This window comes from Ambystoma mexicanum, chromosome 6q, assembly GCF_040938575.1.
Source record: "Ambystoma mexicanum isolate Mex_15411 chromosome 6q, UKY_AmexF1_1, whole genome shotgun sequence".
NCBI lineage: Eukaryota > Metazoa > Chordata > Amphibia > Caudata > Ambystomatidae > Ambystoma > Ambystoma mexicanum.
This window is the reverse complement of record NC_090937.1, coordinates 67821819-68975251: the sequence shown is the minus strand read 5'-3', so window position 1 is coordinate 68975251 and position 1153433 is coordinate 67821819. Positions and strand designations below refer to the sequence as shown.

General features: G+C 44.8%; 1 protein-coding gene across 2 annotated transcripts; it reads left to right on the top strand.

Annotated features, from left to right (window-relative positions):
* Positions 1 to 210880: 210880 nt before the first annotated feature.
* EPHA5 (EPH receptor A5) lies at positions 210881 to 1149751 on the top strand. 2 transcript variants are annotated; one of them, XM_069630489.1, is made up of 17 exons: positions 210881 to 211777; positions 266009 to 266073; positions 462562 to 463225; positions 778889 to 779044; positions 787990 to 788325; positions 898907 to 899031; positions 959299 to 959458; positions 977476 to 977578; positions 1048683 to 1048750; positions 1050837 to 1050962; positions 1059656 to 1059841; positions 1071849 to 1071910; positions 1075726 to 1075935; positions 1080679 to 1080828; positions 1092338 to 1092531; positions 1133524 to 1133679; positions 1148771 to 1149751. In XM_069630489.1, the coding sequence occupies exons 1-17, from the start codon at positions 211654 to 211656 to the stop codon at positions 1148874 to 1148876; spliced, it is 2991 nt and encodes a 996-aa protein (XP_069486590.1). In that variant the 5' UTR covers positions 210881 to 211653; the 3' UTR covers positions 1148877 to 1149751. The 2 variants fall into 2 exon arrangements, with proteins under 2 accessions (XP_069486590.1, XP_069486589.1); XM_069630488.1 differs by having other exon boundaries at positions 977473 to 977578.
* The last annotated feature ends 3682 nt before the right edge of the window (positions 1149752 to 1153433 follow it).

Genomic DNA, 1153433 nt, shown 5'->3' with positions numbered 1-1153433 from the left:
ATCAAATCATAATTTTTATTTTATTTAGATTTTAGTGTAAACATCATCATTAGACATCTTTAATGAATTCCTTTTTTTATAAAAAACATCTTAAATTTCAGGCATTCATACATTCATTCAGCTAATTCAGATCCTAAAACATTTGAATTAAATTATTTTAAGAATTTAAGAAAGTTCAAATTCAATTCCATTGTGTTGCTAATAATAGTTCACTCCAGACAAAATATCGACTATTAGTGCCCATATATATGAATCTTCTTTATCAAACAGGCTTCCTGGTAAATAGTTTCGACTTGGGTGATTATATATGTCTTCATCTGGATTGGGTGAATGTTTAACAAAATTCTAAAATCAAACAAAAAAATTAAATACATTTCAATTAAAATACTGTTTAAAAATATACCATACTGTCTCTTTTCACTCAGTTACTCCCATCAAACAACAAAGTCCAAACCCGGGGAGAGGCCTATATGGTCTATCTCTGTCCCCAACTGAGGTTCAGCTTAATGGAAGGAACTTTTAAACATTATTCCTAATACTTACAAAATGCCTAAATGCAGCACATGTCAAGGAAACCACAAAGCATCTATATGTGTGGTTTCACAGCCCCATCTACCTATGTACAAGGTTAAACGGTAAATGCAGAAGGAAAAATCATTGTTTCCCAATCTTAAGACACTATCAATTCGTGCCAACGTGCTCCCCCTAGTCCCACACCCTGCCTCCTACATGTATCCATTCAGTTTCAATAAAAACGTACCTGGGAACCACATACGGTTCGTCGTCGAGTTTGTACTTCGACAACCTCTGATATATGTCAGAGGTGCTGAATATGGTTTAAGTTTCAATAGTCTCTGGTGTACATCAGAGATGCTATGGTTAAGCCAACCCTGGGAAACAAACAGAAACAACAGACAAGAGAAACATGTTAGATCCCAGTGTGTATTTACTCTAAAAGCCCACACTTGTGGGTCTGACCGGGTTCAAGATAGAGTAACCCAGAAGAATACCTTCAAAGCAAAGGCTTTTATCACACCGGCTCAGTTTTCATCAGTGAGAAAGGCAATCTGCCTCTGTGGGAAAGAACAAAGAGAAACACCATATGTCCATCTTTATCTCCCCTCAATCTAAATCATATCTCTCAACGACAAAGCGACAAAGAGAAGAAGAAAGGAGAAAAGTGAAACAAACGTCTTATCACCTAATGCAATCTTCTTAGCTCTTATTCGCCCGCCTCGTGTGTACACAAAGGAAGTAATCCGGGAGAAGAACAAAGACTTGGAGGCGCAATCTCGACAGAATAACATCAGGGTGGTAGGGATACTGGAGTCATTCCCGACATGCAATATGGAACAATTCATGGAAGGTTTTGTCAAGGAGGTGCTGCAGGATCCCCAATTCATTGTAGAAAGAGCACATTGTAAATTAGGCCAGGTCCCGCGGCCGGGTCAGAATCCCCTCCTGTTTATTAGGAGATGGTTGAACTATCATGACTGCAATGTAATACTATGTAGGGCCCGTGATATGTGGGATCTGCACTACAAAGAGGCAAGGATATCCTTCTTTCAATACTTTACACCCTCAATGCAAAAAGCTAGACTGTCATTTCTGGCAGCCAATCATGTGTTGTGTGAAAAACAGATACAGTATGCAATGTTTTACCCTTCAAAACTGAGAGTTGTCCAAAATAACAAAACAATCTTCTTCACGAATCCAGCAAAGTTTGTCGCATTTGTTGAATCCCTACCTGCACCTTGACGGGGCGGGGGAAGTTCACAGGCGGGTTCATCCAGCTAATGTTTAATGAGAGTTGTTTGTGATGGATGGCTGAGCACGATATCACATAGCTGTGCATGCCGGTTCATAGGCTTGTAAGTAGACCATTACTGTAATGAAATGGGCCATTTGCTACTTATAGAGTTTAAGTGGGCCCTCTCACCCATGGGGTGGAGCAGATGATGGTCAAGTGGTCTGGGTTGCTGTGTCCGGTGCCCCTGGATGGAAGTCCACCAGTTGGAGATTGGGGGAAGGGGTTGGAGGGGGGTATGTCATTGCTGGCGGGATATGGGCAGTGTGGGTAGGGTGATGTGGGGGTTGGGTGAAGAGGGGTGTTACGTTTACAAGGGTATTGAGGAAGGGGGTAGGGATGGGGGAGTTGTGGGTGCATTTTTGTTCAAAAACTGATTCACGTGTTTTGTTGGTGGAGAGATGCAGCATACAAGTTCAGAGGCTATGGGAGGCATGCCAGAATGTAATATTATAAGCTGGAATGGATGGGGACTTAAAAGTCCATGTAAAACCAGAAAGGTCATCAATTGTTGTGAGCACCATGGTGCCAAAGTGATTATGCTACGGGAAACTCACCTGGTTGGAGCAGCTAACAAAGGGGTGGCCAAATCCTGGGCCTCCAATAGATACTACACCTCGTATTCTAATTACTTTGCAGGGGTCATGACATTGTTGCATAAATCCTTACGGTTCCAGCTGCTGGACAAAGTGTTTGACCCGAGGGGCAGATTTGTTATTCTGTCGGGGAGCTGGGTTCACTCTTTGGTGACATTTCTTAACATATATGGGCCGAATGTAGACGATCCAGGTTTTTTTAAATGCCTGCTCTCCAGTTGCTTTAAGTATTTGCACACTAATATTGTATGGGCAGGCGATTTGAATGTCATGCTGAGAGTCCAACTGGACAGGTCTGCAGGGAAGGCCCACCATATCTGTCAGGCAGCGGACCAGGTATGCAAGGGCATGCTGTCATTAGGTCTTTTGGATGTGTGGCGCATTCTGCATCCAGATGTGAACGAGTTCTATTACTATTCAACTGTCCATGGTACATGTGTTGGCCAGCCCATACCTGATGAGAATGATGAATGAATGTGTGCTACTACCTAGAATGTTATCAGATAATTCCCCGTTTCTGTGGTCTCTGGAAATGGGGAGGAAAGCGGCACCGAGACCCCAATGGAGGTTTAAGGTGTCGGCCCTGTGGGATGTAGTGTTTTGAAGTGAGGTTGTGGATGTTGTGCGCTCATATTTTGAGGACAATGTGGGTTCTGTAGGATTGATGGCTTGTATCTGGGAGACCTTTAAAGTGGTACTGTGTGGGAAATGTATATCCCTCGAGATAGGCATGTTGAAAACAATTAGGAGAAAGTTATTGAGTTTCGAAGGGGGAAATTAAGCATGTTGAGTCTGCTCTGGCAGGCTCTGATGACCTTGCGCAAGGGCTGAATTGAGAACGAAACTGGGCCATGTCAACGACTTTGCAGAGAGGGAGGTTAGATATTTGGCACGTCCGGTGATGGCACAACAATATGGGGAGGAATGCCGCCATGGGCGTCTACTAGCGTCTCTGTTATGCCAGGAAAGAGTAGCCCTGGACATCCCAGCAATCCATACGGCAGATGGGAGGGTAGTGGCAGACTCTGCTATGATTTTGGGTATGTTGGCACAGTATTATGAAGGGATATATGCATCGAGAGGGAATATGGCGGGGTAGCGAAATGATATCATATCTGTAAACAGCCGAGTTGCCCGGATTAGCCCCTGAGCCGTGCCTGGTGCAAGGTAAGCCGATCACAGAGGAGGAAATTCTTACAGCGATATGGGCTCTCCCTTCGGCTAAGGCACCTGTGTCTGACAGGATAGTGGCAGAATTCTATAAGGAATTGGGGCTGGTGGTGGCGAAACACATGGTGAGTGTGTGGGAGGGGGCATTGGAGAATGGCCAGCTTACCCCATCGATGGAGGAGGCAGTGGTAATTCTATTGCTGAAGTAGGGCAAAGACCCCATGGATTGTGCATCGTATCATCCGAATTCTCTTTTGAATTTGAAGACTAAGATTTTTGCCAAGGTCATGGTAGAGAGGTTACTCCCGTTTGTGGCACGACTAATCCAAAAGAACCAATCGGCTTTATTCCCGGGGGGTCTACCTCGAACCTTCAGAGACTTTTTTCTATTTTGGCTCAGATAAGGTTCAGGCTGTAGCAGCTCGATTGGATACGGAAGAGGCATTTGATTCGGTTGAGTGGGGATATTTGTCTGAGGTGTTGAGAGTTGTGGGTCTCCCGAAATACTTTCTATCTGCTGTGAGGCTATTGTATTCAGTAGCGTCGGCAAAGATCGACTTGTTTGGGAAGCATTCAGACACATTTGCCCTGGGGAGGGTTATGAGGCAGGGATGCCAGCTTTCCTCGCTTCTATTTGCCTTTGCTATCGAGCCCCTAGCGGCTAGGCTGTGGAGGCTTCATATCAATCGTGGACTGGCAATGTGAGGGGTGAGGTAATTGGTATCCTTATAGACCCAGAGGCGAACCTGCCAATTCTGGCACAAGAAGTTGCTGAATTTGGGCGGTATTCGGGTGAACTGGTCCAAGTTCATTCTGTTTCCCCTTAATGAGGTGACAGTGCAACGTACGCACTTGGGCGGGTATAGGTGGGAACAGACCACTGTTAAATATCTGGAGGTGAAGATCAGTAGGAACCGCTGCTCTCTTCTGATGGACAATCATTTATCGTACCTGGAGGTCTTGAGGTGTAAGGTGGAGACCTGGTGCTCGCTGCCCTTGTCTTTACTGGGGCGGATTGCCATAGCCAAGATGGTGGTGGTTCCCAAAATACTGTATATGTTTCAAAATATCCTGTTGTAGCCAGGAGTTTCCTTTTTTAATGACTTGAGGTCATTGATGGTGAAGTTGTCGTGGCATCCCAAGCCGCCTCGGATTAGCTGGAAGACCCTTGTTCTCCTATGGGACCAGGGTGGTATATGTGAGCCGGATATGGAACTATATTTTTTGGCTGTGCAGTTACATTTTGCCTCATACTGGATGCTGCGTTCTCCGCAGTACCCTCATGTGCAGATCGAGAGGTCTTCTGTGTGACCTTATGCTTTACAGAGAGTCCTGGTGTCAAAGACAGCGTCCCATAGGTGCAAGTTTGATCCCGTTGCCTGTACGGTGTATGCTTGGAACAGGGTCCTGGGGAGGTTGGGAGTGGACATTCCATTTGACCCAGGGATCCATCTCTGGAGGATTGAGTGTCTTGGCCCAACGTGTGACAGGGCATTGGAACTTAAGTGGAAGGGGCGGGGGATAGGCACAATGGCGGACCTAAACTCGGAGGGGGGGTTTGTGTCACAGTAGGTGTTCATGGCTAAAATGTGGGGTGGCCTGGACAGTATCTCCGTATGAGAGCAGCATTTAAAGCATGGTCCCCATCATTTCCTGACCCACGCCCATTCCTCTCGCTCCTTCAGTATCTCCTTAATTCAGCTGCAGCGAGACGATTGTCTCCTCCATCTGTGGGTTGATGCAATTGGTCTCCCCAAGAGCGCCATTGAAATGTAGGCGTAGGTGCGAGAAAGATTTGGGGGTTCCAATTAGTGTTAGACAGTGGGCACTGTTGTGCTCAAGATCCCATAGAAGGGCATTTAATACTGGCTTACAACTGATACAGCTTAAAACCCTTCATAGAGTCTACCTTACACCCACTTGCCATGCCCAGTTTGACCCATCTATGAACGATAATTGCCTGAGATGCCAGGCGCCAGCTGGAGACACACCTCATATGTTATGGTCATGCCCACAGCTGCGGGTGTATTGAAAGGAGGTGACAGATATTCTTACAGCAATGCTACTCTATGAAATCCCCTGTGAGCTAATGTGCTGCATGTTTGATTGGTTCCCCGGGGGAACAGATCAGAAGCTGCTGGCTACGAGTATGATAGTGGCGAGGAAATGTATACTACTGTGGCGTACTTGCTGATGCCCCCTGACACCAACATGTGGATGGATAATCTGATCACCCGTAGCGATCTCGACAAGGAGTATGTGATACCGTGCGGCCCAGGATTAAAGCCAAAGGACATATGGGGCCCGCTGGTGGCATATCTATGGGCACAGTGTCCAGCTGAGTAATCAGAGACCCCACCCTTCTAGAGACTGTCAGCATTATGTTAGGAAATAGTGTTCTGATCAGGAGCAAATGCTGATCTGCATTAGTGTCTGCTAAAGTGTTATGTATATTACTGCATCTTCCAATGAATTATGCTGCCAATGTGTTTTTTTCTGTTGTGATGTGAATCTACTTTTATAAATTACGTTTTTTTTAAAAGAACACTTGCCCCATTCTGCTGATTGTTTCACAAGAGGACTGTTACACCATGAAGCAATTTGTAAACCGTCAAGACTGATAGCTTTCACCTGCAAAGCCCATGTAGGCTTTTATCAAGAACCTTGAATATGATTTGTAGTTTCATGCAAACTCTATAAGGCCCTTCCCTTGCAGTGTTACTGAGCCTCTTGCAGTCAGCCCATCAATATTGGGAATCTGCAACATGTGGCTCACAAGATGTCTTGCACTATGACTCCTACGATGCCTTACAATTTATTCTGCTAGCTACAGATGGTGAGAGTTGCAATTCTAAACTTCTAAAGTTTGGCAATCACCTCTCCTTCAAGACACACATAGCAAAGAAAACTCAGACAGCTTGGTATCAGCTCTCCCTGCTGTGAAAAGTTAAGCCATTCCTCCCTCTGATAGCTTTAGATCCACTGTTCAAGCACTGGTTCTACCCCACCTTAATGGGGGAAATGTCCTCCTCGAAGACCTCCTGTCGTCCTTCTTTCTGCTGCTGAGAAGTCTCCTACACGTAGCCGCATGCCTCAACAAGGGTCTACACACATACGACCACATCACCCCGGCCCTCATCGACCTTCACTGGCTCCCACTGCATGCACGAATCACCTGGAAGTCTTGTTTCATCATCTATAAGGCAGTCACCTTCAAGTCACCCAACTACCTTGCAGAGAAACTCATCATCTGTGGTGGACAATGCACCAGTAGAAGCCAGTACACGCTCAGACTTGAAATCCACCACTGCAAAAAGGAAAGCACTAGAAAACAAGCCTTCTCTGCCTACGTTCCAAGACTATGGAACCTCCTCCACATCCGGCGGCATGAGACTCAACCCACGCTCCTACAATTCCAAATATATCTCAAGACCCAGCTCCCTAAGGAGTCTTTCCTCAACACCTAGGCCATCACATCGCCCCCATGCCACCTGATTCACTAAACGCTGTCCGCCCTACCACCCTGTACAGCTGTCCCCCTTTCTCTATGCCTCTCTGTATCCTACCCCTTGCTGTATATCTGTTCTATTGTTACCTCTGTAAAGTGCTCTGCTGTGTATCTGTATTGTTGTATACCTCTGTAAAGCACTCTGTTGTTTCTAGAAGCAAGGTCCATGCTCAATAAATACCATAATAATAATAAAATAATAATAAACCTCTGGACAGCCAAAGGTTGCACAGCCCTGATGAATGTGATTAGTATGTATTAAGAAAGTGCATTTTGAAAAATATTGTACACATGTTTTTGTGGGGGCCTCTCACAAGTCACTTTTTTATCTGCCCCTTCTTACCCCCTCCCAACTACAACACTTACTTTGTAAACGTTTTTTTCAGTTTTAACTAGAACACGTTATTTTGAAACAGAGGGGGATTTTTCTCCAAGTCATCATTTTATTTGTACAAATCTTATAAACCCCAAATCCCAACCAATGCTTCCTATTCCAAAATTTCGTTTTGCTTGTTTAAATATCTTCATTGTGTAGATGTAATGCATAGGCCAGCGGAAGGGCATTCAGGTTGTGTTTAGCAACCGAGTAGTAGGCACCCAGTCATTGTCATAGTGCTGTATATTCACATTGGGTATCCAGTTAATATGTCGAAAAAATAAAATTTCGAATGGCAAAAATGTAAAAAAAAAATACTGAACATTTTTTTTATGTATAATTTTTATAATTGACATGGTTTTTTTTGGGTTTTGCAAGTAAAAAAAAGGGTTTAGAAACAACAACAAAAAAGGGGGGTTGGGGGAACCCCCCCCCCCATTTCAAACAAAAAATAACAAAAAAAGACATTTGACATTTTTTTTTGGTATCATTTTTTTGACATTTTTGCATTCGAAATAATGAAATTCGAAATATTAACTATAAACCTTCCCATTCATATGTCCATGCATTTCATAGAATCTAGCCAGCTAGCTTGAGCGCTGGCATCTGACAGGAGACGAGCCTATACTTCACGTGGGGAGGGTGTAGAGCCACAGCTCACGATACCCGCAAGCACTGAGCTTTTGCTAAAGCGGGAGCCCACGCCAACGGGATGCACTGAGAGACCGAGACTGAAAGGGCGCCCTGCCGGGGCGAGCAGTCATCTCCCAGCGCTCCTCCTTATCAGATAGTGAACTTTGGTCTGCAAGCACAACCTACCTTGTGCTCTACATTAAGGAACACCTTACCAGAAGCAACAGTGTGCCTGTTACATCTGGTCCCCCTGGGCCCACGCAGGCACACACACAGACACGCACACAAGAACACTCGGGACGCGATGCTGCTTGCTCCGTGTCCCGGCGGGAACTGCCGCACGGGCGCACTTTATTAAACTACGCATGCGCGGGGCCACAACGAGGCCCGCGCATGCGCATAAACCAAACTGGGACGTCACATCCCTTTTTAACTTTAATCAAAACAAAGTAAACAGTTGGGCGCGTATCTCCCTGCACGCCGGGTACACGGGCGGACATATGACCGCCCAGGAGTCTCACCTTGCCTCGTTCAGCTCAGTCATGTGAGTCCAGGACATAGTCCTTGAGACGCCCGGCCAACCGCCGCTCACGGCGGATAGGGTACCTTGGTGAGGCGGGAGGCGGAGGAGAAGCCTCATGTTCCGGTCTCGGTGGTTCCTTTCCCTGCACGCTCTCCTGGGCCCCTGGCGGACTAGCCTGCCCGCTCTCCGGATCTCCTGGCGGACCAGCCGGCCCTGCGCTTTCCTCGGAGGTCCCATTTTCAGCCAGTCTTTCAATGCGTTTGAAGAACGACCGGTTGCGCGTGACTGTTCCTCGGTCGCAGGCTGCCGTCACCATGGTGCCCTTGACATGCGTTACCTTCCACGGGCGCGGCTTGAAGGGCAGGGACAACTTCCCTTCGGGGTGCCTGTTCCGGACCAACACGGTGTCACCCACTCGCACCTCCTTTTCTTGCAGACCCCTCCTTTCACTTTCTCTATCATTGCGCCTGGCCCGTTCATCCCTGACACCCTCATCGTCTATCACTCCGGGCAGACGGCCATCCTCCTCCGGTAGCATTCCCCTCGGGCATCGCCCAAATAGTGCTTCGGCTGGGGCCACTTTCGTGGATTGGTGCGGCGTCGTCCGGTATTCCCTCAGAAACTCCACGAGCTTCCTCTCCAGGTCTTCACCGCCACAGGCGGAGATCCTCAGGACCTTGTTCAGAGCCCGCATCATTCTCTCAGCCTCTCCGTTGGCCCGTGGCCAGAGCGGGGACACCCTGCGATGCCGGATCCCCCGTTCACGGAGGTAAGTTGCGAATTGGCTGCCGGTGAACGGTGGCCCATTGTCCGAGCACAGGAGGTCTGGGAATCCATGGGTGGCAAACATTTTGTCTAGTTCCTTCGTTGCGAACTCTGTCGCCGTCGACTGTACCACCTCCACCTCGGGGTACCTGGACCATTGGTCCACTGCCACCAGGAAGCACATTCCCGACCCGTCGAGCCAAAGTCCACATGGACAGTTTCCCATGGTCTGCAACTACGCTCCATCGACCTTATCGGCGGAGCTCTGTCCCCCGGGGCCGCCGCTTGACATGCGATACACCTCCTCACGAAACTCTCCACTCGCCCCTCCAAGTCCGGGAACCATACTTTGTTTCTCAGCCGAGCCTTCATTTTGACAATCCCCTGATGGCCAATATGGGCAAGTTCGAGGATCCTTGACCGCAGTGCGCTTGGGACAACAATTTGCCACCCTCGAAGTATGAGTCCATCGTCCGCGACTGAGAGTTCATCCTTCACCTTCCAGAGCGCCCGCAGGTCGTTCTGAGCCTCCGCTTGAGGCCGGGAGTTGTCTTGCAGCACTTCCCTCCACTTGCCGCTCCTCACGGCATTCTTGACTATGGTGAACACCTCATCCTTTGAGCATTCTGTTGCCATCTCCAGCCTCGAGATTGCCATTGGAAGAGACCCTTCCACCACCTGACACAACAGCCCGTGGCACTCATTCGCCCCAATGTCGGTGCCAGAGTTCTCCTTGTTAGGATGGCGCGACAGGTAGTCGGCCGGGTTGTTCGTGCCTGGTCGGTATACGAGTTTCACCCCGTACTCCATCAGGGCTAGCATCCACCTCTCTATCCTGGGGGGCGGCTTGGACGACCCCCCAGCCAGTATGGGCAGGAGCGGCTTGTGGTCCGTTACCACCACTACAGGTTTACCCAGTATGTACAACCGGAAATGGCGGCAGCCCCACAGGATGGCTAACGCTTCCCGTTCAATCTGAGAGTATCTCATTTCCGTGTCCGAAAAGGCCTTACTCGCATATGCGATGGGGCGCATGTCCCCAGGTTCGTCAGGTTGCATCAGCACCGCTCCCACTCCTACCGGACTGGCGTCAACCACCACCTCTGACTCCACTTTGGGGTTGAAATAAGCCATGGTGTCTCTATCTGATAGGGCATTTTTCAGAGTCTGGAATTCCTCCTGCTCATTGGCTCCCCATTTCCACGCTAGTACTCCTCGTTAGTACTCTGAGTGGTTCTGCCAGCGACGCTAGCCCCTTGATGAAGCGCCCACAATAAGTAACCATCCCCAAGAAGCTCCTCACTTCCGTAGGTGACTGGGGGGGCGGCTTCCTTAATGTCCTTCACTTTGGCGGGGTCGGGTGACACACCGGCTGCGTGGAAAATGAACCCAAAGAAGCCAATGCGGTCCTTGAAGAACTCACGTTTTTGTCGATGAAGGGTGAGCCCTAGGTTCTTCAACCTCAGGAGCGTGCCCTCCAACCTCTTCATGTGCTCCCGTTCAGAGTCCGCGAAGACTAAGATGTCGTCGCTCATGTTCAGCACCCCTTTTAGGCCAGCCAAAGCTCCTCTGATGGTGTTCTGGAAAACTTCGGCGGCTGATGAGATGCCGAAGTTCAGTCGTTTGAATTGGAAGAAGCCGTCATGCGTCGTAAAAGTAGTTATGAACCTGGTGTCCGGGTGCAGTTCGAGCTGGTGGTAGCCCGCTCGTAGGTCCAACTTCGAGAATACTCTCGCCCCCGAAGCTCTCCGATGATGTCATCCAGAGTGGTGTGATGTGCCTTTCCCTCTTAATTGCGGCGTTTGGGAGGCGCATGTCCAAGCAGATTCTCACTGCCCCAGGCTGCTTTGGCTTGGGGGCCACCACTATCGGGGACACCCAGGGCGTCGGCCCCTCCACTCTCTCAATAATGTCCATCTCTACCAGTGATCAGAGTTCCTCCTCCACCTTTTCCCGTAGGTGAAACGGGATCCTGCGATGCTTGAGGGCCGTCGGTCTGATGGACTCATCGATATGCAGGCGCACTGGGGGTGCTTTAAGTTTCCCTTTGCCTTCGAAGATGCCTGAGAACCTGTCCAGCAGTGTCTCAATGTCTATCTGGTATACACCATATGCAAAATGAACCAAGTTGAGGGCCTCCGACGCCGCGCAGCTGAGGAGCGAGTGAGGGCTCACCTCAGTGACAAAGAATTTTGCCTTGATGCTACTACCCCCTTTCGACACAGGTGACACGAACGCACCCTTGAGTGGCAGCGGGGTGTCTCCCCCAAACGTACATATCTTCGCCGTGGACTTGTCTAGTGTCGGCGGACCTGAAAGTTTCTGGTAGTCCTACTCTGCCAGCACGCACACAGAAGCACCCGTGTCTATGAGTACCTGGGTCGGCACCCCCAATATGTCCACCTCGCACCTGGGCTGCCTCCTCCTTTTGCTCTCCGAGGCAATGTTGGAGATGAAGAACACCTCTTCTTCGTCCTCTTCGTCTTCTTCCTCTTCCTCCGCGATCTGTAACTTCCGTATCTCCTGTTCGAGGGCAGCAATGCTGCGTTGCCTTCTGAATCCGCCACCTCTCGCCCTCGCGGGACCTCTCTGGGTGGGTACAGGGGCCGGTGCGCGGCACATGCGAGCATAGTGTCCTAGACCATTGCACCGCCCGCACGACCTCGTCTTGGGGGGGCACTCCTCAACATGAGGCAAGTCATAGCCGCAATCCGGACAAATCGACCCAGGCGTGGACGGGTACCTGTTCTCCGACACCTTCGGGGCCCACTTTTCTTTCAGCTTAGTTCTCTTGGAAACAGCAAAGGCCTCCTCCCTTGCATTCGGCCTGACCGCTGCGTCCATACTCGCCCCTCTGGATTCCGCTAGCTCGTAAGTCCTCCCACTGTCCAGTATCTGCTGCAGTGACCATCCTGGCTCCCTCAGCACTTGACGTCGCAATTTGCCCGAGCTGCAGCCCTGGAGCACCTGGTTTCTAATCATCAGTTCGTCGTTGTCCCAGCGACACGTGCTGGCAATCAATCGAAGTCTGGTACAGAATTGATCGAGAGATTCTTCCTCCCTTTGCTTCTCTCTGCAGAAAAGGAACCTTTCGTAGTCGACATTGGACTGTGGGATGAAATGGTTTTCCACCGCGGTCTTGACCGTGTCATACGTGACCACCGGTAGGGCAAGTGATTCATAGATGTGCATAATGTCCAGGCCAGCTGAATATAGAAGGGTCGCCCTTTTTGCGTCGTCATTTGAAGTCCCCGTCGCTGTAAAGTACATTTCCAACTTCTTGACCCATAGGAGCCACCTGGGACCCAGCTTAGACGGGGGGCCTGACATGTCGAATTCCTGCATGGGCAGTAGCGATCCTCGTTGTGTCCTCACCACTCTTGTCGCCACTTCCGCTTCATCCTCGCTGCCTGACATCTTCACAGGTCGCATAGGCACCTCTCGGTGTGATAGAGGCCGCTAACCTGGCTGATGTGTTCTTCCGTGGCTTCGTGCCTGTCCTTTTGTAGTTTTTTTGTTTTTTTATTTTTGGAGTGTCCCCAGATTGCTGGGGACAGTCAAAAGTTCCAAAAATTTCCCTCGTGGCAGCGCACGAGCACCTTTTCAGGCCGCTACTGCCTCGAGGCGACAAACGTTCTCGCTCGATCCGCGTCGTGCACTCTCGTGCCGACGACGTGTGTCCTACGCCCACGTCCGTCGGGCGAACACTGAGGCAGCGATCCCTCCTCGTCGCCAGTTGTTACATCTGGTCCCCCTGGGCCCACGCAGGCACACACACAGACACGCACACAAGAACACTCGGGACGCGATGCTGCTTGCTCCGCGTCCCGGCGGGAACTGCCGCACGGGCGCACTTTATTAAACTACGCATGCGCGGGGCCACAACGAGGCCCGCGCATGCGCATAAACCAAACTGGGACGTCACAGTGCCCACCTCCCCATGTATGTAAGTTGTGTGATGAGAAATAAAGACAGTAGTTAACCACAGAGTGTAACATTTATCCATAACACAAGGGCGCAGTATAAAATCTTTTTAACATAACAAGTTTGAATCAACTCAGGGCCGACACGGCCCTTTAACCTTCACATTTCGATAAATTGAGTGCCATGAAATAATATCTTCTTTTACAGTGCTTAAAAGTGGGAGAAAAGTGTTTTACTATATAAAGTATCATTATTATTATTATGATGTTGGCAACATATTTGATTAATTTTGTTACGAATGCATCCTTTCTCTAACCCTCTTTTCAATATGTACTATATGAAACTGTTATGTATGACTGGCATAACTGTGTCATGACGTAGAAGCTAATAGCATTGAAACCGCCGTGCATGAATGTAACAGGATCAACGTGGATTTGCCCACATTATGTTTGTGCAACAATCTAGACCCCATGACAACAATCCAGACCCCATGACATGTGCCAGAAAACGAATCTGCTTGAAACCTTTGCTTGTGCCCTCCATGATTTGAACATGCGCGTGAAAATTACCAATGAGCATCGTAGACGACATTTTAGACGCGTTACAAGCGGTTTCTACTGGCTCCTGTTCGAAGAATAGTATTTTGTATTTGTATTTGCTTTTATTTATTCAGTGCTTTCACCAAAGCACTTTGACAACAAGAACAAAAGTAAAAGTGGCACAAAATAATCCAAGGTATGGAGAAGATAACAGCATAAAACTAAGCATGGCTAAGTGACTGAAGGAAATGGGTTTTTAACTGAGACCGAAACACATGGAAGGAGGAGACGGAGTTCCAGTATTTAGGTATGAGGAGTATGAAAAAGTGAAATTGAGAGGAAGCACAGACAGGCATGGTATTTAGGGGTCATCAGGGGTCGCACCTGTGACCCATGAGGTCCCTCTTGCTCCCCCTAAAAAAAAGAAAAAAGAAACCTTTTATTTTTTGTTTAAATAAAATGGAAGCTCCAGGGCTTTGGCCAGCGCCATGTGGCTCTTTGTTTCTGGGATGGCTGGCTTTCTTGTTCAGGGCTCTTAAAACAAACAGGCGGGTTCCTCAAGTGTATCCGAGCTGTGACCCTTAAATAAGAAAGAATAGGAATAACAAATCGTTTGTCTTTCTGGAATTCTATATAATAATTGCTAGACTCATAAAAGGTTTATTCCCGGCACACTTCAGGGGGTGAGTCATTTAGTCTGTTCTTAAAAACCTCAAACTTCCAAAAAGCATTTAGAATGGAATAAGCATCCATTTCGGACTATGTATTTTGCTTTAAGCAAGTTGCAGCTAGAGCATGTTTTTTTTCTGCGGTTGTCTCTTTTACGATCATCACAAGACATTCCATCTCAATGTCCTCAATCACTTGACAAAATCATTGAGACTTGTGCTTGTGTACAGTGTAGAAATGTTTGACCATATCACACAAAGTGGCCCTTGATTTAATTGTGCCACAATGAATGCCTTGTCGTAATGTGTCTATCTTTTCTATCTCCATGGCATGCTGTTCAGGATGTTTGTTTGCATGCATGAGGTAATGAGTTCCCAGAGTACAGAATGCCATGTGAGGCCAATCTCTGAAGCCTGGAAAGTAGATCCACGCAGGCTTGACAGGTGGCCAACTTTGCACCAGACCTGCAGATGAACCGACCTGATGTTAAATCTCAGTTAACAGTTTAATGGTATCTACTACAAAGTGTAAATTGCTTTCTGACTTTGAGATCATTAAGACATTTAATTGCTAGCTGGTAAGATGGCTATAGCCGGTAAGATAGCACAGTGGGTTGAACGCTTTCTGCAACGAAGTGTGTGTGATCTGCAGGTTGCAGATTCAGATACTGGAAAGGCCAACTTAGCCTTTCATCATTCTGAGGATGATAAATGAGTACCAACACAGGTTGGGTGATATTGTGCGTATGTTTGCTCTATATAAAGTGTGTAAGTGCTATATAATAAAACATCATTATCATTTAGCCTTGGCGCATGCTTGCATTCACAGTAATATGATAATATGGGCCTATACATACTGATATTAATGATACATATTGTGGGATGTTTTTATCCACGCATCCAAGCCCTACCTCAAAACTGTGCAGTACTGACATGGAAAACATCATGATGGCCAGAGCTTCCCAGAAAATGCACAGGGAAATGCATGAAGAATAGGCTGCCACTCATTTTTGCCGATGTTATGGGCACAGAAGGACACTGCCTAAAACCACCATTGGACTACCTACACAGTAGTCTGAAACCATTGGGAGTGGCAATGCTGATTGCCAAAAGCAAACCCATAACTGTTGGGAATTAATTTTCTTAAATCCCAAAAAGGGGTGCAGTACCAGTACTCACCACTATCCAAAAGCCGGCGTTTTAAAACCACCAGATTTTACTTTTTTGTAGAAAACTGAATAAATGAACCCAAAACATGCCAAAGAAAGACTTACTGAGAGGTGGATCCAATGTAAAGTTATATTCTGAAGTGACTTGAAGGTTTATAACAAGACTGGCTGAGCTGTGGATTTCAGCAGTTTAAGTAAATTTGGACTGAAAGACATTAAAAATCTCAATGTTTAAGAGAAATGAGTGACCTACTTTTGAGTGTCACATAGGTTGCAATTGTTTAAATGTCATAGTTTTAAACTTAGAATCAGCATTCTAGCTGCATATGTGAAAATGTTTAGTTTTATTTGAATGCAGAAACTGGGGAACAAAAAGTGACATTTTATCTGAAACTGGCTTAAAGAGATTCCAATTCTGCCTGGCAACTACCCCCATCAGGAGTGAAACTTGAGTCACAGCTGTGTTTCCAGGCCTAGCTGCCCTTTTGCTGCTCACACCAAAAGGGATATGACACTTCCCTGATTGAATTACCTGGGCTCTGCAGGAAATTGAACAAAGCCCTGTCTTGACTCAGCAAATGTTTTATGGCGGGAGTCGTAAATGGAGATTTCTCCTGGAAGCAAAGGGGAGGGGCACTGCCTGTGAGAGCAAGCTGGCTTGGCAGAACTGGAAAAACCAGAAATTCAACCTTGTGCTGGAGGAAAACCACACCCCTTTGGGGCCAGAACATAACTCTAAAAAGATGAATAACTCGTAGTACGGACTTGTGAAAATTATTTAAATGACACCATAATTCTTGTGATTTTTCTGCCCACATTTTAAGAGGTTTTTAGGACCGGTGGCATGTTCAGGGGGGTTTTAGCGGAAAAGAGGATATTACTCAAAATGTGTGCATGTGAAAAATCTGACACTTCATCAATTAATGTCCATAATCCTTGCGCACATGTGTGTAAATTTGGGGTAATGTCCGGAATTGCAAACCAGTTAAAAAGTGCAAAATATTGCCATTTCTGAATGCAAGCCCCCAGGAAGAGCAGATTTGGACAGGGTATACCTCCTGTGATATGTGATGGGTGCGTGTAATTTTAAAACAATATGTACCTCTACAAATATGTATTTGGTTCAAATCTAGATTTGTGTGCAAGTTGACAGGAGGAGTGGACTTTCTGCAGGCTGTAAAATGACATCACTCTGACACAACTTAGCTCCCCCAATCAGGGGAGAAATGAAAGCTTGGCCAATGATAAGTGGAGAGGGGTAGGGGCTAGTGATGCTGCTCACACACACCCATTTTCAAAACACATAAAAGCAGAGAGACATGACAGATAGGGACCTTCAAATCCATTTGCAGCTGGAAGCTCTGCCGGAAAATCCATACTTTACCTCCCTCAACCTTCAGAGAGCAGACATAGAGACTTCAAATCTATCAAATCTCCAGAATCCAGAGAACCAGAGAGAGCTGACCCAGATCACTGTGAAGTGCAGATACCAGAGTCCAGTCCTAAACCTGACCAGATCCGTGGCAAGGCATATTTCTAATATATTGTGAGTACCTAGAAAACTGTGCAGAACCAATCTCTTAGTTAAAATAATATAATCCAAGCTATTTTAATCTAAGTAGAACTGCCTCCTAACTGTCACCTGTCATTTGTAAAGCTGTCACTTGTCATTTTCTAGTTGCAAGCTGCATTTGTCTTTTTGAACTTTAAAATTTCAAATCTGAAAAACGACCTTTATTTAATCGCTCATATCTCCGTGACCGTTTGTGCTAGAGACTTGCAGTAACTTTCATCTAGTGATAGTCCTTGTAGTTCCTCTGTAATCGCGCTCGGCGCATTCGCAAATTTAGCCGCGATTTGACATTTTACCGCGATTTGCAAATTTCTCCACGTGTGAAAACAGCAGTTTGCTTGCCTTTCATTTGCCAGAAATTCGTTTAACCTGCTAGTTACACCCTAGATCCTTGCTAAAGTGATCCTGAACTTATTCAAAGCATATACCACTCACCCTAAACCTCCTAGAGGGAATTAAAAGCATTTTAGCATATTTTTTTCTACATTGCCAGCACATTTAAAAGCATTTGGGCCTGTGTTTTCAACGTCTGTAGCCTAAGTTGCTGGGGTGAACTGAATTACATTTGATTGCATTTCTGAGAACTGTGTGCTTTCCTTCCATTTCCTTGCATTGCATAAAGGGGGAGGGGATTGCCAGAGAAAAGTGATTACATTGTTTTGTTGAAATCATATTGAGTATTTTCTGTACTGCATTTCATTCCACATTGCATCCATTTGAAACCATAAAAGTATTGTTGCTACCTTATCCATTTCATGTCAACTCCTTAGTGATTATCAAGAAGTGTGCTAGTGCCAGATTCTCTGTTGTTAATCTTTATCATATCAGATTAAGTGTGCTATTCAATTATTAATTTATTATAAAGCGTGATATATATATCTATTGTTTAAATTATCAAATAAACCTTTTAACTTGCAAAACAGAACTACTTCTTGGCTCAGTGGGGTCAGGAGGATTCCAAGAGAGGGGTGTTATATAGGGGTAGTCATCCAGAACGCATGAACTGGACATAAAGATATATCAATAAGGGTTTTCATTCAGTATTATAGACTAGGCGTTGACTTAGCTGTAGTGTTGAATTGAATCCTCTTACAATATGATGATCCATTCTTGAATGAAATGTATATCGTATTGCAGCGATATCGTAACCATATTTATCATAGTTTACTTGGGAACAATGCTATGTGATGCTACTTCCTGTTTGTTTTGTCAAGGGGTGAAAGCTTGTGTTCAATTACTTCCTGTGATGTCACTTTGGGGTGGGGACAAATGATTTCACTTCCTGTCATGTCATCAGAGGCAAGGGCTACATGGAGATAAGACTGTGAATATTGCCCTGAGCCACATTAGGATAGAACTGTGAAGATTAGCCTGAGCCACATTAGGATAGACTTGTGAATATTAGCTTGTGTCGCACTTGGAGAGAGAATTGCTAATGCTACCTTAATTCTCATCTAGAGATTGCCACATTGAGATAGGACTGTGGATATTGGTTCGGTCCCACATTGGGATAGAACTGGGAACATTAGCTTGTGCCACATTGGTATAAAATTGCAAATATTGGTCTATGCCACACATGGATAGAACTGTGAATATTGGCTTACATCGCTCTCAGAGCGAATGATTAATATTGCCTTGAGTCACATCTAGAGAGGACTGTGACGACTAGCCTCTGCCACATCAAGATAGAACTGCGAATACTAGCCTGTACCAAACTGAGATATAACTGTGAATATTGACCGGCGTCCCACTTCGAAAGAACTGTGAATATCGCCTTGAGTCACATCTAGTGAGGACAGTGACCATTGTCCTCAGCCAATAACCTACCCTACTAAAACCTCACCCCTCTTCACACACCTCTCAAACCCTAACTAAACATAACCATACCTCTTAAAGTGCAGCAATCCACACGCACTTCACCACAGCGCAACAACAAATACACCACACAGACCCTTACACAACAGCGCACGACAGACTCCAACCGGATATCACACCAAAAGCTCAGCAAACAGTGTTAACCGAACTGAAAATGTCAACAGCACATCACAGCTCCCTTGATCTTGCTCCAAACTTTGTCATACTAACGGGCCCTAACCTTTTCCCCTTTCTTTCAGATCTGCCACAGCACAAGGGGACCACTACGCTGGTGATAGTGTGCAGCATAAATAGCCTTTAACATTAACATTTTCATTTCACTGAATCAGGTGGATCACTAACATGTGTAATGGAAAAGAGTGAGTGCCTGTGTCTAAACAATAACAATCCTACATGCTCAACAATTATTCATAAAACCTACTGTTGCTACTCCTAAAAAAATGTAACATCCATTGACATTTAAGACAACAAATTAACTCTTAAGGAAAGACTGCATCAAAAAAAGCATCTACACGCATATTTAAAGCCTTTATCATTAACTTTGGGGTCTTCTTCAGGACGCACTCTTCCTCCTGAGTCTGTGGACTCTCGTATTGTACATCATATATATAATCCAATTGACTATGTTGCCAATACTTTTTTTAGTCACAACTGAACCTTTTAGTTAAAGAATTATTAATTTCCATTTGACTGATGTTACACTTTGACATATTCAAAACATATCTCTCCTGAGTAGAGGCTATTATTTGTGCTGCCCATTAATCCAGTCACTTCCGTGTGTTCTCATTGATTCAGGCAATAGATGATCGGGATGGAAAGTATTACCCTCTTTCTATAGTCGAACATTTCCATTTGTTTTGTACGTGATGAGTTCTCGATCGTGTTCTTGTGGTCATTATTGTTGTTTGAACCCAAAACAATGGCGCCACAAAATGTTTTCCATGCTGCCACGGGCGCTTCCAATGGTAATCTGCTTCAGAACGTGGTTATTGCCAGCAGTTATTTAGGCATAAAGCGTGTTACTCCACACAGCATGTTCTATACATTCTCTTTCGCCTTATATATTTAGTATTGTTTCTACAATAAATGCGAAAAAGAAAAAACTTTAACAAGACTGTATTTTGTTGTTCGATGGAATACATAGGTTCAGGGCTGTCACAAGATGTGGTGAGGCCCAGACTAACTTTTGTATCATAGGCATAAACATATATAGGATGGCATGACAGCATGTGGTGCATGACGCCAGCATTAAGGAGCACCCTGCCCCTGTGTGCGCATTAATACACACATCAAACACAGTGACAGATGGATGATGTACAGTAGAGGCTGGTGAATTTCTGAACTGAAGAGGCTTAAATGTTTGTGCCAATTATGCAGGAGCGACAGAGCACAGTGAGGGTGCCCAAACCAAACAAGGGTTATTTGAGGGGGTTTCTCACTGCCAAGAAAATGTTTGAAACATTGGGTTACAATTATGCATTTTACAGCACTTTCTTTGCAAAATTGAGTAGAAAGCCATACAGATTGCAATTGGTTTTGTATGGAAGCACATGGAAAAACCCACTAGTTGCAAGTCACCAACCGTGCACAGGAACATTTTCCAATACATTTCATGCCACCATTGCACACAACATATGCTAGTATAAAGATATATTCATGCTGGTTGTTCCCACACAACATATGCTAGTATAAAGATATATTCATGCTGGTTGTTCCCATGTGGCCCATGCAGGCTGCACCATATATGCCATTATTACCATGCCCGCACTCCCAGCCAGTAAACATGCCATGCCACAGAAAGTATGTCCAGGCTGACTGTGCACCACAAGTGTTATTACTGGCTCGATTGGCCTAAATTCAATGTGGGCCGATTTAGCCAAGTAGTATGTTTGCTTTAACCTTGATGCATAGTCCTGTGCAACATGGGTAAAGCAAAACAAGCATTGGCAATGCTAACAGTTTGGGCTTTCATATAGGCATGGTAAAGGCACTGCTGTATTGCTATTAACTGCCTGTTGATGGTAGCAGGTGCACACTGGTTTGAATACCTGAGCATCTAATAGCAGTGCCTGGGAAACGCCTAATAATTATGCAGAAGCCAAAACTGTTGGCTTAGCCAATGTTTATTTTTAACAGGACTTCAGTGAAAGACACGTAGGGTGCAACACCATTGAGCGGATCAGCCTCTAGCCTCCTCCCGAAATGTTGGGTTTTGTTGACTGGACCTGGCTGCATGGGCAGAGCCAGCCCCTGGCTAGGGAGGGCAGAAGCTTTCCGACTTTGAGGCAGAAGGCCTCTTTCGATGTGTCGCCAGCCAGTAGCTCTCGTTATGGAGTGGTAGCAGCATCAAACATGCAGAGTACAAATGCCTATCCATGCACTATCAACAGACTAACTTTGATAAAGCCAAAGTCTTAACTTCTGGTCTCAGCTTTTAGATGACCCACCTCTCCCGAGATTAGCAAAGCATTATTAAAGAAAAGAGCCACTGAATTGGGGTGAAAGGTATGACTAGTGGCCAAAGGGAAGGTGAACTAGCTATTCAGCTTCCCAGCTGGGCTCAGGGTATTGGGAGGGAAGTGGGAGCAGGGCTGGTTGAATATGTGTCCGGGCTGATGGGGGCCCATTTCTTTGCAAATTTTGTGGGGCACAACAGGCCTTACAGATTGTAAAAATAGGCCAAGGCGCCTGTGGAGTGCTGAAATCAATAGTTATGTCAAAATAATACAGTGAGGTGGTTAAAAGCTGCAGGTTATCAGTAGGTGTCTGTGTCATAAGACTGCCAGCATGGGGGCAGCTGCTTGGGTGTCCCTTTCCCCATTTCAACTGCAAAAACTGAAAGACCCAGACGCCATCCCCCACTGGGGAGACTGACAGTGCAATGGGTTTATTGGCCTCACATTGGCACCACTCACTATCCGCTTTTGAAACTGTCATCCAGCCCCTGCCGGGCTGACCAACAGAGCTGTGGCCAGACGGAACAAGACACAGACATTAAACGCGCCCTGGGCTTCGCTGTTAACAAAGGCCCTGAAATTACTAACATAAAACATTTCACTGTTAGCACCTGCATTCATAAACATACATGTTTAGGTAATTGAAATTGTGATGTGGGGTTAGCACTTGCATGCCAGGGGAGTGATTAGAAGAGAAGCGATGACATGAGACATCTCATTCTCACAGCAGTCCTTAAGTGTGACGTTTCAGAAATGAGGGCTACAGTTAGCTGTATGTAACATTGAAGCTTCGTCAGAATAGTCTCATTCGAATGTGGAAAGATGTCAGATGTGCCCACACAAGTAAGCTTGCACCTCCCCCACAGGCTCTGAAGTTAGCGCCCCTCCCAACATTTGTAGTGTTAGTCCCACTCCATTGACCCCTGAAATTTTAGCCTAGGTGTACCTCTGATGCCATTACCCTACCCCTTAATTAAGTGGCTCACAGGTCTGCTAAATTTAGGGTTAAGGGCTGGCGCACACACTCACATACAACACTTTCACCCATGCATTCATCCACCAGTCACACAACTCCTTTCATGCAAGCACACACAAAGCCAAACACAGCATTGACACCAACATAAACACCAACATACAAGCACACATTCATGCACATATACATACTCCTTTAATTTAAATACACATATATACTACACTATACTACACATATATACACATTTAAATTAAAATAAAAAACACGTACCTTACCTCCATGCACCCCTGAAAAGCCCCTGCGCTGCCACGGTAGACTGGAAGGCCCTCCCTCTGACACGTGGACATGCTGCCTGACAGGAGAGGAGTGCTCTCCTGTCAGGCAGCATGTCCACGTTGTCAGCTGAATAACGGAGACAGCAGAGCTCACGTCTGAGCCCTGCTGTTTCCCATTATTTTGCTGTCTGTTGGAGCTAAACGGCTTTGGAACAAACAGCAAAATCTTTGCAGGGGCAGAGGGCAGACCGCACAGTCCTCCCGTGTGAATAATGGACACGGGTGGACTGTGCTGCATTCTACTTAGGAGAGGGGGCCGCGAGGCCCCCCAGCAAGCGCAAGGCCTGGGACAGTTTGCCCCTCCTGCCCCCCTTTGTGACGGCCCTGCATAGGTTAAGCCTGAACAGGAGTGTCAAAGGGAAAGGAGGTAAAGATTAGATCGAGAGAGGAACCAGATGAATGGGAGGGTGGGGATGGAAGCTGAGACAGATAAAAAGAATTGAGGAGGCATGGGTGGTTTCAAGATGAAGTTGAAAGTCACCAAGAAGAAACAGGGGGGAAAGGGTAAGGGAAGGAGAAAGGGCAGAAGAGAGTCAAGGTCGGAAAGAAATGAGTAGAGTGTGCCAGGAGGTTGATAGATGGGGAGAGGGGCACAGTACTGCGAAAAGCGGTATTCAAAAGAGAAGACAGCGAGAGACGGATTGGAGGCGGCAAGAGTCCAAGAGGAATGATACCGAATCATCAGTTTGTTGTTGTCCTCTACTGAACTGCCCTGGACAGGGGTGTTGCTAGCTCTGGAAAGGATTGGGGGCTAGGCTAATGTTTGGACTGTTGGGATTCGGGGCTAGTTAGTGTTTTTTTTGTATCCCCTGAGATTCTACCCGGGGTTACAACCAAAAGACCAGGGGCTATAGCTCAATAAACCCCCCTAACAACGCCTCTGGCCCTGGAGAACTTTTCAGTTGATTCCATGTGGATCTTGGGAAGGACTTGTGATTTGTATCGATCAGGTGGACATCCCTGTTTAACTAATGTAAACAACTTTCTGTCCGCCAGACATATATAGTTCAAAAATCACCATATTCTGTAACCAGATTCAGTAAAACACATGTGTTATTACATGACTACTATTTTCATCTAGGCTTTCAATAATATTGCAGTCGCCACAGTCTTGTTCTTGTCAACTGGATAAAGATTGATAGCAGCACGAAATAAAATGTCAGGGTCATCTAGATAGCAGTGTGTCCTTGTGGAAGAAAAGAAAATGCGAAGTAAAATGAACATTAAAGAGCCATTGACTGGAGCTGTGCTGACGCAAACTGTTTTCTGCGAGATAATGGAGCCTTCCCCTGTCCCCCGCCCCTCTGTGTTTTACCCTAAACAGTGAGACAGGTAGTTTAAGTTCTTAAACGCAGCGTCTCTGCTCTTAAGTGTTGGGACCAGCATGTGAAATCAGACATTGAGTTATAACTCTGAGGCGTTTTTTTCTTCCTAGTTAATTCTGAGGCAGGCCTGGCACCACAGGGTAGGGGTATTATGGTGGTGTCAACTTATGTATTAAAGGAGCCGCAGAGCAATTTTGTAAATCCCTAATGAAGGTTACTGGCGCATTTTGAGCAGGAAAATGCGTGTGCAGGTTCTCGTACGTTTCCCATTAGCAGAAAGCGTGCGCTCCTCTATTTTCGTTCCCAATTATAAAGGCGAACGCTGCTCTGTTGGCCTCTCCCCCATCTATTCTACCAACGGTTTCGTTTTCCTTCTGTGCTTATTTCCCCAGGCTGTACCGCACTCCGAAATTGCAAACAAGATTGCGCATGACTCAGCAAAAAAAGGAGAAAAAAATAGAAAAAGTGCACTCAGGGTTTAAGTGAGAGTTCTTGATGAGAGTTTAGGAAGCGGTATTAACTGCCCCTTGCTAACGTTCTGCGCATGTCGAAACTTTTCATCCCAAAAAGATCCCTCACTGGCTGAAAGTTTCAGACGCCACATATATGTGGCAGCCAGCAACATCGGTGTAAAAACCTGTAAATAACGTTCTTTTTACAGGCTGGTTGTGACATCTCAACCGAAGCATAATCAGTTATGCTTCGGTTGTCATGTCGCAATGCCTGCTGCTCGAGCCAACAAGAGCTCCAGCTGTCACTGCAGCACTTCAGTGACAAGATTGTTACATTCCTCGCTTGTAAAATAACTTTTTGGATGTTTTACAGCCATTAATTGACAAGGGACTGTTTTTGGTGGACTGTTTCATTTGGGGACTGCTGAAGTGAGGAACAATCTGCTTATTATTATTTATTTGAAAGCACAAAATAAAAACTTTTTGGGGATGTATCTCAATTAAACTACTTAAACGATTTTTCTGCAACCCATCCATTGATTATATGGATGAACAAATAGAAGCTCTCTTATATTAGATTAAGCCAGATTTTAAAGGTGGGAGGGGAGGGGGGGGGGCGACACTATACGGCCATAATTTACAAGGGATGAAATGCCACCTACCATACATAAAAATGATATTGCAACTTACCTTGGAGTTCTGTTACCTTGTAAAGGAACTTGCCCTTTGGCCTCGTTCCTTTATGTGGTCACGGAACTACTGGGTGACTTCCAATATCCTTTTTACCTAAGGCGGGGCACTTTAACCAATACATGTTACAAAGCAGAACGTGAAATAAATAGCATTAACTTGCGGGTGGTTATGGAGGGGAAGGCAGAACGTGCTGAGTGGAATGTGTGCTAAGAATTAACATTAGTTGACTTCTATATTAGTAGTAAGGTATAAGATGAGTAGATTGCTCGTATATGTATTGCCTTTTAAAGGAACACCGGTTTGCAATTCATTACGAATTTGTTGTTAATACCAATTTCAAATGTAGTGTGTAAATAAGTATTTGCTTACAGGTCACCAATTTTGAATGGAATGTGTTGGTCACTTGGAGGGATGGCAGGGGTGGTAGCCTGAATGGTTTCCTTTTTGTTGTGGTACTCTATTATGCACGGAGGGTTGGTGGGGGGATATGTTGTGCTATATTGAGTTTATTGTATCTATAATACGATAATGCTGAAATGTGCTAGTTTGGGCATGGAGGGCAGGGGGAATGGGGTTCTTTGGAATGTTTTTTCTAGATGTGAAGCAGTTGTATCTTCGAACTAGCATTACTTTAAGAGGGTGTTTTTTTCTGTTAAATTGTATTTCATTGACAGGGCTGATGTTGTCCAGGTAAAACATCTGAGGAAAGAATGGTGACTATGGTCAGAGATGACTTAAGTTTTATTTCATGGAATTTGAATGGTATTAATAGCCCGTTAAAAAGGCAACAAATACTTAACCACTTGAATGTCCTTAAAGCGGATATATGTTTATTGCGTGATGCACATTTGATACAAGAAGAGGTGAATAGACTGTAGAAGGGTTGGGTGGAGAGTGTATTTGGCTCATCCTATAACTCAAGGTCAGGTGGAGTGTTGATTTCAATTCATAAAAATGCTTCAGTTTAAGTAGTGAAGCATTATTCGGACAAGGAGAGCAGAATGATTCCATTGCTAATGAACATGGGCGTTGCTAAGGGGGGGCTAAGAGGGCTATAGCCCCTGATCTTTTGGTTGAAGCCCCGGATAGAATCTCAGGAGCTACAGTCAAAAGACTAGCTAGCCCCCAGTCCCAACAGTTCCGACATCAGCTTAGCCCCGGGTCTTTTCCAGACCTAGCAACTCCCCTGCTAATGAATATCCAGGGTGAAGTTGTAGCGGTATATAACATATATGCACCAACAGGGTGGATTATGGTTCATTTTATAGATATATTCCCCAGACATTACTAGCTATGAAAACCTCAAATATAATACTGACAGGAGATTTCAATGAGGTACTAGACCCATTGATGGACACAAGTAAAAGTGCTGTGACTCGGTCAGGGAATAACCATTCTGTGTCCTTACATGCCGTGATTGACGAACATAATTTGGTGGACACTTGGAGAGGAATACAGTTTCTTTGCCAACGCCCACAATACATACTCTAGATTAGACATGATACTAGTGTCAACCAAAACAGCTGAATATTACACAAGTGGTGTGATTTGGAATATACATTTTTCAGATCATGCACCAGTGGAAATGTGTCTGGCATTACATTTTAATAAAAATAGGACTTGTTTATTGAAGATGAATACATTACTTCTGGAGGAAGATGAATTTGTTGAGAAGGATATCAGTGAAGCTAATAATTTAATTGAAGAAAACACATTGGGGAACAAGATGCAAGAATAGTCTGGGAAGCCTTTAAATGCTCTATGAAGGGTTTATTGTCGAGTAGTCAGAAAAAGAAACATAAAACTGAGGTTTTGGCCTTGGATAAGAAGATTAACGACCTGACAGAGGAAGTGTTACGTGATCCGATTGATGAGAGTTAAGGAGTTACGACACATGAAAAGTGATTATAATAAGAAAATGTATGATACGGCTGAACAAACATTATTCCGTATCAAGTGCAAGTTTTTTGATAATGGTGAAAAATATGAAAGTTAAAGCACCTATGGACTTCTTCAGTAAATAAATCAACCTGTGAAGACATTATTTCTAGATCAAACTCAAAGTTCTTTGCTGGCTGGCAATGATTTCTGCATCATCCATGTACTTCAGCCCATTCCGCCCAATCACTCCTTCATGCATGTGTTATGCTCATTACACTTTTGACACCCTCTCTAGATGTGGGACAGACTGGAAAAAAGGAGGACTCAATTTATTATTGTTTTTACTAAGGAATCAGGTGTTCATTCCTTAAAATATGTGCCTTTTTGTAAGTCCTTCATGGTGCTTAATATGCAAGAAGGGGACAGCAGCAAGGTGAAATTCAGACTCAGCTCCCCTAGTTCAAGATGGGGTACAGGGCTTTGTGACTTGCTAGATATATTCACACTCAATGCATCTGTTACCTTAATCTAGTGATTTGTTGCCAGGTGGTGGTTTATCAGGAAAAAGGTCACACTATCAAGCTTCCCTAAACCAAAGGCGCATAGAACAAAATTGTCTTCAGTCCCCTGCAAAACCTTGAATTGTATTATTTTAGCCTGAGTCAGAGAGGGAGGGACATTCTGGTGTAGTATGCTTTTAAGTAGAGGGATCTCCCCTGAACCCTTTGTACTTAGCCTTTTGAGGGGCTAGTAGATTCAGGGATGCCGATCTTAGGCATCTAGTCACCAAATGGTGGTGGAAGACTAAGTGTTTTGAGATGCATGCCCATGCTGAGCTATGAGTCGGAAGCAGATAGATTTGAAGTGAATTATTTCCCTGATCATGAACCTATATCAGGAAGTTAAGGGCTGGTGTGATATGGTCTGTGAGTCTGAATCCGAGGTTGATAGGAGCAGCTTAGTGTTGCACCATTTGGAGTCTTACAATTGACTTCGATGGGCTCCTACTGTAGAGTACTTTGAAATAGTTTGAAGGGTATGCTGAAACTTTTCTTTAATGTGTCAGCCATCTGTTAAAGCCAGGCCTTTCATACTGAATTTAATCTTCCATTATGCAACAGACCAATTGAGAGGACTGCACCCACAGCAATAAAGGTTCACCTTGGAAAAATGTAAAGAAAAACATTGTATAGCCATTGATTCCCCACAAGTATGGCATCACGGCCTAATACCAAGACTGTCAGTCACCGCCCCCCCAACCCTTCTGTCCTGCCAGAACTCCCCAGGGGGATACCCAGACTGCTGGCAAAAGGTACTTGCCACAGCGGAAATTCATGGTCATCTATGCCCTGTCCCAGTACTCTGTGTGGCATATTACTCCAAATAAATTTGAGTGGGGGCTCCAACACTAACATTTGGCAAAATCATTACATCAACTACATTGTACAATGATAAATCAACCAAATGTCCGAGCCAATGAATTGGAAGCCTCAAATTAATCTCACCTACTCGGTCCCGGGCATAGCACATTGAAACAAGGAAGAACAAATTACCCAATTGAGGATGGAATAGCAGATCACTTTAAATGTGTGGAAAGTTGGAGTTGCTGTGTGCCACAATTTATTCTAATGAGGATGGTTATCCAATTTGTAAAAAAGAAAACGTGCACAAATCTAATGACGCAATTACCATTCTACAGGCTGTGGTGGCCAGTAGATGTGCCACCCTGGAGTGTCTTGAAGGCAGAGGAGTGTTCTAGCCTTAATCCTGCAGTCCTAAATCCTCAACCTCATGTCTACCATGGTGGACAGATGGAGCCCATCCTGTGGCACCATTTGAAAGAATATCAAATTTACTAGGCCAGAGGAAATCAAGCAGTTTGGCTCGATCGGGCGAGAAGGTGGTCCTGCTCATCTCTCACCTTTCCCGGGACCATATGTTTCCTCTGTCTATGTTGTCTACCCCTTCCGGGGAGCAGACGTGACCTGCCACCACCACAAGCTACACCATATGTGGTCATCCTATACAGTATTCCCATACTTCGTCAGGGCATAAATTAATCTACGTCATCCCTAATGCTGAAAAGTACTCATTTCATTGAGACTAGAACTGAAATGGAGTTAGCAGCTGAAAGACACATTAAGATGGCCAGATGGGTGAGCTGGCTGAGCAAAGGGAAGAAAGCCCTAGACAATACTGCGTGTGTTATCATGCTGTGACCCCTGGATTGCTGCTGAGATTTTATATCCCCTGTCTGCAAGCATTGGCTGTGAAGAGGGCTTCTTCAGCCTTCCCCCACCTAGTAACCACAAAACGTATAATATAGCTTTTGATCCACCTGGACAGGAGAGGGGGCGTACTTATGGGAGGGGTATAGTCCCTTTGTTATTGAATAATCCATTTCAACCACTTGCTGCTTGATGACATTGATTTGATTGACGAAACACATTAATGGCTCATTTACATAAAACATCTGTTACAGAATTGAAATTTGGAGAGTTATTTTGATGCACCAAACCTAAGGATCACGGTGGTGAGCTCAGAAATTGGAAAAATAGTGACAACTTGGATTTATGATAAAAGGGAAACTTTACAGATAGTAAAACCTTTGAATAGACATTTGATGCTACTATAAACAAATTACATCTGAATCTATTTGGTTTGGTATCAAAAGAAATCCCAAAGAAGTCACATTACTAGTGCCCATTTAAATGTCTTACCATTGGGGGAATAAATAGCAATCAGAACGGGATTGTGCACTCATGTCAGTTGTCCTGTTGTCCTGTATGTGTTGCTGGTTTGGAGGATCTGGCACATTTCATGTTGTTTTGCCCCTGTTATGCTGGGTTAAGGAGGTGGCTGTTGGTTTGTGTCTTTAGAGAAAAAACTTTACCCAGCACTGTAAGAAGATTCAATTCAACACTACAGCTAAGTCAATGCCTAGTCTGGGATACTGAATGGAAACCCTTATTGATAGATCTTTATGTCCAGTTCATGAGTTCTGGATGACTACCCCTATATAACACCCCTCTCTTAGAATCCCCCTGACACCACTGAGCCAAGAAGTAGTTCTGTTTTGCAAGTTTAAAAGGTTTATTTGAGAAATAAAACAAAATATAGATACCACGCTTTTATAATAAATTAATAATCGATATCGCCCTAATAAATATAATGTTAATCAACAATGGGTAATCTGACACTAGCACACTTCTTTATAATCAATGAGGAGTTAGTATAGGATGGATCAAGTAGCAAAAATACTTTTATGATTTCAAGGGAAAAGCAATGAGGATTAAAATGCAGTACAGAAATACTTGAGATGATTTTAGCAAAAGATAATATAATCACTTTTTCTCTGGCAATTCACCCCACTCCCCTATGCAATGCAAGACATGGAAGTAGATGGAAAGAGGAGCACACAGTTCTCAGGAATGCAATCAAATACAATACGAAATTCAGGTCCCCCCCAGCAAGCTTAGAGAAAACCGGTATGAGTTTTAAAACACAGGCCCAAATGCTTTGAATGTGGTGGCAATGAAGTGAGAAATATGCTGAAAATGCTTTTAATTTCCTTTAGGAGGTTCAGGGTGAGTGAGAGATACTTGGGATGAGTTCAGGCTCACCTTAGCAATGATTCAGAGATGGTGATTAAGAGGCAAACGACATTTTAGCAAGGAAAGAAATGACTGCTGATGGTTACACGTGGCTGGATTTTTAACCAAATCGCAAATCGCGGTAGAATTCGCAAGTGCATGAATCGTGATTACGGCAAAAGTATAAGGAGTAGCAAGTCGGTTCTAGGTCCGTTGGAAAGCTGAGATTCTAAGCCTTCGTTCCTATCCCAAACGGTTCCAGAGATACGGACGATTAAATAAAGGTATTTTTTCGGATTTAAAGTAAACTCAAAATGACAGGTGACAGCTTGCAGCTTCAGAATTGACAGGTGACAGTTGTGCAGCTTTACAAATGACAGATGACACGATTTCTAGGAGGCTGTTCTACTTATGTTAAAATAGTTTGGTTTAGATTATTTTAACTAAGAGATTGGTTCTGCACAGTTCTACTAGGTACTCACAATATAAATTTGAAATAGGCCTCACCACGGATCTGGTCAGGTTTTGGACTGGACTCCGGTTCTGGTCTCGGCACTTCACAGTGATCTGGGTCAGCTCTCTGGTTCTGCTCACAGCGGTCTGGGTCACTCTGGATCTCTGGTCTGTCCGGATACAGCGGTCTCTGCACGACTCCTGGATCTCTGCACTGGTCCTGGCAAAAGTTCTTGGCAAGGGATTCAAGCAGCTCGCCCGGCTGTGAGTAGCTTGCAATGATTTGAGGCCTGCTGCAGAGAACTCAGCTTGTGGTTGTAGGCCTCTGATTTAGGTTCTAAAGTATAAGTTCTAGGTTCTGGAGTATGTAGCTGGAGTCAGTCTGGAACTGGTATCTTCTGGATGTTGTGTGGTCCGGCAAAACGCTCCGCAGCAACTGGATTTGAATGTCTCTACCTGTCCCAGCAGTCTCTTTTCATGTGTTTTGAAAATGGGTGTGTGCCTGGGCCTAGCTAAGCCTGCCCCTCTCTACTTGTCATTGGCCCAATTCTCCCCTCTCCCATGATTGGGGGAAGGAAATGTGAGTCAGAGTGATGCTGTAGGTTTTATGGGTCAGAGGATCCTCCCCTGGTCAGTTTGCCCACAAATCTATATTTGATTCAAATACATCCTTCCCAGATAAACAATTTGTTGAAATTACATGTGCACATTATATATACCTTATGGTCCATGCTTGTCCACCTCTGATCTTCCTGGGGGCTTGCATTCAAAAATGACAACATTTTGCGTTTTTTAACTGGTTTTGCGATATCGGATATTTACCCAAATTTACACACATGTGCGCAAGGAGTAAGGACATTAATTGATGAAGTGTCAGATTTTTAACATGCAGACATTTGGAGTGAGACCCTATTTTCCGCTAGCAACCCCCCAGAATACACCACAGGGTCCTAACGCATCTCAAAATGTTCACAGAAAAATCACAAAAATAATGATATTACTTATATAATTCTGACAAGTCCGCACTTTGAGTTATCTATCTTTTTAAAATTATGCCCTGGTCAAAAAGGGGTGTGGCTTCACACATCACGGTGAAATAATGGTTTATCCACTTCCCCCAAGCTCTGCTGCTAGCAGAGGCACTGCCCCTCCCAGTTTCCCCTAAGAGGAAGCCACTTTACGGCCCCCCAATATAACATTTGCCTGAGTCCAGGACAGGCCTTTGTTCAACTCCCTGTAGTCCCCAACTGCTCCACCCCTAATCTAATCAACAGGGCCATGTGACCTCAGGATGCAGCCAGGCCTGGCAGCCAGGCCTGGGAACACAGCTGTTGATCCAGTATCAACTCATGTCGGGGATAGTTGTCAGGCACAATTCAGTTTCATTAAGCCCGGTTTCAGCTAAATGTCACTTTTTGTTCCCAGTTTTCTACATTCAAATCAAACTGACAATTTTTACATATACATTAAATAATTACTTCCTTCAAGTCATTTCAGAATATAGTTTTACATTGTATCCACCTCTTAGCAAGTATTTCCTTGGTCTGGTTTTGTTTCATTTGTTCAGTTTTACACAAAAGTCTGGTGGTTTTAAAACGCCGGCTTTCTGATAGTGGTGAGTACTGGTAATGCAACCATTTTTGGGATTAAGAAAATTAATTCCCCACAAGAAGGTTGTATCTTTGGAGGGGTCTCGTGCCAACTGCGCAGTTCTCCTATTCTGGCGTGAATGTGGGCGGCGATAGCTCATCCCCACATCTGCCAGTCAATTGATTCAACATGGGTCAAAACCCATGACAGCACGGTCCAGCGCTTCTCTTCCTGCTGAAGGTAGAAACCCCTTTGACAGCTTGGGCCTTGTTGACTTTTGTAAGTAGGGCATTGAAAATGCGCCAGAAGATCATACTGGACAAAGATGCATTTTAGGAATGTACTAAAGTACAGTCTCACACTAAGATTGTGGCTAGCGTCTTGGATTCATATGTTATTGTGCTCTATATGTGTGGGTTGGCCATATTTTAAATGTTTTTATGTTTTTATTGGTTGATTTTACATAATTGTGTTTAATATCTTGTGATTGTTACGTTTATGGATATTTATAGCCAATTTTGTCGTACCACATTTGCCAATCACCTAATTACCAATATTCTAGGAGTGCGGTATCTCCAACAGTTGGATCTCTATGTCCACCTACAAGTCTTGACGCAGATCTCTCACATCAACTCTTTGCACAAAAAGCTGAGTATTTTAATAATCATGGGCATCCAGAGCATAATAGTATGTTACACCTATCAGGTCCAGTATGATGAGTATGACTGTGTCATCCCCAAAACTCACTTCATCTGCTTTTTGAATCATTTAACAAAAAGAGACAGGGTGCATCTGACCATAGACCATCAAGGGGGAGGTGCCCTAGTTGATCAAAGGGGTTTAGCACCCATGCAGAAGAGTTCAAAAACTAATCACAAATCAACCTCAGCGCTGTGAAGGAAGGAGCAGCTACCAATCATCCCGTGGAACATTGCGGGTTTATTACTAAATATCAGAGATCCTGATTGGCGCAACTTTAAAAGGGCTTGTGACATCTTGTTATTTCGAGAAACTTGGGCTGTGAATGTCCCGTCCATCGATGTCTTCACACTATTTGAGTATGCAGCAATTTTCGAAAAGCATGACTGTCCCTTTGGTCAGGCTAGCAAATTACATCTTCGACAGCTCTCCACACGGGCCATCCAAAAACTCTGCTACAAAGCAAGGATTTTCTGACTTTAGAATTTAATCTGGTGGAAGGCCCTGGTCGGACTCTCATACTTTTTTATAACACACACAAAGGGTCAGAATTAGTGGACCACTGTCCTCACAGGAATTACACATCTGCAATGTGCTGATGCACATCAACATGCAGTTTTATTGGTGGATGGTGATTTTAACATTAAGGTTGGCAGTGGCGAAGGGCAGGACATCTTAGACCCTGAGGAAGATTTGGTATGGAGGATTCCCCCATTGGTCTCTTCAGGGCCTAAAAGGTGTATAAAGGGTTTACATTTTAATTTGTTTTTGGTTGAACAAGGGATACGAGTGATCAATGGGAGAACTGTATCAGATTCACCATCCATGATACTTTTAGGGGCCACCAAGGCAGCCCCATAATTTATTATTTTATAGTTAATGTACAAAATTGGAGATCAATTAAAGTCATGCAGGTGTGTAATAGAATTGAAAGTGACCATAATCCTTTGTTACTGAACTTCTAGTGGTTCTCCTGTAGCCATGAAGTACCCCCTGGATCAATTGCAATAGAGGGTGAACTAATGGGTAATAGGCGAAGGAATAGATGGGAATGCATTGACCCCTTAATGCTTTACTAGCAGGAACCGAAGGCCATCGTTCCTCTCCTATTGGAGTGCCTTCAAGAGAGACATTTTCCACATAATATGATATCTGCATTTGGAAAGATGGCAAATATTATTGCTTCCAGTTGGTCAAAAAAGGGCATTCTTACTTTGACCAATTCATCTAAAGGCTGGTATAATAAAGACTGCAAGGAAGCCAGGGAACAACTTTGGGAAGCGTTAAGGTCATGCCCAAGAAGTAGTTGATTGGTAACTAGGAAACAACTAGAATATAAAAGGACTTGTCATAAAAAGAAGCTAGCACACAAAGCATGGGAGGACCTTGGAGGTGGTAGATAATTATGATTCTATGGGCTTTTGGATGTTGTAACTAGAAGCGTGAACTCAAAATGCCAACCTCAGTAAAGGAACAAATGTGCAAGCTTTGGGTAGCCCAATTCTATGCTATCTTCACAAAAGGAGCAACTGCTGAAAGGGGAATGGGAGTGACCCAATCAGTTCTAAGTCAGTATTCGCACCCCAGGGTGGGACCCTTCCATTTTGACCTAAATGATACAATAAATATGATCAAAGGCCAAAAACACAATAAGGGCCCGGGGCTGAACTCCTTACCAGCAGATCTCTACCAATCAAACATTGATTTCTGTGCTCTAATACTTTGCAATCTGTTTAATGCAGTCTTGCTGGCCTCTTTAACCCTGTGAAGCTGGCACCGCTAAATCATTGTCCCGATCTATAAGAAGGGAGACAAATCACTGTCAGGCTCTTATCACCAGATTGCATTATTTGGTACAGCCTCAAAGATTCTGGGCAGCAGTATATGGGAACGCCACTTGACTTGTGTGAATACACATAACATCGTACGTGACTCTCAATTGGGATTCCATGAGGATCCTGGAACAGTGAATCAGGCCCTCAATTGTTTGTTACTGATAGGGAAATATGTAACACTGTTGGACCCTTTTATCTTGCATTCATGGATCTGTCAATGACTTCAGCCTGGTGGACTAAGAACAGTTGGAGTCCATTCCGGTTGAATCATCATCCTGGCCCGGTTATTGAAATTAATAATTCTGCCTTATTCAAAAACAGATTGCGTTGTCAGATATAGGATGGGGGGGTGATTGTACAAAGCTGTTTAAGTCAACAAGAAGATTATGACAGGTGTGTGCTGGCTCCGATCTTGTTTAACTACACATTAATGAGTTACAAGCAACAATGGAGCATTCCACCCTTGATGTACCTACGCTGTGCGTAAGAAGAGTGCCTCTTCTGGCGTATGCTGACAACGTTGTCCTTACAGCCAGGACATCCAGGGCATTACAGATATTATGAAAGGCCTACGTGGGCTTTATGACACAGAAGAAATTGATGGTGAACATAAAAAAATATTGAACAATGGTAATGAGTAAAAACTGACAGCAGTCATATGTTCACAGAGTAAACTGAGCCTGATATGATAATGTAACGTAATTGTCATTTGTATGGTGCCTTTTCCCATTGGTATGGTCTCAAAGTCTTGAAGTCCAGGTATGGGAAGGTCCAGGTATGGGCATTTCACCAGAGGAGTTAAGAATACACGTGTGCATTTTAGCCAATACAAAGTTAGGCAGGGGTGGCCAAGTTCCAGCTAGCTACCCATGTCGAGTTGACATGTGGTTGGGTGCTGTGAGGTAGTCTGGAGAGTATGCGAGAGCAAGCGGCTCATTATGTGTACAACTAGACTGATTTTTGATCATTTCAGATAGCTGAATTCCTATTGCAAAGCCGTTGTGCTATGTGTCTGAGAGTGTTGTATGATAGCAGATGTGTGCCGGTGGGTGGCTGTCCCTTGGATTAAGTTCCATAAGCATGGAGTGTGATACATACCTGTCTGTTCTGGCCGGTTTCTTGGCTTCATAGATGCAGCTGAATTTAGAAGGAGGAGAATTCAAAGTGTGGCTAAGTTCTGCAAAGTGGCTATATTCAAAAGCAGCTAAATACAACACAGAGGCTACACTCAAAATGCAGCTACATACACCTCAGTGGCTATACTCAAAGATGCAGTTAAATGTAACACAGTGGCTATACTCAAATTGCGAATAAATATAGCACAGTGGCTATACTCAAAGTCAGCTAAATATCACTCAGTGACTGTACTAAAATTGCAACTGGCTTTACCAGTGTGCCAATACTCAAAAAACAGCTAAATGTAACCATGGCTATACTAAAAATGCTAGGTTTAAATGGGGGCAGGTTTTAAGTGAGGCTAGATTCTAAAAAATGCAGCTAACTATGACACAGTCACTATATTGAAAATACTGCTAGCTATGACACAGTGGATGTACTTAAAAATGCAGCTGAATATTATGCAGTGGATGTATTAAAAATGCAGCTAAGTAGAACAGAGGCTATACTCAAATGTTGGCTAAATATAACACAGTGCAAAACAAGAGGGCTTCTGGGAGTCCCTCTACTGGCATGAACACAGCCCATTGACCTGTTCTTGGATGGTTGGCCCCTGGGAGAGTCTCAACCAAGTCTTTAGTTCACTGTGCCTTTCACAGAGGAGAATTGTCCCTGCATATCAGTCATTGTGCTGCCCAGGGGCAGTACAGTAACAAAATGCTAGGCAATTCTCCTCCGAACAAGCGTACCAACAGCAACTCCAGACATCTGTTTCGGCCTAGTCGGGACCTTATCAGTAAGGGTGAAGCTGTGTCCCTCTAAGAACACTGAACAAGGGGGTCCACATCTGGATTCCCCTGGTAACTTAGAGTGAGACGCAAAATTATATTATTGTTTCAAATTTCCCTCCATCAACACTGCTGTGCTGGGTGCTTCCATGCTCTACATCGAAGGAAGGCCAGCAAGGCTCTCAATCTTCACTTTTCTACCTTTGCCTGCACCTGCCTAAATTGTAGCTTTCAATATGAGCACAATTGTGAAATCTGATTCTGAAGTGCGACATGGCCTGTTTTGTTGCAAAATTCTTTGTGATGCTTGCAATGCCCACTGCCATCTTTATTTTTCCATCTGCACCCACGAATTGAAGATTTACGAGGTGCACATTGTCTTTGATGATTGCTCTTCCACTGTTTGCCTGCAATCTGCCTACATCTGAGATGGCTGCCCCCATTTCTCCACCTGGTGGTTTCTCTGTGTGTCTGAGGCCTGGGCCCTTGTGATTGGACACAGACCTCCTTTTCAGCCCAATCAGGGTCACCGGGCGGTGGGAGCTGGCATCAGCAACCAAGGCCCACTACAAAGGTCCCTGTCTGCTCCCTGTCCGCTACATGAACGCTACTCGGCGCCTCTGACCCCCAGCAACTGAACTTCCACGATGCTCCTGCCTCACGCTTCATGAAATCTGGACTACCATGCCATTGACACCACCTTATCTATGGGTTAGTTCCCCCCTCTGGACTCACTACTTCCTTCCTTTGACTTTTACTGTCCTTCTTTGCTTGCTTCTCCCATGCTTACATACCAAATTTGCATTGCATATTTTCACACCCTCTGCAAGCATCCAAACCTAAATCATACTTTCCAAATCCTTCTGTGTTTTGTGTTTGGGTAAAAGTCACATCCTGCTGTGTTTTGCATTTTTGCTAAGATTTCAAATCCTGCTGTGCTTTGCATTTTTGCTAAGATTTCAAATCCTGCTGTGTTTTGCATTTTGCTTAGATTTCTAATCCTACTGGAAGAAGTTCAAAAAGGATATCTTGGCCTCCAACCCTGGTCTCCCTATCGCTGTCAGTTCTATGGACTCTCCATATGATCTCTATGTTTTGTCCTGTCTCCTCCTCTACCACAAATGGGGGCACCTGCTGGGAAGCTCCCATGGCTCCCTTCGACTCTTCTAAAGTCATCATTAATGTCTACCATAATGGCACTGTTATGGTCCAAGGCCCTGAGGCCAATCTCCTCCTCTTTGATAGGTGCTCCCCTTGCCTCATCAACTTCCTTCCAGCTCCTGCGCCCCCCCCTTCTTGGCTACCTTGCCCTCTCCTCCCTCCTCAGGCTCCTTCTCTACCTCTGCAGGGTGTACCTCTGATTTGTACCCCTACCCAGAAGGCCTTTAAGGCTGGCAACCTTCTTCATCTTGCCACTCTCAACTCTTTCTTTGCTGTCACTGGCCTCATCGCACTCTGAAACACACGTATATGAGTGCGATACAAATAAAATATCAATACAAAATATCAAATAAAATATCAATAAAAGAATTGCCATAGCATTTCAGTGCTGGACTGCCCGTGCGAGTGGGACAAAGACTGATATGCAAATGGATATGTCCTTTCTGTGAACGGTACAGTGAGCTAAAGTGCGGCTGTAGACTCTCGAGTGGGTACCTTCCCAAAGAACCGGTCATTTAGCCGTGTTCATTCTCACAGAGAGTGCGCCTATGACTGTTGTAACACAGTGACTATACCAAATAAGCAGCAAAGTGTAACACAGAGGTCGTACTCAAAGGCAGCAAGGTTTAAATGGGGGGTGAGTTTTAAGCTAAGCTAAATTCTAAAAAATGCATCCAAGTATGTTTTATGACTGGAAGGGGGAATCTGTACATCTGCTCTCTATATGGTAGGGTAAAGGCACAGAACACCACTGCCAAGGCTCTCAATTTGGAAGAAATGGACGAGCAACTAGGCTTAAGCTTTCAGGAGGTGATGTAGGCTGGTTCTTAAGTACAGTGTTTCCCGAAAGCCCTGCAAAGGAATGTCCACACACTATGTTAGGTGATTACGCAGAGGCCTTATATAAAATATGGTTTGCTACCCAAGCACATATATATAAATAATAACACTTTGTACATGGAAATACTTATTCAAAGAATGCCAAATGTATACACTACATGTGGTACCACACAATACTTAAATTCAATGGGAAATGCACGAAACTGAAGTCAGTTTTAAATAGGCATGTGAATTCTTAAGTGAGGTGTATCAGCATAGAATACGGAAGAAAGCAGGATAGTTGTGAACAGTGGCAGAATTCTTTCTTTAGAGTAGATAGACAATTCTGTATGAGGATCCCCCACCTCAGCAACTTGTAATGGAAAGTTTAGAGAGTAACGTATGTTGTGTTTTACAGCCCAGTCCAATTATGTTCAATAACATTGTGCTTTCTTTCAAAAGTTTCTACCACCCCAAAGTACTTGAGAGGCTACAGGAGAACAGGATCCAAGATGGATCTGGGACCCCTGGACGACTCCTGGGTCTAGAGGATGCTTTTCCTTATCACAGAACCTTTGGTGCCTTGGCAGGCATAGTGGCAGAGTTTCTAAGGTTTCACTCAATGATTACCTCTGAGGATGTGTCCCTCCCCCCCTTAGAAGAGGGAGCCACTGGGAGGCTGAGTCCTCAAGAAAAATGGAACCAAAGTCTTTCTGAAGTGTAGCAGTTTTACTCTTCACAGTGCTCACCTTTGGTCAGTGATTTCTCTGACTGTAGAAGTCCTGTGAAGATGAATCTTGCTTTGGGATCCTTAAATGCTTGGCAGATAGGAGTATGACCCCTGGGACCTGTCGATGACTTCTGGCGGTGATGGGTGCATAGGTCATTTTTGCTGTTGGTTTTTGGATTTATGCGGATGTCTGACTTTTGAATCCTCATGCTGCAGCTGCAACCCGGACATCTGGATGGCCTCTGCTGACCTGGGCTCAATCAATGGAGTGGCCTCAGACCTTCACCAAGTCTGGACCCTCGGGACATCTTTGTTAGTTTCTGGTGGGGGTAAACCCACCAACGGACTTCCTCTGCACCCAGTGGCTCTGTACTCTCTCTGGTGGGAAAACGTGGTCAGTGATTATGGCAAGGATATCTTTTGAAATGTTGTTAGGCAGTTTGGAACTTTTGCAGCTCCGGTGTCCAGTAGCACTATGCCTGGGTAACCCCTCTTCTGGGCAGTAGACTGCAACGGCTTCCAGCAGTCACGAAACACACCTCTGGACCCTGGGTGACACCAATGGACTTCTCCGACTTGATGTCCTTGATCTCCTCTACAGGACTGCCAAAGCTCCTGTCTCCCGATGGCAGGCACACAGGACTGGCTTCCAGGAAAATTCAATGAAAAGTAGCAAGTTGCAAGATGGTGCCTCATAGCTCAGGGAGAGGCCTCCTTTGGAGGTCCTCTCTGGATCGGTCCTTGGAAGAACACAGCAGCTTTTGGATTACATGAAGAAAATGCAGCAGCTAACTGGGCTTATAGGAACAGCTTTGTCTTTCTAAGATTTGACTTCAGCTTCTGAACAATTTGGCAAGGGAGAGTTCCCCAGATATGCATCATCTATCCCTCATTCACTGTTGCTGAGCCAGGCTCAGTCAGCCAATCACACAGAAGGGCATTCATGCAGGCAGGCAGCCCATCAGACTCACAAGCATTCAGGTCATTCAATCCACCCAGACAATCATAACAAAGAATGTGGATTGGGGTAAGTACCCAGCCTTTCAGCAGACTACACTGCGTTCATGTCAGTTTCAGTCAGGGCTGCCATATTCATTGTGTCACATACACAGAAACCAGACACCAACAACAGAGAATGTGAGTTGAATAACAAATCCATTCACATGGGTCCCACCTCTAGGGTGTACCCCCAAAACACAGCCCCTTGGAAGGCTCCAGTCAGTCTGATAGGAGGCAGCCATAGAGCCATATATGGTGTTTCCACCTAGCATCCAGTCAGGAGGAAAGGGAACAGAGATACATATGCCGTTTCCACCCAGCAGCCACTCAGGAGGAAGGGAACAGAGACAGGGCATCCCAGGATATTGGGAAACAAAGCAAAGGGCAATAGAAACCAAGAGGCCACAGTGGCAATCTTGCCTTTGTGCTAGAACCCATTGATTCCAAAGGCAGGGCCTGTGTATTCTAAAATGGAGGTTACTCAGAGCCACGGCCAAGTCAGCATGTAGCTGCCACAAGCCCATTCCCTGCTCTATGGGCAACACTCAGGTACCAGAAAACACACTTAAGGGGTACAATGTTGTACCACCACCCATGGGCGCAATTTGGGTATCCCATCGGTGTTGTTCACAAAAGTTCAAATGAAAAGCTGCACTGCCAGAGGTCCAGACTGGACCTCAGTGTTAGAAAACTTAAGGAAAACACACACAGAGAATTGGCAGGACAAGAACTAGGAGGCCCTGTCCCTCCATAAGGCAGTTCCAGCATCACAGTATAACACAGTGGCTATACTAAAAAATGCAGCTACGTATGACAAAGTGGCTACACTAAACAAATGCACACAAATATGACACAGTGGCTACACTAAAACATGCAGCTAAATATGACACAGTGGCTACACTAAAGAGTGCACCGAACTATGACACAGTCACTATAAAAATTTAGCTAAATAAAACACAGTACCTGTACTCAAAATACAGCCAAATATAACACAGTGGATATACTCAAAAATGCAACTAAATTAGACACAACCGCTACACTTAAAAATGCAGCCAGATTTGACAGAGTGGATATACTCAAAAATGCAGCTACATAGGACACAGTGGCTATAGTCCAGAATGCAGTGAGATGTGACACAGCGGATGTTGTGAGAAACCTCAAGGTGTCTCCCTAGCTAGTCCCTGGGGATCTGTCATTCAGGTGGCCAGGACATGGCCATTGCTATTGGATCCAGTTCCGGGGGTTGACCAGTGAGGGTGGATCACCTAGATGAGGGGTCCTTAGGGAGTGGAAGTGGGACGCTGATGGGTGGGATGAGGTATACCCCTTCTTCCAACACCTTGTCCCCATCCTACAACATAGGACATTCAGAAATATTGCCCCCCTTTTTCCACACGAACACTTTTGCACACCATGACAGAAAATGGACCCTAGGGCTGTTTACCTGGCATGTCCCAACACAAGGGTCAGGCACAGTCAGGCATTTTACCAGTATCACACACACAGCTGACGGCCCTTTCTCTTCCCCACAGGGATAAAAGGTGGAGCACAAGAGCACAGTATGAGCAAGGCAGACTGCACGACGAGAGAGCTATCCAAGCACGAAAGTTCAAGGGGAGGAGAAAGTGCAGAGTATCGAAGAGGCAACAAGGAGAGAAGCAACCTTGCCTTTTCCGACACAGACACGCAAAGCCTCCACAGAAGGAAACATAAAACTGCAAACACTAGCCCAAGTGTGTTTCAGCAGATGTCAATGGTAACTTCCTATGCTGATGAGCAGGACAGAGGGCGACATATGCTACTGTGGTACCAGCCTTGCTCCCAGATAAAATGAAAAGCCAAGTGGTTCATCACAGCCGGTGAGTCAAAGGGGAACCGATAAAGAAACAGAACTGTCCTGAATTAAAATCGCAAAGTGGCATTTTGTTTAGGGAAGACCAGCTGCAATGTAGAAGGACAGTGTAAATGAAATGTACAGGAATTTTGTTTATTTGTAATATATATGACCAAGATTTAGTTTTGTACCAATTAAAATGTAATAACAGAAAAGTCAAGAAAAACTATTCTGTTTCAACATACATGCACAAGAACTAGTGCAAACATAAGAGATATCCTAAAAATACAGAGTTAAGTCTGGAATCATTAACATAAATGCCTTGAGAGGCTTGGGTAACATACCGTGATAAGTGTTTGAATGCAGGCTTTCAGAATAACAATTGTAGAATGTGACACGGCGCGATGGTGAAGGAGGTGGGATAACAAGGCACACATCAGTATATAAACAATCCCAAAATGGTGACCGCATCAAGGTTACGGGATGTAGTTGCGTGTGGAATTGATTCCATGATTAAGGCAAGCAAGACTGTGTAATAATGGTATAAACAATAGCACTTTTAAGCAGGCGGATGTTGAATAAATATGTTTAAATGTCTGACAGGTTTAAACTGAGAGGAGGAGTTCATCGCAAAGATTTGAATGTGCAGGGGTGGGGCACGGACCCTAAGAGCTCCATAATTTTAATAAGGCGACCGAACGTTGAGCAAACATGTTTAACTGTCTGAGATCCTGAAACTAAGGGAAGTAGCACATTGCCAAGAATTAAATATGTGGGGGCAGGGCATGGAACCTAAGAACCCCGGTATTGTGACCATTGAAATTAATAAACGCACACAGAAGAGAGGAACCTAATGTTAATTGACATGATTCTTCTAATAATAAAGGATAATCTTAGATAAAAGTTATCATCCTATAGCAGGAGACTCAGGTTTAATATCAATCAATTCTATTATAGAAACAGGGAACCAACCCAGTAACGGTCTAGAACTTAAAAAATGATCAATTACTACTCATGCTTAGCAAATTTGGTGAGTATGATGCATGAATAATAATATGTGGTGAGTACTGACTTTATAAACCGTTATGATTAAAGGAGATATTTTTCTCCGTTTGTATCTGAAGGCTGAATAGGCCTATTATATTTGTTCAAGCAAAGAAGTAAGAAAGATAAATCTCAGACTGTATATTGCAAAGATGACATTAGTAAAGCACAACTAATGAAATGTGTTTTCTGTTTTTGCTCATTTCCCTCGAATCCTACCTTTTTCCAACCCTTTAATAACTGTCTACTATTGAAATTTGTAAATTACTGTTCGAGGATAAGGCCCATAGTCCAAAACACACGTTAACCAAAGGACATCTTATTGACTATTGAAAGACATTAAAATATATGCAATGCATTTTAAAAAAACTTGTAAGAAATCAAATTTTGAGAATAAGATGTGGATCTGTGGATCCTGGCGCAACGGAAGAATACTTTGGGTTTAACAATGTATAAAATAGCAGTGCCCTCTTACACATAGACAATTTCCTGGAGAAAGGTTTGCATTTGTGCTAATATACATACCCACAATGCCATGCTGTTGTGGCTCAGAACTGGAGGTGAACTTCCAGCAATGGCTACTTATGGCGCTGTGGTGTGTGTGATTCGGCTCAAATGGATTTTCCTACTATATCTACCCTATATATATATATAATCATAAAATCATAAGTGACGGTTTTGTGTAACGATTTTCTGAAACACATTTTTTAATGCTTTAAACTGGATACAGGCAATATTAATGCAAGCAGATATTTGTGTTACACAGATGACAATTTCCTATAGTTTTAGCATTTGCTACGACTATTAATAAGTCTCAAGGGCAAAGGAGTTTTCAGTGTGTTGAAACCTGTGTTGATACACCCTTATTCAGCGATGGACAGTTGTATGTTGCATTGTCAAGTTGTCCTCAAAAACAGTTATAAAAATTGAAAGTTCTGAAACAATTAAGAGTATTTTTTGGAAAGAAGTGCTGCAAATAAATATGTTCCCAAGTAGCCCCTGTGTTTACTTTTTTCCAAGTTCTGTTACCTAACAAATAAACCCACTAAACAAGTTACCAAAGCGGGGAGTGCAAACGGAGCTATCACATGACGCGGTAACCAAGCCACCGAGTTCAACGCACAGCAGTTGCTGGGGGTAGAGGGGCGAGCAAAGCAAGCCCCTAAGGGGGTTGGGCGCCAAAGGCACCATGGGGGCAGAGCCCTCCTAATGTATATATTAGGAGGGCTAATAATTCAGGGTCAGGTATTGAATGATAATGCAAAGTTGCATGCAGTTTCATTGAGTCACGCCAAAGTTATAAGCCATCCAAAAGCTACTTTTCACTAGCACTGTAATTCAGAAATTGGCATGGCTTATAACTTTGCCCCCACCTAGACAAATCCTCATCAAACCTTTGCATAAAAAGTAAATGCCCCCCTCTGATTGATTGTGCAAATTCTGGTGAGGTTTCGTCCAGTTGGACAAAGTCATAGGAGGGGATCCCAAAATGTGTGGTTTTCCACATAGACGCAATGAAGGAAAAACATTTGTTCACACCTAAAGCCCAAACCGCTGGATATATTTTCACCAGATTTGCAACAGGAGCCGCAGCTTGGTCCAAAAGTGTGCTTTTGTAAATGTTTGTAATTTATTTTTAAAAACGGACAAAAAGTAGGTATACAAAAATGTGTGATATCTGGGTTCAGTCTGCAGACTCACTTCCCTATTTGGTCCACAGACAGCTCTCTGGACCAATCTGGGCCTGGCTTGATGTCAGCGGAAATCGGACACACCCACTGATTCGATGGTGAAAAACGTGACCGGCGTCAGATATTTTGAAATGGTCGCCATGTTGCATTCGCAGACAGATGCTGTTGTCCACAGACATTGCATTAAAAACCTATTAAGAAACACCACATTGCACTTGCCAAACTAATGTAACAATATCTGGGGAGGTGAGGGTTAATGTGATATGTGACATGATAGGTTATTTATAATGCGCTTAATACCCAAGATTTCTAAGCTTGGGCCCAGGGATCGAACCTGTGTTGCTCCGTGTCGTCTTGCTTCCAAGGTGAGCACGTTGCCCCGGAGTAATCCTCCTGAGACTAAGGGAATGGAATATGGCCATAAAAAGCCAAAAAACAGGTGTTTTTCATCTCCGATGTCCGCAAACAGTCCAGATGTGCATTTTTGAATTACAGGGTTGGTGAAAAGCAGTTTTTGGATGGCTCATAACTTTGGCATCACTCAATGAAACTGCACCTGACCTTCAATGGTTCTGCAAAGTTTGGTGTTGTTTTGCCATGAGGGAGCAAAATTAGAGGTAGGTTCCAAAAATTTGAAGGCTTATATTGCCATTTGACGAATCTGCACAATAATTTGCAAAAAGATTTTAGACCCAGATTTGAATGGTTTTGCAAAATTTGGTGGGATTTAGTCAGGATAGGGCAAAATTATTGGGGGGATCTCAACATTTTTAGATGGCTTCTAACTTTGTTGCCGTTTGACGAATGTGCACAAAGGTTTTCAGACAGATTATATACCCAACCTTGAATGTTTGTGCAAAGTCCGAATGCATATTTTCAAGTGAGGGCTAAGTTATATGACTTAAATGTATGCACATTTTGGCACTTTTCAAAAAATAAAAATGATGCATTTGCAGCAAACCCATGCATGGAGCATTGGCAAGAACCTGAAAGCATGGTTTTGCAAATTTGCCTGTGTTTTATTTTTTAAAACATGCCATCATGTAGGTACAAAAAATAGTGATATACCATTGGTGACTGAGGTATAGCCTGAGGCCATTGGCAGTGGCCAGATTGTTCGGGTAAAGGACATTTTGGCTACTGGCCATGACCACGAGGGAGCAGCAATGGGGCTAAACCATGCATGATCACCAGGGACCAGATATGTGCTAACATTTTTTGAAAGTGGGATTGGTTTGAATGGGAAAAAAATATCTGCTCGTGGCTACAGCCCAAAGTGCTGGACAGGATTGCAGCAAACATTTGCGAGGAGCATCAGCAAGAACCTCAATGCATGGTTTTGCAAATCTGTCCCGGGTTTTATTTTTTCTAAAGTGTCAAAATGCAAGTACAAAAAATTGTGATATAACTTTGGTGCCTGGGCAATTGGCCTGGCCCTGAGCAACGACAAATGTGTACTCTGATTTGATTATTGGGGCATGCGACATGGCTAAAGCCCTAGGTTTAAATGAGAAACACATGTCTGCTTCTGGCTGCAGCCGGAAGTGCTGCACTAGATTACAACAAACCTGTATGAGGAGCAGCTGCAAGAACCTGAAAGCATGCTTTTAGAAATCTGTCTTGTGTTGTCTTTTTCCAATGTGTCCATACGTAAGCACAAAAAATTGTGATATAGCTTTGGTTCATGGACAGTGGACCTGGCACTCAGCAAGTACGAATGCCTACTCCGATTTACTTATTGGGGCATGCAACATGTCCGAAACCCTAGATTTAAATGGGGAAAATAATTCTGTGTGCGGCTGCAGCCAGAAGTGCTGGACGGGATTGCAGCAAATTTCGGCAAGGAGCATCACCAAGGACCTGAAAGCATGCTTTTTCAAATCGGTCCTGTGTTTTACTTTTGTAAAAGTGTAGAAAAGTAAGTACAAAAAATAGAAATATAACTTTGCTCTCTGAGCAGTGAGCCTGGCCCTTGGCAAGGACAAATGTCTACTCTGATTTGCCTTTTGGGGAATGCGGCATGGCCGAAGCTCATGCCCCATGGATTGTGGAAACTGGCCATTGCTGCAAGCCATGAGCACTGGCCATTGGTCAAATTGTGAGGGCATAGTGGACACTTAACTAGGATGCAGGGTGGGTACAGTGGATTACAGGGGTGGTTTCGTGGGGCTGTGGTCATGGTCTAGCCTCATGCCCTAGGCAATTCAACCATGACTTGCATCCCCAGCATGCGCTGCTGATAACGACACACATCAGTGTGCATTGCAAAAAATATGTTTTGTTAAAGGAGGTTTACAGTTCTTTCATATATGTTAACAGAGGAATTATTCATAACTTATATACAGTGATGTAACACCATGAAACATTTTCACTCATCAAAACCTATGAAATTCACAGAAAAAACATTGTTAAAGTGATGGTATGGTTAATTTGCACTAAAAGAAACTTATCAAATACACAGAAAAACGTTGTTAAAGGGAAGTTATGGTTAAGTTGCACTAATAAAACATATGAAATTCAGTGTAAAAACTGTGTTAAAGGGATGTTACGGTTACAAGTAAAACCAAAAAAACCCAGAAATGTGCCAGTTACGGTTACATAAGCAACCATAACTCACGTCACCACCATGCACTGCTAGGACTAACACCCAGGACATCAAAGATGACATCACAAATGTAATTGATGATATCACTGAAGACATCACATACCTGGGCCTCTTGTTTTTGTTTACTGAGATATCTAAGCCAGGCGGTTTTGTTTACTGGCAGTCAGAATTTGAACATTGAAAAGGTGCTGTATATCTAGACATTAACCTTCTTTTATTTTCTTTCAGTACTTTCCTAAGGGTTTGGTCTCAGCTGGGGGTCCTCTAGAATGGCTGTTCTGCTACTGTGCGGGACTGCTGAAGTTGGGGTTTGGCATAGTTCATGGTTTAAAAGATGTCTCCGGTGTGTTTATAGAGATGCAATAATTGATAGCTTTGGGAGATGGACTACATGATGTCATCTGTTCAGATCCTTCAATGACCTTCTATCGGTGTGAATGTACCACAACTCCATACTTTATTGAAATTGAAACAAGACTGAATAGACTTTGGGGTCACTTCAAATGTGCTGGCAAATGGGGTGATCTGGAGGCTGAATTGCATCTGTCTGTATAAGACCACTACAGGCTAAGCATCTTGGTAATACAGCACAGCATACATTCAGATTGATAAGCATATTATAACTCCTGGTGGCCGACATGTGTGTGGATCTAAACTGCAACTGTGGGTTCAATAATCTTTTCCAGGAAAGCCATATTGGTAATTGGGCAAATGTTACTCATTTCATTTGGCTCTCTCTTCCTTTGTTTTCTTTGTTCAACACAATCAGAACCTCTCTCTATCGAAATACCCCCTTTGTCAGAGAGGCATTGGAAATCTTGAAAAACATAACATAACATCACCTGATGTCTGTGACTCTCTTCTGGTAAAACTGAAAATATCAGATAATACCACACTCACCATTATTGTCATTTATAGACCCCGAGGCCCCTCCCCTTTTTTTAGGAGCAGTTTCCTAACCTATTGAATAATGCCTTGGTGATGGGTGACTTTAATTATTGGTTTGACGTTCCCCATGACTCTGCTACTGTACTAATTTGTGCTTTGGATACTATAGGCTTCTCGCAAAGTGTGTCTAGCCCCACTCATATTGCTGGGCACACCCTTAAATGGCTTTTGGTACATCATTTTACGCTTACCAATCTCAGTGTGTCTCCTTGTGTGTGGTCTGACCATTTTCTGTTGTCATTCCATATTGTTCTTCAACAACCCCCAGCTAGACTGGGCACCAAGTCCAGATCTGTTGTGCGTACGCGTAACTGGAAGTCTTTAACACATGAAACCTTTTCTCCACTATTTGCTGATAAGCTTGGTGCTGCGGAGGTTTTTGGAAATGCTCACAAAGCTGGTTTGATCACACTAGAATTCAACTCATGTTAAAGAAACAGACTTCTGAACGGTGCTGGTGCACGAATCCCTCCTCTTCCACGCTGGCCAATTACAAAACGTTGGTCAAGCAATACAAGGAAGCTATTATTACTGCTAAATCCTCTCTGTATAATGATAGGATTATGCATGCAAAATCTAGTTCAAAGGAACTTTTCGCAATCCTAAATGAATTTAAGGGTAAGTCTTGCTCTATGCAGGTCCCGGTGAAGGATCAGGACTGGTGTCAATCCATTCATGATTCCTTCATTAATAAGGTTCATGTGCATCAAATTAGCATTCAGTCTACCAGCGACGCATGTTCCTGCAGGAACACCCCTAACTCTGCAGCGTGGAATCTAATTCCTCTACACCTACCCCTCCTGTTTTTTCCTTCATCCCTTATTATGAATTGGTTGTCCTGCAAATGATTTCCTGTATGAAGCCTAATTCATGTCAGGGTGATGTCTGTCCATCTAGCACCTTCATTAAGTGCATGATGTGATTTGTCCCTGGGTCACAAAATTTGGTAACCTCTTTTTGCTGAGGGGTCGGTTCCTCCATTTTTGAAGGAGGTTTGGGTCACCCCTCTCTTGAAAAAGGAGAAGGTTGATCCTTTTTCTGTGGACAATTATCGTCCCATTACAAACGTCCCCTTTCCTTTAAAGATTTTAGATAAGGTGGCCTATACCCAGTTTCAGAATTTTTTCAAAGGGAATGACATCAGCCTGGCTCATCAGTCGGGTTTCAGAATGGGGCATGGTACTGAAACCGCCATGCTAGACCTTTAGGCTAATTTGTTAAATAGTATTGATCTTGGGCAACTAGCTTTATTGATGCTGCTGGATTTGTTCTCTGCTTTTGATCTTATGGATCATACATTACTCAGAGACAGATCGGGCACCATATTTGACTGCTCTGCTAGGGCCTCTCAATGGATCTCCTCTTTTCTTGGCCCAGGATCTGCTCTTTTCTTGGCCCACATAATGCCAGACTGAGTGTGGGTGAGGTTTTCTTGAGGCCCATGTCGATTACGTGTGGTGTCCCCCAGGGATTCTGTCTCTTTCCCTCCTTGTTTGACATTTATATCATTCCCTTTTTGAGATTTCTTTATAGCCTGGGTATACAGTATGCTAATTATGCTGATGACACCCATGTTGTCGTAAAATGATCTGGCACTTACCCTCAGGACTTGGCCAATCTTAACACCAACAATGCTGCAATCCATGCCTGGATGGCCAGCAATTCCCTTGCATTAAATTCCAAGAAGAGAGAGCCCCAGATAGTCACCTCTAGCGCTAAATTGAGATCTTTATCGGCCAAATATGAGAGCCTTCTCATCTCTGGTACCATGATTCATGTGGCAAAAAAGGGGAAGACCCAGGGTGTCATTTTAGATGCAGAGCTAACAATGAAGCAGCATGTGACCCAGACCCCATCCTCCTGTGGCCTGATCAACAAATTGTTGGGTAGCATTCCAACATTTTCGACACATGAAAATGTAGCAATTCTTGCTACAGTTCTTTCCAAATCCCGCCTTGACTACTACAACAGTCTTCTGAATGGCTGTTCGCAGTCCAACGTGTCGTCTCTTTAGGTCCCACAGAATGGAGCACTGCGTGCCATATCAGGTCCGTAAAAACAAGTTTATATTACCGTATCCAGGTGAGACCTTCATTGGCTGCCTATGAAGCTTATAATAACTCTTAAAATCTTCATGCTGATGCACAAATGCCTTCTCAATCTTGCTCCCAAATACCTTGTGGATTGTCTCCTGCCTTATGCTCCATCTCATACTCTCAGGTTACAGAACCAACTTAGAATTGTACAGCCTAGATTTAAACTTGTTAAAGCTGGTGGGTGCAGCTTTAATGTTCAGAGCCCAATTGCATGGAATCTACTCCCATATAGCCTTAGAGCTATTCTGACAATGGTGGAGATTTAAAAAAGTTTGAAGACCTATCTCTTTGACCTACCTTCTGATTAATTGGTCCTGCTCCTTTCTTTGCTCATCAGCTTCTGGATTCCTGCTCCCTCTGCATTGCCTCTGTTTCATCTGTTTGTTACATGTGCATGCTCTGAGGCCTCTTGGCTCGTGGCACATTTTATAACAATTTTTAATAAATAAATAAAGCCATCTGGCTAAATGTTTTAATCATTGTTTCTGTAGGTGTTTCAACTTCAATTGCTGAGGAGTTAAGAGATTAACGTAACTGAATCAGATCTGTCATGTGCAACATTTGGAAACATTCTCCCCCACCTCAACCACCTCACCCATATTGCCTATATGTTGGGAACCCGGATGTGAAAATAGTGTGGTAGCAGTGAAAATACTGATACCTAAGAGAATCCGGGAGGTAAGTTTCCCATTGAGAAAACCATACCGCCATACAAGAAAATATGGTCGTTTGAATGAAATCCCAGAAGAAGCAGAGCAAATGAATGGTGAAGGCGAATGGTGACGTCACACAGAGCAGATCTGACGTGCCTAGAAATGATGCAGAGACCAGAGAATGCAGATATTCTACAAGGCATCAAGAAAGTATAAAGGATAATTGACATCTTGGGATCAAGGTGTAGCAGCTTATGCCATAAAATGGATGAAGATATCAAGTCCGTTTACACGTGTACAGATGCCAAAGAAACGCAAGCAGATGAAGCATTCTTAAGACTAGCTTTGTAGTGAGTAGGTTATGGAATGCGCCAATATATACATATATGCATGGAGAGTAAAGGATGGATGTTTCCACTAAGTGTTATACCAGAATTGGACTTAAAAAAGAAAAGCCTCTTCTCAGTGTGTCGCAGAAAGAAAACACATGAATTAAAATTGAATCTCGAAAAGCGAGGCTGGATGAACCATGAAGCCAAGCCAAGAAGCCAAGGTTTTATCAGGATGAAGTTAACTAGCATTGGATATAAAATCGTGTGAAAGAACAAGCTCCTGTTCAGAAGGCATGAACAAACAAGGAAGATGTCAGAGGTCTATTAAAAAATAGTATTTTAAAGACAGTAAAAGCTCAAAATCATGGTCTTCAGTCACGTGGAAGGATGAAGTTGGATGAGCAAGGTGTTCACACCTACGCATGTGGGCAGAGCATGCCTACACTCCCCTGATTATCCACAGTACAGAACAAACTCCAAGGTGAGCTTCAAAGCCTAATTGAATACGCTGACCACTGAGGTGATGATTGTTGCGTATCATACAACGGTTATGTCCATGCACGAGCCTCGGTTGGGCCCGCGCATGCGCGGTTAATAAAGGGAGGTCCCAGGACGGCAGTTGCCGCCGGGACTCCGTACCAGCAACACGCGTCCCGTGCTTTTCTGTATGCAAGTGTGTGCATATGCGTGCAGGTACCGGGGTGTGCCCCGATACTAACACTGCCGACAAGGAGGCCCCGCAGGCTAGTGAGTGCGACACTGCTCCAGGCGCGTTGGAGAAAGTGTTTTTTCCCTTCACTACGCGGCCACGGACCCTACGCAGCTGCCAGCAGACATCTTAAACACACAATCACGACAGTTGCGGCCCACACGGGTGCTCGTGCGCTGTCTGTGACAATTGTTTGTGCAATTTTTGCATACCCCATGGCTGTTGGAAGACCAATGGCCATGGTTACTGTGCATTGAAAGGGGCAAGGAGCAGACAAAGGTGCTGTGGAACCTCCTAAATCAAAACTTGGCATAATTAACTCATCTAGACCACCAGACACCTGATGTGGTCAGTGAAACCAGTGAAACAGGCACAGTGCTGACACAGCCACAGGGCCCAGGGCTGATCCATTACCGGTACCATCTCACAGACTGGCGCAATGGGAGAACAAGGGGAAGAAGATGCTGCACCCATGCCAATACCACGCAGGCTAAGCAGCACCCTGGCACCCATGCTTGAATTTGATACTTCAAGTCTGCCATCCAAACTGGGTCCCAAATGGTTGCTGTGGGTCAAAAGACTTGATATGTTCTTCAGGGACACGGGTGAAACTGATGATGATGCCAAGGTGGCCATGTTGGTATACTCAGCTGGCTCAGAGGTCCACAAGATCTTCGATTCGCTCAATCTTCAGGTGAACACTTATGATGCGGTCAAGCAAGCCCTCCAGGACCATTTTCTCCCCATGGCGAATGTAGACTTCGACAGATTCATGATGGGTGCGGAAAGGCAACTTGGTGACAAATCACTATACCAGTTTGTGCAAGACTGAGACACCTAGCAAGTACCTGCAGATGGGGGAATGAAGAAGAGATGGTGCGTAATCAGTTAATACAAGGTTGTAGCTCTGGGAAGCTGCGAAGACAGGTACTTCGAGAGCCAGGATTGACACTGGCCCAAATCCTGGACACAGGGCACGCTTACGACCTGGCTGAAAACAGAGGTGCTAGAATGGACGTGGCTGTGCAAACTGGTAAGTGTGAGGACGCCTTTGCTATTGGTCACCTAGCCTCAGGGAAGAAATGTTGGGGACAGAAAAGAGCGGACAGTGCCTCCTCATCTACGAGCACACAGTCCTGTCAGTACTGTGGGTACGACTTAACGCACTCAGGGAATGCCCCGTAAAAACGAGAGTCTGCAGGAGGTGCAACACACCTGGACACTATGCGAGAGTGTGTAGGGCGGTGAATCCAGTGATTGCGTTAAGGGGACATGCAAGAGTAAGTGGGGGAAACCCCAGACATTTCAGAAGTGTGTCGACGATGAAACAGGGAGTGCAGGAATTGGACATTGCCGTCAGTCTGCGTCCTAGCAGCAGAACACTATGAGGCTCTCCCTGGTCCGCCCAAATTAGAAGAGTCCAGGGCCTGAATATACACTTTTGGCGGGGACACGCCACCACCGATCCCCTACCGATCCAGGGGGTCTTCGTGGCACCAGTCTCACATGGACTGAATAAGATCAAGGCCAGATTCTGTGTGACCTCCGTAAGCCCGCATTCCGTTTTGATTTGTGCTGCCTCTGAAGCCCTAAATATTGTGCATTTCACTATGGCAGTGTAACAGTCGGACATTGACCGCCTGCTGGAACGATTCGAGAGCGTCTTCCAGGGTGTGGGCAAACTAAAATTCGACCCTATTAGACTGCACGTTGATGGGTCCGTGAGACCAAGAGCCCTCAAGCACAGAAGGATACCATTCCATTTTAGGACCCAAGTCGAAAAAGAACTTCAATCACTGGTCGACATGGATATCATTGAAAGGGTGGAAGGACCGACGCTGTGGGTCTCCCCCATAGTTCTAGCACCCAAGCCCAAACAGCCAGGGACTGTCCGCATCTGTGTGGACATGAGGTTGGCAAATGCCACAATTAAAAGGGAAAAACACCTCTCGCCCACGCTGGATGACATCGTGGGCGAGCTAAAAGGAGCAAAAGTGTTTTCTAAACTCAATCTGAGGTCTGGGTATCACTAGCTAGAACTTCACCCAGATTCACGGTACATAACAACATTTACCACCCACGAAGGGCTATACCAATTCAAAAGATTCCGTTTTAGTGTCTCGGCAGCAGCAGAAGTCTTCCAAAATGCCATCTGTGGGGCCCTGGCGGGACTAAAAGGCATCCTCAATATGTCAGACGACACCCTGGTGTTCGCCCAGTCAAAATCCGAACACCTCAAAAGACTGGAATGGGTGTTGGAAAGACTGAAAAATCTAGGACTCACACTACACAGGAAGACGTGCGAATTTCTCAGGAATCGCATAGAGTTTTTTGGCTTTGTTTTCCACGCTGGGGGCATCTCTCCTGATCCGGTGAAGGTGTGAGCCATTCGCAAGGCGCCCCCCCGGATTCACCAGCAGATAAAAGAAGCTTCCTGGATATGGTGAATTACTGCGGGAGGTTTATTCGCGACATGGCCTCATTATCAGAACCCTTGCGGGCACTAACTAGGAACGACATGGCGTGGGTGTGAACGTCCAAGGAACAGAGACAATGGCATACATTAGCCCGGACAAGGAGTCAGAAATTGTTGTGGACGCTAGCCCGGTTGGACTGGGTGCAGTTCTGATGCAAGCGGACTCGCATGAACTTATGCGCCCCATAGCATACGCCAGCAAGGCACTCAGGGAAACTGAGAAAAGATACGCGCGGATTGAGCGGTAAGCTCTTGCCATTCTGTGGGGATGCAAGCATTTCAGGTTGTATATCTTCGGAAAGCCTGTACTTGTCATCACCGATCACAAGCCACTCATTCCAATCATGGCTGGGGCATCCTCCAAACCACCACTACGAATCGAACGATGGATGCTATCCCTGATCGAGTATAGTGTCAAATTGCAATATCGTCCGGGCACCCATAACCCAGTGGACTATTTATCCAGACATCCTGGGGCCGGGCGTGACGACGGCAAGGGCGATGTGGTGGACTGCATTGACATGTTTCGCAACGTCGTGGACGCAGCTCTGCCGGTGGCACTCTCACGGCAGGAGATAGCGGATGCATCGGAAGAAGACAAAATATTTCAGATCATCAAGGGAGCTATGAGCAACGGCGAGTGGAGAGACGTCCTCAACAACAATGCCAGGCGGGAGGCAGGAGACCAGAGGGACCTTCAAGCACTGTGGAAAACATGGAATTAACTCTCAGTGACAGAGGATGGCCTCCTGCAACGGGGCCATCAAATTGTCATCCCGCGGACCTTGGTGGCCAAGGTGCTACAACTGGCCCACAAAGGACATCAGGGAGCCGCTAAGACGAAGGTGCGCCTTAGACTTAAAGTCTAGTTCTCTGACCTGGAACGGAGAGTGCACAACTTCGTGCATGCTTGCATTCCGTACCAAGCGGCCAGTCCTGCCGAGAGGGGCCTGCCGATCAGAGCCATGGAGAGAAGTGAGCAGCCGTGGGGGACAGTGCACGCTGACTTTGGGTCCATGGGAAGAGGCATGTACTTTTTGGTAGTGGTAGACTAGTGGTCGAGATACCGAGAGGTGGAACTGGTAGTGTCTACAGCATGTGACCACACCATCTTGGCACTGGAGAAGATGTTCGCCACCCATGGCTTCCCAATTGAACTATGGTGGGAAGCTGGGGTAAGACGAGCTCACCTGCACCTGGAAGTCCAATCTGTGTGCTGCTAGGCATAGGTGTAAAAGTACTGATGAAGGTTAGAGTGCCAGCCAATTGCAGTGGACCGTGTAATTAAGGGTCCTATAGTTTGTGTAGCCAATGGGACGTTGTGTATTTAGTAACATTCATAGTGGCCATTTTGAGGGGAGGACTTAGTTGCCCCACCTGATTTTAAGAAACCTATCACTTTCGCTCACAATCCCATACTAGTAAAGATCAACTATTTAGATGTTCACTAAGAGCCTATCACAGTTGCTGTTAAGTTTTGTAGTTTGCCACGTAGGATGACGTTGGTAGTGACGCAGGTCAACATCAATGATGACAAATTTTGGATATAAAAGTTCAGTTTTTTATGAATCCCGTTGAGTAAGAGGATCAAGCGTATTCGTTGATGTTCGTTATGTTCCCTGTTTTAGACAAATGAAAATAAAACAGTTATCCTTTTTACCAACTACCTGAGACATTTTTTAATTATTGAAGTCTGAGTAACTTCTGCATCCCCATCCATCTCCAGGGTAATTGCTACTTATCTTAAAGGGCTGAGGTTATTCAGTTCAATAGATTTAAGTGATTGCTGTTTGCATACATCAAGAAGTCAAGTTTAATTGATTACAACATTATAGCTATTTATGTTCATTATTCCACAGATATATAGTAAATATGATCTAAAAGGCATTTTTTACAAAGGAAAATTCAGGAACGCATTGTGATAATGGGAGGAGGCTGTTAAGAAGAGCTTTTGCATGAGTAATAGATAAAGCAGTGTGGGATGGTCAAACGAAATAAGGATTATTTGTTCAGAGATGAAGAAGCAGTGGTAGTTTTTGGGCAAATTGAGCAGGAATGGGAAACAATGAAAGTGATAATATTGAGCAACACAAAAGAGTGAGGGAATTGTTTCTAGAGATTTGCAATATCGGTCATTCACCATACAGTTTTAAGAAGGAAGAAGGCAAATGAGAAATGAGAACATAGGAGTATCTGTTTGAGATGCAAGCATACCATCATATGCACAAGGAGAATACCCAAGGTTCAGTCCATTAAGAAAGCACAACCAAGTATAACTAGCAACTCCTCAGAACAAATCTGATAGTTGAGGGAAAGGTCTTAGACATAACGGGATCAATGCGTTTTACATAAATAAGTACTCTAAATTGCAAGTAGGTGCATTCACTATGAATTGTAAGACAGTCATTGTCTTCATGAAACAAGAAATTGATGAATAGATATTTTAAACATAATTCAAAAACTAAGATCTGGATCACTCACGGCACTCTCAAGAAATGTCCAAGAAGAAGAAAACTTTCTTTCATTCCAGAAAATGGTATTAGATTTGTTTGATTTTTTTAAAACACTTTGTAGTTTGTATAAAACATGAACATGGGCAATTTTTCTGTCTTCCTGGTTTATGTACCATTAAGGTCATCCTATTCCAGAAGGAGAACTAGGTAACACTCAAATGACCTTACCGATCACCCTTAATGTAAGCATATAAACCTTAAATAGTGTGATGCCTATCTTTCATTGTGTTGGTTTAAGCTAGTCCCTCTATTTGTAGGAATGCTTAATTTTCCAACTATGTTTTAAAAACTGTATGATACAATGTCATACTGACAAATTAGAGGATAATGAAAACACAACAGCTTTCACCAATTTGGAAGTAACCAAGTAAGCCATTTTATTTTTGAATATTTGCAACAACTATCACTATATATAATATAACTGAATAGCAGATAATGTTAAATCACAATTGGTTTTTAAAGCTGTAATCATGCATGGTGCAGAAGGGATCCATTAGATGGTGATAACCTATCTTGAGTTATCTTGAATTCTAAGGCATTGATGTAACTCTTCACAACAGAAGTAGAAAACCCTGCCCTCATACATTGGATTTAGTCCAAGCACTGGATTAGGCTCATAGTGCTCTTGGCCCATACATATATCTCATTATCAACATGCACATCTTGCTATCAAAAAACGGTTTCGTTTTATTTGATGAGACATAAACATGTTACTCAATATCATAAAAGTGTGTTTCCCAAAACTTGTTCACACCAGACATAATCTTCAGTAAAGTGCATAGCGGTTAGTATAAAAGTACAAGTGGAATTTATTTTACATGAACTCACTTCATAAAAATCCTTAAAGGAATATTTCTTTGAAATGTTAAAAAAAGAGAGAAACCTTTATGCCACTTTTGCTATTTTGTTATATCAGGCAAATGAATATCAATTCATATGCTTGAACAATGTATTTGCCTATATGGCATTTCATAAAGATGGATGCTGTTGGGTGAAAAAATTAGGTAAACACATCTGCAACAGTGAACAATAGAAGACGGAATGTAACCACTTCAAATAAGCAGGCAGAGCCAGACGACAGGACACAAGGTTGATTTTCTGAAGCACTTGGAAAGGGTTGAAATATCTGGGAGACAGCTTGGAAGGAACCAACTGGCTTGGTAGATACCTTGAAGACATCCATACACAGTCCCCAACACACAATTGGTCGCCATTGCAACAGCACCCCTTGGGCCTATGAATTAATAACAGTAAGCCAGGGAAAACCAGTAACAAAGAACAGGCACCCCTGGCTCCCTCAGCCAATTTTCTATCAAGATGGGAGGAGAGGAGGAAAATAAACTGGAAAAAACAAAGGACTACCCCCAAGGGTTGTTTCTCAGAGTGTTAGACTGTGAGGAGTTGTTTGTAGAGGATGGCTACTCATCCAACTCTGCTAGATCTATTGTGCATGATCAGGAAGTAGCCAGAGAGGAACCCTGGAGTGCAACGCGTTCAAAGTCTTCGGTGAACAGGTTTCAGTAATGAAGAGGATGTGTAAAGGTAGAATTGAATGTCATCTGCATACAAGTGGTAATCAAGCTGGTGTTCCTTAAATATGGTCATAAGAGGCTGAATCTATGTTTCACAAAGGGGACGAATAGGCCCATGGGACCCTCACAAGGCAGAGATTGCACAATAAATTAAAAATCCCAAAACCTACTTTTTGGGGATCTATTGGACAGGAATCAGTAGGCCCAGCCCAGCGAGTTGTCCTCCAGGCCGACCTGGAGACATAGTGGGATAGAAGTATGTTGTAATCAAATGTATTGAATAGTGAAGAGAGGTCCAACTTAACCAACATTTAAAGCAAGCCCTCTGTGGCAGCCAAAATATCAGCCCAGACTGTCAAGAGTGCTGTCTCCATTCAATGTTGCGGGCAACAGCTGGTATGGTAGACATCCAACTGGCCTGAGGATTCCACAAAAGTGGAGGGTGTGTATTATAACTATCTTTTAAAAAGGTTTTGAGAGTCGTGGCTGGCCTGCAATTGGTCAGCAAATACACATGATTCTCTGATGCAGAGCAGTTTTTTATTTTATGTAATGGAGGCAATTGCGAGCTTAAATTCATCAGGCACAACACTTTAAAAAAGATACAGGGATTATACTAGTAACCTAGTGAGGCAAGTATCATGTTGGCGAACAGTGAAAGGTGAATGGTTGTTATTTTTGTACGAGGGGATAAAGTAGTTCCACTGTTATAGGAGCCAACTGAAAAACAGAGAATGGCAGTATGGATAACACTTCTAACAAGGTCAAAAAACGTCCTTATTAGAAGAAATATTCATTCGTATTTTTGCACCTTTTTCCAGGAAAATGTTGTTGAAATTATTGGCAGCCTGGGTATTAGGGTCAGGGTGTGTGTGTGTAGTAGATCTTCATCCATCAACAAGTACACAAACAAGTACATGGAGGAGTTTCTTTATCTAGCCTATAAAAAAGTTATCTGCCAATACTAATGTAGTCAATGGGCCTCATTATAAGTTTGCCAATCTGGTAACAACGCTACCGGTAAGCTTGCCAGTACCATTGTTACCGGACTGGCAAACTACGAGTTTTGCTCGTGGGTGCCTCCCCGCAGGCCAGATCTGACCTGGCGGGTGTACCGGCACCCGCGAGCAGAGCATGTCAGATGCACCGGCACCATTCACAAATAGTGCCGGTGCATTCAACCTCCCCATTCTCATTTAGCCTGATGGGGCTCAATGGGAATGGAAAGCATTTTTTTCTGATGCCCACAAATGGGCAATTACCGGATCCGGCATGGCCATTATGACCCGGTAACTGCCCATTCGTGGGTGCCGGAAGAAAAATTATACCGGCAGCAGCCATGCCTGTCACATCGGCATGGCTACCGCCGGTATTGTAATGAGGCCCAATGACTCTAGGCAACTTATTTTAATGTCACAATTATTGTAAATTTATAGACTTGTAGTTGGATTCTGGAAAAGAACAAAAACCATCCCTCTCAAACATTCCCCGACCCCGCGCCTTACCCCTGTATGAGTAATATATAGTGCCCCTGACCCCCCCTGCCCAGTTCCCCAGATGAAATGTTAACCGTACATACTAAACCCTCGAGTCTCTCAGCCTTATTCCTGTTGCTAAAGAATGTGTAGTAATTAAGGTTAAATGTATAATACAAACCACTTATATTAAAGCGAAGTGACCCGCACACCCTCAAGATGCCTTCATGTTCCAAGGCTCAGTGTATAACTACTCGAATATCCACTCTGTGCCAACCAATGTTTGCTGCTATTGTAAAAAGGATAATTGAAAAAGCAATATATAAAATGCTTGTGTATGATGTAACAAAATATGTCGTATTGCATGTAAGTTACATAGGGTATCGAATCAGTTTGTAATATAATTGAAATGTTAGATTAACATATTGCTTTCATGCTCCTGAGTATATGACCCAACCTGACACTACCTCATGTTTGTTATTCATTCGCCTTTCTCATGAATTGCAAGTATTAGACCGTCTAACGTTATGTACTGCATGTGATAGTGAAAAATCTCCATTGTCATGAACTTAGTAATGTAAACATATGTAAACGGCAGAAATGTGTAATTTCCCTAATGCTCCCAGCTTTAGCATTCGTCCCCTCCAATGGTATATTGTGCAGCCCCGTGAATAGAGAGTTGCTCAGAGTTACAAGGCCATCTCCCCCTCCTCCCGCTCAGGCCCACAGGGGCTCGCTGGTGTTCGTACAGCACAACCACACCTCCCCACATTCCTGCTGGACCCGCTTCAATTATTTACCTCCCCCATGGCAGAGACCGCCATGGCCAGGCCAAATGAATTATGAGCTACCTGGTCCAGGGACGTCATTTCACCAAAATGCCAGGTGTAGCGGAAGTGACATCACACGACCCTTGACCCCCTGATGACATCACAGGAAGTGATGTCAGTTGACCCCACCCCGAAGTGATATCATAACCTTTCACCCGTTGACAAAACAGGAAGTGGCATCACATAGCATTGTACACTGCGAAAAATATGGTTACGATATCACCATAATGTGAAGTACATTTCATGCAAGAATGGATCGCCATACGTAGCGTTAAGATCAGTGCGTATAGGCCCATATTATCAGATTACTGTGAATGCAAGCAGACGTCCATGACCAAATGATAATGATGTGTTATTATATAGCACTTACGCTTAAGCGCTTTATATAGAAAAATATACACCCGATATCATCCAACCTGTGGCGGTACTCTTTTATCGACCTCAGAAGGATGAAAGGCTGAGTTGAGGTGCTTAAGAACAGACTAAATCAGTGACTCACCCCCTGAAGTGTGCCTGAAATAAACCTTTAATGAGTCTAGCAATTATTGTATAGATATCCAGAAAGACACATTATTTGGTATTCCTATTCTTTCTTATTTAGGGTCATTGCTGAAAGTGTTAGACTTGTGACACTCCTGTTCTTATTATTATTTTTTTAAAAGGGCCTGAACAAGAAAGTCAGCAACTACAGAAGTAAGGGTCCCAGGAGCTTGCATTACAAACAACGGAAGGAAAAAAAAAACTTTTTTTATAGGGGTCGCCATGGAGACCCCAGAGGTCGCAAGGGAGACCTCAGGGGTTGCAGTTGCGACCTCTGGCGACCCCTAAATGACGTCCCTGACCTGGTCCTAAATTCCACCGCCTTTGAGGTGCCAGCTAGGTGCCCCCTCTGACCCAATGGTATCCCAGTTCGCCCCAAATCCAACAGACCACAAAGGCAGTTATCCGTACGTGTGCAAACATCCCCCAGAGTCATCATTTACTGCATCAAACAGAGTAAAACGATGAAGATAGCCTGACCGATGCCCCCTGATAAGACACCTGGACCCACGAGACTGGAACCCTTGCTACTGACAACTTTATGATGATGTATGGAAACAGCCTTGTATTGCATATTGTTTCTCTGTGTCCCCACCCAGGTATTAGATTAACGTGTTAGAAGTTTTAAATAACAACTTGGTATAAATGAGTGTGATGAATGGGTATGAAAGGCCACAAGGGCAAGTTTCTAGAACCACTGTGGTGAATCTCCATTGACAGCCAGCGCCCAAGAGCTCCACCCCGATGAGCCCAGCTGACCCAAGCATGTTGTGATTCCACCACGTGGATCTCCGCCAATCATGGAGCGCCGAACCTATATTGTACATAGTAGCTAGACATCGTCATCCAATCCCGAAGACTGTGTGGCCCCTATAACTTACCCCATGAATGACGTGTATTTGTAATATAACTGACTGTCTTTGCTATTGTCAGACAGAGCACTCTCAGAGTTTGCAGAGTCCTTTGCATGCCCTATTTCATTTAGATATAAACCTTTTAACTTCACCCGCACTTGGTTGTGGTCTCATTCCCTCCTGGGGTGTGTCCTTTATTACCTCTCAGTAAGAGGGGTTTTCTGCCTTATTGGAGGACGCTTACCTTCAATGGTGACCCCTTAGATGTGATTCGTCTTAATTGTCCCCTTTTGGCACTTGCCGACCCCGGCCGCAGTGGAGACGCATGGGGCGCCCGCTCAAAAGAGTTGCCTGCCTACGGCAACTGGTACGCTTTGATGTGCGCATGCAGTAGGGCGAAAGAGTACGGGTCCCGCTCCAAAAAACCCTTAGTACCGCTTGCCGGGGGCAGCCATTGAGTGTGAGGCAGCGCACCAGGACGGACCAAGTCCGGAGAGTCTCGGATCAAGACGGGCACATGAGTATTGAGTGCGAGTGACAATAAAAGGAGTGGGAGGGAAACCAGGTTATACGAGGTGAGGTAAAGAAGAGATATTTTCTCATGGGCAAATTAACGGGTACTTTAATACATTAATACTATCCTCTTGCTCTGCATATGGCCATTAGGTTAATAAGGTGAAAAAGGAAAAGATGTGAACCTATCTCTGCAAAGGGTTAAAAGGTTGCGCTGCATAGTGCTATCTTGACTAGTACTGGGAATAAGTGGAATAGTGGAAATAGAAATAAAGTTGTCTGAGAAAAGGGAGACAGAGTGTATAAATTAGAAACTTCTTGTTTCTTCTTCTTTATTCTGGGTGAATTAATACTAGGCAAAGTACTATAAACTCCAAGGGTCAAGGAAAGAACTGGGTGAGGGACAGAGGGTCTTTTCCAAAGTTAAAATTACAGGGCAAGAAAAGGGAGGGTCTTTGTCATGTGTTGTACTTTAAGTGTTTGTTATATGTCTATTTTGTGTTAAATATGCTATGCTATTTATGTTAAGAAAAATTGCACTGCAAAATAATAATGTTGAATTAATGATACAATGGGTTTCTGTGGTATGGTCGTTGTAAGTGTGACCCGGTAAGATTCAAGGCAGATGTATTGTGGAAAAGGATTTTAGCATTTGAGAATTGTTAGTGATAAACCAAACACACACGCACGTGAAGTCACAGCGATAGTCACAGATAACACAGGAGGGTGAACGACTAGAAAATAACATGGGGGCAGAAACACTCCTGGCCTATATTTGTAAAAATCTACCTGGCTATGCAGAACGCATAACCAAGTACCATGACCAGTGGGTCACAGAATTGAAAGGAGAGGGGCTACCTCAGGTATGGCTACAAGGAGGGTTGTTTGATAAAAGTGTATTGGACATGGTTGCCACATGCATATTCATAAAATACAAGGGAAAACAATTCCATAATAGAAGAGAGATACTCAATCTGTGAAGGCTGTTTGAAGAGGTCCCCGACTACCAACACTCCCCTGATAGCAAACGAGAACGAAGGTGAGGGTAGTGGGAAAGAAGGGTCAATAGAGGTAACACGGCTGTACCCTCTACTAAACAAGCCAGTACCCACCGAGGGGTATAGTGATCCTGTGTATGTGCCCACCCCTACCCATGCAGCTGCACTACGGCCAACTGCACCACCACCATAGGATTTCCCCAGGACTAGTGGGAAAGTAAGTACTCCTACAGTAGACATTGAAAAACTAACAGAAGATTTAGATTCCCGACTATCGATGGCTAGAAATGAGCTATCTAGAATACGAAATATATGTGAACATGCCAGGAACAGAACAAACGCTTAGGGTACAAACACTTGACAGATCCTCTGAGGAAGGGTAGAAAAAGGTGGAAATATTATCCCGGGTACAGGAAGAGCCAACTAGAATAATAGAATTGAAACCACATGATCCTGGAGAAAACAAAGAGGAGGAAGGGATGGCCACTGGGGGAATGGAAGAGCTGTGGTGTGATATAGAGGATGATGAGCAGGAAGCTGGAAGACTGGGGTTAGCAGCAGGGGGAAATTTGGGGAGGATGGATGAGACACCCCTGGGAAGGGCCATGGAAGAAGAGTGGACAGGGAGGCTAAGAAACAGGATGGGAAGAATGGCCACGTTGGGGTGAAAAGGGTTGAAGGTAAGTACCGGAAAATGAATCAAAAATAAACTACAGCTTCCATTGATACATAGAGGAGATGGGAGGCCAAACTACAAAGCCTGGGCTCAGATGGATAAGGCAAATTTACTAAAATTATTGCCCCCGCTGTCGGGAGGAGCAAGTAAGTGGATATATGCATTTGAGAAGCATACTGCGGGAGTGCCATTAGCAGTGGGTGATGTCAAACGTTTGTTGGTATTGGGAGTAGGTGACCAAGCAGACAGGGTCTGGGCAAAGGCTGGTTTTCCGGGAGTAACACTGGATTGTGACCACCATGATGGAGCCTCCTTTAATACAGTACGTGCAAGAATATAGGATGCCTTATGAGAAACCTTCCCAGACATGCCAGATTTACAGTCAGTAATGCAATGTACCATGAATGATGAGGAAGATGCTATGGATTTCATTTTTCAAGTGCAGGAGATGTGGAGACAGGTACGGCCTGGGATCAATCGACATCCCTATTCTACTTTATAATAAAGAGAGGGCTCCCAAAAGAAGTTCAAAAAGTACTAAACAAAATAGCAGGGATTGAAGCGAAAGGCTGGCCTGAAATTCAAAGTATAATAGTGCACCACTGCAAGAGAGTTAAAGAAAGGGAGAAGGAGATCGCACAGAAAAGGCTGGCAGACGAGGCAAAATGAATACAGACGAAACTGGTGAAAGTCGCCGCAGCCGTAGCAGCACTCCCCACAGATAGGGATGCAGAAGGGGAGGAGGGAACGGTAATGATACAAGGGAGGATGGCAGCAAATTGGGCAGGCACTGGGCAGGCACAGTGGAATGGACAAGAGCAGTACGGAGGACCGCAGTGGCAAGTGTGGAATCCCCGGGGAGGAAGAGGTGGGTACAGAGGGCGCAAGGGTACGAAGGAAATGGCGGGTACGGGGGGCAAGGACCTAGAGGAGGGCAAGGGAATTGTTTGAACTGTGGGACCTGGGAGGTGGGACACTTCTCACGCGAATGCAGGAACAGGCGAAACAATAATTACCAAGATGATCAACCTTATGGTGACCCGCACCCAGGAATTCAATATGGGTTACCAATGGGAAGGGGGCAAGGACAGCAGGAACAAAGGTGCCCAGAACAGCACAGGGAGTAACCACATAATGTCCAGCAGCACCCACAATCCTGCGAACATATACCATACACACAGGGCAAACCTTTCGCCACAACAGCAAATGGTGCATCTGCACCGTATGGGGCAGTGGCAGTGGCATCGGGCAATGTCTTCAGCCTGGGGGACCACGAGGCATCCAGCATAGGACTGCCCACAGAGAGCACTTGTGTATCCGGTACTATCGACGACCCTCAATGCAGCAGAGGAACCAACGATATGGGCGGAGATAGGGAACAAACAATTCATTTTTATGGTGGATTTGGGAGCTGAGAAATCATGTTTGCGTGAAGGCCGGTTTCCGCTATCTAGTCGTAAATTGGAGACGCAGGCGTTCTCTGGGACGGTGGTCGAAGTTCCTTACACAGAAGAATTAGATGTCACAGTGGGGGTAAAACAGTAAGGGCACCCCTATTGTACTATGAACAGCCCCCAAATTAACTTATTGGGGAGGGATCTCCTCAGTAATCTTAACATGACCATATCCTTCACAGAGAGAGGAATAGTCTGCTTAACACCAGGGATTTGCCCTATGCGCGTAATGTTGGTGGTGCACCCCCGAGCTACAGCACCAGAAGTCCGCGGCATACCAGTGGACCCTGACAAGTTCATTCAACGGTTGAAAACATTGACATGGGTGGTCCCAGAATTGAAGAACCTAGAATGGAGGGTGCCCGCAGAGTTTATTTTCCGCCCCATTGCACGCCCGGAGATAGTGCCTGGGACAGTAATGTCATTGGACTTACACGCAGTTCAGATCTCAGCCAAACAAATAGCAATCATTGCAATGGACATACACGGCTGCGAGTGGCGCACAGTGTTGTGCATCAATGCCGACATTGCACTGCGAGATTTGTCAGACGAAGACCTCTTCACAGATTCAGAGAGTGATGGGGAAATAATAATGGAAATAGCCATACCCTGTGATATCATGATATAGGAAAGACAAGTGCCAGTGCAACTAATGGCAGTGGTGGGATCACCACCTTCCTTCCTTGATGAGGACATACAATCAGTGCCGAGTGACCTGTGGACCACCGGCCCCCACGATGTGGGACTATTGCATTGGGTTACACCAGTTAAAATAAAACTTAAACCAGGAGCTATACTGCCCAGAGTGAAACAGTACCCCCTACCCCGGGAAGCAGAAGAAGGGATAAAAGAAACAGTCAGGGCATTATTAGCACAAGGAATACTAGTGCCCTCAAACTCACTATGTAGGACCTGTATCTACCCTATTAAAAAAGCAAAAGGAGGGGCGTGGAGGATGATCCAAGATCTACGCCCCCTCAATGAAGCCATCCAAAAAGAGTTTGCTTTGGTCCCCAATCCTGCATCTATCCTGTGCAGCATCCCAACAGATGCGTCTCACTTCACAGTGGTGGATTTGAAGAATGCATTCTTCTCAATAGCACTTGCAGAAGAGTGCAGATACTTAACAGCATTTACCTTGGGAGAAAAATTATAGGAGCACTGCAGACTACCCCAGGGTTACTGCGAAAGCCCCAGCATATTCAACCGAATTCTACATGAAGATCTAGGGAATATGACAGGAGACAGTGCAATTATTCAATACGTGGATGATTTGCTGATCTGCGGAAAAAATGAGGAGTGTAGGAAAGACTCTATTACTCTCCTGACATTGTTGGCCCACAAAGGTTACAAAGTTGACAGAGAGAAGTTGCAATACTGTCAACGAGAAGTATTGTACCTGAGACAGCTAATTTCAAAAGACGGTAGAAAATTATACCAGACAGGGTAGCTGCCATTACAGCAGTAGGAAGACCAAAAAAGGAAATACAAACATTTCTCGTCATGTGCAACTATTGCCAAGCATGGATATTAGACTATGCAGTGTATACAAGACCATTATTGCAGGGACTCAAAGAGGCCCAACGAGAAAAAACAGAGATACAATGGTCCACAGAACTATACAATGCGTTCACATCACTCAAAGAACTGATTTCAAGTGCACCAGTACTCGCAAACCCAGATTATGAGCGCAAGTTCTATCTGTTCTCACATTGTAGAGGGTCCCTCATGACAGCAGTACTGACACAAAAGACATCTCTGGGACACAAACCCCTGGCATATTACAGTGTTACACTGGATGCAGTAATGCAAGGACATTTCCATTGAAAGCAATCTCTCGCAGCCGCAGCGTTCGCCATTGAGAAAAGTGCAACGATAGTGATGGGATGCTCTGTTACACTATTGGTGAAGCACTCTCTATTCGCAATCCTGGAAAGATCGAAACGCACACTCACAACACAAAGAGCCACTGTGTATGAAATTATTTTGTCCAGCGCCAACATACACATAGTGATATGTAAGACAGTAAACTCTGCACGATTCATTACAGAACCATGTGCAGCACAAGACATGCAGGCACACAACTGTGCAACATACAAGGGGAAGGAAGGGGAAACCACCATGGTGAGTGAAAATGCACTGAATGAAGGAGAGGTATTCTTCATAGACGGGTCAGCATCAATAAATTCAGAGACAGGTGAAAGACACGTGGGAATAGCTGTTGTAAGGTTGGAAGAAGGTGAGTACGAAGTACTAATACAACAGCGCCTACACGCCCATTACTCAACACAAGCAGCAGAACTAATAGTGCTCATCGAAGCACTGCATGCAGCAAAGGGGCGTGCAGTTACAATTTACACAGACTCAGCTTATATGACTACTACAGTGCACGGAGGATTAGCAAGGTGGGGGTGGAGAGGGTTCCACAGGGCCGATGGGTCACCTGTACAGCACGCAGAGCTCTTAAAAGAACTGATGGAGGCATTACAAGACCCCACGGTGGTAGCCATAGTGAAGTGCCAGGCACATAAAACAATACAGATGTGATCTCTTGGGGAAACGCAGCAGCAGACGCTGCTACCAAGGAAGCTTCTTACCTAATGAAAGAGAGAACAGGGGAGTACCTGATACAAAAACAAGTAGAAGAGGATTTCCCAGATGGCTATAACGCCATGCCTGTGTCACAACTACTGGAACTGCAAGAAGGAGCAACAAAAGAGGAAAAGGAATTGTGGGGGAAAAAAGGGGATGTAGCCAGTCAGCAACAGATCTCTTATGGCGTCAAAACAACACCGGAAAGGTCGTGATGCCAATCAAACTATTGGAAATAGCTTTCCAACAACTTCAATTCCCAGCATACAACGCAAAACAGCATATTGCTGCAGAAATACAGGAGAATTGGTTCATACCAGGGTTACAGGAGCAACTCTCAAAAATGGCAATGGAATGTACAACGTGCCAGATATATAATTCATGAATGACATTAAGAACACTGCGGGGAACAATACCAAAGCCAATAGGTCCCTTGAGAGAGGTGCATATTGATTATGCAGATATGGGAGAGTGGTGCAATGGATCACGGTACATGATAGTAGTAGTTTGTCCATTTTCAAGGTGGGTTGAAGCAGGGCCCTGTGCACATCCGGATGCCAAATGTGCTGCAAAGTTCTTGGTGAGGGAAGTATTCCCTCGCTGGGGAATTTGTGACGTAATTCGTTCGGATAATGGCACACATTTTGTCAACAATCTTTTCAAGGAAGCAACAGCTTTGCTAGGAATCAAACACAAATTATGCTCAATTTATCATCTGCAAAGTAATGGCGTGGTTGAGAACATCAACGGCCTCGTGAAGGGGAGGTTGTCAAAATTGTGTTTCTCACTTAAAAAGAACTGGGTGCACTGTCTGCCCTTGGCCTTGTTCGAACTGAGGAATCAGCCTATCAAGGACCACCATCTGTCACCACACAAAAAAGTGACAGAAAGGCTCATGCACACAGCACACTCCCCACTCCGCAGACATTCAGACACCCATAGAAGCACCACGGTACTAGGTGAAGAGTTTAATGAATACTTGACGAAGCTCACCAAAGCAGCTCATATGATAGCAAGACAGCTTACACCACCATTCACACGCGAGGAGGGAAATGAAGCAATAACGTTCACCGAAGAGAACCCAACAGGCCAGCTAATGCCAGGGGAAATGGTGTATTTTAGGAGTTTTGTGCGTAGGTGGAATGCTACAAGATTTCATGGCCCATACGAGGTAGTATATTGCACACCGACGGCAGTGAAGGTGAAGGGCCTGAAGTATTGGATACATTTGACAGATGTACGAAAAGCCTATGATAGTATCACACAAGGACAGGACGAAGGGGTACAAAGCACAGAAGTAGCACCATAAATGAAGAGAAGAGATATAGCTGCATCATATGATTACATAATAGCACATGTTGAGAAGGAAAATAAACTGGATAAAATGATTGTGGGGCATGAAAAATGTATAAAACTTTAAAATTATAAAATTGAAAACTCTCTCTCTCTCTCCCTCTCTCTCTCTCTTTCTCTCTCTCTCTCTCTATCTCTCTCTCTGATGAAAATGACATATATAATTGTTTGTGGATGCTTAATGCACTTTTATGTTTTAATGTATAGGGGAAACAATGGCAACGAACAGGCAGCCTGCACCGAATAATGTTACGGCAGACAGAAATGGAAACGAGAATTTTGATTTACGTAGATATTCATATGAATGTGCTTTGTTTGTGTGTGCGATTAGATTCTTTACAATGATGTTTGGACTCCTTTTCTACTGGGCAATTTCATTCCTCTCTATCGAGATGAATGAGGGGGGAGGGAATGGAACCAACATGGAGAATGGGACAAGGATGGTTAAAGAAGGGGGCTATTTAATATGGGATGGCTTCCAACTCATATTGGGTTATGACACTTCCCCTGACCATGCACAGCACCCAAATAACACCAGCAATAGGCTGGCCCCACACCCGTCCTCCCAGTACAATGCCTCTGAATATAGTGTCTATGGTTTAAATGATCATAATCCTTCTCTTATATCATGGTTATATGACACTACTGCCACCCTGTCCACACCAACAGTTAACCCGTCCACAGAAGATGAATCCCCCACAAATAGGAAGGAAGAAAACGCAGAGATGGCTGGAAGATTTATGGCCCTATATGATGAATGGGAAAAACGGGGGAGGAGCAGCTAAAGAGGGCATAGTACTGCAAGCAGCGAAAAACAACCTTAAAAGCAGCAGAAGGAGAAGGGAGGTGGGGAGGAAAAATTTGACGAGTATTCCGGCCTGGTGCTAGACACAATATAAGACCCTAGACATCCACATCAGTCAAATAAATGGTTGCAGATACGAGCTCCACCGCAAAACAGACAACTAGTGAGAGTTGTTACGTATGTTCCTTGATTCCCCACGCCTCAGGCACACCTAAGGTACTACTGCCTCAAGAATTGCCTCTTGCAGACGCCCAGTATCTCCTTCATCTCACCCTATGTAGAATTAAGAACACCTTCCAGGCACACACAGTGTCTTTTGAAATGCTGCAAAACGAAAAGAACTTGCTACTTGAGAGGCAAAGGAGTGATACGTTTGAAAGAACCTTTTTTCATGATTAAAGGAACATTGTTTTCAGAAAATAAATGGAAATATGAAGTAATAACATGCAAAGCTGAAGCACTACGAGGATTGCCAGCAGAGAAACTACATTGGATCGAGAAAACCTGCACACCTGTTTGGACGGAGCATATCACAAAGCTAACATGGGTGACAGCCATAGAAAAACCTTCAAACTGCAAAAAGAAATATCCTACGTTTATGCTTCCATGGTGAGGGGAAAAATAAAATGGGCACAAATAAGAACTGCAATCGAACACTCACTATCCCAGACATGAAGAAAGGGACAGAAGCACTTATGGACACTTAATGGGTCTGTGGTAAATAGGCATACTTGCACCAACCACAATCTTGGAGAGTCACATGTTCTCTGGCGACGCTGCACTCAGCCCTGATGGTGATCCCGGAGAGTCATATCGAAGGAGGAAAAGTATTGCAAGCCGCCCGTCGCCCAGAAACTCCACAATCAAGAGAAAAACCACCACTGTATGCCCTGTCCATGGACAACGCACAAGGTGTGATATCACGAATGCGGAGATCGTCCAACCACATATCCAAAGCCTCCTCAGATCTGTTGGCACAGATTCCTGACAAGTACCGGCTGTTCAACTCTGCTGAAACATTCTTTGCCTCCCTCGTCCCGAGTATCCAGACACGAGCCAACGCAAAATGGCTGCAAATAACGCGCTGGGAGCTGATCCAACTGGCCAACGACACTGAAGAGGGGTTCAACGTGATCAAGGTGGAGCTAAGGGCCCTAAAGCTAATGACAATGCAGAACAGGTATGTCCTGGACCTGTTAACGGTGATGGATGGAGGTGTTTGCCGAAAAATCGAGAGCGCGTGCTGCACATTCGAGCCTTCTGAAGACGCGAATAATGGAACACTATCACAAATTATCACAGAGGTGCACAATTTGGGGAACGGATGAAGAAAGAAGGTGGAGTGGACCCGAGCTCTTGGTTCGAGATCATTTTTTCCTGGGTACCATCCTGCTGGGATTGACTATGAAGATGCTGATACCCATCGTTGTATTTTTACTCCTGATTTTTTGTGTGTGCCAGCTAGGTCCTAATGGTCCCTAATGGTGCAATGATGATGGTGACAATGGGCAATGCTAGAGGAACAGCACAGATCATGCACAGATCATGCAGGAAGCACAAGTACAGACAGGTGGTGCAATTACACTATGACGGAGACATAGTGGACAGATTATACCATACAACAATAAAAGAACCCCTGAAGCAAGAATGGTATAAAGAGGTATGGGTAGATATGGAGGGAGATGGGGGATGTATATACATGACCTGCACGCCAGATGAATATGCTAGGAGGGGGGAAAGTCTCCGAGGGTTGTGTAGAGCCTGGATGCCGATAAAAGGGACACCGGCGTGGGATGAAGCGGTTGCAAACAAAAAGGAACGCCAGAGGGTGGGCAAGTTGCAGTATTCGTTACTTAAGTACGAAAGGGGGGAAATGTGTGGGAGGATAGGTCTGTAGGACCCCCCTCCCCTGCATTGCCCACCTATGTGAGGCTCATGACTCGTCGGCAGCCCCCATGCACCAGGGCCCGGGAGGCAGGGCGGCCGCGGATTGACACGTGAGGCTGCACGGCCAGTAGCCTGGCATAACATAGACACCATTTTGTAATAAGCAAGACTCCATTTTAAGTGGGCCCAACCCAGGCCCATGTAGAATAGCCGGCGTACAAAGCTGCAGCTTGGCCCCTACTTGACCGCACACGGAGAGGCCTGCACTTCCCCCAGCCTCCATCCCATGGCAGATCCGCTGAAAGCCCGTTCTCACGAGCAACTAGACAAGAAAAAGTAACAGAACAAACACTGTATCATTTACCTTCCGCAGTACATCATTGCCCTAGGAGTGACCGGACTTGTAGTTGGAGTGTGGAAAATAACAAAACCCATCCCTCTCAAACATACCCGACCCCGCGCCTAACCCCTGCATGAGTAATATTTAGTGCCCCTGACCCCCCTGCCCAGTTCCCCAGATGAAATGTTAACCGTACATACTAAACCCTCGAGTCTCTCAGCCTTATTCCTGTTGCTAAAGAATGTGTAGTAATTAAGGTTAAATGTATAATGCAAACCACTTATATTAAAGCAAAGTGACCCCACACACCCTCAAGATGCCTTCATGTTCCAAGGCCCATTGTATAACTACTCGAATATCCACTCTGTGCCAACCAATGTTTGCTGCTATTGTAAAAAGGATATTTGAAAAAGCAATATATAAAATGCTTGTGTATGATGTAATGAAATATGTCATATTGCATGTAAGCTACATAGGGTATCGAATCAGTTTATAATATAATTGAAATGTTAGATTAACCTGTTGCTTTCATGCTTCTGAGTATATGACCCAACCTGACACTACCTCATGTTTGTTATTCGTTCGCCTTTCTCATGAATTGCAAGTATTAGACCGTCTAACGTTATGTACTTCATGTGATATTGAAAAATATCCATTGTCATGAACTTGGTAATGTAAACATATGTAAACGGCAGAAATGTGTAATTTCCCTAATGCTCCCAGCTTTAGCATTCATCCCCTCCAATGGTATATTGTGCAGCCCTGTGAATAGAGAGTTGCTCAGAGTTACAGGCCATCTCCCCCACCTCCCGCATAGGCCCACAGGGGCTCGCTGGTGTTCGAGCAGCACAGCCACACCTCCCCACATTCCTGCTGGACTCGCTTCAAGTATTTACCTCCCCCATGGCAGAGACCGCCATGGCCAGACCAAATGAATTATGAGCTACCTGGTCCTAAATCCCACCGCCTTTGAGGTGCCGGCTAGGCGCCCCCTCTGACCCAATGGTATCCCAGTTTGCCCCAAATCCAACAGACCACAAAGGCAGTTATCCGTCCTTGTGCAAACATCCCCCAGAATCATCATTTACTGCATCAAACAGAGTAGAATGACGAAGATAGCCTAACCCATGCCCCCTGATATGAAACCTGGACCCACGAGATGGGACCCCTTGCTACTGACAACTTTATGATGATGTATGGAAACAGACTCATATTGCATATTGTTTCCCTGTGTCCCCACCCAGGTATTAGATTAATGTGTTAGACGTTTTAAATAACAACTTGGTGTAGATGAGTGTGATGAATGGGTATCAAAGGCCACAAGGGCAAGTTTCTAGAACCACCGTGGTGAATCTCCATTGACAGCGAGCGCCCAAGAGCTCACCCCGATGAGCCCAGCTGAGCCGAGCACGTCGTGATGCCACCACGTGGATCTCCGCCAATCATGGAGCACCGAACCTATATTCTACATAGTAGCTAGACATCGCCATCCAATCCCCAAGACTGTGTGGCCCATTTAGCTTACCTCATGTCTGACGTGTATTTGTAATATAACTGACTGTCTTTGCTATTGTCAGACAGAGCGCTCTCGGAGTTTGCAGAGTCCTTTGCATGCCCTATTTGATTTAGATAAAAACCTTTTAACTTCACCCGTACTTGGTCGTGGTCTCATTCCCTCCTGGGGTGTGTCCTTTATTGCTTCTCAGTAAGGGGGGTTTCTGCCTTATTGGGGGATGCTTACCTTCACTGGAGGATTCTCAGGTATCTCCATCAATGATCCGGGCACTTTCATCTGTATCATTTGCGCAGGAGGTAGTCCAGTAAGTCTTTCCTTGTCTTCCTGTCTGTTTTTGGCTCTGTTTTGGAACGTCCATATTGATTCTGCTATTATCTCAGCACTTGATTTTATTGTAGGACTTAAGCTTTACCCTTTCATTACTGGATCAGGTGTGCTCCTCGCTGCTGTCTCTGTTTGTTCATTCTCTATAGTCGTTTGTCTCCTTAACAGTTACTTTGCTTTTTGTTGAGCTCTGTCCAAACTCTCCCCATTTTCGGGAATATTTTTCTGCAGTCATTGACACTAGAACAGGTGTGTATGTACTCATTATTTGTGTACGTGTACCTTCCATCAACCCCTTCTCGGGTTTACTTTGCCGACCCTGTCTCCGGCGTTTCAATTCATTTGTTACCTCAAGTATCGTGTGTGTCATTGTTTATCACATCCATCTCAAGCTCAGCCACTCATTCATTATTTCTAGGAACTGGAATGACTATTTATGGTCTGGGCACCTTTGTATGTTTCATACGTACATCATTAGGTGAGTGCATGGGAATCTGAACACTTTGTGCACTAATGAAAAACACAGCAGTTCTAATTGTCAATGACAGTAATATGATAATGAACACAATGCATGTGTAAATGATACACTTATACGTCAATTTGCAGCATTTGTGCCTGGGCCAATAATAACGTCTTTCCTCATGAGGGAGGACAATGTTGCTGTTCTGGTTTCCCATCTCGATCATCTAAGGAAGCAAAACTAATTCTTTAATACATGCTAAACATTGCCACGTTATCTGGGTTCTGCTGCCTCTGCTTAAAGGTCACAAATGCTGGACTGATTATCCTCTTTGTCCGAATAATAGACTGTCTCTAGTCTCTGGAAACAGTTCTTTTTCCATTAATGAAAGTTCCAAATGAGGCAATAAATTCAGTAAGTCTTAATTTGCATGTTCCATGTAAACCAATTCCCAATCTATGCCTCTAATCTGTGTCACTCCAGACGACATTTTGGTTCCTTGTCAGCATAATCAAAAGTAAAGTCCTTGGCAACACCTTCACGATCTGTCCCTCGAAGGAAAGTTTACACTCTTCTACTGTGATTCTGATGCTGGTTAGAAAGGTCTACCTGAATTACGTTACCATGCAGGAGCATACTCAGATGTGTAGTGTTCGCTGGGTCTCTGATGAAAGTGAGGACATCAACATTGGCATGTCTCCCACAAGTTCTGGAAAGTCATCAATTAAGCAAAAAAATACATTACTGGCTAGTCTGCTATTCTCTTGTGACAGGGACATTTGTCTTGTCCTCGTTGTACTCCGGGTGTAAAAGAAACTGCTCTGCAATCACTGTAAGCAGCCTCTTTATTGTCTTTTCATTTTCAGGATTTTGAAGAAACTCTGTTCTGTTCATGAGCCTTTCCACCAACGACGGGTATGACCTCAATACTAACTCAAAAAAGATCAGATTGTCTTTGGTGAGGTCACTATTGCGTCCAAACAGGGATTCTGTGTTGAAAGACTCAGGATACTGTATTCTCTTACAATTGATGTATCCTCGATCAAATTTGGCATATCTTTGCTTTATCAAGGCTTCAGTGTGCCTCATTCCAAAGTTCAAAGTCAACAAGCTATTTTGTGGCTTATACGTGCAATTATCACAGATGCACAGAGTATCCATGTTTTTATGTCCTTCTTCCCTTATTTTGCTCGACAAAAGTGTCCAGAACTAAGCCACAACTTTGCATAAAAGTTCTTTGCCTTTTGCTTGGCTGGTCATGCGTCCTTCTTCCTCGTCATGGATCTTGTCTGCATGTGCTGTGGTTCTTCTCTGTTATCTGTAGTCTCTTCACGGTGGGTTGCAGGCAGAGGGTTTTCTCTGATGTATGGCTTGATGTTGCCCAAAAAGATCCAAGCTCTTGTTCCCTGTAACTTGACTGCAGAGGGTGTGACGTCCTCCACTCTAAAGGGGCCATTGAACCTTGGCTCGTCCCACTTCTTTATTGTGTGATTTCACACCAGGACCTTGTCCCCAGGGAATATTGGAGGAACACATAATTTGGGAACTTTGTCTGTTGCAGCATCTCCTTCTGTGTTCTGAAATTACAGCAAGACAAGATGTCATGCAGTTCAAGTTGTTTTGTATTATCAATCTGAACACTTCTATTGGCTGAGTATCACATCTATCTCTATTTTGAGGTGTTAATGTCATCGCATCCTTCTGCCCATCACAATTTCGTGCAGCGTGAGACGGTGGTCAGAACCAGGCTGGTTTCTGAGTGCATACAGTGCCAGTGAAAGACAGTGCAGCCATTCCTTCTTCAGAGTAAGCTTCAACTTGGCTATCCTTTCCTTTAAAAAGCCATTGAGCTTCTCACAAATCCCATTCCCTTGAGGATGATAGGCCGAGCAAAACTTGTGCTTTATACCAAGCAACAAGCTTATCTGTTCAAATACTGCATTAACAAAATGAGGAGCATTGTCTGACCTCATGACTTCACACACTCCCCATCTGGGAAACATCTCCCTCACCAGGAATTTGGCTGCAGAGGTAGTCTGGGTGTGTACATGGACCTGCTTCTAACCATCTAGAGAATGGACACACCACAACAATAAGATACCTGTACCCGTTACATACTTGAATCATATTGACATAATCGATATGCAAGTGCTGAAAAGGCCCATTAGGCCTTGGGATAAATCCTCTAATCACAATGTATTCCCAGCCATGAACTGCTGAAAGATTATACTGTTTACAATAAAAAAATGCAACATGTTCTGCCAAGTTCAGTATGAACCAGTCTTCGGCAATTGTTGCTGCTAGATTCTCCTTTGTCATGTACACTGGATAGTGTAACTGTTCCAGTGCTATTTTCAATAAGGCTATAGGCATCACCAGTTTACCAGTGGTGTCTTGTCGCCACAAGCTCTCAGAAGTGTTTAAAGAACACCCTCGTCGCTTCCATAGGTTCTTCTCTTCCTGTGGTGCTTCTCCTTCGGAGCTCCATTAACAGAGTTTTTGCCATATTGCTATAGCCTCCAGGCTCACTTCGTGCAATAATCATTCTCTCATGCACATCAAGTATTTCCACATTCATTATTATTTCGTCTTTTGTTGCCACATGCTTTGCTTCAGTGTCTGCTGCTTGATTTCCATGTGAGATCAAATCTGTCCCTTTTGTGTGGGCGGTGTATTTCACAACTGCTATGCCCACTGGGAGTTGTAGTGCCTTAACGAGCCTGTCCAATAAGGCTGCATGCTGCACTGGCGTGCTGTCCGCTCGGAGGTAGCCCCTAGGCCTGCATGCACTGTTAACGTCACATTGGCAGAGTCACTGTTCACCGTTAATTCCTGGTCTGCGTGATTCTTGATTGCGAGTGGAAGGCCAATAATTCTGCTGCTTGTGCTGAATAATGTGAGGGCAAATGTGCACTAATAAGTAGACGAAATTCCCTGTTTGCCATGTGTTCCACCACAGCAGCACCTATATATCTCTGTCCATCATGTTGATCGATCCTCGACGAACCATCAACAAAGATGATTTCTCCTTCAGCCAATGCATTTTCTTTCACTCTGGGAATCTCATCATACAATTCTTCATAGTTTGCGCAATCATGTATTGGCTCTCCTTCAGTGATTGGCTCTGCTATAAACATAGCTGGGTTCACTATTTTGCACCAAACTATTTTAATCGTTGGATTTGACATGACCACTTCATAAGCAGAAGCTCTCTGAGATGTCAAGGTGCCTTTTGGTTTCTCTAAAATGCCAAACAATGCATGCTCGACAAATAATGTCATTGGGCATCCCATCACAATGGTTGTAGCCTACTCTATGGTGAATGCTGTGGCAGCCAAACTTTGTTCACATGGGAGTGACCCCCTCACCAATGGGTCTAAATTCCCACTGTAGTATGCAAGGGGCTTGTACCCCAGCATGGTTCTCTATGTAAGTACTGCTGTCATAACACTGCCATTCGTGTGTGAAAACAGGTAAAATTCAGTGGCATAATTGGGGATCCCTAAGACTGGCGCCATGAAAATGGCCTTTTTTAGTTCATCAAACCCTTCTTCCATGGTCTCGGTGCACACAATTTCTTCCTTCGTTGCCTGTGCTTTCTTTAAGGCTTGTAACAAGAGCCTGGTATAAAGAGCTGTAGCCAAAGACACATGCCCTGACATAATTACATAAACCGAGAAAACTCTGCATTTGTTTTATCGTGTGTGGCTTGGCTGTTTTTGAAATGGCTTCAGCTCTTTCAGGGGTAAGCTTTTTCCCCACATGTGAGATCAGCTGACCTATGTACAGCACTTCTTATTGACAAAATTGTAGCTTGTCCTTGTCAACTTTATATCCTTTCTCAGCCAGTATAATTAATAGCTGATTAGAATCGTGTCTACACTTTTCCTCTGTTGTGCTGCAAATTAGAATGTCATCCACGTATTGCAAGACAACACTTTCTAATGCAATATTGCTTAGGTCCATTTGCAGGACTCTATTGGAAATCAAAGGAGACTCACAATATCCTTGAGGTAACCTTGTGCTTTTCAGGCGAACTTGTCTGAACGTAAACAATGTCAAATCTTGGGAGTCTTTGTCTAATGGGATTGAGAAAAATGCATTTTTCTAGTTTATCACCCTGCAAAAACCTTGCTTCAACTGGTATATTATATAGGATAGTGGACGGGTTCGGGACTAGAGGGAACTTGGCATCAACTATCTGGTTTATTGGGTGAAGATCTTGTATTGAACACCAAGACCCTCCCTTTGATTTTTTAATCGGATAAACTGAAGTATTGCATGGTGACTCTGGCGTCACTAAGATGCCCTGCTCCATCATGGCAGAAATTGTCTTAGAAATCCCTTCATCTGCATCCCTAGAAATGGGATACTGTCATGCTTTTGGTAATATTGCTCCTGGTTTCAATTTAATCTTCACTTCTCCGACTACTTTCAGTAAGCCTATGTCATAAGGGCCTGTAGGCCATATTGAGACAGGCACCTTTGCCATGTCGTCATCAAAATATTCAGGACGTTTTTGTGCCAGCATCATTCTTTGAGGCTCCTCTCTTTTGATCATTTTCTCCCAATAAATGAGATTAACCTCACCTGTCATCTCATCTTCACATATTTGCTCTTCAAATAGTTCATCATCAGTGATGTCAGTCAATCTGTAACCTTCCCCCATGGTGATTACTGCACACCATTGTCTGCATTCATCATCACTACCATCAAGCAAAGCCATTTCTCCTAGCACTATGGCTGCTTGTATTGTTAAGGGAAACACTCAACCCTTTTCCTCATGGATAGGTATTCTTGGTCTGAACAGAAACTCATCTGGGGTTCCCATTGTTTTGTCTGCAAGGTCTGGTAGCCATGACATTAATATATGCACTCCATATGTGAATATTTTGGGTTCTAATGGAATAGCTCTCATAGCCATTTGTCCTGCGTATGCTCTAATAATTTTGCACACGTTCAAATAATGCATTCCTGGAGTTGAACATCCCTATGCCCTTCTCCGTGAACGAGATTGTCATGTTTAACTTTGTCATTAGGTCTCGTCCTCATATATTCACTCGTGTCTATCTTGAATATAGCAGTGGCACTTTCATGTCACATTCTCATATGGAAATTGGAAGTTCTTTTGTAAAGGACTTGTTAATCCTGTGAAGCCCTGAGTATTTATGGCATAGCCAGACAAAGGAAACTTGCCTTCACGTATACACAAGCGTGTCGCACCCATGTCAACTAAGAAACAATATTCTTTATCCCCTATAAAGACATCTACCCTTGGTTCCTTGTAAGGGTTTGGTGTCACTGATAGGACAGAACACATGAGGTCTCCCAGTGAGCTGTCCTAATCCATATATAATTTTGTCCCATTCTGAGTGAATGGATTTCCCACGTCACTTGTGGCATCTCCTATTCCAGAATTCAGTACCTGTCCTGTGCCTGTTGTTTGTAACTGTTGCATTGGCGACTGTTGAGACTGTCCCTGTGGAAAATGTGTCACCTTCTACTGTGGTTGCAAGCTTTGCTGTACTCTTGGCTCTTGCTGCTGCAACGTGTGATTCTGTACAAATCCATATCCACCCTGCTTTGAGAATGCAGATGGATTCACCATCCCTCCTCTTGTGAATCAGTCATTTTGCACCATTCCTTGACTTCTGCGCATGTGTGCTAGATGCCCTGTCATCCCACACATCCAACAGGTTGGCGGTGGTCTGATTATTTGCCCATTTTGCATATCCTGGTTTCCGCTTTGCATATTATTCTGAAAACCTCCCTGATTACTCTGCTATCCTCTTCCTCGAAAGTTTCTTCCTCTTGGGTAAAACCTGTTATTGATTTGATCAAACTGCCTTTGATTATTGATCTGCTGTTTATTTGATCCGTCTGTGTTAGTTATCATTGCCCTCTCAATGGCATACTTTGATAATTTGTTCTGCACTAATTTAGCCTCTTCACCTTTTCGTGCAGCATCCTTTTTGCGATTCTTCTTTTGCAGCAGTCTGCAATAGTGCGCAATGGTCAGATGTATTTCAGACCATGGTTTAGCCTCAATCCCTACCATATTCTTGAGTTGCTTCTGTACCTGTTCTGGCAGCCCTCTGCATAATATATGGTAGAACACGGGTATAGATTTCCCCCAAGATTCCCCAGTTTCCAATACCCAGGCATCTTGGAAATTCTGAGTTTAAAGCAACGGATCACCTGACTCCTTATCTTACGTGTCATTATAGCTCCAAGATCAGAAGTGTCTCGGTATAGCACTCAAAGTGCTTTCCATACAGTGGTTCTGCAATTGTTAAATGGCGCTCCATCATGCGCAGTATTAACTGTAGTCACCCCAGGGTAACCTGCACGTGTCCACACACCGTCAGCTCTATCACCAAGTATGGCGATTAGAAGACCCTTATTATCCCCTATAGCTAACGTGCTCCCTCCCTTCATTTTTTCTAACTCATGTATCCATTTACCTACTCCAGATGTCAACATTGGGATCTTATTTTTCAGGTTTTCTCTATCCATGTATGACCAAGGTATATATTGTGGCCTCATTCCTCGTTTTTCTAGTAAAGGGAACTGTGACACATGACATTCCTTTTCCTCTCTCATAATTTTTTTGTCTACCACAGGGGTAATATTCCTGCATCGCCATCTACCTGGCACTGTCCTTAATCTGCTCACATAGGGTGGTGGAGACACCCCCCTCTGACCTTATAATACTCCTTCACGCCGATCTGATTCTATGGCTGACTCTGAGGCCTTAGGTGCAGACCCACTAGAATCTGATCATTGTATTCCCTTTCCCCTAGAGAAGTGTCTTTCATGACTTCTGTCATCTTCTCTTTCTTCACATTCTTCTCTTTCTGCATCCGATATTGTCTATGCCCAACTCGTGCAATTTCTCTCATCCCCCTCATTTTTATTTAGAGTCATCCTGTCTAAGGACAGCTCTCTATGTCTGCTACTTCGGAAGGCTTCCTCAGTATCGTACATCTGAGTGCTCTCAAGACGCTCATCCTCTCCTTTCCCTTGGGGTATCTTTTCTAGCCCCATCTCATAATATATTCTATCTATCGTCTCTCCGATGCTTCTGGTGTCAAAGTCATCTTCTATGTTTGCCCTAGATGTGCCTGCTACTGAATCATAGTCAGGAAAGAATTATTCTATATCTTCCCAGTCTACTACTGGATCAGGTTTGTTAACCTCTCTTTCCAGATATTCGAGATCCTGTGCTCTCTGTCTTCTCTTGCGTTCTATGTCATCATCAAACTCTCTATTCTTCCTCGCTTCCTCTCTGACCCTATCTTCTTCTTGTTTCCTCGCATCTCTTCGTTCATTTGCCTTTCGCATTTCCTCGTCTCTTTGGGCCTCATTACGACTTTGGCGGTAGCCATGCTGGTATTGGCGGCATGGCTGCCGCCGAAATCGGGTCCGGGTTCCCAGAATGGGGAATTACCGGGCCATTCCGAGTTTGGCGGGCCCGGTAATTCCTCCCTCCAGGAACCAGGGCCCGGACCTTCCCCATTCCCATCTGAGCCCCCATAGGGCTCAATGGGAATGGGAATGGGAGAGGGTGCAAACAATGGGCTGATTACGAGCGGCCCCTTGTTTGCTCCCTCTCCCCCTTGCGGGACCCGGTAAGGACGCCTGGTTTCACCAGGCGTTACTTACCGAGTCCTGTGAGGGGAGCTTGTTATGAGGTGGAATGGGTTTAATGGGTCCACCTCCTTTAGCGGAGCCCGTTAACCCATTCCGCCTCACTCGTAATAAGGCCCTTTGTCTTTTTATTCTCTTCTCCCGTATATTTTGTGCTTCTTCTTCTTCTATTCTCCTTTGTTCTATTCCATCCTGACCATCAGCTGTTCTCTGCTTATGATCGCGTTTTCTTTGCTCCTCCACCTTTACCTGTTTTCTGACCTGCTCATCACGATATAACTGCTCTCGTTTTTTCTTAGCCCCTACGTCTCTCAATCGTTTTTCCTTTTCCTTCTCTTTCCTTTCTAATTCCACTTGTTCTCCCCTTTGTCTCAAATCCTCAATGCCTTTACCATCAAGTTTCAATAAAATCTGAACTCCCATCCATTCGTTCTGTGTGAATGCCATCTCATCAGTCCTAGCCTCATCTCCTTTCCATCTCATTCCCTCTCTTCCTATATCTAGAGATGTACTTGCTTGTGTTTGGACTTATTTTTCCTTTTCTCATCTCTCCTTGTCCTTCGGGACTTTGGAGGCAATCTCTTTCTTTGTCCTTTTCTGGGCTTTCGTCACTTCTTTGCGTAGGAGACTCATATGACGAGTTGCTATATCCCATGGATGCTTTAAGTTCCCTCAGTGGGTATAATCCTTTGTTTTTACTAGCTTTGCTTTTTGTTTCAGACGGGTCGGGTGGCGCAGAAGGCTCTTTACCCCCCCTCTGAGCATACATTCAGTATCCAATCTAAAGGTGACTCCTCCTCCTTTTTTCTTGGTACATTTTCCAAAGTTCTAAACTAGCTAGGTGTTTGTCTAACTTTTTGCCAGTATACATGGCGTGCAAATATGTCATCATGTGCTGCAGGACCGTTATAGATAGCGATCCGCCTTGTGGCCATGGTATAAACTTTTTGTTTGCGGCCCCTTTAACCGATTCTGCACTGTACTATTTAAGCTTGACGCATGCTTCGGCAGCTGTTTTCACAAGTGTATCAATGGAGTAAAGGCTTCCATGCTTAACCTGTTTATCCTCTCCTTATATAACACTTTGTTATGCTTTTCATTTCACAAACAAGATCAACAATATGAGCAAGCACCAATCGTCGCAAGCTCCAATTCTGTTTTTTCAACAGTAATTTCACTTTTATTTTTGTTAACTATAACCATCAATCCATGCCATGCAACATTAAAATCGTGCAATTTTCATGCTATTTTAAAAATGTTTTTTTATTTTATGACGTCACAGATTTACCAAAACACATAAAACAGACAGATAGACTCCAGTTGTCCACACAAATGTCATGCCTTCTTCTTCCTCAGATGCATCCTGCTCCTAATTTGTATTCCGACATGGAATTTAAGCCCATTTCCTTCAGATCGTCTATAATCGATCTGGTCGTCTACATCATCCTATCAATTCAGGACTTTAAATGAAGGCTTCTTGTAGCTCTCTTCAAAACCTAGGTACTTGGGCATATACTCTTATCTCGGCCACTCCCGGTTTCTCTCTATATTGCTCGGCCACCCTCGAGTCAATGTTTTCCCCTTATCTATACATTATACTCTTACTCTGTTGTTATTTTTGTTCCACTTCCCTCCGTTACCTTCCCTTTACTTGTTTTAAGGCATGCAACTTTTGCCAAAGCGTTCAGTCTTTTTCACTCACCGTTCGCATGTTTTTCCTCTCTGGATGCTCGGGATCACCACCTTCGTTACTGCCTTTCCGTGCAGCTCATTTGATCAGCTGCTCGTAGAAGTGGGAAGGGGTTTTTGGGGGGAAAGCAAAGGTCCCTTCACACCTAACCTGCAGGGGTTTCAATTAAACTAACCACTATCTAAGGGGAGATTTTCGTTCTTTCAGCCGGATGACAAAGGACTGTAGATATGGCTGAGGACCCAAAGTTACTTATGTCGACGGCAAATGAGTGTCTTTTATCTAACGTAACCATCCTCTGCTACCAAGTGAACTGGATGGACCCAAGCCGGCCCTTTTAACTGGCGGTCTCCAAAAAGCCCTTTAAGATGAGTAGCAGCACCCTCGATGCAGATTCCTACTCTGGCATCAAATAACTATGACCACTCAATAGTTTGGCAAAGGGAGTCCATTTAATGACAAATACAAAAAACGGGGAGTACAATGAACATCAACAACCACTCGATCTTCCTTCTCGTTTCAACTCCACTTAATTTCAGAAAAAACACAGTATTTATATCAAAAACTCGTCACCATTGACACGCAATCTTAAAAACCTAACATGCAACGTGATTGGTTATAGGGAGGTAACTTTAACACAGGTACTATAACTGTATGTGGTAACGGGGAGAGAGGATTGGATAATCAATTTCATGGGGGGACAACTAAGCCCTTCCTTTGAAATGGCCACTATAAACATCACTAAAAGTACGACGTTCCATTGGTTCTACTCACCATAGGACCTTAGATTACACAGTCCACTATGATTGGGTTGGCATCAACCTCAATCATACTTTTCCACTTGTGTCTAACAGCATGCAGAACAACCAGCCAGGTGCAGGGAGTTTGCACCCCAGCTTCCCTCCAATTATGTTACAATCAATCATCACCTCAGTCGTCATGTGTCAATTAATTCTTTGTAGTTTGGCCTCGAGTCTGCTTCAAGGTCTGAGAAAGTTTAAGGAGTATGCATATGGCAGGGATCCATGCGTAGGTATGAAAGTCTCATCCCTTCCTGCCTGCCTTGTCACGTGATTCAGACACTGTGAAATCGGCCTTTTCTTGTGTAGTTTCGTGTATTTAATTTCATTCTGCCAGTCTTCTACCATCTGTGGCTTATTTTGACCTTTCTGAACAGGATACTCTGTTCTTTTTCTCTTTTAATTGTATCCACTGTTGGCCTATTACAGCCCGATACAACCTTGGCTTCTTGGCATGGTTACCTTCAGCTGGGTTTCTTTCCGTCTTAATTCTCGATTTGTTTGCTGCAACACTCTCCTATTGAGACCTTTAGTAACCTTTGTTCAATTCAGTTTATGTGCGTAGTGGATTTACACTCATCTATAAAGTGCTTTTAAGGTATGTATATGTATAGTTTGGTGCTTGCTGCAATTTATCTGCTACTAAGCATAGCAAGCTAAACAATTTCTTTGCTTCTTGCAGTTTCTTGCATCTGTACACATTTAAACTAACTGAATATCTTCAAAGTGCATATGGCATATGTTTCTGAATCTTGACATCAACTGCTTCACTTTTAAGCTCAAGATGTCACTAATCCATGGTATTTCGTCTCTTTGTCAGTATTCTTAGGTCATTATATCTTCTATATGTGTGTCAGTCTGATTTCTTATGACGTCACCATTCATCTTCCTTTAATATCTTATTGGCTTCTTCAGGTATTCCATTCTGACAACCGTGATTTTATCTTGCTTGTAGATATGGTTTTCTCAATGGGTACCTTATTGTCCATGTTTTCGTAGGTGTCGGTACTTCAATAGGTGCTGTAATTCTGATGGTCACTGGCAGTGCCCGACTGCGGCTCTATGCTGGTTTATCTGTTCGTCCTACGTCACATATTTGGGCGTGAACATTCCTGGCACTTCAAAAGGGGTGGCTGGAGTGTGGATGGTGCTTGGCACTTCCTCTTCAAGGTATAGGCGCAGTGTTTATTCTCATTGTCAAAGGGACAAGATCCTCTGATTATTACAATATGTTTGGGTGTGTACCCTGTGATAATAAAAGAAGGGGGGTTGCGGGAGTCCCTCTACTGGCACGAACACAGCCCATTGACTGGTTCTTGGGTGGATGGCACCTTGGAGAGTTTCACCAAGTCTTTAGCTCACTGTTCTTTTCACAGAGGAGAAATATCCCTGAATATCATACTTTGTCATGCCCATTGGCAGTCCATCACCGAAATACTAGCCACTACACGTGTCCATGTTTCTGCGCCCCGAGGCTTGCGCGCTACCGGTGCAATATAAATAAATTAATAAAATAAGGTATTCATGCAGGGAATCCATAGCACCAGTGGGCTGCCTATTCTGAGGGGGTCATCTGGTCAATAGCAATGTGGTTATTCTTTCCCCCTGCACACCCTCAGTCCCCCCAATATGCAATATGAAGAAATATAAGAAGAGAGAACAGGTTTCAGGAATGCACAATTCAAGCAAATATATCAATCCCAATGTTCCCCCAGCAAACACAAGAGAGAAACAGAACTGATTGGCAAACTGTCAAAAATGGTTTTAAAGTTGGCTTTGAATGAATGGGTAAAACACTGAAAATGGTTTAATTCACTTAAATTATTTAAATACTAATTGGAGCTGCTTTGGGTGGTTTCAGGCAAACACTAGCAATGATTTAAGAGTAATAGGCAAGTTGAAAACTTAATTTTGAGGTTGGATGCAATGAAAAGCTATTTTACACGTTATAAATTTCAGCCAAATGAAAAATTCACTGCAAACGTTTCCATGCATGGTGAGCGCGATTGCGGAAAAAGAATAAGGGTTCCTTAGAAGGCTTAGGATGTTAGCTACAAGTAGACACTTAAAATTTGTTTCTAGCATAAAGTATGTAGAGGTTATGGACGTTTTCGTGGAGGTCGTTTTTTTCAGAAAGAGGCAAAATTGTAAAACAAGGATGCGCTTTTAAAATACAAACAAGGTTTCTTTACACTAGGGATGGGCTATGAAGAAACAAACTACACGGATGCACAGCCACTTGATCAAGGCAACTGACAGCCGAGACGCTTGCCTTCTTCAGATGCAATATATTAGCACAAAGATGATTTTAACAATATTATTACAGAAGGACTATAGGATAAGAGAGAGAGTTCAGGCAAGACAAAAAGGATTTCTAACAATACAGTTCTGGATATAAGATAGGTTTTATTTGTATAGGGATGACTATGGACAGTACATAGGCTAGTGACAATACCATACTATGGATACTCACTACCAATGTTTTGAATGGAACCGTCAGGGATCTGGTTCTGGTCAAATATTCTTTCTGGGACAGACTGCTGGGCACACAGGACTGATCTGGTTCAGTGATCAGCAAGGCGCTCTGGACACCGCACGGTAGGACTGGACAGCAAGGCGCTCTGGTCTACACTGCACAGCACGACTGGACTTGATCTGCAATGGCTCTCTGGTCTGCACAGCACAGCACCAGACGGAGTTTAATCTGTCCTTCTGGTTATGAAGATAATTCTTTGGCAGGCATGCAGTTACAGCACAGCCAGGCTGTTCTTTGGTTCCCCTTAGAGGTCTGGGGTAAATTCTGATTCCAGGAATTTTTAAGGCCAAGCTGAGAATGGTTCAGCTCTGGAAATGGGCCTTTCTGCTTGCCAAGTTTCTGCAGTCTGGAGCAAGGGAGATGGCAGGTCCTCTGGCAGGGTGCTCTGCCAGTAATCGGTTGGTGGGTGAATCTGTGTGTTTTCTGAGTCCTCAGCTGTCTCTATTTATGCATTTCATAAAGGGGTGGGTATGCTGAATGATCCTAGGCGCACCCCCTAGGTAGTCTATTGGCTAGGGTCTGCTCTCTCCCTTGAATGGAGGAGAAAACAGAGTGTCATGATGATGATGTGGTTTATGAGGCAAAACATCCTCCCTTTGCCTTTTGCACATAAAATCTATTTTTGATATAATACATCTTTACATGTGTACAATCTTTATACCAATAACATACATAGATCACATATTTTGTGGAGCAAACATTCTTCCAAGTCTCGTTGCCATGAGATCTTGGGTCTGGATTTGACAAATTTTTGCACTTTTTGTCCGGGACACAATATCTAATTTGTCCAAGTTTTGTACATATGTGCGCATTATATATGGGCATAACCGTATGAAGTTTCATGCTTCTGACATAGATACAATTGCTACAAAACCAGAATTTTCACTGGACCTTCTCAGAACATCACACAGAGTTCTGGGTCCTCTTAAAATGTGCACAAAAAAAATCACATTAACAATGCTGTTAATTCTATAATCTTTACAAATGTGCGCGGTCATTTATCAGTCTTTTTCAAAAATATGCTTTCTGTGCATTGTGAATCAACAAAAGTGTCTGTCCCCACCTCCATCTCCCTCTTGCAGCTCAAGAGCAATCCCCGCCCTTTACCTTCTGGCAGAGGCCACTTTGACACTTTACAATCTGCATATCCTTTCAGCCAAGGAAGGTGCATTGTGCTCCCCTAGCAGCAGCCCAAAATCTCCTCCCCTTATTTAATAAACACAAAGGTGTAAGTTCCTGGCCTTGGTGGGAAGCGGGAGGGATGCCTTTTGTTGGGGGAAGTTGGGGGGAACTGGTTTGGTGACTTTGAGTGCAGCTTAAATTCACTGTCAATTTATTATTTTTTTCTTGGTTTAAAATAAAACTTGCAATTTTTATACAAGCAGCTAGAACACTAATTCCAGTCTCTAAACCATGGAGATTAAATAGCTGCAACCTATATTACTTTTGATAACAGGTCACTTAATTTCCAGACATTTGATTCCAACTGCACAAGTTTAAGCTTCTGATGCAACTAATGACAGCTGTCATACAGGCGGCCGCTGGTACTGCGCCCATATTTTGACGATTTTCACAGGCAAGCACACTTTTTACTGTGGATATTTTGATGATAGATTCTGCTTTCCTGACATTGTGGGTTCATATTGATTCCTTAGATGAAGTGACGGGTAACACCCAGCAAAGATATTGGATGTTTTGTGATGTTTTGGACCAGTATTTTGTATTTTCAGCAAACAAGAAAAAGGGATTTAATAGCAATTTCTGGGTTTCTTTCAGGAAAGCACTGCCTTTCATGCAGTTTCCATTTTTACTTGGTGGGCAGCCTAATAACATGTTTCAGCAGTGAGGTCTCCTTCCACCACTGACAACAGCAAAGTAGATTTGGCAACCATCTTTTCATATTTCAAAGCACAATTTTCATAGGTCTTGGAGCGCATAGGGCTTTTGCAGCCATTTTGATGATTCTTGCACCATCAGCACACAGGGATGTCGCAGGGCAGAGCCTGGTGGGTTAAAACATCCCACACAACAGCAGCCCCAGACACGTGTTTTGGACTATTTGTGGATCTGTGCCTCTCTAAGAACAAGCCATCCAATTTCCTAGACATGTTGTTAGCTATTATGTTCTTAGAGCCGGGATGAAATGTGTGAAAGAAATCGCAATGAGTAAAGAAATATGCCCAACAGGCTTGTCAGCTGTTTCTGCATTGCATCTATTGCAAGGCCTGAAGATCCATATGATCAGTACAAAACTCTGCAGGAAACTTGGCTCACAGCAACAAATTATGACATTCCTGACAGGCTTGTTTAAGGGCTAATAGTTCTCTATCCAAAATGGAATAGCTGCTGGTGAGTGTGCATGATAAGTATGCGATTTCCAGTTTGCATGTCTGTTCCTGTAACAATACTGCCCCTATTACAGTTTCAGAAGTGCCAGCATCATTTATAAAGACAGCTTTGGTTTTTGGCTTGCACAAGATTGGGTGAAAGCCATTTTTAAGGTAGTGAAGGCCGTACTAACTTTGTGAGTCCCGGGAAATGTGAATCCCCTTCCTAATCAAATTGGTTAGTGGCTAGTCGCACTGATTGCATTTGATGATAACATTCCTATAGAAATGTGCCATCCCTATAAATTGCTGTACCTGTTTGAGTGATGCGGGTGCTTGCCATTCACTGATCGCCTTGATTTCAAGAAGGCCCATCGACATTCCTTCCATGGATATTTCCCAAATAGGAGATGAATAGACTTCAAATGTACACTTCTATGATTTTGCACATAACTTGTTCTCACAGTGTCATCTAGGTAACTCTACCACGTGCATTTCATGTTCTACCCGGGTTTCGAGAGTATACCAAAATATCATCCAGGTGAACTATTACAGACCAAAATAAGCGGGTTGCGAATACCTTGTCTATGAAATGCTGGAACACAGCATGGGCGTTGGTCAGGCAAAATGGCATGAATCCATATACAAATAAGCCAGTTGGGGTGCAAAAGGACATTTTCCAATCAGCCCCTACTTTAATGCATATTAAATTACATAATTATATGAAGTCCAATTTAGTACAAATTCTGGCCCTGTGACAGCTTCAAGTTTATCAACTATTAGGGGGAATGGGTATTATCCTTGACTGTTATCTTATTCAAACCCCTGAAGTCATGGCAGAGACAAAGCTCTTAGGTGACCTTTTTGCTGCCAAAAAATATGAAAGCTCTCACTGGGGCTATGGACTTGGTTATGGTTCCATTATTAAGATGTTTCTGTAGGTAATCATGATGCAATTCTTGTTCATAATCCAACAGTGGCCCTCATTAGGACTCCAGCGCTAAACCATGGTGCTATAAGCACCATGGTCCATGCCGGAGTCCGCCATGGAGAAAGGGGGGATTACCACCCCATTCCAAGGTTGGTGGGATGGTAATTCTCCCTTTCTCCATGGCCCTTCCCCATTCCCATTTTTGCCCCATAGGGCTCAATGGGAATGGGGAAGGCGGCAATTACGGTACCGCAAATTGCGGTACCGTAATTGCCATCAAGGTCCCTTTGCGGGTCCCTACTTTAACGGCTGGTCCAGACCAGCCGTTCAGGTCGGGAGCCGCAAAGGGACCTCGTAGTAAGGCGTTAAGGGTTTAACGGCGCCGCAGCCTTTTACAGCGCCGTTAACCACTTAACGCCAGGGTCCTAATGAGGGCCAGTGTGTCTATTCTACCAAACGGTTTTGAGGAGCATAATCCACTGCTCTTTGAGGAAGCAGTTTATGTTCATCGGGCTCATCGAACACATCCATGCATTTCCAATAACGTTGAGGTATAAGATTGTTCATACTCCGACACTGTGCACATTCTACTACTGGTAATGAGGAGTTGGGTAATAGATTGATAGCACAATCCTCTGCTCTTTGAGGAGGCATTTCGTTTGCATCAGTAATCTGCATATCGTTGAGGCATAAGATTCATGTTTCCCACAGACTGGTCCTTTATGGGAAATGCCTTCACAGACAAGACACGATCAGGTAAACACTGTTCAATGCAGGTCACGGATCCCAGGAAAATGTTACCAGCCTTCCAATTAAGGTAGGGATAATGGATCTTTAGCCAAGAAAGGCCCAAAATGATCAGAAAGAGAACTGTCTTAATGAGATTGAATTTCAATTTCTCTTTCTGTTGTGAAATGACAACTGCCTCCTCACACATTCTGTGTGCACCCCATAATGATGTCTACTCCCGTTTCTCTACCCTCCAGCTCAGACACCCTATCTACACTAATGGGCAACACAGCTGCTCACAGGCAACTTCATGGACATGGCATTGCTGCTACCTCACACATCTCACCATAGGCCCTATAAACATTACACCAGATACCACTACATGAGGAGTGGTGTTCCCTCTATGTTCACTCAGCAACCTGAGACACAGCTAATGTTGCCAACCTGTCCTCACACACAACTTGAATAGATTCTTCATAACTGACACCTATATGACATCCACCTGCAATCACATCGCAAAGGTCCTCATCCACAATCCCAACACTGCTTTGAGGAGACTGTTCAAATAAGATTGTAAGTGGCCTCCTGGTCCTTCACAATGCTTCATGCAGATGTGCCCACATAGACATCGCTTATATTGGCTCTTTATGACAATTCTCTGGGCATTTCACACGATCAACAAGAGATACAGTGAGCTTCAAAATCATCGAATTACCACCCCAGGGCAAACATTGTTTGATTGGAGTCCACTGACTTGGTCACCACATTGTCTCTCACTCACCTCCACAACATTTTCCTCTGTGGGATCAATACTCCTGCCTATTCATTCAGCAAACAATTGGCAGAAGGAAGGGTTCCACTGCCTTCTTAACACTCACTCTGATCTATGCATAATATCAAATATACTCAACTCACATAAAAGGTTATATCCCCTTCCTCATCATTAACACCCTACACACCCTCTGTCATGACTCTCCAATCACACTAAACTTGTTGGAGAATCTGACAATTCACTTTCACATCTGTCACAACATCCATCCAGTCGAGCATATCCATCAGTGATCTAAGAAAAAGGCCTCAGATCATTCAATTGCATGCCTCCCCATGTAAGATGGCAAGGAAGATATCAGCAACTTCCTCCACACATGGCTGGTGTCAGCAAAAGTAACCATGACTGCAACTCCCTTATACAAACAATAAACAGAAGTCTTCCATCCAACATCAACCACCATGCACCTGTGGCCCAACGCACCAGTGAATCCTTCACCTTCCACACCTTGGTAAACTAAAGAACTCAACCTCTAGAAAATATGCATCTAGGCAAGAAGGGTTTTGGGAAATATCCCACATCATATTCATGACACACAGGTGTGTGCTACTCCCAGCCAACTGATCAACACTGCCAAGGCCAAGTATTGCATTTATACCAAAGGCAAGGACATCAACAAAGGCAAAGACCTATTCAAAGCCATGAAGCTTTACATGAAGTGTCCCCCCAGCACACACACTGTGGTCCACGGAGGATTCCAACTCCATGAAATTAACTCTAATGTATTATCTCTTCAGGATCTGCATGCTGATAAATCTGCAACACCAAAACTAACTGCACTTCATGCATTCCTTTGTGCACAAAAAAGTACTGAATGGCAAACATTCATGACTCCTGTCATAGAACATCTGCAAGCATGTCTATGCTTATGATCACTAAAGGCTATATCGAACATGGTGACATCCTCCCTGCCTCTGTGCTGTCAAAGCACCTTCACCTCATCACTCAAGACCAAAGAAAGGCTTGACATTGACAAGTAAGTTAGACTGGACACCAACTACCACATCAACAACTGCTCCACCATGGATCTTCCCTTCCTAGGTTTGATCCTTGAGGAAGCAGTAGCCATACATGGCCTCCAGCACATGGCGGCCCACAACACCCTTCAGTCCTAGCAATCTTGCTTCAGAGCAAGATGTATTTATTTAAAATTTTGATAACGCGCCAGCTCACCTCATGGTGCACACAAGACAGATAAGACAGAGACAAGGCGGTCAAACCTCAGGTGCAAATGAATATAAGATGAAATATACGTTGGTGGTGCATTAAAGAGAAATGTTTTCTGCCTCTTCTTGAACTCAATGAGAGATGGAGCCTTTTTCAAGTCGAGCGGGGTGGCCTTCCAAGTGGCAGGGGCCAGGACATCAAAGTTTGTCTTCCCGTATTTGGCCAAACGGAATCTCGGCTGGATTAGTTTGGCCTGATCCAGTGGCCTGAGGGAGCATGAGGGCACATATGGCTTCGGACTCTCTGTGAGGTAGACAGATGCTTCAAGGGTAATGCACTTAAAAGTGAGGGTCAAGATCTTGTATGAGACACAATCCCTCACGGGCAGCCAGTGCAGGTTTCTTCTTGCTTCACAGGTGGAATGCCGTCTGGGAATGCCAAAACTGCTCTGACAGCACCATTCTGTGTAATCTGGAGAGCAGAGAAGTTAGACTGGGCAGTGCCGGCCAGAAAACTATTACAACAGTCGAGCCGTGAGTTGACCAGGGTTGAGGCTAGAAAGGACATGTTTTTCTTGGACCCTGCTACCATCTGTACTGCTTCCTGTAGAGTTTCAATTGATAGTGCAATAGGTTGGGGTGACTCGCTCTGGCCTGTCCCTCTTTCAGGCATGGCTCATGTTTCTGTAGTGAGTTGCTGCATATGATAGGGTGACCGGGTCACTCACAGACTGCCTTTGCCTAGGCGGTCGGGGGCGGTTGTTTGTTGAGATGTTGAGAATGATTGCACCACTCACTCACTGCATTCACCTGTTTAGCACTCGTTGCAATCACCTGTTCAGCGCCTCAGTTGCAGCGCAATGTGCATCCAAGGCTCGATGTTGGGCTCCACTGGGAGAGTGTTGTGGCCGTGTACGGCGCTTTTTACTTTGCTCTGTTGGGGATAAAACTGACTTACCTTTGTGAAGGGACTCGCCTCGCAATAACAATGCGCTAGTTTCAGGTCCAATGTGTAGTACAGGGTATGCATTTCCACAGTAACTACAAGTACTTAGATCGGTTATTATTTTCAGATTGTGCAATACCGCCCATGATTTATTAATCACGCTCGATCCAACTCCCTTCCAAATTGGTGTCAGTAGTCTCCTGCGTGTTTATTCTTACTTGACGGCCTTCCTTGACTGTAACCAGGCACCCCTTATTCCCTGTTGCCATCTCTGAACTAATTCATGTTATAGCCTTCCCCAAAAAAACTGCACTGGTGGAACTTGGACTTTTCAAATGTTGTCTTAACAAAGCTGAACTTAAGATGTGCCTTCTACATCTGGCTTTCTATTGGGTTGTTTGTCACAAAGACTCCTAGCTTGGACGGTTGACAGGCCCAGCTGTTTCCCTTCCTACTCCAGTTCATTCCAGACTGCTAATGATTTGTGCTTTGTAGACCAGGACTCACCTTCTGTAGAACTTCCACTTTTCTTTTTGTTCAGGCGAAGCATGTTTTTCAAACTAACCAGAATGTGCAGTTTCCGCTTTGGTTTTTCTAAAGGTGGTCTGCTTGTATAGAGGGATAAGCCAACGGATATACCACTGAGTGAATGAATAATGAGAGAACGGCTCAATGTCTGCTTGCGCCACAGATCGTCTGCGTGTTTGATTAGTTTTGCTTTTCAAACCATCTGAAATGTGAATGCATTCCAAGTTGCAAGGGACTAACCCTGCGTTTTGCATTTCTTATGGTATAGTGGGAAAACGCTTTGTCAGTTGTCATGAAAGCTGCACAGGATCAACAATATACATCGGCTGCCAAAACACACTCAAGACATTCTTCGACCTACATCTTGTTTCTTAGTCCACTAAAAGAAATGTTGCAAAATAAGTTTCTGGAAATGTTGCAAAATATGTTTCTGGCTACTAGGTTTAGTTGACCTTTCTCCAGGGAGCCTTTGTGATATTCGTTGTTTTCCCCAGTAGCTTACACCATTACAAAATGTATCATGAAATCCAACATTATTTCAGTCCTCTATTCCTGTTGTCGCATTAAAGTCATTACCCTTGCTTCCAACTTCACAAAGTGCAGTAATCCTACTCCAGAATACTACCTACTTAGGAACATAATCAACATTTATTCAAAACCAAATGCGGGAAAAGTAAATAATTACTTTTAAGGTACAAAAAGGTCTGAAGTCCCTAAGTCTACAATGAAACCATCACGCCCATAGTTGGTCGCTTGACTCTTGAAAGAGGTGCTCCTGTTAACTTTTGGTAAGAGGCGAAGAAGTCCAGGGAATTTCAGTGTACTTTTAAATTATGAATGAAAGAAAAGTGGCATTGCCACTAAAAAGCGTGTGTCTTCATTTCAAAGTTTTCTTAATAACTCAGGGTTATTGAACTTCGAGATGAAGTCACACATATGTTGGCCCTTGACTTGATTTCCTTAACATTCCCCCCCATTTGAAACCATTTGCCAATAATACTACAATCTGAAATACTTCATCCGAATAAACAATACAGCAGAGGTCAAAGAAAAAGCCTTTGGACTTTTGAGGCCGCAAATTTTGTGTACTCAAGAGTTAATTCAGCTCCACAGATCTCGGTCTGAACGAGCAATGCTTTATTAGCACTCTGTGGGTGGGAGCCAACCAATCAGGAGGCTAGAAACACGGGCTGATACTCCCAATATAGCCTGCGTTCCAAGCCACCTGGTCCCTGGTCCCCAGCAGCGTTCCAAGCAGCCATCTTACCCAACTGCCGCTGCTGCAGTCTAGTTTTCCCCCACCTGCCAATACCCACTTACTTGTTTGCTGAGGCAGTTGTTGCCACCACAGCTACTGCAGCTTCTCTCCTTGCTCTATTTGGCCGCCATGGAAAGGGAAGAGGGGCTCTGCCCGGCATCCCTCAACCATGGCAGCCATCTTTGCACAATATTTTCATTCAATGAATGGGACGCCCGTGTTCCATTCTTTGAAAAAAAATACTTTTTTTAACACCCCGGGTTACCACTATGGTAACCCGGGGTTACAATGACGTTATTAACCCGTTCCAAGGACTATACCAGGGACAACATCCCAGTAATCTCGTTAAACGGACTTGCTTCTATCAAGCCTTTGCCGGTCGTTACCTCTGGTATATCCTGTGTAACAGGTTAACAAGGCCATAATATTAGTGTAAGACTCTGGGGTAGACGACTACTAATATATCGCTGCAATGTTCTTGTTTCTTAGCAAAACAGTTCAGCGATTAAAAAAAAAGAATTCAACACATCACAATGCTGTCTCAAAAATGTTCTTTGGAATATGAAACCTATGTCATAAAATCATTAACTGTGGAAATTAAAAAGTGCCTTCTGTTTGTGCATCATTGTGTTCCTCCTTTACATTTGGACACTTTTGTTTCCAGGCTTGTTTTTCTGTGTCTCTCTAACCTTCCCGAGGGTGTACGCCCAGAGAGTTTAGCCTAAGCTCAACTGCGGAAGTCCTGTCACTTTAATGGCTGAGGGGCTCGTTATAAGTTTAGCCGTTTTAACAGGAATTCCAGATGTGGAAAATACCTCCTCCACTTGCAGTATTCTTAAAAAGTGCGCGCAATTCGCCGTTCGCATTGTGCCCAGTGCGAATTCAGTGGTGTTGCCGGAATACTGCTGTTCATATTCCAGAACTATCACTTCCTTTTTTTTTAATCCTTTTACTCCATATGTATTATAATTATGATTGTTCTTTTATAACACACTTAATACCAACAAAAGAGGAGAATCAGGATTCGAACATGGGTTACTGCGTTGTCTTGCTTCTAAGACAAACGCGTTGCCCCTGTCTATCCTTCCTCCCCTGCAAGGCAGAACTTGTGAATGTACATCAGTAAATTATACCACTACATGTTAATTTTTGAAAGGTTACAAAAGGGACAATTCTGACTCTTTCATGCATAACGTGGCTAGGATGGTGATCCCCACCTTATAATGGTACAAAAAGGGTAAAATATACTTTTGGCCCAATTTGAAATGTTTATCTGTGGTATACATTGGCAGATTTCTGTCCAGGAAATCCAACTAGTAATACCTCTGACAGTCTTTTCTGAGAATACCACCTGACGCTTTTCCCTACTCAACTCAGAATTGGGAGGGCGGTAAAAACATCAGTGTTCGACCAACTGAGTATTTAGACAAAAAAAGGAAAGAAAACTAATGTCGTTAAGATAGAAAAATATTGTAGAAAGTAAGTAATAAAAAAGGACACAAGTTCATTCCTTAAAAAAATAACACAGTTAATTGCAAAAACAAAAACAAAATGAAAAAAAGGCACTGAAAATCATTTTTGACTAAATGTTGACATGTGTTTAAGTGGTAGAAATTGGACCATCTGTTGGTATTGTTTTGCTCACAGGATAAATAATCTCAAAACTGCTACGCTGTAAATTATGATCATAAAGTGTGTCTCGGTAGTTTCTATTTTGGAAATGACTGCAACTGGGATTCACATATATGCACAGAGAGAAAGGTAATCTGATTCAATTGGAATGTGCATTGGGGGATATCATAGAAGTCATATGTGCTTTAAATGAAACATATGTCGATTTACAGTAAAATAAACTCAGAATAGTACTCTGACCGACTATTGCGAATACACTTTTTCATATACCCAAACCATTTCAGCAAGGCTAGTGTCAACTTTCGACCCAAAACTACATGCTACAAGCCAGTGGTAGCTCAGAACCCCACATAAACCATTTGGGGCTTAAACCATAAGCAAGAATCGTGGTTTGAAGAAGAAAATAGGTGAACATATGACAATGGTTGTTTTTTAAAAAGGGATGGAAGCAAAAATTCTGTTGGCACACAAAAATGATTCAAATAGAGGATTACCTGGACCTGGATTAGGCCCCATGTTTACTGCTGGTACAATGTGAAGTGAGGAAGAGGGATTGTTGCTGAAGCTTAGGCCCAGTGTTACTATTTAAAAAGCAAAACCCTGTATGCTTGTTACATTGATTGGGCATAATTTACAAAATATTCAGCCTGGCGATAAGTGACTTTGCGCCATAAAAGTACACTTTGCGCCGAGCCAAAAAAACAATTTCGGAGACACGGATCAGAGTTTGGGCGAGTCTTTCCTAGTTTCCGCTGTTCTGGCACGCTTTTCACGACACAGAGTGCAATGCATGGTAAGGGCCAGCGTAAACAACTAAATAGGGGGCAGAATATTCACAAGCGCATTCAAGGTGGAAAATGAGAAGGAACTTGCGCGTGGGGAGAGAGGCACAGTGCAAACAACAAACAATGCCCTATAAAGCACTAAGGAAACCCTATTCACAGAAGCCATCGCACATTGTCTGGTGTCCACAGGAGAACTCACATCTCGCGATTTCACCGCCACTCATTACATGTAGCAAAGGAAAAAGCAATTACATCTCACGTATAAAAGCGCAATGCAACTTAATTGAACATAGGACTTCCACAATGCTGGACCCTACAACATGGAAGAAGGAGGAGGTGGATGAGGAGGAGGGTCAGAATCTTCCATCCACAAACTACATTATTTAGGATGCCAGATGAGGTGGTGTATGGAAGATAGCGATTCCTTCCCCATGTCATCCTAGATCTGGTCAGGATGTGGGAGAATGGCCTGGTATCACCCACCATGTGATCACAAGCAATGACACCACTGGTGGATGTACTATCAGCCTCACACTTCCTGGCTACTGGATCATTCCAGCACATCACAGCCATTGTCAGGGCCATATCACAGTCTACACAATCCAGGTGCTTCCCCCAGTTATTGCGTAGCATCCTAGCACATGTGCATCGGCACATATGCATGCAACACACTCTGCAGGCAAGGCAGAGAGTGTGAGAGTGTGCCACGAATTCTATGCAGTTGCACACTTTCCACAGGTCCTGTGAGCCATCGACTGCACACATGTAGCACTGCAGCCCGCCCCCCTTCTCGTGAGACAGAGTAGATATATCACAACAGGAAACATTGGCAGTCCATCAGCGCACAGGTGATCCGTGATGCCAAGGTACTGCCACTCCTAAAAAAGACCACGAATGACCCAACAAATCCCGACAACTACAGACCTATAATGACAGTCCCGTTCCTCTTAAAAATCCTAGACAAAGCAGCTCACAACCAGATACAATCATACATAGAAGCTAACTCCATACTAGGCAAAAGACAATCCGGATTCCGTGTTGGGCACGGGACAGAATCCGCCTTGTTGGACCTAAAAAATCAAATCTCTCAGATCATGGATAAAGGCAAACCTGCACTGCTCCTTCTACTCAATCTATCAGATGCATTTGGCTTGGTAGATCACCAAACTCTTACCACTCACCTCACCCATGCAGCTCATTTCTCTAAACAAGCAGCCTCCTGGATCACATCCTTCCTTGAAGGTAGAGCCATGAAGGTCTACTCGGACTCAGCAAACGCAGACCCCACTACCATCAACTGCAGTGTCCCCCAAGGATCTTGTACAACCCCCACCCTCTATAACCTCTTTACAAAACCCCTCTTCGACCCTCTGGACTCTATGGGTATAGCACATGCCAACTATGCAGACGATACCCAAGTACTTATTCCCCTATCTGAACTCTATCACCAAGACACCATGACCCTTCACAACATCTATGTCACTATCCAAGCCTGGATGGCAATCAATGGCCTGTGTCTTAACGGGGAGAAGACTGAAATCCTCATCCTTGGCCTAACAAACACTATAACGAAGCTAAGCCCCCAATACACCAACTTCAATATAGACAACACTACCATTCCTGTATCATCTACCGTCAAGACTCTAGGTGTTCACATTCACGCAAATCTATCAATGAACAAATAAGTCAGTGCCATAGCCTCTGAATCTGCATTCAGCACCAAACTCATCAATGCCATTAAACCATACCTATCCACCCCAACCACCTGGCCATAGCCAGAGCTACTATATGTGCCAAACTCGACTACTGTAATGCCCTCTTAGCTGGCACCTCCGCCAGGAACATTCAAAGGGCCTCATTAGGACCCAGGCGGTAAGGGGTTTACCGCGGCGTAAACAGCGCCGACCCTTACCGCCTGATTCCGAGGTCCCTTAGCGCCATGGAGGATTTAACACCTGCTTTTAGCAGGTGTTAAAATCCATGGCGCTAAGGGACCTTGTTGTTAATTACGCCACCGTAATTTACGGTGGCGTAATTAACGCCTTCCCCACTCCCATTATGCCCTATGGGGCAAAAATGGGAATGGGGATGGGTAAATGGGGATTGGGGACTTACCGCCCCGCCAACCTCGGAATGGGGCGGTAAGTCCGCCAACCACCATGGCGTAAGCATAGTTTACGCCATGGTGGTAAAGGTACGACCCGGCGGTAACTTACCGCCTGGGTCGTAATGAGGCCCAAAGACTACAAACCACACAAAACAATGCACTCAGAGCCGCGCTGAGCATCCCTAGAAGAGACCACATATCTCATGCCAGACGTGAAGCATGTTGGCTCCAGGTCAAAGACCGTATCACTCTGAAAATCCTCACCATCACACACAGATGTATCTACAAAACCGCCCCAACATACCTATCTGAAGCACTATCCAGGACCACATCCACTCGCCCCACCAGAGCCCAGTACACCAACCAGCTACGCTTACCACACATAAAGAGAGCTACAGCTGGAGGTCTAGGCTTCTCCTACATTGCACCAAAACTTTGGAACTCTCTCCCGGCCACCCTTAGAGCCAAAACTTCCATCACTGTCTTCTGCAACAACCTCAAGGCCACTTTCCTCAACTAGCCTTGCCCGGGCACCCTTGATTGTAATATAATACAAATGTATATCTATATTGTAAACTGTACATATATTACCAACAACGATATAACTATTTTGTAACCTGTATATATATTGCTAATGACTATGTAACTAAGCTTTGTACTGTAACAAGTGCCACAATGTCCTCAGACTGTTGTACGCTATATAAATACGAATAAAACAAACAAACAAACAAACAAACATCATGCATGGCAATGCCAACTACCCAGGATGCACGCATGACAACTAGCTCTACCGCCATTCATCCATATACCAGGCACTTGCATCAGGAATCTTTCAAAACACCTGGCTTCTGGGTGAGTATCAACTATCACGCACACACGAGCAGTCACATTACACACAGGGATACAATAAATTCAAACAATAACCATGCTCCACTTGGAAGGTGACTGTACCTACCCCCTTTCGCCATTCCTGTTGACACCCATCATGAATCCAGCCCTGCCAGGTGAGGCAAGCTGCAACATAGCACACATAGCCACTAGGGGCATAGTGGAGCACACATTCACATTCGGAGTGCTCAAATCACACTTCTGGTCCCTTGACAACTCAGGTGGTGTATTTCTACATGCCCCCTGTAGTATGCAAGATCATTGTGGCATGCCGTGTCATGCACAATATTGCCACACATCGTGGCATAGCAGTCGAGCTGCAGGTGGGCCACCACCCTCATGTACAGGCACCACCAATTATAAGGAGGCCAAAGGGCACAGGGACAGGACACACACAATCAGGTTGTACAAACACACTTCACCTGAAATTCAAGAACTGTGGAGCACACACTGAGATCACACATCTCTGATGCCCTACAATGATGCAATTGGGTAAATCCAGTTTGCCCAACATCCTGATAATGTGTGTCTCTGAGAGGCAAACCATCTGTGGCCTATAAAACAAAAACCACAATACTACCCCATCGACATCCATCACAACAAGTGCACAAACCACCAACACTGTCATAGCAAGTGGATATACAAGTATCCTTGTCACAGGCACAAAATCCTAAACACAGTGAAGCCATCCCCCGGCACAATGTAAACACACAATGTGCTCCCCTGAGTGGCATGCACCAAGTACATTAAAGGCAGTGGCGGCTCGTTATTGAGGGCGTGTGGGGCAGAGCCCCTCCTTTAATTTTCTCCCTTTAATAATGAGCCACCACTGTATTTGCTGGCTGCCTGCAGTACATGCCACATTTCAGCAGCCAGCATGAGGAGCAATGCACTCCAATTTGTTTCTGTATGTGCATGTGGGGATGGAAGGATTCTGGGGTTGTTGCAGCACCCCCCACAGCCCCACATGCACAAATCAGAATGTCTGGGGGTACGTGCAAAAACACATCATAGCGGGTTGAGGCCATGCCTTTTCCCACCGTGTTCATAGCATTGGCAGTCCCAATGCAATGAACACGGTGGTCGAGGCCTTGGGAGTCATGGCCCGCCCTCTATCCTTGCCTGTCATTAGCTGGGGTGGGATCAGGAGCTACTGATCACACTCCAACATGTGAGGGACAATGATAGAATGCAGGGCAACCCAAAGCACGAGGAAGATTCTGGAACCTTCACTCAACTCAGCTGAAGAAGACGAGATGCCTAGAGGTAGCAGTGACCTGACCGCTGCAGGTAAGTCTCTGTCCCTCTTGGGTTTAGTTTTGGCCACCTCCAGCTCCAGGGTCTAGGCCTTTAGTTTCCAAATTCTGGGCTCCCCCAACCCGGGGGTGCCCATATGAAGAGGGCTGTCCTCTGGAGCCCTCAGCCCGGGGGAGCCCATATAACTTCAGGTTATATGAGCTCCCCCGGGCTAATGGCTTCAAGTGTCCCCCTGGTGGTGGCCTTATTGTGTGGGCTGCCCTGGGCTCCTCCGGGCCGGAGAAGCCCAGGACTCTTAAAAAGAAATTAAGGCCAATTATGAATATAGTCTGACGGAGTATATTCATAATTGGCATGAATTTATTTTTAAGAGTCCCCGGGGAGTGCAGGAAACCTAAAACGAAATTCATGCTGATTATGAATATACTCTTTCGAGGAGTATATTCATAATTGGCATGAATTTCGTTTTAGTTTCCTCCTGCTCCACCGGCCTGGGGGAGAGCAGGAAACTTAAAACTAAATTCTTGCCAATTATGAATATATTCCAGCCAAAAAGCTGTCCCCATTCCATTGGTCCCACCCACAACCGGTCTGCGCCTGCAGTCAGCAGAGTTTTATTTTTGTTCCCTGAGTCCAGAGATTCAGGGAACGAAAAATAAACTTAAGAAAATGCTGATGGCATGCCACGCCATTTGCCCAGCTCTTCCGGCCACATAGACATTCCAATTGTACCCCTTCCACCCCCTAACTGCTGATTAATAGGCAGGTGGGGGGTGACTGCTCATTAATCAGCAGTCCAGTGTGGAGGGGGTACGAGTGGCAGTGTTTTGACTCACGTTGTTTGATTTCAAGGTCTACAGTTAAACTGTTGACCTTGAAATCACACAATGTGAGCAGGGTCGAACTGGGCATAAAATTGTCTCGTGCAACAAATAAAAAGTGTCCCACAGTTGCAAAATACAAATGGGATTTCATTCCTTTTGTGACTCTGTTTAAATAGTACCCAAGGTGGAGGTTTTTGATAAAATGTGATGCAAATAAATTGGAAATTTTAAAGAAAATGAATTCAGCAACAATGGTCAAAACTATTAGCCACATAGTGAAATAACTCATCAAACTGGTGAAGGCTGCTTTTCAGTTGTTTAACTGCCTCAGTTTGTTTCCGGATCCCACTCCCACTTGACTCTGTCCTTTAATAAATGGATCAAGGGTCTAGTGACCTCTGCGTAGTCTTCATTGAACTTCCAACTATATTTAGTGTGTCCCAAGAAGGCTTCTTAATTCTCGCATAGGTGTAGGGTCTTTTAATTTCAATAAGGATTCCTTCTCCTCGCCTGGGGATTAAGACCCTTAGGTGTGATCTTGTGCCCTAAGAAGTTCACTTGAGTCTTACACCACTGTGCCTTATGAAAGGACAGTATTGCTCCGGCTTTCTGTAACAGTGTTAGAAGTATATGTTCCTCCACAGTTGTGCTCTTGATCAGAGCTTCATCTACATAGGCCAGGTTTCCCCTTTCGCCCAAGTCGGACATGGCATTATGTAGAAAGATGTTAAACTCATTGCTGGAGGTTATGGATCCAAAGAGGGTTCGGGTCCACGTGTACAGCTGCCGCCCCCCAAGGTAAAGGGAAGCTTGTACTGGTCTTCCCTACTAATGGGTACTGTCCAGTAGCTGTTAGTCAGGTGAATGGTGGTGTACACCTTTGACACTTGGATCTGGGTCAGCCCTTGATTGATGTAGTGAAGTGACCATCTTAACATGTGAACTTGTTTGTTCAACTCCCTCAGGTCTGCATGTAATCTGCATTGGCTGTTTGGTTTGAGTGTCCCCAGTACCGGGTTTTGAAGGTACTTTGGGTTGGATGAATTATCCCATGGGATTCCAAGTTCTTAACAATGTCCGTGAGTGATTCCATGGATGCGATAGGTAACCGGTACTGATTGATAAATACTGGAGCCATCTCGGGGTCCGTGAGTATGGTGTTTGAATGAATGGGTGTGCATCCACATTCATATGAGTACACTGAAAATATATCTTTGAATTCCAAGAAGACCTGTTCTACCTTTTGTCTTTGCTCCTCAGTCTCAGAGGCTTCAGCAAAAGTGATCCTTTCCTTGACCATCTGCTTGAAACCTGGAAAGACCCTGGTATTTCCAAATTCAGCTGTATCCTTCAGTTGGGTGGAGATATCTCTTTTGAGGGTGTTGACATGGACAGTAGGTAACTGGGATTCGAGGTAGTGGTCCTTGACTCTGAACACTACCTCCTCCCTCCTAATGTCACAGGTCACCTTTTCCACCCTATAGGGGAAGGAGGAGTACACCATGAAATTCCCCCCATGCCAAGTAAAAACCTATTCTGGTGGAATACTGTTGTTGATGTTGAAACAGTCATATGGTGTTTGTTCCATGATTTCATTGCCTAAATCAATAGAATAATGTTGAGCCTCAAACGCCATTCCAATAAAGGGGTCTGCACCCAAAGTAATAATTCGAGGGTCACCGTAATCCACCAATATTTGAATGGTGTCATGTTCTAGGTCTACTAGGGGTGTTTGATCTAAGTGCAAACCTTGTTGTTGGAGATGGGAATTAAAATGTATATTGGTGTCCTTATGTTTGAGGTTCTGGCCTCGTTTAATTTTGAGGGGAACAGTGAATTGTCACATATGTCCTGGGAGCGTGACCTCTTCTCACACTTGAACTTAAATGGAATAAGGCAGTCATTTGAGCTGACCGGAATGCTTTTTTAATGTTGCCAAAGCCCATGGGTTACCCCTTAGTTGGGACCAGGCTTTATTATTAATTAGGTCAAAATTGATTGCGAATCGATTGAGAATGTCACTGCCCAAATAAAAGGTGGAAGGGACATCTCTCATGACCCAACAATTCTGCTGGAAATTTCCAGACCTAGTTCCCATTTATCAATCAATTTGTATGTGGAAATGGTCTGATCTTTTGGGAATTTCCTGAATAATCCTTTGCTGATGAAGCTCCTTCTGTTATTCAAGCAAACTCTGGGGAGCACCAGCTCCTGCCCCATATTTAACAGAATGGGGGGAAAAAAAATCACCCTTTTTCTGAATGTCCGGCAGACTTTGAGTGGGTTCTTCCTTATCTGTTTTCACGGGACTCAATGTTGTGATTGTGATTTTGGACTGGTGCAAAGCATTTGGGTGTCCCCCTTCCAGTGTGGATTGACACTTAAAACTGCGAGAAAGGTTGATTTTCAAGAATGGAGAATGGTTCCCATCACCAGTTTCTTCTCCTACAGAGATGACACTAATGTCTGGGACTTGGTTATTCTTGAAATGGAATTCTACATTCTCAGAACCTTGATCAATTAAATGACAGGTACCATTTATGTTACATAATTGGTACTCATTTTTAATTGTATAGGCCAGTTGGTCTGGGTCCAGAGGACCTTGTTTACACAGATGATCAGAGGTGATAACCTCCTCAGCAGATATTTCCCAAGTAAACAAAGTGTGCCCTCTGGAGTCATAACTATCAACTTGATGTCACCCAATTTTTTTTCCCTGATCCGCAGTGTCTTCAACGGAAATATCATTCCCCTCGAAATTTTGGAGTTGTCTGAGAAGTGGTGTGAGGGCAATTTGGTGGCCCTCCCACCATGCAGAGGCCTTTTTAGACAGGATGTTGGCTTGGGATCCAGTATCCACCAGAGCTGATATTTCACACAGACCCTGCTTCTTGACCAGTGCATAAGATTTACCTTCTTTCTCCTCCATGGTGCAAACAAAGTTTGAGTTATTTGAGTTATTTGACAGCCCGGTGGTCATTTCCTTCATCTTTACCTCTGACACTGTGTGATCTAGGATGATTTTCAGTGTCGGAGATCGGGAATCTGAAAATTATATTTTGCAATTAACAATGAGTGGATTTCAGGAATCCTCTTTCTCCCCTGATCCTTTGTTGTCCCCCTTTACCTGGAGGTAATTCTCAGAACCTGTTTGGGGAAGGACACCCCAGAAGATTCAATTCTGTCTGGGTCGCCTTTTTGGGGTTGTGTAGTTTCTGATTCTGGGTTGGTCTCCATACTTACCCTGTCACACTTAGGGTCTTTTGGGACCCATTTTACTTTGGGAGGGATCCCCCCATTTCTGAAGGAGAAGGTCTCTTTACCTGAGTGCTCCACAAACTCGTCTCTTAAAAAGGGGATAATCTTCAGCTCCTCCATAAGGTGTGTTCTCCTTTGCTCTTTGGTTCTGCCATTTTGGGGGTAGAAGAGTCACTTTCAGGCTGAGAGATTTTTAGGGGTTCTATTTGGGTGAGAAAGGAAGCTTTCTCTAGGGCTTTGCATCTCCCTTCCACCCGGGGCCCCTCCTCGGGAACCTGTGGTATGTTTGAAAATGTTATCTCATCATAACCCACTCAGGCATCAGCCCTGGGTGTTTGGGCATTTTGGTAAGCAGGGTTATGTTGACCGAGCTCTCAGTGTGTGCCCAAAATCATCGGTCAGTTGCTGGACCTGTCACTCTAGTTGCAAGACCTTTTCTAGGTGGTAGGGAGGTCTCCTAAAAAGGGTAACTGTCCCTTCTCCCCGAGTAGCTTGGGTACTGAAAATTCCCCCCCCATAGATTTCCATCCTCAATCTCCCTTCTCCCGGGTTCAGGGATCTATTGTCCCGGAATCAGGGAGAAAGAGGAGGATTATTTTGGAAGTTCCACTTTGGGGGCTATCTGGGGGAAAAGTTCAGGTCGGGAGGTGGAGTGATACTTCTCTCCTGAGAGAAGTTTGGAGTGAAGTTTCCCAGGGAGTACTTACCTGATTGGTTCCCCCCCTTGGGCCGGGGGAGTGTATACATAACCCGGGATTGGTTTGCTAACCTTGTACCTGGGGGTTACCGAGGTGGCAGGGTCTGAGGGATCATTGTTCTGGGCCCCTGCCTGCCTACCATTCAATTGGGCCAGGTTGGGGGGGGTCCCTTCTGCCTTCCATTTTGCTTGTTGGCAGGAGGGTTACTTTTAGGCCCTCCCTTGTCTCCAGATCCAATGGAGGGGTAGTTTTTACCTCTGCCACCTTCACAGAAGCAGGGGTGTTAGCTGATTTAGGGGTTTGAGGGGTATTTTTACTCTCAATGGGCTTCTGGACCTCATAGATTTTGGTGGCCTGTTCAATCACCCAATCCAGGGTCCTCTACTTATGAAAATCACGCACCAACTGAGTCATGATATATTTGGGGAGCGCATGGAAATATGTAGTTATGAACTCCCTACTATTTATGTTCACCCGCCGGGAAGTCTGAGTAACTGCCGACTTCAACTCCTGCACGAACTCCCTAGTCGCCTGATCCTCCCCACTTTGCAAATAGTATGTAGCCTGCCGGCCTCCTATGGGTTTCAGTGTGAGGAGAAATGTTTTAAAATAGCCACCTTATAGGTGGGCCATTTATAATCATCCTGGTCCTACAGTCCTGCAAAGTAACTGGAGTACTCAGGTGAGAAAGTCCATTTAGTAAATGCTATACAATTAACATAATTTCTGGGGCGTGGCTAACTGGCCATGTAGCAAGACGTGCCTGCTGAGAGCTGCTCCGGTGATCCGACACTGATCCGAAAATGTGCATACTGAAAATGGACAATTTACTCCAATACTGGAAACACGGGCGTGTGAATGGATGCCCTGCCACCACTGAAGATATTGGACAGATTGAGTGAACAGCAGCAGTGAAACTGACATAGAAACGTGTGGCGGCTGGAAACAAAGTATCTAAAATGGCAGACAACAATGGGCGAGCGGCCGTGAAAGCAGGATCAACAAAATAAGCTGAAGCGCGGCGTGCACAAGAGCACAAGAACACATTGCTGCCTGAGATTGTTTGGACCCTCGCCGCTAGAAGGAGAGCGGCGACTTGATACAAAGTAGCGCCGCATTGATAAGATCGGAGGAGCGGGCGAGACCAGGCGGTGAGCGAGGTGGCTGAATATGGAAAAGATGAGGGGCCGGTGACTGGAGCCTGGCCGCCCCCCCCCCCGACAACGTGGGAACGCTGGGCGAGCGGTTACATGCAGCCCGCAAGCGCTAACTGAATGCGCAGGTGCTTTAGAACCAAAATGAAAGCGCGGCTGATGGCTCTGACAGCGAACAGCTGCCGAGCGCTGCAGGCGAAGGGAGAGAAGGTCCAGTGTGAGCAATATAAGCACCCCAGGAATACACAAGGACACCCGCATGTGCGGGACTATGGTGCACAGCCGGAGAGTAGGAGCTGCACGGCTCCCCTGGGGACATTCCTTTGTCCCCTCTGCACGGTGGATAGAGGGAAGGGCTACCAGCGCCATTCCAAAACGAAGCACCTCTGTTGCACAGCAGGAGCTTCCGTGCCTGTGAAGGCGAAGTATAGGGGCCTGCTGCCTCTAATCACCAGCAATGTCTGGACCAATTGTGAAGTGAGACCGAAGTTGATTGCCGCACGGTTCTCCCTCAGGACAGGCGAACTACAAGAGAAAACACCTGGGGTGCAGCGCTGCTTATAACAAGGAGGAGATATCCATGACACCAACATAGTGGGGATCTGGGGTCTGGGGGCCGGACGCTCACTGTGGCAGATATTGAACATGAGAGGGGCCCAATGGAGCACCTAATATAAATGGACTGTGCCACTGTGTTGTTGGATGAAAGTGTGGGAGGCGAGGAAAAGGGGAAGCTCACCCGCCCCATGGGGGGCACGACTGCGTGGCTTCCGCGCTAAACGAGTCTCGAGGCGCCGGGTGGAAGCAGATAGCCCACAATACATAAGGACTGTGTATCAAGAGCTGTGACTGGAAAGCACAAAGGGCGAAATTGCGCTGTGTGTTGGATAAGCTAACCAGAACGTGGGAGGACATAACCCACTCAAGCTCATTGCACAGCGCACAGAGATCCAAGTGGGCACTTTACAATAACAGCCAGAATTATCAGGAACCCGCAGACATCAAGACAGACTTGAGCAACATAATTGTTGTGCCACGGACAGAGCGGCGTGAGGCACCCATCTTAGATCACAAGAAGACGGGGAGAGCGACCAAAGGCAAGAGCAAGCAACACACCATAGAAACTAACGTAGGGGCTCCTTTGGGGTAACCACCCCACGGTTGGGCAGGCACAGCGGGGAAGAATCAACACGGAGAAGCAAGACTGCCACACCTGTGTTGCGGCAACCTCGGGCGCATAACGGAGGCCTCAAGATGGTGACGCGAGGAGTTGTGAGCAAAAACAAGAATAAGCAAGCTACAATAGATATCTTTGCCAAAGCACAACCATATCCTGAGGCAATAGCGCCCAAAAGCTCGATAGCAGCGGCGGAGAACACCGCAGTGACTGAAAATCATCAGATATTAGCGGCCATCACACAGCTGAAAGACTCATGGGGGATAGGGATGTCAGACCTACGCACCTCCCTGGAGGCTAAAATAGACGCAGTTGGCATAGAAGTCGCCCTGCTGAGACAAGATGTCAGGGGACTGGCAGAACAGACGAGCAGCCTGGAAAGTGCGGTGAAAACCAACACGGACACCAGCACCACCAAAGCAAAGGAGATCCACGTAACTTAAACAACAGGTAGCCAACCTGGAGTCTCGGGCGGAGGAAGCGGAAGGGAGAGCGAGAAGGAACAATATGCGCGTGGTGGGCTTGCCGCAGGGAGAGGAAGGACGGGACCCGACAGACTACGTCGAGAACCTACTCTTACAAGCAATAGGGGACGAAAAACTCTCGCAGGGATTTGCAGTGGAGCGTGCGCACAGAGCCCTCATGAGGAAGTCGCGGCCAGGGGCCCCTCCCAGTGCGATAATCGCCAAAATATTGAACTATAAAGATTGCTAGAAGATACTGGAGTACTTCCGAAAAGGTGGAACAATTGAAAGGGCCTCAAGCACCATCACGGCGTATCCGGATTACACAATGTTGGTCCAGAGGCAACGGTACAACTACGTGGCAATCAAAGGAGACTACGTGCGGCTGGGATAAAGTATATGCTTCTGTACCCCGCACAATTGAAGGTGGTGCACAAGAGCAAAATTGATTTTTTTGATACTCCGGAAGATGCAACAACATGGCTGGATCTGCAGGGTTGCCCGGAACGAGACACGGAGGAGGTCCAAGAGGAACACGATAAGTGACTGAGATATTGTATACACATTGTTAAGGCATAGGAAGGGAACCCTAGGGGTGCCTGGATTAAGATTGAGATTAATGGGTGTGGCTAAGTGAGACTGATATTTTGGTAGGATGCCGTCGACTGTAACAAACTTGAAGGACTGGAATATAGTAGCACGTACATATACGCAAAGTGTGTAGCAATGTGTAGTTAATCTGAAGTGAAATAGGAGCGGCAGGACGAGAGCACCCTACCCCCCTGAATTATAGTTGTAGTAGTAGTAGGTTAGCCATTAGGGCGGTCTCGCCCTGCGGAGCTTCGAGTACAGGCGAGAGCCGGAAAGAGCTAGTTGCGGGAGAGCCTGAGATCCAGGGATGGAGCTGGGCAACAGTTGAGGGGAGAGATGTTGGGAAAGGGATGGGAGGCGGGAGGAGGGGGGGAGTGGGAAGTTCGGGGTGGTTTGTTGTTTTTTGTTATGTGGAGTCCAAAAAGGGAAACAAGCCTATACAGATTGGATTGGAATTCAGAGTCAGACTGCACCTGTGGGAGGAGGTATGGAATTTGCATAGGCCATGGGTGATCTTAAAATTTTTACATGGAACGTACGGGGACTCAACAGCTATTTAAAGCGGAATAAAGTTATGTTGTACCTGCGCCAGCAAAAAATAGATATTGCATTGCTGCAGGAAACCGAGCTTACATGGGAGAAAATGGACAAGATTGCTAGGAATTGGAAGGGAATGCCAGCGTACTCTGCATATGCGAGGGGAGTGCTTATTTGGGTGGTGCCACACGTCCCTTTTCAGCGATTGCAAGTGATAGCCGAGACAGACGGGAGAATGGTTATTCTGAGGGGACTGGTGGAGAATAGGGAGATAAGCATAGTCAACACGTATGCCCCAAACCAGAACACAGCGGCATACATTAGAACATTGTCTACTAATTTAAGCACATGTGTAGGAAGCGCTGTGATCTGGGGAAGGGACTTTAACTGTGTATTGAACCCGAGGGTAGACAGATCGGATGAGAAGATGGACACTTTGGAGATCATTTTTTTCTCTCTAATACTGTTACATAAGTAAGTGGATGCTTTTAATTCATCAGCATTTTCACTTAGAATTCAATAAGGGGACAAACCACTGAGGGCATTTTGTTTCCGTAATTATATCGTTCAGGGAACAGACAACCTTTTGGAAATATGAAGGATTTTGAGAAGTTGGAACATACATGAGTTGATGGAGTGACATTGGGGCCATATGTTTATAACAATATGGTAAAATCCCTTTTTTTACGAAAGCAAGATATGATAATACATTACATCAGGCCAATATGAGTCTAATGCCAATATGTGTTGTATACTAGGGCAGAAGATAGAGGAAACAAGGCATTAAGTTCTAAAGCAATTGGAATTTTGCCGTTAAATTAACCATTCAAGGTTAGAGAAGACTCCAGGATAGTGAACCCTCCAGTCAGAGAGGTATGCAATGAATAACATGCTTTTCACCTTTAGGGGGATAAGGGTTATACAGCTAGTTTAATTAATGGACTAGTACTGTGACATGAGAGAGTAATATAGTGCCTCCTTTATTTTAACAGGGTACATCGTCTTTACAAGAAGACAGTGGTTTTATAATACGGTTTCATCTTGATTAGAATCGACACAAGATACTACACACCCCTGAAGAATGTCCTACATTGTTGTGTTAATGGGACAGAAACTTGTACAAGTTGGGAATCTGAAAAACCAAAATATGAAATAGCCAAAATAACATCTTAGGCTAAGGGAACTCAGTGGGATTAGGCCACACGGGTTTGATCAAAGATCGAATTTAAGATTAGAACCGATTTAGGCTGATTCACTTGTGTTGTTTTAAGATGGATTGATTGTTTTATGTGATATGATCATTTTTATGATGACTTTTTTAGTAATTAACTTTGTATGACTAATAAAATGCGTATTATTTTAGTATCATAGTGCTACTTAATTGCTAGATAGGATACCCATGTGTGTTTGGCACCTTTTAGGAACTGAACTTCTTTTTGTAGATAACAGACATTGCTCCACAGAGTAAGAAGTTTTTAAATCCCCGCCTGTGGCTTTCAGCCATTTTGATAATAGTGTGTTTTGGAGACCATTAGGATCTCGGTGGCAAACGTGGTTAGTTGCACGTCCTCCTCTGTCCTAGTGTACTTTTTTCAGATATTTGCTGGCCTCAATATGGCTTCAGAAAAGTGTTTAGCCTACAATGATGACTATGTACGCAAGCTCATGGAATCTTTACCTATAGTAGGTCTTAACAAAGATCTAGATATCCTTGGCAAAGATGACCAATGGGATGAACTTGTTCAGATGAGAAAAAGACTCATACGCACTGAGTTACATGCCATAATTATGATAGAGTATGTAAAGAATTTAGCTTTGCCCCAAGGGCTCACAGTTAGGATTGAACCTCGTCTATTTTTAGACAATCCTGAATTCAAAATAAAGTCGAGTTACATTGCAAATAAGTGTGGCCACGATTGGCTGATACTTATTATAGAAACTGCACAAAAAACAGCGAAAAAGATTGAAATAGATTCAAAGGATTTAGAAGAGGAAATAAAGAAACAATTCGATATAGAGGCTTTTAAGAAAGGCCTAGAGAAACATTTAAAAGACATGCAGGAATTCAAAACTGAAACCATCTCTGAACGCATTAAAAGGATGAAGAAATATATAAAAAATTTCACTCATGAGAAGGCTTTTGGTTATACCAACAAAGATTACAAATTTGGAGAATCAAGACCAAACCCGAGGCAGAATCGGTAAGTGCTTTTCCGTAATACCTCCTATAGCTCCAGTGATAGGGTTTCCGAGTACGATGAATACAGTGACCCCCCGAGCAACAGTGGGGGTACCCGACCAAGTCAGGGGAGAGGATCCAGAGGTAACAATCGTAGAGGTGATAACCAACAACAGTCTTTTTTAGGAAGGGGAAAAAATCAAAGGCAATGGGCACCAGAGCGGATGCAGACACGCAGCAACAGGGGTTGGTAGTAAATCTCTCAGATGTAATTTTGTCTAAGAAAGAGGAGGTTCTCAACAAAGGACTTAACTTTGTGATATCTAAACATAACAATCCCTTTGAATTCAGGGTGGAATTCAACCAATTTATGCTCAAAGTACATTTGAGAGAGTTCTTTAAAGACACCACGTTTGAGAAAGGTGAAAACTGCAGTGTCCTTAGGAACCCCTCTACTTTCTGTGCTCCCTTTAATTCCCACACACCTGAATGTAAAGTTTTTGAAAAGAAAGTGATGGAGGAAATTAACATCTTAGAATCTCAAGGAATACCGCATCATTCCAACTTGAGTAAAACAGAACAACATGTTTTAAAAAGCTTGGGGGCGAATGAGAAAATTGTCATTCGCCAAGCTGACAAAGGCGGCGCAATAGTGGTTTTGAATAGAAATGACTATATTGAGGAGTGTTTAAATCTTCTCTCTGATACCAATCACTACCAAAAGCTAGATAAAGATCCTAGTAATGACCTTATTAGTAAAATTAAAGAGAAGGTTACTAAAGCGGTTGAACAAGACATGATTAGCAAACAGGAGGGTGAGTACTTAATCAGAGAGAATGGGAGAATACCTGTATTTTACATTCTCCCTAAAATCCACAAAAATCTGGAGAAACCCCCGGGTAGACCTATCATCTCGGGGGTTAATTCTCTCCTAGAACCCCTCTCCAAGTTTGTGGACTTCTATTTGAGACCCTTTATTCCTAATATGAAAAGCTATATAAAGGATACCACGGATGCCATCAACAGAATTGAGGGAAATAACTTTGACCCAAATGTGAATTTGCTAATGTGTTTGGATATACAAGCATTATACACCAACATACCTCAATTAGCAACGTTAGAGGTAGTTGAAGAGACTTTACTGAACAGAGAAGATCAATATCCAGTCTCCAACTCTTTTATAAAATGGTGTATGGAAATGGCCCTCACAAACATTTTTTTCAGTTTATGGGCCAGTTCTATAAACAGATAGATGGTACGGCCATGGGGGCGGTAATGGCACCAAATGTGGCCAATTTGTACGTCAATATGTTTGAGGAAACAGTAGTCTATACTAACCTTAATCCATTTCATGACAACATCCTATGTTGGCTACGCTACATAGATGACTTTTTTGTCATTTGGAAAGGGAGTGAAGAGGAATCACAGCGGTTTGTACAATGGCTGAACCAACAGAATAGATACCTAAAGTTTACTCGTAATATCAGTAATGAACAGATACATTATCTAGACATCTGTGTCTATCATGATCAAGGGTTTTTGCTGGTCAAACCATATACTAAGGAAACTGATAGAAATGCCTTATTGCACTATAACAGCCACCATGCACAACATGTGAAGAACAATCTGCCCTTCAGGCAATTTTTCCGGTTGAAGAAAAACAGCAGTACCAATGCTTCCTATGAGAATGGGGCCAATGTTCTTATCGATAAATTGGTCCATAGAGGATATCCCACCCCTCTAGTCAAAAAAGCTGCTAAGAGAGCATTTAACAATAATCGAGAAGCTCTCTTAGACATAGAGATGGAGAAACAAAAGAGACACCATTGGTTTTTGTGAACACATTTAGTAATCTCTCGTATAAGATCAAGAGTATTATTCACAGAAATTGGAAGAAAATCATGACCAAAGAAATTGGGAATCCTATTGTAGCTTTTAAAAAGAGCACCCCTGTACACAACTTAGTCATGAGAAATGATGTAAAGAACAGGAAGAGAGTATGTCAACAGACTAACCTATGGGGATTCCTGCCAGTATAAGGACATCATCCCTGTGGCAATTGCACTATGTGTACGCAAACTAGAAAAACTATGACTGTGGATTTGGGCTTTGGTAAAACGTGGAAAATTGCAGAGCATACAAATTGTGAAACGAGTAATGTTATTTACTTAATCAAATGTCCCTGACAACGTATTTACATAGGAAAATCAAACAGAAAATGTAAAACAAGGATGATCGAGCATAGAAGTTGCATTAGGAACGGAATTGAACAAGCACCCATGGTGAAACATTTTATGGAAAAGAAACATACAAGTAATGAATTTGAATGGGTGATCCTGAAACAAATGAAAGGGGAGTCGCAAGAATTGATTAACAAAAAGTTACTTCAATTAAAACAGAAAATGATCTTCTTGTCCAAAAGCCACCTCCACGGTTTGAACAAAGGGGTGGAGTCGCATAATGCCTAGGCAACTTGTTTTGACTCGATCACTGATGTTTAAAGTAGGACCTTTGGATAAATGTAATCATGTTACTGCCAGAGTACCTAACTAATATTCTACTGACTAGACATTGGTATATTGGAGATGTAATTTGAGAGCGAGATCTGTATATAGCATGGATGCAGGCTTTTAGAATATACTGATATGTCTGCTTAGGTGGTTTAGAATACATTAACATATCTGCCAACTTGTTGTAGTTTCTATGTTAAATATCTACGTGAAACTCTGTTTATACAAGCTATGTCAGATCGAATTGTAATATGAACAAATATGAACAAATGAAATATTGGTACGACAATTTGGAACTGTACCGGGCTACCTATCCCCCCATCCCCTCCCCCATTATTTTGGATGTATCCATAGTTCAACAGATTCATTTGTGACAATATTCACATATATCTAAACAGTATCAGTGATGCTCCATTGCTACAACATGGAGTTGTTATTTTGAAGGAAAGGTAGCACTTGCTAGAATTCTAGTGCCTGTCTGTTAGGTTCATTCAGCAACTGATACAGGTACATACGAGGTGCTTCCCGTACCACATTACCCATAAGGAGTGGGATGTCCGGGTCCGTGCGCGTGCGATGACGTGATGATGTCATCGCGCAACGTTGCGTATACGTCGGCTCCCGGCGTGATGACGTCATCACGTCTCCGGCGAGAGCGATCCCGAGATTCAGACTCTAAAAATAGATCCAACCAGAGGCACACCATGGATCGCGCTATTTGTTATTTTTTTTTTATCATTACATTTTTTTCTACTCATGATTAAAACACTAGTGGTCTTCATGAGGTATTCGTTATTTTACAGCTACTAAAGCAAAGAGGACAACTCCTTTTGGGGAGTGTCTGGATGGGAAGCGACAACTAATCCAATTGACTGGACACTTTGGAGATCATTTTTTTTCTCTCTAATACTGTTACATAAGTAAGTGGATGCTTTTAATTCATCAGCATTTTCACTTAGAATTCAATAAGTGGACAAAGCACTGAGGGCATTTTGTTTCCGTAATTATATCTTTCAGGGAACAGACAGCCTTTTGGAAATATGAATGATTTTGAGAAGTTGGAACATATCATGAGTTGATGGAGTGACGTTGGGGCCATATGTTTATAACAATATGGTAAGATCCCTTGTTTTACGAAAGCAAGATATGATAATACATTACATCAGGCCAATATGAGTCTAATGCCAATATGTGTTGTATACTAGGACAGAAGATAGAGGAAACAAGGCATTAAGTTCTAAAGCAATTGGAATTTTGCCGTTAAATTAACCATTCAAGATTAGAGAAGACTCCAGGATAGTGAACCCTCGAGTCAGAGAGGTATGTAATGAATAACATGCTTTTCACCTTTATGGGGATAAGTCTTATACAGCTAGTTTAATTAATGGACTAGTAATGTGACATGAGAGAGTTATATAGTGCCTCCTTTATATTAACAGAGTACATCGTCTTTACAAGAAGACGGAGGTTTGATAATACAGTTTCATCTTGAATAGAATCGACACAAGATACTACACACCCCTGAAGAATGTCCTACATTGTTGTGTTAATGGGACAGAAATTTGTACAAGTTGGGAATCTGAAAAACCAAAATCTGCTTTTGTGAGCGGAGTGCCTATTTGGGTGGCGCCACACGTCCCTTTTCAGCGATTGCAAGTGATAGCCGAGACAGACGGCAGAATGGTTATACTGAGGGGACTGGTGGAGAATAGGGAGATAAGCATAGTCAACACATATGCCCCAAACCAGAACACAGGGGCATACATTAGAACATTGTGTACTAATCTGAGCACATGTGTAGGAAGCGCAGTGATCTGGGGAGCGGACTTTAACTGTGTATTGAACCCGAGGGTAGACAGATCGGATGGGAAGATGGATAGACCGGCCCCTGCAGCCAAAGCGTTACAGTCCCTGCTAAGCGATTTTGGTATGGAGGACGCATGGAGAGTAAGACACCCCCAGGAAAGGCAGTACTCACATTATTCTGCCCCACAGCAATTATCCACGAGGCTGGATTATGTTTTCACACTACCCGAAATAGTGGCAGAGATTACACGAATAGAGTATAAAGCTAGGGTCCTTTCGGACCACTCGCCCCTAATTCTCGAATGGCAATGCCGCCCCCCGAGAGCGAGGATCCCGACATGGCGTCTATGAGCAGAAACATTGAGAGACCCCTTTTGTAGAGAGGACTTAAGGGAGGAGATTGTAAATTATTTTGAAATAAACACTGGGAGTGTGGACTCGGCAGGAACGCTATGGGAGGCCTTTAAAGCTGTGATACGGGGGTATCTATAGCTAAATCTAAGGGGCTACAGGGCAGGATTTTGGCAGAACTACAGAAGGCAGAGCAGGAACTCGAGGAGGCTTTAAGGGGTGGAGTAGATGCAGCAGAGAACCCCAGAATTATACTCATGCTACAGCAAAAATGTGCAGAATATTGGGATAGATTCTGCAACCTCAATTATAAAAAATACATAGAGAGACAGCATGCGGGATTTGATAAACCGGGGAGACTTCTGGCGTGCTTCTATAAAAGGGAGACCCCCAAAGTTATAATAAGGACCATAGAGAGAGAAGATGGTAGAGTTGAAGACAACCAGGAAGGAGTTAAACAGGCGTTTGTGGATTATTATAAGGTATTATATGGGGACGATGGGGGGAGTAGATGTGCTATGATGGGAGAAGCGCTGGCGGATATAGGGTTGCCCAAGATAAGCGAGGAAGAGAGAGAGGAGCTAGATGCCCCGATTACCTTCGAAGAATTAGGAGAGGTGGTAGGGCAATTGCCTACTAGTAAAACCCCAGGGTCAGACAGACTCCCAAGTGAGTTTTACAAGGCATACATGGAGGAAGTCCTCCCCCCACTGTTAGAGATGTTAAACAAAGCGTTTGAGAAGGGAAGATTACCAGAGTCGCTGAGAGAGGCTATGATAATACCACTCCCCAAACCTAATAAACCTGGGCACAGCTACGACTCCTATAGACCCTTATCAATGCTGAATCAAGACAGCAAGATATTGACCGCTGTCTTAGAAAATAGACTGAAGAAGGTTATTGGTAAATTAATACACCCGGATCAAACGGGCTACGTTCCAAATAGAAATATTACCAATAACCATAGGCGACTCCAAAGAATTATTGAGTGTGGCAGGGGGGCAGAGGACGAAATGGCATTGTGTCTTTGGATGCAATTAAGGCCTTTGATTCAGTTAAGTGGCCATGGCTGCTTGCAGCCCTGGAGTGCTATGGACTGGGGCCTGGATATATAAGGTGGGCGAAAATATTATATAGTGAACCACTGGCTAGACTGAAGACAGGATCGTGATATCGGGAAGGTGGCAGCTCAGCAGAGGTACCAGATAAGGATGTCCGTGGTCTCCAATGCTTTATGTACGGGCCCTTGAACCCCTGGCAATATACCTGAGGCAGCAATATGACACTATCGGTATTGAAGTGAAAGGGGAGCGGCACCTGATTTCCCGATACGCAGATGACATGCTACTGTACCTGCGATTCCCAGAAGAAAATCTCCAGTATATTCTAGAAGTGATGGAAAGATACGCTGTGTTGTTTGGAATAGCAGTGAACCCCCAGAAGTCCAGCATGTTCCGTTAGGGGGGTACATGGGGATCCCATCGGAACGATTACCTGTATTGCAAGTACCATGGGCGGTTAGCACATTTCCGCTATTTGGGGATAAACATATACCACACCGTGGATGAGGAGCATAAGTGCAACAGAGAAGTAGCTATTAAAAACATTGAAAAGTGCATGCAATTTTGGGCAAAACTACCCTTGTCAATGATGGGGCGGGGAGCAATGCTAAAGATGGTGGTCCTGCCAAGGCTCCTACACTATTTTGGGAACATACCATTCCTGATACCCAGGAAGTTCTTCACTAAACTGAATAGCATGTGCAGGGACTTCTTGTGGCATGGCACGCGAAACAGAGTGGCGTTATGGAAGCTACAGAACTTCCATGACAAAGGAGGGATAAAACTGCCTAACTATGAGGTGTATTACGTGGCAAGCCAGCTACAGTATGTCGCCAAATGGCTCTCTGACGAAGAGACCTCGGAACTTAGGCTGTTTGGCCGTGATTGTGCACCATTTTATCTGAAAGAGATGATGTGGATACCCAGGGAGGAAATTAATGGGCGCCCTAAAATGATGTTACTAGGGTGGAAGATGTGGCGCAGGGCATGACAGATGATGGAGAACCCGACCCCATGCTCTCCACAGATACCATTGGTTGCATTGCCGGGGACAGATGTGCAGCTATGTAGAATGCTTAGGAACCACTGTGAACCAGTTGGGGTGGCAACAATGGGTGACATCTGGTGGGAGGGCTCTAGCATTACTTTTGAGGGGCTGCGAGAAGAAGCTGGGCTGCACAAGGGCCAGTACATTACATATCACAGAATGGTACAAAGGATTAAGAGAACATGGCCCGAAACTGTGCTGGAAGAGGAAGCAGACACTACCACAGATATGATATACGACATAGCTGAGGGAGGCCACGAGATCTCTAGACTATATGAAATGCTGATGTTTAAAGTGGGGAAGGAGATCACGCAGTTGAGACTAGATTGGGAAACAGAGGTAGGAGCTCCGATGGAGGATGGGATGTGGGAAAGGGTGCAGGGATATCATAAGAAGGTGTCTAGAAATGTGAGACTGAAACAGATTCAACTGTACATAACGCATAGAGCATATATGACGCCCTGGAGGATATTGACGTTTGCAAATGCGGGACAGCAAGCATGTCCCAAATGTGATGAGGAGAACGCGGGCATGGTGCACATGTTCTGGTCATGCCCGGTCATAGAATGCTTTTGGAGGGGAGTGAAAGGGAGACTGGAAAAAAAGGGGGTCAAGATTGTAGTGGATACAGTGTGGACCTGTCTGCTGGGGGGGTTCCCAAGGTCACAGAAGCTCAAGCATGTAGATAAATTGAGGGACCTGGCTTATGTGCTGGCTAAAAGAAGAATTGCCATGGGATGGAAGACGTGCCACATGCCAAATGTGGAGGTGTGGTGGAGAGACTTGCAAAAAGGGCAGAAGCGGAAACCATGGTATGGCAAGAAGCGAGTAGCACGGGGGGAGAGGAAATGACTGAGTCCCTTGTGGCCTGGACATTATTGATAGCTGAGCTGTTTGGGTCAATAGATGACCCGGCGGAACTGGTAGAAGAGGAGACTGCACCACAGGTTGCGGAAACAGAATGCTTAAAGTAATATGATATGATATGATATGGCATTTGTAACGCGCCTATACACAAGTGTTTTGACTCGTATAGGGGGTTGGGATGAGGGAAGCAGTGACTAGAAGTTACGAAGCATAATGAAACTGTTGAAATATGTACTGCTTGTTTGGTGTGTATTGTTTGGTTGTTGTTATAAATCAATAAAAAATGTTTAAAAAAAATACAAAATAATTAACATAATTTCTGATCTGGAATGATGCCATCATCTGCTCACAATGTTTGAGGTGCTCTCATGCAGAATACTTTGCATTCTTGTGGTATGGGGTCTGGAACCTCTTTATGGCCTTGATTTGTCTTATTGGGTGTTTCACAAAAGCCTTGCTCTGTTTCCCGGTCTTTTTGGCTTGTTGGCCTGGGTCCATTCACCTTTTGACTCAGAACTGCTACTGGTTCTCCCTTCCATGTCTTCTTGGTGCTGCCTATTTCCCTGAAACTGGGACTATCTCCCAGAACAATGGGGTCTGGACACCTCTCGCCTGGGCAAAAGTGAACTCTCAGGGTAACTCTTCCTGTAGATACTTTTGGGCCCAGAATAGACCCCAGTTTCCTCCTTCCTCTTTTCAGGGAGTCTGGGGAACCCTGCACCCATGAATGTACAGAGGATTTCAGAATTGCCATCCTGGGCTGAAGCTTTAAATGTTCTTCTCCAGTGAAGCGAGCTAGGTGGTCTCTCTGCAATCTCATTTTTTTTTAAGTTCAACTCCCTAATTTTCTCATCAAGGGAGAATTCATGGTCTGAAGTAGTCACTGGATTATACGTTACTTCTCAGGACACAATGGTCCCGGCACATTCCCTTCTGTGTGATAGAGGTGAGTACTCCTCAATCTCAGATAAGGATTGGCCTTCTGGATCAGTCTGGCTAGGCCTGGGTAAGTCTAGGTTCCTCATGTTTCCTTGGGCTTGGAAGGTGGAAAGCATGAGCTCAGTTGCAGTCGGCTCATCGGAAGTTGTGGATAGCTGGCATGAGGTTCTTGGTGGGGAGGACATCACCCCTATATCAGAGGGCCCTTTCCCATATCCTGATTGGTCAGGGTGCCTCAGTGCCTGTTTGTAATTTTCAATTTCATTTGCAAAACTCTCACACCTGCTTCTCTCTGTCCTTATTTCCTTATGGTGTTCAGAGAGTGGGCTATTTAACTCTGAGACCAGGGCCTGATTGGCCTCAAGCACTTTACTCTGGGCCATTATTCGATCTTTTGATTCCCTGATTTCATTCTGCCTTGACTCATATTCATTTTGTGTGGGCTGCACTGTGCACAAATATTCAAAGCAGTTTGCTTTCAAATTACCAATCTCTTTCTCTTGCACGATTCAACTGCCATAACAGGTCAGCTTCCTTTTGCCTCACTTGCTCCATGAGTACTACATTTTCTTGCCTATTTCCAGACAGTTCCTGAGAACCTGACTGACTCTTTTCTGCATCCATTTCCAACGGATGCACCTCCTGTGCAAGGACACGATTCTCATGGTTCAAGAGGTCTTTTTCGTTCACCAGTTGACTGTTCTGTTGTTTTAAAGTATGTACCTGCTGATATATCTGATTGAAATCTTAACTGACTGTTTTCATTTTCAAATCCTTTATTTGTACTTGAAATGCCATAATGTCATCTAGCAGCCCTCTATTAAGAATAGTCTTATAATTTACCTAATGTTGCCAAATTTTTCACACACTCTTTATGTGCCTCTTGCAGTACAGAACGCTTTGTGTCATGCTCTGCGCTCTCTTACTGCTGGGGCTTTTAACTCATTTATTAGTTTTTCCATGAGGTTTTTTTGTTTTTACTTGAAATGATGATTCTGCTGTCCTGGAACTATTTAATTCCTTTCTGCGCCTCATTTAGAATATCAGTCTGACTCCACACACAGGCCTCACTCTTCTGCACTCACTCTTCCACAAACTGCAAGTCGAAGTATAGATAAACTGTGAGCTGAGCCATTTTACTCAGTTCTTCTTGAGCATTTCAGGTCATATAAAATGCCTATAATGCTTTGTGCTATATCCCACCGTCACATCAAATATCAATTCCTTCTGATGTAACATTTTGCATCGTTTTAGCTTGCCAGCTCCCTTCATCGGCCTCTGTCCACTCACCACAAATGAACAGCTTTGTAAGGAAATGTCTCTTGCCATCATCTAATTCACTTGTATTCATTTTTTAAATTTCATTTGCGCGGGTGCAAAAATCACCCTGTTCCCACTTACTTTCCTCTTACTAGGCCAAATCTAAATCAATAATTGTTTCACCCATAGACCACCCCAGAACTCAAGGTTAAAGTCCTTATTGCACTTTCACAAGGCAAAGATGACTTTCCCTCCACCTTAATGCAATTACATCAAAATTGATAGTCTGTTACATTGCACTTGTCATGAGTTAGAAATAGCCAGCCAATTCCCAGCCACGAGCCCCCAATTTGTAACAGTCTATTGCTAGGGTGGCCTCTCAATGAACCGTTGCAATGCAAGTGTGCATAATGGCCACTAAAGGTTATGAGGGCTTAGCAGACCTGTACTTCAAGGGAGCAAAGTTCAGCTGCATTGAAGATATGGTTGGCTGATGTTGTGCAGATGAGTGTGATCCAACTGGACACCATGGAAGATGATACACCAGCACGGCTTCCAAGTGATCTTGTTGGATGAAGATGTCTGCCAGGTGTTAATTCATGGAAGACACAGGCCATTAGAGCTGTGGATGGTATGTGCTCAACATTGAACTGTGTCATGGGTTTTGAGGCACAGGTCAGTGGGGGGACTGGGATGAGGACAGACTTGTGGGTGTCGCCTTGGGTTCGGGAATTGGGACACAGGTCAATGGGTGGACTGAGACAAGGCCGGACTTGGGGGTGATCCTTTAAGTAGATGGCCGAGATGCTGTTTAGAGTGGGTACATGGCTACTGCTTTAAGTAAGGGGGCTGAGGTGCAGTTTAGTATGGGTACATGGGTACTATTTTAAGTTAGGGGGTTGAAGAGCAGTTTATTGTGGGTACATTTGTGCTGCTTTAAGTTAGGGGGCCCAAGTCACAGTTTAGTGTGGGTATGCAGGTAGTGCTTTAAGTTAGGGAGCAGGGGCGGAGTGGAGAGGGAGTAATGGTGATTTCTGGTAAGCAATCTTTGATTACGTTTTCCATGGACCGGCGCAAAGGTTATCCGACACAACTATGTTCTGTTTGTAGGGCATTCCGGGTGCTATTCATTCGGTTTTGCGGAGCAGGTTTCCATGTGCATTTAATTCCATGAATTGACTCCCAATACTAATATTTTCATCTGCGCAAAGTTCTTTCTCGTGCTAACCACTTTGAACAAAAGTAGTGCTTTTTTGTTAATTAGGGCACTTATTTCATAAGTGGTTAAAATAATGCTGAATATTTTTTTTGCCCTGTTTTGGTGCTAGTGCAAAATGTTTCTTAAGATACGAACAGCAGGAAACCCCTGTGTCCCTATTCCCATAAACGCCAAGAGTTCATAAAAATGTCAGACATTGTGCTACATAAAACAACATGATATGATATTACGCAAGCATCAAAGATGCTTCAAAATTGCTTTGCTAATTTGTTTGGGAACTAGATCAAAATGTACTTAGTGCATGTTTCCCTTTCCAAACACCGATTTGGGCAGGGCATAGGAAATCTAAAATCTAATGTAATTAATGGATCCACTTGCATTACTTGAAATATATTCTTATAAACAAAACAAAATGTTCACATTCAGTTGTGAGGGGGGATTGTGGCGATACGTTGGCCTTCGCTTTGCTGATTGATACAGCATGAAAACATCTGCCCTTTTTCCCCTATGTATATGAAGCTTTACTTTTGTTGAGGTGTCAGGCAGTGCCACCACCCTCCCTCACCCCATCACACACACGTTTGTTTAGAAACGTTCTATATCACAAATTACATGCAGACGACTGAAATAATGTCCTGTATTTTTTAACACAACTTGTGCTTTTTTTTTAAAGAATGCAATATTGTGCTGTGTCTGAGGTATTGTGTTGTAGAGGAGCACGTTGATGCTTTCTCACTAGTTCCCGCCAACTCACCACAGTCATATTGGAATAGCAGGAGAAGAGCTACACACGGGTCTCCATTTGTTGTTCCAATACCGCTTTGAGTGTATGAGGGACGCTATGCACTCAGACATCCATATAGAATGTACCTGTGCACTGAGGAAGTGGAAGGGTATCACGTGGAAGTATGTCAGTGTGCATCAATGAACATCATGGTTTGCTAAATGAAATCGGAAGAGGTTGGGGTGATGGCATGAAGAAGATGTAGGAAGCCCCGTGTTTTTTTAACCTTTTAACGCAACCCCAACCCCATCCTGACCCATTTTAACCCCTTACCTCACTGCCCTTTATTTATTTAATGTTTGCACTGTTTTTCAGTGATATTGTTCTCTCTATAATTTACCACTCTGTTTTGTTTGCAATAGAATGACTGGCTACCGTATGAAGCTATTTTGAAGCAATATGAAATAACTAAGAAGTGATGAGGTAACTGAAGCACCTAGAGAAACATGTACTTAAAGATAAAGTAATCAGGAATACAGAGAAGATGAAGTCGTTTATTGACCAATAACTGTAAATATGAAGTAACGCAAGATAGAAGAGACATATAGAGACTTGTTATAAAGGGATATATATCGTGGAGAGGACAACCATGATAGTAAAATGGAAGATTGGCTCGTGTCACATTCAGTCAAGCTATCTCAGAGATAGACAAAGGCTGCAGAATCAGGAGATGTTGGAAAGCCCTGTGTGCAGAACAGGAAGAAGGCTATGTTGTCCTAGGATCAAGGATGCTATTTTAAGGAATCATTGTAAGGCACAAGGTGAGTTAAACAGGATAAGCTATGAATGAGGTCACACTTCACTTAGTTTAAAGAAGAAGAAAACATTTGCAAGAGCCCAATATTGGACAATTAAAAGTGCAGAAAGTTCATGTCAGATGGTGTGAACAAGTATCCAGAGGCCAAAAGGAGCATGACACCCAGCATAATTGGATCAAATATGAGTAAATAGAAGGTTGAAATTGGCAATTTTGAGGTCTCCTAACACGTGATTTAAAAGATAAAAACAAGGGATATTCATTAAGTCGCAGACAAAGGTAGCGGTATGCTCACACTCCTTCAAAAGTTCCAGGACTGTGAGCAGGCTACAAGGTCAAATACAAATGGAAGACTTTGGTTTATGGCCTAACCGATGAGGGATGATGGATTAATTGTGAAATATGGGGAGTAGTCTGACATGATTCAAAGCACCTAGGTTTCGTTTCACAAATGTGGTGTAGCGAGCTGAAAGTTAAAGGTTGGGTGGGAATGCCAACCAATCAGTGGGCCTATGGTTCAACCTGCTATAAAATGTTGCATGGACTAATCTGCTGCTATTTCGTCTGATTTAATCAGTACTGAGTGCATTGAGAGTTAGTTCAAGGAGTGCATACAAGGGGTGGCCAATAAAGCACTAATCCTTATATGTTCTATAAGTACATATGTTCCCCTAACTTATCCCTCCCCTAGATAGGTTTTATTGTTTGCCACGTAGGATGATGTCATAGATGAGGCATAAAACCTCTTTGTGATCCAGATTATGGCCCTCATTACAACTCAGGTGTTAAGGGTTTAACGTCTCTGTCAGCGCCGTTAACCCTTAATGCCTGATTACAAGTGTCCCTTTGCGGGTTGGTGTTTAACGCCTGCTTTTAGCAGGCGTTAAAAATCCAACCCGCAAAGGGACTTTGGAGCTAATTACGGCACCGTAATTTACGGTGCCGTAATTAGCACCTTCCCCATTCCCATTATGCCCTATGGGGGCAAAAATGGGAATGGGGAAGGGCAAATGGAGAATGGGGAATTACCGCCCCACTCACCTTGAAATGGGGCGGTAATTCCGCCATCCACCATGGGGGAATCGTAACCTTAGCGGCATGGAACATGGTGCTAATTGCACCATGGTCCTCCGCCAAGGTTGTAATGAGGGCCTATATGTGAGGGTGCATTTATCAATCCGATGTCTGCTAAGTCGCCCTGCTTTATTAAAAGACAATAAAGTAGTAGTTGCCATATTCCTTGGGTCTGTCTGGTTATTTGATTTGTGATCTTTATTGGTAATTCCATCTACTACAAAAGACACTTCAAGGTGCTACAGCACATTTGGTAGCAGTGAGGATGTTTACTGTCTAGTCAACCTAGGCCCAGATCCAGATTCATAGACTTTTGACTTCTCCTGCCATTATCCAGAAGACTGCAGAGTTTCCTGCAGAGAGTGACGCGCAAATACACACGTGTAAGAAGATTTTATTGGCAGGTGCGCCTTGATGAAATTCCTGCTCGATCGCCGCAGGTGCCCTGTGAACAGAAGGCAAATTGGTCGGTTAGGAAGAGACCGTGCCGAGGGACTTGAGCTGAATTACAGACGTAAGTAGAACATCGGGAAAGGCAGAAAAAGGGGGAGGGACTGTTTTATAAATATATTGTATAAAGTAACAGGATTTTTGGGGATTATAAAGAGAAGAAGTAGATACCTCAATTCGCCGGTCCCAAAGGGGCTGAATGGTACGCACGAAAAAGACTACAAATAGGGGTGTTAAGGATTCCTGAGGCTAAGCCAATAAGAAGAGTGTGTATAAAGTTCCAAAATGGAGCAAAAATGAGACGAGGTGCATCTACTAAAGATAATGAAGGAAGGGGTTTGCAGAACATTTTTTTTAAAGTGCACATGTGTCAATGTAAAGCTTTTGGTGTGTTTAAACTAGTAGATATAAAAAGATAGTAAAAAGGTGAAATGATTGGTAGATTTTTTTTAACAAGCGGTTGATGTCAATTAGGAGGGTTAAACTCAAAGGAAATTGATAAATAAAGGTGAGACTCTTAAAATATCAGGATAAAAGAAATTGTCAGAAAGTGTAAATGAAGGAACAAAAAGAACGTAGTTGCCTAGATTTTTTAAGACAATTTAAATATTTTGTTTTTTAATAAATAAGCAGTGATTGAGGGTGTTTGCTCAAATTGATCAGTGTGGTACATTTGAGAAAATAAAGAACCATATAAAAAGTAAGGTAAGCATTGACAGTCGATATCGACTTGTCATCATGGGGGACACGCCCCTGTTACATTTATGTCGGTAGATAAGGAAATATCATTTAGAATGGGTTAAGGGCACAACTAATTAGACACTCATGTCGTGGCCGCAAGAGGGTTCACTATCAAAAACAATTTGGTGGCATATGATGACATATTTGCATGCCACGTATAAGGGAAAAAAGGAACAGAAAAGGCTGGATGTTTTAGATTTATACAAGATGTAGCAGAGTGAGAAAGAAAACCCGGCCGAGAAGATTTGGATGCTTAACCAGCATAAAGGGGAGGGCATCATGCCTTCGGCTCCCCTTTCCCCTCTCGAAAACAAAAGAGTAGATACAACGGAGAAGGAATTGTATTCTTTAAAGAAATTGAAAGTAGTGGCGGGGTATGTTAATCCAACCTTTGAGTCCCCTGCTTATAATAGGGAGGATAATGGGAAAGAGAATGAAGTCAGAGAATGCAAATATATATTGTCAGACGATGAAAGTAAACAGTGTGATGAGAGAAAGGACAGGCAACATAGACATATGACAGATAGAGGCAAAAATAAATAAACGATAAAGGTAAGGGAATAGCGTTAGTAGAGAATGAATTGATGGGAGGACAAATATTACTTAAGCTAGAGGATAAGGGCATTGACGGGGTAGGAGAAAGAGGAAAGAGAAGAGTGTGAAAACAAAGAGATGGAAGAAGAGAGAGCATACATAGAAGAGAGGGACAAACAATATACACAAAGGGAAGAACGAAGAAGGTATGAGTCAAGAAAAGAGAAGGAGAGACTAGAAGAGAAGAGACGAGAGGAGGAAAAAAGTCCAAAATTGAAAGTACATAGGTTGCAAAGAAGGCAAAGATGAGGAAAGGGAAGAAGAACTGAACAGAAGCAAGGGATTCAAAGATAAAGAGATAGAATATTTATGCCACAGATGTATTGTGCTGATTGAAGCACAAGAACAATTTGAGGATGAGAGAGGATCACAACAGCCCTCTAAGGAGCTACAAGGGATTCTGAGAGTATCGACAAGGGCTGATGAGTGAGAGATAGAAGATTTAGTGACAAGGCTTCGAAATATGTATAGACAGATGAGGGATAAAGAAGGGTACAAAATCCATGAAAATACAGAAGGATCCTTGTTAAAGGAAAAGGGAGGAAGGTTGGATAATTTCATAATAGACAATCACAGGACATTGTCCTTAAGTAGATTAGATCTTGATGAAGCAGCAAAGGATGAAAGTCATACATGTTGGAGCTTAATGATGTCAGACGAAGAAAGGGAACAAAATTAAAGAGTGCAAAGGGAGGGCACAAGCAAATTCTCAAAAGAATCAAGAGTAGAGAAAGGGATAACATGGTCAGATCTAGAGGACCCAAAGAGAGAATGAAAGATCCGACAGTATATGCTGATCGACCCAATGCATGATCACACAGCACAGGTGATGCATCCCTGCCTTATGTCAGAAGAGTAAGGGGACTACCAGGATGGAGACAAATGGGCAAGACTATCCCCGCCTGGAAAACAGGAAGAGTAGGTGGGTATGATTATGGATTGGGATTTTCACAATTCCCATTATTAGAGAAAGAAGGAGGACGACCACAATATATTCCATGGCCACAGATGGATAAAGACAATTTAAGATGCACATTACCAAGTGTAACGTCCTGTGCGGGAAAATGGATTTATGAGTTAGAGAGAATGACATCAGGAATGACGCTATCTTTAGGTGATATTAAAGGCCTGCTAGAAGCCCTTCTAGGGGAGAGGGCTGCTGACATTTGGAAGAGAGCAAAATACGCAGGTGTGACCACACAGTACACGAGACATGATGGAGCGCCATTTAACAATTGTAGGACAGATTTATGGCAGGCGTTCAGAGTACAATATCATTATATATCGGAATATGGGTGTGATTATGACTAGGAAAATGGGGGAGGATGATGACTGTGTCGCTTTTATTCAAGATATTTAAGAGAGATGGCGTCAGGAGACTTGTGAACCGTGGGATAAAACTGTGGCCTTATTCTATCATGTTTTATGTCAGGGTTTCCTGAACCAGTGCAAAGGCAACTGAAAAAACAGGTGGAAATGGAAGAAAAACCATAGCCAGAAATATAATTGACTATCATGCATTACTGCTGATTTTTGCAGGAGAAGAATGAAAAGAAAGCTGAGAACAGAAAGCTGGAGGAAGCAAAGTTAGTTCAGAAAACGTTATCAAAAATGGCCATAGAGTGAGCGGTATTGACTAGCGAGGAAGGTGTGATGACACAAGGAATACAGTCAGTACACCAAAACAACATATCATACCCCCATGGATCAGGGCGGGTACAATTAACTTTCTGGCCAAGAGGGAATGGGCTTAGAGAAGGAGACTGAGGTGGATTTCAGAACCCTCAAAGAAGGGAAGGATTTAATGGAGGACAGCCACAGCAATGCTGCAATTGTGGAAGGATAGGACACATAGCTAGAACATTTAGAAGCAGAGGAGGTATGTAGCAGAATGGGCAAGCTCAGAGAGGGGGATGGGTTATATTCCACAGTACAATATGAAACCACAGGAATTTTATGCCCAAGATCACAAAAGGTTCAGGCATATGTGCCACAACCACAGCAGGCACAGCAAGCGCCAGTTCAGATACAAGTGTCACAAGGGCAAAAGCAGCAAGAACCTATGCAAACACAGCAGGAACAAACACAGCAGGCACAGACAAAACAGGCGATAGCACCACAATGGAACATGATTTCATGTTTCAACTCTTCCTTCTGAAAGGAATTCTCCCTTTTTTGACTTTCCCTCAGAAGCCCAATGTTTCCAGAGCCCTGGTTCTCTCTCAAGGCTTGACTATTGCAATAGCCTCCTCCTCAATCTTCCTTATTCCACTCTGCGAACCTTTCATCTAATCGAGAATAGAGCAGTGAGACTTATCCTTGGCCTTAAGCCCAGTGACTGCATCTCTCCTGCCCTAAAAAGTCTTTGATGGCTCCCGGTCAATGCATTGATCAAAGTGAAATCCCCCTGCACCATTTTCAAGGATGTCTGTGGCCACAGTCCACACTATCGGCAACTCTCTTTTACAACATACTCTCCTTCTAAACATATATGCTCCTCTGGCACCAATTCCTTGTGTGTAAAGTGTTTCACTAAACAGAGAGCAGGAGGTTGTTTGCTTTCCTCACCTGTATGACTCCTTTGGAACAGGCTCCCCCTCCCTCTGAGTCTTGAACAGGACCTTCTTAAATTCCATAAGCACCTCAAGACTTTCCTCTTTTCCTCCTCCTTCCTTTCTTCCCTTCTCTGCTAATCTCACAGTTGCTGTGATTGGTGACTTGGACCCTTATGCATCCTCTGAGCCCATGACCACTCACACCCAATATTCCCAGCTTCTATCTACCTTCAGTACTTGCCTCGGCACACCCTCCACCCTGGAGACTCGTACTTTTCCACCCAATGTGACACCAGGTCATATACCTCTTACCATACCTCGCACTTCATCTGTGGCTCACCTATGAGCACAGACACCCCAGCACCTACCCCACTGCCCTCTTCCTTGCTGCACTTGCACATTCTGAATACTCACAAGGCATAGTAGGTTTGTTTGTTCCTTCCCCCACTGTATTTATATTTATGTTTTAATGTACTTCCATCTCATGTTCCCCCCTGTTGCCCTGTGGGAGCTTTGAAACAGTATTCATTTGCTGTACAAGCGCCTAACAAGCGAACAATAAATTAGCTAAATAAATAAATAGATACAGCAAGCATCTGCACCTAAATTAGGGAGTGTGACTGTAGTAGGAGGAAATCCTTTCACAGGTAAAGGGATTTATGTATACTCACAATAGGACAGCCCACAGGGGAACTTGATTTTTTCAGTACTATCAGTAACACCAGACCCCAAGAGGAACCAACGGCAAAGGTGCTGATAGGAGGCAAGATATTCTCATTACTTGTAGACACTGGAGCAACTCGTTCCTGTGTCCGTGAGGTAAAATATCCAATGTCAGACATTGCCATGAATGCGCAGGGATTTTCTGGGCTGGTTAGCTTAGTTCCTTTTACAGACGAATTACAAATCTCTAAAGGAGAACACAACATCTCTATGCCATTATTATATTCTAGGCAGACAACAGTTAATATACTAGGACACGACTTAATGACAAAACTTAACATGATGATATCTTTCAGTGACAAAGGAATAGTGTGTTCTACTCCAAGGATTCATTATATGAGACATTACTTGAAGTTCCCCTAGAGCCCCAAGTATTTTTGTACGGAGTGACTGTTTTATTATCATGGTTACCCAGGTTGATAGGTAAAATATTAAGGAAACAAGAAACGTTTTTATTTACACCAGAAATTCCCATGGATGAAGAATTAGGGCAGATCATCCCCTTAGAATTAGAAGCAGCAGTGGTCGGAGAGGAAAGGCTGATGCTTTATGGGACAGATGATGATGAGGAAAGAGGATGGAGAACAGCGATAGCCCTCAGTGTTGCATACAAGCTGACAGATTTGACAGAAGAAGAACTATTTAGGGATACTTATTCAGATGATGAGTTTGTGTTTTTTATAAGTCTCACTTAGGTAGAGAATCTAGAAATACCACAGAGAATGGCTTTGGTAAAAAAGGAACCGTAATTTTTTCAGGAAGACTTGGCGAAAGTTACAAAGATTTTATGGACTGCAAGCCCATAAGACGTAGTTTTATTAAAAGGTATAGGGAAGTTAAAATTAAGCTTAAACCAGTAGCTCTTTTGCCACAAGCAAAGCAATTTCCCTATGTCCAGAGAAGCGGATTATGCTATATTCAAGACAATTTCAACTTTAATGAAGCAAGGCATATTAGTGCCACCTGACTCTCCATGTAACACGGCTGTGTACCCTGTGAAGAAATCAGGGGTGGGGGGTTGTGGAGATGTGTACAGGACCTTTGTCCCCTAAAGAATATAGTTGAAGCAGAGTTTTCTTTAGTTCCAAATCCCCCACCAATATTATGCAATATCCCATCTAAGGCCAAATATTGTACCATTATAGATTTAAAGAATGCATTTTTTTCAATTCTGCTTCACAAAGACTTGGCCTCATTTTCATATAGAACAATACGGCTGAAACATACTCGTTTGCCCCACGGGTACTGTGAGTCCCCTTTATTGTTAATAGGTTCCTACAGGTGGACTTAGACAATGTTCAACTTGAAAGCGTAATTATTCAGTACATAGATCACATTTTGGTGTGCTGTCAGACAGAAGAAAGATAAGACTCAGTTAAGCTCATGACCATACTCTCAGAGAAAGGGTATAAGGTAGACAAAGAAAGATTACAATATTGTCAGGGAGAGGTCTTATATATAGAACAGTTGATCCCTTATGAAGGGAAGAAAGTGACACCTGAACGGCAGAATCAATTATGAAGACTTCAGAGCCTAAAACAGTAAGGGAAATGCAACAGTTTCTAAGCCTATGTAATTATTGTAGGCCCTGGGTTTTTCATTACAGTACATATAATCGACCACTTTTAAAAGGACTTAAAGAAGCACAGGTGGCTAAAGGTACAATGACATGGACAAATGAGATGACTGAAGAATTTGCAGAATTAAAAAATGCAATCAGTAAAGCCCCTGTGTTTGGAATTCCAGATTATCATGAAGAATTGTATCTATTCTCTCATTCAAATGGAGAGGTTATGACAGCACTTCCCACACAAAAATAAAAAATATATTAGGACATGTACATAAACTATTAGCTTACGATTGTGGGATTTTAGATCCAGTCATGAAAGGACATTATCCGAGTGAGCAATCTTTAGCTGCTGCTGTATTCGCAATTGGAAAAGCTTCAAGTATAACAATGGGGTATTCAGTAACATTGTTTCTGGAGCATGAATTATTTGTGATTTTAGAGTAGCCCAAAAGCACATTAACTACAAAGAGAGCATCAGGGTACAAAGTGATTATTTCAGACCCTACGATTAAAATTGTCAGGTGTACAATGGTAAACCCAGAATTTTCATAGAAGAACCAATAGGAGAGGATGATTATGTACATTATTGCACAAGATATACTGAATGCTATAATGATATTCTCCAAGTTAGAGAAAATGCTCTTGGAAGGGGGGAAGTTGTATTTATTGATGGTTCTTCGAGAATTGATAAACAAAACAAAATAAACTGGGAAAGGCATACTGGATCTGCAGTAGTGATGCTGAACAGAGCGGGTGAGTATGAGATAGTGAAGAGAGGGTACCAGGAATGCTCCCCCATCCCCACAAACATGATGGCCAGAAGAGTCAAGAATGCATGAATACACTCACTTATCGGACATCCCCAGGAGCACCAGTGACTAACATGTATGCAGAGAAGTCTCTCTCAGACAGCTGATTAAACCTTATCCAGAGAATGTCTTTATGGTATGGATATAGGTGCATCAACAGTTCATCAACATTGGTCATAGACCCAAATGCCATGATGGATGATGTTGACTAAATGCTGAGAAACCACTGTGCTGATGTCATAAGTCTTTCCCCAACTGTAATGGCTTGGCAGGCAAAGAACGATGGTCTGGAGGGTTGCCCGGAGCAATGCCAGAGGTTAAGATTTATTCTAAACCTTCCAGCCATCACGTCTTTTGTTTTGCTATTGTCAGCCCGAGTGGGACGGGTGTGCCCAGACGTGGGTCCCGTGCCTGCTGGGCCTAGAGACCCAAGCTACTCCTCACTGATGACGCCCAACAAGGCTGAAACATGTCTGGGGATGCTTGTGGTCTCATGCAGAAGGGATGTGACCTAGCAGTTCGGGCTGGACTACCCCTTTGGGGGTGGGGCCGAGCCTGATTTGCATATGGTCTTTCCCCATCTGTAATGGCTTGGCAGGCAAAGAACGATGGTCTGGAGGGTTGCCCGGAGCAATGCCAGAGGTTAAGATGTATTCTAAACCTTCCAGCCATCATGTCTTTTGTTTTGCTTTTTTTTTTTTAATTTTTTTTTATAAGTGACACCACGACATAGCCACGTTAGTCATGAAGTACACTCGCAACCATAATGTGATATGATATGCCATTCATAATGTGCCTGTACAAAAGTGTTTCTAGGCACAACATGCACAGCTGTACACAAACACACAGTCGTGTACATGAAGAACATGCCTACACAGTTCTCTAGATAGAGGACCGATACATATACATGCTTTCAAAAGGTTTTTATTATTATTTGTCTCATTGGCCAAATGTAGAAATGCTGACTGCAAGGCAACAAAGAGATGCAGAGCAAGCTTGCAGATGCTTATGTCAACTAACCCTATGGAACTGCATGATCATATAAGGAGCCTGGCAGGACCAAATATAACTAACCTGTGGGAAATATAGTACGATGTTAGTGTGCCGAAGTGACAGTATAAGTATAATGAAAATCACATAAGGCATCAAACTGCAGGACAAGGGACGAGAGAAAAGCAGAACCAGACTGCACGAAACAGGAAGGCCAGGGCTCACAGCCAATGTCAGAAACTAGCAGAACATTCCAAACTTAAGATGACAAAGGACCATTGGCAGAAAAACAGAATAAATCCTCATAATTGCAGACCAGAAGAGCTTGATTTTTGGTCCTCAACTACGTGATGCGGGCGAGCTAAACAATGGTTATTCACCCGCGGTTGGAAAACGAGCAGTGCTCAGCAACCCAGACATGAAGTGAAACGTGAATAAGCTAACCATGTTGCAACATGGAAAGCATTCTCACAGGCAAAAGTGGTATGGCTATCAGATACATTGGGCATACTTAGTCATTCACATCACCTAGAAGAGGTGCACAGAGGACTGAGAGCCATACTGGGTCTCAGGCCTGAGGAGACCAGTTTCAGACAATCAGGGGACAGAAATCCAGGGGTGGGTGGCAGGAGGCAGAGGCGTTGCTAAGTGGGGGCTGATGGGGCTATAGACCCAGATCTATTGGTTAAGCCCCTGATGGAAGCTCAGCGGCTACAACCAAAAGATTAGCTAGACCTGAGTCCTGACGGTCACAACAATAACCTAGCCCTGGATCTTTTCCAGACCTAACAACACCCCTGGGGCAAGAGCCAATGGTCATCCTGTGACTGTGCAACAATGTAATAGATAGTTTCATGTGGAATGGGCAGGCCAGCCACTAAACATGGAAGAACCAATTGAGTAAAATGTATAAGGGCAATCCATAGTCTATACCACTTTGAGCACCCAATGAGCAGATGTGACAGGTTATTGGGGAGGGCCGAGATTGTTACGCAAATCTGTATCAAAACTGTGTGACATGAATTTGGGGATGGTGACTGGAGATTTTTGAATGTCCTGTATGATCCCTGTCAGTTTTTGTAATAAACAACAGTTCTAACTTGTCCTTGGATGAGTCCTCCGTTTGTTCTGGGGTCAGGGTTGTCGGGTCCTTGGAAGCTGAATGGGTGAGCTCATAGTAACCCCCAGACTTCTGGCAACAAGTTGTTAGCAGAGGTATGGTTGACTACACCTGTTCATCATTAAGCCGCCTCTTCTGCTGCAGCACCTAGAGGGCTGTGGGTCATCTTGCGGGACACAAGACGATGGGGTGGTGCAGCCCCGTACAAAGGCTGTCAAGAGCCAGCTTGGAAATATCCTGCCTGTGATACGGCAGGAGTCCAGCAGACCAGAAGGGTGGCATGGCAGCTTTGGGAGACCCGGCAGCCATACAGCATCAGTGGATCATGGAGTGTAAGTATTGACCCAGCCACACAGCAAATAAGGGGAGTGGGAAACTAACAGGGGTGGTGTGAGGGTGGTACTGAGCATTGATGAGTATACTTGAAGTATTGTTGAGTATTGTCCAGTAGTGTCGACTATTGTGAAGCATAGTAGGGAAAGGGAGCAGATGCAGACATCATTTCTGTGGTTAGGGCACATTCAGTCATAAGGGAAAAGGCTCTGGTGAATAACCTAGACAATTGACGTAAGGGTACGGATGACAGAAGTCATGTGAAAATTGTACTTCCTGTGGATTGGGAGTTCTAGCTTGGGTCATGGATAATGGTATCCCTGTGTAAGGTTCAGCAAAGGGAGCTAGCCTAGATTGCGGAAGGTGTTCATCTGGTTGTCTCACAGAGACATTTTATCTACAAGGCGATGCAGTAAGTACAGATTGAACACAAGAAATATTGGTATCCCTTGTTAGGAGACAAGAAGACAGATGTGGGTTCATGTTGGGGTTGTGTACATGTTTGTGTAACAGGACTTTAGCATTGTGCACGTTGTAAGTGATCTTTAGCACTATCTTATTGAGTGAGTTAGTGACGTCACCCATACGTTTATGCATAAGATAAGACTCGGAGAGCACACGGAGCTTTAGGAATTAGTAATGGGAGACTTGAAATTGACAGAGGAGGCTGTTCAGTGCAAAGCGGAAGGCACATGTGCAAAATTGGTGGTTGTGCCTGAGGAGGCAGAGATCTGTATAGGGTTGGTGCGTGGAGCATACCTGACAAGTTGTTTTGGGGCCAGAGAGGCTCGAGAATAATTGTAAAAACTGTTATTTCATTGTGCTTGTGTAATAACGGAGTGTCAAAAGCCTTGATTTGAGATCAAGTAAGTATAAAAGCAATGTATCAAAGGAAGTGCAGGGGCAACACCCCTACAGCACCTGTGCAAGACTCTTCCATGCCATCAGGACAAGATTTGTAAATATAGCACATAATGGACGAAAAGTACAGAGGGTAAGTTGACTAAGTCATGGCCACAATGCAGAAGTTTCTCCAAAAATGTGCAGAAATCACTACTGACACACTTGCAGGACACTTTTAAGGGGAAGAAATTAACCAATCGTATGGCGATATTTGACCTTTGCTATACGTTTCAGGAGGGCGAGGGGGAAGTAGCAAGATGTCAATGGATGCTGAGCCAAAAGGAGACACCAGGGCCAGCGTCACTGCCCTCCAGACCCCCACCTTCTCTTGCGAGCGAAGTGGATACAGAAGACGAGCAGGGATTATACCCTACGCAGGAGCTGAAGGCAGCATAGGGGTACACAAATCCAGTATTTAATCCTCCACTGTATACCAAGGAGGAGGGGCAGAAGGGGGCTGGACAGACAGACAATGGAAAGGTAGCAGTTGGCGAGGTACAGACAGGCACTAAGGAAGGGCTAGAGGGCATAGCCTTGAACGAATGGGTAGGAGAGCAGATAATCCTAAAATTCGATAGGAAGACCACCGGAGAAGCAGCAGGGTTGATCACAGAAATGGAGGGTCTTAAGGGGAGCAACGAGGCACACGACTGGGAGGAGATCATGGAAGAAGTAGAATGAAAGAAAATTAAAGAAGTGGAGAAACGCAATAGAGTGTGTAGAGACAAGCAAAGAGAGGAAGAGAAAGAGCAGCAGCAGAGAGAGAGGAGGAGGAGGGAGCAAAAAGAGAAAGAGAGGTGAATAGAAGAACACGAGAAAGCAAAGTAAGTTTTAGTGAAGAGGGAACCTAGAAAATGGGAAATAGAGTGACTCACAAGAGAGCGCAAATGCATGGAGGAGTGTGCAATAAGAGACATAATGACAAAGTGGGCAATGGGCATGGGAGACAACAAAATGGGTGGAGGTAGGTGAATGGAGCCAGACAGCACTGCCACACAGGACAGGACTGCCACTCTATCAGACAGGACAGAAATGGGGTCCTGCGGGGCAAGGGGTAGAAAGGACTTGATTGACTTTGGAGGGTAGCCCAGCAAAGACACAACCACGAGGAGGCTGAGCTTTGTGGATTATTCTTGCAGTGATATGGACACTGACTCGGACTGAGACACAGAGGGAAGTGAGGATGAGGGAAGAGGGCAACCCAAGCATGGGTCAACATGGAAAAGCGCAAATAGGACCGTGACTTGGGATGCAGTGAAGGACACCAGGGGATTTTGGGGGGACAATGATGATCGGTCACAACGGACCAGAGACACATCAAACAGTATGAACAACTTGCTCCCATATAAGCAGAGACTTAGGATCTCCCAGGGTGAAAGAAGAGGGAGGCAGCCAAGATATGTACTGACATTAAAGATGCTCGGGGACCAGATAGGCAGATCCAATTGAAACAAGGACCAAATTGGGAGATCGGGTTCACACAGTTGCCCTTACTGGAGAAGGGAGGAGGGCGACCTCAGTACATACCATGGAAGCACATAGATAAGGAAACTTTGAGGTGTAGGCTACTCTGGTTAACCACAAGTGCTGGGAAATGGATATACGAAATGGAAAGGATGACAGCGGGACAGAAATTAGCCATGGGGGATGTAAAGGGACTACTAGTGGGAATCCTCACGGGGGCCACTGATGATGTATGGAAAAGTGTGGAGTACCCCGGAGTAACCACACAGGACACAGCACACTATGGTGCGTCATTTGCAAATTGTCGAGTTGCCTTATGGCAAGCTCTAAGGACAAAGTACCCAGACACATCAGACATTAGTGCGATTATGGCATGCAAAATGGGGGAAGACAAAGACCCCTTTCACTACATTCAGATGATTCAAGAGCTTTGGCGCCTTGAAACACGAGAACCATGGAGCAAGACAGTAGCATTATGCTATCACATATTATGCCAAGGGTTACCAGAGCATGTGCAAAAGAAACTCAAGAAGTTAGTGGCAATGGAGGCATAGCCTTGTTCCAAAATACAACTCACAGCAGTACACTATTGTAGGCTATTGCAAGAGAATGCAAGGAAAAGGCATGAGGAAAGAAAACAGGAGGACATTACTTTAGTGCAAAGGAAGCTATCTAAATATGCCTTGGAAGGGGCAGTATTGACGAGCATGGGAGCACAAGGGGCACCGCAAATGCAGCATGCATCACCGCCCACAGGAGAAGGATTCATGGGACATTGGAATGTGCACCATGGGTTTGGAGGAAGAGGGGGGCCACTTTGAGGATGTGGGAATGGGCACCAGGTGCAGCAAAATCAAGGGGGATTTCCAGGGGGGTTTTTAGGATATGGGTAACAAACGCAACAGGGCCCAGGATAATTTTCTGGGGGATTCCAAGGGGAGAGAGCCACCCCTTTGTTGGTTGTGTGGACAGATAGGGCACATCTCGAGGGTGTGCAGAAGCAGAGGAGTGGTGCAACAGAATGGAGGAATGCAGTACCAGCCACCATACCAGGGGGAACAGGAGGAATACTACATGCAGGACCAGATACCACAACAAGGACAGCCACAGAAAGCATCCCCACAGACACACCAGCCCATAACTCAGGTACCATAAATGCAAGCACCTATGCAGCAGTATTCGCAGGCACCATAGATGTCACAGATTCAGGGCAACAAACAACATGCCTACATGGCACAGCAAATACCGTAGAGGCAGAACAGCACACAGCCAAATAATGGGCCAATGGCACCTACAGACTCCATGACAACGACTCCCATTAGGAAACTGGGCGGGTCACTGTAGTTTGAAGCAACCCATTTCTGGGGAACGGGATGTCCTTAGACCCACAATAGGATACCACAGAGATGGACTTGATGTTTTCCATCCTATCGATTACACCAAACCCTGCGGAGGAGCCACGTATATGTGTGATGATAGGTGGCAGGACTTTTTACTTTCTTGTAGACACAGGGGCGACTAAATCCTGCATCCGGGAAAGGAAATATAGAATGTCAGGCCATGCCATGAATGCTCAAGGATTCTCTGAGGTGACGGAAGTGGTTCCTTTTACAGACAATATTGCACTTTCTATAGGGGGGCATGATCTATCCTTTCCCCTAGTTTATTCCCGACAGATACCTGTAAATATACTGGGGTGAGAAATCATAAGCAAGCTTAACATAACAATTTCATTCACCAAAGGTATAGTATCTTCCATACCAGGGATACACCATTGACACATGAGGGAAATCATTCAAGCCTATTGTGGATGAATGGTACAGAGGGGGTGCCAGTGGACGAGGAGCTGTTCCAATAAAGGACTTAAATCATAATAGCATGGCTTCCAGGGATTATGGGGAAAATGTTGCACCTTCCAAACAAGTGCTTTTTCAGGCCAGAAATACCATTAGATGAGGAAGAAGGCACGATAGTGCCACTAGAATTAAAGGCAGTAATTGTGGGAAACAACTGGATAACAGTGCATGGGACAGAGGACACAGGGCGACCATGGTGAGCAGTGATCACCATAGCTGAGGGGTACATGTTGACCACAGTCACAGATGAAGAACTATTCAGAGACAACAGATCAGATCATGAGATGGTGTTCCAAATGAGCATCCCATATTGGGAGAAAATACATTACAGGGAAGTCCCACAGAGAATGGTGATGGTGCTCAAGCAGCACCAACATTCCTCGAGGAGGATTTGGCAAAGGTTCCAAGAATCGTATGGACCACAAGTCCCTATGATGTGGGGCTTCTGAAGGTGATAGGAGCAGTGAAAATAAAACTGAATCCATTGGCAATTTACCATGATTTAAACAATTCCTACTTTCAAGGGAGGCAGACAAAGGGATCTATGAGACCATTGCAGCACTAGTGAAGCAGGTCATCCTAGTGCCATCAGAATCACCATTCAACACTATGGTGTACCCTGTCAAAAAGGTGATGCAGGATCTTGGCATTTTATACAGGACTTGCGCCCTCTTAACTATATTGTAGAAGAAGAATATCCTTTAGTTGCGAACCCAGTGACAATTTTGTGTAGCATCCCCAGAGAAGGTGCCTACTTCACGGTCATAGATTTGAAGAATGCCTTCTTCTCTATGCCACTACACCCAGACTCACAAGACTTGAATTCATTTCTATATAGAAATCAGAAGTGAAAACATACAGGTCGTCCTCAAGGGTACTGTGAATCACCTTCCATATTCAATAGGGTCCTACAGTATGTAGATGACATATTGATTTGCAGCAAGTGAGAAGAAAAGTATAGAAATGACTCAGCATACATTCTGACAGTACTTGCAGACAAGGGATACAAGGAGGACAAGAACAACCTAAAGTATTACCAGACAGAAGTGTTATACATTGGACAGATGATCTCCCAAATTGGCCGACCAGTGACACTAGAGCGTGCAGAGGCAATACGCAGGACAGCCTTACCCACAACAGTTGGAGAAATGCAGCATTTTGTTGGTCTATGTAATTACTGTAGGGCATGGGTATTCGACTACAGCACTTATACTAGGCCTTTACTAGGTGCACTAAAGGAAGCACAGAAAGGGGAGAAGATAATACGATGGACAACAGAAATGACTGAGGCATTTAATGAGCTAGAGGAAATGATATGCACAGCTCCAGTGTTAGGGATCCCAGACTATCAAAAGGAATTGTTTCTGTTCTCTCACTCTGATGGAGTAGTAATGACAGCAGTACTGACAGAGAAAACCAGCTTGGGGCACAAGGCATTAGCTTACTACAGTGGGAAATTAGACCCATTAATAAGAGGACAGAATTCAATGCGAACAAGCTTTGGCTGCAGCCGCATTTGCAGTGGACATATCAGTGAATATTACCATGGGATGCAGCACCACTCTTTACGTGGAGCATGCTCTCTTCACAATACTGGAAAGACCAAAAAGCACACTGACAACACAAAGAGTATGAGGTGTTACTATCTAATCCAACACTCAAGGTAGTGAGATGCAGACTTGTCAACCAGGTGACTTTCATCGCTGACGTTCTAGAAAATGGTGACTATGCACTCAACTGCACAGCAAACTTAGATGTGTTTAGTGACACTCGCAACGTACAGGAGGACGCACATGAGGGGGGAGATGTGCTTTATATTGACGGGTCTTCGCCAATTGACCAGATGAGTGGGGAAAAACATATTGGGACAGCAGTAGGAAGACTGAGGGAGGGTGGGCAAGTGAGGTACTGACAAGTGCACGGCTGCAATCACATAATTCAGCACAAGCAGATGAATTAGTTGCCTTAATATTAGCATTAGAGTGCAGCAGGGGAAAGGAGGTGATGATTTATTCAGATTCAGCTTACATGACTTCCACAGTGCATTCTGGCCTGACACATTGGATGAGGAGGGGCTTCAGACGTGCTGATAGGTCACCAGAACAGCACACACTCTCATAGGGAAGATTGGTAGGCGTTGTAGGATGTTTTTACCCATGCATCCAAGCCCTACCATAAAACTGTGCAGTACTGGCATGGAAAACATCATGATGGCCAGACCTCCCCAGAGAGTGCACAGGGAAAACATGAAGAATAGGCTGCCACCCATTTTTGCCTATGTTGTGAGCACAGGAAGGCACTGCCTAAAATCATCATTGGGCTACGCACACAGTAGCCTGAAACCATTGGGAATGGCAATGCTGATTGCCAAAAAGCAACTCAGAACTGTGGGGAATTCATTTTCTTAATCCCAAAAATGGTTGCATTACCAGTACTCACCACTATCAGAAAGCTGGCATTTAAAACCACCAGACTTTTGTGTAGAACTGAACAAATGAAACAAAACCAGACCAAGGAAAGACTTTCTAAGAGGTGGATACAATGTAAAACTATATTCTGAAATGACTTGAAGGAAGTAATTATTTAATGTATAGGTATAAATTGTCAGTTTGATTTGAATGTAGAAAACTGGGAACAAAAAGTGACATTTAGCTGAAACCTGGCTTAATGAAACTGAATTCTGCCTGACAACTACCCCCGACAGGAGTTGAAACTGGATCAACAGCCACTCTTCCCAGGCCTAGCTGCATCCTGCTGCCCCTTGCCAAAGGAACCTGTAGCACCTCTCTGATTAGATTAGAGGTGGAGCACCTGGGAACTGGAAGGGACCGAACAATGCAACTTCCTTGACTCAGGCAAATGTTATATTGGGGGCGTCGTAAAATAGCTTCCTCTTGGGAGAAACTGGGGGGCAGCTGTGCCTCTGTGAAACAGCTGGCTTGGGGGAAGTGGATAAACCAGTTATTCCACCATGTGACCCTTTTTGACCAGGGCATAAATTAAAAAAAGATGGATAATTCATAGTACGGACTTGTCAGAATTATATAAGTAATACCATTATTCTTGTGATTTTTCGGAGAACATTTTAAGAGGCGTTAGGACCATGTGGTGTATTCTGGGGGGTTGCTAGCGGAAAATAGGGTCTTACTCTAAATGTCTGCATGTTAAAAATCTGACACTTCATCAATTAATGTCCATACTCCTTGCGCACATGTGTGTAATTTTGGGTAAATGTCCGATATTGCAAAACCAGTTAAAAAGCGCAAAATGTTGTCATTTTTTAATGCAAGCCCCCAGGAAGATCAGAGGCGGACAAGCATGGACCATAAGGAATATATAATGTGCACATGTAATTTCAACAAATTGTGTATCTGGGAAAGATGTATTTGAATCAAATATAGATTTGTGGGCAAACTGACCAGGGGAGGATCCTCTGACCTATAAACAGACCTCATCATGATGACAATCCATTTCCTTCCCCCAATCATGGGAGAGGGGAGAATTGGGCCAATGACAAGTAGAGAGGGGCAGGCTTAGCTAGGCCCAGGCACACACCCATTTTCAAAACACATAAAAAAGAGACTGCTGGGACAGGTAGAGACATTCAATTCCATTTGCTGCGGAGCATGCTGACCGACGACTTCACATCCAGAGATCCAGACTTCAAATCCACCAATCTCCAGAACCTGTCGCAGAAATTAACTCCAGAATTTGTAGCAGAGAGGCCTGAATCCACCAGGTGAATCCTCTTCAGCAGGCCTCAAAACTAACCAAACTATTCAACAGCCGGGCGAGCTGTTTGAAGTTTTGCCGAGAATTCTTGCAAGAACCTGTAGCAATACCCAGAAAGCAGTGTTACATCCAGAATCCAGAGAGGCTAGACCAGCAGAGCAGAGCTGAACCAGATCGCTGTGAGCAGAACCGGTGCCTGATTGACCCGCCGAGCAGACAGAACCGCAGCCGGACGTGTTCACCAGATCCGTGACAAGGCCTAGTTCAAATTTATATTGTGAGTACCTAGCAGAACTGTGCAGAACCAATCTCTTACTTAAAATAATCTAACCCAAACTATTTTAACCTAAGTAGAACTGCCTCCTAGAAATCGTGTCATCTGTCATTTTTAAAGCTGCACAACTGTCACCTGCCAATTCTGCAGAAAAACTACCTTTATTTAATCGTCCGTATCTCTGGAACCGTTTGGGCTAGGAACAGAATTTAACATTCATCTGAAAGCTTAGAATCTAGGCTTTCCAACAAACCTAGAACCAACGTTCTTACTTCCTATTCTTTTCCAGTAATTGCGAGACACACACTCGCGAAATTTACCGCGATTTGCGATTTGGCCCGATTTCTTCATCTGTAGAAATCAGCAGCTTTTTTGCTTCTCTTTGCTAAAATTCATTTGCAATCTTCTAATCATTCATTGAGTATTGTTAAAGTGAGCCTGAACTAATATAAAGTAGCCATCACCTACCCTGAACCTCTAGAGGGAATTAAAAGAAATTTTAGCACCTTTTCACTTCCTTGCAAACCACATTAAAGTAATTTGCCTGTGTTTAAAACTCATTCCTGTTTTCCCTGAGCTTGCTGGGAGAACTGGAACTGTGTATTGCATTATAAAGTGTGATTTGTTGGGATTCTTGAAGACTGTGTGCTCTCCTTCCATTTCTGGTATTGTATAGGGGGGGAGTGAATTGTCAAAAGAAAAAGTGATCATATTACCTTTTGCTAAAATCATAACAAGTTATTTCGGTACTGCATTTATTCCACCTTGTGTTTCCTTGAACCATATAAAGCATTCTTTCCCACCTTGTTCTTCTGTTCCTATTCATAGTTACCTCTTGCTGATTACTGCTCATATTCACAAGTGTAATATCCATTATCAATTTATTTATAGAAGTGTGATATATATATTGTTTAAATTTTCAAATAAACCTTTTAATTTGCAAAACAAACCTACTTCCTGGCTCAGTGTGGTCAGGGGGATTCTAAGATGGGGGTGTTATACAAGGGTTGTCATCCAGAGTACTGAACTGGAGATAAAAATACACAAATAAGGGTTTTCCTCAGCATCCCAGACTAGGCATTGACTTAGCTGTAGTGTTGATTGAATATCGCTTACAGCGTCATAGATCTGCTAGAGCAATTAGCAATTGTAAAATTACAAACACAAACTAAAGGGAGGATCCTATCTAAAAGGGAAATGAAGCAGAAGATGCAGAGGAAAAATGCACCTTCTCTTTTGCGGACATTTTAGAAATAGAGGCTACATCACATGTATTCAATGATGCAACAAGCTTGATACTCAAAGAAGGGTGTAATACATTAAGAGTGACACAAATTATCGAGCTGCAAGGAGATGCACCGAGGGAAGAAAAGGAACTGTAGCTCAGGAGGGGATGTACAGTATCCCTATCAGATGCCTTATGGCGGCATAACAACACAGGGAAAGTGGTTATGCCACTCGCATTATTGCACACAGCACTGACACAGCTTCACTATCCAACCCATACAGGGAAGGAAGTGCTTGCCACCCATATTGGAGAAACATGGTTCTGTCCTAACTTGGCAGAACACATGGCCAAATTCATGGTTAATTGCTTGATATGCAAACAGTTTACTGCAGGTAATAGATTAAGGGTAGTGACAGGAGCAATACCATGCCCAATGGGTCCATTCCAACACCTCCATGTCTGCATGATCCAAGTTTGCCAAGGGTACTGCTACATGATAGTGGTTGTGTGTCCATTTTCCTGTTGGATCGAAGCTGGTTCTTGTTCTCATCCTGATGCCCCTAGAGCAGCAAAATTCCTGGTCCAGGAAGTATTCCCACAATGAGGCGTGTGTGAGGTCCTGTGGTCTGACATTGGCCCTCACTTTGTCAATGAGATGTTTCAGAATGTTACAACTTTGCTGGTAATTCAACATAATTTTCCTGTGCTTATCACCCAAAATAGCGAACAGTGTGTATTATGCCTCAACGGCTTGCTTAAAGAAGCTATAGCCAAGACTAAAACAAGTTTGAACAAGAATTGGCTGTATTGCCTCCCCCTAGCCCTGTTCGCATAGTGCAACAAGCCGGGTCCAACCACCATTTAACCCCACATGAGGTGGCGACAGGACGGCGCATTTGACTTCCCCTGGCTTCTCCCACTGGAACAGTGAAGAATGCTGAAAGCGTAGCAAATGTATTGGGTCAGGAAATGTATGATTATATGACTTCCATGATTGCTACTGCCTCTTTTATTTCTTGACAGCTGAAAAGACACCAGGAGGGGCTTGAATGGAGAATAAAACAGCAACATCCAGAATAGTGAGGACCTCCTTAAGCAGCCACCTGTATACCCAGGAGGCCAGGTTCTCCTTTGGAATTGTACTAGACTGTGGGATGCACACAGGTTCACGAGCCCCCATAAAGTAGTGGTCAAACTAATTGGGAAAAGCGTTTGGAATCACTTAGGTGACACCAAGTCCTACAAAGCTGTGGCCTTACCTGACAACAACATTGACAGGGCCAACAACCCTCCAAAAACAAGAATAGAATTTGGAAGCAACACTGCTGAGCAGTGGACACCCAATGATTACTCGCTCACTCACGGGCAGCAGAGTTAGAACAAGGACTTCCTACACAACCAAAGTGAGGGTACACTGTTTGTTTGTTATTTTTCTTTCTGCACACATTCATCATGAAATTCTGACAATTTTGTATTTCATCTTTTACAAGCTGCCCACTGACCCCTCAACCTGATACTTTCCAAAACCAATTTGTCCAATTCATTAGAAGATCCATCAGATTCCGAGCACATCCTGCGAATGTGTATTATCATGTTTTCATAGCATATTTGACCCAAGCTTACCCACAACTAGAAAGAGGAGACCTATCTCTCCTTGTAGTCCTCAGAGACCCTAGAATTAAGGTGGTGTGGGAACAACTATTTATCTTTGCCGTGACAGATTACATGATTAACGGGGCTTGAACTACTATAACATTACATACTAACACTACATTTTGCTCATTTCAGGTGGGCAACTGATATTTTCAAGTTGCATCAGGATCCAAGCAGCACAGCTAATGGAAGGGATTATTAAACATATGCGTATCTTGTCTTGTCTCTTATTTCCAAGTGGTATTTTTGCATTACTGATTTGGTGAATATCCCTTGTATCTAGTGAAACTGCTGTATCCTCTACTAAAGTTACCCCAACTTCAGGAGGTGGTACAACCATGTCAGGTGGACAAGTGAGCACTGTAAGCACAGTAAAGAGAGATAAGTACAGTGCTGATACAGACATGGGAGGGGTGGACCTATACCTCACTGACACTGCTCCAGTGTCTAACAATATCCTATACAAGCACATGACCAAAGTAGGTAAATAAACCACTGGGGTGAGCTTCTATGCCTGCTCAGTAATCCCCTGTGCCATGAGTGCCCCCAGAACATGTATAGCAACTGAAATATCAGCAGCAACAGCACAATGCCTTATGTATCTGTCCATGGTCACAACCTGAGGAAGATTCCAAGGGAAAACACCAACATTGCGATGGATGTCTCAGGCAACATTCCCCTATGAAGACAGTTATATAAAGACTCTTGATTTGATGAACAATTGGACAGCATTCTTGATATTGTTAGACCAAGCTATCCAATACATAACTAATGGTCCACAGAAAGGAGAGATATAAATAACCCTGAAGGAATTGACATGCCCGAAGATGGGGGGGGTCGAGGAAATAGGAGTAGAACCAGGATGCTGGGAAAGACCACAGATGCTAGTGTTTGGCCAAGTAAACACAGGAGAAGGATGGGAAGGGGGAGTAGTATGAAGCAAAACACACACCCTACTACAAGCAACAGTAAACACAGTTCAAGTTCCTTAAAGAATGGGATTCGAGCACCAATGCCCATAATACTACTGAAAAAAACAGCATTATCTTAACGAAATGAAGGTGCAGTTAAGGTTGGAGATAACAAAGAGTGTAGGTACACACTAATGGGCATGTGGCTCCAAGGAATATGAGAAGCTGCCACCCAACTGGGGTGGACTTTGTTCGTTGGTACACATCAATATGCCAGGAACCCAAACAACATCTATACCATAGGTATATACGAACTCTCATGGCATTTACTAAATATTGATTATGTAGCAATCTCCTTATAAAATAACAAATCTCAATTGTTATCACAATATTCTTTATTTTATTTATACATGTAGAAAACACAGTGAATAAGACCCATTTTCTAAAAATCTATTTAAATCAATGGTTCCACAGTTACTAAAAAGTGAACACCCACACACACACACACACACCCCTCTTTTACCTAATATGACAGTCATTCCATTCAGACTTCAATCATTCCCATACGATTTAATTCATACTTAACAAAATAGTAAAAGACAATTTTTAAGAAACATAGGTCACAGAAGTTGACCTAAAGTGCAAAGTGCTTTTTAAACCATACATGCACCATTATTATCAAGTGCTGGCATGTATCCACAATATATGTTAATACAATTAGACACCTTTGAAATTCATGTGGGGCTGTCCAGCATTAGTAGTCCAATGGAATTTGAAAAAATGTGTCTAATCAAATTCCAGGCAGGTAATCTAGCTATGTCTCAAATCCCAGCCATCTTTAGGACACAAACAGTTGATTTCTGGTGACAGTAGTGTGTGTAGCAAGTTGGAGATTTTTATTGCATAGACAAGGGAAGAACAAATCCAACCCGGCAAAACTGAGAACGGTAGCCTGTTGCAGACAGGAGATGTAATCACTGGTGGACCATGCCAATGTCTAAGTCTGAGATCTGAAGCGGCAACTCAGGTCTCCTTTTGTTGAATCCTGCAGTGCTGATTGCAATTCCTGTGGGGTCTCGCCCGCGCAACTCCTACCCGTGAATGTTCAAGTTTGTTGTTCTCAGGTTCTACAGGTTTATCAATCACAGTATCCTTACTACTTGCCCACTCCTCACCTGATGATTTTGTGTGGAACTTCGCGGATTCGTCACATGAACTCTCCACCTTCTTCTCCCTCCAAGATGTATTTGTCTTCTTCCTGATGGTCTTACCCTTCTGCTTGAAGAGAAAGGGACGGGCTCCCCCGGAGGCCACTTTGCATGTGAAAATATTAGCCCGGCCGCTGGGACTCCGGGGAGCCCACCCCAAACCAGGGAAACGCCTTGCTGAAAAGCCCTGGTAGGTCTTGTTGAGGTAGGTTGTGGTAGTCCGTGGAATGTTCCAGTAGTTGAAGTAGACTTAAGTTTTCAGCATGCACTGGTAAGTAGTGAACTTCAGTTCCCAGCATTCACTGGTAAGTAGCAGCAGCAGAAGAAAGAATGATACCAGTCAATTAGGTTGAAATGGCTCACAACACAATGCAAGCAAATCCGGATATCACTTCGTAGAACCGAGCCGGAATCTTTGATGTCCAAAATGTGTGCTAGCAGCAACACGCGGCAAGCACAAGCCACCCGACAGAAAGGGGAGGTGCTGTGGACTGGAGGTTAACACGGGAGCAGCGAGAAGCACCGCGTAACAGCCAGGGGCTGTAACAAGGTGTTTGATACCAGAGTAGGACAAGGGGAAACCACGTGAGAGCGGTCACGGAAAGAAACGGGAAAGACAAACAAGGTAGGAAAAGCAAGGTCGCAATGAGGGGCAACGGATAGTGGGACGGAGCGTTGGGCAGAACTCATGGACAAAGCATGAAAGTTGCAATCCACAGGTGCTCTCCATAAACTGGTAATTATAGCTACTGCAGATGAAAGACTAGAGCACACCACGCGTTAACTAGGAAGCATTAGTCCCTCTTCCATATCGCCCACCTACTCCATACCTTCCATGGGCGATAGATGACAGTTGTTTCTGCCTTGTTGGACACATCAATATGCCAGCACTGGTAGTGCCACAAAAGCATGTGGCAATAGAACATTTCCCTAACATGGATACAGATACGAGAAAGAAGAGCTCCATGGAAGAGGAAGAAAAGGGAATAAAGAAAAGGTCAGCAGAAGTAAGTAGAGTAAAAAAGACAACTATTTCCCATCAGAATAAGAAGCATCACTAGACAATGTACTACCTAAACATCGGTTGCTCAGCAGGACAGAGATGTTTTTTGCGTCAGTAGTTCTGGCTGTACAGGCATACACAAATGCAAAATGGTTGCAGATATCAAGATGGGAGCTTATGCGCACAATAAACTCTACAGTAAATGGCATCAATGCAATAAAAGAAGAGCTCAGAACAGTAAGGTTAATGGCACTCCAAAACAGATATGTTCTAGACCTTCTCACAGAATGGAAGGAGGAGTTTGCAGCAAGATCGGGAGTTTCTGTTGCACATTCACACCTGCAAATGAAGGAGAGAATGGTACATTGACAGAAGCAGTGACCAGACTATCAAAAATGCACGCCAAGATGGAGGAAGAAGCCAAAGGTACAGGAAAGGACCAGAGCTGGTTGTCATATATATGGTCATGGATTCCATCGTGGTTAGCAGACAGATTGAAAGTGTTAGTAGGAGCACTAATATTAGTATTAATGGGACTGTGTGTGGTGGAGATCTGCATTACGCAATGCCAAAAAACTACTGCGAAGACGATAGGGATGAAGGTGATGGTGGATATGAATATGGAGAAAGAAAAAGACAAGATAGTGGAAGAAAGGAATAGACTGAGAGCAGGGAAACAGGAATGTCCAATGTTCCCAATTGAAATGATAACATTGGACAATCCATTCGACAATAACAGTGTCACAACCGCAGGTTCCTGGCATTTATGGAAGAGGTGGAAACATGGCGGTCGTCAGACTGTGCCGCCACGTTGTACTCTCTAGCGCGGTTGGCGTTCTAGTCTTTTCCATCATGGCCGCCGCTGAGAGTACTTCTCGGTTCACGCTCGGCGGTTCGGCGCGTTGCAACTTCTGAATTCTTCTTCGTTGCTAGCGCTCCACAGTTCTCTCACTTAGCGGAGTTCCGCTCCTGTCCTATTATTCTTCTGCTACCCTCTCTATTTCCGTGCTCTCCCTGTTACCGGTGCTCCTTCTCTCGGTGCACTTGTTTGCTCTCCTCCCGTCTCTACACCTGCCTTTACTTGTATTAGTTTCTCTCTCTGGCCCCCCCTGATCTCATTTCAGGGCCGTGCTCTACACATATTGCTACAGCCTACCGTCAGTTTTGCCGGTCTCCCATATTCCAGCTGGCTTTGGGTCTTCCTCTCGTTCCGCTTCATCGGATACCTACACTCCGAAGGGGTTTTTGTGCCGTAAGGCTTTTCCCCTTGCCGCATCTGTCTGTCGCGGGGGGGAGTCCCCGCGAATTTGTTCCCAAAGGGTCACGGTGGCTTCCTCCCGAGGCCGACCCTATCTACACAAGGAGAGGAGGACTTTTACTCGTCGACCTCGTGGAAGGAAGTTGGACTTCTCGTCTTCATCAGGTGAGGAGGAAGGGGAATTGGAGGACTCTCAGGGTCCGAACCACATCACGGAAAACCCTGTTGATACGCCCACAGTGTCAGACATTGTTGATAGCTTGCAACGCCCAGAGACTGACATGGCAACTCCCCAGCAACTTCAAGGATTGGTTGCGGCGGTACAAAACTTAAACCTGGAAGTTCAAGCACTTCAGACGGCGAATACCGCTCTCCAACAGAGAGTCACCGCCAGAGAACAGCAAGTCTCAGATTTACCGCATTTGCCTCTGGTGTCGGGAAAATTTGACGGATCTGAGAAAAAAGTCAAAGAATTCTTGGAGGCTTGTAATATCCATTTCACATTCAGACAGAACACCTTTTCCTCTGATCATGCCAAAGTGGGGTTTATGATCACTCACATGACTGGAAATGCCTTAGCCTGGGCTACCCCTCTGGTGTCCCAGTCCAGCCCAGTATTACAGAACTATGTAGCATTCAAGGATCTTCTCAAGCAGGCATTTCTTCGCACTGAAAGCGCTCACCTGGCTAGCGAAGACCTGTTGGATGTACGTCAGGGTGGTTCTGACCTACTCACTTACATTTCCTCTTTCAAAAGACTAGCTGCAGAAGCCGGCTGGCAAGAAGAGGCTCAATATACCATCTTCAGGAGAGGTTTGCGCGAAGAGCTGAAGGACGAGCTCGCTAGAATCCCTCGCCCTGATTCTTTCTCAGATCTCATAAAGGCAGTGGTACGGATAGATTTTCGGTTGACTGAAAGGAGAAATGAAAAGAGAAAGACCGTAACGTCAGTTCCTACCCCGAGACTCACCCATCGACCTCCTCACCTGCCGCTCGTCCATCCACCCGGGAAGAACCTATGCAGATAGGAACAACCAGATCGCCCTTGACAGCTGAAGAGAAGAAGAGGAGAAGAGAAGGCAACCTGTGTCTATACAGTGGCTTTTCCACACACCTTTTGAGAGACTGCCCAGATGTACCTCCCAGACGTTCGGGAAACGAACGCCCTCGGTAGTTGGCAGGACGGACTACCGAGGGGCTTCTCTCAGTTCCTATGTCACACTTTCAGTCACTTCTGCTCAACCCTCGGAGGACCAACGTCTTATGGTGATATCCGTCCAGCTTAGTTTCAGAGGAAAGGAAATGGAAACTCTGGCTCTGCTGGATTGTGGAGCAGCCGGAAACTTCCTGGACACCTTATGGGCCGACAAGATAGGCCTTCGCAGGATAGCAAAGAAGGAAGACCAGAAGGTAGAGGGTGTAGATGGTACCCCTTTGTGTTCCGGCCTCATTACCCATACCACAGAGGAGGTACAAGTATCCATTCAACAACACACTGAAGTACTGAACTTTGACATCATTCGAGCAGCTCATTTCCCAGTCATTTTGGGGATTGGTTGGCTCCGACGACATAACCCTACCATCGATTGGTCGGCAAATCTCCTAGGTTTTCATTCTGCTTTCTGCCAGGAGAAGTGTCTTCCAGGACCCGTGTTCGAAAACGTCAAGATGGGGTGTGCCCCAGAGAGGAGCACGATCCACTGTATCCCAAGCTGTTTCCAAGAGTACGCCTCAGTGTTCCAAGACCAACAACCTATGGAACTTCCTCCTCACCGACCTGAGGACTGTAGGATAGACTTAGTCCCTCAGGCTCTAGTTCCATTTTGTAGGATGTATCCCCTTTCATTGTCGGAAAAAGAAGTCCTTAGACGTTACTTAGACGACAATTTAGCCAATGGACTTATCCGCCCTTCCAGATCACCAGCAGGAGCATCTTTATTCTTCATTCCAAAGAGGGACTCCAAAGACCTAAGACCTTTTATCGATTACCGAGGGCTCAACCAACTTACCATCAAGGACCGGTACCCTATGCCCATCATCGCTGAGATCCTGGAGGCCATCCAAGGTTCGGTAGTGTTTTCCAAACTCGACCTACGGAATGCTTATCATTTGCTTCGCATCAGGACTGGTGTCGAATGGAAGACGGCTTTCCGCACTCCCTATGGATTGTTCGAATATCAAGTAATGCCGTTCGGATTGGTCAATGCTCCCTCTATCTTTCAAAGGTTTATGGACCGTATATTTTCAGATCTCTTGGGTCAAAACACTGTTGTCTACTTAGACGATATTCTGGTTTACTCTCGTCAACCCGAAGAACATACCTGTCATGTGAAGGAAGTATTACGCAGGCTGCAGCATCATCATTTATTGGTCAAGCCGGAAAAGTGTGCTTTCGCTAAGTCCTCTGTCTCCTATCTAGGGTTCATCTTATCCAGCGAGGGAATCGCCATGGATCCAAAGAAGGTCGAAGCTATACTAGGATGGCCCTCCCCTTCGTCGGTTAAGGAGATTCAAAGATTTTTGGGACTGGCCAACTTTTACCAGAAGTTTATTCCTGAATTCTCCAGACTCACCCTGCCTATCACCTCCTTACTGAAGAAAGCCTCCAGGCCATTTCAATGGTCCAGGGAAGCCAAAGAGAGTTTCATTTGCCTGAAAAGAAGGTTCTGCTCTGCCCCTATACTGAGACAGCCGGACCAACTGCTCCCCTTTATTCTTGAGACCGACGCCTCTGCGGGTGCGGTTGGCGCCGTTCTCCTACAATCAAATCAGGGCCAAGAACATCCCATCGCCTATTTCTCAAAGACCCTTAACCCTAGCCAACAAAACTACTCCGTTATAGAAAAGGAACTTTTAGCTATGAAACTGGCTTGTCTTGAATGGAGACATCTTCTCCAAGGAAGCTTACACCCGTTCCTGATACGGACTGATCACAAGAACCTACAGATCCTACGTCAACAAGAGTGCTATAACACCAGGCAAGCCCAATGGGCACATTTCTTTGCACAGTTCCATTTTCTCATAACATACATACCCGGTACCCAAAATCGGGTTGCTGACGCCTTATCCCGCAGAGATGAGACCTCTCTGGGATACGAGAAAGAACTCATGTTTCCCCATATCAAGATCATTTCCGCCGTATCGTCTTTTCTGGTAGAAGTGAGGGAAAAATCTCTTTCCCCCTAAGAAACACTCTTGCAAGTGGGAGGGGCTCCGGTGGATCTGAGGGACGGTCTGTACTTCTCTCGAGGAAGGCTCATTCTTCCTTCACAGGACCTCAGAATACAAGCTCTCCAGTGGTGTCACAACTCAAGGGTGGCCGGGCATCGAGGATTACGCGGGACCCTGGAATTACTGCAGAGATCCTTTTACTGGCCCGGTATGCGAGCCGATACTCAGGCATACATCCAGACCTGTCTTACCTGTATGCAAAACAAGCATTCCACTCGAAGTCCCCTTGGCCTGCTTCAACAAGACCCGATTCCATCAGGCCCCTGGAAACACATATCTACAGATTTCATCGTAGACCTACCAAATTCCCAGGGCTGTACCTGTATCATGGTAACAGTAGACTCCTTCTCGAAGTTGGTTCATTTTTCCCCCTTACCCAGAATACCTTCGGCCTCCCTTATGGCAGAAGTCTTCTTGAAAGATATCTTCAGGCTACATGGTCGCCCCAAAAAGATCGTGTCTGACCGTGGGAGCCAATACACCTCAAAGTTCTGCACAGCCTTGTGCAGACTGTTGGGTATCGAAAGGGCTCTGTCTTCTGGGTTCCACCCACAGACCAACGGGAAGACAGAAAGGCTAAACGGTACCCTTGAGCAGTATTTGAGGTGTTTCATCAACCAACAACAGGACAACTGGGTGTCCCTCTTCCCAACAGCTGAGTTTGCTTATAACAATTCAGTACACAGCGCACTGGGGATCAGCCCTTTCTTTTGTACGTATGGGTACCATCCAAAATCCATAGTACCTACCTTCTGGACTGAGACTCCCATACCATCCTTGGAAAACTCTCTGTCTAGATTAAAGGAAGCCCATAACACCGCCAACCAAAGTCTTCTAAAGGCCAATACCCGTAACTAACTACAAGCGGATAAACACCGGAGGCCGGTACCGGAGTGGAATAGAGGATCCAAGGTCATGCTATCCACCAAGTTTTTACCCCGCTGGGTACGCCCTTCTAAACTATCCCCCCGATTTATTGGTCCCTTCGATGTTCTATCCAGAATCAATCCAGTGGCTTATCGCCTCAGACTGCCTAAAAATCTTAGTCGCATACATCTGACCTTTCATGCCTCTCAATTACGTCCCTTCATATCAGGGAACAGGAAACAGAATACCCCCAGACTCCCCACTTTGTCTGCTCCCATCTCTGAGGAATACGAGGTCTCCCACATCCGGGATTCACGTTATCGCAGAGGTCGCCTCGAATATCTCATCCATTGGAAGGGCTATCCTTCCTCGTAAGATACCTGGGAACCTAGGATCCATGTACATGCTCCCCGCCTGTTACGTCAGTTTCACAGATTACATCCCGGCAAGCTGGGGAGAACCCGACTTCGAGGGGGGCATACTGTCACAACCGCAGGTTCCTGGCGTTTATGGAAGAGGTGGAAACATGGCGGTCGTCAGACTGTGCCGCCACGTTGTACTCTCTAGCGCGGTTGGCGTTCTAGTCCTTTCCATCATGGCCGCCGCTGAGAGTACTTCTCGGTTCACGCTCGGCGGTTCGGCGCGTTGCACCTTCTGAATTCTTCTTCGTTGCTAGCGCTCCACAGTTCTCTCGCTTAGCGGAGTTCCGCTCCTGTCCTATTATTCTTCTGCTACCCTCTCTATTTCCGTGCTCTCCCTCTTACCGGTGCTCCTTCTCTCGGTGCACTTGTTTGCTCTCCTCCCGTCTCTACACCTGCCTTTACTTGTATTAGTTTCTCTCTCTGGCCCCCCCTGATCTCATTTCAGGGCCGTGCTCTACACACATTGCTACATCCTACCGTCAGTTTTGCTGGTCTCCCATATTCCAGCTGGCTTTGGGTCTTCCTCTCGTTCCGCTTCATCGGATACCTACACTCCGAAGGGGTTTTTGTGCCGTAAGGCTTTTCCCCTTGCCGCATCTGTCTGTCGCGGGGGGGAGTCCCTGCGAATTTGTTCCCAAAGGGTCGCGGTGGCTTCCTCCCGGGGCCGACCCTATCTACACAAGGAGAGGAGGACTTTTACTCGTCGACCTTGTGGAAGGAAGTTGGACTTCTCGTCTTCATCAGGTGAGGAGGAAGGGGAATTGGAGGACTCTCAGGGTCCGAACCACATCACGGAAAACCCTGTTGATACGCCCACAGTGTCAGACATTGTTGATAAACAGACACAAGGGAAAATGAGTATGGTGCAACCCAGAAGGAAAGTGCAGTTATATGACCTGGGGTTTCGATGCAAATTACTATGGACATCTTGGAGGAGTAACTAAAATATGGCTACCAAGTGCAAGAGTGATGAAGTATGGACTATTGGTTCACATGTCGACCAGAGGGGGATGAAGAGCGAGTCCCAGGAATGCCCACCCTCATCCTCATGAACATGACGGCCCGAAGAGTCAAGAAAGAACAAAGCCACTCACTATTCTGACAGCCCCCAGAAGCACCAGTGACTGACACATATACAGAGAAGTACTCGGTCAGACAGCCATTTAAACCTTATCCAGTGAATGTCTTTATGGATACAAGTGCTTTAACAGAGGTCATAGAACAAATTCCATGATGCATGACCTTGACTAAATGCTGAGAAACCACTGTGATGATGTCATTAGTGAGACCACAAGATAGCCACGTTAGTCCAGAAGTACACTTGCAACCATGCACAGCTTTATACAAACACACACTTGTGTATACAAACAACATGCTTACACAGTTCTGTAAATAGAGGACGGATACGTATGAATGCTGTCAAATGCTTTTATTACTATTTGTATCATTAGCCAAAGGCAGAAACTCTGAACCCAAGGCAACAAAGAGATGCAGAGTAAGCTTGCAGATGCTTATGGCAACTTACCCTAAGAAACTACAGGATCATATAAGGAGCCTGGCAGCACCAAATATACCTACCCTATAGGAAATATAATAAAATATAAGTGTGCAGAAATCACAGTATAGATATAATGAAAATCATATAAGGCCTCAAACTGCAGGATGAGAGACGAGAGAAAAGCAGAACCAGGCTGCACAAAGCAGGAAGGCCAGGGCTCACAGCCAAGGTCAGAGACAAGTAGCACATTCCAAATTTAAGACGACACAGGGGCCATCGGCAGAAAAACAGAATAAATCCTCATAATTTCAGACCAGAAGTGCTCGATTCTGTGATCCTCAAGCACATGATGTGGCCAAGCTAGACAATGGTTATTCAACTGCAGTTCTCAGCAACCCAGACATGAAGTGAAAAATGAATAAGCTAAAAATGTTGCAACATGGAAACCACTCCCACAGGCAAAAGTGGTATGGCTATCAGGTGTCCAGACATTTGGTCGACCTAAAACTGGTCGAATGACATTTGGTCGACGCAATTTGGTCGAAAACCAAATGGTCGAATTTTTTTTTTAATTATATATTTATTTTTCGGGTTTTTCGTTTTTTACAAAAATGGGTTTTTAGAAAAAAAAGAGGCTTGGGGGGGGACCCCCCCCAAAAAAAAGAAACAAGGGGTGAAAATAAAAAAATCGACCATTTGGTTTTCGACCAAATTGGTTCGACCATTTGTCTGGTCGACCAATTTTTTTCGACCAAATGTCTGGTAACCCGGCTATCAGATACATTGGGTACACATAGTCATTCACATCACCTTGAACAGGTGCACAGAGGGCTGAGAACCAAAATGTGTCCCAGGCCTGTGGAGACCAGTTCCAGCCAATCAGTGGACAGATATTTAGGGGTGGATGGCAGGAGGCAAGGTCCACTGATAATCCTGTGACCCTACATCAATGTAATATATAGTTTCATGGGGAAGGAGTAGGCAAGCCACCTGACATGAAAGGACCAATTGAGTAGGATGTATAAGGGCAGGCCAGAGGATATGCTACTCCGAGCCCCCAATGGGTATGCGTGATAGGTTTTTGGGGAGGGCCCAGATTGTGATGCAATTCTGTATTACAACTGGATGACATGAGTTTGGGGATTGTCACTGCAGAGATTTTTTAATGTCCTGTATGATCCCTGTCAGTTTTTGTAATAAATGAGAGGTCTAACTTGCCCTTGGCTGAGTCCTCTGTTTATTCTGGGGATCGGGTTGTTGGTCCCTTCGGAGCTGAATGAGTGAGCTCGTAGTAACCCCCAGACCTCTGGCGAACCAGACCCTCACCAACAGTAGTAATGAGTGAGAGATTTTCCTCAAATTATTCAACACAGGCTGCAGAATTAGTGGTGATTTTCGAAGCGGTGTGGAGATTTGAAGATGAGTAAGTGACGGTGTACTCTGGCTCTGTCTATGTGATGTCAACGGTACATGCAGGTTTGTCACGCTGGAAAAGGGGGGTCTTTCTCCACACAGAGAGCACTCCAGTGCAACATGCAGTCTTATTGGATAGGCTTATTGAAACGTTATCACTCCCATTGACTTTAGCAGTCATAAAATGTGCAGCAAATTCTAAAAGAACAGAAGTAATTTCCCGCGGAAACAAAGCTGCAGTCTTACAAGCCAAAAAAGCAGTCTATTATCCACCCATGTCTAATTTTGAAAAGGAAAATATTAAACAGATAACAGGACGATGTATGTTGGTAAAGGAGGGCTTTAACGTGCTCTTTTGTCCAGTTAACTGAGATACAAGGTCGAGCACCACAAGAAGAGCAGGATCTATGGAGGATAATGGGTGTTCTTTATCCCCCACTGAGGCAAGCTAGAGACAGGATAGTGCTGGAAAGCCAGTTATGCCTCTAGCATTATTGAGAGTGGCACTGGAGCAGCTTCACTATGCATAGCACACAACTCGAGAAAGTCATGCTGCTACAATTGCAGAAGAATGGTGTTCCCCAAGTCTGATGGAGCATGTTGCACAGTTCATTGTAAATTGCATTGTGTGCCAGAGATGTACTGCAGGGCACACTTTGCAAACAGTAAGAGGAGAAATTCCTAAGCCCAATGGCCCATTTTAGCATCTACATATACATTATGTGGATATGTTACAGACATGCTATGGCTACAGATATATGCTGGTCATAGTATGTCCCTTTTCTAGATGGATTGAGGCAAGTCCATGCACACACCCTGATGCCTTGTGTGTCACCAAGTTCCTAGTAAGCAAAGTGTTCTCCAGGTGGGGGGGGGGGGGGGTGCAAGGTTTTGCGGTCTGACAATGGACCCTGTTTTGTAAATGAGTTGTTTGAACAGATAGTTATCCTATTAGCTATTAAGCACATGTTTTCTTCCACTTATCAACCACAGGTGAATGGCACCTGTGAGAGATTAAGCAGACTGATAAAGAAAAGAATAACAAAACGCAACATGATCTTAAAAAAGGTATGGTTATATTGCCTACCCTGATCACCATCTAACTCCTCATGAGTTGGCGACTGGATGCTGAATGAGAACCCCACTTGCTCCTCCAACTAGAGTAAGAACTGATGTACATAGTGTAGCGAAGGCATTAGCTGACGAGATGCATGATTACCTAACAACAATGACTGCAAGTGTTTCTTTCATGTCTCAACAGGTAAAGAACAGGAGGGAGGGGTACAAAAGAAGTGAAAAAACAATCAACCCCTTGAGACAGAAGAATCATTCAAACCCCCGAGTCTATATCCAGGAGACCAGGTGCTAGTGTGCATATTTGTACACACCTGGAGTACGCCCTGCTTTGAGGGGCCACATGAAGTGGAAGAAGTTAGCACCACAGCTGTGAAATTAAAAGGACCAAGAGCGTGGCTGAACCTACACGACATCAAACCATATAGAGGTGAAACAGAGACCCCTCCTGCAGCTGCCCACAGTGAAGCAAGAGAAGATGGTCCTCACATGCTGACTCCTTCGATGACCACAATCAAGGACAAGGAAAATGATGAGCATATCAGTACTCAAGAATAGGGATTAATGTTTTCCAAATTTAATAAGGAGAAAATAGGTTTGCAGAAATCCTAGAACCTTTTTAGATAAGACAAAGGAGACAATGAGAAGAAAATTCAGAGCTTGAAGAGAAGAAAAAGAGAACATCTTTCATTGTTTATGCTACCTGTTATAGTGACAATACACACACTTGTGTATGTTATTTTTTCCTACATATTACAGTCTTATCCAGCCAGGATACGAAGAGGATTAAACATCACTATGTTTTTCAGAGATCCCAAGAACAATTGTATTATTTGGAGAGTGATACTCACATTATATTGCAGTGTCTGATATAGAAGTGAATTTATAAAGAATAACAGAGTTACATATTGAAGTGAAAACAAAATGCAAGGTTTCAAAATATAAGAGATGCATTGCCATCAAGAAGATCGGTAGGCTTTCATGGAATATTGATGGTAACATCTTTTGGTATTATGATGTGTGTTTTTCTCCTTATTATCATGGCGTTCAGAAACGTTATACATGATAAACTAGATGTGGTAAATGTCAATGAGATGTCTACGGATAGGGAGGATGTCAATAAGACATCTATTAGCATTCCAGATATAGATGAAGATAGACTCCTAGTTATATTGAAAAACAGGCTATTTTGATTCAAAACAGAAGTTGGGGAGGATCACGAAAATATAAAAACATATCTTGACAATTTGGTTTATGTAAAAAATAATCTATGGCATCAGCACATGAAAAGGGTGGGGAAAAGAACATCAGATGAAAGTTGCTAAGTGTGTTCCCTCATACCTTATGCTTTGGAAACCACTAAAATATTAATAGCAACCGAAGTATCAATGTAAAAGGCACATTGCCTTACACACCTTGCACTTTGCCTAATCAGGGGACAGTGTCAAGGCAAAACAGCATCCATAGTGTGGATGGATAAAAAGAAATCCCAAACAGAAGACAATCATGTGCAAGTCACAAAGTCAACAGAAAAACACAAAACAATGCATTGAATGATAAAATATCAACAGCCTGGAATCAAAGTTAAAGAAAACAAGATGTTACAATTCAAAGGAAAGAATGAGGAGGAAATACAAGCATGTTGGGAAAGAGTACAGCTACTAATTAAAGGAACAGTGTTGACTCCTGAAGGATGGGATGATGGATTGATTGTGTGCAAGACAATGGCACTAACAGGCAGATGGGAAGAGGTTATGGACAATAAAGAAAACGAATGCAAAGACCAATGGCCTAAAATTACAATATTGTTAACATGGGTTGATGATGAGGGAGGACCATTGCAAATACTACCCCTGACAAATGTGTCCTTATGCTTCAGATAAATGACACGATAAAAGTTGGAGTGAATCTCAGGTATGGCTGAGTTGTTTATGTACCAGGCATGGGGGAAGCAACAGCAGTGGATCATTATTGGGCCTGTGCATCACAAACATACATAAATCTGCCACCAGAATGGGGAGGAGTTTGTTCATTGGTACTGGAAAGCATACCAGTCTTAGTAGTACCACAAAGTGACCTGCAGATTGTAGACGTTCCAAAGATGGAAGCACATCTGAGGAGGAAGAGATCGCTTACCCGAAAAAGAGAGCAAACTCAGTAGAAACCTATCATAATTTCCAGGTAAGCACAAACTGTTCAACAGAACAACAGTGATATTTACATCTATATTTCTGCCAGGAGTCCAGACTGCAGTGAATGCCAAGTGGTTTCAAATCGCTAGATGGGAGCTGCTGCAGATGATTTATATCACAATAAAAGGATTTAATGCAATCAGAGAAGAAATTAGGGCTATTAGGTTTATGGCCCTCCAGAACAGGTATCTCCTGGACTTAATCCCAGCAATGGAAGGCGGCATGTACGCCAAGATTGGGCCTTCTTGCATTACATTAATACATGCCCATGATGAAGAAAATGGAACCTTGACAGAAGCAAGAACGATATTGTCAACCATGCGCACAAAGATGGTGGAGGTAGTAAATGAAATTGATGATGGTGATTGGTTTACATCTCCGGTGTCGTGGATTCCAACCTGGTTGGCAAATGACTTCAAGCTAATTGGAGCAATACTAGTGTTTGTGTTGCTAGGATTTTGTATTGTAAGGATAATCTTGGGACAATGCCAGAAGACCGCCAAGAAAGCAATTTGGATGACGATACTGATTGATATAGATACTGAAACTGATGAACAAATGCAAGGAGATGGAAAGCACTCATAAGAACATAAAGACTAGTCCCCTTGCACCTCCAGGAACAATGTTCTACTATCCCAAGCATCATAAGAAGTATATAGGACAATGAATATTTGGTCAACCTTTAGAAGAGTGCTTCCACATGGCCTGGAGTGTGGATGAACATATAAAGAATGCAGGTCACCTGAGTGGGGTGACAAACATATGGATTCCAAAGAAAAGATTGTATGAAGTGATGAAAAAGGAGAATGAAAATAGAATAAAGAAAGGAATGTGGTCGAGGACTCGACCAGAGGGGGAATGTAGAGGAGCAGGTGGATGCTTTCTCACTAGTGCCCAACCCCTCACCACTGTCATATTGGGATAGCAGGAAAAGAGATATTAATGGGACCCCATGTGTTGTTCAAATACCGCATTGAATATATGAGAGACACTATGCACTCAGACACCCATATAGAATGTACCCTCAAACTGAGTAAGTGGAAGGATATCACATGGAAGGATGTCAGCATGCAACAATGAACATCATGAGATGCTAAATGAAATTGGACAATGGTAGGGTTATGTCATGAAGGTGATGTGTGGCGTTATATTGAAACAATATGAAATAACTAATAACTGATGATGTAACTGTAGCACCAAGAGAAACATGTACCTAAAGATAAAGTAATCATGAATACAAAGAAGATGAACTAGCTTACTGACCAATAACTGTAAATACGTAGTAACGCAAGGTAGAAGAGACACATAGAGGCTTGTACAAAAGGTATATATATCATGTTAAGGAAGGCAATGAAAGGAAAAGGGATAATTGGCTTGTGTCACAGTCAGTCAAGCTACCTCAGAGACAAAGCAAGGCTGCAGAAACAGGGGATGCTGGAAAGCTCTGTGTGCAGAACAACAAGAAGGCTATGTTGACATAGGATCAAGGAAGCTTTTTTTAAGGAATAATTGCAAGGCACAAGGGGAGTTATCCAGGATAAACTATGAAGGCTGGCACATTTCTCTTAGATTGAAGAAGATGAAAACATTTGCAAGAGCCAAGTTTTGGAAAATTAAGAGTGCAGAGAGATCATATGAAATGGAATGAGCAAATCTCCAGACGCCAAAAACAGCAACAACACCCAGCATAATTTAATCAACTAGCACTAAATAGAAGGAGAAAATGACAATTTTTTGGTCTCCTAACACATGATCCAGAAGTCGAAAACAAGGGCTATTGATTAAGCCGGAGGTGAAAATAGTGGTGTGCTCAGACTCCTTCAACTTTTCCAGTACAGTGAGTAGGCTACAAGGTCAACTACAAACCCAACACTTTGGCTTATTGCCTAACCAATGAAGGATGATGGATCATTTGGTAAATATGGGAGGTGGGGTGAAATATGGCCCATGAAGTCCAGAAATAAAAAGGCCAAGGTGATTCATAAATTCCCATTGAAATATAAGGACAGCACAGAAATGGTGATGTCAGACATGAAGCCTATTGAACCAAAAACATGCCTAAGTCACCAAGGAAAGAAAGTGGACTGGACGTTCAAAAGTGCGAAAATATAGCAATGCAATTCAGCAAGGAAAAGAAAGACATGCAACTGAAATCCCATTTTACTCAATCCATGGAAAGCTGCACTTTTACTTAAAGAGACATCAGTTCGTACATTATCTTCAATGAAATACCAGATGGTGCTCCAGGCAGCTAAAGTGAAAATGAGCTCATTGCTTTTACAAGAAATAAAATAATGTCCTTTTTGTTTTCCCTCATCCAAATGACAGTACGCAGAGAAAAATGCTCACTAGGCTTTCAAGGTTTGAACATTGTTCCTCATGTAACTGCCCTATATATATGGACAATCCAGAAGTGATACTCATGCATTTTGAAACTGTGAAATGAAAAAGAAAAGTAGCGTATATGGATAAGGCACAGGTGTCTTACAAAATGTCATGTGAATTGCATTGAGTCGGAGTTTATCAGGTCATTGCTTGCAGGGTACATGAGCCGGTCTTTTCTCCAAACATGACAATTAACCCCCAAGACCTTTCCTCTGCTGCCCTGAAGAAAGGGGCCTAGGTGTCAATCGTCAACCAGGGCCATTACTTACATATATAGAAAGAAATACACAGCTTAGATGTAAACCATGGCAAAGACAGATAAGGCCATGCCTGTTCTTTCAGCAAAAGTGGCTTTAAGATCACAATTCCCAAAAAGTGTCCATTGGAGTTGCTATCAGGCCTTGAAGGGGGAGGCAAACATAAACATGAGCCTGGGTCTGGCTGCCACATGCTTAAGGGGAAATGAAAATGAAAGTGAATTAAAAAAACTACAGTTTAAGTGAATGGAAAATACATATAATTGCATAAAAAGGGCAGTGTAGATGCCACAACGGTCATTCTAGAGTTTTATTAAAGGTGACTGTCACCCCCTTTGAACCATGCTAAAATTATGTTTGTGTGATAAACATAACTACATTTTGTAATGAACATTTAATTTGGGCCTTCCCTCGATTCTGAAGATTTCAAAGTTGGTGTGGGGGTGAAGGCAATACGTATCATGAAAACTATGAAGTGGCATATTTTTCATTGATACAGCTCAAGAGTAAATGAAGAAAAAACAATCATCTGCATAGGTAGGGTACTTGCCATGTTGATAGATTTATTTTCGTTTTAAACATGCCAAGTCCCCTGTCAAATTGGGATGACAAAGCCTTCTCCTCCCACAGCTGTCCTGACTCACTCCCCCATCTCCTTGTCCTATTAGCACATAGGTGGAAGGTGGGTAGAGAAAATCAACCGATCCCTTTTGAGGGAATGATGGCAAATTTGTGATGTCATTTGCCCTATAGGTAGATCAGTTTGCAATAGAAATTGGCTTTTGGTCACTTTTTCCAGGAGGCAACCCTGCTGCTGAGCTCTTGCGAGAAACATCCCAGCAGAGAGGCCTACATCTTGCAGTGGAGACAAGAACCAGGCAGCATAGAAGCTGACTGGGACCCCTTGAAGGATTTTGAGGAGACTATCCTTGACATACATCCTTGCTGTCCCAGGGGTGACCTACTGCTGCCTGATGCCCATTACAAGGCCTCCCCTGTAAGTAAAACTATCCCCAAAGCCATAGATTGTGTAGGCCCTGCATTTTTCAAGTGCTGTTTTAGTTATTTCCCCATAGCAAAATATCCTGTTTGTTTGTGTAGATCCTTAGCATGTTTAATTAAAGTAAATCAATTAATTCCCTTATAGAAATCACAGGATGGGTGTTGTTGGCATTGAGCCGGTATACACATAAATATTTGCCAAAAGAATGAATCCCAAAACCATGTTTCCATGTGAGTGAGCAGGGTGCAGAAAATGAAATTTCACATTGATCCCCTTCATTTTAATTCAGAAGTGCAAAGCCTGGTATTTCCTTTGCATGTGTGGTTAAAATGAATTTCCCTATTGATCCCCTGCATTTTAAATCAGAAGTGTGAATCCTGATAGTGCCTTTGCATGAACAGGGTGCAAAATACAATTGTTCCCTTGTTCCCATTGTACTCTGACCAAAACAACAAAGCCCTGCCTGTTCTTTTTAGGTGTGGCAAAACGAAATTCCCATTGCTTTTCTTTCCCTCATATTGCACCTGGGGTAAGAAGTCTAAGAAAAAATGATGTTTCCCCTTGAATCCCTTTTTCAAAAGACTGCATTTTATTAGAATCCTAAAATGATGTTCCCATTGTTTTCCCACTCTCTGCCACTGGCCTTCAATTCAGAAGGGTATGGTCTAATTGATGTTTGTAGGGTGAGGGTTGCTGGGAGAAAAGTGTCATAACCAAATCAGCAATCACTGTGTGTCTTGAATTATTCTTTTTCTGTATTGGTGGGTGATTTAAAAATAAATCATTGTGACTGCATATCTCAGTTTTATCTCTGTGCTGGTGCCATTACAGAAGTCATGTTTGTTCTTGTGTTGCCACAGCATAGTTGGCTGATGTTAGTCTGTTTGTCAAATTTGGTTCAAATAAATTAATACATTTATATTCCTAATACACACCGGCCTGGTTCCTAGTCCATTGGAGGCCTTACCAAATTGAACCTTAACAAAAAGGAGTAGTGCTTTATTGTGTGCCACAATAATTGGGGGAAAGAACACCCTGAGTTGAGTATGACCACGTAATAAACCTTGAAAAAAATGGTGGCTCGTGCCGAGTTTGGTCAAGAGTTTTCACTTGTGACAGTGCAGTAGCAGCAGACTATTCATTTAGGTGTAATTGAAATTCAGTGGATTCAAAGTAGTATTGCATTGAGAAGGTGCCATTCAGACCTGTAACCTGGGTTTCAGGGTGGTGTTTAGATAAAAGTGTTCATTCAGTTGTTATTGGGAGTACAAACTAAGCAGGAACAGAGTAGAGATTTAACCCTTGCATGGAGACCATAGTAGATGCAGAACAAATTTCAGAATGAGCATGGAAGAAATCAATATGGCCAGGAAGCATCTCCTATCCAAATTGTTTATCAAAGGTGAATGGGTAGATCAGGAGCATGAATCGTGGCAAGCTAGAATGATGCAGGTGGTTACCTCTGTAAATGTTGATATGTGGCAGGATAATGGGCTGTTATATCAGGCCCTGGCAGACTTTTTTATGACACAGACCAGCAGAGATGAGCACATTAAAATGGCTCAGTTTACAGCATCTATGTACTTCCATATGATGATCATGGAAGAAAGACACCAGGTTAGTGTAGCCTCTGTGCAAAATCAAAATGAGCTTTTGGATGTCATGAACCACTGATTGCGTCCATTCGGGACATCGTGGTCCTTGACCCATAGAGGACTGAATTCCGTGATCCTTCTAACATGGCCGTTTGGTGCAGAACGCAGCTTGCCAGCCTTTACGCGCTACGTTCAACTTCCTACAAAACAGTCATGCCCCCGTGGCTCTGCGCGTCTCAACGCTACGGCTCAGTCTAGTCAGACTTGTGTCGCCGGAGTTCACCCGGGGCTTCCTTCCGAGTCCTGTTTTCCGATTCCTTGAATTCACTTCCTTTTCTATTTTCCCTTCCTCGAACTTACCCTACCGAGCATTCTTCCTAGATCTTCTCCTGTGCTCGGGTCACGGTGTTCCGTGCTTCCGAGTTCAGAAATAGTTTCCTTCCTGGTTCCCGGTCCTGGATATCTGAATGCTACTTGGCGTAGGACTGCTATCCTCACACTGGAATCTGAAGACCTGCACCCGGGCCTGTACAAATCCCGGACCGTGCGAAAGAACACATCCAAGAAAGTCGCAAGCAAGGAGAAACAGGTGAGAAGGGGAGAGACTTGTAACAGATTGAGACGCCTTAAAACCGATACAAATACAGAGATGGAAGCCACGGTTCAAGACCTCATGCGAGGTATGCAATAATGAACCACTGAAGTCTAGAACCTTAAGGCAGAAAACGCTGCATTAAAGCAGCTAGTCTTGTCTCGTGACTCTGCAGCCAAAGAAAGTGTCTTGTTGGGAGGAGTAGTGGACAAATACGATGGCTCTTCAAAGCCCCTCTGTGCCTTCCTTGATTCATGTTTGGTGCATTTTACCTTCAAGCCATACTACTTTTCCACCCCAAGAGCAAAGGTGGGATTCATGATCTCACATCTCACTGGTAACGCCCTGACCTGGGCAACGCCCCTGGTCAATTCGGGCGACGCACTCCTGGATGATTATGATGGGTTCCTGGAAGCCCTAAAATCCATGTTTGATCGCCCAGAACTTGTTTACAGCGCACAAGAAAGATTACTTGAATTTCAACAAGGATCCCAGTATATGCTTACTTATGTGACCCGCTTTAAACAACTAGTAAAAGAGGCTGATTGGTCCCAAGAAGCCAGCTTCACCCTCTTTTGAAGAGGCCTAAATGAAGAAATAAAGGACGAGTTAGCCAGGGTAGCTCACCCAAGCTCCTTCCAAGCCCTCATGGACCTCTCCCTACAAATCGATTTTCGGATCCAGGAAAGAAAGGCAGAGAAAAGAAAGTCTAATCAACATCCCAAAAGGCTGTCACAGACCACCCATACAAACCAGATTCCGCTGCATCTCCAACCTCGGACCCAGAACCCATGCAACTAGGGGCCTTCCATGGACAGATTACCCCACAAGAAAGGATGCGTCAGATTCATAATGGACTGTGCATGTACTGTGCCTCCGATAAACACCTTGTGAGAGAGTGCCCTATCGCTCCACCGCGGCGTTCGGGAAACACCAGCTCCCGATCCTAAGTGGGGCCCAGTTCCGGGAGAAAGAAGTCGGCTCCTCATCAATTCCTTCCTTGAACTCACCTGGACAAAACAATCTTGTGATTCTACAGGCATTCCTATCGCCTTCTAAGAAAGAATCCTTCCCCCATCCTGGCATTAGTTGCCTGCGGAGCCATGGGCATATTCATAGATCATGATTGGGTCACTAGTCATAACATTCCCCACGAAACATGAGAGACTATGCAAACTGTTGAAACCATTGATGGGAGACCCTTATCTTCAGGACCCATAACCCTTCAAACCAAAGAGATTCTTCTTTCAATAAACCACCACCAAGAGAGGATTCAATATGATATCATAAGATCTGCCCACTACCCTATGGTTCTAGGCATGCCCTGGCTACAGAAGCACAACCCCTACATCAATTGGGCAGCAGGCTCCTTGTTTCTTGGTTCAGAACATTGTATGTCCCATTGTTTGTCACTTACCACCTTACCAAGTTCCTTTGAAGACTCCCAAGAAACCCAGCAATTTCCGGTTACGGTCTCTAATGTTATCCAGATTCCCCAGGGCTACCAGGCATACTCAGATGTGTTCTCAACAGCTATTGTTCAAGCTCTACCACCCCACAGACCCGAAGATTGTGCCATTGACACTGAGCCTTCAGCAGTGATTCCCTTCGGAAGAATCTTTATTCTATCCGAACCTGAAAAAAGGGCCCTCCGGGAATGCCTGGACACCAACTTGGAAAATGTAACTATTCGACCATCCAAGTCCCCAGCGGGAGCTTCCCTCTTCTTCGTTCCTAAGAAGGATTCCAAGGACTTAGGCCATGTTTGGATTCCCGTGGCCTTAACAAATGCACTCTCATGGACCGTTACCCATTGCCTCTCATCTTGGACATCTTGGAAGCAGTGAGAGGTGCAGTCATTTTAGCAAAACTAGATCTCAGGGGTGCTTGCCATCTTATTCGTATAAAAGAAGGTGATGAATGGAAAACAGCCTTTAGAACACCCTTTGGCCATTTTGAATACTTGGGCATGCCCTTTGGACTTGCTAATGCCCCTGCAATTTTCCAACGTTTCATGGATCGAGTCTTTTCTGACATGTTGTTCCTCTTCGTCATTGTATACCTAGACGACATACTGAATTACTCCAAGCACCATCGGAAACATGAAGAACACGTTAAGGCAGTTTTACAACATCTACGAGAACATAAGCTCCTAGCCAAACCTGAGAAATGTCTTTTCCATGTATCAACTGTTCACTATATCGGATTCGTTCTTAGCCCAAAGGCGATCGGAATGGATTCTTCCAAGGTTGACTCCATTCTATCTTGGCCTGTTCCAACCACTGTAAAACAAATTCAATCCTTCCTGGGGCTTGCTAACTTCTACAGGAAATTCATACCCGCATTCTCTGAGATTGTGCATCCTATTAATTAATCCGATTTGTCACACTATTAAAGAAAGATACCCCCTTTCAGTGGACCTCAGCTCAAGATTAGCGTTTCAACGGTTGAAATCGGAATTCACACAAGCTCCCATCCTAGCTCAACCCGACACTGACTGTCCCTTCCTTGTTGAGACTGATGCATCCAACTACGCCATCGGGGCAGTCCTGAAACAGGAACTTTATGACAAGTTAGAACACCCCATTGCGTATCTCACCCGCACCTTGACTCCCAGTGAAACTCATTATTCCGTCCTGGAGAAGGAATTGTTAGCCATTTGTCAAGCCTTCACTGATTGGTGTCATCTCCTTCTGGGAGCCAAACACCCGGTACATGTCCGTACGGACCATCGGAATCTTCAAGTCCTACAATCCCTGGAGTGCAGAAACAACCGCCAAGCCCGTTGGGCCTCCATTTTTGCTCAATACAATTTCAAATCCATAATTTTCCTGGATCACATAAAATCATAGCTGATGCCTTATCCAAACGTCCTGATTATGAACCCCTTGAGGACCGGACCTTTCCCAAGATGTTTCCCAACACAATATTTGTAGCTCAAGCAGTTACTCTCCTGGAGGATATTCGAGCCCAAACTCAGTCCTCCGAACCCTGGAAGGAGTTTAAGAGAGACAACCGGTGGAATCTCAAAATAAAGGACGGATACCTATTCAAGGATATTTGATGGTCATTCCCATTCCTGGGTTGAGACAAAAGATCACAAATTTATGCCATTATACTCTCCATTCAGGACACCGTGGCATCACCAACACGCTCCGTCTTATACAAAGACAATTTTGGTGGCCAGGGATGAAGGATGACATAAAGACCTATGTCCAGACTTGAGCAGTCTGTAATCAAAATAAACATGACAATAAAAAACCAACAGGTCTCCTACACCAACCAGCACTACCCACAAAACTCTAGGAAATCATTGCTACGGATTTTATCGTGGAACTACCTTCTTCCAGAGGCTACATGACTATAATGGTTACCATTGATTCGTTCACACATATGGCTCACTTTACACCTCTATACAAACTACCATCCTCATCTGAACTTGCTGGGATTTATTTAGAACACATATTCCGGTTTCATGGACTACCTTCCAAAATCATTTCCGACAGAGGACCCCAGTACATATCCCAGTTTTGGAAACAGCTATGTCGGATATTGGGGATTTAACGTGCCTTGTCCTCGGGCTATCATCCACAGACCAATGGGGCTACTGAACGAGTGAACCAAACCCTGAAACAGTATCTTCGCTGCTTCACCACCAAGGTTCAGGATGATTGTTCACTCTTGATATCTGTGGCCGAATTTGCATACAACAATTCGGAGCATTCTGTTATCAAGACCAGTCCTTTCTTTTGTAGCCAAGGATTTCATCCTTCAGTCCTACCATCCGTTCTCCCACATCCTACCGCAGTTCCTGCAGTTGATTCCTGGATTGAAACACTAACCAATGTATACAAAGAAGCAAGGGAACACCTAGAAAAGGCCGAAAGAAACGTTAAACAATATGCATACTCTAAAAGACTGCCTGGTCCTTCCTATTCAATAGGCGATAAGGTCTGGTTATCCTCCAAACTCCTTCCTCGTCACCTACGACCAAATAAATTGGCTCCCAGGTATTACAGACCTTTTTCTATAAAGGAAATTGTTAATCCAATGGCCTTTCGACTCCGACTACCATAGTCATGGAAAAGGATTCATCCAGTCTTCCACACTTCTTTGTTAAAACCATATGTGCAGCCCTCTCGAACTGCTCCAAGATCTACCCCAGTTATTGTCGATAACCAACACGAATATGAGGTCTCTAGAATTTGTGACTCTAGGTACCAACGTGGTCAACTGCAGTATTTGGTCGAGTGGAAAGGGTATCCTCCCAGTGAGCGCACTTGGGAACCTGTCTCAAACATGAATGCCCCCCGGCTGATACGAAGATATCATCTCATCCACCCAGGTAAACCCAGAGGTGCCGGGCTTCAGAGGAGGCATACTGTCATGAACCGCTTATTGCGTCCATTCTGGACATCGTAGTCCTTGACCCATAGAGGACTGAATTCCGTGATCCTTCCAACACGGCCGTTTGGTGCGGAATGCAGCTTGCCAGCCTTTACGCGCTATGCTCAACTTCCTACAAAACAGTCACGCCCCCGCGGCTCTTCACGTCTCAATGCTACCGCTCAGTGTAGTCAGATGTGTATCGCCGGAGTTCGCTCGGGGCTTCCTTCTGAGTCTTGTTTCCCAGTTCCTTGAATTCACTTCCTTTTCTATTTTCCCTTCCTCCAACTTACCCTACCGAGCATTCTTCCTGGATCTTCCCCTGTGTTCGGGTCACAGCGTTCCGTGCCTCGAAGTTCGGACATAATTTCCTTCCTGGTTCCCGGCTCTGGATATCTGAACGCTACTTGGCGTAGGACTGCTATCTTCACGCTGGAATCCCAAGACCTGCACACGGGCCTGTACAAATCCCGGACCGTGCGAAAGAACACATCCAAGAAAGTCGCAAGCAAGGAGAAACAGCTGAGAAGGAGAGAGACTTGTGACATTGGATCAAGCACAGAGAGAATTGAAACAATTAGAGGAAAAAGCGCAACATAGCCAAAATTCAGAGTTGAAATTAAAGGATAGTGTTCATCAGCTAAAAGAGGAGTTGGTGACACAGCAGCAAACAAATTTAGAGAGAGAGTCTCAATTTTCTGCACTGAAAGGGGAGTATCAAGAAAGTGCTGAAAACATGAGCACTAGTCAACAAAAATTACATGGGCAAGTTGTGCACAATAGAGCCTATTTAGGGGACATTTTTCCATTTCAAACACAGATTAAGCAACTGAAAGATGAGAATAGCAGTTGATCATTAGGAATGTCAATCTCAGATGGAATTCAATCAGATGTGACAAAATCTGAACACTATAAAACAACAGAGAGAGCAGCTCACGGAAGAGAATAGCAAATTGTTTCAGGATAAAAGTGCCCTGTTTTAGGAAGTTCATCATTTAAGGGCGGACATGGAGAAAAGTGAATTATTTTCTTAGGAACTGAGTGACATGAGGATAGAAAATGAAAAGTTAATGGAACATGTGAGACAAACAGAGTTGTACATAGAGCAGGCAACACAGGCCAAAAGTGCACAAAAGGAGGAGATTAGTCTCCTGCAAAAAAAGAGGTCTGAGTATACCCAGACAATACAAGCCTCGCATAAGGAAAATGAGTCCCTTTGTGAGGAGAACAAGGTACTCAGTGACCAGGTGGTAGGAAAAAAACAAAGTACTGGAAGCTGCTCAAGCCCTGGTATCAGAGTTGAAAGCTTAGGCCTCTATATATCACCATGAGATAAATAGCCAATCAAATTGAAACAAAGTACTAATTATGTAAGCTTAAATGGCACAAGCCACGTGATTGAACAACGGTCCAACCAAATACAATTTCACTTTTGGAACAATCAAGTCCCAGACATCACTGTCATCTCTACAGGAGAACAAACTGGTGATGAGAAACATTGTCCATTTTTCAGAATTTACCTCCCTGCCAGCTTTAGGTGGCATTCCACACTAGAAGGAAACACTCTGAAATTGTATACAAATCTACAATCTGAAGAAAACCCAAATCCCATGACAAAAGTTGATAAAACCCAGTTCAAGGTTTGACCGACATCCAGAAAAAGGGTCAACAGCTATTTTTCCTGATTCAGGTAAATGAGGGGGGGGGGGCGTTCTCGCCAGAGTTTGCCTGAATAACCAAAGAAGCTTGATCGGCGAAGCATTATTCAGGAAACTCCCAAAAGATCAGAGCACTCCCACATTTAAGTTGATTGATAAGTAGGAAATGGGCCTGGAAACTCCAAATTCCAAACATCTCTTGCCTAGCAGGTGAATTCTAAAAATTTCCATTGGTGAAAAAAAGCATAGCATATAATTGTTGGGTTGTGAGAGATATCCCCGCCATCTTTTACTTAGACGGTGAAATTCTCAATCAATTTGCAATTAATCTGGACCTAATTAATTACAAAGCCTGGTCCCGACTGGGTGTGTAGCCCCATGGGCTTTGACAACACTGGTCGGTCAGCTCAATTGCTGCTGTGTACAGTTGAAGTTCAAATGGGAGAAGATTAAGCGAATACAGAAACTTGAAAACAAGGACGCTTATATAAATTTGAATTATCACCTCCCACAGCAAGGTTTGTATTTACATCCAACACCCTTAGTTGACCTAGAACATGACACCATTCGAATATTGGTGGATAACAGCGACCCTAGAAGTATCACTCTGGGTGAAAACACCTTTATTGGAATGGCGTTTGATGCCCAACATTATTCTGTTACCTTAGGTAATGAGATCATGGGACTAATTCCAAAGGACTGTTACTATTGTGACGATGATATCCCTCCGGAAAACATATTCACCCGGCAAGGGGGGAATTTCTTGATGCACTCCTCCTGCCCTCATGGTGGGGAAGAGGTAACCTGTGACATCAGGAAGGATGAGTGGTATTTCAAGTCAACACTGGCTACCTATCATCCTTGAAACCTCATGTCCAGGCCAATACCATGACAAGAGATCTCACCACCGAACCGGAGGATACCGCTGGAAACTGCCAAACCCGAGGACTTTCCAGGCTTTAAGCAGATTGTCGAAGAAAAGAAATCAATCTTGGTGATGCCTGTTAGACTGAGGAGCAAAAGCAGAAGCTGAAACAGGTGTTTTGGATTTTCAGGCTATTTTTGCTGTGGATGTACGACTGTGGGCGCACAGAGATACATTCAACCTCCATACTTACGGACCCCAAGATGGCTCCCATATTGGTGAATCAATATCGGCTGCCCCTCATGGCTGTTGAGTCACTCACAGAGATTATTAAAAACTTAGAATCCTCTGGGATAATTCGTCCAGTCCACAGTACCTTTAAAAACACGGTACTGGGGCGCCTCAAACCCAATGGCCAATGGAGACTTTGCGCAGACCTTAGTGAGTTAAAAAAAGGGGTCCACATTCAAGATGGCCTCTTCCCTACATCGATTAGGGACTGGCCAGATCCAAAGGTCAAAGGTGTATACCGCCATTAACCTGACCAACAGTTACTGGACACTACCCGTGAGTAGGGAAGACCAATACAAGCTTGCCTTTACCTTTGTGGGGTAGCAGTACACGGGGACCCAAACCCCCTTTGTATACATAAAATCTGGCAACGAATTTAACATCTTTTTACATAAGACCAAGGCTGACTTGGGCGAAAGGGGAAACCTAGCCTATGCAGATGATGTCTTCATCAAGAGCTCAACAGTGGAGGAACATATAGCTGAAATACGCTATGTTCTGACCCAGTTGCAGAAAGCCGGAGAAAAACTGTCCTTTCAGAAGGCACAGTGGTGTAAGACCTGTGTGAACTTCTTAGGGCATGAAATCAACCCTAAGCGTCTCAGGCCCCAGGCGAAAAAGGTGGCAGCATTATTGAAATGAAAAGACCCTACAATTCTGTGATAACTACGAAGCATTCTTGGACTCACTAATTATAGTAGAAAGTTCATAGAAGAATACAAAGATGTCACACGACCCATGGACCATTTATTAAAGCCTGGGGTCAATGGTATTGGGGTCAGAGCAATCTGAGTCAGTAAAACAAGTAAAGAGAAGCATGTCCCAAGTTCCTTGTGTGGCTTACCCCATAAAGAACAAGTCTTGTGTCTTTAAGAAGGTGTTCTCAAATACTTGCTTAACAGCAGAATTATTCCAAAAGCCCAACAAGTTCAACAAAGATATCTCGTACGTGAGCAAGATTTTGTCCTCTGTGGAGGAAAAATTGAACAATTGAAAAAAGGCACTCCTGGCAATGGTGTGTGTGTTGAAGAATTACCACCCATTCATCTAGGGGAGCACATCATAGTCAAAACTCCTCGCCAGCCCTTGCAATATGACTGAATCGAAACAGGGAGCATGAGTAATTCCAGAATTACGTCTTAGATTCTGTCCATGCAAGGCTTTCCTGTGGAGGTCAGATATGGTCAAAACAAGAAGATTCCCCTAGCACATGGTTTGGCTGCTTTGCATGACTGTGCTCGAGAAAACTGTCTCGAGGACGAAAGTCTAAAGACCAAAGACAATATGGAGGAGAACCTTACTTCCCCACACAAAGTCTATGAGGAAGACACGTGCTAGGGGATACCCACAGTTTAAGTGGATGCTCGCTCCTACCATGTTGATGATCATGGGGAAAAAGAACTAGTGGCTGGCATTGGGAATGCATGGGTTCATGATGCCCCAGAGCCCTCTTCTGGGTACACAATAGGTCCCAAAGTAGTTAGGTGGCAGAGTTCATGGCGGTACATCAAGCCATCCTCACTGTCGTGCAACATCATCTCAAAGAACTGGTCATAATCTCTCATTCAGATTATGTCAAGAATGGGTTTGTGGAGCATCTAATAAATTGGAAAAATCCAGGCATGCTGTGTGCGAATAACAAACCGCTCAAGCATGGGAAATTAATCAAGCAATTGATGATCTGGTCACCTCTAATGAGATTACCATCTTTTGAAAAAAGATCAGAGTTCACTCCAGAATAGAGGGAAATTACTTGGCTGACCAGTTGGCCAACACCAGAGTCATCCACGGGGATCTCATAGAAACCCAATCCCTGTTGGGGGAAATCCAGGTTGCTGCTGTCACCAGGTCCCAAACACATGCCCAACATTAACTCTCAATTGTCCAGTGGAGTAAAGAAACCACAGATGCTGATTTGATTATGGCACAAAATGAGGAATTGATTATTGGGAAATGTTATCAACATATTGAAGACCCCATGAATTTTCCTCTGACCGAATCTGATTATATCAGGACAGAGACTCTCTGGGTGTTGATAAAGATTTCCAAAATGGTTTGAATCCATGACGGTTTGTTGGTATGGAGATCCATATCTGGATGTGACCAGCGGGTGTTACCAACCTCATTCAATAGCGTGTTGTTAAGTCACGCCAATGAAGCGGCCACTGCTGGTCATACAACCTTAGAAATCTTGTGAGAGGTCACATACTGGCTCCACATGGATCAGGACCTTGACCTATACTTAAAGGGATGTCTGTGTGTGCTCAGTTACAGCCAAGTTCCCTCACACACCAAGCTCCCCTAGTGAAAAGGGGAAGGACACTGCCATGGTTAGACTTGCAAGTTGATTTTATTGGGCCACCGATTCACTCCTCTAGGGGAAACATGCACATATTTGCCGTGACATGCTTGCTTACCAAGTGGGTGGAATGTCTTCCAGTGTCACGACCCGTGACCTGAACCCCCACTGGCATGTCCACATGCCAGGTGGGGTCAGGATTTGGGATTCCACTGGGGCCTCAGGAGCCTTGCACTATCTTCCAGCACTCTCTTGGAGTCAGTCCTGGCACCTTTGGCGCCAGGCTCATGTTCAGAATGGGAAACATCCTGGAAGGGATTCCTTTTTGTTGGGGCCTGCAGCCAACATGGAGGAACCCACACAGTCTAATTCCTAGAACCAGCCTGTGCGGTACAGTGTTTTGGGTTGTGGTAGCCTGGGACTACTTTACCTGGACTACTTTTCTAGAAGGCTATTTAAACCACACCCAAGCTACAGAACACGCTTCGAGTTATTCTGCAGCCAGCAGCGTGGCACTCACTATGTCCAGTGTCCTAATAGCGGCGATCATCGAAACGACGGACCTGCAGAGGAGACAAAGAACATCATTATTTGACTCTTACTCATCTGTGAATTCCATCCCTCGTCTGCCCGACGTTCGTCCATGCTTCTGCTGCTCGCGGTCATCCATCCAGCCATCAGCATCTTTGGGACACCGCGAACGCACAGGAACGAAGCAACCTGAAGGGAGAGAGAGAGAGAAAGACAACACTAGAACAGGTTACTTGGGGCGTTAGCCTCAGTCATCACAAGAACCTCACCGGTTTGGGCATCTCTAGGCTGGCATCGTTCCAAAACACCTCGCACACCAGAGAAAACCATTGTGACCTGAAAAGGAAGAAAGAGTACAGGTTAGCAAGTAAAAGACAAAAAGCGCTGCACTTAGCACGTTACCTACTAAATTGTAGTGCACTTCTTGCGCCCTCCATTCGGGCAGGATCTCAATACAAGCAGCGCGACACGCCGAACCTCCGCTCACCTAAGGGGGTAAAGAAAAGACATTATCCACAAAGAAAGGAAGGCAAGGACAGTAACATATACAGACTGCTGCAATAAGACCTACCTTTGCAGACACTTGAATGGGCTCGCATAAGTGAAGTAACTCGGTTGCTCAAGCCCGCAGAAGACTATGCACCCCTGCAAAGAAGGCAGGACGGAGAGCATGCCAGATATCACAACAAGGTGATAAGAGGGCCATCGGGTCGAACCTAGGGCAGGTGGAAGGAGACTTTACCTGATCTTAAACCCAGTCCTCCCATGCTTTCAGGCCCAACTTCCATCAAAGGTACCACCCGGGATCGGGAAGGGGTCCAGGGAACGAATCAAGCAACCAGGGCCGAGTGGTGTCCCTGTGGATACCAGTTGAGCGTAACTGAGCGCGAAGCCTCTATAACATAATCCACCTGGGTGCCATGGAAACATCAGAAATTTACCAATTGGGTCATTTATTAGGACAGTTACGCGCCAAAGTCCATTTAGCCAGGCAAGAGACTAATGCCCTACGGAGGGATCTAGTCGTAACCAAGGATCGTACCGAATAAATCAGTAGGCAGTTACTACAATCACAGGCCGGACAAACTCCATTGCCTGAAAATAACCCACCGGCAGAAGCACCCATATTATCCACTGCTCCAGTACAGATTACACTACCCAGAGCAGTTCCCTTAGCATCACTGGAACGGTTCTCAGGTGACCCCAGGACACTGGCGTAACAGGGGCCCCCGCAGCCCCCATGGTGCAGGGGCCCCGCTAGCACATGCCCTGGGAGGGGGCCACATTTGGAAAAAAAATGAAAACATTTTTTTTTCAAAATCTTTTTTTTTTAAATTTCTTTTTGAAATCACTTTGCCTGCATAAAGAAATTATTTCTGTAACCGAATTAATGTCTTTATGAAGACGGAGTAACTACAAAAAGAAACGAAGACGGAGTAACTACAAAAAGAAACATTCTTTTTGAAGTCCGAGGGCTCCCCCTGCCCCATGACATGGAGACCCCAGGCTGGAGGCCTCCATGTCATGGGGTGGGGGAGCCCTATGACTACAAAAAGAAATCGTTTTTTTTTAAGTCACTCTGCCTTCATAAAGAAATGATTTCAGTTATGGTTCGGTCATTAACAGAAATCATTTCTTTATGAAGTCAGAGTGATTTCAAAAGAAACAATCCGCCTCATTACAAGTTTGGCCGTAGCCTTGCCGGTACAACCGGCAGGCTGCCGCCCAACTTGAGCTTTTTTCCAGGACCTGCGAATGGGCAATTACCAGGTCATTACGGCTCCACCGGACCCGGTAATTGCCCATTCACAGGCGCCAGGAAAAAATGCTCCTCATTCCCATTTGATCCCCATATTCCAATGGGAATGGGGAGCTTGGATGCACCGGCACCATTCAGAATGCTGCCGGTGTATCCAACATGCTCGGCTCGCGGATGCCGGTATGCCCCCCAAGTCAGACCTGGCGGGTGGGAAGGCACTCGCGAGCAGAACTGATAGTTTGCCGGTCTGGTAACAACGGTACCGGCAAGCTTACCGGTACTGTTGTTACCGGACCGACAAACTTATACTGAGGCCCAATTTCTTTTTGAAGTAATAGGGCTCCCCTCAACCCCATGACGTGTGCGTATGTGAATATTTTGGAAAAGAGTGAACACTTAAATTTGGAGGTGGCTGCCTGTGTGAGTGTATGGTGAAAGGGTGTACACTAATGTATGGGTAACTGGGTGTGCGTGTACAGTGAAAGGGTGCACACTTAAATGTATGGGTGGCTGTCTGGGTGTGCCTGCAGGGTGAAAGGGTGCACACTTAAATGTATGAATGGCTGCCTGGGTGTGCCTGTATTGTGAAAGAGTGCACACTTAAATGTAAGGATGGCTGGGTGTCCATGAGTGTATATGGTGAATGGTGTTTGTGCTTGTGTTCAGGGGCGCAACAAAACCTACATTTCGGGGGGCTGATCCTTCAAATGTTGCGAGAGGCGCTAACTTCACGGGTGGTGGGGGAGGAAAACTTATTTGTGTGGGGGCATCTAACTTCTTTACGCATTTTAATGAGACTATTTTAGTGCAGCTTCAATGTTACAAGCAGTTAACTCTCTACTATAAGTGTGAAAGCACCCTCTTATGAACTGTTGTGAGAATGAACGTCCCTTTTTCCCTTTCTACACTTCCCTGGCATGAAAGTACTAAGCCCAGATCACTATTTCAATTGCCTAAAAAATTTGGCATTTGAATGCAGGTACTAACAGTGAAATGCTTTACGTTAGTAACTGATGGGCCCTTGTTAACAGCGAAACCCAGGTGCCATTTAACATATGTCTCCTGTTCTGTCCGGCAACTTCTCTGAAAGTCAGCCAGGTTGAGTCAACATAGCCCAACATTTCTGGGGTTGAGTGCTGCAGCCCAGTCAACTGAATATTGTTAAGCCGCTACTTGTGTTTAATGCCTTAATTACTTATTGGTAATCGTCATTACTCCTAGCCCTATTCTTCCTTGTCCCTATACTTGTGTATGAGGCTGTACTTGTGTATGAGGCAGTATGCCTCATGCACAAGCACTGGGATGAGGTAGAGGTACATGGAGGTAATCCCTGATTTAGCTACCTGTATCTTCATTACTCCTAATGCCACGCTTCCTCATCCCAGTACTTACCTATGAGGAAAGGAGCCTCAAACGTAAATGCTGGGACAAGGAAGAGGGACATGAAGGTAATTCTGGGCCAAGCAGCTGATTTTGGAGGATGGGCTAGGGCATAAGAGGGAGAGCGGATCTGTGGGCGGTGGGATTGTGCGATAAATCATAATGGTTGTCCATGTCCAGGCTAAACCGGCATGATATGTGGTATTAGTGGCTAGAGAGGCATTTTGGTGCAGCCAGTCTAGTTATTCCTCAGTTTGGTATGACTTTTCTTTTTACTGCGCAGTCCGGCTAAGTGTAATTACCTGGCTAGATTGGCATTTGGGTGCTGCCAGTCTAGCCATTTCTTACTGCAACATTATATATTTTTTGGAGCATCTGTGATAAAATGATATACATCTATTATAACACGCCTGTATACAAGTGTTTCTTGGAATGAAGATAGAGGGTGGAAAAGACAAATGATCTTACTAGGTCTTGTGTCATTCAAATCCTGCAAGTTAGAGAATGAGAAATGCAAGGGGAAAGGGAGGGGGGAAGTGCAAGGAAGAAGGGAGGGGAAAACAGGGCTGCAAGGCTCCTAGTAAGTGCAGCCAGGACAGTGCGGCTCTGGGTAGTGCAAGGATAACAAGGGACTCTAGGGTTACAGTTACAGTCCCTAGGTGCGTGGTAGGCTGGAGGCAGTGCAAAGGTGACTGATCAAGAAAGAGCCTGGACTCAGTGAGACTCGCCAAGCAACCAGTCAGTACAGCAGACAGGTAAGTCAGCAGGGGGGGAGAGAGCGAAAGCAGAGAAGAGGAAAGTTTTTTGGCTGCTTCCGGAACATCAGGTGGTCCGCTAATTTTTGAGAGGGGCAGGGAGGCCATTCCAAAGGGAGGCATTTGCAGAGGAGAGAAATCTACCCCCACTCTCTACCTAAAGAAACATCTAGCCCTTAGAGAGTTGGACGTAGCCAGGGGAAGGGCTAGAAAAAAATGATATTTTGGAAGAGAGCGTTGGATGTAGTGTGGGCCCGACCCCAGAAAGCCTTGTGGATAATGCAAAGGGTCTTGAACTTGATTCTTGCAACCTCGGGCAGCCTGTGGAGAGATTTCAGGGCTGTAGGCATATGATCCCTGGGCTTGTGGCAAAGGATAAGTCTTGCTGTCCTGTTCTGGATTAGTTGCAGAGGGCGGAGAGTAGAGGAAGGCAGCTTGAGAAAAAGGCTGTTGCAGTAGTCCAGCCTAGAGAGAAACAGGGCTCTGGAGAAAGTGAGCTTCTGGGGGAAAGTGAGAAAGGGAAGAGTCCTTTTGAGTAGGAGCAGCTGGTATGTAGTGAGACTTCTTGGCGACGTCCGAAATGTGAGGCGAGAAAGAGAGAGTGGAGTCGATGATGACAAAAGGTTTTTTGCTTTGCAGGATGGCAAAGGAAGAGGGCCCAAAGTGGGCAGCCAGAGTGAGAGAGGGAACGCAGGGGTCCCAATGAGAAGGATCGTAATCTTAATGACACTAAGGTAGAAATTGTTGGAGGTGCACCAATCCTGAATCACGGATAGACAGTCAGGAATGAGCTAGAGATGAAAGGAGCCTGAAGGAAAGCTGAGTGCCATCCGCTTACCACTGAAAGTTAGAGGAGAAGGTAGAGTTGAGGTGGGCCAAAGTGGAAAAGTAGAGGTTGAAAGACCAGGGTGAGAGGATAGAGTCCTGGGGAATGCCACAGGTAGAGAGAGAGGTGGCAGAGAGAAAGGGACCAAGTTGGACCTTGGAGGGGCAGACCAAGAGGAAGGAGGTCAGCCACTCCAGGGCCTGATCCTTGATATCCAGGTTCTCACATAGTGGATGGATCGGGATGGCGTGGTTGACTGTGTCGAAAGTAGAGGGAAGATCAAGGAGGATTAGGACAGAAGGAAGGCTGGAATCAAGGTTAGAGAGCAGATATTCACGGGTGTTCAGGAGAGAAGTTTCTGTGCCTCTGGCAGCTCTGAAGCTAGACTGATGGTCATGGTCATGGAGACAACAAACAGATTCAATGTGGAGAGTAAGCTGGGATATGGCCAGCTTTTTTCCAAGAGTTTTCCCAGGAAAGGTTTGATGGAGATTGGGCGATAGTTTGCCAGACAGGTAGGATCAGCAGATGGCTTCTTGAAAAGTGGGTGCACAAGGGAGTTCTTAATGGGACAGGGGAACGTTCCAGTGATGAAAGACTGATTACAGAAATTGGCCAAGGTGCAACAAGGGTGTCAATATAGTCATTGATGGTTCTGGAGGAGCAGGGGAGCAGCTGTTTGGATGACATTTTCCTCGATCAGACTTGTCTAGAAACCTTGTCCGGTGTTGTCAGAGAGAAGGAGGAGAAAGGAGGAAGAGAGGTAGAGATGGCCAAAGGGAGGCCGAGAGAGGAAGAGGGAGAGGAATAGGGGATAGTTGACAGGATGTCCTGAGTTTTAGCACATAAGTGAGAGGCCAGAGCCATGCAGAGCACCTGGGAGGGAACAGGAGAGATGGAGTCCGTAACAGGATTTACCAGTTCCGTGCATATTTTTAAAGAGTTTGGCCGTGTTGTTAGAGGCAGCAGGGATCCGGGCTTCAGTGTGTGCTCTCTTCCTGATGAGTGTTATTGCTTCGACTGGCATTTTTGTGCAACCAGTCTAGGTATGTCTAAATGTGGCCTGGCATGCTTTACTGTAGTGTTATGACGTGTCTACACTGGTCTACATTGTGCAGCCAGTGGGACCTGTTTTCAATGTGGCATGACATTTTTAATAGCAAGGCATTCATGTTCCTTTGCATTGTTGGTGACTAGCCTGTATTGGATTGGTGTTACCCTACAAAACAATTGCAAACATTCTGGCTTTTTAGCCAATTATTCTCAAAGTGTGGTGTATATTGCATTAAACACATATTTATATCTTTCTCCTAGTACAGTGTGCGGCATACCCCTTCAGCAGCACTTTCATGCGTATTGTGCAAGCGTGATAATCTAGGCCTGCCCAGTGTGTAGCACGAACCGTGATTTGTTGCTGAGTTGGGGGGGCACCCTCAGAATGGCCCGCAGGAGGTATGCTGCATTCATGAATCAATGTCGTCTTCATTTCCTCTGCAGATCAGGTGCGTTCCCCAACGATCAGGCACGGGTAGCCTTTGTTCTGTCATACCTGAGCGGAAGTGCAGCAGATTGGTCGGTGCCGCTTGTGAGCCATGATGATCCATTACTACATGACTTTTGGGGATTCCAAAGGGAAATGGAAAAGCTCTTTGCTTGTCATACCCAAGAACAAGCTGTAGACAATGTCACTCAGGCAGGGGAATCAAGATTTATTAACATACATTGCAACCTTCAAAAGGTTAGTTGCTGAAACTAGGTGGCCTGAAGACAAAAGAACCACATTGTTTCACCGAGGCCTGCGAGGGGAATTGGAATTGAAGGATGTTCTGGCCCAGGTAGTTGATCCGCCTAAAGACTGTTGTGAATTTATCAACCTGGTTGTGCAACTAATCACCAATTACAAGACCAGAAGGCAGATCGGTCTCGGTCAGATACTTGGCCGTATATGTGCAAACTAAGGATACTGCTCCATGCATGCCTGAGAACACAGCAAAACCCATGCAAATTGGAGGAATACGACCACCGTTAACAAAAGCAGAAAGGGACAAGAGAAGTTATGTTTGTACTGCGGAAACCAGAGCCCTTCCTAAAAGACTGGCTAGTAAAACCTCCTAGGAGAACCGTAGGAGCCATGGAAAGGGATGAGAGTAGGCAGTCGGAAAGCTACCCAGCTCGACAAACGTAGAGGTCAGTTTGTCGAGTGAGAATTAACAGCCACCAACCTCACACTTTGCAATACCAGTGATCCTAATCAATCATCAACATACGTCTAGGATGCACACCGTTGAGGCTTATATAGACAGCGGAGCAGTTTGGAGTTATATTGATGAAGAACTGGCAGCAGAGATGCGGCTTCCCTTATGTTTCAAGCCGAACACAGAAAAGGTAACAACTGTGGATGGGACAGAAATTGCTTCCGGGGCAGTAACCCAATGTACAGTAGGAGTAAACCTGCTGTGCCAGGATGGACACCGGGAATCCATTTCCTTTGATCTCATCAAGGCACCTCAGTTCCGGCTAATATTAGGGATGCCATGGTTAGTTGCTCATAATCCTCGGATAGATTGGCGTGCATGAAATTTGACCTTCCCCGATGACTGCGCTCCTACCTGTTATTACCATGGAGAAAAATCCAGTTTCAATATCCCTAGGAGTTCTAGAACAGCCGCATCAACACTCGACGCAACTAGTACTCTCCCGAAAGAATACCAAGACTTCCAGGATGTGTTCCAGAAGGAGCAAGCTAACACACTACCACCGCACAGGCCCTATGAATGTCAGGTTGACCTCATACCTGGTGCGCAAATCCCTGGTGGCAGAATCTATGCACTCACAGAACCAGAAAACCACCATTTAAAATCCTATCTGGACCAGTACTTGGCAAACGGGTTCATACACCAATCTAAATCACTGGCAGCCAGTCTCCTATTCTTTGTACAAAAGAAGGAAGGGGATCAGAGGACATGCATCGACAATCGCGCGTTAAACCGGATCACCGTAAAGAATCGTTACCCCCTGCCACTCATTCCCGAAATGCTGAACCAAGTCAAGGATGCCCAGATTTATACAATTAAGTACTGGGGGGTAGTACTGACCTCAAACATTTAAACTACAATGGTTTGCTGTAGAAACAATTATAACACATCTCCATATTAAGTACAATACATCTTCATAAGTATGCATCATAGGAGGGAAACGTACAAATCCAAATTCTGGAAGAACTGGAAAACCAGTTGTTAGGACCTTTATTTATTTAGGCCACATATTTCAGCATGGATAATTCAATTTTGCTAGCTGAAAGACTTATATATAAACAATAAGCAGTACACATAGTCACCAGCTTGCTAAGTTTTGTAAAGCGAGGACACAAATGTTTAACACAAAAGTCACTAAATGCAGCCTGTTATACTTAAAGTCGCACAGAAATCTAAAGTAACTTTTTATAGGCACTCTGCCAACGTTTAAAAAAAGACCACATTCGTAAGATAAGTATAGTGTGTTATCTCCACAATACTATACTGTTACTCTGTTGTGTTGCCTGTGTGTTGTGTTACAAAATATTACTTCATATTTGTCAACACTTTTACAACCAGTACTTCATACTATACAATGTTTTGCTTCAAGAAACCTAAAAATAGGGTCTGCTAAGAGGCCAAGCTAGACCTCAGAGGAGCGTACACCTAGTCTGGGTTAAAAAAGGAGATGAATGGAAAACGACTTTCCGTACCAAATGTGGGTTATTCCAGTACCAGGTAATGCCTTTTGGACTCTGCAACGCCCCCGCAGCGTTCCAATACTTCATGAACGATGTCCTGAGGAAATTGATCGATGTTTGCGCCCTGGTCTGCCTCGAGACAAGACCATGTCAAGCACGTCCGCTCCGTTCTCACCAAACCCTGCCAACATCGACTATATGCAAAGCTTGAAAAATGCTTTTTTCGCATAACCGAAGCGGAATTCCTTGGCTTCCTCCTCACGCTGAAAGGCATCAGAATGGATGTACACAAAGTAGATGCCATTCTTAAGTGGCCTTCTCCAATTTTGTTAAAAGGGGTCCATAGCATGCTGGCTTTACGAACTTCTACTGTCGGTTCATCCCAGACTTCTCTCAGATTGTGCATCCGATTATGTTACTCTTACGAAAAAACAATAAAAAATTCATGTGGACAGAAGATGCCGAAAGAGCCTTTCAAGAACTTAAAAGAAGGTTCACTTCCGCTCCGATCTTACAACACCCTCGTCCAGACCTCCCTTACATCCTGGATACCGATGCCTACAGCATGGCTATGGGGGCTGTTCTTTCTCAAAAGGACCCTGAAACCAGCCAGTTACACCCCGTGGCCCTCTGGTCACAAATATTTTCACCTCCTGAACTTAATTATGCCATCACCGACAAGGAGCTTCTGGCTATTAAATCCTCTTTCAAAGCAGGGCGACATTATCTCTTGGGTGCCAAACATATGGTCACAGTCATCATGGACCATCGGAACCTATAATATTTGAAAACAGCAAAGGCTCAATCCTCACGTCAACTACGGTGGGCCCTCTTCTTTGGCGAATATGATTATGTGATCACTTATCGACCAGGTGTAAGGAATGGGAAGGCTGATGCGTTATCTCGCATGGGCATTGACGAGAAGGTTTATGCAACTCTAGATCCAGTAGCCATCATTCCTGAAGACAAGCTCTTAGGTCTCACCACAGCTTTAACACAAACCGCGCTCAGAGACGAGATCTGACGTGTAATGACTCCTGATGCTTTACTGGAATGGCATACTAGAGGAAAACATTTTACCATTAAGGACCATATTCCATATTTTGGAGAACGTCTGTACATGCCTAAAATGGAGCTACAACAGCAGATTGTTTTGGATCACCATGATTCCCTGATGGGGGGTCACCCCGTAATTGCCAAAACCCTAGCCAAAGTGAAACGCAACTATTGGTGGCCTACTTGGCATCACAACGTCATCCAATATGTCAAGTAGTGTGGTGTGTGTGCACAAAACAAGTTGCTAAAACAGAAACCAGATGGGCTTCTGCAACCATTGAAAATTCCTCCCGCACCATGGCACACACTTTCTCTCGACATTATCACAGACTTGCCTCCCAGCCAAGGATTCAACACTATTTTAGTAGTAGTAGACTGATTCTCAAAAATGGCACACTTTATCCCTTTCAAGGGCCTCCCTGATGCATCCAGCTTAGCAAAGACGTTCCTGGAAAATATTATTAAACTACATGGTTTCCCATCAGTCCTGGTCTCTGACCAAGGCAGCCAGTTCATATCCAACTTTTGGAAGAAATGCTTTTCTATGGCTCAAATCAACATCCGATTATCCACCAGCCATCACCCCCAAACAGATGGCCAAACAGAAAAAAACAATCAGAATCTCGAACAATACTTGTGGTGCATGCTATACCAGGTAGAAGGGACTTGGAGAGATTTATTATGGATAGCAGAATATGCGTACAACAATTCATTGCATTCCAGTGGACAAACCCCTTTCTACACCCTCGACTGCAGACACCCACGTACTTCCGAACTAGACATTCCTCCCAGTTTGGAAATGCCAGCAGTGAAAGCTCTTCATACAACCACCTCTTAAGCCTTTAAAAAGGCAACAGAGCATCTAATCCAAGCCAAGCACAGGCAAAAGAAATTTGCTGACCAACATCGAAAAAAGCCCTTATTCCGTCAAATCCATCATCAACCCAGCAGCTGTCAAGCTAGCACTACCAGCCAATATGCGAATTCACCCGGTGTTCCACGTCTCACTTCTGAAATCGGTACAACCCGGCACACAGGTTATGACACCACCAGAACTCATAATAGTCAATGGGTATCCAGAGTTTGAGGTATCCTGGATTCTAAATTTACCCGGTCCAAACTATATTACTTAGTCAATTGGACGGGTTATGGCCCTCAAGACAGATCCTGGGAACCCAGCGTGACTATTCATGCACCACGTTTGATTAGGGCATTTCATCAGAACTTTCCAGCCAAACCAGGACCAGGCAGAAGAACCACTTTGGGAGGGGCCTTAGGGGGGAGTGCTGTCACGATCCGTGACCCAAACCCCCACTGGAATGTCCACGTGCCAGGGGGGGTCAGGATTCAGGGTTCCATTGGGGCCTCAGGAGCCTTGCACTACCTTCCAGGACTCTCTTTTTGCGCCAGGTACATGTTCAGAATGGGAAACATCCTTGAAAGGACTATTTTTCTTTGGGGCCTGCAGCCAACATGGGGGCACCCACACAGTCTAGTTCCTAGAACCAGACTGTACGGTACAGTGTTTTGTCGTGTGGTAGCCTGGGACTACTTTATCTGGACTACTTTTCTAGAAGGGTATTTAAACCACACCCAAGCTACAGAACACGCTTCACATTATTCTGCAGCCAGCAGCGTGACACTCACTGTGCCCAGTGTCCTGATACTGGTGATTATCGAAACGACGGACCTGCAGAGGAGACAAAGAACATCATTATTAGACTCTTACTCACCTGCGAAATCATCCCGCGTCTGCCCGACGCTCGTCCATGCTTTTGCTGCTCGCGGTCATCCATCCAGCCATCAGCATCTTCGGGACACCGTGAACGCACCGGAACGAAGCAACCTGAAAGGAGAGAGAGAGAAAGACATTGTTACAACAGGTTACTTGCGGTGTTAGCCTCAGTCATCACAAGAAACTCACCTGGTTGGGCATCTCTAGACCGGCATCGTTCCGGAACACCTCGCACACCAGAGAAGACCATCGCGACTTGAAAAGGAAGAAAGAGTACAGGTTAGCAAGTAAAAGACAAAACAGCACCGTACTTAGCGCGTTATCTACAAAATCGTAGTGCGCTTCTTGAGCCCTCCATTCCGGCAGGAGCTCAATCCAAGCAGCACGACACGCCGAACCTCCGCTCACTTAAGGTGGTAAAAAAAAGACATTATCGACAAAGAAATGAAGGCAAGGACAGTAACATATAAAGACTGCTGCAATAAGACCTACCTTTACAAACACTTGAATGGGCTCACACCAGTGAACTAACTCAGTCACTCAAGCCCGCAGAAGTCTACGCACCCCTGCAAAGAAGGCAGGACAGAGAGCACACCAGATATCACAACACGGTGAGGAGAGGGCCATCGGTCGAACCTAGGGCAGGTGGGAGGAGACTTTACCTGATCTTAAACCCAGTCCTCCCATGCTTTCAGGCCTGACTTCTATCGAAGGTACCACCAGGGGTCGGGAAGGGGTCCAGGGCGCGAATCAAGCAACCAGGGCCGAGTGGCGTCCCCGTGGATACCAGGTGAGCGTAACATCAGGCCCCAAATTGCAAGGCGAAAACAGCTGCTGCCCTAATGATCAATCACATCTTCTCTCATTTCGGCCTTCCCCACAGGATTGAGTTGGACTGAGGAAGTCATTTTACCAGTGAGGTGACGACAAAGATGTGGGAAATACTAGGGGTAAAGAGAAAATGCCACATTGCCTAGTACCTAGCCTTGAGCAGGGAAGTTGAGAGGTACAATAAAATGATTGTGGGCATCTTGAAGACGTTTGTGGCAGACTCTGGACCTAGTTGGGACATCTGATTACTGCTTGTCCTGATGGCCATCAGGTCTACACCTTTTTCTGTGACACAAAAATCACCATTTGAGCTCATGACTGGACAGAAAATGGTGCTACCTCAGCATCTGCTCTACAGAACTGAAGAGGAGATTGTGATCAACGCATCCACGACCCATCAGTATATTGAGAATTTGCAAAAATACTTACAGCACGTTTTTGCTTATGCTCAGTGAAATTTAGAAAAGTTGGCAGAGAGGATGAAAACCCACTACGACTTAAAGATCACCAAGAAAGAGCACGATGTAGGAGACTGGGTCTACCTGTACAATTTTCAAAGGAACTAGACCAACGAGGGGAAGTTCCTCCCCTCCTAGTGCAGTATTTTTGAAATCTCACCCTCTCTACACCTCAGGCCAAACCACTTCCATCACTGCCACCCACCTTTTCGGTCATCCGACCCATGAAGCGTGTGTCAGTTGAGGCTTTCGCTGCCACTTTCTCACCTCCCCCCACCCCTTTTGGCTGACTCTCACCCTGACACAGCCCTTTCCCTGCTCCACTCTGCTATATTTGATACTCTTGATATTCTTGCTCCTGTCGTGAGAATCTGCCTGAAACCTTGATTCTAACATCCCCTGTGCCCTCATCTTGCTTGATCTCTCTTCTGCCTTTGACATGGTCAACCATGCCATCCTGCTCAAATGTCTCTGTGATAACCTGGGTATCACTGGTCAAGCCCTGGCGTGGCTGACTTCTTTCCTCTCTGACCGACCCTCCCAGGTCCAATTTGGGTCCTTCTTCTCTGCTATTTTCTTTTCTACCTGTGGTATACACCAGGGGTCTAACCTCGCTACCTGGCTGTTCAACCTATAACTGGCCCTTCTTGCCCACCGCATTGTCGCTCTCTGCCACACGTTTCAGTTGTATGCAGATGACATTCAGCTCATTTTCAGGCTCCCGTCAGCCACCTTTTCTCCGTCTCTCATCTCTGACTGTCTGTCTGCTATCCAGGAGTGGTGTGCCATCAATGATCTCGGCCTTAATGCCAGTAAGACTGAGATTATCCTTATCGGCACACCCGCTGCCTCCTTTCGTGTCGCTCTCTGGCTGGCCTCTCTTGGCCATCCCCCTGCTCCTACCTGCGAGGCTAAAACCCTCTGGGTCATCTTCGACGCCACACTCTCCTTCTCGCCTCACATCTCAGATGTCACTAAGAAGTCACACTACCAGCTGCACCTTCTCAAAGGTATTATACATTTCCTCTCCTTCCCCTAGAAGCTCATTGTCTCCAGAGCTCTGGCTCTCTCTAGGCTGGACTACTGCAACAGCCTCTTTCTAAATCTGCCTTTCTCTACTCTCCGCCCTCTGCAACTCATCCAGAACAGGACTGCGAGACTTGTCCTTGGCCTCAAGCCCATGGATCTTATCTCTCCAGGACTAAAATCTCAGCACTGGCTCCCAGTGGCTGCGAGGATCAAGTTCAAACCCCTCTGCATTGTCCACTAGGCCTTCTGAGGGCTGTGGCTTCAAAACCTTCAACTCTCTCTTCCTGAATATCTTCCCTCTCCAGCTCTTAGCTTTTCCGCCTCCAACTCCCTTAGGGTCAGTCGCTTTTCCAACCAATGAGTTGGTGGTAGATCTCTTTCTTCCGCTGAGGCCTCCCTCTGGAACAGCCTCCCTGCCTCACTGAAACTTGAGGAGAACCATCTTCAGTTCCGGAAAACACCTAAAACCCTTTCTCTTTGCTTCTGCCTTTTCTTCTCCTCTGCCCTGATGACTTTCTGGCAGAAGCTGAATCTGAACTGGTTACCTGGCCACTCTCTGTTCTCGGGCCCAGGTCCCTCCCCCACCAGTCACACACACCTGCACTGCCTGCCTGGCAACCCCCACAATTGGGCACTGTTTCTTTATCCCTACAGTCCCACTGCGAGCACTTGACTCCTGATGTATGCACTTACCTTTGCGCTTGGCACCTGCTGGCCGTTACTTTACTTATTGTTATAATTCTATGCCATGTACTGCATTGTCCCCTCCCACCTACCCCTGCATTTTCCCCCTTCCCCATCCCATGCACTTGTGCGATCTGAATGACACTTGGCCTAGTAGGATCGTTGTTCCCCTACCTTACCTTGTCGCACCTCGAAACACTTGTATATAGGCGCATTATAAATGCCATATCATATCATATCAAATTGTCGATAAAATCTCAGATCTGCAGATCCCTAAAGAAGAACAGTCGGAAGCAAAATGGGTTCATATCAATCAGTCGAAAAGCTGTCATCCCAGACAGAACTTGTGACTGATTGAAGAACCCAGTGAGGGTAGAGCCCAGGAACCACTTGAAGAATCAAAGAAAAGAATGGGAACCCGGATGGAGAGAAATCACACATTTACAGGCAGTAAAATCACTTATACTTATTAGGAGTTACCAAGAGTATTTGTCATTGTCCGAAATCTTGATGCCATAAAATGTAACGTATAGCTTGTTGTTTTGTTGTCAATTCGCACATCAATCATACCGGGGAAATTAGTACTGTGTGAAATACTTCACCTCGGCAGATTAAATAACTCCATGCCTCTACAGGCCGGAGGTGGAGATACTGGAAAGGGAGGGTCCCCGGACCAAAACCCAAAATTCGAAAGGAGTGGAGTGCAGACCAGATCGTCACTCCCTCAGGACAAGGAAAAGAGCAGACGTGCTCCGACAGAGATCCCTGGAATAAACCCAGGCCACAAGGAAACAGAAACCCTACTCTCTCCTTGCTCTTCTCTCTTTCTCATTAGAATCAAATAGGCAAGAGGGGGGTTGTGTGCGGTGAAATATGGGCCCTGAAGGCTAGAAATAATAAGGCCAGTGTGATTTATAAATGCCCATTTAAATATAAGGGCAGTACAGAAATTGTGATGTTAGACATGAGGCCTATTGAACCAAAAACGGGCCTAAATCACCAAGGAAAGAAAGTGGGTTGGAATTTCAAAAGTGCAGAGACATGAACAATGCATTTCAGCAAGGAAAAGAACGACGTGCGGCTGATAATTCCATTTTACTCACTCCATGGAGAGCTGGATACAGCAGTGGGTACATTATCTTCAATGTAATACTAGATGGTGCTCCATGCAGCTAAAGTGAAACCAAGGTCATTGCCTTTACAAGAAATAAAAGAATTTCCTTTTTATTTTTCCCTCATCCAAATGACATTATGCAGAGAAAAATGCTCACAAGTGTTTCAAAGTTTGAACATGTTTGCCTCATGTAACTGCCCTATACATATGGACAGTCCAAAAGTGATACTCATGTATTTTGAAACTGTGAATTGAAAATGAAACATAGCATATTTGGATAAGGCCCATGTGTCTTACAAGATGTCATGTAAATTGCATTGAGTGGGAATGTTTCAGGTTATTGCTTGCAGGGTACATGAGCCAGTGATTTATCCAAACATGAAACTTAATCTCCAAGACCTTTCCTCTGCTGCTCTGAAGAAATTGGCCTGGTTGTCAATCATCAATCAGGGCCATTAATTACAAATATAGAAAGAAATACACAGCTTAGATGTAAACCACGATAAAGACAGATAAGGCCATTTTTAACCGAAGTTTGAGCCCTGTTGCAGTGTGCCAACCATATTGGTGTTTGCTTTGACTTATCAAATCATTTACTCTGATGCGTTTTCCAATTTTGTATATTTTGCTTTATTTTTTGTCATATTACTATCAACCAATGCTTCAAATCTCATTTTTAGAATGTGAGTCTCCACTGATCAATTATATCGGCATTGATTTTTTTTCATTAAATTACAAAACTCACATTTAGACAAATTTTACATTTTCTACAGGTTAGATTTTTGCTTCAATAAATGTCTTTTTTTGCTTACAAAAAAACACTATCCACAAGTCAATTTCTCAACACAATTTTAACTTAATTGATTGTCCATAGTAAATGTTTCAAATCTTGTTTTCAAAAATGTGACTTTTCACAACTCAATTATATCTTTATTGATTGTTTTTACATTTAATTTCAAATTGTTCTTCTCTCTACATCATACTTCAAATTGTTCTTCTCTCAACACGTGTTTCCCCATGATATGAACTCCAAGGTTCTTCAGGAGAGAATCTAATAAAGAGAATAATTATTCAAAATTGCTAATTACTTTCGTTTAAATATTTATAATTGTCTTTACTTACATTGGTAAGTCATTAACAGTTTAAGTATGCTATTCTTCCCTTAGTTCTATTATTTTCCTTTCACTTGTAGTGATTTCCTTTAGCTGAACAAAATACTATTAGGGGGTTTGTAAGATCTAGTTCCCTTACAATTTTTCTCACAAAATACTTATAATCTATTTCCCTTACAATTTATCTCACAAAATACTTCTAATCATTATCACTTCGCTTTAAAACAAGATGTGAAAGCTGTTTAGAAGAATCTAGCTGCTTTGATTTGATAACATCCATTATATTCAAGCCCCATTTTTGTTTTACTTGAAACTTTTTAATTAGTTCCCAATTGTAGTGTCAGAACCTGCAATTACAGTAGAGGTAAATTCCAAAACTAAGGTTTTGGCTTAAAGTAATTTCTAATGAAAATCCCTTCTTCTTACCTCAACGAATGTGTCCCTGGATACGATTGTCCAGTTCAATGTCCTCACTGCTCTGAATATTGTGCCTCTTTACCTTCCTTAAATACGTTGCGCGATTGATGTCATCGCGCATTTTTACATGATGGCGTCATCGCGTACTTGCATGTCGCGGCCATATTGTGTGCCGCTGTTCAGGGTATAGATAATAAGTTTTCTCTTTTGTAGTGCGGCCATATTGAGTGCCGCTTTTCAAGGTATAGATAATACGTTTTCTCTTGCAGCCATATTGAGTGCCTCTTTTGATTTCTAATTTCAAAGTTAAACTCCTCTGACCCTTACTTCAAAATATTTCAACTTTACTCCCTAATCCATTTTTTATCATACTGTAATTTATATTTTTTATAATTCTGAGTGCATATTTTATCAATTAAACATATTCTCACCTAAAATTGTATTAAATACGCAATTTACAGATACAGTGACACTTAATGCCTTTTATCTATAGAATTTTTTCCCTAAGTACAGAGTATGGACATAACCATTTCTCATCTTTCAACAACTCATTTTAAATGCACAATATAGAAATAGCAACCAATACTAAGCATCTGAATAGGTTACCCTTTACCCATCATTCAGCCTTATTGTGTAAGTACATATTAGTCATTTAGAGCCAATGCGTCATCTTGTGTTCTGAATTTAAACCAGATGTGCAAGTATCCATAATATATATACATTCTGACTCCTTTGTTCTCAGCTTAAGTTCTCGGTTTCCACCTCTTGCAGGAGTTTCCACTTGTTCCAATCCTAGGAATTTAATCTTGTCCATTCCTTTCTCTATATGTTCAGAGATAAAAATGGGCTGAAAGCGGATATTGTAGATCCTTGTTTTTTATAGTTCTCATATGTTCCGAAAGCCTTGTCTTCAAAGTGCTTATTGTGCTGTCTATATACATTCTTTGACACACACATACAATGCCATATACCACAAATGTACTATTGTAATTGATAAACTGTTTAATAGTTTGAATTTTTCCATTTGGTAGAGTTTGTTCTTTGGTTCCATTCAGGATCTGAGGGCAGATTTTACAGTTCACACATGTGTAGGTAAAGAGACATTTAGGTATATACTTAGGCTAGGAGGTTTCTTGTTCTTCAGGTGGCTTGGGCTAATCATGTTTTTTAAAGTCAGGGCTTTTCGGAAAATTATTGACAGATCTTCCTCTATGTATTTTTTGATACTCTCATCAGTTTTAAGAATGTTCCAATGTGTTTTGAGGATATTCTTTGTGATCCGTGCGTGACTGCTATATGTAGTGATGTAATTAACTTTGAGATTTTTTTCTTGCCTGTTCTTTCTGAAGAAGTGACCTTAAGAACACAATTCCCATAAAATGTCCATTAGAGTTGCTAGCAGGCCTTGAAGGGGGAGGCAACCATAAACATGAGCCAGGGTCTGGCTGTCACATGCTTAAGGGAAAATGAAACTAAAAGTGAATAAAGACAAAACTGCAGTTTACGTGAATGGAAAAATACATATTACTGCATAAAAAGTGAAGCGTAGATGCCACAATGGTCATTCCAGAATTGTTTTAAATTATTTGAATTCAGCTGAGAAAACTTAACTTTTTCAAACAACTTTAAATTTACATACTTAAGATTTTTTTTTACAACCTTACAATTACAGAGTCAATGAAACAAACAAAAAAAATTCTAAAAAATATATACATAAGAACGTTGCACCCAAGTATGAACAGTACAACTTATAAACAATAAACCTTTGATTACTACAACACAAGACAAACTATAAGAGAGGAAAAATAGGACCATTGGGCTGAAAGGAATTAATATAGGTAATTCAGCGAAGTGGAAATGACCCTCCTTCTGATTTGATCAACTTGCGTACATAAGGTGCAACATATTAAAACAAGCCATTGCTTAATTCATTGGTCCTTTTCATTGACTCTGTCCAAATTAAAAAAAAATTAAAATGGCAATTCGGATACTCATTTACTTAGTTTCTAATATTATTGGCCATCGATTTTCAGGAGACATTTGCCCAAAATATGTGAAATGCCGCTTGAAAAATGTATTTTGCAAATCTGTTTGAGCAGGACAGTCCATTATAATGTGTTTCAGCATTTCCTTTATGTCTGGAGCACTGCAAAATCAACAATAATTCTTTGTTGGATTAATACGTTTTCTTCTAGCAAGAATGTCTCGTGTTGGGTACAGATTAAAGCGAAGACACTGAATGACAGATTTTAATTGCTGAGACGGGGCCTTGCACATATATGCTTCCACTGCATTAAGACTTTTCTGCTGGAAACCATGAAACTTAAAATCCTTGTATGTAAGACATTTAGTACTGGTCTCAATCAAATCCCACCTATACATTTTTTCTTTTGCTCTATCTGGATTATTCACCAAAATATCAATTGTGTCATCAGCCTTTGCCAATACTTCAATGATGCTTGTAGTCCAGATTTGCACAAAGACATGAGAAGAGGAAAGCATATAATTAGAACGGCTTGCTAAAATGGTATAATTTTCAATATGCAGTAGACATTTACGATACAAGGCACATAAACGCCACCAATAGACAGCCATTAAGGACGTAAGACCCAGCTCATGATGCAGCCAAGGCCCGGGAACACATTGTGGGATATGGAGGACAGATCTCCAAAATGTTGCCTCTAATTTATTTAAGAAGGATGCCGCAATAATATTTTGACACCTGGAGGTTCGGTATGCCCGTGGTGAAATGTAGCAGACTCGGGTAAAAAATAGGAAAACACAAAAAGGGTAGTGCTGCTACTAGGAAACTCTCAACCCAATTTTGTCAATGAATGAGGCAAAACATTTCGGTTATATCGGGGAACCTTTGCCAATTTTACTAATGGAATATATTCCAAAGTTAGTGGCCCATGAAATTGTCCAGGAAGAAAAAACACACACAACAGAAAAACACACACAACAGGGGCTGTGAGTATAAATTAATTGTATTAAGACAAAACAAAGTTCTCTTGTGAACACTTGCATATATAACAAAATTCAAAATTACAGACAAAAACATATATTAGTGTCGCAAATAGAACAACATGAAACGTGTTATGATCCTTGAATTAGTGTGGTTTGAAAAAAATCCAAAGCACAGCATGAAACTTGAACATAAATGTTTTTGAATTTATTTTTTTTAAATCACAGCATAAAACGTGAAAAGAACACATATAAATCAAGTGCACATGTGAATTAGCGCCTATGAAAATCTATGAAAACCTATATTTTTAAAAAAATGCCCAGGTTCAAAGTATCTGGTGCATAAGCTTTTCTATGCATCTTTTATTTCATATGCCTAGTTAGTTCCAGCAGTCATAGATCTGCCTATTCTAATAGATTCTACGGGAAAGAAAAATAATCCTGTTAGCCATATGCCAACATAGCAGGGGTTAAATGTGTGGGTTAACCACCAAATGTGTTTGAATCACATAAATAGTATCAATCAAGAAACCCTAAACAGTAGGTTAATTAGATCCCCTTGCGTAAAATTGACGTTTCGGTGGCAATACCATCCATCTTGAAACTGCGTCAGAAGGATTTGTATTTGTACGAGATAGCCGCCTTCTTCAGGGCGATTAAGCGGCCCCTATAACATGAAAATGAAGAGAAGAAAAAAAAGGAGATAATAAATATGGTGTCCTCTTGTTAAGGTTGTGTTTCCTTTCTGGACATTTCTGGGCAAATTAGAAAGGAAAAATACTTTATGCATTAGAAAAATTATTTTGGAAGTCAAGTAATCATTTGATATTGGGCTTGTGTAGAGACAGGGTAAAACGTTATTCCTACTACCTCTGGTGTGCTATGGTGGGCGTATTAAATAGCTTGCTCACCACAGATAGCTTGTGGAGAATCTCTCGGTGGGGCAGGCTCCCCATTCGGAACTCTGCAGTAAACAGAACTGTTCACCAGATTGAAGATGGGACAAACGCGCTTGCCACAATGCAAATGCGCAGATGATGATCAAATTCGGATTTGTGTGTCTCTGAAAAGAAGCCAGAGAAGTGGCATTATATTAGTACGTGCTACAGCCTCCATATGGGGTGCAGGCATGAAAGAAACTATGGCCTAATGGCTTCTGTAAGTGTAGACTCCAGGAGTGAGTAGGAGCCATATGATGTAGAAAAAGGAGTTAGGAAAATATATTTGCGATATGAAATAAGTGATAAATCTTGAGGGGAAACCTGGGATAGATGGGTTTGCTTGTGGAATCCCATGTGTTCCGCCAATCTTGAGAACCAGAGCGGGACTCCTCTCATGTCTGAATACCGGAGAAGTAGGGCAGAGCCTCCTTCCTAAGAAGCACAGCGTCTAGCGACCCCTATCGATGGGGGAAAGAATAAGAGTGACATGAAAAAGTGCTGTTAGGTGTGCTTTTTTTTAAGGAAGGGTTCAAGCGGCAATAGGCAGTGTGGGACCCTTTGTTTACCTGAGGGTCCTCGGGGCGTCCTCTGTCCTGACACTGCAGTGGGTTTGGCTGTGTGCCGTGAGACACATCTATGCTCGTAGTTTCCTTGTGGAACACTGTGCCGTGTAAACCGGAGGTAGTGGTCGGTGCTGGGGAGTCGTATGGAGAGTGTCAGCGGTGCTGCAAGCTGCGAACGCTGTGAGGCTGCCTGAGGCAAATTAAAGGGTGTGCGTCAAACAGCCAATCGGGATCCTAGAGTCACCGAGTCCCGATTGGTTGTCACATGTAGAATGCGGAAGCTCGGAATCGTACTCTGGAGAGAGTAGACTGGATTCCAGTGCGATGTGTGCAAGTAAGAATATGCATCTCCGTGACCCCATGTTCTTGGTAAATGCCTAATGAATATCGAGGTCCTGGCCCCACCCTTGAAGTGCTAGGTACAGGGAGTATAGTCATGGTGTTTCATGTTAGTGTTGGACGGGATCAGAGGAATCCCATTGGTCTTGGGTCGTGAGTCATGTAGAAGGCTCCCCTGTTTTGTGGTCTTACTGGTCCTGGGGGGGAACGAAGGCTCTCAAGGAACTGTCCTTAGGGCAGACACTGTTGTGTACTTGAAACAGGCCATGACAGCCTAATCTTTATTGTAGTGTTCGAATGCAAGGCATAAATGATGTCACACAGAGTGGTAGGACATCTGGCGTTCACTAATTTCTCCATGCGTTTCACTCTCGACACTGAATCGAAGGCTAAATGCAGCTCAATAAAGGCAAAGTACAATGATGGTTTGACTGTTTGTGCATGGTTTTTAAGAGCATTCAATGTAAGGAGGTTAACTGCCGTCCCAAGACCAGCAACAAGACCTGTTTGGTTTGGATCTTGGTGTTCGCATTGTTTTGCCCACAGGGCAAAGTCTCTCAGGACTAGCCTTGAGAAGACTTTGCCCGGGGCATCCAGTAACGCAATCGGACGATAGCTGTTAGGAGCCACACGATCGCCTTTTTAAACAATCGGCACTATCAAGGAAGAACGCCATGAATCAGGGATTTTATTGGACTTAAGTACCTGACGAAAGACATTATTAAGGATACAAGCCCATTTTTTTGGATTTTCCTTAAACGTAAACTTTGAAAGACCATCTGGGCCTGCCGCACGAGAGGCTGATGATTTACAAATTAGCTTGTCGACTAACTCTGCAGAGCACTCTAACTGCCACTCTATCACAGACTGACTTTCATACTTGTATTTCATAAAGCTGCCATCAGCATATAAGTGAGCGAAATAGGCCAGCCATTGAGCTTCAGGCACCCCATTCAGTTGACAACTTGCTTGTGTTTGGCTTGATGTGTTACCAAGCAGGGTCCAGACTTGCGCAGAGTTTTTATTCTAAGAGGAAATCATAAAGGCCTCACTATGTAGTTGGACTAGTCGCCCTTTCCTGGCGCGTGTCCAATTCCGATATTGGCACTTCAAGGCTTTACGAGCTGTATACGTTGTATTTGTGGTAAATTAGAAATTGCTCTCAATTCTTTCCTATAGGCTATTTTTGTTTGTTGTGTTATCAAATCAAACCTGTGAGTATGAGTGGCCTGACGCATGCATTTATCTAAATAGATGTTTTAAAAAAATGGCAGTACCTCTACATATGACCCATTGCTGTTTTCCAACTGAGAATCTATAATAGTCCTGTTAAAGGCCAAAAGTGAATCATCGGACCACCTAAAATGGGTCTTGGCGTTGTTAATTATCAGTTTCGGGTTACACCATTGGAAATTGTTCTCCAGGGACTTCTGATCCCATGACCAATTTAAGGAGAAGATGATGATCACTGGCTGTTTGTAAAATAAAAGCTTGGTGACTTTTTGAAAGAGGGAATTAGACAAGTAGATATAATCTATGGTGGATTTTGATAAACACCGTTGACAAGTATGGCTTGAAGGGATATCTCATCTCACAGCACCATTAGCCATGTGTAAGTTGCAATCTTCAACAAACTTATTCCACCTCTCCTTATCTTGTAATCGAGTAGATCTGGAGCCCCCAAGACAATCCAAGTGAATATCTCCTGCCAAAATTATACCCACTATATTAGGAGCTTGTGCAGCTATTTCAACAGCCTTAGATAGGCCTCTATAGAACAAATCATCCGTAATCGTAATGCCCATCGGGTTGCGATACATATTAATCACTGTAACAGAATCAGTGGAGTATGAAACTTTAACCATTTGTATGAAATTATTAGGAGTGGTCCACTTTGTCAACCTTAGGCCTTGACTAATTTTGACGGCCACCATAAGACTTGAAGTCGGTCTTCCTCTCTGGGCCGCCAATGCTGGTAGCAGCAAAACCTCATGATCGTCCCAGACTGGGGCTGCTAACATCCAAGTCTCTTGGAGAAGGACAATATCAAATTGATTTAATGAATGAATAACGCCCCATTGTAAATGAGAATGTCCTCTCGTGTTCCAGCTGGCCATAGAGATGTTTTTGATGTAACTTCTGTTAGTGGTTATGTCTTTGGAGGCAGACCTATCTCTCGATTCTGTACTACCAATGGGTTACAATATGCACAGTGACAAATCTGAGATGTTGCCTTTTGTTGTATCATGTATTTACTCAAAGGTACTGTTTCAAGCGTTCTGGGTCTTGGGCGATCAAAAATCCCATTTTAAAGAGCTCCATTTTTGCCTTCCAGATCGAATTTAGCACTAATATTGATTTGATCCAGAGCCTCACAATGGCAAGATTTTGATCGCAGACAAACTCAACCTTGTCAATATCACCAGACGAAATGTCCTCTAAACTAGGTATGTCTCCAAATATGTTCAATATGCTCGAGCGGCATAAATCGTAATTCTCATACAGAGCATCCCTACATTTAACAAAGAGAGAATGACAATTTAAAAAATATTTTTTTTGTTTGTGCTGTTCTTGATGAGTCAGGCTGCCTAAAGGTTTATGTGTATTGTTATTTATATTTAACGATAGTGGTGGACCCTGCGCCCCTCGAGCACAGGACATCTTTAGCATACTTAGACAAGCAATGACTGGTTTGCAAATGGGGTTCTCCCTTGTCATTTCAATTTGGGAGGGATGACCGGTATTGTCTAAGGTCGAATCCTGCACTCTTTCTGCAATTTGAACAGATTTGGGCGTCAAAGATTCGTTCAGACGCTGTACTAAATAGGCATCAACCGCTTCTTTAATGGCTAGTGTGCATTCTCACAGATCTCTGTCAACAGTGGAATCTTTAGGTTGAACTGGGTTTGTAGATCTAGCACCTCCTGAAATTACCTGAAAATCATGAGGTACAATTTTAGACTTAAGGTTTGGTAGTTGTTCAACAGTGGTCCCAATTAAGTCAGCCAGTTCCGATAAAGGTGCATAATTGCTAGGAAGAACACAAGATGGATGTACATTAGTAATAGAGGTTGGGTTAGTTGGGATAAGAGCTGCAACAGGCCCTTTGCAGGTATTTTGTTCATATTATAGTAGTTCAGCTGACTGTATTTGAGGCCTAGACATTGCTACGGCATTAGATTGCTGTATACTATCTTTAGCTGGTACTTTGGATGTCAATTTCCGTGACACAGCTTTCGATTTAGCATATGAACGTTTTGGACGCCCATTCTTACTGGGTATAGCAGAGGAAGGTCCCCACAGCTCCACACATTGATTAGACCGTTGTTTTTCGGCCTCCCCCTCTACACTAATCCATGAATCATTAAGTGTTATCACTTCAATGTTACTCGGATCTATAGGACATATTATGTTCTCAATTAAGGGTATAGCAGAAAAAGTTGGGGTAGATTTGAATTGATCTTTATCTTTATCCATGCCCTGTGATTCAGGCAGGCCCTCAGTGGTTTTCACAATGCCAGCTGTTCCTTCAATTGACTTCATCAAAGGAATTGTTGAAAGCCAATCTAATATATGTTGGATTTGTTTATTTTGAAAAGTTATTTTTGAATCCATTGTTTCAAACAATTTAAAAAGGCTGGCTATGGTGGTGTTCACCGCTGCCAATGTAATTTCAATTAAAGCCAAATTGGTTGAGGGATTGTCTGAATGATCAATAGGCAATCTGTGCCTGGGTGTTGGTTGCAGAAAAGAGTCAGCAATAGAATGAGCGCACTGTATGGTAGAGTCCATAGAGAAGGGAACACCATAATCTGTAGTACTCGAACCAGGTGAGCGTGAGCGCCCATGAATCGAAATGTCAAGAGGCACAGATAATGGCAAGCTGTCCTTGTGTACCAGGGACATACAATCGTCTTTTTCATTGCTGTTATTATTATTATTTCTTTTTTTAATTGGCGTAACAGCTATGGCCAAAATGGTTACGTCAGACATGACTGGCAGACCAGGCTCCATGCACGGGCCACTACCCGAGCACGCTATCAGTACGCCAGGCCCTTCAGCTGAAGTTAACACAACATCAACCGGTACATCTTCCGCCATACACTCCTTTCTTTTAGCACAGAAGGAGTGGATGTCCCTATTACAAAGGGGCATTCTAAGAACTGGAGTTAAGGTGATGTTTTTCCTGGCTACACGAGTCGTACAATTTGGTTTACCACTTACGCTACATGAGGCCTGTAACAGTAAGCCTGAAATGTCAGGCATATTTGATTTCAAGTATAGTGACACAACTGCATCCAAAACCGGCTAAAACTTTTGATGCCATAACCTTAACGATGGAGAAGCCCAACCAATACAAAATCCAAAACTGTATGCAATGTTACTGCATATGTCAAAGGTAAAGGAAAGAGGTAACAAAGCACCACGGTTCAAGGGGCAAGTTGCAAAAACACACAAAGACCCATGCACCAGTAACGCAGCACCGCGGCAAAGCGGCCAAGCGGTACTTGAGGGTACTTACTGGGTACATGCGCGCAGCTGCGCACACGTTCACAAATATATACGTTTCTATAGAAGGGGTGTGTTCTCAGCACAACTGCCTGGAACAAAAAAGGATTAATGCAAGTAACGTTAATTATATGTAAATATAGAGTGTTAAAAGTGAAAGTTCTTGTTCTGTCTTCACCTTCTGGGCGAGTGAGTCCACTTGTAATAGTCCACAAAGTGAAAGTCCACAGCAGTAAATACGCCTCTTTTATGCCGCTTCAGGAGACAGGAATCACACATAAACTTGCGGCCAAGCTGTACTTGAGGGTACTTACTGGGTGCCCCGCGCAGGTGCGCGTGCGTTCGCAAATATATACGTTTCTACAGAAGGGGTGTGTTCTCAACACAACTGCCTTCTGGGCAAGTGAGTCCACTTGTAACAGTCCACAAAATGAAAGTCCACAGCAGTAAATGCGCCGCTTCTACGCTGCTTCAGGAGACAGCAATCACACATAAACTCGCGCCCAAGCGGTACTTGAGCAGACTTTTATTAAAGATGACTGTAACCCCCTTTGAACCATGCTAAAACGATGTTTGTGTAATAAACATAACTAAAGTTATTAATGAAAATTTGATTTGAGCCTTCCCTTGACTCCGAGAGATTTGAAAGTTAGTCTGGGGGTTAAGGAAATAAGTAAAATGAAAACTATGAAGTGACATATTTTTCACTGATACATCTCCTGAGTAAATGAAGAAAAAACATATATCTGCATAGGAAGAGCATGCCGACTTCAGATTAGCCTCATCTGATTTGCCTTAAAATGTAGTTCTTACAAATATATTCATACATGTAAACATTTGAAAATGTAGGATACTTGCCATTGATAGATTATTTTTTGTTTTAAACATGCTGAGTCCCCTGTCAAATTGGGATGACAAGGTTTTCCCCTCCCACAGCTATCCTGACTCACTACCCCCATCTCTTTGTCCTATTAGCACACAGGTGGGAGGTGGGTAGAGAAAATCAACCAATCCTTTTTGTAGGAATCATGACAAATTGCTGACGTCATTTGCCCTATAAGTAGATCAGTTTGCCTTAGAACTGGGCTTTTGGTCACTTATTCTGGGAGGCAACCTGCTGCTGAACTCTTCCTTGAAACATCCCTGCAGAGAGAGGCCTGAATCTTGCAGTGGAGACAGGAACCAGGAGACATAGAAGCTGATTGGGACCCTTTGGGGGATTTAGAGGAGACTCTCCTTGACTGACACCCTTGCTGTCCCAGCTGTGCACTGCTGTTTCCTGATGCCCATTCCAAGGCCTCTCCTGAGAGTAAAACCATCCTCAAAGCCATAGATTGTGTAGGCCTGCATTTTTCAAGTATTGTTTTAGTTATTTCCTCATAGCAAAATATCCTGTTTGTTTTTGTAGATCCTTAACATATTTAATTAAAGTAAATCGATTAGTTCCCCTATAGAAATCACTGGATGGGTGTTGTTGGCATCCGAAACCAACAAGCTCTTCCCATTGTGTTTTGAGTTGGTATAAACATAAAGACTTGACAAAAGAATAAATCCCAAAACCCTGTTTCCACGTGAGTGTGCAGGGTGCAAAATGTAATTTCCCATTTATCCCCTTAATTCTAAATCAGAAGTGCGAATCCTGGTATTTCCTTTGCATGTGTGGTAAAAACGAAATTCCCCATTGATCCCCTTCATTTTAAATCAGAAGTGTGAAGCCTGGTAGTTACTTTTGCATGTGAAGCGTGCAAAACGAAATTGCCCCTTTGTTCCCATTGGGCTTTGACCAAAACCACAAAGCCTTGCCTGTTCTTTTTAGGTGTGGCCAAATGAAATCCCCATTGCTTTTCTTTCTCTCATATTGCACCTGGGGTAAGGAGTCAAAGAAAAGGGAGTTTTCCCGTTGAATCTCTTTTTCCAAAGAGTGCATTTTATTAGAATCCTAAAATGATTTTCCCATTGTGTTCCCACTCTCTGCCACTGGCCTTCAAGTCAGAGGGTTCAAGTCTGATTGATGTTTGGAGGGTGGCGGTTGCTGGTAGAAAAGTATTATAACCAAATCAGCAATCACTGTGTGTCTTGAATTGTTTTCTTTCTGTATTGGTGGGTGATTTAAAAATGAATAATTATGACTGCATATCTCAGTGTTATCTCTGTATTGGTGCCATTACGGAAGTCATTGTTGTTCTTGTGTTGCCACATCATTGGTGGCTGATGTTAGTCTGTTTGTCAAATTTGCTTTAAATAAATTAATAAATCTATATTCTTAATACACTCCTGGTTCCTAGTCCCTTGTGGCACCGGGTATTTGTTTGGGTAGAGTGCAAGACGGGTTAGAGGCCTTATGCAAATTGAACATTAACAGAAACTAATAGTGCTTTATTGTGTGCCACATTCATTGGGGGGGAAAGGAACTCTCTGAGTTAAATGTGACCGCGTAATAAACCGTGACAGAGGAGTAGTCTAACATGATTCAAAGCACCTAAGTTTCTTTTCACAAACGTGCTGTAGGGAGCCAAATGTCCAAGGTTGGGTGGGAATACCAACCTATCATTGGGTCTATGGTGAAACCTGCTATACAATGTTGCGCTGACCAATCCGATGCTATTTTGTCTGCTATAATCAGTACTGCATGCATTTAGAGGTAGTTCAAGGCGTGCCCTACTGATAAGTGTCAGCTAAGAAGCACTATTCCTGATATGTTCTAGAAGTATATATGTTCCCTTAACCCCCTCTCAGCAAGATAGCTCAGGGGCAATGTGCTTGCCTTGTAAGCAAGATGACGCAGAGCAACAGAGGTTCGATCCAACATTTTATTGTTTGCCACATAGGATGACATCATAGATGATTCAGAATAAGGTATACAACTTCTGTATAATAAAGGTTATATGGGAGTATGCATACATCAATCCAATGTCTGCCAGGTCTCCCTGCTTTATTAAAAGAGAATAAAGTACTATTTTGCCCGATTCCTTGGGTCAGTATAGTTATTTGATTTGTGATCTTAGTGGTAATTCCATCTAGCACAAAAGACGCTTCAAGGTGCTAGAGCACAGTGTGGTTGGCGCGGGGTGGGGGTAGGAGGGAGGTGGCAGTAGATATAACCACATAGTATCTTGTGTTTGGTTTGCTCTCACGTCTGTGGTAGCTTCGGGCATTTGGGAATTGGAGTGGGAGGAAAACGTAAACATAGCTGTGCTCTCCGTCATATACTCCACTGCCACATGCCCGCGGCTTTACTTCACAAAGGACATTGCAATGTTGCTTTACGTTTACACGTTTAACACGTTTTACCGCCATGCATGCATAAGTGCATATCATATCGATAAGGCAGTGGTGAGCTGGCACCTCTGTCACATTCTGCAATTCGGGGTACTACACTACTGGCTTCCGCTACTATGCGAGACCTGTAGCTATGCGACTGCTGCACACGGGCTGCACGTGCACGCTCGGAAAGCATGCCCATTGTGTTTGCAAAGAAAAAAAAAACATCGCGCGGCGGAATAACTTAAAAACATTGTATGGACCTGATTTAAACATGCGTTTTACAATGGCCCAGTCCCATTGAAAACCCCTTCGTCAATCAGGGCCTGCATTCTGAAATAGACAGGGGCCTGATTTACAAAACATTTTTCAATGGGATTACGACGTTGGAAAACCTCATTGTAAATCAGGGCTTCGGCGTTTCGCAGTGACCGACTTCCTTGGGTTTCTACTTCCTATGTAATAGTTATTTAATACGGAGCAACTGGGAACCGGTCTACACACAAATGACTCAAATGTATCAGGTGGTTTTATGTTTTTAGTCCCGTCCTATATTGTAACATTACAATCACGGGGGAACATCCAATCTTTTTGACAGAGGAGCTGAACTGGGGGGCTGGGGGGTTGTGGTTCGGCTTGTGGAGTGGGCAGGCGGTAAGGGGGGTACATTGGGCACCTTAACCGAGTCTCTTCTGCTCCCCCCTGGCCTGGGATTGGATGGTGGCGGTGCACTTGGCCGCGCAGGTGTGTTTCTGTCGGAAGCTGCGCCACGGGCTGCCGCCTTCTTCCCCTCAGCTCGTGAAGCTGTCATGCGTCCGTCGTCCCCTGAACTCCTCACACGCGCGCAGTGAAAGCACAAGCCCGGCGTCTGGAGGTCAGCAGACCGGACCCGTGCAACCAGCCCGCCGGCCTGCATGGCACTGCACCCCACACCCGCTCGGTACCCCAGCAGCTTCGCAGTGCGTGGGGGAGGGGTGCACCAGATTGCTGAAAGAGCGCCCGTGCACAGGATCCTCCTCGCCGCACAGTGCTGTCTGGTGGAGCACCCCCTCCTAATTAAGCCCCCTCCCACTGGCAACTCTTTCGCCTTCACAAGCTTTCCCTTTGCATCCTTGTCTTCCTTCCTTCTGATATAACGGCTTCTTCGCCGCTCGACACCCCCTTACCTCCTCCCCCCGCCCCCGCCGCTTTCTGTCACCCCAGAGCGCCCTCTGGAGGGGCTCCCCCCATCCCCTGCCGCCTCGGACTTTGGGACAGTGCGGCGCGTGCTACTTTCTTCATCCTTTTCTGTCAGAGAAAGGACCGCGCAGGGGGTTCGGCGGAGGAGGACCCCCCGCCCGCAGGAGCGCGGGTGCCGGAGCTGCTGCTGCTGCCTCTGTGGGGAGGAGGAGCAGGAACAGAGCCCCGCGCTGACACGGACGGCGCGCGCGGAGGCTCTCGCAGGAAGGCTCCGAGGAGGCAGCGGCTCAGGGCGCCGCCGGGGGTGGCGGGGAGCCTCGCGCGGTGCCTGGAGGCGCGTCAGGAGCGGCGGAGGTGGAGACGACAGCTGCTGCCGCCGCTGCCCGTGGCCGGCGCTGGAGATGCGCGCAGCGGCCGGGGCTCTGCTGCGGGGCCCCCGGGGCAGCTCCCGGGCGGCCCCCCTCTGGGTCCTGCTGCTGGCCGTGGGAGGCGCCTTGCGGACCCTCGCCAGCCCGGGTAGCCAAGGTGAGAGCTGTGGTTACTGACTGGGCACGGTGTGTGTGTGTGTGGTTGAAGGCGCTCCACCTGCACGCCCCGGATACTGCCAGCACGTACACTGGTGATGCCCGTGCCCTGCTGTGTGCCCGGAGCTTGCCCTGGAGGGCTGCGTGTTGTGGTTTTAAGGGTGTCCCAGCCTCCTCCGTCCATCGGGGCTCAGTGTAACCATCTGGTCAGGGAAAGGACAGGTGGGAGGCTCATCCTTGCGGCCGGATATACCACCGGTCCCGAATACGGAATGCCTGGTGGGAGGGCACCCTGCCCTATCCGGCCGGCGCAGTCGGGTTCCCTTGTGTGGAAAACGTTGTCCCAGAGCTCTCCCAGCTGAAGAGGGCAATCTGTGGGAATTTGGTTCCATTGTGCACCCCGGCTGCAGCTGACCTTTCTAAAAATGGATCCGAAGATAAGTGCATGCCATGGCAGGTGCCAGTCTGGGGGTGCCCCTGGCCGTCTGTGGTGTGCATGCTTGGGCGCCTCTCTGCACGGTTGGCGGGTGGCTGCAGGGGGCTGTGTTGTTACCCGTTATTGCTCAATACCACTCACCCTATTTCTGCCGTAACCCTGAAGCGCAGAGCGAGGACACCCCGAAAGGGGTGCTGGATATAACTCGAACATGACGGGGGGGGGAGGGCAGATTTTCTGCTGGGGGGAAACAGATGTTCTGCTGGGGGGTTGGCATTGTACGTGGGAGTGACATTGATGTTTTGTACGGCTGCCCCTGTCGCTCGCTAGGCGCATCCAGGACAGTATCGCATGCGTGTGTATATATATATATATATTAAAGCGGACCTGGCCTTCCTCTGAGGGAGGAGAGGTTTGTTAATGTAGCACCCAATAAAACGCGGAATAATTGATCAGGCTCCTTGGGTGAGGGTGGTCTCCTGTGAACAGTGTGGGTACCTTTGCATATCTCATTCTGTCTTTAAAGCCTGGCGCAGTGGTATATTTGGGGAATATAAACACTCCGCTCCTCCTGGAGTCAATGATCCTCGCACTGCCCTTCCCCCGATCACGGCCCGGCTGCAGCCTCCCACCCGTTGCGACCCCTCCATCAGGAGCAGAGGTGGCAATCTGGGGGTGCTTCTCTGTGTAGGGAATCTCGACTGCGCTGCCCTAGGCGGCTGCTGTGTACCCTGCGCTTGCCGGGTCACGCTGACGGCCATTGTCAGGCTGATAGGCGCCACTGAATTGGAGGTGGCAGGCTGTGGGTGCCCGCTCGGGCACTGACAGGGGCTGAGCAGCGGTGCACCGGCTGTGGATATGTGCGGCTGGGTAGCCACATCCACAGTGGGTATGATGAAGTGGGCGAGGGGGTTGGGAGTAGGGGTTTTCCCATGACCTACACAGAAGTCCTACATCCCCCTGGGGGAAGGGGCGAAGAGTGTCTCCGAATAGTCCCACTTGCTGGTTAGCAAAGGCGGGTCTGCGGACAGGCTGCACGAGCCCCGGGGTGCGTTGGCCGGGAAGCCTCGGGCAGTCAGTGCACACTGTGTGCATGTGGTGTGGCGTGGAGTTCCAGCGGTAAGCCTCGGACAGTCCGTGCACACTGTGTGCATGTGGTGTGGCGTGGAGTTCCAGCGATAAGCGGCATAGAGAGAGAGTTCATGGACTCGATCAGCAAACGCCAGGCACGGGCCGCGCTCCCAGGGCCCCGCCAAGCGATGCCATGGAGCGATAACCCGCGGCGGCGGTGGCATGCGCCGGTGCCCCCGCACGCGCCACGGGCTGGGCTGCGCGCGTTATCACCAGAGCACAGAACACCTGCAGCCTTGACGCCGCGCCCGTGCAAAGGGGCTGCGTTAGCCCCGTGTTTCTCTTCCCCGTCAGAAGCGCCGATGCTGCCACGAGGCCACTTCTCGGGCCGGCCAGTCCTGCGGTGCGGTGCCCCCGCCCTGGGCACACACCGCTCGCGGGCAGCCGACTGCGCATCGCAGATACACTATCCCTCAGAGCGCGGGGCATGGCAGCGGCGATAGGCTGCTGAGGGGCCCCTGGGCAAGCCGAGGGGCCCTAGAGGGCCAGCGTCCCGCGGACACCACCGTGGAGACGAGGCCGGGGCCCTGACCTCCCCCGGCCCTCCTCTGTGCATGCGGCGGAAAGTGGCGTGTTCTTATGCCCCGACACACATGCTGTGGGGGCGCTTTTCGCGTGCATCCCCCCGTGCATGCGCCGTAGAGGCCCAGCTGTGCTTAACTAGAGTTGATAAAAAGCGCACCGCGCGCACACACTCCTGTGAATGCGGTAAACGGAATCAAATCCAGCGTTATCGGCTGCTCGTGTCCCGCCTTGAGTTCCGAGTAATATCAGTGCGCCTTTTATTTCTCAAGTTACTTCAATATTTGCTTGCGTTCTCCTTTTTTTGTTTTTCCTTTAAAAAATCGTGCTTTGTTCATGTCTTGCGCAAATGCGTGAATGTTGCTCCTTGTGCAGGACAGTTATAAGGGCATGCGAAGGTGGCGTGCCGGCCTACACTATGCAGTATTCAACACAGCTCCAAAAGATACGCATTGCTTGCAAGTTGGGGAGGAGAGGGGCTTCCTTAGCGACGCGGGCGAGCGGACGCCTTCATTCATCTGGGCACTCACTGCTTTTTCTATGAAATGATTGAAGACATTTTGGGCCTGATTGACAGAGCGTATTTCAGTGGGGAGATCCCATTGAAAAACGCGCTGTGAATCCGACCTGTAATATGTGACGGGAATCCTGATGTAGGATGGCACCTACCACAGCGTGATCTATTTTCCAAGTCATGTTAGTGCCGACGCAGCCGAGGTGGTATCATTAAACCTTAAGGCGGTCAGCATCTGGCGCTAAGGCCTGATGCATGGAATTTTCAGCGACTTTGCACTGCCAACAAACAGCCTGGTTCACAGAGCAGGGCAGAGAGTACTTTTGCACTGCGCTAAAAAAGTTCCATGAACCAGGCCCTTAGTTCCCATGCTGCTGTGGGCATGAGATTTGTTTCGCAACATACCGCGTGGTCTTCACATTCTGCTGTGATGTAAGAATAAACGCATGTCATATTTACCCTGAACACTCTCTCCATTAGGCAAAGTCTACATTGTTTTTTTTTTTAATTTATTTTTTTACTTTACTAGCTGCCAACAATATCCCAGGCGAAAGGAGTTGTGTGCTTGGGCGTGTGTGTTAACGCAAGACGAATAATATAAGCGCGTTATATAGTACATTCTGCTGGGTTAATGGGCATCTAAGCGCTATAATATTAGCTTTCATATCTCTCAGTTAATTGTACTCAGATTGTGGACTTGGGAGTATGAAGGGATGGCTCGCCTTGCTGGCCTTTCTTTCTCGGATAGCGCTGGTTTGTCGCGGCTAGCGGCAAGCGATTAACCTGTGAGCTATCTCGCCAATAGACGCTCGTGTCCATTTCACTAGGCCAGGCACTTGTACGGTGCTCTCCTATTGTTTTACTGAGCTTGTGAGTAATATCCCCCAGGCAACTCAGCTCAAGGGTATGGACTCTTGTGAAATGTGTTTTCCCCGAGTGATCCTTGCCACTGGCCCCTAAGAGGGTGGAGGGGTTTCATTGAAACGCACCCATCAGCTGAAACACTCAGGGTCCGATTTACAAAAATTGAAAACATGTGTGTAAATCAGGGCCGCTGGCTCTGTCTCCCAATTGCATGCATGAATGTACAATGAAGCAGGTATCAACCTTTGAAAACGCGAGGTGGTCGGTGCCCAGTTGCAGCCTAGCATTAAGCATTGTGCAAAGTGTGCCCATAGGTGAATAATACACTAAGTGGGGAAACGCAGCAATTGGCATTCATTTATTTCTGTAAGATGCAAATAAATACCTTTAAATTATAACTGTAAATCTTGTATATTGTAAATTATATTATTTGCTGTCTCATTTCTATGCAACTGTAAATATGTCTGTAAATGTATGTCCAGCTCCCAGATATCTAAGGGTTAGGCACGGTTTACAAATGCTAAATAAATATGGTGCTGAAAAAAGCCATTTTCAGACTTTGAAAGGTGTTCTATAAGCAATGGCGAAAGCAACAAAGCAAGCGTGCAGGCAAGGAGGGTGCAGCAAGGCATGCACGGGCACACAATCCCGACTCCATGTTCTCGGCACCACATGTTTTGTTAGGTTGTCTCCCAGAGGCGCACATGTGTAAAGTCAGGCCAGAGGGGAGGCCCAATTTTCATATACCACTTAATTCCAGGCATTGATCAGCTTATGGGTGCTCACTCTTTAGACACATGAGTTAATACAGGGGCTGAATGAGAACTTGGTGCGGCCAAGAGCACACAGTGTGCCAAAGTGAGGTTGCCGGGATTCGAATTCAAGCACTTTGTGCAAATCACTAGACCGTCGCTCGTATCACGCACTGTGTGAGCTGAACAGAAATACGTCAATTGATCGCTGCATTTCAGCCCATATATATGCTTGCGGGAAACGAGAAGCAGACACACCTGTGCTTAGTCAAACAAAGAAAGAAAGATCTCATGAGAAAATAGTAATCTGCATACCAACTTCACTAAAATGGCAGAACGCGGATGGCCATCTGCTGAGGGCATGGGATCCAAAATATTGCTTAGCTCGAGGAATCGGCATGTACACTGTGACTGCCGGCCAGTGACCCCGGGCGTTCTTCATGACCCCGGCTCGTGTAGGGTGCCGGGTCAGAATTGATTGCAGTTTACTGCTGATTTTGTGTAATGGATATCGGCTGTCGCCTACTGGAGGTGAGGGGAGGGCCACGGATGTCGACAGGCAGAGGGATGGACGCGAATTCCTCGTGAAATAAGATGTCTGGAGAGGCCAGCTGCCCCCCCACCCCGCCCCCAGCTATAGGTTGAGTCATGTGCGCTGGTCAACTGGCAACTTCAGCCATACAATCGCACCGCGCCGGGGTTTGGCGGCAGACAGACCCAAACTGAAATGCAGACATATTGAATGTTTGAAAAAAATGAAAAATGCACATGACAGACAGCTGGGGCACGTATGCCTACTTGGTATTTTGCCGTGGTTGTGAGCCACGTATGCATAATGGGCATTTCCCCTGCTTGTGGCTGTGATTATAGAAACTTATTTCCAGTGCTATACGTTTACAAGGCATTTTCTGAAATATTCGCCCCCCCCTCTCCCTTCTACACTGATGTAGCTCCCAGAAGTCGCGGGCGGTGCGCTATTTTAAAGGACCGGGACCGAGTGCAGGATTTTGAAGAAAGTTCTGCCAAGTTTAACTTTCCTTGCACGGCAGACGCGGAGGAGTGTGTGGCGTGGGTGTTCTGTTTCCCATGACGCGTGACTGCGGGTCTGCCTGACTTCACACACAGCTCAGTGGGCCCAGATGGAACCCCCTGTGACACTCAGCAGCCCCCTCTACAGAGGGTCCAGCCAGACCACGCAGCGCTAGGTTCTTCATCATTGCTGTGCCGGACGTGAAAGGGTTAAGAGGTGATTAGAAAGCGACCTTGACAATGGCCAAGGAATGGGCAGCCCCAGTGCTCTCTTTTGGAACTTCTGTGCTAGGCGTCAGGGAATTCCCACCTGGGCAATAACATCATTTTATTGTCAGACTGTTTACTGCAGTTTTTTTACTGCAGTTTTTTTTTTACATAACGTTTTATATTTATAAATGCGCATCTCTATATTTCTATCTCTGTATGCATCTATATATCCAACTATCTATGTAGCCGTGTGTTGATTTATATGTATGTACAAACAATATGTGTATATATATATATATGTTTATTACATTTCTAAAGCGCCGTAGTCCCGGGGGCATCAGGGCACTGTTGTTACAAATAGTTAAACTATAAGCTTTCTATGGGGGTGGGGGGAGGAAGTCTACCACCTCCCCGCCCCCCATGCGTACAGTTCAGATGAATAGTCTCGACAGTGTTGTTAGGCAAAGAGCCAAGTTTTTAGGGCCTTGCGAAAGGGCCAGTAGGACTATATAAATATATAGCAGTCAACAATCGCTTTGTTCGACATTGTGTATAACAACCAGTTAACAAACATAACATACATACATACATGAAAGACAACACATAGAACACACATGCCATCATAGGAAAAATCTAAAAAAAAACCCACAGATTACCAATGTTAAAAAAAGTCTATATATACATAGAGAGAGAGAGAGAGAGAGAGAGAGACAGAGAGAGACAGAGAGACAGAGACAGAGACAGAGACAGAGAATGAGAATATGCATTAGTTGGTTATTTCACATAGACCTCAATCCCCAGATCACCCAATTCGGCTCTTCTTGGAGAGTCTGGACCTTTGACTCTGCCATGCAAATCCATCCCCTGAGCGCTCTGGGATCACATAGGTCGCTATGTGCAGGTCCCACGGAATGGATTCGCCCCTAGCAGGCCCCCTTTCTTGTTCTCGGTGGTTGGCGCGCTTTCATCTTTTCAAAGCCACACGCGTCGCTCTAGGCGGCCTTTTGCTTGGTCTCGCTCGTCCTTATCGTGGCGGCAGGGACAGGCTCCGAGAGCAGAGGCGGCTTCGTTGTCTGGTCTGGGTGCCTCTTAGTAGCTATTTGTCACAATGTCCTGAGCAGTGAAAGACATGAAGGGCCTGTGGGCAATGAAAGCACAGCAGCACGGGCTGGACCTCACGTTTGCAAGACACCTGCTCTGGGGTTCATTTCTGTTGATAATGGACTGGGACGAAGAATGTTATTGAGTTTTTCAGCCAACTTGGCAATCAATGTCCACTCACCTTCCACTCAGTGCTGCGTAGTTCCGCACGCATTCCGACACGTTTAATGCCAGAGTAGACATGCTAGCAAGCCTACAGCTGCCTCTACGGGCAATACCAAGAACATACGATTCACTCAAATTTGCGTGAACTTTAGAAACGAATACTTGTGTAAAGGTAGACCAGAGCGCGTACCCTTTCACGTTTGATTGACAGCATGGGAATTAATAAAGTCATCCCGTTCATAATACCGCAGTTGTGCAATTAGCTCTTTGTCTCTCATGAACATGTTATACAAATAATCGACCTTACGTGCTCTCGTGTTTCCATCCTTACTTGTGCAATACATTGAAATACCCCTGTCAATAGCAAGGGAGTTTTCAGGGTGGTGGTCCACGCAAGTGTGCGCGCACTCACCAATGCACGCTCCAATCTGCGATTTAACTAGGCTGAAGGGCAAACACCTGTGTTTTCATAATTGCTTTGTAACTTTATATCGAACAGAGCGTCCCATAAGCCTATAATGGCACAGTGCTGCACACGCAGCCAGTAAAGAGCCAGGACAGCGCTGCCTTTTTTAGCCGTCAGGATGGTGTGAGGACATTCTACTTCATTAAGGGAGGGGAGCATCGGCAATGACATGACCACTGTAGGCTCTCCTGGGGGCATGCCAGTAGGGTTAGCAAATGCAGAAGAGCCATTCATAACAGCAAATTGCCTTCTAGTGCCTTCCCCAAGACTACATTTCAGAAGGGACCTGAGGATCAGCAGACCATACTCTTCAAACTACCCCGCACCAATGGGCTATGGCTCCACTCAACCCTATTTATCCTTCTCTGAAGCAAGGGCCTCCCTCTCCTCCTCTATATTCCAATTCCTCTGCCGCCCCGTCCTCATGCATTTCACCATCCCTTTTCCAGCTATATATAAAGCCATTATGCGGCCAACTCGAAGCTAGGGGTCTGCTGTTTACCAACTATGCAGACAACTTTCAGTTGTTAATGGACCTGAGTGGGGACTATGATACCGATTTAGCAAACCCAGCCTCCAACTATTCATCCATCCATGAATGGATGGTTAAAAACTGGATGTGTCTCAATGGTTCAAAAACGGAACTCATGATTTTTGGTACAAATCAGGCAATAAATAAACAGAGTCAAGCATACTCCGAGTTCCTGATTGATAGCAATCCTATCCCAGTGGTGAACAAAGTCAAAACCTTGTGTAGAGTATTAGAGGTATCTATGAGTGCTCATGCTCACGTAAGCAACATAGTCATAAATACCCAATACCATCTAAAAATACTACGGCAAACAAATCCACTGGTTTCCCGCAAAAACTGTCCTGGTACGAGCAATCGCTATGTCTGGACTATTGCAATACTCTTCTTCCGTGGTCTAGTAAGGAGAATACACACAGACTCCAGATTGTTCAAAAGCATGCAGTAAGAGTAACCTGTAACATCCCCAGGAAAAAGCATGCATCCAGTTACAGAAGGGAGCTTCACTGGCTGCCTGTCGCAGAGAGCATCCTTTTCAAGATCCTCGCATTGACTCATAAATTCCTGTTTGGTAAGGCACCTAAATACCTTACACAAATGTTAATTAGGCATACACCAAGCAGAACATTACATTCTAGTTCAGTGAACCTACTCACAGTCCCTCGGGTGAGGAGACCAAGAAGAGGAAAGGGCATCTCTTTCCCAGTCAAGGCCGCTATGGCTTGGAACGCTCTTCCAGAAAGTCTTCACAAGGAAGAAACACTACCTACTTTTAGAAGGAAACTGAAAACGTTGTTTGGTTAATTTGTTTTGCCCTCGTTTGTCTCGTCCTGTCCTTGTAAGTCCTGTGTTTGTTGCGCCTTGAGACCTGCGGGCTATTGCACATTAGAAATAAATATAATACATACATCTTTACATGTAATCCCCTGGGTACACCTACTATGTACAGTGCTCCATTGCTTACAAATCTCAGACATGCACACACACAAGGCAGGATTTAATGGAACAACATGGTGGGTACTTCATAAAGATAGACCCTATGGTACAGAACCCCATCTTCTCCTATTCAGAGATTGTCTTTAGGGACCTACAGCATGTTGGCAAAACGCAGCGGGCAAGCAGTGACTAACAACTAACGTAGTTGAAGGGATATCCTGCCGCAACATCATTAGCAGCATGTTAGTATGCTAGAACAGACACAGAATTGTTGCTTCTTTGCCATTGGGGAAGGGTGTAGGCACCTATTGCTTCTTTAACAGTGACAATCTGGCTTTAGAATTCATAACATTTCATAAACTGACGAGAATCACACAAAAGCACGAGCGAAGGCATTTGGGAATTGGTTGGCTATTTAGCATCGCTTGGCAGGCAGTTCGGCATTGATTTACTTTTTAGTTCAGAACTTTACATTACAACGTATTGGAATTCTGATGTAGGGCGTTTTTTAGATGCGCAGCAAGACCAATGTTATTGTCGGAGGGGTGTTATACAAGACCACTTACCTTACTTTACCTTTTGGAAATGGTTGTTAACTTGCTATTGTTTGACATTTAGTTATTGCAGGCATTTTGACATTGGTTGGCATTTTGAAAATGATTGGCACTGGACAACCTATTTGGTATTTTGTAGCTGGTTGGTACTTGCACTTGGTGTCATATTTCCATTGTTTGGTATTTTATTTTGGAATTGGTTAGTACATTGGGCTTGTTGACATATATAAGTATTTTGGCTGCTGTCAGTATGTTGGCACTGTTGATAAGTAGGATGTCATCTTCCTCCTGGTCTCCAATGACAACCCCACTCTCACACACCTGATTTCTTTTCCTCCAGACCTCCTCACTCCCACATCCATGGCTTGTAGGCTTGGAGTCCTCTTTGACAGAAGACTTAAGCTAAATCACATCAACATTTCCACCACCACTGCGACCACGATCAACATTCTAAAGATCAGCAACACCTTCCCACACCTGACCCGACCACCGCTCTGAAAAACTCTAATTGCTACCCTCATCCAAATTAAACTTGACTACTACTCAGGTTTCATTTGGCCTCCCCCCCTCTACCCGTTTTGTCGTCACCTAAAAAAAGTACTCAACTTTTCCACAGGCACCATGCAGAGTTTAACTGAATGCTCTCCCCATCAGCCTATCATAATCTCGTTCATGGAACTCGGTGCAAAATCAGTTCTTCTGTATTAGTTGACTTCCTAAATCTGTCCATGACCTGCCCCATCCACTACCTATCGGATTATCTCTCCCAACACTCCCACTCAGGCTCTACACTCTTCAACTCTCAACAAAGTTTCTGTCCTCTTAATCGCTGGGCTGCCTCCCATTCCAACCCCTTCTCTTTACTGCCTCCTCACCCCTGTGCCCCCTTTCATCAATTCAGTTACATCACTGAAGCTACTTAAGACCTGGCTTGATAGCCAGTGACATTGTATCCTCCACTCTCAGGTACCCCTCCCAGACACCCTGCATGCCCCGCCTTGCAACTTCCGGTCATGTCGGGAAGAAATACTAACATAAAGACACTGTTAACTGATAGACGTGTAAAGCCCGGTTTACTCAGGCTAAAAGATTCAGACAGATAATGATAAAGCTGAAGGTCCGGGACACTGGTGTTTGATGGTCTCCAGAAATCTCTGTGGCTCACCACGCCCGGCCCCTTCGCTTTACAACAAAGACAAAAATCTAAGAAACCACAGAATCTATAGGGGCGGTCCATTTCACCTTTACAAGAATAATAAAGGGAAATAATACTAGCACTCAAGAACTTTCCCTGCTACGGCTTTTTCGCCTAAATTGCAGCAATGAAGGAGACACAACCCTCTCCATAAGACATCAATCGGGACCAAATATTATACAAGGAGTCCACGTCTCGTCCCATTGTTTGACTCTAGAAAAGACATTTTGAAGTTGTGAATGTCTAATAATATCCTGACGTCTTCCCAGTAAATGAAGAAGTTTGATTCAAATCTATGTAGAGGTAAATTCATCTCTCAAAGAATTTTGAACTTTCAAAAAAGTCGGAAAATTTGGAACAGACCAGTTGTATCTTTAAAGGGAGGAAATCTACATTCCATGATCTAGCCTCGGATTCGTCATTTTAAAATTATTAAGTAGGTTGAAAATCGTAATAGCTACGAACATCTTACAAGTATTCAATGCAAGTTCCTTACATCTTTATTGTTTCTCCTGTCCTGAAGATGGCTACAACAGCAAAGACAGACTTGTGGTGATACTGTCTGATCTTCCATTTTGCCATTAGCCAAAACATATGTTGACCATCACTATAGCTTAAAACTTCCAAAAAGCTTCTCTATGACAGAGTGTCTGTCATCTGTTGAACAGTATTGCTCTGCGTCATTCCTTTTTTGTGAAAAGATTCATATCATGCAGAATACACACATGCATGTACTAACCCCACTTGAACATTGTTAAATATGTTTTTATGTAATGTGTTGTTTGAAATGACCTCAATAGATTCTTTCAATTTCTTTTAAACTTTGTTTATTAAAAATAGAACATATATTTTTTCTACTTTATTTCTTTATATTGTGGTTTGGTGAAATTGGGGTTCAGCATCTGGGCTTAACACCTTTTGTGCCTCCTTTGGGCATTAGGAACTTTTCCTCATAATATGGGTTACTATTGAACCTATTTCTTAGAATGTCACAATGACCTGTGAAGTTACACCGTCCTTAAATTTCGAAGTCAAGAGACAGGGTAATTGCCTTTCTCGTTCTTTTCTCTTTCACTGCATCCAGGCTAACCAACTGTTTGTATGTAATGTTATCCATGGGCAAAATATACACTATGCTTATTTAAGTCTCACTATCAGCAAGTGACCCCTTTTTTAATGGACCAATGCATTTAACTTGCAATAGCCAGTCCGAATGTACCAACACAATCATTGAAACGTGCGCAATGTGTTGTTATTTTGGAATTGTGACACATTTTGAAACAAGTTAGTGATTTGGAACTGTTTGGGGTGTGTATATCTCATTGAAATCTTTAAAGTGGTTGGTAACTTCGAATTGGCTGGTGTTTCATCGTTGGTTGGAAATGTGCAGTTGGTTGCTAAATTCACATTAATACATATTCTGGAATTGTTCATCTATGTACCATGTGGTCTTTTGGAATTGGCAGGTCTTTTAGAAATGATTGATATTTTTACATTTTTTGATGTTTTCGAATTGATTTGTGTTTAGAGCTTTGGTATTTTGAACTTTTTTATTTGATGGAATTTTGGAATTGTATATTTTAAAAGTGGTCGATGTTTTGTTCTTAGTATCTGAGGACTGGTTGGTAAGTCGAGGTTGTATTTTGGAGCTGCATGCTATTTACAGTCTGGCTGGCCTTGTCGCAATTGGCCATTATTGTGGCAGTGTCGGGTACTTTGGAATTGGTTGACATTTTGACAGTGGTTTTTACTTTGGACTTAATTCTTATTTTGACATTTGCTGCTATTTTGCGTTAGTTGGTAATTTTAGATTTGGTTTGGTCAAGTGAATTCAAGCTATCTTTATCTGGCTGAAAGCTTAAAGACACACATCAAAAAGAGAGGAACAGGATCCATGGGGAGAAAAAAGAGAGAACAGTAGAACGTAATACACGCTACACATCTACTAGTAAAAATAAAGACAGAAAAACTGTTACCAAATACAAATCTAAAAAATACCAAAAACAGATCAAATAAAAACAATTAAGTTTAAAATGCTTGCATACATTTAATACTTGATGGATAGCTTTTAAATAGAGCACTAGCTACCTAACATTTCAAATAATTGAAAAACATTATACAGAAAAAGCATCGCTCTGAACCAACGCACCATGCTTTCATAACATTTGCTACACTATTGTTGTTCTTGGTGCTGTAGTAAAAGGCTTCTACATATGGGGCCTATTTCACAGGAGAGTTTTATAATGGCAAAACCCCATTGGAAAACGCTCCGTGTATTAGGCCCAAAATGAGCAATATATCAACAATTTGTCTGCACAACAACACAAACTCATTTACATGGTTATTATTCTACACTGTTCCTCCGTATTCCAGCAACAGAACCTGCCACAGTTGCATTTGGTTGGCATTTGAGACAATTTAAGAGCTACCTAATCTTTTGAACGTAGGGTTCACAAAACAGGAGGCAGCAGTGAATATCCACAGGGCGGGGGACAAGCATACAAGTAGCATAATAGGAGTCTGGCAAAGCCACACAATTGCCCCAGCGTCTGGCTCGGGATTTCTACCTGACTATAAATTCTTCAACTGAAAGAAAACATTCTATCTTACGTTTCTCTATCTGCTCAGGAAGCATGATCTTCCCCTACAGCCTCATGACTTTAAATACTTATATGTGAACACGTTTTTCACTTCTCTCCTTATTTTGCACCAAAAAATGGAAAGGTCGATAATTGCTTTTTCTGGCATTTTCAATATGTTAAAGAAGACCATGCACCGAAACCATGCGAACAAACCGATAGCACAAGGGCAACGTGCGGGTCTTGGAAGCAATACCACCCAGAGCAACAAAGGTTCGATTCTCGGATTTGTGCTTAGAAACTGAACTCGGGTATAAAAAAATAATAAAATGAAATAAATGACCCCTTAGTTTTCCACATGTGACTCGGAAAGCATAGTATTGGCATGGAATGTTAGATGCAGGCATAGTCAGCAGTTTCTTTCTTGGTGGACAAGATAGAAAACCATTTGTCAAACTATTTTGCTGAGGCAATTGTTTGTCCGAATCAGGCAGGAGTCAACCTCTTGATTTCATTCGGAAGAGATCTTGAAGAATTCTCCTAAAAAGGCATCTGCAAATTATCACAGGTCTGGCCTTATACAATCTATTGGAGGAAAAGCGGTACACCCTACCCCTTTATTGGACATTGAACTTCAGTTTGGGTCTATCGTAGATGCAAATATTTTGAGGAAAAGCCATGCGACTACATCGTTGTTTTGCACATAGCAAAATGGCACGACAAAAACATTTATTAGGGCGATAAAAGAAATCCTTCAACTAGCCTGCAGTTCAAACCTGAATGTGCAAGTATTACTCAAAGATGTGATTTGGGCATATCAAACTACTCATTCAAGTACTGGCATCGCACCATTTGTGGCTCTGAGAGGAAGAATTCAGATGTGTGAACTTGCCCCTGAGTGGTTAGTGGCATCAGGCCCCGTGAGTAATTGATTTTGTTTATTTATTATGCGCTTATACACAAGTGTTTTAAAGCACAACCATGCATGGGGGAAGACATAAGGAAGACAAGATAGAGCAATCTTACTAGGCAATGTACATGCAGAGCATGCAGGTCACAGAAAACGAAGTGTGCGGGGGTAGGGGGAAATAGGGACCAAGTGCGCCCAGTCCTGTCAGAACATGGGTTAAGTGCAGGGAGATACCACATGGGTAATAACCTAAGTGCAGTAGTTCTGTGGCAAGTGCAAGGCCCAGGGGCAAGTGCAGGAGACTGGCGAGGAGATCTTGGGACCTGTGAGACTCTGAAGGTACACCAGGCAGCCAGTCAGAGAAACTGAGCAGAAGTAGGGGAGAGAGAGTGACAAAGCAGAAAGCAGTGGTTAGCAGGGAAAAGGGAGAGAGAAGGAGGAGGTGATGTCTTGAGGAGTTTCTTGAATTTAAATCAATCCGGCTGAAGACAGAGAGAGGCAGGGAGGCTGTTCCAGAGGGGGGCTCCTGCAGAGGATAACAATGTCCCCCAAGACTCTGCTTGGAGAAGCACCCGCAGAGAATTGGAGGAAGACGAGCGGAGGGCTCAGGAAGGAGAGTATTTAGGAAGAGAGCATTGCAGATAGAGTGGGCCGAGGTGCCAGAAAGCCTTGTGGACAGTGGCTCGGGAAGGAGAGTATTGCAATGTAAAGGGTCTTGAACTTAATCATTGCAGCCACGGGGAGCCAGTGAAGGGATTTCAGCACCTTAGAGATGCAGTTCCCTGGGCGTGAGGCCAAGGATAAGTCTCTCGGTTCTGTTCTGAGTTGAAGAGGTCACAGGGTGAAATAGGGAAGGTTGAGAAAGAGGCTGTTGCAATAGTCTAGCCTAGAGAGGACCAGGGCTTTGGTGATGGGGAGCCTGTGGGCATAGAATACCTCTTAAAAGGTGCAGTTGGTAGTGGGACATTTTAGAGATTTATGCAATGTGAGACAAGAATGAGAGAGTGGAGTCAAAGATGACCCCCAGATTTCTTGCCTCATTGGTAGGTGGAGGCGCAGGGCCATGGGAAGCTGGCCAGAGAGAAAGAGGGAAGGCGGGAGGAGGGATCCCGATGAGCACAATCTCTGTCTTATTTGCATTGAGACAGAGGCCGTTAACAGCACACCACGACTGAATTGCGGACAGGCAGTCAGGTATGAGTGAGGAAGAGGCCGAGTGTAGCCTGAAGGAGCACTGCGTGTCATCCGCGTAACACAAACTTGGAGGTGAAGGTGGCTATCATACGGGCCAGCGGGACCATGTAGCCATTGAAAAACCAAGGGGATAGGTTAGATCCCTTTGGGACACTACACATAGAGAGAGTGATAGGGGAGAGAAAGGACCCCAATTCCACCTGGGATGGGTGGTCAGAGAGAAGCCAGGGCCTGATCAGTAATGCCCAAGGTATCACAGAAATATGCAATGAGGGTGTTGGGGTTCACCATATTGAAGGCAGAGGAGAGGTTGAGCAGAATGAGGAATGATAGAATGGAACCTATCAGGAGAAAGGAGAGCAGAGTTCTGCAAAGCAAGATGCAAATGCTGGTTTGAATAAGAGCAGAGGTGTGTGCAGCCTGAGGCCCTCAAGGTTTTGGACTGGGGTTGAACAAATAATCCCAGGATAGCGCAGCTTCCCACCTTTCCACGAACAAGAAAATGTGCACATTTCTGGGCACTGTGGTAATTCTGGAGGATGGCAGGAAGTGGAGTCAACGTCAACTTGTAAAGGTCCCATGAAGCAGAAAAAAACATTGGTCTACCTATTGCAGTTTCAGAATAGGTAGGTGATTACGACAATCTACTTACACAGAGCCAGACAGTTGCTCATGTGGAGGCGGCTCTCAAGATGACCACTTACAATCATCACATTCACAGTCGGCACAATCACAAGGGCAGTCACAAGGACTGCACTCAGGAGACCAAACAGAGATGGAGGCGAACACATGTGCTTCTACGCTGATATCTTTGAAGAGGACGCATTGAGACCACCTCATTTCATGCACCTTCTACCAGTCCAATGTAAAGACTTTGTGATGGGTTGGCTTGCGTAAGGTGAAGGACTGTGGAGAGGAGGGCTGAGGAAGGCCCTGTGCACACTCTGTGATGTGTTATGGGTGCTCTTCGTTGCCACGTGGACAGATCAGGAATTGCCACTAGAGCTATCTGTGCGACAGTGACCCACAAGTCATCTTATACAGTGTTGATGTCTGCCATGAGGTGAAGGCATGACTGGCCATCCACCACAACCATTATATGACCAAAGGTATAGTTTATTTTGAAGGTATATTCATAAATGGCCAACAGCCACCTATATATTCGGGTTGAAGTAGAAATGCTCCCTACAGGTAAGGCATGGACACAAGATTTTTGATCCATTTTGATGGTGATGCTGATGCCCCAAAAGAAGAAATAAGAAAAGCAAAAATACTTTTTAAAATCACAAGCGAGTTGGTGAATCCAGCTCCAGCAGAGGAGAAACTAACTAAAGATCCTGGTGTGTGGCTATTCAAGATGTTATGATTAGCAAGATGCATACGATCAGGGAAAACACCAGAGACAAACTGAAGTTGTTATCTGGCACTGACTCCCAAGGCTGCAAGCCACCATCTGAAGTCAGTAAAGGTCTCTTTTCAGGCAACTCACTGAGAACATTTGGATTCAGGCGAGTGTCAGAAACTGAGATAGCTAGCATTGTATCACAGCTTAAACCAATGACTTACAAAGATGATCATTTCCCTGCTATCGTGGTGAAAGCATGCACGCCAGCCCTGATACCAATCATCACCAAGTTTGTTAACAGCTCCTTTGCGGTGGGGCAGATGCCATTAATGATAAAACAGGCCTGGATTTCTCCCCTGGTAAAAAAGCCATTTCTGGACCCCAGTATTGCGACTAACTATATCACCTTATTACTAATGTGCCATTTCTGTTAAAAATCCTACATCAGGCTGCCTATTTGCAGATTCAGGAACATCAAATGACCAGTAACATCTTGGGCATGTGGTAATCTGATTTCAGACAGGCGCACAGGACAGAGACAACATTGTTAGATTTGAGAGCAAATATAATACAAACAATGGATCAGTGCAGTATTGTGTTGTTAATGTTACTGGACCTATCAGCTGTATTCGATCTGGTCGAACATACTATTCTGGTTGAAAGGTTAGTACGCTGGGCTGACTTCATGCAGTCAGCAGCAAATTGGGTAGAGTCCTTTCTATCCAACCATTTAGCTGGGGTATTCAGTAGTACCGCAGTAGCTGATGTGGTCAAACTACTCTATGGTGTTGCGCAGGGAACCTGTTTATCGCTCACACTGTATATTTTCACCATGTCATTGTTCGAACGGCTGAATAAGAGGAGAATAATTTACACCAACTACACTGACGACACACAGTGCCTGACCCTCATTTTGGGAGACTATGAGAAGGACACAGAAATCATCAACAAAGTTTACTCCCTTATTCAGAATTGTATGATTACAATGGTATGGCCCTGAATGACTCAAAATCCGAGCAGATGCTAGCAGGAACAGCCAACAGATTAACTAAACATAGTGCTGAATATGAAAGCTTTACCATGGCTGGGTGCACCATTTCAGTGCTTAAAAAAGTAAAAACCTTGGGCGTTATCCTTGACTCTGAGCTTAACATAAAAAGTGCAGGTGAACAATGTAGTCTCCACATCACCTACTATCTGAAACTGCTGCAACATTTCCTACCTCCCAGGAGCTGCACTGTGATAACCAGAGCAATAATTGGTGCTAAACTGGAATATTTCAGTAGTCTACTTCAAAGTATTAACAAGGGCGAGATATCAAAGCTGCAAATGATTCAGAACAACCCAGTTCACATAATTGAAGGGCTAGTTAGGAGGGAACATGTATCCGAAACCAGGAGGTGACTGCACTTGTTACCAGTGGAAGCCCATATTATGTTTCGAGTTTTGACATTAACGCATAAATGCCTTTTTGGTATTAGCCCAAGATACCTCTCAAAAAGCATCTCGTGGCTGCCAGTTTGAAGGGCCTTAATATCGAATTTTACAAACCTTCTGTTTGTCCCCCAAGCAAAATTGGATGCTGTGAGCAAGGGAGCTTCTTTACAGCAGCTCCTACATTTTGGAATGCTCTTCTACCAGATCTGAGGGGCTGTAGATCGCGAGCTTTGTTCAAATATCTCCTGAATATTAACCTATATGCATAAGCATTCAGTATGCACTATGATCTTTGTCTCTGATTAGGCTTGTGTAGTTTTTGAATTAATGTGTGTTTATATGTTGTGTGTTGTGAGCACTCTGATGCACACGGGCTTGCTTGTCTTAGGCAATGTAAATAAATAACACTAAGATCATTTAAGAAAACTAAATTGAAGTTTTCCATGGTCCACTAAAATGGAATTGTCTGCCTCCCAACTGTTTAGTAGTACGCAATGACACCCTCTAGAGAGTAGGAAGTAAAAGGTACACTTGCTTCTTGACCCTTGTATACCTGGGTAAGAGCTGTCCCTAGCCACACATTACTGGCATCTGTGGTGAGTAGAGTGTGATTGTAGGTATTGAACATATGTGGCATAGGAACTTGGGTGATGTGCTCCTTGATCTGCTAGAAATGCTCTCTTGTGCACAGCCGTCCATTCGAAGTTCATGACATGACTTACTTTGGCAGCTTTTGTAGCAGCGTTCACTTGGTTGCAAAATTCCAAATGAACTTTGATTCATACTTTCTAGGTCCAAAGAGCATGTGTAGAGAGTCTTTGTTTTGTGTGGCTGGTGCATCCTTCACTGTGCTGACTAGGCTTTGTTTTGGGCAAATGCATTAGTCACTTATACTGACCTCTGTTACCCTGAATTTGCATTTCACACCTTTTATCATAAGATCCACATCTTTTAGTGTATTTAATACCTGTTTTAGACAAATGTCATGTTGAGTGATGTCTCTTGCTAAAATAAATATGTAATTCTAGAAACACTTCACATTAGGATTGTTTTCAAAGAATCTCTCCATGAATCTCTGACGTACTACTGTTGCTGACACAAGTCTAAATGGCATCCGCTTAAATCTAAATGTGCCAAATGGCATGATAAAAGATGCAAGGTGTTTGGAGTCTTTATGAAGTTTGATTTGATGATAGGCACTAGCCAAATCTAGAGTGGAGAAATAGTTTGCTCCATTTAAGAGGGACAGCATTTCCTGTAACCTGTGGATTGAAGGTCAACACACATTCGTACAGTGCTGTCAGAATTACAGGCAATCACTACTGGCAAGACCCATTCTGCTGACTCTATTTCCTTACTCAATTGGTATCTTAGCATGAGGGTGTTAGGTGGAATGTGGTCTGCAACCAGACTGGCACCTCACTTTAGAACCAGTCTGTGCTTAAAGCCTTAGAGGCAACACGGAGTGGAGCTGAATACTTCAGGAGACATGTTGCATGCATTGCTGTCAACTTGCATAACTGATTCCGATGCATTTAGATCAAGCCTGCTGTTCAGTTCCTTCTAGTAATGTCAGCCCAAGAGAGGGGCTAATTTCCTTGCTACATATAGCCTGCCATGCACCCCCTTGCCACGAAATCCAAGTCCACCATGCAGAATCCCAAGATATCTATGTGGATGCCACTATATGACTTTCGGTGTATGTCTGGACTTGAAAGGTCCCCATCCCAGTATGAGGTATGTTTCTGCTCCTCTTAAAGTCCATTGCATCCTGAATTAGCCTTCATTTGTAACTTTCTGTCATTCATACTGACATCACACCATTGGATGTCCACATCTTCATCTTCCACAGTAGTGATCAGTAGATCAATCATCGCCTCTCTTACTAGATACATTTCTTCATCTAAGTACCTGATAGACCCCTCTCTTTGACTTTATGACACATGACCAATCCTGCTCGGCAGCAGGTATTATTGGTCATGTGCTCCATGGCCTCACATGCAAAACATGAATACTTCCTTCTCACACTCAACATTTTGCATTATGTATTTGTTTATTCGTTCCTGTTACATCCATTCTCAGGCTAGCATCACTTAGTCTAGCACATTGGTATTTCGACACTGTAGTTTTTTGTTTTTCAATTGGCTCCTATCTCCCCTATTACTACTAGATAGTATCTGGGCATATTCAGCAGATTGCACTGCCATACGAGCCAGGGTAATGGCTTGTTCCAGAGTGAAGTCCTTTTCTAGCAAGAGTCTCTCTTGAAGTTTCTTGCTGTTGCTGCAACATACTATTAGGTCACAGAATAAGCTGTTGGTCAATGTGCAAATTCACAGTCCTTGACAAGGTCATGTAGAGTGGATACATCTGAATTTACTTCTCATTTGCACCCTGAGTTTGCGAGAAAAACAAATAGCTCTCCAGAAATATGTTTTTTCTAGGTCTGAATTGTTCTTCAAGAGCACACTCTGTTGCATGATACAGGTCATGAGCATTTCCTGTTCTTGAGCCAAAAGGTGTGGGGCACGGGTTGTTCTCGAATCCTCAGCACCCCTCCACACCCATGCAGGTTAGTTATATGGACTGCTTGTGCACCGGGTTAAAGTTCTGCCCTCTGATGGCAATGACTTAAGGGTCAAAAAAACATTCCAATGAGTTTACGCTATCACAGGTTCACAGATTGTCGCCTGGAATGCCGGGTGTGGCAGTATGATGGCATCTATGTCTTGGCAACACAATGGTCCTAATAATATACTGGTTTGACAATACAGTAGGACAAACTAATATAGTAAGTAACAGGCTAACATAACAAGTTGGAAAAATAATAACAGAGCAAGGTTTGTCCTCTTTTTTGTTAGGGGCTCATTGGGAGAGGACTGCAAAACAGTAGAGAAACAAGAAGTCCACAACAAGCTAGCTACTGATATCGCATTAAGGTTGGGAATTCAAATTCACAATGGGTAACTGCAAAATGTCATCTTATGTTGAACAAATAGCACAGGATGAACGGAAGGTTTGGGTTACAAACATATACTCAATTTTATTCTAAAATACATGATAAAATGGACACTGTTAGTCCTTCTTTCTAAAAAACACGTGACAACATAAAACACAATATAGCAAAGAACAAAAATTGGTTCTATAGCACGCATGTGCTTATTAGCGTATTATTATTTCAATAATGCACATCAGAAAAAACTCAAGTGATGTTAGTAATCAATGGGTGACTTCAATTAATGTCAAATATAATTAATTCCCAAGGAAGTCCCCATATGTATTGTGCGACAGAAATGAGTCTGTTTCCAGCCTTAGAATTAGAGACACAAGTTTGAAAAAGTGTCATCTGATTTGACCGGACGCCTGATAGTCCGACTAAGGCTTTCGTCACTACACATATACCCCAGATGGACGGGTTTGTTCGATGTCGTATTTCGGAGAATATTTGCTTTATTTACCAGCGTATCTACAAAAATAATAGACATCTTTTACCAACCTATTAAGCAGTTTTCTTACATTTATTGCATCACCTAATGGATCATGATATTGCCAGCCTATGAACAGGTTTCAAATGCGCATCACCTGTATATCATTCCAAAGTAATGACTATACCACAATGTTTAACTCAGGTTCTCTTGTTTACCCATATGATACTATGCCTACATTAAATGATGCATGTCAATTATTATCATATTGTATGTGTCCCTTACAAATGCGGACATATTCTCTACACTTTTCAACAATCAAGTGCAGGGTTTGAGAAAAGGGGGGGAAAGGAAAGGGGACATGGAATAGGGAGAGTTAGAGTGACATATAATTCCATCACTAAATGAATAAAAGTATACCTCATCGATTTCATGAAGGGGATCCCAAGCTGTGAATGCCTTCATGTGGTTTTAGTGATCAATACAAGATGTATTCACATCGTCCGCCCAATACGGACATGTAATTTGTGCAAATATGGCTGTAGGGCAAAATGAGAAAAACGGGTATTTATTCTCTGCAATTATAATGAGAGTATCTTGTCTACAAAAGACTTGTGTGTTCCTACCTGAAGGTGCCCCTGTACTTATGCTAGTACAGAGCTGCTGATTGTTGACTAGTGCAAGGCGGCTGTTGCTCCGTTGAGCTTGTGATAAATAACTCGGCGGGGCCCTCGTTAGTAATTCACGAATAATGCAGGTGCTACACCGCAACAAACAGAAGGGGAACGATTGGTGGCCCAATTGTTAGCAGGAAATACGCTTGCTTAATGGGAATCTGTTAACCCCAAACAACGCTCCGAACTTACTTTTACTGCTCTGTCGTTTCAGCGTTCAAGGATCTGTGAGTTTGTGAAAGCGGCAGCTACTAAGTCACGTGATCTGGCCTATACAGAGATCGTTGCGTGATCACGTATCTATCTAGGATATTCCGACCCAGACGTATCATGCTAATGTGGCAGCCATATTGAGCTGTCTCTCGCAGCACCCAAAATCAATGTATGGCTGTGCGTGTCTTTAACAAATACATACACATCTAACACTGATGTACGGTGGAACAACATCAGGGTCCATATATTGAGGCCACCGGATAGTGATCCAATATTGGAACCATTTTGATTCAAGAACAACCCATATGCAAATAAGGGTATGTGGCGGATACCAAGGTGTACTATAATATACTGGGGTCCGCTAAACAAATAGATGAGTTATTTGCAAATAAACAGGTTCCACTCAATGTAAAGATTGAGTCCTTGTTTGAGAGAGTCTAGTTTATGGATCAATTTTTGTTCCAACCTACGCAATTTCAGATCCCTGTCTCCACCGCAAGGGTGAGGATCTAGGGTTTGCAAGAAACACCGGAATAGATCCTCTTGGGAATGTTTCATTTTTCGATAGTGTTAAACCAATGGTTTATCAATGGTTCCATTTTTAATACAAGAGCGATGTTCACCTATCCTTGTTCGGACAGTTCTTTTGGTTTTTCCAATGTAAAAGAGCCCACAAGGGCAACTGATACAGTAAATAGCCCATTTCGTGGCGCAATTGGTAAATGATCTAAGTTGCCAGACACTGCCATGATATACACATGATGCGCATTTGAAAACTGTTCATAGGCTGGCAATATCATGATCCATTGGGTGATGCAATAAATGTAAGAAAACGGGTTAATAGTTTGGTAAACGATATGTATTATTTTTGTAGATACGCTGGTAAAGAAAGAAAATATTCTCTGAAATACGACATCCAACAAACTCGTACATCTGGGGTATATCTGTCCTGACGAAAGCCTTAGTCGGACTATCAGGTGTTCGGTCAAATCAGATGACACTTTTTCAAACTTGTGTCTCTAATTCTAAGGCTGGAAACAGACTCATTTCTGTCAGCACAATAAATATGGGGACTTCTTTGGGAATTAATTCTATTTGACATTAATTGAAGTCACCCATTGATTACTAACATCACTTGAGTTTTTTCTGATGTGCATTATTGAGATAATAATACGCTAATAAGCACATGCGTGCTATAGAACCAGTATTTGTTCTTTGCTATATTGTGTTTTATGTTGTCACATGTGTTTTTTAGAAAGAAGGACTAACAGTGTCCATTTTATCATGTATTATAGAATAAAATTGAGTATATGTTTGGAACCCAAACCTTCCGTTCATCTTGTGCTATTTGTTCAACATAAGATGACATTTTGCAGTTACCCATTGTGAATTTGAATTCCCAACCTTAATGCGACATCAGTAGGTAGCTTGTTGTGGACATCTTGTTTCTCTAACATAACAAGTTAACATAAGAGAAAGAAATATGCTAACAGCATGAAGTGTGAGTTATAGCATGTAGCCCCTTCCAACACAATGAGCTAAAATAATAACCCCACAACAGCGAGTTAACAAAATAAACTAACAGAACAAGCTAAAATAATTATTCACTGCTGTGGAAGCGAGAGGTCTTTGTCAAGTTCCTTTTTCTTTTCCCAATGTGGATGTCCTGGACAGCACTGATGGGTGTAAGATTTTACAGAGTCTTCACTAGGCGATGTCTGATAGCATCTTAATCAGGAAGGATCCTCCACAAGCGGGCTCACATGACAGCTGCATCTCTTGGGGACCCTGCAGCTCCTAGATGGCAGAAACCCTTGTCTCTGAGGCACTCTCAAACTGCTTCACAGGCCACCACCTGTGGCTCCTGGAGGCCCCTTAGCTGGTGCCTTATCATCCCAGGGGCTCTTACCTTAATTTCTGCAATTTTGGCACTTAGTGGGATGGTCTAGCCGAGCATCAACATGCCCCCAGTTACCTTTGAACAGGGAGCCCAGCTGCCTGCCACTTCCTCAGGCCTTTCTCTCACCCTTCGCTTTGTCACAACTTCTTTCTTAGCTTCTCGGATTCCGGCAGAGCGGTACCCAGACACTTTCTGCTCTGGCGCTAGTAACTCAGCACCAAAGTAGTAACTAGGCCTGTGACTAATTAAATTCTGGGGCAACAGTGGTCCAGGAATGAATATTGGTTTCTAAACCATCAATCATCCCCACACCTCTAGTACACCAGAAGGGATATGAACAGATTGGAAACACAAGCAAATTATAAACCTCCTTGTCCAATTTTGATAATGTGGACAGACGGCAGGCTTATCTCTTAAAGGTCGTGGATCGTTGGTTGGTTGTAACACAGCGAAAATACAATTACCCAATGATAAAAGAATCTGTCCAATCAAGGCTGTACACAAATATCTATGTTATTCTTATCACAACAGACAGTTCTAGCACAATACGAAATACAACCCACCCTGTAAAGAAATCCAGAGGACAGACAGGTTCAAAGAAGGAAAAAGGATGCACTCTGGATACTGACAGCAGGGTAGTCGGCATAGTAAATAATCACAACAGTTCAGAGATACTTGGTTTTAGCACAAAGGGAGCAATGGGTCATAACATGTCACTAGGGGAATTCAGAGAAGCATCAGGGGGACTTAACCATAATGTACTGTATGCTATAAATGTTCTTGGTGCTGAACAGGGTCAGGGAGCTTTGCAGCTTCTGCAACAGAGTTCAAGATGGGAGACAGCTACAGGTATCAGGTGGCAGGCAGTTGGGTGAGCAAAGCTGGATGAACAGCTGCAGGCTGACCTACACAGCGACTCAGGGTTAGAAATTATGTCAGTGCTGGTCGGTGGTTCTGAAACACTGGTTGAGGCATATCGGACGGCTTTAGCGTCTGCTGCATAAAAATAGTCAGCAGTGCAGGCAGCTGCAGCTCGAGGGTCTCGACTGGCTTGAAAATGTCCTTTAAGGCGGACATCGGTAGATGCTTGTCGATGCACTCCTCCTAGCTTCTTCACTGGACTTGTATGATCCTTTAATGCGGACAGCTCAAAGACGGGGAGAGTGTTGCAGGCAGCTGCCTTGTCCTTGGTTTGGTTCAGAGACTCTCTTGCACGGCCCACCTAGGAAGCTTGCTGCAGACCTAGCAAGGAACGTTGTGTGCTGGCTGGGTACCAGTTCTAGAGCTGCCAGAGGGTACTCTGGATTTGGTATCTCCCTCTGTTCCGTGGGAGATGTTTAGGGGAGGGTTCTTGCTTTCCTCTTGGAGATCTTGTTCTTCCTTCACTGGCGGAAGATGTAAGGAAGACTGTAGCTTCAGCCAGGGTCCAATGATGATTTCTTCCTTCTGCTTCCGGTTAACACCTTCAGATAATCTGCAAAAGAAGGGCTCAGCCCTCTTTTAAAGCAAAATGGGCCGCAGTGATTGGTGTAGGCTAAGCCTACCTTAATGAACCCATCCTTGGTCCCCATCAACAATCACCTGTATGTGTGAGGCCATTACCAGAGTGCTTTGCAACAGAAAACGTAAAGGGGTGAAAACATGTAATACTTAGTCCCACCCATCTTCCTGTCAAAGGGTCTCTCTGGTTAATGGAACTCTCTGTGGTTCCTGATTAAAGTGGCAAGTCTCCCTTAAAGCTGCGGTGAGAGCAGACTTTCTGGCTCTATTAATCCACATACTCGTACTGTCTGAATGGGGTCTCCCTACGGGGATGACTACTGTAAATACGCAGTCCAAGACATGAATTTCACTGTCAATGGATACTGAGGGCAGGAGCTGGCATCGGGTTCACACAGTGCATAGGAACGGGTGTTGGAGTTTCCTGTCTCCTTACCCTATGCAGTCAGGCCCCATGTGGGCCTGTTTGAATTAAACTTTGATTAGTATGTGAATGCTGCCACCAGCTACAGGGCTCAACAAGAAGACAGGGTGGATCCGTAGAGCCTTTGTTAGTGAATTAGTCTGGCCATGGCAGGGGGAAGGTTTGGCCCTCCTCCTTATGAGATAACATGTTGTACTCGAGGCTGTCATATCCCAACTAAATATGACAGGTGGGACTGCGCCTGTAGGCTGCGTCCACCCACAGTACACAGGTCTATGCATATGTCATGCAGTGAGCATAGGAAAATGTGTGCGGATTAGCCCCACACATGTTCTGTAGTTTGGTCTACCATCATTCAATTTCATTTACATTTTGAAAAATCCCACGTGAGCGCACACCCACTGTGCGGATAGTCGAATTCCTCACAAGGCCCAGTTAGAGTGAGTGAGTGAAAGATGTGTTTATTAGGGGAAGTTCACAAGGGGGCTAAGAGAAGGGCCTGCATGCAGGCAGCAAGGTGAGTGCACTGCTCAGTACTCACGGCTTCTTCTCACCTCATCTCTGCAATCACTGAGTACAGAATTTCCATTCAGATCCACCGCCTGACGTGACAAAGCGAGTGCAAAATCATGGTAAACACTCCTCTCCACAACAAACCGTTTGTCAAATTGTCTTTGGTACATTCTATATTTTGGTGAGGCTATTGCCTGTCCAAATCTGACAGGTGCCCACCCTGTGAATTTGAATAGGCCATGTCAAAATCCCCTAAAAAAGAAATCTGCAGAATTCTGAATAGGCCATGGTGAAATCCCCTAAACAAGCTATCTGCAAATTATTCCAGGTCTTGCCATTTAAATTGATACAAACCATGAATATTTCCGAAATTGCTCACGAACCCCCACCCAAATTACAGATGTTTGTATTTTATTTGCTTGTTTAAAGCGCTCACACAGCCTGGGGGCAGCGAGGCGCTGTTACAGGAATATGTCTTAGTTGTGTATTTATAGCATGCTTAATACCCAGAGGTTTCTAATCGTGGACGCAGGGATCGAACCTGTGCTGCTTCGTGTCGTCTTGTTTCCAAGGCAAGCACGTTGCTGCTGAGCTATCCTCGTGGGAGAATATAAGCCCACTATAAGCCCAGTGGGAAAGGCAAGTGCACCGTAGGCCCATGCATCATTTTTGTTCAGGCTTACTTGTGGCATCAGCAGCATTGGCACATTTGCAGGGCAAAAATAGAACAAGGACTACCTCCTGTCACAAAATACATAGTAGAGGATAGACAGTGCATTAAGTGGGAATGGAAATCGAGGGGGGCTCCTGTAAGGGTGTGTGGCCTAAAGGCACGCCCCTTAACAGGAGGCCCGCTCAATTAAGGGAGGGGGGCTCGTAAGTGCGGTGGAGCTTGGGGCACCGTGGCATTATTACCTTTGATGCGCCCAGCCCCTCATTTTAAACAAAGGAAGTGGCTGGGCGCAGCAAAAGATGTGACACCAGTGTGCCCCAGGTCACACGCAGCAGGCAGCCCTTTCATTCAAGGAGCTCGCTTTAACCACGGGCTCCTTGAATGAAAGGTGTGCCTGCTGCTGGTGTCTCTGTACTTGAAACAGGAGGAGGGCTGTAGGGCCCAGTCTCTACTTTTGTTTCCGAGGAGCTAGTCATCACCCAACATGAAGCTCTTGATGCTGGGTGATGACTAGTTACACAGAAACAAAAGGGGAGATGGGCAGTCCAGCCCTCCCCCTGTTTCGAGTACATAGACACTGTTGGGGGTTGGTCGGGACCCCCAGCGCCTTCCGTAAGCCCCCAAACCCTGAAGGACTCAGTCAGAGACGTCCTCTCGGTTCAGGGCCGGCCGGGAACGCCCCGTTTATTTATGTTGCATGCGGCGGCGTGCAAAGTCACGCCGCCGCCTGTGCGCCCAGTCATCGGGCAGCGCCACACTCCTCCTTTTTCCGGGAGAACAATAACAATACTAGTACTAGACACTGCAAACCAAACCAAAATGAATACTTAACATTTCACAAAACCCCATGTTCAAAACACCCCTATATTGACATCCACCCGGGTCCCCTTACTTACAAAGTTCTCATCATTAGGACAAACACCCAGGTGACCCAACACGTAATCGCTGAGGTGAGCAGGTTTCCCTCGCCCAGCCCTCTGGGGTAACTCCTGCTCACCTCAGCCCCGGGCTGGGGACTCAGGCAGACAGGGTGTTTCCCCTTCGTCCTCAGGGATCTCTCCTGGGTCTGGATCAGGAGGTGGATCAGTTCTTGGATCCCGCAGTTTCTTGAAGAAACTCACATTGCGAGTTACCGCAGACCGTCCATCCGATGCAGTCACCATGGATCCCCAGACTGCGACGACATCCAGCGGTTCTGGCTCATACGGTAGGGAGAGCTTTCCATGGGGATGCCTATTTCGAATGAGGACCTCATCGCCAGGCTTCAGCCGCTGCGGGTGAAGATCTCTCCGAACGTTCTCTTGTTCGATCCTAAACCGCCGGTCCATCTCGACCTGTTGGTCATTGATCACCCCAGGTTCTTTCTCTCCTACCTCCGGTAGCAAACCCCGAGGACACCGCTTGAAAAATTCCTCAGCCGGGGCCACTCCGATGGATGCATGTGGCGTGGTGCGGTACACCCTCAAAAACTGGTACAGGGCTCTCTGGAGCGACTGCCCCTGCCCCTGAGCAATTCTAAAGGTATTATTTAGAGTCCTCATGAGCCGTTCTGCTTCACCATTGGCCCGGGGCCAGAGGGGCATGATCTTTGTGTGCACCAGCCCATAGCTCTCCATCAGCTCCGAGAAGCGTTCGCTCTGGAAGGGCGTGCCATTGTCCGAGCACAGCGTGCGTGGGAAACCATGGGCTGCAAACACCTTTTCCACGGCCACCACAACGTGCTCAAACGCCACAGAGTCCACAAACTCCACCTCGGGGTACCTACAGTACTCGTCGACCAGAACCAGGAAGTGGGTGCCCATGGTGGTGGACCCAAAGTCCGCATGAACAATCTCCCAAGGGCGCGTCCCCCTAGACATTGTCTCTATGGCAGGTTCCCGCTGCAGGGGAGATGCCACCTGGCACCAAACACAGGCCGCCACAAAGTCATCCACCTTGCGTTCGAGCTCAGGGAACCACACCTTCAGCCGTAGGCGTGCCTTGGTCTTGGCGGCGCACTGATGACCACGGTGAGCCAAGGCGATTACCTCGTCCACCTTCGATTGGGGCACCACAATCCGATCTCCGCAGAGCAGAAGGCCAGATGTTGAGAACGATAACTCCTCCCGGACTTTCCATAGTTGCTCAAGTCCGGTCCTGGCCTCCTGGGTGTGCCCCACCAGAGCCTCCAGCACCGACTTCCAGGAGCCCTGTTGCATCGAGTGTCTTAGGATTTGGAAGCACTCATTTTGCGCTGCAGCTGCCTCCAGCTCCTCGAGAGGCATGGCATTCGGCGTGGTTGCCTCCACCACCACCCGGACGTGCTCTTCTGCTTCTTCTGCACAGGCGTCCTGGACTTCACCTGCGGACGCCCCAGGGTGTCTGGAGAGATAGTCTGCAGCGTTGTTCGCCGCTGGCCGGTATACCAAGGTGACTCCATACTCCAGAAGGGCGAGCATCCACCTCTCGATGCGTGCCGGTGGCTTGGACGACGACCCTGCTAGGATGGGAAGCAGCAGCTTGTGGTCTGTCATCACCGTCACCGGGCGTCCAAGGACGTAAAGCCGGAAGTGCCGGCATCCCCACAGTACTGCCAGCGCTTCACGCTCGATCTGCGAGTCTCGCTGCTCCGCATCGGACAGTGTCTTGCTGGCATTTGCCACCGGGCGGACGCCCCCACCATTGTCAATCTGTGTTAGCACAGCGCCCAGGCCGAATGGGCTGGCGTAGACGATGATCTCTGATGGTAACGCCGGATCGAAAGACGACATGGTTCTTCAGCTGCCAGGGCACCCTCAATGTCATCAAAAGCCGCCTGTTCTAGTGGGCCCCAGTTCCAGATGACATCCTTCCTGGTCAGTGCCCTGAGCGGTTCCGATCTGGAGGCCAGATTTTTAATGAGTCGTCCACAGTATGTAACCATTCCTAGGAAACCTCACACCTCAGACACGGACTCCGGAGGCTGCGCCTTCTTTATGTCCTGCACCTTCCGGGGATCAGGAGACCCCCCCTCTTTGAATACAAAACCAAAGAATTCTATCGATGGTCAGAGAAATTCACACTTCTCTTTGTGGAGGGTGAGTCCTAAGGATTGTAGTCTTCCGAACGTCTTCGCCAACCGCCTCAGATGGTCTACCTCCGTTCTTGCAAACACCAGGATGTCGTCGCTTATGTTCAAAACGCCCTGTAGATCAGCCAGGGCACCCCGAATAATGTTCTGGAACACCTCCGCCGCCGAGGACACACCAAAACTCAGTCTCTTATAGCGTTATAGCCCTCGGTGCGTCGTGAAGGTGGTAATGTACCTCAACTCGGGGTGGAGGACAATCTGGTGATAGCCCGCTCTGAGGTCCAGTTTCAAAAAGTAACGAGCGCCCTGTACCTCCGCAATGATGTCATCGATCGTCGGGTGAGGTGTCTCTCTCTCTCTCTTAATGGCCTTGTTCGGGAGCCTCATGTCGACGCAGATTCTAACAGCATTGGGTTGTTTGGGCTTCCGTGCCACCACTATCGGGGACACCCAGGGCGTCGGGCTCTCAACCTTTTCTATAACGTCAAGATTGACCAAATTGTCCAGCTCCTTGTCGATCAGTTCGCGGAGGTGGAACGGTACCCTTCGATGTTTCAGGGCAGTGGGCTGCACCGACTCATCAATGTGTAACCTCACTGGGTCACCGGCCATCTGCCCGATCCCCTTGAACAGTGCGGCATACTTCTCGAGCAAGTCATTAATGTCCTCTAAATAGACAGAGTATGCGAAGCTGACGATGCCGAGGGCCTCTGCTGCAGCACAACTTAACAACGTATTGGTGCTCACCGGTGTCACGTACAGTCGTGCTGTGATTTGGGAGCCCTCATGTTCTACTTTTGCCACGAACACACCGTCCAGGGGGATGGGGTCAACCCCACCGAAGGCAAAGATGCGGGCCTTGGGAGCAGCCAGCTTGGGGGGCTGGTCCATGGCATCATAATGTCCACGGGCCATTACATTCACCAACGCCCCAGTGTCTACAAGGACGGGGACTGGAGATCGGTTCACCTCGACCACGCACCTTGACTGTCTCCTGTTCTTACTTTTCAGGATCCCCACACTCGAGACAAAGAAGATGTTCTCTTCCTCCTCTTCTTGCGCTTCCTCCACCTGGGCATCCTCCTCAGTCTGATCCACCTGAGCGACGTTGGATGGTCGACCCTGGTGATTGAGACTGGACCGCCCCGGGCCCCTCGGTACCAATACCGGCATTTCTGCTTTGCATACCCTTGAGAAGTGATCCGGTAGCCCACACCGTCCACAGGTCTTTACAGCCGCAGGGCATTCAGCAGGGCGAGGCAGGTCATACCCACATTTTTGGCAGATTTCTCCTGCCCTCCCGGCTCGATCCCGGGGACTGCTGCCAGGTCTTCGGGTGCCCCTGTCACCTCGCCACATCGCACATACCTCTTCGGTCTTGATGGGGCACGACCCGGCCTCCATTCTAGCTGCCCTCGCCTCCGACACCTCATGGCACCTCCCCAGTTCAAGGATGCGCTGAAGCGTAATTCCAGGCTCCCTTAACACCTGGCGCCTTAATTTGCCTGATGAACAAGCCTGGATCAGCATCGTCCTGATCATGTCCTCAGCATCACCCCAAGCACAGGCCAGCGGGAGACGTCTTAGGCGCCCATAGAAAGTGTCCAGAGTCTCATCGTCTTTCTGTTTGGCAGAGAGCATGACAAAGCGTTCATAATCCGCATTGGCGAGAGGCAGAAAGTAGGCCTGCACAGCGGCCTTCGCCTGATCATAGGATCCATCCCCTGGCGGAAGCGATTCAAAAGTCTCTTGGACAGATGGACCTGCCGAGTACAGCATAGTTGCTAGCCGGGTATCATCATCTACCACCTGGGCAGCCTGAAAGTACATGTCCAGGCGGTCCACCCACCTCCTCCATCTGGGCCCCAAACTGGAAGGTGGGCCCGATACATCAAACTTCGGGATGGGCTGCAGGGACGCCTGTGCACACACCTGAGCCATAACGGGGGGAATCTGCTGAACAACAGGTGCTGCCACAGGCTGTGCTGGAAGTAGAGGACCCTAAAGTCCTGCCTGCTGTGCCAGCTGCACTGGAGCCAGCAAACCTTGAGGTGCTGCTGGCGCACGTGGAGCCTGCTGCACCGCCGCTCCATCCTGGTCCTCAGTATCACTCATCAGTTCGAGCGCACAGGCACCCCCAGTATGGAAGACAGGGGCCGCGACTCAAACACCAAGTCCAAATACCTCCAGCCTGCACCATTGGAGAAACAGCTGCTGCACCAAACCTCTGTGATGATGGTGAAGAGGATGAAGATCAGTGGGGCCACCAGTCTGATGATGAAGGAGATGAAGAGAAGCCTCAGCTTCCAGCTGCTCCAAAATTAGGACAAGAAAGAAACATGGGCTATGCAGGCCCAGCCATTGTAGCCCTCCTTCTTGCTTGCACTCGACGTAGGAGACCCAGGAAAATGCAAAATCACCAACTGGCCATAGTTGCATGCAGGTATCACTGCCCGCTGACAGGATTGTCAAAAATTAGGCCTGGATGCACTTCTCGGCTCAAACCGGAGCTCGGAGAAGTTTCACGGCTTGATTGACAAAATGGCCGCCAGCCGCGTGGGTAACGCACGGCCTGCGGGCCGGAGCGAAATCTCAAGGCGACCTCGCTGAAATAATAAAATAATTGCCGGTCAAGTCACTGCCGGGCCCAGGCATTGTTTCCCCCACTCGTCGCCACTGTTGGGAGTTGGTCGGGACCCCCAGCGCCTTATGTAAGCCCCCAAACCCTGAAGGACTCAGTCGGAGACGTCCTCTCGGTTCGGGCTTCCCGGTCGCTCTGACGCGGCCGGGAACGCCCCGTTTATTTATGTTGCATGCGGCGACGTGCAACGTCACGCCGCCGCGTGCGCACCCAGTCAGTGGGCAGCGCCACAGACACCAGGCAGCCGAACTGCACAGTTACACCTGCTGCTTGCAGGTGTCAGTACTCCGGTTTAGAAAAAAGAAAAGGCAACCTTGATTCATGGAACTGTGCAATGTGTATTTTTGCAGTGCAAAGTCAGAGCAAAGTCATTTTGAACTGCAGAAATGAGACTGTGCTGACTTTCCCCGGACTTTGCACTGCAAAAATACACTTTGCACGGTTCCATGAATCAGGGTTTGTGTCGGCAGTTGGGCGAATATTCCATGAATCGGGCTCAGTATGTTTTTGCGTTTCTTTGCCAACTTTTTTTTTAATCTTCTTGGACTCTGAATATTAAGTTATTGTTGCCTAAAGAGTACGTTTTTGCACCCACCCCCACCCCCCCAGTGTGTCTTGGAAGGGCGCCGTGCGGGCAAACTGCTGCCTTTTTTCCTTTTTTCCTTTCCTGCTGTTACTTGGATTCACCGAACCGATTTATTTGGGCGACTAGCAAATAATTTTCACTGCGATTGTTTTGACGAGAGGACATTCCCACGGTGAATGTCTATGTCTAGATGTTTGTCTTTCAAACATTTACAGACATCACCTGCTCCGTGTGTTGACAAGTACAAATAAAGAATGGGTTAATGTCTGCATGGGCCTCCAACTTCATTTCACAAGGTGAACTGAACACATGTAAAATACAGCTTTCTTTCAATGTTGTACCTACTCCCCTTTCTGACATTTAAAGCTGCTGCTGAAGTATCTTTGTCATCTCACCTGTCTCCCCTCATAAATGTGCTCTGGCACATGAAGCCTGAACTGCGCATTTACAAATATAAACGCAAAGATCTCCTCGCCTGAATTTTAGACCGCACAAAACATGAGTTGCCTAGCTACGGTGATGCTAAAAGGTCACACAGGAGGGCCTAGTGAATCAATAGTTATACCCATTTGTATGCATGACACTTCTATAGCGCAAACCTAGCTGTAAAGCAACAGAGTATTGTACTGAGGAGGGGGAACTTTGCACTACCGTACGGTGTCCAGATGCCCCTGTTTTGCCGCTAATGTCCTGAAATTGGTCACTCTGCCATTCAGTCCCTAGAGTTGTTTTTTATTTAAAACCTCTATCCCGGTTTTGAGGGCAAGGGAGGGTGACCACTGCAACATTCTAAGATCGATATCCAACATAACAGTTCCAACATTCATGAAGCAAATAAGCATTATCCAAATTGAGCAATTTTACACTTTCACTTAAGCTCTAGGCATGGGCTTGAACCCACAACCTTTCAAGTAGCAGCCATTTGCATTTAACTAATCACGCCACCGAGACACGCAAAAGGATACATACCAAGGTCGGCTAACACTCGCAGGAAAACTTCATTTGTTTTTAACATGCTTACACTCACTGCCAAATCTGCATAAATTATATTCAGGAGCAGTGCTATGAATAGAAATTATTCATTGCGGGATCCTCTGGGGAGGGGGATGAGGGAAGAAGGGATGGTGGAGAGGAAAGGAGAGGGGCAGTGGGGTGTAGGATGCAGTTGTACTTTTATGTTTGTGCCCTTTCCTTAGGGTGACCAGATTTTGAAAATAAAAAATCGGGACAGGCCACTGACATAGAAGTAGGACTGCAGCTTCAGCGGTGAAACTGTAGTCCTACTTCTATGTGGATGGCCTTTCCCGCGTCATGTTACAGTGCTGGGGTCCCAAAACTAGTTTAAGTTTAAAAAAACAGTCCAGGTTTTGGGGATCAGATGGCTACCATCCCAGTTTTTGCCAAAAATCATGATATCTGGCCAAAAACTGGGATGGTAGGCATCTGATCCCCCAAATCCCAGAACAGGGTTTTTAAACGTAAAAAAGTCTCGGACCCCGGGCGGAGGTGCAAATACCCCGACAGTCCACGCAAAACCGGGACGTCTGGTCACTCTACTTTTCCTGTCTTTTTATTTTGAAAATCTAGTCACCGACACTAAGTAGAGGTTGAAAGGTGAACACTTTAAATGTAGATAGTAGGTAAGCCTGGGTTTACTCAGAAAACACATTGAAGGCTTTGCTCTCAACATATTATACGTTTTGTTTCCTCACAATGCAACCATTCTGGACATTTCACATCTCCAGAAAACTTTTGTCAACAAAAGAAACGTGATTCAGTGAAAATGCTGAGCCGTCGAAGGATGGTTAGGGTGAAACTGGGCAAGTGTTTAGGGTGAGTCTTGGCCAAGCTATCAGGCAGTATATGAAACACCTCTGGACCATCCATAAGTTTTCACAGAAACAGCAACGAGAATTACTTGCACCAAGTGTGGCTAAGGGGGTTAGTCGAAATATCCCTGTAGTACAGAAACAGCCTTACCCTATGTAAAAGACCGTCCTTCATACCTCATGCACCAGAGTTCACCCGCGCCTTTGCTTTTACTTTTATTCGATCTATCAGCAGCATTTGATAGCATGGATGATTCCAACCTATTAATGGGGTTAAAAGCTGTTGCTAATATATAAGATGATGCTTTACGTTGGTATTCTTCATTCTTAATCGACCAAACGGCTTATGTCAGGATCCATCAAACTGAATCCAAAACGTTTAAGCTAGACTGTGGAGTGCCACAAGGAGCTTGTTTATCCCCACTCCTTTTTATCAACTATCTAAAACCACTACTTGACTGGCTCCAAGTCAATGATATTACCTTTCAGAATCATGCCGACAACACTCAACTCATCTTCGGCATTTCCTCCAAAACAATGATCCAGTACATGCTAAAAAAAAAATTCATTAAATATCATTGAAAAATGTATGAATCAGAATTGGCTAAGTTTGAACACCAGCAATACCAAATGCCTTAATATATTCGTATTTTCTAAATTTAAATACCCCAACAAGTAGCTTCTCCATGACCAAGAGAATGCAAAACTATAAACAATTGTGAAAAATCTGGGTTTGTATTATCATCAAAATCACTCTATGATGACACACGTAAATAAAACAATCAGCGCAACTAGTTTTTATATTATGATATTATGTCAAATTAGATATTACATTTCAGAAGAGCATGCTGTAAATATTGCACAAGCTATTATCTGTTCGCAATTGGACTATGGCAACTCACTGCTGATAGGTGCCCCCAAATAAGTGGTAGATAAACTACAGGTAATCCAGACTACATCGGCACACACTGTTCTGGGACTGTCCTACAGATTCCACATGCTGCCTGCTCTTACAAATCTTCACTGGTTACCTGTTGCAAATAGAATTAGATTCAAGACCCTCACTCTGCATAATCTAGGCCCTGGTTAGCTATAGTACACAGTTCAGAGGTACTTTGTAGTTCGTAACCTACATCACATGACTCTTTGTTAGTCATACAACGTTTCAAACGGTGCAATGGCATGGGGAGATCTTTGTTCGTGCCGGCGGTCAAGCACTGGACGCCCTTCCATCCGATTTTTCTAATGTTTTCTGCTATATAAGCTAGCGCTCTACAAGCACAATAGACCATAGATCATCCTTTGGCATCGGCTCTCGGAGAATCATAACGTAATCCTGGACTATAATGTAATCTTGGTCTGCTACACATCACCTGGGCTCTACCCTTGATATCCACAATTCCATTGCATTGTTGCTATTACAGTAAGGCTTTATGATGCTTCTAATGTTTATCAAAGCTAACTACGAATAACATGTGTGCAAACTGCCACACCAAACAGTAAAATACTAACACTAAAGGTCTAGTAATATATTTTGTGCAACCTGAACCTTTTACCACGATTGGGACGCTGCACTTGCATTCCAAAATTGGAAAAATAAATGTTATTGAGTTGGTCATTTCCTGCTGTGACATCACGGGTTGCTATGTAATCCAGATATTCAGTTCAGAGCCTCATTTCCCTCTCTTTCCCTCTTTTGTAACAATGGTTTCAGCAATTTTGTGGTTTGCGCCCCCAAAAAAATGTGACAAATCCCAAAAGACCTATGGATTCAGAGAGAGTGTGAGATCCCTATTCACAAAACATCAACTTGTTTCTGGATTTTTCTGCATTTTAGTGTTCTTGATTAGATCGCTGAAAGAATCACGTCAATCCAAGCTGAACTCAGCCAATTAAATGTCATCTGGAGCTTATGGGCCTGATTTACAAAGCGTTTCCCAGCAGAATTATACAACGCTTTTGTAAATCAGCCCTGAAGTAGCGTCTATCCAGTGCCACTGCCAGTGTTGTAGAATTTTACAAATTCTACAAACAGTGACCTCATACCACGTTACTTGAAGAATTTTAGACAACTAATCCTTTTAAAGGTCTGACTGTACATACCGGCTGCTTGACCCAGCTAGTAGTGTCTCTAAACCTTAAAAGAATGGTCGCAAAGGGTGTCACAACACAGTGTTTTATAGACATTTACCTCAGAGCTATAAGTGAATAAAAAGTTAGGAAAAATAAAAGGAAACTGATGAAAGAGACGAGCAAAAACAAACTCCAACTCCAAATTATTTATGTGCCAAGGAAAAAAAGGACAACAAAGAGTAATGCAATAATATGCAATACCTTATAAGATGCAATTCACAGCCTGAGATGTGAGGGAAAGACTGAGGCATGAGCACAGAAAAACGGCCCTCAAAATGAAATCATATTAAGGTAGCCACGATAAGGTAATAGATGTCTGTGCCACGAGCCGCGTTTTGGTAAAGTCAATACCAAAGCAATTTCAATTTCTCATGAGATTTAAGAACTGTAGTCTGATACAGAGCTGCAATGGGAAAGGGGGCGGCCAATCCTGTTGTGTATGAGACACTCTGATTCAAGAAAAAAACAATCCTTCAAATGCTGTAGATCCTTGAATCAGGCTTACTCAAGACAATTGCACAAAACAGGTGCATAGAGTTCGCATCCCCTATCTGGATCAGGAGTCTAGCTGGCACACACATATTGTGTTATGTTACCAATGGCCTAAGTAACACAACATCTGCAAATGCAAATGGAAGACGGGCTATTAAATTCAAAGAGTAATCAATTTAAACCCCATTATGTAGGGTGCATTTTTTGTACCCATTCGTTTTTATATACATTTGTAAAATAGCACAACACTTGAAAGGCAGGCCCAGGGAACATCTTGGAGTCACAGATTGTGTTGATTCTGAGGATCCCATGACTGGGTAGTGACGGCGCCTTTCCCGCAGGAAACAAAAAGGCCTGTGTCGCCAAGTCGGTTAGGTTTCCTGCACTGTTTGTCAAATGCAGTGAATCTCATCCCTGAGCCCGGGCTTTATGGCGGCAGAGTATCGGTTCCCTTTAATGTCGGCGTTCCCGGTGCGCAGTTTCCAGCCCTCTGGCTGTTGTGACGATGTTCCTTTCTATTGCCGGCTGCTGTCGTGGCCCCGCTTAACGTCATTGGCGTGGAGAGCGTGGAAGTCAGTATGTCTGGTGTCACTGGTGAAAAGGTCTAAATAACATGGAAAGGAAATCCATTTGAATATTGTGCGGCCAGTGCCGCTAACTTAATAAGCTGGGTCGTGCCCTTAAAAAAAAAGCTAAATAAAGTCTCTCGCTCCATCAAGATTATGAGTAAAGTTAATAACGAGGATGTCTCCATTGATAGTGTATATTCATGGATTTATTTATTTATTATATTTGCATGTATAGCAGCGCACACAGCCCCGAGGCATCTAGGCGCTAGTTATATTGGATAAGGTGTTGCAGAAAGTAAACAGGTGTTACATGTAGGTGTCATATACAGCACTGGCTGGACGGTAAATCAATAGCAGGTTGCAGATTACTTACATATACAGCACAAGGCTAACCAAGTCAAATAGTGTAGGTTGACAGCAAGTTAAGTTAAAAACGATGACGTATTTCTGGGTAGGTAGCAAGTTATTCATTTTGTGCCTATTAGGTTTAGGTGTATATATAAAAGAAAGATGTAGCGATTTATAATAACATTTTATCACTATGGCCTTTTTTGTACATTGTTTCTTTTTTTATGGCACTATTTTTTTTTTTACATGGTTGTGTTTTAGAGAAACATTTATTTTGAAAAAAAGGTTCTAATGTTCCTATTCAACGTATACTGTGCGTATTATTTTGATATATTATGCAACAATAAACGCCTTTCTGGATAGTTTAATTTGTAATTAAGTTGAAACCAATATTGCAGACCTAAAAAACGTAGGAAGTGTTAATAGGGCTCATAAAGTAAAACACCAACAGTGTGGAAGGACGACAGACAAGGCGGGAACTGTAAGGATTACACTCTGCTTAGAGAACAACAAATGGCATTGTAACAACAAAAAACACATTTTTGAGGACCTCTTATTGATAAATAACTTTCCCAGGCAGAAGTTTTCACATGCAACAGTGCAGTGCAATTGGAAAGATAGCCTCAAAGTATTTGTAATGTAAGATTTTTGAGTAAATTGTGTAATATACAAATACTGGTTTGACCTACAATTAAACTAACAAATTTGTTTGTGTAAAGCAGTTTGCACTATAGTGCAAGGATTTTTTACGACATTCAAGATTTATATGTATTCCTCTTTAGGCAAATATTCCTTTCTTTCACAGGCAATTTGTACATGATTAATTGAGTAATGGCTCTTGGTAACTTTACAAATTTCACATGCAAAGTATGCAAATATGCAATGCAAAGGGCTATTTATGTTTGTTGGCACCTCTCACAGTACTCTGCAATTTACTTTGGGTCAATCCTTCATTTTCATTTGGTATTTGGCCCATTATCCATAGGTATGTTACAGGAAGTCTAAACCAGTGTTGCACTAATGGCCTGGTTTAATTTTTCAGTTAGTCATCTGATTTATGGAAAGTACCTTCATAATAATAATAATTACACAACATAACAGCGCGCGCGCTGTCTCAGAGTGGATGGTTTCCTTATCCATTCAAATGGGTCTTTCTAATGATCTCTAGCTGCCTTTATCAGATTAGTTTGCATTTGTGTGCTTTGTCCATAATGACTATACGCAATGATAATCACAGTATTGTTTCTCTGTGGATTTTGTGTTATTTGTCTGTTTGCCTATACAGAAAGAGAGTAAAGTGTATTTTTTAGTACTCAGTTTTCTCATTGATGTAAAAAAGATGTATTTGATATGCACATTTGGTACCCAGCTGTTCCCACCCATTAGCACCCTGGAGAGGGAACACAGTCTATCAGGCTGCTTGGAAACAAGACTGTATATTCGTTGGTGTACATTTATTGGTGCGAGACCGCTTTCAGATCAGTACCTCCCGTTGCCAAACTGCTCTCGGCAAGGCTGCCCGAATGCCCCAGAAGCCACAATGGTGCCTCGGATCCTAAGCAGTGGCGTTGCTAGGTAGGGACTGGGGGGGGGCGGGGCCCCTCCTACCTAAAACGAGCAGTGACCATGTTCTCCCCCTACTTTTGTCTGTGCCCCCCTACTTTTGCATTTGGCCCCCTCTGTGCCCCTCCTAAAACAGATATGCATAAGCATATTGTTATATTGTATTTGAAAAACAACGCTTACCGGGCAGATCCTATACATTTGTGCCACTGTACTGAAGTCCGTTTTCGAAAAATTATTTCCGTGCATTCGAGCAACATTCAAGATAACAAGGAACCTCTTAGGATTGTGGGAGTTCATGCCAATTTCTCCCGGCGGGGCGAGTTGACCCTGGTGGTAATGTCACAGAGCGCCCCTTGCTAACTTCGGTAGGCAGCTATTTCTTCTAGGGTTGCAGCAACATGGAGACTCTAACATCGCCTCATTCTAAGCCCTTCACGCAAAATGAAATGGAACTGTGGCGTCGTTTAGTTAGTGTTGCTGTACATGCTATCAGGAGTAGGCCTCTCGTATGAAACGAAAAAAAAAACATGCACTTGGGTTACTCCTGAGAGAGGCCCCCATACCTCAAAAAGGGTCCTCTTGTCCGAGTTCTGTTACTAGCTATTACAGTAACAGTGATGCCAGCTAATAATGTAGGGCTAATCATAGACAAGCAGTTCTAGGAAAACACAAATATCCCAAAATTCTGCTGGTTTGATCATTCAGATCTTCGCAAACTCTTTAGTAAATCTGAGGTTAATTGCACTAGTGTTCAAACAGTTTAAGTAAATGTGGAAAAAGGAGAGACAAGCTCAGACAATAGAAACAGGTGTTCTCTTGCGAGGATGGTCCAAGCATGGACACACAATTCTTCATGAACAGTTTTTAAAAGCCAGCTTCATCTGAAATATACGCCTAGATACTGTATTTTGTCTGCAGTAAGCTCCTAGAAGCTTTACATGAAGTGATATTGTTTGTACTTGCTTAGGTCAACAGATAAAGCACCTGCTTGTAGGTGAGCTCGCAGCTGACACTGTTTATCTTTCAGAGCCTGAGTTAAAATACTGACTTGTCCATAACATGGCAATCAAAGTGTTACAAAAAGACAACTGCTCTGCAGGAGTATAGGGATGAGCTGGGGCTAACCGCCTACCGATCCCCATGCTGCTACGATACCAGCAGTGATCCCAATCATGAAGATGAAACAGCAATTGCCCAAAAGGTATAACTCCTTCGACCTTATGTAGTATCGCAGGCCGAGGACAGGCTACATGTTCTGTAGGCAGGGTCAGACTGGGCCATGATATTGTCTTGGGCACCAATGAAAAAGTGTCCGACAGTTGCAAATGGCTATTCATTCCTTTTGTGACACTGTTTGAATAGTACCCAAGGGCGAGTTTTCTTGATAAAATGTCAGGCAAATTGTTTATTTTAAAGAATATTTATTCAGCAACACTGGTCAAAACTACTAACCGCATGGTGAAGCAACTTGTAACTTGCAACTTGAAGCCAGTTGGCCAACATTGGCCAAAAAAGTGGGCCACATTGACTGAAAAAACAGGCCCACACCAGTTTATTGTATTTTTAGTTCGGCCATGGCCCTATTGCTCTATAGGCCAGTCCGAGCCTGTCAGTAGGTATGTGAACTGATAACAGTAGCAACCGAAAAAGCCAGCCTCCCTTGGCCCTCTTCTTATCCCCACCTGCGAGGACAAGAACCTCAGGGTTATCTTTTGTCTTTAAAAAGTCACACTTCTTACTCCATCTCCTCAGAGGTACTCTGCCTTTCCTCTCCTTCCCCCGGAAGCTCACTGTCTCTCAAGCTCTGGTTCTGTCCAGGTTGGACTACTGTAACAGCCTCTTTCTAAATCTACCTGCCTCCACTCTCCGCCCTCTACAACTAATCCAGAACAGGGCTGCAAGTTTTGTCCTTGGCCTCAAGCCCTGGGATCGTATCTCTCCAGCTCTGAAATCCCTTCATTGGCTCCCAGTGGATGATGCAAGTATTAAATTAAAAACCCTCTGCATTTTCCACAAGGCTTTCTGGGGCCTGGGTCCAAAATACCTTCAACTATCCCTCCGCAAATACCTCCCCTTTGGAGCCCTTCGCTCCTCGACCTCTAACTCCCTCAGGGTTAGTCGTTTTTCAAAGAAACAAGCTGGGGGAAGATCTCTGTCTTTGGCTGGGGCCTCCCTTTGGAACAGCTACCCCGGCCACCTTGAAACTTGAGGAGAACCATCTATGGTTCTGGAAGCAGCTCAAGACCTTCCTCTTCGCTTTCGCATTTGCCCCTCTTATCCCCTGCTGACCTGTTTTTCTCTCTTGGCACTGTGCACCTGGACACCCTCTGTCCTTTGGGCCCACGTACCTGCTCAACCTGCCTCCCTCCTGCACTGCCTCCGGGCCTCCCATTGCACTGGGTTCTGTACCTGTACCCATACAGTGCCCCACACTTCCTCTGCACTTATCAGATATGCCCTATCTGACATATCTTGAACTTGCCACTTACTGAATGCACTACCACTTTTTAATTGCCTGTATTTATTCATGCATTTAACTTATTCTTTTCTCTCCTCTGTTCAGCACTTTCCACTTCTCCCCTTCAATGCACTTTCCCCCTTTGCCCTTCTCCATGCACTTGCGCATTCTTAATGTCACTGGGCCTAGTAAGATTGTTGTTTTTATTTTTTGTTCTCCCTTGGTCCCCTCTCTTTGCTTGGTCACGCTCTGAAACACGAGCGCGATATAAATACAATATCATATAATATCATATCAATAGTACAAAGACTGGAACATACAAATAGGCTCCAATCAAGGTTCTCTTAAAATATAGCTTTTTAATTAAACAATCCACATGCAGACAACTAAAAACACTAGCCCAAAATACATGCTTGTAAAGTGAACACAGAAAACCAGACGTTTGTAAAATGGTTCTCTGGGTAGATCAGCAGGGGTGTGCAGCACTTAATTGGCACAATGTCAATGTTCAAGAATTTCTTAAAAGTAATAGGCAGAGAAGGGGGGATTTACCATCACTATGGCCCGAAAAGTAGACCCAGAGGAACAGCCTCTTCACAGTACGTTATCCTTTGCTTTGGGCATTCAATAGTGTCTCAGAGCTTCCTTAGGTGGTATTTGACATCATGTTGGTGATCTGTTTGAATTGGTCCAACAAGCAGTGTGGTCCAAGCAGCAATGGCATGTGGCATGAAGAAGCTTTTGACAGGCTGGCGATTTTGCAGCCTTGGAGTGAAGTACACATGGACATTATTTACCACATTAAAACCAATCAAAGAGTTCGAAAATCAGCCTAGCAGTGGAAACATTTGATATAATGACAATTTCTCCCGGCGGGGCGAGTTGACCCTGGTGCTAATGTCACAGAGCGCTCCTTGCTAACTTGGGTAGGCAGCTATTTCTTCTAGGGTTGCAGCAACATGGAGACTCTAACATCGCCTCATTCTAAGCCCTTCACGCAAAATGAAATGGAAATGTAGCGTTGTTTAGTTAGTGTTGCTGTACATGCTATCAGGAGTAGGCCTCTCGTATGAAACGAAAAAAAAAACATGCACTTGGGTTCCTCCTGAGAGAGGCCCCCATACCTCAAAAAGGGTCCTCTTGTCCGAGTTCTGTTACTAGCTATTACAATAACAGTGACGCCAGCTAATAATGTAGGGCTAATCATAGACAAGCAGTTCTAGGAAAACACAAATATCCCAAAATTCTGCTGGTTTGATCATTCAGATCTTCGCAAACTCTTTAGTAAATCTGAGGTTAATTGCACTAGTGTTCAAACAGTTTAAGTAAATGTAGAAAAAGGAGAGACAAGCTCAGACAATAGAAACAGGTGTTCTCTTGCGAGGACGGTCCAAGCATGGACACACAATTCTTCATGAACAGTTTTTAAAAGCCAGCTTCATCTGAAATATACGCCTAGATACTGTATTTTGACTGCAGTAAGCTCCCAGAAGCTTTACATGAAGTGATATTGTTTGTACTTGCTTAGGTCAACAGATAAAGCACCTGCTTGTAGGTGAGCTCGCAGCTGACACTGTTTGTTTTTCAGAGCCTGAGTTAAAATACTGATTTGTCCATAACATGGCAATCAAAGTGTTACAAAAAGACAACTGCTCTGCAGGAGTATAGGGATGAGCTGGGGCTAACCTGCCTACCGAACCCCATGCTGCTACGATACCAGCAGTGATCCCAATCATGAAGATGAAACAGCAATTGCCCAAAAGGTATAACTCCTTCGACCTTATGTAGTATCGCAGGCCGAGGACAGGCTACATGTTCTGTAGGCAGGGTCAGACTGGGCCATGATATTGTCTTGGGCACCAATGAAAAAGTGTCCGACAGTTGCAAATGGCTATTCATTCCTTTTGTGACACTGTTTGAATAGTACCCAAGGGCGAGTTTTCTTGATAAAATGTCAGGCAAATTGTTTATTTTAAAGAATATTTATTCAGCAACACTGGTCAAAACTACTAACCGCATGGTGAAGCAACTTGTAACTTGCAACTTGAAGCCAGTTGGCCAACGTTGGCCAAAAAAGTGGGCCACATTGACTGAAAAAACAGGCCCACACCAGTTTATTGTATTTTTAGTTCGGCCATGGACCTATTGCTCTATAGGCCAGTCCGAGCCTGTCAGTAGGTATGTGAACTGATAACAGTAGCAACCGAAAAAGCCAGCCTCCCTTGGCCCTCTTCTTATCCCCACCTGCGAGGACAAGAACCTCAGGGTCATCTTTTGTCTTTAAAAAGTCACACTTCTTACTCCATCTCCTCAGAGGTACTCTGCCTTTCCTCTCCTTCCCCCAGAAGCTCACTGTCTCTCAAGCTCTGGTTCTGTCCAGGTTGGACTACTGTAACAGCCTCTTTCTAAATCTACCTGCCTCCACTCTCCGCCCTCTACAACTAATCCAGAACAGGGCTGCAAGTTTTGTCCTTGGCCTCAAGCCCTGGGATCGTATCTCTCCAGCTCTGAAATCCCTTCATTGGCTCCCAGTGGATGATGCAAGTATTAAATTAAAAACCCTCTGCATTTTCCACAAGGCTTTCTGGGGCCTGGGTCCAAAATACCTTCAACTATCCCTCCGCAAATACCTCCCCTTTGGAGCCCTTCGCTCCTCGACCTCTAACTCCCTCAGGGTTAGTCGTTTTTCAAAGAAACAAGCTGGGGAAGATCTCTGTCTTCGGCTGGGGCCTCCCTTTGGAACAGCTACCCCGGCCACCTTGAAACTTGAGGAGAACCATCTATGGTTCTGGAAGCAGCTCAAGACCTTCCTCTTCGCTTTCGCATTTGCCCCTCTTATCCCCTGCTGACCTGTTTTTCTCTCTTGGCACTGTGCACCTGGACACCCTCTGTCCTTTGGGCCCACGTACCTGCTCAACCTGCCTCCCTCCTGCACTGCCTCCGGCCCTCCCATTGAACTGGGTTCTGTACCTGTACCCATACAGTGCCCCACACTTCCTCTGCACTTATCAGATATGCCCTATCTGACATATCTTGAACTTGCCACTTACAGTCTGCACTACCACTTTTTAATTGCCTGTATTTATTCATGCATTTAACTTATTCTTTTCTCTCCTCTGTTCAGCACTTTCCACTTCTCCCCTTCAATGCACTTTCCCCCTTTGCCCTTCTCCATGCACTTGCGCATTCTTAATGTCACTGGGCCTAGTAAGATTGTTGTTTTTATTTTTTGTTCTCCCTTGGTCCCCTCTCTTTGCTTGGTCACGCACTGAAACACGAGCGCGATATCAATACAATATCATATAATATCATATCAATAGTACAAAGACTGGAACATACAAATAGGCTCCAATCAAGGTTCTCTTAAAATATAGCTTTTTAATTAAACAATTCACATGCAGACAACTAAAAACACGAGCCCAAAAAACATGCTTGTAAAGTGAACACAGAAAACCAGATGTTTGTAAAATGGTTCTCTGGGTAGATCAGCAGGGGTGTGCAGCACTTAATTGGCACAATGTCAAAGTTCAAGAATTTCTTAAAATTAATAGGCAGAGAAGGGGGGATTTACCATCACTATGGCCCGAAAAGTAGACCCGGTGGAACAGCCTCTTCACAGTACGTTATCCTTTGCTTTGGGCATTCAATAGTGTCTCAGAGCTTCCTTAGGTGGTATTTGACATCAGGTTGGTGATCTGTTTGAATTGGTCCAACAAGCAGTGTGGTACAAGCAGCAATGGCATGTGGCATGAAGAAGCTTTTGACAGGCTGGTGATTTTGCAGCCTTGGAGTGAAGTACACATGGACATTATTTACCACATTAAAACCAATCAAAGAGTTCGAAAATCAGCCTAGCAGTGGAAACATTTGATATAATGCCAATTTCTCCCAGCGGGGCGAGTTGACCCTGGTGCTAATGTCACAGAGCGCTCCTTGCTAACTTGGGTAGGCAGCTATTTCTTCTAGGGTTGCAGCAACATGGAGACTCTAACATCGCCTCATTCTAAGCCCTTCACGCAAAATGAAATGGAACTGTAGCGTCGTTTAGTTAGTGTTGCTGTACATGCTATCAGGAGTAGGCCTCTCGTATGAAACGAAAAAAAAAACATGCACTTGGGTTACTCCTGAGAGAGGCCCCCATACCTCAAAAAGGGTCCTCTTGTCCGAGTTCTGTTACTAGCTATTACAATAACAGTGACGCTAGCTAATAATGTAGGGCTAATCATAGACAAGCAGTTCTAGGAAAACACAAATATCCCAAAATTCTGCTGGTTTGATCATTCAGATCTTCGCAAACTCTTTAGTAAATCTGAGGTTAATTGCACTAGTGTTCAAACAGTTTAAGTAAATGTAGAAAAAGGAGAGACAAGCTCAGACAATAGAAACAGGTGTTCTCTTGCGAGGACGGTCCAAGCATGGACACACAATTCTTCATGAACAGTTTTTAAAAGACAGCTTCATCTGACATATACGCCTAGATACTGTATTTTGTCTGCAGTAAGCTCCCAGAAGCTTTACATGAAGTGATATTGTTTGTACTTGCTTAGGTCAACAGATAAAGCACCTGCTTGTAGGTGAGCTCGCAGCTGACACTGTTTGTTTTTCAGAGCCTGAGTTAAAATACTGACTTGTCCATAACATGGCAATCAAAGTGTTACAAAAAGACAACTGCTCTGCAGGAGTATAGGGATGAGCTGGGGCTAACCTGCCTACCGATCCCCATGCTGCTACGATACCAGCAGTGATCCCAATCATGAAGATGAAACGGCAATTGCCCAAAAGGTATAACTCCTTCGACCTTATGTAGTATCGCAGGCCGAGGACAGGCTACATGTTCTGTAGGCAGGGTCAGACTGGGCCATGATATTGTCTTGGGCACCAATGAAAAAGTGGCCGACAGTTGCAAATGGCTATTCATTCCTTTTGTGACACTGTTTGAATAGTACCCAAGGGCGAGTTTTCTTGATAAAATGTCAGGCAAATTGTTTATTTTAAAGAATATTTATTCAGCAACACTGGTCAAAACTACTAACCGCATGGTGAAGCAACTTGTAACTTGCAACTTGAAGCCAGTTGGCCAACAATGGCCAAAAAAGTGTAATATAATACGACTAGGAGGTGAATAATAGTTGGACAATATATAACCTAGTTGTATAATATCTGTCTATTGATATGCAATCAAGGAGTGAAGTACAGGTGGGCAATAACTAATCTATCTTCGTGGAATTAATCTAGCAATGGAATCATTAATCTAGGAATGCAAAAAATCTAACTGGCAATGCTGCTATTAATATGGCAATTCAACATTAGTCTGGAACAATCAGGTGGCAAGTGCAGTCGGGCAATAACCAGTCTTGCAAGGTAAGATTGATGCAGTAATACAAACCATTAATATTATGCTATGAAGGAGTGGAGTGCAGCTGGGCATTAACTATGTTTTTGTAATTAATCTAGCGATGCAACCATCAATCTGACAATGACAAATTTGATCACGGAATAAAATAATTTTTTGGTGCAATTTAAGACCAAAGTACACTTGAGGAATAGCTAAACTGGTTGTGAAATATCAAACGATGCAAAACAACCAGGGAGTGAAACAAAATGGATATTATGTGATCAGGGAGTGAAGTACAATCGCATAATAACTAATCTAGACGTGTAGAATGTATCTATCAATGCAACAGTTAATCTAGTGATGAATTCAAGATGCCAATTTAACAGTTAATTTTGCAGTGCAATTATTCTGTTTGGAATGTAACACATAATGTGGCAATCAGTGTGTGAAGTATAGTTTGGCACTGTATCAGTGCAATCATAAATCCAGTGATGACAGTGAATCTGGCACTGTAATAATTAAACTAGCAACCACAGTATTAATCTGGGGCAATCAGTGAACGAAAATGGCTGGCCAATAACCAATCAACCAAAAACATCAAAGCAATGCAAAAAAATAATATTATGCATTCAAGAAATGACGTAAAGATGAGCAATAACTAATTGATCTGTTTAGAATTGATATAATTAATATAGCGATGTAATTGCCAGTTTGGAAATGTTTCAATGAATGTGGCAATGCAACAGTTGATCTGGAGCAATTAAGCAGCGAAATGTGGTTTAATAAAAACCAATCTACCAGTCCAGACTTAATCTAGCAGTCCAAAGTAATGATATTATGACATCCGGAAGCAAAGAAGATTTGGACAACAGCTAATCTAGTACTGGCAAGAATCAATCTAGCAATGCAAAGCAATTAAAGTTATGCACTCAAGGAGCAAAGTACAGTTGGGAAATACTTAATATATTGTGTGCAATTGTTCTAATAGGGTAATGATGAATGCAGAAGGGCAAAACGTATAATTTACAATGTAAAAGTTAGTTTGGGGCAATCGAGGAGTAGAAATTAATCTGGCATATTCCATAACTGGATGTTGATTGATGCGCTGGATCTGTGCAAGTGGCAGGAGTAGGGCCTGAGTGGCACAGTGAACAGACAACCGAGCGTGACTCTTTGCCTTTGCCCTTCTCCCACTACCTAGGATTTGTATGGTTGTTTGGGTCGTGTGAGCTCGAATCGGGCCAAACCGGGCAGGCGTGTTGGGAGAGGAGAAAGGGACAGGGGCACGGGGTTCAGCAGAAATGAAAGCCTTGCAGTGGAAAACAGCAGCACTCATCAGAGAGCCACAAGCGCTGAGATCAATTATGGCAGTGGGTTGCTTCTTTGCACAGGTCACAAAACCATCCGGTAAAATTGTGCTGGCTCAATTGTACTCCACCATGATTAAAGCAGGGTTTCAGTCATCAACAAAAGGCATATGAACGTATGTATTATAGATGCACGTGTTCAGATTGACCTTTTTTGATCCACAGTGAATTTGTGCACATTTGATTGGGAGGGAGGGGGAATGCATCCCCATCTATTTAAGTGTGTATCCCATCTTCGCAAATAGGATGGAAACTGAAATGCTAGAAAATTCCCTGCCATGCGCTTTCACATATTAGGAACTGACACAGGGGAGTGTACAATGTACTGAAGGATCACTTCCAGTGCTTCTTTGGATTGTGTTTAGTTAGGTGGAAGTACTCGCCTGTCTATAATGACTGTGGAGGTTTCAATTGGCCAGTGCAATGCATGCCACTGACCAGCTGGTTGGTGTGAACAGTTTGGGTCTGTCTGCTACCAAGAGACTTTAATGAGATGCAAGTGGGCGAGCAGTACCTATGAATGTTCATCTATACAGGTCGTGTTTGTCGTGTCTTTAGAAGTGAATTCTAAAAACATGCAGTGTAATTACTAGTTGAAAATTGTTGAATGAATGAATTAGTATGTCTGAATTAGAATGAATGTAGTGAGCGATTAGGTTGATTCTGGTGACATCTGCACAACACCACCCCGGAGTGATCACAATTTTCATTCACTCCTGGTTTTCACAGTGTTTATGATTTTTTGGTATCTGTGGTGATTATTTTAGGTTGTTTTGTTTATTCTGCTGTTTTACTTCCAAAATTGCGAAGAGGTAGATGCTACCAATATTTGCACTTTATACTAGTTGTTTGACTATTGAAGTCTTTTAATGTTTACTATGAATTTAACTATAGTTTCTTAATGATGCTGAAAACTAATAAATGATATATTTTTTGTACATCTGTTTGGAACTTAATTAATAATTGGCGACAAATGCTGCAAGGATCGGGACACCAGATGGAAAAGGGATCAAATTAAGCCCCTTGGCACTGTTTTGTTTGTTGTTTTAGGCTTTGCCTACAAGTATAGAGGATGTGCCAAAAAGAGGGCTCAGAATCCTCTTACCTCCCCATAGGTGTTTGTTTTGTGTAATTACTTTCATAAGAATGCCATGTGTCTTTATAATTGAATTCTAAAGACACCCTATTGTATGAAAGTTAGAACACTACAGTGGTCCTCATTACGACCCGGCGGTATGTGTTTACCGGTCCCGGTAAAGGTGCCGGCGCCATTAAACCCATACCGCCCTATTACGAGGTCCCCTGGGACACCCGCTCTGGACGTCTGGCAGAGCCAGTGGGTGCATTCCAAAAACAGGTAGACATGTTCAGGGTCACTAAAAGCTTCCCTAACAACCAGGTATTCAGACAGCATGAACAGGGCTAGTGCAAGATTCCATCTGAAACGTACACAAGATTTATACAAGAGAAAACATCTCGCACAAATGGTTCTACATGGTCAAGTGGAAGTCGTCTCACAAGAGAAGTCTGTACTATGGAAGGCTTATCATTCTGCGTCATCACTTCCAGAATACAGAGCACTACTCTACCAGGTGTCCCAAAAAAAAGGAGCCAAGATCTGAATTGCAGCTGCTCTCTACCACCTCTTCTGTTCACTGCTCCACTAGTATAGATGGAGTCATTTATATATATAGGTTTGTGGCTTTGCATTAACAAAATCAAACACTAACCTATGGGTATGGTTAGTAAGGAAATTGGTTAAAAAAATGTTCCAATGCCCTTTACACGTTGGCCCACAGCAATGAACAGCCACGAGCTGCATGCTGCACAGATGTGCAAAATAATTTGCTTCTGTTTAAAATGCTAGGTGGAAGGTCCAAACATACCGCCCTCTTAATACCCCATAGTTACAGAGAATCTGCCAAGTGCAGTAGCTATTCTGATTGTTAACACAAGCGTCTAATCATTCTAAGGGATTTGAATATCTGGTTTGAGGAGCAAAATGAAATGTCTAACAAATGTCTGAGCTTCTACATGGCAAATCTTCACGTTAAGTTTATTGCCAAGGGAGCAATGCGTGCTGCTGGGCATACACTAGATGCAATCTTCTGTGAAGAAGGGCTAGTGACTACAACGCCCCAGATCCTGTATAAACTGGAAACTCACTAGAACAAGCCTGGTGAAAACATAACCATCAAGACAAGCAACCACACCATTGACAGATTTGACACTGCAAGGTGGCAATATTACATACACAAATTCTACTAGACAGAAGGGAATTTCAGAAAACCTGTGAAAGAATGTAACAAAGCAAGTTCCCCAGTGGACGTCTGCTCCCTGGACATCTACAAAGAAACCCTCACCAAAGAAAACCTGGGACACTCCCTTCAGAAACCGAGGAACTCTTCACTTGAAACAGGAACTGTACCACGATCTTCCAAGACAGCATAAATTAAACCACTCTTCAAAAACAGCACTGGAGCCCCACACAATCCCACCAACTGCCAGAAGATGGTGTCTAGTGATAGATACCCCAGGTCCCCACATACCACGAAATGCTGAATATTCGGTTCATAATTTAAGACAAATAGAAAGTTGTGAGTAAATGATAATGAAATATATAAATCATCAAGATCTATGTTACATGTGTTAGCTTATGAAAGTGACATCGATACATTAACAGGATATTGCAATTGTATTCAATCACAAAATTAAATGTTCATCGCATTCTTTTAAACATGAATCTTCGAGCTCTACGCGTTTCTGGAAATCCTTCAGCCTGGAGCAATATCCTCCATCTAATGATTTATAAGGAGACAGCCACTCTGATAATTACATCAATTTAGCTAAGTCCTTAGGCAATAGTCAAATTAACACTGACGAAAGATATAAATAAAAAACACATGCATCTAATTCTATAGATATTATATTCAAACAATCAGTAAAATTGTCCAATACTTCACTGGATTGTTGAAGGCAATTCTGGAAAATATATGATGCTGTGTCTACAAAGTTTTCCTCATATAAAGAAATGTTCACTCTTGGAAAAAATGGCAAAATAAATATTGGGGTAAACACTAGATTTTAGAAAAGAAATATACTTATAGAGCTATATAGGTTATGCCTGAGTCGTGCCAGATTATCCAACATGGAGTTAATCCTTTATAAATGCAGTGTCTATCCTATAGAAACATCAGGAGAAATAAAAATGTGATGTCATAGCGCCTGGTGTTAACGTCGAGAATAACATGAAAAAAATCACGGGACTATATAAATGTGTGCAATGATATGGGGTTATGTCTTAAATAATACCTTTATCAAGGATATGAAATATTGAAAGAACAAAGTAAAAAGGGTAGTAAGACATAAATAGCTTGGCAAACAAGAACTATTGTTATTACTGCGCAATAAATAAGCATCCTGGCCTAGAGTTATGGTCAACTTCTTGAAAACCTTGAAAGTAATCAAAAATCTCAGAAATTGTATGGACAATGGGCTCTCCCGGAAACCAAAAATCACCCCACTAGTAAAGAAACGCTCCAACCAGCTTCACTCAGTCAGACAGATTGTGCCAGATTGTGCCATTCCTCAAATTATTATACAGCAGCCTTGCATCATAGAGAGAGAGAGAGAGAGAGAGAGAGAGAGAGAGAACTCTTGAACAGTCTTCCTAAGGAAATATGCAAACTCGAGGAACACTTAATTTGCTGGAAGTTCTTTTTACACCTTAAATAATAGACCACACTGTAAACTAATACCAATGAAGCCATTTGTACAAGGCAATTGGACAGCCCTCCAAACAGCCATCAAACAACAGAATGCTATACATCTAAATTCAACTTATGTAATAAAGTCCTTTCCAATGCATCTGAGCAGCACCGGCATGCAAGACTCCCATCTGTACACACATACCTGAATGCTCTCAACGCAGGATGCCTAGAAACAAAATCAGCACAGGGTAATACTGCATTGCACATAGAAACACATCAACCATGCTTCCTCCCATTTCTCATTCCCCTCTAACCAACCCAGCGTCCCTCTCTTTGGGAACCGCCAGAGCACTAGTGTATTTGAAGACCATGCAAATGGCAGCAATGGTTGTTACAAATTCCATATTACATAATATAACTATAAAATGTATACTCTGCAGGTGACCAGAGAATTCCACCCATGTGGCTACAGAGTGCAAATACCTATTAGGTGCCAGGCGGATAGCCATACTTCGATATACAACGTGCCTGTCTGAGATACCGGCACATATAGCCGGATGTTTTTTCGACGTGTATTGCCCCTCTTTGAATCAGGCGACTTTCAGGCTGTCCGTTCTGATTGCAAATACAGAGGTTCTCATGTTATTATGATTTCCAACCAGTCTTCTATTTGAATTATACTTTTGTCTCTATTCCTTTGATTCTCTCTGACACGCTCAATCATACCTTATGTGTTTTCACTTCACTATTGTCTACTATTTCAATGAATGATTGTGCATTCATACTCGATTGCTTTTGTACATATATTACAATTCGTACCTTTTACATTTAACTCATTCACTAACATAGTGTGGATGCAGTGAAAAATACAAACTTGAAATGCTTTGCAGTTTTTTTTTTACATTTCATTATGCGCATTTTATCGTCTGTGCCTAATTGTTTTCTTCTTTACTTACAGTGAATTTATTGGATTCTCGATCTGTCTTGGGAGACTTGGAATGGATAGCCCACCCAAAAAGTGGAGTAAGTCTTTTTCAGCTCATTTTCTCTGCCACAGGGTACGCGATGGTATGTTATTATGTTATTGCATGTCCTGTGCTGTTTAATTATCTCCCCATGGATTCTAGAGCGGCACTGGAGAGCCGTTAATGGTGAGCCGTGAAGGCCAAGAGTGGCACTGCTACCCTGGTGCTCCGGGATCCTTTTCACTCCAGTACACCTCCTTACCTCCTGAACCCTCATCCCTGTCCCTCATCTGATCTCAACACGCTACTGCGACACTAATATGCCTGTCACACCGTTACCCTGGAAAGGCTTCCAAAAATAAGTTTTCATGTGTACCTATATTTCCATGAATATTGTTTACGGAGTACTGCTAGATTTTCACGTACTATTTGTAGGTAAATATTCTTTGTGTTTGTGTAATTACATTATGCATGCATCCTTGGTGAACGCCTAAATTAATGTTCACAGGGTCAAGTGTCTAGTATCTGCACATTTGATGCATGATGACAAATATCAGTGGATGATGAACATGGGTTACAGCAATAGATGACTGGCCACATGCAGGTTATTGAGTGGCAAGACGTGTGTAATTCTCTATAAATGTCTGTTTACCTCAGGGTACTTCTGATGTCCTCAGTTGTATGCCACCGCTAAGGATTGATGACCTTCCTCAAAGGTGTCCAACAAATAGCTATGTGTCACTTTTTGGGTATAAACAAACCCTGAGTCACGTCCAAATGTCCCTGTCACACCGCAGCAATAGTTTCAACTTTTGTTTTATGTGTATCACAAGTGCACTGGAAGCGCATACATGTTTAACTGGCCCCAGTAAGGATGCCAGTCATGTTATAGTGTCTGTAGGTAATGACAGAATTCGTTTTTTGTTTTTTTAAAGAATATAAGATCAATGAGTAAAATTGATCTGATTACTGGCAAGGGTGTATATGAATCGACATAACATGTTATAATAAACACATTATACTATTAAAGAAGCAAGGTATATTGGACGGTTCTGACACTACTATTTAATATGTAACTCTGTGAAAAAACAATTTCATACACTCTAAAGGCCACTCCATGAAAAATATATACTTAGCCTTCTTGTTAAGGTGCCAAACCTGTGTCCTACCTTGATGTTGTGTGGCTCCAGATGGCTTCTTACCTTGATTTCGCTACAGACGGGGATTCACAGATTGAAATAATTCACCTCCTGATGGACATCTCAAAGTCCCTACAACTGGAGCGTATCTCATGACATACTAAAAAGAGTCCTTTACCTACATCTTAGAGGAAACAGACGTGGCTCTAACGGCCTGAATTACAAACATGTTTGCAATTGGACTTTCTCATGTAAAAAATGTTTTGTATATCAGGCCCTAAGAATCTAGCTTCAATTCAGTATCATATATGTGTATACCTAACAACCTTTCCATTCTGACCTATTGCCAGTGGGAAGGTGATAATTGAATTTACTGGGAAAATAATCTAAGCTATTTATAGATCTATGGTTTCTTGAAATGCTAATAGAACTTTGTTCCCTATCTCTTGCATGTCTTCCTAATTCCTGTTGAATCTGCATCTATGTGTGTAGGTTGAGCGACGCCACACCGTCTGTGGCATGACATTGTTTTCTTGGCATCAAATGTAAAGCAAATATGATGTGTTATTAAATGGCCAGACTGGCCTGCACTGTTACTGCCAGTCTACATTTACGTTCTTAATGTTCCATAGATTTGTTTACATGACATCAAGGTTAAAGCCAACTTTAGAAGTGTTTTTATGTAGCTAGACTGTCCCACATTAGTAGTGGCAGTCTGCCCGTACTTTCCTAATATATAGCATGGCATTTTCTACTTGGCATCAAGGATAAAACAAACTTGATATGTGTTATTACATAGCTAGACTGGCCTACCTAAGTGTTTCCAGTCTGCATATACTTTCTTACTTTGGCATTGCATTTTATTACTTGGCATCAAGGGTAAATCAAACATGATAAGTATTGTTACATGGCTCGACTGGTCAACATTAATGGTGCCAGTCTGCATATACTTTCTTACTGTGGCAAGATATTTCTTACATTGCATCAAGGGCAAAGAAATCTTCAGTGTTATTAAGTGTCTGTCTCCAGTCTGGTCGTATAGTCATGGCATTTTGTACTTGGTTTCAAGATTAAAAGCAAAAATGAGTGTGATTATGTGGTGCACCGGCCTACATTAGTATAGCTAGACAGGATATACTTTCTTTCTGTGGCACAGCATTTTATTTTATACAGTAATACTGGCATACATTGGTACAGCCTGCATGGATATATATGGACACAGCCTGCTTAAAACATGTTTTTATACTTGATATGGTGTGGGCAAAGGCATCATGAGAAATATGTTGGGAAATTGTCCAGTGCACTGATGTTGACTTTCATCTATTGGGTTTTTTCATGTGCTAGCACACAAAATGGATTGCACACTGTGGATTTTTACCCAGTTTTGTACAGCTGGTTATGCAGAAATTCACAATTTTAACCCATTCGTTAAACATTTTTCTTAGGGTAGAACCTGCCCCCAAAGCACCCTTTGTTGGTTCAGGCTCCGTCACTCCAGCATATTCGACACAAACATTTATGCTCCTCCAGTTCAAACATTCATTAGTCAATACTGGATATTGTGCTGTCCAGACTGTGTTCTGTGCTTTATAATCAGTCATGTTGGCTACACCTATTTCATACATTGTTTTCTTTTTGTGGAGCTTAAAATGAATAAAAGGTACAGATGTGTCAGTGGAGATGATAATGAGTGTGTCCGTGTGCTTCCGGTCTGACATCACCATAGCCACGTATTTACAAGTGCTTCGAATCCTGCTCCAATAGCTGAGTACAGATTAAGCGGGACAATTGCCTCGAGGGACTGAAAACCATGAATGAAAGGAACACGTGGGCTCTGGCATCGCTGAGTGGTGTCAGGTTGATCTGATCCTATCTGGCGTTTCCAGGGCACCACAGCCAGCCACCTATTTCATGCAGTTCTGCCATTTTAGATGTGAACTCGGATAAGGAATGCATTGAGTTGAAGTACATTTTAAGACATACAAAAACGTAATTATATGATCAGCTGATCCATTTGGAGGCCCAATCCCTATACGACCATGATCACTGTGCCTTCTTATTTTCTTTATACCATTTATGGAATTACACAAATCAAAATGGAACTGACCCATGCAGTCTGCCAGTCTTACCATGGAAACATTTTATGATCCCTCTGTGAAAGATACGCTCAGAGCCGGTCTCGAGAGGATAGCTCAGGGGCAACTTGCCAACCTTGGAAGCGCGACTACGTGGAGAAACACAGGTTCGATCCCTGGGTCTGCATGTAGAAACCTCTGGATATTAAGCACATCATAAATAACTAATTACAATTACAACCATGTGTGCAAAACCTGGGGTCACAGCAAAGTGCAATACTAGTACAGTACTGATTTGCAATTCAGCAAGCTCTTTGCCCTGTGATGGATTTACAAATCCATTGACGAGGAAAGGTCTCCGGCCAGTGGTGCATGCATGACCCAAACCGTGTATTAATAGGTTGGTTTTCAAATATGCTATTCTGCACACACATAGGCGTGAACACGAACCTGTTAAATGGGCGCGGGTGTGACAATGCAATAATGAAAACACAGTCGTGTCCTATCAGAGGGTGCAGGGAGTGACCCTGGTAGGTCTTTTAGCGAATCACTGTTGTTGGCATCATTTGGAATTGAAGTGGAAGAAGTCTCTCGTGGACCCTCTCTTTATGGTAATAGTTATCGCTTATGCAAGGCAGGCAGTTTCTGTTCAATGTGCACACAAGCCTTCCCTTGTGATTCATAAGAAGGCAAGGGAAGTCGTAACCAGACTAGGAGCACCGGATGCCAGCATTCATTGTTATGGTTTGTGTTCAGAGCATGTTAACCAGTACATTTTAAACACATTCTTTGGACGCTTAAATGTCCACAAAGAAGTACATTTATGTAGAGCCTTTAAGTAACATGTTTACCCAGTTTGCACACCTTAAAGACAACACATTGATATTGTGATATTTAGTGGACAGAGTTGCAATTTGGTTGGACATATCACGTTGCAATGTTAATCTAAATGTGCTATGTTGCTTTCAATGTTTGGGTGAAAAGTCTGTGGGCAATGGGGGAGAGGAGGATATTGCCTCTGCAAATTCTGCTGTAGACTTTGGGGAAAGACTGGCCCTTCAATCCAGAATTTCGGACCAATATCTGGAAATGTTGGCCAGTCAAGAGGCTCAATCTTATTGTCTAGATTCAGCCAATCTGTTGGCACTGAACATTCTGGACTCCAGATTGACTAACGTGTGCATTCCAGGCCCGTCTCCTACTTCACTGATTGGGTTCATTGTGCCTAATCGGAGAAGAGTGTCGGCCTTCCTCCGAGGAACCTGAGAAGCAGATGAAGATTACGCCAGTCAATTCCCCCGTATACAGAGTAAAAATCTGGACATTCCCATCTGTTTGTACACCGCCCTGTTCCACTTTAACAAAAGGTGCATTACACATTGAAGTCTTTTAAATGCAAAGTTGCTTTGCCCACCTGGCCTCCAATGTGAATAGAACCACATCCTGCTGTTGGTACCAACCAGGTAGTCTGATGTTGGTTTTAATGTCAACATTGTTCCTAATTTGTTAGGATGTAGCATGTTTGGGTCGATAATGACAGACTCTCAAGCCTCACAATCAAATCTCAATATCACTATTTCATCCAGTGCAATCAACATTTCTTTTCATGAATAATTGAAGCAAAACAGATTCGATATAAAATACAGGGTGCCTGCCATAGTAGATTTGCCTCGAGCTACATATGTTAATAACACACGTTTTCAGATTTTGACCTTTGTTGGATCTGTAAATAACCGGTTTTCCAATTGTTTAACTTAATCGTTGAGTGGCTTTTCCAATGTTTAAACCTATGAGCCTATGAAATTGACTTTACATGGTACATTAACTCACTAATCCATTTCCCCATATATTTCCCCATATATTTTGAGCCTATCAAAGCCAATAAGAATGGCTGGTACGTGTGTTAAACCTACACATTGTACACGTGGCACATTATAAGTGCCAAAGTGGTTCTGGATAAATTCCTCCTGTTTAATATGTTCCCATATTCAAACTTCCTCCATCTCACCCTCACACATTTTGATGTTTTTTTACACTGTACTGAGAAATAACGTATACAGAATATAATTGAACGTACAACCTATGTTCAACGTGCTGCTGACTTAATAAGTCAACATGATTCACATTTGTTGAATCCGCGCTTCCGGGTGATATTAATGAGGTCAATACAACACGATATGCAATAACAGAAAAGAGCCTGATAAACGTAGAGGCACCTTCTTTATTTCTCAGGCGCAGACTGGCGATTTGGCGGTAACCCCAACAACAAAATACAGGGTGGGCATCGACCCCCAACAAACAGTGAAAGGGGACCGGTGCCCCTCTCCCTGTAATGTGAGCATGGGCATAAAGATAGGACATTACATCTCCTCCTTACTTAACAGAAAATTCCTACTTTTAACCAATTTCCTAAATCTATTTTGAGTGTCTGCAAATTGCCCTTTTTGACGGGCTTTACATGGGAGGGGTGCTGTTATTCTGATCACCCTCACAGTCATCCGTGTCTACATCACCATCCATGACCTCAGAGTCTCCATCATAGGAGTCATCAAAAGTGGTTGAGTATTCACTCCACAGAGCCATGTCACTTTCAACCGGCCTGAAGAGTGACGGTGCCTGTGGGACTCGCTGCTGTTACCATGGATCCCTTGACGTTTGTCACTGTCATGGGATCAGGGTTGAATGCAGGTGTTACTTTGGAACCTTGGATTTGGCATGCTAGCACTTGACCTCCTACATGAAAGTCACTGTCCTTTGCCTTCCTCCTGCTGTTAGCAAATTCTTTCATTTTGTCTTTGCTTTCCTGATCATTTGCTCTGGCCTTGGCTTCACTGTTCACAGCGCACTTCCTTTCTGGGGTTGTGTGGGAGAGTGGTTCTCACAACGTGGCCAAACATTAATTCTGAGGGCCACACACCCGTTTAGCTGTGTGTTTTTTTTGCAATTGTCCCTGAGAAGCGTGCAGATGGCGTGCATAAATGATCCCCTTGTGATTGAGGAAAATTTGCAGAGTGCATTTCAGACTGGCCATGAACCTCTCTACCATTCCATTCGCCTGAGGCCAGAGCGGTGTGATTTTGCGGTGTTGGAATCCTAGATGCTCTGCGAACATTGAAAAGTCATGCCGGCTGAATGTGGGTCCATTGTCAGACTTCACGATGGTGGGGATTCCATAGTCTGCAAAAGTCTTATCGAGAGCTGGGATGACTGAATGGGCTCCCATGGAATGAATTAGGTGTATCTCCGGGAATCCGGACATCTCATCTATAATCACTAGGCCGCTCTTTTCATTGGAGAGGGGCCCAAACATGTCGACAGCAACTGCGTCCCACACTTGCTGCGGCATCGTCATTTTGAGTGGTTCAGAGAAGGTGCAAGGAGCAACTGCTTTGCAGGCTATGCATTTCCCCAGTGTCTGTTCGACCTTGATGTCCATTTGTGGTAACCACACCTTTGTTCTGAGTTGTTTCTTGGGGGACACAATTCCATGGTGTCCTGTGTGTGCCATGGCAATTATTTGATTTTGGAGGTTTTCACGGATTTCAATCCTATTCGCATTTAGCAGTAATCCTTCAGGGGATACAGACAGGGTGTGTCATATCAAATGGAAAGTCTGGAGTTGTTTCTTCTCTGTTTCAGACTGCAATGTCTCGTTTCTGATTCCTTGAGGCCACTTGCCTGACGTTACACAGTCTTTTACGGCTGTGAGAACATTGTCTTGCCACATGCTATCAAGTACCTGTCGTATGGTGAGTGATTTGGGCAGTGCATTGCTCACAATGTAATTGAGATATTGGTTGGCCTTGATGGATTGGCTCTCATCTTTTGCAGGTAGGGGATACCTAGACAGGAAGTCAGCTGAGTTGCTATCTTTCCCTGGTTGATTAATTATGGTGAATGAGTGTTCCTTTAGGTGGAGTCCCCATCTTGCGATGCGAGGTGCCATTTTGGCTGTGGGTTTTCCATAAATGTTCATGAGAGCTTGATGGTCTGTGATGATGGTAAAAGGCCATACAGAAATAGGTGATAGTGCTCACATGCCCACACTACCACAAAGGCTTTCTTTCTCTGATTGTGAGTATGCACACTCAGTTGATGGTAGGCTACAGATTTCTTAAGCCACTATGCGGTGTGCAGAGTATGGTGAGCTTTATTTGTGCTAGGATTACCCTGAGTCCAACAGGGCTGGCGTTAACTGTTAGTTCAGTATTTTCAGTATTTACTTCTGGGTCATAGTAGGCCATGCATGAGGCAGAGGCGATACGTCTTTTTATCCCCTGCAATGCATCTTTGCAGTCGGTGGACTACACAAACTCTTGTCCTTTGCCGGTGAGTAGAGAGAGGGGTATGCTGACGGAAGGAAAGTCCTGAATGTACCTGGTACAATAGCTTGCCATGCCCAGGAATGACCTGATGGCAGATGTTGATGTTGGCGTGGGTACTTCCACCAGTGCTTGCCCTTTGTCTGGATTGGGTTGTAACCCTTTGTGCGAAAAGATGTGCCCAAAGAACTTGAGCATTGATTTGATTAGCTCGTTTTTGTCTACATTCAGGTTCAGGTTCGCTTCTTCTAGGGCCATGAACACCAGCCGCATTGTATCATCGTGGGCCTCTTAAGTTGTCCCGAAGATTAAAATGTCATCGCTGTAGTTCAGACATTGGGAAATGTGTTTAATACTCTGATGTATCTCGTTTTGAAAAATCACTGCAGCGGAAGATACTCCAAAGCAGAGGTGTTTTGTAGCGAAACAGCCCTGAGTGTGTGGAGAAAGTAGTTATGTAGCGAGAGTCCGGGTGCAGCTCAAGTTGGTGGCATGCTTTATTTAAATCTAATTTGGAGAAACATTTGCACTGTGTAACAAGAACATCATATTAGTAATTCGTGGGGACATGTGTCATTCTCTTTCATTTGCAACATTGGGTGCTCTCATGTCTACACAGATGCAAATGCTTTTGTTGTTTTCCTTTTTAGGTACTGGCACTATGGGCGATGTTAGGGAGAATTCTCACAACAGTGCTAAATTCCCTCTACCTTAGAGCCCTCCAGCTCTTTTGCTATATTTTGGGTCTTTGAACTTTTCATTTTCAATGTGTTTACTTTTGTGTTCTTTGGTTATGGAGTTTTAAAACAACTCCATAGGCATCATCTCTCTATGTGTGTCACACAGCACATTCAGTGCAGTGGCACAGGGATGTCTTTCAGACTTCCCAAGGTTTAAATACCTTCTCTGGGACTGAATACTGTCTCCCAGAGCATGTAAAGTTAAATTGACTTTACTAGCCTCATTATATTTACTGACCCAGCACACACTATCTATTTGGCCTCATACCTGGGCAGTGCAGGAACCTCCCGACGTCCTCCTTCTTGTCCCCACGACTGAAGCTCAGGAACAGCAAGATCTGCTCAAACTGCTAGGAACAACTGCCTCAGCTACAGCTCTTCTTCATTAACAAGGTACTGTGCAAACACGGTCCAGAAATCTTTTCGGCCATCGCGAAGTTCGTGGAACTTTCCTCAACTTCGAAGGCTTGTCCTTCCCTAAACATTTATCAAACTTTTCACCTAACCAAATTCTTCTAAACTCCGTGGCAAAGACTTAACCGTTATCTACCAGAACTGTGATATCCTATACAAAGTCTCTGAACCATTGACTTTGGCCAAGGCCTATTGAGACGAATTGCTGGTTGTAGTTAACTAAAACCCTTTGCCCTGCCTATGAATGTATTTGGGCTGCTTTTCTTATAACCTTGTCTTATTATCCCTTTATTAAGTATCTGAAGTGCCACTTTGCTCCCACTTCAGGAGACCTAAACTTGTTCATTTACTTACCGGTTGTGTATTTGTGGTTTATTAGTGTGTGATATTGAGTTGCTCTTGCTGGTGTAATGTTTTCAAACTGACTAAGTAAATAAATGTATATTCTTTTACCAAGAAACCCTGACTAAGTGTTTGTTTAAATCACTGTATTAGTTGGTCCTTTGTGTAACTTGTTCTACTGCTCACTTAAACTCTTGAGATAAGTCTGGCTGGTCAGCCATTGCTACCACTTTACTGTGTAGTACAGGATTGTACCAAAGGTGAAATTGTGCTTACACTTGTAGTTTTAATTGCATGTAGTGTTTCCAAAGGGTACTACATGTCATTCTGCCTAACAGGTGACACCCAGGGCGCTGGTCCTGTTTCACGTTCTATGATGTCCTGGTTTAATAGTGATTATATTTCATCCTCCACTTGTTTCTGGATGTTGAGGGGTATTCCACGGTAGTGTTGTGCTACCGGCATGATATTTGAATTGATATGCAGCTTGATTTGTTTCCCTTTTAATTCCCTTAGGCCTTTGAATAATATAATGTCTGGAAATGTTTTGTCATCATGTCCTTTGGACTGGTCGTGTAGGCTGACATGTTTTGGTACATCACATGCACCAGTCCCATTTGGATGGCCGACCTTAAGCTGAGGATGCTACCTCCTGGGACTTCTCCTTTAACCACATATATTGTGGCCTTAGTTCTCTTGTCTTTGTGCAGGTCGTCTTGAACATTCCTTTGCATTCTAACGGTGTGTTTGTGCCGTATGGATATATTTCGATATCTTGCAGTTTAAGTGGTTTCTTGTTGCCAATGGACCTATATGTCTCTTCATTAATCACGTTAGCTGTGGCTCCTGTATCTATTAGGAATTTCTGACTGTGTCCATTTATTTGTAGCAGCAAAGTCGGGCTATATTAGGTTGCCCTGGTGTTACCTATGGCATGTACGTAGCCTCTTTTGCGGGCGCCGCCTCATGATGAGGAATCAGATTCATTGTGGTGCCTTGGTTAGGCCTCTAAATTTCTTATTTTCTGCCGTTTTGACCTTCTTTTTGGTTCTTCCTGGGAATGTGTGCGCCTGGCATCTTCCCATCTTTCTCTGTGACGTCTGTCCCTGTGCAACGACTCTCGGTTTCTGCTATGCGAGCTACCTCGACTGAGGACTGGAGATCGCCATGTTCTGGGACGGGGGCTTTCCCGCCTCCTAGTTTCCCCTTGGTTTTCTGTTTTCTGAAAGTATTTGATGTACTTGCACACTGATTAGAAGTGATTTTCACCTGCGTATTTGTCATAGTTGTGTCATACGGCTGGGCACGGGCCTATGTGAGGAAAACTGTATCCACAACAATAGCATTTCTTCTGGTCCCGTTCAGACGATCGCACGAGACACAAGGATGCTAGAGAGGCTGCCTGCGTAATTTTAATGTTGCTCAAATATTCAGTCTGCATGGATAGTACCGTGTCAGCTCTAGCGAGTTGCAGAATTTCTTCTAATGTCCTGCTCTTCTGCAGTAATTTCTTCCTGAATTCAGCTGACTCACATCCTGCAATCGCTTGTGATTTTAGGGCCTTGTCTCTAGGTAGCATCAAAGTCGCAGTATTTTGCTCTTTTTGCATAGTCTCATGATGAAGTTGTCCATCGTTTCCCATTTTTCTTGTGTGGATTTGTGGAATATGTGGCGTTCATAATCTACGTTCTTTAAGGAAGCAAAATAATCATTCACAAATCAGTGATGCCTTGAAATGTGTCAGTTGAGTTTTCTGGAATTTCAAACACAATGTTCCTTACAATTGGACCTAGCGAGTGCATTAGTGTGCCTTTGAGGTGGCGTTCTTCCCTGACACCTGTTGCGTCAATGTAGATATTGAGTTCCTTGAGACACCTATTCCACCGGGATTCCAGACTACTTGTGTCCGAAATGTCAAAAGGCTGTACCGCCTGTAGTTGCAGAGATTCGTATCCCCCATCATCCCTGGGCACTGGGTTGCGAGTGGATGATCTTGACGGTGGGCTTAAGGAGCTACTAACTCCTTCATTATCTGACATGATGGCAGTGGTTCTGAGGCAGGGGGGCTGGTTGGGCACTCTCACCTTTAATTTATGGTCCAAATGCCGACTTTCTGCTAGCAGCAGTGGTTGGTGCTGGCTGGTGAGGCGGCGCCTTCCAGGCCATGTGCACATTCCTTTTTCATGTTGGGATCGCCCACATGGAGGTGCAATGTGGAGTAAATGAGTATGCTGGGCACTCTTCATGTGCCAGATGAGCCAGCAGGAGCATACGTATGGGCCCGGGTAGGGCATGCTTGCCGTTGAGCGGTCACACCTCTGTGCGTAATGCAGTGTCCTGCCGAACGTCTGTTTCAGGCTTTCTGAGGCGATGTGGGCATTCTCCCTGGTGCCTGCATCGTTGTTGAGCCCCAATACTGGGCTCGCAGCAGAGCGGGACGATCAGCTGTAGCAATGGTGCTACACGCACGGGTGGTTGCCCAGCCCTTGAATGGGTCCATGATGTGGGTGCAGGTGACAAGTTACCTCGGGTGTGAAATTCAACCAGCACGGTCAGAGGTATATCACGGCAGGGTTCAACCTCGCTGCCATTGTTGAATCCTCGCTTGAGGACGATATTAATGAGATCAATAAAACACGATGCGCAATAGCACAAAAGAGCCTGATAGACAGAGTGGTACCTTCTTTATTTCTCATGTACAGACTGGAGATTTGGCGGTAACCCCCACCTACAAAATACATGATGGGCAGCAACCCCCAACAAACAGTGAAAGGGGAGAGGTGATCGCCTGTCTCTGCAATGTGAGCATGGGCATGAAGATAGGACATTACAACGTTCACCTAGTTTTTGGATTATCTAAACCTAGGGCTATAAACAAATGCCTCCAGAATATTTGCCAAAATATGAAGTAAAATAAATGTAATTTCTCCATCAAAACCGTATACTCGTTTTCCTATGGGAACATTCAATAGCCCCTGCTTTTAAATAAAGGAGGGTGACCACGGGATATGGGCCATTAGTGCTGCATTTGATTGTCCCATTACTCAACAGTCTAGTTGAAGCAAATGCTGAATGTACTTAGTTCATGGTTCCTCAGTAAGCCTGGCCATTTGCACCCTCGAGAGTCACTAGATCATGGGCCTGCAACCTCTGGCTTATTAGCTGTTTTCACTGCAACTCCCATGATTCCTTACCAGGGCTGTTGGGAGATGTAGTCCAAATCATCTGGTGAGACAAAAATTACATAGCCCAGCACCAGATCCTATAAATGAGATCCCTCCCTCATCTTCCTATCTCTTCTAAACTAAACCTGTACACTTTAAGTAGGCAACCAAGATTTAAAGCAAAATACAGGGAACAGGGGCATCCGTTGCTTTAATGTTTTGAATGTCTTCATTGCTAAACGGATTGGAATACTTGAACTCAAATATCGGAGTTGAATCAAACAGAGCTGTCCCTGTGTAATTGCCTGTTATCCTCTTTGAGGAATTTTCCCATCCGCACGGTTGGTGTGTGCTCGCTTGGGCTTTTTTGAAATGTTTAATTAAATGGCATGACGGTAGAGCAACCACAGTTTGCCCTGTCATATTTAGTTGGGATTTGACAGCCTGGAGTACACCATGTCATCTCCAGAAAGGGGGAGGACCAACATCTGCCATGGCCAGCCTCATTAACTAACAAAGGCCTGCCTAACTGCAACAAACTCCTCAGCTTTGGGCCCTCTGCTTTAAAGGACAAAACAAGCCCATTGAAGAAGCTGGTAGAAGTGCCTCAATGAGCATCTAGCACAGTCCACCTCAAAGGACATTTTTGAGCCAGTCGAGTTCCTCGAACTGCAACCGATTGCACTGCTGACTGTTGTTTAGCTGCAGTCGATTAGAAACATCTGAGATGTCTCGACCAGTGCTTCAGAACTGTCAATCAGCACTGAAACAGCGATTCCAGATACCGAGCCGCAGTTTAGGCCAACCTGCAGCCGTTCATCCAGCTTTGTTCGACCACCAGTACCCAATACCCGCAGCGGACTCCCATCTTGAGCTCTGTCACAGAAGTCTGCAAAGCACACCGAAACCGACGCGACCCTGTTGATCACCGAGAACACCTACAACACAAGGTACATTGTGGTTCTGTCCCCCTGGTCCTTCCCCGAAGGGCTCTAGAGACATATTAAGACCCATTGCTCCTTTTGTGCTGAAGTCAAGTAACCTTGTGGTTATTAACCATACCCTCCTGACAGTATCCAGAGTGCATCCCTTTTCCTTCCTTGAAACTCTCTGTCCTCTGCATTCCTTTATAGGGTGGGTTGTATTTTGTAGTTTTGCTAGAACTGTGTGTTGTGATATAAATAAAGTAGATATTTTTGATATAACCTTTACTGAACAGACCCTTTTTATCATTGGGTAGTAATTGTATTTTTGCTGTCTTGCAACTAACCAACAATCCACAACCTTTGGGAGATAAGCCTGCCGTTCCATCCACGTTACCAAAATAGGACAAGGAGGTTTATAATTGGCTTGCTAGTCCAGTCTGTTCAGATCCCTTCTGGTGTATTGGAGGTGTGGGGCTGATTTATGGTTTAGAAACTGATATTCACCCCAGGTCCACTAGTACTCTGGAAGTTGACTCGACACACCCTCACTGCTGAATTACAGTGTTCTATAACTGTACTACAGTTTTGGAGATGGCCAGAAAAAATTAAGAAATAATAAGACACAGCCTTATGATGTGTCCAGAAGACTGGCTTCTGACTGCCCTTATCTTACTAAATATAGCCGGTCAAGTGGCACAGCGAGTAGAGCGCCCGCTTTGACACCCGTGCAGAGCCTGTTAACGCAGGTTCGAATCCCGGCGGGGCCAAACTCAGCCTTTCATCCTTCCGAGGTCGATAAATGAGCACCACACACCGTGGGTAATAATAAGCAGCGCTCAGATACCTGAGGGTTTGTAGCGCTATATAAAAGCCTAATTATTATTATTATTATTATTAAATGCACCATGCATTCAACTTGTGTCTCACTGAAAGAAAGCAGCTAATGGCTGTATACCAAGATATACTACAGGACCCATAGGTGCTAATTTTGATGCAGGAGAGGAGTGTGTTAATTAAATTCTGCGGGCAATGAGAAACAGTCTTGAAAAAAGCATGAAATAGTTTGCAGGAGTGCTTTTAATGATGCATTTCTGGTAGTACTGCATATATCCCTAGACTTGGAGTTAAAATAGCAACATATGCTGACTCCAAAGAAACTAAGGGTCTAATTCAGGGAACTTTTAGTGCAGTTCAAACAAGTTGAACTGGGCATTAATTCACAGAGCGGTGCAAAGGGTATTTTTGCAGAGCAAATCCACTTTACATTGCAAGTGTACTCTTTGCACCTCACTAAATGGGCCTAATTCACCAAAAAAGCATTAAGTAGTGACTTGCGGCCTAATTAATGGAATTTCTAGCGTGGTGCAAAGTCTCTATGCACTGCCAACAAACACCCTGATTCACAGAGTTGTGCAAAGTGGATTTTTGCAGAGCAAAGTCACTTTTCACTGTAACAGTTTATTGATAAGCCACCCTCAACACGGGGGGTTCCATCCATCCCCACTCAGGTGGTTATGCAAAACACTGTTTAACAGACTCTTTTTTTTAGCCCTATCTCAGACACATTTCATGCCCCTTGGATCCTTCTCCCCAGGGCTAGCAATGAGCCAAGAACTAGGCCGGTGTATGGGAAATATATTGGTATTTATTTAAACTAAAAGTAATAGAAATTAGCACGAAAATGTAAAAAAAAACACTTTATCCGTGGCACAACACAATCAAATTCTCTCAGCCTAAATAAATCACAAAGGTGAGTTAAAAAGACACACTGGCAATAATTCACTTTCTGTAAATTTCACTTCACAAAGGCATTTATGCACCGTTGTGCAATTTTGATTTTCCTGCATGCTTAAAAGGCTAGCAGTAGGATTTCAAGATTGGTAAAAAAATACATATGGCAGTTATCATTTTGCACACACTTCTGGTTTAAAATAAAAACAGGGTGATTTATTGCTTTATTTTTCATACCCCCCTTTGCTTTGATCTATGTTGGGAAGTCAGTCAGAAAAATGTGAATGCTTTGGGAAATTCTAGATTTCAGGCCCCCCTTACTGAAAGGCCTGTGTTGGCGGTGCTAGATAAAAAAGGTTGGACTGATTTAAGAACAAAGACACCCCTCTTCCTTAAAGAAGTTGGGGTCAGCGGGACAACAAGGATTGCCCAATTAATGTATAGGCTGTAGTTTTTAGCGCACACTGGGACGCAACCTTTGATAATTTCTAATTTTAACAAAATGCACCCGTAGTGTTCTGCCAAATGGGGAATTAATTAAATTAATATGTTTGGTTACATAGGCTAAGGATCTACACAGTTATGCCCCCCCCCGCCCACTATAAAGGGAAAGGATTCAAGGCAAGCAGACTCACCCACCTTTTGGTTTCCCAGGGCTCAGTTCTACTTACATAGCAACCCCCCTTTTAAGGTAGAGGAAAGCCAGCTGCATTTCAGAACACTCTGGAAAGATAGGGCAGGGGTCTGGTCACTCAATTCTCAAAGATGGCCTTCGCTCTTCACCATAGGATACAGTCAGCTTTGAGGCCTTCCTAGAAATAGACAGCTCCACCCAGATGCACTTTAAGCAATCTCCGCTGGTGTCTCCTTAAGCTGCGGAGGGTAGGTTTCAGCAGCCTTCCTGATGGTCTCTCTCTTGTCTGTTTGTTCCTGTCTTTCTCCTTTTTCTGTGTGTCTGTCCTAGTGCAGTCCCCCTTATCTAGCAGCAATGACACCACCAATCTTACACTCTTGGGGAAGTACCCTGCATTAATCCCTGCTGCTAGGATTGGACAGTTACCCTTCTCTCTCCTCCCAAACCCAGCCTCCAAGTCAGGATTGGTTTAGAGATTTGGGGATTTGAAGCAACATATGGCAATTCACATTTGTCATCATCCTTTGTTCTCCTTTCAACTTTTTGGCAAAAACTAGTTATGTATCACAATTTCATAATTTTACTAGCAACTGCCAGAACAGACTAAACACATTTTCTGTTACCGCTAATCATGGGGAATTAGATAGGCTGACCACCAAATCTGTATCATGTAACATGTCCAAGTGGCACCTTTCTGCCATTTCCATGAAAAGCACAACAGTTATGAATGTGTAAGTTATTAAGCATGTCCCTCATTTCAACTCCCACATTTTGGAAAATGTTCAGATCAGCCAGAAACCTAGTTTAACTGGCCCTTAGAGTTTCCAGAATCACAAGAAGATGCATTTTGTATCCCCAAAGTCGCCTGGAAATTACATACAAAATGGTACATAGATGAAATCCATCCACCTTACAATGGCTGAGAAAAAGGCTTAAATGATAATAGTCCTTTTAAATAAATTGTGAATAGTCATGTGGGACAAATGGCCCTGCTCCTGCTTCCTGACATTTGTTTTCACTGGGTCAGCCTGTACCTTTATTAGTCTTCTTTATGTTGGAAGCTTGCTCTTTTAAGTGGTTGCCCCTATTTTCACACATACTATTTGTTCTCCAGCCAAGGATGGCTTTTCTTGAAATCCCTGCTTTCAGAGCCAGCAGTTCCGGAGAACACTGAATTTGATGCCTTTACCAGGACATTTTAATTGCGGTTGGTCATTAGATGAGAGATGTGACATCAAGGCTGCAATGGGAGATGTCCTTGTGAGGTGTTGCCCGCAGCCTGCAAAAGGGTCTGCCTTGTACTGACATTTATTTCATGAAGAAAAAGTGGCTCTTGAAACGTCCCCAGAGTTCTGTGGGTAAAACATAATATACATTGCTCTTTGTCAACCCCAGCAGTGATATTATTTTTCACTTTTACTTTTTCAAAACCCATTTTTATTTGCACACAAATGTGCAGGCCATTTTTGTTTTCAATGTTTTCCATGTGACGGGGATCTTTGATTCCTCTTTCTTTTGTAAATTAAAATGCTGCTTATCCATTGCTAATGATAGATAGGCCCCTTTGCACATGGCCCTTTAATTTTACTTGAAAAACAAAGGCGAGGCCGTTTTTGTTTCAGTGTTTAAAATCCTGCCATTCATGTGAAAGGGACTTCTGTTTGGGGTCTTTAAATGCACCCCATAGCACTGCAAAAGTTCTCTTTGCACCATGCTAAACTTTCCATGAATTAGGCGCTAAGTGTAATTACTGTGCCCACACTCCATTTCAAAAAAGGAAACCACTCCATATTTCGTGGTCTCTGACCATGCCCATCACCTGTTCTCTGTCAGGGGATTGCTACGCTGGCAGTTAAACCCTTTTTTATAGGAGTGGGAACATGCAAATTAAATTTGAGTGGTGTCAGGATTCTGCTACACAGGAGAGCGCCATCCAAAAGGCTTGTTTTTTTATCATAAAAGGTGCCTATATGTAACTTAGAATATTCATCCCCATTCACCACCCAGTTCATACATTTAGCATGTTTTTTTGCATGGCTCGTCCTTCCCGCAGTAGGCCCTGTGGCTATTTCTGAAGTTTTCTGCGCATGTTCAATAATAATAATATTTGGACTTGTGTTATCAGTGTGTGCAAGCTCTCCCCCTCCTGTGGGCTTCCATTATTAATCTCTGTGGAGCGATTGTGCTCGCAACCGCTGTTAAGCAATTGCCATCACTCGTTACCCTCCGTTTTGTGCATGCGCTGTGAGCAATTTTGGACTGCTTGTGAGAAGATGGATTGGCTGGTGGGAGACCATATTTAGGCAATAATCATGGTGCTCTGCCCACTGCATTTACCATTGGCTTGTGTTTTATAGTAGGAATTGAGCTATCCCTTGGTGTTGCCATGCATTTGGCCTGACTAGGTTGGCTCTACTTCCTGCTAATACACAGGCTAGCAGTAATAGGTGCACTTCGTCCTCCTTATCATTTCAGTAAACCTCAGGTGACCCCACCTTCGAAAGACATGGGAAAGACATGGGCAAGCTGAGGTGACACCTTGGACTTCTCTTGCCTCCTGGAGTATTTGTGTAAATTGAAAATCAACCAGCGACCAGCATTTCCATTGCCCATAGACCGGCAGTATTTCATCCTACATAAAGGTCCGGCCTAGCAATCTGGCAGTAAGTATTCCCAGAGGTGGCAGAATAAGCAAGGTATGGGGGAAAACGTTTCAAATATAGAGCTGTAATATGTAAAAATATTGGAAGAGCCAGCACAGCTAGCCACTTCAGCTAAGTGCTCTATGGTTCACCTTGCACCATGAGCACTGTCACAGGCTAACCCAGATATCTAATTTGCTCCAACCAACTCTCCTCTTGATATCATCATGTAGGTCATGTGGGTATTGCCAGCTGTGCAGGTTCTTACAGCCAGGGGTGTTGCTAGGTCTGGAAAAGATCCGGGGCTACTTTAATGTCGGGACTGTCAGGACTGCGGGCTAGCTAGCCTTTTTGTTGTAGCGCCTGAGCTTCTTTTCGGGGGAAAACCCATAAGACCCGGGGCTATCGCCCTCTCAGCCCCCCCCCTCTTAGCTACGCCTCTGCCTATACCAGACATTGAACCTAAGGAAGAGATGAAGCAGGCCAAGGAGTCTGCAGTCAAAAAGGCAACAGAACCAATCAAAGCGAAAAAAGGGTGAGTCAGTCAGGACCGCAAAGCCCCTCTCTCCTCTCTTAAGGCAGTACTCTGTGGAACACTGCAGCACCACAACACAGCTTGCACCTCTAAGCCACCTCCCGCTCACTCTCAAGCACAGGCTGGTGTGGTCACAAGCCACACTGCTGCACCTCGGCCGCCTCAGCCTCAACAGCCGCTTCCTTGACCCTCTACCTCCGGCATTTCCGTAGCTGTGAATCGAGCAGGGTCAGATGCTGCAATCGGTTTGCAGTTTAAAAAGGACAACCTTTGCATGCAACTTAAAATCATTGGCTGTAAAAAGAGTTTAGGAAATCCCAACCCCAGACCAAATCAGTTGCATTTACATGCTTTGAAAAAGTTTGCATTTGGCATGGTCTTTGAAAGACCTTGAAAGGGTGTCAAATTAGCGACACTGGAAGACTTTCTTTGGGCATATTTTATAACAGGATGTGCATTTCTGGTTTTACAATACCTTTGCACAACTTTAGATTTGTAATTGCTGGAGTGTGCGCTCTTGATTCACACCCAGCAGTTAGTGAAATTCTGTGTAAAGCAGGTATAGCTTTTAAATGAAGAAGGCTCTCTTCAGTGAAGCAAACCGATGCGTAGCTTTATGAATGGCTAAGAAAGGGCCACCACAAATGGCCATTCTTTCACTGGAGATGGTATTGATGAACACACATTTGGAAAAGGAGTGAAAACAACTCCATCATATTTTGTTTGCTGAGTGTTTTTGGGCTTCAACGTTTAGTATTGATTTAAAAACTCTTTTTTTCTTCTCCTAATCATTTGTTAGTTTGCAAAACGTGTTGGTAAATTGCACAGTCATACTAGGACTAAGAATAGTAGCGCAACCAACCATTTATTTCATTAGAACATGAAGGTAATTCCCTAAATCACGGAGAACTCAAAGCCACCGTCCTGATTAGAAATCATTAAATATATTGCAGGATCAATAGTCTGTCACTAATCCTTCTAGCTAGCACATTTAAAACCGTAATCAGAAGTGTAATCCTGCGGGTTTAATCGTTTTTAATTTTTTTTATTTCACGTCTCTTGCGGTTTATTCTTGGCTTTATTTGCTCGCTAAATTGAAAACTGCATTTCTGTGTGTACTGCAAAGCAACTATTTCAGTACTAGTCACACAGAACAGTGAAGTGAGCACATCACATCTGACTCATGCAGGGAATGAGAAATCGCCTATGAATTGAACATACATCCGCACAGATTCATAATGCTGTGCACTTTACCAAATGCAGTTAACACTGAGGGGTGGAACGCAATGTGTTTTCTGACCATAATGTCATTGTCATGTCGTATGTTGTGAAAGAACATACAAACAAAATCAAAAATAATAAAAACGCACTATCCCGTGCTTGCAGCCTGCTTCCTTTATTTCTTTCTTTAACTTCCCTGATGTTCCTGCTATGGTAAACATGCAATTTAAACAAAAACGCCACGGTGGCTAACATAAAGAAAGGTTTTTTAATTCCCTTGATAATTTCACATAGGGAAAACTTGGGATAACAAGCAAGTAGATTTGAACTCATTATTAGTCATAAGCTCAGATTTTTTAGTCTATGAGCCTGATTTAGAATGCGTTTTTCAATGGGATTGAGCCATTGTAAAAGGCGTTTGTAAATTAGGGCCTGTTTCTGTATCTAGACATGCTGGCCGCGATTATGAAACCAAGAACATTGCTTACAGATGTCCACATTTTATTAACCACATTTCTTACAAATCAAAAAAAAAAAAACACTAAAAAGTTATAGCTATGGACACGCAGCTTTGTATGTCACTTTCAAGAAAAATGATTGGGCTGCATTTAATACATTCTTTTGGTCAGTCGAATACAATGTGTGCTGTCTACAGCACTCTTCTCTTATTTCCAGAGCCCTCAAAGAGTGCACAGTGTTGCCCTGCCTAAGGCACTGTGCCCCCTTTTTCCATTGATAAAAGTACCTAGAAAGTTCCACCATGCCAGACAATTTCACCGACTAAAATGATTGCAAAGATAATATGGTGTTATTTATTTTGTTCTTTATTTTAAGGTAAAATAATTTCATATAGAACACACTGAAAATACAAAAAAAAGACTGTATGGTAAAACGTTACTGGCTGTGGGGTGTGGGGAGGAACAACACGCAGTGCACACATGTCCCATGATGCATAGTGGAGGACTGCGTGCAGAAGGAAGGACAGGCTGGGAGAACAGGTGGTTTGCAGCCCATGCCCATCTACATATAAGTGTAAGTAATACTTTTTCGATCCCTCTCAGTCCAGTTTCAGACTCCACAGGCTTCACACTCGAGGGAGTGCTTGTCTCAGATGTTGATGATCTGGCACGGCTGCATGCCCAGGGTGCATGGGAGCTCTAATTTTACTTGATCTCTCTGCCGCCTTTGAAACTATCAATCAATCGGTCCTACTGGAGCGCCTTGCCGGGGCAGGCCTCTCTACTGCCGTTTTAGCCTGGTTTGGTTCTGTCCAGCCAAACTCATTTTCTTTCACTCCCCCTTTTCATTCTGCCCCTTGCCCTCTTACTTGCGGCGTCCCTCAAGGTTCTGCTATTTCAACCATTTTGTTCAACATCTCAGTTCAGCCTCTGGCCAGATTCATATCATCCCATGGCTTCCTGTGCTATTCCTACACTGATGATACCCAAACCAGTGTGCGTCTGGACCTCTCCTCTTCAGAGACTGCACCCAGATTTATAACCTGCCTGGCAGCCATGGGGTAGTGGATGAGCAGTTACTGAGTCATGCTGAATGGAGACAAAACTGAGGTGTTAGTGGTAGGCCCTCCACCTGCTGCTGCCATGTGGAACCCTTTGTTTTGGCCTCATTCCCTAAAACCATTCCCTACCCCAGTGTCAGTTGTAAAGGACTTTGGAATCAAAATCTCTGCCTCTTTGCAGATAAGCAGGTCGACCAGTGTGCCAGCAATGCCACTTTCAGTTAAACATTCTTAGGAAGGTCCTCCATTTTCTATCTATGCAACTTAGAGCTCCTGTAGTGGCCTCTTTGGTCCTATCCATGTTGGACTACTGCAACACACTGTACCTGGGGCAGCTGGCCTATCTTATCCTCCGGCTCGAGGTTCTTCAGAACTCTGCAGCCGGGGACGCTACTTTGGCTCCCTGCTATTCTCATGTCACCTCTAACCTTCGCCGTTAAGATTAACTCCCGGTGGCCAAGCAGATCTGTTTCAAATCTCTCTTCTTGGTCCATCGTACCTATCACAGTAAGGGTGCGGAATATCAATAAAAGACATTTTGTCGCTACATCCTGGCCCGGGCCCTGTGCTCGGCCCACTCCTTTCTGGTTGTTGTTCTCTGCACTAGTCGTGCACACATTGGTGACTGTGCATTTTCTAATGCGTCTGCCAAAATGTGGAAATCCCTCCCTCTGTCGTATAGTATAATCGAGGATTATCTGTCCCTTAGGCGTGGGTTGAAAACCTATCTATTCTAACCGTATTTTACTGTGGTAAACTCCCTTAGTGCTGCTTTGTGCCAAGATGCCCTTCGGCATACATTGTTCTCTAGTGCATGGAGCGGACTGCAGTGCATAGAGCGGACTGGAGTGCATGGAGCAGACTGGAGTGTATGGTGCGGACTGGAGTGCATAGAGCGGACTGGAGTGCATGGAACGGATTGGAGCGCATAGAATTGCGTGACTTACATAGAATGGTTTGGAGGGCATGGAACGTTTGAAAGAGCATGTAACCCATCATATCACATCACCACGCTTACTCTCTTCTTTACACCACCATTCAACTAGAACACAGAGATACTATGACACCATTCGGTATAACTGTTCTCATACCAACATCTGCCGCATACTCCCCATCACTCTAAGTAAACACTGCTGGTTACACCCCCCAGCCAGGCGTTCTCCTCAGGCCTAACGCAGCCACATTTGGACTGGATAAATCCTGCCAGAAGAAACACATACTCCTGATCTCTCAACCACCACACCTACCGCTAAGAAGCAGCTATTACACGAATGCCACACCAGCTGCACACATATCCGGTGCTCAGATGCACCTTTGACTCTCTCTACTCTCTCTACTGACTTGAACTCCGGTTCCCAAGGGCGTTCAACCTACCAGCGCCTTCATACCATACCAATGGTACATAAGGTGCTATATAAATGCAAAGTAACATAACATAACATATGTACCATTGCATACATACATATATACAATGCACCCAAAACGTAGCTATCCATTGGCCCTCTATACCCATGAAGGTGGAGGGCTGGAGTCAGCCATCCTTCTATTTGTTGCAAGGTGGATCTTTCATGTCATGGATAATTTCTGATTTTTAATTACACCCCTATTTCAGAGATAGGAATGCACATACATAATAGGAATGCTAATGCTAAGCATGAGTGTATCTTCTACCTACATACCAATTCAGACAGGAGTCAGAAAAGACCCATGTTTGCTTCACACAATTTCTTGTGCCTGTAACAGGGCAGAGTAGGTGTTGGCAAAGTGCAGTAAGAGGTGGCGCATCCTAAAATATTGCCAACACCAGGAGCAAATGGTGCCAGAAAGCTCAGAAAGCGGTGACAGAAAGTTGACTTTGTGGTCGGCATGACAACTGGAAATGCTGTGGCATTATTTGTGCCAGGGCTTTAAGTGGGGTAAGAAATCGAGGGGGGGCCCTCATTTGGGGGCGTGGCTTGTGGGGGCGTGGCTTAAAACGTACGCAAATCGTAAGGTATGCACATACATATATATGCATGTTATATATCTGTGTGCGTACCTTACTATGGTTTGTGTACTTTGCAAGCCATCTTTTCTAAACATAGAAATACATATTTCTATGTTTAGAATATATAACAGATATATAACATGCATATGTGTGTGTCTGCATACCTTACGGTTTGCCTACTTTTCAGGCCATTTTTTTTTTAAACATTTCGGTTTTATAAAAGATGGCTTTGAAAGTACACAATTCAAGCCATATTGTATAAAGCTTTGACTACGGACAGAAATGTCCGTCGGCAAAGCTTTATAAAAGATGGCTTGAATTGTGTACTTTTCAAGCCATCTTTCATAAACCTCGAAAAATGTCATGGAATCCCCAGGTTCGCCGAGGGTTAAAGACGCCTCGGCGACCTGGGGAAACAAAGGGACAGTAACTGCCTCTGGTGACCCCTGGCGCGAGAGGTCACCAGAGGCAGTTACTATGACTTACAGAAGTGGCAGCCAGGCACAGCATCGCTTTGGTAGGCTGCCACTTCTGTCAAATCGCCTGACTTCAAAACAGGCGCATCTCCCGTCGCGGCTGCCGCCGCGACGGGATAATGCATCCCGCCAATGTTGCGTGTGGCGGGACGGGGGCCCCGGCAGGGCCCCGGCTCAGTCCCACTTTTTGGAGACTGCCGGGGCCTGGCCCCGGCAGGCCCCGGCCCACTTAAAGCCCTGATTTGTGCAACGCACTAAATGTTATTTCTTGCTGTGCTGTAGTACGACATTGTAATCCAATAGTGGCTTATTTAACACATTTTCTCCCAATCAGGAGTACTGTAACATGTCTAGTCGCTGTGTCATTTTCAAAGCTAGGGCAGCGGCGTGATCTTTATTTTCGGATATGGATGTGTTTGGGCTATATTTGGGCTATTTTTCTGGCCCCGCTGCACTAGGATTCCCTTTCTGGAGACCATTGTCCGTGCTATATTGAAATTATTTACATTTGCCAATGTTTGAAACTTTATACGAGGAGTGTACTGTGGCAATGGAGTGTTTTTTCCAATTAGCGACTGACCTGAAGGAAAGAGTTGGTTTTTATTTTCAAGATGATCTTAGTTTGTATTTTAGTGTAAATGTTGCAAGCACAGCATGCTGGGAGCGTGATCTGGCAGGAAGTGGCAGGTGAGCTAGTCCCTTTAAGAATCACTTGCTGAAGAAAAGTGGGTCTGAGGAGCTCTGCAGAGTGTTTACAGACCAGAGAGGGAGCAGAGCAGCCTCAAAACAATACGTGTGAACCCCAAACTAGGAGCCGCCAGACATACCTGCCGTCAACAAACTGCAGCTGGAAGAGACTCTACTGGACAGCCCGCAGGTGCCTCACCAGGAGAAGGGCCTGTGTAGCTGCAGTAGGCATGGCATCAGTGCACAGGCAAGGGGGTTTGTCAATCACTTTACATGCAACATTTAAAAAAAAATGAAAACATGCAATATGTGCCGGCCTTGGAGGTGGCAGCGCTCTGGGCAGAAAAAGAACAATTTGGTGCCACGCCCATGGTCAATTGGCCGCAGGGGGGTTGGAGGCGCCAAATGTTTCTTTTTGGTGGTGGGAGAAGGCGTTCTTTTGAAATTAAATGTGCCCGCGGGAGAAGGCGCATTTAACAATAGGGTGCTGCAGCACCCTATTAAGATAATTATCTCCCAACTCCCGTGCCGGAGCAGGGAGTTAATCATTGGAATAGGGCGCTACCGCCCCGCTCCTGCGTCGCAGCGGGCAGGTAATTATCTCAATAGAATGCCAGCACCATATTGTTGTTAAATGCGCCCACTCCCGCAAGCGCATTTAATTTCAAAAGGACACGTCTCGCACCAGGCGAGACCAGGGTTGCCCTTGAAAGGCTTCCCCGAGCTATCACCCTGGGAGGCTAAAGGCGCCTTGGGGGGCCATGTCGTCCCGGACGGTCCCCCGGCCTACCCTGCATTAAGGCCGGCCCTGCTTGCAATGTGTGGAGAAGTGCCTCACGTGTCAGTTATACCATGTGACATTCAGATTTCTGTTGTCCATATCAATGATAATGTGAGAGAAGAGGGAGGAACAAAAGACGGAATCGACAGAAGTGTGGGATCGGCACAGACGTTTGGTGAGGGATAACAGCGCTCAAGTTGATGAATGTGACTGTAATGTGATATCTGGTAAAAGTCTGTGAAACCACATTTTAAGCATTACTGAGAGTATGGTTGGACACAGAAACAGATTTCTGCTTTCAAGAACAGCTTTTTGAACTCACTAAAGCATTGCAGAAAATGAATTATACTAATATAATCACCTTTCAAAGAGAAGTCTTGTATACATCTCCTTAAAAATACAGATTAAACCAACTGAATGAACAATGCATATTAAATTGGACAATGAGTTACTTCAATACTGATCTAGATTGCCCTCCAATCTCCTATTGTCAAATAGACGATTGGGTTCACGTGTCATTTCAGCAGCTGGAGGAGGACCCATACACATTGCACACTGAGAGACCCAGAGGAGCTACCCCTAGCATTGGTGGATTGGGTGGGTCCTCTGCTGCCTGTATTTTGCTGACAGTCTCAAGGGGCATAGTGCATCCTTTTTCTGACAACTGCCTTGCAATATATGCAAGGTAGCATACAGGTACTGCAAGTGTAGTGGCATGTATCCACACAGCCTGCGCCGTCCAGGCAGGCCAGTATTATGGGCCAAGGTGGGCCACTATAATAACTCATTACACTTTGCAGCTGGTCATTTGAACCAATGCGCCGAACAAACACACCATTTACTGCACATTCCCGCCAAAATGCACCAAAAGGCACACACCGTTTTTCGTGAATTGCGATTTGTAACAATGGGATGTTTTTTTTCTTTTGGCACATGGACTATTTTTCTGTCCGATTCCGACTTTTGTGCAAGACTGTCATGCAGAGCATTCCAGGGAACATAAGTAGTCATATTGTTCCCCAGGCCCATTCCTCCCACCGTTCATTGCCTCATTAGACTCTTATTAGCCTATGTAATAAACCCAGAATGGATCAGGTTTTGCCTCCTACTGCAACACAACATGGAAAAAAAGCTAATCCAGTAGCAAATAGTAATTTCAGTTTCAAATCCGTGTTTTATAGTAAGTAGAATAATGCCTAATTGTGAAGGGCCTATCCCCAAGAATGTGTCAAGAAGTGCCATTCTTCTCTTAATGTCATTAGATTGGGGCACAGAAATTTGACTTTCCAACACCTAGGCAACCACTCTCACCCATACCCACCAAAACTACAGTGATATGTTTCTAAATTGGTGCAGAGGTCAAGTTAGTGTCCTTCAGTTGCGTGTCTCCCATTCAGTGGGGCCCACTAAAAAAATGGCACATATGAGGGATTACTCACAACTACAGCCTTTATTCTTCTTGTCCCGCAGAGACAGAGACGGCGAGTGTCCCCGTGTAAAACCACAATGATCTACAGTGACAAAGGCTTGAAGCTTTGCCCAGAAGCTGAAAAAAAGACCCCAGTATCTGCGTGTTATGCGAGAGGACCAACCTCTGTTTGGATCTGAATAGCTTTTCTTAACTTTGTTCAATCGAAGAAGCAAATAAATAGTTAAGGTCTTCTACTTTGTTATAGTGTGCGGGGGGTCCATGTTGATGTTGGACGACTTGTAGGTCTCAACAGGACCCATATATTATTATTATTATTATTATTATTATTATTATTATTATTATTATTTTATCTTATAACTAATTCTCCCACGCCTCCCCTCTACAGTCCCAATCTAGGCAGTGCAGGTTGTGGAAGGAGGATGCAGGCAGGTCCATGGATAACATAACGGCAGGGATAGATATCTTTCAAATATGTGGTGTAGTTCGTAACAGAGTCCTGAATCACACCAAAGAAAGCTCAAGCTTTGCTCTTGCTTTAGATCAGACGCCACACTAAATGGTGAACAATATCAGCATATTCAATCGATACCCTTCGATAATTCTATATTTGTGGCTTGTGAATCTGTTTAGATCCACATGCTATGCAGATTCCACCATCTAGTGTTTAGTCCGGAGTATTACAAGTTGTTTGTATCCAAAGTAAAATGTAGGCAACTGTAGAGCTGTTTCTGCCACACTGTCCTTATTCTGAGTGTGACTGTGATTAAGTCTCCCTATAAACTACCATCCCCAACGACGCCATATTCCTAGCAACTCCACTCTCCTTCCCATCACTGGTAAGGAGCCAACCAAAATCCCCAGCATCCACCACAACCAACCCTCACCTAAACAACGGACACCTCCCCACCTACCCACTTAGCCTCTCAGAATCTTGCCCACTGACACGTAGCCCTTCTTGACTTGCGCCATGATCAACGCTTGCTCCCTTCCTGCCCCTGCACTCCAAACCCATGACCTCATCACCAAATACAACCTGGACACACTAGACATCACTGAGAGCTGGCTTCATGAAACATCTGGCCCTGGCCTAGCCTTAGCCATACCCGTGGGATATACTATCCTACGGAATGACAGACCCACCTCCAGGGGAGTCAGAGTCGCCATGATTGCTAGAGCATCCACCCCCCTTAGACAATTTCACACATCCATTGATAGGAATGCAGACCTTCTGTCACTCGAATTGGAACCATCCCCACATATACTCTCACCATTCACCTCATCTACCGCCCTCCTGGCCCATCTCTAAACATTGAGCAAAACATACTTCATATTCTCCAGGATAACCTCAAAGCTTCCTCAAGAATAATCTTGTTAGGTAACCTCAACCTGGGCCTTCATGACCCCAATGACTCACCCTCTAAATCATTATCTGACACCCTCAACACACTAGGCTTCAGTCAACGCATCACTAATCCAACACACAACAAAGAATGCACACTGGACTGGCGCGCAGACCACAACTGTGTAATCCCCACCAGCGCCAACACACCATGTCCATGGTCAGACCACCACATTATCCATTTCTCTATCACACAGCCCAACCCACTTCCTACTTCTGTCACAAGGAGCTCACTGAAGCTCACCAGAGACAATATCCTGCCACTGATCAACACTCCCTGCCTTCAGGCTCCCTTCGTCTCTAATCCTAATTCACTAGTGGATACCTACACCTCAATCCTTTCTAAGGCAGTGAACACCTTAGCCCCCCCAGTTCCACACAAAGCGAAGACAGTCAGACATTTCAATTCTTGGTTTACCCGCGACCTCTTACAACTACGCACTTTGAAACGACAAGCCCAGTTAACTTGGCTTAAGGATCCACTATCTCAGCAAGGCCAAGTCAGACGCAAAAAGAGATTTTCAACATGTACAGAGAACTTGAATCCCCTGCTGTACCCCCCACAACCCTCATTAAAGACAAGATTTGGTGTTCTAGCATCCAAGGGGCTCTCCCAGGCAAAATTGACACCCTTAATAGGGAAATCCTCTCAACAAGTAACATTCAATATAGCCCCCATGACCAGTAGCAACAGTTGTTCACCTCCCACCCCTACTTCCTCCAGCACTCAGTTCTTCAGAGACCTCTCCGAAACAGAAGTCACCAAACTGATTAAAAGCCTAAAACCATCAAAATTCAAAGGTGACAAATGCCCTGCATCCCTAATCAAAGACTGTGCCGACATACTTACCCCCAATCATCACAGCCATCATAAACGCCTCCTTCGTTCAAAGTACTGTTCCAGCCAGCCTCAAAGAAGCATGGGTTCTCCATCTCCTGAAAAAAACATCCCTAGACCGAGCCATCCCCTCAAACTACCGGCCAATAACCACTGTCCCCTTCCTCTTCGAAATGTTGGACCAAGCTGCCTACTTACAAGTTCGGCAGTTCCTGGAGGAAATGAAATCCTAGGGATGCGTCAATCTGATTTCTGCCCAAGACATGGTACGGAATCTGCCCTGCTTGAGCTAAGAAATATGCTAGACGACATTAGGGATGACGGCAAGTCTGCCCTGCTCTTCCTCCTAGACCTGTCAGCAGCATTTGACCTGGTCAACGACCAGATCCTCTGCCACAACCTCATGCTAATTTCTCACCCTAAGCCACTGCCTGGATAGCATCTTTCTTGAATGGAAGAGTAATCATGATTTTCTCAGAGATCCCTAGCACCTCTCCCTCTCCTATCACCTGAGGTTTGCTACAAGGATCCTGCATCGCCTCAACACTTTACAATATCTCTACCAGGCCCCTATTCCACATATTAGATTCACTTGGCATAGCATATACTAACAATGTTGACAACACTCAAATCTTTATCACTCTCTCAGAAAACTACAGAGATGACTATAACACCCTTAAAATGATCTACTCCACAATTCAGACCTGTATGACAGCCAATCATCTTTGTCTCAACAGTGACAAAATAGAAATTACTAATTGTTGTCCCACTGAGTGCCCTAAAAATCAATACTCTGCCTTCCTAATCGACAATTGCTCAATTCCTGTCTCAAACACTGTAAAGACTCTAGGGGTGCACCTGGATGCATCATTCACCATGACCAGTCAAGTAACGCCATTGCCTCCTCATCAACCTACGCTACCAAGGTCCTTAATGCAGCCAGACCCTTCCTCTCTAAAAACAACTGCCTTACCATTGTCCGTGTGATCATTGCCTCCAAGATCGATTATTTCAATGTTTTATTCAATGGCGCCTCATCCAGAAACATCCTCAAACTCCAACTCATCTAGAATAATACCCTCAGAGCAGAGCTAGAAGAGAAGCACACTGGCTACCCATCCAGGAGCGGATCATTTTCAAAACACTCTCCATTACCTACAAGTGCCCTTCCAAAACAGCACCACCATACCTCTCCAAAAGAATTGCCAAAGATCACTCTTGGAGACCTGCTAGGACCCCTTATACTGATCGACAAATTGTTCCCAAAGTGAAAAGATGCAAAGCCGGAGGCTCCAGCTTCTCATACCTTGCTGCCAAACTCTGGAATGACCTCCCACCTTCCTACAGGACAGATAAATCCTACTGGATCTTCCGCAAAGCCTTAACATCTCAGCTTTTCACCTAAGCCTGAATTCCCCTCCACCCCCAGGCCTCTCACCATAAACTCTCTCTTTCCCCACCACCCATCTGCTTGTTTTTGCGTGATAATTGCCACTTGGTTTTTGCACCTATGTCACCTTGTCTTTGTATGAAACTATGCCTGTATTACACTAGCTTGACTAGTGTTTGTGTACCTGCAACAGCACCTCAATGCCTATGGGTTGTATGCACGCTTTACAAATGAAATCAATAAATAAATACATTGTACCCATTATGACCCCCTGTGCCTATGCCCTCGGATTCTTTTTTTCCTGCAATTGAATAGAGACAAGAGTAAGCAACAGAGAATTAATAGAAAATGTTACATTGACATTGCATGGGAACTGAGCAGGAAAACCCATCTTCAATGGTAGCATTCGACATATCACAAAAACTATGGTTTATCAACCTGACTTTACAGCACACCAATCCAGTACCTGACTAGACGCTGGCTGGCCATGACCACCACACTCGCCATTTAGGACAAGTCATATGAGAATGACTTATGTACATTGTTGGTCTAACTCCCCAATTGGTACCAAGCTTAATGGATAATACACTGTTAATTTCTGTCCAAATTGTAACTCGTAATTATCTCAGATTTACACACGCAAAGTGCATAACCACTGTCTTCTCAGGGACCATAAAATGTCTGCTCAATTGTAAGATGTTTAAGCCAAAGACTCTTCACAGTTGTAAGTAGCAGTGCTTGGCTGCATATGCAATGCAAGAAGCAGAGGCAAATTCCTACTAATGGGGTTCTTTTGTGGTTGAGGAGACAAAACCAGCCCCAGCCTGCAAGCCTAAGGAAGCTACAAATGTTTCCGGCCAGCCACCCCAAAAAGCACACCACAGGGTGAGCTTCAGAGCCTCATCATGGTTTGCAAAGTCTAGATCAATTTCCAAATCCAAGAGTTTGCCAGTATCTTGAGGAAGGGGTCGGGGTCGGCTGTTGGACACCCTCAAATGATGGAACCAAGTCCCATAAAGAAAACAAGAAGGGGGACACTACACCAGTTAAAAGCTAGTATAACACCTAAGATGTTAGGCCACTCCACACAGAATTCCAAGCATGCAGTCATGAGCAATTGCACAATGAGATCATTGCAGAGACACCAAATGTTGGTGCAGATTCAGCCATTTTTGAGAATTCCATGAAATGCTCATAATTATATACATATCACAGAGCAACCGGCTCATATAAAGGATACAACTTTTCAAACCTGACCTCTAGACAATTCACCCCAATGCTGAAACCAGACACGGATACAACGTTTATGACCATTGTAGAAGTCACTTTTTACTCTTCATCATCTAAACAATCAGACTATACATCATCACATTATCCCCTTTCTAGCACCCAATATAATATAGGAAGGGAAGAACCAGACCTTGAATTATGAGGAAAACAGACACAGCAAACTGCATAATTACTAGCAAGAAACTACAGACAATACAAAAATCCATACCAGTTGTACCCAAGCAGAGGTAAAGGGTGATTATGATCTTGAGGGTGAGAAGAATCATAGGGATAAACCAGAGGACATAGTTCCTCAAGAACACCCTATAGACTCACAGATCAAATTGCACTATGTTTAGCTGAATTCTGACCATGGCTTATCCTGCATCCCCACTAGTTTCTTCAGCTGTTTATGCATCTGCTCGGGCAACCCCCGGCATAATATGTGGTTAAAATAACCCCACTGTTTTGTCCACGGTTCCCTCATCTCGAGCCACCAGTGCTCTTGAATTTCTTGAATATATTGAAGTGTGTCTTCATCCTCATGCATTTTGCGTGCCATAATCATGCTTATGTCCAAGGTGTCTGGGTATTGCACCCTTAGAGCTTGCCATATGGACACTCAGCAGTTATTGAATCATGTGTCGTGTTTTGTGCTGTCACTCTGGGTTACCCTGCCCTTTTCCACACATCACCTGCTACCTCCCCAAGAATGTCTGAAAGTAGACTTTTTATGTCGCCCAACGCTAATGTCGTCCCTGCTGTCAGTCTTTGAAATTCATCAATCCATTTCCCCGCCCCAGCAGTCAATAAAGGTAGCTTGCATCTAAAATTGTCCTTATCCATCTGCTGCCATGAAATATACTGAGGCAGCCCTCCACCCTTCTCCAGAATGGGAACTGTGTCAGTCTCGTTCCTCCATCCTGTTTCCCTAGGTCTTTAGGGGTGGTGAATGCCCTTATTATTCCTGTCCGTTTCCGTCCTGGTAGGGCCCTCAGCCTCTGTGCAAACTTAGTATTTTCATCTGCACTATACGATCAGTCCCTGGGACGCGCCAGTCACTCTTTATTTTGTTCCTCTCCTCTCCCCATGTCTTCTCCACCTCCCCACACTCTGTTTCTGTCGGGGCTTGCTTCTCCGCAGCAGCAATAAGGCCCATCACCCTCGTCATTGTCGCGTCCCCATCAATCCTCGTCTGACCACATGATCCCAATACTACTGCCACTGTTTCCATCTCTCTCGTCCTCGAAGCTAAGCCTCCTTAACATTGGGTCTTCCCACTGCTTTCCCTTGGCTCATCTGTGAACCTGCGTTCCCCCCTCAATTATGCCCTGGTGGCACTCCTGTCAACCCGTGGGGCAGCCGCGCTGTCTCTCCTACTCCTGTAAAGTTCCCCTAAACTTCTTCATATTCCTTCCCCATCCTCATGACCTAACCGTGCCCAGTACGTCTTAATCTCCACCGCCTCTGAAGAATGTCTATCTTGGCTTTCATTCCTTTCCTGCTTTTGTCTCCGCTTTTCTTCACTGAGTTGGTGCTCTTTAATGAGCCGCTCAACTTCTAGCCTTCTTTTCTCCTTTTCCGTTTGCAACTGCTTTCCTCCTTGCTATCTCCTCTAGCTTCTCTTCTCCTTTTCCTCCTTCCCTGTTTCTTCTGCTCACTCTCACTCCTTTTGCAACCTCTCATATTATTCCTTCTCTTCCCTTTCCCTTCTGTGTACTTTCTCCATTATTTTCGCCCATTCCTATTTGCTACTGGATTTGCTTTTTTTCATGTTGTGTTGCAGTAGAGCTTGCTCCTCCCTGTCTTTACGACTTGGAACATTTCCTGCATGGCACCATCTCACTTGCGGTCCTCCCCTCCAATTTGAGCAATATCTCTCTGCCTACCTATTCATTTGGGACTATCGATTCCTGACCCCGACTAAGTCCTGTCCTTCACAAGTCATTTTCCTTTAATTTCACTTGCGGCTCATTGTGCTGCTGACATTCGCTGCTGGTATTCTGCGCTCTTTTACTCGCTCGGCTTGTGCCACAAAGTGTATCTTCGCTACTATACGCCAGAGGATCAAAAGTGGGGGGATTGGTGTATCCCACTGCTGCTTTCAACTCCTTTATGGGGTGAAATCATTTACTTTCTGCTACCGGACCTAAGTCTGCGGTTTGAGGAGTGGGGGGGCGCCAAAAGTGGTTCGCCTTCCATATCGCATTGACTCAGCATCCATTGCTTTTGGATGAAGTCCCTTTCCTCGTCCTGAAACATTTCCATTGACTCTAATATGGCCAGTCATTTACTTAATTTGTTCCTCTTATAGGCTGCATGAAAATAGGTGGTCATATGCTGCTGCACACATTTGGAAAAGCTTCCGTCTTTGGGCCATGGCCTTGACAACTTGCCCTCGTTAATACCAGTCCATTCTGCGCTATACTTGCGTATCTTGTCTGGATTGCATGGGGGGGACTTGTATAAGTGTTGAAGGGTTGTATCCCTCATTTCATCACTTTTATTTAACACTTGTCAATAATTACTTGACCTCAAATCAGTATTTCAATGCATCCAATTTACCTTACAATTTTACAATTAACATATTTGACACCGTCTTTTAATACCATTCCTTCAAATCGAGACAAATCCTTTCAACTGCCTCTCCGGCTCACCACCATCAACACAGGCATGCTACACACACCGTCCTCCTCCATCAATGCTCAAACCACAACACCACTCATATACTTCTCAAGCTCTGCCCCAATGGCAAAGCACTGATCATCAACTCTCTTAACAACCCAACAACGGAAATCCACCACCTCTGATACACCAATTAAGCAACCTTGCGGGTGATGTCACAAATACCCTAGAGTAAAATCCCTTGATATCTGACCCTTCAATATATATGTCCAATTTTAATGCCAAACACAATGGCAAACATGATGTAACACACACAGCCGTCTTCCTGCCTCATTAACAGGTTAAAATCATTAAATCACATGGTCCATCTTCTATAGCGTCACCATATAGGAATACATCTCCAAGAGATAAACTAGGAAACCACCTTCCGTGATATAAGCTAGCTTCTTCTGCTAGCACCTATACACAGGTAACCATATATATTATAATCATATAATCATACATAAACCAAGCTGAATCTCCTAACTCACAGGGACACCCTTTTTGTTTTCAAAGAGCTAAAACTGACTTTTTAAGCTAACCGCCAAAACCGACTGCTTAAAGTACGGGTAACCTTTACACAAAAACACAAAACCCACAGAAAATACAACATCAAGCAGAACATTTCCTTCCCCCCACATTTGCCATATAGCTGAGACTATACTTACACTCTGTGGTCCGCTGAAGCCCCCCAGGCACCGACTCTCCCACAAACTGCCACCCTGGCATCCGGTCTGCTAGGCGTCCCACTGGAAGCAGGCAGGAAATCTCTCCAAAGGCGGCTCCTGTCGGCCTCTTCTCTTTTTCCCATGTTTGGACTTGGGTGTCGGTTCCCTCAGGTTGCCGCGCAGCACCTCCGGGTGTGCGGAGGAATGAGGCAGGCTTGGTGCCAAAAGGTCTTAGCGACCCTCCCGCTGCTACCACTCGTAAAGGAGCGGCAGGGGCTCTTTAGCAGTCACCTCGAGATCCTTTGGCCCATGAAAGCGCCCCGCTACAAGAATGAAAGACACAGCCATAGGGCAGGGTTTACTGTCTTTATTATCCAACAAAATGACAGGGGTCACACTATATATACTATAAGGGTTAATTCTACCATTGGGTAGCCATTTGTTATGGCTTCTCCTGGGACCACCTTCACCTATAACAAATACAAAGTTGCAGGGTCGTGGGGAAACTATTGGGTCCTGCAACATATTTTGTCTTCACGTGAAAGGTAACAAGGTAACACTGGATTTGGCAGAATGTGTGCTTCCAGCCCTGGCAACCTGGACAGTTACCAGGCTGAGCGCACCTTTTCAAGGTGATGGGAATGCTCACGGAGGTACTGTGTGTTCCCTAATGTTGCCATATCTGATCACCTAAGCCTGAGAGTGCATTCAGTTGTTAATTCTCGAACAACACTTGTATACTTCCACCTCTGGTTTGATGGGAACAGCTCGTCTCCGTCGACCTTGAGTGAATATGCATTGTCCTGCTCTTCTAGGTCACGTGTGTCGAGACCACAAAATGGAGCTCTCCTGCTTGTAATTATGAGCATTTTAGACTGAATTTCTTGCAGGTGGCCTATTATGTTGGTAACTGGAACTTTCTGTCTCCACTCAACCTTGGCTGTAGGTGCACTGTGTCAGTCTGCCTCTGGCTGCAGCAATCTTGTCAGCATGTATTCGAAGTCTGTCTCCCCTTCCTCATTCACTTCAGCACCCTTGTAGCTTCCATATTTGTCCTTATGACTTGCCATGTTAATGGCAATACTTGGCGTCTTGCGGTTTGGCTTTAGCAAAGGATATAGAGATATGTAAAGAGATATGTATGTGTATCCATCATCTGCCTGTGTGAGTCATAATCATGTGTTTCATGTCTATATGCAATTAACTAATGTATGTTTGTTTGACTTCGTAAGTGGGTGCCTATGTACATCATGTCTACGGGCACCTATGTTGTGATGACATCCTTGAATTCTCGATTTGTGGTCAGTCAACTTGTTTGATTGATGACATCTCCTTCTCCTCCCTATGATCGATTGGATGTGGCTTGAATGGCTGTCTGAGCAAGTAACATTTCTCACAACTGCGATACATTGATGATGGCGATGAAGGGCCTACAAGTGAGGTGCATCTGTCCTTTCTCTGTCTTCGGGCCGAGAGACGTTTGAGGGTCATGAGGGCCATACTTGGACCTCTGTCTTCATTCCATAGTCACATTAAACATTCCCTGAGGTATACTGGTCCATTCACTGGTCTAGAAGGTTATATGGTCTTGACTCATTCTTTTAAGCAACACCACTTTTTGATGCATTTTCAATTTAACTTGTCCCTCGAATGGTATCAACCGAATGGTCTTCTACCTTGGTCGAAGACAATGCCTGTACCTGCTTTGAGAAAGACTTTGTTAGCCCAATGCACTTTCTTTTCTTTTGCGAATGTTACATCGAAACATGAAGAAAGTACATTGTGTCTGTTTAAAAGCTAGGAATTGTTCACAGCCCAGACCTGCTTTATTTTTTTTCCTAGGTTGCTCCCTCACAAAAACATGAGCGGGCCCCTGCAATCCCACCTGCCGCACAAACTTTCTATAAGGAAGAAAAAAACACAGGGGAAATTCAACTAGCCTAATGTTCGCTGCATTGTATTCTCAGTGACTCCTACAAAAATGTACTCTTGTATATATTGCACTCAAGAACTAGTAAATATGTATCACTTTTCAAATTTTTAGGCAATCTTAGTTTTTATTAAAGGTCTGTTTGCTGACAAATGGTTCTGTTATTCGCATTTACATAATACATAATTTGTGTTGTGACCCATTGTTTCTGTTTTCTTTAGCACCCTTTTAACTGCACCATAAATTGTTTCCCTGTTGCTCAGAATGGTATAGGCCCGGTGGAGAAATAATGCATCCCTGCTTAATAAACCTTTCTCACCCTTGTGCTTTGTCCAACAGTTCCATCGATTCCACAACCCTGTGAGAATGAGAATTAATTCCAAAGTAATCTTTCATTGTTATATCTCTACCACTGTTTATCTCTTTTTATTTTTTATTTGCCAATTTTCTATGTGATTGCACTTATTTTCTAAAGTTCCTTACACCTGTTACGTGCCACAGTCATTGGGTGAAATGGCACACTGTGTAGAATTGCTTCTGGAGATATTTCAAAAGAAAGAGGTGCACTTTGTGCTCATATGCAGGGAATGCTGAAGGTTGAGAAGTGTATAGAAAATAAGTCCACTGAACTCAAATGACAACAACTTAGTCAACCTAAAATAAACAAAGTTGTCCAAAATCCCCCTAATTGACATAAACCAATGTGGTATCCATTTCTTGTGGCTTAACATAATACAAGTTCACCTAATGTAGAATCATCAAAACCTTGAGTTTTAAATATATAGTTTTTGCATGGGTGACAGTAACAACAATCATTTAATTTTAAATACATAGTCACATTTCTGAATGTGTTCACATTCACACAATGTTAGAACAGAGTCAACTCTAGAATTGCTGAGATATTCAAGGTAATGATCAATATGAGTTTGCAGAACAAGGTCTCAGAAAAACTGCAACAGCCACAAAATGTCTAAAACATGTCCGCTGAGTACTTTAGGATAAATTAATGAAAACTTAATCCAGTTTGATGAACCTTAAGAACTAGGTGCTAGAATGTTGCATTATTTTATCCTTATAAAATATGCCTTTACTTACTCCATAAAAATGTTGCATTATGTGAAGAACCAGGAGTGAGACACGGCACAGAGGACTCATAGTGATTGGCATACACTTTTATTAAATAATAAAGGGGTTGGAAAATGCCTCAATATCCCTAATCTAAGAGGCATTTTGCTACCTCAATGAAAACTAAGGGTCTGTCGGATGTTGAGATGTCCAAAGCAAAATGTCCTTTGTCCAAAATCCTATCATAGCCTTCTCATTCTGAAAACAAACTCTATGGTGTTAAGGGTATTGTCTTTTGCTTTAAAGGTGCTCAAATGTTCAAGTTCAACAAAATGCAAAACTCCAAATAGATTAGGTTCCCAGGTCTCTTTCCAGCAAAAACAAAAGTTCAAAAGAACAACCAAGTTCTATATAGCCCAAGAGGATTGCCCCCTCCTCTTGCTGTCAAAATCCACTCCACGGGAAATTGCTCACTTCTCCATTTCCCAAGCCTTTTACCACATCCAATACAATTCAGATCCTAAGGGCATGGGCCTTCCTTGGGATTCTCTTTCCAAGATAACACAACTTGGGTGCAGGTCCCAGACTTGCAAAGCACCTGGTATACTCTCCTGCCAGGTTCTCTTGTACAGTTCCTTCTGGGTGTAACGCCCAGATTCACAGTTTACCTGCTGTACTCTCCTGTCTGGACTTCACGTTTCAAACTGTCGTTCTGAATCAGTGCAAAGGGGTACGGGTCTTCCCAAAGCTACTTCACCTGAAGGTACATCGACTATGAAGATTACACTGATTCCAATGATAATTACTCTCTTCCCCACTCTCTGCAACCAATTAATTCTTTCACGGTTTCTTTGCCTCAGTTTCAGCATCCCATTCTTCCCTCTGGGTTCACAGGTAAGATATACGTTCTTTCAATCCATTCATACATATTTGGGTACTCACCTCAGTATTTGCTGGTCTCGAGCGGCTTTCCCCAGATAGCGTCATGGAGTCGCAAGTTCATTGTGTCGCAACAAAGCCCATCCTGTCTTCCAGTTCCCGCTGTAGCTTCCTTCTTCTTCGTCTGGCTATTCTGCTGCCAACCGGCATTGCTTCACTATGCGGCTGGTCTGGAGCTCCCTTCTGTACTTCTCCTCTCTCCTGCAGTGCTCTACGGCCATGGCTCTCAGTCTCTTCTGCTACCTGGTCTTCAAGACCGGCCGGGAGTGCTTGGGCCGGCTCCCTCTCTCGCCGCCTACACCCGACTGCCTTCAGAGTTCCCTCCCGGATTGGGACGGTGTCTGTTTCCGCTCTGCAACCTGCATTCCCATCAGTTTCCAAGTCAACCCTTGGAAAAGAAGCTCTCTCCATTTTTCAGCAGCGGCTGATTTAAACTCCGGCCTCCAGGCTGGGAAATGTCTTGGACCAATCATATTATTCACAACACTAGACTGCATGTTATGAGTCACACTCTCTCTCATGGTAGTCCTCTTCTTTGTCTGAGTACATACTGTTTTACTAGGTGTAAAATGTTCACAAGTTCTGTCAGCAGGATATTGTAGGGAGTTAGCACTAAATGCCATCAAGGTATGGGGAATGTAGGGGATATCCCCAAAAGGAAACTGGGCATACCATGTCTCATCTGATGACGCCGGTCCATTCCTCTGAGGCTCGCCACCCCTCATGTGATCCTCCCTCACATAGCCACTCCCAGGGTCAGGATCATGGAGTGGCTGCCCTCCCCTGGCTACATGAGGAGAGGCTACCTCTGGGAAAAGACCGATGACATCATCAGATTCATCACCAGAACTTGTGCAGTGCATAATGATGCTTTTTTTAAATAATCTGTCATTCCATACAAATGCTGTGGAACCTATAAAGAACATCTACTTAAGACTAATGGAATCAATGCTTTATGGAGAGAAACATCAGGGATTGGTGTTTTGTTTGCACATCATGTAAGAAATGATGCCTAGTATGTTAAGTGAAAGCCTGGTCTGTATTATTGGTAATGGATGGTTTTTAAAGTCATCTAGTAGTTAATAGTAACATTGAACAATGTTTAGTTCAATAATAGTAACAAATGCACTGTCATTTCCAAGTTTAAATATGCCATCTAATACAAATTATTTGTAAATAATGATGCCTTGTGAGTGCAGAAAATAATGTAACTTTTGGTACTATATATCAAATACATGGTTCCTTTAGGAACCAAACAAGAGCATATCAGTTATCTGAATGCATGTTTTTGGAAGTTTGGGAGACCTATGGTTTATTTAACTGTCATCCATTAAAGCTAGGCCTTGTTTCCTGTCATGCATCATCCGAGAAACCCATTAAAAGGGCCACACCTACTGCAATAAAGCCTCGTTTTTGTACAACTTGCAAGAATGCATTGAATTACACATTATGTGAAAATTTGAATCACAGTCCCCTATCAATTTATGAAGGGTACTGTTCTTCTCAGCACTAAGCTTCAAAGAACTTGGTTTATTTATATTTGGCTTTCTGAGCTCTAGCTCTGCCATACAATAACATCTCCCAGTTAATGGATGGCTTGGAGAAATCAATAGAAATGAAACCATATACATTTTACATTGCATGATAATGCTAAACAACGTTTTTGCTTATAACTCTGCAACGATTTGGTTAAAAGCGATGACAGTTCCGGACTTGGGGAAGTGTGCCCTACCCAATAATTCTAAACAAGATATAATAATATATATCAGTACTTTTATAAATTACATCATTTTAATAAATTGGTCGTCTTTTTATCATTTGTGTCATCTTTTAAGCTATGATGCATATGCCTGAATCTGGGTTTGTCAGGCAATTCTCAAAATCCATATATCAATAGTGGTATAGGTTCTTATCAAAGGAATGCTAGAAATATCAATTTGAGTCCAAAATTGAACAGAAACACCCCTTGTCACATGTCTAAATATGCTGGACCTATGCGAGACACCTTGTTTTCAGAGGCAGTGTCAACTCCGGAAGGACCCTATAGGAATTCTCAACCAATCTAGCAATACAAAATGGTGATGTCAGATGACACTTTGGGGGAACATTTAGACTCTCTAGATTCTATAGACTGCTCCGGTGGGATAAAACCTTGAGGTGATGGGAAGAATCCCAATGGCCTTGCCAGAGGAAGCCTGAAGCAAACGTTGCTCAAATGGGAACTTATTCCCTGTGATGGGTTATAAGTAGTGTTTATGGGTTTCCATTTGTTCTGATTTTTACATATAAATACACACAGAAACCATTGTTTGCTTTCAGTATGTATTTGTTGAAATCTGAAAAAGTCAAAAGTCATGTATCTTAATTATCTATTCCGGTTGTCAGTTATGCCTTGTAGGTCAATGGCTATGCAAAGTAACTCGATAGAGAGGATAGGAACGTGATTTGTTTCTCTTTGACATTGTTTAACACATCAGCAAATGGTGCAGCTGTTTGTTGTTAAGGTGAAAAAGCATATTTGATTGAATTACAAGAACCCAGTTCTCTGTGCTTCCCCATACATGCATCCAAGTGCTACATTTTTTATTTGAATACATGCAGAAATGCACGAGCTGCAATTTATTGTTTTACAGAGCTAACATACATGTGGATAAATATAGATAAAATGACAAAAACATAAATATGAATAAATACAGATGGAAATGTTGAAACAATAAATACCATAAAACAGGGAGCATTCATTATGAGCAGAAACCAGAGGGGCTAGCCTACTCAGTGTAAGCTACCGTGAACTGTGTGGTGCCATGCTGGGTCTGTGCCTGAACACAAAAACCTAGAAGTGAGTATAAAAGTCCCAATGCAATTAGATACATGTCTTCAAGAATCGTTTATCAATAGGCACACTGGAGTGGAAGGGACTGGAAGGGAGGTCACCCGGGGACTGATTTAAAATAAAATGCGCTAGCAATTTTCATTGTGAAATGCATCTTTTCTAACCATATGTAAAGGAAACATAAAACTGATATAAGCTAGGATGAATGTTTTACGCTAACTATGCATTGTCTTTTGACAGTAGTTACATATAATCCTGTGTTTTCAAAGATGTATTCTGAGACTGAAGCTGTGGACTGGTGTACATGATTCGACAGCTTTACAACGGGCTAATAAATTCTAACCTGTGGAAGCGATAATCATTTAAAAAAAGAAATTCCAAGAAAATACACATCCTTCTATTGGGTTGAAACAGATATTATTGTGTTTAATTCCATTTTCTAAGAAGTAATACAATTTAAATAGACCATTTAAATCTTTTGAATGACAGTGTACAGAAAGGAAGGACCCCGCCATAGGGCACTAGCAATGCAAAGTGGAATTGGGGCATAGCTCCTGTCCTTACAGAAAATCATAATTTCATGTTTCTATATTGCATGATAGAATCACTACTTTGTGCTCTCCAAAATAAAAGCACATCTTTAAACCCAAGCCTAATAGTTTCATAATGCATTGCACCATGGTTTCTATTTCAAAAACATGCATGCAATAGAAGCCAAAAGCATCAGATACATATATGAGAATATTATAGAAATTAGGAAATGTATGTTGAATGGGATAGTAATATGTTTTATGTTGATTTTCTCAGATGCCAGTACATGTCAAGGGCGTAGGAGAAAGCCCCGATTGAATGTAATAGTACACTAGTGCCACAGGTACGCGCTGTACACTAGGTATAGTAATAGAGACTGTTTCAATTTTCAGTATAAAACACATGTAATGTGTGCCAATACGAAATCAGACATTTAAGATTCTTGTGATACTGGAAATTGCTCAGACATTTGAGATTCATGTGATACTGGAAATGCCAACACACGTTTCGACTTGCTAGGTCTTCCCCAGGGCACAGTATCTTAATCAAATTCCATTCTCTATTCAACCAAAAAAAATTCCATGTGTCTTGCTCCTTGCGACTATTCAGTAATGCATGAAGTAGGATTATCACAAAGAACAACTTCAGTTTTTGTCTTTGTTATGCACCCTGGCGCTTTTACCAGATCAACATGCTCATTTCATGAAAAAAAATATCATATCATTTCAATAGTTAATGGTGAAGACGGCTTACATAGAACTTGCAATACTATCGCAAAGGGAACCTTGTGTTTGTTGCTTTATAAAGCTCTATAAACATTCCATGTGTCTTGGTCCTGGCTGTATTGGGACTATTCAGTAATGCTTGAAGTAGGATTCGTATAATTTCAATAGTTAATGGTGAAGAAGTATATCAGCTCCAGTTTACATAGAACTTGCAATACTGGAACATCTTGTTTATTGCTTTATAAAGCTCTATAATCATTCCATGTGTCTTGGTTCTGACCTGTATTGGGACTATTCAGTAATGCTTGAAGTAGGATTATCACAAAGGGATTTTGCGATAGTATTGCAAGTTCTACGTAGGTTCTACGTAAAAAACAAAGATACACTGAAATGCCCTTTTTTCATGGAAATCCTTAACTCACATTTGCTGACAAGCGGCAGCAGTGAAACTAAACTCCATATTGTTATTAAAAAACATATTTAAATACGGATTGATTTGTATACCTGGATGTTTGTGTGTTTTATATATGGGCAGTCCTGTAAGGATATTTGGCGTGTTACAGCACAGAGTACAGCACTACTGCACAGGTAGCATTTTTTTTTTATGCAGCACCACCACATGGGTGTGGTGCATTGCTATATGTGTTGCCAGAGTAACATGGACATATAAGTAAAGACAGGCTATTCAGTCAAAAACGATTTTTACATATAAGATGCAAATCTATTTTTACAGTTAAAAGCACACATGTGCACATTCAAAATGCACACTATTTGTCACCTGAAATTCCTGTGTTGCAAGAGACACATTTGAAAATGAATAACTAACCTTATTAATAACTAACCTGACTAATAAAACTTCATTTAACATAACCCACTAATAAAAATGTGTCTCCACTGCAGAATTAGGTCTACTCTGAAAGTGAACTTTTAAACGCACATTCATTTTTTTTTCTCTGCTGCTCTGTCCACATAACTACAGGAAGCAAAGAGCTCGAAGGAACAGGAAATCAGTTTGTTACAATTTTTATTGTAGAAATGAGCCATTGTGTAGTGAGGAAGGAGATGACATGATTGATTCTGATTGGAGCAGCGTCATAGCAAGTATCATGCTAGAGGCTGTGATTAGAACTTTGCTGGAGAAGCTTGAGGGGAGGGAGAGAACAATCGAGATCTTGCAGAGCTGGGAGAAGGACCTGTTTCCTGGCTGAGGCATTCCTGCTGCAAAAGCTGAGAGTTCCAGGCACTTACAATAACCCCGGTTTGAGAACGGCAGACGCTTGTTTTCACTGGGGTTAATGTTCAAGGGAGCCAAATTCAGAAAGAGAATAGCCGGAGAAAACTCATGCTGAACAGATAAGGTAATTACAGAAGCATGTGGGAGCTGTGCGAAAGTGTGCGAAACTGTTCAGTGTATTCGAGGGAGTCCCAGTCACTTATCAGCATATTTAATGTTACCAATTGAATATATTCTCGCAGCTCTCTGTTCATTTTATCACAAATAATGTTGTACCATTTCATTTATTTCTGTAAAAAAAGTTAAACTGTGTTTAAAAAAATTTCTATAATACAAAAATATCTGAAAACAGATAGCTAGTGTGTATTATTTCTCTCTTTCATTTTGCATGGGAAAAGGTTTAAACGTGGGTAGATTTTTAAACAGTGCAATTGTCCTTTTAAAACAGATGTGTGCATGATTATATTCAGTATGGACAGTTGTGAGTGACTGTTTGTAGCATAGCCTGTTGGAGGTACATGAGCCAACGGGAAGAGAGACTCTCTGGACATAGTTCCATACCGTATATAAGGTAGTGGAAATTACCACAAAAATACCACAATAGCCCATGGTGGCACACAACACTAACACTGAAAATGTGGTATCCCTAAAATGTAGGCCTGAGGTCTCTCTAGTGATCAAGAACAATCTAGATAAAAAACAAGGGATGTTGGATATTGGGGCCTCAAATAAACCAACCACGCAAATTACCGCGCACATGATCTAAATAGGTCCAAATTCTGAAATAATGCAATGTATTATTGTTATGTGTGACCCAATATGAATACAGAGAGTGATTATTGCTAAAGGTATTTTGGCGGTAAGAAAATACCGCAAAGCCCCAAATATCCACAAAATACCCAACATATTTATGGTGCGTTGCAGGCCGGGAAAGTGATCATAGAGTACCTACTGGGCGTGGCAAGCGTGTCTCACACTGCCATTTGCACATTAAAGGGAACCTATTTTATAATAGCAGTGTGCCACTAAAAACGAATTTCAGAATGTCACAAAGGGAAACCACATTTTCAGACCTAGTGCAATATTTAGAGGCAAAGTTGTTTGCACATGGGACGTGGTCGTCGAACAGCACCTTAGAATGGCATGACCGCATTCAGGGTGAGGTGCAGAAAGAAAAACTAGACAATATTTTTGCAGAAGGCAGCATAATTCAGGTTTGACTTACAAGATTATTGAATGCAGCCGATAAAAGCGCAGAGAAAGACTGTTTAATACGGCTATGCGGCAAAATATGGTTTATTTTGAATAAGTCCCTGCGAATGCAGGAAAATGATACTCAACTAATTAACAGATTAATAATAACAGCTGTACTCTGTGCTGTAACACGCCAAATATCCTTATAGTCCCCAGATTGCAAAAATTAACAGCATAGTTATTGATAGAAGATGTATAGGGTCTGAATCTGTTAAGTACACTAGACCTAGGAGGACATACGTATGAGTATGGGAGGTGGAAGGATGCAAGATTGTAATAGTCCAGAGTTAGTTGAGGGATGAAGGGGGTGTTGTCATTTCCCAGCTCTTGGTAGAAGATTTCGCTCGTATTATAGGTGTGGACCAGTGCCACGCAAGAGAGGTTTCATGAGCAATGGTTTCCCACAGATGGTAGTACCAAAAGTTTCAGAAAATGCTTGTCGAAAATTAGCACAAGTTCTGGTGCATAGTTTTCAGTTGGTTGTTACTATTTTTCTTTTCTTTCAAAATGATTGGTTGAAAAGCCAAGTCTTGAGCTGTTTACTGGAAGTCATGTGGTTCTCCTCCATGCAGAAAGGTTTAGGTAGGGTGTTCCAGAGGTGTGTGAAACTCTGGGGCAAGCCCATTATTGTGCAAAACTGCTGTTTTTCCTTAACTTGTAATAGAACGGGGTTGCAATGACCCCAGAGAGAAGCCCCTAGGTACCAGTCACAATTGATGTTGCCTTTTAAATGCTAATTGCACAGTTTACAGGTATTCCACCAATTCTTCTCCCTCCCATAGTTAATGAGTGCACTGTTCAACCTAGTCATTTCTGTTGCTTGGTGTGCAATATGTGCAGACTAAAAGACATCCTGTGTAATTGTTGCAACCAAGTTATTAAAGGAATTTACCCTCTAGAGTTGGTCGTCATTAACCCACATGGGATGCAACAAATGCTTCTACTTACTCACACACCTACCTTTTAATTTAAATACATTTAATTTAAGAATGCTTTCTTCATATAGGATTCATACCCGTTCACCAATGTTTGCAGTGAATTGTGTGTCCTAGCAATGAAATCCACTTTGTCCATGTAAGCCAATGCAGAAATCTTTGCCCCCCATGTTTGTAATGTAGGGTGTTAATGACTTAGCTTTAGCATAGGGAAGCTTAGTCATAGAGCCATTTGTCCATTCCATCCCATATGGGAAGAAAAAAAAGTGTGCTCCTTATATAAGGTTTTCCTACTGGAGTCACAAGCAATGGCATAGGCAGAGTTTCGAAGACACTGTTGGGGGCTTGGGTTGTATTAACTATTCCTGGCACTATTAGCAAATAATCTGCAGGGCCACATATGACACTGACAATATTCAAGAGGAGCCGGGAATGAACACCTTGAGTGAAAACATAGATGGTTTGAAGGGGATGGGAATATGCCAGGTAAATTGCACCTTCCTCCAATATATATTCAAAGGCACCTTCCCAACATTTTAAATTTTGTCTGTGTTGATCCTCAAATAATCTGTCAACTAAATTCAGCCAATAATTTTGCAATACAATATTTCTCAAGAGCAGGAATAGTGTGTTCTAATACTCTGGACACAAAACTTACTAATTCTTCATGGTAGGAACATAAATGGAATGTTAACAGTTGGCGAGTGTGACACATTTGATTCTGTTCTGCAGGATTACAAGAATGAGTACGGGTAAAATGGCCCAATCAGCCCTCACAGTTCCAATAGCCAAAGCCAAATGCAATCATGAAGGTAAAACAGGCACTGTTAAGAGACATACCTCCTTCGCCTTTTGTTGTAACATGGCCCAAGGGAAGGCTATGCTCTTAAGAGGGGTATGGATGCAATCCATTAGTGACCAAACAGCACAGTCCAAAATAAGGGGAAGGTCCAATCCAGGGTCTATACAAATATATATACTGTAATAAAACACGTCCCCTCCAATAGAACGAAATAGAAACACCATACAAAACCCACCCTTGTGAAAGACAAAGAAGAAGCAAAATATTGGAGAAAGGAACACTCTGAGAGTGGGTCTGAAATACTTACCATGTAAGGATAGGTCTTTGGTGAAAGATGGTGCTGAAGTGACTTAACCAGTCTCTAGGGTGCCAGTGGACCGAGAGGCAGTTTGTGGTCAATAATTGTTGTTTCAATTCTTGGGTGAGTTGTCTATGTTGCACCCTGTGTCAAACATTGATGAGCTGGTCAATCTCCTTTTGGGCATGTTGGATCATGTGGTGCCAAGCAGCAAGTGGGCATCGAGTTGGGGCAAATGCAGTCGCTCTGTGCACTCGGAGGGGTGTTCTCAATGATGCAGGTCAGGCAGTCCCAGGTTCTCTTTGCAGTTGGGCCATGCCGAGTCACACTTTAGCTGCTAGGGGCGGGTCAATGCATGATGCTCCAGCAGTTCGAGTCAGTGAACGATGATTGTCGAAGTGGTTATCTGGAGGCATCGATGTGCAGGTTGGTAAGGCATTGTTTTGAAGGAAAGCCGGGTCAAGTTATGGTTGTAATCCCTGGCCAGAGTTGGTGTGTGACTCACCACTGATTCGGGTTGGTTTCCAGTGTCGAACAGTGGTGGGCTCAGCTAGGGCATGATGCAGTGTCAAGTTCGAAGTGCAATTAATAGTTTGGTTAGGTGGAGTAGCACAAAATCCAGCACCGGTGTCTTCCATTTCATTCAAGATGCGGTGACTATGGTGCCACCGGTTAGTTCCAGCAGAACAGGGACATTTGGCTGGTCTGGCCCTCCAGCTGCTCTGAGGCCCTCTCAGCGGGACTAGAGGACAGGATATTTCCGTTCAGAGTCTGCTCTCCCAGCTTTAGGAGATTCCAGTGCAGAGTGGCAATTTTTTGCAGAAGAAAATCTTTGCTTTTTTTATCTGGGGTGGTCCCGCCCCATCCGCCCTCCCCTATTATGTATTCCCTACACACCACCCCACCCCTTTCATGCCCCCATATTTTTCAAAGATTTGTTTCAGCAAAAAGTGCAGCGAAAAATAACACGCAATGAATGAACGTTGTATCGTGCTATCGTGCCATTTTACCCCCACCCTCCAATTTCTGTTAATGTTTACCCTCCACCCAATACCCTACATACCGCTGCACTTCTGCTGTCGCTCCATGGCCATGGAAGAGGTGTATGGAGCCCCGCCTTCCATTTCCATGGTGGCCATCTTTAGAGAGTATTTTCATTCATTGAACGGGACACGTTCGGTGTCCCGTTCAATGAAAGAAAATAATTGTTTTTAGCACCCCTGGTTACCCAGGCAGTAAAACAGGGATCCAATAGCTTTAAGACCCTCTCAAGCAGGCTGAATCGAGTATTATCGGCCCAGAAACCCCTGTTAAAAGCCTGGATCGGGTCTTAACGCCATATTATACACCTATAAATAAGTGCTTATATGGATAAAAAGAAGAGTTTAAAGCTATTTATAGTTATATAGTGTCCAGCACAGGCTTGCTTGCTTTAGATTGCGTAGAGAAAATCCAACACTAGAATGAGTACAGGCAAGTATAGATATTGTAAATGCATCCCCTTAACTCTTATCTGTCTTTAGACTTCCTTTATTTTTATTTATTTTTTGCACTTTATTTTGCACTTTTAGATTTCAAACCTATACTGCTTTTGCTCTGCGTGATTTGCTGAATGCTGAGCAGCACGGTACAATGGTGACTGCAAAAATATGTACATATCATTGCCCAAAATGTGCAACGTTAAGTACAGGAAAATGTGCAAACTGTTTATGCTATCTTCCGAATTAGCATATGTTCCCGAACATATTTTGTTTAGAAGCGAGAATTGGTTAAAGGAGCATCTTAATTGACTTATTCACATTGTAAAGCACCAGCAAAAACAAAAAGAGCTGAAGGGTATGTGGCATTGTTTTCCACAGGCGATTATTATTTTTTGTCAAACTGGTTTAGGAGGAGATGTGGAATTTGTAGCCAGTCCACTTAATTGGCAACTTTGGGAATTGGAGTGCATTACAACAATGAGTGCTCTAAAAAACAATTGGTATGTACAAACGAAATAAAATGAAAACAAAGTGTTAGAGAGCAGTTCATTGAGGAGATGATTATGCAGTACGGATGAATGTGTAGGGTCAAGAGTTTCACAATCTGAAAAGGCTGCAATGGGCACTGCTACCGGAGGTCAAGGGGGACTCATTAACATACGCAATGGGATGTGACATCATGAGAAATTAGCACATCAAAGTGAAATATGCAAATATAATTCAATTGGCTTTGCATAACCATATACATTACATGGGACAAATGGGCATTTGCTTTTCATAAAAACACACACAAAAACAAGGGAGTATATTTTCTTCTAATAATGTTTGAAAATGTAAAAAAGTGCACGTTTTAAACCCCATGAATCAATACAATTGATTTTCCTGGCGAGTGCACTCCTGAAGTGTGGCATTTCACCTTTAGTTCATTGTTTATCGACAGTTATATGGAGCAGTATTGAAGGGCCTGACCTCTGAACCTGTTTACTGTGGTTCGAATCCCACAATCGCACTTACAATAATAAAAGTGAAAAAGACAGTCAAAGTGCACTGTTTTACACACTGGCTCTAAAATACCAGGGGGTCGACGTCTGCCATCTGAAAAGAGTAGGGTGACCCCCTCCACACGTTTGTACCCTGAACTTGAGCCTTGACTGATACCTTAAAGATGAATACAGTTTAAAATCTATGCTCTTCCAGCATTATGTAAAGTAGAACAAGACATGGTACTGAAAATAAACTCCTTATCTGCCCAGATGAAGAAAATCCAGATGAGATATGGTAGATTCTCCTTAATCCAGGTTTTGAAGTTTTACCAGGCCAAAGTGGTTCCAGTGTTACTGTATGGCCTGGAAGCCAAACGTAAACTATGGAACATCACATGGGAAAAGTGGGAGGGTCTCCTATGGAAAAACAATCTAGGGCTTCCAATGAGTCTCTCAATGGTCAATATCAGGTACGAGTTGGGTCTAAGATCCCTGAACTCCCATGTAGGCTGGAAATTGATATAATTGTTCCAACGATTAAGAACAACACATGATGATTCTCTATATATAAATGTTCACCTAGAGTCAAACAAATCGAACATGCTTTCAACTTTAAGTGCTCAGGTGGAAAAAGTATTATTAGATGCAGACATAGAGACAAAATTGGTAACAGAAAATCCTGTGAAAGCAAAAAAGAAATGGGATGAAAAGGACTGGATCCATACAATCACGGGGTTTCGCTCGAGGGCCCATCCCAATCAATTACAGTTAGCTGAGAGAAAACTGGGTTTCCTAAGTAAGTACCTGATAAAGTTTCCGGACTGGAGAATTAGAAATAAATTCTTCAGATGAAGACTAAACGTCATCCATATAGGTGAAGTACTTGCAAAAAGAGGACAAGGAGAATTGGCCCTAAAACTCTGTCACATTTGCAAAAACCCGGAAGCTCCATCCACCAAACACCTGCTTTTGTCCTGTGATGGCACAAGGAATGCTAGACTGCTCTTCTTTAATAGATTTACCCCTGAACCTATATATTGTCTGCAAGACTAATTTTGGGAAAGTCTGATTGAAGGTTACTTGCAGCAGAAAACAATAGCGGTAATCCAAATGTTAGAAAGATCTGAGATTGCTCTATAATTTTTGGACAACGTATTTGTGTGCCTCAGGTTAGAAATTTAAATGTTTTAGTAAGAAGACTGATGAGTTTTGTTTTCTTGGTATTCTATGGTGTTCCTTTAAATTTCAAATTGTTAATAATTTAGGTGCTGATGGGTTTTATATTTTAGTGTGTTAAGTGCTTCGTGTCTGATTTAATTGTGTTATGGCTAAGGATTTTATTTTTGTCAATGTGAACTGTTTGTTGAGGGTTTGTGTTTGTATCATTGTAAAAGGATAAGTTAATCAAATACAAATAATTTTAAAAAAAGAATACATTTTAAAAGAAATTTGATTTGTATCCTTGCCCTGCTCAATCTCAATGCTGGTTGGTCACATGACAAGCTTAACCTACAAGTGAAACTTGCACTTTTCTGACATCACACTCCCATGTTTCATCTGTAGCTCACTCCCTCCATCCTCCCTTTCATTTATCACGCTCTCCTGCCTTCCTCTCTCCCTCAGCAGCTAGCTAGTATCTCTGCAGCTCATCCCTTATTCTGGCTCTCCATCGGGCTACATCCGTGGTCTCTCTGTGCCGCACATCGACAGTCCTTTCTCTCTGTCCCCACCTCCTCCAATGCGCATCTCGGCATGTGGTCAGCTGATCTATCTTCCCTGGACAAGTTACCAAATGTTATAAACTCTTTCGTGAGGACGGTTTTACTATGTAAAATTGGCACCATGGACCATATGTGACATGGTTCCGAGACACGCTTTCGAGTTCATTGTGCAATTATGCCACACATCCTTCCATGACGGCCCTGTGCGGATGCTATATCGATTCTCCATCTTTGTGATGCCAGTTAAAGACTTAACATTAGCTTTTGCAAACTGTGTACCTTATTATTAGACTGAGAGTATGTGACATGAAATATTTTGCGCATAACTGAAAATTCGACACTGTAGCATCAGCAATGGCTTGTGCATATGTTAGCCCAATGGCCTTGTGCTGCCCGGTTTGACTCTAGAGCTTTCATCCCTTGGTCCGCATGCTGCGTGCAAAAATAAGACTTTTCAAAGCAATTCCTCCTTTCACGAGAAAAATTGGCCCCATAGTGCTTAAATTCGTGATTTCACTGCACCTGACAGGTCCAGGAAGGCAATTTGTTTCTTGCCTCTCCTTGTGTGACTTTTACTGGTTTACGTTTTCCTAATGACTCAATGTTTCACTCACCGATGTTTAATAATTTGCTATGAGCAGTGCTTCTGTGTTACACCGCGGGAAGAGTTGTCAGCGAAAACCGTGTTATGCAGGCTTAATAAAGCTGTCGTGCTTTCTTCAGGCAGCGGGACTTTCTTTTATAAAATCTAGAGATTGCTGTGCAGTACGTCAGAAACATGCAACTCAGGTTATATTGCTGCTGCGGCCCTGTCAGCAAAGAACCCTTGCCCTTATTCCATAAAATGTGTACGTAGTGCATTCAATATTTGAAATCATTTTTCTGGGCTAGGGGTTTGGTAAACTTCACTACTCTGTTGGGGTTGATATCTTGCAGGGAAAGATGTGACAGGATGACTTTTAATAGTCTATGCAATGTGGTCAACTGCTGTGCTGGAGGGACGCATCAAGGAGCGTGATTAGTGCACCATGGAACGGCTGCTGGAGTGGGCGGAGCATTGGCAAAGGGCAGACATCTTGTACAGCAGCTTCCCATTCAATAACTACAACGCTCACAAGAGTGTCAGCTGTTCAGCGCCCGCTGCCTCCTCCCTCTGATTGCCCTCAAAGGCAAGGAGGATGGTCATAACTGTGATTCTTTTCTCAAGAGCAGAAAGGGGACTTGGAGAGAGGAGCGTTGGGAACTAGAATCAAGAGCATGTGCTGATTCATCCCTGCCCTACCACCCTGAGCACCCACCACTCAGTACCCCTCTGCTCCCTTGTAAACAACCTGCAGGTGACCGAGAAAAATGCATCTGTCAAAATGAAATAGTTCACTCAGTGAGTTATAATATGTTAAAGAATATGTGTATATGTTAAGCGTTTTATTTGAACTCATATAGCGTCTATGTCATATGTAATAATGACAATTAGCAATGAGAAAGAAGATGGGATTTTAAACACGTACAAAAAGTAGAAAAAGTGGTAAGAGACTGAATAGAAAAAGGAAGGGAATTCCGCAATTTAGGTGACAGTAGAGAGGAAGCGCAAAAGGGTGATAGAGCACAAGGGGGTCGACGGATGGACAGCAAGAAGGGAAACTGTGAGGATAAAGACTGAGGAGGCTGACACCGAGAAACGAGAGCTGAGACGTAAGGAGGAGCCATGACAAATAGACATTTAAAAACAAGGCAAAGCAAATGGAATTCATGACAGGGAGTCAAAGGATAGCCACTGTCAAGAGTGAAGAGCCTTTATGCTCAATCGTTTTGTGCAGTTGGCTTCTGCCACAAGGAGCTCATACTCTTCGTTCTATTCTCATTTCCCCATCATTCCAGTGATGTAAGACATCATAGAAATGCACAATATCATAACATAACAGTACCCTCATTACCAGATAAACAGTCAGGGTAGGCAACATTGCATCTTCTTTAATTGGTTTTAGTGTTGGAACGCTGGTATCCGGTTTTGCATGTTAGTGGATTCAAAATGATGGTTTAGGAATTAGTTATGTGCTTAAATAATTGTTTGAGTGATTGTTTATTTAATTCACTGGATTGCAATTTTGTACTTGATTAAACAGTAAATACTGCATACTAACAACAGAATGTTAGTTTTCATTGGCTGTTTACTACTGTAGTCCCAGGCCCAGACAACCATGTCCTGCAACCTACAACTACAAGCAGAGCGCGATCGAGATCACAAATCACAATGATGTATGATCAAAGTGTGGAACTCTAACAAACCAAACAATTACATGTGCGCAGCCCGCCGCATCAATTAGATCCGGGACCCAAAAAAGAGTGCAGGTGTTGCCCACCGGCAAACTCCGGCACAAATTAAGCACTACGTGCCATCTTCTTGTAGATATTGCTTTTCTTTCACATGCAGACACGTCATTTGTACCAAGTCAATCATGCCTCTGACAGACATCACTGGAAGTTCACCTCCAGTTCGAAGCCAGATAAGCAAAGTATTTGGGATATGCAAATTAGCCCAAATGCAAACTTTTTGCTTCAGAACATTGTCTTTCACAAGAGTAAACCAACTTGTGTATAGCGAATGCTGACTGAATAAATGTGAATAATAGAAACTAAAAAGGTCATAATCTTAAAATTACAACATGATTGCCTTTGCTAGTGGTGCCAGTGTCATATACCTTTACAGGTTTCCTAGCTTTATGTTGCACACTTTGAGGGGAGCGGCTCCTTCTTCAGAATGTACTGATATTAAATAAAATGAATTCATCTTTTATAACACGCTTAATACCGGAGACAGGTCTCTAAGCGCAGGACCAGGATTTGAACCTGTGTTGCACTGGATTGCTTCCAAGACAAACGCTTAAGGAAGAGAAGACAGACATAAAAAGAGTGTGATTGAATTGCATATAAAAGTTGTGGCAGGCAAGTATGTCCAATAAATTCGCCCTTGGGTATCAGAGAAGCAAAGTAGTTGCTCCCCTTGCTATTGACAACCAGATATGGAAGCCTGCGTCTCCACATGGGGCATTAATGCAACTCACGGCACCTGGACTGAAAGGTCCTCAGTGTTTGTTACGTTTGATGTAATCGTTTAAGCCTCAATAAGCTCTGAAGCCCTAATGTGCCTGTTTGGCCACAGAAATGAGATGTAAATTTGTGCTGAATAGCCACTGATTACAGAAAGATGATTAATGCAAGATTTCAAATTGATTTATGGGCACCGTTGTCAAGATTTAAGCCTTGAATGTAATATTATCTATGTGGAAAGCTTTGTGCAGATTAGAGTACTGGGAGTGGGGCAAAATACTGAATTCTTAGCACGGTCGAATGATTTTCGTCAGCCTGCGCTAATCCGCTGCTGAAAATAGTCAACTATGACATTTTGTGTGACAGGCTGGCACATGGTTGCTTTCATCCCCCTATCCTCAAGTACAAAGGTTGCTGGGATTGGCCACGTGTTGTGTGAGGCAGACTGCTGGTCAAGTCATACCCAGTGGTCAAAGTGGGCGGGAGCTATTGGGAGCAGTCCCCGTCTACTTTTTTTAATTACATTTTACCGTTCCTATACTTTTATTTTAAAGTGAAACCATTGTGGAATGGCTTAGTTTTAAAATAAAAATGTAAGAATGAGTTGAAAGTTGCACTTCGCTGCACTGAACGTTCCATTAAACATCAAAAAACGAGTTGGAAATTGGTTGCCACTCCCTTTGCACTTAACACCTCGGTGTAACCACACCAATCACCTCTCCTTCACTGTATTACTAAGTCAAAATTGACATACAGTGACCATCAAGTATATTGAAAAACATATGTATTCCAAGTATTTATGTAAAAACAAAAACAAAATACCACGCAAATGTCATCAAACAGAATATACACTACACAATAATGCTGAACAATGTGACTGAGGGTTAGTAGTAAATGACTTTGTCATAATCTACGCAACGTTTGGTTGATCAACACTTAGAGATCAGGGTATCTGATTGCTGTGACCAGAATTTAAAATATATACTGATCACGATCAACCAGTCTATCCACTTGGAAACGTTCTTAGAAATGGGAGCACCAAAGACTCCAAGAGAAGTCTTTTTTTTTTTTTAAATTTTCCTTTATTGGTTTTACAAAAACAGAAGACAAAAGAAGGGCAAACAGTATTCAAAGAAAATTGTACATCGTCCAGGGGTACATGTCAGAGAAACAATGCAAGGTAACAAACAATATTAGGATGGCTTAGTTTCGTGACAGTTCCATTTGCCTTACACTGTTCACCCCAACCCGCTCCCACCCCTCTCCCCCACTTGGAATAATGTACATCGTAAGTATAATCATTTAACATAAATATTGGGAGCACATATTTGGCATAGTACAACATCTGTCATCACAGTGGCTACTGGAATGAGTCTCTGATCCTTCGCAGTATTCTTTGGAACTTGACATCGTTAAGTTAGGCTTCTGAGGGTTCTTCTGACTGGGAGTCTGTGATAGGCGTGATGTGTTTATTCTTAAAGTCCGTCCATAGGGTTTCACATTTAGCTGATTTATTGTGCAGGGAGGCTGTGATCGTTTCCATCACGTAAATGCTCGTGGCCAGTTTAATCCATTCGTTTTTCCCTGGGGTTAGAGGAGACTTCCATTTGATCGCTATCAGGGCTCTCGCCGCCAACAGCAGCTGGGGGGCCACCTCTCGCCCGGAGCCAGTCTTCATCGTCTCTCTCAAGGCCGAACAACACAAGGAGTGGGTCGAGCTCCCTTTGGATTCCATCGATCTCCTTAATCCATCCCAGGACTTCGGTCCAATACACTGTGATATGCGGGCAGCTCCACCACATGTGCCAGTAGTCAGCAGTTGATCCACAGTTCCTCCAGCATCTCGGGCTCAATGACTGGAACATTTTAGAGAGTTTAAGTGGATCATAATGCCACCTATGTAAGAGCTTTATGGCATGGAGCTTGTATTGATTGGACAAGGAGGCTTTGGGTGCAGCTCTGCACATTAAGTCCCATTGGTCGGGGAGTATCTCTTCACCCAAGTCTTTTCCCCACCTGGCTCTGAGGGGGTCTGTAGATCCACCCCCCGCCGCTATTAGCGTCTGATACATCACAGATATAAGACCTTTCATTTCCGTTCTGGAGTCTAGTAGTTCCTCGAAGGCGGTAAGGTCTCTCTTCAGTTTCTCTCTCCACTCAGGTTTCGTTAGCACCCCCTTCAATTGGAGAAAGTGGAATGTCGATAAGCTACCTATCCCCAATGCTGTGGTTAGGTCCGGTAGCGTTATGAACGAGTACTTTCTTTGGAGCTGCCCCACCCTCTCCAGGCCCGCCTAGTACCATGACTGAAACCGTTATAGATTCGGAATATGGTCGTTTATGCCAGGAGACCACAAGTGACTGAGCGGGGATGGCCAGGTTGTGACATCACGCATCTCTTTCCCAGTGCGCCATATGCTCCATATGGTGGTCAGTATGGGATGGTGTTTGATTCTCCTCTGGACCCTCTGGTAAGGTGACCATAGCCATTCCGCTACCGTGGCGGGGACATGTAATGATTGTCCATCTGTACCCATTGCCGGTGTTTGTGGTCTCTAAGGTGTGGAATCAAGACCCGTAACTGGACGGCTTTGTAGTAAGTAGTTAGATCGGGAAGGCCTACTCCTCCTTTGTCTTTGGGGAGTATAAGTGTGTCATATGCAATCCTTGGTCTTTTCCCCTGCCAAATGAATCGTATCATGATCTTACGGGCCTCTGTGAAGAATTTTTTGGGCATCTCAATTGGGAGCATCTGGAAAGGGTAAAGGAAGCGGGGGAGGCACACCATCTTGACGGCGTTGATACGCCCCAGCCAGGAAATCGTCAATTTACTCCACTTCTCAAGATCTGCCTCGAATCGTCGGAGGAGGAGGGGGAAGTTGGCCTTATATAAGTCGCTTAAGGATCTAGTAATCTGAATACCCAGGTATTGCAGTTTCGCATGCTCCAGATTAAGCCCGAGTGATAGGAACTTGGCATTGTTCTCATCAGGGGTGCCTTGGAGGGGGAAGAGAGTGGACTTTGATTTGTTTACTTTAAAGCCGGAGTATTGGCCATATTCTTCTATTAGTTTTAGGGCATGGGGAATAGAGTTATTGGGTTTGATCACGTGTAGAAGGATATCATCTGCGTACAACGCTGCCTTATATTCCGTTTCTCCCAACCGTATACCCTCTATTAGGGGATCTTCTCTAAGTTTTTGGGCCAGGGGTTCAAGGGATAGTGCAAACAAGATCGCGGATATGGGGCATCCCTGTCTAGTTCCTCGCTGTAGCGCAAACCACCTGGAATACTCCCCGTTCATGAATATCGATGCTTTGGGGGAGGTATATATTGCACGCATCCCATCGCAGAATTTGGGGCCTATCCCTACTTTCTGGAGGACTGCTCCCAGGAAGTCCCACTCCACCCTGTCAAAGGCCTTTTCTGCATCAATGGATAAGAGGACCGGGTCCTCTGGTAGATTGTGTGCTGCGTGAATGAGGTGCAGAGTTTTACGCATGGTGTCGGCACCTTGCCTCCCAAGAATAAACCCAACCTGGTCAGGGTGGATCAATTTAGGCATTAAGGTTTCCAGTCTTGCGGCCAATACTCGAGCATAGATCTTGGCGTCGAGATTGAGGAGGGAGATAGGGCGGTATGATCCGCATAATTTGGAGTCCCTGCCTTCCTTAGGGATGACTATTATGAGGGCTTTCTTGAAAGATTCCGGGGCAGCCTCAGTGTCCACTATCTCATTAAAAATTTCTGTGAGGAAGGGAGAGAGTTGGTCGCTAAAGGTTTTGTAAAAGCCTGCCGTGAAACCGTCCTCCCCCTGGGATTTCCCTAGCGTTCATCGTTTGATTGCATCTCGTACCTCATGCTCGAGTATCGGAGTATCGAGGAGCTCGGCTTCCGCGAGTGTTACTGTAGGCATGTTGATTGAGGACAGATAGGATATGTCAGATTAGGCAGAGATCTGCTCAGAGGTGTATAAGTTTTGGTAGAAGTTGGCGAAGCACTCGGATATTGTGCGGAGGGGGTCGGCCGGGGGAGTAGTGGGCTCTGTTATCTCTCTCACCTTACGTTCTTCCCTCCGTTCCCTTAGCCTGGCAGCTAGTAGTGCACCGGCCTTGTCCCCTTTCTCGTAATATGTTTGCTTGAGGAATTGTAGTTTTCTCACCACCTGGCCATGTTCTAACAGTCGTAGTTCTTCTCTTTTACGGTGGGCAGTGTCTAGTTTGGTGGGGTCTACCCCTGCATTATCTCTTACTTCCGCTTCCAGTTGGTGTATCTCATTACGCAGTTTATTTTCTATGATCTTACGTTCCCTCTTTTTAGAGGAGCCCTCGCGCATCAGTACTCCCCTCCAGGTGGCCTTCCCAGCCTCCCAAATCACTTGTTTGGAGACCTCCCCATTGTTGTTTACCTTAAAATATTCTTCGATCTCGGTCTCCATTTCGTTTTTGAACACTGCATCAGTCCAAAGGGACTCATTGCAGCGCCAAGATCCCCCAGCGACTGGTAGGTCGGTCCAATTGACATCCGCTAAGACCATATCATGATCAGACCATGTTATTGGGACGATTCCAGAGTAGCTCGTGGATTCTGAAAGGTCAGGAGAAAGGAATATGTAATCTATCTGTGTGAGTGTGCCATGGGGATGCGAATAAAAGGTGAAGCCACTTTCGTCCGGGTGTAGAGTCCTCCACACGTCACGTAGGTCGTATAGATCCATCATGGCGGCGAATTCAGTCCGGTTCCCTTTGTGTTGGGTCCTCAGGCCCGGCGTGCCTGGTCTCCAGTCCACGGCGGGGTCTACCCATTGGTTGAAGTCACCACCTAGGATGAGGTGACCCGCGGTCTCTAGCACAATTTCGGGGATCGTCTTTCTAAGGATTGCGGCCTGTCCGCTGTTGGGGGAGTATATTGTAGCAATTGTGACCTGGACTCGTGCAATTCTCCCCACTATTAGAAGGGCTCGACCACTCACATCTGACCAAGTCTTTTCCAATTCAAACACAACTCCCTTCTTGATGAGGATTCCGACACCTGCCTTTCTGAGTGGGCCGGAGCCCCAGTATTCCATACCCCCGCGTCTTCCCAGGATTCTTCGCTCCTCTCCCCTTGCAAATTTCGTCTCTTGAATGAGAAGAATGTCTGTGTTAGATCTACGGAATTCTCTGTGGACCAGTGATCTCTTAGTAGGAGAGTTCAGTCCCTTCGCATTGACAGTCCCAACTCTCAGGAGACCCTTGCCCTTAGACTTCTCAAGTGATGCCATCGATGATTTGGGTTCGAGGATCGCGCATCTGTTGCGGCCAGATAGGTTTGCCGATTCTCAGTGACATCTGAACGGTGACATTCCGGAGTGCGCCCAATGATGCGTATACATTTCCCAAGTGTCTCTGACCCCTCACCCCCCCCCCCTGTTCCGCCGTATCTGGTGGAGCTCCATTGAGCTTGGGAACTGGGGGTGCTGCCTGGGCAGCTGTTGACGGCGTCCGGTACGGGCCGGATGACATTGTGCGGCCCGTTGGCGGACCATCAGTGGGGACCGTTGCTTCACGGTCCCGGTCGAATATACCATCACAACTTAAGGGTGAGCCCCCTTTTCAATCCCCCCCCAAAAACATTATAAAACTTCAACCATTCAACAGTAATGGCAACAAGCATATAAAAGTTTAACGTTACGTGCGTTCCCGGGGCCTCCCGCGAGAGCACCCCAACTACAGATATTACCTTTTCGGAGCTCTGCGGGGGCCGGTGTCTCGTTCTTCACCGGTGGTTACATTTTGGCCGGGTCATACACATTTTTACACCCTTACTCCTTGTCAGGCGTGTTGTTGGCGCGTCTATATTTCCTCGATCCCTTCACCCTCTTGCGCCTGGGGCCCTGGAGCTCCCACTGTGGTCCCGGGTGCTCATTGTCACCTCCTTCGTTGCCCTTCGAGCCCGTGCCAAGAAAGTCAGCGATGCAGTCTTTGATTTCGTCCTCAGAGCATAGCACGATTTTTCTGTTCCCATGCTCAAAAGTGAGCGAGAAAGGGTAACCTTACCTGTACCCTGTACCTTGGTCCTTGAGCCATTTCGTCAGGGGGCTACAAAGGCGTCTGAGTGCCAATGTTAGTGACGATAAATCTTGAAAGATCGTGATTTGGGCATCCCCCATTGTGAGTGGGCCTCTGGATCTGGCCTTCTCCAGAATCCTGGTTTTGTCTTGATAGCGATTGAATTTGGCTAGGACGGAACGCGGGCCGCCTGACGGTCCACCTGCTCTATGTATGCGTTCGGTCTTGGGCTCATCAATTTCCTCATCAGCGGTGAGTATTTTTATGATATCATATATGATATCTCTGAGGTCTTTTTCAGTTTCTCCTTCGCGCTCTGGGATACCGAAAAATCGGAGATTGTTCCTCCTCTCCCTATTTTCTAAATCATCCATCTTGAGCCGCGCCTCAACCTCTCTTTTTTCAATGTTACGAATCCGTACATCCATCTGAGTTTCAAGAGTGTCAATCGACGTTTGATTATTCTCCACATATTCCAACCGTTCCTCAAATCTGTCCATCCTCTGGGTAATTTTATCGATTTTACCGCCTAGGTTGGCTCCCATGTTTTTTATCTCATTCAGTAATGTGGTAATGTCTCCTTTGGTGGCGGCAGCACTCTCCTCCAATGAGTCCCTGGACATATTTACTGCAGGCCTGCGTGGCGGGGGGAGAGGGTCGTAGGCAAATCTGGCTAGTTTGTGAAGTGGGTCCATACAGTGCGACCCGGGTAAGAGGAGGCACACGCCCCTGAGTAGGGGGCCCTACCCTCTATGAAGACATGCAGGACTGCAGGTTCAAGGCTGTCTTCTAATTTCGGTATCTCGTGTGGGTTGACGTGAAGCCATCGTAAGTTTAGGTGACGAGTCTATGGGGCGTAGGACAATGGCGGCTATTTGTTATTTAGGGGGTCGGGCGCTTCACCTTGGGGCCCGCGCCACCCCTTTATCCCCACGTGGCCTAGTCAGGATCGGGGCCACCTAGGGCGATGTACGTCTATGCCGGGCGCTCATAGGTGGGGGGGTCCGGTTCAGTCCACCGAGTGACAGGCGTCGGACTACGAGGAACCTTGATCTCAGCTGGCTGTGTAGGCCGCGCTCGGCTCGGGGTGCGGCCTACCTCCTTGGCAGGTCCTTCTGTTGTTCCACAGATCAGGAGTGGGGGTCCGCGCTGGGGAGTCAGCGGGGGCACTCCAACACTAAGGGCTGCAGTCTGGGGGAGACACGTCGACGGGCAGTCCAGAAGTCAAGTGTTCTCCTCCAGGCAAGCCCGCCTTCCAGCGCGGCCGCGTAGGGTCGACTTAGTTTCGTTTTCCAGCTTCCGACGAGGTGAAAACTTCAGATGGGGTTTTCCTGGGCTTCCCAGCCCCGATTTCAGTCGGGTTTTTTCCTGCTCCGTGGGGAAGTGTTCCGACGCCTTATTCACAGGTTTGTCGCCGTGGGGGGGGGGGGTCGTGACATGGGGGCTCAAGTCACTTCGCGGACCATCGGCGACGGAGCTCACACGGGGTAGGCGATCATCCGTGCGCCCCCTGGTGGCCAGTCCAAGAGAAGTCTTTTGATAGTCAACACATGTTTCGGCCCTTGGGGTGAGATGCACTGTTCATTATAAAGCAGGCCCGTTTGTTTGAGCAGTTGGATTGTGTGCGGGAGGGGCGTGGCGAATTGGTTTGTTGTGTGGAGCTGGGGAAATCCAGAAGGGAGCATAGTTCCACTACTTCTTTTCATACACTTCGACCACTGGTCATACTTCCCACCCACTCCTCCCTCATGGATTGCTTTCTCTCTCGCAGAAAAGGGCAAACTTGCCATTTTCCATAGTGCTAATGGGAGCTTCAACAATAGTAGCTACTTTAAAATAAAGTAGGATTCATGAGTGTTTGCAACACGTTAATGTGTCTAAATGTTCTCTGACTACTAGTTAACATGTCAGATTTGAGCAGCCTGTGTCTCAGTTTGATTCAAATAAAGAGAAATAGTAAGACGCTGTTCTATCTTTGTGTGAGTTCATGCAATAATGCAATGTTTTCTTGTGACATCAGACGTGAAAATGCAAGTAGTGTGTATTTACTTTTTGTGGATGGCACGGCCACAGATCTAATGAACAATTGGGCACTATAAATAGAGCCATTTTATTGTAGGGAGAGCATTTTCAATTCGGGGGTCAGTACACCAGATAGTGGGTATGACCCAGGGTCGGACTGTGCCATAAAATGATCTTGGGCACCAATGAAAAAGTGGCCCACACATGCAAAAGGCTGTTCATTCCTTTTGTGACACTGTTTGAATAGTAACCAAGGGGGAGTTTTTTGACTAAGTGTGATGCAAATAGTGTATTTTAAATAATATTTATTCAGCAACACTGGTCAAAACGCTTATCCATAGAGTGAATTAACTAATTAAAGTGGCCGAAACTGGCAAAAAAAGTGGCCCACTTTGACCCAAAAAAATGCCCCACACCAGCATTTTGTGATTTTGATTCGGCCATGGGCCTAATGCCCTATATGTCAGTATGAGGCTAGACTGGGGCCCTCTTTCAAAAGAATTGGAAGTGGTGAGGGTTGGCAGCATGTAATTGGAACAGCATTCTGTACAGTTATTTCTTCACATCTACTTAACATTACACAAATTGATTGGGTGAGGAAGTCAATGAGTTCCCACGTCCTTCCTCGAGTGCCAATCCATTTGCACACGCAGACTTTTTGACAAAAAAAAACCTAGACTTATAGGCAAATAATGACTCTACAACTTGGGTTAGGTTTAAATTCAAAGATACATAATACAAAACAAATATAATTCTTCACAACAACTGTTAACTACACAGATACTGTTACCGTGACCTCTGCAGGCAGCCTCTGGCAGAAGGCAACATTTTTCTGGTTTTGGGGTTGCGGGGGGTGGATCAAAAAAGACATGGACCACTGGCACCAGGCCTCTTCACAATCGCTGGTTAACAAATGGACTCACTGCTGAGAAATAGCTTATTATGAATGGGCTGGGGGGCAAAACAGCAGTTCTCGCTGTGTGCCACCTTCAGAAATATGTCATGGGTGCACAGCAGGCCTTTAAGTACCAGGGCCTGCATGAGGCGATGATGTCATAATTCCAGTGCTATCTATGTCACCCCTTCTCACGGGGTGACTGCTTTACGTCCCTAATTGGTGCCCAATCTTTTTCTAAAATGACCTCAGCCTAGAGGCTTTGTGGGATCAGAAAAAATACAATATTACGGCTGTTACAACAAGCAAAGGAAAATACACCGACACTGGCTTGTAAAGATTCCCAGAATCTTTATTACAAAAACTGAACAGTAGTCAACAAAGTACACAAATAGCTATTTGGCCGTCAATGCATCACAGAGACCACCAGCGGGGTTCAATGTGAGCAGTGAGCAGAATTTGCTAGCTGGACATCGGCGTATTTATACAGTTTGTTATAATGATGTCCAGCCTCTTACAAGTTAATAATACAGTGGGCTAGGGTCGCGCCAGGTCCACTTTACTAATTTACATATCTCGTGCATGCGGTTTACTTTTGAATACATTTACTAACACACTCTATTATTCTTTAATTTAACGTTACACTCTTTACATATTGTTTTAATACAGATCAAACAAATCTTTCGCATATCGCATTTGGATAGCATTACTGTTCTTGTATACTTGTAGTTTAACATTTGCTAATTCAAGTAATTCCCTGATCCCGAGGTCGACAAAGGACATGGTCTACATGACCCTAACATGTAGCCTGAAGGCAGGTTGGACATTAACCCTCCTACAGATGTTGAAGAGGTTAAGGCAAGAACAAGAGCACACGAGACGGCCATTTTATACTACAGGGTGACTTTGTGCAAAAACTAAAATGGCGGTTCTAACCTAAAATGGAGGCTCGATTTACTTGGGGTCATGACCTTGTAATACGGGTTTCCTCGCAAAGCGACTGGGCACAGGCCAACATATACAATGAGGACGAAACAATATTATATCAGTTCTAACAAACCCTCCTTTTGGCCTATGCCAAGCACTAAACTACCTTCAATCACTTTGCGACTAACTCCACATTTCAACATCTATACATCCCGAATCATTGTCTGACATATCTATTGCCATTAGATCTGACACCAGAGTTTCTTTTAACACATACTCTTTGGAAACCTTCTCTGGGCGTATATTTTATGCCCTACTACACTTGTTGCCTGCGCGCAACATCCCCCTAATACTGAGCATATACCAGGGAGACACTGTATACAACAGCAAAGAAAAAGAAAACATCCCAAGATAATTATCAGGGCCGAAAACAACTTCCATCCCCATGATCGTAGGAGGTCCCAAAACCATGCACTAAGTTCCCAGTTTCCCTCAGGAACATGTACTTCTGAACTAAGAACATGTAGATTTTGGATAGCCCTAAAGATTGTCGGAGAGGAGCCTGGTACGTAAACGCAGCAAGCGGACCCCACTAATTTACATACTCCTCCACGCTCTGCCAGAATGACATCTAATGCCATCCGGTTCTGAAGAGCCACTAATCTTATCGTTCTCTGTTCTAACGTCATATTATAGAGTATGTCAGTGGTCCGATTGATGGTCTCTCCAATACTCTCGCTAGTCCCTGATATCTTCTGAATTCGTAATTTGCCCAAAAAATGGCACAAAGGATTTCATGATATCTCCTAGAGTTTGCGCTGGAGTATCCCCTTTCACACCTCGTCGTGGACGAGTTTTCGAAACATCTGCAGTACTAGCAATAAATACCCCAGGTAGTAGAATCCCTAAATAGCAGGTTCCTTGCCAATCCCTGGGCAACCATGGAAATGCCACATTACCGCAAACGAAATAGACAGGTTTGCCTACGTACAGAGGTCTGTTTTCACTAGTCAAATTCACAACGTTGGCGCACTTTCTAAAATTACCCATTGACTGTGTTCCATTCCTCTGTATGCAGAAGGATACTGAATCGGGGCTATGATTAACAGAATAAGATGCCTGCGTGGCATCCTTATTGCCTATAGGAGCCATTTTTAAAGAGATTAAAGACTGAAAGTGACGAGACAATCTATCAGAAGGCCTAACAGAAGCAACGTTTGGCTTACTTCTATTTGCAAAAAGCGAGAAACCCAGAGGCATCAGAACATGCTTTTCAAAGTTATTCAAATTTATACCATCAAAGTTCCCTGAGATGCTGTCATTCCATCGGCCAAAAAATAGTGCTCTAAGAGAAGCGTAACAGGCAGTTGTCAAAGGTAAGGGATAAATATACCAACCTAGCCCCTTATCCCCATGTTGCGGTAAATGCAAACAGATCCAACAATTGGTTTTATTAAAAATTGCACGTGTGGCATTCACGATTAACAAAAGGGTATTCTTCTGATAGTTCGGTCTACGCAAAGAATCTCTAGGCGACAAAGTATGCAATTGCACGGAAGGAGTGGGGATAACAGATACATTTTCAATAGGTAAAAAGTCCTCTAACGGATATGCTTCATCCAGATACCATAACCCAAAACCAACAGTTACTAAAAATCCAGTAATTATCACAAAAAGACAACAATACACTTTGGGGATCCCTTTACATGCTTGATCATTGTCTCTGCTAGTCACGTGTCTATCTAAAAGTTCGGTACGAGCGGTAGCGGGTGCAGGCATTATCGTCTTCAACCGAAAAAACACCAATTGTTCATTTGCTGGCGACTCCAGTCGCGCGTCTTCTTAATGTCTTTCCCACAACCCTTAGCCAACAGAATCTTCCCGTACAGTCGGGCCAAAAGGCAAGCCCGCAAATGATTTTCTCAATCGCACAGTCAGACCATGAGGTACGTTTACTTCCTTGGACGTAAATTATATTTTGCAGTTTCTGTTGAGGACAAAGTGTCGTCACTTCCTCCTGGAAGTGGCGAATGAACGGAAATGGGATCAGAAAAGGATTGATTCGGAAGGTCCACTGTTGGGGAGTGTGGAGACAAGATGGCCGTTTTGTCCAGCCTTGCGGATTCTGAAGTGGTCTCCGATTCTCCCTTGTTGGTTGTAGCTGTTTCAGGCACGCTAGTTACAGCAGTGGGAAGGGATTCTGTATCTTCTGTATTGTATCGCACGGGCTGTGGGATCCGTTTGGTGTGCGTCGCATGGATCCAGTTCTTACGACCCGCTACCCGCACAGCAGTCTGGGTGACTAGCATGCCTTGGTAGGGACCCCTCCACCGAGGTGCAAGGCAAGACGACCTCTCAAAAACCTTCGTGAGGATCCAGTCCCCCAGTCGTAGACTGTGACCGGGACCCTCGTAGAGTACAGGTAATGCCTCTCGCACCTGGTGATAAATTGAAAACAGATTTTTTGTCAACTGGTTACAGTAATCTGAAAGAAGCACATTTTCTATGTCCCGTAGTGAACGGCTTTTTGGCAAACCCCAAATATTAGCAGGTCTCCTCATTACCACCTCAAAGGGAGAGAACCCAGTCCTAGTTTGAGGGGTTGTTCTCATCGATAGTAACACCATCGGTAAGGCGTCCGGCCATTTTAGCTTGGTGCCAGCACACGTCTTAGCAAGTTTGTTCTTTATGATGCCGTTATGCCTTTCCACTAATCCGGCACTTTGGGCATGTCTGGCTGAATGGAACCGTTTGTCAATCTGTAATCCTTTGCAAATTTGTAGGATTACAGTAGCGATAAAGTGTGGCCGATTATCTGACCAGATGACTCTCGGCAGCCCAAACCTAGGAAAAATCTCTTTCAACAGAGTTTTTGCCATGGTTATGGCCATTGCATCTCTAACCGGGAAGGCCTCAACCCACTTACTAAAGGCACAAATGACAACCAACACATATTTAAGATTGTTACAACGTTCCATTTCAATAAAATCAAAGTGAATAACCTCAAATGGGACAGAGGGTGGAGCAAAACTTCCTCTAGCAGTCGAGGTACCTTTTTCTACATTGTGCTGCAAGCAGACCATGCAGCTTTGGACAAAACGCTCCGCAGTTTTGAAAATCTTATTATTGGCCCATACACTGTGTAACATTGTAGTCAATTTACGCGCACAAACATGTGTCGGACCATGAGACATAATAACCATCATTGTAAAGTAAGCGTCAGGGAGTAACCATTTTCCTTCAATATTGTCTACCCAACACCCTGCACCCTCGATCCATCTCTTAGTTTCCTCTATGGAAGCATCTGCTTGAATATCTTTTACAGCATCGATACTTTCACCCAAAGTGCAAACGTTTACAATTTCTTTTACAGCATACATTTGTGAACTGAAATCAGTGGCAGTTTGTTTAGCTATCTGATCAGCGAAAGCATTCCCTTTTCCTACATCACCTGTAACCGTTTGATGTGCTGAACATTTTATGTTAGCTAACTGAACAGGGAGTGCGAGTGCTGAAAGTAATCGCACTATTCAAGTGCAGTGCTGGATTTTTGTTCCGTGCAAGGTCAAGAAACCTCGTTCTTTCCAGAGTCTACCGAAATTCTGGGCCACCCCAAAAGCATACTGACTATTGGTATATATATTTACTGTAAGCCCTTCAGAAAGTTCACAAGCTCGAGTTAACGCTATAATTTCTGCGGCCTGCGCGGAATTATGCATAATTCTTTTAGTTTCCACAATCGTGCTTAAAGTAGTGACAGCATGAGCAGCCGTGAATGTACCGCCTGGAAGTTTAAAACAAGAGCCATCACAAAATAGCTCTCCTTGTGGGCTATTCAAAGGCGTGTCTTTCAGATCGATTCTGCCTTTAGTCTCCTGTTCTGTCATATAAAGGCAATCGTGTGACATATCGTCACCATCAATAGTATCTTGTGAAACAGGTAAAGGTTCAGCTGGATTTAATACACAACACCTCTGAATTTGAATGTGGGGGGCAAACAAGATTAGTTCATATCTTGTCAATCGTGCAGAAGTGAGGTGTTGCGTTTGAGTTCTATTCAATAAAATATCTACAGAGTGAGATACCATTAGGGTTAACGCATGACCCAGGATCATTCCCTCACTCTGTTTTACAGACGCATTAGCAGCAGGAACAGCGCGCAAACATCTTGGCAAAGCCCATGCTACAGGATCAAGGGTGGAGGAATAGTAACCACACGGCCTATTCTTCCCTCCATGCTCCTGTGTTAATACAGCCAAAGCACATCCATCACGTTCATGCACAAACAATACGAAGGCTTCGTCATAATTCGGAGTTCCTAAAACCAGCGCTGAACACAGCGCGGTATTGAGCAAATCAAATGCTGTCTGGTGTTCCAAAGTCCATGGCAATGGCAAAGAAATGCCCTTCTTTGTCAAATCCAGCATTGGTTTAATCATTAACGAAAAGTTAGGGATCCACAATCTACAATAAGAAGCCATATCTATCAGGGCTCTAACTTCCTTTTGCGTATTTGGGACAGACAGCAAAATGGGGCTGTTACATATGCTACCCGTAATCTCCTCAATTACTCCACGATGTACAAAATCAGAAACTATACATTTCAAAGCCTGTTCGCCTTCAACTGAGATCTTATATTGCGGGATGGGAGGCAATTTTACTCCATGTTTCAAAATAATTTTAACAGGTTCAATTTGAAGAATGCCCACATCATTCTTATCAATTGCCCATAAGCATTCTGGGACATTACTGAATTCTGGTGGTAAAGGTCGAGTCAAAAACTGAGAGGCGATTGATGGCTGAGGTGAAATTGTTAACCGAACTCTGTCCGGAGAACAATGTATTACTGCATGCAATGCCTTCAACAAATTTAGCCCCAGCAAGTTCTCCCCACAGTTTGTGGTAAGTCGAAATGGACACTGTTCCGTGAAGGGACCTAGTGTTATCGGTACCAGCAAAGAGACCGGACAAACTACAGGTGTGCCTGAAAACCCTACAGAAACGTTGGACTGCCCTGACAGGAGAATATTTGGAACCCGTGAATGATCAATGGAACATTTCTGTGCTCCTGTATCTACTAAAAATAGATGCTTCCTATTTCCCACCGCCATCTCAACGTAGGGGCCTTTCTGATGAACGGGAATAGGCGTAGGTTCCAAATCCTGCTTTGGGCAATCCGAGCGAAACAGAATATTGTCAAAAGGAAGATCTTCAGAGAGGTACGCGGCAGAAGGGTGATCAAAAATGTTTCTATTATCCACATTCGAAACTTGCTTATCTTGTGAAGGAGGTTGCTGTGATTCTGGTACAAACTGACCTCTACCAGGGTCCCCTGCACCTGGGCGACCTCTGGATTGTCTACCCATGTTCCCAAATGACCTTTGCTGCAAGGTCGGACATTGTGCGCGCCAGTGGCCTTCCTGCCGGCAATAGGCACACTAGTTAATGGTTACCGGAGCCAAGGGTGCACTTCCCTGTGGAATGTACTGACCTCTAAATTGATTAACCCCTCTAGTGCTTCTAACAATCTGTTGTAATAAAACTTTTGTTTTCAGGTCCCCCTTTTTTTCCTCAAGTTTTTCCTTTTCAGTATTTACACGATTTTCATAGTACTGAGCCATATGCAGTACTTCTGATTGAGACTTCGCCTGCCAAGCGCTTTCAGTAGACATAATCTGTAACTGGATGTCAGGCAGCAATTCACTTACAAATTTGTCAACAAACAGCCTTTTCCCTGACTCTGTGCCTAAGTCTTGTCCACTGAAATCTGAGAATACCTTCTCAAACCGATTGAAGAAATCAGTAGCACCCTCAGACTTTCCTTGGACACAGGCCGTAAGTTTGTCCCAAATGATTCTTTTTTCAGGAACCATAGTTTTCAATTTTGCAATAATTCTATCAGGCAAGGTTAATATCACTTGAGGCGGTCGTTCGCCAGCTGGTCTTTCTCTATCTAGCCTAACCATATTATCCCATGTATCTCCCAACCCAGGTATGTCATCTATAGTCCTAATCTGTTTCCACAAATCGACTGGTAGGAGTACGGGAAACAATAGGTCAATATCACTTATTTTATTTTATTTATTTTTATTTTATTTATTTGTTACACGCCCAGACCCTAAGGTGTCACGGCAAGGTTATAAGACAGCTTAGAAAATAGTCATGTTCAAACATTACATTGGTTACATTGCATGATATAGGTTACAATATATTAACAGCACTAAACAGTGGCCTAAGTATTTACAACAGTATCCGGAGGAAGGTGTCCTATCCTTGGGTGCTATATGCCGAATACCGACGACTGTAAGACCGACTCTATTTCTTTATAGAATCGGTCGGATTCTTTCTTATATCGGGAATAGATTGTTTTATGGTGTTCACTTCCTGTCTTGAAAACGGGACGTGAACAAACTGTGATACGTAATGTGCAGGAATTTCTCCGGCGACTATTCCTCGCCCAGCATCGGCTGCAATCTCAACTTTCGGGACAAATGTCGGAGGGACCTCTCTCATAGGCAGTTGAGAAGTAGGCAGCTCCGAACACTTATTAAGCAACAGAGCCAAATCAAGCGCTAGGGCAGTCGAAGAAGTATCAATCGAAAAAGCTCTTTTATAAACGCTCAACAATTCTGCGGGACAACAAATCTTTCTTTTTACACACTCATCCTGCAGGTACTCTACCATCACCTGTATCACTTTCTTCTGCATTTCTAACGTATACTGACTATATGTGTCATATACTTCATCTGGAGTTATCGACATATCCGAAATCCATCTTATCGCATCCTTTATACAAATTCACGCTTCCTCACCTTTTAATTCACGGCGAGGAGAAAACCGTTTCTGTAAGTACATAATACCTAAACTACCACCATCTGCTTTCTCATTCTGTAACCCTTCTAACTCCTTCCTATACTCAAAAATCCTCTCAACATGCTCATATACCTTCTCTGCAGTATCTCTGGACAACGCTAAGGCGTTCAAATCCTGTAACCCCTGTGGGAAATCTTAATTATTCAATCTATTCCACATTATACTCAAATGAGTCCCTAATCCTTCAATAAAAACATTTTTCTCAGGAATACCTTTTACATTTTTGAGTGTGGAAAAAACATCAGCTTGTTCACCCTTCTCCTTACAATGTTTAGCACAAGCAATCAATTCATTCTTTTTTTTTGGGGGAACAGTATTACGAGTCACAACCCTTGTTCTCGCTCCCTGGTCTACTACAAGTGATGCCGAATCACTTGGAAGAAGAAGAGTAGGCACATTCTGAATATCAATAGGTGGAAGCAAGGGGGCAGGCAAAGGAGTGACGGCTGAAAGAACAACAGGAAGAACAGCACGGAGGACCGGAGGAACTGTAGGAGGGGGAACAACAGGAAGGGGCAAAGCGCCAGGAGGAGGGACGTACAGAGGTGGCGCGGAGGCATTGGGCCTTCGTTTATGCAACAGTTTATTAATCAATTCATCTGACGTATGAAAAACTTTTGAAGGGTAGATTTTCTGAATGCCTAATTGAAACGCCCTGTCCGTGTTCCTGACTGACTCCAATTGTTTATTTTGGTCATATAACCATGCCTTTTCAACACTTGTCATATGCTTACGCATATGTTTTTCTCTACTCTTCTGTTGCTGCAAAGCTTCTGTTTTCCAACTATGTAACGCATGAAATGCTGCAGGTCTAGCCTTTTTCTTTACTAATACGGACTCTAAATATTCTATACGAGGGATTTCAAAACTACCATTGGTTGGCCACCGAAGATTAGAATTATGTCTGGTCTGTCTGTGCCAAATATCATTAAATGCTATACTACCAAAGCCTTTCTTACAGTACATAGTACATGCCGGCGACCCCTCCTGTGGTGCGGGACGGCTATCTTCCAAAGATTGTCTGTCGCTGCGGAATATTGCCCTAAAGCAGGAAGACAATTTCCCAGGCATATCAAAGTTCTGGTGTTACCTGGTTAAATAATTGTGCTCGCGAGTACAATGCTCCAAATTCAAATTGTCAGGGTTAGATTAAGAATGGGGAGACGATTCACCTGACCAAAGGACTGGGAGGCCCGATCGGGTTACTAAGGACAATGCTAAGGACCCACGTGTCTGGTGATTTTCCGCAAATTTACCCACCTCGAATGCATGGACCCTCGTCAAGACGTCGTCTCGGGCTACACCTCACCGTTCAGGGATCGGATCGTGCAGTTTCGTCGAGGAATTCGCTTCTCGTCTAGAATGGCCATTTCTGTTGGCACCGTCCGATCCCGGTCCGATAGCCGAGCCAACCTTCAAGGAGACGAGGTCAATCTTGAGGGTCACTATTGGGGCGCCATCTGTGGAATCAGAAAAAATACAATATTACGACTGTTACACCAAGCAAAGGAAAATACACCGAGACAGGCTTGTTAGGATTCCCAGAATCTTTATTACAAAACTGAACAGTAGTCAACAAAGTACACAAATAGCTATTTGGCCGTCAATACATCACAGAGACCACCATCAGGGTTCAATGTGAGCAGTCTGGACATCGGCGTATTTATACAGTTTGTTTTAATGATGTCCAGCCTCTTACAAGTTAATAATACAGTGGGCTAGGGTTGCGCCAGGTTCACTTTCCTAATTTACATATCTCGTGCATGCGGTTTACTTTTGAATAAATTTACTAAAACACTCTATTATTCTTTAATTTAACGTTACACTCTTTACATATTGTTTCAATACAGATCAAACAAATGTTTCACATATCGTATTTGGATAGCATTACTGTTCTTGTATACTTGTAGTTTAACATTTGCTAATTCAAGTTATTCCCTGATCCCGAGGTCAACAAAGGACAAGGTCTACATGACCCTAACATGTAGCCTGAAGGCAGGTTGGACATTAACCCTCCTACAGAGGTTGAAGAGGTTAAGGCAAGAACAACAGCACACGAGACGGCCATTTTGGACTACAGGGTGACTTTGTACAAAAACTAAAATGGCAGTTCTAACCTAAAATGGAGGCTCGATTTACTTGGGGTCCTGACCTTGTAATACAGGTTTCCTCGCAAAGCGACTGGGCATAGGCCAACATATACAATGAGGACGAAACAATATTATATCAGTTCTAACAGATTGCATCAAGAAGCCAATGCAGGGGGAGTTACAGAGGCCCAGAGACCAGCTGTCTCCCCACCCACAGGTCCAGTCCACACATAGCATATTCATACAGAAGTAATCAGGTCTGAAAGCATAGAAAACACAGAAATAGAGTTCTCAGTAAAGAAAATAAAACTTGGTGGGTATTAAATCTGACCAAAATAACCTCACAGTAAAGGTAAAACCTTCTAGCCTTTATTTTTTCAGAAACTGCTATTAATTTAAACTTGTGAACAGCTCTGAAAAGTATGTTTGTTTGAAACTTGCCAGAAATGTTTGACAGACTGTGCACAGTATTTGCTCACACACACAGCATGAACCGCCAAACAGAGATTAATCCATTTGTGTTTTGTTACCAGTGATATTAGGGACCTTCCTTTGTTTAGGGGGAATCAGACTATTATTTCTTTTTTCTTTTTTTAAAAGCATGGAGCAGTGAGACCTATGTACCCCCAAAACGGTTATGTATCTCAATTCTTTTGCTGAGCATTTTGGAAGTGCCTGGAAGTAGTGGACGAATGGAATGTGAAGTGCTGCACAACTATAACACAAGGGTGGTAATGGAGACCGGGGGGATAGGTGGGTGGGGGTTAAGGAGTCTGGATGATGGGCTTGATGAAGAAACTGTGTTTGGGGAGGCACAAAAGAGTCATTTTTGGACGAAAAGGATCATGTGCCCCAGAAGTGTGGTCATGAGGAATAAAATGTGGGGAGTAAAAAAGAGTTTAAAAAAGGAGAAGTTGAGAGAATAAAAACATCCAAATACGTCATGCATATTAGGTGGCCCGAAAAGCTACATTTACTTTTGAAAGCATCCCAGGGAAATGACGATCTGAAATAAAGTGTGTGTGTGTGTCGATGCAAAAGTCTTCCTAACTGAACAGGAAGTGAAAACCAATCATGGGAAAAGTTGAAGTTCAGTGACCAGTCAAAATGAAAGGGGAGGTCTGAAGTTGTTTCCATTGAGAGTTTTGACAAAGTGTGCTACTCTCAAAGGGAGGAATTGAGTAGCTATTGACATTGACGGGTGCAGGGTGTCATGTGATCATCTGATTGTATTTCAGGTCAAAATTACTAATGCTTGTAAGAGTTGCTTCCATGTACGTGAGCGGTTTTGTCGAAGCATGCACCGGGTGCTGACTTGGGAAGGGAATGGAGTAGGAGTGCAGGATTGCGTGTAGGAAAGCGACTGGCTGAGTTTGATGAAGGGCATAAGTTGCAATGCTTGTGAGGAACACCAAAATTCTCATTAGGAATCATAGGGCTGCCTGCACCCAGTTTCATTGAATTAACGAGATCCTTTTTGCCACTGGTAGAAGAAGTGTGTTTAGGTGTGCCAAGTACACATTGCATGCTGCTGCGCGATGTGGTGCACCACTTTGTGGTTGCAGGATGAGCTTGAGAGAGCTACTGGTTTAGTTGTAGACCCTTAACTTTGCTTTTTTTCCTTGCTTGGTAGGGTCTTGCCTTTTTTGGGTTGTCTATTTTTGTTATATTTTTGGGAATAATGGGGAGGACGAATAGCACACATTTCCTTTTGAGGGAATGTCCAACTGGAGGGAAAAGGGATGGCTGAGGAGCCAGGAATCCTGGCGATGTGGAGGAGGTTGAGTTTTCAGACTTGGAACAAAGCACACACTTGGTGGACACTCGAAGGTTGCGCCAAGACCTGGAAGTCGAGTAGTTGGAGGCCAATGCAGATGTTAAATGGGTGGAAAGCCAAGTCCCCCCAGGAGCTTTCAGGAGAGCGGGACAGAAGCCTGTTCTGATTGCTGGCAGTACTTCATAATGCCAGAACACCATCCTAATGCTGAGTCTCTGTCGGGTAAGTGTGCTTTGGTGGCAACGAGATTCAAGCTGGCCCAGTGTCTGGGGACTGCTCCCTGATGAAACACCTCCTGCGTAACCACTGGGAGGAGGTTGCTGAAGAATTACAACAAAAACACAGGGCCAAGAAGTAGATGATGTCAGTATGGCCACTCTCGTGATGCATTTAAGAGGGAACCGAAGGGAACCATGGTGCAAAGAGAAGCTGAAATGAAGAGGCAGCATTCACTATGGCAGAACCTTCGGGAGTGCTATTTGATCCCACTAAGGGTGTCCCAAAGTTCTGTCATTGCTGTAAAACCCTGATAGTATGAGGCTTCCATTTCAGATACAGATTGTCTATGAGCATCCGGCGGGTATATTATTTTGGATTGCGCTGCTAAGAGGAGGTTGGGAGTTACCTCATAAATAAAATAAATAAATATCCCAATTTTCCTTTTAGTTGAAGTTGCATAGCTTTCATCTTCCTGTTTGTCAGCCCCACTACCTGCGCCCGCCACTCTCGCAAAAACAATTCTATGGATGTTTTTAGAACCTCCAAACTGTTTTAAAGACAAATTTAAATATAGTAATGTCATGTCTGTTTCAGGAGTGTAAAAGACAGTGGGCCTGATTAAAAGTATGGCGTTCTGGAAACAAGGGTGCGGGTAGCAGCGTACCAGCAGCCTTTCCGGATCGCCAAACTAAGAGTCTGCCGGTAGGGGCACAGCACGTCTGGCGGGCTTTACCTGCCCGGAATTCAGGCCCCTACTGGCAGTGTTTTCACTGAAGCACCAGCAGCGTTGGTAGCAGTGCCGGGGTCAGGTGCTCCAGTGACCCCGTTCCAGTGGAATCCTATGGAACCCCACGGGAATGGGGATTTACCATGACGCCGCCTGCCATACTATCCTGGTGGCACCGGGATGTCAGTAAGTGGAAACAGTGTTACCGGTTGCCAGTAACCCGCCGCCTACCGGCGGGTTTTACTGGCAACTCCCGTAATGAGGGCCAGTGTTTTTGCATAACTACCATTGAGCCCTCAGTGGGACTGGGCGCAAGCTACATTAATTGCTTACATCTGCCTAGACTATTCGTAATGCAGGCTTTTGTGATGTTCTCACCTAGATGGCTGAGTCTTTGGAAGGGGGCACAATTGTAGGCACATGTAGTAAAAAAGCGATTTTCTCAGAATCACATGATTTGCAGGAAGCCGGGTTTAGAAAAATCTGCAATATTTACTGAATCATCTTCAAAATATGATCTGACCAGCACTTCAATATGTGCATAAAAAAACGTATTTTGTTGGGCCGAACTGCTTCATTGAAGACACACTATAGACCTCACGTATACAACCTGAGTGTCTTGTTGAGAGTATTTGCCTCAGACTTTCAGATAAGTGGCTATTTGCCTTCTGAATTATTTTTCCCAAGCATCTCGCCTAAATGACCACTACTTCATTTTTACATTGAAAAGTTATTTGTTTTATGAGATGCACGGATTATTTGAACATATGCAAGTTTAGCAATAGCATCGGAAACATCAAACATATATTTTAGGATTAAAACTACAGCAGACATTTATTTTGCGATCCTGGGTGCGTAACTCAGATGCCATGTTGGCAAAGGCAATTTGTAGCACTGGGCTTCATTTTTATTTGTTTGATAACATTCTCACATTGGTAATCGAGTACATGCGCCTAGAAACATTCCCCGGCTACACATGGCACTACAAGGCTTTGCAAATACTCAGGTTCTATAAAGTATGCATAATTAGCACCCGAAGCAACACTCAGGTCATGTGCTTTCCACTGGCTGAGCTCAAATGCACTTTTTATGCAACACACTCCCAGGTGGCAGCAAGAATATTGCATTATAAAAGCAGGAGATGGCAATTTATGATCTTTCACAGAGAAAACGGAATGTGCAAACAAACCGAGCACATGAACCCACAACGTCCTGGGGCCCTTCTATCTTTAGCTCAGAGTCCTAGCATCTAAATAACTATAAGAAAAGGAGAAGGTGTTGAGAAAGCAGTTCCTAAAGAAGAAGAATTTGACCCCTACAAAAACAAAAACAAAAAAACTCAGGAAAAGCTGTAGTGTTTATAATCGGATAGCATAGTTATGCTCACGAAGTGAGAGGCAGAGTACAGGGTCATTGGAGGGTTCTGAGAAGTAGTGATGCAACCAGTGAAGGATATCTCATAGGGAATATTGAAAAGATGGACAATCTGATTGGGTTATACGATGGCCAAAATGGCTCTATGTGTGCTGAACCTAAATAAACAAAGCTACACACACAAAACATCAAATTAATTGGGACAGATACTAGGTTGATTAATTCTGATCCAAAATGTGCCACCTATATATTAGAGTAGACAAATGGACAACAGTATAGTAGGAGTATGAGGGAAACACGTGCACTATGAATTGTACAACATGTCAAGGCAATTGGCTATACATTACTTCCAAAGTTAGTGGTATTCATTTACTCAGAATGACGAACATCAGAGTCCCCCATGCCTGCATTTGAAATTGTGAACTATGGGTAGCACACACACATCTGCACCAGGTCTGTTAACCCACTCAGCTGTTACAACTAATATGCAAATAAGCACACACATGTAAACCAGAAGTCTCTGCTACTCACAATTCCCGAGTTGTGACTCCAAACATCCCAAGCTTTTTATAGCTATTACTCACTCACTCTGCAGCAAGTACCCAAAACATGTACATGACGAGCTGAACTTTGATCTTGTGTGACCAAAAAAGCCAAATAGAAGGCCTGTCTGTAGTTAGCATAGAAACTGGCTTTCGGTCTCTGTTGCAAGCACCTCTGAACTGTTTGCCCCTCGCTTATACCATGTTCAGCTGTCAAGTCACTTCGACTATTTTTGCTCAAACTCCCTAAAAGTTGTACCTAGTCAAATATATTGAATGTTGGGAGATTCGAGTTTGGCCTGAAACAGTTTGCCTGTGTGTACATACATGGGTGTTACTGTTAATTAACTCAATGTTTCCGAATTTTTCGTCCTGACAAAAGTTAAACACTCAGGACCCAATTTACAACGTTTGAAAATCAGACCCTCGATGTGCACCACTGACGTCTAACTTGCAGGGCGCATAGAGGTCTCACCAACCAGCACATAGGGCGCAGAACTATTTCAATGGTAAATCAATGCAGGGTACTAATGATGGTCAAAATAGCTCATACTTGGCAAAGAGCTTTTTTTGACATAGTGATTTATAATAACGCGACTATCTACAGTCAGTGGTAAACTGGTATAAGAAATTAATATTCCTTCAAATTAAATGATTCGTGTGCTCTTTTTCAAAGATGAATGCTGCCCCTTTGTTGATATCATTTGCCTGTTGCTAAAATGACTAGAAACAATAATGTTATAGAAGTCTAATTACATGATCATTCAGACACTCTTGTAATGACAGCATGTTGTCAGCTATTGGTATTAATAATGCAATTTGGTTTTGAAGAAATGCTTATAAGCTGTGGTCCACGGTGATCCTAAAAACGTATGACTAGTTCCCTCTACACATGCAAGTACAAATAGTTTAGTGATTCTACTAGACCAACATACATGTTCAGCAGGTCCTAAACATGGAGATTTAATTTCAATAGTTAATAGAAGCCCACATCGTTTGATATGCTAATTATAATTCATCTGAGCCTGAAATATCTGCATAAAAGCCTGCAAACAGTTTCTTATTAATTAAGAATCTATCAGAATTCATCATTTACTTTAAACCATAAACTCTATTAATTGCTTTTTATTAATCAGTTTAAACTATTTTTCTGAAGCCTATCAGAAGCTGCCTATTAGCGTTTTTGTTTTTAATCCAAACAGATATGCACATTACATTGAGTATATGTATCTCCATCTGGAAGCTATCTTGCCTTCTATTAAGCAACGGGCAAGGTATTAAAAGAGATGACAGTCTGCGGCTTTGTCTTCGAAGAAATTAAAGACCCCTAGCATACGTAAACATAGAATTGCATGTCACCTCAGAGTTCTGTGACTTTTTAAAGGAACCCAGCCTTTGAACTCGTTCCTCTATTCGTTAATGGAACACCACAGTGACTTCTAATATCTTTATAACGTACACTAGATGGGTAAGAAGTCTCGTAAATTTCTGCGATATAAGGGATATTTATTTTTAGATCTTTAAAACCCATTTTTACATTAACAAGAATTTTCGTAGCGGGAAGCAGCTGTTTTTTAACATTCCTGGTTTAAGTGCTGTGCTCCCTATTGCAACAATGTAGAGTGATTGGTGGCTTAATATGAATCATTTGACACTGCAGATAAATCAGACCAGAACCTGGAAGAAAAACATTGAACAGCGTCACATCTATATCAGAATGTAATTTGCCGGTTTAGCTCAGTCTATAAAAGCTGGGCAAGATCGACCCGCCTGTTACAAGCCCAAAGACGTGGTGACCTTATGCTTGAAACAGTAATAACCAAGATAGCACATCATTTCTGGGCCCTAGCGAATGAGGACAATGGTCGGCAAGCCCTCTCCCAAAGCAATTTGGTGTCTGAGATTGTGTTGATAACGCATTTTAAAGAGCTATATTGGAACCCAGTTAGTGAGGTTAGGCAGTGGAACACCCCGACTCCTTGGAAGCTGAAATTAACAAAGGAAGACTTAACCCAGCTGATAAAAAAGGCCTCCACATCAGGGGCAGCAGGGCCCAATGGGTTGATAAATGTAACCCTAAAATCGAACATTGATCTTTGGGCGACGGTCCTCCTTGCCCTGTTTAAAGCTGTGATAAGCTACCAAATCTGTCCCCTGAGTAGGAGGAAAGCAATAATAATTCAAATTTTCAAGAAGGACAATCGGACAAGTCCTGCAAGCTACCGTCCCATCACCCATATTGATGCAGACAGTACATTGCTTGAAGGAGCTGTCATGTAAGAATTAGAAAACTAGGCTGAGGAAAATGATATTCTGGACAAAGCCCAAATCGGCTTCTGAAAGGGGATGTCGACCTCTTTGAATGGCTCTAGTATAAACACTCTCAGAGAGAAGGTGTGGACTAGGGATAGCTTACCATTGTATGGTGCTTTGGTAGACTTATCAAAACGCTTTGATAGTATCAACAGAGGCTACTTGTGGATCACGTTAAGTCAGTTGGGGCTTCACCTGCACTTGTTATATACAATAGTCAATTTCCACACTAACTCGGAAATTCAAATCAGGCTGGATGTACAGGGACATCTGAGTAGTCCAATAGTTACTGAGAGAGGTGTGAGGCAGGGGTGCATTCTAGCCCCCTGCAACTTGAACCTCTATTTGGCAGAATGGAATGAGGCACTGAAAGATCATGCCTTTGCTAGTCCCAGGGAGGGGAGGACAAAAGTAAGCTGGATCGCCTACGTGGAGGACATTTTGCTTTTAGGTCACACTCCATGGGCCATCCAGCATCTGCTCACCGCCCTTAGGCCTTATGCTGAAGCAAATAATCTCATCAACCCGTCCAAATCCAACATTACTAGATTTAGCAACCCCATAAAAAAATGTACCTGCTATAAATGGCCTCTTCTTGGCCAAGACTTGGTTCTTTGTAAGGGGGCTATGTACCAGGGGTTTTAAATGATGTCTTGTCCCAGCGTTCTATTTGTAGAGAGGGGTGTGGTAGGTAAAATAGATCAATAGAGTTGCCAGATGAGGAAGCTGCTGACCAACTATTGTAGATTCTCCATCCTCCCTTAGGTTTTATAAAGGAAAAGTGATCCCAGCCTTATTATGTGGGATGGATGTCGAGTCTCAATCTTGGAGGCTCAACTGGGATAGACCTGAGGGAAGAGTGTGGAAGAAAGTGCTACAGCTCCCTCAATCTTTCCCAATTGTTCCTCTTCGCTATGAACTGGGGAAAGCTCTCTTAAATCCAGTCTGGAATGTAAGCTGTCATTGCTATACAGGGCAATAATGTCACCCCTGAAATGCTTCTTGTATGAAGCTCTAAAATCAATGTTATTCTAAGTTAAAAGCCAATATTTCAATAACTTGGAAGGTTTGGTCTTGGAAGCTCCAGATAATTGTTCAAGACATTCCTCCGATCTCATGGTTAATCCAGTGGGTGTAAAGAGGGCTTTGATTCAAAGGGACTGGATAACAACAATAGTTAAAAAACTATAAGTTTTACAACTGTGTCTCCAAAATGGATAAACCCAGGGGAGTATTGCCATCTTATTTGAAGCAGTTCCCCAATTCAAAATGGAGAACAGAATTTCTGCAGTTTCTCCTTAATATAATACCTACTGGGAAATCCTATGAGCGCAAGCCAGGGGGTCCCTTGTCGGTGCGGATTGCTCACTGTGGATGCTGTAATTCAGACTCTGCAACATACATTGATCTCATGATCAGCTGTTCAAGAATGGAGACTGTCATACTTAGAACATTTTGTGGAACATCCTTCTTGGTTGAATACTGTGGACTTCTGGGAAAGAGCCACCCGGTCCATGAAATCTTTCTAACTATAGAAGTACTGAAATTGCTGCGTACTATGAGTTTTATAACATTGCAGAACTCTAAAATTTGAAATATGACCCGAGGATTGGTTGGGTTAATGCCTATACCATTTTTTTAATTCTCTTTTCAAATGGCTTTCCTTTTATCCTTTCTCTTTTCATCCTTTAATCTTTTCTGTTTTAGTCATAAATGGAGTAATGTATATTCTTAACAAAATAAATTAATGTTTTGTTGTTTGTGAAAAATCACGCGGTTGACCGTAACTCAATCAATTTAAAAAATGAAATAAATACAAAGCATGCAATTTGGCCTTTTGTCGACCTCTGCATGTTTTTTTGTGTTACCCGCTCATGGGGAGTTTAGGTTGCAGTGCCCGCTTTCATTAGTAGTTATTGCTGTCAGTTACTTTCAGCATTCGTTTACTCGCAGTCTCCTGCAGTGTTTGTCATGGTGAACCTTCAGAGCCTTGCATAATAGAAAGGCTAGATTAGAGCAGGGAGGTCATTTAAGGGTCGCCAGGGGTCGCAAATGCGACCCCTGATGTCTCCCTTGCTACCCATGTGGTCTCCTTAGCTACCCATAAAAAAGATTTATTTTTAAATTATTTTTAATGCATGGTCCTGTGCTGTGGCCAGTGCCATGTAGCTATTTGCTTCTCGTGTGGCTGACTTTCTTGTTCAGCCCTCTTATCTTAAAAAGAAATATTTTAAAAAAAGAACAGGGGTTCCACAAGTCTAAAACTTTCAGCAGTGACCCTAGATAAGAAAAAATAGGAATACCAAATCATTTGTCTTTTTGGAATTCATTACAATAATTGTTAGACTCCTTAAATGTTTATTTCAGGCACACTTCAGGGGGTTAGTCACTGATTTAGTCTGTTCTTAAACACCTCAACTCAGCCTTTCATCCTTCTGAGGTCGATACATGAGTACCAACACAGGTTTGGTGATATTATATGTATATTTGTTCTACATAAATCACTTAAGCGTAAGTGTTATATAATGACATATCATTATCATTTGGCCATGGTTGTCTGCTTGCATTCACAATAATTTGGTAATATGGGCCTATACACACTGATCTTTACGATACATATGGTGATCCATTCTTGTATGAAATGTATACCATATTATAGTGATATCGTAAAATTGTTCTCAGTGTACTTAGGAACAGTGCTATGTGATTCCACTTACTGTTTTGTCAAGAGATGAAAGGTTGTGTTCCATCGCTTCCCGTGATGTTGCTTCAGGGTTGGTCAAATGACATATCAGAGGTGAAGGGTTGTGTGATGTTGCTTCCGCTACCCCTGGCATTTTGGTGAAATTACGTCCCTGGGTTAGAGACGAAAAAGCCTGGCCATTACCTACCAGTTAACGCCCTAGTCAGTAAAGCAAGGAGCCAGATTCTCAAGCTAGTCATGCTTTCTTTGTCATTTGTTGGCTAAAAGTCACCTCACGAGGCGAAAAAAGTAATAATCCAGTATATTAAGAACAGACATTTTAAATTCACAACCTGAATGACAGGGTGCCTTTTCATAAAAACGACAAATCGACTTGTATTGCACTGTTCTTGTTGTGCATGAGAGGCAGAGTGATGTACCTCTGTGGATGATGCCTGTTCTGTTTAACTACTGAAAAAGGTTCATTACAAAACAATATAAAAATAACGCACATTTTTTAGGTACATTTTCTGTGTCAAACTTGCTCCTAGCGTCAAGTGTACGTGTCTACCAGGGCGAAATACCGTGTTCTGAAACACTGCTGATTGGAATGGTTCCTGTTTAATCCTGTGGGGAGATTAAAGCTGTTCTAATGCTTTGTTCTCAGCACAGGTCAGGCCCCTCTCTGATTACCCATGTCGGAGAGGGGCTGCTTTCTCTTTTGCGGAGATTACTCCAACCTCCAGCCAGGTAGAAATCCCGCCTGGATTATCGTCCTGACAAGCCCGATTGCACAGACAAGCTTTCAAAGTGTCAGCCAAAGCTGTTCCCGCGCAGCGGCTTCAGAGCGAGGCTACGTGATGGCGACTCACAGGGCAGCGCACACATTCCAAAACGAAATGATCGCTCCTCACAATTACGGGCAGCCAATTCAGTCATTGCAATAGGACGATGACGTTTCCAGGTGAAGCAAAGAAAACAAACAGAAAATACAATTATATTTAGTGAATATGTGAATCATAAATTCATTAGGACAGTCAATCAAACTCAGCGAATCGCCTAAAGCCACTGCTTAAACGACATTAGGCCTTCATTGGCTGTTTCGTTCATATTATTCTGTTGCTATCCGTGCAATTTTGTGGGATGGGAAAAGCCAAGGATTATGTTTTGAACATGATAGGACCATGTCTGAAGGGACACGCGAGAAGTATAGCTATGAGAATGTAAATGGAAACAGACTTTAAAAAAAACATATTAACACACCCAATAACAATAACACAAAATCTACAATACGGTATAGGGAAGAGAAAAGAAACACTATTGAGAATTCCATGGTTTAAGACCTACACATTCAAAGTCACCTATCTACCTGCAATGAGGTGGTTTCTTTGAATGGCATCAATTATTTATACATTTATTTTCACATTTGCAAAGGATTACGTCTAACGAGACGTCATATGATAGTTGCTTTTATCATTTGACTTTTCTGTTTTCAAAGGATAGAGCTAGAATAGCTTTTTATGTGGCCGTTTGCATAAATTCTTTGCCATGTGGTAGTTCGTCCATTAGTGTAGACTTTCACCTCTACGAAGCATTTATTTTTTAGATTTTTAGTATCTGGAAATGCATCAGGTGTATCCACTGATTACACAATCAAATGCACAAGTCACATCCAGAGGTGCTATATCGCCTCGAGTACATGAGCAGTCAATTTCAAGTCAGCAGTGTTTTCAATGTTTAGAATCTTTCACGACATAACAAGAACTAGTCACCAGTCCCATACATCTATTTTGCAATACTTCACAAACCTCTTAATTTCTTAGACTTGTATTCAATAAAGTGCAAGTACATGAGATAAACCTCAAATGGTTTTACAATTCACATCAATCTGCTGTACAACATTTATTAAACTCCTTTTTAGTTTTGGTTGTAAGGTGGTGCTTTAGTGCCACCAAAAGCCAAAACAAATGCATTGGAGTTCCGCTACGGAGAGATGGTATATGAGGAGGAACATCAGGCTTGTGGGTGTTGTTTTGTTATTTACCCACCCCTTGACTGCCCATGTCCATGCTAATCCCTATGGCCATTCCCATCCACACCTTGACCCTCCCTGCCCAAAACACACCCTCCTATGATCTCTTTGATCAATCCTTATCAATCCTTAAAATCAAACTTCGCTCTCAAAGTTCTAGCCAGGGATTTTTCAAAGCAGTCTTCTGTGAGCTAATTGTTTAATTGGTGATGTAAATGTGTCACTTGTGTAATAAAAATGGCTTTAAAAGCAGTGTGTATGTCCTTCACTGAAGTTATGTTAAAAACAAGCATTAGCTAAGCCAGCAGTTTCGTCTTGCGTGTAGGTATTTGATAGACATTTGCCAGGGCCTTCTACCAAATGCATCGGTACATGCTTTATTTTCAAGCTTCTACCATTAATGGCCAGTTAGTATCATTACGGCAATGCCTGGCAAATCATCTTTCCCATATCTACACGCAAGACAAAACTGGCGACAATGACAATGCTTGTTTCTTATACTAGTACTTAGTGGCAACTTTCCAGACACCTGACCCATCGCAGCTTGTCCGTACATGCCCCTCCTGCTCCAATGCGGCCACTGTGCCCTTACTCTGAGATTACACTGATTCCCAATCCCCATTATCTTGGGATCTGAAACTATCAGTCAGTATTCCCCACATATTCACGAACCTGGATTATCTATCCTGACCATCATATATACTTTATTCAATGTAGTATCAGTCAAAGAATTCAGATTTACTTGTCTTGATTTTAGTAATTTGGCGAGATTCCCACAGAACCAGGTGCCATTGCCTAGCCAACCAGATATTTGAAAACTCAGTTTAAGCCATCATAACTAGCATGTAGCAGGTGTTGCCATGAATCGTAGTTAAAAGGAAAAGACCATCATACCTGGTTGTGTTTTGGAACATTACAAGACATTGAAGCCAAAGTTGAAGTCAAGGCCAGTCTCTTCCTAGAGGACCTGAAGAACTGCAATTGGATTGATACAAATAGGAGATGGTTGAAATGATGCAGAGTTGTAGCAGAGTCACGCTTGGATATATTCCACTAGTCTATGCCTGTCACAGTCCCCTAATACATTCCTTTGCACCTAGGGACCAGAAACACATGATCTTTGTTACAGCTAGAGACATAAGTACCTTCAAGAGCTACAGGAGACAATAGTAGTTAGGTAAGGGGTGGTGTTAGAGGGAAGACAGAAAGAAGGATGGTGGAGGGAGTGGCTAGAAGGGAAGTCCAGCTGATGCCAGGATAACCGGTTAGCTCCATTATGAGCAGAAAAAGCTCAGCGAGCTGCAGGCTTTTAATCAGCAGATGCATCTGTGTTGGGTGCAATGCAGGCGAGGAGGAGTTCTGTGGAGTGGCTCCACTTGCTAGACTTACAGTCATGTCAACAAGGTTGAGAGACACAGCACAAGGCCTTCAAAGGCTACTGAGCACGGCACCACTCCCTCTTGCCTATGCCCGAGGCATACCCATTTAATAAGTATTGCTTCATTACTGAGCAATGGGGTTTTCTGCACACTAAGGTGTTCTGAAATCACTCACAAAGACAAAGATTTAAGGACTGCTTGGTCATCATCAAGCATGTGTTAGTTACAGCAGAGTCTATTTGTGCAGGTCTAGCATTCTTGTGAAAATTGTACTCACACCCGGGGTAGGTTCTCAGCCAATCACGTAGCTAGAAATGCGGGTGAGAACTGACAGTGTCCAACCACCGAAGAACCGCCGCCCCCTTACCCACCCCACCAGAATGTGATCCACCAAGCTCTTCAACCCCACTTACCTGCTGGGGCTACTGGCTCACCACCTGCACTCCTTGCCATCTTGACCGCTATAGAAATAGAAATGGAGTCCTACTCCCTTTTCTATTTTCTATGATGGCGGACATCTTTTTATGGGCAATTGGGCTCACACAACACACACGGAGCCTGCCACCCATAAAAGAAAAAAACATATATAACTATTCTCACCCTGGATGAAATCCCAGGGTGCAAATTCCTGTCACCCCATTGTCAGAGGGTGTAATGGACAGCAATAGCCCTGAGTCCTTGCTGAGGATCGAACTGGCAGGCCAATACCGACCTAATATGACACCCAACATGGCAGTGATTGCTATAATAATGGAAACAGTCCCTCCCTTTTCTGCCAGCTCCTCTAGTAGTCCAATGTTCTTGAGTGAAGAGGGCACAGTTGGCTGTGGTTGAGTTGGGCAGAGCTTTTCTGGGCATGAATTGCAAACATGCATGGGTACAAAAAAAACGATATTTAAGCTAAAAAGTTTTATTTCGTTACATAACTTTGACATGTAACTAGGAAGTGTTCACAGCTAATGTTTGAAAGGTCAAAATGCGTTTTTCCTGTACGCAACAAAAAAATTTAGCATGACATAGCAAAACCAATAACATCTACTTTTGAATGGCGGGAAAAGAAATAGTTGCCTCTTTATTTGGAAATGTTTGATAGCTCTAAACTGCACTTTTAGGCTGCATGTAAGCGCCTACACATATAGTAGCATCCTCTTGTGCCCAAAGCAAAATCAAGATTAGGACAACAGTTGTAATGTGAGTGAGACCCCTGGAGTTTGTGTGCCCCAAAACCCTTGAACTACTTCTTCATACATAGTATGTTTTGGGTGAGCACGAGGACCTTTCAGGTGCCAGCAATGTTCATTTTGTAAATTCCCAGCTGACTGTCGGTCCACTGCATGCAATTCCGGAAAGTTATACTACATTTTTGGGTTATACTTGGGTTGGAGGATTTCTGAATAATGGCCCCTCATAAGCCAGTGATGCAGCATTCTCAGTAACATTTGCATACACGGTGCCTTCCAAAGGTCCCTCCAAGGTGCATTTTCCTTTTTGTGTTAAAAGTTTGCTGTCGGGTGAATCCCAATATGCACATAGGGGAAAAAACAGGAAACCCTAAATTAATACAAAACTCTACAGCGCTGAGATAATTCAGGGCAGCTTTGGTAACTCAGAGGTAGAAAGAAGGACTTCAAGCAGCAAGTTTAGGTGGGTGCTTTTGGACAATTTATTCTATGGTTATAATAAGGACTTTCCTCTTGACGTTTAGGTGGAGAGGGTGGTGAATGGTAAATAGGGGAGATTGTAAAATGATAGGAAAATCACATAGCTTGAAGCTAGGGTTTAGCTTTGCCGGTGCTTAACAATACTCAGGTTCTGCTGCAAAGCCAAAGGGTGGGGGACGGGAGACAAAAATGAGTTTAGGACAGACGAAAAAAAAGTAGTGCCCAGCTGCAGTAATGAATGTAAGAGTACATAAACGGTTCCTAATAGCATTTTGAAGTTATGTGAAGGAGTGTCAGGAAAAAGTAAGAACGTTGGTAGATGAAGGAGAGTGTGGCCGGAGGTTCACACACAAGGGCCGAGGATAGAGGACAACACAATTACAAACATACCCTTACAAATAGATACAAAATAAATACTAATGTTCGATTAATGTCAGTGTAATAATGACTGAATTCAGACAATATGGGCAAGGCGGGCACCACTGTTCTTTAAACATAAACTTGTCATCTTTTCTTATCCTAGAGGAGAACTACAGAAAAGGCCCAGGGCACTCTGGGCTCTGAACTGCAGACACAAACAATCCCAGAGATGGTGGTTTAGTGGTTCATATTTGATGGAAACTTTGTTGGCACAGAGTGTAAACACTTGCCCTGATGACAGACTACTGTCCGAAATACCTTGGCAATGAATACACTACCTTGTGTCTGTTTTCATCATTCGTATTAAAAGAAATCGAACCACTGAACATGATATTAATCTGAATTATTTGGATAGTAATTCTGTCTGCATACAACTAAGGTGATCAGCTAAGTCAGCATTGATTGTGGGCACGCAGTCCTTCGAAACCTTCTCAGGGAGTTTTTGGAGGAAAAAATAATTCCAATGCCATGACGTTAAACTGGCATGCTAGATCACCATTTCATACAGGTGCTACCTAGTTAATGATGCAGCAGGGAGGAAGCACGAAACGCCTTTATGAAAAGACGGAAGGCTGCATCAACCAGTCATTTTTTTACTTGTGACTTGCTTTCGCCAATAGGAATATCCTTTTTCCTCTAGTAAAACATGGTACTTAATGCCCTTATGTCTATGCCCGTCAGTTCAAAACTGCCTGGCAGTCCTCTTCCTTTTTGGCTTATGGGCAGCTTTCCTCATGGTAAGCCATAGCACCCCACTGCAGAGACTTCAGCACTCTCTGCCCTAAAATGGATCTTGTCATTCCTTCTAGACAGATGACATGATTCACAAAAACCTTTTTCAATGGGAAAATCCAATTGAAAAACACTTTATATGTGGTTAATCTTCCTCTTTCTGCTCTTAGCCATTCAAGACAATTACGGGTGCACCCCCCCTCCGCCTAAATTTGAATCCTTTCAACACTCCTCTTTAACTATTACTTAAAACCATTTGCATATATTCTGGATAATGTCGCTACGTCCGTATGCAGATTACTCACTTTGCCTTTAAAATGCCAACACCTGCCGGTTCTCCTCATGACATGACTAAATGTTTGATCTCCATCCAAAACTGGACAGTCAATGATAGCCTACACGAGAATGTAGCAAGATCTTGATCATCCCCTGCCCCCCCCCTTGTTTACACGACCAGCCACCATGGGCCGTACCCCTACACTGTGCTGCGGGAAAAAATAATTGGATCTTTTTTTTTCCTGCAAACGTTCTAAATCATATTCTCACCTACATACATGCTCATGGTCATTCAGACACTCTTACATATGCATCATAAAGTGGATGTTACTAAGGCTGTGGTATTAGCCAGGTTTGACTACTCTAACAGCTTGTACATGGGCCTCCTCAAAAACCTGACTTCCATCCAAATACTAACACAAAACAAAGCAGCCAGGTTAACTATGGAGCTAGAAACGGGCGACCATATCACATTAGATCTGAAGAGCCTGCACTGGTTTATGCAGCAGAAAAGAGTTGAATGAACATCCCTGTGAAGTATTCACAAAGAGCTGCATGGCAGGGCGCGAGGGTAACTCTCTGTCCTCATTAAAAGACGCAAGCCCGCCAGAACCTTAAGATCCTCAACAGCCTACAGACTATCAAGATCCTCAACAGCCTACAGACTATCAACAACTTTTTTCAAGAAGAAGCGTCTCAGCCAGCCTATTTTTAATGCAGGAGGCATCTGTCTCTGGAACCTCATGGTCCAATCTTCAAGACAAAGAAAACATGTACGATCCAGAAAAAAAGGAAACGACATTTTTTAAGCAAGTCTTGCTGCCTGAATGATTTGTGGGTACTTTCAACATCACATCGCAGCTCAGCCTCAAGACACAGACAACTAAGGGCCCACAGCCGATCAGTCATGCCACTCCCGGCCTCGAGTCGAGCCAATGCTGGCACTACCTCCTTTTGTTTGCATTCTGTACCTTCACTTTACACCCTTTAATTAGCACTTGCTTGCTTCCATGCTCCGCCACTCTTGCACTCCCCTGCCCTTTCAATTTGCACTTACACTGACCTGAATGTAACAAAACATGGAAAGGATCTGTTTCATTGTATCCCTCCTTTGCCTCATCTTTATCCCTCTCAAACCGCTTCTACCCTCCCCAGGAGCCACAAAGTAACTCTGTTTCACAGTTTGCAATGTACACATCATCAATACACGAATAAATAAATAAACAAATGCATTGATTGTATTGTATTGTATTTATTGTATTTATAAAATAAATACAATATATATATATATAATAAACACAATACAATACAATCAATGTATTTGTTTATTTATTTATAATTCAAATGCTGAGAACTAAGTCTGATGAGAAGCGTGATATGGAAAAACTTTACTGTGGTGCAAATCAGACTGAATTTTGATGGCAGAGTTCAGCAGACAAGCAAATTGTGACAGTTCATGTACATGTCAATTTCATTATTCTTTGCAAGTTGTATCACATTTTTTAATTATTTAAAATGACTAACAGCTTATACAGTCCACCTAATAATAAAATACAACCGACTCATTAAAAAAGTAGTGTAAAACAAAAGTGATTCCAGGACTCAGCGCCATCAGATATATGCTCGTTTAATTGTGTTGCATTGTCACACATTCAAAAGCGAAAAAAGCCCATAATCGATAACATGTTTCGGCTATGCTAAGCCTTTTTCAAATCTGGGCTACATAGTATTACACAACCAATCATCATATGCATGTGATAATGTTTGCCATAATTACATCAAGTAAAGTTTGTAGAGAGGCATGATATTGGCATAAATGCAATGATGAAGTTACAAGAATTGTGACACAGACAGTATTGCGTCATTCCACAGTACAGATTATCACATCAAAGTATTAATGAAAAGACAGAAAAACAAGGGTTGGTTAAAGGGGAGGATACAAGGGTACAGAAAGACATATCAAAAAATGAACAATGTTGCAAAAATCAACCAAACTAAATAAACCAATGGGGATACACAAAGGAGAGAAAACCAGAAAAGTATAGTGATTAGTGAAATCAATAATAATTGAACCAATATAGGCACAAGGTCAGCGTATTAACTAGTTATCTACATGGTGTTAATGCTTACCCATAGTAGTATGAGACAAATCCACAAGACTATTGTCACTGTAGTAGTAACGGGGTAAGATCCCCAGAACAGAATCTGTAAACAAGTAAGTGTAATTTCAAGTATTGGTATAGCAAAAATGTTGATTAAGTTCTCATTCTAAAAGAAAGTATTCATGCCAAAAATCCCCCATGTTTAGTGCAAGTAACGTGTTGTGATGTCCCTGCTTAGTATTAATCACAATATGTCCGAAAGTATCCGTGTGCTAGGGTGTAATACGAATACATGAAAGAACAGGAATCCCGTATGCTAAGGGATACTTCCCTCACGCCGCACCGTATTGTTAGAAGTTTACATGCAAACTCATCCCAAAATGTCTTATTACAAAACAGAGACACTATGGTTTATAGCTATCTAGCTACGTATCCGGATTCACGAGTCTACGTCTAACAAGACCCATGAAAAACAAAGCATTCAAAGACCAGAGCTCACTCTGGCTTACCTTCACTATGAGAACAGGCAGTCACACGCGTCGGCAATAACAGAGTGCCGACCGGGGGCGCCATCTTGTTATCTCTACCATGTACAGTGTCCATGACAACGCGTGTAACGTTGCCACAGAGATCTCTACGTCTGACGGAACGTTTGGAAAACGTCTGCCGTGACCTCAAGTATAATTAACTTCCCACCATCTTGGAGGTGGCAGCCGCCATTACCAAGGCGGTCCCTGAGCCCACTACTATGCTGAGAACTAAGTCTGATGAGAAGCGTGATATGGAAAAACTTTACTGTGGTGCAAATCAGACTGAATTTTGATGGCAGAGTTCAGCAGACAAGCAAATTGTGACAGTTCATGTACATGTCAATTTCATTATTCTTTGCAAGTTGTATCACATTATCACATTTTTTAATTATTTAAAATGACTAACACTTATACAGTCCACCTAATAATAAAATACAACCGACTCATTAAAAAAGTAATTCATATTGAATTGAATTTTTCTCAGTCACTATTTCATGCCACGTTCTTAACTCTCACTTCAGGAACTGATATTTCTTACCTTGTATATCAGAAATTAGTGCACATCGTTTCCCGAAAAGTGCTTACATATACACATTTTTCTCATTGAAGACAGTCACATGCCGCATTTCCATTGCAATAACTGGTAACGAAAACAACTACAACGTCAGCACTGGTAGGGACGAACGAACAGTCCTCAAAGACAGCTGAGGCATGTCATGTTTGACTGTCCACACAGAATACACAAAAAGCTGGGACCATTCCAGTGGTCTATTTTGTGGTATATTAAAACGATTTTGTTTGGGCCTTGAGTGTGCTACTGGTTGATTTGGTATCACTGAGTGTATAACGTTTTAAAGCTGAACAGTGTGATTGTGCCACCGCTTAGGTCAATTGATCATTTGTCGGCACTGTGGATTCAGCCAGCATCCACACATGCATTATAGTTTTCACAATTGGTTTCTCATGAAATGGCCCTACGAGCCACTGTGGAACAAATCTCCCATAAGTCCAAGCTCGTATAGTCATTGATAAAGACTGATTGAAGCAGCAATAATGCAAAACCTCTGTGGGGCCACATAATTAGCAACCAACACAACTATGGAAATAAATGCAAGGATTAATTAGCTTCCTTCCATGTTTTGGTGTATGCCAACACATCTAGGTGATTTGTGCCCATGCTTGATCCGGTGGCAGGGATATTGTTGATGTACCAGAGTCCTTGAGTTTTGAGACCAAAGTGGAAGATTCGTCATTGTTATCGATGAATACATTCATGACTTCCAGGAAGAGCATAATGCATGCCCATACCTTAATAAAATTGATGGTCCTTTTTCAACCCACCCTAACCAAATTCTGCTCCCTCTTTAGAAGCCTTGCTTCTTTTATTGAGTTAGCTGCTTCATTTATATATGACATACATTTTACAACAATACCAACCTAAACTTCATCAGTTGACAGAGTTGAATTCTGGTGTATCACAGCATTTGTCCACTTATCCCACTTATCTTATAAATCAGAGTTAGCATGGGCGCAAGCCGGGCAGCCTGAGGATAAGGGACGTTTTCTGATTAACCATAGAGTGCTTTGCACTCTCCATCCAACTCGATTTCCACTCAATCCTTCTGTTACACTTGGGCTTCATATTGGGGGAATCCATCTTGATCCGCCGGATACTTTATCACAGCGCACTGAGGTTATTACTTCTAGAAATCCTATTACTCCATTCCTCAATCACGCCAGACTGTCCCTCTGTCTCCACACTCCTAATTTGACCAACACCCTTCACGCACGAATGTGAGGTTGGAAACTGGATTTGAAGCCAGCATACTGATAGTCATCAACTGTGCTACAGATATCAAGTCACCAAAGAAATTACAAAAAGTAAATGAAACAAATTCTGCAATTGGCACATCATTTATTTGCCTGTAAGCAGCATTCATACGACTTCTGTGAACTGTGGAAGAAAATGGCCGACCACGCCTGTCCTCATCAAACAAGGCTGGTCAATCTGCACCAACGAATACTGACATTAATTTTCCTATTTTGTTGATTGAGAACCAATCAATTGCTCAGGATTTTCATGACGATGAATAGACTCTTCATCCATCTACCAAGTGAACATCAAAGAATAGAGTTGATCCTTTCAGGAAAATAAAGTCTAGCATTTCTTGATGTACAAATGTTAAGGTGTTATTCTCGTTGGAATTACCTGAAATATTATCACTATTTCAAAAGCCTCACTCATTCTCAACTATTGTGAAACATCAATGCGTTGGTGCCAGAGGAACAGGTGCTCTTTGCAATAAAAATACTTTTTTCTCAAGGCATGCTGCAGTTTCAAATTTCATGAAATTCTGCTATTAAGTAACAGTGCAATCTTAACCTACCTTCGGGAACACTGTCTTAATGTTGCTATATATGATTACTGCCATAGAGCTGTTGTGAAATCCTTTCTCCACAGATACATGAGCAAGCACTATTAAATTACACCGTTAAGGGCAACACAGTGCCATTCACAACTATTTACCTGGATACAAGCCAGTGTTCATAGTAGCATTCAGCCTCTATTGTAATTGTGACTGTTAATCATTGTTGAGGGGTGACCCATCTCAGACTTGAGGATATTTGAGTGATTGTTATATATGGGAATACTGGTTGGATTGACACCTTTTCATTGGTATTTCACAACCTTTTGGAATGTGCCAGGCCCCTTAGAGATTTTGTGAAACATGTATATTTCTCGTATTCAGTACACATTAGTCTCCAAACAAGTGGGTTGGAGGTGGTATACTGGTGAGGGTATCGTCTTGGACCCTCTCTCAAACCTCTTGATTTAATCACTTGAAAAGCCATACGACTTGCATTACAAAGTTCACATGTGCTTGCCATTGTGTAAGAGCAACTCCTCAGGTAGAAGAGGTCTGTTTGTAACACCTACTATTTTGTTATTCAGAACAGAAGTAGTATTCATTGAAAAATAGGGGACTGCAATTTTGAGGGACTTCATACATTCTTCAAATGCAGGATCTTAGGGGGCCTATCACAAGCATCAAAATAATTATCAGTGCAATCAGAGCTTTATTTTAATGAGTTGTTTTTATAGTCTGTATTCATGATAAGAATGTGTTTTTATATAGCAATTCATGGTAGGATCCTCCCGCTCAAAGCATTGTAACCATAGGGGTTATAAATTCCCATTTTAATCAAAAGATGTATATGAAAGAACATACCCCACCCAGAAATAATGAGAATCTTGCAAGACACCTATGTTTCTGATGACAATTAAGTGACATTCACCATGAATGAATTTCAATATTAAGAACATTTATATTATGTTTAGTGATAAGGATCATCTACTGCTTAAAACAGGGTGTTGCCTACCCTACCCCACCCCTTGCACCAAAACCTAGACAACGCCCTTCCACCGCCCATTCAAACCATATCTTATTTCCAGCCATTCCATTTCCAAATAATACTAATCTGCCAGCCAACTCTACATTTGGGGGCAGGCACATAGGATGACCTTACAATTATCCTACAATACCCTATAGCAGGAACATTCAAATGTATATTAATGGATTTTTATAAAGGAGTTCTTGTGATAATGATTTCATGGTTTCATGTCAGAATACTTCTGCTTCTAAGTTATTATTAACCAAATTAATGACATTCAATATATCAACCTCAAACATTTAAAGTGCAGATTTAGCCGTGCCAAGATTCAAACCTGTGTTTGCAGGCTGCACACAGATTTTCTAGACTAATGCTTCACTGGCTACTAGCATTTCCAGCATTGATTTTGAGTACAGATTTCTAGAAGGAAATTGCGATTCTTACTGCATTTTACTTTTATCAGAGTGTTACCAGCAATGCAGAGATAGCAAAATAAATCAAGGCTCAAGGGCCAATCCCATACCGGGGGCACAGGATGCAGCAGACAAACTGATGATGCATAACCAGGAAAATGCTGTAAAGGAAGATGTCTTAATATCTCAGGGTTAAGGTTCAGAAAAGAAATATAATGGCTAATCACAGTGGGCCTGGCATAGAGCAGACTAAAAAAGGGACAACATTGACAAGAAATGTAAATAATGAATAGGTAATGGAACCACGGCTGCAAGTTTTACTTTTAAAAGACACACTGTACCAAAGAAATGATGTGTGTTGACAAGGGCAGGCTAATGACAATGATTGGCTCCAGGCTGTTTCCTTCGTTATTTTGAGCATTGATTGAAATGTTAAACCCTGGTGCTTGATGATCAAGAGAGACCCTCAATAGTGGCTTTTACTGTGCGCTTCAAGTACCCAAAATTATAAACTTACAAAGCTCTTTATTGTTCCTTCTTTAAGCAAAACGAGTTGAAACATACAGGAATATAGCATCAGAAAAGATGAAAGACAGTTTTTTAAGATGCCTTTTCAGAGCTTTGCATTTGCTTCATGTTCAATCGTGTATCCTATCAGCCGGTGCCTTTAATATTTGATGAGTTGTTAAGGCATTCAAGTATCTGGATTTCTGTCCGCGTACTGCTCTGAGGCAGATATTCCTCTGAACCCATATTTTCTCTGCCCTCTAGCCTCCCTGATTTTTAGAACAATCCTGAAAGACAAAATGGAGATGTTCTTATAACAACAGCCCCGCAGAACTCTCTGCAATTCCTGCATACAGTTTGAGGAGGGAATAAAAAAGAGCCTTGCTATCTTTGCCCCTTCTAAAAAATGATCTCTGTCTGTGATGTTTAGAAATGTGGTCGTTTTAAAGCACTATCCAGACCCGGACTTGGCCATGTAACTTTGAGTATCATTCATTAGTGCCCTGCAGAACCAGATTGGATGTCTGGTAGACAATAGACTGAATTCCATTGTACACTGTATTTATAATGTCGTAGTCATTGTGCATCACAACGTTAAGAGGCAGAGCTAAGACTGACCAGTAATATACTTTTAGCAATAGGCGACAAGCTTAGGCTATGCACACTATTGTTGTGTATTGTGTGAGACTACATCTTTGGCTAGTGTTGGTTGCACCAGAGCTTGAAATGCTATGTGATACCCGTATGAAGTTAGGTGATGATGTAACAGACAAGGTTAGGTGGTACCAAGACAAATGATTTCAGATTGTGGGTTCAGTCTCCCTTTGCATACAACAGTAAAATGATTGAGAACAGGAGTATTGTGTTATTCAGAGGTGCTGATTTGTACATAATAGAAAGCCTTGGGATGAAGCTGCTAATGGAGACTGACACAACTTTATTGTCAGTTCTTGTAATAGGGTAAACACATTTACTTAAGCAAAGGAGTTGCTGGAAATGCAAAACGTGCATGGATACACGGACCTACTTTTAATCAAATAAGGACATAATAGCTTTCTTATTTAACGTAAACGTGTATGGACGAGTTCACAGATAACACCCAAAATGTTGGTGTGCTTGAAAAGAGCAGGTTTAGGATCATTGTAATGTTTAGGCTTGCTTGCCTAATCAATTTGATCCTTCTATTTAGTCCCTTAGGATTGCATATTGACATTATTAAAGTAAACGTATAATTTCCATATCAGTTTACTGTGATTTTATTGGGTATTTATTAAAGGTTCTTTGGGCAGTTACGGACAAACACACAAGTCCTGAAACCAAAACACCATTCTGTGGTGCACAATTAATATTAACATTAAACAATCACAGCAAATTGTTTTGAGGTACATATTAGACTGCCTATTTCCTGTAAATGGTGGAAAATGGAAACAATTTCATGCAAGTATGTATATACCCATTCCTATTTTTCATTTGGATTTATTTGTTCAATATTTGTGTTTGGCTCTGTAATATTCGCTGCTGGCCTGCCTTCATGGGAGAAACAAGGCTGGTATGCAAATTGATATGTCTCCTCTGTGAAAGGAAAGGAAGGGAACATTGAGCTAAAACATGGTTGGTTGAGCTATGTCCATTCACATAAGATATGTTCCCACATGTTTGTACATTTTGTCAGACCTGGGGTTTAACATAACATTGTTAAGGGTTATCCAGATGTGGACCCCTTGTTCACTGCACTTGGAGTAGATTTGCCTCACTGAAGATGCTCAACGAGCCTGAAACCTGTATCTGGGGTCGCTGATAGTATTAGTATTCTTGGTCAGAGGATAATTGACTAGCATTTCAGTGCTGGACTTCACTTGTATGTGGGACCAGACTGCTGTCCAAAGGATATTCCTCCTCTCTCGCAGGTACAGGGAGCTAAAATGTTGTTGCAGACCCTCCTGTGTGTGGAACACTTCATAGAGCATGTTATTTGAGCAATATTCGTTCTCAGCAGAGGAACACCCATATTTTAGTAAATTCGGTTCTGTAATATGTCTGAAGCAATACTTGTGTGCCATCATCTGACATGGTTTCTGGTGGTTGGACCCCATGTTGAATGAGACTTTGCAAACAGATTGAATGTGTGTCCTTTGCTGATCTTTGCCTGACTTCATTTTGATTATGATTGTTAGACTTTGGCACGCTAGTTCTTCTTTTGGGATGTTCCAGATGTTTATAGAGTATTTTGTTTGCCTTGATTAATGCACACGCATCAGGTGGGGGGTAGTAATCCAACTTGATTTATTGGGAGGATTATTTAAAGTATCCTCACAATGATCCAGTAGCCAGACAACTCTGGTTTCCTCTGCCAAAAGAGTGTTGGAAATGCTGGTGTGCCAAAGTATGCCTGCAAAATGCCTGGCCCAAGCAGCTGCAAGTGCAGGATGTCCAGGTCTAAACTGACTTCAGCGATGCACATTTTCTTCTCTTAGCCTCAGAATTGCTTCTATTACATTAAGGGTGTCTGATTCCAAGAGCTCTCCACACTCGTTCCAAATTGGACACGTTCTGACAATGGAGATGAAAGATTGAACCAGATATGCAAAATGATGCTGTGTCCAGAAGTGTTTTGAGGTCAGGCATGATCTAGCCCACAATTTTACTAACAGCGGCGCATGGGTTCTTCAGAATTTCATAGAAGAGCACTTCACCTCTAATACCCAGACGAAATCTGAAATTCTAAAAAATTGAATTTTAAATTGAGTCATTCTCTAAACCTCTTGATGCCGCTATGATGGATTTGCCACACTGTTGGCCATTCAAATGGGACCCGTAAGGGGTTCGGCAGAACCAAGACAAACATGGTTTACCTCACCACAAAAGGTTCCCTCCGACCACTCAAACAAAGAAGTCTTGGATGAGGCAAAAAGTGGAGGGAAGAGATTGAGGAAAAGGTGGTTGCAGAGTCTCATTTGGAAAAACTTTAAGAGACTAGAGGGAATATTTATCTGGACCTCTTTAAGACAACCCTCAAAACGTCAAAACCACTAAACATAGAGTCTCATTTGGGACATAAGGTACACTACAACCTAAAGGCATGTTGCTATGTGCACACAAACATCATCATCACTCATTCATGCACAGCACATGCTGTTCATCGATGAGCGCATCAGCTCCACCAGAGGGCAGCTGTGTTATAAAAAAGAAGAACTCTGCCGAGAGTTGGCCTTCTTTCTTGTCTTCAAGCATGCTTGAAGTTAAATGGATAGAAATCACTTTGGATTTTCTTCTGCCGAGCGGAGCAGTCATCTGATTGAGCTGTTTCATGCTTCATCTCACCTGTGACCAGAGGACTAGAGGAGGTAGTGCAGCTCCTGAAAATCATGCACCCATCTGCTTGAGCAGAGTGGAGCTATCAGCGGGAAGGGCTGGTGCCTGGTGTATCTCATCTTTGACCAGAGGAACAGGGTAGGCGGGTGCCTCCTGAAAAACAAGCATGCATCCTCTTGAGCACAGTAGAGTAGTTAGCAAGGTGGGCTAGTTCTTGTGTCTTATTGAAGAACAAGAAGAGAGTGGGTGGGGTGAGCTCCTGAAAAACATGCACTAATTCGCTTGAGATTAGCAGAGTGGTCAGCGGGGCATGCTGTTTCCCACTGTTGCCTCCTCCCTGGCTTTGATTTTGTATTGATGGTCTGTTTTGGTTCTGTGCTCCCTGCAGTCTATTATGGCATTTGTTTCTACTGGCTTGGGTGGTATGTTTGATTTTTTTTCCACTTAGCTGAGGTGAATACTGTACATCACTATGAAAAGGCATGTTGTCCTCAGCTTAATATTGAGCCCCACAAGTTTGGGGATGCCTGCAATCCTGCTTCTGGTGCTGCTGGTAGTTGAGACGTAGATACACTGACAAGGCCCTTAGAGGGGCACAGCCTGTGTTAAGGATACTCAGCTTTGAGCTGTGTGGAGCAATACTCAGTGATTTAAGACTCTTATATGGTCCTTTAATTTGTTCAAAGACAAGAGAATGCTGAGACGAGGTGAGTGAGTTGGGCTTTGGCAGTTTGACATCCCTGTAGAGTATTTCTTGAGTTGAATCCCGACCACTCATCCTTTGCAGCTGTACTTTACCATCAGGAACAGAGTCTGCTTGCAGACCATTATGGATTGTTGTGGATTATTGCTTTTATCTCGTTGACACTTTTCGGTATTTTACTGGCCAAATTGGACTATGACCTCTGGATTGGGGCAAAAGGGGGGTGTTGGACTATGGCAATCTCATAAGGTGTTGTGAATTCCCCACCCCATAATTTTATTGTCTATCTATTCAGGTCATCATAGATTTTAATTTTAAAATATTGCTATTGATTTTTATGGTTTTCTTTGCAGTTCACTTTATGGATTCTCATATGCTATTTGGTTTGCTCTAACCTAATTACTAATGGTACAGGGCCAAATGAAAGGCAGATCAATCTCATCTTGGGAGAGATTTATGGAAATAAATGCTCTCCAGGGGGATTTTGGATTCATTTTCAAAGAAAGACGTCAGTGTTCCTTGGGTCAGATAACTGAGTTGGAAACAAGACTTTGCAAAATATACCCAGTCACATTGATGAGCATTTATGAAAATTAACTACTATTTCACCTCTAACGATAGGAAAACAAATGGTTGCTGTATTCATACATTTTAGTTTGGACAACTCATTAAGTAAGTTATGCAGCAACACATCTTGTAAAAATTCTCTAGTTAAGAGACCAGGAAAATAAAAGCATTGTCAAAGGCCAAGGGAAGGTAACAAATGAAAGAGGGAAACGAGTTATCCAGGGCCCTCCCCAATGCATAACTGGTTGTTAACACCAGATTCTTCTATAAGTGCAATTAATTTTATGGCTAAGGTGCAGAGCTAAATGTGTTGATATGTTGCTCTTTTCACTAAGAGGCAATTGCTAATATACCATCCCCTAGTATACAGTCCCACCCCACAGTCCAGGGACAACAAAAAGGCTACTTGTGATTAAAACCCATATTTGGTCCAAGAGCAAAAAATCAAAGGATATACTTTATGCAGGAGAAGTCACCACAAGACATCAAACATACATTAACATGGACTTTTTTAAAGAGCCAAGGTTGGCCTGGCTGGCACAGCTTTGCTAGTAGGTGATATAAACACATTCATGGGCATAATGTTTAAAACATTTCTAAAATGTCTAATCCTAAATAATACAACAATACCTGTAAGCAGCATGCAATTATATGACCATCATATTGTGTATCTGCCATATATTAAAGTTCTCTTCAATAAACATTTGCACATAACCAACTTCAGATTATAAATAACAAGTCCAGAGCATTCTTTATTTAATCCAGTGCCAAAAACAAGCATTGGTACCTGAGAAAATTTGGATAGAAAAATGGCATTCTTATACACACATTTACATTTGAATGTGTGGTTGTGGGTTCTAGTCTGTGTACATGTTATTTCAACGCAGGGTAAAATGAGTTTGATCTAATTCTGCATGTTTGGATTAGAAAAAACGTGCTACCAATTTTGAACGGACATGATCTTGGGGCACCCTCCCAAACCACGAGAAAAAAATTGTTTTTTCTGATGGACGGAGAGTACCTCTCCCCTTTCACTTCGTAAACTAGGTCACATTGTGCAAGGTCAAGAATGAGGGGTGAAATAAATTCACATTAGCATAATTTTTTATGGGAGTTGAAGTGGCACAGTTATGATCCCTCTCATTTCCAAATTCTTTTAAAGTATCTATGGCATTCACAAAAACGACATTATTAAGCAATTCTTCAACAGACTGTGGTGAGGGACACGTTTGAACCACAGCCCAATATTGACTATATTTCTGAAAATGCTTTAGGAAGAATTGAGTTGGATTTTTATTTACAAAGAACTTTACAAATTACTTTGATTAGGTAGTAGTGACACGTTGGACATTGTGCCTAAAGCTGAGAAACAGCATGTGTGTTCTTATTTAAAAGTGATCTTCCTCGGCTTTAGTACGATGAAATTAGGATGAAAGTAGAAGAAACTCACACTAGCAAAGTATAATACCGTATTCTCATCTGATATATCTATTATTATTATTATTATTATTATTATTATTATTATTATTATTATTATTATTATTATTATATCAATTTATCAGCTCATGCACTCTGTGCACAGAAAAGGCTAGATTTTCTACAAGGAGTCAAATCTCACTTAACATTTAATATAGTGAAAAAGTACTGTTGAATTCCAGACAAAATACCAAGACATTCTATTTGGATAGAACACCCCTAGTGGGAATCACCTCCCCAAACCCCTTCCACTCTAGGAACTAGGGGTGTCACGGTATTAGTTTTATGACGGTACAATAACCTTCTTGCCAAACAACGGTATATCATGGTTATCGCGGTATAGCAGGTGGAGTAAAGTAATCTTAACAAATATTTTCGAAAAGGTCATAAATTGTCAGATTTATCATCACAAACAAAACCAGGCACCCAGGGCCAGAATTGGGCTTTTCAACATACTTTCCACTGAAATGCCACCCCTTGCTTCCACCAAACACAAACACACGTGTGGAGAGGAGGAGGGGGGTCGGGGGGAGCCCTGCTGCGACTGGCAAAGCAAACTGAATAGCTTTTTTAAGTGGTCAATTAGGCTTTTAGCTCCCCCACTGGCTACTGGTGAAGATGAACATGTTGCCATCTTGATAACCTGCATGCCACAGATCAATGGAGTCTGATGGTAGTATACGCTTGTGCGCATACACACGCACACACACTCTCTCTTTACGTTACAGCCTTTAATTTACTTCCGGGCCAAAAGGTGTTCAGTAATCACGGACATGTTACCCTTTGGTATGGCAGCAGGGAATACCCACAGAGATGGGTACATTTCGCAGTGTGACTTATTACATGTAAATTCAATGATAGAACCAGGGAAATCCCCCATTGCCATATGTTTAGAAAACATTATCCATTATAAATATATAAACCCCAAAGCCGCCAACCCAAAGTCCCGGGAGGATAGCTCAGCGGCAACGTGCGTGCCTTGGAAGCGAGACGACACGATGCAACACAGGTTCGATCCCCGGGTCGGCGCTTAGAAACCTCTGGGTGTTTAAGCGTGTTATAAATATGCAACTAAGACAAAAACAATTACGTAACTAAATAAACAAAAACAATTTCTTTAACAGCGCCTCGATGCCCGCGGGCTGTGTGAGCGCTTTAAAAAAAATGTAAATAAAAAAAAAAGTAAACCCTTTTCCTTCTTGCCACTGTATTTATTCTTCCTATTGCTAACATAATGATTTTGTGTCAGGCACGTGTGGTTTATGGAATGGCATTAAAAACTGCTCAAACTGAAACTACTTGGCAGACGGCACATCCAACAGTGCAAGACCAAGACTGCGCAGCACTTGCTTACTGCAGCCTTTCCAAATCAGATTGAAAAGCACACTTAACGGTATACCGGTATAAACAATGTGACGGTTATTATTGTTCAATTAAGTGGTTAACCGTATCTTTAACGGTATACCGTAATACCATTACATCCCTACTAGGAACCCAGTAGGACAGTGATTTTATGGGTCTTTTCAATTATGCTCGGGGACTCTTCATTCTCAATTTTAGTAATTCTTTAATGTGCTGGGTCAGAATTGGCCCTCATGAGTTTTAAAAAGAGCGCCCAGTCAGCCTCTCCTCCCTTTTGGAAAGTAAGGCTGCTACAGGTAATATTCATATCATGTGTAGAGCCAATTCTCAAGTTAATGTCATGCTTCAGTACACATCCTTTTCAAACAGGTAGTACCCATTCTGCGTAGCCTTTGATTCCAGAGTCAGCACCCTATTCTCTGTGTGTTCCTGCTTTTTGTAATCACTCATATTGTCACACATTTTTGTGATTATGTTACACTTTTTGATTGGTCATGTTCTTCTATTGGCTTATTTAACAGTCAACACTCCAACCTTAACACACTCCTCTATCTGAATATGAAAAAGGTGGTGGGCAATTTGATCAGAGTGATATTGAATTCTAAATCTGTTTTTCTTGTGTATTTTTTAATAGCAGCAGGCCATGTACATAAGCAGTGATTTCTGTAATCTCCAGCCCACATGCACATCGGGATCTGTGACATAGTTTGTGGGGTTGATTTTCATAAGGTTAGCAATATTAACAATTTTGTAAATTCTCTGTAAATACAGGACATTTGTGTTTAGATTGATTACATAGGGGGGATATAAATACATATGTCCCCTTGATCCTAAGCCAAATCATCTCAAAGTTATCTTAAAATAGTGTTTGTATGGCACCAGATAATGTTACATTTTAAATCATGTCACCCATTAAAACTGTGGACATATAATCTTGCATACAGCACAGAGACTCATGTGAGAAACTCTTCTAACTTCTTCACTCAATGTTTGATTTGAGCAATGTGACAGGTACTTTTTTGTCTCAGTTTTATTAGGGAAACCATCGGCTGACTTTTGAAAATGTGACATGGTCAGTTCAGGCTATCATCTATGAAAACACGTTGGGTTTCAGCTTGCTGGAATTTCATTAAATGTAGTTTTAAACATTTGGGGTCCGATTCATGGAACAAACGTGCGCCGAAAATCTATGCGCAAGCAGGCGCTAGCAGGCGCAAGCGCGAAAAAACATGGAAGTCCCTGCGCGTGTTTTCCTCGGGATGTGTGCCAAACCCGTGCATGACGCACACGTCACTGAAACATCCCGAAAGGCGTGCGCGACGCGCACAGTGAAAGCGCACAACCTCGGCGCACACACCAAAAAGGGGGCAGAACACGGGGCGGAACGCGTGGAATGGGGAACAACGCGCGAAAATAAGGGCGTAACTGGGATGTACTGCTGGGAAGCAGACGGAACGCCCACATGCACGCGAACCACACGTATTCATGGAATCAAATAGGGCAAAGCCACGCACGGCCAAAGACACGCACAGGCCTAAACACGTCCGCCACACGAAGGCAGGCGGTAGCGTCCCTGCGCATCACAAAAGCGCCAATATGCAGCAATGATGAATGTCCCATACTGCTATTGTGCCTGGGGTTCGCGTGAAGTTCTTCACGCGATCGGGCCTGGGGGAGCGGGCTACGTTACGGGGGTTCGCGTGAAATTTTTCACGCGATCAGGCCTGGGGGAGCGGGCTACGTGTATTACGGGGGTTCGCGTGAAGTTTTTCACGCGATCAGACCTGGGGGAGCGGGCTACGTGTATTACGGGGGTTCGCGTGAAGTTTTTCACGCGATCGGGCCTGGGGGAGCGGGCTACGTGTGTTACAGGGGTTCACGTGAAATTTTTCACACGATCGGGCCTGGGGGAGCGGGCTACCACTCACCGTCTGCCTTGCGTGTAGAAGAACGCGTAGCCAACACCCGATGTGAAGTAATAGCGTGTGAACCCCAACGGCTGGAAAACACACGCACCGCACCCCACGAAAAGCACATACAGAGCAATGTAAAGGCACGTGGGATCTACAAGCCCTGCCAGGGAAAAGCCCGTGCGCGAAACGTCACAGACGCGCTTACGCACTAAGGGCCTTTGGTCCAATGAAATCACGTATGCGTGCTGACGCGCTTACGCGCTAAGGGCCTTCCCTCGATTTACACGCAGACGTGCAAGATTTTCACATGCCAAATCACTCCGTATCAAGCTGGCCACGCGTAAGCACATGGAAGACCACGCTCCTGCCCAAAAGGCCGAATTACTGCCACCAGAGCCCCGAGCAGCCTCCCACGAGCCATCTGCTGCTGCCTGCCTGCCTGCCTGCTGCCACCGTGCCCTGTCATTTGGTGCCTGCACATCAGCCATCTGCAGGGGTCCATTTGCTGTGTCCACCCCTGCTGGAACAGAAGACTCCCGACTGGGATACCATCGCTCCACAGCCCAGCCCCAGGACCCAGTTGCCCACCCACTCCTGCCTCTGGGGTTGCCATGTCGGGCACTGCAACATCTGGCACCACTGGAAACCCCCGGCCAGAGAGGCAGAGGGGCACCAGCTTCACTGCCACCGAAGTTGGTGTCCTGGTGGAGCAAGTACTGGGGCAGTATGATGCCCTCTTCGGAAGTAAGCGCGCCAACAAGGAAGGACGGACTCGGATCTGGACGGACATCGTGACTGCCATCAACATGGAGGGGGTGGCAGTCCGCGACAACCAACATGTCAAGAAGCGCTAGGATGACTGCAGGTCCAGGACCCTCTTGAAGGCCCAGCGCCTCGTGGAGGGGGGCCGGGGCCGCATGAGTACCATCCAGATGAGGGTCCTGGAACGCGTAGTCCCAGCGCTCCACGCCCAGATCCTTGAGAGGCAGACCCGTCTGGAGTTGAGCGGTAAGTGGCCAAGCATTGCTGTGTGAGACAGGGCATGTCGCAGTGTGCTGGTTGTCTGATACTTGCCTGTATGTGTGACATAGGCCATGTATGCATGTGTGTGTGCAGGGACGTCATGCATGTGAGACCAGTAATGTGTGAACCACACGGTTGGTGCATGTGTTCAAATGCAACATGGGTTGCCCTATGCGGAATGGCCACATGAAAGCATGCCAGTCTCTGTTCCTGGACATGGGTGGGGGTGAGGGATGGGTGCTGATGCCATGTACATGTATGCTGTCCATGTCTGTGTGTCTGACCTGCGTGTCTGTGACTTGTGAATGCCAAGGATGCATGACACGTGTCTGTCGCAATGTTCAGGTTCACTGATGCAGCCTAGTCATCCTTGTATCCACTGTGTCTGTGGTGTACGAGGCCTGATGGATGAAACTAGGGTGAAGTGTGTGCATGTGATAGGCATGGCCCATGATGCATGTGAGTTCCAAAACAACATTGTATGTTTCAAGAATCCCTTGGACATGTATGCTAATGTCCATAGCATGCACCATGCCTGTTACCGCATGTGTTTTACCTGCACTGAGCCATGTGTTGTGGAGGGACATGATGGAAGTGATCTTTGACAGTGCCACTCATCTGCTATTGCTTCCTGTCTAGGGGACCATTGTACAGTACCCTGATGCTTGTGTTCTATGTCTCCCTCTACACAGCGCCACGTGAAGAAGAGGGCGGAGACGGCTCTGTGGAGCAAAGCGGCGGGGATGCCCCCACGGCTGCAGCGGAAGGGGTGGGTGAGCCCCCACAGGGGCTTGCAATGGCGGAAGACGGGGTGGAGCCATCCCGGTTGGTGGTTTCCACAGAGGAGGAGGAGGCCGCTACTGAGACGCACATGGGGCCTGGTGGGGGCATCCCTGCTGGTGCAAGTGTTGCAGTCCAGGGGCAGGGGCAGGAGGCAGCACAGGTCGCCGTGGAGGGGCCTGTGCATGTCACTGTCCCTGACACTGTGACTGCACCACCATGCACCAGCAGGGATGCCCCATCCCAAGCCCGTACGCAGGTTGGGGGGATGTCCATGTCATCTGACTCCCCTCCACCTGCGGACGAGGGGACCCCTGGCCGTATGGAGAAGGTCCTGATTGGTGTTGCGTTGCGCACAGGTGCAATTCGTGATGAGGTCCATGCTTCCCGGGAGGAGCATGCACGTCATCACGGAGAGCACCGTGCCGACGTGGCCCAGTTGGGATCGGCCATGGTCGGGGGTTTCCTACATGTGTCGGCCAATCTGGCGACCCTCTCCTCCTCTGTGGAGACTATGCACCAGTCGTTCTCCATGCCGTCTTCCGGCCCAGATGCCACCAGGGCCCCCTGTGGACCTGCCCGACCAATGCAGCCGGCTCGGTGGGGATACCATCCCTGCCACAGTCGGGAGTCGGAGGTCCAGCAGGGGTGGACACACCTGCAACTGGACCCCAGCAGAAGGAGGATGTGACGGCATCATCGGGCAGGGCACGTGCACGACGGCGTCGGTGGATTCCATCAGCCTGGATGCCGTTGTGCTGGCACAGGCTGTTGCGTCGGAGGCAGCGGCAGGCTCGACGTGGGAGGCATCATGGCTCGGGGCCATCAACATCAGGGGTGCAGGCATTGGCCGGAGGGCAGGAGAACCCTGGAATGGGACTGGCTTCCGTGTGGGAGCGGTTGGGCCAGCAGATAGGTGCGGAGCGGCAGCGTGCAGAGGAGGAACGGCTCACAATGGTCAGGGCGGAGAACTCCATGTGGAGGGCGCTGAGGCGGGCTGAGTGCCTCGAGGGTCTTCGCACGGAGTTGGTGCTGGACACTGCTTTATCCCTGCGAGACCTCGGGGCCAGGGAACATGCCCGCCTCCAAGCCATTGAACAGGAGTTCGATGATGCCCTGGCCCATGACAACATCCAGTGAGCCGTTGGACTAGCCCGCTGCCCTTGTAAATAGTTATGTAGTTAGTGTTAGGTTTCCTTTGTTTTTGCATTTTCTTTGGACCTTTTGGACAATGGGCCACATTTTTGTATATAGTTGTTTTTTTATTAGGTAGTTTTGTTAGATAGGTTTCATTTCTTTTGTTGGGATCATGGACCCTGGCTTGTTCACCTGTACATAGTTCACTGTTGGATTTTCTTTTCATTTTACAATTTACCCATGGAGCAATGGCTTTCAATTATAATTTCCCATTGGATTTTCTTTTGTGGACTGTGACTTTGGACACCATTCCTTTGGATTATGATTTTTGGTTTTGCATTTTTTCACAGACATGCTTCTTTTTACTTTTTTTACATTCCCATTTCTGTTAGTTTATTTTTGATTCAATTCATGTTTCCTTTAATACATATTTTTTGATCAAACTTCAATGTGTAGTATCATTGGTTTCATGCATATCATGATATGGGTTTTGAGATTCACTGACACCCATTGGGTGTATGTGAGGGACATGTGTTCGTTTCCAAACTTGCAATTGGTGTTCTATCATGTTATTTCCATTTCTAAGTGGGTGGATGCAATACTTGGGTGGGTGTTTTGCATTTGGAGGCTGACCATAGGGACCAGGGATCTAGATTGTGATGACATGGTGGCTGGGGAACATGAGTTAGACATGAGTGGGGGCCTGCTGGCAGGTGCCCCACTGTGCTGGGGGGTGGGGGTGCAGGGGAACATGAGTTGGACATGAGTGGGGGCCTGCTGGCAGGTGCCCCACAGTGCTGGGGGGTGGGGGTGCAGGGGAACATGAGTTGAACATGAGTGGGGGCCTGCTGGCAGGTGCCCCACAGTGCTGGGGGGTGGGGGTGCAGGGGAACATGAGTTGGACATGACGGGGGGCCTGCTGGCAGGTGCCCCACAGTGCTGGGGGGTGGGGGTGCTTGGAGACATATGTGGGGGCCTGGTGGAGGGTGCCCCTGACTGGTGGGGGGTGGGGGTGCAGGGAGACAGGAGTGGGGGCCTGGTGGAGGGTGCCCCTGACTGGTGGGGGTGCAGGGAGACAGGAGTGGGGGCCTGGTGGAGGGTGCCCCTGACTGGTGGGGGCTGTGGGTGCAGGGAGACAGGAGTGGGGGCCTGGTGGAGGGTACCCCTGACTGGTGGGGGGTGGGGGTGCAGGGAGACAGGAGTGGGGGCCTGGTGGAAGGTGCCCTTGACTGCTGGAGGGTGGGGGTGTTGGGAGACATGTGTGGGGGCTTGGTGGAGGGTGCCCCTGACTGGTGGGGGGTGGGGGTGCAGGGAGACAGGAGTGGGGGCCTGGTGGAGGGTGCCCCTGACTGTTGGGGGGTGGGGGTGCAGGGAGACAGGAGTGGGGGCCTGGTGGAGGGTGCCCCTGACTGGTGGGGGGTGGGGGTGCAGGGAGACAGGAGTGGGGGCCTGGCGGAGGGTGCCCCTGACTGGTGGGGGGTGGGGGTGCAGGGAGACAGGGGTGGGGGCCCGGCGGAGGGTGCCCCTGACTGCTGGGGTGTGGGGGTGCTGGGAGACATGTGTGGGGGCCTGGTGGAGGGTGCCCCTGACTGGTGGGGGGTGGGGGTGCAGGGAGACAGGAGTGGGGGCCTGGTGGAGGGTGCCCCTGACTGTTGGGGGGTGGGGGTGCAGGGAGACAGGAGTGGGGGCCTGGTGGAGGGTGCCCCTGACTGGTGGGGGGTGGGGGTGCAGGGAGACAGGAGTGGGGGCCTGGTGGAGGGTGCCCCTGACTGGTGGGGGGTGGGGGTTCAGGGAGACAGGAGTGGGGGCCTGGTGGAGGGTGCCCCTGACTGTTGGGGGTGGGGGTGCAGGGAGACAGGAGTGGGGGCCTGGTGGAGGGTGCCCCTGACTGGTGGGGGGTGGGGGTGCTGGGAGACATGTGTGGGGGCCTGGTGGAGGGTGCCCCTGACTGGTAGGGGGTGGGGGTGCAGGGAGACAGGAGTGGGGGCCTGGTGGAGGGTGCCCCTGACTGTTTGGGGGTGGGGGTGCTGGGAGACATGTGTGGGGGCCTGGTGGAGGGTGCCCCTGACTGGTAGGGGGTGGGGGTGCAAGGAGACAGGAGTGGGGGCCTGGTGGAGGGTGACCCTGACTGTTGGGGGTGGGGGTGCTGGGAGACAGGAGTGGGGGCCTGGTGGAGGGTGCCCCTGACTGGTGGGGGGTGGGGGTGCAGGGAGACAGGAGTGGGGGCCTGGTGGAGGGTGCCCCTGACTGCTGGGGGGTGGGGGTGCTGGGAGACATGCATTGTTGATCAGTAGTGCAGGGTGACATGTGGCTTGGCTGGGGGGCATGCCCATGGTGGATGGGCTGCCTGCGGGACATGAGCAGGGGTGCAGGGTAGTCCCCCGTGGTGTGGGCTGCCTGCAGGGGCCATGGAGGTTGTAGAGCGAACACCTAGGAGGACCCACACGGTCAATTCACGTGTAGTACTCCCCAGAACCCCTGAAATACACGTACCCTGCTGAAATCGCGTGTGGAACTTCCCGCGCACCCCTGAAATACACGTACCCTGCTGAAATCGCGTGTGGAACTTCCCGCGCACCTCTGAAATACACGTACTCTGCTGAAATCGCGTGTGGAACTTCCCGCGCACCCCTGAAATACACGTACCCTGCTGAAATCGCGTGTGGAACTTTCCGCGCACTCCTGAAATACACGTACCTTGCTGAAATCGCGTGTGGAACTTCCCGCGCACCCCTGAAATACACGTACCCTGCTGAAATCGCGTGTGGAACTTCCCGCGCACCCCTGAAATACACTTACCCTGATGGAATTGCGTGTGAAACTTCACGCGCACCCCTGAAATGCATGTACCCAGCTGAAATGATGTGAGGTACTTCCCGCGCACCCCAGTGATACACGAAGCCCGCTTGCCGTGCTGGTACAGGGTTAGCGCAGCCCTTTGCGCTGGATTGGGGATTTTGATGGCTTTTCCCTGCGCGAGAGGCGTTCTTGGAGGCGTAACTGGCGCTGCTGCTGGGTCGCTGCGCCACTGTGCGCCACGGCTGGTTTTGGTAGCTGGAATCCATGAATACGCTGTGCGCGGAAATGGGTTTTGGCGCACGCGGCTGGCGCAGGGATTCGCACGCGCACACTGTGCGCCAGCCGCGTGCGCCACTTGTGCGCTAAATTCTATGAATTACCCCCTTGCAGACTAGACTAGGTTACTGTGGAAGGGGCCTATTGATGATGGTACTTTGTTGGTGGTTTTTAATGGGTATTTCTGATGTGATAAATCAGCCTTCTGCCACAGGGCAGGGATGTAAGATGACAGTCAGGCATTAATGCATAATATGGTTTATGGAAAGTTCTAACTTGCTGTTCTGTTAACTTGAATAGCCACAGGAATGTAATATTGCCAGAGCCACATTGAAACCCCCAGTGAGCCATATAGATTTAAGACATTAATGGATTCCTATATGAAATGTAAGACATGGCGATATTTAAAAATCTGACTGTTTTTGGAAAGGAATAAACTGTTTTCATGTGCCTGTTTCACTTGTTTTACATAAAATACATTGTCACATAACAGGGCTGAGAACAAAACAAGTTTGGAGTGAGAATGCCAAACATATTTTGCCATGTGCATTTGTCAATAATGTATTTGTAGCCTTTAATATATCCATAATTGCCAGTATAAATAAAATGTAATCTTTCAAACATATCTACTCTGGTACAAAGTTTAGAATCCACATTTAGGTAATGTCTTTGTGTGCAGCAGAAAGGTGTTTTTTGGAAAGCATGGCAACATCCTATAAAATTACAGGAAAATGTATGGGACTTTTATAACTTTAAAATGAATATTTCAGTAGCACAGACCATGTTCTCCTGCTTGCTTGATCACATTTCTGACACACCTGGACAGTTCAGATTTTTGGAAATGCAATCCCATGATTTGTAAGTCAGCATTTCCTGCTGTTTTAAAGTTTACCAATATTTTGTCTTTAGACCATTTTACATCCATGCTTCTGGTATGTGTGGAACTATGCCATTTATGGGGTGCAGTTTCTAAAGGGAGCAGCTAACAACATGTATCCTGTAAGGACACCCTTGTCATGATAGCTTGTGAGATGTGCATGTCATGAATATAGCAATGTGCTTTTTTAGCACCACTTCACATTAGGCATTTCCCATGTCTCTTAATTTCTTCTAAAAAGGCAATTCCCATTTTAATGCAATTAGTGGGAGAAGGGGCACCATTTGCAATTACTATTGTTAAAATGTTGGAGTTAGTGATTTCTATGCTCATGATAGTTAGTGAGAAGTTGTATGAAAATGCATCAGCTAATTGACATTTGAGGTAAATTATCTGATATTTCAGTTAATTAGAATAAAGGGGTAAAGCCCCCTTTATCTAAATCTTCTATAAACAGCATAACAGGGTGACTTATTCAAATTAAATACGTCCAGCGAAAATAGATGTCACTAATATACGTGATAATGAGGGAGAGTTCTAGATTGCTATATGATAAACAAAACAATTCAGGTGGAGATATTATGTAAACTGACTCACTTTAAAGGCCAATTTATGAGACTGAAAGGAAACATAGGCATAGATCGACAGTTATAGAGAACCCTTTAGTAGATACATTGATCGATAGCATTTGGAGATTGAAGGTACCCCCAAAGCACATTTATGTACTGTTATTTTTACTCAGGTGCCTAAAATTTTAAGTAAGAAGTTGGAGAGCAGTAAAACCTTAATGAATCTTACAATTCACTGGATAAACACTAACTATAAATGCCCAAGCATAAATCAACAATCAGTATTGTTGGCCTGGAACAGAATTGTATAGTGCAACCTTTGTTAATCTTAAAATAGTTATTGATCTAATGAACTCAAACCTTGCATTTGAGGGGGCAGAATTAGACTTGTATCTCTCACCATGCTTTACCCTCCATGTAATTGGTCTACTAGGTCCAGGGTGGATTCTATTAAACCTGGATGGCTGCCTTATGTGTTAATCCTGACCGCCAATTGACTTTTACTATTGCAATCACTGAAAGAGGTGGACAGACTGGGGATTAAACTTGATAAATGAGGCTGCATGCCCCAAGAGATTATAAATAGAGGACATTCTATAACAGCAGAAGAGTTATCTTATGCAACAACGGTGCATTTTCTTTAGGAACCCACTGAGATATTTTTAGGTATTAGCTTTTGATAATGCAAACCCTGAGCTCACTACCAAATGCGTTAGCAAAAATGACTGTCTTATCTAAGGACAGGAAGGTCATGAAATATAGCTGGCTTGTGAATGAAGTGGGACAAGCAAACCACCAAACTGTTTGTGAAAGAATTTAACATAATAATTTTACAAGATATCTGGGTGTCACTTCTCCATATATAGAAGGCTTTATTACACTGAGTGGACTTGCCTTCGAGAACTGAAGGTGAAGTTATTCTGGGGGGGCTTTGTTTACTTGTCAAGGAAAGTTGCTGCTTTAGTTACTTTTGCATCAGTAATTATTCTGATTGTCAAGGTATAGAGTGGTTGACCTTCATTAAAAAGCACACAAAACATATTTTTTGAGAAGCTGTCATCTTTGCTGAATGATATATTTTCTGAGGAAATATCTTCCCAAATGTTTATTTTTGATGGGGATTTTAATTCCAAACTGGTGGTCAGACACCATGATGATTTATTTGATCCTAATAAGGATATGGCACTGTGCATAGCATTATTGATTATGAGTGACTGTTGGGTTTATACATCTGTCCTTATACTGCATAGCTTGCTCTTGAAGTGGAGATTATGATCAACCAACTGACATTTTCTCAAAGGTTATTACTTACGTAATCAATGTTTATAGGCTATAGTAGTAATTATAGAATAGACTACTATTTGTCTCTACAGAAGATTTAAATATCCCCAAGGATTTTGAAGTAATTCCAATGAATGACATAGATCATTTTTGACACTTAAACCAATATAACTGGGAATGTTGCTTATATTAATTTGAAGACCAATATGCATGTATGTAACCTTTCAGCTAGTTGCCAAATAATACATTGGGATTATGTCTTAAATACTAATTCAATTCCAACCATATTTGGAGGTAATATAAGTGGTATTGAGATATACCTGTCTACAGCATTACCCCGAAAATTGACAGTGACAGAATTTGTGACTTTGCTAGTTAGAAATAAAGGAATAGCTCATAAGGTATCTGTTCCCTCATGGTCTGCAAATCTGCTTTCTTGGTTGGATAGTCATTGTAACAAGAATGGAGAGGCACTGCTAATAGAATGAAGTGATGATAGTTGAGACTGACAGACTTTTGCTGTCCTCAGAACGAACTGTAATAAACAAAGAAAATAGGACTAATGGAAAGTCTGGAAGGAACCTTTGGAGACTGCACCTGATAAACATTCTCGGAGGTTTTCTGAACTTTTTTGCGAACTGTCACATAGTTAATAATACTTCCAGTCCTGTAAATAATGTCAGCCAAGAAGCCTGGAGAGAACATGTATTGAATATATTCTAGAAGACCACCTTTGATTAGATCAACATTCTGATTCTTTTCAATTTCTGAGGTGATCAATATTATGTTCAGCATGAAGTCAAATAAGTGCTTTATTCCGGTAGAGTTATTTAAGCACATGCCAGAAATGTGGTGTTCTGTTCTGTTTTGCACATTTAACTTTTGGCTTGTACCCTTTGCCCTGGAAAAGAGCAACGATTTACTCAATTTTTAAGAAAGACCATAGATGCGCCCCCTTAAAATTTAGTCCTATTTCACTTCTTGACTCCTTGTTTAAAATATTTGGTAATCTGGTTGTAAGTGTATTCATGGAATGGGTAGTGGATAATTATTTTTTACATGAAACCCAGTTGGGTTTACAAGAAGGATTAAGAGGTGAATATCAGTCCCACATTTGGAATTGTTTAAAAGCAAACTTTATTTGTTTTAAAGGGGAGTATTTTTATGCAGCATTTATGGACCTGAAGATGGCATTCATTCCATGCATCATCAGAAGGAAATGGGAGTGCCAAGTAACCTAATGACTATAATGGCTAACCTGGTCCAAATACATTAGAAATATAATGCTGCAGTACGTGTTTTCGCTCAGTTGATTTTAATTTTATATACTATTTCCCTAGTCTTGGTTTTATAAAATGTGCATGAAGACGTCCCCATAATGAATGTTGTGGGGATACTGGTTTTATCTAATACGGACAGTTTTTACCTCTTAGCTAGGACCCCTAACTCTTCACAGAGTTTAACTGATGCCTATACAGACTTTATGTATGAATTAGGCCTGCCAATAAATGTCAATAAATCACCTACTATACGTCTTTCTCTGACTAGGAAACTCAAGCAAAGGGTGTACTTTTTGATAAAGGTATAGATTTCACCTCTACTCCACCCGCCCCACAATTTACCTTTACCAGACCCGCTCAATCTTCTTTCCACTCTCCGGGCCGCTTCCCTGAAGCGTAACATACTGTGTGTTTCCAAAAGTTATGCATCCTTTTGTGCTTTGCGTATTTGTGTTGGAGTCTGGAGACAACAATTGCCAAATATTTATCAACATGACATTTTTATATGTCCGAGAATCAAAATACTAATAGTGCAAGAAACCCCATCAACAAATTCTAACCCATGTGTGCATTGAGACAAGCTTGTAATCACTTTCTTTTGGACTTTTTATTTTAGATTTAGCATCTACAAATCATTACGTAATAGTTACCCTAGCGATATTGCACGCGTTGTATTGAATTGATCTCCCCAGTTCCCACTGTAGTTTATAATTGGGGACTTTTTCTGTCCATGTCCAAAATATTCCACGTGAAAGCAGCTGCTACCAGGGGGAAAAGAAGGATGGGAGGGGTCTGAATTGGCACAGTGATTTCTCTTGGTCAGGCTTTCTTTTGCTGCTGAGATACAGTCAGGTTTTAGAGGTTGCATAGATTATTAAACAAAGTCGTACCGAGAGCAAATGGGCTTGGGGACGTGCTGTCATTTATTTTCAATATTCTTGTGACATTTTCTGAACATAGTCTTTCATTGAATAATGGATTCACATGATAAAGACAGGCACAGTATTTGAACTAGTGGCATTGCAATGGTTGTGAACTTTCAGCTCCCACAGTGTTCTCAGTAAAGCATTTTTCCCAAAGTGTGTTCTAAGTTAGTTACCTACAGCTTGCCATTCGAAAAGTAAATATCTCAATTTTATGGGTAGGCATTCAGGTCTGTTATCTGACAGTGTGGTGTCTCGCTGAAGTGGAGCTACCCATTTACATTTCTGAGCGTGTCATAAAGGCACATTTGGTGAGGATCGGCTTCCTGCAAGCCCATTTTCCCAAGGTGCATGGCTTCTTTCACTGCATACTGGGTGTCACTTGCCCCATTACTACTTCATATCAATGCTTTGAAACTTTTCATCTCTGACACAGATGTTAGCTAATCCAATCCTGTGCCAGACTAAACTCCATGCATGGTACTTAGTGGAAGATCGCACATGGATAGATTTTTTTGCATGGCTATGAAAATATCTATCCTAAATCTCCTCTGCTAACCAAATAGGACAATTACCATAAAATGCTACATTAAGATTTACCTTTGCTGAGAGAATAGTTTATCTGATAAAATAATTCACATAGCTCGGCTGAATAAAAATTTCCCAGGTTAATGAACACGTTTCAAATACTTATCACACTTGTAATTTTGGTCCCAAAAAGGATTCAATGGGCCTCATTACGAGTTGGGTGCAAAGGGATACCGGGCACCGGTAAGGACACCGGTGCCAGTAAACCCTTTGCGCCCTATTCCGAGTACCCTTAGCGGGTCCCTTCCTTAACGCCTGATTTTATAGCTAATAACGGTACCGCAAATTGCGGTACCATTATTAGCGCCTTCCCCCATCCCATTGAGCCCTATGGGGGCTCAAATGGGAATGGGAAATGGCTTTTTTCAATCGGGACTTACCGGTCCCGCAAAGGTTGGAATAGACCGGTAAATCCCCATTGAACCAGGGCAGACTTGGTACCGGTATTGGAGGTAGTCATGGGGCAAATTACCTCCAAACTCGGAACGAGGCCCAATTACAGTCAGTGCATATTGAAAGTTGTATCTGTGATTTGTTTCCATATATGTCCCTATAGTTGCCACCACCAGGATTTATATAGCTATGTGGAAATCCTCTTAGTATCACATGTGGTGATTTGCAAGCACTCCCTATCTGGATGAGACAGTAGGGCGAGCCACTAGGGACCATAGGGTCCTACCACTGTCTCTTGTGTGGTCCAACAGACTCTCCACACTCTTCAAGAAGCAGTATCACACCTACAATAGAGTTACCGGTCACTGCTTACAAAAACACTGGAGGAATAAGATCAAGGGTTTCTGCACTAGACGTAAAACCCAATTCTCCGACAACTTTACATAATATTGCTTTACACTCAAGAAATTAACTGAAACATTATATTCCCACTAGTCCTGCAGTTAGACCCAATGAAGGCACTGAAGAATGCTTCCCAAGCTGACCAGCACAGCTATGGGAGTCTTGAGTGTGAACCTGTATGGATGCAACAGTGTACCCAAAATTACTAACGAGAGATTTCTGATAGCTGCTGTCTTTATGGTTGAGGAGAGCCGTACACCGAAATCATGGCTCAACCTCCTGACACACGGAATGCTGTTGGTTCCCAGGATTGAACCAGAAACTTTTCAAGATGGCAACAATGCTCACAACTGCATTTGTAGACACGGATGCCCCAGGGCTCAAACATGTGAAAACTCCCTTGAAGTTCAATAAAAAAGAGGGATGAATGGTGGAAAGAAGAAAACGGGTTTGGAGAAAAGCAGATGTGCTTCTGAACCTGTCCCTGGATACAAGGGGACCAAAATACCTGGGAAGAGGTTGCCCTTGCCGTGACCAACTATAGCATCAACTCTGTAGAAGGCTGAATATTAGCAAAGGCCCATTAGAATTGAGATTTCTGGTGAGTGGAGGATTCCTGGATGGTCCCGTGCCAAGGAGAAGGGAGTCTGAAGTCACTAACATTCTGACTTACCCATGGCATGACTGACATGATATTGGCTCCCTGACTAGTACCCTGAATGTGGGTGAGGGAAAGACCCAAAAGACATGTTGTGAATGGTGAAGAAACCCAAGGCATGCAGGAGACCTGATGGGAATACTGAAAAGACCTAAGATCTGGGAGTGCTCCATCTGTCAGATTGTTAATTTTAAACTGAGGATTCTTCATAAGGGTTTTCCCTCATTTACCGGTACATCTGCGTCCTCTGGTGATATCTTCCACCATCTCTGGTTTGTTTGACTATTGTAATTCTCTTTAACTTGCCCAACCCGCTTATCCTCTTCAATGTCTTCAAATTCTACAAAATACGGCAGCCAGAGTGGGTACCGACCACATTTCATGCCTCTATGTCCCTTATTCTTCCTTTGCTCCTTTGGCTTCCTATGTCTAAGTGCGTTAAATTTAAGGCTCTTTGTATCGGTCACTGTGCTGCGAAATATTTAAATGCCAAGTTTCGTCCTTATGTCCCATCTCACCCTCTGCGAATTGTTGTTGCGCTTTGCATTTTGGTTTCTCATTTCCAACGCTCTCGTACTGGGGGCCAGACCTTTTCGGTTGTGGCTGCCCAATTATGGAACACTATTCCTCTCTATTTTCGTGCTAACCAGGATTTTAATTTGAGTTACTCTGTGTGGCTACTTTTTCCGTTCCAGTTTTCAGCACCATGATGCCCCTGCTGGTGACAGTTGCGCTTTATAACATTTTATAACATAACATAACATAACATAACATACATTCACCTACCAGGTTAGGCACGTTAGCACAATATGGTGTTGTTTCTATTCACCCCTATCACCATTAGTCCTGCAAGGTCCTATGCAGCACGAGAGCTCCTCTGTATGGTATACGCAGGATGTATGAATGTTCATAGTTTCTGGTCTTTAGCTTGGTAAGTGTTAGCACGAGAGCAGAGGCGTCGGTATGCTGCGCCTGGCTTCCAGCACACATTGTAAATGGTACCTGAAGTGTGCAGCCAGTGACACTTTCCATCTAAGAGCCTAAGCAGAATATTGATTATGGCTGCACCCTGTAGCGAGGCCAGGCATACAAGGTTCTTCACATATTATAAATTACGCACCACCACCTGTGTTGCTAGATTTGTCTTTCCATCAGGAATATGAAGACCAGGATCAAGAAATAGCCATTTATAAAAGAGAAATGAAGTTAGTAAAAGCACAGCGTGTTTGCTGTGCTCAAACATGCGTTTAGGATTATTTTATCGTTATCGCTCTCTTCATACCTTATCTTTGGAGAGATTTCTAGACAGTAACATGATTTCTTGATAAGATAAGTGTGTCATTTACTAAGCAACGATAGTCCATACGTATCCTGGATCAAGGAAAGGGTGTGCTTATAAGACATATTTCCAGCCGTGTGCTGGCCTATAGGGCAATAGAGCAATGCCCAAACGAGAAATGCAAAATGCTAGCGCGGACCTGTTTTTTTTGGTCAAAGTGGGCCACATTTTTGGCCCATGTGGTTCAGTTTGAAAAGTTACTTCACCATGCGGCTAGTAGTTTTGACCAGTGTTACTGAATAAAATATATTTGCATCACATTTTATTAAAAACCTCCCCCATGGCTAGTACTCAAACAGTCCATCACAAAATGACTTTCCATTTGCAACTGTGGGCCACTTTTTATTGGTGCCCGAGACAATTCTATACCCCGGCCCGACCCTGCATACTTTGGTGCACTTGCTAGAAAATCATCAGAAGAGGTTGGGCTGGTGGTGCTTGTGGCCTACTCTGGCACAATGTAACCTTGACCCATTGTAGCATCTGTCATTTACAGCCCTGCAAAGATGCAAGACTGTGTTGGTAAGCACTATATGTAAAGTCGTTTATTTATTACTTTGTGCCACGCCTCCGGACAACTCTCATTGGAGAAGTGCGCCATGGATTTCCAGCAAGGTTTCTATACTCTTGAATGGAAAACACAAATGAAGTTATGTGACTGTAACAACGTTACATTGACTATCCATTTCATTAATGCTGACTAGATGTTGCAATTGGGGGGGAATCATTTTTTCTCGGTTATCATCCAGCTTTTTTTCTTCTATTTTTTAACTTCACCACGGAAGTAAGTAGTATCACATGTTATTGTTCTTACCTAAATCATTCACTGCATTGCGAGTGTCAGTTGGATGTATGGAAAAATGTGAGGGCTGTGTCAGTCCTATAGATCTACACTTTGAAAAAATAAAGACTATAGGCATTTGCGGGACCTGCCATTATAACTGCATTGACACCTACGATCTTCAAATTCTAAGAAACTCCCTTGGCCTCAGTTTGGAGACTCCCTAAACTCTGCAATGGAAAGCATGGCACACACGTGAAAGTGCAAGCCACTCACCGCAGCCGCGCAGGTCTAAGACTTCTTCAGGCCCTTGCCTTTATTTCCCAGACCGAGGATCAAAGAAGGAAATACAGCTCCCTCTTATTTAAGGATCCTAGGGAAAAGCATAATTCCTTTGCTGGAAAAAAAACTAATTTCTACATCATGAAGCCATGTACACCATGCCAGGAAATCCTAACTGAAGGGGTACCTCTTTCACCCTCCTAGCAATACTTCTTGATTTTGCGTCTAGCTAAAAATGAATTCCTGCTCAGCCTGCCCATGAATATGTGTGGCTCAACTGCCATTGTCTAGGCAAAAAAAAAACACTTGAAATATGATGTCCATATAATCCTAGAATTAAATATTTTCGATCCCTATATAGCCACAGTATCCGAGTCCTTGTTATCTAGCTTCTATCAGACCTTGGTCTTGAAGCATACAAGTTCATGAGAGTTAATTGGCAAATCAATGTGTTATCCATTTGCTGGTACTGTCCCTCCTTTCCGTGCAACAACAGTCCGTGGCCGTCTATTCCTTCTTGTAACACTCCTCTTGATAATTCATCTTCTTTTTCTTTCTCCTCTCTATTTCTTTCTTCGCGTTCCCCTTTTGCCTCACTCACCTCTATCCTATCATTCTCCTCCCCCTCTTTTTAACCCTAGTTCAAGTTTTCAGTTTCTCTTTTGTGTTCAATGACAATATCCTCTTTATATTGTTCTACTCCTTTTCCCCCAGATTGCTCCAAGTTACTCTTGCTCCGCTACTATTACGTCCTTTCCTCTACCCTGCCTTTCCTGTGTTTCCATTCTCTCCTGTCCTTCTAGCTGCTCAAGGTTGAAATATTTTGAAGGGTGTGAGCAATGGTTAGCATGGGGCCCTGGAGGTGGCCAGAGGTGACCTTAATGCACAGGTTCTATGGCGGCATGGAGTGAGGGTGAAGGGAGTTCTTGGGCTGTGGAACTTTGTTGGCATGAGGGTGCAGAGTTTGCCAGATGTGACCCTAATGCACCTGCGTTCTAGGGCGGGACTATGATGAGGGCAATTAGGTGTGGCAGTATATTTTGTGTCATATTGTCTCTTCTTGTGGCGTTACAAACCACAAACCTTATCGCCTTTTTTGCTGCTCCGGCATCTGCCTTTGCATCTTTGCATCTTTGCAGCTTTGAATAATTCTATTGTACTGTAATTGTAATTGTTTATTTGTAAAGCGCATATACACAAGTGAAGTGCTTCAAAGCGCTTCAAGGCGGGAAGGGAACAAGGGATTGCAATCGTCATTCTTCGGCCTTGAAGATTCCAAATGATCAAACAAAAATTACTAGCATACTAGTCCATAGGCATATCTACGAGTGTAAGTGCGTGACAAAGAGCGAGGCAAGTGCTTTGGAGTGAAGGCTCTACAAGTGCAACGTACGGTTTGGCTCTGCGTGGAAGTGCCATTACGCACTAGATGGGAGGTACTCTATTGTGCAATTTATTGTCTGCCCCCCACTGGCGACTTTCAGTAACTGTCTGCCTTTGAATCTATCTTCCGTACAGTTTTACTGCAGGTTGGACACAACCTTTCATGTTCTCTGGGTCCGCTTGTAAAATCTAAAGGCATATAACTGTTATGTACAAAATGTAGAGCAGCTCTGAAAAAAATATGCTTCACTTTTTCACAAAAACAGCATTTTATAATATACACAAATAAGCTGAAAAAAGATGACTGCATGTACAGACTACTCTAAATGGATGGTAGGAAACACTGTGCCTTTGTATTTTTCGTACTTCTTGAAGAAGAGGATGTCCCCTTTCATGTTATTTGGCATCAGCACCTTCCCCCATCTGCACCCGTTCCTCATCTTCTTCCTGCGTGGTCTGGTCCATCACTCCTCCTGCACACGGTGCCCCAGCCATCACGTCCACACTTGCCCACTGTGGCGGCCTGCCCATTATCTTCCGGGCAGGGCGCACCGAGCGGCTGGGTCACCAGGCAGACAGCAGCTCTCCAGTCATGCAGAGAAAGGACCGCAGGGGGCACTAAGTGGATTCCGGATCACCGGAATCAAACACTATGGCTGGGGGGCACCCAGCGAGCAGCAGCCTCGGTTATGGGGACACCCAGGCCGAGGCTGCAACAATGGCCATGATCACATGCCAAGACAATTCCTGGGGGGGATGGTGTTGCCCATTAGGGTCACCGTCTGGATGCCGGGCCACATAGGTAGGCGCTCAGCATACTGTGCAGCACCATCATGGTGCCTACAAACAAAGACGCTGGAGTCAACTCTGGATCAACTAACAAGCCGTAACTGGCTCTTCCCTTTTATTGGTTAGGTCAGATGGTTAGCATCCATGCGACCATTGCACAAGTCCTGGGAGCTAACATGCTCCCAGGAGGGGGGACATGCAACACACCTCCTTTTTCCTAACGACCAAACAAAAAGACATCACACCACAAACAATAATACTAGGAATATAGGTGCAACTACTTTTTTTCACCCTTAGGAGCCCAGGTTGCCCCACCCACTAAGCTGTGGTACCCATGGTGTGACAGTCAGGGTTGGTGGGTTACTGGTGACATGTTGAAACGCCACATGCAAGCAGACCCTTTATTAACCTGGGTGAGTGGAACTTGCACCACTGACAAAACACCATTGTTCGCGCCTGACACCCTTCACTACAAAACCCACAAACGCAGGAGCACAGCTTCACACACCACTTTGGCAGGGCCATTTTACTAAGTCCACTTTAAGCACTAGCAGGTCTGCCGGAAAACAGTCCGACATCCGTTGGTTGGCATCTGTTCCAGTCAGTTGAGTGTCCAGGGGCTGACAAAACCACACCTGGAGCTACCAGAGGCCACCTCGGCCTAGTCTCTAGATGGTGGCAGCAAAATCGTGGCAGGGTGCTGGTGTGGGATGACAGGCCACTCACCTCACTTCCCCCTCTATGCAGGATCTGATGCCGCTAATGCCAAAGGGCGCATAGGCGCTCGCGAGAGGTGCAATCCTCCTCCACTCCTTCCATCTTCTTTCCTCGTGGGAGTCACTGCCACCTGGCTCTGGGGTGGCGACCACACATTGGGCACGCTGGGGTGGGGCCTGCTCTTGTATGGTGAGCATGGGCAGCCTCTCCCTTTCTTCACGGTGCCGGCACTGCCGACGCAGAGGTGGCCTTTTCCTTCCCCTCCTCCATCTTTTTTTCTTAAATTCAAACATCACCACCGTTGGGCCCGGGATCACATTGGGGCCTCTACCTTCAGAGCTCCGATCGAGAGCATTCCTACTATACCACCAGCAGCCCGGAATATTGGTTTGGTATTTGCTGTTTTTTCTTTTTTTTGCGCATGTGCTCCGACATGGAGCACACTGACATGGAGCACTTTCTTGTTTTTCATGCTCCGACAGTGAGCGCTGCCCAACTCACCATCAAATGTGCCCAGGATTTGAAAGAGGGCCCATATATCTGCCTCTGACATTGCACTTAATGGCTTTCCCTGCTGGAGACGCCCAGGTCTAACAAGGGAAGCACGGGCAGCCTCCACCTTCTCTCTATCCCACCGCCGGGTGGCCCGAGGTGTCATGTGTGCAGCCGGCCGTTCACTTGTTTTGTTCACTGCCTGGCCCCGCCTGCCCGGGTCACGAAAGAGTGCCCCACTATCCATGCTGATTTGTATGGTCCGGCCTCTGTAGAAAACGGGGGAGATAAGTGTCATATCAGTTCCTCCTTTATGTATTTCTTAAAACATTGCGACTTCCATCCCCCAATTCGTCTCACCCTCTTTGCTCCCAGGCCCCCAGCCCACACAGAGGTTGCTGCCCCTATCCTAAAGGAGTGTGTTCCAAATTCGGCTGGATCCCATCCAGCTTTCGCCACCACCTGTTTTAATACTGCCTGAAACTGGTACCTGCTGAGCGCACTGCCGTCCCTATGGATCAATAACTGTCCTTAGACCTCTGGTAGCAGCGCCAGGAATTCTTGGGTGATGCATCTGGGACAGTGGTACTTTTCTCTGATGCAATTGAGATCTATTGCTCTCCCCTTCCCCATTTGGTCTGTCTTAGATTTCCTTAGCATTATAGACATCCCCTTGATACCCATACTAACGTCTTTTCTTGCAGGGCGTCTCCTGCCACCGTATTCCTGGCCACCAGTTCCCCTATTCTGAATGCTCCATAGTATGCTAGCGCAAATGCTGAACTGAACAGCGCGGTTTCGTACATGCTGCTGCACGTGTCTTGCAGCACTTTAAGCAGAATTATCAATTTCCCAAAATTTACTGGCCTTCTGCTATCTGGTTTCTTCCCCTCTAATTTTGCACATCCCCTCATAGCGTATTTTATCTTAGCGCTGTGAGTCGGGTCCGGTATGCCTGCCACTTTTGTGGTATATGCCACCGCCGCCAGGTGCGCTGCTGCCCAGCTTTTTTTTTTCCCTTTGGCAAATGCCCCTTCAAGAAATTCACAAATTTTTTCCGTTGGAATTTTTTCCACCTCTTTTACACCTGTTTCCACCAACGCACCTTTTACATGCTTTTCGTACTGCTTACCCGTCTTGTATGTCAGGGCATTTCTGGTCAGCTTGTCGATGACCCTTTCCTTTCTCCGTTCTTCTCCCACCTCTTTTGAGTCGACCTTGAGGTCAACCGTGCTTTCCTTTCTAGTGCCTCCAACGGGACCCATGCCTTTCGTGGCGTGGGTGTTCTTTCCTTGTCGGCGTCCGGTCTCTGCTCCCTGAATTTCTCCCACTGAAAGCGAGAGATTGCATCAGCCACCACATTTTCTTACCCAGCGATATGCCTCGCCTTTATGCATGTATTCATTTTTAGGCTTTCCAGTGTGACTGCCCTCATTAATTCCAATACTATCATGCATGATGCGCTTCCTTTGTTTAACACGTGCACCACCGCCATGTTATCTAACCATACTGCCAACTCCTTGTTCCCTAGCTCTTCCCTCCATGCGCATAATGCGACCCATATCGGGAAGAGCTCCAGCAGCGTTATGTTCTTTGTCCATTCCGCCCCTTGCCATGATTTTGGCCACTTGCCTGCACACCATTTCTTCCCCAGTATTGCGCCAAACCCAAAGCCACCGGCTGCATCGGTGACCAACACCCTTCTACCTTCATAGTTCACCGGTGAGCGCCATATTACCGCCCCCTTGAAGTTTTTCAGGAATTCTGCCCATATTTCCAGATCTCTCTTAATTCCCCCCCCTAGTCTGACCCTGTGGTGCTCTTTGGTAGCACCTCTCGTTTTCAACTCGATCCTTCTCTGGAACACCTTCCCCTGAGGTATGACTCTTCCTGCGAAGATCATTTTACCTGCCAGTGCTTGCAATTCTCTCACTGTTGCTTTGTTTCTTCCTTGCAGTTCCTTTATTGTCTTCAGCAGCTCCGTCACCTTGTCCTCCGGGATCCGACACCTCCCCTTGTTTGAGTCGATTTCTATACCTAGGAATTGGATAACCTGAGTTGGCCCCATCGTTTTCTCCTCCGCTAGAGGAAAACCCCACTCGCTCGTTATCTCTACAAATTTGTCCAGTGTTGCCCTGCACATATCCGCACCTTTGGGGCCAACGAATAAGAAATCGTCCAGGTAATGCACCATCATGGCCTTCCTCATTTCCTGTGCTACTGCCCATTATAAGAATGAACTCACCCTCTCGAAATATGCGCATGAGATGGCACACCCCATCGGAAGGCATTTGTCGATGAAATATTCCCCCTCCCAATGCATGCATAACCATCTTTGTGAACGGCTGTTGACTGGCAACAGGCGAAATGCCGATTTAATGTCTGCCTTCGCCATCCATGCCCCTTCCCCTGCCTTTCTGACCAGTTCCACCGCCTCCTCGAAGTCTGCATATGATACTGTTGCCTCGCTCTGAGCGATGCCGTCGTTCACTGAGGCACCCGGGGGGTAGGACAGGTGGTGTATCAACCTGTATTCCCCATCTTCTTTTTTCGGCACCAGTCCTAGTGGTGAACATAAAAATTCTTAGAATGGTAGGGCTGTGAATGGGCCCTCTACCCTCCCTAGTTCTACTTCCTTCCTGATCTTACTGGTCACTATCTCCCTGTTTTCGCTTGCTGATTTTAGATTCCTAGGAATGTCATGTGCTTCCTGTCCGGTAAACGGGATGTTGAAGCCCTCTCTAAAGCCTTGCCTGATCCGTTCTGCCGCTTCTTGGCCGGGGTATTTCCGGAGCCACCTTTCCATCTTCCCGATTTTTAACGGCGTGGCCCCTTTCCTGTCCCAGTTTTCATTTCCGCATCTCATCTCTTCTGCCGCTTGGCGCTGCGGCCCTTGTGCACTTGGCGCTGCTGTGGACACCCTTGCATCTCTCGCACTTGTGGCTGAATTTGCACCTCCATCCCCAGCTGCAAGGTACCCCCTTTTCAAAGCTCCTGCATTGCCCTGGTTCCGCTCGTGTCGTCCCCGTGTTCCCACTGCCCCCACCCTGTGTTGTCGAGGGCAGGCTGCTCTGCCAACCTCTCTGTGACCCGTAGTTTCTGCTCCGAAAACTCTGGTCTCTATTCCTGTCATAGCTGGATTCGTACCTTCTGCCACTCGATCTATAATCCGTTTTGTAATCATCCTGCCAGTACTGCCTTCTCTGCTGTCCTCCTGTGCTCCGCTCCTTGAAATCCCATTTCTCTTTTAGCACGTTAAAAATGTAGAGGTTAAAGTTTTCTTCGTCCCAGCCCATATCCGGAAAGCAGTCCATCTCCTTTCTGAACTCATGGTCATACTCCAGCCATGCATCCCCTCCAAATGCTGCGTGGACCTTCAGCACCCTCTGTTGATATGCTACTAACGCTACCCCGTCTTCCGGGAATTTTTGCAATTTGATTGTAGACATTATGGTGAAAGCTGACATCCAATTGTCAAAGTTCCTTACTACTGGCCCCTTTTTTAGTAAGCTTTTTTCATCCTCTTTCATGTCCTCTAGTGCCACATTCATCCCCCTCTTTTGACAATCTAATAATGTAAATATATCGATCCATTCCTTTCTCCAGATTTTTTCCTTTACTTTGTCATTTATGTACCAGGCCATCGCTTTTATTGACCTGCCTTGTGCGTCTTTACCCATGGTTGGCCTGCCATATTTCGTCATGAGCGGCGCCTCGTTTTCCGCCGCTGCCACCGGCGGTGTTGCCTCCGGTGGTGTGGCCCCTGGCCTTATGTTTGGCCCTACCGGTACACCTTGTGGTGTCGATAGAATTGGTGCTCCTTGCGGCCCCGGGACTACTGGTGCCCCTTGTGGTGCCGGGACCGGGAATTTCCTGGGCTCAGCTGGTGCCCCCTGTGGTGCAGGGACCGGGGCCTCTCTGGCTTCTGCCCCTGCCCCTGCTGCCCCACTCCGCCTTTCTTTGCTTACCACTCCTTTCCATTTAACCCAAGCCTTTAGGTGATCCCTTTCTTCGTCATCACTGCTTGATTCGTCTGATGAACTCCCCTGCCACTCTTCCCTGCATTTCCTCCCCCGTCTGCTCTTCTTGTCATTGGTTCTGGGCGACTTACCCGAAACCGTGACGCAACTTTTTAACATTTTTACTATTTTATTCCCCACATTATTATTCACAGTACCTTTCTTTTTATCTTTTTTCTTTCTCTTGGTCGGTGCCTCCGTCCGTTCCTCTGATCTTTTCAACTCCGCTCTCCCCCTTTTCTGTCCTTGCGGTACCTCGCCTTCTCCTTCGCTGCTGCTGGGCTCTATGAACAGCAGAGGTGATGTTGCCTTTGCTCTTTCTTCTTTCTGCATTACTTCTAGCACCCATTGTGGTCCATACTCCTTCTCCGCCTTTCTTGCCCATTCAGAGAATTCTCTGGCCCACTTCGCTCTTCCTTCCGCCATCCTTCTCGTCTGAATTCTGTCGGTCGCGCTTCTGTTTGGCCACTGCGAAAGTATCCTTCGCTCCTCCTCCGGCACTGTTGTAGCCACCGCGATAGTATAAACTTCTAGAGAGGTATAAAATGCGTGAGCCCGCAAGAGCAAACGTTTTTCCTTCCCCTTCTCCATGTACCAAGAGCCTACCCGAGAGAGGTGAGCTCTTACCTGGTTTGTGCCGCCTCTCCTTTTCCAGGCTTACTTATACCCCCCCAGCCTTTTGTTCCTTCCTGGGGGAGGCCGGGTTACCCCCTGACCCCTTGCTGTTACAATTCGCACCTTACCAGGTGCTGTTTCCTGCCCTTCCTGGGCTTTTTTTTCTTGTGGCGCCATTCGAACGCCCCGCCCTACGCTTTCGCGCCGTTTTCCCCCACCCCGCGCCTAAACTCCCAGACCCTCTATCGTTCCGCATTTCATGCGGCCTGGGGCCTGGGTCATTAGTGTTGGAATGGAAGGAGTGTGCCTCACACACCTTAGGGTTGGAGCGTGTGCGCAATGACCCGGAGCTCCTTCCTTTGCATATTCTCCACTCCGGAGCTCCGCAGGCAGCCGCTGGCCAGACTGCACCACCTTGTTGCTTCACCTCCACGGCCCAGCGTTCTCAGGCCACGACCCCTTCTTTCTGCTGTTCTTTGTTCTTTCTTAGGAGCGGGCACGCGAGGACCGGCTGCTCCTCCCTGCCGCTTCGTTTCTTTTGCAGCCGACTCCACCGCTTCTCAGTCTCGCGGGAACCAGGCAGCCCGTACTTTAACTAAGCACAGGCTCTAGACCACCTGCAGCTCCAACGGCCGGCGGCGCCTCCTTCCACACATGCAAACGATGCCGCTTCGCCTTTTCTCGCACTGAGGCGGCCGACATCCAAATAATAAAAAAGAAAGAAATCAGTCTTCCAGCAGCCAGCACCGTTACTGTGCAGGGCCCAGACCACCACCTTCGTCACCAATGTGGCGGCCTGCCCATTGTCTTCCACACAGGCCGCACCGAGCACATGGGTCACCAGGCAGACATCAGATCTGCAATCATGCAGAGGATGGACCGCAGGGGGCACCCTGCAGATTCAGAATCACCGGAATCAAACACCATGGCTGAGGGCACCCAGCGAGCAGCAGCTTTGGCTATGGGGGCACCCAAGCTGAGGCTGTGACAATGGCCATGATCACATGGCAAGACAATTCCTGGGGGGGACGGTGTTGCCCACTAGGCCATGTGGGTTGGGTCCTCAGCATACTGCGCGGCACCAGCATGGTACCTACAAACAAAGAGGCAGGAGTCAGCTCTGGCTCGACCCTTTTATTGGGTAGGTCACATGGTTACGACCATGTGACCATTGCACAAGTCCTGGGAGCTACCATGCAACACCCACCATGGTCGGCACCTTGGGGTGAGTCCGGCTGCCAGCTACTGAAAACCACCACAACATCGCCAGTTATTTTTGAGTGTCCATATTACATACATGTTGTTTGGTAAAGTGCAAAAATTAATGTGGAACCGGGGAAAATCTGCCCTAGTGACAAAATTCATTTCTGCCATACACAATTGAACCAGGCCAATTATTGTCACCTCGATACAAGCGCTTGTGGTTAACTGCACAGCGTATCAAAACATATTAAGGAGTTAAATGTAATATGCACGTGGGGACATTAATCTAAATTTGGTACATAGTGTATGCATAGTTTTGAAATGTACGTGGTCATAGAGTAAATCCTTCAAATGTTTCTATAGTTTGGAAAGTCTTTAAACTTATTATTTCTTTTGAGAACTTTAATTTATCAACACTTTGAGGCAAGGCAAAAGAATTCTCTCTTCATCGCTAAATTAAACCCATCAATAATATTACACTATCCTTGTAGGAAAGTCTGCAGTTCAATAAAGTTCGTACAGCAGCAGAGAAGCCAACATGTCCTTCTGGACCAATTTTCAGAACCATTTCAGGATACGGCTTGCACACCTTTACCTCATTTCCCACTTCAGGATTAGTTTGCTCAGGCTATATAGAGAGTTTTTTCTTCTTCGTTTTTCCATGTATCCTACTCAATCTTAATCTAAAATCATGAAAGAAAGAAGGGAGGTGCCACTCGCACCATGGAGCAAAATCATTAAGTGATAATCTGATTATTATTCTTCCAATATATATATACCCACCAAGAGTAATCAGATACACAGACAATTTGAGACTCTTCCTTCCTTTCCTTTGTAGTGTTGTACTCATTTGCCCTTTGGTAGAGTCAACTCAAACTGAATTGTTTTCTCTCTCTCTCTCTCTCTCTCTCTCTCTCTCTCTCTCTCTCTCTCTCTCTCTGTCTTTTTCTTTGCTCTGTGTGTTAGGAAAATCTTCTGGAAGGTGGAATGGTTTATAGAAAGTTAATGTCCTGCATTAAGTTTGTTCTTGTACCTAAGGCATAGTATCACAGATGCATTCACGCCTAGACAACAGAAAAACGTACCATACAGACCACAGATCAGTCCTTCAAACTTGTCCTCTTCCCTTCATTCAAATGTATTAAATCCATGAGTGAAGGACACCGGTTTTTCCCCACTTCATGACTGCTCCAGTCGCCGTCCTGCATGCATCCCCTCCCTCCTTCCCATGCCGGCTTCCACACATCAGACGAGGGACTCAACCACACTACCCTCTCACAAACCTCCGCCACCTTTCACATCTGCCAACTCCCTAAGGAAGCTCACCACGCAAGTTCATTTCTCAACACATCAAGAACACTCCCAGCATCCCCCAACACCCAAAACAGACACAGTACACCCTCCCTTAAACCCCTCCCTCCTATCAACCACCACACTCAACCCCACACTGCTTCTCCGAACCAGCCCACTCTTCACACCGCCTTCACTCTTTCCCCCCCAGAGTATATATGCTGCAGGCCTCACACACCCTCACAGCCTGCACAACCCAGCTCCCCCACCTGAGACCAGCAACCACAATCCACAAAACCACCCATTCTGTCCTCCTTCCCTCACTGCCAATGCCCATCCTAGCAGAGGACTGTCGTGCCTCCTAATAAGCACCAGACCTGACACAAAAAATGTCCACAACGTACATGACATATCCTCTGAAGGCTTTGATATACTTTTCATCACAGAAACCTGGTTCTCCCATGACTTCTGACCCATTGCAAATTAGGCTTTCCTCCCAGGCTACACCCTTATCATGCACAACAGAAACAGCAGGGCAAGCAGAATCACCATCCTCTACAAATCCCACCTCATTATCTCACACTCCGAGGAACAAGCCTGCAACAAAGACTGCAAAACTCAACTAGTGAAATTGATCATCACCCCCTCTCTTACGCACAGTTTCTTACTCATATACAGACCTGGAGGCTACAACATAAATTGCACTGATACCCTCAGCGACTACCTAGTGGCCATCCTGGTCACTCACCCCTCCTCTCAACATGCTAGCAGATCTCAACCTAAGGTTTGATGTCATGCATAGCCCCATGACACAACCAATCCTGGCCAAACTGGAAGACCTCCACATGACTCATCTGGTATCAGGTACCATAAACCCTACACACAATCTTTAGCTCATCCAAACAGGGTCGGACTGGGCCATAAAACTATCTTGGGCACCAATGACAAAGTGGCCCACAAATACAAATGGCTATTCATTCCTTTTGTGACACTGTTTGAATAGTAACCAAGGGGGAGTTATTTTATTAAGTGTGATGCAAATAGTGTATTTTAAATAATATTTATTCAGCAACACTTGTCAAAACAACTAGCCATAGAGTGAATTAACTCATCAAACTGGCCCAAATTGGCAAAATAAAGTGGCCCACTTTGCCCAAAAAAGTGCCCCACACCAGCATTTTGTGTTTTTGGTTCGGCCATGGGCCTAATGCCCTATAGGCAATCCGAGGCTGCATCCAAACTGATATCCACGCTTCCCCTGATCACTAATCAGGATGGAACATGCTGCCATCCACTTCACGCTCTCGACAGCAGACCCTCCTCACCACTTGACGATCCCTGGACCATGCTCACGCTTACCACTGTGGAACCTGGGCAAAGTAACACTGGACTTGGATAACTCCCTCCTTGCCTCCCTACCGTCCCTCCCTCTCCAGGGAGGGCAGCCCTCAATCCGCCATTTCGACCAATGTCTCTCCAAAACTCTTAACCTCTCACCCTCTTCCGATCCTCCTCCATCGGACAGGGGTCTTCCCCCAGATGGTTCACCTCATCTCTCAAATCTCTCAAAACACAAAACCACACCCTGGTACACAGGTGGTGGGCTGACCCATCACTCCAGAATAGATCTGCATATGCCCATCAGATCATGTATTAGCCTACAAGGCAGAAATCTGGAAAGCCAAAAAATCCTTGTACTGGAGCAGGATTTCTAACACCTGTAACACCAGTAGGGAACTCCACAAGGCCATCTCAGAATTCAAGACCCCTCCCTGCACTTCTTTCTCCTTACCCCACTCCCAAGCACTTGTGGATACTCTCTCTGATCACTTCGACAACATAACAATGTAAAGAAATTGCACCATCGGCTATAAACTAATAGAGCTCATTCCCCCCTCACTTGCACCGTTTCTGAACTCACAGACTTTGCCGCCACCAGCCCATGCTTCTCTGCCTTCTCTCCCATCTCAATGCCTGAATTCCACAAGTTACTTTCCAGCAGTCGTCCCTTGGGATCCTTGGGATATCCCTACCCTCCTGCTCTCCTAAAAGATATCCTTTCCTTAACCTGTGCAGGCAGCATCACAAGATCTATCATTAACTCATCCCTCACCTCAGGCACATTCCCAGATCAAAACCCTGCTCAATAAACCCTCCTTTGATCCCCTCTCATCCCAGCCAACTAAAGACCTACCTCAAACAACTGTTTCATAGCCAAACTAATTGACCAAACAACCTACTCACAGACATGCCTGTTCACTGAATCCAATCTCCTCCTCTACCCCACCCAGTCTGGCTTCAGACAGATATGAGGAACTGAATCCTCCATAGTCTCCATCTGAGATGATCTCATAAGAACCTCAGACGTGGAAAGTTGTGCCGCACTTATACTCCTTGACCTCTCAGCAGTCTTTGACCCACTGACCACCATACCGTCACGGACAGACTCCAATCACTTGGGATCAGGGATACAGCAATGATGGGAATATCCTCCTTCCTCCCCGACAGATCTCAAATGACTCACCTGCCTCCTTTCTGCTCGCCCAAATGCCCTGTCACCAACAGAGTACCACGGAGGGCCCCCCTAGCACCACTGCTCTTTAGCCTCTACCTGAGCCCCCTCCCTGCTATTATCCATTTACATGGCCTAACTTAACTACATACGCTTTGTGGGATGTATTAACCCACTTATGCTCTGCCCTGCGGCATCACTGTGTTCTGGTGGTGCCAGAAGTATCAAAATGGCCGCAAAACCCTCATAAGCGCCAACACCTATGTAAATCGCGCTTTGCAACACAAAAAGACGGCTGCCCATTCTGCCATGCATTTTGTCAGTGGTGGAACAGAGAGCACACTCCTGAAACATGTCACTGGGCTGCCCAACAAGTAAAAATGGAGCACAAGGGGAAAAGCAGTGCTTTGCTGAAGGAAATCCAACATCTTGCTTTTTAAATCCTTTTTCTTGGTTGCTGAGACTGCAGAATGCTGGTACAAAACACCCTGAAACATCCAATATTCTTGCCGGGTGCTACCATTCACTTAGTTCAAGAAATCATTATGAACTCACAATGCCCTGCAAAGCTGAATTTATCATAAAACCATCCACAGAAAGAAATTGCCTGCCTGTGAAATCTGTCAAAATTTGGGTGCAGTACCCTCAGCCGCCTGAATTACAGCTGTCAGGAGCCTGCATTAAAACTGTAAACTTATAGAACTGAAATCTACTGTCTGAAAACTAAGTGACCTGTTATTGAGAGTAACCTAGGTTGTAACTGTTTAATATCATGGTTTAGAATCTGGAATGCTTGTTTTGAAATTGCAAGTTTGTTTTAAACCAAGAAAAACATGCAACAGAATGACATTTGAATTTAAGCTTGACTCAAAGCCACTAAACCAGTATAACAGCTTCCCCCACAGAGGCCAGGCCTCTCTTTCCACCAGGATATCACACCTAGGTGATGATTATAGGGTGGGGAAGAATTTGGTCTGCCAGGGGAAGAAGACAATGGACTTCCTCCAGTCAAAGGAAGGCTAAGTGTGAAGAGTCATACAATGGCCTGGGCCTCTGGAGGAAATGGGAGGAGACTGCTTCTGAACTGCAGAGAGCCAGAAGGAGGCGGAGACAAACAGCCGGTCATGGCTGGACATTTACAAAGAAACATTTTGTTTAAATACATATAATTTACCACTTAAAATTGTTTAAATTACAAAAATCACATAATTGTGTATCTAAATTCTGACAGTACATTTTAAGAGGCAGCAAAACCGTGAGACATGTTCTAGAAAGAAATGGTGGAAAGGGTGGTTTTACACGAAATGTATTTATGCCAGAAGTATGAAACGTTATACCCTTATGCCCATGTTCAACGCGCACATTTGTACACATTTTCGGATAAACTGGACATGGTGTTCCTGATAAAAAGAGAAAAGGTCTGTAAAAAGCAGACACAAGATCTTACAGCGACGAGGTTTGCAGGAGTATCTGCTATACAAAATATGTTATCTATACATGTTATTGTTATAGAGGTTGCACATTTGTAAATATGTATTGTACCAAAAGTAGATTATGTGATCAAGAGGCAAGGGGTGGACTCTAGGCCTCGTAAAACCACATCTTCATGATGACACACTGTTTTCTGTTCCAATCAAGGGAGAGAGGAGACTCTGGCCTATCCCTGTGAAAGGGGGCTCGCTTAGGATAATCCAGCACACACTCCCCTTTATCATAAGCATAAATAGAGACAGCTGAGGACAGGAAAAGACACACAGATTTACCCACTAACTGATTGCTGGCGGAGCACCCTGCAGAGGACCATCTATCTTCCTTGCTCCAGACTCCAGAAATTTGGAAAGCAGAAAGGCCCATCTTATAGTTGAACCATTTTCAACTAGGCCTTGAATTTCCAGAACCAGAAAGAATCCCACAAAACAAAAGGGGGACAAAAGAAACAGCCGTGCTGTGCTTTAACTGTTTGCCTGCTAAATAATTATCTTCAGAACCAAGAAGGGCAGATTAAACCGAATCCTGTCCAGTGCTGTGCCGTGCTGTGCCGATCCTGTCTGTCCTGTCGTGCGGTGACCAGAGTGCCTTGCTGATTGCGGACCTAGTCCAGTCCAGTGTGCCCAGCAGTCTGTCCTGACCAGAATCCGTGACCAGAAATCTTGACAGACCAGAATCCCTGACTGTTCCGTTCAAAACATATATAATGAGTATCTATAGAAGAGAACTGTGTCACTAGCGTATGTACCTGGCTTAGTCCAATCCCTATCTAAATCCATCCTATCTTGTCTTAAGAACCTGATATTGTTAGGAGTAGTTTGCATTGTCAGAACTTTCCTGGCACTGAGTTTCTCTTATTTGTATTCTAAAATCATAAATCAATAGTGCTGTGAATAAATAAATTGAATCCCAAAAGAAATTGATTATCCACCACGTGAAGGGTTCCTGGCCAGGATTGCTGGAGATTCATGTGTGGTATTCTTATTTTCTATAGTCATAATCTAGTATAAGAAATCCTTTTTTATCATTTTAATAGTGAATCCTTGTTTTCCATTTTTTGCGCCTATCTCAGAAAAAAACGACCTCCACTAAAACATCCATAACTTTCTCAATTATGCTAAAAACAGGATTTCAACTTCTGCTTGGTGCTAACATCTCCAGCTTTCCAACAAATCAAAGACTGCATTCTGAATCCATATAGTTCTTCCGCAATCGCGATTACCATGCATGGAAACGTTTGCCGCAAATTTTCATTTAGGGAATTTCTGTCACGTGTAAAACAGATTTTGATTGCTTCTAACCTTAGTTTTAAGTATTCACATTGCTTATTACTATCAAATCATTGCTAGTGTTTGTTTGTAACTATCTAAAGTGGCTCCCATTAGAATTTGAACAATTTCAGTAATTTAAACCATATTTAGTGTTTTACCCAATCCATTCTCAAGATCCCTTTAAAACCAGTTTGGCGGTTTGCCAATCAATTCTGTTTTTCTCTTGTGTTTGCTGGGGGGGAAGTGGGATTGTTACCTTGTTTGAATTCTGCATTCCTGAATACCTGCTCTCTCTCCTCCTATCTTTTTACATTTCCTGTTGCGGGGTTGAGGGTTGCGCAGGGGGAAATGGTAACCACACTGCTACTTGATCTGAACACACACAAAATTATTTCTGTGCTGAATTGTTTTGCTCACTATTACTCCTTATGATTAAAGAGATTGCTTAATGTTAAATCACCCCATTGGTGATCATTGTATACCCATTAAACATAGTGTGATTATATTGTCACTACATAAATAAATATTTTAACTTTGCAAATGAGCCTGATTCCTGGTTCAGTGTGACTGGGGGGGTTCCAAGAGAGGGGTGTGATATGAGTGGTACATCGTTCAGAATAAAATAACTTTTAGACACAAAATAAATAAGGATTTCAGTTGTGCATTACACGCTAGGCGTTGACTTAGGTGAAGTGCCGGATTGAAATCACTTACACACAGACCATCTTCAAAATACCTAAGACCCCTCCAAAACCTCCCCGAACTAGCCTCATGCCTCACACAAATCGACCACTGGGCGACGGCTAAAAACTCCACCTCGATGCTGCAAAAACTGAAACCTTGTTCTGCAGTCATTTGGGTGAAGGTTAAACTCCCCCAGCACAACTAATTTGGGGTGTATCAAAGCTAGATTAGCAACTAAAGTATGCAAAATGTGTAAAAAGGTTAGACAGACTCTGTGAGGGTGGTCTATATAACCGTAAAAAATAAAGTCACATTGTAATTCACCCGCGCTCTGACCAAAAAGAGTTCACATGGCAATGAATGCTCTATTGGAATAAGCTGACACTGAAAAGAAGCATGGTTGATTATTTCTAGGCCCTCACCCTGAACTGTGGGTGCCTATCCAGGCGCAACACCACATAGGCTTCCGGCAACATGATAAAGATCAGGGTCAGAGCTGGACAAAAACCAGGTCTCTGTAACACAAGAAAACATCCCTGGCATTCATTCTGTTGGTATGAAAGGAATCAAACAGCAATTCTGTGCAGAAGCTGTCTATCAGAGGGACCAGCTTTGAACGTCAGCCTTGATAACATGTTGATAATCAGATAGTGCCACTGTATTCTTATGTACAAATACTCATTATATGTCTTATTGCAAGTTTGACCAATGCTTGTGGACAGCCATAACAGTGCCTTATCTCATCCAAAATTATGTTGGGCAGCTCCTGTTGTTGGATGTGATTGCAACACATTCCCCCCCCTTCCTTTATTGTTTAAATGGTGATTTGTCTAACGATGGGGAAGTAAGTGAAGCCAATTATGTGGGCATTCGTGTATATTGAAAAAAAGAACACCAACCCCAGGTTTCCAAGTAAAGTCACAACAAGTTACTCTCTTTTTAGTTTGGGCTTTTAGGTAGCAGGGCCACCTATAAGCTGAAACTATTACATTAGAGTACAGATAGGGAAAAATGGCATATGAGGAGTGATACAAAGTTTGAAGGTGCTGTTTGGTTATTTGCCCACGCATTGACTGCCAATGGCCCTTTCCTTGCCCAAAACACATCTTCATGGGAACTCTTTCTGCTTGCATTAATCAAGCTTTACTATCAAACATTGCACTGGATGTGCAAGCCAGTGTTTCCTCAAACCAGTCTTCTGAGAGTTAATAACTTAACTATAGCAGTAAACACGCTATTGGTGTAATACAAATGTCTATACCAGGTACGCATTCAGCCACATATTAGGCATTTGCCAAGCACTGCTATTAGATGCCCAGGTGCTTGCACCCTTTTGCACCTGCTACCATAAATGGCCAGTTAATACCACTGCGGCAGTACCTTTGGAAGTGCCTTTCCGATGCCCACAAAAAAGCCCAAACTGTAGGCATACCAATGCTTGTTTTCTTTGGATATTCCTAATAATAAACAGCAGCCCTTTAAATGGATTACATAATCCAAGCCATTGTTGTAGTGCCTAAGGGGTGGAGCGCTACATCTAAGAACAGTTGGGATCACATTGAAAAACCTCACAAGTGACACAACTGAGAGCCTTGAAGAATGGAAGAGGGTGCACAGCTTGTTTCTTTTGATTTGGAATAGATTAGTATCTGTTGAGTATGCTTTTAGATTTTACTTCAAAGGCTGCAGCCCATTATACCGTGTCACCGTGTGGGACACTCGTTATGTGCTGTAAGAGAAAGGACCTAGGCTAATTAGCCTTCGGTGTGGGCTGCACACCTAAATTCCCCCAATAGGGTTAGAACATTTATTTTTAGAATATAAATGACAGTAAAGCCATCTTTGATAAAGTTGCTTCGAAGTGCTTTTATTCTGCAAATTGCAATTCAATTTGATTTCTCATTTAGTTAACGAATGGTTAAACTTCACCAATTCGTTTTGTGCTGATACAATGGCAAAGAAAAATAACCTAGGGCTAATGCATTTCGGAATGGTAACATTCCTTCCTCAGAGCCAGGTTAAATGTACACGAGCATACAAAAAAATCTTTCTGTTAGAATATTTTGAAAAACATCAAATGTATATGCATTCAGGAGAACAGGGTACACACAATTGACAAACAGAAGAGAGAAGAGAAGAGAACATTGTCAGTGATTTGTAAACATTACATTGCATTAATGCGTTCTTTAAAAGACTATTATCATCCGACATTCAAATTGCACTTCCGTCAAGGTTTACATTAGATCTATTACTAAGTGTCTTCTGGTCAAGTATTCTGGGGGATAAGGCAGGACATTTTCATGTTATCACTGACCTGAAACGGGTGGCTTCAGTACATGCTGTTCAAACGTTCCTTCTCAGAACGCTGCGAAATGAAATAGTATGCTGCATTTAGTCACGATCAATCATGGTAGCTTCTAATACGTGCCTGTCTATGTGAAAGCAGAGCGCTTACCTTGTGAGTGTGTAGCTCGCTCGAGCGAAGTAACCTCCGACTGCGGGTAATAAGAAGGCTCTGCTTGCGTCTGCGTGTATATATGTAATGTTGTCATGGTGATGTAAATCTCAAAATGGCGGATGGCGGGTGCATGAAGTGGCCATACTAGAGTGGGCAATTAAAGGCAGTGTTAATGCTGGTGTATGGTAACTCGATTGCATAAACACACTGGATTGCACAAATGATCCTAATAGAACCGCGATGCCCTCTATTCTGATTGGTGAAGTAAATAAAATATAGTGCTGTGGGTTACATGAGGTAGTCAGGGGTCAAATTATGTTTTTGTGTGTGGTTTATAATAATGGGTGGATACTGTGTTCCCAGGTGTTTACATTCTCAAGAGTGACATGTCTAAAACACAGGTAAGTTCAATGTGTTGTAAAAACAGATACAATTATAGAAAACAGTTAAGATCGAACTCATCGTTCATTCCTCGAGGTGACAATGATTCCAGTCTATCAATCCAAAAGGATTCTCTTTGTTGTCTCTTCTTCTTAGTGTCCGTGCCGGTATTTACAATGACTTCTAATACCTGAAATTTGATCTGGGAGATATTGTGCTTCTTTTCATTGAAGTGTTTAGCTACTGCTGAGTTGATGTTCTTATTGCGAATGGATGATTTGTGTTCATTCAGGCGGATGCGTACTTTTCGTCCTGTTTCTCCTACATAGTACTGTCCACAGGGACAACGTATGCAGTATATACAGTTCTCCGTGTTACATGTGGCGTGGCATTTTATTGCAATTTTCTCCCCTGTGTGCGGATGCAACACAAAAGCTCCTTTTATGATATTGTTGCAATTACTGCAATTCAGGCATGGGTACGTGCCGAATCTTTTGGTTGGACTTCTTCTTGGTTTATCGTCGCGTGTGTTAACGAGTAGGTCCCTTAGATTATTGGATCTTTGATAAGCAAATGTAGGTGGATCGGCGAACAATTCTTTGGTTCTTTCATCTTTAGTCAGAATTTGCCAATGCTTATTAATACACCTTTTGATTTGCATGTTCTGGCTGGAAAGTTTGGACACGTATACCAAAGATGGTGATATCTTGGTATCTTTAGGAGTCAGGGTGCTTTCTCTTGTTTTAGTTGCTACCTTCTCTGCTGCCATCTTAATATCCTCCTCCGTATATCCGCGGTCTTCCAACCTCTTGCTTAGTTTAGCTAATTCTTGCTCAAACTCTCTCTGGTCGCTGATAATTCTCTTGAGGCGAAGCATTTGTCCATAGTGTAAATTTCGTAAGGTTTGTTGAGGGTGAAAGCTCATCCTGTGCAATAAATTGTTTCTGTCTGTAGGTTTTGAAAATAGAGTGGTGGTGATCTGCTGGTTGTGTACTTTGACTTGAATGTCCAGATAATGTATCCCAGGGTTCCCTATCTCAGAGGTAAATTGTATCCGGTGGTCAATACTATTAATGTATTGTAGAAATTCGTTTAATGTTTCTCTTGTGCCCTGCCATATACCGAAGATATCATCGATATACCGTACCCACACTTTGAGCTTGTCTTTCCACTCCGCTTTTTCTAAGATGTTTGTCATTTCATTTGTGGAGATGAAAATCAGGAGTGACATAATAAATTCTTTAGCCGCCCCTATGTCGTCTTCTTGTAAAAGGAGGAAGAGGCCCCGGAGTACAGACACGCCATCAGTCTCGAATAAATTAGTGGTTAATATTTATTATGTCACTCCTGATTTTCATCTCCACGAATTCTTACTTTAGATACAAGAACGACTACTACATCCAAACTTCTGGCACAGCCATGGGCGCAACCATGGCACCATTGTATGCCAATGCTTTCATGTATCGCTTTGAAATGAGCTTCACCCTCAAAAAACCATACGAAATTTACCCTATGGACAAATGCTTCGCCTCAAGAGAATTAACAGCGACCAGAGAGAGTTTGAGCAAGAATTAGCTAAACTAAGCAAGAGGTTGGAAGACCGCGGATATCCGGAGGAGGATATTAAGATGGCAGCAGAGAAGGTAGCAACTAAAACAAGAGAAAGCACCCTGACTCCTAAAGATACCAAGATCTTTACCATCTTTGGTACCATCTTTGGTATACGTGTCCAAATTTTCCGGCCAGAGCATGCAAATCAAAAGGTGTATTAATAAGCATTGGCAAATTCTGACTAAAGATGAAAGAACCAAAGAATTGTTCGCCGATCCACCTGCATTTGCTTATCAAAGATCCAATAATCTAAGGGACCTACTCGTTAACACACGCGACGATAAACCAAGAAGAAGTCCAACCAAAAGATTCGGCACGTACCCATGCCTGAATTGCAGTAATTGCAACAATATCATAAAAGGAGCTTTTGTGTTGCATCCACACACAGGGGAGAAAATTGCAATAAAATGCCACGCCACATGTAACACAGAGAACTGTATATACTGCATACGTTGTCCCTGTGGACAGTACTATGTAGGAGAAACAGGACGAAAAGTATGCATCCGCCTGAATGAACACAAGTCATGCATTCGCAATAAGAACATCAACTCAGCAGTAGCTAAACACTTCAATGAAAAGAAGCACAATATCTCCCAGATCAAATTTCAGGTATTAGAAGTCATTGTAAATACCGGCACGGACACTAAGAAGAAGAGACAACAAAGAGAATCCTTTTGGATTGATAGACTGGAATCATTGTCACCTCGAGGAATGAACAATGAGTTCGATCTTAACTGTTTTCTATAATTGTATCTGTTTTTACAACACATTAAACTTACCTGTGTTTTAGACATGTCACTCTTGAGAATGTAAACACCTGGGAACACAGTATCCACCCATTATTATAAACCACACACAAAAACATAATTTGACCCCTGACTACCTCATGTAACGCACAGCACTATATTTTATTTACTTCACCAATCAGAATAGAGGGCATCGCGGTTCTATTAGGATCATTTGTGCAATCCAGCGTGTTTATGCAATCGAGTTACCATACACCAGCATTAACACTGCCTTTAATTGCCCACTCTAGTATGGCCACTTCATGCACCCGCCATCCACCATTTTGAGATTTACATCACCATGACAACATTACATATATACACGCAGACGCAAGCAGAGCCTTCTTGCTACCCGCAGTCGGAGGTTACTTCGCTCGAGCGAGCTACACACTCACAAGGTAAGCGCTCTGCTTTCACATAGACAGGCACGTATTAGAAGCTACCACGATTGATCGTGACTAAATGCAGCATACTATTTCATTTCGCAGCGTTCTGAGAAGGAACGTTTGAACGGCATGTACTGAAGCCACCCGTTTCAGGTCAGTGATAACATGAAAATGTCCTGCCTTATCCCCCAGAATACTTGACCGGAAGACACTTAGTAATAGATCTAATGTAAACCTTGACGGAAGTGCAATTTGAATGTCGGATGATAATAGTCTTTTAAAGAACGCATTAATGCAATGTAATGTTTACAAATCACTGACAATGTTCTCTTCTCTTCTCTCTTCTCTCTGTCTACATGTACGTGTTTGTCAATTGTGGGTACCCTGTTCCCCTGAATGCATATACATTTGATGTTTTTCAAAATATTCTAACAGAAAGATTTTTCTGTATGTTCGTGTACATTTAACCTGGCTCTGAGGAAGGAATGTTACCATTCCGAAATGCATTAGCCCTAGGTTATTTTTCTTTGCCATTGTATCAGCACAAAATGAATTGGTGAAGTTTAACCATTCGTTAACTAAATGAGAAATCGAATTGAATTGCAATTTGCAGAATAAAAGCACTTCGAAGCAACTTTATCAAAGATGGCTTTCCTGTCATTTATATTCTAAAAATAAATGTTCTAACCCTATTGGGGGAATTTAGGTGTGCAGCCCACACCGAAGGCTAATTATCCTAGGTCCTTTCTCTTTCAGCACAACTGAGAGCCTTGTCATGTCTGCATGAAACCCTTAATCTGATTTTATTCACTCACTTCATATCCAGAAATATACAGTGGGTGGGTCATTTCATCCTTATGGTTGATAGGCCAGTCAAAAACAAGCTTTTGAAGTTGTTTGCATCCTTATTAACTTGGGTTTTCACAGGTCATCAAAGACATGACATACAAAGATGGCCACATGCTAGACTAAGTATTCAGTGCTCATCTGCGAGCCTCAGATGTGTGTTGAGCCTCACATGGTCACACCACTCCATAATTACATTACATGTAGCTAACTACACTATACATCATCAGTTGATGACAATCAAACATACATCATCAATACACTTGGGAATACTGAAGAAGTTGACCCTATTTAGATTTCCGGATGTATTTTCAGCCAGATGACTCATCGCTTCACTTAAGCCAGAACCAGAGAGCCTACTGAAATAATTTGCTAGCTAACATAGCAGCACTACCAGTGTCACAAAATGTGGTGGTACTTAATGGGATGAAAAACTGAGATGCAGCCAATAAAAGGTGCAACCTATCTATCTATCTATCTATCTATCTATCTATCTATCTATCTATCTATCTATCTATCTATCTATCTATCTATCTATCTATCTATCTATTTAATTTTTATATGGCACCACTCGCCCAAAGCCCCCAGGGCGCTCACAAGACATACAAAACATGTAAAACAAAGAGAGTCAGCCAGAAAAGTGGTGCAGGAAAGAAGAGCATAGGTGAGAATTTTACCAATATTTCTATTGAACAAGAAGGTCTTGGGATGCTTCTTGAATTGATCAGTAAATGCGCAATCGATGAGGTCCGGAGGAAGAACATTTCTCAGAGCTGGTGCCCAGGCATTAAAATGTGTGCCAGGAATTTATTTTAGGAGGACTCTCAGCTGGAAGTTTGAACATAGGGTGTGTCTAAACAGAGTCTTATTGACTCTGGAGAGAGATAGGTGGGGGCTTCCTCAGAAAGACACTTAAAGACCATGACCAGGCCCTTGAACTGAATTCTTTGGTCTACCAGGAGCCAGTGTAATTTCCTCCGAGCCTCAGATACCTGGGATTGACGCTGCAAACTGCAGTCAGCCCATACTGCTCAGTTTTGTGTTACCTGCAGTTTATTTATATTTGTTTGGGAGATGCCGACTAACAGGCTATTGCACTAATCGAATTACTTTTTAGTAGTGGCAGCAGCAATCAGGGCTCTATTTGCTTCAGAAAGATAGGGGCGAATCTCCCACAGCAGATGATTGTAATAGGAAAAGGAGGATTTAGGATAAGACAAATGCTTTTTAAAAGATAAAAGAGAGTCAGAAATAACTCCCAAGGTTTTAACAGCATCAGAGATTTCAAATAAATTCATTACAAGCAATAGTGAAACTTTAGTATTGGGGGTCAGTTTTTTTCAGCTTTTGTTGTGTGCTAAGAATAAGCAGCTCTGTTTTCGAGTTGTTCAATGCCAGCGAGTTCACAGCCATCCATGACTGTATGGCAAGAAAAACATCATTAACTCTTTCTGAGTGAAAGGTGTAAGAGCCTAACTGTACAATCACAATTTGGGTGTTGTCTGCATCATTTGCAAACTGTGCTCCTATAGAAGCAAGGAGATCACATGAAGATCTAGAGTATATATTAAAGAGCAGCGGCGACAAACACGATCCCTGTGGGACCCCACAGGTGAGATAAGCATGGACATAAATGGACAGAACATTTGCGATTTCGAAAGTAACCAACAAAGCCCACTGCTCACCACAAGCTATGTCAATTCACCAAAACAACAGGGTTAACAGAAGTGACACCACCTGCCCACCGACATCACGAGAAGTGTTGTCACTTGACCTTCGACTGTGGCAGAATCACTGGATGTTATGTCACTAGACATTTGACCCTGAAGACATCACAGGAAGTGATTTTACTGGTACAAAGAAAACATAACTATGCATAAGAGTTATAAAATAACACAAAGTTACTAAAGCCAAAATAATACTACTTTGGTTATTTACCATATTTTATCTGTTGCCTTGATATGCCATGGGCGGATTCATGATATGACAGGAATACAGCTAGAAAAAAGCACTACCTTCATATCCCAGTAAACCGCCACATGGCCAGTAGCTGCAATCGTATACCAGTTATAGGCTCACTTGACAATCAGCCATTATAGGCTAAATATGGCCTCAAATTCCCAAGTGCTGTCATACCATACAAAGTGGAGCTCCCTACATGTGGCTACTGTTATCTAATGGCTGTTATCCTCATGTGCCAGATACGTTTATAATATGTATAGCCTCGCATGTCTATAAGCTGCCATTCCATGTCAAATGCAGAAATATATAGCCCATTACTTCCACTTTATGCATAGGACAGTTACAGTATGCAAGCTACTGCTTCAATGGCACAGCTGCTGTATGATATGCCAAATGCTGCCTCACATATCTCCGAAATACTATCTAACGCTACTTTGCATATTAGAGTGACCTCCTGTGATATATCATTGAATGTCACATTGGCATGGTATATTCGCCATATTTGCAGTCTAGAGACCTGTATTCCCTGGGAGGGACTGAATGCTCCTTAACTCGCACAAAGTGTATATGCTTTGAGACCTGAACTGGCACATTATTAAACCAAAACTAAATAATAGTAATAATATGTTATGTTTAGCCTTCCATGTCCAGCTGCATCCATCACTTGCCATGAACAGCCTGAGATGCTGCAGAAATGCCAGTGGGAACTATTGAAAGTAAACACGTCCATTCTCAGAGTCCCTGTGCACTTCCATTTAACAGCATTGCTCCTGCAATCTCTGAGCAAGTACTCACAAGAGAAGTGTCAGAGGTATTAAGCGAGTTAGCAGGGCTACCAGGTGGGTTCCCTGGCGATCTCCAAATGATGTCCCTGCTCAACACTATGGACAAAGCGCAGCTGAGTGGAGGCATCCCTTGTGAAGGCTGCTGAATGCACATGCCGCGTCTTTTGCAGCCCATTCACGGCATATCTGTTGTTATAAGGCCAACATTTCTCAGGGAAACCTGTTTCCTCTCTTCCTTTTCTGTATAGTGCCCCGATCCCTAAATCGGGCAAACTGATAAGGGGTGAGTCAGCCATTTTTACTCCCTAAAAAAAGGCAAATACTCCCAAAAGAAAATAGGCAGTAAAAATACTCCCAACAAAAAATGGGAAACTGATATGTTAAGCCTTGTTCCCCTGAGTTCACCAATGCAGCGCCATGGATATGTTTGGATCAGGAGTGCACATAGTACCACAGGAGGAAACGACTATTATGACTGGCTGATCGGAAGAAGCAAACCTGTTTCTTTAAATGTGCATGAATAAATAGGTGCAAAAAATAATTATTACAAAAACATTTTCGTTTTTCCAGTTAAAACATATTTTCACTTGCTTATAAAATACTCCTACTGGGAATTGGTCTTACATTTTTCTCATTTTACTCCCAACTTTAAAAAAATAGGGAGTAAAATTGTCGCACTTCCAAATCTTTTCTGGACCACTGCCTAAATGTGTTTAACCCGTTAAGTAACTTTCATTTCGACGTTTCGGAAGGAGGCTTAGAATAGTTAGCTTGAATAATGTTGCTGCATTTAAACATGCTCTCTCTCCATTGCAAAAGAAGCTGCATGAACATACATGCATGCTATCAGCACACCACTCGGCCATGAAGGAACTTTTGGGTAAAATGTTCTGAAACATGCTTAGGGATCCATATCAGAGTTCAAATACACAGAGCAAAACATATCCTGGGAAATGTGTGGGGATTTTTCAACACCTTTTGCTGTTGTAGTGTACTTACTGGAATGGAATGTCCTAGCTGTAGAATGAAGCGTTCTGTCAGCGTAGACATGGGCTGGGAATGAATCCTCAGCTCACACAGCAAAGTAAAGTGCTTCTTAAGTGCTTATCAAGCAAACAGAATAAACACAATGATACGTGCAGGTGGAAGAGAGAGGTTTGTTATGGTTTGTTCAGATAATGAGTTATTCATCTAGGACTTGTGGGAGAGCATCTACCGTCCAGAGGTCAAACAGCAAAGCAGAGTTCCAATGGAGAGAAGCAAGTGCCAATCAAGGCTGTAACCTGGTTCGGGCCTGCAGTGCTTAATTTGTCATGTTTACTAGGGCTAAGCCCTGGCACTTAGCTCTGAACCGCAGAACTTATTTTCTCAGATTCGGTTTGATTTTGTTATGGCATTTTGGCAACTTTATTATTTTAACTGTCAGCCAGTAGTAGTCACACAACCACAGTGTGCACTAGCCACACATCTCTGCATACTGGGCTGGCTCATTGTACTTCATGAATCTGATCACCTACACTGCCATAGCAGTGCTAGCTATCCTGAAGTGGGAGAATGGGACAAAAGAGTCCCACCAATCCCCTCACGCCCCTGGCCTAGAGGATCGCGGCCCAGACACCTGCCACAAGAGGAGTTTGCCTATCTACCAGACGACCAAATACCCTGGTACAGGAACATACGGATGTGCCCACCAGCCTGCCCACCAGCCTGCCCTGCCCAAGCCGACACCTGTGGCATGGATGAACTCGACTGAACCATTCAACAGTAAATAAACACATCGTTAGAGATGCCATGACGACCTAGCCAACGGTCAGAACGCCCGTGCAAACAGGCACACTGGACACACCCACACCAATCCACACGAAGAACATATTCAGTGCTATGACGTAGGTGACGGACACACCCACTGACGTGCATCTTTATTATTTGTCACATAGGTTTTTCAAAATGCAGAAACGCAAGACGCACAACAAACTCATCTAAAATGCTTGCTGACGCTTCTCCTAACCCATGCATTGCGATGAGAAATATAACGAAGACATGATACTGGGGATAAAGCAATATGATACCGTAACTTAAAGTGCCGTGCATCAAACATCCCCACCTATGCACCAGGCCCAAGTAGGCCGCAAGCAAGAGCCTCCACGAACATTGAACGAGCAAGAGTACAATTGCTGACCCTGCAGAATGAGCCCGGCGAGAACAGACAGCCAAGGGAGCAATGTTGCAAACTCGCATACCACAAGCCGAAGCCAAGGTCACACCTGCAAACTAAGCCAGACACACAGTGGAAAATGCAACATTAAATGTGCAGAATTCTGCCTCAACCACGGTCTCTCCTCACGTGACCAAGCCGAACCTGACAGGGTGCCAGACCCAGAAGGGAGGAGGTGCCTGGGTCCCACGTTTTGAGACACAGGCAGCAACAACGGAGCGACTCAATGGACACCTGCGGCGGTGGGAGTAGTCTGCTCTCAAGCATATGAACAAATCCACGCATTGTCTGCACAAACACATAGTTAAACATTGTTGCAAATGACAGGTGCACCGCGAGCTGGGAACAACGATGGTCCCAGGCTGGGGGGCTTGCGAGTGGACCAATCAGAACATGGGGCACTCATCACTGACGCCATTAACATTAGCCAATCATCAGGGGTCTTCATGTAACAATTTTCATGTATCTAATAGAAGGGACAACCCAAGTATACCACCTGACTGACCCTTAACCACTAACAGCGTTCTCTATACGTATGCTATACTAACCCTTCCACTCGAGGAACCAATCCAGAGTGACGATAGGTTTTTTGCTAACTTTCCAAGGTGACGCGTGTAGCGCGTCATACTGAGGCAAAAAGGGCCTGCGAGCCCCACGAATTTCGAGAGTCAGGACGGACGCGTACGATCCTTGACCCATCCCTGCTGTTGTTTAATAAACAGCAGAACCACCTTGCTTCTTGCGTGTGCCTCATACTCATTTTTGGGATACGCGGGAGGAGTTGGGGCCTCCCTGCCCGGGGGTCCGCGGACGGCCCAGCAGACCCCAGGAGAATTTCCCCCCGACAAGTTGGAGGCACTGCTGAGATCTGTTTAAGATCTGCTTTTATTTTATTTTTCCGAGTGGTCTTGTTGCGAGGAGGCCCGGCGGCGCGGCCCCCTCTGCCGCTGCCCCCTTTTTGAGGACTACAGGACCATCGCGGAACTGCGAGAAGACCGGACAGCGCAATCCGGATATTAGCCTTCGGGAGCCGGTTGAGAAGTATCCCGTCCGCGGTTGGCGAGTGTCCAGACGTGGTCCAGACGAGGGGAGGTGGCGAGCTGCTTGGAGGGGTGCACGCAGTCGAGCGGCCCCACATCAAGAGAACTTGGTGAGTATGCCACGCCCAACAAGCAATGTGAAATTGTAAGGGAGGGGGGGAATAGAATACGGGAGGTGGGAGGTGTTACACAGGTGCGCGGTGAAGGTTTGATAAATTAGTGTTGAGGGTGAAGTGAATGGTAGCTGGACAAGTGCGAGAGCAGTCCGCTACGTTACGGAGGAGGAGGGGGCGGAGCACGAAAACATCACGTGAGGCCGCTCGTAGACACTGATTGGCCTAGGTCGCGACCACCTGTAAGGGGGTGTGTGTGTGCGGTTTCCTACGATTTGGTGATTATTGATCAATGAGTAGATGAGGATCCCTATTGATCGAGCAGAAAACTCGATAGATAGATGACTTTTCCCTGTAGGCGGTAGCTAGCTGGTTGCCTAATACGGAAGATAATTGGCTGGTTAAGCCCTCCTGTCGAGGGGCGTATCACACGCGAGGCGACGCAGCGTGCGCACTCTGATTATATTGATGATTACCTTTTTCCAGGCGTGACAAGAGGACAGCTGTGGGGTTAACGGGGGTAGATTGCAAGCGTATTTCGAACTTTTAAAAACATGTAAAGAACTTACCAGTAGTTTTGGAAGAGATCGGTGACGTCACCAGTAGGGCTTTCATAGGATATCTCGAACACAAGGCATTTTTCGGAGAGTGGTGGGGAAGAGAATAATGGTAAGGGAGTGGAGACGGAGATAAACGGTAACGAGTAGATCGGGGCAAGGTGAAAAGGGGGACGTGGCCGCGCACGGAGAACGCCGGCCAATGACAAGTGAAGGAAGAGGAGGAGGGGTAAAACAAAAGTGGGACGGCTGTATAAGAACGTTGCACAGGGCACGCAGCCGCAGGGGGCTACGTGCGCCTCGGCCGTAGGGGGCCGTAAAGGTGTTCGGTAAAGGAAGAAAAGAAAGAAAAGAATATACAAATGCAAATGCTATATTTTGCTATTTTTCCTTAGTGGACAATCGCAAGTCCCCAAAATTCCGGGGCCAGGTAAAGATCTAAGATTGTATAGCGTACACTGTTAGCAAGATAACCGCTACCAAATAGGGGTAGGACAACAAGTGAAGTGCTACTATGTCATATGGGACAGGATCGGGAGGGTGGGGGAACACCCTCACTACCCCGCTACAGTATATATGTAAAACACTGTCACCCCATAGGGAGAAACTGATCAAATACAGCATAGAATGGACACAGGGGACGGACAACAAAATGACGACACCATGGCCGCCTAATGGCAGTTTCGATCCATATACCCAACATTCACTATTAACCCATCTGCATAACACATACAAGGGGAAGAAGTTGACACACCACGTGGAGGTGTTTAACTTATGGAGGATGTTCCAAGGGTCCCGACCAGGACCAAACGGAATGTTCACTATGGGGGAAACAACGGAAGCGAAGAAGATTAACGAGGAAGGAGAGAATGGGGAAAAAGAGAGTGAAGGCACACAGAACACGGGGAACGGACAAGAGGGTGGAGAAAAGAGTAACAACCTAAACGAAAAGGAAATTAAAAAAGGAACAGAGCGACGATATGCCCCTAGCGAAGGTAGTGAAAACGGAGGAAGGGGGTTATATCCTTTAACAGAACTACGAGAAATAGTAAGAGAACAATTAAGGGCGGCTGAGGGGTACTCGAACCCGGCAAACAGCCCACCACCATATACAGCTACAGGTGGCCACACGAGAGGGGAGCAGACTAGTACGACGGGATCAGCTCATACGAAGATGCCCGCAGGGGAGGGGAGGACTGGCGAAGAACAGATCGCAGCAATAGGACATGATGAGTGGGTAGCTGCGCAAGTATTATTAAAATTACGAAGTTCATTAACAGGAGAGGAGAAGGAGGTAGTAAGGAAAATGGACGAGGATAACACCAGAAGGAGTGAAATGAAAGGGGAAGAGGGAAAAAGAAAGGAGGAAGAGCTATTACGACAAAAGGAAGAGATCTTGGAGGAGCGATTAGCAGAATTAAGGGATGAGCAGAATGCACTGATCAAGCAGCTTGAGAGAGAGGAAAGAGAGAGAGCACGGGAAAGGAAAGAAAGTAAGAATGAGTTGGAAAAAATGAGGGAACGAACTGAGGAGCAAAAGAGAGAAGCCGAAAGGGTAAAGGCAGTAGCAGAAAGGGTATCCAGAGCAGCACTGCGTGACAAGAAAAGAGAGGAAGAAGAGAAAGAAAAAGAAATGGAAATATGGAAGAGGAGAATACTATCAGAAACGACAAAGAAATGCGAAGAAGGGAGGATGATAGAGAGTATATTAGAGCGGGAAAGAGCGAGATGGGAAAGGAAGAGAGAAGAAGAAAGGATATTGGAAAAGATGAGTAGTGAAGTAATGGAGGAATTAATAAAGAAAAGAGAGGAAATTGGTAGAGAAATAGCGGAGAGAAAAGAAGGGGAAAGAGAAGATAGGAGAGGGGAGAGTGAAGTAAGAAGGTATGTACGCAGCGACACAGAAGTAGCAACAACATCAGCACAAAGGGGAGCAATTGGTAAAGAAGAAACGGGAGGAACGGATCTAATAGACTTAAAAACAGTAACGATTATTGGGAAAAAGACAGATTGGGGGTTGTCACTCCTGGATGACTTTTGTAGTGAGGAAGAAGAAGGAATGGAGAAGGAAGGAAGAAATAGTGAAAGGGAAAGCCTAGATAAATTATACATCACCCGGACAAATAGAGAATCACCATGGGCCTGCAGGAGAAAGGAAGAACTGGAGGGAAGTGAGGGGGAAGAGCAAGGAATGGCGGGAAGGCAGACACGTGCAGCTACACCCTCATCATCCCGTCCAACATGCTCCACCACCCCACACTCATCCCGTGCAACATGCCCACCTGCACCCGCACCCGCCCGTCACAAACTCACACCCTATGCAGGCAGGCTTAGAGATCTCCCTGGACCCAGGCAGGAAGAACGAATACACACGCCCACATCAAATAAAGGAAATGATAAAAGAAGGGGAAGAGATGGAGGAGAAACAGTTACGAGCAGGGGAAATATGGACACAATTGACGATGTAGACGACACAGAAGAAGAGGAGGGGTACACGGACTCGACTTTGGGGAACCCAGGGGGTCAAACAGGACACAACTTAATGCCACTTCTGGAGAGGGGAGGGGTTAGACCACAATACGTCCCTTGGAAGCATGCAGACAAGGAAAATATAAAGTGCAGGCTCCCATCATTAAGTGGAGGTGTGGGAAAATGGATATATGAAATGGAAAAACACACTGCAGGACAGAAACTGGCAGTAGGGGATGTAAAGGGCCTTCTAATATCAATATTGGGGGATACAGCAAATGACATCTGGAAGAGAGCAGGCTTCCCCGGGGTCACAATAACAAACACATCACACGATGGGGCACCATTTGCAAACTGCAGACATACATTATGGCAAGCGCTGAGGGTACAGTACCCAGACACATCAGACATAGGAGCAATTACATCACGCAAGATGCGTGAGAACGAAGATCCTGTTGATTATATCCAGGAAATTCAAGAGAAGTGGCGTATGGAAACTAGAGAAAAATGGGACAAAACACCAGCAATATTCTATCATATACTAATACAAGGGCTCCCAGAAGCAGTTCAGAAACAACTGAAGAAGGTAGTGGGGATGGAAGCAAAAGCATGGCCAGAAATACAACTGACGATAGTACATCAATGTAGGACATGGCAAGAAAAGATGAAACAAAAGGAAGAGGATAGAAAGCGGAAGAGGCTAAATTGGTACAGAAAAAACTTACTAAATACACGATGGAAGGTGCACTAATAACTACACCTACAACAATGACTCAAAACCCCACACAAGTAGTGGCTGCACAAGATCCCTCCCAAATACAATCGACTAACATGGGAGGAGGATACTCAACGCCAGGAGCTGGATATTATAATTATAACAGGGGAAGAGGAGGGATGATGAGGGGGAGGGGATACGGCTATAACACACAACAGCAAGGGGGAGGATTCAGAAATTTCTACCCTACCGGGCAACCAGTATACCAGGACAATTCAGGGAGCTTTCCATGGCAGAACAGGGAACCACCGGTATGTTGGATTTGTGGATTACTAGGGCACATGTCACGCACATGTAGAATGAGACCCGGCACACCAGCATGGGGAAAACAGGGACAACAAGGGCCTACAAGGGAACAGCAGGGCATCCAACAACAGCAGGCACTGCAGCCGGGAAACGTGCAGCAACAACTAGTAACACAACAACAGCCACAGACATATTCACTACCACAACAACAGGTAGCGATAACACAACAACGTCAAGTGCAGCAAGTACAGCAACCTGCCCAAGTTCAAGACCATAAAATAACCTCTACCAATACACAACTACAGCAAACACAACTGGGAAGGGTGACGGTCCTGGGACACAACCCTTACACAGGAAGTGGTCAATCATTATACCCACAATAGGACAGCCCACAGACGGCCTTGGTGTGTCCCATCCTGTCGGTAACACCTAATAGTGCGGAGGAACCATGCATAGAGGTAACGATAGGTGACAAAAAATTATCATTCCTTGTCGACACCGGGGCGACCCGGTCTTGCATAATGGAAGGTAAATTTAAGATGTCAGGTGAGGCCATGAACACCCAAGGATTCTCTGGGGCTACGGGGTTGGTTCCCTTTACTGATAGCATTCCCTTATCGATAGGGGATTATGACATGTCCGTCCCGCTTTTATATTCTAGGGACTCACCAGTAAACATACTTGGGAGAGACATAATGAGCAGGTTGAATATGACGATCTCCTTTACGGAGGACGGCATCATTTGCTCCACTCCTGGAATAAAGATGCTCACTGCACGGCAAATTATGCAAGCATACTGTGGACAGACAGTGATTAGGGCTGAGCCAGTAGATGGCGAACTGTTCCAGTACGGAACAGACATGGCATTCGCATGGATGCCAGGAATAGAAGGAAAGATCTGGAGGAGGCCAACAGCTTATTTGTTTAGACCAGAAACACCAGCCAATGAACCAGAAGGAAAGGTGATTTCAGTGAGCATGGAGAGCATTATAGCAACTGCTGATTATATCGCAGTACATGCCCAAGACAGGGAAGGAAGAGCATGGAGGGCAGTGATAGCCCTAGCTGAGGGATGCAGGCTCACCCAGGTGTCAGACGAGGAGCTCTTTTCAGAAGAAAAGGAAGAAGGTGAAATGGTATTTATGATGAGTGTAGAGATATGGCTAAGAGTGACATACAAACAAGTGGCACAGAAAATTGCAATGGCACTTGAAGCACCCACATCCACCCCAGTTCCCTTCTTTGAGGAGGATATGGCAAAAGTCCCAACATCATTATGTACTACTAGTCCCTATGACGTGGGGTGCATAAAGAGTATAGGGGGAGTAAGAATAAAATTGAAAAAAGGTGCAATACTCCCTAGAGTGAAGCAATACCCACTATCAAAAGAGGCAGATGAGGGCATATATGAAACAATAACGGCCCTTATAAATAATGGCATATTGGTACCATCAGAATCACCATGTAACACAGCCGTATATCCAGTGCGCAAAGCTAAAGGAGGGTCTTGGCGTTTCATCCAGGACCTCAGGCCCTTGAACAAAATAGTGGAAGCAGAATACCCCATAGCAGCTAACCCGGCCACAATATTGTGTGGCATTCCAGCAGAGGCATCACGATTTACAGTGATTGACCTCAAAAATGCCTTTTTCTCAATACCCCTGCATCCAGACTCACAAGATCTAACAAGCTTCACGTACAGAAACACAAAATGGAAACACACCAGATTGCCACAAGGGTACTGCGAGTCACCCTCAATTTTCAACAGAGTAATACAGATGGACTTGGGAAACATTGAATTGGAAAGCACAGTGTTGCAGTATGTTGACGATATAATAATTTGCAGCACAAGCGAAAAAAAATGCAGAGAGGACTCATTGAAGATGCTGACAATATTGGCTGAAAAGGGTTACAAGGTAGACAAAGAAAAGATACAGTACTGTCAGGAACAGGTACTATACATTGGTCAGCTCATATCCCAATACGGAAGAAAGATTGCACCACAAAGAGCACAGGCCATATCAAAAACGCCGCTGCCACAAACAGTGAGGGAACTGCAGCAGTTCCTGGGACTGTGCAACTACTGTAGAGCATGGGTATTTGATTACAGCTCATACATAGGACCCCTACTTGAGGCATTAGGAGAAGCTAACAAAGGGGAGAAAAAATTGGGGTGGACAATGGAAATGAAAGAGGCCTTTGATGAACTGAAAGGTGCAATATCAACTGCTGCGGTACTGAACACCCCAGATTATGAACGACAATTCTTTATATTTTCACATTGCGACTCAGCAGTAATGAAAGCAGTGTTGGCTCAAAAAACAAGCATGGGTTACAAACCAGTAGCATTTTACAGCAGTCACTTGGATCCTGTAATGTTAGGACGTTTCCCTTGCGAACAAAGTCTCGCCGCAGCTGCCTTCGCGGTAGAGAAAGCATCATCAATTACAATGGGGTGCCCAACCACACTATTTGTGGAACATGCACTATTTGCAATATTGAACAAGCCTAAGTCCACACTAACCACGCAGAGGGCGTCAGGTTATGAGATCATCTTATCTAGACCAGAATTATCAATTGTTAGATGCAGCACAGTTAATCCTGCAAGGTTTATAGCGGAAGTCATTGAGGAAGGCGACTATGCACATGATTGTACGCAGACTACCGAAATGTACTCATGTACTAGAAAAGTTGAAGAGGACGCGCTAAATGGAGGAGAGCTCTTGTTCATTGATGGGTCATCAACAATAGACCAAAGTGATGGGATAAGGAGAACTGGGGCAGCAGTGGTAAAAATGACAGAGGAATTGGTGTGTGTGGCGGTGAAATGCATACAACTACCACAACATTACTCTGCTCAAGCAGCAGAATTGGTTGCACTGATCTTGGCGTTGAAGGAAAGCTTTGACAAAAGAGTGACTATATATTCTGACAGCGCATATGTCACGTCTACTGTCCACTCAGGATTGTCCAAATGGAGGAGAAGAGGGTTTAGGAGAGCTGACGGCACCCCAGTGCAACATGCTCTCTTGTTAGCTGAGTTAATTGAAGTAATAAATGATCCCCAAGAACTAGCTTTGGTCAAATTTCTCGCACACACTAACGGAGAAGATCATATCTCAAAAGGAAATGCAGCAGCAGACGCACATGCGAAGTATGCCGCATATTTTGGTGAGATATGGAACCCCCCAGAGTCAGAGAGAGGGAGAGGGAGGGGGATAGCTAAAGAGATGTTGATGAGAGAAGGGTACACCCATCTCCCAGCCACACAGATAATGGAGTTACAAGCGGCTGCACCAATGGCAGAAAAAGAAATATGGGTAAAAAGAGGATGTACAATGTCGCCAACTGATGCCCTATGGCGCCAGGGTAACACTGGAAAGATGGTAATGCCATTGGCACTATTGAACACCGCCCTGAGCCAACTCCACCACCCAGCCCACACAGGCAAGGAAGTTATTGCAGCACGAATTAGGGATGATTGGTTCTGTCGCAAGTTAAATTCCCATGAGACAAATTTTATCAGCAATTGTCTCACATGTCACCAGTTTACGGCCGGTCACACGCTGAAAGTGATAAAAGGTACTATACCCCGGCCAGAGGGACCCTTCCTGCACATCCATATTGACTACGTTGATATGATCAACGTATGTCAAGGAAAAAGGTATATGATTGTAGTAGTATGCCCATTCTCCAGGTGGATTGAGGCAGGACCCTGCTCACATCCAGATGCATTCAGAGCAGCTAAATTTCTAGTGAGGGAGGTTTTCCCCAGGTGGGGAGTGTGCGAGGTACTGCGGTCAGATAACGGCCCGCATTTCGCTAATGAAATGTTCCAGCACATCACATCCTTACTGAACATCAAGCATAAATTTGCATGTGCATATCACCCGCAGGCCAACGGTATATGCGAACGCCTGAATGGCCTACTGAAGGAGGCAATTGCAAAGATACAGCAAACAACAAAGAAGAGTTGGTTGTATTGCCTTCTGCTAGCTCTATTTGAGCTGAGGAATAGACCAGACTCCGACCACCACCTCACTCCTCCTGAGGTGGTGACCGGACGTCAAATGCGCCTTCCTCTAACGCCAACATCAAGGGCATTCACAGACTATGAAAACACTGCAACTGTTCTTGGTGATGAAATGTACCAATATGTGTCTTCTTTGATTACTAGTGTAGTGTTTGTGTCCCAACAGCTCGAGCGCACGCGGGGCGGGTCTAAGAGTTATCAACAAGAAGACGAGGACCAAGGATCGGAAAAGGAAAAACTGTACAAAATTGCTAACGGTGACCACGTGCTACTCTGCAATTTCAATAGAAAGTGGAACAGCCCACGCTTCACTGGTCCCCACCTTGTAGAGGAGGTATCTACGAGAGCAGTAAAGTTGCAGGATAGGCGTACTTGGAATCACCTACATGACGTAAAGATCTGCAAACTCCAGACCCGCCCTAGCGTCACCGACAGGGCCATTGGAAGAACAGCGACAGAGTCACCCACAGAGGAAGAGACTTCTACCACAGCTGACAACCTAAGTGTCTCCATACCGTGCCACCTCCCAGATTCCCCAGAGACAACTACTGAAATAGAAACTGGTAATTCCCGTACCGCCCACCCCATGGTCACACGATCAAAGAGTAAAGAGACTTCCGCCAGTTGAACACCAAACCCTCTGCCCATCGACCTCCTACCCACTACAGTAACCACCCAATTGAAGGACATTGTCTTGCACATATACACATGTAAACACTTGAATGTTCTCTTTTTCCTTTCTCGCACATGCAGGTACCGCTTATTATTGTATTGCTAAGAAAACAGATAACTAATAAAGTCCATGGAGTAGATGCTACCCTCAGACGATAACTACCCTGAAGCCCTATCACACCAATTTGTCTATCACATAAAAAGGCCAACGTACCTAAAAAGAAGGAGGGTACGTGTCTACTACACAGTATTTCTCTTGGCCATAGAACAATCAATGCCCCATCTTCACCAACACTTGCCTGCCCTAAGAGGCAGATTTCTTAGATTGGCGTGGGAACAGCTCTTCTCCTGGGCACTGAACGACTACTTGATAGGGAGAGCTTGAAAACAACAACTAACACTAATAACAAGCATATTGAGAATTTTCAGGCAGGCAACTTTAACGTCGCAAGAATAAGCTGCCGGACTGCAGCAAGGTAAGAGCAAAATGCCGGTGAGACTAGCTTCTGTAATAAAGATGATAGGGATTTTGATGATCACTGGGTTTTTGGCTGCCTCTGTATGGCAGAAAAGTTATGCTATCAATATTTTGGCTGTACCCAAACCTAATGTACCCCCACCCACGGCTGCAACAGGTGTTACGTCAGGTGGTACTAGCAAGCCTCCACATAAGGGAAATAGAGTTAAACGTAGCACATACTCAGATACTCAGACATAACAGATTCAGCACACGTCTCGAACAACATGTGGTACCAACACATGACCCAAATAGGTGAGCAGACAACAGAGACAGCTGCTACGTCTGCTCATTGATCCCATACGCCATGAGCGCTTCTCGAACATTTGTTGCCACGGAAATAGATGAAAAGACAGCACGATGTATAATATACCTGGCACTGTTCCAAACGAGAGGGAGATTTCAAGGGACGGTGGTGAGACTGGTGTGGAAAACGCGAGACACGTATCCATACGAAAACAACTTCGTCAAGACTTATTTGAGTTACCACAAAAGCATTCAGATACATGACAAGTGGTCCTGAAAAGGGAGAAACAAAGAAAGTAACACTACAATACCTACCATGTGACTGGTACGCCACTGAAGTTCCTGGTACACAAGGATGTTGGGAAAGACCACTGGTAACAATAACAGGGGAGGTGTACATGGACAACAAATGGGACATAGGAGTGATTGGCAGCAACATGGTAACAAGAGAAAATATTACAACTATTGATGAACACAATAACAGATATTGGACGATTTGGGGCAAGTACGTACCCATGATGACGTGGATGGAGAAGGATGAAGACCCAATGAGCATACTGCCGCTGTCTGCACCTAAGATATGCTACCAACATAGAGGAGAAGTGGACGTGGGATACAACACCAACTGTGCAAGCGTGATAGAGTTACCTGAGGGGGGAGCAGGAACAGCAGTTTTAATGGACCATTACTGGGCCTGCGGAAACAAGGCATACCACACACTGCCCCCTCTGTGGAATGGTATATGCACAATGGTACACATTAATGTACCATCACTAGTGGTGCCCCAGAAACATGTGAACATGACGAACTTCCCTAAAATGGATGAAGGAAACAAGAGGAAGAAGAGATCTGTAAAACCTCAGAAGGGGTCAGAGAACGAAAACAACAACAACAACAATGTCCTGAATAGAAAGAAGAGACAAGGAGAACCTCTGACAGGAAATTACCTATGGGGAAGGTCGGAAACAGCACTCACTTCAATCCCACCAGAAAACAGACTATTCAGCAAGAGGAACTGCGAGCAGTGAGGATGGTAGCATTACAGAACAGATATGTATTAGATCTCCTTACAGCAATGGAAGGAGGATTTGCGCAAAGATAGGACAATCATGCTGCACATTTATTCCTGCTAACGATGCTGACAATGGTACACTGATGGAAGCAGTATCACAACTGGCCCAGATGCACTCCAAAATGATGGAAGAAAGTAAAGGGGTGAAGGAGGATGACAGCTGGTTTTCAATGTTATGGTCATGGATGCCATCTTGGCTGTCGGACGGACTGAAGATTATAGTTGGATGCATAATACTGGCCGGAGCTGCACTGATCATAATAAGAGTTTGGAAGGCCCGGAAGGCACGCACTACAGACGAAATGATCGAAATGGTTGGTATGCACCCCTTGATGCCGACAGATGATGGCCAGCACACAGGCACAATAATAAAAGAAAGAGAAAAACTGTGCAAACAGATCATCACCAACCACCTGGACCCACCATCTGTGAAGCTCGAAAACCCAAGAAACCCAAGGAGCTACATAGGGAAATGGGTATACTGCACACCTGGAGGAACCTGTATATATATGTATTGGTCATAAAATATGGAGAGTAAGAGGAGATAAGGAAAAAGATATGTTTGTGGTCGACCAGAGGGGGGACTGAAGTGGGAGAATGGGACAAAAGAGTCCCACCAATCCCCTCACGCCCCTGGCCTAGAGGATTGCAGCCCAGACACCCGCCACGAGAGGAGTCTGCCTATCTACCAGACGACCAAATACCCTGGTACAGGAACATACGGATGTGCCCACCAGCCTGCCCACCAGCCTGCCCTGCCCAAGCCGACACCTGCGGCATGGATGAACTCGACTGAACCATTCAACAGTAAATAAACACATCGTTAGAGATGCCATGACGACCTAGCCAACGGTCAGAACACCCGTGCAAACAGGCACACTGGACACTCCCACACCAATCCACACGAAGAACATATTCAGTGCTATGACGTAGGTGACGGACACACCCACTGACGCGCATCTTTATTATTTTTCACATAGGTTTTTCAAAATGCAGAAACGCAAGAGGCACAACGAACTCATCTAAAATGCTTGCTGACGCTTCTCCTAACCCATGCATTGCGATGAGAAATATAACGAAGACATGATACTGGGGATAAAGCAATATGATACCGTAACTTAAAGTGCCGTGCATCAAACATCCCCACCTATGCACCAGGCCCAAGTAGGCCGCAAGTAAGAGCCTCCACGAACATTGAACAAGCAAGAGTACAATTGCTGACCCTGCAGAATGAGCCCGGTGAGAACAGACAGCCAAGGGAGCAATGTTGCAAACTCGCATACCACAAGCCGAAGCCAAGGTCACACCTGCAAACTAAGCCAGACACACAGTGGAAAATGCAACATTAAATGTGCAGAATTCTGCCTCAACCACGGTCTCTCCTCACGTGACCAAGCCGAACCTGACAGAGGAGGCGCCTGGGTCCCACGTTTTGAGACACAGGCAGCAACAACGAAGCGACTCAATGGACACCTGCGGCGGTGGGAGTAGTCTGCTCTCAAGCATATGAACAAATCCACGCATTGTCTGCACAAACACATAGTTACACATTGTTGCAAATGACAGGTGCTCCGCGAGCTGGGAACAATGATGGTCCCAGGCTGGGGGGCTCGCGAGTGGACCAATCAGAACATGGGGCACTCATCACTGACGCCATTAACATTAGCCAATCATCAGGGGTCTTCATGTAACAATTTTCATGTATCTAATAGAAGGGACAACCCAAGTATACCACCTGACTGACCCTTAACCACTAACAGCGTTCTCTATACGTATGCTATACTAACCCTACCACTCGAGGAACCAATCCAGAGTGACGATAGGTTTTTTGCTAACTTTCCCAGGTGACGCGAGTAGCGCGCCATACTGAGGCAAAAAGGGCCTGCGAGCCCCACGGATTTCGAGAGTCAGGACGGATGCGTACGATCCTTGACCCATCCCTGCCGTTGTTTAATAAACAGCAGAACCACCTTGCTTCTTGCGTGTGCCTCATACTCATTTTTGGGATACGCGGGAGGAGTTGGGGCCTCCCTGCCCGGGGGTCCGCGGACGGCCCAGCAGACCCCGGAAGAATTTCCCCCCGACAATCCATTGTCACGATTAACAATGAGTTGGAAGGTGAAAATGCTGGGTGATTGTGCTGGCCATGTCCACACACTGCTCCAGTCAGCCTGCATGATATGGTGCAAGTGCGCTACTGTTATAACAGCCAGCAGTGACGCATCAGGGTGGATTGACAACAATACGACAGCCAGTAGCAACAACGAAGGGACCATGCCTGTGGAAAGGCCACTGCAGAGGAGGAATGCATGTCCTGGTGATGACCTCCACAAGATGATCTTGCTGCGTGTGTGGCAGGAAAGTTTATCAGTTCAGTATTTATTTTGCCTGTGTTTGTCCATCAGTCTACCATGTGAGGAAAGCATGTCTGCTCTATTTTCTGTGGCTGGACAGTCAATAAGGTCCACTTGCCATCTATAAATTCAGAGCAGAGTGTTAACAAAGATTATGATCCTCATCACGAGTTGGGCGCTAACCCTACCACCAAACACCCCGGCGCTATTAGCGCCGGATCACGCGTTTGGCAGAACAGTAAGTCCCCATTGGCCCCATTCGGGAATTTCCCATTCCCCATTGGGCCCAATGGGGACTGTTTGGCGCTATTACCGCCGGCGGTATTACCGCCAGCGGTAATAGCTGTAATAGTGCAGAAAATCAGCAAAATCACAGCGGATTTGCACCCAGCTCAGAGCTGGAGGTAAATCCACCAAGCCAGTGATTTGGCAGACCCTTAAATGCTGCGGTAATATCATTACCGCTGCATTTAAAGGTTACCGCCAAACTAGTGATGAAGCAGTATGTGTTTAAAGAAGCACTTCAACATGTGTCTCATTTCAGGACACATCTAGTATGTTATTTTATATGATGTTGGTTGGTATTTTCAATTCACAATCTGCCATAGTCAGTGGATCCATCAAACCCAAAGAGCCAGCGTGAGTTGCAGGCTTGCATTGTAGCCATACATTGTATCCTGTTTTCCCTTTATGTTTTAGGTTTTTATATTCATTGTTTTGTGTGCTCTGTATGCACTATCATGCCTTGGATCCATTGTGTGCGGTACAAATGTAATAAAGTTAAAGTTAAAGTTTAACCCCAAATATGTTGACTTTTGGCTACGGGTGGTGGGGGCAGTGGCAGGGATATGCCAGCACAGTCGTGCTGAAAAAATATTTGGGCCCTGGCCTTATTCCTTTACAAACGAAGCGCTGTGCACCTTCAGGGGGTGCCCTATCTGTCCCCCCACCAGCAGTATACGACACCAAATATTTTAGTATTGGAAGCCCGTTGGCCGTATTTTATCTTCAACCAAACATATTTGTGTTTACAGAACAGAAGAAAACAGAAAGTGACAGTATAAATACGGCATCAGTCTGATATCCCGCCCATCTCTCAGAGAGCCAATTTGTCTGCCCTGGAAAGTGCAGTAAGCAAACTCTTGCAATTCTTTTGCTAAGTCTCATAACTCCTTAGGGAGGCGCTGATGGGCGACCAGTTAATAGTTTTTATAAATGATGTTGAACAGGGTTCCAGTGAAGCAGGGCTACGGATTCCTTCATAAACGGGATACTCTCTCTATGATTAACCACAACACTGAAATGTGTTGCTGGCTTCCTGGCCGCTGCTCCTTGCATCATTCTAACACTCTATCAAACCCTCCATTTCCCGCAAATGAAGTTAGAATAGCTTGCTGGTTGAAATCTCTTTTTGGCAACCTGCTTTTTGCAGATTCTGCAATGCTGGCATCTGTTAACCTGGTAGACACGTCGTAGTCGCGCCCCCTCTGATACAGAAATAGTTCCTCCATTAATGATTAAGCACCAGGAAGTGGCAATGCATTTGTGCTCGCTCTCCCAAGACTGGTGAAGACATAGAGGAAACAATTTACAAGCAACATCATTCAAACATGTTTGTGTAATTATAGAATTTGTTGTTCGTGTTATATTGTTCATGCAAAGGAGATTTGTGGTTCTGCATTTTCTAATGGAACATTGCTCACGGATTGGACATAGACAGCTTGCATGCATTTTGGCGCAGTCACTTCTCATGGAAGTGGACTGTACAGAAATCTTAAAACATTGATCACTTTACCATACATGTTCATATTTCAGCTCAATTTCTGGTTATAGTTGTTTCCTTTTGTCTATTATCGTTTTTTTCAGAAGTAAATATAGAAGCTGCAGAGTATAGTTAAACCTACACATTTACAGGCCGATTCATGGAATGAATGTGCGCTGAAAATTTCGGCGCAAGCGTGTGAAAACGTGCGATTCGCAGTGAAAGAGCGAAAATCGCAGTGCAAGTGCGAATATCGCAGGGAAACCAGCGCACATCTATTCATGGAAGTCCGTGCGTGAGTAAAAACAGGGATGTGCGCTGAAAAAGTGCGTGGCGCACGCCGGCGCACAGGTCATCTAACGGCGTGCGCTAAGGCCACAGCGAAAGCGCACATAGCGCGGCGCACATAACAAAAGTAGGCGGCACACAGGGCGTAACACTCGGAATGGGGAACAACTCGTGAAAATGTGGGCGTCACGGGGGAAGTACAGGAGGCAAGTGCGCGGAACGGCCACACGCTCGCCTACAACACGTATACATGGAATCGAATAGGGCAAACCAGCGCACAGGCAAAGACGCGCACAGACCCAAACCCGTCCGCCACACGAAGGCAGGCGGTAGCGTCCCTGCGCTGGAAAAAAATGTGCGCCAAAATGTGCGCTAACAAAAAGCATGAATATACAGCTCTGATGAATGTCCCATAATGTGGCCCCCTAGGACAAATGACGTGCAAAGGGGTATGCGACAAACAGCGATACCCGCTGTGTGAAAAATAGCGTGTGCATGTATTTCGGGTGTGCACGGGAAGTTTTACACGCGATCGGTTGTGGGGGAGCGGAGTACGTGTATTCCAGGGGTGCGTGGGAAGTTTCACACGCGATCGGGCCTGGGTGAGCGGGATACGTGTATTACTGGGGTGCGCGGGAGGTTTCACACGAGATTGGCCTGGGTACGTGTATTTCAGGGGTTGGCGTGAAGTTTCACACGTGATTGGGTCTGGCCGAGCGGGGTACGTGTATTACTGGGGTGCGCGGGAAGTTTCACACGCTCGCCTACAACACGTATTCATGGAATCAAACGTGGCTAAGGTATGTGCCCAAAAAGACGGGCCAATCCGGAAACACGTACGCCAGCAGGAAGCAGGCGTACGTCGACCCGCGCAGCATAAAAGTGCGCGCAAACAACAAACAAGCTCAGACGCCAGGATGAATATACCGTTCCTAGCAGCAGTGGCCGTGGGATACCGCAGGAGGAGGAGGAGGAGGAGGATAGTCAGGGCCAGAATTTTTACACCCAGAGCCAGCCTTTTTGGGATGCCTGATGACCACATGTATGGGAGGTACAGGTTTCCACCTCACATAATACTCGACCTGGTCAGTGAGTCGGAGGATGACCTCACATCACCCACCCTGTGCTCCCAAGCACTCAGCCCCCTGGAGAAGGTCCTTAATGTACTGCACTTCTTGGCCACTTGATCATTTCAGCAGACAAGTGCCATAGTGGGGGGGGTGTCACAGGCCACGCAGTCACGCTGCCTACACCAGGTCTTGGCCATCACTACATGCCCATCAGTCCGCAGGCACATATACCTGCCCAGAACACCTGCAGAAAGGCAGGCTGCCGCCCAGGATTTCTACGGGGGTGGCACAATTCCCCAAAGTGCTAGGTGCCATTGATTGCACCCATGTGGCTCTACGTCCCCCCAGGGCATCTGAGCACATCTATAGAAACCGCAAGCACTGGCATTCCATCAACGTCCAGGTAGTATGTGATGCCAAGGGAATCATCACCTCAGTATATGCCAACTATCCAGGGTCCACCCACGACAGTTTCATTTACAGAATGTCAACCCTAAACCGAGACCTAGAAGCTGGGCGGCATGGTGATACATGGCTGCTTGGTGAGTATAAATGCCACTGCACATGCATGCATGTCAGATACTGAGTACTGTCACAACCCCACTAATGATACCCATCACCACCTCCCCAGGGGGCAGTGCCTACCCTCTGAGCACCCACATGATGACGCCAATTCGGAACCCCACCACGCCACCCCAGGTAAGATACAACACAGCCCACATTGCAACCCGGGGCATAGTGGAGCGCACATTAGGAGTGCCCGAGTCACGCTTTCGCTCCCTTGACCGTTCTGGCAGGCAGCTGTTATACACTCCGCCAGTAGTGTGCAGGATCATAGTGGTAGCATGTGTCCTGCACAATGTTGCAACATGCCGGGGCCTGGCCGTGAACATGGTGGTGCCCCCACATCCCCAACCACATGCACGCCCGCTGCGCATGGGAGGGGAAAGGGCACGGGGTGAGGCAGCCTGTACGCAGCTGGTGGCTCATTACTTCACCTAAAATCACACCCCTGTGGAGTGCACACAGCCCTGGCACATACCAGCTGACTATCAATGATGATGAGTCAAGTGACAGTCAACTGTCACAACCATACCGGCCTGAGATTGTTCACCTGGAAGTGTTCCATTGTGTGCATCCCTACCTACACAAACACCACCAATGCTGTGTCGTCAAAAGACACACTTCTATGCTGCTAAAATCATTACCCCCTTGCAAGATACAACATGACAACAGTGCCATGTCACCCAACCCCTCCCCAGCACCGCCACCCAACACACCATGGCATGTCATGCTATGTGAGAGCAAACAAAGGAATCCCCAAAACATGACACAAGTGTCACAAAGTACAGGGTCCCTAATGGAAACTGGCCACACACAATATGCTCCCATTAATGTAGAACTGACAAACCACATGACCAAATACTTACCACAATACAATGCAGCTACCCAACCCCAAACATAGCATTAACATGACAGTACTAAGTTAAAGGATACGTAGTCTTACAACCTGGTGATGCCAGCACATCGACCACTTCCAACTGTTCAGTGTTGGTGCCACGCAAATCTGGAAGTGCACTGCTTACAACATGAACTCCATCTCCAAAGTAGACGGCCTTGTGAAGACATGAGGAATTAACCTGCAAATTAGGAGGGAGACATGGATGCACAAGCACACATCAATACACCATGCAGTGTACAATACTACAACAATATGCACTAGGAATGTATACACAGTATTGACTACAGACTGCCCACACATGTCATGGGAGTCCAACATCACTGTGTAAGTCACTGTCACTTGGGCACACCCTTTGCAAGCCCATGGAAACGGGAAGCAGCAGGGGTGTGTGTCTCACAAACCCAAGCATCTAACCCAAACTCAGGACAAGCCTGCATGTGCCCAGCCGGAATACAGTGGATGCCCACGGGAGCCACACAATTCAACACACTGTAACAAAAAATCAAAAATCAAAAATCAAAAATGGCCATGTAGGGGACAGAAGGGGTGCGGGAGGCCACCCAGGAGGTCCGAGGACAGAGTGCACACCAACAGCCAACTGTGTGGATGTTGCAAAAAAAAAAAAACACCTCCATGGGCTCATGGCCTGCACGGCTACGCTATCATGAGAGAATCAGAATCGCTGTGGTCGCTCTCATCACTCTGTGCTGCTGCTGCCACAGGAGGTGGTGGTGCTATGGGAGGCAGCCCACGCAAAGCCCTAGTCTGGTCCTCCATGGCAGCAAGCATGCGGGTGTGGAAGGTCTCGTTCTGGAGGAAAATGGTGCGGAGATCCCCATGCACCACCTGACGTGATGCTTGGACCTCCTCCCGAGTTGCCTGCATCTCTGCTGAGAGCGTACGTGTGACCCACTACAGCAGCTGTTCTGTCCTCGTGACAGTGGAAGCCTCAAGGTCCACAAGAGTCTGCCTGAGGTGATGGACTTCTACCCTCAGGGCTTCCCTCTGGCCCTGGGACTCTAAAGAAATGGCTTCCCGCAGAGTGTCCAGGGCCGCCCGTCTGTCCCTGTTGGACACCAACATGTCCTCCCTGAGTGATTGGCAAATGGAGTCTGTTGCCTGCTGTAGTTGCCTTTCTGGGGGGACAATGGAAGTGGCCACCCTCTCCATTGCTTGAGCCATCATCTCAGATGATGCTGCCTGTTGGTTAGCCATACCGTATATGGATTGCTCCCATGCGGTATTGCCTGGTGGCGTACGGCCACTGCGTTGGCGGGCAGCACACCTGTCTGGGGCAAGGCGAACTGCCCCTTGCTGTGTCGGCACTGCTTGAGGCTGCAGGACTGCATTCCCCCTCTGATCTGCTGGCCCAGGAACAGGATCAGATGTTGCAGAGTGTGGCCCTGCATCCGTAACCACCAAAGGCGGACCTACCAACACTGACATCCCCATAGTGGGCTGTACCCCTGGTGCAGGTGGGTCAGACAGAACAGAATCCCTTCCAGAAACACCTACCTGTGAAGCCACATAGGTCTCATCATCCGAATCAACACCTGAATAGAGGTCTGGGGAGATGCACCCAGAGACACCCCTGGAGAGAACGGTCTGCAGCAAGAGTGGGTTCTCACCCACCACCACACCCCGTCCCCCGCTGGTGCCCGGTCGTGCCTGAGATCCCTCCTGGGTCTGCACCATCTCCTCACCCTCAACAGCATCAATTGCGTCATCCCCTGCAAAAACAAGAAAGACAAAAAATGGAAACAGGCATTAGCACCATGGCACACAATTAGGCCTGAAAAGCTACAGAACCAGTACTTGATTGACACATGTCCCACATGACTATAACCCTCCCATGCATGCACTGTCACTGAGTTTGAAGGGGAGGAAAATGTCAGACACTGATGACACCAAGATGGAAGAGCAACACATTAGCTGCATGCTGGGTAGCAGTGCCATCACACATTGGCCTGTGAGTGGCATGTCCAATCCGCATACATGACACAGATGGCATGTACCATAGGCATGTTATATATTGTTTGGCAATAGGGCTGAGAAATGCGTAGTGAAAGTGTGGGAATTGAAACAATCAGCCTGAATGACACTGAAAAATACAGAACAATGTTGTTGCAAAATGCCACTTCAAGGGCAACTGGCGTGATGTTGCACAAAATGTCTACCATGGGCAGAAGGGATACTGTAATACCCAAATCCAGGGGCGCAGAATGTTTTGGATGAAGCACATGGGTGACCCAAACCACTCAGGCACACACACCCTCACCTGGCACTGAATCAGAACCCTTCACACACACAACATACACATGGATCACACACATGCATGTGCACTCACCGGACAATGCCTCGTAATCTGGCAGTTCTCCCACACCTTGGATCTGTTCCTCTGTGACGTAGGTCCCAGCAACAGACTCATGTACAGTGAGTTCAATGTCCTCTTATGGAGACCCACCTCCAGTCACCATAGTAGCGGCATGAGTTGAGGCCAGCTTTTTCTTTGCCCTGCGCTTAAGGTCATTCCAGCGCTTGTAGCACTCACCCGCTGTGCGACTCACAAATCCAAGGGCACTTATGATGTCCGCAACGGTCTGCCAGTGTGCCTGACGTCGAGCAGGTGTGGTCTTGCACCCTGAAGTGATCAACATTTCGCTGTCATGTGCGGACACATACTGCACAAGTGCATCACGTTCGGCATCATTGAAGCTAGGCTTCCTTGGCATGCCGGACTGCGTAGCCGTGTCTGGGGTATCAGCCTGTAGTGGACGAGCACTCTTCCTCTTTCTTTTGGAAGGTGGTGGGGATCCTGAGTGGCCTACGCCGCTCTGGCCACTAGGGGCAGGAGCACCGGCGGACTGGGTAGTTGGAGTGTGGGAATGCACACTGAGCATGGGACTTGGTGCAGGCATTGGCTGAAGTGTGACGTAGTCTGGGGGAATGTTAGCAAGATGGACTGGGACCAACACTGTCCTGGCTGGGTGAGTCAGAGCTGGGGTGGATGGAGCTGCAGCTGCCCCTACAGCCTCCCCACCCTGCCTACTCGGGGCAGCAGATGACATAGCTGCCCCTGATCCACGTGGCCTGGTGACACCAACATGCACCGCCACACGAGGCCTAGACTTGGAGACCTGGAAGTTAGCCTGGGAGTCACCCTGTGCCAGGTCAGGTGCCACAATGGGCCGGTCCAACAAGGGCTGAGCAGAGATGGTGTCAGCCACGTTTCCCTCAACCATGGGAGGCGAGGGGCATGGGTGTCCCTGACTGGTCCTCCACACATGGAGGGCTAGGGGTACCCTGCAAATCCCGGCCACGTCCCCTACCGTGCCCACCACGCCTACCTCTTGAGGCTCGGCCACCTTTGCCACCCTTACCGCTTGGTCACCTCCCAACCATGGCACTGATTTTGTTGTGCATATGGGAGTTGCAGTAAACTATTGTCCTGTGCAATTGAGGGTCAAAGGGGTAGGGTATTAGATGGAATTCGTACCCTGGTGCTCTAGCAAGGCTGTATGTGACCCCTGGGGAAAGATGACAGGTCATGCAACGCACAGGCACCCCAAAAACAGAAAATAACGTGCACGCAACCCCTCGTAGACCACGTGCGTGGAAAAATGAACCCGCACTACGCTGGGGCACCCAGAAACACAAAAATTAACGTACGCGTGTTACACGCAGCCTACAATGACCTCTGAAGGGGTACGCGACACACGGGGCAAGCACAGTTGGTAAATACGTGCGCGACTCACCGTCTGCCTGGAAATAGAGCGTGAAAAATACCTGCATGTTCGCGTTGGCAACACCACTGCCAAAAGAAGAATTATACGCTGTCAGAGGAGACAGGACAAAAGAAGAAGTGAACGCTGTTTGAGGAAACAGGCCCAACAGAAAATCAGAAAAAAGCTGTCAGAGGTAACAGGGAGTACGAACTAGAAACGCTGTGAAGTAAATCGCGTGTGAACCGACAAGAAGTACAGAATTCACCCACTCGCTCTCCACGAAAAGCACGTACAAGGAAATGTCATCCTACACGTACCTTTTGAACCGGCCCACACGTCCAACGTCACTTCCGCGTATACGCGCTAAGGCCCTATCCTCCATTTACACGAGCTGACACTCGGATGTGCAGTTCTTGGATGTGTAACATGCACCCGGGTTCAGGGAAACGCCCGTGCTCGCACGTCACAGATGCACTTACGCGCTAAGGGCCTTTGGTCCAATGAATTTGCGTATGCGTGCTGACGCGCTTATGCGCTAAGGGCCTTTCCTCAAATTACACGCTGACGTGCAAGATTTTCACGTGCCAAATCACTCCGTATCAAGCTGGCCACGCATAAGCACACGGAAGACCACGCTCCTGCCCAGAAGGCTGAATTACTGCCCCCCAGAGCCCTGAGCACGCTCCCACCTGCCATCTGCTGCTGCCTGACTGCCTGCTGCCCACGTGCCCTGCTATTTGCTGCCTGCACATCAGCCAGGGGTGCAGTTGCTGTGACCACCTCTGCTGGAACCGAAGGCTCCCGACTGGGATTACATCGCTCCACAGCCCAGCCCCAGGACCCAGTTGCCCACCCACTCCTGCCTCTGGGGTTGCCATGTCGGGCACAACACCATCTGGCACCACTGGCAACCCCCAGCCAGAGAGGCAGAGGGCCACCAGCTTCAGTGCCACCAAAGTTGGTGTCCTGGTGGAGCAAGTCCTGGGGCAGTATGATGCCCTCTATGGAAGTTCGCGCGACGACAAGGAAGGACGGACCAGGATCTGGACGGACATCGTGACTGCCATCAACGCGGAGGGGGTGGCAGTCCGCAAATTCGAACATGTCAAGAAGTGCTGGGAGGACTTCAGGTCCAGGACCCTGAACAAGGCCCGGCGCCTTGTGAAGCCAGCGGATGGGGAGGGGCGCCGGGGCCACCTGTCGGAACATCAGATGAGGGTCCTGGAACACATATCCCCAGCGCTCCATGTCCAGGTCCTTGAGAGGCAGTCCCGTCTGGAGACAAGCGGTAAGTGTACATGCATACTGATTCTAAGCTGTGCATGTGGTGGTGTGCCTGTAGTGTGCAGGTTGCACATGTGTTTTTGGAGGGGCATGTATGGATGTGTATGTACAGGGCCGTGAGGCTAACACATGCGAGTCCTCTCTTGTGTGAGACACATGGATGGTGCATGTGTGTGTAAGCTTGCATGGCTAATGCAGATGTCTGAGCACACATGTTTGAATGACTGTGTATGTAAGTTGTCATGGTTGTGGTGTGACACATGGATGTCGGTTCCAGCTGCATGTATCTGCACCATGTACATGTGCATGTGTGTGTATTTGACAAGGGTGCAACAGTGATGCAACATGGATGCTTGGGACACTGATGTGTAGAAGACTGATTGCCAGATGTCACATGGGTGCAAATCTCATCACTGCGACAGTTGGTGGAGGTGTACACATGCATGTAGGTGTGGTGGCGTGTGTGCATGTCTAGTGCACTCCCTGTGTTTCATGTGATGTCTGGCTCACCTTTGGCTGCTCATGCTGTTGTATGTTTATGGATGGTGCTGGGTGTTGCAATATGGCTGTGGAATAGCTCATGTGTGTGAGTTGCAATGACATGTGTGTTGGGGATTGTGATGCCATGTCTGAAGTTTGACAATGCCACTCATGTACAACTGTCATGTGTGTATGAGTCCATTGCAAAGTGCCCTGATGCCTGTCTCATATCTCTCCCTGTCTGCAGCGTCAACTGATGAAGAGGGCGGAGAAGGTGCTGTGGAGCACAGTGGCAGGGATCGCACCGCCAGCCGGAGACGCAAGGCCCGGCTCCCCTCCCAGGTTGTCATCTCGTCGGGGAGTGAGGAGTCCGGTGCCACGTCCCAGGTCGCAGCTGCTGAGGGGAGGTCCAAGAGGCGGAGGTTGGAGTTGGACTCCTCGGCAGCCTAAGGGGCAGCTGAGACCCCACAGGGCTGACGGAGGAAGATGGCACGGAGTCATCAAGGTTGGTGGGGGTTTGGTGGAGGAGGAGGCCGTGCAAGGGACAGAGACGGGGTCTGGAGATGGAGATTCCACTGGTGCTAGTGGTGCAGTGCAGGGACAGGAGGCAGCACAGGCCGCCGCGGAGGTGCCTGTGTGTAATCCTGTCCCCGATCCTGTGACTGCATCATCTTGCACCAGCAGGGATACCTACGTCCAGACCCGTTCTCAGGGAGGGGATTGGCTTACACCAACTGGCCTTCCTCTCCCTGCGGATGTGGTTATGCGGCACCAGGTTGAGCCTGTCCTGGGTGGGGTGGCGTTGCGTCAACGTGCCATGCGAGCTGACCTGCAGTCTTCTCATGAGGAGACTGCACGTCTTCTCGCATGGCTCGTTGACCGCTTGACCCACTGGGACAGCTCACCAGGGCCGTATTCCTCCGTTTTCTGGACCTTGTTCCGACCCCCTCCTCAACTGAACCCCCTATTCGCCAGTCATCCTCCGTGCCATCTTCCCACCCATGTGTCACCTGGGTGCCCTGTGGAGCTGCCTCTGACCCTGTGGCCAGGCTGGTGGAGGACACATCCCTGCCACAGTCGGGAGTCGGACGTCCAGCAGGGGTGGCCACCTCAACAACTGCACCCCAGCTGGAGGAGGATGTGCAGGCAGCAGAAGCCAGGGCACAGGCAGCGGCACAGCAGCAGCAGCAACAAGGTGGGAGCCATGATGGCTCGGGGCCTTCATAATTGGAGGGGCAGGCATCGGCCGGAGGGCAGGAGGACCCTGGATGGGAAGTGTCTTCCGTGTGGCAGCGGTTGGGCCATGCGATAGATGCGGAGAGGCAGCGGGCGGAAGAGGCATGGCTCACGATGGTCAGGGCGGAGAACTCCATGCGTAGGGCCCTGAGGCGGGCCGAGTGCCTCGAGGCCATTCGCAGGGACCTGGAGTTTCAGATGTCATCGTCCATGCGAACCCTCAGGGCCATGGAAGAGGACCGCCTCCGGGACATCGAGCAGGAGTTGGATGATGCCCTGGCCCGGGACATCAACATGGGAGCCCTTGGATTTGCCCGCTGCCCTTGTAAATAGTTAGATAGTGTTAGATTTCCTTTGTTTTTTCTTTATTTTGTTTGCGCTTGGACAATGCACCACGTTTCTGTATATAGTTTTTCATTAGGTAGTATTTTTGATAGGTTTCATTTCTTCAGTTGGGATCATGGACCCTGGATTGTTCATCTGTATATAGTTCACTATTGGATTCATCTTTTTTTTTTGATTTCCCCATGGAGCAATGGTTTTCACTTTTGTTTTTCCCTTGGATTTGCTTTGTTAGACTGTGACTTTGGACACCTTTCCTTTGGATTATGATTTCTTGTTTTTCATTATTTTACGGACATGTAGCTTTTATTGTTTTATTCCCATTGTTGTTTGTTTGATTTTAATTCCGTTCATGTTGCTTTTAATACATTTTTTCTTCATACTTCGATGTGTGGTATTATCTCATTGGCTTCATGCATGTCATGATATGGGTTTTCACATTCACTTGCAACCATTGTGTGTGTGTGACGGACATGTGTTCATTTACATACTTGCCATTGGGGTTGTATCATGTAATTGCCTTTTCTATGTGAGTGGATGCAATACTTGGTTGGGTCTTTGGTCTGGGGAGGCTGGCCATAAGGGCCATGATTGAGGATCGTCATGACCTGGGGGCAGGGGGACATGAGTGGGGGCCTGGTGGCAGGTGCCCTGCACTGCTGGGGGGTGGGTGTGCAAGGGGACATGAGTGGGGGCCTGCTGGCAGGTGCCTCGCACTGCTGGGGGGTGGGAGTGCAAGGGGACATGAGTGGGGGCCTGCTGACAGGTGCCCCGCTCTGCTGGGGGGTGGGTGCAGGGGACATGTGTGGGGGCCTGTTGGCAGGTGCCCCTCAGTGCTGGGGGGTGGGGGTGCAAGAGGACATGAGTGGGACATGAGTGGGGGCCTGCTGGCAGGTGCCCTGCACTGCTGGGGGGTGGGGGTGCAAGGGGACATGAGTGGGGGCCTGCTGGCAGGTGCCCCTCAGTGCTGGGGGGTGGGGGTGCAAGGGGACATGAGTGGGACATGAGTGGGGGCCTGCTGGCAGGTGCCCTGCACTGCTTGGGGTGTGGGGGTGCAAGGGGACATGAGTGGGGGCCTGCTGGCAGGTGCCCCTCACTGCTGGGGGTGGGTGTGCAAGGGGACATGAGTGGGGGCCTGCTGGCAGGTGCTCTGCACTGTACCCTGCTGAAATTGCGTGTGGAACTTCCCGCGCACCCCTGTAATACACGTACCCTGCTGAAATCGCGTGTAAAACTTCCCCGCACCCCAGAAATACACGTACCCTGCTGAAATCGCGTGTGGAACTTCCCGCGCACCCCTGTAATACACGTACCCTGCTGAAATTGCGTGTTAAACTTCCCGGCACCCCAGAAATACACATACCCTGCTGAAATTGCGTGTGGAACTTCCCGCGCACCCCTGTAATACATGTACCCTACTGAAATTGCGTGTTAAACTTCCCCGCACCCCAGAAATACACGTACCCTGCTGAAATCACGTGTGTAACTTCCCTCGCACCCCTGTAATACACGTACCCTGCTGTAATTGCGTTTTAAACTTCCCCGCACCCTAGAAATACACGTACCCTGCTGAAATCGCGTGTGGAACTTCCCGCGCACCCCTGTAATACATGTACCCTGCTGAAATCGCGTGTTAAACTTCCCTGCACCCCGGAAATACACGTGCCCTGCTGAAATCGCATGTTGGACTTCCCGCGCACCCCTGTAATACACGTACCCTGCTGTAATCGCGTGTTAAACTTCCCCCCACCCCAGAAATACACGTACCCTGCTGAAATCGCGTGTGGAACTTCCCGCGCACCCCTGTAATACACGTACCCTGCTGAAATCGCGTGTTAAACTTCCCCGCAACCCAGAAATACACGTACCCTGCTGAAATCGCGTGTGGAACTTCCTGCGCCCCCCTGTAATACACGTACCCTGCTGTAATCGCGTGTTAAACTTCCCCACACCCCAGAAATACACGTACCCTGCTGAAATCGCGTGTGGAACTTCCCACGCACCCCTGTAATACACGTACCCTGCTGAAATCGCGTGTTAAACTTCCCCGCACCACAGAAATACAAGTACCCTGCTGAAATTGCGTGTGAAACTTCCTGCGCAGCCCTGTAATACACGTACCCTGCTGTAATCGCGTGTTAAACTTCCCTGCACCCCAGAAATACAAGTACCCTGCTGAAATTGCGTGTGAAACTTCCTGCGCAGCCCTGTAATACACGTACCCTGCTGTAATCGCGTGTTAAACTTCCCCGCACCCCAGAAATACACGTACCCTGCCGAAATCGCGTGTGGAACTTCCCGCGCACCCCTGGAATACACATACCCAGGCCAATCGCGTGTAAAAATTCACGCGAACCTCAGTTATACACGTACCCCACTCGCACAGGCCCTTTCGCGTGTGGAAGTTACTGCGAAACCCGTATTACACGTTCCCCGCTTGGCGTTTGCTGTTTGGCAGTCCGGTAAACTGGTCCAGGGTTGGTGCAGCCCTTTGCGCTGGATTGGGGATTTTGATGGCTTTTCCTTGCGCGAGGGCGTTCTTGGGGGCGTAACTGGCGCTGCTGCAGGGTCGCTGTGCCACTCTGCGCCACGGCTGCTTATGGAGGCTGAAATCCATGAATACGCTGAGCGCGGAAATCGATTTTAGCGCACGCGGCTGGCGCAGACATTCGCACGGGCACACTGTGCGTCAGCCGCGTGCGACACTTTTGTGCGAAATTATATGAATTACCCTGATAATATGCAGATGTGGAAAAATATTCAAATGAGGAAGGGGCCGCGGAAGAGGTCGGGGAAGAAGTCAATAGGTGGTGAGCGAAAAACCCGTCGATAAGGTGTGGTAGGCACATCAAATCAAACACAGACGGAGAGAGAAACACGCTTTGGAGGACGAGGCAAGAAGTAACTTCCTCATAATCTATGCAAATCTCTAGACATGTCCTAACTAACGAACAATCTGTCTTTCTTCAATTGGTTTAAAACTTTTGGCCAGCAATGGCTTTTAAATACACTCAAACTAGGATGGATTTTGATGAATTTATGAGAAAGTTACCTACATTTTTCTCAATTAATCCATCGGAGAAAACAAGACAACCAGTACAAACTGGTAGAACTGATTTATCAATTTCTGATTTATCTACATTGCATTTAATGTCTGACATGGCTCAGGTTCCATGTGATGAGTATTATTTGAATTTGTCTGTTTTTGGTATCAATACCGAGTGGTCGAAGGGGACATAAATTCAACCTAACTCTAGTCATAATCCTCCTATAACTGTAGGAAGTATGGTGGCTTTTCAAGATCTGGTGGTGGCTGATTTGAAAAAGTTGCATCATACCAAGACTCCTTTTGCTCACAACTTGACAATTAAGCAAGAACAGATATTGACTCAGCTTCAAGAATGATCAAATGTGGTTATTAAACCATCAGATAAAAGCTCTAATATATCAATCAATCGAATAAATGTTTTCGGACATCAGACCATCAAAGTACATCCTAACCCAGTACAGTTACTGTAATTTAACAATACATCATGTCGCTTAATAGAAAAAGAATCCCCTTTTTATTTACATGTAACAATACTAGATCCCTTAAGTTTTGAGCCGCAGTGTTTACCATTTAGCCTTGCCTCCAATGGTGTTAAATCCGCACCAGATAAAGCAGAATTGTGGGAGAGGTTTCCAAATTGGCCGACAGTTTTCAGATAAGGATAAAAGTTGATTACAAGCCTATTGTTTACAGTCCTGCTAGGGTTCCCAGCCCTACCCAGAACACCATTGGCCACACTTGGATCCCAGAATTCCAGTTTGACAGACTCACAGGAATTGTCACCCTCATTGCGCATTCTACGGCAGCTCAATATAACTTCCCTGGGCACAAAGGTACAACCCCTTATAGTACAAAGCCAGTGTAGGAATGCATGTGAGAGTGCTTCCCTTGATTCTCACTGATTGGGGGACAATTTCTGTACACCATGAAGAAATACCGGGGCTCTCCTTGAACTACCAAGGACTTGGTGGCTGGTCGTACTTTCCCTAGAGGAGGGTGCTCTGTTTTCAACCAAACTGGGCCTTGGGTTCCCACTATAGTTGTGGCCTAATTGACCCCTAAGGTGATCATAGTGTTAACATTAGGGACCTCGTTGGCTTCCCTAGATTTATTTTGCTGGGCTACATGCTTTTCTTGGGGCTGTATCACACGAGTATGCTTGTTGGTCTTGCAGTTGATAGGGGCCTGAGAATATGTCACATTTTCAGATGTGCAGGAATCAGCCTTTTCTTCAGGGGGTGGTGTATCACATATATTTATCTTCTCTGGATATTCCAGGAGTGGATTGTAAAACCCCTTTACATCCAGTGAACCAGTTCTGAAGTCCCCCATGGGTCTCCCTTCTCCTCTTATATCAAAACCTGTAATAGCCTTTTGATGTTTAAGAGTTCGGACAGTACTTGTTTACAATTGCATTCCTGGGAAAAGGGATCCTCCTTAAGCAAAATGTCGGAGTTAGGTTGGGTATGTTGAATGGTTTGCTTGGAGCCCCTTAATGGTGTTAAGCAGATAACAGAGCTGTTCCCTGAGCACATTTTCATCATGTTCTCATTCCAGTTACTTCTAGTAAGGGAGGGCTTGTCTTCGAGCGTAACTTCATTCTCCATATCCATCTGGGTCAACGGGTCCAGGAGTCTTGCATTCTCAACAAATGTAGACAGAGTATTGTCCATTTGAATTAAACCAGGCACAGTTGACGACTCAAGGACCAAGCAGTTGCCCTTGGGAGTGATATTAGGTGGCAGCCCCCCTCCCTCTGAGACCGAAAGAGTAGCAACTGGTAGGGGAGACTGGGCTAGCGACTGCCGCCACTGGTGCTGGTCATGGCTCCAACCCATAGCTAGTCAGCACTGGTATGAGTTGTAAGGTAGTCATACTAATTGGAACCAGGAAGGTGACAGAGAGTTTGTTAGATGGAAAGGTTTGCCCATAGATGTTAACAAAGTTGCATTTCCGCTGCAAGTGTCTACATCATTGTCAGGGCAAGTAGGGTGTCCTAAGGCAACCAACAAACCTTCTTTTGTGATTGATACGTCTTGGATTTTGTTTGTAGGATTTCCTTCAGGGCATACACCAATCAGACCGCTCAGACTGTTATTTGTGTCTGCTCCATGATGGACTCCGAAATTGTTTGCCACCCCACAAAACATCTTGTTTGGACTTCAAAACTGATGTATTTCCTTGATTAGGAAATAAGCTTCTCCTGCTAATTTAATGGGGCTGCAATCTTTTTACACAGAGACAGAGACTGTGTCAGTATTGATATCACACTCCACGCCGTGTCGAGGGGGGCAGGTTCCCAATGTGCATCTCACTGTTAGGATTTTACATTTACATTTAGGCTCTGCTCAGGCTTGCATGGTTGGCTAGAAATGGGCTATATGAAGTGGGGATGTAGGGAATGTAGGGAGGTGGAGAAAAGTTAAACACCTCCATGAGAGGTATTCAATGGGCTCAAACAGTAAGGTTGAAACAACAGTCACTAGAGCACCCAGCCCAGCTTTTTCCACTCTCACTCTCACCTCGTGAAGCTCTACCAATTAGGGTTCCTCAATTGCAGTGTTGGTTAAAGTTCAAAGCTTGGGTCTGAGATGTAAATTCTTCACCTGGTCTGGAGGCCGCTCTCCTGGCTATTGAATTGAATTGATATTTTATTTCTATCGCACTCATACACATGTGCGGAACGTCCTGCAACAGTGCAACACCTGTATCCTTTATCCCTGCAGGCTTCGGCCCTGTGGATGCTGCTAGAGGTTATAAGGCAGAAGGGGGCATGGCCTAGCACCACACAGTTTACGGTGGCCCTCCTGGGCAAAAAAAACCACTGACATTGCGTGCCACAAACCCGCACCCTTGATAACCATGGGCTAATACAGTCCTTCAGAATCGTTTGGATGTTGCTGAAACCAATAGACAGTTATGTGATCGTTCTTGCTAAACTAAATTGGTTGCTGACCCTTTTCCTGATATCAGTGACTTTTCTGACCTTCTTCGGAAATGGTCTGATAAGTGTATTCTAGACTTGGATACTGCAACATTTTTGTTCCTTTCTGCACTGGTTGCTCCTACATTCTTCTTCTTACCGAAAGTGCACATGTCTATTACAAAGCCTCCAAGTAGGCCTATTGTTCTGCTGTGTGACTGTTGGAAAATGTGGCTACATTTGTTGGTGAGACCATTAATCATTTAGTGTCCCCATTACCATTGTTTGTGCGTGACACCACAGATTTCTTGAAACATGTAAATGAAATCCCATGGGAAATTGGCATGTTCTTGACCACACTTGATGTGCAGTCCCTTTACACTTCTATAGATCATGAGTTTTGGTTTGAAAGCATGCAAATTCTTTTTAGACACTAGGTCTCTCAATTATTTCAATTATTTAAGTCATACTACAATGATCTTAGAAATGATCTCCTTGTGTTTGAGTCATAATGATTTTCTATTTAATGGTTCATTCTACTATCAATTGAGGTGGACTGCGATGGGGGCTACTTTGGTCCCCCTGTATGCCAACCTTGTCATGGGGTGGTGGGAACGTAATATTTTATAGGCTCCTCAGAATGACTGGTTTACAGGCAAAGTTACCTGTTTGTTATGTTTTATAGATGATTTGTTCATCATTTGGAAGGGGGATGAGAGCAAATGGCTTGACCTTGTGAAGGTTCTAAATTGTAACAAATTGCATTTACATTTTACTGAGACACATAGTAAGACAGAAATAGTGTTTCTGGATGTTAATGTCTGTGTTACTTTGGATTGTATAAATACATCAGTAACCCGCATGCCTACATGTTATAATGTTCCTCTTGTAAATGGTTTGGGATTTTTCAAATGTCAGAAGTGTACGTTTTGTCAGTATGCAACACCACAATCTAATGTTTTTATTCTGTGATTCATGCCACTTATACCATTTGTTCAAATATTACAAATAACACTGAGTTTGTCATATATGCTATTTGCTGTCCATGCAATAAATGGTATGTGTGGATCACTATTTGTAGGTTAAAAATCAGGATTCTGCAAAATATACAGGCTATTAAGCTTGCTGACTTTTCCTGTCCCATTGCTCAGCATTTTCACGAACACCATGGAGGCATTCTTGATGGCTTTTCTTTCTTTGAAGTGAAACATGCTTTTAAGCATTCAAGGGGAGTGTACAGTACCTTAAAAGTATGCCAGCTCAAAGTGCAGTTCATATTTGATTTTGAAACCAAGACCCCTTGTGGCTATAACATTGATGAGGAGCTTTACACTTGTATTGGAATCTGATTGCAAATGTTGTGTTCTGAGCTTGATACCTGTTTTTTCTTCAAGTTTGATTGTATATATTTTTGAATTAATTCACGTTTTCCTTTTTTTTCTTTTTTCTTTTGGCTTGCAGGATATATGTTATGTAATAAGCACATTTTATATATATTAAGGTGTAGTGACAAGTATTGTGCTTTTGGAATGCATTTACAGGGTTGTGCTTACAATTATTGTAATAGAAGTGTAATTTGAGTTATGTATGTAGTATGTATGTGTGTAAATATATATATATATATATATATATATATATATATATATATATATATATATATATGAATATGCTCTGAGCATTATTCAGCTTCTGTATTGATTTAGCAAGATTTGTTTTACAGTCATATGCACTTTGCACTTTGCACTTTATTATTATTTTTTTATTGTATTTTGGTTTATTTAAACCTTTACAAATGTTAAAATAATGTTAAAACATGAAGTAAAGAAAACACTAATCACAACAGATGTGTCACATTAAAACATGATTACATAGATCCTCTAACGCATCTAACTTACTTTCATTATATGTACAATGAAAATTCTAAATTAAGCTAAATTACACTACATCACATTACAAAATTCAGAATTCTTCGAAATTAAACTATATCACATTACACATATTATTTAAGAAAACATTCCCTCTTATTTTCAGTGCGATTAACGAGCCATGTAGCATTTCATACCATACTTGCTCCCTGTAACATTTGAAACATCTTCAACAAATTGCAAAAAATGTTCAATCCTTTCCTTAATCATTTTAGGACAAATCAATAACAAATGCAGAGTCTCTTTTTCACCTGCAATTAAACAGAAACAACAATCTTTGTGTTTACTGTACGATAAACCTGAACCTGAATCGCATCGTACAATTGACGTGAAGGATATTTTACAATATAGGTTTCGGGATCTGGATACCACTTCCAGAATGAGACAATTTGGGAATGTATTTTCGAATTTAAAATAACTGCATTATTCTCAACCCAATCAAAGGCTTTTACTAGCATTTTTACCTTGGATGGATTTTTAATAAGAGTCTGAGTTGTAAGACCAAGCTTTGGAATTATCAATTCGGCATCATTTTTAAGCATGTGCATAAAATTCTCTGTCATATTGTCGCCTCGTAAGTTATACATGGACTTCTTACCACTAATTAAGCACTTTCTGTATTTTTTACATTCCATACAGCTTTTCAATGATCGCAGACCGAATTCATAGCGTATCGCTTCCATTGGTATGCACGCTGGTAAAAAAGACAGAGCTTTTCTCCATATAATGGATTCTATGATTTTTAAATAAGGTGACAATACCACTGGAAAAAACTCTCAAGTCCATACGAGAGTCTCGGAATAACCTTCATACAATAACATTCTCTACATGCAGATGTTGAAAATTTGCCAAATTTCCTCTCTATGACCCTTATCTGTCTGGAAGCATCAGTAGCCTTCATCCTTAGGCAATTTTTAAGAAAATTGTGAGTCATTGAGCTAGAGAATAAATATCCCAAGTACCGAATTGCTTTCTGAAGGTAAATCTTTGTGACCTCGCAGGTCCATATTGGCTTAACTGATTTTTTGTTACTTTAACCCAAATTAATAATTACCGATTTTTTGAGGATTAATTTTTAACTTCAGATCCGATATGAAAAGCGCAAAGGAATTAATAAGTCTTTGCAGACCATTTTGGTGCAGTCAAAAAGTAAAAATCATCAGCATAGGCGACTAATTGGATTTTCATAGAGCCTATCTTAGGTGCCACCAAACCACCACAGTCAAGTGCTTTCCCTGCCCCCGATACATACAAATTACACAAATTTGCAGCTAATGCACATTCCTGCTTAAGTCCAGAGTATAGATGAATCAGCATATCCAATAGACAGACTCCTGTCAATATTTAGCTCAATTAGCCATTGCCAGAGCTTTAATCGGTCAACCATATCAAAGGCCGCTGAAAGGTCCATTGACACAACATATAAAGGAAGTTGGCCTTTAATCTGTGCATTATATTGCAACGTGGTAACAAGTAGGCCACCGGCATCGGTCCCCATACACTTCCTGAAACCTATCTGTCTAAAGACCAAGATTTCATTCTCTTCCATCCAGGCAATCAATTTATCCAATACCATGGATGCAAATATCTTGGACTCAAAATTCATCAGTGATATAGGTTAATTGGATTCAAGCGATCGCCCTTTTTGAAAATCAACAGAACACAAAACAGTTTCCAAAAATCAGGAATTCTCTTTAGTGAGATAACATTGTTAAATATATTTTAATTTTAAGTATATTGGCCCACATCGACTCATTCTGTTTTAACGTCACAAAATAGAAGTTGATCGGACCTGGAGTAGTGGAAGACTTTGAGTTTCTAATTTCGCTTGATATATTTCGAACAAACACATCTAAAGGCCAGATTGCTTGCCCGTTGGCAACAAGGACTGTCGGCAATCGCGCACAGTCATCGCAGCACTCGCTATGAGCAGGCATCAGCCTCATGGACTATTGATGGTAAATGCAGACCCCATGCCATCCGCCCGGAATTACCCTTAATGGGAGATCACCCTCTCCTTATGCGCGACCTGCCTTGAGAAAGACCCATATGGGTTATAACATGTGTCAGCTGACCACTATTTCTAGACAATTAAGTCTACATTACAAATAGAAATATACACCTTATCAACACAGCAACAAGCGTCAGAACCTTTATTAAAGGGTCAGTCTAACAATCTCTCATTGCAAAGTAACCAGGACTTTTTCTACATTTTGTCCACTAGAGGTATTGGGTTTACCTCTTCAAACCTCTGATCCTGCAAAGATACTACCACATGCAACAACCCAATACAAAGCCCAGCACTGGAGTGTTCACACTCTAGAACCCACTCTCTACCCAGATTGCATCTTTTCCCTTCCCCTCTACCCTTGCACTTGCGCGATCTGAATGACACCTGGCCTAGTAGGATCGTTGTCTGTCTCCCCTTGTTCCCCCCCTCCCTCGTTGCACCTTGAAACACTTGTGTATAGGCGCGTTACAAATGCCATATCATATCATATCATATGTTACTAACATTTCATGTATGGCATTTGAGTGCACATGCTTGTAATGATTTTGTTCCTGTGCATTATCTTTGTGATGATTTTTTTTTATAATCTTACACATTTTGCACTTTATTTAGGGCATTTTTTCACAATTGCATACATGTTTATTGAAAGAACAGAAAGTAAATTCAATGTGGTCAGTAATTGGGCAAATTGCTCAAATAAGATGTGCTTTGAACATTTTCTAATTAGTGTCCTGAAATCGTTTTTATATTAGTATTTTCTCAGTGTTTGATTCTATCCAACCTATGATTTCTGTATGTTCATCTCTGCATACATATTGTGGTCTTAATCTTAAGGGAACTAGGTAAAGATGGCCACCATGTTTGTAAACCATAGAGTGCAGGGTTCGAAATTGAGATTCAGTGAGCAGAAGCTAAAACTAGCTATTTGGTGTTGCGCATCACCCAGTAGGCAGGAGCTACCGCAGGGGAACCGGGAGTTACCAGAGATGAATTTTGTACGAACCATTGTGTTTACATGTGTGTTTTAGATGTGTTCCTGTTCTACTTTATTAACATTCTCAAATACTCCAAGTTAATTTAACATGTGCATGTTTAGAATGCACCAGTTGTCCCTAAAATCCCAAAATAGCTCCTGCTAGCTGTTGGTTTCAAGCTAACCAGGCTCTGATAAGCTAGAAGCAGGAGCCAAATAGCTCCCAGCTCTCTCAATTTCAAACCCTGGAGTGTGGACTATTCAGTTTGATTCAGCCGGAAGTGCATGAATGGCCATTTAAATACGCACTGATAGGAAGTATGGTTTTGTGATCAAGGTCCCAGTTGGGTGTGAAACGTGTTACCGTGTCTCACCTTTCTTGTTGCCTGTGGGCATTTTTAACTCCATGCAATAAACTCTATACATTTTTATACAGAATTTGTGGAGTAAGAGCATATGTTTTCTATAGTGCGGCAGAGTGCGACATTGGCACGTTGTGTGCTGTTTTTTGGTTTTGTATATACATTTATGCATATGTAAATTGCAAAGGAAAGGACAGAGGTCTTCAAATTGTAGTGCTGGCATCCCAAAGGGGGCCTGGAGGATGGAGCGGTCAAGGTTCCTTAAAAAGGTAGGAACATGATTGCTTTTGATAGAAAATATACACCGTTTTGGCCTTTGGGGATAGTAGCCAAAAATATTATTACTCAAGAGGAGGCACATCAAAAAGAAGTCTGGGAACCTGGTGTAGAAGGTGATGAGGCATATCGTTTTTAGTCACCTATTATGTCACATGGCAGAGCAGTGCACCACGTAGTGAGCACAACCCATAGTAAGGAGAGTCATAATATGATTGCGGAGGGATCAGACATAGTGCAGCTCTCCTGCAGCTTACTGCCAATCTCCCGTGACGGTACTGCAAAGTCACACAGGCAGACCGCACTCACCGTCAGGGACAGCAGGGCAGAGGATTGCAGCTGGTCCCTCCTTCTTGCACCCCTGCCCACATCAGGCACATTGTGGTGTCTTGTATATTTTACCTGTCATGTTATGTGCTGATTGAATGATTTCTATCTGTCTTTGTGGGTCAGCTATTTTAGGAATGCCAGAGGGAATGTAGAATGTTGTGTGAGGGAGATTCCATGGATGACGGTTGGTGGCGGACTTGCAGACAGGAATCTGCAGTAGAAGGATGCCTAACCTTTTACTCCCATGTAACCTTCCTGCCCTGAGTGCTAAGAATTAAAGTACATTTCCTTGATGTACTTACCTGACTCTTGTGTCGTTCCTGCGAGCTGCTGGCTTACTTGAGGTTCCCAGATTCTAAATTTTGGCGACAGAGATGCTGGAAAAGGAGCCCAGGAGTAATTGTTTGCTAGCGTTAGCGGAGGCCTGCCCTTCAGATGGAAAAATGTGCCAGACAATGCTGCAGGCAGGGATTACAGGAGCCAGAGGTGGCAGCTGTGCTGGAGGCAGCAAGAACCCAGAAGCAAAGCCAGAATTTGTCTTGGATGTTACAAGAGAGGCTGCAGGTAGCCTGAAGGCAGGCATTACAGGAGGCCAAAAGAGAGGAGCTGTGCCAGGTTTTGGTCTATTTTGTAGTCTCATTGCGATATAGGAGTGACTAACCAGTGTCTGGGTGAGATAGTTTGCTTTCCACGTGCATTGGACTAGTCAACCATGTATGTGTGCCTTCTGCGTCATGTCTCTCTGTGGGCACGTTAGTCTTTAATGTGTTCTTTGTCTTGTTAGTGCTTTTCTTCAATACTTCTTTCATGTGTTCTTAGGGAGAAGTGGGTGTGGTTGTGTTGGTCTTGTGGTTTGGGCGAGTTTGGTTAGTGTGTGTTGGTTGTGTTGAATTCTCAGGATGTATTTTTGTGTTGGTGAAATTCCAGGTTATGGTTTGTATTGTTGTTTGTTCCGGTTTGTGGAGCAAGGTTTTCTCAGATGTGGCAGATCTGAGGCTGAAATGTTGCAGGTTCTGGCAGAAGGAGGTTTTGTTTTTTTGTTGAGGGTTGCATGTGTGTGGGTACGTTTACTGCTTCTGTGTAGGCAGGTTGTTGCACAGTTCGGAGCAAGTTGTGCTCAGGTGTGGCAGGAGAATGAATAGTTTCTTTGTCTGTAAATAACCTGTGCTGCATGACTGGTTGCAGTGTTTGGTCCTGTGTGTTAGGGTCGTTCTTCTGTTTCTTTAGAAAGGGAGGTATGTGGTGTCTGGTATGTTTACCTGGAATGGCTGTGTGCTGAGTGAATGATCCCTAGCTGTCTTTGTGGGTCAGCTATCTTAGGAATGCCAGAGGGAATGTACAATGTTGTGTGAGGGAGTGTCCAGGAATGATGGTTGGTGGTGGACTTGGAGATGGGAACCTGCAGTAGAAAGGTGCCTAACCCTTTACTCGCATGTAGCCTTCCTGCCCTGAGTTCCAAGCATTAAAGTACATTTCCTTTGTGTACTTACCTGACTCCTGTGTGGTTCCTGCATGTTGGCTGGCTTACCTGAGAATCCCAGATACTACACACATCAAATAGGGGGCTGCATTGTATTGAGCAGCATGAGTTGTATTACATTGTCAAATGGGAGACATTGTAAATGTTTTGTACTCAAAGGTGTGAATTTGTTTGATGCCAAATCAGTCCTTTTCGGACCACAAGTTTGTGATGTCAGTTAATATATATTCTTAAGGGCAAGCCTTTGCAAACCTGCTGTGTTTGCACTGCTGAAGAGCATTATTCCATGCATTTGGAAGAATTGTCCATATGTCTATTGTTCCCACCTGGGCACTGCCATTTGGTCATCAGCTTTTCGATCTCTCAGCCACTGCTGCAGTGCCCTGATGCTGTGTTGAGCCAGCACAAGGCAAGTCTCTGCTTCTCCCTCCCCAAGGTCACTGAGTGCTCTTGCGCTGCTGATCCCACACCACCTTCCATTCCCAGCGTCTTTGACCTGCAAACCAATGATACTACCAAACTGGTCCTCAGTTGGGACTCCATGACTTTACTGTGGCCTGGTGATTAAAGTGTCTAGTCTCCAAGTTTGACTCTGAAAAGGTTGGCTCAAATTAGTTGAGCACCAAAGAGCAAGAATAAAGGTACTGTGAAGATGCCCTGTTAGCCCAGTTCCACTTTTACATCCATAGTGACTTTTAAGCCCCACCACCTTAACTTGTTTTATCCAATACACATTTTGTAATTTTGACATTGTGCCAATTAAATGCCTCAACGCTCCTGCTCATCTACCCAGACTGCATTTTTACAAAAATCTGTATTCTTTGTGTTTGCTTTACAGGGGTTGATTTTGCCAGCGTGTTCTAGGTAATTTCTTGCATTTTACTGTTTAACTAAAATTCTATATTTTTACAGAGCCTTTATTGGACATTCTTGTATGTTAAACTATTGCTCTTAATTTGTTTGAGTTGCTACTGTTAGCTCACACCCCTTCTGAAGAGTATATCTTAACCTTGGCCCAGGTTACGACAAAAGTAGAAGGAGGTACACTTGTCCGACTGCATCTGTTTTGCCTATATGATTAAGATCTTTACTAGTTAATCGTTGTTTGGCTCTCAGTAGGTGATTTATTCACCACTCATCCATGTACATCTGCAGAGCAGTATTCATCTAGTCATATTTTGCCCTCTACAACGCAGTGGTCGAAGTGGGTGGGAGCGGTCGGGAGCGATGCTCCTCTACTTCTTTTAATTAAGTTTTACTGTTCCTATACTTTTAATTTAAAAAGAAACCATTCCGGAATGGTTTCGTTTTAAAATAAGTGTATAGGAAGAAGTTGAAGCTTGCACTTTCATTGCACTGCACTGAACGTTCCCCTAAACAGCAGGTGCCTGTGTTTTGGGGTTTGTATTGCGTGTGTGAGGGGGCGCGTTGATGGGGTTTGTGAGGAGCGATGCAGGGCATTAGGGAACATAGTTCCACTACTTCTTTTCGTACACTTAGACCACTGTCTACAAGCAGCAAATAGTTCATATACACCTCTTCAAATTTCAATATGCCACCAAAGGTGCAATATTACAGTTCATCCAATCAGAGGTGGAATTGATCTGGATTTCTCAGGATTCAAAAAAGGCAAAAATGGTCTCCCCCAATCTTGAGTCAGTGGAACCAAAAGGCCCATGCCTGAGCTGCCATGCATGGCACTTGCATTGATTCCCCGTTCCCAGTACTTGGAGCCAGCACCAACAGACTGCTACAACCAAAATGTAAATGAACAAATGCAGACGGGGTGAGCATCCCTACCTTTGCAGCCGAACAATGGAACTTGCTCCCACCCGACATTTCGATCTGGGCAATCATACTGGGCATGTTCACATAAATGCAAATCTGCTTCGCTGTGCACGTGTGTAACTGGAACCGCAAGAGCACCTTGATGCTTGCAGGCTTAGCCTGCTTTACAAATGTAAAATAAATAAATAAATAAACTTCCATTCTTTGGATCATCATGATACAGTTCGGTTTTGTTTTGCATGGAAGTACATTAATATGCAATTAATGTAAGATAGCTGTAAACATCAAGTCGGTGAATGAAAGTGGCTATTTTCCCTAAAGAGATGGAAATGTTGGACAGTTAGAAACACAACTAGAGTATAAAGCTGCAGGCTGTGTGAAGTAATGATTACAAGCGGGTGATTGTATCATTCATTTTTGCCAGAGTGTTTCTTTCTGACTTGATAGTACAGTTTAAATCCCAGAGTACATTTATTTTGTATCACGTTACTTTACATGTTTTTGATTGGAGGCTTCTATTGAGGATGGAGAGGATATATCTGCAATCATACACTTTTTTCCTTTAATATATAGTCAGGTTGGTTTATTATGTGATGCAGGCCCTTTTCGATTAATCTCTATAACACTGGGTGTTATTTTATTTGGGACCTGTGTCCTTAACACTTTTTTACTAGGCTATAGGCTATTACTATCCTGCTATTAGTCCTGCCCTTACTCTGCGAACGAGTGCAATCATAGAATCATTATTTTAAGCACAGATTTCATAAATAAAAAAAGCTGTGTTAAGTTTCTGTCAAATTGAAGCATGTGTTAACTTTACCGTTTAAAGGCGCACTCTGCAGAAAACATTGTTTTACCAATAAATTGGAGTAACTTCTGCTGGGAGACAAATGTAAAAGTGTACTGTTATGTTGCAATGTTTTGCACAATATTACCCAACCTGTCCGAGGTCACTGTTGTGGACACTGTTGCACAATTGTAACCTCTTGCCCTGTGATGAAACACTGAGCGATTTCTCCAAATGCCCCTTACAGTGAGGCTCCACCAATTTACATTTTGTAGGAGCGTGGTATGAAATTAATGTTTTGCCTGACCCCCCAAGTAGTTGGATTTTTGGGTGTGCACGTGTTACGTGGTCCCGCTCTGCTACGCCTTTGGAATAGTGGGGAAATGGGGCAAAGGCAAACAAACAACTTTATTTATTTTGCTTTGATTCGTTTCTGGGTGTGGGTCGAGCCTGGGAAGCAGTAAATAGCGGTGAGGGTCATGGGCATACAATCGATGGTTGCAGGGGGAACAGTCCTTGCAACATTGTATGTATCACCAGTACAGCATTAAGTGAGCAGCGACTACTTGCCCACTATTCACTATACACTTAGGTGTGCAATCCACGCTGTCCAATGCACGGCGCAGCACAACAGATGAGGGAGTATGAAAGCGATGGCGTCATTAGTAAGATTCATGGCTGACAAACCTGCCCTGGTAGGGGGATAACGGCTGTCTAGAGCCTCAGCCGCGAGCATCTCCGTGAGGCTAATGCTGCCTTCCCACTTGGCTTCCTCCTTCAGCAGAAGGTGCGATCAGTGTTGCCAACCTAGCGACTTTCTCGCTATATTTAGCGAGAAAGTACGCCCCCCTAGCGACTTTTTTATAAAAAAGCGGCTAGCGAGAAATCTAGCTACTTTTTTCAATTGGTTTGGAGACTTGCTCATTTATGCAAGTTTCCAAACCAATTGAAAAAAGTGCTGTAATTCGCCCGTTTTCTAACGGGAGTAATGTAAAAACACACAAATAACTTAAAAGGGAGGTGTTAAAAGGGGAGGGGGCCACAGTAAAACACACTTATAACTTAAAAGGGAGGTGTTAAAAGGGGAGGGGGCCACAGTAAAAGCCATAAATCGCAGGGGGAAAGGGGAGGTAATTATGTAAATTGGGCAGTGACGTCATCTAGCTACTTCTGGCGACTTCTAGGGGAGCCAATAGCTACTTTCTTCACTGAGGAGTTGGCAACACTGGGTGCGATGAATACCAATTGGGAAGGGGTAATCGCCGCGTGCAGCCCGCACTTGAAAAACCCTGCGGTCTTGGGCGCGAGGCCCACGCACACGCGCAAAGGATTCCTTTGTTTGGAGGGTATGCGAGTAATTTAAGATTGTTGCATCGATCTAGGATATTCTGCACACATCCTGAAACAAAGGGGCGCATCAGAACTAAGAAGGATGCACACGAGGCACCGAGCAGGGGGCAAATAGGGGAACAGGAGGTTATGGAGTCAGGGCCTGAAGTACAACTATGTACAAAGCACAGAGAACCCTTGGGCTGTGTGGTGCACAGAGAAGCCGAATCCGCGAGCAGATCTATTTCTAAAACTGTCTACTAACTAAGATGTCTGCTCAGAGCTTAGAGCGTGTCAAACGCGTGTGATCTGCCTGGAGGGAGCAGCCGACTGAAGTGAAATAACGGGATTGGGAAACTGCCAAAAGGGCAAACATTAAAAAAAGAAGCTAGGATTCATTTCTGCAGAATTTTCCAGTTTAAGAATTCTAGTCCTGCTCTGTAATGCACGGCTGTCCGTGGAGAGAAGTCGGAATGCGCTGTTAAAGCACGGAGAAACACAGAGAGTAGTCAGACATTTTAGAACCGTAGCGTCTCCTTCAGACATCAAGCTTAGAAGCCGCTGCCCAATCGAGCAAAATGCAACCATACTCCATTATCCAGTTACAGTTAGATAATCCCCGTCCGATGTCCCCATTGAAAACATCTGCAAGAATTGAAGGCTTGTTGTACAATCCTGGCCAGGTACAGGAGTGAAGAGTGACTTGCTGAGTGCACGTTTTTCTTCTTCCAACTTTATTTAATAATTTGTCCAAAAGTTACAATTGAGTGCACGTTTTTGAACAAAGGAGATAGGCCAGTCACCGTCCCTGCCTATTTACTTTTTTCCACAATTTCTGCAGGTGTCAGTGAAGTGGTGGTAGGAAGAAGATCAGATCATTATTATCCTTACAGTATTTATTGAGGGTGAACGTAGCTTCAGGAAGCAATGGAGTACATAGGGAAGGACATGGTGAGGGAAGTAGAGATACAAGGGAGCGGGGAGCTAACAACAAGGGTGGGCAGGCAATTTGGCGGCAAGGGAGCTAAGAGCAACGCGGCAAGGAAACGGGGGGAGCAGATCACCTAGTCTTACGTTAGGTGGGGTTTGGATGATGTGTGGATCTAGGTGTTAGGGAGGAACCATTCCTTGAAGCCCCTTCCTGAAATGTAAAAGCAATGGAGTGAGTCTGGTGTTGACAGGGAGGAGGTTCCAAAGTCTGGGGTCGGACACAGAGAAGGCCTGTCTTCTGGTTCTTTTCTTCCTTCAGCAGCTAGTTCAAGTCTGCACATGTCCTTATTGCCGGTGGATTGTCACCCTCCAGGGAGCACAGGGACTCTAGAGTGACATTCCTGTAGATGAAAAACCAGAATTCGAAGATGATACTTGCTTGCAGTGTTTGCCACTGCAGTTCAATGAGGGTTGGGGTGAAATGGTCAAATTTGCAGAGTCCTTTGATGAGTCATGCTACAGCATGTAGGACACATATCAGAGGTGGCAGGGTATGTGCTGCAATGCCTCCCAGAAGGAGATTGACACTTTCCCACTGGGAGAGGACCAAGGCTTGCACAGCAGATCTGAAGTTGTTTTCTCGGATGAAGGGCTTGACATTCTGCAGGAGGGAAAACTGGTCCCAATCCGCTGGCATCTTCTTGCTATGTGCATCTTGAAGGAGAGGTGTCTCTCGATGTTGAATCAGAGGTCTTGGCACAGGTGGTCAGCTGGGGTCTGAAGCCTTCAAGGTGCAAAGCAAAGTGCCAGGTATCGATGTCAGGATGCTCAGTGCTGTTGGTCAGCAATAGGAATTCAGTCTTGGAGGGGCTGAGCTTCAGGTGCGCACTGGACACCCAGAACTGGATCAGTGTGAGGCAGGCCTTGAGCTTGTGCATGTCTTCAATGAAATACCTCTTGAGGGAGAACTGCGTATCATCTGCAAATTGGTGGGTGTGGAAGTTGTGTTGAGCTAGGAGGTTTTTCAGCAATTTCATTTTAAGATTGATGATCATGCAGGAGAAGATCAGTCATTGCAGTACTCCACAGGTGATGCATTGAGCTGGTGATCTGGATGAATCGATTTTGACAAACTTGTGGTGTTTATACAGGTAGGATTTGTACCACCTCAGGACGATTTGGATGATTCCTATCTGGCGATAGATTGTCTGTGAGTGTCTGGTGCTCTATTGTGTTGAATGCCACTGAGAGGTCAAGGAGAACCAGGAGGTAAGGATGGCTATCATTGAAGATGTTAAGGACATTGTTAATCACCTTGATGGTAGGGTAGCTGTTTTGGTGATGCACCTGGGCATGAAGCCAGATTGGAAGGACTTAAGGAGTTTGTTAGTTCTGATGTGTTGGAGGAGTTGCATGGCTACTGCTTTCTCAAAGATCTTACCTAAGAAGGGAAGATGGGTGATATAGCCATAGTTCATGAGGTCATTGGGGTCCAGTGTTGGTTTCTTGAGAAGCTGCAGGATTTGTCTGGTCTTGAGGGTTCTGGAGAAGGCGCCTTGTTTGAGTGCGCTATTTATGATTGTCAGGTTAGGGAGGAGTGATTCACTCTGAAGGGTCTTGAGTATGGAGTCAGGGTGGGTGTTGTCATAGTATGAAGTAGCCTTGAGGGATGCTAGGGTGGCAGTGAAGTCTTCCATAGTGAGTGTCCTGAAAGTCATCCAGGTAGTGGTGGTTTTCTGAGATGAGGTATGTAGTGTGCTGCCAGTTGTGGCGGTGTTGCCTATGTGCTGGTGGATCATTCTGAGGGGTTAACACACTTTCCCGTCCATCCCCATATCTCTACCAATCCAAGGGTCTTGAAAGAGATCCTAGTGATCCAGTACTGAGCAAGAGTTGAGGCTCTGGTAAGGAAAGAGATAGCACAAGAGGAGATATATCAAGGAGACATTAGACCACATATGTTAAACACATTTGAATATGGCAAAAAGAACACTGCAACAAGAAGGGGAGAGTGACAGTATTTCAGGGATATTTTGTATATGTCAACGGATAAGTGGACTTTGATGTGAGGAGGCATGGGTGGCAGAAATCTGAATAGTTGTATATACTTCATGGGTTTTGGAAGCTGGAAAAGTGCCACGAAGCAGATATTATTTAATATATGCTGAGTTGCTCAGATCCCCGAAGGAGATGTAGGGTGCTGAAAGCAGGCCAGGTTCTTTTCTGTTTGTTTTTGGTTGGGACATTTGCAAATTTGCGGAGGGTGGAAACTGACATCAGGTACGTTTTCCTTTAGATGTGGGTGCCCTGAGGCTCTCTCTTCACACCTTGTTTTGTTTATCCATTTGGACAGCGTATGTGGGAAAATGTCAGAAAGAGCAGTGGTGGAGCTAGCAGGGGGGGGTTGCCTCTGGGGTTCCTTTCAGAGTCTGAAACCAGCAAAGTAGTAAAATTGTATTACCTGGTGCCCTATGAGGACCCCTTCACCCATCGAAACGCACCTATGCCACTGGGAAGGGGATTTATACACCATACACCTGTGGCTTCATAACCACCCAGAGTTATGTGTTTTTCACCTTGGGGCTCCAAATGTGATGAGGAAAATGTAAGCTTTGCTCCCATTTTCTATGACACTGTCGCTGCCCCTCAGTGAAAAACTCGCCTGTTGTGGATTACAACCCATGCACAATTGTGCATATAATTATGCTTCAATTAACTGCGCCATACATTTGTAGTCTGCAGTCATTCAGATCACTGATCGGTCCAGTACAGCTGTTCCGGCAACAAAAACTGCAGGCATCTCCTTAGAAGGTTTAAGCCATGCTGGCACTTCAGTGCCTGCAACAAAGGGAATGAGGTTGCAGACGTGCATGACACTGTTGAGCGAGGTGGAGTAAGGAACATACATATCATGGATGCACAGGACAGGGATAGTTTGTAGATCTTGCTGGCTGTGAAATAGAGTAAGATGTAAGATGCCTGACACCCGTTTCTAGCTTGAATCCCTTCCAAGGCCTACTCAGCCATTGATAACCAGTGCAGTGGGCAATACAAACAAATATTATCACAGTGGGTTAAAGTGTAAAGATACCGCTTGAAGGTCTATACGAGAAAGTCACATTATTACTAATTGTTATTGTAGAAGAGCTCAAATCAAATGAAGGAATAACAAATTAAATGATATGTGATCTCATCACTGTTCTGTATATTGGGAGAATTGTGGATTTGTAAATGTTCCTAAATGTATAATGAAAATTAAGGTGTTGAACTTTGCTTTTCACTTAAGTAACTCTTATTATTTTCTTTTGCTAAACAGTGGGAGGAAATCGGTGAGGTGGATGAAAACTATGCCCCTATACACACCTATCAAGTGTGTAAAGTGATGGACCTGAACCAGAACAATTGGCTTTTGACCAGCTGGATCTCCAATGAAGGGGCTGCCCGCATCTTCATTGAGCTTAAGTTCACTCTGAGAGACTGTAACAGTCTTCCTGGGGGGCTCGGGACCTGCAAAGAAACTTTCAATATGTACTATTTTGAATCCGATGATGAGGATGGGAGAAATATCAGGGAAAATCAGTACATCAAGATCGATACTATCGCTGCTGACGAAAGCTTTACCGAGCTTGACTTGGGTGACCGGGTCATGAAGCTCAACACGGAAGTGAGAGACGTGGGACCTTTGACCAAGAAAGGGTTTTACCTTGCCTTCCAGGATGTTGGGGCCTGCATTGCTTTAGTGTCTGTCCGTGTTTACTATAAGAAGTGTCCCTCGGTGGTGCGGAACCTGGCCATTTTTCCAGACACAATTACTGGATCGGACTCTTCGCAACTGCTGGAGGTATCGGGATCGTGTGTGAACTTCTCAGTGACCGATGAGCCTCCTAGGATGCACTGCAGTGCCGAAGGGGAGTGGCTGGTGCCAATTGGGAAATGTCTGTGCCAGCCTGGTTATGAGGAGAAAAATGGTACTTGTCAAGGTAAGAATAACAAATAATCTGTAATGTTGGGTTAATGGCTGCATTTAGCTGGCCAATCTTATGTAGGGACATTTAACAATTGATTGAATGCCAATCCCCATAGGAAGTCTCCACTGCCTTTAATGTATCCCTGCTGCTGCTGATGATGATGACAGTGTACAATGTTTCACCGGAAAGGTCCTATTTGTATGTGCAGCACACAATCTGTATTCATGAACACTGTCCTCTACCAACAAGTAAGAACCCTCTTGGGTTTTCCCTGATGCATTTTGGCTTTTCCTCTATTTGAGCGCATATTGATACCGTTTTAGTGCATTTAATAGGCCAGATGTGCATTGCTGTTGTTAATATCTCAAAATTGTTCTGTTGTGGCATGTAGCCGACAGGCAGGGGCACAGAAACTAGCCTGAGCATATATTGCATGTATGGTTCCATTGTTTCATGGTAACACAATCATGTTAGAGATCCAGTGCAGATCAAGATTGCAAGCAGTCGTTCCTTCGATATAGGAGAGTGCAGAAGACAGACATGGCTGTGTCATATATACCTGTTTCACTCTGTGAGCCCATGTGGTGCACAGACTGTTTCCCCGAAATGTCAATAGCAATAGATATTTATTTCCAACATCAGAAGAACACATATTTGGTTGCAAGATGTATTGTGCACCCCACATTAGACTGGTCCCTAAAGAACCTAGTGGCAGTGTAACGTATCCTTTGGAAGACATTGGGCATCATTATGGGTCTGGCGGTAACCGTGACGGTAAAACCAGCAGGTTGCCGTCTGACCTGTAATGAATTACCGGTGCCTGACTACCCTGTAACATCGGGGTATTCCGACCATGGCAGCCGGGAAATCAGGCACCGGTAATTTTGTAAGTCCCCGTTCCCATGGAGTCCCACTGGACTCCATGGGATTGGGGACCACGGAAGCACCAGCACCGTTAACAACGGTGCCGGTGCTTCCGTGAAACTCTGTGGGCGGGTGCCGTTCCGCACACCAGATCTGACCCTGGAGGGCGGGACGGCACCCGCCCGTCGAGTCGTACTGTGCCGGTCCAGAAACACCAGTCCTGGTAGGCTTACCGGCACCAGTGTTTTTGGACTAGCACAGTTGTAATGAGGCTCATTACGTTTTAATCAATTCTTTGACTCATACCAACTTGTTCACTCTTTTCTTAATACAATAGGGCAGAATTCAGTAATATTTGCCTCTCCAGATGTTTTGCATTATAATTCCCATCTGCCCTACCATGTTTACTCAATGGTGAGGGGATTGTGGGAGTCGTAGTTCAAATCATCCTCAGAGCCAAAGGTTACAGTCCCATTTCCACGCGCAATAATGGTGATTGGAAGTATCAGGGTTTGCTCTGAGGCATCGGCTGCAAACAGTAGACTAACTGCAGTCACTGAGGCCACACGTAAAACATTTTGTCTCATAGGCCCATGACAAATAACGAATAGAGCAAAAATGAATGAATGTAGTTTTCACATTGTGTTATTTCATTGCATAAAACACAAGACCTTTTTCATACATTTCTTCGGGAGCTAATTTTTCAACTTTGTAAACAAAACGGATGCCCAAAGAATGTAACTGTCTACATTCAGGTTCCAGGCATGGCACGCAAGCCCATTACTTGTGTGCTTATCACTGGTTTGTAGCAACAACAGAGGGGAACTGGTGGACAGGGTCGGACTGGGACAAGAAATAGGCCCAGTCACCCAAATAAAAATAGCCCACCCTTCGCCTCAAAAAAGTGTTCCACCCCTCGCCTCACGACCCTAGACCTCTGATGAAATCACCAGAAGTGATGTCATTTGACCCCACCCCAAAGTGACATCCCGGGAAGTGATGAAACACGACCTTTCACCTCTTGACAAAACAGGAAGTGGCATCAAATAGCATTGTTCCTAAGTACACTAAATTACTGGGAATCCAAGCAGACGTCCAAGGCCAAATGATAATATGTTATTGTATAGCACTTATGCTTAAGCTCTTTTATATAGAATAAATATGCCTCCAATATCACCCAACCTGTGTTGTACTCATTTATCGACCTAAGAAGGATGAAAGGCTTTTTGAAGAAAAAAAAAAGAATTGAAAAAAACATAAATTCTATTTTTTTTCTTCCAAACCAGCCCAGGCATGGCCAGAAACCAGCCCTCACTCCCCAGGAACGATTTCTGCCTGGCCACGGGCCGAAAGGACGAGGGGCCAATCCGACCCTGCTGGTGGACCATCTGCATGTAGCACATCTAAATGCCACCTTCTTTCAGGCCGGCTAGGGAGAATTCTATTCTGAGGTGTCACGCGCCAGAGTCAGGTGGGATAGTGTTGAGGCGAATGTAGCCTGCCCGTGCCTCGGCTGTTTCATCGCTAGACTGTGCACTTGATTCTCGTCACAGACCTCTGAAAACAATTACATATGGCGTTAGTAATGTGTTGCTTAACGGTTAGCAAGTAGTCGCTTTCAATTTTGCTCTTCAATTTTAAATCCACAAATGCAGCAGACGCCAAGACATAAACCAGGATAATGCAGAGAGAGAGAAAGGCCATTTTCAAGCAATCTGCATTTCTCGGTGCTATTTAGAACCCTTTTTTTGGTTGAAATGTAATCATGCATAGAAATGTATCATTTAAAAATATTGGCCCTCATTCTAAGTCGGCCTGTCCGCTAAAAAAGTGCCAGTATTCATGGATACCGGCACTTTACCGCACCGGCCGACTATGGGTTTGCCGATGGGGCACCCGAGTTAACTGAAGCAAAAAGCTGGAGGTAAAGCAGGCGCCCTAGTGGCAAAAAAAAGCTGTCATTAGGGGCACTGGTATTGCCGGTGCCGGTAACGACAGCAAATCCCCTCATGGAGTCTATGAATGGGGATTTACATTGTCACTCCGGCACCCGTAATCCGACCGCAATGCCGCTGTACCGGGTGCTGGAAACGGTAGCAACATTTGCCTGTTTCCTGGCGGCTCTACCACCAGGATACCAGCAGTGTTACAATGATGCCCATTGTTCTCACACACACTGTTTAGCGACGCACCATTTTCCACTTATTTTACTATTAATGAACTCTCTAGAAAATAATTTTCCTTCCAATGCCCCTTCTGAGGGGGATCAGGTAGAATATGGCTATGAAATGATGTGTGGGTTTATTGCCCTTCACATAGTATTGTCTTCTTGTGGGAAGGTTTGGGTGCTCTTTTCTAGCAAGCCCATCAGCCGGTTTATGGAAAATGCATTGATCTAAGGCAACAAGTGGTGTGTGTCCCAATGCATGACTTCTTTTGTGAAGGAAACTGCATGCTGTCTGGTCTAACTTATACACCTCTCTAGCTCTCGACACGTCACCTGAAGTGGTGACACTCTTCTTATGGCACAAAATGCTACTTATAACTACGGATCGAGTGATTATGGCCAATAATAGTTAAGAGAATAGACATTCTGAACTTCATATTCTATTAGATCACTTCCATTTCTGTTACAAAACAACTCACCATTATCAGTACAGCTTAGTCAGCTAATATGGGTAATATGAGCAACTGTGGTTCTATCTCTTTAGCAAGATGCAGTATTTGCGCTACAGATCTTAACTCTGTTTGCGGGGCCATGTCCCATTCTACTTTCTATACTGAAAGGGGTGTCCCTCCCATTCATCCCCCTGTCAGGTCCCCCCCTCCTGCACCTCACTTACCTGATTCAAGGTTCTCTCATTCCTGGGCCGCCTTACGCTCCTTGTCTATTGCTTCTCTGACACTGGCCGCTTCTTCTCCACCACCTTCCCATCTCCTCCCTGCCGTTTCCAGCCACCCGCCCGCCCCCCACCACTTTACTGACCTGCCCGCCTACACTGTCCTTTACTGCTTGGTAACGACCCTGATTGGCAAAGCCTCTGAGGTAAACCTCTGCTGTAAATGAAAAGCTGTCTTTGCCGACCCTAAGTAAGCTTGTTGAAACAATGAAGTCTCTTTCACCATTTTGGAGTTTTCATTTATGAGTAGATACCAAAATCAACAGTAGAAATGTCCCAATTTAGGTGAAGTTGCAATGGATAATAGAAGTTCATCGTTTAGTAGAAGTGAATACTGGTGTGAAGTTAGTCTGGAATTATAAACAAGCTCCACCCCCGCAACTCCCACACCCCACCAACTTCACAAATTGTAGATCAACCTGTTTTGAAGGGGCAAGAAGGGGCATTGATATGAGCAACAAGTCAATGTGAAAGTCAGCTCCTTGCTTCTACACTGAGGGCTATAATGGAGGTAGGCTGAGTGTGTTATGGTTTTATGATAGATATGCGTGTCAATAATGAAATTGACTTGGCTCGTTGACTTAATTTACAGCAGTCCATCTACAAGTTGCTGAATGGCGATGACTGAGCTTCCTCTAAGTATCATGAGATTGGAGCTGTGTTGGCCCTCCACCAAAGCACCCTTAAAAGGCCTACTTGATTTCACAGTGCAGTTTACTATGTGAATTTCTTCTGTTTAGCTAATGCTAAAACTAACTCTAGAACTCATGCTGGTCTTGGGAGGGTAGCTCAGCGGCAACATGCTGTCCTTGTAAGCAAGATGACATGGAGCAACACAGGTTCGATCCCTGGGTCCGCGCTTAGAAACCGCTGGGTATTAAGCGTGTTATAAATAACCTATCATATCATGCTAGTTACTTCTCCTTTGCTCGTTCCCCATTTCCCAGCTGCAGTTGTACAGTTCAAGCCTGTTCACCATTAGCAGAAGATTGATTAGTTATATGTCCCCTCTTCTTAAATTATATTTTACAGAAAATATGTCAGGAAGTTACATGGTCATAACTATTTTTGACGGACCTGCAATGCATCTACTTTTTCATTGCTTTTACAATAAACAGCAGGGGTTATATTTACATGCATATTGCAGGGTAAATTGTTCGAGGTAATTAAAAGGTTTTCATTCCATTTGTCTACACAAATGCACATCTCATGTAAGAATTTCATCGGTACAGCCTGTGAAGCTTGCTCACTGTCCAATAGAGTTTCATTAATATTGTTTACTCAATGCATCCCAGACAGAGCTCAAAGGCATTCTAATTGTTTTCAACTCCCTCCGCCACTCATCTTTGGTAACATTTAGATAATCTTTCCGGATTATAAACTGAATGAAATTGAATGACCCAAAACATGAATTCTGCGGTCAATTTGATTTGCATGCACTTTGTGGCAAAGATAATCCTACCAGAGCTTTTGGATGATTTTGCTTTGATTTTTATGAATTAGGATGAGACAGGTTTTATTGACTGTTTTGTCCTGTTCAAGTTTCATGGAGTTCAAATCCAAAAGAAACAAATTGATCTCGCAATGATTATGTCAAGTCTGTTTTGGAAGTTATTAAATAATATTTAGATACATTAGTGATGCTTTTTCCGGATTTGTATTTAGGAATCCACCACATGTTAAAACATGGTGGGCATCTGTCACCAAAGACCTTTATATCTATTACTTAGTGATGGCGGCACCATGCCCTTCTCTTGAGCTATGCTTTGTGTGCTCTGCACCGCGTCGCAAGTATCCCAATGGTTGTCTGCCCATGCTAACATAATGGGCCTCATTACACGGTAGGCGGTAAGGGTTAACGGTCACCGGTAATGGAACCGGTGACCGTTAACCCTTACCGCCTTACTACGAGGTCCCTTAGCGGGTTGGTACTTTAACGCCTGCTTTTAACAGGTGTTAAAAACCAACCCGCTAAGGGACCTTGGTGCTAATTACGGCACCGCAAATTTGCGGTACCGTAATTAGCACCTTCCCCATTCCCATTATGCCCTATGGGGCAAAAATGGGAATGGGGAAGGGCAATGGTGGAAGGGGGAATTACCGCCCCGCCAACCTTGGAATATGGCGGTAGTTCCCCTTTCCACCAAGGCGGTGCCGGTATTTTACCGGCATGGACCAAGGTGCCGTTATCACCTTGGTCCACCGCCTACCGTGTAATGAGGCCCAATGTGTTCTTGCATTTCACTTTCAAAACATATGTCTTTGGTTTGCCTGAATAATACTTCTCCCTAGATTGAACGATTACTAGGGTTTTCTGATCTATTTCCGGGTATACATTTCAATGATATACTCAACTCAGTAACAGATGGTGGAGTAGTGTTACTTCTCAAAATATAATTTACAAGAGTATCAAGAGATTCAGAGTTTCAGGAAAAAAAGGAGCATGGCCGCAACTTTCAGAGTACTCCTAGTGCAGTGTCAACACTTTGCACGTGGTGGGCGATGTTCTCAAATTGATCTTTTTCTAGTTGTTCTTTACAATTGACAATTTGTTCTTTACAATTGATCATTTTTGATACATGGGCTTACTTAGGATATAGGCTGCGCATTGTCTGCATTTGCTCATTGTGTTGAATCTTGTTTTTTTGCTCATGTTATCTCGACCTAGTTGGTCTAACGCACTCAAATTTAGGTGCTTTTGCTGCAGCATGTATGCTTTTTAGTCGCTAATAGGACTGTCAAATTTAGGTGCCTTTGCTGTAGCATGTATGCGCTTTAGTCACTAATAGGATTGTCAAATTTAGGTGCCTTTGCTGTAGCATGTATGCGCTTTAGTCACTAATAGGATTGTCAAATTTAGGTGCCTTTGCTGTAGCATGTATGCTTTTTAGTCACTAATAGGATTGTCAAATTTAGGTACCTTTGCTGTAGCATGTATGCTTTTTGGTCACTAATAGGACTGTCAAATTTAGGTGCCTTTGCTGTAGCATGTATGCGCTTTAGTCACTAATAGGATTGTCAAATTTAGGTGCCTTTGCTGTAGCATGTATGCGCTTTAGTCACTAATAGGATTGTCAAATTTAGGTGCCTTTGCTGTAGCATGTATGCTTTTTAGTCACTAATAGGATTGTCAAATTCAGGTACCTTTGCTGTAGCATGTATGCTTTTTAGTCAATAATAGGATTGTTAAATTTAGGTGCCTTTGCTGTAGCATGTATGCGCTTTAGTCCCTACTGGGTTTGTCAAATTTAGGTGCCCCTTTGCTATTATCGTCCAACATGTGCACCACCAAGACTTGCCTTATATACACACCATGTTCCCTATTCTGGACCATTCTAACTATCACCACAACAATGGCCCACACTAACTCTACACCCTGCAACTTGCAAGAGAGAAACACGCGACTTAGAGCGACGCTGCCACGACTCTACGACCTCAAAAACAAAAGAACTAGACCATCAGGCTTTACATCCATTCCAACTACCACTAACCCCAACCCTCTTGCCTCAGCGGCTGAAATGCGTCCTAAATCACAAATCGACTCTCTCCACAACCAGAAGAGACCGAACCACCCCAATCCTAGACTCATCCAAGAAACAATCTCAACTCCTACCTTATCAGGAGCCCTTATCAATGGGAGGTCCCTCATAGCACACAATACGGAAATTGCTGACATACTTGTTATGGATAACCTAGATCTTCTCGCTGTCTCTGAGACTTGGCTCCACGATGCTGCAGATCCCGCACTCATGATTGCCATACCAGACAATTACAATATACTAAGAGTCGATCGGCCCAACTCCAGAGGAGGTGGCCTAGCCATCATGCCAAAACTAAGCTAGCTGTAAGACTTACCCCACGTCCAGCAATTACATCTTGCGAACTTCTTTCTGCTAAAATACCCATCTCTAATAATAGTACACTAACTGTTCTTCTAGTGTACAGACCACCAGGCCCACTACGTAACTTTGAGGAAGACCTATCCAGCCTCCTCACCAATGATATCAAAGATTCCATCCAGCTCCTATTATGACTTCAACTTGGGATTCAATGATGATGAGGATAAACAGGCCCATTCTATCCAATCAATGTTAGTCGATCATGGTCTCACCCAAAAAGTGTTAGCCCCTACACATATAAAAGGACGTACATTAGATTGGATAGCCAACCGAAATGGTGACACCACCATTTTTAATATTTTACCACAAACCTGGACCGACCACCACCTTATATGCTTCTCATCCACCATAGAGCCTCCTAAATTAGATAATACTGAAATAGTACCTCCTATATGCCAACCAGAAGCAAAAAAGAAATCACTGCTGAAAAACTACTCCCACTCCTCCTACCAGCTCTCACCGCTAGCACTATTAACTCTGACCCAAATACGCTAGTTGAGACATTCAACAACACTATGTCCAAAGCCTTGGACATGATTGCCACTATCAAACTACGTAAAAGTAAACGAGAATCTCATCTCAACTCATGGTTCACCCCTCACCTCAAAGAACTACGTATCCAAACTCCAAGCTATTTGGAGGCATACACCTTCAGCTGAGAATAAAACCCTACTTGCCAACCTTGCTAAAAAATATAAGAAGGAAATAATCCAAACCAAAAAAGACACATTTAATGAGAGAATTAGTAAAGCTAACTCTAATTCCAAAGAACTCTTCTCCATCCTCTGAGAAATGGAAAACCCAATAGCTCCCACAGACAATGTCCCCAAGGACAAACTATGGTGCACTAGCATCCAAAATGCCTTAGCAAAAAAAAATAATCACAACTCTACAATCCAAAATTGCAAAGAAGAAAGCCTCCATGTGTTCTACTGGAACACATACCACCCTCATGACAGACACACCTGTACAGCTATACAAAGTAAATGCAAACCATCCAGGTTTACCAACGTATCCATACTGGAAACTGAAAAGGTTATATTATCCCTGAAATCATCAAACTGCCAAGGTGACAGCTGTTCAGCACAAGTTATTAAGGACGCAGCTAGAGATTTAGCACCCTTCATCTCTAAATTAATCAACGCCTCCTTTAGTTCTAGTACCGTACCTACTAACCTCAAAGAATCTTAGGTACTGCCTCTCTTCAAAAAACAGACCCTTGACCCAGCTATCCCTACTAATTATAGGCCTATTACCACAGTCCCATTTCTCCTTAAAATTATTGACAGAGTAGCCTACCTCCAGATCCAAAACTATCTGGAGACAAACCAACTACTAGGATCACGACAATCTGGATTCATGGTACTGAAATGGCCTTAATTGACCTCAAGACACAAATCGTCGAGTTGAAGGATAAAGGTAAAACAGCTATGCTCCTCCTCCTTGACTTATCGCCGGCTTTTGACCTGGTGGACCATGCAGTGTTATGCAACCATCTAGCATCTGCCGTCCATTTCTCAAGTGAAGCTATAGCCTGGGTTCAATCCTTCCTAGCCAACCGTACAATGAGAGTGTTCTCCCCCTTAGCTTCAGCGGACCCAATACAAATCACCTGTGGTGTCCCACAAGGTTCATGTGTCTCCCCCACAATGTACAACATATTCACTAAGCCACTCTTCGACAAACTTGACAGACTTGGGGTAACTTATACTAATTACGTGGATGACACGCAGATCCTCATATCACTATCTGGCAACTTTGTCGAAGACACAGCTATAGTAAATAAGATTTACCTCCTCATTCAGGCATGGATGGCCTCCCACGGTCTCTGCCTGAATGACAACAAAACAGAGATACTGATCCTGGGTTCCGACTCTAACCTCAAAAAACTCAGCCCCAATTATCTCGCCTTCAACATAGATGGCAATATAATTAAGGTGGAAACTGAGGTAAAAACACTAGGTTTCTACCTTGATTCCACATTATCTCTCAAAAAACAAGACAATTCCTTGGCTTCCTCTACAGCTTACACCTGCAAATTAATCAGGGCCTGCAGACCCTACCTTTCCAAAACTAACTGTATCACACTAGCCAACGCGTTAGTAATGTCTAAGCTGGACTACTGCAACGCCCTATATGCGGGCGCCAATAAAACTATCATAAACAAAATGCAAATACTGCAGAATAATGCTATTAGAGCAGCCTTGGACATACCTCGCAGAGCGCACATATCTAATATCAGGAAAGACCACCATTGGTTAAAAATTAGCGACAGAATCCTCCTCAAGACGTTATCGCTCACCTATAAAGGACTGAACAATACTGCACCCCCATACATTTCGGCTAGACTGACCAGAAAATCCTCTAGTCACCACACTAGAGCTTCTAACCATTTCCTACTAGAAACTCCTAGATTTAGACTAACAAAAGCGGGTGGAGCAAGCTTCCCGGTTAGAGCTGCCTGTGCCTGGAATGCACTTCCTATTGCATTGAGAGTTAACCTACCCTAGATTTAGATGTAATGTGAAAAGTTGGCTCTGGACCAATGACAACTAATAAACTGTTCCTTTGCATTAGGCCCTGGATCATTGCATACAACTGCCATGATACTCCTGAAACGTGGACTATAAACTATCTCATTGCCCTCTGTGTGTTGTGAGATACCCATATCCTGTACTTTTTGTATATATGTACTGTAAATACGGCAATAAGACATGTAATGCATCAGCTGTTTATATCCTCTGTGTGTAACCTAAGCTTAAGTAATCTTGTGACCGCTGCACCCGGCTACCCCTGGGTTTGGAGCGCATTATCAAATAATAAACTAAACTAAACTAAACAATCACATTTGTGTTGGATCCAGGAAGACTGATTCTCCATCTCATTGGGTTTCCCAACTAAAGTAGGCAGTCATTCAGACGCCTTTATAAGTACTATACATGTTCCTATCTCTAATGGTACTGGTTTCAACTTTTCATGTTTGAAGGGGTCTTTCCTTCTCGAAATGGAGCGTTCCACGTTGCCTTCTCATGTCACCCCACATCAGGTACAATTAACAAGGGAGTAGAAGCATGTGTAAGCTTTCTTTCTACAACTTGTGATACAAAATGTGAGGGCAGAGCTTTTCCAGACAACAAATTGTCAAATACCCCAATGAAAATTCTAATGTCCATAAGTAAGTATAGTGTGGTAAAATATTGTCTACCAAATAGCTCATTAACATATATGCTTCATGCCCAAGGATTTAACAACAGGTTTCAAAATAGAAATGCATCCACTACTTGGGGTATGCTTTGGCTGTCACTGAGGATTTCCGAAACTCAATATGTATGATAACCTTTTTATTTTCATGAATTCCAAAGGAGATTAATTCCATATATGTTAGTTGCATTTAAAACCTGATGAATTCATCAACAGTACCCTATACCTGTCTCCTATTGCCACTGTGTTTTCCACAATTCTCACTAAGGATCTCCAAACAAAGAATCTTAAAGGGAATCACATCTGAATTGTTGTTTTGCATCTACAACTACCTGCCCTTGCAATGTCTGAGGCGAATCTGGATGTTGTCGATAGATGCAGATTCAGCCCTCCTATGTACATAATTTTATAATTTGTGATTTTAATATAGGCATACACTGAAATTGACATGGCTACAGTACACCATTCAGACGTGTGTTCTTGCTCCTCCTAGCTAAGAATACATATGTAGATGGTCTACTGTGGCGTCATAACTTCATGTTTATGTATGTGCAGAGACTGCACCTTGCTTTGGACAGTATCAGGAGCAATGATAACCCGGGAATCGCTCCTGGAGAAATGTATTAGATTAGCCGTGGACTATTTAAGCAGAGGGAAATACATTCAGAGGCATGTTTTAGGTGTTACGAGTGACGTTTCTATGACAGACAGCAAAATTACAACAAACAGTCAAGGTGGTGCGTGAGTGGACTCAATGCACAAGCTCAAATCACTTTCAAAAGGCTTGGTGATATATACAAAGAATATGTTATGAGGAATGAGTTACAGAAATAAAGCAGGCATCACTTATTGTGAAAATAAGAGGGCATAGAGCTTGAGATCGAGGAGAATCTCCTTGATTATGCAGGCTGGAGGTGTTGTTCTTATGCAACGACATGAAACAATAACACAAGTGTGTCACTAAACCATTCTTGTTGCTCCTGGCCATTCATTGGGGCCATACTCCATCATCTCCCTCTGGCTTTCTTAAGACTTATCTAGTGTTGTATGTTGGAACAGGTGACTTAAAGATTGACAAGCTGATACCATACTTTGTTCCCATCCTAGATGGAGCACTGTAATAATTATATTCTTTCGATTTTATATAACGCTACATGGCAGAACCATCAAACTACTAAGCATAGTAATTATTGCTGTCTCAAATACTGACTTTACTTAATGGTTCATAATATAACAATCTTGAACTTGTGATCTGTACGAACACTGCTTAACTCAAATCGTACTTTACAATTTGCAATTGTTAATTCAAGACAAGTGGTCTGGAAAGTGAAAGATGTCTGCAGTGTTTGCAGCTATCGCTCGCTCCTTCTTGCTGCTACTTTGCAGTGAATTTCTGTGGTTACTGGTGCCTAGCAAGCCCACCATTTAACCGGCATCTACCATGAAGCGGGCCACAAAGTGGTCTGGAAAGTGAAAGCAGTCTCTCCAGTCCACAGACTGAGGGCTGGGTCGTTCGGCGTTTAGAACTCCTGCTGCTTGTGAGTTGTAGCTGTGCTACAGATATTATCAGTGAGTGCGTACTGTAGCAGAATCTTCCATAAGTTGATCCAGACTGCTGATTTGACTTGCGTGTCCTACAGGCTGCAGGGATTTGTATCCCTTTGATCTGGGCCAGCTACTCGTTGATATTTCTTTGGAGGCGCATAGCTAATGTGAATCTGCTCCATTGATACAGGTATCACTGCGTCTCTGTTTCTTTGAATTGGTGGATTATTAAAGCGGAGAAACGCCAAGCGACCATGAGACTGCAGTGGATTTTCTTCCCCTTTGATCTTGGTTGGTTTATTTGCTACTTTAAGCACAAGGCTTCTCTTACCCCCTCAAATAATAGATCTGGCCTCAGAAACCAGTTAGGTCATGAAAACCATCCAGAACTACTGGATCCAGCAAGCATTGTAAGTTGCGTCATTCATGCTACATAGGCGTCTGCATCATTATGTAAGTTCTCGCCTCCCTCCTCTACCTTTGAGGAGCTTTGGAAGGAATTATATAGTAACTCTGAAGTGCCAGGTGTACCCCAGCTAATTTTAAACCCTGATGACCAATTCAATCTGTCCAGGCTGGTAAATGTGGATATGGCTAATTCACAATCGTTAAATTCTTGGGCTTGTACTAACAATAAAAAAATTAAAAAAAACACCAGCTGTTCTCAAAACCCCACTATCGCTGTTCTCAAAACCCCACAATCAAACTCTTTTCTCCCATCGCCAGCCAATTATTTTTAGATCATTATTTTGTGAAGTCAGTAGGTACTAGTATGGAACTTAAATCTGTGGCTACTGTAAGAGGTACGGCGATGCTTGACCACTCGGTTATGAAGATACATAACATCCCTGTTGGGCACAAAGTCCTCACACATCTCAGTATAATCGAGTTTGCTAATCAAGCCTTGCGAAATAATGCCCCCTTGGGTACCCCGCTACATGACAATGCCTTTAATATCACCTAGCAAACCTGTGACGCATCACTTCTGGGTCTCCTTCAGATTTTACTAATATCATCGATAAATATTCAATAACTAATGAACCTGACATTCATGTCCGTGTCAGAGCAGAATCTTCTTCTGAGGCAGGGGACTTCAACGAAAATGCTGCAATGCACCATACTCTTCTTGAAGTCGACGAAAGAATTTGCCTTACTCACCCTACGGTGTCTACTTTAAACATGGTTTTAAGCTCTTTTGTGGCGCTTCATGATAACATCTGGAATGAGCTGTAATCTACTAATTCCATGTTAACTGAGGTAAATGGTCAAGTCGACTCTATTGGTTCGGAGTTGTGCTTCCACCCAATTGTGAATGGCCAGGGATCCTTGGGTGAGGACCCTGTGTCATCCATTAGAACAATTGTAAATATTGGTGAGATAATCGAAATTACTGATACATCTAACTTGTCTATTGTTGAATTGGTTCCTGCCCCTCATACTGTCCTTTCTACACTCCAAAGTCAAAGTCTGGTTGACCCTCCCCTGCCATCCGGTCCCCCTACTAAGAGTGTTACCACAATAGAATTGACAGAGGGGCAATTGAATATCTCCATACATTGTGAAGGATTACTGGTGCCCTGTGAGGTACCCCAAGTAACCAAACCGTCCCAAGGGAAGTTGACTTAAAACGTGAAGAAAATAATTCCTTTTCAAAGAAATAGACAAAGTACATTAAGACTCAACTTTAAGCCATTCCTCCGTTCAAGCATGTCCCTGTTTTTGGAACAAGGAACCCCATTGGAATTGATACTGGTGAAGCCATCTAAGGTTGACTCCATCTCACCCATCACTGTTTTTCAAGACTCTCCTGTGCCTTTATGAATGCTCTCCTCTTATTTGGCGCCTAATACATGTGTTTTGAGTGATGTTACAGCTATTCCTCTTTTGGCATCAGTCACTCACATTTCTACCCCCTGGTTCACTTGTGGGACTAATGCTGCATGTGTTATGAGTGAGGCTTCACCCATTCCTCCGGTGACATTGGTAATCCAAACCTTTGCCCCCCCCACCCACCTGTGGGAATTATACTGCTAATCTTGTGTGTATGGCAATAAAGCAGTGGAAGGTGAAAGGGCCCTCATGGGCAAACATGATTCTTTGATACAGTTGCTATGCCACCCCGTTAGCGGAGCCCCTGACCAACTTAGGGCCACAGCTGCAGGAGGCTTGTCTAACTGTCTGACTCTGGTTCATAGTATATTGGGCTCGCAGCTGATGCCGGATGGAAATACTTGGTCTCAGGCTGCTACTCAGGCCATTCCCCAATCCTGTAAACTTGGTCTTAGGTGCCCTGATAATCATAATGATTTAGGGGAAGAGGGTGACCCTATAATGAGGAACTTACCATCTAACCTCTATCTGTCTTTGGCTGCAGGTGTGGGCCATCTATTGGGGCGGCTACATATATTGAATGCACAACCATCTATGGGGCAACAATTAAGCCGTGTGAAGCCGAATAGGCCTAAATCTTATGCCATACTGCAGCAAACAAGAGGTAATTTTGCCCCATGGGGTACGAATGACCGTAACCAGAGGGAGTGGAGGAAAGAACCCTGTATGGGTAAAAGTGGACTACAATTAAAAATGACCAGCTTATTGGCCTCTAACATTCCGGTCTGCTTTAATCGGTCTAATATCTTACTGATTTTTGCTGATATCCCAGCTTTCGGTCTACTGTGCTCCTCTGATATTGATCGAGTGGCATTGCCTGATAGAAACCACCCTGACACCTCTATTATCCACTTTAACTCAATGTTGGTCAAGGAGCTTGACCTCTCTCAAAGACCAAGCCTACAGGCTTTGGACTTTGAGATCTGTTCCACTATGCTGCAGGAGGGTGGTCTCCTGGGCGCACAGGGGGGACAGGCGGTTGTGCATTGTGGTCCATCCTACCAGTCAGGGATCCAGATCAGTGGCCAATCCTGATGAACAATCAGATGGCATGAACATTGATTGGGCAGTAGTCTACCGTGCCTCGATGTCCAAGTGCTGTTTGCACGCTATACACATTTAAATAAATAAAAGAAATAGGTCAACTCTATTGCGAAAACCAGTCCCATAATCTCCCTAGATTAGTGTCACCTGTGCAGAGAGACATATCCCTGTGCCTTAAATCATGGAATATGTGTGGGTGTCACCATCTCTTTACTAATCCACTTGCTTTGGCCACCTTAAAGGAGGCAAATTTAATTCTGCTACAAGAGACCTGGCTGATCGAAGCCCCAGTAATTGATGGTTACCAAGTGATCACTCAGGCAGCAAAGGCTAGCAAGGTTGGGAGGGCTTTTAATTGCAGTGGATTCAGCTTTGGGAATGACTGCAGTGCCTATCACTGATCTTCCGTTTGGAGCCATGGCAGTCGCCCTGTGTTCAGCAGATTTATCTCTAAATGTATTGGTGCTGAATGTATACTGGCACAGGGGGATTGCTGAGCGTACTCATTTCTTAGAGGTGGTCTATGAAGGTATTGCTGTGTGGCCTTCTAACAACCCTTGGTGAAGGACTATGTTGCAGGGGATTTAAATGCCAACTGCCTCTTCTTAGATTGTGATCTGTGTGATCTACTCTCAGATATGATCTTGCAGAACTTCAAATCCCAAGCTGGTAGAGGCTGTTGTCTTGCTTTTGGAGTACTAGGGCTTCATCCTCTTATGGGAAGGACCATCAATCAAGCTAACGGCATGGAAATGCATGCATGGTATAGAGGGGTCACTTACTCAACTTTGGACTACATCTTTGTTGATGATGACTTGTCAAACTGTTGTACCTCATACTTTGTGTTACAGAATAATTGGAGCGACCATGCTATTTTAAAGGCGGAATTTGTTATTATTATTAGATCTGTTAACCTAAGAACTACTCACTCAGGTATTGGAATTCGATGGACTGACTCCAATATGGATATCCTAAACCAAGATCTCCACTCAATAATGTCGACAACTTCACCACAGTGGAAAATGCTGAATTTGTATGTGAATTTGGTTTCAGGGTCTCATTATGGATCTGGTAACTCATGTAAGAACTAATCCTAGATTTAGGCCAATGAGATCAGACAGACCTACCCACTGCTACAATGAAGATCTGGCTGCAGCTAAATCTCACATGAGGAGGATTCAACTGATGATGTTGCTGCTAGAGCTAAAGTTGCTAAGAAGATCAGGCAAAAATATAAACATTTTTGCAAGTCGATGCAAGCAGCATTGTTGCAGCGTGATGCAGAGATCATGCTCGGGGTGCTGATAAACTCCCATGTGTGGTCGATTTGGTCATTAAGTAATGACCAAGAACCCAATTTTTCTATCTCTCAACTAAATGCTGTTTTGAGCCGGAATGGGTTTGTTCCTTTGAAACTCTATTTGTATCACCTGCTAGCAACCATGGTACTGATTTACTCTCTAGCTCTGCCACGTATCACTATTCCTGGCAGCTGGAGCTAGACATTGAAGACATTTACCATCTACTAAAGAAATTTAAAAAATCTCTTGCCCCGGGCCCGAATGACCTAAATAATAATACCTTTAAGGTTGACCCAATTAATTGGGCCAACATGCTGTTCCTGAAATTCGGAAGTATCCTCCACACAGGAGTATTGCCATCCTCTTGGAGCACGGTGCATGTCGTTCCCATCTTTAAATGTGGCAGCAGGTCAGAGCCTAAAAATTATTGGCCAATTTCCTTAATCGACTCTGACTGCAAGATCTTCTCTGCTTTTCTTTTGACTAACTTGGAGCAATGGGCCACCTCTACTCATGAGCTGAATAGATTTCATATGGGTTTGCACAAGGGACATTCCACCAACACAAATGGTCTCACTGTAAAGCTGATACAAGAATCAGCATGGGCTATGCCCGAAGTATGTACTTATATGGCCTCAATTGATCTTTCGGCGGTGTTTGACCGTGTCGATAGGAATCAGTTGGCTGGGGTATACCGCATGGATTATTGCGTTTAGTTAATTGTGTTTATGATAACCCCAGAATACAGATTCAGCTGTATCAAAAGGCCGATATCTCGCGGAGAATACGCTCATATAGGGGCTTAAGGTAGGGCTGTGTCTTGGTCCCCTGGTTATTCAACCAATGTCTGTCTGATGTGGCCGACTGTCTTGCTGAAAGGGAGCTTATTACACCGTAGGTAGGCCAGTGCAAAATATCATGGCTGGCTTCCGCTGATGTTTTTTTTGATATTCAATAAATCTAAGGTTGGTCTCCTAAGGCTCTTGAACATCTTTTTGAAATATGTTAATGAGAACGGGCTACCTATTAATCCCAGTAAGACCAAAATCTTGGCCTTTTCAAAGAGAAAGTTGAAAAAAAGCAATGCCTCTTTATCTGTGGAAAATGTAAATATCAGGACTCGCCCTAGCCTTGTATACTTGGGGTTCAATTTTGGGGCTCAATCAGGTCTGAGAAATATCTCAGAGATCCTTCTGCAAAAAGCAGTCCAGCTTCAGAGCCAGATCATTAAAATCGATTGTAAATTCGGAAGATTTTCACTTATGTTCTCTGAGTGGAAAATCATCCCGAAGCTAATATATGGCCTTGAACTTTATGGTGATGTTATATGCAAACTTCTGGATAGGATCAGGGCTTAGTTGTGGTGGAAGATCTTGGGTAGCCCCAATGCAATTCCTCTTGTGGCTTTTAGGTGTGAACTAAGTGTAACATCTTTAACAGCTTGTGTTGAGTGGCGCCTGCTGTCATTATATCTGAAATTGACCTCTCCACTTGCAGACTCCCTGTTTGAGACCTTGGGTGGTGCCCTTAAATGTGATAATGACCCCCAAGTGAATTCCTACTACCTGGCTCAGTTTGGCAAGTAACGTGAAGCTATTATCTCAAGAACTTCCTTGGATTTGGATACTTTAACTTCTAATACGACCAAGGTGAAAAGGGCCCTCTTTGACCTTAATTGGGCTGCAACGACTGACCTATTTCACTCATATTCTTCCATGAGCCACCTATCCCATGAGCATAAATGGCGAGGGAACCCTTCTATATTACTCTCTCAATTTCCTAGCTGAGAACATAGGGCTATGCTTCTCCGGCTACGTTGGAATTTGTGTCCTGCGAAGGAGATTCTGCTTAAGAAAAGCATAATAACTGAGGTTAATAGTGGATGTAGATTGTGTAACTCAGCGATTGAATCCATAAAGCACTTGGTACTTGATTGTGAGGCATTAATTGCACACAGGACCAAATCCATGGGGCCTCTTTTGATGTATCGCACAGGATTTACAGATGATAATTTATGGAAAAGGGGTTTGAAATCCAGAATGTACATGAAGGCTTAGCAGTTTCAGGATTCATCAATAGCCTAAATATGATGTAATTCTAGCATTATTTTATTGACGACATCTGTTTTGGTCTATCTTGTTCATCTTATCCTGTGTTTGGTACTTTGGCTTGCTTATCTGAAATTTGATTATATCTTGATGAAATGTTATGGAACTTTTTTTTCTTTTTTCTCCTCTGCTCTTGAGCTTTCTGATCATTTGTTTGAAATGTTTTATACCTATTTATGTCTATTTGATTTGTAAAGGTTTAATTTAAACCAAATACAATAAAAAAAGAAACATAATTTAAGACAATTACACTTTGCTTGAGACCTTGAAGTCAATGTTTTATCGGATCAAATAATCCATCAAACACATAAAAAATACAAAGACACAATGCATAATAAGATAGAATTACTGCTCACAGTATGCAAAATCCAAGTTTCCAAAGATAAAATGGCCAATCAAAAAACGACTCTCTATAAATGGATAGAATCTGGTAACGAACAAGAAAGGTCATAAATACCAATACACATTCGGTCCAATAGGGTGCACAATTAACATTTCATCTGGTTTAAACATAGGAAAATATTTAATACAAGGGGGGGAAAAGGACTGCAAAATACTCCCAATTCATATGGAGCAATACGCTTTCCAGTTATTCCAAAGGTGGTCAATCATTTGGAGCAATTATATAAGCAGCCCCTTTATTTGAAACATGGCTCTTTTCAAAAACGACAGTAGTGCCTTAGCTGTCAAGACAAAGTCTGCTGTCAAAAGATATATAACTGCCGGCGTGTAGGAACGGATGTTAGCTGACCTAAGCACCGGCAGTAAAGTGGACTGTTTGTTACTCCAATTCCCAGTACTGCACTAGAGATACAGTAATGCCTCATTAGTTAATGCAAAACTACTCAGTCAACTAATGAATAGTGAGAATTCTGGGCATAAAATTGGCTCATAAATCAGTGCATAATTTACATTGTGCCTTATAAACCATTCCATTCGTGTACAATCTAGCACATGCCACTGGGAACACCATGGTTAAAGCAAAGAAACAACAGGTTGTGGTGCCATTGGGTTCACTTGCTGGTCTTTTTTGTGATTTGGGTGCAGGGCTACTAATTCGTGTGAAGGTGAAGAAAGCCAAAGGCCTATGCATTAATATAATCTTGTAGTCTGTGGGAGGGATCTTTTTCACAGGTTGCTCCCAAGTTATGGCAAGAGGCGAAGCCAAGTGGCAAAATTTGGGAAAAGGTCATTATTTCAAGTAATAATGACCCCTCCTGTGGTCTATAGGTGGATAGGTGATAGTCCTTGTAGCAATAACGAGCTTGGAGTTGTGACTGTGAAGTAAAACACGTTTGTTTAATAATAAGTAAAGTACACAAAATGTGTAGGTAAATTAAACAAGGTTTCATTTTGTGATAACTAGGTTCTCTTTATAAGGTACGGATTGAACTTGTAAACTTGTTTTGAATGGCCAGTAGCATGAGCTTGCTTTAGGTGTAACTTTTTTCTTTACAAAAGGAAAGCAAAGTCCCATGTTTTAGCTTTCGCTTTGTTGTTGTAAATTAGGTTGACGTGTCTTGTTCAAAGAAATCTTACTGAGACATTGCATTGCTGTTTCTTGTATGCAGCAGAGGTGGAGACAGGGTGGGGCCTGAATGGGCAAGGTCCATATAACATCTGTAAATGCCCACTCAGCAGCACTGTGTGGGCATTTACATATGTTAGTATCACTGTGGTGGGCCCAACTACATTAGCTTCAGGCCCCACTTGTTAGATAATCCTGGCTACTCCTCTGGTCTGCAGAGACATATTTTCTTTCATTTACCTGCCTTCTTTTGAAGTCAGAATATATGCAATGCATTCAATACCAGTAGAACTGATTTCACTCTGAACATTCTAATTGGCTGAGATGAGGTCCTTGGCTGATAATGACTTCCTTGTGATAATATCAGAGTTGGACTGTTTGTGACAGCATTCATGTGAAGTATAGAAAGCACATCAAACATGCAAAGGGCAGTCATGTATCCCTGGTTCCATGCTTTAATAAGAGCATATCAAAATAACACTCTAGGGAAATGATAGTGATAACTATTTAGTAAATGTTTGAAAGTTAATACATATTCAATTGTCTTAAATTGTAGGCAAATTCTTAAATAGGGCATCACCAAGATAGCCTGAACATACTTTCTTTTGCTTCCTCTGGGACAGCTTGTCTAAGTGTCTTCAAGCCTTAAAATATTTTCCTGACAACATTGCCTGCCATGGGAAAGGCAGTGTCCCCTGTGGTGTCTGTTTGTGTGTATGTTGTGTCTTACTGACGGACCGTACGTGCCCAATGGATAAAGAGCACCACTGAATTCTCAATTCCACTAATGCTTTATAACAGGATTCATCCACTACCAACTCTGAGAAGTGCAGTGAATCATGTACAATGAGTGACTGATTCCCTATTTCAGCAAAGTTGCATTCAAATTATCAAATGGGCAGGGCTCAAGTCAAGGGTACATGCCGGTGGATGAAGTCCCAATGCCTTTTTTCAGGAGCCCCCCCACTTTTTTCAGAGGACACTGTGGGAAGTCCGAAATGTGAGGTGGACAATTTAGTGAAGGCTTTTCAAAAGATGTCATTTTATTAACTGAAAAGGGTGGATAAACACCTCACTATCCCTACCCTGACAAGGATTTCCCTGCCTGAAATAAACTAAAGGAAACATTCTAACAAAAGGTTTCTGTCTCTCACACTTGTACATACACCATCTCAATAAGGTAATATATGGCAGTTCAAAAACAACAAATATAACAGTTAAGTTCACATCATGATAATTGCTTCTTATGATCTGGGTGAATCCCCTTTCCGCGGATTCAAGCAGCATTTTGTTTAGCTCTTCCAAAAGAATAAGGAAATGCTGTCTCATAACAAAAGGTTCCACTTCAGTTCTCTTTTTGTTCCACTTTGATAACCCAAAGTTCCAACTTGAATACAACCAATATTTAAAAAGTGTTAAACAAAGTTTTCCTCTTTTCACGTGGAACCAATATCTTGAAACAACTTCTTTTCATCAGCAAAGAATATTTTTGTGCTTCATTAGTTTCAACAAAAATGTTCTTGTCAGGATATTTCTTACCAATTCGCAAAACCACTTGTTTGACAATATTCAATCATTCAGCAGCAGTTCATACAACACTTGCTTCAGTGATATTAATTTGGCAGGATGATTCCGTATTAATCACAAAACCACTTTAGTGGTTCTTCAACTGCTTCTTCAAGAGTTATAACCACACCACAGTACTTCACCAACTTCCACCTGGTCTACTCGCCTGCCAGGCCTACTAGTTGAAAGTTCTCTGTTCTGGTGAACTCTTTTACCAGAACAGAACAAATTGTTACAAAATCTTCTGATCTGGTGTACTCTCCTGCCAGTTCAAAGCAAACTACTAAATACAAGTATTTCTGTGTTAATGGACAGCTTCCAAGACTTTAGCAATGTATCTTGCTTCACAACATCAAGTTTGCTATTTGGAACCCATTTGTGATTACCTTACATAATACTGGATATACTCCACTCCTCCTGAATACTTTTTTATCAGAAGGGCAGCTCTCCTGCGACTCTTATCTCCCCACTTCTGCTCCACAACCTGAATTCAAATATTATTTCTGGGGGAACAAGAAACACATTGGTACTGTTTGGTACTCCCTTCTGATTGCCCCACACAATGCAGGTTAAGCTCCACTCCTCCAAAATATCTTCTATCAAAGGGCAGCCTTCCGGCCAATCTTGTTTCTTCCCTTCCACACTAACCAAATGCTGATAATAATTCAGTTTCACTTACACACCTCTTTGGCTTTGGAAATGTAGGTTTAAGCCATCTCCTCTTATGACTTCCTTTACATATGGGCAATAGTCTTTACAAACACTAATATTCTCAATTGCCTACTTTTAGCTTGGACAATACTGGTTGTGTTTAAGTTGCCTTGGTAAGGTTGTCATTTGGCTTTGCCAATAGTAGTTTTCATTGTGTTCTCGGGTATTGCCCTTTCTTGTTGTTTGTGTTTAATATAACCGACTATGTTATAATCTCACCCTTATGGTTTGATTATTAAGTTCTTGTTCTGCCGTCTGCTCCTTTTTGAATCAGCTCAGTCTTCAAAAGAATAATTAGCCTGCTTCACATTAGTTCGGTATTCAAAAAGTTTTCTCTTCTTTAATGCTACTCTGTTTATCTAATTTCTGAGGTTCAGATCCCTGGACTTGGCCAACGGTCAGTTACGGAACGCCCTGGGGTCACAATGTAACAGTGAACTCACTGGGTCTTGTGTGCGCATCTGTTCGCCTCTCTGCCTCCATCTCTTTTGCTTCGGTTTCCCTGCGCGGCACGGCAACTTCTCCTTTGTGGCTTCCTGCGGCCTGTGTCTGTCAATAACAGCGCTCTTATGTCTCCCACAGCTATCCAGTGCTCGTCTCACTGTGTGCAAAACTGCTAAATGGTGCAATTTCCGCGGCACAGCCTCTACAGTTGCAATCTTGAATGTAAGAGACCCTCTCAGGACCAGCATTTGTTTGGCACAACACAATGGTTCCCAGCATCTTGGCTCTTCTTTAACTTCTGCTTCTGTTGCCACGTGGAGGTTAAACTACTCTACCTTCTGCTAGTGCTCCTCTCCTTCTTAATGGCCTGCACCTGAGGGGGACTTATATGCCTCCCAGTCTCCCTCAGGTGTGGGTCATTATTCCTAATGTGCTGCAACTTGCAGTCTTGTGCCTCTGCAGCCCTCTTCTTAGTTCCAGTACTTTGGGAATTATGGGACTTGAAGTCCATAACATAAGATTCACCTTTCTCAATGAAATTATCATCACCAAGTTCACTTTTCTCCTTATACATATTTCATAAAGGAGTACCATAAGGATTCCATGAAGTATTTGGCTTTAAAATTGGTAACATTTAAAGACTCCTCCTCATTATTTCCCTGCGACTCAAAGGGACTTTCATTTCTATGAATGTCAGTAACTTCAAAAGGGGTTTTCTTACTCGTAATATATGACTGGTTATAATTGTCTTTACCCACATTTCAACAGTTAGTTTGAGGGAATAAAAGCTCTCTTTGACAACAAGCCATTTCATATTTTCCGGTATCAAAGATATTCCCTTTCTTGAGTAGGACAAATACTACATATCCTCCCACGAAGACCTCCTGTTCCCCTGGGGCCCTTCTCCTCCACTGTGATCCTCCTGGCTAATACCACCCCCAGGGTCAGGATCAGGAAGCGTCTGCCTTTTCCTGGCCATCTGCAAGGAGACTTTAGGTAGGGTTTTTGTGAGGACTCCGTAGGATTCATCACAGCACCTAAATATGCCAATTTGTGGTGACACCACCTTCAATTGGTATGCTAATGAGTCCCCCCACTTTTATTGTTTTTAGGGCTTAGCCTCTGCAAATGGGCATTCTAAACACACTTGCTTTGCTGTCAGACAGGCTGTTGGTGATCAATCTGAGTTCCTATTCAGTAAGTAAAAACACCAGTGGTGACAAAATGGCAGGTAGGGAGACCAGAACAAGGAGAACCCCCAAAAGCAGTGAAAGATTGTTCATTAATAGCAATTGATGGACAAGCTTGTTCAGAGGCACCGGGAGCACAAAGGATGCTTCCCATTTGGCATCATGGGCTACAGCTTCTTCCTGAACTTAGTGGACCAATCAGGGCTTGTGTGGGTGGGTGTGGGGCAGGGAGGAGGCTGGGGAAAGGAATGGAGGGTGAGGGAGCATGAGAGAGTGCGAATGGTGCCGTGCCTTAAAAGATCAGGCCAAATTCCAGCTTACCCCAGGAGAGGTGATCGCAAGGTGAAGTTGTGCTCACAGGCACTGGGAACGCAAAGGATGCTTCCTCTGTAGTGTTGTTGGTTACACCTTCTTTCTGGTCTTAGTGGACTATTCAGGGCTTGTGTGGGAGAGTTTGGGGCAGGTAGGAGTCTGGGTAAAAGAATGAAGGGTGTGGGCGCATGAGAGAGCGTGGATGGCTCTGTGCCTCAAAAGTGCAGGCTGCAAGCCAGCATATCCGAGGAGAGGTGATGGCAAGACAAAGTTGGGCTCACTACATGTAATGGTATGATATGAGTATATATTTTATAATAATGCATATGGAGGTGATGTTAGAATTGGGTTGATCAAGGTAGGCAATACATTAATTGGTAGGAATATCTCTTACCAGCGAGTCCCAGGCAAGCCTTGCCTGGGCAGCTGGCTAAGGGCCAGTGGCAAAGAGCAGCTGCCCTCTAGGCAGCCCCCTCACTGTTTGCCCAGTTCATCCATGGATGCCCGACGAAACACCCTACAGCGACAACAAAAGTGAGGTGGCATGGAGGGGGGACACAGCCATTACTGTGCTCAATTAAAACCCTGCCATTTCTCCATTACTACCACCATGCAATTATAACACTGTGTAGATTACCTACTGCACCCCCTCGATAGCTAGATAGATGTTTTGGGAGTTAACTGTCTGTCGCACTCAGATGTATTTTGGGGGCAGGAAATGTGCTGGACTTAGATGTATTTTGGGGCCAGGAAATATGTTGCACTTAGATGTATTTGAGGGCAGGAAATGTGTTGCACTTAGATGTATTTGGGGGCTGGAAATGGGTTGCACTTAGATGTATTTTGGGGCAGGAAATGTGTCGCAATTAGATGTATTTTGGGGGTGGGAATTGTGTCAGATTTAGCTGTTATTTGGGAGCAGGAAATGTGTTGCACTTAGATGTATTTGGGGGCTGGAAATGGGTTGCACTTAGATGTATTTCGGAGCAGGAAATGTGTCGCACTTAGATGCATTTGGGGGCAGGAAATGGGTTACTCTTAGCTTCATTTTGAGGCAGAGAACGTGTCACACTTAGATGGATTTGGGGGACATGCAATGTGTTTTGCAGTAGATGTATTTTGGGGGCAGGAAACGTGTCACACTTAGATGGATTTTGGGGGTAGGAATGTATCACACTTAGATGGAGTTTGGGGGCAGGAAATGTGTCACACTTAGCTGGATGTTGGGGAAGGAAATGTGCCATACTTAGATGGATTTGGACAGGAATAATGTGTGGCACTCAAACTTTAGCCTGTCCATCATACACAGAAGATCTATGATGGTATCCTGACCACAGCACTCAGAAGATTATAGAGAGAACCAGTCCAATACGCCTTGAAGATATATGAGGACAGACCAGTTTATTGCACCTAGAAGATGTATTAGGATTGAGTTTCTTCCACTCGGCAGATGCACTAGGACAGCCTGTCTATTGCAATTGGCCATGGTATAGTACCTGGACGATTCTTAGCCTGTCTTTGCTATTAGAATAACTGTTGGGATAGCCAATGAACTGAACAAAGATGTAATGCTGGTAGCCCTGATATTGTACTTAGAATATGTATTAGGACAGCGCTCTTTTGCGCTTAACAGATTTATAAGGATAGCCTTGTCTTGGACCAGGAAGATTCTTGATGTTAGACAATTATTTGCACTAAATTTGTGAGGATAGCCTAGGGCTTGCACAATGATATGTGAGTATCCTGATATTGCACTTAGAATGTTAGCACATGTAGGTTAGCACATGTGTTGCTCTTAGAAGAAATTGTGTAGGCTAGCAGAGGTATTGCACATGAAGAACTGTGAAGGCTAGCCCATGTATTGCATTTAGAAGACATTTTGCAGGTTAGCAGAGGTATTGCACATGAAGAACTGTGAAAGCTAGTACATGTATTGCACATTAGGAATTGTGAAGGTTAATACATGTACTGCTACAGAGGAAAGTGTGAAGGTTAGCACACATATTGCACCTAGAAGATCTGTGAAGGTTAGATGGAGTTGAGGGTGGGCATTGTGCTGGGAGTGGGCACTTTATGTTGCAACTTGTAACGTTAGCCTGTCCATTGCGCTTGAAGAAATGATGCCAACTTAACCATCACACTGAGAATATCTATAAGTTAGCCATTGTAACATATAAACATATATGCAGGTATCATTTATATTGCACTTAGGAGATGCCGGATGGTAGTCTCTTATAGAATTTAGAAGATATATATTAAGACTATAAGGGTAGCCTGTCTATTGTGTTTAGATAATCCTATGATCCCAAGATCTTATGGTAGCCTGTCAGTCATGCCTAGAAGGTATGGTGCTTAGAAGATTTTTAGGGTAGCCTGTCTATAGTGCCTAAAAGAGCCCATGAATGTAGCTTGTCTTTTCACACAGACAATCTGATCACACAGCAAGATCAAAGATAAGATCCATCTGAGTTTAAGGTATGTATAAACGCACCACTTCGCACCACTTTCGGTGGACATCTGCACAGGCACAGCTATCCACCCCCACACATTAGAATGCAGCAGCGACATATTCGGTCTAGCTGGACACTTATCATCTTCGCCTCCTTCACCAGACTTGCCTCAGTACCTTTGCCATTAGAATACAGCGATAACCTACAATAAAACGTCTTTTGCACTAGTGCACTATTGTGACCTCCGTCAGCACCCATCCACATGCCTGACCTCCTGGGTTGCCACTGGAGCCTAGCAAGCCCACCTAATTCCTAATCTTGGCCAGATTCACACATGCATTCTAAGCCTTTTCTGAGAATGTTCCCATAGCTGGACGTCGGTACCCGAGGGCGTTCCCACCACAAGCGAGTTGAGACCATGCACATGGGAAAAGGCACTATATAAATGACTGCAACTTCTACTACTACTACTACAACATGGGGTTGCACGTTAGGACCCCATCGCTGTTCCTTCACATTGAAATAAAAAAGTTCCTTTAAATAAGTTACAATGCCAAATTACATTCGTTATTTAAATCAGACGCTCATGCATCAGAGTGCTACAATTTCTATTCTAATTCCATTTTATATTACTCAATCCCACCTCCTTATGTTTAATGATGCTCCAGGAACTTGGCACATCAAGAGACTGTGATGATGTTATTTTCCTGCCATACCCATGGTTCTTTGCACGTGCCACAATAATCATGAGTGTTTTATACATAACACAACTAGTTTGAAACTAACGAGCAATCATAATCACTATACCGATATGCTTGCTCATCTCTCCCCCTTTTATGTCTTGCACATTTTAAAACATATTTTAAACATACTCATTCAGATTTACCTAAAATATGGCAGCAGCAGTGCAAGCTTCTCAGCACTGCCCGCAAGAGTCTCAACAAGTACTAAGTCTTGTCCTTCTGCTGAGGCTGAAATGAGGGCATAGCTCCTAACAAACTACATTCCTGTTTTTAGTAACAGGGAACCAAGTTCCATTGAAATAGAGTGGGCCAATTCACTGTTTTTGTCTAAGACAAAATGTCTGTAGATGTTTATGATTTTCTATCATCCCTTACCTGGACCACACTCAGAGCAGTCAGTGAACACTAGAGCACTATCTAAATCTCTGGCAACGTGTTGTTACATGTAATTATGTGTTCCCAGTTCATTTGTGTTTTTAAAAAAGTATCTAATGTGATTTAGTTTCAAAATTAACTTTTCACATACAAACATAATCACAAAAATCGCACAAACCACAAAGAAAACTTCAACAAATTAATAAATACAATCAGTTTAAAACACTCAGTAAAAATTCTAATATCACAAAAGTTGAAATCTATCCATTTTATTTTAGCAGCTACATATGTACATATTCATAAAGTGCATTGTGAAGCGAAGCGTTTTTTGTGCTCAGAAAATATTTCCAGAAATCCAGATACTTGATAGCATCAAGACAAAATTATTATTATTATTATTATTATTATTATTATTATTATTATTATTATTATTATTATTATTATTGTATTTATTGAAGGTGGACCTAGCTTTGAGAAGCAATGGAGCGCTTTACAGAGGTATACACGAATACAGATACATAACGGAGAGCTTTACATAGGTGTTCAACATTACATCTGCATAACGGAGCGCTTTTCAGATATACAGCGGGAGTAGGATACAGAGGGGCACAGAGGAGCAGTACAGCTGTACCAGGTGGTGGGGAGCAGAGTGGCAGGCAGTGTCTAGTGAGTCAGGTGTTGCAAGAGGCAATGTGATGGCCTAGGTGTTGAGGAGCAGAGACTCCTTGAAGAGGTGGGTCATGAGATCTTTTATGAATAGATAGATGCGTGGGGGTAGTCTGATGCTGATGGGGAGGACATTCTATAGTCTTGGGGTGTTGGCAGAGAAGGCTTGTTTTCTGGTTCCTTCCTTTTTGCAGTGGTGGATTTCAAGTCTGCATGTGTCGTGCCTTCTGGTGGTACGCTGTCTGCCGGAGATGCTGAGTTTCACTGCGAGGCAGCTGGGTGATTTGAGGGCGACTGCCTTATGGATCATTCAGTAAGACTCGAAGGTGATTTGTGCATGCAGTGGTAGCCTGTTAAGGTCGATTAGGGTTGGGCTGATGTGGTCGTATCCGTGTTGACCCTTGATGAGGCATGTGGCCGTATGTAGGACACTGCTCAGGGGCACAAGAGAGGATGACTGGAGGCCTTTGAGGAGTGCATTTCCCCCACGCAGGTGGGATAGGACCAGTGTTTGAACGGTGGATGTAAAGCTGTCCAGAGGGAGGAAGAGCTTGACCTTTCACAGGAGGGAGCGCTATTACCAAGCTGTCTGAGTTTTCTTAGCTATGTGTGTCTTGAAGGAGAGGTGTTTGTCAATGTGGAATCCGAGGGACTTGGCGCAGGAGGTGAGCTCGGGTGTGAAGCCCTCAGAGTTCATGGTTGATATTCTGGTCTGTATGTCTTGGTGTCTGGTATTGTTGCAGAGAAGTAGGAATTCAGTCTTGGAGGGGTTGAGCTTCAAGTATGCATTCGACATCCAAGATTGGATCAGCGAGAGGCTGGTTCTGAACCTATGGATGTCCTTGAGGTATAGCTTTGTGTCGCTCGGGTGTTGGTGGATGTGGATGTTGTTTGTGGCTAGGAGGGCTCTGAGCGGTTGCATGTATTAACTGAAGATCACTCGGGAGAGAAAGGAAACCTGCGGGATTCCACAGGTGACAGATAGTATTGGCGATTTAGATGAGTCCATCTGAACAAACTGCTTGCGGTTGGTGAGGTAGGAATTGAACCAGCATAGGACAAGGTTTCTGATCCCAATGCACCGATGTAGGGTGTCCGTAAGCACTCGGTGGCAATAGACAAACTCACCCTGCTCTCTCATATACAATGGATCAAGATACTGACTCTGCATAGGTACATGTCGTGACACCTCTAGTTTACCAGGTATTTTACATATTCAGCATAATCTGTGCTCCAAAGTTCCATCCAGTCTAGGACATCCTATACTTAAAAGAGGTAACTGATTGATCTGGGGCAAGAGGATAAACCTATGCACCTTTACAAAAGGCCAAAATGTCATGTATCTTTGTGGGGTCAAAAATCTGTGCATGTTCTGAAAGACCTCGACATATGTTTTTAGCCTCCTCAATTTATCATAATTTACATGCCATTGCCAGGTCCTCAGTTTAACTTTTCTTTCCCATACAAAGCTGGAGAATCTTGTGACTTGTTAGGTAGCCTTGTGATCGATTTGAACATCTCATAACACAGAGCTTGAAGCTAGAAGCTCTCTTCATGTAGCAATCTGGTAGATGCAAAGAGTGTACTCACAACCTTCAATATCGTGCAGCTTGGTTCTTTCAGAATCTTAAAATAAAGCAAACCTTTCTTTTCGGCACCCTGTCCTTCGGGTGACTTCCAACCCATCTCGAGCCTTATAACAGAAATCGGCACACAAGAAGGCAGGGACAGAATTCTCCACCAAAACTTTCCCTCCACAATTTCCAACCATTTTAGATCCATACCTGTGAGGGCCTCTAATCCATACAGAATGGGCGGACTGAAACATTGCCTATATAAGCACAGTATTCCGTCCATGCTGTATCCTGATGTTCCCCTTGAAAATGTTAAAATTAAGGCTCAGGAGGGCCTTTCTTTTTCTATCTTTAACTAGACACATATATCCACTCCCCACATCTATATTCAATCCCAGGTAATTTTAAGTGTTTACATATTCAGGTTTCCCAACAGTCAAAGAGAGGGGTGAGGGACAAATCGGTTACGAAACTGCAATTATTTGTCTTGGACAGGTTAATTCCAAAATCGTTCCTAATGGCGTAATGTTTCAGAGCCCTCAAAGAGGAATTCAGTCCACCACAGGTATGGCCGAATAAACCATGTCATTTGTATATAGCATACTGCCTATATGAACTTGTCCAATCCTGAGCGGACAATTATGTATTCCTCTCCACTTTGATGGTAGATCTGACAGATAAAGGTTGAACAGGAGAGGGGCCAACACACATCCCTGCCTCACCCCCCTCTTTGTTGCAATGCGAGCAGTGAAGTCCCTCCCCCCCCAAACAGTGCCCAACCTAACCATTACACTATTGGTGTGCAGCCTCTTAACCAAGGTAAGCAGATCGACTAGGAAACACAATGTGGCCAATTTGACCGATAACTTATTTTTAGTAACAGTATCAACTGCAACATGAAAATCTATGAATGCTGCATACAACACTGGGTTAAATTTCACTGTTGCTTTACCTACAATATGGTCAATCAACAGCAAGTTGTGTGTTGTTGAGCTCCCCTCTCTGAATCCCGACTGCATATCGAATAAAATGTTTTCACTATCCATCCACGCCATCAAAAGTACAGAGGCAAAAACCTCACTGGTAACATCCAGCATCGACAGGAGCTGGTAATTGACCGGCTTCTGTCGATTACCTGCTTTGTAAATTGGGACCAACAAGGAGGGGCTCCTTGATCGAGGGACACATTTTGTATGCAAACCCTGTCAATAAGTCACTCCAACACTACGGTTCAGATTTTATCACCACATTCGCCAATGCTTTGTGACCTGGGGCTCTAGAGGATTTGAACCCTTTTATCGGCTCAGTTAATGTTTCAACATCATATTTTAGAGCTGGGCCTTCAGTGTTTATCGCAACAACAACCAAATCAAAATCATCCTCCCTGCCAAACTGCCTAGTATCAAACTTCACCCACTCTGTTTCTTGTATAGGTTTAGTAACCTCCTTCGGTTTACACCTCTGTATGTATTTAGATGTTGCCAAATCGTTCTGGAATGCCCTCTTGCAAGTACATGCACCATCTTTTGCCATCCATGATTAGTAATACTGATCTTCCTCCTCTTCAACCACTTCCTGCATCGATTATTGATTATTTGGGCAAGTTTTAGTTTCTTTCCCACATCCCTAGTGCTCTTTGCTATAGATTTAACCCTCTTCTCATATTCCGCTTGGCATCTCTTACCTCCTGATTCTACCTTTAAATATCTCCTTTGTCATCAACCACTACATCATTTCTGTTTTGGAGCCCAAATCTATTGGTTAGCTGCCTTATCCAATCCTCAATTTCTTCTGCTGATTTGTAGTCAATACCTCTCAATTCTTCATAATGCAATTTAGAAACATGGGCTTTCATATGCCTAACATTTCCAACTGACCATAGAATCGTTTTATTTGCAGCATTAAGACTAATATCACTGGGTTTATACCATTAGCATTTCTTCAATTTGCATGGATTCACCAGTAGAATGTGTTGTATCATTCAACCGTGGAGATGATGACTGACCCGGGAGAAGGTCCCCAAGAACACTACTGCCAGCCTCAATGACCAATACTCAATACTTGCTCAGGAACACCCCGAGAATCCCACGGGCAGGTGGTCCATGGCTGCATTTTGCAGAGAATAACATAGTTCAGGGAGATAATTATGATCTATAATTAACTAATCAGATGCGTCCTTATGCCCTCCGTTAGCACTCTCATATCCCATGATATTCATAGCTGCAAACCCCCCCCCCAACTAAAAATATGATGTAATTCTTTTGGTTTTTCCACTATTTCCCACCTGGTCTTCCGCCCTATTGACCGCCCCTGTCGTATTACTCGGGGCATTTTGTGCCAGTATAGTCTTGTTGCCGGTCGCCTTGCCCCCTTTATTTCTCAGATTGTAATTTGAGTCACTCTTACTTTGAGCATATCTATTTAGCACGTAATGCATTTTACACATGCTATTTTGCACATACACAGGCAAGAGTGAATAGTTTACATGATATTGCACTGTATGGAATGACTCACTTTCCCATGCTGCACTGCATTTAGTGAGAATTCTCTACAGAGAGGAAGGTCACTATGGTCCTTTCCTCTGTGGTTTTGTTACAATAACAAATGGAAATAGCAATAGTTAAGTGAATATGTATTTTTAAGTTACAAGAATGAAGCTGCGGCTGATATGCCATTCACTTGCCTTTTTGATCGTGCGGGCACAGCCACAAATGCAAAGTTTTAGCACACTTGCCCATCAATTATTATCATGTTTGCGTGATTAATAAATAACTCGTACAAACAGTTTGCCACACAATGCCCCTTAAGGACATTGAAACAAGATCCAACTGTGACATTGGGGTCACATTTAAACATTAGGATAGATTGGCTATACCTTATATAGGAATTAGTCCATTCCAAGATGTCTGCATTGGCAGTAAACATTACTCTGGTACAATCACATGATTGCCAGAGATGCGGCTTAATGTGGCGCACTGTTTGGAGATGGATACCTGCAAACGAGTCACAGACTGTAATGTACTAAAGCCTGAAGAAGCTTGTGTATTGAGCGGAACGCGTGGCGTTTTTAACCCAGATGGGTGAGTGAATCTCTCTTCTCTGGTTCAGCTTGATTGTGCACAGTGCCAATCTTTCATTATTTGCGATGCACTTAATGTATTAGAACTCAGTATCAAGCATCATCGACAGTTGCCCGGGCATTTTGTTGTTTCTTTGTATGACATGAGGAGGTATTGCCTCAGTGTGTTTGGCCCATATATATATATATATATATATATATATATATATATATATATATATATATATATATATATATATATATCCGAATTATTGGTGATGAGGCTGAAAACCTGGGGCTGTTTGCAACTTATCTTAGCCATAGATGACTGTGCTCAGTTTCTCCTGGTTGGTGTAATTAGTGATGACATTTGTAAGCTGTTTCAAAGCATTAGATTCAAAACACTTGGATTTTTAAAAGTGAATTAAGAGGAAGGAATGTTCAGCTGTATCAAAGGCCTCAAATACGTAAAGCTGCAGGAGCCAGGGGTCGAGGCGTAAGAAAAATGTAGTGGAACTAGGCTCTCCCTGCCCAGCCCCCTTCTTCATTCACCACCCTCTCCCCCTCGCTTCCCACCGACCCTATAGACAAATTCTAACTTCATACCTCAGTCCTTCCTTTCGTCCACTCCACCTCGACCTCAACTCCTGGGCAACCTCAACTCATCTGTGTTTTACAACAGTACTACAAGACTGACGAAAACACAATGAAAGAAAACATATTTAAACGACCACCATTAGTTTGCCATTATCCACTAAAGCATGTAGCTTAAATCAGCCTCCTTCTTCCAATCACACACCATCTGCACTTCTTAAGGGACATGCCCAGCACTATAGACCCCTCAGCCCCCCGCCCGTTACCTGTAAAGTCACCGAATCTGCAGCAATCCATGCTTGTTTGCAGAAAACAAGCGCTTATCACTGCCGAGCAAACAAGGAGAGGTATAACGTCCCAAGCAGTCTATACAAATAAACAGCACACTATAACGTTACACTGGGGCGTTACCAGCACGCCTGCGTTCGAATCCTCACTGAAACAGTGTTCCAGGTCACATAATGAAAGGGAACAATGGTGGATTTCCTGGCAATGTAAGGGAACGTCATACACTTTAGTTCCCATCCACTTTGACCTCTGGTAGGTCAGTTTCAATGCATAACCAACCCGGAACAGTAATTGTGTGCATGCGCACCCGCACCGAGAAGGATTGCGCATGTTCATCCCTGCTGCCTAAAAAAATATAACCATCAGCATGAAACGTTGAGGCCAGCTGAAGAGCAAAGCCCCGGGGGTGAATTAGTCTGCCTGCCCATCCGTGCTAAAACCACCAATCTCCCCCCCTCCCCCCATCCCTGCTGCATTTCGCCTGCTCACAAGCTTTATTTTTGCTCTCCTCTATCGCGAAGTTTGTGGCACTTAAAAGCTTCTCCACTCGCCGCTTCGCCAGTCTGGCCTGAATTATTTATTTAATTTTCAGACTTTTTAGAAAGGGCCTTGTCATTATTTCAGCTCTCGGAGTTCAAGCATGATTTAATCCGTCGACACTCGTTTGCTTAACCGGGCTTGATTGTCTGACATACTTTCACTGAAAACAAGGGCAGTCATCCTTCCAGGCACACTGCCACCCAGACAAATGAAATGTCACAACAGTTGGAACTTTCGCTTGTATTGTGACAGCGGTTGCTTCCCCTGACAAAGCCGGCAACAGGGAGTTTAGACAGCGGTAATTCCAACAGAGACATTTCCGAGGTCTGAGCAATGCGGGCCACACAGGCTCCCACAAAAGGACAGAGACCAGCGTACGGTTGAAAGCCTTCATTGATCGCTCATGTGAAAGCGCATTTAGCCCATGCCAGAGTTTTCCCTTTGCAAGGGGAAAGCAAGCTGTCCTACTTGGACAGCCGCGCCATCCAGGGTGCAGGAGCAGAGGCATGAACGACGGAAGGTGGAACATGCGAAGTGTGCGCACGGGAACCAGTCAGTTTTTGTTAATCTGAGCCACGGTTGGTGTTGCTGGAATGATATAACGTGGCGAAGCGGCGGAAGCCTCCTGTTGGAAATAGCCTCATACGTCATGTCTGCACGCCAGAAGAACGTGGCTTTGGATTGGCTCCTGGGCTCTGTGTTAGCAACTTCATAAAGACTTGCGCCGCCTAACTAGAACAAATGCAAATCGCATCAGCCTTTTACAGTCGCTGTGCACACCATGGGCAGATGTGCATAGTTTCACAGTATACAGGGTAACAGAGCTGCTGCAAATTATAAGGCAAATCAGCATGTGAAATTAATTGCCAGCCTTCAATGGCACCTTACATCATATTGCATAATCTAGTAGAACAGGAAAGGTATGGGGAATGCCACATAGATGGTCCAGGGCCAGCCTTGGGCATGGTGACCTGGGCAGTTGCCCAAGGTGCCACATTAACATACTTTTTGAATGCCATAGCCTCTGCCATGCCAAAATAGAGGAAAACCGAATGTGGTTGACTGGAAGGTTTTGAACAAATCATAACCAAGGGTACAGCTCTGGGCAACCCTCAAGACCATTGTTTTTTACAGAAGGGGAAAGACCATATATAAATCGGGCTTGGTCCCATACCCAAAAGGGGCAGTCCAGCCTGAACTGCTTCGTCACATCCCATCTGCACGAGACCACAATTAACCCAGACATGTTTTGGCCTTGTTTTGCATCATCAGTGAGGAGTAACTTGGGTCTCTAAGCCGAGCAGGCTTGGGGCCCCCGTCTGGGCATGCTTTCATGGACGAGCCTTTAAAAAGCTCCTTTGTGTTGGTGCAGTGGTGGCAATGGCTCCCCATGTAAAAGGCTCCACCATTAGAGGTGCCACCAAGGAGTGGCCAAGGGGGCCACGGCCACCTTTATAAACATGCTGGCCCCTGCACCGGCCTCACCATCGTTCCCCTGCCTGCTGCACTGTGTTTGCTTTGGTTTGCCAGCCCAAGATTTCCAGTGACCTCATCAAGTCAAAATCGGGGCACCATTGTCCACCGTGCTGGGTGGCAGCGGAGTCCAACTTAAGTGAAAAGGTCCTCCCACTTGGAGGAGCTTTTAACTTCATTTGGGCGCTGCTGCCACCCAGCGTGGCGGAACAGATTTTCAAAGGGTGCTGATGCTACGCCACCTCAGGAGTTTTTTAAGGGCTGAAACGAGCTGGCGTGGTAAGGCGCCCTATTTAAATTAAAAGTATTTGACTCTCTTGAAAGGCTGACCCGTGCCAATGTGGCAGCGGTACCCTATTAAATTGAAAAGATCCCGGCTCCCCTGCTGTAACGCGGAGCTTTTCACTTAAATAGGGACAGCTGCTCAAAAATACTTTGGGCTCCAGTGGGTCTTAACCGTATTGATGGGTTTTGTCCCGCACTGCACACACAGCCTCTGTGGGATGGGCTGTCAAATGTCCTGGTCTGATCTAAGCCTTTTCAGCTCTCCGCTTCTTCTGTGTGATAGCTGGAGCTCCGGGCAGCAGAGTGGCTCTCCCCGGGGTCTGTGAAGCACCCTAACACGTTGCTCACTGATGGGCGGGAGGGGGACTATTAGCAGCGACTTTGGCCTTTAAGAAAATGTGAATGGGGCTGATGAGAAATGGGAAAGGTGCATAATGTAGCATGCTGTGTGAAATAAGATTGGGTTTCAAACCCCAGTGAGATTGTTTTGTCTCAACTTTCTTTGCATGGTGCCATGCAGGATGGGGGAAAAAAAGCTAAAGTTATACTCCTTTTGCTCAAGCTGTTTCTATGACAATTATATATGGTGTCCGTTTAGTTTATTATGACTTGCTAGTTAATTATGTTGCGTGCAATTTTTCAAGGCATTTTTTTAAACAAATCCTTAATAAATATTTATATCAACCAAAACTGGAACGCTATGTGGTCAACTGCTTAAATTGCCCACATACTGTTTTTACCCCCTAACCAAAGGGTGTGATCCTGGACAAATGATTTAATCTTACTTTGTCTTATCTGTATGTTTGCTGCTGTTGCCACATTAATGAATGTTTAAATGTAAATAGTCTGCTCTCCCAGGTGAGAAATCTGACAGGATCTTGGTAGCACCCGTTTCCCATCAGAGACCAGGGCTTAGCACTCGGGCATCAGGCAGAGTGCTGCCTTAACAACCTCTGTAAAGTGAGAGGCTTAAGCCCTCCCAAGCCAGGGGCTGGTGCCGCCCCATTTAAGTGAAAAGCTCCTGTGCTGACACCAGCCGTGCCTTCGCAGGACGGGGGGTGACATTGGTTTTGCACAGGGCAATGGCCCAAGCTAATGCTGGTTCTGCATAGACCTATAGATGGTGTTCATGACACACTCATTCAGTCTCCCTCTTGCATCGTGTATGCAGTGTGTAGACCAGGGATCTCCAATTCTAATCCTACAGAGACAAATTCACTGCATGTTTTGAGGATATCCACCTAAAATACATTGTCAGACGTTTTTCACAAAACATGGTGTATCTGTGGCTCTGCATAACGATGCTTGGAGTCCCCGCTGTAGACTTTAAAAACTCAGTCCTTAGTGACACACACCTCCTCTACCATCCGGGAAGGTGGTTTGATGCATTTGCCATGCGTTTGTTGGCAAATAACTTTCTAGTATAATGCCTCAACCTCCCGTTCAGCAAGTACTTGAACTTCCTAGGATTCATGACTCATATCTAGCATGCTCGGGGAGGCCTTTCTCACGACCATTAGTGTGTATTGGTCTTATTTGTGAGGTCGAGTCAATTCAAATGTATTTGTATAGCATACATAACACACACAAATGCAATAAACAAGTTGCAATGCTTCAATATTTTGAAACCATCGTTATGCCAGGCATTCATAAAACACATATAAAAGCACTTGATACCTACCTGTGTCAATTCGTAGATGATATATAACGTGTGCCAACCACTTACCGCCTTGCTTGATGCTGGGCTGGCAGATGAATGGGGGCACTGTGACGAATTACTTCTCCCTGCAGGAGTACAAGGATAAGTAGAGGGCAAGATGCCCACTCAACCCTCACACTTCTACAAACCAAGATCCAAGACAATCATAAAGGTAAAACGGGCAGAGATCCCCTTCACCTTTTGTGGTAAAGTGGGACAAGGGAAGAATATACTCTTAAGGGGTGTGAATGTGATTCAGTAGCAACCCAAACAGCAGGTTATAACAGTGAAATTTAAAGGAATGTCCAATCTAGGCTCTATACAAATGTATACACTATAATTAAACACACCATGTACAATAATAACTAACTACAAAAACAGTACACATAATCCACCCCAGAGGAAAGAACAGAGAATAAGCAAAGATAGTAGATGCACCACTCGGAGTAATGAATCAGGGGTGAAAGGCAAGCCAGAGCTACACTGTTCTTGAAAATGGATATGTACTTGTGAGCACAAAGGGTTCAAAGTGACCTAACCAGTCTCTATGGGACAAAAATAGACCAAGGGGTCAGTTAGCAGTCAATTGTACCTTTTCTGAAGTTCTTGGTGGTTCGGCAGCACCGACCCAGACTTCTTGGCACTCTGAAAAGATCAGGATAGAGCAAAAGGCAGCAATGGATGGTCCTACTGGTTCAAATGTGCTGATCAATTCTTGAAACACACTCCAAGCAGTTGAATGGTTAAAAACACTAGGATCCCCAGCTGTCTTCGATCTCAGGCTGCTGTGAGTCCCTATCCAGGGGCTCAGAGACAAGATGAGTCATTTCCTCAAACTCCCAAACACGGGGGAACCTGGCACACAACTGCAGTGGTCCCGCAGCACAGTGCGGACCTAGGTACCGCTGTGGCTGGCAGAGAGGCAGGCCCTGTTCCAGCAGCAGATCACCACCAATGATTCCTGGGGATGGCTAGGGGACATAGTTGATCTCTCCCTTGGAACCCTGCCTTCACCTCTCAACTGGAGGGCTTTAGAAAGAAAGAGAAAGAGGTGCAGAGAGAATCAAGATGGCAGAACCTTCCCACAACTGTACGTATCTCTCTATGGTCAATAACTCCACCCCCTTTCCTTCTCAATAGAAACAAAGGCCTTTGGATATGCAGCACCCTGGTTTGAGGACTGGCGTTTTGTTAACGGGTGTGCCCTTTGATTCCTGTTCCCAGGCCAGGTCCAGCCTGTCTTGGGGAATACACATAACCCTTCCACAGCTGAACTGGGCCAACAGGGCTGACACATGTGCACTATCAATTTAATGTGGCTGGGATAACTCTTAGAGATGCTGGCCACCATACCCTAACTTTTGTGGTTGCTGGGTGACACATTTGAATCCTGACTATGCCCCCATTGTTAAGTAGAAAATCTACGTGTGCAAATTATTTCTGTACTACCTCAAAAGTGAGCTTGGATTAATAAATATGCAGCGCCTGGCTGCTGGATCCTCCAAAAAGTAGAATCCAGTTTTCAGGATACTCCCAATGAATATATGAGAAAAATGTAAATTTGTTGAGCTTTAGAGGGGATTATTTAATTTCCATAATTTGACATTATTCTGAAATACTGACTGATTTTTACTATTTAGTGGACCTATAAACACAGCCGAGGAATTCTGGGAAAAGTCCTAATTGTGACGGTTTGGTTTGGATCAAAGCTTTTGCCATATTCTCGAGAGCAATGGCTTTGTTTAAATTGTTTTCACTGATGACTTTGATCATCCATGGAATTGTCAAGATATTGTGTCGGCCATCCCTATGAGTAATGCAAACTCAAAAGATTGCCTCATTTTGAAGGAACCATCCGTTTCTAATTCATGTGTGCTTCTCCTCAACGAAAGGATCAAATCTGAGTTAATCTCTTTGGAGCAATCACTCAGTTAAAATCCGAAACAAGAAGTCATGGAAAACGGAAATGATTGTCATTTCATTGCAAAATATATTAGGTGTAACATTCCTCCAGGAAATTTGGAAATAAAAGCACAGACAACAGTATAAAAATCCATGAGTCCCTTTTTGGAGTTATATGGCCGGGGCCCTCAGCGAGGCTCACCAGTCCATGTAGGCATGTGCTAATACAGAACGTGCCCTTAGGAGGCGGGTCCGTGCAATTAGCAGCCTGTTGAATGCTGTAATTATTTGCGATATCTGGTAGACAGTACAGCCATGTTGCAGAGAAATAATGACTCTGAGGAGCAGGCAACTGCCCATCCTGCGACCAGGCAGAAGTGCAACTTGCAAAGAATCTTCCTACAATGATGAATCGGCTATCATGACAGGACCTTAAAAGCAATGTATCATATACATATTTTGCTTACATACATAACCTGAAAGCTTGTTCAGTGTATTGTAAAAGATTGAATTTGTTTGTTTCATTTTCCATATTTCATATTGTTTATTTGCTTTTAAACCAAACACAATTTATATGTGTCTACATGCGATAACAACTTTAATTCTCTGAGAATCTCTGTGCCGTCATTGTGTCTACTGCTAACAGTGCCTTTGTTGATTTCAGTGAAGATCTTGGATTATAAATGACACAGTCATAATTCAACCACTCGTGCAATACCTCAGCATGGCGTGTATGAGATACTCGGCCCCCGCAGCTACTTCAGCAAATGTCTACCTTCTTTTTAGTTTGACTGAAAAAGGTTGGCTAAGCCAACTTTCCCAATCAAGTATTAATCTGCATGTGGAGTTTGCAGATTTGTGTTAGGATCCAATGTAATTTTAATAGCAGTAGCCTTGCTTTTTCCACCCTCTAGAACAGTGGTATTCAAACTGTAGGGCGTGACCCCGCAGGGGTCCGCAGGTGCAACCCTGGGGGGCCCTGAGAGCTCAGCATGAAATATAAAAAAAAAAATGTGTTTTTTTTATTTTGGAAGAAATGGGCAGGGGTGGCTGACATGGTCGGGCTGAAGCATGAAACTGTCTCAGGCAACAATGAAAAGGTGGCCTGCAGTTGTAAATGGATATTAATTCCTTTAGTCACAGACTGGGCCTCATTACAACTATGGCGGTACGGTAACAACGGTGCCGGTAAACTACCAGCACCGTTACTACCGTACCGCCATAGTAAGAGTTTGGCTCGCGAGTGCCTGACATCCCGCCAGGTCTGACCTGGCAGGCCGTGTGGCACCCGCGAGCACAGCTTGTCGGATGCACGGACACCGGTATTAACGGTGCCGGTGCATCCGAGCTCCCCAAATGCGAATGGGGATCTACCGGTACCGGCACCCGCGAAAGGGCAATTATCAGGTCGCCTAACTCGGCATGACCCGGTAATTGCCCATTCACGGGTGCCAGACCCGGAAGCAACTCCGGCGGCAGCCGTGCCGGTTTTACCGGCACAGCTACCGCCAGGGTTGTAATGAGGCCCACTGTTTCATTAGTACCCAAGGGGATGTTTTGTGTTAAAATGTAAGTAAATTGTGATATATTCAGCAACAATGGTCAAAATTACTAACTGCATAGTTAAGTAACTCATCAAACTGGTCCACATTGGCCAAAATGGTGGCCCATTTTGACTGGACCACACTAGCATTTTACATTTTGGTACAGGCATTGCCCTATAGGCCAGTCCGAGCCTGGCGGCTCATCAATAATCGCGAGGGGGTGCCCACCCAGTGGTCCCTCACCCATTATGGAGGAGCTAAGGAGCCAGCCCATTGAAACAATGAGCACTCCCTCGGCTGCTTTTTGAGCTGATGGTGTGCTCCTGGGCTTGCTGAACTGTCAAAGGGGAACCCCCCCACCAAACCCCACTTTTTTGGTTTAGGCTCCCTCACAATGCTCGTTCGCTATGGCATTGTTGGGGGAAATAGTTATGCCCCTCCACTTAAAAAAAATCACCAGCCGCCACTGGCTCTCAGACTGTGTTGGGAGCTGGATGGGTGGGAACCCAGGGACTATGGTGGGAGCACAATGGGCAGGAACCATGGGATAGTGGTGGGAGCAGAGTGGGGAGAGCCCAGAGTGTGTGATGGGGTTGGGAGAGACCAGGGACTGGGTAGGAGTGGGATGAGGGAGCCCAGCGACTATGATGGGAGCAGATGACGGCGCGCAATATATGCTGTCCGTTTGTCATTTCTGGGGGGTTCCGACCTGTTCAAATTTTGCTCAGGGGGTCCCCAGCCAAAAAAGTTTGAAAACCACTGCTCTAGAGTAAGCCAGGTGAACTTTCCCAAAAGAGATCCACAGGCTGCCATTTAGCTCTTTGTCAGATTCAGGTAGGTTTGCATTCTTCTGCAGAATTAACTTACCACCCAAATCTTTAGGGAAGTCCAGGAGGAGTTTGGGCTGCTTTGGGCTGATTTTTGGGGCAAGAAAACATACACAAAATAACTTAAGATGCTTCACCAAAGAGAACGATTAGGGGGAAGGGAGAGAACAGCTGAAACTAGGTGAGGGCGGTGGTTAGCAAGTGAAAATCAAGTCCTGTGCATATAAGATGCAATCTAAGCAAGACAGCACATTAAACGTTTCATAAAGTTATCTCAGTAGATGTATGCGACTAATGCAGAGATCTATGTATAACCTGCCGGTCCCAGGTTTGAATCTTGGTAAGAAGAACACAGTGTTTCATCCGTCTGAAAGTGATCAGATTAGTAAAGTTCAAGTGGGGAAATGAAATATTGTATGTCAGACCAGCAAAGCCAGTCACATGCCTGGGCCTGTTTTTCATCATTTAGAGGTCGACACATTGAGTATTATTGAGGTTTATAATATTACAATATAGGCAATTCACAACAGACATAGACCTGCATGTGGTATGCATCAGTATTACAGGGTACATCAATGTAATAATAGAGAGAGTGCGCAGGCTGCAGGGCATTGACATCGGAAAGGCCAGAAGGACTGGGGCAGAATTAGTCGTAGAGTTAGTCAAATGTCAAGCATTTATGAGGTAGGCCCTGCCCTTCTTTAATGGAATTCATGTAGTTAGGCGGGATTGCAATGTTATGAGCTCACTACCTGGCAAAAGCATATAAAATATATTCTCAACATGTGTGTTGGTTCAAGTGATGGGATGTGCTAGTGCATATCATTTTGTGTGCCTCAAAACAAGTGCCCTCTTCTCTAAGCACCTTTCAATGTGTACATCATAGATGTGCACTTTCAGATTAGCTTTTTCATTCCCTTTGCACATTTGCACAGATGCGGGGGAACTTAAGCGGTGCAGGAGTAGTGCAATGCATGACAGGTTAATTTCTTATCCGCCTCTGCATTTTTTTAAATGGGGAAACAGCAGCAGCATTGACCGCTGCTGTCCCACTTACATTATTATACCTCATACAGGATAGAATTTCTTGTTTTACACATTTCACAGTGACAGGCCCTTTAAGGTCCTGTCAGAGTTAATTGCACTCCCAGCATCCACATGAGTGCAGGGAGCGCCTGCATGCTACCGGCACTAATGTGTGCCAGGGGGACTGGCCAGCGCATCTTTTGTGCTGCAGCAGAGCCCGCTGCAACTGTGCAGGCCACCTTTAAATAAGGTGACCTGAACATTTTCCAAATAAATGAAAATAAAAAGTGCATCCTCTGCTAATTTATTTCCATTACTTTTTGTGAATTTGGCACTGTTCGCTTTTCAAAATATTTTGTAAACTGCAAACAACTTTGCCAAATTTAAGCCTACCTGGCAGGAAAGGTTCTGACCTATTCCATTAAATGTATACTTTACTTTGAACATGCACTGGCAGGAAATGCTCTGAGCCCTTCAGCCTATGATTTATAGTAACATTCAATCAGTATGAAATTGTCATGAGCTTAAACCAAATCTGTCACCCAAAACACTTAAAATCTCACCTGAGCCCGAATCACTTGACAATTGTGAACATTCAGGTCATTCAGTATTTGGACACATTTATCCAATGAGATATCTGTAGAGAATGAATTCAAGATTATTGCCAACCCCTTCAATGAAAATATCAGGCATGTCCTGATTAGATAGTGTTCCTCTACTTCCAATCAAAGGAATACCTGCAAGTAGTGTCCCATGCTGTGCAACAGTGCCCGCCACAATAATACACACATCTGTGTGTAATATGCCACAACATATCCGGTGACAACCCCTGAATCTAGTGAGATCTTAACAGTGCCACCATGTGTCTGGTCCCATATGTTCCATTCCACCGAAAACCAGTGCACAAATACCTACAGTCCTTCCTTTGGGGCAGGAGGCTCACCATCCCAGGTTTGTGTTACTCCTTCGTGGATTGAAAGTAAGATTGAATAAGCAGGAACTACAAGCAACTCCTCTGTATCCAGCATCAATCAGTCACCAGGAGCTACCACTAGGGAACACAGAACTAGCACAAAATATTCTGGCAGTCTTACTTCCAAATAATTACAGACTCTCTATTCATGCCAGGAAAAGGGCCCAAGATAGACACAGTACATATGCACATGGATCTTCACCCCCACCCTCTGTCATTCCATATGACATGCTGTGTGTTTCTATACTGTATTATGCTCTTTTAAGTTATATCATGCACTATTGTCAACTCTATGCAATGGTTCCAAAGTTTCATAATGCTTGCATTAACCTGCTATGTATGTGACTGTTTTCATGTTTGCGAAGACTAAGACTAACATTACTGACAACCCCATACCTTTAAACATGCCTGGGAGTCAGATTTGAAGTTAACTCATTTGGCCTGGTTCAAAAAAGCATTTTCAATCGGAAAATCCCATTGAAAAACGCGTTATAAATCAGGCCCATTGTGTTTATGTGTGTTTCCAGGTCTTTTACTGTATAAAGATACAATAGTTCAGATGTAACTTCGTTGGTGCCCTGGAAGCGTACCTTTTCCACAGACTGAGATCTGAGAAGCCAGTGAGGGCCAAGTTGCTGTACGGAAGTGTCAGACGTGTCATTTAAAGTCCTGCGGAAGGTTGGCTATGCCATGCATCCTGCTGCTTGTGAAATCCTGTGGCGTGCCTATGAGTTCATCACTGTTTTAACCCCCGTAGACTGGTGATGATGTTTTTTCGGAGGTTTGGGGGGTTATCCTTGCTGTAGAAATGTATCCTCATGTTGTGAGGCCTCTCTGCACTGAGCAGCTCCATCAGTGTGTTCAATTACCACAGGGAGACCTTTGATAATGCTTCTGTGGTCTATCCTGACCTAGGGTGTCTGTCTCCATGGTGTGGATCCACCCACCAATTAGCCGAGACAGGGCCCACCTTTGACTTCCTAACCCAGATACCCTGCCTGTCACCTTCTGCTCACAGAACTGCAACCTAACAGTGCTCTGCGTGTTCTAATTGTATACATATTATTAAACTCTGCACTGTGCTCAGTCCATTCACAGCTAGGTTTTCAGCATATAAAATCCAACACATACATATGTGCTGCGAAATGCATTAAAGCTCAGAGTTCAAATCCTACTGGTGTTGCTGGTGGTTGAGCCTTTAAACAGTTGGTAGCTGTTCCGAGTCGATTTTGAAATCCAAGTCCAATTCGCTTTGGACAACAATCCACATTGCCCATGGCCACTTGCAGGCACTCCTTTTGGCAGCGTCATCTGAGAAGGCGGAGGTGAAGTGGGTGCCGACATTCGGCTCATTGGCTATTCCGGTGGGGAGGCATTCTCTGGCAGCGCCGCCATATTAGGCGAGGAAAGGGGATTTCACCCTCCTGATGTCTCGGGTCTATCAAGTGATATGAGTGCAGCGCTCGTCCACAGAGTTTCTAAACGCGAATGAAAGGCAAGTCCCAGGCACTCGGGGAAGCTCAGTAATTTGTTTCAGTATGTTTTGTGAGCCTGTATTTTAAGGCCAGACATTTTTCCCAATAAAGAAAGATTTCCTCGCTCCAGAGTGTGATTTTCAAATGCCACGAGGAAAGATCCCAGGTCATATTTAAATTAGCCCTATTGTTCCATAATATCATACCAGAGTACAAGGCTAATTAGTACCAAAGGCAACATGCATTATTCATCGGCATCGTTTTTATTCTTCTGGGCTTTTTCTTTCTCCAATGAAAACTGCCACGCTTTTAATTTCGAAGCCCTGTATAACAATACAATATTGAATGTTTCTTCTGAATCATCCTTTGTGTCTGCATGAGGAACAGGCACAGTCTCCTGCTGGTGTGGTCCCCTCTTTCTGTCCCTTTGTTTACCAACTGCCTTTACCTTTTCACTTGTCACTGCTCTGTCTCGAGTTCATGCGCCCCCCTCCCCCTCAGGAGTACCTTGCCCACTAAGGTGTACGTATTCTGTTTGCAGATCAATGAACTTACACGGCTTTTGTTATGCCTAGTGCAAAAAGATTTCATGCTAGCAGAAAGGGCATGTAGTCATCACTAACCACTGCCAGCGTTACTCCCCATTCGCCCACTTTTCAGCAACGTTATGCCTCCTCCCCTTATCATGGTCTGCTGCGACCATCTGCTGCTTGCCCATCCACCCTCCATCTTCTCTGCTCCATGCATGCACAGTGGCTAGCACTTCGGCAAGGCAATTGCATGTGACTGTTCAGGGCGCCTGCAGGAGTTGACAAGGGGAGGAGCCAGGTAGTCACCCCCAAACATCAAACCCGAGTCTGCTGCAAGGCAGAAAGAGTGCTAAGTTTGCACTTAGCCCCATGCATCATAAATCATGGATCTGGCTCTGCCCGCACTGGGCCTGGGTCACTCTACACCGGGGTTATCTATCTCCAGGCCTTGAGGGCCAGAAACGTCGGATTTTTCAGATGCCCCTCATTAATATTCACGAAAAATGTGCATACAGTGATCCTAAATGCATGCACATTTTTTCTCATGAATGCTAATGAGGGATATCCTGAAAACCCATCAGGATTCCGGCCCTCGAGGGCTGGAGTTGGACAACCCTGCTCTACACACTCAGTGCATTCTCCATTTATGGTACTGTGCTTCACTCTGAAACCCTGGTAACCAGATTCGAAGAGAACCATTTATGCCTCTCAATCAACATCCAGAGAGATCCACCAAGAGTGCTACACTGCTACAATCAATGCATCTTAGAACCCCAAGAGCATGCAAGGCACACATATGGACAACAATGGCTCTATGTGCTCAGCACAGCACATATAGAAACAGACCAGCACACAGAGCTCAAGGTACTTCCAGGCTGCATGCATTAACACAGCAGCAAAGCTATCTTGCATTTCCCGTCTCTCTCGCTAACCTTAGCCCTTCACCCTCTTTGCAGATGCACACAAAAACCTGGAAACCATACTAATGGCAGAGATGTAGTGTGTAAATCCGCATAACATAATATAACCACAAAGCACAGAACCCACAGGGCAGTGTATGCATGACAAGCATGGCACTGGAAATATACAGCAATCATGTTTTCAAATTAAATGCTGACTATTCTGGTGAAGGAGCTGTGACGGCATTTTTTTACTACAGGCACATTAGAATCTAAAAATGACCACACCACAAATTATGCCAAGGATTTCAGAGTATTTCAGGACCAGGGAACTGTATATGCAAATCACAGCCAGCCTCACAAAGCCCTTGAAACCTTTTGGATCGTCCCTCAGCTCATTTGTTGTGCTTCAAACGCTATTGGGTCCTTCCTTTTCTGTTGAGGGTCTGTCACATCAAGTCTTCCCATAATAGATTGGTCCCTGACAATTCTAAGAAGCTCTTCCAGTTTGTCCAAAGTGTCCCAACTCTGCCTTTCCATTTGCAGGAGATATTTTGGTATGGGTTGCATGCTTCCAAAAACAGCAAAGCATACCACTGCCTGGTGCGATCGAATGTGGTCTATCAAAGAAAAGGAGTGTGTGGATTAAGCATTGATTGTTTTATGAAGGGAGACATTTCAAATGCTGTAAGGCTCAGGGCTGTCCAACTCCAGGCCGCGAGGGCCAGATCCATGATGGGTTTTCAGGATACCCCTCATTAATAGTCATGAGATACATTTGCATACAATGATTCTAAATGTATGCACATTGTTCCCCTTGAATATTACTGGGGGAAAACCGGAAAATCCATCAGGATTCCGGCCCTCGATGCCTGTAGTTGAACAACCCTGCAAGCGATCAAGGGTTTCCCAGAAGAAGGGCATGACTGCAATTAGGTAAGTGAAGAGGTATTGGCAAAGGCAATTTATTTGGAATAACCTAGTGCCCATCAAAACGCATATCTGCATTTTCTGTACTTCCACAGGCTTCATGTAGGGAGTTGTGTTAAATCCTGCTAAACTCCTTCTCCCAGAGGGCCCTGAGAATACCCCCCTCAGTTTTCCATGTGTACTTTCATTGGTGCCGAATCAGAAAAACCATTGTCTCTAAAATGAATAGCCATGCAGTGAAACCAAGTCCAGAATCTGCATTTTATCATCTTTAACCATCCAGAAGGTTGGCAGAGTGGTTATGAAAAATAAAATTCTCTGGATACCCCGGATATATATATATATGGAATATGGGCACACACTCATGTACACATTGCATCCCCCGCCATCTCCCCAATTTAGACATTTATCTACACCCTGAGAAATAAATACCACTTGTTAGGGCGTATAAATGCGCGGCCTAAGGGCACTCAAAGGGTTAATCCCAGTTTCTATGGATTTTTTTTTTAATTGCAGACATTGTCCTCGTGTGACTTTGTGGAAGAAAACACAAAGGAGACGGCATAAAAAAGTCTCCGATGTATTTTGAAGTGGTTAACTGTTAATGCCACGCTGCTCTTCCCCTCAGATACATGGCATAGATATTATGCATGCCAGCGCTCCCGCTGGGCTGCAAACGCCATCTTTCTTCAGTCCGTAAAACGGGTAATTAGCATACTTCAAACTGTCAACGGGGTACAACTTTATGAATCAGCCAGCAGAAGCGTTTATTTTTATTTTTTTTCATTGCAGCCCATCCAATAATCCCTCCTGCGGTGGCCTGAATGTTTTACCTCCGAGCAATCGTTCGATATTCGCTGGCTTGAAGCCAGAGCCGTTTCACAGTCTTAGTTTTTGCTCTTTGTGAAGCTCCCTGCAGCATGCGGCATGGCAAGGCCGGCCTATAAAGGATCGGTTTTTAGAATTATCCTTGACAGAATATGTTTCATATGTTATTATTTTTTTTTTAAGTCTTTTCATTTCAACTGATCCGTTGGAAGTCTTCTTGGGATCAGGGGGTGAGGGATGCAAAGGGAGTGAAGGAGATACCTAGGCAGGCAAGATGTAGGCGCTCTGAGTGACTAAGAGGCGCACGCATTTTAAGCTTGTAGTTATAGGGGGTATATAGCCTTCAGTACTACACACAGAGTGCCTGGCACTGTGCATAGTTTGGAAAATAACTCTTATTACCCAGAAATCCTCTTTCAAACCTGCGCGGATTCAAACCTGTGGAACGCAGGCCAGGGGTGCAATGCACAACGACAGAGTAGCCCCTGCCAATGTGGAGTAATTGATGGCGCCCATAAAGACACAAAGGACCTGTGCAGAACAAGAGGCGGGGGCTAAAGGCGGCACTGCAGGGGAGCACGTTATGCCCCAGAGGCCGGCTGCACAGATGCCTGTACAGCATAAAGCATGAAGTTATCACATTGACTTTTGTGAACCGTCAAAGGCTTCAATAGGAATTTGCTCACATAGTTTTTGTAGGTCCGAATGCAGGTGTCCCCCATCGTTTGCCCAACTTTGATGAGTGTATACAGGGAACTTGTTCCTGGTGGGCAGTGGAATGCTTTGCATAGGCGAGGGTTCTGCACATATACAGCAAACACTGGCGTTAATAGACACATGATATTTGTATTTCTTTAATTTTATATGTGACATGTGAGATACTCATGGTGGCAAGTAAGACAGACACAAGTGATCACAGCTCAAGGGTGTTTATCAAACAATGAAATTGGCATGCAGGTTGTAAAAATGCCTAATCTAAACCTAAATCTTAGATCAGAGCAAGCGTCAACCATCAAATGAAAAACAAGGCAGTCCTAGTAGTGTTGTGTCAAATGAAAAAGGGCCTATACTAAGAAACCTATTTCCAAACCTCACAACTAATACAAAAAGGGGTCTTGGATAGTTCTCAAGAAAAGAAAGAAGTGTTCTTAAATAATGGGTCAGGATGCGGTAGCCTGGGCCTTCCGTCCCCATGTTTTGGACACGGGATAAGAAGGGAGCTAGGAGCACAATCCAGTCTCGGGCTTCTCAAGCACGAGACTTGGAACACAGCTTGGTCTCGGGCCTCTCCACACGAGATGACAGTTCCGATGGCTGTTCTCAGGACCGTCGATGGCAGAGTCTCATTTCCTTAGAAAGTCTCTCGCCTTCGGGCCTGATATGTTCAAACAACAAAAACAAAAGTTCCTTTAACAATGTTCACTGGGTGATGGGTTCACCCCATGGCCCCCCCTTGTGGGTGCTGACCCTCATTAATTGTTTCTCACAGTCTCACATAAGATGACAACGTCAACCCTGGGTCCCCCACTTCTGGGCGCTGACCCTTCTCAATTGTTTTTCATAATATACCACCGTTCCTTTACCAAACAACTTTGGGCGATAGCTTCACCCCTTGATCTCCCTCGGTCGGGCTCAGACCCCTCTTATCTTTAACAGGATTCAATTCCCTTGGTTTCTCAATGTTCACTTTTACTGTGGGAGTTATACACTTTCACAATGCTCGTAGATCAAAGTCTTTCGATTATATAGGTATTTTCCCTGACCCTCTGTATGACCACTTTGACCTATTTCGCCGGCCCTCCTATGGCCTTCTGGTATCTGTAGTTTCTCTCATATGGGGCTCCACCAGAGTCTTTTGGGTTAGCACACATGTGGTGCCGGTTTCCCTCTGTAGCTGGTCCCCCCATCATGCTCTTTACAGTTCATTCAAAGTTCATCAGCTTTGGTTCAAAACTTGCCACTTTGCAATTCTCACTAAACACAGCCCCATTCTTATTGGTTCTCCCCTCGACTAATCAACGGTGATGAACCACTTGGCTGTTGCATTTCTGCAGTCAAGGTCAGTGCTTATCGGCATAGGTTTGCCCTGTGTACCATTGACATCTGCTGCAGGACACCTGCGCTATTGTTTGCGGTTTTAGGCACCCTCCCACGAAGGCTCTGCGGGTCTGGGATGAAAAGGGCAAGGTCACTTCTTTCCTCACCACCCTCTCAATTCCTGCCTCCTTTCTCCATCTTTTGAACTGCCGTGGGGTAGCCACCTCGTCGTGCTGTCTGCAGTTGTCGAATTGTACGAAAAGAAGTAGTGGAGCTATGTTCCCTACTGGTCTGCACCGCTCCACGCAAACACCATCACCACACCCCCTCCAATGCACAATATAAACCCCCAAATGCATGCGCCTGCAGTTTGAGGGAATGTTCAGTGCACTGCACTGAAAGTGCAAGTTTCAACTGCTTCCTACACTTTTATTTTAAAACGAAACCGTTCCGAAACAGTTTCTTTTTAAAATAAAAGTATAGGAACGGTAAAACTTCATTAACAGAAGTAGAGGAGCAGCGCTCCTGACCGCTCCCACCCACTTCGACCACTGGCTGTCTGTTCTACTCGCCTTGCTCGTACTGCGCTTTCTTGGTCCACCTTTCATCCCTGTGGGGAAAAGGAAGGTCCGTCAGGTGTGTGTGGTTCAAGTAAATGGCCTGACTTTGCCTGACCCTTCTGTCGGGACATTTCAAGTACACAATTCTATTACAAGACCGTAAACCAATGTTCATGTCGGAAATAGAAGGGGTTTGAGTATCTGAAAAAGCGGTTGGTAGAGTTTCCAAACATCTTACAGAGATGGAAGGGAAAGAGGTGATACATGGAATTATAGCCTTCATATTTGGGTTTGGGGTGCTCTCAGAAGGATAGGTTTTGAAGGGTTTGTTAAATGGACGAGTATGACTGGGATTGAGAACAGAACATAAGGGATCCTGGGAATTGTAGTATTCTGTCATAGTAGGTTATGATTTTGGATGATGACAATCAGAGGGACGGGATTGGTAGGGTTTACAGGGTAAACAGGAATAGCTGGGGCCATGAAATAAACAAGAGGGATTGTGGGAATTGTAGTGTTTTGTCGGATCAGGTTGGGCATGCGGAAAATAATAGGCAGAGGGATGGAAGGAAGAAGGATGGGGGTTATTCGAATGGAGACCAGTGAAATAGGAATTCTGAGAGTCATGCTTTTTAAGTGTTATGCATTCATTAGAGACAGAGGGGATGATGGATTCTTGAAAAGGAAGTTTATCGGATGGACGGGGGGGTCGAGTTAATACAGCCCATAAAAGCCTCAGTGACCTTGTCTTCCTCATCCTTTAATCCGGTGTAATACTGCGTCTCACCTGGGGCAATCTCCTGAGGACCTTGAGTTCCCCCATCCAGGTGATCGACCCTTGCTCGTCCACCCCCAGGGTTGGGATGTGAGAGCGCCAACCCTCCCCTGGCCACCAGATTAAGGGTTTCCCGAGGTCTAGTTGGGTCCACAGGTGGGAGGATGAGGGGGAAGCGGAGGGAAAGGGAAATCAGGACAAGTCCACAGGTGAGAGAAGAAGGCAGGAGTGGGGATTATGGGAATCCAGATTCACTTAGGAGCTGAAAGCCTAAGAAATCCTCAGCAACTAAATGCACTCATTTTTCAAGCTACTACCAGAGCATCCATGCATAACTGCTTCCGGGTGCCATCTTGGAGGTGATTTAGGCACGGGGTGAGCCAGGCAAACGGGCCAATTGGTATAACCCATAACCTTAATTCCTACACCTGGCTTCTTCAGAAAAGGATTGCGGAAAGATGTCATAAGAGCAGTACCATGCCACATTGGGACCATGAGCTAATTTGTTTAGTTTATTTATTTGTATGGCGCTCCAAGCCCGGAGGCATCTGGGCGCATTTCATACATAGAAAGGTTACAGGCAGTACAGTGGCAGAGTTAAATTTGCACAACTTACAGAGCATACATTATTGAAAAGATATAAATTTACAGGGTTTACAAAATGACATTACTTATTTACAATTTTTACATGTTGTACATTTGTGTGGCAGCCGAAAGTGGAGTCAGGAGGCATAAATGGGTGTTTAAGGCTCTTGAGCAAGGAGCCACATTTTAGCATTCCTCCTAAAAGGGTGGTAGTCATGTTCAGATCTTAAAGGTAGGGGTAGCGTGTTCCATAATTTGGCTGCTAGAATGGGGAAGCTACTACCTCAAGCCTTTTGTTGTTTGAAGTCCGGGATTTTAAGGCAATGTGCCCACGCTGATCTCGTCGGGCGATCTGAGGTGTTGCGAGCAAAGTTATTAGTGAGGTATCTTGGAGCTAGATTTGTGAGTAAGTGAAAGGGTTTTGAAGGCAATCCTTTGCTTAACCAATAGCCAGTTCAAGTTACGTCTTACCCCCGATATATGTTGCGATTTAGGGATATTCAGGGCAGCCCTAATGACATTGTTTTTAAGAAATTGCAGCTTTTAAAAATTCTGCTGACTCGTTATGGAGATACAGTTAGGTGTGGAGGGGAATGGTCTGCAGGCCGTGATGAGCTTGCAGGTGTATGCTCTAGAGGAGGCTGATGCATTGACCTGTCTTGAAAGGTTTGGAGATGAATCAATGTAAACACAAAGTGTTTTCACATCCTTAGAAACCTTGATAAAGTTACATCAATGTTAAAGGAGTCAAATTGTTTGTCTAGTCTATTGAGTTTAAGCTTGGTGCCTAGAAGGAGGAGATCTGTCTTCTAATCATTGAGGCACAGTCCATGGTAAGCCATCCAGGCCTGTATGATGCTGTAAATGTCGTTGAGTACTTTGGCGTCTGTGTCATAGACTCCGGAGACGGGTATGAGTATGTGGGTATCATCTGCGTAATTAGTGTATGTGACACCCAGATAGTCAAGATCGTCAAACAAAGGCTTAGTAAATATGTTGTATAGGGTGGGGACACGCAGAAACCTTGAGGGACACCACATGTAACTGGTGCTAGTTCAGTGGAGGCTGATGGTGAGAAGACTCTCGTTGATCTATTATCAAGAAATGACTGGATCCAGATAGTGCCAGGCGATGAGGCATGAGTCTTCTCAGGACTGCTCATCAAAGTCGATGTTCCCGATGGTAAGTGTAGGAAAATGGAGCGGCCATACAGCAGTTCAGACCTTTTTATGTTTGCCATCCAAGTCACATGGGAACCACAGGTCTATCCAGCACCAGGTGATGAGGTGCAAACTCCGAAGTTCAGAGTGGTAGGTGCATGCAGAGAGAGGTAAAGAATGGAAAGGAGTAGCTGGTAGTGGAAGAGGTGTAGGGTGAGAGTGGAATAGCAGATAAAGGAGAGAGTTTTACGTTGCTTCTTGAAGGCCAGGATTGTAAGCAAGATATTGAGGAGGTGGGAGCAAACATTTCAAAGATGTATGGCCTGTCCCCTGTTCTTTCCTCTGAGACCTCCATTTTCAGTGCTTTGCTGCTGAGCATGGTGGGAAAGCATCAAGAGAGGACAGTGATCGAAGTGAGCGGGAACGGTCGGGAGCGGTGTTCCACTACTTTTATTGTTTTCTGCTTACCATTCCTCTACATTGTACGACCATATTCACCATTCTATGTAGAGGCTATGTCCATTCGTGTCCCTGTGCAAGTGCAAAGTTGTAATAGTAGCCTTAGTTTCTAGTCATTTAGACTATTGCAAAGGCCCGGTCACAACACTTGCCACATGTTGCACTATGCTTCCACCTACCCTCTCCCCTGCCGAGACCACAGTTCCACTACTTTTTTTGATTCACTTCTACCACTGAGAAAGTAGTTTCTTGACCAGGTCTCTAGATTTCTAGGACTACATGCATTACAGATGAAACCATGCACGATCAGTGGGTGAGCGCAGGGAAGAGTAGTCAGTGTGAATATTTGAACGTGGTGATGACAAAAGAACATCTGAAAAGAGTGCTTCCTTTTTTTGTTCAAAATGGGTAATCTAACTTCCATGGGAAAGGTGGAAACTCTCCTATAGTGTCTTCGTGGGCAAATCGATGGTGAAAAAGTGTTGGCACAGTGTTAAAAATCATTATATTTTAGGCAACTGTTTGTAGCTCGGCCAGATCTCCCATGCCAGTAGTGAAAGGATATCAGTACAACCTGGTAGGTGGTCTGTTTAGTATGTAAACACAATGTGGATGTCTAGACCCACTCCCTGGTGGAGCAGGACCAAATGACACATAACATTATCTATTTTCGGACATATTCTTGAAGAAGGTGGCGTGTGAATAATGCCTGTTGTTCCAACCAGATCAGAACCATTTAGATCATGGGCACACATGGAGGGCACGTTTGCTACTGCCTATTCTGTCCTTTTGTTGGTGTGCACAAGCACCACGTGTGGTTCCTCAAACTGAAGAACAAGTCTTAACGAACCGTATTTTCCACTGCAGACCAGCACTAATATTCACTTATGAAGCACAAACCACCTTCAATGTGTAGTGTATTGTTATCCCTTGCTCCTCCTTGTAATCATGATACATTTCTAAAGGCAACACTTCAAATGCTTACAAACCCAAGGCATAAAAAGAATACTACATGCTGCACACACACACACGCACACACACGCACGCGCACACGCACACGCACGCACTGCACGCACACACACGCACACTAGGCCATTTCAGATAAGCCAAACATGCTGCACCGTCAAATAGTAGCCTTTTCTCCAAGTCTGCCTCTGAGCCACTGAGCAATGCTTTGTGGCTATTCAAGGTTTTTTAAAAGTAAATGCGTTTAGATCCAGAAAATTGCCTTTGTCTTTTAGGGCAGCACTATTTTTCACATAGCTGTGCTGGGAGGATAGCTCAGGGGCAATGCGTTTGTTTTGGAAGCAAGACCAGAGCAACACAGGTTCGAATCCCTGTCCCATGCTTAAAGACTGGGCTCTAGTATTAAGCGCATTGTGAAAGATTGATTAATATGTATCACTAAAATATGCACAATTCTTCTTGTGTTCTTAAACTAAGATTCACTGGCCAATTTCCGAGGCCCTTTCCTCATAATCTGGTGACAGCAGCACCTTGCGTACTCTCTACATTCATGTGGCTTTTGGAGAACTGCTGCTGCAAGCTGTTTGCGTAGGTTGTCAGCTTTCACTATATGAGGATATTGGGCTTCACTTGAGACAGGGAACTAGTGATGTATTAACAAATTTGAAGGAAGAAGCAATCGATATTTTCAGGCCGATTCATAGAATTAATGTGCGCTGAAATTTTCAGCGCAAGCGTGCGAAAGCGTGCGAATCGCAGTGCCAGTGCGAAAATCGCAGCGAAACCCGTGCACAGCGATTCATGGAAGTCCGTGCGTGTGGAAATCCCAGGATGTGCGCCAAAATTCTGCGTGGCGCACGCTGGCGCACACGTCTCCAAACAGCGTGCGCTACACGCACAGCGAAATCGCACATAGCGCGGCGCACACAACAAAAGTAGGAGGAACAGAGGGCATGACACGCGGAATGGGGAACAACGCTTGAAAATGTGGGCGTCACGGGGGAAGTACAGGAGGCAAATGCGCGGAACGCCCACACGCACGTTCAAAACACGTATTCATGGATTCGAACAGGGCTAACACATGCACCAAAAAAGACGTGCTAATCCGGAAACACGTACGCCAGCAGGAAGCAGGCGTACGTGGACCTGCGCAGCATAAAAGTGCGCGCAAACAACAAACAAGCTCAGACGCCAGGATGAATATACCGTTCCTAGCAGCAGTGGTCATGGGATACCGCAGGAGGAGGAGGAGGATAGTCAGGCCCAGAATTTTCACACCCAGAACCAACCTTTTTGGGATGCCTGATGACCAGGTGTATGGGAGGTACAGGTTTCCACCTCACATAATACTCGACCTGGTGAGTGGGAGGATGACCTCACATCACCCATCCTGTGCTCCCAAGCATTCAACCCCCTGGAGAAGGTCCTCAATGTACTGCACTTCTTGGCCACTGGATCATTTCAGCGGACAAGTGCTATAGTGGGGAGGATGTGTCACAGGCCACGCAGTCATGCTGCCTACACCAGGTCTTGGCCATCATGACTGCATGCCCATCAGTCCGCAGACACATATACCTGTCCAGAACACCTGCAGAAAGGCCGGCTGCCGTCCAGGATTTCTACTGGGTGGCACAATTCCCCAATGTCCTAGGTGCCATTGATTGCACCCATGTGGCTCTATGTCCCCCCAGGGCATCAGAGCACATCTATAGAAACCGCAAGCACTGGCATTCCATCAACGTCCAGGTAGTATGTGATGCCAAGGGAATCATCACCTCAGTATATGCCAACTATCCAGGGTCCACCCACGACAGTTTTATTTACAGAATGTCAACCCTAAACCGGGACCTAGAAGCTGGGCGGCATGGCGATACATGGTTGCTCAGTGAGTATAAATGCCAAAGCACATGCATGCATGTCAGATACTGAAGAATGTCACAACCCCACTAATGATACCCATCACCACCTCCCCAGGGGACAGTGCCTACCCTCTGAGCACCCACATGATGGCGCCAATTCGGAACCCCACCACGCCACCCGAGGTAAGATACAACACAGCCCACATTGCAACCCGGGGCATAGTGGAGCGCACATTCGGAGTGCTCAAGTCACGCTTTCACTCCCTTGACCGTTCTGGCAGGCAGCTGTTATACGCTCCCCCAGTAGTGTGCAGGATCATAGTGGCAGCATGTGTCCTGCACAACGTTGCCCCATGCCAGGGCCTGCCCATGGACATGGTGGTGCCCCCGCATCCCCAACCACATGCACGCCGCTGCACATGGGAGGGGAAAGGGCACAGGGTTAGGCAGCCCGTACGCAGCTGGTGGCTAATTACTTCACCTAAAATCACACCCCTGTGGAGTGCACACAGCCCTGGCACATACCATCTGACAATCAATGATGATGACATAAGGGGCAGTCAACTGTCACAACCATACCAGCCTGAGTTTGGTCACCTGGAAGTGTTACATTGTGTGCATCCCTACCTACACAACCACCACCAATGCTGTGTCATCAAAAGACACACTTCTATGCTGCTAAATTCATTACCCCCTTGCAAAATACAACATGACAACAGTGCCATGTCACCCAACCCCTCCCCAGCACCGCCACCCAACACACCATGGCATGTCATGCTATGTGAGAGCAAACAAAGCAATCCCCAAAACCTGACACAAGTGTCACAAAGTACAGTGTCCCTAATGGAAACTGGCCACACACAAAATGCTCCCAGTAATGTAGAACAAACAACACACATGACCAAATACTTACCAACAATACAATGCAGCTACACAACCTCAAACATAGCAAAAACTTGACAGTAACATTTACATAAGTTAAAGTAGTGGTAGTCTTACAACCTGATTATGCCAGCACATCGACCCCTTCCAACTGTACAGTGTTGTTGCCACGCATATGTGTAAGTGCACTGCTTACAACATGAACTCCATCTCCAAAGTAGACGGCCTTGTGAAGACATGAGGAATGAATCTGCAAAATAGGAGGGAGAAATGGATGCACAAGCACATATCAATACACCATGCAGTGTACAATACAACAACAACATACACTAGGAATGTATACACAGTATTGACTACAGACTGCCCACACAGCTCATGGGAGTCCAACGTCACTGTGTAAGTCACTGTCACTTGGGCACACCCTTTGCAAGCCCATGGAAAAGGGAAGCAGGAGGGGTGTGTGTCTCACGAACACAAGCATCTAACTCAAACACAGGACAAGCCTGCATGTGCCCAGCCGGAATACAGTGGATTCCCACGGGAACCACACAAGGCAACACACTGTAAAAAAAATCAAAAATCAAAAATCAAAAATGGCCTTGTGGTGGCCGGGGGGGGGGGCACCCAGGAGGTCCGAGGACAGGGTGCGCACCAACAGCCACCTGTGTGGATGTTGGGGAAAAAAAACGCCTCCATGGGCTCATGGCCTGCACGGCTATGCCAATGTGAGAGAACTGCTGCTGTCGCTCTCATCACCCTCTGCTGCTGCATCAGGAGGTGGTGGTGCTATGGGAGGCAGCCCACGCAAAGCCCTGGTATGGTCCTCCATGGCAGCAAGCATGCGGGTGTGGAATGTCTCGTTCTGGAGGATTATAGCGCAGAGTTCCCCATGCAGCACCTGACGTGATGCCCGGATCTCCTCCCAAGCTGCCGGCATCTCAACTGAGAGCGAACGTGTGAGCCGCTCCAGCTGCTGTTCTGTCCTCAAGTTAGTGGAAGGCTCAAGGTCAACAAGAGTCTCCCTGAGGTGATGGAGTTCTACCCTCAGGGCTTCCCTGTGGCCCTGGGACTCTCTTGATATCGATTGGCGTAGAGTCTCCAGTGCCGCCCGTCTGTCCCTGTTGGACGCCAACATGTCCTCCCTGTGTGATTGCCAAATGGAGTCTGTTGCCTGCTGTAGTTGCTCCATCTGCCTTTCAGGGGGGACAATGGAAGTGGCCACCCTCTCCATTGCTTGAGCCATCATCTCAACTGATGCTGCCTGTTGACTTGCCATACCATACATATATTGTTCCCATACGGTATTGCCTGATGGCGTACGGCCACCGCGTCGGCGGGCACCATACCTGTGGTGCCGGCACTGCCTGAGGCTGCAGGACTGCATTCCCCCTCTGATCGGCTGGCCCAGGAACAGGATCAGATGTTGTGGAGTGTGACCCTGCATCCGTAACCGCCAAAGGCGGACTTACCAACACTGTCATCCCCATAGAGGGTTCTACCCCTGCTGCAGGTGGGTTGGACAGAACAGAATCCCTGCCGGAAATGCTTACCTGCGACGGCACATAGGTCTCATCATCTGAATCAGCACCTGAATAGAGGTCTGGGGAGGTGCACCCAGAGACACCCCTGGACAGAATGGTCTGCAGCAAGATTGGATTCTCACCCACCACCACACCACGTCCCCCACTGGTGCCCGGTCGTGCCTGAGATTGCTCCTGGGTCTGCACCACCTCCTCAACCTCAACAGCATCAAGTGCGTCATCCCGTGCAAAAACATGAAAGACAAAAAATGGAAACTGGCATTAGCACCATAGCACACAAATAGGCCTGACAAGCTACAGAACCAGTACATGATTTACACATATCCCACATGACTATAACCCTCCCATGCAATCACTGTCACTGAGTTGGAAGGGGAGGCAAAAGGCAGACACTGATGACACCAAGATGGAAGAGCAACACATTTGATGGATGCTGGGTAGCACTGCCATCACACATTGGCCTGTGAGTGGCATGTCCAATACACATACATGACACATGCCATCACACAGATGGCATGTACCCTAGCCATGGTACATTCCACAAGTACATCCATATGTCAGTGAATGAGTACTGTCAGCCATCCATGCCAGATGGACATGATGAGATGAAAAATGCTACATAGTGTGACAAAATACGCATGTGCCACACACTGCAACACATCCAGTGTACAAAAATACAGTGATTGCAGGCCGATGTACACATCAATGGTTGTGCACTTCAACATGACAGGAAACAACTATCATGTTCCACATTCAAACAGGCCCCAAAAATGTATGTGATCAGGCCAATACTCAATCAGCCTGAATGGTCAAATCATTCACCTAACAAGGTAACACATGTGGGCCAATGTGGGGTTCATCAATAACAGAAGCATGTCACGAATGTGACAATAGGGCTGAGGAATGCGTAACAAAAGTGGGAGAATTGAAACAATCAGCCTGAACGAACACTGAAAAATACAAACAATGTTGTTGCAAGATGCCACTTCAAGGGCAACTTCCGTAATGTTGCGCTAAATTACTACTGTGGTCATAAGGGATACTGTCACACCCAAAACCAAGGCCGCTGAATGTTTTGGATGAAGCACATGGGTGACCCATACCACCCAGGCACACACACACCCTCATCTGGTACTCAATCAGAACCCGTCACCCAAACAACATACACATGCATTACACACACATGCATGGGCACTCACCGGACAATGAATCATAATCAGGTAGTTCTCACACACCTTGGATCTGTTCCTCTGTCCCCAGCAACAGACTCATGTTCAGTGAGTTCGTTGTCCTCTTGTGGAGACCCACCGCCAGTCACCAGAGTAGCGGCATGATTTGAGGGCAGCTTGTTCTTTGCTCTGCGTTTCAGGTCATTCCACCACTTGTAGCAATCATCAGCTGTGCGCCTCACAAATCCAAGGGCACTTATGCGGTCCGCGATGGTCTGCCAGTGTGCCCTACATTGACCAGGTGTGGTCTTGCACCCTGCAGTCACCAACATTTCGCGGCTATGTGCCGACACATAGGACACAAGTGCATCAAGTTCCGCGTCATTAAAGCAAGGCTTCCTTGACGTGCCGGAGTGTGTAGCCGTGTCTGGGGTCTCAGCCTGTTGTGCCAGAGCACCCTTCTTCCTCTTCTTTAAAGGTGGAGTGGATCCAGAGTGGCTTACGCCGCTCTGGTCAGTAGGGGCAGAATCACTGGTGGACTGGGTAGTAGGAGTGTGGGAATGCACAATGACCATAGATCTTGATGCAGGCATTGGTTGCAGGGTAATGTTGGCAGGGGGAACGTCAGTTTGATGGACCAGGACTGACACTGTCCCTGCTTGGAGAGTCAGAGCTGGGGCAGATGGAGCTGCAGCTACCCCTGCAGCCTCCCCACCCTGCATACTTGGGGCAGCAGATGACATAGCTGCCCCAGATCCACGTGGCTTGGTGACAACAACTTGCACCGCCACACGTGGCCTAGACTTGCTGACCTGGAAGTCAGCCTGGGAGTCATCCTGTGCCAGGTCAGGTGCCACAATGGGCTGGTCCAACAGGGGCTGAGCTGGGATGGTGTCATCCACGTTTCCCTCAACCATGGGGGGGGCATCGGTGTCCCTGATTGTTCCTCCACACATGGGGGTATGGGGCACCCTGCAAATCCCAGCCACGTCCCCTACCGCGCCAACCATGCCCACCTTTTGAAGGTCAGCCACCTTTGCCTCCCTTACCACTTGGTCGCCTCCCAACCATGGCACTGATGTTGTTGTGCTTATGGGATTTGCAGTAAACTATTGTCCTGGGCAATTGGGGGGTCAAAGGGGTAAGATACTAGATGGAATTCGTACCCTAGTGCTCTAACAAGGCTGTCTGTGACCCCTGGGGGACGATGACGGGTCACGCAATGCACAGGCAGCCCAAAATCAAAAATAAACGTGCACGCAACCCCTCGTAGACCACGTGCGTGAAAAAATGAACCCGCACTTCGCTGTGGCACCCAGAAACACAAAAATATCGTACGCATAATACACGCAGCCTACAATGACCTCTGAAGGGGAACGCAACACACGGGGCAAGCACAGTTGCTAAGTACGTGCAGAACTTTCCGTCTGCCTGGAAAAAGAACGTGAAAAATACGCGTGTGCGCGTGTGCGCGTTGGCAACACTCCCGCCAAAAGAAGAATTGTACGCTGTCTGATGAAACAGGACATGCGCCAAAAGGAGAAGTGAACTCTGTTTGAGGAAACAGGCCCAACAAAAAATCAGAAAAGAGCTGTCAGAGGTAACAGGGTGTACGAACTACAAACGCTGTGAAGTAATCGCGTGTGAACCGACAAGAAGTACAGATTTCACCCACTCGCTCTCCACGAAAAGCACGTACAAGGAAATGGCGTCCTACACGTTGCTTTTAAACCGGCCCAAACGTACATGTCAGAAACGCGTGTACGCGGGCCCTTTCCTCCAATTACACGCGATGACACTCGGATGTGCAGTTTTTCCACGTGTGCTCTGTCATCACGTGCTATGAGGGAAACGCCCGCGTGCGTAATGTAACTTACGCGCTTACACGCTAAGGCAATGACACTCGTACGTGCAGTTTTTCCACGTGTGCTCTGTCATCACGTGCTATGAGGGAAACGCCCTTGCGCGTAATGTAACTTACGCGCTTACGCGCTAAGGGCCTTTGCTCCAATGAAATCGCGTGCGTGTGCTGACGCGCTTACGCGCTAAGGCCCTTTTCTCGAATTACACGCTGACGTGCAATTTTTTCACATGCCAAATCACTCCGTATCAAGCTGGCCATGCGTACACACACATGGAAGACCACGCTCCTGCCCTGAATGCCATTTTCCTGCCCCCCAGAGCCCCGAGCACGCTCCCACCTGCTATCTGCTGCTGCCTGACTGTCTGCTGCCCACTATTTGGTGCTTGCACATCAGCCATCTGCAGGGGTCCAGTTGCTGTGTCTACCCCTGCTGGAACAGAAGACTCCCGACTGGGATACCATTGCTCCACAGCCCAGCCCCAGGACCTAGTTGCCCACCCACTCCTGTCTCTGGGGTTGCCATGTCGGGCACATCTCCATCTGGCACCACTGGCAACCCACAGCCAGAGAGGCAGAGGGCCACCAGCTTCACTGCCACCAAAGTTGGTGTCCTGGTGGAGCATGTCCTGGGGCATTATGATGCCATTTTCGGAACATCATGCGCCAACAAGGAAGGACGGGAGAGGATCTGGGATGACGTAGTGGTTGCCATCAACACGGAGGGGGTGGCAACCCACGACATCAAGCACGTCAAGAAGCGCTGGGAGGACTTCAGGTCCAGGACCTTCCACAAGGCCCGGCGCCTCGCGGAGGGGGGCCGGGCACGCATGAGTAACATCCAGATGAGGGTCCTGGAACACGTAGGCCCAGCGCTCCACGGCCAGATCCTTCGGAGGCAGACCCGTCTGGAGTTGAGCGGTAAGTGGCCAAGCATTGCTGTGTGAGACAGGGCATGTTGCAGTGTGCTGGTAGTCTGATGCTTGCCTGAATGTGTGACATAGGCCATGTATGGATGTGTGTGTGCAGGGACATCATGGTCATGCATGTGAGACCAGTTATGTGTGAACCAAATGGTTGGTGAATGTTTTTTAATGCAACATGGGGAGCTCTATGCGGAATGCACACATGAAAGCATGGCTGTCTCTGTTCCTGGACATGAAGGGGGGGTGAGGAATGGGTGCTGATGTCATGTACATGTATGGTGCACATGTGTGTGCCTGAGAAGTGTGTGTGTGACTTTGAAACGCCATGGATGCATGTGACTTTGAAGGCAACATCTTGGTTTACAGGGGCCCTTCTACATGGATGTTGATTGCAGGCGCTGGGACTGTTTCTGCATGTGTGTTGTGTGCATTCACCCATGTGATGTGGAATGACAGGATGGAAGTGACATTTGACAGTGCCACTCATGTGTTATTGCTTCCTGTCTAGGGTATTTTGTACTGTACCCTGATGCTTGTGTTCTATGTCTCCTTCTACGCAGCGTCAAGTGAAGAAGAGGGTGGAGACAGGGCTGTGGAGCCAAGCGGCGGGGATGCCTCCACTGTGCGGCGACGCAAGGCCCAGCCACCCTCCCAGGAATTACCATCATCCGGGAGCGAGGGGTCTGCTGCTGCGTCTGCCACAACGGCTGTGGCGGATGGGCCGGGTGAGCCCCCACAGGGGCTTCCAATGGCGGAAGACGGTGTGGAGACATCCAGGTTGGTGGTCTCCACAGAGGAGGAGGAGCCCGCTACTGAGCCGCACATGGGGCTTGGTGGGGGTAGTACCACTGGTGCAAGTGGTGCAGTCCAGGGCCAGGGTCAGGAGGCAGCACAGGTCACCGCGGAGGGGCCTGTGCATGTCGCTGTCCCTGACCCTGTGACTGCAGCACCATGCACCAGCAGGAAGGCCCCATCCAGGCCCGTCTGCAGGTAGAGGAGAGTGCCATGTCATCTGCCTCTCCACTACCTGAGGACGAGGGGTCCCACGAACGTATGGGCTCCGTCCTGGTTGGTGTCGCGTTGCGCACTCGTGTCATTCGTGATGACATGCGTTCTTCCTGGGCAGAGAACGCACGCCATCACGGAGAGCAGCGCCGTGACGTGGCACTGCTGGGAGGGGCCCTGGTTGGTGGGTTCCTACATGTGTCGCGCACTCTGGTAGACCTCTCCTCCTCTGTGGAGACTATGCGCCAGTCGTTCTCCACACTGTCTTCTGGCCCAGATTCCACCAGGGCCCCCTGTGGACCTGGCCCGACCAACACAGCCAACTTGGTGGAGCTCACATCCCTGCCACAGTCGGGAGTCGGCGGCCCAGCAGGGGTGGACACCACAACTGGAGACCAGCTGATGGAGGATGTGCAGGCACCATCAGACACGGCACATGGACAGCAGCAGCAGGAGCAGGCTCTAGGTGGGAGCAATGATGGCTCAGGGCCATCAACATCGGAGGGGCAGGCATTGGCCAGAGGGCAGGAGGACCCAGGAATGGGAGTGTCTTCCGTGTGGCACCGGTTGGGCCAGCAGATAGGTGCGGAGCGGCGGAAGGCGGAAGATGCACGGCTCACCATGGTCAGGGCAGAGTTCTCCATGCGTCGGGCTTTGAGGCGGGCAGAGTGCCTCGAGGCAACTCGCAGGGAGTTGGAACAGGCCATGAGTGCCTCCCTGCGAGACCTCGGGGCCAGGACAGAGGCCCGCCTCTGGCAAATAGACATGGAGTTCGATGATGCCCTGGCCCGGGACACCACAGAGTGAGCTGCTGGACTTGCCCGCCGCCATTGTATGTAGTTAGATAGTGTTAGGTTTCCTTTCGTTTTTCTTTTTTTGGTTGCGCTTGGACAATGCACCACGTTTTTGTATATAGTTTTTTATTAGGTAGTATTTTTGATAGGTTTCATTTCATCAGTTGGGCTCATGGACCCTGGATTGTTCATCTGTACATAGTTCAACATTGGATTATTCTCTTTTTTTTTATTTTCACCATGGAGCAATGGTTTTCACTTTCTTTTTTCCCTTGGATTTGCTTTGTTGGACTGTGACTTTGGACACCATTTCTTTTGGATTTCTTTGGATTATGATTTCTTGTTTTTTATTCTTTTACGGACATGCAGCTTTTCTTTTATTATTCCGATTGTTGTGTGTTGGATTTTGATTACATTCATGTTGTGTTTAATACATATATTTCTTCATACTTCGATGTGTGGTATTATCTCATTTGTTTAATGCATGTCATGATATGGGTTTTCACATTCACTTGCACCCATTGTGTGTGTGTGACGGACATGTGTTCATTTACATACTTGCCATTGGGGTTGTATCATGTAATTGCCTTTTCTATGTGGGTGGATGCAATACTTGGTTGGGTCTTTGGGCTGGGGAGGCTGGCCATAAGGTCCATGATTGAGGATCGTCATGACCTGGGGGCAGGGGGACATGAGTGGGACATGAGTGGGGGCCTGCTGGTAGGTGCCCTGCACTGCTGGGGGGTGGGGTGGCAAGGGGACATGAGTGGGGGCCTGCTGGCAGGTGCTCTGCACTGCTGGGGGCTGGGGGTGCAGTGAGACATGAGTGGGACATGAGTGGTGGCCTGCTGGCAGGTGCCCTGCACTGCTGGGGGGTGGGGTTGCAGGGCGACCTGAGTGGGGGCCTGCTGGCAGGTGCCCTGCACTGCTAGGGGGTGGGGGTGCAAGGGGACATGAGTGGGGGCCTGCTGGCAGGTGCCCTGCACTGTTGGGGGGTGGGGGTCCGGGGGGACATGAGTGGGGGCCTGCTGACAGGTGCCCTGCACTGCTGGGGGGTGGGGGTGCAGGGGGACATGAGTGGGGGCCTGATGGCAGGTGCCCCTCACTGCTGGGGGGTGGGGGTGTAGGGGGACATGAGTGGGGGCCTGCTGGCAGGTGCCCTGCACTGCTGGGGGGTGGGGGTGCAGGGGGACATGAGTGGGACATGAGTGGGGGCCTGCTGGCAGGTGCCCTGCACTACTGGGGGGTGGTGTTGCAGGGGGACATGAGTGGGGGCCTGCTGGCAGGTGCCCTGCACTGCTGGGGGGTGGGGTGCAGGGGGACATGAGTGGGACATGAGTGGGGGCCTGCTGGCAGGTGCCCTGCACTGCTGGGGGGTGGGGGTGCAAGGGGACATGAGTGGGGGCCTGCTGGCAGGTGCCCTGCACTGCTGGGTGTGGGGGTGCTGGGGGACATGAGTGGAGGCCTGCTGGCAGGTGCCCTGCACTGCTGGGGGTGGGGGTGCAGCGGGACATACATTGGTGATCAGTAGTGCAAGCTGACATGTGGCTTGCGGGGCATGCCCATGGTGGATGGGCTGCCTGCGGGACATGACCAGGGGTGCAGGGTAGTCCCCTGTGGTGTGGGCTGCCTGCAGGGGCTCTGGAGCGTGTAGAGGGAACACCTGGGAGGACCCACACTTCCAATTCAAGTGTAGGACTCCCTGCGCACCCCCGAAATACACGTACCCTGCAGAAATCGCTTGTGAGACTTCCCGCGAACCACAGTAATACACGTACCCCACTCGCACAGGCCCTTTCGCATGTGAAACTTCCCGCGCACCCCCGAAATACATGTACCCTGCTGAAATCGCGTGTGAGACTTCCCGCGCACCCCAGTTGTACACGTAACCCACTCGCACCAGCCCTTTTGCGTGTGAAACTTCCCGCGCACCCCGAAATACACGTATCCGGATCCAATCGCATGTCAGACTTTCCGCGAACCCCCGTAATACACGTACCCTGCTCCAATCGTGTGTGAAACTTCCCGCGCACCCCCGAAATACACGTACCCTGCTGAAATCGCGTGTGAGACTTCCCGCGCACCTCAGTTATACACGTACCCCACTCGCACCGGCCCTTTCGCGTGTGAAACTTCCCACGCACCCCCGTAATACACGTACACTGCTCCAATCGTGTGTGAAACTTTCCGCGAACCCCAGTTATACACACACCCCACTCGCACAGGCCCTTTCGCGTGTGAAACTTCCCGCGAACCCCCGTAATACACATACCCTGCTCCAATCGCGTGTGAAACTTCACGCGAACCCCAGTTATACACATACCCCACTCGCACAGGCCCTTTTGCATGTGAAACTTCCTGCGCACCCCCGAAATACACGTACCCGGATCCAATCGCCTGTGAGACTTCACGCGAACCCCTGTTATACACATACCCCGCTCGCACAGGGCCTATCGCGTGTGAAACTTCACGCAAACCCCAGTAATACACATTCCCCACTTGGCGTTTGCTGTTTGGCAGCCCTGTAAACTGGTCCAGGGTTAGCGCAGCCCTTTGCATTGGATTGGGGATTTTGATGGCTTTTCCTTGCGCGAGGACGTTCTTGGGGGTGTAACTGGCGCTGCTGCAGGGTCGCTGCGCCACTCTGCGCCACGGCTGGTTTTGGAGGCTAAAATCCATGAATACGCTGTGCGTGGAAATCGATTTTAGCGCACGCGGCTGGCGCAGACATTTGCACGCGCACACTGTGCACCAGCCGCGTGTGCCGCGTGTGCCACGTGTGCGCGAAATTCTATGAATTGCCCCCTTTATTGAAATGTGATCAATCAGGAGAGGATCTTGTGAATAATCCGAATGGGATTAAAGAAGCTCTTAAGAAAGCAGATTGGATTCATACTGTATATCAGATGCGCAGTTTAGAGTTAGCTAAATCATTCTCCATGGTAGATAAACCTAGAGGGACTCTTCATTCTTACCTACAACGCTTTCCACATTCAAATTCAAGGGCAGAGTTCATAGGGTTTCGCCGGAATTTGATATCTACAGGAGAGATTTTGAGAATTCGGAACAAAGAGCATTTAGATGATTGCTGTAATTTGGAGTTGAAGAGCCAGAATTTTAAGTACTTGGTGATAGAATGTAGAGCAACCTGGGAATCGAGAGTAAATTATTTTTGGGCGTTTTGTGGATAGGGAAGAATGGTTACATGTTGAGGATTTTTGGATGCGATTGTCTGCTGGCCCTAACACTTTCTGTACTGTAGAAGTGTTGAGATATTTTAAATGAATTAGGTATTATTAAAGTGTAAATGCTTGTAAATTAATATTGAATAATGGCCTTTTGATAAATGTGTCTTAATGTGAATTGTTAAGTGAAAAGTCGATGTATCGACTAAGTACAATAAAAAAAGCATAATAAAAATAAATTACAGCTTTTTTCCCCAAAGATAAACAATTATTATGCTAGAATTGTCTTCCCACTTGTGAGTATGTCAGCCGTTGGGCATCAGCTTTGCTTGTGACAATATTCTGCTGTTCTGAATTTTGACAAAAACCTTTGAAATCATATGTCAAACATCAGTGGTATGTGCATGTGAAAAACAACATCAAAGGTTGGAAACTAACCACGCATTTAGCACATTTCACTCACATCCCAGCCGGGAGTACGTGGCAGAGAGGAAAACAATGTCAGTTACTCAAAATGTGAAACATTCAGCCAATGCCATCTAAGAGGGTGGCCAGTCCCATGCACGTTTGTCCAGCCATGCTCCAGAAGGATAGGCCATCCAGAATGCTAGGCCACGTCCTCTCTGCATAGGACGCCATGCTCCCCAGATGTGCGAGAGAAAGTGAAGTAGCACTACAGTCATTCCGAACCTGAGAGGAAAGAGAAAACACATCTGCAGCTTGAATCCGCTGAAAATAGGGTTCACTAAAGGGATGACATCTTTGCCGCAAAACCTAGAAGAGGTCGTGCTTTGGTTTATGTCTCTCAAATCCTTCAGCATCACTGAACACATACGTTCCAGTGTGTGTGCCTTGCTGTCAGGTATCTCAAGACATCTTAATTGGCAACTTACTTTTTCTTCTTCCTGTTTGTAATTTCAGCATTCTGGAACATTGGTTAAAATGCCAAATCTCTGGTATTATTATTATTATTATTATCATTATTATTATTATTATTATTATTATATTTATTGAGAAGACACGGAGCGCTTGTATGTGCTCTGTGAGCCTCTTTCCCTGTGGCTGGCATTATAAGAATACCACAATGCTTAAAACATACCGGTTGTACACGGAGAGAAAGCGCAATGGGGATTCCTGAACCATCCTTGACGTGTTCTGTGGCAAGGGGTGCCCGAGGTTGGCCACCCATGCTAGCAGTAAACGCTTGCACCAGCACTTCCACAGCTGTCAGCAGCGTCCGTGGCTGCGGCTTTATCCGCCCTTCATCCCTGAAAGATTTCTTCCCTGGGTGTAATAATGTAATTTAAGATTTGCTGTGAACCGGCACAGCTTCCAGGAAGATTCCCGGATAACGTTATCAAGAGCAAATAACAGATAGAATGAATTTCTCAATATATTAGGGCACCGTAGTCTACATGTCTATGTCGACAGTGTTGGAAATGCACAGTTTTTCCTGGGGGATCCCACCCAGCGGGGGTGGTGGGTGGAATGTGACGGCGTCACCGGAGGGGGGGACAGCGGGCGTGGTATTTTAGTCACCCCCCTTAAATAGCTGCATCTCACTCCTTCAGAAAATGAACCATGAACACTTTGGAAATAGCCCAGGTTCTTATGTTGTCAGCAAAGTATACAATTCACACCCCTTTTAAAGGTAAACAAAATGTACATTAGTATATCCTGTAGAGTGTAATATTAATAAGGAGCTCCTGCCAAGACCCTCACGTGATGTTGTGGGGAAGCGTCTTTGCCAGGCGGCAGCGTCTAAACAACACACCGCAGCATTTTAAAATAAACCTAGAGAGCACGTGGAGTTCTCTGGGTTGGGGAGCTGGATATGAGACCCAGAAAAACATTTTTTCAGATCCGGCCCAATATCAGCACTGTATGTCAATGTGAAAAGTAAAATCTGCCCACAGTCTTCAATTCGGGGGCATCGAATTCGATAGCCGAGGCACCAGAACAGTCCCTATCCTTGAGTACTTATACTCCTACGTCCCGTCCCCTTTCCTCCATATGTATGGGACATCTCTCCGTCCTGTGGGACGGGACCGGAGCACTTTGTAAAAAGCATCAAAACATTTTTTTATTCAAAAATGTGTCCTTCCTCTATTTCTTGCGCGGGGCCCAGCACGTGGCCGTAACCCCGCCCACCTTGGCTCCGCCCCACGCATCGCCCATCAGTCCTTTTCTCCGCTCGTTCGGGACTGGATGCACTTGCATCCGCGGAAGATTTTCTTTCCTTTTTTCCTCTCTGGCTCTCGCTAGCGATCGTGTACTACTCTTTCTATGTCGTTCAAACTAGACTTTCCAGATTGTTCATCGTGTCACCGACGTTTCGCGAGGGCAGATCCCCATCCTCTTTGTTTAGAGTGTTTGGGTCCGGATCACCATTGGGACTCCTGTTTTTACTGCGATTCCCTTTCGGTCCGGGCACTTCAACGTCGGTTGGAGCGTTGGGAGGAGGTGTTTCAACAAACTCCTCCTTCGCATTGTCAGGTGTTCATCGACGAAAAGAAGACATGCCCTAGTAAATTCCTTACTTTTCAGAGCACCCCAGCCGGGGATTACCTTTCCGGGTTCCGACCCAGGCTGGGAGGGGCGTTGATCGCTCTGTCACCGGGGATTGCCCTGAGGTGCCCGTTGGCCCTAATAATTGTACTGGAGTTTCTCCGAGGGTCTCCATAAGGGGCCTGTGGATACCAGAGCATGCTCCGAGGCCCCTCCTGTGGGGGCTGCTTGTAGGCCCAGTTCTACTGAGTCATGGGTTACCAGAGCTAGCTCTGAGGCCTCTCTATCGGCTTCCCTCAAAAATAAGACCGGGGTGCGCCCCGAGGCCTTGGTGGGGCTTGGTGTCACCGAACGGATGTTCGAGGCCCGCGCGAATAAGGCTGTTACCGGACCTGGGTCCGAGGTCCCTCGTACAGAGGCTAAAGCTATCAACATTTCTGAAAGGCCTGACAAGGCCTTATCAGTGAAGGTTTTTTCTCACCGTTCCAGCTCTTACGGCGACACCAGATCTGTTGAGGGGGCAAAGAAGGAAAATTCTTCTTTTACCGGCAGTGCCGAGGTCCTTCCTGGGAAGGCTAATTTGGCGGTTGGTATGTCACAGAAACATTCCAGGCCTCATAGTACCGGCTCTGTCGAGGTTCCTTGTGTCAAGGATAAAGTTAAGACCCCTGATCCATCGATGGGGACCCCTGCCTCACTTCCTCACGTGCCACAGTTCCCCTCAGGCGATGACAAAATGGCGCTCGTTCCCGCCATGACCGCTGCGGCCATTTTGGGTGCTCCCCTACAACTACGGCATCGGCCTCAGGTGTAGGGCTTGTTTCCGTGGGTGAACATAGAGTTCCTTGTGCGCATCCTTATCGGCCAATTTATGATTGGAATGCCTGGATGCCCCTTACACACAATGTTTCGTTGCCTGCTGGGTCGGCACCTTTGATTTATGTGGATACGTCGGTGGAGGGGCCGGTGTGGCACCCTTCCCCTTTACGTGCCTGGAATTATCCCCCTCATGAGAGGCCTCCTCTGGTTCCAAAACAGTCCCCTCAGGACGCCTTTTTCGGCAATATTGGGAATATTTCAAAGGTCTTTTTAGAGGGATATGCCCGCCCGCGCCTCCGGCTCCACCCGTACCTCTGGTGGTTCCACCGGCGCCTCCCTTGCCTACTGTGCCTTCCCCGACTCTTCCGCCTTTGCCCCCTCTGTCACCCGTGGACAAGGCAGTGCCTGACACGGTTCAGCAGGATCCTGACCTGTCGGATGACGTGCAAGGCGATCAGGACAACAAGGGCCTGCCCCGCTCTATCAGAGCTTTTCATGACCGGGTACTGGACATGATGTGCTTCTTGGATGTTCCGGTGCCCGAGGCACCCACTCCGCAGGAGGGTGTGCTTTCTGGGGCGTTCACCCTGTCTCCTTTGGAGCGTACCGGCCTGTTCTTGCAGAAGGACGTTCTGGCTGAGGTCCGCAGGGTCTGGGAAAAGCCACACTGGACTTTTCGTCAATAAGAAAATTGATGCGCGATACAGGTTGCATTCTTCGGAAGAGGTGGCCCTGTCATCTTGTCCACCCCCCTGCTCCACAGTGGTGGCTGCGGCCACTTTGCAGCCCAGGCCTGCAGCATCCTCTTCCACGACGGCTACTCAGCTTCTGGGAAAGGAGGATAAGATCCTTGACTCCCTTGGGAGAAAGATTTTCGCAAACTCGGCCTTGCAGCTCAGGCAGGCCAATGCCGAACTGGTGTTAGCGGGGGCTAATATGCAGATGTGGAAAGGTCTGTCAGAGTTTAAGGAGTTCATTCCGGTCGAGAAGCTGGAAGACTTCAAAGCGGGATTATCCGACGCAAGGGTCTTGGCCCAGGATCTCCTGGAGGCTGCGGCTCATCCGTAGACACCTCGGCTCAGGGCCTTATGCTGGGGGTTGATAGCTCACGGCAGGCGTGGCTGCATGCTACCAAACTCTCAAAAAGAAGTGCAGGACAAGGTGTTAGACCTTCCGTTTGATGGTAAGGAGCTCTTTCATTCTACAACAGATGTAGAGCTGACCAAGACGAAGGATAGCACTCAGACAGCAAAGTCCTTGTCGGTCCTTGTTAAAGCCCTTTCAAAACCCAGAGACCGTTGTCACAAAGCTGACCCTCCTCTGGCTTTAGGGGCTTCCTAGACCGGAAATCTCGCAGAGTGGATACCCCTTCGGGGAATAACCGCCAGAGGCAACAACGGACTCGGTTTTTCTCCCGCTCCTCAGCCTCCTCCTCAGGTTCAGGTGGCAACACCACTGAGAAACCTACAAAATGAGGTTTCTCCGCGCTCGCACGAGACCCCGGTGGGAGGACGCATCGCGTCACATTGGGAGGCGTGGCAGATCATCACCGAAGACAGATGGGTCTTGTCAGTTGCTCGGGCGGGCTTCCGCTTACCCCTAACCCCTACCCCACCTTTCAACCCTCCATTTCAGCCATCGGGCTTGCCCTCCCTCAAAGCCGAGGTTCAGAAACTTCTGGACCTCAGAGCTGTAGAACCCGATCCCCTTGGGGAACGAGGGGAGGGCTTCTACTCCCGGCTGTTTACGGTGCCCAAACCCAACCATGCTGGCCCGCGCACCATCCTAGACCTTTCCCAGTTCAATCTTTTCCTACCCCAAGAGAAATTCAAGATGATCACACCCGGCCAGATATGGTCCTCCTTGCAGATGGGCAATTGGCTCAGCGTGGTGGATCTTCAGGATGCGTACATGCATATCCTGATTTGGAAGCCACACAGGAGATAACTCAGTTTCTCTTTGGTAGAGGAGCACTTCCAGTTTTGAGTGCTTCCTTTCGGCCTCAGCTCTGCGCCGCGTGTCTTCACGAAGATGATGTCAGTGATTGCGGCTTATCTTCGTCTGCAGGGTATGCATATGTATCCGTATTTGGACGACTGGCTCTTACGCAGTCCTTGCCCGCTGAAAGCAGCGGGCAATCTTCAGTCTCTCCTTCAGCTCCTGTTCCATCTTGGGCTGTCAGTGAACTGGCGGAAATCTTCCATGACGGTCTCGCAGGACTTGATTTTCCTGGGTTTTCGCTGGAACACGATCGACTGCAGAGTGTACCTGACCGTGGACAGAATGGCAGATCTGTTAGCCACGTGTCAGATATTTGCGCAGTCGGAGAGCATGTCGGCCTGGTGGTTCCAGAGGCTTCTGGGCCTCATGGCCTTGTGTGTGTTGGCTCTTCCTCTTGCTCGTCTCAAGATGAGACGGACTCAATGGCTCTTCGGAGTTCTTGGCGTCAGACTGTGGACCCAGATTTCAAGCTGATAATGATTCCGGCTTCCATGAGAATGGACCTGGAATGGTGGTCTTCTCTCAGCAACCTGTCGGTGGGTGCGGGGTTTCAGGACCCATCCCCTACGGTGACGATCACGACGGAGTCCTCCCTCCTGGGGTGGGGTGCGACGTTAGAACCTCTTCAGGTCTCGGTTCTCTGGTCGCCTCAGGACAAGCTCCTCCACATAAATCATTTAGAGCTTCTGGCAATCTTCTTAGTGCTCAGGGCGTTCAGACTGATCATAGCCAATAAGGCGGTCCGCAAACGCACGGACAATGCAGTGTCGATGTATTACATCAACAAGCAAGGGGGAACCAAGTCTCCCCCTCTTGTGGACCTGTCCATCCAGATCTGGGAGTGGGCTGTGCTTCATGGTGTTTGGCTGCTTGCAGTGCACATCCAGGGACAGCTGAATGTCACAGCAGATGCCCTCAGCCGGTGGACAGTGGTCAGCTACGAGTGGGAGTTGAAGGCGGAGCTCCTCTCATGGATTTTCTTGCATTGGGGCACACCGGAGGTGGACCTCTTTGCTACAGCGGTGAAAAAGAAGCTTCCTCAGTATGCCTCCAGAGGGGGGCTGGGAGCCTCCTCTATGGGGGATGCTCTCGAGATTCCATGGCACAACATGAGAGCTTACTCCTTCCCGCCTCTGCCTCTAGTCCATCGAGCAATTTGGAAGCTGAAGAACTCAGTGAACTGTTCCCTTCTACTCATAGCCCCGTGGTGGCCGGCCAGGTTTTCGTTCTCGGAACTTCAACACCTGTCGGTGTATCCGCTGATCAGGTTACCAGTGACCCCCGATCTTCTTCATCAGGGGGAACAGCAGATGTGGCACCCCTCCCCACAATCGCTCAGCTTGGCGGTATGATAACTGAGTTCAAGTCTTTAAAACATCTTAATTTGTCTGCGGATAACATGCGTATTATCCAGGCAGCCAGAAAACCCTCAACTAGGTCCCAGTACAGAAGCAAATGGCTCAGGTTCTGTCATTGGTGTTTAAACAGGCAGTTGGACCCAAGGGGGGCTACAGTTGACACGGTTTTGTCCTTTGTATCCTTCTTAGCAGAGTCGGGTGTCCATGTTCTGTCATGCAGAATTTACCTTGCTCTTACTCTCTGAGTAACCCAGTGGTTGAGGCATTTTGCAGGCTGGACACGCCTCTATCCCCCAATTCGTAGTCCGCACCCGTCGTGGGATCTAAATGTAGTCCTCACGGCGTTGTGTCATAAGCCTTTCGAGCCAATGGCCACGGTGGACCTCAAGTACCTGTCCTGGAAAGTGTCCTTTTTGGTCACCGTTACATCAGCAAGGCGGTGAGTGAGCTCCAGGCCTTGTCGTTGGAGCATCCCTTTTTGGTCTTTCACAAGGATAAGGTAGTCCTACGGACGAATCCTGCTTTCCTGCCGAAGGTGGTAACTGAATTCCATCTGAATCAGTCGATCTCCCTGCCGGTCTTTTTTCCGAACCCTACCTCAGAGGCAGAAAGGGTTCTGCATTGTCTCGATGTCAGAAGGGCTCTTAAGTTCTATCTGGACAAAACCTCTGAGCTTAGGAGTTCTTCTCAACTGTTTGTGACTTTTGGTAACCCTCAGGGTAAGCAGGCGTCTAAGGCAACTATTTCTCGGTGGATCGCCGCCTGCATTACGGAGTCTTTCACCGTCCAAGGGCTGAAACCTCCTAAGGGTATTCATGCACACCTGGTGCGGGGCAAGGCAGCCGCTGTTGCTTTTCAGAAATATGTCCCCTGGGAGTCCATCGCTAGGGCAGCTACTTGGGCCTCCCCAATTGCTTTTTGTAAGCATTATTGTCTTGACATGAGCTCAAGAGCTGATGCTCAGTTTGGTCAGGCTGTGCTGAAGAACCTTTTTGAGTAAGGGGTATTTCCATCCACCTGTAGTTCCTGTTAGGAGTGCTTGGGAGTCTCCCATAAGTATGGAGGAAAGGGGACGGGACGTAGGAGTATAACCAGGTTACTCACCGTAGTGACCACCTTACTCGTAGTCCATAGTCCCCTTTCCTCCATACGCCCGCCCGCCATCCCCTCTAATAAGGTTCCTCTGTTATTGCTAATAGGTCTCTGACCTAGCGATAGAATAGGATTGATGGGTGGTGCTCGGAGCAGAGCCAAGGTGGGCGGGGTTATGGCCGCGTGCCGGGCCCCGCATAAGAAAGAGAGGAAGGACAAATTTGAGAAAAAACATTTTTTTGATGCTTTTCACAAAGTGCTCCGGTCCCATCCCACAGGACGGAGAGATGTCCCATAAGTATGGAGGAAAGGGGACTATGGACTAGGAGTGAGGTGGTCACAACGGTGAGTAACCTGGTTAATATGAGACACAACCAGCAGATGTTGGTTGGCAGTTAAGAGTAGAACAGCATTTGAGGTTCTTCGTCGAGGAAAGAGGGCCCTGCTTGTGCGTGCTGCTGAATGCACCAATCAAAGGGCCTTATTATCGCCACCTCTGGACACTGGAAGCCAATGCAGTGCAGTGGGGTGATAGGTGATTGGTTCTTCCCTTTCAGAATCAACAGCAGCGTTTGAGATGGATGTTTTGGCAGTCTCAGAGACAGAGCGTTGTCGTAGTCTAAGCGGGAGGGCGCCATCACATTCGTAGCCGATCTTGCAGCAACACTCTACAGAAGTGGAAGGATCATCCGCCTTAAAGGCAAGAGGAGGGAACTAAGTGCCCACTACCTTGTTGGCAATGCTGCCAATAGTCACCGTGCTTAAAGGTCAACGTTCTCCCTAAAATAGTTTTCATTTTATGTGTGTCTTTTTATGATACTCAGGGCCTGATTAACAAAAACATTTTATATTGGGAAAATCCCATTGAAAAACGCTTCCAAAAGGTTACTGTGGATTAAGAAGCAGGGATTTTTCCCGCACTAACAGCCATGCCATTGATAATATCTAGTTTTATATAGCGCAACAAGTCCACAGGCATCTGAGCCCTGAGATAACAGTTGATATTATTATCCCACAGCGTGGTACTCAGTTTATCGACCTCGGAAGGATGGAAGGTTGAGTTGGCCCTGACAGGATTCGGACCTGAATCGGCAGGCAGCGCACAGATGTCAGAAACGAGTGCTCAGCTCCCTGTGTTATCTGACCGGTTATAGATAAAATAACTGGTGTTTTTTTAACTGGGTTGCAGCAATGCCAATGGTGAGTCCCATTGTTGCCACCCCTTTAATACGGGTAATTTGCGCACAAAGCAGATGTAATTTTCGGACTAATTTCTGTTCGACGTGGGCGCAGAGCCCCACTGATTGCTAAGGTTAATGACCCCTTAAAGGGTACAGCTAATATGCACGGCTGCCATGGTGGTGGAATGCTGCACTCTTTTTGCCGCTCATCCCTGAAAGAGCATCGTGCATGCTTCGTTTACTTCTTTTCAATTTAGTTAGTCTGCTGGACTCGTGCATAACAGTAGTCTACACTACATTACCTGTATCACAGGAGCTAAAGCTGATGGAATTACGTGCACGCTTATTGCAAGCCATATGAATCAGTAGACAGTGTCTTGTCTGCAGGGAGGTGTTCTGAAGTCCAGGAAAAGAGAAACACACTTTCTAATCATTGCCAGTACATGTTGTGCATAAGCTAATGAACTTGTTAATTTACTGGAACGGTGCAAGGTGGGGAAGGGTATATACAATTCCCGTCGTTTATCTGGATTTCTTTCCTGTGTGTTTGCTCCTGATCGGTTTGGATCCTCACCCTGCAGTCCCATTATTTGTTGTCTTTGTGTTATTTATTGATTGTGTATTCATAATGCACCTATACAGCAAATGGTGTTTCAAGGCGCATCAAAGCAAAGGCGGGGCGAACAGGGATGAAGAAAAACAAAACAGAAATGTTTGTACTAGCCCTTGAGACATTCGGATCATGCAAGTGCTGTAACATGAAATGCAGGGGAGAGGGGGAGGAGGGGAAGTGCAGGACATGGAGGCAGGAGCAAAGCTAAGGAGGGAGGTGGTCAAAATAAAAGGCCCATACAGCATACAAACCACAACACGAGGGCACCATCCGATATTTGAATGACTGTGGTCGCAACGGCACAATGCATTTTTTGTAAATGGAGCCTACTGCAATTTGGCTATCTCGTGGCATAACCATCGAGAAATCAACTTGCTGATGTGATGCGCTTTTGGATTTGGAGTATCTGATGCTATATTTGGGCTATACGCATGGGTGCCACATGAGCCACTGATAATGTGCAGTGTAGGTTATGTTAGCAGAAAAGGTTGTGCCACAGATGGGTGCACTGCTGCCAAGGACCCTCTTTTATAATTGGTCGCATAGAACGGGACAGTCACTGATAACATAATGGGCCAGATTCACAAAAATGCCTTATAATGGTGCAATCCGATTGGAAAACGCTTTGTGAGGGAGGCCCAAGTGTCTGGAATGAAAGCAGGTGCTGTCCGAAACCATGGTCGGACAACAGACGACATCCCCTCATCTTTCTTGTGTCTACGCATATTTACTGGTTGCTTGAGTGAGCCATGATGTGGAGTGCTCTAAAGTGAGACTAGCTGCTTGTGTCTCATGAGACACTGCACTTAGGGGACTCAAGCAGCAGTCAGGAAAAGCCATTAAGAATGGGAGCAGAGCTGAATCAGAGTGGCCTTGGATGTTTGACTAAAATCCGACCAAAATGGGGAACTAGACTAAAGTACAAAAGATAGTAGAGGTAGTTGCGTAAACAACATTGAAAGTGACCTAACATGGTAGGCCAACTCCATTCAGACTTAAATGCTTGGTAAATTTGATCAAAATGCACGAGAAGTTTGTTATGTTGTTAAGGTAGTGTGTGAGGATCACAAGAGGCAGCTGGTCCAGGTAAGTGTCTCTTATTGGAAGGCATGACATATGTTGGCAGGTAAGTGGGTAGGAGAAGGTAGGTAGGGAAAGAGAGTGGTGGGATCCAACACCTGGGAAAGGTAGCTGTTGCTGGCCAGCTGAGAAAGGTAGAAATCTGAGGGAAGAGCACTCACAAGCATTCCACATTGGGACATTCGTCCAAGGTACTAGTCACACAGATGCAAGCTGGGAAGGCAGGCCAAAACAAAGGTCTTATTACCAGGTGCAAATATAGCTCAGCGAGTTAAGTACATGCTTCAGAGATCTGAGTGCAACCAGCGGAAATGAGTTTCTCTCCCCGCAGTGGTGAATCAGCCATTCAACCTTTCAAGATTGATATACTGAAAAACCTGCAATTGGGTGATAACAACAAGGAATGGAAATATGCCCATGATTCTAGTCCATAGAAATGCATGTAAAATGTGCCCACTTTGGCAGATTTCACCATGCCCATGAATCTGGCTTCCCACATAAGTGAAAAGCCTTTTGCTATTTGCCTTTTGTCGCATGTTAACAGCCTACATTTCCCCAAAAATACAAATTGCTGATAATTTGAAACCAAAACTCATTTTTTTCTTTTGTGTGCCACGATTTTGGCATTCTGAATCCTATTTACCATAGAATGTATTAAATCAAATTAAGATAAAATGTGCAAATTTAGGTTTGCCTGCAGTAATTTCACTCTCCCTAATAGGATTATGTAAACATTTTCTATTAGTGTCACATGAGGGTTTTCATGAGAGGGCAGGAATATGGCATCAACACCACAGATGTTTGGAGCAGGCCTTTCACCTCTAGATAATCACATTTGATCCGTACCAGCAGGTAGTGTAAGTGATTTCAATCCGGCACTTCACCTAAATGAATGCCTAGCGTGTAATGCGCAACTGAAACCCTTAATTATTTATTTGTGTCTACAGGTTCTTCTATTCTGAACGATGTAACACTTATATCACGCCCCTCTCTTTTAACCCCCTCCCGCCTCACACTGAACCAGGAATCAGGCTGGTTTGCAAAGTTAAAATATTTATTTATGTATTGCACAATATATAACACTATTTTAATGGGTATACAATGATCACCAATGGGGTGATGTCACACTAAACAATCTCTTTAATCACAAGGAGTAATGATGGGAAAAAACAATGCAGCACAGCAATAATACTTTTGTGTGTGTATATTCAAATCAAATAGCAGCGTAGTTACTATTTCCCCCTGCACACCCCTTAATCCCCCAATATGCAATGTAGAGATATAGGAGGAGAGAGACAGGTTTCAGGAATGCAGAATTCAAGCAAATGTATCAATCCCAGTTTCCCCCCAGCAAACACAAGAGAGAAACAGGAATGATTGGCAAACTGTCAAAAATGGCTTTAAAGTTAGCTTTGAATGGAATAGGTAAACACTAAATATGGCTTTAATTCACTGAAATTGTTGAAATTCTAATGGGAGATGCTTTATCTGGTTGTATACAAACACTATCAATGATTTGAGAGTAATAAGCAAGTAGAAAACTTAATTTTGAGGTCGGGTGCAATGAAAAGCTATTTTACACGTTATAGATTTTGGCCAAACGAAAAATTTGTGGCAACCTTTTCTGTGCATGGTAAGCGCAATTGCAGACAAACTATAGGGTGTTGAGATGTAGTGGGTTCTTTAGAAATCATAGGATGTTAGCTACAGATAAGACACTTAAATTTCGTTTCTAGCATAAAGTATGAAGAAGTTATGGCCGTTTTCGTGGAGGTCGTATTTTTTCAGAAAGCGGCAAAATTGTAAAACAAGGATGCACTTTTAAAATACAAATAAGATTTATTTATACAAGGGATGGACTATGAAGAAACAAACTACACAGATGCTCAGCCACTTGATCAAGGCAACTGCCAGCCGAGACACTTGCCTCCTTCAGATGCAATATATCAGCGCAAAGATGATTTTAACAATATTCTCCAGCATGGGGTCTGGCATGAATTCACATGCTCATGAATATTCCCCGTCGTCAGGCTGGGAATCCTCGGTAAAGAAAAAACCAGTATCAGTTTCGTTTCTGATCTGTCTTTCGTAGTAACAACCAATCACTGGTCTCTGCGTCATACTGACCACAGCCAATGACTGCCCTCTACCTAAGCACCGCCTCTGGCAGCCATCTTCAGATTTTTACCGCACGTTCATGTGTTGGGATCCTCGTGCTATTGCTCTCGAGCGTTAGTGCTATTTTTTTCATGTTTTTTCTCAAAAACTTCGTTTTTTCGGTCAAAGAGCCTCAAGCTCCACCGACTCACTATCCGATCAACGGGGACCCGTTTCGGATTCGTCTGCGCCCCTCAAGGGTGAAGATTCGTCGAGCTACGCTTTTGGAGGACTCCAGAAGTTTCTCAGGCCCGGTCATGGCCCAGGAGAAGGGAAGCTCGACGCCCGGAAAGCTGTTCAGGGTCTGCCCTGGATGCCAGCTGCAGAACGTCTTCAAGGAGGACGAACGCTCCTTTTGTCTCTACTGCCTACATGAGGACAAGACGCACGTGGAGAAGGACTGTGCGTTTTGCGGCAACATGTCGGAGCGGACCATGAAGGACCGCCATCAACGTCTCGCCAACTGGCTAGAAGGGAAGAGCCCGTCCGGCGAGAAGAAGAAGAAGAAATCTGAGCGGTCTTCTAAGTCCTTTGAGGACGCCCCGGCGACGGGGGTCCAATATAAGGCCAAGCACCGCGAGTCCGCTGGCACCGGGAGCGCCGAACGGTCGGGCTCTACGGGCGCCAGGCAGGGCGCACCCTCCCCGGCACCATCAACCACGAGCCAACGCTCTGGGTCGGGTAAGAGGAAGACCGAGCACCCGGCGAAGCTCCTGGAGAGGCTCCGGTCGAGCTCGAAGGCCCCATCGGAGGGGGAGCGAGGCGGTGTCCCCCCCCTCAAGGATAAGGCGGTGAGTGCACCTAAGGTGGTGAAGGCCTTAATCCATCTGGCCAAGCCCTCTATCGAAACTGTCGCGGCGGCCCTGGCTCAGCCTGTGCAGGCTACACCAGTGGTGGCGACCTCGGGGCTCAGAGTCTCCCTGCCACCTCGGAGGGAGTCATCTTTTGTGCCCATCGATAGGACCCCCGTGAAATCCCCCATGGGGAAGAAAAAGGGGGGGCAGGGCGTCGTCGTAGATTCGGCCTCAACCTCGGAGGAGGAGCTGGTCGAAGTCTTAAGCCACGGCCTCGGCGTGGAAGAAGACCGACCCGTCGGGATGGATCCCGACGCAGGTGACGACGACATCGTCGAGGGTACCGACGGGGCCCCTGATCGCCCGTCGGATTCCCCTCTGCCAGCGCCGCGAGACAACTCGTCGGCCATTTTGTTGGCTATACAGTCCTTATGCTCAGAGATAAGGACGAGACTACCGTTGCCGACGGAACCTCTCCCGTCGGGGGACCCAGAACCGGGACCTTCTGGTGTTCCCCCTACCAAGAAAAGAAGGATCCACCCTCCGCCTCCTTTTCAGCCGTCGCGCCCCTTCCAGCCCTCCTCCCTGTCCACCCGAGGGGATGATACGGGGACTGACACGGCAGCGACGGGTACGGATGACGAGGTATACGACGAGGATGTACCGTCGTCGCCTCCCACCAGGGCTTCTCCGCCCGACGAGATTGGATCGTTCCACTCCATGATCTCCAGGGCATCCAAGCTTTTTCAACTCTGCCCTGAGGAGAAGAAGAAGGAAGGTTTCCTTTATCAGCGGCGCAAGGCCAAGAGGAAGACGGTCCTCTCAGTGCCTCTATTGGACGACATTTGGGATGAGGGCCTCACCCTCCTCAAGAACCCTTCCACGACGCCAGCTAGAAGAGACCGGTACGAGAAGAAGTACCGGGTCCCGGACACGGCCCCCCTGTGCCTCCGGGCGCAGCCTACCCCGGACTCCGTCGTCTCCACGGCGGCCAGGAAGAATGCGGGGGGGGGTGCGGCCTCCACATCGACTTCCCCACCGGACGGTGAGGGAAAGAAATTGGACGCTATGGGACGCAGAGTCATCTCGTCGGCAGCGACGACGATTAAAGCGGCCAATGCCTTGGCTATCGTGGCCCGCTACGACAGGGAGCTCTGGTACAAACTGGCTCCCCTGCTGGACTTCCTGCCGGACGACAAGAGGACAGAGGCCCTGGAGATCCTGCAGGAAGGTGAGGTGGCTTCGGACCACGCCATTACCGTTGCGACGGACATCGCCGACACTGGGTTCCGCCAGTTGGGCAACGGCGTTTGCCTTAGGCGGCGTGGATGGCTCAAGGCTACGGACTTCCGTCAAGACGTTCAGACCAGAGTCCTGGACATGCCCTTCGATGGGAACAACCTGTTTGGCAAAACAGTGGACGATTCCCTTCAGGCCATTAAAGCGGACACTGAGACGGCCCGGGCCCTGGGAGTTCTGCAGCAACGACGGACGCCCTTTCGGAGCAGCAGAGGCAAGGGCGCCTCCAAAGGTTCCGGCGGCGGTTTCTCCACCTACCGTCAAGCGGCCCGCTCGTCGTCTCAGGAGGCCTACAGAGGACGAGGCAAGTCTGGCGGACTCCGCCGTCGTCGCCAAGGAGGTCAAGGCGGCAAAGCCTCGTCCAAGCAGGATTGAACCGACCGTGGGGTCGGGCCCCCACCGAAGCACCCCGGTGGGAGGCCGGCTGGCGAGCTTCGTCAGCGTGTGGGAGTCCATTTCCACCGACCGTTGGGTGCTGGACGCCTTGGCCCGGGGCCACGCGCTCGAGTTTCAAAGAAGGTGTCCACGCGTCCCCCCCGTGGCCAGGAAAGAACTTCACGTCCCTCAACTTCTCCTGGAGGTAAAGGCGATGCTCAGGAAGGGCGCCATCGAACTCGTCCCAAAGAGGCTTCGGGGCTCCGGAGTGTACTCGAGATACTTCCTCGTGAAGAAGAAGACGGGGGGATGGCGCCCCATCCTGGACCTGCGACGTCTGAACAAGTTCATCAAGGCGCAAAAGTTCCGGATGGTCACCCTCCAGCACGTCCTGGGTCAGCTGGAGGAAGGAGACTTCCTGTCGTCGTTGGATTTGGAGGATGCCATCTTCCATATTCCCATCCTAAAGGGGCACCGAAAATTCCTCAGGTTTGTGGTCCAAGGGCGTCATTACCAGTTCAAAGCCCTCCCCTTCGGTCTACGGTCGGCACCCAGGGTGTTCACCAAGTGCCTCGCACCGGTGGCGGCGCAGCTACGCCGCGAGGGGATCCACGTCTACCCCTACCTGGACGACTGGCTCATCCGAGCCAAGACGAGGGAGCTCGCCGTGGTTCACACGGCAAGGACCGTCCAACTTCTCACGGACCTGGGATTCTCCGTGAACTACGCCAAATCCCACCTGGTACCCGCGCAAGACGCTCTGTTTCTGGGAGCGAGGCTCAACACAGTGTCCCTTCTGGCCTTCCCGTCGGAGGAGAGGACCAGGACCATCCTGGGCAAGGTGCAACGGATGTTGGTGGCCGACGCGGCCAAGGTGAGGTCCATCAAGTCCCTCCTCAGAATGATGTCTTCCTGCATCTACCTCATTCCCATGTGCAGGCTCTGGATGCGCCCGTTGCAGGAGTTCCTGGACGCGCACTGGATCCAAACGACGGGCAGCTTCGAGGAAAGGATCACACTCGACGAGAGTTTCCGACGAGCGATCCGGTGGTGGGACACCCGCGCGCATCTGACGGCGGGCATGGACTTCCAGACCCCAGCCCACCAGGAGACAGTGACCACGGATGCCTCCCTGGAAGGGTGGGGAGCGCACACCGAAAATCTACACGCAAGGGGCCTTTGGCTCCCGACGGAGAAAGCCCTACATATCAACGTCCTGGAGCTCCGTGCAGTGTTTTGGGCCCTCAGGTCCTTCCTTCCGTCCCTCAAGGGCAAGGTGGTGAGGATCTTCACCGACAACACCACCACCATGTTTTACATCAGAAAACAGGGCGGAACCAGGACCCCAGCACTGTCCAAGGAGGCGCAGGACCTGTGGCATTGGGCAGTCGCCCAAGGGATGTTTCTGGTGCCGTTTCATCTGGCAGGGATAAAAAACACCATCGCCGACTCACTCAGCAGGGAGCTGCGCTCGTGCCACGAGTGGGAACTACGGCAGGATCTAGTGGATCGCCTCTTCCGACGGTGGGGCACACCCCAGATCGACCTGTTTGCGACGGCGACGAACTCCAAGTGCCGGAGGTTCGCCAGCAGGTTTCCCCAGGCGAGGAGCATGGGCGATGCTTTCTCGTTCCCCTGGGAGGGTCTGTTCCTCTACGCGTTCCCTCCTTTGCCACTGCTAATCCGGCTCGTCAACCAGCTCAAGAGGTCACGGTGCAGGATGATCCTCGTTGCACCTGCGTGGCCGAGGCAGATATGGTTCCCGGACCTTCTGGACTTGTCAGCGTCCCCGCCAATCAAGCTGCCGGTGGACGCGGATCTGCTCTCCAGGGAAGGAGGCGCCATCCTCCACCACGACCCGAAATCGCTGAACTTGCAGGCCTGGCTCCTGCAGCGCTAGAGTTTGGAGGATACGACATACCGGCCGACTGCAGAGAGGTTCTTGCAAAGGCCAGGGCGTCCTCGACTCTTAAATGCTACGGACACAAATGGAAGAGGTTCTCTGTCTGGTGCCACGCACAGAAGATTAACCCTCTACGGATTACGGCTCCCCAAGTTCTGCCGTACCTGCTGACGCTGGCCAAAGCTGGACTGGCACACGCGTCCATCAAGATTCATCTGGCTGCGATCTCCCGATACACCAGGACCACGGGACGGACGTCCTTGTGGTCTCATCGTCTGGTGAAAGAGTTCATGAAGGGACTGTTCAGATTGTTCCCGCCGGTGAAGGCTCCGGCCCCGGCGTGGGAGCTCAACGTGGTGCTGACAAAGCTCATGGGACCTCCGTTCGAGCCTCTGCACTCGGCCCCGTTGAAGTTTCTGTCGTGGAAGACAGCGTTTCTTGTGGCCATCACCTCCGCACGACGGGTGGGAGAGATCCAGGCCCTTTCCTGCAAGGCCCCGTACTTGACTTTTCACGACACGAGGGTGGTGCTCAGGACGCACCCCTCCTTCATGCCCAAGGTACCGTCGGACTTCCATCTCAACGAACCCTTGGTGTTGCCTGTATTCTTCCCGTTGCCTTCGTCGCCGGCTGAGAGGACTTTGCACTCGCTGGATGTGGCTAGAGCGCTGAAGTTCTACGTGGACCGCACAAAGTGTTTTCGGAAGACGTCACAACTCTTTGTGAACTTTGGACCTGTCAATCAGGGGAAGGCTCTCTCGAAGGCTTCCATTTCCAGATGGCGCTCCGGCTGTATCATGTACTGTCATCGGTTGGCAAACCGACCGCTGCCCGGCCGTCCGAGAGCCCATTCCACCAGAGCGATCGCAGCTACCACGGCGTTCCTTTCTGGTGTGCCCCTGCTGGACATATGCAGGGCTGCTACGTGGAGGTCGACGCACACCTTCACGAAGTTCTACTGCGTCAATCGGGATTCCAGGGAGGAGTCCAGGGTCGGCCAAGCAGTGCTGCGCAACCTGTTCGCCTGAGGTGAGCCTGGTGAGGAGGTAAGATGCTTAATGTTGAGTTTGATGCAATGCTTAATGTTGAGCCTTTGCCAATTCCCGTGGTTGTGCATGTGTGTACTGCTATGTATTCTTTATTCATGAGCATGTGAATCCATGCCAGACCCCATGCTGGAGAAGGAACAAGTTACTTACCTGTAACTGTTGTTCTCCAGCATGGGTCTGGCATGGATTCACATGCGAACCCTCCCGCCTACCCCTCTGCGGCTCTTCACTTGGTCATACTGCCACTTCACGTGCTTCCAAATCTGAAGATGGCTGCCAGAGGCGGTGCTTAGGTAGAGGGCAGTCATTGGCTGTGGTCAGTATGACGCAGAGACCAGTGATTGGTTGTTACTACGAAAGACAGATCAGAAACGAAACTGATACTGGTTTTTTCTTTACCGAGGATTCCCAGCCTGACGACGGGGAATATTCATGAGCATGTGAATCCATGCCAGACCCATGCTGGAGAACAACAGTTACAGGTAAGTAACTTGTTCCTTATTACAGAAGGACTATAGGATAAGAGAGAGAGTTCAGGCAAGACAAAAAGGATTTCTAGCAATACAGTTCTGGATATAAGATAGATTTGATTTGGATAGGGATGACTATGGACAGTAAATAGGCTAGTGACAATCCTATACTATGGATACTCACTACCTATGTTTTGAATGGAACCGTCAGGGATCTGGTTCTGGTCAGGGATACTTTCTGGGACAGACTGCTCAGCACGCCGGACTGGTCGGGTTCAGCGATCAGCAAGGCGCTCTGGACACCGCACGGCAGGACTGCACAGTAAGGAGCTCTGGTCTACACTGCACAGCATTGACTGGACTGGATCTGCAATGGCTCCTGGTCTGCACAGCACAACACGGCACCAGATTGGGATTTAATCTGCCCTTCTGGTTATGAAGATAATTATTTGGCAGGCAAGCAGTTACAGCACAGCCTGGTTGCTTCTTTGGTTTCCCCTTTAAGTTGAGGGATGGGATCTGGAAGTTAGGCCCAGCTGAAAGTGGTTCAGCTATGCTCTGAGCCTTTCTGCTTGCAAAGTTTCTGTAGTCTGGAACAAGGAGTATGAATGGATCTCCTTCAGAGTGCTTTGCCAATATCGAGATGGTGGGTGGATCAGTCTCCTTTCTGAGTCCTCAGCTGTCTCTATTTATGTGTTTGATAAAGGGGTGGGTAAGCTGAATTATCCTAGGCACACCCCCTAGGTAATCTATTGGCTAGAGTCTGCTCTCTCCAGGCCACTTTGACACTTTACAATCTGCATATCCTTTCAGTCCAGGAAGGTCCATTGTGCTACTCCAGCAGCAGCCCAAGATCCCCTCCCCTAATTTAATCAGCACAAAGGTCCTGACTTTGGTGGGAAGCAGGAGAGATGCCTTTTGTTGGGGGGAAACTGGGGGGAAATGATTTTGGTGACTTTGAGTTCAGCTTAAATTCACTGTCAATTTCTTACATTTTTCTTGGTTTAAAATAAAACTTACAATTTTTAACCAAGCAGCTAGAACACTAATTTCAGTCTCTAAACCATGAAGATTAAATAGTTGCAACCTGGCAGGCACGCCAGGTGCCTGTTATACTTTTGATAACAGGTCACTTAATTCTCAGACGTTTGAATTCAATTGCACAAGTTTAAGCTTCTGATGCAACTAATGACAGCTGTCATACAGGCGGCTGCTGGTACTGCGCCCATATTTTGACAGATTTTCACAGGCAAGCGCACTTTTTACTGTGGATATTTTGATGATAGATTCTGTTTTTCCTGACATTGTATGTTCATATTGATTCCTTAAATGAAGTGGCGGGTAACACCCAGCAAAGATATTGGATGTTCTGTGGTGTTTTGGACCGGTATTTTGTATTTTCAGCAACCAAGAAAAAGAGGATTTAAGAGCAATTTCTGGGTTTCTTTCAAGAAAGCACTACCTTTCATGCAGTTTCCATTTTTCCTTGGTAGGCAGCCCAGTGATGTGTTTCAGCAGTGGGGTCTCCTTTCCACTACTGACAACAGGCAAAGTAGATTTGGCAGCCATCTTTTCCGATTTCAAACCGCACTTTTTATAGATTTTGGCACGCATAGGGCTTTTGCAGCCATTTTGATGATTCTTGCACCATCAGCACACAGGGATGTCGCAGGGCAGAGCCTAGTGGGTTAAAACATCCCACAGTAGTAGTTCATTGTAATACACCAAAAGAAATGGCAGCCCCTTTATAGAGAATGAGCTTGGTCAAATAACCTGTTCTTTGGGAAGGTGCCCAATCAGGATGGTCTACAACCACGTTTTAGCTCACTTTATCTTTCACAGAAGAGAAATAACCATTTGCATATCACTCTGGTCCCATCCACTTGAGCAGTTCTGCACCAAAATGCTAGGCAATTCTCCTCCGAAAAAGAGTACCCACGGCAACCCCAGACACATGTTTTGGCCTAGTTGGGCCTCATCAGTGAGGTGAAGCTGTGCATCTCTGAGCTCAGTGAGCAAGGAGTCCACATCTGGATCTCCCAGGGTAATTTAGAGCAAAGCCAGAAGTTCCTAAAATTTCAGATTAATGTCTGGGAGCCCCTCTATTGAGAGCAAACACAGCCAAATAACCTGTTCTATGGGAAGGTGCCCACTTTGGAGGGCCGAAACCACTTTTTAACTCAATGTACCTTTCACAGTGGAGAAATGTCCATTTGCATATCAGTCTGGTCCCTCCCACTTATGTAGTCTAGCACTGAAATGATGGGCAAGTCTCCTCTGAACAAGAGTACCACCAGCAACACCAGACACATTGTTTTGCCTAGTCGGGCCTCATCAGTGAGGTGAAGCTGTGCCTCTTTAAGCACAGTGAGCAAAGGGCCCACGTCTGGATTCCCCTGGGTAATTTAGGGTGCAACCCTAATTTCTTGAAAAATTCAGGACAAGGCCTGAGTGCCCCTTTATCGAGAATGATCATGGACAAATAACCTGTTCTATGCAAAGGTGCCCACTTGGGAGGGTCTACAACCACATCTTAAGCTCACTGTACATCAGTGAGGTAAAGCTGTGCTTCTCTAAGCACATTTAGCGCCCTAGAGGGGCTCCCACTCTCTGGTTTAATTTGTAAAACTTGGGGTTTCACCCTAACTAACCAAGTGTAATCCAGATGTGGACCCCTTGCTGATTCTGCCTTGAAGAGGCTCAGCTTCACTTCAGTGAGGAGGCCCAACAAGGCCAAAACATGTGTCTGGGGTTGCTGATGATACTCTTGTTCAGAGGAAATTGTCTAGCTTTTCGTTGCTGGACCACTCTTGCGGGTGGGGCCAGACCAATATGCAAATGGATATTTCTCCTCTGTCAAGGGTACAGTGACCTAAAACCTGACTCTAGACCCTCCTGAGTGGAAGAAATCCCATAGAACAAGTTATTTGAACCATGTTCATTGTCAGTAGAGGGGCTCCCACACTCGTGTTTAACTTGAGTACTTATTTGTAAATAGGTGGAATGAGTTTGTGGATTTCCACCTACATCCCAGTTGGGCTGCTATGCCTTTGGCCTTGGATAAGCTTCCCCTTCACAAACATAAATCCAATGGTTCGGCACAATTCGAAAATTAGTTACCTCAGTGAAGAGTCTTAAGATTCTGTGGTTTTTGGAACAATGCCCTTTGATGTTTTGGCTATTAACTGGTGCTTAAATGCCACCTATAAGGTGAAACGATTGAATTATAGAACATCTAGGAGGAATGTGGCAAATGACGGGACACACAAAACTTGTGCATGCACTTTGGCTATTCACCCCTAATAGACTGTTAAAGGCTATGTTAATTCCTATGGCCATTCTCACCCACTACCTGCTCCTACTTACCCAAAACTCATCCCCCTGTGATCTGTGTGAGCTGGTCTCTCAAGTAGTAACAACACACTTTAGCCTGCTTGTGTTATTCCTAAGCATTCTGCTGAGAGTTAATGGCTAATTGCAGCTGTAAATGCACTACAATTGTACCAAAAATCCTTCAACCAATTGTGCCTTCATCCTCTTGATTTAGATCTGTTCTTGGCACTGAAGTACTGTTAAAAACAAGCATTGTCAGAGGCAGCATTTTGGGATTGTGTATAGGTATTAAATGGGTTTTTGTCAGTCATTGCTGTCATATGACCATGTAATCATTGCATTTTCCAACTGTTGCTAACTTATGGCCAGTTGTGCCGTTACTGCACTGCCTCATAAATGCCTATCCCATGCCTATACAAAAGCCAACACTGTTGAATTTGCCAATGTGTGCTTTGCTTGTAAGAGAGTTCTGCTATTTATTGTTCTTAGAAGCAATGCACTTTGGGTAAAAAGTGAGACTCACTTACGGTTAGCACCTGGAATATGGCAAATTGTTGCTTAATACCACAGGGGATGTGTAATGGATCCTAGTCCCTAGAAAAACCCTGCACCACAGCTATCCCCAACTTCCTCCATCAAATTAAGATTTAGTGGTCATTAGATGCTTCTTTGGCTTATAGTTCAGAAACCACACATTTCCCTTGCAACTAATTAACTTCACACGCACATTAAACTCTAAATAAATAATATATGGCATTAAGGTACGTTTTGTTGTGGTGGCAATGATTTCATCAATCCGTCTGCAGCTCTGGTGCATAAAATGTCGCATCATACTCTATGCAAAACCTTTCGAAAAACATATCAGGAAAATGACTGCCCATAGGGGCCAGAAAAATGAACGTGAACTGCCACTGTGCAGCATCTCCTCCAGGCTACTTCACATCATAGCACAGGCTAATGGGAAATATAGTGTGATGAATTGCCATCTTACAAGGGTGTGAAAGCCCAGGCTTCTTTGATTTTTATTAAATTAATAAAATGATATGGGCAATTCCATCTCCGAAAGGGAAATCTGCTGAGCAGATTCCACTTTCATAAGCTCCATGCCAAAGACATAGGGCCTCATTACACGGTAGGCGGTAAACCATGGCGCTATTAGCGCCATGGTTCATGCCGGTAATTTACCGGTTCCGCCTTGGAGGAAAGGGGAATTACCACCCTATTCCAAGGTTGGCGGGGCGGTAATTCCTCCTTCTTCCATTGCCCTTCCCCATTCCCATTTTTGCCCCATAGGGCATAATGGGGATGGGGAAGGCGCTAATTACGGTACCGCAAATTGCGGTACCATAATTAGCACCCTGGTCCCTTTGCGTGTTGGATTTTTAACGCCTGCAAAAAGCAGGCGTTAAATTCCCCAACCCGCAAAGGGACCTCTTAGTAAGGTGGTAAGGATTTACCGGTACCGGTAAAATACCAGTACTGGTAAACCCTTACCGCCTACCGTGTAATGAGGCCCATAGTGTGTACCTGTGTTCTGCTGCATCAATACACTGATTTGGAGCGCCTGCACTACCAAAGGCACAGAGAAGGTTCAGAGGTCACAGGTGCCCATTTGCCAGATGCATCAACAGTCACGTCTCTGCAGCATAGAGAATGTATTTGAGATATGCACCCCTGTTCCGAAACCCTATACTTATGGGTCTACCTCGTGGTGGCAGAATAATCTGCAAATATAAGCCATACTGGAGTTAGGGTATTGTGGTCAGCATCTTTCAGAGTTATCCCAGCCAAATTAACTTGATTTCACACATGTGACAGCCCTGGGGTCCAGTTAAGCTCTGGAGGGGTTATGTGTATTCCTCCCAGACAAGTCCCACTCAGGTCCACTGACAGGGCTAGCCTTTGGGGATTGCTTCTCTTTATTCCTTTGTAAAGTGCGGTTAACACCCTTTCCCCCAGGAGGACTGCCACTCCACGGGACGCCGGCCTGGGAACAGAAACCAAGAGGCACACCCTTTTGCAAAGAACCAGGTCTTACACCAGGTGGCTGCATTTCTAAAGGTGTTTGTTTCTATTGAGAAGGGAAGGGGCAGAGCTAAGAGTTGTCAATGGTACTCTGTTCGAAGTAAGGACACTTCCACCATTTTTAATCGCTTTGCTTTTCTTTGTTTCCTGTCCCATACACTTCTTGTAGCAAAAAGCTATTTGTATGTGATGTAAGAAGGGGAAAGTCCACTCATTTCAAGATCAGGGATTGGAACCTAAAGCAGGCTAGCTTAAGTCCAATCACCTGGGAACCTTTGCCTATAAAAAAAGGGGTCTCCTACCCCTTCTTGGAATTATCTGGAACCATCTTGAACCATCCTGAAGATGTCATTGCACCCTGCTGAGAGAGCAGTTTTTTCATAAGTCCCCCATTTGTGAGGTGGAAGCCGGTGTTCCAAGGTAAAGACCAGCTCTGTATTCTAACCATTCCCAGGGACCATTGGGGTTGATCTGCTGTTGGAACAGGACCTGGCTCTCGTCCAGCTACAGTGGTACCCAGGACCCCACTGTGTTGGAGGATCCCTGCAGTTGTATGCCAGCCTCCCCCATGTTTGGGAGCATGAGAAAAAGGACTCATTGTATCCCTGAGCCCCTGGATTGGGACTCACAGCACCCTGAGTGCCTAGAAAGCCAGGATCCTAGTGTGTTTTGACATTGAACTGCTTGGAGCATGTTTCAAGAACCGTTCAGCACATTTGAATCAGCAGGACTCTCCGTTGCTGCCTTTTGCTCTATCCTGATCTTTGGCCATCACAAGAAGGGTCGGTACTGCCAAACCACCAAGAACTTCAAAAAAGGTACTATTGACTGCTAACTGACTCCTTGTTCCATGTACAGGCTATACAGACTGGTTAGGTCACTTCGAACCCCTTACAAGTACATATCCTTTTTCAGGAACATTGTAGCTTTTGCTTGCCTTTCACCCCTGAATCAGTACCCAGAGTGCTGCATCTACTATCTTTGCTTGTTCTATGTCCTTTCCTCAGGGTGGGTTTGGTGTACTGTTTTTCTAGTGGTTTATTTTTTATAGATGATGTGTTTAATTAAAGTGTATATATTTTTATAGAACATTGACTTGACATTACTTTATTTTGGTATTTTGGACTGTTATACTTCACTGTTTAGGTTTCTACTGAACCACATGCACACCCTCTTAAAAGTATAGTCTTTCCCTAGCCCACTTTACTACAAAAGGGGAAGGAGGTATATCTCTTGGCATTTCCTGTTTTACCTTTTTGATTGTGTTGGCTCTTGGTTTGTAGAAGTGTGAGGGCTGAGTGGTTGTTTTAGCCTCTACGCATCCTTGTACTCCTACAAGGCAGAAGTCAATTTGTCACACCTTTAGACAGCAGGAGAATAATAAGTAAATTGGGCTTGGTGCGGTCATCTTTGAGGGTGTATTGCTTGGCTGGAGGAATTCATTCCTTCTGTACGTTGTTCAGTAAATGTGCAGAAACCAATTTCATTTGTAAACTTTCAGAACACTTGTTTGTAGCCACAGGGCACAGGGCATGCCCGCTTTCATGACAGCAACAAGAAGGCAGCTGATACCATCACCTGTAAGGGGGAATCTGGAAACCACACCTTAGCTGGGATCCGCCCACCTTGGAAAAACTATGTATTGCAGTGCCAGAGGGCTACCCTTCCCACTAGAAATACGGCAGCTCAATGTCAGCTTCTCACAGTCTGTCCTTGAGGCATAGAATACGTGTTTCATATATTAACTAATGAAGTTCTCTCATAAAGTGGATGAACAGAATGAGCCAAATAATCCAGGATCCATCAAACTCCAACACTGCCACTAATCACGCTGCAGGATGGTTTATGGGATCTCTGGAGCCGCAAAAATTCTTTTTGGCAGGGCTTTCCAAAGTATGTGAGGGGGGTCCTATTCAAGGGGCACAGGTGGAGGTCAACACACTACTGAGGGGCTGGAGTAAATACAGTCTGTTTAAATGGTATAACTGGGGAGTACGTGGAAGGAAGTCCACCCGTGAAGGGATTCCTGATGGGGTAATGGAGCATCGTTCTGTTTTAAGGACAGTTATTTTGCTGAATTACTTTAATTGCAATGTATAAAGTTGCAACCTCCTCCACTCAACCTATTCTGTCATTGTCATTCAGGGGACATGCATCTCGACATGGCGGCGGGGTGGAGGGATCCGTGCTGAGAGGTGATCTGAGCCATGTTGCTTGCATGAAGAGGTTAGAATGGGCTGGATGCTGGGCTTTGGACTGGTCTTATGGAGATGAAAACAATGGTTCTTAGCCGAGGATGGTGAGGCACAGGTCAAAGAATGCCACCTCACAAGGCCTAGAACCTTATTTTGATGTTTCAGAATGGGTCGTTAGGCAGATGCCCAATTTAGCAGTTTTTTTAATTTATATTTTTAAAAGAACAGATTTGCCAAACATGTTTAACTGGGATATTGATAATCAAAATCTGATCAAAATGTGGATATTGTAGGGAAAATGTTCTTAAGATTCAGTTGGTAAAAAGGTATGATTTCTGACCTGCAACTCCAATGGCATAGTTTTAGTTTGTATTGCACCAACAACTGAGGGAGGTTTGAAAGCAAAGGATTTGTTTGTAGACATGCCATGAACGGCCAAACATTAAGCAGGATTGCAATGTGGGCAGTTGTAATGATATGATACTACAAGGGACACTATGATTCACCCTGAAAGGAATGTCATCGCTGAAAAGGCACGAGAACCCAATGACTGGTACCAGATTGACCCACATAACGGCAGCAAACGGGACGTGACCGCTATCTGTCACGGCGGCCGGAATCGAAAACAATCACTGGAGATGTTACCTTACGCCAATACCTTCAAAGCATTAGGCCCAGCTAAAGCATCCCTTTTTAAATCTATAAGATTATCATATTTTCTGCATAGCTAGGTATGACCGTTTTGTGGCTTCAATGAAGACGTGGAAAGCTCGAAACAAATACTCCCATTTTTGTTTGAGATGCACATAATGGGCTTGATTTACAAAATGTTTTCCAATGGGTAGACATCATTGAAAAATCGCAGTGTGATTCAGGTCCATTTTGTCTGAATCTGTATTCTGCACGCACACATGGAAATGTGTGTCCCTACTCATATTCACCTTCAGAACCAGCGATTTTGGAGCCTTGCCAGAGACCAGAAAAGGGTTTTGAAAGGTGACAGTCCCATGTTTTTTGGTTAGAAAGAGGCCGTTTTTCTGTGGCTGGCAAACTATCTACTGCAGAGTAGATACTGCGGTCAGATGGCACCCATTCATGTGAACACAATATTACAGAATGCACAAGAGCTTGTATTCGTTGAGTGTGCCTGGGTTATGTGCTATGCATTCCAGAGCTCCTCCCTCATTCACAAAGGGATGCCCTCTGGGAATTTGTTCCTCTGCGGGACACGGACGCGAGACGAGTATTTTTCCTAATGGACTGAGGTTCTTAACAAGGAATGTGGGCAAACATTGTAAAGGATATTCTCAGGAGGCGAACCGCCAATACAAATATCAAAGTTACAAGACCCACAAAGCCCTGAGGATGACCTAGGGTCGAAACACGTGTTGGCTGTTTTATGACTATAATAATAAATAGCATTTATTGTTACAATTTGCAGAGTTTGAATGACCCACAAAAGACACTATTTAAGGGTGTAGCGCAGATCATCGGCACAACTTGTCCTAGCATACTCACAACCTTAGTGATTGACAAATTACATTTTGACATTAACGCAGAATTTCCGTCAACTTCCTTGTACCGTTAGCTGATAGACCTGCTGTATCAAAATTTAATTAAAATAACGGATTTCCTTTTAAATTAGGAGGCATGCAAATGTGACTCACCCTTCATTTATTTGGCTATGACCTTGGTTGCCTGCACAGCTAACTGTTGGCAAATGAAACGTTGCAAATCTTTCTATCATTGTAATTTGAACTACACCTGTGTCTTTCTCAGGTTACGAGAGACGATGCTGTGTTATTGAATATTGTTGTGTGTTGAAAAGTGACAATATTAGTTTATATAACTTGGTGCGTTTTTTATAATATATTTGAATGCTGAGAAAAATATTTGGGTCACTATTGTTCTTTATTGCTCATTTCTCTGTATGGTATGTATGCTCATTGTTGATGGTGTGAGTTTTGCTGCATTGCAAATTACAAAAACATTTCGCTATATGAAATTAGTACGCGTTCTTTCTTCACGTCCATGTTTGTGTGTGTGTGTGCGTGTGTATATGTATGTGAATATATATATGAGACCCAACGAAGCCCGAGAAGGGTAAAACGCGTAGTAATTTTCTCTGCACTGTCTGCTGCCCTCTTGTCCAAGGATACTGTTCTGCAGCGGATCTTTCCATTTGGGATTTGTCTTATTTTTTTTAATTTTCAGCATTTCCTGAGCGCCGCTGCTATTTTTGGACTGCTAGACAGCCCGCCGTGCTTATCAACTATATATATATATATATATATATATATATATATATATATATATATATATATATATAAACTGGTCATAACTAATTCTCCACACATTAACTGCACCTTAACTGAGTGTTTTTCAGTGTATTTCACAGGTTTTGTTATGCTGTAGTTTTTTTTTTTACAGGAAAGCAGCCATGGCCTTCGGCCATGTCCACTGTACATGTTCCCCGAATATTTTTCTTATGAGCCCACTAGGTGGCCACCCACTCTCTGGGCCTCATCACAAGTTGGGCGTTAACGCCGCCAACCTCCCCGGCGCTAATAGCACCGGATCACGGGTTTGGCGGAACGGGTATTGCCCATTCCCCACTGAGCATATTCGGGAAGACCCCATTCCCCATTGGGCTCAATGGGGTATTTTCGCGCTCTTTCCGCCGGCGGATTTCCCGCCGGCGCTAATAGCGCTAAATATTGGCGGATTTCCCCCTGCTCAGAGCTGGGGGCAAATCTGCCAAACCCGTAATTTGGGTTCAAATTGTGGGTATCTGATAGCTATTTAGCTCTTGCTTTTAACTAAAAGAGCCAGGTTTACTTGTCATCAACATCTGCCAGAAGCTTCCTTTGACTCCCCCGGCCAAATAATGCCAACTAAACACACCTATATGAATTTAACTCTGTGTGTTGCAATAGAACAGCTCTGTATGATATTTAAAGTTGAGGGGTTGTGGCATCATATGTGGAAGTTATATTGGCAGAACGCTATTTACTGCGGTCCTCGTTTTCCAGAGGTAGCTCCTGCTCACTGGTGAATGCTGGATTTCCAGGAGCTGCCTTTAGCTCCTGCTTATCCAATTTTCATGTCAATCCATGCATTGCTTTGCTTTATCTTACCTACCAAAATTGGGATCGCCTTGAAGTCATTCTTTCAAGTGTGAACTATGCACTCTTGCATAGTTAAGTAGGCTACCCTCTTGCTTAATACTTTTGACCATTTATATAGTGAACACACCAGGCTCGATTGTCTCTAAGCTCACTAATGGCATGCCAGTTTTGAGTCATGTCTGTCTCTTCACAGAGATGTGAAATACATGGCTGGTGGGAGCTGCTTATATAATGGACGACGTGAAGGCACAGCAATTGCCCATAGAGAGCTAACGATATATCCATATATCTGTTCATAGTAGGGTCCATTCTGGACTCATTGCGCTACCCATTTCAGTTGCGTACATCAACACCACATTGCATGTTGGGAAAACTCATAAGCCTCAGCTCACTCTAAATTTGAATGATTCACTTACGCCCCTGGAACAGGGGTGCTTTGTCAGTCACACAGTGTACATTTTAACTTCAGAACCGGTATTGGCTGATCTAGCCCTCTTACAATTTTGCCCAGGCATGTATGTACAGTTTGCGTCAACCCACTGAGCGGTCTTACCACGTCTAAATTGAGGGTAAGGCTGAAGTGCAAAGGAAAACTTAGTTAACTAAGCTTTTTCTGCTAAGGGGTTCCATTGGGCGGCATGTGACCCCCAAACTGAAAACGTGGCGCTGATCCCCATTGCTCATCAGTTGTCATCATATTCATAATCCACTTTTTATATATAGGAGGCCCACACACATTCCTGACACGTGCGCATGGCTGATGTTTACAAAAGCTTAGCTCCAAGAAGACAGGAGAGCAGAAGATGAGGGCCAGTGGCTAAGTTGCTGACAGTGGAACCCGAAACATGGCTCGTTCCCTTGGCTAGGACAGTTCACCACAGATGCTTTGATTCTGGTCATATTACTTTATCTTCTTGTGAGTCAACCATTTGTACAGTTCGCTTCGTTGTTTTTCCCGTTACAAATCCCCCTCACCACATCCTGGTTCCTGTAATGCTTTCTCAACTCGGGCCTGCTCACTGTGCAGTTATATGCTCGTGTTTGGCATGCACTTTGTAAGGTAAACGTTGCATCTTGGAGATGCACATTTCTTGTATTAAAATAAAAGAGCATGTAATTGGGTTTCTGAAAGAGAAGAATTCTAGGTGTTTCCAGAACTCCCACGCAGAAAGTGCCAGATGTTCGCGTCATCACTCAACAAGGCCCTGCCACTGAAAGGTGGTCGATAGCGACGCTGCAAACATCCAGCAATCCCTACTCTCTTAAGAGAGACTTCTGCATGTAACCGTAGAGATCCCAAGTTAGCCCATGCCATGTGCTAAACAAGCATTGGCAATGCCAACAGTTTGGCCTTTTGTTTAGACATGGCAAAGGCACTTGCCAGGCACTGCTGTTGTTATTAATTAGCCGTTGATGGTAGCAGGTGCAAAATGGTGCGAGTACCTGGACATCTAATAGCAGTGCCTGGCAAATGCCTATTACGTAAGTGCAAGCCAAAACTATTGGCTTTACCAATGCTTGTTTATTCTGCGATTGAAATGACCATTGACTGTCTTGCATGCTCTAGCTGTTACCAAATTAAGCACATTAGTATACATTTCTTTAATGTCCTGTGCACAACTGCACTTTTAAAATGTTAACTTGCAATCACTTAAAACAAAGTTATGAACTGAAATATCTGTAGCAGACCTTACACCCTTTCTACTGCAAGATACTAATGCCATTCAACCGTTTTCAACTTTCTATTTTCAATACATATTTTGCTGTTCAAAGAGTCATCTCTTTCTGTCATACTAAACCGAACCAATGTGTGTCTTATAAACAAGTCAATGTCAAGCTATTAAAAATGACACGTTCATTTTTCCATATTTGATGAGGAAGTAGAAAGGGAATAAGGGAGGAAGGATGAGAAGAAAAGTGAAGGGCTAGGAAGGATATGAAGGGGAAGTGAAGGGAAGGGGAAAGAACAAAAGGGTGGGGAAGGGGATTGAAGGGATGGGAAGGAAAGAGAAAAGACGAGAAGAGAAGAGACGAGGCGAGAAGAGAAGATACAGTAAGAGAAACATAATGGATGAAGGACGGATTAATTTTGACTATTAAGTCAAAGCTAGTGCAATATATAACAGTGTGGCGGGACACATGGCTTGTGGGTGTTGTCTAGTTATTTACCTACCGATTGGTTTCCTATGGCCATTTCCAATCACTGCCTTGCCCTCGCTGCCCAAAACATATCCTCCTGGGATCTGTTTGAGCTAGTTCTATCAAGCAATAAAATAAACCGTTGGCCTGCAGTGTTATTTGTAAGCAGTCTGCTAATAGGAAATGGCTTCATTGCATTTGTAAATGTGTTACTGGAGCAATAAACATATCTTAATGACGTAAGCCTTCAGCATCTGTTCCTTGCACAGAGGTCCTGTTAAAACAGGCATTTCCAAAGCCAACAGTGTTGCCTTGTCTAAAGGCATTAGGCATTTGCCAGGCACTTATATAATGCACTCAGGTAATCACACCATTGTACAGCTGTAGCCAACTTATAGACAGGTAGTACCATTATAGCAGTACGTGTCCCATGCTTACCCAAACGCCACAAACTGTGTTAATGCTTGTTTCTAAAGGAAATAGCTTTGCCAGTCTAGCTATCACTTACTTGAATACTGATAACTAACTCCACTTATGTCACACACATCCCTACAACCACAACCATGTCCCATCACCCTCCTCCCATTGGATTTTGCCCTCCAAATATGTTGATCTTACTGCACTCTCCTTCTTTCCTATCAACCCCTTTCCCAACTTCAATTCTCTTATCACCTCCATCCCCAACCTCAGCCTTGCATATTAGGAGACTAAGGTCTGGCAACACCCTTTCAGAGTCACAATACGCTGGCGAGGCAAACAAGCCTGGGCACCGTAAGACTACTACGCTGGTGACGGACCCATGTTAAATACAATATAAAGTAACATGACCAAGTCCTAAAAGAAAAGTCGGGGACTCATTAACATACCAATTGAACGTGGCGTCACCAGAAATGAGCATATCAAGGGGCCCTCTGAAAAAAGTGGGTGGATTTCTGAAAAGTGGGGCACTTCGCCCACCCACGTGTCCCTTTTACTTGAGCCCTGAACATGACATATCCTAGCTTGTGCCGTATATGAAATGGAAGCTGCTTGGGCGTGCCCTCCCTTGGTGGAAGTATGGATACCCTCAACAAACTCTGCTGCTTGGAAATCAGTTGATGAAAGTTTGGTTTTATTAAGGTTTTCAAAAAATTCCAACTTTTACCTATTCATCGATTTTCTGCCAAAGGAGCAGCAATAGGGGCCTCCTCAGCAACCTCTCTAGGAAACCTGGCACCCGAGCTCACAGCCTCACCTGAGAGGACATTGATACAGGGTCTCTTGTCCTGTTTGCACATTTTTCTCTGAACAAGCTTTCTGCAAGCATTGGACTCTGAAAAGCAGAGTGGCATCCCTTCTGGGTACTTTTCTGCATGATCATATTTCTGGTTTATCAAGTTTGTTCTGCTCGCAAATCAGTTTAAGCAGCAGCATCTCAGCATGCCGCTTACGCATCCCCTCGCCGGACTATGCCTGCAGGTGATCTCTTGCCAGATCGCGCTCCCTGTTCCTTAATGCAGACATTCTGGAAATCAGACATGACTAATCGAAACCTTCAGGCTCTAAATATTTGTGTGTAGCAGAACAAACGAAAATAATATTTCCATTCTAACGCTTTGTCCTTTGAGCAGACAAACGATTGGATACATTTTTTAGCACTATTCTACCTTCTGTCACATAGCTGCATGGGTAAACAATCATTCTCTTCAAAGAGACAAATTAAGCACCCTGTAAGCTTCTGAAAAAAAGCATTGCTATAAAATGGCCCAAAACAATATCACATTATTTTATAGTGCTTCACGCAAGGTACACCTGGTTGTAAGCCCTTTTTTATTAGGCTTTTTTATTACTCAAAGCACGGGGACCGAATTTCTTTTACCCCAAATGGATGACGTGTGAGTTAGCCCTTCTGAGTTATGAACATGTGTCTACAAACAGCACACCGTTACCTGCAGCAGGTGCTTTAATCACTGTCCAATTTTACAGGGTAAGCTATTATGGCATTTTAGAAAAAATATTGTGCATTCCAGAAAGGTTAGAAGGAAAACAAATCCAATAGAAAAGGGCCACATGCCAGCCCGATCCATTAGAGTGCTTCAGATCAGATCTTCTCCTTCTTGGCACCTGGAGGCCCTGCACCTTGGGTGTACAGCAGTGATATTCACACATTATAATACAGAGTAAAAATATTGTTTCTGCCCCCTCTCCTCCTAGAGGTTGGTCCCTCTAGTGGGCCCAAAGGATGTCCAGAGGGGGCCCAGGCTCTTTAAGCAAAGATTAAGGTGACTGTATTTAATAGAAAAGATAAATAGTAGAAAATTGACTAATAATTTATATTACAAAAAGTCATCTTAATCCCTTTTAAAAGATTGTGGGCCTCCACGGACATCCATCGGGCCTGTAGGGGTGCCGGCCCCCCAGTTTGAAGACCACTGGTGTAAAGTTAGCCCATCGACACTGGAGATCACTGCTTGGAGTGGGCGTGTTGCCACTGCCCAGATTATCTAACATATGGAGAATGAACCATTTCATGAGACAATTAGACTGTCAGCTTTGCGGGCGATTACAGAGAGTGGGCAAATGAAGGGCTTTCTATGACAGATTGAATGTACTGGAACACTACATGTTGACGAATCCTTGAATCCACAAAGACACAAAAGTAAGAAGTGATTGCCACGACAGCTCCTTCATTTCCAAGTTCATGGAATGTGCCACTTGAATATTCTATTTCAAACTTCTTAAGGGTCTACTGCATGGTGACGGAGGAAGACAAAGAGAGATCAAGCATAGGAGAAATAGAGACATGTTAGAGTGAGAACCAGCGAGACAGAGATGTATTTCTTAGAATTGATTAATGTGAGGCATAATTGAATCCAAATAACATTTACACTGCCAATGGTTCCAGTGATATCCACATTGAAAAGAATGACCATTAAGACATGAGTAATATCAATATGCAAATCCTTCCCTCTTCTTACAGATGTATGAAGTATACAAGCACTGGCGAGAAAGCAAGCCATGAGAATTTTTCAAACACACTTGACGGCATTAATGCAAAGATACATTTTTGCATGTCAACATGTGGGACCTTTTTTAAGTGAATCACCTCAATTACCCATACGTTGGCAAGTGATCGGTGAGCTCACACACTGTATGGTTATGTTTTTGTTCTTTTTTAATGTTTTTATTTTAAAAGTGTTTTATAGTTTACAGTACACTTTTACACTATAACAAGATAAAAGAACATAAATGAAGAAAAACAATAATAACACATTATTCTGGAACATAATGTCCAGAGATCAAAACAAGTATGGTTCCTTTCTAGATAACATTTCTTGCTCAATTAAGAATTCATTCTATCCTTGAAATACGCAGAAGTCTCAATGCAAGCTTTATCCAATCAAATTCACCTCCAACTCACATTGAAGCAGAATCACTTAGTACCAGATAGATTTCCAGGCCATCTCCCCCTGTATCATTCTCTTATTCAAATCCTGAAATATCTCCTCAAGCGATTTCACCAGGGCCATTATCATTGCCTGATTGGATGTTGGCAATAACCTGCCCCAAAGACATTGTGAAGGGGATCCATGAAGGCGCATGCATGAACCCACCAAAAAGACGGATTCTCTGGTTCATGAACAATGGGCAGTCCAAAACAAGATGAGGCAGGGATTCATTTGAGGCCAACCCACATCTTTTTATATATCACACACTTGCTGCTGCTAGATGCTCACTCAGCAGTAAGGTGCTTGATGTTCGGCTGCAGCAGTTCAAAGGACCTGGGATATGGGCTACATTCGGGAGTCGCGCAAGTGGTGGGTGTGCGTTGAGGTGCTGGCTCTGCAACAGAGAAGTTTAGCTTAAGTTATAGAAAACTCAACACGGGCAGCGGTTATGGGAAGGAGCCCATGCCAAGGGGTGACGAGTCACCGGGGTGAGAGGGAGGGGCAAAGGAGTCTTAGATGAAGCCAACATTCAGGCAGCTTGCTTGACAAAGATGTAACAGGGAGCACCTTGCATGGTTCCAGCCAGGAAGACAGCTCCCCAAACACTCCACAGAAACACCTCCTCCAGGAGGGAGGCAGTCATCTGTTTATCTACTTGCACTTGCCTGAAATGGAACATCAAACACAATAGAGCCAGGAAGAAAATGCCCAGGCCTAAAATTAATCGATGAACCCAATTGCAATTAATCAGCCCGTTTCATTAAAGAGCAAATAATCAAGGCTGCTGGTCTTCACACACGTCCTCACAATGTGAGCCTGACTACCTGTAGGTCGAGGATGCGGAGATCAGCTCAGGTTCATTGTGTCATTACTCCTCGATGGACACATCTATAAAGAGCAGGTGTTGCAAGAATGCAACGCATAATGCACTCCCTCCCAAAATGATCCAGGTTATTGTGGGCAGAACAATAATAAAGGCGACTGGCTACGAAAAGACCCTACAGTGCTTACTTTAAAAAAAAAAACTAGTTGCAGCCAATGGATGTAAAGAAAAGGGAGTTTGAAATGGAGCTGAGCCTGGTGCCTGTGCCGTATTGTCCACCCCTTCCAACCTGCACTGAGCAGCCAGATGTTCCCTACTACAATGGGCCTGATTTATAAAAAGCATGTCAGAATCCCATTGAAAAGCCTTTCATAAATCAGACCCAAACGATGGGTGGGGTGGTTTAAGCGCTGTGAAAGCAGGCGTTCTGGTTCTTCCCTCCGCTTACGTTCACCTTTTTCAAGGAATGCCCGCCCTGTTTCACATACATATAAATCTTGAAAAATGTAAATAAAGTTTCTGTAATCTTTTTTGAAAACACATTGAAAGCAGAAGAAATGTTGCATGTTTTGATGACTTGATTAAATGGCCAGAAATTGCTCATCAGGATTTCTATTCTTCACATTGTGACTCTGTGCCTATTCACAGAATCTTTACACTGCAATAATCCACTTTACACCGGGCCTAATTCACAGAGTGCAGCAAAGTACTCTCTGCACCGGACTAAATGGGCCTGTATTTAACATCTAATTCATGCAAAGAATACTTATAAATATAACAGTTATGCATTGTGTGGCATATTTTGCAGTTGATTCTCCTGGTATTAACAAACGTGCAGCTGAATGTCATCAAAGTCACATGATAAGCCCATCGAGGATGCCACTTGCCTGCTCAGCATTGTGTAGCTAAAGATGTCTGAATTGATATCTTGGTGGGACACCACATAGCTTTCTTCTTTACAGCCGTGAAACAGTGCCTACTTTTGGTACACTTTTTTTGTTCTCTCTCACCCTTCTATTGCTTTGCGTATCATTTCACAGGTACTTTATGCACTTACGTTTTTAGATTTACTCTTTGCCATTTTAACTTCTGTACAATCTATTTCATGCTTGCGTATGCAGGGCCAGGAAGCAGAGCAGAAATTTTAACCTTTACGTTTCTGGAAGGAAACCCCTTATTTTTGCAAAGTTTTAAAAAATGCATGTAAAAATTATTGCTTACCTCAGTGTATGTGTATGTTGAATAGGAATAACTCCAATGATAATGGGCAATGATACCAATAAAACCAATGGGATTCTAACTGTTTTGCATATTAAACAGCATTTTAGGAACACGAATGACAAAAGAGCTTTATATCTATCATATGTGTCTATGCATTTTGTTGACAGAATCACTTAACACCTAATGCACGCTGGTTTTGGAAATGCATGTCCTTTTAAAAAAAAAAAAAAGTCACCCTAACAATAAAGCTTTTGTAAGTATCAAGCATATACACAAGATTGGGGAGCAAAGACTTTATCTGGCAGAGTGTAATCACTGATCACTGCTTGAAATCATTCATACATTTTTGTGAATCAACCAGAAACCGCAAAACAAAATTAAATCTATGTTTAAAAAATAAAAATGAGAACATTGAAAGCAAACTTCTGTAAAAAGCTTCTACTGTGGCAATCTGCTGCCCTAGGCCATGGCCTAGTTGACCTTATTGTAAATATGTCTCTGGGCCCCCATGATTCCACTTGCTCCCTAGGCACAGACTCTTCCACTTGACCACGAACAGCAAGGGTCTATAGAAAGGAAAGCTGGAAGGAAAGACGGTCACTCTTAAATGAGGGTGGGCTTTTGTCGGTGACTCCACTGGGGCAAAGCTCTGTAGCAGGCAGCATGGACCTTCTTCATGCCTGCTAGGAGCTTTATGAGGATAGCAATGGTAGCATGGGATGTTAGATTCCTCTTAGCCTGAGGCTGGGCTCTTCTACAATTGTATCTGCATCATTCAGCCTTCTCAACATGGGCTGCTGTTACCACACCTTGTTTATAGAGTCGAGCATAGTAATCCAAGGTTTAGAAGGGCTGCAGGGTTTGCTTTTGCAGGTATACATTAGGTGATGTCGCCTGTTTACTCAAATGGGTGCCGCTAATGCAAGGAAACTGATGGGAGGTATTCAGCTGCTGGTTATGGCTAAGGAGAACCTGGCTGGCTTCACAACAGCTACCATGAGCTACTTTTGACTCCTTAGGCCACCTACTGCTATATAAACGTAATTATGTGACATTAGCTCTGTGAACTTGGGATAAAGTATAAATGAGCATTATACTCATCCAGTAAACTTTGAACTTATAATGGGCCACATGTAATGTACAAAAAGTTATGATGTGACTCTCAGTTTGGATTTAATTAGCCAGCATGCTATATACCACCTCCTCGTTCCTCAGTGGTACTTGGATGCTGTATGCCATGGAGCTGCTTTTAACTTCTGCTTATCAAATCCTTATTTTGATCCCTATAATGCCTCATTACAAGTTTGGCGGTATGGAAATAAGGGTGCTGGTAGCAATGTACCGACACCTTTTCTGGATCACCAAACTATAAGTATGCTGGTTGTGGCATGGAACTCCCCACAGGCCTGACCTGCCGGAAGTTCAGGCCCCTGCCGGCAAGGTTTTCACTGTAGCACCGGCACCATTAACAGCGGTTCCGGTGCTTCAGGTTTCCCATTCCACTGACGCCCTGTGGGACTCCATAGGAATGGGAAATAACCATACTGTCACTGCTGTTGATGTCCTGCTATCACCGGGATGTCAGGCGGCTGTGACAGCATTATGGGTTCGGCAGTAGCCCGCCGCCGACTACCAGCAGGTAAGGTTTTACTGCCAACCTTGTATTGAGGGCCAATGTGCATTATAAGAAAGAGAGAGAGAGAGGGAGAGAGAGAGAGAGAGAGAGAGAGAGAGTGTCTGTGTGTGTGTTGGTAGGGTATTCAAGCAGACATCAAACAATAGAATACTACACCTCTACATCTAATTTGCATACCTTTTTTCATGCCTATGCACCTTAGTACCACGGGCACAGGAGGCTCTCTTATTTGACACAGATGCCACTATGTTTGCAACACTGAGCACCTAGAGGCAGACATGCACAAAGGGGTCAATGTGCCTCTCGCTTGTATGCATCAACCCAACATCAAAGTTCATGTTCATTTTGCACTTCTTCTCATTAAGCTAACACACTCTTCTCTCTGTCATCTATGCAAGAGTGTCAGGAGATCATGCCAGTGGGTCTGGTGTATAGTGTACATTCAATAACGTAACATATTTACGTTGATGAAATTACATCCACAGGCTTTAGCATAATTGACATAATTTGTGATGGTTGCTTGGTTTGGACTTAAATTTCTCTCAAGCAAATAGCAACAAATTCCTGCATTACCCAAGTGAATTTCTTTTCTTTTTTCTTCAGGCTCGTTCATTGATAGTTCCGTGTGTCAATTAGGTATGCAAGTATGACATTGTACAGGATTTAGATGGGTTGAAAAGGAGATGTTTTCGGCTAAAAAGGTGTCTTCCCAAGCCAAGGAAAATGTGTAAACCTAAACTTTCTCTGACCAAATTTTAGGAAAGATGTTGTGTAAAATTGAATAGAGAGTAACGTAGCGTTTCTTTGATAAAAGGGATTTCCATGCAGATATCATGAAAATGTATTTGATATCTTGTCACCGGTGTGGAGTACATAAAGCCGCCTTATTCTTGTGGTCCACTGCAAAGTTAAAGATAAACCTGGATCTTTGGTTACCAGTTTTGATAGCTCATTCCCTTGCTAATACCATAGCAATTGTTTTGGCACAGGCATGATTCAGCCATTCACAGGGAATAGTGGACAAGAAGGACAAGCTTCTATTTGGCTGAGCAGAATACTGGATCTGATGGTGGGCATTGCTCAATGTTAAGTATTGGACCTCATGGTAAACATAGGACTTTGCTTCTGGATCATTTATTGACTCGCTGAAAGAAATCAGGTGTTCAGAACCATGCTGTTGAGTATATTTGTCAGTTTCCGACTGCTGGCTTCGAACCCTTGGGTCCCTGTGAGGTGAGAGGTTAACAGCAATGGTTCCTTTGGTCCAACAGTGGATACAGTGGCATTGAAGAGGATCCTCTAGAAATGAGGGCTGCTGTGAAGTCACTGATGATACCTTTGCGCCAAACAGGTGCTAGATGTGGGGCATAGTGCAGCTGTCTAGTTTTATTTTTAGGGTGCAGCTCTGGTACTGGTAGATGCAGGCAGTGTCCAAAGGATCAGGGTTGGAAGCCCGCGGCTGAAATGTTCGAGGTAGAAAAGACTGAAATGAATTACTTTCGGTATTCTCTCCCCTGAAAATATCAGCCTTTGCCCTTGCCCCACTCCCACCTCCCTACTTACCTTGCAGCGGCACACTTCGCTGTGTGCCGCTGACTCACTGTGTCCCTGCAACGCCTGTTCCCTTTCACTTCTGTGATCGGGAACCGACGCTGCGGGGTCCTTTCCTTTTTTTGAAAACTTTTTATGGGACCGGCTGCATGGGACAACCCTGCAACTCCCACCACTCACAATATAGTGAACAAAGGTGCAGGATACATCCCCGCAGTCCCCGTAGCCCTTGCCACCAAATGGGGGATTTGGTGGAACTTTTCGTCCGTTCAGAATTTTCAAAACGGCCGAAATTTGGCCAAATCTCACCATTCAGCCTTTTTTTGTCAGACTTTTTGGATGTTTCAGCATCCAAAAGAGGCCATCCATTCAGGGGATTGAAACCTTAACTAGTCTAGATTTTGTTTCTTTTGACTTTCTAAGATTGTAATTTGTTCGGCTCTTTGGGCAACAAACACAGATTTGGGGCCCTGTTGTTTGCCAGTGCACACTGTGGCAAGAGCATGCTGTCTTTTCTTTTCTGACCCATTCGAGACTAGTCAGCAACCCTTGCCTAGGAGCAGGGATAATGTGAGGCTTCACTGAAAATCTTATCCTCTAAAAAACATACATCAACATTGACCTTTTTGTTCCATTAAACGGTGGAGGAATTACATTTTCGCTTAAGTACCTATGGTTAAAGAACCTTACACACATTTCCTCCCCCACGGACCCAAACCTCTTCAATTTTCCCCCCGACCTCCCACACCCCCTGACCAATGGACTCGTATTGGATTGGCCGCAAGAGTCACATGCTAACCCCTCACGGTGGCTGGTGAAGGGCGAAGAGTGACATCTCTGAGCAGGGAGGACGTTCCAGAGTGTGGTACCTGCAGATTCCAGAGTCCTACCTCCATGCTTCTTTTTCCAGAGGAGGAGCCCATCCTTTTGTTTATTGAGGATCTGAGCTGCGTTGGTGGACAACTAATCCCAGGCCACTTTCCCAGCAGGCTTTGTGAATGATAAAGCGAATTTAAAGTTGATGCAGGCAGCTACCAGAAGCAAATTAAGGTGGTCATGATATTCTGTGGGGGTTTTCTGTAAAGGTGTAAGCTTGTCCACCTGGTTAGCGCCGACTTGGAGTTGATGGATTAGTCTTCTGGGAAACCTTAGGAACAAACTGTTGCAGTATTCAAGCCTTGAGTTCACCAAGACTGCTAAGGCCTGAACCCTTTGCAAGAGGAGAATCACTTTGTGTTCATGGAGGTGGTAATGGAAGCGCCTGATGATCTGATGAACCTACGGGGAAAAGGACAGCTCTAGACCTTGCAAACTCCATCTCCGTTCTCCGTGTCCTCTGAGTGAATAGGCTGCCGTTGCAAAAACTTGATGTAATAATAGAAGTCAACTCTGTAATTGCGATTTTTTTTTGTTGCCATTCATTATTTTATCACACCAAGCTGAGCAAATTGCAAAATTAGCTTTTCCGAAAGTTGCGCGTATGCCTTACAAGTTCGGAGTGCATCTGTTAATTCTACATATTCCGAACGTGCATGTTGAGAAAATGTCAATTAAGCTGATTGTGGGTGTTTTAACTAATCAGTTCTTTTTCACAGGTTTGAAATAGCAAAGAGCTAAAAATATGGTCTCTGGCTATTTACAGTAACACAAACGTGCCCTTACTAGATCATAGTATACTTGTGGCACTTTTTGCACGAACGATGAGTGGACTGCCCCACTGCAAGCTACGTAAAGAGACAGACATCGGCACTATTGATTACGACTATTTGGTCCATTTTCTATCTTTACTCCAAAAAGAACATTAAGAAGCAGTATTTTTCAAGACAATCCTTGGTTGTATTTTTCTCGCTGTCAGTTCCCTGAGTTGTGTTGCTACTGAATAAGATGGCGAGCTGATAAGTACGAAAAGTTGTACTTTCACCTGCGAGGGAAAACATGCATTGTGCTTGACTACATGTTGCGCGTGGTTGTCCCCCCGAAGAAAAACTCTCTGGACAATTCTTACTGGCAGGGGCATCAAACAGTGGGCCCGGAAAAGGAATATCAATAAATACTTCCATTGTTAATGACACACTTGTATATTGCAGAAACATAAAGTTGGTGGCTGCGCTTCTCCCAGTCTTTATATATTTGTTCTCACCTACCTGCAATGATCATCAGAAGAAATGTACCAACATAACTAGTCAAGAAAATGACCATACTGCTGCTCATAAGGCATGCCATTTAGGAGAAAAGTCTGTGTGTGTTGGCATGAATGGCCCTCCAGTGTAGCAGCTTGTAAGGCCTTTTATAGTATAAATATGGATTGGTCGTTAAGGAGAAATTATGACCTAGCTCTCTTTAAGATACATCTGATAGTTTATATGATATATGATAGTTTATTCATGTAGAGCCTATACACAATGTGTTTCAAAGCACTTCAAGGCAAGTTAGGGAATAAGGGAAAATACAATGGCCCTCATTACGACCCTGGCGGAAATCGTGGCGCAAAATGCACCATGGAGCACGGCGGAAAGCTGCCGATAGCGCCATGGGGGTTGGCGGATTTGCCGCCCCATTCCGACCTTGGCGGGGCGGTAAATCCCCATTCCCCATTTTACCCTTCCCCATTCCCATTTTTGCCCCATAGGGTATAATGGGAGTGGGGAAGGCGTTAATTACGCCACCGTAAAATACGGTGGCGTAATTAACAACAAGGTCCCGTAGCGCCATGGATTTCTCCGCCCGGAAAAACCAGGCGGAAAACGCTCCATGGCGCTACGGGAACTCGTAGTAGGGCGGACGGGTCCGCCGCGAATACCGCTGGCGTAAACCCACTCCGCCAGGGTCGTAATGAGGCCCAATGACATGCTTACAGGCCATGAGCAGTAAGGATGTGAAATTAACTCGTACTCGGCCTGACGACATTTCATATAGTGCAAGAGCTAAGACATAGATAAGGAAGGGAGGGGGAGAGTGGGAAGGAAATGGAAACAGACAGGCGACTACCGTACTAGGCCTGATGACATTTCTGGTAAGCGGAGAAAAGAAAAGGTGAATGAGAGGGGTGCAGAAAGGGAGGGGAAGAACAAAACAAGCGACTATCGTACTAGGTCTGATGACATTTCGGATAGTGCTGGAGGGTCGAAGGGGGGAAACAAGTAAGGAGAGGGGGGAGGAGACAGACGAGGTTGCTATCATACTAGGTCCAGGGACAATTCTGATAGAGTAAGTGCAAAGAAGAAAGTAAGGGGAGTAGGGGAGGAGACAGGAAAAGGGAGAAAGGGAGAGGAGGAGAGAACAGAGAGTAAGCAGTTGTGTTAGCTAGCATGGCCTTTTGGAATAAAGGTATATTAAACATGCGGCGCGAATGCATATAGTTAGGCTGTTATAATAAGAAATGACGAACTTGCACACTCTTTTAGTAATCAGAAAAAAATATATATATATATATATAAATATATATATGTGTTTATGATACCGAATGAAACCCACGCTTGACATGATATTAGAACAGACTGTATACTTTGTAGGTTGTATAAAAAGAGAACATAGATAATAATGTAGATATCAAACATGGACAGCAAACAGATAATACATTCAGAAATACACTAAAATAAAGCAATAACGCACAGAGTAGCGTGAATTATGCATATATAAACTTAGGTAGCATTTGGAAGAATGTTACGCTCTTTTGGCCCTCAGTAGTATTTGCATTCATGTATTTAATAAATATTTAAAAAATAAACATACTTTATAGATGTTTTAGTGGCTACCAGTGCTCGTAGGACTGAAAGAACATTTTGTAATTTCCATGACAACGCGATATTCTTGGGAAAAAAAAGAGATTTTTTGGGAGGAAATGGAACCAGAAATATTTAGGCCACTTCAAAATTTTGAATTTATGTTTAGAAGTAATGAAACAAAGCATAGCGTGTATTGTGGTAAGTAGAGGATGTTATGTGTTGAGATATTGAAACTGGAAAGAAGTTCACTTTACCTTAATTCCACTTTCATTGGGCCTCATTACACGGTAGGAGGTAACCATGGCGCAATTAGCGCCATGGCTACCCCCTACCGCCTTCTGAGTCCGGGTAGGCGGTATGGGGACTTATCGGGTCATTTCGAACCTGGAGGACCCGGTAATTCCCCATGCCAATTACCATTCCCCATTCCCATTCGAGCCCCCATAGGGCTCAATGGGAATGGGGAAGGAGCTAATAACGGTACTGCTATTAGCGGTACTGTTATTAGCTCCGAAGTCCCTCAGAGGGTCCCATCCTTAAAGTGTGGTCTGATCACACGTTAACGACGGGACCCGCTGAGGGACCTCGTAGTAGGGCGGTAAGGGATTACCGGCACCGGTGCCCTTACCGGTGCCGGTAATCCCTTACCGCCTACCATGTAATGTGGCCCATTGTCATAAAAAAATTTTTTTTCATGTCCTCCGTATCCTCATGTTTTGTTTTTTCTTTATTACTTCCCGGAACTTGCTCCTGGTTTGTTTGTAAATTCAGGTTAATTTGTAGGTCAAAAGTGTGGCAGGCACTGCTTGTGCTACAAATTTCATTCACTGAAACTCCACGTCTGAGCGATCTGCAGGGGCTATTTGACCCTACTACACTTTTCACCTGCAAATTGACGTCTTTGTGAACTGGGGCCTGGCTTTGTAGGGAATTTAAGAATCATGAGGCAATCCCACAAAGTGACTGGGACAGTGCCTTGATTTTAAGTTGGTAGACATCTGCCTGTCGCGTTGCTGTTGTCCAATGTGTCGCCTGTGTTTTGCAGTTTCTAAACCAGATAAATCAGTTGCTTGTGGTATGCTGCTATGAAGCATGGGCAGGACATATCGAGCAGCACCTGCATTTCATTTGGATGCCATTTCACTGGCACTACTGTGGTGACTGTGGGTGGGATGTCTGTTCCTCGTGATACTTTGATCTTTGTACTCCATTGCACGGGTTTGCCCTCAGAGGAATGATAGCATAGCATCACCTATATGTGGCATGCTTGCTTACATCAGGCATTTGGCCTATGGCAACAATGGTGGAATAATGCCACTGCATCCGCTCCACATCGCACACATCTCACATGAGTAAATTCGCCTTCACCTAATGTAGTTCTCCTATTTCACTATTTTACTCAGCCTATGCTTGACTCTGTCACTTCTGGCTTAGCATTCCTAAAAAAATTGCTACAAATTGCATTACTTATTGCAAGGTTTTGGAAGCCACCATCATTGGAAAATGACTGTTACCATTCTCCTTCTTTCTAGATCAGCATTCCGTTTGATCCTCTAAAAACCGTTACACACACCCCCTTACTTAAACAATCATATTCCCACTTGCTCAATCCCATCATATCTTCCCAATTTGCTAGTTTTCTGTGTGCCTATCCTATTTCCTCTTCTCCACCCACACCTTTGCTCTGTTTCCCTTTCTTTTACCTTTGTTTTGCACGCTGTGGGGAGGTGTTCACAATATTCTTATTTTAATATTCTTATTTTCGCGGACAAGGCACCGGCATTGGACAAACACTATTGTGGTTATTGCCGCAATATGACAGCTTTTTAACGGGATTGGATTTGGATTGACGATCACCCTGTTCCCAATTCATTCATTTTGTTGTATGCTGTGTTCACTTTAATGCAGAACTGTTTTCAGATTTCAAGATCAGTTCTATCAACAGACCGAGGGGACAACCACGGGGGCAGCCATGGCTCCCCACCAGGACACCCTGTATGTCGATATGTTTGATAAATCTGTGAGTAATATCAATTCTAATCCATATAGATGCAACATTGTATAATGGTTGTGCTATGTTGATGCTATTTGGATTATTTGGACAGTACCAGTAGTATGGCCCTACAGTGTGATAATGGATCAAATCTCAGAACATAAATCTGAAATGCAGTCATTCCATGAGTTCTGTAGGGGTGAATTTCTTGGGCATCACCACTTATTATTCTGAGGGTCAGACCATATCACAAACCATTTGACAAAAATGCATTACTCCAGTTCCAAAGTCATCATGCCAAGCACGTTAAAACGAACCTGTCTTTTGGCCAATATTTACAGTTGAGAAGAACAGCATCACAAGACATTCTTATACATTTGAAACCTCTCATTTGAGTCACAAACTATTGAATAAGGGCTATGCCAGGAAACTTGTCAAGGACTCTTTGAAGAAAGCCCTTAATAACAATGGAGATGATTTATTGGAAGAAAAAAATGACAAGAGATGTGATTACGATAAATTGGTATTTGTAAACACGTTTACAAGCGTGTCTTATAAAATCAAGACTTTGATTAAAAAGAATTGGAAACATTGCTTTGGCAAATCTGTACCCATTCAACTGTACACTTTTAAAAAGAGTACCAGTACAAGAAATACGGTTATAAACAATGACATCCAGTTTGGCATCAAGAAGGATCAGGCCATCAGAGACTTGTGCGGTCTTGATCCCATCATCGGTCACCATTGATGTGGCTTTTGTCATGCATGCAATGTTACCACCAATACACCAACGGCTGATTTGGGCCGATCCCATATGTGGAAATTTAGAGAATTCAGCAACTGTACTACTAATGTAGCTTATATGATCAAATTCCTGTGCAGGCTCATGTTTATTGGCAAAACTAATCGTATCTGCAAGACTAGGATGATCGAACATAGAAGTTGTCTTAGAAATAACAAATTGCAGCACCTCTGTTCAAACATTTTCACACTATTGGCCACACCACTGAGGACATTGAAGGGTGATTCTGATGAAGATAAGAGGTACTAGTCAGGATGTGATTAACCGAAAACTACTTCAAAAAGAACAAAAATTGATTTTCTTGACCAAGAGTCATTTGGTGGCTCTTAATGAGAGTGTGTAATGGCGCAACATGTGCACTGTTTGCTAGTGATGGTTTGTTACTTCATTGGGTTGTTGTTCATCACTCCCCTTTGTCACTGCACATTGGATGTGGCTATTGAGTGGATTAAATAGGTAGTCAGTATTGCAGGATCGGTTGTTTGTAGTTGTGGTGAGTAAGGTCACTCTACATATCCAGATTGTTACATTGATCACACTGGTGTGTAGATTTCATACGTGTCTGGGTTAGATTTATGTTCCACAATGTTGGGGTGTGTTTTGTGCATTGATTCACGAATATGAGTGGTGTGTGTGTTTCATCCACATTCGGTTTCTCATTGACTGTTCTGTGCGTATGCCTTTACTGTGATATTTTTCGTATGTGTAGTTCAATTACTTGTTCTGTGCTGTGTGCTTTTCTTCATTTTGCTTGTCGCCTGCCTAAATAATCTTCATTCTTTCTCAATAGGAGTGGTCTTTGTCATTTTATGACAAGCCTTATCTTTGGTTGTCTTGCGTGGCACTGATGTAGAGCTCTACGAATCTTGTTGTTGCATTGTCACTATGGTAACCAAGTTATGTTTCATGCTTCCATCATGTGACTCCGGGTAGGAATATTTTTATCTGCCTCCCTTCCATTATGGTGAATTACAGCACGAGCAGTGTCAGGGATGTTGAAAGTAGATTGAGCATTTTGCAGAGGACTTCAGTGAACTCTGTCTGGCCATATAACGGGTGTTCCCCTTTAATGGATGGCATTTGATTTGTTGTATTCAGTTTGGCATACCATGTGCCAGACTTGCAGATTGCAAAGATGCTCACCAGCTGATATCGCTTCATATTTGTCATTATGGACATCCCGGCCGCCTAAGGTAGAATTAATTTTGATATTCAGCCTTCTGGTGGTGGTGTTGACTGTACATTCCGAGCTGACTTGATTTCAGACACATTGTTCATGCATGTTTCCAGCACGTGTTCCTGTTTGCTTTATAATGGATTTCTACGCCTTTCCACTCTGGTATGCACACACGGATATGGGCTTTGATTTTGTTTCCACATGTAGTTTTGGTAGCATATGTTGTATTGGATCATTGCATTACTGAAATCAGCCTTTAATATTTCTACAGATGGGCTGTTCAGACTCATTGGAAAGTATGTTTTCTAACCTTGACAGGTGGTTTCTGTCTTCAAACTGAATTGATGCCAACAATTCCGATTTAGCATTCAAAGGGTAGTGTAGATGTTTTAAGCTGAAGGTGTTTTCCTACGCATGTAAGCATGTAATTAATTTGGGTGGTTTACTGAACTTTGGAGAGTGTGTTATTTTTCATTTTTATTTGTAATATGCATGCAGTGTTCTTGGATATTAACACTCATTTTTTTTTGTAGATTGTGACCTTTTGACCATCCGACACACAATGTTGAATTCTTTCCATCTTTTCTATCAAGCTTTGCATTTGAGTGGTCGGCACCCAATTAACTATAGGTCAAATACTTGAAGTGGACATGTATATTCTTGATCCTAATGAGGTTTGGATCTGGTGTAGTTCCTATGAGTGTTATGAGATGTTTAATGGGTTTTATTCTCGTGAGGAATGTGAGCTTAGGGCCATTTAGAAACGTGCATATGTAATGTATGGGATCACACCAGTGTAATTCGGAATCCAAATAACAGAACCAACTCGGGAAGATGGCAAAGTACTGTTTTATTAACAATTATCTAAAATGGGGAGGTTACAACGAACATCAGTGGGCCTACGCTCAGTCTCTCAATCTCCACAAAAATGACTATTCTTATAGTGATAATGCATCAGAGTGATGTCATACTACATGGTACTAGTGAGAAAACTTAATAAGGGTTGGAATTGGTTAAGGGAAACATCTAAGTATACTTTTCTATAGGAGCTAGGATTGTTATTGGGTGCCCGTTATCAGGTGGGAAACTTATGCCTACCTCTAAAAACATGTAATTTCATAAACATTAGATACACAGTTTCTCCTTGGTCTTTTAACTGTGATGTCCTTCATTATGGACTAATATAATTGGTTGGCACACTTGTGCCATGTCTGGAACATTAGGTTCATTTTAGCAGCATGTAAACAAGACCCAGGTGCAGGGAGGTAGGTCATGAAGCTACCGCACCATCCAATTAGCCCAACATTTCTCATTGGCCGTGCCTTTTTTCATGAAAATGTCATTGTACTTGGCTTTGCACAATATTCTTGTCTTTGGGAATGTATGGGAGTTATGGCACATGCTATCTTGTCTGGGGCTTCAGGTTCAAGCTCTATTTCCATCCTTGGCTCACGAGATGGGAAACCACTTTTTTGGTCCATTTTACAGCTTTTAAATGCTCTAAATGAATTAAAGTTTGGCATCCTTTGTGTTCTATCTTGCATCTTAATGCGAAACGGTTCATCCTCTGCATACTCATTCTTCTTCAGAACAGATAGCTGACCTTGCTTCTTGAATCTTGACTCTAGGCCAGACAGCCTTGCCCTTCAGCTTCACGAGCCAATTATTCTTACTGTGACACAGTTTTCTATTCCAGCATCATGGGTTCTGGCCTTCTAAATGTGTGATACCAATGTCCAGTTTCCATACAATGGCAGCTTCGCCTGCATTCTATTCACTACTCATAGCCAGCTTCTACGATGACTTAATCTATCTTGCGTTTCAGCGACTGTAAATTTATTGAATGGTGTTTTTCTGCAGCACTTCGTGCACGTATAATCTTCCTTTTCTATATTTGGAAAACTCACTTCGTCATTAGGTTCTTCAGGATCTATACATCACTTTAGCCAACATCTAGAGACGTTGTGCACACTTCTTAGGACGTCATTAATTCATTGGTAAGCTTCCTTTCACACTCCTTCAGGTTTTTCCTCCTGCAGGTTACCATCAAGCCGAGGATACATTCAGTAGGGTTGTCTCATGGATATCTTCTTTCAAACACTAGCTGCGGTATTGGTATTATGGCTTCATGTCTCCAATAAACGGGAGGCAGAGGGGCAGGATCTCCTGCAGAGGCACACAGCTGCAACTCTACAAATGTCCTGCATTGGTTGCTTTATGGACTGAAATGTGTAGGGCTGGCATCGTAATTTGTTCACTCATGGTTGCATGAACAGTTGACCATTGAGTGTATTTCCACGTTCAGTACCAATCAGTTCCCCTTTAAACATTTGAGATGTCCTGTTTAGCTTCTTGTTGTTGCATACAAATAGCAAACTCCTAGCACACATGTGTTAAGGGCAGTGGTGGGACTTCAATGACGTCTCTTCTAAGAATATAAAACAGTATGCAAATGGATAAAGGAATATTGAACCTTCTAAATTGGAAACAAAAAGTAGATGTCACCTTACACTAGACATTGATATCATGTTCAAAGTACCCTTTCTGCTAGTTTCCACTCACTTATAACCCCTGCAATAAGAGATGTTAACAGCCGACAGATAATCTTCTTACAAGCCACTTTTACTCTGTAAAAACATGCAAATATTCGCAACATGAATTAGGAAACAACAGACACATAGGACCCTACCCCATCACTTCTGCTCTCTCAGCCCCACAGATGCAACAAAGTATGGCTTACTGAACAATATTTGTTTTAAAGTTTAAATATATTTTTACTCTGCAAAAAAAATCACCATTCGAAACGTGATTTGCTATTTTACACCCTCAAAAATAATTTTACGCCCAGCTTCAAAAACTTGGAGTAAAAAAAGGAGGGGGGCAGCTAAAAATGATTGTAGGCCCTCCTGAGTGAAAGAAATTCCATAGAACAGGTTATTTGAACCATGTTCGTTCTCAGTATAGGGGCTCCCACACTCTTGTAGAGTTTAGTGATGATAGGTTTTATAGCATGAACTTTTCAAATATTGTGTACAATGCATGCTGCCACATAAAATGCCTTTTAAATAACGCAATATGGGATCGTTCATTGCTTGATAGTGGGTAATGGTATGTTACCCTATTTCAATTTTGTTAAGTATTAACAAGACTATGTACTTTTTTTGCAGAATAGTGTAGTCCAAAAATAACTGTTTTTACCAGTGATTCCAAACAAACACTTTTCATTTGAACATAAACAAGTACATTGCATTTCGTGTGATTTGTTTATTCCTAAAATTAATTTGCTGAAGATTTGCATTATGCAAGCCAAGCAATCTGAGTCCACTGCATAAGGCGCAGTTGAAAAGCCTTGTAACATTACATAACATAACATGAATACACGATTGCTTGGAATGCGAGTGCACCTGGCGTGGTACTATGCGTCAGTAGGCAACCAATGTTGTTTTTTTTTCATTTACTACCAAACATCTTTTTTCTTATGCAAATATGTGATCATTCCTTACGAAAAGAGTTCGATTTGCTGGGTGTGAGTCTTCTTAAATGAACATGCACAAATAATAACATCATTGGGTCAAAAGGAGATAGCATGCCCAGTGCACCGCTCATTTTAAAAATATCCTCAGCGGGCGGCAAACAAAGTTGATTGACAGGACCGGCCACTGGTAACTGGCAGATGTTTGCAGACACGTGAATGCCGTGGGACCGCACTCACGCTGCCCCTCCGCTGTGAATAAAATTGGAGTGCTGCTGTGCTTCTCTCGGGATTTCAGGAAGTCCGTTAATAAACCTTCTTGCAAACAGTTTAGCATTCACCCCCGGAGCCGCAATCAACCTCGTTTTATGACCTTGTTGATTACTATTACTGCCTGCCCAAAGGGCTTCATGCAGATCCTGCCTGCTGTCGCTTTCAAGATGGCGTCTTGTTTTCACTAACGCCGGAGAGCACTGCGCTTTGTACGCACATTCACAGTTTCCTCGGCGGGATAAAATGGGCGTGGGGACGAAACGAGTGCAAACTTTCACAAGGCACTAGCTCTCGTCGCAATTTCCAAACTAGGCTCCACCAATTTCAAAGACATATAAGCTTGGATAATGTCCTCTGTGAAACTATTTTTTAGAAGCTATAATATGCATGCTACACACGGAAACGTCAGTTTCGTGATACAGCATTTCAAATGAGTATGAGCATTGAATACTTTTCGTACATTAAAAGGTTTTCTGCTGCAGAGAGTGCATGCATGACTGCGCAGTGATAGAAATCTAACTTCCACCTGATTTCAGTCTATACGTTCTGTGTCTATTATGTACGAAGCATTATGCTTTAAACGACTTCTAGGTGTGTCTTACTGGGCCATTATGCCAAACACTGGGGGGAGGGTCTGATTTACAAAGCGTTTATTCATTTTAATTTCCCATTGAAAAACACTTTTGTAAATCAGGCCCTTAATGCCACATACTTATGTGGTATGGCACAAACTGGTGTGAGGATAGATAAGTAGCTCCTGGCAGCAGTTGATGTCAAGCTAATGGTTACACAAAGGATCTCATTAGCTCCTAGCTCTTAGAAATTTAGTTGCTTGAGTGCATGTATGCTAAAGGCCCTCAACCCATGTGTAATGTGAAGCAGCCACACACACACACTAACAGTTACATGCTGTGCACTACTCATTACATTCACATGCCAAATTAGGTCTTCTACTTTTGGCTGTGGAACGTACCTAACACATTTGTGTGCCATGGTCCATAAAAGTGTGTGCCACTCCGATGTACACAATACTGGTAGTCAATTTCTGTGGTAAGGCACCTTGCATGGAAAATGCAGGTGCCCATGTGTGATGGGTACCACTCTTATGAATAAGGTCTGCAAGCTTTGGCTGACAACCTTGTTTTAGTGTGTGTATAGACACATATTGCGTGGAATATCCACAATTCCTTAGGCAGCAACAAATTGTCTGCTTATATAAAGAACAAGTTTATCTACCTTACCAGTTTCAATATTGCTTTAACAAGCACATTTACATGTTCCATTTACCCTAGCATGCATACAATTCCAGTTTACATAAAACACACACATGAATATGATACATTTCCATGATTTCTAAGGAGCATGTCACACCTTCCATTATACCACATTTTCACACGGTTCTATGTCTAAATCCCACCTGTTGAAGATAACTACTTGAAAAGACTGCTTTTTTCAGGCCATATTGGAGCAGCCTTCAATTAGGGGGAATATGCCTAATTCAGGGGCTTTCACCCCTCTGAGCCCTCTTTGGAGCCGCTCCATCAACCGGGCCCTTGTTTAGCTCAGCACTTGGTCAAAGCTCGACATACAGTTGCCCAAATGCAAGTAGTGATTCTTGAACTTGTAAGCACACCCGGAAGAGGAGGGGATATCAACACAATATTACTTCAGAAGGAAATATATTGGGTCAATAGACTTGGGGCCATGTCCCCCAGAGGCATGAATACAGATTGGGGTATGACTTGTGTCCTCTGAGTTTGCATGTACATGTTTGTCTGAATCTTTCGTTATCTTTTGATTGTCTCATAAATTGTTACATCTGGGAGAACAAGATGGTTTGTTGGATACCTGAAGTTTGAGATCTAAAAACTGTAACATCGAATGGAGTGTTGTCTTATATATACCATCATGTTTGACTAACTGCAATGAAATGGATATGCTGATATCATCTTGACACCATAATTACTGTCTTCCTTTGGGACAATGACGTGGAGGTGCTGGTTACCTTCAGTTTGATGTATGAAGCATAGATTTAAATACGGTAACACTAAAGAGTGATGTTACATTTTATGTACATCATTGTCTGTACAACAAAAATGAGATGAATGTGCTGATATGACATATTCCTTTATATTATAATTCAGGCTTCCAGTTTTCCGCGTTTACACATATATACACATAAATACAGACAGAAATCAATCTGCTTTCTGTCTGTATTTATTTATGGGTCTTTCTGTCTGGTTCTCTATGATGTCACTCATACATCACAGGCCAATCACATTGCAGATTGGCAGCTTGGAGAATGTAAAGGTTGTATAAAAATAGCATTAACGTTCTTCAAATTGATGACAGCAAATATCTTAAGGCAGCAGCAATCACAGGAGAAACCATTTGTTGTTATAGAAAAAATGGAGTTAGCATTTCTTTTCTAAATGGCAGCATGTGTTTTTTAATCAATGCATTTTTTATAAAAATAAATGCAGAACAATACTAGTTGCAAATTATCTTTTTATATGACAAAAAATAAATGTGGATAAATACAGCAAAAAAGGCCCAAAAATAAATATGGATAAATACAGACGGAAATGGCACTGTGGGCGATCTGTAAATTGACATAGTCTGTATGTTAGAGTATTTTCACATTGAGTTATCGCTTGTGTCTTTTTTTCATATCTTATCATCTTTTGGTGATATAAGGATTAACAATTATTTTTTTAATTGTTTTATAGAGTTGGAACATTCTGGCTCCCTAGGGAGTGTAGATTGTCACATCTGCAGATTAGTGATTGTGACATTAATTTTGAGTGTTAAAATGGATTTTGTTCATGTCCAACATAGGGCTAATCTAGTATTTGCTTGTGATTTTAGGAAGAACGTTCTTGTTCCTCTGAAGAAGGATTTGATATCCGATATGCGTTGGGCATGATTAGGAGTGAGGGGTTGTCACCTTCCTTAAATTGTCCTTCCATCTATAAGAAGAACATTTGATAGAGATTTCTTTTGCTATCATTGAGGAAACTGAACAACTCTGAGTAACACATGTTATTTGTATTGGAGTTGGCTGTAAATATTGTATGAATACTTTGGTTTGAATGTATTTGAAAAATGTGTTGGTCTTTATGAACTGTGTTTGGATTGAATAAGACATTTCATATAAAAAAAAATAACATTTGAGTGTCATGCATTTCTTTGGAAGTTATATCCGAGATGAGTGCTGATGGGTCTCTCATTACATCATAATGAGTTTCTTTATTTAAAGGATTTTCTTTTCCTCAAGGGGTTTCCCCCCAGAATGCCCCTTTTGCACCCAATGCTTCTCCATTTTCCACCACAATCTTTATATGCATCCACACACACACACACACATACTTATCTGCTGCTCTCCGTCACCTTTGTATTCTTCCGGACCACTCCCAATGAGCCTGCCAGCTCTTCCACACAATTGTGTGCGTTGTGGGGGCAGGCTCAGCGACCTTAGTTATGCTGTATTTTTTGTCTGTGTTCAATAGATTGCAGGATTAAAATCCTATACCAGTACACACACAAATTCTTTATTCCTTAATGCTCACCTATGCACACAGATTTCCTAGCACACCCACGTTACTAGTCCTGATAAATGTCACAGTAAGCACCATGTTCAGCTTCAACAATGTCTCGTCCATCAGGTTCCTTAACGAATATTCCAGCGTGCACAGACAGTCAATTTACATAATTCCATACTATATACATATTGATGCTTCTGGTTATTTCCACGATGCCGCGTTTCATAACTTTTCAATGTGCCACAATCAGCATTTCCTTATGCTACAACAAACACACATTTGTCAATTTCCACAAGGCCTCAACATGCACATTTGCATCTTTCCACCAGACAGAAGTATCTCCATGGAATGTCCCAATACACAGTTTCTTTGGTGTCCATGTATGCTCCTGTTAAAATACTCATCAATGTCTGAGAAGTTCCACGTGACGAGTTCTCCTGATTCCCCAGAGATATAACTGTACAATATTTTCCCAGTCTGCCATACATATTATTTAATTATGCTCCAGTATGTAAAAGTTAACAATTCCATATTGTTTCAGCTGGGTCACAAAACAACTGTACACACGGCTCCAACTTGTCCAGGCAATCAGCTTCCATTGCTCCTCTTTGCGCCATTATTACTAGTTTCTATAATGCCTACTATATAACCATTTTATTTGCCATCATTTGGAAAGGTCAAGACCAAACTGGTTGGATAGGTTGGATACAGTTGAATTCCCTTGGCACAGCGAGCAAACAACCTACATACAGCATTACAATCTGTCACTTGGGGAGTCAATGAAAACCAACGACGGATGGGATGTTGGAAACCACTGTATATCAAAAAGACGCAGATCTGCCTTGCTGTTCCAGTTACGCTAAATCGGACCAGCGTTACCTGGCACCATTTTTTAAAGCGGAAACCCCGCTGGATTTCCATAGTGACATAAAAATCAGAGGCTTGTGGCCTGCACCACCCACCATTGAACCTTCCAGCTTCCATGTATTGCTGTGATAATTGACGCTGTGAATTGTGAAATGCAGGCATGTTTTCAGGATATCTGCTCTGGGCACGTGCAATGTACATTAGCTGTAGAGACATTCAGTGGAGATTATTTGCATATCTTTGGGGCCATTTCGAAATCCACTTAAGCCTTGCTATTCATTAGCTGGGCAAACACGGTCCAAATTCTATTAACAGTATCCAAATAAGCTTACATTATGAATAAATGATAATAATAATTATATAAATAAGAAGAAAGCCCACCAGAAAGTTGCTTGCTCGTAGCACATCTTGACATTAAATGTATCAGTGCCTGATGGATCCTCTTGTTTTCCCCATTTTGTCGCATTGGGAAAACATACTTATTAAAAAGTAGTCCCCTTTATTTCTTTTGTTCAATTAAACCTAATACAATCCATTCTTTTTTTAATATTCTTAAATTTTGTTTGCTTACCCTTTGGAGAAATAACAGAGACATGATGCCTTTCGGAAAGAGTCTTGAGTACCTTGTGTAAGCATTTCTCTGTAAATTAGGGATATCACTCTTTGCTCCCTGGGCCAAATATTTACATAATGACTCTGTAATGATGTTATTGTTTTCTGGTTGTGCAGCAATTATGCTTAGATCTGAGTGTATAATTTATAACATATTAAGATCTGTGGTCGGATCTCCTTAAAACAGAAATAACATCTCCATACTTTTAATTGCTTCTGACAGTGTGCATTTATTATAAAGCTATCACGCCTTTATTTCAGAACCACCCTGTTTTATGGGCGGAGGCCGCCTGAGGCCCTCGCCGGCACTCACACGCACTCACACATGCGTACCGTACAGACAAACACGGGACGCGTGCTGACTGCTCAGGTCCCCGGCAGCAACTGCCGGGTGGACCGTCTCTATTAACTGAGCGCATGCGCGAGCCTCGTTATGGCCCGCGCATGCGTAATACAGAGTAATCACTAGGCAACATCCCTCCTTTTTCCCCAAACAAGAAACAGTTCTAACATGTGCACACAACAATAACACTTTAACAGTTCACGAACAGTCCTCCACCTGTTACGAGGCAATGTCCATGATAAAGTCTTGGAACCTCTGTGGCGGCTTGCGCCCCGCTCGACTTGGGTACCTTCTGGAATCCCCTGGAGGTGCCTCTTGTGTCCCTGGGGCCTCTGGCGGTCCCTCGTCACTTGGTGGAGATCCTGCCCCCGGTCCAGTTCCGGACACGTCGTGCATCACGGGGGAAGGCGCCGCCTCGATCCGCTTGAAGAACGACACATTCTGCGTGACAGTGCCACTAGCATTGGCCACGGTGATCATGGAACCCTTGACATGGGTTACTCCCAGCGGCTGTGCTTCCTACGGGAGTGACAGCTTCCCCTCCGGCCTACGGTTCCGGACCAGCACAGTGTCCCCTACTGCAATCGCCTTCTCTCGCAGGTTCCGTCGGGCGCTCTCCCGCTCGTTGTGGACGGCCCTTTCCGCCCGCACTCGATCATTGTTGATCACTCCCAGGCGGCGTCCCTCGACTTCAGGCAGCAGTCCCCTGGGAGCCCGTATGAAAACGGCCTCGGCTGGCGCGACCCCGGTGGACTGATGCGGGGTCATGCGGTACTCGCGCAGAAATTCATAGAGGTTCCGGCGGAGCTCCTCCCCTCCATTCAGCGATATTCGGAAGACTTTGTTCAGCGTCCGCATAAAGCGTTCCACCTCCCCATTTGTCCTGGGCCAGAGTGGGGTGACCTTTCGGTTCTTGATCCCCCTTTTCTCGCAATACTGGCCAAACTGCTGCCCTTGGAACGGCGAGCCGTTATCTGAACAAATCTCGATGGGGAACCCGTGGGTGGCAAACATCTTCTCCAGGGCCAGAATGGTGTGATCGCTGGCCGTGGATTCCACCAGCTCTACCTCGGGATAGCGTGACCACTGGTCTACCACTGCAAGAAAGTATATTCCTCGGCCTGTGGACCCAAAGTCAGCATGCACTGTCCCCCATGGTTGTTCGCTTCTTTCCATGGCCTGGATGGGTGGTCCTCTCTCCGCCAGACTAGCTGCCTGGTACGGTATGCACACCCGTACAAATTCGTCCACCCTGCTCTCCAGGTCCGGGAAACACACCTTTAATGTTAGGCGTGCCTTTGTCTTTGCCGTCCCCTGGTGACCTTTGTGAGCGAGCTGCAGCACCTTTTCTACAAGCGCCCATGGGAAGACGATTTGGCACCCCCTCAACAGGAGACCGTCGTCGGCGACTGACAGCTCGTGGCATACCCTCCATAGTGCTTGGAGGTCTTTCCATGCCCCATAATCCCTTCTGGCATTGTTCATGAGCACTTCACGCCACTCTCCACTGTCCATGGCGTCCTTGATGACCAGGAACACCTTGTCCACATTCGATGCATCCGCTATCTCTTGGCACACCAGGGCCACCGGCAATGCTGACGCCACCACGTGTTGCACCACCTGCACTTAGTCCGCTACCTCCGCAGAGTCTTGTGGGTGCCCCGCCCCCGGGTGACGGGACAGATAGTCCGCTGGATTGTGCGTGCCCGGGAGATACTGTAGCTTGACTCCATATTCCATGAGCGACAGCATCCATCTCTCGATGCGCAGCGGGGGCTTGGACGAGGCCCCGGACATGATCGGAATCAGGGTCTTGTGGTCCGTTATGACAACTACGGGCTTTCCCAGGATGTAGATCCGGAAGTGCTTGCAGCCCCATAGGATGGCCTGGGCCTCGAGCTCAATTTGCGAATAGTGCTTTTCAGTCTCAGTTAGCGCCTTGCTGGCTTAAGCGATGGGCCGCGTGGTCCCCTGTGGGTCAGCCTGCATGAGGACCGCACTCAGCCCCACTGGGCTGGCGTCTACCACTATTTCCGATTCCTTATCCGGATTGAAATACGCCATGGTCTCCTGACCCAACAGGGCGTTCTTGATCTCGGCGAACGCCCTCTGTTCCTTCTCAGTCAAGGCCCACGTCACGTCATTCCTAGTCAGAGCCCTTAGTGTTTTCGACAGCGAGGCCAGGTCGTGAATAAAATCGTCCACAATAATTGACCATACCGAGGAAGCTCCTTATCTCTGCAGGAGACTCTGGCGGGGCCACCTCTCGAATGTCCCGTACCTTCTCCGGATCAGGTGAGATGCCCCCGGCATGGAACACAAACCCCAAAAATTCTATTTGTTCCTTCAGAAACTCACACTTCTTCCGGTGCTGGGTCAGCCTCAGGCTTTTGAGTCTTTTCAGTGTCCGCTCCAGACGCTTCAGATGTTCTGCTTCCGACTGTGCGAACACCAGAATGTCGTCCGACATGTTCATCACCCTTTTCAGCCCCACCAGCGCCCTCCGGATGACGTTCTGGAAGACTTCTGCTGCCGACGAGACCCCGAAGCTGAGCCTCTTGAACTGGTATAGTCCCTCGCGAGTCGTGAAGGTGGTAATATATCTCGACTCAGGGTGAAGTTCCAGTTGATGGTAGCCAGCCCTCAGGTCTAGCTCGGAGAAGACTTGCGCTCCCTGTAGCTCGCCGACAATGTCATCCAGGGTGGGCGTGAGGTGTCGCTCCCTTTTGATCGCCATGTTCGGGAACCTCACGTCCACACAGATGCGGACGGCCCCTGGCTGTTTGGGCTTTGGGCGACCACGATTGGAGAGACCCACGGGGTCGGGCCTTCAACCCTCTCGATAATGTCTAAGTCGATGAGTGACTGAAGTTCCTGTTCCACCTGTGCCCTCAGGTGGAACGGTATTCGGCAGTGTTTGAGGGCTGTCGGTCTCACCGACCCATCAATGTGAAGCCTGATGGGATCCCCCTTCAGTTTTCTGACCCCTTGGAAGATGGTGTCAAAACGCTGCAGGAGGCGGTCTATGTCTGTGTGGTACACGGACAGCGTGAAATGTACTATATTGAGGGCTTCAGAGGCAGCACATCTTAGGAGGGAGTGTGGGCTTACACTCGTCACGAAGAACCTCGCCTTGATCTTGCTCTGCCCATGGGACACCAGCGCCACAAACACTCCCTGGATCGGTAGCGGAGTATCTCCCCCAAAAGCATATATCAGGGCCTTTGACTCAGACAGCTCGGGAGGGCCTGGAAGAGCTTCATAGTGTTCTGTCGCTAACACGCAGACTGAAGCGCCAGTGTCTATGAGGACGGGAGTGGGGACCTCACCAATGTTCACTGTGCACGTCGGTTGTCGGCTTCCTCTGGGACCAGTAGCAATGCTCGAGATGAAGAAGATTTCTTCTTCCTCTTCCTCTTCCTCCGCTATGTCCAGATCCTGCATGCCTTGCTCAACTGACGACACAACCCTAACTCTCCGGGCGTTGCTCCCACCGATTCTCGCTGACCCTCTCGACGCCGTCACCGGAGTGGAGGCCCTGCACACCCTCGCATAGTGCCACAGACCCGCATCTTCGCTGGACATTCCCCCACGTGAGGCAGGTCATACCCGCAATATGGGCATGACTGCAGAGTGCCAGTTGCAGGGGGACCATCCACCCTCCTAGGTGTCCATCGCGCCCTTCCTGGGGCAGAGCATCCAATTGCAAAAGCTTCTTCGCCCTTGCCAGGGTGCATGGCCACATCCATCTTCGCCCCTCAGGACTTTGCCAGTTCATAAGCTCTTCCTGTATCGAGAATTTGTTGTAGTGTCAGGCCCGGTTCCCTCAACACCTGCCTCCTCAGCTTCCCCGAGCTGCACCCCTGCAGCAGCTGGTTCCATACCATCTCCTCCTCATTCAGCCACCTGCAGGTGCTTGTTAGGTGCCTCAGCCGTGCACAAAACTGGTCCAGCGACTCCCCTTCCTGTTGCCTCTCCGCATACATAACAAATCGGTCGAAATCGACATTGGCCATAGGAAGAAAATGGTCCTGGAGGGCCTGTTTTACTGCATCATACGTGACCACCTGGAGGTTGAGAGAGTCATAAATTCTATGGACCTCAGTGCCCGCAGAGTACACCATGGTGCCAATCTTCGTGTCATCCTCCTCTTCCCCTGAACCCTGAAAAACATCTCCAGCTTCTTAACCCACAGAAGCCACTTCGGCCCCAGCTTGGATGGTGGGCCAGTAGTGTCAAATTTGGGCATGGGGACAAGTGTGCTGTGCATTCTGCGTGGTACAGGCGCAGGGGCACCTTCTTCTTCTCCTCCCTCACCCATGATGGCAACGGGGTGAAGTACTCACAGTCTGGCACCCTTGGATGGTGGCTGAAGTAGCCCAGTCTCAGGATGGATGCCCAGGTGCCCAGCTCTGCAGAATGATGAAGGAATGTCCTGCAGAACTGGATGGAGAAGGTTCCGGTAGTGTCCCTCCACTTCCAGGGAAAAAAAATCCTTTTTGTTTTTTGTTTTTTTGAGTCCACAGCCCTTCAGCTTGCACGGGCTGTGGAAAGTTCCACAAATTGACTTTCAAGCTAGAGGATCGCAGCCGGTGCACAAGCACCCTCCTGGGCCACAACCGCTGCGATCCATGTTGCGTGGGTCCGTGCCGACACGGAGAAGAGCCACTCTCTCCGATGCACTCGGAGCAAAGGCTCGGGCCTCCAATGCCGTTCCTCATCGCCAGTGTTGTATGGGCGGGGGCACTCACACATGCGTACTGTACAGACACACACGGGACACGTGCTGACTGCTCAGGTCCCCGGCGGCAACTGCCGGGTGGACCGTCTTTATTAACTGAGCGCATGCGCGAGCCTCGTTATGGGCCGCACATGCGTAATACAGCGTAATCATTACGCAACACACCCCATCTGCCTTTCCTCTTTTATATACAATATAAAATGGCCAGTCACCTATCCCAAAGATCACCTGTAGTTGCTTCCATTGTTGTCATTAGAAGGTCAAACTCATATTACTCTCACCTGAAACACTAATTGTTGACAGAGACTACTATGTCAAGCACTGCCTGGCCAACTGTAGACCTGGCAAACTTTACCAAGGGCTTCAGCATAGGAAACTATACTAAAAACGACATTCCCAATCTTATCCTCATGAGGATTTCTAGCTGGCTGTTGACTTCCCTTTGCATCGCTAGATGACTAACGGGTTCATCTGCTAGGGAATCGATTCTACAATAATGGCAAAATCATGCTCCAAGACAACCAAGTCAAATGATTTTCCTTTGAACTCGAGTCTTGAATGGAGAAGGAAAGCAGTATGAATTCTATAGTCCAGGCCTCATTCTCAATTGCCGAGCCAACCCTCATCGTCAGCTGTCACTAACATGACCCGCAACATATATATACAAGCTGATGGCCATCTACATTCACCTCATCAAAGTAGACAGCCATTTATTGGAAAATCACTTGCCACCAAGTCGCCTGTGTAGGAAGGAATGCCCAAAATCTCTGAAATCCACCAATGCATTATCACTATTCCACAATATCCAAGGAACTCTAGGCTTATATCTACCAAACATTACGCACACTGACTTGACATAGATACTAACCATCTTAATCTGCTAACTTCCCTCCTTAGATGTGCACTTAAATCTGAACATTTCAAAATGCCTTGCCACTTCTCCATTATCTTTGTGGATTCCTTGTTCAATGCCAAATCCCACACCAATAACTCTACAAACAAAAGGGGTCTTATCCAGAATAATTCCCCTACCCGCCATCACTGCCACTTGTTCTAAAAAAGACACTCATCCATGCCAACTAAGCATTGCACCAGCCAACTACAGTATCATTTGCAATAAATGCGAACAAGGCTGAGATAGAAGGAATCCTCTCATTAACACTAAATCACTAAGTAGCAAAATGCTGAAAGAGTCCCAATTCCTCTCTGTTGAGTTCATACCTATCACATGCGCCTCCAGCCAATATCACCCTTGACCTGCTCACTCATTTTCCATCTTCTAAATAAATGTCCTGCCTGCCCAGATTATGTGATGGACCAGGCTGAATACTTAGTATCTTTACTTAAAAGAATGTTCACACAGGGTGATTTGAATATCTGGGTGAGAGAACTTGCCAATACTTAAGCGCAAAACATTATTACGAGCATTGATACTTTTGGCTCCAACTAATTGGCAAAGAATCCATCAAAATATGAAAGTCCAACCCCTACCCTCCTCCTTTATTACTGCCTAACATTTCAACCACCAACAGTGAGCCCCCCTTCTGAACCAACCCTGCCCTTATTAACTTCTTCCTGGAGAACGAGTTTCACTTGGAATCCAGGAAAACCTAATCGCAGCAGCCAGATGCATTACAGATAAACCTAATAAGCCTGGAATCTGAAACATGTTGCCTAACATTCCAGCTACTAGACCACTCCTTTACCCTTTCCAAACAGTGCACATTACTTATACTGGGCTTAATCAAGGATTGGATCACTTTACCCAGGGATACATTGTGAACACTTCAACCTTGCAAGGCAAAACCAACCCAACTGTGACCGACCATTGTCTGGTTCACTGAAGACATCCACCAAAGATACAAAATGGAATGAGATTAAAAGGATGCTGGTGGAAAATCCAACCTCTGGCCAAATGCACAGCTCACCCAAACATGTGTAAAGCTACAATCAAGAAATTCCCAGCACTAAAAAGGATTCAACCACAAGTAAATGAATGCTGAACCTTATTAATACAAGCAATGATTGAGCGACGAGGGAATACAATTCATAACCAGCTTCCTCGCACACACTTGATTACGATGTAACGCCCTACTTCTCAGAGAAAACCAGCACCCTCCACTAGGGCATCCAAAAATGACAAAGTGCCTTGATCTATGTATGGCTTGGCACTTTTCTGTGTCAGAGATTAAAGCACACTCATCATGTCTCAACAGCCCTCTGCGCTGAGAGTCCAATTGAGCCCAAGAAGAGGGAGCAGCAAATATACTCTGATTTTTTGAGCAAAAGCCAACGCCTTCAGCCAGATGCAAAAGTGGCGAATCTCAGACTGACAACATCAACGCCAACCTCATCTAACTCATGAATTGCTGCTGACCTTGGGAATTAGACTCCCTCAAAAATAAATACTTCATTATAACACCAATTATAGGGAATTCCAATGCTGGCCGCATGTCCTCGTAAACCATAGACCCAATTTGGGACTTCTAGGTGTATGAAAAGCTCTCTGTACAGAAAGTAAACTGCTCACCTCCTTACTAACAAGGGCTTCGCAACTTTCAAAAATGTTTTTTTTCCTTGTAGTGAACCATAACAACACTAATAACATAAGAGATGATCTCCTTCTCTAAGAGATCAGAGCCATGTATCTTGACTTCTTCTATAAGACCACCCATCGGCCTCCTATAACATCAACCGTAACATGCTAGCACACCATTGGGGGCTGCAGGCAGCAGGAACCTGGCTCTAAAATGGTTAGTTTCCCTTGAACACCACTGCTCCCACAAGACACAACCTGACCTGTTTGCCTCACAAACTGTCCTCATCACATGCGTGGTACCCGGGACATTAGATGTATGCTAATCCTGCCCAATACTTGCAGTTGTTGACAAACCTTTTAGTGCCTGCCAAGCAATCGCTAACAGATGGAGGTAATAGTGTTGTTCTTCTACGTCTTTGCTTTATCTTCTACTGGAGTGGACTACAAGTCATTAGGCATCGTTCTAATTTTTAACGTGAATATTATAGCACAGTCTTTGATGGTGAGAGAAGAGAGAAACTTGGATCTCCAGGCAGGGGGTATGAATCACATTAAGCTGAGTATTCTCTGATCCCAAGAAGGTGTAATTGACATTACTAGGTTGATATGAAAAATGACAAAATGTACAAGGGCAGTATACACTGGGCCACAGATTGTATGCATTTATTTATTTATTTATTTATTTATTTATTTATTTGTAAGGCGTTTATACATCAAGAAATTGTGTCTCAAAGCATCCAACAGCTCAGCCAATGTGACGATGATCAGTTTGTTCATATTTATGTGGCTTATATAATGCTAACAGAACGTTTAAGCCAATCAGAGCTGTTCATTAAGGGGGAGCATAAGAGAAAGAAGGACATGGTAATTAGGAAGAGGGGAACAAGAAGGGAACTGGTGCTGTCATGGGTCGATAGTGGCAAAACGTTCTTTGAGAGAGCACGGTCTTCCATCCTTCCCTGACGGATTCCATATGAATCGATTGCATTACCACTAAAATGAAAACACAAGCTGGTGGTAACGCAGGCACATTTATCAGGGGGAGTGGTAAAGCAGCACTGGTGTACTGTGGGCCCCCGCTTTGCAGCAGGCCCCACCACTACATGTCTTGGGAGGGGGCCTGCTCGGACTTAAAAAAAAGAAATAACAAATACAATAAAAAAATTAATTGCTTATTTTATGAGGCACTCTGCCTTCATAAAGAAATTATTTCTGTTAGAGTGTAACTATTTCTTTTTGAAGTCTGAGGACTACCCCACCCCATGACATGGAAGTGTACGGTGAAAGAATGCACACTTAAATGTATGGGTGGCTACCCGTGTGTGCCTGTATGGTGAAAGGGTACACACTTATTTGTAATGGTTGCTGGGCGTGCATGTGTGTGTATGGTGAATGGTGTGTGTGCTTTTTTTCAGGGGTGCAACGAAACCTACTAACACTTCAAATGTTGGGAGAGGCACTAACTTCATGGACGGGGGAGGGTCAATCTTATTTATGTGGGGACATCTAATTTCTTTGAGCATTCTGAGACTATTCTTGTGCTGCTTCAATTTTACAAGCAGTTAACTCTCTCCTTTCAATCTGAAAGCAGCCACTTATGGACTGCTGTTAGAAAGAGTGGTAACCTCTCCCCCACTACCCTTCCTATCACTCTCCTGGCATGCAAGTACTAAACCCACATCACGATTTCAATGGCCTAAAAAATTATGCATTTGAATCCATGTACTAACCGAGAAATGTTTCACGTTAGTAATAGCTGGGCCATTCTTAACAGCGAAGCCCAGCTGCTGTTTAACATCTGTGTCCTGTTCTGTCCTACAATGGCTCTGTAGGTCAGCCAGTTCTATTCAGCATAGCCCAAAATTTCAGGGGGCGGAGGGCTGAACCCCAGTCAGTTCAATGGTGTTGTATTACTGCTTGTGTTTAACGCTTTAATTCATTATTGGTAATCCTCATTACTCCTAGCCTTATTCTTCCTTGTCCCATTATTTGTTTATGAGGCAAGGCGCCTCATACATAAGCACTGGGACAAGAAAAAGGGATGTGGAGGTAATTCTGGGCCCGGGGAGCTGAGTTTGGGGGTTGGACAGGAGGTGGGAGGACAGGGGATGTGTGGGGGTGGGAAGGGGTTTGTTGCAGGGATTGTGCGATAAATCGTAATGATCATCTATGTCCAGTCTAAGCAGGCATGATCTGTGGTATTAATGGCTAGAGATGCATTTTGGTGCAGCCAGTCTAGTCATTCCTTAGTTAGGCTTGATTTTATTTTTAACTGGGCATGTCTGATTAAGCAGTCCTGCTAAGTGTAATTACCTGGCTAGACTGGCACTTGGGTGCTGGCAGTCTGGCTGTTTCTTACTGTGGCATTGTATATTTTTCTGGGCATCATTCTTTGATAAAATAACCATGATAAGTGTTTTTGCTTCAACTGGCGTTTTGTGTATGTCGAAATGTGGCCTGGCATGCTTTACTGTAATATGTTATGAAGTTTCTTGACTGGTCTACATTGTGTAGCCAGTCGACATGTTTTCAGTGTGGCATGGCATTTTTAATAGCAACACATTACATAAATTGAAGCACACATTTTCGTGTGCACTGTTGGTGACTTGCATTTATTGGATTTTTGGATTGGTGTTACCCTAAAAAACAATTGCAAATGCTCTGTCTTTTTAGCCAGTTTTTCTCACAAAGTGTGCTGTAGAATGCATTAAAACACCTATTTAAATCTTTCTCCTAGTGCAGTGTGCAATGTACTCCTGCATCAGCAGATTTGTGCCTATTGCGCAAGTGTGGTAATCTATGCTGGCCCAGAGTGTGGCGCGACCCGTGATTTGTTTCAGAGCTGGCAGAGGAGGGGCTCTTAGCATGACTCGCAGGGGGGACCTCAAATGTTATGCTATGCCACTGTAAAGCAGGCAGACATGTTAAGCTGGTTCTGCTCCCCAACTCCATCTGACAAATTATGGAATGTCTAATGGATCTGTAAAAATATAAATACAGTTCCATTACCGCCATTTTGACCAATCTTCAGAATCCACCAAATGGCCCAGACTGACTCATACAACCTCTCCCTTGATCACACTCCTCCCAACAGCTGTCAGCGCAATGTTTACTAGCAGGTTTTGCCGCTTTGCAAGTTAAAGCTTCCTTAACCTTCCTGAATGACAGGCACCAAACCCCTCATACAATGCACCAACCTTGTGTTTGTCCTTCTTCAATTTTAACTCAAGTTATTTAATGACTATTGTTAAAAACAAATCTCATTTGAAAATCCTTAACCAAAGCAGATGAACGTGTCCTAGTACCAGATCTTGACACGAAACCCTGTCTCACTCTCCCTGTCTGGCTTTGCTTGTACATGAATGGTTGTGGGTATTCCCTTTTGAGTCACTACGTGAGACTCACTGATTGTCCGGGACACGAAGACAGATATCAGCAAGAGGAAGAGCAATTAAAGTCCACCGATCAGACATGCTATTTGTAAATATTCAAGACCCTCAGACAAATCGCTAATATTTTAATAGAGCTGCTGCCTTGGACTGTTTCTAAGTTGCTCTGCTTTCCTCTTGGAAAATGCCTCATGCCAGTCCATCCCACCAGCCCCCGGTGTCCCTTCAAAGAACCTCCTGACCTGCCGCAAGCAGAGTGAAAGAGGCAACGAGAAACCCTTCTTTTCAATTCGCTTTCATTAGTTTGCTTTATCTTCAGCTTCCAGCAAAATATATGTCAGCCTTCAATATTCAATGAAGAGGCATTTGGAGCAGGCATCAGTATTCCAGCATGGTTGCGTCCCATGATTAAATATTGATGTTGTGACATATAGTCCTGAAAGCCGCCTCTATGAATGGCTTCATTTCTAGAGAATAACAAGCAGCAAATGTAAATAGTGATACCTTTGGCATTGCAGCCCCTAGTGATTGTCAAGCGATGAGTGCCATATCTATTGATGTAGATTAAGCTTACTGCAGTGCTTCTGGGCCACAAGAGCATTCACAGACTCAAACGGAAGCCCGAAGACACAGCATATGTTGGCCACCTCTTTTTTTACCTATCCAAAGGTTATCTAGATAATGTAACCTTGTTTTCTTTCCCACCAAGTGAAAGTAAACATCTTTATAAACTTCCTGCAGCTGGAATCATTTAACTTCTTTTAGGGGCACATGCTTTCCCTGTCTCCATGGCACAGACTACTCTAAATCGTACTTATTTGACTAGAAGAGACTTATCAGTGCGTCTCCTATCACTTGCAGTTATGGTGACTGAAGCTTTTTATATAAGAAGTCGTATGTCAATTGTTCTTTGAGGAAAGGCAACATTATTTCCTCTTTTCTTAGATTGATACGTGGCACAGCAGTAAACTTGTTTAATGGTATGGTTTGATAAATTGTGGATGCAGTGATGGAAGGATGAAAAGTCTAATGCGGGCATCTGCAACTTTTGGCTCTTCTGGGCTTTTGAACTAAGACTCCCTTGATCCCTCTGCATTACATTGGCTGGACCGAGCTAGTGGGAGTTGTAGTCCAAAGCATCTGGCGAGGTAAAGGTTGGAGATCCCTGCTCTAATGAATGTTTGTTTATATGTACCTTTTATTGAAATGCAAGCTTTCTGAAAGAACATTAAAAATGAAATCAAATGTCCCTACCAGGTGATCCAACAACTTGATTCTGTATCATGGCCTGGGGCCCTGCAGTTTCTCAGTTATTTTCAATCTCGAGAGTTGCCTTCTTTATTCCTGCACCCACGCGTGGAAGCTGTCCTCATACTGGCATGGCAAATGGCCTTGCAGGACAGAAGTGTGATCACTACCTGTTTTACTCTTGTTGTGCCATAATCCCAGAATGTATTCCTGGACGAGATAGATCATAATGATGTGTGTTTCACTTTCTCTCATACCCACATGGGAGGTCATTTCCTGGGGGTTGCAAATGACTTGATCCAGGAAAATATGTTAAACATATGGGGCTTGATTTACACAAAACCTTTTCATTGGCACAATCCCATAGAAAAACGCCTTATAAATCAGGCCAAAGTACTGTTTTCATGTGGTACTTCCACTGCCTGCTGTTTCTTCAGAGTGTGTCATATCATAGTGTGGGTTGGGGTGGGCTGTCAGTCAAAAGGGCTGAAATGACTTACACGCTTAATGCCAGTATTGGGACTAGCGTCTGTTCCACAAATCCACTATGGTGGTGATGGGTGAACTGCCATAGACTATTAACGTCATGTAAAACCTGTTCAGGGAGGTGAGTTTTCAGACCATTGCAGTCTTCTCTTAAAGGAGTCTTCAGGGGGAGGCAAAGAGTTCCATAGGGTTGAATTTCAAAGGTATAGCTTTTTATACCAAAACATTTACATTTCGCTCGGTGTGACATATGTCTGTTTGGGGAAGTGCACTTAAGGCATCTGATTGGGTTATTTTGATGCATGCAGGACCTCTGGGTAGGCAGTGGCGTGTCTATGAGGTGCTTTCAGTACAACGATTAGGTCCCTGAATTGTCTACCCACCAGAGAAGTGGTTTTCGTACACAGTGCTGTGAGATGTTCAATGTGCGACTGTCAGTCCCTCCAGCTAGCTTTCTGTCCTTTGGAGCTTGCACTTCATTTTCATTAGCAGCAGTAGCCTTTGCAAGAGGTGGCCCCTGCATTGACCGGTGCAGTGCAGTGACGTAGGAAACCCGGAAGACGGCGAAAGTGGTAGAGCGTGTGAACGTAAACCGGCGGGATAAGGGCAGCTCAGAAACACATGTGGAGGACTGAGCTTGATGGAGTTGGGGGTCTGTCTTTAGCTGGTGTAGATACTACAGCTCACTGGATGCGAACTGCATTTTCTCTTTTTTTGGAGCTATTTAGGTAGTTCCAAACGATTGTTCACCTTGAGAAAAGTATTCTGTGTGTGGACAGCATGAGGACTGACGTGTCTGTTAAGCAGCGAGACAACACTTGAAGGGGCTGCGAAGATCGTGCTGGGGAACGTGGTTGTCGTGGAGGCAGAAGAAAGCTGAGCCGCATGGGTTCAATGCCTGGTCTGGTCTTAGAGGCTGGACACTGGCATGAACCCTGATCTAAAAGCCTCATTTTTTACAACAAAGAGGATGAAGGCTGTTTGTCTGCCACAAATACAGCCACATTGCTGGACACATTGTTATGCCATTGCAAGTTACCACGGGTTGTCTTGTTCACAGTCAAGGATTGACCAATGTTGTTCTGATGAACATTACATGACGACATGCAGTTTCATGTCAACTTGGAGCGCATTGAGAGGTGGGACACTTGCTATTATTATGCACACATTGTAATTAGTGGCTTTCAATAGATCCTTTACTGAATCTCTACTTCCAGGAAGTAGAACAGTAACCACTTGTTCACAAGACGTCCTACCTGCAGGTCGGGTCAGTTGGCTTCAAGCTGGTGATTTACATTAGTATATGGATCGGATGCCATAACCACCAATGCAATGGTGACTATTTGAAGAAAAAGTGTGCCCAGGTCCCTCAACGCCACAGGAAACACTTGTCATTATTTGCTCTCAATGGTGGTCGCACCGATGCCACCATTCAAACAAAACCTTTTCGGTTTTCATGATATGCTCTATGTCTCTGAAACAGAGGTGTACAAATATTGAATTTTGGTGACTATTATTTGCCTATTTTTAACACTAAAAAGATTGTATTTTACTGTGGCAATAAGACCCGAGGCGGCGGGCCAATACCGCCCCAGGTAATGCCCCCGGGGCCGTAGTTACAAGCCCGAGCGTAGCAAGGGCCTTAACGAAGCCCCGGGGGCATTACTGTGGGCGGTATTGGCCTGCCGCCGAGGGTCTTATTGCCATTAGCACCCCGGCCCGTTAGACTGGGGTGCTAATGGCATTTCTTTTTCTGTTTCGCTTGTTTCGAAACAGGAAAAAAAAAATGAAAACAATGGCCGCCAGGACCACGGCGGCCAAGTGTTCCCAGCGCGTTCGCTCCCAACACCAGAAGAAAAAAGAAGGTAAGTGGGGTTGGGAGGGCGGAAGGGAGGGGGACGGGGAAGAAAAAAAATAAAACATTTTTTAAAAAGTACTGCGGTCTCCGGCGGGGGACGATGGAAGCCTCCAGCCGTGTGGAGGCTTGGAGCGGGGATGGCCCCGCTCCGAGTCTCCACACGGCTGGAGGTTTCCATCGTCCCCCGCCGGAGATCGCAGGATAGAAGGTAAGTCGGGTGGGGTGGGAGGTGGGAGGAAGGAGGAAAAAAAAAATTCTCTTACCTGAGTCCCCGGCGGGGGACGAAGGAAGCCTCCAGCCATGGGGATGCTCGGAGCAGGGATTGCCCTGTTTCGAGCCTCCTCATTGGCTGAGGGGCTGCCACGCCCCTCGCTGGAAACAGAGTAGCCGGCGCGCACGGCGTAAAAGGGAATACTGTGTGCTATGGCTCACAAATGAGCCAATCACCACGCAGTATTCCCGTTGCACCGCGCGTGCCGGGTGCTAATGTTCTATCAGGAAATACGATCAGCACCTATGGCCTGCAAAACACTGTCCTTTTGTCCAAGTCTTCCTTTGTTCTTCTGTTTAAATTGGGGTTTTATCGTGTAGAAATAAATCATCAACCAGTTCCATGCATTGATCCCGTTTTCTTTTGCTCAAAACATTTCTCACTACTGGAGTCAATTTCTCTCAGAGCATGTAAAATACAGCACACGCACACATGCCCTTAAGATTATTACTGGCCAAAGAGCTCACAAGTTAAGTTCTCAGATCTCAGGCGAACCTGCACTTTGAAAGTTTAGAAGTGGGGCCTATTCAGCTTTTCATACTTCGGAAAGGTTCAATGGCATGTACTATTTCCCAATACCGCTGTCGCCTCAGTCCCAGATTACTGTCTGTGACAAATCAACTTCCAGGGCACCACTGGTCCAGGGATGAATATCGGTTTCTAAACCATCAATCAGCCTCACACCTCTAGTACACCAGAAGGGATCTGAACAGATTGGAAACACAAGTCAATTTTGAACCTCCTTGTCTAATTTTGGTAACATGGACGAAATAGCAGCCTTATCTCTGCAAGGTCGTTGATTGTTGGTTAGTTGCAACACAGCAAACGTACAATCATCATCCAATGATAAAAGGGACTGTCCAGTCAAGGTTGTATACAAATATCTTCATTATTATTATCCAGCAGACAGTTCTAGCCCACTACAAAATACAGCCCATCCTGTAAAGGAATGCAGAGGACAGACAGTTTCAAGAACGAAAAGGGATGCACTCTGGATACTGACGGGAGGGTAGTCGGTAAAGTAATTAATCACAAAAGTTCAAGGATACTTGGTTTCAATACAAATGGAGCAATGGGTCGTCAAATGTCACTAGGGGCCTTCGGAGAAGGACCAGGGGGACAGAACCATGATGTACCTTGTGCTTGTAGACGTTCTTGGTGCTCGACAATGTAGAGTCGGTTTCAGGGTGCCTTGCAGCTTCTGCGACAGAGTTCAAGCCGGGAAACAGCTGCAGTTATTAGGTGGCAGGCAGTTCACCAAGCAAGGCTGGACGGATGGTTGCAGGCTGGCCTACACAGCGACTCAGGCTCAGGAATTATTGTCCCGGTGCTGGTTGGTTGATCTGCAGCACTGGTCGAGGCGTCTCAGATAGCGTGAGAGACAGCAGTGTGACAACAATCAATGGTGCAGTCGGTTGCAGCTTGATGGGATCGACTGGCTCAAAAATGTCTTTAAGGCTGATTGATGCTTTTCGGTGCACTCCTCCTAGCTTCTTCGCTGGGCTTGTGTCATCCTTTAAAGCAGACGGCCCAAAGCTGAGGAGAGTGTTGCAGGCAACGGCCTTGTCCTTGGTTTGGTTCAGAGACACTCTGGCACTTTCCACCTAGGAAGTTTTCTTGCAGAGCCTAGTAGGGCATGCTGCCTGCTGGTTGGCACCTGTTCTGGAGCTGCTGGAAGGTCCTATGGATTCAGTATCTGCCTTTGTTCCCAGGGAGATGTTTAGGGGAGGCATCTTACTTCCCTCTTTGGAAATCCGGCTTTTCCTTCACTGGCTGAAGCTGTAAGGCAGACTGTACCTTCAGCCATTTTCCAAATGATTTCTTCATGTTACTTCTTGTGAAGTCTTCAGATGATCTGCCAAAGGAGGGGCTCAACCCACTTTTAAAACTAAATGTGCCCCAGTGATTGGTGTAGGCTAACCCTACCTTAATGAACCAATCCTGGGTCACCACCAACAATCTTCTGTTATGCGTGAGGTCATAACCAGATTGCTTTGCAACAGGAAAGGTAAAGGGGTGAAAACATGTACTACTAGGTCCCACAGATCTTCCTGTTTGTTGTGGATAAAAGGGTCTCTCTGGTTAATTGAGTTATCTGTGGTTCCTGATTAATGGCGGGTCTTCCTAGAAGTTGTGGCGAGAAAAGACTTTCTGTCTCCATCAAATCACATACTCCTACCCTCTGAAAGGTGTTCCTCTGGTGGGCTGCCTACTGTAAACACATGTACCAGACATGACACTTTACTGCCCTTGATACTCAGGGGCGGGAGCTGGCTTTAGGTTGACACGGTGCATATCAAAGTTTGTTGGGGTTTTCCTGTCTTTTGTTAGCCTCTGCAACTAAGCCCCCTGCGGGCCTGTTTGAAGCATACTTTATTAGTATGCTAATTATGTTTAATTGCTGCCACTATTCTGCCAGGCCTACAAAGGATAGGGCGGATCCATGGAGCCTTTTGTTATTTACTTAGGCTGGCCATGGCAGGGGGAAGGTTTTGCCCTCCCACTTTTGAGATGGCTTGATGAATTCCTGGGTGTCACATTCCAACTAAATGTGACAGGGAGGATTGCGCTTGTAGGCTGTGTCCACCCAGAGTACACAGGTATATGTGTATGTCATGCGGTGAGCATAGGAAAATGTGTGCAGATTAGCCCCACACATTTTCCAGAGGTTGACCAACCCTCATTCAATTTCATATAAAATTTCAAAGAATGCTCAGGTGAGCGCACACCCACTGTGCAGATGGTTGAATTCCTCACACTGTCCATTCATAGTTCCGAAATGAGAAAAGGCAATTTGCCTAAAGAACTGTTTTAACAAATTAAACAATGCAACTCACATCCATATTCGTCCTGTCCCAGTTGAACACAAGCAGGAGAAACTAGACAAAATGTTCTCCACTTTTTCCTTAGGGATTACCTGGATGCCAGCCATAAGTAAGGCACAGCATTGTGCCAGCTGTCCCAGATGGAGCTCTGACAGCATTGAGGAAGGAGGAATTTGTGGACACCTTTGGACTCATAAGGCCCGATTCAAGAAGTGGCTTTTACAAAGAGCAGGTACATAAGATTTCAACACACACAGCAAGGCCCCATTTCTATCAATGGGGAGCAGATATGGTTGGACGTAGCATACAATTAACAATACGAGTTACTCGACTTCATAGTGGTTCAGAGTTTCATTCAAAATTACTAAAAGAAAAAAGAATCAGCTCGCCGTTCCTGCAATGTATCTTTCTTTAGAATAAGCCTAGAAAGAATGACCATTAAGTAATCCTATACGCCTTCAATATGGGTGTGTGGCAATCATGCGCACCTGCACCAATGTTTAAGTAACTTTTCGTTATTATAGCAATAGTGTAAGGAAAGCAAAAACAAATGTAAATAATTTTCTGGATATGGAATTAAAGTTACCAATATGGCTTTCACAGTAATATGCGATGACAAGATTTCCTCTGCAGTGGACTCAGGCTTATATATCTACTAATATCCTGTTTTATGAAAACCAAGATCCGAACTTGCTTTTTTTTCTAATTTCCTTGCATCCATGATCGGTGAGATGCATTTTACAAGACTTAGCTGTTTGTTATTACTTTCCTCGTGACAAGTAACAAGAAATTCACAAGATATACAAGAGGAAATCAGAGTTTGAAATCTAATTTTGGAGATAAATTGCCACATGAAATAGTGTCATGAATAAATAAAACGTACAACTGAGAAAACAAGGTACTGTTATTGTTACATATTATAACAGGAAACATACGCCCAGACATTTCTTCCCTGCAATTCTGTCTAAGCACCATTTTCAAAGGCGTACATATATTCATGAATCGCAGACAATCTCTCCATTCTTTGGTTAGTCTTGGTTGAAAGTTGACAAAGCCAACTTTGCCATACATATTTGTTTTTCAGATGTGTATAGGATACATTTTAAACTAGCACTGCCCTATAAAATGATGACGACAAGGTCTTCAAATGGGACAAAACAATTTGTTTCTGCTAATCGGCATACCCACAGTGCATTTTTGTGTGGGTGTGAGCTGAGGGGGAACATCCAGGAAAAGCTAGAAGGTGGCAGGATGCATGTGTAGCTTTTTAGCTGAAATGACCTATCATACGATTATATCCTACAGCAAAGGGTGTTGTTCTTGCTTTTTTGAAACCCACCATAATGTTTATGGTGAATGATAAACATGCCCTAAAGCTCCAATCTCAAGTCGGATGATCCCGAATGAAGGGAAATGTGTATGTGGGTGGTTGTTGTATTCGTGATCGCTGTCAATACAACGATGGTAAGGCTAGACATAAAGTAGCACTGCTGTCTTAGAAATGGCAAAGCCCTAGCATTTGTCGCCGATTTAGAGATGAACTTCCAGCGACGACTATAAGGTGCTGCTGTGCTTGTGTGGCTTTAGCTGAATTTGCAAATTCTACTAGGGGTGCACTGCAATTGCACTATTTTCTGCACATTTGTGGTGTGCATGGATTCTATCTTGCTGTTCTTTTGTTGTTGTTTTAGTTGCAGCTCACGGGACAGGTTGTACATACATCCAATAAGGTTATTTGAGCCGTACAGCCAGCTGTACAGTGGCATTTTGCATTTTATTGGTTGTTACCTGCAGTGATATTTGGTTGTCTGTTTGCTGAGGGAGTGACTTTTTTTTACAGTCTTTATGTGCAGCTAACTTTGATTCTGGCCATTTTGTGTCTTCTATGTTTTTTGTAACTGTTTTTTTATGATCATGTTTTTGGTAACGTCTGTTAATATTGCTAAAAGAATACCCAATTCCCCAATATGGTGGTCCAAAAGCATGGCATTAAGCAACAATGAGTGTGCCGTAATAGTGAATGTTATAAAAGCCCTTCACAAATGGTGCTCTTCTAACCCAATTGACTTTAAAAGAAAATGCTCTAGGGGGAGCTTTATTTTCTGAGCACTCTCCACTGACCATGGAGTTTCCTGCTGTTGTCCAGCATAAATTGAGAACACCTCTGTGATTTTGCCATTGGTTTGTCATTTTGTTGACCATCAAGCACAGGGATCACCTATGGTGCCCAGTCGCTAAGCCGGCCATCAGAGAGACGGGCTGGGCTGTTTATGTTGAATTCGGTTGGTTTACTCTACATCAGATTCTGGTGCCTGCTTCACACAGAGGTTGCAGCTACTGCGGGTGCATTTAGCAGTCCTCCAGAAAAGACAATGGGCCTCCTTACGAGTTTGGAGGTAGCCATGCCATTTTTAGCGGCATGGCTACCTCTTAACACGGGTCTGGGTCCCGCAAAAGGGGCTTACCGGGCCATTCCGACCTTGGAGGGCCCGGTAATTTGCTTTCGCGGGACCCGGACCCGGTACGTCCCCATTCCCATTTGAGCCCCCATAGGGCTCAATGGGAATGTGGAAGATGCTAACAGCTGGCCTGTTAATGACTGGCCCATTGTTAGCATCCTGGTCTGCTAGCGGGTCCCGCTCTGCACGTCTGGTCTGACCAGGCGTGAAGAGCGGGACCCACTGCAGAACTCGTTATGTGGCGGCCCGGAATGAACTGTGCATTACAGTTTAGCGTGAGGTGTTGCAACAGCTCTAAACGCTGAGCTAAAGTTGTTTGGGTGTGTGTAGCAATGATGTGAACTGTGCAAGAGCAGCTACCATGTGGAGGTTCACGAGTGAGTAGTTTGATATGGGTAGGGTTTTGGGTGAGGGATAACCACTGCTATTTTAGCCAAGGAGTCTCCCTTTGTTGGCTTCCATGCACCCAAATACCAATGTTTTCAGCATCCGATTCTCCTTTTGTTGGCCAACATGTACATGAGTGGGCACTGAACGCAGTGTTTGGAGCGGCCATGGGGCAGATTCGGTAATACAAAAATCTCTCGATCTCTCTTTCCCCCTATCTCTCTTTCTCTCTCTCTCTTTCTCTCTCTCTTTCTCTCTCTCTCCCTTTCTTTCTCGGTGTCTAGCTGTCCCTCTCGCTGTACACTTCTCTTCTCACTCCCCATCTGTCCAACCACTCCCCATATGTGGCCTACCTCCCCAACTGTGAGTGTTCAGCCCTCTATTTTCTTTTCCATTTTCTCAAAATTCTCCCCCTCCTCATGCATTCACTTTTCTTTTATTTTGTGCTTTATTACCACGTTCTTTCTGCAGTACTTATTTATACTTAAGCTCTAACCTATCTACCCTGGCAGTCAATCACTCACTCACCCATGCTCCCATTCCCAGTCATCTGTCATCCTTATATTCATGTATCAATCCCTACATCCACATTCAATAATCCGTTCATCCATATCATACTTATGAATGTGTTTGCCATTGCATCCTCACGCTATTACTCACCCTTAAACTTTCATTTTTTGTAGCTACCTTCAACATCTTCCCTGCCAATGGACGCTCATGTAGTACTTCTAAATATTTTTGCCGTGAAGACACATCAAACCTAAGCTGCCAGGACGACCCAGTCCATGTGCCCCAGTGATATGGCACCACAAGTTAAGAAGGCAGAACATTCTGGAGGTGGAGTCTTTCTGGGACTCTTCTCCTCTAGACCACATATGATTTCTCATTGACAGTTACTGGATACCTTTTATTCACAAAAGCTGAAATAAGTCAAATGTGTGGGGGTGCGTTAGGATCTTCTCAGATTGAATTTTATGTGTTGCCCATCCCCAACAAGAATTAATATAAAACATATGTGCCCATTTTCTGCTCCATTTCCATCAATGGGTACTTTGTACCCTAGCTCCCAGCGCCCTCAGGAGGTTTGAATTGTCTCCTGAGAGTTGTCGCATTGCACCGGCCGTGCAGGATGAGGTCCACAAGCAATATGACATGTTCTGCCAACATTTGTGGTGGCGGGTGGCAGCACCTCACTTGTATGGAGCTCCACCGAGCTCAAAGGCATGCCGACAAGCGGGCTGGCCAATCTTTGGCACTTAGGTGGCACTACAGAAGGGAATCCTCCCACACCATTAAGAGTTACATGAACATTGAAGTGCGAATACACGTGGAGGAATATCCTGCTTTGTGTCCATTGAGGACGTCCACCCTGCAGAAAAAATATAAGCAGGCCAGTGTTCCTCCAATCACAAGGGCAAAATCTCATTTAAACTTTTAGTCTAAATGTATTGTTTAAATTCCTCTAATTTGCATGGGAAACCATTACAATCTTGTATATGGATAAAGGTTTAAACACCGTTGACAAAGTATTTCCTAATTTGTTACATAAATCATAAGCAGACATTGAAAAATAGTGTTTCCTTGTCACCCCTGCCCCCGCCAGTGTCTATTTGTCCCCCCGCCCCTTTGCCAGTGTCACCTTGTCCCACCTTCCCCTTGCCAGTGTCTCCTTGTCCCCCCTTCCCCTTCTCCCTGTGCCCTGTATGTCCCTTGGCCCCTTTGTATGGTCTCTTGCCCCCACTCTCCCCTCCTTGCATTTATGCCCTTGGCCCACCTCCTTTCCTTCTACCTATCCCTTCCACCCCCCTTCCCTTCTTTCCCTCCCTCTGGCAATTCCGGCACTACCCCAATTGCTGGCAGGCAATTTTTCCCAGGAGGATAGCTCAGCGGCAACGTGCTCACCTTGGAAACAAGACGACATGGAGCACCACAGGTTCGATCCCCGGGTCCGCGCTTAGAAACTTCTGGGTATTAAGCGCGTTATAAATACGCAACTAAGAGACAGATTCCTGTAACAGCGCCTTGATGCCCCCGGCTATGTGAGCGCTTTAAAAATGCAAAATAAATAATAAAAAAGGCATAGTAATTCGTAGCAGTCTGTCTTCTCAGCCTTTCTTACCCCCCTCCTTGAACTTTATCTATTGCACTTACTTTTATCATCGTCCCTTAGACCGCAAATATCAGCTTGTCTGTTCCCCCATTACCCTTCCTGTTTTCTCCCCCCTTCCCTTTCTAGCACTATCTTAAACAGTCATTGACCTTTTTGATAGTCACTTGTTTGTTCCTCTCCTTATCCCTTCTCTCCTTCTGCCCCCTGCACTCATCCTTCCCATCTTCTTGTCACTCTTGCACTGCAACAATCGTTGTCAGGCTTAGTAATGTTACTGCTAGTTTTGTCTCCTGCCTTCCTCCCTCTCCTCTCCCTTACTGTTCTATGCACTTGTACTATCTGTTATGATTGATAGTTAATTTTCACATTCTAAATTGTTTCAAGGACTTGTAAGAATGTAACTGTATTTTCCCATGTTCCCTCCCTGCTTGAAGCGCTTTGAAACACACTTTGTATATGCGCTATATAAATAAACAATCAATCAAAAAGAAAATATGGCTTCCATCGCAGTTGATCAGTGCTGTGTTCCAGCCAAGCTCCAATAGCTTTGAAGAGATTTGCAGCATATCCGCGAGACCCGTGAGCAGTCCAAAGTATGGCGTCCAAGGGTAGGAGCATGTGATTTTCATGCATGCATCATCAAATGACGATGCAAGAACTTGAAATATTTACAACTAGTTTCCGGACCTGTTTTGCAGTAGCGAGTTCTCTGCTCGCTTTCACCGTGGCTGCTGCCAGGGAGAGCACGTGCCATCGCCGTGTGACTCAGTGTGGATCTTAACACTGTTTGTCAGCTCTCAGCCCTCAGGGAACATAGCAAGCTTTTATGTGACAGCTTTCACAGTATAAACAAAGCCAAACAAGGTTGGTGCGCAATGAAGAGGGCTTTGGTCACTGATAAAAAAATAAATTAAAAAAACGCAGTTCATGTGGCGTGTTTCGCATGTTAGTCGTCACAGCGTTAGGGCTTTGTTACATACAGATGTGAGCATCTCCTTCAAAATACGTGCTGCAATGTGAAGGTTTTAAATAGCGAGCATTGCGACAATCCATATCAGCACTTTGTTCAGTGTTGCTTTTTTAAAAAAAAAACGTTTACTTTATTTAGGAAGTTTACGGAAATAGCCCTATCCTAGAAGGCGCCACATGGCCTGATTTACAAAAGCACTTTTCAATGAAAAAATCCCATTGGAAAACGTTTTGTAAATCAGGCACACAGGGGTGTGGTGTGGCAGGGGAGTGTCAGAGAATAGCCCATACAGTAAAGAAATAGCAACAGTGGATTAATGATACGAAAGACAGAAATAAACATAGTTACATTTTACAAGATGCCTGCTGACATTTTCACAAGGCACATGAAGAACAGTAATAGATGGAGGAATAATGATCAGTAAGTGAGGGCAGCGACATATCAGAAAGGTCTACTTCTCAAGTCCAGCAGGCAGGCAACATTGAAATACAATATAAGGTGAGACTGTAGCCACGTGTGGGGATCATGGACCCTAAGTGTGGTGTACCTACCACTGGTTTAGGATGATATGAGTCCCTTACACGGCTCGTGCTCATGTCACATGCCACCAGAATCCAGCCTGATGTCTAGTAATTTCCAGCGCTCTGCTGGCGCTGCGATAACAGGCAGAGTGCCTGACCGGCAAGGCCCTGTACAATGACAGTCGTCCCCGCTGAGCAACACTGTTCCTGTCCACGGATGTCTGGCAGTGCCCCTGCCGGACAACTCTGCAGCTGTATGCGTTGGCCTGGGTGCCCCCAGGGCATGGCCAGAGCAGGTGCATAAGGTCCCAGAGGGTGATCCCTGTGACTGGGTATGTCCGCTGGGTGTCCCCCTCAGCAACTGTGTGCCTGGACCCTGTGCCCTGGGTCCAGGCACAATACTAAGGCCCTTGTAAATAGGCAGGCGTTAAAAGACCCAGCATTTCCTTTGGGGATGTGTGAAGAGTTTTCCGGTTCTTGAATGGGTCTGCTCACAATACTACTTACCTGTTGTTCTCAGCTAGCATTCTGAGTTAAACTCTGAGTCCCCAAGATTTTCAGGCGATATTAAGTTTATCAAAACACTCACATTTTTGAGTTGTCAGCCCTCAGGCATGGTTGTGGGAATTTGAATAAAGGACAGCCCTCACACCCGCTTCCTCTATAAAGATTGTGGAATTACTTTTGCCATTAGTGCATATTTAGGCAATGATATGATGCGTAATTCATAACGTGCCAGTACACATATGTCTCTAGGTGCGACAAGACAGGGGGAGGGACAGAGAGAGGACAAGACAAGTTATTTTACTAGGTCATGTTTCATTCAGATAATGCAAGTGTGACAGTGCAAAAAGTGCAGGGGGAAGGAAGAGGGGGAAGTGCCAAGGAGAGGGAAAGGGGAAGTGCAATCAGGGCAGCATTGCTCTGAGTGAGTGCAGCCAGGGCAGTGCAGAGCTGGGTAAGTGCAAGGAGGCAGGGAACTGTAGAGGTTACAGTAACAGCCCCTAAGTGCATGTTCGAGAGAGATCGAAAGAGAGAGAGAGAGAGAGAGAGAGGAAGAGAGAGAGAGAGGGAGAGAGAGAAAAAAGCACAGGAAAAAAGGAAGGTCTTGAGCAGCTTCTGGAAATTCAGGTGTTCCGGCTCAATTTTGAGATGGGCAGGGGGTCCTTTTAGGAAAGAGGCACCTGCAGAGGAGAGAGTTCTACCCCCCACTCTCTGCCTGGAGAAGCATCTGATGCTCAGCGAGTTGGAGGTAGCAGAGCAAAGGGATTGAGAATGAAGGTATTTTGGAAGAGAGAGTTGGATGCAGTGCAGGCCTCAGCCCTAGAATGCTTTGTGGATGATGCAGAGGGTCTTGAACTTGATCCTTGTAGCACCGGGAGCCAGTGGTGAGATTTCAGGGCTGGAGTGATATGGTCCCTGGGATTGAGGCCAAAGATAACTCTTGCAGTCCTGTTCTTGATTGAGAAAGAGGCTGTTGCAGTAGGCCAGCCTAGAGGGAACCAGGGTTCTAGAGACAGTGAGCTTCTGGGGGAATGTAAGAAAAGGAAGAATACCTCCGAGGAGGTGCATTTTATAGTGGGCCTTCTTGGCAAAGTCTGTGATGTGAGGATAGAAGGAGAGAGTGGAATCCAAGATGGCACCAAGGTTTTTTGCCTCACAGGAAGGCGAAGGAAGAGGGCCCAAGGAGGGCAGCCAGAGTGAGAGACGGAAAGAGGGAGCAGGCATTCCAATGAGAAGGATCTCCGTCTTACTGGCATTAAGGCAGAGATAGCTGCAGGTGCACCAATCCTGAATTGTGGATAGACAGTCAGGAATGAGTGAGAGAGGAGAGGAGGCTGAATGGGGGCCTGAAAGAGAGATGAGTGTCATCCGCATAACACTGAAAGTTAGAGCAGAAGGTAGAGATCAGGTGGACCAAAGGGGCCAAGTAGACATTGAAGAACCAGGGTGAGAAGACCGAGCACTTAGAAACACCACATGTTGAGAGAGAGGTGGTTGAGTGAAAGGACCCAAGTTCAACCTGGGAGGGTCACCCAGGAGGAAGGAGGTCAACCACTCCAGGGCCTGATCCGTGATGCCCAGTTTCTTGCGGAGTCGATTTCTCAGGATGGCGTGATTGACTGTGTCAAAAGCAGAGGAAAGATCCAGGAGGATGAGGACAGAAGAAAGGCTAGAATCAACATTAGAGAGCAGATCTGCACAGGTGTGCAGGAGACTAGTTTCCATGCCTCTGGCTGCTCTGAAGCCAGACGGATGATCATGGAGACAAGGCAGGTTCAGCGTGAAGAGTAAGCCGGGATATGGCCAGTTTTCCACGAGTTTGGCCAAGAAAAGGAGTGATAGAGATCAGGCGATAGTTTGCCAGACAGGTAGGTTCGGCAGAAGGCTTTTTAAGGATGGGAGCACACAAGGGAGTGCTTGAAGACAGAGCTGAAGGAACCAGTGGTGTAAGAGTGATTGGATTGCAGAAATCGGCCAGGGCTGGAGCGAGGGTGTCAATATGATCCTTGATGGTTCTGAAGGAACATGGGCGCACCTGTTTGGATGACACTTTCATAGATCAGACTTGTCTAGAAACATTGTCAGGTGTTGTCAGAGAGAAAGAGGAGGAGAGAGAGAAGTTGCCAGAGGGGGGCTGAGAGAGGTAGAGGGAGAGGAAGGGGAGAGAGAGGACATGATGTCCTGGGTTTTAATGGTGAAGTGAGAAGCCAGAGCTGTACAGAGGGCCTGTGAGGGAAGTGGAGAGGTAGAGACTGCAAAAGAATTGGCCAGCTCCTTGCATATTTTAAAGAGTTTGTTTGTGGTGTTAGAGGGCGCAGAGACATGGGCTTGGATGTGGACTTGATTCTTGGACAGGACAGAGAAACTGTATTGCCTTTGGAGCAGCCGGCAGATCAGATTGTCAGAGGGTAGACCCAAAGCCCTCCACATCCTCTCAGCCATCCTCCACTTGCATTTCAGGGTGGCAAGGTCAGAGTCATACCAAGAGTTGCTCTTTGAGTTAAGCTTCAAACAGATTCTCATGACCGGGGCACGGATGTCCAGAGCATTGGAGATAGAGAGATGCAGAATAGAGAGGGCTGTGTCAGAGTGTGAGTCAGCCGCAAGAGTAGGAGGAGCAGAGAAAGTAGAGGCAAAGGCATCCACTGACACACACTTCATGGGCAGAATGACCTATAAGGGAGGTGACAGTGCTGGGACGGGCTTTGCCTGAGGGACAGAGAGTTTCAGGTGAGATGAAAGTAGAAAGTGGTCGGTCCAAGACATAGGAGTGGTGAAAGAGTTAGAGAGAGGGATGTCTGAGGAGATGAGAACATCCAAGGTGTGTCCGGCAGCTTGTGTCAGACCAAAGGGTAGAATGGAAAGAGAGAGAGAGTTGCTGAGGTCGTAGAAGAGCAAAGAGGAGGGATTAGATGCATCCAGGTGGATTTTGAGGTCTGTGGGGAGGAGAAGTTGAGAGGTCGAGGCAAGGAGAGAGGAGGAGAGGTCAACCCATTCTGAGAGGAAGAAGGCAACCTACCAGGCCTGTAGATGGTGGCCACAGTCAGAGAGAGGCCAGGAGAGATAGAGAGCCTGCAGACCAGGCATTCAAAGGAAGAGTAAGCCTGCATAGGAATGACAGAAGCAGAGGCCGACTCTGGAAAGATCAGTGCTACTCCAACTCCGGGTTGGTTTAGTACTGTGCTTGCAGAAGATCTTGTAGCCATCAGGAAGCAGAGTGTCAAAACTCATGACAGAGCTGGCCATGAACCAATTCTCCATGAGAGCAAGGACATCCAGGTCAAGTTCTTCGAGGAGGTGGCAGATGTCAGAGGAGTGTTTGACAGCATCAGACCAGTGAGATACTATAGTGTTTCTTTTATATTCACTTAAATATAAACAGAAGATTTGCTATCTGTATTTTGCTGGCATAGTAAAGGTAATACTGTCTTCTGCTGTTTTCATAGTGCGAGCCAATACTAAAGCATACAAACATGCAGATATACCCGCAATACATGTGGGTGGTATCTCACAGACACACTAATTTATGCAGGTTTGAGATAATGATCAAAGTTAATACGGGCCTCGGTGCACGGAGCGTCATCAGCACTGAACAACGTGGACCTTCTGGAGTTTACCTACTGGTGTTCCAGGTGCAGGTTATTTGCATATCAAACCAGCAGTATGGTATGTTTGATATTAATAAGGAACTATGGGCCATAATGGATCTTGGGCTTTACAGAAAATGTTCGAACATGTGTGAGGTGTAGGGTGCATACTGATAAGGGAACCAAGGATTTACTTATGTGGTATGAGCAGTAGGAATGTATTTTCTCCCCACTGTCCAAGCAGGGGGTCTGCAGCCTTGGCTCTCCAGATGTTTCGGACTACAAGTACCATGATATCTGGCTAATGACTACACTGGTTGGAATGATGTGAGTTTTAGTCCAAAACTTCTGGACAGCCAAAAGTTGCAGTCCCATGCTCTAATCGGTCCTATTTCCAGCAGGTAACCACTTAAGTGCTGCGGGCAAGTATGTTTGTATTGAATTCCTATAAGGCATCATTGTAGGCACCGACCCCACTCCTGCACTTATACCCGCTACAGATATTCACTATAGATTCAACTTTATGCACAGCTATATTTCTTTGAAGTTCTGTTCTTGATTTGGGAAATGAAAGGGGTCCATAAATAATTTACTCCTCCACCTGCTTCCTTCACATTCTTATCTTTGTGGCACCGTGGTACTGATGAAAACACTTTGTGTGCTGATCTACATGATTGCAGTGTCATGGACCCATTCAGATACTGGTTACTTTATTGAAAAATTAATATGGTCATTTGTATCACGCTTCACATTGGACTCCAACCGCAGTACCCGCTATCGAACCCATAATGCTCGGTATTTTCTATATAGTTGTTTTATTTGTTGACGCACACCACTTGAAGGCTGTGCAAGGACACCTAGTAGTAACTTGAGATAATAGAAAGAGGCATCAGTAGTAGGTAAGGACACTACTATCTCCATAACATGTTCTGATCCTTTATAATCAACACTGAATTCTTTTACGTTTCATGATACAGAAACTATCATTGTCTGATTTTAGTATTTTTTTTCGGAATGTAATATTCTCCATTTTCAGTTGTTTTAACACTGTGCTCAAATTATTTCACGTTTTTGGCTGCAGCATAGTGTGAGATCTGCTTCTCCGTGGTGCCTGCCTCAACTAGTCCTAGGAGAACATATGTGCCCCGTATTTGTTCAAACACTAACTCGCCCCCATTTTGGGTGATTCGAGATTCCCGGCATAGCAAAGCTTTTGCAGTGATTAACACGAACATGTTTTTCTGGGAGCACCATGCACGGGATGGTATGTTCCGCTCCCTGGCGTTGCCAGAATATGTCCCACAGCCAGAGGCGTAGCCACAATTGTCTGGCAAATGGGGCCTGAAGCTAATGTAGTTGGGCCCACTGCACTGACAAAAATATCTGTAAATTCCTACACAACGCTGCTGAGTGGGCATTTACAGGTTTTGGGTGGGCCTTGCCCCTCCGGCCCTACCCTGCCTACGTCTCTGCCCACAGCCCTGCAGAGTCCTGCCCATGCTACAAAGGCGTGCTTCTAATGTCTTTCTCTCTTGCATGGTTGAGCCTCAAGCTGCATTTAGACAACGCAGGGCCTGATTTATAAAGCGTTTTTCAATGGGGTTTTCAGGTCAGTAGTGTTTATCTAGATATGCTGGCCCTTGTTGGAAATCAAAAAAGAAAAATTATCGAGCACAGGAAATGTCTGAAACACGTTTCTGCAAAGAATGGAAATGTAACAGAATATTTCCCTAGAGTGATTTACAGTATGAAGCTTGCATTTGCTGTAAATATTTTTTTTTTCCAGGCAGCATAGATAGTAGCACTTCTTGAACATTCTACAATCTGTATATTCTTTTTCATTTCCTCTATAGATGGCTCACAATTAACAAACAATGTGGTGAAAAAAACGGATTGAACACAACCTACGAGTCATTAAAAATTAAGAATACAGTTTTGCTTTCACCATATTCTCTAAAACTGTAAATTATAAATTACTATAAATTTGACAACCACTCACAAATGAGTGAGATTAAACGCTCGTCGGGTGGGCACTGCTAGTTCCATTTGCAGGGAAATTCCATGAAGAGAGAAAAAAGCGTCACTGGGCCAAAACGGTTCCTTTAAAATCTAGGCATTTTATACCTTCACCAAAAATGCAAACTGCAAAAAGGTACTGACGTGTCGCCGATCTCCACAGCCTATTTATGGTAGTAACAAAGAAAATAGGACTAATCCTTAAATCCTTTTCCAAATGACTACAACTCCCAAGTTTGTAGTACAAATGTGTAGCTTCCCGAAATCATGGAAAACAGCCCAAAAAATCCCATTAAAGTGACTGTGCAACAAACAATTAAAGCACAAAGTGCTGTGCACAATTTTATTTAACAGTCCTGGGGAGTCAATATTTTTTTAAAATATTTATATAACATTATATTAATGAACAACTGCAATAACTGCAAGGTAATACACGTATGCACACACGTCTAATATAATACTAAATATAACCAAATGGTCATATTTAATTTAAGTAAAGTGCATAGTGCCAATGAAATACAAACTAGCAATGCATTGGCATAATTCATTTTGAGGAAAGATCAATGTTATAGTGACAATAATTACCCAAATACCTAAAATCCTCAATACAATCCATTTTATTCCCAGTCATCTCTTGATGGCTCTCCTTCTTTGCCTAATCAGAAAACATTCATAAAAGTCACGAGAATGCACCGACATTAGATGGAAAACAACCTCAAAATGTATGACAATCTAAACAAAAAGAAGAAATAAATATATGTACAACATATGAATTCTACAGTTGTTAGAATCAAAGTCCACGATCAGGTGTGGACAGCTAAAACAGTAATAACTTCCTGAGGTTAATTATAAGAAAACATGACTGTCTTTACTAGCATTGAGCCCGGATGGAATTTTACAATTCAAGCTCAATATCAGCCTGGCCTCTAGCCTCTGAAGGGTGAGTTCTCTATTGCCTCACCTTGAGAGTTGTTTAACATGAGAGAGCCCAATCCATTTCCGATTGGATTTATTCTGATTATGTAACTGGGCAAAATGTGTAGCCACTGGGTCGTTTACTTCTTTCAACGTTATAACTCTCAAATGTTCCCGAATCCATATTTTCAATTTTCTCTTGGTCCTTCCAATGTACACTTTCTGACATGGGCACAATGTGAATTACAGTCCTTTGGGGTGGTGATGTAGTGTGTCCAGACTGTGCCTTTATTTTGAAACAAGAGCTCTTAATAACCTGTGGACAGATGTTTCACGAGCCACATGGGAAACATATTCTATGATGTTGAAGCCAATTTGGCTGCTTTACGACTTCCATATGGCTATGGGTAACAAAGTCGCCAATCTTTTTGCTTTGTTTGTTTGTTTGTTTTATTTGCTTAGATAGCGCACCGAACCCGAAGGTGTCTGGGCGCATTTCTAGGGTATATGGTTACAATGTTTATACAACATACAATAATACAATAATAAATGCAATAGAATTTACAGTAGTAGAATATAGTATTATACAGATCTATATATAGTGGAGGCTATATACAGTATATATAAGATACAGCTGGTTTACTAGAGTTTAATAGAACTGATCTGGTTCTCAGATTCGTTGTACGCCTAGATATCTGCAAGATTTCCCTTCACTTTCCCCTCTCTGGGAATCTGGTGGATATTTCCTCATACATAATTTCAAAATCAGCAGCACGAGAACAATGCCTTTTGGACCGAGAAATTCAGCATGTGGAATGTTCTTGATGGTACTGGGAGGAGGACATTACTTTTCATAAAGAATGGAACTGCCAGCAGTAGGCCACCGATACATCTGAGTCCGGATAATACCCTTGATTACCGATATATTTAAATCCAAGAACTCATTCCTATTGGTGCTGGCTATCATGACAAAATTTAAGTTCAATTCATTCTGTTTCAGGAATTTGTGGAACTGACATAAATTCTTCAAATTTCATTGCCAAATTACAAAGATATCGGGCCTCATTACAAGTGAGGCGGAACGGGTTAACGGGACCCGCTAAAGGAAGCAGACCCGTTTAACCCGTTCCGCCTCATTACAAGCTCCCCTCGTGGCACCCGGTAAGTAACGCCTGGTCAAACCAGGCGTGCTTACCGGGTCCCGCGAGGGGAAGAGGGAGCAAACAACGGGCCACTCATAATCGGCTCGTTGTTTCTCCCTCCCCCGTTCCCATCCAGCCCTATGGGGGCTGAAATGGTAATGGGGCAGGTCCGGGCCCGGGTTCCTGGAGGAAGTAATTACCGGGCCCTCCGAACTCGGAATGGCTTCGTAATTCCCCATTCTGGGAACCCAGACCTGATTTTGGCGGCAGCCATGCTGCCCATAGCGGCATGGCTACCACCAAAATCGTAATGAGGCCCATTGTCTATAAAATGAAGCCAAATGGCAATATTGTCACTACACATGTTTTGTGTGTTGTTCAGAACAAAAACCTCCTCTCAGTATCCCACCAATAAATGGGTATATGGGGTGCAAATCTTGTGTCCATGGCAGTACCAATAAGTTGTTAATAAATATAACTATTAAACAAAAAATTGTTACGTCCCAGAACAAAGGAAATCATCTCTAAAAGCATTTCATTGTGTTTCTTGAAAGTTACTGATCTATTTTTCAAGAAGAAATCTGCTGCTTTTATTCCATTGGTATGTTTAATCGCTGTATATATGGAAGTGACATCAAAGGTGACTAAAATAAAATCATCATCCCAAGGTATATGCTGTAACCTGTTTAGGACATCACCTGTGTCCCTCACATAGGAGGGTAGACTTGTCACAGATGGGACAAAGGAGGAATTAATAACACTTGACATAGGTTCTGTCAATGAGCCAATGAAGCTAGAAATTGGTCTTCCTGGGGGTATGGACAGTTTCTTTTGCAGCAGATAAAAAGTCACATGGTGGGATATTTGACACTTAAGAATTGATATTCACCTTAATTGAGAATTCCCTCCCCATAGCACTTGTCAAGTAGACATAGCATAGAAGCTTTACATTTTTCTGTAGGGTCTTTATTGAGCTTTTGATAACTGCTCCTATCCCTAAGGCACTTATATGCCTCATTTTCATAGTCACTTTCCTCCCAAAGTACTGCATTACCACCTTTATCAGCGGGCTTAATTACCCAATTAAAATTTGTACCTAATTCTTTAAGATGTCGAATCTCGATATCTGACATGTTTTTAGTACTCTGGAACCAATTAATCTTCATTGGATCTGTTTATGCATGGTTCTCAAATTGAGTGATGATTTTATCATCAACCATCAGTGGTACAAAATATGACTTTGGTTTGAAGTTGCTATGATGGCAAAAGAAATCATAATCCAGATCAGCCAACTCTCTACTCTGATTTAACTAATCTGATTCTAATGTTAATGGTAAAGGTTTTTATACTGCGCACTGTTGCCACCTGCTTTGTGTCTAGGCGCTCAGGTGGACTTGTAATGCAAGGAGGGAGCCTGGGTGGTTATTAGGATTGAGTGGGAAAAATGCAAGAGAGCTGTAATGTGCAGTTGGCCGCTTCAGTTCGGAAACACTGTTCACTGAGCATACATGTGATTTTAGGAAGTTGGCCACCATGTGCTGTTGTGCAAGATTATGTGTGGTTTGTTTTGTTGTTGCAGTGTTATGAAGTATGTGCGGACTGAGGTGCTGTAGATGTATGCATGTGTTGAGTTCAAAGTTTGAGAGGTGTATGCCGAAGAGTGAGTTTTTAGCACAGATTGTTGGTGAAAGTCCTGAGAGTTCATCCACGTGCATCACACTTCCCACTGCTGAAAATCAATTCGAGTGCATCCCATCTCCCACCCCTGAAAATCCATCTAAGGGCATCACATCTCTCACCCCTGAAAAATCCATCCAAGTGCATCACATCCCCTACCCCCAATACTGTCTAGATGTGACACAGGCTAATCTTCACAATTCTGTCCAGATGTGACACATGCTAATCTTCACAGTTCTCTCTGGATGTGATGCAAGCTAATATTCACAATTCTGTCTGGATGTGACGCAAGCTAATATTCACAATTCTGTCTGGATGTGACACAGGCTAATCTTCACAGTTCTGTCTAGATTGGACGCAAGCAAATATTCACAATTTTCTCTGAATGTGGCAAAGGCTAATATTCACAATTCTGTCTGTATGTGACACAAACTAATATCCACAATTCTGTCTAGATGGGACACATGCTGATTTCACAGTTCTGTCTAGATTTGACGCAAGCTAATATTCACATTTCTGAGGGGAGAAAAGAAATATTATTACCTAAATAGCGCCATCAGACTGGCAAAACATTATAAACAGAAGCATGAGGGTTCGTCAGTTGCAGTATTCAATGGTAATCCAATTGAAAGAGAGATTAAGTCGTATTGAAAAATGAAGGTTTGATCATGATCCCTTATGTTGTATTCACAGAAGGGAAAAATAAAGAGAGGATCAACATAGAGTTTGAAGGTTATGTTGCCCTTCGTGTTATTTGCACAGTTAGGGCATTGTTTTGGTCCTTGAGATCCTTGTTGTAGTCTTCTGGTAGATTTTTGCCACTTTTTAGAGGTGATATTTTCCTTAGTGTTAATTTCCCTTAATGTTGTTTGCACATTAAGGGTTTTTTTCTTTCTTGTTGATCCTTACGGTCCTGAATATCAGATTCCGTAGTTTCCACAATTGGGGTCCTTAATTAATGTAGTGGGGCTGCAAATGCAGATAGACCAATCGCGGGCAGGGGAGAGAGGGGCAGTGTGGAGAGGGGTTTTGGGTGGCAAAGTGCATCGGGTGACAAAGTGCATAAGGGTTAAGGAGGAATTAATGAGAAAAAGGGAGAGAGAGAGATAGAGAGAGAAATAAAGAGAGAGAGGGGAGGAGATCTGGGTGGCCAAGGTGACCAAAGTGTATCGGGTGGGGGAATAGCTAATAATTATGGGGAAAAGGAGGGCAAATATAAAGCAGAAATGAAAAAGAGAGAGAGAGTGAAAAGGGGTGGGGGCAAAGGCCGAAATGGATAAGGGAGCACTCACCTGAGTCAGGCCGACGAACAGAGCAGCAGGACCCACTTTGACAGGCCTGCTGCTGTGATCTGAGCAGCCTGGGCCCTGCAGAAGCAGGCTCTAAGGCTACAAATGTAGTTAGATCATTCACAGGCAGGGGGGGTGAGGGGGCAGTGGTGAGAGTGGTTTTGTGCAGCAAAGTGCATCGGGTAGGGCTAAGGGGGACAAGAAACAACCAAAAGGAGGGAAAAGATAAACAAAGAAGTAGGAATGACTGAGAGAGAGAGAGAAAGGGAGAGAGAGAGAGAGAGCGCGAGAGAGAGAGAGAGAGAAAGAGAGAGAAAGAGAGAGAGTGAGAGAGAGAGAGAGAGAGAGACAGAGAGAGAGAGAGAGAGAGAGAGAGAGAGAGAGAGAGAGAGAGAGAGAGAGATCTCGGTGGCCGAAAAAGGTGGGCGAAGAAAAAGCAACAAGCATAAATGATTGAGAGAGAGAGTGAAAAGGGTGGGACGAAATGGATAGTGGAGCACTCACCTGAGGCAGGCCCATGGACAGAGCAGCAGGACCCACTATCACAGGCCTGCTGATGTGTGATCTGAGCGGCCTGGACCCTGCAGAAGTAGGTGCTGGGGCTACAAATGCCGCTAGACCAATCACGGGCGGGAGCGAAAGGGGCAGTGGGGAGAGGTGTTTTGGGTGTCTCGGTGGGAGGGGAGGGGGACAATAAACGGCCAAAAGGAGGTCAAAGATAAACACAAGAGTAAGAATGAAAGAGAGAAAGAGAGAGAGAGAGAGAGAGAGAGAGAGCGAGAGAGAGAGAGAGAGAGAGAGAAAGAAAGAAAGAAAGAGAGCAGAAATGAATGAGAGAGAGAGAGAAAAGGGTGGGGCAAAGGCCGAAATGGATAGGGGAGCACTTTCCTAAAACAGGCCCAAGGACGGAGCATCAGGACCCACTTTCACGAGCCTGCTGCAGTGATCTGAGCATTCTGGGCCCTGCATGGGCAGGTAGTGGGGCTGCAAATGCAGGCAGTTAGACCAATCACAAGCAGTGGGGGTGAGAGGGGTAGTGGTAGTGGGAGAGGGATTTTGGGTTGGCAAAGTGCATCAGGAGGGGATTAAGGGGGACAATAAATGACCAAAAGGAGGCCAAATTGAAACACAAGATGTGGAAAAGAGATATATATATATTTCTGAGGCTTGTGGAATCTGCTTAGATCACATGCTGTGCATAGGCCGACATCTAGTGGAAGCTGTGGAGTATTACAGTTTGTTTTTCGAAACTCGAAAATGGGCGTCGACACAGGCGTGCCAGTAATACTATCCCTAGTGTGACGTCCACTGTACCCAAGATCCCTCACGCGTCTAGGATCCTCAGATTGTTTTTTTCCGCCATACTGGTCAGAAGCATCTTGCGGAGTCCCCTGGCCTTAGCCTTACTTTTGCTAATTATTGAAGTTTAAAATTATTTATTTACATCCTTCCCCACCCCAACGTCGACCCTCGACACTCGACGACGGCTGGAGAAGACATCGACCGTCGGCTGCTGCACGACGGATCTGGGCCTCGGAAGGCCGCTGGCCTCGGCCCGGGCCTAGTAGGCCGCTGGCCTTGGCCCTGCAAGTAGGGAGAGTGGGGGGTGGTACATACTCTTCACTCTTGGTATATAGGTACACCTTATATATTTCCTACACTTACCAGCCCGCTGCCTCAAGGTGCGTATGGAGGGTACCCCTTTCCAATTCTGCCCCAAATGCAACCGCAAATACCCTTGGGTCGACAGGCACGCCACGTGCAATCTCTGCTTGCCGAGGGACCACCCCGAAGCGAACTGCAGAGCGTGTAGTAGGTTTAAGCCTAAGACACTTAAGGACCGTTCGACAAAGCGTTGGGCCCACCACGCCAGGCAGGCGGCCATGGCAGCGGAGGGCGCCTTCAGCGATGGCAGCGACGCCGTACTTTCGGACGGCGAGGGCATTACGGCGTCGAAAGACTGCCGAGCGCAGGTCCCCGATCTCGGATGGTTGTCCGGCAGGGCGGCTATGGGGATGACCCCCGGCGACGCAAGCGCTACACACCCTACACACACTAAGCACACTAAGTCCAACCGAACCTCGACGATGTCGACTTCTCGGAAAGAGGCACAGATAGAACGGTCCGACTCGGTGTCCTCTGGGCGCTCTCGATCGGGATCGCCTCATGACGCAAGGCAATCATCCACTCTTGCCAAGAGTGCCTCGCTCCCTAGATTAACGGAAGTTCGATCGTCGGAAGACGAAGACGACTTCCACCCCCAGGCCGCGCTCCAGGACACCGAGGCCGCAGTTAACACCAGCGAGGCCCCACGCTCGAAACACACAGATACCTCTCCCGACCCTCGACGGTGGCCGTCGAAAGTCTCTGGGGCCTCCAAGGGGCAGGGAAAACATTTTTCCACGCACGGGGAGGGGGGGAAACAGCGGAAAGCACAGCCTTCCACTCCTGTAAGACCATCCTTCCACCCTAAGCAGACAGACAAACACAAATCTACTGGGACATCAACATCCAGCAAGGGTACCCTTGATAAGTCCTCTAAGTTGCCTACTAAAGTCATACCCTGTTCCAAAGAATGGTCCAGTGAAGACATAGACAGGGTCATGTCAAGGATGTCTTCCTTAGCTGATTTTTATGACAAAAACCCAGAACATTTCCTTTCGTATGACCCTCAAGGGGCCACACCCTCAGGCTCCTCTGATCCTATCCCCCTAAGTAAAAAGGCCCGGTTCGAAAGACCTGAACCCTTCGAGGTGCAGCCTTACTCTACTCCATACTCTACTCCACACCCCAGATACCAAGGACAACCTTTCCCTGAAGGGGATCAGGAGTTTACAATTATGGAAGAACAAACCGGGACTGAATACTATGCGGATGATGAGGACCTGGAGGAGGTAGAAGATGAGCAGGAAATTTACAGAGTAGATTCCCCGGTAGAGAGCGAAGCCCCAGTTACCGACTCGCCAGTTGATAACCAGCCCCTCCTTAATGAAGTTCTCGCTCGCGCAGCAGAACATTTTCACATCGACACCCACGGTGTCCAGGAGGAAAGGGACTTCGCAGAAGAGTTGGTGGGAGAGAGGAGGCCGGTCGCTCAGACCATCCCTATCCTTAAATCCATCCAACGTAGAATAGATCCATCCCTGGTGAATCCTAACCTCACCAGAGCCGTCAACCCCAGAGTCGAAAAACTTTTTCGGGCAGCCCAGTCTGACCCTCTTTATATAAGAGGACATCTTAAACCAGACTCCCTAGTGGTTACCAACACTCGGAAGAGGGCTGGGACACCCTTATCGTCGTCAGAAGCTCCTCCCGACAAGGAGAGCAAAAAACTGTACGGGTTTGGCAGGATCCGCCTACCAAGCAAGGATTGCAAACTCCACCACCCTGTTGGCAAGTTACAACTGCCATCAATGGGAAGAGGTCGCGGCGCTCATAGCCTCTGCTCCTGAACCGTTAAAGGGTCAGTTGGCTCGGATCTCGGCAGAAGGGAGAGCCGTGTCTGGTTGCATATTAAAAGCAACTTTCGACGCCGCGGACAACGCAGGAAGATTGATAGCGGAAGGTACTGTTATCAAGAGACATGCGTGGTTACGGCAGTCGGGGTTCAAAACAGAAACCCAGGCTTCATTAATAGGCAAGCCGGTGGAACCCGATCTATTGTTTGGGAAAGCGGTCGAAGACGCACTTAAGAATGCCAAGGACGAATACGAGACTCTCAAATCCCTTGGCCAGCTTACCAACAAACCCCCTAACCAGAGGGGGAACAGTAATTTTCGTCGCCCACGCGGCCAAAATTCACAAAGAGGCAACTATGCCCAAGGACAGGGTACACAATGGAACAACAACCAGCAGTCTACCCAAAGTTACGGCAGGGGTAACAAGAGAGGTCGTGGAAGAGGCAGAGGCAGCCCCAACAAGGGAGGTGGCACGCCTCCACCAAAGCAGTGACGCTCAGTTCAGGGTCCCTTCTCATGCAACCCCAGTAGGGGGACGCATTTCCAACTTCACCCAGGCTTGGGAAGGGATCACCTCAGACAGATGGGTGCTGTCAACAGTGTCCACAGGATATTGTATAGAATTACTGCAGCGTCCCCGGAACCACCCTCCACGACAAAGAATACACTCCTTAGAACATCAGAAGATCCTTCTCGAGGAGATCGCCATTCTGCTAGAAAAGGACGCGATAGAACTCGTCCCAGGACACCAGGTAAACAAGGGTATCTATTCAACTTACTTCCTTGTGCCAAAGAAAGATTTGACAATGCGCCCAGTATTGGACTTACGGCCTGCCAACAAGTATGTCAAGCCCCAAAAATTCCGTATGACCACGCTACAAGAGGTAATCCCCCTCCTAAAAAAGGGGGATTACATGGCAACCTTGGATATGAAAGATGCTTATTTTCATATTTCCATGCTCCCAACGCACAGAAAATACTTGCGCTTCAAGGTGGACAGTCGCCACTACCAATTCAAAGTACTGCCCTTCGGGATAGCTTCAGCACCAAGGGTATTCACCAAGGTACTGGCGGTGGCAGCTGCACACCTACGCAGGGAGGCAATCCCAGTGTACCCTTATCTGGACGACTGGCTCATAACGGGGGAAACCCCAGGAATTTGCAGGTCAAACATTCAGAGGACTATCGACCTCCTCCACGAATTAGGCTTCTCTATCAACGAGAAGAAGTCAAGTCTGGTGCCAAGCACCTCAAAACAGTTCCTAGGAGCAATCCTAGATACTCAGAAAGGGTTGACCTTCCCCTCGGAAGAGAGAATTCGGAATACACTACTGCAAATTCCACATTATCAGTCAGGTCAACAAATAACGGTACGCAAAGCAATGCGGTTACTGGGCATGATGGCGTCATGCATTTACCTGGTCCCCCACGCGCGTCTGCGCATGCGTCCCATGCAGGAATGGTTGGCGAAACAGTGGTCTCAGGCAAGTGGTCAGTGGGACGATCTAGTGGTCGTTTCGCCAACACTCGTACAGAGCTTACACTGGTGGACAAGAGAGAATCTCGCAAGGGGAAAACCCTTTTACGATCCCGAAGTACAGGCAGTGGTGACTACAGATGCATGCCTGACTGGGTGGGGAGCTCACCATCTCCACCACACAGCTCAGGGCCTCTGGTCTCACTCAGTAGCCAAGAACCACATCAACCTGCTAGAGCTTCTGGCAGTATTCCGAGCGCTTCGGGCGTTCGAGCCCCATCTGCTAAACTTGTCGGTGCAGATCCGGACGGACAGCACGACAGCCATGTTCTATCTGAACAAACAAGGAGGGACTCGTTCGCCCAATTCTGTCCAAGCTTGCCCAGAAAATCTGGATATGGGCACTCAGACGGAACATCTTCCTGTCATCACAACATGTTCCAGGGGAGCTCAATTCCCTAGCGGATGCCCTAAGCAGAGACTCCCTCCCAGAAGAACACGAATGGGTCCTTCACAGAGATATCGTAGAAGATCTCTTCTCTCAGTGGGGTTCCCCACTATAGACCTATTCGCCACAAGCGAAAACAAACAATGCCCAGGATTTGCATCCAGGTTCCCCCAGCCAGACTCCCAAGGGAACGCCCTGTGGATGAACTGGTCAGGGATGTTTGCATACGCTTTTCCACCAACTCCTCTCATCAGGAAGGTGGTGTACAAAATGAACAAGGAATCGATGACGCTCATCCTAGTTGCTCCCATGTGGGCGAGACAACCATGGTTTCCACACCTACGCAGGATGGCGGTGTGCGAGCCCATCAAACTCCCAGCCTGGTACAACCTACTGTCCCAGCAACAAGGTAAAATAGTGCACCAGGAACCCAACTCAATGAACCTGGCAGCATGGCTCCTGAGGTCATAGAGTTTGGGCATCTCAATTTACCACAGAGGTGTATGGACATCCTAAAAGAATCCAGGAAACCAAACACAAGGCACTGTTACTTTGACAAGTGGAAGAGATTCGTTATTTGGTGCCAGAATAAACAAATCAACCCAGTTGATTGCACTCCTTCCAACGTTGTAACATACATGCTCCACCTGCTGGACGCAGGTTTGGTTTTTAACTCTCTGAAGGTACACCTGGCAGCCCTCTCGGCTTACACCACATCCCATAACAAAGTATCGTGGTGGAAAGTACCAGTAGTTAAAGCCTTCATGGAAGGAGTAAAGAGACTTCACCCTCCTATTTCGAACCCACCGCCAGGATGGGACCTCAATGTGGTGCTAGCTAAGCTCATGGGCCCCCCTTTCGAACCCATGCATAAAAGTAGTCTCAAACACCTGACTTATAAAACGGCCTTCTTAGTAGCCATTACCTCTATAAGAAGGGTCAGTGAAATTCAGGCTCTGTCAGTGCAGGATCCTTTCTTTACTATCCACAAAGACAAACTGGTTTTACGCACACACCCTAGGTTCTCACCTAAATTTATATCTAAGTTCCATGTAAACCAGTCCATCGAGCTTCCGGCTTTCTTCCAAAACCCGCAAAGCTCAGCTGAGGTGAAACTACACACCCTTGATGTGCGTAGGGCGGTCCTCTACTATGTAAATAAAACCAGACCGCTAAGGAAAACAGATCAACTGTTTGTCTCCGTAGCTACAGGCAGAGAGGGGGATCGCGTCTCTAAAGGCGCGATCTCGAAGTGGATTATCAACTGTATACAGCTGTGTTACTCTCTTTCTGAAAAAACTCTGCCTTTTACGCCAAGGGCCCATTCTACTAGAGGCATTGGGGCCACTCTGGCTTTCATTGCAAATGTTCCCCTCGACAACATTTGCAAAGCAGCTACTTGGAGCTCTATTCACACTTTTACTCAGCATTACTGCATAAACACTCATTCCAAGACAGATACACAAGTGGGACAAGCGGTTCTAAGACACCTGTTTGCTCATGACCCTTCTCACATCCCACCTCCTTCTTCTGGTACTGCTCGCTAATCTATGCACAGCATGTGATCTAAGCAGATTCCACAAGCCTCAGAAGGGATACATTACTCACCGTAATCGTATTTCTGATGCTTGCATCTGCTTAGATTCACATGCAACCCACCCTTCCTCCCCTCCGAGAGAAGGCGCATGATTGCTTGTAGTCTTACCTTTCTGTCTATCTGCTTGGATTATCTGTACTCACGCTACTCCTCATGCTTCCTCATGCCAGAAAAAATACAATCTGAGGATCCTAGACGCGTGAGGGATCTTGGGTACAGTGGACGTCACACTAGGGATAGTATTACTGGCACGCCTGTGTCGACGCCCATTTTCGAGTTTCGAAAAACAAACTGTAATACTCCGCAGCTTCCACTAGATGTCGGCCTATGCACAGCATGTGAATCTAAGCAGATACAAGCATCAGAAATACGATTACGCTGAGTAATGTATCCCATATATCTCGGTAGCCAAGGTACATTGGGTGGGTGAATAGCTAACGAAGACGAGGAAAAGGAGGGAAAAGAAAAAGCAACAAGCAGAAATGAGAGAGGGAGTAAAGAGGAGCAAAGGCTGAAATTGATGGGGAGGCACTCACCTCAGGCATGCCCAAGGATGGAGCAGCAGGACCCACTTTCACAAGCCTAGACCCAACTCTGTGAGCTAAGTGACGGCATCTAGCTCCCTACTAGTAACGATGTGTATGTATGGAACAGGAAAGGCTTGTGGAATATTTGTTCAGGATTAATTTCCTGCAAAATTTAAATACGTCAATCAATGCATCCACTTCTGGTCGTGAACAAAACAAATTCTGAACTCAAATAAATGACGGGTGTGATCCTGAATAGAGTTATTTATTGTCTTTTTCAACAACACCTGTCCACGGACAAATCCCAATTTTATTTATTGAACATTTGTATGGCGCCTATAAAGCAGAAAGTGTTTCCAGCTGCAACAAGACAAAAGAGGGAAGGGGGGTAAGAGGAGAAAACAACAATAACGGTCCTACTAGGCCTTGTGACATTCGGATTGTGCAAGTGCAATAACAAGAAGTGTGGTGGGAGGGGGAGGAGGTCAAGACTGACAGAAAGGATAAGGAGAAAGGAAGGGGGAGAAGTGCAGGAAGGATGGGGCCCAGAGGTTGGACAAGTGTTAGGGGGGGCCTAAGAAGGCAAGTGCCTGGGAAACATGGGTAGGGATGATAATGCGAGGAAACGGATGGACAAGACTCAATGGTCTAGTCAGGGAAGGGAGCCCGAAGGAAAGGGCTGGTAGAGGGGTGCAGAGGAATACTGGTGGAAGGAAGGCCTGGCCCCGGTAAAACTCATTAGGGACACAGACAGAAGCAGGGGAGGCTAGCAAGGGAGAAAGGGAAGGTTTAGAGAAGTTTCTGGAACTTAAGGCAATCCTGCTCAAGTCGTAAAGGAGGCCATTCCAGAGTGAGGCTCCTACCGGAGCAATAGATCTACCCCCACTCTCTGCTTGGAGAAACGTCTGATCTGCAGAGAGTTGGAGCTAGAGGACCAAAGGGCTCTAGCAGGGAGGTATTTGGGGGGGGTTGTATGTAGCGAAGTTCCAGACCCCAGAAAGCCTTGTGGATGATGTACAGGGTCTCAAATTTGATCCTTGCAACCACAGGGAGCCAGTACAGAGAGTTTAGGCCAAGGATACGACTTGCAATGGATGCACAGACCTCAACTCACAGTACTATGCTACTATTAAAAGATGCCAGCCAAAAAGCTGGCTATGCACACTCTGTGCAGCGCTCCACTGCTCTCAATCTAGGTTCACTCTTTAAACAATAAAATCTTTTGTTTTTTTAAATATAGCCACATGGATGTAGTGAAGTGAGAACTTTCACATGTCATATTTCAACCCCTTTGCATGTGAAAGGTTATAAGGACCCTGAATCATTGTCAATCTCCTGGGAGAAGCCCTTGGTTCACTAAGGCTGAGAAGAAATAACCCAACCCTCAACAGTGTCGCTTTAAACACATGAAAAAAACATTAAAAATGTCCAGCTGTTGATATGGATGTAATGGTAGAATCTTGTTTTCCTTTTTAAATTATGTAATGGTCAGCACAGAAATTGCTTTTTAAGACTGAAGTATTAAGAGTAATTTTATCATTGTTTCTCCAGCATGGGGTCTGGCATGGATTCACATGCTCATGAATATTCCCCGTCGTCAGGCTGGGAATCCTCGGTAAAGAAAAAACCAGTATCAGTTTCGTTTCTGATCTGTCTTTCGTAGTAATAACCAATCACTGGTCTCTGCGTCATACTGACCACAGCCAATGACTGCCCTCTACCTAAGCACTGCCTCTGGCAGCCATCTTCAGATTTTTACCGCACGTTCATGTGTTGGGATCCTCGTGCTATTGCTCTCGAGCGTTAGTGCTATTTTTCGCGCTTTTTCACAAAAAACTTCAATTCTTTCGGTCAAAAGAGCCTCAAGCTCCACCGATCCTACATCCGATCAACGGGGACCCGTGTCGGATTCGTCTGTGCCCCTCAAGGGTGAAGATTTCGTCGAGCTACACTTCGGAGGACTCCAGAAGCTTCTCAGGCCCGGTCTCGGAGATGGCCCAGGAGAAGGGAAGCTCGACGCCCGGAAAGCTGTTCAGGGTCTGCCCTGGATGCCAGCTGCAGAACGTCTTTAAGGAAGACGAACACTCTTTCTGCCTTTACTGCCTTCATGAGGACAAAACGCACGTGGAGAAGGACTGTGCGTTTTGCGGCAACATGTCGGAACGGACCATGAAGGACCGTCATCAACGTCTCGCCAACTGGCTGGAGGGTAAGAGCCCGTCTGGCGAGAAGAAGAAGAAATCCGAGCGGTCTTCTAAGACCTTTGAGGGCGCCCCGGCGACGGGGGCCCAACATAAGGCCAAGCACCGCGAGTCCGCTGGCACCGGGAGCGCCGAACGGTCGGGCTCTACGGGCGCCAGGCAGGGCGCACCCTCCCCGGCACCATCAACCACGAGCCAACGCTCTGGGTCGGGTAAGAGGAAGGCCGAGCACCCGGCGAAGCTCCTGGAGAGGCCCCGGTCGAGCTCTAAGGCAGAGGAGGAGCGTGGCAGTGCCCCCTCCCTCAAGGATAAGGCGGTGAGCGCACCTAAGGTGGTGAAGGCCTTGATCCATCCGACCAAGCCCTCTATCGAAAAGGTCGCGGCGGCCCTGGCTCAGCCTGTGGAGGCTGCGCCAGTGGTGGCGACCTCAGGGCCCAGAATCTCCCTGCCTCCTCGGAGGGAGTCTTCTTTTGTGCCCATCGATAGGACCCCCGTGAAACCCTCCGTGGGGAAGAAGAAGGGGGGGCAGGGCGTCGTCGTAGATTCGGCCTCAACCTCAGAAGAGGAGCTGATCGAGGTCTTAAGCCATGGCCTAGGCGTGGAACAAGGCCAGCCCGTCGGAATGGACCCCGACGCGGGTGACGACGACGACATCGTCGAGGATACCGACGGGGCCCCTGCTCGCCCGTCGGATTCCCCTCTGCCAGCGCCGCGAGACAACTCGGCGGCCATTTTGTTGGCCATACAGTCCTTATGCACCGAGATAAGGACGAGGCTACCGTTACCGACGGAGGAACCTCTCCCGTCGGGGGATCCAGAACCGGGACCTTCTGGTGTTCCCCCTACCAAGAAAAGAAGGATCCATCCTCCACCTCCTTTTCAACCGTCGCGCCCCGTCCAGCCCTCCTCCCCGTCCACCCGAGGGGATGATACGGGGACTGACACGGCAGCGACGGGTACGGACGACGAGGCATACGACGAGGATTTTCCGTCGTCGCCCCCCACCAGGGCTTCTCCGCCCGACGAGATCGGATCTTTCCACTCCATGATCTCCAGGGCTTCCGAGCTTTTCCAACTCTGCCCTGAGGAGAAGAAAAAGGAAGGCTTCCTTTATCAGCGGCGCGAGGCCAAGAGGAAGACGGTCCTCGCAGTGCCTCTGTTGGACGACATTTGGGATGAGGGCCTTTCCCTCCTCAAGAACCCTTCCACTACGCCAGCTAGAAGAGACCGGTACGAGAAAAAGTACCGGGTCCCGGACACGGCCCCCCTATGCCTCCGGGCGCAGCCTACCCCGGACTCCGTCGTCTCCGCGGCAGCCAGGAAGAAAGCGGGGGGGGTGCGGCCTCCACATCGACTTCCCCGCCGGACGGCGAGGGAAAGAAATTGGATGCTATGGGACGTAGAGTCATCTCGTCTGCAGCGACGACGATTAAAGCGGCCAACGCCTTGGCTATCGTGGCCCGCTACGACAGGGAGCTCTGGTACAAGATAGCTCCCCTGCTGGATTTTCTGCCGGACGACAAGAGGGCGGAGGCCCTTGAGATCCTCCAGGAAGGTGAAGTGGCTTCTGACCACGCCATCACCGTGGCGACGGACGTCGCCGACACTGGGTTCCGCCAGCTGGGCAACGGCGTTTGCCTTCGACGTCGTGGATGGCTCAAAGCTACGGACTTTCGGCAGGACGTCCAGACCAGAGTCCTGGACATGCCCTTCGACGGGAACAACCTGTTTGGGAAGACAGTGGACGATTCCCTTCAGGCCATCAAGGCGGATACTGAGACGGCCCGGGCCCTTGGAGTCCTGCAGCAACGACGGACGCCCTTTCGGAGCGGCGGAGGCAAGGGCGCCTCCAAAGGTTCCGGCGGCGGTTTCGCTTCCTACCGTCAAGCGGCCCGCTCGTCGTCGCAAGAGGCCTACAGAGGACGAGGCAAGTCTAGCGGACCCCGCCGTCGTCGCCAAGGAGGTCAAGGCGGCAAGGCCGCGTCCAAGCAGGATTGAACCGGCCGTGGGGTCGGGCCCCCACCGAAGCACCCCGGTGGGAGGCCGGCTGGCGGGCTTCGTCAGCGTGTGGGAGTCCATCTCCACCGACCGTTGGGTACTGGACGCCCTGGCCCGGGGCCACGCGCTCGAGTTTCAAAGAAGGTGCCCGCGCGTCCCCCCCGTGGCCAGGAAAGAACTTCACGTCCCTCAACTTCTCCTGGAGGTAAAGGCGATGCTCAGAAAGGGCGCCATCGAACTCGTCCCAAAGAGGCTTCGGGGCTCCGGAGTCTACTCGCGATACTTCCTCGTGAAGAAGAAGACGGGAGGATGGCGCCCCATCCTGGACCTGCGACGGCTGAACAAGTTCATCAAGGCGCAGAAGTTCCGGATGGTCACCCTCCAGCACGTCCTGGGTCAACTGGAGGAAGGAGACTTCCTATCGTCGTTGGATTTGGAGGATGCCTACTTCCACATTCCCATCCTAAAGGGGCACCGAAAATTCCTCAGGTTCGTGGTCCAAGGGCGTCATTACCAGTTCAAAGCCCTTCCCTTCGGACTACGGTCGGCACCCAGGGTATTCACCAAGTGCCTCGCACCGGTGGCGGCGCAGCTGCGCCGCGAGGGGATTCACGTCTACCCCTACCTGGACGACTGGCTCATCCGCGCCAAGACGAAGGAGCTCGCCGTGGTCCACACGGCAAGGACCGTCCAACTCCTCACGGACCTGGGATTCTCCGTGAACTACGCCAAATCCCACCTGGTGCCCGCGCAAGTCGCACTGTTTCTGGGAGCGAGGCTCGACACAGTGTCCCTTCTGGCCTCCCCGTCGGAGGAGAGGACCAGGACCATCTTGGGCAAGGTGCAACGGATGTTGGTGGCCGACGCGGCCAAAGTGAGATCCATCAAGTCCCTCCTCGGGATGATGTCTTCCTGCATCTACCTCATTCCCATGTGCAGGCTCCGGATGCGCCCGTTGCAAGAATTCCTGGATGCGCGCTGGATCCAGACGACGGGCAGCTTCGAGGAAAGGATCAAGCTCGACGAGAGTTTCCGACGAGCGATACGGTGGTGGGGCACCCGCGCGCATCTGACGGCGGGCATGGACTTTCAGACCCCAGCCCACCAGGAGACTGTGACCACGGATGCCTCCCTGGAAGGGTGGGGAGCGCACACCGAAAATCTGCACGCGAGGGGACTCTGGCTCCCGACGGAGAAGTCCCTGCATATCAACGTCCTGGAGCTCCGTGCAGTGTTTTGGGCCCTCAGGTCCTTCCTTCCGTCCCTCAAGGGCAAGGTGGTGAGGATCTTCACCGACAACACCACCACCATGTTTTACATCAGGAAACAGGGCGGAACCAGGTCCCCAGCGCTGTCCAAGGAGGCGCAGGACCTGTGGCATTGGGCCGTCGCCCAAGGGATTTTTCTGGTGCCGTTTCATCTGGCAGGGATAAAAAACACCATCGCCGACTCACTCAGCAGGGAGCTGCGCTCGTGCCTCGAGTGGGAACTACGGCAGGATCTGGTGGATCGCCTCTTCCGACGGTGGGGCACACCCCAGATCGACCTGTTCGCGACGGCGACGAACACCAAGTGCCGGAGGTTCGCCAGCAGGTTTCCCCAGACGAGGAGCATGGGCGATGCTTTCTCGTTCCCCTGGGAGGGCCTGTTCCTCTACGCGTTCCCTCCCTTGCCTCTGCTAATCCGGCTCGTCAACCAGCTCAAGAGGTCACGGTGCAGGATGATCCTCGTCGCACCTGCGTGGCCGAGGCAGATATGGTTCCCGGACCTTCTGGACTTGTCAGCGTCCCCGCCGATCAAGCTGCCGGCGGACGCGGATCTACTCTCCAGGGAAGGAGGCGCCATCCTCCACCACGACCCGAAGTCGCTGAACTTGCAGGCCTGGCTCCTGCAGCGCTAGAGTTTGGAGGATACGACATACCGGCCGATTGCAGAGAGGTTCTTGCAAAGGCCAGGGCGTCCTCGACTCTTAAATGCTACGGACACAAATGGAAGAGGTTCTCTGTCTGGTGCCACGCACAGAAGATTAACCCTCTACGGATTACGGCTCCCCAAGTACTGCCGTACCTGCTGACGCTGGCCAAAGCTGGTTTGGCACACGCGTCCATCAAGATTCATCTTGCTGCGATCTCCCGATACACCAGAACCACGGGGCGGACGTCCTTGTGGTCTCATCGTCTGGTGAAAGAGTTCATGAAGGGACTGTTCAGATCGTTCCCGCCGGTGTAGGCTCCGGCCCCGGCGTGGGAGCTCAACGTGGTGCTGACCAAGCTCATGGGACCTCCGTTCGAGCCTCTGCACTCGGCCCCGTTGAAGTTTCTATCGTGGAAAACAGCTTTTCTTGTGGCCATCACCTCCGCACGACGAGTGGGAGAGATCCAGGCCCTTTCCTGCAAGGCCCCGTACTTGACTTTCCACGACACGAGGGTAGTGCTCAGGACGCACCCCTCCTTCATGCCCAAGGTACCGTCGGACTTCCATCTCAACGAACCCTTGGTGTTACCTGTGTTCTTCCCGTCGCCTTCGTCGCCGGCTGAGAGGACTTTGCACTCGCTGGATGTAGCTAGAGCGCTGAAGTTCTACGTGGACCGCACGAAGGGGTTTCGGAAGACGTCACAACTCTTTGTGAACTTTGGACCTGTCAATCAGGGAAGGCTCTCTCGAAGGCTTCCATCTCCAGATGGCTCTCCGGCTGTATCATGTGCTGTCACCGGTTGGCAAACCGACCGCTGCCTGGCCGTCCGAGAGCCCATTCCACCAGAGCGATCGCAGCTACCACGGCGTTCCTATCTGGTGTGCCCCTGCTGGACATATGCAGGGCTGCTACGTGGAGGTCGACGCACACCTTCACGAAATTCTACTGCGTCGACCGGGATTCCAGGGAGGAGTCCAGGGTCGGCCAAGCAGTGCTGCGCAACCTGTTCGCCTGAGGTGAGCCTGGTGAGGAGGTAAGATGCTTAATGTTGAGTTGATGTGATGCTTAATGTTGAGCCTTTGCCACCTCCCGTGGTTGTGCATGTGTGTACTGCTATGTATTCTTTATTCATGAGCATGTGAATCCATGCCAGACCCCATGCTGGAGAAGGAACAAGTTACTTACCTGTAACTGTTGTTCTCCAGCATGGGTCTGGCATGGATTCACATGCGAACCCTCCCGCCTACCCCTCTGCGGCTCTTCACTTGGTCATACTGCCACTTCACGTGCTTCCAAATCTGAAGATGGCTGCCAGAGGCGGTGCTTAGGTAGAGGGCAGTCATTGGCTGTGGTCAGTATGACGCAGAGACCAGTGATTGGTTATTACTACGAAAGACAGATCAGAAACGAAACTGATACTGGTTTTTTCTTTACCGAGGATTCCCAGCCTGACGACGGGGAATATTCATGAGCATGTGAATCCATGCCAGACCCATGCTGGAGAACAACAGTTACAGGTAAGTAACTTGTTCCTTTCTTTATTTTTACATTCTTCATTATTACTGAATACATTACTTTTACTATCAAATACATTTTTCATATAATTTTTCTATTTCTTCATTTTTATCCTCTTCCTTTTTGCTTTGCTTTTTTTCAATGGAATATTTTAACATAGAATCCAAGCGATGCTTTTCTCCTAGTGACTAAAAGTCGCTTCTGATCCTTGTTTGGATCTTGGCATGAGACTGATGCTGCATGTATATTAGTGCTCACTTGTGAGTTTCGATTGGCCGATCTCTATTGTTTATCTTGTTACCTACACATCCTCTTTAAAATGCATTTGTAAAGGCAATAACCCAGCACCATTGCCAACTAATATTTCTTTAGTAGTAGTGTGCTTCCAAAAGGAGGTCCCTCTTGTTCACAGTTGATGCTCACTGCAGAGTGTATTTGTTTCCGCAGCCTAGGCTGGACTCCTTTAATGAGCTCCCATGAGAGCGGTATTGTCCCAGAGAGCATCTTTTCATGTCTCCCATGAACATGCGCTTCGACTCTCCTCTGGAGCAGGACGGGGATAGGTTGGGAGTCAGGCCTCACTTCACCTTAACTCCCACGAAGTAAGACGCTTTCTCGGTGCATTTGCGGGCTTTGCTTGTCCATTGTAGCCCTGCGTTTGTCTTTGTGTATGTTCAGCATCATTGCCTTGGAAGCATCTGGGTTTGATGCATAACAAAGATGCCCCAGTTAGGGCCTGTAACCTTTTCCCAGTGAAAAACCCTCTTTTCTCTTCTGGCTAACTCATCTGGAAGAAAGCCTTCCCATGCCGAAACTTTGCGGGCACGGATGCTTTCACTAATGGACAGAAAATGACTCTTCAAGTTAAAGGACGGTTTGGTTTGTCTTTTCTTACTTGGTGCGAATGTCAGAGGCCAAATTAGAACCACGTTCTTATTTCAAAGGCTTCGCGCCAATTATTGGAGGATTCAAGCAGCGGGAAGACGGCTGGCCAGTCATTTCACCTATTTAGTGATGTCTACGATTGAGATAGAGAGGTCAGTACAGTTTGGAAAAGTTTCTTTTTTACCTCTTAGGAAAATCAAATTCGTGGCGCAAGCGTTTTTCTAGCTCTCCACAGAAGCAATAATATACTTCTAGAGTCTGTCCTACGGTATTCTAATATGCACTGCTTGATTTGCAGTTTGATCATGCACGAGCGGCATTGTGTATAGGCGCGTTCTAAATGACATATCATATCATTTAAATAGCAATACAGGCCCTTTGCAGCGTGCGATGACTGAGCATTGTGCAGTAAACTAATGCACACTGTCAGAAAGCCAATTGGAAAGTGCAGTAGCGCCACACAACATTGCACTTTTTTTAAGTTTCACATTATATAGTGCAGAAGTATGACTTCATATACCAGAGAAAATGATACCAAAAAAAGCAGCCTCGAGGGTGACAGCAAGGGCATTGCACGTGTTCATGCCATCGTGAATTATTTTATGTGATTGAAAACATATGAGATTTTGCAGCTTCCATTCAGGGTCCAAACAGAAGACAGTCATTTTCAGCAAATTGCTGTAACCGTGGGACTGAGTGCAATTTTGATCTGGCCCTACTTTGGGTATGGGATAGCTAGAGACAACATTATGCTATGTTATCTTGCATTTGAATAGCTCCTCATTCCTTAGTTTATAGATGAGATGCTCAGGAAGGCGTGAGAAGGAAAATGTGAATAGTGATAATGGCCTCAGGACTGGCCTGTACTGAGCCGATATGCCCCGAGGTGGCGGGCCCAATTTGGGTAGGGGTCCCTTAACGAGGGTAGCAGAGCGTTACCTACAGGGTGGGCCCAGCCACCGGGGCAATAACACCATTAGCACCCATGCAGTGATCTACACGGGTGCTAATGTGAAGGGGCGAGGGGAGCGCAATGAAGGGAAGCGCCTGACGTTAATGAAAGTGCTTAGAACGTGGCCTTTCCTTTGTGAATACAGACAGCGTTGTGAGCATTTTCATTGGCTAGGGGCGCATCCCAGAGTGCTAATGGCTGATAATGGCTCTACCCCGTGTCCATTATCTCCATTGTCACTGTTGATGTTGTTAAAATGCCATCTAAGCAGTGAAAAAAGGGGAACAAAAACGTTTCAAAAGTCAGATCTCCGTAGGTGTGTGGAGCACCAAAGGAGGGGAATATTGGAAGAAAAATAGCTAAGTCAGCATGTCAATGAGAAGAAACGAGTCGAAAAGGAAACCAGGCCAGAAGCCAGTGAAGGAAGGCAGGACAGAGCAGGGAAGTGCAGTGAGGGGTACCAGAAAGGAAGCAGTAGTAATGAGACAAGAAAACAAAGGGCGACCAGGGAAGGCCAGATGTGATGGAACATGGCTTTCATCTGCAGATCATTCAAATGCTCTCCTCTGAAGGGTTTGTCGAAGTGGCTGAGCCTGTTGCTAAGGTGGTGATATGTATCCGTTCCACGGGAAACACTGGGGGATAACGGCCCAGGGCCTCAGTTAATGACCCTCACTTTGCTTGGCCCATTTACGTGGGCCCCGGCCCATTACCCCCAGTGTTGCCTGTGGAACGGGTACATAAGACCATTAGCACCCATCAGAAATGCTGAAACGGGGCTCGTTTAAAGTATTTTCCTGCCGCGAGCAGGTTGCCTCGCAGTGTTCCCGATCATGGAAGGAAAATACTACTATTCCAAGATGGCCACAATGCAAAGGGAAGCGGGACTCCATATGGAGCCCCTCTTTCCTTTCCATGATGGCCTCTGGGAGCCAGGAGGAAGGAGCGGCTGCGGCTAGTGTCGCAAGTGCCGGGGGGTGGGAAGGGTGAAAAAAGAAGTGAGGGAGGGTGGGGGAAGATGGCGGCAGAAGGAGCGAGCTGTCAGGCGGCATGGAACTCAGGTTTTCACCGCCGGTTGAAGCCCACATTCCTAGCCACCTGATTGGCCGGCTCCCTCCACTAGGGTGCTAATGCAGCTTATATCATACTTTGCATTCATACAAGTATGGATAGCAAAGGAGGGATTGGGACAAAATTGCTAACCTGCATTAAAGGCTGTGATTATAATCACTCAGATCCTCTAACACAGGCTTCCTCAAGATACAGAACATCAGAAACAGAGGAAAGTAAGCATCAGATTGGGAGTGATCTGGCAAAAGCTATGTAACAAATTACCATTAGAAGTGAGAACCCAAGAAACATCCTCAGTTTCAAGAAATAACAAGATGCTTCTGTCACCAAAGACAACACATGGATCTTCCTTACCCAGATCAGTGGGAGGGACACAAGAAGGTCATTGTCTTCAAACCTCCCAGCATCCCATCCTCATGCCATGTGACATGACAGCCCGAGTCATCCTTTACATCGGGAATCCAGAAATCCCATTGGAACAGAAATATTAGAGGACTCCCCCGTTCCTCCGGCCATCTAAAATTCTTAACCTATGATCTCCTGGTTGCAAAGATGAGGGGAGACCTCTGGCATGCCCCCCCACAAACTGTAACTGGTATGTGTGTTGCCTTTCTCTGTCACTAGTCCTAAAAGATTGATCCATACCCTAGACTTAAACTATGCTGTATTGTAATACTTTCATCACAGTCTGCCTCTGGCCGCGCCTGGGCCAACTGATGCTGTGTTCTTCACCCTCTCTCCTTTTTAGTTTTGGGCATTAAGTGATGCTATAGCACTATTTATAAACTCAAACTATTGCATTAAAGTACAGCTAGGTAGAAATGGCCTATGAGGAAGGATACAAAGTTTGTAGATGTTTATTTACCCATCCTTTGACTGCCTGTAGCCATGGTAATCTCAGCGGCCATTCCCACCCACTTCCTTTCCATGCCCACTCAAAAGACATCCTCGTAGGATCTCTTTGAGCTAGGTTTATCACACCTTATGATCAAACTTTGAGCTCAAAGGGCCTGCCAGTGTTTTCTAAAATAGTCTTGTCAAAGTTAATGACTTAATTGGAGCTATAAAGGTGTTACTCATGTTGTGGGGTGCATTTACAAGCCCTAGCAGAAATCCCCTTCACCTCAAAAACGCATTTCGGCATTGCCACGAAAAACAGTGGTGTTCTGCTTCCCTGGCACATATGTGGCACACATTTCAACATTTCACCAATAATGGCTGGGTTGTGTTCTCCCTGGCACATGTGTAGCAAGCATTGAACACTGCCACCCAAAGAATAGCTCTGCAATTGCTTTCCTGTCATTTGAATCATGTGAAAATGACCTATAGTCAGAACGGCTCTACATTTGCTGTTCTGTCATTTGAAAAGCAAAGTTACACCCAGCAAATCAAGACACCCCTACATTCATTTTTCCTTCCATCTGAAATACCACAAACTATGTGTTGCAAGTTAAGACGGACCTGCGTTTACTTTAGTTATCTGAATGCCCAAAGTTAAGCAACATATCTCAAAAACAGCCTTGTCTGACTGTCCCTTCACATGAGGGGCAGGGATTGAACACTGCAACTGACACGGCTTGTTTCCCTTTTGATGTGAATCACTGTGCTCAAAACACTGCGGAATGAAAGAAAACGGTTTTCTATTTTTCATTCTGTGTCAAAATCATAGGAACTCTGTGTAGCATCCCTTTGTGTCTATGTATTAACATTACATGCAAACCCCTGAAAAAGGAAGTGAATGAGAATATTACTTACAGAACTGCATTGGGAGCAGAAATGAAAGGCATGCACACATGTGATTTTGTTCTTTGTAAAATGAGGAAAAATGACGTTTAAAACACAACATCCAGTGATAGTTTTTGCTTGCATAGAAATGTTAGTGAATATGTTGTGGGTGGGGGGCTGCCAAAGCCATGTATATTATGTTTTTCCCCACACAATACTTCAGTCAACTTGGCCGAGGTCTGGGAATTCTAGTAAAACCAGTTTGGCTGGAAGTCTCGCCTCCCTCTTTCGCACCTACAAGTGAACTAATGCTGCAGGGACATGTGATGGGACTGAGGGCGTGATAATCATCAGTTCTGCCAGACTAGCAGACATTTCTGGAAGAAAAGACAAAGGATGCAAGTGGGGCCTCTGTTTGACTGAGAGGTGCGATTTTCACCAGCACCCATCCCCAGGATGTCCTTTGTTGCAAGCCAAGCCTAGCAGAGATGGTTTGCTGTGGGGGTCTGTAGCACCGCTCACACATGTGACAACATTTTCCTATTGACAGTAAAAGAACTCTGTATTTCAAGATATTTTTCCCAGCACCCTGAATATGTAGAAAAATGGTATTATGCCAGTTTGCCATGTGATTTTTAGGAGAAGGAAAAGAGACCAAGTACATATTCCTAGCACTTGGTGAAGTGAAATGGCGATGAATTATACCTGGGACAAATATGAAACTCGGTGGAAAGATGCAAAACGTTATTGGGAATATGTGTAGTTATTGGCGTAATTTTAAATATTATGCTGTTCATAAAAAGGGCAAAATTGTGCCAAAAGGCGATGCAACATCGCACAGAGTCAGCGATCGGATTGTCAAATTCCCTGTGACATATGGAATTTGCATATCTATTTCTTATGATGGTGGCTGGTATAGATTTGAAGTTTGGCTCTATAACTCATTTTATTGTAAAAAGTAGCTTTGTGAGACAAAGAAAGGTAATAAATGCAAATACATAAATTATGTCATTTCCCCCTCAACCAGTCAGCTCGGGGGGAGGAGATAGGACTGGTAGACTGTCCTATCCCCGGAGAAGACTAATTCCAGGATACTGCCCCCCCAGGTTGTAAATCGGATGATTTCATTTTGGCTATATAAGGTGGGGACAGAGAAACACAAGGGACTCAAGAGTAAAAATCCATTCAAGATCCAGGAAACCAGATACATCCATCCAGGCAGATCCATCCATTCCTCCAGATCCATGCACAAACAAGAATCCAGGGAGAAAGGAGAGGAGGCAGCTGATCCCATCCTAGACAGCCTAGTGACCAGATACTCTGCCTAGCTGATCCCATCCTAGAGAGCCTAGTGACCAGACCTTGCCTAGCTGTACAGCATCCCATCCAGGAGAGCCCAGTGATCAGATCCCTTGGCCCAGCCATCCAGAGTGACCAGATCCGTTGACCTGGCTGTCCCGAGCCTGCCAGCTTTCCAGAACACCAAATTCAAGCTTACATTGTAAGTAGCAAATAACCCAGTTCCCAAATTGCATACCCCTCTCTTTTGAATCTAGCACCCTATTGAAAAATCCCATTGAAAGTCCCAAATTACCTACATCATTCATTCACCTTTCTTAGTAGAATCCGTATTTAGCCTGTGTATGTTAGCGTGTTCCTTTGAGAAATCTTTCAATAGTTGGTATAAGTCCTTAGTATTATTTTGAAGTGAATCAATTAACTACCCCCATTGAAATTTACGTGCATTATTGTTGCCATTCGAAACCAACAATTTTGTTGAGTGTTTTTACTAAATATAGTCATTAATAGATGGCCTAAATAGAAATAGTCTTTGTCTAACAAAATCCGAATTTGTCTGTGTTCTGTGTGCATTACCTGTGTAATCCAATTGCATCTGTCCCGTAGAAAAACCCTAACAGTAGTCCCATTGCCAACCATTCCTTTCTCTAGAATCCTATCTGGATGTGCCTCTGTGCTTGCCTGGGAAAACTGATTTCCGATTTGACTGCTAAGCCCTTTACTTAGCTGCCTATCATTTAAAAATCCATGTAAAAACAGAATTTCATTGCCCTGTATAGCTGTCCTTTGCATGTGCTTTCTTCTCCTGAAATCCGATTTTCGATTTTGACAGTTCAGCCCGTCCCAGGGCTGCCTGTCATCCCAAGTCCTGTGTAGAAAAGAACTGTCATCCTGCCGTGTGTGTCTTTTGCATTTGTTTTAATTCCCAAATCGATTTTCATACCTGTATTCACGTTGCCTTGGTGCCCTGTGAGTAGTCTGTAAATGTCCTTGGGGGTCATTACGACCCTGGCGTTAAGGGTTTAACGGCGCCGTGAAAGGTGTCAGCGCCGTTAAACCTTTAACGCCTGATTACGAGGTCCCTTTGCGGGTCCCGACCTTAACGGCTGGTTTTACCAGCCGTTAAAGTAGGGTGCCGCAAAGGGACCTCGGTGCTTATTACGGTACCGCAATTTGCGGTACCGTACTTAGCGCCTTCCCCAGTCCCATTGAGCCCTATGGGGCGAAAATGGGAATGGGGAAGGGCCATGGTGAAATGGGGAAATACCGCCCCGCCAACCTTGGAATGGGGTGGTATTTCCCCATTCCACCATGGCGGACTCGTTACAACACCGGCACCAACCATGGTGCTAATAGTGCCATGGTTTAGCCCCGGGGTTGTAATGAGGGCCCTTATCTCTTAAACGTAGCAACAAGAATTTCTGTCCTAGCTATCACACTGCAGTTATAAACTCCTGGACGAGTAACAAGTGAAATCTAGTTATGCTGTTTTGCTAAAAAATAAGGTTTTCATTTTTGTTTCTGGCCTCCCATCTTGGGGTGGTGGGCTGAATTCAAAATCCGATTTTCCCTCTTCATACTGAACCCTTGCCACTGCTTTCCAACCACAAAGGATTTAGTAAGCAGAAGTTTGGGTGGTGAATGTCGCAGGGGGAGTGCTTAACCTGAACACCGTCTAGAAACAATTTATTTCCTGTTTGTTATTAAAAGTTTCTGTATATTGTGATAAGAGTTTGAATTAACTGTATTGTCAGAATGTTTGCATTTGTATTGTAGCCCCATTGGTGACTGCTACCCAATTATTTGATTTTGCTTGATTTTCATTGAACTATAAAAATTAATAAATATTATATTGTTACACACCGGCCTGGTTCTTAGCCCATTGTGACACTGGGTGTTTGTTAATGTGGGTGCGAGACGGGTTGGGGTCCCTACTCAAAAAAAGAACCCAGGGTTAATTAAAGATAAAAAGCGTTTTTATTGTGCGTCACATTCATTGTCAGTGGAAGAAGTCCCTGGCTGGAGTATGCCGTGTTATAAAACTGTTACAGTGTCATAAACATTTCTTAACCAGGTATGCCTTCAGCCACTCGATTTCTAAGAATTATACGTCTCCTTCACTGAAACGCTGGTAAAAACAAGCATTGGAAAAGCCGAAAGGTTTGGCTTCTGTATAAGTAGTAGGCATTTGCCAGCCACTGCTATCATACACCCAGGTACTCACACCTTTCTGCAGCTGCTACCATCAATGGTCAGTTATTACCACTATGGCAGTGCCCGGCAAATGCTTTCCCCATACCTACACAAAAGCTAAAACTGTTGGCATTGCCAATGTATGTTTATTTTTGTTTTTTACCCTACAGAATCTGCTCCCCCTCACCCTTTTCTCACCTAGACACTCCCAAGCTGTTGTTTTCCTTCCCTATTGCATGGCACAACAGTCCAAATAATTCCATATTCCCACCAACGTCACTTGGCCATTACGGTATAATTCCAGGTGAAAATGTGTACACAGATGCAAAGTTAACAATAATAAAGAACTGTAGTCATGTTCTCTCTGGTTGTCCTAAGTGCCTGCGCGTTTCCCCACCTCATCACATCCTGATTTCTGCAATCCAGTCACAACTGGACTCCCCAAACCATGCTTTATGACTAGCATCTCGTCTTGGAAATGTTCCTGCCACAATATTTGTCCTCTCTGAAGTGCAGCTCTGCTTATTGGAGTTAGTACTGCACAACGCCAAACAGGGAGCAACCTATGCGCCAACTATCAGGTGATTTACAGCCAAAGTCTCTCATAAAAGCAACTTGCCCGTTTGGACTTTTATCATTAGAGGTGTTTGCAGAGCGCTATGTTCACTACCAAGACAATGGAGATCATTACGCTATTTGCGGCATGGCTACCCCCATTCCGGTACCGGGTCCGGGTTCCTGGAATGGGGAAATACTGGGCCATTCCGACCTTGGAGGGCCCGGTATTTTCCCATTCCAGGAACCGAGTCCCATTTCCATTCGAGCCCCCATAGGGCTCAATGGGTATGGGGAGCATGCTAACAACGGGCCCATTAATGACGTGCATGTTGTTAGCATGCTGGTCTGCTCACGGACCCGGTAAGGACGCCAGGTAAAACCAGGCGTCCTTACCGGGTCCCGCGAGCAAACCTCGTAATGCGACGGTAGGGGGTTAACGGGGCCGGCAGCTCTACCGGCACCATTAACCCCCTACCACCAGGGTCGGAATGACCCCCAATCTGTAGGAGCTTTGTCTAAGATCTAGTGGTTGTCATGTTAATGGGCCAGTAATTTGGTGTTTATCGAAGAGTTAGGGGTTCAGTACTTTGTAAAAGGAAGGAGGTCGAGGATGCTACAGAGCCATAGAACCACGCCATGACGATGACGCACTCTCACTTTACCGCAGAGCACCATCTGAACATAGTGAGTTCCCTACAGTATTGGCCACGCAGGTTCATGGAGCTGAAACTCACTGGTGCTGCTCAAAGGACTAAATAGGAAGTCAATGGTATACAAACCTAATTAGACAATAATCTATTCCAATATGTCAACGCATACTGTGACACGCAGTTCTTCCAAGTCCTAAAAGGTGGTCCTAGCTGGAACCTCACCTTCCTTTTGCCGCCGCTTTTCGTGCTGCAATCCTTTTTTTGAATTTCTGGCTTATTTCATTAGCTTGACACTCAGCGACTAAATCTGAAACTGCACGCTAACTAATCAATTACTGTCAGCTGTCATATGCTGCTATTATGCCACCCGCGAGTGGCCCAGAGAACCGTTCGAGAGGGGCTCACTTACGAGCAGGCTTCTGGGAGAATTTAACATGGAGTCTAAAAAGGCATCGCTTTGATAACACCGGAAGCATTTGATCAGAGATGTTCTGCTCCAGACAAATCCCACCGAGGTGAGCAGCAGAGAGGAGCAGGAGCAACTCGCTGGTGGTTAGAAATGCACACAGATATAAAAAAGGGCCGTTTTGCTGAGGGTTAACAGAGCATTGTCTGGAGCACAAGGGGTCTCAATATGAGAAAGGCAGTGCATTTACAAACACGGGCCATTATACACATTTCCCATTTTCAAAACTAACATCTAATAATGAGTTGGGACTGCTTTCAATATTTACCCCACAGGGTACACAGGAAGTACCGCAGCAGGTAAGCATAGGTTTATCTACCATATCCAGTACTTTCCATGTACCACATGCCGACAGTATCCTATGTCACCCCAACTCATAACTAGGTGGTATTTTAAAATGTGGGGGTATTTATAATGCCATCGTTTTTTTTTCTTTTGCCATCATAACTATACGAAGGCCTCATAGAGCGTAATCCTAACCACTTCCATGTGGCACAGACAGCCATTTTAGGCACATTTTCACAGACTATTTTATGCATTGTGAAATCGGTCAAACATTACAGAAGTGGCAGACTTTCTTAATTAGGAATGAAAGAACAATTCTAAAGATTACCATTATGCCGACTTTTAAGAATACACATGCATGTTTTGTATACGCCAATCTGTGAGTTTCAAGCCCCTATACTGCAGGTCTAGGCTGGCCCTTCACTCGTTGCGCTTTCTAATCTAATATTAAAAAACGGAAAGGGAGATATTTGTAATGTTCCCAGAAGATAAATACAAGATTTCACCACCCGGTTGTTCCGCTTTTTCATTTCGGGATGCATATAGGTAATTGGCTGCCTTTCTGAGTTGAAAGACAGTGCTAAGGTAGAATGCAAGCTGTTGACCCTTAGAACTTTTTGTTTCTTTGTGCTATTTACTGTCTGCGCCCTTCCCCTGGTTCCTGTCATTTTTTTGTCCATGGCCCTTACACCCATCCACACCCTCTGCCCCAAGTCATCCCCCAAAGCCCCTCCCACTCCACCACCTCTACTCCCACCCCACTTACCTCTTGCAATCTTCGTGCTGGGCCGCAGAGAAATAGAAAAGGGACTTCACCATTAATCCATTTTCTATTTTATTATGGTAGCAGCCATGTTTATTTCCAGTGGAGATTGAGCTTGTGCAAGGTGTGCGGACCCCGTCTCCAAAAAAATAAATAATTTGCTCACGGGGCGAAGCCCAATGTGCGAATAGCAATCACCGCTGCTTAGGGGGCGTCCAGGACCCAAAACAGCCCTGAGCCCTCACCAAGGCCTGAGCCATTACAGGCTCTGTACGTCCCCCTAAGCAGGTGTAATTGATGCATTAGCACCCTGTGTGGCATGGATTGTCATTCAGGTGTTCGACGATAAGGACTGTACTCACCAGTGCAAGCCCACATTCTCTCAAACACTAGTTACCTAAGCAGAGCTGCTGCACTGCATCTGATCGTTGTCCCTGTCCCCACCAACCTGAATACCCATAAAAAAAAACAATTTACCTGAAACACGTGCCAGCCTCCAAATGCCCGTGTTTACTCTGGTTGCTCCATTAGCAGCCATGAAAAGTGAACAAAACTCTATAGAGCACATCTCAAGGGCAGCGCGTTTGTCTTGGAAGCAAGACAACACACGCATCACAGGTTTGAATCCCGGGCTGCGCTTAGAGCACGGGTGCACAACTGATTTTGACAGAGGGCCGAAAGTACCCTACATGATGGCTATAGTGGGCCGAAAAGTAAATGTGTGTGGGGCGGTAGGCGTGGCATGGCGTGGCAGGAGGCTTTTTCAACCACTCATTTTTATTAAACACTATGCCCCATAACCCCCACCCCTCAAGCAAACACTATGCCCCATGGCTCCCACCCCTCATGCAAACACTATGCCTCAAGGCCCCCACCCCACAAGCAAACACTATGCCCCATGGCCCCCACTCCCCAACCAAACACTATGCCCCATGGCCCCCACCCCTCATGCAAACACTATGCCCCAAGACACCCCCCTCAAGCAAACACTTTGCCCCATGACACTCCCCCCCTCAAGCAAACACTATGCCCCATGGTCCCCACTCTCCAATGAAACACTATGCCCCATGGCCCCCACCCCTCATGCAAACACTAGGCCCCAAGACACCCCCCCTCAAGCAAACACTTTGCCCCATGACCCCCCCTCATGCAAACACTATGCCCCATGGTCCCCACTCTCCAACCAAACACTATGCCCCATGGCCCCCACCCCTCATGCAAACACTAGGCCCCAAGACACCCACCCCTCATGCAAACACTATGTCCCATGGCCCCCACTCCCCAACCAAACACTATGCCCCATGGCCCCCACCCCTCATGCAAACACTAGGCCCCAAGACACCCACCCATCATGCAAACACTATTCCCCATAAACCCCACTCCCCGACCAAACACTATGCCCCATGACACCCACCCCTCATGCAAACACTATGCCCCAAGACACCCACCCCTCATGCAAACACTATGCCCCATGACACCCACCTCTCATGCAAACACTATGCCCCATGACACCCACACCTCATGCAAACACTATGCCCCATGACACCCACCTCTCATGCAAACACTATGCTCCATGACACCCACCCCTCATGCAAACACTATGTCCCATGGCCCCCACTCCCCAACCAAACACTATGCCCCATAACACCCACCCCTCATGCAAACACTATGCCCCAAGACACCCACCCCTCAAGCAAACACTATGCCCCATAGTCCCCACTCCCCGACCAAACACTATGCCCCATGACACCCACCCCTCATGCAAACACTATTCCCCAAGACACCCATCCCTCATGCAAACACTATGCACCCATACATACCCAAACCCCCCACCCCCAACTCAGCACACAAACCCACAAGCATACACCATGCACCCATACAGACCCGAACCCCCACCCCCAACTCAGCACACAAACCCACAAGCATACACCATGCACCCATACAGACCCAAACCCCCCACCCCCAACTCAGCACACAAACCCACAAGCATACACCATGCACCCATACAGACCCGAACCCCCCCACCCCCAACTCAGCACACAAACTCACAAGCATACACCATGCACCCATACAGACCCCACCCCCAACTCACCATACAAACTCACAAGTATACACCATGCACCCATACAGACCCAAACCCCCCACCCCCAACTCAGCACACACACCCACAAGCATACACCATGCACCCATACAGACCCGAATCCCCCACCCCCAACTCAGCACACAAACCCACAAGCATACACCATGCACCCATACAGACCCCACCCCCAACTCACCATACAAACTCACAAGTATACACCATGCACCCATACAGACCCAAACCCCCACCCCCAACTCAGCACACACACCCACAAGCATACACCATGCACCCATACAGACCCGAATCCCCCACCCCCAACTCAGCACACAAACCCACAAGAATACACCATGCACCCATAAAGACCCGAACCCCCCCACCCCCAACTCAGCACACAAACTCACAAGCATACACCATGCACCCATATAGATCCCACCCCCAACTCACCATACAAACTCACATGCATACACCATGCATCCATACAGACCTGAACCCCCACCCCCTAACTCACCAAACAAACTCACAAGCATGCACGCATACAGACCCGGACCCCCCACCCCCACATCTCAACATACACTGAACGTGCACACAACAACAACAAACATTCAGGCAGACCCGACCCCTCCAACCCTCCCCACCCCCAGCATCTCAACATACACTTCACTTGCACACAAACACATTCAGGCAGACCCGGCACACACCCCACCCCCGCATCTCAACACACACCGCACTTGCACACCAACACATTCAAGCAGACCCGACACACACCCCACCCCCGCATCTCAACATACACTGAACTTGCACACAAACACATTCAGGCAGACCCGACCCCCACACCTCCTCCAAATCTCAACACACACTGCACTTGCACTCAAACACATTCAAGCAGACCCGACAGACACCCCACCCCCGCATCTCAACATACACTGAACTTGCACACAAACACATTCAGGCAGACCCGACCCCCCCCCCCTTCGAATCTCAACACACAATCCACTTGCACACAAACACATTCAGGCAGACCCGACACACACCCCACCCCCGCATCTCAACATACACTGAACTTGCACACAAACACATTCAGGCAGACCCGACCCCCACACCCCCTCTGCATCTCAACACACACTGCACTTGCACACAAACACATTCAAGCAGACCCGACACACCCCACCCCTGCATCTCAACATACACTGAACTTGCACACAAACACATTCAGGCAGACTCGACACACACACCCCCTCCGCATCTCAACACACACTGCACTTGCACACAAACACATTCAAGCAGACCCGACACGCCCCCCACCCCCGCATCTCAACATACACTGCAGACATACACATACAAACACACCCATACACACCCGACACACCCCCCCACCTCTGCATCTCAACATACATACAAAAACAAAAAACACAGTCAGGACGGACCCGAGACAGACACACACACACAAACATACAGCCCCCCCACCATGTACTTACCCAGACGTGCTGGAACGCTGGCGAGGCTTCTGGCACTACGGCTGGCATGGCAAGCAAGGCTGAAATGCCTTCCGGCATCAAGCCTTACTGGCCACGCCAGCCGTAGTGCTGGCACTCCATTGGTGCAGCACACACGCACTACGTGGCTCGTAGGAGCTGCGTGGTTCGTGTGCATTGAACCAATGAGGGTCAGTGTTTTGTCCGGCCCGAAAGACAACAAAGACTTTTCTAATGGAGGGCGGCCGATGCTGCTTGCGGGCCGCCCTCCATTAGGAAAGTCTTTGTACCTCGCGGGCCGGACAAAACGGCATGGCGGGCTGTAACTGGCCCGCGGGCCGTATGTTGTGCACCCATGGCTTAGAGGATGGTCTCTGGCGTGAAGCACAATATTAAAAAAAGTATACAATGGCACTTTTCAGCTGTACCATGACAGCCATCTTAACTTTGGGCAAATATTTGCTCAGATGTGACACCACACACTGCACACAGTGATGCATCAAAGGAAATCTTTTGAAATCACTATTAGCACCTATCAGTGGAGTCACTATGAGTGGGCCCAGTGGGCCCTGGGCCTCTCCTCTGAAATCCTGGCTCCCCCTTACACCCCCACGTCAGCTGGGCTACTCACTCAGCACTGTCTGCAGTGCTGTGTTCACCCGCACGGCACACACACAGGGCCACAATCAACAAGGAAGAGCTGTTAAATTCTCTCTGCAGCCCCTCCAATCAGAATGTAGAGCACACAACTGTGAATGATGGATCATTAGTGACTTAATGGTTGTGTGCCTACATTCTGATGGGAGGGGAAGTGCTGTGGAGGTTGATAGTTGGTGTGCACAAAAGCTTCTCTGCAGGAGTGCTTGTGATGTCACACATACCCTTTCATAGGCGGCCCCCCCACTTTTGTCTGTGGCCCCCTACTTTTGTCTTTGGCCCCCTCTGTGTCGAGCCTAATTTTGATTTCTGACGACGCCATTGGCACCCGTGTCTACAGATCGTCTCATTTATTCAGTAAAAAAGTGGGGTGCATCTTGAATACTGTCTTCTGTCTTTTGGTTTTCAGGTAGATTCAGAGTGATTATATTTTGGGTAGGCCTACCATCACACTTATCAAGGAAGAGATTGTTGTACAGACTGCGCTGATGAGACTACAGGACACTTGTCCTGCGTGACCTCTTGCTCTAATGGCATATTCCAAGCCATGTCAGTGGCGTATGAGGCTTCCATTGTTTTTAAAGGGTAGGAAATAGAGCGTTCAACTCAGTTGCCAGTTTATTTAGGATACCTGATAGACACATTACAGAAAGTAGTTCTTTTGTGTCTGTGATCAAATTTGTGCTCAATCTTACAAAGGATTTCCATGGGATCAGTGGCAAACGCTTCGAAGAAGTGGAATTGTTGAACACTGTAAAAGACTTCTGTGCCGCAGTGGAGTGTGGAGTGCGTCCACTGGCAAGTCTCCATCACTTGCCACCACATACATCTCCGCAACACCATTGAAGGTCGTGTTTTGTGACTGGAGGAATACACAAACCAAATACCATACCTCTGCCGCAAAGGAATGAAGCATCCTGTGCTATGACTCAGTAACACGTGGATGGGGTGGATCCACATCCTGGTGGACCTTCCACTGGGCAGAGCACAGATGATTTCTGTAGGGTCCAGTTGCGGCATGGCTTATGAGTTGCTTCAGAGAACATTTCTTTTGCTCCAGATGTAGTTTGAAAGTGCTTCCAGATGTCTTTGTTTTTATTGGTGTCAAAAGGTGCCTAGTATTTTCAGTTGTTATATTTTATCTAATTATGCGATTGTCTTTTTTTAATTTTTTTTTATCATGGACATGCAGTAAACTCCAACTCAATCCAGGCCAAACAATGTATTACGAGGCATGTGGAACCTCATATAAGGCACAACCTTATACTTGCCACTGAAAGTACAATTCATTCCCTTTTTACACTCAAGCAACATCCTGTGGTGTGCATGCAATGGCCCTAAGAGTCATACTTCTACTAGAGTTCAGAACAGGTATTCATTGGAAAGTAGGCAGGCCCTGCCATTTCTGCAGCCATGCACTTGGGGTTTCAACCCACCAGTGCACACTTAACTGCACGCGGGAATTACTGAGTGCTGTATTTACTCACCCCGTGGGAGTAATCGGAATTCATGTTCATACGCTCACTTCTATAGTGAAGCAATACAGACCCACGCCCAGGTGGAAATTATGCAAAATAATGGAGAACAGCAATGAACAATGACCACATTTGACACAGCTTCAGTAATTTACAGACAGTAGTTCAAGGAAAGTGCAAGCTGCCATGTGGAATGGAAGAAGGTTTTTGCAAAATTACTTTTTGGCACCATTCTTCTCTAAAGCGTACCCTTGTGTCAATTCATGTGCGTGCCAATATGATTGGGTACATTTGTTTTATTTCCTCCTTCCAAGGCGAGGGGGGATTAGTGAGAAAGCATCCATCATGTTGCCATTGTTTGCCGCCTTCTACTTCCATAGATTGTGACAGTGTTTTTGTCAGTGCCGTTTCACAATGGCAGCCATTAAAAACTGGTGAACACCCACATATAACATCAGACCAATGATAGAAGTGTATTAAAAAACGTTTTTCAAGGGTTACAGTCATGCTGGCTGACAGCCAATAGCGTTGAAACAGATTTCAGTTTAGCTGTAACTGATATGCGGTGGTAAAGTGGAGAAATGTGCTTTAGCTTCATAAAGAACAGATCTGGAATGGTGAAAATATTTGCAAAAAGTAGGGGAGCTGTTCAAAATCAAAGTAGTAGAACACCGCTCCCGACCGTTCCCACTCACTTCAACCACTGCATCAGACAAATTAAAACAATTCACAATCCTGAGGTGTTAAGCATAGAATTCCTACAATGAAAAATCAGAATGCAAGCACAAAGTTAATTGAAAAGCTTACTACAGTAGAGTGCACAACCTCCTGCCCACCATCACTGAATAGGCCTTGTTGGCAGTGTAGAGTGCAGCGAAGGAAATGTAGTGGAACTGTGGTCTCGGCAGGGGAGAGGGTAGGTGGAAGCATAGTGCAACATGTGACAATTGTTGAGGCCGGGGCCTTCCAACAGTCTACGTGACTAGTAACCAAGGACCCTATTACAGCTTTACACTTGCACAGGGACATGAATGGACACGTCCTCTATGTAGAATGGCGAATATGGTCGTAAAAAGTAGAGGAATGGTAAACAGAAAAAACTCAAATCAAATCCCTCTCCCAACTGTTCCAGCTCACTTCGATTGCTGGGTCAGGATCTGTGTCGTAGGTACACGTCTGACCAACCTATGATGCCACTCATCTCCCACAGCCCCCTGCCAACATCCTTACTGTAGCATCCAAAGCACCTGCTATGCCATGTCCTGAGCATTGCAATGCACACCCTGTACTTGGCATCAGAATCAAGAATATAAGGTGATATGATTGTTCCCCTAGTATGAGCCTCTGCATGTTCATCTCCCCCCATCGCTGTCTTTTGCCACATACATTTCTCTCTCTCTCTGGTGTGCCTAGTAATCAACTACCACCAGTATAAAGACTCTGATGGATAAGCCATATTTGACTAGTGCAAACATCACCTTCAGTATCAATATTGCACCACTAGCAAGTGGAGAGGGTGTGGAACACAGCAATGAATTACTCATTGTCCACTCTCTGCCATAGGCTCCTCTTCACACTACATCTGTGATACATTATCTTAATGTCTCAATATTTTCTGGGGTGCTGCTTTTCCATGTATGCTCACCACTGGTAGGCTTGCTTCTCTGTGTGGCATGACTTGTTTTTCTAGTTCTCACACAGGAAACGAACAGATAGTTAATTGGTCTTGAGGGTTATGTTGATAAAGGAGGGCTCAAGAGTCTACTTCTGGGCTTCTCCAAGGTTTTCTGTTAAAAGAGTGAAAGTGGGAATGGGGGACTCTCCGCTAGGGCTAGTTACTGAGGATGCCCAGGAGCCTAAGGTCAAGTACCAGAAGGTACCACACATGCGGGATTGAGAAATTGTGGCTTGTATGAGAAGGGCATTCTTATTGCAATAAACCACTTTAGGTGAGACGTGAACTGTCTGTAAAATGAAAGAATTTTAGTTGTTTTCAAATATGTTATTTTTCTGTAGTTTTACTGTGGCAAAACAACTAAAATCATTCCAAGCAAGGTGAATTGCAGGCCAGTTAACCTTGGCTCTAGTTCTTCATGGTGGTCGAGAGGGTACTTTTATAAATAGGTTTTATTTGTAAACCTTAGAATCTATCCACATATCCCACATGTATCCTAGAATTGAGTGTAGCGCTATGCCAGAGGTAGCCCTTAACATAATATTCATTAATACTGTGCACACAAGACCAACGTATGAACATGCACAAATAGGCACAAGCACACGCAGGCAAGATTGTGGTGTTAGGTTGGATGGACATTCTTATTTAAAGCATAAGAACACACAAACAACGGTTAATTCCGAGGAATTATTAAATTGCCAACGTTTAGAAAGACTTGACTCTGCCCAAGGCTGTGCAAGGAAAGGTGTGTTGCTTGCAGTGGCGAACCGGTGCCATTTAAAGCTAGTGCTTTGGGCAGCCTCATGGTTATGCCTAGTACAAGCAATGATTCTGACTCTCCCTTTGGGCGTTATGCCATGTTAAAGCCTGTGAATTGGTTGGCTATAGATATTCTGATTTTCTTCCCCAAACCCAGTTAGCATATGAGATGTTCTGGTTGTCTTTCTTCCATACTTGACATTCTTTTTGTATCTCTTTCTGTTTTACTGTCAAAAAGGGATTCCTTTCATTTCAATACATTGTGGTGCATTTGACTTTGCAAATTTGGCGCCTGATTCACAGAAACGTTTTTATAATGGTGCAATCCAACAGGGAAAGGCTCTGTGAATCAGGCCCTTGGTCTGTCTGATAGCAGAATGCATTCTTTATTTTGTTAATGGACTTCAGCAAAGCATTGCTAATAGGCAAGTGTGTGATCGTGACCCACAGTACAGCCGCGGCTGCATCTGCGCGCGCGCACACACACACAGTCTCTCTCTCTCTCTCTCTCTCTCTCTCTCTCTCTCTCTCTCTCTCTCTCTCTCTCTCTCTCTCTCTCTCTCTCTCTCTCTCTCTCTCTCTCTCTCTCTCTCTCTCTCTCTCTCTCTCTCTCTCTCTCTCTCTCTCTCTCTCTCTCTCTCTCTCTCTCTCTCTCTCTCTCTCTCTCTCTCTCTCTCTCTCTCTCTCTCTCTCTCTCTCTCTCTCTCTCTCTCTCTCTCTCTCTCTCTCTCTCTCTCTCTCTCCTGATGACTGTGGGCCTCGGACAGAAACAGTAGCTGCAATGAAAGCCTTCAGCAGCAGTGCCAGGGATCTCGGCTTCTGTGTTGAAAGCGATTGCGGAAGGGCAGGCCCTTGTTGACCACCGCAAGAGCCCCATCAGCTCTCATTTCCCGCCCATGAGGGGCTATATCCATTTCACAGATTACAGACTGTTTTTGTTCCCCCCTTGCAGCCCTTGTTATAGCCTGTGATTGCCCTGCCACCCAGCAACAGGCCAATAACTAGGGACTTTTGATGGCTGCCATTCTGCAGGGGAAGTGAATGGAGTCAGATAACAGTGATAAATTGCTTGCCTTGTTTGTTTCAGAAGGGGTTAGAACAGGGCACTCGTCGGCCTGAGGCGGCGTGGAGCAAGTGCACACCCACCTTTACCTTCCATAGGAACTACATGGCATTGCTATTCACATCACAGCAGGCATATATTAATATTTATTATTTGGCCATGAGAAACCGCTGCTGACAGGCACATCCTGGGGACCAACTCCGTTGGTGACGGTGCGTGGTACAAATACCTTTAACATTTAACATCCGTCTGTCGAAGGAATCAACGGTAAGGTATCGGTGGGTTTGTTGTGGAGAGAACACATGAAAAAACAAGACCGTTTTGTCAGGCCTCATCTCTAATGAGCCCCCACCTCCATGCAGCTCCTGTAGTTTTTAACTTTATGAAAGTTCCACACACTGTTCCTACCATAATACAACTGACAAGCTTCCCACGGAGTGAGTCAGCCAGGATCAAGGATTTGTGAGGTGCACACAATCTGTTTAAGAGTCTATTGAAAACATGAACATTGGCTCGAGTGTAATAAATTGGGTCATAGTGTGTTCTCCTGCAGTGGAGTAACTTTTTGCTGAAAATGTTGGGGAGGGACATGACGTCTAAAGAAAAGGTGCCCCCGCCAAATGAATGGGGACAAAATGGTATTCCATGAAAGTTGGGGGGGACAGACACCCTTGCCCACCGCTAAAATTACGGCCATGTTCTCCTGTATTTTATGCGAGGTGGAACAAGGGACATAGTGGCTAGGCGCAGTTGATGAGCCAAGAAACCTTTGTCCGAATTGACACTTGCTGGAGCCTGGGCAAGTGCCTGAACTGCTGAGCTTTAATGAAGTCTATGCATGTCCTTAGCACTTAGCATTTAAGGAGTGTATTCACTGTATCCCAGTTCACATGACTGCCAAACTGAGAAATCTTTGAAACAGGTTGAACATTAGTATTTACTGCCATACATGCACAAGGGTGTCCTAGTCACCATTCAGGCAAATACCCGTGATTCAGCCTGCAGATAACTCGCATTTGGGTTATCTGGCTGCTGTGTACAGATATCATCACTCAACTCAATATCAACTCATTTTGTAGACCTTTGAAAGTTGAAGTTCTCAGTGGTCCTGGAACCTCTGCGTATATCTCTTGGGCGATGCCTCAGTACATGCAGATGCAGATCTGGAATATTTCAGTCTCATCATGAAATGGGCTCAAGAAACGGGCAATGCTGCAAATGTGCTACACTTTGATATACTGACTTCCTCTGCCAAGAAGGGGTTAATGATCGCACCATGAAGGGCCATTCTATCAAATCCTAGAGATTGTCTTCCCCATGGGAACAACTCCATAAACGGAACCCACAAACCTAGTCTACATGCTTAGACACATGTTTTTCTACTTGGGCACAATTAGCCTAGTTCTAGAAAGCAATGCTCCTTGAGTTCATCTCCTTTGTATACACACATTAATGCCAAATTCGTTATCTTGACTACTGCCCGATCACCAGCCTACCCAGCCACTAAACATGGGGACGCCGGTGGGACATGCTCTTCTAGGAGCTAGAACACTGCCAACTCTGAGACTAAACTGCCGTGAAAAAAGGAAAACCAGGAAACAGGCCACCACTTACTGGAAGAGCATTCCAATCGCAGTCTGGAACGCTCCAAGGATCCTGCCCTTCAGCAAGAACGTAAGGTCACCACTTGCTACTCCTAGGTTTTTATCTTCCCTGTATTATGGGATAGCCATGCTAATATAACTTGTAGCCTCCCCTTCCACCAACCTAGTCAACTTACTTCTATGTGCTCCTTGGCTTCCCAGCTAGAATCACGGTATCTAAAGCCAAACACGAAGGTAAAAATACTAAATACTTTTAGCGTTTTGAAATTCAGAGCAATCATGCACCAAAGGGGCTAGAATCATTGGGCTGTTTTTACTCTGAGAACACTCTATAGTCTACAAGTCAAGGCGAACATGCTTGCACAATGCACTTGACACATACGGCTGCATAATATGCAAGGCACGCAGAGGACCTTTGGGCTGCACACTTTTCAAACATGTGCCTTTATGCTATATAATGTTACTACATGCTGCATCTGCATTTTGTGTGACACATTTTGCCTTGCATGCTAAACTCTAACACTCTCCGTTCACCATTGGTCTCTTTGCGTGTATTTTCCTAACTAACGAATACATCTGTCAGTACTTTCATCTGTACCGGAAGAGAGGGCATTAATGTCCGTGCAGCAAAAGTCAATGCAACTGATACTTCACTAGGCTCATAGTTATTACAGTCTAGCCCAGAGGCTAGCACATAATATACATCAGTGTGACGTTATACAACATCTTTCACATTTCATGAGATGCTTATCCACGTGATGATGGAGATGTCAGCCACCAGCACTTTCTTTTAAAATAAAAATCAGTCTAAAAGCATTGGCAAGCTATTTTTTAACCAGAAATCCACTTCTGGGTAGAAAGCACTGGAAAAAAGACAAAGTGGGAAGCCCACGCTCCTGCTCTGTTATGGTGTCAGAAAGCAACACTGCCTGTCTCCTGCCTGTGCAGTACATGAACAGCTGCCCAGGGAACCCCTTCAATAAATGTAAGCATAGGCTTTTGAAAACACTGCAAAGGCTGGCAATAAGCTTTTTTAACACACTTACATCATAAGAGGGAGGTGGGCAGGTATTCAAGGGGTGACGTTAGAGTATCTTCCTCCTTATGCGATTACAAACATCACAATAGTTGGCACACTCTTGTAATCGGCGGAGGAAACCACCCTCCTTACTCGATTCCAGCCGCACCTCTGCCCCCCCACCCTCCTCAATGTGACCCACCACGGTGCAGCCTGCGTCTTTACAGGTGTCCACATTTCCAACACTAAGAGAGCGTCACCGGCTAATCCTCCCAGGTAAGATTGTTTAAAAAAAAATGCATGAATAGCTTACAAAGCAGCCTTGAACAGAACACCAACATACTTGGCGGCTCAACTCCACACCTCTGGTGGCCAAACTATCAAAAGGTTGGGCGTCGATGCGAGCCTGTAAAGATAAGAAAGACTTGAAATGCCCCCACAATCTTCAGATTCTAAAAAGATGGCTCTTTCTTGCTGAGTGGATAAACATCCTTCTCTCCCTCCCTTTTCTGAGCCACTGTACAAAATGTCGGGTCCAATGCTGCCACCCCCCTGCTGGAGAGCACTTTGCTGCTCTTTAGCTAGGTTTGCATCATAATCAATCAACTAATATTGTGCAAAATAAAGTAGGATTTGTTTCCATATTGCATGGATACACTATCTAATATCAAGCCAAGATCATTATTGTTTTGCAACCTTGCACTGGAAAAAGTGTTGCTCAGTGAAGGTTCACATGCAAATGTGTTATGATAGCATTTTAAAATAGGGAAACCTTACTGCACCAAAGGACCTACAGTATTCAATATGTAGCGGGTAGAATGTTGCCTTATCTCACCTGTCAGCTGGTTTTCCCAATTCGAAGACTGGCAAAATATGTTCCCTAAGGACTTAGAAGGCTACACTCCTGTGATTTTGGTACGATTGTGCATTGAGCTAATATGTCTTCTGCAGGGATTCAATTATCATTGTATCATTCCAAGTCAATACACTGAGTGACAGTGACTTTGTTCACACATATGCAGGATTTGCTTAGCATGCTCTAAATGCTAATGTTACTGTTAAAACCATCTATCCATGAATAATGCATAACAGTTTAGTGGCTCTGCAGCTTTTTCAGGGGCTTACCTCCTGGAACAGTGCTTAAAGGGAGCATTATGCTAACAAACATTAGGTATAACTCAATAGATTGAGGCTATTCAGGTCGCACGTGTATTTTTCATGGCTCTCAATAGGTCTTCTGCAGGATTTCTCTTCAGTTTCCTTCAAAAAAGTAGATAGAACATTCAGGAACAAAGGCCATGACTGGTGATTTCTTTGCGCAAACATGGTCGCTAGTCAAGTACTACGGTCGCACAAGCCATCCAAAGTGGCCAATGGGCATGTCTAAAGCGTATACACAGTGCCCAATTTGCCTATTTAGGCCATGCCAGTGCACCCAAAGCCACGGAACTGAGCACTTTCTATGACGATTCTCCATGCCCAGAGTCACAATGTCTGGAGCATGTGCATATGCCATGCACAGGTATACCCTGTGGCCACCGCAAGTCTGCAAATTACCAGTAGCGCTACTGACTTATTCAGCCATCTCTAGTGCCCAATGCGCATGACCTTTGGCTACACTTGGGCATCACCCATTTGCCATGGTGGGTATGTGGGCTACCAATATCCCCATGATCCTGGTCCGCCACCCAATGTGCCCACTTGCCCTTCCTACTTATTCAGGTAATTGCCTTTGGCTGTTGCCTGGGCATTCAAAGAGCCCATGGAGGGTCAGCGGATAACCCTGTGAATCCTTCCTGATGGGTTTAACTGAGTCCGTGGTTTGAGAGGGTTCAATAAGTGCTCATATCCTGTGTCTTCTTCTTTTAATGTTAATACAGTTGAAATGTAAGTTTTGGGATGTCCTTTATAAATGTGCTCCCTAGATGGCCCTGCACAAAACTTTTCTGGAAAAAAAACTGTATTGTTGGATGTTATTTTTTGGGAACATTTCATGCAAACTTGTTAGACATCGCCAACGTAAGAAGCGCCTTCTTCATAATTACAGAGTAGCTATCGCGGACTGCTATTTATAAAAAAGAAAAACTGGAAGCATTGTATATTATAATACAAATTAGTATTAAATGTAACCAAAAACAAACATGCTTTGTAATATCTGTTGAGGGGGTGGGCATTTATTATTCCATCTTCACACCATGTTAAATAGATAAAAGCATATTGTTGTACCTATGTTTCACTGAGAGCCATCACCTCGTTAGGCAAAATGGAAAACCTGGTCACTTTCACCCCATATTTCAAGGGGAAGATGTCCTCATTTAATACATTTTCATAAAGTAGAGGTTTTAAAGCACCATAATTAAACATCTGCCCAATTTAAAAAAGTGGAATGATTCTGTGCAAATGTATAGATATTATATGCTCGACTTTAAATTAAAACTCCTGTAATTTAATTGTGTATGGATGATCTCATAACAACGGCAAAGGCAATATGCAGCGTGAGAATTCTGTGTGTGTAATGTGCTGTGAATGCAATGTGCATGACTATAGCAATATTATGAAGAGCAACTACGTTATGAAATCAGGGGCTATAAACAGAATGTTGAAGAGATTTATTGCTCTTCTTTCTTTTTGTTTCTGAACTTAATGTTGCCAATTATGATGTCATTTATGATGTCTGACATCATGAGCTGTGCCTGGTAGTTGGTGGTTCATAGTTGCGCTGCTAACCATAACTGGCGAATGTCACCGTTTTTTAGATTTCTCATTACAACCGTAAACTCCCATTAACTAAAGCATGTTTAGTGCATTTCGTAAGTTTTTATTACAAAACCTTAACTCTAATGGTTCGTTTTCCATGCATGTAACATATAGGATGTATTTCACGTGTCATACGTATATTGTGGAGGAAGGATAGCTCAGGGCCACCGTGTTTGTCTTGGAAGTAAAACAGCGTCCACTACAACACAGGTTCGAATCCTGATCCGCGGCTTAGAAACCACTTCTGATATTAAGCTTGTTATATAATTACATATTATCAGACATTTTCATATAAATTTACTTACAAGAGCTATATGTGATCTTTATGCAATATGTGTAATGATATATATGTGACACACATTTCAAATATACACTAACACACCATGCAAAGATGTTTAGATTGGCATACATGTGCCTTACCTACAGCCTTTCACTTGTGCCACTACATTAGGTACGGGTCCTATGCGCGTAAACGCGAGACTTTCACTGGTGCTGGTAGGCAGGTCATGGCAGCACGCCATGCATTTCCAGAAGGGATACTAATGATACCTTTGCAATGACTAGCTGTATACATGGGGCGACTTCCGGAACTTCGAAAGACATGTGATATGTTTTTTTTTACAACGCTTATCAAAGCATCCTTTGCAGGATTAATTTTGTAATTAAGGGATCACACGCAAACACAGGAAGCAGAAGATGTCTCGGGGGTTATATTTAGTGAACATCTTCCATCTGCATGTTGGAAAAGGCCTTTCTCATTGTATAGTACATGACATTCTGCACATGCTTCTTTTCTTTTCGTGTGGCTATGCTGAGCATGTTGGTGCTCGGAGCACCCAAGTGAAATACTCCCTCAGAAACCTATCCACCCCATGATCGGTTTGTCAATCTAAGTGCCTAGTTGGCAAAGCAACACATAACTGATATCCAGGACATTCTGGAGGATTATAGCATGGATTTCTTGGCAGTCACAGGAACTTTGTTTACTGCCTACCACATAATCCTGGTTAACCCCTATAACCTACTACCTCCAAATTCACGTGAAGAGCAGACTAAATAAAACAGACAGGGGATCCCCTCAGCTCACAGGCGTAGGTATCCCCTTCTATAATACCTACTCTACCATGAATATCCATCAAGTGCTTGGCCTGCAAATGTCTTCTCGCTCCCAATACCTACCTCACTATAGTCCCAATCTGAAGACTACTAGGGAATGCCTCATGGTTCTTTAACAACTTGTCTGACATCATGCCAAAATTGCAGATCACTCCCAACAACATCCATGTTATGGGTGATTTGTAATCTCTGGTTAGATTTCCCGAGAAAATCCTCCACTGCTCACTTCATTAACCTTCAGTGATGCCCTCACTATCTCTAACTTAACCTCTTCTGCACCCCACTCATGGGACCATATTATGGACACTGTCTCTTTATGGGGAGTTGCTTGTCTATCGGAAGTCATGGCTCCCCCTCTCTCTTGGTCAGATTACTGCCATCTTTCTAGCGAGTTCCCCAGACTTGCAAAACAACTACCCCCCTCCAGACGCACAACACTGATCTCTTTCAAATTAGACCATTAACCACAACCTGTTTTGCTGAATATTTTAACAGGCCTGCCATCTCCTGTTTTGCTGAATATTTTAACAGGCCTGACATCTCCTCAGGCTGCCCAGAGAATGCTGTCTCTTATCCACACAGGGAGAACACCATATCTCTCAACCTCCTACCACACCTATCACCAAAAGGCACACATAAAGCTCCATCAACATGAACAACAGCCATGAGCCAGAATTGGCTCACCTAAAAAGAGAGAAATTGGTGTAAAATTTGTATGCCCTTCACTTGTGCTTTGCAGCCCCTCAGCATCATACCTCCTCACCTAATAGTCCTTTGCCTCCTTTGAACAAGTGACACCCTCAGAAATCAAGACTGTCCAGGAATTGAAGGCATCATCTGAGTATCTCCAACCCTCCATGAAGACATGATCGAAAATAACATTGAAACCCAATTACTACATTTTGCAGTTCTGCTTAAGAGCTCCATCACCTCCAACAGTTTCTGGCAAGGTCTAAAGAAAACCTGTACCACCCGCTATGGAATACACCATGAAATGATCCAACTCTTTTAGCCATCTGTAGCTAATTATTACCACCCCTCCTTTTTGGGAAAATAATCAAGAAAGTGACTACACAACAGCTCATGTGCTGTAATCACCTAATACATTACCACCCATTTGGTTCCAGGTATACAATGGAAGTGAATCTTCACTGTTGTTAATTCAGAATGACGTTTTGCACCCCCTGGACAAAGTCACCTCCAGTGATCCTCATACTTCTTAAACTTTAGGAATCCTTTAACACTGTGAACATCATCACACTTTTCAACTGCCTTGGGGTCATTTGTAATGTGCTTAGGGACTGCAAAATGCAGGCCTCTTATTTACGGTGGCATTACTTCTAACACCTGATGAATTTCAGGGGTTTGGTTGCATTAAATTGGCACCTTAACGTCACTTCAACTGAAGTTCTTTTCACTGATTTCAAGGATATTGTTGCATCAGATTAATTGACCTTAACAGTTCATCAAACTAAGCTCTTCTCTCCTGTCTACCTGCACCTCTCCCCAATATCTGCCCTTATTTGCACTGGAGTCTTGGCAGTTTTTCCTTCCCTTGTGGACCCGCCTTTACTCTTACCTCTTAACGCGACCTACCTGTGCACTGCCGGCTCCATGCTGCCCACCAAACCCACCTCAACATGGCAGAAGAAATAATAAAGGGAATAGTTTCCTCAACGATGTCTATTACCGGAAATATTTCTTTGTCGTTTTTTACATTTTATTTGTAGGAAATTGGACATGCACATAAAATCTTTTAGCACCTCAGATGTTTGCCGGGTGCTACTAGCGATTGACACAGCATCTGGAGTATGCTGTTGGGTCTACTGGCACTGGGGGGTACCCAATTTCCACCCTGTCTCCTACCAAATGCAGTGGCTATCACCTTAGTGTATTACTTGTTTTTCACATTTCTGACCTTCAAATTGTCATGGCAACTGTTGTTTTTTTTTCAGCTCGTGCTTCAGGTGAAGCAATGCTGTGGTCTTTTTCCTGTCATGAATCTAGGTCATGACCAAATAAGATTTCCTTTAGTCAAGCAACAAAGATGATAGTGGTTAAACAATTTAGTTACCCTCAAGGGAATTGTGAACAATTTAGTTACCCTCAAAGGGTTTGTGGCGTCAACAATCAGCATTTGTAGATGAGGGAATAAACCTTAACAAATGGAAAAGAGCGATGAGACGGGTCAATGAATAAATGTATGAAGCAGAGGATGTGGAGAGGAGTGTGCAAGTAGGTGGAAGAGAAATGCGTGAGAACGCATCGATCGGGGGTGAAACAAGTGCACAGAGAACATGGAGAATTTATATTTACATCTACACTCTGATGGTGGTGGGCTCGATGCATTAACGCTTCAGGTGGCAATCATCTTTTCCGATCGGATGATCTAAAAACTGTCTTAAGGTAGAGGGTCTGGAGAATGTTCAGGTGCCGCGGTCCAAGGAGGTGGTGTGCTAACAGGCAAATCTCTGTTTATGGCTGCTGGGGTCTAAGCAGGTTTATGGGTTACAATGATGAACCTCTGCTCTTCACCCAGCGTAGGGAGCAGTGGCGGTATACCTGCTCCTGTACACTTCTTCCTCCCAGCTCTGTGGTCGACCTGTGTCATTGGGACAGGATTTCTGCAGCCTTTACTGTCAGCCTCATAGGCACTGAAGAAAACACACTTGGGATGTGGTAGTTTTTCATGCGTCAGGCCACTCACATTTAGTCTGGTAAATGCATGTGTTTCGTCTCCTTCCCTGATTGACCATTTATCTCAAAATCTCCCACAACATCTTATACATTTTTCTCGATGGCTTTGATATATTCCATATAATATATCAATTATCAAAATCATGTGTAGGATTGGCAGTTGAATGTACATAGTTTGGAAGGTTTTTGCAGCAAGTAAACATAACATGGTGTAAGTATTTAGCTAGACCGAGCGGTGCTGCCGTTGGGGGAGCACTCCCTGCCCAACTATGTCATTCATGGGCTTTTAGGGGTCATGAGATGTTGTGGGTATAATTTCACTGCTTGAAATCTATCTTTGCGATTTGGCAAACAAACCCTGACACTCGCTGATTAGAGGGACTAATCCCCGGTTCTCTCCATCGCCAGCCCGCTGTGAAGAGGAAGGGTCAGGGGAAGTTTACCCATCTGGCCCTCTTATTGGCGAACAGCCACTCCAGTGCTCCCCGGTCTGGGCCCCTAACATGTCTGCGAGCAATCCCTCCCTTTCCAGACAACTACCTCTCCAGAATGTGCGCATTCAAAATATGTATCTTGCATGCAATTATTATAATTATAATTGGTTATTTATAACACGCTTAATATCCAGAGGTTTTTAAGCACAGACCCGGTGTTGCTCCAAGCCATCTTGCTTTCAAGGCGAGCACGTTGCCCCTGAGCTATCTTCCCGAGACAATTCTTGCCTACAGGTGAAATTACAGGTTCTTCTATTGCTGTTGTGCTGGACACTTTTTCACTTTTAATAAACTGGTCTTAATGGGTCAATATGATGTGTACCTTCATCAGTGAGAATCAATGAAGTTACTATATGTTAAACAGGTGGGCAACACACAGGATTGGTCATATATTTAGTCAGCTGAAAACATCTGTTTATCAGGAACTTGATGCGTTGGATATTTTCAGGGTGTTATATAACTTATCAGATATATAGGTATTCCCATACTGTAGATTTTATTTGAATTCCAATTCTCATTACAAGCAACCATTTCAGTCCCATGAATCAATCTAAAGGAATTATAGATTTCAAGAGGTCTACTTGTCGTGGGTTTTTAGATTATTACTATTATTATTATTATTATTATTATTATTATTATTATTATTATTATTATTATTATTATTATTATTTCATTTATTGAGTGCCAACCTAGCTTCGAGAAGCAACAAAGCACTTTACCCAAGTATTCAACAATACAGATACGTAGCCGAGCACTTTACAGAGATGTACAACATTACTGATGCATAGCTGAGTGCTTTTCTGATGTAACAGAACTGATACACAGTGGGGGGCAGGATACAGAGGGGCACGGAGAAGGGGTACAGCTGTACCAGATGGTGGGGAGCAGAGGGGTGGGCGGCATCTAGTGAGTGAGGTGGCACAAGTGGCGATCTGATGGCCTAGGTGTTGAGGAGGAGAGACTCCTTGAAGTGGTGGGTCTTGAGTTCTTTTCTGAAATGTAGGAGCGTGAGGGCGAATTCACAGATTCATGGAGCCATTTCACTGGGGTTTGTCAGTAATCGCCATTTTGAGCACTGACTAGCGTTATCCATGGGAAATGTAATTTCAGACGCTTCATTGCTGTTATGATGCAACTGTTAAACGTGACTGGGCCAGCAAGGAAGCGCAAGGATTAGCAGCGAAAATTGCAGAAGCGTGTTCCTCCCCACAGTGGAAGCCTGTCTGTCTTCTGCCATGTTGCTAAGAAAATAAATATTAATCATTTAAACTTGACTCCATTTAGCATCACACTTAAGATCATTGTGATTTGTGACCTTCTCAGGTCAAAGCTGGCCACCTTTTTTCATGAAATTCAAAGGTCAGCACTCTGACAGCAGCCTCCAATCAGTTTAAATTGGACTCACTGATTAAACTGAGTTGGAGAGCAGATCACTGCATCGAGTGAATAACTAGAGAGTAACATTTAGAAGCACGTGCGGATTCATGCATGAGGAAATCAAGAGAGTTTTTAACGAGCAGATTAAATAGCAATGGGTGCGTTTAGTGCGCAGTTGAGCTTCCATAGAAATTGTAATTTGTTTTGACAGTTCACAGTTCAGACCAAACCATGTTTTCTGGCCAAATGGAAACAGAATATACAGAGGCTGGCATTATATAATTGTCTGGAAAGTTGTGAAAAAAATATGTCTTATCAGAAAAGAAAGGAGAAGCTATGCTCCCTTCCCCTAGCTTATACCCAAATTTTCTTTTCACAATGCAAAGGTCAGCTCCCATTCCCTGTTTGCCCCTGTCCACCGGTGGATGCACAACAGAACAACCTACAGCGACAACCAGGTATGTTGTTATGGACGGGGAGCACAGCCATTACTGTAAAACCCTGCCACTATATGGTGCCCGTTCTGTTCTGCAAATTGCCATTATGTTAGAACTAGCTTCACTGTGAATGTTGACGGTAGCAAATGTATTGAATTTAGATACCTTTTAAGGGTAGCCAATGTATTGAACGTAAAAGAATTTTGAGGGTGCTCAATGCATTTAATTTAGATGAATTATGAGGGTAGCCAATGTATTGAATTTGGATGAATTTTGAGGGTGCTCAATGTATTGAATTTAGATAAATGTTGAGGGTAGCCAATGTATTGAATTTGGATGAATTCTGAGGGTGCACAATGTATTGAATTTAGATGAATTTTGAGGGTAGCGAATGTATTGAATAAGGATGAATTTCGAGTGTGCTCAATGTATTGAATTTAGATTAATTTTGAGGGTAGCCAATGTATTGAATTTGGATGAATTTCGAAGGTGTTCAATGTATTGAATTTAGATGAATTTTACGGGTCGCCAATGCATTGAATTTGGATGATATTCAAGGGTGCTCAATGTAATGAATTTGGATGCATTTCGAGGGTGCTCAATGTACTGAATTTAGATGAATTTTGAGGGTGGTCAATGTTTTGAATTTTGATGGATCTTGAGGGTAGCCAATGTATTGAATTTAGATTAATCTTGAAGTAGTCAATGTATTGAATTTGGATGGACTTGACACAAATGTACACAAACCGGCTAACCACACTCAAGTATTCTGCTTAACACCCAAACACACAAATTAATGTACACCCTACCTGTCCTGCAACAGAACATAACACTATCTCAAACTACACACACAACACCCAATAGCATACTAAACCAACCACACAAAAAGACACACACACACACACACACACACACACACACACACAAGTACAACTTAACACTTACCAACTACAACAATCACACAATGCCTGTGTGTTCCGAAATGAAGCTACCAACAGTACATCAAAGCAAACTTGCACTTTTCCCTCTCAACCCTACTAACAACCCCAACCCCCTTCCTTTTCAGATCCGCCTAGGCACCTCGAGACCATGAAAAAGGGCAGGGGTGTGCGATATAAGTCCCCATAACATAAGTGAGATTGTTTCCATATGTGGGAATATGCAGTCACATTCCACTGGAGGATGTTTTCAGGTAAAAACGCCTGTTAATTTCAGCTTCGGTTATGAAAATTGGATGCGTTCATGCAACCATGTGTTGCAATGGTGGACATATTTCATAGTCTGCAGCGGGGATTTCAGTGAGGATCTGGGGCAAGACTATGCAGTATGACGGTTCGTGGATACAACAAGCAGGGGGCCTTAAGGGCTTATGACACTGAAGTCATGTGCAAGGTTATTAGATGTGTATCTGTATAGTCACTTGGCTACTGTGAACACATTAGCAGCAGCTTCTGTCCTTCTGCAGAATGCTATGGCTTCACTTCTGGTAGGGATTCTTAATGGAGGAAATCTTGACATCAAATAAACTGATACAATGGACATGCCAAAGGAAGTGCTCCACAGACCCGATCCGATTTGGAATCGTGTGCAAGGCTATTGGACTGTGTTGATTTTAAATGGTTGATGATCCTCTTCCTCTTCTTCTGTTTGTACCCTCCCATTTATCTCTTGTATTTTTTACATGCTTATTTCGTATGGCGAAATGCTTTCTCCGAAATCTGATGTATGGATGGCAATTATTTGTCTTGGGTTGGTGTACAGGAGGTGTACTTTACTAGATGTTGTGATAATTTTGCCTTATTTTGAACACTGCGATCTATAGTGTAGATGACGTGCTGTGGTTTCTGATATTGCTGTTATCCATTGGATTCTTCAAGTATTTTTGCAATTTGATGGTTAGGCTGCAGGTGGGCATGAGAGGGTGCACCGTTATGCTTAACAATACATACATGCTCCCGGGAGACATTATATTGGGGCGAATGCTGGACAAAATTTGCTAAGTTCTTTGTTCTGTGTTTTGGGCCAGATTGTGGGAGTTACTATGCGATTGAGATTATTTGGGTTGGGAGGTCCGGGTTGGGAGAGATATTTGGGGTGTGTTAGTGATCTATTTATCAAGAACGGTAGTCTGAAATGATGCACTCGTTGGCTGGCACATTGAGGTCTGTTGAAGGAGGGTGAAAGGATAATGGTATGGCGTGGGCAATGATCTTTTGCCCAACCTTCAATACTTCTGGTGAAGAATGAAATACGTGAGGTAGTTATAACTATGCATACCGCAGTTTCTATTATTGTCTGATATTATAAGGGCAGAATTTTAAAGTGCTGTCTGTACCACACCAGATTGAAGTGGGAACCAGGTGATGGACTCAGAGTGCTTTGGATGGGTGAGGGTTAACTGATATTTCCTGAGGATCGGTTGCAAAGTTTGTTGTAATTATTTTTAATATAGTTGTCGACTTGTTCGACTCAAGTGAATATGTGGGTGGGGGGTATGTTAAGGATGGGGGTATTTCTGTAATTTTTATTTTTTTTTGTTTCAAAGCGGGTTCAGTATAATTGGGGGGGTCGGGACACAAGGAATCTGAAATGTATTTTTTGTATTGCTACGTTAGTTTGTGGTTGGCTAACTGCATCTGTTTCAGCAGGGGTGGGTTGGGTGACTTTAATGTGGGTTTATATATTTAACCAAGTTCTTTAAACTTGCTAGTAGAGACTTTGGCAGTGTGGAGTGAAAGAATTGAAGTGGAGAAAATTAGTGCAGATTTGCGAGTAGTGGCATGGAATGTAAATGGATTGAATAATGTCAAAAAGAGGATGAAAATATTGAATTTTTTGGATGAGCAGAGGGGAGATATATGTTTCTTACAAGAGACACACTTGGCGAAAGATGAGGTGGAAAAGTTGAAGAAAGGTTGGGTGGGGAGAGTTTATGGTTCTTCATTCAACACAAAATCACGAGGGGTGGTGATCTTGTTCAGAAAAAATACTCCTATTCAAGTTCTGAAAGAAGTGTCGGACAAGGAAGGACGGATGATTGCTCTGCTGATAGATATACAGGGTCAGTTGGTGTCTTTGTGTAATATCTATGTGCTGTCGGTGGCCGACGGGTCCTTCTTTAGAAAGGTGGCGTAGACGCTGCAGGACATGGGATCTAGGAATATAATCTTGGGTGGTGATTTTAATATTGTTTTGGACTCGAATATGGACAGAAGCGGGAAAACAGCCAAGGGAGGTGTTGATAGGCAACACTTGGCTGTGAATGATTTGCTTTTGGTACATGACCTGAGAGATTGTTGGAGGTTGGAGGATCCTTCCAGTAGAGAGTTTAGTTTTTTTTCAGGAGCACACTCTGTGTATTCTAGACTAGACATGTTTTTGACAGCTGGTAAAATGACAGAATCACATAAAACGAGTGAGATTGGTAGTATACTTTTAACTGACCATGCGCATGTAACTATGTGTTTGAGATTGAGGTATGCCTTAAACAAGCATGTTTTTTGGAGATTGAATACCTCATTACTTCAAAAAGATGACATGATTGATGCATTGCAAAAAGAAATGGAATGTTTTGTAACATGTAATCATACAGGAGAAGTGTGTCCTAGTATAGTTTGGGAAGCACTGAAGTGCACGATACGGGGGTCATTTGATTGGTGTCTCTAGTGGATTGAGAAAACAGAGCAAAAACAGAGATGCAGAACTAGGGAAAAAGATAAGTGACTTATCCAGAAAAGTTATGGCGGATCCGGTGGGTGTTGATGCAGTGTCAGAACTGAAAAGGTTGAAGAGAGAGTTGAAATCGCTAATAGATGAGCGTACAGAACGCAATAACTTTTATCTTAAATGTGCATACTATGAGAAGGGTGAAAAATGTGATAGACGGTTGGCTTAAAGATTGAGGAAGAGAGAGAAGCTGAACGATCCATTCCTTCGATTCAGGATCAGAATGACAAAATTACATATCACCCAGGTGAGATGAACAAGGTTTTTCGTGATTTTTATTTGAACCTATACAAGAATGAGCCAGAGGTGATTGGTAGGGGTGAAGAATGTCTGGAAAAAGTGGATCTTTCTAAGATTACTGAGAATGATTTGAAGTTGCTGGAAGAGCATTTTACGGTTGAGGAGATTAAGAAGGCTATTGGTAAACTGAATGTGGGGAAAGCCCCTCGCCCTGATGGGTTTCCTGTTGAATTTTACAGATTGCTGCCGAACACTGCACTCCAACTTTTGAGGGACATGTTTATGGAATCGATGTTTAATGGTGTGCTACCAGATTCTACTAGGCATCCTTTGATTTCTGTCATTCTGAAAAAAGGAAAGATGATACACTTCCATCGAGTTATAGGCCTATAAGTCTTGTAAATGCCGATAACAAACTTCTGTTGAAGTTATTAGTGATTAGGCTGGAAAACCTACTTCCGTCACTGATTCAGATAAACCAATCGGGCTTTGTAAAGGGAAGGACGACCTCCAGTAACATCAGGAACATTTTGAATACTATTTCCAAAGCGAAGGATCAACAAGAGATAGTGCTATTCTGTCCTTAGATGCCGAGAAAGCTTTTGACAGAGTGAATTGGAATTTCCTCTTCTCAGTTTTGACCAAGATGGGTTTTGGTGAGACATTTGTTTCGTGGATTAGGTTGCTATACAATGATCCGACTGCTGAGGTTAACACTAATGGTATGCGGTCTGGGAAATTCAAGTTGGAGAGAGGAACTAGGCAAGGGTGCCCTTTGTCGCCGCTATGATTTGTGATTGCATTAGAACCGTTGGCTGAGACTATCAGAGCGGCTGATGAAGTGATGGGGCAATCGAGCTGGGGATTACAGCAAAAGATTTGACTGTTTGCAGATGATATGCTCCTGGTCCTTGGTGATCTTAAAAGGTCTATACTGGCGCTTATGAAGATAATGGCAGACTTCCAATTGTGTTCTGGATACAAGATCAATTGGACAAAGTCGGAGATCATGCCTTTATCTCATTTTGTTGATAGGAAATTTGTAATGGACTAAGGATTTCGGTGGTGTCCAGATAAATTGCAATACTTGGGGATTTGGCTGACTCCAGAGATTAGAGACATGATACCGGTGAATATCAGAGTTGTATGCAGTGGGTTAAGGATTGATCTGGACAGATGGAGTTTATTGAACCTTTCTTTATGAGGCAAGGTGAACGCCTTGAAAATGGTCTCTACCCCGAGAATTAATTATGTTTTGAGTATGCTTCCTTTGATGATGCCATCAACATTTTGGAAGGATCTGGACAGAATGCTTCAAGAATTCTTGTGGGATAAGAAGCCCCCAAATTTGAAGTTGTGGAAATTGCAGTTGCCATTAAATAGGGGCGGTTAAGGGGTTCCTAATTTCAGAGCCTATCATCTGGCTTTCATGTCAGATTTCTTGGTTCCCTTCGTGGAAGACAAGCATGATGTGTGTGTGTAGGCTGAGAGTAGCTTCAATGGGCCTTTGGCAAAACGAGCTTTATTGACTTCTATCTCGAAACGGAGTTGTGGAAAAGATGTGTTGATTGAGAACTTGAGGAATACATGGAAGAATTTATGTGTTTATTTGGGTGTGGACGCATTTAAGGAGCCTGGTGGCTCGATATGGTTGAACCCTGCTATTAAAATAAATGGTAATGGTGTTTTTTGGGCGGATTGGTTTTTGGGCGGTGTACGTTGGGTGGCTGATCTGTTTAAAGATGAAATTTGGATGACTGCGAGGGAATTACAACAGCACTATAACAAAGAGAACTTTAAAACTTCTGATTAACTAAAACTCAAACGGGCGATTGGGAGTGTAGACTTTGAGCAGAGGATTGATTTGGGTCTGTTTACTAGGAAAGCGATAGGGGGAGAAGGAGGCCTTGCCAGTCGAGTATATAAAGTGATTGTGTCAAATTATAATGGTAATGATTTATTAAGAGAGGAGTGGAGTGAAAGAATTGTATCATATATCTCTGAAGACTTCTGGAAACAAATGTGTGTGAGTGTTAAAATGTGATCTTTGGGACTTACAGAGAGGTCGAGGCAGATAAAGATTCTTAATCGGATTTAACGGACGCCACAGAAAATGTGGAGGAGAGGGTTGTTGGGAAGCTCGGATTGTTGGAGATGCATGCATGCGTCAAGTACATTGGAGCACATGCTGTGGGACGACAGGTTGGTGAGATTGTTCTGGGGTGAGATTGGTCGGGTGTGTGATGAGGTGGTTGAGGAATTGCCTGTTCTGGACTTCAAGGTGGTGATATTTGGGAGTGATGAACCTTTGGATGATCTTACCCAAAATCAGAAGAAGTGGTTATTCAGAGGGGCAATGATTGGTAAGAAAACTATTTTGCGGAATTGGAAATCTACATTGACTTTGGATATTGAGACATGGTTGACTGAAATGCAGGCCTTGGCAGACATGGAGAGGGTGCTGTACGGGAGAGAAGGGACAATGGGTTTGTTTGAGAAAATCTGGGGTACATTTCTCGGTTATACTCGACTTGATGAAGTATGTGTGTATGTGGGGAGGTGGGGGGGTAGGTAATTGAGAGATGTAACAGAATTGCTGGGGGTTATGATATGATTTATATCTCGCATTGTACATAGTTGTTTTGCAAAATGCATTGATTATTTTCAATATTTATCTGTTTCAAGGAAAGTATTTTAATGTTTGTGACATGATATTTTGTAAAAAATTAAAATAAAGGCTTAACTGACTTTGTTTGCTCCACAGTGAGTCAGTAGACCTCTGTTATCAAGCATAGACGTGAAGTCATTATTTAATTTATGATGGCCCTTTAATTATTAGTTAGCAATAAAATAACCTTGTATGCTTGCGGTCACCTTTTTATGCATACAATACCAATACACTGACACTGGATTTTTTCCAAGTCCAGATACTCAACTGGTAACATTAGAGCATACATGACAACAAATCACTGATGTAGAATAGTTTGTAGTGAGAGTAATGGGGAATATATGGGGATGCAGCTTGAAATGCCACGTGACAATGAATGCACCAAAAAGAGACTGAGAAAAGATTTTAAGCCAGAGGATTTGGTTACATTTGAATGTATGTTGCATGCAGTTGCATGACTCAGGCATTGCATACTTTATGCACATGAAAGTTCAAGTTCTCAGATTTAAGTCAGTTTTCTTTGTGTGCACAATAAAATGTTTGTGCCAGTACTGACTGGTTAGCGTGACCAGACCTCCCCGTTCTGGTGGTGGGGTGGGGGAGCAGTGGTAGTCCCGGTTTTTCACAACCTGTCCCCTTGCCCCAACACGCATCTTCAAACCAGCCACATGTCCAAGTTCCAGGGAAAGACTTTGGTGCTAGACGCTTATCAGAGCATTTCTGTGGATGAGCGTTGGTCACCTCCAGTCACAGTGAAAGTCTCCTGTGAGGCAGGGACATTGGTCACAAGCAGCTTGTATTGCTGCCATGCCACAAGGGCAGGTGGCCTCAAGACAAAAGCAACTAAATAAAGGAAGAAAAGGAAGACATGAAAGGGAAAGTGCATACATGATAGGGCAGAATAGAACATAGGAAACTGTATGATGGAGAGAGCAAGGAAAATAAATGATACATGTACACTCAGTGCCCTGGTAGTGTGCCCTTAATGCAGTGGTTCTCAAACTGGGGTCCCAAAAGATGTCCAGAGAGGGCCCAGACACTTTAAAAAATGGATTAAGAGTACTGTTTTTAATGTAAAAAAAGATTAAGGTGACTGTTTTTAATAGAAAATATAAGCAGTAGATAATCTGTTTATATGCTGGACTTCCCTTTGGATCCCTTGGGGGGGCCAAACCCTAGGCGGGGGCCCAGAAACAGAAACAATATTTGTCCTCAAGAAGGGGGGGTCAGTATGAACTAAATCTGGATATCACTGCCCTAATGGTTTCTGATTATTAGTGCACACCAGTACACAGTGCCGAAAAAGGACCCCTAAGACCCATGGAATTGTTTAAACCATTAAAAAAATCCTCCTGCAACGGGTATAATAACCCCAAAGATATCTCTAAAAATGCTGAAATGAAGAAACCTGGCATATGCATACTTTTGAATTTGTCTTATTTTAGTCCACCCCCCAGGGAAAAAGCATTGTGGAAAGAGCCACCCACCCCCAGAGAGGGCATTGGCTGGGAGCAGACAAAACGCTGTCATCAGCTGTGTGATGGAGGGCTATTCACAGACACGCACACTAGTGTGACAGTCCTATATACTGCCAGACCGTTACCACAAGTATAGCAAGTGTATATGTAATCTATACAGACCCTATTGTGAATTTTATGTTGTTGTTGCTAGTGGCAGGCTATTATGAAAGTATATGCAAAAAGGACGAACATACTGGTCCTTGGCACATAACAGTAGTGCAACTTCTCCAAAGAAATATGAAAGCATTTTCTAAAAGTAAAAGCCACCAGTTGGTATAATTTACTGTATGTTCAGTCTTTTGTGGGCATGCGATTTTTATTTACATCATCCACATCATTAAGATTAATTTCTGTTTGAAAAACTGACTAAGAGAAGATGATGTTGTCTGGAACATATATCAAGACATTTCAATTTGTCCCATGTGGGATACTCTGTGAGTCCTGGCTTTTAGGCTCACATGGAATTGCATACAAACATCAAGTAATTATGTGACCGGAAAGTTTGCAGTGTAAAACCCACAAATTTGGAAACTGTGCAAACAGACCATATGGGCTCACAGGTAGGCTTCCCATTATAACCAATCTATGTGATCCTGGGCCCATCACTCCATCTAAATTGTATATTATTTTGATGCCAACATTGGGATCACTTAGAGGGGAATCTATAAAGTGTGAACAACACAAACACCCTCTATCAACTTAGTTTATTAGATGAAGGCGTTTTCTCCATGTATGATAATAATATTTATCATTGATATGGTGCACAAAACATTGTGAAATTTCCCTAGCTTGAAAATTGCCCTTAGACCATCCATTGTAAGACATGGTATCCTGCTAAAAGAAAAGTGAAACAAACGAAGTACTACATTGTTTGTGTGGTTGGGGGGATTGTCTGGTCCTTGACTGTGCAAGGAGTCTGCCAGCCACATACTCCTATACCCCAACTCATTTTCTACATATTGTATCGGTGTCCCTGCATATGGACGGGACAGGAACAGTTTTGCTCCAGAGAAAAGCACATTTCCCCTCTAATTTACAAGTGTGAGGGTGTGGCGTGGGCATGTCCTCATTACACTAGCCCCACCATCCAGTGCCTGACCTCCGTCTGAATAAAGGTATAATAAGCAGACACTGGAGGATTTTTCATAATCCTAACATCAAAATAGTTCATACTAGTTTTGTTTTTACAAAAAGTAAATGTATTAGGGGCATGGCTATTCGAAACAGAATAAACTATTTAGATATGACCAATGGGTGTAATGCAGAGTTGGGGTTTACCACAGGCTGTGGGCTATTATCCTTGTCGGAAGTGTGGAATATCCAATCCTAGCTAAACATACAAATACATTATCATTGGCATGCAGGAGAGATGAGTACAAAATAAATTCACAAATTGTGATTCTCACAATCCAGCAGACTTGGCTAAACCAGTTGTTCTACGGCATTTTAGTCGGTTACTATCAACTTACCTGGTGAAAGCCCCCACCATACTAGGGTCTGCTTGAGCACCTCCGAAGTCCATCACACAAGCAATCACTAACCTGTTCTAGTGTCCATCACCATAAATCGAACTACACATAACCTTCTCACTTCCCTTGGATAATGGCCTTCTTTTATCACAAAGGCACCCATATCATATACAACCATATACCTTCACCCTCCCCCCTCTATGGACTTCCCTTTTGTACATGCTTGCCATTTGCCCCTTCCCTCTAATTTTCCCTCATTCTCCCAGTCAATGCTTATCATCTTACTATCAGTTCCATCTCTAACTCCATTCTTGCTCTTCTGACAGTTCAGGATCTGACAACACGCGTGCAGGGATCACAATACGCCCAATTATCGACAAGGCGTAAGGGCCTGTAAGACCACTACGATGATGAATGGCACAGTACAAATGCTGGATAACATTACAATGTGGTATATATGATTGTGTGCCCATGTAACTTGAGATATTTAGGAAAAACTAGGAAAGGAAAACACATGCATAGTTGAACATAGAAGTTGTCTACATAATGGACTAGAGAATGCATCATTGCTGAAACACTTCCTATCTATGAATCATACATTTGATGACTTCACATGAACTGTTGTTCAAAAGGTTGAAGGTCCAAACACAAGGATGTTCAATAGAGACGTTTAAAAAGAGAATAGTAGTTGATTTACTTAACTTTAGTTAGCACAATGTTCAGACTTGTTAAATTATTATTTTCTTTTTAAACTATCTGTGAGAATAACTAATGGTTCGTCACTCTACTCTCAATGATACATTTGTCTACTGTGATAAAAAATAAAGCGAATATGTATTTAGAAAGATAGTGTCATGTGCATATACAATCCTCAATGACTTTTATAATTCTGAAATGAATTCTATGATGCAAATGTGCAATTCTAAAATGGCATTAAACATGTACATGCTGCTACTAACTTAAATTGCTCTGCCTTCTAATCGAAATACTCATAGAAACAATTTCCCTCTGTAAGAAACAAAATAACGTTTAAAGCTGTCTCGGGAGCATGCATAGTACCCAATGACTATTACAATCCTGAATTGAAATTTATGATTAGAATATACAATTCTAATAACTACATTTTACCTGTATGTATTGCTATCAAACACATTTGATTTGCTTTCTAACCTACATCACACACAGCTGAATGCAAATGAAGCAGGGATCGAAATTGACAGAAGCTCGGAGCTGTTTGGCTCCTGGTTATAGCCAAGGAGAGCCTGGTTAGCTTAAAACCAACCACTGCTAAGAGCTACCTTTCACACTACAGGTAAGTAATGCCATCAAAACATAGCTGTGTCTATAGATTTCAGAATAGGTTTAGAAGAGAATAATGGACTCACATAAAGGGCATTTGAAGCATATTTGTTAATATAGAATAGACAAACCGTTAGGGCTTGCATCTTGCGCACAAGTAAGATCGGCTGTGCGTTATGTTCTAGCTCTTGGTTCCTTAGAAGAAGCTCCTAGCCAATGCTTGATGACTGTTACCCAGGAGTTGCTTTTTGCTCCTAGTCAACAAATCATAATTTCGATCCCTGCTGAAGAGTTTATCAGAAATGTACTTTTTGGTAAAATATGTGAGTTTATAAGCAAATTGTCAATTTTATCCCATGTTCCTGATCCTTCTAAATATGAATATTTGGGAAGCGTAGGAGACTTTTTCCAATTTAGGACTCCATAACAAAATGGAACTGCTGCATGCGAAAAGCAGCAAAGGTATTAAATGACTATCTTACACTGATGACATATATCTATTTGATGTCCTATAACTAGGACACCATGTAAATATGGCGCCAACCCTGCATGCGGTGAACGTTGTTTCCTTTATTTTAAGGACATTGCAGTCATAAAAGGAAGTCTTTTGTCACTTTGCCTACATGGTAAGATCTTTTTCACAAGAACTCTGACATGTTTAGGGTGTTTTCTTCCACCTGAATTTTACATATAGGCATATATGAATATTTTCCTCTTGAAACTGATATAGTAAAAAAAATCATCAAGTAAATAGGAGTGCAGCATAATTTCAACCAATAAATCTTTGTGACAGATGTTTGTCAATTTTTTGTAAGCTAATGCAAAACATATTGCAGAACTTTGCTCTCATGATCAACAAAGTCCATTAATAATAGTATGTTTTCTGTGACAAATATAGGTTCACAGTTAGATGAACGCACTTGTCACCTAATGACCAGATGAATTAGACTAAAACATTTCTCTAGGAGGTAATAAACCTTTTGCCCTATATGTGTCATAGTAAAGAGCTACAGAGCTCAGTGACAAGCGAGTCAACATCAACCAAAAATAAAATGTTATTTGCACATGTCTGTTGGCCAACCTCACACCGTTTGAGCGAACACCTCTCTACATATAGGATACTAGGACTAGAGCTCCTGATGAAAGTTCCAAAAATTATGTATAGGAACAGAACCATGTTCAGCTGTGTCTGAAAGACATTCATCATTATAATGTGCATTCATATATTACTTGTGAGTATATATACTTGGGATTCACAGTAGGGTATGAGGAATTTTAGAATGGAATTTGTTATTGGCCCTGTTGATGTAATTTATTTAATGACAGAGATGTCAGTTAAACAAATTGTTTACTCCTTGTATGGATGTGATATAAAAAAAAATGGCCATTTTATGTTACGCTCAAACTACAAAGTAAATACTAACATAAAAAGCTGAAAGATAAAATTATGACTTTTTTTGTCTTTCATTATCTGAATTATAACACGATTTTACATTTATCCAAATCAAGAAAGGCTTTTTTATATGCACATGAGATAGTTCTATTAAATAAAAATGAATCGATTCCACTATTTGATGCACACAAGATTCTACACTGTACAGATCTGCGACGATCGCTATAATTTTACCTTAACACAGCTAAATCTTTCAGTGAGTCAGATGCAATTGTGATCGTATGTGGGGAGTCTTCCCCAGGAAATCAAGCTTCCAAAACCTCCATAGCCAAGTTGACGGCGTCAGTGATCTCAGAATTATGCAAACTTCAGAATAAGCCTCGCGAGTGGGAATTCATGCATATGCAGTCAGAGCGATGGCTTCAGTGGTAGCGTTTCAGAGACATTTATACTATGATGCAACAAGCTAGGTGGCTACTTGGGATTTTCCCTCATCTTGTGTTAGCATTATTGTTTAGACACCAGCTCCAGGTCTGATTCAGCTTTCTGGCAAGCGGTGTTGAGGATGTTGTATGTATAAAGTACCCAGTGAATAGTGTCACCCATATGGTATAGAGGAAAGCGGGACTAAGGGCTAGGAGTACATTGGTCACAAAGGTCAGTTTTTCCTCTTACTCTTAACACCACCCATTTGCTTAGGGGCAGTGTGAATGAGTGTTCTGTTTGCTACACAGTATGTGAGTCTGGTGGTGGAGGAGAACACATAAATGTAAGCATGTGTGCTGCTTTATTGTGCTTTGTCTGCCCTTTTTCCTATCACTCAGACATGTGGGTGCCACCTGCCCATCCCACTTTTATCTGCTGCAGGACTGCAGAAAGCTCCCATTGTGTTTCATCCCACTTGTAGCTCTGCATGCTGCTTGCCTATCCCTTCCCAGACAGGAGTGCATGAAATAACTCAATGTTACCCTCACTCTGTGCATCAGCATCAGAGGCATTACATGATGTTCTGGCAATTTGAGGATGTAAGCATGGGGCCTGTAGCTTGCACACAGAAAACTGCGGCAGGTGCATCAATTGTGGTACCTGTCAAATTATATTTAAATTAGTCATGACAACTATCATTGCTCTGGGCCGCTTGTCCTGACATTATTGTTTGCCATCTTTCTCATTACAATATTGGAGCAGCCAGTGGCAAAGCAATCTTGTCCCTGCTACCAATCTGTGATACATAAGGTTTCCCAGAGGAATTCTAGTTGTATGATCCATGTATAATGTTGCATCCATCCAGGGTCGTACTGGGCCACAAAATGGTCTCAGGCCCTAATGAAAAAGTGGCCCACAGTTGCAAATGGCTGTTCATTCCTTTTGTGACACTGTTTGAATAGTAACCAAGGGGGAGTGTTTTAATAAAGTGTGATGCAAATTGTGCATTTTAAAGAATATTTATTCAGCATCATTGGTCAAAACTACTAGCCACAGAGTGAATAAATCATCAAACTGGCCCAAATTGGCCAGGAAAAGTGGCCCACTTTGACCCAAAAAACTGTTTCACACCAGCATTTGTTTATTGTTGGTTTGCCTATGGGCTTATTGCCCTATAGGCTTATTGCCCTATAGGCCTGTCCGAGTCTGCATCCATCACATACATAGTCATTAAAAAATAACAAGGCCTAGCCTGCGATTGCCCATGGGCAGGTGCCTGTGATGTCACTTCCACTGATGCTACTCACGGTGATGCCACTTTTCATGGCATCACCTGGGTCAAAGACTCAAGCATATATAAGATTCAAACTCCTGTCTTCCGGTAAATTTGAAAGTTGGCACCCCGGATTAGCTTTACCCTTGAATGCCAGTTTACAATGTCACACTGATCCATGCCATTTGCATTTCGTGAAGAAAGACTCGGGTGTCATGAAAGAAGCGATACTGCTTTGCACATGTCGCACATTCCTAATACCCCTGCCTTCAGTAACATGTGCTCCATTTCGACAGTTAGCCGCAACGTTTGCCTCGTGGCATATTTACAGTGTAGAAATTTGTTCTTAAATATGTAAAATGCTCTGCCGTTACTTGCCACATCACCGCGTCTCCAGGTTTGATGATTGCATCGCGGGTATATCTTCCAAATGATCGTCCTCGCTTGGCTCGGCGGAGGGCTGGTTAATCGTAATTGCATGGTCCCCCGGAATGCCCTGTCACTTGAAGCGGATCCTCGTCCCAGTGCTGGCGAGCACAGTATATTAAACCCGGTGCTGCAGCCGGCCCTCTCTCTAAATCTGCCACTGGGCCCGACGGAGCGATTTAATAGCGCGCCTCCGTGCTCTCTCCTCGCTGTCCGCTCCAGGCCCCTCTATTAGCAGAGCTGTGATGTGAACTGCATGCAGATGCTCCGGCGGAGGGAAGAAAAAAACTCCAGAGCAACAAATGGGAATTCGGCAGGCTCGGGGTTTTCAACTTGCGATGCATCGCTCCTGACAAGTATATATGTAAATTGCTAATTATTCCAAAGTATTCATTTCCCCTCAAGGAACTGAAGGCTTCAACATGAAAGCATGCACGTAATGAATGAAAACCTTGACTCTCTCTCCCCATAGGTTTTGTTTTAGTTGAAGGGAAAAGAAAACCGAGGCTACTGAAACGCGCGTGCTTGGAAACGTGGTAAGGAGGCATTGCCGGGTCACCCAATCTACTTTCTGAGATTGATGCAGTTTTCTGTATAACTTGGTATCTTAACATGTTTGCCATCAGGCGAGAAAAATTTTCGGGCTTATTAAGCTTTAGCCCCCCTACCAAACCCCAGGGACGTCATTTCACCAAAATGCCAGGGGTAGCGGAAGTGACGTCACAACTCTTGACCTCGAATGACATCACAGGAAGTGATGTCATTTGACCTCCCCCCCAAGAGGCATCACACAAAGTGATGGCACATGACCGTTAGATGCGTCTAACACCTGTGTTTCCAGGTGCTCTCATTTCAGCCAAATATAAGAACCAAGGCACAGAGAGAGGCATGACTTGTCCACAATCACACATTTGGGAAATGTCATTATCCAGTTTCGACGTGAAGCCTATATGTAAAAGATTCATAATGCATTACTTTCAATAGGACAACAGAAATCTCAGATGCAGGCTACAGCTAGTGTATGAAACATCTATACATCAACGGACACAGAAGTACTCGTTATCTCTGGCATTGATGTGTTAAACAAGCCAAAAAAAGCCCTACCTGGGGAGGTGTGCGCTGTCTGTTTACCCAGAAGAAAAATGCTGCATGAGCAAGGCTTGAAAATGATAATTGAAGAGGATTTAGTATTAATAAAACTCCCTGGTTATAAATGTATCTATGAGTCAGCTACGACCATGATAGAAGAACCGTACTGTGTTTGGGTGAAAGCTGAGGCCATCTGTCTCTGTGCGCATGTGACAAGCAACCGCATGTTGTCCGCCACAACCCAGAGCCGAACATAACACCTTAATGCCCAAGGCTTTGACACAGGACTCTTCTTCAATCTTTTTTAATGGGGTGAAGTGTGGGAAGGGAGGGGGGGCTGCACTTCCCTTAAGAGAAGGGCTCAATGCATCTACGATCCCCGTGCAGGACCGGCTGGATGAGTCACTCCATTGCTCTCTCACTTCTGAGACTCTATGTCCAAAGCTTATTTTCTTAAACAGTGTTCCACCAGAGCAGGGTGCTGGTCGAGTTTGCAGCCCCTCTCAACCATTCACATCTCACTTGAATGCGTTCAATGTGAGCAGAGCCCAATCAGGGGCGTAGCACAAAATGTGGGTTCCCCCCTGTGAGCCATGCTGAGTGCCCCCAACTCCCCAAGCTCCTTAACAAAGCACAGGGCACGCCATACCCCGGGGCGTGCCGGCCCAGACCACCACGTGTGCGCAATGTCCATGATGATTATGCCGCTGCTGGGTCATGCACTACTCCAAGTGAAAGGAGAAAATATGTTTTTAATCAAAGCTTAAATGTTTCACGTAGCGTACACAGAAGGGGGCGTTGCCTGGTCCCAAAATATACCAGCCACCACTGGTGGCTGGTGAGTTGTTTTATTGGAGGCTGTAAATATTTGCCACAAGTATGCAATTGCGACTGACCATAGCAAGGGGGCCCGAACTACCGAAAACGGGTTTGGGGGAGGTTGGGGGTTTCTCACCCCTCCCATGAAAAAAATGTTTTGAATAATGGGTTAAAATGGTGCATTAAACAGCACACTTTCTGTGAAAATGTGGTTATAAGGCCAGACAATTTGCAACCGGTTTTGTAGGGTGTAGTGTAACTCAGGGGGAAAAAGTACAATAGATTCAAGTCAAAAGTGCACAAGCATATTTCCCAATGCATTGTCATGCCGGTCCCTTCAATGTATGCCAGTATAAAAAACATGTTCATGCTGTCTGTGCCCATACATTTCCCTGCTGGCTCGACCAACACATGCTAGTATTCCCATATAAGAACATACTTGTGTTCGCTTTGAGTTGTTTTTTTATTTTATCATTACTGGCAGTAGGCACAAAGCTAGCTCTTCCAATCTATGCCAGTACTCCTATGTAAGAAAATACTCCCGTTGGTTTGGCCATAATACGTGACAAGTCACAATAAGAAAACATGTTCAAACTGCTTCCAGTGTAAGCCAGTCTACACCCATGATACAACTTATCATCCTTGCTTCATCATGATGCTCAGTTAATAAAAAGTCATTTTACAGTAAGAAATATACAGGCCGCTACACCAAAGCGTCAGTCTAGCAAGGTAATACTACCTATCATGCTTGATTTATCAAAGATGCCAAGCAATAAATGTCATTCCACAGTAAACAATGGCTAAACTGGCTGTACCAACATGCCAGTCTAGCCAGGTAATGACACACATAAACCTGTCTTTGCCCAAAAATACCGGTAAAACATGCAAAGTCAATAAAGGATGTATCAACATTGCTGTAATGAACCCCAGTCTCACAGGGTCTTTGACACAAACACAAACACACACACACACACACACACACAGAGACACACAAACACATACACACACATCCCCTTTCACCCACCCATACATCTCCTCTCACATTCATTCACACTGTATTCACCACACAGGCATGCACCCACCCAGAACATTCACACACACAATACATTCATACCCATTCACCCACCAGTCACTCACCCATATACCTTCTCTCACCAACACTTACACTGGCTCCCAGCCACCCAAAACATTTACACACACTCACAGTCCTACTCATTCACCCACCACTCATTCACTCTTAGACCTTCTCTTACATCCACTCTCACTGCATTTTCTACACAGGCACACACCCACCCAGGACATTCAAATACACACACTATCAAATTTCATCTAATTCACTCACCACTCACTGACCCATAGCACATACATACATCTGACACGCACTTCACACATGCAAATACACATCAATTATTATTTTTAAAGCATTCAGGAGAAGGGGTTGGAGCTGAATGTGGCGGTTAGCTGAAACCCCTACTGAGTTCTTCATTCTTGCGCTGCAAGCCCCAGCACAGCCTTCCCCTTGATTGGTGAGCATTGTGCCGGTTCTCCATACCACAGGGGCTGTGGGGGCCCCCGCTACTCCAGGAGCTTAAAACAAGATATATTTTTACAGGGGTAGCAAGGGAGATTGCATGAATAGCATGGGAGAACACAGGGGTTGCAGCTGCGACCCCCAAATAACCTTCCTGTCACGCCTTCCCCTCTCTCTCTCTCAATGCCCCTACCAGGATCGGACTGGGGCATACAATTGTCTCCGGCACCAATGAAAAAGTGCCCCACAGTTGCACATGGCAATTCATTCCTTTTGTGACAGACTGTTTGAATAGTACCCAAGGAGGAATTCTTTGACAAAATGTGATGCAAATTGTGCATTTTAAAGAGTATGTATTGAGCAACACTGGTCAAAGCTACTAGCCGGATGGTAAAGTAACTTATCAAACTGGTCCACATTTGCCAAAAAAGTGACCCACTTTGACAAAAAAACTGGCCCACACTAGCTTTTTGCATTTTTGGTTTGGACATTGCCCTATAGGCCAGTTTGACCCTGGCTCCTACCTCCCTACTATGGTCTACCCCTCAAAATGCTGGGCCGATCGATTGCTGAAAGGAACTCGCTCCCCTACAGTACCGTCATGAGCAAGACAGGACCCAGATGGGCTGCGTGGCCAGCATATTATGAAAATGCGACGGGACATTTCAAAATGAAAGCCCCCACACAACTACAATTACCTGCAAAATATGGGGCTGCTTCCAATACAATAAAAGTGGGTCATGGGTTGTTTATTAAAACACAAACCTTAGATTGAACAGATACAATCATGTAATAAATTAATGCTGACAACAAGTCGGGTATTGGGGAATAGAGAATGTCTGGAGAGAGAATGAGAGGGTAAGAGGGGACGGAAGACAACTCATTCTCACTGCAGCCCTCAAGTGTCTGGTTTAATACGGCAAAGAAAGAATGATGGTAGCTTTTACAATAAAATCATCAGCTGAGAAGTCTACTGGAATTGACATAAAGATGTTCAATACCCTTGCACCACATTGGGTCAAGAATGCCTTGAGCATGAAATTGAGTCAGAAAATCAAGCTACTCTTCTTCAGTGTGTAACTGTTTTTTGAGAGGCCACCCTCAACACAAGGAGTTCCTTCTCTCCCCAAGTGTCACACAATAAACAGTGAATGTCAGTTCTTTTATACAGCCCTATCTCAGCCTCATATCTTGCCCCTTGGATTCCTCACCCTGAGTTACCAATGAGCCAAGAACCAGGTCGGTGCACAGGAAATCTATTTGTATTTATTTAAATTATAGGTAATAGAAATAACACTAAACTACACATGCCACCTTCTTTGTGGCTCACAATTAACTTCTTGTTATACAAATAAATCACACCAATGGTTTGGGAAAAAACAAAAATTACAATAATATTCTTTCAACAGATTTTGCTTCAAGAAATAATTAGCGCTCATCAGAGAACACAATCAACTTACATATGTATTGATGTGCAATGTCAAATTTTCCTGTGCACTTAAAAGGCCAGCAGTTTGGTTTACAGATTTGGACAAATGCATATGGCAATTGCTATTTTACCCACATCTTTGCTCAAAATGAATGCAGGGTGATTTAGCAGTGGGTTTTTCAGACCCCCCCTACCTTGGTCTTTGTGGGGGAAGCCAGACAGAAAAATTGGGATGATTAAAGAATTTTGGATTTCAGACCACCTTCTACTTAAAGGCATATGTTACAGAAGCTGGACAGCAAACATTGGATGATTTGAGAATTTTGTATTTCAGACTCCCTCCACTTAAAGTAATTTGTTGGGGAAGCTGGACAAAAGAAATTGGGGTGATTTGAGAATTTGGGATTTCAGACCACCCCCAACCCCCCGCCCCCTCTCTACTTAAAGGCCTGTGTTGGGTAAGATGGACAGCAAAAACTCGGATGATTTGAGAATTTTGCATTTCAGAAACCCTTCCACGTAAAAGCTTGTGTTGGGGAAGCTGGAAGGTAAAAATGGGGATTATTCATTTAGTTTTGGTTTAGGAGCAAAGGCATCCCTCTGCCTAAAAGAAGTCGGGGTTAAATCACCTGGAAATTATCTAAAAAAATGACACATATATCAAACCCGTACGATTTATGGTTACTGGGAAAAAATGCCTATAATAGTCCTTTAAAATTAATAGTACATTTTCAGGTTGTGCAAATGGGAGCACTGATTCCTCCAGACCATTTGTCTCTCTCAGCCAGCCTGTGACCATATTTTGTATTAGTCTCTTTGTTGTTTGAAGTTGGTTGTTTGAGGTTGGTGACTGCAGATTGTAAATGGGGGATGAATTTGATACACAGAGATCTCCCACTGCAGATGAAGTGCTGAGCTGTGATGTCATGAGGCCCTGTTCTCTTATCTGAAGGGGACCACCATTTTGATCTGTAACGCTTCTAATTCTTGTATTTCTTGCAAAGTTTCATCTTCCCTTTATTGTAGCCCTTGTTTTCACAAGCTCCCCCTACATTCCGGGAATGCACCAGTCTGGGCCCATTGTCCTGCCCAGAGCCCACCCAGCCTTTCAACACCTTTCAGGCAGGCCACATTTCATTGCAGTTGTAAACAGTTGCGATGCACAAACTAGGCTTTCAGTGGGGGGAGTCCTTTGTGAAGTTTGCTTAGAGACCAACCATTTGTCCTTGGCTGAAAGGAACTCACATATTGCAATGTCGAACATCAGCCTTTATTGTTTGACACACAGTGTTTTTTACTGATCAGAGTTCACTTTGCTTTTGCGCTGAAAGTGCAGTGCTGTTTATTTCAGTCATTAACAAAATACACTTTTAATCACTTGCTGTCCTTATTTTGCTGAAAAGTGGGTCTGAAGTGTCACAGTGCCCGCCCTTTTTGATCGCTGACAGTTTCAGTGAAGAAATTGCTATCTACTTATCAATCCAGGGATGAATCGACTTTGATGGTCGGAGGAGGGCTTACAGCACTTTAACCAATTCTTGGCGAAGTCGCATACTGAGAATACTGGAGGAAGAAGCAGGCTACGAATCGAATACAGCAACACAATGCAACTATTCCGGCAGCTTAGAGTAACATACAATAAACCAAAAGCAAAATTTCACTTCCATTAATTTGATCAGGCTCTCAAATTGAGGAAAACATCATACCATGCCGAAGTGAGGCAAGTGCTTCATAACCCCCGAGACCTGAGAGCGAATCAACTAAGGAAGATTAGAAATCTTTATGTAAATTGGGTAAAACAACATCGAGCACAATTGTATCAAAATGATGGTGCTAACATGCTGAGCATTCTCGCAACTAAGAACACAGCAAATATGTGGTCGATAATTAATCACGTAGCATCAGGTTCACAGATCGCGATTCAAGCTAATGCAGTGGATGAACAAAAGTGGATACAACACTTTACTGATCTTTATGCGGTACCCCAGGGCGGTGCAAGCTGAGATTCTAGCAAGCTTATGCAAACATTCCATCTCAAATTTGATCAAAATGATCTATTGTGTCTCATCAAAACAGCAAGCAACTCTAGAGCTTCGGGCCCTGATGGGTTGTCGAATCATCTGTTGAAATTGCATCCCGATCTTTGGGCCTCCATTTTATTCAAGATATTTTCGGCCATAAATCTAGCCCAAGCATTGCCAAAAACCTGGACGCATGCAATCACACTACCAATATTTAAAAAGGGAGACCGCCAGTTACCTAGCAGTTACCGACCCATCTCATTGTTAGATGTCCCAGGAAAAATCTATGGGAAGTTACTGCTAAAAGAACTAAACCAGTGGATCACAGAATATCATCTAAAAGATCAATTTCAAGCGGGATTTGTGTCAGGTATGGGGACTATTCCAAATATCGTATGTCTAAATCTAATCAAAAAGCAATACGCTGCGCAGGGTCAATCATTATACCTGGCATTTATTGACTTTCAGGCAGCGTTTGATTCAATCGAATGAGTCATGCTATATAACAAATTGAAAAAACACAACTGTCCATCATCTGTATTAACTCTAGTTATGTTACTTCACACCGATACAACAATTCAAGTGCGATTAACATACGAGGGCACCCTGTCAGCCTCAATAGTTACCAAGAGGGGCTTGAAGCAAGGATGCTCACTTGCATCATTTCTGTTTAATTTCTTTATCTTTGACATGGGTGAACATTTTTTTTAACACAGTTTATGATGCTCCAAAATTGGGTAATCAGAAAATAAGACATCTTTTATATGCCAATGATTTGGTGATTCTGTCCCAAACCCTAAGTGGTCTACAAAATAAGTTACAAACCCTTGACATGTATAACAAAGCAGATAATATGGTGATAAATATCAACAAATCACAAGTGGTAGTGTGTAACAACAGTACAAAACAGAAGAAACAGCTATATAGATGGAGGTTACAAAATATAACTCTGACAGCTATAGACCAATATAAATATCTAGGCATCATGTTCTCAAACTCAAATAATTTGGCGTGTCACAAATGGGAAGTGCACTCCAAACTACAGACCTTAACCTCACAGGCAAAACTGTTAGCCCATAGATTTGGAAAATACTCACTTAAACATGTCTTATCATTCTATCAGATGAAAGTAACTCTCGATATTGATAGATGGTATGGAAGCCTTTTGCCAGGATAAAAGAGAGGAATGGGACAAATTGGAGTCCAAATTTTGGAAACAAGATTTACTCCTACCCAAATGCACTCCGTTGCCTATGATACGCTGCGAGCTGGGATCTCTCTCCCTATAATCACAACTCTTGTGGAAGATGTGCTCTTTATTCCGCAAATGTTTATTGGGAGTACATACACCTAATATTCTGAGCACAGTAGCGCAACACCTTTTGGCAAACTCTAATGCATTCTCTAAAAATTGGTGCACAATCACATTCAATGCCATGGCCAGAGGCTTCCATAGATGTGGACTTATTAATCGGGTGAGCTAAAATCAAACTTTTCAAATTTGATTGGATACATAATATGACTGTATGTGCTCACTTTAAAGATTTTGACATAACACTGTTTGGGAGAAAAAGATATAGGCAAATGGCAGAATACCTCACCAAATGTCCTTCACCACAAATTTGTAGTCAATACATGCGCTTCATGTTCAACCTGTGGCATACCCGTGAGATATCGTTCAGAAGGAAACTAATTCCTAGAAGTCAAAGGCACTGTCGATATTGCTTAGCTGAACATGAGCTTGAATCTTTGCAACATCTTGTGGTGACATGTCCTGGCCTCTCCGCAATTCGTAAACATTGTTTTCAGCATGTGTTATACTTCAACTCCCAGTTAAATCATCATGAAATATAGCAACTGTTTTTTTCATGCCCAAGATTAGCGGTAAAAGTGGCAATTGTCCACTTTTTAGAAGCAACAGTGCTAGATTGTAATTTGATCAAAAAATGCGGGGTAAGAAGAGTAATAGGATTTCTGTCGCTTGGTGATCCAAACATTGATTTTAATGAAATAGTGTGATATGTGTGTTTTTTTATTTTGATTTTAATTTCAATAATTTCAATTTCAAATTGCAATTGTTAATTCTAACTGTTAATTCTAATTTACGTTCAGAATTCAATGAATGGTATTTTATCATTGTTTTGTATACAATATTTGAAAAGTTGTGTCTCACAACTAAAACAAATAAAGAAATTGCTGTATTTATTTCTCAGCCCGCAATGTGGCTTGATTTTGCACTCTGCACTCAGATTGCATTTTTGTTTTAGCCTTTTCTGGATTTCCCCTGCAGAAAGACACCTGCATAGTCTGCCTAAATAGGCCTAGTTTTTCAGCATGCATGTTTCTGATTGGTGGCAGCTCGGTTTCCTATTGGGCCCTTCATTTCCATTGGTGTGGGGCCTTTGATTACACCCCACAAGTGCTGCATTGATTCCTGAAGCTACATTCACTGTCAATAAGTATCATGCTAATAATTATAATTATGATAATACTCCATGATTTCTACAAGTTTGACATGAAAAAGAAGGAGTTTGTATTCTGGGACTTGTAGCCTTCCATCCAGGGGTAGAAAGCGAACCCACAATGATACTCTCTTACAGTTTCTATAGGAGTTTACATTTGGTCAGCATTAATTTATTTCTTGAAAGCCAAAATATTGGTACTGCCCAGAGCTTGGAACATACATGGTCAAGTGCCTACAATGGCGAGTTGGTTAAAATCCAAGCTTCACTTCTTAATCAAGGTGTGCCTTAACTACAAAAGTAAGAGGCCTTCAAAGTGATTTAACTCACACTATTCAATAAAAAAGCCTCTCTCTCAGTGAGGAAGATGTAACAATTTTAGGGACTATATACTGTCCCTTTTGCACCTCTGTTGGTGACCCGTGATGCTGCTGCCTAGAAGTGCTTTATTGTAGCCACTACCCTCAGTCCCATGTTTGACCTGGCGCACAATGGAAAGATGTGCTCTGGCAAATAAACAACCATGCTTCCAGGATTGCTCAGCCTCGCTATTGAGTCACTAATGAATCCAACATTCCATTAATATTCTCCAAATCTGCCTTTGAAACGCAGCCCAATTATCACAACCCTTCAGGGCACAACCTGCTGATCTATTTTGCAGCATTATGGTCCACCTTACAGGACAGGCTCACAACCCTGCTTACCTAGAGCATTATTTTCCCGCTGACCCCTCCCTTAGTTTGTACCATCATTTTCCAACTTCACTAGTCTCTTGTCCTACCATTGCTCATTTTCTTTCCTTTAGCAGACTAAGATCTGGAAAACCATAGTGAGGTACATTACACCCCTTCACGGACAAGCCGAGGTGCTCTGAAATTGCTGCAGTGCTGATTTGTTGCAGTATTACAGCCTATTAACACATCTCTTCATCTGACGGGGGATGCATATTTTCACTAGGTAGCCAATTCACCAGAGATTCAAGTTTAGTAGACCCAGCATTAACTGCCTCACCTGTTGCTGCTACTCACTGCAATTGCCTTGGCCGGTCAGAGCTTTCCCCCACAGGAGAATTAGTGAATCACTTTGCTATGCTTTGTTAAGCTATTATTAAGACTTGTTAAGCTATTATTAAGTCTTGAATAGTACAGCACCTGAAATATGAAATATTAAATATGTATGAATCACAAACTACCCCTATCTCCTGTTTCATAATGCAAAACTTTTTCAGACCATATATTATGACATCAGATGATGGTGATCTAGTCACTTAACGTCTCGTTTGTTCTCCGTGTATACGTGAGGGAAGTGGTCCCAGATTCAATGGATACAGAATCTGCATGAGAAAAGAACATAAGGAGTCTAAATTTGGGAGAGAAAACAGAAGATACACCGCACAACAACTACTAACTCATTGCGTGCTGAAGTGTTAACAAGTGGCTTCATAAAAAACAGCCCATTTAATAGTGGTTCCTGTTCCAAGTCTACCAAAAAGAAACCTATATAGAGGGTTAGACGACTCATTAGCCAACTAAGAGCACCATATGTCCTGATGAAGGCTTTGGGGCAAATCTATTTGGAGATGAGGTTTATTCCATGAGAGAAAGGCCGAAACGCGTTGACACATCAACTCAGAAGCATATTAGCTTGAGAAAAATCTCTATGTAGAAAAGTGAAAAAAGAATTGGTCTTGAAATAAGAACGTTTGCAACAGAAAGCTATGTGAAGTGAACCAACGTATGGAAAACCCTTGAAGAAAAATGTATTGTGTATTCATAGTGGAATGTTTTGTATAAAAAAGATGTAACAAAGATATTTATGTTGAAAATAAAATGAAATGAAAATGTCATGAATTAAGCAACAGTCATACTTTCTACAAGCAAAAAGCTCTGAGTCTGGGTATTTTAATATGATGGTATAGATCACCATCATCTGATGTCATAATATATGGTCTGAAAAAGTTTTGTGTTATGAAATAGGAGATAGGGGTAGTGTGTGTTTCACACATATTTCACATAGCTCTTGCTCTATTTAAACACAGACCCCTCGGAAACAAAAAATGTTAAGCACAACCTGCTACATTTACCATAGTACAGTGCCTGCCATATCCATTGTTTCTTGGTGTTTTAGGATCATCAAGAGGACTGGTATGGGAATAATATAGTGCAAGAGGGTGGATGGCAGGGATGCCTAGTTGCATAGTTGCAATATTGTGTGCAAAAAGTGCTGAAAAGTTAAATAATGTTTGTGGTGCTCTGCGGTTTCTGGCAGAGAGCTGTTTAAGAAGAATTTTAATAGTTTTGTTGATGTATTTGTGTCGGAGTTCCTGTGGGGTTTCGGAACATTAAATGTGGATAAAATGGTTCTTCGAGTTGTGTTGGACCATTGTGTTAATGTGTGTTGTTTCAGTGCTGGGGTTGTGTGACGAGATGCGTTGGCAGTTAAGGTTGGAGATATAATGATTTCAAGGTGGTTGTTGTTACTATCCCTTTCCTTGCAGACAACAAAATAAGAATTTGGGGAAACATTTTTCACTTTCGAAACGTCACAGTTGGTCAAATTTGTTTGCATTTATGCAAAACATTCTTTCTCCAACTTGCATGCCTTGTTGTGCCTAATATGTGAAATTATGCTAAGTCATATTATGTTACACTATGCTACAACACACATTCGGAACCTACAATTATCAACCAATTTCACAGGGCCTCCCTTCTGATAACCCACTGACACGCGGGTCACGTAATGTCACACGAGTTTAAATGGGATTATGGTATAATTCATCTGGAGTATGCACAATGAACTAGCAGCTGACAACGCCAACCACACATCACACATCATGCTGGCACCTATCAATACAAATGTGTGATTTCCTCTTTAAATCTTATCGTGTTTACACGTAGTGTCACTAGTCGCATGAGCTTTAAATTGCACGATTTGCTCTAAAGAGACGCTAGTTCTCAAAACATTCATTTGGAGAAAATGCCCCACACAAGTAAGTGTGTGCCACCCACACACATACTCTTCACCACCCATTAAAGCATTAGCCTGTACCCTGTAAATTTGATCTCGCTGTCTCCCTGATTGCTGTACACACCCAGTAAGTGATGGATGTGTGAGCCTAAGAAAGAAACAAACACAGCAGAGAGGTAAAGTAGTTTAGCAAGTGAAGTGCCCACTTAAGAGAATCCCGGGTCGGGGTATGGGACAACTCATCCCTTCATTGCCCCTAGGTCGATATATTGAGGACAAATTAACTTGGTAATACAAGCACCTTGGAGTGCAGCATTTAGAAGCAGGAGGAATATGGCATGAAGTGCTATACGAAAGCCTTGTGTTTTTGCCCTATCAACCTAGTCACTCCCAGGCAGGTCTGCTGCATGTAACATAAGGGGCATGCCACATTTCTTAAACTATTCGCATGCTGTCAAGCTATGCAGTCCCAAACTATATGCGAAAGTCTCAAATAGATACATGTATGCATAGATGGAGAACAGCAAGAAAAGGTGCATGCCTTCGGCACACTTGCATACATACTATGAATGCAAACTCCCCTAGAAGCCCAGACGTATTTGGGCATTAGCACGGACTTTTAATAACATGTGCCCTACGGTGAAACCTTTGCTGCATCATGTAAACCGAGGATGAAAGCACAAGTCAGCACATACAAAACCGCGGAAGACGCGCAATGGAAAAAACTAGACCCAGGTCGCACTGTTAATTGAGCCAGCAATAAGATCACACTCGACAGCTACACATGCACACGACACATCCTGCAGAAACAACAATGCACAAGCAAAGAACATACATAAAAAAAGCAAAAGCATCAAGATACACCAAAGAATGTGCACATCACATGTGCAGAACGGTAGAGGACAGCATAGCAGTAATCATTATGTGTTTGGCGGGGCAGAAAATAATGTGCTAATTGCACTGCTGCCACTGTGCCTGTGTGCACTTCATCTCCATAATGGGTCAACAGGTATATTGCATTTCTGTTGGCATGCACGATCCATATCCCTATTCAATATGATTGCCATATGTCTTAAAAGAGACCAGGAGAAGGTTTACTCTGATGGGTAGTTTCCCGCGATGTACAAGGTGCTCCCATTTGTGATGTCATCAGTGTGTTCTAGTTGCAATTGAGGTAATTGATGATGTAATAAGTGTTATCATCTTTGTTGCCATCAGTGTGCTCATATGCTGCACAATGTGTGGGCTTGTAGTTAGTATCATAGCTTCCAACACTTGCCGAATTGCAAAGGTTTTGCTGCATTTAACCATCAATTAAAACATCACTTCAATTGAAGTGTTTTTTGCTGACTAGATATTGCATAACCTAGATAGTTAGGTTATGAGAGGAAGAGATAGTAGAGTAGACCATTTCAGCAAACAAACAGCACATGGCATAACAATTCCCAGTAGGCATCCCAGGAATGTAATTTCCAGTTCATACCCACTAACCAATGCATTGTGAAAGTGTAAATTAGCCCAATACTGTAGGGAAATGTGATAGGGAAATGTTTTTTTCCCTATTCTGAATTTCAACAACATTTCCACATTTGAGTAAAGGTTTGAATTTTAACTACGGCTAAGGGTGTGAGACTCATGTGTGATGCTCAAGCTGTGCCTAATATATGTCAGTATTATAATGCATAAAGCACATGCCTGCTAATTTGAATTTTACCTTTCAAAACCGATTTTATCATTCGCACCACACCACAGCAATGGACTAAATGCAATGAAGAATTAAATTAACATATTAATCCTACTAACATCCCAGGACCCAATAACCTATTCCCCTACTAATATTAGATGCAATTTAGTCCACTGAGTATTTATTTATTTATTACATTTATAAAGCGCGCTACAGCCCGCAGGCATCGAGGCGCTGAACAAGAAAGTGTACGTAAGTGTATACATAGAGAACACGAGGTGCTTAGTTGCAGAATCATAACATAATTACATGTGCCGTTGGTGAGCAGGCCGCAGTCAAACAGGAGGGTCGTAGTTTATGAGTGCAAAAACCATTGGTGCATTGACAGGAACTGGAAGTGTAGGAAATGTGGTATTATATTTGTTTTGCAGTGAATATGTGACAGGGTTGAGATGCAAATGATTTATTTAAACTGGTTCCATTGTTCATTTTGTAGAGAAAGAGGAAATAGCGCTGGATGAATGTTAAATGTTTTCCTTCAGCGCTGCAGCTTGATTCTCGGTCAAACGCACAAAGGAATCCTGTGCTATTTAATGGGCTGGTTTGTCAAGGGGAGGTTTCTTTGAATTACACATGCGTTTTTATAGAAAGGCTTGCAGCAGAAAGGGCTGGGTCATTCACTCACTCACTGGCAAACGGAGCAGCAGGACTGGTAGACTGTTAGTTCCTGGGCACATAGACTCTCCTGTGTTTTTGCTGCAGGCTGTCTTGTGAGCTGTCCACATCTCTCCAGGGTTGGCAGTCGTCAGAAGAGTTGCTGTCTTGAGCACCCTTATCTGAGGTTGGCCTTGGGTGGTGCGGCAAGCAGAAAGACTGGGGAAGGACTTTGTGGGTTACTTCCAAGCTGAGTCAGGGAATATTGCCGGCTGAATTTAGGTAATTATGCAGTAATTGAGGAACGTGCTAAGGGGATATTTGATGCTAGGTAGTGTAGGGTAAATAGGTAATTTCATTTTTAGGTACTGTATAATATTTTAAATGTGTATATAAAACTGTGTTCATATTTATCCAAGTTTTGTTGTGATGAAACTCACTGTGACAGAAGCTGTGCTCTTCCAATTTTGTTGCAAAGTTCAAGGCCAATGCTGGCAGATCTCTGGGCATTATCTCAATTGGAATGTTCTGAAGCCCATTGCCAGAAGGACTTTGCTTATGTTTGAACTACAACAAGGATGTACTTTTGTACTGTGTAACTTGCATATTTCTAGCCTCTGATAAAGAATAACAATTCAAAAAGGTGACTTAGCCTCAGTGTATTTATTTTGCATTCAGCTTTATTTGGTTGGCATGCAGAGAGATGCCGAACGTGCAGTAAAAAAATATCAAAGCAAAGTAACATTAATAGCATTTGATAAATGTCACCAAATGCTCCAGTCATAAACAAATCAGATTATCTGGTTATTGCTAATGTGGTCGGAGCATTTATGAATCTAGCAGCATCTCTCAGTGCTGTTTTTTTTATTGATAAAGCTTTGTACAAGACAGTTTTGCTTTATAAGAGATGAGAGAGAGAGAGAGGGGGAAAGAGAGAGAAAGAGGGTGGGCGAGATTGTGTGTGTGTGTGTGTGTGTGTTTGTATTGCATTGTGTGTATGCAAATTTGCCCAAATGCATGTCTTTTGATCCAGAAAATTGTATTTGACTTCGAGGGCAGTGCTATTTTATATATAGGGTTTTTTTTTCTCAACACCAAGACAAACATCTCTCAAGGATGCAAACAGTCACATACATGCTTCTACCTCACGTCTACCTCATTAGGGATCATCAATGCAACAAAGACCAACACAACCCCACTGTAACTGTGCTGGTGTTTGCTAAGCCTAGTCCAATGCTCCAACCTCAAGGATGTCAGAGTATTCTGCTTGGAAGATCTGTAATTTTATCTAAGTATGTATTCTCTGTATTCTTGAGAGCTGTCTGTGTTTGATTAAAACAAAGCTATGCATAAAACTGCACTGTCTAATAAATAAAAAAAAACAGCAAATTACAGCAGCTAAAGGCCTATATTTGATCTAATTGGATGCTCCCAGTTCAGTAGCTGTGGTGCTCTGGCATGGAAATGTACTTACAATGAAGGATATTCGGTGTGATTGTAGCATATGTAACTCATCTTAAAATGCGTATTCTAATGTCTATGTGTGTCTGTGCGTTCTTGAGTGAGCAAGCACTGTCATGCTACAATTAGCTTTCTTCTCTTTTCTACAACAGTTGGGTAATTGTGCTGGAAAGAAGATAACGTGTTATTTTCTGTTTCTACTTTCAACGTGCCTTCTGGCACACGAAATACATGATTCCCTTTTTAAATTCCTGTGGGTTTTGATTGAAGGGTGGACAACAATGCCCAGTGCTCTTGGAGGTCTGCCTTAGTAGTTTCCATCACTATGAAATTTCCAGTGGGCACTGTATTGAAAAATGAATGGATTAATATACCATTAATTGTGGCACAGCAGAGACTTTTCTGGCTGGTAAAGCCCTTCTGCCAGGCCTTTTATGATATTAGTACCCCAGGCAGAAACCTGTACTGCTAATGCCATGTATTTTAGGGGACAATGGGGGTCATTCCGAGTTTTGAGGTAGCCATGGTGTCATTAGCACCATGGCTGCCTCCAAAGCTCGGGTCCGGATAGTCGGAATGGGGACTTACCAGGACATTCCGACCTATGCGGAACCAGTATGTCCCCATTTTGAAAACCATTCCCCATTCCCATTTGCGCCCACATAGGGCTCAATGGGAATGGGGAAGGAGCTAATAACGGGCCCGCAAAATGCAGGCCCGTTATTAGCTCCATGGTCCCTTAACGGGTCCCGATAAGGGCGGCTGGTAAAACCAACCAGCCCTAGTGGGACCCGCTAAGGGACCTCGAAATGCGGCGGTAGGGGGTTAACGGCACCGGCATCCTTACCGGTGCCGTTAACCCCCTACCGCCATACTCGGAATGACCCCCAATATCTTTGTGCCTAGAGGCTATGCTGGTTTCCCTTTTTTTTTTTTAAGGCAACAATGGCCATGCTGGTAGTAGTATAAGTAATGTAAAATGACTAGCATGAACATTCTTTCAGTGATGGACCAAGTGAAACCAGGTGTTCCTTTGGCCTTTGTGTAGATGGGGTTTGTATGTGTTGCGAGCGCATGGGGTTACCTGTGGGGGATAGGGCCTAGAGCAAGGTGGTGGTCCATGATAGAGGCACTAATGCTTTGGATGCAAAGCCGGCATTCTTTGTTGGATTCAGCCCACATACCTTGCCATCTGTTTAGATGGCGCCTCACTCTCTCTGACTGGGAATTGAGATTGCTGTTTCAAAGCTTTACAGAGTTCAATTGACAAAGTCGCCCTTTGTATTCTGGAAAGGATCTATTTTTGTGCTAAAGACAAGAGTCTGCCAATGTTGCTCTAATTTTAAGGCTCAGGTAGGAAATGATTGAAGTCAATGAAATTGCTTGTGTAGTGGAATAATTGACATTTACTTACTATACACCACCAGCTAAATTGTGTATGTGGGCTTAAATACCATGAGTCACTATTATTGATCTAAGTAGTCTCCATCATCTACTTGACAAGGGTGAAAGGCTGAATCATCCTTGCTGGATTTGAGTGGGTGATTTGTATTTTCTGGAGAAATTGCAATGCCACTGTCCTATGTTTTCAGTTTAGATATATCAAGGAATATATGCAATTGTTCTGTATCTGCGAATTACAAGCGTAGATTGTGTTGAAAGAAGTCCCTGATCTCAGGTATTGTGATGTGACCCGAAGGGTGCACCTTAAAAAGGGGCAGACCTTAAGGGAAGGGACACTGGTGGGAGGTATGAAAAAAGAAGGGGTAAGGGAAGGAAACGGAACAGTTGGTATGAGAGAGAATAAAGAGAAGGTTGATTCCAAAGTGGCTCTTTGTGTTTGTGGGCCGAATGAAAAGTCGGGTGCATGGACGGATTAGAGCGGCGTACAACCATAACAACTGGTGACCATACAGAGGATTGGGACACACGCTCCACAGTGCAACGTTCAACCAAGGGTCCAGCCTGAAACGCAACACGGCACTCCTCCAACGCAGAAAATACGACAGCTCGCCTATTCAAAGCGGGCTGCCGTTGGGAAGGGCACACTAAAGAGTAGGGCAATCTGCCCAGTCTACGAACTCTGCCGATGAAGGGAATCATCGCAATCCGCTGCAGCAGCAGAAAAGGTCAATCTTCCCGGTCCACAGCAATCCGCCATGTGTAGGCACCCACCCTGCCGACAAAGGGAAGCACAGCAATCCATCGCAGCTGCTGAGAGGGGCAATTCGTCTGGTCCATAGGCAGTCCGCTGTGTGTAGACACTCCGCCGACCAATGCAAGTGCAGCAACCTGCCGTGGCTGCAGATAAGGGCTATCCGCCTGGTCGACAGCAATCCGCTGTAATTAGGCATTCCACAGCCAAAGGGAAGTGCTGCAATCCGCTGCTGTAGGTAAGAGGGCACAGTATGCCTCCACTACTGTCCCAAGAGTGCACAGCCCTAGCAACTGCTGTAATATGGTGCCCAGCCGTCAATGGGTGAGATAGAAAACCCGCCGAGAGGGAAACAGGGATACCTAGTAGACACTGGGGAGGAAGGCCAATCGCTGCCAACACAACGCTCTGCGAGATGGGCAGAGTAGTGTCGTGAGCCAGCACATGCTGGGCATGATGACCAGAAGTGCTTGGCAGGAGAAAGGCCTTTGCTGCACGGATACGAGAGGAGAGGATACTAAAGGTCAAAATACTCAGGTTTTGACACAACAGCAATAGACTGAGGAAAGGCGCTGAGAGGCCACAGGAATGGCTGACCGAGACACTCCCACACCGGGACTCCACACAAAGAAACAAATAGACCAGAACTCGGCCAGTCCTGGCGAAAGGCCCACATCCAAAGAGAGGAAGACACCATCTCTGGCGAACTGCAGAAGAAGGCAGGGCGACGACCAGTGAAGAATGGAAGGGGAGTGGACATCGAAGAGTGGGCCCAGATGACCTACATGTAAATAGCGGCATTCCCAAGAAGACTCCAAACCTTCCAACTGCAGCCACAGCATGACCAAGGTCCCAGATGGGTAGAGTGGCTGGATGAGTTCTCTGACTTGTTGAAGGCAATGGGAGACACTAAGTTAACAGCAATCCTATACATATTTAATATCCTGGGGGGGAGAAGTCAAAGGGATACTCAAGAGCATACCAACACAGGAGAGGTCAACACATTAGCTGGCCCTCACAGCTCTGAACAAGAATTTAGTGGGCCATCCAAACAAAGACTTTGAGAGATACACCTTTAAAAGGTTTGCCCAACTGTTCCATGAAACAGTGGAGGAGTTTTTCATAAGACTGCAGAAGAACATAGCACACTGTGAATATGACAAATTCTCAGACGAGGAAGCAATACACCCGAGAATTATAGAAGGCTGCGCATTAGCAGTACTGAGGAAGCATCTCCTAAGAAAACCCCTCCCGCTAGAAGAGATTTTAGAGTTGGCGTGCATCCATGAAGGGTGGAGACCCAAGCAATCGCTATCGAGAAGTCAAAAGGAGGTGAGAGGATTGCAGCAATGCATGCAAGATGCTCTGGAGTGGCACAAGGGCAAGGTTGCATGGAAGGAGGGCCTTTACAATACACCACACAACATAGCAGAGGAGATTGCAAGTGTTACAGGTGTGGTGGGACTTTCCCACACAGGGGACTGTGCCCAGCAATGGGGCAGTGGTGCACAAAATGTGGAAGGCAGAATCACCTCCAGGATGTTTGTCAGGAAGTAGTGCATCACCCACAGGTGCTAACACCGCCTAAACAGAGGAGAGTGATCAGCGACTTAGAGGGGCTATGCCTCCACGAACACAAGAGACAAGAAGAACCACCAGATGGGTACTACACGAAGTAAGTGAGGAGGCCAGGAGAACGAGGAGGGGATGAAGATGCCTGGCACAAGAGGGTTCCGACACCCACAAGTGCCAGAGAATGACTGGACACCCGCAAGAGCAGTCTGGCGATGAAGTGGGGGCAAGGTGTTGTTGTGTAACCTGAAAGGTCCACCATAAAAAGGGGACGACCTTAAGGGAAGGGACACTGGTGGTAGGAATGGAAAAAGGAGGGGCAAGGGAAGGAAACAGGAACAGATGGTATGAGAGCTAATAAAGAGAAGGTCGATTCCCAAGTGGCTCTGTGTTTTTGTGGCCCGAATGAAATGTCGGGTGCATGGACGGGTGAGAGGCGTGAACAACCATAACACCAGGTTGCCTTCTATCTGATTACACTGCATCATGAAACATTGCTGGTAGAAAGAACACCAAGCAAATGCAGGAAATCTTAAACTAATGAATGTTGCCATTCCAAATCTTACTCCAGTGTATCAGGGGACTCTAGCTTGGTAGTTTGTTTAAATATGTGGTGACTCATTTTTAAGAACCGGACCACCAGATCTGTAGGATCTTCTGCAGGCTTCCACGCTTTCATCAACATTAAGGTTTTAATTTGATTTCACGCCTTAAGAGATAGTTTCTCTAATCTTGGGTAAGTGTAGCAATTAGTCTGGCTCCTCTAGGTCCATGTTGTGCACCAAGAAGTCCAGTGAGGCAATCGTGCAGAGGTAATAGATTCACATGTGTACAGACTCTACATGGAAATCAAAACAAGTATTAACATTATACCTGTTTGCCTGTGCAGATCATGGCAATTATCTTTAGCACTAGGAAATGCAGGAAACATGGGACCAATCCGATTTTTAAGCATGCAAACTGTAAAGACTGGAGGGGGGGGGGTATCTCTACTTCTTCTATCTATATGGTAGGCTAAAGGCACAGAACACCTCAGGCAGGGCTCTCAATTTAGATCAATGAACGAGCAGCCAGGCTTAAGCTTTCAGGAAGTGATGCAGACTGGTTCTTAAGTACAGTGTTTCCCCACAAAGTAATGTCCACACACTATGTTAGGTGATAACACAGCTTCCTTATAGAAAATAAGAATCAGTAATATATACATATTTAAATAATAACACTTGGTACTTGGAAATAATTATTCAAAGAATGGCATATATATATACACCGTATGTGGTACCGAACAATATTTAAATTCAGTAATAGATGCACTAACTGCAGACAGTTTTAAATAGGGATGTGAATTCTTAAGTGAGGTGTATCAGCATAGAATAGGGAAGAAAGGCAGGCGTTAAGGAAGGACCCACAAAGGGAACTCGTAGTAGGGCGGTAAGGGTTTAACGGCACCGGTCTCGTTACCGGTGACCGTTAACGCTTACAGCCCTACTCGGAATGAGGCCCAAAGTCTTTCTGAAGTGCATCAGTTTTGCTCTTCGCAGTGCTCTCCTTTGGTCGACGATTTCTCCAGTTGTGAAGCTGAAACTTGCTGTGGGCTTCTTAAAGGCTTGGCAGATGAGAGTAAGACCAGTGGGAGCCTTTGATGACTTCTGGTAGCGATGGTACATCATCACTTTTGGTGTTGCATTTCGGAATATCACAGTTTTCCCATGTTCAGTTCTTTGATGCTGCAGCCACAGCACGAATGTCTGGACAGCTTCTTGCAACCTGGACCTGACCACTGGAGCGGATCTTGGACCCTCACCAAGTCTGGACCCTCTGGACGTCTTGGGTAGCTTCTGGTGATGGGAAAGTCACCAGCAGACCTTCCAGTGCACTCAGCGACACTGGACTCTCTCCGGCATCAACAAGTGGTCAGTGATGATGGCAAGGATGTCAGTTGAAAGGTTCATAGGCAGTTTGGAAATGTTCACAGATCTGGGTGTCCAATAGCTCTATACCAGGTTACCCCCTCTTCTGGGCAGTAGACAGCAACGGCTTCCAGCTGTCATGAAATGCACCTCTGGACCCTGGGTGACACCAATGGACTTTGTCAACTCTAGATATCCGGGCACTCCTCTTCAGGACTCATGACATCCCTTTCTCCGGATGGCAGGCACACAGGACTGGCTTCCAGGGCACTGATGAAGAGCATCAGGCTGCACGATGGTCCCTCGTAGCACAGGAAGAGGTTTCCTTTGAAGGTCCTCTCTGGATGTGCTTGGAAGAACAAAGCAGCTTTTGGATTACACAAAGAAAATGCAGCAGCAGACTTCTCCTCCAGCTGGGCTTCAAGGAACAGCGTCTTCTTGCTTCAGCTTTGACTTCAGCTTCTGAACAAATTGATAAGTGAGAAGTCCCCATATATAGACATATGTTCCCCATTCACTCTGGGTGAGCCAGGCTCAGTCAGCCAATCACTCAGAAGGGCATTCATGCAGGCAGTCAGTCAGGCTCACAGGCATTCAGGCCATTAACTCCACCCAGACACCCATAACAAAGCATGCATGCAGCTGCCTCCAGCCATACACTGCTCTGTGGGCAACACACAGGTGCCCGAAAACACACATAAGGGATACAAGGGTGTACCCCCACCCAGGGGTGCCATAAGGGTGTCCCATATGTGTTGTTCACCAAAAGGAAAATATGAAGAGCTGCACTGCCAGAGGTCCGGGCTGGACCTCAGTGGCAGACAACATGGAGAGAACACACAGAGAGAAGTGGTAGGACAAGGCCTAGAAGGCCTTGTCCCTCCATAAGGCATTTCCAGCATTACAGGAACAAACTTCCAAAACTGAAATTGTGCCTTAAAATGCAGAAGGTGGAATGAGGGCCTAGAATACAAACTAATTTGCAACTTAAATAAGTTAAGATAAACAAAATACTAAATACTTTTTTTATATGGAAAGTAATATATAAAACAGGGTAACCAGAGCGACCAGGATAACAAGGATGGAATACAATCCAGACCAATCACCTCCTACAGCTGGTGAGTACTTCCTTCCACATGGCCTATGGGTAAATGATAATGCAGTAGGTGGGCCACGAGAAGTGTGTGAGAAGCAAAGGGTAGTGGGGTAGTGACCATTTTATAAATATGTACCCTCAGAGAGTTGGAAGTGGATGAGCGGAGCGCTCAAGAAGGAAGATGTTTTGGAAGGGAAAGTTGGAGGTAGAGCGCCTTGCGAACAATACACACACACACACACACACACACACACACACACACACACACACACACACACACACACACACACACACACACACACACACACACACACACACACACACACACACACACACACACACACACACACACACACACACACACACACACACACACACACACACACACACACACACACACACACACACACACACACACACACACACACACACACACACACACACACACACACACACACACACACACACACACACACACACACACACACACACACACACACACACACACACACACACACACACACACTACCTGGCCTGTCGGTGGTGCTCCTAGCGTGTCTGCTCCTGAAAAGGACTGAAAAGAAGGTAGCTGGGTGTAGGGTGGGGAGGAAGGGACTTCTGTGGATGGGGGAGGGGCAAGGGGGGAGGGAGAAGACCATACTAACCTCGTTCCCTGGTGGGGGAAGATGGCAGCCTCCAGCTATGAGGTGGCTTGGAGCATGGGGGCTACCGCTGGTAATGCTACCATTCCAAGCCTCCTCATTGGCTGAGTGCCTGCCACACCCCCTCCGCCGGGTACTAATATACAGTATAGTATTGTATCTGGAAGCCACGCAAAGTAGGTAGTGCAGTGGTCGAAGTGTACCAAAAGAAGAAGTGGAACTATGTTCCCTACTGGCCTGCACCGCTCCCCATAGACCCCATCACAGCACCCCCTCCCATACACAATAAAACCGCCAAAACACATGCGTCTGCTGTTTAGAGGAATGTTCAGTGCAGTGCACTGAAAGTGCAAGTTCCAACCTCTTCCTACACTTTTATTTTAAAACAAAACCTTTCCGAAACGGTTTCTTTTTTAAAATAAAAGTATAGGAACGGTAAAACATAATTAAAAGAAGTAGAGGAGCAACACTCCCGACCGCTCCCGCAAACTTCGTCCACTGAGGTAGTGCAGTATTTTATTCACCTGTAGGCGCCAGGGCTAACACAACACCTTCTGCACAGTCACCCTTTTCCTCTTCAACTATCACCAGTCAAAGGCTGAGGATTCCACCTTCTGCCAAAAGCTGCTGACATCACAACATATCCACCTCCCTAACAACATTAAATTAAGTTGCTTCTATCAGTTCAAACCATCAATCAACACAGCAACGTGTAAAACGTAAAAACACTAAAATCTAACTATATAAGCAAACACCCAAAACGTTCTTTTAGAAACTATCTACAAAACCTTTTTTTAAATTGATGTAAAATTGGATATTTTGGACACCTGCATGATTCTACATTCAGTACTGTCATTTCATTCATCAACATGATCTTGGTGCCATTCCGGATGATATCTCATTCTAAACAGAGGGGGCTCTGGGAAACTCTCTACCAGCACGAACACAGCCCATTGACTTGTTCTTGGGTGGGTGGCCCCTAGTAGAGTCTCAACCAAGTATTTAGCTCACTGTTCTTTTCACAGAGAAGAAATGTCCCCACGTATCAGTCTTTGTCCTGCCCAGGGGCAGACCAGCACCGAAATGCTAGGCAATTCTCCTCTGAACAAGAGTACCACAGCAAACCATACACGTGTTTCAGCCTAGTTTGGCATTATCAGTGAGGTGAAGTTGTGCCTCTCTAAGAGCATGTCTGAATTCCCCTGGTAATTTAGGGTGAGACCCAAAGTTACTTGGTATACAAAACAGATGGGGGGCTGCAAACAAGTGAAACTTGGGATTGATGTGGAAGCTAAAGTAAATTATGTAGTGGGTGTAATGGCAAATATGCCTTGTTAGCACATGACATGATGATGATTCCCCTCCCCTAAACCAGGCAGGATGTTTCAATGTGTAAAATTGGATATGTTGGACAACTGCATGATTCTACATTCAGTACTGTCATTTCATTCATCAACATGATCTTGATGCCATTTCGGTTGATATCTCATTCCAATGCTGAGCCAAAGTGACAGCAGTGGGGTGAGTGGCAGTTGAGATTTAAAATAGATTTTTGAGGTACGCTGCGGCGACCATATTGATGGCAGAAAGATGGTCATAGTCTATTTACAGAAATTGAATTATCTGGCTCTTTGAATCTAATTCTGTTATAATTGGGAAACACGATCATCCTTGATCAAGATATGAGAGATTATTTGCGTGTTTGGATTGGACAGAATTTTGAATGCTGAATGCAGACACAGAACTATTTTTTCATGGATTCGGAATACTTTTGGTTCAGGGATTGAGCCTTGATGAAGACCTGGAGGTTTCGGGCCCAAACACGTGTTGGCTACCTATTAAAACAACATTGTATTAACCTATTTTTGGCAACACATTTTCTTTAGGGGGAATTCATCTAAAAGAGATATACACTTTGTTTGGCACGTGTGTACCATAGCTTTATGTAGGCACTTGCAATAATGTCTTCTCCGATATATTGCCCTTGGGTTCACGCTAGCAATAACTTGTGGTGGGAATTATTCTGTGTTTTCGCAATCAGTGCACAGTATTAGCACTGGGGCACACACTAAGCAGGTGCAGAAATGCACTAAAAAAATACACGTTTGCTATAGGGCAATGTTTTCCCCTGTCCTTCCACCATGTAGAATGGCCGTCTGAGTTGTGCAAACATTCTATAATGAGTCCCCTGCTGTTTAGAGGTCAACTTATTGCTGTGGGAGAGCCATGTTTGGTGAGGCGATGACTTAAAAGTGAACAGTTTTGCTTGGCATTGGTGAGTGGATAGGACTTCTCATTTTTTGAATCAGCAGCTGAAATAATATGACTTATTTGGCGAGCTCTGTAACCTTGAATGAGCAGAAGGAAGCACATGCAAGCGTTATCGATAGTCCATCTGTAGCCTTTTTCATTTTTGGACATGGCCTTGATAGTTTATGAAATATAAGAAAACAGTATAAAAGTAGTACGGTCAACTAATTTCCTAAAACGTTTTGCCTAAAGTACTTGCTTGAAACAAAAATTGAACTAACTTACTGTATTATGTCAAGTTTAGTTTATTCCAGTTAAATATTTGACTTGTTAGACTACCCTCTATTTTATCAGTGTTTCATTTTATTTCAGTTTCATAAAATAATGTTTTAAAAGAACACACATAAAGTGTCTGTTTCTTGTTATTAGGGCGTCTTTGTTGCTCTTTCCACTGAAGCAATGTGCATTTTGCCCAAGAATGCTCTTTGTGTTTGTTACTCGCAATCTGTGGAGGAGGAATTGTTTGTACAGACTAACAGCCACGGGGGGCCGCAGGAAAGGGCCACATTCCAGCACCACAGTGCGCTGAGTTTACAGATAATGAGCATGTCAAGGGGCAAGTTGCACAACATTGCGCTGTAGTCCTGCCAAAGTTCTGCCAAGGTCCACGAATGCTTCTTCAGCAAATGTCAACAACCTCCAGTTGCATGATCCTCATCGTTCCTGTCTGGGTGTCTACAGTCTATTTTTAGTTTTGGCGATTCGGTGGGCCGAATCTATTGCATTAAGAGTACAGCTATGGAGGAATGGCATATGAGGAGGGACGCAAACCTTGCCGGTGTTGATTGGTCATTTACCCACCCACTGACTGACTATGGCCATGCCAATCTCCTACGGCTATTCCCACCCACTTCTTGTCCATCCCTATTCATAACACATCCTATCGGTATTTCTTTAAGCTAGCTTTACCAAGCCTTACAATCAAACATGGAGCTGAAAGGGCCTGCTTGTGTTTTTTAAAAACAGTCTTCTCACTCCTCTCTGTACTTCTGAGTGCTCTGGCCCTTAAGAGTGATGTCATCCCCATTTTCCTCTTCTTTTCTTACTGCAAGAAGGAGTGCAGCTTTTCTGTGGGTTATTATTGCTGATAGTGGGCCAGTAACGAGCCCTCGAGTCGGGGAGCCCCCAGAGCTTCCCTTCCCATTAATGAGGCTGAGATAGCCAGTGATACTGCTCAGGACCCGGATGTTTGGAGGAATGAGTTGATGGGGTTTGTGCTTTTCATCAAATGTTGAAAGTGGTGTCTAAAACCTTTTGATGACTCCATAAATAGGTCTGTTATTAAGATAAAACAGGCCATGCAGTCCACACAGGGGATAGGTTCACAGAAGGGATTGTGAGCCGAGGCAAGCGATGTGAGATTTGTTCCCTCATTTTCTAAGGTCCTGGTTACAAGGAACCACACAATCTTTGAATGAGTAGCTTTTACAACTGCCTGGTCAGGAGGAAACTGATAACCTGGATAAGATAGCCAAGCAGGCTGTAGGCTTTCTGCCTGGGGCATATGCAATAGTTCCCTCCCTCAGTGTGCTAAGCGTGAAGCAGAGGAGGCAGGATAGTCTCCCCTTGTCGTCTAGAGGGATACAGATGATGAGGGAACAGTTCCGAGGTTGGGCTCCTCTGGTCTTCAGGATTCTCTTGCGGCAGAGGCTACCAGTGGTGCACCTGCCGATGGCACAGTACATTTTGGTGTGGTAAACCCAGTTTAAATGGGATGCGATGTTCCTGGACACAGCAACCATTTCTTTGAATGGCTCACAATTGCTAATAAATCATGTTGACCACAAGGTGAAGAACATACACAACACAGGGACATGCACTGTCTTGTCCAATCATAATGTATCGATAACATTTGATTAATTGTCTGCCACAACATAGGCCAAATGCAAACAACAAGGCCTTAGCCATTGTGCTAAATGGCGTCCAGCTTCTCCATCTTTTCCTAGATGCCAACTCCTCAGTGCCTTCTGCCCTGTAACATTTGAATGCACATTGCCTGCTACCAAACTGAGGACTCATGCGGCCCCCTTATAATTACTCCAGTTCCACACTTGGCTGTCAGTATAAGGAAAGCCCACTCAGTATGCTGCGATATCCATATAGTCAATAATCTGACGACTTGTCTACATGGCCATAGTGAAATGGACAATTTGTCTCACAAATATCTGTAGTTCCCAGCCCACCATAGCCATAACCTTGTTGAACAATGTGACAGTGCTGATATCAGCTGGAAACTACATAGTGGGGATCAGCTTTTCCGTAAGATGGCAAAATGCAGGGTTTCCCACACATCAGTTTTGTGACATTATAGCAAGTTATTATCAGCCCAGCAATTTCTGTAATGTGACTTGCAATATTTTTGGTCATGCTCAGATGATTCTATAATACTGCCTGGTGTAGCTTTGGGATCACTCCTATGCACCACCGGGGTGCAGAGGTAGTCCATACCCGGGGTTGAAATTGAGATTTGATGAGGAGGAGCTAAAATCAGCTCCTGGCCATTGGCTATCACCCGTTAGGAAGGAGCTACGTCGGTAGAAACAGGAGGTCGGTGCACATCGCACCGCAAATCTAACTTGTGCATGGGATGCACACACTACATTTCTGTCCATGATGTATCTTCAAGTCTGCTTTAAATGTCCCCTAGATGTGTCCTTTGATCACCTTCATTCATATTACCAAACATAAAGAATTAATATCACATTTGTATGCTGCCGGATTGGCCTGGGGAGTCAAAGGTAGCTCCTGGTAACTGATGGTTTCAAGCTAACAAGGATCCCCTCAGCTAGAAGCAGGAGCTAAATAGCGCACAACATGTTCAAAGCCTTCCACAGTGTCCCACTCCCTAGCACTGCTGCAGTATTTTTAGGTGTAATTGTGTAAATTGGTGGAGGTATGCTAAATGTTCGATGGAGGGATGCACCTCAGAACACCTCAGAACTCTTGACGTCTTCCCATGCCTGTGCATGATGCTGCCATCTGTGGAACCGCATAGACGTGGGAAGTTGATCCCTGCCTTCCCTCAGCACACTGCTTTCTGCCAGAGTGTACAAGTGGCCACATCTGTCTGTTATTTATTCTGTGAAGTACTGCCACACTTTTGACTTTTGTTGTGACCTAGTAGTCCAGGGGCTGGGTTCTTGTGGGCACGAGGGTGCTGTAGGTGATGGTGCTGGTGGTGTCCATGCTGCCGTGTAATAGTTTCATGGGCTTTGTCATCTGCAACAGGAAGGCTTTTTCTCAAAGAGACTGTACCCAGGTGGGAAGTGAGCATTTTATATTTCTACACCCTCTGCACCTCTGGTGTCATTCTCATACTCCTCGTCGGGATCCCTGCTTTTCACAAGCAACACTCATACCTTCCTGGACTCCACATCATCCTAATTGTTTTCTTTAACGTCATCCATCCTGGCATCTTCATTATTTTCTGACTTGTCAGTGGATGTGGGTGGGAGGCATAGATACCTGTGATTTCTAGTCTCCTCTGGCTGTTTGATTGCCTCCTCTTTCTGCCCCTGAAATAGTAGATGGAGCTGAATGGGTGGCCATGCCTGTCTCAGTCTATGACCATCATCATGTGCAGTACCTCTGCATGCACTTGTACCGGTGCATGTACCCCAGAGCGACTTGTGATGCTGGTGTGAGATGATATTGTCAATTGCCTGCATTCAATTCTGGCCCTTAGTGCTCACTGTACATGCTGCTGCAGGAGTGAAAAGACATTGATTGGAATGGCCAGCTGCCTCTGGCATATTAGGGTGCTGATATGTTTTTCCAAATGTGTTGTGTGCTCATCTTCTAGGTTCTCATCTGCCCATCCAAATGTCTACTGCTCTCTCCCACCAAAGTCAGCTGGGTGTGTCCTAGGTGTCACTGAATGGCACATGTCTGATCCACTCTACATTGTATGGTGGGACATCTGTCACCGCAATCACTGCCACTCCCTACCAGCGTAATCAGGTGAGCTTGTCTCTCCCACAAGTACCCTCAGGGATTCCCAGATCCTCCCGCTCCTTATCCCACATATCATCTGATGGTATATGTCTTGTCCACTCACTTCAGGACACGGACACTGACTGGTGTCTCACATTCCTGCCCAAATCTCTGCTAATACTTCCCAAAAGAATCAAGGCAAGTGTGTCTCTGCCACAGTCTACTCTGAGGATTCCTGGCTCCTACCGCTCCACCTACCATGTGTTGAGGAACAGCATATGTCTTGCCACTAGCCTGCCACCCACCTCACTGAATCTCTGCTGCTCACTAGCATCAAAACCAAGCAAGCATGTCTCTCAGGTAAGCTGGCCTCAAGGATTCTTGGCTCCACCCACTCCTCTTCTTAGGCATCACCAGAGGGCACATGTCCCATCCACTCACTTTAAGAGATGAACACTCAGTTGTGTGTCACACTCCCTGAGCAAAATCAGGTGAGTGTGTCTCTCTCATAAGATGCTCTCAGTGATTCTAAGCTTCTCTCCCTCTGTCACTGAATGCCATGTGCCTTCCCACTTGCTTCAAGAGACAGACACTAGCAGATGTGTCAGCCACCACCTCACTGATTCTCTGTTCATCCCTCAAAGTAAAATTAGGACGAGCATGTCTCTCCCACAAGTTGCCCTCAGGGATTTCACGACTCCTCCCGCTCTTCCTCCAAGGTAACAACCAATGGCACATGTCTCTTGGACTAGCTTCAAGAGACAGACACAGACTGATGTGTAACTCTCTTCCCAGCAAAATCAGGTGAGTGTGATTCCCCCACAAGTAGCCTTCATGGAATACCCTGCTCCTTCCATTCCTCCTCCCAGGTGTCATTCCATGGCTGACATGTCTACAAACCACACAGACAATACACATTGGCATAACCAATGTAATGCCACAGACTAGGCAGGCTCTATGTGCTAAAAATTACGGAAACATATGCAATATGGAACCACTTGTGTGCTTTTGCTATAAACGACCATGAAAGTAGATTAAATTGTCTCACACTTTGTGATGCACACCCTTAGCTTGCCACCTTCTGAGTACCCTGCTGTTCCCTTTCTGTGGGTTCCCATAGTTCTCGAATTCTCTGAATGTGCTTAATATCCCTTCACACTTGCAGCAGTGACTCAAAACAGCAACTGAGCAGCACTAAGACAGTATGTTTTTTTGTAATGATAAATACTCGGAAGACGCAATAGAGTGTTGGCAAATGAACATTTTCTAGATTTCACATTGTTTTCCTTGAATTGGTTCCAATTTCATTGATCAATTGAAAGGTATTTGTGATCTATAATTGCGAGTGGAAATATCACTGTTTCTTTACAGCTTGTCCTTCTTTCTATATTATGCCACAATGTTGAACTGTACCTACATTGTATCCTACCAATGAGAGATTGGATGAGCAGCAGGGCAACCGCTGTGTATACTTCCACGAGGGACTGACCGCCTAGACTAGAATACACTTCATGGAGTGTTACCCTAAGGCCATCTCAGAATTATTGGAGACAGGCCTCATTACGACCCAGGCGGTCCGGAAATAACGGTGGCGGTAAACCCGCCGCCACCGTTGTTTCCGGACCGCCTGAGTCCGACCTCTGCAGGCGGGAGGTGATGTTCCCGCCAGGTCTGACCTGGCGGGTTTAACACCGCCCGCCTGCAGGCGGACGAGGAAACACCGGCAGAATTACGAGATGCTGCCGGTGTTTCCATGATCCCCATTCCCATCGAGTCCCATAGGACTCGATGGGAATGGGGATTAACACCATTCTGCCTCCGTGATTCCCGGAAAACCGGGGTTGTAATGCCTGGTAATTCCGGGAATCACGGAGGCGGAATGGTAATACGAGTCCGGCGGTAACCAGGCGGTTTTACCGCCGCGGTTACCACCGGACTCGTAATGAGGCCCTATATAGACTCTGCAAATGTCTGGACCATAACATAGTTCGCAAATACAAAATGTCTCTTGAGGGTAGAAAGGTGAAGTTACTGGTATTTGGGTATCCTTTCATGAAAATGCTTGTCCACACCATGCTGGAAGTTTGTCTCGGCCTGTGCAGTGAACCTGTGATGGACTCTCCATGGTATTGGGATTAATACACTGCATGCAACCTACTAACCTGTCCATAAGGGTGTGCTTGGTGCATGTAACTGTGTGAGGACTAGGTCACCCATGCAAGCTAACATGCATAATCCTGGCGCTGAAATTCACAATGTGGCATTAACTAGTAAACTGGGCACAGGCCGAGTTCTCTTTCTACATTTCATTTCGAGTGCGGCTTCCAGGTGTGTTTTGATAACAAACCATTCAGCTCTCCACTTTCCTGCATTTTTGACAAAGCACCCCTGTAAGGTTATTTGGGAAAAACGATCTCATAATTGCTTATGTTCTACGATTGCCCTTTAAGGATACTGGGGCATGCCGGTGCGTGCAAAATGTTTTTCGTGCACAAGTCAAAAGATGCGCATGTTCACAGCGACTCCGTTCTTCTATTTTGGGAAAGCGAGGCATTTAGGCTGCGCTGAAGTAATGCCGCCTAATAGTTTCAGAATCGAAGCTCCATAAATCAAGTGCTGACAGCTGCACATCTGAGCAACATGGAGGCGGCCGGAACAGCTGCTGCCGCGCGCGCTGCCGGCTACCTTCTCTTTATGACACTTTGCGTCAGGCGGAGGGAGACGGATTCAAGAAAAAAAGGGAAGTGGCAGTTAAGTAAAACATGAAGAACCTGGGCCGGGATGGAAGCGTTTACTGGTGTTGCATTAAGTTATTGCCCTGCAGGCAGTGCCCGGGTACGAGTGTAAACAGTGGCGAAAATATACTGGGGGAACCCATTCATGCTTGGAGGCTCGGGGCTATAGAGATGAGGGTGCGGGACCGAGCGGCGTGGCCCCAGGCCTGGTCATGCAATACAGTATGTCTCCACAGAACCCAATTCTGGCAATTTGCATAAAAGCGAAGCGTATCATGGGAACATCAGAATGTCTACAATTTCAAATTTGAAACATGGCTTATAGTGATTCAATAAGAAACACTTTTGATCGAAAAATGGAAGTTGGGCTTTTCAGTTTTGATTGGTCATACTACTCATCCTAAGAAAAAAATGGCTGCACATCGCAGGACATATATACCAGTTTCTGACAGATGCAGCAGCTTAGGTGTGAGAGACATGTTGAGGAGAGAGAATTGATGAGGGTTCGGTTATCTGCGCTGGGTGTGGCTGAGCTGAGTGGGAAGGCTTTGCTGGGAGGTGACGGGGTGAGAGGCAGGAGGAGGAACATCGTGATGTTGGATTTTGTGAGGCAGACGGGGCGGTGGGAGGAGTTGTGAGTTTATGTGAGCTAAGTATTGATTGGTGGGTCTGGTGCACATCATCCTTTAGGATGGAGAAGCACCTGCATGGGTCCGCACACGCATCCGATAATTAAGAAGAAGAAGACAGATGCAGCAAATATGTGAGGCATTGGCTGTTTATTCAGTTTCTTGTGGCTACTGAAAGAATTGGCTAGTTGAAATATGGGTTGTTTGTGCACGTGATAACTCTATTTCAGGACATATCGCGCTGAGTTATCACATGCATGAGCAGCTGTGCTGTTCAATAACTAATAACGTGGCTTCGTTCAGAGCCGATCCCTGAGTTTCATGGGGAAGCCCTTGGCCCGTTTCCTGCACTGAGTGTAAACAAAAAAAAGAGTGGAATAATGTCCTGTCCACTTTTCTGCTCCCTCCACTCCCATACATGTCAATGTTCTTTAGCATTTGAGTGGGAAATTTCATCAGAGAAATCAGGACATATACATTTTCCCATAGGAATGCATTGGGTTATAATTATTTGAGGAGGAAAAACATGAAATGTAGCAATATTTTTCATTGAAAAGTCATGAGTCTCCCGCCTAAATCGGGAGGGTTGTCATGTATGCACTCCTGCATACCCACCACCACTGCTCCAATTCAAATCCCATGCATGGGTCCTTCCTTTCCTCCACCCCACATCACAACACTGTGTTTCACAACAGTTCTAGCCAGACTGAAGAAAACACAGTCAAAGAGTATGCATTTTAGTGTGTTATTGTCCCCCTCAACAAACAGCTTTATGCAGCCTCCTCTTCCTATCACCCACCATTCTCACCTCTTAAGCGAAATGCCCATGTTTAAAGCCGCACACTTTACCACCTTCCTGCAAACAATGCTACTGTGACGAATCAATTGCCGGGGCACCAGTGGTCATGGGGTGAGTATCGGTTTTTAAACCATCAATCAGCCCCACACCTTTAGCACCAGAAGGGATCTGAATAGATTGGAAACACAAGCAAATTATAAACCTCCTTGTCAAATGTTGATAACGTGGACGAAACGGCAGGCTTATCTCTGCAAGTTCATGGATCGTTGGTTAGTTGCAACACAGTGAAAATACAATACAATTATTAACCAATGATAATAGGGACTGTCCAGTCAAGGTTGTATACAAATATTTTCTTTATTATTATCACAACAGACAGTTCAAGCACACTACAAATTACAACCCACCCTGTAAAGCAATGCAGAGGACAGACAGTTTCATAGAAGGAAAAGGGATGCACTCTGGATACTGACAGGAGGGTTGTCAGTAAAATAATTAATCGCAATAGTTCAAGGATACTTCCTTTCAAGACAAAGAGAGCAATGGGTCATAAAATGTCACTAGGGGCCTTCAGAGAAGGACCAGGGGGACAGAATCACAATGTACCATGTGCTTGTAGAAGTTCTTGGCGGGTAACAGCTGCTGGCATCAGATGTCAGGCAGTTCGGCGAGCAAGGCTGGATGGACGGCTGCAGGCTGTCTCTGGAGGATAGCTCAGGGTCAACGTGCTCGCCTTGCAAGCAAGATGACACAGAGCACCACAGGTTCGACACCTGGGTCCACGCTTAGAAACCTCTGGGTATGAGGCATGTTATAGACAAGCTATCATTTCATATCATACACAGCGGCTCAGGGTCAGAAATCATTGTCTAAGTGCTGGGGTGTGGGCCTAAAGCACTGGTTGAGGCGTCTCAAACAGCGTGAGCGACTGTGGCGTAACAACAGTCCGCGGTGCAGTCGGTTGCAGTTTGAGGGGCTCGACTGGCTTGAAAATGTCCTTTATGCCAAACGCTGGTTAATGCTTGTCGATGCACTCCTCCAAGCTTCTTCACTGGGCTTGTGTCGTACTTTAAGGCAGAGGACCCAAAGCTGAGGACAGTGTAATTGGTTTGGTTCAGAGACTCTATGGCACTTCCCACCTAGGAAGCTTGCTTGCAGAGCATAGAAGGGCATGCTCTGTGCTGGCTGGATACCAGTTCAGGAGCTGGTGGAGGGTTCTCTGTTCCCTGGGGGATGTTTAGGGTAGGGGTCTTGCTTCCCACTTAGGAAATCCTGGCCTTCCTTCACTGGTGGAAGCATTAAGGCAGATTGTACCTTCAGCCAGGGTCCAAATGAGTTATTCTTGTTACTCCTTGTGAAGTCTTCAGATGATCTGCCCAAAAGAGGGGCTCAGCACTCTTTTGAAGCCAAATGGGCCCCAGTGATTGGTGTAGGCTAAGCCTACCTTAATGAACCAATACTGTGTCCCCACCAACAATCTCCTGTATGAGGTCATAACCAGCGTGCTTTGCAACAGAAAAGGTAAAGGGGTTAAAACATATAATAATAAGTCCCACCCATCTTCCTGTCTATTGTGAATGAAAGGGTCTCTCTGGTTAATTGAGCTCTCTGTGGTTCCTGATTAAAGTGGCAGGTCTCCCTTGAAGCTGTGGCAAGAACAGACTTTCTGTCTCCATCAAATCACATACTCGTACCTTCTGAATGGGGTCCCCCTGCTGGGGTTTCCTACTGTAAACACATAGTCCTAGACATGACAGGTCACACTGCCCTTGATATTGAGAGGCGGGCGTTAGCTTCAGGTTTACACAGTGCATATCGAAGGTTGTTGGGGTTTTCCAGTCTTTTGTTAAAGTCTGCAGCCAGACCCCCTATGGGCCTATTTGAAGTATACTCTATCCGTATGTTAATTATGTTAATTGCTGTCACCATCTGCAGAGGGTAAACAAATGGACAGCGCAGATCCATGGAACCTTTGATAGTTCACTAGGCTGACCATGGCCGGGGGACGGTTTTGCACCCTGACCCTTTTGAGATGCACCATATGCTCCATCTGTCAGATCCTAACTACATATGACAGGGTGTACTGCACCTGTAGGCTGTGTCCCCCTTGAGTTCATGGCTCTATGTGTATGTCCTGTGGTGAGCATAGGAAAATGTGTGGGGATTAGCCCAACACATTTTCCAGAGGTTGATCTACCATCATTCAATTTCATAGAAAATTTCAAAAAAGCCCAGGGGAGTACACACCCACTGTGCAAATGGTCGTATTCCTCACAGCTACACCTTCAGCAAATCACAGATTGTTGCCGAGCTGGGCTTTTTTGAATGCTTGGGAATGGGCTTTAAGGCACGAGCAGTCTATTGAAATAAACAAAGTCAACAAAGTACCTGCGACATAGTGCAATTAGATGCGACACTGGATTGTTACTGGCAGGACCCAGGTTTAAATCCCCAGCAAGGGAGAAGTAAAAAAAAGAAAAATAAAGGTGGCCTTCCCTACTGTCCCTGAAAAACACTCCTGGTCACATAAAAGTAATAGAACAATGACAGATATCCTGAAAAATGTGGGAACGTTGTACCCTTTAGTTCCCTTGTTCTTTGACCTCTGCCTGTAGAATTCTGTGTACCTAATCAATAGCGAACCTAACAAACAGCAAACAACAGAAAACGTTTTCCTTTCATAACAAGTGGAGAAGTCAAAGCCAGGCCGCTTGCAATGGGGGTCAAATAGCATACCTGGGAGAATGAAAGATCGAAATGCGTTAGGGATTGGGGGAATGGAGAGATGGTACGATGAGGCATGCATGCAATATTATGGCTTAGCTGTGCATGCTGTGGATCTGTTCCATTTTGATGAATTTCTCTGTATGGAATGCTCCCAGGCAAAGGCACGACCATTCTGCTGTCATTAAGTCAACCCCTGGAGGCTTGAAATTCATGTTGAAAACACCTGCTGCAAGGCCGTATCGTAGCAATCAATTTGTGAGCCACCTCTAGCCTCTTTGAAGATGGCCCATGTGTGCGTGCATCCACAACAGCCCGTCAGCATTTGGTGGAATACCGAATAGTTTGTCAAGTTGTAGAATAGTGGTTTTGTTTAATGCATCATGTTCTAAACTTGAAAAACAGACGTGTTGCCTCTTTAATTGCTTGTTACATTGCATTAAAATGTGAAAAGCGAGAAAAGCAAGCAATCATTTGGTTGGAGCGGAATAGCTATTTATCAACCAGAGTTCGACTGAGCACTTACTCAAAGCCGAAGTCCTGTACGCCCCAGGCTTCGAAATTGCTGGGAGCTAGGAACTATTTAGCTCCCGTTTATAGCCTAGTGGGGACTGGTTGGTCTGAAATTAACAGCACCAGGAGCTATATTTTACTTGCCAGCCCAACTTGCACCATAGAAGAAAATCTATTTCAAATTGACTCTGTTCATATGCAAATGTGTTTGGATCAGCATTATGATACAGAGACAAGACATTTCTAGCATAATGAATGCACATAAAGGCACAAAAGCTACAGTGTGCATAACATATTAGAGTAAAGTTTTTAGTGCGCTGCTTAGTAGCTCCTCGTTTCCCAGAGGCAGCACCTGCTTACTGTTGGATGCCAGACACGGAGGAGCCGATTTTCGCTCCTGTTTATCAAATCCTGATTTGGATCCCTGCACCTCTGTTTTAAATATCACATGCACATAAAAAAGAACGACTGCTCACTTTCATTAAAAACACTGCATTCAATAGACTATTTGAGTTTTGTAATAGTGCAACCTCTCTGGCATGCCCAAGAGACTAAATAAAAAAAAAAAGATTAACTGCATTTTGAGGAAGTGAATCACCTTGAGGGGGAGCACATCGTCAATTTTGACGGAAAATGCTCCAAACCGCTTCAATGAGAAGAAGAATCACGGTGAGGCACTAAGACACGGCAACACATTTGGCAGCCGCAATTCCCCTCAATGGTAAAGTGTAATGCAAAATCGAACAATCAACAAGCTTTGAACCCCTCCACCATAGAAGCAAGAACGCAAAGCTACCTTTTCAAGTTTAGGACGGATCCCAAAGCACTATCTTTACACATAGTGTGCACGGATCCATTGCAGAGGAGTCTTCGACAAGGGTTTGATACTCCTCTGGGTAAACACGCGCCTCCATCCTTCTACGGTCATGAAATGAGAACCACAAATGTGGATAATAAGGATGGCAATTAGTAACTCTTGTACCAAACATTCTGACTTGTAAGTTCTGGTATGCAGCACCACTATATAAAACAACAAATATATACATACACTTAGAGCAGGCCTTTGAAGCATTGCCCACACCCTAGGCCGCTTTATGTCATGCTGTATTATGATATGTTATGCTAGAGCGTTATAACCCTCCCAATGAAGGTAGAAAGCTTTGTTGTTTAAAACAGGGAGAGACAAAGGTAAACTTGAGAACAGTTGGAAGAGAACACTTGCACCAGCCACCATTGAACTCTGCCACTGCATTGTCTGTGATATAGCTGCCAACATTCCAATGTTCTAATTATGCTTTATAGGCCTGATCAGTGGGCCCCTCTGGGCATTGTATGCCATGAAAATATACTTAAAGGCCGAGCATGACAAGGACCGTTGATGAAGTTTACAAGCCGATATTTGCTCAGATGGAGGATGTAAGCAATGTTTTACTGTACCTACAGAACAGGTGGAGTAGCGTTCTTTATTTCCTGGGTTAACGCACACTCCACTTTTGGTATTTACACTGACATGAGTATGAATGAGTCTGTTCATAGTATATATAACTGTCTGGGCGGCCAAAGGTAATTGGCTGCAGATCCTTCCCACCTTGCTGGAAAGTTTGCTTGGAATGTGAACTACCGAACAGTATGCAGGCTATGATGGTTCATGCAGCTAAAAGATTGGCCAAACCTAAGACATCACACCACATTCAAAGGTTATAGCATGTTACCCACTATGTTAGTAATTTTTTAGCAGAGCAACTCTTAGGCAACCGACTAGAGCTGGTAACAGATTGAGAATAACAGAAACTTACTTGACAATGTGAAAGTTGTTACAAATGCTCTGAAGTGACAAACCAAATAATTATTCACATATTTGACTTTATAGGGAGCCGAATTCTAGATCTGGGCATCAACAATGGAAGTGGCTTAACTAACTATATTGATATAATAAAATGCAGGCCGTCAATGGACATTGAACAAATGACTGAGGTACTGAAGAAGGCATCTAATGTTTGAACTGTACAGGCAAGAAAGGTGGAGCTGCTTGGTTGAATAATCTCTACGCAATATAGAGTTCCTAAAATGTTATTCCATTGTTTAGCTCCATCCAGTGTAATGCCCAAACATCGGTAGAAATATGTTCCCACTGAACAGGCTGAAGCATGCTATTGGTCACCAGATTGTGTATCCTTTAGTGACCTTTAGTGTTTTTTTTTGTTGGTACGCACAGATTTATACTCCATTACAATAATAAAATCGCACATGCACAAATGCAATGATCCCTACATGGAAAGCGAAGAAATACATTAACCTGTGCAATAATTTAAGAGGAAAACAGCCTGCTTTGGATGCCGCATATACTTGAGGTATACAGGACCGTTTGGCATCCAGAATTACCATCATATTAAGCATTACTGGTGTTGGACAATATTCTTACAACTTAGTTCACGCTTCTCTGTTCCAGGAATTTGGAGCCTGATTGCAAAATAGAATTTCAATTTTGGTTGCATTGAAATGAAGCCTGTTTTGATTCATTGGAGATAAGCAAGGCACGGGTTTTGTCCTGTGGGAGGCGCTGAGGTCATATGAGTAATCAAAATTACACAAAGGTAGGAGGCGGCAACCACATTGTGTACCCTAATGGCCACCTGTAAGGTCAAGAAAGGTAAACAATGAAAATGGAAGGGTATCCGGTGTTTGCGCTCTTCCTAGTTAAACACAATCATCAAAGGTATAGTTTCCACGGTTAACCACATAGAAAGTTCAAGTTGAATGTAAGTCCAATCAAAAGCGCAAACACTGGATACCCTTCCATTTTCATTGTTTTGATTCATTGACTGGGTTGCATACAAATAGAAGTTGTTGGTAATTGTCGAAATGGGACACATTAGCAAATCCCCAGGCTTCACCTGTCGCACCATTCAAAGCTGTGCCAGGTGAAGCCAGAGGACATGTGGTCAGCAAACACATAAACAAAGCCTTTCTCGAGTATGGCCACATTGCTCTGGGGCAGTTTCAACCCAAGTGTACTTCAAGGTACCCCTTCACTAACAGTAATATGTTGACTCCTTCTACCCTGTGGCTTTTAGCACAGGTGCACCTAACCCTCATTTGGAAAGGGACAAGATCCCAAGGGGGTGAAGCGTGTATTGCCATGACCCAATTTAATGGTACTCATTGTACCCAACTGGTTAGCATTAATGGTCAATCCAGTCCTCCATGGATTAAAGCGTTGACTAAAGGGATAACAAAAATGTTTTCACAGAATGGACACTAACGCTCTGAGCTCTTTCACAGGCTTACGTATAAATATAAAATGAATGTTCCCTCGCTTAATCCATCCCTCAGAGGAATCAGTGTTTAGTGTTGTATTCTTTCGTAAACTTTTGTATGCTGTCGAGAGACCTTTTCAGGTGTGGGCGGGGGGCTGGAAATGTTATATAGCTGTGGAACGAGAAGCAAATTCCCCCATAAGCTGCTATAACGAATTGTATTCAGCATGAGAGTGCTGGTGCGGTAAAGCAGTAACACATGGACGGCATCATCAAAAACAACCGTCGCTAATGTCAGATTTTGTAACCGCAATTGGCTGCAATTTTCCAACCCGCAGCATAACTAGCGAGACTTTCTTTGTTTTCAGGCACAGGGCCAGTTCCTTCTGGCAGTCATGATCACAGGTTTAACCTCTTTTGCAATAGAGCACAGTCAAGCATCTGGTTTGCGGCAGATTGTCTCCTTTCCATCATTCTTGTACTGTGGATTGATTTTCTTTGCACCGCACATGAAATAAAGAACATGGATGCACGTGAAAACATATCATATTGTTGAGGGACAGATGAATATGTCATCCAAAGCTATTATCCCTCCCCTGGTCCAATACCGTACAGGTGAGAAACACATCTCGTTAAAACAGCCCTCCCGCACTTATTCCAGGAAGTTCAAACAAGGGATTAACACAAAGTAAGCTGAAGATGGTGAGACCAAATAAAACTGATAATAGAACCATACATATGCGCTGAACATGAGGAGAACGCACTAGGTCAAAATTAAATATACATGAAGAATATCAACATTGCAACCATTAAGACATGAAGAATATTTACATAAGCAATATATAAGCTGAATATAAAATGAACAACATGTGTATATAGTTCTCCAACAAAGAGATGCAACTGTAAGGGGCAGCCTTCTTTTCTGAAATGGAAGCCACAACACGCTTCTAAGTAAATTAAAGACCTCAAGGCTTCAATTGTATTCAAAATGCCTAATTATTGAAAAACAGATCCATACAGAGCCCAGACAGTAGCTTGAAGCCCAAGCCAAGGTTACAGAGAATTTAGGGAGGTTCAGAACGTTACCGAGAAGGCACAAAATAAGGTTTCCCAGGCTGCAAGAAGTATACTCCCAAATTAATTAAAGTCTGGAGAAGCACAACTGACTATTGTAAGCCAGGTGCAGGATAATTATAAGTCAGAATACTCCATGAAAAATAAGCTCAAGAGTGACCCAGTGGTAGAAGAGACCATAACATGTGATTCAATATTATCTCAAATACTAATAAATGCCGGGTAAAATAATTCCAAATGCAGTCCTCTCACACGTGAACATAGTTGAGAACACTGTTTATTAATTAGCAGAGAACACAGATAGGACATCTGGCTTAACTCCTTATGCCTATTCCCAGACAGGCGCCGCACAAGACTAACTACAAAGGCGATAACCCTGGCTCATGGCCTAGGAATAGGGTTGGTATCTTCCTTAATTGAAAGAAAGCAGCCTGTGGACTTCTCCCCATGTGCTCCTGTCTGACTCATGTGCTGACCTGTCAGTTGTCCAAAGTTGGTCAGTAGAATGCCAACCGACCAAAACCCCTGCTGCTAGGCCACCCAGTACGTATTGAACCAACCAATAGTCAATTGTATAAATGATGATTTATTGTTATTACGAATTTAAAGGTGGTAACAGGAGGACCCATCAGATAGGTATTGTTCAATCAGAAGTTTAACCCTTATAGAAAATGTATATAGTCAATTGCACTAACCAATCCGCTCACACCGAAGGTTTTTATATTATGGTGTCATTTTCATGTGTTTTTGGTATAAAAAGTGTTGTTTTGTATGAAAGCGCTTAGAGCTGCGACTCATTTGTTGTATGCCATCCCTGCTTTATTTTGAATGTTTATTAAGCTGGGTTTGCCTTTCACTTTGACTATTTCTCTCATTGAGTCTGAGTTTTTCTGGCTCCGCATCCTCTGCGTAATTTTGGGGTTTACCAGGCCGTCTTATCAGAATGTTGTCAATGGTTGCTGTGGAGGTGAAAAGTGCATGAAAATGCACAAGCTAGTGGTGACTGGTGATTATTTCACTGGGGGTGTGCCATTATTTTCCATAAAATTGTGTGGTTTCTATCCCAGATCTCAGAATTTGTTTTAAATAATGGATATTTTACCACTCACTTTTTGTGATAAACTGGGTAAAAAGATGTACAGTTTACTAAGAACACTGACACTGCACCCCATTGCAATCTATTCCCACCTATGTTAACCTCAAGGCTCCACGGATAATATTCATCTGCTCGACCTTTACTAGAAATGTCTCATAATGTTTGTACTATTGCATGATCACTATGAAGAGAAGGTAAAACTGCAACATCTAAGATATTTCCTGTAACAAGAAATGTGGTAATGATGGTTTTCTGAATGCCCCTCTCTCAGGTGGATTTAGCTGCGATATCTCCCCTCACACAGCCATATGTAAGCACCTAAATTCCATCAGAGCATACCATTTCTGACCCATCTTCGCTCAGTCCTGTAACTTTGGGCACCGTGGCATTACCTGACTCGGTAATGCCCCTTCGGCGAGGGGCTTATTGCTTAATTCTAGATCTTTGTCCCATGCATATTCTTCTTTGTTCTAAAGCCAAAAATGTAAAGTCAAAATTACTAGATCTTCCGCCCACTTCTTGAGATTTCAATATGGTTGAACAGCTCAGCTTCACCGATTGAGAAAAGGCCTCCTCTTTTTTCATAGTTGGATTTTACTCTAATGCTTTCTTGGTAGAATCGTCCACCATCCCCTGGGAATAGTTTGACAGCCCCAGCAGTTCCTGCAGTTCACTGTAATCCCTGGGATTCTCTGCTTGATGCAAATCTATTATTGGGCTTAAAGTCATTTCCCCGCTTACTAAGACGGGGTCCTTTTCTCTTTTTTCCTCCCCCCTTGTTGCTATAATGCATGAGGCACTTGTTTCTCAATGTGGTATCGTTAGTGATCACATGAATATTCTCGAGCCACTATTGCTGGTTCTTGTCGCCGCTTTCAGATTTTTTGATTTTTTCATCTTCCTTTTCCCTTTTGCCTAGATTTCTTTTTGTTTTGTTGTTGAAATATAGGATAATTTGTCTGAGCCTCTTGAACCACTTCTTCAATTAGGGACTGAGAGTCAGTAGACTCCACATGTGGCCTTGCCAATGGGTCATCTAGATTGCTAATGGTCGTGAGCTGAGGTTCTGGACATATATCACTTGAAGTCTCTGGGTTTGCTGCAGAAAGTGCCTGAGTATAGGATGAAAGTTCCAACACTTTACTCTTTAGAACTCATTTAATAATTGATTGCATTAGTACCAGGGTTCTATGTTCAGATGTTCCCGGGGATTCTTGCTGACTTGCTGTAATATACCCATCTATAAAAGAGACATTAGATTTTAATGGGGTTAGTAGCGAAACATGTTAGCTGATTTTAACATTTACTGACTCATATAATTTTATGAGTTATCAGAGCAAAATTAAGTATTGGGATTGGAGTCTGAATGCCTTGAGCATCAGCTGAATGTTTGCCACGAGAAGATTGTGTTAGCCGTCATGAATAAGAGATTGAGGAGTCCATGGAGCTCGGGCCGAGTCGGAATACATTACAAGTGATGCCGACAAAGGTATCTGTACATGGTGATCGAGTGCATGAGTAGCAGAATGCAATACTGCATCTATTGTGTTGTTTAAACAATACTCTGGCCGAAGGACTTCTTCTGCCACTACCTGCATTTCCAGAGCTAGTATATTGTCTCCCTATTGTTTGTTTTGGTTTGGGGGACATCCCCCGGTAAACGAGATCATCCATTGCCAACTGTGTAGCATTCAGCACAGCTCAGTACGAAGCTGCATCCGGGATGCCAGTGGAGATATGTGCCTGATACTCCTCGTCTGTTGCGTATTCCACCCCATGTGCCCCCATCATCAGCGTCTCGTCTGGAATCTCGTTATCCAGTAACGACGCGGCCCTGTTCTTTTGTCCTCGGTTGCAAAGTGAAGTGCCTGCTTTGCAAAAAAGGCTGTGATTTTTGGGGTCGAGGCCATAATCAAACCTATTTTTGAAGTGGCCAGGGAGATCAGTTGAAGGCGAAGGTCAGAGACAAAACAGCTTTGCGTCCCAGGACCGGCGTAAATTTAGCTGGGAGAATCCCCACCAAAGGAGATGTCCGCACCGGGATATAGTGAGGGTCAGTAAAGTTCGAAGTTTGTTGCTGCAGTAGCCCTAGTTGAGCGGAGCTTGAGACCACCATAACCGCTTTACTCCTCAGAGCATATGCATATGACATTTCCCGTCGGGTACATGTAGAAAATTCCAATACATCCACAAGGCTTGCAAATTAAAATCTTACCCGTTACGTTTTTAGATAGTCTTCCGCTGTCTCCAGCTGACTGCCGGCAGACTGCCACTGATATTTGCTGCCTGCACTTCTGCACTGGTGCTTTGCGTCATGCCAATACTTTATGCCGCCACTCCCCCAGATAATTTAAAGGGGAACTCGAGAACCAACACATAGTGATTCACACGCTTTCACCAGAGTCCTGTCACTTAGTTAACTGTCGACAGACTGCCATCGACACCTGCCACCCTGTGCTTCCACATTATACTAAGTCATTTTCAAGATTATTGCTCAGTTATAATTTATATGGACTTTGTCCTTATTGGTAAGTTTTGGCATGCAAAATGCGTTGTCGTATTTGCATTCAAGCCACCAATCTGAAATTGACAACCATCATCACCATATCCATTCCTATTGTTGAAAAGTATATCCTTTCACCCTATTACTCAGAACTTCCAACAGCCAGCAAATACTCACTGACAGATTTAGACAGAAACTTGCAGTTGGCTCAAGCTTCCCACCGTTGTGGCCAACCTCTGGAACAATCTCCCGCCCCATTTACAGTCTGAGACATCCTACCAACTCTTCAGAGAAAAACTAAAGACACACTTGTTTAACTAATGGCTCGGATTGCTCCCACCTATGTAGCTGTAACCATGCAACTCTCGCCCAGATGCCCGAGGGCTTGGTGCGCTGCTACAAATGTCCAAATAAAATAAATAAAATGCAGCCTGAAATTATCACTTGATATGATATGATATGATCGTTTATTTATATAGCGCCTATACACAATGTGTTTCAAAGCTCTTGAAGGCAAGCGAGGGAACAAGGGAAAATACAACCACATTCTTACAGGCCATGAACAGTAAAGATGTGAAATTAACAATCGTACTCGGCCTGACAACATTTCAGATAGTGCAAGAGCTAAGACATAGATAAGGAAGGGAGGAGGAGAGTGGAAAGGAAATGGAAACAGACAGACGACTACCGTACTAGGCCTGACAACATTTCTGGTTGAGCCGGAGAAAAACAAAAGGTGAGGGAGAGGGGTGCAGAAAGGGTGGGGAGGAACAAAACAAGCAACTATCAAACTAGGCCTGACGACATTTCAGATAGTGCTGGAGGGGTAGTGGGGAGGAAAAAAACAGTAATGGGAGGGCGGAGGAAACAGACGAGGTTGCTATCATATTAGGTCCAGGGACCATTCTGATAGAGTAAGTGCATAGAAGAAAGTAAGGGGAGGAGATAGGAAAAGGGAGAAGGGAAAGGAGGAGAGAAAAGAGAGTAAGCAGTCAAAAAGAGTGGAGAAGCAAGAGTGGAGAGCGAATACAGTTGCAGAAGTCAGTAGTAACACATAATGTTGCAAGCCAGGATACAAGATGAAGATGGGAACAGCATGATTCACGGCCACCATGAGTACAAGATGCAAAGGAAGTCCAGCATGAGAGTTGAGAAAGAGTGACGCACCGTGAATGAATGAAGTCCATAAAAGTCAAATCCAGCATTGGCCACAAGACAGTGATGGTGAAGGAAGGCACCAGGTGGGCGAGGCTTGCTAAGTGGTGAAAAAGAGCAGCAGGCCGGAAGGTACCAGGTGGGCGGGGCTTAGGCCAGGTGACCTAGATCCACTTGCACCTGCTCCCCATCTGCAACGGAAAAGAAGCTGGATGCAAAATGCTTTGTTGTATTTGCATTCAAGCCACCAATCTGAAATTGACAACCATCATCACCAATATCCATTCCTATTGTTGAAAAGTAGATCCTTTCACCCTTTTACTCAGAACTTCCAACAGCCAGCAAATACTCACTGACAGATTTAGACAGAAACTTGCAGTTGGCTCAAGCCTTCTGCCTTTGGTGCAAGATGCTGCTTATTCACCCACAGTTTACAACTGGTACTTCACATGGGGAATGTAAATGTGATGATGTGAAGCTGTAGCCCTTAAGATTAAAAAGCCCTGTCATCAATGGCGCTCTCCAACACATCCCCTGTCATTAATGGAAACACTGTTTTCAAAAAGTGCCAATGAAATCCCTGAGCGTTGGTTGCTTTAAAATGGTACCACCCAAAGGCGTGGCATGTTACAGCTTAAAATCTGTTCAGAGGAAGAGAGATGTTATACAACCTTTGAGACTTTTAACTTGCTCAAGGGGGTACCACTATTGGTTAAATATATATTCTTACTCTTGAGGTAACACACCAACACCCAACCGCACCAATGAAAATCATAGAAATGTACTCAAAACTACCATAAGCAAATGTGTGCTGCTAAAACAAAGGCTAACATCTTCAGTGGAAAATGATTTTAAATATGTGCTTTACTTTGAGCAAACCTACCTCCCTTTTGGATCCAGTGTGATACGAGGCCTGCTCTTCTGCAAAGCACTGCACCTCCTACCCCCTCCCTCACTCGAGAATGTGTCCTGTTTAGTTCCTGGCTCAGCCATCCAGTGCTCTGACCTTGCCTTTGTTATTCCATTTCCTTCTATGAGAATGGTGCTGAACCTCAATAGATGTGTGCTTGAAGCCCTGATATTTGCCATCAATGGCGGCCTGGATTATAGACTGTCCATTGGCAGTTTCCACTCAGGTGACATCTGTCTGGCCTGAAAGCCTGCACTCGCCCTGGACGAGTGCCTTCCATCCACTAGGTCTGTTTGTTTGCTTGTTTAAAATGCACATCAGATCTCTAGCCAGTAAGGCGCCTTCCTGAAAGTGAAGTAGTGGTACACTCATGAATAATTGAGATAGAGGGTGGGTAGAGGGGTTATCGGGTAGGAGGAACTCATGAGAAATATGTTGCAAGCGTCATTTGTATTTTACCCTCTGTGTCCTGTTGATGAACAACTTGCATTGGGAAACACTACCTTTGCATCAGCCTGAACCTTCCAGAGTGTGAAAACATCCTTATGGTTACGGGTGACACATGAAGGGAAAACCATTGCGCCGTGTCTGTCCAAACAGTAAAAGGCGCTGTTTATCTTTTTTTTCCCCATCCAGTATCAAAGTAACATCAGATTTGCTAAAAGCGATAGGGGCCACAAACTCGGATCCACTTCTACATCGTGCCGGTTTTACTGTCTCCATGATAAGTGGTATTGCGCTGTGCACGTGGCCAATTCTTTAGAGTCATCGCATTTAATGAAAGTCTGCCGGCTCGTATTTGCAGGGCCAGTTTTTTAGTGACACGGATCATCGCACAGGAAGTCATGGCACTGCTGCTGAATGATTAGGAGCTGCCTCAGTTCTTTGTCTGTCCAACGCCTGCATATTTTGGTAGCGTGACTGCAATGGCTTCGCAGCTAACGGCCAGTTGTACAGATTTCCAGAGACGACTCTAAACGGACAGCTTGACAGGAAGGGGCAAGGCTGCCTTGCGCTCTTAGTTAGTGGTTGAAAAATAATACGGTAGTGTGATGTTTCTGTATTCGTGTAATGTGTGCACAACTTTGGCTTGATATTTCCTTCCTGTTGAAAATTCATTTTTTGTAAAGACTCTGACATGGCAGCACGAGGCACAACCTGTTTGGAGGAATACTCATCATAACCATTCAAGCATTCATCCAGTCAGTTTTCCTGTGTCCCTTATGTAGCAGTGGCAGCACACTCTGATTGGATCAATACTCCTGTCACTCCATGACTAACACCACCCCAGGTCCTTCCTCCTCTTCCCTCCCCCCAGAGACTAAGCCCGATAATCCATGCAAAGTAATTGTGATATGAAAATGATTTTAGGATCATGTTGAGTTGTTTCTCCGGATGGTGTAGTTGAAAGTCAATTTTGAACTTAACCTCAATTGTCCATGATTGCAATAAAACATTTCCGAAAAGCAGAATTAATGCACCATCCGCAGGACTGCTAAAAAAAAACACACACACACACACACACACACACACACACACACACACACACACACACACACACACACTTGCGTGCACACATATATCCTCAGCACAAATACACACAATGCCCCATGCATGAACACAGATATACACACCACAGACAAATACATAGACACTGTACACAACACCACAAACACATCACCCCAGCACTACACACACATGGACACATACAATGACTCACTAGTGAACACATGCACACCCGATCACCCATGGCACGGATTACCTACCTCCCTAGCACTCCACTGCACAGAGGCAAATACACTTCACACACAAGATGGAAACATCACACACTGTCAGAAATACTCACACACTCATTCCTACTCGCTCATACCCTCATACAAACACCATAGACGCATGCATACTAAAAACATAGTCTTGTCCGTCAACAAAACACACCATCATTTAATATAATCTCTCTCTGTCTCTCTCACACACACGCACATAAACACACACACCCTACATACCTACACTCACATGCTCACAGACTGACCCCATGCAACAGAGCACATAAACAGAGTCCCAACACAGACGCACCCACACACACCACATCCAGCAAGGACAACACACCTGCACACATACCAGCCTTAGCAACACTCACATATAGAGCTCCACCAACCCAAACATAGAAATAGTGTGATAACTGTTTTATGATGGCATAATAGCAATGTGTGGCATAAGAGTACATAACATGCCAATACCCAATGTGTGATGTTACTTCATGAGCGTATGATGTCAATAGCTGCTGCATGTTGTGAGTACTGAGGATAATAGTGATTGTGTGCATACTGCACTCACAACTATGTGAATCATCTCTAGGTGCTGATAACTGGTGGTATTTCCCAATGCGCTGGAACCCATATTATGGACCTTACAAAAAGGATAGGCTGACTGGAGCCACTCGGATTCCCACCTGCGGCATCCAGGTTCAACACACGTCTCTGCGGAGGGTGCACTACCCCGCAGAGCTGTCTTACTGCCTCTCTGCTATCAGTGCCTATTCAATGCTTACAAATCAGCCACACTATTGGCTTTGACAATGCTTGTTTTAGATGGCATGCAGAGAACCATCTGATTCACATTATGTTGTTTATTAGACATGCTGATCTTAACACATTTGTTTTTCATCAACAAGTTGTAAACCAGTATCAGAAATAATGCCCCAAAATATCATGGTTTGTTAAATTAAACCCATATTGAAAGAGCTTTTTTTTTTAACAATCACAGCAATACAACACACCTATTCTTGAACCCGATTATGGCTTGCTTTCTTAATGCACTCCTATCTGCAGGTTGGGTCTTTTTTTCCAAACATGCAATGAAAAAGATGTATTGTTCCCCGAATCAGGGCACGCGAGGATAAACTGCATTGCGAGAAGCGGACCCTTGCTTCGTTTCAGCATTCCGCTGCCAGTTCCCTGTTCACGCTTCATGTTTGCGGTATCTTTGAGTGTTTTCTCCTGGCTCCTATGGTCGGGCTTTCGACAGGGGTTTCTTATGGATTAACATTGCTTTAGGTAAGGTATACGTTCAGATAATTTGGCATGGTTGCAAGCACCTTCATATTTGGCTGGAGTTACCATGTTTCTAGACGCATGTAAGATCTCTAGTTGGTACTTCAAAACCAATGCCAAATAAACACAAAATTGTGGGCGAACGGGCCACAGAGCTAGCGCATAAAATGGTCACGCACCCATTTGATGTGCTTTTTAGTTTGGCGACTAGTTGGCAATAAAGAGGCACCAATAAGCCTAAACTATTCCATTAGAGTACAACTTTGGAGAAATTACATATGAAGAAGGATACAAAGCTTGTGGGTGTTTTTGCCCACCCGTTTACTGGCAAGGGTCATGCTAATCAATACACCATTCCCACCAACTTTCTGCCAATCCTGCCCAAAACACATCCTTCTGGGATCTCTTTGATTTAGCTTTATCAAGCCTTAACGTCACATTGCGTGCTCGAAGTGCCTGCCATCGTTTTGTCAAATCAGTCTTCTGAGAGGTAATGACTTAATTGGGGCTGTAAACACGTTACTGGTGAAGTAAAATGCCATAACCAGGTCATTCTTCAGTCACTCGATTTATAAGCACTATGCATGTCCTTCAATGAAGTCCTGTTAAAAACAAGCCATGGCAAAGGCAACAGTTTTGGATTTTTTTTAATTAGTACACGGCGAACGGGCTGTGGCGGCCTCCCAGCCAATGGGGAGGCTCAGAACAGGGTCTTTGCCACACAGGTAAAGACCCTGCACAGAGCCTCATCAGAGGGGGAGGCCCCCATCTTCCCTCACCAGGATAAATGTAAGTGTGATCCTGTGCTTCACTCAGGTCTTGTAACTGTTGCCCCAGGACATTACCAGACCAGTAATGCCTCTCCTCCTCGGGTTGTATTGCTTAAGTATTAGCCATTTGCCAGGCACTGCTATTAAATGCCCAGGCACTTACACCATTTTGCAGCTGCTTTCATCAATGTGGCTTTAATACCACTACGGCAGTGACTGACAAATGCCTTTAGAGCCTAAACTGTTGCCATTGTTTTCTTTACTGAGATTGTTCCACATCCTCCAGTATGAGTTCAACCACCTGAAGGTGCTCAGTCAGACTTGAGTGGGGCAGTATTCTCTTCTCTCCCTTTGGAACCTATTTGGAATGTGTCCAGTGTACCTTCTAGAACCAACTCGTTGTAGCAATTAGCCATGCACTGCCACTCGTGTATGTCCTTCCTTTGCCTTGGTGGGGAAACCAGCTTACAAATCCATGACAACAATGCATTGATCTCTGCATTGAAGAGCAAGTCAAACAATGTATATATCATTTTCAACATCTTATCTCTTTACTTGGCAACATGGTAAGGCACACTGAGCTCAAAAGTGACTATACAACAAACCTCCTAAATAAGAGTCAGCCCATAGAACAGGTTACTTGGACTTGTTCATTCTCATTAGTGAGATTTGCATTTTCGGCAAATCTCACCTCTGTATACTTGCTATTGGGCATCAACCTGCGTAACCTGATTTCGCACAGAATTCTGGGTAATCCCATGTAAAGCAGCATAAGAATTGGTGGAGAGAAAATGCACTCATCAGCAGTCCTGAAATCCTGCCTTGAGGAAATCCCATCCTATGCAGTTCAATTCCTCTGTTCCTGACATCAGGGCATTCCTTCGTTAGAACGCTCTTTACATGGCATCAAAAGTGGAATTAAAAACCCTGTACTGCATCTCTGAAGTTCATCATATATTTCTTTTTTTGGGGGGGTTAGGCAATCAAAGTGCACACAATACAAATAACAACCTATTTGAAAAGAAGATACAGTTAGTTAGTACAGATAAAAAATACAGCAATTCATCACAATCATCAGAAAAATACATACACCTTTAAAATGGAATAAACATATATAATCTCCAAACATATTTTATGAACAGCACAGTTATATTTCAGCATTCACACAGAGTTTCAGTTTTAAAACTAGGCAAACTCCTTCTTATGTAAAATGCAGTGAAAAGAAGTGTGATTTCTTTGGAATTGCACAGTTTGATTGACACATTTGCCTCCTCTGAAAGTCTTAATCCCTAGTTTCTTGAGGTGTTATCTAAAACGTTTTTGTTTTAGTGTTAAATACCGTAGTCGGAAAACCAAAGCTATGATTTCAGGAATGTTGCGACAGTTTGGGCACTGATAACTACCACTGCACACCCAATTTGAGGCAAAGGTGTTGATAAGAAGAATACCTAAATGTAACCTATGGTCCAATATGTTGGATATACTGAACAAAGTCAAATACTGTTCGGTAGCCCAATTTATTTTGATGTTCTGATAGAATCTCGTGTTTGTTCCCATTGACCTCGACTGCATAAAGAGTTACCAGGCCCAGAAAGCTGCTATAAATTCTTTTTGGTGTATTTGGAGAACATATATGAGTGACAGCAGAGATAGCCAAAACCAAGGTAGCAATTTCTAGTTACTACTCGACATTAGTTGAAATGAACCAAAAGATTATTTTATGATGAGTTAACTCATCTTCTGAGTTTAATCTTAGCCAAAAAAGGAGAGTCGTCACTATACCTCAGCGATGATCGGGAGGAGAACCCCTTCGATTTAAACAGGTATTAATGGCACACTCGGAGGCACCGTCAATAAACATCCAACTAGCTTCCGCTCCACCAAATCCAAAGACCCTAGCTGTGAATGGCGCCCTAATTCAGAGACAGAAATGGCACCAGGCTGTGCTGTAGCCTTAAACACTTAGATGCAGATGAAATAGCATTGCCCACTGATTAGAGCATAAGGGAAATGGTCACCCCTGCCTTTGGTGCTAAATGCATTCTCACTGTTTATGTTGGTAGTGCCATAGATACCTATTAGAAAGACATAGGCCTCATTACGACCGTGGCGGTCCGGAAATAACGGTGGCGGTAAACCCGCCGCCACCGTTGTTTCCGGACCGCCTGATCCCGACCCCTGCAGGCGGAAGGTGATGTTCCCGCCAGGTCTGACCTGGCGGGTTTAACACCGCCCGCCTGCAGGCGGACGAGGAAACACCGGCAGCATTACAAGATGCTGCCGGTGTTTCCATGATCCCGATTCCCATTGAGTCCCATAGGACTCAATGGGAATGGGGATTTACACCATTCCGCCTCCGTGATTCCCGGAAAACCGGGGTTGTGATGCCCCGGTAATTCCGGGAATCACGGAGGCGGAATGGTAATACGAGTCCGGCGTTAACCAGGCGGTTTTACCGCCTCGGTCAACGCCGGACTCGTAATGAGGCCCATACTCACTGATAATTACAGGAGTCTACAATTCAGATATTTTCACCATTCAAAATCAAATCAGGATTTAATTTGCTTGCTCTCGAATGTTGGCAAACCATGGCCGTCATTTTAGTTTTGGTTACAGTTAGTTTAAAATATTTGCTAACTAAACTGCTTCAAAATCCCATGTTCTTTTTTTTTTTATACCAGCTGGAGTTTTAGATACAATGGCAATGTCATCTTTATAGAGTAAAGCACATCATTGTCTTCCATCAATCATCAGGGCATCACTTTCTGAATTGTGAAACGATATTGCCAAATTGTTTATATACTTTAATAATGGTGCCGATACCCACCCCTGGCAGACATCCTTGTTTACTGGCATGAGATATTTACTTTCACCATTTTGTCCATATCTAAATCTCACTATCAGTGCTCCAGATAAGATTTTGAAGTGGGAGTATTTTACTCCCTGTTTTTAAAGTTGGGATACAACATTTTTTTAGGGAGTACAAAAGTAGGTCCCATTCTCAATGAGAGTATTTAATACTAGTGAAAATATTTTACCTTGAAAATGGAAATATGTTTGTAATATTTATTTCTTTGCACCTACCTATTAATGCACATTATAAGATACAGGGTTACCTCTTCGGATCAGCCAATATTAGTTTCTTGATAGGGTACTACTTTCACTACTGGTCCAAAGGTATCGGTGGAGGTGTGTGGGTGAAAGTAGGGTGACATGCTCCTATGTTTCAGTTTTCTTTTTTTTTGCTGGGAGTATTTTTACACCCTATTTCCTTTTTTGGCAGTATAAGAATATCTTTAGGAAGTAAAAGTGGTTGATATATCCCTTATCTGTAGGGCCGCTCACCATATTTCTGGAATAAAGAGACTGTGGTAGTCTCAGTAGAGGTGCAGGCAAGCCTGCTTCTCTTAGGACATGCCATTATTTTGATCTAGTGACTGTATTGAAGGCCTTTCTAAAATCTAGGAAATAATGAAGAGGGGAATCCTTTTAACATTCATGGATTTAAAAATGAAAGCAGTATCTAGTATAAAAGCCTGTTCAATTACGCCACTCCCCTTCCTGAAACCACCCTGTAAATCAGATAAGATTTTATATTCATCAACCCACTCCTCCAATTAAGCCAATAAAACGTTCTCATACATTTTAGCAGTAGAATGGAGTAAATATGTAGGGAGCGAATTCACTGTCGAAGAATTGTCTCCCTTCTTAAATATGGGGATACTTTCCGCAGAGTACCAGGATGAGTCGACAGTACCAGTTGAATTTAACAAAATGAAAAAGTGAGTTAAGAAAGGTCCACAGATGTGGGGTACACTTAGAAATAGATGACATGGTAACATATCAATCCCTGGGGCTTTCCCTGTTTTCTGGGAGGTAATTGCTCTGTTTACTTTGGGTAAGATAAATTCCACTACAGTGTCCCTCATGTCGATAGAATCAACCCTATTATGTACAATAGAAAAATAGTATTCAGCACTATATTGTCCGAATATAAAATAGAAAAATACCTCAAACTTTCATCAGCCGATATTGGCAACAATGTCTCAAAACTTTCTTAGAATTATTGTCAGTTGCAACTTGCTCAGTCGCCATCTAATTTGAATACATTACAAGACCCCTTTTTTGGTTAAAGAGAATTTTGTATACAAATCGCAACAATTTTATCAAGGCCACTTTCGGAGATCTGTTTTTCTTTATTACAGATGTTAAGTGAGCTTTCATGCTCTTCCTTCTTGATTGAACCATATATCTCCCTTGTTACTTTTGAGCTTTATGTTTGGACTATCCTCCTCACGAGTTACAAAAGGTATTATCATCCTACAAGGGTTGGTATAGGTTTCATCAACAACCACGCTACCAATATTGATATTTACAGCAAAATGTTCAAACACAATAAGAATCCCTGAACACATTCCTTGTATAATAGAATCCTTTTCGAACTTATGCCAGTCGATGCATATCCTTTGTGACAGGTTATGATTTTGGTTTGATGGGGAGATACACCAAATGCTATTATATGATAAACTATGTTTCAAGCAGTCAGGGTCATAGTCACTCCTGCATCTTACTCACACTTCCAAGTTATTGTCCATCAACAAGATCTCTAAATTCATAGGGTGTAGTTGAAATGCGCCTACTTGTACATCTTCTGAATGTAGGAACTGCTGGCCGATTGCCTTGGAGCCTCCCATTAGATGCTCTAAGACCCAATTCTTTAAATGGCATAGATAATGTTAAAGGTTCAGTGTGGGAAGAATGAAAATAATCAATCTCAATATCAGGGATATCCCAAGCATCATCCCGTACGGCTATAACATCTATATATACTGGTATGGGGTCGAACTGAGCATTTAATTCACCTGTCACAAATATTACTGTTTCCATGCTCCCCAAAGATGCTGAAATTTGGGCATGGCGTATTTGCTCCAGCTAAGCAAGTGGCTTTGCGGTGCACCGTTCAGTCATACAAAATACTTAACTAAGATGGCCACCACAGAGCTAGAAGATGGGTCTCCAAGCAGAGCCCCTTTTCCATTTCCTTGGTGGCCGGGAGATAAGGGCCAGTTGTCTGTCCTCCTGTGTCCAGTGAGATCTGGCACTATTTTACATGAAAAATTGATGTTGGTATACCTTTCGTTTAGGGGCAGTCAGTCTTTTAATCCCCCACAACATCTAGAGTGTCATTGTGAGCCTGGGTGTGTTGCAACCATGTGCAGTGGGAACAATAGGACAAGCACCCTCCTGTTTGGTTGGGAGGCCCCGAAAAGCAAAAAACAGTGAGGTTTTATAGAGATGAAAGTTGGTAGGTACTATATGCTCTTACAAATGTTGGTGGGTTTTGAACTGTGGCTCCTCTGGGAGTAAAGTCTTTCACCAGCTTACTGCAAGTTCTTGAGGCCTGCTAAGAAATGAGTGGGGAGGGTTATATTTGTGTCAGAGGTAGGAGTCCTTTTGGGCTGAGATGTTAATCTGTATTGTCCAGCTTTGTCTACCCTTAACAATCTGAACTTCATTTACCTTGTCTTGCTGAAGAGGTAAGCGTGGGGGTCTTAGGTCAACTGGGGTGTAAATGTTTCTTACCACTTATCCAATCAGACCACAATGATCCGCCAACATGGAGTTATTCAGATTTTCCCTCTGATCCTTCTTGTCAGTCACTTCCTTTTATATGTGCTAGGGACAGTCTCTGAGGATAGTGCCAGATGAAAGATAGGAGTGACAATATCTCCCTGCCACCTTGTACTTGATGATGAAGACAGGACAAAGAGAGCACATGGTATCAACTACACCTCACCCCTCAACACACAATATTAACCCTGCAGATGTTTCTAACACTCCCTGAATTTTTTCCGCATGAGGGCCCTAAGAGGTTTTCGCCAGACAAGATGAACTTTATAGGGGAAATCATGTGCCAGAATACCAAAATCAACCCTATATTCAGTGAAGATAATTTATAATCAGTGCATAAATCTGTCTGAATATCATGATACACTACGAGAGCAATGGCTTTATGGACTCTCTTATCCTGACAATACCTATTGATCTACTTCTGGATATGGTTTTGGGAAATTTCGAATACCACAGCTTGCAATCTCACCTGAGGTGGGCATCTGTGGGAGTTTGAAAATAAATTCGATAGCCAATGGGATCAAATGACAACCCTGACCGTTATCAGTCCCCACAACGCTTTGTGGAAAACATTGACAAGTTTGGGGCTAATTGCTCTCAGGAATAGAAGATGGGCCTGGAATGGTGTGGACAGGGGTGCAGCCAGTAATTGTTTAATGCCTTTAATATGTCATTTAGCCCTCTTTCTGTTTCTTTCCTTTTAGAGATGCACAGCATAGACTTTGGATCCATTCTCTATTTCTTCCTATTGTTCAATGGTAAATATCAAAGTGAGGTATAATCACTCCCACGTGCCACCTCCGGCCCCACTCAGAGCTGGATGTAACCTGCGGTGAGCTTGTTGCAGGGAACTCTACGTCAAAATCAATGCCATGGGCTGACATTGGTGGTTAAGCATGAGCAATCTCATCAGTGTTCATATTACCAAGAGTCAGCATTAGGCTTTGAATAACTCATGCTATTCCAAGCACTTTAAGCTTGATCTGTCATGAATGGTTCAAGGCTTGGAACAAGTTATTTGCCTATGCAAAACATTATGGGCCTCATTACGACCCTGGCGCTAAGGGGTTAACAGCGCTGTAAAAGGCTGCGGCGCCGTTAACCCCTTAGCGCCTAATTACGAGGTCCCTTTGCGGGACCCGACCTTAATGGCTGGTCTGGTCTGTAATTACTGCCTTCCCCAGTCCCATTGAGCCCTATGGGGCAAAAATGGGAATGGGGAAGGGCCAATGTTCAATGGAGAATTACCCTCCCGCCAACCTTGGAATGGGGTGGTAATTCCCCATTGAACATTGGCGGACTCGTTACACTACCGGCAGCAACCATGGTGCTAATTGCGCCATGGGTTACCGCCAGTGTTGTAATGAGGGCCTCTATATTTATATGCAAGCTTGTAGCCCGCCTGATCCTCAGGAACCAAACCATCACTTTTACCAAGAAAGGATGGTTGATGCTATTTTATGCCTAGTGCCTCAAGACAATTCAACATGCAATTCAAATTAAAATATGGTTTACTGGCAAAGTCACTATGACTCTTAGGTTCATCAAACATAGAATCCAGATAAGAAGAGTCCTTTTCACTCATTCTGTGCAAGAAAGGAGTGCAACAACTAATTTGCTGTTTAGATTCAGCTAAATATATGCTCCAGTCGAGCTGACATTTTTCAGTTACGTGAGGGCTGCCACAGGAATAAATATAAGATATACTGGAGCCTTCAGCAAAATGAGTCATGGCCTTTTCTGCCTAGTCTTTCTTTTATTTACATAAACTATAGATCTAAGGCATCAACTTGACTAACAGCTGGATCGATGGAGTTCAAATCATCATGGGGTGGAGCCTTCATTAAGGGCCCTCTACATCCCTGATTTTACTAGAGTTTGCTACCCTGTACCATCAAAACAAACATACTATAAGAAAGCCATGGTATCTACACAATCTCTCAACAATCACTACTCCCTTATCCCAAGTATAATTTAAATATGGCATGCTAGATGCTGTTGTTTTATTAATGTTGGGATGCACGTATTGCGTGCCAGTCAGTTAAAAAGATTCAGGCTGAGAAAGACCTATTAGTAAATGTAGCAGTGTGAGCAGTTTGAGTGTTGCGCAGCAGAAGGTGCATATATTACCTACTTGTAGTTAGTTTTGACACACATAAAATATATTATATAGCAACACAGAAAGAGCAACATTATGTATTAATATTGGAGTTGCAGCGGTTATATCTAGGGCACTGTATTATAGGCCTCATGTTTAGAAGTAGTACACAATGTTATGTCTTGAGTTGAAGTAAATGGAGAGAGATAAAATGGAGTCAGAAAGGTGCTGTAGTAAATGCAAGGTCAGCGGGTCGACATGGCAAGAATGTCGCCATATTGGATTTTAGTCCTAGCACAAAATGAACAGAATGAAGGCCGTGATGTGGCAGGTCTGTTTAGCTCAGTCTCAAGACAAATCCCCTTTCCATCCCCCAAGAGAGAAGCCAAGATCAGAGGCACCCATGCTGCGCAGATTAACGTAAATTGTGTCCAGCTGCAGAGCTCAAAGGTGCTGGGAATGGAACATTAGAAGTGAGGAGGGAAGCCATGTATGTGCCCTTTGAAGGACAAACACATGAGAACAGGGCACAAGGGGTTGCAATGCTAACAGGCCAGGTGATGATCTAGAGCACTACTGCCCTCACCCAAGGAGTGGCCATCCCATATGAATTACAAGTAGATGCACAAGCAAAGCAGATACATTTCTGAAATTCTGTCTCAAGAGGGGTTTCCTGGTCCCTTCAGTTCTGGGCACCTGGGCTTTAAAAGAGACAAGGAGGGAGCTGTGTCTGGAATCTACTGTGATTTGAAATAGGAGGCACCGAGGTGATGCCAGTACATTTAGTACAAGGTTGAGGGTGCAGCGTGTGTCTGCCACAGCATCTGGTATAATAAGAAGGCCCATTATTGTATCAAAGCGCTGGCCCCACTATCCTTACTTTGAACGTACCTGGCTAGGAGGGGTGCATATCACATGATGCTCAAGAAGTATTATTGTAGCAATGTACATGATCACCAATCATATATTAGGATTCAATAGCGACAATTTAGTGGACCACATGTATGCGGGAAACGGGCTTAGATAAATTGTGGCCAATCAGTCCAGGGATTATAGGGGAGTATTCGCATGTCATGTAGTTGGTAGCCAATGAGGGTGGTGGGATGACTTTTCTAACCTATGTATTGAAATGTGCGCTTTTACGCAATATAACCTGTAACTTCTTTGGGCATGACGAGCTCTGTGTTTGTTCAGTCCTACGGGGCCGTCTTAGACATTTGTGTGTAATAAACCTTGTTTTCCCATGCAAATTGGTGCAGTGGTTATTTAGCCTTTGGATTATTTTTTTTTCATACAGAATTTTGGTTACGTCTCTCTTTGCATCAAAACACATATTTTTTATTATGAATTATGATATATGAAAATCTAATATCTATGAAGTCATTTCTATATGGATACATGACATTAAACCCTGCCCATCTACATTCTATTGCCAGAATGAGCATATCATGAACTTCAATTGAAACATGACGCAAGACCTCATGTAGTATGAATCAACAAAACTCCTAAACAAGAGGTAGAATTTCACATTTCTCTTATTACAGATCATCTTATAAGCATGTCCGCAAACATATAAGAGCCTAATATGTGTTGCTTCATAAGAGCAATGTGAGACCTTCTTCCTGAGGCAAAAGGGCAGATGCAACAGTAACACAACTGAAACCAACAATTGTAATGTGTATCATGGGAGCTATTAATATCCACTGTCTATTGGCAGATGAACTACACGAATGTGTGTATCTGGCATCGGAAACACACATTTCTGACGGTCGTCTGGTGGAAGGCTGATCAGAGACCAAGAGACTGAAACCATATTAAAATTGACTACACTTGGCCCTTCAGTAAAAAAGCTGGGGTGATGCCACGAATGTCAAACGGCGGTTAAGAGTCCTCGCAGAAATGTCCTATTCATTGCAAAGCATTGGCCATTTTAAACATCTATGGGCAACCTCTCTCTCCTCTACCTCACCATTGAACATGAATATTTGCGAAGTAATTGGATGCTGGGGTGGGGTGGTGGCATCAACGGGATAAGCATTATAGTAGGCCTTGGCTTTATATGGCATGAAGTATCATCAGCCAAAGACCTGTGACCCATTGATAGAGGTTACACAGGACCCTGGACGACAGCTGGTGATTCTGAACACAGAACTGGGATAACAATAATCATATTGGGATTTGTTTCATAGCACTCCATGCGTGATTCCACCCACTTCTGAGTGCTACAGTAATATCTGCTATAGTATGCAATGTAATTCCTCTCAATGTGTAGGCATCTGACGGATGAGGACTGAGTCTGCCCTATTGTTTACCCAACACATTTCACAACCAGGGACACATGCCTGAAAGGAGCGCTGGCATCAACAGAAGTACGCCCAGGCGTCTCTTCATTCATCCCACCTTGTTCCTGAGCCTCTTATGCAGCCCATAGATTAGTAGAATAACTTTGAAATGGCAGCTTTGATTGCCTTCATGACACTGTTATGGCTCTACTTCCAGCATGGGCCTTTACAGTGTTCAGTTAGGGAGCGTTCCAAAGTAAAGGCTCCAAGAGCTCCCAAACTCGTAGTCACCCTGTATTGGGTGGAAGTACAATGAGGAATAAAGTGCAAATTGCTCATTTAAAAAGACAACTTGTCTTACCAGAGACCTGCAAGTAAAACATTTGAATCCTGATTGCATCAGCTTTTATTCCTTAATGGTTGATAAAATTGAGCATGAGTGTGGGGGGGGTAGGTAATTTCACCTATTATTCCAGCACTTACAAACAATTGTGCTTGGAGTGTTCACTGCAGGATGGTGTGCCATGTATATTACCCTAGCTCTAACCATGGAAGGCCTTTAATGGCTGATCCAGCATAACCCAAAGATAGCACCCCTGGCTCTTCCATCTCAATACAGAATCCCAGTCTGCGCCCATCACTGTGTAGTTACTCCCTCCCTCCATCTATCCATGATTATGGTTGGCTGACAGGGAATAGAAGCGGGAGCAGACAAAATGAATCAAAGTTCCACGGACGAATAAGGCTCGAGGCTGCAAGCCTATCTTAAAACTAGGTTTCTCTAAGCAATAAAACATATTATTTATTCTACTTTTCAGTCAGGGAGAGCCAGGGTGGTGGTGTGTGCAGTTCCTGAATGTCCACAATTGTTTTTTACATAGAGCAACACTATAGCCTATTCAACTATGACTCAGGACTTTGTTTAATGTGCATTTTGAATGTACTCATTTCTAGGGATTCCCAATTTTGACGGTTAATGTACAGTGCGATTAAGTGATTTGCTTTGGATCGCACACTTTGCTTAAATGGGAAGGCAGGGAATGGAGCCTAGTTTGTTGTTTAGTCACGTGACCAAATCTCTCCTCTGCTTTAGATGTACATCAAGGTACACTTCTTCATGAATCTTTGGCTCCAGGACCTTAACAAATACTCTATACTGTTAACTTGCAAAGTGCATAAACCTTACCAATCTACCAATAGGTAAGATATCCATATCGCAACATTTTACGACAAAAGCCATTAATAATAAAAAGCTAGAAGAAGACAACAAATAACACATGTCTGCAAAATGAGTTTCAGGCAGCCAAGCAACATGCATGGCTTCAATGATTTGCATCTTTACAGTTCCGTTTAGCACAATGTATATGTAAGCAGCCCTACAGATAAGGGGTGTATCAGCCACTTTTACCCCTTAAAAATAGGCAAATACTCCACCAAAAAATAAATAGGGAGTAAAAATACTCCTAAGAAAAAATGGTAAACGGACACGTAGCACCTTGTTCCCCTGCTTTCACCCAAACAGCTCCATGGATATTTTTGGACCAGTAGTGCATGTAGTACAAGAGGCAAAAATGACTATTATTGTTGCCTAATCAGAAGAAGTAAACAGGCGTCTTTTAATGTAAATGAATAACTAGGTGCAAATATATATATTTCTTTTAACTATTCATTTTTCCTCTTAAAACATGTGTGTATATGCTTTAAAAAAATACTCCTATTGGGAAATGGACTTACATTTTTAGTCCATAGAAAATTATGTTACTCCCACCTTCTAGTGGTCTCCTCTGAACTGTCAAACAGAACTATTTCATGAGAAGCTGGCAAACGGTGGGGTCCAAGAGGTTGGAATGAGCAGGGATTAAGATGCGAGCTGTCAAGATATTGAAAAGCACTCACTCAGTGCTTATTGCAAGCCCCTTATCTTGTGTGGCTGTCTGGAGCCTGATTCAGAATGTGTCTCCGCTTAGGCTGCACATTGCCCATGGAGAAGAATCCAATCTGGCTTGGGAGGTGGAGGACTTCATTGCAGAACAGCCTTCTGAACGTGGCCAAACATAAGCACTCCATAATCTGATCTATTGTGTTATGTATGATTGTAATTCTTACTTGGCAAACCAGACATCATCAATTTTTTTTGCATGTTGCTTTGTCTTTGAATGAAACGCACCTTAAAAGAAATGTTGCCACTTCCTATTTTCAAGAACTGTCACTTTTATCTGCATTGGGCAATGCCAGTAATTTGATCATTCTACATTCCATATTCTGGAGGACAACCTCAAGCACCAGTTTTTCTCCCACATCAAAGTCTCACCGAACAGAAGAGAGACCTTGCTCACCAGGCATCCTGGATGTGAGCCTGGCTGCTCACAGGCAAGTAGAGATGATCGCCAGAGCCATGTGACGTGTCAAAAGCTGCATGAACACATACAGGACGAGCAACAGGCATACCCGGAAATTGTTTTAAAAAAAAATACCAAATTTGTGATGCCCTTTCCCCATAGAGGAGTATGCTGCACTGATGATCCCTAATAAGGGTGAAACCAGGTACTCCAGTCTTGACTCTAATCTCCCTTCTGTCCTCATTCTCCTTGATCTATCCTCTGCTTTTGACAAGGTCAACCATGCCATCCTGTTTAATCATCTCCGGGACAACCTTGGTATTACTGATTCAGCCCTGACCTGGGTGACCTCCTTTCTCACCGACCGACCCTCTCAGGTCCAACTGGGGTCTTTCCTCTCTTCTATGCCTCTCTCTACTTGTGGTGCTCCCCAGTGTTCTAACCTCTCTTCCTGGCTCTTCAACCACTACCTGGCACCTCTTGCCCATCCCATCGGTTCCTTCTGCTCCAATTTGCAATGTTATTCAGATGACGCTCAGCACGCCTTTAAGGCTCCCTTCAGCCACCTCTGCTTCTTCTCTCATACCAGACTGTCTGGCCGCAATTCAGGAATGATGTGGCACCAATGATCTCTGCCTTAATGCCAATAAGACTGAGATCCTCCTCATTGGGATATCCGCTCCCTCCTTTCCTCTCTCTCTCTGGCTGCCCATTCTTGGCCCTCTTCCTGCTCCTTCCTGTGAGACTAAGAACCTTGGTGCCATCTTCGACTCCACCCTCTCCTTCTCTGCTCACATCTCTGATGTCTCCAAGAAGTCAAACTATCAGCTGCACCTCCTCAGAGGTGTTCCTCCTTTTCTCACTTTCCCCCAGAGGTTCACTGTCTCTAGAGCTCTGGTCCTCTCTAGGTCAGACTACTGCAACAGCCTCTTTCTAAATCTACCTGCCTCTACTCTTTGACCTTTACAACTTATCCAGAACATGACTGCGAGACCTGCCCTTGGCATCAAGCCCAGGAATTGTATCTCACCAGCTTTGAAATCCTATCACTGGCTCCCTGTGGCTGCAAGGATCAACTTCAAGACCCACTGCATTGCCACAATGCTTTTTGGGGCCTGGGACAGCTCTACCTCCAGCTTTCTCTTTCAAAACATCTTCCTTCTCAAGCTCTCCGCTCATTCACCTCCAAGTTTCTGAGGGCCAGACACTTCTCCAACCAGAGAGTTGGGGGCAGATCTATCTCCTCGGCTGGGGCCTCTCTTTGGAACAGCCTCCCTGCCTCTCTCAAACTTGAGCAGAAACACCTCTGGTTCTGGAAGCAACTCAAGACCTTCCTTTTCGCTTCCGCTTTCTCTCTTCCTCTCCCCTACTGATGCAACTGACTGCTCTGCGCACTGGTCACCAGGTCACCCTCTGAACACGGCCCCAGGCTCATGCATTTCCAGTTGCCCTTGCTCTGCCTCTGGGCTCTCCAGCACTTAAGGGTCTGTATCTGCAACCTTACTGTCCCTTCTCTCTGCACTTATGAGCCACTGGCTGTACTTGGGAGTTAATTGCACTTTCCCCTTCCCCTCCCCCCTGGCACATCTCCCCTTCCCTCTTCCTTGCACTTGCGCAATCTGAATTTTACAAGGCCTAGTCAGATTGTTATTTCTCCTCCCTTGTTTCCCCCTCCTTGTCTTGTCATGCCTAGAAACACTTGTGTACAGGCGCGTTATAATGTCACACATCATCTTATATCATCACTTATTTGATAGCAAGATGTTGTGTACTCTGCCCCACCACCTCTGGGTAGATGTCCTCTGGGTAGATGTTTAAACACCCAATCCTTTACACCCAACCCAGATATCTATCAGGCTTCCTCTATACACTGTCCATCTGTGTTCCAACACCTCCTCCAACCCCCAATCTCTATTAATAATGTGTGACTTGTTTTTGCAGAGCTTTCTGCCAAAGCTTTCTGTTCATTGCATTATAAAGAACCGTTGTTACTTTAACTAACTCAGTGGTGCTCATTAGAATAAGTGATGGAATCAGCCCTCCTGGAATTAGAACATGTACATGGAGTTTGCACATATGTCTCAGAGTTCAATTTGTAGTGCATTCTCGGCCAAATGAGTGAGCCCTCCTAACTGTCAGTAGCATACAATATTGTTTCTCTTCTGTCACTCATTAGAAATTGCATGCACAGTAAGGGCCGGATTCACAGAACATTTTCACATGGGATTTCGCCATTGTAAAATGTTTCTGTGATTCAGCCACTTAGTGTCTTCACCATTCTGAAGGCCATTAAAGCCCTTTCCCCACCTAACAAGACTTTACACTATCATTTATCATAAAAGGCCAGAAACAGACTATTCAAGTGTTGTTCTAAAGGTCATGTCATTTCACTCAGGTCACTCATATTCATGTGCAATATTGGTGGGATTCCTTTCCCCAACATAAATAGAAAACTCGATTACCAGAACGCAAAGCAATTTGAGTGTAAACAATCTCCTCTGGTTTTGCTGCTATTCGTCAAAGGCATACAACATAAGAAATGGTAAAATAGAGTCACCTGCCTGTAGTCATTGCTTGACACTGGCATGCACAGTTTCTAAAAATGATGTACTAATAATGTGCAGTTTGACCAAAACATCAACTATTTATTTGCTTTTCTAACACGAATTAATGTAAATAGGCCAGATTGTAATAAGTGGGTTTGCTTTGTGTTTCATAGTGTTGTCACAGCTGATTGGATAACAAACAAGTGAAGAGTGGGAGGGTGTTACTGAGAAGCAAATCCATGAATTGTAGTGCCTTTTACTCAAGCATTTCTCTCAGACAATATTCATTCATATTCTCCATGCATTGTTGTTTCATCTGAAGTTCTGCTGCTGGTGTTGGTGATAAACTAATCTACTACACAGAGTCATCTTCTTCAAATGTCCAATACTCCCTACTAAATAGCACCATGAAAGAAATCTTGCAAATACTGTGTGAAACATACATTTACTCTATATTAATGTCATACAGATATGACACTCAATAACATGCACTTGCATTCCACTTTACACTGATCTAACTGTGCAAGAATTTCATGGAATTCTTCGATCACATATATCCATCGAAAAGTCATGTTATAGAGAACATAAAGAGAGCTGCCATAAACGAGACAGCCCTGGTTCGCCGAGAAAATCATACAGCGCCTAAAAAGTGTTACAGAATAAATGCCTATCGACACTGTTGTCAGGCTTGGACCTCCATCTTGATGTAGCAATCAAGAGTCACTTATATATTGATAACCCACAGGGTTGGAGGATAGATTTTTTTTTTAAGTGCCATTGACTTTATTATATAAACCTTTGCACTTTGATCATCATTTGTAATACATACACTCAATATGGACAATACACATCATCTTTACAAATAATATGAATCCAAACATTGAAATCCAACAGTATACAACTCTCATGCTAATCGCATGGTACTAAAACAAATCATTAAAATACAAAGATGAACCTTAAACCGAGATGACATTGTCATTACAACTTCAGCTTCAATTATGCCCCCCTCCATACGTGTGCTGCTGCTGCTGCACTGACCACCAGACTGAGCAGAATGGAACGTGTTCCAGAATTACTCCGAGCATGGTCGATCTGAGCAAGAGATTACATTGTGGTTACCCCTGCGATAATATTCCCTCACATTATGACACTCCAAAAGTACCACAAACACGGCATAATCTACTGTCAAGAGAAACACCTTGCCACGCACCACCATACTCAAAAGTTGGTAAAATGTTAAAACGCAAATAAATAATAAAACACCCAATAAATGAAGCACAGGGTTTTATCTGTGTATTTACTCTGGTGCTTTGGTGCAAAGCACCAGTGGTACTCCTTTTGCCAAAGGCTGATGAACTGATGTCCACAATACAGTGCTCCACTAGCACCCCCCCTTTCATGTCTCTTTGAGGCGGAGTGTGGCAGCAAAGGAGGCGGTTGAAGGCCAAGGCTCCCTCCAGTCATGCCTAGTGGTGGCACTTTAAATGCCAGTGTGTAAATCCTCAAGCTGTTTGGTTCTTTTAGACTCTCAAAATATATCCAAACCTTGCTTGCTGTTACTGCTGGCTTTTGGAAATGGAGCACAATGATATCATTCCGCAGCATTTTCAGAACAAAAGAATGTGCAAGGCTTGTAACATTTTCAGGAAAACGTACGACACACCAGCAATGTAGGACTGTCAACTGGGGAGATGGTGCTCCAGGAGATTGTATCCCTCGAGAGAGGAATCTATTTTTATCTATTAGCATACCAGAATACAACATCTCGGACACTGACTCACAGGATATTGGGAAGCAAGTGCGGCATTCTGTATTCCCAAGGACAGCGACGACAGGCAGCTGTGCCAGCCATCAATGTGACATTTTGTAGATGTTGTGTTTTAACTGAAAAGATTGGAGCTAGCGTTGGGAGCTTATGTTATAAAGGCAAGTATGTCAAAGTTTGGCTCTCTAGACTACATCGAGGAAACACGCGTTCAAGTACTTGTAATAATGGAAACGTCTGAATATGGAGGACTTGGAATCTGGGCCCAAATACTAACAATAGAATTATTATTATTATTATTATTATTATTATTATTATTATTATTATTATTATATGATGATGATGCTTATTATTATTGTTATTTTATATGCAAAGCACAACATTCTGCACCTAGACGATCTCCCCTGAGACTGAACAGGAAGGGAGAGCCAGAGACATGTTATTGCTTGCAAAGCCAATTCTTGAAGGCTTTCAAAGGGCCAGCTGGTCATGTAAGTGTGTATTCATTGAGGTAGGCAGTGCCAGAGTTGACCATGACAAGGATAAAATAATGAATACAAAAAGACTGCGCCAACAGTACATATGTGCATGTTTTTAATAATAATATAATAATATCTATTTCTTATATAGCGCTACACACCCATGGGTCTCAGAGCGCTGAAATAACAGATGACATTATTATCCCACAGAGTGGAGGAGGAGTTCCATATCCAACCTTCCTTGTTGAGATCATCCCAACAGACGGTCACCCCCCTTTAACACATAAATCTTGCCCCTGATTTGCCAATTCTGGGGCAATAGAATCATCTGCATGCCCTCGCACCTCAATCAACTCACCAACCTATGCTCTGGGTCTTATATCGCTGAGGTGTATTCGTGTATGAGCCCACAAGTATCTGTTCAGGGGTAACGGCCACCATGACCTCACTCACAAGCATTCCATATCCTTCTGTCATTATCAGTGTCCGTGTAATTGAAATACACCACTCACTTCCAGAACCCTCCACCGGACTCATCACAGCCACCCAGCTCACACTCCTGACATTACATCGCTCCTCATCTGTATAGACCATTTGGACATTTGTGCTTATTTTTTTAACACCTATGGAAGATTGACTTCAACCTTGGCAAGCTGGCCATCAAACCTGTACTGGAAACACACACCTCAGGCACCTTTTGTTGTTAAGGCCTGCTAGCTGGCCCTGGAGTTTTCCCTTTTCTTAATGGGACATACTTCCTCCCTCACATCACACTCGCAGGTGGTGTCACACTTGGGCTGTGCAGCACTTGCACATTCTGCTCTCTTGCTTTGCATTGACTTTAGATGTTGTTTCCATGCCCATGGCAATTGTTAATGCCACTTACAATTGGGGATTATTAGCTTTCACAATAATTCCTTTATTTTAGGGGTGGATGTGCGCATATTTCCCTTTTGAATATATTTACATAAACATTTCTTGTGGCTGTCTCACAGGCAAGTATACACCCTCTTAAAGCCTGGTTTCATTCTCCCCCTAAGGTAATAGGTGGGCATCCATCAAGATGGGGTTAACTTCCTTCCAGAGACTGGTTTTCCCTCCTTCTGTTTTGGGCCTGTCTGTTGTCTTTTCCACTACAGAAGGCCTGGGATTTTAACTCTGAGTCAGCCTCTCTTACTGCGTACAGCTAGTAATCTAAAATGGGTTCAAATGACAGCAATCTATTCCATTATCATTTCTATTGTTATTAATTCTGCTTTCTCTCCATCCTGTCAGTTCATCACATACAGTGATTGAGCAATTGAGTCCCCTGGACCTATGGGTTTGGACTTTTATATAAACCCCTCCCTTTAGAGTTGGGTATCATTTCTCTAACCTAATTGATCAGTGTATGTCATTGGATAATGTTCCAAAAGTGACATTACACTAAACCATCTACTTAATTCTTATTGGGCATATTAATGCAGAGGGCAGTCTAATGTGAGTGACTTCTAAACCCAGCTTGCCACCCCTTTGATGTGATGTCATCTTGTTTTTTTCTAGATTAAACAATTGTGGCTTTCTAAAACAATATGTTCCTCATATATCCTCATCTGTGACAGATTTGTGTGTTGTACCTTCCAACACTTTCACACAAAAAGTCATATTTCCATCTAGAGTACCGGCCTCGCCGACATGTCTGCTAGGATAGATGAATTAGTGATGTGTGACATTTCTGTGCAAAAATATATATATATACCTAAATTTGTCTCATTTGCATGATTAAAAAAATATCAAAACAATATCATTTTACATTCACCTGATAGGAGCTGTTCACCCTTAACAATTAAATACAGAAATATGTTTCTACAACCTTTCTTAAAAAATTATACCTAAAATTTTTTTTCTTTTACACATAATGGTATAATTCACAATATGAAATGGCACACCATCCCCTGCCTGACAACAGAACATCTGGTGTCATTCTCTTTGAAGCTCAGAGCTGGCCATTTATGACTTCTTACTATGTCATTTTCGTAGGACAGTATAAGAAGGCACTGAAATTGACTGCCGAGGGTCATTTGTTTACACAGCTCTTGAACTCTTAAGTAATGAAATCAATTTGCTATCACAAATGGCAGACTTCAGGTATGAGTAAGTGTGAATCGCATCCCCCTGGTAAAACCTGATTGATGGGAAGGTCTGATTTCTCAGGTGGAAGACTACCGTTACAAATCTTTTTCTTGTATTTATATGGCATTGGTTCTCCTCTGCAAGGCCTGTCTTTGATGACAAAGAAAATCATGTGTTCCTTTGCTGAATCTAGGAAGTGTCGTAAGGTTTTATAGTCCAGCTTCAAAGGCACTGAGCTTCATGTTTCTTGGGAAAGCCACCCCCATGCCTTTAGCTGTTTGGGGAGGAATAGCCATTTGAATTTAAAGGCCCAAGTTGCTGTTGTATTCACAATGCAGCACATCTTTCTTTTCCCCACTTCCCCACTGTAATTGTTACTTTAACAGTATAACATTTTCTTTGCAATCAGACTCCTGTCAAAAATGTACTTTCATGTCTCTGTATGCTTCTTGATAAAAAGCTGATCCTCGGTCCTGTGAAGGAAAACATAAACAATGCAGGCCCCAATTCCTTTTCCTTTTCTATATAATGCTGTGCTTTTTATCCCAGATTGGGCTGTTTTTCCTTTACTTAAGGTTGCGGGATACGTTCATGTAGCTGAAATGATTTGTTTGTGTGCCTTGTCATTTACTGTGAACAAATACACCCCTGTTGTAAATGGGTTTCTAACTTCACCATATTTCCTCACGTGTCTTTTACAAAAGCTTTGTGTAGGATGTAGTTCATCTGTTTGTTTTTAAATGTGGTCTTTTGCTTTGCAACCTTTTTTTTTGGTATAGTTTTCCCTACAGTTCATTGCCTGAGGTTATGAAGTAGAACTTGAATAGGTCCCTCCATTGCTCCAGAGTATGGGAGGCTTGCCAGAAGTAGCTAGGAATTTGGGAGAGAGTCCCAGTCCAGCATACTGAGCTTTAATGCTCAACAGCAGTCTCTAAACTGTACCAATCTGCACAGGATCAGCAGGGAATGTTTGTGCAGTAGCTCCCTCTGCCCACTTTCCTCTTACATTTAAGGTGTTTTGTTTCCATAAACCCCACTCTTGCACAGGCCTGCATAGTCTCTCTTTGGATGAGTTAATGGAGACTCTCCCTCCCCTGAATAGTTTGACCACTTACAGGAGTGGAGCAACTGCCTTTCACCCATCAATCCCACAAACCGATCCCCCTGCCATGTCATGACATGCATGACAGTAACCCTTGCCATCACAGCTTCTGTCGATCAGTCAACAATCAACTGCTGAGTCGTCGGTCGAGTGCAGGTTGATTGGAGTCTCTCCCATCCATTAGTTGGTGTTCCATCCTAGGGCTATGCACACAACCTGCAGTCCGCCCAGGAAGTAGTTGGGGGCTTTGCTCTCAAGTCCTCCTGCTAATTTTGCTGATGAATCAATGTCCACAATATCGTGCCCCACTAGCAACCTAGTTTGATGTTGGTTGACATGATTAGGTCTCTGTCTCAAGGACTGGTGGGCCGCAGGCTTGCAATGAATACCCTTTCCCCATGCATGTAGCGATCCGTCCTTTGTCCTCTTCTCTGATAAGAAAGTAGCAGCACCTCCTCTGTCGAGATAGCCTGCCGTATTGTTCATTGTGCAAGACCTGTAGAGCATTGAGCGCTCTTCCAGCTCTGGATGTCTGACAGATTCAATCAGCAGTCAGCCTACCAAAGGAAAATGAGTGCTGCGCTGAGTCTTCATGGGGGAACAGTGGCCGAGGTTCTGGTTCCAATGTTGCCACAATTAAATGATCACTTCAAACAGGAGATGAAAGGTAAGTAAAGTACTTTATTGAATAACATTGCTAAAGCAGTCCGGCAGCAGCTGCTCTATCAGTGAAGTCCTCAACTCACAACCTCAAACTTTCGGCCTTGAACATAATGTGGAGTGTGCTGCACTACACGCTGCACTCATGCTACAAAACATGTCTATCACTAGAGCAATGATGTACGTTTTCTGTATCAGACATATACCATTGCAAGGTACTTCCGAAATGTTACTTGGGGCATAACAATCCTATCCAAACCATCAGTCCACGAGGTCAAAAAACACACAACAGTAAGTAGACAGTGCCTGGACAGGTGACCAAATGACACATTTCAGGAGCCAGTGTGCTACGAACCTTCGAAAAACAGCTATATCTGAAAGTGTTCTTGCACCCAACAAAGCTATTAGGAGAAAATTGGGATTGCATATTTGAATTTATTTACTTGACAGGTATTCAAGCAAACCGTTCAACCACGGTACACAATGTTATCTCCTAGAGCCTGAATGGCGCATGGCCATGTCTTGTTTTGTTCTTCTTGTGTTGTATAACTGATTTGTACCTTATCTGGCAAGCAGGACCTCCTTTAGAGGATTGCACTTGACAGATGAGTTTACTACCCATTTATGTCAGTCCTGATGTATTCACTAAACACAATATCAAGCATTTGATATATTTTTGATGACTCCATCTCCCTCATCCGCATTTTCAGTTTCCATGCTGAATGCTTCATTTTGTCAGACAATTTTTCGTATCTGAGGAACTGTCAGTGTCGCCTAGAAACAGGAACATGTAACTGGAGGAGCTTGTTGGGTTGGCAGGCCACATTTTGCACTTCTGTGTGTTTTTTCACAAGAGCTATTGGGAAAGGTACATGTAATTTCAATGGAATGTCATTTCTTTAATAGGCAACAATTCGGGATGATTGTAACATGCTTGCGCAGTGCGTGCGTTCAGTGCACGTAGGGCCCCAACTTCAGGATGTGTGATGAAATGACAAAAAAAGAAACCTTGCAGTGTGCTTCAAGCCCTCATATATTATACCATATGTGTGTGTGTCAGACACATCAAATATATGATATGATATGGCATTTATAACGCGCCTATATACAAGTGTTTCAAGGTGTGACGAGGCAAGGGGGGGGGCAAAGGGAGGACAGACAGCGATCCTACTAGGCCAGGTGTCATTCAGATCGTGCAAGTGCATGGGAAGGGGGGAAAGGAAAAGTGTGCGGGGGGAAGGGAGAGGGGAAAGTGCAGTACATGGGAAAGTGGAATAAATAAGATAAATAAGACAAATAAAACAGCCAGCTAGTGGCAAGTGCAAGGAAGTGCAGACATGAGTGCTGGTAGGGGGACTGAAGGGATACAGGAAAAAACAGTCCCAAGTGCAGAGGTTATCAGGGAGGCAGTGCAGGTGGGCAATTGACGGGGCCTGGGCCAGAGATCAGAAAGGGTGGCCAGGTAACCAGTGCAATTTCAGTCAGGAATTCAGCAAGGGAGGGGAGGGGAGAAAGCAGAAGCAAAGAGGAAGGTTTTGAGGTGTTTCCGGAACCGGAGATGGTTCTCCTCGAGTTTCAGGGAGGCAGGAAGGCTGTTCCTGTCAAATCGCTTTGCTTTACACACCATATAGCTGCTGCCACCAAGACAAGCAATCTACAACGAAACTTCCTTTGTAAAATCAGACACCTCCTTTCCCCTGATGACTTCCACATCACAGCCCAAGCATGTTTTCTCTCCAAACTGTACTTCAACAAAGTTCTTCTCACTGGACTCCAAAGCAGCACCATAGCCCCCCTCCAAACCATGCGAAACGCAGCGAGACTTATCCTCCACCTACCCAAAAACTCAAATATCACCCCGGCTCTCGCCCAGCTCCACTTGCTCCATGTACCACAAAGAATTGCCATTAAAGGACTCTGCATTGTTTTTAAAGCCATCCACCACAACCCCCCATTTTAACTTCATTACAAACTCAAATCCATCACCCACAGAAACACCAAACAAGCAAACCAGCATCTCCTACACATTCAACTCTGCAAACTAACATGCACACACAAGCAAGCATTTACACACTGGTCACACAGGGCATGGACTACCCTACCTCTTCACATTGGCGCTGCAACCCCGCCCCACCCCACTCATAACCCCACCCCTACTTCCCCCCTGCTACTTGTCTATCCTAATCTTACTACCCTCTTCTGAAAACATTTTGTAACATCTGTTTCACTTACCACTTTTTCAACTGTTTTTTACAGTGTGAGGCGTTCTGTGACCCTCTGGGTAGTGCCAGTGCTGAACAAACATTTGAACAATTAAGCCCCTGATTCATGGAATTATTTGAGTATAAAAAGCAGATTTGCACGCCATTCTGCCCGAAAAACCCTGTTTGACGTATGGGGATTTTCGGGCAGAATGACGCGCAAATCTGCGTTTTACACTCAAATAATTCCATGAATCAGGGCTTCCTTTGTAAATCTGGATATATATATATATATATATATTCACGCTGAAGTCAGTCAAAGGGTTAACATTTTATGACTTAATACCTAGGGGGTTTCTCCATTGTTGGGGAGTCCGCAGCTGCCCCCGGATTACAGCTTGATTGTGCTGCTTCTGCCACCAGATGGACCGAGTGTGCCTTCAAGGGCCAGGCCTTTTTCTAATAAGGAAAACGGTGCATGTACATGGATGCGGACAGAGGCGTCGAATACGGGGGGGCTGCGGGGAGAGAAGAGACGCAGTATGGATGGCCCTTTGTTCCATCCATACTGTGTCAAATGTTTAGAAATTGTGGGACAGATGCAAAGCAAGAGGCTCTTGCTTTGCATCTGTCCCCCAATTTCTAAAAATCGTTTTGGGTTTGGTGTATTTGTACATCTGTGCACCCCTGTTGGCAAGAGGGGTGCACAGATGTAGAGGTACACCCAACCCAAAACGATTTTTAGAAATGGAGGCAAAGATGCAAAACAAGTCTGTCTCTCAATTTCTAAAACTTTTTTTGGGCTCGGTGTATTTGTACATCTGTGCCGCCTCTTGGCAAGAAGGGTGCACAGATGTAGAGGTACATCCAACCCAGAAGGATTTTTAGAAATGGAGGCACAGATGCAAAACAAGTCTGTCTCTCAATTTCTAAAACTCGTTTTGGGTTTGGTGTATTTGTACATCTGTGCACCCCTCTTGGCAAGAGGGGTGAACAGATATAGAGGTACACCCTACCCAGAAGGATTTTTAGAAATGGAGGTACAGATGCAAAGCGAGGGATGGGGCAGGGAGCAGGGCCAGGGAGAGGGCAAATTAGACTGTTTGCATGTCTCTGAGTGTGCACGTGGTGAGGGTGAATGCTATGGGCGGGGAGCGGAGGCATATGAGCCAGCACTTTCTAGTAGAGCTGCTATATTTGAAATGGGGCAATGCTGGTACCCCTCAGTTAGCTCGCTATACTCTTGATGGGATAGTACTGCTGTAACAGGGCTTCTATAATTGTTGAATCTTCTCAGCGATAATACTATGCTTTTGTCGAGGCAATGCTAGTTCATCTTAGTGGGGCTGCTATACTTTTGATGGGACAACATCAGCACTTCTCAGTTGAGCTGCTACACTCTTATTGACAAGGCCCCAGCACTTCTCAACAGATGTATTTCTTTTTATTTTAATTGGTTATTTATAATGCGTGTACTACCCAGAGGTTTCTAAGCGCGGACCGAGGGAGCGAACCTGTGTTGCGCAGACCGAGGGATCGAACCTTTGTTGCTCTGTGTCGTCTTGCTTCCAAGGTAAGCACGTTGCCCCTGAGCTATCCTTCCGATACTCTAAAGATCTGAAGTACATTTAATGATACAGAACCAGAACTATTGAGCAAGTCTGTCATCATCAGAATAACTCAACACTGTCGTGGTTATACAAGAGCTCATATATTTAAAGGGATGGAATTACTCAGAATGTAGCAGCACTATTCAATAACCCAAAGTTCGTAAGCATAGTTGATGTGAAAATACTACACTGCTCACCGTTGGGACAGTACTGCCACTTCTCACAGAGGCTTCTACACTTTTTATGGGGTAGCACTGATCCAGCCTAATGCTCACATGCTCAGAATTGTCATTTCTCAGCAGGACTACAACACTATACCATTGTGTTCTGTATGTTGAGTGCTTCTTCACCACCAATGTGGATTCATGGCTTTCTCCCAGTGTCTAAATAGTAGATCTGTCTACATTCAATTGGCAACAGGCATGGCCGGAGATGCCTGCTGTCCATAAGCTGCCGCTCACGAAGTTGGGAGCCGTGAAGGGGCAAGGGATAAAAGGCTCAAGCCTGTCGGATAGCAGAATCAGCAGGGTCTTAAAACCTGCTCACTCCTTCTGGAGGGGTCATGGGGCAAAATGAGCCTGATCCCACATACAGGGGGTTGTTACCCCTTTATCTCTCCTGAATGAAAGAATGAGCTCTCTCAGACACAAGTTATCATCCCTGCACACACATTGAATGAATATGGTATGGATCTATAGATCGAGAAAACTGGAGTGAAAATTCAGAGTGTTTTAACAGAAATATAATTGTCTTCCCAGATGGGAGACTGACTCCATTAATATACATGGGGTCACTGAGATGACCAAGAGTGAAACTGTACATTCAGTTGTGAGATTACCAGCAACGGTTGATACTATGCTCCAAGGAGTGAGGTGCCCACTCAATATATCACACTGTTTATAGGTGTAAGACCCATCCTGAATGCTTGCCCAAAGAGCCTTGGCCAGAGTTTCACACTGAAGAAGTGAGCATGTGATCCGGGGTCTGCAGCCCACACACACGCAGGGGATTCCCATGCTCCCATTTGCGAGATTTGCACCAAATTAGTGAGATTGTGCTCCAAGGTAGGAGGCACACGCACAGTCTTTGCTCTGCCATTTGACACACTCACAGGATGGGACGGCATTTCGTTCTCCCATCCTAGTTGTGTTGCTCTGCCTTTTGAGGGCTACTACAACCTGGATGATTATAGAGGGTTGGAGTAGGGGCAGTGATGGCCTACTGGAATGCAACTCGAAGGCTTAAATCTCCTTCTTACTTGACTTTAGTATATGCAGTACATGCTAGCCAATGTTTCCACTGTTCTGCGCGCGCCTCCTCCCCCTCTGCCCCCGCACACCGTTGCACAAAGTTGGCGACTACATGCAAATTGGCGGTCCTATAACTGCCAGTGATGTCACTTCCTGTATTTGGGCCCCCCGGGAAATTCAGAAGTCGGCTCGCATGGATGCGGAGGCTAATATATGCACGCATACTGTTACCGAACAGCCGCCTTCTGGATCTGACGTCGCGAAATGTGCCAATGCAGCTGCGGCCTCTTCAGGCAGCAGGCGGCGGCCCATACGGGCCTAAGTGCTTTGGTATCATGGTAGGATGAAAAGCGCTTGGTAAAGCATTAATGTTCCTATTATCGCCCGATGAGATTGTGATGGATCGCAGGCTCCCTGTGCTCAGAGCACCCCCTGACCCCCTGGCACCCCCCCACCCCCCCGCAGTCCACTGAAGACATCAGCAAATGGCCTTTGTCCCTACGAAAAGCCTGCTCGCCGAGCTGACTGGCTGTTCCATTAGCTCCCTTACAGAAAGCAGTGTCGCGCTCAGTTCCCATACCATTTTGGTTCTTTCTCCCCTATTTGATGAGACATAATGAGGTTAATTTGGAACCCTTTTTTGAAGGATAATTACATTTTTTACGTTCTACTTATTGTCTGCCTTTGTGGTATATTAGGCATTTTCGCTTTCATTTTCTCCCCCTCATATCTTCTGAGGGTGCGAGTGAAATGTGTGTTGCCTTTGAAAAAGCATACATTGGGTAAACTATCAATATGCTCTCAGCTCTTGGACAAATTGTCAGGTCGCACACAATGTATAAATTAAGGCAGCTGCGAAGGCCAGCTGGGGAGTGAAGGCACCCGCGACGCACTCAGCGCCTTGATTGCAGAGCTCTGCAGCCTGGCGCTCTCTCTAAACGAAAGCCATTCAGGGCTCGCACAACTTCCCGCCATGTCTCGATGATACTGGGACAACAGCGAGGAAAGCACTGCACTATGGTGAGCAGGTTAAATAGCACTGGTCTTCCCAGTATAAATGAAACCATTGGGACGGATTAAGAAACGCTAGCATTTCATATCATATATATATATATAAGATGTGTATTTAAGACGGGTCATAATGTCAGTCAGATTTTTGAAGAGCTATGTATCATAATAATGTCAAACGGGTTTACTCATCCTTTTTGCAGTGTCATGACATTATTATTACCCGACATAATGCAATTCATATGTTCTGCTTCAGAAGGATGAATGGCTTTGTCGGACTACCAGAGTTTGAACATGCTATGCACGTATGTCAGAAGCAAGTGCTTGTATCATGAGAGTTGCCACATGTACGTTTTATGTTTGTTGTTCACGTACATCAATTCGTTCTGGCTGTTTTCCCAGACCTACATGTGTGTTTTGTGCACATTGCATATTGTGCCTATGTTTTGGTTAGGGCATTTGTGAAATTTTAAAATCTTGTCTTGAACTATATTGTTTTTTCTTCAGTTAAAAGAGTTTTTCTAAGCTTGACTACAGTTTCTTTAAGCACCACGTCACAATGGGCATTTTAGTCCTCATTTCCCCATCTTTCTGTAACCAATTTAGATCATTGTGTTGGGGTCGGAGTCTTATATGTTATATTTTTTATTTATTTGTGTAATAGTTCTCAAGGAACTTTTCACAGTTAAAAAAACAACAATTCATATCCAATTGACATCACAGCATTTCATGATTTCATTACATAAAATACAATATTTCCTCAATTAACCTTACCTAAAACATTTCCTTAACTTAATATTAAACACTTTTCATACTTGTGACTGAATAAAACTTAATAACAGATAGTTTAAAATCTAACAGAACCCTAAAAAAAAATGCCAACAATCTTTGTTAGCTAGATGACACCATCACAGGAATGAGAGATGGCCTCTTGAGTATAACGTATAGCTGCCAATGACCATTTGAACGATTTATCAACAAAAATTTGTTGCCAGAACCATCCTGGATGTACTACATTAAAATCGTCCAGGATACGTGCAAAGTAAATTTGCCGTTGGGTTATCAGAGAGGAGCATTCTACCCCCAAGTTACCAATTGTTTCGTATATTTTGATTTCTTAGGAAATAAGCTGTCATTTGTTTGGGCTATGGGGCATCTATCATTAATGTCTGTCTGTCAAGCTCACACAGTAATAGTAGCAGTCTATCAAACTCACAGCCACCAGCCAACACAAACCAGGGTCCGGTAGGAAGAGCCTTCCCTTACTATACTCCTGATGCAAGCATCCCTAGACAAACCTGAACATTACAGACGTCAGCTTGCAGAAAAACAAGATTGGGCAGAAATAGTGCAAGAGCATGGAAAAGGAGGACAAACAATGACAAAATAGTCATTTCAATGTCAATACGGCCTATATAATAAGCGACACAACATTTGGAGAGTGTTCCATTTGTTTAGAGCCAACATCCTGCTCTTAAGCAGCATTTCCTGCAAGCATTGGCAATGCCAGTAGTTTTGGCATTTACTGTTGTTATTTGCATTTTGCATTTATAGGTAGCAGGGTGCAAAGAGGAGAGTGCAAAGTTTCAAAGAAGGATTCAATAAGGGGCAGAGAGCGTGGAAGAGAATGCAAAAGAAGGAGACTAGAGCAAGGGAGGAAATGATTAAGAGAGGGTGCCATCAATGATGAGCAAGCGGAAATATGAGCAAGAAAGGTCACGAGTGAGAGGGTAAGAACTAAAGCAAGCGTGTGAGAGAAAGGATGAGGGGGATGGAGTGGGTGTGAGGTGGGTGAGTGAGTTGCAGAGAGAGTTGGGTGGTGGAGAATTTCAACTCACTAGAGCTGGGAATGAGGCCAACATAGAGCTAATTGCGTACACGTGGGTACACTTTATAGATAATGGTGGTTGAATCTTAGACAGAGCATTTCTCCCTGCAGAAACCTGCACGTTTTTACCGATCATCAGTAAAAATTCCGACAAGACCCTCTTCCCCGGAGTTCGACAATGGGAAAGACCTGTTATTTACTGCACAATGAAATTGCAAATCAGCAGTGGAAAGGGGGACATAACAATTAAGAGTGTGTGTTTGTGTGTGCATTGGCCCATTTTAAGAACAGCACCCCTCTCCCTGGTTGTCCAACCAATACCTGGCACTTCTTGCCCACTGCATTGCAACTCTCTTTCAGTGCTATGCGGATGACACTCAGCTCATTTTCAGGCTCCCTTCAGTCACCTTGTCTCCTTCTCTCATCTCTGACTGTCCGCCATCCAGGAGTGGTGTGCCGCCAATGATCTCTGCCTCAATGCCAGTAATACAGAGATTCACCTCATTGGCACACCTGCTCACTCCTTTCCTGTCACTCTCTGGCCGGCCTCTCTTGGCACTCTTCCTGCTCCCACCTGTGAGGCTAAAAACCTCAGGGTCATCTTCGACTCCACACTTTCCTTCTCTCTTCACATATCTGACATTTCTAAGAAGTCACACTACCAGCTGCACCTCCTCATAGGCATTCTTCCTTTCCTCTCCTTCCCCCAGAAGCTTACTGTCTCCAGGGCTCTGTTTCTCTCTAGGCTGGACTACTGCAACAGCCTCTTTCTAAATCTGCCTGCCTCTACTCTCCGCCCTCTGCAACTCACCAAAACAGGACTGTGAGACTTGTCCTTGGCCTCAAGCCTAGGGATCGCATCTCTCCAGGACTGAAAGCTCTGCACTGGCTCCCAGTGGTGGCGAGGATTAAGTTCAAAGCCCTCTGCATTGTCCACAAGGCCTTCTGGGGCCTGGGACCGCAATACCTTCAACTCTCTCTACCTAAATATCCTCGTTCTCCATCTCTTCGCTCATCCGCCTCCAACTCCTGCAGGATTAGTCACTTCTCCAAGCAGCGAGTTGGTGGTGGATCTCTTTCTTCTGCTGGGGCCTCCCCTGCCTCTCTGAAACTTGAGGAGAACCATCTCTGTTTCCGGAAGCACCTCAAGACCTTCCTCTTTGTTTCGGCTTTTTTCTCCTCCTCTCCCCTGCTGATCTCCTGGCTGAATCTGAAACTGCACGGGTTACCTGGCTACCTTCTGATCTTGGGCCCAGCCACCCCCCGCCAGTTGCACACCTGCACTGCCCACCTGGCATGTTGGCACTCCGGGACTGTTTCTGTGTCCCTACAGGCCCTACTAGCACTTGACACCTGATGTCTGCACTTACCCTTGCACTTGCCACCTGCTGGCTGCACTTTTATTTATTCTCTTTATTTTACTGTTATCCTATGAACTGCACTGCCCCCTCCCCTTCCCCCCTGCATTTATCCTTTTCCCCCCTCGCTGCACTTGCGCGATCTCATTGTCACCTGGCCTAGTAGGATAATTGTCTCTGTCTTCCCTCTGTTTCCCTTCCTTTGCTTCGTCGCGCCTTGAAAAACTTGTGTATAGGCCCGTTTTAAATACCATATAATATCATATCATATCAATGCCGGCATATTTTACTGAGATGAACCACATTACTTACTTGGAGCCCAGGAATATGGCTGGTTCGGTTTCGTTCCTTCATTTACCATACTGTGGCAGAACAAAGTACCTGATGCCCCACTCCAAAAATCAATACTTTTCCCATAGTTCGTCTCCTCACTCCTGTCATACTGGATATTCCAATAACTCTAGGGGATGTTCTAGCTTTTGACAGGAGGAGTGGGGGCACTTAAGTAACGATTCCACCTCTCTTTTGCAGTGACTTTCAGCCGAAGAGTTTTCAGCCAACTTGACATTTCATGCCGTCGGGGAACCTTTGGAATCCTATGGAATACATTGCGAATGTCTTCTGCCACATGTACATAGTGGGAGACATTTACACTTTTTACCTTACAGACTGAGAAAAGTGTTAACAGGGATGCGCCAAATTTAACCTACATGTTTGTAATTAACTAGAACTGCACGTAGACCACACACGTTGGTTGTCTCCTCAAACATTTTACACATCTTACAAAATGACCTCGGTTGTGTCTCATTTTCTGTTTCTCAAGCACCGAGTATCCAGTTGATTTTGTATCGCGCTACATTAAATCACACGGATCTGGGCGTCTTTGCCTGCTAACGTTTAAATATGCGTACTTATCTTCTGAGACCACAGTATAGCATTGAGAAATGACGCGTTGCTTCGTGAAATGCAGTTTGGATGCAGGCGAGAGTTCTGCTTGCAGGAAGCAGGGCCTTTCTGGGCGGAACCCCCGAGGCTTTGTCTTCAGCAGAACAAAAGAAATGGAACGTGGAGATGAGCTCGCTGCTTAATCCCGTCGTGGCCATCATGCATACACACTGCAGCCAGAGGAAATGTATTTTGCCGAAAGCATGTCTGGCTCAAGCTAAGGCGTGCTCTAGAATAATGCCACGCGGAAGTCGAACCGTGACGCGAACACTGCCTTGGAGAGACCTCTTTTTTTTTTTTTTGTATCTCCGAGGCATATTTCAAGACCTCTGCCTCTGCTGCATTATTAAGAACCTTCCCAACAGAGTCCGAGGAAGAAGACCGCTTTAATAGAAGCCTCTGAAATGGCCTTCGAATATGCATTTCCGTGTGATGCGGAATGTGTCACCCCCGTGCTCCCCGAGCACATGGGGGCCCATTCACAAAGAAATCCACGGGTGTGGCTGCAACGACGCACACATTGCACATGCCGGCAGATTAACAAATAATCGCCCGAGCCACACTTTCCACACACAAACGGACCTAGTTCACAAAGAAAGAGCACCACACCGTTGTTCCTGGAAGTTGGACTTAGCAAAGGAAAAGGTGGGAAAGTGATATTTAAAAAAAAAAAAAATGTTCCCCTGAAAATGCTGTCAAACAGTGGGAGAAGTGAAACACTCCTGTGAAAGAAATCTAAAATAGTAACATGTGTTGCTGCAGATTTGCGGACGTTTCAAATCTGATTTGCGGCACTTTAGAACAGTGGCGCATTTCTACCATAACAAGTGCCTTCGTGTTAATTTGTGAATCGGGTTGCTCCGCCTGACCTCTGCTTGCAGGTGTGTCCTCCATTGCATTGCCGGATATTCGCACTCCTCCAGGCTCATCCTTTCCATGCACAGAGTGGGTGTCAATTGCTGTACACTCCCCTGCACGTACGCGCATTGTTCATGTGGGGAGTACGTTGCACACACCCATACTTGTGGGGAAAACACTCTTTCGTACTTAGTGAACCAGACACAAAGTTGGCAACCGTAATTTGCGGCTGCACATTCATCCATGGTGGAAAAAAAAGTGTTGATCATGGCCTTTGCTTTCAGCCAAAACAATTAAATATCCTTTCTGCGTTGACTAGCTATTGCAATGACTAAATACATGTCTAATATATGTCGTGTACATGCAGTTTGCAAGTCATACCATATTACTCACTTTTACACTGGAGACACCCTGTTTCGACTCTCAATGTTTATCAAAGCTCCAGTGGACATTATTTAACATGGAGAAACTTCATCCGGGTGTGTTAGATTCTCTCCCCCATAGGATTCACAACTGGTTTACGGGATCAAAGCTAAGATGTCAACTTTTATATTTTATATATCAGCATCCGGGGTGAGGGAGCCAGCCAATTAGGTTATTTGGATTGGTGGCTGTATCTACAGATACAAGTCTGCGTTTCAAGCAACCTAATGGCTGCTCCCCCAGCCTGCCATCTTCCCCCACATACTCCCCTTCCCTCGGTCACGGGTCTAGCCCCTCCCCACCCTCCTACCCTACTCACCTTATTGTTTTTGGTGTCGGCTCAACCTGTATCTAGACTAGCCAAGCTATCGGTGACCACATGCCACTGCCTACAAGACTGATTATCGACAACAACCATATGTGCCACTTGTATCGCCTCATGACACACACCCACATACACCCTGAACCCCAACGTAAGTTCAGATTCAGAGTTTACTTTATTAGGTTTGCCCAGGCCTACCCATAATGGAATTCAGCAGTTAGAATTCCCAGTGTATTATAGGACAGTATGCCACTTCATCCTTTATGATGGTAATGTGACACAATTCAATTGGTATATTAATATATCTTTTGTTGACACTAGAATCGACTTAAGCATCCGAGTAGTTTTGTGATACTTTCTAAATGTAGTTTATGCCTAACGCCCACTGCTTAGATAGGGTTGACGTGTTACATTCATGATAAAGGCATGCATGAAATTGGTAAAATGTCTCAAGGCAGGATCAAAGTATTCTGAGGATTATCATATGCATGGTGGGATTTGGAAAGGTCCCTTGGAGCTACTTTCTTCTTCGACCAGCAAATGTCCTATGTCTTAGTGCTCTGAGGCATTAGAACCAAAGCACAGCTTTTCATCTCACGCACAGCTGAGGCACCTGACCCCAACAATAGAAGAACTATCCGCCAATTTCCTCTCCTGCCAACTCTGGGTGAAATAACCCATATGTCATTCAGAAGATCAAGGCGGTCAGTAAAAAGGAGGTCAATCTTGACACATGGCAGACACGTGTTCCTAACTGGCCTCCAGGTGACATAGTTTACCACAAGCAATTCTAGCCACTCAACACACCCATAGCACCACTTTTAAGACTACACTGCCACCCAACAACTCCAAACCATTCACAAACCAACCCCATTATCCCCCTTCAAATGATGCTCAAAACCTGTAGAACCATTTAGTTACCAGCACAATCTCTGATCAACACAACCCCCTACTAACTTCAACATGACCTTAACTCAACCCAACCAACTTAACCACAGAACATTCAAAAACGACACAATTAACCCACACAGCCAAAGAAACAACTTCCTGAACAGAAATGCAACAAGCCCAAACACATTTCCATCCCCACAGGTAGTAAAGATGTGAAACCACTACATTATCTCATTGATTCAACACATACATAGAAGCACATGTGTCTCAAAAGGCCTCAGAGCCAGTCCACCTCTGAGGCAAAGACATACACGCATCATATTCTATGTTTTTGAGGATATAAAACAGTTGCTACACCTCTCTGGATAAATCTTTGCTGAGGATGACCCACTCTTGGGGAGGCAATGTCAAACCTCTATGACAGCTGTCAGTCCCAATAAGCCAACGAAATAACAAGCATGATTTGCAAATACCTCATTACAAAATATAACATAGAGTTCCGGTTTGCACTCAACTTTGTCGCTCAAATTCTGGTCCATCAGAACAGTTTTCTTGCTGTAGCACTTTATCAACTGGAACCGGTTATTGCTGGCGTAACGCTTACCAAACCGGTTGGTTGTGCGATAGTATGGATTGTTTATTGAATTCAGAGTTAACGGCACCACAAATTTCGGAGACATTGGGCCTCATTACGAGTTTGGTGGTAGCCATGCCCTTTTTTGGGTTTGGCTACCCCCAAACCCGGGTCCGGGTTCCCTGAATGGGGAAATACCGGGCCATTCCGACCTTGGAGGGCCCGGTATTTCCCCATTCGGGGGAACCCGGACCCGGTCCATCCCCATTCCCATTGAGCCCCCATAGGGCTCAATGGGAATGGGGAGCATGCTAACAACGGGCCTGTTAATGACAAGCCGGTTGTTAGCATGCTGGGCCGCTCGCATGACCCGCTAAGGACGTCTGGTAAAACCAAGCGTCCTGAGCGGGTCCCGCGAGCGGACCTCGTAATGGGGCGGTAAGGGGTTAACAGCTTTGGCACCTTTACAGGCGCCGTTAACACCCTACTGATAATGAGGCCCATACTCTTCTCGAATACAACTTCAAGCTATGGGTATTCTTTCGCTGCCTTCAGACAATTAATATCCAAATTTCCGGGAAATGCCCTTTTGGGCTCTCCATCATAGGCTAAGCTGTTTGACAGCATTGTAGGATTATTCTTGCAATTTACCATGTTCCAAAATTCATTAGGATCCACCTAGATGGTGCCAGCCAATCAGGAGTTGTACAACTGGGCTGTTTTCAATAGCACATCCCCCGTTCGCTCCTGCTGTCATCTTCCTCTGTCCATCTGCCCATCTCGGCCTTGCCCTAAAATTCCATCATCTGTCGTAGAACACCATCCCCACCGTGTCCACTTTGTATACCGTGGTCTTGGCGAACTAGATTACTTTGTTGTAATTTACTTCATCCACATTACTTTGTGTGAAAGTGCATTTGTATATGTGTTTTTAGAGCTAAGTGGTATATGGTTGGTGGGTGATTGGGGTTGGGGGCTGTAGTGGTGGGGAAAGGGGGCTTGGATGGACCACCCCATGTAAACAAAAAAAAAATAGAACCCCCCAAGTAATACTGTAAAAGTAAATCACACCATAGTAATTTTCTTAAGCAAAACGATGTTGAACCACTCACCTTCACTGCTGCCCAGCCATATCGCCTTTTCCTCAAATTTCAACGCACCTCCAGGCACTCTCCACTCTACCCTGGTTCCTCCTTCTTGCCTTGATCCTCTCTATCCGCCTCAGCACATTGCTGTGACTAAAGTATCTAACCTGTTCCACCACTCCAGCTTCCGTTCAGTGCACCTGGATGCATTTCCTGGCCCACCTGCGGACCACTCATCGCCTGTCCCCGGGGAAGCCTACCTTCCGTTTGGAGGAATGAAGGCCATCAAAGTGTAAAATATGTTGGCATACAAAATTAAATGAAGGTATTACCTGCTTAAAACAAACAAAAATGATAAATATAGAGTAACATGACATGAACATTAGGGGCGCTCAGGGGCAATGCGCTCGCCTTTGAAGCAAGACAACGCGAGAAATACAGGTTCGATCCCCGGGTCCGTGCTTAGAAACCCGTTATAAATACTCAATTCTAATTATAATTATAGTTTTCTGGACATGTATATACTCCTGATTTACATTGGTATTCCTGTATTTTATTTATTGAACTTAAATTAAATTTAAGTTGCACATTTGAATAGTGTTGTTATCATTACAAAGAAATAATCATCATCACCATCCTTTAGATTCATAGTATAAGTAAAAAAATGCCATGGAAAGGGAACCTGGCACTTTTTTCCTGGCATTTGCAGAGGGATGAATGCACGCTGAGTGCATCACATCCTCTGTGCTTTCTAAAGCAATGCCATATCAAGGCGATTTAAAACAGCCATGTCTGCCTGCAGCGGCACGCCGTGAACGGCAATGGGTTAATTGCAGGTGTTACGCGTCTCCTAGTGGTATACATGTTTCGTGGGTAGGTTGGGCTTCAATTGGTTACTCTACCAGGCGGTGCTACAGCTGTTAAAGGAACATAAGCCTGCCTTCAATTAATCTAACATGTATTAAGCAGACTAAAGTGAAATATTGCAATCACTTGGATTTTAAGTGTTACTTCTATTTCTCAGAGTAGGATTGCGCCTCTGCTGATGCCGACTCTCATAGATAGCCCACTTTGGTAAAGGCAACCCCGGTTTTTGCCTAGGGTTTAGGCTCTTAGCTGATGGAACTAGTCAGGGCAGGTTCGTGTATTCTGTTTCCTTCTGTATTTGACATGGTAAACACTAGTAATGTGTTGTTTTGGTTACTGTAAGTAGCAATATGTTATTAATTGTATTGGGGCAATTTTAGAAAATTGTAATACAAAAAAGTTATAACTTTTAAAATAAAATATGTGTTTACTTTCCACCACTCATAGAGACTCCTTCCACATAAATCACTCTAGGACTATTATTAACACGATGTTTGGTCATCCAGAAATAGCCACACATATCCTTCAATGTAATGTTCACACACAGCATTTAAATCAGCTTTCGATCCGTTTGAGCTGAAAACGCCATTCGTTTTTGCTGATGCGTGAGGAGTTTTCTGCAGATGGTGTATTCCTTGCATATGCTGTGGCAGCAGCATCACGTTACTTAGGGGCCCTACCTGCTGCTCGGTAGGCCTGTCAGGTACTTTTTAGGACAATGGGATTTAAAGGAAGTAAATTGGCAATGCTTCAAGCAAGGATCATTTGTTTTAACAATGTGTGCAATGTTTCACCTTCTGATGGCATTCTTTAATTCATGACTACCCTACTCTATAGTGGAGGGCTACTTTATATGCATCTGACTGAGGTGTTTTACCCATTGCCATACATCTAAAACTGTGTAGTGATTGCATCATTATCATTCTGAAATAAATTAATTTAAATCCATTTATGCTGGCCATTTTTAATAGTCTGAACCGGCAATTGTAGAATTTTTATATTTATGTTTACGTGATGGTAATTACTTAATTAACAGGAGAAGGTGCTTCCTCAGGCATACTTTGCAACTGGTCAATAGAAGTGACTCAATTTGCATTGCTGGGTGGTTTAACAGTGATAACAGAGAGATAAGTGAACGCAGAAACCCGGTTGTTGTGGGGGCCACAGGGGTGGTGACAGCAGATGTTGGCACTGAAGTGATAATTCATTGTATTCACTTATGTACAGGCAGAGGAGGGGTGGGATTTAGAGGAAGGGGAGGATGCCAATGAGTGCCACAGCTACCCCTTCCAGAGAGAGGAGTGCTGTCTTGAATGCCCGAACCGTACATATGCTCGTGATCTAAGGGAGGAAAGAGTTCCAGTGATAAGGAGCAAGGAGGGAAAATGGGCACTGGGTAAGAGATGAATGGAGGAGTTGAGGAGGCTTGGGATCCAGGGTTCAATGTCAGGATCGCCTAGATATAGAGTTAGCTAGATTGGTTGTAGAAGGAAGCCCATTAATGATTTTGTCTCAAGAAGGAGGAATTTGAAGAGGCGGGTCATACTGCATGCACAGCCCCCCTGCGTGGAACCAAGGGGCAAGAGTGTGAAAGGAGACAGTGCATTTGAACATAGTGCAGGTTACAAAGTCCAATGCATTATTTAGGATACAAAGGAATAGATGACATATCTGAAAAAGAGTCTGCCGCAATAGTCCAGCCTACTGACTGAAACTGAAAATTCATGTTTTGGCTGCATGATAGGTAAGAGGAGCTGTGGATGTTCAAGAATTTGTTCGGGCCCCAACAGCAACAGAGGTAATGAGAAGTCTGAGTTTGAGATGAGGGTCAAACAAGGCCCCACGGTTGCAGGAGTTTGAGGTTGTGGATAGATTTGACACGCACATATATGAGAGTGGAGGAGGTGTAAGGCATTATAAGGTAGGAGAAGATGACTTCTGTTTTCACAGAGTTTAGCGTTAGGCATCCAAATGCCTTGTACTGGTGATAAGACAACTGGAGACATGATGGAACATTTCACCTGTGAAGAAGTGGACGGAGACGAAAGGTGGCTGTCATCAGCAAGTAAGTGGTAGGAAATGAAAAGGTGGAGATAGCCTTCTAGATGGAGGTGTTGTTAGTACTAAAGATAGAATGCATGATACCTTCTTCAAGGACCCCTGCTGGAGTGGGCTATCTGAGCAGGTACCAGTGTTCGATGATATGGAGAAGAAGCAGTTAGAAAGTTAGGGTGCTATCCAAAGGAGAATGTGTCCTGTAGGCCATGGCCTGATAGAGAGTGGAGCAGCACAGTTAGATTGGAGGGTTAGAGGCAACAGAGGAGAAAGGACACTACGGAAGGAATAAAGGAAGTAGGAAATATGGTTGATTACCATTTTTGTGGCACAATGAGAGACACTTCTATATTGAGGGCGGGCCTGGTCTGTTAAGCTACAGGTAAGTGGTGATGTGGTTGAACACCATGTACTCCAAAACTTTGGAGTAATAAGGAGAGAAGGGAGACTGGGTGATAGCTGGCTGTGTTGTTTGCTTTAAAATCTGCTATGCGTTAAGATAGAGAGGATGGCAGCCACCTTCTTATAAGTGTAAAAGAACCCTGAGGTAAATAATATTGTTATAACAGAGAGTATAATAGATGGAGCAGGGACATTGTGACATATATTTGACTGTTTGAGGTACGATTGTGGCAACTGGAGCGCAGAGGGTAACTTAGGGGATGTGTGGCATTTCAGCTCAGGTTGTGCGAAGATCACATTATACATTATATAGTGGGGCTATTATATGATCGTTAGAAAGGGGAGGGAGGAAAAAACATCAGTATACATATTTTCTATCTTGAAACTTTTAGAGGACAAATAATTAGTTAGACCGGAAGCGAGGAGGACAATGTGTATAGACAAGGGGCGTGGTGGCGGGGGGGGGGTCTGCGCAGAATAGCCTTCACGGTAGAGGAGAGCATTTGAGGATGAGAGCAAAGAGTTGAAATGAGTTTGGTAAATGAGTCAGATTTTTCATAGTTCAAAGCAAAGAAGGAGTTACAAAGAGATTCCTTTTAGGAAGCATGGACAGTCAGACAATGGGACTAATTCACAGAAGCATTTTATAATGTCAAATCCCCATTGGAAAATGTGCTGTGATTCAGGGAAATGTGTTTTATGCTACAGGCATAGGGGCAGCCACATAGCTACATAGCTATTCCTGGCTTTAAGATTTGAAGAGTGATCTTGGGGTAGGGTGACAGGAAGTATATTAGAAATTGAACTCATGATTTCCCTTTGGCAACAAAGGCCTGTTAAATTGAGTTAGCATGGCGAGTAGAGAGAATTTGAACAGTAGACCTGACTTTGGTTTGGTAAAGAGCTATGGAGTCAGGTTTAAATTTAGGTTTCATCTTGGGGCAGTAGGAGGAAATGGACAGAGACATAGCAGACTAGTAAGAAGTCAGCGGAGGCAAGAAGGCCTGGATATTTAGTTCTATGGGATAATTCTACACGTTAAAGACCGAACACAAAAAAGATTGTTTTTTTTCAGCTGTTTTTGTGTTAGATTTAAAATGCCGAAATATAATTTACTGCCCCCTCCTCCCTGCAAGGTGATACCTTCCCCACCCTCTCCTGCAAGGTGTCTTGTTAATCAGGGCCACTACCCCCTTCCCAGCACAATACACGCTTCCTCCCCACACATACATACACAGACACACAGACACACAAATCAAACATATTTACCTCCCGGGATTCCTTTTCCTCTTCTGACCACGCTTGTCAGCCCATGCGTGCACTTGTGTGTGGCATGGGCATGAAAGTTTGATTTAGAAAGACCTCTCTGTGCCGTCACAGAGAAGTCTTTCTAAATCAGACTTTTTTAAATTAAAAAATATGGCTCTATGTGATATTTCTGCATTTTAACGACCGAACACAAAAAAAGACAGTTTTTATCCGGCTGTTTTTGTGTTGGCTTAAAAATGCTGAAATATCACATGCTGCCCCCACCTCCTCACAAGGTGATCCCTTCCTCACCCTCACCTGCAGGTTGTTTTGTTAACCAGGGGGTAGGGGGGGCGGGGGATTAACAGGAAGAATTCTAGATGGAGATAGTTTTCTCCATTGAGTATTTTTGTTGATTTTGGGTGAGGACGGGTTTATCAGAGAGGGTGGGTTGCAAGTACAGGTGGTGTTTACTGGACGTAGACAGGATGTTGTCCTCACACAAAAATACAATAGGGCCTAGGGAACTAGGGAATTGAGGAGGAGGTCAGGAACAGTGAGGAAGGAGTCACTAGTGCCAATGCCCAATAAAACAAGAGGATACTTGAAGGGTTGTGTTCAAAAGAAGCCGGGGCACATAAGAGGGGTCAAGGGGGTGAAAGGATTGGATGTGCTTGTCACTTAGCCCATATCACCAACTGTTTATGATCTTGTAAATTCTGTACAATTCGCGACAGTGAACTTCGGAACCTTGACTATGGATTGCCCCAACTGCCGTTTCAACAAAAGCATGATTGGAAGCGGTGTGGCACTTGAAAATACTGTGGAGATGATGCTATGGACATAAAGGCAAATGGACATCAGCAGACATGAAATTTAAATACCTGGGTTCATTTAAGCATTTTTGATGATTCCAACTGAGTTAATTAACAAGGGGGGTCCTGGGAGTCCCTCTGCCAGACATTAGTCCTGGTTACAAGAGACTTACCCAGTGGGGTTTCTGTTGGTACTCTTGTTCAGAGGAGAATTGCCTAGCATTTTGGTGCTGGACTGCCCCAGGGCAGGACAAAGACTGATATGTTTGGGATATTTCTTCTCTGTGAAAGATAGTGAGCTAAAGACTCTGGGTAAGTCTCTCGTAACCAGGACTAATGTCTGGCAGAGGGACTCCCAGGACCCCCCTTGTTAATTTGCATATTTATGTAACTTTGGGTCTGACCCTAAGTTACAAGGGGAATCCAGACGTGGACCCCTTGCTCACTATTCTTAGAGAGGCACAGATCCACCCTACTGATGAGGTCCAACCAGACCGAAACACGTGTCTGGGGTTTATGTTGGTACTCTTGTTCAGAGGAGAATTGCCTAGCATTTTGGTGCTGGACTGCCCCAGGGCAGGACAAAGACTGATATGTTTGGGATATTTCTTCTCTGTGAAAGATAGTGAGCTAAAGACTCTGGGTAAGTCTCTCGTAACCAGGACTAATGTCTGGCAGAGGGACTCCCAGGACCCCCCTTGTTAATTTGCATATTTATGTAACTTTGGGTCTGACCCTAAGTTACAAGGGGAATCCAGACGTGGACCCCTTGCTCACTATTCTTAGAGAGGCACAGATCCACCCTACTGATGAGGTCCAACCAGACCGAAACACGTGTCTGGGGTTTCTGTTGGTACTCTTGTTCAGAGGAGAAGTGCCTAGCATTTCGGTGCTGGACTGCCCCAGGGCAGGACAAAGACTGATATGTTTGGGATATTTCTTCTCTGTGAAAGATAGTGAGCTAAAGACTCTGGGTAAGTCTCTCGTAACCAGGACTAATGTCTGGCAGAGGGACTCCCAGGACCCCCCTTGTTAATTTGCATATTTATGTAACTTTGGGTCTTATCCTAAGTTACAAGGGGATCCAGACGTGGACTCCTTGCTCACTATTCTTAGAGAGGCACAGATCCACCCTACTGATGAGGTCCAACCAGACCGAAACACGTGTCTGGGGTTTCTGTTGGTACTCTTGTTCAGAGGAGAATTGCCTAGCATTTCGGTGCTGGACTGCCCCAGGGCAGGACAAAGACTGATATGTTTGGGATATTTCTTCTCTGTGAAAGATAGTGAGCTAAAGACTCTGGGTAAGTCTCTCGTAACCAGGACTAATGTCTGGCAGAGGGACTCCCAGGACCCCCCTTGTTAATTTCCAACTGAGTTAATAAATGCATACTTCGGCTATTTATGTGTCCTTCGTGGTCTACCAGTCCATTGATAGGCCACAGCTATGTCTGCTCCTAGCCTGAGCTTTGCATGGGCTGACCAATGCATGTCCTATCCCTTCACCTCTTCAGGGTGTGGTGCTGACATCGCCGTTGCATTGCTGTATTCCTGGTGCTGCTGGGAAGAGTAACCCCTCTTGAAACCAAAGCTGGCATGTACATGTCAGGTTCTGTTAATGGAATATGAAAGAAAACCCACTCACCAGCACTTTCTCTCCTGGTCACCTCTTCCCTCTGCAAATATATAGCAAAATTGTGAAAGAAGACAAGTCTCTTTATATTGCAAATGTTTGTTTATGTTGTAAGATTGTATAATATCAAATAACGTTTTACAAGAGTCAAACTATTCTGGCAAATAGTTTTGTTGTATGCAGAAAATTGAAAATGATGTCTTAGTTTCCATACATGCGATGTTTGCAATTCCAAAGACATCAAGGAACTCTGTTCCTGGTAGTAAATAAAGAGGCTTCAGGAATTGTTTTCATGCCTGTGGAGCAGCTAAAAAAGAGAACAAAGTACTAAACCCTGCTCTTATTTTGTTTAGTGTGTAAAGCCGGATTCTTTAAGGCCTCACCGCAAAGTCCGACATGCAGTAAATGTCCGCCCCACAGTTACAGCCACGAGGAAGCATCTGCCTCTTGTCTCTGTGAGGGGAACTACTTCAGAAGAGAATCAGACCCACCCACCATGGCCTGCACAAGTAAGTAAAGGAGGAGATCATACAAAATAAAATGTGAAATGTACATCCACAGCTTTGTTATCTGAGTTAAGAATTCACTTGCACAAAATCAGAGTTTAATGGGGTTTCCATGCAGTGTTTCTGTTGCAATACTCATGCGACTTTATCTAATAGATCAATAGTATTCATGCTATGAAGAGAATGAAGTATCAACAATGCCCCAGATTGATTCCATTCAAGAAACATTTAGAATAAAAAACTCTAATCAGAGATTAAGAGAAATAGACGGATAATCTGTGAAAATTCCCATTTCAATTGAAGCTAAAACTGGTGTTATTTTCTAATATCTTTGGAAATCTGCAATACATTAGATTTTTGATATTTTTCTGAGGACCCCGAAAATATAAATTTACCAATGTTTCTTCAGTCGTTCTTTGCCTTCGATACATGAATGCTAATCCATGTAAACAGACACTTAATATTCACAGATATATGTCATTCATAAATCACCTAGCATTCGCAATTGATATAGACTTGCATGCATATAAATATACAAAATCCATCTTTTCCAAAGATATCTAGAAGAGACAAATGTTTATCAATACTCTCAAAGGTGTACATCAAGCCCATTGTTCTCCATGATCTGGGGCATGTGCAATGTCTTTCAGTCTTGACAGAGGCCTCTTTAAAAAACGGAATTTGTGCATATTAGGCACAAACATCTAATCTAAATTGTGTCCATAATCTTCTACCCCTTAGCATGTTGTCTACGTAAATTAGTCTTCTAATCTGTCCAGGGATGAGATAATGGCATGTTCCATACTAAGGCATTCAACAAAGTCAATTAGTGATAGATAGTTTGCCAGCAAATGAGATGCCATTTTTCTCAATTGAGGGGAATAACTTCAAGGATCCAGAAACCGGTTACTGGCATTAGTCGAGCACAGCTCTTTTATATACATTTAAACCATTCATTATAGAAGCATTATCACTAATGTAATATTAATCGTTTTATTTATATGTTTACCCTGGCAAATAATCACATAGTAGTCTCAGAGTGCACGGGTGTGTCTGAGAGTTGCCATATTGGGCACCCTTAAGGGATTTCCAGACTTTGTTTGGCAGAAGGAAAAGGACGACAGTAAAGATAAGAGGATGGGAAAGAGGGGATAACTGCCATAGACAAAAAAGTGGGCAAGATGACGTAGGGAAACATGTCTTGTTATATAATGGGTGCCAGTCAGTCCTGCCAGGTTGACCATGCTGTTTAAGATGCATAACATATGGGTTTATTCTAATCTAAATGTGTTACAAAGCAGATTTGGAGAATAGGAACACTAGTCCACCATTGTAATATTTGGATACAGAAGGGTCTTAAGATAAATGTGGTTAATCCTAAAACGTTTTTTTGGTCTATTTGCACAGACCTAACTTTAACTCATACCAATTATTAAATCCTTTATTTTTTCCTGCATAAATGTTGCCTTTTTGTTATTCCATATAGTTGGCCATACATATATTGGCTTCTTCTTATCCATATCGTGACACAGTTCTCCCCTCATTAATTGTGTAATGAAAATGTGGATATTGAGTTGCGTAAGGCCAATGTGATTTTCAAATATTGATTTTCTGGTGTCTGTCGGACCGATGCATTATCAAAACCCCATAGTTTCTCCTCATGAAATCCATCTGTGGCCACTTTTGCCCTGGACATTCTCAACATATGAGACACTGGCTGCTCCTACATATTTGCTCAAATTAAAAAGATGCCTTCAGTGGCTTAATTCGTTTTCATGACTTGAAGTGTCATAAGTAGACACACTTAAAAGTTTTCTCTAAACCAAATGTCCAGGTAATTGCAATTCTAACCCCCTTGTAGGCAAGCTCCATTTAGGAAAAAAAGGATAACGCTCCCTTCATCCATGACCAGCAACTAATACCTTACACTTATCAGTACTGTCTGGTCTTTATAATCCATTTAGCTCACATACCTATCTATACACAGTGTATGGCCTATGGTGGTCTAACAATTAACACTGCATTGACATTGAAAAATGTAGGAATACCTTTGAGCCCTAAATGGCAAATATTGCTGTTTACCGCCATCAAGAATTTTAATAAATCATTAGTGTGACTAATTATTAACTATAATGATAAAGGGATATCTTTTGAGTTATGTTTGGAGTGTTGCTAAAATAAATGTCTTTCACTTAAAGTGGTTTGAAAGACACATGGATAGTAAGCCAACGAACAGTAGGTGAGAGCAACATTTGATTACCCGACAAGAGAATTGGTCAAAATTACTTTGAAATGAAAACAAAGAAGCTACTTGTAATTTTCCTTAAAACACTTTTGGTGAGTTGCTGTAAATGGTTGATATATTTTGCACACAACACTAAGTATCTGCTGTCCCGTGTTTCTTTCATTATAATTAATATAATTGAAGTTCTCTTAATAATCTGCATATAGTGTCTTGGAAAACCGAGTATGAAATTAAGTATTAAGCTATACTGCTTCCCTCCAGGCAAAGTCATGCAGACCTTTCTAGGAGCTCTCTCAAGTGATTGCTGGCAGCAGAGAGCATCTAATGAAGTTTTGTTATTTTCAGATTAGCTCAGTAAGTGATGTGGGTGTCATTGATTGGGTGCTGAAGAATGCATGGCTTGGAGAGTCTAAAGATGGATGCCATAATCTCTGATGGATTTGCCAGATGATCACATTCATTATTCTGAAAGCATAGGAAGTCCGCAAAGCGGTTGTAGGTCCGGTGCATTTCAACTCAAATATTACATTCCAGTCTTAGCTCCATGAAGGGCTCCTAGTCGTTTCATAAATTTATGATGGGATTATCTTTGCACCTTAAAGTCTACGGTTGCATTTTGTGTTGATGGTTGCATAGATTAGTGCTCAATTGAATTCCTCTTGTTCAGCTTCTGTAAGACACTGGAGCAAGAGCATTGCTACTATCCACCAAATTAAGCATTTAGGTGCTCCTTAAACGAACAGAAGACAGAATAGGTTGCCATTCTGGCAAATTTCCCAATTTGAGCTGTCGTAGAAGAAAACATGTTTGCCACATGTCACTTCTGCACTCTAATTCCTGGTTAATTGTTTTAGATTCTAGAATTAAAAAAGTAAAAAGAATGGAGCACGGCCTCATCCGGATGAGTCACGTTTATGAGCTCCATGTACACTGCATATGGATGCAAAATGGAGCACAGAGGGAGGGTGAGGTAGTTTGTGTGGCTGATCCATGCGTGCTGGCATGTCACCTTCTGCTGTGATGGTTGCAGGCATAGAGCGCAGTGGCTGGTGCAGAGCAGTGAGGGACCTCTGACAGAGTTAGGTGCTGCTTGGGATTCAGCCTAGTGCACGTATGTGAACTGCCTGAGTGGTGTGGAGAGTGAAGGAAAGAGAATGGACCTCCTAGGGGCATGGCACAGCTGTGCAGTGTCTGCTTGATGCCGAGCAGGGAACACATGCCTGGTGATCTGCCATTCTAAACAGTTTACTGATGTGGGAGCAGCGTGTGGCCGTGGGATACAGTGGTTGGGTGGGTGTGACTGAACATCTATGGCCAAAGGGACTCTGGAAGTGACCATTGCTATTGGCAGGGGGAGCAAGAGTAATAATATTTGTGATAAACTTGATGTGCCAGAAAGTGAAATGGGGCCTCTTCCCCTTCCATGTTCCACATACGCCCTGCAGATGCTGACCTTGACTGGAGGCTGTGGCAAGATGGAGGAGGATTTCCTTATGTTCAATTATTATCCCAATGAATGAATTCCCTCTTGTACATGGGCTCTCGTGTCCCTCGGTAATAAGGGAGTAGCGTGTACTGATCACCCAGCAACTGGATATCTGGATATCTTGGGCTTTGCTTCCCACCCCTGTCACCACTGAAGTGGGTTCCATGCAGCCAGAGGTGGTGCACTGTGACTGCAGACATTCATTGGAAATCTCCTCCAACTGTCCCTGTTCACTTCCGGATGTGTACTGTACTTTGCACCACCATTGCTTCCCTAGCCTCTTGTAGCGATGCCTTCCAAACGTAGCTGGTAACAGTGAAGGTATCATTTGCAGACACTATCTGAGCATAAATTGCATTTTGCAGTGTTCTAACACCATCATTGTTTAAACATGCCTTGAGGTTACGTCAACGAATATCACTGGATAAAGGGTGGCAAACAAGTGCTGTATTGCTTCTCTACATACCTGGTAGATATACAGGTGTTAGCAACCAACATTCCCCACGACTGTATCACTGTTGCCAAAGGAAGAGTACCAACATGCGCCTTTTTAAATGAACATCTCATATAAGGAGCTTCTATGACAGCTAAGTAAATTTCTAAGCAGCAGAACTGTTTGTTTGATATGTGTAGTTTAGATATAGCATCTCGAAGAAAGAACCGTTCCAAAGGGACATTTGTTTGCCCCAAAACAAACCCATCTTTTATTCTGGTCTCTCCCAAAACATCTTCCTTGCTATAGCTAGCAATCGTTTTCTGGCTAATTTTAACCACGGGAAGTATGCACTAACTTCTAAAACCAGGACCTCAAAAAGAAGCTCTTGTTTATACTTGAGAAGGGGATTTAGCCAAAGAAGTGCTCAGTAGTAAACTATCTTAAAAATAATTGTATGCTCAATACTTGACAAGCCCAATTCCAAACGTACAGCAATGTTAGCTATACACCTAGAAGCGAAACAAAAAAGATCCAATACAAATTATTAGGAAGCTCAGAAACACTCTCTTCAGCAAATTCCATAGAATTCAAAGAAAATAATAACTGGCATTCCTGCACACAGTTCAGTTTAAATTCAAAAGAATCATTTGACTAACATAACAATGTTTGTGATAACATGGAAATTAATGTTCTTAACATAGTGATGTTTCTTTCTCAAGCAGCCATTGTAGGCTGTAACGTAAATTGTACCCAAAATTACAAAATGACAATTCCAAAATGAATGCATCAAAAATATATTCTTCACAAAAACGATTTTCAAACAAATACATACATTCCTTCTAAAAGTGTCTTCATAATTTGAAATATAACGAAGGGTCTTTGTGTAAGGTCAAACAGCACTCAATAAGTGTTATTCACGTCCAAACTATCTGCTTGACCGGTTTCAGATCTCATGATCTTTCTTGAAGGGGATAAAAAAAACCTTCTCTCGGATGAATCATAACCAAAAAACGAAATGTGCCTTAACTTTATACTTCGTACAATCTGTCAATTAGTAAGATAAGTAGAATCGACCTTATGTATGCTGTGCTCACAAGGAGTGACAACAGTATACAACCTCTGTAACCAAACAAACAGGTATACTAGATCTAATAACCCAAAAAGATGTTCTCCTTTAACATATGGTGAATCAAATGTAATAAACCTTACCAGGATTCAAAGTAGCCAATGCTCGTCAATGGTCGGTCAAGCATAGTAGACTAGTTCACCCCAGGCAACACTCCAAATCTCTGAAATATATTGTACATACTCTCAGTCAGTAAAAATCCCAACATGTTCTCATACTCTTCTCATCTAGTGCATCAATTTGTAAAGACGCTTACCAGAATTTAAAGTAGTCAACGCTCGTTGAAGATCAATGAAGCGCCACAGTCACATTCACCACAGTCACGCCACGAGACATTACCCACTTGGAAACTGACATTATTTGTCTGTATTACAACAATACGAAATACATTGGTAACTTTGAAAGTGCTGGATAAAGTGCTTTATGAATGCAATCAAGCTAAAATATTTTCTGTTGTGTAATCAATACTTTTAAAAGGGTTATCGAGAACAGTGGCAATTGTAATGAGTGTGTGTGTCATGATCAATCATTTGGCAAATGTAGTTCCTTAATTGCCATGTTCCATAATGTCTTTGGATTGTGGACTGGACCATTTTGAGAAACTTTAACTGTGTGTTTTCCTATACATTTCTTTCGGATTTTATAAGAAAGCTTTGTGCTTCATATACCACTTTGAAAGATATCAACCATTGTACTGAAGTTAATGCAGCATTTTAATGGAATATAAATTCCTAAACTGGAATTTGTATTTTCTTTTAAGAAATAGCCTTCATAGCAGAGAGACAGATTGCAACTGGCCGCTATATTTATTTTAAAATATTGGTCCTGATTGGCAAGGCTCTGAACTTTGAAGTTCTGTTTTCTGACAAAGATAACCACATTTGCCGACCATCGCACTTAACAGCGCATTTAGCAAGGTCTCATCTGTGTAAAGTCACAGAAATATAGCTTCAGAGGGAGCCCATCTGCAGAACCTCCACATCCGAGGCATGGGCCAGTCACCACTGCCTTTATACCCTCTTTCCACACCCCTCTTGTACATTCCTCTATTGCTGCCGAGGTAGGCTTACACTTACACTATAGCAAACCCAGTGTATATGGACCTACATAGATGTAATCATTTGGACGTTCATTTTCTGAGAAGGAAACCCAAACAAGGTTTTTTTGTTTTTCGAAAATGTCAAACCTCCCACAAAATGATGCATCAAAAAACAAGGTCGACGAGTCGTACATGCCATCATCTCTGTTTGTTATCATTTAGAAAAAGAAGAATGTGTTCTAAAAAAGTATGTTCAAGATATTCCTACTTTCATATCTTTTGTAAATGTTCTGCCACTAAAACTGGTCTGTCACATTGTAAACAAATATAAACAACCATCAAATACGTTTTCACAAGTATTTCACTTTTAAAACAGTCAAAACAATTTTGTAAAACTTTTTTTGAAAAGCACAATTTCTTAGGGAAGTTATCAGACCTTTAAAATGGGTAGCAAATTCATCAGATCTACAAAAATTCCCAAGAGCATTTCCATCTTCCTAACTATTTGTATACATTCAGAGTTATTTGTTTGAAATAGAAATGATTTATTGTTTATGTAGCCATAACATGTTGTTTTACCACTTTGAAGCACTCTGTTGCAGTTTGCTACTACAATGGGTGAGTGTGGTATGCAGTAAAAAATGTGGTAAAGATGATTGATATGACATAAACAAATGTGGACGCTGTAGAGTCTGTTGGCGGCGTGGCCTCCGCATGGTATGTGCAATGACCGGCTGAGTGAGAGCTCAGGCTAAAGGGGCAATTGATACAGGGGGGAAAAGACAGACTGTCTACTATGATTCAAGGACAATTCGAGTTGGTTTGGAAATTAGTGTGGATCTCTTTTAAACTGTGAGCATGTGTGTTGTTGTTCGAAGGCAGTACGAGTTTACTCAGGTCACAAGGATGGTCCTCATTAGCCTCTCTTCCATCTCTACCTCCAGTTCTACCCATTGATTGTGAAGGCTCTGTGGTCTACACAGTTCCTTGATTGCTTTTGAAGAGCCAAAACCTTTCGGTATTCTGAAAGAATAGTAATGGGGACCAGTGACCACTTTTATGTTGTTTTCATTGAAAACGGCACCAGTTCATGGTCCATTTTCATGAAAATGTGTTTAGTAATTTTTAGAACTCACTGTTAAGTAGTGTCCTATAGCGCATTGTCAAAGGATTGGACCACGCTCCCTCACATGCGGAGCTACCAAAATCAGGCCTGAGCCAACTCAAATGAAGGGAGACATATGAACCTTCTTTATTACAGTTCACCATGTAACTGAAACCCCCCACAAGGCGAAATCCCTTCCTTTCCCTTATCTCCCCCCTCCCTAGACTAATGTCACTTTCCATCAACAGTTTGGCCCAAAACATGGACCGCCCACATAACGATGCAGCCGGGTGCAGGGGTTGGCCACGTCACGATGTGACACGCAAAATCTTGAATATTGTTTTCTATCCAAACTCACCCAAAATCCAATATTATTTTGGGATTTCAGCAGTCCCTTTTAAATGTTACTAAATGCACAAGTGTACCTTGTCTGATTTCTCATTTGGATTTTATAGAGGGAGCTGTCATGAAGGGCACTGCCTGGCAGAAACCAACAAAGAGTACTTGATTAGTTTAGGAGTTGCAGAGTTCTCCAGAAGGGCAATCAGACTCCCTTTTTGTCATTGTGAGTTTTTATTATTCTAGCTGCTGCTGGCTATTGATTTCTCGTTTTGCCAAAAGACAAAAGAACACTTCATCCGGACAACTGCAGCATTCTCAATGTCAGGCAGAGCAGAGCACGTGGAAAGGAAAGACCACTTCGATTCACACGCAGTTTTACCAATGCAAATGGCAAATGGCATAGGCAAAACACAAACTAACAGAATTACCAAATCAAGAAGATAATTTTCTCTGTGAGCTATAACTTCTGTTATAATGCATTCAATGCATTCAAATCCCTTGAAAAGATTCCCACAAGTCACCTGAGCTGCTGAGTAACTATGTGCCTGTAGTTTCATGATTTTGAAAGGATGTTCCTTACCGTAACTGAGCATAATGGATGCACGCCCGAATAGTAAAGTAAGTTCATACGTGAAAGGAGATGGATTTTGTCTCCATTGAGGATCGACACGTGTGAGCTACGGTTCACTCACTCCTCTCACACTTTACAATAAAAAGAGAAATATCAAAAACCCATGTTATGTCCTCTACCGTAATCTGCAATGTGAATTCTCTCACTTTCCTCTCAGGGTTTCCTGTTCAATTGAACAGAATTTTGATTTTACAATGCTTAGTAAACATGAGGAATGTGACTGCAGAAAAACATTGATCTAAGCTGTTAAGGAAGCATACTATCTGCAAATTTAAGTATTCAGTTTTGTTTTTTTATTAACCCCTTAAGTGCTAAGGGCGAGTATGTTTGGGCTGAATTCCTATGATGAATCATTGTAGGCTCCGCCCACTCCCGTGTTAATGACCCAATATTTTCCAATTTGTGATACCAGTCTCTGCTAAAGAACATGTTGCTTTAATAGCCCTGCTGTATTGTGAATTCAAAATGTAGCTTGAGTAGTGTTTCCTGTGAATTGGTGAAGAGTGACTATTAAAACCATAATTCTCTCTTCAACCAGGGCCCCCGTCGCCTCCTCGTAATGCCATCTCCAATATTAACGAGACCAGTGTCTTTCTGGAATGGATCCCGCCGGCTGACACGGGCGGAAGAAAAGATGTGGCCTACAACATTGTGTGCAAAATGTGCGCTGCTCACTTGAGCCTCTGCGAGGAGTGTGGAAGCCACGTGAGATACCTTCCCCTTCAAGGAGGCCTGAAGAACACCTCTGTGATGGTGATGGATTTGCTGGCCCACACCAACTACACCTTTGAGATTGAGGCAGAAAATGGCGTGTCGGCCCTGAGCCCAGGGGGGCGCCAGTATGTATCCCTCAATGTGACCACCAACCAGGCTGGTAAGTGGAACTTTCAATCATCGGTTCATTTTTGGTTTGCTCTTCTACAATACTACCCAAGAAATTTGAAGTAAAAACCCTTTTTTTTTAGTCTATCATTTAACTAACTGCTTTTTTGCCCTAAAGTTTACTTTTTAGACATAGTTCTAGATGAAAACATGTATGAATGTAACAACAATCCCATTTTCACCCTCAAAATATGTTAGTATATCACTTATAGATACACTAGTTATGCAAGAAAGAAGGTGGCAACACAGTATTTTCTTTTAAAATGTCTGCCCTTGGGGGTCAGTGCAGTATTTGCCTTGCCTGCGTCTGAGTGTTTGATAGCAGGTCCAGTTTGGGCATTTTGCGTTGAACCCTGTAAGGCATTTTCCCCTGTGTGGCTTGAAATTGATCTGCTGATATGGCAAGAGCTTGACATCATAATATCAACTTTTAATTAATTGTCTATGACTGATTCACCCTTCTCCTGAGGTGGTAGAGGGCAACCAATATCCCTCCAGATGTTTTGGCCTTTAGCTCCCATAAGTGCATGCCATCTGGAGGGTTGCAGGTTGCCCTCTACTGTCCGAGGCACTGGCATGGGATTCTCAATAGCTAAGGTGTCATTTGGTGAATCTGTCCATCAGACAATTTGGCATTGGTTCAGAAGCACAGTACCATGGCCCGATGGAGTGCCTTCTCTCTTGCTCTCATTAGAGCATTCTGCTTTGACTCCCAGAAGATACAGCAGTCCTGTATAGCTAGCTAGACATGAGCAAGCCATAATTTGCAGAACAAGATGATGGATTGACAGACGGCCAGGCTGGATTTATTAGGGAATAGATGTTCTGACGGCTGGATCAATAGCTAGATCAATGGATGAATAGCTGAACGTATTGCCAATGGTCGATACATGGATGGAAGGATAATAGGTAATGGACAGAATGAGGACCCCATTCAAGGAGGACAGTGATAGATGAAAGGATATAATGCATAGTTAAGCATCTTCTAGATTTCTGCAGAGTTTTTGCATAGACTGGATATTAGATTTCTGATTAGATCAAGGAATAGATCATTACATTGATGGTGGGATTCATAGATAGATAGACTGATGACTAGATTGATGACTAGTCGATTACAGCACAACTATATTGGTAGCTAGAACAATAGTCATGTAGAGAGACAACAGGCTGACAGAGAGATGTTACGTTATATGGCGTTTGTATAGCACCTAATGCCATTGGTGTGGCCTCAAAGCACTGTGGGGTGAACGCCCTTAGAGGACCAAAGCCCAAGGTATGACATTTAAAGGAGGATTTTAGAATGTGTGTGTGCATTTTAGCCACTTTAGAGAGACAAACACAAGCAGACAATCATCAAGCGAGCATGTTTTCACTGTACTGTGAACAAGGATTCTCTCTGTGAAACTTCCTCACACCTGGGCATCATCATTATGGATTACACACAATGATGCTATAAGGAGGGCGCATTACAGTCATTGAACTAAAAGGCGGTTCCAATTTGAAGCCAGCTTCATTGGACGTGACTTCTCGATGAACTGATGCGAATTCAAGACCAGCATGCAACTTTGAGCAAGAGGGAATAAAGAAAAGCACAGGAAAACATGCTGAACACAGTTCTCAGGCCCGTCACATGCACACTCTGTGGCCAAAGATAGGGGCATAATTGGTAAAGGGAAGCCACTTTCATCCGGAGATAAATACTTCACAGTACAATATACATTTCTTTCTTTTTGAGTCGAAACGTAGTATTTTAGGATCATATGTGAATTGTTTTGTATGGTTTTATTGATTCTATTCATTAATTATTAATATTTGTGATAACTTGTAAAAATGAATGTGTAAAAAGTCAAGATTTTGTTTTAGCTAAGACACAATAAAACAAAAATAAAATAAAAAATGCAACTTCAAAGAAAAACAGACATTTCTATATATGAGCATTTGTGAGTAAAGGCTTCCCAAAGATATTTGCTTCGTACAAGTCAAACAAGCAATGCTTATAAGTAGAGACACCTAGGTTACTTCTGTGTGCCTTAATTGTCTCTATTATTTCATGAATTGTCGATTTCAAGACCAACTCACTTTATAAAGTAAACTCCTCTGTCTATTCCTGCATTCCTGTGCACTTGTTCTGTGTGGCATCCTTGCAGATCACGTCCTGTGTGCAGTACACATTCTATGTGCAGTGCACATATAGCATGCCCGCAGGCATAGCATGCTAAATTGTGGCCATGGGTACTGTGGGCATTGGGATACGTGGAAATTGTAGGCCCATCAACCCTGGAAAAAGATAACAAATGTCTGCACGCTCGGGGAAAGTCCACTGCGTGCTAGAAACATATTTCTATCACAGATGGGCTTCAAGCTAAATCTCATCTTTACTGGAGGCATATGTTTGCACATTTTCTGCAGGATTGGGTATTGAATGATGTAACCGCAGATGGCTTTGAAGATGAAAATGGAGAAGCCATGCGATGCCATCTGTGATGTCATAAATAAAGTCTTATTTGAAGCCGCTAATTATGAAATATGGCATTTTCAATGTTATGACTGAGTTTGTAAGAGTACATGGTGTGGAGAGTTAAGAGTCGCAGCTGACTCCGATAGGTGAATTTAGGATACTTTTAGAATGAAGGTCCCTTTAACTGAAGTTTGTTTACTGAGGATGTGTATCAATGTAGCTCCATATATTAGATATTTCCCCAGAAGTGCATGTATTACAAGGCCTGCAGTAGCAGCCCTGTAGTTATGGTTAAGTTGCTCAACTCATAGGAAGAGCACTTTTTGGGCAGCTTATAACTTTGCTCCCTCTGGACAAATCCTTGCAAAACAAGTATGTGGCCCGTCTGAATATTTTAGGCATGTTTAGTGAGGTTTCATCAAGGGGGGCAAAGTTAAATGTGGGGTCCTAAATCTTTTTTTTATCCATCGACACAATGGATGATACATTTTTCTCACGCCTAGAGCACAAACGGCTGGATGGATTTTCACCAAATTTGCAGCAGGAGTGGCGGCTTGGTCTCGAAAAGCGTGCTTCCCTGTTTGGTCTGTGGACAGGCATCCAATTGGCCTAGAGGGTGACGTGATGTCTGCAGACTTTGGACGCACCCACTGATTGGATGGTGAAAATTGTGAAGTCTGCAGATTTTTCGAAATGCCCGCCATGTTGGATTCGCGGAAAGTGGCGGACAGTGGCAGACAGTGGCCAGTGTCCGTGGACATTGCTGTAAAAACATATTAAAAAACACAACATTGCACTTGTCTAACCTATGAAATAATCTCTGGGGAGGTGAGGGGTGATAAGGATGAGATGGTATATGGCTTTAAGAAGCCAAACATTTGGTGTTTTCCATCCCGAAGTCCGCACATATTCCAGATGTTCAGGTATAGTCCTGTGATGTTCGCGAATGCTTCAGATGTTCGGGGACATCTCTGCCTATTTCTGCATTACAGGGTTGGTGAAAAGCAGTTTCTGGATGGCTTATAACTTTGGTGCCACTCAATGAAATTGCATAAAATTCTGGAATCTTATTCTGGACCTGATTCTGAATGGTTTTGGTGGGATTCTGTCAAGAGGGGGCAAAATTAGACTGGGGGTCCCAAACTATTGTAAATGCTTATAAATGTGGTGTCATTTGACGAATCTACACACATGTTTGCAAAAACATTTTAGATCTAGATATAAATGTTTTTGTAAAGTTTGATGGGATTTTGCCAAGAGGGGGCTAACTTAGAGGGGGGGGCTCAACATTTTTAAATGGTTTATAACTTTGTTGCCATTTAACAAATGTAGCCAAACGTTTCCAGAAAGGTTATAGACCCAACCTTGAATGTTTGTGTAAAGTCTGAAGGGATTTTGTCAAGTAGGGGCTAAGTTATATTACTATTGTATGTACACACACTTTGACACTTTTGAAAAAATAAAACATGGGCGTATTTTCAGCAAACTCAGGTAAGGAGCATTGGCAAGGACCTTAAAGCATCGTTTTGCAAATATGCATGTGTTTTATTTTTTGACAAGTGTCATAATGTAGTTACAAAAAAATAGTGATATATGTTTGGTGACTGGGGTATAACCTGTGGCCATGGGCAGTGGCCAAATTGTCCAGGTCATGGCATAAGGTCATGACCCGGACAATATGGCTACTGGCCATGACCACGAGAGGTGACAAATGGGGTTAAATTGGCCATGTCCACCTGGGACCGGCTATGTGGTAAAGTTATTCGAAAGTGGGATTGGTTTGAAAGGGAAAGAAATGTGTGCTATTGGTAATATGGTCATAGGGTTCCCTCTTCTCCTTTTGCAGGCTGCCATGTAAAGGGAAGAGGGGCTCTCATTATTGGCTTTGCTTGGGCCGATAACTTGGGCTGCCTGGCCATTATACCCTGTTCCAGTCCCTGGAACGGGGGATGAATGCAACATTATTTCCATTAACATAACACAAAATGCTAATGGGAATTCTGGAAAATCTTATTGAGTCTATGTACTTTACTGAGAAATGTAAAGTAGATGGAGTCTATAAGATGATTTTTTTTAGTTACATTTTTTAACTTTGAAAAGTGGTTGCTAAAGGAACCCTCCTTTTGTTGTTGTTTGATGTTTTTTTTTTGCAGGAGAGGATAGAACGTAAGGTGGGGAGGGAAATGAGGAAAGAGGCAGCAAGCACTAATATAGAGTGGCAGGTCGACAGGGGACAATGTTGCGTGTGTGGTACGTCTATGGTAAGGGGCAGTGTTTCTCATGCTCCTTCATTACAGCTTCCAAAGCACTTCGAAATTGCTTCCCCCTGCAGAGTGGTGTGTTGCAGTATATACAGAGGACTGTTGTCTTCGAAAGATATAGATCAACAGCCTCTTTTATTGCTTGCAAGGTAACTGGTGGGATTTTGTGTCCTACAGAAGTAGGCTGTGTGGTTACAGTATTGGTTGAGAGGAAGATGAGGTGGAGGAAGACAACCTACTACTTGCTTAGAAATGAACAACCTTTCTGAGAGCATTGCGGTGGTTGGATTTGATGTGGCGGTGCACGGAGGTGGTCCCGTAGCAGTACTGTCCAGGTGGTCCGTGGCTGAGTACAACAGTGCATTTCACTTTGGTAGCTTTAGCATTTGTTACATTCCCAACAGTGGTAAAGAACTGCCACACCCGTGATTCTCTCTGGATGCTAAAGGTAGGCACTTCCTCTACCTCATCTTCTTGGTTGTCTTCATTGTCTTTGGAAGTACTGTGCTTTTTTTGTTGTGTAGGTCCTCCAGCTGGTGGTGGTAGTGGCTCTTGGGGAGGAGCGATGGCAACAGCTGATGCCATTTTTAAGATAAATAGCAGTTTTGCTAATATTCTTCCAAGTATGTGCTTTGTAGTTGATTGTTAATGGATAATGAGTAAGTGTAGGTGTAGGAGCTGTGCAAGGGTACATTTTGAGCTTGAAAGTTCCTAGAACAGTCGAAAAAGCAGTTCTGAACTGTCCTCGAAGCACAGACCCGATCGCAAAGTGCAGACACGTTCGCGGACATGTCATCATGCCGCGTGCAAGTGCATGGTCATGTGGCAACTGAAAAAACTGTGTTAAAGGGATGTTACGTTAAGTTGCACTAATAAAAACCTATGAAATTCTCTGAAAAAATTCTGGTAAAGGGATGTTATAATTACATGTAATACCTCATTACCTGAAATGTGCCAGTTATGGTAAGCTAAGCAACCATAACTCATGCCACCACCGTACAGTACTAAGACTAACACCCAGGACATCAAAGATGACATCACAAATGTCATTGATGACGTTACTGTTGACATCACATGTGAAATTAATTTTAATTAAAAGTCCCTACAAGGGTTTGTGTTTAAAATGTTGGTAACAAGATGTCAGGGGTGATCGGGAGACCTATCATGAACTATTTAATCTATTAAAGAATGTACTCATCTAAACAACATTGTATTGGAGTGTTGTTAATACAGGAACCTAATCATACATAAACATAGGCAATGGCTGCAGCATGCACCATAGAAGTACAATATTTATGATCTTGTAATTTTGGATAGTAAAATAATGAATGCTACCTTATCAGAGTTTTGAGTAATGTTAAACATGTAATAACTAGCTAACAATTCAAGATTTACTGCACACATGTGCTGGTACAAACAATACATATGAAGACCCGCAATGCATACAAATCAGAGGCACATACAGGGAAACTAAAGTAAGTAAGAAAGAATCAGCATCCACAGAAAATGTTAATAACATTAAAGTTTATCTTCAAGTATACAAATGAATTGTGGGTTTGAAGCCTGCTTATTGCCCCATGTATGTGCACCATGAGCTGAGACCAAACCCTATTGAAAGTACTTTAAGAAAATATGACAAGGTTAACGTCTAGATATGTAGCACCTTTTGAATTTTAATATTCTGACTGTCAGCGAACAAAACCACCTGGCCTAGATATGTCAGTGAACAAAAACAAGTGGGCCAGATATGTGATGTCATCAATGATGTCATCAATGACATTTGTGATGTCATCTTTGATGTCCTGGGTGTTAGTCTTAACAGTGCACGGTGGTGGCGCGAGTTATGGTAGCTTAGCTTACGTTAACTTGGGAAATTCTGATGTTTTTCGGTTTTACTTGTAACTATAACGTCCCTTTAACGTTTTTTCAGTGAATTTCATATGTTTCTATTAGTGCAACTTAACCATAACGTCCCTTTAACAAAGTCTTTTTAGAGAATTTTTATATATTCAAGATATGTATTATGGTGGTATACAGTGATGGAGTGCATCTTGTGATAATATAATAAACCAGGAGGCTGAATGAAGATTAATGGCCAGAGCCACAGAACTATCATTTCATATTACAGACCCTCTAGCCTCTATTTTGCAGTGGAGTCAGACAAGGCTTCATTTAGATCTGGAGTGTATGTCATATATAGGGTGCCAGACAAACAGGGAGTCATATTGTGAAAGCAGTGCATATACATGTGAAGTGGAAGAGTTTGGACCTGATAAAAAAAATCGGGTATCTAAATGCAATACAGATGTGTGGAATTTGACCATCGACAAGGTGGGTGTGCGCACGCCTGGACTTTTTAAAAATTTTAAATGGAATTGAATAATGGTAGATCAACCTCTGGAAAATGTGTGGGGCTAATCCGTGGACACAGCTATAGACACAGACCCCCTGTCATATTTAGTTGGGATATGACAGGAGGATTACACGATGCATCTCCAGAAGGGGGCAGAACAAACCTTCCCCCTGCCATGGTCAGCCTGATTAACTATCAAAGGCTCCTTGGAGCCGCCCTGTCCTTTTGTTGGGCATTGCAGCTGGTGGCAGTGATTCACATACTATTCAGAGGATAATTCAAACAAGCCCACATGGGGCCTGGCTGCAGAGGTTAACAAAGGAGTCAGGAAACCCCAACAACCTTTCATATGCACTGTGTCAAACTGAAGCCAGCTCCCGCCCTCAATATCGATTGACCGTCATAAGGTATGAGTATGGGGTTTGCAGGGGCCAGAACGTCTGGTGTTGCCGCAGCTTCAAGGGAGACCTGCCACTTTAATCAGGAACCACAAAGCGCTCAATTAAACAGAGAGATGCATAGATTCACAACAGTTTTTACCCCTTTACCGTTTCTTTTGCTAAGAACTCTGGTTATGACCTCACACACACAGGAGATTGTAGGTGTCTGTCCTTTTTCAATTGCCGAACTGTTTGCCTTCTGATACCCGCAGCTTTCGCCCATCTGGAACTCTTTCACAGAAGCTGCAAAGCTCCCTGAAACTCACTCAACCCTGTCTAGCACCAAGAACCTCTACAAACAAAAGGTACATTGTGGTTCTGTCCCTCTCGTCCTTCTCTGAAGGCCCCTAGAGGCATTTTAAGATGCATTGCTCCTTTTTGCTGAAGTCAATTATCATTGAACTGTTGCGATTATTTACTTTACCGACTACCCTCCTATCAGTATCCAGAGTGCATCCCTTTACCTTTTTTGAAACTGTCTGTCCTCTGCATTCACTTATAGCGTGGGTTGTATTTCGTAGTGTTGCTAGAACTGTCTGTTGTGATAATAATAAAGTCAATATTGTTAAACAACCTTGACTAGACAGTCCCTTTTATCATTGGGTAATTGTATTTTCGCTGTGTTGCAACTAACCAATGATCCACACATTTTCTGAGATAAGTCTGGCATTCCATACACGTTACCAAAATTGGACAGGGAGGTTTATAATGTGCTTGTGTTTCCAATCTATTCGCATCCCTTGGTGTACTAGATGTGTGGGGCTGATTGATTATTTAGAAAACGATATTCACTCCTGGACCGCTGGTGCCCCGGAAGTTTATTCATCACAGCAGAGGATGTGCTTTTAGTCAATATCCGATTCAAAGAAATGGCAATGTCCCCATATTCAAAACAGTCACCTGCACATTCTCTAAGGTGATTGATGGCTTGGTCTGGCCCTTGTATGCATTATTGTAGTGCATGTACGCTCAACACTCACAAGCTTCTAGAACCGAAAGATATTTCTCTTTGATAGGCCAGTAATGGGATGGTCACAATGGAATGAATGCACAGAAGAACATTGCACTATCCCCTGTGCCAGTTTGTCCAAAACAGGATGACACTATCTGATTGTATGCAATTTAAAGTCCATTAGTTTGGGGAATTCAGACAAGTTATTGAAACGTGTTGAAATGCTCCTTTGCAACCCTGGCTTATGAAGTCTTTGGGTAGATTTTGGAGTTGTACCCCATTTTGACCACCATGCTAGTCACACCCACTTCCTGCTTGTCCCTACTGAATATCCATGCACCTGCAATCTGTTTGATCTAGCACCCTGCTTTTAAGGAGGTTTCCAATGTTATTTCTTTCCAGTCTTCTTGAATATCATTGCTTAATTACAGCTGTGTCTTCAGCCACTTGTTTCATGAGCAATATTGCTGTCCTTGCATGTGTTCCTTACACTGAATTCCTGCTAAAATGTGCATTGGAAGCACATTGGAATAGCCCGTTTTGGCTCTTGTGTAGGCATTAATTACGCACTGTTATACTATGCCCATGTACTACCACCATTTTCCAGCTGTTCTTATCTTATGGCTAGATGGTATCATTTTGTAGTGCCTGCAAAAAGCCTTGTCCCATGCGTGCACAAAAGCACAAAAGCCAAAACTGTTGGCTATGATAACGCTTGTACGTTTTGGTTGGAGAAAAGGAGCATGTTAGCACTTTCCTTTACTTGTGTAAAAATAAAGGTTTAAGCCGACAGACGCTATTTTCAACAAATCTAAAATAGATTTTGATTTAATGGTGATGATGGGCGTGTTGGTGTTAGTATTAACGTAGGCCGGCACTAAATGTTCTCTTTTAGAATCTAAATTTGGTTTAGTAGCCCACACCGGAAGGTTAAACAATAAATGTGTTTTTTTTTTTTTACCCCGTAAATTGCCCACAATGGAATGCAGGTGCACTCTTGTTCCAAGGAACACACTCCTGTGTCTATACCACATTGCAGTTGCAGGATACACATTTCACATTACGTAAACAGCATTGATTTAATATTAAGTTCTAACAAGGTCATTGTCTGAATTTTATAGCAGACCTGTGTGGCAAGGGAACGGACATGTTGTGGTAAATGTTTCTGCAGAATTAAGCAGCACCCTGGGAAATACATTGAATTACACCGTCTGAATGACTGCTGAATTACATCAACCGCAGAAACGGTCCAAGTTGTAAATCCTTAATTTAGTATGTTAATTGTGAGTGTAGTGCATGTGCAGTTTGCCAGATTGACAGCGCTGGAAGCAAAACCAAAATCCAAAGGAGTTCAATTGCAGAAGCAGTGTCTGCGCGTGCTGTCCCGCACGCCCCGCCAGAGTGTCTCTCCCGGCTGTGGAGCGGAGGCTGCCTCTGGGAGCGAACAGTCTGGATCAGTTTCATGTCCATTCTGTTCTTGGATTATATTCTGAGCTTGTCAGCTGATTGCCGATTGGTGTGCATTGCCGCCCTGATGATGTTGATATGTATACTGCTCTAATGGGTATTGGATTTTTTTTTCTAGCAATTTTCTTTCATAGAAAGTGAGGCGTCACTAGGTCGAGGCTGGGGGGCCTATAGCCCCGGGTATTTTGGTTGTAGGGGTTACAAGGGCTAGCTAGCCCCGAGTCCCCGACATTAACGTAGCCCAGGATCTTTTACAACCCTAGGAACACCCCTGTGTGCAACGACGATTCGTAGAAGGATATCTACGGCCGTAAACTAAAACCCTGATGTGTGGGTCCAGCAGTGATGTGTCTGCGTGCTACAGGATCCTGGCTATTTAATTGGCCCGTGCGTGGAGTCGCCAGGCACCCTTTCTGTGTCTGGCCATTTTGTGCACCTACCCAGTCCAGATGCATAACAGTGAAATGACTGCTTATGCCGCCACGCTGTGCTTCATCAATGACCTCGTCATTGACTTGAGGTGGGGCACACGCGGTGCATGAACAGCATGTTGTCATGTGCTATTGTGAGCACAACGCACCATAAACAGTGCATGGCAGAGATAATGTGAGCACACTTTGCATACATACTGTGATCCTTGGAATGGTGCCTTGAACGGGTCCCTACCCTGGCATCGCTGCATGCTTGAAGATTAGACCGCATCCACATACCCGAGGAACTGATGAACAGGAGAATCCTCCAGGAACAGCTCACCTGGAAGGTGCGGCAGGAGTAGTGCTATGGCCGCCAGAGGCTCCTCACAGAAGGGATTTATCCTGCTTCACTCCATAGCAGGTAGCCACAGTGTGTCTAAATGGAATTGAACCATCCCATCCAAGTAACATTCAAACCCTGTCAGGGCCGCTTACATTAAAGTGAAAATACAGATTTAAACAAACTCTTCCATCGAAAAATCCCTTACGACGTGAAGTGTAAGCATTTTATTTTGTAGGTATTTAAACACGAGATGGCGTTTTTCAAATGGATGAATTAGTAAACTACACCCTCCAACCCCCTTGTACATAAAATGTAAAGGTGGCCACCTGGCTGGTTAAATGAAATTGCTATATGTCAAGCACCTCGATACCTTTCAGGCTAGGCCAGTGCTACATAATTGCTTCAATTAGTTCATAAATGGTAAGCTGTCAGCCAGCAGCCAGATGTCAGTGTGTTTGCGCTGGCCGTGGTAGAGTAAGACGCATTGGGACTCACGATCATCACACAGATTATCCATAGAGACTTCCATTACATTCACAAAAAAGTCATATCCCACAGCCTGTGGATCTTTTCACTGCCTCTTTCTTAAAAACATAATTCTTACAAGACCAGTGCTGGTGATTGGGCCTGATTTTCCTGGATCTGAGATCAGCCAAAAAATGTTTCCCAGTGTCTCCTATGCGGGAACACTATGGACACTCAGCACGTTAGCAGCATGTAAGCAAAATGGAACCCCGTTGAAGAGAACAACTTCTGACCACCTGCCACTTACCCAATTAGTCTACCATCTCTCGTTAGCCAAGCCTTCAGCCAAGCCTTCTCTTTTGTACTTGACCTTGCTGGAGTTTCACTTCTCTGGAACTTTAAGGGCAGCTACGGTACATTGTTATCTTCGCCTAGAGTTTATGAATAGTCCATGTTTTCTGGTCTTCACCACGTGTAAAGAGACCATGATTTTGTTCATCTCACCTTCTATTTAGTGTTATTTAATTCAATTATGTCAGATGTCATTACCCTCTTCGGCCTCTAGAGACTTGGTTGATCCATCTCACATCTTCATCTTTAATTGTCAATACTTGGCATTCACAAATGGCTGCTCATTTATTTAATCTAAGAGAAATATGTTCTGCGTATACTGCTTATCCTTGTTGACTCCCTTTGTACCTTGCAATTACTTCTTGCTGTGGCATCCTTGATTTCTGGCCAACAGCAATTCTTTGTTCATGAACAAATGTACATCAAGCATCTGCCAGCCCTGGTCTCTCTCCTCCGAGGATTTAGCTTTCTATTATTCAGAGCTGACATCCATCTTTTCAACATGGCCACTTTATCCGTGTTATATTTTCTATTGCAGCAAGCTTCTATTTAACTCATCTATCTTGCATTTCTGAGTATATACATTTACTACCCATCTGGTTACTTATCTTCTTTGTATAAATGGTTTCTTCTCACTTGTATTTAAGCATACTCTTGTTTCTTTAGTTATATCTTCATTCTTTAAGTATTCTTATATATCGTTTCAGTGCATCATCGTGTTTTGTACTTATGACATCACTTTGCACATGTCAGATTTCCTTCACAGCTCTTCGATAATCAGTGGTGTCTGCAAATCTACTACTACCACTTCAGTTTGAGGGTACATTTGGCACGGTTATCTGAGTACATAACGTCTCTCATACACCCAATGTGGTATTGGAATGATAGTTGGTGTGTCTTCTTGTTCTTCATCCTACATGTCAGATGTGAGGTGGCAGGTTCTATCAATGACGTACACATCTGCTTCTCTACAGTATTAATGGATTCCGTGAAATGTAAATTAAAAGTTTATTTATGGGAGAGGGGCAGGGCATGCTAAGAAACATCTTGTGAGTTCTCCCTCACCTTAACTCTGAACTGCCCCCACACGTGAGCTCCTAAACAACCCCTGCCCATCTGCATCCCCCTGTCCCACTACGCACCCCTCCTTCTCTACCCCGACAGCTGGTGAGATCCCGTAGTTAATAGTGTCGATTTTCAGCACTGTGTAAGACACATTAGCATGTGAGGCATGGGGCACAGCCTACCAGGTTTGCGGATCGCAGACTGAAACCTATAATCTCAGCTCATGTTCCACAGAACCTGCCAGCTGCCTCCCCTTCCCCGCAGCACCATCTTCCTTGCCCCTTCCTCCCTCCAATTTCTTTTTAACTATTTCCTAACCTCCCTCCAATGCCCCACTTACCTGAGTGTTGCAGCTGTGGCACCGCCTCGATGCCTCTCGCTCTTCCCAGCCACCATGGTAATGGAAGAAGGGCTCCGTATGGAGCCTTGCCTTCCATTACCATGGCAGCCATCTTAGCAACAGATTTGCATAAATTGAACGGGACATGCAAATCCTTTTCTTTTTTTTAACACCCCAGGTTGCCGCTTGGCAACCCGAGGTGCTAATGGTGTTATCAGCCCCTTCCAAGCGCTAGAATGGGGGTGGGGGGTAATGTTATGGTGCCCTTGTTATAGGCCCTCACTTTGCTTGGGCCTATTACTGGGTTGTTACCCCTCCATTCCAGTCTTTGGAACGGGGTGATAACGCCATACTGTTTGGCAGAAACAGGGTCCTTAAGAATATCTCCACTATATCTGACAGGGAAAATACAATATTTATGCGAAAGTGCGGACCCTAAGATCTGCTGACCAAGTTTCTGTCTATACATGTTCTGCAGTAAGTTATTCCAGTTGGACAGGGCAGCGCTTTCAGATGTTGGGTGGTCACGCTTGATACAATCCTTTTAGATCTCCCCAATTTCGTTGTTTAATATTCTCAAGCATGGTTCTTTAGCAATTAAGTCAGCCAGGCCAGGTTTAGTTCCATGCAATGGATATTAGCAGCAATAGATGGTTCAGTCCAGATGTATGCTATGAAAGTGACCACACTCATCACACATGATACTGGTAGCATTTCTGGTCCGTAAGGTGCTATGAGGATTTTGGAATGGTTGAGGTGATGACTTCTCATGGGATAACACATCCTTTGGCTATCAGTCCCGTTCCTTGTTGCCTACCCTGCGGGTGTCTGTCACTTTAACTCAGCTGTTAGTCTTACTGACCTCCAAGTCAGATTGATGGATAAAATGCTGAGCAGAGCACGACGAATTTTGACAGGAAAACGATGAGGGAAATTAAGTTATTGGTGTGAACAGTTTGAGGGAATTTGGGGGAGTTCAGGAGAAAAGCAGGGTGATAACGAGCTGAACCTCACTGACCGATTTTGTTTTTCTGCAAGTTTGGGCATTTTGTCCTCAAGTTCGATTTACTCCGATTTTCTTTTGCCAGTATTAACTTATGTTATCTTGCATTTGTGTATGCACACTTTAGTGTTTGTAGATAGATGATGTGCCATAGAAAAGGAAGTAACTGGGCTGGAAGCAGCACCTTCAGAAGCTCTAAACATGCCACAACCCCCTGAAATATTTTCAAAGAAAACAAGAATAGGCTGACAATCTGGTTTAGTCCAGCTTGTTTTTAGATTGATTATGGGTACTATTGAAAGATTTAGAGAAGTTAAACATAAGGTCATTACGACTGAAAAGGAAGCTTGAACCTAGAGAACTACCAAAACCAATCAAGTTGGCTGCTAGTGTTTTGGTGGTGGATGGTCCTTAAATGGAAAATGCCCATTGGAAAACGTTTTGGGAATCAGTCCCACTCACTCTTTTCCATACTACTTTAGACACGTCTTTGCTGATTCTCTATTACCTGGTAGGTTTGTTTGGCCGATCTTTTTCAGACAGGGTGGCTGATGGGCTTTTGGACTTTTTCATAACCAATAATAATGAATGCAAACATATGTTAAAGTAAGTCATTTTTACATTCCAATAATAAACTGAAAAATCAGCCTCAAATTCAAACGCATCAAGCATATGAGACTACATAGAAGCATTCTTCTTGCTTTGTATACTTTTGAGTGTCTTTAGGAAGTATTTCTTGCTACTCTTGAAACGCATATATTATTCGAGGTTTTATCATGGCACCTTAGGGTTTGATCCATTAAGTGTAAATACATCAAAGTAAGGCAGCACATTGCTGGCAACTTGAACATAACCCATAATTGTTCCAAGTCCGTGTACAATAAAATTGTATTCCTAAAGCGTCTAAGGGGCATTTCAGATGTCACCAGTGATTGTGAATTAAAAAAGGAGGCTTTTGAAGTTTGTTTTTTTAATAATGGAAAACGAACCGTTTTGGAACTTGAGATCGTCATAGAAATAGAACCTCAGTTTGTAGTGGTTATTCTGATTTTAAGTTGGACAAATGGACTCCAGCCTCACACCAGAAGAGTCATGTGTATGCACTCCTTGTACAGACACCGACATAGCAACTGGGGCAGAGGGAAACCTCCATATGTGATGACCACACCTTCCATGTTAGAAGACTAATTGGATCCCATCATGGCCGCCGAGGCCTCGCGGAGAGACAGTACTTCTTCTGGTGATGTGTTACTCCTTCCAGAAGTGGGCATTCATGTGGAGTGACTCTGCCGTTGTTTCACGTGGGTGGTACTTTGTAACCTGGGAAGGGGGTGACTTTAGAGCTGTACTCTGTAGTAATTTAATCCTATCAACAAATTAAGGTGATGATAAATGTTTTGCTTTTGTATTGTATGGATGTTCTGGTGCTTACGGTAATAATGTCTTCTTCAGAGAATGCTGTCCCACCTTTATTTTTGGAACTGGGCAAGGCACTAATGACTATTATAGTGCTTTGAGTTTTTAGTAAGGTATTTATGTGTGGCAATAAAATTGAAAAAGCACAACATGTGTTTTGGTTGTTCATTCTGAAACGCTAGTTTGAGTGTTGCATATTGACCATGAGCCGTCACCTCCTAACCTTCCTCTGTTACTCAGAACATTATTGGAACGCTACACATAGCTCCATTCAAACCAACCCCCTAGCCAAACTACACTTTAACAAGACAGCACTATTATTATGCCCTACTAATATTATGCACATAGGGGAAGATTGTAAGAACCAACCTATGTGCCAATGCTGTTGGCAAACCTCAATGTGGAGATCATAATCGGCCATGGAATTCAGTTCTGTCTGCTTACCCTATCCCAGACAGCAATTAGTATAAATAGGCTAAGCAAATGCCCGATGCTGAGCTTATGAAGAGTAATTTAGATAGCTTGACTTTTATGATTCATGAATGGAGATTGGCCGTGTCTCGCTGAATCCTCCTACTTCACAAACCTAAATGTCTCCCTTCAGAATCACCCCTGAAAACGTTCATCAGTGCTCTATGCGTTGCTCACACCTCTCAAGTCAATATCCATTGCCTCCTCCCTTTCTGCTAATTACTTTGATCACTTCTTTTCCTCTAAAATGTCTAAAATGTATGGCAATCTCACAGCCCTCCTCTTTCTCCACATTCTCTTTTTTGGCCACCACCTCTGCCCTTCTAATCACAACTGCCTCACCCTTACATTTACAATTCACAGCACCATCCCATCTTGCGCTCCTATTGACCTGTTGGCATCTCAGACACTCAAAGACTTACTCCCATTGACTTGCCCATACCTGCCTGGGCTCTTTAACCTCGTTCCCTCTTCTCTCCATTCATCCCCTCCTCCTTCAAATCTGCAACTGTCCCACCTTGTATGAATAATTCCTCTGCAAACTCAAAGATCCTGGTGAACTATCACCCAGATACCCTCCTTCCCCATAATGCAAAGGTCCTTTAGTGAGTGGTCTTCAGTGGGATCACTAAGTACCTTGAATATATTGAACTTGAAATTAATTTACATATGGCTTCCATAGCAAACACTTCACAGAGACAACTCGCATGAACGTCTATGACTTTCTTTCTGATGTTCTCCACTCCAAAGTCTCTTCAATACTCATCCTTTTTAACCTCCCTGTGCTTATCATAGCATTGGCCACTCTTCCATCCTTCTCACTCTCCAGGACCTTAGGTTTAAAAAATCTGATCTCTCCTGAATTGCCTTCTACTTGGAAGTTAACTCCTTTAAAATCTCCTGGAACTTGCAAACATCTGAATTCACCCGTTTTCTTCTCAGCATCCTACAAGGATCTGTCCTTGGACCTCTACTCTTCACACTCCACAGCGCTTCCCTAGATAAACGTACCTCCTCCTTTGACTTTCAATATTAACTCTTTGCTGATGTTGCTCAAATCGTTTTATACTTTCCCTCCTTCACCCCAGTGATCTCAAAACATGCAGTCGCACTGCAACCCATCACAAGATGGATCTCCGCTGCCTCATGCTGAACTCTTAAAAAAGGGAAGTCATCTTTCTCCCAGCTTTCAATGTTATCCATCTCCTTCCTACCTGACATTCTTGCTCCCATGTCCAATGTCTGCAGTCTTGGGGTCCTCTTTCATGGCAACATGTGACTGAAAATAACTCATCAATAACACCACCTCTGGTGCTCCTAATAAGTTTCTCAAAATTTGAAATATTTTTCAATTTCATAATCTTCATACTTGTAAAACTCTAATCTCAACCCTTGTGCTCAGCAAACTAGTCTACTGATCAAGTTTTTTCCTTTACCTTCCTCTCTATGCCTTCCCCCTCTAGACAAATGCCTTGCATTTGCTACCCGTACTCACTACAACCGACCCAGATATCCCCCTACTTCTACCTACCAACACCATGATGTTTGGATCTCCATGCACAACTGCTCCTTTTCAAGCTCCTTTTAGTCTACAAAGCTGTCAATGGCCTTGTTTCTCAGTACCTGTCCGATTGTATCTGAGTTTACTCAGCGTCTCGTTCTGGCCCTTGCCCTCTGAACTCAGCCTCGCTTCCCCATGCCACCCTGACCCTTTCTTGTGCTTCTGCTCTTCCTTCCTACTTGCCTTACTCAATTGAACCTGTTGCTCATCAGAATCATAGCCAGTCTGAATGTGCTTTCTAAAGAGCAAGTGCCACCCTGCCCTCTCCCCCATCAGTACAAACTGACCCGCCACACTCTCCAGTCTCACGTAATCTTGTACTTTTGTATATTCTACATTACTCCTCTGTATTTTGAAGCACTTTACCTATATGATAATGTCAACTTTTGTAACCTACTTGCTTTATTACATTTTTAGTCTGTTTCGTCTCACACTTGTTCCCATCTTTGTGCTCCTGTACAGGCACCCTTCCCAGGATGCCTGCTGCTATCTGTAAATATGTCGCTGTAAGTCATTGAAATTGCCATCCCTCTTCTTTAAATAAATATAAATACAACTATGAATAAAAAGCAAAACCCCTGCGACCTGCGTAATAAAAATTGCTCCGTGTGAAAGGTCAAATGAAAATTGAAAATGGGCTTAACTGAAGTGATCCAAAAAGAGACTCGCTAAGGTCTCCCAGAGACTATGCCAGAGAGGAAGAGACTCCCAGCACAGATGGCTAGAGGTCTGCTACTGGATGAATTATGGATAAGATGAATATTTTATCATCGTATTTCTAAATCCCCAGTTGGTAATTGATGCTTTCTTTAAGTGTGCTGTTAGTGCTTAAGCAAAGTTTCAATTATAATTGTGGAACCTTGTCAATGGTTTTCATTTGAAAGACAATCCTGATATATATTTGTGATAGCCAATTTGCATGCATTGGGAAAGGTATTTATCGACCTGTGTACATTTCTTTTAAAAAGATTTTATCAGTAAACAGTGTTTGTTTATTCCCTGTGAAAATTAGCCTTGTACTTATTTCAAATGTTTGCAGGTTTTAAAATAAATCGCAGTGAGTGGCAGGACTTGATAATGCCCTACCTGCCACTTTTGAATGCTCCTGGTTCTGGTGCCTGCCTTCAAGCCATCTTTGCCCTCTTCAGCTATGGCTGCTGAATCACACTCAGCAGTGTTTTTCTTTCAGTCGTCCTAATTACCGTTTAGTCTGTAATTCCACTGGGATTACCACCAAACTCATAATGCTTTTATATTCATAACAAAATACCCAAATATTATGCATTGGTCCTAAATGTCATCTACTGTAAGAATGCACAGAATCCGGTGCCCCTTTGTGGACCTGCTCAAGTGACTGCATGTGCGCCAAACAGCACTATGGGGAGGCCTTTGTTCTAGACTGGCACAGAGGATAGTCACGAATCCATCGAGTATTGGCCATTATTTCACTTCCCTATCTGCCCTGATGCAGATGATGCTTTTCCAGGACTTCTAGAATGCTTTCAGCTTTGTTAGAAAATGGTGAAAAATCACCTGCGCATTCTCGATTCTCTTTTCGCTGAGCCATACGTTCTGCAGCTCCCCAGTGGGAGGACACTGCATCTATTTGTACACTGGTACCCAGAAATAAATTAGTACCAGGCATACGCATATCCTGGTCAGCATTCACTCCTGCAGTCTTCTGCATTTTACTGCAGCAGTGTCTTCTACTTGCTGTCAGGGAAGCTTGCAACCTTCTTAGGTCATCAATTCTCGTGTTGTCGAATCATTGGTTTTTTAGAACCCTTTAGGTCCATATACTCATTACTAGTGTAGCCTATGTATTGCATGTTACTCTTTGCACTTTAGTTGAGGTTTTTTTATCATTGATTTGCAGGCCATCCCCTCTTACAGGTTATATCTCATGTGCCAAATGCATGCTGAGTTGACTTCTTATAGTAAAACCCTTCCCTTTTAGCTTAATCCACTCAAGTAGGTTGGGCATGTTTTTATTTCAAAAGGTAAAATGTTCAAGAGCTTTTTTCCAGCAGAGATTCCTCTACAGAATCAATGGGAATAATATGGAAAAGGCCCTCCCTTTTGGGCCTAAAACTATCAGAACAGGCAGTTAATGGCACACCTGGTAAAATGCTCCTGCACATTTAGCAAATCCAGTAAGAAGCAGGCAGCCTGGCACACACAAGCCCACTTATGCTAGTCCTTGAGGGGCCACAGCATAAGTGCCTAGTCAGCAACAAGAGTATGGTTAACCAGCTTCAGTTGCTTTGGCTGCTCCATTATCCAACATTGACTTTGTTTTCATGGTCAACATATCTGAACTAATAAAGTTATTCTCCAGCTACATATTCAATTTCTGGATACTCGCTGGATGGGAGGTGTTGGACGGGGGAACTGGGGATGGGGAGAGTAGACAAACATCCTGCCCTAAACTCCTGTTGTTTATTTATTCATTTACCATATTTCTAGCACTTTCTCCAAAGTGATTTACATATTTACCAACATGGTACATTACAATTAGGGTAGATAAAAAATATGTAATCCTGAAAAGCACTTTACAATTTAATGTGTGGCTCAGTGGTGCACAGCTACATTAAGGTTTGCTAATGCCTTTGGAACTAGAGCAGTTAAGCCAGCGATGGAGGTGTATAAGATGCAAGCAATATCTTCCTCATTGTATAATCCCAAACTTTGTGTACGCTGTCCCATACCAAAATTGATTGCAACATAGAATATGTATATTAAAAGGTGACTAACAGGGACCACCCATCCATAACAGGAGAGGGGGTGCTAGCCGGCCTGAACCCTCGTCCATCATGGACGAGTCACGCCAGCCCTGTGGAAACACTGATTGCTCCCTCAGCTACTTGTTTCAAATGAGGGAGCACTCCAGAACTGGCTCAAACTGTCAAAGGGAAACATGGTTTCACTTTGACATTTCAGTTCCCCAGCGTGGATGTGTAATGGGCCATGCAAAGCTCGGGCGTTTTGCTTCCCCAGCCTTGGTTTTAGCCTGATCTCTGTCCAAGACGGTTAAAGAAAAGAGGGAGGGGAGGGGATGGTAGAGTATGGTGAAATGAGAGGTACGGATTGTAAGGCTATCCCCATTGAATATAAGGGCTAAGACAACATGTGTTCTGTGGCATGCACACAGCAGTTTGGAAGAAAACACACATGCAAGCAAAAAGTGTAATATTTTCAAGTCCCCTGAAACCAGAATATAGAGAAAAGGCCTGCAATAAGCATTTCAGGTACCAACAAATAACCTGCAACCTTTGTTAAAATCAGGGCACATGCTGCAATTGTGACTGAAACCAATTAAATGGAGCCAGCACTTAAGTTTGACACATGGGAATCCTTTCAACTCACAAGGACATCCCCAACCTCAACATAGTGGTTGGGAGGACCGAGCCGGAAAAACCGGCAGGTTACCGCCGGACTCGTAATGAAGCCCTGAGTTCTAGGACAAGTTAGTGGTCTCCTGAAATACCAAACTTTTTTGGGGAATTGTCCTTTGGATTTTAAAGTTGCAGCAGTGTCTAACTGCATGCACACCCCTGGCTTCACAATGTTCCAATTGACAGACCACATTTCATCCACGTGTATTGCAGTCAATGACAGACTTTCGAGAGATAATAACCTCCTACTCAACCAAATTGACTAATCAACACTTCTATTCAGCAACCGCCCCTTGAAAAGACAAATTTCTAGGAAAACCTTTCAATTATAAGGCAATATAAAGTGGTCTTATTAGCACAACGTTAGCCATTTTGGTGGAGTCTTGACATATGTTTGTGTAACAGAAGGGTAAGTGTATATGCATGTGAGTGGGAAGGGAACCAGAGGCAGAGACATATCCTGATTCTGGATGGGTGAAGTAATTAATTTCTGTTTGTCAATTGTTTGTAGGTGGTATAATGTAATGCCACTTGGGGTATGTGCATATCCAGAGGGGAGAAGCCCATGTGTTCAGTATGAATGCAGGTATTCTGGGACACTAAATTGTCTGGAAGGTGCATGGTGTTGGCGTGGTAGCTGGTAGAAGTGATTCAGGGTCGTACAATATCGGGTCCTCCAGAGATCTATTGGGTTTAGTGAAGTGGTGAAGGAGCCAGCAGATGTTAAGTGGTATTATGTGTGGGGAGCCATATATGTAGCGTTAGATGGGAAAAGGCAAAGGTGAATAGATTAGTTGTGGGGAGGCCTGGACCAATGCTAATAATGGTACCAGAGGGCCCTGGCTCTCCTTAGTTTTGCTCTCATGATATTTGCATTGGGGGGGGGGGGGTGGATATTTGATGGTGTTCAACTTTCCGTGTCAGTGGGTGGTTGTGCATTAACACTGCAGCTCCTTATTATGACAGTCGAACCCAGATATATATGTGTCCCAACCGTCCAATTATTGTTCAAGTCGCTCCTGGTTGATTTGACGAGTGGATGTGATCACACCGACACTGCTCTTTGATTTGGTAATCTTGCTTGTCATTCTCCTTCATCAGCAAGGGGGAAATTGATGTTTACACGATGATGCCACCAGTTCCGTAGCAAATGTTTCTGCTGCTTTTGGGACCATAAAGAATATGGATTCCCATCTTGTATAACTCTCAAATTAGCAGGATATAGCATTGTATAGCACACCCCGCTCCTGCGAAGCATACTTTTGGCTTCAGGAAATGTTTTCCTCACTTCACCTGGTCTGGGAACATACTAATAATTTCACATCTGTATTTTGACTAAGCTTTCTCACTACCAGCTCTCAGGAGTGCGTCTCTGTCCCGGTAATTAAATATGAGGGCAATGATTGGTCTCTCAGGGACACCCAGCAGCAGTTTCGGGCTAAGGATCGATGTGCCCCCTCTACCATATACAGGTGTCAGAGTGTTGGGTTGCCCAGGACATCAATTAGTAGACGCTCAACAAATGTCTCCATTTTGTCGATAGAAGTTGATTCAGGCCCACCCACAATGAGCAAATTGTTCTGCCTGTACCTACCTTCCAGTTCATCATTCTTCACTACAACCTTGTTCATGCATTGTTGAAATATTGAGACCTTGCTCATGAGTTTTGTAAGTTTATCCTCCCCCTTGCCAATTCGCTGTTCGTCTTCAGACATTTGCCCACACAGCTTCTCTATATGCACCTGAGATATATCCACTTTGCAGGTAAGGCTATCAGTCTTCTGGCCCAGCGTGTCTTTACTATATTCCAGTGCTAACAGAGTTTGGTTAAGTGTGGTGTAGTCTATGGCCAATCCACCCATGGACTGTTCAAGATTGGCTGGAGGCACCTTCCAAACACCACAGCAACCAGTGTGCCAATATGTCCAGGCACTGGTGATGCAACTTTCACTCCCCAGCCTCCCGCTTACAGACATCCAAGCAAGATAGACACCGGGGAGGGGGGCAGATCAGACGGCGGTAGGCCACCAGATTGGTATGGGCAAGGCTGAGAGGACCTTCAATGGGATCACTCTGTGCAATGTGTCATTCCTCTGTGACCACCCTGGTGTATGTAGAGCGGGAGACTTCTCTCCGCCCGCGCACCCCTGCTCACCTCACATATGCTGCCATCCAGCGCCGTGTTACTCATTCTCTTCCCTGTTTGTGGGCTATGATGACCTGAGGGGGAGGAGAAGCAGCAATCACAGCAATACAGGAAACTGCACACCAGCCGCAGAATCTCCCTCCAGACCTGCCGCAGATGTCTCAATCCACCCACTGGGGGCCATAGTCCTGTGTGAAACCCCAGCAGCAAGATGTGTAGGGTTCTGGGAGCCTGGCACAACATTCAGGGCCATGGCATGTAGGCCACTGCTGTCCCGTCGTATAGTATGTGAAGCACCCGGCACCCTATGCCTCAGCTCCTCCCCCAGCAAAGTCTGCCAACACGGGCACACAGGAAGGACTCACTGCGTCCCGTGCTTCTCTTCCTCTCTTACGTCCGACAACATGCTCAGAGGTGGAATATGGGTGCTGGGATGAGAAGATATGAACCATAGGATATTTGAGTTGGCAGCCTGAGAGAGCTCAAGTGGCTGCCGTCTTGCTGCATGAGCAAAAGCGCCCCTCAGGACTAGGGTTTTAAACCAGGCATTGATTTTATACTCGATATCTGGACTGTCTCTAATCATTCTGTACCTTTCTGCAGATGTGGCCAAAACAACTACAACTAGAAAGAATATTTCAGACTAGGACATGTTTTCCTCTTATTAGGCTATTCAAATGTGTAGAATCAGGGCTGTAACTGGCATTCAAACACATTTTATTTTTTAGACAATCAGAAAGTGTGGAATCTATGCACTTTCTAAAGCACAGGTGTGTAGTTCTACTCACAGATTCCAACCCTCTGGCCAATCAGCAAGCATGGAATGGTGGTTCTTTGCATTAAGCATCAAGCTAGGAAAGCAGTGTGCTATAGGATGTGGCAAGACATTCTTAGAGTCAAAGACAGTGTGGATTTGCCCTGATAAAGAGGCTAGAGCCACAGAGCAGCTGTTCAGTCTTGCTTCCAATTTGCCTGAAAGAGAAGAGCAAATGACTCCCTTTTGTAAAGCCTGTCAGATGATCATTTGCATCCTCCCATTGCTAGCCTTGCCATAACTGCATAATGTGCTCTGCTTGTTTGCAGGCGATTTGTGCAAAGGGCATTCCGCTCTCTTAACCGTTCAAGTTTCTGATGAGGTTTCTGAACGGCTTCCCAGAAAAATCATCCATCTTCTGACTGGGTATGCAGTGGTGTTATGTCTTTATGGACGTTAAGTAGGCTAGCTGTCCTTTCTTGAATATGCAATGATGAGGAGAAAGAAAGATAATTACATAAATGAGGCTTTTATATGGTCTCTCTTTTGCTGTGCATGATCAGCACCTCAGAAAAGCACAGTCACCTTCGCCCAGTCAATCGGATTTTTCCACAGTATGTTGTGGATTTGTGGGGATGTCATTATCACCTAAGTCTGGATGCAGTAATTTCACCCACTGAGGATTGCAGGATCACTCAATATAGTCCAGAGATGCCATGGAGAAACCAAAACTACCCCTCAGTATTCATGACTGCATGAATAATTTCCCAATGATCCTCCACACTGGAGTAGTGGCCTTGTGAGCTAGGCATTAGCACCCGGTGGGGTGGGGTCGTGGGGGGTCAAAGAGCCTACCAATAAATCAGGAAGGTTGGAAGGTGGGTTATACCTCATGGTATTGAGCACAGACTAAGCCATGTCCACCTCACTCACCCACTCCCCTCCCCATACAAACCCAGGCTCCACTTACTTGCAGATGTCTTGTCCCTCTCTGACAGCAGGAACACTCGCTCAGTATATGCCAGCATGCCACTGTCAAATCACATTCTCATGCTAGATTTACATTTTCAAGCCGTTGGCTCTCATATAGTCCAGAAAGCCACTGTAAAAAACGTTTTCATGTGGTATATGCCCGATATTTGTCAGCAATCTAACAGTAAACATGTGTTCATGCTGCCTGTACCCAAAACATCTAATGACACCTGTCAAAATAATATGTCGATACTGCCTTATTTTCATGCTGCTAGCCCAGTTCCCAAACATATATGCCAGTTTTAAACTGTTATTTTTGTTATGCAGCCAGTGTTCAATTTATGTCATTATTGTCCTGCAAAACATGTGACCATGCAACCAATAACATGTCACCATGCCTTGAAAAGCATGTTGTCATACGGCCAGTGGGCAATATATTCTAGCGATGTGCTGTAAAACATGCCACACAGTTGTGCCCAATATATGGCAGAATTTCCCTGTAAAACATTTTCTCATGCAGCCGGCCTCCCAATATATGCCAGTTGTAACATTGTCAAACAGATTTACAATGTGCGTGCCTTCATGCAAATACACACATCTCACTCACAGAAACACATATACACACACAAACATACACTGGAGTGAATATACATGCACACACATCTAAACATGCACACACACACATACACATTCTCCCAACCACTATTTTATTACAAAATTACATTTTATTTTCCACCTGTATGCTAAGCTACACTCTGGCTTCTCTTTTGTCCTTAACACACACAGAGTGTCCCCATGCACACACTCACAACTGCCATGCATTCTGGAGCACACACTTTTCAATTGTTTACATGTTTGCTTGTCCTAGAAGTTGAGGACGGTTGCTGGCATGAAGCAATGCTGTAAAAAGAGATGCAATACTCTACTTTGAGCTGTTTTCCCACAAGTAAGCTGAGATCACCCTGCTGCCAACTAAACTGAACTCTGCATATCTCTGTAGTACCCCAACCAGTCAATGATGCAGGCAGACCTCAAAAGTGGGGAGTTGAGCCACATAACACATACCACAAGTGCCATCACCAGCAATCACCTCGTGGCATACTGCCACACGGAAAACGGGCTCTTCAGATCTGCACTCATCAATACTCAAGATGTTGCGGCTTGCATATCCCTTTCCATGCCCTCACTCGCACTCTTCTTCCAGAACCTAGTGCAAAGGGGCCAGCAAAAGAGCAAAGCATGCTACACAAGACTACTTTACATTACATTACAATATTGGAGAAGAAGGAGGAGAAGAAGAAGAAGAAAAAGAAGAAATAATTATAAGGTGCTGGCATTCCTTGCTCTATGGCTGTTGCAAGCTGGTCACTGCAAGTGCAATGACATTTCATTGTGTACTGGTGTCATAGTCAAAAGTAACATTATACCTTGTCTTACATGGGGGGGGCGGCATTTGTGCAACCCCCAAGGCAATGGACCTCATCAGGAGTGTTTCGGTAAGGCAACAAAGGCGCTGGTAGTGCTACCGGCGCCGTTGTTACCTCGCCGCAACATTCCGAGTTTGCTCGCGGTTGCCGCTCTGGATACCTGGTCAGACTAGGCATGCAGACCGGCACCCACGAGCAGACCAGGATGGTAGCAGCGGTACCGTTATTAATGGTACCGCTGCTACCATCCTCCCCATTCCCATTGAGCCCTATGGGTGCTCAAATGTGAATAGGGATGTACCAGGTCCGGGTCCCGCGAATGGCCCAGTAAGTCCCCTTTTGCAGGAACCGGACCCGAGTTTGGGGGTAGCCATGCCCTTATCAAGGGCATGGCTACCTCCAAACTCATAATGAGGCCCAATGTGTTCTTACTGTGGCATAACATTTTTACTGGTGCTATGGGGCAAATAAAATATGCAGAGTGTTCGAAAATGGAGGGTATTTGTGTAGCCATCAAGGACCTTTTTCTTACTGTTGCATGAATTTGTTTACTCGCATTTAGGGGTCAAATACAACATTAGTCTTTTTATATAAGGGAGGGGGTGCTTTTATGTAGCCTGCAGAGGCATGTTTTCTTACTGTGGCATGACAATTGCTTCTGGCATTAAGGGTAAATCCAACAGGTGTATGTTCTTACAGTGGGATATTAACATACATTGGCAGAGGCAGTATGAGCATGTTTTGTTATAGTATCTTTACTGGCAGTATGGGGAAAGCAAATATGGGTATGTTCTTTTGTGGGTCTACTGGTATAATGCCCCATAATGGGCATGTATGGGCGCAATCAGGATGGAAATATTGTTATACTGGAAAAATACTGGCATATAGTGGGCAAAGGCATCATGAAAATGTGTTAGAAATTGTTCCTGTTCATTGTTGGTGACTTGACATCTAATGGAGTTTTATTTTAATGTCTTACCCTACAAAACCGATTGTAAACTTTTTGGCAGTTTACATCATTTATCAGAGGAAGTGTGCTGTAAAAAGCACCCGCCCACCATGAAGCCCCTTGGTTGATTCGGGTTCCCTCTCTATGGTCAGTCGCTCCTGAACTTTCATCAGTGGGTAATTTAACAGGTCGGGCTCCCTCTCTATGGTCAGTTGCTCCTGAACTTTCATCAGGGGGTAACTTAACACGTACCCAGCGTGTAATTACAGGCAAAATCAGCCCCCTTTTGGCTTGGCTTTTATGAGGAAGAATTGGTATATACATATGACAGCAATTAGATACTATGAGGGTCATTATTAGTTTCCCGGTACCCCGCCAGTAATAGGGGTACCGGGAAACTAAGGATTGGATAGCTTAGGGGCAAACTGTCTTCTAATCAAGACAACGCAGCGCAACACAGGTTTGAATCCCAATCCTGCCCTAGAAACCCCTCATTGGTATGAAGCGCATTATAAATGAACAATTAAAATAAATAAGAACAAAAATAAATTCCGGCAGGATACTGGGAAACTGACCTACCATTTCTGCCACCTGATATCCCGGAATTGCCGGGATATAACAGGTGGCGGAAAGGGTGGTCATTCCCCATTCGGTGGGGACTGCAGGAATTACCGGCACCAGTATTGCTGGTACTTCCTGCATTGCTTTGCCGGTGGGGGCCTGATTTACCTCCAGCTTTTGGCTAGAGGTAAATCTGTGACCCCCACCACCAAACTTGTGTTTCCCAGTGTAGTAAAAGTGCGGGTAATGGATTTACCAGCACTTTCACCAGCATTTTTACTGCACCAGGAATACTGTAATGAGCCCCTATATGTGAAGCAGGAGTGTGTTACTTGAGCTGTTCCTCGCTCTTAGCAGTTCTCAAATAGGAAACACCCTGAATTCCACCGTTGCCTTACTGCTGAAAAGTTTTGAGTCTTGCTAACTGCTAGGGCTGGGCAAACTCACATCTGGTGGACAAGCGAAATATGCTGTTTTTTTTGCTTGGCCACTAGAGCAGATTTGTTTACCCTTTTATCTAACATTTTGGTGAATTCGTTATCGAGCAATGTTGGTTTTGGTCGGCAAAAAAACTCAAAATGATTGGCAGCCCCTTAATTAGATGAAATGTTGCACACCAAAATGAAAACCGCCCAAAAAATACAATTTCGGGCCTGAAAAACGTCAGACTTGTCAAGTATCACTCTGTGAGTGCACTGGCAAAGAAAGCAGATTTTGGCGTGAATTCGCAATTTTTTCGGCACAGCAAAATTCAGCCATTTTGCCCAACCCTACTCACCCCATTGTTAGAACAAGATGGGCAAGCCTATCATTTAATGTATGGAACCGCAAAATAACTTAGAGCAATGTGTGTCAATCAACTCCATATGCACACCTTTTTTGAAATTCAATGCTTGGGTTTTCAACATATGTTTACAGTGATTCTTCTGTTTTCTTTTGAGTTACCAACACAGATGCCAAAAAGTATAATTCTGAAAAAGCTGCCTTCCGTCTATTGGCACATGTTCACGCGGGACATGATAAGTGGGTCAGTTTCAGTGCAGCATGCACAATTACAGATTGTTGTCTGATTGTACTTTTGCTTTTTTCTTTGAAGAAAAGACAATAATATAAAAAGGCACTTGGAGCTTCATTGTACTGGGGTAGCATGGCCAGGTGTAATTGATGTTGATACTAATTTCAACATATTCCTGGTTTCAAGTATGTTTGATTGCTGCTCAGGCACTGCTAAAAAGCTTTATTTAGAAAATGAAAACAATCTCACTGTAATCAGCATCTTTTTTGGTTTTCTGGTCCCAGCTTTAATTTAGTTTTGGCTTAAGCAAGGAGGCAGCCAGTTTTATAACATCACTAGCTCAATCTACCAGTATGCTTGCTATTGTGGTACTAATGCATGTTTAAACCCTAATCCAGGCCGGTTTGTTATAGACATCCCTTTGTCTGTGGGGACCGAGAAGATGGCTGATGTGCAAACAGGGCACACCTGATCCCAGCTCTGCAATCCCCAGAGTGATATTGACTGGCCTAGGCTGTTTCCTGCCCCAGAAAGACTGGGTACACATCCAGTGTGGATGGACCTGACTTTATTTGTATTTCCTGATTGCTAGGGCCAGTTTAATTGGCTGGCCAAAAATAAAAATGTTGAGCCTGCTTGGTGTGTGATTGGATGGCTTGCTTAGGCCAGCACATGAGTGAATGTTCATATGTATCCAAGGCCATGTGTATGCCACATCTCAGTGGATTCTTACCTGAATTGATGGGGGATTTGCCAGGAAGCCTGGATGCTGATTGTTTAGGTTCAGAATTGACCATATCTGCTGTGCCAGTCTTTTCTGGGCTGGTGCTCCGGCAACTCATGGTGCTGCTTGTTAGCTGGACTGGTCGTCCTGTGCTGCGACTGTTTTTGGGCTGTTCTCGTATTGCCTCCAGTGATACCCTCCTGGACCCAATGCCGTCCAGAACAGTGGTGGATCACCACTACCTTGCCTCCACACCTTCCTGGGCTGTTCTGGCTCACCCCGGTTGTCACCACTTTGGGACCATTTTCTGCTGGCTGGGGGGCCCCATTTTCCCCCTCCAGCCATTCTGATCTGCTTGGATGGGCTCCTGCCTCTTCCAGGTGCCTTTCTCATGGAGAATTTGGTCTCTCTTTATGATAGATTGGTTCACACCGCTCACAAGAGGGCTGTGGAAAAACCTCACTCACAGCTTCAGCCTTGTGATTTAATAGTTATTTTGTGTATTGTTGAGCTGGAGAGCCCCACTTAAGTGGTCTGCCCACTGAGGATCTCAGAACTGCAATTGGGGAAGGTTTAACAGGACCCAGGGCTTCACGTGTTTATACTTCCTCAGCGTGCGAGTGACAGCTGACACTGATGCTTGCTTGCCACCAAGGCAATGTGGTGTGGGTTGACATAGGTTGCAGACAGTGTCCTGCCAGTCCACATATATGATCTGGTGTTTACTCAACGTTCTTTGTGAAGTGGGGGATCGGAGTGACTCTCTTTTAAAGGGGAGAATAATGTGTCTGATTATAATATTATAATTACTCTTTTATAATGCATTTTAAAATGCGCTTAATACCGGAGACCAGTTTCTAAGTGCGAGACCGGGGTTCAAACCTGTGTTGGCGTGCATTGTCTTGCTTCCAAGAGAAGTGCGTTGCCTCTGAGCTATCCTCCCTCCTGAATAATTACTATCTGGCAAGGGTGTGAAAGCCCTGGCTTTTTTGATTTGTATTAAGTAATAAAATGATGCAGGCAATTCCATCTCTGAAAGGGAAATCTGTTAATCAGATTCTCCTGTCATAAACTCCATGGCAAAAACATAGTGTGTACTTATGCCCTGTTCCATCAGTATCCTAATTCACAGCACCTGCTCTACCAGTGGTACAGCGCAGGTTCCAAGGTCAAAGGTGCCCTCTTGACAACTGCAGCGACATCCAAGTCTCTGCAGCGCAGGTACTGCATTTAAAGTATGCACCCCTGTTCCCAAAACCATATAATTATGGGTCCACCACCTGATGGCAGAATCATCTTTAAACATTAGCCAGACCTGAGTTAGGGTATGGTGGATGTTATTCTCATAATTATTACAGACACATACAGTTTGATTTCATACATGTGTCATCTCTGTGGATCAAGCTCAGCTGTGGAAGGTTTATGTGTATTACTCCCAGACAATGCCCACCTATGTCGATTGCTTCTCTTTGCCTCTTTGTAAGGGCAGGTAACACCCTTTCCCCCAGGACAGCCTTTCTACAAGAGGCTGGCCTGGGAGCAGGAATCAAAAGGCACACCCATTCACAAAGAGACAGGCCTCACAGTAAGTAGCTGCATTTCTAAAGGCCTTAGTTTCTATTGAGAAGGAAAGTGGGCAGTGTCATCTGAACTGCCATCCACTGTTCGACTTGGTTCGCCGCTGCTCTGCGCTAGCAAAAGCAAGTTGTTGCCTCTGCTCGAGTCATGAAGTACTGCTGCCTTGCTCGAGTTGTTGTTCTAAATACCAGCTACTTCATCGCTGCTCCTATAAGTCAATCAACCCGACCCTGATGTTCCCCAACAACCACCTCTGAATCTGTGCATAGAATCCACTCGCCTGAAGATTCTGGTGCCAGCTCATTGCCATCGAATAATGACTAACTAGAAAAACAATACACAACACCCACCCTTGAGGAAAATACACGCAGAATAAGCAAAGATATTAGATACAGGACTCTGGGTTATTAATTGGGGATGAAAGGCAAGCAAAAAGCAACAATGTTCTTGAAAACGGATATGTACTTGTGAGCAAAAAGGGTTCAAAGTGACCCAACCAGTGCCCATACATGTACCAAGGAGGCAGTTAGCAGTTTATCGTACCTTCTTTGCAGTTCTTGGTTATTCGGCAGCACCGAACCAGACTTTTCTGCACCGATCGTGATGTCGACTCAGGTCGAGAATGCAGATGTGACTTCAGAGCCATTCAAATCTCATTGATGAACAAGCCTTTTTCACTGTGTACATGAAATTGGAGCGTGTGTCTGGGGGTGTGGGTTGTGTTAAAATAGTAATGTCATCACATTGTCTATAGCAACTATCCCCAGCTTTGTGCTGCTATAATAACATCTGTTATTATTACTGAGCTAATTTGTGCACAATGGTTGTGGGAGAACCAACAGAGTCTGGCATGCCTGGCTTCATACCTGTATCTACAGGTAGAATGCAGATCTCTGTAGTGAGCACTTAACTTAATCTATATTTATAAAAGTGGAAATGTGTGGGGTTGTGGCTGAGTTTGTGGCTTGGCGAAGCGTTGTTCCTCATACAATTCCACACCGTTTCACCAATCTGCACACAACGTTGCATAGTTACCTGAAAGGACCCTCCAGACAATACTGGCTGCATGACATTTGGACACCCACCTCTTTCATTGGATTTCAGCATCTTCACTCATGAGACGGTTTCCTGAAATCGGCGAAATATCAATGTGGTCATAGAAGGACCGGTCCTTAACATTAGAATGCACCGTTTCTGGGACATTTGCACTGCAATGCTCTGCAAAAAAACTGCACCACGGCAGGGTGAGGAAACAGGTGGGGAGAGAGCACAGTAGGTCCCAGTAAGCAGCAGCACACCAACTTTCTCCTCCCCCCGGCATCTGCTCCGGGGTATGTCAGCCAGCCACACTCACCCATTCTCAGTGCAGTTTACTTCAGAGGGCAAAGCACATCTAGCCATAAATCCATCGGAACAGCAACCTACAGAATCATTGATTTTCAACAATTGATGAGAGTGTTGTCATGTCTGTCCACAGAACGTGTTCGGAGAATGGATACTTTTTGCTCGTCAGCTATATATCACAGGGGTTCTATTAAGAAATATCATATTCATATCAGACTTACTTAGTAAGAAGATGATTTGCACTGATGCATGGCAACCATTTCCTACTAGAGAAGTGTACAGTGTATCTGAATCTATTGGGAGAATTAACTTCACATTTGTTTAGTTCACTTTCATTGCATTCTGTGGACCCTCAGGTCTTTCAGACTAGCATCAGTGCACATCCGCTTGCAAAGGAACTAACAAAGAGAACCTCTTGCCAAACCTACTTGTTTACCCTGGGAATGCACCCACACGAATGCCACAGGAAACTCCACCGTGCCCCTAACAAATAGGCTGTTATCTCTCATCTCCGGGCATGAAATATTAATTCCGTGGTTTCGGTGTTAAGGAAGCTGGCTCCTGTGTTGAGAAATTCATCAACAACATCGATTGCTATTTAATGTGGATTGGCAGGCTTGGCACAGAAGCACATTTCCCACAGAGGCTAAAAAGGAACCATGCCCTTGGTGTGTTTATCAATGTTTGAATTCAGGACCATCTGAGACGCAAGCACAGTGCTTCTCGCTGGAGGAAGGCGCTGAATTTCAGGCTGTGGGAGGAAGAGGTGGGCAAGCCGCATTTCCTCCGCGTACCCTAGATAAAAAATAAAATAAAAAAAGTGTTATTAAATGTTTTAATCTCGGCGACATTGTGCTGAAACATTAATGCAGTGATGGCTAGCCATTTTGAAGCAGACCTGCCGGAATCTGTGCCATTTTACAACATTGCATTGAATAGGACAATAAGCAGAAATGGCTTAATCTGGAATGGCCTGTGACTCGTAATAGATGTTATGTTAGGAAATAATTAATTGTGCCACACATGTAGAAACACTGTTCCAATGCTCCTTAACTGCACATGAAACTGCACAGACACTGTTTACTGGCAGCGCCGATGGATCCAAAACTCGGGTCCCCACCTAAACATTATAATTATAATTGGTTATTTATAATGCGCTTAATACTCAGAGGTTTCTAAGCGTACACCCGGGGATCGAACATGTCTTGCTTGCAAGGCGAGCGCATTGCACCTGAGCTATCCGCCCAAGGCAAACAGGAACATAAGCGTGAGCTATTTGGAGTTGCTGTCACCAACGGTCTCATTCGGCCTGCAGAGGAGATGCCTCTCCCGGGTTCATTCTGAATCTGGGCATGTTACTGGATTTAAGGGCGTTTGCATGAAGTGTTCGTGAAGCAGTGCAGACATGCCAGTAGACCTGCCTGCAGACCCGCATACCACAGGTACTTATCAGTTCTGATGTAACATCTATCAACAGCGACTCTGGCGAGGTTTGCGAATAACGAACATTCCTGGTGCAACTCTTAGAATGACCATTGGTGAGCCAGACCATAGCAAGGCTCGCAAAATGGTCATGTATGTGGATTGGGGATTGAGGTGCAGTACATCGTACATAAAGCAGGTCACCATGATTATTATCTACTTTTCTCACTAGAAGCGCCACACGTTGCATGATGGGACATGAGGGATATTATGAAAATTGAGTCCTGTATTTAGTTCTCCAAGGGAATACTCCTTTCCCTGGGGATTCACTGAACCCTGCAGTGTATCCTTCCCTGCATCCCTCTGGTAGGGATCGGGGAGGATATCCCTTAGTAACAGCTCACTGCCAAATCTGGTCATGGTCGGCCTGATTCACAGGGATCTTGCGAATAAGGCTGCATGACATGGCAACTGGAGGCATGACAGATCTTTCCTACGTATTGTGCCCCAGGGAAAATGCTCTTCATATTGCAGAGGGCAAAGGGCTCGTTGGTGAGAGCCAAGTCCAATATCTCACCATAGTGCAAGGAAATGTCTATATGTGCCTCAGTGGCAAGGACAGAAAAAGTGTTTCTTAGATGTGAGTTCATTTTCTAACTACTCATATTGTGACACACCAACGTTGCCTGCCTGAGTGATCTTGGTCACATCATCCTGAAATGTAATTCTTTAAACTTTAAACCACTGTGTTCTTAGAAGTTATTATAGGCTAAGAAGGTAAACATTGGATATTAATGGACCACAATCAAAGCAGTGCAAGCATGTTCAGTTGTGTTGACACTCAACCCTCTTGAAGGGCCAGATATCAGGGTAGTTGAGTACTATTTCAGTTGGAACCCTATGAGATGGTTGCAGCTATCTGTGGGCGAAGTTCTTCAAAGGGCCTCAACAAAAATGTGCAGGTATTTCACTCAAGATTTGTGTGACTCATACATATTTTCTGGTGCCTGGGGCTCCCAAATTATTCAGGAATCCCCACCTGAACTTCACGTTTGTTTTAATAAGCCCTTTACAGTGACGCCACACACCAACAGGGCAGATAACCAATGTTTATACATCAAAATACCCTTCTGCCACCAAGCAGGCTGGTTCTGAGTGTAAATCACTTTTTAATTTAGACGAAAATAAAAAGTTTGATTTAGAAGAGCAGTCTTTCTACCTCGAACGGTCACGCCCCTGCCTCACATTGGTGCGTGCAGGGGCTGACAGGCACAGCCCGGCCAGAATATATAAGTCACAGGCGTAAAAGGTAAGTGTCTATGCCTGTGTGTATGTGTGCATGTTGAGGGGAAATGTTTGTAACATGGAAGGGAGGGGGCAGCTCGAAGGTAAGTGTATGTGAGTTTGTGTGGGGATGAAGAGGAGATTATGTTGCATGACAGGGAGGGAGCGGGTGGGCGGCTTAGTGTGTGTTTCTGTTTGTGTGTTTGTGTGTCTGTCTGTGAGGGGAGGGGATTGGGTAGGATTGTTTATGTAGGGGGCTGCGCAGCACAGGGGGTTCAGCTGGTGAAGCCCCTTGATTTAAAGAGTGAAGGCGGGGTGGCATATTCGTAGTTAGTGGCGTTTGGGAGGTGAAACCCCCCTAAAAAAAGTGATGGTTCCTAAAATTGAAGGTTGTACGAGATCGGCTGGAAAAAAATGGATTTTTTGTGTGCACCTTCAATATTCGAAAATAGGACATAGAATCATGTCTACTTTCCAAACATCATACATCAATGCTAAGAACTCACTGGAATTATCATGGCGGTAACCATAGAACAAGGACTCCCTACTCCGACTTCAGAGCATGTTTATCTCCCCAACCATGCCAGCTCCAAATTAGCATTGATGCATACTGTTTGGAAAGTAAGCCAGGCTGGTCGTACGAATGGGATTTTTAAAAAATGTAAAAATTGCTCTAGCATGTTGAGGGGCCAGACCTCATTCACACTGTTTGTGATTTTTGCAAAAACTAGAATCACCTTCCAAGAGCGTGGTAAAAAGTCCAGGCGATCCACTAAATATTGAATCCCCCCAAAATCCGGATGATGTGGGTTAGCAATTGTTTATAAAGTATTCCAGGACATTTATATCAGACAAGAGTTGTTAGAGTCACTCAATTAGACACTGGAATCGTTTGCAAATTTTGAAGGGCTCTGTCAGGAGAACATTAGAATCTTGGAAGAGCACAAAACTCTGTAGGTACTGAAAACTGCACAGTACAAACAGGGAGAAAAAAACACAGAACTAATACCAAACACAACCTGTAGCAGAAATGATAGTAGGAACTTCATCAGAGTAACAAAGGTTGTGTTCTTAGAGGACAGTACGTGCAACTAAGTCTACACACTTGAAGTGAAAAAGCTGGGATATCTATGGACTCACACATATTCACAACGATGTCCAGAACCAAACCTCAAAGCAAGAATCTCCTGGCACCTGCACAAAAATCACCCAAAAAGTAATTGCCACAGTAAATAATAGGTGTACCTACTTCTAGGTGGGAGATCTCTCTCTGCTGCAGGGGCCTGCCTCTGGAACAGCCTTCCTGCCTCCCTAAAACTTGAGGAGAACCATCTCCGGGTCCGGAAGCGCCTCAAAACCCTCCTCTTTGCTTCTGCTTTCTCTCCCTCTCTCCCCTGCTAAATCACTGAAATTGTACTTAATCAGCAACTGGGCCACTCACCAATCTCGGTCCTTGGCCCAGCCACTTTCCCCTGCACTGCCTTCCTGCCAACCCCTGCACTGCGGGACTGTCTCTGTATCCCTACAGCCCCTCTTCCCAGCACTTGTCTGCACTTATCTTGCACTTGCCACTAGCTGGCCCTTATTATTTATCTTGTTCGTTACTAACCATGTACTGCACTTTCCCCTCTCCCTTTCCCCCTTGCACTTTTCCCGTCCCCTTAACCTTGCACTTGCGCGATCTGAATGACACCTGGCCTAGTAGGATCATTGTCTGTCTCCCTGTGTCCCCCCCTCCCTGCCTCGTCGCGCCTTGAAACACTCGTGTATAGGCGCGTTACAAATGCCATATCATATCATATCATATCATCATATCATATCATATCATAGGGATAAGGCACAACAAACCGGAATCAGCTTGGCTTCTATACCCCAGTCATCTCATGATCAGATATATGTATTGTCCACTGTAGTCTAATAATATACCACCCATAGACACCTGGCATGCCGGGATGGCAAGTAGAATGTGCTATGGTTTGTAATCTGCTTTACATAAACATATTGTAGACAAGTGTAAGGACGTATGCTGAATTGGCTGCAACAAGGATAAACCCATTATTTGTTTGAGCGCATTAATTCTGTTAAGTTTGAGATCTGAGGACATCAGACTCAAAAGGCTATTAGCATGGCCATTTTCTATGAATTCTCCCTGATTCCAATTACCAGATATTCGGTCAGTTTGACATTGCTCTAACTAAAAAGGGGTGATTTTAGAGGCAACATATTAATTGTTGTAGACAGTGCTACTCGTCAAGACATAAACATGGATTTAGACCCATTTCATCATTATGCGTGAGAAATGTTATGTGAATTTTGTGAAAAATATTCCAAAAGCCACAGTGCACATAATTGCATTAAGAAGTGAAGGTGTGTGTGGTGATCTCTGAGGCAGAAAATAAAACCTCTTGTTTGGGATTCAACGTTAAACCGACATTAGCCTGGAATAAACATCTTTCAAAAGCCAAGACAGGTGACATTGTTCCCGTAACAACCCTTTTCATAAGTAATACACTGCAAGGGAGCTACGTGCACATTTCCCCGATTAAAAACCATTAATTCGAAACGATAAAGTCTAACTCAAAATATATTTGGGGCTCCAATCTTAAAATGTACTTTTAATATGGAACGTATTGTTGACACCGTGTGTTTTGCATGGAGCTATAAAATGGTGATCAAGTATGAGGCAGATAACGTTATTTGCGTTTTTGCAAAATGACTACCAGCAAAAAATGCCAAGTCGCTTTTGCGAATGCCGTACCAGGAGGAGACAATACTCGGTCAGATACAATAAGTTATTACTCTGTTTAAAAGCAATACCTTGTTCTTTATGTGCTTCGAATTAAGTAAATCATTGTGCGTGGATATTTGATGTAAATAGTAAGCCAAAAGAAAATGGGATGGAGGTGTGAAGGTAGCATTCTTAAAATGACAGATAAGATTGATGTTGCATGTAAAACAATCACTTAAGTGTTGTGGGTTCCCCAAAAAAATCACAGACTGTACATTTTTAAGAAACGTCTGAAAACTCCCTCGCAGGTAGAATAGGCCTCCTGAAAATGTTGGTACTACCCCAGCTACTCTACAAGTTCACTAACATCCCCCTATGGCCGGGAGAGGGTTTCTTCCGTGAACTGACGCGCACGATCAATTCCTTTCTTTGGCATTCGGGCGCGGTCCGCCTTAAACTAGGCACCCTATCTACCCCCATGGCTCACGGTGGCTTCAGCGCCCCAGACTTCTTGAAATACTGGCTAGTGTCCCAAATTCAATACACTTCCTATTGGTTTGACATGACGGACCCCCCCCCCACACGTCAGACTCGAGAAACTGGCGGTCTGTGACCGAGATATCCGCTCCCTGTTGATACAACCCACCCCTCTGGAGCCGGACTCACAGAACCCGGTTACCTGCACATCCTTAGCACTGACCAAAACGTGGAAATTGCTTGGTATTGCTCACATCTTCCACGGAAACCTCCCACTCTGGAACTTCCTACTGGGGGTTCCACGGGTACCGCCGGCCATGGCCCAGCGCTGGGCCGAGTCGGGATATGAGCTGTTGCGAGATGTATTTGATCAGGGAATATTTGTTGAATGGCCCGACCTCCCATTGTCATTAAGAAGAGGCCGGAGTGTGTGGCTCCAATATTTATCACTCCGCAGGACCCTTAAATGTAATTATTCGATGTTTCCGGCTGTACCACCGGATGACCCTATCATCGAGGAGCTCACCTCACCCTCACCTACTAGAGGTAAAATATCTAGGCTATACACCATGCTACAATCCAGATCTATTCCAGAATTCACTAAGCTGAGGCGGGCGTGGGAGGTGGACCTGGGTATCGAAATGACTGATAAACGTTGGGCGCACTTATGTGATCGTATACACAGGGTATCCCTCAACTCCCGCTTCAAATTAATACAGTTTAAAATCCTACATAGATTTCACTACACCCCGATCAGATTACACCACATGTCCAATGATCACCCTTCTAGCTGCCCTAGGTGCGGCCACGAAGCAGCTGATTACATTCATATGATTTGGTCTTGCCCTCATCTCTCACAGTTCTGGCAAGCGGTCTGCTCGACGATGTCCACCATACTTGATTACCCCATTAATCCCTCCCCGATGGTATGTCTTTTTCACGACCTCCCGGACCTCCCCCGAAATTCTAGGAAACTAGCCGGCCTCTGCATGCTTCTCGCTGTACGCTCCATCCTGCTGTGCTGGCTTCGCCCCTGGCCCCCCACACACGCCCAATGGCTGAGGGCGGTTACATGGGCCTCGGACTCTGAAGAAACTTGGTCTCTCCTACAACCCACCCACTCTAGGCCCAGGAATATCTGGCTCAGGTTCCGTTCTTATATGTCAGATCTGAATGAGTCACCAGCCACGTCTCCCCTAGCCACCCCCCCGCCGACCGGAGCTCACATCCCCATCATGGCCTCCGGACCTTGTGTTCTGCATGATTTGAAAGTGCCCATTGGCTCCCCACATCTGCATTGTGATTTATATTTACCTGCACTGTATAATGTCTGTTTCTACATGTTGCCTGTCTGGCGATGTTCGCCTGTTTTTTTGCTGCCAAGCTAATGAATAAAAAGAATTTAAAAAAAAAAAAAAAAGAAACGTCTGAAAACAATTTTGTTTAAATAGAATCATTGTTCTCCTTTTGTGATCTGTTGCTTCCAGCAAATCTTGTTGTTGCCTGATGCCTGTGGGCTACGACACATTATAAAAAGATACATGAAAAATAATGTTGAGACAAAATCATATATTTTGTCAATTTAAAACAAGAATTCATCAAAAAAAGACAAATATGTCGACTATTTGCAAACCTGACGAAATGAGCAGTTTGGCAAACAGAATTCAAACAACTGCACACCTGCTGCTGCCATCATATTTTCAGTTACATGCAGTGACCCAGCCTTGCAGATACAGCATGAAGAGAGACATTTTGGACATGCTTGCTCTTTTTTCCCTGCACGTGAGCACATGCTCTGTGTTTCTAGCCAATTGTCAATTAGTGCCAGAGATTGTTATGGCTGTAGGGCAGGGGACTGCACTCTGTGGCTCACTTTATGATTTAAACTGGGTCTCCCATAATCCCTCTCCATTCCATTGACTATGCAGACTATTGCTGTTGGGAGTTGTAGTCTAAAACATCTGGAGATCCAAAGGTTGCAGACCTCTGCTGTAGGGAAAAGCCCCACATGGTCAATGTATTAATCAGTGTCTTAAATGTGTCTGTCTTAAAACATTTGACTAGTAATTGTAATCATAACCTTCTGACAAAAAACAAAATGAATGTTTCTTTAAAAAAGTCACATATTTGAAAATATTTGATACAGTCAGTCAGTTTTCCAGTAACAGATTTTCACTAAGCTGGTCCCTGTCTCGGCAAATTAAAAGTAATTGCAAACTATACAAAACAGTATATATATATATATATATTACATGTCCACGGTAGTGGCCATGTAGTTATGGTTAAGTTGCTGTTTCCATAGGAAGAGCACTTTTTGGGTGGCTTATAAAGTATTTGGGTCACTCTGAATTTTTTTGCAAAGTTTGGTGAGGATTCGTCCAGGGGGGGCAAAGTTATAGGGGGGGTCCCAAAACTTTTTTTTTCCCATAGACATAATGGGAGAAAACTTTGCTCATGCCTACAGCCCAAACCGCTGGACGGATTTACACCAAATTAGCGGCAGGAGCGGCGGCTTGGTCCCGAAAGCGTGCTTTGCTTTATTTGGTGTAAATCCGTCCAGTAGTTTTTAAAAAAATGACAAAAATGTAAGTGAAAAAAATTAGTGATATCTGTGTTCGCTTCGCGGACACACTTCCCTGTTCGCTCCGCGGACAGGACGGTGATTGGGCAAGCAGCTTGCATGATGTCCGCAGACATCTGACGTGCTCTCTCATTGGATGCGTGAAAGCGTGCAGTGCGTCTGGCTTCAGAGACGCCCACCATCTTTGTTCCTCGCATGAGAGGCTTTGTATCCCGCCTGCACAGTAAGTCCCCCACCCCGCTCATGACCGTGTCTGTCTCCTGTTCCTCCCACCCCCCGCTCATATCCGTGTGTCTTTCTCCCTCCCGCCCACCGCCGGCTCATGTCCGTGTGTCTTTCTCCCTCCCGCCCACCCCCGCTCATGTCCGTGTGTCTTTCTCCCTCCCGCCCACCCCCCGCTCATGCCCCGCTCGTGCCCCGCTCGTCTCTCCCAACCGCCCACCCCCCGCTTTTGCCCCGTGTGTCTCTCCCACCCCCGTGTGTCTCTACCACCCGCTGCTCATGTCTGCGTGTCTCTCCCCACCCGCCGCCCACCCCCCGCTCATGTCCGTATGTCTCTCACCACCTGCCGCCCACCCCCGCTCATGTCGTGTGTCTCTCCCCACCCCCGCTCATGTCCGTGTGTCTCTTCCCACCCGCCGCCCACCCCCAGCTCATGCCCCGTGTGTCTCTCCCCCTCCCGCCCACCCCCGCTCATGTCCGTGTGTCTCTCCCCACCCGCCGCCCACCCCCCACTCATGTCCCGTGTGTCTCTCTCCCTCCCCCCCGCCCCCGCTCATGCCCCGTGTGTCTCTCCCCCTCCCGCCCACCCCCCGCTCATGCCCCATGTGTCTCTCTCTCCTTCCCCCCACCCCCCGCTCATGCCTCCTGTGTCTCTCCCCCTCCCGCCCACCCCCCGCTCATGCCCCGCGTGTCTCTCCCCTTCCCCCACCCCCCACTCATGCCTCGTGTGTCTGTCTCCCTACCCCCCACCCCCGCTCTTGCACCGTGTGTCTGACTCCCTCCCCCGCACCCCTGCTCTTGCCCCGTGTGTCTTTCCCCCTCCCGCCCACCCCCGCTCTTGCACGTGTGTCCTTCCCCCTCCCGCCCACCCCTGCTCTTGCCCCGTGTCTCTTTCCCCCTCCCGCCCACCCCCGCTCTTGCCCCGTGTCTCTATCCCCCTCCCGCCCACCCCCGCTCTTGGCCCGTGTCTTTCTCCCTCCCGCCCACCCCCGCTCTTGCCCCGTGTCTTTCTCCCTCCCGCCCACCCCCGCTCTTGCCCCATGTCTTTCTCCCTCCCGCCCACCCCCGCTCTTGCCCCGTGTCTTTCTCCCTCCCTCCCGCCCACCCCCACTTTTGCCCCGTGTCTTTCTCCCTCCCGCCCACCCCCGCTCTTGCCCCGTGTCTTTCTCCCTCCGGCCCACCCCCGCTCTTGCCCCGTGTCTTTCTCCCTCCCGCCCACCCCCGCTCTTGCCCCGTGTCTTTCACCCTCCCGCCCACCCCCGCTCTTGCCCCGTGTCTTTCACCCTCCCGCCCACCCCCGCTCTTGCCCCGTGTCTTTCACCCTCCCGCCCACCCCCGCTCTTGCCCCGTGTCTTTCACCCTCCCGTCCACCCCCGCTCATGCCCCTTGTGTCTCTCCCCCTCCCGCCCACCCCCGCTCTTGCCCCGTGTCTCTTTACCCCTCCCGCCCACCCCCGCTCATGCCCCGTGTCTCTCCTGTTGCCCCCCGCTCATGCCCCGTGTCTGTCTCCTGTTGCCCTCCACCCCCGCTCATGCCCCGTGTCTGTCTCTGTTGTTCCCCCCACTCCCCGCTCATGCCCCGTGTCTGTCTCCTGTTCCCCCCACCCCCCGCTCATGCCCCGTGTCTCTCTCCTGTTGCCCCCCACCCCCCGCTCATGCCCCATGTCTGTCTCCTGTACCCCCCACCGCCCGCTCATGCCCCGTGTCTGTCTCCTGTTGACCCCCGCTCATGCCCCGTGTCTGTCTCCCGTTCCCCCCACCCGCTCATGTCCCGTGTCTCTCTCCTGTTGCCCCCCAACCCCCGCTCATGCCCCGTGTCTGTCTCCTGTTGCCCCCCACCCCCCTCTCATGCCCCGTATCTGTCCCCTGTTGTTCTCCCCACCCCCCGCACATGCTCCGTGTCTGTCTCCTGTTCCCCCCCACCTCCTGCTCATGCCCCGTGTCTGTCTCCTGTTGCCCTCACCCCCCGCTCATGCCCCGTGTCTGTCTCCTGTTGCCCCCCACCCCCCGCTCCTGCCCTGTGTCTCTCTCCTGTTGCCCCCCACCCCCCGCTCATGCCCTGTGTCTGTCTCTTTTGTTCCCCCACCCCCGCTCATGCCCTGTGTCTGTCTCCTGTTCCCCCACCCCCCGCTCATGCCCCGTGTCTCTCTCTTGTTGCCCCCCACCCCCTGCTCATGCCCCGTGTCTGTCTCCTGTACCCCCCCACCCCCTGCTCATGCTCGTGTCTGTCTCCTGTACCCCCCACCCCCCCGCTCATGCCCCATGTCTGTCTCCTGTTGCCCCCCCTGCTCATGCCCCGTGTCTGTCTCCTGTTACCCCCACCCGCTCATGCCCCGTGTCTGTCTCCTGTACCCCCCCATCCCCCCGCTCATGCCCTTTGTCTCTCTCCTGTTGCCCCCCACCCCCTGCTCATGCCCCGTGTCTGTCTCCTGTACCCCCCACCCCCCGCTCATGCCCCATGTCTCTCTCCTGTTGCCCCCACTACCCCGCTCATGCCCCATGTCTGTCTTCTGTACCCCCCACCCCCCGCTCATGCCCCGTGTTTGTCTCCTGCTCCCCCCACCCCCCGCTCATGCCCCATGTCTGTCTCCTCTTGCTCCCACCCATGCCCCGTGTCTGTCTCCTGTACCCCCCACTCCGCGCTCATGCCCGTGTCTCTCTCCTGTTGCCCCCCACACCTCATGCCCCGTGTCTGTCTCCTGTTGCCCCCCACCCCCTCGCTCATGCTGTCTCCTGTTCTCCCCACCCCCCGCTCATGCCCCGTGTCTGTCTCCTGTTCCTCCCACCCCCGCTCATGCCCTGTGTCTGTCTCCTGTTGCCCCCCACCCCCCGCTCATGCTCCGTGTCTGTCTCCTGTTCCCTCCCACCCCCGCTCATGCCCCGTGTCTGTCTCCTGTTGCCCCCCACGCCCGCTCATGCCCCGTGTCTGTCTCCTGTTGTAGAAGGAAAATCTTTTACCAAGATGGCCACCATGGAAAGGGAAGGCGGGGTGTATAAAGAACACAACGGCGCATGAGCGGGGTTGGGGGGGCACAGGGGAGACACATGGGCATGAGCGGGGGGTGAGAGGGAACAGGGTACAAACGGGGGATGTCATCTTTGATGTCCTGGGTGTTAGTCTTAGCAGTGCACGGTGGTGGCGCGAGTTATGATTGCTTAGCTTACCATAACTGGCGAATTTCAAGGGTTTTTTGGTTTTACTTGGAACCATAACGTTCCTTTGACAAAGTTTTTTCACTGAATTTCATAGGTTTTTAGTAGCGCAACTTTACCATAATGTCCCTTTAACAAAGTTTTTTCACTGAATATATATATATATATAAATATATATATAAGAATTTTATATTCAATTAGAGTAGTGTTGAAGTGTTTCCATTTCGGTAAATGACAGTATGAAGATTAGTTCTCAGCTAGTCAACACTTCTTCCACACATCACTCTCTGCTTTCTGAAGCCTGTGCTTTTATATTCAACACAATTCCATTAACAGCACAAGAGCTGGGGTAAAGTCACATTCTGCGAGTGTGATAATTCTGGGGTTGGTTATCATCATCTGTATTTCGACCGAAGGCATAAAAGGTACACAATCAGCATTCAATACAGTGCCATTCTCAAAGAATTAACTGCCATCAGGTTTTAATGCCTAGCATATCTTGAAACCACAATAAAAAATACCATACAATAAAAACATTCCATACAATACACTGATAAACATTTAGAACTCGTATGTCGTTTGACAGCCGCTCATATTGACAGTGCTGCCCAAGGAACCACCTAATATGGAATTAATTGTAAGTGCATAATCACTGGGCTTGCATTGACTAAACTCCCAAGATTTTAGGATGGTTATAAGGGTGTAACGACAGGTATACACGTTTTTGCGCTTAAAAGAATACATTAAAATGAAGTAACCTCCAGACCAGAAGGAACATAACACAGGACCATCCAAAGAATTGCTCAAAGAGCTACAATGTCCAATTGTTAATAAATGAAAACTAAAATGTATACGCCATTTCCTAGCTAAAACACCTAGTACTTGTGTTAGTTAGGACTCAATCAAAATCTGAATGCTCAAATAAAATGATCTCCATTACTTTTCTTGCAAAATTGCTGGCTCTCCATAATATCCCGATATTTGGATACTACTGTTTTCAAACAATTTGATTACCAGCTTTTTTTGTATTGTAGAAAAGGAAGAATCAGTGTGAGCAATTAATCCGTAGCTGAGTTTTTTATTTATTTTTTATTAACACACCTACGGCATTTTCTATTAGAAAAGGGCCTATCATGTAAGTGCAATTTGATTTTCTTAGAACATTGCACATGGGATTGCACCACATTGAAAGGCAAGCCAAAGTTGGCTTAGCCCCAGGTCATCTTCAAAATAAGATTAATTGAGCTGGTGGTGCAGTGCAAAAGGGAAGTAGACCTAGGAAGACTCAAGATACCGTCGGCCCACTGCAAAGCAGCAACATTTTGAAAGCCCCAAATCTCGTCTCCCTACAGATGTTCGTAACCCAGTGTTATCCACAAACCTAAGTGCAGTAATCATGAATAGGCATGTCTACTGCACTCTTTATCAGAGCCTGGTGGAAGAAATGTATGTACAAATCACAGACAGTGGGGCTAGTAAACAACATTGCATGGCGCCCCTAGTCAGTGACAATATTTGAACGCATTCAACTCCCAAACCAGTTGTGCCCTGGGGCAGAATTTGCAAATTCAACAATGATGTAGTAACTTCAGTGGCAGAAAGGAACAACAACAATTTCGCACATGACGCCATGTAAAATGCAGACAATAGATCCACAAATTTCAACTAGGTTGGGCGTCAGAAAGACATTAAATGGGAGCCTGCTAGCGAGTCCCAATGCCAGACCGAAATCCACTCTGTGAAGCGGCCAGAGCTCTATTAGTAATGACCCATTCCAATCACCTGGCATGAACTAGGTTGCCAAATGATTTTCAAGACACATTGAGAAGGGAAATGCGACGTTATGATTTTGTCAATAAATGGTCACGTTTATTTTTAGAAAATGACAACCAGGAATCTTATCAAGAGACTAAATGGTACTAACATATCTTGTCGATATTGGAGCTCACAAATCAGTGCGGGGCTTCAGCAAGTCTATCAGAATGGTATCTGTGCACATACTCTTCTGGGAGGCTTGAGATTAAATAAACATCAAATTGGCCATAAGAATACACTCTTGTGCTAACATGCCTGCTTAAAATAAATATAATCCAGGCATAGGGGAAGAAAAATATGCAGCATAGAAATACTCACCCCGTACAGAGTATGCGACAGCGATCTCTTCTACCTTAGGTTACAAATGCTGAGGCAAAAACAAAGGGGTGATGGCTGGAAGGTTTAGACTGAATCTTAACCACTGGCATTGCTCGGGGCAACCCTCCAGACCATCGTTCTTCGCCTGCCAAGCCATTACAGAAGGGGAAAGACCATATGCAAATCAGGCATGGCCCCACCCCAAAAGGGGCAGTCCAGCCCGAACTGCTAGGTCACATCCCTTCTGCACGAGACCACAAGCATTCCCAAACATGTTTCGCCCTTGTTGGGGCTCATCAGTGAGGAGTAGCTTGGGTCTCTAGGCCCAGCAGGCACGGGACCCACGTCTGGGCATACCCGTCCCACTCGGGGTGACAAAGCAAAAACAAAGGGGTGATGGCTGGAAGGTTTAGACTGAATCTTAACCACTGGCATTGCTCGGGGCAACCCTCCAGACCATCGTTCTTCGCCTGCCAAGCCATTACAGAAGGGGAAAGACCATATGCAAATCAGGCATGGCCCCACCCCAAAAGGGCAGTCCAGCCCGAACTGCTAGGTCACATCCCTTCTGCACGAGACCACAAGCATTCCCAAACATGTTTCGCCCTTGTTGGGGCTCATCAGTGAGGAGTAGCTTGGGTCTCTAGGCCCAGCAGGCACGGGACCCACGTCTGGGCATACCCGTCCCACTCGGGGTGACAAAGCAAAAACAAAGGGGTGATGGCTGGAAGGTTTAGACTGAATCTTAACCACTGGCATTGCTCGGGGCAACCCTCCAGACCATCGTTCTTCGCCTGCCAAGCCATTACAGAAGGGGAAAGACCATATGCAAATCAGGCATGGCCCCACCCCAAAAGGGGCAGTCCAGCCCGAACTGCTAGGTCACATCCCTTCTGCACGAGACCACAAGCATTCCCAAACATGTTTCGCCCTTGTTGGGGCTCATCAGTGAGGAGTAGCTTGGGTCTCTAGGCCCAGCAGGCACGGGACCCACGTCTGGGCATACCCGTCCCACTCGGGGTAACAAAGCAAAAACAAAGGGGTGATGGCTGGAAGGTTTAGACTGAATCTTAACCACTGGCATTGCTCGGGGCAACCCTCCAGACCATCGTTCTTCGCCTGCCAAGCCATTACAGAAGGGGAAAGACCATATGCAAATCAGGCATGGCCCCACCCCAAAAGGGGCAGTCCAGCCCAAACTGCTAGGTCACATCCCTTCTGCACGAGACCACAAGCATTCCCAAACATGTTTCGCCCTTGTTGGGGCTCATCAGTGAGGAGTAGCTTGGGTCTCTAGGCCCAGCAGGCACGGGACCCACGTCTGGGCATACCCGTCCCACTCGGGGTGACAAAGCAAAAACAAAGGGGTGATGGCTGGAAGGTTTAGACTGAATCAAACAAACAAATGCTGAGGGCCAACAGACACCAATTTCCACAACAACTGAGTGTCTCATGATTTTGTGGCCAATTCTACTTTTGCCCAGGCCTCGTTGGCCAAGATAAATTTGCCTGTTTAAAATATTTGTTGTACTCCTGCAGTGCACCTGTAATCCGCGCTCAACATCTAATTAGAGTTTTCTATTCCTGTAGCAGGTTTAATTTGGCTTTTTTACAAGCACTACCAAACCATCCATTCTAATTTTGCAGTCTCTCTAATTGTACTACTCTAAATAGGGCAGAAAAAAAGCAGATAGATCATTTTTCATACATAAACACATCTCATGCGAAAACATCCGCAGCAATGATGCTGTGAAGATACTGATCTGGACAAAATGATTCCCACTAGATGGTTCTGCTTTACAGCGGTATGAAATCATCACAGGGTTCGAAATTAAAGGGAGTTGGGAGCTATGTATCTCCTGCTTGTAGACAAAGAGAGCCTGGTTCTCTTGACACCAACAGCCACCCAGAGCTACTTTTGGCTCCCCAGGAAAACTGAAGTCGAACAAACACACCTGTGTGAATTTAACTTTGTGCTTTTGCGACAATCGATAAACAAACATTAGAACACATCTATACAACATTTAAAGCATAATTGATCATAAATAATTTGCAAAATAAAAGGTTTGATTTTTATGTGGCTGTTAGATTTGCAGAACTCTATATACTAGCTCCCCATTTCCCATTGGTAGCTCCTAGTCACTGGTTAATGCTGGATACACAAGAGCTACTTTCAACTCCTTCATATCCAATCTTAGTTTCGATCCCTGCGTCACATGGACAGACCAATCTGATAATGGCCTGAAATGGAAAAAAGGTAATTAAAGTGAGTATTATAGGCAGGGGCAAATGATGGCTTTCGGACAATCTGAATATGCTAAGATCCTTTACATAATATCAATCCCTGCCACACATTGTAAAATAGTGAAAGGTGGACACAAACCTTTAATTTCTAGATCTTGTCCTACCAAGCTGATCTCATGAAGGTCTATTGCTAATAGGTCAAAGCACCCATTCTGTTGAGATAAGTTTGTGTAGGTGCGGATCTTCATCGTCACAGTGAGGATCTGATTTATTAACAATGTGTTTGACACCATTTATTAGTAAAGTTTAAGTTTAAAGTTCCAGAGTGTTAAGTGGGCTATTTAGTCCTTGTGCAAAAGACCTGCCAGCACGTGTTTCAACACAATGGGCCTCGTGATAGGTTTGCCATTCCGGAAACTACGGTACCAGTAAGCTTGCTGGTACTGTAGTTCCCGGACCGGCAAACTACGAGGTGTGCTCGCGGGTGCCTTTCTGGCCGCCAGGTCAGACCTGGCGGGCAGAAAGGCACTCGCAAGCTCAGCATGTCAGATGCACCGGCATCGTTATGAACTGTGCCGGTGCTTCCGACCTCCCCATTCCCTTTCAGCCCTTTCAGGGCCGCAATGTCCCGGTAAATGCCCATTCGCGTTCATCAGAAAAAAAATGACACCGGCGGCAGCCGTGCCTGTATTACAGGCACGGCTACCACCAATGTCATAATGAGCCCCAATGTCTTTGTCAGTGCTGTATGTTCACATTTAGACATACAATTTATGCAAGAATAGCAATAATAGCTTTGAAATCATTTTGCATGTTAGAGAAATCAATGGCATGGTAAGGGTATATACAAGACATTGATGTAACAAAGCATAAGCAAGTGTATGTAAACAGTATGTACATACCCCACAGATGCAAGATTCCGGATAGGGTAAGGAAAAAGTATATGTACACAGTATTACTATTAGTACATTTTGATGCCATTTGAGGTTTGGTTAATAAGTAACCCTACAATAAGGGTTAAGGCTTGCCTTGTAACATGTAATCTTACTCAAGTCCCACAGATTCTTTTGTAGTCTCAATAAGCTTGCTATCATTATACTGGATATGTCTGCTATTTATATAGTCCCTTTGTTTAGCCCTAAATAGCAGGTAATGCAAAATGCAAAATGTTTTCAATGCTAATATTGTCATTCTTGCTTAAATTGTCTGTTTAAATGTGAACATACAGCCTTGAAAAAGACATTGGGCCTCATTACGAGTTTGGCGGTAGCCGTGTCTGTTTTACTACTCGCTACTGGCACTGCCATCCGCGATTGGGCAATAACCGGCCCATTACAAGTTGAATGGGCCGGTAATTGCCCATTTGCGGGTGGCGGTATTGTCAGGCTCCCGATCCCCATTCTGCCCCATAGGCCAGAATGGGTGTGAGGAGCATGGTTGCACTGGCAGCGTTGATAACGGTGCCGGTGCAATTACGAGTTATGCTTGCGGGTGCCACACAGCCCGCCAGTCAGACCTGGCGGGCTGTCAGGCACCCGCAAGCAGTACTCGTAATTTGGTGGTACGGTATGAACGGTGCCGGTGCCTTACCAGCACCGTTCACACCATATCTGCCAACATTATAATGAGGCCCATTGTGTTGAAACACGTGTTGGCTGGTCTTTTGCACAAGAAAATACATTGGACTAAATAGCCCACTTAAAACTCTGGGATTTTAAACTTAAACTTTACTAACAAAATTGTGTCGAACACATTGTAGTACTGCATTTACCAAGTGCAAAGTGTGAGGGTTTTTTCTTTATATAGTTTTAAGTGGCACAAGGGTTACCATTTATCACTCGCCTCGCAGTTGGTAGACTATATACTTAGGAACCCAGTGCAATTGGACACAGTTTACCCTTGCTTAGTTGTGTCTTGATTCATTAACAGCATACATTCCCTAGGCTAATTCCTGTTAAGGGTCAGCAAATCCTTGGTGGACCATTTGCCAATTTTAAAATGTTTTTAGGGTAGCCTATGTATTGTATTTAGATTCATTGGTGTGGGAGCCTTATGGTCAGAAGTCTGCAGCCGGAGTTGTGGACACAGAAGAAAGGAGCAGAGTTGCTGACAGTGTCCGCGGGGAGAAAGCAGAGCTGCCAGTGAGATATGAAGAGAAGGTGAAGTGTGAGTGGGGTTCGCAGTCAAAGGAAAGCATGTCGGCGGCTCAGAAGCCAAAAGGACTGTTGCCCGGAGGAGACACCAAGGACTGGTGAGTTAGTAGGGAAGAGCACTCAAACCGGGCACTCCTGTGGGGAAGCCAAAATAGATGCCAAATGAATGAAAAAGCATGGGCAAGATGAAATGAACCCAAAACAACGGGGTGAGAGGAAATATAAGGACAATATAAAATCCAAGCAACAGATTAAAAGATCACAGTTAGTGAATATCAAACTAAATCAAGGCTTTTGGCAATGTTTTGACCTGATGATAAGTCTGTGTGAAATTCAAGTACCGTCTATTGAAAGCAAAGCACAAGCTGTATGAAGGCAATGGGAAGCAAGTATGAAAGATTGCTAGAAAGTATGAAAGCAAGGTGGTGAAGGAACAAAAACACCACGAAGGGAACCATATATGGAAATAGGTTGTGGCAAAGCCCACAGACTGCCAAGGTAAATAATACATTGTGGCAAAGCCAAGAGGTTTGCCAGGAAAAGCAGAGTGAGTGTGAACCATCACACAATTACAAATATAGAAGAACCTGTGTGGGCTAAGGAGTTTAGGGTTCCTGATTGCGTGACCTGTGATGGTTGGACCATAGGGTCCGACAACTGCGCCTAGACCGGGGAGACCCCAACTGTGAAAGCCAAATAGGTTGCTAAAGTGAAACAGGAGAAAGCTATCTGATTACACTGTTAATAAAGCAGTAGGAGTAGAAAGTTGGTTTGTAGTTGTGTGTGAACATTGAAAGATTGAGAAGAAGTACAAGTTGACAAGCTGGACTTGGGGAAAGGAACGCTGAGGGTTTCTTGGATGTTGTTGAACTGTCTTGAACTTGGTGGAGGGAACCCTGAGATTTTTGTAGAACTATCTTGAGCTTGGGCACGCTGAAAAGTAGGCCAGGAGCAGGAAGGAGCTCAGAACTTTATTTGGAACACTATTTTGTTTATTGCTGACATCACTATACATTGTGTAGCTTTAATTGTGAGGGCAAGTATAGATTTTGGACACAGGCAGGCTTTTACATTGAAATTTCTAACTCAGACTTTCCTTAGTTTCTTTAGGTAGGGAAATCCCACCTTAGTATAGAGCGTTAGACCTTCAACCATCCTGACATTTGAGTTAATAAAACATTTATTTTTAAACTTTGTATCTGCTGTCTGTGTCTTGCTTCATGATGCCTTCATAGTAGGCAATACTGGATTATACTAGGTGAATTTAGAAAGCCAATGGCCAGAATTTAGCAACAACTTGAATTCCCCCTGTTATAAATCCAGCTGCATCTATGCAAGCAAGAACCAGCCAGGACACACAGGCGCATATCAGACTCCATGCCTATGGATACTAGCCGAAGGCACGGCCAATCCACACACACACATCTGCTGTCATGCACTACTCTATAACAGATTGCACAATACCTCTGCCATTAGATGTAGCTATCCCCCATGATGCTCCCATCCACATACCTCCTCAACATAGGTGACTAGCAGGGACTTGGCCACCCCTACTACCTTCGTATTGGCTAAAAGGCACACACACATTCTATAATTCAGACAGATTTCCCATGCCTGGACTTTGTCTCCCAAGTTCGTTGGGCCCATACCATGGTGAAAGGAGCTATACAAATGACAATGACATTACGTTACATTACATTACATTACTTATGAGCTTGAATAACCACTACCAGATCACTAAGTAAAGTGCAGTGTATTTGCATTACTATTGTGTCTTTTACCACTCCATTTTAATATACTGTGTCCGTGTGCCCTGTGTGTTGAATATTAAACCCAGATACATGTTTTTGCCGACCACTTCCAGTGCATTATTTCCCAGAAACCAATCGGATTTGTGTTTACACATTGAAAACTCTATGGCTTTTATTTGAATTACATTGATCCATGTCCATAAATGTTGGCATATTCAGAAATATTGTAAATTTATATTGGTAGCCTCGTGGGTACCTGTGAAAATAATACTATGATATGAGCATATGAAAGTATTGGAAATGGTTTCCAAAATATTACGGGCAGAGAACATTCCTCTAATGTCATGAATGGAAGGTTTGCAGAAATATGAAGATGATGAGTAAGAGCAGAACACACGCTTGTTTTACTCTGTACCCTATCAGGTTCCTTTGTGGCCTGTTTTCACACCTCTCTGATAGAACCTAGGTCTACGTTCTAGAACGGAGCAACCCCACTAGGCTCAGCTCAGCATGAGCAATACTTTTACATTTTCATTTCTGACTTGTCAACAAAGCATGTCCAAATTTCTGATCAGTGGATTTCCTATGTCATTCAACGTGACAAAACAAAATCTCTAAATCTCAGCCACTGGTTGATGCCCTGTCCACTCAACCCACTTTCACATTCTTTATGCCCTATGATCTAGATGAATGAGTAGGGGTTTGGAAAATGTTCTCCCTTCAGTGTAACACAATGAAATCAGACAATATTGATTCATGTATGTGTGTGTTAGAGTGTATTGTGTTTTAGGGCCTCTTCAACATGCCTATCCACAAGACAAAAAATATCAGGATGGAAGTTCGGATCCCATGTTGTTTAGACATTGTGATTATTTGCACTACTTAAGGAGTATTTGATCTGTAGTTTGCAGGAGAGTGAAAAGCCAAGGGGTACTTATTTAGTGGAGCCAGCAATTCAATAAAAGACATGTTGGTCCTGAGCTGACCTGCTATATGACAAGAGGGAGAACATGGGGGTCATTCCAAGGTTGGAGGTAAGGTAAAAACGATGCAGGTAAAGGATTACCGGCATCGCTTACCGCTACGGGCTATTCTGACCAACCAGACCGCTATTTACGGCATCGTACTTTACGATGCCGTAAATAGAGGTGCAGGCGCACACAATCAGCACAGGTGGAGGCAATGGAGTCTGGCACAGCACAAAAGGAGCACACCCACACACCACACACCCTCCCACACCAAGATGATACCAATAGCAGTAGCATTACTGGGGCTGGAGGCCCTGCTTGCAAGGCAGCAACAACAACAACAACAACAGCAACAACAACAACCACAGCCCCCACCACAGAGGATACACAGGAGGAGAAGAAGGGTGAGACAGGCCCAGCATGCCCCACCAGTGCAGCCTCCTTTACCACACCGGCAGCCCCCAATCCCATGCATCAGAGCCACCCCTTCAACCTAACACCAGAGCAGATCCACACCCTGTACCGGCTTGACCGTGACACCATCACCACCATAGTGGACCTGATACATGACGACATAGTGAGCCTCATAGAAACACGCACCGCCATCCCCCCTCTACTGAAGGTAGTGTCTGTGCTCCACTTCTTTGCCACAGGCACCTACCAGCACACAGTGGGGCACATGCCTGGCATATCACAACCCTTATTTTCCTGGATACTGAACCAAGTGCTGGATGCCCTCCTCAAGCACACAAGGGACTACATATCCCTACCACGGATGCCCCAGAAGATATTCGATACAAAAGTTGCCTTCCATGCACTGGCAGGCATGCCAAATTGTTTAGGTGCCCTCGACTGCACCCACGTGGAGTTGGTGGTCCCACATGCCATGGAGGTGGCGTATCGCAACCGCTAGCAATACTACTCCATCAACGTGCAGATGGTATGTAACGCCAGCAAGATCATCACACATTGCTGTGCCCGATATCCAGGATCAACTCATGACTCTTTGGTCCTGCGGAACTCCACGCTACCACGCTATATGGAGCGACATGCTGGACGACGTGCCTGGCTGCTTGGTGAGTTGCCTGACTGGGCCATGGCAGTGCATCAGGGTTGTGAGGTGGGTGGCTACATACTCCACCTGGGTGGGAAGGGGGGGAGATGCATACTCCACCTTGGTGGGAGGGGGGAGATGCATACTCAACCTGGGTGGGAAGGGGGGGGAGATGCATACTCCACCTGGGTGGTAAGGGGGGAGATGCATACTCCACCTGGTTGGGAAGGGGGGGAGATGCATACTCCACCTGGGTCAGAAGGGGGGGATGCATACTCCACCTGGGTGGGAAGGGGGGAGATGCATACTCCACCTGGGTGGGAAGGGGGGGAGATGCATACTCCACTTGGGTGGAAATGTTGACGCCAGTGCACGATGTGCACCTCACCGCACACTTTGCCCCAAAGCAAGTGAAACGGCACATGACTACCAAATCCCACAGTGATGAAGTAAGGCCGACACCTAACACTACATAACTAACAGGTAACCAGGCCACATCCCACAACACATGCACCACTCATCGGCGGCCCTCACACACTGTAAGGGCATCCTGCACTATGCACTGGATATGCACTATGTCGCTGCCTCCAGCATATCACCAAACAGGACAGTCATCCCTGGGAGTGCATTGAAGTGAGCCTAACAGGGATACCACAGCGTGTCACTGGTTCCGCACACCCATAGGAGTGCTGCAAGTCACATGGTACTGATCAGTGCAGAATGACGAATATGCTACTGACTACAGCCAACACTCCCTACTACCAAATCTCACAGAACACAACACATCAATGATTTTACTCCAACACTGCTGCATGCATATACGATGCACGTGCAACAAGATGTGAGTGCACACCATAAACCATCTTGAAGATGCTACCCCCTCCATCATTCCATTGCACAGGACACATAGCAGGGCCAGAAATGGGGTCAATGCATCCAGGGACATGTGTGTATGGGCAGAAATCACCTGCTGCCATGTAAGACTAGTACAGTTGTCCGCCATGAATGTACTAACACTTACCTTCATTCCCCTCTCATGCAGGTGATGGTGGCTATACCTTGAAGCCGTGGCTCATGACCCCTGTCCGAAACCCACAGAACAGGCACGAGGAGGACTACAATCGTTCCCATACCCGTACACGTGTGGTGATTGAGCAGACCTTTTGCCTGTTGAAGGCACGATTTCGCTGCCTCAGCCGGTCAGGTGGGGCACTCATCTACAGCCATGAGAAGGTGTCCAAGATCACCATGGCATGTGTAATGCTGCACAATATGTGCATCCGTTGGCATGTGCTCCTGCCCCCTGACATGGAACTGCTACCACCTGATGATGATGAAGGGGAGGAGGAGGAAGAAATGGCAGGACAGCATCACAGTGCCGATACACAGGAGGGACGAGCCGTGCAGCAATCATTGATTGGACAATATTTCTGACACACAAGTCAGCAGAGGGTGTGAGGATGTCAGAACATCGGGCACTGGGTATGGGGATACATGTACACTATGCACTGTGCAATATTAAATGACACATGCGCAATGATGAATGTCCACTCTGGTGTTTTTTAGAACAACCAGTGTATTTAAAGTGAAAATTTCAACGTGAAAAACAAACCCTCCACCACCCTCCCCCCACTCCCTCTCCCATCACAACTCCCAAACACACTCTCACGCCCCTCCCCCTCCCACCACAACTCCCTAACACACCCTCACCCCCCTCCCACCACAACTCCCCAACACACCCTCACCTCCCTCCCCCTCCCACCACAACAACCCCACACAAGTCCCATAGGGACCACATAGCCCACATGTGGATGGCAGTAATGTCACTGTGCCCTCCCGGAGCCAGGGGGAGGCATGTCCTGGTGGCGCAGCATACGGAGCGACCGACGGAGCAGGCAGTTCTTGGTCGAGTTGCTAGTTGAGGGGGTGTCCTCATGCTGGGGCTGTTGTGCATGATGTGCAGCCTCCAGAGCATCGGCTATGCAGCCGAGGACCTCACAGAGCCGGTTGGTGCTGTCCGTTATTACCTGGCCCAGTGCCCTCAATTCATCCCGCCACTCCTCCCTAGCCTGCCGATTGTCCTGCATAAAATCAGTATCAGGGCTGTGAGCTGCTCAGCCCGCTGTGCATCTGCAGCTGATGTTGTGGCCCTGCTGGGGATCGGGCTGACATGTCCTGCCAGCGCTTCCTCACAGGACTGGCCACAGAACTGGCATGTGTTGGTCCTTGGACAGATAGCTCAGATGTGTCAGTCTCACCCGGGTCACTAAAGGAGACCTGGGGGTTACAGTGGGCATCAGGGGTGTGGACGACTTCAAATGTGTCCTCCTCAGTCGCTCCACAGATGGAATTGGGGCTGTCGGCAACATCGAGGGGTGCCGTGGCTGCCACCTCCCCAGCCACACTCGACTCCTCAGACCGCGGCGTTGGGCATGTGTCTGCAGCCAGTGCAGTGAGTGCTGGGGGTGGTGCACCCTCCACGGGCCTTGCTGGAGCTGGTGGTGTACGTCCAGGTGTTGTCTTCCTCACTGGGAGACGGCGGCCCCTGCCTTGGCCTCTGGAAGTGCTTGGACGGTTGCTCTCCTGCTCCTCGCTGTCATGCTCACTGCCTGTGGGGGTGGAAGAGAGGGACGGCATGAGTGATGATTTGAGAGCCAGCATTTATACATGGCTACAATAGCACATTCAGATATTTGTGGGTTATCAGCATTTGGGTGGGGAACGGCACACAATTCAATACTTGGGTGGTAAATGCATGCATATGTCTGTGTCACTCATGTTGGCCGGGTACTGTGCTGTCTAACATGCACACTGTTTACATCGACTGCCCTGTGTGCCTCATGGAATGGACCACTTTGTGTGGTATGTGTCATATAGGTTATGTCCTCGCACCTGGCACTAGCCTGGGTCTCACTTGCTTCAGCATGATTTACAGGGAGGGTGGGTGGCCGTCCATGCCGTGACTCCTTAGCCAGATCTTAGCAGTGACTTTCATAACATTGGCGTTGGAAGTATTGACTTTGGACACTCACCTCCATCAGCGGATGACGTTGCACCACACTCCATTTCTCCGACCCCTTCAATGGATTCGGGGCCCATCATGGCCGCACATGTCTACTCCCACGGCATGAGTTTCATGGGCGCACCTGGGCCTCCTCCAGTCTCCAAGGCCTGGCTTCTATTAGCAGAGAGGATGCTCCGCACCCTCAGCCGCAGTTCGTCCCACCTTTTGCAGCGATATGGGGTGTTGCCCACATCTCTCACCTTCTGCGCCACTAGTGCCCAGATGTCTTTCTTTTTAGCACCGCCACCCTCCGCATGTCGTTGCTGAAAACAGTGTCAGCATGCTCGTGGAGGGTATCCACTAGCATTTGCAGTTCGTCAGGGCTGAACCGCTCCTTTCGGAGGCGGGCAGCTCCCTTCTTCGGCACTTTGGCATTCCTCAGTAGTGGTGGTAACTTTCCGGTATGTCAACAGTGTGCCAGCGGTCCTGTCTGGTGAGGGTGGCAATGGATTGTGTTTTTAATGATGGCCGCCGTGCTCCTTCCAGTTCCTGTGCGATGATGCTATTTCCGGTTCCGCATTTTACGGTCACCGCTAATGCCGCGTTGCTCCATGGCGGTAGTGTTCGCTACGGTGCAGTTCATACCGGTAGGGGGTTTTTCTGGCATTTTTGCACCATGGCGCTATGGTCATTACTGGCATGGCGCAAAGCTTGTGCCCGCAAACTCGTAATAGTGTGCTTTTAGGGGTCTATTGCCAGCTCGGACACGCTATTTGTGCCATGCCAGTAATGGACAGAACTTAAATCCAAACTCGGAATGACCCCCCATGTGAAATGAGGACACTCTGCTTAGTTTGCCGAAATGGCAAATATTTCGTAAATACATCATCTATTATTTCTCTCTTGCCTTGGGGAGATACATCTTCACCTCAGAAGAGTATGTTGTTCTAGTCATAACAGGTTTGTTGTAGGCCTAGCTTGCTCTATACTAAGGTGGGATTTCCCTACCTAAAGAAACTAAGACTAGAAACTTTGCCAGTCAAAAAAGAACAGACCACAGTAAAAAGCAAGGCGAGATGTTTCTCTTGTCTATGGGTTAGCTGCGTTTAGTCGGGCCTGTGAATAAATGGTACAGTAACACAGCTACTGACCCATGCCTCGTGCCACTGACCATAGTTTCATGAATTGTGCCAACACTATCGCTTTTATGTGTTCAGTAATACAAAGGAAAGCGTGGCCTGATTTCTCCTCCCATTGCTTGATGTTATGCACCTCCACTAACCCCCTACCTAGAGGAGGATAAGTGTGGTGGAGTAGCATTCTTCTGAGAACCAAACAAGTCTTTTTTCTTGCACTGAAGTTCATCCTTGATGTGGCATCAGCATCCAGTTGTGCATTGCCTTTATCACGTGACTATTCTGTACTTCCTCTGTGGGCTGAGGGGCATTGATGGCTCTTACAGATGCCCTGACCTAGGCTTGCACCCATTCATAGCTATGTGCACTTTGGAGAGGGCAGCTGGAACAGGAGGCTCCATTTGATGAGCAGTCACATCACACCAGAGGCGTTTCTAGGGGAGGACTGGGGGGTGGCGGGCGGCTATAGCCCTGCATCTTCTGGTTGTAGGTGCAGATAGAAGCTCAGGGGCTAAAATGAAAAGGCTAGCTAGCCCCCAGTTCGGACATTAGCATAGCACTACATCTTTTCTAGACCTTACAACACTCCTGCATCACACACTGAATCCCATTTCCCCTAGGCAGTAATCCACGCCCATTGTCTCTCATTAAAAGTAGAAGGTTTTTGGGGCACATGGTGCTGACACCACCATGAATGTCATGTTTCTCTGGGGAATTGCATGTCTGCTGCAGGACAATATTATGGTGTATCTAGACAAATAGCTCATTGAGTGAAATTCGCACAGCCAAACTATGTTTTCATCATGCACGTCACCGATTTCAATCCTGGACTGATTGCTACGGCTCTCATCCCCTTGAACTTAATACATCGAGAACAATTCCTTTTCGTAAAACAATAACTTCTCATTTTAATACTAACATGTCCGAAAAAAAGCAGTTACAAGCACTAATTAAAATAAGAATTGATCAAGCCAGTACATTGTGGACGTCGTGGTAAGGGCACACTTCTATGCTCCAGTATGTGATGGTTAAAGGACAACAGTAAGGGTCACATGAATACAAGAGAGAACAAGCCTCTAAGTACTTATCACAAAACATACATACATTTCAAACCTAAAATGTAGAGCAAAACAAGCAGATATATCAAGCCTGGACATCTGGGTCACAGTCTATAAAATTGAAAGCAGAGGCGACCAATTGCATTTAAGGCACTTTAATAATGTTCAGGTGCAGCCAATCACAGTTCCACATACACACAAAAGGAGGGAATAATGGCACATTACTATGGCTGCTGAGCCTTCAAAAAAGCATTCCATCTCTAGTTGTCTACACCAATAAATTTAGCTCTACTGGGTGGTGCTAACGCGGGATTGACGAACCAAAGCCGAAAAAAGCTATGACTCTTTTCTTGGCACATTTGGAGGAAAGCTTATGGTTCATGGAGTCAGCATAATGCCTCTTTGCAGCAATGCAGTTGGTTACATAAGCTCATGCTTTATATCAATGTGCTTATTCGGTAACTCATATCGACCCTATTAGTAGTAAATTCATAGCCCACTTGGGACAAATTAGAATACTCATTTGTACTTTTTCTTCGCTCCGAAGGGAACATTTCAAGGGGAATGATGACTATTTTATTAGACATTCAGAGAACATTCATTGATCATGACGATAAACTGTCACAGCTAATGTACTTGCCCCATGCTAATGGATTTGCCCGGTCGGGGGTCCATTGCACCATAGGCACCAGGTTTCAAGGATATAAGGTAATTTCATTGCATTTACTGGAATTATTTTCATTTGTTGCTGTTGCAGGAGTGCATTCGACTCGTGGGGCATGTAAGCTGACCACTTTCATAGCAGCCATGTTAACAATTCCCTATCTTTTGTGGGTGGAAGAACATTGGGCCTCATTACGACACAGGCGGTAAATTACCGCCTGGGTCGTACCCTTACCACCATGGTGTAAACTACATTTACATCATGGTGGATGGTGGATTTACCGCCCCATTCCAAGGTGAGTGGGGCGGTAAATCCCCATTTCCCATTTTACCCTTCCCCATTCCCATTTTTGCCCCACGGGGCATAATGGGAGTGGGGAAGGCGCTAATTACACCACCTTAAATTACGGTGGCGTAATTAGCACCATGGTCCCTTAGCGCCATGGATTTTAACGCCTGCAAAAAGCAGGCGTTAATATCACCATGGCGCTAAAGGACCTTGTAATCAGGCGTTAAGGGTCGGCGCCGTTTACGGCGCCATTAACCCCTTAACGCCTGATTCGTAATGAATACTAATGGCCATGGAAGCACAGCTTCAGGACATTGTGGTGCAGTGCCATCGTGCACACATTGGACATTGTATAACTTGTGCGACAGTTTCTAGGCTGAGGAGGGAAACTTTCATATTTGTTTTCGCGACTCAGTCCTACACATGTTATACCACACGCCAAAGCTTTTCTTAAGTTGTCTATTTGTTTATTCTGTTTTCTAAGAGCACTTCACCATTTTAGGATGCCCTCAATAACCTAGTTCACAATTTATTAAATGTCATTAATAAAAAAGGCATGTTTCATGTAGGGAAATGAATGCTAATATTAGACATTTTTCAAACAATCTTATGTTGCAGTAAGCAATGGTGTTTTAAAGTCAATGTTTTGGCACAAATATAAGGACATGTCACACTAGCTTGTGCAGAATGTGGTGATGTCACTTGACACTTCCTGATGCATATACTGCCATTTTTCACAGAGAGACACACCTTTTGTTATGGTCTGTTATGGTCTGTTGGATAAATGCATGTTGAGTTGGGTGATTTCATGAGTTATTTCATATAGTTGTATCTGTTTGTGGAAATTTAATGGGCCAATAGTCCTCCCCTCTTACATTCAGTTTGGTAAAATGTGACAAAACATGCATACGATGTTGCTACTTCTTTGTGCAAACATAGTTTTAGATGAACCTCCAACCACCTTTTCCCAAAATGATTCCCTAGTATGTGTCCATTGTAGTCAAACGCATTGTTGATAGCTCAGGGGTAACGTGCTCGCCTTGGAAGCAAAATGACATGGAGCACCACATGTTCAATCCCCGGGTCCGCGCTTAGAAACCTCTGGGTATTTAGCGTGTTATAAATAACCTATCATATCATAACTTTGGTTGGTCAGTCATTGCTTCCAATGGACGATGGTGTAACATAGTCTCCATTTTCGAAGGCCGCGGCAACACTAGATGGCAACAGATAACTCATTTGTTTGATGCAGTGGAGCTCCATTTTATACAGTCAACAATGTGGACATTTTTCTCTGTGTTAGCAGGCATCTCATGCAAGTGGTAAATATATAGAGTTCCAAGAGTATCACTTGCTCTTGTCTCAACATTCCCTCTTGTGGCATAATCCCTTTGCTCACAAGCCTTGGTCCAGTAGTCAATCTCTGCATCAGACTACAATGGTGAACCTGCGAAATGATAGATAAGGTGAAAACAGAACATCGACATTTATCATTGCGGTGGCGAAATTGCACTGAAACTGACATGACTCCTCCTCAAGCATTTATATCTGTAAGTGGAGGGTAAGTGAATGCTTCAGTGTAGATTCGAATACATTGGAACTGGCTCCTGGATATTAAAAAAGGCTTGGACCCACTGAAATGGTGTCAACATTTCTGGTGGCTGATAATGACTTTGTACCAAGAAAACATTGTAGTGCACTGTTGCTTAAAGTTTTTTTTCTGTCCACATAGATAGGTGAGATAAAAGCAAACAAGGAAACACGACAAGGTGTATGATATGATGTTGCCCTTGCTAGAAAGGTTACCTGTGTAGTGAGATAGCAGGAGCGTACCTCCATGACAATGGATCTAAGTGAACATAACGATAAATAAAAAACCGAGGCCAAAAACTGTGAATGTTTTTTGGTCGAAGTCCCAATTTTCTTTACCCATGAGACCCCCGAAGCACCCCAACTGCAGAGCCCCCTACCTTATTATACACTAACCCTCCATCTATTTATTGTTAAAAGGGTGCCAAAATCCCACATCATGTTTCGACCTTTTAAATTCGCTGTTTTGGGCCTCGCTATTTTAGCTTTAGTTTTTTTCAGGCGCTACCCATGACAATAGCCACATCTTGGCCAGATGATCTCTTTATTTGCACTTGCAAATAGGAAACAAGCACACACTTCTCACTGTGTGTAGTTTGACTTTGCAAAATGCTTTATTGGTGGTGCCCAAGATGTCTCAATGCCTTCATGTCACGGAGTAACACTATTTTACTTCTGTTTTTCGTTTTTGTCATTGTTGGAGTTTTATGTAACACGGGCAAACGTTCTAGCACTTGTGATCTGACCTAATTGGACAACACAAGCAGTATTTAATGGCCTTTGAAAGAAGCATTCTGGAGGCATCAATGCTAGCGGTGATCTTTAATGCATCGCCCAAACCTGCATCAACAAGAGGACTTTATAACGTTGCAGCTATGAGAACAATAGCTGAAAAGGCAACTAAATATTTTCATGAATAAAAGATTCGATAGCTTTTCAGTACATATCGTTTTCATACACTCTTCTGTGGCATTAATATATTTAAAAAAAGCATTTCTGTTGTACGTTAATAGGATATTGCCCCTGCGCAAAGGATGACCTTTTGGAATTGTGTTTTAATGCTCTCCCTTATCCCCTTGTGATCCAATAGTACTGGATCGAGTTTCAGGCTTTTAAGATGGAGTGATTGTGGCCTTTGTCAGGCAGCAGTGATTGAATTACGCTTTTGTACTACAGAGCAAACGCTAATATGCTCCCAACTCACCTCGTTCGGGCCGGGCCACTCTTATGCAGATGTGTCAGAGATGAAACGAAGCTGTTATGGCGATTCCTAAGGGATCGATTGAATTCGCGTAATTGGTCTTTATCTCACGGTTACACTTTAGCCCACCTATTGAAGACGGCTGAATGGGGGTATACGGTTACTCCCATTGTCGCTTGTGCTGGTAGTTGGGCTAAGCATTTCCCCATCCTTTCTCTTCCCACATCCAATGCAAATGAAGAGGATGCAGCTCTATATGCCTACAATCAAGGACAGCGCCTCTTCCGATGGATCAAACACAAAGGATGTGGAGCGTGATTTAATGATGCCTGTTTAGCAAGAAATGAAACATTGGATTGGGTGAGGTGAATTGAAGCGTCTCATGTGGAGAAATATCGGTTGTTGGTTGAAATACTGGTAAAACGCTGTTTTGGTTTTGGTTAAAGAACAGGGATTTTCTCCTCCCTGCAGCAGGAAATCCTTGGTGGCTGGTGCTTAAGCATGGATGCAAGTTGAACAGGAAGTGCTGGTTAGACGCCCATCACTATTTGTATTTGTTTATTTATTGATTGGCTTAGTTTGTAAGGCTGAACATATCACAGAAGCCTTAAGGTGCCCTGCTGGACAGCCTAAGCAAGGGAGAATGGCTAATGAAAGAGTGAACAGGCAAGTTATTAGCAGCATGCAGAATTGGAATATCTGTGAGAGACCCTTGTTGATGCTCTTGGGGTTGCATCCCAAGCTAGTAAGAGTAATCCAGATATCGACCCATTGAACTCTCTCCCTAGAATGACACACTCGAGAGCCGCACCTCACTGATGAGGCTCAATGAGGCAGAAACACTTGTCGGGAGTTTCTTTTGGAAATTTTGTTCAGAGGAGAATTACTTAGAATTTCAGTGCTTGATAATGTTTGAGGGTGGAGCCAGACTGACGGCAACTTCATAGTTCTCTTCTAGACCCTCCTCAGAGGACACCATCCTTTGAGGTGTATATTTGGCCATGTTTTTTTTCTCATCAGACGTGCGCTCATATTTTTGACGACATTCTAGTTATGTATCAATTTTTTCAAGATTAAGATGGTGGAGTACTGCATAATTCATGCACTGTGCTTTTGAAATCAGTGGCTTGGTTATTTGGACATTTAATTAATCTTCACTGTCAAAGGTGTGATGGATAATCACCTCTTATTTTAATGATATCTGGAAAGTGTTTAACCTTTCAGGATTATATTTCACATTGATTTTTTTGTGCCAATTTTATAGTGTTTTATCAAATTAGCAAAACAAAGATATATAATCATAATCTGCACGTTGGCATGGAATGACAGAGGAGGTCATTACGAGTTAGGGGGTAACCACACCGCTACCCCCTTAACGGGTACTGGGTACAGGTTCCTTGAATGAGGAATTACCGGGCTATTCCTACCTTGGAGGGCCCGGTAATTCCTCATTCAAGGAACCCATCCCCATTCCCATTCGAGCCCCCGTAGGGCTCAATTGGAATGGGGAGGGTGCTTGTGGGACCCACGAGCAGACTTGTAATGCGGCGGTAAGGGGTTGACGGCTCCGGCACCTTTACCGGCGCCGTTAACCCCTTACCGCCATGCTCATAATGACCCCCAGGGTCTTTTTTTTTAGGCGAAGTTCAGAGGTATGCCTTGAAAACATCATAACATACGGAAGTCTAAATTGTTGACAGCAAACTATACTTTGCACATACTTAAAAGTGACTCATTTGTGTGCTACATGCTGATGGTACGAACAGTGCATTATGCACACAAAAATGACGAATGGTCACTGGAAATCTTGAAATATACATTTAATTACCACCCACAACTCATAGAGGTCTAGCATGCATGTTTACACTCTCACAGCATTTTCACCACCATTAATTTGCCACAAGTGGAGCAGAAGGTGTGCAAATCTGCACAAATCAGACCACTTTTTCAGGATATTCGTAAGGAGTGACATCTATACATCGTCATCGTCATCGACATTGTACATTTTGAGCAAGAACTAAAGGTTCTTTAAGAAAATATATGGAAATCTAAATGTTTACATGTGCTATGCCTACGTGATGTGCACAGTAGAAATGTTCCACACAGGCACATACACATACACAAACGTGTCTAGCAAAACACATCAATATGTTATGTGACTTTCACCAATATATGCATGTCTAGTTTGACATGCCTACTGCATGAGTTAGTCACAAGGGAATGCAGCATCTGAATAGTCAAAAAGTGCACAAAAAGTTGACAAAAGTGTGTGAGTGGATCACCTCCCATAATATACCATATCAAATGTAATACCTATTGCAAAAATCACTGACTAAGCTTTTCAAGTGTGACCGGCTCAGAATACAGCATTTCATTGCACATTCGTTTACAAAAAAATCTTTTCAGCACAATAAATATCTTAAATGCAATCTCCCAAGAAAAATCAGATTTATTTAGTGAGGAAAGATGCTTACCATCAGATAAGTCTTATTTGAGACCCTACATGTACACACGATAGTGTTCACCCTCAACTGAATGTGCCCCAAAAATTGTAGTGTTTCTAATAACAAAAAGCCACGTTCCGTATGAAATCTAGTTTTAAGACTGCAGTAATTGCAGACCTTTTGGACAGAAGTGTTGCCTCGAGGGTTATTACTCACGAGACCATTCTCTACTCTATTCCTCCCACCCCACTTTTTCTTCACAACCCAATTGCCTTAGATAGCTTAATTAAATTTATAGTTCTGTTCTACAGCAGGTCTATAATTATCTTCCTGGTACAACATAAAGTGTGCCATAAGTTAAAGTTGGGGCAGCTCGTGATTATAAAGGCATAAGCGCCTCGTTCATTATCCCGAGGAGGTGAAAATGAGGAAGCCGCAAAGATGTCCATATTTAAATCCCTTTGACAGGAATCGTGTAAGAGCTGCTACAGAGATGAAATACAATTCGCTGTACAGCTCGCGGAAAAGGCTCTGGCGCAGCACACTTTCTATTTAAGCTTATTCGGCTCCATGGAACGTGATTTCTCTCCTTAACTTTACAGGCTATTTGTGAAGGTGGATAATGGTGTACAGATCATCTGCGGATCCACATTTTTGGAAAATATGTCTTAATTTTCCATGGAATTCTTTTTATGACTAATAGTAATATCAGATATCCAAATAGCTTCCTACCGGACGCCTCCCACTCTTAAGCTCGCCAATAATAGAAGTTTTAATTTCCCAATGTAATGGTACTTAATGCATCGACCTTTGAAGGATGAATGGTTGAACTTTCCTTGGGGTGATTCTAACTTGTGAAGGCTTGGTCTAATTCAGATGTGGGCACTTAACTCTTGAGGTATCCATCATTTGACACGCTATATTTAAAGCCTTCTTTGGAGGTTGATGTGCTTGAGTTAAACAGAACAATTTAACACACATATGTGTCGCCTGGTTCAGCTTTGTACTACCATATGGTATTGCAATTTGAGTCCACGATTCCACCTTGTAAAGATTTAAATTCATATAAAGACAACAAGGTATGAAACAGCAAACGGGATGAGGCGTAGGAAAAAAACATCATTTTTAAGTTTCAAAAAGTTGTCTCTTAACAGCTGTATGAAGAAATGTGCAACATTCCTACTGGAGTGAAGTGGCAACCAGCAGCCTGGCCACTATTAAACTGCAGCCAAGTCCGTAAACATGCACCACTGTTCCAATATTGGTCAAAGCCGTTGTCAGTAGCTGCTTCTCCCAGTTATGCATGCTGTGCTACATATTACCTTACTTAACATTCACCCATACGGCCATGGCGGCACTGGTCGAACGAGACTATGCAAACAACCTCTATCCCAGACTCCCACGCAACCTAATGAGGAAACTTCTAAGAGCTCCAAATATAGCAGTAAGGCTGTTTCTCAGAATTAAGTGATTTGAGCATATTAATCCAGTATTATGTATTCTCCACTGGCTATGCATACAAAAGAATTTCATTTCAAAACTTTGAGGGGCCCTTCCTCCTTCAGAAGTATGTCTCAACACAACATTCTGTTCAGAACACTTCGATGCAGCAATGCTGCACTAGTGCTAGTCACAAACTTCAAAAAGAAACAGCAAGTAGGATCCTCTTTTACAGTTCTTGCCACAAAGCTGTGGATCACACTACCCAAACCCCTCGGCCTGGAAGAGAACCACCTGATTTTCAGGAAACAGCTATGACTTGTCTTTTCACCAACCACTTAGAAAGAAATGAAAAATTAAATATAATAGCAACTGATAAAAACTGTGCACCAGAAACATGGGTGAATTTATAACAAGCAATTTTCAAAACACTTGGCACTTCCCTCTGTGGGAAACCAATTTGATTCATGGAACCTCTGTGCGTGACCCTTCTTAACACCTTAGTCTCAGTGACATCTACAACCAAAAAACAGCAAGCAAAAACACCCTCACAACCCCTACAAACCCACTCACCCTCCTCACCCCTCAACCAACTCCTCACTACTAAAACCATGCGTCCATACACTTCCCACACTCCTTCAGATGACCACTAGGTCTATTGTACTTAATAGATTCAGATTCTATCCATCGTCTTTCAACAACCATGATGTTAATTTTTGCAAACCACAATCCAAGGGATGCCCCTAGGACTAACCTACTCGGTCGGCACTAACGACAAGCAACAAAGAGATTATCATATCGACACACAGGAAAACGGGTATGTCCGACGTGCATCCATCAACACCATCTGCAATGCCTTCCCACTATCTGACTAATTAACCCTGCCCTCCTCTCTTACAGAGCTATGCACAGTGAGGCCAGTATTATATAAGAACACTTTACTTTACATTGACTAGCATAGAGAAAATAGATTTGAACTCCACTTGTTAAATAAGGCCTTTGCCTTCATATGAGAATTTGCACTCTACCTCTTTCTTAAAGAGATGGTTCTATGAACAGTCCCTGGTGAACCTAACCCTTTCTAATAATAATTTGTTTGTTTGCTATATGGCGTACACCTCGAAATACTTGTGGATTTACCCAATTGAAGGGAGCTTAATTCAGCAACCATGTAAATCATAAAGGTTGTGTCCAGCTTATTGGGATATGAACCTGTGACAAACTGGGTAAACACAAATGCCAGCTGCAAGCACCTTACTCACCGAGCTGTGTAGGCTGCATGTGATTCTCAGTAGCGTAGCTAACACTGGTAAGGGAGCCAGCCACTTCTTTACATGACATGTACGGCAGGAGAACAAGTGTCCCAGCGGGCACCCGGAATCATGCAAATTAACATTACTGGATTGCTTTCTTCTGGCAATCCCATATATTCATGGGGGAATGAGGAGGGTTTCTTTTATGCATGGATGTAGCCCAATGGCCGCACCTGACTGGCGCTGGGTGCTTGGAGGCTTCAGGCCTGCTGGTGTTTTGATCAGTGAGCTTAATGGCCAATCCACTTCTGCTTTTATTAGCAAGATTGTCTCTGGACAGAATGAAAAGTGAGATGCATTAAATGTTGGTGGAAATAGTTGTTTGTCCTTAACGTAGGCCACTGACATTTTTAAGATGTGCCCGCCTCTTCAGAGTTTTTACTGCTGCACTGGAGTAATAGGGAAAATCAAGGCTGGTCCTGTGCTCCTTGACAGCCAGCCCTTTCGGGTTATATCAGTTTCTTCTGTGAAATCTTAGTGTATTCGTATTTAGAATGACTATTTGCTTTAGTGGCATATCCGAATGGCATGACTCCCTGCTCTTTTGCTGTTAAACTCTACAGAATACAGGCCGTCACTCACTATCAATACTGCCACTTCCATGGCGTACAATGACACTGCCTTACTAGGTATTTGATAAGCTGTGAAGCTAGGTAAACGCATCACTACAGTAGGAGCAACTATAGTCTGAGGTGCTGTGTTTACAAGCGTACACTATTTGGGGGTGCGGTTTAAACCAGATTACCGAAACTGTTGCATTGTGCGAGAAAGGCTGGCAGGATGGTTTTGGGGCAATACTTTGAGCACTCTGACCTGTCATGTCTGGGACTATGTGCTTACAGAAGGCAACCCCGCAGGGGGACCCCATTCAGAAGGTAGATTGATGGAGACAGAAATCTGTTCTCGCCACAGCTTCAAGGGAGACCTGCCACTTTAATCAGCAATCACAGAGAGCTCAATTAACCAGAGAGTCCCTTTGATCCACAACAGACAGGAAGATGGGTGGGACTTAATATAACATGTTTTCACCCCTATACCTTTTCTGTTGCAAAGCGCTCTGGTTATGAACTCAAGCATACAGGAGATTGTTGGTGGGGACCCTGGATAGGTTCATTAAGATAGGCTTAGCCTACACCAATAAATGTGGCCCTTGTGTCTTTAAAAGAGGGCTCAGCACCTCTTTTGGGCAGATCTTCACAAGACATAGCAAGGAGTAACAAGAAGAACTCATTTGGACCCTGGCTGAAGCTACAGTCTGCCTTATAGCTTCCGCCAGTGAAGAAAGGCCAGGATTTCCATAGAGGGAAGAAAGATCCCTCCTCTAAGCATCTCCCTGGGAACAGAGGGAGATACTGAATCCAGAGGACCCTCCAGCAGCTCCAGAACCGGTATCCAACCAGCACACAGCATGCCTGCATAGGACCTGTAAGCAAGATTCCTAGATGGCAAGTGCCAGAGAGTCTCTGACCCACACCAAGGACAAGGCTGTTGCCTGCAACACTCTCGTCAGCTTTAGGCAGTTCACCTTAAAGGATGACATGAGCCCAGTGAAGAAGCTTGGAGCATGCATCGACAAACATCAAACGGTGGCTGCCTTAAAGGACATTTTCGAGTCAGTCAAGCCCCTCGAGCCACAACCGACTGCACCGCTGACTGTTGTCACACCGCAGTCGCTCACGCCGTCTAAGATGTCTCAACAGTGCTTCAGACCCACTGACCAGCACTCAGAGAATGATCCCTGACACCAAACCACGGTGTAGACCAGCCTGCACCTGTCCATACAGCCTCGCTCGCTGTACTGCCTGCCGCCTGATACCTGCAGCTGTCTCACATCTTGAACTCTGTCGCAGAAGCTGCAAAGCACCTTGAAACTGACTCTACACTGTTGAGCACCAAGAACTTCTACTAGCACGAGGTACATTGTGGTTCTGTCCCACTGGTCCTTCTCCGGAGGACTCTAGTGACATTTCACGAACCATTGCCCCCTTTGTGTTGAAACCAAGTATGCTTGAAATATTGCTATTAATTACTTTACCGACTACCCTACTGTCAGTATCCAGAGTGCTTCCCTTTTCCTTCTCTGAAACTGTCTGTCCTCTGCATTCCTTTACAGGCTGGGTTGTATTTTGTAGTGTGCTAAAACTGTCTGTTGTGATAATAATAAAGTAGATATGTGTATACTACCTTGACTAGACAGCCCCCTTTATCATTGAGTGATAATTGTATTTTCACTGTGTTGCAACTAACCAACGATCCACAACCTTGCGTAGATAAGCCGTTCCATCCATGTTACCAAAACTGGACAAGGAGGTTTATAATTTGCTTCTGTTTCCAATCTGTGTGGATCCCTTCTGATGAACTAGAGGTGTGGGGCTGATTGATGGTTTAGAAACCGATATTCATCCCTGGACCACTGGTGCCCGGGAATTTGATTTGTCACACCGGCTATACTGAATTTGTCATAGGGTGTCACTGTATACAAATGGCAGAGGTGTTGAGGCAATTCAGGTGTAAGGATCCAAAGAGGTAAGTGTCCAGCTAGACCACATTTGTCATAGATGCATTCGAAAGTGTGTGGATGTGTAGCCGTGCCTGCGACAGGTGTCCAGCAAATTGTTGTGTTATACAGACCTTCAGATCAGATGAAGCTTATCTTGCACCTTGCAATGTGATCTGATCTTCTGTGTAAAAAGAGAAGCTATCCTCATTGGCTCTTATGGGCATTATGGACAGTCGACTCTCAAAGTCTTCTAAGCGCATTAGACTGGCTTTCTTAGTACATCTTCTAGGCGTGACAGACAGGCTACCATAAAATCTTGGGCTCATAGGATTCTCTAAATGCAATAGAAAGGATACTCTTACAATCTTTCCTTAAAGCCTCTAAATTCTAAATTGGGCTACCTTCAAGCATATTCTAAGTTCAATATTAAGCATACTTGCATATATCTGTATGTGTTACAATGGCTAACATTTAGATCTTCTAAGTGCAATGGACAGGTCATCATCCTATATCTTTGAGCTCAATGGACAGGCTAACATTATACAGTGTAACACAAGTACACGCTCCCAAGTACATCTAAGTGCAGCACACTGCCCACCCTGAAATCAGTCTAACATTCACAGATCTTTTGAGTGCAGTAAATGTGCTGCCTTCCCAATTTCTTTTAGGGCAGTACATGTGCTGTACACAGTTCTTCACATTCAGTACATCTTCTAATGTACACAATTTCTTCTGAGCACAACGCATGTGTTAACCTACCCAATATCTTCAACCCTCAAATCTCTCTAAGTGCAACACCTTTCCTGCCCCCAAAATAAAACTATGTGTGACCCATTTCCTGCCCCCAAAATCCGTCTAAGTGTGACACGTTTCCAGCCCCAAAAATACATCTAGGTGCAACACATTTCCTGCCCCCAAAATGCATTTAGTGCAACATGTGTCCTACCCCTAAAATCCATCTAAGTGTGACACCTTTCCGACTCCCAAATTCTAGCTAAGTGCAATAAATATATACTCCACCAGTCCCTTGGGATACAGCTAAGTGCAATACATTTCCTACTCCCCAAAATCAATCTGAGTGCAACACGTTTCCTACCCCAATATACAGCTAAGTGCAATACATTTTCTACACCTAAAGTCCATCTAGGTGCAGCACATTTATTGCCCCCAAAATCCATCTAAGTGTGACAAGTTTCGTACCCCAATATACAGCTAAGTGCAATACATTTCCTACCACAAAATACACCTGTGCCCCAAACATCCATCTAACTGTGACACGTTTCTTGCCCTCAAAAACCAAATTAAAGCTGGTTGCAATACATTTTCTACCACCAAAATCTGTAGTGTGACACCTTTCCTACTCACAAATGACAGCTTAGTGCAATACCTTTCCTACCCCCAAAAACCATCTGAGTTTGACACATCCTACCCCCAAAATAGAGCTAAGTGCAATACATTTCCTACTCCCAAATTGCATCTGTGTGCAATACATTTTCTACTCCCAGAATCCAAAGAATTGCAATACTTTTCCTACCCCCAAAATCCATCTAAGTGCAGCACCATTCCTACTCCCAAATTACAGCTTAGTACAACACATGTCCTTCCCCCAAAACACAGCTAAGTGCAATACCATTCCTACCGCCAAATTACAGCTGGTTGCAATACATGTTCAACCACCAGAATGCAACTAAGTGCAGTATTTCCTACCCCCAAAATCCATCAAACTGTGACACCTTTCCTACTCCCAAATTATAGTTTAGTGCAATACATTTCCTACCCCCCAAAATAAGCTTGAATGGTAATGGTAATGGCAGTGTCTATTTATATAGCACTCATACACAGTCAAGTGTTTCAAAGTACTGAAGGAGGGTGGGAACAAGTGGGAACAAAACAACAGTCACTCTGAGCCCTTGCAATTCTACAGTCTGCATAGGCAGATTTAGTGAATACGGTACATATAACAGTTTAGATACAGCAAATAGTCCTAACAGCGATTATGCAGTTTTTTCAAGTGCACATTAAGGGATGAAGACAAGGGAGAACAACCAGTATGATCTTCAGGCTGTGAAGTATACAGATCGTGCAAGAAGGGAAAGGGAAGGGCAGGGGACAAGTGCACCCAGTCGGTAGAGACTGATGAAGTAACGGGAGATTAACTCTCAGGGGTTTATTTCAAGTGCAATGAGTAGGTGGGGTGAAGGGCCCTGAGGCAAGTGCAGAAAGACTGGCAGGGGTGCCTGGGTCCTGTGTGACTCTGCGGTGCACCAGGCCGGCCAGTCAGTAAACCGTATTTAAAGGAGTGGGAGAAGGAAGGGCAAAGAGCTAGGTTAGCAGCATAGGGTGAGAGAGAAGGAAGAGGAGAGTAGGAAGGTCTTGAGGAGTGTCTGGAACTTAAGAATATCATGTCCAAGACATAGGGTGACAGGGAGACTGTTCCAGACAGAGGTACCTGCTGAGGAGAGGGATCTCCCACCAAATCTCTGCTGGAGAACCAGCTCACCTGCAGAAGGTTGGAGGTATATGAGCGGAGTGCTCGAGAGGGACAGTATTAGGGGAGGCAGCGTTGAAGGTAAGAAAGTCCCAGGCCCCATAAAGCCTTGTGAACAATGCAGAGGGTCGTGAATTTGATCCTTGCAGCCACAGGGATCCAGTGAAGGGATTTCAGCGCCAGAGAGATGTGGTCCCTGGGCTTGAGGCCAAGGATAAGTCTTGTGGTTCTGTTCTGGGTGAGTTCTAGAAGGCGCAGGGCAGAAGCAGGGAGGTTGAGGAAGAGGCTGTTGTAATAGTCCAGCCTTGAAAGAACCAGGGCTCTGGATACAGTGAGCCACTCGGGGAAGGTGAGAAAAGGTAGAGTGATTCGGAGGAGGTGTAGTTGATAGCTTGATTTTTTTTGAAATGTCAGAAATGTGAGAGGAGAAGGAGAGAGAGGAGTCAAAAATGACCACAAGGTGTTTGGCCTCACAGGTGGGGGTTGGCGCAGGGCCAAGGGAGGCCGGCCAGAGTGAGAGGGGGAAAGTAGGAGCAGGGGTCCCAATGCGGACAATCTCAGTTTTACTGGCATTGAGACAAAGGTCATTTGCAGCACACCATGACTGAACGGCAGACAGGCAGTCAAGTATGAATGAGGAGGAGGAGGAGGCGGCTGAGGGAAGCCTGAAGGATAGTTGCATGTGTAAAACGATTCATACTCCCACAATCCATCTAAGTGCAATACACAGATAACTCCCAATACTTCTATCGGACTATCTAGAGTATGTAACAGGTAATCTACACCATGTCATAATATGATGGTCGTAATGAAGGAAGGAATGGCATGGTTTTAATTGAGCACAGCAAAGGGAGGCGACAGGAAGGAAGTAGAGGTACAGAGAGAAACAAGACTGTGCAATCCTTCCCCAAATGTGCAGAGGGCCCTTCCTTTGATATGAAACAACCTGATGTGAGGCTAGTCCTTTCGTTTATGGTGTACCCTTTGATTGCTGGGCGTGCTCCTGCTGGAGTGTTCCCTGACCTCACAAAGGATCAAAAGCAATGCATAGTCCATGGCTGACATTGGCTTACATAGGTGACATGTGTATGATTCAAATCAGAGGTGGCTTCTAATACTTATGTTAATTACTAGACGCCATACCCCCAAACTCAAGTATGTTATGTTATATTGCATGTGTATGTGGACTCCTTCCATAGGTTTTGGCGTTGTAGTACATTGTGTGTCCAAGAAGCTGGATGAGACATGTGCTATGGTTGACGTGTACAGATTAAACTGACACCAGGGTAGTAATTCCTCAGAATTATGCAGTTTTGAAACAGAGGGGCATATTTTAAATGCAGCCTGTGTGCTGAAGTGACTTGGCTTCACAGCAGCTTTCAATAGTCCACCTGTGACCTTTAACCTGCTCTGTGCCACTGAAGAGCAGGCGTGAAGATCAGGCTATTGATGCAGCAGTGCACAGGGGTAGACTATGCCTTTGGCATGGAGCTTTATGAAAGCAGGAACTGGTTAGCAAAGCTCCCTTTTTGCAATGGAATTTACTAAGAACCAATAAAGGCAAGGCTTCAAACAGCCTTGCCATATGGCAATTCCTTACAATATTAATTAAGTCTCGGGAGGATAGCTTAACGGCAACGTGCGCGCCTTGGAAGCAAGACGACACGAAGCAACACAGGTTCGATCCCCGGGTCCGCTCTTAGAAACCTCTGGGTGTTTAAGAGCATTATAAATACGCAACTAAGACAAAAAAAAATAACAATTACGCAACTAAAAAAATTAACAATTAACAGCGAGTGTGAGCGCTTTAAAAATGCAAAAATAAAATAAATTAAAATGGCCAACATAGTTATTGCACGGAGTTGGGTACTCACCACTGAGAAAATGCATTGTTGGTGAACACAGCAAATAACTGCCCATGCTATTGGAAATAAAGCTGAACCACAACCCAGCAGACTCACAAACTTCAGCAATGGGATTAGTGGTGGGTAACCATATACTGGAAGAGGCTCGCAAGACTTAATGACTGACATCAAGGAGCCACTCCTAGGAACATACAGAAACACCACAGGCCTGCAACGACTGCAGGGAAAGATACAGTCTCTGCAAAATGTTGCACCGACTTCTACAACTCTTGTACAAGTAGGAAGCCCATTTTGAAAATATAAGTAAGGCTAGGACCGCCTTATCTGACCGAAGTGTGATAAATAACTCGCCGGCTGGTGAGAGAGCTATGGCATTGGAGTCAAATCCATATAAAAGGAAGGCCAGAGCACGAAATCCAGATTGACTGAGTCGAGTTTCCAGTCATCATAGACACAGGAGTTTTAGTGTGTTCTACCTGAACAAAAACATTTTAGAGGCAGATTGCAGCTCTGCTGGTGTAGCCACCAAAGTGAAGATCTTTCTAGTATGATGCACCACACCCATCAGTCTGCATGAGGTATTTATAGCAATACTGTTGCAAGGATAGAAAGGCATGTGTGAGATGGTGTTTATTTTATTTATTTTACTGTTTTTGTATACCACGCTTAATACCTGAGTTTGGTTTCTAAGTGCGGATCCGGGATTCCAACCTCTGTTGCTCTGCATGATTTGGCTTCCAAAACCAGCGTGTTGATCCTATGCTATCCTCAGTTCACATTTCTGGCAATGACTGGATTAAGCGTGCTGCTGAGCAGTATGGCAGCAAAACACTTGTAGCTCAATGTTTCACATACATTGTTGATGTCTGAAGCTAGTGTAGTGTAGTGATATTTTTATCTCCAGTCCAATTTCATTTTCTGTAGCAGCATGCAATAAGGTGCACCAATGTGTTTCCTGATTTTCGTTTGCTAAAGGGGAACCAGCTTGATGTTATATTCATTTATATGGGACCACTGTCCTACAATTGCCAGACCTGGTGAAGTCACATAAACACTCACGTTTTTATTATGAAAGCAACAGCTCACACACAATGACAGGCCACGCACACACACACACAGTTTTTGCCTTTCATCTTCATTTGCTAAAAATAGGACAGAGTTCACATGTGGTTTATCAAAATGCAGTTGGGAAGCCTTAGTACAGCATGAAACACCTTTTACAAAAAGTACAGACATTAGTAAAATGCAAACGTGGATGTCTCTCTCTTGTGCTGAGGAGAAGATGAAGCATTTCACACTCTACATGCTCATAGACAATTCAGTAATACAGGAATACTCTAAAACACTCCTTTGCTTCTACACCAACCTCCCAAAACAGAAACTCAATTTTTTTAGCAAGTTTACTTATTGTATTTCTGCTTGGCAGACAATATGCAGTTATCTGTGCAGCTTTAAAATGTATTTGATACTTTTGCAGATATGCAATTGACTCTTCGCAGACAGAAAACAAACCCCTATGCTCTATTGCATGTAAAGGACATGAAGTCTTTGGGCCTCATTACACGGAAGGTGGTAAGGGTTAATGGTCATCGGTAAGGGTACCGGTGACGTTAACCCTTACCGCCTTACTACGAGGTCCCTTTGCGGGACCGGACCTTAACGCCTGGTGTAGACCAGCCGTTAAAGTTGGGACCCGCAAAGGGACCTTGGTGCTAATTACGGTACCGCAATTTGCGGTACCGTAATTACTGCCTTCCCCATTCCCATTATGCCCTATGGGGCAAAAATGGGAATGGGGAAGGGCCATGGAGAAAGGGGGAATTACCGCCCCGCCAACCTTGGAATGGGGTGGTAATTCCCCTTTTCTCCATGGTGGTACCGGTATGGTACCGGCAGCAACCATGGTGCTAATAGCACCATGGTTTACCGCCTTCTGTGTAATGAGCCCTTTGTCTTTTTTTCTTCCCCTTGCGTAATCTGACAGTTCACCAATTAGAATATCACGTCTACTTAGGTATCTTTGTCTCAATTTTTTTCACTTATGCTTACCAAGCTCAAAGTGACTCTGCCTGCATTGCTGACCATGAGATCTCTTCCACGAAGCACACAGGCTCTCTGCCACTGTCAGCTCAGCTGCCGCAGTTCAGTGAAGGTCACCTGACACCTTCTGTCTTGTGCTGCCCGGCTCAGCTCTGACACTGCAGTCTTTCAACAGACACAGAGCCAGCCAGCCACCAGTACCCTAGTCTCTTCAATCTAGTTTTTCTTCCCTCTCGAACCTTCTTCTTCCCCAACTTTCTCTCAGGAGCCCCCTTGTTTACCCTCTCCTCTTCCTTTTAAGGCCTCTTTCCTTCTGTCCCATTTTGCCTATAACTCATAAAGAGTCCATTTGATCTATCCACTCATCTCCATCAATCAAACACCTCATCTAGTTTGGCCAACCTCCAGTAAGTTTCCAAAAGCCTTTTTTTGCTTCTATCTATTTTTGCCAATCACCCTTGTACAGCATTGATTCTCCACTCGGAGGCATGTAGCATTTTCATTCTATTTTCCAAAGCAGCTTCCTCTGTAGTTTGCTGTTCCCCCTGCTCAAACAATGGACTGTCTTTTCAAAATTAATTCTGCAATTCCATCCTGCTCTGAGCATCACATTCAGCTTTCAAATCTTCATTTATTTACTGAGCTAGCATTGTGGTGCAATGTCCTTGCGTCCACAGTCTGCACTCATTCTAATTACTAATATTCTCTAACATTCGTTTTGTTAAAATTAGTGAGGTAAGTACACTAGTATTTAGTAAGGGTAATTATTAGTCCCTACACTACTATGCTAAATCCTAACTCCTTTGTTTGGTGTGTATGGTGTTCTCATCAGTGTTGCACATCAGCACTAAGCCACACATAACCAGGGTGCAACACCAGCATCAATTGTACACTTGCATACACCTTCTATAGGAGTCTGAGGTGCCGCTAAAATTCTTGAATGGTTGAAATTCACCCGACTTATTCCTACAGTTCCTGCTGGACGAGTTCTGGTTGATCCTAATCAGTATCACTTGTGTGAAGAACAAGGCATTCGAGCTACACTTGGGCAAGACTGTATTGCCAAACAAGATACACTATGGTGCTCTTCCACATATTGACAAAAATAGAGGTGTTTCTGGAACTTGAGAAAGCAGGCATTCCTGAAAAAGTGAAATGGCCAATGTTTTGATCCATATGTCAGGATTAACGGGTGGATTAAGGGACTTTATCAAACCCGGGGCGTAGCAAATCATGACAGTTAAATAACAGGAGTCGAAAGCAACTTGAGGTGCGATTCCTTTATTCTCCCTCTCCAATCATCTAGTCCTGGGATCTAATAGTCCCTCCTCTTTCTCCCTCATCCCTGTGCTGAGTCCTTCTTTCCTCCTCCTTTTAGGTCATTCTCTGTTTAAGGAGTACTGTCCTTAATCACTATTCATCTCCACCCTGCTAATCATCCTTGCGGGACAATTATTCATTCTTCCTTCTGGTGGTCTTCTGGGTCTGTGTTGTGCTCTGTTCCTTGCTATCTGTCCTCCCTCCTCTATTTCATCCTCGCTGCTTTCTCTCACTTCCAGGATATCCTCTGGGTTCCCTTCTGCCCTTTCTTCCAGCTCTTCTTCTTTCTCCTTCGGAAGAGTTCTGATTTTCTGCTCTCTGTTGTTCTCCTACATTCTTTTCTCCATCTTCTTCTACACTGGGGGTAAGGTCTCTTCTTTTGCATCCTGGTCCCTTCGCTTGATTCTTCTCCTGCAACCTTTGTTAGGTCAGTTGATCAATCTTGCATTGTGTCCTCGAGCGTGCTTCCTCTTCTCTCGTCACCTTTGGTGTTATTTTCCCATTGTTTTCTCTTCTGTGGCAACTCTCTGTCCCTTCTACCCTGTACTCGTCTTTACACTGTTTCTTCTCCTTTCCTCTACCTTTTGGAGCACCACTATTTTTTTTAACCCTTTTCTCTGTCCTCATCGCCACGGCATGGGTTGGCGGTGGTCGTACTTCACCGGGCCAGGGTGGATCAGCGAATTGTTGTGGAGCATTGTTTTTCCGCTCTCTCTGATTGATGTGTCTGGATGGCAGAGGACCTTCTCTTTCTCGGAGTGTGGATGGAGAAAACCCTATAGACTGTGTATTTCCTCTCATGTTCTTCTTTCTCTGTGCTTTCCAGATGAGTGCTCTTACTTACTTTCTGGTCTTTCTTTGTTGTGTGTCTCAGTGTCCTCTTTAAATGTGTTTTCCTCTTTCCATTTCTTTGTGGTATTATGGAGGGTAGCCAGACTTTTGCTGGCTAGAGGACCACGGGGATGAGCCGGGACAAAATATAGTTCGGGTGCCGAGTCAGGAGTCCTGGGCTGCTGCAGTCACTGGGACCTCCTCAGTGCTCTTCTGAGGACAGACCCACCATCTCTGGGTCCTAGTTTTGGGTTTCTAGGTGGGATGCATTTGCCAGAATTGGCCTGCGTGCATCTTCGCCCTATTGGACAGATTGATGTCCCACAGCTGTTGGCGGGTTACCTTCACATTTCCTTCTTTTGGTGGACACCAGGGGCACCACATCTGTTTGTGTCTGGCGGCAGACAGTTTTATTTATTTCTGGGGCAGGTAGTGTGCCGTGGACATTTCTCTTTGTTGCAGCGTGCTTCCAACCAATTAGTGTGTGGCAGACTGCCCCTTCTCCTTTTGTGGGGCATTGCCTTTTTTTGGTACACAGCAGTCTACCATTGCCTGTTGTGCGGTGGACTGCAGCGTTTAACTCCTGCGGCAGACTGCCATCTGTTGTAAGGCAGATTGCTTTCTCTTTCTTCTGAGTGGATTGCCCTAATACTTCTTATGGGGGACTCCCATCTGTTGTGACGCGGATTGCCTTTTCTCTTCTCTCTTTCTTTTCCAATTCTCGGTTTCGTGTGTGGTGGACTGCCGTTTTATGTCCCTGTGGCGGACTGCTGTCTATAACTCGTGCGGCAGACCCATGGCCTTTTCTTTTCTCTCTTTTTGTTCCTGTGCTCAGTTCCCTTTGTTGGATGATGGGTGCCACGTCTTTCTTGTGTATGCGTCCATTGGAATCGATGGAATGTGGCTTGTTGCTGCTAGCTGGTTGACGGGTTGGCACTTTCATGCACGTGCCGGGATTGGCTGACCTGTTCTTTGTTACCCCCTTTACGTCAAATTAATTTTACTATAGTTGCCAGTTGTTTTGACCCAGATGTCAGGGTCAACAGGTGAAATGAGGGACCTCGTCAGGCCCCGGTAGTAGCAAATCACAAAAGTGAAATAACAGGAGTCAAGAGAAACTTGAGGTGTGACTCCTCTATTCTCCTTCTCCAATCTTCTGGACCGGGTTCTAGTAGCCCCTCTTCTTTCTCCCTCGTCCCTTTGCTGAGCCCTTCTTTCCTCCTCCTTTAAGGTCATCCTCTGTTTAAGGAGGAGTGTTTTTAATCATTCTACAACATCCAACACCGTGGTTTATGCCAAATGTCCTCACAAAGAAGGCAAAACAATGTGTGGACAGGTGTTGGTGCAATAAGGCCTTTTGGCAGGAAAGGCACATCATCCCCAGCGTTAAGGAATCGATTGCGGATCTTACTGGTCCCAGAGTAGTCTCCATGATGGACCGAAAGCCAAGATACCACCAGATAAAGGTACGCAGCAAGTTCAAATCGAATACGATACTGTCCGCAGATGGCTGAGCTTTGGCATATTATCCATGAAAGAGCTTTTTCAGGACACCATCGGGGCATCCTGGTCAGTTTCGTGGAGGTCTTCAATGTGAGCAATAATATCCTCATTTATATCAGGAACTCCTTCAGCAGTGCCAGGCAGTGCCGCAGTGGCCTAAGGAGTGTAGGCTGACTCTCCACAAGAAATGTGAATGTTTTAATATCAGTTATAGTTGTTTGGTTATGTTTTCAACTGAGACACAAGCACAACAGAACCATCACAGGTGAAGGAAATTAAGGAAGACAGTATCAAAGATGAGGAGCATCATTGGAATGGTCACATAGTGCTTTTGATTCATCCCGAGGCAAGCTGCATTCACTGACCAGCTCCATGATGAGAACAAGTCCTCAATGACGTGCGAGTGAGCAGAGCCACATCAACCTAGGAAATGTTGCTAGACAAAAGAGAAGGTGCAAGAGTGTTCATGAGTACTAGAAAGTAAGAGTGCTTATAGGACATTAGACTGAATGGCTTTTTTCCATTGAATCTAAACAAATATGTGTATATATTTGGCGTTCTGTGTGTTGAATTGCTGTTGGACCTTGTACACTGACAGAATGTATGATCAAGTGGACATTCACTCATGAATCGTGGGGCTAATATCAAGGATTGCTGACACTCATGCACTCTGATTTATTGTAGAATATTTGCCCCAGCATCTGATAGGTCTTCCTGGGAAGAACTGGGCTGGTCGATGCCACTGAACAGTTAATTTTCGGAATTGCAAAAAACGTTCTCCAGTGCAATAGATCACACGTTAATTTGTGTGGATATCCTGACAATCTAACCATATTTGACTTATCAATGGTCTCGTGAGCCCCACCCTACTGTGCAGTCCCTGCCTAGCATGAACCCACCCATGTGCCACCTGAATTGTAGGAAGAACCTCTTGAAAGTGGGCACAACAACTCCTCTGGGCTACACTTTATTGTGTGAACTCAACATAGCATTTCACCAATTTGGCACAAACAAGGAGCCAGTTCATAAAATAGCTCAGACACAATGCAGTCACTCTCTGGTTGGCTGAAATGGTTGGTGCCAAAGATTATCCCAGTGTTATGGCTTCCCCTTGGTGCAGTGCAAGAGTTATTTGTAGGATATACCCCCGTGGGGTCCTTTTTCCCACTTCCATGTAAGCAGGTCAACCTACATTCTCTAAATTCTGCATGATTGTGACAATTAATGTGACTCTGGCAATTTTTAGATGAATTGTAAGTTGCTGGTTATCAGCTAAACAGTGAGTTTATAATCAATCTCATTGAAGAGCTTGATCCTTTAAGTACGTGAATGGTTTGACAGCTTCCTGCAGCTTTCCCTTCCTCACTTTTCCCCCACTCGACTTACATTGCTCACTTACGCACTTTATCTGGATCACTTCTTATCTAATCCTTCCCAATGCAAGATGGAAACACTGGCCAATGTCCTCTTTCTAATCCCCCTCAGAGTTGGCAAATCACAATCATAGGCATGGCGACGTTGTGCCCCTCGAATCTCCACCCGATTACAACTCACCATTCAGACTCCGACTGCCCTATAAAGTGATAGGGGCAATGGCGAAGGGACAGACTAATGTGTGAAATTTTTCTGGGCCAATGTCGGACACTCATTGCTATGGCTAGTAGTTTTTATCCGATCATGCTTACTAGCCCAATATGTTTTAAAATATATCTTTCTCTAAAATGTTTCTAAAAATGTTGCCCTCAATTTACAAACGGTTGTTAAAAAAAGTTGTGGTGTGGGTCACATTTTCATTGTGAGATTTTTTCTCTTAGTCGGACTCGTCAAAGATAAATGACAACTCTGCATTGGTGAGCTCTGTATTTGACCGTGCTGCTTTGGTGGTAAATGCAGAGCGCCCTGAAGACTAACCGGCATTAATAAATAATCTTTGGTCTTGAATCAGTCACATGGAGGAGCCATCTTTCCTATGGCGGAATGCCCCCCAGTGGTGATGTGGCATAATTGATCATTGATGAAAAAATCACGTTGCATTGAAATCGGGATATTAGTCCTCTATATATGCAGAGGTGCCAAGTACACGGTACTCTGGGGCTCGGGCACCCCCCGGAAAGGCCATCTGCGTAAAAGTCCCTATACTTTAAATGGGAATTTTTTTTTTCTCCGAGCGCCGGCACCCCCCGGGAAAACCTGAAGTCGGTGCCCCTGGATGCATAGACCCTGCCGGAGATTGCGGATACGCTAGATCACCCACTTTCTTGCCGTTTCTATAAGCGACAACCCAGCTTGGTGAAAGTCTTGTCAGCCCGTGGTTTCATGGGAAGCAAGTAGGTGCTCTTGGGCGGCTCCTGAAGGAAGGCCACAGCTTCGGTACCGTCTCTTTGCCGGTGCATGCTATTCGACAGTCGATGAATCCCGGGCAAATAATACAGCACATTATACAGTGTGCAATGAACATGCATGATTAAGGTTTGATTTGGGAGAGAACTCCTGCCAGATGGCTGGCCCGTTGGGGGCTGCATTGGCCAGCCTGTATTTTATAGCTGTAAGCCCGGCGTGCTCTTATGCTAGGAATCTAGTGTTTGCAGAAGGAAACGCCGGATTACAGGCGTCAGGCTGTGGAGGCCATGCATCTGTGACTGGCTCATCTTGTCCCTCATGACCTGTCACCATCTGGTAACTTAAGTAAGTGGAAGGAGAACTGCCATTCGTGGCTTCTGCCAGAACACGCAGTATCCCTTACCGGAGGGGCTGTGAAATGAAACCTAACTCTCAAAAATAACACATTAACCACCCGTCCCAAACTGAAGCGCTGCCATTTTCGTGATGATAGCGTAGGTGCAGTGTGGGTGTATGGAAACCTGCATGCAAGGCACTTGCAGTGCTCACCGCCACATTGCTAAAATATGACTGGTTTATCCTCAAAAGGTCTCCCGCGGATGTGCTGACAGTACTCTTCAGACTCAGCAGGGGCCATGCCTTCCTCTCCGGCTATGTCAGCACTGTACGCATGTCTCATTGATGCTGTCGACGGAGGCATGCAGATCGATGCTTCGGTTGCAGATGGATCTTTAGCTGTACAATGTCAACATCCCAGGTCAAAAAGGGTGCATAGTGATACACAGCACAGACGCTTCAGTTGCAGACAACTGGTCCTGTAGCAAAGATATGGGGTGCGTTAATCAAGGCCCCCCCTCACTTACCCACGCTTCCTTCACTTCCACCTTACAGTGTACACTCTATCCAGCCGAATTCACGCACAACAGTGAAAGTCCTCACCTCGAAATGTACACCAGCAACACAGTGGTGGGAGGGATTTATTTTTTAACAGAGAGGGCATACACGTTTGCCCGTAAAGAGCAAATATATCAATGAAGCACAAACCAACAAAGCAGACTTTTTTTCTAAGTAATGGGTAAACATGTTGCATTTTATAAGTGCAATTGTGTACAAATTTGGTAGATTTTCATATAACACACACACACACACGCACACACACACACTCTCTCTCGCGCTCTCTCTCTCTCTCTCTCTAAATGCATTTTCCAGATGCCTCTGCCCACAAAATTTGACAGCATTGCCACTGCAAGAACACATTCATGTTGGCTGTGCTCAATATTTCCACTAGTGCTGCTGGAAGAGTCCATGTTTATGCTGGCTTTGCCAGTCTATGCCTGTATTGTCATTGTATTTGACTGTATTGATTTTGCCCAAAAAGGCCAATATGTTACTCTAAGACGTTTTCACATTGTCTGTGCCAATATATACCAATATTCTCACTGGATCTACACAATTGTTTTGGCTGTTCCCAGTGATATTAGTATTGTCAATGTAACAACACACCTGTGATGGCTTTGCCCAATAATGCTAGTAACGCAACAGTAAGTACCCTGCCACATTGCCTTTGCCCAATCAGGCCAGCAGTTACTGTAAGTGCACACTTACATTGCCTGTGCCCAATACGTTCAATACTAATATAACAAGATGTCTCCTTCCTGGATAAAGGTTGTACTCATAAACAGTGGAACCATCCATTGCACATTACAAGAGGAAGGGTTCCAAACGGGCGTAGTAAGTGGAGATTGGGAAGGGGTGGCTTAGAATGGCAAATTGACTGGGGAGTGCAAGGGAAGAGAGGGGAGGGATACAGGGTTCAGGGTATCTCCTAGATAATGGAAGATGGGAGACAGGGGAATGGGGTTGGTGGAGGGGATAAAGCTTCTTGAGGTGTCCTCTGAAGAGTGAGGAGGGGCAGGGTTGGCAGGCAAGACACAGGGAGAAAGGCAGATTATTTTCTGAGTTCCTGTTGCAAAAAGGTGGAAGCAGAATGGGAATTGCAAACATGATGGCTGCGGAATCATCACATACAACTGTTTCTAAGATGACTGTTCCAATATATGCCAGTATTTCCACTGTACATGCACACTCATGTTGGCTTTGTCCAATAATGTCAGTATTGTCACATGCATACTCATTGTGACTTTGCAAATGCCAATATTGTCACTCTGAGAACACAAGTTCAAGCTTGTTCTGGCAAAATATACCAGCACTGCCACTGGAAGTACATGCCCATGACGGCTTTGTTCAATAAGGCCAATACCACCACTACTGAATGTGGCTTTGAACAGGAATGTTAATGTTGTTGCTGTCAGAACACCCTCATGATGGCTTGCCCAATAAGATCGGAACTGCCACTGTAATGACAAGCACATATTGTCTTGCCCCAATAAAGTCAGTGTAGCCACTCTAGGTGAACATGTCCATGCTGTCTGTGTCAAAATATGCCAGCATTTCCACTGGCAGTATATTCCAACATTTCAACTGTAAGAACACACTGATGTTGGCTTTGCCCAATAATGTAATTGTGGTTGTGGTAAGGGCACCCTCATTATGGCTGTGTCCAATAACATCAGTACAGTCACTACATGTACACACATATGTCAGCTTTGCACAATAATATCAATACGGCCTCTTTTATAAGCCATGTGCTGTCTGCTTGTGACAATATACGCAGCACAACTTAAGTACATGCCCATCTTGATTTTTCCCAAATAGTGCCAGTATTGTCACTGGAAGAGCAGACACATGTTGGTAATCACATCACCAGGGTTAACAGCATTCAAACCCTCATGCACGGGGTGCTCAATGGTACTAGAATCAGCCATCTCCCCCTTATCTCTGTACACTGACCATGCACCCATACCTTCCATGTAAGTACAGGACTACACATATGCACGCACATGCTCTCACACAAATAAAATCACATTTACCCAAAACCTGCTTTCACCCATAGCATTTTTGTACTGTAGGGTTGTCTGCTTGCTTGTTGATGTAATTGCCATGCAAGTCTTGTACTCAAAGTGGGCATCGTCATGCACTGAAACACCATCCTTCTTCTGCGCATGGTATTGCAGATGTCACATTTTAAAATCATCTGCGATAGATACTGCATTGCAGGGGTCCCCAACCTTTTTGGGGCAATTAGCATTTACATTTACTTATGAAATGAAACTGCAAGCACCATCCATGCCTCCCCAAAACACTGGGCATCATTACGAGTTTGGTAGTAAATCTGCTGATTTACCACCATACTCATTTAACATTCCCAACACTCAGTCCTGTGTCATTATCACAGGATTACGAGTGGTGGTAGGATGGGGTAAATCCCCATTTTTCGCGTCCACAAGTCTAAAAGGGGTGTTTTAGTGGATTTACAGCGTGTGGTCATTCTGTACCGTAAATCCACTGACTGTTGTCCTTAAAGTGGAGGTTTAGTCTCGAGCATTATGATGGAGGCACATCCTCCCCTTTAAGGACAAACTCAGAATTTTATGTTTCAGTAAATGTGGCAGTAATTCTCTTATCAACACTTTTTTGTAGTAACTGAATTGCTGCCCTTTTTTAACCACACTGCCGAAATCACAACAAGGCCCATTGTCTTTCAGGTGGTGGTCAAATAATTAAAACACAAATTATAACCGTGATACATTGACTATTTTAAATAGAACTGTGCACCATCATGCTGCTTCCATTTTAAAATCGAATTTGGGGTGTGCTTTTAAAATCGAATTTGGGTGTTTTTAGCATTACCTGTGCATCATCTGCATTGCATTGTTTGCTGTCTCCTTTTCTAAAATTGATTTTAGGTGTGTATCGTTTATACATCTCTGTACCACGTATCCAATGTAATTCTATTCCTTCTCGTTTTCACTTATTCTCTGTGACTCAATCTACTAGGCCTCCTAGTGAGTTTAGCCAGAATTGTGCGGTGCTGTCACTCCTCCCTCATTCCTTGGCTAAACCTCTGCCTTCCTATGGCTCTCTCCATCTCTCCTATATTCTCTAACTGCTACACTATCAACTATACCCCATATCTCTCCAAGTCGGGCACAAAAAAACACAAAACAGACATCCTGAGTGCAAACCCTGGACTTCCCATTGCAGACATCTATGTCAGTGCTTCCTCTAGAGATGTTTTCGGTGATAGCCGTTTCTCTGTCTCCTCCCCTGAACTTTGGACCCCCATCTCATCTCCACTCTCTCTCCTTCCACACACTCCTCTATTAACGGTGGCACCAAGTGGGAAGTCCTTGACCAAATCTTGCCTTCTCTCATTAACTTAATTCTTTTGCCTGTATCTCCCCCTTCTACTCTGTTTCCCTCCTCTGAATGGTGTACCACGCCCCTGTACCCCACCTTCAAAAGCGCTGACCACCTCCAGCTAGTGACTCTTAACGCCCTGTTTCCTTCTTGAAAACATTGACCTCAACCTTCTCGCTCTTACCGAGACTTGGTTCAATGCCAGCTCAGTCACTGCCTTAGACTACATCCTCCATGACAGATTATCTCCAAGCCTCGACCCCCCGTACTGGCGGGGGGCGGGGGGTTGCCTCAATCTTCTCTGAGAGCGTTCCTGCTTCCATCTTACTTACTCAGCCCTATTCCACTTTTGAAAGCCTTTTTTGCAAGTTGGTCACTTCTCCTTTCTCCACCCTGACCATTGCTACCATCTACCGGCTTCCAGGCGCCACCTCCCTATTCTTCTCTGAATGGGCTGACTTCTGCTCTGCTTTACTTTCATCCACCTCTAACCTTATCCTCCTGGGTGATTTCAACATTCAACTAGACTCCCCTGGCTCTGCATCCACACTATTCACTGACCTCTGGACCTCACTTTCCCTCTCCATTCTCCCTTCCGGGCCAACCCACACAGCTGGACACACTATCGATACCCTCATACACTCTGACCTCTTTCACTCCCCACATTAGTCACCCTTCTCTCCTTGTCAAACCACTCTCTCCTCTCCTCCCATCTGGGTCCCATTGGTCCCCTGACAGCCCCCCAAAAGTCCCACAAACCTTGTTCACTAACACCCACCTGATTAAACAAGTCACTGTGGCTGCCTTTTCCTGCACCTTCACCCCTCCTCGCCCCCACACCTCTGACCCTACCTCTGACTCTTCCCTCAGCAACCTCCATCTTTCAATCGCCAACACTCTTAACATTCTTGCCCCAGTCTTGAGGATCCGTCTGAAACCTGCCTCAAAGCCTAACACTTGGTACAACACCAAACTTGCTGCCCTGAAAAAAAACTGCAGGCAGCAGAACGGAAGTGGCTAACCTCAGCCTCATCCTCTGACAAACTGGTCTGCTCCAAAGGCAATACAGACTTGCCATCCCTGCAAAGAAAAGAGCCCACAATCAAGCAAAGGTCTCTGGTGCATCCAATAACTTGGTTAAACTTTTCACAATCTGCAGGGAACTAGCCAACCCGTTTGCAGTCTCTTCCTCTCCTTCTCCTTCCCAGGCCCTCTGCAATGCACTGGCCTCACACTTTGCCACCAAAACTAAGGACATTCTCACTGCCCTTTCTACACTTCCTCCCAACCCATGCCACATCCTCCCACCAAACCCTCCCTTTTCCTTCTTCCTTCTCCTCCTTCTCTCCTGTCACACCTGAAGAAGTTACCAGAGTTGTCTGCTCCATGAAGGTCTCTTCTAAACAGGTCTCCCCTTGCTCATCCTGGACCATCAAGGATAACATTGGCTCTCTTGCCCCTGCTCTCGCTGATTTCTGCAATCACTCTTTTATCACTGAATATTTCCCCTCCCCCTTAAGCACTCCCTTGTGTGCCCACTCCTGAAAAAACATCCGTCCTCTGACCCTAACTGCCCTGCCAGCTATTGCCCTATCTCCATCACCCCCTTCCTGGGGAAGCTGCTTGAGAAGCTGGCCATGCCCCAACTCAACTCTCACACTGAACTTGTTGGTGGCCCTCCATGACCATCAATCTGGATTCTGAGCATCCAGAGGCATGGAAACTGATCTTCTGAACACCTGTGAAGAACTGCTTGCATCGCTAGACTCCAACTCCCCAGCTGTCGTTATCCTTCTCAATCTCCCCTCTGCATTTGACACAGTTTACCATTCCATCCTCATACAAAGGCTCAATGATACACTTAGTATCTGGCTAAGATAGGAAGCATGTCGCTCACTTTCCTTCGAGGGATCCTTCCTTTGGAATAGCCTCCCTCTCTTCCTGTGCTTTGAGCAGGACCTTCTACAATTCCAAAATCTCCTTAACCCCTCCCTCTTTTCCTCCTCCTTCTCACCTTCTCTCCTCTGAGAATCCCACAGTTGCCCTTATGCATCTTCAGGGTCTTGACCTCCCATACCAATTCTATCCACAGCACTTTGGATCTGCACAACCTCCACTCTGGAGGCTTGCACTTACACTTACACCTCCTGCAGGCCAGGCTGTGTAGCACTCAAGATTCCTTACACTTCGTCTATGGCTCACTCACGAGCTCAGACTACCCAGCACTTAACCCCTCTTCCATCTTCCTTTCTGCACTTGCACATTCTGAATACTCACAATGCATAGTAGGTGTGTCCCTCCCCCTTCTGCTCTTAAATATTGTGTTGTAATGTTTTTCCTCTCTCGCTCCCTCCCTGCCCTGTGGGTGCTTTGAAACAGTATGTTATTATTGTATAAGCACCTAACAAGCAAACAATAAATAAATAAATACATAAATAAATAAATAAATAAATAGGAATCTAGTTGAGGGGGAAAAATCTAGTCCAAGTGAATTTGCAATGACAACTTAATTTGGGATGAAATTGATGTTTACAGCAATGTAAATGGCAAATGGGGCATTTCTTTAAGGACACAATTAATACTGGTCAACATGTAGGATTTAAATTACATTTTTCTGGGGGTTCTACCCCAGTGCATATTTGGGAAACATAATGGCAAACGGTGCATTTGTTAGCACATGAAGCCAAACATATAGGTCACACATTGGAGCATTCAAAGAGCAAAACACAGAGTGGTTTGGGAGTTGTACCTTTGATATCACGAGTAATGTAATGCCATTTCAATTACAAATTAACTCAATTTGACTGTACGTTATGCGATTTATTAAATCACGGGCCATTTGGCATGCATCTCACTTATTTTTCCATTAACCAAATGCAGATAAGAAATGTATCAGATTGCATTTGTATTTGAATTCCGTTACGAGTATAGAACATTTCTCACAAATATGCATGATGGCAACAAACGTAAACCTTGTCTGTGCAAATTAGGCGTTGTTGTAAATCTGCATACTAGCTGTGCAAAATAACTAAAGATGACAATTGATCATCAGTGCATAAACATGGGCATGTAGGGAATATTATTTAACCACTCTAGTATGGAACATTTACAACAAATAATGTTATTGGTAAATAATGACACAACCCTTGCATCTACAAAAAAGCTATTTGGAACCTGTGTAATTATGGACAGTTGGTCATTCAGAGTCAAGCAATTCAAGCATACAAAATCTTAACAACATAGTATAAAAACAATTAAAAGATACTTAGCAATTATAGTCAATACGCAAATGTTAAAATCATTAAAGGAGAGTTCCGGGACTTTTTTTTTATTGTCCCTACGGTTCGGCCATGTGTTTTTAAGCATAACTCGGTAGATCGTAGAAAACTTTCCTATGGACCTTACCCGACTTTTCGTCCATTAACGCACTCGAAATCAGCCGCCATTTTCTGATAATCCTATCACTTGCCGCATCGCCCTGGCTCACCTGCTTTTGCGGCACTAAATCAAATCCCCCGCCCCTGAAACAGACTTTATCAAAACATTCATATTCCCCGCCTCTATCCGTGACGTGACTGTGCTGCGTAGGCAAACGCGCCCAGGCGTCTTCTACGCGACTCCACACAGAACCCGGAAATCAACACAGATCAGCTCACACAACACAGCGCGCCACAATTCGCAATATGAAACTGTACTTTTAAATCAAACCGCAAGATTATAAATTTGTTAAAGTACATTTATTTGACATCAAATGTTTAGAGAATATTCTGCGATTTTCATTTTTATTTGCTCTCGATCCAAAATAGTTCGTCTTGAGGCAAGCGATGTTCGTGTGCAGTAAACAGGGTGTTGGTTTACGATAAAATAAGCTCTTCGGTCGCACTGATAATCGCATGGCTGTTCCAACAACGAGGCACTAGGCCACCACAACGGTCTGTATGTTGCATCTAGCCGTTAGTACCGCGTAAGGGCATACTTGTACTTGGCGATCGTCCCATAAAATGGTCAGGGTGGTAACGTTGTTCACGCGGAGAAGCAACTGGCGGCTGTAGAAGCCGTCCGCCGGTGTCTGGTACTCGTGACACAGACAGTAGTGAATGATGTACCTAAAAACATAAAAAATGAAATTAGTCTCACCATCAGATCTTTATTAAAATTATTCATTTTATATATTCGGTCGGGAAATTATTTCATAACTAGGACAGTGCAACTGGGTTTTAAACGTCAAGGGGGGGCTGTAGGATACTGAGACAGTCCCTCAGTGCAGGGGTTGACAGGGAGTGCAGGTGGAGAGTGGAAGGGCCCAGGACCGAGATCGCAGACAGTGGACCAGTTGTAGCAGGGGAGAGGGAGAGAGAAAGCAGAAGCAAAGGTTTTGAGGTGCTTCCGTAAAAGTAGACGGTTCTCCCCAAGATAGTGCGCGGTACAAAACAATATGCCACATAGAACGAACAAGTACAACTTAACCCGTCTTTAAAGCTACTGTATAGTAATTAAATTGCGGTATAAACTCATCTAAAGAGTTACTTACATTATATTTGCATTTTCCATTGTGTCTGTGCGTAGGGCAGCCCCGAAATACCACTCCTTCTATGCCGACGTTATTTCTTCTAATGAACGAACATTAAATGGCTTTCGTTTCTGAAATTCTATTCATTATCGTTTCTTACGTGGTCCCGGCCTGTCAAGGTCAAAATACAATAGAACCTTATACTGAGTCGTGGGCCATTCTGGCACCCGAGAAAAAATCAAAGCAGCTGACCTTCACTTTGAACGAGCACACATTCCTAGTTAGATACATTCAGTGTAAGGCATTCTCACAGGACTTGAAATTTACACTCCATCTTTGCATTTTGTCTGCGTGCTTTGCAGCCCCACAGAACCATAAATACGGAGACATTCTATATTTTTTGAAAAATGATTTATATTACTGTTTGGTTTAATTTAATGCGCAAATGAACAAGGTTGGATAGATACACATATTCAATGGGCCTGCGACATGAGGAGACTCGAGAGAACAGACAATCAAATTACAATCATTTAAACCGTGATGTGTATTTCTCAATGAGTTCTTCTTTAGGTGGACATGGAACAGAGGCAATGTTGGGTGGCAATGCAGTTGTCCCCTGCACAGGTTCGTTCACAACTCCATTTATGTGCCTATCTAGGACGTCAACAATAAGTTTCTCAATAAACTCATATTGCATATCCTCAAACACTGGTTTGATCACCCATTGTTTACTTCTTTTAGTGAAGGCCTTATTGTAGCGAAGCGTCCCTAAAGTTCCGGTTGTCCTACTTTGTTGACGGCCAACATTATGGTTATGTGCCAAGACCGCTAAAAGAGTCCGATTTATCATGCCCTCCATGCCAAAATGCAATCGTTTTGGCCTGTACTTGAGGCACATATTGTGGAACACCTCCAAATCTCCTGTGTGGCAGAATTCCGTGAGTCCCCTCAAAGCTTTTGTTATAGTTTTATCAAATACAATCTTTTCAATGGCTTTGTGAGTGGGTGATGAAGGAATCAACCACTTCTTCTTCCGTGCCTCCTCTGTGGACAAATGGCCATGTTCACAATTGTGAAAATGTTGGTTCGTGTTCCATCGGTGAACGTTCGTACAGTGTGGCATTACTGACCGCCATTTTTCCAGTAGAATTTCCAACGACCCTCCACATGTTTTTGAGCTCCACCAAAGATGGTTGCTGATTGACTTGGACCACTGTGAAATACCTTGCAATTCTTTTTTTTTACCTGCAGCCGACAATTTTTTATTGATTGATTTTGCAAGATGCCAAACGTCAAATTGGTGATTTATATTTTTGTACTGTTCTCTCATTGTCTTGGCAATTGAAACGTGTCTGTCCGTGGCTATCAGGTCGATCACCATTCCCCGCGATTGTAGTTCTTGCAATGATGCTACAAAGCCAACTTTCTCCATGGCCACTGAGGATGTACTTTGTGACACCTGCACGACCACCGAACTCACAATTTTCTTACTTTCCATGTCCTGAAAGTGGTAGGTGCAGTACTTGGCTGAAAATCCTGGGCTGTCGCACTGTCCATCACCGGCTAGCCTGAACCGTTTGCCCGCGAATGTACTATCAATAGACATTTTTTCCATTCTCCAAGCTTCGCTAATGGCTGGAAATAGATAATCGGTTTGGTATTTGTAGAACTGAGTTTTCGCAATGAAATGGATTCCCACAAACTGAAAGAAAGACTCTAATTTTTTAAAACTTGAACCACTAAAAAGTGCAGCCGCTGCACAAAGTAGATTGCCTGCTGGCAGTTGTCCCAGCATAGGTTGTGCAGACCATGTGAAAGGATGATATTTTGTACAGGTGGCATGTATTTTAAGGTTAGTGCCTCGAATTGCACGAGTCACATTAATCAATGGCTCCCCACATACTTCCCCACCAACCGAATGCCCACATTTCATCCGAATAATAAGATCAATCAAACAACTATCGAATACAATGAATTTGGCCTCTTTCCTTATACTGTCACTCTGCATCCCAGCTGGTTCGGCCTGTAACGTTGAGGACATGTCACTCACATGAAAGGTAGAATCTCTGATATCGTCTTCCGCTATGTTCAGTGATATTGATGGTGTTTCATTGTCGTCCACTTCATTCTCTTCCATTGCAACATCTGTTCCTTCTCCGGCGATGGGTGAATAAAACAATTTCTTCAACTTTCTCGCGGTCTTAGTTTTTGCGGGTGTGGATTCTGTGAATTGATCTCCGACTGCATCCGAACTACCAGGAGGACATTCACTATCAATGGCTGGTGGTGGTATAGCTCCGTTGTCAATCACTTCATATTCTTCCCATTGGCACGATGCATCTCCAGTCTCAAGTCCCTGCCAAAAGGTTTGACAAGCAACATCTCTCGTTCGCTTCACTGTCTGTGTAGATCTAGTTCGTACACCCACTCGCAACTAGAGGACAGATTGGAAAAGGGATGTTCAGTTTAAACACACGTTACAGTATTGAACTATTAACAGTGAAAAACAACATAATATAGTGACCAGGACACTAACCTTCTTTTGCTTTCTTTTCTTTGAAACTTTCTTGCCTCGAACTTCAACATCAGGACGCTGTTGCTCCGACTCGTGTGTGCATGTCTCCACTTCCTCTTGCGCTGCAACGACTATGTTTTCCTGATAAGCACATCCATCACGCACTGACGCTCCATGGACTCCCTGAAACATAGAACTTTCATTAGTATGTATAATAATATCGAAAACACAAAATGTACTTGGGGACCAATACCCACGTACATCTCAATAGCAAAACACGAATGAGCGCTTTGTGTAGAACATTCAAACGACAATTATTCACGCATTGTTGATCTAGTTAGATGGAACTGTCAAGATCCATACCTCGGGCTCCTCATAGACTTCCATTGATGATATTATTGAAGATGATGCTTCAGTGACTCCCTGAAACACAGTAATTGCATTAGTATGGTTTTCTATTTTGATAAAAAGAACAGAAAGTTTGTGCAGGCGTGAACGGCTCATCTAAATAGACCTGCACAAATGATCAGTTGTCTAAAATAAATAATGGATATCTAAATATGATTCGATTTGCTCGATCGTTGGAAGTGTCACCACCCAGAAATCTGCATCAACTACTAGGGGTGATGTTCTTGTAGAAGAAGCTCCGTCATCTCCCTGAAACATAGTACTTGCGTTAATAAAGAAGGAAGTATAGCGGATGTAATCACGTCATATGATTTCGCTTCATCGAACTGTCAGTATCCATACCTCGAAATGCATAAGAACATCAAGGGACGATGTAACTGCGGTGCACACTTCTGCAAGCTGTTGCGCCGACCCGTAACTGCACGCTCCCCCTTCTTCTTGGACTAATGCTCCATCGACTCCCTGAAACATAGGACTTTCATTAGTAATGAACACAACATTGAAAAAAGAAGACACATAGGAGGGCGACGACAGAAGGACATATCAATGGCTAAAAACGAAAGAAACATTGTGTGTAACAATCACGCTACAAGAATGCAAGATCTGATGATCTCCATCGATGGAACTGTCCTGAAACGTACCTCGAGCATCTGAGTGACATCAACGGTAGTCGTCAATACGTTGGACTCCTCAGCATCTCCCTGAAAGACAGTACTTGAATTATTTTGGATAACAATAATTATAACTGAAAACAAAGACTAGAGGACGAGTACAAGGGTGTACCATTAGGTAAAATAATTACACGATAAATTAAAACTATTGATTTACATGCCTAAAACAAGTCAGTGGCAGAATAGCCAAGTAAGATTACCCGATAGGCGCTTGAAGTGGCTGATGACTGCAATAACGACACGGATGGAGAATCTTCCGCCTTCAGATTGAGTGGATACATAAATGGGGAAATTATTGTTAGCTAATGCTACACACTACCGCAAGGCTGAGAGATAAATACGTAAACTTGACTCACCAGTGGAGGGATGTGGACGAATAGAGTGGGAATAGCGGTTGAGAGCAATTTTCGCCTCGCTCGCGGTGTGTTCTTCTTTATTAGCAATGATGTGGAGTACATGTCTGAGCTAAAGTGCCTGCTGCAGATGCGGTATCGATCACCCCTCTTGTCCGCAAAGACTTCTAGGACTCTACTTTCAAGCTCAGACGGTGGATATCCGCAATATCGGACCCATTCTCTTATCTGATCTATTGTCTTAGGGAAAACATGCATTATAGTACCTTCAGATTTATTATGGGTCTTCGAAGGGCAACCGCCAATGGAACAGGCAGGCATTGTGGAAAGTTCTGAAAAGTAAAGATCATGTTAAAAAATTAAATGACACATAAAAGGTCCAATGCAAGGTTCGTTTTGGTTCTTGTAACTATACACGTTATTCACATGCAGATAAGTATTTGAATAACTTTAAAAAAATAGAAAAATAATTTGACTAAACTCAGAACATGTGACTAGTTCCTTGCATGTACTGTCTTGAACGAAAAGAAAACATGGATGCAATTTGATGACTACTAGCAAATCGATATAAATTAAAAAATTGGACGCAAAATGATTAGGGTACATGGCCTTACCTTGACGAACAAACAGTTAGATGCAGGGATCAGAGTAGTTTCTTGTCGTAGAATAGGGAGCAGTTCACAGGTTGCAAACTGACGAGTTTGCTCGAAGTGGTCACGGAAGTTCACAGAGATGAAGAGCAGATAACCAGCACCTTCACGGGTTGACTAGCAAAGCGCAAAGAAGTTCTCATTCGAAATATGAAGTGGGTTATAAAGAATTCGAAACAGGGGTGTGTTTGTGAATGAATGACGTGTATATGTCGTGGCATTATGCGGTTTGCAGGGGGCCGTCCAGCGTGAGGGGGGATGCTTGGCAGGAGACACGGGGTCTGGAGGTAGACATGGGAACAACAACCCATGCTCTATAGACCACTTTGAAGTGTACATGGTCTTTGGCACCTCTTGGCCTTTATCGCTCCCTGACAGCTCCACTTGCCAGCACAAGTACCCCGGTGCGAACTGCCTTTGATAGGGCGGGGGGGTGGATTGGGGCGGTGGTCGTGCAGACAAGACACAGGAAGACTCGTGAATGGAGACACACTTATGTGGATTGCAGGGGGCCGTCCAGCGTGGGGGGGGATGCTTGGCAGGAGACACGGGGTCTGGAGGTAGACATGGGAACAACAACCCATGCTCTATAGACCACTTTGAAGTGTACATGGTCTTTGGCACCTCTTGGCCTTTATCGCTCCCTGACAGCTCCACTTGCCAGCACAAGTACCCCGGTGCGAACTGCCTTTGATAGGGCGGGGGGGTGGATTGGGGCGGTGGTCGTGCAGACAAGACACAGGAAGACTCGTGAATGGAGACACACTTATGTGGATTGCAGGGGGCCGTCCAGCGTGAGGGGGGATGCTTGGCAGGAGACACGGGGTCTGGAGGTAGACATGGGAACAACAACCCATGCTCTATAGACCACTTTGAAGTGTACATGGTCTTTGGCACCTCTTGGCCTTTATCGCTCCCTGACAGCTCCACTTGCCAGCGCAAGTACCCCGGTGCGAACTGCCTTTGATAGGGCGGGGGGTGGATTGGGGCGGTGGTCGTGCAGACAAGACTCGTTTGCCGCAGGGCCTCACCAAGGAGAGGCCATCTAACTGCATGTAAGAGGCAGCCTGAAGGATCTAGTACATGGAAGGCAGGGGGGTGAGTTTATAAATACCTCAGCCTCCCAGGAGAATATATGGGTGCAGTTCACCCTGGAGACCCTGGATGCCTAGGCAGTTAGTCAGCAGCAGGCTGGCCTGTGGTGGCAAGGCGGCACGGGCCAGAGGGGGTCATCTCTGTACCCGGTGCCCAAAAGGATGATTTATTATGATCAACCATATTGATTATTTACCTATAACCATGTTTTGTGTCAATAAAATCCAACGGCCTTCCTTTTATTGCCAACGCTTGAACAAAGTGGTGTGGTAAGTATTTTTGGGGGAGGAGGCAAGGCCGGGAGGCTTGATGCCAACCCGCAAAATAACATATGTATGTCTGCTGCATATGGGTTCAACGGTTATGTGGATTGAAGGTGGGCGGCCAGCGTGAGGGAGGATGCTGGCCGGAGACATGTGGTGTGACAAGACAAGGCACAGGAAGACTATTCAATGGAGACACACTAGATTCATTTAAAAAATCAAAACAACCATTGTTAAAAGATATGTTGGGTTTTATTTTAGATCTTAATTTCAATTGAACATAAATAATAAACATTACACATTGTAAAGTTGCGGTTGCAGCACATCCATGGAAAATCCGCGGTATTGTCCACTGTCGCTGGGGAAATGTTGTCTAATGGCAAGTACCGCACAGGCAGGTATTACTCTCCGAACGCGGTGTCCGAGCCTCCCGTGAAGCCACCAAGTGAAGCAACGATAGGCCACCAGCCTGTACCACCTGTGAAAATGAAAGATGCAAACTGTATTAAAATGACAAAACTTTCTTATCACTGTCGATTCAGGTAAAAAATGTCATTCTGCTTTGAAAAAAATTCTATCTAGAAAATGCACAACATGGAACCAATTTACATGCATTCGAATGATGAGACAACCATGAAATAGTAGTGGCATCACTGACATCACAACCAGAGTATACTTACTCGTTACTCGGATTACGCGGACGAACAGTGCCGCAAAGTTCGTGCATAAGCACCATCATCATCCTCAACACTGTCCGTGAGAGGCAGGCTTCCCTGAACTCTGGCAGCTCGGTGATGCATTGCGGACTTGGCTCGCCTTCCGAAATGTAGGCCAAGCACCCGGAATTTTCACGGCAGCAGCAGTTCTCCTCCTCAGTTGGCATTAGCTCGCACCGATTGCACGTGCACCAGGTGGAGACGCCGTCCATGCGACATGGTCCAGGCTCTTCATCCGTTGACTGGTCCTCCCAACTGCCGTCCGAATCCCCATCGTTTTCGCGTGCTTGCCTTTCCAGTAGTTCTTCCTCGGTGTACTCAGGCTCGTACATATACGGCATTATTGTAGCCATTGTGTGGTAAAGAAAGTAAAATAATTTATAGCGGTGGTACTGGTATCTGTTCACACGGGCTACAATCAACGAAGGTAGCTGACCAGAGCACAGAAACGAGTCACAGAATACTCAAAGTAACACACAGAGAGTAATGGAATCGAAAATCTGCTGCTGTGTGTTGTGAAACGGTGTGTTTATACTTATTGAGGAAAGAGGCGTCCTGCCATTTCCATGGCGACACTTCATTAGCTGAGGCGCAGCGATTGTTGACACGAAACGTGCTTTGGCGTTGGGAAATGGGCGGTACGCGTCTGCTGATGTCAGGCTCAGGGGCGGGGGATTTGATTTAGTGCCGCAAAAGCAGGTGAGCCAGGGCGATGGGGGGAAATGATAGGATTATCAGAAAATGGCGGCTGATTTCGAGTGCGTTAATGGACGAAAAGTCGGGTAAGGTCCATAGGAAAGTTTTCTACGATCTACCGAGTTATGCTTGAAAACACATGGCAGAACCGTAGGGACAATAAAAAAAAGTCCCGGAACTCTCCTTTAAAGGCAACACATAAGAAATAATTAATATATGCAAAATAACATTCATCACAATTGATTCCATCAAATGTACGTTCAAGCAATCACGCAGCGACAATATCTTATAATTATAGTGCCATACAGTCCCTTGGCCTAAAGCGTTCTCGTTGTAATCATTAATTTCACCCTATTAGGTGCACCACTAAAATACTAAATAGATACATCCCAGCGTGAGACGAGTGACACACATTCGGGGTTATTAGATCAAATTTACATTACTAAGAACAGTATATTAACATTTTCCTCTAATTCCACATACAAAGCCTACAAAGAATAGTTCCATAGCCTATCAGACAGACCCACCATACAGATATGTATCATCTGGACTTGGTTAAGCGTAGAAAGAAGAAAAGCAGAGGTTAAAAGGACAATGCAGATGTCCTTCTAACAAGGGCTTGTCTTAAAAACATCATCAAAGACCAACTCACCAATGGATCCTCCGCCCAGAGTAAATATAACAGTGCTGTATGGCATTGCACAAATTGTCTGTCTCTCAGAACAGGCACCAACGATCTAGCTCTAATGTATTTATAAACTGAACAAAACAGCAAGAAGTTCAGAATATCCTCCTCAGCCTCACAACCAAATGGGCACCCCATCCCTTCACTCCCCTTTGATCAGCGAGGCAATGGTGTTCTTATAGGGAGGAAATTAAATCTTGCTCGAGTCAAGGATTTCGTTCTGCTGGATTATTTACCCATAATAGGTAGTTTTGAATTGCGTCAGACGGGATGAGCGACACATTTCTATTTGTGCCTTTCTGAATTTCAATTGTTGGTCATTCATGTCACTAATTTGCCCATTATGCACTTGCCAAACATCATCTAACAGCCCCATCACACCCCACCACAGTACAGAAGGCAAGCCAACTTTGGTTACAGTGTTTGCCGAAAAGATTACTTAGCTACTCCAACTATTTCCCCTTCTCCAAGTGGTGCAGAGATTCCGGAGTGTTACCAAGGCATGTTTGGCCCCGGGTTCTCCACAATGGCCAACTCATTAAGTCAATGGGGGTCATTACGAGTTTGGAGGCAGCCAAGGCTTGCTCCAAACCCGGGTCCGGGTCCGGTCTGGCTGAATGGGGACTTACCTGGACATTCCGACCTATGCGGACCCAGTAAGTCCCCATTCTGGTGACCATTTCCCATTCCCATTTGAGCCCCCACAGGGCTCAATGGGAATGGGGAAGGCACTAATAATGGGGCCGCACATTGCGGGCCCGTTATTAGCTCCAAGGTCCCTTAACGGGACCCGCAGAGAAAGGCTGGTCAGACCGGCCGTTCCTGCTGGGACCTGCTAAGGGACCTCAGAATAGGGCGGTAACGGTTTACCGACACCGGCATCATTACCGGTGACCGTTAACCCTTACCGCCCAACTCGTAATGACCCCCAATAGGTTTTGCACACCCACATGGCACGGGCAGTTTGGGCTTAGCAAGAGGTGGTTATTTCTTCTAAATTTAACAGCTAGGTCTTCATGGGCACTACTTATTGTGTAGACTCGATATTCACCCCAATAGCCTCCTCAGATGCTTCCTGTACAGTGCAGACCGGAGTAATCCAATTGTGATAGTGCAATAACATGTTGTTTATGCAATTCCTTAAATGCCAAGGACAAATATGCTCGTCCTTTTTGCATACACTTGCATAATAACCTGGCACTTATCCATCAGACCCTCCCAACACCTGCCCTTCTGCCCACTGCTATGACTCCTCCACAAAAAGTAATATGTCAAGTCTAACCACCAGAGCAGCCCGGTTGGTGAGCTTTCCAAAACATTGCTGCCTCAGCCTACTCTGCCATTGTTGTTGGATCACTGTAACACCTCCTTCTTCTAGGCCTCCACACTTTGACCCAAAGCAAATGTTGAGCTACATTTTAGGGTGCTGAGAGCAACATGTAGCTCCCGAGATACATGTTCGGGATCACTGCTGTACTGTGTGCTCATCCTATCTGAAGTGTCGACCCACTTGTTTTTCGGTTTCGTGATTCAGGATGGTGTATCTACGTAGGCAGGTCTTACTTGCATGCATACTTTTCGTCTGGGCATGTGTTGCTTTGGATGAGGCATTGGTGATCTACAGTTGTCTGTATCTGGTATATGTATGATTTAGTTCTGTGGTGTTTGTGGGGCAGATCGACTACTGATGTGTTGCCACATTTTGCATCTCCTAATGTTCCAAGTCTTCTTTTTTCTTGATCTAGTAGAAAAATACTCCTGTTCAGAGAACATGCTGGGTTTCTCTTTTGCTAATATTCAATTAGGAGGTTCTTTGAAAGTTTCCTACAGCTCCTCATCACCACTAAATATTTGTTGTAGGAAATTAAGAATCTATTCATTTATTTGTGTTTTAATGCTGGATGATAGGTGATGACAGGTAGTATTTGCTGTGTATTTTTCGTGCCTCGCTATTGTCTCTGATTTTTTACAATAAAACACGTTTGATTCATATCTTTTCTTCCATTTTTTTCTTTCAATTTTTACACTTGATTCCATTTAATTGTATGGATCGTTTTCAAATGTAAACATAATTTCCCCTTTTTCTGACGATAATAATGTTATATTTTAAATAGTGATTTGGGACATTTGCATTTAACTGCATTGTTTTTGATAGGCACAGAATAAGGAAAGAAATGTTTTGTATGTAGGATTCCCTGGGTTAATCCGAAGTTTGTAACATAGGATAAAAGGGCCTTTAACACCTCACCCTGCATAGGGCTTGTTTATGCCAACTTCTTATGTCAATCATAGCCTAGGTGTTAAGACTAATATGCCATGATTTCTGCAATACTCGTCATGCAGTAACTCACTAACTATGGTTGTGCCTTCTCATGTATGACACGAACATAGAATGTCATACACCTCGAAAAGGGCAGTCTGCAGCCTTGGCCTTGGTTAACACATCTGACATATGAACGGCTCAGATGAGCTTTAAGGGGTCCAATTAAGGGATAAAGCAGTTCACGTGCAAAGGGACGGTGTAAGAAGCTGCAGAAAACAGGTCCAGACAATTCAGTTTAATGGGGATAGGGAGGGTGAGACTGCAGTCAGATAAATTCGTTTGTAGAGGTTGAAGCCAGTGGGAAGTATTATCTGACATGGCACATACCTATTTAGGTTTGGGCTTTATTGGGGGGAGGGCAGATTTAGTGCCTCCTAGCTCAGTATTTTCTGTCTACTCTGCATACTTTACTCTCGAGCATCAGAAACAATCATGTGTATAAGGATGTATGAAAAGGAAACCTGTCCATATTACTTGATAAAAAACATTGTTTAGTGCAGCTTTTTGAAATTCTTATCTGCCGTGTGAAAACAAAACATATGTGATTTTTGTTTGACTGACTTTTGTCATTTGACAGATGTGAATGAATATGCAGATCTAGTCAAAAGTAGCCATAGTTATGCACCAAATCAAGTGGCACTGTAAAACACTTGCTTATTGGTTCTCATGCCATAGTTAGCCTGAATGCTCACCGCCCACCCCGCCCCAGCCCGAGCTTGCCTGTTAATATTCGTGTCTCAACACTTCTAGAGTTCAATACTCATTGAATAATCACAGGCCACGTTTAGGAGATGAACCTGCCATACTCACAACTACAAAGAGCCCCTACACCAAGCTTGCACCTAAACACCACATGAATTTCCTGCATTTCAAATCGACTGAAAGGTTATAAGGTTTGCGAGATCCAAAATGTGTGTGGTACGAGTTATCCATCCCTCAGCTGGTTTGGTCAGCACTGTTTCAGAGTAAAGAATAATGGTTGTGCTGTGTTTCTGATTACAGTACTTAAAACTCAACGATCTTTTAATGGAGCCATCAATTGCTGGCCCTGCGATTAAAGTTGTATATTACTTTAAAAACTAGAATTCACACGAAATGAAGCTATTAGCTTAGTGTGACCAGACACCCTGGTTTTGCCGGGACTGTCCCAGTATTTGATGCTCTGTCCACCTTTCTCAAGATTATGTTCCCATTGGAAACTGCAGTGGTCCCAGTTTTTGTAGTAGGTCTTCATAGCTGGCATGCAGGAATGCACAATCTCACACAGAAGAAATGCTGCATTTTACAATTTAAGATAGTGTTTCTTTATTTATTTATTTTTGTTGCTTATATAGCGCGCCAAGCCCAAAGGCATCTGGGCCCTTTGTTATTTTGTGATAAATTAACTACATGTGTTTCTTTGACCAGTAACACTTAAACCCCCTTCCCCTCCAAACGCTACTGAAGTGTAGTGCCTTGACAGCCACTTTCTAGAGTTAGTCCTACTTTTATGTTAGTTGCCCTGTCCCAGTGTTTTACTTTTTAAATCTGGTCACCCTATATCAGCTACTCCTCAATGTGTGTGAATTCCGTGTAAGCTGAAGGCAACATTAGCCGTTATTGCATTGGACTTTAATTCCATTATATCTATGGGGGAGGTTTGATGACGTATCTGGCCTAATATTCACACAATAAAAAACACTTACCAGGATGATCAATAACTACGGTGCACACTGTTCAAATTAGATGTATTTATTTTGTATGTATTGGTGGAACAGTGGGTGATAAATGAACTCATGATTATAGAAGACGATTTGGTGGTCATTTGGGACCCCTGAAAGCTGGCCACATTCAAAATGGGACTTGGGAATCACGCTGGCCTTTATTTTTCTATTATGAGGGGCGGTTTTATAGGGTTGCAAACGGTTCTAGGCGTTTTGATAGACATATTTTCAGACACGTTCACGTGCACTTTTTACCGTCAGGAATTCACTTTTTAAAAAAAAAAAATAGGGTGAGTTCCCCTGCATACCCCATCTAGCCCACACCCCACATCCACTTCCTCTTCCTCACTCCTCACCCCATAATTTCCCACCGCCACATAAACAGATACATGTTATGTGTATGCCATTGGTCGATTTTGACCCAAAGGGCACAATGTGTATCCTTTTAAAAAGACAACTATGGAAACACGTATTACGGTTTCACACAAACAATGTCATATCTTTAAATTGAGTTCAGTTCACTGTGAGATTATTATTTTTCACCAAAATATCTCTCACAACCCTCAAGTTGTCAGCCCTCCTCTGCCGTGCCATCAATAAAGCACGACAAGCAACACTCAGATTGTGCAGGGTAAGCAACGACTCCAAAGCCAGGAATGACCTGACATAAGCACTGGCTGGATGCAAGCAAAAGGGCATTCATGTTCATATGACAGGTATTAGCAGCAAGTATAAACACGCCCTGCATTCCGAGAATGTATTTGGCTACTTGCTCTCCTTCTACTTCCTCCACCAACACCTCCTTGCAATATTTTTGCCTCTGCAGACTTTCCCCCAAATCCAAAGAATGAACCACTTACCTTTCTCAGACATTAAACAAAACACTTACCTTCCTCCAGACATGACACAGGCACCGACTTCTCACAGGCTCTCTCTGCTCCGGCATCCCACTCCCCTCCATATCTACCATCGAAATCGAAGAGTGCCACACAAAAGGGACCTTGCCACCATTTCATGCTCATATGTAGTTTTTTTTGTTGTCTAAAAATGGGTGTCAAGCTTCTTGTTGCCATAAGTTAATCATCAAATAATTGTGCCCGGTGTGAGCCCTAGATGTTCACCCAGAGTGCTAATGGTGATAAAGCCCCCAGTGGTGGGATATTTAACCCAGTAACACCCTCTGCCCTCAGTAATGTCTCTCGCTTCACTTGCGGCTATTGCAGTCCCGGTACAATGTGCCGCTCGGGGCCAGCCAGAGCAGTGAGATGCTTTCTAACTTGAAGTAATAATGCAAAAACATTGAATCATTGTTTTGCTGTTGCTTAAATCACGGCACTGCTTGCCAACCACCCATGTCTCGCAACCACCCAAGATAAAGACATTCTCTGAAGCTCGCCACAAGCCAGTTCTAATAGCATCCATGAGCATTAGGCCATTATCACCAATGATTCATGTCGTAATTGAGCTGCCTGCTAGGAATATGGCTATAAGGGGGAACTCTGTGAAGAGTTCCGGGGTGGAAAGGGTGTGCTCATCAGGCTTATGCACTGGCACAAAGCCGTAAACCCTTGCCAACCTGTATACGAATTCACTGAATGCTTATTTGCAGTGTCAACCCCGATGTACCACGTTTAAGCACGAAGCAAATGCCCATGCTTAGTTATGCAGCTGATGCCGCTCTCTTAGCGCGCACTCATGTGTCAATAATTAAATTACGGATGACATATGTGTCTTGCATGTGAGTGATAGCCTTATATGATAGTGAATGTTAAATCAAATGTTATGGTGATATTGAATAATGCGCAATGTTTAAATATCTGAGGACACATTTTAGTTTGACTCTCTCATGGGTAGATCACCTGCAATGCTCTGATTTGTGAGAAAAGTAAGTAACTACCCATTGATGCAGTTTTAAATGTCTATAAGGCAAACGGCCATTTTGATAGGGGTGTACAGTGCTGCAATTTGGTGTTTGCGAAGGTGGGGAATTGCAAGTGGTGCAACATACATTTCGGTGCATCATTTTGCTCCTTAGACGTAGTTGAATAATTTTTCATATTCACGCTGAATTGGAAATTATCTTATTAAGTGTTTTATTTTGTATGCAACCATTGTTGTTTTGGGCTCGAGTTTGGAACTTGTGTGAAGTGGTCCTTTCAAAAGAAGTCATAAAAGGAACTATGTGTGACAAGTAGGTGTAGAGAGTTTGTTCTCAAAGCCTATTTGTATTTCTCTGGGGGCTAAGTATTATATTAGTACCCTGCGAGAGCCAAGCAAAATATAACACGCATTCTGATTGGCTCTCGCCGGGTCGTTACCCGGCCGGGAATCCCTCAGCCGGGATTCCACGGCCATTGTTCCCGGCGGGGCGTGGCAGCCCCTCAGCCAATGAGGAGGCTCGGAGCGGGGCCATCCCCACTCTGAGCCTCCCCGCGGCTGAGAGGCTCCCTTCGCCCCCCGCCGGGGACTCAGGTAAGTCTTTTTTTTATTCCCTTCACTCCCACCGCCCCCCCCCCAACTTACCTTCTTGTTCCTGAGTCTCCGGCGGGGGACGAGGGAAGCCTCCAGCCATGTGGAGACTCGGAGCGGAGCGTGGCTGGAGGCTTCCCTCGTCCCTCGCCGGGGACGCAGGTACGTGTTTTTTTTCCTCCCCCCATCCCACTCCCGCCCTCCCAACCCCACTTACCTTCTTTTTGATCCGTTTTCGGGAGCGGACGCGCTGGGAACAGTTGTGTTCCCAGCCCTTCCGCTCCCAATGACCGCCATGGAAAGGGAAAACGGACTCCGTTTTCCCTTTCCATGGCGGTGGCCATTTTCTTTTTATTTATTTTTTTTCTCCAGAAACGCAGCGTTTCGGGACAAAAAAAAGCTTTTAGTGCCCCGGTCACGCAATTTTTGCGGGCCGGGGTACTAATAGCAATATAACCTGAGCGTCGGGGGCATTACCGACTGAGGTAATGCCCCAGGGGCCTTCGGTAAGGCCCTCGCTTCACTCGGGGCCTTACCTATGGGCCCCGGGGCATTACCTGAGTCCGTAATGCCCCCAACGCTCGGGTTATATTGCTTAATTAAGTGGATACATTGTGACAACTGAGATCAGAACGGGAATTTTCATCAAGGGACAAAGACAGTGTGAGAAGATATCTACCTATGGCATCGCAAATACCCCCGTCAGAGTATAAGAAATGGGTGACCTTAAAGTACCATAGATCGGGTCTAACTCAATTCAGACTAGGACTGCTGCCTTTAAGCATACCTATATATACAACCCCTAAAGGAAATCTTGGCGAATCATGAATTGGCTTTCAATCCTATGCCGTTGACACCCAGATTTTCTTGAACCCAGGTCATTTTAAAGATGGGTTTCTTAAGTTTGAACAGTGGCTGGAAGTTGTTGGAAATTGGATGTCTTTGAATTGGCTCCAACTCAATGCCAGTGAAACAGAGCTGGCCTTATTTGGACCTTAACATCTCCTTCTGGGTGATAAGAAGTACCCGTCCCCCACCCCCATGCTTCATGGGATCTATGCTAAATTTTCCTTTGAATATCAAAAATGTAGGCTGCATCTGGAAAGACTATCTAGGTTGCTAGAAGCAGATAGGAGTGACACTTCAATCCGTTTTTTACTCCTTGTGCCTGCTGCTGCTGGCCCTCCCATATGTTCCATCAGAAGACCATGCTACTGTAAACACCAGAACCGGCTCAAAAGGCAAATAATGGGCCTCAATACAAATCGCCCGGTATGGAAACAACGGTGGCGGTAAACCCGCCGCCACCGTTGTTTCCATGCCGGGCGATCACAACTCCTGCAGGCGGGAGGTGATGTTCCCGCCAGGTCTGACCTTGCGGGTTTAACACCGCCCGCCTGCAGGCGGACGAGGAAACACCGGCAGCATTACGAGATGCTGCCGGTGTTTCCATGATCCCCATTCCCATTGAGTCCCTTAGGACTCAATGGGAATGGGGATTAACACCATTCCGCCTCCGTGATTCCCGGGAAACCGGGGTTGTAATGCCCCCGTAATTCCGGGAATCAGAGGCGGAATGGCAATACGAGTCCGGCGGTAACCAGGCGGTTTTACCGCCTCGGTTACCGTCGGACTCGTAATGAGGCCCAATGTGTCAGTTAGGCTGATTTTGAAAGTCCCAAAGTCATCCCTCATTTCTACCTTGCGCCGTTCCTTTCTTTGGCTGCCGGTGGGGGATAGATTCAACTATAAAATCCTTTGCTTGATCTATAAATGCCTGAATAAACTTGCCCTGTTATATCTGGTGAAAAATGTATGTGATATCAACTGTCCCGACCATTGTGATCTAACGATAAACATTTGATGGTGGTACCGCAGTCTTACTGTGTCTCCAGGGAAGACAGAAGGTTTGCAATATATGGTTCCAAACTATGGAACAGTCTGCCTTGGGGACTCAGGAAGAAGGATACCTTATCCAATTTTGTATAGCACTGAAAATATTCCTTTTTAAATAATTAATCTATGACAGGTCTTGTCTGGAATTTCTGATCATGCTAAATGTTGGAGAGTATCCTTTTTCATATCATCTGCACCTGGATGCGGTTTGCTCCACTCAGTTTCTGCACATTACAAATACCTCTCTCCCTCATATTAGGGTGCAGGGACGTAAGCACAAGAATCGCTAATTTATGGCTATGCAGGCAGAATTGCGAAGCTCTAATGCACTTTTTTATTTATTTCATTTTTTGTACAGATATTAGGATAAAGCACTAGTGCAAGTGTGCGAGAAATTTGAAACAGGGAATTATAGAACGACTTTCATTCACCTTTCAACATTGCCTGATAAATTAACTGTTTTTGCATTGAATGGATATTAAGTCTCAGTGTTAAAGAGAAGAGAGAATCACTTAAAGTAATAAGGTTAATTTTATTCTGGAAAGTAATGTGTATTTATTGTAAACAGTGATGCCTGTGTTTTTGTATGTGCTGCATTTATTTATTACGTGTACTTTTATGGATTAATATGATTTCAAATAAAGCTCTTTTTGACTGACTGACTGACATCAATTATTGTCATAATGTAGCAATCACCTCTGCTCAGGGGCGCGTACAGCACCAGTAATGGCCTGAAATCCCAAGCATAAATAGGTCTGAGCGAAGAAAGAGTCTCAGCAAGGGCTCGGAGCAGTTACCAGCGCTGTACACCCACTCTGAGTGGGGAAGATTGCTACTCACACACCGGGGTTCGTCGGGGTGCGAATAGTTTCTTTTAAAAATTTTACTGAGAGATGGGCTCTGCGTTTCTTCTGCAAGCCCAATCTCCTGTTAAAAAACAAAAAAACTAAATGGCCACTGCATAGGAAGGGGGAATTAGTCCCTTTTCTATTTCCATGATGGCCATGGGTGGAAGGAGAGCTAGGACCAGAGCAAAAAGCTCCAGTCAGGCAGGTAAGTGGTGAGGGAGGGAGGGGCGGGGAAAGGGTGCTGGATGTTTTTGGTGGTGGAAGGAGGGTGGGGATGTTGGGAGGCAACAGGGAGAAGTTCTCCTTGTTGCCTCTGCACAATCAAGATGGCTACACTCTTTTAACAGCCTTGGGTGGCTCTAAAATGGGGCAGCACACAGTGGGTTCTTGCCTGCTTTTCCAGCGACCTCATTGGCTGAACACCCTTCCCTGGGTACAAATTGCACTTAATGCATGTTAGCTCAGGACACATAACAGAGGAGCGGCAGGCAAATATGTTGTGATATGTTTATCTTTAAAAGATATAGAAATGAAAGCCTGAGCATACTTTTCCCTTCAAATACATCCAAAGTGTAGGGGAAATGAACAAGGCCAAGGCACTTGAATGTTGGTGATTCAAGATTCTTACAAAGAACAGTTCAGCCAGGCATTTTGGCAGCATACGGTAGGGTAATAAAATCTAATTATTTCATGTGCACTCATACTCAAACCTGGCTGCAACTAATGGTGTCTGCATTTCCAAAAAACACTTGGCAGGTAACACAGTATTAGCGATGTGCTATGCATAGGCAACTAAATGTAGCAGAAGTGACAATTGTTTTAACCATTATGCAATGCTGCCATTACCTTGGCCAGTGAGTGACATAGGCCAGGAGTTATAATTATAATTGTTCTTTTATAATTCGCTTAATACTAGGGAACAGTTTCTAAGCACAAGAGTGGGATTCAAACCTGTGTTGTTATGCGCTGTCTTGCTTGTAAGACAAACGTCCCCTTGCCCCTGTGTATTCTAAACATTTGCATTTACTGTGAATAGGCCAATAATGAAGACGAGGTGCTAACGTGACAGTGTTCCTGTCTTTTTTTCCCCCCAGCACCATCTCCAATCAGCATTGTGAAGAAGGGCAAGATAGCCAAAAACAGCATTTCTCTCTCGTGGCAAGAACCAGATCGCCCCAACGGCATCATCCTGGAGTACGAGATCAAATACTTTGAGAAGGTGTGACTGTCTGTAAAGTATCTATAATCTCTTTTTCCTGGTCTTTCCCATTCGTTATTGATGGTTGGAGGTGTATTGAAGTTGTTAGTCGGTGTTGCCATTGATTTCTACTACAGTATCTGTATTAAGTAGGTTGGCGGAAGTGTGGGTTTTATTCCATCAGTGACTTTGAACAAGGAAGAAATGGTGCACTTGGGATGTAAACATGTGACGTGTTGTGAAGTGATTTTGCATTGTAGCATTACAATTCCCAGGCTGTTACATACTACTGGCAATGGCAAAAGCATACTAAGTGCTACCTCGAGTGTCAGGGTGGAAAGGACCGTCATGTTTATGTTCTATGAATAACAGTAGAAACTTCCGCAAAAAAGCCTGATGAAGTTTTGCAGGAAACAGAGAGGCTTTTAGATTGCAACCCAGCCACTGTTCACCTCTTAAAAGCAGCCCTCCAAGCCCCCACTGCTCCACCATGGCCTCCTTCACTCCCACAGCAACACAATTATATATATTTTTATTAATTTGGAGCTCAAGAGGGAGAGAAATCGAAAGTTGTAACAGCCCTTTTTATCCCCAACTTCTCCCAGGTGACCTCATTGTGTCCCTGTTTCAAAGCCCATGAGCACATACATATTGTAAGAGAAGGGATTCACAATAACATACACAATGGCATTATGGGGGACAACACGCCGAATTCAGGTGGGCATGACTTCCCACATCCACTGAATGTGCAGTGTTTTATTGCGTAAAATCTGGTCAACGTAACACAATTTAATTACAGTTTTTTCAGCCAATACATATAGATTATATTATATAGTGAGATATAAACGTTAGAGAGAGTTAAGGTGATCAGATTTAATGCAGTAAACCCCATGAAATTCAGCAACTGCATTTCGAGCATGTCCACCTTCACTTTCCGCCCCCTGTTGCAGTCTAACCACAATGATGACATCACAGATTTAATCTGATCACCTTAACTCTGTCCAAACTAATGCTTTTCACTGACTTTCAATGGTTTTGTTATACTATAGTTTCTTCCGGGCCCACTAGCTATAGCCTTCGGCCGCGGACACTGTCCATGTTCCACCAATAGGTTTCACTGGGGCCCACAAGTCATGGTCTTCGGCCGTGGAATCTTGCACATGTTGCACAATGTGCTAGCCACTGTACATGTTGCACCAATAGTTTTCTTTGTGGACCAGTAGATCTCATCAATGATATAACTATTGATGTTGCCAGTGATATCAGTGATGTAATTAGTGGTCTCATCATGGTGGTCATGCGCTGTGCAACAGGGGACGCATAGGTAAGGTGGACTTGCTCATAATGCGATTGCTGAATTTCAAGGGTTTTGTTGCATTAAATTTGATCACCTTAACTCTCTCATAACTAAATAACAATTTTTTTTTTCCCACTGAATTACCAGTTATTTATACCGTAGTTTCTTCGGAGCCCACTAGCCATGGCCTTCCGCCATGGCCACTTTACATGTTGCACCAATAGGTTTCAATTAGGTCCACTAGCCATGGCCTTTGGCCACGGACGCTGTAGATGTTTTAATAATTGTTTTCTTAAAAGGGTTCACTCCCCTTCAGCCATGGCTAGCAGCCATTGGCCATGGTCACTTTACATCTTGCACCGATACATTTCTTCATGCCACACTAGCGATGGCCTTCAGCCGTGTCCACTTTACGTGTTGCATCAATACATTTTTTCCGGGGCCTACTAGTCATCCCTGAAGACCCTGGCCGGTGGCCCTAGTCTTCTGCTGTGTCCTCTTTACCTGTTGCACCAATACATTTCTTTTGGGGCTCACTAGCCATGGGCTTCGACCGTGGCCACTTTACATGTTTCACCAATACATTTCTTCAGGGCCCACTAGCTATGGCCGTGTGAAATTAACCAAACGTTTTTTAATCAAAACGGGTGAAATTCAGGAGTGCAGGTTTTTGGTAGGGGCATAGCTATAGATATTAGGTACAATCTGGAAGTGAAATGAACTCTGAAGCTATTAAACTGAGGGAGATAAGTAATGTAGAATAAGAGGCGTTTTTAGAAAAATCGGGTAGTGAAACAGAAAAGAAAATCAGTTTGGACAAGAACAGTTTTACTCTATACTAGAGCATTCAGGCTAGAATACCAAAGAGGGGCACAGTAAGCTCCAGGGTTGATTCATGAGTTCAACCCTAGTTCCCCAGCGCCCGCCCTGGCGGAACCAGTCCGATCACTCGAAATAGGATTGATAATTTAGTATTTAAATTACAAGAATTACTAAATAGATAGCGCTCGCGCTAGGATTCAATGACAGGGTTGCAATAAGGATTCTGACAAGGTTACAAGTTATTAATGTAAGGATAGGATGGTTTTAGAGATTGGGATAGGACAAGCAAGGCAACGTTTACTATGTTTCTATGGTTCCTATTGATACTCACGGTCCACTTTTAGTTTGGTTTTTGGACAGTCAGCGGTTCTGGTCCCCACACGGGTCTGCTCTCACACAGGACAGCCGGACAGAATCAGCGGGCATGGACTGGATACTGGGTAGCACTTCTGGTTACTAAGCTGGATTTGGATGCTTCCCAACACCACAGCGTTATCCATTGTAGCTGCCGTTATCTCGCAGGATGCCTGTGGTATTACCATGATGATACGAAAATGTTCAATCTCTAACTCAGTCTTCAGACCACGCCAACTGCTCAATTTCACATGATGTTCTCTTTCCCCCTTCCCACCTCTAGCCTAATGCCATTTCATCCTTTTTCCTCCTCCAAATAGCTTTTTTCACCTCTCGTTTTTGCATAACCCCGAATAACGGCGGTTATCACTCATACCGAGCAAAATAAAAGTGCCTCACCTGCAATACACTATGGGAGATAAAGCTATAATTTTCCGAGAAGGGGGCACCCGCTTCCCTGTCAAATATTTTAAACACTACTGGGCAGAATATCCCCAGACCTGTTTTGGAAATTGCCTGCACAAATGTTGACTTTTTCTCTATAGGAAAGTGAAACAAAGTTGTCCAAAAACTGTGTTTTTTTGCCTTCTAAATAACATTTTCATTTTTTAACTAGTCTTTCCCAAAATGTCCAGTCTGATGGGGCCCATGACAAACCTTTTCTTTGGAAAAGGTCATCCAAATCCGTTCCTTCAGTCAAAAGTTATTAACGATACACTTTTCGGATTTCCTATGGAATTAGGCAATCACCTTAACTATAGTGTGGCGACTTGTGCACTATAATATGGGAACTGAATAAGTCGAGGTTAATGGCATTGTGATGGATAGACCTATATTAAAATTATTTGTTATGAGGATGAAAAATCAATGTTATTTCATCGTGGTTGTACACTCTGACTTGTACAATCATATGTTACTTTTTATATTTGAGATGTGATTTATTTTTTTATTATGCTATTTAGAATGCATAGTGATAGGTTTCAACCACTTTACTAATGGCTACAAACAGTACATTTATTTTTTAATACATTAAATGGGAATGTATTTTTCTAAGGACATATTTTTGCCTTCCTGTTTCTTCTACCACAATAATAATGTTGCCCTCCTAAACGTTATAATTGTATTAGCATAAATAATATGCTTAATCTGCTTGAGAACATTTATTGGCTTATAGCTGTGCACTGCCCTGAGCTCCTGAGGAGGGAAATTCGGGGACATCCATACCTTAGTTCATACCTTATGGGACTATATTATGGCTCAGATCACCATCGACGATGAGAAAATGGGATGGGTTTTACCATTCTAGTCATGCAAGTGCACCTTTCTCGAGATTAATATAATGCCATTCAAAGCTACCTAGAACAGAATAAATGCAACTCCTGGCAAGTGTTTAGGTCTCATTAGAGCTCATCAGAGTATAGCTAAGCCCAGGGATGGGAATGGCATCTGGTATAAACATGCAAACTAGGCCTGGCAATGGTGCATACTATGACTGTGCACCTGGTGACCAGGCCTAGTAGCGCTAATCAGACTTGAATTTCAGGACCTTTCGTTTTCTCGACTCCAGCCTTGATATACATTTCATTTTTAAGTCTGCCCAATGAATGTAGCTTGCTGTTAATCACGCCATCACACATGCAGAACACGTCAAAGAGGTAGGGAGTGCATGCTGTGTGGCATAGAACACATCATTCCCCTGATCAGGCAAAACACTGCAACTGAATGAACTGTATGATATTCGGCCCAGCATGTATGTTGTAAAAAAAAAAAATAATAATCATTACGTAAAACAGTGACAGTGAGTTTCAAATGCAGATTTTTTTTCAAATCAAAGAATTTAGCAATTATGTTTCTTTTTACGCATGGACATATACCCGAAAGGTACTTTTGCTTGTCAATGATGCATTCGCTTCAAATATCAAAAACGTTTTTAAAAGGTGGTAGTAATTGTTCTAGTCTAAGTATTAAGTACACTGTTAAAGGCTGCATAGGTAACATAACGCTAATCTCTAAACTCTTCCTGAAAGAGCCACTGAATGAGCAAAGCTGTGGGCAGTTGTGTAACTTTGTGACACATGCCTTGTACCCAGATAGCAAACAATATACAGTGCAATTTAAGCCATGGTTTGCATTTGAAAACGAATGGATAGACGCCTGCATTTTAAGGCAAACAGGCCTGCGTTCATATAATCCAGGGCGCGGCTACACAATCTCTGCTCCTCTAGAAATAGCAGAATGTGTACTAGAAATGGTTGGTACACTGTACAACTTGTTCATTTTTATTTTAAAGTGCATACACAGTAGCCCGGGCGGTGCAGCCAACACCTTGGAGTCCTCTCAACACATTCATTGTGGTATCAGCAGAAGCTTTCTAATGCGTGATAGAACATTTCCAACTGAAAAACAACCACAAACAGCATCGGTTACCTGGCAAATCCGAGGCAGCGAAATGGAATAACAGAATAAAGCCCCTTTGTAATGGTTTGTTAATATCCCGGTTCACTACTAGCTTGACCTGAGGGAAAAGAAGTTGACTTCATGTCTAGTGAATAGTTGTTAACATCATGCAAAACCGCTTTACTGCACAACATATTTTAGTGTGTGTCATAAAGTGGTGAAAGTACAGTGTTGTTAAATATGAGATATTTCAGTCTTGCCTTGTATTGCATTCTGGGACTTAGAGTTTTCCTTTCAGGCTGTGGAAAATAAAGCTACAATGATATTGGTTGGGTTTAACATGTTTCTATAAGGAATTACATGTTGTCAGGTTGCTATCATTTGTGCATTTTACAAGTAAACTCTATAAGACATTATTATTGTACGCTGTGAAATCTGAAACTCAAATAATTGCACCAAGTAAAGCTTGGAAGTTGTATGGTCAAATGCTTACATTGAGATGTTTTACACTTCGACCTCCATGATCTTCAGCCAGCATAGCCAATGGTGATGCATCATGGGAATTCTAGCCCAAAATGTCTTGAGGGCCACATAATAAGCAGCCATGATCTAGGCTTAAGCCCTGTTTACTCGGAGACAAGCCCTACATTGGGCACTTCGGTTACTTCTTACTAGAGATGGATTCCATAACTTGATCCATAGAGGTGGCCAAGCATTTTCAGTTCTCACCCATAACGCTGCCGAACTCTCTCGCCATAGACCTGAAAGTGTGTCCCTCTTTGAACATTTACGACGTAAAATAAAAACCAGGCTCTTTACAATAGTGTTTCCCACTTAAAGGTGATCTTTGTGTTTAATTTTGGGATAGCACGAGTAAACTACTGCTACCAATGCACCATGCACATGAAATACACATAAATAGAGAATGACCTTGTGGTGCTGCAAAGGATCAGTATACGGTTCTGAGAACCCCACCATGCTGCCACACTGAGAAACAATTTTCCAAGTCCAGAGCTGGGGTACATTGTGCATAGGCAGTGCGATATGTTATTAGACCTTTGGATAATAGCTAGTAGGTAAGCTATGGTAAGGGTTTGCGAGTTCAACTCTGTGGTAAAAAAAGTGGGTGGAGAACAGGGTAGATATTAAAAAAGAATATCAAACCTCTATCTTTTAAGATCAGATGTGATGATTTATGAGCTGGCCTTGTAAAAACCTTAGGCTGTTTTGATCACAGATAAGAGACAAGCTGTGATGTGAATCCAAATTAATTGTGCCCCTGGTTCATCTCTGAGTTCATTAGCAGCATGCTGGCTATTGCATCTTGCATCTTGTTTGCCAATTGCCTGTGTATGCTAATCCGCCTAGGGAGTGGGGCTCAGATACATAAAACATAAGGGTATTGAATTACAATTATTGCATTATTTAATTTTTCTAAATTTTCTGCAAAACATCCCAATAACCTATTATGAACTGCAATTGTTAACTGGTTTGATTCCAGATACATGATTTTATTTTAGGATACGTGGACAAACCAGACTGCATCATATTGTTGTCTGCACTTAAAAATGAATTATTGCAGAATTAAGTAACAATCAAGAGTTGCCAGTTGACTTGACACCGTTCACCTATATATTTAATTTATGTGATTTGGGTGCACAATAGATGCCACTCGATTAATCACTGGACAGAAAGAAAGACGCATTGTGTGTGTGTGGGAAATAGAGAGAGCTGAAAACACTCAAGATGATTGCAAAATGAAGACGTATCATATAACACTTAATTGATCTCCACCTCTACCCCCAAATTCCATCTCCTGACCTGGTCAGTGCCTTACCAGGCTTCGGTCCTTCCAACAAAACAAATATCATTAAAGTTGTGAATAGTCTCAAAATGCTCCAATCATTTAACGCACCCTTGCTCGACTTTCTGCATCAATGATTGAATCCAAACGCTGTCCCAAGAGCTACCCTCCATGTAGAATCACTCGCTACAAGATATTTTTTTCAGCAGGCGCCATGAATCGTGCAATCATCTAGACTGAAACAAAGCATAGTTGATCCAAAAGAGCTACTAATCAATATGAATGGTCGCGTTTGTCAGTGAGGCCATGGGAATGGCGACAACAAGTCAACAATAGGATTGTTTGTATAATTACAAAAACATGGCCGATACACTGGACATCAGTGGTGATACCCCGTAGAGTGTGAATGTGGGTCTGACACAGCCACACAATCAGTGACCCAGTTGGAGAATAAGGCAGGAAACTGGGCCAAGTGCTAGCATGATATCTGAAACCCCGACTTGACAGAACCAGGGTCAGTGCTTTTGATGATGAAAAAGAGAATCTTGTAACATCAGATAAAGGCAGTGCTGAAGATTTTGCAATATTGTATTGTTCTCTTTATATATATGTGAAATTTCACCATCACATCATGAGATACAAATTGATTTTCAATGTATCTCCACCATAATTTCTTAGGAGAGATTCGGCCTGCTTGAATGCCTCATCAATCAGGCAGCGATCCATACAGTAATCAAACCCTTGGTCAGCAGTCAATCCCCAGGCCCTGATGGGTTTCCAGATTAATGTTACACTCGTTTTGCTCATTTTCTTTCTTCGCTCATCCTTTGTATATATATAACTACAGATTGGAAAGGGGGAACTTAAGTCCCATATATTTTACCCATTTGCTCATATTTGTGTGTTTTGCAAACCTAAAAGGGAACCCAGGCTCATTTAAAATTATCATCCATTATCCCTTATGAATCTGAAAACACCAAGATATTAGCCAAAATAATATCTAATGGAATTAATTAAGTCCTCCCTAACCGTATATCAACTTATCAAAAGTGGTATTTGTTAAAAGGAGTTTAGCATCAAATAAAATAGAATGCTTGGTAACATCTTGGAGCCCATGGAGCGATCAATGCCAAAACGGGTTTTGATGAGGGTGATTGGGGATATCTGAGACTCTTTACTGGATGGGATTCCGAGCTAACATTCTGGACGTAAATAATGAGCCTCATTACGAGTATCACAGTAAGTGGTAAAATTGGCGGTAACTCCACCAATTATACCACTACAACAAATGATAAGGTCGAGCCTGGAGTGGAGTATTTACCTCCAGGAAAATCTTGGAGGTAAATTCTGCCATTCACTGCCACAGTAATTCCGCCAAAATAGTCCCATTGAGTCCAATGGACTGAAAAATAATGGGAATTACACTGCCACTTGTAATCCAGTGGCAATTCTGCCAGACCAAGTGGCATTAATGGTAATTCAGTTGGGCAGTATTCCAGTGGACTTACCGCAGAGATACCGCCCAACTCATAATGAGGCCAAATGTATTAAATGACAGGCTTCTATCCTAAGTCACAATTAATGGTGTCTCTGAAGGTTTCTACATTGTCATGCATTAATGATGTTTTGGTTTGAGACATTACTAACGTGATCTGGTCTGAAACTATGATTCAGAGTATTGCTCTCCGGAAGTGTATTGTAATATAAAGTATCAGAATATGCAGATGATGTTCTTATATACATCACTAACATTGACATTTCTGTTCAGCCCTGATGAACCTAATTCAGGATTATTACACCATCTCAATCTATAGGGCCAATTGGGATAAGGCAGAGGGTATGCCCATGAACAAATACTGCTCCCCTGTGACTCACCAGCACTTTAATTTGACAAACATCTTGTGTGACACAGGTATAGACTTTTCCCGCACCTGGGACACCACCAAGCTGCACAATATGACTTTTGTCAAAATTGAGATTTAGACTCATTCCTAAGTGGAACTTGTCATTTATGTCCTAGTGCGGTAGATCAGAATACATTCTTGCAACATCCCATTTGCCGCCTGTTGCTGGTATTCCAAAGGCTAGATACCGTTTATCCTCCTTTTAATGGAATCAGTAAAAGCCATGTATGAAATTTAAATGTCACCAATGTAGTAAATATGAGTGTGTTGGGTTCCCTAGTTTTTAGACCAATGAGCAGTCTTTGTGCAATAGATTTGCAGTTGAGTTATTGCAAATGATCAGCCTGGTGTCCGGCTCACCGAGATTGCAGGAGCCCAGGTCACACCCTTGCCTTTAAGATCCATTTTATTTCCACACTCTCCCTAATTGATTCCATCTGACCCTGTTCTATTGTGCTTTTGCAAAATCTTCAGGCAAAGAGGGCCTGGCCTACACACTACTATAGAACAACTGTGCATTTGGTATAACTGAGACATTAATACAGGCAAGAAGCATGTGGAATGGAACACATGGATTCAGAAATGGCTCTATGTAGAGGGGCTCACACACACGTGTTAATTTTGTAAAATGTGGGGATTCACCCTAAGCAAACAAGGGCAAATCAGACGTGGACTATCTGGCTCACTGTGCCTTAGAGATGCTCAGCTTCACCTCCTGTTCATTGTCAGTAGACGGGCTTGCACATACTTTTAAAAAAAACATTACATTTATTATGTCCCCAACAAGTGGTATAATAGATGAGACATGAAGTTAACATATTTTTTCCAGCTACGTAAAGACAAAAAATAAACATGTACAGTATCTTGTAAAGAACAATCACCAAACATTGTAAGTTTGAAAGTTTCATCATGTCCCTCTAAGAATACTAATTTAATTAAAATCAGCTGCAATTCTGAATTTTAATTCATGGACTCTTACGTCCCGTCCCCTTTCCCCCATACTTATGGGACATTCCTCCGTCCTGTGGGATGGGACCGGAGCGCTTTGTAAAAGCATCCAAAAATGTAAAACATTTTAGTCCTTCCTCTCTTTCTACGCGGGGCCCGGCATGCGGCCGTAACCCTGCCCATCTCGGCTCCGCCCCGCACATCGCCCATCAGTCCTTTTCTCCGCTCGTTCGGGACTGGACGCGCTTGCATTCCTCGGAAGATCTTCTTCCCTTTTTATTTCCTCCTCTCTGGCTCTCGCTAGCGATCGTGTACTAGTCTGTCTATGTTGTTCAAACTAGACTTTCCAGATTGTTCATCGTGTCACCAATGCTTCACGAGGGCGGATCCCCATCCTCTTTGTCTAGATTGTTTGGGTCCGTATCACCATTGGGACTCCTGTTTTTATTGCGACTCCCTTTTGGCCGGGAGATAGCTTTCCGGGCTCTTCCCGAGCCGGGAGGAGCGTTGATCACTCTGTCACCAGGGATTGCCCCGAGGTACCTTCTGGGCCTAATAATTGTACCAGAGTTTTCTCAGCGAGTCTTTGTAAGGGGCCTGTGGATACAGTAGCACGCTCCGAGGCCTCTCCTGTGGGGGCTGCTTGTGCTTGCAGACCCTGTTCTACTGAGTCGTGAGGTACCGGAGCTCGCTCTGAGGCCTCGCTCAAAAGTACCAGGGTGCACCCCGAGGCCTTCGCTGGGCTTGGTGTTTCCAAAAGTATGTTCAAGGCCCGCGCTAGTAAGGCTGTTACCGGTCCTGGGTCCAAGGTCCCTTGTGCAGAGGCTAAAGTGACCAACATTTCTGAGAGGCCTGCCAAGGCCTTATCGGTGAAAGTTGTTCCTCACCGTTCCCGCTTTTGTGGCGACGCCAGAACTGTTGAGGGAGCAAGGAGTGAAAGTTCTTCCTTTACCGGCAGTGCCGAGATCCTTCTCGTAAAGGCTAGTTTGGCTATTGGTATGTTGCAGAAACATTCCAGGCCTCATAGAACCGGCTCGGCCGAGGTTCCTTTTGTTAAGGCTAAAATTAAGACCCCTGACCCACCAACGGGGACCCCTGCCTCACTTCCACACCTGCGGCAGTTCCCCTCAGGTGATGGGAAAATGGCAGCCGTTCCCGCCACAACCACGTGGCCATTTTGGGTGTTTCCCCTACAACTACGCCATCGGCCTCAGGTGTAGGAGTTGTTTCCGCGAGTGAATATAAAATTCCTTGTGCGCATCCATCTCATCCAGTTTACGATTGGAACGCCCGGGAGCCCCTTCCGCACAATGTCTTGTTGCCTGTGCTGTGGGTTCGGCACCTTTGATTTTTGTGGACACTTCGGGAGATGGGCCTGTGTGGCAACCCTCCCCTCTGCGTCCCTGGAATTATCCTCCTCATGAGAGCCCTTCTCCGGCAGTTCCAAAACCGTCTCCAGAGGACGCCTTTTTCTGCAAATTTCAGATGCTCATGCATACCGACCCCATGAGAGAGTATTTCAAGGGTCTTTTTAAGGAAATATGCCTGCCTGCACCTCCAGCTCCGCCCGATCCACCAGTGGTTTTGCCGGCGCCGCCCTTGCCTACGGTGCCTCCACCGACCCTTCTGCCCCTGTCCCCATTGTCCCCCATGGACAAGGTGGTGCTTGACATGGTTCAGCAGGATCCTGACCTGTCGGATGATGTGCAGGGCGAGCAGGACGGCGAAGACCAGCCCCGCTCTATTAGAGCTTTTCACATTCAGGTACTGGACATGATGTGCCTATTGGATGTTCCATTGCCTGAGGCACCCGCTCCGCAGGAGGGTGTGCTTTCGGGGGCGTTCACCTTGTCTCCTTCGGAGCGTACCGGCCTGTTCTTGCAGACATTTTGGTCGAGGTCCGCAGGGTCTGGGAAAAGCCACACTCTGGACTTTTCATCAATAAGAAAATTGATGCGCGATACAGGCTCTGGGGAAAGAGAACAAACTCCTGGACTCCCTTGGGAGGAAGATTTTCACTAACTCGGCCTTGCAGCTCTGGCAGGCTAATGCGGAACTGGTGTTAGCGGAGGCGAATATGAAGATGCGGAAAAGTCTGTCGGAGTTCGAGGAGTTCATTCCAGTTGAAAAGCTGGAAGACTTTAGGGTGGGATTATCTGATGCCAGAGTCTTGGCCCATGGTCATACCGTTACTTAAGGCCGCAGCTCATCACGTCGACACGTCGGCTCGGGGCCTTATGCTGGGTGTTGACACCTCTTGACAGGCGTGGTTGCATGCCACCAAGTTCTCGAAGGAGGTGCAGGACAAGGTGTTGGACCTGCCGTTTGACGGTAAGGAGCTTTTTCATTCCACAGCGGATGTGGAGCTCACCAAAACAAAGGACAGCACCCAGATAGCTAAGTCCTTGTCAGTCCTGGTTAAAACCCCTTTTAGGACCCAGAGACCGCTGTCGCAAAGCCGGCCCTCCCCTGGTTTCAGGGGCTTCCTAGACTGGAAATCCCGCAGAGGGGATACTCCTGCCGGAGGCAGCAACTGACTCGTTTTTTCTCCCTCCCTCTCCTCAGCCTCCTCCTGAAAAGCCTGCCAAATGAGGGTTCTCCTCGCTCGCACAAGACCCCGGTGGGAGGACACATTGCAGACCATCACCGAGGACAGGTGGGTCTTGTCAGTCGCTCAGGCGGGCTTCCGCTTACCCCTCCCCCCTACCCCACCCTTCAACCCTCCTTTGCAGCAGTCGGGATCACCCTCCCTAAAAGCCGAGGTGCAGAAACTGCAGGACCTCAGAGCTGTGGAACCCGTTCCTCTTGGGGAGCGAGGGGAGGGATTCTACTCCCAGCTGTTTACGGTGCCCAAACACAACCAGGCTGGCCTGCGCATCATCCTAGACCTTTCCCAGTTCAATCTTTTCCTACCCCAAGAGAAATTCAAGATGATCACGCCCGGCCAGATACGGTCTTCCCTGAAGATGGGCGATTGGCTCAGCGTGGTGGATCTTCAGGATGCCTACATGCATATCCTGGTCTGGGGTCCACACAGGAGATATCTCTGTTTCTCTGTGGGAGAGGAGCATTTCCACTTTCGAGTGCTTCCTTTTGGCCTACGTTCGGCACCACGTGTCTTTACGAAGATGATGTCGGTGATCGCGGCCTATCTTTGTCTGCAGGGTATCCATGTATATCCGTATTTGGACGACTGGCTCTTGCGCAGCCCTTGCCCGCTGAAAGCTGCCTGCAATCTTCAGTCTCTCCTCCAGCTGCTGTTCCACCTCGGGCTGTTGGTAAACTGGCGGAAATCTTCCATGACGGTCTCTCAGGACTTGATCTTCCTGGGTTTTCACTGGAATACAATTGACTGCAGAGTGTACCTGACCGGGGACAGAATGGCGGATCTGTTGGCCACGTGTGTGATGTTTTCGCAGTCGGAGAGCATGTCGGCCTGGTTGTTTCAGAGGCTTCTGGGCCTCATGGCTTTGTGCGTTTTTGTTTGCGCTTCCTCTTGCTCGCCTCAAGATGAGGCAAACTCAGATGGCTCTTCGGAGCTCTTGGCTTCAGGCTGTGGAGCCGACTCCAAGTTGATAACGATTCCGGCTTCCATGAGAGCAGACCTGGACTGGTAGTCATCTTCCAGCAACCTGTCGGTGGGGGTGGGGTTTCAGGACCCAGCTCTGATGATAACGGTCACGACGGACTCCTCCCTTCTGGGGTGGGGTGCGACGTTGGATCTTTTTCAGGTCTCGGATCTTTGGTCGCCCCAGGACAAGCTCCTCCACATAAATCATCTGGAGCTCCTGGCGGTTTTCCTAGCACTCAAGGCGTTCAGACCGATTGTAGCCAACAAGGTGGTCCGGATTCGCACGGACAATGTGGTGTCGATGTTTTACATCAACAAGCAAGGGGGTACCAAGTCGCCCCGCTCGTGGAGCTATCCATCCAGATTTGTGAGTGGGCGGTTCAGCATGGTCTCTGGCTACTTGCAGTACGAATTCCGGGCCAGCTGAATGTCACGGCAGATGCCCTCAGTCAGCGCACTATAGTCAGCTACGAGTGGGAACTGAAGGCGGAGGTCCTCTCATTGATTTTCCTGCGCTGGGGCACTCCGGAAGTGGACCTCTTCGCTATGGCGGCAAACAAGAAGCTTCCTCTGTACGCCTCCAGAAACGGACTGGGAGCCTCCTCTCTGGGGGATGCTCTCGAAATTCCATAGCACAATATGAGGGCTTATGCTTTCCCGCCTCTGCCTCTAGTTCATCAGATGATTTGCAAATTGAAGAACTCGGTGAACTGTTCTCTTCTGCTCATATCCCCGTGTTGGCCAGCCAGGTTTTGGTTCTGAGAACTTCAACACCTGTCAGTGTATCCGCCGATCAAGCTACCGGTGACACCCGATCTTCTTCACCAGGGGGAACAACAACTGTGGCAACCCTCCCCACAATCACTCAGCTTGGCGGCGTGGTGCCTGAGTTCAGGTCTTTAGCACATCTTGGCCTGTCTGTGGATAACATGCGCATTATCCAGGCAGGCAGAAAACCTTTGACTAGGTCCCAGTACAGAAACAAATGGCTTAGGTTCTGTCATTGGGGTTTAAACAAGCAGTTGGACCCAAGGCTGGCTACGATTGACACAGTATTGTCCTTTGTATCCTACTTAGCAGAGTCGGGAGTTCACGTTGTGTCATGTAGAACTTATCTTTCGGTGTTTTCCGCCTACCTTCCTACGGACCAATGTTCTTACTCTCTGTCTAATCCAGTGGTTAAGAGACATTTTGCATGCTTGACATACCGTTATCCTCCTATTCGCAGCCCGCACCCGGCGTGGGATCTAAATGTGGTCCTGACAGGCATTGTGCCATAAGCCTTTCGAACCAATGGCCACGGTGGACCTCAAGCACCTGTCATGGAAGGTGTGCTTTTTGGTGGCCGTCATTTCGGCAATGCGAGTGAGTGAGCTCTAAGCCTTGTCGGTGGAACATCCCTTCTTGGCTTTTCACAAGGATAAGGTGGTCGTACGGACAAACCCTGCTTTCTTGCCGAAGGTGGTTTCTGAGTTCCATCTGAACCAGTCTATTTCCCTGCCAGTCTTTTTCCCGAACCCCACTTCAGAGGCGGAAAGGGTTCTACACTGTCTGGATGTTAGAAGGGCTCTTAAATTCTATCTTGACAGAACTTGCGAGCTTAGGAGCTTGTCTCAACTGTTCATCACCTTTGGTAATCCACAAGGTAAGCAGGCTTCTAAGGCGACCATCTCCCGGTGGATCGCGCCCTGCATCACAGAGTCTTACACTGTTCAAGGGCTGAAGCCTCCTAAAGGTATTCATGCACACCTGGTGTGCGGCAAGGCAGCGCAGTTGCCTTTCAGAAATATGTCCCCTGGGAGACCATCGCAAAGGTAGTTCAAGATCTGATGCTCAGTTTGGTCAGGCTGTGCTGAAAAACCTTTTTCAGTAAGGTTTTTTTTTCCATACACCCATAGTTCCTGTAAGGAATGCTTGGGAATCTTCCATAAGTATGGAGGAAAGGGGACGGGACGTAGGAGTATAACCAGGTTACTCACTGTAGTGCCCACCTTACTCCTAGTCCATAGTCCCCTTTCCTCCATACGCCCGCCCACCGTCCCCTCTAATAAGGTTCCTCTGTTATTACTAAAAGGTCTCTGACCTGGTGATAGAAAAGGACTGATGGGCAATGCGCGGGGCGGAGCCGAGATGGGCGGGGTTATGGCCGTGTGCCAGGCCCCACGTAGAAAGAGAAGAAGGACACATTTTTGTATACTTTTACAAAGCGCTCCGGTCCCGTCCCACAGGATGGAGGAATGTCCCATAAGTATGGAGGAAAGGGGACTATGGACTAGGAGTAAGGTTGTCACTACGGTGAGTAACCTGGTTAAAAAAATGGTTCCCCACATGTCCAAATAGTAATCCTCCTTTTCCATCCACATATATATTACTTGTTCAAATAACAGCAGCATTTGAAGATCTGTAATCCAGTCTTCAACTTGTGGCTTCTTCTCCTTCTCCTTCTCAAGACATTCAATATTTGCTTCTTTGCTACAATCAGCGCTTTCCTGATCCAACTATTGTGACCTTTGCTCAGGTCAGGTCTGTTCACATCTAGATAAAGAATGGCCTGAGCTGCATGTCTAATGTTAAAGTCCCTTATTGTCATATGCATTCTTTCTAATACTTCAGACCTAAACCCACCAACCAGTGGACACCCCCCAAAAATATGGTATAAGGAACCATACCTGCCTTCACAACCTCAGCAATTATCATTTTCTAGTAGACCTAATGATTTCATCCTTGCAGGAGTCAATATAAACATCCGGTTCTCTTTTGTTGAATGCATTTTAAGGTGAGATTCAATTGTGCATCATAAATCTCCTCATTTAGTTTGTTCCATTGCTGCAGTGAAATTTCAGTTCCCATGTCCAATTATTCTGTATGTGATCACATTGAGCATTATGGTCGATCTTTTCAGGTCGGAATGGAAAGAAGGTAGATACCATTCTAAGAGGCATGTTAAATAATTTACATAAATCAGGCTTATCTTTAAGGGAGTACCTAATATTTCTAGTCTTTCCAACAATAATGTCTTTAATACCCAATATCTCTTCAATTCATGTCTTCGCAAGTGGAATTTATCATTCAGATAAAAAAAAAATTATCCTATCTCCACGGTATGCAGTAATATAATCGTAGCAAAAATCTCGCCTTTACCAAAAATTGCAGCAAAAATGCTGGGGTTTGAACCGGTAAAGGTGTAACCCATTATACCATTTAAGGGGAGCGGGGCTTGCGGGGGTGTCCCCCGCATCGTTTGCATGTATTCACGCATCAAAACCACAGCCTTTTTGCCACAATTGTTTGTGTAAACGGCCATTTTTGCCACGATTTTAACACAAACCATCTCCACCATCTTTGACATATGTTATCATTATCACACCTTGTGTTATGCAGCTAGACCAATTTAGCATTTTATTATATACTAGCTGAGCTGGGTTGTGCCATAAAGTGACTTCCTTTATGTAAATGTTTTTGTGGAAAGTAAATGTTTTCACCATTCTCCTTTAAGCAGGATATTAATACCCCTCTCATAGCTTGAATTATAGGGAGAGCATTCCCCACCCAACGCATTTCATACCATATGTGCCTCTATGTCGAGCCATGAAGGAGGATCCTTCATTTCGCTCATAAACCAATAATCTGATTTTTTAAGAAGTAATCCCTTGTAATATTCCTCGAGATCTGGATATCCAAATCTGCCCTTCTTAACACTTCTAACCAAGAAATAACGAGCAATTTATTTCTGCTTTACTTTACCCCAATGAAAATCTTGAAAAGCCCTATTGGTCTTATTGAGCATGCATTTGTTAAAACGGCAAACATAGTGACTGAATGAGATATATAATGCTTTGGCCAAAAGGAACATTTTAATCATATTTATCTTTGCCCAAATTCCCAGTTGAAGTTTACTCCATTTCCCAATTTCCTTTTTCATACTCGGAATAACTTTAAGTAAATTACTTTCCACAATGTTCTTTATGTCTTGGTCTCCTAAAGATTTTACAGTATTTTCAGACCGCCTGCATTTCTGTGAATCAAAATCCTCTTTTTAATGCTCTAATGAAAGCAGTAAGATTTCAGATGTTGACCAGTTAATCCGGTGCCAAGACAATTCACCTACTTCCTCAAACATATCTTTAAACTTCTTACAATGTTCACTGAGCGTTGACAAAAGAATCACCATGTCATCTGCATATGACAGTTCTTATATTCTTTCATTCCAATATGTATACCTTTAATTTGTTCCTCCTGATGGATGTTTGCTGCTAATGGTTCCAAGGCAATATTAAGTAAAAAAGGATATAAAAGGCATTCTTGTCTAGTACCTTGTTCCAGGTGGAAGATGTCCCACATCATTCCGTTAAACCATATTTTAGCAGATGCCCCCTTATGCAGGAATCCTACCATCTTAATAAAACGAGGACCAAATCGCATTTTATTCAATGTATATTGCAAAAATCTCCTTAACCCTATCAAATGCCTTTTCTGCATCCACAAAAATCAACACACATCACCTGCATTCCTATTATACAATCCTAAAGCATCAATATGAATAAGGTTTCTAATGTTGTCATATCCATGCCTCTGCCTAATGAAGCCTGTCTGTGAGATATGTATGTCATCTCCTATGTAATTATCCAACCAATTCGCAAATATCTTAGCAACAATCTTAATGTCAACATTAAGTAAAGCAATCAGTCTATATGTGACTCCAGCAAGACTCATCATACGTTTACTCAAGATGAGAATATACCATTGCATCTCCACTCTGTTGACTTCTACTTAAATGTGGGATGAAATTCAAAACCCTCTGGAACCCACCGTGACTTTCAAGGGAGAGGCCAGAATTCAGAAGGAAGAGTTTCACCCACTAGAAGCTTGTCAGAATACTTTGCTCTTGCAATATGGCCTCAGGGGCAATGACATACTCAATCGGGAAAAAAAGCAAGATCCACCTTCACATACCTGTCCACCAAGCTATGATAGCCATTGCTCGGATGCCACCCTACAGGCCTTATACAATTATTCAAAACCTTGCTGTTTACAAAACCCCCAACACCACCTCAAAACGATGAACCAAAACAGACATACAGCTCCCCACGACTGGACCACTCAGGCTTCAACAACATAGTATGCTTCACGGACCACATTTGGGTCAGCCCCACGACACATACACACAAATCTTAAATCAAAAACACCATAGAGATCAGACTCATTTGAGTCAGTCTCCCCAACTATTCTCACTGTCAGACATAGGAAACCAACTCACAAAATGTAATACAGGACTTTAAAAACAAAACACCGCATACTGATGGATAACAGCATGACAGATGCTTTGCATTCTGAATCGAAGGTAGGCTTGAACCCAACTGGTTCAGTCAATCCCTAAACCTCAATAACAAGACTCTTAGAGAGCCCAAATAACCTCTGTTATCCCCCAACTAAATGGCTCACATCTCAATCAAATATAACCCTTACACTACATACATGGGGCTGACACACACAGAAATGGTATGCCTACTAGCAAAACCTCCATCTCATTAGCCTTGATGGGGCCCCACGGAGCTCATTGCATGGTTTGCTGCTTTTGCAGCTCCGTGGCATACCTCCTGTACACGTGACACCAGAGGCGCACCCATTGACCCTGCACTGTCATTTAACATATGGTTAATTTTCTCCACTGGGTGAAATATATGCCTTGTGTCACCTCCTTAAACCGCATAGAACCATACAGGCACTCAGCACTCAGGAACATCCGGCCTGCGCTCATTAACATTACATGATTGAGCACAAGGTAGGCTTCTATGGCACCATCCTGACATAGTGCACATCCTACCTGGCTGGCAGACACCAGGCTGTCGAGATGGGCTCCCTCTGATCTGAATGCAACCCATTCACCTGTGTAATTGCTCAGGGTTCCATTATCTCTCCTATCATCTTTAACCTATGTAAAGAATTACTGGGTCACTTCTGAAAGACCGCTGAATAATGATGCACTAGAATGCAAATGGTGTACAATTTTACCTAAAGGTTTAGGCATTTGCTCATACCCTGCAACTAGTAAGACATGGATAACAAGTGCCTATTTAAACCTTAATTCCACCAAGACGGAATTCATACAGCTGGGTCACCACTCCAAGCAAGAAACCACTCAAAGAAAGCTGGATACAATCTGCTTGGATGGGTTCAACCATTCCCCTCACCTGCTCAGCAAATATGCTTCATTCATAATTGGTAGCAATCTATACTTCCAACAACTCATCATATAAAAGGCTCAAACGCTTGGCATCAGATCTTTCTACTCCTCCTGCTCAAGCTCTTCCTCCCATTGCAGGTTTTTCAAATGGTGATGCAGGTCCTAGTGACCTTGGAAATCAATGGGGATAATGGCTTCCTCGCTGAGCTCCTTGCTGCTCAACTGGCCCGCTTCAAACTGGCTCACCACACCATGACTTGCATCACCTGCTCTAGGAAAGTTGAACACATCATCCAAAACGTGCATGTGTCACGATTTATTGGATGGTCACTCTGAACTCAGGGAGTTCCTTCCCCCCCCAAGCAAGGTGGTGCACATCAAAGTGCTTTGCAGATTCAACTTTAGTGAGGTATCCAACCTATACAGTACCATTCTGCAAATACCCTCTTCACCACCAATATGCTAGGAACCAGGCTGGTGTACAGCAAGAATATATATGTATTTAGTAGTTACAAACAATAATAGAACAGTCACAAAAGCATCAGCCATCAACACTGGCACTGCACCATATCACAATTTCAAATTAATTTTACCAATTAACTGACCTCTATTTCTAATGGACTTTCAGTTACTACAACACACAGGTCAAATTTAGAGATGGGCAGTCATCACTTTACATTGGATTTCTTGCAATTGAACCATAGAAAAATGTAAAACACACAGTGATTGCTTAGTTGTACCATGCTCATTTCTCCCAGCAGCCCACGCCCTGCAGGCTTCAAGCAGATATGACCCCTTTGGTGTGAAGGAGTGGAATGGGACAATCATTTTGGCTTTTTGTTTGAAGGGCAAGGTTTGGGAATAGACTCTCTGAGAAAAGTCGTTTTCCAACACCCAATACAGAGAAATGCAAGGCTTTCAAGAATCCGGTTCAAGAATAAATGGGAAAAATTGGAAATTTAATTTTCCACCACTCATACAAGGGAAAAGCAATGCTTTGGGATTCTTGTTTGAAATGAATGGGAAATTTTCTTTACACACTCTACATTAATTTGAAAGGCAGAGTTTTACGGTTACTTCTTTTTGGGATTAAGGACACACCCTTTTGTCAGGAAGTCAGGGGTTTCAGAAAAATAGTGACCCAAATACTTATTGTCTATAACGGCTCTAACACACTGGGCATGAACTTTGCTACACACATCCCATGATTTTTCTATATGGGAATTAATTGATTTAACTTTCATTAAATGTGCTAAGGGTCTACTAAATTTCATCCCCCTCCCCCACAGTGAAAGGTAAAGGAATATGGTAGTCCATTCCCAACACAATTTCATTTAATTTAAATGGATATGATGTTTTTCTATAGAGGAATTAATAGAGTTCTATTTTTAATAAAATGTGCCAAGGGTCTCCCCAGTTCCACACCCCTACCCGCTATGCGAGATGGAGATTAAGGCTGGCAGATTGCACACACACTTTTGTTTGCATTTGGATTAATCTACTTACATGGGAGGCCTTGGTTATGGGGCATCCTGGGAAACAGCAGGGCTCCTCTGGGGACAACAGAGATCTGGTCAATAGCTTTGGTCAAGGATAGTCCCCATCACCAAGTCCTCCTCTGGCTCCTCAAATGAAAGGCCCAGCTAACGTCTAGATGTACCAGTCTCTGTCTCCTGTGCACTGTTTAAGGCTTTTCCAGGTACACAGCTTTTCTCCTGGCAAGGTTTACCCTGATGGCCTTGGTAGCTCTCCTTGCCTCTCTGCTAGTAGTTCATTGCAAGAGTCCAGAAGTAGGCTACATCCATGAATACAGAGGAAAAGTCCCTTTCAGATTTAAAACGTATAGGTCAGATGACACTCACATATTATAATAATTTCCAAAATAAGGATTGGCTAGCTCTCTCCCTCCCACTTCCATCAATACACCCACTGCCTGCTGATAGGACTAGGAGTTGGTAGGTGTGGATGATGGAGGCTGAGGGAGGAGAGAGATACATCATCCCAAAATGACAGGTGAGTTTACCTTTTCAGTGTTCTTAAACGCTCACAAGATGTCAGCTAGCTTAATTTTTCAGACAACTGCAGGCACATACATTTTTTTGAGTTCTATATTTTATGAGTCAGAAAATACTAATCTTATTTCGGCATGCCTTTCCTGGGTGGAGGTGCCATTTTTCATGATTTGCTACTGCGTCACAATAGTGAAAACTGTGACACTCCACAATTCACATCTTAATTTCACAATGTAACACTCTACACAGTTTCCAGTTCCTCAGAATTATGAGAATGCAGAATCATATTTTATTTCATAACTCCTATTGTACACATCACTCAGAATTCATATTTACATGGTACCGACAGGCTTCTTATCCCCTTTAATATGAGTACGGGATGAACTCAGTGGAACACACAATGCTCTTTTTATTAAGGAAAATGTAATCCTATGTTAATCATCCAATGCTTCACATGTGCCCCCTCAGTTTCACAATAGCCCCCACCTTTTCTTAAGTTACATTTCTCCATTATCACATGACCAGGAATCTACCTGGCTCATATTATTCTCCTCTCCCCTATTTCACTTCAAAAGACCCTGTTTGAGGCTAATGACAGTTAATGGAGAGGTTTGACCTTAAAGGTCATTTCTGTTGTCCCACTTATCTACAGCCTCCACAATTCTGATTGTATTCTTTATATTTCTTTGTATTTTAAACTGAAAACCGGCCTGCTTTTCCTGCAGTCCTGCTGTTTATAAATACAATACAATATGTCAACAGATATAAGTTCATTTTTGGTATTATTCACCCAAAGGCCACAGTTAACATAGGAAATTATTGTTCACTTCTCAAACAAGTAGGTCTTTCCATTTTAATTTCAGTTTATTTTTGGAAAGCAAGTGTCTTTCTCCAAAATATGTCACTTGGCTTCACTTTTTAAATGTAAGACACAATTCCTCCTTTGTATTTTTCAAATGCACATCATTTCAATGTATATTTTCCCATGTGTACTGCTGCAGTTTTGAATCTGTCAAAATGTGCCTTTTCCCCGTTTACACTAAGTCAGCATCTGCAGCACCACATGTCTTTTTGGAATCCATTGGACACAGTTAACACTATTACAGTTCTGAGGCACACTCTCCTTCAGCTGAGTACCTTTCCATTTTGAAAAAGTTGAGGGAGGCCCCTGTGTGTTTCCTCACTAGGCCTCATGTTGGAGAAGAAGTGTTTTGGACTGGCCTGCATGTTCCAATAGGTATCAACATCACCCAGCTTCATTCCTATAATAGGGCCTTGCATGACCTTTCAATCTCTGTTACCCTGGGGCTGTATTTTCACCCCACACTTGAATTCGATTATCTCGCCACCCCAACTAGAATCTGGTTAAAACATGTGTGCCTCACCTATAAGGAAATCACAGCATGGTATGCTTGTCTTTCTGATGTCCAAAATAAAATCATTGGGTGGCACATGGTCCTGTCACAGTAAGACAGTAAGACCATCACTAGACTGAAAAGTAGACTCACTAAAAAAAGAAAAGCTAGGAAATTGCCTTTCCCATGCTATGCTCTGGTTCTATGGAACTTCATCCCAGTGGCAATGCAGACTGCTCTATATCTCTTTCATTTTAGGCAAGAACTGAAGACGTTTCTCTTACATCCAACACTTAGTTGTAAACTAGATTCTAACTTCATTGTGCACACGCCCATCTTCATAGTGATCTGTGGTTATTATGACTAATGTTTACTTGATGACTTGTTAAATTCTCACTGCCAATACTTTGCTCTATGACCTGTACAGCACTCTTGGGCTATGTTTGTGCTATACAAATATATCATAATTTATGCTACTACTACTACTACTACTACTACTACTACTACTACTACTACTAATAATAATAATAATAATAATAATAATAATAATAATAATAATAATAAATGAGCTGTCACTAGTATCAGGATGACAGAAGTTCTTGAATTCTTTAATCTCCTTGGTTTGTGGGAGGCAAAGTAGGATGTACGTGTGCCCCAGAACCATTTACGTAGGATTCTCTGAGTTATTGGTGTCTGGTTTGGGAAAATGCATTGCATATCTGTACAGGGAGATTCCAGAGTAAATGATCGTTTCAGGACACTTTACATTTTTCATTTAAAATATTTCTACTTTAATGCTGACTGGACATATGTGTTTGCCATCCAATGCCCTTTCAGTCAAAGCCTTGAATGCAAATACTTTCTAGGTGGTCAGACACTTACTCAGACTAAGCCTACATTCCAGCTGCTACGATTGCAAAGTCTGCAAAGTCACTATTATATTAGATAGACATTTACACATAGTGTTCTTAATAATTTTGTTTTACAGTTAATTTTTCATTTAATTATTTGAAGAGGTTTCTGACCCGAAAGTATAATCCATTGTAAACATGTTATATTGTTATTTACCTTGAAAAACGTTTGCTACAAATCATTTGACAAAAACTACAACTTTAGGCACTTTTAATTTGCGATTAGAATCCCAGCAAACAAAACTGTGAACGAGAAAAATTAAGCTCATCATTGTTGTAGCCTACTTTGGCTGCTTGAGATGTATTGATCCTGTGTGGTGTGTCTCTGTCAACAATACAATTTTAAATGTTAGTTTTCCCTGGCCGGCATTGGGCCCTACACTTGTGTCTCTAGCCAGAGATGCACAGCTGCAGAAACAGCAGTCAGATCATTTATCAAGTTAGTGGCTCTAGTCACACTCACTCACACACTTCACACACTGTTGGATAAATACCTCCTCTGATTTAAACAGAAGACCTTAGAACAGGGTCTATGTGTGAACCAGTCCAGCTTGTGTGCCTCAAAGGGATACCTCACTCTTTGGCCATCAGGCTGTGTTGTTTGGCTGTGGGTTTTGTGGATATCCCCTCCTCCTCCTAAACCGGGTAAATAAATAACAGCCAACTCATTTCTACGTCTTTTTCTATTTGTTATACACATGGAATGTGTGGACACACTCACTGGGCAATATAGTGCAGAGGTAGCACATTAAATGTGTGCATGTAGCTACCAGGGGACAGGGTTAGTGTTCTTGTATATTTCACATTGGAAGCTACATTTTCTCTTGATTGTAGCTGGATTTGGTGTCATGAAGGTACCAAATGGGAGCAGAGTGGCTTTCAGACTGACGCACAAGCTACGCAGATATTTTTGGGAAGTGTGTTCATTGGCGAGAAAGCATTTTGATGGCAAACATTATATATCAATTAACAAACACTATATAAGGGCCTGAAATAAAAAGAGGGAGTCCAAGGTGGTGGACAGAACAAAGGTATATATAATAGTCAGACCCATTATAAGTATTCAGAGATTGAAGTATGGTGTGTGCCTTAAATCTTCCCAGTGAGTCAGAGCAGACTTTTGACTTATTATTAGACATTCAATTATTGTTTGTCCTCTACTCAGACTGGCAGAATGGGCACATGTTGTGCCAATTATGGCAATGTTTTCTGGCAAAAAGCTATGGAAAAGGACAATAGGACACACACTTTGCTGATTGCTGGTGGTGGACCCAGCCATATTTAAACTATAACGAGAGAGAATAAAATTTGTCAGCTGAGAAATAATAGAGCATATTGTACATCACCAACACTCTAAATAAAAGAGCTCCTCAAAACAGCTCCTTTCAAACGAGAATAACTTTTAGCACAATTATGGTGGGATTTAACAAGGCTTGAAAAAAGTAATTCATGTCACAACGCCACGTAGAAACCATCGCTCTCAGTGCACATCCACTTCAGAGCCACATCAGCAAGTCATGCTAGTCAAGCACAGACCGTGAGAGGGGGAAAGAGAGTCGAACAGGTAGTTTACTGCAGGGGTAGAGAGAGAAAGCCAGATGTTTTGGTGGTCAGCTCCTTCTAAAATACCAGGGAAGTCTCTATCTCTCTCGCTCTCTCTCTCTTTCTCTTTAACTTTTAAAGCTCATCCTGAATTCAGAAACGGTTTGCGCTTTCAAATGCATACAAATGAAAGACATCTCCCTGTCCAATAGCTGCAGATTAACGCATATTGCACAAAAGGGTCACTCCTGACACTGTCACAGATATTTTGTAAAGTGAAATCGCAGTATGAGCAGGTGCTGCTCCACTTCAATTTCTATCTCTCAACTAGGGATAGAAATGTTTTTCCTTTTTTTGCATTTCACAGTAACAGTGATTGTGCAAATGCGCTCCCAGCACCCTTTGTGGATGAAGGGTGCCAGTAATGTATTAGTCTCAGGAGCAAGCTTCAGACAATAACGAATGCAAGGCGCTGTCCAACACACAAAAATGTTCAGGTCATATTTAAGAATAAGTTGACTTGCACATTTCTAAAACTAGTGCTAATAAAAGTTCACCCTCTCTGCTTTTTAATCTGCATTAGATTTGAGAATATGCTCCTTTTATGCGCATAGTGCAAGTATTCATTTGCTAGAGACTATGCTTTGTAAGATTGTTGTTGAGATGCAGTGTTATGTTGGAGGTCATCTGTTCACATGGGTATTAAAGATCCACTTCAGTGGCTTAGATAGTTTGCCAGTGTCGAGTGTGTGCATGGACATTTCATTGGGTGATGGATAGATTTAGCAGAGGCTGATGTGACGCACACGAGGTTTCTTTGGCAGTATTCTATGCGTCCCCAGGCACCAGTCGAGATTGGAGGAGTATATGATGTGACATTTGGGCAAGTCAGCGTATGTGGTAGTTCAGAGATATGTTGACACCAGTCATTTTGTAATTGTGGCTGAATTCAAATATGAAGTCTCTTAAATCCGGAGCAGAAGTCTCTTTGTGACTATTTGCATAGTGGCAGTGTGAGAGCTGGTATGGCATTCCCCTGATAAGGCGGAGTTGTGGAGAGGGTCGATAATATGAACTTGAAAAGCGAGTCCTGCACCCAAGATGGCTAGCTCTCATATTCTTGGTGTTGTTTAAGGTTGCCAAAAAATGGCAGTGGGCTGCCTGTTGCTGGATAGTTTCTTAGTTTATAAGTTGCTGAAAAGACATGTCTTTACCGTTTTTTTTCTCCATGGTGGTCCTGGAGTATGTACATTTCCTTTTGTTCTCATGGCCAAACTGTTTTTTTCCCCTTTACCACTCACTGCTTTCTTGTCTAGTCCATAATTATGCAAGCTAGAACTTTTTTCAATTAGAAATACACTTAACTAAATTCACTCCTTTATGGTAAGAACAAATCAACCAAAACAAACTACCTCTGAACTTAAGAGGGTTTGGGTGTTGTGGACTAGTAGGCAGTCATGTAACTGTTTATGGTGAATGAAGACCTGTAACTAATCAGGAAAACACTAGATTAGTCTAGTACTATTGACAATGTCACATGGTCATTGGCAACCAGTTATGGTTTACTATTGTTTCAGACACCACCCTTAAAGAAACAAAAGATGTTGATGTGGGAATCGTTGTCCTTGCAAACCAAAGAATGACACTACCGACTGGCTTGCCATTCTTGCAAACGAGTACAGCTGTTCCACTTTCCCGGAAGCTATAGACAGTGACGACTGCCTCCTGAAGGGGATAATGGACATCATGACACACCGAGCCACGTTCATTCAGTTAAACAGGGGCAGCTTGTCCGAAATGGGCGAGGAGGCACCAGCCCACCAGTACCCTCACCCATAATAGAGGAGCCAAGTCTTAAACCATCACAGGGAAACGTGGTTTGACTTTGACAGTTATGTTCTCCCGCGTGCATGTCCAATGGACCATGCTATGCCAAGGGTGTATTGCTTCCCCAGTCTTGAATGTTTCATTGGGGATGAAGGCTGGGAAACTGAACATCTAAATGGGCAAGGGGGCACTCTTGCCCCTCCCATCACATTCAGACTGGATGAGCTGGAACTGACAAAGTGGTGCTCCAGCTTCTGTGCACATTTGAAAGAAGTTCCTGTTCTGGTGTGGCAGAGCTGAAAGGCTCTTGCCCTAGAAAGTGATGTTGTGCCGAGGAGCAGCATCTGGACCAGGGCTGCGGGTAAGTGATAACATTGAATTGTATTTCTTATGTGGGCTCATGTATCTAGTATGTTGTTTTGTGCGTATGTATGCGAGTGTGAATGAGTACGTGTATGATGTCTGGGTGTGCATGTCAATGAGCGAGTGTGCACTGTGTGAATGACGTGTGAATGTGCCAGTGAATGCTGCAGGCATGTGTGTTTGAATGTGAGTGAATGAGCAAGTGAATGTGTCTATCCTTGTGTTTGGTTTGTGCAGGCCCGGTGTGTTAATTTGGGTTGGGGGGATATAGGGATTGAAGGAATAACATTTTTTTCTGGCCATTTATAATTACAAAAAACCATGATACATGTTATTGTGTGGCTAGATTGGCATTTTGATGTAGCCAGTCTAACAATGTTTTACTGGGCATCTATGATAAAGGATGCATGTGGCTAGACACTGTAGCCATGTTATGACATGTACCATGCTGGCTTTATCATAGATACCCAGTAAAAAATGTCATGCCTGAGTAAGAAATGGCTAGACTGACTGCACCATAATGCAAGTCCACTCTACACTGGCATTTTGGTGCAGAGAGTCTCGCCAATTTCTTACTTTGCCATGACATTTTCTACTGGCCATTTATGATAAAGCAAGCAAGGTAGGTGTTCTTACATAGCTTGACTGGCATTTTGGTGAACCAAATATAGCAATTTTCTACTTCGGCATCCCGTTTTCATGGGCATCTAGTGTAAAGCAAGCATAAGAGGTGTTATCATGTGTCTAAAGTGGCCTTTTGATGCAGTCAATCTAGCCTTTTCTTACTAAGGCATGGCATTTTTTACTGGGCATCAATGAAAAAGCAAACATAATAAGCGTTATCAGGTGGCTAGACTGGCCTTTTGATGCAGCCAGGCTAGCTATATTAAATGCATTTGGCATGGCATTTTTACATGCCTAGATTGCCCTTGTTTGGGGTGGCTAGTTTGGACATGTTCTCTTATTGTTGCATGGTATTTTTATTGGCAAAGCAAACAGAAGTATGTTCTTATGTGGGGGTACATGCATAGCTTGGCAGAGCCATCTTGGAAATACTTTCTTAAAGCATCATTGCTGGCATTATGCTCAAAGCAGACATTAGTATGTTATTATATGGGAATACTGGCACATGTAGGTGCAGCCATCATGGAAATATATGGGCACAGTCGGTGTGAAAATGTTTTTTAATTGCATACATTTGGGGGAAAGACAGCATGAAAATGTGTTGGTAAATGCTACTGTGCACTTTTGGTGACTTGGATCTATTGGATTTCTTCATGGATGACCCTACAAAACCAATTGCAAACTGTCTGGCTTTTCACCCAATATTTCACTCAAATTGTGCTGTATAATACAGCATTTTAACACGTTATCCGAAAAGTGTTCTCGGGGCAGAGCCATCCCAACCACTCCTAGGTTGGGTAGCACTCCTTTGCTATGTTTGGTTGTTATCACATATTTGTGGCAAATATTTATGCCTCTCCAATTAAATTTCTGTCAGCAATGATAATGGGATTAAATAGTGAGCCCACTTACAAGTACAGAACTGTAATTGCGGCATCGGAATTCCTTTCAGGCTATGAGTATTCTAACACATAAAAGCAGGATGCCTAACTATATAGCAGTGAGTTCTAGGAGGTGCTGTGCCAAATGTCCCCTAGTAAATAACCACTTCAATTCCAATAAAGCACATGTTTGAAAAATGAGAAAAACAGCCAAATCACATCTGCTATCAGATGTCATCTGCGGTTGATTTCAAAAAGATATTTCTATTTCGCTTTTATACAGATCCACTAGGGAAATACTTGGGGAACATTCAAATGAAAGGAATAAATAAAAACAAATTGCACCACTTCCAACTAATATCAGTATTGCCAGACAAGAACAGCAGATGAGAGTGTCATGGAAGTTAGATTTTCTCAGCGTTTACTTGGCTTAACAAGGACGTCTAGCCTTCCACCAGATGCACTATCTGGATACATTTTGAGAATTAACCACCAGGTATTTCCCCCAAACCAGTCTGAACATTCACCATGTTCTAAACCAAACATAACTAAAAAGCCTGCAGCAGGAATCTATGTTCCAATCATTGGACGTCATTACATTTGGTGGTGTGGGAAAAAATGGTGGTAACTGAATTACTGCTGTTTTTACAGCATCCGCAAACTACAAGGTTGACCTTGAAGTGGAGGATTTTCCTCCCACATCATGTTGGAGGTAAATCGGCCGAGTTGATGCTAAATACCTCCGAAATTACCGCCCATTGTAATTCAAAGGACCACAAAAATGGGGATTAACACCACCCCAGACCACTTGTAATCCAGTGGTAAACACACAGGACTAATCGGTGAAGGTAAATGAGTTTGGTAGTAATGTCTTTGGATTTGCTGCTAAATTGCCATCTAACTCAAAAGGAGAACCTTTGTGTCAGCAATCGAGAGGAAAAGCCCTTCACAACTTTCTGACTCACAAAAGCGTTTGTTCAAGTGGTTACTGTTAAGACGGATTTCTGAACTCTGTCCTGGCGGCGCAGAAGTTCAGAAGGCCAACCTAATTACTTGGAACAGGGTAACGTCTGGACAAGCCAGACCAATCAGGGTAGCGATTGCGGCGGTCAAGACTAGGTCTCAAAAGGGGTGAGGGTGACTGAAAGCCCGCAATGAGCACACAAAGCAAGGACACTTACAAATTACTCCAAACAGGTGTTATATTAAAAATATATACACATTTATTCCAAGGCCTTTAAAACAATGACCGTAGCGAGAAATCACAATACAACTCTAGTAAACCAACACATACCATACCAATACAATATATATACAAATACAAACAAGTCTCAAGCGTTAGATGCATGAAATGTGTAGTCCATCTAAAAGGGAAGGAAAACAGGCAGTGCGAAATAATGCTTAGACCCAGTCCGCCTTCAGAGGCACCTAACTAAAAGGAAGTCCGAGCCCTACGAAGAGGGGAGCCTTGTGCTCAAAAGTACCTGCACACGCTGGTGCCAACGGGCAGAAGGGGAGTCTCTTCAAGGGAAATCAGGCAGTTCAGTTTAGTGCACAAATGAAGAAGAACAGTGTTCCGCGACTCAAGCGCAGCCTCCACTGTGGGCAGAAGCAGAGCGCGAGTACGGAAAGGCGTGCTGTTTTGACACAGCGGGGAAAAGCTATGGGCTCCTGCAGGAGGGCGACCAGTTCCTAGCTATGCTACTCACCGGTCCCTGATGCAAGCCGACCCAGGCTTCTCCGCGTCAGTTTCAGTCGCTGGCAGGTTCAGAAGAGCAGGGGACGTCTCGTCGTCGTGTTGAGTCTGCAGCAGCAGAGTTGAGTAAAAGACGTCCCAAACGAAGGAACCCGCACAGTTTGTTACCACAGCAGGGCAACGGAGCGGCCGTGTGTATCTGAGCCAAATGTACACTACTCACTTCAGACCTGGGAACGCCAAGTGTACGAATCGTGTGAGAGTGACAAGGACTCGAAATACTACACAACCTGGCGGCGGTTACAGAGCAAGACTCCTGTGTAGGCTGGTCAGTCTGCTGGAGTGCCCAGAGACGCTTCCGAAGGCTTACTAGCAGGAGATGGTGAAGATGCCGAGAATAGCTGTCCCCGCTATTCCAGGGGTCGAAGTACCAGTACAGGCCTTCTGGTTCGATCAAAGGTGAAAAGGGTTTCACAAGGCGACAGCAGTGCAGAGGAGCAGTCCTTCAGCGGGTCACCAGCAATTCCTCGGTTCAGCCTCTTGGTTGCAGGATACTTGGCTCCTGTATTCCTTCGTTCGTGAGAACTCAGGAGATCGACATGGTAGTGGTGTTTCCAGCCCCCTCTTATCCACGGTTCCCTTCGCGCCAAAACGGAGGGGACCCAATGGGAGATCCGCTCATCAACACTCACACCATTCGTGGACCTATCACGGACCACGGTGGTCCCAGGCATTCACACCACCCTAGACTCTCTGGCACCCAGGATGTGTATTGGGACCAGACATCCCAGCCCACATCCTGGAGGCACACACCAGGCATGTAGAAGCCCGCGAAAGCATCCGTGTTTCGCGGGAAAGTACATGCCCAAATAAGGAAGGCCCCGGATCGGCTCGACCTGGGGAAGGTGAAGGGAGCAAGACGGTCAGCGGACAGGACAAAGGAGCCTCGTGGTCTGGCCATTTTGGGAGCCAGGCCACCATTTTGGGCTAAGCGCGAGAAACGTGCTTAAAACGCCAAAAGGAGCTCAAAACACAAGAAACGATCGCTGCCACCATTCCCGTCCGTGAATCACTTGCACCGATCAGTTACAATCCTAAAAGAGTATCTAGGGCCTGTAGAAGGCTAGAGACCCAAGAGAGCAGTAACTTAGCTTACAGTGCCCTCTTGTGTCATGTTGCATGAAAGCCGCAACATGATAAAAGAAACTACGGAAAACAGCGTTTCCCTGTACTGACTGTCTTAAAGGCATGTCAGTTTCCCCGTAAGAATGGAGCGAAAGCCCAGAGGAGTGCGGCAGAAGGCTGCACTTCTCTGGCAAAGTCGAGAACAAGGTGAAAAACAACAGCAAAAAGTTTAGGGGTTGCCACATGGAAGGAAAATTACCTACAATGACGAAATATTTCCTAACAGTTACAAAAAAAACATGTGCTTGTTACAAACTGAAATATCAAATCTTAATAGCTAGGCAGAACATTGATGCCCTGATCTCTTTCTTATATGTGTGCTATTTGTATAGAGCTCAACACCCCTGACTAATCACGTTTAACTGCTGTTGAGGGGTAGGGAAGGAACGAAAGTGAGTGAGGTATAAAGTCTATTAACTGTATGCAGTGAGAAACAGACTGGCAATCATTGCATTTTTTTTTTAACTTGAAAGAGTCACAGATAAAAAGAGAGAGCATTTTATAGGTAAGAGTGTTGATGGATGGAACAATTTACCCCCATAGCAAATGTTTTTGGCTGTAAGATTACAGCAGAAAATAGGAAGCTGCCTTGTGGTGTCTGGATGGCAGCAAGGATGGTAAGAGGGGTGGCTTGTCCATAATGGGCGGTTGGACGTCAATCCTCCCATTTCAGATGAGCCACTAAGCCAGCCCAGTGAAAACACTTAGTGACCCCTCAACTGCAACAAGCTGCTGTGTGAACGCTCCTGGGCTGGCTTGAAATGTCAAAGGGAAACATTGTTTCCATTTGTCAATTAGTACCCCAATGAACCATGCAAGGCCAGGGGTGTTTTGCTTCAACATGACTTACCTATAGCCTTGGACTCCAGATGCTGCCTCTGGACCTACCACCATGGTCTTCCAGCTTCCCCGCACTATGCAAACAGGAACCAGGAAGGGCCTTTCTTGCTACCCCAGTCCTTTTGAGTGAGTAGGGAGATGAAGGAGTGCCTCCTTGGGGCAGGTAAAACGTCTTAATTGGGCATGCACTCTGGGGTACCCCTGTCAAAGGGGAACCCAAATTGCAAAAACATATAGCAAATCCATGATGAGTGTGTCTTCAGCTGTGGCATGCAGCTGAGGACACACTTGTTGGTCTCACTGGGCTGGCATAGCCCTTCCGTAATTGGTGACTGGTTGGCACCCTATCACCCATTATGGCTGGGCCACCCCTTCCCTTTCCTTCACTCCTTGAACCTCTCTGCTCTTCTCACACTTCTTCTGTATCACTGCCTTCCTCGGTTGCAATTGCTTGTATGTCACTGCAGGACCCTGATGTTCTTACGGCTTCCTCTCCCATCGGTTTTAACTCCGCTTCTGACAACTCTTGACTTCAGGCATTGCTTACTTCTTTAACTAGCAGCGCCTTTTTCTGATGTAACCACCTCCCTTGTTATAACCACCACCAGCCATTCACTCGCACATTGATGTTACAACATTCTTCACTAACCCAGCTTCTTCTGTACACTCACCTCTCCTGAAATTAATACATGTGCCTTTATATATTTTACTACAACCTGCTTGCTTCTTCTGCTCTCTCCATCCTCCTGGTGCTACCAGTTGTTTTTTTTCCACCACCAGCTAATGTTCATTCTCCCCTCTTGTGCACCACCTCTGCTACCACCACCTCTTTGCCTCCTTCTGATCACTGTCTGCTCCTGATGTTACTGTCTTTGCCACACCCTTAATTCCTACCACCTACTCCTGTCGAGACCTTTCCTCTGCTGTTACCACCTTCTCCTTCAGCTTCTTACTTTCTTACACCTCATTCTCCAACTATTGCACTCTTATGTTACCACCTCCTGTATACCAACTTGGCCTGTTCTATTCACCACCTTCTCCGACTCTTTAATTACCACATCCCCAACCACTTTCTTATTAGCCATTGCCACTGCTGCCTTTTCTGTCACTACCACTGGTTCCTTCCCTTCTGGACTCACCACCTCCGTTCTATCTGGTCTTACCCACTACTTGACCTCTTTATTCTTGTCTTCTACCAACTCTGCCACTCATGTTACTACCACCATCTTATTTTCTTTTAATCTCACCACCCCTTCTCCTCTTTTCCTGTAACCTCCCGTCTCTCCTGCTGCCACCTCTTCAGCTCTCTTTCTCTCTCCAACTATCTACTTCACTGGCACTGTGCATTTTCCAGTCTTGGACAAAGTCTCTCCAGCCAATACTATTTCCACCTTTCTCCAGTCTCCAGCCTTCTCCAAACTTGAGCCTCGTAGTACTTCAACCCACGCTCAGCCACTGGGGCTGGTTGTATTTATGCTGTGCCCCCCTTTGCCCATTTGTCGGCCTTTAACTGAGGGTCTGCACCGGCGATTAGCAACTGGGTGAAGATTGGGAATGGCTATTTTCCTTGAGTGCACCTGTGTCTGCTTTGGGCTCAGAGGTTGGAAAAAAGCCTATAATTGGACATGAAGCATCTTGGCTAGTACCCCTTCTACATCCATTCCCTGTATTGCTTGTGTTGTGATGAACACTTCTGCTTTCCCAGCATGTGAACTCAACATTAGAAAAGGACTGGGCAAGCTTTCTACCTTCTTCAATTTTCTCAATTACCTGTGAGATTGGCAACTTGATGCATTGTAGATCCAGGAGAGAAACTTTCTGCCAAGATACAAGATTTCTGTAACTGCAGTTTCACTTCCATACAATCACTCTGTCAAAGTGTTGCAGACTCGTAACATTTTATCAGAAGGACTCTTTGATTTGAGTGTTGCTCGCATATTGTGAAATTATCTCTTTGATGACCTGGACCATGAGTTTACAATGTTAAAGTGCTTTCCTGCAGTGAATAGTGAAGGGACATGGTCTCCCTTAAGAGGACAGGCACCTATTTCTTTCACGAGAACTGGAAGTCTGTTTAGAACCTTGAGTATGGCCCAGGTGGTTTCCAGAACTAGGCAAGGGACATTGTCACATTGGTCATGGCGAAAAGAAGTATTAGAGGGAAGAAGGGGCAGTGCATTAAAGGAGTGGTGAAATATTACTTTGTTGTAAAGGAGATGAGTATCAGGTAATTAGTACCATCTAGTGTAGGGAAGCGGACAGACAGTTATTGATGCTAGACAGCTAAGAGCCGAAGAGAGAGATTAAGAAAAATGAAGGCAGTTGGCAGTTATTTACTCTAGTGAGGGAGCTAAAGATGTGGGTGAATGATGTCTCTCTGGAGAGTCTGTTGTGGAATCAGGTAGGCCTTTTCATGCAATACCCCCTGTGCCTGGAAAAAGTTACCAACTCGGGTAAGTCTGCACCCACCGTTTTACACATCAGAAGGAACAGAAAATGCTATTTTTCAAATAATATCCTGCTAATTGCTAATAGCTTCACTTAACACTAACACGTCGCCTCCTTTCTTACTTCACCTACACATACTAGACACCCCTGCTACAACCCCCTAACCCCAAACACACTACCTGTGCCCCCTTCGGTGTGCCTCCTGTGTGCTTCCCTACTAAGATCAGGCTTTCTGAATCCCTTAAATACAGGCCTTGCTGGGTGCCACTGAGTGCATTGACCTTGGGGTAATCAGTGAAACGGTTGTAGATTACTCTTTGTAGAGTAATACATTGATTTACAGAATAGGGTCTAGCTTTAACAGAATCTTCTACGAAGTAGCATCCACTGATCTCACAGCCCCATAACAATAATGCCACCCACAAATCCTTGGACATAAAACAAGCTGTATTTGATCTGAATATTCAGTTTGAATAAAATAGCAAATCAACCGAAGATGGACCCTAAGTTTATGCTGAGGAAGTCACTAACAATATTGTACAATCACAGACAGCTTGTCTACTAAAGAGAAACATAACCTGCCTGGTTTTCTCACTCGTTGTCAAAGTACACAAACATTCATTTGATTAAATCAAATCTATGTAGCATATTCTATGTAACAACATACAGTATACTTTTAAATTATTATTGCTGTTCATCTTCCATATATTGTCTTATTTTAACCAACAACGGACCATCGAATACATTTAATTTTCTCCAATGTCAATGACAAGCATTGGCATCAGAGAAATGTAAATAGACATTTTGCTTGATTTCTCTCATGCCATTGACAAGTACTGGCATCAGAGAAAATGTACATCGTAGGCATTGAATACAGATGTAACCTTCTTACTCGCTGGGTTATTCTACTAAATATATATAGCTCTGTTGGTTTCTAGTGTAGGCATGTATGTCAAATACCATGTCATGTGTTAAACTAGTAGTCTACATGCTTGGGTTTAGGGAAGAAGTGATATCATTTTTGGAGAGTGCAAAATATTGATTAATTTAATAGTCATATGAACATGAAAATATAAATCTGTGAAGGGATAGGCATTAACTCCCATTCCAACTTGGCATTAGAAGGGCGCCTAATGCAGAGTCCTTTCATTTCTACGCGATTTTGAACAATGGCAATGGTGACTTAAATTGACATGACTTTCTTGGGCATTAACATTGACAATGATCTCCTTCTCATGTCAGTACAATGGTCTGATTTTACTCAGATAGCTTCTTTTTATATGGACTATAGTTTCCACACCTCACAAGATGAGTAATCCACTGCAGAACTATAAATATGTTGTACACCATTTCATTGATCCAGTCTTGAACTACACCTGTGAAAACACAGGCTGCCTGATTCATAAATTATTTGCGCTGAAAACGCAGATTTGCGCTCCTTTCTGCCCGAAAATCCCTATACTTCAAACAGGGATTTTTGGGCAGAAAGGAGTGCAAATCTGCGTTTCAGCGCACATAATTCTATGAATCAGCCCCAGGGTTTGGTTTTCATGGCTACTGTCAAAGTCAACTGTTTTTTAAATCACAACCCCAATTATTTCCCCACCCAGTGGCCACTGACGATAAGGATTCCTCTAGGATTTGCATTTGCTATAGGAGTCCTGATTAGTTCTAGGGATATATATATAAGTGAACAAGGATTATGATACTCACTTTTAGTTTGCCTTTGAAAAAAACAGAACAGGTTTGACATCGTACTGCTTCAGGCAGCTATGTCTCTAACCTGTCCCTTTCTTTCAGAATCCTCATCAGGAAATATGCTCCTATTTTTGGCAAAGTTTCTGCATCAAGATTTTTCTAGACAAGGTCTTTTTAGCCTCCAGATTCTCTTGGGTAGAGTCACCCCTCTTCTGTAGACTTGACAATAATCCAGAGCTCTGTGTATCTTTGTTTTTGGGCTTAAGTAGCTGATAACATTCACCCATGCAGTGCCATTTAATGCAATGTTTTCTAATTGGATGGGTTTCATCATTCGTTCTATTTCCATACTGATACTCCCAGTGAAACTGTGACAAATCAACTTCCGGGGCACCAGTGGTCTAGGGAAGACTATCAGTTTCTAACCATCAATCAGCACCACACCTCTATTACACGAGAAGGGATCCGAACAGGATTATCTCTGCAAGGTCGTGGATCGTTTGTTAGTTGCAACACAGCAAAAATATAATTACTACCCAATGATCAAAGGGACTGTCCAGTCACGGTTGTTTAACAATATGTAGTTTATTACTAATAAACAGACAGTCCTAGCACACTACAATTTACAACCCATCCAGTAAAGGAATGCAGAGGACAGACAGTTTCGTGAAAAAAAAGGGATGCACTCTGGATACTGACAGGAGGGTAGTGAGTAAAGTAATTAATCACAATAGTTCAAGGATACTTGGTTTCAGCACAAAGAGAGCAATGGGTCATAACATGTCACTAGGGGCCTTTGGAGAAGGACTAGGGGACAGAACCACAATGTACGTTGTGCTTGTAAAGGTTCTTGGTGCTTGACAGTGTAGAGTCGGTTTCAGGCTCTCTGCAGCTTCTGCAACAGAGTTCAAGATGGGAGACAGCTGCTGCTATCAGACGGAATGCAGTTGGGTGAGCAAAGCTGGATAGATGGCTGCAGGCTGGCATATACAGCATCTCAGGGTTAGGAATTGCTGTCTCAGTGCTGGTTGGTGGGTCTGAAGCATTGATTCAGGCGTCTCAGATGGCGTGGGCAACTGCGGCATAACAACAATCATCAGTGCAGTTGGTTGTTGCTTGAGGGCCTTGGCTGGCTCGAAATGACCTTTAAGGCAGACATCTTTGATGCTTGTCTATTCACTCCCACTAGCTTCTTCAATGGGCTTGTGTCGCCCTTTAAGGTGGAAGCCCAAAGCTGAGGAGAGTGTTGCAGGCAAATGCCTCGTCCTTGGTTTGGCTCAGAGACTCTCTGGTACTTCCCACATAGGAAGCTTGCTGAAAAGGCTATCAGGGCACACTGTGTACTAGCAGGGTACCCGTTCTGGAGCTACTGGAGGGTCCTCTGAATTCACTATCTCCTTCTGTTCCTTGGGAGATGTTTAGGGGTGGGATCTTGCTTCACTCTTTGGAAATCCTGGCCTTCCTTCACTGGTCGAAGCTGTAAGGCAGACTGTACCTTCAGCCAGGGTCCAAATGAGTTCTTCTTGTTACTCCTTGCGAAGTCTTCAGATGATATGCCCAAAAGATGGGCTCGTCCCTCTTTTTAAAGCGAAATGTGCCACTGTGATTGGTGTAGGCTAAGCCTACCTTAATGCACCAATCCTGTGTCCCCACTAACAATCTCCTGTATGCCTGAGGTAATAACCATAGTGCTTTGGAACAGAAACAGTAAAGGGGTGAAAATACCAAATATCAATTCAATTGATGCTGTGAGGGATGGAGTGAGAAGTTGAAGGAAAGTTCTGACTTGTTCTTGGTTATAAGCCATAGAGTCGGGTTTGAATTTTCATTTTGTGATCTTAGAGGGTGGGTTCAGGGTGAGTGGGGAGGACAAAGAGAGTGTAATATAACATATATTGGTCAGAGGGAAAGGGGTCAACACAGTTGGCAGCTAAATGAGTGGTGATGAGTGGAAACCTTAATCAAAGGAGTTTCTACCATGAAGGGTTGGCATGTTATGGATGTGATAAAAGATTGTCAGAGAGAGTAGAGTCTAGCTGGACTTGGTGAGCCCTGGTCATGTTAGAAAGATTCAAGTCCCCTGTGAGCATGGCTCAGATGTAGGTGCGAGAGGAGGTCCATATCAAGGAAATTGAAGATAAGGGCAGCATAAGGTTGATAAATGAGGACAATATTAAGAGGGGTGTGTGCAATATGTGTAATAATTATATGTTTGAAAGAAGTGGGGGACATGGGAGTAGATGGGCCACCTTTCTTAGATAAGCAAGGGGTGAGTAGATGTGCTATTGGGCAAGGCAGCAATCATGACAGTTTCATACGGGGGATTCATATTTCAGTATAAACCATCACAGTAGGATGGTTGTGGTAAATCTACTGATCATTTCTAACTCCTCATCATTCATTTTACTATTCTTTGCTACTTTTTCACTCGGAAAAAGACTTAGGGCCTCATTACACGGTAGGCGGTAGGGATTTACCGGTAGCGGTAAAATACCGGTACCGGTAAATCCCTGCCGCCTTACTACGAGGTCCCTTAGCGGGTTGGTACTTTAACGCCTGCTTTTTGCAGGCGTTAAATACCAACCCGCTAAGGGACCTCGGAGCTAATTACGGCACCGCTAAATTGCGGTGCCGTAATTAGCGCCTTCCCCATTCCCATTGAGCCCTATGGGGCAGAAATGGGAATGGGGAAGGGCAATGGCGGAAGGGGGATTTACCGCCCCTCCAACCTTGGGATGGGGCGGTAAATCCCCTTTCCGCCAAGGCGGTGCCGGTATTTTACCGGCATGAGCCATGGCGCTAATAGCGCCATGGCTCACCGCCTACCGTGTAATGAGGCATTGTCAGACTGTGCATCATATTTTTGACAAAATATTCCTAACCAACCGGGTTGTTTTTGAATTTTATAAAGGCTTTCACAGTGGGTCAAATTAGACTAAAGTGTGCAGCTTAAAACTTGGACATGGTTGTAAGGAGGCGCACGAGTTTGCTATGTATACCTTGGACTTATAAAATAAAATGAGTGATAAAATAATGAAGTTGAGAAGTATTCAGTTTGTCAGGGTTATTAGACACTGTCAATGTGAATTGTTCTCCTAAAGAGACAATCACAGCTATCCTAGATTTTGAAGCTGAAAAGCAAGAAATATTGAAATGTTTATGACATTTGAAATACTAGCTCAGCTCCGAACATCATTCTTTCATTTCATCCCTTCAATTCTGAGATAGTGGTCAATTTAGAGAGATTGGGATAAGTGTTTAACGGCGCCGTAAAAGGCTGCGGCGCCGTTAAACACTTAGCGCCTTACTACGAGGTCCCTTTGCGGGACCTGACCTTAACGGCTGGTCTACACCAGCTGTTAAAGTAGGGACCCGCAAAGGGACCTTGGTGCTAAGTACGGTACTGCAATTTGCGGTACCGTACTTAGCGCCTTTCCCATTCCCATAGAGCCCTATGGGTCGAAAATGGGAATGGGGAAGGGCCATGGTTCAATGGGGAATTACCGCCCCACCAACCTTGGAATGGGGTGGTAATTCCCCATTGAACCATGTCGACCCGTTACAACACCGGCACCAACCATGGTGCTAATAGCGCCATGGTTTAGCGCCGGTGTTGTAATGAGGGCCATAATCTTTAACATTAATAATAAACCTGAGCTAGGGAAAGAGCTTAAAATGTAAGGTGCTATCTTCTTGGAGCAGTTTTTGTTGTTGCAGGACACGGTTTTGAATACCGGCAGACTTGTCTCATGCATTTATCCTTCTAATGTCAAGAAACGCAATTACTAAAAGGTTGATTTATGTTAACACTTTTTAATGTGGTTATTTCAAAACAAAAATGGGGGTAACAAAAGTAAAATTGAAAAATAATTATTGTTGCAACGTTTTCCAACAGAACCAAACTATTGATATGTTGACTGGTTAAAAGTACTTATAGATTAATTGACTTTCATGTATAAAGGAGGACAACACTTTGAATGTCATCCACGCCACATTTAACAGAGATCGTATTGTCCATGTGTTTAGGATGATGGGCTGGGCAGCACTGAACATTTTCAATGCGAGGATGGTGATTGCTGAGCAGTAGAGCATTCCCAAACTTTTGGGCTGACTCTCCACTCTTTTCCTTTGAAAGGACTTCAGGGAACTATTCAACTTGGTCAGGCTTACCACTGCACCAAGTCACACAATGTAATCACGTATCCGGGATAGCCACCGTAAATATGTGTGGTAAACATTTAGGTACAATGAATTTCCATTAGAAATGAATTGCATATTTGTAGGTCATTCTGAAAACCTAATAGGATTGGACTATTCAGTGAGTTAAAGTGTCCCCCCCCAAAAAATATTTACCATGCAGTTTTTCTTTAAGTCTGCCAGAATCGGTGGTCCCTCCTTTTTGGAAATCATACTACAAGTGAAAGTTCCCAAGGAAGGGCAACACCTGAAAATACTGCTGATTTTATGTAGCTTCTCTTATTGAACTTGCTGTCAAATGGTACTATGGGATCTATTTCTCTGGCGCAGAGGCTTAAGTGCATGTGTGATCTATTCTCTTCACAGGAAAGTCTTCATGTTCCCAGAGATTGCTTGGGTGTCAAGCCTGGGACGAACTGCAACATATAGTGGGCCTCATCACGACCCAGGCGGTAAGTTACCGCCTGGGCCGTGACTTTACCACCATGGCGTAAACTATGTTTACGCCATGGTGGTTGGCGGACTTACCGCCCCATTCGGACCTTGGCGGGGCGGTAAGTCCCCAATCCCCATTTACCCTTCCCCATTCCCATTTTTGCCCCATAGGGCATAATGGGAGTGGGGAAGGCGTTAATTACGCCACCGTAAATTACGGTGGCGTAATTAACTCCATGGTCCCTTAGCGCCATGGATTTTAACACCTGCTAAAAGCAGGTGTTAAATTCGCCATGGCGCTAAGGGACCTCGTACTCAGGCGGTAAGGGTCGGCGCTGTTTACGGCGCCGTAAACCCCTTACCGCCTGGGTCGTAATGAGGCCCAGTGTCTTGAAACATTTAGCCATGACGTTTCCAAGGAATCCTTATAACTACTTCGTGAGCACAATCAATGGATCTCGCCAGAAAGAAGCCATATGTTCTCTTGTTTCCCCTCTATGCTCTCCTCCTACTCACCGCGTCCACGTTTGTTTTCTGGAATGCACATCCTGTCTTCTTGAAAGTGCTCCGAAGACAGTGATTATTCAATGGACACATCATGTTCTTGGATCGATCATGCTGCTGCAGGTTGGCCCTGCAAGCACCTGGGGTGGTCCATGGTGGACTACCTTTGAACATTGATGGGCTGGTTCTGAGTTTTGCCAGGCTGCCTCCTCCTCAGTTTCCTGTTTGCCAGATATTTTGCACCATTGCCAAAGATCATACAAGACAATGCATTGGGAAACGATTCCTGTGTTGTCACTAGTGTTAATTCCACAGCATGGCTGAGGGAGCAATAGTGATGTCATGCTCACTTTTGCATCCTGATTGCATCACAGCAAGTGAAGTGGCACGATCTTTCACCCTCAAAGAAATGATAGGATGCAATGACCAATGATCTTTGACCCTAATCAAATCATGGGCAGTGACATCAGGTGAATTAAACAAAGATGTATATGATTACTAATTTAATCTCCAAATTACTGAATCTTGTAAACGCCTTTATTAGATACCAACTGTTATATCCACCCTTCGCCCCGCTACGCGGTGCGTAGGGCGTCTGAATAAAAGCCCCACCCCGCGCGAGGGAGGCAGTTCCGGGCACAGACCCTAGCAGCGTGTGTCGTGTCTTTCTTCTCGCTCTGGCTGGAGCTGCGTCATTGAGGCCTACTGCTGCGGCCTACCACGCTATGCCTCTGCGCGGGGCTGGAACATAACACTGGCGACGAGGGAAACAGGACCCAGCACAGGCGCTCGGCACCCAACCATCTCATCCCTTCTGCATCGCACGACCGACACCTCCTTCCAGCGTGCCGATGGCACCGAGTGTCGACACGTGGGCCGACCGCGCACGAAACACGCACGTGCAGTCACGGCTGTAGACAGTGGAGGACAGGCAGCGGCCCTATCCGCCTACGGATTTCAAAGGGCAGCCTCAACAGGAACCGTCAGGGGACATCGTCACACAACATGGCGACCGGCACGTCCACTCCCGGCCCTGGCACGCCGTCCAGAATCGCGGCAAACCTGCCACTGTCACCACCGCCAGTTCGCCCACAAAGCAACTCGACAACGATGATTCAACCTTTCGATCCTTTCACGGATCCATCATCAGTTGGCCCCCACTGGCAGCTATGGCTCCAAAAATTTGAGATGGCCATGGAGTGCAAGGATGTGACATCGTCGAGGAAGATGAGATCGCACCTACTTCTGAACGTAGGGGACAAGGTGCTATGCATTTTCAACGCGCTCACCATCGCGGATGGCCTGGACGTCTACCAGCGAGCGAAGGACGCGCTGACGGCCCACTTCCTCCCGTAACTAAATACCGATTACGAGACATTCATATTCTGCACCACTTTTCAGGTGGAAGAGGAGACGTTGGATGCGTTTCACACCCGGCTCAGGAAGTTAGCGATGTCATGTGAGTTCACGGATGTTGAGCAAGAGATCCGGAGACAAATTATCAATGGCATCCATTCCGAGAAACTACGGAGGCTGGTGCTGGGTGAGAGGGGCATCTCTTTGACGCGCATTTTGGAGTTAGGCCGGCAGAGGAAGCTAGCGCACACAAGGGCTGCCAACATGGGCGTGACTCTGCACAAGCTACAGCCGGCTCTCGCGTCGTCCATGGTGGCCCAGGTCACAAACAGTCAATCCACAAGGAATGAATATGGTGGAAACTACACACCGCCCAGATGGCAACCACGGATCCCGGGGCCCACAGAGTGTGGATGGTGCAGTGGACCGCGTCACGGACGGCGAAATTGCCCGGCACAAGGCACAACGTGCGGGGCATGTGGCAGGAAGGACCACTATGCAAAGGTGTGCCGCTCCTCAGGTGCTCCACTACCGCCTCCGCCGAATCCTCAGGAGAGGAGTAGTACAAAAAAGAAGAAACAGGGAGTCACGTGGCACGTTGAAGCAAACAACTCCTCGACTGAGGAAGACGGTGACGACATCACAGGGACTCCATTAGGCCCTGGCAGAGAGCAGCGGACCAAAGGAAGAAAAGTCTACCTAGTGTCAGCCCTGGATCGAGGACGCAGCACGCAGAAGAGAGGGCTCCGGAGATGGAAATGTCAGGTCACCATCCAAAACCAACAGATATGGATGACCATTGACACGGGGGCCTCGGTGAATGTCATGCCCACGTCCACGTTCAAGACATTACAGCCGCAACCGTCCCTCAAAAACACTGACACCCTCCTGTTCGCATATGGCTGCAAGAAGCCGCTACCGGTTGTCGGCAGGATCCGCACGACCCTCAGCAATGGGGAGAACTACCTATCATCAAAAGTCTACGTTGTGAATGCCGGTATCGAATGTCTCCTGAGCGGTGATGCGGCGGAAGACTTAAGGCTCGTACAATTTGTCAATCAAATTGGGGAAGCCCACGAGGTCGAGAAGCTCCTGGCGTGACATCCGAACCTGCTGAATGGGATTGGGTGCCTGAAGGGAAAGACAATTAAACTCCACATTGACAAGTCGGTTCAGCCAAGGGCCGTCAGGCACCGGAGGACCCCCTTCCACATGCGCGAGCAGGTCGAGCTGGAACTGAAAGCGCTGGAAAAAGCAGGCATCATCGAGGAGGTAACAGGGCCGACACCATGGGTGTCCCCGATGGTGGTCACCCGGAAACCCAAACAGCCGGGGAAGGTCCGCATTTGCATAGATATGCGCCTCCCGAATACCGCCATCAAGAGGGAGCGCCATATTACGCCAACCCTCGATGAGATCCTGGCTGATCTCACAGGATCCAGAGTCTTCTCAAAAGTTGACCTGAAGGCAGGATACCACCAGCTGAAGCTACACAAAGACTCCCGGTACATAACGACTTTCTCCACACACTTGGGTCTGCGAAGATACAAGCGTCTGAGTTTCGGCATATCGTCAGCAGCCGAAGTCTTCCAACAGACCATACAGGACGTCATCTGGGACATCCCAGGTGTCCTCAATGTCAGTGATGACATCCTGATCCACGGCCAGGACAAGGAGGAACACTCGAGGAGGTTGGAGATGCTGCTGGACCGGTTGGAGGCGGCGTGCCTAACCATCCACGAGGAAAAATGCGAGTTTTTCAAGACAGACATAGCTTTTTTTGGCTACTAGTTCAGCAGTTCTGGTATCTCGCCGGACCCCCAGAAGGTCGCTGACATACAGGCCGCAAGCCCACCCAAGACACCCACTGACGTCCGCAGCTTTTTGGGGATGGCCACGTACTGTGGAAGATTCATTCGAAACTTGACCACACTGTCGGAACCCCTCCGTGAACTCACGAAGCTCAAGGCGAAGTGGGAGTGGGGAAAAGCTTGCCAAGATGCTTTTGGGAGCATAAAACTGTCGCTGTCCGCAGAGACGAGAATGGCGTACTATAACACTGCCCTTCCGACGGAGCTCTATGTCGATGCCAGCCCTGTCGGCCTGGGGGCCATCCTCATGCAGGTTACCAACGAACGCGAGAATAGACCCATCGCCTATGCTTTGCATGCTCTCACAGCAACGGAGCAGAGGTACTCGCACATCGAGAAAGAGGCAATCGCCGTATTATGGGGGTGCCGCCATTTCCACCTGTACCTATATGGCCGTAAATTCACAGCCATTACGGACCACAAGCCCCTCCTCCCCATCTTCATGGGCACTTCATCACACCCACCGGCCAGAATAGCCAAATGTCTGCTACACCTTCAGCAGTACAACTTTGAGCTCCTGTATCAACCGGGATGTGGCAACCCGGCAGACTTCCTCTCCAGGCACCAGAGAGAGGCAACGCCACAGGAAGTCCAGGTGGCCGAAGAGACCGAAGAGCACATCTGCCAGGTGGTGCGGGCAATGAGGCCGAAGGCGGTCAGCATTGAGGACATCGCGGTGGAAACATGCAGCGACCCCTGCTGCGATCTGGTGAAAGACGCCATCATTTCGGGCGACTGGAGGTCATTCATGAGCAACATGCATAACTGGACGGAGGAGGCAAAAGCGTTCCTCACAGGAATGTTCACCATCTTCCAAGACTTATCGATAACAGACCAGGGGCTGTTGCTCCGCGGAGATCGCATTGTCATCCCACCAGGCCTGCACGACCGGATAGTGGCACTCGCCCATGAGGGCCACCAAGGAATGGCTCGAACGAAGGCACGCTTTCGACACAGAGTGCGGTTCCCACACAATGATGAAAAAGTGGAAATTCTGGTCAACACCTGCCTGCCGTGCCTCATAATCGGAGCCCCACCAGATCCGGAACCCATCTTATCGGCGGAAAGGGGCTCTGGCAGGTGGGACGCAATAAGCATTGACTTTTGCAAACTACGGGAGGGCCTGTACCTCCTGGTGGCAATCTATGACCACTCCCGATACCCCGAGGTTGAGGTGGTCGAGTCCACAGCAGCGGAAGTGGTCATCCCGGCCATTGAGAAGATGTTCGCAACACATGGACTACCAACCACGATCAAAAGTGACAATGGAGCCCCCTTCCAAGGGGTGGAGTTCAAACAGTACCTGCAAGATCTAAACATTCGGTACCACCACGTCATGCCCAGATGGCCACAGGCCAACGGTGACGTAGAACTCTTCATGAGAACACTCAATAAAGTGCTGAGGCTGTCCAAGGCAAATGCCAGCCCGTGGAAGGTTGACCTCTATCGATTCCTGAGGAACTACCGGGTCACCCCGCACTGCACAACAAGCGTCCCCCCAGCGGATCTCATGTTCGGCACCGTCATCAGGTCGTCCATCCCACACCACCCCAGCAGGGGACCGGACGAGCTAGACGAGGTGCGCACTGACCGAAGACGCAGGGACGCCAACATGAGCACCAAGAGGAGGTTCCGACCATCCGACCACTAGGTGGGCGATCAGGTGGTCATGTTACGGAACCCGATGAAGACCAAAAGGGACTCCCGTTACGAGACTCTCCCATGGACTGTTCGTGAGACACGAGGGACCATGATAACTGCACAAAGGGGACATCGCCAGGTGACGCGCAACGCGTCATGGTTCAAGGCGGTGCCGCGCAACCTGTGGACGGATGGGGATTGTCCCCAAGAAGATGAGGAGTCTCCGAGGGTTGAGGACGGACTCGAAGATTTCCAAGGCGAAGGACACACGGATGACAGAACGTGGGAGCAGGGGAGCGAACAGGACCTGGGTGAGCCGGAGGTGGAAGGTGAGAGATCCCATGAGACTGTAGCAAACGCCCCACGGGGTGGACGGTATGGCCTGAGGGCTGCCATCCAGCCGCCACCTCGGCTCAAGAACTATGTGTGGTAGGGTGGACTCTGGACGTTTAGAAATGGGAGTGTGTAATTGCAGTTCTGTTATGATTAGGAGCAGTAACCTTTGCGTTGGTGTGTTTTATTGTCGTGTTTTGTTTATAATAAAGGAGGAATGTTATATCCGCCCTTCGCCCCGCTACGCGGTGACGTAGGGTGTCTGAATAAAAGCCCCGCCCCCGCGCGAGGGAGGCAGTTCCGGGCACAGACCCTAGCAGCGTGTGTCGTGTCTTTCTTCTCGCTCCGGCTGGAGCTGCGTCATTGAGGCCTACTGCTGCGGCCTACCACGCTATGCCTCCGCGCGGGGCTGGAACATAACACCAACCACAAATTAACTTGTGCACAACCGCAGAGTCATAAATATTCTGAAGCACGGTTAGCACATGCCAGTTGCAGCCTCTCGTGTGCAAGAACAATCTGATTTGCATAGACACAGCCTCGTGCACTCAGGAACAGCTTTATATGTTCTGCTGTCTCATGTGCCCAGGCACAGTTCGATGCCGAGGTACAGTCGGCATAAGCCACGAGAAGTCTCATATTCCCGGGTTCATCCTTACTTGCCCAGCAACAGAACAGTTTGCATGCACACTGTTAAGACGGATTTCTGAACTCTGCCCTGGTGGCGCAGAAGTTCAGAAGGCCAACCTAATTACTTGGAACAGGGTAACCTCTGGACAAGCCAGACCATTCAAGGTAGCGATCGCGGCGGTCAAGACTATGTCTCAAGAGGGGTGAGGGTGACTGAAAGCCCGCAATGAGCACACAAAGCAAGAGCGCTTACAAACTACTCCAAACAGTTGTTATATCAAAAATAGATACACATTTATTTTAAGGCCTTTAAAACAATGACCGTAGCGAGAAAATCACAATATCACAATATTAAACCAACACATACCATATCAACACAATATATATACAAATACACAGTCGCAAGCGTTTAAAGCACGAAATATGTAGTCCACCTGAAAGGAAAGGAAAACAGGCAGTGCGATAACGCTTTAGACTCAGTTCGCCTTCAGAGGCACCTAACTAGATGGAAGTCCGAGCCCTGCGAAGAGTGGAGCCTTGTGCTCAAAGTACCTGCCACGCCGGTGCCAACGGGCAAAAGGGGAAGCTCTTCGGAGGAAGTCAGGCAGTTCGGGTTAGTGCACAGCAGAAGGAGAACAGGTTCCGCAACTCAAGCGCAGCCTCCACAGCGGGCAGAAGCAGAGCGCGAGTACGGCCAAAAGGGTGCTGTTTTTACACAGCAGGGAAAAGCAATGGGATACTGCAGGAGGGCGACCAGATCCTAGCTAAACTACTCACCGGTCCCCGAAGCAAGCAGACCCAGGCTTCTCCACGTTAGTTTCAGCAGCTGGCAGGTTCAGAAGAGCAGGGAACGCCTCGTAGTCGTGTAGAGCAAAAAGACGTCCCAATCGACGAAACCAGCACAGTTTTGTTGCCGCAGCAGGACAACGGAGCGGCCGTGTGTATTCAAGCCAAATGTACACTCCTCCCTTCAGACTTGGGAACGCCAAGCGTACGAAGCGTGGGAGAGTGACCAGGACTCGAAATACAACACAACCTGGCGGCGGTTACAGAGCAGGACTCCCTTGTAAGCTGGTCAGTCAACTGGATGGCCCAGAGACACTTCCGAAGGCTTACTTGGCAGGAGAGGATGAAGTCGCCGGGAATAGCTGTTCCTGCTATTCCAAAGGTCGAAGCACCAGTACAGGCCTTCTGGTTCAATCCAAGGAGGAAAGGGTTTCACAGGACGACAGCAGTGCAAAGGAGGATTCCTTCAGCGGGTCACCAGCGATTCCTCGGTCCAGCCTCTGGGTTGCAGGATACTTGGCTCCTGTATTCCTTCGTTCGTGAGAACTCAGGAGATCGACATGGTAGTGGTGTTTCCAGCTCCCTCTTATCCACGGTTCCCTTCGCGCCAAAACGGAGGGGAGCCAATGGGAGATCCGCTCATCAACACACATACCATACGTGGACCAATCACGGACCACGGTGGTCCCAGGCATTCACACCACCCTAGACTCTCTGGCACCCAGGATGTGTATTGGGACCAGACATCCCAGCCCACACCCTGGAGGCACACAAACGACATGTAGAAGCCCGCGAAAGCAACCACGTTTCGCGGGAAAGTACATGCCCAAATAAGGAAGGCCCCGGGTCGCTCGACCTGGGGAAGGTGAAGGGAGCAAGACGGTCAGTGGACAGGACAAAGGAGCCTCGTGGTCTGGCCATTTTGGGAGCCAGGCCACCATTTTGGGTTCAGTGCGAAAAACGTGCTCAGAACGCCAAAAGGAGCTCAAAATAAACAAAACGATCGCTGCCACCATTCGAGTCCCTGAATGACTTGCACCGATCAAATACCATCCTAAAAGAGTATCTAGGGCCTGTAGAAGGCTAGAGACCCAAGAGAGCTGTAACTTAGCTTACAGTGCCCTCTTGTGTCATGTTGCACTAAAGCCGCAACATGATAAAAGAAACTACGGGAAACAGCGTTCCCCGGTACTGACTGTCTTAAGGGCATGTCAGTTTCCCCGTAAGAAAGGAGCGAAAGCCCAGAGGAGTGCGGCAGCAGGCTGCACTTCTCTGGCAAAGTCAAGAACAAGGTGAAAAACAACAGCAAAAAGTTTAGGGGTTGCCACATGGAAGGAAAATTACCTACAATTATGAAATCTTTCCTAACACTCGCCCCTCCCAGACTATGGACAGGGGGAACTAATCCACCCCTGGATGAGTCTCTTGTTCAGGTCGGTTAAACATTCTGGACAACCCATCAGCATTGCTATGTTGGACACCTGGCCTATGCTCAATAGTGAAGTCGAAGCCTTGTAGACTTATGGACCACCTAAGCAACTTTGGATTCTCCCCCTTCATGTTCATTAGCCACTTTAACGGCTTATGGTCAGTCTGCACAGTGAAGTGGGTCCCATAGAGGTAGGGCCTCAGCTTCCTTAGGGCCCACACAACAGAGAAACATTCTTTCTCTACCGTGGACCATCTGAGCTCTCTGTCCTTAAGCTGGCGACTAATAAAACCGATAGGGTGTTCCTTACCCTTCTCATCTACTTGTGATAGTACAGCTCCTATCCCAGTGTCAGAGGCATCCGTCTGCACGATAAAAGGTCTTTGATAATCAGGGGCCCTGAGCACAGGGGCCTGGCACAAGGAGTCTTTTAAGCCATTGAAGGCCTTCTCACACTCGTCGGTCCAAGTTACCTTCTTGGGTTTCTTCGGAGTTGTGAGGGCAGTCAGAGGAGCAGCTATGGTGCCATAGTCTGCCACAAAATTGCGATAATACCCCGTGAGTCCTAAGAAGGCTCTCACTTGGGTTTGCGTAGTGGGGGTAGGCCAGTCTTGTACTGCTTGTACTTTACTGGGTAGAGGCTGTATCCTCCCTCCACCTACTTCATGTCCAAGGTAAACCACTGAGCCTTGTCCAATCTGGCATTTACTAGCCTTTATGGTCAAGTGGGCTTTCTGAAGAGCCTGGAGCACAATCCTGAGGTGTTTCACATGGTCTTCCCAGGTGGCACTGAAAACTGCTATATCGTCCAGATATGCAAGACAGAATTCGTCCAACCCATTCAACACATGATTCACAAGCCTCTGGAAAGTGGCAGGTGCATTCTTCAATCCGAACGGCATTACCCGGAATTGGTAAAGGCCGTCTGGAGTAGAAAATGCTGTCTTCTCCTTGGCATGTTCTGCTAAAGCTATTTGCCAATAGCCAGCAGTGAGGTCAAACGTGCTGAGGTACTTGGAGGCACCCAAAGTATCCACCAGCTCATCTGTTCGAGGCAAGGGGTGTGCATCTGTCTTGGTGACAGCATTCAGAGCCCTGTAATCCACGCAGAACCTCAATTCAGAAGTGCCTGCTTTTGGAACCAACACCACAGGGCTGGACCAAGGACTACTAGAGGGTTCAATCACCCCAAGATCTAACATCTTGTTGACCTCGGTCTTAATATAAGACCGTACTTTATCTGTCATCCTGTATCCCCTACTTTTGGTAGGTACACTGTCTCCTGTGTCAATGTTATGTTTGCACCAAGGTGTCAAACCAGGGGACTGTGAAAACAGGGGGGAAAACTGCCTAAGCAAACTTTTCACCTCAGCCTGCTGATCAGAAGTCAGGTGAGGGGCCACTCGGACACCCTCAACGGAGCTATCTGAAGGACCGCTTTGGAACAGGTCGGGGAGAGGTTCTGACTCCTCTTCCTCAACATCTGAAGCCAGTAGCAGTGCTGCGATTTCGACTCTTGGGACGAAAGCCTTCAGCCTATTCACGTGAAACACTTTTGGAGCCTGTCCAGGCCTTCCAAGGTCCACTAAATAGTTCACCTCACCCAGGGGCTCCACCACTGTGTAAGGGCCTGACCATTTGTCCTGTAAAGCTCGAGGCCTTATTGGATTCATGATCAGGACTTGCTGACCAGGTGTAAAGTTGATGAGGGAAGCTTTCTGGTCGTACCAATGTTTCACCAGCGCTTGCCCTGCCTTCAATTTATCACTAGCCAAGCCCATCAGAAGTACCATCCGTTTTCTGAGCCCTAGCACATAATCAACTACGTTGGTAGTAACAGGGGGAGTGGGCATTTCCCATCCCTCTTTGACGATGGCTAAGGGTCCCCGTACGGGAGGACCGAACAGAAGTTCGAAGGGGCTGAAGCCAACACCCTCCTGTGGTACCTCTCGGTAGGCAAACAGTAAGCATGGTAAAAGAAGATCCCATTTTCTTCTCTGAGGTTCCTCCAGAGCCCCAATCATGCTCTTTAACGTTCTGTTGAAACGTTCCACCAGACCATTGGTCTGGGGGTGGTATGCAGAAGAGAACTTGTAGGTAACCCCACATTCTTTCCACATAGCCTGCATATACTTCGACATAAAGTTGCTGCCACGATCTGACACAACTTCTTTAGGGAAGCCAACCCTAGTAAATATGCCGAGTAAAGCTTTTGCAACTGACTTGGCAGTTACAGTTTTCAATGGGATGGCCTCAGGATACCTGGTTGCATGGTCGACCAGCACCAGGATAAACCTATTGCCCGAGGATGTTTGCGGGTCAAGGGGACCAACGATGTCGATCCCTACCCTTTCAAATGGTACCCCCACAACTGGGAGCGGTACCAACGGAGCTTGGATTGTCGCGCCATCCTTACCAGACAACTGGCAGGAGGCACAACTCCTGCAGTGACTTTCTACTTGAACCCCCATCTTGGGCCAGTAGAAGTGCATGGATAACCTTTGCTTGGTCCTCTTCATACCAAGGTGACCAGCAAGGGGAACTTCATGCGCCAACTGCAGGAGGAAGGGCCTAACAGCAAGGGGAACCACCAACCTCCTATGGTCTCCTTCTGTAGACTCTGTGGGCTCACTATACAGGAGTCCACCTTCCCAATAAATCCTATGCTTCCCAGGAGGTTCACCCTCAAGCTGGGAGCAGGCCTGTCTCCTTAGGCCTTCCAGAGATGGGCACTCACGTTGGCCTTTACTGAATTCGTCCCTATCAGGACCTCCTTCAACTAACAAGTCTTTTAGTTCAGGATGATCGTTGGGGTCGAATACTTCAGGCATCGCCACCTCCTCGTCAGGCCCGGGCGATTGACCAACTTCCTCCACCGCAGTGGTAGGCGAGCTCGGGGGAATATTCTCTTTCCCTCGTCTTGACTTGTAGACTCCTTTCGCCTTGGGTTTCCCCTTTGGCTGGGGCGGCGTATTGGACTTGGCCAATGCTGCCCGTGCTTGAGACCGTGTGTAGGGTCTTTCGGCAGTGTCTCCTACGAGCCCTAAAGCTCTGAGATCATTACCTAACAAGACCTTTCCCGGGACGTTTCTCTGAATGCTCACTGGAATCCTGACTGCTGTACCATTTAAAGTAAGATTTACAGGGATCACGGGAAACATACGGAGGGGGCCGTCAGCCAACTTAGTGGGCATCAGAGTAGCTCTGGCAACTTCCTCTGAGTCTACCAAGGTAGAATCCACTACAGTGCGACTGCACCCACTATCCCTAAGAGCTGGAGTATCCACTCCATTGATCAGCACACTGTCTTTAAAGTAGTGCTTGGTATTATCCGGAATCCTAGCATAAGCCTCTGCGACTTTAGGCTCCCAGGAACCCAGGGACACTAAAACTACCTCAGCCTCTATCCCGCTGGGAAATGAGTCTGAGGAGAAGGATGCTCCTGTAATCTCTTCTTCCTCGTAGGAGGAGAAGGCCAGATTAGCGGAGTGTACCCCCAAAGGTCTAACCTTACAACGGGGATCCCCCTTCACATGGTCAGTTGCTCCACAAGAAAAACAAGCCCCAGTGGGTCTGTTTACGTAGGGAGGCTTATTGTAACCAGAGTTCTGTTTCGGAGGCTGACCTCCACTACCCTGTGAGTTCTCTTGTGTCTTACCCTTGTTTTTCTTTTTGTGGCCCTTATGGGAAGAAGATTTAGCAGATTCCCCACCCTCCATATCTTTGGACTTTTTCCCTTCCTCCTGCTTACCAGGATGAGTTTTGTCCTTATGGGACACTCGATGTGACACCCATAAGTCTGCTGCAATGGCCAGCTTCTTAGGATCTATCTCCTTCGAATCGGCCAAATGCTGCTTAAGCTCCGGGGAAGAAGAAGCAAAAATGTGTTCCAGCATGACCAGATTGATCATGCCTTCGAAGGTAGAAACCTTATAACCTTCGACCCAGCCAGTTAAGTTTTTCAAAGATTCAGCGACATAAGATACCCAAGTACCACCTTCCTTTTTCTTATACTCTCGAAAACGCTTTAAATATTGGGCCGGAGTCTTCCCAAACTTTAAAATGAGAGTTTGCTTTAACATTGCGAAATCAGCCCGCTCAGCCTTCGACATTTCCATAATGGCACTGCAGCCAGAATGGGGCAGTCTACTGAGCAACCACGCAATCTTATCAGCATTGTCAACTTCTTGAACCTCGCATGCATACTCAAACGCATTCAGCCAGTCCATAATGTCATTCCTTTCTTCATACACACTGAGCAGATCTTTCGGAAACCGTGGATGAGAGGAAGCCCCAGACCCATGTCTAGGACCCGTGGACCCATTTGCAACCTGAAGCTTGGCCAGTTCCAACTGGTGATCCCTGTCTTTCTGTTTTTCTGCCTGTCCGATTTTTAGTTTTGCTATGCTGAATTCAAGCTCCTGCTGCCTAAACCGCAGCTCTTGCTTCTTGAATTCAAGCATAGCCTCCCCATCAACACTGGCAGAGGAAACATTAGACATCTCGTCCTCCCTGTCCTCGTGGTCCCGATGGATCAGTGCAGCGGCAGAACCGTCGGTTCTACCAGTGAGAGCAGCCCCACCACCTTCCGCACTGTCCTCAGAAGTTATAGCGTCAAGCTGCACTTCTTGCCACGCCACGATTCTTTGGATCATTTCCAATTTCGTGCCTTGAGAGGAAACACCTCTCTCCGCACACATCTTTTTCAGCGTTTCTGATTTGGAAGCATTTAAAGTTAACAAGGTATTTGTTTCCATACTGTTTGATAGGACTATGGCCTTTTTAAAGTTATACTACAACAATTCACTACGTGTACTGGTTGGAATAACCTGAAATGCCTTAGTTCGAGCGCAACACTGGATACCTTCAGTCGTATCCCACCGCTGTACACCAATTTGTTAAGACGGATTTCTGAACTCTGTCCTGGTGGCGCAGAAGTTCAGAAGGCCAACCTAATTACTTGGAACAGGGTAACCTCTGGACAAGCCAGACCAATCAAGGTAGCGATCGCGGCGGTCAAGACTATGTCTCAAGAGGGGTGAGGGTGACTGAAAGCCCGCAATGAGCACACAAAGCAAGAGCGCTTACAAACTACTCCAAACAGTTGTTATATCAAAAATAGATACACATTTATTTTAAGGCCTTTAAAACAATGACCGTAGCGAGAAAATCACAATATCACAATATTAAACCAACACATACCATATCAACACAATAAATATACAAATACACAGTCGCAAGCGTTTAAAGCACGAAATATGTAGTCCACCTGAAAGGAAAGGAAAACAGGCAGTGCGATAACGCTTTAGACTCAGTTCGCCTTCAGAGGCACCTAACTAGATGGAAGTCCGAGCCCTGCGAAGAGTGGAGCCTTGTGCTCAAAGTACCTGCCACGCCGGTGCCAACGGGCAAAAGGGGAAGCTCTTCGGAGGAAGTCAGGCAGTTCGGGTTAGTGCACAGCAGAAGGAGAACAGGTTCCGCAACTCAAGCGCAGCCTCCACAGCGGGCAGAAGCAGAGCGCGAGTACGGCCAAAAGGGTGCTGTTTTTACACAGCAGGGAAAAGCAATGGGATACTGCAGGAGGGCGACCAGATCCTAGCTAAACTACTCACCGGTCCCCGAAGCAAGCAGACCCAGGCTTCTCCACGTTAGTTTCAGCAGCTGGCAGGTTCAGAAGAGCAGGGAACGCCTCGTAGTCGTGTAGAGCAAAAAGACGTCCCAATCGACGAAACCAGCACAGTTTTGTTGCCGCAGCAGGACAACGGAGCGGCCGTGTGTATTCAAGCCAAATGTACACTCCTCCCTTCAGACTTGGGAACGCCAAGCGTACGAAGCGTGGGAGAGTGACCAGGACTCGAAATACAACACAACCTGGCGGCGGTTACAGAGCAGGACTCCCTTGTAAACTGGTCAGTCAACTGGATGGCCCAGAGACACTTCCGAAGGCTTACTTGGCAGGAGAGGATGAAGTCGCCGGGAATAGCTGTTCCTGCTATTCCAAAGGTCGAAGCACCAGTACAGGCCTTCTGGTTCGATCCAAGGAGGAAAGGGTTTCACAGGACGACAGCAGTGCAAAGGAGGATTCCTTCAGCGGGTCACCAGCGATTCCTCGGTCCAGCCTCTGGGTTGCAGGATACTTGGCTCCTGTATTCCTTCGTTCGTGAGAACTCAGGAGATCGACATGGTAGTGGTGTTTCCAGCTCCCTCTTATCCACGGTTCCCTTCGCGCCAAAACGGAGGGGAGCCAATGGGAGATCCGCTCATCAACACACATACCATACGTGGACCAATCACGGACCACGGTGGTCCCAGGCATTCACACCACCCTAGACTCTCTGGCACCCAGGATGTGTATTGGGACCAGACATCCCAGCCCACACCCTGGAGGCACACAAACGACATGTAGAAGCCCGCGAAAGCAACCACGTTTCGCGGGAAAGTACATGCCCAAATAAGGAAGGCCCCGGGTCGCTCGACCTGGGGAAGGTGAAGGGAGCAAGACGGTCAGTGGACAGGACAAAGGAGCCTCGTGGTCTGGCCATTTTGGGAGCCAGGCCACCATTTTGGGTTCAGTGCGAAAAACGTGCTCAGAACGCCAAAAGGAGCTCAAAATAAACAAAACGATCGCTGCCACCATTCAAGTCCCTGAATGACTTGCACCGATCAAATACCATCCTAAAAGAGTATCTAGGGCCTGTAGAAGGCTAGAGACCCAAGAGAGCTGTAACTTAGCTTACATTGCCCTCTTGTGTCATGTTGCACTAAAGCCGCAACATGATAAAAGAAACTACGGGAAACAGCGTTCCCCGGTACTGACTGTCTTAAGGGCATGTCAGTTTCCCCGTAAGAAAGGAGCGAAAGCCCAGAGGAGTGCGGCAGCAGGCTGCACTTCTCTGGCAAAGTCAAGAACAAGGTGAAAAACAACAGCAAAAAGTTTAGGGGTTGCCACATGGAAGGAAAATTACCTACAATTATGAAATCTTTCCTAACACACACCTCTTCATATGCATAGGTAAAGGCTCAGATGCCCAGGTACAGAGATAATTTGCTTAATGCAGCCACCTATGCCCAGATGCTGGCATCATGTGCTGGTGCAGCTTTAGATACACAGGTGCTGCACTTTATATTTAAGGACGCACTACTATATAATGCAAGCATATGGGTATATGACGCTATTGTTTGCAAGATACAGCATCACAGGCCCATGTAATGCCTGGAGATGCTACGTACCATCTTGCATTGCCATGCACTACTGTCCTATGTCAAGCACAGGTTGACACTGCCAGGTACTGCAATTAGATGCTTGGCACATTCCAAAGGCTGGCGTGCCTCCAATTCGTACCAAGCCTGTAAGATAGTCTGGCAAGTTGAGCACTTGCCTAAAAAATCTGCATGCTCCCTGCTGTCGCTGGTAGCAAGTCTGTGAATAATTTAGTATCATTAAATTGGTCACTATTAACAACTTAGAGGTGAGAAAACACCAGCAAGAAGCGCAACATAAACATATGAGACATTATTAGTATTACTACAAGGATAGTCATCATATGCTAGATTTATCCTCACATGCACAGGTATCACAGTCATGTGCCCAGAGTCCTCGCAAGCTATGGGAGCACTGTACAAGTGTTGTTAATCCGTCACTACGACCATGATGGGTAGAGCTCAGAAAACAGACTAGGGCTAGGTGGACATTCAAGGCGGCGCTCCAAACGTGTGCCCCTTAGAACTGTCCCAACACAGATTTGCAACCAAGGACGCAGAGGCGTAGCCAGGGTTGTCTAACAAGTGGGACATGAAGCTAATGCAGTTTGGCCCACCGGAGTGACATTAGCTGTGACGAATCAACTTCCGGGCACCAGTGGTCCAGGGATGGATATCCGTTTCTAAACCATCAATCAACCCCACACCTCTAGTACAGCAGAAGAGATCCGAAAAGATTGGAATACAAGTGAATTATAAGACCTCATTGTCCAATTTCTGGTAACGTGAACGGAACGGCAGGTTTATCTCTGCAAGGTTGTGGATCATTGGTTAGTTGCAACACAGCGAAAATACAATTATTACCCAATGATAAAAGGGACAGTCCAGCCAAGGTTGTATACAAATATCTGCTTGATTATTACTACAACAGACAGTTCTAGGACACTACAATTACAACCCAACACAGAGGACAGACAGTTTCACAAAGGAAAGGGATGTACTCTGCATACTGACAGGAGGGTATTTGGTTTCAACAACAAAGGGACAAAGGGTTGTTACTGTCTGATTGGGCCTTCAGAGAAGGACCAGGGGCAGAACCACAATGTACCTAGTGCTGAAGAAGTTCTTAGTGCTTGATGGCATCGAGGCGGTACCAGGGAGCTTTGCTGCTCGTGAGACAGAGTTAGTGGCGAGACAGCTGCCGGTACCATGCAGCAGGCAGTCCGGCAAGCGAGGCTGGACGGACGTCTGCAGGCTGTCCGGCATGGCGGCATGGCACCAAGAATCGTTGTCCTTGTGCTGATTGGCAGATTTGGAATGTTGGTCAAGGCGTCCAGGACGGCTCTGGCGACTGTGGCATGACAACAGTCAGTGGTGCAGCCGGATCTGGTTCGGGGACTCCACTGTCTTGAAATTGTCCTTAAAAAGATGGATGCTGAATGATGATTGTGTGGCACTTCTCCTAGCTTCTTCACAGGGCTCGTGTCCTTTCAAGGCGGACGGCCCAAAGCTCAGGAGGGTGTTAGCAGGCAACTGCCTTGTCCTTTGTCCAGAGACTCTCTGGCACTTCCCACCTAGGAAGCTTGCTGACAGAACCTAGCAGGACATGCTGTGTGTTTGCTGGGTACAGGTTCTGGAGCTGCTGGATGGGTTGTCTGAGTCCAGTATCTCCCTCTGTTCCCTGGAAGATGTTTAGGGGAGGGGTCTTGCTTCCCTCTTGGAACTCCTGGCCTTCCTTCACTGGCGGAAAATGTAAGGCAGACTGTACCTTTAGCTTGGGTCCAAATGAGTCCTTCTTACTCATTGCAAAGTCTTCAGATGATTTGCTAAGTGAGGGGTTCAGCACACTTTTAAAGCCACATGGACACCAGTGATTGGTGTAGGCTAAGTCTACCTTAATGAACCAATCCTGGGTCCCCACAAACAATCTTCTGTTATGCATGAGGTCAAGACCAGAGTGTTCTGTAACAAGACAGACAAGGGGGTGTCAACATATACCTAAGTCCCACCCATCTTCCTGTCTGTTGTAGAGCAAAGTGTCTCTCTGGTTAACTGAGCCCTCTGACTCTTGATTAAAGTGCAGAACTTCCCTTGAAGTATGTTCGGGAGCAGACTTGCTGTCTCCCTCAAACCACATACTTCTCCCCTCTGAAAGGGGTCAGCTTTGCAGGGGTTTACCTATGGTAAATAGTGGACCCAGACATGCATTTCACTGCCTTTCATACAGACGGGTCGGAACTAGCTTCAAATTGAGACATTACACACCAAAGGGGTGTTAGGCCCGCCTTCCTGTTGTCTCTCCGGCAACCAAGCCCACTGGGAAGGCTTGCCTCAATTATCTCTCATTAGTATGCACTGCCACCAGCCAGAGAACAAAGGAATGCAGATTCATGGAGCCTTTGAGATTTTAATTAGGCTGATCATGGTTGGAGGAAGGTGTGCCTTCCACCTTCTTGGAATGCTTTGATGTACCCAGGGTTGTCACATTCCAGGGGAAGATGGCGCTGTAAACTGTGTCTTCCCAAAATACAGGTGACTATGTGTTTGGTGCGGGAAGCAGATGAAATGGGTGCAGAATGGCTGCACTCATTTCTCTGAGGTTGGTCTCCTATCATTCATTTTCATTTATCAAAAAATCAAAAAACCCAGGCACGCGCACTCTCGAAATCCTCACATTAACATCTGTAAATGGCCACACGCCGGTGCTGAGTTGGCATTTCCAGATTTTGGGTGGGCCTTGCCCGTTCAGGGCCTAGCCTGTCTACGCCTCTGCAAGAGCGTCTTGAATTAACTATTCCATCGCCCATGGGCATTGAGAATACTCATATGCTTTCCGAGTGGTGCTATATGAAAGTACAGCAAGTGCCATAGCGTGGTTTCTGACACTACACCCAATGCTTCTCTATGGTTTCATCAGTGACAGAATGGCCGCTGGACTACGGTTATGTCACAGCTTGCCACTTAATCGCGTATATTTCTTTTTACACATAATATTTTTACTTTAACATGTTTTTTAATAGTAATTTATGATGCCTTGCACGCCTGATATTTGAAAACGTGTCCAGTTCGTGTTTGTTTTTTTCCCCTGTTATTATTATTATTATTAATGTTATTATTCGTCTTCTTCCTCTTTTAGTTACTAGTAGTAGTACTGTATTGTTTTCATTTCACCCATTGTTCTATCCATTGGCACAGCACTAATAATACTATTCTCCTTCCTTTTTCTTTTGTCTTGGGAACCAGGACCAGGAAACCAGCTACACAATGATCAAGTCCAAGGAGACGGCCATCACAGCGGACGCCTTGAAACCCGCCTCGGTGTACATTTTCCAGATCCGAGCTCGCACGGCAGCAGGCTACGGGGGCTTCAGCCGGCGATTCGAGTTCGAGACAAGCCCCGTGTGTAAGTCCTTTTAATTACTGTCAGCTCGTGCCCTTGTAGCAGCTTCGACGGAAGAGGCAGTGGATCAATCGCGTTCCCGGGGACTCTGTCAGTCTGCGCCAGGGCTGTATTTCCCGCGCCGCATCCCCTCGGCTCAGGAGGCTTGCTCGTGTCATCAGGTTGACAGGTTAACACATCTGTCCCCGCTTCCGCATTTCATTGTGTCTAAGGCCGGGCAGTGTAGCAAGCATCCAGCCATGCCAGTCCGTGGGAGATGTGCCTCCTGCCTGCCGTTCAAGGTCCCCGCCTGTTGCTGGTGCATTCTGATGCATTTACTTCCGACATGTACTAATTACTGGTTGTTTATTGCAGCTCTGCACGTGTATTGTTGGCCCTTCAAATTACCTCCCTGCCTTGGTGTCCAACCAGTGTTTAGCAGCCCATGTACTTTTCCCGCCAGTTAATTGGTAATGTTTTAGACGAGAAACAATCCAGCCTACGGATCTCCAAGTTCTGTACACGCTGAGTAAAACCAACTCTGTGTTTTATGAAAAACCATATCAAATACATTTGAATACAGTGGGTCAAAATGGGATTTGTTAGCCCTGACAGTGGTTATCCTGAAAACTGCTTGGATTACTTGTCAGTAATCTTAAATACTCATTGTCCCACTCTTCTTTGGCATAGTACTGACTTATGAAAGCGAACCACCTTCTGGCAGGACCCTTTCCCAAAATCTATGGCCCCTCCATAATCTGTCGCAGAATCTTCCTGAGCATACCAAGGCACCCGCGATGATTTTACCACCGGGGAAAGGGGTGGGCATCAGTACTGTGATGAGGGAGAGGAGGACTAGTGAAGATTACCTGTAAATAATCAGAGCATACCTCTACATCCCTCTTCCTCATGAAGTTTACCAAAACCCAAGATCGTCCAGGAACAGAAATGTACCTTCAACACCTTAACTGTGTTCACCTCAGGTGCAACAGGCAGGGGCTGTCAGGGAGGAAGAGGAACGCTTGTAGAGGACCCTTACTCAATGAAGCCCAAAAAACAGAGGGGCCAACCAAGAGCAAAGGAAGCCCATCCTGTTCAACCAAGAGCACTCAGAGAACTGAAACACAGAAAATATTAAAGACCACTACAAGGATGCCCCTTCCCATGGACCTCAACTGGCTAACACAAAAAGTGGCTTAATACTCAGAACCCCCAAACAAGAGGAGGCGGCAACCCGATGAATGCCGGGATCAACTCCAACCTGAAAGGAATATAGCCAAGCCAAGAGGTTCCTTGAGGCCCGAAAAAGACACTGCAAGCATTTGTAAGAATACCCTTTAAAGTAAGGGAAAATGGATAGCTGTGTCAGGAAGCCACAGGACAAGAGGGCAGCCATCATAGACATCTCCCAGTCCAGTATGTACAGGCCATAATCGAAACTCACTAAAGGCAGGAGTCGCACTTCCCCTTGAACACTCCAGCAGAACAGGCAAACTATCTTGGGCCATTCTCCAGAGTCAAAGGGAGCCATAGGCAGGACGCCTAGCCATGCACTTTAGAGCAACACTGTTGCATGGGAGCCCAGAAACACATGCACCGACACAGGAAGGTGCAACATTCAAGTAAGATCCCACTACAATGAAGTGGAAAAGCACTCCAGGTCCACAGCCGCCAGCTGAACCAGTGCCTCCTGACTGAAATATATGATTGCAATTCATGACAATCATTCTGCATAAAAAACAGAGGCTACACATCCAACAGCCAAGAGACTTTCAGGATCAAAAGCAGTTGTACACACCTGCCTTCATGACCAGTAGCGACACCGGCCTACCACTCGTAGCCCAGTCAGATGAAAAGCCACAGTCTTCAAAATGGTGCCTCCCCCTGCTAATCCATCCATCATGTTCTGAATAGCAAAAGACACTATTCTTTTTCTATGGCATTCCCCAGGGGCGTTGCTAGGGGGGAGTTAAGGGGGCTATAGCCCCTGATGTTTTGGTTGTAGACCCTGATAGAATCTCAGGAGCTACAGCCGAAAGACTAGCTAGCCCCCAGTCCCAACAGTTCCAACATCAGCTTAGCCCCGGGTCTTTTCCAGATCTAGCAACTCCCCTGGCATTCCCTCACACTAAGTAAGACCAACCCTGGCAGAACTGGGCTACCCCACATATTCAACCGCAGAGAATTCGAGAAAGACAGTCCTTAATATGACTGAAAAGGAACTTATCTGCGAGCAGACCTGCAGTCATCACCACAAGCGCGATTATATCAAACGGGTTACATCTCTGCAGTGAGACACTCTGTAAAGGCACCACAGCAGACCCTGTAACCCTTTGGGGGGAAGGAAGCTAATCAGGTCCCAGAAACTAAAAGACTCCAGGAGCTAGAAGCATGACAGAGTAGGCACCCTGAATGTGAAGACATCATATGATGAGGTAACCACTCGGACAGGCTTGAGGTGTACTAGCCATTCACCGTTTCTACCCTTGACCCATGTCCAAAAGGAAGACATCGCGAAGGGATGAGCAAAAGCGATAATATCAAGGAACATAAAAGTACAGGCCCATAACATCCTTATAAGCAAACAGTTACAACAGAACTACAACCAAGCATCCAACAAACAGATCCAATAAAAAAATAAAAAACAGTTTCAAGTGGATATGGAATAAATGGTGAAGAAGATGTCAGGGGGAACCCACATGCAGCATGTCCATGCTCAAGATAGCCACCCTCAAAGAGCCTCACCAGCCCATACTCCAACAAAAACTGCTGTTAGCTACCTTGTTGCAAAAATAAAAGGGCTGCTGGGTTGTCCAGATCCCCTAGCAATAGGCACACCGACACAATGTGGCCCTATAATTCAGAAGCCCAATGGTGACTCAAAAAAACACATACCTAATAACTACAAAACTTAAAAGCAAGGTAATGAGAACCTGCCAGCCAGGACCAGGCAAACCACACTTCAAACATGGGCAAGGTCACACAGGCGATGGCCACTCCCACTGGGATGCAAACCACAGAAGGGAGATTCCATTTTGTACACAGCTCAATCTTATCAAGTCCCTCCATGGATGGCTAGAATCTTAGCATACAATGTAAGAGAAGTTAGCACCAAACTGTACAACAGACCCAAGTTAGTTGCTAAGAATGTAATAGCGCACACCTTGTAACAAATGCAGGAACCCCAAGTACCATCACTTTGCAGAGGTTGCAGGAATAAAAAATAGGCCCAAAGACACTTTTCACATTCTGAGAGATGTGCAATGTCTCCCTACACTAGGGATTCAGAATTTCACTCCACGTTGTGGGACAATTAAAGTATCAGACTGTAGAGCTATCTTCTAACACAGGGTGTCCCCTCTTACCGCCATGACAGACTTGATCAGTCACATAAAAAGTGATCCAGTCGGCCCCATTGCTGGGATCGAAGCAGATGGGTGGCCTCACTCATTAAGCAGATGGTACCAGAAATCTCGCTCCATACCCCCATCTTCTTTTCTTGAGAGAGAAGACCTGAAGAAGGAATGGTCCTGGCACTTGGTGAAACTGGCAGGCAGAAACTCAAAGGATCACAATTACAACTTAACTCCGAAATAACAAAGTTCCAGAAGAAACCACCTGAATGCACCCATGCATTATGTACTCCACGCAACCCAGGCCATGCACAGGTGTCCTTCACTCCGGAATCACTACACTACACCAGGGCTTCCACTAAGTAAGTGGAAAAACTGGCAAAACTGCTTGGTAGTTGACATAACTCAACCCTCTGCCTCACCAACAGGAAGCTTGGGGAGAGTAATCTATGGTTTAATGCATGCCTCGGCATCTCTGCCGTTGCACCCAGCCAAAAACCCACAGAGATGCGCTGATATTGACATGTCACGAACAGTCTTTCCCTCCCAAGTTGAGGCTCTCAGGACCTGAGGGTCAGAGGGGGTGGGTAAATAAGCAGGATATATTGCCCACAAAGCCCAGTTGTGGGGTACCACTTCAATCCTGTGTACTTGCTGGTATGACCCTTCCCCACAAAGCCCTGCATGTAGTTGGAGAAGGGGGAGACTTTCGGCAATGTTAAAGACTCACAAACCCGAGCAGTGGGGTCCTATCTTTTCATACCTATCACTGATGTGGAATGAGTACTGCTGGTGCCCCAATCCCAGCAAGAGCTCTAGTAGCCACCCACCCCTTAATGCCCCTTGCAAAACCAACAAAGCTCTGGAGGGGCAAGGCGTATGGGGGTGTCGTGCACCCATCACTGACTGGTGCTCACCCCAGACCCTGGAATGGTTTCAGAAATATACCTCTCAGAGAAATAGAGGCAAATACACTTCAGATGAAAGGATGCACTTCCAGACAGTCCTCCGTCTTGCACTCACCGCATCTTCATGTCTCCATGGAGATGCATCCATCCAATTAGGGGGATCACTAAGTGACTCCCAGATTCAGTGCAGGCCACCGCCTGTTTTCACAGAGATCCATTGATTCTCAATCTCTGCTCCTCATCCAGTTGTAGTTGCGGTAGAGCCATCTGCAGTGACCCATCAGTCCGCAAAGACCTGACCTTCTGCCCAGCAAGAACCCACAGAAGTGCCCTGCATACTGAACAGGGTTCAGTGCAGTCCTCCCCTTCCCAAGCATAAACCCAGCAGGGACTTAGGGGGAGGCTGATCAATAATCAAGTAGACCAAAGCCCAGCGGCAGGGTCCCACTTCAGGGAAGTGGAGAAACGTGTTCTGTCGGAAAGACAACAGCCTTCATTAAGATTAAGTATTGGGATGAGGAAGAGGGATGTGGACATAGGGGGTGATAGGGTCTCAGGAAAGACTAGCCTGAAGCGTTCTATTCTACTCTCACTGGCCCACAGTCCTGTCAGCAGCACTCTGATGCAAATGTGATTCAGGAAGCTCTCCTACCCTATTCTGTAGTGTTGCTGAGACTCCTGAGACGTCACAAGGGATCCCATAGTGGATGCCACTGGATGCATAACAAAGGTCTGGTTTCATGGAAATGTTTTATAGTGTGGAGGTATGCCACAGAATTGTGTGCCTCAAACAGAGCTTGGCGGTGCGGGACAAAATGCTGGAAAATTAGCAGTTATGGGTATGCCACACTTTATCATGAGTTTCCTGCACTGCCAAATTCTTACTTTGGAGGTAAAGTTCCAGTCGAAGAATATGATCTTAATCCCAATGCAAGGTATCAAACTTCTTGCCTCAGAGATGCAATATGGGTAACTTCTTGCTGTTTGGTCCCATAACAGTGAGGGAAGTGTTAGAGCTAGTGTGGAGAGCTGGAAAGGCACGAAGCAAAACCTGAGGTCTGCCTACATACTGATCCGAATCCTCCATCCTAAGAGCCTGAGTATGTTACGCCATGTGGGGGCGGGGCGTGTTTTGCTAGAGGGCAGCCTTGACACCCACCGTGCGGATGGTCGAATTCCTCACAGTAGCCCTACTCTCCTATAGAGTGATTTTGAATGTCCCATTCTTACTCATACAACTAGTTGTGCAATAATATGATACATCTCTGAAATATTTGAATACCCCCATTTTACTGAAAAGGTGAGTAATGAGCTGGGAAGACGCCATCCACTGTAACACAGAAATCTATGAACGCATGCAGTTTTCCCCATGGTAGTGGGGTGAGGACGGCCCCGGTCTCTGTAGTTGCACTTAAGATGAGCATTGTTTGAACTCAACCTCACTGTGAAGGTCTCCTGTGTGAGAACAGGACCTCCACTGTTACCAGTGTTGCCTCTGCATCAAGTATGGCTAAGAGACCTTTCATAAGCAGATTAGTCTTGTGTCTATTTTTTAACGCTGTGTACCATGAACAAAAAGGTTTTCAAACGGCAAATATCCTCGCTCCAATAACCAGAACAGTTACTGGAGGCTCTTCACGCGTGGATCACTACCCGGATGTCCATAGAGGCTACGGGGAGAAAGACTGCTTCTATTTTTCTGGAGCAGAAAACATTATTCTTCAAAAAGGAATGTTTTCAAAACTAAAAGGAACACCACAACCATAAAATACCACGAGGAACTTAAAAACGCAACTCAAATAGGATCTGTGTCAAGATGACCAGCAGTTTAAACTGCCATGTGTGCAATTTCAAAGGTGCTGCTCCAGACATGCGGCCTTTAAAAGGTGCTTAGCCCTAATTAATTCAACCAACTGCAAAAATGAATTTACATTTCCAATGAACGCATTAAGTGACTGTTTCGAAGGATGCTAGCTATCCCTCCATGCAAACCTAACCAAAGATGGCTTACAGTTAACAGACTGCCCACTTCCCCCTCAAATGTTCAACGGACGACCTGGAAAATCCTCGCTTGACCTTTGGAGCATTGCTTAAGTAAAAACGATTAAACGATATGTAATGCAAACTAATGGTCTTATCATCGGTACACATAGACCCCTCGTTTAATCGTGACATGGAGGCAATGAGCACTATTGCTTGAGTTAGCCTCCAAGTAAGGCCATTATTTGACTGCATGAACTAAATGTACAAGGAGAAACACAAGGAAGGACATGAATGCCGCACGCCACGAAGCTCTGATGGTTAAGGGAACGCCGTGGTAACATTGCAACCTAAACGGGTAAGCCATTTACCTTCTATTTCATGGAGTCTTTATTCACCACAGGTGTAAAAGCCTAAAATATGCCAAGGACACCTCTTCTGCCATAATGGCGCCCCCTATCAGCGGTACCAGACATCAATAAGAACCAGTAAATGGGAGGAGAGCTGCCCAAATCGCTAGCCATGGTTAAGCAGTCACTGAGATTTTACATGGATGAGACACAAGACTAATCCCGTGCTCTTACTGTAGCTCCACCGCTTGAAAGAAAGCAATCTGTGCCAGCTCTGCGCAGGACAACGTCCATTTGATACCCCGAGTCGCTCACCTGCATTTATCACATGGGCTGTGATTAACAGGTCATCGCAGGTGCTGAATAGAGCATTCATGTCGCCTCTGCAGTAGAAATCATTATTTCTCTAGTCTCACGGTTTCTTCTCAACCAGTTCCATTCCAACCGTGAGGGGAATTATGGATGTTTACTTCTGTCCATTTCATGCAATTGGGTGAAACATTTCAGAAATGTGCATATTCACAGCAGAGGCGGATAGCTACACAATGTTTTATTCTTGTAGAAAAAAGGGGCATAAAAGCGAATGTGAAGAAATGAGGTTTGAAAATGCTGCAGCAAAAGAATACTTATGACAGCATGATTTCGGCCAAAAAGTAAATCAATAAATACATAAAATAATGTTCATGCATACCTTTGTAACTTTATACATTTCCAAACATGTCCAAGTCATAGTTCAGGGACCATAACGTTTGACCTGGAAGTCACCAACCGGTTGAAAACCTTAAAAACGCCACTTTGCATAGAAACATTTTCCAACAGTATTTTTCAAAAAAACAAAACAGTGTGTGTCGTTTTTTGTGTGCAAAGTAGCCTTCCCTGCTCTCTCCTCTGCCTTGGAAGAAGTATGGTACATTACTGTGCATAACTGGTGAACAGGGTCCTTGTTGCCACAAAAGCCCCCGTACTATCAAAACTGGAAGTGACAATGCAAGGGTCCACCCCCACTTCAGGAGGCACACGGATAACAGGGCTGTGCCCCTTCCCTCCCAACCGACTCCCTGTTGGGGGATGCAGGATAAACCCAAAAATTCGGCTTCCAGGCCTGCAAAATACCCGGGCGCGAAAAAACCGGGGAGCACAGTCAGCAAGCCTGGAAAAAGGGGAGACAAAGGAAAGGGGTGAGGGAGAACAACAGGAAGCGCCCACAATATAAGGAGCCGGCCGCCAGCGAACAACAAACATCAGTTCACTGCAGATGAGGGACGCATGGAAACTTGGATCGTTTTATCTCCCACACACCCTACAGAGGAAATATTAGGGCGAGGAAAGTGCAGAAGGAGCGCTGCACCGTTGCATTCGCAGGCTGGTGTGCAGCAGTGTGTAAGCGACCAGAGGCAATGTAAGAACTACAAATGAGCTGGGAAAATAGGCAGGTGTTTTCGCTCCTCCCGGGATCAGCGCCCCTCTGAGGCCTAGCTGAGGTGGCGCTTGATATATGCAAAAGGGCTCATCTTCCCCCGTCAGAAACGGCACTCCTCCAGCCTAGATCACAGACAAGGGTAGTTGGGGGAGCTTTGGACTAGAGTAGAGTTGTTTGGAAACGTAGGGGAAGCAAGAAAGAGATGAGACAATCGGCTGGACGCTGCACCAGGAGAACACATCCATAAGAGTGTTTTACTATAATGGCAATCATGTAGTGTTGATGTGATGAGTGATACGTTTTGTTATAATAAACCTGCAGCTTTTTGTGCCAAGAAGAGCAACTGTCTCCAGCAGTTATGTGGTACAGTGAGGAGTACATGGGTACGAAATGGAGATATGCAACTGTTATGGTATAATATGTGGACAAGTGCCCAGGTAAACAGCACATGCGCAGTTTGCAGATTTATCCTGCAAAATCCCCTGCAGCAGAACTGGTCCCCTTTTGCGTCATTGAAGGAAACACCTTAAAATGCTTCACCTGTTACAGTCTTGCAGAATTCGGCATTCCACATAATTCGATTAGTGGAATGAACATGAAGCCAATCTCTATTTGGTTTGATTGTGCCTGGGATTTCTGAGTAGCACGTCCAATGCACGGACAGCATTCAACAAATATTATCTTTGTGCAGGCAAAAGCCTCCAGATGATTGAACGGTCTGCAGCCCTTAATGACTCTCTTGATCCTGGTCCAGCAGTTTTTAGTTTGCATCGTTTCCATCAATTTGACGACTAGATTTTATGGGGCTAGATTTTTTGTGGAAAACAGATTTTGCGACCCTCCCGGCTTGAATATCACAGTGTCAGCAGTCTCAAGAGATTCTGTGATGTCCTCTGGTGCCGCAATCTTAATTTTTGCAGCTGCTTTTTTTACCCAGGTGTTATTCATGCATTCCACCTTTCTGGAAAGCGCTTACTCCAGTAGGTAGTGCACTATCAAGGTGAACGTCTTCAGCGGCGCTGTGCAGGTTTGCCAGAAGACGTCCCTTCGAGCCCACTGCAAGATATACAGCTTGGCTAGGATCCCTGCTTGTTGTTTGATGTCAGCCTCTGCCCAGGGCTTCCCTCCAGTTATGGGACTTCCAGCCGGACACGGTGCAGATAAATCTTAAGGACCTGAGGCACAAGCTCCAGGAAGCGCTCATATTTCACTGTCTCTAGAAAGCTCTGCAGATCACCCAGACTACTCCCGGGGTCCTCTTGCATGACATAACCATTACCACACCGACATTTCTGAAATGCTTCTTTTTCTGGAGAATGGAGATTCGCGTGGAAAATTGCTGATCAATATCAGGTGGTGAAACGTGACGACTCTTACTCCCCTCTTCCTTCTTCTTGCACAGTTGGGAGGCAATGGCGGCCCACCTGCTGTAGCCACTCGTTCTATGTGTATTTTAAGTAAAATACATCCTGCGTACATGATTACCACAAACAGATATCTTCACAAAAATCGGCAAAGCTTTCTTGCAGAATTGTTTAACCCATCAAAGGGTCCGAGTTCCAACCAAAATGATAGTACTGGAGTCCTGTTAGGAGAGTGATTGGGTGTGACGTGGCACACACAGTTTCTCAGTGTCATTTACTTATTTACCTACCCAGTCAGTTACTGCCCATGGCTGTATTGATACCTTTGGCCATTCACACCCACAGCCAGCCTCCATCCGAACAATGCACACCACACCCTCCTAGCATCTATTTGTGCTCGCTCTTTCACACTGTAAACAACAAACTTTGTGCTGTATAGGTCCTGCCTGTGTTTTTTCTAAGCAATCTTTTGAGAGATAATGGCGTAGTTGCCACTATAAATGAGTGGCAATTGTAATAACGAGGTCTTAAACAAGGGTGCCTTCAGCCACTTGGTTTATAAACGAAGTTGTGAGTTTGGGGAAGGTGTAGCTACATTTAAAATGGTATGGTTGTGTAAAGTGGTAATATATTCTATACAGAGTACGTTTGACAAATGGGCTTCTGCCCTGCAGGAGTACAGGATGAGCAGATGCTAAATGCCCACTCAGCACGTACACTTCTACAAACCGAAATCCAGCACAATCATAAAGGTAAAACAGGCACAGTTAAGAGATATACCCCTAATGTGGTGACTTGGGCTGAGGGAAGGCTATGCTCTCAAGTGGGATGTGAATGTGGTTCAGTAGCAACGGAAACAGCGAAGTAGAACAGTCCAAAATAAAGGAATGTCCAATCAAGGATCTACAAAAATATATGCTTTTATCAAACATACCATGTACAATAATAACTAACTAGAAAACCGTGGAAAACCCCACCATTGTATAAAGAGCACAGAATATCAAATGTTCAAAAGGATATGTTCTTGAGACAGCTAAAGGGATTCAAATTATGTATTCACTCTCCAAGTCCCAAAGATGGACCAGGGGGGGCAGATATTAGTCTATAATAAGTTTGCAAAGGTCTTGGCGGTTCAATGGCATTGATCCAGGATTCTTGAAATTAATTGTGGGTTGGTATCAGTTTGAGGATGCAGAAGTTGCAATGGTCCAGTGGCAAGCTGGTGTTGGGTAAGGGTCCAACGGAAGGTGGGTGCAGTCTCAAAGTGTCTTCTGAAGCTGCTTGGATAAGGTGCACACAGGTTTGGTTCGACATTCGAGGACAGATGGCAGTCGATCTGGTATCAGGATGCGGATGCTCGCAGATCACTGTTCAGAAGACATCAGGGTCAGGTTGATCGACAAGAGCAGCTATGACGAAGCTGGTGCTTTGAACAGTGACTTAGGAAATGCAAGACAGCAGTGCTTACTTTGGTTTGAGCTGAGGCAATGATGCACTTCAGCTGACTTGATGTGGTTGTGAACGGAGTCAAATAGAAAACAGCGGTTCTGAGTATGATGAACGCCAACGTTAGCATTGAAGGTTCCTAGTGGTTTACTTGACGTCAAACAGGCTTGGATTAGGGCTCACAGTGGGTCTGAGTTGAAAGCACAGAGATCTTGGCTGTTCAGGCTTTCAGGAGCAGGGACTCCCATTCCAGGGCCTACGGGTCCAAGGTTAGTTATGTTCTCGGGCTCTCAACACAGGGAAAGCTGGCACACAACTTCAGGGGTCCTGCTTACTGTAACCCCACGCCCTTCTGACTTGGATCAAAGGCCCTTAGAAATATAGCACCCTGTTGTGAGGCTACCCTTTTTGAATGGGTGTGCTCCTTTGATGCCTGGGCCTGTGGCAGTTGCCTGTTGTGCGCTGCCCCTGGAGGAGAGTGTTACCTACCCTCACATAGAGCTCAAAGAGGAGGCATGGCCACACAGGGTGCTGTCCTGTCATTTGACATGCTCAGATTGTGTGACCAGAATGCACATCACCTTCCACAGGTGGGTTGGCTCACAGGAGCTGACACATGTGATATCAAATTGAATGTGGGTGCAATGATTATAAGTAGTGCCATGCACAATGCTCATATTTAGAGTTTAGACTGCCATCAAATGGGCTATGTTTGATCATTATAGTTTGGTGCAGCATTCATATCTTAAATGCAGCCCTAGTGCTGCAGGGACTTGGCTGACACTGCCGCTGTCAAATAGGCAAATAGGCAACTGTGGCCTCCTACCCTGCTTTGTGGCACTGGTAGAGCAGGTGCTGCAAATCAAAATACTGAATACTGACGCAGCAGGGCACAGATACACCCTCTGCTTTTGGCATGCAGTTTATGAAAGGCGAATCTGATCAGCAGATGCCTCTTTCAGAAATGGAATTACCTGCACCATTTTATTATTTAATACAAATAAAACAGATAGGGCTTTCACACCCTTGCCAGGTGGCAATTCATCGCAGTAAGAAAGTGAGCTTTTTAGCTAATTTGTATGCTTGTGTCGCATTGCTGAGCAACTTTAATGTGGATGTGCACTTCCTGTGATGTTGCTTTGCGGTGTATGTGTCTTATTATGTGAAATGGTCTATTATACTTGATTTAGGGAGTCACTCACAGTACGCATACTCAGAACAAGAATGTTAACTAACTGATGGGGGGATAAAACACAATTCTACCGATTCACAAACCAGTTACCAGGAGGGCCTCGGAATTACTCCCGCAGCAGCACTATTTAATTCACCTGCACCTACCCCTAGTTCCGAACATACTATTCTTCTGCCAGGTGTATGCCAGGAACAAGTCAGAGTAACTCCTGGGCGCTTCTTTGTGAATCAAATCCTGTGTGTCAACTAAACTATGCATGCACATGTGGAGTGGTCCGGTGGCATGTTATACCATGGCATCGTGCACTAAGGCACGAGAGCCTTCACAGTCACATTTCTTCAAGGATGGGGGTGCAGTATCTCCATTGCTGAGCGAGCAGACGGGGATTGAGCGTCTATAGGAACACAGGGCCCGCCATCTGGGCGCACGGTCTCTCTCATTCACTCACACTGGTCGCCGATTGTAACTGTGATTTATAGTAGTCCTTTATGGTGCTAGTGAGCTCCTTGTGTTCGGAGTTATGCCTGAGGCCCACTCTTTTAGTTACTATGAATTCATGGGCCAGATTCACAAAAACGTTTTCAATGGGAACATCTTTGGCTTTGTTAAGCAGGCCCTATAGCTTTCTATTGTAGGTTGTATGCATTAAATTGAGGAAATAATAAATATGTCTAATGCTATTCAGAGGAGCCAAGCAATGGGCTGTCTATATGTTTTAGTGTGGGTGACACAAGCACTTAATATAGCTGAGTTCGGAAAGGTGACTTATGTGAACACTTCTAGAAATCCACTTCATGAGGACATTACTATACTGAGTTGGCCGTTCTCTCTGAGGGTGCACTGTCTTATTTCTGAACCTAACTAGTAACCGTAGAGGTAATTTTACTGCTGATCCACCGTTTCTGCTCAGAGTAGCACCAGAGTCTCTGAAGTTGGCAGTGTAGCCGGAAACATAATCTACAGGGCCAGAGCTAATTAATGGCACAGAACAATTTCCATACTTTTGAAGATATCGCCAGAGTGAATGACCTCTTCCAGGCAGAGACATATTCAGGATTGTCTAACAAGTGGGGCCTGAAGCTTATGTAGTTGGGTCCACCGCAGTGACATTAACATCTGTAAATGCCCACACAGCGCTGCGGGTCTTGCCCACTTGGGCCCTATCCTGTCTAAGTCTCTGCTTCAAGGTGCATTGTCCACCAACGGCCTATTGCTGAAGTCCTCTGGACAAAGCCATTGGAGGCTGGGCCCCACCCAGCGATATTTCCGGATAGACGGCGATGCTGTGTGCTGTTGTTTGTAATGAACCAACCCCCCTGCCACCAAGCTGGTAATAAGCCCTTTTATATCCCCACCCCACAGGGACAGAGTGGTTTGTGTTGGAGCTGCTTCTTACAGCGCAGTTGTTTTCAAGCATGCCGGCTGCCCCACAGAGGTATCGTTCTTGGTAATGCACTCTGCTTTAATTAGTGTGCAGAGGAACTCAGTGTGGGATTCCTGCTTTTTGCGGCCTTCAATTGCTTCTGAATCTTTCCATATTATTTCCTGTTATTATCACAATCGCAACCTTTGCATTCAGTAGGAAGCAACAGACAGAGGAACGAATACATTTAATACCCAGAGCCTCTATAATAAAGGAACGCACTCGATACCAGTGCAGGCCACTCCAGCGCCATGTTGTCAAGGAGCAATTTAGAAGGATCATTACCATGAACCTCGGGTAGAATGCTGCCCACATGATCAAGGTGCCCTCCATTAACTAAAGGAATGTTTGGCCTCCTTAACTGAGGATTTGAAAATGAATTCCAATTCCCAAAATGTTGTATTTACTTGCCGAAACACACCCAGGGATGGCAGAAGAGGCTGCTCTTTATCTTCACCATCTTCCAAGATCCAAGGTATGGGAAAAATCACAAAGAAATCAGTAGAGCAAGATTAAAGGGCAATGTTTAGTTTTTGAATTACAAGTTGCACTGTGGGGCTTACACTAACATGTACTGTACTGATAGAGGGCAAAGAGCAAAGGCTGACGTTTAAGGGCATTTTTATCATACAAAATATGCATGAACATGCATCTGCATATTTGGAATACAAGGTAAATACTTGCCACAAATATTGCCCACTTGATAGTCAATCGGTTGGAGCTATTGAATGACCCACTTCCTGTAGTCAAGGAAGCATGTCCTTTTTAAGAGCGCTCTATATCCAAAGAGGAATCTAGGCACTAGCGAAAAAAACATTGTATCCAGGAAATAGCCCTCCTGGTCGGTGGAACTAAGTCATTGCAAATAGAGCTTCACATAACGATCGTAAATGCATAAGGAGGTGGAAGCGAGTGCCACAATTGTTCTACTTCAACTGAGAAGGCCATGTATCCTATTCCTGTTATACCTCTGACAGGAACCACCAGATGTCACAGATGATTGAGATCAAGTATCTATTAGGGGTATGCAATGTGATCTTCTCCAACCAAAGGCTTTTGGAGAGGTTCGGACTGGCTTAGAGGGCAATGCCCACAGTGCAGGGCCTGCATGCTAGTGTGGGGCGTTTTTTCTGGCCAACGTGGGACTTTTTTTAAAATTTATTTTTACCAAAGTGGCCCATTTTTATGGGTTACTTCACTGTTCAACTAGTAGCGATAACCAGTGCTACTGAACACAATCTTTAAAATGCACAATTTGATTAACATTTGACAAACAAAGTCCCCTTTTGTTCTTCTCCGATTGTCTGTAACAAAAGGAACAAATTGACATTTGGGACACTTTTTCATTGGTGCCCAAGCCTTTTTTATGCCTCAGTCAGACCCTTCTTTTGGACAAGACAGTTGGCTGTAAACATAACGCTGCTGGCCTACACCAGCCGAGGCTGGCTCCTAATGGCTGGGGTTACGGTGTTGGCCGGGGTTACGTGGTCTCTGCACCTTACATGGCAGTGTAGACAAGGCACAGCATTTTGGGTCAGTTGATTGTACCCAGAAGATTTAGGTTTTTGGAAGGCAGAGAATGACTGTGTTGCAATAGTCTAGTCTCTCTTCAAAGCAGCATAATTTTCAACAATTGTTGCTTATTGTGTGCAATATTTATAATGGAGGTCTAAATGTACTTTACTGTAAATCAACCACTTTATAAGCAAATAAATGGCGGCTCTACCCTTAACACACATTCTTCATAACCATTGAGGTCTGGTAGGTATGTTGCCAGCATACAATTGCTTAATGGAAATTGCTCAAAGTAAACAGTGTCTTCACCGTCGGAAGGTCATAAGCACAGTGAGCAAACGGGCAGGGTGGAAGCGACTGCACAGGGATTTCTATCAGAAAATGGACTGGCTCCTATGCAGCAATAAATACAGGCCAAACCCGCTGGGCTGTAATCAAACAAAAGGAATATCCTCATGAGCACAGCTGCAAGCAGCAACATATATAGCATCCCACACGGGTGTTCAGCCCCACTCTGAGCATGGCACCATCCCACACCCAACCTATGTTTAAACACATCCCTGTGTGCTTCACAAACCGGATGCTTCTCTGAATTGAGTGCAATTTGCCCTATGCAAAGTTGCATAGTTGGCACAAAGCAAAGGCTACCTTACTCAAAAAATGCGCCCCACGCATTGTGGGTCGGTTGATTATGGCGCCCAATGCACCACAGCACGGTTGCCATGAAAACCCGATGGTCAAGCACAACCAGTAAGTATTCATTGGCTACCAGAATTAAATGGGCAGAGAGTTGAGGATAGCTGTCATGAGCAAGAGCCCGCCTTGCCATGATGTGAGTGCAATTCTGCGTGGCATGCCTTAAAGGGCCACACTTGTTTAACTGCACAGGGGTATCAAATAGGTTTCTGGCCCCCAAAAAGGGAGAAGTGCATTGAGGGGATTTACGACTCATGCCTCCACTATAAGCAATGACAAAAAGGGCCTGTATTAATTTTCCTGTCCATTGCGTTTTCCACTTCACCTGTTGCACATTGGCACAGGGAAATGTTAGGGTGCTTGCTCACACGTGTCAGTGCTTCCATATGTGAATTGAGGACGTGCTCAGAGATCTGAGAAATGACCCCCGTGCTAGACCACATTAGCCAGGTGAACAAACATACATATACTGGAGTGAGCCATAGTGCAGGTTTTCATTGACACAGTAGGACCACTATATATCCTAAGGCAACAGCTCCCTCTAGGGGTGACAACAGACGAAGCTACTGTGTCTTACAAACATACCGGGACAAACATACATCTGGCCTTTTATTATATTGTTAGATGTGTGAGCATCAGTGTTGTGCACAGGCAGAGGTTTGCTTGTGAATTGTGCACCGCATTGAAAATGCACAGGTGCACACATAAATAGCAGACACCCTTATGGGTTAGGGATCCATTGTATGAAAGAAAAAGACATACGTTTAGACACGAAGTAGATGCATGCAATCACTGCACTTCTGTGGCTGAAACCCATAAGTTTGCAGAAAATGTGTCAGAATAAAATCTGAACAAAATGGAAGAAAACACCTTCCAAAAAAAAGAATGAATGGAATGCTTTCCCAAGCAGAATGCATGGGTACAACATCAAGTGTATCAGTCACCACACACTCCAAGCGCAGGGAGAAGCATCCTAAAATCCTAAATGCAATGGACACGCATGAACACGGGTCTCCTGAGAGTGGAGCCGCGCGACATTCACACACCACTCAAGAAAGCAAACGTGCACATATCATGCAAAAGAAGCCAGGACATATTTTCACAAATTCAAACACACTCCAAGACTAAGCAGATCAGGAGTGACCATGTCGATTCCATATGGGATGGGCCTCATCGGAGGACTGCTCCAAATAGTGGAGACTGAACGAGTTAGCGAAAATGTACATTCCGGGAGTCTAACACAGGCAGGACGCTCAATAGCATGGACTAGGGACACCCTTCAGCGGTACTACTTGACAGAGCGGTGGTAGCTTCCGCGCAGTCATTTGCCACTGGTGATGTTCCTCGTGAAATGTGGTCCCTTCCCTTCTCTCTTGATCTCAGCAGATTTTCTATTCTATTGTCATAGGACCACTTTTATGCTGTTTCATAATCTTAGTACATGGTGATGCAGGGAAACCTTCTGTCATTCTTTCATGCGTGTGGTGCCCGTCAGTGGCGCACTGAAAGATGGCCAGTTTGCGTTGGTCATCGTATGTTCATATTTCACAGAGTTTCATTAAAACGCTTCATGTCACAGCAACCGCTTGCTTTTAATGTGCATGTGGAACACTTTCTAAAAATCCCAGGTTTATTTCTCCTTCCCTAATTGTGGAGGCTGCTATTGTATGAGGGTGCATGTGTGAACGAATTCTAAGAGAGATCTTTTTGGAAGACCCAGGGCCATTAAAACATGAATGGGAACACGCCTAATTCATGGTTTTACTCAAGTCTTAACAGGATTTTTGAAATATGTGGTAGCGGGTCTGGGGACACGGAATGACACATGCATGTCCACCACCCACATCCTCTCCGCCTGTCAAACACAAATGTTTTTTCACCAACAATTGATTTTCTCATTGCAGGGATAGAATCGGCTTCCTATGAATTGTGTAACAATGTCATTTTAAAAATGCAAAATGTGCAAATGTGAATTATTGATCCATACCCGAATCTCGGAGCTCTGGTGCAAATGAGCAAATCTGCCTTGGAAACACAAAACAATGATCACAACACTTTAGGAGATATTCGTTGCCTCCCATTTGAAGAACTACGGTCATCCTAACAGGACTGACTTTCACCCATGCTCTTATAAAGCCTTCTTCCTCTGCTGCATCCCTCACTACCCCCTGTGCTTGAAGCATCTATTTCCCGCTTTCCCATCCTCCTATCTTCCCATTGCTCATTTGCTTTCCTCCAGCAGACTAAGGTCTGCGGGCACAGTATGCCGCACCTCAGACATGTGTAGGCACTTTCAACTACTACCAGGCTGATTTGGTGCATTGTAAAAGCATATTGACCTAACATAATCTACACATCATATATGAACAGGATCTCTACTTTTCTCTCTAGCAGTTGCTGCAACCGGTGATCAGAGCCAGATTCCGATTATTGCCGTTTCCGTCACGGTGGGAGTTATCCTGCTAGCCGTCGTCGTGGGTTTCCTGCTCAGTGGACGGTAAGTCAATGGCTCGCATTAATAATGTCACTGTGTTTGATGAAGAAACGTTGGGAAGGAACTGTGTGTCTCTACAGGTCCCACAGATCCATGCTATTAATATTCCCCTATTGTAACACAATATATGGTTTTGACTCGGGTTCCCGGTCAGGCATATCATTAATTATAATAACATCTGCTCAACGAACTTCTGTTCCTTTTCTAATCCATATTTAGTCTTCATAAAAATATAATCCATATTTATCCAAGGAAAACAAAACAGCACCTGGCACTCAAACTACTGGCTCAGAACAATAACTTTGTGAAAGGATTCAAACATTTAAATTTCCCTAACGCCTATTCTTTTAGACAGTCACTAGGAAAGATGACTAATGATTTCACTCTTGTGATTTGCTGTACTTGCAAAGCACATTTGCGCATAACGCTCTTCTTTCGTGTTTCAAATACACAATCACCACTTTGTTCACACCAAAGTTTCCCCGAAATGCGACTCATACATGCAGACAAGGCGATGTCTATTGGTTTATTACCATGACCCCAGTGATTTCCCCTGGGTCAACGCACCAGCAAATTCCAACCTGCCTGCCACACATCTGAATTTCTTTTATTGTTCATTTATAGCACGATTAATACCAGCGAGCTGTTTCTACGCACCAGATCGAGATTCGAACCTGTGTTGCATGCGTTGGAGCTATGCTTCCTCCCCCAATGCACCATTCTCAGGCACGTAAAGGTGTATGTGCCACTCATGGGCAAAGCATATGCTCCCCTTTAATATATTCTGTGATTGTTTTTATTTCTGCCATTTAACAATGGAACATGCTCAGGGATGGTCCCAGAGTCCATTGCAGTGGCAAACACTGGCAGCTGTGCTCTCCTTTCACATGTGTGCCACCAGTCATTTCAGGTGAGGGGGGCGGGGGGCAGCTGCAAGCTTAACTGTATGGTAATAAGGACATTCCTGGTGGCATTCTATGTCCCCACTCCACCCCCTTCGGCTTTCATTACTTCACCAACTTCATGACACACCTTTGGGTCACATCAATTGATTACAATAACAACATCAATGCCCCTGATGCTCAGAAATTGTTATTGGTAGTATGTTAGTGTGTTCATTATTAACAATACATCCTAATAGGCAAATAATTAAAATCTGATGCCCTAGTTAAATAATTTTTCAGAGCAGTCAATTAACTTGTTCATGGGGCATACGGTCGGCAACAATAAACGCATACCATAGAGTGGGCTCTTGGATCCTCAGTTCAGTCTCTGACAGACCACTAGTGCTGGTATGCTGCGCGTGCTGCACAAGAACAGTTCCTGTGCCTCGGCCCTTATGTGCTCCCACCTGGTACACACCCTTCTTGCACTTCTCCCACCCTTGCTCCTAATGTCATCCCTTAAGTGCTAAGGGCGTGTCTGTGTGTCCTGATAAGAATTCAGTGTAGGCTACGCGCACTCCAGCAGTAAACTGAACAACCATTGAGGCTATAATGCACATTACAAAAAACCTAAACAAATATATGAAATGCATGTAGAAAAATCGAGTAAACTTTGAGAAATGGGCTGTAAAAAAATCATGCACACATGTCTTATGACAATTTCATGATGAGGAAGTTGTTTTTTAGCACTAGGTAGTTTGATAAATTGAGCGCCACTAGGTCGTGATGCCAAATCCTTTCCAGGCCTCGTATGGAGGACGATTAGTGCGCCAAATAGAGGCTGGACTTCAGGGAGGAGGCGCTTCCATCGGCAGTAGTGGCTGTCCTTGTCTTTACATCTTAACATATAACATAGTTTAAATGCAAAGACCATGTGCTGCGCATTCTAATGGATGTGTTAAGCCGGCATTCAGCTGCAGTGATGGTATTTTTAGAGCCAAATGGACATTCAAATGCAGAATTTAATTGTGTCCAGAAGTTGGTTTATTCTTGGTCGCGCTCAATCAAACCTTGAGTGCAAGCGCACGTGATTATTATAGATGCACTTGCAAAAGGTTGTGTTCTGGAGAAGCCAAATTTGGATCTGCATTTGTGAAGACGATAGAAGAGTCAGCAGGAGCCCCTGAGGGGCAATGAAGTGGCCAGGAAAGGACTAAGCAGAGCCTATCAGGCCGTATCTGAGACGTAGGTCTGGATCTACTTCATTGAAGGTTTGCTTCTGTGGTTAGACAGGTAGACATTGCTCCCAACTAGCGGCGCTTCCACTGAGCCCAGGACGTTGAGTAGTGGCCTTGGGAAAGGCAATCACGTGAGAAAAGAGGAGGGATAGGGTGTCGATTCTTTACCCAGCTCCTTCCTGTGGGGTCTTAAAACTCTACTAAGGGGGGGTAGAGGCAAGATTACCCTAAGTGTGGGCCCTGTGCCTAATACGGATCTATGAGATAACTGTGAATCCATTGCTGTGCGGCCGAAAATGTGGCATCCATTGCAATGATGCTATGTGGAAATAAATATGGGTTAGACCCCCGCAACCCTTCCCACATCCCCCACTTTAATAAATACCATAACACAAGCCCCACGATATTGTCGTATACATTGGTTGTAATCTATGCAGAAATACTGAACGCACTCTCGCAAAGTTTGCAGGTGTAACTTGAAAGAGGGGTGTGCCCCATATCCATGAAGAAAGCCCTATTGCCCTTGGGCAAGCAGCATGTAAACAATGCAAGCACTCACGTAGCAAGACCATGAGTATGCAATCTGCATGTGCCGTGTGGGAGGTGGTGCACATGCCCAACACATTATCAGTGTGACATTTGAAAAAGGGAGGCAAGATATCATAGTGCCCCTTAGGAGAAGCCTCACATCGATGGGCTTTGGCCCCATTCAAAAGGAGACCCGTGTGAACCCACACCTACAATGAAGGTGTGGCTCCTACCACACTGCCAGTCTTTATGCACGTGCTCCATTCGCACATTTTGAGAAACACAACACTGTGCGGAAGTGTGATGCGCCTTTCCCAATTGAAGTAACTTCACTCAGGAGTGGCTGTTTTTTTAATATATTGGGGTGCATAGCCAGTTAGCACCATGGGCTAAACACTGGGGTGTTGCTAACTAACCTGGTGCTGGTAGTCTTGAAGGTATTGCAATATTGTTGTGGAGTTAGTCACCCAGTCTACATAGAACTCTGAAATGCTCTGCAACACCTTTTTGGAGGCAGGATATAAATTTTGATCAGCATAGAACGTTTCAATGGTTGTCGACTGACACTTTTGCTTTCTGTCAGTGGTGTTTCATGGATGACCTAATATACTGAGATATTCAACAATAGGGTAAGGGTGGGTGACAGAGAACTCGGTTTGGTTTGTGGTCGAGGAAGTTACGAATCAATGCACACTGGGGCGCCACAACATTTTGAGTAGAGCTTTTCCAATCTTATTTCCTTATTCTTTATAGAATGTGTGTCCTTTGTTTTTTTACGTTGGTTCATGTATAATTGTATATTTATAACGCGCTTAATACCCGGGTGAGACAGTCAAACTCATGGCTTAACTTAAAAAAAGAGCATCTATCGCACATTCACTCTAACAACCATCTCAGTACTCCGAGAAAGAGCAGGGGTATGCCTTAAATGTACTTGAGTGGACGGTGAATCCAGAGACAGACTTCTTCCACCGTGTATTTCAGTAAAAATAGCAGAATTACTTCTTAGGTGCCGGTGGTCCCCTCAAACTGAAAGAACATATTAAAGAAAAGGAGAGGGTGTGCCACGTTTACGAGTTGGTGGCCAAACAAAGAAAGAATGGAGCCATGCTGTGTTGTGCTGTTTTTGATTCCAGAACTAATCACAGTGCTCCAGCCATGCTGGGGTAGAGTCAAATCAGTACCAAGCCATGATCTTGCTTGCACCCCATTAAGATACATTTCAGTTTCCTAGCGTGTGCTGTTTTTGATGGTTCATTTCCATTTAGCACTTGCTTTGGAGACAGAGCACTGAAGCGTTTGATTTAAGGCGGGAACACAGCAAGGCTCCTTCCAGCCTTTCTGTAGTGTGAACACATGGTAATGTTATTAGCAGTCTTGCTTCATGTTTTATTATCTTTTGTAAATGTGATATGGCTTAGGTTCCAACTGCTAAGACATGTAAAACCACATGTTCGCGAGTGCAGCTCCGAATAGTTTTTGATTCCTAAGAGTCCTAAAAAGATACCCGTGAAATTAGCAAAAGAAAGACATATTCACTATAGAAAGAATTTGTGCTTAGACAACGGGCAGACAAGAAATGGGCAGCGACAGTTGCACAGAGCAGTGGCAGCTGGAGAACCTTCTGATTGGAGAGGCGTAACCATTTGCCAAGAATATGCGTGAGTGACCAAGCATCGTGAGGGAGATCGGTTGAGGTGATCTCGAGAGGTACGGTACATTTATGTCATTCTTTCTTTGAACATTGGGTAAAAAGCATCGATGTCAAGTCACCAACAAAGCAAAGAAGAATTTCCCAGACCTTTGTCCCAGGCATATTTATGTTGCCTTTGCCCACAATATATGCCAGTATTCTGCCAGTGTAAAGACATGTTCATGCCAACTGTCCACATACATGTCTATACTAGCTGCACCAATATATGTCAGTATTCTAACATGAGAACATACTCATGTTTGCTTTGTCCATAATGGCAGTAATGATGCTATAAGAAAACATGTCAATGCTGACTGCCAATATATGCAAGTATCCTCATGTTAGAGCACACACCTGTTGGTCTTGTTCATCATGTCTGTAAACATGCCATTCCACTGTAAGAAAACATTTCCATAATTCTCAATTGTTGGCCAGTACAGTCACCTAAGAACACTCCTCATGTTGGATTTGCCCATAATACCTGGAAAAATGCTATGCCCACATTAAGAAAACATGTGCATGTTACCTGCAACAGTGAACTCCATCCCCATAAGTACACACATTCTAATTTTGGACTTGCTCTTAATACCAGTAAAAATGCTATGCCCACTATAAGAAAAAAATGGGAACATTGCCTGCACCAATTAACCGACCCTCCATAAAAGAACATTCATCATCATCATGTTAGATTTGCCCCTAATGCCAGTAAAAATGCTATGCCTGCTGTAAGAAACACGTGCATGCTGCCTGCACCATTGCACCCCCCACATAAGATCAGTCATAATGTTGGCTTTGTCCATAACACCAGTAGAAAATGTGTGACACTGTCGCAAAACATGTCCCTAGTAGCTGATAAAAAGTAGGCCAGTATGGCTATGTAACGGCACCCATCATGTTGGCTTTGTCTATAATGCCAGCAAAAAATGTCATAACACGGTAAGAAAACATGTACATGCTGCCTGCAACATTGAATGCCTGCCCTCACAATATAGGATCACACTTCATGCTCGCATTGCCAATAATACCAATAAAAAGGCTATACCCACTGTAAGAAAAATTGCCAAGGCTGCATGAAGTATTGTAGTTACCCACCTTCTTCCATTTAAGAACATTCATGTTGGCTTTGCACATGATGCCAGTAAAACGGACATATACTCATTAAAAAACATATCCATGCAGGCTGCTGCTGCACAAATGTAGCCAACACGCCTCCCATTTCCTACAATCACAGGTCAACTGCCAGCGGGCCTTCACCATACACTCATTAATGCAAACAACCCTTACAGCATAATCACTATATCATTCACACACACCTTCATACATCATACGCACTATCACATTCATATACACCCCTTGTAACCTGCACAGCAGATCATTCACATGTGCACCCATACACCATTCACTGTATTCACACACGCAACCAAACATCCAAACGCTTACATGCATACATGCACACATGCATATATACATACATACATACATACAGTGTTTCTTTCTTACCTGCAGCCCCGATCTGGACTCAATACACCAGCTTTCTCATTCTCATGCTGCCACTCATGATGGCCCTCTAAGTCCCATGCAGCACACAAAAAGGAACTTGAAAGCAGGGAGTGTAATCTGGCTCCTCTACAAGCTCAGGGGAACTAGAAGGGTACCCTCTTGCAGCTACATGCCCTGTTAATCTGTGGAGGGTCCTAGAGCACCCCCTTGGCACATTTGGCCCTGTAATTCCCAAGCTTGAACCCCCCAATGGACCAAGTGAGGCTAGGAAAGCAAAATGTCCCCAGCTTTGCATGGCCAATTGGGCAAGTGCACTGGCACACTTTGCTTGACTAAGGGAATTCATGTTTCCTACACCCAAAAGCCAACCCAGCAGCACCTAGGGATGCGCTCAGTGCTTTGACTGGACTGGCTTTGTTCCGCCATATAAGGCGTAGTGATTCGTCTCTCCTTTGCCCATAAGTAACCTGTGGCAAATAGGGCCCTGCGTATGTATGGTATGAGTGAGCAGTTATCCAATTGTGAGAGCAAGATAGTATGGATGGAAAGAAGATATAGATAAAAAACATAAATAACGATAGAGCAAGGATAAGTGTGATGGTGGTAGTACAGGTTATGCTTCATATCGGACAAATGAATGGTTATCACAATCAGCCCACATCTCAATAACAGGAAACAGCAAACGCAATTGCTAGGTTGGCTTCCTTTGGAGGAACATGGACAAATGTTGCCAAATGTATATTGAGTAGCATCTTTGCACCTGCTGGGGCCATGAATAAGAACATATTCAGGCGTGTACAACATTTGGAATAGAGATGAGCATAACAACAAATGGGTGACTGTGGCACGCTTTAATTTCATTCATGGACATTACGCTGAAATCTATTCTGTCGCATCCACATTTTCCCATTTACATTAAAGAAATGTCCACTGTAAACAGTTGTTTTTGACTTTCGATTGGCCCCGTTGAAGCGAAGGCCTCGGCGTCATTGATCTATGCATCATTTCCTGACAACACATTCTATTGTTATTCGAGGAAGCAGGAGGCATTTTTAAAATAGTGTTATAAACACAATGTACAATGCCTTTGTTGCAATCTTATTGTGAGATGCCAAACATCTTTGATTTCATCTTCAGAAATTGCTTGTTTGGGTGTGCTGCACAGTTGTCCCATTGTGTTTTTCTCCTTTTAACAGCTGTGCAATTTATGACATTAATAGTGCACCACCTCCAGGAAACTGAATCAATTCCAGGCATTTCCTTGTAGATCTGAAAATTCATGTTTGTAAAAGTATATACATATATCTCAATATTTATTCATGCTGGGTATGTTGGCTTCTTAACTCTCACAACATTGTCAGATAAGCCGAGTTAGAGGGTGACCAAATAATATGGCCAGGATCACAGAGTTTATTAAGGTAGAGGAAATGGCAGGAGATTTGAGGTTCTGCCTTTTCAACAGTAAACAGTAGAGAAATGAGCCATGATTTCCTCGCTCAATTTCTGGACAACCTCACGCTACGGTCGTGGACATTTATGTTTCAGAAGCGTATAAAAAAGTCCTAAAAACCAACACCATGGTAACCCTTTGAGTCCTCCTGGGTTCCGCTGAGAGGACCAACTTACATAATTATTTTCAAACTAAAAACATATGTACACAAAGGGAGAGCAAAATAAGATAGTTACTTGCTTCATTTGTGCTGAGTGTTCGTTTAATGGGGGGATGGGATAATTTATGGTAATCTGTAAGCAATGATCAGGGAGTCGGCTCGTGGTGGAACCTGGTGGAATGTCGGCCACAGCTGATACACGAGTCGCACTCTGCAGCCTGTTTGTTATTTGCAGCATGCTCCACAGAAGGAGTTACAGCATGGACCTGCTCAAGAAAGTCATATATCCCTGGGTCCATGGCAGGCAGTCAGTGATATGACACATGGGCCTCGGATTATTATAATTCCAGATGTTCCCCCTCGCGATGGCTTGCTTCCAGAATGCCTCTGAGTCCCGGCCTCCCCCCTCCACGCGCTACACACACACTGCCACAGGACGGAATCGATGAGACTCGAAAGCTAAACACTGAACTGCAGAATCCACTGCCGGAAGTGGGAGATAAGAGACTTGGGCCCCAAGACTTGAGCGTTTTCCAATGGGGTTTTGCCATTATGAAACACTTCTTTGAATTAGGCCCTTATAGTCCGAATATGAGTGATACCCCGGTATTGGTAAAAACTTGTTCTTCTTTCTGTGTTTATGCTACTGACTTACTGTGTTTTATTTTTGTTCATGTATATATGGTTTTACCTCATACTGTCTTCAGGCATGTCTCAAGCCACTCAAAGTGTTAATACATCCATTCATTAATTCACTCATTGATATCATTGCAGTCCTGCTATTCTAAATGATTCCCGAAACATGCTTTGTTGAAAGATTGGGCGCTCCCTTCCTTTCTCTGCTTCCAAAGTGTTGTCCTGTTTTGAACACGAGAAAACTTCAATGCGCTTTAGGATTTGAGTGATATTATGAATATTGATGAAGGCGGTGGGTATCGAACATGATTTTCTTTCCAAGTCACGAGAGCTACATAATGCATACAGGCATAGATGCTGATGCCATATTCCAGGAGAGGTGACTTTCGGAAATTCTGGATTTGGCCCACAGATATGGGCACAGTATAGGATGCTGATGTTTACTAGTCTCATATGAAGAAGTCGTTACAGGACCAGTTCTACCTCGAAAGAGACATAGATCAAAATGTACAAAGCGCTCTTTTAGAGACTCATTACTAGTATGCCGGTGTAGGTGAAAAATGGTTGTTTAACCGCAGTAATTCCATTATCTCTGCATTGCCACGCCGCTGTACGACGAGTTTGGTGGTGAAGTGGAGGATTTACCTCCAGCAACACAATGGAGGTATATCTTCCACCTTACTGCCAAAAGTCAGCACATTTACCGCAGTGGAATTACCGCCAGTGGGAATTCATCCGAAATCCTATGAACTGCCAAAATGGGTACTTACACCACCCTATACCCACTTGTAATCCCGCAATAAATCCGCAAGACTGAGTGGTGGTAACGGCTATTGACTTAGTCAGCAATTCGGTGGACTTACAGACGAATTACTGTCAAACTCGTTATGAGGCCTATTGTCTTCTCAACTCAACTGTGACAGTGCCCAGTTATGTTGGTTGGGCTAGGAAATGCAAAAATATGAGCTCAATCACACGTCTTAGATGCAATGCACTGGCTCTGGACGCAGTGCACAGAGCTTAATAAGGAAACAAACAATGTGCGTGTATATGCCCTATGCACTGTTTATTTTTGGCCCAGTGTTTACTTTTCCTAGAAAATGCTTTGCTCAGCCTCTATTGATGGTTCCTAAATTTAGACCATGTTGCCTCGCCTCCATTTATCGTATTGTGATAGATCTATGGGTTGGACTCTTTTTTAAAATCTAAATCACATTTCTTTCAATTGGACCCACGGATATGTAGTCAGTTACAGCCCAACATAAAGGTGTGTGCTAGCAGATCAAAACAACTAAATCATTTTAGCTGGAACATTGGTTGTTACAGCTATACCAACCTAGCTACAATTTCATATACATGCAGAATATTATTTAGAGGGGATTGGGTCCTCCGACGTATTCCATATCTATGACAGTAATCTCTTTGGAAAATTTTCGGCATCTGCGTGGATGATGTCGATACGCTGTCCTCGAGGGCCTCCGTCGAGTCGTCATCACCGGATGTTATAAGTAGGACGCACGAAGCCCGTAGCCTCAGTTCTGTTTTTTCCTTGAACGTGTTTGCTTCGGAGATCTCAGCGCGCCTCGGTTCTTCTGAGTTCTGTTCTTTCGGTTCGTCACACCTGTTCGTTGTGAAGATTTCCATGATGTCTTTGTCTTCTTCCACCCCGCGGCCGGGTTTTAAGTGTCAGGACTGCGGGTCGAAGATGTCGTTAATGGACTCGCACGACACCTGCCTCTGGTGCCTCAGTGAGGACCACGACATGGATGACTGTGTAGACTGCCAGTCGCTTACATCGAAGGCCTTGCGGGAGCGTAAGAAGAAGCTTTCTGTAGGTAAGGTGGCCAAGCCCCGGACGTCAAGATCCACTGGGCTTTCGACTGACGATTCGAGGGGCGACTCGCCGCATCGTCGGCGTAAGTCCAGGGGGTCTCGGTCCAGGAGTCGGCCCGCCATTCCTCTACCTCTTCGAGGCAATCACGGAAGCGCCGTTCACCGGTCACCTTCCCCGTCCTCGTCCGAGGACTCCGCCCGTCGGCGGTTTGCTTGTCCCAACAAGCATTCCACTCCTGCGGAGTGGGATTCATTTCGGCAGGAGATGATGGCGATTTTTCAGTCGCAGGGCTGTGTTCCGTCCGCGCCGTCGAAAGATGCCGGCCGTGACCGTGCTAGAGACACCACTCGCACGCCTTCGGGCTCGAGCGGTCGTCGCGATCACCGGGCACCTTCGAGGTCCCGGTCGGACAAGGTTGGTCGCTCTAGACATGCCGTTCCAGGTCCCAGTCCTCGACTCCCTCGAGACCGTTGGAGCCTGTGAGGTCTTCGAGGAAGCTGTCGATGCCATCAGCGCCCAGGCCGTCGAGGGACACGCTCGGGGCTCCACCCTCGAGGACTGTGTCGAAGCCGTCAGCGCCACGCTCAATGTCGACGCCGATTCCATCGATGCCCTTGACGCCTTTCGAGGCTGCTTTGTCGGAGGTACCCCGTGGCCCGGTGGAACCCCCTAGAAAGGCTCTGGCCAAGGATAAAAATGTCTTTGTCCCTTTTTCTGTGCCCTCATTCCAGCCTCTGAATTATATTTCTGAGGTGGATGAAGGATCTGAGGAAGGTATGGTTCCTGATGAGGAACCTGATGAGATTTTGTCTGGTCATAGCCAGATTGAAGATCTGCGTCAGTCATTGCACGACGCCAGAGGCCAGAGTGGATTTTCTGCAGGATGACCTGACGGATGTCCTCGACCAAGGTCCACCAACTGACCAGGTGCTGCCATTCCATATGGCCTTGCAAAGAATGATGGCAGTGGCTTGGACTGCTCCGGAGAGTCTCCCGGCAGTGAGCAAGTCTTTGCCGCGAAAATTCCACCCAGGCAGGAGCGACCTCTGCTACTTGACCATGCACCCCACTCCGGAGAGTTCGGAGGTGCAGGCGGCTACGGCCCCAGCAAAGCAGATGTCATACCCTACCATCCCTCCTGATAGGGACGACAAGCGTTTTGATGGCTGGGCGAAGAAAGTCTTTTCTTCAGGGGGTATGGCTTTACAGGCAGCCAACTCCGTGTGTGCCTTGTCACGTTTCAGGCACACTCTGTGGAACTTTATTTCGTTAGTGGCTGAACATATTCCTGAAGTGGAGGAACGGGATGGTTTTCTTGTTATTGTGCAGGATGGCAAGGATGCCATGTGTGAGTCCGTTCAGTCGGGTCTGGACATGGCAGATTATGTCAGCCGGTCCATGGCGGCGAGCACCGTAATACGCAGGTCTGCGTGGTTGCGGAAGTCGGGGTTTGCTCCTGATATGCAAGCCCGGCTCCTCAACATGCCCTTTGATGGTGAACATCTTTTTGGCAGCAAGGCTGACGAGAGCCTTGAGAGTTTGCAGACCTCCAAAGCTGCAGCTAAATCTTTGAGCGCTGCAGTTCGCCAACCTCCGCCTTTTCGTCCTAGGGCACAGCAATGGAGGGGAGGTTCATTTCGATATTACTCATCCTTTAGTGAATCGAGAGGAGCTGCAAGTCAAAGGGGCCAGCGAAGGAGTACCAGAGGTGGAAAACAGGGTACTTGAGGTGCCAAAGCTGCTCGGGCAGTTGCCTCTTTGCCCTCAGGCACTGCCGCAGCCACTTCAGCTCAGTCATGAGGCCATGTCCCATGGTTCGCCGGTTGGGGGAAGCCTGGCGCAGCATCTTGTAGAGTGGCGTGCCATTACTTCAGATGTGTGGGTTCTGGAGATCATAGCCCACAGCGACTGTCTTCCTTTCCGGCAGAGGCCTCATGACAATCCACCAGGGAATCTCTCTTTGAAGAGTCTGGATCCGCTCCTTGCGCAGGAAATACAATCCCTGCTGGAGAAAGGCGCCATAGAACTGGTGCCTGTAGTGGAGAGGAACAAGGGATGGTATTCCCCTTATTTTTTGATTTCGAAGAAAGACGGGGGATTGAGTCCCATCATGGACTTGCAAGTTTTGAACAAGCTCCTCAGGAAGGACAAGTTCAAGATGGTTACTCTTTCTCAAGTCCTCCAGGCCCTTCAAATTCAGGATTGGTTGGTGTCTCTCATCCTCAAGGGCGCTTACTTTCATTTGCCGATCCATCCCAAGCACAAGAAGTACCTGAAGTTCGCGGTTGGTGACTCGCACTTTCAGTTTCGGGTCCTGCCGGTCGGATAGACCTCCGCCCCGAGGGTCTTCACCAAGCTCATGGTGATGGTGGCAGCACATCTCAGGAAAGGGGGGATTCACGTCTACCCCTACCTAGATGATTGGTTGATCAGGGCGCGCTCTCCCGAGCAAGTCCTGGATCATCTGTCCATCACCTGCCACTCCCTTCACAAGCTGGGCTTCTCCCTCAACTTAAAGAAGTCCCACTTGACGCCAACTCAGCGGCTCCAGTACATCGGAGCAGTGCTCGACACATCCCTGGGGCTGTGTTTCCCTCCCCAGGTGAGGGCTCATCACATTCAGCAGATGGTGCACAAGTTTCAACATGCCCAGAGTCTCCCGGCGTTCGAGTTCTTGAGGTTGCTCGGCCTCATGACATCCTGCATTCTTCTGGTGCCAGAGGACAGGTTGCGGATGAGATCTCTGCAAAGGCTCTGAAGATGCAGTGGTCACAGTCCTCCAGCAGGATGTCGGACCCTGTTCAGGTGCCGCCCTCGGTCGGCCAGGACCTTCTGTGGTGGGCCGTCGAAGGCAATCTGATAAGGGTAGGCTCCATTTTGGCTGCCCTGGCCGGAGGTGACGATCGTGACGGATGCATCCCTCACGGGATGGGGAGCGCATGCCAACGAATTGACAGTCAGTGGTCGTTGGTCTCCGTCGGAGTCCAGACTCTATATCAATCTGTTGGAACTGCGGGCTGTCAGGCTTATCCTGAAGGCTTTTCTGCCGTCTGTGCGAGGGAAGACTGTCCTGATGCTGACGGACAACACAGTAGCCATGCACTACCTCAACAAAAAGGGGGGGCAGGGTCACTTCCTCTGTGCAGGGAGGCGATGCAGCTCTAGTTGTGGGCCATCCAGCAGGAAGTTTCGATCTCGGCAGTTCATCTGGCCGGAGATGAAAACGAGACGGCGAAAGGTTCTGCTCGCGGGAATTTCCTCCAAGAGGAGCCTTAGGAGATGCGTTTTTGGTGGAGAAGTCCTTCCCACTGCTGTACGCGTTTCCTCCAGTCCCTGTCATCCCGCAAGTGCTACAGAGGTTACGGAGGTTCGGTTCCCGGATGATCCTCATTGCTCGGGCATGGTCCCGGAGAACGTGGTACCCGGACCTCCTCGACTTGTCCATCTGTCCTCCATGTCGTCTTCCCTACCGAGACGATCTGCTCTCACGGGAGGGGGGTCAGATTCTCCATCCAGAGGTCAAATCCCTCAACCTTCACGCTTGGCTTCTGAAAGGTTGAGGTATAAGGATTGGGACCTCCCTGAAGACGTGATGGAGGTATTGCTTTCAGCCAGACGGCCTGCAACCAAGTCCCTGTACCGTTGCCGTTGGCGAAAGTTCTGTGACTGGTTCAGGGTTAAGAATGTGGATCCTTTTTCATGTGACATTCCTGTGGTTCTGTCTTTTTTGCCTTCATTAGCCCACAAGGGCCTGCAAGTGGGTACCATTAAAGGTTACCTGGCGGCGCTGTCCATATTTAAGCGCTCGTCTGAGGAGTGTTCTTATTTCAAAATTCCTTTAATTTCTCAGTTTCTCAAAGGGCTCACTAATGTGTTTCCGCCGTCACCTTTCCAGGTGCTTGGTTGGGATTTGAACCTTGTTATAAAATTCCTAATGGGCGCTCCATTTGGGCCTTTACATTCTTGTCCTTTGAGACGGTTAACCCTTAAAACTGTATTTTTAGTTGCGGTCACTTCCGCTCGCAGAGTGAGTGAGTTGCAGGCACTTTCAGTTAAGCCACCCTTCACTGTGTTTCATAAGGACAGGGTTGTCCTTAGAGTTCGTTCTTTCCTTTCTTCCGAAAGTGATCTCGGATTTAAGCCAGAAGGTCATTCTTCCGGCATTTTATCCTCCTCCACATCCTGGTAAGGAAGAGGAGAGGCTTCATAGGTTGGATCCTAGAGAGCTTTAAGTTTCTACATTTCACGCATGTCCCGGGTCAGAGTGGACGATCAGCTCTTTATAGGTTACGCTGGAAGGCGTTTGGGACAAGCTGTTACTAAACAGACTTTGTCTAGATGGATTATCTTGGCAATTTCTGAATGTTACCGCTTGGCCGGTAAGGACCCTCCGGTTGTCTTACGGGCCCATTCTACTCGGGGTATGGCTGCCTCTACTGCCCTGCAGAGGGGTGTTCCTATTCGTAACATCTATGAAGCAGCCACTTGGGCTTCGGTCCATACTTTTGTACAAAACTACTCCTTAGATTCTATCCGTGGGCAGGATCTGGCTTTTGGCAAGGCAGTCCTCTACTCTGCAATTTGATTGGGCCTTCTAGATTTCTATATTCTAAATTCTTTTACCCTCCTCCATACGTTGGTACTGCTTTGGGAGTCTGCCATAGATATGGAATACGTCGGAGGACCCAATCCCCTCGAAGAACAAGTTACTCTCTTACCTGGTAACGTTCTTTCGATGGGATGGTCCGATGACATATTCTATATCGCTCCCTCCCTACCTGCCCCGCTACAGAATTTCTTATGCGATTGCAGCTTACGTTTCCACAAGGCTTTCTGCGGTGACACTGGCAGTGGTTTGGTCACACATTCTAGGGAAAAAAACTATAAATGAGGCTACGGGCGTCGTGCGTCGTGCGTCGTGCGTCCTACTTATAACATCCGGTGACGTCGGCTTGATGGAGGCCCTTGAGGACAGCGTATCGACGTCATTGACGCAGGACGCAGACGCCGAAAATTTTCCGAAGCAGCACAGCTTTGGTGATTACTGTCAGAGATATGGAATGCGTTGTCGGACCATCCCATCGAAAGAACGTTACCAATTAAGAGAGTAACTTGTTCATCTACTTGGGTCTCAAAAGATTTGTTGCTGGTCCATCCTTTTGTCCAAGCACTTTAGGATGTTGAGACGCTAGGAGTGGTCCTTTCCTCCAGGGAGTTTTAAGCATTTTGCATTCCTTTGGCTGTCATCTGTCCTGTTCTAATGTTGACTTTGCAGTGGGGGGGGGGGGTGTCCTAATTGTTGCTTTTGGTGTTGCTTTTAGCATTTCTTCAGGGCAAAAAATGAAACCAATGAAAGCAAAACTATGCCATTTTCTGAAGATGCTCCACGGGCCTTGGATTGTAATTGCATGGCTTTTGATAATGAGTTGATGAATAGGGAGGAGCTTTATTGTTATGTCGCTCAGCCTCTGGAGCATGGTGGACGTTGGTCAGCCTATTTCTTGCGATATCTGCTTCTGGGAGTGATTGGTAGATTTGCCACATTGGGGCTGCAGTTGTATGTTTTCTCCCAAAGGGTACAAAGTGTTTTTTTTATATGCGTTCATGGTGTACTCCTTTGAAATTTTGGTTTCTAAATTGGAGTGATCAGACATGAGGTGGATTTTGAATTGGTCCATTCATTCTAGCATTTCTAGTCTTAATTGTGGCTGTGTGATTCTTTGTCTTTTGCTGTCAGTTCATTGAAAATGTCTTAGTTTGTATTGCCGTTCATAACGAGGAGCAAATGGGGGCGGGGAATAGCCTGGTGACATTCTCCTCTCCTATACCACAGTGCTCACCTGATAACCAACAGATGCAGAGCAGACGAGTGTTTGTGCTACATTGGAAAGATACACAATAACAATCCCTCGTCTTGGGAGGATAGCTCAGGGACAACGTGCTTTCCTTGGAAGCAAGACAACACGGAACAACACAGGTTCGATCCCCGGGTCTGTGCTTAGAAACCTCTGGGTATTAAGTGTGTTATAAATAACTTATCATATCTCTCTATACGTATTGTCAAATGCAGTGATTCTGAATATTTGATGACCCACATAAGATGGTATAATGATGTAAGTCAATAAGATCAACTATCATTTTGATTCTAAAGTTTCTCAGGATTGACTCACAGAAATGTACACTGTAGGCGAGACGCAACATTCTGCTCTTTGAGAAGATTTTTAAGCATGTAGAATGGTACAAGAGATCAATATTTGGAATGAAAAACAAAAATAAGAGAACACTTGAGTGTCAGAAACTGAACGCAGATGCAGAATGAAACATAAGGTGGGTTTTAAAAGGAAGGTACGTTTTGCTGCTGCTCGCTACATTGGGCCGGGTGTCTGTCTTTCTTAGGCCATCAACCCGACATAAAGCAAATTACTTTGAGGATGTACGCCACTCCTTCCATTCATTCGACAGTATCCTGGCTTATGAGAACATCATTTAATATTTTCCAGAGGTGGGCTGGGCCTGCAGATTAACAGTAGAGGAGCAAACCTCATGAGTGGGAGTCTTAGTTTCCCACTGACAGCCCTTGGGTTCAAAAAGATGCCAGCGGATCTCCCTGAGCCCCACCAATCAAAACCAAGATTATTGGGTCGGTGCTTCACGTCTGTCCTGCAGGTTTGAGGCACAATCCAGTAAGCCTCCAGTAATTGTTGTTTTAATTTAAATTGATTTTCTTCATCAACGGTGTAAAGCAAGCCACAGGAAGGAAGGTATCACCCCCGCCCCGCAGCCTCTGGGCAATAGCTATCTCCTTTGGCGCTGTCAAATTTAGCTGGATGACTTGCTTGAAAGTAAATTTGCAATAACATAATTAAGCAGACCATGATTAGGGCCTTGCTTTTATTCCATGCAGTCATTACAATAACTAATTAAGGAAACTGTGTATGAAGTAGCTCGATTTATTTCCCCCGATGGCAGTATGGAATATCTTCTATACGGATGCAACACATCAGAGGGATAGTTCTTTTTTAAAAAATGCCCTACGTAAGACATAGGGCTAATGGTTCAAATCAAACATGATTGCTACTTGAAGGAATACCCCCTGTATTGTGTGGATTTAAATATTTAACTTTCATCATCACATGAATGTCAACCAAATTTCAAATGTTTGTGTGGTTTAGGCGGCACAGGGGTATAATTCAGCAGCGGCAGGATCTCCGCGTCAGGACATCTGGAGATCTCCACGGCATCATGCATCAGTATCTTAAGAAAAAGAAAATGGGATACTGTGTCCCCCGCGAGCCTTCCCTTGCACGTCAGCATTTACAGCAATGCATCTCCCAAGGCGAAGACTGCCTTCATTCATTGGTCTTCTGCTAAAGTATACATTGTGGCCGCATTTTATAAATGGCAGGTGTGGCATAGCCAGAAGTGGGTCCCGAGCTTGCCATGCTTGGAGACCCAAGCTACAGCTAACTGGCTCACATGTAGACCAGATGTGAGCTGGCAGTTTAGGCTTGACCGTGCCTTTTCGGGTGGGCCCAAGACGGATTTGCATGTGGTCTGTTCCCTTCTGTAAAGGCATGGGAGGCAGAAAATTGTTGCCCTGGAGTGTTGCCCACAGGGATGGACTGCCCTATAGAGAACTCTGGAGATTTCCTGGTGGGCCTCTGCACCCTGGGCCTCTTTTGTGTGGTATTTCCAAAATGTCTCATAGGACAAGCATTGGGCTTGCTGAAAATGTGTCATATGGGGCCACTTTGAACTTTATTTCCAGGGCCTCTTTTGGTCCCCAGTAATTATTTCCAGGGCCTCTTTTCAAGTTCCCAGTCCACCTCTGGTTGCCCAGAGCACTACCAGACAGTGCACTTTTTTCAGAACCTTCCAGCCATCTCGCTTCTGTTTTGCTCAGGTGTGAAATATTGCCATTAATACATTTTGATTCTGTGTATATGTGTGTGTGTTGCCTTTGTTTGAGTAACAGACTGTGTTGATCAGTTTTAAATTTCACATCAACGAAGTTATTAAGCAACAGTAGAAGTGTACCCTAAAAGTAGTGACCCTGGCAGGGGATAGGGTAACACGTTTCAGGGTGTAGCGGCTAAAACAGGTTGACAGCCCAGTGGGTGGGACAGACAAAAGAGGTTTTCAGTTTATCTCTTAGTCGTTCAGTCAGTTGTAACCTTTTTATATGGTCTTTGTGAAATCAATTCCCTTCGCTTGATGACCTTAACTCAGCCCGCACCCATAAGCAGTACCTACCTGCCTAGATGCTGCCTCCTTAGGGACGTGAAATTAGAAAAATCTTCACTGTCATGATTAGGATGTGTTCATGTATTCCAAAGCCTTGGTCCCAAGACAGGCATTCTTAAATCTTCTCGAGTCTGACCGAGTCCTAGAGATGAAGGGTCTGTGATCCTCCTGAGACCAAATGTTACGTCCTTGGAAACTGTGTGATGCTATGTCAAGGTCACGCACACAGATGCATTTGATGCAGAATGTCCTACTGTAATAGAATGCAGTGCTGGTTCCTGTGAGGAGCTTGGACAAGATCACGTTTACTGCATCCAGAAAGCAATCACTTTTTTGTTCCAACGGCTAACAGGTTTCGTTGCCGTTCCTCTGGGAGAGCCTTGCTATAGTCCTAGCGACTGGCCACTAAAGCTCTTACTAAAACTGCACACTTATTTTACTTATTTTATAGTTAATTTATAACACACTTAATACCAGTAAGTGGTTTCTAAGCGTGGGATTGGGATGTGAACCTGTGTTGTGCCGCATCGTCTTGCTTCCAAGACATATTTCCCTGTTGCTTTGGTGGAAGGATCTGTAGCCTGCATGTTAAAATCGATTGCTGCAGCAGGTACTTTAACCCGTAGCGCTATTTTATTGGGAGGGGGGCATTGTCAGCAGTGGGGGAACCCTATGCTATCGCACATGGTTTGGAATCTGCATTTACCTATTTCGATTTTATGTTACTTTTCTTATTTAAATATTTGCATTGCATAGTCATTTAGTTTAGCCATCAGTTAGGTATAATATATTTAATGCACTTTTTTAAAACAGGCTTTGCTATTCTCTATGCTAGGTTAGGCCTGCAATACTCTGGAATCTAGGCCATGTGTGTTGGACCTCTGCTTTAGTTTCATGGCCACAGCTCTTATAAAAAAAAGATTCCTCAGTTACTTACTCTGTTGGGTAAACCCATTAAGTTACTTATATAGCGCTTTTATCTCAAGCAGGACATAGGACATATTTACATACATTATTATTCTTTTTCATTATTACTCAATCAAAATTGGTACTAACTTTGTAGACCTTGGTGGGATTTGAACGAGCATGCTGCAGTTCAAACACACATCACAGCAACCAGCGCTTAACCCACTGAGCCTTCTTACCGACTTCTTAGATCCCACCCCCAAATAAATATTGTCTTGTGAAGTCTTATGCCGCCCCTCGTTTCTTCATTGCAGTTGAAACATTTCATGCAGTCCTCTAAATGTTAGATATAGGGCCTCATTAAGATGGGCGGTAAGGGGTTAACGGCGCCGGTAATGGTGCTGGTGCCGTTAACCCCTTACCGTCCTATTACGAGGTATCTTCCTGGGACCCCGAAGGGCTTCTGGTAAAACCAGGCATACTTAGCGGGTCCCGCGAGGAGACCAGGGAGCTAACAACAGGCCCGTTATTAACAGGCCCGTTGTTAGCTCCTTCCCCATTCCCATTGAGCCCAATGGGGGCTCGAATGGGAATAGGGATGTACCGGGTCCGGGTGAGAAGTTACCGGGTCCTCCAAGGTTGGAATGGCCCGGTAAGTCCTCATTTGAGGAACCCGGACTCGGTATGCGGTAAGGAAGTAACCATGCCGGAAATTGCGGCATGGTTACCTGCAACCTCGTAAGGAGGCCCAAAGAGTGCAGGTATGATTTTTAATCTTATGCCTTTTAGGGTTCAACGCTAGCACGCATGCGTGGCGTCAGTTTCGAGGGAAACGTGATCTTTGGCACTGGCGAAGAGAGCCTGCGACAGTCTTGTTAATTAATCTACTTGGTAACACAAGGCAGCAGAGGCCACGTTTATGAGCGAAGGAAACTCCTGATTCTGACCTATCCTGTGAGACGCTCATTGCAGTCGTCTCCAGGCTGGCCTTGGCTGCAGAAGGAAGTAGTCTGCTTTCTGCCACAAGCTATTGCTGGGGTAATGATGTGACTTTCATTGGTTCAGTGCCCAGACCACCGAGCCCCTCAGGAACAGCAAACTTTATTACTTTCTCCCGTTCGCAGATGAAACACCGGGTCTGATCCTCTTCTGGCTCCAGCTTTCTCGGGGCAGGGGGAAGATTGATTAAACGCACACAAATCGAGTCCCGTGGAGCCAGAGACACTGTGCGCGCATTAGCACTTAAAGGGCCAGCAGAGTTTGAATGGCACATCCGGTCTGACCGTTCTTGCCGCATGCGTTAGTGTGATTTTCTGAATTATGTCTTGTTTTTTTGTGGGGGAAGGTGGTAAAGAGCGGCGTCGGGGACACACAGATGTATATCAGGGGCCAGGTTATGGAAACTCTGAATCATTCCAGCATTGTGCAGCGTTAGTTCAAAAATGTACCTTGTGCAAAAAAGCATACAGCCTGATTTACAAACGCGTTTTTCAATGGGAACATGGCATTGAAAAAACGCGTTTTGAATCAGGCCCATTTTGTTTCATTGTTTTCTTTTTGCACCAGGACAAATGTTATTTGTACAAAACGGTATTAACACTGGGGGAAGCTTTGCTCTGCTGCAAATATGCATTAAAAGCATCATTTTTTTGCACTGAAGCATTTTTGCTCTAATGCTAATGGGCCTCATTACGACCCAGGCGGTAAGGGGTTTACGGCAGCGTAAACAGCGCCGACCCTTACCGCCTGAGTACGAGGTCCCTTAGCGCCATGGCGGATTTAACACCTGCTTTTAGCAGGTGTTAAAATCCATGGCGCTAAGGGACCATGGAGTCAATTACGCCACCGTAATTTACGGTGGCGTAATTAACGCCTTCCCCACTCCCATTATGCCCTATGGGGCAAAAATGGGAATGGGGAAGGGTAAATGGGGATTGGGGACTTACCGCCCCGCCAAGGTCGGAATGGGGCGATAAGTCCGCCAACCACCATGGCGTAAACGTAGTTTACGCCATGGTGGTAAAGTCACGGCCCAGGCGGTAACTTACCGCCTGGGTCGTAATGAGGCCCAATGTGTTGTCAAATTGCATCAGTGGTGTGCATGCCCAGGTGGAGTGTGGCATTCCTGTGGAGAGCTGAAGTCACCTTCTCGAGGAAACAGGACAATCTCTGACAGGAATAAGGTGAACACTTTTAGGCAAAATATAGACTGACAGACTGGATGGGAAATGGGTGGTTGAATGTCACCCACCCAGGCCCAACTTTTGAAGTGTTCCTTTTGAACTTTCTTCCTATATTTTTTTACTTCTGGCTCAAACAGGGACTTTGGAAGAAGTGCATAAATCCTGACCCTTTTGTGAGCTAGAACCGGTGTCTCTACATCGTTTCAACTATTCCATCCACTCTGTGATTTGAATCAGAAATGTGGCTCCTCCCCTTTCCTCCTCTGATGTCCTTGCTGCATCAGCCATGTTTACCTTGCTGGCCCACGCACCCGTCTTCTCGGTCCTCGATGACTTGCCATGCTCCGCGCCATGTCAGAGCACCAACACCATGTCAGGAATTTTGTATTTACGAACAGCGATTTATTAACACACTGAGATTGAGAAATATATTTAGAATATGCAGACTGGATGCACGTAAGACCATCTGAGATCATGCTGAATGACACAACATCCATGCTTGCAGTATCTCATTATTATTATTATTATTATTATTGTTATTATTATTATTATTATTATTATTATTAGGGTATTTATGGAGCATGTACCTACCTTTGGGATGCACCGGAGTGCTTTACGTGTCATAGGGAAAAGCAGACGGTGAGGGAAGCAGATTGCAAGGGATCATTACAGTGGTATGGCCGAGCTAAAAACGGGTGAGAGGGAGGGGGAGCAAATTGGCAGCAAGGGATCTGCAAGCAAGCAGTGGAGGAAATAGGCAAGATCACAGTAAGTGCAGTTTTAGCAGCGGTTACTGGCGTTTCTACAGCTCATTCAAAATTGGAAAGGCTGGCTTTTCCTGGACCTGATGTGGACTCCTCCCACCTCAGGGGAAGCCATAAGAAGGGAAATCATGTTCATCGCAAGTGCGCAGTAAGTGCAGTTTTAGCAGTTTGGCCGTTGGGGCCTCCAGGGTACATCTTTATTTAACTATCCACTCTGCAAATCAAAGAATTCCCCCTTTTTTTTAGCCCCTGCTTCGATCAGCCACAATGCCTGCTAAATATAAAAACTACCATCTACAAAGCTCAGCTTGTAATAAGCAACCTATTAATAACATGGGCTCCAAAAAGAGCAATGGCCGTGAGTAAACGTCTGGTACTAAGGGTTTTTAAGCTTTAAATGGAAGCAAGCTGACAGAGTGTATTAGCACTGATAGAGGCAATGAGTTTCTTTTAACGCAGACTGTTTGTATTTTGTATTTTGTATTTGTTTTATTTGTATAGTGCACCGAACCCGGAGGCATCTGGGCACATTTCTTATAGGTACAAGTGTTGCAAATTACATACAGTTAAAACAGTACTAAAACGCTCTTCCTCGTTTAAAGAGACAAAGCCAAAACTTTCAATTCTCATACGGACATCTCGTTTCTCCTGCCTGTAGATAACAATTCTCTCCTCAATATGTCCTATATGTAATATCGAATCTCTGGGACTTCCTGTACCGAGTTCTCCGGTGCAGGAGGTGGACCCTACTGCTAACATGATTGGGTTTGCAGTACCAAAGTCTCCTGATCTGAAAAAAATAGCTGAAAACATTAATACCTTCTCTCATGCAGCTGACAACTTTTACAGCTGGATATCCTCGGAATCTGAGCAAGGACGATCTTTCCAACTCGATTGTGGACCTGAACATCAAGGTACAGGCATTAGATGAAGGGTGGTCGAGACAAAATCAAAAACTGCGAGTTGGCACATGATCAAAACAAATGTCCTTCAGCTTTAATCACACCGAAAGGTGGTCCTAGAGGAACAAGGGGATACTGGCAATTGTTCTGAATGCCATTGCAGTTGTGTTCAGAGCATTCCAGGCAATATATGATGAAAAGCTGGAAACATACATGCAGGAATTTGTGATAAAATCAATAGACACCTCAGATGTAACCTTGAGCACTGCCCTTCTGGTATTCTCAAAGTTGCAGCATGTACTTTATCTTGAAACATGGCTTGGGGGCTTGTTAGGCATTCTCTAACCGTGAAATCTAGACCATGAATACTGCTTGAACTAGCTATTGTTGATTTTAGTGTTGCTTTCATATTTCGCTGTTGTTTGTTTCTTTATGATGTAAGGTAGGCAGCTTATAACACATGTGATGGCACTGTCCTGAAGATTGTCTCCACTGTTAGACAACGAGCATACACTGTGAATGGGGAAGCAGACGATCACTGTGTAAAGCCGCTATTGAGTCTATATGAACAATGGAAATTATTGAAAACAGTAGTGACCAACAGTTGATTAGGGAGTCATCCGAAATCAGTAGCTCATTTTTCATATGCCATTGTATAAACTATGAGAATTTAATGGCTTTTTGTCATGACCTGTGCATCTCAGAAGTGAATCAGTGGCTTAATAGTAAAATCTTCATAATCATGTGCCATGCTGCGGGTCATTGGATCATGGAGAGTCCTCAGTACAAAGCACTTTCTACCCACAAAAGTGATGGAGAATAATATTGCAAAATAACACATAAATGTAATAAAGAGTTCAGAGAGCACTGTTGTTTAATTTGAGTTACATTAAAAACTAATGCTATGCTATTTATTTATGTGTTGGTCACTTGTTAGGCACTTATACAGGAAGCAAATACTGTACTGTTTAAAGCGCTCACAGGGCAACATGGAAGGGACAGGGAATAATAGACAATGCAATTAAAACAACGTTAATTGATTAAATACAACAAAAAGATGCAATGGGGAGGGGAGGACGAACCTACTATGCCTTGTGAGAGTTCAGAACGTGCAAGTGCAGAGGGGAGAGGGATGTGGGATAGGTGCTGCGATGCACATGGGGAGCAGCAGGTAAAGTACTATGAAGTGCTATGAAGTGCTATAAAGTGTAAGAGCAACTTCCAATGGTGGAGGGTGAGCCGAGGCAAGTGCAGAGGACGGACAGTAGCTGGGAAGATACAATGTGGAAGGTCAGGGCCCCAAGGATGCATAAGGGCCCTGCACTCCAGTAAAGCTACTGTGAGATTAGCAGGGCAGAGAGTGAGGGAAGGAAGAGGAAAAGGGAAAGGTCTTGAGGCTTGTCTGGAACTTAAGGAGGTTCTGCTGAGGACGGAGAGTGTGGAGCTGTTCCACAGAAAGGAGCCCGCTGAGGAGAGCTATCGACCACCTGCTCTCTGTTACGGAAACCGATTCACCCGCAAGGAGTTGGTGCCAGAGGAGCGCAGGTGTCTAGTGGGGGAATATTTGGTGAGAAAGAGCTGCTGGTATAATGGTCCCCGGCCCCAGACAGCCTTGTGGATTCAAATTTAATCAATGCTGCGATCGGGAGACTTTGTAGGGCAGGAGAGATGTTGATTGTTGATTGGAGATTGGAGGAAGGCAGATGGGACTTAATGAAGGATACATATATTTATTTTATTTATTTATATAGCACTAGTGCTTTTGTCATGTCCCCACACACCTTCAACAAAGGCATTGGGGTCCCATGTCACGATATCACATGGGCACCACTTGTAAATTGGCCATTTGGGGTTGTCATTCAGATTTTGCAAGTGCAAGCTACAGAAGGAAGCTGTGTGGAAGGGGATTCCACATTCTTATATCATGCACTTGTCATTTTACATTGATTGACAATTTTAAGGTAGAGCAACCTCCTTGTCCATGTAGGTGTACAAGGCCTGGGCATAACTGCTGAACCCATATGCATGCATTAGTAATGGCCGAACCCCAAACCCTCACCCATAATGATAGGCTCACAACTTGTATCAAGTGTTGGCAATAAAAGGCCGTAGGATTTTATTGTACAGATATGGGTTATGGCAATAACAATATCACATATCATGATGGTATCATACTTTTGGGCACCGGGTCCTGAGGTTACCCCCTCGGACCCATGCCGCCTTCAAGTGTCCCACGACTTGCTGTGGGCACCGTACAGTGCCTTGTACTTCTTTTTGCTCTTCTTCCCTTTTTGTAGGGTAGGCGGGTTCTGTGGTAAAGAAGCAAGAAGATTTGGAAGACACTGAGTAAACAGTGAACCTCCTGTTTGCTTGGGTCCCCGTTTAGGGTCCACAAACAGATTGTGTTTACTCTGAGCATGCTGCTCTCATTTATAGGACCCAGGGAGGCCCTGGGTCTTTGTTGTGTATGTGGTGGGGGCTGCTGTTGTCGCAGCCCCCGGCCGGATAGCCGACTGTCTGACCCCCTGGTGGGGGCAGATCTTTGAACCTGGGCCCTGCCTGATGGTTGTTTTCCATATGGCGCTTAGCACCTTGCTGTTTGGAGTAAGGGTGCGATGACTGTTCGCACCTTACTCTTCCGTGGCTTTTGTGCTGCCGAGTCTGCGTGTCTCCATAGCTGGGGGGGAGGAGAGGAGCAGGCGTGGGGAGGTTGGGGCTGCCCCTCTCCCAGCTGCCGATGGTAACAGCAGTTACCCTGCCTCGCTTGTGGGATGCCCATGCAGCATTGCCCAGTACCAGCAGCATTGTATGACACAGAGTTTGTAGGTGTACATAACAGGAGTAGTTTGGACACCAACAAGAGCACACGTCTTAAGAAACATCCAGGTCTCCCTCTAAGTGACCTAGAAATTCGGGCTGGACTACCAGTTTTGGGACAGGACCAAGCCTGATTTACATACGGTCTTTCCCCTTTTGTAATGGCCAGGCAGGAAAAGAGAAATGGTCTGGAGGGTTGCCTATTCATTACAAACCTTCCAGTCATTACCTCTTTTGTTTTGCTATAGTTACCCCTAGTGGGACGGGTATGCCCAGACGTGGGTCCCGTGCCTACTCGGCATGAGACCCAAGTTATTCCTCACTGATGAGGCCCAGTGAGCCTAAACATGCCAGAGGATGCTTGTGGTCACATGCAGAAGGGAGGGATGTGACCAAGCAGTTTGGGTTGGACTGCCATGCCAGAGCTTAAGATTGATTCTAAACCTTCCAGCCATCACTTCTTTTGTTTTGCTATAGTAACTATTTTATGGACAAACGATGTAAATAAACAATATGCTGAATGTTTGAAAACTGATATTCTACAACCCAATGGTCAGCAACAATGAGATAAAACAATGTTGTTCTTTGAGGTTTACTTTGCTGCTTTATCAAACAGTTCTTAGCAATGATACAAATGGCATTCTCTGCTTCTGTCAGGGTGTAAGGACCTACTTGATTGGAGTCTCTCTATCAGCTTGTTGTGTCTGTTACATTCTCAATGAATCATGCAAATTACTGGGTTGTGTGTGCGTGAGAACAAGCACCAACCCCCCATGCGCTATTTAACAAACAGGTATTGTCTGCTGCTGAGTAAGGTCACACTGGTAGGTTTTCAGTCTGGCTGTAAAGTTTGTTTCCACCCGTCTTGCATTAATGTCTAAAAGGTGCTTAATTATTCAAAAATATAATGCTTCTGTGTCAAACAAAAAGCTGGTTAATTTCTCACTGCAGTGGAAATGAAACAACCTTTGCAAAAGCAAGAGTTTTGACTTTAGTCCTGGTTATGTGAATCGGTGCAATGGCAATGCACTTACTCTGTTGTTGTGAGGGATAATCAATGACACATTGACATTGTCAATAAAGTTGTATTCTTGTATTCGTCTAAAACATTGACTGTACAACAGCTTAAAAATGATATGAAACAATGTTTACTGGATTTAGAATGTGTGCATAATATTAATTTTGTGGTACTCTGTATATATTTGGTAAACCATAATACAAAGTGTGTCATGCTATAAAACGGCGTTCTGTAAGGTATTTACAGTAATAACAACATTACTTTTGTGTGTGCATTTTGCCCATCTGTGTGTGATGAGCTTGTCTCATTTTTCTGAGTATTGTAATAATACGTGGTTTTGCTTACCAGATGTAATGGTACACCGTGATTTTATCGAAGAAGGGTGGAAGACTGAGACATTCCCAAATGGATCGAAAACTCTAACGTACAAGATACACACATTTCTACTGGAGCTGCTCAAAACATGGAACTGACTTAAAGGCAAACCACATATTTAGCCATGTCTCTCAACATTGCTCTTCAGTGTTGCATTAAGGCCGCTTAAAGGAATTCACTGTCAACAATACTAATTCGCTCAACGCCTCTCCAACGTCTCACACAATCGCACTAGATAGGAAGCCACTAACTGTTAGCCTGTCAGTCTGCACCAATAGAAGAGTGCATGAACAAAGTGACACAAAAGGAAATGAAAATGGGTACATGTACAGAAAACAATTTAATGGAGAAGGTGTACATCTGGAGACCAGTTGCGGTCTTTAGTAGTAGGAGAAAGCATCAACATGTGGAGCTATGAGAGTGTAACACTCTTTCCTGATCTCTTGGTTGCAAAGGGTGTCTCAGTATCCATTGACAGACACTTCTAGCATAGGTGAGTACTAGCTAGGGAACAATCTGTATGCCAATATATGCCCTGATTCATGGATTATTTGCGTCGAAAAAAAAACGGGATTTGTGCGCCATTCTGGCCGCAAATCCCTGTTTGTTAAACTGGGATTTGCGGCCAGAATGGCGCACAAATCCCGTTTTTTTCGGCGCAAATAATCCATGCATTACCCTATCAATGTTTTTGGTGCCCTAAAATCGAGAGATATCTTTAAAAATAGGCCTTTTTCTATCTGAGTACTTGTTTCATACTGTATGCCCTCGGATTTATCTGAAGGTTTAAGGCGGGCATATCGTCACTATGGGAAACAGTATCAACAAGTTTTACGCCCGCATGAAAAATGTGTACAGGTGTAAAACAAAATGCATTGGCAAGCATGAGGAAGTCAGCATGGCAGAGGTCAGATTTCCCCTGCATTCCGTCCACTGCGTTGCATTGCATAAAATGGGGCAGAACAAGAAATGGAGGTATCAAAGCATTGCAGCACACTTTTACATCTCCACTTCCTGCTTTGCTACATTTAAAATGAGGGTGTTAGTTTTAACCCTTGCATGTGTGATGGTGGGGTACATTGAATAAAATGACAGTTCGGTAATTCTACAGCATCAGACCTGCATTATAAAATGCACCAACAGTCCTTGTGGCATTCTGAGAACAACGGTGAGAGTGGCTGACTTTTAATGGCACCTGCTGGCACTGATGTTAGATCCTGAGTATATGGTGCCAGGCCCGTTATTCGACAGCAAAAATGGGCCTAAGGTTTGAGTGGGCATCTCATGGAAAAGTTGAACTGCTGGTAAAATGTGTGAGTACCCGGGCATGTGATGGTAGTGGCCGTCAAACGCCTACCCATTGCCTGTACAAACCTTCAACCAATGATTTTCCTGATGCTTGTGCCGACGTAAAGAACTACTCACACACATAGGGCCTCATTAAACGAAGGCGGTTAGGGTTAACGGTCACCGGTAATGGTACCGGTGACCGTTAACCCTTACCGCCTTACTACGAGGTCCCTTTGCGGGACCCAACATTAACGGATGGTGTAGAGCAGCCGTTAAAGTAGGGACCCGCAAAGGGACCAGGGTGCTAATTACGTAATTAGCACCTTCCCCATTCCCATTATGCCCTATGGGGCAAAAATGATAATGGGGAAGGGCAATGGAGGAAGGGGGAATTACCGCCCCGCCAACCTTGCAATAGGGCGGTAATTCCCCTTTCCTCCAAGGCGGTGCCAGTAATTTACCGGCATGGACCAAGGTGCTAATAGCACCTTGGTCCACCGCCTACTGTGTAATGAGGCCCATAGATTTGCAATGTTCCTATACATGGGTCAGATTTCACAATAAAACTCATTCTACGTGCAAACAGCTGCTTTCCAAGGCAATCTGTGGGATCTAATGTATTCTTCTGTAGCTGGACAGAGCAGACACATGCTTGAGAATAATGGCAGAGCGTCTGATTGTGAGCCTGTCAAGGCCCGGGATTAAGTGTCCTTATCTGTCAATTAAGCCTCTGGAACACAATAACTGTTCCAGAATATGCGGAGCACATTAGTGTCATCTTAACATTTGCACTTCAGAGGCAGCCGAAACGAGCGATAAGGGATACAATAAATTAACGGAGTTGACCGCTGAAAGCCCCTCGTTTTATCCTGGATTACCAAACTAGGAGCTGAGGCTTAGGGACAGATGTATTAGGGAATCCATTTTATTCCCATTATGCTTTAAACCAAAGCCCCAGACGGATCGTCCTGCCAGACCGAGCCTGGGTTTCTGCCTCCCCTTTGGACAGCGCTTTATGAGGGTGCCTAATTACATATTTATGCCACGTATACATCAATTACTTCTTTCAGAACCCCCAAACGTGAACCCTGCCTTCCACAATCAATTTTAGAATCACAGCGGCAAATTCTTTGTGTCTAGGGCAATGATTGAATCCTTAACCATGGGACGATGAGAGCAAGTAATTAGTGGGTGGTGCTAGGATGTAAAAGTCCACTTGCTTAGTTTCCACGTGGAATACCAATGCCTTTGCCACCCTATACCCTATGCACTCACGGGCACAAAGGTTAGTAAAGATGACTTTAATATGTTTGCCCCGCTACCAACAACTCCTTCTAGGTGTGCTGTTTTCAGTCTTCATATATAAAAACATAGCAGACATGATTCTCACATATTTTCAAGTGCGCAAATTAAGGGATGGCTAAATTATCTCAGATTGCTCCTGCTTTCTTGTACCATATTCGCAAATTCTTAAATTGGAGCCAATCTGGAAAGCCCTGGGCATCTTGTCGAGCTCACGCGCAAATCTGATTCGCAAATATTTGCTCAGGTGCATCTCAGTGAAGTCCCCAGCTTCTCAAGATGTGTTTCGATGTAAGGATTTGTGAATGTGGACTTTGAGAGCAGATGCATAATGAGGTGGTCACAGTTATCTTCTCATTTTCTCCAGTGGAAATCTTTGTGACTCAGCCAACGGCGTAGACAGGGTAGGGCCTGAGCGGGCAAGGCCTACCCACAATCTCTAATTTCCCACTCAGCAGTGCTGTGTGGGCATTTACAGATGTCACTGCGGTGGGCCCAACGACATTAGCTTCAGGCCCAACTTGCTAAAGAATCTTGGCTACGCCTCTGCCCCAGTGGATTTCTCTCTTGTAGTAGTGTGTGCTTAATATCTAAGGCTGCCAGCCCCTCCCCCCCACCTCCTATCTGCTTCTTTTCATTTTTCATAGGGAATGGTTCCTGACCTCTAATGTGGGGGCTCAACTAAGAGAATTTCTCATTGTATGCATGTTTTGTCATTCTATGATGCATGCACGTATTACCATACATGTAAGAACAGAACCATCCATCCCACCTATCAACATTCCTTTCATAACTCATCCAATTCCGTCTTTGTAAGTGTGTGACAGCAATCACCTCTCCCTGACAGTTTTGGATTATCCTAATCATATTGTACCCAAGACTCACACTCTGAGCATAGAGTAGTCTTTCTGTGACGAAGACCCACCTTATGCTATTCTTATTCTCTCCCCAGACCATCCATATTTATTGACCTCTTGTTCTAAAAACGATCCTCGGCTAAAATGGTTACTGTCAAGTCACTCAAACTTTTTTAAATTTGGAAATTTGGAAATAGGCTTTTTCATAAAATCACAAATACTGCATAATAACACAATATCTAACTATGGGTAATTATAAAACATGATCATATATTCATAATATGTGTGGTTATACCTACTGTGAAATCAAACAAGCTCCTGACTGCATTTTCAGGTCTCAACTGATCACAGAGTCAGTTTGAAATTCATTACAATTTAAGAAAATACAACAAAAAGGTATCCCCACCTGACCAACTGAACATTAAAGTGCAGACCCTGGGCCTCATTACAAGTTTGCCGGTCCAGGAACTACGGTACCGGTAAACTTGCCGGTACCGTAGTTCCCGGACAAGCAAACTACGAGGTGTGCTTGCAGGTGGACCTGGCGGGCAGAGCGGCACCCGCGAGCACAGCATGTCGGATGCACCGGCATCGTTATTAACGGTGCCGGTCCATCCGACCTCCTCATTCCCATTCAGCCTTATGGGGCCGAATGGGAATGGGTAGCATCTTTTTCCGGGTGCTGGAAAATATTGCAAGTTTGGCGGCAGCCTGCCAGTTTTACCAGTAAGGCTACCGCCAAACTTGTAATGAGGCCCCCTGTTTCTTTCTTTCAGGTGGTCTTACTAACAAATAATATTTCATTACCTCACACATGTGACCTTGCTTACTGGCCCCTTATCAGAGTGAAAACAGTCTACTCCTTGCAGTTCTCTGCCTGACACAGTCAGGTTCCCATCTTCTTGCCTGGACTCCTTCATCTCAAGACTGAACCTTATAATCTCCATTGACCCACATGCACTATATACTGTTTTAACCTTTCTGCAAAGTATAATGGGCCTTGTCACTGCATCATGGGTTTGGGCGCTTCCCAGTGCCAACCTTTTTCCATTGCTCACTTGCTTATGCCATAAATATGGCTGCACATTTTAATGTACTTGCTTGTGTCAGTTTCTAGTACACTTGCATAAGTCTCGTCATAAAGATCATGGTAGCAACTATAAGGTTCAAGCAATTGTCAGCCACCACAACAGCTGTATCATAGCTTATTTTTTTCTCATTCAGTTAATAGAACACACTTTCATCTTTATAAGTAGTTGCTTAATACTGGTGTCACACTAGATACCATCCACTACATTTGAAACACACATCCCTATCACTGAATAGTTGTTCATTTTCCAGGTTTCCAATCATTCCTGTTTGAAATCGTGCCTCACTCTGTCACCCAGAGCAGGTAGTGACCAAATCTCTAATGTACTGGCTTAATACTCTGCTGTACCCCATGCCATTGAAGAGTCCAATGTCAACCTCAACGAAACCGCTGACTATTTCCTTAAGGCAAACTAATGCCAGTAAACATGCAGACAGAGCTGCTCCATGCACGTGTGAGGCAGATGGCTCAGCGTAGGGAGAATGAAAGACCAACAGAGACTGTTTACAATTTAAGTGAGAGTGGCACTAGAAGAATGTATCATTTCATTTATGATTTCCGCCTTTCACAACCATGACAAGGGTGCACCTGCCGGATGTAGATAATCGCCTGTGAACCCGAGAGGAAACACTCGACGCACAGTGCCTTTGAGTACATTCCACCCAAAGACTGGGCTTTTGCCAAAGCCAAGGAAAACAGGAGATGCAGAATGCACCAGATTAAAATGGAACTTGATTTCTGAAAAGTTTGATGAGTCCTGAATCTACCAAAAGTATAATCCTGTTAACTGGAGAACGTGGACTATGATAACAAAATCTTAGAATGATACAATTACAGAGGTAGGATGTTATCAAGTGTGCTGAATGGCATGCTGAAGCATTTCCCACTATACAAAAAATTAAGGAGAGGAATAATTCATTCAGAGCCATTTAATGCAAAGTTGTATTTCTCCAAAAAGAGTTCCATTATTGTACAACACTTAAAATAATATTGTGGCCTTGCATAATATCATACAGTATAACACGTAGAAAAGCAGGGGTTCCTTTGTGTGGTTTGAAGAACATTGGCGTTGGATTGATCCTACAATTCTGCAGACTTCATTTTCACCTGGGTTTCAATTTGGAGCAAAATTGCCTTCCCACCTTTGGGAGTCTTCCAGATGAAAAGGGTTAGAACAATATTCTAACATTCCAGAGAAACAGAATGTGCACTCTATGTAGTGATTAACATCTGCTGGTAAAAGATCTATTCACTTTCATTGCCAGCTCCAAATAACGTTATTGTACTTAACATGGCATGTTGAAGCATCAATCATAATAACGCCCCAGCACGCAAATTGGACCTAAGCATTTAGAGCAAAAGGAAATGTCATCTTATTTCAAATCACTCACTTTATGAACTCATTAGATAGTTTTGTTTACTATCACCAGTATCAATATCTACCAGTGATATCTGAAAAACGCTGCATGTCACCATAAGCACCACATAAAGGTAAGCCATGCACGTTGACATGTTTATATGCCATTTACTGCAAGAAAGGTTTGTTAGCTGAAAGTGTCAGATAAAAGTCTCGTACATGTCAATGCTCACCAGCAAGGTTTAAGTACCATGCAAATGGTACTTGCCCTTCATAAAATCCCCTTTCCAATTAATGTGAGCTAGTAGATTTTGAGAGCCCTGCAACGGGTGTGTTGAAGGGTGAGGGAGAGCAAGGTTTCTTTTGTAGCAGACCTATGTGGCAATGCAGTAGCCGGGTATAGTCAGGTGAGACAATACTTTTGTACATTAGAAAAAGAACATCTAATTTAGGTGCGTATAATGGATCAAGAGCACAGTCAAGTCAATTGATGTAGGACTGCCTGAGTGCAAGCTGCTGTAAACCTTTATGGGTCCAGGATGGTTTCAGTTGCGACATTCTGGCTTCCTTTTCATTGATGTCAGGTCGAGAGGTGGTTGTGAGGATATTCAAAGTAGCATCTAAAGGTGGTTTGAAACATGGGTCACAGCTCTCTCTGAGAAGGCCCTACAATATTCAACTCTAGTTGGAGTGGAAAAGTTTTTTGGAGTAGCAGGTCTTTCAAGAAAAGGAGTAATAGGTATTTTCTGATCATGGCTCCTGGAGGAATGGATTTCACAAAATAGATTTTTTGTGCATGATTGTCCTACCTTCACCATGGATATTCTGTGATTTAGAGACCTGGTTTTGCCCCACTGATGTTGAACTGAGGGTATTTCACAGGTTGCATGAGATAAGATGAGTATTTGAGCCCTGTTTCCTAGTAGGTCCTATTGTGTGATACATAGTGTTTTGACAACAACTCTTTCTTTAACAGGGAGTCACTGCACATTACATTTTGGTGCTTGGGGAAGATGGCCAGGTTTCTTCATGCCATTGGTCATCCTGGCCCACCACATTCTAGATGAGCCGAAGCTGATTTATGTAGTTCACAAACATGCTGTTTTATAGGTGGCTTGGGTAGTCTAAGCAGCAAATATCAAGGCTCTCATCAGCTCTATCGTGTTAAAGATCAAGTAAGCCTAGTATTTTCCTATGAACGTGAAGCGTATCGTGGATATATCAGATTGTGGTGTCAATTTGAGGGTTGATGGTTTGGGCTTCATTGAAGTTGAAGCACACATTCCTAGTATTCAAATAGGAGCAGGTGGTAAACCCACAGATGAGTGCCAAGGGAAGGGAAGGATGTGTCTTGCTTGTGTTACACAAAGGAATGTCATTTTAGACCACAGTTGAGACAAAGGCTATTGCAAGATCACGCCATCTTGTATGATCCCTAGGTGTTAGGTCGTAAATAAATGTTTGCTGTTATCCATTCTCAAGGGGCACCTGCAATTGGGCATTGCAAAAACAGTTTACCAGAAGTCGGAGAAGACAGCAGTGGAATTGGTTCTATGTGATTACAGAGAACACATAACAGAGAATTTGTTTCAGCAAAAACAATAACATTTTCTCTATGTGCCTAAACCAATCCCAACCCCATTCCCACCCTTTTCACCCCCTTACCATAACCCCCATATCTATTTTAAAAAATCTTCAATGATTGTTTTCTCTGTTTTTGTTTCACTGTTGTAGCATTCTCTGTAATTGTAGTCTTTATTAACACAGGATACTGTGGAGTGGAATTTTCCTCTCATGGTGATGCTGTCCATCGAAGTGATAACGTTCGATGTAATACCATGCAGCACAGACCAGAAAATGTGTGGTCACATGCATGTTTCTTCACCAAATGCTTTATCTCATTCCTTATTTTTAAACTGAAGAGGTATAAGTGTATAAGGCAAGACATGATTGTGTACTCTCTCATGATCAAAGATTCAATGCAACATTTTTAGAGTGATTTTGTAGCAAATCAAATATCTTTGATTTCCTTGTCTAATACAGAAATTGTTAAAATCATTTGAGCATCTTATCTCCTTCTCCACTACCGACAAATAATTTCTCTTCTCGTGGCAAAATGTTTTCTGTCCAAAAAAGTGCAGCACATAATGCATGCCCAGAGTGGCATGTACAGATTGTGTCAAGCTTGGTTGGTTTAGGTTTTCCATCTGGAAGGGGTAAGGTCGATATGTTTTGATAGACAGGCCGCTTGCTGCGCTTTGCCAGTCATGCACATCCAACTCGCTCAGGCTCCAGGCTATGTCGGCTGCAGACATGCTCGCTGTATGCTTTTGAGGCTCGCTTTTTACTGCGCGTTGTGGTTCTTGCACATATGTCCATTTGTGCTATTTAATCATTCTCTCCCCAAGACAGTGGTATTCAAACGTATTTGTGCTGAGCTTACCCTTGAGTAAAAATCGTGTTGCGCAACCCCCCTTAAGTATTAATATTGTTTCTGAGCCCCCCCAGATTCCATATCTGCTTATGTTTTCTGTTAGAAGCAGTCACTGTACTCTCTATTTAAAGAGCCTTAGCCCCCGCCCCTTGCCGGGACATACTTCGGGCCAGCCCCACAGTTTGAACACCACTGCCCTAAGAGCTAAAATGTGAGCCACATTGCAGGAAAGTACACTTTGTTTGCCGTTTATAACCAGGGTTTGGAGGTCTTATTTGTATTTTCTCAGGTGGATATTTGCGTGCATTTTACATGTTCACACTGCCCACTAAAGCGCAAAAGTAATAGTAAGATCTTGTGGGCTGGTTAAGATGAATGCTTGAGGTAGGTATGTGAGTGTTGAATGGGGACACCTTCCTTTGCGTATTTGGGGAGAAAGTGCTTCGGGGTGGTAGCACAGTTACGCCTGTTGGGACACTATCCTGTAGAAGAAGGTTCTTATTTTGTCTGAGCACAGAATACTTGAGGTAGTTTTGGACACAGGAGGGGACAGGTTGTTGCTTTAGAGATCCAGGGCCTGATTTATGGAATATTGTGCAGGGTCCAAAGTACATTTCACTGGTGAAAAGTGACTTTGCACTAAAAAAATACACTTTGCACTGCTCCGCCCTGATGCATGGAACAGTTCAAAGTGTTTTTTTGCCATGCAAATTGACTTTGTACGGCAAAAAGACACATTACACTGTTCCATGCATCAGGGTGTTTGTTGGCAGTGCACAGTCACTTTGCACCAGTGAAAAGTACTTTGCACCGTACAAAATATTCCATGAATCAGGCCCTATGGGTAATACATTCTGCATGAACCTTTGATCGATTTCAATGCGGTCATTTAAACACGTGTGTTTTTCATACAAAGAAATGAGAGAAGCACAAAAGAAGCTAGAAATGGAATGCAGAGGACAGGACTTTAAATGGGCGGGTTCTAACCTGCTCTAAGAACCTGCCCTTATAATGTGTTACCATGTTGAGTACCTGGACTGCTTCAAGGTGAACGAAAGTACCGGTACACGATTTGTAACTGCACTGCGATAGGTATTACCCATTTTTGACAAATTTCTTTACAGTTTTTTTTTAACCACTTTTTACCACAAAAGTATAGATCGTAAATTTGGGTTAGGCATATAGAAGGGGGCTGGGAGGGAAGAGAGATGCGGGAGGAGGGTCTCCCCTACTTTTGCCATAACAGCAAGCTCTAAAATCGGCAAAACATTTTTGAGTGAAACTGTCATTTGGCAAAGAAATGTGAGGAATCAGCAAGAGCCCCACACCTTTCTCTCTTGCTCTCGTTCTCTCTTTCTCTCTTCCTCTCCCCTGCTGATGCACCTAACTTCTCCACACACTGGTCACCTGATCACCCTCTGAACTCGGCTCAGGCTCCTGCATGTCCAGTTTCCCTCACACAGCCTCCGGGCTACCCAGCACTCACAGGTCTGTATCTGCAACCCTACAGTCCCTTCTCGCTGCACTTATGAGTCACCTGCTGGCTGCACTTGTGAGTTAGCTGCACTTCCCCCTTCCCCTTAGCCCTGGCACTACTCCCCTTCCCGCTTCCCTGCACTTGTGCAATTTGAATGACACAGGCCTAGTAAGATTATTATTTTGCCCTCCCGTTGTTTCCCCCTCCTTGTCTTGTCGGACCTAGACACACTTGTGTACAGGAGCGTTATAAAAACCACATCATATCATACATTATATGGAAATACGCCCTTGCAGCCATAGCTGCGAAAAACAGAGCCTGCTTCCTTCCCCTCTCTCCCCCAACCACAGTGCCCAGCAGGTCTCCTTTATGGCGAACCGTGCAGAACAAAAGGTGAACCAAATATAGAGATCCAGGGTCGCTAGTGTGTTCACTGGGCACAAAACACCATTTGGCTAATTGAGCTGTACCCGTTAACCACTGGGCCTTCCAGAAATGTAATGTCTAGGACAGATTGATGATGATAGTGTTGGGGACATCCCTATATGGACAACACCTTAAGAAGGGCCAGGCAATTACTTTTTAATATGTTTATTTTTTATTACCAGTACTTGTGTAAATGTTTAGGTGATTGGAACTGTAATGGGATGTTGCGGACTGAAAGCCCACTCGCCTGTCCAATTATCTACTAAATATGGCCCTTCTTAGACCATGCACGTGAGCAAAAAATAAAATTCTTCTCTTCAATCTTAGTTTATATCTATAATGCTTGGTAGTATGGCATGCATAAAAGAAAGGGTTTTCTTATTTGTCGATATTCAAATAATGTTATCACCATGCTTTAAAACAAGTTCAAACAATACATGAGGCAGGCCAGCTTTTCATGAAACTCGTTTATTGTTTGTCTTTAAGTGCTCAAAGTAAAGTAGCCTAAGCAGAAGAGATTTCTCAGCGCTGTATTACTTTGCATTTTGGGACATTAAGTTGTCCCTTCAAGATGTGTAAAATAAAGATGCAATGATACTCTCTTGGCTTAAAGTGTTTGTGTGTGAATGTTTATGTTGTCAGGTTGCTTTGCTCTGATTTGTGTGCTTTGCAAGTAAACTTTAGAATATAGTCCTTTTGAAACTCAAAACCTAGATATGTATCCAAACTAGAGGGTAGAAGGTATGTGGAAAGGTGCCGAATTTGCACAGTGAGTTAAAATTCCAGCTTACTGCTTAGCGTAAGCGTGATCCTGAGCAAATAAATTAATCTCACTGTGCCTTGGGTGCAAAAAGACATAGTTCTGAAAGCCTCCAGTACATAAACATAATGATGCCATAAAGGGGAAAAATCAGCCTCTGAATGATGAGCATCTTTGAAAGATTACTGCATCAACTGGCAATTACATTTAAAGTTAATCACTTAAGAGTAAACTTGTATACTAAGATTTTGCTTGGAATCAGTGACTGATATTTTTCAGCTCATCATTCTCCCAGGGCCCACATTCAGAAAAAAAGGGGGACTTAGATAGTTAAAGAGGGGGTGATAAAATGACTGCGGTGGGAGTGTATATGGGTGTGTGAGAGAGATAAACACAAAGGGACAGCAATTGAAAGAGACACAGAGAGCAAGATAGCCACAGAAAGTGAGGCAACTGGAAAACACCATAAATGATAAGTGGAAGTGTGTTAGGGAACACTTGTAGGATCCCGGTGCAAGAGCAGTTTTTGGAAACTGCCAGGGATATGCCCATGCCAACTTAAAGCACAGATTTGTTTACACCCAAACTTATTTTTTTCTCCTTGTAAGACACTGGTAGAGGAGCAGCTGATTGTAAAACAGGCTTATGCATAACTCAGCTCAACTCAGTGATGGCTCCTTGCCACAGTGAATAGGCCTCTGCCTAGTGGGATGGTTATAGTGGGCAGAAGGTGCTAGGTGATATTCACGTTTTTCTTTCAATGACTGTGACCCATCTTATTCAGTCAATTCCACATAGTCACTTTTATATCTTTATGCTGATATTTTAAAAAGGTTACCAGCATTTTAGGGCAAATCAGGAGCTCTGACATACTTTCTAAAACTCATTGGTGATCCTGATGAGCATGGTGATGTGGTAACAAAAGAGGTGGACATAGATTTGCTGTCACTTTTACTCCACCACCTTACTTCAAATCTGGTGGTAATGTGAAGAAGATGATTCCAGCACTTGGATGGAGATATTTTTTAAACATGAATTCTAAATACTGCAATAATTACAGTTGTAGAATTATCGCCATCAATAATTCCTTCTGAAAATCTCATGAGTCCTACGGAAAATGTGCATTAACATTGCCAATGCACCACTTGTGATCAGTCAGATTTTGCCCCCGATTACAAGTAGTGGTAACCATAATCGAATCTGTCAGTAACAACTTTGGATTTACTGCCAAACTCATAATGAGGCCAATTATATTTTAGGTTTGATTGCCACATTGTACAGAAAAAGAAAGCATTTGTATTCATATGTACAGACTGAAATTCTTTGCTGGACACATTGATCAGAATTTTCATTTGAGGTGTGTGTATTCATAGCGTAGGTGAGTGGAGTCAGTGTGGCTGTTTCTCCATTCCACGATTAAGCCAGATCCTCCTCAAAAAGCATCGTTAAAATAGACAAAGGCAGTGTTAGCGCCAAAAAGAAAGGATTTACATATATCGGTTCTTAGATGATGACCAAAGATTAACATTTTGAATGAGATGTGTTGATAACATGATTCCTTTCCATACAGTACATGTTTTAAAGCAGTTAGTTTAGCTTGCTAACCCAGGGGCACTCTGACAATGGGAATCAGGTGGGCAATGTTGGGTAGACTTGTGCAGACATTCGAGAGGAAAGCAAGTATTATTCTAAAGAGATGTTTGTCAATCATGACAATCTGAATCTTTTTCACAATTAGTTTCATTTCACCAGGCCAAAGGGGAATTAAACTCTACGACACAAGCAGAGGTATTATCCTTTCTCCAATTAACCTCAGGTGACTTAAAACACTATAAACATGACCACCTTTGCTGGACATGCTTTAAAGTCATATTGAATGGCTTTGTGTCAAATGCAATACATTTTTAGAGTATAGATCAATATCAATGTTGCAGATGTGTCTGTTTGATATTACATCCACCTTTGATCCATTTGTAAGTGTACATTTAATAAACCTGTAATATTATATCCTGAAATAAAACCTGAGGTGCTGAGATAGGTTACTGTTTTCATAATCGTGTGTTCTTTCCCCATCTACAAACAAAAAAAGTGTGAATCCTGTGAAGCATGGACTGACACTTGCTTATATAATGCACAAATCTATATAAATGGGGCATATTCTACCAAGAATCTTTATTTGCGAACATTCATTGAATCTGCTCTTGATAAACCTGAAACATACATCAAAGCATTGGTGCCTTTGTGTGCATGTAATTAAATAAATGTTGCTAAGGACAGAAAGAAAGCCAAGCTTATATAATCGAAAAGATGCATGTTACATGTTACAATACATGCAAAGTGAACAATGTTATTTTCATAAGCCAACATGTAATTCACATTGCTCCTCTTTAAATGTGACATCAAAGTAATTACTGGGATGCAACTGTAAATTGCCTGCACACTTTAAATGCACCAGAAACAAATGAGTGTATTTAGCGTGTTAGGAACGATACATATTGCATTAACTGTATTCAAATAGTATGATAACTAATTTGGCTTTGCCTTAGCTTGTTCAAGTAGGTGCCATGACAAGATCATGTAAGTTCACATTGCAAAAGAGAACTGTGGAGATGCATATAATGACGAGGTAGCCATCTGGCAAATCAGGGACTGTGATAGATGAGCTGCACACCACAGACACATTTATCTCAAGAAAAATACCAAACAAATACATCTAAATGAATTCTGAGAAAATTTCAATTTGTGGCCTTGTTCTCCACGTTTTGGCTGGGAGTGAGACACCTGTAGTGATGGCCTGCTTTAAAAAATAATACATCAGAAAAAACTGTCTACCATTTGCTTCAATGTATTAAGAACTCTAGCTGACGATAAAGTACATCTGTTCTGAGATAATGTACCCCTTTAACGCTAACAGGCCCAATCAGCTGTTCACATGAAACATTAACTTGAAATGAAACTGCTACTTTCAGAATGGAGGGAAAGGAAATCTATTTTCACTTCATACTACTTTATCATGGAGAATACATTTCTTTCTGGAAATTTGTGACTGAATGGTCTGGCAAAACATTGAAAGCTGTTCTGAAATTGGGAGAACATGCCCCACATGTAAAAACATAACACAATATATTCGTTTATATCCATTATTAATACAATTTTGAAATTTGAATAACTTCATCATTGTATGTGCTACAGAAGTGCAGGCCCACTCTGTGAGTTTGACAGTGTCTGCGTTGGTGATGAGAAAAATTCCTTTCAAGAGTTATAACAGAAAATATGAATGAGTCATGTTACCTATCTAAAATATTTTAAACCAATCCGGTGAGAGGGTGTTTTATCTAGGGGTGTCAATCTGGTAATGAAACCAATGGGAAGATTGAACCCATCAAAAACTTTACAATGACCCTCTGTGGAAAAACATAGACCCTAAAACAGATCAAACCTACAGAAAATATGCAGAGTTCTGAGAATGTTGAAAGTATGCAGACAGAGAATCCCAGCCTGAATGGGTGAGTGCTGAAGTGGGAAAATAACCTGAGAGATGAGAGGACTGTCCGTTGGCCTATCTAAAGTTTACCTGATTGCCTGAGACAGTACTTAACCAGAGACCAGTGAGGGATAGATCATTATGGGGAGTTGCACGAAGCTCTGAGAGGTCTTGATGGTTCTGTACCTTAAAAGAAAAACCCCAAATTGCTTACAAACACCCATATGCAACTAAATATATGCCCTCAAAAACACATTGGGCCTCATTACGACCCTGGCGGAAATCGCGGTGCAAAATGCACCATGGAGCATGGCGGAAAGCTGCCGATAGCGCCATGGGGGTTGGCGGATTTACCGCCCCATTCCGACCTTGGCGGGGCGGTAAATCCCCAATCCCCATTTTACCCTTCCCCATTCCCATTTTTGCCCCATAGGGTATAATGGGAGTGGGGAAGGCGTTAATTACGCCACCGTAAAATACGGTGGCGTAATTAACATCAAGGTCCCGTAGCGCCATGGATTTCTCCGCCCGGAAAAACCAGGCGGAAAATGGCTCCATGGCGCTACGGGAACTCGTAGTAGGGCGGACGGGTCCGCCGCGAATAACGCTGGCGTAAACCCACTCCGCCAGGGTCGTAATGAGGCCCATTATCATTAAGTCCATGGAAAGGGTGAAACTGCAGGTTAGTCAAATGGGGAATCATTTCTAAACAAAATACTGTAGCTATCTGAGTGTGACCTGTACCTTGCTTTCTCGCTATATGCAAAGCCATTGAGAACAGATTTAAACTTGAATTTAACAACATTTATAGTGTCTTTTATCCATACCCTACTAAATACAGCCCTGTGTTTTCACAGGTGTAGTGAGAGGCTGAGGCTGGTAAACTGTGTACAACGTTCCATAGCCTTACAACGGATTGTTAAACTTTTGACCTGTGATAGCCATAGTTATTGATTAAGGGACATATTGAGAAAACCCATGCCATTCTAGCGCGATGTGAGTATACTTAACAGGGTTACTTCCAATCTCTAGATTTTGATGCAAGTTCAGTAGAACATTCAAATATTCCTAATGACATTGCGCATAAAAGGGAGTACCCTGTATTAGAGAGATCCAATCTGGAAAGCAAACTTGGGATAGTTAGTATGCTCTTAGAAAACCATAATGTCAATTCCGTGTGAGTGACAAACACATCAATATTTTGTGTGTTCTAAGATAAAGCAAAGCTTCTCTAAACCCATATCTGTAGATTTGATATGCAACATACTATGGCTTGTAGTTTATATACAGGCATACACTAGAAGCCAACAGCTCTGACATGAATACATGGGAATATGGTACCAATTGTGGAATGCACATTAAGTTTCATACCTATGCTATATTGATTTAGTCTGTGAAACATTTCGTGATCGCAACTCCTGTTACTATTACTGGAGAAAATTAAATAAATACAACTGTTTATGATTTGAGGAAAATGTTGACATATACACTAGCCGACAAGCAGCAATGCTAAAATTAAACTATGTTTTGTTGCCAGGAAATAGCTGTGCAGATTTACAGATATATTTGATTTTGAATGATTGTGTGCATTCTATATATAAGTGAGAGCTTTACAGCAAGTCTAATTGTATTTCTGTAGAGAAGCTGTGTGTGATTGTATGACATTGTTGGTGACTTCCTCAGCAAGAACTTAGGGTGGCAGCATTGGTTGATTTAATATTTAATACAATAAATGAATATTATCCCCGTATACACATGTTTCCTGACCCAGAATTTTGGTCTGGGATTGTGCAATAGAGGGGTGTTAGATCAGAAGGGCCAGCTCTGTAGAATAACATTATGGCTCAAACATATACTCTAGCAAACAGTAGAAATTGCTTACACATTACTGTGTAAATGCACTATCATGGTCTTTAGACATGTGCTGATATACACGAAATATACAAAGCCAGACATAATTACAGCTACCCAAACATGCCAAGATGTTTGTATGCTTCCTGCAATTGAGGGGAGCAAAGGTGATCACATAGGCCATAAAATACTGGGCAGAGGGTATTTGTGACAACTGTGGGAGCAGCTGATTTGAGATTAATTGTGGTGTTTGTGGATGTGCTAGAAATTATGTTGGATCCATAAACTACTCGAAAGCATCATTAGTTAAAATTGCTGTGTGTTTGAAAGAATCCAGAGGATTCAACTCACAACCACAAAGAATGTGTCTCGACTTTGGATGGTCTTTATTATGGTTGAATTTCAATAGTGCACACAATTCTGTGTCACTTGGGTTTGAAACTTATTAAATTCAAAAGTAAAAAAAAAAAAGAAAGTTGATTCAGAAATTGCTTGTGCTATCCCCATTTACTTCACTAGAAATACTTTTTCAACAATTACCTCTTTAGAGTTCACTTCATCAGACATTTACTTCTTCGTGCATTTACTTCTTATTACCTTTAGTTTGTCTGCATTTTCACATCGTCAAAGTGGCAATGGATAAGGTAAATTAGCTGTACTTGGTTTACGGTCAAGAAAGGGTAAGGGGTAAGAATATGGGTTAGAAAAGAAGGGAGGCCAGAGGGGTGTCTCCACTGTAATGACATAGTGAATGTTAGAAGAAGACTGAAGAAGTAAGGGTATGAAGATGTGAATGTGACAACATGAACCCAAACACTCACATCATAGATTCAAGGCAGGGAGAAACAGTATGTTGACTAAGTAACCAATCATTTCTAAGCTCTCTCCATTTAATAAGAACCTTTCCCTGAAATAACACATATGAAAAATGTATTCAAACAAATAACGTTGATACACACTGTAAAAAAAATATGAATGTTGACATTTCGCTTTTCTCACATGCCTGTCCTGCAGCAAATAATAATCTTGATCTCAATGTTAGATTTCTCAAATATTAGATATCAGGAAGGCATGCCTCATCTTCCTTAAAATAGGTCACAATTCTGCAAGTTCTCATCTTCCCTAATTAAGGACACCTCTCTGCACTGAGATAAAATGTATCAAAGAAGTGTGAGGGCTTTGTATGGTGGCAGATAACATAGATTCTTCTCAAACGGCAAAAACCATGTTCTAATGGATCAAAACACACTCCTTACCACATGGATAAGACTGGTAGTATATATAAAAGAAGGTGTAAACACCACACAATATATCCACAGGAATGACCAACACACGAAAATCCGTATATTGCCAACTTTACTTCTTAAAACAAATATTTATTTAATTATAACACTCTTAAAATGATCATGTTACATAAAATTCATAATCCAACACACAAGATATAAAACATATAAAAAGACTATACTTCACAAAACACATGACAATCCCAAAAATCGGGTTGATTCTACTAATTTTTGCATTGGCTCCGTGTGGAGCTCCACACTGGAGAAATTTATTTTTTATATAGGTATTATTGGTACTCTCTCAATAACCCAACTTGTACAAGTTTCTGTCCTAAAGGCACATATTAATGTGGGACATTCATCAGGGGTAAAATGATATGTGTTTGTATCTCAAAGGTGATGGTATTTCCTTCCTATCACTTTCTTGTTGCCATGAAATTTCTAAAAATGGACACCTGTGGAATACAAACAACGTATATTACTAGATTGTATGGATGTTTTGTGTCTTGTTAAATAGACTACACACATAACCACCCTGATCCAAAAAAGGGTGTTAGGTATATATCTTTATTTACATACCTTCTAGACTGTGGTAATAACTTCCACAACACATTACCAAATCTTTAATTTTGGTAACAAGCGACTTCCAAATGATTACAGAAGGTTGCTCACAAACAGATAACATAGAAACAATGTAGTCGGTTAATGAGGCTGCATTGTGTTTGGAAGCTGGATACTTCATGTTATGTTTGTAATTTAGCAGTCTCTTATTGGAATCCATCAACTGGAAGAATTAAAAGAACAGTGAGGTATACCCAGTTTACCCAGTAAACAAGTAGAGGAGATGGACGGAAGCGGGAAACAGAGACAACCTGGTTACCCATGGTCTAAGAAGGTTTAACACAAGTAGGCTGAACGGTGATGGCAGGACACAGATGATTGTTGCCTCAAATGTGTATGTGGCCTCCTAAAGTGCTGTTCAAAGCCTGTCAATTTAAAACCTATGTGGCCAGAGGGGAGAATCCAATAAGCAGGCTCATGCACTGTTGCAAAAAAAATGTATTTGGACTTTATGGTACACATTATTCAGTAAATAATAAACGGGATGGCCAGACGGTCTGACACAAATTAGGGGCATGACTTTATAATGATAAAGGGAGGCATTATACTTATATTTCCTTGCAGTTGCTTCTGCATTGATCTAATGTGGGGTTTCAGGAAGCTTTCATTATCGTATTTATTTCTCTATTTGGTCTGACATTAAATACCAAAATAGTTGGGTCCCCAGTGCAAAGCAGCACAATCATTTTGCAATACTATTCATTTCCTGCAAATCCCCCAAAATACTCCATTGTGAATTGTTGAAATACTGTCTATTGAAATATCAGCTCTAGAGATTCTGTCTCAGTCTTTAATTAATTTAATTTTAGGTCTTGGTGACCTAAAAGATCCCGTGGCAACTGACCTGGAGAATGTTCTAACTGACCTCGGCCTCACCTTATACATTCAAGAACCTACCCATATAAAAGGTAGAACACTTGACTGGCTAGCTGGCTCCAACTGCAATATTAAGGTTCTTAAAAACACCCCCTGCTTATGGTCTGACCATCACATCATAACCTTTAACATTGAAGCAACCCCATGAACTCCGACACCAATAGCCCCAGCACTCCCGACTAGAAGCAAAAAAGACATAACTAAGGAGAAACTCCTCCCATTGTTACTCCCATCCCTTAATGCAGCCACCAACACCTGCTCTGATCCTACTTCCTTAGCAGACACCTACAACCAAACAATGCTAACGGCCATTGACTCCATAGCACCCATCAAACTCAGGAAGGCTAAACTACAAGCACATCTTAATTCATGGTTCACCCCACAGTTAAGAATGCTCCGCAAAGCTAAATGTTGTGCTGAAAATCGATGGAAAAGCCACCCTTCTGACGAGCACAAAGATGGTTTCCTTCTTGCCTCACTCACTTATCATCACTGCAAAAAAGGAATCTCTTAACAACCGCATTCTGCAAGCCGACTCGAACACAAAGGAACTCTTCAAAATCCTAAAAGAGCTTGAAACTCCAGTCGCACCTCCTGACACTTGCATGAAAGATAGTAAATGGTGTGCCAACATTCAAGCAGCCTTGCTAAATAAAATCTCCACACTACAAGCGAAAATTAAAGATAAGCAGGACAGCCTGAAGCATGACAAGCGCTCACACTCCCCTGCTAGGGCCCCCCCTCTAGACACTGTTAATACCAAACCATTTGCATTCTCACCGCTTACCGTTGCCGAGGTAGAAAATATCATCCTGAGATTTAAACCATCCAACTGCCAAGGTGACCCTTGCCCAGCCCCTATTATTAAGGACTCAGCGTATGATCTGGCCCCATTCATTACGGCCTTCATCAACTCCTCCTTTAAAACAGGTATTGTCCCGGACAACCTTAAGGACGCTTGGGTGTTCCCACTGCTTAAAAAAACATCCCTAGACCCAAGCATACCCACTAACTTCCGACCTATCACCACAGTTCCGTTTCTGATTAAGATTTTAGACCGTGCTGCATACCTTCAGATCCAAAACTATTTGGAATCCAACAACTTGCTAGGTCTATGACAATCCGGATTCCGCCCCAGACACGGGACGGAGACTGCTTTAATAGACCTAAAAACCCAAATTGAGGTATTAAAGGATCAGGGCAAACTAGCATTGCTACTACTTCTCGACCTTTCAGCCGCATTTGATTTGGTCAACCACCAGATCCTTTGCAAGCCCCTCCACTCTGCTGCCAACTTCTCATCCTCTGCTGCGGCCTGGATCAAATCCTTTTTGAGCAATCGATCCATGAGAGTCTTTGCCCCATCCGCAGCCGCGGACCCTTCCCCAATTCACTGTGGCGTACCTCAGGGATCTTGCGTGTCACCTACACTCTATAACATTTTCACGAAACCACTCTTTGATGTGCTTGACCATCTGGGTGTCTCCTAACCTAACTATGCGGACGACACCCAGATACTCATTCCCATCACAGGTGATTATCTAGCTGACACCAAGGCCCTTAACGACGTCTACCTGGTCATCCAAGCTTGGATGGCCCAATACCTGTTGTGCCTAAATGACGACAAGACGGAGCTCCTGATCTTGGGCACTGCACAACGCCTGAGCAGACTAGAATCGTCCTATCAGTCATTCACTATAGACGGTAACAACATTCGAATCTCAAAAGATACTAAAACGTTAGGTTTCTACCTTGACGCTACCCTATCATTAACCCGACAAACAAATGCTGTCAGATCTGCTTCTGCATACACATGCAAACTCATTGCAGCCTGCAGACCATTTCTTACCACCTCCAACAGTGTCACTTTAGCTAGAACCCTCATCATGGCAAAAATTGATTACTGCAGTGCTCTTTACCTAGGCACTAGCCAAGAGAACTTGAATAAACTCCAAACTACCCAAAACAATGCCATTCGTGCTGCCCTAAACATTCCCCACAACCACCATATCACAGAATCTAGAACTAATTTAAAGTGGCTACCTGTTAAGCAGAGAATTTCACTTAAAACACTCACCCTTACGCACAAATGCCTGGCTAATAAGGCCCCTATCTACCTCGGCAGTCGACTGTCGCGCCACTCGACCTCCCGACCACTAAGAACTGCCCAGTCCCACTGTCTAGCGATCCCTAGATTTAAACTGCAAAAAGCAGGGGGCTCAAGCTTCCCTGTCCTAGCTTCCAAGCTATGGAACTCCCTCCCTGCTACAATCAGAGCTGAAGACTCTTTTAACACATTCAAAGCCAAAACTAGATCTTGGCTCTTCGACCAGCTTTAAGTCCTTCTCAGCGCCTTTGTCTTACATACCCTGACCTGCTGACCTCTGTTATTACTTAGCGGCACTGAAACCACTGTAATATATGTAGATAGAATCCTTGTTAAGTCGCCTATTTTTTTTGTAAATTATGTAATGTTATCTCTGTATATATGCATATCTGTAACCTTGTACAAATTGCGCCCTGATGCCTCCGGGCCTGAGGGTCTGCGCGTTATAAATAAAACAAATACAAATACAAAATAATGGTGCCAATTAGTTTTGACCATTTTGTATACATTGCAGTTTGTTTTTCTGTGTGAAATGGTGTGGGAAGAGTTGCACGTCTTTATGTATTGTTTCTGTAGAAATGTCCATTTGGTTACATTAGATTTTGAGATTTTGAAAACACATTTTTTGAATAGGGTGCTAGTCCCTCTTTTATGGTTCCGGGAGAGTGAATCTTCTTTGCTCTGGTTCCAGTAGAATAGAACTTCTTTTTGGGTAGACGTCCAGTAATGATGACACAGGTCAACAATTATGTGAGATCTAAACCTTTGCATTCTTGACCCAAACAAAATCTGCCCAGAATTTCATGACCCGCATTTCCAATCTGGACTTCCCCCATTAGGCAAAATGAGTGACAACTTCTTCTGGCCACAGTCTCGCTATGCCATTAACACTCAATATCCTCCTGAGAATATTTCACAACTGTCCACTTTGTAATATCAGCCAAAATGCCCAACCTAAATTGCAAACTAGGCCCTCATGCTAACAATCAACCATTATCCTACACATAAATCCCTACTAAAAGGATCTCACAGGAGTCCTTCATCAACAACTTCACTGCTTTCAACCAAAGCAAAGAATGTTTCAAATGACACAATTCCTCTCTGGTCAATGTACACTTATAAACTACCTTATCTCTAGATGTACCAGTACCTTCCTTCCAAAGGAGAGCAAATAACACACACACAGGTTGGAGTAAATGTTTCAATAAGTATTTGGTAGTGCTTAAAAGAGTTGGAATAAAGATTTCACATTGATAGAAAATATAATCATCTGCCAATGATAATTTTCCATGTCAATTAAGTTCACAAATGAACCAAAAGTAAATCAAATAGAGAAAGAAGGCTGTATTCCAAAGCAGCCAAATTGCAAGCATCAAACAAAACGGCTGACCTTCTCAAAATATATGATGAAATGGCAAACTCAGATAAATGAAAGTGTACTGTTGGAAACTCACAAATATGGACATTAATCTCTAAGACTTTATTTACCAGCAAAATATATGCTGTCAAGCATACCACCAGTACCTACTGTAAACTAATACTCTTCAACTCTTCAATTACAAGCTATTCAAATATCGTTCAATGAATTCTAGTCTATTAAAGGACAAGAAATCATAAACATAGTCTCTCACATGGAAGGCTGCTCTGCCCTTAGATACCGAGGACCCCAGACTTGTTAAAGGGCAGGCACAATTCCAAATCCAGCTAAAATAGTGGAAATGATATTTACCATTAAATGCAGAAATATAGCAATGCCATTTTAACAACCAACCATGCTTTAGATGCACATGGGGATGAGGTTCAGCTCTACTGATCAAAAGGAAAGACAATCTAACAACATTACATAGTAAACATCCAGCATCCCCGCTACTCCTCGCGTTATCCATGGTGTATTGTGCTAGAGGTATATAGTTCTTCCTTCACCAACTAGTAGCCGGTAAATCATTTGAATCCCTCCTCCAGGAAGATTAATTAGGATGATATACCTCGGCTCAAACTACACAAACTTGTGCAGTCCGTACATGACAACACTTGTCTCCATTATCAAAGTCAATGTTATCATTCTAGCTCTAAGATGACAATATGCAAATCATCATCTAAATGGTAAAAGGGAACAGCAACCTCAATATTATCACTCTGTGAATTACAAGAATGCTGGAATGGATGTTTGAATGAGCCTCTTTCCAAATGATGATGAAACTGAAGTTTGAAACCCCCCCAAAAAATATGTCCCATCTCTGGAGCTCATGTTCCAATGAGCCGTAACGTAATTTGAAGGTGTAAAAGCCTTGTGTAATACTTGAACAGCTTCCATTCATGCCACTGCTCATTTTCAATCATTTGCATGGTGGAGAGGAGTGGCTGAACACAACTTGCATTTCTGAAACCCCCTTACTCTCTGCAATACAAATGCTCTAAGAATTTGCCCTGCCATGGATCTTTATGCCGGCACACATGATGGAGATCCCTATGGAGTCTTCTTGCTCTATTCACCAGCAGACTGCATGCAGACCCCATAGTGATCCATTGTACATTGCAAACGCTGCTTGCAATGCGCAATTTGCAATTGTGAACACTGCTTACTATGTGTGCAGGGTAAGCAGCGTTCATAATGAAAATTAAAGGCTGTCTAAGATGCGCCCATGTTGGACAGCTTTAAATTGTAATTGTAAGCGCCTCTTGCCACGTGAGCATACCAGGCAATATTTACTCACTTTGCACAATGGAGTGCAAGAGTGCAGGGCAAAAGGCAGCGTACACATGTGTATGCTGCCTTTTCCCCTGCACATTTGCACTCCAGCATGCAAATCATGAAAATTAGGTTGGCGGGGAGCCGCCACGTGTATGTCAACACGTAATGTCTCCTCACTGTCAAGTTACAAATTTGTTGAACATGAGCTCCTCTGTGCCTAGCACATGGTTAATACCCACCGTCCCTCCGACACAATGTCAAAAGCAATTAGCACTGCAGTCATCTTTGCCTCTGGACTGTCCTCCAATATATGCAGGCCAATACCACCACATTAAACACCCACCTCGAAATCTACATGATCATACAAATTCTACCGTTTTAGTTTAATATACATTTCTTACAAAGAAATATCCCTCATTTCCCTTCCATTCGTAAATATCTATATTTCCGTCTGCCAGGACCAAGAAAGGAGAAAGCCATGCTTCCCTTGATTTTAATGTGATCCTGTTGTGGTTATCTTTTCATCTGTTACCCCTTTCAGCTCTGGGGGTTCCCTGCACATGGTCCATTTCTAGGACCTTGTTCATAAAGTTCACAACAGAGACTACGCGAGCAACCCTTTCTCCGTCTGTTAGCGCAATCCACCAGTCGTCCAGGCATAGCGAGGGAACAAGCTCATATATTTATTTAGTTAGTTATTTTTATTAGAGAACTTTAACAAAATGACGATACATATTATATATTAGATACAAATATCAATTTCATTAATTAGATCAAATCACAATAAATACACACTGACGTTACATCACATTATTAATACTAAGCTGAGCAATACTAAAAACCTTTGCAGAAACAACTGTTACTCTTATAAACCATATAAATCATTTAAGTACTCAAAAAACATACAATTATATTTCAATATTTAAAAAGTTTAAAACACTTAAAAGGATTTCCTGGTCTAAAATCTAAACACATTTCTCAAATCCACACTTAATAATTCATAGGTTTCACAGTCAATTCCTACACATTCTGTGTGCCCCTTCCTAAGTCTTCTGTCTCTTCAATTTCCTACTTTTACTATTTCAAGGGTTTTCCAAAGCTTTCCCACGGGCTTCCAAACCCAACAAAATGCCATATGCAGCCTATTCAATTCTGAGTTTAAGAAGTATACCCAAAAAGACTCTGATTTGATCGGCTCCTGGTTATACACTGTTTCTCCTAAAAGATACATATAAACAGAGCCAAGTTCCTTACACTCAGTCATGACATGCTTCACTGTTTCCAAATGCTCAGATAATTTACATAACCGTCAGATCCTCTTTCTCTTGGAATTCCCAAATGTGAGCCTCTGAGTGTTTGTAGTCAAAGCCAATTAGGTCAGTCTCAGCATAAAATGTTGTACAGCAGTGCTGGTACTTAGGAGAAGGTATGCCTGTATTCTCATTGATCTATGTGTAACCTCTGCTACCGCAATATTATTACATAGGTTGGCCAAATGTGTGCAATTTTTAGTCCAATCCCACAGGTTTGTCTTACTAAAGAGGGAAGCCTTTAGTGAGTCAAAGTTGGTCCAGGATTCTGGCCGTGGTATCCAGTTAAAAGTTCAGACTAAATTTAAGTTTTCAAATCTCTTCCCTCGACCACCCACTTCACATTCATAGTTTTCTCCCAGCTCGTTAAGTAGTGGGCATACTGGAGACATCCTGGGTTTCACATATAGCACCCCCCTCTTCTTAAGCAACTGAGTACTTAATGACACAATACTAGCTTGAGTCTTAAGTACTCCATAGGAGTTGTAGTTGGCAGGTTTAGGGCCTTGCACCAAAAGATACCCTCAAAACAAACCAGCCAGCCAAGGTCCCTCATAGATAAAGCTTCAAGCCGATGCAATATCATAGGGCTATACCACTGCTTGTAGAGTTTGAAAATAACCTGATTTAAATAGCCTGCTGTCTTTGTGGCTACTTTTATAAGAAGGAGCATTAATTGATGTGCCTTTCTGATTTTGATCTCTATTATGACTGAATAGTGGCTGTTATTGCTCAATTCGAGACCCGGGTAGGTGTAGCTTTAGACATAATCAATTTTACCCAATGTGGATATCATGGCCGTTTTATACACCTATTTCCCTGCTAGAAGCACACTTTTTGTCTTGGTGATGCTTATTAGAAGTTTATTTTCATATGGATAATCACATAGCTCATTTAGCATGTTTTTCATACCACTGTCCGTGTGGTCTAACACCACAAAGTTGTCCACATGGAGCATGATTCCAATATGTTCCTTCCCTGTTTTAGGTGGACAGTTAGACTTTGCCAGAAGCCGGGCTGGCAGGTCTGTTAGGTAAAGGTTAAATAGCAGGGGAGCCAGCACACACCGTTGCTTTACTCCCCTGCGAATGCCTATCAGTCCTGTCATACCCCCTTCGTTATCCAGGCAAACTCTAACTTGGGAGTTCTTATCTAACAGATGTATTGCATACACCAACCATTCTGGGCTTCCCAACTTTTTTAGCCTTTGCCACCGTTTCTCATGATCTACTCAATCAAACACAGCTTTAAAGTACACAAAAGTTATATATATGGATGGTCTGTCTTTACCAATGATTCCCTTCAATAACATATCCAACATCTTTATATTGTGGGTTGTTGCTGAGCTGGGTCAAAAACCTGTCTGATATTTGTAAAGAACTCCAAATGTCTCGACCCAACTTTGCAATTCCTTTAACAGGAAGGTTCCAAACAATGTTCCTGTTACGTCCAGCATGGACAGCAGTCTGTAGTTGTCGGGGATAAATCTGCATCCTTTGTTATAAATTGTGACCAACACAGATGGCTGCTATGTGGACGGTATTTGATGCTTGACACACATTTTCTTAAACAGTACCAGGAGAATTGTTTCCCATGCCTTAGGGGAATTCTTTAGAACCAGATTGGCCGTCCCATTTGGGCCTGTTGCTTGTGAGCTTTTTATTTTCACTCTAGCCCTAAACATCAGCTTGAATGTGATTTTCACAGGCCAATTTTGCTCAGGTTTTGGATCAACTAGTATGCCACAAGGGCCAATTTCATCCACTGATATTAAGTAGTTCTCCCAGGTTTCTCTTTTTATTGGGTTAACAATACTTTTAGCCCTTTTACCCTTGGCTTGTGATCAAATTTGCCACATGGAATGAGTATTCCTAGAACTAAGGGCCCCCAACATTTGCTGCCACTGAGCATTCTTAGTAGAAATACCCCACTATCTAAGCCAATTACGATAGCCATATTTTTCCCTTTTTACTGAGGCTATTTGCTCCTGCCTGGTTTGCTTGGACTGCCTAATACTCCTTATTGTTCTTCATAGTTTACGTTTGGCATCTCAGATAACAATATCAAAATTCTTCTAATGCCCTTTCTCTGATATTACCATACGATTACCCACCACTACCATTTGCCAACCACTTTTTACCAATCCTCGAATTATTCTGGGTTTAAATCTACCAAGGAGTTCATTTTGAGGCAAGACACCCGAAGTGAAACATGCGATGCTCTCTGATGATTTTCAGTTGACCAATAAATTCGACCGCCCACAATATTCCGGTTGAGGCCCCCATTTATCTTAAGCGTGCTTTCCACTGTGTGAGTTTTTATAGACTGAGAACGCACTGTGTGGTCACTATTTTACTGACAAATTTCACACCAAGTTGGAAGATCTGCTCCAGGACAGCATTATTACAAATCAGGAAGCCTAGCGTAGCCTTAGACTTTCCATTGCTCCATGTATACTGCCCTGGCACGTCACCATTGGCTCTGCCATTTATTACGAAACAGTTCCCAATCTTTCATTAGAGCCAACCACTGCTTTTGCAACACTTTTACTTTGGACATTATTGTACATAGCACTTTCTGTATTGTCTAGGCATCTGGCGTTTAAGTCGCCACCACCCACCAGAATGGCACCTTGTTTACCACCTCCTTCCCACTTTCAACAGATCTCCTATATAATTTCATGAATTGTTTCTACATGAACGAGGTCAGGTTGAGCGTATATGTTAACAATACGCAATTTACCATGCACATTCTCTTTCTCTAGTTGAATCTCAACAGCAATCACGTTCTCATTTATAATTGGGAGAGGTAGCATTTTTTAATTGAATGCATTTGTGACACCCATAATGAGCCCACCATATGGCCTACCCTGTGTTCCCTTCTTTGCTAACACTTCATATAGTCGGAACCCATTGACCACTACCATGGAGGTCAACCAAGTCTCCTGAAGCATGAAGCTGTCATGTTTTAAAAGAACACCAAGAGGGCCAGACTGCCTCAAATAGTGCATAGGGCACCCGGTGTTCCAACATGCAATCTCAATACTTCACTTGGTTTCGACTCCCTGGGTGCGGAGGAAACCCTTCATCCATGCCCATCCTTTTTTTCATTTTCATTACTTGGTGCCAGGGCAACTGCTTTGCCACTATATTCCCTTTCCTATCGTTAGCAGCATGCTCTTGGCATTTCTCACAGCACCCTTTAGAAATTCCTTTAACAATTTGTTTTTCTAGCATATAACTTAGACTAAGCAGTGTGGCCTTATGAGAGCGAATTGGTTGTGCTATTTCAGGTAAGGCACAGTGTATGTGTGACATTTTACCGCTATTACCCATTAATGGTTCCACAAACTCGAAATCGGAAGAGTTCAACACCCTCAAACAAAAGAATTTTGCGTAGAATACAAATTAACTCACTATGGTTAATCCTCTTTTTTGTTTTGTCATATGAGTCTCTGTCTATCCTGAAGATGTGTGGGTCTACAGGTGATTGGACCTCACTAAACATACCCAGTATTTCCTTTTGCCTGGCTGATTGTATCTGAGTTGGATGTTCTCTGACCACTGCCTCTATGACTGCAGCACCAGAAGGCTTACTCACATGGCTCAGCGTTGCTTCAGATATGGTGCCAGACTCGCCAGATACTATTTCCTCAATAAATTATGTTCCCTTATCATTCAGAAACCAGCTGGTCAAAGTCCCCCGGACCCTTTGTGTCCTCTTCTCACATCTTGACTCCTTCCTCCTCATTCTCCGTGACTTAGGATGGGTCTCTGAATTTGTGGTAGAGTTCAGGGGCTCCTTCAGTCGGCAGCTGTGGAGGGATGACAAAGCAACAGATCTCTTTCCTACTCCCTGCTTCTTTGGTCCATTAGGCGATGTTTAGCCATTCTTTATTTTTTTCTAGTCCTGAAGAGGGTTGATTCCTCGCCTGTTTCCAGGTCTACCATTTGCCCTGTTTGTTCCAACATGGGTTTTTCAACCAACGTACACGCAGAGCTAACTGTGGCCTTTTGAGAATCAATTTCACCTACAGGCTTATTGTTAAGCTGCTCAGCCACAATTTGAATTATGGCCCTCTGTACGTTTAACTCCTGTAATATTGTGCCACAAAGCTTCATTTAAAGCTTGACTGCGAACGGTACTGGATCGCTGCTATCCGCGATGTCGATGGAGCTGTGAGCAATTGAATTTGGGTTTGTAGTTCTTGATGCTTCCATGTTCTCGGAACCACCAGATTGGCAGATACAACACAGGAGTAGTCAACATTTGTGATGGTCGTCCAGGGGCCGTAGGGAGTTGATGTGCTGGGGATACATTAGGCCCAAGTTGTGTCGAGGAACTTGCTTGTTGTGGTTTTGTTCAACCAACATCCATTGCTGCTTTTGACTGAAGGAACCTGGATTGTAATGTGTCATGAAAGGTGTAGCACAAGTCTAATAGAGAATTATTATCTATGCTAACAAAATCTATGCAGGTGTGATCAAGGTTTGTTTTCGATATATGATCCGCCTGCACTGACACATCTGAAACCTTTACTACTAGGCTTGATCCGGCCTCTCAATGGAAAAAGGCAGTATTCGAGGTGATTGTGTCCTCCGACGTATTCCATATCTATGTCAGTAATCACCACAGCTGTGCTGCTTCGGAACATCTTTCGGCGTCTGCGTCCTGCGTCAATGACGTCAATACGCTGTCCTCGAGGGCCTCCATCAAGCCAACGTCACTGGATGTTATAAGTAGGACGCACGACGCCCGTAACCTCAGTTCTGTTTTTTCCTCGGTTCTACTGAATCCTGTTCTTCGAACCTGTTTCTTCTTTGCGATATTGTATGATGTCTTCGGCTTCTTCCACCCCTTGGTATGGTTTTAAGAAGTGTCGGTTGTGCAGGTCCAAGATGTCGCTGACGGACGCGCACAACGCTTGCCTCTGGTGCCTCGGGGAGGACCACGATACGGATGACTGTGTGGACTGCCAATCGTTCACATCGAAGGCCTTGCAGGAGCGTAAGAAGAAGCTGTCAGTCGGTAAGGTGGCCAAGCCCTGGAAGTCGCATTCCACTGGTCTTTCGACGGATGATTCGAGGGGCGACTCTTCGCATTGTCGGCGTGAGTCTGAGGGTTCTCGGTCTTGGAGTCGGTCCCACCATTCCTCTGCCTCTTCGAGGCACTCCAGGAAGCGCCATCACAGGTCGCCTTCCCCGTCCTCGTCCGAGGACTCCGCCCGTCAGCAGGTTGCTTGCCCCAACAAGCATTCCACTCCTGAGGAATGGGATTCCTTTCGAAAGGAGATGTTGGTGATTTTCCAAGCGCAGGGCTCTGGTCCGTCCACGCCATTGAAAGGCGCCGGCTGTGACCGTTCTAGAGATGCTGCTTGTACGCCTTCGGGCTCGAGCGGTCGTCGCGACCACCAGGCGCCTTCGAGGTACCGGTCGGACAAGGATGGTCGCTCTAGACATGCCTGTTTCAGGTCCCGGTCCTCGACACCCTCGAGACCGTGAGAACCTTTGAAGTCTTCGAAGAAGACGTCGACGCCTGCGGCGCCGAGGTCGTCGACGGACTCTCTCTCGAGGCTCTGCCTCTGAGGAAGTCGTTGACGCCATCACCGCCCAGGCTGTCGAGAGACACGCTTGGGGCTCTGCCCTCGAGGCCTGTGTCGAAGCTGTCGGGGCCGCGCTCGACGTTGACGCCGATTCCATCGACGCCCTCAATGCCTTTCGAGGTGGCTTTGTCGGATGTTCCCCGTGGCATGGTGGAACCCCCCAGAAAGGCTCTGGCCAATTCTAAACATGTCTTTGTTCCTTTTTCTGTACCCTCCTTCCAGCCTCTGAATTATATTTCTGAGGTGGATGAGCGGTCTGAGGAAGGTGAGGTTCCTGCAGAGGTTCCTGATGGCCTCCTTTCTGGTCTTAGCCAACTTGAGGACCTGCGTCAGTCGTTGCACAACGCCAGTGGTCTAGACACCTCTCTGGAGGCGGAGTTTGGTAGGCCTGAGCCTGGCACGCATGCTGAGTCCTCATACCGGTGCCTGATGTCGAGGGTCACGGATTACCTGGAGTGTTCTGCCCCCCCTGGGGATTTTCATCAGGATGACCTGACTGATATCCTCGACCAAGGTCCACCAACTGACCCGGTGCTGCCATTCAATATGGCCTTGCAGAGAAGGGTGGCTGCGGCTTGGACTTCTCCGGAGAGTCTCCCGGCAGTGAGCAAGTCCTTGCCGAAGAAATATCGCCCAGCCAGTGGGCTGATAGGGACGACAAACGTTTTGACGGCTGGGCAAAGAAGGTGTTTTCTTCTGGGGGTATGGCGCTTCAGGCTGCCAACTCCGTTTGTGCCTTGTCTCGTTTCACGCACACTCTGTGGAACTGTATCGCCTTAGCGGCTGATCATATTCCCAAAGGGGAGGAACGGGATGGTTTTCTTGCTCTCGTGCAGGATGGCAAGGATGCCATGTGTGAATCCGTTCAGTCGGGTCTGGACATGGTTAATTGCGTCAGCCGGTCCATGGCGGCGAGCACCGTAATACGCAGGTTTGCGTGGTTGCAGAAGTCGGGGTTTGCTCCTGATGTGCAAGCCCAGCTCCTCAACATGCCCTTTGATGATGAACATCTTTTTGGCAGCAAGGCTGACGAGAGCCTTGAGAGGTTGCAGACCTCCAAAGCTGCAGCGAAGTCATTGAGCGCTGCAGTTCGCCAAACTCCGCCTTTTCGTGCTATGGGACAGCAATGGAGGGTCGGTTCCTTTCGATATTACTCATCCTGTGGTAAATTGAGAGGAGCTGCAAGTCAAAGGGGCCACCGTAGGAGTGCCAGAGGTGGAAAACAGGGTACTCAAGGTGCCAAGGCCGCTCGGGCAGTTGCCTCTTTTCCCTCAGGGACTGCCGCAGCCGCTTCAGCTCAGTCATGAGACCATGTCCCATGGTTCGCCGGTTGGGGGAAGGCTGCCGCAGCATCTTGTAGAGTGGCGTGCCATTACTTCGGATGTGTGGGGTTCTGGAGATCATAGCCCACGGCTACTGTCTTCCTTTCCGGCAGAGACCTCACAACAATCCACCAGGGAATCTCTCTTTGAAGAGTCCGGATCTGCTCCTTGCGCAGGAAATACAATCCCTGCTGGAGAAAGGCGCCATAGAAATGGTGCCTGTAGCCAAGATGAACAAGGGATGGTATTCCCCTTATTTTTTTATTTTGAAGAAAGACGGGGGATTGAGACCCATCATGGACTTGCGAGTTTGAACAAGCTCCTCAGGAAGGACAAGTTCAAGATGGTTACTCTTTCTCAAGACCTCCAGGCCCTTCAACTTCAGGACTGGTTCGTGTCTCTCGACCTCAAGGACGCTTATTTTCATGTGCCGATCCATCCCAAGCACAAGAAGTACCTGAGGTTTGCGGTTGGCGACTCGCACTTTCAGTTTCGGGTCCTGCCGTTCGGATTGAGCTCCGCCCGAGGGTCTTCACCAAGCTCATGGTGGTGGTGGCACCGTATCTCAGGAAAGGGGGGATTCACGTCTACCCCTACCTGGACGATTGGTTGATCAGGGCGCGCTCTCCTGAGCAAGTCCTGGATCATCTGTCCGTCACCTGCCACTCCCTTCAAAAGCTGGGCTTCTCCCTCAACTTAAAGAAGTCCCGCTTGATGCCAACTCAGCGGCTCCAGTACATCGGAGCAGTGCTCGACACGTCCCTGGGGCAGTGTTTTCCTCCCCGGGTGCGGGCTCATCACATTCAGCAGATGGTGCACAAGTTTCAACATGCCCAGAGTCTCCCGGCTTTCAAGTTCTTGAGGTTGCATCCTGCATTCTTCTGGTGCCGGAGGCCAGGTTGTGGATGAGATCTCTGCAATGGGCTCTCAAGATGCAGTGGTCACAGTCCTCCGGCAGGATGTCGGGCCCCGTTCAGGTGCCGCCCATGGTCACCCAGGACCTACTGTGGTGGGCCGTCGAAGGCAATCTGATGAGGGGAGCTCCATTTTGGCTACCCTGGCCGGAGGTGATGATCGTGATGGACGCATCCCTCATGGGATGGGGAGCACATGCCAACAAGTTGACAGTCAATGGTCATTGTTCTCCATCAGAGTCCAGACCCCATATCAATCTGTTGGAGCTGAGGGCCGTCAGGCTTGCCCTGAAGGCTTTTCTGCAGACTGTTCGAGGAAAGAATGTCCTGATTCTGAGGGACAACACAGTGGCCATGCACTACCTCAACAAAAAGGCGGGGGGCAGTGTCACTTCCTCTGTGCAGGGAGGCGATGCAGCTCTGGTTCTGGGCCATCCAGCAAGAAATTTCGATTTCGGCAGTTCATCTGTCCGGAGACGAAAACGAGACGGTGGACGCTCTGAGCAGGCACAGCGCGATCTCTCACGAGTGGGAGCTGGCTCAGGAGATTCTCCTAGAGATCTTCACCCTTTGGGGGACCCCTCCGGTGGATCTCTTCGCCTCCAGTGTCAACCGGAAGTGCGAAAGGTTCTGCTTGTGGAAATTTCCTCCTAAAGGAGCCTTAGGAGATGCGTTTGTGGTGGAGTGGTCCTTCCCACTGCTGTACGCGTTTCCTCCAGTCCCCGTCATCCCGCAAGTGTTGCAGAGGTTATGGAGGTTCGGTTCCCAGATGATCCGGCTTGGGCTCGGAGGACGTGGTACCCGGACCTTCTCGACTTGTCCATCTGCCCTCCACATCGTCTTCCCTACCGAGATGACCTTCTGTCATGGGAGGGGGGTCAGGTTCTCCATCCAGAGGTCAGTTCCCTCAACCTTCACGTTTGGCTTCTGAAAGATTGAGGTATAAGGATTGGGACCTCCCTGAAGACGTGATGGAGGTGTTGCTTTCGGCCAGATGGCCGGCAAGAAAGTCCCTGTACCGTTGCCGTTGGAGAAAGTTCTGCGACTGGTGCAGGGTTAAGAATGTGGATCCTTTTTCATATGACATTCCTGTAGTTCTGTCGTTTTTGTTTTCGTTGGCCCACAGGGGCCTGCAAGTGGGTACTGTTAAAGGTTACCTGGCGGCGCTGTATATATTTAAGCGCTCATCTGAGGAGTGTTCTTATTTTAAAATTCCTTTAATTTCTCAGTTTCTCAAAGGACTCACTAATGTGTTTCCGCCGGCACCTTTCCAGGTGCCTGGTTGGGATTTGAACCTTGTTCTGAAATTCCTTATGGGTACTCCATTTTAGCCTTTACATTCTTGTCTTTTGAGGTTGTTAACCCTTAAAACTGTGTTTTTAGTTGCAGTCACTGCCGCTCGCAGAGTGAGTGAGTTGCAGGCACTTTCAGTTAAGCCACCCTTCACTGTGTTTCATAAAGACAGGGTTGTCCTTAGAGTTCGTCCTACCTTTCTTCCGAAGGTGGTGTCGGAATTTCATTTGAGCCAGAAGGTTATTCTTCCGGCATTTTATCCTCCTCCACATCCTGGTAAGGAAAAGGAGAGGCTCCATAGGTTGGTTTCTACATTTCTCGCATGTCCCGTGTCAGAGTGGATGATCAGTTCTTTATCGGTTACGCTGGAAGGCGTTTGGGACAAGCTGTGACTATGCAGACTTTGTCTAGATGGATTATCTTGGCAATTTCTGAATGTTACCACTTGGTGGGTAAGGACCCTTTGGTAGGCTTACGGGCCCATTCTACTAGGGGAATGGCTGCCTCTTCTGTCCTGCAGAGGGGTGTTCCTATTCATAACATCTGTGATGCAGCCACTTGGGCTTCGGTCCATACTTTTGTACATCACTACTCCCTCGTTTCTATCCATGGGCAGGATCTGGCTGGCCTTTGGCAAGGCAGTCCTTTACTCTGCAATTTGATTGGGCATTCTAAATTTCTATATTCTAAATTCTTTTCCCTCCTCCATACATTTGTACTGCTATGGGAATCTGTCATAGATATGGAATACGTCGGAGGACCCAATCCCCTCTAAGAACAAGTTACTCTCTTACCTGGTAACGTTCTTTCGATGGGATGGTCCGACGACGTATTCCATATCGCTCCCTCCCTACCTGCCCTGCTACAGAATTTCTTATGCGATTGCAGCTTACGTTTCCGCAAGGCTTTCTGTGGTCATACTGGCAGTGGTTTGATGCTAAACGTTCTGGGGGAAAAAACTACAACTGAGGCTAGGGGCGTCGTGCGTCCTACTTATAACATTCGGTGACGTCGACTCGATGGAGGCCCTCGACGACAGCGTATCGACGTCATTGACGCAGGTTGCAGACGCCGAAAGATTTTCAGAAGCAGCACAGCTGTGGTGATTACTGTCATAGATATGGAATACGTCGTCGGACCATGCCATCGAAAGAAAGTTACCAGGTAAGAGAGTAACTTGTTGATCGTTCCTCAGGTGTTGGAGCCATTCACCTTCTCTAAAGTCTGCTCCTTTCCCCCTTCCATGTCAATTACTGTAAGAGGCTCAGTTGCTGTTTCCCGCAACATGGTCGTTGGCATTTTACTGTATGGATTTAGCTGGTGCTTTCTTACAGGTTTACCTTTACTTAAGGTTTTCCCAGGCATTCACTAATAGTTTATAACATTTTCTGATAAAGGGTATAATTGTTTAATAAAATCTACAAGTTTTAAGTCACAGCTGTTATTCCACGACTCTCATGAATACCGTTCAGTCCCCACTTAAATGCTCTGTGTCTCAGTCGCTCTGTGAGCAGATTTGGCTGTTTAAAAGTTATCACAAAAGTACTTGGAGGACCTGTAGCCATTAAGCAATGAGCCCAGAGTAAAGGCGAGAGTTATTGTACTTTCAAAGTAATCGAGGCACAAAGGGCTATTGTGGCAAATGTAACAAGGGTTTCCTGGTGTTAGTAAAAGTCACTGGATTATAGCGTCCTCGTTTCCAATAACGCTGTAATCAATATATTACCCAATGCCTTTTATCCTGTGCCGCACTCGAAACCAGTATGAAAACATCCAATGAGAGTAAGAACAATGTTACCACGCACTACCTGCAAAATCTCTGCTTGATGTTGAAGCGGTAAAAGTGCTCAGGAGGCACTGGCAAATGAAACAAATAGCCGTTAGCTTTTCTTGGGCCTTGGCTTACAATGCAATTAGGCTTGTCACGCGCTGCCTACCAAGCCGCTAATATGCACTTAATCCAAAAACACAAAAAGGGAAAAAGGAAAACCGCTGGCCACTCGTAGTCCAGGTGTTGGGGTACAGGGTAGGAATTACAACAAGATACCTTCTTGGTCTCAATTCCTTGCAAGTTGAGGACAAATGCACTTTTGCGTGGGTCGATGCAGGCAAACCGTCAAACTCCCCAGGGACCAGGATTTAGTTAATCAATAGTTCTTGCAGTATATTGTGAGCCTTCAACCCCCTGAAGTAACTGGAAACACTTGCAACTCCAAGCTCACTCCCCCTCATTCTGCTCAAGTAAAGGGTTTTATCAGTGTTTGGTCCTCCTCCAGAAAAGTAGAGATAGAAAACAGACCAATCCCGGGAACCTCATTAGCTTAAACGTAGTCACAGGAGACGCTGGCAACAGTAAGCTCACTCCGCCTCGCTCCGCTAGACTAAAGGGTTTTTGTCAGTGTTTGGTCCTCCTCCTGAACAGTAGAGGCAGAAAACAGACCAATCCAAAGAAGCTCAGCAGCTTAAACGTAGTCACAGTAGACACTGACAACAATGAGCTCACTCTGCTTTCTTATTTTTAAAAAGTCAATAAACCAGAGGAATTCTACTGTGGCCTAGCATAGAAGAAGGGAGGTGTCTTTCCTGATTTTAAATGTTTTTATAAAATAGTCATATTCTCTGCACCAGAAGAATGTGTTGATATTAACAATGAGAAGGTGTACTGCTACCTTTCACTGTAGAGCTCTGATACTAACAGGTTTCCACTTTTGTAAGAGCATATATGCTAATTTACTAAAAATGCAATTAAACCACTTCGGATCTTGCAGAACTCTTTAACTTGCAATGTCTTAGGCCCAATGAAGCAGATTATATCTGAACTCTGCATCACATATCGTGATTTCGGCCAACATACCTACCTAAAGAGACCAAACCTCACAGTTGAGCAAGAAAACTAAGGTCAACAGGTGAGGTAAAATGCTATGCTTGTAAAATCAAGCTAGCACGCCACAGTACAAATGGTGTGACATGCTTGGACCCAAATTGGTGCAACAAACTACCAGACGATTTGAGGCACCAGGAAAGATATCTTAACTTTAAGAAGTCTCTTACAACTCAACTGTTCACTCAGGCTTCCCCATGCACAAGAAAGAAGAACCCAGGTTAACCTGACCATGCCTGGAGTACTAAAATGTGATACTTTACACTGTTAACAATTAATACCAACTAATCGCCTGTAATGTGCCCCTTGTCATGCAGCAAAAGGTGTGCTTCAATCTGTCCTCCCTTCCCTTAGCCATCTTCAAAACTTACCTTCCCCATATCCCATTATACTTATAGTGCTTGGAAGTAGCAATTGCATGAATTGTGGTGCATTGGATACCTTATTAAATGACTACACAAATCCCTTAACACGTAAGTAAATCAATAAAATGTTTCCGGGGCTGGGGTTGAGTTTGAACTCTTTGTGTGATTTTTCTATTCAATGCTGTCAATTGGGGAGCGTAGAAGGTACAAGTTTTGCCAGGACCAGTGCTTTCATGGTCCCTGTGGTGTCTGCCTAAATGTGAACATCTTTAGGCAATCCCAAGAAGCCATTGGGTGACCTCTTTAGCCAACACCTATAAGGTAACTTCTCAGCTGCAGAGTAAGATGGTCTCCTTCTCTTGCATGTCCTGATGAATCGCCCTGTTTTTACTTCACAGTGATTGCGACTTCTTCTGAGACGCTGCCCTTCCTAGGGCAGAACCAGTCCCATTTTAGGATCAATGCCCGCTCCAATGTTTGCATCATCGCTCAAAATTATTTCATTGTCAAGTTTCAGGCCCTACCACGTTCTTCTGATTACCTCCAGGCTCTGAGCAGGATGGCACTGTGTCAAGTGGCCATGCTGCTGCAGGGCAGTTAACAGAGGAAGGAAAAACGTAAGGTAAAAAGTATTACTTCCAACCTGTCTCACCGCCTGCTGGGCGAACTTTCCATTGGTGTTGAGCTTATTAAGACATATACTTTAAGGGTTACGTGGGGTTATTTCTATTGCCAAAACATGCTGGGGAGACACACTCATGCCTGTACCATACGGGTGTTTCACACACTTTTACTGAGGTTGTATTACTTCTAAAAGAAACTGCTCTGATATGTGTTTCTCGTCAATGGTAAATGTACATTTGACTGTGGACCCAAGCTTACCTCCCACATGCTTTTTACCAATGTATGGAGAAAGTGATATACTTAAGATCAGGTCTTCTCGGAAGGATGTGTTTTCTGGGAGGATTGCTCACATGTGAGGTGCTTACCTGTAACCTGGTGACAGCTTCCACATGGCAGATTCGACTACCTTAGCGGCACTGACTCAGCCTTCATCCTTCTGAGGCTGATAAATAGAGTGCAATTAAAGTGTCTAGCAATAATAGATATTAGTACAGTGGTTAGAATTGAAAACAATCTTGCATGAAGCTCTAATTAAAAACCTGATGTTACTATAGTTTTCAACCCGGTGATCTGGTGAGGGATTAGGCTTTAAGTGATGGATTACGGTCATTACCATCCAAGTGCAGCCCAGAACTTGTGCCTTACTGCTATTAGTGCTTTTGTAATTTCATTGCTAATGATTATGTTTCTTTGTATGAATTGTGACGATTCTTCAGATGACGTCACCTCTCCCCAGAGGGGAACCCCTTTCCATGAGGCTAGGGATGTGAGTCCGCTAACCGATAGTCCCCCTAGCAATGGTAACATGGGGGAGGATCTCATGGGGGGGGACTTCCCTCCTGGGGACAAGGATATGCATCTGGGACAGAGCCCCTTTATCTCCCAACCCCCACAGGGTAAAAATAACACCCAGCCCTTGCTTACCTATAGTAAAGTCCAAGATGATGTGTTACTGTAATGTGTAAGACAATCTCACTATGATAGGTACTGGGATGAAGAAGAACCCAAGAATGCTACCGTCAAGCATGAAAAGTGATCAACAGCTGTTGTCAATCAAACTGATGTTACTCTGGAGCGTTCCCAGCTACTTAAGCTACAAAGTAAAGAAGGACATAGAGAGCTACATTTGAAAGGAGAAGTCAGTGAGCTAGGAGGCCACCAAAGAGCCTGTGCGTTGAAACAGGCCATTGGAAGGATGTATGAAAGCAGCAGTGTGGAATGACGAGAACGACCCAAGGGACACCAGGAATGCGTCTCATGCATCGGCTGGGAGTCGACAAACTTGAAGTTCAGAGTCAGTGTGGTGGTGGCATGACCTGTGGTGGGAGGACTCTGCGGTCCAAGAACTACGCTGAGTCCGCCAACACGAGCCTACTGTAGAGCTGCGTAGATGATTGCATTGGAAGTACAAGGAACTGTGGTGGTTATGGACCCTGTAACCGGTGGACTGTCTGGTCTGAAACTTGCACCAAGACCTCCAACGGTAACAGAACGCAAAGTCAGGCCAAAAAAAAGGAAAATAAGAAAGAGAAAGAATGGACCCCTGGTGAAACAGGTGAAGTGTTCCCCTGAGAGAAGGTAACAGGAACATTAATAAGTCCAGGAGGGGCCCAGGAAAACTTGAGAAAGTGAAACCAGAAGACAAGAGGGAAATAGTTAATTTTGTGAGGCAACTCCCTGGTCAGTTCCATAACACTGTGGTATTGAAGAGTCAAGAAGAACTCTGGGAGCCACTTTTTCATCTCAGTGGGGGCAGTTTAAAGAAGAGTCGTAAAGCGTTGAAAACTCAAGTAGAGCTCTGGGATTCTCGCCCTCGTCCCAGTGAGGGCACGTTGAAAGATAGTTTTCAAGTCTGGAAAAGCCTGCTAAAAGTTGATTGTAAACTGGGAGAAGGGAGCCATTCTTCCAGTCCTGTGATAATTTGTGGAACTTTGTGAAACTCGAACTGTGAGAGGCTTCTACCAAGGAGAAGGGAGTCATTCTCCTGGGTTGGGATAAGAACTCTTCCATTTAATTAGCGATTTCGGTTTAAGTGACAAGAGAAGAAAATGGGAACCGATGAAAGCCAGTGTCCTTTGGAAATTGTCTTCGGCAGCATCTAGGTGGCCCTTCGAAGCATCATTTTCTCAACACTGGATCACCCAAAGAGTCAGTTTTCGCTTTCCCCCTTTCTTTTCAACAAAAAGAAAAAAACCCTTAAAGGGAAATGTAAGGGAAGCAACCAAGGCGAGAGAAAGAGAGAGAGAGAGAGAGAGAGAGAGAGAGAGCTGAATAAGAGGAAAAGACTTGCAAGCCAGAGAAGGGAGTCATTCTCCTAGCCATAGACATTTCAACCCAGTAGAAGGTGGGCATTCTCCTAGGATATGGTTTAGTTTCTTTTTGAACTTTTGTGTTTCAGTGGTAGGGATAGTTTAGACGTTCAGACCAGGATGTATATACCCTTAATTTCAACATCACAGACTTCCTGTAAAATCAGAGGTTGAGTTTGGTTGAGGTAGGGAAACCACCTCTAGTTAGGGATAGATAGGATTGCTGTTTTCTGTTAAATAAGGGTTTATAGCCAAAACTATAAAGTACTGGTCAGACTTCTAATTCCAGGTCACCACAGAATGGGCACATGCATTAGTGCCCCATGCATCAAAGGGAGGATCAGCCAGATTTAAATTGTCCACCATGGAGTGCACCCATTCTTACCATGGAGGCATCTTCAGGGACAATGGAGCGGTAGGTGGAGTTGTGGGTTCAGCAGAAAGTTTAGGAAAGGCGGGTGTGGAGGTGTGTGAGCCGGTGGGCAGTCAGAGGGAAGATGAAACTGATCGTAGTAGGGAACCTAGTGCGCAGGGGAGCAGCGAGCAGCATTCAGCTTCCCCTGAATGTGGGATTATGCCAGTGCATTCATCCCGGCGTTCCAGGACTGCTTGGCTGGCACCACTGTGGCTGTGCTAATAGCTTGTTCACAATATCTTGTGTATACATTGATAATACTAACCTAAATACTTCTAAGCACTTTCAGTATTTGTTGATATGTGCTTTGTTGTATGTCAATGCTTAAATAGAGATTGAGGTAATAATGGTTTGGGAAGGTGAGAAAAATTATAGAGATAACTGCAAAATGTAGCATTATGCATTTGCAATAATTAAATCAATCACTAAATATATGTCATGAACAGTGATACTAATACAAACTGTTCAACTATGATTCTCCTGTAGATTCTGGTGCATCTCAGGTCATTTGGGCTTGTTTTTAACAATTTAAGCAAAGATTAGCTGGATTTGCCCATTAAGATTCCAATGTGTACATAAACCTCTAAATGAGGCAGCAACCTGAGTCCTTAACCACGTTGTAACTGTACACAGATAATTGGCCACTACCTTCAAGATATTTTTTCCCGATGTGTGGTCCAGGCACCTGTAAAATGTCCTGTGTAATGTTATAGAAAGGTTAACCACCCTTTGCCAGTCTGGCCCTCCCATGTGTAGCGAGTGAGAGTGATGGGAGCGAAGCATCGTGGCCCAGGTCTCAAGCAGCTGACAGTCTCTAAAGCAGCCATTAAGAGGCATCGCGCGGCCTCCTGCCACCCACTTTGACCGCTTTGCAGATGCTGCAGGACCACCCTATACCTAACCTACAGCACCAGCAGCAGCTTCAAGATATGATAGAAACTATGTACCAAACAGAATGAGCCCCATCAAGCAATACCTTGATCTAGGCCCAAAAATCAACCTTAGGAAAATGGGGAAAGTGGCATACTGGATTAGGTGCATATATATATATATATATATATGTATACAATTGTAAAGTTGTGAATTTTATAAAGTGGGCCATAAATGAAAATTGTAAAGTATTCTAACTCTTTATTAATTATGTGCAATGGAACTGAAATATCTGCTTTTTTGAAGTGGCTTTGGAAAGGTAAACAAGGTCTCTAGGAAATATGTGGAAAATGCGAAATGATAAACCGTGTTTATTGTGGGCACTGTGGGGTATTGATTATTACAAACTGCAGAATGTGCAGTTCAAACGTGCATTGATTCCAAGTCAAGTAATCGGCATTCGGATGGCCCAGTCATTCTTGATTCCCATTTTTCACATTAATAATTGTACTTTGCCTTCTTTGGTTGAAGAATAGAGATGCAAGTGGAAGAGCAGTGGCTCATACTGGTGCTGTCCCCCTTAAAAGTACTGCCTGAAACGGTCAGAAATAAGCCTCCCGTGTATTGTGCACCCCCCTGCGTCTGTTTTGCGCAGGTGTAGAAAATGCTTTTGTTTTCTATGCATTTCAAAATGTAGCACCTTTCTGAATTTGGTACGCGTTTTGAAATGCTTTGAAATGCGCCTACACTCTGCTTCTAGTCTATGATGTGTTCAACTGAGGAACGTGTGGGGGTCACAGAATGAGTGCACCTTCTGAAAGTGGAACACGATTTTCTGTTATAAATGAAGAGAATTCACTTGCTCATCCACTTTATTTGTGCCTAAAAAACCTGTGCGTATTTGGCGCTGTGTTGATATTGGGTGTAGCTACTGTCTTCAAAAAGTACTACATTCCCGACTCCTGTGCACCCTCCTCCCCTCAGTTCGTCATGTTCTAACTGGAGATGTCATGTTCTGCTCTTCCCTCAGCCCTTCCCAACAGTTTGGCCAAAATGTGTTGCTCTTCTTAGGGGTGGCAGAGTTTGGGATGCACACATGGATGTGGGATGCAGGACTGGATTGAGGGCGCACAAAGGCACTGAGAGGATATGAGACTGGTGTCTGTACATGGTTCGGTCGGGTGCAAGGCAGCATACCAATCTGGGACTATTTAGTACTCAGGCCCATCTCAGGAATTGTAGGCATCCATGGTCGACAGTATGTAAGGTTAGGTGAATTTGATAGTTGGTGGATGTATGGCTGGGGGAAAAATGCAATGCTGCAAGAGTCATGCGTGGCTGGCAGGCATGCACGATAATGGTCATTTGAGACTGTGGGGGCATCTGAGTAATGGGCTTGAACACAGTATTAGAGCTAATTCGGCTGAAGTCATCTGATGTTTGTTGCCACCCTTCTGGGCATCTTAGACTGCGAGGCATCATAGCATTAGGGACATGCATGGGTGAGGAACTTGCATGGTGAGAGCACAAGCAGGGTTGAGGCACTGGAGGCTGGAAGTCACCTGAGAACTTGGAGCATTCTGGTTTTGAGGATTGGGGTAGCTAAGCTTTGGAGTTATGCAGGGCCTTGGGTCTGCAAGCCTGATAGTAATTCCGTGTCATCAGGCTTGGCTGGAGTGCCTTAGACACTGGGGGCAGATCCCTCCATCTTGTATTTAGAAATCATCATAACAGATCGGAAGTTATTCCCTCTTACCCTCCACCCCTAATTGGAAACGCAAAGCAACATTTCTCTCGTATAAACAGTCACACATTGGTGGCACTGCTTGGCCAGTTGAACAATAGTAGGGGCAGAAACACAGATTTTCCTACGGTTCTATTGAAAGGCTTTTTGTGTGGTTTGAGTAGTTTGGAACTTCTTTTCGTATGGTTCTCACTGAGTTGAGCTGTTTCTCGTATGGTTCCAGTATAGTGGACCTCCTTGTCCTGCTAGTTTGGGCTCCATGTTATGCATCTCAAGTGCAAATTCTCTGCCTGCCCTGTCATCTGCATGCCTCGGCGAAACCCATCATTTCCAAACCAATGCCCGAGCCGTTGCCTTCTCGGCGGATCATGCACTCATTATGCTCCGCTGCGCGACTCATGCCTCTTCCTCTGTTGCAGGCGCTGCGGCTACAGCAAAGCGAAGCAGGATCCAGAGGAGGAAAAGATGCATTTCCACAATGGCCACAGTAAGTGCCCCAGGACATCATTGCACAAGTTCTTGCTCAGCTCAGAGAACATCTGGTGGCAAGGTCCTAGCAATAACCAGGCCCTTAAAAGCAATTTCCACGGAAAATGGTCTCTTGTTATTAAAAAATAAAGGATGCTCATAATTCTGACTTGTCTTTCACACCAGCACAGCTTTTAAATTTGCTGCTCCTGTTCATCTTGGGGGTTCACCCGGGGCTTTGCTCCAAGCACGCAATTTGAAAAGCATGTTTTTTTAGAAATGCACCCTGCTGTTCTGGTGTCTGTGGCTTGGTGGCCTAGTGCATCAACTAAAGGGATATGTGGTTGACTTCCTGGTGACAGCTTGGAATCCTGGCAGGTCTGCTCGACCTTTCACCCTTCTGAGGTCGATATGTGTCGTAGGTAACAATAAGAATCTGTTATTCAGCGCGAAGAGAGCCTCCACGTGGAGGTGTGCTTTACATAGCAATACACCTGCTATGGTTCATGGTGTAAAATTAGCTTTTCTCTTGTAACATTACTGCTTCGCAAGTGCCAGGTTTATTTGGCATTACCGTGCACATAACCAGCAGATGTGGATGAGTTACAGCCCCACCCCCCATATCAAGCGAAGTCAAATGTCCAGGAGTGTGCATGTGTCGACCATTGCAGACAGCAGTTTGCCTGGCCCGAGTGTTTACCACTTTGGCAGTAATAGGTGTCCCCTAGACGTGCTAAATAACACCGGCAGAGTATGACTTGTTCAAACCTTTGAATGAAACTGATATGACACATCGCGCCAAGAAAATATTTCAAGACCGTTTCGAAGTCAGAATTCTGAGGTGGGAAATCCAGCTGTGGGTTACTTTAGACTAAGCCAATGAGGTGACTCCATAGTTATACGTATGCACGTTGGTGTTCATGACCTGTGCAAATGTAGTGTGGCCCTATGCTTTAAAGGCACCGTCACATCCTAATTCCACATACCCACTACTTGTGATGAATCATTCTTTCAAGAGAATCTCACACCTTCACAAACTGCCCACATCTCCACAAAGCCCAGACGTTTTAGGACGTTTTCACTTTGATTTAGATCAATCAACTTATTCAAAGGCAAGGTTTTAGTGATTGTTTATAACTGTGTCGGTACCCTAGATGTAGGGAAATAACAATAAATAGTTTCATAACTTCACCTCCCTCCTAAACCTCCAAGATGGTTTCCTCCAACGGTCAAGCGAGCTTTAGTGTAAGTTTACAATATTATCACGTGAGTGTGGGTGCCTATTGTGTGGCTCCCCAGGGCCACACGTGTGGCTATCAACACTTCGAGCACCGTGATATTTCTACACATTCCATTCACCAGCCAAGTGTTAGAAGTTGACACCTCCAAAATGTTTCACAAGTGCAGCACATTTACACAGCGGGAACAATGTCTTTAATTCTATGAACCGTGTTTTTTTTTATCTGAAATGGTCCTATTGACGACGATTTATAGAATATAAAATCACATTGATGAGGCTAGAGTGTAACAGCAACTCCTACTCTAAAGTGCACATTGAAAACAAACTTCACTTGAATGCACAGGTTATTGTCTATGACAGATTTACAGACACAAAATGCCTGCAGGTAGAAACTTATAACATTCACTGTATGTGAAAATGATATTTCATTTACCTATGTATGTGTCTCTCTGTAATTGTGTCCCTGAATCATAAATCCATTTGTTTCCGTCTGTCTTCTCTATCTACTTTCCATCCATCTGCCTCCCCTACTGGACAGCTGTTCACTCATCCATCCATCAGTTCACCCATCCATCCACCCACTAATCCACCCACCCGTCTATTCCGTGACTATCCATCCATCCATCCATCCATCCATCCATCCATCCATCCATCCATCCATCCATCCATCCATCCATCCATCCATCCATCCATCCATCCATCCATCCATCCATCCATCCATCCATCCATCCATCCATCCATCCATCCATCCATCCATCCATCCTAGCTGTGTATAGCATTGAATCCGCGCAGTGTCAGAGCGATGATTTTCAATGGCAGGAGGTAGCATGTAAGATGCACATCTACTGTTCGTATGTCATTACAGTAAAACTGCCCGGAATAAAGACATATATTGACCCACACACCTACGAGGACCCCAGTCAAGCTGTCCATGAATTTGCCAAGGAAATAGACGCATCGTGCATATCGATTGAACGAGTTATTGGGGCTGGTAAGTTTGTGTACTTCTCTACTTTTAGAGGTCTCAATCCCAAGGGTGTGTATGTATGTGTGTGTTTGTGTGTGTGCGTTCGAAGTTTGCAAGACTCCCTTATTGATAAACTGTGGTATTGACAATCTGTATGTGACTGGTGCTAGGATAGTATCTTTCTGACAACTCTTGCTATTAAGTGGCTTGTGGTGACCCTTTACAGAAGCAGGAGTCATGCCAACTTAAAACCACCCAACAGTTTCATTTAGGGTTATTGAACCCTTGCCTATCTTAGTGCCGAAACCACTACTTTAGTTCTTTGGTAATGTATTGACTATTTTACTAAGGTTCTTGTTTATGCCCTGTAGTGATGCTTTCATGTGGCCTGCTCTGATGTTCAGTAAGTCGCTGCCAACACGTTCTAGGTGTATTCCTTTTATTCTAATCACGTTTTAAATGTGTGTCTATGTATGCATTCTATGAGTCTTTCCCTTCTGTTTGATGAATTACCCTTGCATGGATTCCCGCACCCATTGTCATTTAGAAATTAATCCTGGGATGGAATGAAGGATGAGAATGATACAAGTCCCTTTATTTTTGTGTTCTCAGAATAATAAAGTTGTGTACTACAGACATTTTAGTGTCAGTAAATTGATGCATTTCAGGACTTTTGTAATGATGTTGAAATGCAAAACGGCAGTAGTGTAGCACGGGCAAGCAATATGAGAGGGTTAAAACAGATACACAAGGTTGCTAAGAATTGTGCCAGACTTTATAGTTTAGTCCCCTGCTTAAAACTTGGAAAATCTCACATAGACATATGGTTTTACCATGTCTTTTCTTTCATGATGGAACCACCCACGAACACTATTAGTCAAGGCGAGGGGCTAATCGTTCTCCCATGTATCACCCAATGTCCATATTAAACATGTTTAAACACCCATAGATGATCTGCCAGACTGCCTAACGTACATCGAAGTGCTCTTCTTGTATTGGTTTCACACCTCCACAACAACCCCCTTTTCATCTTGGGATTTCACTTATTAAAGTGATGCATTCCGGAAGTCACAGTCTTGATTACCTTAAATGAAACATGCAAGGCTTAAGGACCAGATACCAATGAGTCGTCTAAGTAAAGTGTAGGAATATCGAAGTGATGTCCCTCTTCTTTTGGCATTGGGCTATGTATCATTAGGTTGTGGGCCTTACACAGACTGCATGATGATTTGACGTATCACCTGACTCCTTACATTGTTCCTGAACTTAAGAGTGCTCTATGACTCCTTTTACCTAACAAATTGGCATCCTATTGGCACTTATCTGTTTTTTTTTAAAAATGTATTGTTGGAGAAGGTGATGTCAAACCATGTATCTTGAAAGCTATTGGTGGAAATGAGAATGACTTATACCAGGGTTCATGCCATCTTGTCTTATCAACGAAGCTTCCCAGTCACTTGAACTTCAATGAATGCAACTATATGCCTTTATTTCCCTCTGGCATCTAACAACTCGGCCGAACACTTAAAAATCTGCAAGGAGCAGACCCTGCTGGCCAACCCTGCTGCTGTCTTTAGCTCTCCTGTCCCTTTCCAGGCACTCTGCACAGCCTTGGCCTCTCATTTCATCAATAAAACTCAGGACATCCTGTCCACCCACTTCTCCTCCTCCTCCTCTTCTATGCCTGGCCGCCTGTGCCCTCCTCTCCTCCTACTGTCTCTTCCTTTCCCTTTCTCACCACAGGCGATGTTTATAGACAAGTCCGATCTATGAAAGTCTTCAGGTTCTTTCCTGTTCTTCCAAAACCATCAAGGACCACATCGACACTCTTGCTCCGGCCGTGACTGATTTCTGCAATCACTCTTTTGCCACTGGAACTTTCCCCTCCCCTAGAAGCACTCGCTTGTGCACCCCTCCTCAAGAAGCCCTCAGCCGATACTTCCTCTCCGGCTAACTATTGCCGATCTCCATCACTCCTTTCTTAGGCAAACTCTTGGAAAAGCTGGCCATCTTCCAGCTTAACCTTCACACTGAATCTGTTGGCTGTCCCCATGACTATTAGTCTGGCCTCGGAGCTGCTAGAAGCATGGAAACTGCTCTGCTGAACATCCATGAGGACCTGCTCTCCAACCTTGACTCCAACCATACTTCTGTCCTCATTCTCCTTAATCTTTCTTCTGCTTTCGACACTGTCAACCATGCCACCCTGCTCAAGCGCTTCTGTAATAACCTGGGTATCACTGATCTAGCCCTAGCTTGGCTGACTTCTTTTCTCACTGACCTACCCTCTCAGGTCCAACTAGGGTCCTTCCTCTCTTCTATCTGTCTCTCTACCTGTGGTGTTCCCGAGGGGTCTATCCTCTCTCCCTGGCTGTTCAATTAATACCTGGCCCCTCTTGCCCACAGGATAACTGCTCTCTGCTCCAACTTTCAGTGCTATGCGGATGACACTCAACTCTCTTTCAGGCTCGCCTCAGCCACCTCTACTCCTTCTCTCATTTCTGACTGTCTGTCTATAATTCAGGAGTGGTGTGCTGCTAATGATCTCTGCCTCAATGCCAGTACGAGGGAGATCCTCCTCATCGAAACACCAACTCCCTCCTTTCCTCTCTCTCTCTGGCTGCCCACTCTGGGTCCTCTTCCTTCTCCTACCTGTGGTTCTCTGTGTCGTCTTGCTTCCAAGGCGAGCGCCTTGCCCCTGACCTATCCTCTGGAGACACCAAGGTACTCTTGCTCAAAAGTGGAGTAAGGGCCACCAACTGTGGCAGCTATGTCCTGACAGTAAATTGACAATTCTAGATGCGTATAGTATAATTAGTCTGTTACAATGCCACTAATAGAGGATTATAAAATAATTGGGCTTCTGCAACAGCACAACCAGAGGATAATGGGCAGACTAAGGTTTTCCCAACTGCACAGTATAACAATATAATGCAGGACTGACAAGTTATGACTGTGCCATATAGAAGACGAGGCTGCAGACCATCCTCTTTATAAAAGTACTTGTTTGTGCCTAAGGAATATTGATGGGGGCAACCTACTGATTCACTTACTGTGACGTGCTGCGTGTGTCAGGGAATTAGAGGCTATGCTCTTAAACTATGCCATAAAAAATCTGTAAGTTGAGTACACCAACATCAAAAGTGCATGTCATAAACTACCACCATACTCAATTTAAATGTAAAGTTAGGTTTTAATCATGAAAGTTAATGATTGAGCGTCAACTAATGACCTTAAATACTGTGGATTTCAGTCATAACATCATATCATTCGTACAATGTCTTATTGCCAGTTTATAACCATATCTTTGCCTGTTCAGCGACCCTAAATAATGCACGAGTGTATCTTATCATTGATTCTTCCATGCAATCCCTTAATGATTGTTAAAGAACCTTGTTTTTGCCTGAGCTGACACATGTTTCGGTCTTCAAATGCCCATATAAAGGCTATCTTCTGGCAATTGATTTCATATTAGAGAGAATTCCAATTTGATCAGATATCGAACTAAATCATTATGTGATGAAAACATAAAGTTCAGTGCTAGCATGTTTTTTATAGTTTGTGTAGTCATTGGCTAGTTTACAAGGGATTTTTGTGTTACAAAAACTATGCCCTTGAATCCCAGTTTGCATCATGTCATTGCTGACTTAATGGGCAGACTATGCCGAACCATGCCTCATTTTATTTTCTGCAAGACTTCCTGTGGAGACAAACTGGTGGAAAGCCAAATGGTCCTGCCTCCAAACCCTCAATTCCAACCTTAACTATCAACAAACGTATGTTATGTGCTAATGCATGTTGCATTTATAGAGTATGCCTTTACCAGACATACATTCCCAGCGCTGTGACAAAGTGAGTACAAAATGACACTACACAATTACCCAGAAAAAGCTGACTGGGTAAAAGTAAGGTCTTCTATTTTACCACTAAAAAGGTGAAAGGAAGAATGCATTTTCAAGGACAAGACTGTGAGTTCCACAAGGTTGGAGGAATCTAGGTGTGATAGGCAATAATGCCTGTTTAGATTAATTCAAGCCTCACCTTGCGGCTGAGCCCTTCAGTCTTGATGGCAAGAAGGAAGGCCCAGTCTTAGCAAAGTGGTGGTGGACAGCACATTAAGTTTTATAAACAATTGCACAGGAAGGGGGTCAGCTGATTCCTTGGTGTGCCTATATTAAGGTTGCCCTATTCTGTATTGGGCATGAACATGCATGGCTGAAACCAAATTATTAACAACTGAGACCAAGTAAACCATAAAGATGGATTTCCAAGTACAGGAGGCGGAGTACCTCTTATCCAGAATTTCTGACTCAACTTCACTCACAGAGTATTGGTCGCGTAAATTGATCTTTGGGTATTAGGAATATCTCGATGAAATAAGACCAAAATGTACACAACCATTACACAAATTTAGATTGAACACACTGCCAACAGCATTTCGACTACATAAGTGGAATGATGAACAGTTCGATAAATGCAATATTGCAACACATGCATAGAACATTAGGTACACTTCATGCTAACTTCCCCCTTATACCTGCAATTTAGGAAAGCGTATCTGAAGCCAAGGTTACAGGCACTTTGCATAAGGACAGCAGAAGCAATGGATGCGTGTGGAAACACTGGAGATGCTGTTTGCTGTGTCATAATATCTGCATAACCTTTTGAATGAATTAATTGAATAAATAGTAAGCCCAACTTGCAAACAACCAGGACAAATGGTATCCAAGGCTGTTAATTGACATTGGCAAAGCCTCACATTTGAGCAGGGTATAGGAAAAGAGAGGTCTCGGTCTATCATAATAGTTAATTCCCTTATTTTTGTGTAATTTGCACCTGGCTTCATTTAGAGCTGACCCACTTATGACTTGATGTAGTTCTGCTTGTAGATAACAATGACATTTTATATTGTTGCTGTCAAATGCTATTGCACGTCGACATTACCAGTAGAGATCGCTCCTCATTATGAAGTGATGTTTGCACGAAAGGAAGGACCAGGATAAAAAAGGTCTCAATGTGTTATAATTAATCTAATTTCTCTCTTTTCATTGTGTTATATGCACATGATGGTATTTGTCACTATCCATGTTAGGTATAATACTGATCATACATATTCATGAATGTTTAATATGTGTATGCTGTTGTTGTGAATTGTTATTGCATTCTGATGTTTTTGGCCTGATAATGTTATTTTTGACAGAAGGTAATACAAATGAAACAAAGCGAAAAACCATTTGTTGCTGAATTTTTAGCCAACAAAATCTTGCAAGATAAGGTGAAATATGTGTAGAATTACAAATTCTCTACTAAGAACGAACATGGGGCAAATACCCCGTTCTATAGAATTTCTTCCACTTGGGAGGGTCTACAAACGCTTTTTAGCTCAATGCACCCTTCACAGTGGAGAAATATCCATTTGCATATCAGTCTTTGTCCCACACACAAGGACAGCCCAGTCACCAAAATGCTAGGCAATTCTCCTCAGAACATGGGTCAAATACCCCCATTCGATGGAATTTCTTCTACTCGTCGTAGAGCAACGCAGATTGAAAGTAGGACCTGCTGAGTCATCATCATCTAGATGATACACATGAAAGTCACAGATAAATCTAAGAAGTATAACTCAGTGTCCACTGAATTAGACAAGAAGCTGTTGAAATTGTGGCCAGCATAGTTGGAGCCAATCATTGAAGCTTGTAGAAGCAGTAGGCATAAACCTGCTAATTTTAGGGATCAATATCAAAGCATGATCGAACATGAAGCCCCAAAACTGGATACTGAGACAGGACAGGTCCACATAGAGATAGGGCAGCAGTGAGAATACCATATGGAAGCAGGCCTGCCAAATACCTAAATCTTAGTTTTATTGGAAATAGGGCAGATAAAATGATTTCTCATCGCGTCCTGCATTTTCTGACATACCCGATTTAAACTGTGAATCAGTGGCTTTATCTCCCTAGCCAGACAAATAATGACAGGCAAAATCAGCACATGTAAAGAACGAGAAGCGAAATAAGGCCATTGTACAAAAGCAAAAACGGGAGCCCACAAAACTCTCAATTAAGCTTTCTGCAGCTGTTAAAAGAGGGAAACAGGTCTGTAGTTAGCCAAGAATTTGTGATCCACAGTTGAAAAAGGAACAAATGATAGCCTTTTCCAGACCTGCAGGAACTTGACCCAGCAATAATGAAGAGTTAATAATAGTAAGTAGTGTCTCACAAACCAGTGTATCACAACGTTGGGGAATCCTCACGAGGCAAGAGTTAAGAGGTGAGCCTGATTTGAGTTTCTGAAAATATGTGAGCAGATCCTCAAATGAAACTGATATGACAGAATACAGGAAAAGATTTGAGTGAGTAAGAGTAAGTATGGACTTTGTTTCCACTTCAGGTGACCGACGAATTGTGGTAGCAGAAAAAAGATTCCATATTATCCTCACAAAAATCTACTAGTTGTTCACAGAGCTCCGAGGATGGTGTCACCAGAGGTGCTAATTGTTTAGGGCACAAGAGTTCAAAATGAGTACCTTTTGTCAGCTAGATGCAATTCAATGCAAGTTTGAAAGTATCTATTCCTCCATGACGGGTCCCCAGTAAGCCTTATGTGTCCCTGGCTCTGTCTCAATCCATAGAGGACAGGCACTATCGCGGGTAGATATGCCATGTTGGTAAGTAAGGGTGAATAAAGCAGTCACAGTGTTGGGCCCTCTACTTGTTGACTAATATCAAGTATATTGAAATTGGGAACTAAAGAGGCAACCTGAGAAAGTGTAGGGTGGCCTGACCATCTTTTACAATCACCCAGCATAATCAATGATTAGATTTTAAATTGAGCTGAGATAAATCTTCAATGAAACTATAAGCTTTTGAGTCTGGGTCTGTAGGGTGATGAACTAAAACTCGAGGGACGACTATGGGCGGGCTGGTGAGCAACTTGCCCACCAAATCTTCCTTCCCAGTAACATAAGGAAAGGGTATGGTTGTGAAAGCAAACATATCATGATAGCACATTGCCGTTCCTTCGTCCCTGTGGACATTTGGGGGATACATAGCAACAGATATGCATGAGGAGTCACTGTGGTGAAAGTAGGGCTAGAGCAGTCACGCAACACCGATTCAGTGACATGGACACGATCAGGAGGATTACAGCTAATTAATCAAATACCTTCGCTGAATGTCTAGGCAGGGAACTGACACCAATCATAAAAACTCTTAAATGCAAGGTGCATTGATCCTCAAAGTAGAATATGAGTGGTGCTGATTCTAAGAGACCAATAGCAGTTCTAATGGGAGATCTTTTTCAAAGGTCAAACAACCATATTCTCAAAAATATCCACAGAAGATAGGCTTGTTTTATCTCGAAAATCCACTAAATCATATTTACATTAGCACATAAAAAGCATTGCAGCTCACCTCAGGGACTGAATGTACTCAACCACCATTATCCAACATGTCTGCATACTGGGACCAGACCGCACAGGGCGTTTGCTAGGCGTGCATCTTCGGCATGATCTCAGCACACCCACTGCATGGATGGGACTGCTGCTGGCAGATAAGGAGCCCGTAGGGAAATGAGACTGTAGAGGGCAGGGAGTACCCATTTGAAACAATTAACCAATCCCTGCAGGCCATCCTAGGCCCAAGGAGATAAACTTAGGTCCTGTTAATTGTGATACAGATACACCTAAAATATGTCATTGTATCATCCCAAACCACCCAAACACTATCCACCCCAAACAGTGCTGCAACTTCACACCCTGCCCACACAGACCACGTTTGTCATTTTGGCCAAAGGGGCATTTTGTGTTTCAAATCTGCCACTGACTGCCTTTTTAAGAGATGATGAACTGACTTTTTAGTCGTGCATTAAAGATTCTTTAAAATAGGTTGTCCATTTGTAAAGCCTAGTGTAGTTCCCGTTGGTGAATATCTTGGTCAGGCATACAGGGAACACAGTTGACCATATTAAGCAAAACTTAAAAGAAAACCCCAAGCTGAAATGCCGAATTCAATTCTCCTAACCTCTTACCACACAGAGTGTCTCATTTAGACATGCTTGAAGGACTGGTTAATCATCATATGAAATAAAAGGAGAGACTATACATCTCTCTTCGCAATGTCTGAAATCAATATGAGACATGGACATAAGTTAGTAATAACTATGGATGATAGTTGTAACCCTCACCCCCCTCCAGCTGGTTCTATGTTCTATGTTCATTCACCCTAGTTTTTGAAAAAATGCTAGCATTGTATTTGGGGGTTCCCCCTAAATCCCCCTCACCCTATACCCTCCCCATAATACCCCGTATATGCCCTTAATCCCCATATTTTCGTTGATTTTTTCATCAAAACATTTTTGCCAAAAAGGGCTGCACAAAGATGGATGAACATTGTACCTTCCAGCTGTAGGTACTCAAGTTAGCTTGCTATTGAAAAAACTATGCCTGCCTTTTGTATGTTTGAATGAGATTTTTAAATCCTTTATTAGTTTTATTTTTATTAAAGATTATTTTATCCACGTCCTATCATTTTATCAAGATCAACACCATTGAAATGTTGCATCATGTTATATTGCTGTGGTCAAACCTCACGTTTGCAATTTCCTGTAATATCACCAAGATGAGTGAAAAAGCTTGTGATGTTACTTTTTCCTCTCTGATTTTAGTGAAATGACACAAGTATTAATTTTTAAAAATGTTTTGTTTTATTTGTTTCAAGGTGAGTTCGGAGAGGTTTGTAGTGGGCGATCAAAACTACCTGGGAAACGAGAGTGCCCAGTGGCTATTAAAACCCTGAAAGTTGGCTACACCGAAAAACAACGCAGAGAGTTTCTTGGGGAAGCCAGCATAATGGGGCAATTTGATCACCCCAACATCATTCACTTGGAAGGTGTTGTCACAAAAAGTAAGCACCAGATACATTTTACAGAAAACTGATACCACTTGTGATGCCAATTTAGATTCCTAAATGCAGATATTAGAAATGATTGTGTTGTTTTTCTTGTGCTCTGCAGAGTTTGTCAGCACTTTTATGGTGCACAGTTCCTACAATGTTAAACAAGTTGCATATCAACGACAAGATGCCAGAACTGTGAATTGTATCCAATTATTGACTAATGAGGCTAGAGAGAGCAATGGTGCACCATATCCTGCAGAGGTTGATATCATGGAAATATGACTTTTATGAGGGCATGTTACACATGTCATATCACAGAGTTTTACATTCACATGAAATACAATGCTATAATTGGTTATGTACAACTAGTCTTATGTTTTCAAAGGCCAACAGATGCTGTCTTAAGAGCCACCGCTAATAGATAAAAGACATCGTCTCCCATCAGGTCCCAGTGAACCAGGTGCAAATACATGCAAGGTAGAACTAATTAGGACATAATAGTATGTGCATTGCTCGGATTGAAATTACCACCTTAGCCAAAGAATGAGTGCCTCTTCATTGTCTTCATGCCTTTTTACTTGCTTTGAAAGACACTCAGATCTTTTAGACTGAATTACATCAAAATGGTGTTATTTGTCAGCTGCTACCTGACCCATTCCGCCAGAGCTACGGGTTTCATTACAAGTCTGGTGGTATCTGGCCGGTAAATTCGTCCAAGCTGCCCACATGCTTACACATCTCCCTAATCTCCCTCAGCCTTTCTGCATGCCTTGCACAGGATCAACCCAAATAAGGGCAGCTTCAGCATCAGTCAGCTTGCCAGCACTGAACTCTGTCTGCCCAGCCCACCCTCTGCTCCTTCGTCTGTCAATGTCCGAAGAGAAACTGCCTGCCTACTCTGTCCCAACACCCTTTTCAATCAAACCCTTTTATCAATCTAGAAAGACGCCTCCCCTTGACCAGATCATCCCACTACGAAACACGCTATCTGCCTCTGTGTGTTTTCCTCATTGTACTAACCGCATTGCTGTTCAGAAAAATGTTTCATTTGTGCTTCCTACTTCAAAACAAAGCTATGTTTTAGCAGAATGGAACTTCACATTCTTCAGCTTATCACACAGTGCAAATCCAGCAGGCAAGCCTAAAGTCAATTTTCCTTCCCATTTTCAGAGCACCATGCATTTTCATCAGTCTGCATTCACCTTATTTCATCATGGGCTAATTTGCACTAAATGTTATTATGGGATTCAGTTACATGTTAACTGGGCTTGGGTTAATTAGTATGTTAGATTATGTCAGTATTATATTTAGTGCAGCTCAGTTCATTGAAATAGCATCATGAAGCAAACTGCAATCTCTGTCATGTGCTCTGTGCATTGGCATCTATTTAATTCTGCCTGAGACTCACACTCTTGAGTCCAGTAATGAGTTTCACACCCTGTGTCCCAGATTAAGTTCACCCCACGCTAGCATGTGAATGCTAAAATGCTGAGTCTAAGTGTTGACATTCGGAGTCCATACTCCTACATGTCTAATCTATAGACCACATCTCCTTTAATAGTAACAAGGCTCAAGTCTAATTTTCTGTCTTCAGAGCCCTTGCATCGTCTCCTAAAAATGATTTTTTAAAGTTGGTCTTAGAGGGGAAAGGGCAATGGTAGCACACCCAAGGTGCAGTAGTCATAGCTTAGTTTAGGGGTCCCTAGATCACTCACTGGACAACAATCAGATGCCACTCTCACCCAGTTCCCAGAAACCCATCTTCTGGAACTGGAATCACATTCTATGTTTAAGATAGTCCATTGCAGTAGCAGGTGGCATATTTTCATCCTTTAAAACAAACTTTTGACAAAAATCATCAATACCATTTGAGAATATGCTTGCATCTGACAACTATTTACACAACTATCAGTCCTGCGTATGTGTAGGGCCTGCTTCACAAAGGTTTGCAACAGAGCAAATGAGGAGATGCTAATGTTATCAATAAAACCTACATCTGAACCATTCTGGTGCTCCCTGGAAATCTTGGAGATGCTCAAACATAAATGTGATAGACAAGCATGTTCTCAGTGGCTTATCAAGGCTACTCTGAGCATCCCCCAGTGGCAGAGTCAGCTGCCTGCTTGGGGGAGCAGAAGCCCTCACAAATCGAAGCAGTGAGAGGAAGAAGGCAGCCCTCTGAAATCACACTCACCCCGGGGTGCAGATGGGGAAGGGACACTTCAAGAAAAGCCTGTCAAGTCTCTCACCAGTGAGAGCAGGGAGTGTTTTAGTTTAAACAATCGTTAACAGGCAGCAGCAGAAAAGGCCCATTAGCTGAGGACAGAAACCATCCCTGGCATATTAATATACCCAACACGAAGAAGCCAAACTCTTTACTGCTCAACTATTAGGTGGCTTGTGTCGCCCAATGATTAGTAGATCTGTGTGAATCCTAATTGCCTCATAACCAGGGTGGGAATGTCTGTAATTGGACAAAGGGAAGCATAATAGATTAAAAAAGGGAGGGATGATAAAATATTCAGCCTCTGGTCTAAAAAAAAAGTGTTAGATAAAGAGAGATAGAATTTGGCAGAGAGAGAAGGAGAGTGAGAGGAAGTTCATCAGTGGGAACGTGTGTGTGTGTGACATTGCTTATGCAGACAGTGTCTGTGTTCACAATGTGTAAAACAAATGCACAATTGGTAATTGGCGTGCAGGCACCGGGGGGACATTGGGTTTGTGTGTTCACTCATGGCCCCAATTAAAACTGTTATCCACTCCCCTTCAACATACTAAGGCTTCCTGCACCTCTGACATCTACAGATTTGTTACAGTGTTATGCTTTGAGATTCAGGTATAAGACAGAAGATACAAACAAGAGATGCTCGCCAGATTTACAGCCGTTCACATTTGTATGAATTAGGCCCTACTCCTTTTCATGTCACCACCTTTGAAATAGAGATTAGTGACTTTCATTGATTATTTTGAAGAGTTCAACTATACCTTAGTAAAGTCGTTTTGTTTGGTCAGTAAATCTACAAATGGATCTTTAGAAGTGTTACTGCTGATAAATGTAACAGGATAAAAACGATTCAACAAAATCTTTCAAACAATGAGGCCTTTATTGGGTCTGAAAACTATAGCTCTCCAGATATGCTGGCCTACAACTCCCATCAGCCATAACCTGCATAGTCAATTATAACAAAGCATGGGAGTTGCAGTCCACATCTGGTGGGACACAGGTTGCAGGATCCCAGACTTTTTTGTGGTAGTAAGATCTCATCACCCTTTATGATGTTGTGGAACTGTTTCTCCCTCCTATATCACAAAAGATTGGGCACAGCATGGGAGAATGAGATGCCTTGCTGACATCAGAATCTGAGACAGACGGGCATCCATGCAATGTTTTTACTTGTGGGTCCATCCACACTCGTGTCACATTCACTTTCCAAAGCCCTCCATGACCACCATCCCTCTCATGCAGGCATCATACAGCAGCAGATGGATGAAGACTGAGCTGATGATGAGACAAAATGCCCTTCCACACTTCACTTGTGAGAGCATCACACCTCCTCCTGTGAAAATGATCAACAGGAAATGCACAGGGCTGTTGTAAAGAATGACATGCGTACATGCCTTGCACAATTGGCAGAGCTTGCATCCACTACTTTACCAGATTTGCCTAAACCCAGTATGTTCCCACTCGGCCTATATGTACCTTACCATTGTTGTAGGGTGGCAAAAACCCACCTTGCAGCAAACGTGTTGGACCCTTCCCATTAGTGGTTGGTGTAGTCTATTCCAGCCTCCCTTAATGCCATCTCATCATTCCATTCCCTTTGTGTACCTACCAGCAGTTTGGATCCAGACCTGTAGGTGAAAGACCTGGGCATGAAGTGCCAGGCTCACTTTCTCCAGGATCCAGATCTGTAGCTTTGTCATATGATGGAGTCCACAAGTTCGGACATCGACACTGTGTCCTGCCTCACTGGCCACCCTTGCCTTCTTCTGGATCTGGATACTCATCATCTGAGGGCTTCAGGTGCTTGCTGTTCATCCAGCCTCAGTCTGGCATTAGTTCCTCCTTTTGTTTGCACACACATTGAACTGCGATCAGTCTAGCCACAGTCAGGAATGGCTACTGATTAGCTGTGCATCTGACATAGATGTGTGGAGCACATGTTCCTTGTCACATGACCGAGCATGGGTGAATTGGAGGTAAATGGCCTTATGGGCCAATCAACATACACTGTCTTCCAAAGGGCTGTTAGGTAAGAATTGGTGCACACTGTTTGAGACTACACAAGACTTATCTGCTTGGTATTAGGTAACCCACCTTTTGGTATAGGTCTGCACTACACAAGTTAATAGTGTGACCGAGCAACCTCAAGAGGGGTAAATGTGAGCTGTAGAGCTGTACAAATGAAATCCGCCAATACACGTAACCAAGTAACACTTAAACTCAAGGGTCAGTTATAAATAGTTATTTATTTATTTAACATCAGTTTTACTAAAACATTCATTAAAAAGGCAATTGTTTGTAACAGTCAAGTAAACTACTTTTCATAATCAATGAAGCTGGTGAATAATCTTTGGAGACGCTAATACCTTTCTCCTAAACCCTGAAGTGACTTCAATAACAAGGATAGTATTGCATTAATATATAACACCTGTATACTTTTTAGACTCTGAGTTTCAGAAAGGAAGGAAGTTTAAGGAAAAATAGAAAGGTTAGAACATTTACTTATAATGTGAGGACAATTGGAATCCTCCAATGAAATCTAGGTAAGCCTTTCACAGCAGACAAAGTGTTCAACACATTTCAACCTATGAGGGACAAGCAATGCCAAATTCAATGGATTCAGAAAGGTTCCTTTAGGGACCCAGAACAGCCAAAGTCTTTCACAAAGTCAGATAGTTCAGAGAAAATCACTTAAGGCACACAAGCTGTTAAGCCTGTGAAAATGGAGTTAAAATCAACTCAGAAAGTTAAGCAGGTGCAAATTTCAAGTGAGGCAGCATGACTTTAAGGTGAGAAGGAAAGTACCCCCAAGCCCAAACAGTACCTCTGGTTAGAAGAAAAGTGGTCCAGCTGGAATCCATCTTGCTAGACCCAAGTAGACCCTGGTTCCTGAGCCCCATTCGTGGGGACAAGAGGGAGGCTGTCTGGAGGGGTCCTGCGGCAGTACTTGGGAAGGACTTCGGCAGCTATGTGCTCTCTTCGATTCAGCAGCACTTTGTGGTTTCAGCACCTCGCAAACAGCACTATGCAGATCGAATATCTCTGGTTGGATTTTCCTTGCTCCCTTTTTCCTGGCCTCTGGTGAGGGGACTCTGGATTAGAATTTCCTGCTTCTGGGGTGCCCTTAGGAGGCTCCTGGATCTTTTGGCTGGATTCGGTCTGTGGCAGACTTTGCACTTGGTTATGGACACTCGACGCCTGCCATTGGGCTTCTGCAGCAACGGAGTGGCACAGCAAGTCAGCGATTGCGCAAAAGGGGGAGAAGGGGGAGAAGTTGTTCCTTCCAGAGCTTCTCTGGCGAGGTGAAAAGGGATATCAGCACAGCAGCAGGGCTTCACAGGGCAATTGAAGGTCCAAGAGGTTGTAGCAGGCTTCTCTTCATGGTTTCTTCATCGGATGTTTCTTCCAGTGGTCGACTCTGCCTCTAGTCCCAAAACCTTCACCTTTTAATCAAGTTTCCCATTCATTCACAGCCTAGGCCAGCTGGCCAATCATGGCTGGTTTTGTTCAGGCACCCAAAGGACAGGGGAGTTTCGGGAACCTCCCTTACTTCCTGCCCTTCCAGACAAACTGAAGCCAGGGGTGGGCTTCAGTGCTGACGCCCGCCAAAAGCAAAACACACAAAGGGCTCATATCTGTTTCAACGTACATAGTATAAGCCAAGAAAGACCTCACAAACAGAAAATGGTGAAAAACTGATGCAGAGGCCATTTTGACAAAATGTACACCCATGGGTGCTGTACTGCAGCTGAGGGTTCAGTCTGCGGTAAAAAAGCAAACTGGTAGTAAAAATTAAACCAGTGCCACCAATCATTTAAAGTAGTGAGGGTAACAACAAATGTTAAATGATAAAGTAGGATAAGGGGCTACTAGGAAACCCCCCAGCACTCCACATAAGATGGTGAGTGCTGGACCTACAAAAGAAAAAAGGGTAAGTAAGATCCATTTCTCCTTACTTTTCTTGGGAACAGTAGTTCAACAAAGAAAAGGTATTTAAACCTTAAGAGAAATGCAAAGACTTCTCAGTGACACTGCAGCGAAGATGCTGTGTGTCACTATACAAAAAGCAGATGCCTTTGGAGTTTGTCAGACTCCTAAAACAGTGAAAATATAAAATCCTAATCAGGGACAACCACATGGGAGAGGGAGGAAAAGGTCCCACTCACTCAGGAGTTAACATTAAAAAGTCCTAAGTCCAGCAAAATAGCTGGGGGTCTCTAAGGTGGGTGGAAATTAGCACAGAAATTATAATTCTCCCTAAAAAGGGCAAGACAGGAAGTGTCAGGTAAAGCATGCCCACTGCTTACAGGCAATAGTGAGCAGCACAGACGACTCTTCCTCTGTAGAGAATGTGGCTACTGATGTGGATGACATATTTGGTGAACTCATGCATGACTAAACAAACAAGATTTTTATTTGCTTAACAGTAGTTAATGCAGGTTATGTCCAAGCACTATTTTGTAACACGAAAAGAAACAGGACAGACAAACCATAAAATAATGTACTCAGTCGAGCAATGATGTGCTCGTGAGTCAAACACCAGGTATCTCTAGTGTCTCAAAAGTTGAGAGCGAGAAGGAGAAAAAAAGAAACTGGTTATGTCCTCTTGCATGTCAGGAAGGGACAAATGGTAAGATCAATTTCACCTTACTATTCTTAGGAACAATAGTTCACCCAATATATAGATCACAAATGTGAAATATATTTTTTTCAGATGCTGTGATGATTATCCAGTTATATATTGTGATTGCCATTAGTGATTTTAGTATGGTATAGGAGTCTGCATGAGGCGGATGTGATGTATATGAGTAGTGACACCGCATTTTTCTGGTTTTGAAGTGCAATAGTGTCATGAATGTTTTTATGAGCCCAGATGAATTTAATATTATTTATAATTGATAGCCCTAATGTGATATGTGATGTGAGGGCGTGGGCATTATCTATGTGATTCCTATGAGTGCATGTTGGTGCGAATATCTCATATATTATACTGATACGTATTTGGCCATTTTGTTGCTTAAAGCTGAATGCTTTCATTGTTTGCTGTAAGACCTTTACACTTGGACAGTGAGCCTGATCAGTTTTCTGTTGCAGTGTTGGTCTTTCTCGCACTGTTTCTATTTCAGTTGCATTGTTTGCATGTGTTCTTTGTTTTGTGGGTATCTTTGCTTTCTTTTCCTACTTTTCAGTGTTTACTTGGAGGCAGTGGGTGTGTGTGTATAGACGGTGTAAATGGTATGTGCGAATGACATGTTTTCTGGATAGAATGGTGATGTGTATGTGGTCATGGATGTGATGACGCATATGGATGGTTATTCAGATGTTAGCTGAGTTATCTGGTTAATTGCGTGTGTACGCGTTTGTGCAGTGGGCGTGGTAGCCCCGAGTCTCTGTGTGGCAGATGGAGTGGAAGGAGTATACTCTGTGTTGGTTGTCGAGTGTGGTCATGATTGGTATGTGCTTGCAGGTGGCAGCTCTAAAAGTGGTGAAAAAGTGTTTTAAGTTGGTGTAGTATGTTAGATACGAGATTGTGGAATACGCTGTGAGGGTTTGTGATTTGGGTATGGTTTTCTGCAGAGGTTGCAATGGATGTTGAATTTTGGTTGTTTCAGAGAGCCTGGTTGCGTGAATCTTCTTGTGTGTTTTCATTGAAAGGAAAGAGGATGTATAGTATCTGCCTTGCATTGTGTGCACCAGTGCAGGAAGTGGAATGGTATGATGTCAACTGGAACCTTATGGGCATTCAGGGTTCCGAGACTGTCAGTTCGGACTTCAGGATGGGAGAACTGATCTAAGAGGATGCCTAATACCTAGCTCCTGCCTCCCTTCACCCAACTAGCCCTATAACTTAAATAAACCTACTTACTTTTATATATATAAGCCTCTTGAGTCATCTCTGCTTCCCGGTGACTTCACATATTTCCCCAATACTACACTCCTCCTCATATTTTGTGAAAGCACACGTGGAACCAATGCGTGGTCATGCATTCTTTCTGGGGTTTTTCACTGCTGCATGGATATTTACAGTTCACCCTTACACCGGATAGGTGGGAAGTTTCAAGGCGCTTGGTGTTTGCACGAGAGCACTGTATTTTTTGTGAATTAGGCTGGTTTTGAACTTTGGTGGGACTGTTTGGGAGTTTGCCCGGTGCCTTACTACCCACACCCATTTCGCATCCCTTTTTCATGATATAGTGCGGTTTCATGGATATTTCCGCACTTGCGTTAGCACTTCCTTTGCGCTAATGTGGCCCTAACGCCGTGGGGCGCAATGTGCTTGTGCACTATGTAAGGTGCGCTCTGTCAGCACAAAATGTATTTTGTGAATTGCATTCGGAAAGTGCCGTTTTTCGGTGGAAAATCACTTCACACCATGCTAGATGTTTGAGAGAAACTGCACTTTGTTCTTGGTAGCGCTGGTTCCCCTCTGCCGCGCGGGAAATCGGCTTTGCGGGGTACACGTAGCGGCATGGACTGCAATAATGGCGAAGAGCAGTGATTGACAGGGTACCAGGGCGCATTCTAGAAGAGGGGCGGTTATTAAGTGGCGAATGCTACAAGCTCCAGTATTTGAGCCGACGCATTTCATATTTGGAGTTTCGTGTAATTCACTTTGCTTCAGCCCACTCGGAACTAATCTCCCCGCGTCACACGTGTGTGGCATCGTCTCCCGGATGAGTGGCAGTTTTTATTTCCTATTTTCCTGGGCCTCTTGTGAGCAAATAGAAATTGATCCCGGCTCCTCTGAGGTTTCGCCGCAATTACAAATGCACAAGTAAATCCCATTAATTTTAGTTATGTCACCGCTGCCGACTGGCGAGAAATGAGATATAAAAAACGTAAGAAAAACTGTATTTAATTGCTTTTAAAATGACTCAGGCATAAAAAATAATCAAGTATGGTTTACAGAACATTATTATTCTTGTCAACAAGGGAAAGCAATACCTGTGCGTGATGTATCTGCCAGGCAAGTGCCTTTTTGGATGGGCTTCGGAGAGAACTATTTCCTTATTTTTTTTCGAGAAGGAAGGAAACCATAAAACTAGCACTTCTTCAAACAATGCAATGTTCTATTTGTATTCCTATTTCTATATCGCCTTGTAATGGTAATCTGCTCTGAGTGCCATATTTTATACCATGAATGTCTCTTTTTTAAATGTATTAAATGGCGTGAGGGTTGTGGTTCAATGATAGACATTTGGAGAGGTAGGGTGAAAGTTTTGCAGATTTAGTGCGTTCTGTGTTTGTACTAAGACTAATATGAGTAGTGGCTCAGTCTTCAGCAGCATCTTTTTTCTTTGATACAGTTCTCAAATCAAATATAATTGGGCATGTAGAGGGGAGAACCATTTAACATTTTAAGTTAATGTCATTGTTAATTTATAATGCGCTTAACACCAGCGTTGTGGATTTGAACCTCTGTGGCGCTGTGTTGTCTTGCTTCCAAGACAAATGCCTTGCCCCTGGGCTGTCCTTCCTCACAGCAATAAAGGTGGCTTTCTGTGAATGCATTTGTGCCCTAAAGCATGGGTCTGCAAACCGTGACTCTCCAGATGTTTTGGACTACGACTCCAACGATCCCTCAACATTCACTGAGTTTCCTAGACCTGAGAGGAGCTGTCCAAAACATCAGGGGAGCAAAATATTCCAGGACCGTACCCTAAAAATCACATCAGCAGTTTGAAAGAGATGATTCCTTAGAAACCAAGAGCGAGGTTGGTGAGGTGAAATATGGCAGCGAGTCTGTCTTCAGACCTCAAATAATCTTGCCCAAAGCACACTGCGATGCTGAGCTGAACACCATAGATATTGTGCGGGCAACAAGTGACCAACATGGGACGGCAATGAGACAAGGTGTGAAGATTGGTCAGTTTTAAGGCACTGAAGATTAAAAAATGGGCAATGGGCGGTGTTCACCATGAATTCTCGGGTTGGTCGCAGGCCCCACCGAAGTGGAGGAACAAGACATAGAAATGGCCTTCAGGTCCACGGCGGGAATACCAGGAGACTTAGAAAATACAGATTCATGGATCTATGTGAGTTTACCTAATAGAAAACAGTGAATGACAATAACAGTGAATAGAAAACAGAGAACAAAATATCAAATGTGCTCTTCTTTCTATTTGAGCCCCACCTAACCTTCCAAACCCCTGATTCCCTATGCATTTAAATCCATCCCGACCCCCTCCCCACTCCTTTTCACCCCTATATATATATTTGTTTACATTTTCGATGTTTTAGTTCTCTGTTTTCTAGTCGCTGTTTTTGTATTCTGTGTAATTGTTTTCACTATTTTCACTGGATACCCAGATTCATGTGTTCCTCTTAAGAGCCCAAGGGTCCATCCAAAGCATATATCGATGGTGTAGGCTCTGAAGCAAGTATGAGTGAGATTGACGCCAAAAATCATGGCCTCACAATGTCAGAAACCATTGAACCTTTTGGTTCCCAAATTTTGCAGCAAAATCATCAACATATAAACATTGTTTTTTCAAAACTCGTACTCTCGAAGATGGAACACACATAAAGATAGGCACCGGAACTCATATTGGTACCCAAAGGGTTTTTTGAACATTGGAATTCAAAGGCTTCAGTGAAAGCCGGACCCAACACACGGGGCCTGACACTACATTACCTCAACCTGCAGAGTCAGAAAATGACATGCCCTATTGCCCATGAGCGAACCCAGCATATGTGCACTGATCACAAAACAGTGGGATGAAAAGCCACAATGCTGGGCATTTCTGGTTGCCATTCGTACTTGCTCGCTTTTGGGGTGCACGTGAGTGCTTGTGCTGCTTTGCTTTCACATCAGTAGCATACGTGTAAAAGCCACTGTGACAAGCACTATGGCACCGAACATTTCAGACTGTTACATCTAAAGTCATTGCAAAATCCTGTGACATTTTCTTACTTGATTCTATGACTTTATGCTTTTTTAAGCAACACACCTGGATATAACTAGTAACTGAGACAGGTTTGAGTAGGACCGAGGAATATGGCTTTCATGCCCTGCCAGGAGGGCGGACATGGCCTTTAAAAGCACGCAAAGCCCAAGCTAAGGCAGGCCTGAGCAAAGCGAGGGTCTCAACTCGGGGTGTGAGCCATTAAAGGCCATGCCATCCCTCCTGGCAGGACATGAAAGCCATTCACACCCCGGGGTTCGTCCGGTGTGTGAATGGCTTTCTTAATTTTGATCTCCCGGTAAAAAATAAATGGGAAAAAAAGGAAAAAAAGACGCCTAGGTCCATTTTCCATGTCTATGGCCACAGTCAGACAGGAGGAGCGCCGGGTCCAGAGCGCAATGCTCTGGCCCTGTTGGTAAGTGGAGGGGTGGCAGGGGGAATCGGTCCATTTTGGGGGCTACAAGGCTACAGGGAGAGGCTCCCTGTTGCATCCCCACATTAAAAGTAAAAAAAGCATCACCCGGGGAAGGGCTTCAGGTGGCTGGGACAGCAGGAGGGGTTTGTGTATTCTTGCCCGCTATTCCAGCAACCTGATTGGCTGAGTGCCGCTCCCTGGATGAAAATGGAATGCGTAGTACACTTTCTACTTTACACTTAGAACCCTCTGAAAATGATGATTTTTATTTGTATTTTCTTTGTTGTTGCGTAGTGTGTGCTATTGGATGTGCCTTCCTGCACTAGTAACATTTAAAGTGAACGCATGAGGTGCAGCCAAGTGTCAGTCAATTGAAGCCTCAGACAACATAACAGCAATGGCTGAAATAAGTGGCCTCCTCTTTAGTTTGTTCAGATAATTGTGTAATGAAAACCTTGTTGTTTTCATTAGGCAAGCCAGTGATGATCGTAACAGAATACATGGAGAATGGCTCTCTGGATACGTTTTTGAAGGTAAGAGCTTTTGCGTCTTCAGCTGCATGCTTGCAATGACTTAGTAGAATGTATGGTGTTCTTGTCAGGTGATTTATTTTTAACTTATTTTAATTCGTTTTATATTCAGGATCGCAGGCTTTCTATATGTTAGTATTTAGTGCAACAAAAAAGCTCTATCCCATTTAGCCACTTGGGACATCATAATACATTTTACTGTGACATTTCTATGGCAGGCAGGTGGCCTGTACACCCTGGTCTAGAACCCGCCATTTTAGCCCTCCGTCCCACCATCCCCCCCACATTTACTGCAAGAAAGTGATAAAATCCCCCACCAGAAAATGCTGTCAGGCCGCTGCGATCTGGTGGGTGGATAACAAACGAAACTGTGCTGCACTGATGAGCATCTTATTCCTGCCAATGAAGCTCAGAGTCATCAGGATTTAGAAGAACAATGATAACCATTTCAAATGGACGTTAACCCTCCCTTCTTGCCTTGCACCAAAATTCTTTGTTAAGCTTTTGCTTCAGGGACGTTTTCGATGACGAAGTAAAAATGTCAGCCCAATTGAGAGGTTGCATTTCAGGTCAGATGTGAAAAGATCATTCCGGCTTGGAACCAGGTTTAGTTACCGAAACATTTAGACAGCGAAAATTCAGACACTCTTCCGATAACTGCTTTTATATGTACCTGCTCATGACGTGCAAAATTTCACCACCCGGCCGGTGGCGGTAAATGACAAAACTGCAGTTGCAATCACTATTTCAATGCAATTCCTGTGCATCCTTCATAGTACGACCCCACTTGCCGATATCCATGCTGCCACACAATGCGGCGCGAGCAAGGGATCTCCTGAAATGGGGTAAGGTAAAATGCATACTTAGGAGCGCAAGCAACGGATCTCCTTAAATGGGGTAAGGTAAAATGGACACTTAGGAGCGCAAGGAACGGATCTCCTTAAATGGGGTAAGGTAAAATGCATACTTAGGAGCGCAAGCAACGGATCTCCTTAAATGGGGTAAGGTAAAATGGACACTTAGGAGCGCAATGAAAGGATCTCCTTAAATGGGGTAAGGTAAAATGGACACTTAGGAGCGCAAGGAACGGATCTCCTTAAATGGGGTAAGGTAAAATGCACACTTAGGAGCGCAAGCAATGGATCTCCTTAAATGGGGTCAGGTAAAATGCCCACTTAGGAGCGCAAGCAACGGATCTCCTTAAATGGGGTAAGGTAAAATGCACACTTAGGAGCGCAAGCAATGTATCTCCTTAAATGGGGTAAGGTAAAATGCACATTTAGGAGCGCAAGCAATGGATCTCCTTTAATGGGGTAAGGTAAAATGCACACTTAGGAGCACAAGCAACCTATCTCCTTAAATGGGGTCAGGTAAAATGCCCACTTAGGAGCGCAAGTACGGATCTCCTTAAATGGGGTAAGGTAAAATGCACACTTAGGAGCGCAAGCAATGGATCTCCTTAAATGGGGTCAGGTAAAATGCCCACTTAGGAGCGCAAGCAACGGATCTCCTTAAATGGGGTAAGGTAAAATGCACACTTAGGAGCGCAAGCAATGGATCTCCTTAAATGGGGTAAGGTAAAATGCACATTTAGGAGCGCAAGCAATGGATCTCCTTCAATGGGGTAAGGTAAAATGCACACTTAGGAGCACAAGCAACCTATCTCCTTAAATGGGGTCAGGTAAAATGCCCACTTAGGAGCGCAAGTAACGGATCTCCTTAAATGGGGTAAGGTAAAATGCACACTTAGGAGCGCAAGCAATGGATCTCCTTAAATGGGGTAAGGTAAAATGCACACTTAGGAGCGCAAGCAATGGATCTCCTTAAATGGGGTAAGGTAAAATACACACTTAGGAGCGCAAGCAATGGATCTCCTTAAATGCGGTAAGGTAAAATGCTCACTTAGGAGTGCAAGCAACGGATCTCCTTAAATGGGGTAAGGTAAAATGCACACCTAGGAACGTGCAGTAAGTGTATTTGTTACTTTAACATCAGTATTGGGCTAAATCAGAATGGATACTGAGCAGTGATGGTTATGGGGAATGGTCAAGATAACAGACAGCTTAAAGTCAGTGAATAATACATGTGTGTCTTTACGTCTGACAGTTGGCTCGGCACCAGCAGATTATCCGCTCAAGAAGGAAGTCACTGTGGAGATCTGGTTAGAATCCTGCACACTTCCATTATACACTCTTGAACACAACTTGGGGTCATCACACGGCCACAATCTGACTGAAGCTAGCACCACCCTATATTGTAGTATTGACGCCATCCATCAAAGATTGTTTGCCGTCGGGGGATCTTTCTCCTTCTCACAATCAATTTTTAGTTGATCAAATCACTATTGACTGTTCATGTATCCCTGCGGTCATGGTCACACAGCTCTGCTGTGTTATTCCCTGTTCTCCGCTTGTCCGTTGCATCTGTTTCCTTCTCCCACCAGCCCTTCCCTCTCAAATTCTGCCATTTCTTCCGCTTCACCCCACAGGCCGCAGTATCCAGCGCATGGTCACAATAGACCTCTATATGAGCAAGGTGCAGTGCTGTAGCACCACTACGATGTTGCTTTATACAGTGCAAAAGACTCTTTGCATACCGTAACATAACATCTAATATGAGAACGCCACCAGGTTAATGGAGATAGGAGCACTGGGATGGGAACCAGCCTGGTTTGTTTTTAAGTCCCATTTAATTTCATTGCCAAACCCTTTCCCACATAGTCAGGGAAACTGGCAAGAGTTTGCTCCTCGTTCTCTCAGGTGGCCCCAGCTCCTGTCCCATCACTCCCTTCCTCGACATTCCCTCCTGGGCTCCACCTACGCTGCAGTCAATGAAAAGCTCTGTGGTCAAGTTGAATGTTTTTTCCCTTCTTGTAAAAACTAAAATTAGGGTCAGCACAGTCTGACAGCTAAGACTCCTCAGCTGCAGGCAATAGAGGAAGTTATGTACCCCAAACCCTCCTCATGTGCCATTGCTTTCCTCATGCCTGTAAACTGGGCTTCCAACACATAATTACCTACATTTCCCTCAGCTGAGGTCAATAATAGTTCAAACAATCATATGAAAATGGAGAAAATACAGCAAAACCTAGTACACAATGAATACAAACTAACACAGACAATCTCTGTGGAGGTATAAAGATCAGTCCATTAGAGACATCATTTAAGTCCTTGTCCATGACCAATGCTTTGACAGCTATAAGCAGACAGGGGTCTGAAACCTTTGGCCCGCATGATATTTTGGACTGCAACTCCCATCAGCCCTAGCACGCATAGTGAATGGTGAGGGATCATGGAAGTGATAGTCCAAAACATCTGGAGAGCCACAGGTGTCAGAACCCTGCAAAAGGGAAATCCGAGGGAATGAGGAAGGAAGAACAGAGGCGTGAACAATTATGTAGGTAAAGACACATCATGATGATGCCAATCAATGACACCAATCAAAACGATGGACGTAAGTTTGAAAGACCTGTATGAAGAACTTTGATTTGTCCTTGGTTATGCATGTTAATATCCCCAGGCTACACTTAAAAGAAAGTGCAACTTTTACATAACTTGAGTTCACCAGATTGCATGTGGCATTACACATGTATTTTGTCATCAGAGATAATCTGCGGCACCTTCTAATTAATCTCATTTCTAAGTCAAAATTATCCTGTGGGAAGTTCGCGAACAAATACAGACCTTTCTCACTGACAAAAAAAAGGCAAGACATTAAACAAAAGCTCTTGTTTTTTTTATATCGTTGTTTTGTGTGAATGTTGTACGTTTGTTTCATAAAATAGCAAACATTTGAGTACATTCTTAATTGTTTTGTAGAAAAACGACGGTCAGTTTACGGTGATCCAGCTGGTTGGCATGCTGCGGGGGATCGCATCGGGCATGAAGTACCTCTCCGACATGGGCTACGTGCACAGAGACCTGGCTGCCAGGAACATCCTGATCAATAGCAACCTGGTCTGCAAGGTGTCTGACTTCGGACTATCAAGAGTGCTGGAAGATGATCCCGAAGCCGCATACACAACGCGGGTGAGTTATCACCTGGAGTTGGGAGTACGTAACAACCCGTGGGCTCACACTGCCATGCATTGTCTCTATTCTTCCATTCCGGGTTCTGGAATATGATCCTGAAACAGCACAATTTAAATCAAATAGGGAGTTCAAATAAATAAATAAAATCAGGGGGACCTATTAAACGATTCTGCCAGCAGTGAACTATTGCTCCACTGAGGTTACCACTCTGACAGGCAATACATGCATTAACTTTCCACCACTTTCCAAGCTAATAGTGGTGGCTTTTGGAATGTCCCACCATGTACTGTCATCCTCCAAAACATCAAGTTACACCACCTGCCCCAGTCTTATGAAGTAAATCGCTTCCTTGCTGTCTTGCAAAGTCTGTGCAAAGCAATTTTGTACTGCAAAAATGACTATGTGTTGACTTTGCCCAGACTTTGCACTGCAAAAACACACTTTGCACAGTTCCATGAATCAGGGTTTGTGCCGGCAGTGCAAAGTCACTTTTCACAGTGCAAATTCACTTGGAACCAAGCAAATATTCCATGAATCGGGCCCAAAATGTGCAGATCCCTACAGTAGTTGCTTTTCTCAGTTTCTTTCTTTTTAAACTAGGGTTTCTTAACATTTTCATGAAAACAACCTCCTTTCCCAATATAACCCCAAGTTCAATAGTTTTGTGACATGGCTCCCTCTACTGTAAACAGTACTAAGCTGGGGGCCCCATTTTGGCCTCCGGTCATACCCAGAGGGCTAAAGAAACCCAGATGTGGACATATCTTAGGCAAGAGTTTATATTTGTTATTTTTCAGGTATACATATTCTCTCAACCTATATAACAATATATTAAAAAGCCAGTTGTATGTTTGTCTGATGCAGTCATCGCCTGTTGTCACTGCTAGAGGGAGCTGTTGCCTTAGGATATATAGTGGTCCTACTGTGGTAATGATAGCCTGCCCATTGTCCGTTGTTGGGTGTCCTGACCCACGTTTAAGCTATCATGCCACAACATTTGGTGCTGTGGGCTTAGAAAATTCAAGATGGCGGAAAACCCACATGTGCGCTGAAATCCAGGAAAGCTGCGCAGTTTGTGCGCACACTAAAATGGTTGCCTCACTTGCCACCCACCAGTGCGAGAATGAAAGGCTGGGTTGCCATGAGGGAAATGGGTTGCCAAAGGAAAAACAGTAGCGCCGGTTAGCTTCAAAGCGCTTTAAAACCACCATTGGACTACCCGCACAGTAGTCTGAAACCATTGGGAGTGGCAATGCTGATTGCCAAAAGCAAACCCATAACTGTTGGGAATTCATTTTCTTAAATCCCAAAAATGGGTGCAGTACCAGTACTCACCACTATCCAAAAGCCGGCAGTTTAAAACCACCCTGTGTTTCTCTGAAGGCAGGCTCAAACTGTCTATTTTAAACATTGCAACACATCTAAAAACTCACTGGACACCAGCAGACATTTGGTAGAATGGAGTGTTGTGTGCCTACAAAATCTGGGAAATGAAGAGCCCAAAACAATGCTTATAACAAAACTGCTATGGAGTCAGCAGTTTAAGTTGCACTGGATTTAAAGACACTAAAATCGAAAATGTTTAGATTAAATGAGTGAGCTATGTTTGGTGTCACATGCCTTTGTAACTGTTTAAATGTCATAGTTTTAATCTTAGAATCAGCATTCTAGCTGCATGTGTAAAATTGCAAGTTAATTTAAAAAGCAACAAATAACATGACAGTAGCTGAAAGTCTGGCTTAAGGAACTTGATTCTGCCTGGCAACTACCCCCATCAGCAGTGAAACTTGAGTCACCACTGTGTTCCCAGGCCAACCTTCCTTTTGCTGCCCACACTAAGGATATGCCATCTATCTGATAATTGAATTATCTGTGCTCTGCAAGAGAGTGAACAAAGCCCTCTTCACTCAGGCAAAGGTTTTTATTACCGCAGTCGTAAATTGTAGCTTCCTCTTGGCAGGAGCTGGGAGGAGCACTGCCTGTGAGAGCAAGCTGGCTTGGCAGAACTGGAAAGAACCAGAAATTCAACCTTGTGCTGAGGGTAAACCACACCCCTTTGGAGCCAGAACATAACTTTAAAAAGATGAATAACTCATAGAGCGGACATGTGAAAATTTTATAAATGATACCATAATTCTTGTGATTTTTCAGCCCACATTTTAAGAGGTTTTTCGACCCGGTGGCATGTTCAGGGGGGTTTTAGCGGACAAGTGGATATTACTCTAAATGTATGCATGTTAAAAATCTGAAACTTCATCAGTTAATGTCCCTACTCCCTGCACACATGTATGTAAAGTTGGGTCCATGTCAGAAATTGCAAAATCAGTTAAAAAGTGAAATATGTGCCAGTTCTGAATGCAAGCTCCCAGGAAGAGCAGAGTTTGAACAGGGGATACCTCCTGTAATGCATGATGGGTGCATATGATTTTAAAACAATATGTACCTCTGCAAATATGTATTTGTTTCAAATCTAGATTTGTGTGTAAGTTGACAGGAGGAGTGGACTTTCTGCAGGCTGTAAAATGACATCACTCTGACTCACAGTTCATTCCCCAATCAAATGATAAATGGAAGTTTGACCAATTAGAAGCTGAGAGAGAGGTAGGGTCAGTGATGCTAGAACACACCCACATTCTAAACACATAAAAGCAGACAGACAGGACAGATAGGGACTTTCCAAATCCATCTGCAGCGGGACGCTCTGCCGGAAAAATCCATACTTACCTCCATCAACCTCCAGAAAGCCAAACTAGAGACTTCAATCTATCCAGAACTAAGAGGACCAGAGAGAAAGCAGTGCTGTACCCAGAGAGACCCAGACCAGCAGAGAGAGCTGACCCAGATCACTGTGAAGTGCAGAGGCCAGACCAGACCAGACCAGAGTCCAGTCTAAAACCCTGACCAGATCCGTGATGAGGCCCATTTAATTCAAGAATATAGTGTGAGTACCCAGCAGAACTGTGTAGAACCAATCTCTTAGTTTAAATTCATCTAATTCAATCTATTTAACCTAAGTAGAACTGTCTCCTAACTGTCACCTGTCACTTGTAAAGCTGTCACCTGTGATTTGCTAGTTGCAAGCTGCACTTGTCATTTTGAGCTTTTGAAATTTGCAAACCCAAAAACGACCTTTATTAAATCGCTCATATCTCCGCGACCGTTTGGGCTAGAGACTTGCAGTAACTTTCCTCTGATAGCTTAGAATCGTAGCTTTGAATCGCACCAAGAACCGCATTCCTACCCCTTATAGTTTTACCGCAATCGCGGAACACGCATCCGCGAATTTTACCGCGATTTGCCATTTCTTCACATGTAAAAACTGCTGCTGCTTGCTTTCCATTTGCCAGAAATTCGTTTTAACCTGCTAACTATCCCTGCATCATTGCTAGTGTGAGCCTGGACTAATATTAACTAGATACCACTCACCCTGAACCTCTGAAAGGGGAATTAAAAGCAATTTAGCATATTTTTTAATTCATTGCCAACACATATCAAAGCAATTTGGGCCTGTGATTTCAAAACTCCTATCTGTTTTCTGTTGTCTAATCTTGCTGGATTGAACTGATTACATTGATTGCATTTCTGAGAACTGTGTGCTTTCCTCCCATTTCCTTGCATTGCATAAAGAGGGGGGGAGTGAATAGCCAGAGAAAAGTGATTACATTGTTTGGTTGAAATCATATTGCGTATTTTCTGTACTGCATTCATTGAATATTGCATCCACCTGAGCTTACATAAGGCATCCTCTACCACATTATACTTTTGTTCCTATTTACCAGTGTGCTACCTTATCCATTTCATGTCAACTCATTAGTGATTATAAGAAGTGTGTGAGTGCCAGATTCTCCGTTGTTGATCTTTATCATATTAGATTAAGTGTGCTATTCAAGTATTAATTTATTATAAAGTGGGATATATATACCTATTGTTTAAATTATCAAATAAACCTTTTAACTTGCAAAACAGAACTACTTCTTGGCTCAGTGGGGTCAGGGGGATTCCAAGAGAGGGGTGTTATATAGGGGTAGTCATCCAGAACGCATGAACTGGACCTAAAGATATATCAATAAGGGTTTTCATTCAGTATTATAGACTAGGCGTTGACTTAGCTGTAGTGTTGAATTGAATCCTCTTACACCGTCTATACTTTCACACTAGTCTAAAATAAAATGTTAGTAAACAGTTTCACATAGAGAAGAGGCCAGTAGCATTGTAGTATTATTTGGTCCTTTTAACATTCATAGCACTTGGTCAGGAGGTTTTGGGGGAGGGGAACCCTAACTGACCTCAAAGCTAGAACCTATTGCTTCCAGGTTTTCTCTCCACCCCAATGAAGGCCTAGAGGGGAGTCAGTCTTTGTGGAGCCCCATGACATGCACATAACCTACACACTATTTACCCCCCTTTGCTTTCTGTCAGAGCCCAGAAAAGGCTGCCTGCTGCATTACTTAGCTCCTGCTGCATTCTACCCGCTGTATACCTGCATCAGACAGCGGGCCATAATTGAGATGTGCAGCCTGCACGTGCTCCCATTTTCTGACTGCCTTTAGAAGAGAAACCTTCAGGACAGCCAATTAGCGGCAGTTCAAATGCATATGGGTTGGCAAGTACGGAAACAGGGCTCATGCTGTCAAATCCATTTACCTGAAAATACGGCTCCTCTTGCCGGCCCCTTTCAAGAGGAAAAACCAGCATCCCTAGACAGTTTCGGCAATGATTTGTTGTTGTTATCCCTTGCAGGGCGGAAAAATTCCCATCCGATGGACAGCACCTGAAGCGATCGCGTTCCGCAAGTTCACCTCCGCCAGCGACGTCTGGAGCTACGGGATAGTGATGTGGGAGGTGATGTCTTACGGCGAAAGGCCCTACTGGGAGATGACCAATCAAGATGTAAGTACTTGCTCATGGATAATGGCTTGGCAGACAGACTGTGCGGTCTAAGGCGCGGATCACACTAGCACGGAAAGGGAGCGGATTATCTCACTTAAAAACAAAATCATGGTTGTTGAAAAACTCAGGATCAAAACACTGCTATTTCCCTGCACATTTGAGAGATTTTTGTACTGTGCACACTCATACAGGAACGATAATAATTAACTCAGCGAGCATTTTCCAGCTCCTCGATGGACAACGAGCTGAAAGAGAGCATTTGATTGCCTCAGTCTTCCCAGATATGTCCTGAACTGTAGCCAGTCTTTTTACAGCATTATTTCATTTCAGCTATTTTTACCACCGATTTTTTAAAATCAAATTATTGTTGAATGCATGGGGGTGTTTAACTAAGGAAACAGGAGGTGGGGATAGGTGTAGGGTTGGTTTGGGTTTGGAGGAAGCAAGGCTAGGGGGCCCTCCCCTCCCCCACGCATCATTGTGTGGAATAATGTGTGGTAAGAAGACAGAACTTTTTGCTTTGAACTTGCTGGAAATACTCCACTGTTCAGTGTGTGCAATATGGTATTATTAAACCCGTTCCACAAGCTATACTAGGAGTAACAGCCCGGCAGCCCACGTTAAAAGACCAGGTGAAGGGAGGGTGGGCTAATAACGCAAGTAGCACCCTGGGTTAGCAAAGCAGTAACTCAGGGTGCTAGAAAAAAGTATTTTCATTCAAGCAATGAGACGGGTGAGTGTCCCCTTCATTGAATGAAAATACTGTACAAAGATGGCTGCCATGGTTGAGGAAGTCGGGGCTCGGTACAGAGCTACTCTTTCCTTTCCATGGCGGCCCAACGGAGCAAGGACAGAAGCGGCATCAAACAGATAAGTGGATATTGTGGGACAAAGTTACTGCAGCAGTGGGGGAAGATGGCAGGTTGGGGAGCCGGCGATCTGGTGTCTTGAAACACGGGCTAGATCAGGAGTGTCAGCCCTCGTTTCAAGCCTCCTGATTGGCCAGCTCCCACCCACAGGGTTCTAATATGGTGTTAGTAACTTGTTCCACAGGCTATACCACAGGGTAACGGCCCGGCAACCCGAGTTAAAGGCCAGAGCGAAGCTAGCGCTTTAAATGAAGGCACTGGGATGTTACACCTGGTATAGCCTGTGGAACAGGTTACTAACACCATTAGCACGTTGGAGCACCAAAGGGATAACCTGGGGTGCTGATAGCAGTGTCTTTTCTATGAATTCACGGTTCCAAAATGGTCACCATGGAGATGGAAGGCAGAGCTCCTTACGGTGCCACTCTTCTATTTCTGTTATGGCCAGCAAAGTGAGGCGGTGAGAAGCAGTGGCGGGTGTCGCCACACTAAGGTAATTCCGTCTGGGGATGGGGGTTTGGGATATAAAAAAAAGGGAATGGAGGGTGGAGAGAAGATTGCAGTCATGGCGAAGGAGGCAGCCTGCAGGTTCCATGCAATGCAAACTGAGATCAGAGGTTTCAGCCCGCGAACCAAGGAACCTGATTGGCAGCTCTCCCTTCTCCCCACCCCAGGTGCTAATGATTATTAATGCATAGATGCAATGTCAATTAATATGGCCAGATAAAAAGGGAGGTTTCGGCAACACTTGCACAGCAAACTTGACTGAGGGTAAAATTACCACACCTACATAGCATTACACAGCTCTACTGAATCAATATATAAATATGACTGATTTACAAATACTGTACAGCAGGTCGTAACAAAATAGGAACATTTAATTTTTGAATGAGTCCATTTATATCTCAAACACCAACAAAGGCATGATGGGTTTAAAAAGGCTTGAAAAAAAACTTTCACCTGAAATGTGAAAGTAGACTTATCCATTTGAGCGAGGTGACACATGCCATACCGCCACATAGTGACCATCATTGGAGGTTCAACACCAGTTTAGAGCCACATCAGCAATGCATAACATGCCCCAATATTTCAACCACAAGGCTGTCTCGGGCAAACCCAATGTGCATGGGGGCAGGTGGACAAGGGAGGGAACAATGTAGATGGGGAGGAGGCATGGGGAGACTTGTAAAACGAGCGCAGGAAGGAGCGAGGTGGGGAAGAGACAGCAAGGACAGATGGGAGTAATGGGGGGATGCAGGGTGTTGGGGAAATATCAGTAGTTTTGAACACGGGGAACTGAGACTTGTTTTGAAAAATTACAAGCAGTGTTCCGTGAACCCTGATTGGAAAGTCAACATTAGATCCTGCTAAGAGGGCTGCCTTTACAAAGGACCACACATATCAACAAGGAATTAACAAGTGGAGAAGACACCATTTTTAGTTTTCATAGTTGGAAAGCCAACATTATAAGTTTGCCAATTGAAATTATTGAAAGCAGACACTCTAGTTAAATCAGAGAAACTACACAGTAGTGGTACTGAAAGATATTAAAACACACAGAAATTTAGGACATTGCCACGTTCGGGTTGTCCAGTCTGCAATAATGTCATATTTATCATTTATTTATTACACATATTTGATTTAGCATGAACCTTACCAGTTCTTAGATGGAGCAATGAACAGCCGACAATTATTAATAGTGGAAATATAGTTTATAATGATACAAAACAAAAGAGACGAATCACCTAACAAAAACAAAATAACCTTCTACTTTTGATACTGTCGATCACCCTTTTCTCCTTCCCTCTCTTTCTTCTATAGGTCATTCTGGATGTATCGAAAGGTTGTCTGAATCCTCTCCCGCCGCCCACTTAATGTTGGGGATCCTTCAGGGTTCTGCTCTCTCTGCGCCACCCTTTTTTTCTCCCTGTACACCATTTTCCTCTCAGCACTCATCAGCTCTTTTAATCTCTGATGTCACTTTTGCGCTGATGACCCTCACATTTTCTTTCTCTCCCTCTCTTCAGGAAACTGTTCCTTCTTGTCTTTCTGTGATCAAAGCATGGATGGCTTCCCGCCTTCTCCATTTTAACCCTTTCAATACTGAGGTCCTCTTCTTCCCCTCATCCTCCCATTCCCCGTCTCCCTTCCCATCCCGTATCTCCTTTCCCCCATCTAGGTACTCTTCATACTCCACTGCTGGCACACTTGGGGTCACTTCTGAACCCTCACTCTCCTTCTCTCTTCATTTTTCCTCTGCAACTTCTTCTGCTCCTTATCTTCTTTACAATCATCACCGTCCCCAACCATTTCTTTCTTTCCTGGCCACTACGCTTCTAGGGACAGATTATCTAAAATTTGCACGAGTTCTAAAAAGTGATCAAATGTTTTGATGATATAAAATAGAGCAAACAGGTTTTGTCAAAATTGGTATCATCTAAAAAAAACATTTGCACTGGGGCTAAAAATGAACCATGCTGTTTTTTTCTACTAGGTTTGCTGCATAACATTAAAAGACATCTTTTTGTTACATTTCTGCCCATGTTACTCATCAAACATAGTAAATAAAACAGTCTGTTTGTTTCTCTTTGGCCCTTGTGAAAACATGTTTAGATAATAGGAATTGGGTCTAAATCTGTTTGCTCCATTCCCAATTATCTAAGCAGTAAAATCGGTGCTAAATTCATTCACTCCACTTTTGTGCAGCAGTGCAAATCTTTGATAATCTGGCCCCTGATTTACTCCTCGGTCTTCTCGTGACTTAAATACTGCTTTGATATTTTTCTTGGTCTTCCCTCCTCTAATCGTGCTCCCTTGGACCCTGTATTTAACCCGCCATTCATTTACTATGTTGGCTCCCCCGTCGTTCCTCTATTACTCCCACTCTCATCTCAGCTTCTCTGCTCTCCTTTGATCTCTTTCTTCCCTTTCACTTTCTGCATGGTCTTGCTTCTCAATATCTCTGTTCACTAGTTTCCATATATACTCCTGTTTGCTTCCTCCGTTCACAGTCCCTCTTTCTTCTTTCTGTCCCCAAGCCACCCTGCGCCTCTTCTTGTTTTCGCTCCGTCGCGCTCCTGGCACCCAAACACTGGAACTCCCGACCTCTCCCTTTCATGCCTCTTCCTCTTACAATATTTTCAGGTGTCAGCTAGAGACCCATTCGCTTCAGTCTCTGACTCATGCCTTATCACTGTTATGTATTTTCCATAACCTCCAGCGTTATGTTATACCGTTGTTGATTTATTATACTGTCAAAGCACTTTGGCGAAAGGGCTCTGTATATAAAAATAAATACAGGTGCAAATACAAGGAAGTAAGGAGAACATTCCACATCCAAGGAATGGCAACATAGCAATCTTGGTTTGCATTAAATATTTGTCCTAATGTGCAGTATTTCAGGTCATGCTAGCATCTTGCTTCTAGTGTCTCACTGCCCAACTAAGAGCACCAGCTAATCTAAAAACATGAATGGTGCCGCCAGCTATATAGCACTGTTTAAAATTACTATTGGCTTCAAAAGGGTATCCAGTGTAGGGTTTTCAGAATGGGTGGGTGCCCTGTGATAAAGTCGCCTAGGAAATGGCCCCCAGGTGGTGACATTTCCCCAAATTTGCACTCTCAACTAAATCAAGCACTTTCCGCAAATATATTCTACGCCTTGAGTATATAATAGTTAATTATGCCTATCATACAATATGCGCGGGAAGGCTTTTAGGGGTGCAGAAAAAAAAGTCTCCTACCTGGTGTCTTTTTCCACGTGACATCACATAGAGCCAATGGGTGTGATGTTGTAAACTTTTCTATGGCCAATAGCCAGTTGTGGAGCCATATGTAAAACTGAGTTGAAGGGTCTAAGGAGAAATTTGGGATATCCATAAGTAGGAAATGCCCTCCCCCCAGGTGTATGTTCATTCGAAAGAGCTCCAACAAAATGAAGTGTTTAAACCAGTGAAGCAGGGACATTTTATAATGGGCAGCTTGACGTTTCCTTGCCACATATACCTGTACATAGCTGTTGCCCTGCCAAAATCAAAATAATGGGATGACACAAGAGAACAGTAAATAACATGTGTACCCACGGTAGACAACTGGCCATCTGATGTCCCATTAGAGAAAAGAAGAAACTCAGTATTGTTGAGTTAAATGGCAAATCGGAAGCCAGCAAACAACACTAAATCGCCTTAAACCAATCCTTGAAATGGGAGACATCCTCATGAAATTACATTTTTTGCTACAATTGGGTGTCATCTGCAGACTGGTGTATGCCTGTGTGACAATAAGCTGCCAAACCTTTCAGCGGCTCCATATATAGCTAAAACAGGATAGGCAACAGGGCAGACCCCAGAGGCACTCCACATCAGGTTGGCAGGCAGGGGGGAAAGAACAGCCACCCTGAACATCTTGAGATGAGCCAGAACGTTAAAATTTAACCCAGTTCAAAATCCTCCCAAACCCTTGCTTGCCCGCTATTGCAGCCTATCAAAAGCCGCAGGGAAGTCCTGCAGCAAGAACATGTAGTCAACACCAAAATCAGTTGACCTAAGGATTCACCCACATCCTGGAAGATGGCAATTACATTTCCTAGACGAGGAAGAAAGACTAACGGGAGTAGAGTAATTGATGATTGTCATTAGGAGCGGTAAAGAAACTGCTACATCTAATTTATCTGAGACATGGGAGACTAGTGATGAGTCTATAGTTGCTTAAGATGGATTAGTTTACAAAGGCCTTCTTAAGTTGGAAAGAGATCTGACCCGCTTTCCGCTGATTCAGGGGTAACACCTTGTGACAAAGAAAGATTTTTAATCTTTAGCAAAGGTGAAAGGGCTTCAATAAAAAGATCACTCTAAAACCAGGAGGGAAAGCATCATCCAAATAAAAATCAGGTTAAGCGATTCAAAATCCTTCATGGAGACATGACCAGAAATGTGCAAATCTGAGATTGCCAAAAACATGCCAGTCCAAAAACTTTAAAAAGGGGACTGGGCATAGATAATTTTTGATTGGCAACATCTTGTTAAATTGATGCAATTTTGACAATAAAGAATAATTTCGTGCAGTGCAATGTTCAACTAATAATGTAACCGTGGATGAAGGAACCAGATTAGCACAATGATGGACCATCTGAAAAGTAGTTCTCGACTTAATAGTTGCCACATTGATTTGAAAGAAATAGTAAGTGTTTTTGACCTCAACAATTGCCATCCTGTGATGAGGGCATGCTGAGCATACCTTATCACTGAGTCCACCAGAGGTTTTCCAATCTACGCAACTGATGACTGTTTTTGTTTGAAGTCTGTGAGGACCAAGAAGCCTTTCTGGGATTTTTCCAGTTCTTTTCAGAAGATGGTGCTACAGAATTGTATGCAATTAGGAACAGACTGATGATGAACCTGAAATTGCAGAATTAGCATTCATTGTTTTATCCCCAAAAGGGTTTAATTGAAACACCACTTCTTGACAGGAGTTGACATTTTAGAAAACTTGATTTGTTCCTATGTTTTAAGTTTTTAGTTGACCAACCGACATGGAAGTAGTAGCAGAAAAAGAAAAATGCAATTGAAAATTATCTGAACATTCAACATCAAAACTGACACAAGTGAAGGTGCTGGGAGGGAGGATAACAAAATCCAGAATGTTACATATGTGTAGTTGTAGAGGCCATCTGAGATAAATCAAGAACAGCTAATACATCATTACATGTCCCCAACATTTAAAAAAAAAGATATTGTTTTAGGAAGATTACAATCAACTAATATAATGTTACATTTGTGTTGGGTAGCAATTTGTGACAAAGCATCGGAAAAATGTATCTAAAGACATCTGAAGGATATTTTGGAGGTCTATAAGTCAGATGAAAAGTGTAAGTAATTACTGTACTGATGGTTGAAGAAACTGAAAGACAATCAAATGAAGAGTAGGAGACTGAAAGGTGCACCATTTTGACACTCCCTTCCCAAAGTGGGGAGCTAGTTGTTTAACACCTTTTCACTATATGCAATTACATGCGCTTGTTCATCAGAGATACTACAAGACTGATTAAAGAAAGGAGTATTGGACACAAGCAGAAGCGTCGCTAGATTCATAGTGATAGTTTCGAAAGTAAAACTTTAACTTTCGAAATACAAAAGTTCCGACACAAAAGCATCGAAAAAGTTTAGAATTTTTTTTTTTTTTTAATGCTTTGCATTCGGAACTTTTGCATGTTAAAATATTCATTTGAAAGTGTGAATGGACACCGCGTCGCTAGGAGTCTAGGGGGCTCTAGCCCTGGGTCTTTTGGTTGTAGCCCCAGATAGAAGCTCAGGGGCCACAACCAAAAGGCTATCTATCCCCGAGTCCCGTCAGTAGCGACATTAGCATAGCCCCGGATCTTTTCCAGGCCTAGCAAGATTTGAAATCATAACACAAAGTCTTCAGTTGCAAGGCAGTTGGCATTTCATGGCCACAAATGCACTCAAGAAAATCTGCAAAAGAACAGCAATTCAAACAGTGGGGGATGTTTACTCTGCTTATATTGGTAGTGGTCGTTTCACGAGAGCTGAATGAAATGATAGACTTTAGAGTATTAATGTGATTATTATTATGATTATTATTATTATTTTAATAATTACCCGAATACTGGTAAAATGGGCCTATAAGAATTCCCTCTTGCAGGTAAAGACAACAATTGCATTTTTCCTGTATGCTTTATTTATAATACCTGGTAATGATTTCTGAAACAAACACATAACACGAACATCACCAGCATGAGGGAAAAAAGCATCTGAGATCCATTTTCTGTTTTCATAAAATTGGATGTGAGATGAAGGAGGGTAAAGTTTTGCCTTAAAGAATGTTCTTTTTCTACATCTCTTTTTCTAACATGGGGTCCAAACTGAATATTAAGACCATCCTCAAATAACAAAGCAACATCATGGATAATATGTAAATAATAATAACTACATGTTTTGTGGCAGTGGGCGGGAAGTACAGTGGTTTCTTATGGACATTCGGGCCGAACATCTCGTCCTAAGCATTCAAGGGGCAACAACACAACAACCAAAGCATCTGGTAAAAAGCAACCTTTGTGCGCTGTTCTTCCTGGGATCCCGGGGCCTGCCACATCATGATTGAGATGTGAACCATCTCCACCTGCACGTGACCCGCCTTGTATGCTGTGTACCACTTCTGCCACCTACTGAAGGTTGAGGGCTCCAGGAGCAAGGTCTACTGCCTAAGCAGTCATCTCTGCTCCAGAATGCTGCACCCCTTTTCTTTCTCTTAGGAAGAGAATATGCCGACACGTGGGGGCCTCCACCTCAGTCTGACAGCTCCTCAGAAATATGTGGAAGGCTCACCTCTTCAAGGAGATCCTCGCCAGATAACACTAAGGAGCCACCAGCTCCTTGCGCATGCCGGCCCAACAACCAAGCCATTTGCCTTCCTTCCCTATACCTGATGAACACGGTTGTGAGCCGTGCCTTCCACCTGCTTGTACGCGACATGAAATTGACAATGCCTACCTATACCACTCCTTGGCTCACTAGCCCACTTTGCAGTCAGCCTACACCAATATCAACAACTTAATTATTTGTCCTATGAATGTATTTGTTGTATAAGAAAAGTGCCTGGTGTTCACAACATAAGGTTATTTGCACGTATTTTGTTTTAATTCTACAATCACTTGCCAAATAAGCTCAAAATAGAAAGCGATGTTTTGGAAATAAGCATTGTCTATCTTGATGCTACATGCAGTGGCCAATACAAGCCTCGGCATAAGAAGGTTACAGATTCCCCAACCACTGGCGGGCGGCATTCAGTCCATTTGAAAGAATCACCTCAATGTCTGGCATTTACATGTTCACATGCCGCTGTCCCTAGCAGTCACACGTCCACCTTTCAGCACAGCATCTCTTCATCCTTCCAGAGCCTCATCGCTATTTTTGTTTCATAAAACATTGCTTTTCTTATCTATAGTCACTTGGTCTCAGAGGCCTTGCGGCATGATCGAACATTGAATAATGTCACCATTAGATCATTTTTGTTCTCATCCATTCATAAATGTCACCTTTCTAGCATGAGTGTGCAGGAAATGATCACATGCTCCATTGATCTGTGGTCAGAATACCCTTTCCAGGTAGGAAGCTTAAGTGCAGAGTATGTGGAATAAATAAACCAATGGCAACTGATGTGCTGCTCAGCACTTCACCAGAGATACTGCAAGACTGATTAAAGAAAGGAGTATTGGACACAAGCAGAAGCTTCGCTAGGTTCATAGTGATAATTTCGAAAGTAAAACTTTAACTTTCGAAATACAAAAGTTCTGACACAAAAGCATTGAAAAAGTTTTGAATGTTTTTTTTTTTAATGCTTTGCATTCGGAACTTTTGCATGTTAAAAGTATTCATTCGAAAGTGTGACTGGGCACCACACTTCTGCTTCCCAAGCGCCTCGCCTGCGTAACGAGTGCTGCAGAAATGGAAACAATATTACTAATGACCTATAATAACGAGCAAGGGGCAAACTGGATTGTCTCTTATTGCTTTCCTCATAGGCTATATTATTCCGCAAGTGAATGGCACTCATGTAATCGGTTACCTGTGATTTTACTGCAAACTTTTTTTCAATGTATTTTTTTTTATTTCGGGGGTCCTCCTCCAAGCCCACCGTTTCCCTATGTTTTAACTGCCCACCCAACCCCTCCCCACCTATTTTAACCCATTAACCAATCATATATATATATATATCTATATATATATATATATATATATATATATATTTTTTTTTTTTAATCAGTAATTTTGATGGATTTTCAATTATTAAAAAAACATCGAAATTGCTTTTTCGGTAAAATCACTGGATGTCATATTATCAGCCTCAAAGGGATGAACGACCAAGGTGGCCATTGAAAGTTTTGAATGCGGGACCTGCAAGTCATCCACAGATCTGTGCAGAGGCCGCACATCCCACTTAGGCATTTTACCGGAGACAAGCTCATAGGTAGTAAAGAGTCCAGCCACTTGCTTTCAGCCCAGCGCAGTTCCACATTAGGGAATGGATTTTTAAGAGACTCAAGCCCATTGTTCAGTGCAAGTTTCAGCATTTTCCAAAACATGTAGCTGAAGAGACAGAACTAGCAGCGTGTTCGGGCTTATGATATAACTGCATAGCTAGTCTTGCTGGGAGTAGGCCTCCTTCATTTCCCAGCCGGGCTTCTGAAATCAGAAATTGGCCAACCACTGACCACTTTACCAGATCTGACATGATGTGTGCGTGCCCCAGTAGGATACTACAACACTGAATGGTTTTCAATATTTAGCCACACACCAATTGCAAGACCCTGCCGGTCAAAATCAGCCAATCGCTATTCACAATCGATAATGCATATCTCAATGATAATTGCTCAGCAGTTTCACCGGAAGAAACCCCACTTAACGTTTCAATGGGCTTGCGCCCGAACATAGGATACTATATATAACTCTCAAATGTGAAACGGTTACCTTTGCCTTTGTGTTGTGGTTATTGGGATATGTGCCAACGAGAATCAGATGGCTCTGAATGCGATCACATAATGGTGGCATTGGCCTACAATCTGAGGCATCTGACCACCTCACCCCCACCCACATTTCTTTCCCTGTGCACCTCAGTTCGCCAGTCTACAGTTGCCTCATACCATGTCTGTCACCCTCGTAATATATGCCTGATGCGGCTTATCTGGCTGCCTGTCTCTGTGCTGTGTCGCCACCATAGAAAATGAAAAGGGAATCTGACTTTTCTGACAGTGCTACTTTTACAATTCCCTGGCGGCCATCTTAGCATATTTTATTGATTTTGACGACGACACTAGAAGTGCATAAGCTTCCTCGTGAGTGTTAATGTGTGACTGGGCCCATTGCCCTGATGTGGTTTGTCTTATAGTCTGATAAATTTATAATCGCTGTGGAGGCAAAAATATTACAGTGTACAATGTAAATATTACATCCTGCCGACGACAACATTTAATGCACATTTACTATTTTAGAATATAATATGGGTGATAACTATCTGATCAGACACTATTTAATAACTACTAACTGACTCAAAGTCCAGCATTTTGTTTTTTTGCCTTATCGGACACAAACCAGTATCCATCAATCAGGCAAATAGAACATTCGGAACGCGTGCTGTTGGAGAAGAAACCTCACGCAAGAGGCAGCAGTCAGCTAACTGTGTTAAAAGCCCCATCCCAGAATCACGTCAGATCGTGCTTAGCATATTTGGTGTGAGGAATAAATAGGAAATAGATGAGAAATTCAATTCCAATGCTTTGAGTGTCTGCCTCTGAAAGGATTCAGAGGAGGCGACTTAACTTCTGCGTATCACTACCGCCATTTGAATCACCGCGGTTACAGTCATGGGGGAGGAAAGCAAGGAATATATGATTCTAGTGTCCTGCCTACAATGGAAGCAGGATTTGAGATTGTGCAATGTGTGATGTGTGTGTGTGTGAACATATTTTAAATGTTCCTTTTTTCAAGAGTTAATCTCATCATGTTTTCTTGTTCCAAGATCAGCGCTTTTAAATTAATCACACATTCCTGACAGCCTCCCCGATCTCTCCCCTGCTACGCGTTTTTACTAAGAGGACATCAGCTCGTGTACTTTGTCTCCATTAGGTCATCAAAGCCGTGGAGGAAGCCTACCGCTTGCCAAGTCCCATGGACTGCCCTGCTGCTCTCTACCAGCTCATGCTGGACTGCTGGCAGAAAGACCGGAACAGCAGGCCCAAGTTTGAGGAAATTGTCGGCCTGCTGGACAAGCTCATCCGGAATCCGAGCAGCCTGAAGACACTGGTGAATGCATCAAACAGGTACACTGCGCCGTGCCACGTCTGTTTCCCGCCACGCCTAATTAAGATTGATGCTGTGATTTTCCACATGAAACGCTTCTTGACCATTAGGTTTAGCCGCTTCCCGCTTAATCAAACAGCGCACTGTTAAAAAAAAAACACATTTCCAAATCTCCTTGGCATTAGCCATTGACTTGTGTGACTGCGGTTTATAGTTTTTCCTGAGATTGTCTGTGAATGGCAAACAAATAAAAGCAGGTTGGCGAGCCGAGTGAAAAAGTGAGGTCACACATACTGTTCGGCATTCTTTTAGGGGGTGATGCTAATTATTGGAGCACATGTGTTATTTAATCGGATTTATAATCCGCTCTGAATTAAAACATGTGATTATTTTCTTGACAAGGAAAAACATCTACAAACCATTGTTTCCCATGCCTTTCGAAATTATATTACTTATTTTGATCGTCTTGAAATGTATGTCATGTTATTGGGTTTTAAAATGCACTCTCCCGTGTTTACATGTTCAGCACTCTGACAGATCCGAAAAAAGGAAGGGGATTTGGAGGGGCTTGATTGTGGGGACAGTGGGTAACATAGCTTTGCTGTTGTGCTGACACCTGCAGTTCGGAAGTACCCGCATGTTGTGTGAATGTCTGTTGCTGGGTTGCCTGTGTTGGGGACATTGAGGCATCTGTGTCTGATGGGAAGCCTTGTGTTTCTGTGGTTCGAGGATGCATTGGCGTGCAGGGTGATATGCAAGTGGTTTGGAGAGGTGTAGCTTTTGCTGTGTAATGCCTGTAGGGAGGGGTATTCAGTTGGCCTGTTAATATGTGTATTGTTATATGTTGGAATGGAGATATTCAGAGTGTTAATGTGGGGACGGGCCTGCTGAGCCCTCAGTGGGCCTTTGGTGCATACATCTACTGTGTCCATGGCAATGTTCTGGTTTTGGTACCCCTTTGGTAGCGTAAATGTGAGAGGTCATCCTATGCGCCGTAGGGCGGGTTGGTATCCCTAGTAATGGACTATGTGCAGAGACTGATACCGAAAAGAGTGATAAAAGCCGATGAGCCCAAGTAGACAACGTTGTGAAACAGTGGAGTGAACTCATGCCAGTGGGAAATCTCAGTCGAGGTGTCCAGGTGCACATCACAGTGGCCGGTGTCCCAGTAGCACCCGTAGAATGCAATCACAATGGGCAATCTACAACCCGACATTGAGGAGCAAATAACACGTGGGAGAAAATCCCAGCAAGCAGACTCACAGTAGGGGACCTGGGAGCAAAATACATTGGGCACTTTGGAGTAGGATCACAATCGAGACAATTAAAGTCGGGCACCTCATGGAATGGGTTTGGGAGGGCCCCACGTGACTCGTCCTGCCTGATCACCGTCTGTGGGCGTTAGCCATCTTGGCGGTGCCTTGACACCTTAACACGCCGTCTTGAATGTGAAAATGCAGTGCAAGGTTGTGATTTGTGTATGTCACACTTAGGAGGCTTGTGGTTTTTTCTGAATGGGCGGTAATCCTTGGGTTTTGATCCCAGAGTTGGATTTCTGTATTTTTTCATTGATAGATCCGTCCTGAACAAACCTAGGTTTAAACTTATAGGCAGTTTCCCAGATATTACTGTCTGAGTGTTGTCTCTGGTTCAATGCAGCACCTGGCATCGGATGTAATGGTGCTGACTTTGTTGATTACGTTTTCTTGAAGAGCTAGCTGTTTAGAATTTTCTAGAAGGTAAGATACTAATGGGTTATAGGAATTTGCCTTGAAAGTGAGATCCAGAGTTTTTTGTGACGCTGGATAATGACAGAATACCAGTCCGCTGTGTCTCTTTTATGATGTATTGGAGTTGTTAGGACTACATAGTTGCTGGTTCTGAAAGGTCTTTTATGATGGTGTGAGATAATCTTCCATTATAAGAACTGCCCTCCATAGCCATGAAAACCCAGTGGCTGATGCAGAGAGCTATTTTTGTCTTCACTGGTGGCCAGTTAAGTTCTTCTTAGAGTTGCTGTTATGTGGTGTTTCCTTTCCACTCTCGGTAGCAGGCTCACAGCAGGGTTCTAAAAATGTCTAGATAGATAATGTTGATATTGTTAATAGTTGTTCTCCAGCATGGGGTCTGGCATGGATTCACATGCTCATGAATATTCCCCGTCGTCAGGCTGGGAATCCTCGGTAAAGAAAAAACCAGTATCAGTTTCGTTTCTGATCTGTCTTTCGTAGTAATAACCAATCACTGGTCTCTGCGTCATACTGACCACAGCCAATGACTGCCCTCTACCTAAGCACCGCCTCTGGCAGCCATCTTCAGATTTTTACCGCACGTTCATGTGTTGGGATCCTCGTGCTATTGCTCTCGAGCGTTAGTGCTATTTTTTCACGTTTTTTCTCAAAAACTTCGTTTTTTTCGGTCAAAAGAGCCTCAAGCTCCACCGACTCTCCATCCGATCAACGGGGACCCGTGTCGGATTCGTCTGCGCCCCTCAAGGGTAAAGATTTCGTCGAGCTATGCTTTTGGAGGACTCCAGAAGTTTCTCAGGCCCGGACATGGCCCAGGAGAAGGGAAGCTCGACGCCCGGAAAGCTGTTCAGGATCTGCCCTGGATGCCAGCTGCAGAACGTCTTTAAGGAGGACGAACACTCCTTTTGTCTCTACTGCTTACATGAGGACAAGACGCACGTGGAGAAGGACTGTGCGTTTTGCGGCAACATGTTGGAGCGGACCATGAAGGACCGCCATCAACGTCTCGCCAACTGGATGGAAGGGAAGAGCCCGTCAGGCGAGAAGAAGAGGAAGAAATCCGAGCGGTCTTCTAAGACCTTTGAGGACGCCCCGGCGACGGGGGTCCAACACAAGGCCAAGCACCGCGAGTCCGCTGGCACCGGGAGCGCCGAACAGTCGGGCTCTACGGGCGCCAGGCAGGGCGCACCCTCCCCGGCACCTTTAGCCACGAGCCAACGCTCTGGGTCAGGTAAGAGGAAGGGCGAGCACCCGGCGAAGCTCCTGGAGAGGCCCCGGTCGAGCTCGAAGGCCCCATCGGAGGGGGAGCGAGGCAGTGTCCCCCCCTCAAGGATAAGGAGGTGAGCGCACCTAAGGTGGTGAAGGCCTTAATCCATCCGGCCAAGCCCTCTATCGATACTGTCGCGGCGGCCCTGGCTCAGCCTGTGGAGGCTACACCAGTGGTGGCGACCTCGGGGCTCAGAGTCTCCCTGCCACCTCGGAGGGAGTCCTCTTTTGTGCCCATCGATAGGACCCCCGTGAAATCCCCGGCGGGGAAGAAAAAGGGGGGGCAGGGCGTCATCGTAGATTCGGCCTCAACCTCGGAGGAGGAGCTGATTGAGGTCTTAAGCCACGGCCTTGGCGTGGAAGAAGACCGGCCCGTCGGGATGGATCCCGACGCAGGCGACGACGACATCGTCGAGGGTGCCGACGGGGCCCCTGATCGCCCGTCGGATTCCCCTCTGCCAGCGCCGCAAGACAACTCGGCGGCCATTTTGTTGGCTATACAGTCCTTATGTTCAGAGATAAGGACAAGACTACCGTTGCCGACGGAGGAACCTCTCCCGTCGGGGGATCCGGGACCTTCTGGTGTTCCCCCGCCCAAGAAAAGAAGGATTCACCCTCCACCTCCTTTTCAGCCGTCGCGCCCCGTCCAGCCCTCCTCCCCGTCCACCCGAGGGGATGATACGGGGACTGACACGGCAGCGACGGGTACGGACGACGAGGTATACGACGAGGATCTACCGTCGTCACCTCCCACCAGGGCTTCTCCGCCCGACGAGATTGGATCGTTCCACTCCATGATCGCCAGGGCATCCGAGCTTTTCCAACTCTGCCCTGAGGAGAAGAAAAAGGAAGGATTCCTTTATCAACGGCGCGAGGCCAAGAGGAAGACTGTCCTCGCGGTGCCTCTACTGGACGACATTTGGGATGAGGGCCTCGCCCTCCTCAAGAACCCTTCCACGACGCCAGCTAGAAGAGACCGGTACGAGAAGAAGTACCGGGTCCCGGACGCGGCCCCCCTGTGCCTCCGGGCGCAGCCTACCCCGGACTCCGTCGTCTCCGCGGCGGCCAGGAAGAAAGCGGGGGGGGGTGCGGCCTCCACATCGACTTCCCCACCGGACGGCGAGGGAAAGAAATTGGACACTATGGGACGCAGGGTCATCTCGTCTGCAGCGACGACGATTAAAGCGGCCAACGCCTTGGCTATCGTGGCCCGCTACGACAGGGAGCTATGGTACAAACTGGCTCCCCTGCTGGACTTCCTACCGGACAACAAGAGGGCGGATGCCCTGGAGATCCTACAGGAAGGTGAGGTGGCGTCGGACCACGCCATCACTATTGCGACGGACATCGCCGACACTGGGTTTCGCCAGTTGGGCAACGGCGTGTGCCTTAGGCGGCGTGGATGGCTCAAGGCTACGGACTTCCGTCAAGACGTACAGACCAGAGTCCTGGACATGCCGTTCGATGGGAACAACCTGTTTGGGAAAACAGTGGACGATTCCCTTCAGGCCATTAAAGCGGACACTGAGACGGCCCGGGCCCTTGGGGTTCTGCAGCAACGACGGACGTCCTTTCGGAGCAGTGGAGGCAAGGGCGCCTCCAAAGGTTCCGGCGGCAGTTTCTCCACCTACCGTCAAGCGGCCCGCTCGTCGTCTCAGGAGGCCTACAGAGGACGAGGCAAGTCTGGCGGACCCCGCCGTCGTCGCCAAGGAGGTCAAGGCGGCAAAGCCTCGTCGAAACAGGATTGAACCGGCCGTGGGGTCGGGCCCCCACCGAAGCACCCCGGTGGGAGGCCGGCTGGCGAGCTTCGTCAGCGTGTGGGAGTCCATCTCCACCGACCGTTGGGTGCTGGACGCCTTAGCCCGGGGCCACGCGCTCGAGTTTCAAAGAAGGTGCCCGCGCGTCCCCCCCGTGGCCAGGAAAGAGCTTCACGTCCCTCAGCTTCTCCTGGAGGTAAAGGCGATGCTCAGGAAGGGCGCCATCGAACTCGTCCCAAAGAGGCTTCGGGGCTCCGGAGTTTACTCGAGATACTTCCTCGTGAAGAAGAAGACGGGAGGATGGCGCCCCATCCTAGACCTGCGACGTCTGAACAAGTTCATCAAGGCGCAGAAGTTCCGGATGGTCACACTCCAGCACGTCCTGGGTCAGCTGGAGGAAGGAGACTTTCTGTCGTCGTTGGATTTGGAGGATGCCTACTTCCATATTCCCATCCTAAAGGGGCACCGAAAATTCCTCAGGTTTGTGGTCCAAGGGCGTCACTACCAGTTCAAAGCCCTCCCCTTCGGACTACGGTCGGCACCCAGGGTATTCACCAAGTGCCTTGCACCGGTGCGGCGCAGCTGCGCCGCGAGGGGATCCACGTCTACCCCTACCTGGACGACTGGCTCATCCGAGCCAAGACGAAGGAGCTCGCCGTGGAGCACACGGCAAGGACCGTCCAACTTCTCACGGACCTGGGATTCTCCGTGAACTACGCCAAGTCCCACCTGGTACCCGCGGCACTGTTTCTGGGAGCGAAGCTCGACACAGTGTCCCTTCTGGCCTCCCCGTCGGAGGAAAGGACCAGGTCCATCCTGGGCAAGGTACAGCGGATGTTGGTTTCCGACGCGGCCAAGGTGAGGTCCATCAAGTCCCTCCTCGGAATGATGTCTTCCTGCATCTACCTCATTCCCATGTGCAGGCTCCGGATGCGCCCGTTGCAGGAGTTCCTGGACGCGCGCTGGATCCAAACGACGGGCAGCTTCGAGGAGAGGATCACACTCGACGAGAGTTTCCGCCGAGCGGTCCGGTGGTGGGGCAACCGCGCGCATCTGACGGCGGGCATGGACTTCCAGACCCCAGACCACCAGGAGACAGTGACCACGGATGCCTCCCTGGAAGGGTGGGGAACGCACACCGAAAATCTGCACGCGAGAGGCCTTTGGCTCCCGACGGAGAAGTCTCTCCATATCAACGTCCTGGAGCTCCGTGCAGTGTTCTGGTCCCTCAGGTCCTTCCTTCTGTCCCTCAAGGGCAAGGTGGTGAGGATCTTCACCGACAACACCACCACCATGTTTTACATCAGGAAACAGGGCGGAACCAGGTCTCCAGCGCTGTCCAAGGAGGCGCAGGACCTGTGGCATTGGGCCGTCGCCCAAAGGATGTTTCTGGTGCCGTTTCATCTGGCAGGGATAAAAAACACCATCGCCGACTCACTCAGCAGGGAGCTGCGCTCGTGCCACGAGTGCGAACTACGGCAGGATCTAGTGGATCGCCTCTTCCGACGGTGGGGCACACCCCAGATCGACCTGTTCGCGACGGCGACGAACTCCAAGTGCCGGAGGTTCGCCAGCAGGTTTCCCCAGGCGAAGAGCATGGGCGATGCTTTCTCGTTCCCCTGGGAGGGCCTGTTCCTCTACGCGTTGCCTCCTTTGCCACTGCTAATCCGGCTCGTCAACCAGCTCAAGAGGTCACGGTGCAGGATGATCCTCGTCGCACCTGCGTGGCCGAGGCAGATATGGTTCCCGGACCTTCTGGACTTGTCAGCGTCCCCGCCAATCAAGCTGCCGGTGGACGCGGATCTACTCTCCAGGGAAAGAGGCGCCATCCTCCACCACAACCCGAAATCGCTGAACTTGCAGGCCTGGCTCCTTCAGCGCTAGAGTTTGGAGGATACGACATACCGGCCGACTGCAGAGAGGTTCTTGCAAAGGCCAGGGCGTCCTCGACTCTTAAATGCTACGGACACAAATGGAAGAGGTTCTCTGTCTGGTGCCACTCACAGAAGATTAACCCTCTACGGATTACGGCTCCCCAGGTTCTGCCGTACCTGCTGACGCTGGCCAAAGCTGGACTGGCGCACACGTCCATCAAGATTCATCTTGCTGCGATCTCCCGATACACCAGAACCACGGGCCGGACGTCCTTGTGGTCTCATCGTCTGGTGAAAGAGTTCATGAAGGGACTGTTCAGATCGTTCCCGCTGGTGAAGGCTCCGGCCCCGGCGTGGGAGCTGAACGTGGTGCTGACCAAGCTCATGGGACCTCCGTTCGAGCCTCTGCACTCGGCCCCGTTGAAGTTTCTGTCGTGGAAAACAGCGTTTCTTGTGGCCATCACCTCCGCACGACGGGTGGGAGAGATCCAGGCCCTTTCATGCAAGGCCCCGTACTTGACTTTTCACGACACGAGGGTAGTGCTCAGGACGCACCCCTCCTTCATGCCCAAGGTACCGTCGGACTTCCATCTCAACGAACCCTTGGTGTTGCCTGTGTTCTTCCCGTCGCCTTTGTCGCCGGCTGAGAGGACTTTGCACTCGCTGGATGTGGCTAGAGCGCTGAAGTTCTACGTGGACCGCACGAAGTGTTTTCGGAAGACGTCACAACTCTTTGTGAACTTTGGACCTGTCAATCAAGGGAAGGCTCTCTCGAAGGCTTCCATTTCCAGATGGCTCTCCGGCTGTATCATGTACTGTCATCGGTTGGCAAACCGACCGCTGCCTGGCCGTCAGAGAGCCCATTCCACCAGAGCGATCGCAGCTACCACGGCATTCCTTTCTGGTGGGCCCCTGCTGGACATATGCAGGGCTGCTACGTGGAGGTCGACGCACACCTTCACGAAATTCTACTGCGTCGATCGGGATTCCAGGGAGGAGTCCAGGGTCGGCCAAGCAGTGCTGCGCAACCTGTTCGCCTGAGGTGAGCCTGGTGAGGAGGTAAGATGCTTAATGTTGAGTTTGATGTACTGCTTAATGTTGAGCCTTTGCCAACTGCCGTGGTTGTGCATGTGTGTACTGCTATGTATTCTTTATTCATGAGCATGTGAATCCATGCCAGACCCCATGCTGGAGAAGGAACAAGTTACTTACCTGTAACTGTTGTTCTCCAGCATGGAGACTGTTGTTCTCCTGGCATGGATTCACATGCGAACCCTCCCGCCTACCCCTCTGCGGCTCTTCACTTGGTCATACTGCCACTTCACGTGCTTCCAAATCTGAAGATGGCTGCCAGAGGCGGTGCTTAGGTAGAGGGCAGTCATTGGCTGTGGTCAGTATGACGCAGAGACCAGTGATTGGTTATTACTACGAAAGACAGATCAGAAACGAAACTGATACTGGTTTTTTCTTTACCGAGGATTCCCAGCCTGACGACGGGGAATATTCATGAGCATGTGAATCCATGCCAGACCCATGCTGGAGAACAACAGTTACAGGTAAGTAACTTGTTCCATATAACCAGTGATGAGTCCGTACGTTATGTGACAATTTTATGTGGGAATGTGTGGAAGGGTATTTTCCGCATGACTGAGCATAGGCGATAAATGCATTTCTTGACCACATTGTTAATGTGTGCTTATAGAGAAAGTCGGTTGTTCTACATAATCCCTAACTTCCTGACGACTTTTAATGCCTCTGGACAAGTACCCATCTCAGTAAGTCATGTGATTGTTGTCTGAGGTGTAGCGTTGGATGGTGGAAATCATGATCTTCATCTTGTTGGTGTTGAGTTTTACGATGGTTCCACGCATTATTTTATCCAAGGCATCATGTGAGGTCAGAATATGTGTCATTTTGATGATGATTCGGATTTCTCCTACATAGGTGTTTCATGTGAGGAGATACAATAATCCTGCTTCTTTACAGTTTGTAATTAGTATCAGGTGTCATACTGTGCCTAGGTTGTGGTGATGTCTTGGAGTATGAGGGCCAAGATGCTCGCTTCTGCATTGGTTTTGAGGTGGTTTTGTAAGTGTAGAACCTCTGATTCTGCCCCTCTCCTGGGTCTAAATCCTGATTGGGTGTGGTCCAGGGTTTTGTTCGAATTGATATGTTCCTGGATTTGAGAATAAACCTAACTTTCCTGGAATTGTGCTCCCAATCCTTTTTTTTATTAGTCTAAAGATTGTGAAGTCTTCCAGATTTTCATTTATGTTTTTGAGCAATGGTTTTATGTAGGCTACTTGGAAGCATAGTTAACTTATTCTAATAACCAGTGATGAGTACATGAATTCCGGAGCTTCCTTGTTACGAATGGCTTTTTATATGTGTGGGGGCAAGACATTTCCATTTTGGGGATGGGTTTAAATTGTTTGAGCATGTGTATGCTACTTGTGGGATCATCCACAAATGTTTCTTGATTTGTGTTTGTTCGCCTGCAGCTATGACTGGCTTAGATGTCCTTGGCTTTGTTTTTATAAGAGATTAATGTTGTCATTGATTAGTGTTTGAGAAGATAATGGAGATTTGATGCATTAGTTGTTTGGATTTGTCATTTCATTTATGATGTTGAAAAACTCTTTTTCTGGATAGGTTAACATTCGGATGCATTCTGCCCGGTGTAGTTTGTTTGCCCTTAGAGCTGCTGCTTTGTAATATTAGCTCTGTTACATGTATGGTGCTGTGTTGTTTTTTTTTTTATATATGCACGCCGCAAAAGACCCAAATACATAAATAATATATGTGAGCAGCACTCAGTTCAGGAAATGGGCCCTAGCACGAGAGGTAGACCTGTAAGTATAAACTGGTAAGCAGACTGTACACTCTGTTTGATCTAAAACCCCCATGGTGCCCTCTATTAACAAGACACAGTAACTGCAGCCCAGGCTGAGAAGGATAGACGAGTCTGGGATATGCATATTACCTCCCAGAAGCCCTGCCTCAGCCCAACAGGAATCCTGCCTCCCATACCAGTTTAACAATTTCCATGAAGTTCCTAGCAGTCCTCAAGAACAGCTGGGAAGCCCAGTTCAGAGTTTTCACCCAGAGGAGCTACAGATCAAGACCCACCTTAATTTAAAGGTTTCTGCTGTTCCCCTCCCCCATTCTGTCCATGGAACTAGGACATTTTGGTTGTTCAGGCTGGGGAAGGAGGTAGAAGGGAGTTTGCTCTTCTCCAGCATGGGGTCTGGGCTGGATTCACATGCTCATGAATATTCCCCATCGTCAGGCTGGGAATCCTCGGTAAAGAAAAAATCAGTATCAGTTTTGTTTCTGATGTATCTTTCTTAGTAGTAACCAATCACTGGTCTCTGGGTCATACTGCCCGCAGCCAATGACTGCCCTCTCCCTAAGCCCTGCCCCTGGCAGCCATACTCAGATTTTTACCGCACGTTCAAGTGCTGGGAGTCCTCGTACTATAGCTCTCGAGCTTTTTTGCATTTTCGCACTTTTTCAAAGAGATTTATCTCATTTTTCGGTTAAATCGAGGCTCAAGCTGCACCGTTTCTTCTTCCGATCAACGGGGACCCATTTTGGAATTTTCTACGCCCCTCAAGGGTGACATTTTCATCGAGCTACGCTTCTTGCAGGATTCCAGAAGTTCTGAGGCCTACCTCGTGGACATGGCCCAGGAGAAAGGAAGCTCGACACCCGGCAAGCTGTTCAGGAACTGCCCTGGATGCAAGCTACAGAACCTGTTCAAGGAGGACGAGCACTCAAGGTTCTTCTACTGCCTTCACGAGGACAAAACGCACGTGGAGAAGGACTGTGCGTTTTGCGTGAACATGTCGGAACGGACCATGAGGGATCGTCGGACCCGTCTCGCCAACTGGCTGGAAGGTAAGAGCCCAACAGGTGAAAAGAAGAAGAAGTCCGAGCGGTCTTCTAAGTCCTGTCAGGGCACCCCGGCAACGGGGGCCCAACCGAAGGCAAAGCACCGTGAGTCCACGGGCAACGGGAGTGCCAAACGGTTGGGCTCCTCAGCTGCCAGGCAGGGCGCACCTTCACTGACGCCATCAATCACGAGCCAATGCTCTGGTTCGGGGAAGAGGAAATCCGAGAACCGGCTAAGCTTCTGGAGAGGCCGCAGTCGATCTCGAAGGAACTGGCCAAAGGGGAGCAAGGCGGTGACCATCCCCCTAAGGTGAAGGCCTCAAGCGCGCCCAGGGTGGTGAAGGCCTTGATTCACCCGGCCAAGGCCTCTATTGAGGGAGTTGCTGCATCCCTGGCAAAGCCTGTGGAGGCTAGCCCACTGGAGGCAACCTCAGGGCCCAGAGTTTCCCTGCCTCCGCGGAGAGGCCCATCGAGAAGACCCCCATGAAGACCCCGGTGGAAAAAGAGGGGGGGGCGGTGGCCATTACGGACACGGACACAGCCTCCGAGGAAGAGCTGGTCGAAGTCGAAGAGGGACTCGACAAGAATTTGGAAGAGGCCCGTTCCCACGGGAGGGATCCCGATGAGGGTGACAACGAGAGCGAGGGTGGCGATAATGCAGCTCCCGTGGAGGAGGAGCAACCGCCGCACCCGTCGCAGCCCGAGCCACAGGACAACTCGGGGGCCATTTTGACAGCAATTCAAGCCTTATGCACGGAGATAAGGACGAAATTGCCCCTACCCCCAACGGACAACCCGACTGAGCTGGGTCCGTCGGGAAGCCGTCCAAACAAGAGGAGGAGGATTCATCCAATCCCACATTTTCAGCCCTCACGGCCCTCTAAGCCTTTGTCTCCTTCCCCGATCCCGAGGGATGACACTGGAACAGATACGGCCACGACGGGGACGGATGATGACGGCGGTGACGACGGGACTGACCTCCCGTCGCCGATTCCACGGGCATCCCCGCCCAACGAAATCCGCTTGTTTCACGCCATGACTGCAAGGGTGTCCAAGCTTTTCCAGCTCTGCCCCAAGAGAAGAAGAAGGAAGGCTTCCTCTACCAACGGCGCAGGCTAAGAGGAAGACGATCCTTGCGGTGCCATTGCTGGATGACATATGGGACGAGGGACCTGCTCTCATGAAGAACCCGTCCACGACGCCTGCCAAGAGGGACCGGTACGAGAAGAAGTACCGGGTCCCCGACGCCGCCCCTTTGTGCCTTAGAGCGCAACCGACCCCGGATTCGGTCGTCTCGGCAGCGGCCAAGAAGAAAGCAGGGGGGCATCGGCTTCGACTTCTACATCCCCGCCGGACGGTGAGGGAAAGAAACTAGATACCATGGGACGACGAGTCATCTCTTCTGCGGCGACGACAATTAAGGCGGCCAATGCCCTAGCGATTGTGGCCCGCTACAACAGGGAGTTGTGGTACAACATCACCCCCCTGTTGGACTTCCTCCCGGGCGACAAGAGGACATCCTGCAGGAGGGTGAGGTGGCGTCAGACCACATGATAACAGTGACCACGGACATTGGCGACACCGGTTTCCACCAATAGGGCAACAGCGTTTGCCTTCGACGGCAGGGGTGGCTCAAGGCGACGGATTTCTGCCAAGATGTACAAGCCAAAGTTTTGGACATGCCCTTCGACAGGAACAACCTGTTTGGGAAGACGGTGGATGAGTCCCTTCAGGCCATCAAGACCGACACAGAGACGGCTCGGGCCTTGGGAGTTCTGCAGCAACAACGGCTGCCCTTTTGGAACTCCGGAGGCAAGCAAGGCGCCTCCAAGGGATTCGGTGGCGGCTCCTCGACGTACCGTCAAGCGGCCTGTTCCTCGTTGCAAGAAGCCCACAGGGGACGAGGCAAGTCAGGTGGATCTCGCCGTCGTCGCCAAGGAGGCCAAGGCGGCAAGGCGGCTGCCAAGCAAGACTGAACCGGCCGTTGCATCGGGCCCCCACCGAAGCACCCCAGTGGGAGGCCGGCTGACGAGGTTCGTTAGCGTGTGGGAGTCCATCTCCACTGACCGTTGGGTGCTAGATGCCCTGGCCCAGGGGCACACACTTGAATTTCTAAAGAAGTGCCCCCGCATTCCTCCCGTGTTCGGGAAGGAGAAAAACGTCCCTCAACTGCTGTTGGAGGTAAAGACGATGCTCAAAAAGGGTGCCATCGAGCTCGTCCCAAAGAGGCTCCAGGGCTCCGGAGTATACTCAAGATACTTCGTCGTCAGAAAGAAGACAGACGGATGGCGTCCCATCCTGGACCTGCGTCGATTAAACAAGTACATCAAGGCACAGATTTCCGGATGGTCACCCTCTAGCATCCTCCAGCACGTGCTGGGACAGTTGGAGGAAGGCAACTTCCTATCGTTGTTGGATTTGGAGGATGCGTACTTTCACATCCCCATTCTAAAAGGAAACCGCACGTTCCACAGGTTCGTGGTCCAAGGACGGCACTACCAGTTCAAAGCACTCCCATTCGGATTGAAGTCGGCGCCCAGGGTGTTCACCAAGTGCCTGGCACCAGTGGCAGCGTGGCTGCGCCTACAGGGGGTCCACATCTACTCCTACCTGGACGATTGGCTCATCCGGGCAAGAACAAGGGATCTCGCCGTTGAACACACAACAAAGACCGTCCAGCTGCTCATGGACCTGGGATTCTCCATCAACTTCCCCAAATCCCACCTGGTCCTGTCGCAGGTCGCACTGTTTCTGGGAGCGACGCTCAATACAGTTGCGCGACTAGCTTTGCTGTCGGAGGAAAGGACAAAGGCCATCCTGGGTAAGGTGTAGCGTCTGCTGGCCACAGACGTGGCCAGGGTAAGGTCCATCAAGTCCCTTCTCGGGATGATGTCCTCGTGCATATATCTAGTGCGCTTGTGCAGGCTGCGGATGCATCCTCTACAGGAGTTCCTCGATGCCCGTTGGATGCAAGCGACGGGCAGCTTCGAAGACAGGATCTCTCTCAACGAGACATTCCACCAGGCGATCCGGTGGTGGGGCAGGCCTGGACTTTCAGACCCCAGCTCACCAGGTGACGGGGGGAGGGCACATGGGAGATCTACACGCGAGAGGCCTTTGGCTCCCGGAGGAGAAACCGCTCCACATCAACATCCTGGAGCTCCGAGCGGTTTTCTGGGCCTTCAGGTCTTTTCCCCCGTCCCTCAAGGGCAAGGTTGTGAGGATCTGCACCAACAACACCACCATGATGTTCTACATCCGGAAGCAGGGAGGAACCATATCCCCAGCCCTATCCAAGGAAGCACAGGACCTGTGGCATTGGGCCGTAGCACAGGGGATGTTTCTGGTACCCTTTCATCTGGCAGGGATAAAAAACACCATCGCCGACTCACTCAGCAGGGAGCTGCGCTCATGCCACGGGTGGGAACTATGCCAGGATCAAGTGGATCAACTCTTTCGGCGATAGGGCGAGCCCCAAGTTGACCTGTTCTCGAGGGCGACGAACTCCAAGTGCAAGAGGTTCGCCAGCAGGTTCCCCCAGCCGAGGAGCATGGGCGATGCTTTCTCGTTCCCCTGGGACGGCCTGTTCCTGTATGCATTCCCGCCGTTGCCGTTGCTGCTCAGGCTCATCAACCAACTCAAGAGGTCCTGGTGCAGGATGATCCTCGTCGCACCGAGGTGGCTGAGACAGATCTGGTTCCCGGACCTTCTGGACTTGTCAGCGTCCCCACCAGTCAAACTGTCGATGGAGGCAGATCTTCCCTCCGGAGAAGGAGGCGCCAATCTTCATCACGACCCGGAGTCGCTGAACTTGCAGGCCTGGCTCCTTGGAGGGTACGATATCCCGGCTGACTGCAGAGAGGTTCTTGCAAAGGCCAGGGCATCCTCAGCTCTCAAGCGCTACGGGCACAAGTGGAAGAGGTTCTCTGTCTGGTGCCGTGCAAAGAAGATTAACCCTCTATGGATTACAGCCCCTCAAGGGCTACCATACTTACTGTCGCTGGCCAAAGCTGGACTAGCTCACGCTTCCATCAAGATACATCTGGCATCGATTTCCCAATACACCAGAACTGCAGGACGGTCGTCCCTGTGGTATCATCGCCTGGTGAAGGAGTTTATGAAAGGACTGTTCCGATCATTCCCGCCGGTGAAGGCTCCAGCCCCGGCGTGGGAGCTCAACGTGGTGCTGACCAGGCTCTTGGGCCCGCCATTCGAGCCTTTGCATTCGGCTCTGTTCAAGTTCCTGTAGTGGAAGACAGTCTTCCTTGTGGCCGTCACCTCTGCACGACACGTGGGAGAGATTCAGGCCTTTTCCTGCAAGCCTCCGTACTTTACTTTCTACGAGACGAGGGTGGTGCTGAGGACGCACCCCTCCTTCATGCCCAAGGTGCCGTCGGACTTCCATCTCAACGAGCCATTGGTGTTCCCAGTCTTTTTCCCGTCGCCTTCGTCGCCGGCCGAGAGGACTTTGCACTCGCTGGATGTAGCTAGAGTGCTGAAGTTCTACATGGACCGAACGAAGAGTTTTCGGAAGACATCACAGCTGTTTGTGAACTTTGGACCTGTGAAACAAGGGAAGGCTCTCTTGAAGGCTTCCATTTCCAGATGGCTCTCCGGCTGCATCATGCACTGTCATCGGTTGGCAAACCGACCGTTGCCCGGCCGTCCGAGAGCCCATTCGACCAGAGCGATCGCTGCTACCACAGCGTTCTTGTCTGGTGTGCCCCTGCTGGACATCTGCAGGGCTGCTACGTGGAGGTCAACGCACACCTTCTCGAGATTCTACTGCGTCGGCCGGGATTCCAGGGAAGAGTCCAGAGTCAGCCAGGCAGTGCTGTGCAACCTGTTCGCTTAAGGTGAGCATGGTGAGGAGGTAAGAGATGCTTACTGTTGAGTTTTATGTAATGTTTAATGTTGAGCCTTGCCACCTCCCGTGGTTGTGCATGTGTGTACTGCTATGTATTCTTATATTCATGAGCATGTGAATCCATGCCAGACCCCATGCTGGAGAAGCAACAAGTTACTTACCTGTAACTGTTGTTCTCCAGCATGGGTCTGGCATGGATTTACATGCGAACCCTCCCTCCTTCCCCTCTGTGGCTCTTCACTTGGTCATACTGCCACTTTACGTGCTACCAAATCTAAGGATGACTGCCAGGGGAGGGGCTTAGGAGGAGGGCAGTCATTGGCTGGGGGCAGTATGACCCAGAAACCAGTGATTGGTTACTACTAAGAAAGACAGATCAGAAACGAAACTGATACTGATTTTTTCTTTACCAGGGATTCCCAGCCTAACGACGGGGAATATTCATGAGCATGTGAATCCATGCCAGACCCATGCTGGAGAACAACAGTTACAGGTAAGTAACTTGTTCCTTCTGTTCCATTGTGAGTGAATTATTTCAACATATCCAACCTGTTGTGTAAACCCTAATTGAGTGGCCACCCCGCAGCCATGCTGACATACTTACCCATCAGTTCATACAATAGAGTGTCAGACAGTCACTGTATTTGGATGGAGATACAACCTACACTGTATCAAAATGAACTAAAATAAAGTCTAGCATGACATGGCATTGAACAAACTCTTAATAATAAGCTTTCTGACATCAAGGTGCCAGGCTTTTTAAATGTTACCATATTAGTTACCGTTCCCTTCTGTTACCTCCTGTGATCAACAACATTCACCTTTATACGCAGTGGCCTGATTTACAAAAATGTTTTTAAATGGGAAAGTCCCTTTGAAACCATGTGTGTAAATCAGGCCCATTATGTTTTTCTTCTGGTTCGATTGGGTACAATGTCTGGGGTCTCACTGCAAACAAGCGGTTGTGTAACAGTGGTCAGTATATTAGCCTGAAGCATAGACGACCACACCAGTCAAGACTGGATTAGGAGTGACATGCAGTCCGGAACATTCATAGGTGGTGATGTTCTCCCCCTGGGGTGATCCTCGTGCAGAGTGAACCCTCTTCTTAGCTTTCAGTCCTGACTGCCATTTATTTTATTTAACATTTATAAAGCGCTCACACAGCCCACAGGCATCGAGGCGCTGTTACAGGAATTGTTTGTTTTTCTTAGTTGTGTAATTGTGTTGTTTTTTTTTTGTCTTAGTTACGTATTTATAACGCGCTTAAACACCCAGAGGTTTCTAAGCGCGGACCCGGGGATCGAACCCGTTGTTGCTTCGTGTCGTCTTGCTTCCAAAACATTGACATTGCCATGACATTGACATTGCTTGACATTGATTGGGGTAGCTTCTTGTGCTACCAGTTTGTAGCCATCCAACAGAATATATCAATGCCCCATTTTCTTAGTAGGTCATTCATGTATTTTCTGTGCATTGATCAGGCTGCAGTGTATCCTATGTGTCGCCGGTGAGCATCTCTGTGATTTGGCTTGATGTCCTGTGTTTCTCTTTCTATTAGTGTGATTCGTTCATTCTTCATTTGATTTCATGGCTGGTCATAGGGTTTCGATTTCTCTATTCTCCACAATGTTGGCTTCCTTGTTGAATTGTGCTAGCAGGTTGCTTTTTGGGCTGTCATGTTATGCTGCCATCTGGTTTTCCAGGACCCCCTATGTGGCATATGCATGGGCATATCAGTCTTTTGTGACATAGTGTGTGTTGGGATTCTAAGTGGGTTTTTGAAGGGTCTTCGGGGACAGTGCTTTTTGGATCAGGTATTAAGTGTTTTATTTTTATAGCACTTGGGGGGGCGTGTGTGTGTGTCTTCCTCACCCCTGCAGTCCCATCAAACATTACACCTTTTGAAAGATTTACGACACTGCAGCAAATACACTTTAAACTACCTGTTCATGGTGTTACAGTCTAAGTGAATGCTGAAAGATGCAATTGCATTTTGCCTCAGATTCCGTTTTATAATTACCTTACAAGGATGTATGTTTTTCATTGCTCAAATAATTACCATGTCCTTGTTTCATGTGTTCCCTTTCTTAAGAAATAACTTATCACAAACTATTAACCCATCCATCTTCATTGTATTCAAGAATCAAGTATGGTATTGTGTTCCTTTTTCGACAATTAAACTTGGTCACTGCACCAGTGTTTTATTTATTTATTTACTTAAAATGTATTAATCCTGATGTCACCTCTCTCCTGTACCTGGTCTGTGGTAAGAAATGCTATATTTTACTTAAACAGGCAAATGCTTCTCGTTGCTATTTGTCTGGAAATCATGGAGCAGTGGGTACCACGTGTCTGTTGCTCTCATGCTCCCCATGCCCAAACTATCCCTATGACCTGCACCCAGAATCATCCTCCATTTTATACTTGTTTGCCAAGCATTATGGACTGGATACTTCTCTGTAGTCTTTATGATAATTTGTAATTCCCTATAAAATTCAATGATCCAATGAAATCATCTATAGCCCAAGGTATAATGGTCTTCATCGCGGGTCACTGTAGATTATTACATTTTCCAGGGACGCACTTTCTGGCATTCAGTGATGGGTCGTCAGTGCAGCCTAACACTCCATGTGGAATACTCTCCAACAGAAAGGGGTTACTGGGCCTCATTACGGATCCTGTGGTAACTGTGCCGGTAAAACTGGCATGTAGCCGCCAAACCCATAAGGAATTACCAGCGCCTGACTTCCCGGTGCCACCGGGCTATTCCGAGTCCTGTGGCCGGGATGTCAGGTGTCAATAATTTTGTTAGACCCCATTCCCATGGAGTCGTATTGGACTCCATGCAAATGGGAACACGGGAGCACCGGCACCATTAACAACGGTGCCGGTGCACCTGTGTGAACTCTGCGAGTGGGTGCCATTCTGCCTGGCACGTCTGACCCTGGCGGGCGGGGCTGCACCCGCCCGCAGAGTTTTACTGTGCCGGTCTGGAAACAACAGTGCTGGATGGCTTAACGGCTCCATTGTTTCTGCACCGGCACAGTTGTAATGAGGCCCACTATCTTCTTCAATGTCCTAAACCTTCAGTTCAGCTTCATCACAAGCCAGACCAAAGACAAGATAGGCCTTGAGCACAAGGTCTTAGAGAATGCTTGGTGGTTATGAAAGGTACAGCACTCCGAGCTGGGACAATCCAGGCGTATGGCCCTTTGAGATGAACACTGGGGTAGGCCTGTTGGAGCAATCATACATGGCCTATGATTCATGGGTTGGCCAGTTTCAGGCAAATGTTGCCCTTAGTGAACAGAGTAGCCGTGAGAGGAACAGTGTATCAGGATACAGCCGTCAGGTCTGAAAGATGCTTCAATAAGTTGATATTTGCCAGTAGCCTCCTTTATGACACAACCTTTGAAGGACAGATTTCTGTCTGCAAGAAAATGCAGCAATTTGACACTAGGAACTATTTGTGCTGTGAACCTTTTGAAATGTGTGCACAATAGGCAGCTATGGGTGAGTGTTTTCTTGGCCGTGTTGCAGATGAGAGAACTCTCAGTTTTGGTGGGTGTAGCTTCATATAGGTGGCTGACATCCAGGATTGGATAAGCATGGGACAGTTTTTCAGCCAGTGCTTTGCACATAAGTGACCTATGTCGTCTGTACAGTGTTGGACTTAGATGCCAGAGTCATTGAGAAGCATTCCTGGTACCGTTTAAAGGTGAATGGTGATATGTTAGAAATGTGGGGGACCCATATCTAACTGGCACTGCATCAACCTGAATTTCCCCATCTGCATCTCTCAAATAGATATGGGGTTGAGCCATTTGAGGACAGAGCTTGCGAATCCCATCTCTGAAGCTAGTTGAGTGCTTAAAGGCATGAGGCTGACAGTGCCAAAGACTGCATAAAGGTGGAGTTGGACCAGCTGACATGAATCCCATTTGTCAATAATATGGAGTGTTCCATCGATAGACTGAATGGTTTCTGTTTTGGTGCTGCATCTGGGCCCCTGTAATAGCCCATGCTGCTTTTAGAGTGGCATCTATGCCAATTTATTTTCATTTTCCAAGTTTTCATCTCCTTCAACAATTCCAGACTCATCAGTTCTATGCAGCCCTCAACAATTCCAGACTCATCAGTTCTATGCAGCTCCCTTACATAATTCCCAATAGAGAAGCCTGCAGTGCCGGACTGCCAAACCCCATGGGCTTCTAATCCGTGAGCATGTTTCTATCATGGAGGTGTTACCTGATTGCATTCTAATCTGACGTTATGCACTGAGTAGATGGTTAATAATGCAATTTACCCGCTCGCAGACTAATGAGGCTCACCACTTCTGCTGTTTCTATCTATAGTTTCCTGTTCGCTATCGCTTCTGCTTCCCCAAGACACTTAAAGCCATGCTTATCCATTATGCATTATATGAATCATTTGTAGGGATCCCTATGTCCTTCATTTGTGCATAAAACAGACATATGCCATTTCCCCTGGGGGTATATTCTTTGGGAACTTTGAATCCACATTGTCCTTACTAATTTCTATAAACTAGCTCCTCCAATGCCGAGGCATATATTGAGCCAGGAAGCCTCTGCCGTCAGCACCAGAGACAAACACAAATCGCTACTAGTCACTTTGCTTTTATTTCTGTTTCCGGCGTGTTTTTGGCAGAAGAATCTGGAACCGACATCACAATTTGTTCATCTGGCTGTCATCGTGTCAGCGTTGTTCAGAAATAGCTCTCAGTTCCATGATGCCACAGAGTGTCTCTAAACAAGTCTGTCATTTATGCTAAAATCTTATCTTGGCCGGGTCCCAACATCTTTTTAAGCAGAAAGTTGTAAGAAGAAGAGCTGATTTTGAAACTGGGCACATTGTTCTTACAGTGTACAAACGATGAATGCTTACTCTGCTTACCTTGACGTTGAGCATTAATGCTTATATTTGATATCATTGCCTATAGAAACAAAAGCAGCATGCCTTTGCAGGATAGCTCAGGCGCAACGTGTTTGTCTTGGAATCAAAGCAATGCTGCGCAACATAGATTCGAATCCCAATCCCGCTTAGAAACCAATCGCTGGTATTAAGCACGCTATAAATGAGCAATAAAATAAATAAATAAATGCCTTTGCTTGTTATTGTCTCATGTTCAGTGTAAACCTTACACCAGACCAGAGAATAGAAATATATGCCATTCAGGACACCTCTTTTTGTTCTCTTAATTGTTATTTTTATTCATTTTTTGTATACTGCGCCCGCACACCAATGTAGTAGTCTCAAAGCATGTAAACCTGGTCCAATTTAAGGTGCATTAAGTCCCAACCAGGGACAGCAGCAGCTTAGTCTGCTTAGGATGCATGGACCAGAAAATAACCTAATATAAGAAAAGAGATGTGTGGGAATTATAAGTTGGGACAGTGTATGGGAAAGTGTGTAAGTGGGGGATCGATAGGCAGAGATCCCAGGATATTAAATATATATGCAAAGTCTGGGTGCATGAGGGGCACAATATGTGCTTGCGGTATCCCGAGTATATTTTGGGCATGGTTGACCTGAGTCCGCCCGATGGGTGGGCAGTGGTTCTCTAAAAAGTCTAGATATAGAGGCTGCCCAAGGCAGAGGACAAATATCCTAAGCATGTGTGGTTCATGAGGTAAAATAAATGAAGCTGTTAGAAAGGGTAAGCAAAAAAGGATAATAAAGGGAGGGGAAGAGGTGAAAGGATAGGTATCATCCCCTTCCAATCTCCTCCAAACCGAGGGCTTGCGGTGCGCCATCCAGCTGAGGCATGCCCACGCCCGACCTCCTGGCCAAGCCAGACCAGGGTTGATGCCCTAGGTGGACCCCCCAGCCAAATCTGACCCGTTCCACCTTGAGCAGAGCCCCTCTCCATCAGTTGTCATCCTCCAACAGCCGCCAGCCACAACCCACCAACCTCTTGTTGTCGTGCGCCAGTAACACACTCCCTACTAGCCGCATGCGTTCAACCACCTCCGCGCCTGATGCATGTGCCTGTGGTGAAGTCAAATTTAAAAAATGATAAAATATCAGAAATACTAGTGGTGTAACATTAACACAACCTAGTGAGATAGTAACATGTAAGACACTTTAGTAACAAGGTGGCAGGGATCATTAGGTTAAAATGAGTACAAGAGGGGATGAAGCATCATACAATGTTATCAGCAGGCAACAGAGGCGACTATATGATCGCAGCACAATATGTAGAAAAGGCCTGGGGCAAAAATATCGACAACAGTTGGTATATCAATAAGGACAAAAAACCTTTACACTGTTTTAACACGTGAATAGTCAAGAAAATAAAAACGGTAGTACTGTCTGATGTTTGTTTAGATACATATATGGGAGAACCCCCGACGTGCGGGCGAGCACACTCATTCCGTTTTATGGCAGGAATGCTTACTCTGTGTGTACGTTGCTCTGCCGCAAGTCTCTTTGGGCAGCCAAATGATGCATGTTGGAATGTAAAAGGGTCGTCTGAGAGGTTCATATTTCAGAAGTCGCCGAAAGCCACTGGGGAGTTGAGCAATAGCAGCACCTGTTATAATATCCCTTAGAGGAATGGGTGTCTTTCAATTACTATAGCATATATTATGTAAATTAATAATTAAATGTTTTCTAATGTTAAAAATGGATCTGCCAATCTGATACCTCAGAATATAGACTGTCTGTTCCTTGACACCCCTTTCCTAAAATGCAGCGTGATTATAATACTCACAATGTGCAGTAGAGTATCAGCTGAGGCGTGGGATGGAAGGGGGAAAGAGACTTTGACATTAAGACATATCAATGTGCTAATTCCATGATTGATATTTGCGCCACTCAAAAAATTAGTTATCGCTCGTATTGCCCGTATGCTCCCCCGCATGAGGACCAGTCCTTAACTCGAGTGAGGGCCAGTAGCTACCCTATCATACTGACTTTGCAGCCAGTAGATTGACCCGATAACACTTGATTTCTAGCTGGCGGGGATCAACAGACCAGACACCCATTCAACCGTGACGTTCACAGTGTCTCCCGGCGTGCGGGTGAATGCAGCAGTCATCAGACCCGCTTTCTAGGGAAGGCAAACTACCTGCAGCTAAAAAAGCAAAGAGTGTTGTGGGGTGCTAGATGTTCCTCCATTGCCAGAGAAAGGGGGCATCCATCTATGGTGCCAGCCACCCAGGTGCCAGTTAAGGCCTCCCGCTCCAGGAACGATGGCACTTTTGAAAACAGAGCACGAGGCCACATGGAGTCCCCGGGCCTGCTTGAAAGGTCCGCGAAGTGTTGTTGATCCCGAGAAATGCATCCCCCTCCCGCGCGGCAGGCTTTTCCCAGCAGGAAGGAACTCGCGCGCACCAGCTGTCAAATGACTGCACTTACGCCTATGCGTTGGCTCGGGCCCGCGCTCGTGGAAAAGGTTACGCGAGGACTAAAAGCCCACGCGTGTTTGCCGAGGTAAATGCCATTTCCAGCACCCAGTCGGTGTGAATCTTTAGTCCCCCTCCATGCACCGTTAGCTTTGCTAAAGCAACAAATGTCGGAGAGGCGCTGCTAGCAATTAGCTCAAATGTCAGAGCGCGCAAATGTGACTAAAAAGAGCCAAAGGACACTGCGAACCCCAGACTGCATCCGCGCACACAGCGAACGTGCGATTTCTGTTTGCTAATGTGCACCGTCATCCCGGCCAATGCGGCTCGGTGGCATAACGGCACTGCCGCAGAGGAAAATGCTTCCATACCGCAAGCCGTTTGGCCAATCTGCTCGCCCCTTTATTAGCATTTTAATGGAATGTGTTGATTGCAAGGGCTGTCATTGCAGCGCATGTCGCGAGTTTTCCCTGACTGACAGCCGTTGGCTGATCCTATACTGCCGATTGCGCCCGCGAGATGGGCATCTAGCGGTCAGAGTTTCCCGCTTAATACCATGCCTCGTATAATGGCAGGGCAGAGAGTGATGCAGATGGCGGATAAGCAGGGCTAATCCTTGAAATGGCGCCCTTATCCTATATTGCAGTGTCTCTTCATCGCGGCGGCGGACTTTGCATACCAAAGCACACTACCATAAGAATAGGCGCATTTTTGGAAATGCCGATCAAAAAGTTATCAAACTTGACAATTCACTTGAGGTATGCTGCTGTCACCCCAGGCAAGTGTTTTGCATTGCCAGGGCCCTTCACTGCAATGGCAGCCCCCCTCATCTCAGCCTCTGGCTTCCTATGGTTTCATGGAATGACCCTGCATAATAGCAAAACCATGACCGGTCTATAGATATCAAAACATGGGACGAATGCCAGCCTGCTCAACGAAGCTTAGACCTGGTACATGCAGTTAGGCAGCCAGCACACTCAGGATGACAGGTAACGTGTTGAATTGGACAGTCTAGAGTGAAATACAACATGTTGACTCTCCAGGTGTTTTGAACTACACCCCCCACCATCCCTAGCCAGCATAGCAAATTGCGAGGGATTGTGGTAGTTGTGGTCCAAAACCCAGGGAGAGTCGCTGGTTGAGGGGTGCACTCCTTGCTAGACGCTATTTTTGTGCTGCCCATATGAAGTTATTAAACTTGTAACAATTTCAAATGTGCATAGGTATTATGGATCGATGTTGTACTATGTTTCACCCACATGGGATAACCCAGAGTAATTGAATGAAAAAACATGTTATTCTTTTAACGGCATAGTGACCATGGCCAATGACAAACTTTTGCTAACTGACTGTTCACATTTCTACCTTAATTTTTTTGTATTCAAATTCAAGTGTTGTTAACTTCCGCTTCGACTCTCATGCACTGGTGCATTGCTCTTTGGTGGGCCATGGGGGTTCCATTTCAGCAAGCATGTGAACAGTCAAGCAGGGTTCCTCAGAGAGCTGCTACTGAGCCTCCGGCTAACGTGTGCCTGGCTGTGAGTCATTTGTTTCATTGCTTCAAGTCCTATCTCTCATATGCAATTGCGTGCATGTGTAGAGCACACATTGGAACTTCACAGCACGGTAGGGTGATGACCGGAAGTACTGCCGATTTACCCTGCAGCCAACTGAAGCTTTCACTGGGGCTTCCTTAATCCCAGATTGGCTGCAGGAAATTAAAGTGTGGCATTCCACAGATGTGATTAGCAGAGCATGTGTAGCCCCTATTTCCAGGCACTGATCCGTGCAAGGATGGACTCTTCCCTTCCCTGGAGCAGCGACAGTTCCCATGGATTCCACCACCCACCAGTCCATGTGAATAGGGAGTGGGGTTGCACCTGCCAAAGTAAAATTGCTGTTAACAGGAAATGGCTACACCCTGAGTTCTTTGATCACTAAGGGAAAATGAGTACATTTTATAGGGATCCCAATGGGGACCCCTCTTTATTTAACAAAACCACTTATGCCTTTTATACGGTTTCCCTTTTGCCTAGGATTCCCCTGGTGTGAGTTCCAAACTGATTGGCGACCTGCTACATCAGCTCACCCATCCTTGGAGGGGTCTCAGAGACCCTTATATTGAGTTTGACACAACAGCTCCCTTACCTAAACTCACGTACCAGCCACATGAGTGTGAGGTCAGGGGAGGATCTCTGTGGGTGTTCCATCTCGCTATGCGTCCTTAGGCAGGCCACAGCACTATCCCATTACCTCAGGCCAGAGAAACCCCCCTCTACCCCTATTTTAACTAATGGTCATCTCTACATAACATCTTACCACTACTTCACTTTCCCATCTACTCAACATAGCCCCTTTTACTTACGCCCAACTCTATACTTCCCCCTATTTAGCAATTACCCTACATAACAATAATGAAATAAATATACACCTAAAACTACACATACATATCTACAAAGACTTAAAACATGTATATGATATAAAACATTATGTCACAATGGTGTGACTGCTGCAGTCACCCCTTCACAGTACCTTGAGGTCTGTCCTTGTGGTGCTGGCTCTGGGCTGGACACTGGCTGCAGGGAATGCTGGATAGTGATGCTGTACTAACTTGGGTCTTGTCCTGAATGACAAGGTTGAAAAGTTGCTTGGCTGGCTGGGGCCCCTTGATGACAAATAGGACCCTGGGCCCTCTTCTTTCTTCAGGGTGGCCATTCCACCATGTGGGGCCATCTGTACTCACTGAAAAACCCAAATTCCATACATAGTTCTGGTCAGCCACCTGAACAAGTGAGGGGCCGTCCATGATCACCACACAGTTCGTAGCCCTTTGTCATCATGGCCCCCTTTGTCATTGGGGACCACACATGCTCACCGGCGCACTCACGGTGTAGCTTTCATATTGTGGGTGGGTTGTAACGGTTTATTGAGAAGCCACCGTCAACACAGGGAGTTCCTTCCCTCCAGACTTAAGTGGTTATGTAACAAACTGGTTAACAGATTCTTTTTTTTTAGCCCTATCTCAGACACATATCATGCCCCTAATATCCCTCTCCCCTGAGGTAACAATGAGTCAAGAACCAGGCCGGTGTACAGGACATATATTGGTATTTATTTAAATTAAAAGTAATAGAAATTAGCACAAAACGGTCAAAACACCACTTTATCCGTGGCACAACACAATCAACTTCTCTCACCATAATCAAATCACAAAAGTGAGTTAAACAATGAGTTAAAAAGAACACACCACAATTCTTACCTTTCTGTAAATTTCACTCCACAAAATCAATACACTGATCAATAAAGAATGAATGCACTTATGTAATGTTGTGCTATTTTGATTTTTCTGCAGGCTTGAAAGGCTAGCAGTGGAATTTCAAGATTGGTTCAAAGACATATGGCAATTATGATTTCGCCCACACTTTTGGTTTATAATACACACAGGGTGATTTAGAGGTTTGTTTTTCAGACCCCCCTTGCTTTGATCTATGTTGGGAAGTCAAACAGAACAATTGGAATGATTTGGGGAATTTTGGATTTCAGACCCCCTTACTGAAAGGCATCTGTTGGGGAAGTGGGATAAAAAGGTTGGACTGACTTAGGAACATAAACACCCCTTTCCTTAAAGAAGTCGGGGTCAGCTGGACAACAAGGATTACCCAATGAAATTTTAGGCTATAGTCAATTTCGATTTTAACAAAATCCACCCCGTAGTATTCTGCCAAATGGGGAATTAATAAAATTCATATTTCTGGTTATATAGGCTAAGTAAGGATCTGCACAGTTTTGCCCCTCCCCCACCCACTATAAAGTGAAAGGTTTCAAGGCAAGCAGGCTCCCCCAACTTTTGGCTTCCGAGTGCTCAGTTCTATTTACATAGCAAGCGTCTCTTTAAGGTTCAGAAAATCCATCTGCATCTCAGGACACTCTGGATATATAGGGCAGGGGTTAGGTCACTCCTCTCTCAAATGGCCTCCCACTCTCCAACATAGGACCCGGTCAACTATGAGGCCTTAATAGAGATAGACTGCTCACCCAGATGCACTCTCATCAGTCTTCTCTGGTGTCTCCTTACAGCTGTCAAATGATAAGTTTCAGCAGCCTTCCTTATGGTCTGTCTCTTCTCTCTGGCCACCAAATCTGTATCATGTAGTGCAGCCATGTGGCACCGTTCTGTCGTTTCCATAAAAAAGCACAGCATCTATGAATATGTAACTTATTAAGCATATCCTTAATTTCGATTTCCACCCGCTCACCATCTCTCACATTTGGAACATGTTCAGATCAGCCAGAAACCTAGTTTAACTGGCCCTTATAGTTCTCAGAGTCAGAGGAAGATGAATTTTATATCCCCCAAATCACTTGGAAATCACATAAAAAATGGTACATAGAGGTAATCCATCTGCATTATCATTTTGGGAAAAGCCTTAATGATAATAGTCCTTTTAAATAAATTGTGAATGTTCATGTGGGACATATGGTCCTGCTCCTGCTTCCGGCCATTTCTTTTCATGGGGTTAGCCTGTACCTTTATCAGTCTCCTCTGTGTTGCAAGCTCACTCTTTGAAGCCGGTGCCCATTTTCACACATATTAGTCATGCTCCAGCCAAGGATGACTTTTCTTGAAGTACCTGCTTTCAGAGCCAGCAGGTCTAGAGAAGACTGAATTTCGATGCCTTCAGCAGGACATGTTTACTGTGGTTGGTCATTAGATGGGAGATGTGACATCCAGCCTGGAAGTGGGAGATGTCCTTTTGAAGTTTTGCCCACAGCCCGCAAAAGGTTGTGCCTTGGGCTGACATTTTTTTCATGAAGACAAAGTGGCTCTTCAAATGTCATTGGAGTTTTGTGGGTAACACATAATATACATTGCTCTTTGTCCACCCACACATCATGTTTTGTTTTCCTGACATTTTTGTTTGAGCAGTGATATTTTTTCACTTTTTACTTTTTCAAAAAACGTTTTTATTTGTACACACATGTGCAGGCTGTTTTCGTTTTCAGTGTTCAAAAATCCTGTTTTTCATGCGACAGGGATCTTTGATTCCTCCTTCTTTTGTAAATTAAAATACTGCTTATCCGTTGGTAATGACAGGTAGGCCCCTTTCCACATGGCTCTTTAATTTTAATTGAAAAACCAAAACAAAGCCCAGGCTGTTTTTGTTTAAGTGTTTAGAATCTCGCTATTCATGTGAGAGTGACTTCTATTTGTGGCCTTTAAATACACCCCACTGGGTCCTGTTGGCTGGGGGGCTCAATTGCATCACTGCTGTGCCTGTGGAATTGTTCATTTATTCTGGGTGGACCCAGTTGGCTCGGGGCCCACCCGACATCATCGCCACACCCACTGCACCATTTTGTCTTCTGGCAGTGGCCCCATTGACATGGGTGCACTGCCACATTCACTGCCACGTTTCCCACGCCAGTCTTGTGTTTGGCAGTTACCCATGACAATGGGGAGGCCATTGATCTCACCGCCGTTTTCCGTTGCCTTGCTGCAGGTTCAGGCCCACTACCTCTGCAATGTGACATGAGATATACGGGTGGGCTGCTTATCTTCACCCAGGCTGCTATGCAGGGTGGCCCAGGGCTTTCTTCACCCAGGCTGCTCAACAGAGCTGCCCGAGACTTTCTCTACCTCCTCGTTTTCACCCGAGTTGTCCAGCGAGGCCAACCTGGGACTCCATGTTCACTGCTCCACCCTACTGAGTGGAGCAGGCTTTCTATTGACCACCATTCACCTCCTAGGCTACGCCTAGTAGACGCAGCCTGGGAGGACTTCATAGAAGGGTCCACCTCGCTGGCCAGCGAGGCAGTATTTTGAGGTCTCGGCCAGGCAGCCTGGTCTGGGCTGCACCTCACACTTCACTTGGGCTGGTCTGTTCGTTATGGGTCCAAGCTGCACCTGGCATACTACTTGGGCCACCAATATTACTGGACCCATTTGGTCTGGCCCCGGGACGGGCTGACTTGTGCCAAGGTCCTGCTGCCTTTGACAAAAGCAGCTCAGCCCCATTAGATTAGTCTCTAGGAGGGCTTCCCACATGCCATGTAGTGCTATTAGTGGGGAAAAGCCTTATGGGCCTGATTGAGGCAGCATCCCCCAGTTAATTCTCTTTATGCTTCTATCCTATCTCTTCGTCTTCTATTTCCTTTTCTAACTGTCCTTATTTTTAAATCCTCCTTGAATTCTTTCCTCTCCCTTGCCTAACCGTTTCTTGGGTAGCATAGTTCTATTCTTTTGTTCCTTTATTGTCCTTTTCATTTTAGACATTCTGTCCGCCCCATGGTGGGCTGGGTGGATTCTTTGGAAAACACACACACAGAACACATATAAATAAATAGACACACTACACATTTAAATAACACCTTTATTACCCTGGTTTCTGCATCTTAATTTCTAGGTATTCCCTTAGAGGACACGCATGTAGCCACACTATCCCAGCCCAGTGGGGCCACGGGCCACATGCACATCAAGAATGAATAAGAATCACTCAAATGTGGCCCATACATTAAGATTTGACGGTCTTCAAACACAGAGACTGCAGCATAGCATGCAAAGTGTAGGCACTTTTTCATCTGTATATTCCAGTGTACATTGGTTTGACAATCTGCATCCTTACATTTGGATATCACAACGTCTAAAGTCAATAGGGTTTGCAGATATGGCCCAATTGATGGCAACACCTTTCAAGGAATATCATAACTCAAATCATAATAGACTAATCTACTTCGATGTGCATCGTGTACAAGCAGCGGAACATGGATAGAGTGAGTTCTTTGAGACACATTGAATCAAGCTTTATCACCAGGACTAATATAATCAGGCCACAAGGGCAGATCCTAGATGTAAGTTGAATGAAGAGACCTTTGTCTTCCTCTGATATTCTTTTTAATATGATTGGGTTGTCTGATACCAATGGCTGTTATGCAATGAATTTGCTAACAATTACATTTCAGTGTGCTGTGTATCAGGCACACCAGATATCTAACATGACTTAAACAATGACAGCCTAGTGCTGCATCAAGTTGTTTCCAATAAATAGCCAATGCTTGTCTAATAAACATATTAGAAATTATGAGGATTTTCTGATCTATTGCTTTGGAGTATCTTATTTAATGGCACAGCATGCTGAAAAACAATGGTTTGGATGATTGCTCAAAGCAATGCCAGTTGTTATGAGCTACTGAGAACCTTTTATCCATTGCTCTTCAGTCTTGCATAGCGCATCCGAACTCGGATGGTTGTGGTCAGATGTCGGTCCCAAGCTTCCAGTTCCTATAGACCCATGCTGTACATCACTGAGGATGGCCAAGGAGGTCAGAACAAGTCTGGGGTTGTTGTGGTCTCTTGCACGAGTATTCTAGAAGTTCAAGTTAAACTGTCCCTTTTACGGTAAGGTCAATCCTGAAGTGCATGACTAGCAAAAAAGCAATTATTTGGAAGGGTGACATGTAAATAGTTATGATTTATACAAAACCTTCCATGCATCACTATTCAGTTTTACATTACTGCTGTCACAGAATCTTCTTTGCAATGTCAATGAAGGCCTTAATAACTTGCTGAGTCTCCAGGAAGATTGAAAAGTTTTTAATGGTGTTCTACTGATGTGGTTTTTCTGTCATAAGGACTCCATCCTCTCCCGGAATCCATGAAATCTGCTCCCCAACACCAGATGCTCGGGGAGATTAGGGATTTGAATGAACTTGGTGTCTCAGACAGAGTCTCCCAGCTGAACTGGGACCCTCACTATGCTGTAAATCACACCATCTCTGTGAATACAGCACGTAGCCATGATGTTCATTGCATGGGAGATAGGTAGGGATAGCAGTTCTAGCCTCATGGTGTTGTTGGTGCAGCCTGAGTTTAACAAGCCTCAGACTGTCACCCCCTGGATTTGGACAACCAAACAGAAGGATTCTTCCAGCAGGGTCACCCCTGATTTATAATTTTCGATGGTGAGAGTATCTCTTTCCCCTCCTTTGTGGTATTGGCTTCATTGTGGTGGCAAGGTTTGACTCCTTGTGCCCGGGGAGCGGGCATAGACCTTCAATCGAACCATCTTCCCATAGAGAAGACAACGCATTTCCTCTGTTATGCCTTCACCTTTTGCCTAGGGAAGCATCCAAGTCCTCTTTTTCAGGCTATTGCTGTAAACGGCCTGCCCTAAGTTGTTCTGTTTCCTCCCGGGACGGCCCTTCCTCCTCTGAGACATCTGCCTGCTGCAGGGAGAGTGAGCTGATCTCTATCTCTGCATTTCCCCTGGAGTGGCCCTTCCCTGACATTATTTGGTCCATTCAGGTCTCAGATGGATCTTCTAATTGTGAGCTTTTGGCCTCTAGATGGGTCCTCCCAGGGTCGAGTTCTCCCGCCTCATCTCAAACCCTATCAACTCGACCTCAGTCCCAGGAATCAGTGGGTGCAGACACAGGTATGTCCATTCTCCATGATCCTGGCTAGGTGCTCCTATTCGTGTGGAGACCAGTTTATTTGTTCGTAACCTAGCTATAGCGATGAACCAGGTGGAACAGTGGTGAGCCCTCCTTTCGTCCAATATTTGGCTCACCCATGTCACTGCAAAAGCCCTTCTTCAATGTCACTACCTCGACTCCTCCTGGTGGCATACACTATACCCATCAATCCATGGTATCCTCTAGGTCCACCAGATTCAGAGGGGGTGATAGTTGGACAGTTTTAGTGAGATAACCTGTGGTTCACCGAGAAAAACCCAGAGAGGGAGAGCACCTCCAAAGATGATCAGAACCACCGAGGGAATACAACTCCTCCACTGAAGGTGCAAATCTAACTCCAACACTGAAGGTGGGAATCCAACTCTATCACTGAAGGTGGGATTCCAACTCTATCACTGAAAGTGAGAATCCAACTCTATCACTGAAAGACCTTTCCGATCATCTTCTGAGGCACTTTCCCACTCTGTGTCTTGCTCTGTGAATCACAGGATATCCCACTAGAACTGTCTTGACTATCGCCCCTCCTGAAGCTCGCTAGAGGCGGGGGAGAGCTTGATCAGCAAGGCCATTACTTTGCAGTGCTGCTTGGCTGGGTTGACCACAGTAAATAACTGGTAGGATGGCATTGTTCAGTTTCTTTGGGCTGGAGTGAAGGACCCAAAGCTGTTCATTGGCAGGTATACCCTCTTTAGATCTGAAACCTAATCTTCTTATTCGCAGGGATCCAGTATTTGTAGGTACTGTGAACCTCCTATACGATTTCCATGGGGTTCTTTGATTGGGTGGGCATGCCTGTTCATTCACTACATGGAAGTTCGGACCTTGGTCTCTGGTCTTCTCTGATAGTATCCTGCAGGGTTTAGCATCAACAACTGCATCCTGTTCTCGTGCCCCCATCATCTTAATTCTTTCTCTAAGTAGGCACTCTCTCCTTTGTGGATGGCATCTGTTTGGGGGCAAATTGATACCATGGTGACACCACGTGTCACAGATATCCTTAATAACTTGCAGAGTCTCCAGAACAACACAGGTTGTGTATCGACTGTTATCATCATAAATATTAGGTTGTTCAGTACTAACTTAGACAGTTCAATTTTGTGACAAGTGGATCCGTTCATTGCAATGAACCAGGCTGGAAAAGAGGGATGACTTACTAAGCACTGTGCCTCTTTCTCTCGTCAAGTGCTTGCCGTTCCCTCCCTAGTCCAGGCATCCCTTAAACTCAGTATGGTCTTTAGAGATCAGTAAACTCTACTGTCGTCTAAGGTCCTATCTTTCTGGTTGTGATGGCCTAAAGGCAAATGCCTTCTCTCTCTATCTCCCTCTCGGAACAATTTAGGCAGTCCCTGTACTAGGTATCCCAGATGCATTGTGACATAAGAATAGATGCCGTTCAGACACTCAGACCCCACTTGGTTCTTCTCTTTCACACCTGTGTATTCCTCAACCTTATGTTCAAATCTGACTTTCCCTTTCTTCTACTCTCCCTCCCTTCTTCCTCCCACTCTACATCAACTCTCCCTCTCTTACTCTTCCATTCTGTTCCTCCGATGTTCTCTCTATATACTCTACTCTCCTGCTCTCTTTCGCTCTCTATGATTGCTCTTCCCTCTCTGCACAATTACTGCTCTCCCCTCTCTACACCATTACTACTCTCCCTCTCCATACCACTACTCTCCCCACTCACTAGACTCTTCTTCTATCTATTACTAACAAACTCCTCTGAGGGATATGGTGCCCTCCTTATCCTTCCAATCATTACCCCTCTCACTATTCTCACACCCCTCTCTCACTCTTCTCCTATTCCCTTCTCTTTGCACCCCATTCCTGCACCTCCTCTACTATGTTTACACTCTCCCACACTCGCTCCCTCTAACTCTACCTAATACCCTCAGTTTCACAAACCCCCAATAATTCACTCTCACAAACTGGTTCCTCACCGCTCCTGCACATTGTTCCAATTCTGCCACCAACCCCTCAATACTCCACTCCTCTCTCCGTCCTCCACCTGATCTCTCGGTCTACCTCCTGTCCTCATCCCTGCAAACTACACTCTGCCACTTACCTGCTTCTCTTTTATATTGTAGCTCTATTGATTCTAACCCTCCATGCACCCCCCCCCCCCAATTGGTTCCAGCACTCACATGATTCTGGTGGCCAATATGTGCCTGTCTTTCCTTCAGGTGCTAATCCCTTCCCCCTTTTCCAGCATGTTTTTTTTCCCGTTACAGTCTATAATGGCTGTTTGGCTGTGCCCCAGGCATGCTGTGGGTTTGAAAGTTTGTTTTTCTGCAGCCACGGTGACTTATTTGCTTTTTTGGGGGCACTGAACTTGTCTAGTTGTGGCATTGGTTAACAGTCTGTGTTCGTTGCTGAGTTTTGGGAGTGATCATTTGGTTCTGGCCTGGATTTTCCTGGTTGCTTCTAGGTGCCGTCTGGGAGTTGTGGTGCTGAAAAAGAGGAAAAAGAACACTGACCAGAAAAAGTTCTAGAAGGTATTTTGCGACACAGTGTGGCACTATTAACAACAGGCCTGGCACAAGAGGTGATCTCAGAGACTAGGTTGCCATTTCCCTCAGCTTTTTTGTCTTCTATTCTGAGCTTTTTTTTTCTTCCAATTCTCGCCTGTTGCCTGGAAGCACAATAGAACTGAAAGCGTATTTTACTATTGTGCCTATATTTTACAGGGTCCCCAGCACCGTAGAATTTAAGCAACAAGCTCTCTAATTTTCTCCCTTATGCAGGTGAGTTTAATTCCGTAGCAAACCCATGACGAGAGCGGCTCAACCTTTCCCGCACTCTTTTAGGGCTCAGAGGTGAACAGGGTTTCTTTCATCCTGGCGGTGCTATGACTTATTCCACAGCATCCGCTAATATGCCCATTGTAGATGGCAGATTTGTGGGGCTCGTCACACGACCAGGGTGGCACAGCAGTCTTTCTCCATGGACACAACCATTCACTGCCCAACGGTCCCATTTCTTACAGGCGTTTGAAGGTGCGCTACGTGGAAATAAAGCCACAGTATTATACACGGGTACCGCAGGCCATTCCCCCGCTTGGGCAGGGAGAAAGAAATGACATTGGATTAGCCCCCTCGACCTGGGGTGTATATGAGGATATAGCACTGGCTGAAGCACATGGCATTTTATGAGGAAACATTCTTTAGTTGTAATCTTATTTAGTCTATTTTGTAATTGTAAAAGGAAACGAGCAAACATTTAAAAAAAGGCTGTTACGCTTTCAAATTGATGAGTTCCTGGCATTGGTGCATTTTTAATGGGTTTTGGTATTTACTCCATGATTTTGCAGCAATCATCCGTCATGGTGGCACCCGGCTAATGCATGCGTGCAAGGCACTTCTATTAGACCCCATTTGTCAGCTATTATGGTCATTCTCAAAGGGCACAATCTGCCGATTATGCTGAACGCTCCAATTATCCCTGATTTTCACAGAATTCTGCTATATTCCCATACTAAGCTAGCCTGTTTCTGTTTAGAATGTAGTCCTAACCAAACGGGTGGAAAACCTTTTTGGTCACATGTTAGAATATGGCTGAGTTTTTCCCCTTAAAGAGCCTGTCACTGATGACATTATTTCTACTGAAAAATTAAATGAGGATCACAGGGATACAGAAAGTAAATTGCAATATAACGTGTTAAACCGCCACTGAAATCCCCATTAAATGGACGTTAACAGTATTGTATACATGCTGTACAACCATGCACTCGTATTTACAGTTACATAATCTCAAATCATTGAATATTCATGTACATGATACTGTTTGCTATTTCTGTCAAAATGGAAAATGTGTCCTAAATCTCTTAAGGTTTGTGGGAATAAAATGTGAGCACTGCTCTCGCTCTATGTTCTTGTCTTGGGTGCTTTATGGTGCTGCTAACACTGCTTTTTTAATGGTAAACATTAGAGCAGCACTGCCCCTTATTTTTACATGTGTTTATTTGAGTAACTCAGCAGCTGAAAGTTTCACAAATGCAAGTATACAAAAACAGAAAATAAAATATAAAAAAAATCAGTCAAGGTATGACCTTAACAGCTATTAAAATTGAGTAGAGTCTTCTGATTGCAGTCTTTTCTATAGGTATATGTTTTAGGGGTCCACATTGTAATGTGGACACAGTGCCAAATTGTATAAAGTGGTTGTCAATACCTAAAGCTGTGCAATTCAAAAGCACAATTGCTTTACACTTCCAGGTGCTGTTTCCATTGCACCTTAGAAGTGATTTGACATAATCAGAGTCCTTTAGCACATTATTTCCCAGCGGTCTGTAATCTGGAACCTTGCACGAGCAGTTTAGGACACAGGCAGCATAGGCTTTCTCTGCCGGGATAAGCCCTTGTTCCTGTGCTCCAATCGGCTGCCATATCCACCATCTCCTCACTCTCATCTGTCTCCATTCCATAGTCCAAAGTTGCCTTGTCTCTTCCTCCCTTGGCACCCTACCGATATGCCAGCGGCAACCACCCCTCTTCCCTGGCTCACCCTTTTCTCTTCTTGTCCCTAGTGGGCCCCACTTCACTGGCTGTGTCACCAGCCATCCTTGCCATCCCACGAGTAATACATTTATTTCTGCCAGCAGTTTGTGCTGCTTTCCCTTGCGTACCTGCCTGGATTGCTTTCATTTTTGGGAGCTTTTCCCCAGCCTTTGCACACCTTCCCCAGCATTATAATGACCATAATGGTCTTGGGACCAGGCTATAACATGTAGTAATGGCCTGCTTCCCTGTCAGTGCCTTTGCTTCACTCGGGCCATTACCTCAGGAAAGAGGGCTGTTACCACTCGATATGGCTATCAGGTAATAATGTCCCCATACATAATGTCACCGGGAAAAGCCATTGGCGACATTATATATGGTGACATTATGTATGGGGACGGGTTGCGGGAATGTCCCTTGCTCCCCTTGTATAAAAAAATGTTCAATGTCATAATGTCTCCACTAAAAACGGCGACTTTTTTGTCAGGAGACATTTTTGCAGGGACAGTATTACATGGAACCACGATGCAGCCGTTCACGGACGTCATTATAGGCTAAATAGAAGATAATTGTTTGTTTTCATTATCACCACATTTGTCCTTGGAGATATAGCCAATTATCTTCTGCATCACAATGAATGGACGCATTTTGAAGACCTGAAAAATCGCAGATGACCGCAAACAATATTTCCCTACTATGTTTTCCAAGAATGAAAGCAGGTCTCATAATTCTTAGCACTCCCTATTGTTCTCCGCCAGCGGTGTCTTTATCCTTACGGGTTGGGCAACGGATCTCTTGACTATTATATGTCATGCCGCTGGCCGCAGCATGAGAGGGCTACCAAACCCCAGCTTCAGCATGTATCTTTCCCCGTGCCGTGTTGTCTTTTCGCAAACTCAGAGGAAGAGTGGTAGGAAGCAGAAACCTTAACAACAAGCATTGACAATGCCAACGGTTTTGGCTTTTGTGTAGATATGGGAAAGGCACTTGCCAGGCACTGCCGTGGTGCTATTAACTGGCCATTGATGATATCAGGTGCAAAATGGTGTGAGCGGCTGGGCATGTAATAGCAGTGCCTGGCAAATGCCTTATACATATACACAAGTCAAAACTGTTGACTTTTCTAATGCTTGTTTTAAACAGGACTTCACTGAAAGACATGCGTAGTTCTTATACATCGATTGGCTGAAGCAGACCTTATTAAGACATTTTTATTACTCGAGTAGTGAGTTTTCAGATCCAATTCAGCCATTAACTCTCAGAAGACTGTTTTTAAAAAAACATTGGCATGCAATTTGAGTGCAAAGTTTACTGGTACGGCTTGAATAAAGCAAGCTCAAAGAGTTCCCCAGAGGAGGCATTTTGGGTAGTGAGGTACAGGAATTGGGTGGGAATGGCCATAGGAATTAGCATAGCCATGGGCAGCCAATGGCTGGGCAAATAACCAAACAACACCTAAAACTGTGTGTCCATCCTCATATGCCATTTCTCCCTAGCTCTACTCTAATGCAGTAGTTTCAGCTTATAGGTGGCACTAATAGCCCAAACTAAAAAGGTGGATAGATGCAGAGAAAGCTGTGCATGTGGACACTGGATTATCAGGTCATATTTTGTCCACTTCTTCTGTTCACTCCAAACGGAAAAAAGCACACACTCAAAGTTGGAATAAACTTCACGCTATAAGAACATTGTTGCAGATTTTATTCCTGGTTGTGTAGGATGTGAAGGGGAGACATTGCATAATATTACATGCTCATTTAGCATTAGATGATGTATGACCCACCCCTGAAAGTCCTCTTTACGGGGGGTCACAATTACCACATCACCAGAAACACCTCAACTGGGAAACAGTGATTTGGGAACAAAGGGCCATAGGCTTGACACTTTTCTCAAATGTAAGCCTTGCACAGTGCTTCTGTCATCTACTAAATTGTGAATGTGAAGTGACCTTTTGTAACCACCCAAAGGGTTTTGTTAGTCAATACAAATGTTGATGTGTAATAAAGGGGTATTGCAACTAGGGTAAAGGGATGATGCAGGCAGAGGTGCGTTGGATGCCTACTGTCACTTGCCATTGTAGGCAGCAGACCCATAATACCAACTCTGCTACTTCAATTGCATTAAACTAAAACATCTTTCATTTAAATATGCACCTCATGCAGCTTTTCTTTTTTAAACGTTTAAACAATCACCTGCTGCACCTCAGCAAAATGCCTGTAAAGCAATCCGAGCCCCAAAACAGAGCCCTCCATTTGGCTTCCCTGGGGAGACCTATTTTCAATCAATCTTTTCCACATCCTGTGCTGCTTTCAATACAAGGGTTACAGCTTGCACAATCCTGTTACAAGGTAGCACTAGCAGCAAAGTAGCTGGACCTCACTGTACTTCAGGGCTGGAGAATGTGTGTGAAGGATTGCCATCTGATGAGCGTGAGATAGGCCAATGGATTTTCAGTTTTAAGAAATGTAATGATGCTGGAAATCCATCTCTGATAGGTTGGTCTACTGTTCAGTTTCCCCTTTCATAAAGAAATCTGCATGCCAAAAACATAGTGCCCATATGTGCTTAGATGCATGAGTCGCCTGATATCTGCAGCATCTGCCCTTTAGTGGCACGGGACAGGTTCAAAGGACAGATGCGCCTTCTTGATATCTGCTGGGGCACCATGACCCTGCAGCCAGGCTATGTTTAACTTCTGCACCTTTGATCTAAAATATCATAATTATCTTCCTATCTGTCTGGTGTCAGTGTAAACTCTAAGAACAAGCAATTCCCGATTTTGGTATGATGACTGATAAGATCCTGCAATAATAAAGACACACATTATTTGATATCAGACAGGTTACAACCCTGATGGGCCAGGTTAGCTATGGAAGTCTATGTGGATTGTTAGCCTGCCAGTCTCCACTTCAGCACATGAGACAAAAGGCAGGATGCTCTACGCCTTTGCTTCTCCGGGAGGCAGGATAACTCTCACCAGGAGATCCCCTGGGAACCAAATTCCATATATGAATATGCATAACAAAGGCCAGTCTCACACCAGAGTGTTGTACACCAGCCACAGGGCCTTTGAAGTGGCAGGGTTAGAGTAGTCACTGTGAACAGAACAGGCACTGAAATGGGTTTTGCCATTTTGTTTCTGTGTGGTTCTCTTTCTTTCCTGTCCCCTCCCTTTCCGGAGGAACAAAACAAACTTTGTACAGTGCAACAAGGCAAAGGTCAGTTATCATGGTAACAAGGATTGGACCCCTTACAGGAGGCTTGCTTCTTTCCAAACCCATGTGGTCTTTAATTTTATAAGGAAGGAGTCTCCCACGCCTTCCTAGATTTGTTTCTGGTAACAAAGAACATGACATCTCAGAAACACTGTTTGGAGCACAGTATTTGCCAAAGTCCTCGGCCATAGAGGGGAAGACAGGTGCATCTAAGGCAGAGGAGAGCTCTGTCCCCGAACCATCCTCTGGGACCAGTGGAGGTCAAGTGTTGTGGACTAAGGACTTAACTGCTGGCTGCACAAGAGCCATATTTCTGCTCAGTGGAGGTGAATGATACCCTGTAGGTGCCAGCCGCATCAACTGTTGCTGGGGTGCAACAGAAGCATTTACCTTGTCCCCGGGGAGCCTTGATTGGCCTTTGAGCAAACCATAAGTCAAAGGGCAGCCTTGGACTCTGATTACCTCATTGAACCACTTATGTGCTATACCAACCTGGGCACTTCCTGCCTGCCCCAAGCTTCTTCATGCCAAATGCCTTTGCTCTTTAGACTGAAACTTAATGTTTGACCCAGGCGACTAGCTCCCCAACCCAACATTGAAGTTCTACCCCGGGAAGCTCCTAGAAGCCAGGTGTATTGAGCCCCAAAAGAAAGGAATAAAGTACTGTGAAGAGGCCCTGGTCTACCTTTGGGACAGTAGTGACTTTTAAGTCCCAATCTGCTTTTAATTGAAAGACATATCCTTTGAACAAATACATTACTGACATGTCTTGCCCGATTCACCCCTGCTCCAGAACCCAGATTGCTATGGCATAAATGTTCTGAATGTTCTGTTTTCTTACCACTGGGGGTTGTTAGTTATTTTTGGTTCAGTTATTTGCATTCCTGAGTGTTTAATTGGACATTCCTTTATTTTGGAATTTGCCAGTAAGGTTGCTTCTGTGTCACATTCACTCCCTTCCTAAGAGTATCGCCTACCTTCGCCCCATGTTTCCACAGAAAGGCAAAAGAGTTATATCTCTTGACTTCGCTGGTTCACGTTTATGACTGGGATCACTGCTGGTGTTGTAGTAGTGTGGGGCTGAGTAGGCGGTTTAGCTACTACCCACCCCTGCAGAGCAGTAGTCACAATGTTATTCCTGTCTAGTTTTAAGTGTAGAACTGATGGAAAACACAGAAACATTTCTTTTATGTATGTTTCAAGAATTGCATAAATAAAATCAAGACCAATCAGTAGTTTACTCAAGCAGTAATGGCCAATTTTGTGGGCTTTCATGAGTGATCATGGCATGCTGAGTAAGGTGTTTTCCCAAGCACAGTAAGGGTCTTCAACAAAGTCAAATGCACTTTTGCAGCACAAAAACCTTGCAAGAGAGGATTCTAAATCTATCAGCACCTCCTGTGCTAGGGGATTCATGTCTGGCAAATGACACGGTGTGTGCGGAGAGCACATGCTGATTCCCCTAAAGATAAAATCATACTATCTATAGTGCAACTATCATGGCCTCCATGGAAATGGATAAAGGCTCACACGTAGTCCCCTTACCCTTTCCATGGCCCAAGTCAGAAGCGGCGAAGGAGAGACTATGCAAATGGAAACATGTAAAAGATGCTTGGGGGTAAAACGATGTGTCCGGAGAGGGACTTGGTAAGATCCAAGGCAGCGTCAATGGCGAGACAGAGTGTCTGGGTATCGGGAGTGTGCACGTGTGGCCAGCAAGCAATGCAGACTTTCATGAGGGACGAAAGGCAATGTTCCCAGTGCGATTGCCAGTGATATAACTGAGCTTTGAAAAGGGACTTTTCTATTAGGATTGCAGAGTCAGTCTTCTGCACTGTGTTTGTAAAACACCTTTATTGTTGTCATTGTGCTCAAGCAGCTGGCTGTCAGATGTGCTCGACAGACGTCAAATAAACTGAACCAGGGCAGTGCCTACATCAATCTCACTCCGCTAACTATGAGGCCAAAACTTCTGCTTGCTTCATTGTGGCCCGTTAGTTTCTCTGACCATGAACCTACCACTTAGCTATTGTTTTTTTGTTCTCTCTTTCAGAGTGTCAAATCTATTAGTAGAACATAACACCTTTGGGATCTGCGCATACAGGTCTGTGAGTGAATGGCTGGACGACATCAAAATGGGACGGTATACAGAGACATTTCTGGAAAACGGATACTGCTCAATGGATGCCATCACTCAGGTGACTTTGGAGTAAGTATGTCTTCCCTAAAGTAGCAGACCAGGCAACGTGAAAAAAGTGTCCTTAGCATATATGTGTATATAGGAACAAATTAAAGTTCCCTTTCTGCCTAAAGAACTAATTAAACTGCAGTTAAGTTCACCAGATTTACGCAACAGAACCCTTGAAATTTAGAGGACCAGCTTAACTTGGCGCACTCCCATTGATGTCCCCCATAATGCCATGTCCCCCATACTGCCATTTTGTATGTCATTCTGAATCCCTTCTCTTATAATATGTATGTGCTCATGGGCAGGAACGTGCTGAGTTAAACTGGTCATGACTTCCCACATCCGCTGATTTTCAAGGGTTTTGTTGTGTTAAATCTGGTCAACATAACTGCACTTAAACTAAAGTTGTTTCAGTGAATATCAAGGGTTTTGTTGTACGAGTTATTTTAAGGGCCACTGGCCATGGCCTTCGGCTGTGTCCACTGTACATGTTCCCCCAATACTTTTCTTTTGGACCCACTAGGTGGCTACAGCCTTTGGCCAAGGCCACCATACATTCCGTGGCTGCTATAAACTATTCACACCATTCTTAATAACTTTCAAATTTTTTGACAACTTGATCCCAAATTTTGCAGTTTGGGGTGGTGCTTGACAATCCCTTAGTTTAGAAAATGTCACCCAAATCCATCCAGCAGGTCAGAGGTTATTAGCCTCTTTCAGCTTCTCTGCTGCGAAGCACCAATACTGATATAACGGTTTAAAGGCAGGGAGCACCCCCCATTCTATGTCGAATATTTTAAAAACGGCTAGATGGATTTACCCAAACCCAGTCAAGTAAATTAAGTCAACGCTTTGTGCCTAAATAGTTTCTTATTTGGTCCAAATCTGCCAAGCGTTTTTTATGCTGCTGCTGTTGAAAAACTGCACTTTTTATTTATGGGAAAATGAATGCGAGTAGGCTGAAAACAGAGTTTTTATGTTTTCTTAATAACTTTTTGATTTTCTAACAAATCATTCCCAAAATGTCAAGTTTAGTAAGGCTCTTAATTACCTGTTTGGAAAATGTCATCCAATCCATGCAGCAAGTCAAAAATGATTAGCCTTGCTCAGCCTCTCTGCTGTAAAAACAACAAATCTGATATAAAGGTTTTAAGGAGCAGAGGGCACCCCATTCTCTGTCAAATATTTTAAAAACTACCAGATGGATATACCCAAACCAGTCAAGAGATGTATGTTTCTGCTTTGTGCCCAAGTTGTGTCTTATTTGGTCCAAATCTGCCTGGCGGTTTTCGTGCTATGACTGTCCAAAAACTGCAGTTTTTCTTTTGGGGAAAAAGAATTGGTTGAAAACTGTGAAACTGTGGTATTTTGTTTTCTTAATAACTTTTTCATTTTTATAACATTTTGTTCCCAAAAGGTACAGTTTGTGGGCTGTTTTGAAAAAGCTATTAGCAATACAATTTCGGGGATAAATTGCTGCTTTTTTTATTTCTGAAAATCCTATCAGCCTCTCTGCTGCATTTTGGAGAAGGAGGCACCCCCTTCTCCATCAAATATTTTTTTAAAAAACGACTGGACGCAATAACCCCAGACCTCACGCCTGTACATCAAGTCAATGCTTTGTTCTCAAGTTGTTTCATACCTGGTCTAATTCCGTCCAGCAGTTTTCGATGAGCGCTCGAGCAAAAATTGACTTTGTTCTTCTATGGAAAAAATAAATGGGGACTAGGTTGAAACTGCATTTTTTGTTTTCTTAATAACTTCTTTATTTTGTAATGGATCTTTCCCAATAATTCCAGTCTGGGTTGGGGAGCATGAGGGGGGGTTAGGGCTAGGGAGGAGAACATTTTTATTTGAAAATATTCAGCCAAATCCAATGTTCAAGTCAAAAGTTATTAGCAATTATGTTTTTGGTTTTCCTATGGTACTTGTTATTCAACTTTTAACGCACAGTGGACTAGGGACCAGAATACAGAACCTTTGCACTGGTGTAAGTGCACAGTTTCACTGTCTTATTACTAGGGTAAAGTTTGCCCTAGTGCAAAAAACATTGGGGCCACATTTGCTGTGTGACATGTGCCATTTTGCATGGTATAAACACTAAGGCAAAAATCATACCCTTTCAATGAATTTGTACACCAGCGCAAAGGTGCTTGTGCTAATATGGAATGGCATAGCAGAAGCCATACTGAACCTGAAAGCCAATGTACCTAGTCTTCGTAAAAAGAAATTGGCAATCCTTCTCTTTGCTAATGACTCGGTCCTTACTGTGAGGAATTTGACCATATGTATGGGGAGTATGCTGTCACCTGTTTTTTAAAATGTGTTGGTAATGAAAATGAATGATGTTACGTTATGTTATGTTAAGATAATTCATAAGGCACACGGTCACCCAAGGGCATTGTGGCGCTGAGAGGGAGGAAATCAGCGGGCAGGCTCCATCTAAAACAAATAAGTCTTCAGAGATCTTCTGAACACAAAATGATTAGGCAGCAGAAGATCGTTGCACAGCTGGGCTGTGGCCACAGAAAAGGTTCAGCCACCCATGCGGGAAAGGTGGCACGCAGTGCAGACCAGCAGAAGCAGATCGCAATGTACGGTTTGGGCAGTAGCGGGTACATTTTGCCCGCAGATATTCTGCCCCTACTTCATTCAAGGCATGGTGAACCAAGCAGAGTACCTTGAATTTGGTATGTTGGGCCACAGGTAACCAGTGGAGAGAGCGTAGAACTGGTGTGATATGTGCCCCATAAGGTGATCCTGTCGCCACTCATGTAGCCAGTTTTTGGAGGCTCTGGAGCTGCTGGACAAGGCCCTTAGGCTGGGCCAAGTATAATGAATTACAGTAATCCAGCCAGCGCACAACCAGAGCTGCTTCCACCGGGGGCCTAAGCTCCAAAGGTAGGAAAGGGAGTACCATACGTAGTATTTTAAGATGATAGTAGCCGGCTTAACAGACATCGATCACCAGAGTGGAAGAGATAACCACTCCCAAATGTTTAACCGTGGCAGCTGGAACAGGAAGCTGGCCCAAGGTAGACGGCCAAAAAGAAGACACCCACAGTGCAGGATCAGGGGGAGAACCCACCACCAGTACCTCCATCTTGTCTCCATTCAACTTCCGCCAGTTGTGGTTCACCCAGTCCCCCTCGGCAGGAAGGCACTGATACAAGCAAAACGACACGTCAGCCTGATCAAGATCATGCCGGATCAGGATCTGAGTGTCCTCGGAATATGAGTAGCACCTGATACCGAAGGAGCGGATGAGACACACCAATGGCCAGATATAGATGTTAAAAAGGATAGGTGACAAGGCAGAGCCTTGTGGCACCCCACAGCCAAGAGAATAGAAACAAGAGAGAAAAGGGGGAAGTGAGTGCCTTTGGGCAGTGTGGTCCACTGTATCGAAAGCCGCTGACAGATCAGGTAAAATCAGGGCAGCCACCCCCCCTTGATCAACCAGCCTCGCCATGTCATCCTGCACTGACACCAGCACACCTTCCGTACCTCGTCCTGGCCTAAAGCCCGATTGGGCGGGGTCAAAGGTGCCAGATGACGCCATAAAAGATGACAAAAGAGGTGAAATGAAGGACTGTAAAAGTTTCATAAAAGGTGGCAGAAGTGAAATAGGATGGAAATTAGAAGGGAGTGCCGCATTAAGAGAAGGCTTTTTGAGAAGGGGACTCATAGACGCCAGCTTCAATTCCCGATGAACATGGCCCATCTGAGGAGGCATTTATGGAGTAAGGTTTTGTCTTCCCCCTTCTGAGATGCCTTTAAATACTCTTGACTGTCATATTCCATCTAAATATGACAGGGGGGACGGTGCCTGAGGGCTGTTTCCACCCAGAGTACAGAGGTCTATGTGTATGTCATGCAGTGAGCATTGGAAAATGTGTGCAGTTTAGCCCCCCACATTTTCCAGAGGTTGATCTACCATCATTCAATTTCTTTTAAAATTTCAAAAAAGCCCAGGCGAGCGCACACCCACCATGCGGATGGTCGAAATCCTCACAGTGGGTGCGAGAAGATAGTCATTATGTGTGTAGCTACAGTATGCACTTTTTGTCGTGAATGGTAGCTGCATTCTTAAGACAGAAGTGATGTGCAAAGTGTCATTCAACTTGTGTGTGAAAGCAGAAGCGTGCATGAATGTGGCCAGAACTTCGAATACATTGGCCACATTCTTCCTATATTGTATACATTCTGCAAATTCTAAAAACATCTTGGTTGATCAAGTTTAATGGTTACATTGTATATGCAGTATAAATGCTACCCTTGAAATATCTTCCAAGTACACTAATATGCTATCCTCATAAAATCTTCAATATAATGTTATCCTTACACTATATTCTAAGTGCATTATACATGCTATCCTCATACCATCTTCTAAGTGCAATATGCATACTAATATGGTGATCAGTCAGCAGTGGCAGGTATATAGGTGTATATGGCCCAGCCGTTAACATCTGCCATGTGTAGCGCAGAGCTTTGGGGTGTAGCAAAGCACACTCAATAGAGACCAGAGAGAATAGAGCCTTGATCCACGTTCATGTTATCCCCAGTCATTTACTGCACACATCTCGTTGCTCACTGCATATTTAGGCCAGGTAGTGCACTTATTCAGCGGCCTGGTGAACCCCTTCAAACATGCGTGCGTAGGCTTCAGGGGTACTCATTTTTTCATCTAGCAAGAGCAGCTGCAGAGGAAGGCCGAGAAAGGAAAGCAATTCACGCACATCACAAGCCTTGAGAGAAGGAAGAGCTTGAAATGGGGGTGTAAAAGGGACCTCAGGGAGTTGGGTAAGCAGCTCACGGTGTTTATGGTAAACGATAGGTTGGAGGCTCAAGCTGGCCAGTACTCTGATCTCCCTTTGGTCACAGAAATGAACAAGGAAGGACTAGGTGTAAGGGTTGCATGCGCAGGACTCCCTAAGGCACAACCACACCAACATCACAGGACCACGCAACCACAACTACATGAACCTAGACTATGCAATGACTTCCTTCAACCCTAACATATGTTGGTAATGCAAGGATCTTTCCTGTCTACCTGCAAAGGCACAGGAAGGCACCCAGGATGCACCAAAGGAGCCTGCAGTTGATAGACTGCTGCTATTTTCAAACACCACCTATCCAATATAATTGCAAAGGGTAACTCTGACTTTTGCATGCTGGAATCCCTGCCACTCTAAGGTACGGGTGCAACTAGCATCAAAGGCTCAGGGCCTCATTCCGAAAATGCCGGTATCCTGGCAGTAGAGCCGCCAGGATACCTGCATTTGGTACTTACCTTTACCGGCACTCGGTCTGTCGGCATTGTCGCTGGATTACAAGTGCCAGCGGGACAGTGTAAATCCCCATTCATGGAGTCCTATATGACTACATGAAGGGATTTTCCGTCATAATGAGGGCTTTTCTGGCTGGTAGGGCACCTGGCTTACCTCCTGCATTTAGCTGGACGTAACCCAGGTGGCTCACCGGCAAATCCGAAGTCGGGTGGCTCGGTAAAGTGCCGGTATCCACAGATACAGCCACTTTTTTACCGGAGCGCCCGACTAGGAATGAGGCCCAGTATGTGGCCACATCTGCACTTATTCTCTCTTCCACAATATTAAAATCCAATAAAGGACACTTTTCATTTACCTGTTGGAAATCTACCACCACCATAATTTTAAGCCCCCCAATATCCCCTTCTTGAAAGGAAATAGGTTCAAATGACCCTGGAGCCTAGATGCATTCTCTGAAATGTTTCTAATAACTAAGCTGATTTGCTTTGGTGCTCAAACATGCTCTCAAACGTTAAACTTTTTTTGTAGCTATATGCTAGGTAGCTCAACATTATCTGGAATCTACTTTGGTCATGCCGCTGACTCAACATCGGCCCCCCTTCTCTTCAGCACAGGAGAGGAACAGCCCGCTCCGCCAGAGGGGATTCCACTTCCAAGCACCACCTGCCTGTCTCACACCAGGAGCCCCAGGCAGCAATTGCGACCCATGCAGTGCTCCCAGAGGCCCAGCCCATAAAGAGTTAACAAACATGCTGCCCCCTCATCCCCCAAGTCTACCCGGAGCATCAGCTCATGTCATTCAACCAATCAGCCCGTGCTTACTTACACACTGCACTCAGATATGCAAAATACAAAAGCAGCAATAATGGAAAAAGAGTGAATATATAATGTCTGTTCAAATAATGTATTCACAACAATAAATAATAACTCACATTACAGTAGAAAAATCAAGTTGTTTTAAGAATGTTCAAAAATAATGTATCTTTTTTCTAGTTTCATCAGCCTTCTGGGGAAGATAAACTGGCCTGCCAATATTAAGTAGTGGGTAAAAGCAAACATAAGAACGTTTTGCTTTATATCTCCACATTCTTTGCTGTCATAGCAGGGTAGCAGCCAAACTTGTCTGGAATGGAGGCTGGGGGGTGAGTTGGTCGGGGGGGGGGTTGTGCCGAGACAAAGAGGAGGAGATGTTTGCATCAACTTTGCCTGCATCCATTTACACACATCATGTTTGTATCCTGCATCCTATGCTGAATTTGGATCTTTGTTTTGCTCCCATTGGTTATACTCTCAGCTATAAATGTTAGCATGAATAGTTTTTTTTATTCAAATAAAATTGGTTTAGTTGACATATCAACTTTTTCAATTTACAACAGAATAGAATAGATTTTTAGAAAGCCATCTCGACTCATTGAGAAGGGTGCTCAGTCAATCGGGTGGATGGAAACTAAAGGGGAGAACTGCTTAAGTTCTGCAGCCACCTGAGCCCTTCCCGTGGTACTGCCATTTCTTGGGTGCACCAGCCCCTCCGCAAGCTCTCATGCCCAACCTATCCTACACCCACCCCTTTCCCCACCCACTTAGCAGCTGGTTCTCCCGGCACGTACTCTCCTTCCTGTCAGGCCGCCATAGAAATCGAAAGGTGACTTTGTCCCTTTTCTAATGTGCAATGGTGGTGGACATCTTGCTTTTTTTCACGGGAGTTTGGACTGTGCAGTACACGTTGCCACCATCTCCCGTGGAGAAAGAAAAATCTGTTTGCACCCCGGAATGAGCCCCAGGTTGTGAATCACTGTCACCCTTAGTTTTGGGCGTCGTACCAAATTCAAGATGGTGGTCTGTTACCAGCCCGGTACGTACGCATCCCCAACCCCTTGAAGCGTGGATGATAGATGTAATGAGTCATCCTCTTTCTAATCAAGCAATTCTGATGTTTCCTGTCTTCTGTATATCTCATTCTAAAACGAGGACTCTGGCTACCCCACCTTGTGAACACCGGCCGTGTAAGGACCCAGCACTCTTTGTAAATCTCCCAAGCAAATACAATCTTCAAGTAAACCGTTGGTAGGTGGTTAGGCTGTGCGAGGGGGCGATAGACTCTTTGTAGCGGACAGCTAAGAAATACTCACATTATGACTATAAATTCCCGTTGAATGATGGGTTTTACCTCTAATCTGCATAGCAGCTTTATTATCTGTCACTGCCATCATTATAAAATGTGTCTCAAATAGTTGTAATCATTTGTGTGTCCATTGGATTTATATATGGCCAAAACACTGGTACCATGTTTGCCCTTATTACTTGAAATCCAATGATCTGGATCAAATACTGGGATCTCTCATATTTCATTATTTATTTCTTAGCCTGGCTAACTGGATGCTGTGTGGGGGGAATTGCGACCTTTTGCCGACACCCGTTTTTCCGATGGGTGTTTTGCTGTGGGAGTTTTGATGAAAATGTCCATCTAAATTTTTTGAGGTGGGGTGGGAAAGGGTAAATAAAGGTTTGGGGTGAAGGAAAAAAAAAAAAAAAATTCAATGAATGCGGCTTGGGGGTGCTATCCCCCAAAAATAATTTACAAAAAATGTTGAACTTTTTTGGCATAACACCTGTCGGAAAAAAGGGCGGCGGCGAAATGACATGGAACCGTGTAGGTGGAGGGGTTGGAGAGAGTGGCACACAGGGTTACGTTTTTCTGAAATACATGTACGGAAAATGTTTTCAATCCGCTTATTTCATTGTAATGCGATGTAGTTCCTGTCCGTCCCCTTTGCAGCGAGACCGCCGACATCTTTCACTGGGACATAGCTCCTGAAGAGGGCACATTACTATAAAGTATTTGCGCTGGTGCAAAGACTGGGGCACATCTGCTTTGCTCTATTTGTGATACTTGCCTGATAGGGGTAGAAAAACAGGTTTTGATATGACCTGTCCCACACAGAAGTGTTTGCAGTAGAGTAAACTATGGAGCAAGTGCATTTTTCACACTTCCCTTTGCATTACAAGAGGGAGTATTCAGATTTGGTTTCAGCTCAGTCCCACTCTTCACATTTTATACGTGGAGAGCAAATGACGTGCCCTGTCCCGTGTTACTTATAAACCGAACATAATTTTAAAAAGCAGTTGATTCATTTTATGAAAAAGCATAAAACGTAATAAAATAAACACCAGCCTACGTTTGCTATTGTTCCGACTTTACAACTGTAAACAATTGTGCAGCGTCACTTTGCTCCGTTTTTTGTTCTACTGCACAAACACTGTTTGTTCCACTCCCTTTTACTCAATTTACTCAATTTGCAGAAATTGACCTAAACCATTGTGCCACATGTGCTCGCCAGAACTAACATCATGCAACATCTCTATTGATACATGGAGATATGTGTGTGCAAACCCACAAACAGGAGATAAACACTGTTCCAGTGCAGAAACGATCTCTGAGGCCAGCAACGTGTATTAATACACTTTCATGGACGGATAAAAACACCTTTTTGTCTTTGGTTAATGTGCTGTGTGGTTTGTTCTATGTGGTTTTGTCGTTCTACTGAACTGTAGATGCTCGCCATCAAAATAACACGTTTTCCTGGAATGCACTTGATTGTATTCATTTTGAGTTGCTGCTCCTTTCATTCCCATACAGGTATTTTGCAGCACTGGATAGCCACGCAGTTGGCCTACACTTTTTTTTCTCCAAATGGTTAATGCATTTTAGGTATAACTGCAAAATTTCAACTTTTGCCGTGAGCTAAACATGTGCAGGTCGCTTCCTTTTTGATACTGTAATTAGCTCAAAATGAGCCTAATACAGCTTTAACGCCATCTTGATTCTGCCTCATATATATATATATATTTTAATATTTCAAATATAGGGACTTTCGCTGCATTTTTATTTTCCTAGCTTGATTTTAGCAGTTATAGTGACCGTCCCATAACTTTATTTAAGCACACTTTTGTTTAAACATGCACATACATGATACAACACATTAAAACATCCGTGAGTTTCTTGCACAGAAATCAGATGATTCGAATTCATTGTTTTCAAAAGTATGCACTAACTAATATGCTTACGCCAATCGAGCTGTGAAGAAAACAGCCGACTGCAATACGTGAATTCAACACTTGCGTGCACCTAACCCGTCATCCTAAAACATCCTGAGAAAGCGCGCTGTACCTCGTTTCGATGTGCCCTCTCCAGTGTCCCCTTCCTGTAAACAGCCGCGTGGGCCATTTGTCAGTAGAACTGCAGGCTCATGAGCAGTCAATTGAAAGGCACTTAGCCTTTGAGCTGACCTCACTTATTGGCCAGAGTAGTAAATTGCACTGCTTAACTACCTTTAAGTGACCATAATTGGATGTCATAAACCACAGGTCTGTCAATGGGCAGAGCCCATCAAATACCTGTAAAGGAAAGCAACCAAACAACAGAAAGGACAGAGGCAGACAGGAGAGTTCAAGCAGCACTTTATGGAAAACTAACCATATCATTTACAGCATCCCGCCTGTTTAGATACAAGTTCCATTCGTTAATGCTTTTTTACCATGACTTGGCATGGCCTCTACATTTACACGTGTTGCCACATCTGGGCGGGCCCACGGGTAGTGCCACAGTTCACTTATGGTATGTTTTTCTCTGTTGTCAGAAGTTGATGGTCACCCTAAGTTACGTGTGGCACTCCAGACGTGGACTCCCTGCTCACTGTGGTCAGAGAGGCACAGCTCCACCTCACTGATGAGGCCCAACAAGGCTGAAACACGTGTATGGGGTTGCTGTTGGTACTCTTGTTCAAAGTAGGTTTGCCTGTCATTTCGGTGCAGGACTGCCCTTGTGGGTGGGACAAAGACTGATATGCAAATGGATATTCTTTGTGAAAAGTACAGTGAACTAAAGGCGATGGCTGCAGACTCTCAAAGTGGGTAAAACCATAGAATAGGTTATCATGCCATGTTCTTTCGAGAGAGGGGCACCTGCTACCTTTTTTGCATTTTTGTAAGGAACTTGGGGTTGGTCACCCGAAGTTACCTGGGTGAACCCAGACATGGACCCCTTGCTCACAGTGCTTAGAGAGCCACATCTCCACCTCACTGATGAGGTCCAACAAGGCTGAAACACGTCTATGGGCTTGCTGTTGGTACTCTTGTTCAAAGGAGGTTTGCCTGGCATTTTGGTGCTGGACTGCCCTTGTGGGTGGAACAAGACTGATATGCAAATGGTTAATCCTCCTTTGTGAAAAGTAAAGTGAGCTATAAGCGATGGCTGTGGACTCGCACAGTGGATAAAATCACAGAACAGGTTGTCATGTCTTGTTCTTTCGAGAGAGGGGCGCCTGCTACATTTTCTGCAATTCTGTGTTCAGTAGGTTTTTCGGGCACCTGCTTGTTTTCTTCTAGCAGAACACAGAGGGGCTTAATTCATGGAACTTTTAGCACAGTGTAAAGTGACTTTGCATTGGTGCAAAATGACTTTGCGCTGCCAACAAACACCCTGATTCACAGAGCGATGCAAAGTGTATTTTTGCAGTGCAACGTGACTGCGCCACTTTTGCACCATTTACACTGCAAAAATACACTTTGCATCACTCTGTGAATCAGGGTGTTCGCTGGCAGTGCAAAGTCAGTGCAAAGTCAGTGCAAAGTCACTTTGCACCAGTGCAAAGACTTTGCACCATGCTAAAAGTTCCAGGAATCGGGCCCAAAGTGTTTGCTCATATTCAAGTCGGTCAGTGTCCGAGGAAGGGGGTCTCGTATTCATTTAGAGCAGGGGAGTTTTTTGAGGGATCAGGTCTGCTATCCAGGCCTGACTCTGTAACCCACTGTTGCAATGTTCAGCCTGCTGATCCTGTATTTGACCATCAGCATATGGTCATAGGTTGTTCACCATAGACAGACACCATACACTCTTCACTTGTAGTAGCATTTCATTATTATTTTACCTTGTGTTAGGGTTTAATGAAGGTAGTTTGTTATTGGGGTTCACTTGTTTCCCTAAGAGCTGTGTATTCCTGATTTGGTATCTGTAGATATTTTTCAGGTACTTAGGGCCCTATTCAAGGAATCTTTTGCACGGTGTAAAGTGACTTTGCACTGCTGAAAAGTGACTTTGCACTGCCGAAAAGTGACTTTGCACTGCTGACACAAACCCTGAATCATGGAACTGTGCAAAGTGTTTTTTCGCAGTGCAAAGGCAGTTCAAAGTCTGTACAAAGTCATTTTTGCAGTACAAAATGACTTTGCACTTACTTTGCACTGCAGAAATGCACTTCACACAGTTCCATGAATAGGGGTTTGTGTTGGCAGTGCAAAGCCACTTTTCAGCAGTGCAAAGTCACTTTGAACCCTGCAAAAAATTCCATGCATTGGGCCTTAAGTATTTTAATAGGAGTGACTTATTGTTTATTGTCCTGAAAGTTATACAACATTTTGTGGTTAGTTTTTGTATATAAATCAATGTACTCTTAATATGACTTGCAGCACAGTAAAGAGGCTGAGGAAGGTTGCCTGGCCTCCTACTCCCATGTGCGCTAGTTATACGGTAGAATGTCCTAGCTACGCTCACAGCAATTGTGAAGTTTTTCACAAAATCTGGGGAAAGCAAGTTGGGGTATTCTGCTGCACATGGTCCTCATATCAACTTGTGATAGCAGCAACCAAGGCAGAGGATTTGATAGGAAGCGTCGCCATGGAACGCTGTAGGTTTACGAAGATAGTTTGCAGGTTAAAGCTTTGTAGGGGCAACTTCCTAGATGCTATGCCCCTCTCCTGTGGGTCCTTCCCTGAGGGGGTCTTCTGGCTGGTCTTGTAGAGAATCTGCTTTTGCATTCATCTTTGATCTGAGGGGAATCAGGGACGTCATTTCACCAAAATGCCAGGGGTAGCGGAAGTGACATCACACGACCCCTGATCCCTGATGACATCACAGCAAGTGATGTCATTTGCCCCCACCCCAAAGTGATATCGCGGGAAGCGATGGAACACAACCTTTCACTCGTTGACAAAACAAGAAGTGGCATCACATAGCATTGCACACTACGAAAAATATGGTTACGATATCACTATAAGGCGATTTACATTTCATACCTGAATGGATCGCCATATGTATCGTTATGATCAGTGTGTATAGGCCCATATTACCAAATTACTGTGATTGCAAGCAGACGTCCATGACCAAATAATAATGATGTGTTATTATATAGCACTTAAGCTTAAGCGCTTTACATAGAAGAAATATACACCCAATATCACCCAACCTGTGTTGGTACCCATTTATCGACCTCAGAAGGATGAAAGGCTGAGTTGAGGCGTTTGAGACTAAATGAGTCTAGCAATTATTGTATAGAATTCCAGAAAGACACATTTTTTGGCATTCATATTCTTTCTTATTTAGGTTCAGTGCTGAAAGTGTTAGACTTGTGGCCCTCGTGTTCTTATTTTTCTTCTATTTTAAGGGGCCCGAACAAGAAAGCTAGCCACTCCAGAATTAAAGATCCACATTCTTTTTAGAGGTCGCTAGTTAGACGACAGAGGTCGCAAGGGAGACCTCAGAGGTCGCACTTGTGACCTCTGGCGACCCCCAAATGACGTCCCTGATGGGAATGCACGGGGGTGTGATGTAGCATGGTTTCCTTGTCTCAGTTTGGACGGAGGTAGCTTAGCACTTAGAAATAGTTCTATTACCTTTGGCTCAAATAGAGAGGATAGAAGCACTACGTTGCGGGGTAGCATTCACAGCAGAACATCATTGCAGCTAGATTTCTGAGGTAAGTAAAACATGGAAGCATTTCTGAGGTGCATTGCCATGCATGACCCGCTACGCAGTAGGTAGATTCCGGTACCAGACTAGACAGAGCAGACCATTCTTTCTTCCATGTTTACCCATACCTTGGAGGCAGGTCAGATGTCAGGTTAGTGGACCTCAGAGCAGGGAACGCCGCCGAGAGAGGCTTGATACACCAATAACATAAGGTAGGCCAATAAGCTCTTGCAACTGCAGCACAATACGTCTTAGCACTTCAAGCCTTCAGTTCCCATGCACAACATGTACATATTAAAAAACAGTACACACATTCGAGGACATGGATAACACCAACAATACAATGAAATGTGAGAGTTGCTGTTTTTCTGGAGAGAGCAACTGGGACATAGAATTGCGACAGTGGGTGGAGAAACGTGTTATACATGGGTAGGAACTCCTTGACATTGGTTCTTGATTCTAGCCATGACACTCCTTGTGAACAGGGGCTGCCCTTCCTTAATCCAGACATCTGGTCAGTGTTTCAGAATATCCACACTGAATATGAAACAAATGGCACCAGAGTTCCATTGCATATATTAGTAATTTAGAAAACATTAATGGGTGTTCATATTTGGTAGGTGGACAAAAGCAACCCTGTATTCATAGGAAAATGTACATATCAAAACTCCTTACTCTGATATGCTGTTTTTATTGACCTGAAAGGAAAAAGAATGCTAAATGCCTCAATTGATCTTGACTAAACGCACTGTTGAAAAGAAGTTATTAAACAGTACCTTCAATGGGGATAATGACTGCTCTCAGTCAAGGGAACTTAGTTGATTCAGTTTGAAGCATCAAGAGATTACATGCTCATTTATCTTGTCATCCTTTGATCCCGGAGCTCCCAGAATCCCAGCATAAATACCTTGAGAGAGAGGGAGAGAGAGAGCGAGAGAGAGAAGGGCAGAGGCAACGAGAGGGATCTAGCAACATAGAGAGACACGGGGAGAGAGAGAGAGAGATAGAGAGAGAGAGAGAGAGAGAGAGAGAGAGAGAGAGAGAGAGAGAGAGAGAGAGCGAACCAATGTGATAGAAGTCAAGCATACCGGCAGAAAGCTATAGATTGAATGCAAACAAGACAGGGAGTAAAAAATAGATGACAACCCGATAAGATAATACATTTTAGCGAACACAGTAATCCAGTGTTGGCTGTTGTGTAGGCGTGGGATAGACCTTTTCCAGGCACTTGCATAGTGGTGCTACAGGGCCATAATATGGTGACAGCTGGCAAATGCTGTGAGTACCTGGATATATTATGGCAGTGCCAAACAAAAGCTGGCCTAAGGCCGGTACAAGAGACATAATGGATGGCTTTTCAGTGATTCTTTGAAGCAGGAATTCCGTTCAAGATGTACTCACATAGTTCTTATGAATCACATGGATGAAGGCACTCTTGGTTAAGACACTTGTATTACACCAGGGGCTGGTCTACTTTTGCAATTATGCCATCACCTTACATAAGATTGCTTAGCATAACAGTGGCACTCCTTAATAGCAGTGAGCTTGCACAGAGCGATCCCTGGGGTGTGTGTTTGGGGCGGGAGGTGCAGTAGTTAATAGGAGCAGCCATAGAGACTAGCATTGCCGTGGGCAGTGAGTGGGTGGCTAAAAAGACAAACACTACCCACTGGCTGTGTCCTTTGTCCCACTTCTCATATCCAATCGCTCTCCTATATTCACTTCTCATGGCAATAGTTTCAGCGTAGAGGCAGAGCTTAGAATGCCTCCTAAGAGCCAACAACCAAAAGAAGAGAACGCTAGCACATTTAATGATGCTCAAAATTCCGACAGAACTCTGTAGGTTTATAGGTATTCCAAATTCAAAATCACATGATTGAATTAATGTGATGGTTTCACGCGCCCTCACTATGAATGAGGACCAGCCATCTTCCTGTGAGAGTGAGTGGTCAGGTGCCCAGTGGAACGGATGCTGTGACGCAGCTTTATTTTAATGTGTCATTTAGGCTGTGACTAGAAATCTGATCTATTTCGTATCTCAATTTGGAAAGTAACTGATCCTGTTTTCTTCCCACAGCGATTTGCGAAGGTTTGGCGTGACACTGGCCGGGCACCAGAAGAAAATAATGAGCAGCATTCAAGAGATGAGAGTCCAGCTGGTCAACGGGATGGTGCCATTATAACCGCTCCCCAGCGCCTCTTCCAGAAACAAGCAATCCTGCACTTTGTTGACTAACCCTGAGATTTTATTTGGGGGGAGGAGAGGGTTAGGGGAAAAGAGTTAGAACTACAAATCGACCTACCTAGCCACTATATTTCTCAGCCACTATATTTCTAATCTGTGTTTTATAAGAAAGACATCCTTTCCTTCCTGTCTGTGTATTCATTTTCATGAAGTAAGTGTATTATGCATGGAACATGGAAATGAGTATCCTACGAATGAGGTTGACCGCCTTCTGATGCTTCTGCAAGGAAAGCCTCGCCACCACACTTTGGTCTGTACATGGAATGTATATAGCACCTTGATATACCGGATGACGGCAGCACATGTTAATACTTCCAAACTTCCAAGGACTTACTCGAAGAAGCGGAAAGCGTTTTGGGGCCGTTTCTGGCTTGCAAAATCTGCAGTTTACTGAAGTTTTCTTCAAGTCTTACCTGTCTACAGAAGTGTATTGAAGAGCAATATGGTTAGATCTTTTCTTGATAGATAACTTGTTTTGTAAATGAAAACGTGCTGTTGCACAGCACAAAGTACTAGATACCAGTGTAAAAAACGTGTTGCTTGATCAATTGCAAATACAATATATTTATTTTTTTGTGTTATACGGTTGCTCTTAGTTTGCTCTTTTGTGAAATCAATGGATATGCTGTGACTCATTGATGTGTAAATAATGTACAGTTTGCTACACACCCAGGTACAGGTTTTTGTGCTATCCCTTTGGCTTGTATTTTTGTTGTTGTTCGGCCCTGACAACAAACAAAGAGATTTTAAACACATGACAAAAAACAAAAGAACTTTTTTTTCAATAAAAAGGACATTTCTTTGTCACTGATGCATGTGACTGGATTCACGTTTTCTACCTAAACACATGTTGTTTTGTTTGAGTGCCTATCAACTTTGGGATTGTGTTATCGCCGGCTTCAGGGACGAACCCACGTCAAGCTACTGATAGGTAACTGCCTCGGGTGTCACCAGCAAGGAGATACCAGGAGTGGGTCAAAATTACCCAGCAACCATCAAACCAGGCCACACTGCCAATCATACGGGTGACAACATGCCTCTTGTGTGCAGCAGCATGCCTCCTTGCACTGGCAATGCATGGCCCCTCCTCCTGCCCCACCACGGGTTGTGTTTTGGCAAAAACACAGAATTCACTAGTTTGCAAATAATTTGCCATCTGTACCTGCATAATTTCGAACTAGAGGAAAGGCAGCTATAGACTGAAATAACTGATGCAATACAATGCTAACAATGACATACCATAAGCACAGATGCAGTTTTCTGACAACAATGACTCAGCTAATATTTTATGAAGTAATCATGGAAAGCAGCCAGACTCTGCTAACAGAAAAGATGCATCATCTGCCCTGCAAAATGAATTAGCTAAGAAGGAAGCAGAAAAACTCGCCAAAGATGCCAACATGCCCAATAATGAGACAGAAAATTCCTCTTAACACTCTAGTACTACAAAAATCCAACCAAACCAAATTCTGAGACGGGTGGTATTCAACTCTGTGAGACCGTAAAATGTGGAGTCAGATTATAAAATGTTAGCAGCCCAGACAAGTAGCCAAACATCCATTCCATATTCCACTCAGCACACACATGTCTGCCTACAGTTCAAGTGGAACCCCCCGCACAATGCCCTTAGAGGGAGGAGGAGCAGTTAGGTGAGGGAGATGCTTGTGCACACTTCCCACATCCATGCTTGTGCTGGGGTGGCATATCATATGGTTGTATGTCAAATTCTTGAGCTGATAATGGCAACTTATTGAGAATGAGTGAGAATATTATTTAGCAAACTAAATTCACAGTTAGGCAAAGGATGGGTATGTGTATGTATTTTAAAAGAAAGACAATGGCCCTCATTTAGAGTTTGGCGGTATTCCAGCAGTAAATCGGCTGGAATACCGAAAAACGGATTTTCCGTTACCGCCACATAGTCCTGCAAAGTTACCGCAGGATTACAAGTGGTGGTAGGTGGTGTTAGTCCCCATTTTTTGGGGGATTTTGCTGATTTTTTGGTGGGAAGGTGATGGATTTCCCTTCATCTTTTTGCTGGAGGAAAATCCACCTCACTACCAAACCTGCAGTATGGCAGTGGGGTAGTGGAATTATGCCCCGTTACTGTTGTTTTTTTACTGCACTGCCATAGTCGCAAGGAGGCAGACTGCTCCTTTCATACCAGAGTGATTGTGTGGACACGGCACAGTGAGAAAATAAAAGTAAGAATGTGTGTGGTTCAGACTGGTTTACCAGGCAGACATTTTTGGTTAATTTTTTGTCACTGATGACCTAGTGCAAAATACATACGTCATTGAGTCATGTGGCTCATTGCCGTATAGGCAGATATACATTTGACACACACCCCTTTGTTGTCATGCTGTGTCTAGGCCTCCCAAAAGCATCATTTTCGAGCAACAGTGTACAAGACCTTCAAGCACTTTTCAAGCATCCCTTTACTCCAACATCACAGTAAAGTGAGATATTGGGGGTCATTACGAGGTAGGCGGTAAGGGGTTAATGGCGCCGGTAAAGGTGCCGGAGCTGTCAACCCCTTACCGTCTCATTCCGAGTTCTGCTCGGGGGACCCACTAAGGATGCCTGGTAAAACCAGGCGTCCTTAGCGGGTCCCGCGAGCAGACCAGGGTGCTAACAACAGGCCCGTTAATAACAGGCCCGTTGTTAGCACCCTCCCCATTCCCATTGAGCCCTATGGGGGCTCAAATGGGAATGGGGATGGGTTCCTTGAATGAGGAATTACCGGGCCCTCCAAGGTCGGAATGGCCGGTAATTCCTCATTCAAGGAACCCGGTACCCGGTAAGGGGGTAGCCATGCCGCTAATAGCGTCATGGTTACCTCCTACATCATAATGACCCCCAATTCCTACCTATTAATTTTGGCATACTACTCAAACCTCCTGCATAAGACATGTGACCAGCTTGCAGGCTGCCAGCACTCATTCTGAGGATAGAGTTTTCTGGACGAGAAATTCTTAATAGCCTTTTTTCTCTTGCTGCATAGCTTCCCATCATTGAATAATGTAGTGGCGATTCATCAACTACAAGAAAACACAAACAGCATTCATGCAACCTCAAAGTTAACTTTCAGCAGCAAAATCACGGAGATAGAAGTCACTCAACGAGATGCAACGACGCATGGAAAAACAAAGTTCACATTTGCAGGGTGCATCTGTTTTTTTTTTTTTATCCCACAGGAGGCACTGCAAAGGCCCACATTAGCATTTGTGAGCACCTTCTCTCTCCATCTTACGCTGAGCCACAATACTGCCCTAATTCCCCTCGATCCTTTGCCAGTTGGTGGCATAACACAGCATCTAAAGCTGCAAATGATCATGTGTACGATGACCCTGGGTATGTTCCTTCCTCCACCTTCGAGGGTTCTGAGAGAACACTACTCCAGAGAGGATGAACATTTGCTATATACATTATCACTGATCTTTTCTTACCTTGCTTCATTAACCTGACTACTTTCTTTATGACCAAGATCCATAGTCAATTGGTACATTAATTAATAGTCATCACCATCGACAGCAGCAGATAATAATATTGTTTGTTCTATTTCTATGACAATGAGTAACATTTAAATTGATGTTCCATCAGATTTTGCAAATTGTGTTGGCACTGTACAAGGAAATCTGCATGAGATGCATTGTTCATGTTGCATTTCCAGCGGGCTTTCCATGAAATTCGATATCTGAGGTTCTACTGGATGCAACTTCACGTCTATACAAAGACAGGTGAAAGAAAACTCAAAACAGTCGCTGCTTGGCATGTGAAGAGCCAGGAGATGCTAAAGCTTTTTGGGGAAGGAGATTGTTGCTAGAATCGTGTAAGTTAGAGTAGAAATGGAACAATCATTGGGCCTCATTACACGTTATGTGGTAAACCATGGTGCTATTAGCACCATGGTTGCTGCCGGTACCATACCGGTACCACCAAGGAGAAAAGGGGAATTACCACCCCATTCCAAGGTTGGCGGGGCAGTAATTCCCCCTTTCTCCATGGCCCTTCCCCATTCCCATTTTTGCCCCATCGGGCTCAATGGGAATGGAGAAGGAGCTAATTACGGTTCTGCAAATTGCGGTACCATAATTAGCACCAAGGTCCCTTTGCGGGTCCCAACTTTAACGGCTGGGCTACACCAGCTGTTAAGGTCGGGTACCGCAAAGGGACCTCGTAGTAAGGCGGTAAGGGTTTACCGGTGCCCTTACTGGTACCGGTAAACCCTTACCGCCTACCTTGTAATGAGGCCCATAGAGTTTAGGCAGAGGTAGGGTATTAGGGTGGACATTTTATGGGGTGTAGCATAGGGGCACGTGATTTGTATGGATTGTGGGTGGAGGCGCAGTAAAATCCACCATTGCTTAGACTTGCAGATTTGGAGAATTGTGAAGGTGTTCCGAGCCGATATAGAGACCGAGTTCCAGATGTTGGGTGCATGATAAGAGTAGGATTTGTTTGAGTGTCCTCTTTTTGTGGATGATTTGGCAAA

Coding starts and splice junctions, on each gene's coding strand:
- EPHA5 (XM_069630488.1), top strand. CDS start 211,654: ATGCGCGCAGCGGCCGGGGCTCTGCTGCGGGGCCCCCGGGGCAGCTCC. Junction 959,459..977,472: donor GTTCGAGACAAGCCCCGTGT/GTAAGTCCTTTT, acceptor TTTTCTCTCTAG/CAGTTGCTGCAACCGGTGAT. Junction 1,080,829..1,092,337: donor GGGAGATGACCAATCAAGAT/GTAAGTACTTGC, acceptor TGTCTCCATTAG/GTCATCAAAGCCGTGGAGGA.